Genomic DNA, 1150921 nt, shown 5'->3' with positions numbered 1-1150921 from the left:
AAGGAAGTTTCTGAGAATGCTTCTCTCTAGTTTTCTTGGGAAGATATTTCCTTTTCCAGCCCAGGCCTCAAAGCGTTCCAAATATCGACTTGCAGATTCTACAAAAAGAGTGTTTCAGAACTGTTCGCTCATAAGGAAGGATCAACTCTGTGAGTTGAGTGCAGAAAGCACAGGGAAGTCTCTGAGAATGCTTCTGTCTAGGTTCTAAGTGAAGTTATTTCCTTTTCCACGGTCGGACTCAAAGCACTCCAAATCTCCACTTGCAGATTCTACAAAAAGAGGGTTTCAAAACTGTTCTATCAAAAGGAAAGTTCAACTCGGTGAGTTGAATGCGCACATCAGAAAAGGTTTCTGAGAATGCTTCTGTCTAGTTTTTGTGTGAAGATATTCCCTTTTGCAGCATAGGCATCAAAGCGCCCCAGTAATCCCCTTGCAGATTCCACAAAAAGAGTGTTTCAAAACTCTTCTCTCGAAAGGAAGGTTCGACTCTGTGAGTAGAATGCACTCATCGCAAAGAAGTTGCTGAGAAGAGTTCAATCTGGTTTTCATCGTAGTGTATCCTCTTTTCCACTAGATGCCGCAATCGCACCAAATATCCACTTGCAGTTTCCACAAAAAGAGTCTTGCAGAACCGCCCTATGAAAAGGAATGTTCAGCCCCGTGAGTTCAATCCCCACATGACAAAGAAGCTTCTGAGAATGCTTCTGTCTAGTTGGTACGTGAAGATATTTCCTTTTCCAACTCAAGCCTCAACGCGCTCCAAATATCCACTTGCGAATACTACAAAAACAGTGCTTCAAAACTGGTGTATCAAAACGAAGGTTCAACTCTGCGAGGTGAATGCACTCACCACAAAGCAGTTTCTGAGAATGCTTCCATCTAGTTTTTATGCAATGATATTTCCTTTGGCAGCATAGGCTTCGAAGCGCTCCAAATATCCACTTGCAGATTCTACAAAAAGAGTGTTTCCAAAGTGCTCTCTCAAAAGGAAGGTTGAACTCTGTGAGTTGAATGCACAACGTACAGGGAACTTTCTGAGAATGCCTTCGTCTAGTTTCTACGTGAAGATATTTCCTGTCCCAGAACAGGAATCAAAGCAATCCAGTGGTCCACCTGAAGATTCTACTCAAAAAGAGTGTTTCAAAACTTCTCTATCAAAAGAAAGGTTCAACTCCCTGAATTCAATGCACACATGACACAGACGTTTCTGAGAATGCTTCTGTCTAGTTTGTATGTGAAGATATTTCCTTTTCCAGCAGAGGCCTCTAAGCGCTCCAGATGTCCACTTGCAGATTCTGCAAAAAGAGTGTTTCAAAACTGCTCTTTCAAAAGGAAGGTTCAAGTCTGTGAGTTGAATGCACTCATCACAAAAAAGTTTCTGAGAATGCTTCTGTCTAGTTTTTCTATGAAGATATTTCCTTTTCCAACACAGGCCTCAAAGCGCTCCAAATAAACACTTGCAGATTCTACAAAAGGAGTGTTTCAAAACTGTTCTATCAAGAGGAACGTTCAAGTCTGTGAGTTGAATGCACTCATCACAAAGAAGTTTCTGAGAATACTTCTGTCTAGTTTCTATGGGATGATATTTCGTTTTCCAGCATTGGCCTCGAAGCGCTCCAAAGATCCTCATTCAGATGCCACTAAAAGAGTGTTTCAAATCTTCTCTATCAAAAGGAAGGTTCCAGTCTGTGAGTTGAATGCACTCATCACACAGAAGTTTCTGAGAATGCTTCTGTCTAGTTTCTATGTGAAGGTGTTTCCCTTTCCAGCATCGGCCTCAATGCGCTCCAAATACCCACTTGCAGATTTTACAAAAAGGCTGTTTCCAAACGGCCCTATCGAAAGGCAGGTTCAACCCTGTGCGTTGAATGCACACATCGCAAAGAAGTTTCTGAGAATGCTTCTGTCTAGTGTTTATATGAAGATATTCCCTTTTCCAGCATAGGCCTCAAAGCGCTCCAAATATCCACTTGCAGATTCTACAAAAAGTGTGTTTCAAAACTGCTCTATCCAAAGGAAGGTTCAACCCTGTGAGTTGAATGCACACATCGCAAAGAAGTTTCTGAGAATGCTTCTCTCTAGTTTTTAGGTGAAGATATTTCATTTCCCAGGAAAGGCCTCAAAAACGCTCCAAATAGCCACTTGCAGATTCTACAAAAGGAGGGTTTCCAAACTGCTCTTTCAAAAGGAAGGTTCAAGTCTGTGAGTTGAATGCACTCATCACAAAGAAGTTTGTGGGAATGCTTCTGTCTAGTTTGTATGTGAAGATATTTCCTTTTCCACCATGGGCCTCCAAAAGCTCCAAACATCCCCTAGCAAATTCTTTCTGCAAAAAGAGTGTTTCAAAACTGCGCTCTCAAAAGGAAGATTCCTCTCTGTGAGTTGAACGCATAAAGCACAGGGTCGTTTCTGAGAATGCTTCCGTCTAGTTTTTATGTGAAGATATTTCCTTTTCCACTGTTGGCCTCTCAGCACACCAAATATCCCCTTGAAGATTCTACCAAAAGAGGGTTTCAAAACTGCTATAGCAAAAGGAAGCTTCAACTCTGGGAGTTGAATGCGCACATCACAAAGAAGTTTCTGAGAATGCTTCTCTCTAGTTTTCTTGGGAAGATATTTCCTTTTCCAGCCCAGGCCTCAAAGCGTTCCAAATATCGACTTGCAGATTCTACAAAAAGAGAGTTTCAGAACTGTTCGATCATAAGGAAGGATCAACTCTGTGAGTTGAGTGCAGAAAGCACAGGGAAGTCTCTGAGAATGCTTCTGTCTAGGTTCTAAGTGAAGTTATTTCCTTTTCCACGGTCGGACTCAAAGCACTCCAAATCTCCACTTGCAGATTCTACAAAAAGAGGGTTTCAAAACTGTTCTATCAAAAGGAAAGTTCAACTCGGTGAGTTGAATGCGCACATCAGAAAAGGTTTCTGAGAATGCTTCTGTCTAGTTTTTGTGTGAAGATATTCCCTTTTGCAGCATAGGCATCAAAGCGCCCCAGTAATCCCCTTGCAGATTCCACAAAAAGAGTGTTTCAAAACTCTTCTCTCGAAAGGAAGGTTCGACTCTGTGAGTAGAATGCACTCATCGCAAAGAAGTTGCTGAGAAGAGTTCAATCTGGTTTTCATCGTAGTGTATCCTCTTTTCCACTAGATGCCGCAATCGCACCAAATATCCACTTGCAGTTTCCACAAAAAGAGTCTTGCAGAACCGCTCTATGAAAAGGAATGTTTAACCCCGTGAGTTCAATCCCCACATGACAAAGAAGCTTCTCAGAATGCTTCTGTCTAGTTGGTACGTGAAGATATTTCCTTTTCCAACTCAAGCCTCAACGCGCTCCAAATATCCACTTGCGAATACTACAAAAACAGTGCTTCAAAACTGGTGTATCAAAACGAAGGTTCAACTCTGCGAGGTGAATGCACTCACCACAAAGGAGTTTCTGAGAATGCTTCCATCTAGTTTTTATGCAATGATATTTCCTTTGGCAGCATAGGCCTCGAAGCGCTCCAAATATCCACTTGCAGATTCTACAAAAAGAGTGTTTCCAAAGTGCTCTCTCAAAAGGAAGGTTGAACTCTGTGAGTTGAATGCACAACGTACAGGGAACTTTCTGAGAATGCCTTCGTCTAGTTTCTACGTGAAGATATTTCCTGTCCCAGAACAGGAATCAAAGCAATCCAGTGGTCCACCTGAAGATTCTACTCAAAAAGAGTGTTTCAAAACTTCTCTATCAAAAGAAAGGTTCAACTCCCTGAATTCAATGCACACATGACACAGACGTTTCTGAGAATGCTTCTGTCTAGTTTGTATGTGAAGATATTTCCTTTTCCAGCAGAGGCCTCTAAGCGCTCCAGATGTCCACTTGCAGATTCTGCAAAAAGAGTGTTTCAAAACTGCTCTTTCAAAAGGAAGCTTCAAGTCTGTGAGTTGAATGCACTCATCACAAAAAAGTTTCTGAGAATGCTTCTGTCTAGTTTTTCTATGAAGATATTTCCTTTTCCAACACAGGCCTCAAAGCGCTCCAAATAAACACTTGCAGATTCTACAAAAGGAGTGTTTCAAAACTGTTCTATCAAGAGGAACGTTCAAGTCTGTGAGTTGAATGCACTCATCACAAAGAAGTTTCTGAGAATACTTCTGTCTAGTTTCTATGGGATGATATTTCGTTTTCCAGCATTGGCCTCGAAGCGCTCCAAAGATCCTCATTCAGATGCCACTAAAAGAGTGTTTCAAATCTTCTCTATCAAAAGGAAGGTTCCAGTCTGTGAGTTGAATGCACTCATCACACAGAAGTTTCTGAGAATGCTTCTGTCTAGTTTCTATGTGAAGGTGTTTCCCTTTCCAGCATCGGCCTCAATGCGCTCCAAATACCCACTTGCAGATTTTACAAAAAGGCTGTTTCCAAACGGCCCTATCGAAAGGCAGGTTCAACCCTGTGCGTTGAATGCACACATCGCAAAGAAGTTTCTGAGAATGCTTCTGTCTAGTGTTTATATGAAGATATTCCCTTTTCCAGCATAGGCCTCAAAGCGCTCCAAATATCCACTTGCAGATTCTACAAAAAGTGTGTTTCAAAACTGCTCTATCCAAAGGAAGGTTCAACCCTGTGAGTTGAATGCACACATCGCAAAGAAGTTTCTGAGAATGCTTCTCTCTAGTTTTTAGGTGAAGATATTTCATTTCCCAGGAAAGGCCTCAAAAACGCTCCAAATAGCCACTTGCAGATTCTACAAAAGGAGGGTTTCCAAACTGCTCTTTCAAAAGGAAGGTTCAAGTCTGTGAGTTGAATGCACTCATCACAAAGAAGTTTGTGGGAATGCTTCTGTCTAGTTTGTATGTGAAGATATTTCCTTTTCCACCATGGGCCTCCAAAAGCTCCAAACATCCCCTAGCAAATTCTTTCTGCAAAAAGAGTGTTTCAAAACTGCGCTCTCAAAAGGAAGATTCCTCTCTGTGAGTTGAACGCATAAAGCACAGGGTCGTTTCTGAGAATGCTTCCGTCTAGTTTTTATGTGAAGATATTTCCTTTTCCACTGTTGGCCTCTCAGCACACCAAATATCCCCTTGAAGATTCTACCAAAAGAGGGTTTCAAAACTGCTATAGCAAAAGGAAGCTTCAACTCTGGGAGTTGAATGCGCACATCACAAAGAAGTTTCTGAGAATGCTTCTCTCTAGTTTTCTTGGGAAGATATTTCCTTTTCCAGCCCAGGCCTCAAAGCGTTCCAAATATCGACTTGCAGATTCTACAAAAAGAGAGTTTCAGAACTGTTCGATCATAAGGAAGGATCAACTCTGTGAGTTGAGTGCAGAAAGCACAGGGAAGTCTCTGAGAATGCTTCTGTCTAGGTTCTAAGTGAAGTTATTTCCTTTTCCACGGTCGGACTCAAAGCACTCCAAATCTCCACTTGCAGATTCTACAAAAAGAGGGTTTCAAAACTGTTCTATCAAAAGGAAAGTTCAACTCGGTGAGTTGAATGCGCACATCAGAAAAGGTTTCTGAGAATGCTTCTGTCTAGTTTTTGTGTGAAGATATTCCCTTTTGCAGCATAGGCATCAAAGCGCCCCAGTAATCCCCTTGCAGATTCCACAAAAAGAGTGTTTCAAAACTCTTCTCTCGAAAGGAAGGTTCGACTCTGTGAGTAGAATGCACTCATCGCAAAGAAGTTGCTGAGAAGAGTTCAATCTGGTTTTCATCGTACTGTATCCTCTTTTCCACTAGATGCCGCAATCGCACCAAATATCCACTTGCAGTTTCCACAAAAAGAGTCTTGCAGAATCGCTCTATGAAAAGGAATGTTCAACCCCGTGAGTTCAATCCCCACATGTCAAAGAAGCTTCTGAGAATGCTTCTGTCTAGTTGGTACGTGAAGATATTTCCTTTTCCAACTCAAGCCTCAACGCGCTCCAAATATCCACTTGCGAATACTACAAAAACAGTGCTTCAAAACTGGTGTATCAAAACGAAGGTTCAACTCTGCGAGGTGAATGCACTCACCACAAAGGAGTTTCTGAGAATGCTTCCATCTAGTTTTTATGCAATGATATTTCCTTTGGCAGCATAGGCCTCGAAGCGCTCCAAATATCCACTTGCAGATTCTACAAAAAGAGTGTTTCCAAAGTGCTCTATCAAAAGGAAGGATGAACTCTGTGAGTTGAATGCACAAAGTACAGGGAACTTTCTGAGAATGCCTTCGTCTAGTTTCTACGTGAAGATATTTTCTTTCCCAGCACAGGAATCAAAGCAATCCAGACGTCCACCTGAAGATTCTACTCAAAAAGAGTGTTTCAAAACTTCTCTATCAAAAGAAAGGTTGAACTCCCTGAGTTCAATGCACACATGACAAAGACGTTTCTGAGAATGCTTCTGTCTAGTTTGTATGTGAAGATATTTCCTTTTCCAGCAGAGGCCTCTAAGCGCTCCATATGTCCACTTGCAGATTCTGCAAAAAGAGTGTTTCAAAACTGCTCTTTCAAAAGGAAGCTTCAAGTCTGTGAGTTGAATGCACTCATCACAAAAAAGTTTCTGAGAATGCTTCCGTCTAGTTTTTCTGTGAAGATATTTCCTTTTCCAACACAGGCCTCAAAGCGCTCCAAAGAAACACTTGCAGATTCTACAAAAGGAGTGTTTCAAAACTGTTCTATCAAGAGGAACGTTCAAGTCTGTGAGTTGAATGCACTCATCACAAAGAAGTTTCTGAGAATACTTCTGTCTAGTTTCTATGTGATGATATTTCGTTTTCCAGCATTGGCCTCGAAGCGCTCCAAAGATCCTCATTCAGATGCCACCAAAAGAGTGTTTCAAAACTTCTCTATCAAAAGGAAGGTTCAAGTCTGTGAGTTGAATGCACTCATCACACAGAAGTTTCTGAGAATGCTTCTGTCTACTTTCTATGTGAAGGTGTTTCCCTTTCCAGCATAGGCCTCAATGCGCTCCAAATACCCACTTGCAGATTTTACAAAAGGGCTGTTTCCAAACGGCCCTATCGAAAGGCAGGTTCAACCCTGTGCGTTGAATGCACACATCGCAAAGAAGTTTCTGAGAATGCTTCTGTCTAGTGTTTATATGAAGATATTCCCTTTTCCAGCATAGGCCTCAAAGCGCTCCAAATATCCACTTGCAGATTCTACAAAAAGTGTGTTTCAAAACTGCTCTATCCAAAGGAAGGTTCAACCCTGTGAGTTGAATGCACACATCGCAAAGAAGTTTCTGAGAATGCTTCTCTCTAGTTTTTAGGTGAAGATATTTCATTTCCCAGGAAAGGCCTCAAAAACGCTCCAAATAGCCACTTGCAGATTCTACAAAAGGAGGGTTTCCAAACTGCTCTTTCAAAAGGAAGGTTCAAGTCTGTGAGTTGAATGCACTCATCACAAAGAAGTTTGTGGGAATGCTTCTGTCTAGTTTGTATGTGAAGATATTTCCTTTTCCACCATGGGCCTCCAAAAGCTCCAAACATCCCCTAGCAAATTCTTTCTGCAAAAAGAGTGTTTCAAAACTGCGCTCTCAAAAGGAAGATTCCTCTCTGTGAGTTGAACGCATAAAGCACAGGGTCGTTTCTGAGAATGCTTCCGTCTAGTTTTTATGTGAAGATATTTCCTTTTCCACTGTTGGCCTCTCAGCACACCAAATATCCCCTTGAAGATTCTACCAAAAGAGGGTTTCAAAACTGCTATAGCAAAAGGAAGCTTCAACTCTGGGAGTTGAATGCGCACATCACAAGGAAGTTTCTGAGAATGCTTCTCTCTAGTTTTCTTGGGAAGATATTTCCTTTTCCAGCCCAGGCCTCAAAGCGTTCCAAATATCGACTTGCAGATTCTACAAAAAGAGTGTTTCAGAACTGTTCGATCATAAGGAAGGATCAACTCTGTGAGTTGAGTGCGGAAAGCACAGGGAAGTCTCTGAGAATGCTTCTGTCTAGGTTCTAAGTGAAGTTATTTCCTTTTCCACGGTCGGACTCAAAGCACTCCAAATCTCCACTTGCAGATTCTACAGAAAGAGGGTTTCAAAACTGTTCTATCAAAAGGAAAGTTCAACTCGGTGAGTTGAATGCGCACATCAGAAAAGGTTTCTGAGAATGCTTCTGTCTAGTTTTTGTGTGAAGATATTCCCTTTTGCAGCATAGGCATCAAAGCGCCCCAGTAATCCCCTTGCAGATTCCACAAAAAGAGTGTTTCAAAACTCTTCTCTCGAAAGGAAGGTTCGACTCTGTGAGTAGAATGCACTCATCGCAAAGAAGTTGCTGAGAAGAGTTCAATCTGGTTTTCATCGTAGTGTATCCTCTTTTCCACTAGATGCCGCAATCGCACCAAATATCCACTTGCAGTTTCCACAAAAAGAGTCTTGCAGAACCGCTCTATGAAAAGGAATGTTCAACCCCGTGAGTTCAATCCCCACATGACAAAGAAGCTTCTGAGAATGCTTCTGTCTAGTTGGTACGTGAAGATATTTCCTTTTCCAACTCAAGCCTCAACGCGCTCCAAATATCCACTTGCGAATACTACAAAAACAGTGCTTCAAAACTGGTGTATCAAAACGAAGGTTCAACTCTGCGAGGTGAATGCACTCACCACAAAGGAGTTTCTAAGAATGCTTCCATCTAGTTTTTATGCAATGATATTTCCTTTGGCAGCATAGGCGTCGAAGCGCTCCAAATATCCACTTGCAGATTCTACAAAAAGAGTGTTTCCAAAGTGCTCTATCAAAAGGAAGGAGGAACTCTGTGAGTTGAATGCACAAAGTACAGGGAACTTTCTCAGAATGCCTTCGTCTAGTTTCTACGTGAAGATATTTTCTTTCCCAGCACAGGAATCAAAGCAATCCAGACGTCCACCTGAAGATTCTACTCAAAAAGAGTGTTTCAAAACTTCTCTCTCAAAAGAAAGGTTCAACTCCCTGAGTTCAATGCACACATGACAAAGACGTTTCTGAGAATGCTTCTGTCTAGTTTGTATGTGAAGATATTTCCTTTTCCAGCAGAGGCCTCTAAGCGCTCCAGATGTCCACTTGCAGATTCTGCAAAAAGAGTGTTTCAAAACTGCTCTTTCAAAAGGAAGCTTCAAGTCTGTGAGTTGAATGCACTCATCACAAAGAAGTTTCTGAGAATGCTTCTGTCTAGTTTTTCTGTGAAGATATTCCCTTTTCCAACACAGGCCTCAAAGCGCTCCAAAGAAACACTTGCAGATTCTACAAAAGGAGTGTTTCAAAACTGTTCTATCAAGAGGAACGTTCAAGTCTGTGAGTTGAATGCACTCATCACAAAGAAGTTTCTGAGAATACTTCTGTCTAGTTTCTATGTGATGATATTTCGTTTTCCAGCATTGGCCTCGAAGCGCTCCAAAGATCCTCATTCAGATGCCACTAAAAGAGTGTTTCAAAACTTCTCTATCAAAAGGAAGGTTCAAGTCTGTGAGTTGAATGCACTCATCACACAGAAGTTTCTGAGAATGCTTCTGTCTACTTTCTATGTGAAGGTGTTTCCCTTTCCAGCATCGGCCTCAATGCGCTCCAAATACCCACTTGCAGATTTTACAAAAGGGCTGTTTCCAAACGGCCCTATCGAAAGGCAGGTTCAACCCTGTGCGTTGAATGCACACATCGCAAAGAAGTTTCTGAGAATGCTTCTGTCTAGTGTTTATATGAAGATATTCCCTTTTCCAGCATAGGCCTCAAAGCGCTCCAAATATCCACTTGCAGATTCTACAAAAAGTGTGTTTCAAAACTGCTCTATCCAAAGGAAGGTTCAACCCTGTGAGTTGAATGCACACATCGCAAAGAAGTTTCTGAGAATGCTTCTCTCTAGTTTTTAGGTGAAGATATTTCATTTCCCAGGAAAGGCCTCAAAAACGCTCCAAATAGCCACTTGCAGATTCTACAAAAGGAGGGTTTCCAAACTGCTCTTTCAAAAGGAAGGTTCAAGTCTGTGAGTTGAATGCACTCATCACAAAGAAGTTTGTGGGAATGCTTCTGTCTAGTTTGTATGTGAAGATATTTCCTTTTCCACCATGGGCCTCCAAAAGCTCCAAACATCCCCTAGCAAATTCTTTCTGCAAAAAGAGTGTTTCAAAACTGCGCTCTCAAAAGGAAGATTCCTCTCTGTGAGTTGAACGCATAAAGCACAGGGTCGTTTCTGAGAATGCTTCCGTCTAGTTTTTATGTGAAGATATTTCCTTTTCCACTGTTGGCCTCTCAGCACACCAAATATCCCCTTGAAGATTCTACCAAAAGAGGGTTTCAAAACTGCTATAGCAAAAGGAGGCTTCAACTCTGGGAGTTGAATGCGCACATCACAAAGAAGTTTCTGAGAATGCTTCTCTCTAGTTTTCTTGGGAAGATATTTCCTTTTCCAGCCCAGGCCTCAAAGCGTTCCAAATATCGACTTGCAGATTCTACAAAAAGAGTGTTTCAGAACTGTTCGATCATAAGGAAGGATCAACTCTGTGAGTTGAGTGCAGAAAGCACAGGGAAGTCTCTGAGAATGCTTCTGTCTAGGTTCTAAGTGAAGTTATTTCCTTTTCCACGGTCGGACTCAAAGCACTCCAAATCTCCACTTGCAGATTCTACAAAAAGAGGGTTTCAAAACTGTTCTATCAAAAGGAAAGTTCAACTCGGTGAGTTGAATGCGCACATCAGAAAAGGTTTCTGAGAATGCTTCTGTCTAGTTTTTGTGTGAAGATATTCCCTTTTGCAGCATAGGCATCAAAGCGCCCCAGTAATCCCCTTGCAGATTCCACAAAAAGAGTGTTTCAAAACTCTTCTCTCGAAAGGAAGGTTCGACTCTGTGAGTAGAATGCACTCATCGCAAAGAAGTTGCTGAGAAGAGTTCAATCTGGTTTTCATCGTAGTGTATCCTCTTTTCCACTAGATGCCGCAATCGCACCAAATATCCACTTGCAGTTTCCACAAAAAGAGTCTTGCAGAACCGCCCTATGAAAAGGAATGTTCAACCCCGTGAGTTCAATCCCCACATGACAAAGAAGCTTCTGAGAATGCTTCTGTCTAGTTGGTACGTGAAGATATTTCCTTTTCCAACTCAAGCCTCAACGCGCTCCAAATATCCACTTGCGAATACTACAAAAACAGTGCTTCAAAACTGGTGTATCAAAACGAAGGTTCAACTCTGCGAGGTGAATGCACTCACCACAAAGGAGTTTCTGAGAATGCTTCCATCTAGTTTTTATGCAATGATATTTCCTTTGGCAGCATAGGCTTCGAAGCGCTCCAAATATCCACTTGCAGATTCTACAAAAAGAGTGTTTCAAAAGTGCTCTCTCAAAAGGAAGGTTGAACTCTGTGAGTTGAATGCACAAAGTACAGGGAACTTTCTGAGAATGCCTTCGTCTAGTTTCTACGTGAAGATATTTCCTTTCCCAGCACAGGCCTCAAAGCATTCCAGACGTCCACCTGTAGATTCTACTCAAAAAGAGTGTTTCAAAACTACTCTAACAAAAGAAAGGTTCAACGCCGTGAGTTCAATGCACTCATGACAAAGACGTTTCTGAGAATGCTTCTGTCTAGTTTGTATGTGAAGATATTTCCTTTTCCAGCAGAGGCCTCTAAGCGCTCCAGATGTCCACTTGCAGATTCTGCAAAAAGAGTGTTTCAAAACTGCTCTTTCAAAAGGAAGCTTCAAGTCTGTGAGTTGAATGCACTCATCACAAAAAAGTTTCTGAGAATGCTTCTGTCTAGTTTTTCTGTGAAGATATTTCCTTTTCCAACACCGGCCTCAAAGCGCTCCAAATAAACACTTGCAGATTCTACAAAAGGAGTGTTTCAAAACTCTTCTATCAAGAGGAACGTTCAAGTCTGTGAGTTGAATGCACTCATCACAAAGAAGTTTCTGAGAATACTTCTGTCTAGTTTCTATGTGATGATATTTCGTTTTCCAGCATTGGCCTCGAAGCGCTCCAAAGATCCTCATTCAGATGCCACTAAAAGAGTGTTTCAAAACTTCTCTATCAAAAGGAAGGTTCAAGTCTGTGAGTTCAATGCACTCATCACACAGAAGTTTCTGAGAATGCTTCTGTCTAGTTTCTATGTGAAGGTGTTTCCCTTTCCAGCATAGGCCTCAATGCGCTCCAAATACCCACTTGCAGATTTTACAAAAAGGCTGTTTCCAAACGGCCCTATCGAAAGGCAGGTTCAACCCTGTGCGTTGAATGCACACATCGCAAAGAAGTTTCTGAGAATGCTTCTGTCTAGTGTTTATATGAAGATATTCCCTTTTCCAGCATAGGCCTCAAAGCGCTCCAAATATCCACTTGCAGATTCTACAAAAAGTGTGTTTCAAAACTGCTCTATCCAAAGGAAGGTTCAACCCTGTGAGTTGAATGCACACATCGCAAAGAAGTTTCTGAGAATGCTTCTCTCTAGTTTTTAGGTGAAGATATTTCATTTCCCAGGAAAGGCCTCAAAAACGCTCCAAATAGCCACTTGCAGATTCTACAAAAGGAGGGTTTCCAAACTGCTCTTTCAAAAGGAAGGTTCAAGTCTGTGAGTTGAATGCACTCATCACAAAGAAGTTTGTGGGAATGCTTCTGTCTAGTTTGTATGTGAAGATATTTCCTTTTCCACCATGGGCCTCCAAAAGCTCCAAACATCCCCTAGCAAATTCTTTCTGCAAAAAGAGTGTTTCAAAACTGCGCTCTCAAAAGGAAGATTCCTCTCTGTGAGTTGAACGCATAAAGCACAGGGTCGTTTCTGAGAATGCTTCCGTCTAGCTTTTATGTGAAGATATTTCCTTTTCCACTGTTGGCCTCTCAGCACACCAAATATCCCCTTGAAGATTCTACCAAAAGAGGGTTTCAAAACTGCTATAGCAAAAGGAAGCTTCAACTCTGGGAGTTGAATGCGCACATCACAAAGAAGTTTCTGAGAATGCTTCTCTCTAGTTTTCTTGGGAAGATATTTCCTTTTCCAGCCCAGGCCTCAAAGCGTTCCAAATATCGACTTGCAGATTCTACAAAAAGAGTGTTTCAGAACTGTTCGATCATAAGGAAGGATCAACCCTGTGAGTTGAGTGCAGAAAGCACAGGGAAGTCTCTGAGAATGCTTCTGTCTAGGTTCTAAGTGAAGTTATTTCCTTTTCCACGGTCGGACTCAAAGCACTCCAAATCTCCACTTGCAGATTCTACAAAAAGAGGGTTTCAAAACTCTTCTATCAAAAGGAAAGTTCAACTCGGTGAGTTGAATGCGCACATCAGAAAAGGTTTCTGAGAATGCTTCTGTCTAGTTTTTGTGTGAAGATATTCCCTTTTGCAGCATAGGCATCAAAGCGCCCCAGTAATCCCCTTGCAGATTCCACAAAAAGAGTGTTTCAAAACTCTTCTCTCGAAAGGAAGGTTCGACTCTGTGAGTAGAATGCACTCATCGCAAAGAAGTTGCTGAGAAGAGTTCAATCTGGTTTTCATCGTAGTGTATCCTCTTTTCCACTAGATGCCGCAATCGCACCAAATATCCACTTGCAGTTTCCACAAAAAGAGTCTTGCAGAACCGCTCTATGAAAAGGAATGTTCAACCCCGTGAGTTCAATCCCCAGATGACAAAGAAGCTTCTGAGAATGCTTCTGTCTAGTTGGTACGTGAAGATATTTCCTTTTCCAACTCAAGCCTCAACGCGCTCCAAATATCCACTTGCGAATACTACAAAAACAGTGCTTCAAAACTGGTGTATCAAAACGAAGGTTCAACTCTGCGAGGTGAATGCACTCACCACAAAGGAGTTTCTGAGAATGCTTCCATCTAGTTTTTATGCAATGATATTTCCTTTGGCAGCATAGGCCTCGAAGCGCTCCAAATATCCACTTGCAGATTCTACAAAAAGAGTGTTTCAAAAGTGCTCTCTCAAAAGGAAGGTTGAACTCTGTGAGTTGAATGCACAAAGTACAGGGAACTTTCTGAGAATGCCTTCGTCTAGTTTCTACGTGAAGATATTTCCTGTCCCAGAACAGGAATCAAAGCAATCCAGAGGTCCACCTGAAGATTCTACTCAAAAAGAGTGTTTCAAAACTTCTCTATCAAAAGAAAGGTTCAACTCCCTGAGTTCAATGCACACATGACAAAGACGTTTCTGAGAATGCTTCTGTCTAGTTTGTATGTGAAGATATTTCCTTTTCCAGCAGAGGCCTCTAAGCGCTCCAGATGTCCACTTGCAGATTCTGCAAAAAGAGTGTTTCAAAACTGCTCTTTCAAAAGGAAGCTTCAAGTCTGTGAGTTGAATGCACTCATCACAAAAAAGTTTCTGAGAATGCTTCTGTCTAGTTTTTCTATGAAGATATTTCCTTTTCCAACACAGGCCTCAAAGCGCTCCAAATAAACACTTGCAGATTCTACAAAAGGAGTGTTTCAAAACTGTTCTATCAAGAGGAACGTTCAAGTCTGTGAGTTGAATGCACTCATCACAAAGAAGTTTCTGAGAATACTTCTGTCTAGTTTCTATGGGATGATATTTCGTTTTCCAGCATTGGCCTCGAAGCGCTCCAAAGATCCTCATTCAGATGCCACTAAAAGAGTGTTTCAAATCTTCTCTATCAAAAGGAAGGTTCCAGTCTGTGAGTTGAATGCACTCATCACACAGAAGTTTCTGAGAATGCTTCTGTCTAGTTTCTATGTGAAGGTGTTTCCCTTTCCAGCATAGGCCTCAATGCGCTCCAAATACCCACTTGCAGATTTTACAAAAAGGCTGTTTCCAAACGGCCCTATCGAAAGGCAGGTTCAACCCTGTGCGTTGAATGCACACATCGCAAAGAAGTTTCTGAGAATGCTTCTGTCTAGTGTTTATAGGAAGATATTCCCTTTTCCAGCATAGGCCTCAAAGCGCTCCAAATATCCACTTGCAGATTCTACAAAAAGTGTGTTTCAAAACTGCTCTATCCAAAGGAAGGTTCAACCCTGTGAGTTGAATGCACACATCGCAAAGAAGTTTCTGAGAATGCTTCTCTCTAGTTTTTAGGTGAAGATATTTCATTTCCCAGGAAAGGCCTCAAAAACGCTCCAAATAGCCACTTGCAGATTCTACAAAAGGAGGGTTTCCAAACTGCTCTTTCAAAAGGAAGGTTCAAGTCTGTGAGTTGAATGCACTCATCACAAAGAAGTTTGTGGGAATGCTTCTGTCTAGTTTGTATGTGAAGATATTTCCTTTTCCACCATGGGCCTCCAAAAGCTCCAAACATCCCCTAGCAAATTCTTTCTGCAAAAAGAGTGTTTCAAAACTGCGCTCTCAAAAGGAAGATTCCTCTCTGTGAGTTGAACGCATAAAGCACAGGGTCGTTTCTGAGAATGCTTCCGTCTAGTTTTTATGTGAAGATATTTCCTTTTCCACTGTTGGCCTCTCAGCACACCAAATATCCCCTTGAAGATTCTACCAAAAGAGGGTTTCAAAACTGCTATAGCAAAAGGAAGCTTCAACTCTGGGAGTTGAATGCGCACATCACAAAGAAGTTTCTGAGAATACTTCTCTCTAGTTTTCTTGGGAAGATATTTCCTTTTCCAGCCCAGGCCTCAAAGCGTTCCAAATATCGACTTGCAGATTCTACAAAAAGAGTGTTTCAGAACTGTTCGATCATAAGGAAGGATCAACTCTGTGAGTTGAGTGCAGAAAGCACAGGGAAGTCTCTGAGAATGCTTCTGTCTAGGTTCTAAGTGAAGTTATTTCCTTTTCCACGGTCTGACTCAAAGCACTCCAAATCTCCACTTGCAGATTCTACAAAAAGAGGGTTTCAAAACTCTTCTATCAAAAGGAAAGTTCAACTCGGTGAGTTGAATGCGCACATCAGAAAAGGTTTCTGAGAATGCTTCTGTCTAGTTTTTGTGTGAAGATATTCCCTTTTGCAGCATAGGCATCAAAGCGCCCCAGTAATCCCCTTGCAGATTCCACAAAAAGAGTGTTTCAAAACTCTTCTCTCGAAAGGAAGGTTCGACTCTGTGAGTAGAATGCACTCATCGCAAAGAAGTTGCTGAGAAGAGTTCAATCTGGTTTTCATCGTAGTGTATCCTCTTTTCCACTAGATGCCGCAATCGCACCAAATATCCACTTGCAGTTTCCACAAAAAGAGTCTTGCAGAACCGCTCTATGAAAAGGAATGTTCAACCCCGTGAGTTCAATCCCCACATGACAAAGAAGCTTCTGAGAATGCTTCTGTCTAGTTGGTACGTGAAGATATTTCCTTTTCCAACTCAAGCCTCAACGCGCTCCAAATATCCACTTGCGAATACTACAAAAACAGTGCTTCAAAACTGGTGTATCAAAACGAAGGTTCAACTCTGCGAGGTGAATGCACTCACCACAAAGGAGTTTCTGAGAATGCTTCCATCTAGTTTTTATGCAATGATATTTCCTTTGGCAGCATAGGCCTCGAAGCGCTCCAAATATCCACTTGCAGATTCTACAAAAAGAGTGTTTCCAAAGTGCTCTATCAAAAGGAAGGATGAACTCTGTGAGTTGAATGCACAAAGTACAGGGAAATTTCTGAGAATGCCTTCGTCTAGTTTCTACGTGAAGATATTTTCTTTCCCAGCACAGGAATCAAAGCAATCCAGACGTCCACCTGAAGATTCTACTCAAAAAGAGTGTTTCAAAACTTCTCTATCAAAAGAAAGGTTCAACTCCCTGAGTTCAATGCACACATGACAAAGACGTTTCTGAGAATGCTTCTGTCTAGTTTGTATGTGAAGATATTTCCTTTTCCAGCAGAGGCCTCTAAGCGCTCCATATGTCCACTTGCAGATTCTGCAAAAAGAGTGTTTCAAAACTGCTCTTTCAAAAGGAAGCTTCAAGTCTGTGAGTTGAATGCACTCATCACAAAAAAGTTTCTGAGAATGCTTCTGTCTAGTTTTTCTGTGAAGATATTCCCTTTTCCAACACAGGCCTCAAAGCGCTCCAAAGAAACACTTGCAGATTCTACAAAAGGAGTGTTTCAAAACTGTTCTATCAAGAGGAACGTTCAAGTCTGTGAGTTGAATGCACTCATCACAAAGAAGTTTCTGAGAATACTTCTGTCTAGTTTCTATGTGATGATATTTCGTTTTCCAGCATTGGCCTCGAAGCGCTCCAAAGATCCTCATTCAGATGCCACTAAAAGAGTGTTTCAAAACTTCTCTATCAAAAGGAAGGTTCAAGTCTGTGAGTTGAATGCACTCATCACACAGAAGTTTCTGAGAATGCTTCTGTCTACTTTCTATGTGAAGGTGTTTCCCTTTCCAGCATCGGCCTCAATGCGCTCCAAATACCCACTTGCAGATTTTACAAAAGGGCTGTTTCCAAACGGCCCTATCGAAAGGCAGGTTCAAACCTGTGCGTTGAATGCACACATCGCAAAGAAGTTTCTGAGAATGCTTCTGTCTAGTGTTTATATGAAGATATTCCCTTTTCCAGCATAGGCCTCAAAGCGCTCCAAATATCCACTTGCAGATTCTACAAAAAGTGTGTTTCAAAACTGCTCTATCCAAAGGAAGGTTCAACCCTGTGAGTTGAATGCACACATCGCAAAGAAGTTTCTGAGAATGCTTCTCTCTAGTTTTTAGGTGAAGATATTTCATTTCCCAGGAAAGGCCTCAAAAACGCTCCAAATAGCCACTTGCAGATTCTACAAAAGGAGGGTTTCCAAACTGCTCTTTCAAAAGGAAGGTTCAAGTCTGTGAGTTGAATGCACTCATCACAAAGAAGTTTGTGGGAATGCTTCTGTCTAGTTTGTATGTGAAGATATTTCCTTTTCCACCATGGGCCTCCAAAAGCTCCAAACATCCCCTAGCAAATTCTTTCTGCAAAAAGAGTGTTTCAAAACTGCGCTCTCAAAAGGAAGATTCCTCTCTGTGAGTTGAACGCATAAAGCACAGGGTCGTTTCTGAGAATGCTTCCGTCTAGTTTTTATGTGAAGATATTTCCTTTTCCACTGTTGGCCTCTCAGCACACCAAATATCCCCTTGAAGATTCTACCAAAAGAGGGTTTCAAAACTGCTATAGCAAAAGGAAGCTTCAACTCTGCGAGTTGAATGCGCACATCACAAAGAAGTTTCTGAGAATGCTTCTCTCTAGTTTTCTTGGGAAGATATTTCCTTTTCCAGCCCAGGCCTCAAAGCGTTCCAAATATCGACTTGCAGATTCTACAAAAAGAGTGTTTCAGAACTGTTCGATCATAAGGAAGGATCAACTCTGTGAGTTGAGTGCGGAAAGCACAGGGAAGTCTCTGAGAATGCTTCTGTCTAGGTTCTAAGTGAAGTTATTTCCTTTTCCTCGGTCGGACTCAAAGCACTCCAAATCTCCACTTGCAGATTCTACAAAAGAGGGTTTCAAGACTGTTCTATCAAAAGGAAAGTTCAACTCGGTGAGTTGAATGCGCACATCAGAAAAGGTTTCTGAGAATGCTTCTGTCTAGTTTTTGTGTGAAGATATTCCCTTTTGCAGCATAGGCATCAAAGCGCCCCAGTAATCCCCTTGCAGATTCCACAAAAAGAGTGTTTCAAAACTCTTCTCTCGAAAGGAAGGTTCGACTCTGTGAGTAGAATGCACTCATCGCAAAGAAGTTGCTGAGAAGAGTTCAATCTGGTTTTCATCGTAGTGTATCCTCTTTTCCACTAGATGCCGCAATCGCACCAAATATCCACTTGCAGTTTCCACAAAAAGAGTCTTGCAGAACCGCTCTATGAAAAGGAATGTTCAACCCCGTGTGTTCAATCCCCACATGACAAAGAAGCTTCTGAGAATGCTTCTGTCTAGTTGGTACGTGAAGATATTTCCTTTTCCAACTCAAGCCTCAACGTGCTCCAAATATCCACTTGCGAATACTACAAAAACAGTGCTTCATAACTGGTGTATCAAAACGAAGGTTCAACTCTGCGAGGTGAATGCACTCACCACAAAGGAGTTTCTGAGAATGCTTCCATCTAGTTTTTATGCAATGATGTTTCCTTTTGCAGCATAGGCCTTGAAGCGCTCCAAATATCCACTTTCAGATTCTACAAAAAGAGTGTTTCCAAACTGCTCTATCAAAAGGAAGGTTGAACTCTGTGAAGTGAATGCACAAAGTACTGGGAACTTTCTGAGAATGCCTTCGTCTAGTTTCTACGTGAAGATATTTCCTTTCCCAGCACAGGCCTCAAACCATTCCAGACGTCCACCTGAAGATTCTACTCAAAAAGAGTGTTTCAAAACTTCTCTATCAAGAGAAAGGTTGAACTCCCTGAGTTCAATGCACACATGACAAAGACGTTTCTGAGAATGCTTCTGTCTAGTTTGTATGTGAAGATATTTCCTTTTCCAGCAGAGGCCTCTAAGCGCTCCATATGTCCACTTGCAGATTCTGCAAAAAGAGTGTTTCAAAACTGCTCTTTCAAAAGGAAGCTTCAAGTCTGTGAGTTGAATGCACTCATCACAAAAAAGTTTCTGAGAATGCTTCCGTCTAGTTTTTCTGTGAAGATATTTCCTTTTCCAACACAGGCCTCAAAGCGCTCCAAATAAACACTTGCAGATTCTACAAAAGGAGTGTTTCAAAACTGTTCTATCAAGAGGAACGTTCAAGTCTGTGAGTTGAATGCACTCATCACAAAGAAGTTTCTGAGAATACTTCTGTCTAGTTTCTATGTGATGATATTTCGTTTTCCAGCATTGGCCTCGAAGCGCTCCAAAGATCCTCATTCAGATGCCACCAAAAGAGTGTTTCAAAACTTCTCTATCAAAAGGAAGGTTCAAGTCTGTGAGTTGAATGCACTCATCACACAGAAGTTTCTGAGAATGCTTCTGTCTACTTTCTATGTGAAGGTGTTTCCCTTTCCAGCATAGGCCTCAATGCGCTCCAAATACCCACTTGCAGATTTTACAAAAGGGCTGTTTCCAAACGGCCCTATCGAAAGGCAGGTTCAACCCTGTGCGTTGAATGCACACATCGCAAAGAAGTTTCTGAGAATGCTTCTGTCTAGTGTTTATATGAAGATATTCCCTTTTCCAGCATAGGCCTCAAAGCGCTCCAAATATCCACTTGCAGATTCTACAAAAAGTGTGTTTCAAAACTGCTCTATCCAAAGGAAGGTTCAACCCTGTGAGTTGAATGCACACATCGCAAAGAAGTTTCTGAGAATGCTTCTCTCTAGTTTTTAGGTGAAGATATTTCATTTCCCAGGAAAGGCCTCAAAAACGCTCCAAATAGCCACTTGCAGATTCTACAAAAGGAGGGTTTCCAAACTGCTCTTTCAAAAGGAAGGTTCAAGTCTGTGAGTTGAATGCACTCATCACAAAGAAGTTTGTGGGAATGCTTCTGTCTAGTTTGTATGTGAAGATATTTCCTTTTCCACCATGGGCCTCCAAAAGCTCCAAACATCCCCTAGCAAATTCTTTCTGCAAAAAGAGTGTTTCAAAACTGCGCTCTCAAAAGGAAGATTCCTCTCTGTGAGTTGAACGCATAAAGCACAGGGTCGTTTCTGAGAATGCTTCCGTCTAGTTTTTATGTGAAGATATTTCCTTTTCCACTGTTGGCCTCTCAGCACACCAAATATCCCCTTGAAGATTCTACCAAAAGAGGGTTTCAAAACTGCTATAGCAAAAGGAAGCTTCAACTCTGGGAGTTGAATGCGCACATCACAAGGAAGTTTCTGAGAATGCTTCTCTCTAGTTTTCTTGGGAAGATATTTCCTTTTCCAGCCCAGGCCTCAAAGCGTTCCAAATATCGACTTGCAGATTCTACAAAAAGAGTGTTTCAGAACTGTTCGATCATAAGGAAGGATCAACTCTGTGAGTTGAGTGCGGAAAGCACAGGGAAGTCTCTGAGAATGCTTCTGTCTAGGTTCTAAGTGAAGTTATTTCCTTTTCCACGGTCGGACTCAAAGCACTCCAAATCTCCACTTGCAGATTCTACAGAAAGAGGGTTTCAAAACTGTTCTATCAAAAGGAATGTTCAACTCGGTGAGTTGAATGCGCACATCAGAAAAGGTTTCTGAGAATGCTTCTGTCTAGTTTTTGTGTGAAGATATTCCCTTTTGCAGCATAGGCATCAAAGCGCCCCAGTAATCCCCTTGCAGATTCCACAAAAAGAGTGTTTCAAAACTCTTCTCTCGAAAGGAAGGTTCGACTCTGTGAGTAGAATGCACTCATCGCAAAGAAGTTGCTGAGAAGAGTTCAATCTGGTTTTCATCGTAGTGTATCCTCTTTTCCACTAGATGCCGCAATCGCACCAAATATCCACTTGCAGTTTCCACAAAAAGAGTCTTGCAGAACCGCTCTATGAAAAGGAATGTTCAACCCCGTGAGTTCAATCCCCACATGACAAAGAAGCTTCTCAGAATGCTTCTGTCTAGTTGGTACGTGAAGATATTTCCTTTTCCAACTCAAGCCTCAACGCGCTCCAAATATCCACTTGCGAATACTACAAAAACAGTGCTTCAAAACTGGTGTATCAAAACGAAGGTTCAACTCTGCGAGGTGAATGCACTCACCACAAAGGAGTTTCTAAGAATGCTTCCATCTAGTTTTTATGCAATGATATTTCCTTTGGCAGCATAGGCGTCGAAGCGCTCCAAATATCCACTTGCAGATTCTACAAAAAGAGTGTTTCCAAAGTGCTCTATCAAAAGGAAGGAGGAACTCTGTGAGTTGAATGCACAAAGTACAGGGAACTTTCTCAGAATGCCTTCGTCTAGTTTCTACGTGAAGATATTTTCTTTCCCAGCACAGGAATCAAAGCAATCCAGACGTCCACCTGAAGATTCTACTCAAAAAGAGTGTTTCAAAACTTCTCTCTCAAAAGAAAGGTTCAACTCCCTGAGTTCAATGCACACATGACAAAGACGTTTCTGAGAATGCTTCTGTCTAGTTTGTATGTGAAGATATTTCCTTTTCCAGCAGAGGCCTCTAAGCGCTCCATATGTCCACTTGCAGATTCTGCAAAAAGAGTGTTTCAAAACTGCTCTTTCAAAAGGAAGCTTCAAGTCTGTGAGTTGAATGCACTCATCACAAAGAAGTTTCTGAGAATGCTTCTGTCTAGTTTTTCTGTGAAGATATTCCCTTTTCCAACACAGGCCTCAAAGCGCTCCAAAGAAACACTTGCAGATTCTACAAAAGGAGTGTTTCAAAACTGTTCTATCAAGAGGAACGTTCAAGTCTGTGAGTTGAATGCACTCATCACAAAGAAGTTTCTGAGAATACTTCTGTCTAGTTTCTATGTGATGATATTTCGTTTTCCAGCATTGGCCTCGAAGCGCTCCAAAGATCCTCATTCAGATGCCACTAAAAGAGTGTTTCAAAACTTCTCTATCAAAAGGAAGGTTCAAGTCTGTGAGTTGAATGCACTCATCACACAGAAGTTTCTGAGAATGCTTCTGTCTACTTTCTATGTGAAGGTGTTTCCCTTTCCAGCATCGGCCTCAATGCGCTCCAAATACCCACTTGCAGATTTTACAAAAGGGCTGTTTCCAAACGGCCCTATCGAAAGGCAGGTTCAACCCTGTGCGTTGAATGCACACATCGCAAAGAAGTTTCTGAGAATGCTTCTGTCTAGTGTTTATATGAAGATATTCCCTTTTCCAGCATAGGCCTCAAAGCGCTCCAAATATCCACTTGCAGATTCTACAAAAAGTGTGTTTCAAAACTGCTCTATCCAAAGGAAGGTTCAACCCTGTGAGTTGAATGCACACATCGCAAAGAAGTTTCTGAGAATGCTTCTCTCTAGTTTTTAGGTGAAGATATTTCATTTCCCAGGAAAGGCCTCAAAAACGCTCCAAATAGCCACTTGCAGATTCTACAAAAGGAGGGTTTCCAAACTGCTCTTTCAAAAGGAAGGTTCAAGTCTGTGAGTTGAATGCACTCATCACAAAGAAGTTTGTGGGAATGCTTCTGTCTAGTTTGTATGTGAAGATATTTCCTTTTCCACCATGGGCCTCCAAAAGCTCCAAACATCCCCTAGCAAATTCTTTCTGCAAAAAGAGTGTTTCAAAACTGCGCTCTCAAAAGGAAGATTCCTCTCTGTGAGTTGAACGCATAAAGCACAGGGTCGTTTCTGAGAATGCTTCCGTCTAGTTTTTATGTGAAGATATTTCCTTTTCCACTGTTGGCCTCTCAGCACACCAAATATCCCCTTGAAGATTCTACCAAAAGAGGGTTTCAAAACTGCTATAGCAAAAGGAAGCTTCAACTCTGGGAGTTGAATGCGCACATCACAAAGAAGTTTCTGAGAATGCTTCTCTCTAGTTTTCTTGGGAAGATATTTCCTTTTCCAGCCCAGGCCTCAAAGCGTTCCAAATATCGACTTGCAGATTCTACAAAAAGAGTGTTTCAGAACTGTTCGATCATAAGGAAGGATCAACTCTGTGAGTTGAGTGCAGAAAGCACAGGGAAGTCTCTGAGAATGCTTCTGTCTAGGTTCTAAGTGAAGTTATTTCCTTTTCCACGGTCGGACTCAAAGCACTCCAAATCTCCACTTGCAGATTCTACAAAAAGAGGGTTTCAAAACTGTTCTATCAAAAGGAAAGTTCAACTCGGTGAGTTGAATGCGCACATCAGAAAAGGTTTCTGAGAATGCTTCTGTCTAGTTTTTGTGTGAAGATATTCCCTTTTGCAGCATAGGCATCAAAGCGCCCCAGTAATCCCCTTGCAGATTCCACAAAAAGAGTGTTTCAAAACTCTTCTCTCGAAAGGAAGGTTCGACTCTGTGAGTAGAATGCACTCATCGCAAAGAAGTTGCTGAGAAGAGTTCAATCTGGTTTTCATCGTAGTGTATCCTCTTTTCCACTAGATGCCGCAATCGCACCAAATATCCACTTGCAGTTTCCACAAAAAGAGTCTTGCAGAACCGCCCTATGAAAAGGAATGTTCAACCCCGTGAGTTCAATCCCCACATGACAAAGAAGCTTCTGAGAATGCTTCTGTCTAGTTGGTACGTGAAGATATTTCCTTTTCCAACTCAAGCCTCAACGCGCTCCAAATATCCACTTGCGAATACTACAAAAACAGTGCTTCAAAACTGGTGTATCAAAACGAAGGTTCAACTCTGCGAGGTGAATGCACTCACCACAAAGGAGTTTCTGAGAATGCTTCCATCTAGTTTTTATGCAATGATATTTCCTTTGGCAGCATAGGCTTCGAAGCGCTCCAAATATCCACTTGCAGATTCTACAAAAAGAGTGTTTCAAAAGTGCTCTCTCAAAAGGAAGGTTGAACTCTGTGAGTTGAATGCACAAAGTACAGGGAACTTTCTGAGAATGCCTTCGTCTAGTTTCTACGTGAAGATATTTCCTTTCCCAGCACAGGCCTCAAACCATTCCAGACGTCCACCTGTAGATTCTACTCAAAAAGAGTGTTTCAAAACTACTCTAACAAAAGAAAGGTTCAACCCCGTGAGTTCAATGCACACATGACAAAGACGTTTCTGAGAATGCTTCTGTCTAGTTTGTATGTGAAGATATTTCCTTTTCCAGCAGAGGCCTCTAAGCGCTCCAGATGTCCCCTTGCAGATTCTGCAAAAAGAGTGTTTCAAAACTGCTCTTTCAAAAGGAAGCTTCAAGTCTGTGAGTTGAATGCACTCATCACAAAAAAGTTTCTGAGAATGCTTCTGTCTAGTTTTTCTGTGAAGATATTTCCTTTTCCAACACCGGCCTCAAAGCGCTCCAAATAAACACTTGCAGATTCTACAAAAGGAGTGTTTCAAAACTCTTCTATCAAGAGGAACGTTCAAGTCTGTGAGTTGAATGCACTCATCACAAAGAAGTTTCTGAGAATACTTCTGTCTAGTTTCTATGTGATGATATTTCGTTTTCCAGCATTGGCCTCGAAGCGCTCCAAAGATCCTCATTCAGATGCCACTAAAAGAGTGTTTCAAAACTTCTCTATCAAAAGGAAGGTTCAAGTCTGTGAGTTGAATGCACTCATCACACAGAAGTTTCTGAGAATGCTTCTGTCTAGTTTCTATGTGAAGGTGTTTCCCTTTCCAGCATAGGCCTCAATGCGCTCCAAATACCCACTTGCAGATTTTACAAAAAGGCTGTTTCCAAACGGCCCTATCGAAAGGCAGGTTCAACCCTGTGCGTTGAATGCACACATCGCAAAGAAGTTTCTGAGAATGCTTCTGTCTAGTGTTTATATGAAGATATTCCCTTTTCCAGCATAGGCCTCAAAGCGCTCCAAATATCCACTTGCAGATTCTACAAAAAGTGTGTTTCAAAACTGCTCTATCCAAAGGAAGGTTCAACCCTGTGAGTTGAATGCACACATCGCAAAGAAGTTTCTGAGAATGCTTCTCTCTAGTTTTTAGGTGAAGATATTTCATTTCCCAGGAAAGGCCTCAAAAACGCTCCAAATAGCCACTTGCAGATTCTACAAAAGGAGGGTTTCCAAACTGCTCTTTCAAAAGGAAGGTTCAAGTCTGTGAGTTGAATGCACTCATCACAAAGAAGTTTGTGGGAATGCTTCTGTCTAGTTTGTATGTGAAGATATTTCCTTTTCCACCATGGGCCTCCAAAAGCTCCAAACATCCCCTAGCAAATTCTTTCTGCAAAAAGAGTGTTTCAAAACTGCGCTCTCAAAAGGAAGATTCCTCTCTGTGAGTTGAACGCATAAAGCACAGGGTCGTTTCTGAGAATGCTTCCGTCTAGTTTTTATGTGAAGATATTTCCTTTTCCACTGTTGGCCTCTCAGCACACCAAATATCCCCTTGAAGATTCTACCAAAAGAGGGTTTCAAAACTGCTATAGCAAAAGGAAGCTTCAACTCTGGGAGTTGAATGCGCACATCACAAAGAAGTTTCTGAGAATGCTTCTCTCTAGTTTTCTTGGGAAGATATTTCCTTTTCCAGCCCAGGCCTCAAAGCGTTCCAAATATCGACTTGCAGATTCTACAAAAAGAGTGTTTCAGAACTGTTCGATCATAAGGAAGGATCAACTCTGTGAGTTGAGTGCAGAAAGCACAGGGAAGTCTCTGAGAATGCTTCTGTCTAGGTTCTAAGTGAAGTTATTTCCTTTTCCACGGTCGGACTCAAAGCACTCCAAATCTCCACTTGCAGATTCTACAAAAAGAGGGTTTCAAAACTGTTCTATCAAAAGGAAAGTTCAACTCGGTGAGTTGAATGCGCACATCAGAAAAGGTTTCTGAGAATGCTTCTGTCTAGTTTTTGTGTGAAGATATTCCCTTTTGCAGCATAGGCATCAAAGCGCCCCAGTAATCCCCTTGCAGATTCCACAAAAAGAGTGTTTCAAAACTCTTCTCTCGAAAGGAAGGTTCGACTCTGTGAGTAGAATGCACTCATCGCAAAGAAGTTGCTGAGAAGAGTTCAATCTGGTTTTCATCGTAGTGTATCCTCTTTTCCACTAGATGCCGCAATCGCACCAAATATCCACTTGCAGTTTCCACAAAAAGAGTCTTGCAGAACCGCCCTATGAAAAGGAATGTTCAACCCCGTGAGTTCAATCCCCACATGACAAAGAAGCTTCTGAGAATGCTTCTGTCTAGTTGGTACGTGAAGATATTTCCTTTTCCAACTCAAGCCTCAACGCGCTCCAAATATCCACTTGCGAATACTACAAAAACAGTGCTTCAAAACTGGTGTATCAAAACGAAGGTTCAACTCTGCGAGGTGAATGCACTCACCACAAAGGAGTTTCTGAGAATGCTTCCATCTAGTTTTTATGCAATGATATTGCCTTTGGCAGCATAGGCTTCGAAGCGCTCCAAATATCCACTTGCAGATTCTACAAAAAGAGTGTTTCAAAAGTGCTCTCTCAAAAGGAAGGTTGAACTCTGTGAGTTGAATGCACAAAGTACAGGGAACTTTCTGAGAATGCCTTCGTCTAGTTTCTACGTGAAGATATTTCCTTTCCCAGCACAGGCCTCAAACCATTCCAGACGTCCACCTGTAGATTCTACTCAAAAAGAGTGTTTCAAAACTACTCTAACAAAAGAAAGGTTCAACCCCGTGAGTTCAATGCACACATGACAAAGACGTTTCTGAGAATGCTTCTGTCTAGTTTGTATGTGAAGATATTTCCTTTTCCAGCAGAGGCCTCTAAGCGCTCCAGATGTCCCCTTGCAGATTCTGCAAAAAGAGTGTTTCAAAACTGCTCTTTCAAAAGGAAGCTTCAAGTCTGTGAGTTGAATGCACTCATCACAAAAAAGTTTCTGAGAATGCTTCTGTCTAGTTTTTCTGTGAAGATATTTCCTTTTCCAACACCGGCCTCAAAGCGCTCCAAATAAACACTTGCAGATTCTACAAAAGGAGTGTTTCAAAACTCTTCTATCAAGAGGAACGTTCAAGTCTGTGAGTTGAATGCACTCATCACAAAGAAGTTTCTGAGAATACTTCTGTCTAGTTTCTATGTGATGATATTTCGTTTTCCAGCATTGGCCTCGAAGCGCTCCAAAGATCCTCATTCAGATGCCACTAAAAGAGTGTTTCAAAACTTCTCTATCAAAAGGAAGGTTCAAGTCTGTGAGTTGAATGCACTCATCACACAGAAGTTTCTGAGAATGCTTCTGTCTAGTTTCTATGTGAAGGTGTTTCCCTTTCCAGCATAGGCCTCAATGCGCTCCAAATACCCACTTGCAGATTTTACAAAAAGGCTGTTTCCAAACGGCCCTATCGAAAGGCAGGTTCAACCCTGTGCGTTGAATGCACACATCGCAAAGAAGTTTCTGAGAATGCTTCTGTCTAGTGTTTATATGAAGATATTCCCTTTTCCAGCATAGGCCTCAAAGCGCTCCAAATATCCACTTGCAGATTCTACAAAAAGTGTGTCTCAAAACTGCTCTATCCAAAGGAAGGTTCAACCCTGTGAGTTGAATGCACACATCGCAAAGAAGTTTCTGAGAATGCTTCTCTCTAGTTTTTAGGTGAAGATATTTCATTTCCCAGGAAAGGCCTCAAAAACGCTCCAAATAGCCACTTGCAGATTCTACAAAAGGAGGGTTTCCAAACTGCTCTTTCAAAAGGAAGGTTCAAGTCTGTGAGTTGAATGCACTCATCACAAAGAAGTTTGTGGGAATGCTTCTGTCTAGTTTGTATGTGAAGATATTTCCTTTTCCACCATGGGCCTCCAAAAGCTCCAAACATCCCCTAGCAAATTCTTTCTGCAAAAAGAGTGTTTCAAAACTGCGCTCTCAAAAGGAAGATTCCTCTCTGTGAGTTGAACGCATAAAGCACAGGGTCGTTTCTGAGAATGCTTCCGTCTAGTTTTTATGTGAAGATATTTCCTTTTCCACTGTTGGCCTCTCAGCACACCAAATATCCCCTTGAAGATTCTACCAAAAGAGGGTTTCAAAACTGCTATAGCAAAAGGAAGCTTCAACTCTGCTTGTTGAATTCGCACATCACAAAGAACTTTCTAAGAATGCTTCTCTCTAGTTTTCTTGGGAAGATATTTCCTTTTCCAGCCCAGGCCTCAAAGCGTTCCAAATATCGACTTGCAGATTCTACAAAAAGAGTGTTTCAGAACTGTTCGATCATAAGGAAGGATCAACTCTGTGAGTTGAGTGCGGAAAGCACAGGGAAGTCTCTGAGAATGCTTCTGCCTAGGTTCTAAGTGAAGTTATTTCCTTTTCCACGGTCGGACTCAAAGCACTCCAAATCTCCACTTGCAGATTCTACAAAAGAGGGTTTCAAGACTGTTCTATCAAAAGGAAAGTTCAACTCGGTGAGTTGATTGCGCACATCAGAAAAGGTTTCTGAGAATGCTTCTGTCTAGTTTTTGTGTGAAGATATTCCCTTTTGCAGCATAGGCATCAAAGCGCCCCAGTAATCCCCTTGCAGATTCCACAAAAAGAGTGTTTCAAAACTCTTCTCTCGAAAGGAAGGTTCGACTCTGTGAGTAGAATGCACTCATCGCAAAGAAGTTGCTGAGAAGAGTTCAATCTGGTTTTCATCGTAGTGTATCCTCTTTTCCACTAGATGCCGCAATCGCACCCAATATCCACTTGCAGTTTCCACAAAAAGAGTCTTGCAGAACCGCTCTATGAAAAGGAATGTTCAACCCCGTGAGTTCAATCCCCACATGACAAAGAAGCTTCTGAGAATGCTTCTGTCTAGTTGGTACGTGAAGATATTTCCTTTTCCAACTTAAGCCTCAACGTGCTCCAAATATCCACTTGCGAATACTACAAAAACAGTGCTTCAAAACTGGTGTATCAAATCGAAGGTTCAACTCTGCGAGGTGAATGCACTCACCACAAAGGAGTTTCTGAGAATGCTTCCATCTAGTTTTTATGCAATGATGTTTCCTTTTGCAGCATAGGCCTCGAAGCGCTCCAAATATCCACTTTCAGATTCTACAAAAAGAGTGTTTCCAAACTGCTCTATCAAAAGGAAGGTTGAACTCTGTGAGGTGAATGCACAAAGTACTGGGAACTTTCTGAGAATGCCTTCGTCTAGTTTCTACGTGAAGATATTTCCTTTCCCAGCACAGGCCTCAAACCATTCCAGACGTCCACCTGAAGATTCTACTCAAAAAGAGTGTTTCAAAACTTCTCTATCAAGAGAAAGGTTGAACTCCCTGAGTTCAATGCACACATGACAAAGACGTTTCTGAGAATGCTTCTGTCTAGTTTGTATGTGAAGATATTTCCTTTTCCAGCAGAGGCCTCTAAGCGCTCCATATGTCCACTTGCAGATTCTGCAAAAAGAGTGTTTCAAAACTGCTCTTTCTAAAGGAAGCTTCAAGTCTGTGAGTTGAATGCACTCATCACAAAAAAGTTTCTGAGAATGCTTCCGTCTAGTTTTTCTGTGAAGATGTTTCCTTTTCCAACACAGGCCTCAAAGCGCTCCAAAGAAACACTTGCAGATTCTACAAAAGGAGTGTTTCAAAACTGTTCTATCAAGAGGAACGTTCAAGTCTGTGAGTTGAATGCACTCATCACAAAGAAGTTTCTGAGAATACTTCTGTCTAGTTTCTATGTGATGATATTTCGTTTTCCAGCATTGGCCTCGAAGCGCTCCAAAGATCCTCATTCAGATGCCACCAAAAGAGTGTTTCAAAACTTCTCTATCAAAAGGAAGGTTCAAGTCTGTGAGTTGAATGCACTCATCACACAGAAGTTTCTGAGAATGCTTCTGTCTACTTTCTATGTGAAGGTGTTTCCCTTTCCAGCATAGGCCTCAATGCGCTCCAAATACCCACTTGCAGATTTTACAAAAGGGCTGTTTCCAAACGGCCCTATCGAAAGGCAGGTTCAACCCTGTGCGTTGAATGCACACATCGCAAAGAAGTTTCTGAGAATGCTTCTGTCTAGTGTTTATATGAAGATATTCCCTTTTCCAGCATAGGCCTCAAAGCCCTCCAAATATCCACTTGCAGATTCTACAAAAAGTGTGTTTCAAAACTGCTCTATCCAAAGGAAGGTTCAACTCTGTGAGTTGAATGCACACATCGCAAAGAAGTTTCTGAGAATGCTTCTCTCTAGTTTTTAGGTGAAGATATTTCATTTCCCAGGAAAGGCCTCAAAAACGCTCCAAATAGCCACTTGCAGATTCTACAAAAGGAGGGTTTCCAAACTGCTCTTTCAAAAGGAAGGTTCAAGTCTGTGAGTTGAATGCACTCATCACAAAGAAGTTTGTGGGAATGCTTCTGTCTAGTTTGTATGTGAAGATATTTCCTTTTCCACCATGGGCCTCCAAAAGCTCCAAACATCCCCTAGCAAATTCTTTCTGCAAAAAGAGTGTTTCAAAACTGTGCTCTCAAAAGGAAGATTCCTCTCTGTGAGTTGAACGCATAAAGCACAGGGTCGTTTCTGAGAATGCTTCCGTCTAGTTTTTATGTGAAGATATTTCCTTTTCCACTGTTGGCCTCTCAGCACACCAAATATCCCCTTGAAGATTCTACCAAAAGAGGGTTTCAAAACTGCTATAGCAAAAGGAAGCTTCAACTCTGGGAGTTGAATGCGCACATCACAAAGAAGTTTCTGAGAATGCTTCTCTCTAGTTTTCTTGGGAAGATATTTCCTTTTCCAGCCCAGGCCTCAAAGCGTTCCAAATATCGACTTGCAGATTCTACAAAAAGAGTGTTTCAGAACTGTTCGATCATAAGGAAGGATCAACTCTGTGAGTTGAGTGCGGAAAGCACAGGGAAGTCTCTGAGAATGCTTCTGTCTAGGTTCTAAGTGAAGTTATTTCCTTTTCCACGGTCGGACTCAAAGCACTCCAAATCTCCACTTGCAGATTCTACAAAAAGAGGGTTTCAAAACTCTTCTATCAAAAGGAAAGTTCAACTCGGTGAGTTGAATGCGCACATCAGAAAAGGTTTCTGAGAATGCTTCTGTCTAGTTTTTGTGTGAAGATATTCCCTTTTGCAGCATAGGCATCAAAGCGCCCCAGTAATCCCCTTGCAGATTCCACAAAAAGAGTGTTTCAAAACTCTTCTCTCGAAAGGAAGGTTCGACTCTGTGAGTAGAATGCACTCATCGCAAAGAAGTTGCTGAGAAGAGTTCAATCTGGTTTTCATCGTAGTGTATCCTCTTTTCCACTAGATGCCGCAATCGCACCAAATATCCACTTGCAGTTTCCACAAAAAGAGTCTTGCAGAACCGCTCTATGAAAAGGAATGTTCAACCCCGTGAGTTCAATCCCCAGATGACAAAGAAGCTTCTGAGAATGCTTCTGTCTAGTTGGTACGTGAAGATATTTCCTTTTCCAACTCAAGCCTCAACGCGCTCCAAATATCCACTTGCGAATACTACAAAAACAGTGCTTCAAAACTGGTGTATCAAAACGAAGGTTCAACTCTGCGAGGTGAATGCACTCACCACAAAGGAGTTTCTGAGAATGCTTCCATCTAGTTTTTATGCAATGATATTTCCTTTGGCAGCATAGGCGTCGAAGCGCTCCAAATATCCACTTGCAGATTCTACAAAAAGAGTGTTTCCAAAGTGCTCTATCAAAAGGAAGGAGGAACTCTGTGAGTTGAATGCACAAAGTACAGGCAACTTTCTCAGAATGCCTTCGTCTAGTTTCTACGTGAAGATATTTTCTTTCCCAGCACAGGAATCAAAGCAATCCAGACGTCCACCTGAAGATTCTACTCAAAAAGAGTGTTTCAAAACTTCTCTCTAAAAAGAAAGGTTCAACTCCCTGAGTTCAATGCACACATGACAAAGACGTTTCTGAGAATGCTTCTGTCTAGTTTGTATGTGAAGATATTTCCTTTTCCAGCAGAGGCCTCTAAGCGCTCCATATGTCCACTTGCAGATTCTGCAAAAAGAGTGTTTCAAAACTGCTCTTTCAAAAGGAAGCTTCAAGTCTGTGAGTTGAATGCACTCATCACAAAAAAGTTTCTGAGAATGCTTCCGTCTAGTTTTTCTGTGAAGATATTTCCTTTTCCAACACAGGCCTCAAAGCGCTCCAAAGAAACACTTGCAGATTCTACAAAAGGAGTGTTTCAAAACTGTTCTATCAAGAGGAACGTTCAAGTCTGTGAGTTGAATGCACTCATCACAAAGAAGTTTCTGAGAATACTTCTGTCTAGTTTCTATGTGATGATATTTCGTTTTCCAGCATTGGCCTCGAAGCGCTCCAAAGATCCTCATTCAGATGCCACCAAAAGAGTGTTTCAAAACTTCTCTATCAAAAGGAAGGTTCAAGTCTGTGAGTTGAATGCACTCATCACACAGAAGTTTCTGAGAATGCTTCTGTCTACTTTCTATGTGAAGGTGTTTCCCTTTCCAGCATAGGCCTCAATGCGCTCCAAATACCCACTTGCAGATTTTACAAAAGGGCTGTTTCCAAACGGCCCTATCGAAAGGCAGGTTCAATCCTGTGCGTTGAATGCACACATCGCAAAGAAGTTTCTGAGAATGCTTCTGTCTAGTGTTTATATGAAGATATTCCCTTTTCCAGCATAGGCCTCATAGCGCTCCAAATATCCACTTGCAGATTCTACAAAAAGTGTGTTTCAAAACTGCTCTATCCAAAGGAAGGTTCAACCCTGTGAGTTGAATGCACACATCGCAAAGAAGTTTCTGAGAATGCTTCTCTCTAGTTTTTAGGTGAAGATATTTCATTTCCCAGGAAAGGCCTCAAAAACGCTCCAAATAGCCACTTGCAGATTCTACAAAAGGAGGGTTTCCAAACTGCTCTTTCAAAAGGAAGGTTCAAGTCTGTGAGTTGAATGCACTCATCACAAAGAAGTTTGTGGGAATGCTTCTGTCTAGTTTGTATGTGAAGATATTTCCTTTTCCACCATGGGCCTCCAAAAGCTCCAAACATCCCCTAGCAAATTCTTTCTGCAAAAAGAGTGTTTCAAAACTGCGCTCTCAAAAGGAAGATTCCTCTCTGTGAGTTGAACGCATAAAGCACAGGGTCGTTTCTGAGAAAGCTTCCGTCTAGTTTTTATGTGAAGATATTTCCTTTTCCACTGTTGGCCTCTCAGCACACCAAATATCCCCTTGAAGATTCTACCAAAAGAGGGTTTCAAAACTGCTATAGCAAAAGGAAGCTTCAACTCTGGGAGTTGAATGCGCACATCACAAGGAAGTTTCTGAGAATGCTTCTCTCTAGTTTTCTTGGGAAGATATTTCCTTTTCCAGCCCAGGCCTCAAAGCGTTCCAAATATCGACTTGCAGATTCTACAAAAAGAGTGTTTCAGAACTGTTCGATCATAAGGAAGGATCAACTCTGTGAGTTGAGTGCGGAAAGCAAAGGGAAGTCTCTGAGAATGCTTCTGTCTAGGTTCTAAGTGAAGTTATTTCCTTTTCCACGGTCGGACTCAAAGCACTCCAAATCTCCACTTGAAGATTCTACAAAAAGAGGGTTTCAAAACTGGTCTATCAAAAGGAAAGTTCAACTCGGTGAGTTGAATGCGCACATCAGAAAAGGTTTCTGAGAATACTTCTGTCTAGTTTTTGTGTAAAGATATTCCCTTTTGCAGCATAGGCATCAAAGCGCCCCAGTAATCCCCTTGCAGATTCCACAAAAAGAGTGTTTCAAAACTCTTCTCTCGAAAGGAAGGTTCGACTCTGTGAGTAGAATGCACTCATCGCAAAGAAGTTGCTGAGAAGAGTTCAATCTGGTTTTCATCGTAGTGTATCCTCTTTTCCACTAGATGCCGCAATCGCACCAAATATCCACTTGCAGTTTCCACAAAAAGAGTCTTGCAGAACCGCTCTATGAAAAGGAATGTTCAACCCCGTGAGTTCAATCCCCACATGACAAAGAAGCTTCTGAGAATGCTTCTGTCTAGTTGGTACGTGAAGATATTTCCTTTTCCAACTCAAGCCTCCACGCGCTCCAAGTATTCACTTCCGAATACTACAAAAACAGTGCTTCAAAACTGGTGTATCAAAACGAAGGTTCAACTCTGCGAGGTGAATGCACTCACCACAAAGGAGTTTCTGAGAATGCTTCCATCTAGTTTTTATGCAATGATATTTCCTTTGGCAGCATAGGCCTCGAAGCGCTCCAAATATCCACTTGCAGATTCTACAAAAAGAGTGTTTCCAAAGTGCTCTATCAAAAGGAAGGATGAACTCTGTGAGTTGAATGCACAAAGTACAGGGAACTTTCTGAGAATGCCTTCGTCTAGTTTCTATGTGAAGATATTTCCTTTCCCAGCACAGTAATCAAAGCAATCCAGACGTCCACCTGAAGATTCTACTCAAAAAGAGTGTTTCAAAACTTCTCTATCAAGAGAAAGGTTCAACTCCGTGAGTTCAATGCACACATGACAAAGACGTTTCTGAGAATGCTTCTGTCTAGTTTGTATGTGAAGATATTTCCTTTTCCAGCAGAGGCCTCTAAACGCTCCATATGTCCACTTGCAGATTCTGCAAAAAGAGTGTTTCAAAACTGCTCTTTCAAAAGGAAGCTTCAAGTCTGTGAGTTGAATGCACTCATCACAAAAAAGTTTCTGAGAATGCTTCCGTCTGGTTTTTCTGTGAAGATATTTCCTTTTCCAACACAGGCCTCAAAGCGCTCCAAATAAACACTTGCAGATTCTACAAAAGCAGTGTTTCAAAACTGTTCTATCAAGAGGAACGTTCAAGTCTGTGAGTTGAATGCACTCATCACAAAGAAGTTTCTGAGAATACTTCTGTCTAGTTTCTATGTGATGATATTTCGTTTTCCAGCATTGGCCTCGAAGCGCTCCAAAGATCCTCATTCAGATGCCACTAAAAGAGTGTTTCAAAACTTCTCTATCAAAAGGAAGGTTCAAGTCTGTGAGTTGAATGCACTCATCACACAGAAGTTTCTGAGAATGCTTCTGTCTAGTTTCTATGTGAAGGTGTTTCCCTTTCCAGCACAGGCCTCAATGCGCTCCAAATACCCACTTGCAGATTTTACAAAAAGGCTGTTTCCAAACGGCCCTATCGTAAGGCAGGTTCAACCCTGTGGGTTGAATGCACACATCGCAAAGAAGTTTCTGAGAATGCTTCTGTCTCGTGTTTATATGAAGATATTCCCTTTTCCAGCGTAGGCCTCAAAGCGCTCCAAATATCCACTTGCAGATTCTACAAAAAGTGTGTTTCAAAACTTCTCTATCCAAAGGAAGGTTCAACCCTGTGAGTTGAATGCACACATCGCAAAGAAGTTTCTGAGAATGCTTCTCTCTAGTTTTTAGGTGAAGATATTTCATTTCCTAGGAAAGGCCTCAAAAACGCTCCAAATAGCCACTTGCAGATTCTACAAAAGGAGGGTTTCCAAACTGCTCTTTCAAAAGGAAGGTTCAAGTCTGTGAGTTGAATGCACTCATCACAAAGAAGTTTGTGGGAATGCTTCTGTCTAGTTTGTATGTGAAGATATTTCCTTTTCCACCATGGGCCTCCAAGAGCTCCAAACATCCCCTAGCAAATTCTTTCTGCAAAAAGAGTGTTTCAAAACTGCGCTCTCAAAAGGAAGATTCCTCTCCGTGAGTTGAACGCATAAAGCACAGGGTCGTTTCTGAGAATGCTTCCGTCTAGTTTTTATGTGAAGATATTTCCTTTTCCACTGTTGGCCTCTCAGCACACCAAATATCCCCTTGAAGATTCTACCAAAAGAGGGTTTCAAAACTGCTATAGCAAAAGGAAGCTTCAACTCTGGGAGTTGAATGCGCACATCACAAAGAAGTTTCTGAGAATGCTTCTCTCTAGTTTTCTTGGGAAGATATTTCCTTTTCCAGCCCAGGCCTCAAAGCGTTCCAAATATCGACTTGCAGATTCTACAAAAAGAGTGTTTCAGAACTGTTCGATCATAAGGAAGGATCAACTCTGTGAGTTGAGTGCGGAAAGCACAGGGAAGTCTCTGAGAATGCTTCTGTCTAGGTTCTAAGTGAAGTTATTTCCTTTTCCACGGTCGGACTCAAAGCACTCCAAATCTCCACTTGCAGATTCTACAAAAAGAGGGTTTCAAAACTGGTCTATCAAAAGGAAAGTTCAACTCGGTGAGTTGAATGCGCACATCAGAAAAGGTTTCTGAGAATGCTTCTGTCTAGGTTTTGTGTGAAGATATTCCCTTTTGCAGCATAGGCATCAAAGCGCCCCAGTAATCCCCTTGCAGATTCCACAAAAAGAGTGTTTCAAAACTCTTCTCTCGAAAGGAAGGTTCGACTCTGTGAGTAGAATGCACTCATCGCAAAGAAGTTGCTGAGAAGAGTTCAATCTGGTTTTCATCGTAGTGTATCCTCTTTTCCACTAGATGCCGCAATCGCACCAAATATCCACTTGCAGTTTCCACAAAAAGAGTCTTGCAGAACCGCTCTATGAAAAGGAATGTTCAACCCCGTGAGTTCAATCCCCACATGACAAAGAAGCTTCTGAGAATGCTTCTGTCTAGTTGGTACGTGAAGATATTTCCTTTTCCAACTCAAGCCTCAACGCGCTCCAAATATCCACTTGCGAATACTACAAAAACAGTGCTTCAAAACTGGTGTATCAAAACGAAGGTTCAACTCTGCGAGGTGAATGCACTCACCACAAAGGAGTTTCTGAGAATGCTTCCATCTAGTTTTTATGCAATGATATTTCCTTTGGCAGCATAGGCCTCGAAGCGCTCCAAATATCCACTTGCAGATTCTACAAAAAGAGTGTTTCCAAACTGCTCTATCAAAAGGAAGGATGAACTCTGTGAGTTGAATGCACAAAGTACAGGGAACTTTCTGAGAATGCCTTCGTCTAGTTTCTACGTGAAGATATTTTCTTTCCCAGCACAGGAATCAAAGCAATCCAGACGTCCACCTGAAGATTCTACTCAAAAAGAGTGTTTCAAAACTTCTCTATCAAAAGAAAGGTTCAACTCCCTGAGTTCAATGCACACATGACAAAGATGTTTCTGAGAATGCTTCTGTCTAGTTTGTATGTGAAGATATTTCCTTTTCCAGCAGAGGCCTCTAAGCGCTCCATATGTCCACTTGCAGATTCTGCAAAAAGAGTGTTTCAAAACTGCTCTTTCAAAAGGAAGCTTCAAGTCTGTGAGTTGAATGCACTCATCACAAAAAAGTTTCTGAGAATGCTTCTGTCTAGTTTTTCTGTGAAGATATTCCCTTTTCCAACACAGGCCTCAAAGCGCTCCAAAGAAACACTTGCAGATTCTACAAAAGGAGTGTTTCAAAACTGTTCTATCAAGAGGAACGTTCAAGTCTGTGAGTTGAATGCATTCATCACAAAGAAGTTTCTGAGAATACTTCTGTCTAGTTTCTATGTGATGATATTTCGTTTTCCAGCATTGGCCTTGAAGCGCTCCAAAGATCCTCATTCAGATGCCACTAAAAGAGTGTTTCAAAACTTCTCTATCAAAAGGAAGGTTCAAGTCTGTGAGTTGAATGCACTCATCACACAGAAGTTTCTGAGAATGCTTCTGTCTACTTTCTATGTGAAGGTGTTTCCCTTTCCAGCATCGGCCTCAATGCGCTCCAAATACCCACTTGCAGATATTACAAAAGGGCTGTTTCCAAACGGCCCTATCGAAAGGCAGGTTCAACCCTGTGCGTTGAATGCACACATCGCAAAGAAGTTTCTGAGAATGCTTCTGTCTAGTGTTTATATGAAGATATTCCCTTTTCCAGCATAGGCCTCAAAGCGCTCCAAATATCCACTTGCAGATTCTACAAAAAGTGTGTTTCAAAACTGCTCTATCGAAAGGAAGGTTCAACCCTGTGAGTTGAATGCACACATCGCAAAGAAGTTTCTGAGAATGCTTCTCTCTAGTTTTTAGGTGAAGATATTTCATTTCCCAGGAAAGGCCTCAAAAACGCTCCAAATAGCCACTTGCAGATTCTACAAAAGGAGGGTTTCCAAACTGCTCTTTCAAAAGGAAGGTTCAAGTCTGTGACTTGAATGCACTCATCACAAAGAAGTTTGTGGGAATGCTTCTGTCTAGTTTGTATGTGAAGATATTTCCTTTTCCACCATGGGCCTCCAAAAGCTCCAAACATCCCCTAGCAAATTCTTTCTGCAAAAAGAGTGTTTCAAAACTGCGCTCTCAAAAGGAAGATTCCTCTCCGTGAGTTGAACGCATAAAGCACAGGGTCGTTTCTGAGAATGCTTCCGTCTAGTTTTTATGTGAAGATATTTCCTTTTCCACTGTTGGCCTCTCAGCACACCAAATATCCCCTTGAAGATTCTACCAAAAGAGGGTTTCAAAACTGCTATAGCAAAAGGAAGCTTCAACTCTGGGAGTTGAATGCGCACATCACAAAGAAGTTTCTGAGAATGCTTCTCTCTAGTTTTCTTGGGAAGATATTTCCTTTTCCAGCCCAGGCCTCAAAGCGTTCCAAATATCGACTTGCAGATTCTACAAAAAGAGTGTTTCAGAACTGTTCGATCATAAGGAAGGATCAACTCTGTGAGTTGAGTGCGGAAAGCACAGGGAAGTCTCTGAGAATGCTTCTGTCTAGGTTCTAAGTGAAGTTATTTCCTTTTCCACGGTCGGACTCAAAGCACTCCAAATCTCCACTTGCAGATTCTACAAAAAGAGGGTTTCAAAACTGGTCTATCAAAAGGAAAGTTCAACTCGGTGAGTTGAATGCGCACATCAGAAAAGGTTTCTGAGAATGCTTCTGTCTAGGTTTTGTGTGAAGATATTCCCTTTTGCAGCATAGGCATCAAAGCGCCCCAGTAATCCCCTTGCAGATTCCACAAAAAGAGTGTTTCAAAACTCTTCTCTCGAAAGGAAGGTTCGACTCTGTGAGTAGAATGCACTCATCGCAAAGAAGTTGCTGAGAAGAGTTCAATCTGGTTTTCATCGTAGTGTATCCTCTTTTCCACTAGATGCCGCAATCGCACCAAATATCCACTTGCAGTTTCCACAAAAAGAGTCTTGCAGAACCGCTCTATGAAAAGGAATGTTCAACCCCGTGAGTTCAATCCCCACATGACAAAGAAGCTTCTGAGAATGCTTCTGTCTAGTTGGTACGTGAAGATATTTCCTTTTCCAACTCAAGCCTCAACGCGCTCCAAATATCCACTTGCGAATACTACAAAAACAGTGCTTCAAAACTGGTGTATCAAAACGAAGGTTCAACTCTGCGAGGTGAATGCACTCACCACAAAGGAGTTTCTGAGAATGCTTCCATCTAGTTTTTATGCAATGATATTTCCTTTGGCAGCATAGGCCTCGAAGCGCTCCAAATATCCACTTGCAGATTCTACAAAAAGAGTGTTTCCAAACTGCTCTATCAAAAGGAAGGATGAACTCTGTGAGTTGAATGCACAAAGTACAGGGAACTTTCTGAGAATGCCTTCGTCTAGTTTCTACGTGAAGATATTTTCTTTCCCAGCACAGGAATCAAAGCAATCCAGACGTCCACCTGAAGATTCTACTCAAAAAGAGTGTTTCAAAACTTCTCTATCAAAAGAAAGGTTCAACTCCCTGAGTTCAATGCACACATGACAAAGATGTTTCTGAGAATGCTTCTGTCTAGTTTGTATGTGAAGATATTTCCTTTTCCAGCAGAGGCCTCTAAGCGCTCCATATGTCCACTTGCAGATTCTGCAAAAAGAGTGTTTCAAAACTGCTCTTTCAAAAGGAAGCTTCAAGTCTGTGAGTTGAATGCACTCATCACAAAAAAGTTTCTGAGAATGCTTCTGTCTAGTTTTTCTGTGAAGATATTCCCTTTTCCAACACAGGCCTCAAAGCGCTCCAAAGAAACACTTGCAGATTCTACAAAAGGAGTGTTTCAAAACTGTTCTATCAAGAGGAACGTTCAACTCTGTGAGTTGAATGCATTCATCACAAAGAAGTTTCTGAGAATACTTCTGTCTAGTTTCTATGTGATGATATTTCGTTTTCCAGCATTGGCCTTGAAGCGCTCCAAAGATCCTCATTCAGATGCCACTAAAAGAGTGTTTCAAAACTTCTCTATCAAAAGGAAGGTTCAAGTCTGTGAGTTGAATGCACTCATCACACAGAAGTTTCTGAGAATGCTTCTGTCTACTTTCTATGTGAAGGTGTTTCCCTTTCCAGCATCGGCCTCAATGCGCTCCAAATACCCACTTGCAGATTTTACAAAAGGGCTGTTTCCAAACGGCCCTATCGAAAGGCAGGTTCAACCCTGTGCGTTGAATGCACACATCGCAAAGAAGTTTCTGAGAATGCTTCTGTCTAGTGTTTATATGAAGATATTCCCTTTTCCAGCATAGGCCTCAAAGCGCTCCAAATATCCACTTGCAGATTCTACAAAAAGTGTGTTTCAAAACTGCTCTATCCAAAGGAAGGTTCAACCCTGTGAGTTGAATGCACACATCGCAAAGAAGTTTCTGAGAATGCTTCTCTCTAGTTTTTAGGTGAAGATATTTCATTTCCCAGGAAAGGCCTCAAAAACGCTCCAAATAGCCACTTGCAGATTCTACAAAAGGAGGGTTTCCAAACTGCTCTTTCAAAAGGAAGGTTCAAGTCTGTGACTTGAATGCACTCATCACAAAGAAGTTTGTGGGAATGCTTCTGTCTAGTTTGTATGTGAAGATATTTCCTTTTCCACCATGGGCCTCCAAAAGCTCCAAACATCCCCTAGCAAATTCTTTCTGCAAAAAGAGTGTTTCAAAACTGCGCTCTCAAAAGGAAGATTCCTCTCTGTGAGTTGAACGCATAAAGCACAGGGTCGTTTCTGAGAATGCTTCCGTCTAGTTTTTATGTGAAGATATTTCCTTTTCCACTGTTGGCCTCTCAGCACACCAAATATCCCCTTGAAGATTCTACCAAAAGAGGGTTTCAAAACTGCTATAGCAAAAGGAGGCTTCAACTCTGGGAGTTGAATGCGCACATCACAAAGAAGTTTCTGAGAATGCTTCTCTCTAGTTTTCTTGGGAAGATATTTCCTTTTCCAGCCCAGGCCTCAAAGCGTTCCAAATATCGACTTGCAGATTCTACAAAAAGAGTGTTTCAGAACTGTTCGATCATAAGGAAGGATCAACTCTGTGAGTTGAGTGCAGAAAGCACAGGGAAGTCTCTGAGAATGCTTCTGTCTAGGTTCTAAGTGAAGTTATTTCCTTTTCCACGGTCGGACTGAAAGCACTCCAAATCTCCACTTGCAGATTCTACAAAAAGAGGGTTTCAAAACTGTTCTATCAAAAGGAAAGTTCAACTCGGTGAGTTGAATGCGCACATCAGAAAAGGTTTCTGAGAATGCTTCTGTCTAGTTTTTGTGTGAAGATATTCCCTTTTGCAGCATAGGCATCAAAGCGCCCCAGTAATCCCCTTGCAGATTCCACAAAAAGAGTGTTTCAAAACTCTTCTCTCGAAAGGAAGGTTCGACTCTGTGAGTAGAATGCACTCATCGCAAAGAAGTTGCTGAGAAGAGTTCAATCTGGTTTTCATCGTAGTGTATCCTCTTTTCCACTAGATGCCGCAATCGCACCAAATATCCACTTGCAGTTTCCACAAAAAGAGTCTTGCAGAACCGCCCTATGAAAAGGAATGTTCAACCCCGTGAGTTAAATCCCCACATGACAAAGAAGCTTCTGAGAATGCTTCTGTCTAGTTGGTACGTGAAGATATTTCCTTTTCCAACTCAAGCCTCAACGCGCTCCAAATATCCACTTGCGAATACTACAAAAACAGTGCTTCAAAACTGGTGTATCAAAACGAAGGTTCAACTCTGCGAGGTGAATGCACTCACCACAAAGGAGTTTCTGAGAATGCTTCCATCTAGTTTTTATGCAATGATATTGCCTTTGGCAGCATAGGCTTCGAAGCGCTCCAAATATCCACTTGCAGATTCTACAAAAAGAGTGTTTCAAAAGTGCTCTCTCAAAAGGAAGGTTGAACTCTGTGAGTTGAATGCACAAAGTACAGGGAACTTTCTGAGAATGCCTTCGTCTAGTTTCTACGTGAAGATATTTCCTTTCCCAGCACAGGCCTCAAACCATTCCAGACGTCCACCTGTAGATTCTACTCAAAAAGAGTGTTTCAAAACTACTCTAACAAAAGAAAGGTTCAACCCCGTGAGTTCAATGCACACATGACAAAGACGTTTCTGAGAATGCTTCTGTCTAGTTTGTATGTGAAGATATTTCCTTTTCCAGCAGAGGCCTCTAAGCGCTCCAGATGTCCCCTTGCAGATTCTGCAAAAAGAGTGTTTCAAAACTGCTCTTTCAAAAGGAAGCTTCAAGTCTGTGAGTTGAATGCACTCATCACAAAAAAGTTTCTGAGAATGCTTCTGTCTAGTTTTTCTGTGAAGATATTTCCTTTTCCAACACCGGCCTCAAAGCGCTCCAAATAAACACTTGCAGATTCTACAAAAGGAGTGTTTCAAAACTCTTCTAACAAGAGGAACGTTCAAGTCTGTGAGTTGAATGCACTCATCACAAAGAAGTTTCTGAGAATACTTCTGTCTAGTTTCTATGGGATGATATTTCGTTTTCCAGCATTGGCCTCGAAGCGCTCCAAAGATCCTCATTCAGATGCCACTAAAAGAGTGTTTCAAAACTTCTCTATCAAAAGGAAGGTTCAAGTCTGTGAGTTGAATGCACTCATCACACAGAAGTTTCTGAGAATGCTTCTGTCTAGTTTCTATGTGAAGGTGTTTCCCTTTCCAGCATAGGCCTCAATGCGCTCCAAATACCCACTTGCAGATTTTACAAAAAGGCTGTTTCCAAACGGCCCTATCGAAAGGCAGGTTCAACCCTGTGCGTTGAATGCACACATCGCAAAGAAGTTTCTGAGAATGCTTCTGTCTAGTGTTTATATGAAGATATTCCCTTTTCCAGCATAGGCCTCAAAGCGCTCCAAATATCCACTTGCAGATTCTACAAAAAGTGTGTTTCAAAACTGCTCTATCCAAAGGAAGGTTCAACCCTGTGAGTTGAATGCACACATCGCAAAGAAGTTTCTGAGAATGCTTCTCTCTAGTTTTTAGGTGAAGATATTTCATTTCCCAGGAAAGGCCTCAAAAACGCTCCAAATAGCCACTTGCAGATTCTACAAAAGGAGGGTTTCCAAACTGCTCTTTCAAAAGGAAGGTTCAAGTCTGTGAGTTGAATGCACTCATCACAAAGAAGTTTGTGGGAATGCTTCTGTCTAGTTTGTATGTGAAGATATTTCCTTTTCCACCATGGGCCTCCAAAAGCTCCAAACATCCCCTAGCAAATTCTTTCTGCAAAAAGAGTGTTTCAAAACTGCGCTCTCAAAAGGAAGATTCCTCTCTGTGAGTTGAACGCATAAAGCACAGGGTCGTTTCTGAGAATGCTTCCGTCTAGTTTTTATGTGAAGATATTTCCTTTTCCACTGTTGGCCTCTCAGCACACCAAATATCCCCTTGAAGATTCTACCAAAAGAGGGTTTCAAAACTGCTATAGCAAAAGGAAGCTTCAACTCTGGGAGTTGAATGCGCACATCACAAAGAAGTTTCTGAGAATGCTTCTCTCTAGTTTTCTTGGGAAGATATTTCCTTTTCCAGCCCAGGCCTCAAAGCGTTCCAAATATCGACTTGCAGATTCTACAAAAAGAGTGTTTCAGAACTGTTCGATCATAAGGAAGGATCAACTCTGTGAGTTGAGTGCGGAAAGCACAGGGAAGTCTCTGAGAATGCTTCTGTCTAGGTTCTAAGTGAAGTTATTTCCTTTTCCTCGGTCGGACTCAAAGCACTCCAAATCTCCACTTGCAGATTCTACAAAAGAGGGTTTCAAGACTGTTCTATCAAAAGGAAAGTTCAACTCGGTGAGTTGAATGCGCACATCAGAAAAGGTTTCTGAGAATGCTTCTGTCTAGTTTTTGTGTGAAGATATTCCCTTTTGCAGCATAGGCATCAAAGCGCCCCAGTAATCCCCTTGCAGATTCCACAAAAAGAGTGTTTCAAAACTCTTCTCTCGAAAGGAAGGTTCGACTCTGTGAGTAGAATGCACTCATCGCAAAGAAGTTGCTGAGAAGAGTTCAATCTGGTTTTCATCGTAGTGTATCCTCTTTTCCACTAGATGCCGCAATCGCACCAAATATCCACTTGCAGTTTCCACAAAAAGAGTCTTGCAGAACCGCTCTATGAAAAGGAATGTTCAACCCCGTGAGTTCAATCCCCACATGACAAAGAAGCTTCTGAGAATGCTTCTGTCTAGTTGGTACGTGAAGATATTTCCTTTTCCAACTCAAGCCTCAACGCGCTCCAAATATCCACTTGCGAATACTACAAAAACAGTGCTTCAAAACTGGTGTATCAAAACGAAGGTTCAACTCTGCGAGGTGAATGCACTCACCACAAAGGAGTTTCTGAGAATGCTTCCATCTAGTTTTTATGCAATGATATTTCCTTTGGCAGCATAGGCCTCGAAGCGCTCCAAATATCCACTTGCAGATTCTACAAAAAGAGTGTTTCCAAAGTGCTCTATCAAAAGGAAGGATGAACTCTGTGAGTTGAATGCACAAAGTACAGGGAAATTTCTGAGAATGCCTTCGTCTAGTTTCTACGTGAAGATATTTTCTTTCCCAGCACAGGAATCAAAGCAATCCAGACGTCCACCTGAAGATTCTACTCAAAAAGAGTGTTTCAAAACTTCTCTATCTAAAGAAAGGTTCAACTCCCTGAGTTCAATGCACACATGACAAAGACGTTTCTGAGAATGCTTCTGTCTAGTTTGTATGTGAAGATATTTCCTTTTCCAGCAGAGGCCTCTAAGCGCTCCATATGTCCACTTGCAGATTCTGCAAAAAGAGTGTTTCAAAACTGCTCTTTCAAAAGGAAGCTTCAAGTCTGTGAGTTGAATGCACTCATCACAAAAAAGTTTCTGAGAATGCTTCTGTCTAGTTTTTCTGTGAAGATATTCCCTTTTCCAACACAGGCCTCAAAGCGCTCCAAAGAAACACTTGCAGATTCTACAAAAGGAGTGTTTCAAAACTGTTCTATCAAGAGGAACGTTCAAGTCTGTGAGTTGAATGCACTCATCACAAAGAAGTTTCTGAGAATACTTCTGTCTAGTTTCTATGTGATGATATTTCGTTTTCCAGCATTGGCCTCGAAGCGCTCCAAAGATCCTCATTCAGATGCCACTAAAAGAGTGTTTCAAAACTTCTCTATCAAAAGGAAGGTTCAAGTCTGTGAGTTGAATGCACTCATCACACAGAAGTTTCTGAGAATGCTTCTGTCTACTTTCTATGTGAAGGTGTTTCCCTTTCCAGCATCGGCCTCAATGCGCTCCAAATACCCACTTGCAGATTTTACAAAAGGGCTGTTTCCAAACGGCCCTATCGAAAGGCAGGTTCAACCCTGTGCGTTGAATGCACACATCGCAAAGAAGTTTCTGAGAATGCTTCTGTCTAGTGTTTATAGGAAGATATTCCCTTTTCCAGCATAGGCCTCAAAGCGCTCCAAATATCCACTTGCAGATTCTACAAAAAGTGTGTTTCAAAACTGCTCTATCCAAAGGAAGGTTCAACCCTGTGAGTTGAATGCACACATCGCAAAGAAGTTTCTGAGAATGCTTCTCTCTAGTTTTTAGGTGAAGATATTTCATTTCCCAGGAAAGGCCTCAAAAACGCTCCAAATAGCCACTTGCAGATTCTACAAAAGGAGGGTTTCCAAACTGCTCTTTCAAAAGGAAGGTTCAAGTCTGTGAGTTGAATGCACTCATCACAAAGAAGTTTGTGGGAATGCTTCTGTCTAGTTTGTATGTGAAGATATTTCCTTTTCCACCATGGGCCTCCAAAAGCTCCAAACATCCCCTAGCAAATTCTTTCTGCAAAAAGAGTGTTTCAAAACTGCGCTCTCAAAAGGAAGATTCCTCTCTGTGAGTTGAACGCATAAAGCACAGGGTCGTTTCTGAGAATGCTTCCGTCTAGTTTTTATGTGAAGATATTTCCTTTTCCACTGTTGGCCTCTCAGCACACCAAATATCCCCTTGAAGATTCTACCAAAAGAGGGTTTCAAAACTGCTATAGCAAAAGGAAGCTTCAACTCTGGGAGTTGAATGCGCACATCACAAAGAAGTTTCTGAGAATGCTTCTCTCTAGTTTTCTGGGGAAGATATTTCCTTTTCCAGCCCAGGCCTCTAAGCGTTCCAAATATCGACTTGCAGATTCTACAAAAAGAGTGTTTCAGAACTGTTCGATCATAAGGAAGGATCAACTCTGTGAGTTGAGTGCGGAAAGCACAGGGAAGTCTCTGAGAATGCTTCTGTCTAGGTTCTAAGTGAAGTTATTTCCTTTTCCACGGTCGGACTCAAAGCACTCCAAATCTCCACTTGCAGATTCTACAAAAAGAGGGTTTCAAAACTGTTCTATCAAAAGGAAAGTTCAACTCGGTGAGTTGAATGCGCACATCAGAAAAGGTTTCTGAGAATGCTTCTGTCTAGTTTTTGTGTGAAGATATTCCCTTTTGCAGCATAGGCATCAAAGCGCCCCAGTAATCCCCTTGCAGATTCCACAAAAAGAGTGTTTCAAAACTCTTCTCTCGAAAGGAAGGTTCGACTCTGTGAGTAGAATGCACTCATCGCAAAGAAGTTGCTGAGAAGAGTTCAATCTGGTTTTCATCGTAGTGTATCCTCTTTTCCACTAGATGCCGCAATCGCACCAAATATCCACTTGCAGTTTCCACAAAAAGAGTCTTGCAGAACCGCCCTATGAAAAGGAATGTTCAGCCCCGTGAGTTCAATCCCCACATGACAAAGAAGCTTCTGAGAATGCTTCTGTCTAGTTGGTACGTGAAGATATTTCCTTTTCCAACTCAAGCCTCAACGCGCTCCAAATATCCACTTGCGAATACTACAAAAACAGTGCTTCAAAACTGGTGTATCAAAACGAAGGTTCAACTCTGCGAGGTGAATGCACTCACCACAAAGCAGTTTCTGAGAATGCTTCCATCTAGTTTTTATGCAATGATATTTCCTTTGGCAGCATAGGCTTCGAAGCGCTCCAAATATCCACTTGCAGATTCTACAAAAAGAGTGTTTCAAAAGTGCTCTCTCAAAAGGAAGGTTGAACTCTGTGAGTTGAATGCACAAAGTACAGGGAACTTTCTGAGAATGCCTTCGTCTAGTTTCTACGTGAAGATATTTCCTTTCCCAGCACAGGCCTCAAAGCATTCCAGACGTCCACCTGTAGATTCTACTCAAAAAGAGTGTTTCAAAACTACTCTAACAAAAGAAAGGTTCAACCCCGTGAGTTCAATGCACACATGACAAAGACGTTTCTGAGAATGCTTCTGTCTAGTTTGTATGTGAAGATATTTCCTTTTCCAGCAGAGGCCTCTAAGCGCTCCAGATGTCCACTTGCAGATTCTGCAAAAAGAGTGTTTCAAAACTGCTCTTTCAAAAGGAAGCTTCAAGTCTGTGAGTTGAATGCACTCATCACAAAAAAGTTTCTGAGAATGCTTCTGTCTAGTTTTTCTGTGAAGATATTTCCTTTTCCAACACCGGCCTCAAAGCGCTCCAAATAAACACTTGCAGATTCTACAAAAGGAGTGTTTCAAAACTCTTCTATCAAGAGGAACGTTCAAGTCTGTGAGTTGAATGCACTCATCACAAAGAAGTTTCTGAGAATACTTCTGTCTAGTTTCTATGTGATGATATTTCGTTTTCCAGCATTGGCCTCGAAGCGCTCCAAAGATCCTCATTCAGATGCCACTAAAAGAGTGTTTCAAAACTTCTCTATCAAAAGGAAGGTTCAAGTCTGTGAGTTGAATGCACTCATCACACAGAAGTTTCTGAGAATGCTTCTGTCTAGTTTCTATGTGAAGGTGTTTCCCTTTCCAGCATAGGCCTCAATGCGCTCCAAATACCCACTTGCAGATTTTACAAAAAGGCTGTTTCCAAACGGCCCTATCGAAAGGCAGGTTCAACCCTGTGCGTTGAATGCACACATCGCAAAGAAGTTTCTGAGAATGCTTCTGTCTAGTGTTTATATGAAGATATTCCCTTTTCCAGCATAGGCCTCAAAGCGCTCCAAATATCCACTTGCAGATTCTACAAAAAGTGTGTTTCAAAACTGCTCTATCCAAAGGAAGGTTCAACCCTGTGAGTTGAATGCACACATCGCAAAGAAGTTTCTGAGAATGCTTCTCTCTAGTTTTTAGGTGAAGATATTTCATTTCCCAGGAAAGGCCTCAAAAACGCTCCAAATAGCCACTTGCAGATTCTACAAAAGGAGGGTTTCCAAACTGCTCTTTCAAAAGGAAGGTTCAAGTCTGTGAGTTGAATGCACTCATCACAAAGAAGTTTGTGGGAATGCTTCTGTCTAGTTTGTATGTGAAGATATTTCCTTTTCCACCATGGGCCTCCAAAAGCTCCAAACATCCCCTAGCAAATTCTTTCTGCAAAAAGAGTGTTTCAAAACTGCGCTCTCAAAAGGAAGATTCCTCTCTGTGAGTTGAACGCATAAAGCACAGGGTCGTTTCTGAGAATGCTTCCGTCTAGCTTTTATGTGAAGATATTTCCTTTTCCACTGTTGGCCTCTCAGCACACCAAATATCCCCTTGAAGATTCTACCAAAAGAGGGTTTCAAAACTGCTATAGCAAAAGGAAGCTTCAACTCTGGGAGTTGAATGCGCACATCACAAAGAAGTTTCTGAGAATGCTTCTCTCTAGTTTTCTTGGGAAGATATTTCCTTTTCCAGCCCAGGCCTCAAAGCGTTCCAAATATCGACTTGCAGATTCTACAAAAAGAGTGTTTCAGAACTGTTCGATCATAAGGAAGGATCAACTCTGTGAGTTGAGTGCAGAAAGCACAGGGAAGTCTCTGAGAATGCTTCTGTCTAGGTTCTAAGTGAAGTTATTTCCTTTTCCACGGTCGGACTCAAAGCACTCCAAATCTCCACTTGCAGATTCTACAAAAAGAGGGTTTCAAAACTGTTCTATCAAAAGGAAAGTTCAACTCGGTGAGTTGAATGCGCACATCAGAAAAGGTTTCTGAGAATGCTTCTGTCTAGTTTTTGTGTGAAGATATTCCCTTTTGCAGCATAGGCATCAAAGCGCCCCAGTAATCCCCTTGCAGATTCCACAAAAAGAGTGTTTCAAAACTCTTCTCTCGAAAGGAAGGTTCGACTCTGTGAGTAGAATGCACTCATCGCAAAGAAGTTGCTGAGAAGAGTTCAATCTGGTTTTCATCGTAGTGTATCCTCTTTTCCACTAGATGCCGCAATCGCACCAAATATCCACTTGCAGTTTCCACAAAAAGAGTCTTGCAGAACCGCTCTATGAAAAGGAATGTTCAACCCCGTGAGTTCAATCCCCACATGACAAAGAAGCTTCTGAGAATGCTTCTGTCTAGTTGGTACGTGAAGATATTTCCTTTTCCAACTCAAGCCTCAACGCGCTCCAAATATCCACTTGCGAATACTACAAAAACAGTGCTTCAAAACTGGTGTATCAAAACGAAGGTTCAACTCTGCGAGGTGAATGCACTCACCACAAAGGAGTTTCTGAGAATGCTTCCATCTAGTTTTTATGCAATGATATTTCCTTTGGCAGCATAGGCCTCGAAGCGCTCCAAATATCCACTTGCAGATTCTACAAAAAGAGTGTTTCCAAAGTGCTCTCTCAAAAGGAAGGTTGAACTCTGTGAGTTGAATGCACAACGTACAGGGAACTTTCTGAGAATGCCTTCGTCTAGTTTCTACGTGAAGATATTTCCTGTCCCAGAACAGGAATCAAAGCAATCCAGTGGTCCACCTGAAGATTCTACTCAAAAAGAGTGTTTCAAAACTTCTCTATCAAAAGAAAGGTTCAACTCCGTGAGTTCAATGCACACATGACACAGACGTTTCTGAGAATGCTTCTGTCTAGTTTGTATGTGAAGATATTTCCTTTTCCAGCAGAGGCCTCTAAGCGCTCCAGATGTCCACTTGCAGATTCTGCAAAAAGAGTGTTTCAAAACTGCTCTTTCAAAAGGAAGGTTCAAGTCTGTGAGTTGAATGCACTCATCACAAAAAAGTTTCTGAGAATGCTTCTGTCTAGTTTTTCTATGAAGATATTTCCTTTTCCAACACAGGCCTCAAAGCGCTCCAAATAAACACTTGCAGATTCTACAAAAGGAGTGTTTCAAAACTCTTCTATCAAGAGGAACGTTCAAGTCTGTGAGTTGAATGCACTCATCACAAAGAAGTTTCTGAGAATACTTCTGTCTAGTTTCTATGGGATGATATTTCGTTTTCCAGCATTGGCCTCGAAGCGCTCCAAAGATCCTCATTCAGATGCCACTAAAAGAGTGTTTCAAATCTTCTCTATCAAAAGGAAGGTTCCAGTCTGTGAGTTGAATGCACTCATCACACAGAAGTTTCTGAGAATGCTTCTGTCTAGTTTCTATGTGAAGGTGTTTCCCTTTCCAGCATCGGCCTCAATGCGCTCCAAATACCCACTTGCAGATTTTACAAAAAGGCTGTTTCCAAACGGCCCTATCGAAAGGCAGGTTCAACCCTGTGCGTTGAATGCACACATCGCAAAGAAGTTTCTGAGAATGCTTCTGTCTAGTGTTTATATGAAGATATTCCCTTTTCCAGCATAGGCCTCAAAGCGCTCCAAATATCCACTTGCAGATTCTACAAAAAGTGTGTTTCAAAACTGCTCTATCCAAAGGAAGGTTCAACCCTGTGAGTTGAATGCACACATCGCAAAGAAGTTTCTGAGAATGCTTCTCTCTAGTTTTTAGGTGAAGATATTTCATTTCCCAGGAAAGGCCTCAAAAACGCTCCAAATAGCCACTTGCAGATTCTACAAAAGGAGGGTTTCCAAACTGCTCTTTCAAAAGGAAGGTTCAAGTCTGTGAGTTGAATGCACTCATCACAAAGAAGTTTGTGGGAATGCTTCTGTCTAGTTTGTATGTGAAGATATTTCCTTTTCCACCATGGGCCTCCAAAAGCTCCAAACATCCCCTAGCAAATTCTTTCTGCAAAAAGAGTGTTTCAAAACTGCGCTCTCAAAAGGAAGATTCCTCTCTGTGAGTTGAACGCATAAAGCACAGGGTCGTTTCTGAGAATGCTTCCGTCTAGTTTTTATGTGAAGATATTTCCTTTTCCACTGTTGGCCTCTCAGCACACCAAATATCCCCTTGAAGATTCTACCAAAAGAGGGTTTCAAAACTGCTATAGCAAAAGGAAGCTTCAACTCTGGGAGTTGAATGCGCACATCACAAAGAAGTTTCTGAGAATGCTTCTCTCTAGTTTTCTTGGGAAGATATTTCCTTTTCCAGCCCAGGCCTCAAAGCGTTCCAAATATCGACTTGCAGATTCTACAAAAAGAGTGTTTCAGAACTGTTCGATCATAAGGAAGGATCAACTCTGTGAGTTGAGTGCAGAAAGCACAGGGAAGTCTCTGAGAATGCTTCTGTCTAGGTTCTAAGTGAAGTTATTTCCTTTTCCACGGTCGGACTCAAAGCACTCCAAATCTCCACTTGCAGATTCTACAAAAAGAGGGTTTCAAAACTGTTCTATCAAAAGGAAAGTTCAACTCGGTGAGTTGAATGCGCACATCAGAAAAGGTTTCTGAGAATGCTTCTGTCTAGTTTTTGTGTGAAGATATTCCCTTTTGCAGCATAGGCATCAAAGCGCCCCAGTAATCCCCTTGCAGATTCCACAAAAAGAGTGTTTCAAAACTCTTCTCTCGAAAGGAAGGTTCGACTCTGTGAGTAGAATGCACTCATCGCAAAGAAGTTGCTGAGAAGAGTTCAATCTGGTTTTCATCGTAGTGTATCCTCTTTTCCACTAGATGCCGCAATCGCACCAAATATCCACTTGCAGTTTCCACAAAAAGAGTCTTGCAGAATCGCTCTATGAAAAGGAATGTTCAACCCCGTGAGTTCAATCCCCACATGTCAAAGAAGCTTCTGAGAATGCTTCTGTCTAGTTGGTACGTGAAGATATTTCCTTTTCCAACTCAAGCCTCAACGCGCTCCAAATATCCACTTGCGAATACTACAAAAACAGTGCTTCAAAACTGGTGTATCAAAACGAAGGTTCAACTCTGCGAGGTGAATGCACTCACCACAAAGGAGTTTCTGAGAATGCTTCCATCTAGTTTTTATGCAATGATATTTCCTTTGGCAGCATAGGCCTCGAAGCGCTCCAAATATCCACTTGCAGATTCTACAAAAAGAGTGTTTCCAAAGTGCTCTATCAAAAGGAAGGATGAACTCTGTGAGTTGAATGCACAAAGTACAGGGAACTTTCTGAGAATGCCTTCGTCTAGTTTCTACGTGAAGATATTTTCTTTCCCAGCACAGGAATCAAAGCAATCCAGACGTCCACCTGAAGATTCTACTCAAAAAGAGTGTTTCAAAACTTCTCTATCAAAAGAAAGGTTGAACTCCCTGAGTTCAATGCACACATGACAAAGACGTTTCTGAGAATGCTTCTGTCTAGTTTGTATGTGAAGATATTTCCTTTTCCAGCAGAGGCCTCTAAGCGCTCCATATGTCCACTTGCAGATTCTGCAAAAAGAGTGTTTCAAAACTGCTCTTTTAAAAGGAAGCTTCAAGTCTGTGAGTTGAATGCACTCATCACAAAAAAGTTTCTGAGAATGCTTCCGTCTAGTTTTTCTGTGAAGATATTTCCTTTTCCAACACAGGCCTCAAAGCGCTCCAAAGAAACACTTGCAGATTCTACAAAAGGAGTGTTTCAAAACTGTTCTATCAAGAGGAACGTTCAAGTCTGTGAGTTGAATGCACTCATCACAAAGAAGTTTCTGAGAATACTTCTGTCTAGTTTCTATGTGATGATATTTCGTTTTCCAGCATTGGCCTCGAAGCGCTCCAAAGATCCTCATTCAGATGCCACTAAAAGAGTGTTTCAAAACTTCTCTATCAAAAGGAAGGTTCAAGTCTGTGAGTTGAATGCACTCATCACACAGAAGTTTCTGAGAATGCTTCTGTCTACTTTCTATGTGAAGGTGTTTCCCTTTCCAGCATCGGCCTCAATGCGCTCCAAATACCCACTTGCAGATTTTACAAAAGGGCTGTTTCCAAACGGCCCTATCGAAAGGCAGGTTCAACCCTGTGCGTTGAATGCACACATCGCAAAGAAGTTTCTGAGAATGCTTCTGTCTAGTGTTTATATGAAGATATTCCCTTTTCCAGCATAGGCCTCAAAGCGCTCCAAATATCCACTTGCAGATTCTACAAAAAGTGTGTTTCAAAACTGCTCTATCCAAAGGAAGGTTCAACCCTGTGAGTTGAATGCACACATCGCAAAGAAGTTTCTGAGAATGCTTCTCTCTAGTTTTTAGGTGAAGATATTTCATTTCCCAGGAAAGGCCTCAAAAACGCTCCAAATAGCCACTTGCAGATTCTACAAAAGGAGGGTTTCCAAACTGCTCTTTCAAAAGGAAGGTTCAAGTCTGTGAGTTGAATGCACTCATCACAAAGAAGTTTGTGGGAATGCTTCTGTCTAGTTTGTATGTGAAGATATTTCCTTTTCCACCATGGGCCTCCAAAAGCTCCAAACATCCCCTAGCAAATTCTTTCTGCAAAAAGAGTGTTTCAAAACTGCGCTCTCAAAAGGAAGATTCCTCTCTGTGAGTTGAACGCATAAAGCACAGGGTCGTTTCTGAGAATGCTTCCGTCTAGTTTTTATGTGAAGATATTTCCTTTTCCACTGTTGGCCTCTCAGCACACCAAATATCCCCTTGAAGATTCTACCAAAAGAGGGTTTCAAAACTGCTATAGCAAAAGGAAGCTTCAACTCTGGGAGTTGAATGCGCACATCACAAAGAAGTTTCTGAGAATGCTTCTCTCTAGTTTTCTTGGGAAGATATTTCCTTTTCCAGCCCAGGCCTCAAAGCGTTCCAAATATCGACTTGCAGATTCTACAAAAAGAGTGTTTCAGAACTGTTCGATCATAAGGAAGGATCAACTCTGTGAGTTGAGTGCGGAAAGCACAGGGAAGTCTCTGAGAATGCTTCTGTCTAGGTTCTAAGTGAAGTTATTTCCTTTTCCACGGTCGGACTCAAAGCACTCCAAATCTCCACTTGCAGATTCTACAAAAAGAGGGTTTCAAAACTCTTCTATCAAAAGGAAAGTTCAACTCGGTGAGTTGAATGCGCACATCAGAAAAGGTTTCTGAGAATGCTTCTGTCTAGTTTTTGTGTGAAGATATTCCCTTTTGCAGCATAGGCATCAAAGCGCCCCAGTAATCCCCTTGCAGATTCCACAAAAAGAGTGTTTCAAAACTCTTCTCTCGAAAGGAAGGTTCGACTCTGTGAGTAGAATGCACTCATCGCAAAGAAGTTGCTGAGAAGAGTTCAATCTGGTTTTCATCGTAGTGTATCCTCTTTTCCACTAGATGCCGCAATCGCACCAAATATCCACTTGCAGTTTCCACAAAAAGAGTCTTGCAGAACCGCTCTATGAAAAGGAATGTTCAACCCCGTGAGTTCAATCCCCACATGACAAAGAAGCTTCTGAGAATGCTTCTGTCTAGTTGGTACGTGAAGATATTTCCTTTTCCAACTCAAGCCTCAACGTGCTCCAAATATCCACTTGCGAATACTACAAAAACAGTGCTTCAAAACTGGTGTATCAAAACGAAGGTTCAACTCTGCGAGGTGAATGCACTCACCACAAAGGAGTTTCTGAGAATGCTTACATCTAGTTTTTATGCAATGATGTTTCCTTTTGCAGCATAGGCCTCGAAGCGCTCCAAATATCCACTTTCAGATTCTACAAAAAGAGTGTTTCCAAACTGCTCTATCAAAAGGAAGGTTGAACTCTGTGAGGTGAATGCACAAAGTACTGGGAACTTTCTGAGAATGCCTTCGTCTAGTTTCTACGTGAAGATATTTCCTTTCCCAGCACAGGCCTCAAACCATTCCAGACGTCCACCTGAAGATTCTACTCAAAAAGAGTGTTTCAAAACTTCTCTATCAAGAGAAAGGTTGAACTCCCTGAGTTCAATGCACACATGACAAAGACGTTTCTGAGAATGCTTCTGTCTAGTTTGTATGTGAAGATATTTCCTTTTCCAGCAGAGGCCTCTAAGCGCTCCATATGTCCACTTGCAGATTCTGCAAAAAGAGTGTTTCAAAACTGCTCTTTCAAAAGGAAGCTTCAAGTCTGTGAGTTGAATGCACTCATCACAAAAAAGTTTCTGAGAATGCTTCCGTCTAGTTTTTCTGTGAAGATATTTCCTTTTCCAACACAGGCCTCAAAGCGCTCCAAGGAAACACTTGCAGATTCTACAAAAGGAGTGTTTCAAAACTGTTCTATCAAGAGGAACGTTCAAGTCTGTGAGTTGAATGCACTCATCACAAAGAAGTTTCTGAGAATACTTCTGTCTAGTTTCTATGTGATGATATTTCGTTTTCCAGCATTGGCCTCGAAGCGCTCCAAAGATCCTCATTCAGATGCCACCAAAAGAGTGTTTCAAAACTTCTCTATCAAAAGGAAGTTCAAGTCTGTGAGTTGAATGCACTCATCACACAGAAGTTTCTGAGAATGCTTCTGTCTACTTTCTATGTGAAGGTGTTTCCCTTTCCAGCATAGGCCTCAATGCGCTCCAAATACCCACTTGCAGATTTTACAAAAGGGCTGTTTCCAAACGGCCCTATCGAAAGGCAGGTTCAACCCTGTGCGTTGAATGCACACATCGCAAAGAAGTTTCTGAGAATGCTTCTGTCTAGTGTTTATATGAAGATATTCCCTTTTCCAGCATAGGCCTCAAAGCGCTCCAAATATCCACTTGCAGATTCTACAAAAAGTGTGTTTCAAAACTGCTCTATCCAAAGGAAGGTTCAACCCTGTGAGTTGAATGCACACATCGCAAAGAAGTTTCTGAGAATGCTTCTCTCTAGTTTTTAGGTGAAGATATTTCATTTCCCAGGAAAGGCCTCAAAAACGCTCCAAATAGCCACTTGCAGATTCTACAAAAGGAGGGTTTCCAAACTGCTCTTTCAAAAGGAAGGTTCAAGTCTGTGAGTTGAATGCACTCATCACAAAGAAGTTTGTGGGAATGCTTCTGTCTAGTTTGTATGTGAAGATATTTCCTTTTCCACCATGGGCCTCCAAAAGCTCCAAACATCCCCTAGCAAATTCTTTCTGCAAAAAGAGTGTTTCAAAACTGCGCTCTCAAAAGGAAGATTCCTCTCTGTGAGTTGAACGCATAAAGCACAGGGTCGTTTCTGAGAATGCTTCCGTCTAGTTTTTATGTGAAGATATTTCCTTTTCCACTGTTGGCCTCTCAGCACACCAAATATCCCCTTGAAGATTCTACCAAAAGAGGGTTTCAAAACTGCTATAGCAAAAGGAAGCTTCAACTCTGGGAGTTGAATGCGCACATCACAAAGAAGTTTCTGAGAATGCTTCTCTCTAGTTTTCTGGGGAAGATATTTCCTTTTCCAGCCCAGGCCTCTAAGCGTTCCAAATATCGACTTGCAGATTCTACAAAAAGAGTGTTTCAGAACTGTTCGATCATAAGGAAGGATCAACTCTGTGAGTTGAGTGCGGAAAGCACAGGGAAGTCTCTGAGAATGCTTCTGTCTAGGTTCTAAGTGAAGTTATTTCCTTTTCCACGGTCGGACTCAAAGCACTCCAAATCTCCACTTGCAGATTCTACAAAAAGAGGGTTTCAAAACTGTTCTATCAAAAGGAAAGTTCAACTCGGTGAGTTGAATGCGCACATCAGAAAAGGTTTCTGAGAATGCTTCTGTCTAGTTTTTGTGTGAAGATATTCCCTTTTGCAGCATAGGCATCAAAGCGCCCCAGTAATCCCCTTGCAGATTCCACAAAAAGAGTGTTTCAAAACTCTTCTCTCGAAAGGAAGGTTCGACTCTGTGAGTAGAATGCACTCATCGCAAAGAAGTTGCTGAGAAGAGTTCAATCTGGTTTTCATCGTAGTGTATCCTCTTTTCCACTAGATGCCGCAATCGCACCAAATATCCACTTGCAGTTTCCACAAAAAGAGTCTTGCAGAACCGCTCTATGAAAAGGAATGTTCAACCCCGTGAGTTCAATCCCCACATGTCAAAGAAGCTTCTGAGAATGCTTCTGTCTAGTTGGTACGTGAAGATATTTCCTTTTCCAACTCAAGCCTCAACGCGCTCCAAATATCCACTTGCGAATACTACAAAAACAGTGCTTCAAAACTGGTGTATCAAAACGAAGGTTCAACTCTGCGAGGTGAATGCACTCACCACAAAGGAGTTTCTGAGAATGCTTCCATCTAGTTTTTATGCAATGATATTTCCTTTGGCAGCATAGGCCTCGAAGCGCTCCAAATATCCACTTGCAGATTCTACAAAAAGAGTGTTTCCAAAGTGCTCTATCAAAAGGAAGGATGAACTCTGTGAGTTGAATGCACAAAGTACAGGGAACTTTCTGAGAATGCCTTCGTCTAGTTTCTACGTGAAGATATTTTCTTTCCCAGCACAGGAATCAAAGCAATCCAGACGTCCACCTGAAGATTCTACTCAAAAAGAGTGTTTCAAAACTTCTCTCTCAAAAGAAAGGTTCAACTCCCTGAGTTCAATGCACACATGACAAAGACGTTTCTGAGAATGCTTCTGTCTAGTTTGTATGTGAAGATATTTCCTTTTCCAGCAGAGGCCTCTAAGCGCTCCATATGTCCACTTGCAGATTCTGCAAAAAGAGTGTTTCAAAACTGCTCTTTCAAAAGGAAGCTTCAAGTCTGTGAGTTGAATGCACTCATCACAAAAAAGTTTCTGAGAATGCTTCTGTCTAGTTTTTCTATGAAGATATTTCCTTTTCCAACACAGGCCTCAAAGCGCTCCAAATAAACACTTGCAGATTCTACAAAAGGAGTGTTTCAAAACTGTTCTATCAAGAGGAACGTTCAAGTCTGTGAGTTGAATGCACTCATCACAAAGAAGTTTCTGAGAATACTTCTGTCTAGTTTCTATGGGATGATATTTCGTTTTCCAGCATTGGCCTCGAAGCGCTCCAAAGATCCTCATTCAGATGCCACTAAAAGAGTGTTTCAAATCTTCTCTATCAAAAGGAAGGTTCCAGTCTGTGAGTTGAATGCACTCATCACACAGAAGTTTCTGAGAATGCTTCTGTCTAGTTTCTATGTGAAGGTGTTTCCCTTTCCAGCATAGGCCTCAATGCGCTCCAAATACCCACTTGCAGATTTTACAAAAAGGCTGTTTCCAAACGGCCCTATCGAAAGGCAGGTTCAACCCTGTGCGTTGAATGCACACATTGCAAAGAAGTTTCTGAGAATGCTTCTGTCTAGTGTTTATAGGAAGATATTCCCTTTTCCAGCATAGGCCTCAAAGCGCTCCAAATATCCACTTGCAGATTCTACAAAAAGTATGTTTCAAAACTGCTCTATCCAAAGGAAGGTTCAACCCTGTGAGTTGAATGCACACATCGCAAAGAAGTTTCTGAGAATGCTTCTCTCTAGTTTTTAGGTGAAGATATTTCATTTCCCAGGAAAGGCCTCAAAAACGCTCCAAATAGCCACTTGCAGATTCTACAAAAGGAGGGTTTCCAAACTGCTCTTTCAAAAGGAAGGTTCAAGTCTGTGAGTTGAATGCACTCATCACAAAGAAGTTTGTGGGAATGCTTCTGTCTAGTTTGTATGTGAAGATATTTCCTTTTCCACCATGGGCCTCCAAAAGCTCCAAACATCCCCTAGCAAATTCTTTCTGCAAAAAGAGTGTTTCAAAACTGCGCTCTCAAAAGGAAGATTCCTCTCTGTGAGTTGAACGCATAAAGCACAGGGTCGTTTCTGAGAATGCTTCCGTCTAGTTTTTATGTGAAGATATTTCCTTTTCCACTGTTGGCCTCTCAGCACACCAAATATCCCCTTGAAGATTCTACCAAAAGAGGGTTTCAAAACTGCTATAGCAAAAGGAAGCTTCAACTCTGGGAGTTGAATGCGCACATCACAAAGAAGTTTCTGAGAATGCTTCTCTCTAGTTTTCTTGGGAAGATATTTCCTTTTCCAGCCCAGGCCTCAAAGCGTTCCAAATATCGACTTGCAGATTCTACAAAAAGAGTGTTTCAGAACTGTTCGATCATAAGGAAGGATCAACTCTGTGAGTTGAGTGCAGAAAGCACAGGGAAGTCTCTGAGAATGCTTCTGTCTAGGTTCTAAGTGAAGTTATTTCCTTTTCCACGGTCGGACTCAAAGCACTCCAAATCTCCACTTGCAGATTCTACAAAAAGAGGGTTTCAAAACTGTTCTATCAAAAGGAAAGTTCAACTCGGTGAGTTGAATGCGCACATCAGAAAAGGTTTCTGAGAATGCTTCTGTCTAGTTTTTGTGTGAAGATATTCCCTTTTGCAGCATAGGCATCAAAGCGCCCCAGTAATCCCCTTGCAGATTCCACAAAAAGAGTGTTTCAAAACTCTTCTCTCGAAAGGAAGGTTCGACTCTGTGAGTAGAATGCACTCATCGCAAAGAAGTTGCTGAGAAGAGTTCAATCTGGTTTTCATCGTAGTGTATCCTCTTTTCCACTAGATGCCGCAATCGCACCAAATATCCACTTGCAGTTTCCACAAAAAGAGTCTTGCAGAACCGCCCTATGAAAAGGAATGTTCAACCCCGTGAGTTCAATCCCCACATGACAAAGAAGCTTCTGAGAATGCTTCTGTCTAGTTGGTACGTGAAGATATTTCCTTTTCCAACTCAAGCCTCAACGCGCTCCAAATATCCACTTGCGAATACTACAAAAACAGTGCTTCAAAACTGGTGTATCAAAACGAAGGTTCAACTCTGCGAGGTGAATGCACTCACCACAAAGCAGTTTCTGAGAATGCTTCCATCTAGTTTTTATGCAATGATATTTCCTTTGGCAGCATAGGCTTCGAAGCGCTCCAAATATCCACTTGCAGATTCTACAAAAAGAGTGTTTCAAAATTGCTCTCTCAAAAGGAAGGTTGAACTCTGTGAGTTGAATGCACAAAATACAGGGAACTTTCTGAGAATGCCTTCGTCTAGTTTCTACGTGAAGATATTTCCTTTCCCAGCACAGGCCTCAAAGCATTCCAGACGTCCACCTGTAGATTCTACTCAAAAAGAGTGTTTCAAAACTACTCTAACAAAAGAAAGGTTCAACCCCGTGAGTTCAATGCACACATGACAAAGACGTTTCTGAGAATGCTTCTGTCTAGTTTGTATGTGAAGATATTTCCTTTTCCAGCAGAGGCCTCTAAGCGCTCCAGATGTCCACTTGCAGATTCTGCAAAAAGAGTGTTTCAAAACTGCTCTTTCAAAAGGAAGCTTCAAGTCTGTGAGTTGAATGCACTCATCACAAAAAAGTTTCTGAGAATGCTTCTGTCTAGTTTTTCTGTGAAGATATTTCCTTTTCCAACACCGGCCTCAAAGCGCTCCAAATAAACACTTGCAGATTCTACAAAAGGAGTGTTTCAAAACTCTTCTATCAAGAGGAACGTTCAAGTCTGTGAGTTGAATGCACTCATCACAAAGAAGTTTCTGAGAATACTTCTGTCTAGTTTCTATGTGATGATATTTCGTTTTCCAGCATTGGCCTCGAAGCGCTCCAAAGATCCTCATTCAGATGCCACTAAAAGAGTGTTTCAAAACTTCTCTATCAAAAGGAAGGTTCAAGTCTGTGAGTTGAATGCACTCATCACACAGAAGTTTCTGAGAATGCTTCTGTCTAGTTTCTATGTGAAGGTGTTTCCCTTTCCAGCATAGGCCTCAATGCGCTCCAAATACCCACTTGCAGATTTTACAAAAAGGCTGTTTCCAAACGGCCCTATCGAAAGGCAGGTTCAACCCTGTGCGTTGAATGCACACATCGCAAAGAAGTTTCTGAGAATGCTTCTGTCTAGTGTTTATATGAAGATATTCCCTTTTCCAGCATAGGCCTCAAAGCGCTCCAAATATCCACTTGCAGATTCTACAAAAAGTGTGTTTCAAAACTGCTCTATCCAAAGGAAGGTTCAACCCTGTGAGTTGAATGCACACATCGCAAAGAAGTTTCTGAGAATGCTTCTCTCTAGTTTTTAGGTGAAGATATTTCATTTCCCAGGAAAGGCCTCAAAAACGCTCCAAATAGCCACTTGCAGATTCTACAAAAGGAGGGTTTCCAAACTGCTCTTTCAAAAGGAAGGTTCAAGTCTGTGAGTTGAATGCACTCATCACAAAGAAGTTTGTGGGAATGCTTCTGTCTAGTTTGTATGTGAAGATATTTCCTTTTCCACCATGGGCCTCCAAAAGCTCCAAACATCCCCTAGCAAATTCTTTCTGCAAAAAGAGTGTTTCAAAACTGCGCTCTCAAAAGGAAGATTCCTCTCTGTGAGTTGAACGCATAAAGCACAGGGTCGTTTCTGAGAATGCTTCCGTCTAGCTTTTATGTGAAGATATTTCCTTTTCCACTGTTGGCCTCTCAGCACACCAAATATCCCCTTGAAGATTCTACCAAAAGAGGGTTTCAAAACTGCTATAGCAAAAGGAAGCTTCAACTCTGGGAGTTGAATGCGCACATCACAAAGAAGTTTCTGAGAATGCTTCTCTCTAGTTTTCTTGGGAAGATATTTCCTTTTCCAGCCCAGGCCTCAAAGCGTTCCAAATATCGACTTGCAGATTCTACAAAAAGAGTGTTTCAGAACTGTTCGATCATAAGGAAGGATCAACTCTGTGAGTTGAGTGCAGAAAGCACAGGGAAGTCTCTGAGAATGCTTCTGTCTAGGTTCTAAGTGAAGTTATTTCCTTTTCCACGGTCGGACTCAAAGCACTCCAAATCTCCACTTGCAGATTCTACAAAAAGAGGGTTTCAAAACTGTTCTATCAAAAGGAAAGTTCAACTCGGTGAGTTGAATGCGCACATCAGAAAAGGTTTCTGAGAATGCTTCTGTCTAGTTTTTGTGTGAAGATATTCCCTTTTGCAGCATAGGCATCAAAGCGCCCCAGTAATCCCCTTGCAGATTCCACAAAAAGAGTGTTTCAAAACTCTTCTCTCGAAAGGAAGGTTCGACTCTGTGAGTAGAATGCACTCATCGCAAAGAAGTTGCTGAGAAGAGTTCAATCTGGTTTTCATCGTAGTGTATCCTCTTTTCCACTAGATGCCGCAATCGCACCAAATATCCACTTGCAGTTTCCACAAAAAGAGTCTTGCAGAACCGCTCTATGAAAAGGAATGTTCAACCCCGTGAGTTCAATCCCCACATGACAAAGAAGCTTCTGAGAATGCTTCTGTCTAGTTGGTACGTGAAGATATTTCCTTTTCCAACTCAAGCCTCAACGCGCTCCAAATATCCACTTGCGAATACTACAAAAACAGTGCTTCAAAACTGGTGTATCAAAACGAAGGTTCAACTCTGCGAGGTGAATGCACTCACCACAAAGGAGTTTCTGAGAATGCTTCCATCTAGTTTTTATGCAATGATATTTCCTTTGGCAGCATAGGCCTCGAAGCGCTCCAAATATCCACTTGCAGATTCTACAAAAAGAGTGTTTCCAAAGTGCTCTCTCAAAAGGATGGTTGAACTCTGTGAGTTGAATGCACAAAGTACAGGGAACTTTCTGAGAATGCCTTCGTCTAGTTTCTACGTGAAGATATTTCCTGTCCCAGAACAGGAATCAAAGCAATCCAGTGGTCCACCTGAAGATTCTACTCAAAAAGAGTGTTTCAAAACTTCTCTATCAAAAGAAAGGTTCAACTCCGTGAGTTCAATGCACACATGACACAGACGTTTCTGAGAATGCTTCTGTCTAGTTTGTATGTGAAGATATTTCCTTTTCCAGCAGAGGCCTCTAAGCGCTCCAGATGTCCACTTGCAGATTCTGCAAAAAGAGTGTTTCAAAACTGCTCTTTCAAAAGGAAGCTTCAAGTCTGTGAGTTGAATGCACTCATCACAAAAAAGTTTCTGAGAATGCTTCTGTCTAGTTTTTCTATGAAGATATTTCCTTTTCCAACACAGGCCTCAAAGCGCTCCAAATAAACACTTGCAGATTCTACAAAAGGAGTGTTTCAAAACTGTTCTATCAAGAGGAACGTTCAAGTCTGTGAGTTGAATGCACTCATCACAAAGAAGTTTCTGAGAATACTTCTGTCTAGTTTCTATGGGATGATATTTCGTTTTCCAGCATTGGCCTCGAAGCGCTCCAAAGATCCTCATTCAGATGCCACTAAAAGAGTGTTTCAAATCTTCTCTATCAAAAGGAAGGTTCCAGTCTGTGAGTTGAATGCACTCATCACACAGAAGTTTCTGAGAATGCTTCTGTCTAGTTTCTATGTGAAGGTGTTTCCCTTTCCAGCATCGGCCTCAATGCGCTCCAAATACCCACTTGCAGATTTTACAAAAAGGCTGTTTCCAAACGGCCCTATCGAAAGGCAGGTTCAACCCTGTGCGTTGAATGCACACATCGCAAAGAAGTTTCTGAGAATGCTTCTGTCTAGTGTTTATATGAAGATATTCCCTTTTCCAGCATAGGCCTCAAAGCGCTCCAAATATCCACTTGCAGATTCTACAAAAAGTGTGTTTCAAAACTGCTCTATCCAAAGGAAGGTTCAACCCTGTGAGTTGAATGCACACATCGCAAAGAAGTTTCTGAGAATGCTTCTCTCTAGTTTTTAGGTGAAGATATTTCATTTCCCAGGAAAGGCCTCAAAAACGCTCCAAATAGCCACTTGCAGATTCTACAAAAGGAGGGTTTCCAAACTGCTCTTTCAAAAGGAAGGTTCAAGTCTGTGAGTTGAATGCACTCATCACAAAGAAGTTTGTGGGAATGCTTCTGTCTAGTTTGTATGTGAAGATATTTCCTTTTCCACCATGGGCCTCCAAAAGCTCCAAACATCCCCTAGCAAATTCTTTCTGCAAAAAGAGTGTTTCAAAACTGCGCTCTCAAAAGGAAGATTCCTCTCTGTGAGTTGAACGCATAAAGCACAGGGTCGTTTCTGAGAATGCTTCCGTCTAGTTTTTATGTGAAGATATTTCCTTTTCCACTGTTGGCCTCTCAGCACACCAAATATCCCCTTGAAGATTCTACCAAAAGAGGGTTTCAAAACTGCTATAGCAAAAGGAAGCTTCAACTCTGGGAGTTGAATGCGCACATCACAAAGAAGTTTCTGAGAATGCTTCTCTCTAGTTTTCTTGGGAAGATATTTCCTTTTCCAGCCCAGGCCTCAAAGCGTTCCAAATATCGACTTGCAGATTCTACAAAAAGAGTGTTTCAGAACTGTTCGATCATAAGGAAGGATCAACTCTGTGAGTTGAGTGCAGAAAGCACAGGGAAGTCTCTGAGAATGCTTCTGTCTAGGTTCTAAGTGAAGTTATTTCCTTTTCCACGGTCGGACTCAAAGCACTCCAAATCTCCACTTGCAGATTCTACAAAAAGAGGGTTTCAAAACTCTTCTATCAAAAGGAAAGTTCAACTCGGTGAGTTGAATGCGCACATCAGAAAAGGTTTCTGAGAATGCTTCTGTCTAGTTTTTGTGTGAAGATATTCCCTTTTGCAGCATAGGCATCAAAGCGCCCCAGTAATCCCCTTGCAGATTCCACAAAAAGAGTGTTTCAAAACTCTTCTCTCGAAAGGAAGGTTCGACTCTGTGAGTAGAATGCACTCATCGCAAAGAAGTTGCTGAGAAGAGTTCAATCTGGTTTTCATCGTAGTGTATCCTCTTTTCCACTAGATGCCGCAATCGCACCAAATATCCACTTGCAGTTTCCACAAAAAGAGTCTTGCAGAACCGCTCTATGAAAAGGAATGTTCAACCCCGTGAGTTCAATCCCCACATGTCAAAGAAGCTTCTGAGAATGCTTCTGTCTAGTTGGTACGTGAAGATATTTCCTTTTCCAACTCAAGCCTCAACGCGCTCCAAATATCCACTTGCGAATACTACAAAAACAGTGCTTCAAAACTGGTGTATCAAAACGAAGGTTCAACTCTGCGAGGTGAATGCACTCACCACAAAGGAGTTTCTGAGAATGCTTCCATCTAGTTTTTATGCAATGATATTTCCTTTGGCAGCATAGGCCTCGAAGCGCTCCAAATATCCACTTGCAGATTCTACAAAAAGAGTGTTTCCAAACTGCTCTATCAAAAGGAAGGATGAACTCTGTGAGTTGAATGCACAAAGTACAGGGAACTTTCTGAGAATGCCTTCGTCTAGTTTCTACGTGAAGATATTTTCTTTCCCAGCACAGGAATCAAAGCAATCCAGACGTCCACCTGAAGATTCTACTCAAAAAGAGTGTTTCAAAACTTCTCTATCAAAAGAAAGGTTGAACTCCCTGAGTTCAATGCACACATGACAAAGACGTTTCTGAGAATGCTTCTGTCTAGTTTGTATGTGAAGATATTTCCTTTTCCAGCAGAGGCCTCTAAGCGCTCCATATGTCCACTTGCAGATTCTGCAAAAAGAGTGTTTCAAAACTGCTCTTTCAAAAGGAAGCTTCAAGTCTGTGAGTTGAATGCACTCATCACAAAAAAGTTTCTGAGAATGCTTCCGTCTAGTTTTTCTGTGAAGATATTTCCTTTTCCAACACAGGCCTCAAAGCGCTCCAAAGAAACACTTGCAGATTCTACAAAAGGAGTGTTTCAAAACTGTTCTATCAAGAGGAACGTTCAAGTCTGTGAGTTGAATGCACTCATCACAAAGAAGTTTCTGAGAATACTTCTGTCTAGTTTCTATGTGATGATATTTCGTTTTCCAGCATTGGCCTCGAAGCGCTCCAAAGATCCTCATTCAGATGCCACCAAAAGAGTGTTTCAAAACTTCTCTATCAAAAGGAAGGTTCAAGTCTGTGAGTTGAATGCACTCATCACACAGAAGTTTCTGAGAATGCTTCTGTCTACTTTCTATGTGAAGGTGTTTCCCTTTCCAGCATAGGCCTCAATGCGCTCCAAATACCCACTTGCAGATTTTACAAAAGGGCTGTTTCCAAACGGCCCTATCGAAAGGCAGGTTCAACCCTGTGCGTTGAATGCACACATCGCAAAGAAGTTTCTGAGAATGCTTCTGTCTAGTGTTTATATGAAGATATTCCCTTTTCCAGCATAGGCCTCAAAGCGCTCCAAATATCCACTTGCAGATTCTACAAAAAGTGTGTTTCAAAACTGCTCTATCCAAAGGAAGGTTCAACCCTGTGAGTTGAATGCACACATCGCAAAGAAGTTTCTGAGAATGCTTCTCTCTAGTTTTTAGGTGAAGATATTTCATTTCCCAGGAAAGGCCTCAAAAACGCTCCAAATAGCCACTTGCAGATTCTACAAAAGGAGGGTTTCCAAACTGCTCTTTCAAAGGAAGGTTCAAGTCTGTGAGTTGAATGCACTCATCACAAAGAAGTTTGTGGGAATGCTTCTGTCTAGTTTGTATGTGAAGATATTTCCTTTTCCACCATGGGCCTCCAAAAGCTCCAAACATCCCCTAGCAAATTCTTTCTGCAAAAAGAGTGTTTCAAAACTGCGCTCTCAAAAGGAAGATTCCTCTCTGTGAGTTGAACGCATAAAGCACAGGGTCGTTTCTGAGAATGCTTCCGTCTAGTTTTTATGTGAAGATATTTCCTTTTCCACTGTTGGCCTCTCAGCACACCAAATATCCCCTTGAAGATTCTACCAAAAGAGGGTTTCAAAACTGCTATAGCAAAAGGAAGCTTCAACTCTGGGAGTTGAATGCGCACATCACAAAGAAGTTTCTGAGAATGCTTCTCTCTAGTTTTCTTGGGAAGATATTTCCTTTTCCAGCCCAGGCCTCAAAGCGTTCCAAATATCGACTTGCAGATTCTACAAAAAGAGTGTTTCAGAACTGTTCGATCATAAGGAAGGATCAACTCTGTGAGTTGAGTGCGGAAAGCACAGGGAAGTCTCTGAGAATGCTTCTGTCTAGGTTCTAAGTGAAGTTATTTCCTTTTCCACGGTCGGACTCAAAGCACTCCAAATCTCCACTTGCAGATTCTACAAAAAGAGGGTTTCAAAACTCTTCTATCAAAAGGAAAGTTCAACTCGGTGAGTTGAATGCGCACATCAGAAAAGGTTTCTGAGAATGCTTCTGTCTAGTTTTTGTGTGAAGATATTCCCTTTTGCAGCATAGGCATCAAAGCGCCCCAGTAATCCCCTTGCAGATTCCACAAAAAGAGTGTTTCAAAACTCTTCTCTCGAAAGGAAGGTTCGACTCTGTGAGTAGAATGCACTCATCGCAAAGAAGTTGCTGAGAAGAGTTCAATCTGGTTTTCATCGTAGTGTATCCTCTTTTCCACTAGATGCCGCAATCGCACCAAATATCCACTTGCAGTTTCCACAAAAAGAGTCTTGCAGAACCGCTCTATGAAAAGGAATGTTCAACCCCGTGAGTTCAATCCCCACATGTCAAAGAAGCTTCTGAGAATGCTTCTGTCTAGTTGGTACGTGAAGATATTTCCTTTTCCAACTCAAGCCTCAACGCGCTCCAAATATCCACTTGCGAATACTACAAAAACAGTGCTTCAAAACTGGTGTATCAAAAAGAAGGTTCAACTCTGCGAGGTGAATGCACTCACCACAAAGGAGTTTCTGAGAATGCTTCCATCTAGTTTTTATGCAATGATATTTCCTTTGGCAGCATAGGCCTCGAAGCGCTCCAAATATCCACTTGCAGATTCTACAAAAAGAGTGTTTCCAAACTGCTCTATCAAAAGGAAGGATGAACTCTGTGAGTTGAATGCACAAAGTACAGGGAACTTTCTGAGAATGCCTTCGTCTAGTTTCTACGTGAAGATATTTTCTTTCCCAGCACAGGAATCAAAGCAATCCAGACGTCCACCTGAAGATTCTACTCAAAAAGAGTGTTTCAAAACTTCTCTATCAAAAGAAAGGTTGAACTCCCTGAGTTCAATGCACACATGACAAAGACGTTTCTGAGAATGCTTCTGTCTAGTTTGTATGTGAAGATATTTCCTTTTCCAGCAGAGGCCTCTAAGCGCTCCATATGTCCACTTGCAGATTCTGCAAAAAGAGTGTTTCAAAACTGCTCTTTCAAAAGGAAGCTTCAAGTCTGTGAGTTGAATGCACTCATCACAAAAAAGTTTCTGAGAATGCTTCCGTCTAGTTTTTCTGTGAAGATATTTCCTTTTCCAACACAGGCCTCAAAGCGCTCCAAAGAAACACTTGCAGATTCTACAAAAGGAGTGTTTCAAAACTGTTCTATCAAGAGGAACGTTCAAGTCTGTGAGTTGAATGCACTCATCACAAAGAAGTTTCTGAGAATACTTCTGTCTAGTTTCTATGTGATGATATTTCGTTTTCCAGCATTGGCCTCGAAGCGCTCCAAAGATCCTCATTCAGATGCCACCAAAAGAGTGTTTCAAAACTTCTCTATCAAAAGGAAGGTTCAAGTCTGTGAGTTGAATGCACTCATCACACAGAAGTTTCTGAGAATGCTTCTGTCTACTTTCTATGTGAAGGTGTTTCCCTTTCCAGCATAGGCCTCAATGCGCTCCAAATACCCACTTGCAGATTTTACAAAAGGGCTGTTTCCAAACGGCCCTATCGAAAGGCAGGTTCAACCCTGTGCGTTGAATGCACACATCGCAAAGAAGTTTCTGAGAATGCTTCTGTCTAGTGTTTATATGAAGATATTCCCTTTTCCAGCATAGGCCTCAAAGCGCTCCAAATATCCACTTGCAGATTCTACAAAAAGTGTGTTTCAAAACTGCTCTATCCAAAGGAAGGTTCAACCCTGTGAGTTGAATGCACACATCGCAAAGAAGTTTCTGAGAATGCTTCTCTCTAGTTTTTAGGTGAAGATATTTCATTTCCCAGGAAAGGCCTCAAAAACGCTCCAAATAGCCACTTGCAGATTCTACAAAAGGAGGGTTTCCAAACTGCTCTTTCAAAAGGAAGGTTCAAGTCTGTGAGTTGAATGCACTCATCACAAAGAAGTTTGTGGGAATGCTTCTGTCTAGTTTGTATGTGAAGATATTTCCTTTTCCACCATGGGCCTCCAAAAGCTCCAAACATCCCCTAGCAAATTCTTTCTGCAAAAAGAGTGTTTCAAAACTGCGCTCTCAAAAGGAAGATTCCTCTCTGTGAGTTGAACGCATAAAGCACAGGGTCGTTTCTGAGAGTGCTTCCGTCTAGTTTTTATGTGAAGATATTTCCTTTTCCACTGTTGGCCTCTCAGCACACCAAATATCCCCTTGAAGATTCTACCAAAAGAGGGTTTCAAAACTGCTATAGCAAAAGGAAGCTTCAACTCTGGGAGTTGAATGCGCACATCACAAAGAAGTTTCTGAGAATGCTTCTCTCTAGTTTTCTTGGGAAGATATTTCCTTTTCCAGCCCAGGCCTCAAAGCGTTCCAAATATCGACTTGCAGATTCTACAAAAAGAGTGTTTCAGAACTGTTCGATCATAAGGAAGGATCAACTCTGTGAGTTGAGTGCGGAAAGCACAGGGAAGTCTCTGAGAATGCTTCTGTCTAGGTTCTAAGTGAAGTTATTTCCTTTTCCACGGTCGGACTCAAAGCACTCCAAATCTCCACTTGCAGATTCTACAAAAAGAGGGTTTCAAAACTCTTCTATCAAAAGGAAAGTTCAACTCGGTGAGTTGAATGCGCACATCAGAAAAGGTTTCTGAGAATGCTTCTGTCTAGTTTTTGTGTGAAGATATTCCCTTTTGCAGCATAGGCATCAAAGCGCCCCAGTAATCCCCTTGCAGATTCCACAAAAAGAGTGTTTCAAAACTCTTCTCTCGAAAGGAAGGTTCGACTCTGTGAGTAGAATGCACTCATCGCAAAGAAGTTGCTGAGAAGAGTTCAATCTGGTTTTCATCGTAGTGTATCCTCTTTTCCACTAGATGCCGCAATCGCACCAAATATCCACTTGCAGTTTCCACAAAAAGAGTCTTGCAGAACCGCTCTATGAAAAGGAATGTTCAACCCCGTGAGTTCAATCCCCACATGTCAAAGAAGCTTCTGAGAATGCTTCTGTCTAGTTGGTACGTGAAGATATTTCCTTTTCCAACTCAAGCCTCAACGCGCTCCAAATATCCACTTGCGAATACTACAAAAACAGTGCTTCAAAACTGGTGTATCAAAACGAAGGTTCAACTCTGCGAGGTGAATGCACTCACCACAAAGGAGTTTCTGAGAATGCTTCCATCTAGTTTTTATGCAATGATATTTCCTTTGGCAGCATAGGCCTCGAAGCGCTCCAAATATCCACTTGCAGATTCTACAAAAAGAGTGTTTCCAAAGTGCTCTATCAAAAGGAAGGATGAACTCTGTGAGTTGAATGCACAAAGTACAGGGAACTTTCTGAGAATGCCTTCGTCTAGTTTCTACGTGAAGATATTTTCTTTCCCAGCACAGGAATCAAAGCAATCCAGACGTCCACCTGAAGATTCTACTCAAAAAGAGTGTTTCAAAACTTCTCTATCAAAAGAAAGGTTGAACTCCCTGAGTTCAATGCACACATGACAAAGACGTTTCTGAGAATGCTTCTGTCTAGTTTGTATGTGAAGATATTTCCTTTTCCAGCAGAGGCCTCTAAGCGCTCCATATGTCCACTTGCAGATTCTGCAAAAAGAGTGTTTCAAAACTGCTCTTTCAAAAGGAAGCTTCAAGTCTGTGAGTTGAATGCACTCATCACAAAAAAGTTTCTGAGAATGCTTCCGTCTAGTTTTTCTGTGAAGATATTTCCTTTTCCAACACAGGCCTCAAAGCGCTCCAAAGAAACACTTGCAGATTCTACAAAAGGAGTGTTTCAAAACTGTTCTATCAAGAGGAACGTTCAAGTCTGTGAGTTGAATGCACTCATCACAAAGAAGTTTCTGAGAATACTTCTGTCTAGTTTCTATGTGATGATATTTCGTTTTCCAGCATTGGCCTCGAAGCGCTCCAAAGATCCTCATTCAGATGCCACCAAAAGAGTGTTTCAAAACTTCTCTATCAAAAGGAAGGTTCAAGTCTGTGAGTTGAATGCACTCATCACACAGAAGTTTCTGAGAATGCTTCTGTCTACTTTCTATGTGAAGGTGTTTCCCTTTCCAGCATAGGCCTCAATGCGCTCCAAATACCCACTTGCAGATTTTACAAAAGGGCTGTTTCCAAACGGCCCTATCGAAAGGCAGGTTCAACCCTGTGCGTTGAATGCACACATCGCAAAGAAGTTTCTGAGAATGCTTCTGTCTAGTGTTTATATGAAGATATTCCCTTTTCCAGCATAGGCCTCAAAGCGCTCCAAATATCCACTTGCAGATTCTACAAAAAGTGTGTTTCAAAACTGCTCTATCCAAAGGAAGGTTCAACCCTGTGAGTTGAATGCACACATCGCAAAGAAGTTTCTGAGAATGCTTCTCTCTAGTTTTTAGGTGAAGATATTTCATTTCCCAGGAAAGGCCTCAAAAACGCTCCAAATAGCCACTTGCAGATTCTACAAAAGGAGGGTTTCCAAACTGCTCTTTCAAAAGGAAGGTTCAAGTCTGTGAGTTGAATGCACTCATCACAAAGAAGTTTGTGGGAATGCTTCTGTCTAGTTTGTATGTGAAGATATTTCCTTTTCCACCATGGGCCTCCAAAAGCTCCAAACATCCCCTAGCAAATTCTTTCTGCAAAAAGAGTGTTTCAAAACTGCGCTCTCAAAAGGAAGATTCCTCTCTGTGAGTTGAACGCATAAAGCACAGGGTCGTTTCTGAGAATGCTTCCGTCTAGTTTTTATGTGAAGATATTTCCTTTTCCACTGTTGGCCTCTCAGCACACCAAATATCCCCTTGAAGATTCTACCAAAAGAGGGTTTCAAAACTGCTATAGCAAAAGGAAGCTTCAACTCTGGGAGTTGAATGCGCACATCACAAAGAAGTTTCTGAGAATGCTTCTCTCTAGTTTTCTTGGGAAGATATTTCCTTTTCCAGCCCAGGCCTCAAAGCGTTCCAAATATCGACTTGCAGATTCTACAAAAAGAGTGTTTCAGAACTGTTCGATCATAAGGAAGGATCAACTCTGTGAGTTGAGTGCGGAAAGCACAGGGAAGTCTCTGAGAATGCTTCTGTCTAGGTTCTAAGTGAAGTTATTTCCTTTTCCACGGTCGGACTCAAAGCACTCCAAATCTCCACTTGCAGATTCTACAAAAAGAGGGTTTCAAAACTCTTCTATCAAAAGGAAAGTTCAACTCGGTGAGTTGAATGCGCACATCAGAAAAGGTTTCTGAGAATGCTTCTGTCTAGTTTTTGTGTGAAGATATTCCCTTTTGCAGCATAGGCATCAAAGCGCCCCAGTAATCCCCTTGCAGATTCCACAAAAAGAGTGTTTCAAAACTCTTCTCTCGAAAGGAAGGTTCGACTCTGTGAGTAGAATGCACTCATCGCAAAGAAGTTGCTGAGAAGAGTTCAATCTGGTTTTCATCGTAGTGTATCCTCTTTTCCACTAGATGCCGCAATCGCACCAAATATCCACTTGCAGTTTCCACAAAAAGAGTCTTGCAGAACCGCTCTATGAAAAGGAATGTTCAACCCCGTGAGTTCAATCCCCACATGACAAAGAAGCTTCTGAGAATGCTTCTGTCTAGTTGGTACGTGAAGATATTTCCTTTTCCAACTCAAGCCTCAACGCGCTCCAAATATCCACTTGCGAATACTACAAAAACAGTGCTTCAAAACTGGTGTATCAAAACGAAGGTTCAACTCTGCGAGGTGAATGCACTCACCACAAAGGAGTTTCTGAGAATGCTTCCATCTAGTTTTTATGCAATGATATTTCCTTTGGCAGCATAGGCGTCGAAGCGCTCCAAATATCCACTTGCAGATTCTACAAAAAGAGTGTTTCCAAAGTGCTCTATCAAAAGGAAGGAGGAACTCTGTGAGTTGAATGCACAAAGAACAGGGAACTTTCTGAGAATGCCTTCGTCTAGTTTCTACGTGAAGATATTTTCTTTCCCAGCACAGGAATCAAAGCAATCCAGACGTCCACCTGAAGATTCTACTCAAAAAGAGTGTTTCAAAACTTCTCTCTCAAAAGAAAGGTTCAACTCCCTGAGTTCAATGCACACATGACAAAGACGTTTCTGAGAATGCTTCTGTCTAGTTTGTATGTGAAGATATTTCCTTTTCCAGCAGAGGCCTCTAAGCGCTCCATATGTCCACTTGCAGATTCTGCAAAAAGAGTGTTTCAAAACTGCTCTTTCAAAAGGAAGCTTCAAGTCTGTGAGTTGAATGCACTCATCACAAAGAAGTTTCTGAGAATGCTTCTGTCTAGTTTTTCTGTGAAGATATTCCCTTTTCCAACACAGGCCTCAAAGCGCTCCAAAGAAACACTTGCAGATTCTACAAAAGGAGTGTTTCAAAACTGTTCTATCAAGAGGAACGTTCAAGTCTGTGAGTTGAATGCACTCATCACAAAGAGGTTTCTGAGAATACTTCTGTCTAGTTTCTATGTGATGATATTTCGTTTTCCAGCATTGGCCTCGAAGCGCTCCAAAGATCCTCATTCAGATGCCACTAAAAGAGTGTTTCAAAACTTCTCTATCAAAAGGAAGGTTCAAGTCTGTGAGTTGAATGCACTCATCACACAGAAGTTTCTGAGAATGCTTCTGTCTACTTTCTATGTGAAGGTGTTTCCCTTTCCAGCATCGGCCTCAATGCGCTCCAAATACCCACTTGCAGATTTTACAAAAGGGCTGTTTCCAAACGGCCCTATCGAAAGGCAGGTTCAACCCTGTGCGTTGAATGCACACATCGCAAAGAAGTTTCTGAGAATGCTTCTGTCTAGTGTTTATATGAAGATATTCCCTTTTCCAGCATAGGCCTCAAAGCGCTCCAAATATCCACTTGCAGATTCTACAAAAAGTGTGTTTCAAAACTGCTCTATCCAAAGGAAGGTTCAACCCTGTGAGTTGAATGCACACATCGCAAAGAAGTTTCTGAGAATGCTTCTCTCTAGTTTTTAGGTGAAGATATTTCATTTCCCAGGAAAGGCCTCAAAAACGCTCCAAATAGCCACTTGCAGATTCTACAAAAGGAGGGTTTCCAAACTGCTCTTTCAAAAGGAAGGTTCAAGTCTGTGAGTTGAATGCACTCATCACAAAGAAGTTTGTGGGAATGCTTCTGTCTAGTTTGTATGTGAAGATATTTCCTTTTCCACCATGGGCCTCCAAAAGCTCCAAACATCCCCTAGCAAATTCTTTCTGCAAAAAGAGTGTTTCAAAACTGTGCTCTCAAAAGGAAGATTCCTCTCTGTGAGTTGAACGCATAAAGCACAGGGTCGTTTCTGAGAATGCTTCCGTCTAGTTTTTATGTGAAGATATTTCCTTTTCCACTGTTGGCCTCTCAGCACACCAAATATCCCCTTGAAGATTCTACCAAAAGAGGGTTTCAAAACTGCTATAGCAAAAGGAAGCTTCAACTCTGCTTGTTGAATTCGCACATCACAAAGAAGTTTCTAAGAATGCTTCTCTCTAGTTTTCTTGGGAAGATATTTCCTTTTCCAGCCCAGGCCTCAAAGCGTTCCAAATATCGACTTGCAGATTCTACAAAAAGAGTGTTTCAGAACTGTTCGATCATAAGGAAGGATCAACTCTGTGAGTTGAGTGCGGAAAGCACAGGGAAGTCTCTGAGAATGCTTCTGTCTAGGTTCTAAGTGAAGTTATTTCCTTTTCCACGGTCGGACTCAAAGCACTCCAAATCTCCACTTGCAGATTCTACAAAAAGAGGGTTTCAAGACTGTTCTATCAAAAGGAAAGTTCAACTCGGTGAGTTGATTGCGCACATCAGAAAAGGTTTCTGAGAATGCTTCTGTCTAGTTTTTGTGTGAAGATATTCCCTTTTGCAGCATAGGCATCAAAGCGCCCCAGTAATCCCCTTGCAGATTCCACAAAAAGAGTGTTTCAAAACTCTTCTCTCGAAAGGAAGGTTCGACTCTGTGAGTAGAATGCACTCATCGCAAAGAAGTTGCTGAGAAGAGTTCAATCTGGTTTTCATCGTAGTGTATCCTCTTTTCCACTAGATGCCGCAATCGCACCAAATATCCACTTGCAGTTTCCACAAAAAGAGTCTTGCAGAACCGCTCTATGAAAAGGAATGTTCAACCCCGTGAGTTCAATCCCCACATGACAAAGAAGCTTCTGAGAATGCTTCTGTCTAGTTGGTACGTGAAGATATTTCCTTTTCCAACTCAAGCCTCAACGTGCTCCAAATATCCACTTGCGAATACTACAAAAACAGTGCTTCAAAACTGGTGTATCAAAACGAAGGTTCAACTCTGCGAGGTGAATGCACTCACCACAAAGGAGTTTCTGAGAATGCTTCCATCTAGTTTTTATGCAATGATGTTTCCTTTTGCAGCATAGGCCTCGAAGCGCTCCAAATATCCACTTTCAGATTCTACAAAAAGAGTGTTTCCAAACTGCTCTATCAAAAGGAAGGTTGAACTCTGTGAGGTGAATGCACAAAGTACTGGGAACTTTCTGAGAATGCCTTCGTCTAGTTTCTACGTGAAGATATTTCCTTTCCCAGCACAGGCCTCAAAGCATTCCAGACGTCCACCTGAAGATTCTACTCAAAAAGAGTGTTTCAAAACTTCTCTATCAAGAGAAAGGTTGAACTCCCTGAGTTCAATGCACACATGACAAAGACGTTTCTGAGAATGCTTCTGTCTAGTTTGTATGTGAAGATATTTCCTTTTCCAGCAGAGGCCTCTAAGCGCTCCATATGTCCACTTGCAGATTCTGCAAAAAGAGTGTTTCAAAACTGCTCTTTCAAAAGGAAGCTTCAAGTCTGTGAGTTGAATGCACTCATCACAAAAAAGTTTCTGAGAATGCTTCCGTCTAGTTTTTCTGTGAAGATATTTCCTTTTCCAACACAGGCCTCAAAGCGCTCCAAAGAAACACTTGCAGATTCTACAAAAGGAGTGTTTCAAAACTGTTCTATCAAGAGGAACGTTCAAGTCTGTGAGTTGAATGCACTCATCACAAAGAAGTTTCTGAGAATACTTCTGTCTAGTTTCTATGTGATGATATTTCGTTTTCCAGCATTGGCCTCGAAGCGCTCCAAAGATCCTCATTCAGATGCCACCAAAAGAGTGTTTCAAAACTTCTCTATCAAAAGGAAGGTTCAAGTCTGTGAGTTGAATGCACTCATCACACAGAAGTTTCTGAGAATGCTTCTGTCTACTTTCTATGTGAAGGTGTTTCCCTTTCCAGCATAGGCCTCAATGCGCTCCAAATACCCACTTGCAGATTTTACAAAAGGGCTGTTTCCAAACGGCCCTATCGAAAGGCAGGTTCAACCCTGTGCGTTGAATGCACACATCGCAAAGAAGTTTCTGAGAATGCTTCTGTCTAGTGTTTATATGAAGATATTCCCTTTTCCAGCATAGGCCTCATAGCGCTCCAAATATCCACTTGCAGATTCTACAAAAAGTGTGTTTCAAAACTGCTCTATCCAAAGGAAGGTTCAACCCTGTGAGTTGAATGCACACATCGCAAAGAAGTTTCTGAGAATGCTTCTCTCTAGTTTTTAGGTGAAGATATTTCATTTCCCAGGAAAGGCCTCAAAAACGCTCCAAATAGCCACTTGCAGATTCTACAAAAGGAGGGTTTCCAAACTGCTCTTTCAAAAGGAAGGTTCAAGTCTGTGAGTTGAATGCACTCATCACAAAGAAGTTTGTGGGAATGCTTCTGTCTAGTTTGTATGTGAAGATATTTCCTTTTCCACCATGGGCCTCCAAAAGCTCCAAACATCCCCTAGCAAATTCTTTCTGCAAAAAGAGTGTTTCAAAACTGCGCTCTCAAAAGGAAGATTCCTCTCTGTGAGTTGAACGCATAAAGCACAGGGTCGTTTCTGAGAATGCTTCCGTCTAGTTTTTATGTGAAGATATTTCCTTTTCCACTGTTGGCCTCTCAGCACACCAAATATCCCCTTGAAGATTCTACCAAAAGAGGGTTTCAAAACTGCTATAGCAAAAGGAAGCTTCAACTCTGGGAGTTGAATGCGCACATCACAAAGAAGTTTCTGAGAATGCTTCTCTCTAGTTTTCTGGGGAAGATATTTCCTTTTCCAGCCCAGGCCTCTAAGCGTTCCAAATATCGACTTGCAGATTCTACAAAAAGAGTGTTTCAGAACTGTTCGATCATAAGGAAGGATCAACTCTGTGAGTTGAGTGCGGAAAGCACAGGGAAGTCTCTGAGAATGCTTCTGTCTAGGTTCTAAGTGAAGTTATTTCCTTTTCCACGGTCGGACTCAAAGCACTCCAAATCTCCACTTGCAGATTCTACAAAAAGAGGGTTTCAAAACTCTTCTATCAAAAGGAAAGTTCAACTCGGTGAGTTGAATGCGCACATCAGAAAAGGTTTCTGAGAATGCTTCTGTCTAGTTTTTGTGTGAAGATATTCCCTTTTGCAGCATAGGCATCAAAGCGCCCCAGTAATCCCCTTGCAGATTCCACAAAAAGAGTGTTTCAAAACTCTTCTCTCGAAAGGAAGGTTCGACTCTGTGAGTAGAATGCACTCATCGCAAAGAAGTTGCTGAGAAGAGTTCAATCTGGTTTTCATCGTAGTGTATCCTCTTTTCCACTAGATGCCGCAATCGCACCAAATATCCACTTGCAGTTTCCACAAAAAGAGTCTTGCAGAACCGCTCTATGAAAAGGAATGTTCAACCCCGTGAGTTCAATCCCCACATGTCAAAGAAGCTTCTGAGAATGCTTCTGTCTAGTTGGTACGTGAAGATATTTCCTTTTCCAACTCAAGCCTCAACGCGCTCCAAATATCCACTTGCGAATACTACAAAAACAGTGCTTCAAAACTGGTGTATCAAAACGAAGGTTCAACTCTGCGAGGTGAATGCACTCACCACAAAGGAGTTTCTGAGAATGCTTCCATCTAGTTTTTATGCAATGATATTTCCTTTGGCAGCATAGGCCTCGAAGCGCTCCAAATATCCACTTTCAGATTCTACAAAAAGAGTGTTTCCAAACTGCTCTATCAAAAGGAAGGTTGAACTCTGTGAGGTGAATGCACAAAGTACTGGGAACTTTCTGAGAATGCCTTCGTCTAGTTTCTACGTGAAGATATTTCCTTTCCCAGCACAGGCCTCAAACCATTCCAGACGTCCACCTGAATATTCTACTCAAAAAGAGTGTTTCAAAACTTCTCTATCAAGAGAAAGGTTGTACTCCCTGAGTTCAATGCACACATGACAAAGACGTTTCTGAGAATGCTTCTGTCTAGTTTGTATGTGAAGATATTTCCTTTTCCAGCAGAGGCCTCTAAGCGCTCCATATGTCCACTTGCAGATTCTGCAAAAAGAGTGTTTCAAAACTGCTCTTTCAAAAGGAAGCTTCAAGTCTGTGAGTTGAATGCACTCATCACAAAAAAGTTTCTGAGAATGCTTCCGTCTAGTTTTTCTGTGAAGATATTTCCTTTTCCAACACAGGCCTCAAAGCGCTCCAAAGAAACACTTGCAGATTCTACAAAAGGAGTGTTTCAAAACTGTTCTATCAAGAGGAACGTTCAAGTCTGTGAGTTGAATGCACTCATCACAAAGAAGTTTCTGAGAATACTTCTGTCTAGTTTCTATGTGATGATATTTCGTTTTCCAGCATTGGCCTCGAAGCGCTCCAAAGATCCTCATTCAGATGCCACCAAAAGAGTGTTTCAAAACTTCTCTATCAAAAGGAAGGTTCAAGTCTGTGAGTTGAATGCACTCATCACACAGAAGTTTCTGAGAATGCTTCTGTCTACTTTCTATGTGAAGGTGTTTCCCTTTCCAGCATAGGCCTCAATGCGCTCAAAATACCCACTTGCAGATTTTACAAAAAGGCTGTTTCCAAACGGCCCTATCGAAAGGCAGGTTCAACCCTGTGCGTTGAATGCACACATCGCAAAGAAGTTTCTGAGAATGCTTCTGTCTAGTGTTTATATGAAGATATTCCCTTTTCCAGCATAGGCCTCAAAGCGCTCCAAATATCCACTTGCAGATTCTACAAAAAGTGTGTTTCAAAACTGCTCTATCCAAAGGAAGGTTCAACCCTGTGAGTTGAATGCACACATCGCAAAGAAGTTTCTGAGAATGCTTCTCTCTAGTTTTTAGGTGAAGATATTTCATTTCCCAGGAAAGGCCTCAAAAACGCTCCAAATAGCCACTTGCAGATTCTACAAAAGGAGGGTTTCCAAACTGCTCTTTCAAAAGGAAGGTTCAAGTCTGTGAGTTGAATGCACTCATCACAAAGAAGTTTGTGGGAATGCTTCTGTCTAGTTTGTATGTGAAGATATTTCCTTTTCCACCATGGGCCTCCAAAAGCTCCAAACATCCCCTAGCAAATTCTTTCTGCAAAAAGAGTGTTTCAAAACTGCGCTCTCAAAAGGAAGATTCCTCTCTGTGAGTTGAACGCATAAAGCACAGGGTCGTTTCTGAGAATGCTTCCGTCTAGCTTTTATGTGAAGATATTTCCTTTTCCACTGTTGGCCTCTCAGCACACCAAATATCCCCTTGAAGATTCTACCAAAAGAGGGTTTCAAAACTGCTATAGCAAAAGGAAGCTTCAACTCTGGGAGTTGAATGCGCACATCACAAAGAAGTTTCTGAGAATGCTTCTCTCTAGTTTTCTTGGGAAGATATTTCCTTTTCCAGCCCAGGCCTCAAAGCGTTCCAAATATCGACTTGCAGATTCTACAAAAAGAGTGTTTCAGAACTGTTCGATCATAAGGAAGGATCAACTCTGTGAGTTGAGTGCAGAAAGCACAGGGAAGTCTCTGAGAATGCTTCTGTCTAGGTTCTAAGTGAAGTTATTTCCTTTTCCACGGTCGGACTCAAAGCACTCCAAATCTCCACTTGCAGATTCTACAAAAAGAGGGTTTCAAAACTCTTCTATCAAAAGGAAAGTTCAACTCGGTGAGTTGAATGCGCACATCAGAAAAGGTTTCTGAGAATGCTTCTGTCTAGTTTTTGTGTGAAGATATTCCCTTTTGCAGCATAGGCATCAAAGCGCCCCAGTAATCCCCTTGCAGATTCCACAAAAAGAGTGTTTCAAAACTCTTCTCTCGAAAGGAAGGTTCGACTCTGTGAGTAGAATGCACTCATCGCAAAGAAGTTGCTGAGAAGAGTTCAATCTGGTTTTCATCGTAGTGTATCCTCTTTTCCACTAGATGCCGCAATCGCACCAAATATCCACTTGCAGTTTCCACAAAAAGAGTCTTGCAGAACCGCTCTATGAAAAGGAATGTTCAACCCCGTGAGTTCAATCCCCACATGACAAAGAAGCTTCTGAGAATGCTTCTGTCTAGTTGGTACGTGAAGATATTTCCTTTTCCAACTCAAGCCTCAACGCGCTCCAAATATCCACTTGCGAATACTACAAAAACAGTGCTTCAAAACTGGTGTATCAAAACGAAGGTTCAACTCTGCGAGGTGAATGCACTCACCACAAAGGAGTTTCTGAGAATGCTTCCATCTAGTTTTTATGCAATGATATTTCCTTTGGCAGCATAGGCCTCGAAGCGCTCCAAATATCCACTTGCAGATTCTACAAAAAGAGTGTTTCCAAAGTGCTCTCTCAAAAGGAAGGTTGAACTCTGTGAGTTGAATGCACAACGTACAGGGAACTTTCTGAGAATGCCTTCGTCTAGTTTCTACGTGAAGATATTTCCTGTCCCAGAACAGGAATCAAAGCAATCCAGTGGTCCACCTGAAGATTCTACTCAAAAAGAGTGTTTCAAAACTTCTCTATCAAAAGAAAGGTTCAACTCCGTGAGTTCAATGCACACATGACACAGACGTTTCTGAGAATGCTTCTGTCTAGTTTGTATGTGAAGATATTTCCTTTTCCAGCAGAGGCCTCTAAGCGCTCCAGATGTCCACTTGCAGATTCTGCAAAAAGAGTGTTTCAAAACTGCTCTTTCAAAAGGAAGCTTCAAGTCTGTGAGTTGAATGCACTCATCACAAAAAAGTTTCTGAGAATGCTTCTGTCTAGTTTTTCTATGAAGATATTTCCTTTTCCAACACAGGCCTCAAAGCGCTCCAAAGAAACACTTGCAGATTCTACAAAAGGAGTGTTTCAAAACTGTTCTATCAAGAGGAACGTTCAAGTCTGTGAGTTGAATGCACTCATCACAAAGAAGTTTCTGAGAATACTTCTGTCTAGTTTCTATGTGATGATATTTCGTTTTCCAGCATTGGCCTCGAAGCGCTCCAAAGATCCTCATTCAGATGCCACTAAAAGAGTGTTTCAAATCTTCTCTATCAAAAGGAAGGTTCCAGTCTGTGAGTTGAATGCACTCATCACACAGAAGTTTCTGAGAATGCTTCTGTCTAGTTTCTATGTGAAGGTGTTTCCCTTTCCAGCATCGGCCTCAATGCGCTCCAAATACCCACTTGCAGATTTTACAAAAAGGCTGTTTCCAAACGGCCCTATCGAAAGGCAGGTTCAACCCTGTGCGTTGAATGCACACATCGCAAAGAAGTTTCTGAGAATGCTTCTGTCTAGTGTTTATATGAAGATATTCCCTTTTCCAGCATAGGCCTCAAAGCGCTCCAAATATCCACTTGCAGATTCTACAAAAAGTGTGTTTCAAAACTGCTCTATCCAAAGGAAGGTTCAACCCTGTGAGTTGAATGCACACATCGCAAAGAAGTTTCTGAGAATGCTTCTCTCTAGTTTTTAGGTGAAGATATTTCATTTCCCAGGAAAGGCCTCAAAAACGCTCCAAATAGCCACTTGCAGATTCTACAAAAGGAGGGTTTCCAAACTGCTCTTTCAAAAGGAAGGTTCAAGTCTGTGAGTTGAATGCACTCATCACAAAGAAGTTTGTGGGAATGCTTCTGTCTAGTTTGTATGTGAAGATATTTCCTTTTCCACCATGGGCCTCCAAAAGCTCCAAACATCCCCTAGCAAATTCTTTCTGCAAAAAGAGTGTTTCAAAATTGCGCTCTCAGAAGGAAGATTCCTCTCTGTGAGTTGAACGCATAAAGCACAGGGTCGTTTCTGAGAATGCTTCCGTCTAGTTTTTATGTGAAGATATTTCCTTTTCCACTGTTGGCCTCTCAGCACACCAAATATCCCCTTGAAGATTCTACCAAAAGAGGGTTTCAAAACTGCTATAGCAAAAGGAAGCTTCAACTCTGGGAGTTGAATGCGCACATCACAAAGAAGTTTCTGAGAATGCTTCTCTCTAGTTTTCTTGGGAAGATATTTCCTTTTCCAGCCCAGGCCTCAAAGCGTTCCAAATATCGACTTGCAGATTCTACAAAAAGAGTGTTTCAGAACTGTTCGATCATAAGGAAGGATCAACTCTGTGAGTTGAGTGCAGAAAGCACAGGGAAGTCTCTGAGAATGCTTCTGTCTAGGTTCTAAGTGAAGTTATTTCCTTTTCCACGGTCGGACTCAAAGCACTCCAAATCTCCACTTGCAGATTCTACAAAAAGAGGGTTTCAAAACTCTTCTATCAAAAGGAAAGTTCAACTCGGTGAGTTGAATGCGCACATCAGAAAAGGTTTCTGAGAATGCTTCTGTCTAGTTTTTGTGTGAAGATATTCCCTTTTGCAGCATAGGCATCAAAGCGCCCCAGTAATCCCCTTGCAGATTCCACAAAAAGAGTGTTTCAAAACTCTTCTCTCGAAAGGAAGGTTCGACTCTGTGAGTAGAATGCACTCATCGCAAAGAAGTTGCTGAGAAGAGTTCAATCTGGTTTTCATCGTAGTGTATCCTCTTTTCCACTAGATGCCGCAATCGCACCAAATATCCACTTGCAGTTTCCACAAAAAGAGTCTTGCAGAACCGCTCTATGAAAAGGAATGTTCAACCCCGTGAGTTCAATCCCCACATGTCAAAGAAGCTTCTGAGAATGCTTCTGTCTAGTTGGTACGTGAAGATATTTCCTTTTCCAACTCAAGCCTCAACGCGCTCCAAATATCCACTTGCGAATACTACAAAAACAGTGCTTCAAAACTGGTGTATCAAAACGAAGGTTCAACTCTGCGAGGTGAATGCACTCACCACAAAGGAGTTTCTGAGAATGCTTCCATCTAGTTTTTATGCAATGATATTTCCTTTGGCAGCATAGGCCTCGAAGCGCTCCAAATATCCACTTGCAGATTCTACAAAAAGAGTGTTTCCAAAGTGCTCTATCAAAAGGAAGGATGAACTCTGTGAGTTGAATGCACAAAGTACAGGGAACTTTCTGAGAATGCCTTCGTCTAGTTTCTACGTGAAGATATTTTCTTTCCCAGCACAGGAATCAAAGCAATCCAGACGTCCACCTGAAGATTCTACTCAAAAAGAGTGTTTCAAAACTTCTCTCTCAAAAGAAAGGTTCAACTCCCTGAGTTCAATGCACACATGACAAAGACGTTTCTGAGAATGCTTCTGTCTAGTTTGTATGTGAAGATATTTCCTTTTCCAGCAGAGGCCTCTAAGCGCTCCATATGTCCACTTGCAGATTCTGCAAAAAGAGTGTTTCAAAACTGCTCTTTCAAAAGGAAGCTTCAAGTCTGTGAGTTGAATGCACTCATCACAAAGAAGTTTCTGAGAATGCTTCTGTCTAGTTTTTCTGTGAAGATATTCCCTTTTCCAACACAGGCCTCAAAGCGCTCCAAAGAAACACTTGCAGATTCTACAAAAGGAGTGTTTCAAAACTGTTCTATCAAGAGGAACGTTCAAGTCTGTGAGTTGAATGCACTCATCACAAAGAGGTTTCTGAGAATACTTCTGTCTAGTTTCTATGGGATGATATTTCGTTTTCCAGCATTGGCCTCGAAGCGCTCCAAAGATCCTCATTCAGATGCCACTAAAAGAGTGTTTCAAAACTTCTCTATCAAAAGGAAGGTTCAAGTCTGTGAGTTGAATGCACTCATCACACAGAAGTTTCTGAGAATGCTTCTGTCTACTTTCTATGTGAAGGTGTTTCCCTTTCCAGCATCGGCCTCAATGCGCTCCAAATACCCACTTGCAGATTTTACAAAAGGGCTGTTTCCAAACGGCCCTATCGAAAGGCAGGTTCAACCCTGTGCGTTGAATGCACACATCGCAAAGAAGTTTCTGAGAATGCTTCTGTCTAGTGTTTATATGAAGATATTCCCTTTTCCAGCATAGGCCTCAAAGCGCTCCAAATATCCACTTGCAGATTCTACAAAAAGTGTGTTTCAAAACTGCTCTATCCAAAGGAAGGTTCAACCCTGTGAGTTGAATGCACACATCGCAAAGAAGTTTCTGAGAATGCTTCTCTCTAGTTTTTAGGTGAAGATATTTCATTTCCCAGGAAAGGCCTCAAAAACGCTCCAAATAGCCACTTGCAGATTCTACAAAAGGAGGGTTTCCAAACTGCTCTTTCAAAAGGAAGGTTCAAGTCTGTGAGTTGAATGCACTCATCACAAAGAAGTTTGTGGGAATGCTTCTGTCTAGTTTGTATGTGAAGATATTTCCTTTTCCACCATGGGCCTCCAAAAGCTCCAAACATCCCCTAGCAAATTCTTTCTGCAAAAAGAGTGTTTCAAAACTGCGCTCTCAAAAGGAAGATTCCTCTCTGTGAGTTGAACGCATAAAGCACAGGGTCGTTTCTGAGAATGCTTCCGTCTAGTTTTTATGTGAAGATATTTCCTTTTCCACTGTTGGCCTCTCAGCACACCAAATATCCCCTTGAAGATTCTACCAAAAGAGGGTTTCAAAACTGCTATAGCAAAAGGAAGCTTCAACCCTGCTTGTTGAATTCGCACATCACAAAGAAGTTTCTAAGAATGCTTCTCTCTAGTTTTCTTGGGAAGATATTTCCTTTTCCAGCCCAGGCCTCAAAGCGTTCCAAATATCGACTTGCAGATTCTACAAAAAGAGTGTTTCAGAACTGTTCGATCATAAGGAAGGATCAACTCTGTGAGTTGAGTGCGGAAAGCACAGGGAAGTCTCTGAGAATGCTTCTGTCTAGGTTCTAAGTGAAGTTATTTCCTTTTCCACGGTCGGACTCAAAGCACTCCAAATCTCCACTTGCAGATTCTACAAAAAGAGGGTTTCAAGACTGTTCTATCAAAAGGAAAGTTCAACTCGGTGAGTTGATTGCGCACATCAGAAAAGGTTTCTGAGAATGCTTCTGTCTAGTTTTTGTGTGAAGATATTCCCTTTTGCAGCATAGGCATCAAAGCGCCCCAGTAATCCCCTTGCAGATTCCACAAAAAGAGTGTTTCAAAACTCTTCTCTCGAAAGGAAGGTTCGACTCTGTGAGTAGAATGCACTCATCGCAAAGAAGTTGCTGAGAAGAGTTCAATCTGGTTTTCATCGTAGTGTATCCTCTTTTCCACTAGATGCCGCAATCGCACCAAATATCCACTTGCAGTTTCCACAAAAAGAGTCTTGCAGAACCGCTCTATGAAAAGGAATGTTCAACCCCGTGAGTTCAATCCCCACATGACAAAGAAGCTTCTGAGAATGCTTCTGTCTAGTTGGTACGTGAAGATATTTCCTTTTCCAACTCAAGCCTCAACGTGCTCCAAATATCCACTTGCGAATACTACAAAAACAGTGCTTCAAAACTGGTGTATCAAAACGAAGGTTCAACTCTGCGAGGTGAATGCACTCACCACAAAGGAGTTTCTGAGAATGCTTCCATCTAGTTTTTATGCAATGATGTTTCCTTTTGCAGCATAGGCCTCGAAGCGCTCCAAATATCCACTTTCAGATTCTACAAAAAGAGTGTTTCCAAACTGCTCTATCAAAAGGAAGGTTGAACTCTGTGAGGTGAATGCACAAAGTACTGGGAACTTTCTGAGAATGCCTTCGTCTAGTTTCTACGTGAAGATATTTCCTTTCCCAGCACAGGCCTCAAAGCATTCCAGACGTCCACCTGAAGATTCTACTCAAAAAGAGTGTTTCAAAACTTCTCTATCAAGAGAAAGGTTGAACTCCCTGAGTTCAATGCACACATGACAAAGACGTTTCTGAGAATGCTTCTGTCTAGTTTGTATGTGAAGATATTTCCTTTTCCAGCAGAGGCCTCTAAGCGCTCCATATGTCCACTTGCAGATTCTGCAAAAAGAGTGTTTCAAAACTGCTCTTTCAAAAGGAAGCTTCAAGTCTGTGAGTTGAATGCACTCATCACAAAAAAGTTTCTGAGAATGCTTCCGTCTAGTTTTTCTGTGAAGATATTTCCTTTTCCAACACAGGCCTCAAAGCGCTCCAAAGAAACACTTGCAGATTCTACAAAAGGAGTGTTTCAAAACTGTTCTATCAAGAGGAACGTTCAAGTCTGTGAGTTGAATGCACTCATCACAAAGAAGTTTCTGAGAATACTTCTGTCTAGTTTCTATGTGATGATATTTCGTTTTCCAGCATTGGCCTCGAAGCGCTCCAAAGATCCTCATTCAGATGCCACCAAAAGAGTGTTTCAAAACTTCTCTATCAAAAGGAAGGTTCAAGTCTGTGAGTTGAATGCACTCATCACACAGAAGTTTCTGAGAATGCTTCTGTCTACTTTCTATGTGAAGGTGTTTCCCTTTCCAGCATAGGCCTCAATGCGCTCCAAATACCCACTTGCAGATTTTACAAAAGGGCTGTTTCCAAACGGCCCTATCGAAAGGCAGGTTCAACCCTGTGCGTTGAATGCACACATCGCAAAGAAGTTTCTGAGAATGCTTCTGTCTAGTGTTTATATGAAGATATTCCCTTTTCCAGCATAGGCCTCATAGCGCTCCAAATATCCACTTGCAGATTCTACAAAAAGTGTGTTTCAAAACTGCTCTATCCAAAGGAAGGTTCAACCCTGTGAGTTGAATGCACACATCGCAAAGAAGTTTCTGAGAATGCTTCTCTCTAGTTTTTAGGTGAAGATATTTCATTTCCCAGGAAAGGCCTCAAAAACGCTCCAAATAGCCACTTGCAGATTCTACAAAAGGAGGGTTTCCAAACTGCTCTTTCAAAAGGAAGGTTCAAGTCTGTGAGTTGAATGCACTCATCACAAAGAAGTTTGTGGGAATGCTTCTGTCTAGTTTGTATGTGAAGATATTTCCTTTTCCACCATGGGCCTCCAAAAGCTCCAAACATCCCCTAGCCAATTCTTTCTGCAAAAAGAGTGTTTCAAAACTGCGCTCTCAAAAGGAAGATTCCTCTCTGTGAGTTGAACGCATAAAGCACAGGGTCGTTTCTGAGAATGCTTCCGTCTAGTTTTTATGTGAAGATATTTCCTTTTCCACTGTTGGCCTCTCAGCACACCAAATATCCCCTTGAAGATTCTACCAAAAGAGGGTTTCAAAACTGCTATAGCAAAAGGAAGCTTCAACTCTGCTTGTTGAATTCGCACATCACAAAGAAGTTTCTAAGAATGCTTCTCTCTAGTTTTCTTGGGAAGATATTTCCTTTTCCAGCCCAGGCCTCAAAGCGTTCCAAATATCGACTTGCAGATTCTACAAAAAGAGTGTTTCAGAACTGTTCGATCATAAGGAAGGATCAACTCTGTGAGTTGAGTGCGGAAAGCACAGGGAAGTCTCTGAGAATGCTTCTGTCTAGGTTCTAAGTGAAGTTATTTCCTTTTCCACGGTCGGACTCAAAGCACTCCAAATCTCCACTTGCAGATTCTACAAAAGAGGGTTTCAAGACTGTTCTATCAAAAGGAAAGTTCAACTCGGTGAGTTGATTGCGCACATCAGAAAAGGTTTCTGAGAATGCTTCTGTCTAGTTTTTGTGTGAAGATATTCCCTTTTGCAGCATAGGCATCAAAGCGCCCCAGTAATCCCCTTGCAGATTCCACAAAAAGAGTGTTTCAAAACTCTTCTCTCGAAAGGAAGGTTCGACTCTGTGAGTAGAATGCACTCATCGCAAAGAAGTTGCTGAGAAGAGTTCAATCTGGTTTTCATCGTAGTGTATCCTCTTTTCCACTAGATGCCGCAATCGCACCAAATATCCACTTGCAGTTTCCACAAAAAGAGTCTTGCAGAACCGCTCTATGAAAAGGAATGTTCAACCCCGTGAGTTCAATCCCCACATGACAAAGAAGCTTCTGAGAATGCTTCTGTCTAGTTGGTACGTGAAGATATTTCCTTTTCCAACTCAAGCCTCAACGTGCTCCAAATATCCACTTGCGAATACTACAAAAACAGTGCTTCAAAACTGGTGTATCAAAACGAAGGTTCAACTCTGCGAGGTGAATGCACTCACCACAAAGGAGTTTCTGAGAATGCTTCCATCTAGTTTTTATGCAATGATGTTTCCTTTTGCAGCATAGGCCTCGAAGCGCTCCAAATATCCACTTTCAGATTCTACAAAAAGAGTGTTTCCAAACTGCTCTATCAAAAGGAAGGTTGAACTCTGTGAGGTGAATGCACAAAGTACTGGGAACTTTCTGAGAATGCCTTCGTCTAGTTTCTACGTGAAGATATTTCCTTTCCCAGCACAGGCCTCAAAGCATTCCAGACGTCCACCTGAAGATTCTACTCAAAAAGAGTGTTTCAAAACTTCTCTATCAAGAGAAAGGTTGAACTCCCTGAGTTCAATGCACACATGACAAAGACGTTTCTGAGAATGCTTCTGTCTAGTTTGTATGTGAAGATATTTCCTTTTCCAGCAGAGGCCTCTAAGCGCTCCATATGTCCACTTGCAGATTCTGCAAAAAGAGTGTTTCAAAACTGCTCTTTCAAGAGGAAGCTTCAAGTCTGTGAGTTGAATGCACTCATCACAAAAAAGTTTCTGAGAATGCTTCCGTCTAGTTTTTCTGTGAAGATATTTCCTTTTCCAACACAGGCCTCAAAGCGCTCCAAAGAAACACTTGCAGATTCTACAAAAGGAGTGTTTCAAAACTGTTCTATCAAGAGGAACGTTCAAGTCTGTGAGTTGAATGCACTCATCACAAAGAAGTTTCTGAGAATACTTCTGTCTAGTTTCTATGTGATGATATTTCGTTTTCCAGCATTGGCCTCGAAGCGCTCCAAAGATCCTCATTCAGATGCCACCAAAAGAGTGTTTCAAAACTTCTCTATCAAAAGGAAGGTTCAAGTCTGTGAGTTGAATGCACTCATCACACAGAAGTTTCTGAGAATGCTTCTGTCTAGTTTCTATGTGAAGGTGTTTCCCTTTCCAGCATAGGCCTCAATGCGCTCCAAATACCCACTTGCAGATTTTACAAAAGGGCTGTTTCCAAACGGCCCTATCGAAAGGCAGGTTCAACCCTGTGCGTTGAATGCACACATCGCAAAGAAGTTTCTGAGAATGCTTCTGTCTAGTGTTTATATGAAGATATTCCCTTTTCCAGCATAGGCCTCATAGCGCTCCAAATATCCACTTGCAGATTCTACAAAAAGTGTGTTTCAAAACTGCTCTATCCAAAGGAAGGTTCAACCCTGTGAGTTGAATGCACACATCGCAAAGAAGTTTCTGAGAATGCTTCTCTCTAGTTTTTAGGTGAAGATATTTCATTTCCCAGGAAAGGCCTCAAAAACGCTCCAAATAGCCACTTGCAGATTCTACAAAAGGAGGGTTTCCAAACTGCTCTTTCAAAAGGAAGGTTCAAGTCTGTGAGTTGAATGCACTCATCACAAAGAAGTTTGTGGGAATGCTTCTGTCTAGTTTGTATGTGAAGATATTTCCTTTTCCACCATGGGCCTCCAAAAGCTCCAAACATCCCCTAGCCAATTCTTTCTGCAAAAAGAGTGTTTCAAAACTGCGCTCTCAAAAGGAAGATTCCTCTCTGTGAGTTGAACGCATAAAGCACAGGGTCGTTTCTGAGAATGCTTCCGTCTAGTTTTTATGTGAAGATATTTCCTTTTCCACTGTTGGCCTCTCAGCACACCAAATATCCCCTTGAAGATTCTACCAAAAGAGGGTTTCAAAACTGCTATAGCAAAAGGAAGCTTCAACTCTGGGAGTTGAATGCGCACATCACAAAGAAGTTTCTGAGAATGCTTCTCTCTAGTTTTCTTGGGAAGATATTTCCTTTTCCAGCCCAGGCCTCAAAGCGTTCCAAATATCGACTTGCAGATTCTACAAAAAGAGTGTTTCAGAACTGTTCGATCATAAGGAAGGATCAACTCTGTGAGTTGAGTGCGGAAAGCACAGGGAAGTCTCTGAGAATGCTTCTGTCTGGGTTCTAAGTGAAGTTATTTCCTTTTCCACGGTCGGACTCAAAGCACTCCAAATCTCCACTTGCAGATTCTACAAAAAGAGGGTTTCAAAACTCTTCTATCAAAAGGAAAGTTCAACTCGGTGAGTTGAATGCGCACATCAGAAAAGGTTTCTGAGAATGCTTCTGTCTAGTTTTTGTGTGAAGATATTCCCTTTTGCAGCATAGGCATCAAAGCGCCCCAGTAATCCCCTTGCAGATTCCACAAAAAGAGTGTTTCAAAACTCTTCTCTCGAAAGGAAGGTTCGACTCTGTGAGTAGAATGCACTCATCGCAAAGAAGTTGCTGAGAAGAGTTCAATCTGGTTTTCATCGTAGTGTATCCTCTTTTCCACTAGATGCCGCAATCGCACCAAATATCCACTTGCAGTTTCCACAAAAAGAGTCTTGCAGAACCGCTCTATGAAAAGGAATGTTCAACCCCGTGAGTTCAATCCCCACATGACAAAGAAGCTTCTGAGAATGCTTCTGTCTAGTTGGTACGTGAAGATATTTCCTTTTCCAACTCAAGCCTCAACGTGCTCCAAATATCCACTTGCGAATACTACAAAAACAGTGCTTCAAAACTGGTGTATCAAAACGAAGGTTCAACTCTGCGAGGTGAATGCACTCACCACAAAGGAGTTTCTGAGAATGCTTCCATCTAGTTTTTATGCAATGATGTTTCCTTTTGCAGCATAGGCCTCGAAGCGCTCCAAATATCCACTTTCAGATTCTACAAAAAGAGTGTTTCCAAACTGCTCTATCAAAAGGAAGGTTGAACTCTGTGAGGTGAATGCACAAAGTACTGGGAACTTTCTGAGAATGCCTTCGTCTAGTTTCTACGTGAAGATATTTCCTTTCCCAGCACAGGCCTCAAAGCATTCCAGACGTCCACCTGAAGATTCTACTCAAAAAGAGTGTTTCAAAACTTCTCTATCAAGAGAAAGGTTGAACTCCCTGAGTTCAATGCACACATGACAAAGACGTTTCTGAGAATGCTTCTGTCTAGTTTGTATGTGAAGATATTTCCTTTTCCAGCAGAGGCCTCTAAGCGCTCCATATGTCCACTTGCAGATTCTGCAAAAAGAGTGTTTCAAAACTGCTCTTTCAAAAGGAAGCTTCAAGTCTGTGAGTTGAATGCACTCATCACAAAAAAGTTTCTGAGAATGCTTCCGTCTAGTTTTTCTGTGAAGATATTTCCTTTTCCAACACAGGCCTCAAAGCGCTCCAAAGAAACACTTGCAGATTCTACAAAAGGAGTGTTTCAAAACTGTTCTATCAAGAGGAACGTTCAAGTCTGTGAGTTGAATGCACTCATCACAAAGAAGTTTGTGGGAATGCTTCTGTCTAGTTTGTATGTGAAGATATTTCCTTTTCCACCATGGGCCTCCAAAAGCTCCAAACATCCCCTAGCAAATTCTTTCTGCAAAAAGAGTGTTTCAAAACTGCGCTCTCAAAAGGAAGATTCCTCTCTGTGAGTTGAACGCATAAAGCACAGGGTCGTTTCTGAGAATGCTTCCGTCTAGTTTTTATGTGAAGATATTTCCTTTTCCACTGTTGGCCTCTCAGCACACCAAATATCCCCTTGAAGATTCTACCAAAAGAGGGTTTCAAAACTGCTATAGCAAAAGGAAGCTTCAACTCTGCTTGTTGAATTCGCACATCACAAAGAAGTTTCTAAGAATGCTTCTCTCTAGTTTTCTTGGGAAGATATTTCCTTTTCCAGCCCAGGCCTCAAAGCGTTCCAAATATCGACTTGCAGATTCTACAAAAAGAGTGTTTCAGAACTGTTCGATCATAAGGAAGGATCAACTCTGTGAGTTGAGTGCGGAAAGCACAGGGAAGTCTCTGAGAATGCTTCTGTCTAGGTTCTAAGTGAAGTTATTTCCTTTTCCACGGTCGGACTCAAAGCACTCCAAATCTCCACTTGCAGATTCTACAAAAGAGGGTTTCAAGACTGTTCTATCAAAAGGAAAGTTCAACTCGGTGAGTTGATTGCGCACATCAGAAAAGGTTTCTGAGAATGCTTCTGTCTAGTTTTTGTGTGAAGATATTCCCTTTTGCAGCATAGGCATCAAAGCGCCCCAGTAATCCCCTTGCAGATTCCACAAAAAGAGTGTTTCAAAACTCTTCTCTCGAAAGGAAGGTTCGACTCTGTGAGTAGAATGCACTCATCGCAAAGAAGTTGCTGAGAAGAGTTCAATCTGGTTTTCATCGTAGTGTATCCTCTTTTCCACTAGATGCCGCAATCGCACCAAATATCCACTTGCAGTTTCCACAAAAAGAGTCTTGCAGAACCGCTCTATGAAAAGGAATGTTCAACCCCGTGAGTTCAATCCCCACATGACAAAGAAGCTTCTGAGAATGCTTCTGTCTAGTTGGTACGTGAAGATATTTCCTTTTCCAACTCAAGCCTCAACGTGCTCCAAATATCCACTTGCGAATACTACAAAAACAGTGCTTCAAAACTGGTGTATCAAAACGAAGGTTCAACTCTGCGAGGTGAATGCACTCACCACAAAGGAGTTTCTGAGAATGCTTCCATCTAGTTTTTATGCAATGATGTTTCCTTTTGCAGCATAGGCCTCGAAGCGCTCCAAATATCCACTTTCAGATTCTACAAAAAGAGTGTTTCCAAACTGCTCTATCAAAAGGAAGGTTGAACTCTGTGAGGTGAATGCACAAAGTACTGGGAACTTTCTGAGAATGCCTTCGTCTAGTTTCTACGTGAAGATATTTCCTTTCCCAGCACAGGCCTCAAAGCATTCCAGACGTCCACCTGAAGATTCTACTCAAAAAGAGTGTTTCAAAACTTCTCTATCAAGAGAAAGGTTGAACTCCCTGAGTTCAATGCACACATGACAAAGACGTTTCTGAGAATGCTTCTGTCTAGTTTGTATGTGAAGATATTTCCTTTTCCAGCAGAGGCCTCTAAGCGCTCCATATGTCCACTTGCAGATTCTGCAAAAAGAGTGTTTCAAAACTGCTCTTTCAAGAGGAAGCTTCAAGTCTGTGAGTTGAATGCACTCATCACAAAAAAGTTTCTGAGAATGCTTCCGTCTAGTTTTTCTGTGAAGATATTTCCTTTTCCAACACAGGCCTCAAAGCGCTCCAAAGAAACACTTGCAGATTCTACAAAAGGAGTGTTTCAAAACTGTTCTATCAAGAGGAACGTTCAAGTCTGTGAGTTGAATGCACTCATCACAAAGAAGTTTCTGAGAATACTTCTGTCTAGTTTCTATGTGATGATATTTCGTTTTCCAGCATTGGCCTCGAAGCGCTCCAAAGATCCTCATTCAGATGCCACCAAAAGAGTGTTTCAAAACTTCTCTATCAAAAGGAAGGTTCAAGTCTGTGAGTTGAATGCACTCATCACACAGAAGTTTCTGAGAATGCTTCTGTCTAGTTTCTATGTGAAGGTGTTTCCCTTTCCAGCATAGGCCTCAATGCGCTCCAAATACCCACTTGCAGATTTTACAAAAGGGCTGTTTCCAAACGGCCCTATCGAAAGGCAGGTTCAACCCTGTGCGTTGAATGCACACATCGCAAAGAAGTTTCTGAGAATGCTTCTGTCTAGTGTTTATATGAAGATATTCCCTTTTCCAGCATAGGCCTCATAGCGCTCCAAATATCCACTTGCAGATTCTACAAAAAGTGTGTTTCAAAACTGCTCTATCCAAAGGAAGGTTCAACCCTGTGAGTTGAATGCACACATCGCAAAGAAGTTTCTGAGAATGCTTCTCTCTAGTTTTTAGGTGAAGATATTTCATTTCCCAGGAAAGGCCTCAAAAACGCTCCAAATAGCCACTTGCAGATTCTACAAAAGGAGGGTTTCCAAACTGCTCTTTCAAAAGGAAGGTTCAAGTCTGTGAGTTGAATGCACTCATCACAAAGAAGTTTGTGGGAATGCTTCTGTCTAGTTTGTATGTGAAGATATTTCCTTTTCCACCATGGGCCTCCAAAAGCTCCAAACATCCCCTAGCCAATTCTTTCTGCAAAAAGAGTGTTTCAAAACTGCGCTCTCAAAAGGAAGATTCCTCTCTGTGAGTTGAACGCATAAAGCACAGGGTCGTTTCTGAGAATGCTTCCGTCTAGTTTTTATGTGAAGATATTTCCTTTTCCACTGTTGGCCTCTCAGCACACCAAATATCCCCTTGAAGATTCTACCAAAAGAGGGTTTCAAAACTGCTATAGCAAAAGGAAGCTTCAACTCTGGGAGTTGAATGCGCACATCACAAAGAAGTTTCTGAGAATGCTTCTCTCTAGTTTTCTTGGGAAGATATTTCCTTTTCCAGCCCAGGCCTCAAAGCGTTCCAAATATCGACTTGCAGATTCTACAAAAAGAGTGTTTCAGAACTGTTCGATCATAAGGAAGGATCAACTCTGTGAGTTGAGTGCGGAAAGCACAGGGAAGTCTCTGAGAATGCTTCTGTCTGGGTTCTAAGTGAAGTTATTTCCTTTTCCACGGTCGGACTCAAAGCACTCCAAATCTCCACTTGCAGATTCTACAAAAAGAGGGTTTCAAAACTCTTCTATCAAAAGGAAAGTTCAACTCGGTGAGTTGAATGCGCACATCAGAAAAGGTTTCTGAGAATGCTTCTGTCTAGTTTTTGTGTGAAGATATTCCCTTTTGCAGCATAGGCATCAAAGCGCCCCAGTAATCCCCTTGCAGATTCCACAAAAAGAGTGTTTCAAAACTCTTCTCTCGAAAGGAAGGTTCGACTCTGTGAGTAGAATGCACTCATCGCAAAGAAGTTGCTGAGAAGAGTTCAATCTGGTTTTCATCGTAGTGTATCCTCTTTTCCACTAGATGCCGCAATCGCACCAAATATCCACTTGCAGTTTCCACAAAAAGAGTCTTGCAGAACCGCTCTATGAAAAGGAATGTTCAACCCCGTGAGTTCAATCCCCACATGACAAAGAAGCTTCTGAGAATGCTTCTGTCTAGTTGGTACGTGAAGATATTTCCTTTTCCAACTCAAGCCTCAACGTGCTCCAAATATCCACTTGCGAATACTACAAAAACAGTGCTTCAAAACTGGTGTATCAAAACGAAGGTTCAACTCTGCGAGGTGAATGCACTCACCACAAAGGAGTTTCTGAGAATGCTTCCATCTAGTTTTTATGCAATGATGTTTCCTTTTGCAGCATAGGCCTCGAAGCGCTCCAAATATCCACTTTCAGATTCTACAAAAAGAGTGTTTCCAAACTGCTCTATCAAAAGGAAGGTTGAACTCTGTGAGGTGAATGCACAAAGTACTGGGAACTTTCTGAGAATGCCTTCGTCTAGTTTCTACGTGAAGATATTTCCTTTCCCAGCACAGGCCTCAAAGCATTCCAGACGTCCACCTGAAGATTCTACTCAAAAAGAGTGTTTCAAAACTTCTCTATCAAGAGAAAGGTTGAACTCCCTGAGTTCAATGCACACATGACAAAGACGTTTCTGAGAATGCTTCTGTCTAGTTTGTATGTGAAGATATTTCCTTTTCCAGCAGAGGCCTCTAAGCGCTCCATATGTCCACTTGCAGATTCTGCAAAAAGAGTGTTTCAAAACTGCTCTTTCAAAAGGAAGCTTCAAGTCTGTGAGTTGAATGCACTCATCACAAAAAAGTTTCTGAGAATGCTTCCGTCTAGTTTTTCTGTGAAGATATTTCCTTTTCCAACACAGGCCTCAAAGCGCTCCAAAGAAACACTTGCAGATTCTACAAAAGGAGTGTTTCAAAACTGTTCTATCAAGAGGAACGTTCAAGTCTGTGAGTTGAATGCACTCATCACAAAGAAGTTTGTGGGAATGCTTCTGTCTAGTTTGTATGTGAAGATATTTCCTTTTCCACCATGGGCCTCCAAAAGCTCCAAACATCCCCTAGCAAATTCTTTCTGCAAAAAGAGTGTTTCAAAACTGCGCTCTCAAAAGGAAGATTCCTCTCTGTGAGTTGAACGCATAAAGCACAGGGTCGTTTCTGAGAATGCTTCCGTCTAGTTTTTATGTGAAGATATTTCCTTTTCCACTGTTGGCCTCTCAGCACACCAAATATCCCCTTGAAGATTCTACCAAAAGAGGGTTTCAAAACTGCTATAGCAAAAGGAAGCTTCAACTCTGCTTGTTGAATTCGCACATCACAAAGAAGTTTCTAAGAATGCTTCTCTCTAGTTTTCTTGGGAAGATATTTCCTTTTCCAGCCCAGGCCTCAAAGCGTTCCAAATATCGACTTGCAGATTCTACAAAAAGAGTGTTTCAGAACTGTTCGATCATAAGGAAGGATCAACTCTGTGAGTTGAGTGCGGAAAGCACAGGGAAGTCTCTGAGAATGCTTCTGTCTAGGTTCTAAGTGAAGTTATTTCCTTTTCCACGGTCGGACTCAAAGCACTCCAAATCTCCACTTGCAGATTCTACAAAAGAGGGTTTCAAGACTGTTCTATCAAAAGGAAAGTTCAACTCGGTGAGTTGATTGCGCACATCAGAAAAGGTTTCTGAGAATGCTTCTGTCTAGTTTTTGTGTGAAGATATTCCCTTTTGCAGCATAGGCATCAAAGCTCCCCAGTAATCCCCTTGCAGATTCCACAAAAAGAGTGTTTCAAAACTCTTCTCTCGAAAGGAAGGTTCGACTCTGTGAGTAGAATGCACTCATCGCAAAGAAGTTGCTGAGAAGAGTTCAATCTGGTTTTCATCGTAGTGTATCCTCTTTTCCACTAGATGCCGCAATCGCACCAAATATCCACTTGCAGTTTCCACAAAAAGAGTCTTGCAGAACCGCTCTATGAAAAGGAATGTTCAACCCCGTGAGTTCAATCCCCACATGACAAAGAAGCTTCTGAGAATGCTTCTGTCTAGTTGGTACGTGAAGATATTTCCTTTTCCAACTCAAGCCTCAACGTGCTCCAAATATCCACTTGCGAATACTACAAAAACAGTGCTTCAAAACTGGTGTATCAAAACGAAGGTTCAACTCTGCGAGGTGAATGCACTCACCACAAAGGAGTTTCTGAGAATGCTTCCATCTAGTTTTTATGCAATGATGTTTCCTTTTGCAGCATAGGCCTCGAAGCGCTCCAAATATCCACTTTCAGATTCTACAAAAAGAGTGTTTCCAAACTGCTCTATCAAAAGGAAGGTTGAACTCTGTGAGGTGAATGCACAAAGTACTGGGAACTTTCTGAGAATGCCTTCGTCTAGTTTCTACGTGAAGATATTTCCTTTCCCAGCACAGGCCTCAAAGCATTCCAGACGTCCACCTGAAGATTCTACTCAAAAAGAGTGTTTCAAAACTTCTCTATCAAGAGAAAGGTTGAACTCCCTGAGTTCAATGCACACATGACAAAGACGTTTCTGAGAATGCTTCTGTCTAGTTTGTATGTGAAGATATTTCCTTTTCCAGCAGAGGCCTCTAAGCGCTCCATATGTCCACTTGCAGATTCTGCAAAAAGAGTGTTTCAAAACTGCTCTTTCAAGAGGAAGCTTCAAGTCTGTGAGTTGAATGCACTCATCACAAAAAAGTTTCTGAGAATGCTTCCGTCTAGTTTTTCTGTGAAGATATTTCCTTTTCCAACACAGGCCTCAAAGCGCTCCAAAGAAACACTTGCAGATTCTACAAAAGGAGTGTTTCAAAACTGTTCTATCAAGAGGAACGTTCAAGTCTGTGAGTTGAATGCACTCATCACAAAGAAGTTTCTGAGAATACTTCTGTCTAGTTTCTATGTGATGATATTTCGTTTTCCAGCATTGGCCTCGAAGCGCTCCAAAGATCCTCATTCAGATGCCACCAAAAGAGTGTTTCAAAACTTCTCTATCAAAAGGAAGGTTCAAGTCTGTGAGTTGAATGCACTCATCACACAGAAGTTTCTGAGAATGCTTCTGTCTAGTTTCTATGTGAAGGTGTTTCCCTTTCCAGCATAGGCCTCAATGCGCTCCAAATACCCACTTGCAGATTTTACAAAAGGGCTGTTTCCAAACGGCCCTATCGAAAGGCAGGTTCAACCCTGTGCGTTGAATGCACACATCGCAAAGAAGTTTCTGAGAATGCTTCTGTCTAGTGTTTATATGAAGATATTCCCTTTTCCAGCATAGGCCTCATAGCGCTCCAAATATCCACTTGCAGATTCTACAAAAAGTGTGTTTCAAAACTGCTCTATCCAAAGGAAGGTTCAACCCTGTGAGTTGAATGCACACATCGCAAAGAAGTTTCTGAGAATGCTTCTCTCTAGTTTTTAGGTGAAGATATTTCATTTCCCAGGAAAGGCCTCAAAAACGCTCCAAATAGCCACTTGCAGATTCTACAAAAGGAGGGTTTCCAAACTGCTCTTTCAAAAGGAAGGTTCAAGTCTGTGAGTTGAATGCACTCATCACAAAGAAGTTTGTGGGAATGCTTCTGTCTAGTTTGTATGTGAAGATATTTCCTTTTCCACCATGGGCCTCCAAAAGCTCCAAACATCCCCTAGCCAATTCTTTCTGCAAAAAGAGTGTTTCAAAACTGCGCTCTCAAAAGGAAGATTCCTCTCTGTGAGTTGAACGCATAAAGCACAGGGTCGTTTCTGAGAATGCTTCCGTCTAGTTTTTATGTGAAGATATTTCCTTTTCCACTGTTGGCCTCTCAGCACACCAAATATCCCCTTGAAGATTCTACCAAAAGAGGGTTTCAAAACTGCTATAGCAAAAGGAAGCTTCAACTCTGGGAGTTGAATGCGCACATCACAAAGAAGTTTCTGAGAATGCTTCTCTCTAGTTTTCTTGGGAAGATATTTCCTTTTCCAGCCCAGGCCTCAAAGCGTTCCAAATATCGACTTGCAGATTCTACAAAAAGAGTGTTTCAGAACTGTTCGATCATAAGGAAGGATCAACTCTGTGAGTTGAGTGCGGAAAGCACAGGGAAGTCTCTGAGAATGCTTCTGTCTGGGTTCTAAGTGAAGTTATTTCCTTTTCCACGGTCGGACTCAAAGCACTCCAAATCTCCACTTGCAGATTCTACAAAAAGAGGGTTTCAAAACTCTTCTATCAAAAGGAAAGTTCAACTCGGTGAGTTGAATGCGCACATCAGAAAAGGTTTCTGAGAATGCTTCTGTCTAGTTTTTGTGTGAAGATATTCCCTTTTGCAGCATAGGCATCAAAGCGCCCCAGTAATCCCCTTGCAGATTCCACAAAAAGAGTGTTTCAAAACTCTTCTCTCGAAAGGAAGGTTCGACTCTGTGAGTAGAATGCACTCATCGCAAAGAAGTTGCTGAGAAGAGTTCAATCTGGTTTTCATCGTAGTGTATCCTCTTTTCCACTAGATGCCGCAATCGCACCAAATATCCACTTGCAGTTTCCACAAAAAGAGTCTTGCAGAACCGCTCTATGAAAAGGAATGTTCAACCCCGTGAGTTCAATCCCCACATGACAAAGAAGCTTCTGAGAATGCTTCTGTCTAGTTGGTACGTGAAGATATTTCCTTTTCCAACTCAAGCCTCAACGTGCTCCAAATATCCACTTGCGAATACTACAAAAACAGTGCTTCAAAACTGGTGTATCAAAACGAAGGTTCAACTCTGCGAGGTGAATGCACTCACCACAAAGGAGTTTCTGAGAATGCTTCCATCTAGTTTTTATGCAATGATGTTTCCTTTTGCAGCATAGGCCTCGAAGCGCTCCAAATATCCACTTTCAGATTCTACAAAAAGAGTGTTTCCAAACTGCTCTATCAAAAGGAAGGTTGAACTCTGTGAGGTGAATGCACAAAGTACTGGGAACTTTCTGAGAATGCCTTCGTCTAGTTTCTACGTGAAGATATTTCCTTTCCCAGCACAGGCCTCAAAGCATTCCAGACGTCCACCTGAAGATTCTACTCAAAAAGAGTGTTTCAAAACTTCTCTATCAAGAGAAAGGTTGAACTCCCTGAGTTCAATGCACACATGACAAAGACGTTTCTGAGAATGCTTCTGTCTAGTTTGTATGTGAAGATATTTCCTTTTCCAGCAGAGGCCTCTAAGCGCTCCATATGTCCACTTGCAGATTCTGCAAAAAGAGTGTTTCAAAACTGCTCTTTCAAAAGGAAGCTTCAAGTCTGTGAGTTGAATGCACTCATCACAAAAAAGTTTCTGAGAATGCTTCCGTCTAGTTTTTCTGTGAAGATATTTCCTTTTCCAACACAGGCCTCAAAGCGCTCCAAAGAAACACTTGCAGATTCTACAAAAGGAGTGTTTCAAAACTGTTCTATCAAGAGGAACGTTCAAGTCTGTGAGTTGAATGCACTCATCACAAAGAAGTTTGTGGGAATGCTTCTGTCTAGTTTGTATGTGAAGATATTTCCTTTTCCACCATGGGCCTCCAAAAGCTCCAAACATCCCCTAGCAAATTCTTTCTGCAAAAAGAGTGTTTCAAAACTGCGCTCTCAAAAGGAAGATTCCTCTCTGTGAGTTGAACGCATAAAGCACAGGGTCGTTTCTGAGAATGCTTCCGTCTAGTTTTTATGTGAAGATATTTCCTTTTCCACTGTTGGCCTCTCAGCACACCAAATATCCCCTTGAAGATTCTACCAAAAGAGGGTTTCAAAACTGCTATAGCAAAAGGAAGCTTCAACTCTGCTTGTTGAATTCGCACATCACAAAGAAGTTTCTAAGAATGCTTCTCTCTAGTTTTCTTGGGAAGATATTTCCTTTTCCAGCCCAGGCCTCAAAGCGTTCCAAATATCGACTTGCAGATTCTACAAAAAGAGTGTTTCAGAACTGTTCGATCATAAGGAAGGATCAACTCTGTGAGTTGAGTGCGGAAAGCACAGGGAAGTCTCTGAGAATGCTTCTGTCTAGGTTCTAAGTGAAGTTATTTCCTTTTCCACGGTCGGACTCAAAGCACTCCAAATCTCCACTTGCAGATTCTACAAAAGAGGGTTTCAAGACTGTTCTATCAAAAGGAAAGTTCAACTCGGTGAGTTGATTGCGCACATCAGAAAAGGTTTCTGAGAATGCTTCTGTCTAGTTTTTGTGTGAAGATATTCCCTTTTGCAGCATAGGCATCAAAGCGCCCCAGTAATCCCCTTGCAGATTCCACAAAAAGAGTGTTTCAAAACTCTTCTCTCGAAAGGAAGGTTCGACTCTGTGAGTAGAATGCACTCATCGCAAAGAAGTTGCTGAGAAGAGTTCAATCTGGTTTTCATCGTAGTGTATCCTCTTTTCCACTAGATGCCGCAATCGCACCAAATATCCACTTGCAGTTTCCACAAAAAGAGTCTTGCAGAACCGCTCTATGAAAAGGAATGTTCAACCCCGTGAGTTCAATCCCCACATGACAAAGAAGCTTCTGAGAATGCTTCTGTCTAGTTGGTACGTGAAGATATTTCCTTTTCCAACTCAAGCCTCAACGTGCTCCAAATATCCACTTGCGAATACTACAAAAACAGTGCTTCAAAACTGGTGTATCAAAACGAAGGTTCAACTCTGCGAGGTGAATGCACTCACCACAAAGGAGTTTCTGAGAATGCTTCCATCTAGTTTTTATGCAATGATGTTTCCTTTTGCAGCATAGGCCTCGAAGCGCTCCAAATATCCACTTTCAGATTCTACAAAAAGAGTGTTTCCAAACTGCTCTATCAAAAGGAAGGTTGAACTCTGTGAGGTGAATGCACAAAGTACTGGGAACTTTCTGAGAATGCCTTCGTCTAGTTTCTACGTGAAGATATTTCCTTTCCCAGCACAGGCCTCAAAGCATTCCAGACGTCCACCTGAAGATTCTACTCAAAAAGAGTGTTTCAAAACTTCTCTATCAAGAGAAAGGTTGAACTCCCTGAGTTCAATGCACACATGACAAAGACGTTTCTGAGAATGCTTCTGTCTAGTTTGTATGTGAAGATATTTCCTTTTCCAGCAGAGGCCTCTAAGCGCTCCATATGTCCACTTGCAGATTCTGCAAAAAGAGTGTTTCAAAACTGCTCTTTCAAGAGGAAGCTTCAAGTCTGTGAGTTGAATGCACTCATCACAAAAAAGTTTCTGAGAATGCTTCCGTCTAGTTTTTCTGTGAAGATATTTCCTTTTCCAACACAGGCCTCAAAGCGCTCCAAAGAAACACTTGCAGATTCTACAAAAGGAGTGTTTCAAAACTGTTCTATCAAGAGGAACGTTCAAGTCTGTGAGTTGAATGCACTCATCACAAAGAAGTTTCTGAGAATACTTCTGTCTAGTTTCTATGTGATGATATTTCGTTTTCCAGCATTGGCCTCGAAGCGCTCCAAAGATCCTCATTCAGATGCCACCAAAAGAGTGTTTCAAAACTTCTCTATCAAAAGGAAGGTTCAAGTCTGTGAGTTGAATGCACTCATCACACAGAAGTTTCTGAGAATGCTTCTGTCTAGTTTCTATGTGAAGGTGTTTCCCTTTCCAGCATAGGCCTCAATGCGCTCCAAATACCCACTTGCAGATTTTACAAAAGGGCTGTTTCCAAACGGCCCTATCGAAAGGCAGGTTCAACCCTGTGCGTTGAATGCACACATCGCAAAGAAGTTTCTGAGAATGCTTCTGTCTAGTGTTTATATGAAGATATTCCCTTTTCCAGCATAGGCCTCATAGCGCTCCAAATATCCACTTGCAGATTCTACAAAAAGTGTGTTTCAAAACTGCTCTATCCAAAGGAAGGTTCAACCCTGTGAGTTGAATGCACACATCGCAAAGAAGTTTCTGAGAATGCTTCTCTCTAGTTTTTAGGTGAAGATATTTCATTTCCCAGGAAAGGCCTCAAAAACGCTCCAAATAGCCACTTGCAGATTCTACAAAAGGAGGGTTTCCAAACTGCTCTTTCAAAAGGAAGGTTCAAGTCTGTGAGTTGAATGCACTCATCACAAAGAAGTTTGTGGGAATGCTTCTGTCTAGTTTGTATGTGAAGATATTTCCTTTTCCACCATGGGCCTCCAAAAGCTCCAAACATCCCCTAGCCAATTCTTTCTGCAAAAAGAGTGTTTCAAAACTGCGCTCTCAAAAGGAAGATTCCTCTCTGTGAGTTGAACGCATAAAGCACAGGGTCGTTTCTGAGAATGCTTCCGTCTAGTTTTTATGTGAAGATATTTCCTTTTCCACTGTTGGCCTCTCAGCACACCAAATATCCCCTTGAAGATTCTACCAAAAGAGGGTTTCAAAACTGCTATAGCAAAAGGAAGCTTCAACTCTGGGAGTTGAATGCGCACATCACAAAGAAGTTTCTGAGAATGCTTCTCTCTAGTTTTCTTGGGAAGATATTTCCTTTTCCAGCCCAGGCCTCAAAGCGTTCCAAATATCGACTTGCAGATTCTACAAAAAGAGTGTTTCAGAACTGTTCGATCATAAGGAAGGATCAACTCTGTGAGTTGAGTGCGGAAAGCACAGGGAAGTCTCTGAGAATGCTTCTGTCTGGGTTCTAAGTGAAGTTATTTCCTTTTCCACGGTCGGACTCAAAGCACTCCAAATCTCCACTTGCAGATTCTACAAAAAGAGGGTTTCAAAACTCTTCTATCAAAAGGAAAGTTCAACTCGGTGAGTTGAATGCGCACATCAGAAAAGGTTTCTGAGAATGCTTCTGTCTAGTTTTTGTGTGAAGATATTCCCTTTTGCAGCATAGGCATCAAAGCGCCCCAGTAATCCCCTTGCAGATTCCACAAAAAGAGTGTTTCAAAACTCTTCTCTCGAAAGGAAGGTTCGACTCTGTGAGTAGAATGCACTCATCGCAAAGAAGTTGCTGAGAAGAGTTCAATCTGGTTTTCATCGTAGTGTATCCTCTTTTCCACTAGATGCCGCAATCGCACCAAATATCCACTTGCAGTTTCCACAAAAAGAGTCTTGCAGAACCGCTCTATGAAAAGGAATGTTCAACCCCGTGAGTTCAATCCCCACATGACAAAGAAGCTTCTGAGAATGCTTCTGTCTAGTTGGTACGTGAAGATATTTCCTTTTCCAACTCAAGCCTCAACGTGCTCCAAATATCCACTTGCGAATACTACAAAAACAGTGCTTCAAAACTGGTGTATCAAAACGAAGGTTCAACTCTGCGAGGTGAATGCACTCACCACAAAGGAGTTTCTGAGAATGCTTCCATCTAGTTTTTATGCAATGATGTTTCCTTTTGCAGCATAGGCCTCGAAGCGCTCCAAATATCCACTTTCAGATTCTACAAAAAGAGTGTTTCCAAACTGCTCTATCAAAAGGAAGGTTGAACTCTGTGAGGTGAATGCACAAAGTACTGGGAACTTTCTGAGAATGCCTTCGTCTAGTTTCTACGTGAAGATATTTCCTTTCCCAGCACAGGCCTCAAAGCATTCCAGACGTCCACCTGAAGATTCTACTCAAAAAGAGTGTTTCAAAACTTCTCTATCAAGAGAAAGGTTGAACTCCCTGAGTTCAATGCACACATGACAAAGACGTTTCTGAGAATGCTTCTGTCTAGTTTGTATGTGAAGATATTTCCTTTTCCAGCAGAGGCCTCTAAGCGCTCCATATGTCCACTTGCAGATTCTGCAAAAAGAGTGTTTCAAAACTGCTCTTTCAAAAGGAAGCTTCAAGTCTGTGAGTTGAATGCACTCATCACAAAAAAGTTTCTGAGAATGCTTCCGTCTAGTTTTTCTGTGAAGATATTTCCTTTTCCAACACAGGCCTCAAAGCGCTCCAAAGAAACACTTGCAGATTCTACAAAAGGAGTGTTTCAAAACTGTTCTATCAAGAGGAACGTTCAAGTCTGTGAGTTGAATGCACTCATCACAAAGAAGTTTGTGGGAATGCTTCTGTCTAGTTTGTATGTGAAGATATTTCCTTTTCCACCATGGGCCTCCAAAAGCTCCAAACATCCCCTAGCAAATTCTTTCTGCAAAAAGAGTGTTTCAAAACTGCGCTCTCAAAAGGAAGATTCCTCTCTGTGAGTTGAACGCATAAAGCACAGGGTCGTTTCTGAGAATGCTTCCGTCTAGTTTTTATGTGAAGATATTTCCTTTTCCACTGTTGGCCTCTCAGCACACCAAATATCCCCTTGAAGATTCTACCAAAAGAGGGTTTCAAAACTGCTATAGCAAAAGGAAGCTTCAACTCTGCTTGTTGAATTCGCACATCACAAAGAAGTTTCTAAGAATGCTTCTCTCTAGTTTTCTTGGGAAGATATTTCCTTTTCCAGCCCAGGCCTCAAAGCGTTCCAAATATCGACTTGCAGATTCTACAAAAAGAGTGTTTCATAACTGTTCGATCATAAGGAAGGATCAACTCTGTGAGTTGAGTGCGGAAAGCACAGGGAAGTCTCTGAGAATGCTTCTGTCTAGGTTCTAAGTGAAGTTATTTCCTTTTCCACGGTCGGACTCAAAGCACTCCAAATCTCCACTTGCAGATTCTACAAAAGAGGGTTTCAAGACTGTTCTATCAAAAGGAAAGTTCAACTCGGTGAGTTGATTGCGCACATCAGAAAAGGTTTCTGAGAATGCTTCTGTCTAGTTTTTGTGTGAAGATATTCCCTTTTGCAGCATAGGCATCAAAGCGCCCCAGTAATCCCCTTGCAGATTCCACAAAAAGAGTGTTTCAAAACTCTTCTCTCGAAAGGAAGGTTCGACTCTGTGAGTAGAATGCACTCATCGCAAAGAAGTTGCTGAGAAGAGTTCAATCTGGTTTTCATCGTAGTGTATCCTCTTTTCCACTAGATGCCGCAATCGCACCAAATATCCACTTGCAGTTTCCACAAAAAGAGTCTTGCAGAACCGCTCTATGAAAAGGAATGTTCAACCCCGTGAGTTCAATCCCCACATGACAAAGAAGCTTCTGAGAATGCTTCTGTCTAGTTGGTACGTGAAGATATTTCCTTTTCCAACTCAAGCCTCAACGTGCTCCAAATATCCACTTGCGAATACTACAAAAACAGTGCTTCAAAACTGGTGTATCAAAACGAAGGTTCAACTCTGCGAGGTGAATGCACTCACCACAAAGGAGTTTCTGAGAATGCTTCCATCTAGTTTTTATGCAATGATGTTTCCTTTTGCAGCATAGGCCTCGAAGCGCTCCAAATATCCACTTTCAGATTCTACAAAAAGAGTGTTTCCAAACTGCTCTATCAAAAGGAAGGTTGAACTCTGTGAGGTGAATGCACAAAGTACTGGGAACTTTCTGAGAATGCCTTCGTCTAGTTTCTACGTGAAGATATTTCCTTTCCCAGCACAGGCCTCAAAGCATTCCAGACGTCCACCTGAAGATTCTACTCAAAAAGAGTGTTTCAAAACTTCTCTATCAAGAGAAAGGTTGAACTCCCTGAGTTCAATGCACACATGACAAAGACGTTTCTGAGAATGCTTCTGTCTAGTTTGTATGTGAAGATATTTCCTTTTCCAGCAGAGGCCTCTAAGCGCTCCATATGTCCACTTGCAGATTCTGCAAAAAGAGTGTTTCAAAACTGCTCTTTCAAAAGGAAGCTTCAAGTCTGTGAGTTGAATGCACTCATCACAAAAAAGTTTCTGAGAATGCTTCCGTCTAGTTTTTCTGTGAAGATATTTCCTTTTCCAACACAGGCCTCAAAGCGCTCCAAAGAAACACTTGCAGATTCTACAAAAGGAGTGTTTCAAAACTGTTCTATCAAGAGGAACGTTCAAGTCTGTGAGTTGAATGCACTCATCACAAAGAAGTTTCTGAGAATACTTCTGTCTAGTTTCTATGTGATGATATTTCGTTTTCCAGCATTGGCCTCGAAGCGCTCCAAAGATCCTCATTCAGATGCCACCAAAAGAGTGTTTCAAAACTTCTCTATCAAAAGGAAGGTTCAAGTCTGTGAGTTGAATGCACTCATCACACAGAAGTTTCTGAGAATGCTTCTGTCTACTTTCTATGTGAAGGTGTTTCCCTTTCCAGCATAGGCCTCAATGCGCTCCAAATACCCACTTGCAGATTTTACAAAAGGGCTGTTTCCAAACGGCCCTATCGAAAGGCAGGTTCAACCCTGTGCGTTGAATGCACACATCGCAAAGAAGTTTCTGAGAATGCTTCTGTCTAGTGTTTATATGAAGATATTCCCTTTTCCAGCATAGGCCTCATAGCGCTCCAAATATCCACTTGCAGATTCTACAAAAAGTGTGTTTCAAAACTGCTCTATCCAAAGGAAGGTTCAACCCTGTGAGTTGAATGCACACATCGCAAAGAAGTTTCTGAGAATGCTTCTCTCTAGTTTTTAGGTGAAGATATTTCATTTCCCAGGAAAGGCCTCAAAAACGCTCCAAATAGCCACTTGCAGATTCTACAAAAGGAGGGTTTCCAAACTGCTCTTTCAAAAGGAAGGTTCAAGTCTGTGAGTTGAATGCACTCATCACAAAGAAGTTTGTGGGAATGCTTCTGTCTAGTTTGTATGTGAAGATATTTCCTTTTCCACCATGGGCCTCCAAAAGCTCCAAACATCCCCTAGCCAATTCTTTCTGCAAAAAGAGTGTTTCAAAACTGCGCTCTCAAAAGGAAGATTCCTCTCTGTGAGTTGAACGCATAAAGCACAGGGTCGTTTCTGAGAATGCTTCCGTCTAGTTTTTATGTGAAGATATTTCCTTTTCCACTGTTGGCCTCTCAGCACACCAAATATCCCCTTGAAGATTCTACCAAAAGAGGGTTTCAAAACTGCTATAGCAAAAGGAAGCTTCAACTCTGGGAGTTGAATGCGCACATCACAAAGAAGTTTCTGAGAATGCTTCTCTCTAGTTTTCTTGGGAAGATATTTCCTTTTCCAGCCCAGGCCTCAAAGCGTTCCAAATATCGACTTGCAGATTCTACAAAAAGAGTGTTTCAGAACTGTTCGATCATAAGGAAGGATCAACTCTGTGAGTTGAGTGCGGAAAGCACAGGGAAGTCTCTGAGAATGCTTCTGTCTAGGTTCTAAGTGAAGTTATTTCCTTTTCCACGGTCGGACTCAAAGCACTCCAAATCTCCACTTGCAGATTCTACAAAAAGAGGGTTTCAAAACTCTTCTATCAAAAGGAAAGTTCAACTCGGTGAGTTGAATGCGCACATCAGAAAAGGTTTCTGAGAATGCTTCTGTCTAGTTTTTGTGTGAAGATATTCCCTTTTGCAGCATAGGCATCAAAGCGCCCCAGTAATCCCCTTGCAGATTCCACAAAAAGAGTGTTTCAAAACTCTTCTCTCGAAAGGAAGGTTCGACTCTGTGAGTAGAATGCACTCATCGCAAAGAAGTTGCTGAGAAGAGTTCAATCTGGTTTTCATCGTAGTGTATCCTCTTTTCCACTAGATGCCGCAATCGCACCAAATATCCACTTGCAGTTTCCACAAAAAGAGTCTTGCAGAACCGCTCTATGAAAAGGAATGTTCAACCCCGTGAGTTCAATCCCCACATGACAAAGAAGCTTCTGAGAATGCTTCTGTCTAGTTGGTACGTGAAGATATTTCCTTTTCCAACTCAAGCCTCAACGTGCTCCAAATATCCACTTGCGAATACTACAAAAACAGTGCTTCAAAACTGGTGTATCAAAACGAAGGTTCAACTCTGCGAGGTGAATGCACTCACCACAAAGGAGTTTCTGAGAATGCTTCCATCTAGTTTTTATGCAATGATGTTTCCTTTTGCAGCATAGGCCTCGAAGCGCTCCAAATATCCACTTTCAGATTCTACAAAAAGAGTGTTTCCAAACTGCTCTATCAAAAGGAAGGTTGAACTCTGTGAGGTGAATGCACAAAGTACTGGGAACTTTCTGAGAATGCCTTCGTCTAGTTTCTACGTGAAGATATTTCCTTTCCCAGCACAGGCCTCAAACCATTCCAGACGTCCACCTGAAGATTCTACTCAAAAAGAGTGTTTCAAAACTTCTCTATCAAGAGAAAGGTTGAACTCCCTGAGTTCAATGCACACATGACAAAGACGTTTCTGAGAATGCTTCTGTCTAGTTTGTATGTGAAGATATTTCCTTTTCCAGCAGAGGCCTCTAAGCGCTCCATATGTCCACTTGCAGATTCTGCAAAAAGAGTGTTTCAAAACTGCTCTTTCAAAAGGAAGCTTCAAGTCTGTGAGTTGAATGCACTCATCACAAAAAAGTTTCTGAGAATGCTTCCGTCTAGTTTTTCTGTGAAGATATTTCCTTTTCCAACACAGGCCTCAAAGCGCTCCAAAGAAACACTTGCAGATTCTACAAAAGGAGTGTTTCAAAACTGTTCTATCAAGAGGAACGTTCAAGTCTGTGAGTTGAATGCACTCATCACAAAGAAGTTTGTGGGAATGCTTCTGTCTAGTTTGTATGTGAAGATATTTCCTTTTCCACCATGGGCCTCCAAAAGCTCCAAACATCCCCTAGCAAATTCTTTCTGCAAAAAGAGTGTTTCAAAACTGCGCTCTCAAAAGGAAGATTCCTCTCTGTGAGTTGAACGCATAAAGCACAGGGTCGTTTCTGAGAATGCTTCCGTCTAGTTTTTATGTGAAGATATTTCCTTTTCCACTGTTGGCCTCTCAGCACACCAAATATCCCCTTGAAGATTCTACCAAAAGAGGGTTTCAAAACTGCTATAGCAAAAGGAAGCTTCAACTCTGCTTGTTGAATTCGCACATCACAAAGAAGTTTCTAAGAATGCTTCTCTCTAGTTTTCTTGGGAAGATATTTCCTTTTCCAGCCCAGGCCTCAAAGCGTTCCAAATATCGACTTGCAGATTCTACAAAAAGAGTGTTTCAGAACTGTTCGATCATAAGGAAGGATCAACTCTGTGAGTTGAGTGCGGAAAGCACAGGGAAGTCTCTGAGAATGCTTCTGTCTAGGTTCTAAGTGAAGTTATTTCCTTTTCCACGGTCGGACTCAAAGCACTCCAAATCTCCACTTGCAGATTCTACAAAAGAGGGTTTCAAGACTGTTCTATCAAAAGGAAAGTTCAACTCGGTGAGTTGATTGCGCACATCAGAAAAGGTTTCTGAGAATGCTTCTGTCTAGTTTTTGTGTGAAGATATTCCCTTTTGCAGCATAGGCATCAAAGCGCCCCAGTAATCCCCTTGCAGATTCCACAAAAAGAGTGTTTCAAAACTCTTCTCTCGAAAGGAAGGTTCGACTCTGTGAGTAGAATGCACTCATCGCAAAGAAGTTGCTGAGAAGAGTTCAATCTGGTTTTCATCGTAGTGTATCCTCTTTTCCACTAGATGCCGCAATCGCACCAAATATCCACTTGCAGTTTCCACAAAAAGAGTCTTGCAGAACCGCTCTATGAAAAGGAATGTTCAACCCCGTGAGTTCAATCCCCACATGACAAAGAAGCTTCTGAGAATGCTTCTGTCTAGTTGGTACGTGAAGATATTTCCTTTTCCAACTCAAGCCTCAACGTGCTCCAAATATCCACTTGCGAATACTACAAAAACAGTGCTTCAAAACTGGTGTATCAAAACGAAGGTTCAACTCTGCGAGGTGAATGCACTCACCACAAAGGAGTTTCTGAGAATGCTTCCATCTAGTTTTTATGCAATGATGTTTCCTTTTGCAGCATAGGCCTCGAAGCGCTCCAAATATCCACTTTCAGATTCTACAAAAAGAGTGTTTCCAAACTGCTCTATCAAAAGGAAGGTTGAACTCTGTGAGGTGAATGCACAAAGTACTGGGAACTTTCTGAGAATGCCTTCGTCTAGTTTCTACGTGAAGATATTTCCTTTCCCAGCACAGGCCTCAAAGCATTCCAGACGTCCACCTGAAGATTCTACTCAAAAAGAGTGTTTCAAAACTTCTCTATCAAGAGAAAGGTTGAACTCCCTGAGTTCAATGCACACATGACAAAGACGTTTCTGAGAATGCTTCTGTCTAGTTTGTATGTGAAGATATTTCCTTTTCCAGCAGAGGCCTCTAAGCGCTCCATATGTCCACTTGCAGATTCTGCAAAAAGAGTGTTTCAAAACTGCTCTTTCAAAAGGAAGCTTCAAGTCTGTGAGTTGAATGCACTCATCACAAAAAAGTTTCTGAGAATGCTTCCGTCTAGTTTTTCTGTGAAGATATTTCCTTTTCCAACACAGGCCTCAAAGCGCTCCAAAGAAACACTTGCAGATTCTACAAAAGGAGTGTTTCAAAACTGTTCTATCAAGAGGAACGTTCAAGTCTGTGAGTTGAATGCACTCATCACAAAGAAGTTTCTGAGAATACTTCTGTCTAGTTTCTATGTGATGATATTTCGTTTTCCAGCATTGGCCTCGAAGCGCTCCAAAGATCCTCATTCAGATGCCACCAAAAGAGTGTTTCAAAACTTCTCTATCAAAAGGAAGGTTCAAGTCTGTGAGTTGAATGCACTCATCACACAGAAGTTTCTGAGAATGCTTCTGTCTAGTTTGTATGTGAAGATATTTCCTTTTCCACCATGGGCCTCCAAAAGCTCCAAACATCCCCTAGCAAATTCTTTCTGCAAAAAGAGTGTTTCAAAACTGCGCTCTCAAAAGGAAGATTCCTCTCTGTGAGTTGAACGCATAAAGCACAGGGTCGTTTCTGAGAATGCTTCCGTCTAGTTTTTATGTGAAGATATTTCCTTTTCCACTGTTGGCCTCTCAGCACACCAAATATCCCCTTGAAGATTCTACCAAAAGAGGGTTTCAAAACTGCTATAGCAAAAGGAAGCTTCAACTCTGCTTGTTGAATTCGCACATCACAAAGAAGTTTCTAAGAATGCTTCTCTCTAGTTTTCTTGGGAAGATATTTCCTTTTCCAGCCCAGGCCTCAAAGCGTTCCAAATATCGACTTGCAGATTCTACAAAAAGAGTGTTTCAGAACTGTTCGATCATAAGGAAGGATCAACTCTGTGAGTTGAGTGCGGAAAGCACAGGGAAGTCTCTGAGAATGCTTCTGTCTAGGTTCTAAGTGAAGTTATTTCCTTTTCCACGGTCGGACTCAAAGCACTCCAAATCTCCACTTGCAGATTCTACAAAAGAGGGTTTCAAGACTGTTCTATCAAAAGGAAAGTTCAACTCGGTGAGTTGATTGCGCACATCAGAAAAGGTTTCTGAGAATGCTTCTGTCTAGTTTTTGTGTGAAGATATTCCCTTTTGCAGCATAGGCATCAAAGCGCCCCAGTAATCCCCTTGCAGATTCCACAAAAAGAGTGTTTCAAAACTCTTCTCTCGAAAGGAAGGTTCGACTCTGTGAGTAGAATGCACTCATCGCAAAGAAGTTGCTGAGAAGAGTTCAATCTGGTTTTCATCGTAGTGTATCCTCTTTTCCACTAGATGCCGCAATCGCACCAAATATCCACTTGCAGTTTCCACAAAAAGAGTCTTGCAGAACCGCTCTATGAAAAGGAATGTTCAACCCCGTGAGTTCAATCCCCACATGACAAAGAAGCTTCTGAGAATGCTTCTGTCTAGTTGGTACGTGAAGATATTTCCTTTTCCAACTCAAGCCTCAACGTGCTCCAAATATCCACTTGCGAATACTACAAAAACAGTGCTTCAAAACTGGTGTATCAAAACGAAGGTTCAACTCTGCGAGGTGAATGCACTCACCACAAAGGAGTTTCTGAGAATGCTTCCATCTAGTTTTTATGCAATGATGTTTCCTTTTGCAGCATAGGCCTCGAAGCGCTCCAAATATCCACTTTCAGATTCTACAAAAAGAGTGTTTCCAAACTGCTCTATCAAAAGGAAGGTTGAACTCTGTGAGGTGAATGCACAAAGTACTGGGAACTTTCTGAGAATGCCTTCGTCTAGTTTCTACGTGAAGATATTTCCTTTCCCAGCACAGGCCTCAAAGCATTCCAGACGTCCACCTGAAGATTCTACTCAAAAAGAGTGTTTCAAAACTTCTCTATCAAGAGAAAGGTTGAACTCCCTGAGTTCAATGCACACATGACAAAGACGTTTCTGAGAATGCTTCTGTCTAGTTTGTATGTGAAGATATTTCCTTTTCCAGCAGAGGCCTCTAAGCGCTCCATATGTCCACTTGCAGATTCTGCAAAAAGAGTGTTTCAAAACTGCTCTTTCAAAAGGAAGCTTCAAGTCTGTGAGTTGAATGCACTCATCACAAAAAAGTTTCTGAGAATGCTTCCGTCTAGTTTTTCTGTGAAGATATTTCCTTTTCCAACACAGGCCTCAAAGCGCTCCAAAGAAACACTTGCAGATTCTACAAAAGGAGTGTTTCAAAACTGTTCTATCAAGAGGAACGTTCAAGTCTGTGAGTTGAATGCACTCATCACAAAGAAGTTTCTGAGAATACTTCTGTCTAGTTTCTATGTGATGATATTTCGTTTTCCAGCATTGGCCTCGAAGCGCTCCAAAGATCCTCATTCAGATGCCACCAAAAGAGTGTTTCAAAACTTCTCTATCAAAAGGAAGGTTCAAGTCTGTGAGTTGAATGCACTCATCACACAGAAGTTTCTGAGAATGCTTCTGTCTACTTTCTATGTGAAGGTGTTTCCCTTTCCAGCATAGGCCTCAATGCGCTCCAAATACCCACTTGCAGATTTTACAAAAGGGCTGTTTCCAAACGGCCCTATCGAAAGGCAGGTTCAACCCTGTGCGTTGAATGCACACATCGCAAAGAAGTTTCTGAGAATGCTTCTGTCTAGTGTTTATATGAAGATATTCCCTTTTCCAGCATAGGCCTCATAGCGCTCCAAATATCCACTTGCAGATTCTACAAAAAGTGTGTTTCAAAACTGCTCTATCCAAAGGAAGGTTCAACCCTGTGAGTTGAATGCACACATCGCAAAGAAGTTTCTGAGAATGCTTCTCTCTAGTTTTTAGGTGAAGATATTTCATTTCCCAGGAAAGGCCTCAAAAACGCTCCAAATAGCCACTTGCAGATTCTACAAAAGGAGGGTTTCCAAACTGCTCTTTCAAAAGGAAGGTTCAAGTCTGTGAGTTGAATGCACTCATCACAAAGAAGTTTGTGGGAATGCTTCTGTCTAGTTTGTATGTGAAGATATTTCCTTTTCCACCATGGGCCTCCAAAAGCTCCAAACATCCCCTAGCCAATTCTTTCTGCAAAAAGAGTGTTTCAAAACTGCGCTCTCAAAAGGAAGATTCCTCTCTGTGAGTTGAACGCATAAAGCACAGGGTCGTTTCTGAGAATGCTTCCGTCTAGTTTTTATGTGAAGATATTTCCTTTTCCACTGTTGGCCTCTCAGCACACCAAATATCCCCTTGAAGATTCTACCAAAAGAGGGTTTCAAAACTGCTATAGCAAAAGGAAGCTTCAACTCTGGGAGTTGAATGCGCACATCACAAAGAAGTTTCTGAGAATGCTTCTCTCTAGTTTTCTTGGGAAGATATTTCCTTTTCCAGCCCAGGCCTCAAAGCGTTCCAAATATCGACTTGCAGATTCTACAAAAAGAGTGTTTCAGAACTGTTCGATCATAAGGAAGGATCAACTCTGTGAGTTGAGTGCGGAAAGCACAGGGAAGTCTCTGAGAATGCTTCTGTCTAGGTTCTAATTGAAGTTATTTCCTTTTCCACGGTCGGACTCAAAGCACTCCAAATCTCCACTTGCAGATTCTACAAAAAGAGGGTTTCAAAACTCTTCTATCAAAAGGAAAGTTCAACTCGGTGAGTTGAATGCGCACATCAGAAAAGGTTTCTGAGAATGCTTCTGTCTAGTTTTTGTGTGAAGATATTCCCTTTTGCAGCATAGGCATCAAAGCGCCCCAGTAATCCCCTTGCAGATTCCACAAAAAGAGTGTTTCAAAACTCTTCTCTCGAAAGGAAGGTTCGACTCTGTGAGTAGAATGCACTCATCGCAAAGAAGTTGCTGAGAAGAGTTCAATCTGGTTTTCATCGTAGTGTATCCTCTTTTCCACTAGATGCCGCAATCGCACCAAATATCCACTTGCAGTTTCCACAAAAAGAGTCTTGCAGAACCGCTCTATGAAAAGGAATGTTCAACCCCGTGAGTTCAATCCCCACATGACAAAGAAGCTTCTGAGAATGCTTCTGTCTAGTTGGTACGTGAAGATATTTCCTTTTCCAACTCAAGCCTCAACGTGCTCCAAATATCCACTTGCGAATACTACAAAAACAGTGCTTCAAAACTGGTGTATCAAAACGAAGGTTCAACTCTGCGAGGTGAATGCACTCACCACAAAGGAGTTTCTGAGAATGCTTCCATCTAGTTTTTATGCAATGATGTTTCCTTTTGCAGCATAGGCCTCGAAGCGCTCCAAATATCCACTTTCAGATTCTACAAAAAGAGTGTTTCCAAACTGCTCTATCAAAAGGAAGGTTGAACTCTGTGAGGTGAATGCACAAAGTACTGGGAACTTTCTGAGAATGCCTTCGTCTAGTTTCTACGTGAAGATATTTCCTTTCCCAGCACAGGCCTCAAAGCATTCCAGACGTCCACCTGAAGATTCTACTCAAAAAGAGTGTTTCAAAACTTCTCTATCAAGAGAAAGGTTGAACTCCCTGAGTTCAATGCACACATGACAAAGACGTTTCTGAGAATGCTTCTGTCTAGTTTGTATGTGAAGATATTTCCTTTTCCAGCAGAGGCCTCTAAGCGCTCCATATGTCCACTTGCAGATTCTGCAAAAAGAGTGTTTCAAAACTGCTCTTTCAAAAGGAAGCTTCAAGTCTGTGAGTTGAATGCACTCATCACAAAAAAGTTTCTGAGAATGCTTCCGTCTAGTTTTTCTGTGAAGATATTTCCTTTTCCAACACAGGCCTCAAAGCGCTCCAAAGAAACACTTGCAGATTCTACAAAAGGAGTGTTTCAAAACTGTTCTATCAAGAGGAACGTTCAAGTCTGTGAGTTGAATGCACTCATCACAAAGAAGTTTGTGGGAATGCTTCTGTCTAGTTTGTATGTGAAGATATTTCCTTTTCCACCATGGGCCTCCAAAAGCTCCAAACATCCCCTAGCAAATTCTTTCTGCAAAAAGAGTGTTTCAAAACTGCGCTCTCAAAAGGAAGATTCGTCTCTGTGAGTTGAACGCATAAAGCACAGGGTCGTTTCTGAGAATGCTTCCGTCTAGTTTTTATGTGAAGATATTTCCTTTTCCACTGTTGGCCTCTCAGCACACCAAATATCCCCTTGAAGATTCTACCAAAAGAGGGTTTCAAAACTGCTATAGCAAAAGGAAGCTTCAACTCTGCTTGTTGAATTCGCACATCACAAAGAAGTTTCTAAGAATGCTTCTCTCTAGTTTTCTTGGGAAGATATTTCCTTTTCCAGCCCAGGCCTCAAAGCGTTCCAAATATCGACTTGCAGATTCTACAAAAAGAGTGTTTCAGAACTGTTCGATCATAAGGAAGGATCAACTCTGTGAGTTGAGTGCGGAAAGCACAGGGAAGTCTCTGAGAATGCTTCTGTCTAGGTTCTAAGTGAAGTTATTTCCTTTTCCACGGTCGGACTCAAAGCACTCCAAATCTCCACTTGCAGATTCTACAAAAGAGGGTTTCAAGACTGTTCTATCAAAAGGAAAGTTCAACTCGGTGAGTTGATTGCGCACATCAGAAAAGGTTTCTGAGAATGCTTCTGTCTAGTTTTTGTGTGAAGATATTCCCTTTTGCAGCATAGGCATCAAAGCGCCCCAGTAATCCCCTTGCAGATTCCACAAAAAGAGTGTTTCAAAACTCTTCTCTCGAAAGGAAGGTTCGACTCTGTGAGTAGAATGCACTCATCGCAAAGAAGTTGCTGAGAAGAGTTCAATCTGGTTTTCATCGTAGTGTATCCTCTTTTCCACTAGATGCCGCAATCGCACCAAATATCCACTTGCAGTTTCCACAAAAAGAGTCTTGCAGAACCGCTCTATGAAAAGGAATGTTCAACCCCGTGAGTTCAATCCCCACATGACAAAGAAGCTTCTGAGAATGCTTCTGTATAGTTGGTACGTGAAGATATTTCCTTTTCCAACTCAAGCCTCAACGTGCTCCAAATATCCACTTGCGAATACTACAAAAACAGTGCTTCAAAACTGGTGTATCAAAACGAAGGTTCAACTCTGCGAGGTGAATGCACTCACCACAAAGGAGTTTCTGAGAATGCTTCCATCTAGTTTTTATGCAATGATGTTTCCTTTTGCAGCATAGGCCTCGAAGCGCTCCAAATATCCACTTTCAGATTCTACAAAAAGAGTGTTTCCAAACTGCTCTATCAAAAGGAAGGTTGAACTCTGTGAGGTGAATGCACAAAGTACTGGGAACTTTCTGAGAATGCCTTCGTCTAGTTTCTACGTGAAGATATTTCCTTTCCCAGCACAGGCCTCAAAGCATTCCAGACGTCCACCTGAAGATTCTACTCAAAAAGAGTGTTTCAAAACTTCTCTATCAAGAGAAAGGTTGAACTCCCTGAGTTCAATGCACACATGACAAAGACGTTTCTGAGAATGCTTCTGTCTAGTTTGTATGTGAAGATATTTCCTTTTCCAGCAGAGGCCTCTAAGCGCTCCATATGTCCACTTGCAGATTCTGCAAAAAGAGTGTTTCAAAACTGCTCTTTCAAAAGGAAGCTTCAAGTCTGTGAGTTGAATGCACTCATCACAAAAAAGTTTCTGAGAATGCTTCCGTCTAGTTTTTCTGTGAAGATATTTCCTTTTCCAACACAGGCCTCAAAGCGCTCCAAAGAAACACTTGCAGATTCTACAAAAGGAGTGTTTCAAAACTGTTCTATCAAGAGGAACGTTCAAGTCTGTGAGTTGAATGCACTCATCACAAAGAAGTTTCTGAGAATACTTCTGTCTAGTTTCTATGTGATGATATTTCGTTTTCCAGCATTGGCCTCGAAGCGCTCCAAAGATCCTCATTCAGATGCCACCAAAAGAGTGTTTCAAAACTTCTCTATCAAAAGGAAGGTTCAAGTCTGTGAGTTGAATGCACTCATCACACAGAAGTTTCTGAGAATGCTTCTGTCTACTTTCTATGTGAAGGTGTTTCCCTTTCCAGCATAGGCCTCAATGCGCTCCAAATACCCACTTGCAGATTTTACAAAAGGGCTGTTTCCAAACGGCCCTATCGAAAGGCAGGTTCAACCCTGTGCGTTGAATGCACACATCGCAAAGAAGTTTCTGAGAATGCTTCTGTCTAGTGTTTATATGAAGATATTCCCTTTTCCAGCATAGGCCTCATAGCGCTCCAAATATCCACTTGCAGATTCTACAAAAAGTGTGTTTCAAAACTGCTCTATCCAAAGGAAGGTTCAACCCTGTGAGTTGAATGCACACATCGCAAAGAAGTTTCTGAGAATGCTTCTCTCTAGTTTTTAGGTGAAGATATTTCATTTCCCAGGAAAGGCCTCAAAAACGCTCCAAATAGCCACTTGCAGATTCTACAAAAGGAGGGTTTCCAAACTGCTCTTTCAAAAGGAAGGTTCAAGTCTGTGAGTTGAATGCACTCATCACAAAGAAGTTTGTGGGAATGCTTCTGTCTAGTTTGTATGTGAAGATATTTCCTTTTCCACCATGGGCCTCCAAAAGCTCCAAACATCCCCTAGCCAATTCTTTCTGCAAAAAGAGTGTTTCAAAACTGCGCTCTCAAAAGGAAGATTCCTCTCTGTGAGTTGAACGCATAAAGCACAGGGTCGTTTCTGAGAATGCTTCCGTCTAGTTTTTATGTGAAGATATTTCCTTTTCCACTGTTGGCCTCTCAGCACACCAAATATCCCCTTGAAGATTCTACCAAAAGAGGGTTTCAAAACTGCTATAGCAAAAGGAAGCTTCAACTCTGGGAGTTGAATGCGCACATCACAAAGAAGTTTCTGAGAATGCTTCTCTCTAGTTTTCTTGGGAAGATATTTCCTTTTCCAGCCCAGGCCTCAAAGCGTTCCAAATATCGACTTGCAGATTCTACAAAAAGAGTGTTTCAGAACTGTTCGATCATAAGGAAGGATCAACTCTGTGAGTTGAGTGCGGAAAGCACAGGGAAGTCTCTGAGAATGCTTCTGTCTAGGTTCTAAGTGAAGTTATTTCCTTTTCCACGGTCGGACTCAAAGCACTCCAAATCTCCACTTGCAGATTCTACAAAAAGAGGGTTTCAAAACTCTTCTATCAAAAGGAAAGTTCAACTCGGTGAGTTGAATGCGCACATCAGAAAAGGTTTCTGAGAATGCTTCTGTCTAGTTTTTGTGTGAAGATATTCCCTTTTGCAGCATAGGCATCAAAGCGCCCCAGTAATCCCCTTGCAGATTCCACAAAAAGAGTGTTTCAAAACTCTTCTCTCGAAAGGAAGGTTCGACTCTGTGAGTAGAATGCACTCATCGCAAAGAAGTTGCTGAGAAGAGTTCAATCTGGTTTTCATCGTAGTGTATCCTCTTTTCCACTAGATGCCGCAATCGCACCAAATATCCACTTGCAGTTTCCACAAAAAGAGTCTTGCAGAACCGCTCTATGAAAAGGAATGTTCAACCCCGTGAGTTCAATCCCCACATGACAAAGAAGCTTCTGAGAATGCTTCTGTCTAGTTGGTACGTGAAGATATTTCCTTTTCCAACTCAAGCCTCAACGTGCTCCAAATATCCACTTGCGAATACTACAAAAACAGTGCTTCAAAACTGGTGTATCAAAACGAAGGTTCAACTCTGCGAGGTGAATGCACTCACCACAAAGGAGTTGCTGAGAATGCTTCCATCTAGTTTTTATGCAATGATGTTTCCTTTTGCAGCATAGGCCTCGAAGCGCTCCAAATATCCACTTTCAGATTCTACAAAAAGAGTGTTTCCAAACTGCTCTATCAAAAGGAAGGTTGAACTCTGTGAGGTGAATGCACAAAGTACTGGGAACTTTCTGAGAATGCCTTCGTCTAGTTTCTACGTGAAGATATTTCCTTTCCCAGCACAGGCCTCAAACCATTCCAGACGTCCACCTGAAGATTCTACTCAAAAAGAGTGTTTCAAAACTTCTCTATCAAGAGAAAGGTTGAACTCCCTGAGTTCAATGCACACATGACAAAGACGTTTCTGAGAATGCTTCTGTCTAGTTTGTATGTGAAGATATTTCCTTTTCCAGCAGAGGCCTCTAAGCGCTCCATATGTCCACTTGCAGATTCTGCAAAAAGAGTGTTTCAAAACTGCTCTTTCAAAAGGAAGCTTCAAGTCTGTGAGTTGAATGCACTCATCACAAAAAAGTTTCTGAGAATGCTTCCGTCTAGTTTTTCTGTGAAGATATTTCCTTTTCCAACACAGGCCTCAAAGCGCTCCAAAGAAACACTTGCAGATTCTACAAAAGGAGTGTTTCAAAACTGTTCTATCAAGAGGAACGTTCAAGTCTGTGAGTTGAATGCACTCATCACAAAGAAGTTTCTGAGAATACTTCTGTCTAGTTTCTATGTGATGATATTTCGTTTTCCAGCATTGGCCTCGAAGCGCTCCAAAGATCCTCATTCAGATGCCACCAAAAGAGTGTTTCAAAACTTCTCTATCAAAAGGAAGGTTCAAGTCTGTGAGTTGAATGCACTCATCACACAGAAGTTTCTGAGAATGCTTCTGTCTACTTTCTATGTGAAGGTGTTTCCCTTTCCAGCATAGGCCTCAATGCGCTCCAAATACCCACTTGCAGATTTTACAAAAGGGCTGTTTCCAAACGGCCCTATCGAAAGGCAGGTTCAACCCTGTGCGTTGAATGCACACATCGCAAAGAAGTTTCTGAGAATGCTTCTGTCTAGTGTTTATATGAAGATATTCCCTTTTCCAGCATAGGCCTCATAGCGCTCCAAATATCCACTTGCAGATTCTACAAAAAGTGTGTTTCAAAACTGCTCTATCCAAAGGAAGGTTCAACCCTGTGAGTTGAATGCACACATCGCAAAGAAGTTTCTGAGAATGCTTCTCTCTAGTTTTTAGGTGAAGATATTTCATTTCCCAGGAAAGGCCTCAAAAACGCTCCAAATAGCCACTTGCAGATTCTACAAAAGGAGGGTTTCCAAACTGCTCTTTCAAAAGGAAGGTTCAAGTCTGTGAGTTGAATGCACTCATCACAAAGAAGTTTGTGGGAATGCTTCTGTCTAGTTTGTATGTGAAGATATTTCCTTTTCCACCATGGGCCTCCAAAAGCTCCAAACATCCCCTAGCAAATTCTTTCTGCAAAAAGAGTATTTCAAAACTGCGCTCTCAAAAGGAAGATTCCTCTCTGTGAGTTGAACGCATAAAGCACAGGGTCGTTTCTGAGAATGCTTCCGTCTAGTTTTTATGTGAAGATATTTCCTTTTCCACTGTTGGCCTCTCAGCACACCAAATATCCCCTTGAAGATTCTACAAAAAGAGGGTTTCAAAACTGCTATAGCAAAAGGAAGCTTCAACTCTGGGAGTTGAATGCGCACATCACAAAGAAGTTTCTGAGAATGCTTCTGTCTAGTTTTTAGGTGAAGATATTTCATTTCCCAGCATAGGCCTCACAGCGCTCCAAATATACACTAGCGGATTCTACAAAAAGAGTGTTCCAAAACTGCTCTTTCAAAAGAAAGCTTCAAGTCTGTGTGTTGAATGCACTCGCCACAAACAAGTTTCTGAGAATGCTTCTGTCTAGTTTCTATGTGAGGATGTTTCCTTTTCCAGCGTTGGCCTCAAACAGCTCCAAATTTGCACTTGCAGATTCTACAAAAAGAGAGGTTGAAAACTCTTCTATCAAAAAGAAGGTTCAGCTCTGTGAGTAGAATGCAATCATCACAAAGAAGTTTCTGAGAATGCTTCTGTCTAGTTTTTAGGTGAAGATATTTCCTTTTCCAGCATAGGACCCAAAGCCCTCCAAATAAACACTTGCAGATTTTACAAAAGGACTGTATCCAAACTGCTCTATCAACAGGAAGGTTCAAGTCTGTGAGTTGAATGCACTCGTCACAAAGAAGTTTCTGTGAATGCTTCTGTGTAGTTGTTATTTGAAGACATTTCCTTTTCCAGCATTGGCCTCTAAGCGCTCGAAATAAACACTTGCAGATTCTACAAAAGGAGTGTTTCAAAACTGTTCTATCAAAAGGAACGTTGAAGTCTGTGAGTTGAATGCACTCATCACACAGAAGTTTCTGAGAATGCTTCTGTCTAGTTTTTAGGTGCAGATATTTCATTTCCCAGCCTAGGCCCAAAAGCGCTCCAAATATCCACTTCCAGATTCTACAAAAAGAGTGTTTCAAAACTACTCTTTCAAAAGGAAGGTTCAAGTCTGTGAGTTCAATACACTCATCTCAAACAAGGTTCTGAGAATGCTTCTGTGTAGTTGTTATTTGAAGACATTTCCTTTTCCAGCATAGGCCTCAAAGCGCTCGAAATAAACACTTGCAGATTCTATAAAAGGAGTGTTTCAAAACTGTTCTATCAAAAGGAACGTTCAATTCTGTGAGTTGAATGCACTCATCACACAGAAGTTTCTGAGAATGCTTCTGTCTAGTTTTTAGGTGAAGATATTTAGTTTCCCAGCATAGGCCTCACAGCGCTCCAAATATACACTAGCAGATTCTACAAAAAGAGTGTTCCAAAACTGCTCTTTCAAAAGAAAGGTTCAAGTCTGTGCGTTGAATGCACTCGTCACAAACAAGTTTCTGAGAATGCTTCTGTGTAGTTTCTATGTGAGGATGTTTCCTTTTCCAGCGTTGGCCTCAAGCAGTTCAAAATATGTACTTGCAGATTCTACAAAAAGAGTGTTTGAAAACTCTTCTATCAAAAAGAAGGTTCAAATCTGTGAGTAGAATGCACTCATCGCAAAGAAGTTTCTGAGAATGCTTCTGTCTAGTTTTTATGTGAAGATATTTCCTTTTCCAGCACAGGCCCCAAAGCGCTCCAAATAAACACTTGCAGAGTTTACAAAGGGAGTGTTTCCAAACTGCTCTATCAAAAGGAATGTTCAAGTCTGTGAGTTGAATGCACTCATCGCACAGAAGTCTCTGAGAATGCTTCTGTCTAGTTTCTATGTGAGCATGTTTCCTTTTCCAGCGTTGGCCTCAAACAGCTCCAAATATGCACTTGCAGATTCTACAAAAAGAGAGGTTGAAAACTCTTCTATCAAAAAGAAGGTTCAACTCTGTGAGTACAATGCAGTCATCACAAAGAAGTTTCTGAGAATGCTTCTGTCTAGTTTTTATGTGAAGATATTTCCTTTTCCAGCATAGGCCTCAAAGCGCTCCAAATAAACACTTGCAGATTTTACAAAAGGAGTGTTTCCAAACTGCTCTGTCAAAAGGAACGTTGAAGTCTGTGAGTTGAATGCACTCATCACACAGAAGTTTCTGAGAATGCTTCTGCCTAGTTTTTAGGTGCAGATATTTCATTTCCCAGCATAGGCCCCAAAGCGCTCCAAATATTCACTTGCAGATTCTACAAAAAGAGTGTTTCAAAACTGCTCTTTCAAAAGGAAGGTTCAAGTCTGTGAGTTGAATGCACTCATCACAAAGAAGGTTCTGAGAATGCTTCTGTGTAGTTCTTATTTGAAGACATATCTTTTTTAAAGCATTCGCCTCAAAGCGCTCGAAATAAACACTTGAAGATTCTATAAAAGGAGTGTTTCAAAACTGTTCTATCAAAAGGAACGTTCAAGTCTGTGAGTTGAATGCACTCATCACACAGAAGTTTCTGAGAATGCTTCTGTCTAGTTTTTAGGTGAAGATATTTCATTTCCTAGCTTAGGCCTCACAGCGCTCAAAATATACACTAGCAGATTCTGCAAAAAGAGTGTTCCAAAACTGCTCTTTCAAAAGAAAGGTTCAAGTCTGTGAGTTGAATGCACTCGTCACAAAGAAGTTTCTGAGAATGCTTCTGTGTAGTTGTTATTTGAAGACATTTCCTTTTCCAGCATTGGCCTCTAAGCGCTCGATATAAACACTTGCAGATTCTACAAAAGGAGTGTTTCAAAACTATTCTATCAAAAGGAACGTTCAAGTCTGTGAGTTGAATGCACTCATCACACAGAAGTTTCTGAGAATGCTTCTGTCTAGTTTTTAGGTGAAGATATTTCATTTCCCAGCATAGGCCTCACAGCGCTCCAAATATACACTACCAGATTCTACAAAAAGAGTGTTCCAAAACTGCTCTTTCAAAAGAAAAGTTCAAGTCTGAGTGTTGAATGCACTTGTCACAAACAAGTTTCTGAGAATGCTTCTGTCTAGTTTCTATGTGAGGATGTCTCCTTTTCCAGCGTTGGCCTCAAACAGCTCCATATGTGCACTTGCAGTTTCTACAAAAAGAGAGGTTGAAAACTCTTCTATCAAAAAGAAGGTTCAACTCTGTGAGTAGAATGCAGTCATCCAAAGAAGTTTCTGAGAATGCTTCTGTCTAGTTTTTATGTGAAGATATTTCCTTTTCCAGCATAGGCCTCAAAGCGCTCCAAATAAACACTTGCAGATTTTACAAAAGTAGTCTTTCCAAACTGCTCTATCAAAAGGAATGTTCAAGTCTGTGAGTTGAATGCACTCATCACAAAGAAGTTTCTGAGAATGCTTCTGCCTAGTTTTTAGGTGCAGATATTTCATTTCCCAGCATAGGCCCCAAAGCACTCCAAATATCCACTTGCAGATTCTACAAAAAGAGTGTTTCAAAACTGCTCTTTCAAAAGGAAGGTTCAAGTCTGTGAGTTGAATGCACTCATCACAAAGAAGTTTCTGAGAATGCTTCTGTGTAGTTCTTATTTGAAGACATATCTTTTTTAAAGCATTCGCCTCAAAGCGCTCGAAATAAACACATGAAGATTCTATAAAAGGAGTGTTTCAAAACTGTTCTATCAAAACGAACGTTCAAGTCTGTGAGTTGAATGCACTCATCACACAGAAGTCTCTGAGAATGCTTCTGTCTAGTTTTTAGGTGAAGATATATCATTTCCCAGCATAGGCCTCACAGCGCTCCAAAGATACACTAGCAGATTCTACAAAAAGAGTGTTCCAAAACTGCTCTTTCAAAAGAAAGGTTCAAGTCTGTGAGTTGAATGCACTCGTCACAAACAAGTTTCTGAGAATGCTTCTGTCTAGTTTCTATGTGAGGATGTTTCCTTTTCCAGCGTTGGCCTCAAGCCGCTCCAAATATGCACTTGCAGATTCTACACAAAGAGTGTTTGAAAACTCTTCTATCAAAAAGAAGGTTCAAGTCTGTGAGTAGAATGCACTCATCACAAAGAAGTTTCTGAGAATGCTTCTGTCTAGTTTTTATGTGAAGATATTTCCTTTTCCTGAACAGGCCCCAAAGCGCTCCAAGTAAACGCTTGCACATTTTACAAAGGGAGTGTTTCCAAACTGCTCTATCAAAAAGAATGTTGAAGTCTGTGAGTTGAATGCACTCATCACACAGGAGTTTCTGAGAATGCTTCAGTCTAGTTTTTAGGTGAAGATGTTTCATTTCCCAGCATAGGCCCCAAAACGCTCCAAATATCCACTTGCAGATTCTACAAAAAGAGTGTTTCAAAACTGCTTTTTCAAAAGGAAGGTTCAATTCTGTGAGTTGAATGCACTCATCACAAAGAAGGTTCTGAGAATGCTTCTGTGTAGTTGTTGTTTGAAGACATTTCCTTTTCCAGCATAGGCCTCAAAGCTCTCCAAATAAACACTTGCAGATTCTATAAAAGGAGGGTTTCAAAACTGTTCTATCAAAAGGAACGTTCAAGTCTGTGAGTTGAATGCACTCATCACACAGAAGTGTCTGAGAATGCTTCTGTCTAGTTTTTCGGTGAAGATATTTCATTTCCCACCATAGGCCTCACAGCGCTCCAAATATACACTAGCAGATTCTACAAAAAGACTGTTCCAAAACTGCTCTTTCAAAAGAAAAGTTCAAGTCTGTGAGTTGAATGCACTCGTCACAAAAAGTTTCTGAGAATGCTTCTGTCTAGTTTCTATGTGAGGATGTTTCCTTTTCCCAGCGTTGGCCTCAAGCAGCTCCAAATATGCACTTGCAGATTCTACAAAAAGAGTGTTTGAAAACTCTTCTATCAAAAAGAAGGTTCAATTCTGTGAGTAGAATGCACTCATCACAAAGAAGTTTCTGAGAATGCTTCTGTCTAGTTTTTATGTGAAGATATTTCCTTTTCCAGCACAGGCTCCAAAGCGCTCCAAATAAACACTTGCAGATTTTACAAAGGGAGTGTTTCCAAACTGCTCTATCAAAAGGAATGCTCAAGTCTGTGAGTTGAATGCACTCATCACACAGAAGTTTCTGAGAATGCTTCTGTCTAGTTTTTAGGTGCAGATATTTCATTTCCCAGCATAGGCCCCAAAGCGCTCCAAATATCCACTTGCAGATTCTACAAAAAGAGTCTTTCAAAACTGCTTTTCCAAAAGGAAGGTTCAAGTCTGTGAGTTGAATGCACTCATCACAAAGAAGGTTCTGAGAATGCTTCTGTGTAGTTGTTATTTGAAGACATTTCCTTTTCCAGCATAGGCCTCAAAGCGCTCGAAATAAACACTTGCAGATTCTACAAAAGGAGTGTTTCGAAACTGTTCTATCAAAAGGAAAGTTCAAGTCTGTGAGTTGAATGCACTCATCACACAGAAGTTTCTGAGAATGCTTCTGTCTAGTTTTTAGGTGAAGATATTTCATTTCCCAGCATAGGCCTCACAGCGCTCCAAATATACACTAGCAGATTCTACAAAAAGAGTGTTCCAAAACTGCTCTTTCAAAAGAAAGGTTCAAGTCTGTGAGTTGAATGCACTCGTCACAGACAAGTTTCTGAGAATGCTTCTGTCTAGTTTCTATGTGAGTATGTTTCCTTTTCCAGCGTTGGCCTCAAGCAGCTCCAAGTATGCACTTGCAGATTCCACAAAAAGAGTGTTTGAAAACTCTTCTATCAAAAAGAAGGTTCAAGTCTGTGAGTAGAATGCACTCATCACAAAGAAGTTTCTGAGAATGCTTCTGTCTAGTTTTTATGTGAAGATATTTCCTTTTCCTGAACAGGCCCCAAAGCGCTCCAAGTAATCACTTGCAGATTTTACAAAGGGAGTGTTTCCAAACTGCTCTATCAAAAAGAATGTTCAAGTCTGTGAGTTGAATGCACTCATCTCACAGAAGTTTCTGAGAATGCTTCTGTCTAGTTTTTAGGTGAAGATATTCCATTTCCCAGCCTAGGCCCCAAAGCGCTCCAAATATCCACTTCCAGTTTCTACAAAAAGAGTGTTTCAAAACTGCTCTTTCAAAAGGAAGATTCAAGTCTGTGGGGTGAATGTACTCATCACAAAGAAGGTTCTGAGAATTCTTCTGTGTAGTTGTTATTTGAAGACATTTCCTTTTCCAGCTTACGCCTCAAAGCCCTCGAAATAAACACTTGCAGATTCTACAAAAGGAGTGTTTCAAAACTGTTCTATCAAAAGGAACGTTCAAGTCTGTGAGTTGAATGCACTCATCACACAGAAGTCTCTGAGAATGCTTCTGTCTAGTTTTTAGGTGAAGATATTTCATTTCCCAGCATAGGCCTCAGAGCGCTCCAAATATACACTAGCAGACTCTACAAAAAGAGTGTTCCAAAACTGCTCTTTCAAAAGAAAGGTTCAAGTCTGTCAGATGAATGCACTCGTCACAAACAAGTTTCTGAGAATGCTTCTTTCTAGTTTCTATGTGAGGATGTCTCCTTTTCCAGAGTTGGCCTCAAACAGCCCCAAATATGCACTTGCAGATTCTACAAAAAGAGAGGTTGAAAACTCTTCTATCAAAAAGAAGGTTCAACTCTGTGAGTAGAATGCAGTCATCACAAACAAGGTTCTGAGAATGCTTCTGTGTAGTTGTTATTTAAAGACATTTCCTTTTCCAGCATAGGCCTCAAAGCGCTCGAAATAAACACTTGCAGATTCTACAAAAGGAGTGTTTCAAAACTGTTCTATCAAAAGGAACGTTCAAGTCTGTGAGTTGAATGCACTCATCACACAGAAGTTTCTGAGAATGCTTCTGTCTAGTTTTTAGGTGAAGATATTTCATTTCCTAGCATAGGCCTCACAGCGCTCAAAATATACACTAGCAGATTCTGCAAAAAGAGTGTTCCAAAACTGCTCTTTCAAAAGAAAGTTTCAAGTCTGTGAGTTGAATGCACTCGTCACAAAGAAGTTTCTGAGAATGCTTCTGTGTAGTTGTTATTTGAAGACATTTCCTTTTCCAGCATTGGCCTCTAAGCGCTCGATATAAACACTTGCAGATTCTACAAAAGGAGTGTTTCAAAACTATTCTATCAAAAGGAACGTTCAAGTCTGTGAGTTGAATGCACTCATCACACAGAAGTTTCTGAGAATGCTTCTGTCTAGTTTTTAGGTGAAGATATTTCATTTCCCAGCATAGGCCTCACAGCGCTCCAAAAATACACTACCAGATTCTACAAAAAGAGTGTTCCAAAACTGCTCTTTCAAAAGAAAAGTTCAAGTCTGAGTGTTGAATGCACTTGTCACAAACAAGTTTCTGAGAATGCTTCTGTCTAGTTTCTATGTGAGGATGTCTCCTTTTCCAGCGTTGGCGTCAAACAGCTCCATATGTGCACTTGCAGTTTCTACAAAAAGAGAGGTTGAAAACTCTTCTATCAAAAAGAAGGTTCAACTCTGTGAGTAGAATGCAGTCATCCAAAGAAGTTTCTGAGAATGTTTCTGTCTAGTTTTTATGTGAAGATATTTCCTTTTCCAGCATAGGCCTCAAAGCGCTCCAAATAAACACTTGCAGATTTTACAAAAGTAGTCTTTCCAAACTGCTCTATCAAAAGGAATGTTCAAGTCTGTGAGTTGAATGCACTCATCACAAAGAAGTTTCTGAGAATGCTTCTGCCTAGTTTTTAGGTGCAGATATTTCATTTCCCAGCATAGGCCCCAAAGCACTCCAAATATCCACTTGCAGATTCTACAAAAAGAGTGTTTCAAAACTGCTCTTTCAAAAGGAAGGTTCAAGTCTGTGAGTTGAATGCACTCATCACAAAGAAGTTTCTGAGAATGCTTCTGTGTAGTTCTTATTTGAAGACATATCTTTTTTAAAGCATTCGCCTCAAAGCGCTCGAAATAAACACATGAAGATTCTATAAAAGGAGTGTTTCAAAACTGTTCTATCAAAAGGAACGTTCAAGTCTGTGAGTTGAATGCACCCATCACACAGAAGTCTCTGAGAATGCTTCTGTCTAGTTTTTAGGTGAAGATATATCATTTCCCAGCATAGGCCTCACAGCGCTCCAAAGATACACTAGCAGATTCTACAAAAAGAGTGTTCCAAAACTGCTCTTTCAAAAGAAAGGTTCAAGTCTGTGAGTTGAATGCACTCGTCACAAACAAGTTTCTGAGAATGCTTCTGTCTAGTTTCTATGTGAGGATGTTTCCTTTTCCAGCGTTGGCCTCAAGCCGCTCCAAATATGCACTTGCAGATTCTACACAAAGAGTGTTTGAAAACTCTTCTATCAAAAAGAAGGTTCAAGTCTGTGAGTAGAATGCACTCATCACAAAGAAGTTTCTGAGAATGCTTCTGTCTAGTTTTTATGTGAAGATATTTCCTTTTCCTGAACAGGCCCCAAAGCGCTCCAAGTAAACGGTTGCACATTTTACAAAGGGAGTGTTTCCAAACTGCTCTATCAAAAAGAATGTTGAAGTCTGTGAGTTGAATGCACTCATCACACAGGAGTTTCTGAGAATGCTTCAGTCTAGTTTTTAGGTGAAGATGTTTCATTTCCCAGCATAGGCCCCAAAACGCTCCAAATATCCACTTGCAGATTCTACAAAAAGAGTGTTTCAAAACTGCTTTTTCAAAAGGAAGGTTCAATTCTGTGAGTTGAATGCACTCATCACAAAGAAGGTTCTGAGAATGCTTCTGTGTAGTTGTTGTTTGAAGACATTTCCTTTTCCAGCATAGGCCTCAAAGCTCTCCAAATAAACACTTGCAGATTCTATAAAAGGAGGGTTTCAAAACTGTTCTATCAAAAGGAACGTTCAAGTCTGTGAGTTGAATGCACTCATCACACAGAAGTGTCTGAGAATGCTTCTGTCTAGTTTTTCGGTGAAGATATTTCATTTCCCACCATAGGCCTCACAGCGCTCCAAATATACACTAGCAGATTCTACAAAAAGACTGTTCCAAAACTGCTCTTTCAAAAGAAAAGTTCAAGTCTGTGAGTTGAATGCACTCGTCACAAAAAGTTTCTGAGAATGCTTCTGTCTAGTTTCTATGTGAGGATGTTTCCTTTTCCCAGCGTTGGCCTCAAGCAGCTCCAAATATGCACTTGCAGATTCTACAAAAAGAGTGTTTGAAAACTCTTCTATCAAAAAGAAGGTTCAATTCTGTGAGTAGAATGCACTCATCACAAAGAAGTTTCTGAGAATGCTTCTGTCTAGTTTTTATGTGAAGATATTTCCTTTTCCAGCACAGGCTCCAAAGCGCTCCAAATAAACACTTGCAGATTTTACAAAGGGAGTGTTTCCAAACTGCTCTATCAAAAGGAATGCTCAAGTCTGTGAGTTGAATGCACTCATCACACAGAAGTTTCTGAGAATGCTTCTGTCTAGTTTTTAGGTGCAGATATTTCATTTCCCAGCATAGGCCCCAAAGCGCTCCAAATATCCACTTGCAGATTCTACAAAAAGAGTCTTTCAAAACTGCTTTTCCAAAAGGAAGGTTCAAGTCTGTGAGTTGAATGCACTCATCACAAAGAAGGTTCTGAGAATGCTTCTGTGTAGTTGTTATTTGAAGACATTTCCTTTTCCAGCATAGGCCTCAAAGCGCTCGAAATAAACACTTGCAGATTCTACAAAAGGAGTGTTTCGAAACTGTTCTATCAAAAGGAAAGTTCAAGTCTGTGAGTTGAATGCACTCATCACACAGAAGTTTCTGAGAATGCTTCTGTCTAGTTTTTAGGTGAAGATATTTCATTTCCCAGCATAGGCCTCACAGCGCTCCAAATATACACTAGCAGATTCTACAAAAAGAGTGTTCCAAAACTGCTCTTTCAAAAGAAAGGTTCAAGTCTGTGAGTTGAATGCACTCGTCACAGACAAGTTTCTGAGAATGCTTCTGTCTAGTTTCTATGTGAGTATGTTTCCTTTTCCAGCGTTGGCCTCAAGCAGCTCCAAGTATGCACTTGCAGATTCCACAAAAAGAGTGTTTGAAAACTCTTCTATCAAAAAGAAGGTTCAAGTCTGTGAGTAGAATGCACTCATCACAAAGAAGTTTCTGAGAATGCTTCTGTCTAGTTTTTATGTGAAGATATTTCCTTTTCCTGAACAGGCCCCAAAGCGCTCCAAGTAATCACTTGCAGATTTTACAAAGGGAGTGTTTCCAAACTGCTCTATCAAAAAGAATGTTCAAGTCTGTGAGTTGAATGCACTCATCTCACAGAAGTTTCTGAGAATGCTTCTGTCTAGTTTTTAGGTGAAGATATTCCATTTCCCAGCCTAGGCCCCAAAGCGCTCCAAATATCCACTTCCAGTTTCTACAAAAAGAGTGTTTCAAAACTGCTCTTTCAAAAGGAAGATTCAAGTCTGTGGGGTGAATGTACTCATCACAAAGAAGGTTCTGAGAATTCTTCTGTGTAGTTGTTATTTGAAGACATTTCCTTTTCCAGCTTACGCCTCAAAGCCCTCGAAATAAACACTTGCAGATTCTACAAAAGGAGTGTTTCAAAACTGTTCTATCAAAAGGAACGTTCAAGTCTGTGAGTTGAATGCACTCATCACACAGAAGTCTCTGAGAATGCTTCTGTCTAGTTTTTAGGTGAAGATATTTCATTTCCCAGCATAGGCCTCAGAGCGCTCCAAATATACACTAGCAGACTCTACAAAAAGAGTGTTCCAAAACTGCTCTTTCAAAAGAAAGGTTCAAGTCTGTCAGATGAATGCACTCGTCACAAACAAGTTTCTGAGAATGCTTCTTTCTAGTTTCTATGTGAGGATGTCTCCTTTTCCAGAGTTGGCCTCAAACAGCCCCAAATATGCACTTGCAGATTCTACAAAAAGAGAGGTTGAAAACTCTTCTATCAAAAAGAAGGTTCAACTCTGTGAGTAGAATGCAGTCATCACAAACAAGGTTCTGAGAATGCTTCTGTGTAGTTGTTATTTAAAGACATTTCCTTTTCCAGCATAGGCCTCAAAGCGCTCGAAATAAACACTTGCAGATTCTACAAAAGGAGTGTTTCAAAACTGTTCTATCAAAAGGAACTTTCAAGTCTGTGAGTTGAATGCACTCATCACAGAGAAGTTTCTGAGTATGCTCCTGTCTAGTTTTTAGGTGAAGATATTTCATTTCCCAGCATAGGCCTCACAGCGCTCCAAATATACACTAGCAGATTCTACGAAAAGAGTGTTCCAAAACTGTTCTTTCAAAAGAAAGGTTCAGGTCTGTGAGTTGAATGCACTCGTCACAAACAAGTTTCTGAGAATGCTTCTGTCTAGTTTCTATGTGAGGATGTTTCCTTTTCCAGCGTTGTCCTCAAACAGCTCCAAATATGCACTTGCAGATTCTACAAAAAGAGACGTTGGAAACTCTTCTATCAAAAAGAAGGTTCAACTCTGTGAGTACAATGCAGTCATCACAAAGAAGTTTCTGAGAATGCCTCTGTCTAGTTTTTATGTGAAGATATTTCCTTTTCCAGCATAGGCCTCAAAGCGCTCCAAATAAACACTTGCAGATTTTAAAAAAGGAGTGTTTCCAAACTGCTCTGTCAAAAGGAGTGTTCAAGTCTGTGAGTTGAATGCACTCATCACACAGAAGTTTCTGAGAATACTTCTGTATAGTTTTTCGGTGAAGATATTTCATTTCCCAGCATAGGCCCCAAATCGCTCCAAATATCCACTTGCAAATTCTACAAAAAGAGTGTTTCAAAACTGCTCTTTCAAAAGGAAGGTTCAAGTCTGTGAGTTGAATGCACTCATCACAAAGAAGGTTCTGAGAATGCTTCTGTGTAGTTGTTATTTGAAGACATTCCCTTTTCCAGCATAGGCCTCAAAGCGCTCGAAATAAACACTTGCAGATTCTACAAAAGGAGTGTTTCAAAACTATTCTATCAAAAGGAACGTTCAAGTCTGTGAGTTGAATGCACTCATCGCACAGAAGTTTCTGAGAATGCTTCTGTCTAGTTTTTAGGTGAAGATATTTCATTTCCCAGCATAGGCCTCCCAGCGCTCCAAATGTACACTAGCAGATTCTTCAAAAAGAGTGTTCCAAAACTGTTCTTTCAAAAGAAAGGTTCAAGTCTGTGAGTTGAATGCACTCGTCACAAACAAGTTTCTGAGAATGCTTCTGTCTAGTTTCTATGTGAGCATGTTTCCTTTTCCAGCGTTGGCCTCAAACAGCTCCAAATATGCACTTGCAGATTCTACAAAAAGAGAGGTTGAAAACTCTTCTATCAAAAAGAAGGTTCAACTCTGTGAGTACAATGCAGTCATCACAAAGAAGTTTCTGAGAATGCTTCTGTCTAGTTTTTATGTGAAGATATTTCCTTTTCCAGCATAGGCCTCAAAGCGCTCCAAATAAACACTTGCAGATTTTACAAAAGGAGTGTTTCCAAACTGCTCTGTCAAAAGGAACTTTGAAGTCTGTGAGTTGAATGCACTCATCACACAGAAGTTTCTGAGAATGCTTCTGCCTAGTTTTTAGGTGCAGATATTTCATTTCCCAGCATAGGCCCCAAAGCGCTCCAAATATTCACTTGCAGATTCTACAAAAAGAGTGTTTCAAAACTGCTCTTTCAAAAGAAAGGTTCAAGTCTGTGAGTTGAATGCACTCGTCACAAAGAAGTTTCTGAGAATGCTTCTGTGTAGTTGTTATTTGAAGACATTTCCTTTTTCAGCATTGGCCTCTAAGCGCTCGATATAAACACTTGCAGATTCTACAAAAGGAGTGTTTCAAAACTATTCTATCAAAAGGAACGTTCAAGTCTGTGAGTTGAATGCACTCATCACACAGAAGTTTCTGAGAATGCTTCTGTCTAGTTTTTAGGTGAAGATATTTCATTTCCCAGCATAGGCCTCACAGCGCTCCAAATATACACTACCAGATTCTACAAAAAGAGTGTTCCAAAACTGCTCTTTCAAAAGAAAAGTTCAAGTCTGAGTGTTGAATGCACTTGTCACAAACAAGTTTCTGAGAATGCTTCTGTCTAGTTTCTATGTGAGGATGTCTCCTTTTCCAGCGTTGGCCTCAAACAGCTCCATATGTGCACTTGCAGATTCTACAAAAAGAGAGGTTGAAAACTCTTCTATCAAAAAGAAGGTTCAACTCTGTGAGTAGAATGCAGTCATCCAAAGAAGTTTCTGAGAATGCTTCTGTCTAGTTTTTATGTGAAGATATTTCCTTTTCCAGCATAGGCCTCAAAGCGCTCCAAATAAACACTTGCAGATTTTACAAAAGTAGTCTTTCCAAACTGCTCTATGAAAAGGAATGTTCAAGTCCGTGAGTTGAATGCACTCATCACAAAGAAGTTTCTGAGAATGCTTCTGCCTAGTTTTTAGGTGCAGATATTTCATTTCCCAGCATAGGCCCCAAAGCACTCCAAATATCCACTTGCAGATTCTACAAAAAGAGTGTTTCAAAACTGCTCTTTCAAAAGGAAGGTTCAAGTCTGTGAGTTGAATGCACTCATCACAAAGAAGTTTCTGAGAATGCTTCTGTGTAGTTCTTATTTGAAGACATATCTTTTTTAAAGCATTCGCCTCAAAGCGCTCGAAATAAACACATGAAGATTCTATAAAAGGAGTGTTTCAAAACTGTTCTATCAAAAGGAACGTTCAAGTCTGTGAGTTGAATGCACTCATCACACAGAAGTCTCTGAGAATGCTTCTGTCTAGTTTTTAGGTGAAGATATATCATTTCCCAGCATAGGCCTCACAGCGCTCCAAAGATACACTAGCAGATTCTACAAAAAGAGTGTTCCAAAACTGCTCTTTCAAAAGAAAGGTTCAAGTCTGTGAGTTGAATGCACTCGTCACAAACAAGTTTCTGAGAATGCTTCTGTCTAGTTTCTATGTGAGGATGTTTCCTTTTCCAGCGTTGGCCTCAAGCCGCTCCAAATATGCACTTGCAGATTCTACACAAAGAGTGTTTGAAAACTCTTCTATCAAAAAGAAGGTTCAAGTCTGTGAGTAGAATGCACTCATCACAAAGAAGTTTCTGAGAATGCTTCTGTCTAGTTTTTATGTGAAGATATTTCCTTTTCCTGAACAGGCCCCAAAGCGCTCCAAGTAAACGCTTGCACATTTTACAAAGGGAGTGTTTCCAAACTGCTCTATCAAAAAGAATGTTGAAGTCTGTGAGTTGAATGCACTCATCACACAGGAGTTTCTGAGAATGCTTCAGTCTAGTTTTTAGGTGAAGATGTTTCATTTCCCAGCATAGGCCCCAAAACGCTCCAAATATCCACTTGTAGATTCTACAAAAAGAGTGTTTCAAAACTGCTTTTTCAAAAGGAAGGTTCAATTCTGTGAGTTGAATGCACTCATCACAAAGAAGGTTCTGAGAATGCTTCTGTGTAGTTGTTGTTTGAAGACATTTCCTTTTCCAGCATAGGCCTCAAAGCTCTCCAAATAAACACTTGCAGATTCTATAAAAGGAGGGTTTCAAAACTGTTCTATCAAAAGGAACGTTCAAGTCTGTGAGTTGAATGCACTCATCACACAGAAGTGTCTGAGAATGCTTCTGTCTAGTTTTTCGGTGAAGATATTTCATTTCCCACCATAGGCCTCACAGCGCTCCAAATATACACTAGCAGATTCTACAAAAAGACTGTTCCAAAACTGCTCTTTCAAAAGAAAAGTTCAAGTCTGTGAGTTGAATGCACTCGTCACAAAAAGTTTCTGAGAATGCTTCTGTCTAGTTTCTATGTGAGGATGTTTCCTTTTCCCAGCGTTGGCCTCAAGCAGCTCCAAATATGCACTTGCAGATTCTACAAAAAGAGTGTTTGAAAACTCGTCTATCAAAAAGAAGGTTCAATTCTGTGAGTAGAATGCACTCATCACAAAGAAGTTTCTGAGAATGCTTCTGTCTAGTTTTTATGTGAAGATATTTCCTTTTCCAGCACAGGCTCCAAAGCGCTCCAAATAAACACTTGCAGATTTTACAAAGGGAGTGTTTCCAAACTGCTCTATCAAAAGGAATGCTCAAGTCTGTGAGTTGAATGCACTCATCACACAGAAGTTTCTGAGAATGCTTCTGTCTAGTTTTTAGGTGCAGATATTTCATTTCCCAGCATAGGCCCCAAAGCGCTCCAAATATCCACTTGCAGATTCTACAAAAAGAGTCTTTCAAAACTGCTTTTCCAAAAGGAAGGTTCAAGTCTGTGAGTTGAATGCACTCATCACAAAGAAGGTTCTGAGAATGCTTCTGTGTAGTTGTTATTTGAAGACATTTCCTTTTCCAGCATAGGCCTCAAAGCGCTCGAAATAAACACTTGCAGATTCTACAAAAGGAGTGTTTCGAAACTGTTCTATCAAAAGGAAAGTTCAAGTCTGTGAGTTGAATGCACTCATCACACAGAAGTTTCTGAGAATGCTTCTGTCTAGTTTTTAGGTGAAGATATTTCATTTCCCAGCATAGGCCTCACAGCGCTCCAAATATACACTAGCAGATTCTACAAAAAGAGTGTTCCAAAACTGCTCTTTCAAAAGAAAGGTTCAAGTCTGTGAGTTGAATGCACTCGTCACAGACAAGTTTCTGAGAATGCTTCTGTCTAGTTTCTATGTGAGTATGTTTCCTTTTCCAGCGTTGGCCTCAAGCAGCTCCAAGTATGCACTTGCAGATTCCACAAAAAGAGTGTTTGAAAACTCTTCTATCAAAAAGAAGGTTCAAGTCTGTGAGTAGAATGCACTCATCACAAAGAAGTTTCTGAGAATGCTTCTGTCTAGTTTTTATGTGAAGATATTTCCTTTTCCTGAACAGGCCCCAAAGCGCTCCAAGTAATCACTTGCAGATTTTACAAAGGGAGTGTTTCCAAACTGCTCTATCAAAAAGAATGTTCAAGTCTGTGAGTTGAATGCACTCATCTCACAGAAGTTTCTGAGAATGCTTCTGTCTAGTTTTTAGGTGAAGATATTCCATTTCCCAGCCTAGGCCCCAAAGCGCTCCAAATATCCACTTCCAGTTTCTACAAAAAGAGTGTTTCAAAACTGCTCTTTCAAAAGGAAGATTCAAGTCTGTGGGTTGAATGTACTCATCACAAAGAAGGTTCTGAGAATTCTTCTGTGTAGTTGTTATTTGAAGACATTTCCTTTTCCAGCTTACGCCTCAAAGCCCTCGAAATAAACACTTGCAGATTCTACAAAAGGAGTGTTTCAAAACTGTTCTATCAAAAGGAACGTTCAAGTCTGTGAGTTGAATGCACTCATCACACAGAAGTCTCTGAGAATGCTTCTGTCTAGTTTTTAGGTGAAGATATTTCATTTCCCAGCATAGGCCTCAGAGCGCTCCAAATATACACTAGCAGACTCTACAAAAAGAGTGTTCCAAAACTGCTCTTTCAAAAGAAAGGTTCAAGTCTGTCAGATGAATGCACTCGTCACAAACAAGTTTCTGAGAATGCTTCTTTCTAGTTTCTATGTGAGGATGTCTCCTTTTCCAGAGTTGGCCTCAAACAGCCCCAAATATGCACTTGCAGATTCTACAAAAAGAGAGGTTGAAAACTCTTCTATCAAAAAGAAGGTTCAACTCTGTGAGTAGAATGCAGTCATCACAAACAAGGTTCTGAGAATGCTTCTGTGTAGTTGTTATTTAAAGACATTTCCTTTTCCAGCATAGGCCTCAAAGCGCTCGAAATAAACACTTGCAGATTCTACAAAAGGAGTGTTTCAAAACTGTTCTATCAAAAGGAACTTTCAAGTCTGTGAGTTGAATGCACTCATCACAGAGAAGTTTCTGAGTATGCTCCTGTCTAGTTTTTAGGTGAAGATATTTCATTTCCCAGCATAGGCCTCACAGCGCTCCAAATATACACTAGCAGATTCTACGAAAAGAGTGTTCCAAAACTGTTCTTTCAAAAGAAAGGTTCAGGTCTGTGAGTTGAATGCACTCGTCACAAACAAGTTTCTGAGAATGCTTCTGTCTAGTTTCTATGTGAGGATGTTTCCTTTTCCAGCGTTGTCCTCAAACAGCTCCAAATATGCACTTGCAGATTCTACAAAAAGAGACGTTGGAAACTCTTCTATCAAAAAGAAGGTTCAACTCTGTGAGTACAATGCAGTCATCACAAAGAAGTTTCTGAGAATGCCTCTGTCTAGTTTTTATGTGAAGATATTTCCTTTTCCAGCATAGGCCTCAAAGAGCTCCAAATAAACACTTGCAGATTTTAAAAAAGGAGTGTTTCCAAACTGCTCTGTCAAAAGGAGTGTTCAAGTCTGTGAGTTGAATGCACTCATCACACAGAAGTTTCTGAGAATACTTCTGTATAGTTTTTCGGTGAAGATATTTCATTTCCCAGCATAGGCCCCAAATCGCTCCAAATATCCACTTGCAAATTCTACAAAAAGAGTGTTTCAAAACTGCTCTTTCAAAAGGAAGGTTCAAGTCTGTGAGTTGAATGCACTCATCACAAAGAAGGTTCTGAGAATGCTTCTGTGTAGTTGTTATTTGAAGACATTCCCTTTTCCAGCATAGGCCTCAAAGCGCTCGAAATAAACACTTGCAGATTCTACAAAAGGAGTGTTTCAAAACTATTCTATCAAAAGGAACGTTCAAGTCTGTGAGTTGAATGCACTCATCGCACAGAAGTTTCTGAGAATGCTTCTGTCTAGTTTTTAGGTGAAGATATTTCATTTCCCAGCATAGGCCTCCCAGCGCTCCAAATGTACACTAGCAGATTCTTCAAAAAGAGTGTTCCAAAACTGTTCTTTCAAAAGAAAGGTTCAAGTCTGTGAGTTGAATGCACTCGTCACAAACAAGTTTCTGAGAATGCTTCTGTCTAGTTTCTATGTGAGCATGTTTCCTTTTCCAGCGTTGGCCTCAAACAGCACCAAATATGCACTTGCAGATTCTACAAAAAGAGAGGTTGAAAACTCTTCTATCAAAAAGAAGGTTCAACTCTGTGAGTACAATGCAGTCATCACAAAGAAGTTTCTGAGAATGCTTCTGTCTAGTTTTTATGTGAAGATATTTCCTTTTCCAGCATAGGCCTCAAAGCGCTCCAAATAAACACTTGCAGATTTTACAAAAGGAGTGTTTCCAAACTGCTCTGTCAAAAGGAACTTTGAAGTCTGTGAGTTGAATGCACTCATCACACAGAAGTTTCTGAGAATGCTTCTGCCTAGTTTTTAGGTGCAGATATTTCATTTCCCAGCATAGGCCCCAAAGCGCTCCAAATATTCACTTGCAGATTCTACAAAAAGAGTGTTTCAAAACTGCTCTTTCAAAAGGAAGGTTCAAGTCTGTGAGTTGAATGCACTCATCACAAAGAAGGTTCTGAGAATGCTTCTGTGTAGTTCTTATTTGAAGACATATCTTTTTTAAAGCATTCGCCTCAAAGCGCTCGAAATAAACACTTGAAGATTCTATAAAAGGAGTGTTTCAAAACTGTTCTATCAAAAGGAACGTTCAAGTCTGTGAGTTGAATGCACTCATCACACAGAAGTTTCTGAGAATGCTTCTGTCTAGTTTTTAGGTGAAGATATTTCATTTCCTAGCATAGGCCTCACAGCGCTCCAAATATACACTAGCAGATTCTGCAAAAAGAGTGTTCCAAAACTGCTCTTTCAAAAGAAAGGTTCAAGTCTGTGAGTTGAATGCACTCGTCACAAAGAAGTTTCTGAGAATGCTTCTGTGTAGTTGTTATTTGAAGACATTTCCTTTTTCAGCATTGGCCTCTAAGCGCTCGATATAAACACTTGCAGATTCTACAAAAGGAGTGTTTCAAAACTATTCTATCAAAAGGAACGTTCAAGTCTGTGAGTTGAATGCACTCATCACACAGAAGTTTCTGAGAATGCTTCTGTCTAGTTTTTAGGTGAAGATATTTCATTTCCCAGCATAGGCCTCACAGCGCTCCAAATATACACTACCAGATTCTACAAAAAGAGTGTTCCAAAACTGCTCTTTCAAAAGAAAAGTTCAAGTCTGAGTGTTGAATGCACTTGTCACAAACAAGTTTCTGAGAATGCTTCTGTCTAGTTTCTATGTGAGGATGTCTCCTTTTCCAGCGTTGGCCTCAAACAGCTCCATATGTGCACTTGCAGATTCTACAAAAAGAGAGGTTGAAAACTCTTCTATCAAAAAGAAGGTTCAAGTCTGTGAGTAGAATGCACTCATCACAAAGAAGTTTCTGAGAATGCTTCTGTCTAGTTTTTATGTGAAGATATTTCCTTTTCCTGAACAGGCCCCAAAGCGCTCCAAGTAAACGCTTGCACATTTTACAAAGGGAGTGTTTCCAAACTGCTCTATCAAAAAGAATGTTGAAGTCTGTGAGTTGAATGCACTCATCACACAGGAGTTTCTGAGAATGCTTCAGTCTAGTTTTTAGGTGAAGATGTTTCATTTCCCAGCATAGGCCCCAAAACGCTCCAAATATCCACTTGCAGATTCTACAAAAAGAGTGTTTCAAAACTGCTTTTTCAAAAGGAAGGTTCAATTCTGTGAGTTGAATGCACTCATCACAAAGAAGGTTCTGAGAATGCTTCTGTGTAGTTGTTGTTTGAAGACATTTCCTTTTCCAGCATAGGCCTCAAAGCTCTCGAAATAAACACTTGCAGATTCTATAAAAGGAGGGTTTCAAAACTGTTCTATCAAAAGGAACGTTCAAGTCTGTGAGTTGAATGCACTCATCACACAGAAGTGTCTGAGAATGCTTCTGTCTAGTTTTTCGGTGAAGATATTTCATTTCCCACCATAGGCCTCACAGCGCTCCAAATATACACTAGCAGATTCTACAAAAAGACTGTTCCAAAACTGCTCTTTCAAAAGAAAAGTTCAAGTCTGTGAGTTGAATGCACTCGTCACAAAAAGTTTCTGAGAATGCTTCTGTCTAGTTTCTATGTGAGGATGTTTCCTTTTCCCAGCGTTGGCCTCAAGCAGCTCCAAATATGCACTTGCAGATTCTACAAAAAGAGTGTTTGAAAACTCGTCTATCAAAAAGAAGGTTCAATTCTGTGAGTAGAATGCACTCATCACAAAGAAGTTTCTGAGAATGCTTCTGTCTAGTTTTTATGTGAAGATATTTCCTTTTCCAGCACAGGCTCCAAAGCACTCCAAATAAACACTTGCAGATTTTACAAAGGGAGTGTTTCCAAACTGCTCTATCAAAAGGAATGCTCAAGTCTGTGAGTTGAATGCACTCATCACACAGAAGTTTCTGAGAATGCTTCTGTCTAGTTTTTAGGTGCAGATATTTCATTTCCCAGCATAGGCCCCAAAGCGCTCCAAATATCCACTTGCAGATTCTACAAAAAGAGTCTTTCAAAACTGCTTTTCCAAAAGGAAGGTTCAAGTCTGTGAGTTGAATGCACTCATCACAAAGAAGGTTCTGAGAATGCTTCTGTGTAGTTGTTATTTGAAGACATTTCCTTTTCCAGCATAGGCCTCAAAGCGCTCGAAATAAACACTTGCAGATTCTACAAAAGGAGTGTTTCGAAACTGTTCTATCAAAAGGAAAGTTCAAGTCTGTGAGTTGAATGCACTCATCACACAGAAGTTTCTGAGAATGCTTCTGTCTAGTTTTTAGGTGAAGATATTTCATTTCCCAGCCTAGGCCTCACAGCGCTCCAAATATACACTAGCAGATTCTACAAAAAGAGTGTTCCAAAACTGCTCTTTCAAAAGAAAGGTTCAAGTCTGTGAGTTGAATGCACTCGTCACAGACAAGTTTCTGAGAATGCTTCTGTCTAGTTTCTATGTGAGTATGTTTCCTTTTCCAGCGTTGGCCTCAAGCAGCTCCAAGTATGCACTTGCAGATTCCACAAAAAGAGTGTTTGAAAACTCTTCTATCAAAAAGAAGGTTCAAGTCTGTGAGTAGAATGCACTCATCACAAAGAAGTTTCTGAGAATGCTTCTGTCTAGTTTTTATGTGAAGATATTTCCTTTTCCTGAACAGGCCCCAAAGCGCTCCAAGTAATCACTTGCAGATTTTACAAAGGGAGTGTTTCCAAACTGCTCTATCAAAAAGAATGTTCAAGTCTGTGAGTTGAATGCACTCATCTCACAGAAGTTTCTGAGAATGCTTCTGTCTGGTTTTTAGGTGAAGATATTCCATTTCCCAGCCTAGGCCCCAAAGCGCTCCAAATATCCACTTCCAGTTTCTACAAAAAGAGTGTTTCAAAACTGCTCTTTCAAAAGGAAGATTCAAGTCTGTGGGTTGAATGTACTCATCACAAAGAAGGTTCTGAGAATTCTTCTGTGTAGTTGTTATTTGAAGACATTTCCTTTTCCAGCTTACGCCTCAAAGCCCTCGAAATAAACACTTGCAGATTCTACAAAAGGAGTGTTTCAAAACTGTTCTATCAAAAGGAACGTTCAAGTCTGTGAGTTGAATGCACTCATCACACAGAAGTCTCTGAGAATGCTTCTGTCTAGTTTTTAGGTGAAGATATTTCATTTCCCAGCATAGGCCTCAGAGCGCTCCAAATATACACTAGCAGACTCTACAAAAAGAGTGTTCCAAAACTGCTCTTTCAAAAGAAAGGTTCAAGTCTGTCAGATGAATGCACTCGTCACAAACAAGTTTCTGAGAATGCTTCTTTCTAGTTTCTATGTGAGGATGTCTCCTTTTCCAGAGTTGGCCTCAAACAGCCCCAAATATGCACTTGCAGATTCTACAAAAAGAGAGGTTGAAAACTCTTCTATCAAAAAGAAGGTTCAACTCTGTGAGTAGAATGCAGTCATCACAAACAAGGTTCTGAGAATGCTTCTGTGTAGTTGTTATTTAAAGACATTTCCTTTTCCAGCATAGGCCTCAAAGCGCTCGAAATAAACACTTGCAGATTCTACAAAAGGAGTGTTTCAAAACTGTTCTATCAAAAGGAACTTTCAAGTCTGTGAGTTGAATGCACTCATCACAGAGAAGTTTCTGAGTATGCTCCTGTCTAGTTTTTAGGTGAAGATATTTCATTTCCCAGCATAGGCCTCACAGCGCTCCAAATATACACTAGCAGATTCTACGAAAAGAGTGTTCCAAAACTGTTCTTTCAAAAGAAAGGTTCAGGTCTGTGAGTTGAATGCACTCGTCACAAACAAGTTTCTGAGAATGCTTCTGTCTAGTTTCTATGTGAGGATGTTTCCTTTTCCAGCGTTGTCCTCAAACAGCTCCAAATATGCACTTGCAGATTCTACAAAAAGAGACGTTGGAAACTCTTCTATCAAAAAGAAGGTTCAACTCTGTGAGTACAATGCAGTCATCACAAAGAAGTTTCTGAGAATGCCTCTGTCTAGTTTTTATGTGAAGATATTTCCTTTTCCAGCATAGGCCTCAAAGCGCTCCAAATAAACACTTGCAGATTTTAAAAAAGGAGTGTTTCCAAACTGCTCTGTCAAAAGGAGTGTTCAAGTCTGTGAGTTGAATGCACTCATCACACAGAAGTTTCTGAGAATACTTCTGTATAGTTTTTCGGTGAAGATATTTCATTTCCCAGCATAGGCCCCAAATCGCTCCAAATATCCACTTGCAAATTCTACAAAAAGAGTGTTTCAAAACTGCTCTTTCAAAAGGAAGGTTCAAGTCTGTGAGTTGAATGCACTCATCACAAAGAAGGTTCTGAGAATGCTTCTGTGTAGTTGTTATTTGAAGACATTCCCTTTTCCAGCATAGGCCTCAAAGCGCTCGAAATAAACACTTGCAGATTCTACAAAAGGAGTGTTTCAAAACTATTCTATCAAAAGGAACGTTCAAGTCTGTGAGTTGAATGCACTCATCGCACAGAAGTTTCTGAGAATGCTTCTGTCTAGTTTTTAGGTGAAGATATTTCATTTCCCAGCATAGGCCTCCCAGCGCTCCAAATGTACACTAGCAGATTCTTCAAAAAGAGTGTTCCAAAACTGTTCTTTCAAAAGAAAGGTTCAAGTCTGTGAGTTGAATGCACTCGTCACAAACAAGTTTCTGAGAATGCTTCTGTCTAGTTTCTATGTGAGCATGTTTCCTTTTCCAGCGTTGGCCTCAAACAGCTCCAAATATGCACTTGCAGATTCTACAAAAAGAGAGGTTGAAAACTCTTCTATCAAAAAGAAGGTTCAACTCTGTGAGTACAATGCAGTCATCACAAAGAAGTTTCTGAGAATGCTTCTGTCTAGTTTTTATGTGAAGATATTTCCTTTTCCAGCATAGGCCTCAAAGCGCTCCAAATAAACACTTGCAGATTTTACAAAAGGAGTGTTTCCAAACTGCTCTGTCAAAAGGAACTTTGAAGTCTGTGAGTTGAATGCACTCATCACACAGAAGTTTCTGAGAATGCTTCTGCCTAGTTTTTAGGTGCAGATATTTCATTTCCCAGCATAGGCCCCAAAGCGCTCCAAATATTCACTTGCAGATTCTACAAAAAGAGTGTTTCAAAACTGCTCTTTCAAAAGGAAGGTTCAAGTCTGTGAGTTGAATGCACTCATCACAAAGAAGGTTCTGAGAATGCTTCTGTGTAGTTCTTATTTGAAGACATATCTTTTTTAAAGCATTCGCCTCAAAGCGCTCGAAATAAACACTTGAAGATTCTATAAAAGGAGTGTTTCAAAACTGTTCTATCAAAAGGAACGTTCAAGTCTGTGAGTTGAATGCACTCATCACACAGAAGTTTCTGAGAATGCTTCTGTCTAGTTTTTAGGTGAAGATATTTCATTTCCTAGCATAGGCCTCACAGCGCTCCAAATATACACTAGCAGATTCTGCAAAAAGAGTGTTCCAAAACTGCTCTTTCAAAAGAAAGGTTCAAGTCTGTGAGTTGAATGCACTCGTCACAAAGAAGTTTCTGAGAATGCTTCTGTGTAGTTGTTATTTGAAGACATTTCCTTTTCCAGCATTGGCCTCTAAGCGCTCGATATAAACACTTGCAGATTCTACAAAAGGAGTGTTTCAAAACTATTCTATCAAAAGGAACGTTCAAGTCTGTGAGTTGAATGCACTCATCACACAGAAGTTTCTGAGAATGCTTCTGTCTAGTTTTTAGGTGAAGATATTTCATTTCCCAGCATAGGCCTCACAGCGCTCCAAATATACACTACCAGATTCTACAAAAAGAGTGTTCCAAAACTGCTCTTTCAAAAGAAAAGTTCAAGTCTGAGTGTTGAATGCACTTGTCACAAACAAGTTTCTGAGAATGCTTCTGTCTAGTTTCTATGTGAGGATGTCTCCTTTTCCAGCGTTGGCCTCAAACAGCTCCATATGTGCACTTGCAGATTCTACAAAAAGAGAGGTTGAAAACTCTTCTATCAAAAAGAAGGTTCAACTCTGTGAGTAGAATGCAGTCATCCAAAGAAGTTTCTGAGAATGCTTCTGTCTAGTTTTTATGTGAAGATATTTCCTTTTCCAGCATAGGCCTCAAAGCGCTCCAAATAAACACTTGCAGATTTTACAAAAGTAGTCTTTCCAAACTGCTCTATCAAAAGGAATGTTCAAGTCCGTGAGTTGAATGCACTCATCACAAAGAAGTTTCTGAGAATGCTTCTGCCTAGTTTTTAGGTGCAGATATTTCATTTCCCAGCATAGGCCCCAAAGCACTCCAAATATCCACTTGCAGATTCTACAAAAAGAGTGTTTCAAAACTGCTCTTTCAAAAGGAAGGTTCAAGTCTGTGAGTTGAATGCACTCATCACAAAGAAGTTTCTGAGAATGCTTCTGTGTAGTTCTTATTTGAAGACATATCTTTTTTAAAGCATTCGCCTCAAAGCGCTCGAAATAAACACATGAAGATTCTATAAAAGGAGTGTTTCAAAACTGTTCTATCAAAAGGAACGTTCAAGTCTGTGAGTTGAATGCACTCATCACACAGAAGTCTCTGAGAATGCTTCTGTCTAGTTTTTAGGTGAAGATATATCATTTCCCAGCATAGGCCTCACAGCGCTCCAAAGATACACTAGCAGATTCTACAAAAAGAGTGTTCCAAAACTGCTCTTTCAAAAGAAAGGTTCAAGTCTGTGAGTTGAATGCACTCGTCACAAACAAGTTTCTGAGAATGCTTCTGTCTAGTTTCTATGTGAGGATGTTTCCTTTTCCAGCGTTGGCCTCAAGCCGCTCCAAATATGCACTTGCAGATTCTACACAAAGAGTGTTTGAAAACTCTTCTATCAAAAAGAAGGTTCAAGTCTGTGAGTAGAATGCACTCATCACAAAGAAGTTTCTGAGAATGCTTCTGTCTAGTTTTTATGTGAAGATATTTCCTTTTCCTGAACAGGCCCCAAAGCGCTCCAAGTAAACGCTTGCACATTTTACAAAGGGAGTGTTTCCAAACTGCTCTATCAAAAAGAATGTTGAAGTCTGTGAGTTGAATGCACTCATCACACAGGAGTTTCTGAGAATGCTTCAGTCTAGTTTTTAGGTGAAGATGTTTCATTTCCCAGCATAGGCCCCAAAACGCTCCAAATATCCACTTGCAGATTCTACAAAAAGAGTGTTTCAAAACTGCTTTTTCAAAAGGAAGGTTCAATTCTGTGAGTTGAATGCACTCATCACAAAGAAGGTTCTGAGAATGCTTCTGTGTAGTTGTTGTTTGAAGACATTTCCTTTTCCAGCATAGGCCCCAAAGCTCTCCAAATAAACACTTGCAGATTCTATAAAAGGAGGGTTTCAAAACTGTTCTATCAAAAGGAACGTTCAAGTCTGTGAGTTGAATGCACTCATCACACAGAAGTGTCTGAGAATGCTTCTGTCTAGTTTTTCGGTGAAGATATTTCATTTCCCACCATAGGCCTCACAGCGCTCCAAATATACACTAGCAGATTCTACAAAAAGACTGTTCCAAAACTGCTCTTTCAAAAGAAAAGTTCAAGTCTGTGAGTTGAATGCACTCGTCACAAAAAGTTTCTGAGAATGCTTCTGTCTAGTTTCTATGTGAGGATGTTTCCTTTTCCCAGCGTTGGCCTCAAGCAGCTCCAAATATGCACTTGCAGATTCTACAAAAAGAGTGTTTGAAAACTCTTCTATCAAAAAGAAGGTTCAATTCTGTGAGTAGAATGCACTCATCACAAAGAAGTTTCTGAGAATGCTTCTGTCTAGTTTTTATGTGAAGATATTTCCTTTTCCAGCACAGGCTCCAAAGCGCTCCAAATAAACACTTGCAGATTTTACAAAGGGAGTGTTTCCAAACTGCTCTATCAAAAGGAATGCTCAAGTCTGTGAGTTGAATGCACTCATCACACAGAAGTTTCTGAGAATGCTTCTGTCTAGTTTTTAGGTGCAGATATTTCATTTCCCAGCATAGGCCCCAAAGCGCTCCAAATATCCACTTGCAGATTCTACAAAAAGAGTCTTTCAAAACTGCTTTTCCAAAAGGAAGGTTCAAGTCTGTGAGTTGAATGCACTCATCACAAAGAAGGTTCTGAGAATGCTTCTGTGTAGTTGTTATTTGAAGACATTTCCTTTTCCAGCATAGGCCTCAAAGCGCTCGAAATAAACACTTGCAGATTCTACAAAAGGAGTGTTTCGAAACTGTTCTATCAAAAGGAAAGTTCAAGTCTGTGAGTTGAATGCACTCATCACACAGAAGTTTCTGAGAATGCTTCTGTCTAGTTTTTAGGTGAAGATATTTCATTTCCCAGCCTAGGCCTCACAGCGCTCCAAATATACACTAGCAGATTCTACAAAAAGAGTGTTCCAAAACTGCTCTTTCAAAAGAAAGGTTCAAGTCTGTGAGTTGAATGCACTCGTCACAGACAAGTTTCTGAGAATGCTTCTGTCTAGTTTCTATGTGAGTATGTTTCCTTTTCCAGCGTTGGCCTCAAGCAGCTCCAAGTATGCACTTGCAGATTCCACAAAAAGAGTGTTTGAAAACTCTTCTATCAAAAAGAAGGTTCAAGTCTGTGAGTAGAATGCACTCATCACAAAGAAGTTTCTGAGAATGCTTCTGTCTAGTTTTTATGTGAAGATATTTCCTTTTCCTGAACAGGCCCCAAAGCGCTCCAAGTAATCACTTGCAGATTTTACAAAGGGAGTGTTTCCAAACTGCTCTATCAAAAAGAATGTTCAAGTCTGTGAGTTGAATGCACTCATCTCACAGAAGTTTCTGAGAATGCTTCTGTCTGGTTTTTAGGTGAAGATATTCCATTTCCCAGCCTAGGCCCCAAAGCGCTCCAAATATCCACTTCCAGTTTCTACAAAAAGAGTGTTTCAAAACTGCTCTTTCAAAAGGAAGATTCAAGTCTGTGGGTTGAATGTACTCATCACAAAGAAGGTTCTGAGAATTCTTCTGTGTAGTTGTTATTTGAAGACATTTCCTTTTCCAGCTTACGCCTCAAAGCCCTCGAAATAAACACTTGCAGATTCTACAAAAGGAGTGTTTCAAAACTGTTCTATCAAAAGGAACGTTCAAGTCTGTGAGTTGAATGCACTCATCACACAGAAGTCTCTGAGAATGCTTCTGTCTAGTTTTTAGGTGAAGATATTTCATTTCCCAGCATAGGCCTCAGAGCGCTCCAAATATACACTAGCAGACTCTACAAAAAGAGTGTTCCAAAACTGCTCTTTCAAAAGAAAGGTTCAAGTCTGTCAGATGAATGCACTCGTCACAAACAAGTTTCTGAGAATGCTTCTTTCTAGTTTCTATGTGAGGATGTCTCCTTTTCCAGAGTTGGCCTCAAACAGCCCCAAATATGCACTTGCAGATTCTACAAAAAGAGAGGTTGAAAACTCTTCTATCAAAAAGAAGGTTCAACTCTGTGAGTAGAATGCAGTCATCACAAACAAGGTTCTGAGAATGCTTCTGTGTAGTTGTTATTTAAAGACATTTCCTTTTCCAGCATAGGCCTCAAAGCGCTCGAAATAAACACTTGCAGATTCTACAAAAGGAGTGTTTCAAAACTGTTCTATCAAAAGGAACTTTCAAGTCTGTGAGTTGAATGCACTCATCACAGAGAAGTTTCTGAGTATGCTCCTGTCTAGTTTTTAGGTGAAGATATTTCATTTCCCAGCATAGGCCTCACAGCGCTCCAAATATACACTAGCAGATTCTACGAAAAGAGTGTTCCAAAACTGTTCTTTCAAAAGAAAGGTTCAGGTCTGTGAGTTGAATGCACTCGTCACAAACAAGTTTCTGAGAATGCTTCTGTCTAGTTTCTATGTGAGGATGTTTCCTTTTCCAGCGTTGTCCTCAAACAGCTCCAAATATGCACTTGCAGATTCTACAAAAAGAGACGTTGGAAACTCTTCTATCAAAAAGAAGGTTCAACTCTGTGAGTACAATGCAGTCATCACAAAGAAGTTTCTGAGAATGCCTCTGTCTAGTTTTTATGTGAAGATATTTCCTTTTCCAGCATAGGCCTCAAAGCGCTCCAAATAAACACTTGCAGATTTTAAAAAAGGAGTGTTTCCAAACTGCTCTGTCAAAAGGAGTGTTCAAGTCTGTGAGTTGAATGCACTCATCACACAGAAGTTTCTGAGAATACTTCTGTATAGTTTTTCGGTGAAGATATTTCATTTCCCAGCATAGGCCCCAAATCGCTCCAAATATCCACTTGCAAATTCTACAAAAAGAGTGTTTCAAAACTGCTCTTTCAAAAGGAAGGTTCAAGTCTGTGAGTTGAATGCACTCATCACAAAGAAGGTTCTGAGAATGCTTCTGTGTAGTTGTTATTTGAAGACATTCCCTTTTCCAGCATAGGCCTCAAAGCGCTCGAAATAAACACTTGCAGATTCTACAAAAGGAGTGTTTCAAAACTATTCTATCAAAAGGAACGTTCAAGTCTGTGAGTTGAATGCACTCATCGCACAGAAGTTTCTGAGAATGCTTCTGTCTAGTTTTTAGGTGAAGATATTTCATTTCCCAGCATAGGCCTCCCAGCGCTCCAAATGTACACTAGCAGATTCTTCAAAAAGAGTGTTCCAAAACTGTTCTTTCAAAAGAAAGGTTCAAGTCTGTGAGTTGAATGCACTCGTCACAAACAAGTTTCTGAGAATGCTTCTGTCTAGTTTCTATGTGAGCATGTTTCCTTTTCCAGCGTTGGCCTCAAACAGCTCCAAATATGCACTTGCAGATTCTACAAAAAGAGAGGTTGAAAACTCTTCTATCAAAAAGAAGGTTCAACTCTGTGAGTACAATGCAGTCATCACAAAGAAGTTTCTGAGAATGCTTCTGTCTAGTTTTTATGTGAAGATATTTCCTTTTCCAGCATAGGCCTCAAAGCGCTCCAAATAAACACTTGCAGATTTTACAAAAGGAGTGTTTCCAAACTGCTCTGTCAAAAGGAACTTTGAAGTCTGTGAGTTGAATGCACTCATCACACAGAAGTTTCTGAGAATGCTTCTGCCTAGTTTTTAGGTGCAGATATTTCATTTCCCAGCATAGGCCCCAAAGCGCTCCAAATATTCACTTGCAGATTCTACAAAAAGAGTGTTTCAAAACTGCTCTTTCAAAAGGAAGGTTCAAGTCTGTGAGTTGAATGCACTCATCACAAAGAAGGTTCTGAGAATGCTTCTGTGTAGTTCTTATTTGAAGACATATCTTTTTTAAAGCATTCGCCTCAAAGCGCTCGAAATAAACACTTGAAGATTCTATAAAAGGAGTGTTTCAAAACTGTTCTATCAAAAGGAACGTTCAAGTCTGTGAGTTGAATGCACTCATCACACAGAAGTTTCTGAGAATGCTTCTGTCTAGTTTTTAGGTGAAGATATTTCATTTCCTAGCATAGGCCTCACAGCGCTCCAAATATACACTAGCAGATTCTGCAAAAAGAGTGTTCCAAAACTGCTCTTTCAAAAGAAAGGTTCAAGTCTGTGAGTTGAATGCACTCGTCACAAAGAAGTTTCTGAGAATGCTTCTGTGTAGTTGTTATTTGAAGACATTTCCTTTTCCAGCATTGGCCTCTAAGCGCTCGATATAAACACTTGCAGATTCTACAAAAGGAGTGTTTCAAAACTATTCTATCAAAAGGAACGTTCAAGTCTGTGAGTTGAATGCACTCATCACACAGAAGTTTCTGAGAATGCTTCTGTCTAGTTTTTAGGTGAAGATATTTCATTTCCCAGCATAGGCCTCACAGCGCTCCAAATATACACTACCAGATTCTACAAAAAGAGTGTTCCAAAACTGCTCTTTCAAAAGAAAAGTTCAAGTCTGAGTGTTGAATGCACTTGTCACAAACAAGTTTCTGAGAATGCTTCTGTCTAGTTTCTATGTGAGGATGTCTCCTTTTCCAGCGTTGGCCTCAAACAGCTCCATATGTGCACTTGCAGATTCTACAAAAAGAGAGGTTGAAAACTCTTCTATCAAAAAGAAGGTTCAACTCTGTGAGTAGAATGCAGTCATCCAAAGAAATTTCTGAGAATGCTTCTGTCTAGTTTTTATGTGAAGATATTTCCTTTTCCAGCATAGGCCTCAAAGCGCTCCAAATAAACACTTGCAGATTTTACAAAAGTAGTCTTTCCAAACTGCTCTATCAAAAGGAATGTTCAAGTCTGTGAGTTGAATGCACTCATCACAAAGAAGTTTCTGAGAATGCTTCTGCCTAGTTTTTAGGTGCAGATATTTCATTTCCCAGCATAGGCCCCAAAGCACTCCAAATATCCACTTGCAGATTCTACAAAAAGAGTGTTTCAAAACTGCTCTTTCAAAAGGAAGGTTCAAGTCTGTGAGTTGAATGCACTCATCACAAAGAAGTTTCTGAGAATGCTTCTGTGTAGTTCTTATTTGAAGACATATCTTTTTTAAAGCATTCGCCTCAAAGCGCTCGAAATAAACACATGAAGATTCTATAAAAGGAGTGTTTCAAAACTGTTCTATCAAAAGGAACGTTCAAGTCTGTGAGTTGAATGCACTCATCACACAGAAGTCTCTGAGAATGCTTCTGTCTAGTTTTTAGGTGAAGATATATCATTTCCCAGCATAGGCCTCACAGCGCTCCAAAGATACACTAGCAGATTCTACAAAAAGAGTGTTCCAAAACTGCTCTTTCAAAAGAAAGGTTCAAGTCTGTGAGTTGAATGCACTCGTCACAAACAAGTTTCTGAGAATGCTTCTGTCTAGTTTCTATGTGAGGATGTTTCCTTTTCCAGCGTTGGCCTCAAGCCGCTCCAAATATGCACTTGCAGATTCTACACAAAGAGTGTTTGAAAACTCTTCTATCAAAAAGAAGGTTCAAGTCTGTGAGTAGAATGCACTCTTCACAAAGAAGTTTCTGAGAATGCTTCTGTCTAGTTTTTATGTGAAGATATTTCCTTTTCCTGAACAGGCCCCAAAGCGCTCCAAGTAAACGCTTGCACATTTTACAAAGGGAGTGTTTCCAAACTGCTCTATCAAAAAGAATGTTGAAGTCTGTGAGTTGAATGCACTCATCACACAGGAGTTTCTGAGAATGCTTCAGTCTAGTTTTTAGGTGAAGATGTTTCATTTCCCAGCATAGGCCCCAAAACGCTCCAAATATCCACTTGCAGATTCTACAAAAAGAGTGTTTCAAAACTGCTTTTTCAAAAGGAAGGTTCAATTCTGTGAGTTGAATGCACTCATCACAAAGAAGGTTCTGAGAATGCTTCTGTGTAGTTGTTGTTTGAAGACATTTCCTTTTCCAGCATAGGCCTCAAAGCTCTCCAAATAAACACTTGCAGATTCTATAAAAGGAGGGTTTCAAAACTGTTCTATCAAAAGGAACGTTCAAGTCTGTGAGTTGAATGCACTCATCACACAGAAGTGTCTGAGAATGCTTCTGTCTAGTTTTTCGGTGAAGATATTTCATTTCCCACCATAGGCCTCACAGCGCTCCAAATATACACTAGCAGATTCTACAAAAAGACTGTTCCAAAACTGCTCTTTCAAAAGAAAAGTTCAAGTCTGTGAGTTGAATGCACTCGTCACAAAAAGTTTCTGAGAATGCTTCTGTCTAGTTTCTATGTGAGGATGTTTCCTTTTCCCAGCGTTGGCCTCAAGCAGCTCCAAATATGCACTTGCAGATTCTACAAAAAGAGTGTTTGAAAACTCTTCTATCAAAAAGAAGGTTCAATTCTGTGAGTAGAATGCACTCATCACAAAGAAGTTTCTGAGAATGCTTCTGTCTAGTTTTTATGTGAAGATATTTCCTTTTCCAGCACAGGCTCCAAAGCGCTCCAAATAAACACTTGCAGATTTTACAAAGGGAGTGTTTCCAAACTGCTCTATCAAAAGGAATGCTCAAGTCTGTGAGTTGAATGCACTCATCACACAGAAGTTTCTGAGAATGCTTCTGTCTAGTTTTTAGGTGCAGATATTTCATTTCCCAGCATAGGCCCCAAAGCGCTCCAAATATCCACTTGCAGATTCTACAAAAAGAGTCTTTCAAAACTGCTTTTCCAAAAGGAAGGTTCAAGTCTGTGAGTTGAATGCACTCATCACAAAGAAGGTTCTGAGAATGCTTCTGTGTAGTTGTTATTTGAAGACATTTCCTTTTCCAGCATAGGCCTCAAAGCGCTCGAAATAAACACTTGCAGATTCTACAAAAGGAGTGTTTCGAAACTGTTCTATCAAAAGGAAAGTTCAAGTCTGTGAGTTGAATGCACTCATCACACAGAAGTTTCTGAGAATGCTTCTGTCTAGTTTTTAGGTGAAGATATTTCATTTCCCAGCATAGGCCTCACAGCGCTCCAAATATACACTAGCAGATTCTACAAAAAGAGTGTTCCAAAACTGCTCTTTCAAAAGAAAGGTTCAAGTCTGTGAGTTGAATGCACTCGTCACAGACAAGTTTCTGAGAATGCTTCTGTCTAGTTTCTATGTGAGTATGTTTCCTTTTCCAGCGTTGGCCTCAAGCAGCTCCAAGTATGCACTTGCAGATTCCACAAAAAGAGTGTTTGAAAACTCTTCTATCAAAAAGAAGGTTCAAGTCTGTGAGTAGAATGCACTCATCACAGAGAAGTTTCTGAGAATGCTTCTGTCTAGTTTTTATGTGAAGATATTTCCTTTTCCTGAACAGGCCCCAAAGCGCTCCAAGTAATCACTTGCAGATTTTACAAAGGGAGTGTTTCCAAACTGCCCTATCAAAAAGAATGTTCAAGTCTGTGAGTTGAATGCACTCATCTCACAGAAGTTTCTGAGAATGCTTCTGTCTAGTTTTTAGGTGAAGATATTCCATTTCCCAGCCTAGGCCCCAAAGCGCTCCAAATATCCACTTCCAGTTTCTACAAAAAGAGTGTTTCAAAACTGCTCTTTCAAAAGGAAGATTCAAGTCTGTGGGGTGAATGTACTCATCACAAAGAAGGTTCTGAGAATTCTTCTGTGTAGTTGTTATTTGAAGACATTTCCTTTTCCAGCTTACGCCTCAAAGCCCTCGAAATAAACACTTGCAGATTCTACAAAAGGAGTGTTTCAAAACTGTTCTATCAAAAGGAACGTTCAAGTCTGTGAGTTGAATGCACTCATCACACAGAAGTCTCTGAGAATGCTTCTGTCTAGTTTTTAGGTGAAGATATTTCATTTCCCAGCATAGGCCTCAGAGCGCTCCAAATATACACTAGCAGACTCTACAAAAAGAGTGTTCCAAAACTGCTCTTTCAAAAGAAAGGTTCAAGTCTGTCAGATGAATGCACTCGTCACAAACAAGTTTCTGAGAATGCTTCTTTCTAGTTTCTATGTGAGGATGTCTCCTTTTCCAGAGTTGGCCACAAACAGCCCCAAATATGCACTTGCAGATTCTACAAAAAGAGAGGTTGAAAACTCTTCTATCAAAAAGAAGGTTCAACTCTGTGAGTAGAATGCAGTCATCACAAACAAGGTTCTGAGAATGCTTCTGTGTAGTTGTTATTTAAAGACATTTCCTTTTCCAGCATAGGCCTCAAAGCGCTCGAAATAAACACTTGCAGATTCTACAAAAGGAGTGTTTCAAAACTGTTCTATCAAAAGGAACTTTCAAGTCTGTGAGTTGAATGCACTCATCACAGAGAAGTTTCTGAGTATGCTCCTGTCTAGTTTTTAGGTGAAGATATTTCATTTCCCAGCATAGGCCTCACAGCGCTCCAAATATACACTAGCAGATTCTACGAAAAGAGTGTTCCAAAACTGTTCTTTCAAAAGAAAGGTTCAGGTCTGTGAGTTGAATGCACTCGTCACAAACAAGTTTCTGAGAATGCTTCTGTCTAGTTTCTATGTGAGGATGTTTCCTTTTCCAGCGTTGTCCTCAAACAGCTCCAAATATGCACTTGCAGATTCTACAAAAAGAGACGTTGGAAACTCTTCTATCAAAAAGAAGGTTCAACTCTGTGAGTACAATGCAGTCATCACAAAGAAGTTTCTGAGAATGCCTCTGTCTAGTTTTTATGTGAAGATATTTCCTTTTCCAGCATAGGCCTCAAAGCGCTCCAAATAAACACTTGCAGATTTTAAAAAAGGAGTGTTTCCAAACTGCTCTGTCAAAAGGAGTGTTCAAGTCTGTGAGTTGAATGCACTCATCACACAGAAGTTTCTGAGAATACTTCTGTATAGTTTTTCGGTGAAGATATTTCATTTCCCAGCATAGGCCCCAAATCGCTCCAAATATCCACTTGCAAATTCTACAAAAAGAGTGTTTCAAAACTGCTCTTTCAAAAGGAAGGTTCAAGTCTGTGAGTTGAATGCACTCATCACAAAGAAGGTTCTGAGAATGCTTCTGTGTAGTTGTTATTTGAAGACATTCCCTTTTCCAGCATAGGCCTCAAAGCGCTCGAAATAAACACTTGCAGATTCTACAAAAGGAGTGTTTCAAAACTATTCTATCAAAAGGAACGTTCAAGTCTGTGAGTTGAATGCACTCATCGCACAGAAGTTTCTGAGAATGCTTCTGTCTAGTTTTTAGGTGAAGATATTTCATTTCCCAGCATAGGCCTCCCAGCGCTCCAAATGTACACTAGCAGATTCTTCAAAAAGAGTGTTCCAAAACTGTTCTTTCAAAAGAAAGGTTCAAGTCTGTGAGTTGAATGCACTCGTCACAAACAAGTTTCTGAGAATGCTTCTGTCTAGTTTCTATGTGAGCATGTTTCCTTTTCCAGCGTTGGCCTCAAACAGCTCCAAATATGCACTTGCAGATTCTACAAAAAGAGAGGTTGAAAACTCTTCTATCAAAAAGAAGGTTCAACTCTGTGAGTACAATGCAGTCATCACAAAGAAGTTTCTGAGAATGCTTCTGTCTAGTTTTTATGTGAAGATATTTCCTTTTCCAGCATAGGCCTCAAAGCGCTCCAAATAAACACTTGCAGATTTTACAAAAGGAGTGTTTCCAAACTGCTCTGTCAAAAGGAACTTTGAAGTCTGTGAGTTGAATGCACTCATCACACAGAAGTTTCTGAGAATGCTTCTGCCTAGTTTTTAGGTGCAGATATTTCATTTCCCAGCATAGGCCCCAAAGCGCTCCAAATATTCACTTGCAGATTCTACAAAAAGAGTGTTTCAAAACTGCTCTTTCAAAAGGAAGGTTCAAGTCTGTGAGTTGAATGCACTCATCACAAAGAAGGTTCTGAGAATGCTTCTGTGTAGTTCTTATTTGAAGACATATCTTTTTTAAAGCATTCGCCTCAAAGCGCTCGAAATAAACACTTGAAGATTCTATAAAAGGAGTGTTTCAAAACTGTTCTATCAAAAGGAACGTTCAAGTCTGTGAGTTGAATGCACTCATCACACAGAAGTTTCTGAGAATGCTTCTGTCTAGTTTTTAGGTGAAGATATTTCATTTCCTAGCATAGGCCTCACAGCGCTCCAAATATACACTAGCAGATTCTGCAAAAAGAGTGTTCCAAAACTGCTCTTTCAAAAGAAAGGTTCAAGTCTGTGAGTTGAATGCACTCGTCACAAAGAAGTTTCTGAGAATGCTTCTGTGTAGTTGTTATTTGAAGACATTTCCTTTTCCAGCATTGGCCTCTAAGCGCTCGATATAAACACTTGCAGATTCTACAAAAGGAGTGTTTCAAAACTATTCTATCAAAAGGAACGTTCAAGTCTGTGAGTTGAATGCACTCATCACACAGAAGTTTCTGAGAATGCTTCTGTCTAGTTTTTAGGTGAAGATATTTCATTTCCCAGCATAGGCCTCACAGCGCTCCAAATATACACTACCAGATTCTACAAAAAGAGTGTTCCAAAACTGCTCTTTCAAAAGAAAAGTTCAAGTCTGAGTGTTGAATGCACTTGTCACAAACAAGTTTCTGAGAATGCTTCTGTCTAGTTTCTATGTGAGGATGTCTCCTTTTCCAGCGTTGGCCTCAAACAGCTCCATATGTGCACTTGCAGATTCTACAAAAAGAGAGGTTGAAAACTCTTCTATCAAAAAGAAGGTTCAACTCTGTGAGTAGAATGCAGTCATCCAAAGAAGTTTCTGACAATGCTTCTGTCTAGTTTTTATGTGAAGATATTTCCTTTTCCAGCATAGGCCTCAAAGCGCTCCAAATAAACACTTGCAGATTTTACAAAAGTAGTCTTTCCAAACTGCTCTATCAAAAGGAATGTTCAAGTCCGTGAGTTGAATGCACTCATCACAAAGAAGCTTCTGAGAATGCTTCTGCCTAGTTTTTAGGTGCAGATATTTCATTTCCCAGCATAGGCCCCAAAGCACTCCAAATATCCACTTGCAGATTCTACAAAAAGAGTGTTTCAAAACTGCTCTTTCAAAAGGAAGGTTCAAGTCTGTGAGTTGAATGCACTCATCACAAAGAAGTTTCTGAGAATGCTTCTGTGTAGTTCTTATTTGAAGACATATCTTTTTTAAAGCATTCGCCTCAAAGCGCTCGAAATAAACACATGAAGATTCTATAAAAGGAGTGTTTCAAAACTGTTCTATCAAAAGGAACGTTCAAGTCTGTGAGTTGAATGCACTCATCACACAGAAGTCTCTGAGAATGCTTCTGTCTAGTTTTTAGGTGAAGATATATCATTTCCCAGCATAGGCCTCACAGCGCTCCAAAGATACACTAGCAGATTCTACAAAAAGAGTGTTCCAAAACTGCTCTTTCAAAAGAAAGGTTCAAGTCTGTGAGTTGAATGCACTCGTCACAAACAAGTTTCTGAGAATGCTTCTGTCTAGTTTCTATGTGAGGATGTTTCCTTTTCCAGCGTTGGCCTCAAGCCGCTCCAAATATGCACTTGCAGATTCTACACAAAGAGTGTTTGAAAACTCTTCTATCAAAAAGAAGGTTCAAGTCTGTGAGTAGAATGCACTCATCACAAAGAAGTTTCTGAGAATGCTTCTGTCTAGTTTTTATGTGAAGATATTTCCTTTTCCTGAACAGGCCCCAAAGCGCTCCAAGTAAACGCTTGCACATTTTACAAAGGGTGTGTTTCCAAACTGCTCTATCAAAAAGAATGTTGAAGTCTGTGAGTTGAATGCACTCATCACACAGGAGTTTCTGAGAATGCTTCAGTCTAGTTTTTAGGTGAAGATGTTTCATTTCCCAGCATAGGCCCCAAAACGCTCCAAATATCCACTTGCAGATTCTACAAAAAGAGTGTTTCAAAACTGCTTTTTCAAAAGGAAGGTTCAATTCTGTGAGTTGAATGCACTCATCACAAAGAAGGTTCTGAGAATGCTTCTGTGTAGTTGTTGTTTGAAGACATTTCCTTTTCCAGCATAGGCCCCAAAGCTCTCCAAATAAACACTTGCAGATTCTATAAAAGGAGGGTTTCAAAACTGTTCTATCAAAAGGAACGTTCAAGTCTGTGAGTTGAATGCACTCATCACACAGAAGTGTCTGAGAATGCTTCTGTCTAGTTTTTCGGTGAAGATATTTCATTTCCCACCATAGGCCTCACAGCGCTCCAAATATACACTAGCAGATTCTACAAAAAGACTGTTCCAAAACTGCTCTTTCAAAAGAAAAGTTCAAGTCTGTGAGTTGAATGCACTCGTCACAAAAAGTTTCTGAGAATGCTTCTGTCTAGTTTCTATGTGAGGATGTTTCCTTTTCCCAGCGTTGGCCTCAAGCAGCTCCAAATATGCACTTGCAGATTCTACAAAAAGAGTGTTTGAAAACTCTTCTATCAAAAAGAAGGTTCAATTCTGTGAGTAGAATGCACTCATCACAAAGAAGTTTCTGAGAATGCTTCTGTCTAGTTTTTATGTGAAGATATTTCCTTTTCCAGCACAGGCTCCAAAGCGCTCCAAATAAACACTTGCAGATTTTACAAAGGGAGTGTTTCCAAACTGCTCTATCAAAAGGAATGCTCAAGTCTGTGAGTTGAATGCACTCATCACACAGAAGTTTCTGAGAATGCTTCTGTCTAGTTTTTAGGTGCAGATATTTCATTTCCCAGCATAGGCCCCAAAGCGCTCCAAATATCCACTTGCAGATTCTACAAAAAGAGTCTTTCAAAACTGCTTTTCCAAAAGGAAGGTTCAAGTCTGTGAGTTGAATGCACTCATCACAAAGAAGGTTCTGAGAATGCTTCTGTGTAGTTGTTATTTGAAGACATTTCCTTTTCCAGCATAGGCCTCAAAGCGCTCGAAATAAACACTTGCAGATTCTACAAAAGGAGTGTTTCGAAACTGTTCTATCAAAAGGAAAGTTCAAGTCTGTGAGTTGAATGCACTCATCACACAGAAGTTTCTGAGAATGCTTCTGTCTAGTTTTTAGGTGAAGATATTTCATTTCCCAGCCTAGGCCTCACAGCGCTCCAAATATACACTAGCAGATTCTACAAAAAGAGTGTTCCAAAACTGCTCTTTCAAAAGAAAGGTTCAAGTCTGTGAGTTGAATGCACTCGTCACAGACAAGTTTCTGAGAATGCTTCTGTCTAGTTTCTATGTGAGTATGTTTCCTTTTCCAGCGTTGGCCTCAAGCAGCTCCAAGTATGCACTTGCAGATTCCACAAAAAGAGTGTTTGAAAACTCTTCTATCAAAAAGAAGGTTCAAGTCTGTGAGTAGAATGCACTCATCACAAAGAAGTTTCTGAGAATGCTTCTGTCTAGTTTTTATGTGAAGATATTTCCTTTTCCTGAACAGGCCCCAAAGCGCTCCAAGTAATCACTTGCAGATTTTACAAAGGGAGTGTTTCCAAACTGCTCTATCAAAAAGAATGTTCAAGTCTGTGAGTTGAATGCACTCATCTCACAGAAGTTTCTGAGAATGCTTCTGTCTAGTTTTTAGGTGAAGATATTCCATTTCCCAGCCTAGGCCCCAAAGCGCTCCAAATATCCACTTCCAGTTTCTACAAAAAGAGTGTTTCAAAACTGCTCTTTCAAAAGGAAGATTCAAGTCTGTGGGTTGAATGTACTCATCACAAAGAAGGTTCTGAGAATTCTTCTGTGTAGTTGTTATTTGAAGACATTTCCTTTTCCAGCTTACGCCTCAAAGCCCTCGAAATAAACACTTGCAGATTCTACAAAAGGAGTGTTTCAAAACTGTTCTATCAAAAGGAACGTTCAAGTCTGTGAGTTGAATGCACTCATCACACAGAAGTCTCTGAGAATGCTTCTGTCTAGTTTTTAGGTGAAGATATTTCATTTCCCAGCATAGGCCTCAGAGCGCTCCAAATATACACTAGCAGACTCTACAAAAAGAGTGTTCCAAAACTGCTCTTTCAAAAGAAAGGTTCAAGTCTGTCAGATGAATGCACTCGTCACAAACAAGTTTCTGAGAATGCTTCTTTCTAGTTTCTATGTGAGGATGTCTCCTTTTCCAGAGTTGGCCTCAAACAGCCCCAAATATGCACTTGCAGATTCTACAAAAAGAGAGGTTGAAAACTCTTCTATCAAAAAGAAGGTTCAACTCTGTGAGTAGAATGCAGTCATCACAAACAAGGTTCTGAGAATGCTTCTGTGTAGTTGTTATTTAAAGACATTTCCTTTTCCAGCATAGGCCTCAAAGCGCTCGAAATAAACACTTGCAGATTCTACAAAAGGAGTGTTTCAAAACTGTTCTATCAAAAGGAACTTTCAAGTCTGTGAGTTGAATGCACTCATCACAGAGAAGTTTCTGAGTATGCTCCTGTCTAGTTTTTAGGTGAAGATATTTCATTTCCCAGCATAGGCCTCACAGCGCTCCAAATATACACTAGCAGATTCTACGAAAAGAGTGTTCCAAAACTGTTCTTTCAAAAGAAAGGTTCAGGTCTGTGAGTTGAATGCACTCGTCACAAACAAGTTTCTGAGAATGCTTCTGTCTAGTTTCTATGTGAGGATGTTTCCTTTTCCAGCGTTGTCCTCAAACAGCTCCAAATATGCACTTGCAGATTCTACAAAAAGAGACGTTGGAAACTCTTCTATCAAAAAGAAGGTTCAACTCTGTGAGTACAATGCAGTCATCACAAAGAAGTTTCTGAGAATGCCTCTGTCTAGTTTTTATGTGAAGATATTTCCTTTTCCAGCATAGGCCTCAAAGCGCTCCAAATAAACACTTGCAGATTTTAAAAAAGGAGTGTTTCCAAACTGCTCTGTCAAAAGGAGTGTTCAAGTCTGTGAGTTGAATGCACTCATCACACAGAAGTTTCTGAGAATACTTCTGTATAGTTTTTCGGTGAAGATATTTCATTTCCCAGCATAGGCCCCAAATCGCTCCAAATATCCACTTGCAAATTCTACAAAAAGAGTGTTTCAAAACTGCTCTTTCAAAAGGAAGGTTCAAGTCTGTGAGTTGAATGCACTCATCACAAAGAAGGTTCTGAGAATGCTTCTGTGTAGTTGTTATTTGAAGACATTCCCTTTTCCAGCATAGGCCTCAAAGCGCTCGAAATAAACACTTGCAGATTCTACAAAAGGAGTGTTTCAAAACTATTCTATCAAAAGGAACGTTCAAGTCTGTGAGTTGAATGCACTCATCGCACAGAAGTTTCTGAGAATGCTTCTGTCTAGTTTTTAGGTGAAGATATTTCATTTCCCAGCATAGGCCTCCCAGCGCTCCAAATGTACACTAGCAGATTCTTCAAAAAGAGTGTTCCAAAACTGTTCTTTCAAAAGAAAGGTTCAAGTCTGTGAGTTGAATGCACTCGTCACAAACAAGTTTCTGAGAATGCTTCTGTCTAGTTTCTATGTGAGCATGTTTCCTTTTCCAGCGTTGGCCTCAAACAGCTCCAAATATGCACTTGCAGATTCTACAAAAAGAGAGGTTGAAAACTCTTCTATCAAAAAGAAGGTTCAACTCTGTGAGTACAATGCAGTCATCACAAAGAAGTTTCTGAGAATGCTTCTGTCTAGTTTTTATGTGAAGATATTTCCTTTTCCAGCATAGGCCTCAAAGCGCTCCAAATAAACACTTGCAGATTTTACAAAAGGAGTGTTTCCAAACTGCTCTGTCAAAAGGAACTTTGAAGTCTGTGAGTTGAATGCACTCATCACACAGAAGTTTCTGAGAATGCTTCTGCCTAGTTTTTAGGTGCAGATATTTCATTTCCCAGCATAGGCCCCAAAGCGCTCCAAATATTCACTTGCAGATTCTACAAAAAGAGTGTTTCAAAACTGCTCTTTCAAAAGAAAGGTTCAAGTCTGTGAGTTGAATGCACTCGTCACAAAGAAGTTTCTGAGAATGCTTCTGTGTAGTTGTTATTTGAAGACATTTCCTTTTTCAGCATTGGCCTCTAAGCGCTCGATATAAACACTTGCAGATTCTACAAAAGGAGTGTTTCAAAACTATTCTATCAAAAGGAACGTTCAAGTCTGTGAGTTGAATGCACTCATCACACAGAAGTTTCTGAGAATGCTTCTGTCTAGTTTTTAGGTGAAGATATTTCATTTCCCAGCATAGGCCTCACAGCGCTCCAAATATACACTACCAGATTCTACAAAAAGAGTGTTCCAAAACTGCTCTTTCAAAAGAAAAGTTCAAGTCTGAGTGTTGAATGCACTTGTCACAAACAAGTTTCTGAGAATGCTTCTGTCTAGTTTCTATGTGAGGATGTCTCCTTTTCCAGCGTTGGCCTCAAACAGCTCCATATGTGCACTTGCAGATTCTACAAAAAGAGAGGTTGAAAACTCTTCTATCAAAAAGAAGGTTCAACTCTGTGAGTAGAATGCAGTCATCCAAAGAAGTTTCTGAGAATGCTTCTGTCTAGTTTTTATGTGAAGATATTTCCTTTTCCAGCATAGGCCTCAAAGCGCTCCAAATAAACACTTGCAGATTTTACAAAAGTAGTCTTTCCAAACTGCTCTATGAAAAGGAATGTTCAAGTCCGTGAGTTGAATGCACTCATCACAAAGAAGTTTCTGAGAATGCTTCTGCCTAGTTTTTAGGTGCAGATATTTCATTTCCCAGCATAGGCCCCAAAGCACTCCAAATATCCACTTGCAGATTCTACAAAAAGAGTGTTTCAAAACTGCTCTTTCAAAAGGAAGGTTCAAGTCTGTGAGTTGAATGCACTCATCACAAAGAAGTTTCTGAGAATGCTTCTGTGTAGTTCTTATTTGAAGACATATCTTTTTTAAAGCATTCGCCTCAAAGCGCTCGAAATAAACACATGAAGATTCTATAAAAGGAGTGTTTCAAAACTGTTCTATCAAAAGGAACGTTCAAGTCTGTGAGTTGAATGCACTCATCACACAGAAGTCTCTGAGAATGCTTCTGTCTAGTTTTTAGGTGAAGATATATCATTTCCCAGCATAGGCCTCACAGCGCTCCAAAGATACACTAGCAGATTCTACAAAAAGAGTGTTCCAAAACTGCTCTTTCAAAAGAAAGGTTCAAGTCTGTGAGTTGAATGCACTCGTCACAAACAAGTTTCTGAGAATGCTTCTGTCTAGTTTCTATGTGAGGATGTTTCCTTTTCCAGCGTTGGCCTCAAGCCGCTCCAAATATGCACTTGCAGATTCTACACAAAGAGTGTTTGAAAACTCTTCTATCAAAAAGAAGGTTCAAGTCTGTGAGTAGAATGCACTCATCACAAAGAAGTTTCTGAGAATGCTTCTGTCTAGTTTTTATGTGAAGATATTTCCTTTTCCTGAACAGGCCCCAAAGCGCTCCAAGTAAACGCTTGCACATTTTACAAAGGGAGTGTTTCCAAACTGCTCTATCAAAAAGAATGTTGAAGTCTGTGAGTTGAATGCACTCATCACACAGGAGTTTCTGAGAATGCTTCAGTCTAGTTTTTAGGTGAAGATGTTTCATTTCCCAGCATAGGCCCCAAAACGCTCCAAATATCCACTTGTAGATTCTACAAAAAGAGTGTTTCAAAACTGCTTTTTCAAAAGGAAGGTTCAATTCTGTGAGTTGAATGCACTCATCACAAAGAAGGTTCTGAGAATGCTTCTGTGTAGTTGTTGTTTGAAGACATTTCCTTTTCCAGCATAGGCCTCAAAGCTCTCGAAATAAACACTTGCAGATTCTATAAAAGGAGGGTTTCAAAACTGTTCTATCAAAAGGAACGTTCAAGTCTGTGAGTTGAATGCACTCATCACACAGAAGTGTCTGAGAATGCTTCTGTCTAGTTTTTCGGTGAAGATATTTCATTTCCCACCATAGGCCTCACAGCGCTCCAAATATACACTAGCAGATTCTACAAAAAGACTGTTCCAAAACTGCTCTTTCAAAAGAAAAGTTCAAGTCTGTGAGTTGAATGCACTCGTCACAAAAAGTTTCTGAGAATGCTTCTGTCTAGTTTCTATGTGAGGATGTTTCCTTTTCCCAGCGTTGGCCTCAAGCAGCTCCAAATATGCACTTGCAGATTCTACAAAAAGAGTGTTTGAAAACTCGTCTATCAAAAAGAAGGTTCAATTCTGTGAGTAGAATGCACTCATCACAAAGAAGTTTCTGAGAATGCTTCTGTCTAGTTTTTATGTGAAGATATTTCCTTTTCCAGCACAGGCTCCAAAGCACTCCAAATAAACACTTGCAGATTTTACAAAGGGAGTGTTTCCAAACTGCTCTATCAAAAGGAATGCTCAAGTCTGTGAGTTGAATGCACTCATCACACAGAAGTTTCTGAGAATGCTTCTGTCTAGTTTTTAGGTGCAGATATTTCATTTCCCAGCATAGGCCCCAAAGCGCTCCAAATATCCACTTGCAGATTCTACAAAAAGAGTCTTTCAAAACTGCTTTTCCAAAAGGAAGGTTCAAGTCTGTGAGTTGAATGCACTCATCACAAAGAAGGTTCTGAGAATGCTTCTGTGTAGTTGTTATTTGAAGACATTTCCTTTTCCAGCATAGGCCTCAAAGCGCTCGAAATAAACACTTGCAGATTCTACAAAAGGAGTGTTTCGAAACTGTTCTATCAAAAGGAAAGTTCAAGTCTGTGAGTTGAATGCACTCATCACACAGAAGTTTCTGAGAATGCTTCTGTCTAGTTTTTAGGTGAAGATATTTCATTTCCCAGCATAGGCCTCACAGCGCTCCAAATATACACTAGCAGATTCTACAAAAAGAGTGTTCCAAAACTGCTCTTTCAAAAGAAAGGTTCAAGTCTGTGAGTTGAATGCACTCGTCACAGACAAGTTTCTGAGAATGCTTCTGTCTAGTTTCTATGTGAGTATGTTTCCTTTTCCAGCGTTGGCCTCAAGCAGCTCCAAGTATGCACTTGCAGATTCCACAAAAAGAGTGTTTGAAAACTCTTCTATCAAAAAGAAGGTTCAAGTCTGTGAGTAGAATGCACTCATCACAAAGAAGTTTCTGAGAATGCTTCTGTCTAGTTTTTATGTGAAGATATTTCCTTTTCCTGAACAGGCCCCAAAGCGCTCCAAGTAATCACTTGCAGATTTTACAAAGGGAGTGTTTCCAAACTGCTCTATCAAAAAGAATGTTCAAGTCTGTGAGTTGAATGCACTCATCTCACAGAAGTTTCTGAGAATGCTTCTGTCTAGTTTTTAGGTGAAGATATTCCATTTCCCAGCCTAGGCCCCAAAGCGCTCCAAATATCCACTTCCAGTTTCTACAAAAAGAGTGTTTCAAAACTGCTCTTTCAAAAGGAAGATTCAAGTCTGTGGGTTGAATGTACTCATCACAAAGAAGGTTCTGAGAATTCTTCTGTGTAGTTGTTATTTGAAGACATTTCCTTTTCCAGCTTACGCCTCAAAGCCCTCGAAATAAACACTTGCAGATTCTACAAAAGGAGTGTTTCAAAACTGTTCTATCAAAAGGAACGTTCAAGTCTGTGAGTTGAATGCACTCATCACACAGAAGTCTCTGAGAATGCTTCTGTCTAGTTTTTAGGTGAAGATATTTCATTTCCCAGCATAGGCCTCAGAGCGCTCCAAATATACACTAGCAGACTCTACAAAAAGAGTGTTCCAAAACTGCTCTTTCAAAAGAAAGGTTCAAGTCTGTCAGATGAATGCACTCGTCACAAACAAGTTTCTGAGAATGCTTCTTTCTAGTTTCTATGTGAGGATGTCTCCTTTTCCAGAGTTGGCCTCAAACAGCCCCAAATATGCACTTGCAGATTCTACAAAAAGAGAGGTTGAAAACTCTTCTATCAAAAAGAAGGTTCAACTCTGTGAGTAGAATGCAGTCATCACAAACAAGGTTCTGAGAATGCTTCTGTGTAGTTGTTATTTAAAGACATTTCCTTTTCCAGCATAGGCCTCAAAGCGCTCGAAATAAACACTTGCAGATTCTACAAAAGGAGTGTTTCAAAACTGTTCTATCAAAAGGAACTTTCAAGTCTGTGAGTTGAATGCACTCATCACAGAGAAGTTTCTGAGTATGCTCCTGTCTAGTTTTTAGGTGAAGATATTTCATTTCCCAGCATAGGCCTCACAGCGCTCCAAATATACACTAGCAGATTCTACGAAAAGAGTGTTCCAAAACTGTTCTTTCAAAAGAAAGGTTCAGGTCTCTGAGTTGAATGCACTCGTCACAAACAAGTTTCTGAGAATGCTTCTGTCTAGTTTCTATGTGAGGATGTTTCCTTTTCCAGCGTTGTCCTCAAACAGCTCCAAATATGCACTTGCAGATTCTACAAAAAGAGACGTTGGAAACTCTTCTATCAAAAAGAAGGTTCAACTCTGTGAGTACAATGCAGTCATCACAAAGAAGTTTCTGAGAATGCCTCTGTCTAGTTTTTATGTGAAGATATTTCCTTTTCCAGCATAGGCCTCAAAGAGCTCCAAATAAACACTTGCAGATTTTAAAAAAGGAGTGTTTCCAAACTGCTCTGTCAAAAGGAGTGTTCAAGTCTGTGAGTTGAATGCACTCATCACACAGAAGTTTCTGAGAATACTTCTGTATAGTTTTTCGGTGAAGATATTTCATTTCCCAGCATAGGCCCCAAATCGCTCCAAATATCCACTTGCAAATTCTACAAAAAGAGTGTTTCAAAACTGCTCTTTCAAAAGGAAGGTTCAAGTCTGTGAGTTGAATGCACTCATCACAAAGAAGGTTCTGAGAATGCTTCTGTGTAGTTGTTATTTGAAGACATTCCCTTTTCCAGCATAGGCCTCAAAGCGCTCGAAATAAACACTTGCAGATTCTACAAAAGGAGTGTTTCAAAACTATTCTATCAAAAGGAACGTTCAAGTCTGTGAGTTGAATGCACTCATCGCACAGAAGTTTCTGAGAATGCTTCTGTCTAGTTTTTAGGTGAAGATATTTCATTTCCCAGCATAGGCCTCCCAGCGCTCCAAATGTACACTAGCAGATTCTTCAAAAAGAGTGTTCCAAAACTGTTCTTTCAAAAGAAAGGTTCAAGTCTGTGAGTTGAATGCACTCGTCACAAACAAGTTTCTGAGAATGCTTCTGTCTAGTTTCTATGTGAGCATGTTTCCTTTTCCAGCGTTGGCCTCAAACAGCACCAAATATGCACTTGCAGATTCTACAAAAAGAGAGGTTGAAAACTCTTCTATCAAAAAGAAGGTTCAACTCTGTGAGTACAATGCAGTCATCACAAAGAAGTTTCTGAGAATGCTTCTGTCTAGTTTTTATGTGAAGATATTTCCTTTTCCAGCATAGGCCTCAAAGCGCTCCAAATAAACACTTGCAGATTTTACAAAAGGAGTGTTTCCAAACTGCTCTGTCAAAAGGAACTTTGAACTCTGTGAGTTGAATGCACTCATCACACAGAAGTTTCTGAGAATGCTTCTGCCTAGTTTTTAGGTGCAGATATTTCATTTCCCAGCATAGGCCCCAAAGCGCTCCAAATATTCACTTGCAGATTCTACAAAAAGAGTGTTTCAAAACTGCTCTTTCAAAAGGAAGGTTCAAGTCTGTGAGTTGAATGCACTCATCACAAAGAAGGTTCTGAGAATGCTTCTGTGTAGTTCTTATTTGAAGACATATCTTTTTTAAAGCATTCGCCTCAAAGCGCTCGAAATAAACACTTGAAGATTCTATAAAAGGAGTGTTTCAAAACTGTTCTATCAAAAGGAACGTTCAAGTCTGTGAGTTGAATGCACTCATCACACAGAAGTTTCTGAGAATGCTTCTGTCTAGTTTTTAGGTGAAGATATTTCATTTCCTAGCATAGGCCTCACAGCGCTCCAAATATACACTAGCAGATTCTGCAAAAAGAGTGTTCCAAAACTGCTCTTTCAAAAGAAAGGTTCAAGTCTGTGAGTTGAATGCACTCGTCACAAAGAAGTTTCTGAGAATGCTTCTGTGTAGTTGTTATTTGAAGACATTTCCTTTTTCAGCATTGGCCTCTAAGCGCTCGATATAAACACTTGCAGATTCTACAAAAGGAGTGTTTCAAAACTATTCTATCAAAAGGAACGTTCAAGTCTGTGAGTTGAATGCACTCATCACACAGAAGTTTCTGAGAATGCTTCTGTCTAGTTTTTAGGTGAAGATATTTCATTTCCCAGCATAGGCCTCACAGCGCTCCAAATATACACTACCAGATTCTACAAAAAGAGTGTTCCAAAACTGCTCTTTCAAAAGAAAAGTTCAAGTCTGAGTGTTGAATGCACTTGTCACAAACAAGTTTCTGAGAATGCTTCTGTCTAGTTTCTATGTGAGGATGTCTCCTTTTCCAGCGTTGGCCTCAAACAGCTCCATATGTGCACTTGCAGATTCTACAAAAAGAGAGGTTGAAAACTCTTCTATCAAAAAGAAGGTTCAAGTCTGTGAGTAGAATGCACTCATCACAAAGAAGTTTCTGAGAATGCTTCTGTCTAGTTTTTATGTGAAGATATTTCCTTTTCCTGAACAGGCCCCAAAGCGCTCCAAGTAAACGCTTGCACATTTTACAAAGGGAGTGTTTCCAAACTGCTCTATCAAAAAGAATGTTGAAGTCTGTGAGTTGAATGCACTCATCACACAGGAGTTTCTGAGAATGCTTCAGTCTAGTTTTTAGGTGAAGATGTTTCATTTCCCAGCATAGGCCCCAAAACGCTCCAAATATCCACTTGCAGATTCTACAAAAAGAGTGTTTCAAAACTGCTTTTTCAAAAGGAAGGTTCAATTCTGTGAGTTGAATGCACTCATCACAAAGAAGGTTCTGAGAATGCTTCTGTGTAGTTGTTGTTTGAAGACATTTCCTTTTCCAGCATAGGCCTCAAAGCTCTCGAAATAAACACTTGCAGATTCTATAAAAGGAGGGTTTCAAAACTGTTCTATCAAAAGGAACGTTCAAGTCTGTGAGTTGAATGCACTCATCACACAGAAGTGTCTGAGAATGCTTCTGTCTAGTTTTTCGGTGAAGATATTTCATTTCCCACCATAGGCCTCACAGCGCTCCAAATATACACTAGCAGATTCTACAAAAAGACTGTTCCAAAACTGCTCTTTCAAAAGAAAAGTTCAAGTCTGTGAGTTGAATGCACTCGTCACAAAAAGTTTCTGAGAATGCTTCTGTCTAGTTTCTATGTGAGGATGTTTCCTTTTCCCAGCGTTGGCCTCAAGCAGCTCCAAATATGCACTTGCAGATTCTACAAAAAGAGTGTTTGAAAACTCGTCTATCAAAAAGAAGGTTCAATTCTGTGAGTAGAATGCACTCATCACAAAGAAGTTTCTGAGAATGCTTCTGTCTAGTTTTTATGTGAAGATATTTCCTTTTCCAGCACAGGCTCCAAAGCACTCCAAATAAACACTTGCAGATTTTACAAAGGGAGTGTTTCCAAACTGCTCTATCAAAAGGAATGCTCAAGTCTGTGAGTTGAATGCACTCATCACACAGAAGTTTCTGAGAATGCTTCTGTCTAGTTTTTAGGTGCAGATATTTCATTTCCCAGCATAGGCCCCAAAGCGCTCCAAATATCCACTTGCAGATTCTACAAAAAGAGTCTTTCAAAACTGCTTTTCCAAAAGGAAGGTTCAAGTCTGTGAGTTGAATGCACTCATCACAAAGAAGGTTCTGAGAATGCTTCTGTGTAGTTGTTATTTGAAGACATTTCCTTTTCCAGCATAGGCCTCAAAGCGCTCGAAATAAACACTTGCAGATTCTACAAAAGGAGTGTTTCGAAACTGTTCTATCAAAAGGAAAGTTCAAGTCTGTGAGTTGAATGCACTCATCACACAGAAGTTTCTGAGAATGCTTCTGTCTAGTTTTTAGGTGAAGATATTTCATTTCCCAGCATAGGCCTCACAGCGCTCCAAATATACACTAGCAGATTCTACAAAAAGAGTGTTCCAAAACTGCTCTTTCAAAAGAAAGGTTCAAGTCTGTGAGTTGAATGCACTCGTCACAGACAAGTTTCTGAGAATGCTTCTGTCTAGTTTCTATGTGAGTATGTTTCCTTTTCCAGCGTTGGCCTCAAGCAGCTCCAAGTATGCACTTGCAGATTCCACAAAAAGAGTGTTTGAAAACTCTTCTATCAAAAAGAAGGTTCAAGTCTGTGAGTAGAATGCACTCATCACAAAGAAGTTTCTGAGAATGCTTCTGTCTAGTTTTTATGTGAAGATATTTCCTTTTCCTGAACAGGCCCCAAAGCGCTCCAAGTAATCACTTGCAGATTTTACAAAGGGAGTGTTTCCAAACTGCTCTATCAAAAAGAATGTTCAAGTCTGTGAGTTGAATGCACTCATCTCACAGAAGTTTCTGAGAATGCTTCTGTCTGGTTTTTAGGTGAAGATATTCCATTTCCCAGCCTAGGCCCCAAAGCGCTCCAAATATCCACTTCCAGTTTCTACAAAAAGAGTGTTTCAAAACTGCTCTTTCAAAAGGAAGATTCAAGTCTGTGGGTTGAATGTACTCATCACAAAGAAGGTTCTGAGAATTCTTCTGTGTAGTTGTTATTTGAAGACATTTCCTTTTCCAGCTTACGCCTCAAAGCCCTCGAAATAAACACTTGCAGATTCTACAAAAGGAGTGTTTCAAAACTGTTCTATCAAAAGGAACGTTCAAGTCTGTGAGTTGAATGCACTCATCACACAGAAGTCTCTGAGAATGCTTCTGTCTAGTTTTTAGGTGAAGATATTTCATTTCCCAGCATAGGCCTCAGAGCGCTCCAAATATACACTAGCAGACTCTACAAAAAGAGTGTTCCAAAACTGCTCTTTCAAAAGAAAGGTTCAAGTCTGTCAGATGAATGCACTCGTCACAAACAAGTTTCTGAGAATGCTTCTTTCTAGTTTCTATGTGAGGATGTCTCCTTTTCCAGAGTTGGCCTCAAACAGCCCCAAATATGCACTTGCAGATTCTACAAAAAGAGAGGTTGAAAACTCTTCTATCAAAAAGAAGGTTCAACTCTGTGAGTAGAATGCAGTCATCACAAACAAGGTTCTGAGAATGCTTCTGTGTAGTTGTTATTTAAAGACATTTCCTTTTCCAGCATAGGCCTCAAAGCGCTCGAAATAAACACTTGCAGATTCTACAAAAGGAGTGTTTCAAAACTGTTCTATCAAAAGGAACTTTCAAGTCTGTGAGTTGAATGCACTCATCACAGAGAAGTTTCTGAGTATGCTCCTGTCTAGTTTTTAGGTGAAGATATTTCATTTCCCAGCATAGGCCTCACAGCGCTCCAAATATACACTAGCAGATTCTACGAAAAGAGTGTTCCAAAACTGTTCTTTCAAAAGAAAGGTTCAGATCTGTGAGTTGAATGCACTCGTCACAAACAAGTTTCTGAGAATGCTTCTGTCTAGTTTCTATGTGAGGATGTTTCCTTTTCCAGCGTTGTCCTCAAACAGCTCCAAATATGCACTTGCAGATTCTACAAAAAGAGACGTTGGAAACTCTTCTATCAAAAAGAAGGTTCAACTCTGTGAGTACAATGCAGTCATCACAAAGAAGTTTCTGAGAATGCCTCTGTCTAGTTTTTATGTGAAGATATTTCCTTTTCCAGCATAGGCCTCAAAGAGCTCCAAATAAACACTTGCAGATTTTAAAAAAGGAGTGTTTCCAAACTGCTCTGTCAAAAGGAGTGTTCAAGTCTGTGAGTTGAATGCACTCATCACACAGAAGTTTCTGAGAATACTTCTGTATAGTTTTTCGGTGAAGATATTTCATTTCCCAGCATAGGCCCCAAATCGCTCCAAATATCCACTTGCAAATTCTACAAAAAGAGTGTTTCAAAACTGCTCTTTCAAAAGGAAGGTTCAAGTCTGTGAGTTGAATGCACTCATCACAAAGAAGGTTCTGAGAATGCTTCTGTGTAGTTGTTATTTGAAGACATTCCCTTTTCCAGCATAGGCCTCAAAGCGCTCGAAATAAACACTTGCAGATTCTACAAAAGGAGTGTTTCAAAACTATTCTATCAAAAGGAACGTTCAAGTCTGTGAGTTGAATGCACTCATCGCACAGAAGTTTCTGAGAATGCTTCTGTCTAGTTTTTAGGTGAAGATATTTCATTTCCCAGCATAGGCCTCCCAGCGCTCCAAATGTACACTAGCAGATTCTTCAAAAAGAGTGTTCCAAAACTGTTCTTTCAAAAGAAAGGTTCAAGTCTGTGAGTTGAATGCACTCGTCACAAACAAGTTTCTGAGAATGCTTCTGTCTAGTTTCTATGTGAGCATGTTTCCTTTTCCAGCGTTGGCCTCAAACAGCACCAAATATGCACTTGCAGATTCTACAAAAAGAGAGGTTGAAAACTCTTCTATCAAAAAGAAGGTTCAACTCTGTGAGTACAATGCAGTCATCACAAAGAAGTTTCTGAGAATGCTTCTGTCTAGTTTTTATGTGAAGATATTTCCTTTTCCAGCATAGGCCTCAAAGCGCTCCAAATAAACACTTGCAGATTTTACAAAAGGAGTGTTTCCAAACTGCTCTGTCAAAAGGAACTTTGAAGTCTGTGAGTTGAATGCACTCATCACACAGAAGTTTCTGAGAATGCTTCTGCCTAGTTTTTAGGTGCAGATATTTCATTTCCCAGCATAGGCCCCAAAGCGCTCCAAATATTCACTTGCAGATTCTACAAAAAGAGTGTTTCAAAACTGCTCTTTCAAAAGGAAGGTTCAAGTCTGTGAGTTGAATGCACTCATCACAAAGAAGGTTCTGAGAATGCTTCTGTGTAGTTCTTATTTGAAGACATATCTTTTTTAAAGCATTCGCCTCAAAGCGCTCGAAATAAACACTTGAAGATTCTATAAAAGGAGTGTTTCAAAACTGTTCTATCAAAAGGAACGTTCAAGTCTGTGAGTTGAATGCACTCATCACACAGAAGTTTCTGAGAATGCTTCTGTCTAGTTTTTAGGTGAAGATATTTCATTTCCCAGCATAGGCCTCACAGCGCTCCAAATATACACTACCAGATTCTACAAAAAGAGTGTTCCAAAACTGCTCTTTCAAAAGAAAAGTTCAAGTCTGAGTGTTGAATGCACTTGTCACAAACAAGTTTCTGAGAATGCTTCTGTCTAGTTTCTATGTGAGGATGTCTCCTTTTCCAGCGTTGGCCTCAAACAGCTCCATATGTGCACTTGCAGATTCTACAAAAAGAGAGGTTGAAAACTCTTCTATCAAAAAGAAGGTTCAACTCTGTGAGTAGAATGCAGTCATCCAAAGAAGTTTCTGAGAATGCTTCTGTCTAGTTTTTATGTGAAGATATTTCCTTTTCCAGCATAGGCCTCAAAGCGCTCCAAATAAACACTTGCAGATTTTACAAAAGTAGTCTTTCCAAACTGCTCTATCAAAAGGAATGTTCAAGTCTGTGAGTTGAATGCACTCATCACAAAGAAGTTTCTGAGAATGCTTCTGCCTAGTTTTTAGGTGCAGATATTTCATTTCCCAGCATAGGCCCCAAAGCACTCCAAATATCCACTTGCAGATTCTACAAAAAGAGTGTTTCAAAACTGCTCTTTCAAAAGGAAGGTTCAAGTCTGTGAGTTGAATGCACTCATCACAAAGAAGTTTCTGAGAATGCTTCTGTGTAGTTCTTATTTGAAGACATATCTTTTTTAAAGCATTCGCCTCAAAGCGCTCGAAATAAACACATGAAGATTCTATAAAAGGAGTGTTTCAAAACTGTTCTATCAAAAGGAACGTTCAAGTCTGTGAGTTGAATGCACTCATCACACAGAAGTCTCTGAGAATGCTTCTGTCTAGTTTTTAGGTGAAGATATATCATTTCCCAGCATAGGCCTCACAGCGCTCCAAAGATACACTAGCAGATTCTACAAAAAGAGTGTTCCAAAACTGCTCTTTCAAAAGAAAGGTTCAAGTCTGTGAGTTGAATGCACTCGTCACAAACAAGTTTCTGAGAATGCTTCTGTCTAGTTTCTATGTGAGTATGTTTCCTTTTCCAGCGTTGGCCTCGAGCCGCTCCAAATATGCACTTGCAGATTCTACACAAGGAGTGTTTGAAAACTCTTCTATCAAAAAGAAGGTTCAAGTCTGTGAGTAGAATGCACTCATCACAAAGAAGTTTCTGAGAATGCTTCTGTCTAGTTTTTATGTGAAGATATTTCCTTTTCCTGAACAGGCCCCAAAGCGCTCCAAGTAAACGCTTGCACATTTTACAAAGGGAATGTTTCCAAACTGCTCTATCAAAAAGAATGTTGAAGTCTGTGAGTTGAATGCACTCATCACACAGGAGTTTCTGAGAATGCTTCAGTCTAGTTTTTAGGTGAAGATGTTTCATTTCCCAGCATAGGCCCCAAAACGCTCCAAATATCCACTTGCAGATTCTACAAAAAGAGTGTTTCAAAACTGCTTTTTCAAAAGGAAGGTTCAATTCTGTGAGTTGAATGCACTCATCACAAAGAAGGTTCTGAGAATGCTTCTGTGTAGTTGTTGTTTGAAGACATTTCCTTTTCCAGCATAGGCCTCAAAGCTCTCGAAATAAACACTTGCAGATTCTATAAAAGGAGGGTTTCGAAACTGTTCTATCAAAAGGAACGTTGAAGTCTGTGAGTTGAATGCACTCATCACACAGAAGTGTCTGAGAATGCTTCTGTCTAGTTTTTCGGTGAAGATATTTCATTTCCCACCATAGGCCTCACAGCGCTCCAAATATACACTAGCAGATTCTACAAAAAGACTGTTCCAAAACTGCTCTTTCAAAAGAAAAGTTCAAGTCTGTGAGTTGAATGCACTCGTCACAAAAAGTTTCTGAGAATGCTTCTGTCTAGTTTCTATGTGAGGATGTTTCCTTTTCCCAGCGTTGGCCTCAAGCAGCTCCAAATATGCACTTGCAGATTCTACAAAAAGAGTGTTTGAAAACTCTTCTATCAAAAAGAAGGTTCAATTCTGTGAGTAGAATGCACTCATCACAAAGAAGTTTCTGAGAATGCTTCTGTCTAGTTTTTATGTGAAGATATTTCCTTTTCCAGCACAGGCTCCAAAGCGCTCCAAATAAACACTTGCAGATTTTACAAAGGGAGTGTTTCCAAACTGCTCTATCAAAAGGAATGCTCAAGTCTGTGAGTTGAATGCACTCATCACACAGAAGTTTCTGAGAATGCTTCTGTCTAGTTTTTAGGTGCAGATATTTCATTTCCCAGCATAGGCCCCAAAGCGCTCCAAATATCCACTTGCAGATTCTACAAAAAGAGTCTTTCAAAACTGCTTTTCCAAAAGGAAGGTTCAAGTCTGTGAGTTGAATGCACTCATCACAAAGAAGGTTCTGAGAATGCTTCTGTGTAGTTGTTATTTGAAGACATTTCCTTTTCCAGCATAGGCCTCAAAGCGCTCGAAATAAACACTTGCAGATTCTACAAAAGGAGTGTTTCGAAACTGTTCTATCAAAAGGAAAGTTCAAGTCTGTGAGTTGAATGCACTCATCACACAGAAGTTTCTGAGAATGCTTCTGTCTAGTTTTTAGGTGAAGATATTTCATTTCCCAGCATAGGCCTCACAGCGCTCCAAATATACACTAGCAGATTCTACAAAAAGAGTGTTCCAAAACTGCTCTTTCAAAAGAAAGGTTCAAGTCTGTGAGTTGAATGCACTCGTCACAGACAAGTTTCTGAGAATGCTTCTGTCTAGTTTCTATGTGAGTATGTTTCCTTTTCCAGCGTTGGCCTGAAGCAGCTCCAAGTATGCACTTGCAGATTCCACAAAAAGAGTGTTTGAAAACTCTTCTATCAAAAAGAAGGTTCAAGTCTGTGAGTAGAATGCACTCATCACAAAGAAGTTTCTGAGAATGCTTCTGTCTAGTTTTTATGTGAAGATATTTCCTTTTCCTGAACAGGCCCCAAAGCGCTCCAAGTAATCACTTGCAGATTTTACAAAGGGAGTGTTTCCAAACTGCTCTATCAAAAAGAATGTTCAAGTCTGTGAGTTGAATGCACTCATCTCACAGAAGTTTCTGAGAATGCTTCTGTCTAGTTTTTAGGTGAAGATATTCCATTTCCCAGCCTAGGCCCCAAAGCGCTCCAAATATCCACTTCCAGTTTCTACAAAAAGAGTGTTTCAAAACTGCTCTTTCAAAAGGAAGATTCAAGTCTGTGGGTTAAATGTACTCATCACAAAGAAGGTTCTGAGAATTCTTCTGTGTAGTTGTTATTTGAAGACATTTCCTTTTCCAGCTTACGCCTCAAAGCCCTCGAAATAAACACTTGCAGATTCTACAAAAGGAGTGTTTCAAAACTGTTCTATCAAAAGGAACGTTCAAGTCTGTGAGTTGAATGCACTCATCACACAGAAGTCTCTGAGAATGCTTCTGTCTAGTTTTTAGGTGAAGATATTTCATTTCCCAGCATAGGCCTCAGAGCGCTCCAAATATACACTAGCAGATTCTACAAAAAGAGTGTTCCAAAACTGCTCTTTCAAAAGAAAGGTTCAAGTCTGTCAGATGAATGCACTCGTCACAAACAAGTTTCTGAGAATGCTTCTTTCTAGTTTCTATGTGAGGATGTCTCCTTTTCCAGAGTTGGCCTCAAACAGCCCCAAATATGCACTTGCAGATTCTACAAAAAGAGAGGTTGAAAACTCTTCTATCAAAAAGAAGGTTCAACTCTGTGAGTAGAATGCAGTCATCACAAACAAGGTTCTGAGAATGCTTCTGTGTAGTTGTTATTTAAAGACATTTCCTTTTCCAGCATAGGCCTCAAAGCGCTCGAAATAAACACTTGCAGATTCTACAAAAGGAGTGTTTCAAAACTGTTCTATCAAAAGGAACTTTCAAGTCTGTGAGTTGAATGCACTCATCACAGAGAAGTTTCTGAGTATGCTCCTGTCTAGTTTTTAGGTGAAGATATTTCATTTCCCAGCATAGGCCTCACAGCGCTCCAAATATACACTAGCAGATTCTACGAAAAGAGTGTTCCAAAACTGTTCTTTCAAAAGAAAGGTTCAGGTCTGTGAGTTGAATGCACTCGTCACAAACAAGTTTCTGAGAATGCTTCTGTCTAGTTTCTATGTGAGGATGTTTCCTTTTCCAGCGTTGTCCTCAAACAGCCCCAAATATGCACTTGCAGATTCTACAAAAAGAGAGGTTGAAAACTCTTCTATCAAAAAGAAGGTTCAACTCTGTGAGTACAATGCAGTCATCACAAAGAAGTTTCTGAGAATGCCTCTGTCTAGTTTTTATGTGAAGATATTTCCTTTTCCAGCATAGGCCTCAAAGCGCTCCAAATAAACACTTGCAGATTTTAAAAAAGGAGGGTTTCCAAACTGCTCTGTCAAAAGGAGTGTTCAAGTCTGTGAGTTGAATGCACTCATCACACAGAAGTTTCTGAGAATACTTCTGTATAGTTTTTCGGTGAAGATATTTCATTTCCCAGCATAGGCCCCAAATCGCTCCAAATATCCACTTGCAAATTCTACAAAAAGAGTGTTTCAAAACTGCTCTTTCAAAAGGAAGGTTCAAGTCTGTGAGTTGAATGCACTCATCACAAAGAAGGTTCTGAGAATGCTTCTGTGTAGTTGTTATTTGAAGACATTCCCTTTTCCAGCATAGGCCTCAAAGCGCTCGAAATAAACACTTGCAGATTCTACAAAAGGAGTGTTTCAAAACTATTCTATCAAAAGGAACGTTCAAGTCTGTGAGTTGAATGCACTCATCGCACAGAAGTTTCTGAGAATGCTTCTGTCTAGTTTTTAGGTGAAGATATTTCATTTCCCAGCATAGGCCTCCCAGCGCTCCAAATGTACACTAGCAGATTCTTCAAAAAGAGTGTTCCAAAACTGTTCTTTCAAAAGAAAGGTTCAAGTCTGTGAGTTGAATGCACTCGTCACAAACAAGTTTCTGAGAATGCTTCTGTCTAGTTTCTATGTGAGCATGTTTCCTTTTCCAGCGTTGGCCTCAAACAGCTCCAAATATGCACTTGCAGATTCTACAAAAAGAGAGGTTGAAAACTCTTCTATCAAAAAGAAGGTTCAACTCTGTGAGTACAATGCAGTCATCACAAAGAAGTTTCTGAGAATGCTTCTGTCTAGTTTTTATGTGAAGATATTTCCTTTTCCAGCATAGGCCTCAAAGCGCTCCAAATAAACACTTGCAGATTTTACAAAAGGAGTGTTTCCAAACTGCTCTGTCAAAAGGAACTTTGAAGTCTGTGAGTTGAATGCACTCATCACACAGAAGTTTCTGAGAATGCTTCTGCCTAGTTTTTAGGTGCAGATATTTCATTTCCCAGCATAGGCCCCAAAGCGCTCCAAATATGCACTTGCAGATTCTACAAAAAGAGTGTTTCAAAACTGCTCTTTCAAAAGGAAGGTTCAAGTCTGTGAGTTGAATGCACTCATCACAAAGAAGGTTCTGAGAATGCTTCTGTGTAGTTCTTATTTGAAGACATATCTTTTTTAAAGCATTCGCCTCAAAGCGCTCGAAATAAACACTTGAAGATTCTATAAAAGGAGTGTTTCAAAACTGTTCTATCAAAAGGAACGTTCAAGTCTGTGAGTTGAATGCACTCATCACACAGAAGTTTCTGAGAATGCTTCTGTCTAGTTTTTAGGTGAAGATATTTCATTTCCTAGCATAGGCCTCACAGCGCTCCAAATATATACTAGCAGATTCTGCAAAAAGAGTGTTCCAAAACTGCTCTTTCAAAAGAAAGGTTCAAGTCTGTGAGTTGAATGCACTCGTCACAAAGAAGTTTCTGAGAATGCTTCTGTGTAGTTGTTATTTGAAGACATTTCCTTTTCCAGCATTGGCCTCTAAGCGCTCGATATAAACACTTGCAGATTCTACAAAAGGAGTGTTTCAAAACTATTCTATCAAAAGGAACGTTCAAGTCTGTGAGTTGAATGCACTCATCACACAGAAGTTTCTGAGAATGCTTCTGTCTAGTTTTTAGGTGAAGATATTTCATTTCCCAGCATAGGCCTCACAGCGCTCCAAATATACACTACCAGATTCTACAAAAAGAGTGTTCCAAAACTGCTCTTTCAAAAGAAAAGTTCAAGTCTGAGTGTTGAATGCACTTGTCACAAACAAGTTTCTGAGAATGCTTCTGTCTAGTTTCTATGTGAGGATGTCTCCTTTTCCAGCGTTGGCCTCAAACAGCTCCATATGTGCACTTGCAGATTCTACAAAAAGAGAGGTTGAAAACTCTTCTATCAAAAAGAAGGTTCAACTCTGTGAGTAGAATGCAGTCATCCAAAGAAGTTTCTGAGAATGCTTCTGTCTAGTTTTTATGTGAAGATATTTCCTTTTCCAGCATAGGCCTCAAAGAGCTCCAAATAAACACTTGCAGATTTTACAAAAGTAGTCTTTCCAAACTGCTCTATCAAAAGGAATGTTCAAGTCTGTGAGTTGAATGCACTCATCACAAAGAAGTTTCTGAGAATGCTTCTGCCTAGTTTTTAGGTGCAGATATTTCATTTCCCAGCATAGGCCCCAAAGCACTCCAAATATCCACTTGCAGATTCTACAAAAAGAGTGTTTCAAAACTGCTCTTTCAAAAGGAAGGTTCATGTCTGTGAGTTGAATGCACTCATCACAAAGAAGTTTCTGAGAATGCTTCTGTGTAGTTCTTATTTGAAGACATATCTTTTTTAAAGCATTCGCCTCAAAGCGCTCGAAATAAACACATGAAGATTCTATAAAAGGAGTGTTTCAAAACTGTTCTATCAAAAGGAACGTTCAAGTCTGTGAGTTGAATGCACTCATCACACAGAAGTCTCTGAGAATGCTTCTGTCTAGTTTTTAGGTGAAGATATATCATTTCCCAGCATAGGCCTCACAGCGCTCCAAAGATACACTAGCAGATTCTACAAAAAGAGTGTTCCAAAACTGCTCTTTCAAAAGAAAGGTTCAAGTCTGTGAGTTGAATGCACTCGTCACAAACAAGTTTCTGAGAATGCTTCTGTCTAGTTTCTATGTGAGGATGTTTCCTTTTCCAGCGTTGGCCTCAAGCCGCTCCAAATATGCACTTGCAGATTCTACACAAAGAGTGTTTGAAAACTCTTCTATCAAAAAGAAAGTTCAAGTCTGTGAGTAGAATGCACTCTTCACAAAGAAGTTTCTGAGAATGCTTCTGTCTAGTTTTTATGTGAAGATATTTCCTTTTCCTGAACAGGCCCCAAAGCGCTCCAAGTAAACGCTTGCACATTTTACAAAGGGAGTGTTTCCAAACTGCTCTATCAAAAAGAATGTTGAAGTCTGTGAGTTGAATGCACTCATCACACAGGAGTTTCTGAGAATGCTTCAGTCTAGTTTTTAGGTGAAGATGTTTCATTTCCCAGCATAGGCCCCAAAACGCTCCAAATATCCACTTGCAGATTCTACAAAAAGAGTGTTTCAAAACTGCTTTTTCAAAAGGAAGGTTCAATTCTGTGAGTTGAATGCACTCATCACAAAGAAGGTTCTGAGAATGCTTCTGTGTAGTTGTTGTTTGAAGACATTTCCTTTTCCAGCATAGGCCTCAAAGCTCTCGAAATAAACACTTGCAGATTCTATAAAAGGAGGGTTTCAAAACTGTTCTATCAAAAGGAACGTTCAAGTCTGTGAGTTGAATGCACTCATCACACAGAAGTGTCTGAGAATGCTTCTGTCTAGTTTTTCGGTGAAGATATTTCATTTCCCACCATAGGCCTCACAGCGCTCCAAATATACACTAGCAGATTCTACAAAAAGACTGTTCCAAAACTGCTCTTTCAAAAGAAAGGTTCAAGTCTGTGAGTTGAATGCACTCGTCACAGACAAGTTTCTGAGAATGCTTCTGTCTAGTTTCTATGTGAGTATGTTTCCTTTTCCAGCGTTGGCCTCAAGCAGCTCCAAGTATGCACTTGCAGATTCCACAAAAAGAGTGTTTGAAAACTCTTCTATCAAAAAGAAGGTTCAAGTCTGTGAGTAGAATGCACTCATCACAAAGAAGTTTCTGAGAATGCTTCTGTCTAGTTTTTATGTGAAGATATTTCCTTTTCCTGAACAGGCCCCAAAGCGCTCCAAGTAATCACTTGCAGATTTTACAAAGGGAGTGTTTCCAAACTGCTCTATCAAAAAGAATGTTCAAGTCTGTGAGTTGAATGCACTCATCTCACAGAAGTTTCTGAGAATGCTTCTGTCTAGTTTTTAGGTGAAGATATTCCATTTCCCAGCCTAGGCCCCAAAGCGCTCCAAATATCCACTTCCAGTTTCTACAAAAAGAGTGTTTCAAAACTGCTCTTTCAAAAGGAAGATTCAAGCCTGTGGGTTAAATGTACTCATCACAAAGAAGGTTCTGAGAATTCTTCTGTGTAGTTGTTATTTGAAGACATTTCCTTTTCCAGCTTACGCCTCAAAGCCCTCGAAATAAACACTTGCAGATTCTACAAAAGGAGTGTTTCAAAACTGTTCTATCAAAAGGAACGTTCAAGTCTGTGAGTTGAATGCACTCATCACACAGAAGTCTCTGAGAATGCTTCTGTCTAGTTTTTAGGTGAAGATATTTCATTTCCCAGCATAGGCCTCAGAGCGCTCCAAATATACACTAGCAGACTCTACAAAAAGAGTGTTCCAAAACTGCTCTTTCAAAAGAAAGGTTCAAGTCTGTCAGATGAATGCACTCGTCACAAACAAGTTTCTGAGAATGCTTCTTTCTAGTTTCTATGTGAGGATGTCTCCTTTTCCAGAGTTGGCCTCAAACAGCCCCAAATATGCACTTGCAGATTCTACAAAAAGAGAGGTTGAAAACTCTTCTATCAAAAAGAAGGTTCAACTCTGTGAGTAGAATGCAGTCATCACAAACAAGGTTCTGAGAATGCTTCTGTGTAGTTGTTATTTAAAGACATTTCCTTTTCCAGCATAGGCCTCAAAGCGCTCGAAATAAACACTTGCAGATTCTACAAAAGGAGTGTTTCAAAACTGTTCTATCAAAAGGAACGTTCAAGTCTGTGAGTTGAATGCACTCATCACAGAGAAGTTTCTGAGTATGCTCCTGTCTAGTTTTTAGGTGAAGATATTTCATTTCCCAGCATAGGCCTCACAGCGCTCCAAATATACACTAGCAGATTCTACGAAAAGAGTGTTCCAAAACTGTTCTTTCAAAAGAAAGGTTCAGGTCTGTGAGTTGAATGCACTCGTCACAAACAAGTTTCTGAGAATGCTTCTGTCTAGTTTCTATGTGAGGATGTTTCCTTTTCCAGCGTTGTCCTCAAACAGCTCCAAATATGCACTTGCAGATTCTACAAAAAGAGACGTTGGAAACTCTTCTATCAAAAAGAAGGTTCAACTCTGTGAGTACAATGCAGTCATCACAAAGAAGTTTCTGAGAATGCCTCTGTCTAGTTTTTATGTGAAGATATTTCCTTTTCCAGCATAGGCCTCAAAGCGCTCCAAATAAACACTTGCAGATTTTAAAAAAGGAGTGTTTCCAAACTGCTCTGTCAAAAGGAGTGTTCAAGTCTGTGAGTTGAACGCACTCATCACACAGAAGTTTCTGAGAATACTTCTGTATAGCTTTTCGGTGAAGATATTTCATTTCCCAGCATAGGCCCCAAATCGCTCCAAATATCCACTTGCAAATTCTACAAAAAGAGTGTTTCAAAACTGCTCTTTCAAAAGGAAGGTTCAAGTCTGTGAGTTGAATGCACTCATCACAAAGAAGGTTCTGAGAATGCTTCTGTGTAGTTGTTATTTGAAGACATTCCCTTTTCCAGCATAGGCCTCAAAGCGCTCGAAATAAACACTTGCAGATTCTACAAAAGGAGTGTTTCAAAACTATTCTATCAAAAGGAACGTTCAAGTCTGTGAGTTGAATGCACTCATCGCACAGAAGTTTCTGAGAATGCTTCTGTCTAGTTTTTAGGTGAAGATATTTCATTTCCCAGCATAGGCCTCCCAGCGCTCCAAATGTACACTAGCAGATTCTTCAAAAAGAGTGTTCCAAAACTGTTCTTTCAAAAGAAAGGTTCAAGTCTGTGAGTTGAATGCACTCGTCACAAACAAGTTTCTGAGAATGCTTCTGTCTAGTTTCTATGTGAGCATGTTTCCTTTTCCAGCGTTGGCCTCAAACAGCTCCAAATATGCACTTGCAGATTCTACAAAAAGAGAGGTTGAAAACTCTTCTATCAAAAAGAAGGTTCAACTCTGTGAGTACAATGCAGTCATCACAAAGAAGTTTCTGAGAATGCTTCTGTCTAGTTTTTATGTGAAGATATTTCCTTTTCCAGCATAGGTCTCAAAGCGCTCCAAATAAACACTTGCAGATTTTACAAAAGGAGTGTTTCCAAACTGCTCTGTCAAAAGGAACTTTGAAGTCTGTGAGTTGAATGCACTCATCACACAGAAGTTTCTGAGAATGCTTCTGCCTAGTTTTTAGGTGCAGATATTTCATTTCCCAGCATAGGCCCCAAAGCGCTCCAAATATTCACTTGCAGATTCTACAAAAAGAGTGTTTCAAAACTGCTCTTTCAAAAGGAAGGTTCAAGTCTGTGAGTTGAATGCACTCATCACAAAGAAGGTTCTGAGAATGCTTCTGTGTAGTTCTTATTTGAAGACATATCTTTTTTAAAGCATTCGCCTCAAAGCGCTCGAAATAAACACTTGAAGATTCTATAAAAGGAGTGTTTCAAAACTGTTCTATCAAAAGGAACGTTCAAGTCTGTGAGTTGAATGCACTCATCACACAGAAGTTTCTGAGAATGCTTCTGTCTAGTTTTTAGGTGAAGATATTTCATTTCCTAGCATAGGCCTCACAGCGCTCCAAATATACACTAGCAGATTCTGCAAAAAGAGTGTTCCAAAACTGCTCTTTCAAAAGAAAGGTTCAAGTCTGTGAGTTGAATGCACTCGTCACAAAGAAGTTTCTGAGAATGCTTCTGTGTAGTTGTTATTTGAAGACATTTCCTTTTCCAGCATTGGCCTCTAAGCGCTCGATATAAACACTTGCAGATTCTACAAAAGGAGTGTTTCAAAACTATTCTATCAAAAGGAACGTTCAAGTCTGTGAGTTGAATGCACTCATCACACAGAAGTTTCTGAGAATGCTTCTGTCTAGTTTTTAGGTGAAGATATTTCATTTCCCAGCATAGGCCTCACAGCGCTCCAAATATACACTACCAGATTCTACAAAAAGAGTGTTCCAAAACTGCTCTTTCAAAAGAAAAGTTCAAGTCTGAGTGTTGAATGCACTTGTCACAAACAAGTTTCTGAGAATGCTTCTGTCTAGTTTCTATGTGAGGATGTCTCCTTTTCCAGCGTTGGCCTCAAACAGCTCCATATGTGCACTTGCAGATTCTACAAAAAGAGAGGTTGAAAACTCTTCTATCAAAAAGAAGGTTCAACTCTGTGAGTAGAATGCAGTCATCCAAAGAAGTTTCTGAGAATGCTTCTGTCTAGTTTTTATGTGAAGATATTTCCTTTTCCAGCATAGGCCTCAAAGCGCTCCAAATAAACACTTGCAGATTTTACAGAAGTAGTCTTTCCAAACTGCTCTATCAAAAGGAATGTTCAAGTCTGTGAGTTGAATGCACTCATCACAAAGAAGTTTCTGAGAATGCTTCTGCCTAGTTTTTAGGTGCAGATATTTCATTTCCCAGCATAGGCCCCAAAGCACTCCAAATATCCACTTGCAGATTCTGCAAAAAGAGTGTTTCAAAACTGCTCTTTCAAAAGGAAGGTTCATGTCTGTGAGTTGAATGCACTCATCACAAAGAAGTTTCTGAGAATGCTTCTGTGTAGTTCTTATTTGAAGACATATCTTTTTTAAAGCATTCGCCTCAAAGCGCTCGAAATAAACACATGAAGATTCTATAAAAGGAGTGTTTCAAAACTGTTCTATCAAAAGGAACGTTCAAGTCTGTGAGTTGAATGCACTCATCACACAGAAGTCTCTGAGAATGCTTCTGTCTAGTTTTTAGGTGAAGATATATCATTTCCCAGCATAGGCCTCACAGCGCTCCAAAGATACACTAGCAGATTCTACAAAAAGAGTGTTCCAAAACTGCTCTTTCAAAAGAAAGGTTCAAGTCTGTGAGTTGAATGCACTCGTCACAAACAAGTTTCTGAGAATGCTTCTGTCTAGTTTCTATGTGAGGATGTTTCCTTTTCCAGCGTTGGCCTCAAGCCGCTCCAAATATGCACTTGCAGATTCTACACAAAGAGTGTTTGAAAACTCTTCTATCAAAAAGAAAGTTCAAGTCTGTGAGTAGAATGCACTCTTCACAAAGAAGTTTCTGAGAATGCTTCTGTCTAGTTTTTATGTGAAGATATTTCCTTTTCCTGAACAGGCCCCAAAGCGCTCCAAGTAAACGCTTGCACATTTTACAAAGGGAGTGTTTCCAAACTGCTCTATCAAAAAGAATGTTGAAGTCTGTGAGTTGAATGCACTCATCACACAGGAGTTTCTGAGAATGCTTCAGTCTAGTTTTTAGGTGAAGATGTTTCATTTCCCAGCATAGGCCCCAAAACGCTCCAAATATCCACTTGCAGATTCTACAAAAAGAGTGTTTCAAAACTGCTTTTTCAAAAGGAAGGTTCAATTCTGTGAGTTGAATGCACTCATCACAAAGAAGGTTCTGAGAATGCTTCTGTGTAGTTGTTGTTTGAAGACATTTCCTTTTCCAGCATAGGCCTCAAAGCTCTCGAAATAAACACTTGCAGATTCTATAAAAGGAGGGTTTCAAAACTGTTCTATCAAAAGGAACGTTCAAGTCTGTGAGTTGAATGCACTCATCACACAGAAGTGTCTGAGAATGCTTCTGTCTAGTTTTTCGGTGAAGATATTTCATTTCCCATCATAGGCCTCACAGCGCTCCAAATATACACTAGCAGATTCTACAAAAAGACTGTTCCAAAACTGCTCTTTCAAAAGAAAAGTTCAAGTCTGTGAGTTGAATGCACTCGTCACAGACAAGTTTCTGAGAATGCTTCTGTCTAGTTTCTATGTGAGTATGTTTCCTTTTCCAGCGTTGGCCTCAAGCAGCTCCAAGTATGCACTTGCAGATTCCACAAAAAGAGTGTTTGAAAACTCTTCTATCAAAAAGAAGGTTCAAGTCTGTGAGTAGAATGCACTCATCACAAAGAAGTTTCTGAGAATGCTTCTGTCTAGTTTTTATGTGAAGATATTTCCTTTTCCTGAACAGGCCCCAAAGCGCTCCAAGTAATCACTTGCAGATTTTACAAAGGGAGTGTTTCCAAACTGCTCTATCAAAAAGAATGTTCAAGTCTGTGAGTTGAATGCACTCATCTCACAGAAGTTTCTGAGAATGCTTCTGTCTAGTTTTTAGGTGAAGATATTCCATTTCCCAGCCTAGGCCCCAAAGCGCTCCAAATATCCACTTCCAGTTTCTACAAAAAGAGTGTTTCAAAACTGCTCTTTCAAAAGGAAGATTCAAGTCTGTGGGTTGAATGTACTCATCACAAAGAAGGTTCTGAGAATTCTTCTGTGTAGTTGTTATTTGAAGACATTTCCTTTTCCAGCTTACGCCTCAAAGCCCTCGAAATAAACACTTGCAGATTCTACAAAAGGAGTGTTTCAAAACTGTTCTATCAAAAGGAACGTTCAAGTCTGTGAGTTGAATGCACTCATCACACAGAAGTCTCTGAGAATGCTTCTGTCTAGTTTTTAGGTGAAGATATTTCATTTCCCAGCATAGGCCTCAGAGCGCTCCAAATATACACTAGCAGACTCTACAAAAAGAGTGTTCCAAAACTGCTCTTTCAAAAGAAAGGTTCAAGTCTGTCAGATGAATGCACTCGTCACAAACAAGTTTCTGAGAATGCTTCTTTCTAGTTTCTATGTGAGGATGTCTCCTTTTCCAGAGTTGGCCTCAAACAGCCCCAAATATGCACTTGCAGATTCTACAAAAAGAGAGGTTGAAAACTCTTCTATCAAAAAGAAGGTTCAACTCTGTGAGTAGAATGCAGTCATCACAAACAAGGTTCTGAGAATGCTTCTGTGTAGTTGTTATTTAAAGACATTTCCTTTTCCAGCATAGGCCTCAAAGCGCTCGAAATAAACACTTGCAGATTCTACAAAAGGAGTGTTTCAAAACTGTTCTATCAAAAGGAACTTTCAAGTCTGTGAGTTGAATGCACTCATCACAGAGAAGTTTCTGAGTATGCTCCTGTCTAGTTTTTAGGTGAAGATATTTCATTTCCCAGCATAGGCCTCACAGCGCTCCAAATATACACTAGCAGATTCTACGAAAAGAGTGTTCCAAAACTGTTCTTTCAAAAGAAAGGTTCAGGTCTGTGAGTTGAATGCACTCGTCACAAACAAGTTTCTGAGAATGCTTCTGTCTAGTTTCTATGTGAGGATGTTTCCTTTTCCAGCGTTGTCCTCAAACAGCTCCAAATATGCACTTGCAGATTCTACAAAAAGAGACGTTGGAAACTCTTCTATCAAAAAGAAGGTTCAACTCTGTGAGTACAATGCAGTCATCACAAAGAAGTTTCTGAGAATGCCTCTGTCTAGTTTTTATGTGAAGATATTTCCTTTTCCAGCATAGGCCTCAAAGCGCTCCAAATAAACACTTGCAGATTTTAAAAAAGGAGTGTTTCCAAACTGCTCTGTCAAAAGGAGTGTTCAAGTCTGTGAGTTGAACGCACTCATCACACAGAAGTTTCTGAGAATACTTCTGTATAGTTTTTCGGTGAAGATATTTCATTTCCCAGCATAGGCCCCAAATCGCTCCAAATATCCACTTGCAAATTCTACAAAAAGAGTGTTTCAAAACTGCTCTTTCAAAAGGAAGGTTCAAGTCTGTGAGTTGAATGCACTCATCACAAAGAAGGTTCTGAGAATGCTTCTGTGTAGTTGTTATTTGAAGACATTCCCTTTTCCAGCATAGGCCTCAAAGCGCTCGAAATAAACACTTGCAGATTCTACAAAAGGAGTGTTTCAAAACTATTCTATCAAAAGGAACGTTCAAGTCTGTGAGTTGAATGCACTCATCGCACAGAAGTTTCTGAGAATGCTTCTGTCTAGTTTTTAGGTGAAGATATTTCATTTCCCAGCATAGGCCTCCCAGCGCTCCAAATGTACACTAGCAGATTCTTCAAAAAGAGTGTTCCAAAACTGTTCTTTCAAAAGAAAGGTTCAAGTCTGTGAGTTGAATGCACTCGTCACAAACAAGTTTCTGAGAATGCTTCTGTCTAGTTTCTATGTGAGCATGTTTCCTTTTCCAGCGTTGGCCTCAAACAGCTCCAAATATGCACTTGCAGATTCTACAAAAAGAGAGGTTGAAAACTCTTCTATCAAAAAGAAGGTTCAACTCTGTGAGTACAATGCAGTCATCACAAAGAAGTTTCTGAGAATGCTTCTGTCTAGTTTTTATGTGAAGATATTTCCTTTTCCAGCATAGGCCTCAAAGCGCTCCAAATAAACACTTGCAGATTTTACAAAAGGAGTGTTTCCAAACTGCTCTGTCAAAAGGAACTTTGAAGTCTGTGAGTTGAATGCACTCATCACACAGAAGTTTCTGAGAATGCTTCTGCCTAGTTTTTAGGTGCAGATATTTCATTTCCCAGCATAGGCCCCAAAGCGCTCCAAATATTCACTTGCAGATTCTACAAAAAGAGTGTTTCAAAACTGCTCTTTCAAAAGGAAGGTTCAAGTCTGTGAGTTGAATGCACTCATCACAAAGAAGGTTCTGAGAATGCTTCTGTGTAGTTCTTATTTGAAGACATATCTTTTTTAAAGCATTCGCCTCAAAGCGCTCGAAATAAACACTTGAAGATTCTATAAAAGGAGTGTTTCAAAACTGTTCTATCAAAAGGAACGTTCAAGTCTGTGAGTTGAATGCACTCATCACACAGAAGTTTCTGAGAATGCTTCTGTCTAGTTTTTAGGTGAAGATATTTCATTTCCTAGCATAGGCCTCACAGCGCTCCAAATATATACTAGCAGATTCTGCAAAAAGAGTGTTCCAAAACTGCTCTTTCAAAAGAAAGGTTCAAGTCTGTGAGTTGAATGCACTCGTCACAAAGAAGTTTCTGAGAATGCTTCTGTGTAGTTGTTATTTGAAGACATTTCCTTTTCCAGCATTGGCCTCTAAGCGCTCGATATAAACACTTGCAGATTCTACAAAAGGAGTGTTTCAAAACTATTCTATCAAAAGGAACGTTCAAGTCTGTGAGTTGAATGCACTCATCACACAGAAGTTTCTGAGAATGCTTCTGTCTAGTTTTTAGGTGAAGATATTTCATTTCCCAGCATAGGCCTCACAGCGCTCCAAATATACACTACCAGATTCTACAAAAAGAGTGTTCCAAAACTGCTCTTTCAAAAGAAAAGTTCAAGTCTGAGTGTTGAATGCACTTGTCACAAACAAGTTTCTGAGAATGCTTCTGTCTAGTTTCTATGTGAGGATGTCTCCTTTTCCAGCGTTGGCCTCAAACAGCTCCATATGTGCACTTGCAGATTCTACAAAAAGAGAGGTTGAAAACTCTTCTATCAAAAAGAAGGTTCAACTCTGTGAGTAGAATGCAGTCATCCAAAGAAGTTTCTGAGAATGCTTCTGTCTAGTTTTTATGTGAAGATATTTCCTTTTCCAGCATAGGCCTCAAAGCGCTCCAAATAAACACTTGCAGATTTTACAGAAGTAGTCTTTCCAAACTGCTCTATCAAAAGGAATGTTCAAGTCTGTGAGTTGAATGCACTCATCACAAAGAAGTTTCTGAGAATGCTTCTGCCTAGTTTTTAGGTGCAGATATTTCATTTCCCAGCATAGGCCCCAAAGCACTCCAAATATCCACTTGCAGATTCTACAAAAAGAGTGTTTCAAAACTGCTCTTTCAAAAGGAAGGTTCATGTCTGTGAGTTGAATGCACTCATCACAAAGAAGTTTCTGAGAATGCTTCTGTGTAGTTCTTATTTGAAGACATATCTTTTTTAAAGCATTCGCCTCAAAGCGCTCGAAATAAACACATGAAGATTCTATAAAAGGAGTGTTTCAAAACTGTTCTATCAAAAGGAACGTTCAAGTCTGTGAGTTGAATGCACTCATCACACAGAAGTCTCTGAGAATGCTTCTGTCTAGTTTTTAGGTGAAGATATATCATTTCCCAGCATAGGCCTCACAGCGCTCCAAAGATACACTAGCAGATTCTACAAAAAGAGTGTTCCAAAACTGCTCTTTCAAAAGAAAGGTTCAAGTCTGTGAGTTGAATGCACTCGTCACAAACAAGTTTCTGAGAATGCTTCTGTCTAGTTTCTATGTGAGGATGTTTCCTTTTCCAGCGTTGGCCTCAAGCCGCTCCAAATATGCACTTGCAGATTCTACACAAAGAGTGTTTGAAAACTCTTCTATCAAAAAGAAAGTTCAAGTCTGTGAGTAGAATGCACTCTTCACAAAGAAGTTTCTGAGAATGCTTCTGTCTAGTTTTTATGTGAAGATATTTCCTTTTCCTGAACAGGCCCCAAAGCGCTCCAAGTAAACGCTTGCACATTTTACAAAGGGAGTGTTTCCAAACTGCTCTATCAAAAAGAATGTTGAAGTCTGTGAGTTGAATGCACTCATCACACAGGAGTTTCTGAGAATGCTTCAGTCTAGTTTTTAGGTGAAGATGTTTCATTTCCCAGCATAGGCCCCAAAACGCTCCAAATATCCACTTGCAGATTCTACAAAAAGAGTGTTTCAAAACTGCTTTTTCAAAAGGAAGGTTCAATTCTGTGAGTTGAATGCACTCATCACAAAGAAGGTTCTGAGAATGCTTCTGTGTAGTTGTTGTTTGAAGACATTTCCTTTTCCAGCATAGGCCTCAAAGCTCTCGAAATAAACACTTGCAGATTCTATAAAAGGAGGGTTTCAAAACTGTTCTATCAAAAGGAACGTTCAAGTCTGTGAGTTGAATGCACTCATCACACAGAAGTGTCTGAGAATGCTTCTGTCTAGTTTTTCGGTGAAGATATTTCATTTCCCACCATAGGCCTCACAGCGCTCCAAATATACACTAGCAGAGTCTACAAAAAGACTGTTCCAAAACTGCTCTTTCAAAAGAAAGGTTCAAGTCTGTGAGTTGAATGCACTCGTCACAGACAAGTTTCTGAGAATGCTTCTGTCTAGTTTCTATGTGAGTATGTTTCCTTTTCCAGCGTTGGCCTCAAGCAGCTCCAAGTATGCACTTGCAGATTCCACAAAAAGAGTGTTTGAAAACTCTTCTATCAAAAAGAAGGTTCAAGTCTGTGACTAGAATGCACTCATCACAAAGAAGTTTCTGAGAATGCTTCTGTCTAGTTTTTATGTGAAGATATTTCCTTTTCCTGAACAGGCCCCAAAGCGCTCCAAGTAATCACTTGCAGATTTTACAAAGGGAGTGTTTCCAAACTGCTCTATCAAAAAGAATGTTCAAGTCTGTGAGTTGAATGCACTCATCTCACAGAAGTTTCTGAGAATGCTTCTGTCTAGTTTTTAGGTGAAGATATTCCATTTCCCAGCCTAGGCCCCAAAGCGCTCCAAATATCCACTTCCAGTTTCTACAAAAAGAGTGTTTCAAAACTGCTCTTTCAAAAGGAAGATTCAAGTCTGTGGGTTAAATGTACTCATCACAAAGAAGGTTCTGAGAATTCTTCTGTGTAGTTGTTATTTGAAGACATTTCCTTTTCCAGCTTACGCCTCAAAGCCCTCGAAATAAACACTTGCAGATTCTACAAAAGGAGTGTTTCAAAACTGTTCTATCAAAAGGAACGTTCAAGTCTGTGAGTTGAATGCACTCATCACACAGAAGTCTCTGAGAATGCTTCTGTCTAGTTTTTAGGTGAAGATATTTCATTTCCCAGCATAGGCCTCAGAGCGCTCCAAATATACACTAGCAGACTCTACAAAAAGAGTGTTCCAAAACTGCTCTTTCAAAAGAAAGGTTCAAGTCTGTCAGATGAATGCACTCGTCACAAACAAGTTTCTGAGAATGCTTCTTTCTAGTTTCTATGTGAGGATGTCTCCTTTTCCAGAGTTGGCCTCAAACAGCCCCAAATATGCACTTGCAGATTCTACAAAAAGAGAGGTTGAAAACTCTTCTATCAAAAAGAAGGTTCAACTCTGTGAGTAGAATGCAGTCATCACAAACAAGGTTCTGAGAATGCTTCTGTGTAGTTGTTATTTAAAGACATTTCCTTTTCCAGCATAGGCCTCAAAGCGCTCGAAATAAACACTTGCAGATTCTACAAAAGGAGTGTTTCAAAACTGTTCTATCAAAAGGAACGTTCAAGTCTGTGAGTTGAATGCACTCATCACAGAGAAGTTTCTGAGTATGCTCCTGTCTAGTTTTTAGGTGAAGATATTTCATTTCCCAGCATAGGCCTCACAGCGCTCCAAATATACACTAGCAGATTCTACGAAAAGAGTGTTCCAAAACTGTTCTTTCAAAAGAAAGGTTCAGGTCTGTGAGTTGAATGCACTCGTCACAAACAAGTTTCTGAGAATGCTTCTGTCTAGTTTCTATGTGAGGATGTTTCCTTTTCCAGCGTTGTCCTCATACAGCTCCAAATATGCACTTGCAGATTCTACAAAAAGAGACGTTGGAAACTCTTCTATCAAAAAGAAGGTTCAACTCTGTGAGTACAATGCAGTCATCACAAAGAAGTTTCTGAGAATGCCTCTGTCTAGTTTTTATGTGAAGATATTTCCTTTTCCAGCATAGGCCTCAAAGCGCTCCAAATAAACACTTGCAGATTTTAAAAAAGGAGTGTTTCCAAACTGCTCTGTCAAAAGGAGTGTTCAAGTCTGTGAGTTGAACGCACTCATCACACAGAAGTTTCTGAGAATACTTCTGTATAGTTTTTCGGTGAAGATATTTCATTTCCCAGCATAGGCCCCAAATCGCTCCAAATATCCACTTGCAAATTCTACAAAAAGAGTGTTTCAAAACTGCTCTTTCAAAAGGAAGGTTCAAGTCTGTGAGTTGAATGCACTCATCACAAAGAAGGTTCTGAGAATGCTTCTGTGTAGTTGTTATTTGAAGACATTCCCTTTTCCAGCATAGGCCTCAAAGCGCTCGAAATAAACACTTGCAGATTCTACAAAAGGAGTGTTTCAAAACTATTCTATCAAAAGGAACGTTCAAGTCTGTGAGTTGAATGCACTCATCGCACAGAAGTTTCTGAGAATGCTTCTGTCTAGTTTTTAGGTGAAGATATTTCATTTCCCAGCATAGGCCTCCCAGCGCTCCAAATGTACACTAGCAGATTCTTCAAAAAGAGTGTTCCAAAACTGTTCTTTCAAAAGAAAGGTTCAAGTCTGTGAGTTGAATGCACTCGTCACAAACAAGTTTCTGAGAATGCTTCTGTCTAGTTTCTTTGTGAGCATGTTTCCTTTTCCAGCGTTGGCCTCAAACAGCTCCAAATATGCACTTGCAGATTCTACAAAAAGAGAGGTTGAAAACTCTTCTATCAAAAAGAAGGTTCAACTCTGTGAGTACAATGCAGTCATCACAAAGAAGTTTCTGAGAATGCTTCTGTCTAGTTTTTATGTGAAGATATTTCCTTTTCCAGCATAGGCCTCAAAGCGCTCCAAATAAACACTTGCAGATTTTACAAAAGGAGTGTTTCCAAACTGCTCTGTCAAAAGGAACTTTGAAGTCTGTGAGTTGAATGCACTCATCACACAGAAGTTTCTGAGAATGCTTCTGCCTAGTTTTTAGGTGCAGATATTTCATTTCCCAGCATAGGCCCCAAAGCGCTCCAAATATTCACTTGCAGATTCTACAAAAAGAGTGTTTCAAAACTGCTCTTTCAAAAGGAAGGTTCAAGTCTGTGAGTTGAATGCACTCATCACAAAGAAGGTTCTGAGAATGCTTCTGTGTAGTTCTTATTTGAAGACATATCTTTTTTAAAGCATTCGCCTCAAAGCGCTCGAAATAAACACTTGAAGATTCTATAAAAGGAGTGTTTCAAAACTGTTCTATCAAAAGGAACGTTCAAGTCTGTGAGTTGAATGCACTCATCACACAGAAGTTTCTGAGAATGCTTCTGTCTAGTTTTTAGGTGAAGATATTTCATTTCCTAGCATAGGCCTCACAGCGCTCCAAATATACACTAGCAGATTCTGCAAAAAGAGTGTTCCAAAACTGCTCTTTCAAAAGAAAGGTTCAAGTCTGTGAGTTGAATGCACTCGTCACAAAGAAGTTTCTGAGAATGCTTCTGTGTAGTTGTTATTTGAAGACATTTCCTTTTCCAGCATTGGCCTCTAAGCGCTCGATATAAACACTTGCAGATTCTACAAAAGGAGTGTTTCAAAACTATTCTATCAAAAGGAACGTTCAAGTCTGTGAGTTGAATGCACTCATCACACAGAAGTTTCTGAGAATGCTTCTGTCTAGTTTTTAGGTGAAGATATTTCATTTCCCAGCATAGGCCTCACAGCGCTCCAAATATACACTACCAGATTCTACAAAAAGAGTGTTCCAAAACTGCTCTTTCAAAAGAAAAGTTCAAGTCTGAGTGTTGAATGCACTTGTCACAAACAAGTTTCTGAGAATGCTTCTGTCTAGTTTCTATGTGAGGATGTCTCCTTTTCCAGCGTTGGCCTCAAACAGCTCCATATGTGCACTTGCAGATTCTACAAAAAGAGAGGTTGAAAACTCTTCTATCAAAAAGAAGGTTCAACTCTGTGAGTAGAATGCAGTCATCCAAAGAAGTTTCTGAGAATGCTTCTGTCTAGTTTTTATGTGAAGATATTTCCTTTTCCAGCATAGGCCTCAAAGCGCTCCAAATAAACACTTGCAGATTTTACAGAAGTAGTCTTTCCAAACTGCTCTATCAAAAGGAATGTTCAAGTCTGTGAGTTGAATGCACTCATCACAAAGAAGTTTCTGAGAATGCTTCTGCCTAGTTTTTAGGTGCAGATATTTCATTTCCCAGCATAGGCCCCAAAGCACTCCAAATATCCACTTGCAGATTCTACAAAAAGAGTGTTTCAAAACTGCTCTTTCAAAAGGAAGGTTCATGTCTGTGAGTTGAATGCACTCATCACAAAGAAGTTTCTGAGAATGCTTCTGTGTAGTTCTTATTTGAAGACATATCTTTTTTAAAGCATTCGCCTCAAAGCGCTCGAAATAAACACATGAAGATTCTATAAAAGGAGTGTTTCAAAACTGTTCTATCAAAAGGAACGTTCAAGTCTGTGAGTTGAATGCACTCATCACACAGAAGTCTCTGAGAATGCTTCTGTCTAGTTTTTAGGTGAAGATATATCATTTCCCAGCATAGGCCTCACAGCGCTCCAAAGATACACTAGCAGATTCTACAAAAAGAGTGTTCCAAAACTGCTCTTTCAAAAGAAAGGTTCAAGTCTGTGAGTTGAATGCACTCGTCACAAACAAGTTTCTGAGAATGCTTCTGTCTAGTTTCTATGTGAGGATGTTTCCTTTTCCAGCGTTGGCCTCAAGCCGCTCCAAATATGCACTTGCAGATTCTACACAAAGAGTGTTTGAAAACTCTTCTATCAAAAAGAAAGTTCAAGTCTGTGAGTAGAATGCACTCTTCACAAAGAAGTTTCTGAGAATGCTTCTGTCTAGTTTTTATGTGAAGATATTTCCTTTTCCTGAACAGGCCCCAAAGCGCTCCAAGTAAACGCTTGCACATTTTACAAAGGGAGTGTTTCCAAACTGCTCTATCAAAAAGAATGTTGAAGTCTGTGAGTTGAATGCACTCATCACACAGGAGTTTCTGAGAATGCTTCAGTCTAGTTTTTAGGTGAAGATGTTTCATTTCCCAGCATAGGCCCCAAAACGCTCCAAATATCCACTTGCAGATTCTACAAAAAGAGTGTTTCAAAACTGCTTTTTCAAAAGGAAGGTTCAATTCTGTGAGTTGAATGCACTCATCACAAAGAAGGTTCTGAGAATGCTTCTGTGTAGTTGTTGTTTGAAGACATTTCCTTTTCCAGCATAGGCCTCAAAGCTCTCGAAATAAACACTTGCAGATTCTATAAAAGGAGGGTTTCAAAACTGTTCTATCAAAAGGAACGTTCAAGTCTGTGAGTTGAATGCACTCATCACACAGAAGTGTCTGAGAATGCTTCTGTCTAGTTTTTCGGTGAAGATATTTCATTTCCCACCATAGGCCTCACAGCGCTCCAAATATACACTAGCAGATTCTACAAAAAGACTGTTCCAAAACTGCTCTTTCAAAAGAAAAGTTCAAGTCTGTGAGTTGAATGCACTCGTCACAGACAAGTTTCTGAGAATGCTTCTGTCTAGTTTCTATGTGAGTATGTTTCCTTTTCCAGCGTTGGCCTCAAGCAGCTCCAAGTATGCACTTGCAGATTCCACAAAAAGAGTGTTTGAAAACTCTTCTATCAAAAAGAAGGTTCAAGTCTGTGAGTAGAATGCACTCATCACAAAGAAGTTTCTGAGAATGCTTCTGTCTAGTTTTTATGTGAAGATATTTCCTTTTCCTGAACAGGCCCCAAAGCGCTCCAAGTAATCACTTGCAGATTTTACAAAGGGAGTGTTTCCAAACTGCTCTATCAAAAAGAATGTTCAAGTCTGTGAGTTGAATGCACTCATCTCACAGAAGTTTCTGAGAATGCTTCTGTCTAGTTTTTAGGTGAAGATATTCCATTTCCCAGCCTAGGCCCCAAAGCGCTCCAAATATCCACTTCCAGTTTCTACAAAAAGAGTGTTTCAAAACTGCTCTTTCAAAAGGAAGATTCAAGTCTGTGGGTTGAATGTACTCATCACAAAGAAGGTTCTGAGAATTCTTCTGTGTAGTTGTTATTTGAAGACATTTCCTTTTCCAGCTTACGCCTCAAAGCCCTCGAAATAAACACTTGCAGATTCTACAAAAGGAGTGTTTCAAAACTGTTCTATCAAAAGGAACGTTCAAGTCTGTGAGTTGAATGCACTCATCACACAGAAGTCTCTGAGAATGCTTCTGTCTAGTTTTTAGGTGAAGATATTTCATTTCCCAGCATAGGCCTCAGAGCGCTCCAAATATACACTAGCAGACTCTACAAAAAGAGTGTTCCAAAACTGCTCTTTCAAAAGAAAGGTTCAAGTCTGTCAGATGAATGCACTCGTCACAAACAAGTTTCTGAGAATGCTTCTTTCTAGTTTCTATGTGAGGATGTCTCCTTTTCCAGAGTTGGCCTCAAACAGCCCCAAATATGCACTTGCAGATTCTACAAAAAGAGAGGTTGAAAACTCTTCTATCAAAAAGAAGGTTCAACTCTGTGAGTAGAATGCAGTCATCACAAACAAGGTTCTGAGAATGCTTCTGTGTAGTTGTTATTTAAAGACATTTCCTTTTCCAGCATAGGCCTCAAAGCGCTCGAAATAAACACTTGCAGATTCTACAAAAGGAGTGTTTCAAAACTGTTCTATCAAAAGGAACTTTCAAGTCTGTGAGTTGAATGCACTCATCACAGAGAAGTTTCTGAGTATGCTCCTGTCTAGTTTTTAGGTGAAGATATTTCATTTCCCAGCATAGGCCTCACAGCGCTCCAAATATACACTAGCAGATTCTACGAAAAGAGTGTTCCAAAACTGTTCTTTCAAAAGAAAGGTTCAGGTCTGTGAGTTGAATGCACTCGTCACAAACAAGTTTCTGAGAATGCTTCTGTCTAGTTTCTATGTGAGGATGTTTCCTTTTCCAGCGTTGTCCTCAAACAGCTCCAAATATGCACTTGCAGATTCTACAAAAAGAGACGTTGGAAACTCTTCTATCAAAAAGAAGGTTCAACTCTGTGAGTACAATGCAGTCATCACAAAGAAGTTTCTGAGAATGCCTCTGTCTAGTTTTTATGTGAAGATATTTCCTTTTCCAGCATAGGCCTCAAAGCGCTCCAAATAAACACTTGCAGATTTTAAAAAAGGAGTGTTTCCAAACTGCTCTGTCAAAAGGAGTGTTCAAGTCTGTGAGTTGAACGCACTCATCACACAGAAGTTTCTGAGAATACTTCTGTATAGTTTTTCGGTGAAGATATTTCATTTCCCAGCATAGGCCCCAAATCGCTCCAAATATCCACTTGCAAATTCTACAAAAAGAGTGTTTCAAAACTGCTCTTTCAAAAGGAAGGTTCAAGTCTGTGAGTTGAATGCACTCATCACAAAGAAGGTTCTGAGAATGCTTCTGTGTAGTTGTTATTTGAAGACATTCCCTTTTCCAGCATAGGCCTCAAAGCGCTCGAAATAAACACTTGCAGATTCTACAAAAGGAGTGTTTCAAAACTATTCTATCAAAAGGAACGTTCAAGTCTGTGAGTTGAATGCACTCATCGCACAGAAGTTTCTGAGAATGCTTCTGTCTAGTTTTTAGGTGAAGATATTTCATTTCCCAGCATAGGCCTCCCAGCGCTCCAAATGTACACTAGCAGATTCTTCAAAAAGAGTGTTCCAAAACTGTTCTTTCAAAAGAAAGGTTCAAGTCTGTGAGTTGAATGCACTCGTCACAAACAAGTTTCTGAGAATGCTTCTGTCTAGTTTCTTTGTGAGCATGTTTCCTTTTCCAGCGTTGGCCTCAAACAGCTCCAAATATGCACTTGCAGATTCTACAAAAAGAGAGGTTGAAAACTCTTCTATCAAAAAGAAGGTTCAACTCTGTGAGTACAATGCAGTCATCACAAAGAAGTTTCTGAGAATGCTTCTGTCTAGTTTTTATGTGAAGATATTTCCTTTTCCAGCATAGGCCTCAAAGCGCTCCAAATAAACACTTGCAGATTTTACAAAAGGAGTGTTTCCAAACTGCTCTGTCAAAAGGAACTTTGAAGTCTGTGAGTTGAATGCACTCATCACACAGAAGTTTCTGAGAATGCTTCTGCCTAGTTTTTAGGTGCAGATATTTCATTTCCCAGCATAGGCCCCAAAGCGCTCCAAATATTCACTTGCAGATTCTACAAAAAGAGTGTTTCAAAACTGCTCTTTCAAAAGGAAGGTTCAAGTCTGTGAGTTGAATGCACTCATCACAAAGAAGGTTCTGAGAATGCTTCTGTGTAGTTCTTATTTGAAGACATATCTTTTTTAAAGCATTCGCCTCAAAGCGCTCGAAATAAACACTTGAAGATTCTATAAAAGGAGTGTTTCAAAACTGTTCTATCAAAAGGAACGTTCAAGTCTGTGAGTTGAATGCACTCATCACACAGAAGTTTCTGAGAATGCTTCTGTCTAGTTTTTAGGTGAAGATATTTCATTTCCCAGCATAGGCCTCACAGCGCTCCAAATATACACTAGCAGATTCTGCAAAAAGAGTGTTCCAAAACTGCTCTTTCAAAAGAAAGGTTCAAGTCTGTGAGTTGAATGCACTCGTCACAAAGAAGTTTCTGAGAATGCTTCTGTGTAGTTGTTATTTGAAGACATTTCCTTTTCCAGCATTGGCCTCTAAGCGCTCGATATAAACACTTGCAGATTCTACAAAAGGAGTGTTTCAAAACTATTCTATCAAAAGGAACGTTCAAGTCTGTGAGTTGAATGCACTCATCACACAGAAGTCTCTGAGAATGCTTCTGTCTAGTTTTTAGGTGAAGATATTTCATTTCCCAGCATAGGCCTCACAGCGCTCCAAATATACACTACCAGATTCTACAAAAAGAGTGTTCCAAAACTGCTCTTTCAAAAGAAAGGTTCAAGTCTGTGAGTTGAATGCACTCGTCACAAACAAGTTTCTGAGAATGCTTCTGTCTAGTTTCTATGTGAGGATGTTTCCTTTTCCAGCGTTGGCCTCAAGCCGCTCCAAATATGCACTTGCAGATTCTACACAAAGAGTGTTTGAAAACTCTTCTATCAAAAAGAAAGTTCAAGTCTGTGAGTAGAATGCACTCTTCACAAAGAAGTTTCTGAGAATGCTTCTGTCTAGTTTTTATGTGAAGATATTTCCTTTTCCTGAACAGGCCCCAAAGCGCTCCAAGTAAACGCTTGCACATTTTACAAAGGGAGTGTTTCCAAACTGCTCTATCAAAAAGAATGTTGAAGTCTGTGAGTTGAATGCACTCATCACACAGGAGTTTCTGAGAATGCTTCAGTCTAGTTTTTAGGTGAAGATGTTTCATTTCCCAGCATAGGCCCCAAAACGCTCCAAATATCCACTTGCAGATTCTACAAAAAGAGTGTTTCAAAACTGCTTTTTCAAAAGGAAGGTTCAATTCTGTGAGTTGAATGCACTCATCACAAAGAAGGTTCTGAGAATGCTTCTGTGTAGTTGTTGTTTGAAGACATTTCCTTTTCCAGCATAGGCCTCAAAGCTCTCGAAATAAACACTTGCAGATTCTATAAAAGGAGGGTTTCAAAACTGTTCTATCAAAAGGAACGTTCAAGTCTGTGAGTTGAATGCACTCATCACACAGAAGTGTCTGAGAATGCTTCTGTCTAGTTTTTCGGTGAAGATATTTCATTTCCCACCATAGGCCTCACAGCGCTCCAAATATACACTAGCAGATTCTACAAAAAGACTGTTCCAAAACTGCTCTTTCAAAAGAAAGGTTCAAGTCTGTGAGTTGAATGCACTCGTCACAGACAAGTTTCTGAGAATGCTTCTGTCTAGTTTCTATGTGAGTATGTTTCCTTTTCCAGCGTTGGCCTCAAGCAGCTCCAAGTATGCACTTGCAGATTCCACAAAAAGAGTGTTTGAAAACTCTTCTATCAAAAAGAAGGTTCAAGTCTGTGAGTAGAATGCACTCATCACAAAGAAGTTTCTGAGAATGCTTCTGTCTAGTTTTTATGTGAAGATATTTCCTTTTCCTGAACAGGCCCCAAAGCGCTCCAAGTAATCACTTGCAGATTTTACAAAGGGAGTGTTTCCAAACTGCTCTATCAAAAAGAATGTTCAAGTCTGTGAGTTGAATGCACTCATCTCACAGAAGTTTCTGAGAATGCTTCTGTCTAGTTTTTAGGTGAAGATATTCCATTTCCCAGCCTAGGCCCCAAAGCGCTCCAAATATCCACTTCCAGTTTCTACAAAAAGAGTGTTTCAAAACTGCTCTTTCAAAAGGAAGATTCAAGTCTGTGGGTTGAATGTACTCATCACAAAGAAGGTTCTGAGAATTCTTCTGTGTAGTTGTTATTTGAAGACATTTCCTTTTCCAGCTTACGCCTCAAAGCCCTCGAAATAAACACTTGCAGATTCTACAAAAGGAGTGTTTCAAAACTGTTCTATCAAAAGGAACGTTCAAGTCTGTGAGTTGAATGCACTCATCACACAGAAGTCTCTGAGAATGCTTCTGTCTAGTTTTTAGGTGAAGATATTTCATTTCCCAGCATAGGCCTCAGAGCGCTCCAAATATACACTAGCAGACTCTACAAAAAGAGTGTTCCAAAACTGCTCTTTCAAAAGAAAGGTTCAAGTCTGTCAGATGAATGCACTCGTCACAAACAAGTTTCTGAGAATGCTTCTTTCTAGTTTCTATGTGAGGATGTCTCCTTTTCCAGAGTTGGCCTCAAACAGCCCCAAATATGCACTTGCAGATTCTACAAAAAGAGAGGTTGAAAACTCTTCTATCAAAAAGAAGGTTCAACTCTGTGAGTAGAATGCAGTCATCACAAACAAGGTTCTGAGAATGCTTCTGTGTAGTTGTTATTTAAAGACATTTCCTTTTCCAGCATAGGCCTCAAAGCGCTCGAAATAAACACTTGCAGATTCTACAAAAGGAGTGTTTCAAAACTGTTCTATCAAAAGGAACTTTCAAGTCTGTGAGTTGAATGCACTCATCACAGAGAAGTTTCTGAGTATGCTCCTGTCTAGTTTTTAGGTGAAGATATTTCATTTCCCAGCATAGGCCTCACAGCGCTCCAAATATACACTAGCAGATTCTACGAAAAGAGTGTTCCAAAACTGTTCTTTCAAAAGAAAGGTTCAGGTCTGTGAGTTGAATGCACTCGTCACAAACAAGTTTCTGAGAATGCTTCTGTCTAGTTTCTATGTGAGGATGTTTCCTTTTCCAGCGTTGTCCTCAAACAGCTCCAAATATGCACTTGCAGATTCTACAAAAAGAGACGTTGGAAACTCTTCTATCAAAAAGAAGGTTCAACTCTGTGAGTACAATGCAGTCATCACAAAGAAGTTTCTGAGAATGCCTCTGTCTAGTTTTTATGTGAAGATATTTCCTTTTCCAGCATAGGCCTCAAAGCGCTCCAAATAAACACTTGCAGATTTTAAAAAAGGAGTGTTTCCAAACTGCTCTGTCAAAAGGAGTGTTCAAGTCTGTGAGTTGAATGCACTCATCACACAGAAGTTTCTGAGAATACTTCTGTATAGTTTTTCGGTGAAGATATTTCATTTCCCAGCATAGGCCCCAAATCGCTCCAAATATCCACTTGCAAATTCTACAAAAAGAGTGTTTCAAAACTGCTCTTTCAAAAGGAAGGTTCAAGTCTGTGAGTTGAATGCACTCATCACAAAGAAGGTTCTGAGAATGCTTCTGTGTAGTTGTTATTTGAAGACATTCCCTTTTCCAGCATAGGCCTCAAAGCGCTCGAAATAAACACTTGCAGATTCTACAAAAGGAGTGTTTCAAAACTATTCTATCAAAAGGAACGTTCAAGTCTGTGAGTTGAATGCACTCATCGCACAGAAGCTTCTGAGAATGCTTCTGTCTAGTTTTTAGGTGAAGATATTTCATTTCCCAGCATAGGCCTCCCAGCGCTCCAAATGTACACTAGCAGATTCTTCAAAAAGAGTGTTCCAAAACTGTTCTTTCAAAAGAAAGGTTCAAGTCTGTGAGTTGAATGCACTCGTCACAAACAAGTTTCTGAGAATGCTTCTGTCTAGTTTCTATGTGAGCATGTTTCCTTTTCCAGCGTTGGCCTCAAACAGCTCCAAATATGCACTTGCAGATTCTACAAAAAGAGAGGTTGAAAACTCTTCTATCAAAAAGAAGGTTCAACTCTGTGAGTACAATGCAGTCATCACAAAGAAGTTTCTGAGAATGCTTCTGTCTAGTTTTTATGTGAAGATATTTCCTTTTCCAGCATAGGCCTCAAAGCGCTCCAAATAAACACTTGCAGATTTTACAAAAGGAGTGTTTCCAAACTGCTCTGTCAAAAGAAACTTTGAAGTCTGTGAGTTGAATGCACTCATCACACAGAAGTTTCTGAGAATGCTTCTGCCTAGTTTTTAGGTGCAGATATTTCATTTCCCAGCATAGGCCCCAAAGCGCTCCAAATATTCACTTGCAGATTCTACAAAAAGAGTGTTTCAAAACTGCTCTTTCAAAAGGAAGGTTCAAGTCTGTGAGTTGAATGCACTCATCACAAAGAAGGTTCTGAGAATGCTTCTGTGTAGTTCTTATTTGAAGACATATCTTTTTTAAAGCATTCGCCTCAAAGCGCTCGAAATAAACACTTGAAGATTCTATAAAAGGAGTGTTTCAAAACTGTTCTATCAAAAGGAACGTTCAAGTCTGTGAGTTGAATGCACTCATCACACAGAAGTTTCTGAGAATGCTTCTGTCTAGTTTTTAGGTGAAGATATTTCATTTCCTAGCATAGGCCTCACAGCGCTCCAAATATACACTAGCAGATTCTGCAAAAAGAGTGTTCCAAAACTGCTCTTTCAAAAGAAAGGTTCAAGTCTGTGAGTTGAATGCACTCGTCACAAAGAAGTTTCTGAGAATGCTTCTGTGTAGTTGTTATTTGAAGACATTTCCTTTTCCAGCATTGGCCTCTAAGCGCTCGATATAAACACTTGCAGATTCTACAAAAGGAGTGTTTCAAAACTATTCTATCAAAAGGAACGTTCAAGTCTGTGAGTTGAATGCACTCATCACACAGAAGTTTCTGAGAATGCTTCTGTCTAGTTTTTAGGTGAAGATATTTCATTTCCCAGCATAGGCCTCACAGCGCTCCAAATATACACTACCAGATTCTACAAAAAGAGTGTTCCAAAACTGCTCTTTCAAAAGAAAAGTTCAAGTCTGAGTGTTGAATGCACTTGTCACAAACAAGTTTCTGAGAATGCTTCTGTCTAGTTTCTATGTGAGGATGTCTCCTTTTCCAGCGTTGGCCTCAAACAGCTCCATATGTGCACTTGCAGATTCTACAAAAAGAGAGGTTGAAAACTCTTCTATCAAAAAGAAGGTTCAACTCTGTGAGTAGAATGCAGTCATCCAAAGAAGTTTCTGAGAATGCTTCTGTCTAGTTTTTATGTGAAGATATTTCCTTTTCCAGCATAGGCCTCAAAGCGCTCCAAATAAACACTTGCAGATTTTACAGAAGTAGTCTTTCCAAACTGCTCTATCAAAAGGAATGTTCAAGTCTGTGAGTTGAATGCACTCATCACAAAGAAGTTTCTGAGAATGCTTCTGCCTAGTTTTTAGGTGCAGATATTTCATTTCCCAGCATAGGCCCCAAAGCACTCCAAATATCCACTTGCAGATTCTACAAAAAGAGTGTTTCAAAACTGCTCTTTCAAAAGGAAGGTTCATGTCTGTGAGTTGAATGCACTCATCACAAAGAAGTTTCTGAGAATGCTTCTGTGTAGTTCTTATTTGAAGACATATCTTTTTTAAAGCATTCGCCTCAAAGCGCTCGAAATAAACACATGAAGATTCTATAAAAGGAGTGTTTCAAAACTGTTCTATCAAAAGGAACGTTCAAGTCTGTGAGTTGAATGCACTCATCACACAGAAGTCTCTGAGAATGCTTCTGTCTAGTTTTTAGGTGAAGATATATCATTTCCCAGCATAGGCCTCACAGCGCTCCAAAGATACACTAGCAGATTCTACAAAAAGAGTGTTCCAAAACTGCTCTTTCAAAAGAAAGGTTCAAGTCTGTGAGTTGAATGCACTCGTCACAAACAAGTTTCTGAGAATGCTTCTGTCTAGTTTCTATGTGAGGATGTTTCCTTTTCCAGCGTTGGCCTCAAGCCGCTCCAAATATGCACTTGCAGATTCTACACAAAGAGTGTTTGAAAACTCTTCTATCAAAAAGAAAGTTCAAGTCTGTGAGTAGAATGCACTCTTCACAAAGAAGTTTCTGAGAATGCTTCTGTCTAGTTTTTATGTGAAGATATTTCCTTTTCCTGAACAGGCCCCAAAGCGCTCCAAGTAAACGCTTGCACATTTTACAAAGGGAGTGTTTCCAAACTGCTCTATCAAAAAGAATGTTGAAGTCTGTGAGTTGAATGCACTCATCACACAGGAGTTTCTGAGAATGCTTCAGTCTAGTTTTTAGGTGAAGATGTTTCATTTCCCAGCATAGGCCCCAAAACGCTCCAAATATCCACTTGCAGATTCTACAAAAAGAGTGTTTCAAAACTGCTTTTTCAAAAGGAAGGTTCAATTCTGTGAGTTGAATGCACTCATCACAAAGAAGGTTCTGAGAATGCTTCTGTGTAGTTGTTGTTTGAAGACATTTCCTTTTCCAGCATAGGCCTCAAAGCTCTCGAAATAAACACTTGCAGATTCTATAAAAGGAGGGTTTCAAAACTGTTCTATCAAAAGGAACGTTCAAGTCTGTGAGTTGAATGCACTCATCACACAGAAGTGTCTGAGAATGCTTCTGTCTAGTTTTTCGGTGAAGATATTTCATTTCCCACCATAGGCCTCACAGCGCTCCAAATATACACTAGCAGATTCTACAAAAAGACTGTTCCAAAACTGCTCTTTCAAAAGAAAGGTTCAAGTCTGTGAGTTGAATGCACTCGTCACAGACAAGTTTCTGAGAATGCTTCTGTCTAGTTTCTATGTGAGTATGTTTCCTTTTCCAGCGTTGGCCTCAAGCAGCTCCAAGTATGCACTTGCAGATTCCACAAAAAGAGTGTTTGAAAACTCTTCTATCAAAAAGAAGGTTCAAGTCTGTGAGTAGAATGCACTCATCACAAAGAAGTTTCTGAGAATGCTTCTGTCTAGTTTTTATGTGAAGATATTTCCTTTTCCTGAACAGGCCCCAAAGCGCTCCAAGTAATCACTTGCAGATTTTACAAAGGGAGTGTTTCCAAACTGCTCTATCAAAAAGAATGTTCAAGTCTGTGAGTTGAATGCACTCATCTCACAGAAGTTTCTGAGAATGCTTCTGTCTAGTTTTTAGTTGAAGATATTCCATTTCCCAGCCTAGGCCCCAAAGCGCTCCAAATATCCACTTCCAGTTTCTACAAAAAGAGTGTTTCAAAACTGCTCTTTCAAAAGGAAGATTCAAGTCTGTGGGTTGAATGTACTCATCACAAAGAAGGTTCTGAGAATTCTTCTGTGTAGTTGTTATTTGAAGACATTTCCTTTTCCAGCTTACGCCTCAAAGCCCTCGAAATAAACACTTGCAGATTCTACAAAAGGAGTGTTTCAAAACTGTTCTATCAAAAGGAACGTTCAAGTCTGTGAGTTGAATGCACTCATCACACAGAAGTCTCTGAGAATGCTTCTGTCTAGTTTTTAGGTGAAGATATTTCATTTCCCAGCATAGGCCTCAGAGCGCTCCAAATATACACTAGCAGACTCTACAAAAAGAGTGTTCCAAAACTGCTCTTTCAAAAGAAAGGTTCAAGTCTGTCAGATGAATGCACTCGTCACAAACAAGTTTCTGAGAATGCTTCTTTCTAGTTTCTATGTGAGGATGTCTCCTTTTCCAGAGTTGGCCTCAAACAGCCCCAAATATGCACTTGCAGATTCTACAAAAAGAGAGGTTGAAAACTCTTCTATCAAAAAGAAGGTTCAACTCTGTGAGTAGAATGCAGTCATCACAAACAAGGTTCTGAGAATGCTTCTGTGTAGTTGTTATTTAAAGACATTTCCTTTTCCAGCATAGGCCTCAAAGCGCTCGAAATAAACACTTGCAGATTCTACAAAAGGAGTGTTTCAAAACTGTTCTATCAAAAGGAACTTTCAAGTCTGTGAGTTGAATGCACTCATCACAGAGAAGTTTCTGAGTATGCTCCTGTCTAGTTTTTAGGTGAAGATATTTCATTTCCCAGCATAGGCCTCACAGCGCTCCAAATATACACTAGCAGATTCTACGAAAAGAGTGTTCCAAAACTGTTCTTTCAAAAGAAAGGTTCAGGTCTGTGAGTTGAATGCACTCGTCACAAACAAGTTTCTGAGAATGCTTCTGTCTAGTTTCTATGTGAGGATGTTTCCTTTTCCAGCGTTGTCCTCAAACAGCTCCAAATATGCACTTGCAGATTCTACAAAAAGAGACGTTGGAAACTCTTCTATCAAAAAGAAGGTTCAACTCTGTGAGTACAATGCAGTCATCACAAAGAAGTTTCTGAGAATGCCTCTGTCTAGTTTTTATGTGAAGATATTTCCTTTTCCAGCATAGGCCTCAAAGCGCTCCAAATAAACACTTGCAGATTTTAAAAAAGGAGTGTTTCCAAACTGCTCTGTCAAAAGGAGTGTTCAAGTCTGTGAGTTGAATGCACTCATCACACAGAAGTTTCTCAGAATACTTCTGTATAGTTTTTCGGTGAAGATATTTCATTTCCCAGCATAGGCCCCAAATCGCTCCAAATATCCACTTGCAAATTCTACAAAAAGAGTGTTTCAAAACTGCTCTTTCAAAAGGAAGGTTCAAGTCTGTGAGTTGAATGCACTCATCACAAAGAAGGTTCTGAGAATGCTTCTGTGTAGTTGTTATTTGAAGACATTCCCTTTTCCAGCATAGGCCTCAAAGCGCTCGAAATAAACACTTGCAGATTCTACAAAAGGAGTGTTTCAAAACTATTCTATCAAAAGGAACGTTCAAGTCTGTGAGTTGAATGCACTCATCGCACAGAAGTTTCTGAGAATGCTTCTGTCTAGTTTTTAGGTGAAGATATTTCATTTCCCAGCATAGGCCTCCCAGCGCTCCAAATGTACACTAGCAGATTCTTCAAAAAGAGTGTTCCAAAACTGTTCTTTCAAAAGAAAGGTTCAAGTCTGTGAGTTGAATGCACTCGTCACAAACAAGTTTCTGAGAATGCTTCTGTCTAGTTTCTATGTGAGCATGTTTCCTTTTCCAGCGTTGGCCTCAAACAGCTCCAAATATGCACTTGCAGATTCTACAAAAAGAGAGGTTGAAAACTCTTCTATCAAAAAGAAGGTTCAACTCTGTGAGTACAATGCAGTCATCACAAAGAAGTTTCTGAGAATGCTTCTGTCTAGTTTTTATGTGAAGATATTTCCTTTTCCAGCGTAGGCCTCAAAGCGCTCCAAATAAACACTTGCAGATTTTACAAAAGGAGTGTTTCCAAACTGCTCTGTCAAAAGGAACTTTGAAGTCTGTGAGTTGAATGCACTCATCACACAGAAGTTTCTGAGAATGCTTCTGCCTAGTTTTTAGGTGCAGATATTTCATTTCCCAGCATAGGCCCCAAAGCGCTCCAAATATTCACTTGCAGATTCTACAAAAAGAGTGTTTCAAAACTGCTCTTTCAAAAGGAAGGTTCAAGTCTGTGAGTTGAATGCACTCATCACAAAGAAGGTTCTGAGAATGCTTCTGTGTAGTTCTTATTTGAAGACATATCTTTTTTAAAGCATTCGCCTCAAAGCGCTCGAAATAAACACTTGAAGATTCTATAAAAGGAGTGTTTCAAAACTGTTCTATCAAAAGGAACGTTCAAGTCTGTGAGTTGAATGAACTCATCACACAGAAGTTTCTGAGAATGCTTCTGTCTAGTTTTTAGGTGAAGATATTTCATTTCCTAGCATAGGCCTCACAGCGCTCCAAATATACACTAGCAGATTCTGCAAAAAGAGTGTTCCAAAACTGCTCTTTCAAAAGAAAGGTTCAAGTCTGTGAGTTGAATGCACTCGTCACAAAGAAGTTTCTGAGAATGCTTCTGTGTAGTTGTTATTTGAAGACATTTCCTTTTTCAGCATTGGCCTCTAAGCGCTCGATATAAACACTTGCAGATTCTACAAAAGGAGTGTTTCAAAACTATTCTATCAAAAGGAACGTTCAAGTCTGTGAGTTGAATGCACTCATCACACAGAAGTTTCTGAGAATGCTTCTGTCTAGTTTTTAGGTGAAGATATTTCATTTCCCAGCATAGGCCTCACAGCGCTCCAAATATACACTACCAGATTCTACAAAAAGAGTGTTCCAAAACTGCTCTTTCAAAAGAAAAGTTCAAGTCTGAGTGTTGAATGCACTTGTCACAAACAAGTTTCTGAGAATGCTTCTGTCTAGTTTCTATGTGAGGATGTCTCCTTTTCCAGCGTTGGCCTCAAACAGCTCCATATGTGCACTTGCAGATTCTACAAAAAGAGAGGTTGAAAACTCTTCTATCAAAAAGAAGGTTCAACTCTGTGAGTAGAATGCAGTCATCCAAAGAAGTTTCTGAGAATGCTTCTGTCTAGTTTTTATGTGAAGATATTTCCTTTTCCAGCATAGGCCTCAAAGCGCTCCAAATAAACACTTGCAGATTTTACAAAAGTAGTCTTTCCAAACTGCTCTATCAAAAGGAATGTTCAAGTCCGTGAGTTGAATGCACTCATCACAAAGAAGTTTCTGAGAATGCTTCTGCCTAGTTTTTAGGTGCAGATATTTCATTTAACAGCATAGGCCCCAAAGCACTCCAAATATCCACTTGCAGATTCTACAAAAAGAGTGTTTCAAAACTGCTCTTTCAAAAGGAAGGTTCAAGTCTGTGAGTTGAATGCACTCATCACAAAGAAGTTTCTGAGAATGCTTCTGTGTAGTTCTTATTTGAAGACATATCTTTTTTAAAGCATTCGCCTCAAAGCGCTCGAAATAAACACATGAAGATTCTATAAAAGGAGTGTTTCAAAACTGTTCTATCAAAAGGAACGTTCAAGTCTGTGAGTTGAATGCACTCATCACACAGAAGTCTCTGAGAATGCTTCTGTCTAGTTTTTAGGTGAAGATATATCATTTCCCAGCATAGGCCTCACAGCGCTCCAAAGATACACTAGCAGATTCTACAAAAAGAGTGTTCCAAAACTGCTCTTTCAAAAGAAAGGTTCAAGTCTGTGAGTTGAATGCACTCGTCACAAACAAGTTTCTGAGAATGCTTCTGTCTAGTTTCTATGTGAGGATGTTTCCTTTTCCAGCGTTGGCCTCAAGCCGCTCCAAATATGCACTTGCAGATTCTACACAAAGAGTGTTTGAAAACTCTTCTATCAAAAAGAAAGTTCAAGTCTGTGAGTAGAATGCACTCTTCACAAAGAAGTTTCTGAGAATGCTTCTGTCTAGTTTTTATGTGAAGATATTTCCTTTTCCTGAACAGGCCCCAAAGCGCTCCAAGTAAACGCTTGCACATTTTACAAAGGGAGTGTTTCCAAACTGCTCTATCAAAAAGAATGTTGAAGTCTGTGAGTTGAATGCACTCATCACACAGGAGTTTCTGAGAATGCTTCAGTCTAGTTTTTAGGTGAAGATGTTTCATTTCCCAGCATAGGCCCCAAAACGCTCCAAATATCCACTTGCAGATTCTACAAAAAGAGTGTTTCAAAACTGCTTTTTCAAAAGGAAGGTTCAATTCTGTGAGTTGAATGCACTCATCACAAAGAAGGTTCTGAGAATGCTTCTGTGTAGTTGTTGTTTGAAGACATTTCCTTTTCCAGCATAGGCCTCAAAGCTCTCGAAATAAACACTTGCAGATTCTATAAAAGGAGGGTTTCAAAACTGTTCTATCAAAAGGAACGTTCAAGTCTGTGAGTTGAATGCACTCATCACACAGAAGTGTCTGAGAATGCTTCTGTCTAGTTTTTCGGTGAAGATATTTCATTTCCCACCATAGGCCTCACAGCGCTCCAAATATACACTAGCAGATTCTACAAAAAGACTGTTCCAAAACTGCTCTTTCAAAAGAAAAGTTCAAGTCTGTGAGTTGAATGCACTCGTCACAGACAAGTTTCTGAGAATGCTTCTGTCTAGTTTCTATGTGAGTATGTTTCCTTTTCCAGCGTTGGCCTCAAGCAGCTCCAAGTATGCACTTGCAGATTCCACAAAAAGAGTGTTTGAAAACTCTTCTATCAAAAAGAAGGTTCAAGTCTGTGAGTAGAATGCACTCATCACAAAGAAGTTTCTGAGAATGCTTCTGTCTAGTTTTTATGTGAAGATATTTCCTTTTCCTGAACAGGCCCCAAAGCGCTCCAAGTAATCACTTGCAGATTTTACAAAGGGAGTGTTTCCAAACTGCTCTATCAAAAAGAATGTTCAAGTCTGTGAGTTGAATGCACTCATCTCACAGAAGTTTCTGAGAATGCTTCTGTCTAGTTTTTAGGTGAAGATATTCCATTTCCCAGCCTAGGCCCCAAAGCGCTCCAAATATCCACTTCCAGTTTCTACAAAAAGAGTGTTTCAAAACTGCTCTTTCAAAAGGAAGATTCAAGTCTGTGGGTTGAATGTACTCATCACAAAGAAGGTTCTGAGAATTCTTCTGTGTAGTTGTTATTTGAAGACATTTCCTTTTCCAGCTTACGCCTCAAAGCCCTCGAAATAAACACTTGCAGATTCTACAAAAGGAGTGTTTCAAAACTGTTCTATCAAAAGGAACGTTCAAGTCTGTGAGTTGAATGCACTCATCACACAGAAGTCTCTGAGAATGCTTCTGTCTAGTTTTTAGGTGAAGATATTTCATTTCCCAGCATAGGCCTCAGAGCGCTCCAAATATACACTAGCAGACTCTACAAAAAGAGTGTTCCAAAACTGCTCTTTCAAAAGAAAGGTTCAAGTCTGTCAGATGAATGCACTCGTCACAAACAAGTTTCTGAGAATGCTTCTTTCTAGTTTCTATGTGAGGATGTCTCCTTTTCCAGAGTTGGCCTCAAACAGCCCCAAATATGCACTTGCAGATTCTACAAAAAGAGAGGTTGAAAACTCTTCTATCAAAAAGAAGGTTCAACTCTGTGAGTAGAATGCAGTCATCACAAACAAGGTTCTGAGAATGCTTCTGTGTAGTTGTTATTTAAAGACATTTCCTTTTCCAGCATAGGCCTCAAAGCGCTCGAAATAAACACTTGCAGATTCTACAAAAGGAGTGTTTCAAAACTGTTCTATCAAAAGGAACTTTCAAGTCTGTGAGTTGAATGCACTCATCACAGAGAAGTTTCTGAGTATGCTCCTGTCTAGTTTTTAGGTGAAGATATTTCATTTCCCAGCATAGGCCTCACAGCGCTCCAAATATACACTAGCAGATTCTACGAAAAGAGTGTTCCAAAACTGTTCTTTCAAAAGAAAGGTTCAGGTCTGTGAGTTGAATGCACTCGTCACAAACAAGTTTCTGAGAATGCTTCTGTCTAGTTTCTATGTGAGGATGTTTCCTTTTCCAGCGTTGTCCTCAAACAGCTCCAAATATGCACTTGCAGATTCTACAAAAAGAGACGTTGGAAACTCTTCTATCAAAAAGAAGGTTCAACTCTGTGAGTACAATGCAGTCATCACAAAGAAGTTTCTGAGAATGCCTCTGTCTAGTTTTTATGTGAAGATATTTCCTTTTCCAGCATAGGCCTCAAAGCGCTCCAAATAAACACTTGCAGATTTTAAAAAAGGAGTGTTTCCAAACTGCTCTGTCAAAAGGAGTGTTCAAGTCTGTGAGTTGAATGCACTCATCACACAGAAGTTTCTGAGAATACTTCTGTATAGTTTTTCGGTGAAGATATTTCATTTCCCAGCATAGGCCCCAAATCGCTCCAAATATCCACTTGCAAATTCTACAAAAAGAGTGTTTCAAAACTGCTCTTTCAAAAGGAAGGTTCAAGTCTGTGAGTTGAATGCACTCATCACAAAGAAGGTTCTGAGAATGCTTCTGTGTAGTTGTTATTTGAAGACATTCCCTTTTCCAGCATAGGCCTCAAAGCGCTCGAAATAAACACTTGCAGATTCTACAAAAGGAGTGTTTCAAAACTGTTCTATCAAAAGGAACGTTCAAGTCTGTGAGTTGAATGCACTCATCGCACAGAAGCTTCTGAGAATGCTTCTGTCTAGTTTTTAGGTGAAGATATTTCATTTCCCAGCATAGGCCTCCCAGCGCTCCAAATGTACACTAGCAGATTCTTCAAAAAGAGTGTTCCAAAACTGTTCTTTCAAAAGAAAGGTTCAAGTCTGTGAGTTGAATGCACTCGTCACAAACAAGTTTCTGAGAATGCTTCTGTCTAGTTTCTATGTGAGCATGTTTCCTTTTCCAGCGTTGGCCTCAAACAGCTCCAAATATGCACTTGCAGATTCTACAAAAAGAGAGGTTGAAAACTCTTCTATCAAAAAGAAGGTTCAACTCTGTGAGTACAATGCAGTCATCACAAAGAAGTTTCTGAGAATGCTTCTGTCTAGTTTTTATGTGAAGATATTTCCTTTTCCAGCATAGGCCTCAAAGCGCTCCAAATAAACACTTGCAGATTTTACAAAAGGAGTGTTTCCAAACTGCTCTGTCAAAAGGAACTTTGAAGTCTGTGAGTTGAATGCACTCATCACACAGAAGTTTCTGAGAATGCTTCTGCCTAGTTTTTAGGTGCAGATATTTCATTTCCCAGCATAGGCCCCAAAGCGCTCCAAATATTCACTTGCAGATTCTACAAAAAGAGTGTTTCAAAACTGCTCTTTCAAAAGGAAGGTTCAAGTCTGTGAGTTGAATGCACTCATCACAAAGAAGGTTCTGAGAATGCTTCTGTGTAGTTCTTATTTGAAGACATATCTTTTTTAAAGCATTCGCCTCAAAGCGCTCGAAATAAACACTTGAAGATTCTATAAAAGGAGTGTTTCAAAACTGTTCTATCAAAAGGAACGTTCAAGTCTGTGAGTTGAATGCACTCATCACACAGAAGTTTCTGAGAATGCTTCTGTCTAGTTTTTAGGTGAAGATATTTCATTTCCTAGCATAGGCCTCACAGCGCTCCAAATATACACTAGCAGATTCTGCAAAAAGAGTGTTCCAAAACTGCTCTTTCAAAAGAAAGGTTCAAGTCTGTGAGTTGAATGCACTCGTCACAAAGAAGTTTCTGAGAATGCTTCTGTGTAGTTGTTATTTGAAGACATTTCCTTTTCCAGCATTGGCCTCTAAGCGCTCGATATAAACACTTGCAGATTCTACAAAAGGAGTGTTTCAAAACTATTCTATCAAAAGGAACGTTCAAGTCTGTGAGTTGAATGCACTCATCACACAGAAGTTTCTGAGAATGCTTCTGTCTAGTTTTTAGGTGAAGATATTTCATTTCCCAGCATAGGCCTCACAGCGCTCCAAATATACACTACCAGATTCTACAAAAAGAGTGTTCCAAAACTGCTCTTTCAAAAGAAAAGTTCAAGTCTGAGTGTTGAATGCACTTGTCACAAACAAGTTTCTGAGAATGCTTCTGTCTAGTTTCTATGTGAGGATGTCTCCTTTTCCAGCGTTGGCCTCAAACAGCTCCATATGTGCACTTGCAGATTCTACAAAAAGAGAGGTTGAAAACTCTTCTATCAAAAAGAAGGTTCAACTCTGTGAGTAGAATGCAGTCATCCAAAGAAGTTTCTGAGAATGCTTCTGTCTAGTTTTTATGTGAAGATATTTCCTTTTCCAGCATAGGCCTCAAAGCGCTCCAAATAAACACTTGCAGATTTTACAGAAGTAGTCTTTCCAAACTGCTCTATCAAAAGGAATGTTCAAGTCTGTGAGTTGAATGCACTCATCACAAAGAAGTTTCTGAGAATGCTTCTGCCTAGTTTTTAGGTGCAGATATTTCATTTCCCAGCATAGGCCCCAAAGCACTCCAAATATCCACTTGCAGATTCTACAAAAAGAGTGTTTCAAAACTGCTCTTTCAAAAGGAAGGTTCATGTCTGTGAGTTGAATGCACTCATCACAAAGAAGTTTCTGAGAATGCTTCTGTGTAGTTCTTATTTGAAGACATATCTTTTTTAAAGCATTCGCCTCAAAGCGCTCGAAATAAACACATGAAGATTCTATAAAAGGAGTGTTTCAAAACTGTTCTATCAAAAGGAACGTTCAAGTCTGTGAGTTGAATGCACTCATCACACAGAAGTCTCTGAGAATGCTTCTGTCTAGTTTTTAGGTGAAGATATATCATTTCCCAGCATAGGCCTCACAGCGCTCCAAAGATACACTAGCAGATTCTACAAAAAGAGTGTTCCAAAACTGCTCTTTCAAAAGAAAGGTTCAAGTCTGTGAGTTGAATGCACTCGTCACAAACAAGTTTCTGAGAATGCTTCTGTCTAGTTTCTATGTGAGGATGTTTCCTTTTCCAGCGTTGGCCTCAAGCCGCTCCAAATATGCACTTGCAGATTCTACACAAAGAGTGTTTGAAAACTCTTCTATCAAAAAGAAAGTTCAAGTCTGTGAGTAGAATGCACTCTTCACAAAGAAGTTTCTGAGAATGCTTCTGTCTAGTTTTTATGTGAAGATATTTCCTTTTCCTGAACAGGCCCCAAAGCGCTCCAAGTAAACGCTTGCACATTTTACAAAGGGAGTGTTTCCAAACTGCTCTATCAAAAAGAATGTTGAAGTCTGTGAGTTGAATGCACTCATCACACAGGAGTTTCTGAGAATGCTTCAGTCTAGTTTTTAGGTGAAGATGTTTCATTTCCCAGCATAGGCCCCAAAACGCTCCAAATATCCACTTGCAGATTCTACAAAAAGAGTGTTTCAAAACTGCTTTTTCAAAAGGAAGGTTCAATTCTGTGAGTTGAATGCACTCATCACAAAGAAGGTTCTGAGAATGCTTCTGTGTAGTTGTTGTTTGAAGACATTTCCTTTTCCAGCATAGGCCTCAAAGCTCTCGAAATAAACACTTGCAGATTCTATAAAAGGAGGGTTTCAAAACTGTTCTATCAAAAGGAACGTTCAAGTCTGTGAGTTGAATGCACTCATCACACAGAAGTGTCTGAGAATGCTTCTGTCTAGTTTTTCGGTGAAGATATTTCATTTCCCACCATAGGCCTCACAGCGCTCCAAATATACACTAGCAGATTCTACAAAAAGACTGTTCCAAAACTGCTCTTTCAAAAGAAAGGTTCAAGTCTGTGAGTTGAATGCACTCGTCACAGACAAGTTTCTGAGAATGCTTCTGTCTAGTTTCTATGTGAGTATGTTTCCTTTTCCAGCGTTGGCCTCAAGCAGCTCCAAGTATGCACTTGCAGATTCCACAAAAAGAGTGTTTGAAAACTCTTCTATCAAAAAGAAGGTTCAAGTCTGTGAGTAGAATGCACTCATCACAAAGAAGTTTCTGAGAATGCTTCTGTCTAGTTTTTATGTGAAGATATTTCCTTTTCCTGAACAGGCCCCAAAGCGCTCCAAGTAATCACTTGCAGATTTTACAAAGGGAGTGTTTCCAAACTGCTCTATCAAAAAGAATGTTCAAGTCTGTGAGTTGAATGCACTCATCTCACAGAAGTTTCTGAGAATGCTTCTGTCTAGTTTTTAGTTGAAGATATTCCATTTCCCAGCCTAGGCCCCAAAGCGCTCCAAATATCCACTTCCAGTTTCTACAAAAAGAGTGTTTCAAAACTGCTCTTTCAAAAGGAAGATTCAAGTCTGTGGGTTGAATGTACTCATCACAAAGAAGGTTCTGAGAATTCTTCTGTGTAGTTGTTATTTGAAGACATTTCCTTTTCCAGCTTACGCCTCAAAGCCCTCGAAATAAACACTTGCAGATTCTACAAAAGGAGTGTTTCAAAACTGTTCTATCAAAAGGAACGTTCAAGTCTGTGAGTTGAATGCACTCATCACACAGAAGTCTCTGAGAATGCTTCTGTCTAGTTTTTAGGTGAAGATATTTCATTTCCCAGCATAGGCCTCAGAGCGCTCCAAATATACACTAGCAGACTCTACAAAAAGAGTGTTCCAAAACTGCTCTTTCAAAAGAAAGGTTCAAGTCTGTCAGATGAATGCACTCGTCACAAACAAGTTTCTGAGAATGCTTCTTTCTAGTTTCTATGTGAGGATGTCTCCTTTTCCAGAGTTGGCCTCAAACAGCCCCAAATATGCACTTGCAGATTCTACAAAAAGAGAGGTTGAAAACTCTTCTATCAAAAAGAAGGTTCAACTCTGTGAGTAGAATGCAGTCATCACAAACAAGGTTCTGAGAATGCTTCTGTGTAGTTGTTATTTAAAGACATTTCCTTTTCCAGCATAGGCCTCAAAGCGCTCGAAATAAACACTTGCAGATTCTACAAAAGGAGTGTTTCAAAACTGTTCTATCAAAAGGAACTTTCAAGTCTGTGAGTTGAATGCACTCATCACAGAGAAGTTTCTGAGTATGCTCCTGTCTAGTTTTTAGGTGAAGATATTTCATTTCCCAGCATAGGCCTCACAGCGCTCCAAATATACACTAGCAGATTCTACGAAAAGAGTGTTCCAAAACTGTTCTTTCAAAAGAAAGGTTCAGGTCTGTGAGTTGAATGCACTCGTCACAAACAAGTTTCTGAGAATGCTTCTGTCTAGTTTCTATGTGAGGATGTTTCCTTTTCCAGCGTTGTCCTCAAACAGCTCCAAATATGCACTTGCAGATTCTACAAAAAGAGACGTTGGAAACTCTTCTATCAAAAAGAAGGTTCAACTCTGTGAGTACAATGCAGTCATCACAAAGAAGTTTCTGAGAATGCCTCTGTCTAGTTTTTATGTGAAGATATTTCCTTTTCCAGCATAGGCCTCAAAGCGCTCCAAATAAACACTTGCAGATTTTAAAAAAGGAGTGTTTCCAAACTGCTCTGTCAAAAGGAGTGTTCAAGTCTGTGAGTTGAATGCACTCATCACACAGAAGTTTCTGAGAATACTTCTGTATAGTTTTTCGGTGAAGATATTTCATTTCCCAGCATAGGCCCCAAATCGCTCCAAATATCCACTTGCAAATTCTACAAAAAGAGTGTTTCAAAACTGCTCTTTCAAAAGGAAGGTTCAAGTCTGTGAGTTGAATGCACTCATCACAAAGAAGGTTCTGAGAATGCTTCTGTGTAGTTGTTATTTGAAGACATTCCCTTTTCCAGCATAGGCCTCAAAGCGCTCGAAATAAACACTTGCAGATTCTACAAAAGGAGTGTTTCAAAACTATTCTATCAAAAGGAACGTTCAAGTCTGTGAGTTGAATGCACTCATCGCACAGAAGTTTCTGAGAATGCTTCTGTCTAGTTTTTAGGTGAAGATATTTCATTTCCCAGCATAGGCCTCCCAGCGCTCCAAATGTACACTAGCAGATTCTTCAAAAAGAGTGTTCCAAAACTGTTCTTTCAAAAGAAAGGTTCAAGTCTGTGAGTTGAATGCACTCGTCACAAACAAGTTTCTGAGAATGCTTCTGTCTAGTTTCTATGTGAGCATGTTTCCTTTTCCAGCGTTGGCCTCAAACAGCTCCAAATATGCACTTGCAGATTCTACAAAAAGAGAGGTTGAAAACTCTTCTATCAAAAAGAAGGTTCAACTCTGTGAGTACAATGCAGTCATCACAAAGAAGTTTCTGAGAATGCTTCTGTCTAGTTTTTATGTGAAGATATTTCCTTTTCCAGCGTAGGCCTCAAAGCGCTCCAAATAAACACTTGCAGATTTTACAAAAGGAGTGTTTCCAAACTGCTCTGTCAAAAGGAACTTTGAAGTCTGTGAGTTGAATGCACTCATCACACAGAAGTTTCTGAGAATGCTTCTGCCTAGTTTTTAGGTGCAGATATTTCATTTCCCAGCATAGGCCCCAAAGCGCTCCAAATATTCACTTGCAGATTCTACAAAAAGAGTGTTTCAAAACTGCTCTTTCAAAAGGAAGGTTCAAGTCTGTGAGTTGAATGCACTCATCACAAAGAAGGTTCTGAGAATGCTTCTGTGTAGTTCTTATTTGAAGACATATCTTTTTTAAAGCATTCGCCTCAAAGCGCTCGAAATAAACACTTGAAGATTCTATAAAAGGAGTGTTTCAAAACTGTTCTATCAAAAGGAACGTTCAAGTCTGTGAGTTGAATGCACTCATCACACAGAAGTTTCTGAGAATGCTTCTGTCTAGTTTTTAGGTGAAGATATTTCATTTCCTAGCATAGGCCTCACAGCGCTCCAAATATACACTAGCAGATTCTGCAAAAAGAGTGTTCCAAAACTGCTCTTTCAAAAGAAAGGTTCAAGTCTGTGAGTTGAATGCACTCGTCACAAAGAAGTTTCTGAGAATGCTTCTGTGTAGTTGTTATTTGAAGACATTTCCTTTTTCAGCATTGGCCTCTAAGCGCTCGATATAAACACTTGCAGATTCTACAAAAGGAGTGTTTCAAAACTATTCTATCAAAAGGAACGTTCAAGTCTGTGAGTTGAATGCACTCATCACACAGAAGTTTCTGAGAATGCTTCTGTCTAGTTTTTAGGTGAAGATATTTCATTTCCCAGCATAGGCCTCACAGCGCTCCAAATATACACTACCAGATTCTACAAAAAGAGTGTTCCAAAACTGCTCTTTCAAAAGAAAAGTTCAAGTCTGAGTGTTGAATGCACTTGTCACAAACAAGTTTCTGAGAATGCTTCTGTCTAGTTTCTATGTGAGGATGTCTCCTTTTCCAGCGTTGGCCTCAAACAGCTCCATATGTGCACTTGCAGATTCTACAAAAAGAGAGGTTGAAAACTCTTCTATCAAAAAGAAGGTTCAACTCTGTGAGTAGAATGCAGTCATCCAAAGAAGTTTCTGAGAATGCTTCTGTCTAGTTTTTATGTGAAGATATTTCCTTTTCCAGCATAGGCCTCAAAGCGCTCCAAATAAACACTTGCAGATTTTACAAAAGTAGTCTTTCCAAACTGCTCTATCAAAAGGAATGTTCAAGTCCGTGAGTTGAATGCACTCATCACAAAGAAGTTTCTGAGAATGCTTCTGCCTAGTTTTTAGGTGCAGATATTTCATTTAACAGCATAGGCCCCAAAGCACTCCAAATATCCACTTGCAGATTCTACAAAAAGAGTGTTTCAAAACTGCTCTTTCAAAAGGAAGGTTCAAGTCTGTGAGTTGAATGCACTCATCACAAAGAAGTTTCTGAGAATGCTTCTGTGTAGTTCTTATTTGAAGACATATCTTTTTTAAAGCATTCGCCTCAAAGCGCTCGAAATAAACACATGAAGATTCTATAAAAGGAGTGTTTCAAAACTGTTCTATCAAAAGGAACGTTCAAGTCTGTGAGTTGAATGCACTCATCACACAGAAGTCTCTGAGAATGCTTCTGTCTAGTTTTTAGGTGAAGATATATCATTTCCCAGCATAGGCCTCACAGCGCTCCAAAGATACACTAGCAGATTCTACAAAAAGAGTGTTCCAAAACTGCTCTTTCAAAAGAAAGGTTCAAGTCTGTGAGTTGAATGCACTCGTCACAAACAAGTTTCTGAGAATGCTTCTGTCTAGTTTCTATGTGAGGATGTTTCCTTTTCCAGCGTTGGCCTCAAGCCGCTCCAAATATGCACTTGCAGATTCTACACAAAGAGTGTTTGAAAACTCTTCTATCAAAAAGAAGGTTCAAGTCTGTGAGTAGAATGCACTCATCACAAAGAAGTTTCTGAGAATGCTTCTGTCTAGTTTTTATGTGAAGATATTTCCTTTTCCTGAACAGGCCCCAAAGCGCTCCAAGTAAACGCTTGCACATTTTACAAAGGGAGTGTTTCCAAACTGCTCTATCAAAAAGAATGTTGAAGTCTGTGAGTTGAATGCACTCATCACACAGGAGTTTCTGAGAATGCTTCAGTCTAGTTTTTAGGTGAAGATGTTTCATTTCCCAGCATAGGCCCCAAAACGCTCCAAATATCCACTTGCAGATTCTACAAAAAGAGTGTTTCAAAACTGCTTTTTCAAAAGGAAGGTTCAATTCTGTGAGTTGAATGCACTCATCACAAAGAAGGTTCTGAGAATGCTTCTGTGTAGTTGTTGTTTGAAGACATTTCCTTTTCCAGCATAGGCCTCAAAGCTCTCGAAATAAACACTTGCAGATTCTATAAAAGGAGGGTTTCAAAACTGTTCTATCAAAAGGAACGTTCAAGTCTGTGAGTTGAATGCACTCATCACACAGAAGTGTCTGAGAATGCTTCTGTCTAGTTTTTCGGTGAAGATATTTCATTTCCCACCATAGGCCTCACAGCGCTCCAAATATACACTAGCAGATTCTACAAAAAGACTGTTCCAAAACTGCTCTTTCAAAAGAAAAGTTCAAGTCTGTGAGTTGAATGCACTCGTCACAAAAAGTTTCTGAGAATGCTTCTGTCTAGTTTCTATGTGAGGATGTTTCCTTTTCCCAGCGTTGGCCTCAAGCAGCTCCAAATATGCACTTGCAGATTCTACAAAAAGAGTGTTTGAAAACTCGTCTATCAAAAAGAAGGTTCAATTCTGTGAGTAGAATGCACTCATCACAAAGAAGTTTCTGAGAATGCTTCTGTCTAGTTTTTATGTGAAGATATTTCCTTTTCCAGCACAGGCTCCAAAGCGCTCCAAATAAACACTTGCAGATTTTACAAAGGGAGTGTTTCCAAACTGCTCTATCAAAAGGAATGCTCAAGTCTGTGAGTTGAATGCACTCATCACACAGAAGTTTCTGAGAATACTTCTGTCTAGTTTTTAGGTGCAGATATTTCATTTCCCAGCATAGGCCCCAAAGCGCTCCAAATATCCACTTGCAGATTCTACAAAAAGAGTCTTTCAAAACTGCTTTTCCAAAAGGAAGGTTCAAGTCTGTGAGTTGAATGCACTCATCACAAAGAAGGTTCTGAGAATGCTTCTGTGTAGTTGTTATTTGAAGACATTTCCTTTTCCAGCATAGGCCTCAAAGCGCTCGAAATAAACACTTGCAGATTCTACAAAAGGAGTGTTTCGAAACTGTTCTATCAAAAGGAAAGTTCAAGTCTGTGAGTTGAATGCACTCATCACACAGAAGTTTCTGAGAATGCTTCTGTCTAGTTTTTAGGTGAAGATATTTCATTTCCCAGCATAGGCCTCACAGCGCTCCAAATATACACTAGCAGATTCTACAAAAAGAGTGTTCCAAAACTGCTCTTTCAAAAGAAAGGTTCAAGTCTGTGAGTTGAATGCACTCGTCACAGACAAGTTTCTGAGAATGCTTCTGTCTAGTTTCTATGTGAGTATGTTTCCTTTTCCAGCGTTGGCCTCAAGCAGCTCCAAGTATGCACTTGCAGATTCCACAAAAAGAGTGTTTGAAAACTCTTCTATCAAAAAGAAGGTTCAAGTCTGTGACTAGAATGCACTCATCACAAAGAAGTTTCTGAGAATGCTTCTGTCTAGTTTTTATGTGAAGATATTTCCTTTTCCTGAACAGGCCCCAAAGCGCTCCAAGTAATCACTTGCAGATTTTACAAAGGGAGTGTTTCCAAACTGCTCTATCAAAAAGAATGTTCAAGTCTGTGAGTTGAATGCACTCATCTCACAGAAGTTTCTGAGAATGCTTCTGTCTAGTTTTTAGGTGAAGATATTCCATTTCCCAGCCTAGGCCCCAAAGCGCTCCAAATATCCACTTCCAGTTTCTACAAAAAGAGTGTTTCAAAACTGCTCTTTCAAAAGGAAGATTCAAGTCTGTGGGTTGAATGTACTCATCACAAAGAAGGTTCTGAGAATTCTTCTGTGTAGTTGTTATTTGAAGACATTTCCTTTTCCAGCTTACGCCTCAAAGCCCTCGAAATAAACACTTGCAGATTCTACAAAAGGAGTGTTTCAAAACTGTTCTATCAAAAGGAACGTTCAAGTCTGTGAGTTGAATGCACTCATCACACAGAAGTCTCTGAGAATGCTTCTGTCTAGTTTTTAGGTGAAGATATTTCATTTCCCAGCATAGGCCTCAGAGCGCTCCAAATATACACTAGCAGACTCTACAAAAAGAGTGTTCCAAAACTGCTCTTTCAAAAGAAAGGTTCAAGTCTGTCAGATGAATGCACTCGTCACAAACAAGTTTCTGAGAATGCTTCTTTCTAGTTTCTATGTGAGGATGTCTCCTTTTCCAGAGTTGGCCTCAAACAGCCCCAAATATGCACTTGCAGATTCTACAAAAAGAGAGGTTGAAAACTCTTCTATCAAAAAGAAGGTTCAACTCTGTGAGTAGAATGCAGTCATCACAAACAAGGTTCTGAGAATGCTTCTGTGTAGTTGTTATTTAAAGACATTTCCTTTTCCAGCATAGGCCTCAAAGCGCTCGAAATAAACACTTGCAGATTCTACAAAAGGAGTGTTTCAAAACTGTTCTATCAAAAGGAACTTTCAAGTCTGTGAGTTGAATGCACTCATCACAGAGAAGTTTCTGAGTATGCTCCTGTCTAGTTTTTAGGTGAAGATATTTCATTTCCCAGCATAGGCCTCACAGCGCTCCAAATATACACTAGCAGATTCTACGAAAAGAGTGTTCCAAAACTGTTCTTTCAAAAGAAAGGTTCAGGTCTGTGAGTTGAATGCACTCGTCACAAACAAGTTTCTGAGAATGCTTCTGTCTAGTTTCTATGTGAGGATGTTTCCTTTTCCAGCGTTGTCCTCAAACAGCCCCAAATATGCACTTGCAGATTCTACAAAAAGAGAGGTTGAAAACTCTTCTATCAAAAAGAAGGTTCAACTCTGTGAGTACAATGCAGTCATCACAAAGAAGTTTCTGAGAATGCCTCTGTCTAGTTTTTATGTGAAGATATTTCCTTTTCCAGCATAGGCCTCAAAGCGCTCCAAATAAACACTTGCAGATTTTAAAAAAGGAGGGTTTCCAAACTGCTCTGTCAAAAGGAGTGTTCAAGTCTGCGAGTTGAATGCACTCATCACACAGAAGTTTCTGAGAATACTTCTGTATAGTTTTTCGGTGAAGATATTTCATTTCCCAGCATAGGCCCCAAATCGCTCCAAATATCCACTTGCAAATTCTACAAAAAGAGTGTTTCAAAACTGCTCTTTCAAAAGGAAGGTTCAAGTCTGTGAGTTGAATGCACTCATCACAAAGAAGGTTCTGAGAATGCTTCTGTGTAGTTGTTATTTGAAGACATTCCCTTTTCCAGCATAGGCCTCAAAGCGCTCGAAATAAACACTTGCAGATTCTACAAAAGGAGTGTTTCAAATCTATTCTATCAAAAGGAACGTTCAAGTCTGTGAGTTGAATGCACTCATCGCACAGAAGTTTCTGAGAATGCTTCTGTCTAGTTTTTAGGTGAAGATATTTCATTTCCCAGCATAGGCCTCCCAGCGCTCCAAATGTACACTAGCAGATTCTTCAAAAAGAGTGTTCCAAAACTGTTCTTTCAAAAGAAAGGTTCAAGTCTGTGAGTTGAATGCACTCGTCACAAACAAGTTTCTGAGAATGCTTCTGTCTAGTTTCTATGTGAGCATGTTTCCTTTTCCAGCGTTGGCCTCAAACAGCTCCAAATATGCACTTGCAGATTCTACAAAAAGAGAGGTTGAAAACTCTTCTATCAAAAAGAAGGTTCAACTCTGTGAGTACAATGCAGTCATCACAAAGAAGTTTCTGAGAATGCTTCTGTCTAGTTTTTATGTGAAGATATTTCCTTTTCCAGCATAGGCCTCAAAGCGCTCCAAATAAACACTTGCAGATTTTACAAAAGGAGTGTTTCCAAACTGCTCTGTCAAAAGGAACTTTGAAGTCTGTGAGTTGAATGCACTCATCACACAGAAGTTTCTGAGAATGCTTCTGCCTAGTTTTTAGGTGCAGATATTTCATTTCCCAGCATAGGCCCCAAAGCGCTCCAAATATTCACTTGCAGATTCTACAAAAAGAGTGTTTCAAAACTGCTCTTTCAAAAGGAAGGTTCAAGTCTGTGAGTTGAATGCACTCATCACAAAGAAGGTTCTGAGAATGCTTCTGTGTAGTTCTTATTTGAAGACATATCTTTTTTAAAGCATTCGCCTCAAAGCGCTCGAAATAAACACTTGAAGATTCTATAAAAGGAGTGTTTCAAAACTGTTCTATCAAAAGGAACGTTCAAGTCTGTGAGTTGAATGCACTCATCACACAGAAGTTTCTGAGAATGCTTCTGTCTAGTTTTTAGGTGAAGATATTTCATTTCCCAGCATAGGCCTCACAGCGCTCCAAATATACACTACCAGATTCTACAAAAAGAGTGTTCCAAAACTGCTCTTTCAAAAGAAAAGTTCAAGTCTGAGTGTTGAATGCACTTGTCACAAACAAGTTTCTGAGAATGCTTCTGTCTAGTTTCTATGTGAGGATGTCTCCTTTTCCAGCGTTGGCCTCAAACAGCTCCATATGTGCACTTGCAGATTCTACAAAAAGAGAGGTTGAAAACTCTTCTATCAAAAAGAAGGTTCAACTCTGTGAGTAGAATGCAGTCATCCAAAGAAGTTTCTGAGAATGCTTCTGTCTAGTTTTTATGTGAAGATATTTCCTTTTCCAGCATAGGCCTCAAAGCGCTCCAAATAAACACTTGCAGATTTTACAAAAGTAGTCTTTCCAAACTGCTCTATCAAAAGGAATGTTCAAGTCTGTGAGTTGAATGCACTCATCACAAAGAAGTTTCTGAGAATGCTTCTGCCTAGTTTTTAGGTGCAGATATTTCATTTCCCAGCATAGGCCCCAAAGCACTCCAAATATCCACTTGCAGATTCTACAAAAAGAGTGTTTCAAAACTGCTCTTTCAAAAGGAAGGTTCAAGTCTGTGAGTTGAATGCACTCATCACAAAGAAGTTTCTGAGAATGCTTCTGTGTAGTTCTTATTTGAAGACATATCTTTTTTAAAGCATTCGCCTCAAAGCGCTCGAAATAAACACATGAAGATTCTATAAAAGGAGTGTTTCAAAACTGTTCTATCAAAAGGAACGTTCAAGTCTGTGAGTTGAATGCACTCATCACACAGAAGTCTCTGAGAATGCTTCTGTCTAGTTTTTAGGTGAAGATATATCATTTCCCAGCATAGGCCTCACAGCGCTCCAAAGATACACTAGCAGATTCTACAAAAAGAGTGTTCCAAAACTGCTCTTTCAAAAGAAAGGTTCAAGTCTGTGAGTTGAATGCACTCGTCACAAACAAGTTTCTGAGAATGCTTCTGTCTAGTTTCTATGTGAGTATGTTTCCTTTTCCAGCGTTGGCCTCAAGCCGCTCCAAATATGCACTTGCAGATTCTACACAAGGAGTGTTTGAAAACTCTTCTATCAAAAAGAAGGTTCAAGTCTGTGAGTAGAATGCACTCATCACAAAGAAGTTTCTGAGAATGCTTCTGTCTAGTTTTTATGTGAAGATATTTCCTTTTCCTGAACAGGCCCCAAAGCGCTCCAAGTAAACGCTTGCACATTTTACAAAGGGAATGTTTCCAAACTGCTCTATCAAAAAGAATGTTGAAGTCTGTGAGTTGAATGCACTCATCACACAGGAGTTTCTGAGAATGCTTCAGTCTAGTTTTTAGGTGAAGATGTTTCATTTCCCAGCATAGGCCCCAAAACGCTCCAAATATCCACTTGCAGATTCTACAAAAAGAGTGTTTCAAAACTGCTTTTTCAAAAGGAAGGTTCAATTCTGTGAGTTGAATGCACTCATCACAAAGAAGGTTCTGAGAATGCTTCTGTGTAGTTGTTGTTTGAAGACATTTCCTTTTCCAGCATAGGCCTCAAAGCTCTCGAAATAAACACTTGCAGATTCTATAAAAGGAGGGTTTCAAAACTGTTCTATCAAAAGGAACGTTCAAGTCTGTGAGTTGAATGCACTCATCACACAGAAGTGTCTGAGAATGCTTCTGTCTAGTTTTTCGGTGAAGATATTTCATTTCCCACCATAGGCCTCACAGCGCTCCAAATATACACTAGCAGATTCTACAAAAAGACTGTTCCAAAACTGCTCTTTCAAAAGAAAAGTTCAAGTCTGTGAGTTGAATGCACTCGTCACAAAAAGTTTCTGAGAATGCTTCTGTCTAGTTTCTATGTGAGGATGTTTCCTTTTCCCAGCGTTGGCCTCAAGCAGCTCCAAATATGCACTTGCAGATTCTACAAAAAGAGTGTTTGAAAACTCTTCTATCAAAAAGAAGGTTCAATTCTGTGAGTAGAATGCACTCATCACAAAGAAGTTTCTGAGAATGCTTCTGTCTAGTTTTTATGTGAAGATATTTCCTTTTCCAGCACAGGCTCCAAAGCGCTCCAAATAAACACTTGCAGATTTTACAAAGGGAGTGTTTCCAAACTGCTCTATCAAAAGGAATGCTCAAGTCTGTGAGTTGAATGCACTCATCACACAGAAGTTTCTGAGAATGCTTCTGTCTAGTTTTTAGGTGCAGATATTTCATTTCCCAGCATAGGCCCCAAAGCGCTCCAAATATCCACTTGCAGATTCTACAAAAAGAGTCTTTCAAAACTGCTTTTCCAAAAGGAAGGTTCAAGTCTGTGAGTTGAATGCACTCATCACAAAGAAGGTTCTGAGAATGCTTCTGTGTAGTTGTTATTTGAAGACATTTCCTTTTCCAGCATAGGCCTCAAAGCGCTCGAAATAAACACTTGCAGATTCTACAAAAGGAGTGTTTCGAAACTGTTCTATCAAAAGGAAAGTTCAAGTCTGTGAGTTGAATGCACTCATCACACAGAAGTTTCTGAGAATGCTTCTGTCTAGTTTTTAGGTGAAGATATTTCATTTCCCAGCATAGGCCTCACAGCGCTCCAAATATACACTAGCAGATTCTACAAAAAGAGTGTTCCAAAACTGCTCTTTCAAAAGAAAGGTTCAAGTCTGTGAGTTGAATGCACTCGTCACAGACAAGTTTCTGAGAATGCTTCTGTCTAGTTTCTATGTGAGTATGTTTCCTTTTCCAGCGTTGGCCTCAAGCAGCTCCAAGTATGCACTTGCAGATTCCACAAAAAGAGTGTTTGAAAACTCTTCTATCAAAAAGAAGGTTCAAGTCTGTGACTAGAATGCACTCATCACAAAGAAGTTTCTGAGAATGCTTCTGTCTAGTTTTTATGTGAAGATATTTCCTTTTCCTGAACAGGCCCCAAAGCGCTCCAAGTAATCACTTGCAGATTTTACAAAGGGAGTGTTTCCAAACTGCTCTATCAAAAAGAATGTTCAAGTCTGTGAGTTGAATGCACTCATCTCACAGAAGTTTCTGAGAATGCTTCTGTCTAGTTTTTAGGTGAAGATATTCCATTTCCCAGCCTAGGCCCCAAAGCGCTCCAAATATCCACTTCCAGTTTCTACAAAAAGAGTGTTTCAAAACTGCTCTTTCAAAAGGAAGATTCAAGTCTGTGGGTTGAATGTACTCATCACAAAGAAGGTTCTGAGAATTCTTCTGTGTAGTTGTTATTTGAAGACATTTCCTTTTCCAGCTTACGCCTCAAAGCCCTCGAAATAAACACTTGCAGATTCTACAAAAGGAGTGTTTCAAAACTGTTCTATCAAAAGGAACGTTCAAGTCTGTGAGTTGAATGCACTCATCACACAGAAGTCTCTGAGAATGCTTCTGTCTAGTTTTTAGGTGAAGATATTTCATTTCCCAGCATAGGCCTCAGAGCGCTCCAAATATACACTAGCAGACTCTACAAAAAGAGTGTTCCAAAACTGCTCTTTCAAAAGAAAGGTTCAAGTCTGTCAGATGAATGCACTCGTCACAAACAAGTTTCTGAGAATGCTTCTTTCTAGTTTCTATGTGAGGATGTCTCCTTTTCCAGAGTTGGCCTCAAACAGCCCCAAATATGCACTTGCAGATTCTACAAAAAGAGAGGTTGAAAACTCTTCTATCAAAAAGAAGGTTCAACTCTGTGAGTAGAATGCAGTCATCACAAACAAGGTTCTGAGAATGCTTCTGTGTAGTTGTTATTTAAAGACATTTCCTTTTCCAGCATAGGCCTCAAAGCGCTCGAAATAAACACTTGCAGATTCTACAAAAGGAGTGTTTCAAAACTGTTCTATCAAAAGGAACTTTCAAGTCTGTGAGTTGAATGCACTCATCACAGAGAAGTTTCTGAGTATGCTCCTGTCTAGTTTTTAGGTGAAGATATTTCATTTCCCAGCATAGGCCTCACAGCGCTCCAAATATACACTAGCAGATTCTACGAAAAGAGTGTTCCAAAACTGTTCTTTCAAAAGAAAGGTTCAGGTCTGTGAGTTGAATGCACTCGTCACAAACAAGTTTCTGAGAATGCTTCTGTCTAGTTTCTATGTGAGGATGTTTCCTTTTCCAGCGTTGTCCTCAAACAGCCCCAAATATGCACTTGCAGATTCTACAAAAAGAGACGTTGGAAACTCTTCTATCAAAAAGAAGGTTCAACTCTGTGAGTACAATGCAGTCATCACAAAGAAGTTTCTGAGAATGCCTCTGTCTAGTTTTTATGTGAAGATATTTCCTTTTCCAGCATAGGCCTCAAAGAGCTCCAAATAAACACTTGCAGATTTTAAAAAAGGAGTGTTTCCAAACTGCTCTGTCAAAAGGAGTGTTCAAGTCTGCGAGTTGAATGCACTCATCACACAGAAGTTTCTGAGAATACTTCTGTATAGTTTTTCGGTGAAGATATTTCATTTCCCAGCATAGGCCCCAAATCGCTCCAAATATCCACTTGCAAATTCTACAAAAAGAGTGTTTCAAAACTGCTCTTTCAAAAGGAAGGTTCAAGTCTGTGAGTTGAATGCACTCATCACAAAGAAGGTTCTGAGAATGCTTCTGTGTAGTTGTTATTTGAAGACATTCCCTTTTCCAGCATAGGCCTCAAAGCGCTCGAAATAAACACTTGCAGATTCTACAAAAGGAGTGTTTCAAAACTATTCTATCAAAAGGAACGTTCAAGTCTGTGAGTTGAATGCACTCATCGCACAGAAGTTTCTGAGAATGCTTCTGTCTAGTTTTTAGGTGAAGATATTTCATTTCCCAGCATAGGCCTCCCAGCGCTCCAAATGTACACTAGCAGATTCTTCAAAAAGAGTGTTCCAAAACTGTTCTTTCAAAAGAAAGGTTCAAGTCTGTGAGTTGAATGCACTCGTCACAAACAAGTTTCTGAGAATGCTTCTGTCTAGTTTCTATGTGAGCATGTTTCCTTTTCCAGCGTTGGCCTCAAACAGCACCAAATATGCACTTGCAGATTCTACAAAAAGAGAGGTTGAAAACTCTTCTATCAAAAAGAAGGTTCAACTCTGTGAGTACAATGCAGTCATCACAAAGAAGTTTCTGAGAATGCTTCTGTCTAGTTTTTATGTGAAGATATTTCCTTTTCCAGCATAGGCCTCAAAGCGCTCCAAATAAACACTTGCAGATTTTACAAAAGGAGTGTTTCCAAACTGCTCTGTCAAAAGGAACTTTGAAGTCTGTGAGTTGAATGCACTCATCACACAGAAGTTTCTGAGAATGCTTCTGCCTAGTTTTTAGGTGCAGATATTTCATTTCCCAGCATAGGCCCCAAAGCGCTCCAAATATTCACTTGCAGATTCTACAAAAAGAGTGTTTCAAAACTGCTCTTTCAAAAGGAAGGTTCAAGTCTGTGAGTTGAATGCACTCATCACAAAGAAGGTTCTGAGAATGCTTCTGTGTAGTTCTTATTTGAAGACATATCTTTTTTAAAGCATTCGCCTCAAAGCGCTCGAAATAAACACTTGAAGATTCTATAAAAGGAGTGTTTCAAAACTGTTCTATCAAAAGGAACGTTCAAGTCTGTGAGTTGAATGCACTCATCACACAGAAGTTTCTGAGAATGCTTCTGTCTAGTTTTTAGGTGAAGATATTTCATTTCCCAGCATAGGCCTCACAGCGCTCCAAATATACACTACCAGATTCTACAAAAAGAGTGTTCCAAAACTGCTCTTTCAAAAGAAAAGTTCAAGTCTGAGTGTTGAATGCACTTGTCACAAACAAGTTTCTGAGAATGCTTCTGTCTAGTTTCTATGTGAGGATGTCTCCTTTTCCAGCGTTGGCCTCAAACAGCTCCATATGTGCACTTGCAGATTCTACAAAAAGAGAGGTTGAAAACTCTTCTATCAAAAAGAAGGTTCAACTCTGTGAGTAGAATGCAGTCATCCAAAGAAGTTTCTGAGAATGCTTCTGTCTAGTTTTTATGTGAAGATATTTCCTTTTCCAGCATAGGCCTCAAAGCGCTCCAAATAAACACTTGCAGATTTTACAAAAGTAGTCTTTCCAAACTGCTCTATCAAAAGGAATGTTCAAGTCTGTGAGTTGAATGCACTCATCACAAAGAAGTTTCTGAGAATGCTTCTGCCTAGTTTTTAGGTGCAGATATTTCATTTCCCAGCATAGGCCCCAAAGCACTCCAAATATCCACTTGCAGATTCTACAAAAAGAGTGTTTCAAAACTGCTCTTTCAAAAGGAAGGTTCAAGTCTGTGAGTTGAATGCACTCATCACAAAGAAGTTTCTGAGAATGCTTCTGTGTAGTTCTTATTTGAAGACATATCTTTTTTAAAGCAATCGCCTCAAAGCGCTCGAAATAAACAGATGAAGATTCTATAAAAGGAGTGTTTCAAAACTGTTCTATCAAAAGGAACGTTCAAGTCTGTGAGTTGAATGCACTCATCACACAGAAGTCTCTGAGAATGCTTCTGTCTAGTTTTTAGGTGAAGATATATCATTTCCCAGCATAGGCCTCACAGCGCTCCAAAGATACACTAGCAGATTCTACAAAAAGAGTGTTCCAAAACTGCTCTTTCAAAAGAAAGGTTCAAGTCTGTGAGTTGAATGCACTCGTCACAAACAAGTTTCTGAGAATGCTTCTGTCTAGTTTCTATGTGAGTATGTTTCCTTTTCCAGCGTTGGCCTCAAGCCGCTCCAAATATGCACTTGCAGATTCTACACAAGGAGTGTTTGAAAACTCTTCTATCAAAAAGAAGGTTCAAGTCTGTGAGTAGAATGCACTCATCACAAAGAAGTTTCTGAGAATGCTTCTGTCTAGTTTTTATGTGAAGATATTTCCTTTTCCTGAACAGGCCCCAAAGCGCTCCAAGTAAACGCTTGCACATTTTACAAAGGGAATGTTTCCAAACTGCTCTATCAAAAAGAATGTTGAAGTCTGTGAGTTGAATGCACTCATCACACAGGAGTTTCTGAGAATGCTTCAGTCTAGTTTTTAGGTGAAGATGTTTCATTTCCCAGCATAGGCCCCAAAACGCTCCAAATATCCACTTGCAGATTCTACAAAAAGAGTGTTTCAAAACTGCTTTTTCAAAAGGAAGGTTCAATTCTGTGAGTTGAATGCACTCATCACAAAGAAGGTTCTGAGAATGCTTCTGTGTAGTTGTTGTTTGAAGACATTTCCTTTTCCAGCATAGGCCTCAAAGCTCTCGAAATAAACACTTGCAGATTCTATAAAAGGAGGGTTTCAAAACTGTTCTATCAAAAGGAACGTTCAAGTCTGTGAGTTGAATGCACTCATCACACAGAAGTGTCTGAGAATGCTTCTGTCTAGTTTTTCGGTGAAGATATTTCATTTCCCACCATAGGCCTCACAGCGCTCCAAATATACACTAGCAGATTCTACAAAAAGACTGTTCCAAAACTGCTCTTTCAAAAGAAAAGTTCAAGTCTGTGAGTTGAATGCACTCGTCACAAAAAGTTTCTGAGAATGCTTCTGTCTAGTTTCTATGTGAGGATGTTTCCTTTTCCCAGCGTTGGCCTCAAGCAGCTCCAAATATGCACTTGCAGATTCTACAAAAAGAGTGTTTGAAAACTCTTCTATCAAAAAGAAGGTTCAATTCTGTGAGTAGAATGCACTCATCACAAAGAAGTTTCTGAGAATGCTTCTGTCTAGTTTTTATGTGAAGATATTTCCTTTTCCAGCACAGGCTCCAAAGCGCTCCAAATAAACACTTGCAGATTTTACAAAGGGAGTGTTTCCAAACTGCTCTATCAAAAGGAATGCTCAAGTCTGTGAGTTGAATGCACTCATCACACAGAAGTTTCTGAGAATGCTTCTGTCTAGTTTTTAGGTGCAGATATTTCATTTCCCAGCATAGGCCCCAAAGCGCTCCAAATATCCACTTGCAGATTCTACAAAAAGAGTCTTTCAAAACTGCTTTTCCAAAAGGAAGGTTCAAGTCTGTGAGTTGAATGCACTCATCACAAAGAAGGTTCTGAGAATGCTTCTGTGTAGTTGTTATTTGAAGACATTTCCTTTTCCAGCATAGGCCTCAAAGCGCTCGAAATAAACACTTGCAGATTCTACAAAAGGAGTGTTTCGAAACTGTTATACCAAAAGGAAAGTTCAAGTCTGTGAGTTGAATGCACTCATCACACAGAAGTTTCTGAGAATGCTTCTGTCTAGTTTTTAGGTGAAGATATTTCATTTCCCAGCATAGGCCTCACAGCGCTCCAAATATACACTAGCAGATTCTACAAAAAGAGTGTTCCAAAACTGCTCTTTCAAAAGAAAGGTTCAAGTCTGTGAGTTGAATGCACTCGTCACAGACAAGTTTCTGAGAATGCTTCTGTCTAGTTTCTATGTGAGTATGTTTCCTTTTCCAGCGTTGGCCTCAAGCAGCTCCAAGTATGCACTTGCAGATTCCACAAAAAGAGTGTTTGAAAACTCTTCTATCAAAAAGAAGGTTCAAGTCTGTGACTAGAATGCACTCATCACAAAGAAGTTTCTGAGAATGCTTCTGTCTAGTTTTTATGTGAAGATATTTCCTTTTCCTGAACAGGCCCCAAAGCGCTCCAAGTAATCACTTGCAGATTTTACAAAGGGAGTGTTTCCAAACTGCTCTATCAAAAAGAATGTTCAAGTCTGTGAGTTGAATGCACTCATCTCACAGAAGTTTCTGAGAATGCTTCTGTCTAGTTTTTAGGTGAAGATATTCCATTTCCCAGCCTAGGCCCCAAAGCGCTCCAAATATCCACTTCCAGTTTCTACAAAAAGAGTGTTTCAAAACTGCTCTTTCAAAAGGAAGATTCAAGTCTGTGGGTTGAATGTACTCATCACAAAGAAGGTTCTGAGAATTCTTCTGTGTAGTTGTTATTTGAAGACATTTCCTTTTCCAGCTTACGCCTCAAAGCCCTCGAAATAAACACTTGCAGATTCTACAAAAGGAGTGTTTCAAAACTGTTCTATCAAAAGGAACGTTCAAGTCTGTGAGTTGAATGCACTCATCACACAGAAGTCTCTGAGAATGCTTCTGTCTAGTTTTTAGGTGAAGATATTTCATTTCCCAGCATAGGCCTCAGAGCGCTCCAAATATACACTAGCAGACTCTACAAAAAGAGTGTTCCAAAACTGCTCTTTCAAAAGAAAGGTTCAAGTCTGTCAGATGAATGCACTCGTCACAAACAAGTTTCTGAGAATGCTTCTTTCTAGTTTCTATGTGAGGATGTCTCCTTTTCCAGAGTTGGCCTCAAACAGCCCCAAATATGCACTTGCAGATTCTACAAAAAGAGAGGTTGAAAACTCTTCTATCAAAAAGAAGGTTCAACTCTGTGAGTAGAATGCAGTCATCACAAACAAGGTTCTGAGAATGCTTCTGTGTAGTTGTTATTTAAAGACATTTCCTTTTCCAGCATAGGCCTCAAAGCGCTCGAAATAAACACTTGCAGATTCTACAAAAGGAGTGTTTCAAAACTGTTCTATCAAAAGGAACTTTCAAGTCTGTGAGTTGAATGCACTCATCACAGAGAAGTTTCTGAGTATGCTCCTGTCTAGTTTTTAGGTGAAGATATTTCATTTCCCAGCATAGGCCTCACAGCGCTCCAAATATACACTAGCAGATTCTACGAAAAGAGTGTTCCAAAACTGTTCTTTCAAAAGAAAGGTTCAGGTCTGTGAGTTGAATGCACTCGTCACAAACAAGTTTCTGAGAATGCTTCTGTCTAGTTTCTATGTGAGGATGTTTCCTTTTCCAGCGTTGTCCTCAAACAGCCCCAAATATGCACTTGCAGATTCTACAAAAAGAGAGGTTGAAAACTCTTCTATCAAAAAGAAGGTTCAACTCTGTGAGTACAATGCAGTCATCACAAAGAAGTTTCTGAGAATGCCTCTGTCTAGTTTTTATGTGAAGATATTTCCTTTTCCAGCATAGGCCTCAAAGCGCTCCAAATAAACACTTGCAGATTTTAAAAAAGGAGGGTTTCCAAACTGCTCTGTCAAAAGGAGTGTTCAAGTCTGCGAGTTGAATGCACTCATCACACAGAAGTTTCTGAGAATACTTCTGTATAGTTTTTCGGTGAAGATATTTCATTTCCCAGCATAGGCCCCAAATCGCTCCAAATATCCACTTGCAAATTCTACAAAAAGAGTGTTTCAAAACTGCTCTTTCAAAAGGAAGGTTCAAGTCTGTGAGTTGAATGCACTCATCACAAAGAAGGTTCTGAGAATGCTTCTGTGTAGTTGTTATTTGAAGACATTCCCTTTTCCAGCATAGGCCTCAAAGCGCTCGAAATAAACACTTGCAGATTCTACAAAAGGAGTGTTTCAAAACTATTCTATCAAAAGGAACGTTCAAGTCTGTGAGTTGAATGCACTCATCGCACAGAAGTTTCTGAGAATGCTTCTGTCTAGTTTTTAGGTGAAGATATTTCATTTCCCAGCATAGGCCTCCCAGCGCTCCAAATGTACACTAGCAGATTCTTCAAAAAGAGTGTTCCAAAACTGTTCTTTCAAAAGAAAGGTTCAAGTCTGTGAGTTGAATGCACTCGTCACAAACAAGTTTCTGAGAATGCTTCTGTCTAGTTTCTATGTGAGCATGTTTCCTTTTCCAGCGTTGGCCTCAAACAGCTCCAAATATGCACTTGCAGATTCTACAAAAAGAGAGGTTGAAACCTCTTCTATCAAAAAGAAGGTTCAACTCTGTGAGTACAATGCAGTCATCACAAAGAAGTTTCTGAGAATGCTTCTGTCTAGTTTTTATGTGAAGATATTTCCTTTTCCAGCATAGGCCTCAAAGCGCTCCAAATAAACACTTGCAGATTTTACAAAAGGAGTGTTTCCAAACTGCTCTGTCAAAAGGAACTTTGAAGTCTGTGAGTTGAATGCACTCATCACACAGAAGTTTCTGAGAATGCTTCTGCCTAGTTTTTAGGTGCAGATATTTCATTTCCCAGCATAGGCCCCAAAGCGCTCCAAATATTCACTTGCAGATTCTACAAAAAGAGTGTTTCAAAACTGCTCTTTCAAAAGGAAGGTTCAAGTCTGTGAGTTGAATGCACTCATCACAAAGAAGGTTCTGAGAATGCTTCTGTGTAGTTCTTATTTGAAGACATATCTTTTTTAAAGCATTCGCCTCAAAGCGCTCGAAATAAACACTTGAAGATTCTATAAAAGGAGTGTTTCAAAACTGTTCTATCAAAAGGAACGTTCAAGTCTGTGAGTTGAATGCACTCATCACACAGAAGTTTCTGAGAATGCTTCTGTCTAGTTTTTAGGTGAAGATATTTCATTTCCTAGCATAGGCCTCACAGCGCTCCAAATATATACTAGCAGATTCTGCAAAAAGAGTGTTCCAAAACTGCTCTTTCAAAAGAAAGGTTCAAGTCTGTGAGTTGAATGCACTCGTCACAAAGAAGTTTCTGAGAATGCTTCTGTGTAGTTGTTATTTGAAGACATTTCCTTTTCCAGCATTGGCCTCTAAGCGCTCGATATAAACACTTGCAGATTCTACAAAAGGAGTGTTTCAAAACTATTCTATCAAAAGGAACGTTCAAGTCTGTGAGTTGAATGCACTCATCACACAGAAGTTTCTGAGAATGCTTCTGTCTAGTTTTTAGGTGAAGATATTTCATTTCCCAGCATAGGCCTCACAGCGCTCCAAATATACACTACCAGATTCTACAAAAAGAGTGTTCCAAAACTGCTCTTTCAAAAGAAAAGTTCAAGTCTGAGTGTTGAATGCACTTGTCACAAACAAGTTTCTGAGAATGCTTCTGTCTAGTTTCTATGTGAGGATGTCTCCTTTTCCAGCGTTGGCCTCAAACAGCTCCATATGTGCACTTGCAGATTCTACAAAAAGAGAGGTTGAAAACTCTTCTATCAAAAAGAAGGTTCAACTCTGTGAGTAGAATGCAGTCATCCAAAGAAGTTTCTGAGAATGCTTCTGTCTAGTTTTTATGTGAAGATATTTCCTTTTCCAGCATAGGCCTCAAAGCGCTCCAAATAAACACTTGCAGATTTTACAAAAGTAGTCTTTCCAAACTGCTCTATCAAAAGGAATGTTCAAGTCTGTGAGTTGAATGCACTCATCACAAAGAAGTTTCTGAGAATGCTTCTGCCTAGTTTTTAGGTGCAGATATTTCATTTCCCAGCATAGGCCCCAAAGCACTCCAAATATCCACTTGCAGATTCTACAAAAAGAGTGTTTCAAAACTGCTCTTTCAAAAGGAAGGTTCATGTCTGTGAGTTGAATGCACTCATCACAAAGAAGTTTCTGAGAATGCTTCTGTGTAGTTCTTATTTGAAGACATATCTTTTTTAAAGCATTCGCCTCAAAGCGCTCGAAATAAACACATGAAGATTCTATAAAAGGAGTGTTTCAAAACTGTTCTATCAAAAGGAACGTTCAAGTCTGTGAGTTGAATGCACTCATCACACAGAAGTCTCTGAGAATGCTTCTGTCTAGTTTTTAGGTGAAGATATATCATTTCCCAGCATAGGCCTCACAGCGCTCCAAAGATACACTAGCAGATTCTACAAAAAGAGTGTTCCAAAACTGCTCTTTCAAAAGAAAGGTTCAAGTCTGTGAGTTGAATGCACTCGTCACAAACAAGTTTCTGAGAATGCTTCTGTCTAGTTTCTATGTGAGGATGTTTCCTTTTCCAGCGTTGGCCTCAAGCCGCTCCAAATATGCACTTGCAGATTCTACACAAAGAGTGTTTGAAAACTCTTCTATCAAAAAGAAAGTTCAAGTCTGTGAGTAGAATGCACTCTTCACAAAGAAGTTTCTGAGAATGCTTCTGTCTAGTTTTTATGTGAAGATATTTCCTTTTCCTGAACAGGCCCCAAAGCGCTCCAAGTAAACGCTTGCACATTTTACAAAGGGAGTGTTTCCAAACTGCTCTATCAAAAAGAATGTTGAAGTCTGTGAGTTGAATGCACTCATCACACAGGAGTTTCTGAGAATGCTTCAGTCTAGTTTTTAGGTGAAGATGTTTCATTTCCCAGCATAGGCCCCAAAACGCTCCAAATATCCACTTGCAGATTCTACAAAAAGAGTGTTTCAAAACTGCTTTTTCAAAAGGAAGGTTCAATTCTGTGAGTTGAATGCACTCATCACAAAGAAGGTTCTGAGAATGCTTCTGTGTAGTTGTTGTTTGAAGACATTTCCTTTTCCAGCATAGGCCTCAAAGCTCTCGAAATAAACACTTGCAGATTCTATAAAAGGAGGGTTTCAAAACTGTTCTATCAAAAGGAACGTTCAAGTCTGTGAGTTGAATGCACTCATCACACAGAAGTGTCTGAGAATGCTTCTGTCTAGTTTTTCGGTGAAGATATTTCATTTCCCACCATAGGCCTCACAGCGCTCCAAATATACACTAGCAGATTCTACAAAAAGACTGTTCCAAAACTGCTCTTTCAAAAGAAAGGTTCAAGTCTGTGAGTTGAATGCACTCGTCACAGACAAGTTTCTGAGAATGCTTCTGTCTAGTTTCTATGTGAGTATGTTTCCTTTTCCAGCGTTGGCCTCAAGCAGCTCCAAGTATGCACTTGCAGATTCCACAAAAAGAGTGTTTGAAAACTATTTTATCAAAAAGAAGGTTCAAGTCTGTGACTAGAATGCACTCATCACAAAGAAGTTTCTGAGAATGCTTCTGTCTAGTTTTTATGTGAAGATATTTCCTTTTCCTGAACAGGCCCCAAAGCGCTCCAAGTAATCACTTGCAGATTTTACAAAGGGAGTGTTTCCAAACTGCTCTATCAAAAAGAATGTTCAAGTCTGTGAGTTGAATGCACTCATCTCACAGAAGTTTCTGAGAATGCTTCTGTCTAGTTTTTAGGTGAAGATATTCCATTTCCCAGCCTAGGCCCCAAAGCGCTCCAAATATCCACTTCCAGTTTCTACAAAAAGAGTGTTTCAAAACTGCTCTTTCAAAAGGAAGATTCAAGTCTGTGGGTTAAATGTACTCATCACAAAGAAGGTTCTGAGAATTCTTCTGTGTAGTTGTTATTTGAAGACATTTCATTTTCCAGCTTACGCCTCAAAGCCCTCGAAATAAACACTTGCAGATTCTACAAAAGGAGTGTTTCAAAACTGTTCTATCAAAAGGAACGTTCAAGTCTGTGAGTTGAATGCACTCATCACACAGAAGTCTCTGAGAATGCTTCTGTCTAGTTTTTAGGTGAAGATATTTCATTTCCCAGCATAGGCCTCAGAGCGCTCCAAATATACACTAGCAGACTCTACAAAAAGAGTGTTCCAAAACTGCTCTTTCAAAAGAAAGGTTCAAGTCTGTCAGATGAATGCACTCGTCACAAACAAGTTTCTGAGAATGCTTCTTTCTAGTTTCTATGTGAGGATGTCTCCTTTTCCAGAGTTGGCCTCAAACAGCCCCAAATATGCACTTGCAGATTCTACAAAAAGAGAGGTTGAAAACTCTTCTATCAAAAAGAAGGTTCAACTCTGTGAGTAGAATGCAGTCATCACAAACAAGGTTCTGAGAATGCTTCTGTGTAGTTGTTATTTAAAGACATTTCCTTTTCCAGCATAGGCCTCAAAGCGCTCGAAATAAACACTTGCAGATTCTACAAAAGGAGTGTTTCAAAACTGTTCTATCAAAAGGAACTTTCAAGTCTGTGAGTTGAATGCACTCATCACAGAGAAGTTTCTGAGTATGCTCCTGTCTAGTTTTTAGGTGAAGATATTTCATTTCCCAGCATAGGCCTCACAGCGCTCCAAATATACACTAGCAGATTCTACGAAAAGAGTGTTCCAAAACTGTTCTTTCAAAAGAAAGGTTCAGGTCTGTGAGTTGAATGCACTCGTCACAAACAAGTTTCTGAGAATGCTTCTGTCTAGTTTCTATGTGAGGATGTTTCCTTTTCCAGCGTTGTCCTCAAACAGCTCCAAATATGCACTTGCAGATTCTACAAAAAGAGACGTTGGAAACTCTTCTATCAAAAAGAAGGTTCAACTCTGTGAGTACAATGCAGTCATCACAAAGAAGTTTCTGAGAATGCCTCTGTCTAGTTTTTATGTGAAGATATTTCCTTTTCCAGCATAGGCCTCAAAGCGCTCCAAATAAACACTTGCAGATTTTAAAAAAGGAGTGTTTCCAAACTGCTCTGTCAAAAGGAGTGTTCAAGTCTGTGAGTTGAACGCACTCATCACACAGAAGTTTCTGAGAATACTTCTGTATAGTTTTTCGGTGAAGATATTTCATTTCCCAGCATAGGCCCCAAATCGCTCCAAATATCCACTTGCAAATTCTACAAAAAGAGTGTTTCAAAACTGCTCTTTCAAAAGGAAGGTTCAAGTCTGTGAGTTGAATGCACTCATCACAAAGAAGGTTCTGAGAATGCTTCTGTGTAGTTGTTATTTGAAGACATTCCCTTTTCCAGCATAGGCCTCAAAGCGCTCGAAATAAACACTTGCAGATTCTACAAAAGGAGTGTTTCAAAACTATTCTATCAAAAGGAACGTTCAAGTCTGTGAGTTGAATGCACTCATCGCACAGAAGTTTCTGAGAATGCTTCTGTCTAGTTTTTAGGTGAAGATATTTCATTTCCCAGCATAGGCCTCCCAGCGCTCCAAATGTACACTAGCAGATTCTTCAAAAAGAGTGTTCCAAAACTGTTCTTTCAAAAGAAAGGTTCAAGTCTGTGAGTTGAATGCACTCGTCACAAACAAGTTTCTGAGAATGCTTCTGTCTAGTTTCTATGTGAGCATGTTTCCTTTTCCAGCGTTGGCCTCAAACAGCTCCAAATATGCACTTGCAGATTCTACAAAAAGAGAGGTTGAAAACTCTTCTATCAAAAAGAAGGTTCAACTCTGTGAGTACAATGCAGTCATCACAAAGAAGTTTCTGAGAATGCTTCTGTCTAGTTTTTATGTGAAGATATTTCCTTTTCCAGCATAGGCCTCAAAGCGCTCCAAATAAACACTTGCAGATTTTACAAAAGGAGTGTTTCCAAACTGCTCTGTCAAAAGGAACTTTGAAGTCTGTGAGTTGAATGCACTCATCACACAGAAGTTTCTGAGAATGCTTCTGCCTAGTTTTTAGGTGCAGATATTTCATTTCCCAGCATAGGCCCCAAAGCGCTCCAAATATTCACTTGCAGATTCTACAAAAAGAGTGTTTCAAAACTGCTCTTTCAAAAGGAAGGTTCAAGTCTGTGAGTTGAATGCACTCATCACAAAGAAGGTTCTGAGAATGCTTCTGTGTAGTTCTTATTTGAAGACATATCTTTTTTAAAGCATTCGCCTCAAAGCGCTCGAAATAAACACTTGAAGATTCTATAAAAGGAGTGTTTCAAAACTGTTCTATCAAAAGGAACGTTCAAGTCTGTGAGTTGAATGCACTCATCACACAGAAGTTTCTGAGAATGCTTCTGTCTAGTTTTTAGGTGAAGATATTTCATTTCCTAGCATAGGCCTCACAGCGCTCCAAATATACACTAGCAGATTCTGCAAAAAGAGTGTTCCAAAACTGCTCTTTCAAAAGAAAGGTTCAAGTCTGTGAGTTGAATGCACTCGTCACAAAGAAGTTTCTGAGAATGCTTCTGTGTAGTTGTTATTTGAAGACATTTCCTTTTCCAGCATTGGCCTCTAAGCGCTCGATATAAACACTTGCAGATTCTACAAAAGGAGTGTTTCAAAACTATTCTATCAAAAGGAACGTTCAAGTCTGTGAGTTGAATGCACTCATCACACAGAAGTTTCTGAGAATGCTTCTGTCTAGTTTTTAGGTGAAGATATTTCATTTCCCAGCATAGGCCTCACAGCGCTCCAAATATACACTACCAGATTCTACAAAAAGAGTGTTCCAAAACTGCTCTTTCAAAAGAAAAGTTCAAGTGTGTGAGTTGAATGCACTCGTCACAAAAAGTTTCTGAGAATGCTTCTGTCTAGTTTCTATGTGAGGATGTTTCCTTTTCCCAGCGTTGGCCTCAAGCAGCTCCAAATATGCACTTGCAGATTCTACAAAAAGAGTGTTTGAAAACTCTTCTATCAAAAAGAAGCTTCAATTCTGTGAGTAGAATGCACTCATCACAAAGAAGTTTCTGAGAATGCTTCTGTCTAGTTTTTATGTGAAGATATTTCCTTTTCCAGCACAGGCTCCAAAGCGCTCCAAATAAACACTTGCAGATTTTACAAAGGGAGTGTTTCCAAACTGCTCTATCAAAAGGAATGCTCAAGTCTGTGAGTTGAATGCACTCATCACACAGAAGTTTCTGAGAATGCTTCTGTCTAGTTTTTAGGTGCAGATATTTCATTTCCCAGCATAGGCCCCAAAGCGCTCCAAATATCCACTTGCAGATTCTACAAAAAGAGTCTTTCAAAACTGCTTTTCCAAAAGGAAGGTTCAAGTCTGTGAGTTGAATGCACTCATCACAAAGAAGGTTCTGAGAATGCTTCTGTGTAGTTCCTATTTGAAGACATTTCCTTTTCCAGCATAGGCCTCAAAGCGCTCGAAATAAACACTTGCAGATTCTACAAAAGGAGTGTTTCGAAACTGTTCTATCAAAAGGAAAGTTCAAGTCTGTGAGTTGAATGCACTCATCACACAGAAGTTTCTGAGAATGCTTCTGTCTAGTTTTTAGGTGAAGATATTTCATTTCCCAGCATAGGCCTCACAGCGCTCCAAATATACACTAGCAGATTCTACAAAAAGAGTGTTCCAAAACTGCTCTTTCAAAAGAAAGGTTCAAGTCTGTGAGTTGAATGCACTCGTCACAGACAAGTTTCTGAGAATGCTTCTGTCTAGTTTCTATGTGAGTATGTTTCCTTTTCCAGCGTTGGCCTCAAGTAGCTCCAAGTATGCACTTGCAGATTCTACAAAAAGAGTGTTTGAAAACTCTTCTATCAAAAAGAAGGTTCAAGTCTGTGAGTAGAATGCACTCGTCACAAAGAAGTTTCTGAGAATGCTTCTGTCTAGTTTTTATGTGAAGATATTTCCTTTTCCTGAACAGGCCCCAAAGCGCTCCAAGTAATCACTTGCAGATTTTACAAAGGGAGTGTTTCCAAACTGCTCTATCAAAAAGAATGTTCAAGTCTGTGAGTTGAATGCACTCATCTCACAGAAGTTTCTGAGAATGCTTCTGTCTAGTTTTTAGGTGAAGATATTCCATTTCCCAGCCTAGGCCCCAAAGCGCTCCAAATATCACTTCCAGTTTCTACAAAAAGAGTGTTTTAAAACTGCTCTTTCAAAAGGAAGATTCAAGTCTGTGGGTTGAATGTACTCATCACAAAGAAGGTTCTGAGAATTCTTCTGTGTAGTTGTTATTTGAAGACATTTCCTTTTCCAGCTTACGCCTCAAAGCCCTCGAAATAAACACTTGCAGATTCTACAAAAGGAGTGTTTCAAAACTGTTCTATCAAAAGGAACGTTCAAGTCTGTGAGTTGAATGCACTCATCACACAGAAGTCTCTGAGAATGCTTCTGTCTAGTTTTTAACTGAAGATATTTCATATCCCAGCATAGGCCTCAGAGCGCTCCAAATATACACTAGCAGACTCTACAAAAAGAGTGTTCCAAAACTGCTCTTTCAAAAGAAAGGTTCAAGTCTGTCAGATGAATGCACTCGTCACAAACAAGTTTCTGAGAATGCTTCTTTCTAGTTTCTATGTGAGGATGTCTCCTTTTCCAGAGTTGGCCTCAAACAGCCCCAAATATGCACTTGCAGATTCTACAAAAAGAGAGGTTGAAAACTCTTCTATCAAAAAGAAGGTTCAACTCTGTGAGTAGAATGCAGTCATCACAAACAAGGTTCTGAGAATGCTTCTGTGTAGTTGTTATTTAAAGACATTTCCTTTTCCAGCATAGGCCTCAAAGCGCTCGAAATAAACACTTGCAGATTCTACAAAAGGAGTGTTTCAAAACTGTTCTATCAAAAGGAACGTTCAAGTCTGTGAGTTGAATGCACTCATTGCAGAGAAGTTTCTGAGAATGCTTCTGTCTAGTTTTTAGGTGAAGATATTTCATTTCCCAGCATAGGCCCCACAGCGCTCCAAATATACACTAGCAGATTCTACAAAAAGAGTGTTCCAAAACTGCTCTTTCAAAAGAAACGTTCAAGTCTGTGAGTTGAATGCACTCGTCACAAACAAGTTTCTGAGAATGCTTCTGTCTAGTTTCTATGTGAGGATGTCTCCTTTTCCAGCGTTGGCCTCAATCAGTTCCAATTACGCACTTGCAGATTCTACAAAAAGAGTGTTTGAAAACTCTTCTATCAAAAAGAAGGTTCAAGTCTGTGAGTAGAATGCACTCATCACAAAGAAGTTTCTGAGAGTGCTTCTGTCTAGTTTTTATGTGAAGATATATCCTTTTCCAGCATAGGCCTCAAAGCGCTCCAAATAAACACTTGCAGATTTTAAAAAAGGAGTGTTCCGACACTGCTCTATCAAAAGAAATGTTCAAGTCTGTGAGTGGAATGAACTCATCACACAGAAGTTTCTGAGAATGCTTCTGTCTAGTTTTTAGGTGAAGATATTTCATTTCCCAGCATAGGCCACAAAGCGCTCCAAATATCCACTTGCAGACTCTACAAAAGGAGTGTTTCAAAACTGTTCTATGAAAAAGAACGTTCAAGTCTGTGAGTTGAATGCACTCATCACACAGATGTTTCTGAGAATGCTTCTGTCTTGTTTTTAGGTGAAGATATTTCATTTCCCAGCACAGGCCTCCCAGCGCTCCAAATATACACTAGCAGATTCTACAAAAAGAGTGTTCCAAAACTGCTCTTTCAAAAGAAAGGTTGAAGTCTGTGAGTTGAATGCACTCGTCACAAACAAGTTTCTGAGAATGCTTCTGTCTAGTTTCTACGTGAGGATGTTTCCTTTTCCAGCATTGGCCTCAAGCAGCTCTAAATATGCACTTGCAGATTCTACAAAAACAGTGTTTGAAAACTCTTCTATCAAAAAGAAGTTTCAAGTCTGTGAGTAGAATGCACTCATCACAAAGAAGTTTCTGAGAATGCTTCTGTGTAGTTTTTATGTGAAGATATTTCCTTTTCCAGCACAGGCCCCAAAGCCCTCCAAATAAACACTTGCAGATTTTACGAAGGGAGTGTTTCCAAACTGCTCTATCAAAAGGAATGTTCAAGTCTGTGAGTTGAATGCACTCATCACACAGAAGTTTCTGAGAATTCTTCTGTCTAGTTTTTAGGTGAAGATATTTCATTTCCCAGCATAGGCCACAAATCGCTCCAAATATCCACTTGCAGATTCTACAAAAAGTGTGTTTCAAAACTGCTCTTTAAAAAGGAAGGTTCTAGTCTGTGAGTTGAATGCACTCATCACAAAGAAGGTTCTGAGAATGCTTCTGTGTAGTTGTTATCTGAAGACATTTCCTTTTCCAGCATACGCCTCAAAGCCCTCGAAATAAACACTGGCAGATTCTACAAAAGGAGTGTTTCAAAACTGTTCTATCAAAAGGACGTTCAAGTCTGTGAGTTGAATGCACTCATTACACAGAAGTCTCTGAGAATTCTTCCGTCTAGTTTTTAGGTGAGGATATTTCATTTCCCAGCATAGGCCTCACAGCGCTCCAAATATACACTAGCAGATTCTACAAAAAGAGTGTTCGAAAACTGCTCTTTCAAAAGAAAGGTTCAAGTCTGTGAGTTGAATGCACTCGTCACAAACAAGTTTCTGAGAATGCTTCTGTCTAGTTTCTATGTGAGGATGTTTCCTTTTCCAGCGTTGGAATCAAACAGCTCAAAATATGCATTTGCAGATTCTACAAAAAGAGAGTTTGAAAACTCTTCTATCTGAAAGAAAGTTCAAGTCCGTGAGTAGAATGCACTCATCACAAAGAAGTATGTGAGAATGCTTCTGTCTAGTTTTTATGTGAGGATACTTCCTTTTCCAGCATAGGCCTCAAAGCGCTCACAATAAACACTTGCAGATTTTACAAAAGGAGTGTTTCCAAACTGCTCTATCAAAAGGAATGTTCAAGTCTGTGAGTTGAATGCACTCATCACACAGAAGTTTCTGAGAATGCTTCTGTCTAGTTTTTAGGTGAAGATATTTCATTTCCCAGCATAGGCCCCGAAGCGCTCCAAATATCCATTTGCAGATTCTACGAAAATAGTGTTTCAAAACTGCTCTTTCAAAAGGAAGGTTCAAGTCTGTGAGTTGAATGCACTCATCACAAAGAATGTTCTGAGAATGTTTCTGTGTAGTTCTTATTTGAAGACATTTCGTTTTCCAGCGTAGGCCTCAAAGCGCACGAAATAAACACTTGCAGAGTCTACAAAAGGAGAGTTTCAAAACTGTTCTATCAAAAGGAACGTTGAAGTCTGTGAGTTGAGTGCACTCATCACAAAGAAGTTTCTGAGAATGCTTCTGTGTAGTTGTTATTTGAAGACATTTCCTTTTCCAGCATACGCCTCAAAGCGCTCCAAATAAACACTTGCAGATTCTACAAAAGGAGTGTTTCAAAACTGTTCTAGCAAAAGGAACGTTCAAGTCTGTGAGTTGAATGCACTCATCACACAGAAGTTTCTGAGAATGCTTCTGTCTTGTTTTTAGGTGAAGATATTTCATTTCCCAGCATAGGCCTCACAGCGCTCCAAATATACAGTAGCAGATTCTACAAAAAGAGTGTTCCACAACTGCTCTTTCAAAAGAAAGGCTCAAGTCTGTGAGTTGAATGCACTCGTCACAAACAAGTTTCTGAGAATGCTTCTGTCCGGTTTCTATGTGAGGATGATTCCTTTTCCAGCGTTGGCCTCAAACAGCTCCAAATATGCACTTGCAGATTCTACAAAAAGAGAGTTTGAAAACTCTTCTATAAAAAAGAAGGTTCAAATCTGTGAGTAGAATGCACTCATCACAAAGAAGTTTCTAAGAATGCTTCTGTCCAGTTTTTATGTGAAGATATTTCTTTTTCCAGCATAGGCCTCAAAGCGCTCCAAATAAACACTTGCAGATTTTACAAAATTAGTGTTTCCAAACTGCTCTATCAAAAGGAATGTTCAAGTGTGTGAGTTGAATGCACTCATCACACAGAAGTTTCTGAGAATGCTTCTGTCTAGTTTTTAGGTGAAGATATTTCATTTCCCAGCATAGGCCCCAAAGCGCTCCAAATATCCATTTGCAGATTCTACAAAAAGAGTGTTTCAAAACTGCTGTTTCGCAAGGAAGGTTCAAGTCTGTGAGTTGAATGTACTCATCACAAAGAAGGTTCTGAGAATGCTTCTGTGTAGTTGTTATTTGAAGACATTTCCTTTTCCAGCATAGGCCTCAAAGCGCTCGAAATAAACACTTGCAGATTCTACAAAAGGTGAGTTTCAAAACTGTTCTATCAAAAGGAATGTTGAAGTCTGTGAGTTGAATGCACTCATCACACAGAAGTTTCTCAGAATGCTTCTGTCTAGTTTTTAGGTGAAGATATTTCATTTCCCAGCATAGGCCCCAAAGCGCTCCAAATATCCACTTGCAGATTCTACAAAAAGAGTGTTTCAAAACTGCTCTTTCAAAAGGAAGGTTCAAGTCTGTGAGTTGAATGCACTCATCACAAAGAAGTTTCTGAGAATGCTTCTGTGTAGTTGTTATTTGCAGACATTTCCTTTTCCACCATAGGCCTCAAAGCGCTCCAAATAAACCCTTGCAGATTCTACAAAAGGAGTGTTTCAAAACTGTTCTATCAAAAGGAACGTTCAAGTCTGTGAGTTGAATGCACTCATCACACAGAAGTTTCTGAGAATGCTTCTGTCTTGTTTTTAGGTGAAGCTATTTCATTTCCCAGCATAGGCCTCACAGCGCTCCAAATATACACTAGCAGATTCTACAAAAAGAGTGTTCCAAAACTGCTCTTTCAAAAGAAAGGCTCAAGTCTGTGAGTTGAATGCACTCGTCACAAACAAGTTTCTGAGAATTCTTCTGTCTAGTTTCTATGTGAGGATGTTTCCTTTTCCAGCGTTGGCCTCAAACAGCTCCAAATATGAACTTGCAGATTCTACAAAAAGAGAGTTTGAAAACTCTTCTATCAAAAAGAAGGTTCAACTCTGTGAGTAGAATGCACTCATCACAGAGAAGTTTCTGAGAATGCTTCTGTCTAGTTTTAATGTGAAGATATTTCCTTTTCCAGCATAGGCCTCAAAGCGCTCCAAGTAAACACTAGCAGATTTTACAAAATTAGTGTTTCCAAACTGCTCTATCAAAAGGAATGTTCAAGTCTGTGAGTTGAATGCACTCATCACACAGAAGTTTCTGAGAATGCTTCTGTCTAGTTTTTAGATGAAGATATTTCATTTCCCAGCATAGGCCCCAAAGCGCTCCAAATATCCACTTGCAGATTCTACAAAAAGAGTGTTTCAAAACTGGTCTTTCAAAAGGAAGGTTCAAGTCTGTGAGTTGAATGCACTCATCACAAAGAAGGTTCTGAGAATGCTTCTGTGTAGTTGTTATTTGAAGACTTTTCCTTTTCCAGCATACGCCTCAAAGCGCTCCAAATAAACACTTGCAGATTCTACAAAAGGAGAGTTTCAAAACTGTTCTATCAAAAGGAACGTTGAAGTCTGTGAGTTGAATGCACTCATCACACAGAAGTTTCTGAGAATGCTTCTGTCTTGTTTTTAGGTGAAGATATTTCATTTCCCAGCATAGGCCTCACAGCGCTCCAAATATACACTAGCAGATTCTACAAAAAGAGTGTTCCAAAACTGCTCTTTCAAAAGAAAGGCTCAAGTCTGTGAGTTGAATGCACTCGTCACAAACAAGTTTCTGAGAATGCTTCTGTCTAGTTTCTATGTGAGGATGTTTCCTTTCCCAGCGTTGGAATCATACAGCTCCAAATATGCATTTGCAGATTCTACAAAAAGAGAGTTTGAAAACTCTTCTATCAAAAAGAAGGTTCAACTCTGTGAGTAGAATGCACTCATTACAGAGAAGTTTCTGAGAATGCTTCTGTCTAGTTTTTAGGTGAAGATATTTCATTTCGCAGCATAGGTCCCGATGCGCTCCAAATATCCACTTGCAGATTCTACAAAAAGAGTGTTTCAAAACTGCTCTTTCAAAAGGAAGGTTCAAGTCTGTGAGTTGAATGCACTCATCACAAAGAATGTTCTGAGAATGTTTCTGTGTAGTTGTTATTTGAAGACATTTCGTTTTCCAGCGTAGGCCTCAAAGCGCTCGATATAAACACTTGCAGAGTCTACAAAAGGAGAGTTTCAAAACTGTTCTATCAAAAGGAACGTTGAAGTCTGTGAGTTGAATGCACTCATCACACAGAAGTTTCTGAGAATGCTTCTGTCTAGTTTTTAGGTGCAGATATTTCATTTCCCAGCATAGGCCCCAAAGAGCTCCATATATCCACTTGCAGATTCTACCAAAACAGTGTTTCAAAACTGCTCTTTCAAAAGGAAGGTTCAAGTCTGTGAGTTGAATGCACTCATCACAAAGAAGTTTCTGAGAATGCTTCTGTGTAGTCGTTATTTGAAGACATATCCTTTTCCAGCATACGCCTCAAAGCGCACCAAATAAACACTTGCAGATTCTACAAAAGGAGTGTTTCAAAACTGTTCTATCAAAAGGAACGTTCAAGTCTGTGAGTTGAATGCACTCATCACACAGAAGTTTCTGAGAATGCTTCTGTCTTGTTTTTAGGTGAAGATATTTCATTTCCCAGCATAGGCCTCACAGCGCTCCAAATATACACTAGCAGATTCTACAAAAAGAGTGTTCCAAAACTGCTCTTTCAAAAGAAAGGCTCAAGTCTGTGAGTTGAATGCACTCGTCACAAACAAGTTTCTGAGAATGCTTCTGTCTAGTTTCTATGTGAGGATGTTTCCTTTTCCAGCGTTGGCCTCAAACAGCTCCAAATATGCACTTGCAGATTCTACAAAAAGAGTGTTTGAAAACTCTTCTATCAAAAAGAAGGTTCAACTCTGTGAGTAGAATGCACTCATCACAGAGAAGTTTCTGAGAATGCTTCTGTCTAGTTTTTATGTGAAGATATTTCCTTTTCCAGCATAGGCCTCAAAGCGTTCCAAATAAACACTTGCAGGTTTTACAAAATTAGTGTTTCCAAACTGCCCTATCAAAAGGAATGTTCAACTCTGTGAGTTGAATGCACTCATCACACAGAAGTTTCTGAGAATGCTTCTGTCTAGTTTTTAGGTGAAGATATTTCATTTCCCAGCATAGGCCCCGAAGCGCTCCAAATATCCACTTGCAGATTCTACAAAAAGAGTGTTTCAAAACTGGTCTTTCAAAAGGAAGATTCAAGTCTGTGAGTTGAATACACTCATCACAAAGAAGGTTCTGAGAATTCTTCTGTGTAGTTGTTATTTGAAGAAATTTCCTTTTCCAGCATAGGCCTCAAAGCGCTCGAAATAAACACTTGCAGATTCTACAAAAGGTGAGTTTCAAAACTGTTCTATCAAAAGGAACGTTGAAGTCTGTGAGTTGAATGCACTCATCACACAGAAGTTTCTGAGAATGCTTCTGTCTAGTTTTTAGGTGAAGATATTTCATTTCCCAACATAGGCCCCGAAGCGCTCCAAATATCCACTTGCAGATTCTACAAAAAGAGTGTTTCAAAACTGCTCTTTCAAAAGGAAGGTTCAAGTCTGTGAGTTGAATGCACTCATCACAAAGAATGTTCTGAGAATGTTTCTGTGTAGTTGTTATTTGAAGATGTTTCGTTTTCCAGCGTAGGCCTCAAAGCGCTCGAAATAAACACTTGCAGAGTCTACAAAAGGAGAGTTTCAAAACTGTTCTATCAAAAGGAACTTTGAAGTCTGTGAGTTGAATGCAGTCATCACACAGAAGTTCCTGAGAATGCTTCTGTCTAGTTTTTAGGTGCTGATATTTCATTTCCCAGCATAGGCCCCAAAGAGCCCCACATATCCACTTGCAGATTCTACCAAAACAGTGTTTCAAAACTGCTCTTTCAAAAGGAAGGTTCAAGTCTGTGAGTTGAATGCACTCATCACAAAGAAGGTTCTGAGAATGCTTCTGTGTAGTTGTTATTTGAAGACATTTCCTTTTCCAGCATACGCCTCAAAGCGCTCCAAATAAACACTTGCAGATTCTACAAAAGGAGTGTTTCAAAACTGTTCTATCAAAAGGAACGTTCAAGTCTGTGAGTTGAATGCACTCATCACACAGAAGTTTCTGAGAATGCTTCTGTCTTGTTTTTAGGTGAAGATATTTCATTTCCCAGCATAGGCCTCACAGCGCTCCAATTATACACTAGCAGAATCTACAAAAAGGGTGTTCCAAAACTGCTCTTTCAAAAGAAAGGTTCAAGTCTGTGAGTTGAATGCACTCGTCACAAACAAGTTTCTGAGAATGCTTCTGTCTAGTTTCTATGTGAGGATGTTTCCTTTCCCAGCGTTGGAATCATACAGCTCAAAATATGCACTTGCAGATTCTACAAAAAGAGTGTTTGAAAACTCTTCTATCAAAAAGAAGGTTCAACTCTGTGAGTAGAATGCACTCATCACACAGAAGTTTCTGAGAATGCTTCTGTCTAGTTTTTATGTGAAGATATTTCCTTTTCCAGCATAGGCCTCAAAGCGCTCCAAATAAACACTTGCAGATTTTACAAAATTAGTGTTTCCAAACTGCTCTATCAAAAGGAATGTTCAAGTCTGTGAGTTGAATGCACTCATCACACAGAAGTTTCTGAGAATGCTTCTGTCTAGTTTTTAGGTGAAGATATTTCATTTCCCAGCTTAGGCCCCAAAGCGCTCCAAATATCCATTTGTAGATTCTACAAAAAGAGTGTTTCAAAACTGCTGTTTCAAAAGGAAGGTTCAAGTCTGTGAGTTGAATGCACTCATCACAAAGAAGGTTCTGAGAATGCTTCTGTTTAGTTGTTATTTGAAGACATATCTTTTTCCAGCATACGCCTCAAAGCGCTCGAAATAAAACTTTAAAGATTCTATAAAAGGAGTGTTTCAAAACTGTTCTATCAAAAGGAACGTTCAAGTCTGTGAGTTGAATGCACTCATCACACAGAAGTTTCTGAGAATGCCTCTGTCTAGTTTTTAGGTGAAGATATTTCATTTCCCAACATAGGCCTCACAGCGCTCCAATTATACACTAGCAGAATCTACAAAAAGAGTGTTCCAAAACTGCTCTTTCAAAAGAAAGGTTCAAGTCTGTGAGTTGAATGCACTCGTCACAAACAAGTTTCTGAGAATGCTTCTGTCTAGTTTCTATGTGAGGATGTTTCCTTTCCCAGCGTTGGAATCATACAGCTCCAAATATGCATTTGCAGATTCTACAAAAAGAGAGTTTGAAAAGTCTTCTATCAAAAAGAAGGTTCAACTCTGTGAGTAGAATGCACTCATCACAGAGAAGTTTCTGAGAATGCTTCTGTCTAGTTTTTATGTGAAGATATTTCCTTTTCCAGCATAGGCCTCTAAGCGTTTCAAATAAACACTTGCAGATTTTACAAAATTAGTGTTTCCAAACTGCTCTATCAAAAGCAATGTTCAACTCTGTGAGTTGAATGCACTCATCACACAGAAGTTTCTGAGAATGCTTCTGTCTAGTTTTTAGGTGAAGATATTTCATTTCCCAGCATAGGCCCCGAAGCGCTCCAAATATCCACTTGCAGATTCTACAAAAAGAGTGTTTCAAAACTGCTCTTTCAAAAGGAAGGTTCAAGTCTGTGAGTTGAATGCACTCATCACAAAGCAGTTTCTGAGAATGCTTCTGTGTAGTTGTTCTTTGAAGACATTTCCTTTTCCAGCATACGCCTCAAAGCGCTCAAAATAAACACTTGCAGATTCTACAAAAGGGGTGTTTCAAAACTGTTCTATCAAAAGGAACGTTCAAGTCTGTGAGTTGAATATACTCATCACACAGAAGTTTCTGAGAAGGCTTCTGTCTAGTTTTTAGTTGAAGATATTTCATTTCGCAGCACAGGCCTCACAGTGCTCCAAATATACACTAGCAGATTCTACAAAAAGAGTGTTCCAAAACTGCTCTTTCAAAAGAAAGGCTCAAGTCTGTGAGTTGAATGCACTCGTCACAAACAAGTTTCTGAGAATGCTTCTGTCTAGTTTCAATGTGAGGATGTTTCCTTTTTCAGCGTTGGCCTCAAACAGCTCCATATATGCACTTGCAGATTCTACAAAAAGAGAGTTTGAAAACTCTTCTATAAAAAAGAAGGTTCAACTCTGTGAGTAGAATGCACTCATCACAAAGAAGTTTCTGAGAATGCTTCTGTCTAGTTTTTATGTGAAGATATTTCCTTTTCCAGCATAGGCCTCAAAGCGCTCCAAATTAACACTTGCAGATTTTACAAAATTAGTGTTTCCAAACTGCTCTATCAAAAGGAATGTTCAAGTCTGTGAGTTGAATGCACTCATCACACAGAAGTTTCTGAGAATGCTTCTGTCTAGTTTTTAGGTGAAGATATTTCATTTCCCATCATAGGCCCCGAAGCGCTCCAAATATCCACTTGCAGATTCTCCAAAAAGAGTGTTTCAAAACTGCTCTTTCAAAAAGAATGTTCAAGTCTGTGAGCTGAATGCACTCATCACAAAGAAGGTTCTGAGAATGTTTCTGTGTAGTTGTTATTTGAAGACATTTCCTTTTCCAGCATAGGCCTCAAAGGGCTCGAAATAAACACTTACAGAGTGTACAAAAGGAGAGTTTCAAAACTGTTCTATCAAAAGGAACGTTGAAGTCTGTGAGTTGAATGCACTCATCACACAGAAGTTCGTGAGAATGCTTCTGTCTAGTTTTTAGGTGCAGAAATTTCATTTCCCAGCATAGGCCCCAAAGCGCTCCAAATATCCACTTGCAGATACTACCAAAAGAGTGTTTCAAAACTGCTCTTTCAAAAGGAAGGTTCAAGTCTGTGAGTTGAATGCACTTGTCACAAACAAGTTTCTGAGAATGCTTCTGTCTAGTTTCTATGTAAGGATGTTTCCTTTTTCAGCGTTGGCCTCAAACAGCTCCTAATATGCACTTGCAGATTCTACAAAAAGAGAGTTTGAAAACTCTTCTATCAAAAAGAAGGTTCAACTCTGTGAGTAGAATGCACTCATCACAAAGAAGTTTCTGAGAATGCTTCTGTCTAGTTTTTATGTGAAGATATTTCCTATTCCAGCATAGGCCTCAAAGCGCTCCAAATAAACACTTGCAGATTTTACAAAATTAGTGTTTCCAAACTGCTCTATCAAAAGGAACGTTCAAGGCTGTGAGTTGAATGCACTCATCACACAGAAGTTTCTGAGAATGCTTCTGTCTAGTTTTTAGGTGCAGATATTTCATTTCCCAGCATAGGCCCCAAAGCGCTCCAAATATCCATTTGCAGATTCTGCAAAAAGAGTGTTTCAAAACTGCTCTTTCAAAAGCAAGGTTCAAGTCTGTGAGTTGAATGTACTCATCACAAAGAAGGTTCTGAGAATGCTTCTGTGTAGTTGTTATTTGAAGACATTTCCTTTTCCAGCATAGGCCTCAAAGCGCTCGAAATAAGCACTTGCAGATTCTACAAAAGGTGAGTTTCAAAACTGTTCTATCAAAAGGAATGTTGAAGTCTGTGAGTTGAATGCACTCATCACACAGAAGTTTCTGAGAATGCTTCGGTCTAGTTTTTAGGTGAAGATATTTCATTTCCCAGCATAGGCCCCAAAGCGCTCCAAATATCCACTTGCAGATTCTACAAAAAGAGTGTTTCAAAACTGCTCTTTCAAAGGCAAGGTTCAAGTCTGTGAGTTGAATGCACTCATCACAAAGAAGTTTCTGAGAATGCTTCTGTGTAGTTGTTATTTGAAGACATATCTTTTTCCAGCATACGCCTCATATCGCTCGAAATAAACCCTTGAAGTTTCTATAAAAGGAGAGTTTCAAAACTGCTCTTTCAAAAGTAAGGTTCTAGTCTGTGAGTTGAATGCACTCATCACAAAGAAGTTTCTGAGAATGCTTCTGTGTAGTTGTTATTTGAAGACATTTCCTTCTCCAACATACGCCTCAAAGCGCTCCAAATAAACACTTGCAGATTCTACAAAAGGAGTGTTTCAAAACTGTTCTATCAAAAGGAACGTTCAACTCTGTGAGTTGAATGCACTCATCACACAGAAGTTTCTGAGAATGCTTCTGTCTAGTTTTTAGGTGAAGATATTTCATTTCCCAGCAAAGGCCCCGAAGCGCTCCAAATATCCACTTGCAGATTCTCCAAAAAGAGTGTTTCAAAACTGCTCTTTCAAAAGGAAGGGTCAAGACTGTGAGTTGAATGCACTCATCACAAAGAAGGTTCTGAGAATGTTTCTGTGTAGTTGTTATTTGAAGACATTTCCTTTTCCAGCATAGGCCTCAAAGGGCTCGAAATAAACACTTGCAGATTCTACAAAAGGAGAGTTTCAAAACTGTTCTATCAAAAGGAACGTTGAAGTCTCTGAGTTGAATGCACTCATCACACAGAAGTTCGTGAGAATGCTTCTGTCTAGTTTTTAGGTGCAGATATTTCATTTCCCAGCATAGGCCCCAAAGCGCTCCAAATATCGATTTGCAGATTCTACCAAAAGAGTGTTTCAAAACTGCTCTTTCAAAAGGAAGGTTCAAGTCTGTGATTTGAACGTACTCGTCACAAAGAAGGTTCTGAGAATGCTTCTGTGTAGTTGTTATTTGAAGACATTTCCTTTTCCAGCATAGGCCTCAAAGCGCTCGAAATAAACACTTGCAGATTCTACAAAAGGTGAGTTTCAAAACTATTCTATCAAAAGGAACGTTGAAGTCTGTGAGTTAAATGCACTCATCACACAGAAGTTTCTGAGAATGCTTCTGTCTAGTTTTTAGGTGAAGATATTTCATTTCCCAGCATAGGCCCCAAAGCGCTCCAAATATCCACTTGCAGATTCTACAAAAAGAGTGTTTCAAAACTGCTCTTTCAAAGGGAAGGTTCAAGTCTGTGAGTTGAATGCACTCATCACAAAGAAGTTTCTGAGAAAGCTTCTGTGTAGTTGTTATTTGAAGACATATCTTTTTCCAGCATACGCCTCAAAGCGCTCGGAATAAACCCTTGAAGATTCTATAAAAGAGTGTTTCAAAACTGTTCTATCAAAAGGAACGTTCAAGTCTGTGAGTTGAATGAACTCATCACACAGAAGTTTCTGAGAATGCTTCTGTCTAGTTTTTAGGTGAAGATATTTCATTTCCCAACATAGGCCTCACAGCGCTCCAAATGTACACTAGCAGAATCTACAAAAAGAGTGTTCCAAAACTGCTCTTTCAAAAGAATGGTTCAACTCTGTGAGTTGAATGCACTCGTCCAAGCAAGTTTCTGAGAATGCTTCTGTCTAGTTTCTATGTGAGGATGCTTCCTTTTCCAGCGTTGGAATCATACAGCTCCAAATATGCATTTGCAGATGCTACAAAAAGAGAGTTTGAAAACTCTTCTATCAAAAAGAAGGTTCAACTCTGTGAGTAGAATGCACTCATCACAGAGAAGTTTCTGAGAATGCTTCTGTCTAGTTTTTATGTGAAGATATTTCCTTTTCCAGCATAGGCCTCAAAGCGTTCCAAATAAACACTTGCAGATTTTACAAAACTAGTGTTTCCAAACTGCTCTATCAAAAGGAATGTTCAACTCTGTGAGTTGAATGCACTCATCACACAGAAGTTTCTGAGAATGCTTCTGTCTAGTTTTTAGGTGAAGATATTTCATTTCCCAGCATAGGCCCCGAAGCGCTCCAAATATCCATTTGCAGATTCTACGAAAAGAGTGTTTCAAAACTGCTCTTTCAAAAGGAAGGTTCAAGTCTGTGAGTTAAATGCACTCATCACAAAGAATGTTCTGAGAATGTTTCTGTGTAGTTGTTATTTGAAGACATTTCGTTTTCCAGCGTAGGCCACAAAGCGCTCGAAATAAACACTTGCAGAGTCTACAAAAGGAGAGTTTCAAAACTGTTCTATCAAAAGGAACGTTCAAGTCTGTGAGTTGAATGCACTCATCACACAGAAGTTTCTGAGAATGCTTCTGTCTTGTTTTTAGGTGAAGATATTTCATTTCCCAGCATAGGCCTCACAGCGCTCCAAATATACACTAGCAGATTCTACAAAAAGAGTGTTCCACAACTGCTCTTTCAAAAGAAAGGCTCAAGTCTGTGAGTTGAATGCACTCGTCACAAACAAGTTTCTGTGAATGCTTCTGTCCAGTTTCTATGTGAGGATGTTTCCTTTTCCAGCGTTGGCCTCAAACAGCTCCAAATATGCACTCGCAGATTCTACAAAAAGAGAGTTTGAAAACTCTTCTATAAAAAAGAAGGTTCAACTCTGTGAGTAGAATGCACTCATCACAAAGAAGTTTCTAAGAATGCTTCTGTCCAGTTTTTATGTGAAGACATTTCTTTTTCCAGCATAGGCCTCAAAGCGCTCCAAATAAACACTTGCAGATTTTACAAAATTAGTGTTTCCAAACTGCTCTATCAAAAGGAATGTTCAAGTCTGTGAGTTGAATGCACTCATCACACAGAAGTTTCTGAGAATGCTTCTGTCTAGTTTTTAGGTGAAGATATTTCATTTCCCAGCATAGGCCCCAAAGCGCTCCAAATATCCATTTGCAGATTCTACAAAAAGAGTGTTACAAAACTGCTGTTTCACAAGGAAGGTTCAAGTCTGTGAGTTGAATGTACTCATCACAAAGAAGGTTCTGAGAATGCTTCTGTGTAGTTGTTATTTGAAGACATTTCCTTTTCCAGCATAGGCCTCAAAGCGCTCCAAATAAACACTTGCAGATTTTACAAAATTAGTGTTTCCAAACTGCTCTATCAAAAGGAATGTTCAAGTCTGTGAGTTGAATGCACTCATCACACAGAAGTTTCTGAGAATGCTTCTGTCTAGTTTTTAGGTGAAGATATTTCATTTCCCAGATTAGGCCCCAAAGCGCTCCAAATATCCATTTGTAGATTCTACAAAAAGAGTGTTTCAAAACTGCTGTTTCAAAAGGAAGGTTCAAGTCTGTGAGTTGAATGCACTCATCACAAAGAAGGTTCTGAGAATGCTTCTGTGTAGTTGTTATTTGAAGACATTTCCTTTTCCAGCATAGGCCTCAAAGCGCTCGAAATAAACACTTGCAGATTCTACAAAAGGTGAGTTTCAAAACTGTTCTATCAAAAGGAATGTTCAAGGCTGTGAGTTGAATGCACTCATCACACAGAAGTTTCTGAGAATGCTTCTGTCTAGTTTTTAGGTGAAGATATTTCATTTCCCAGCCTAGGCCCCAAAGCCCTCAAAATATCCACTTGCAGATTCTACAAAAAGAGTGTTTCAAAACTGCTCTTTCAAAGGGAAGGTTCAAGTCTGTGAGTTGAATGCACTCATCACAAAGAAGTTTCTGAGAATGCTTCTGTGTAGTTGTTATTTGAAGACATATCTTTTTCCAGCATACGCCTCAAAGCGCTCGAAATAAACCCTTAAAGATTCTATAAAAGGAGTGTTTCAAAACTGTTCTATCAAAAGGTACGTTCAAGTCTGTGAGTTGAATGCACTCATCACACAGAAGTTTCTGAGAATGCTTCTGTCTAGTTTATAGGTGAAGATATTTCCTTTTCCAGCATAGGCCTCAAAGCGTTCCAAATAAACACTTGCAGATTTTACAAAATTGGTGTTTCCAAACTGCTCTATCAAAAGGAATGTTCAACTCTGTGAGTTGAATGCACTCATCACACAGAAGTTTCTGGGAATGCTTCTGTCTAGTTTTTAGGTGAAGATATTTCATTTCCCAGCATAGGCCCCGAAGCGCTCCAAATATCCACTTGCAGATTCTACAAAAAGAGTGTTTCAAAACCGCTCTTTCAAAAGGAAGGTTCACGTCTGTGAGTTGAATGCACTCATCACAAAGAATGTTCTGAGAATGTTTCTGTGTAATTGTTATTTGAAGACATTTCGTTTTCCAGCGTAGGCCTCAAAGCGCTCGAAATAAACACTTGCAGAGTCTACAAAAGAAGAGTTTCAAAACTGTTCTATCAATAGGAACGTTGAAGTCTGTGAGTTGAATGCACTCATCACACAGAAGTTTCTGAGAATGCTTCTGTCTTGTTTTTAGGTGAAGATATTTCATTTCCCAGCATAGGCCTCACAGCGCTCCAAATATACACTAGCAGATTCTACAAAAAGAGTGTTCCAAAACTGCTCTTTCAAAAGAAAGGCTCAAGTCTGTGAGTTGAATGCACTCGTCACAAACAAGATTCTGAGAATGCTTCTGTCTAGTTTCTATGTGAGGATGTTTCCTTTCCCAGCGTTGGAATCATACAGCTCCAAATATGCATTTGCAGATTCTACAAAAAGAGAGTTTGAAAACTCTTCTATCAAAAAGAAGGTTCAACTCTGTGAGTAGAATGCACTCATCACAGAGAAGTTTCTGAGAATGCTTCTGTCTAGTTTTTAGGTGAAGATATTTCATTTCGCAACATAGGCCCCGAAGCGCTCCAAATATCCACTTACAGATTCTACAAAAAGAGTGTTTCAAAACTGCTCTTTCAAAAGGAAGGTTCAAGTCTGTGAGTTGAATGCACTCATCACAAAGAATGTTCTGAGAATGTTTCTGTGTAGTTGTTATTTGAAGACATTTCGTTTTCCAGCGTAGGCCTCAAAGCGCTCGATATAAACACTTGCAGAGTCTACAAAAGGAGAGTTTCAAAACTGTTCTATCAAAAGGAACGTTGAAGTCTGTGAGTTGAATGCACTCATCACACAGAAGTTCCTGAGAATGCTTCTGTCTAGTTTTTAGGTGCAGATATTTCATTTCCCAGCATAGGCCCCAAAGAGCTCCATATATCCACTTGCAGATTCTACCAAAACAGTGTTTCAAAACTGCTCTTTCAAAAGGAAGGTTCAAGTCTGTGAGTTGAATGCACTCATCACAAAGAAGTTTCTGAGAATGCTTCTGTGTAGTTGTTATTTGAAGACATATCCTTTTCCAGCATACGCCTCAAAGCGCTCCAAATAAACACTTGCAGATTCTACAAAAGGAGTGTTTCAAAACTGTTCTATCAAAAGGAACGTTCAAGTCTGTGAGTTGAATGCACTCATCACACAGAAGTTTCTGAGAATGCTTCTGTCTTGTTTTTAGGTGAAGATATTTCATTTCCCAGCATAGGCCTCACAGCGCTCCAAATATACACTAGCAGATTCTACAAAAAGAGTGTTCCAAAACTGCTCTTTCGAAAGAAAGGCTCAAGTCTGTGAGTTGAATGCACTCGTCACAAACAAGTTTCTGAGAATGCTTCTGTCTAGTTTCAATGTGAGGATGTTTCCTTTTTCAGCGTTGGCCTCAAACAGCTCCATATATGCACTTGCAGATTCTACAAAAAGAGAGTTTGAAAACTCTTCTATAAAAAAGAAGGTTCAACTCTGTGAGTAGAATGCACTCATCACAAAGAAGTTTCTGAGAATGCTTCTGTCTAGTTTTTATGTGAAGATATTTCCTTTTCCAGCATAGGCCTCAAAGCGCTCCAAATTAACACTTGCAGATTTTACAAAATTAGTGTTTCCAAACTGCTCTATCAAAAGGAATGTTCAAGTCTGTGAGTTGAATGCACTCATCACACAGAAGTTTCTGAGAATGCTTCTGTCTAGTTTTTAGGTGAAGATATTTCATTTCCCATCATAGGCCCCGAAGCGCTCCAAATATCCACTTGCAGATTCTCCAAAAAGAGTGTTTCAAAACTGCTCTTTCAAAAAGAATGTTCAAGTCTGTGAGCTGAATGCACTCATCACAAAGAAGGTTCTGAGAATGTTTCTGTGTAGTTGTTATTTGAAGACATTTCCTTTTCCAGCATAGGCCTCAAAGGGCTCGAAATAAACACTTACAGAGTGTACAAAAGGAGAGTTTCAAAACTGTTCTATCAAAAGGAACGTTGAAGTCTGTGAGTTGAATGCACTCATCACACAGAAGTTCGTGAGAATGCTTCTGTCTAGTTTTTAGGTGCAGAAATTTCATTTCCCAGCATAGGCCCCAAAGCGCTCCAAATATCCACTTGCAGATACTACCAAAAGAGTGTTTCAAAACTGCTCTTTCAAAAGGAAGGTTCAAGTCTGTGAGTTGAATGCACTTGTCACAAACAAGTTTCTGAGAATGCTTCTGTCTAGTTTCTATGTAAGGATGTTTCCTTTTTCAGCGTTGGCCTCAAACAGCTCCTAATATGCACTTGCAGATTCTACAAAAAGAGAGTTTGAAAACTCTTCTATCAAAAAGAAGGTTCAACTCTGTGAGTAGAATGCACTCATCACAAAGAAGTTTCTGAGAATGCTTCTGTCTAGTTTTTATGTGAAGATATTTCCTATTCCAGCATAGGCCTCAAAGCGCTCCAAATAAACACTTGCAGATTTTACAAAATTAGTGTTTCCAAACTGCTCTATCAAAAGGAACGTTCAAGGCTGTGAGTTGAATGCACTCATCACACAGAAGTTTCTGAGAATGCTTCTGTCTAGTTTTTAGGTGCAGATATTTCATTTCCCAGCATAGGCCCCAAAGCGCTCCAAATATCCATTTGCAGATTCTACAAAAAGAGTGTTTCAAAACTGCTCTTTCAAAAGCAAGGTTCAAGTCTGTGAGTTGAATGTACTCATCACAAAGAAGGTTCTGAGAATGCTTCTGTGTAGTTGTTATTTGAAGACATTTCCTTTTCCAGCATAGGCCTCAAAGCGCTCGAAATAAGCACTTGCAGATTCTACAAAAGGTGAGTTTCAAAACTGTTCTATCAAAAGGAATGTTGAAGTCTGTGAGTTGAATGCACTCATCACACAGAAGTTTCTGAGAATGCTTCGGTCTAGTTTTTAGGTGAAGATATTTCATTTCCCAGCATAGGCCCCAAAGCGCTCCAAATATCCACTTGCAGATTCTACAAAAAGAGTGTTTCAAAACTGCTCTTTCAAAGGCAAGGTTCAAGTCTGTGAGTTGAATGCACTCATCACAAAGAAGTTTCTGAGAATGCTTCTGTGTAGTTGTTATTTGAAGACATATCTTTTTCCAGCATACGCCTCATAGCGCTCGAAATAAACCCTTGAAGTTTCTATAAAAGGAGAGTTTCAAAACTGCTCTTTCAAAAGTAAGGTTCTAGTCTGTGAGTTGAATGCACTCATCACAAAGAAGTTTCTGAGAATGCTTCTGTGTAGTTGTTATTTGAAGACATTTCCTTCTCCAACATACGCCTCAAAGCGCTCCAAATAAACACTTGCAGATTCTACAAAAGGAGTGTTTCAAAACTGTTCTATCAAAAGGAACGTTCAACTCTGTGAGTTGAATGCACTCATCACACAGAAGTTTCTGAGAATGCTTCTGTCTAGTTTTTAGGTGAAGATATTTCATTTCCCAGCAAAGGCCCCGAAGCGCTCCAAATATCCACTTGCAGATTCTCCAAAAAGAGTGTTTCAAAACTGCTCTTTCAAAAGGAAGGGTCAAGACTGTGAGTTGAATGCACTCATCACAAAGAAGGTTCTGAGAATGTTTCTGTGTAGTTGTTATTTGAAGACATTTCCTTTTCCAGCATAGGCCTCAAAGGGCTCGAAATAAACACTTGCAGATTCTACAAAAGGAGAGTTTCAAAACTGTTCTATCAAAAGGAACGTTGAAGTCTCTGAGTTGAATGCACTCATCACACAGAAGTTCGTGAGAATGCTTCTGTCTAGTTTTTAGGTGCAGATATTTCATTTCCCAGCATAGGCCCCAAAGCGCTCCAAATATCGATTTGCAGATTCTACCAAAAGAGTGTTTCAAAACTGCTCTTTCAAAAGGAAGGTTCAAGTCTGTGAGTTGAACGTACTCGTCACAAAGAAGGTTCTGAGAATGCTTCTGTGTAGTTGTTATTTGAAGACATTTCCTTTTCCAGCATAGGCCTCAAAGCGCTCGAAATAAACACTTGCAGATTCTACAAAAGGTGAGTTTCAAAACTATTCTATCAAAAGGAACGTTGAAGTCTGTGAGTTAAATGCACTCATCACACAGAAGTTTCTGAGAATGCTTCTGTCTAGTTTTTAGGTGAAGATATTTCATTTCCCAGCATAGGCCCCAAAGCGCTCCAAATATCCACTTGCAGATTCTACAAAAAGAGTGTTTCAAAACTGCTCTTTCAAAGGGAAGGTTCAAGTCTGTGAGTTGAATGCACTCATCACAAAGAAGTTTCTGAGAAAGCTTCTGTGTAGTTGTTATTTGAAGACATATCTTTTTCCAGCATACGCCTCAAAGCGCTCGGAATAAACCCTTGAAGATTCTATAAAAGAGTGTTTCAAAACTGTTCTATCAAAAGGAACGTTCAAGTCTGTGAGTTGAATGAACTCATCACACAGAAGTTTCTGAGAATGCTTCTGTCTAGTTTTTAGGTGAAGATATTTCATTTCCCAACATAGGCCTCACAGCGCTCCAAATGTACACTAGCAGAATCTACAAAAAGAGTGTTCCAAAACTGCTCTTTCAAAAGAATGGTTCAACTCTGTGAGTTGAATGCACTCGTCCAAGCAAGTTTCTGAGAATGCTTCTGTCTAGTTTCTATGTGAGGATGCTTCCTTTTCCAGCGTTGGAATCATACAGCTCCAAATATGCATTTGCAGATGCTACAAAAAGAGAGTTTGAAAACTCTTCTATCAAAAAGAAGGTTCAACTCTGTGAGTAGAATGCACTCATCACAGAGAAGTTTCTGAGAATGCTTCTGTCCAGTTTTTATGTGAAGATATTTCCTTTTCCAGCATAGGCCTCAAAGCGTTCCAAATAAACACTTGCAGATTTTACAAAACTAGTGTTTCCAAACTGCTCTATCAAAAGGAATGTTCAACTCTGTGAGTTGAATGCACTCATCACACAGAAGTTTCTGAGAATGCTTCTGTCTAGTTTTTAGGTGAAGATATTTCATTTCCCAGCATAGGCCCCGAAGCGCTCCAAATATCCATTTGCAGATTCTACGAAAAGAGTGTTTCAAAACTGCTCTTTCAAAAGGAAGGTTCAAGTCTGTGAGTTAAATGCACTCATCACAAAGAATGTTCTGAGAATGTTTCTGTGTAGTTGTTATTTGAAGACATTTCGTTTTCCAGCGTAGGCCACAAAGCGCTCGAAATAAACACTTGCAGAGTCTACAAAAGGAGAGTTTCAAAACTGTTCTATCAAAAGGAACGTTCAAGTCTGTGAGTTGAATGCACTCATCACACAGAAGTTTCTGAGAATGCTTCTGTCTTGTTTTTAGGTGAAGATATTTCATTTCCCAGCATAGGCCTCACAGCGCTCCAAATATACACTAGCAGATTCTACAAAAAGAGTGTTCCACAACTGCTCTTTCAAAAGAAAGGCTCAAGTCTGTGAGTTGAATGCACTCGTCACAAACAAGTTTCTGTGAATGCTTCTGTCCAGTTTCTATGTGAGGATGTTTCCTTTTCCAGCGTTGGCCTCAAACAGCTCCAAATATGCACTCGCAGATTCTACAAAAAGAGAGTTTGAAAACTCTTCTATAAAAAAGAAGGTTCAACTCTGTGAGTAGAATGCACTCATCACAAAGAAGTTTCTAAGAATGCTTCTGTCCAGTTTTTATGTGAAGACATTTCTTTTTCCAGCATAGGCCTCAAAGCGCTCCAAATAAACACTTGCAGATTTTACAAAATTAGTGTTTCCAAACTGCTCTATCAAAAGGAATGTTCAAGTCTGTGAGTTGAATGCACTCATCACACAGAAGTTTCTGAGAATGCTTCTGTCTAGTTTTTAGGTGAAGATATTTCATTTCCCAGCATAGGCCCCAAAGCGCTCCAAATATCCATTTGCAGATTCTACAAAAAGAGTGTTACAAAACTGCTGTTTCACAAGGAAGGTTCAAGTCTGTGAGTTGAATGTACTCATCACAAAGAAGGTTCTGAGAATGCTTCTGTGTAGTTGTTATTTGAAGACATTTCCTTTTCCAGCATAGGCCTCAAAGCGCTCCAAATAAACACTTGCAGATTTTACAAAATTAGTGTTTCCAAACTGCTCTATCAAAAGGAATGTTCAAGTCTGTGAGTTGAATGCACTCATCACACAGAAGTTTCTGAGAATGCTTCTGTCTAGTTTTTAGGTGAAGATATTTCATTTCCCAGATTAGGCCCCAAAGCGCTCCAAATATCCATTTGTAGATTCTACAAAAAGAGTGTTTCAAAACTGCTGTTTCAAAAGGAAGGTTCAAGTCTGTGAGTTGAATGCACTCATCACAAAGAAGGTTCTGAGAATGCTTCTGTGTAGTTGTTATTTGAAGACATTTCCTTTTCCAGCATAGGCCTCAAAGCGCTCGAAATAAACACTTGCAGATTCTACAAAAGGTGAGTTTCAAAACTGTTCTATCAAAAGGAATGTTCAAGGCTGTGAGTTGAATGCACTCATCACACAGAAGTTTCTGAGAATGCTTCTGTCTAGTTTTTAGGTGAAGATATTTCATTTCCCAGCCTAGGCCCCAAAGCCCTCAAAATATCCACTTGCAGATTCTACAAAAAGAGTGTTTCAAAACTGCTCTTTCAAAGGGAAGGTTCAAGTCTGTGAGTTGAATGCACTCATCACAAAGAAGTTTCTGAGAATGCTTCTGTGTAGTTGTTATTTGAAGACATATCTTTTTCCAGCATACGCCTCAAAGCGCTCGAAATAAACCCTTAAAGATTCTATAAAAGGAGTGTTTCAAAACTGTTCTATCAAAAGGTACGTTCAAGTCTGTGAGTTGAATGCACTCATCACACAGAAGTTTCTGAGAATGCTTCTGTCTAGTTTATAGGTGAAGATATTTCCTTTTCCAGCATAGGCCTCAAAGCGTTCCAAATAAACACTTGCAGATTTTACAAAATTGGTGTTTCCAAACTGCTCTATCAAAAGGAATGTTCAACTCTGTGAGTTGAATGCACTCATCACACAGAAGTTTCTGGGAATGCTTCTGTCTAGTTTTTAGGTGAAGATATTTCATTTCCCAGCATAGGCCCCGAAGCGCTCCAAATATCCACTTGCAGATTCTACAAAAAGAGTGTTTCAAAACCGCTCTTTCAAAAGGAAGGTTCACGTCTGTGAGTTGAATGCACTCATCACAAAGAATGTTCTGAGAATGTTTCTGTGTAATTGTTATTTGAAGACATTTCGTTTTCCAGCGTAGGCCTCAAAGCGCTCGAAATAAACACTTGCAGAGTCTACAAAAGAAGAGTTTCAAAACTGTTCTATCAATAGGAACGTTGAAGTCTGTGAGTTGAATGCACTCATCACACAGAAGTTTCTGAGAATGCTTCTGTCTTGTTTTTAGGTGAAGATATTTCATTTCCCAGCATAGGCCTCACAGCGCTCCAAATATACACTAGCAGATTCTACAAAAAGAGTGTTCCAAAACTGCTCTTTCAAAAGAAAGGCTCAAGTCTGTGAGTTGAATGCACTCGTCACAAACAAGATTCTGAGAATGCTTCTGTCTAGTTTCTATGTGAGGATGTTTCCTTTCCCAGCGTTGGAATCATACAGCTCCAAATATGCATTTGCAGATTCTACAAAAAGAGAGTTTGAAAACTCTTCTATCAAAAAGAAGGTTCAACTCTGTGAGTAGAATGCACTCATCACAGAGAAGTTTCTGAGAATGCTTCTGTCTAGTTTTTAGGTGAAGATATTTCATTTCGCAGCATAGGCCCCGAAGCGCTCCAAATATCCACTTACAGATTCTACAAAAAGAGTGTTTCAAAACTGCTCTTTCAAAAGGAAGGTTCAAGTCTGTGAGTTGAATGCACTCATCACAAAGAATGTTCTGAGAATGTTTCTGTGTAGTTGTTATTTGAAGACATTTCGTTTTCCAGCGTAGGCCTCAAAGCGCTCGATATAAACACTTGCAGAGTCTACAAAAGGAGAGTTTCAAAACTGTTCTATCAAAAGGAACGTTGAAGTCTGTGAGTTGAATGCACTCATCACACAGAAGTTCCTGAGAATGCTTCTGTCTAGTTTTTAGGTGCAGATATTTCATTTCCCAGCATAGGCCCCAAAGAGCTCCATATATCCACTTGCAGATTCTACCAAAACAGTGTTTCAAAACTGCTCTTTCAAAAGGAAGGTTCAAGTCTGTGAGTTGAATGCACTCATCACAAAGAAGTTTCTGAGAATGCTTCTGTGTAGTTGTTATTTGAAGACATATCCTTTTCCAGCATACGCCTCAAAGCGCTCCAAATAAACACTTGCAGATTCTACAAAAGGAGTGTTTCAAAACTGTTCTATCAAAAGGAACGTTCAAGTCTGTGAGTTGAATGCACTCATCACACAGAAGTTTCTGAGAATGCTTCTGTCTTGTTTTTAGGTGAAGATATTTCATTTCCCAGCATAGGCCTCACAGCGCTCCAAATATACACTAGCAGATTCTACAAAAAGAGTGTTCCAAAACTGCTCTTTCGAAAGAAAGGCTCAAGTCTGTGAGTTGAATGCACTCGTCACAAACAAGTTTCTGAGAATGCTTCTGTCTAGTTTCTATGTGAGGATGTTTCCTTTTCCAGCGTTGGCCTCAAACAGCTCCAAATATGCACTTGCAGATTCTACAAAAAGAGTGTTTGAAAACTCTTCTATCAAAAAGAAGGTTCAACTCTGTGAGTAGAATGCACTCATCACAGAGAAGTTTCTGAGAATGCTTCTGTCTAGTTTTTATGTGAAGATATTTCCTTTTCCAGCCTAGGCCTCAAAGCGTTCCAAATAAACACTTGCAGATTTTACAAAATTAGTGTTTCCAAAGTGCCCTATCAAAAGGAATGTTCAACTCTGTGAGTTGAATGCACTCATCACACAGAAGTTTCTGAGAATGCTTCTGTCTAGTTTTTAGGTGAAGATATTTCATTTCCCAGCATAGGCCCCGAAGCGCTCCAAATATCCACTTGCAGATTCTACAAAAAGAGTGTTTCAAAACTGGTCTTTCAAAAGGAAGGTTCAAGTCTGTGAGTTGAATGCACTCATCACAAAGAATGTTCTGAGAATGTTTCTGTGTAGTTGTTATTTGAAGACATTTCGTTTTCCAGCGTAGGCCTCAAAGCGCTCGAAATAAACACTTGCAGAGTCTACAAAAGGAGAGTTTCAAAACTGTTCTATCAAAAGGAACGTTGAAGTCTGTGAGTTGAATGCACTCATCACACAGAAGTTTCTGATAATGCTTCTGTCTAGTTTTTAGGTGCAGATATTACATTTCCCAGCATAGGCCCCAAAGAGCTCCATATATCCACTTGCAGATTCTACCAAAACAGTGTTTCAAAACTGCTTTTTCAAAGGGAAGGTTCAAGTCTGTGAGTTGAATGCACTCATCACAAAGAAGTTTCTGAGAATGCTTCTGTGTAGTTGTTATTTGAAGACATTTCCTTTTCCAGCATACGCCTCAAAGCGCTCCAAATAAACACTTGCAGATTCTACAAAAGGAGTGTTTCAAAACTGTTCTATCAAAAGGAACGTTCAAGTCTGTGAGTTGAATGCACTCATCACACAGAAGTTTCTGAGAATGCTTCTGTCTTGTTTTTAGGTGAAGATATTTCATTTCACAGCATAGGCCTCACAGCGCTCCAAATATACACTAGCAGATTCTACAAAAAGAGTGTTCCAAAACTGCTCTTTCAAAAGAAAGGCTCAAGTCTGTGAGTTGAATGCACTCGTCACAAACAAGTTTCTGAGAATGCTTCTGTCTAGTTTCTATGTGAGGATGTTTCCTTTTCCAGCGTTGGCCTCAAACAGCTCCAAATATGTACTTGCAGATTCTACAAAAAGAGTGTTTGAAAACTCTTCTATCAAAAAGAAGGTTCAACTCTGTGAGTAGAATGCACTCGTCACAGAGAAGTTTCTGAGAATGCTTCTGTCTAGTTTTTATGTGAAGATATTTCCTTTTCCAGCATAGGCCTCAAAGTGCTCCAAATAAACACTTGCAGATTTTACAAAATTAGTGTTTCCAAACTGCTCTATCAAAAGGAATGTTCAAGTCTGTGAGTTGAATGCACTCATCACACAGAAGTTTCTGAGAATGCTTCTGTCTAGTTTTTAGGTGAAGATATTTCATTTCCCAGCATAGGCCCCAAAGCGCTCCAAATATCCATTTGTAGATTCTACAAAAAGAGTGTTTCAAAACTGCTGTTTCAAAAGGAAGGTTCAAGTCTCTGAGTTGAATGCACTCATCACAAAGAAGGTTCTGAGAATGCTTCTGTGTAGTTGTTATTTGAAGACATTTCCTTTTCCACCATAGGACTCAAAGCGCTCGAAATAAACACTTGCAGATTCTACAAAAGGTGAGTTTCAAAACTGTTCTATCAAAAGGAACGTTGAAGTCTGTGAGTTGAATGCACTCATCACACAGAAGTTTCTGAGAATGCTTCTGTCTTGTTTTTAGGTGAAGATATTTCATTTCCCAGCATAGGCCTCACAGCGCTCCAAATATGCACTAGCAGATTCTACAAAAAGAGTGTTCCAAAACTGCTCTTTCAAAAGAAAGGCTCAAGTCTGTGAGTTGAATGCACTCGTCACAAACAAGTTTCTGAGAATGCTTCTGTCTAGTTTCTATGTGAGGATGTTTCCTTTTCCAGCGTTGGCCTCAAACAGCTCCAAATATGCACTTGCAGATTCTACAAAAAGAGTGTTTGAAAACTCTTCTATCAAAAAGAAGGTTCAACTCTGTGAGTAGAATGCACTCATCCCAGAGAAGTTTCTGAGAATGCTTCTGTCTAGTTTTTAGGTGAAGATATTTCATTTCCCAGCATAGGCCCCGAAGCGCTCCAAATATCCACTTGCAGATTCTACAAAAAGAGTGTTTCAAAACTGCTCTTTCAAAAGGAAGGTTCAAGTCTGTGAGTTGAATGCACTCATCACAAAGAATGTTCTGAGAATGTTTCTGTGTAGTTGTTATTTGAAGACATTTCGTTTTCCAGCGTAGGCCTCAAAGCGCTCGATATAAACACTTGCAGAGTCTACAAAAGGAGAGTTTCAAAACTGATCTATCAAAAGGAACGTTGAAGTCTGTGAGTTGAATGCACTCATCACACAGAAGTTCCTGAGAATGCTTCTGTCTAGTTTTTAGGTGCAGATATTTCATTTCCCAGCATAGGCCCCAAAGAGCTCCATATATCCACTTGCAGATTCTACCAAAACAGTGTTTCAAAACTGCTCTTTCAAAAGGAAGGTTCAAGTCTGTGAGTTGAATGCACTCATCACAAAGAAGTTTCTGAGAATGCTTCTGTGTAGTTGTTATTTGAAGACATATCCTTTTCCAGCATACGCCTCAAAGCGCTCCAAATAAACACTTGCAGATTCTACAAAAGGAGTGTTTCAAAACTGTTCTATCAAAAGGAACGTTCAAGTCTGTGAGTTGAATGCACTCATCACACAGAAGTTTCTGAGAATGCTTCTGTCTTGTTTTTAGGTGAAGATATTTCATTTCCCAGCATAGGCCTCACAGCGCTCCAAATATACACTAGCAGATTCTACAAAAAGAGTGTTCCAAAACTGCTCTTTCAAAAGAAAGGCTCAAGTCTGTGAGTTGAATGCACTCGTCACAAACAAGTTTCTGAGAATGCTTCTGTCTAGTTTCTATGTGAGGATGTTTCCTTTTCCAGCGTTGGCCTCAAACAGCTCCAAATATGCACTTGCAGATTCTACAAAAAGAGTGTTTGAAAACTCTTCTATCAAAAAGAAGGTTCAAGTCTGTGAGTAGAATGCACTCATCACACAGAAGTTTCTGAGAATGCTTCTGTCTAGTTTTTATGTGAAGATATTTCCTTTTCCAGCATAGGCCTCAAAGTGCTCCTAATAAACACTTGCAGATTTTACAAAATTAGTGTTTCCAAACTGCTCTTTCAAAAGGAAGGTTCAAGTCTGTGAGTTGAATGCACTCATCACAAAGAATGTTCTGAGAATGTTTCTGTGTAGTTGTTATTTGAAGACATTTCGTTTTCCAGCGTAGGCCTCAAAGCGCTCGAAATAAACACTTGCAGAGTCTACAAAAGGAGAGTTTCAAAACTGTTCTATCAAAAGGAACGTTGAAGTCTGTGAGTTGAATGCACTCATCACACAGAAGTTTCTGAGAATGCTTCTGTCTAGTTTTTAGTTGAAGATATTTCATTTCCCAACATAGGCCTCACAGCGCTCCAAATATACACTAGCAGAATCTACAAAAAGAGTGTTCCAAAACTGCTCTTTCAAAAGAAAGGTTCAAGTCTGTGAGTTGAATGCACTCGTCACAAACAAGTTTCTGAGAATGCTTCTGTCTAGTTTCTATGTGAGGATGTTTCCTTTCCCAGCGTTGGAATCATACAGCTCCAAATATGCATTTGCAGATTCTACAAAAAGAGAGTTTGAAAACTCTTCTATCAAAAAGAAGGTTCAACTCTGTGAGTAGAATGCACTCATCACAGAGAAGTTTCTGAGAATGCTTCTGTCTAGTTTTTAGGTGAAGATATTTCATTTCCCAGCATAGGCCCTGAAGCGCTCCAAATATCCACTTGCAGATTCTACAAAAAGAGTGTTTCAAAACTGCTCTTTCAAAAGGAAGGTTCAAGTCTGTGAGTTGAATGCACTCATCACAAAGAATGTTCTGAGAATGTTTCTGTGTAGTTGTTATTTGAAGACATTTCGTTTTCCAGCGTAGGCCTCAAAGCGCTCGATATAAACACTTGCAGAGTCTACAAAAGGAGAGTTTCAAAACTGTTCTATCAAAAGGAAAGTTGAAGTCTGTGAGTTGAATGCACTCATCACACAGAAGTTCCTGAGAATGCTTCTGTCTAGTTTTTAGGTGCAGATATTTCATTTCCCAGCATAGGCCCCAAAGAGCTCCATATATCCACTTGCAGATTCTACCAAAACAGTGTTTCAAAACTGCTCTTTCAAAAGGAAGGTTCAAGTCTGTGAGTTGAATGCACTCATCACAAAGAAGTTTCTGAGAATGCTTCTGTGTAGTTGTTATTTGAAGACATATCCTTTTCCAGCATACGCCTCAAAGCGCTCCAAATAAACACTTGCAGATTCTACAAAAGGAGTGTTTCAAAACTGTTCTATCAAAAGGAACGTTCAAGTCTGTGAGTTGAATGCACTCATCACAAAGAAGGTTCTGAGAATGCTTCTGTCTTGTTTTTAGGTGAAGATATTTCATTTCCCAGCATAGGCCTCACAGCGCTCCAAATATACACTAGCAGATCCTACAAAAAGAGTGTTCCAAAACTGCTCCTTCAAAAGAAAGGCTCAAGTCTGTGAGTTGAATGCACTCGTCACAAACAAGTTTCTGAGAATGTTTCTGTCTAGTTTCTATGTGAGGATGTTTCCTTTTCCAGCGTTGGCCTCAAACAGCTCCAAATATGCACTTCCAGATTCTACAAAAAGAGAGTTTGAAAACTCTTCTATCAAAAAGAAGGTTCAACTCTGTGAGTAGAATGCACTCATCACAGAGAAGTTTCTGAGAATGCTTCTGTCTAGTTTTTATGTGAAGATATTTCCTTTTCCAGCATAGGCCTCAAAGCGTTCCAAATAAACACTTGCAGATTTTACAAAATTAGTGTTTCCAAACTGCTCTATCAAAAGGAATGTTAAACTCTGTGAGTTGAATGCACTCATCACACAGAAGTTTCTGAGAATGCTTCTGTCTAGTTTTTAGGTGAAGATATTTCATTTCCCAACATAGGCCCCGAAGCGCTCCAAATATCCACTTGCAGATTCTACAAAAAGAGTGTTTCAAAACTGCTCTTTCAAAAGGAAGGTTCAAGTCTGTGAGTTGAATGCACTCATCACAAAGAATGTTCTGAGAATGTTTCTGTGTAGTTGTTATTTGAAGACATTTCGTTTTCCAGCGTAGGCCTCAAAGCGCTCGAAATAAACACTTGCAGATTCTACAAAAGGTGAGTTTCAAAACTGTTCTATCAAAAGGAACGTTGAAGTCTGTGAGTTGAATGCACTCATCACACAGAAGTTTCTGAGAATGCTTCTGTCTAGTTTTTAGGTGAAGATATTTCATTTCCCAGCCTAGGCCCCAAAGCGCTCCAAATATCCACTTGCAGATTCTACAAAAAGAGTGTTTCAAAACTGCTCTTTCAAAGGGAAGGTTCAAGTCTGTGAGTTGAATGCACTCATCACAAAGAAGTTTCTGAGAATGCTTCTGTGTAGTTGTTATTTGAAGACATATCTTTTTCCAGCATACGCCTCAAAGCGCTCGAAATAAACCCTTAAAGATTCTATAAAAGGAGTGTTTCAAAACTGTTCTATCAAAAGAAAGGTTCAAGTCTGTGAGTTGAATGCACTCGTCACAAACAAGTTTCTGAGAATGCTTCTGTCTAGTTTCTATGTGAGGATGTTTCCTTTCCCAGCGTTGGAATCATACAGCTCCAAATATGCATTTGCAGATTCTACAAAAAGAGAGTTTGAAAACTCTTCTATCAAAAAGAAGGTTCAACTCTGTGAGTAGAATGCACTCATCACAGAGAAGTTTCTGAGAATGCTTCTGTCTAGTTTTTAGGTGAAGATATTTCATTTCCCAGCATAGGCCCCGAAGCGCTCCAAATATCCACTTGCAGATTCTACAAAAAGAGTGTTTCGAAACTGCTCTTTCAAAAGGAAGGTTCAAGTCTGTGAGTTGAATGCACTCATCACAAAGAATGTTCTGAGAATGTTTCTGTGTAGTTGTTATTTGAAGACATTTCGTTTTCCAGCGTAGGCCTCAAAGCGCTCGATATAAACACTTGCAGAGTCTACAAAAGGAGAGTTTCAAAACTGTACTCTCAAAAGGAACGTTGAAGTCTGTGAGTTGAATGCACTCATCACACAGAAGTTCCTGAGAATGCTTCTGTCTAGTTTTTAGGTGCAGATATTTCATTTCCCAGCATAGGCCCCAAAGAGCTCCATATATCCACTTGCAGATTCTACCAAAACAGTGTTTCAAAACTGCTCTTTCAAAAGGAAGGTTCAAGTCTGTGAGTTGAATGCACTCCTCACAAAGAAGTTTCTGAGAATGCTTCTGTGTAGTTGTTATTTGAAGACATATCCTTTTCCAGCATACGCCTCAAAGCGCTCCAAATAAACACTTGCAGATTCTACAAAAGGAGTGTTTCAAAACTGTTCTATCAAAAGGAACGTTCAAGTCTGTGAGTTGAATGCACTCATCACACAGAAGTTTCTGAGAATGCTTCTGTCTTGTTTTTAGGTGAAGATATTTCATTTCCCAGCATAGGCCTCACAGCGATCCAAATATACACTAGCAGATTCTACAAAAAGAGTGTTCCAAAACTGCTCTTTCAAAAGAAAGGCTCAAGTCTGTGAGTTGAATGCACTCGTCACAAACAAGTTTCTGAGAATGCTTCTGTCTAGTTTCTATGTGAGGATGTTTCCTTTTCCAGCGTTGGCCTCAAACAGCTCCAAATATGCACTTGCAGATTCTACAAAAAGAGTGTTTGAAAACTCTTCTATCAAAAAGAAGGTTCAACTATGTGAGTAGAATGCACTCATTACAGAGAAGTTTCTGAGAATGCTTCCGTCTAGTTTTTATGTGAAGGTATTTCCTTTTCCAGCGTAGGCCTCAAAGGGTTCCAAATAAACACTTGCAGATTTTACAAAATTAGTGTTTCCAAACTGCTCTATCAAAAGGAATGTTCAAGCCTGTGAGATAAATGCACTCATCACACAGAAGTTTCTGAGAATGCTTCTGTCTAGTTTTTAGGTGAAGATATTTCATTTCCCAGCATAGGCCCCAAAGCGCTCCAAATATCCACTTGCAGATTCTACAAAAAGAGTGTTTCAAAACTGCTCTTTCAAAGGGAAGGTTCAAGTCTGTGAGTTGAATGCACTCATCACAAAGAAGTTTCTGAGAATGCTTCTGTGTAGTTGTTATTTGAAGACATATCTTTTTCCAGCATACGCCTCAAAGCGCTCGAAATAAACCCTTAAAGATTCTATAAAAGGAGTGTTTCAAAACTGTTCTATCAAAAGGAACGTTCAAGTCTGTGAGTTGAATGCACTCATCACACAGAAGTTTCTGAGAATGCTTCTGTCTAGTTTTAGGTGAAGATATTTCATTTCCCAACATAGGCCTCACAGCGCTCCAAATATACACTAGCAGAATCTACAAAAAGAGTGTTCCAAAACTGCTCTTTCAAAAGAAAGGTTCAAGTCTGTGAGTTGAATGCACTCGTCACAAACAAGTTTCTGAGAATGCTTCTGTCTAGTTTCTATGTGAGGATGTTTCCTTTCCCAGCGTTGGAATCATACAGCTCCAAATATGCATTTGCAGATTCTACAAAAAGAGAGTTTGAAAACTCTTCTATCAAAAAGAAGGTTCAACTCTGTGAGTAGAATGCACTCATCACAGAGAAGTTTCTGAGAATGCTTCTGTCTAGTTTTTATGTGAAGATATTTCCTTTTCCAGCATAGGCCTCAAAGCGTTCCAAATAAACACTTGCAGATTTTACAAAATTAGTGTTTCCAAACTGCTCTATCAAAAGGAATGTTCAACTCTGTGAGTTGAATGCACTCATCACACAGAAGTTTCTGAGAATGCTTCTGTCTAGTTTTTAGGTGAAGATAATTCATTTCCCAGCATAGGCCCCGAAGCGCTCCAAATATCCACTTGCAGATTCTACAAAAAGAGTGTTTCAAAACTGCTCTTTCAAAAGGAAGGTTCAAGTCTGTGAGTTGAATGCACTCATCACAAAGAATGTTCTGAGAATGTTTCTGTGTAGTTGTTATTTGAAGACATTTCGTTTTCCAGCGTAGGCCTCAAAGCGCTCGAAATAAACACTTGCAGAGTCTACAAAAGGAGAGTTTCAAAACTGTTCTATCAAAAGGAACGTTGAAGTCTGTGAGTTGAATGCACTCATCACACAAAAGTTCCTGAGAATGCTTCTGTCTAGTTTTTAGGTGAAGATATTTCATTTCCCAGCAAAGGCCCCAAAGCGCTCCAAATATCCATTTGTAGATTCTACAAAAAGAGTGTTTCAAAACTGCTGTTTCAAAAGGAAGGTTCAAGTCTGTGAGTTGAATGCACTCATCACAAAGAAGGTTCTGAGAATGCTTCTGTGTAGTTGTTATTTGAAGACATTTCCTTTTCCAGCATAGGCCTCAAAGCGCTCGAAATAAACACTTGCAGATTCTACAAAAGGTGAGTTTCAAAACTGTTCTATCAAAAGGAATGTTCAAGGCTGTGAGTTGAATGCACTCATCACACAGAAGTTTCTGAGAATGCTTCTGTCTAGTTTTTAGGTGAAGATATTTCATTTCCCAGCCTAGGCCCCAAAGCCCTCAAAATATCCACTTGCAGATTCTACAAAAAGAGTGTTTCAAAACTGCTCTTTCAAAGGGAAGGTTCAAGTCTGTGAGTTGAATGCACTCATCACAAAGAAGTTTCTGAGAATGCTTCTGTGTAGTTGTTAGTTGAAGACATATCTTTTTCCAGCATACGCCTCAAAGCGCTCGAAAGAAACCCTTAAAGATTCTATAAAAGGAGTGTTTCAAAACTGTTCTATCAAAAGGAACGTTCAAGTCTGTGAGTTGAATGCACTCATCACACAGAAGTTTCTGAGAATGCTTCTGTCTAGTTTTTAGGTGAAGATATTTCCTTTTCCAGCATAGGCCTCAAAGCGTTCCAAATAAACACTTGCAGATTTTACAAAATTGGTGTTTCCAAACTGCTCTATCAAAAGGAATGTTCAACTCTGTGAGTTGAATGCACTCATCACACAGAAGTTTCTGGGAATGCTTCTGTCTAGTTTTTAGGTGAAGATATTTCATTTCCCAGCATAGGCCCCGAAGCCCTCCAAATATCCACTTGCAGATTCTACAAAAAGAGTGTTTCAAAACCGCTCTTTCAAAAGGAAGGTTCACGTCTGTGAGTTGAATGCACTCATCACAAAGAATGTTCTGAGAATGTTTCTGTGTAGTTGTTATTTGAAGACATTTCGTTTTCCAGCGTAGGCCTCAAAGCGCTCGAAATAAACACTTGCAGAGTCTACAAAAGGAGAGTTTCAAAACTGTTCTATCAATAGGAACGTTGAAGTCTGTGAGTTGAATGCACTCATCACACAGAAGTTTCTGAGAATGCTTCTGTCTTGTTTTTAGGTGAAGATATTTCATTTCCCAGCATAGGCTTCACAGCGCTCCAAATATACACTAGCAGATTCTACAAAAAGAGTGTTCCAAAACTGCTCTTTCAAAAGAAAGGCTCAAGTCTGTGAGTTGAATGCACTCGTCACAAACAAGTTTCTGAGAATGCTTCTGTCTAGTTTCTATGTGAGGATGTTTCCTTTTCCAGCGTTGGCCTCAAACAGCTCCAATTATGCACTTGCAGATTCTACAAAAAGAGTGTTTGAAATCTCTTGTATCAAAAAGAAGGTTCAACTCTGTGAGTAGAATGCACTCATCACAGAGAAGTTTCTGAGAATGCTTCTGTCTAGTTTTTATGTGAAGATATTTCCTTTTCCAGCATAGGCCTCAAAGCGCTCCAAATAAACACTTGCAGATTTTACAAAATTAGTGTTTTCAAACTGCTCTATCAAAAGGAATGTTCAAGTCTGTGAGTTGAATGTACTCATCACACAGAAGTTTCTGAGAATGCTTCTGTCTAGTTTTTAGGTGAAGATATTTCATTTCCCAGCATAGGCCCCAAAGCGCTCCAAATATCCATTTGTAGATGCCACAAAAAGAGTGTTTCAAAACTGCTGTTTCAAAAGGAAGGTTCAAGTCTGTGAGTTGAATGCACTCATCACAAAGAAGGTTCTGAGAATGCTTCTGTGTAGTTGTTATTTGAAGACATTTCCTTTTCCAGCATAGGCCTCAAAGCTCTCGAAATAAACACTTGCAGATTCTACAAAAGGTGAGTTTCAAAACTGTTCTATCAAAAGGAAAGTTGAAGTCTGTGAGTTGAATGCACTCATCACACAGAAGTTTCTGAGAATGCTTCTGTCTAGTTTTTAGGTGAAGATATTTCATTTCCCAGCCTAGGCCCCAAAGCGCTCCAAATATCCACTTGCAGATTCTACAAAAAGAGTGTTTCAAAACTGCTCTTTCAAAGGGAAGGTTCAAGTCTGTGAGTTGAATGCACTCATCACAAAGAAGTTTCTGAGAATGCTTCTGTGTAGTTGTTATTTGAAGACATATCTTTTTCCAGCATACGCCTCAAAGCGCTCGAAATAAACCCTTAAAGATTCTATAAAAGGAGTGTTTCAAAACTGTTCTATCAAAAGAAACGTTCAAGTCTGTGAGTTGAATGCACTCATCACACAGAAGTTTCTGAGAATGCTTCTGTCTAGTTTTTAGGTGAAGATATTTCATTTCCCAACATAGGCCTCACAGCGCTCCAAATATACACTAGCAGAATCTACAAAAAGAGTGTTCCAAAACTGCTCTTTCAAAAGAAAGGTTCAACTCTGTGAGTAGAATGCACTCATCACAGAGAAGTTTCTGAGAATGCTTCTGTCTAGTTTTTAGGTGAAGATATTTCATTTCCCAGCATAGGCCCCGAAGCGCTCCAAATATCCACTTGCAGATTCTACAAAAAGAGTGTTTCGAAACTGCTCTTTCAAAAGGAAGGTTCAAGTCTGTGAGTTGAATGCACTCATCACAAAGAATGTTCTGAGAATGTTTCTGTGTAGTTGTTATTTGAAGACATTTCGTTTTCCAGCGTAGGCCTCAAAGCGCTCGATATAAACACTTGCAGAGTCTACAAAAGGAGAGTTTCAAAACTGTTCTATCAAAAGGAACGTTGAAGTCTGTGAGTTGAATGCACTCATCACACAGAAGTTCCTGAGAATGCTTCTGTCTAGTTTTTAGGTGCAGATATTTCATTTCCCAGCATAGGCCCCAAAGAGCTCCATATATCCACTTGCAGATTCTACCAAAACAGTGTTTCAAAACTGCTCTTTCAAAAGGAAGGTTCAAGTCTGTGAGTTGAATGCACTCATCACAAAGAAGTTTCTGAGAATGCTTCTGTGTAGTTGTTATTTGAAGACATATCCTTTTCCAGCATACGCCTCAAAGCGCTCCAAGTAAACACTTGCAGATTCTACAAAAGGAGTGTTTCAAAACTGTTCTATCAAAAGGAACGTTCAAGTCTGTGAGTTGAATGCACTCATCACACAGAAGTTTCTGAGAATGCTTCTGTCTTGTTTTTAGGTGAAGATATTTCATTTCCCAGCATAGGCCTCACAGCGCTCCAAATATACACTAGCAGATTCTACAAAAAGAGTGTTCCAAAACTGCTCTTTCAAAAGAAAGGCTCAAGTCTGTGAGTTGAATGCACTCGTCACAAACAAGTTTCTGAGAATGCTTCTGTCTAGTTTCTATGTGAGGATGTTTCCTTTTCCAGCGTTGGCCTCAAACAGCTCCAAATATGCACTTGCAGATTCTACAAAAAGAGTGTTTGAAAACTCTTCTATCAAAAAGAAGGTTCAACTCTGTGAGTAGAATGCACTCGTCACAGAGAAGTTTCTGAGAATGCTTCTGTCTAGTTTTTATGTGAAGATATTTCCTTTTCCAGCATAGGCCTCACAGTGCTCCAAATAAACACTTGCAGATTTTACAAAATTAGTGTTTCCAAACTGCTCTATCAAAAGGAATGTTCAAGTCTGTGAGTTGAATGCACTCATCACACAGAAGTTTCTGAGAATGCTTCTGTCTAGTTTTTAGGTGAAGATATTTCATTTCCTAGCATAGGCCCCAAAGCGCTCCAAATATCCATTTGTAGATTCTACAAAAAGAGTGTTTCAAAACTGGTGTTTCAAAAGGAAGGTTCAAGTCTCTGAGTTGAATGCACTCATCACAAAGAAGGTTCTGAGAATGCTTCTGTGTAGTTGTTATTTGAAGACATTTCCTTTTCCAGCATAGGACTCAAAGCGCTCGAAATAAACACTTGCAGATTCTACAAAAGGTGAGTTTCAAAACTGTTCTATCAAAAGGAACGTTGAAGTCTGTGAGTTGAATGCACTCATCACACAGAAGTTTCTGAGAATGCTTCTGTCTTGTTTTTAGGTGAAGATATTTCATTTCCCAGCATAGGCCTCACAGCGCTCCAAATATGCACTAGCAGATTCTACAAAAAGAGTGTTCCAAAACTGCTCTTTCAAAAGAAAGGCTCAAGTCTGTGAGTTGAATGCACTCGTCACAAACAAGTTTCTGAGAATGCTTCTGTCTAGTTTCTATGTGAGGATGTTTCCTTTTCCAGCGTTGGCCTCAAACAGCTCCAAGTATCCACTTGCAGATTCTACAAAAAGAGTGTTTGAAAACTCTCCTATCAAAAAGAAGGTTCAACTCTGTGAGTAGAATGCACTCATCACAGAGAAGTTTCTGAGAATGCTTCTGTCTAGTTTTTATGTGAAGATATTTCCTTTTCCAGCATAGGCCTCAAAGTGCTCCTAATAAACACTTGCAGATTTTACAAAATTAGTGTTTCCAAACTGCTCTTTCAAAAGGAAGGTTCAAGTCTGTGAGTTGAATGCACTCATCACAAAGAATGTTCTGAGAATGTTTCTGTGTAGTTGTTATTTGAAGACATTTCGTTTTCCAGCGTAGGCCTCAAAGCGCTCGAAATAAACACTTGCAGAGTCTACAAAAGGAGAGTTTCAAAACTGTTCTATCAAAAGGAACGTTGAAGTCTGTGAGTTGAATGCACTCATCACACAGAAGTTTCTGAGAATGCTTCTGTCTAGTTTTTAGTTGAAGATATTTCATTTCCCAACATAGGCCTCACAGCGCTCCAAATATACACTAGCAGAATCTACAAAAAGAGTGTTCCAAAACTGCTCTTTCAATAGAAAGGTTCAAGTCTGTGAGTTGAATGCACTCGTCACAAACAAGTTTCTGAGAATGCTTCTGTCTAGTTTCTATGTGAGGATGTTTCCTTTCCCAGCGTTGGAATCATACAGCTCCAAATATGCATTTGCAGATTCTACAAAAAGAGAGTTTGAAAACTCTTCTATCAAAAAGAAGGTTCAACTCTGTGAGTAGAATGCACTCATCACAGAGAAGTTTCTGAGAATGCTTCTGTCTAGTTTTTAGGTGAAGATATTTCATTTCCCAGCATAGGCCCTGAAGCGCTCCAAATATCCACTTGCAGATTCTACAAAAAGAGTGTTTCAAAACTGCTCTTTCAAAAGGAAGGTTCAAGTCTGTGAGTTGAATGCACTCATCACAAAGAATGTTCTGAGAATGTTTCTGTGTAGTTGTTATTTGAAGACATTTCGTTTTCCAGCGTAGGCCTCAAAGCGCTCGATATAAACACTTGCAGAGTCTACAAAAGGAGAGTTTCAAAACTGTTCTATCAAAAGGAAAGTTGAAGTCTGTGAGTTGAATGCACTCATCACACAGAAGTTCCTGAGAATGCTTCTGTCTAGTTTTTAGGTGCAGATATTTCATTTCCCAGCATAGGCCCCAAAGAGCTCCATATATCCACTTGCAGATTCTACCAAAACAGTGTTTCAAAACTGCTCTTTCAAAAGGAAGGTTCAAGTCTGTGAGTTGAATGCACTCATCACAAAGAAGTTTCTGAGAATGCTTCTGTGTAGTTGTTATTTGAAGACATATCCTTTTCCAGCATACGCCTCAAAGCGCTCCAAATAAACACTTGCAGATTCTACAAAAGGAGTGTTTCAAAACTGTTCTATCAAAAGGAACGTTCAAGTCTGTGAGTTGAATGCACTCATCACAAAGAAGGTTCTGAGAATGCTTCTGTCTTGTTTTTAGGTGAAGATATTTCATTTCCCAGCATAGGCCTCACAGCGCTCCAAATATACACTAGCAGATCCTACAAAAAGAGTGTTCCAAAACTGCTCTTTCAAAAGAAAGGCTCAAGTCTGTGAGTTGAATGCACTCGTCACAAACAAGTTTCTGAGAATGTTTCTGTCTAGTTTCTATGTGAGGATGTTTCCTTTTCCAGCGTTGGCCTCAAACAGCTCCAAATATGCACTTCCAGATTCTACAAAAAGAGAGTTTGAAAACTCTTCTATCAAAAAGAAGGTTCAACTCTGTGAGTAGAATGCACTCATCACAGAGAAGTTTCTGAGAATGCTTCTGTCTAGTTTTTATGTGAAGATATTTCCTTTTCCAGCGTAGGCCTCAAAGCGTTCCAAATAAACACTTGCAGATTTTACAAAATTAGTGTTTCCAAACTGCTCTATCAAAAGGAATGTTCAACTCTGTGAGTTGAATGCACTCATCACACAGAAGTTTCTGAGAATGCTTCTGTCTAGTTTTTAGGTGAAGATATTTCATTTCCCAGCATAGGCCCCGAAGCGCTCCAAATATCCACTTGCAGATTCTACAAAAAGAGTGTTTCAAAACTGCTCTTTCAAAAGGAAGGTTCAAGTCTGTGAGTTGAATGCACTCATCACAAAGAATGTTCTGAGAATGTTTCTGTGTAGTTGTTATTTGAAGACATTTCGTTTTCCAGCATAGGCCTCAAAGCGCTCGAAATAAACACTTGCAGATTGTACAAAAGGTGAGTTTCAAAACTGTTCTATCAAAAGGAACGTTGAAGTCTGTGAGTTGAATGCACTCATCACACAGAAGTTTCTGAGAATGCTTCTGTCTAGTTTTTAGGTGAAGATATTTCCTTTCCCAGCCTAGGCCCCAAAGCGCTCCAAATATCCACTTGCAGATTCTACAAAAAGAGTGTTTCAAAACTGCTCTTTCAAAGGGAAGGTTCAAGTCTGTGAGTTCAATGCACTCATCACAAAGAAGTTTCTGAGAATGCTTCTGTGTAGTTGTTATTTGAAGACATATCTTTTTCCAGCATACGCCTCAAAGCGCTCGAAATAAACCCTTAAAGATTCTATAAAAGAAGTGTTTCAAAACTGTTCTATCAAAAGAAAGGTTCAAGTCTGTGAGTTGAATGCACTCGTCACAAACAAGTTTCTGAGAATGCTTCTGTCTAGTTTCTATGTGAGGATGTTTCCTTTCCCAGCGTTGGAATCATACAGCTGCAAATATGCATTTGCAGATTCTACAAAAAGAGAGTTTGAAAACTCTTCTATCAAAAAGAAGGTTCAACTCTGTGAGTAGAATGCACTCATCACAGAGAAGTTTCTGAGAATGCTTCTGTCTAGTTTTTAGGTGAAGATATTTCATTTCCCAGCATAGGCCCCGAAGCGCTCCAAATATCCACTTGCAGATTCTACAAAAAGAGTGTTTCGAAACTGCTCTTTCAAAAGGAAGGTTCAAGTCTGTGAGTTGAATGCACTCATCACAAAGAATGTTCTGAGAATGTTTCTGTGTAGTTGTTATTTGAAGACATTTCGTTTTCCAGCGTAGGCCTCAAAGCGCTCGATATAAACACTTGCAGAGTCTACAAAAGGAGAGTTTCAAAACTGTACTCTCAAAAGGAACGTTGAAGTCTCTGAGTTGAATGCACTCATCACACAGAAGTTCCTGAGAATGCTTCTGTCTAGTTTTTAGGTGCAGATATTTCATTTCCCAGCATAGGCCCCAAAGAGCTCCATATATCCACTTGCAGATTCTACCAAAACAGTGTTTCAAAACTGCTCTTTCAAAAGGAAGGTTCAAGTCTGTGAGTTGAATGCACTCATCACAAAGAAGTTTCTGAGAATGCTTCTGTGTAGTTGTTATTTGAAGACATATCCTTTTCCAGCATATGCCTCAAAGCGCTCCAAATAAACACTTGCAGATTCTACAAAAGGAGTGTTTCAAAACTCTTCTATCAAAAGGAACGTTCAAGTCTGTGAGTTGAATGCACTCATCACACAGAAGTTTCTGAGAATGCTTCTGTCTTGTTTTTAGGTGAAGATATTTCATTTCCCAGCATAGGCCTCACAGCGCTCCAAATATACACTAGCAGATTCTACAAAAAGAGTGTTCCAAAACTGCTCTTTCAAAAGAAAGGCTCAAGTCTGTGAGTTGAATGCACTCGTCACAAACAAGTTTCTGAGAATGCTTCTGTCTAGTTTCTATGTGAGGGTGTTTCCTTTTCCAGCGTTGGCCTCAAACAGCTCCAAATATGCACTTGCAGATTCTACAAAAAGAGTGTTTGAAAACTCTTCTATCAAAAAGAAGGTTCAACTCTGTGAGTAGAATGCACTCATCACAGAGAAGTTTCTGAGAATGCTTCTGTCTAGTTTTTATGTGAAGATATTTCCTTTTCCAGCATAGGCCTCAAAGCGTTCCAAATAAACACTTGCAGATTTTACAAAATTAGTGTTTCCAAACTGCCCTATCAAAAGGAATGTTCAACTCTGTGAGTTGAATGCACTCATCACACAGAAGTTTCTGAGAATGCTTCTGTCTAGTTTTTAGGTGAAGATATTTCATTTCCCAGCATAGGCCCCGAAGCGCTCCAAATATCCACTTGCAGATTCTACAAAAAGAGTGTTTCAAAACTGCTCTTTCAAAAGGAAGGTTCAAGTCTGTGAGTTGAATGCACTCATCACAAAGAAGGTTCTCAGAATGCTTCTGTGTAGTTGTTATTTGAAGACATTTCCTTTTCCAGCATAGGCCTCAAAGCGCTCGAAATAAACACTTGCAGATTCTACAAAAGGTGAGTTTCAAAACTGTTCTATCAAAAGGAACGTTGAAGTCTGTGAGTTGAATGCACTCATCACACAGAAGTTTCTGAGAATGCTTCTTTCTAGTTTTTAGGTGAAGATATTTCATTTCCCAACATAGGCCCCGAAGCGCTCCAAATATCCACTTGCAGATTCTACAAAAAGAGTGTTTCAAAACTGCTCTTTCAAAAGGAAGGTTCAAGTCTGTGAGTTGAATGCACTCATCACAAAGAATGTTCTGAGAATGTTTCTGTGTAGTTGTTATTTGAAGATGTTTCGTTTTCAAGCGTAGGCCTCAAAGCGCTCGAAATAAACACTTGCAGAGACTACAAAAGGAGAGTTTCAAAACTGTTCTATCAAAAGGAACGTTGAAGTCTGTGAGTTGAATGCAGTCATCACACAGAAGTTCCTGAGAATGCTTCTGTCTAGTTTTTAGGTGCTGATATTTCATTTCCCAGCATAGGCCCCAAAGAGCCCCACATATCCACTTGCAGATTCTACCAAAACAGTGTTTCAAAACTGCTCTTTCAAAAGGAAGGTTCAAGTCTGTGAGTTGAATGCACTCATCACAAAGAAGTTTCTGAGAATGCTTCTGTGTAGTTGTTATTTGAAGACATTTCCTTTTCCAGCATACGCCTCAAAGCGCTCCAAATAAACACTTGCAGATTCTACAAAAGGAGTGTTTCAAAACTGTTCTATCAAAAGGAACGTTGAAGTCTGTGAGTTGAATGCACTCATCACACAGAAGTTTCTGAGAATGCTTCTGTCTAGTTTTTAGGTGAAGATATTTCATTTCCCAGCCTAGGCCCCAAAGCGCTCCAAATATCCACTTGCAGATTCTACAAAAAGAGTGTTTCAAAACTGCTCTTTCAAAGGGAAGGTTCAAGTCTGTGAGTTGAATGCACTCATCACAAAGAAGTTTCTGAGAATGCTTCTGTGTAGTTGTTATTTGAAGACATATCTTTTTCCAGCATACGCCTCAAAGCGCTCGAAATAAACCCTTAAAGATTCTATAAAAGGAGTGTTTCAAAACTGTTCTATCAAAAGGAACGTTCAAGTCTGTGAGTTGAATGCACCCATCACACAGAAGTTTATGAGAATGCTTCTGTCTAGTTTTTAGTTGAAGATATTTCATTTCCCAACATAGGCCTCACAGCGCTCCAAATATACACTAGCAGAATCTACAAAAAGAGTGTTCCAAAACTGCTCTTTCAAAAGAAAGGTTCAAGTCTGTGAGGTGAATGCACTCGTCACAAACAAGTTTCTGAGAATGCTTCTGTCTAGTTTCTATGTGAGGATGTTTCCTTTCCCAGCGTTGGAATCATACAGCTCCAAATATGCATTTGCAGATTCTACAAAAAGAGAGTTTGAAAACTCTTCTATCAAAAAGAAGGTTCAACTCTGTGAGTAGAATGCACTCATCACAGAGAAGTTTCTGAGAATGCTTCTGTCTAGTTTTTAGGTGAAGATATTTCATTTCCCAGCATAGGCCCTGAAGCGCTCCAAATATCCACTTGCAGATTCTACAAAAAGAGTGTTTCAAAACTGCTCTTTCAAAAGGAAGGTTCAAGTCTGTGAGTTGAATGCACTCATCACAAAGAATGTTCTGAGAATGTTTCTGTGTAGTTGTTATTTGAAGACATTTCGTTTTCCAGCGTAGGCCTCAAAGCGCTCGATATAAACACTTGCAGAGTCTACAAAAGGAGAGTTTCAAAACTGTTCTATCAAAAGGAAAGTTGAAGTCTGTGAGTTGAATGCACTCATCACACAGAAGTTCCTGAGAATGCTTCTGTCTAGTTTTTAGGTGCAGATATTTCATTTCCCAGCATAGGCCCCAAAGAGCTCCATATATCCACTTGCAGATTCTACCAAAACAGTGTTTCAAAACTGCTCTTTCAAAAGGAAGGTTCAAGTCTGTGAGTTGAATGCACTCATCACAAAGAAGTTTCTGAGAATGCTTCTGTGTAGTTGTTATTTGAAGACATATCCTTTTCCAGCATACGCCTCAAAGCGCTCCAAATAAACACTTGCAGATTCTACAAAAGGAGTGTTTCAAAACTGTTCTATCAAAAGGAACGTTCAAGTCTGTGAGTTGAATGCACTCATCACAAAGAAGGTTCTGAGAATGCTTCTGTCTTGTTTTTAGGTGAAGATATTTCATTTCCCAGCATAGGCCTCACAGCGCTCCAAATATACACTAGCAGATCCTACAAAAAGAGTGTTCCAAAACTGCTCTTTCAAAAGAAAGGCTCAAGTCTGTGAGTTGAATGCACTCGTCACAAACAAGTTTCTGAGAATGTTTCTGTCTAGTTTCTATGTGAGGATGTTTCCTTTTCCAGCGTTGGCCTCAAACAGCTCCAAATATGCACTTCCAGATTCTACAAAAAGAGAGTTTGAAAACTCTTCTATCAAAAAGAAGGTTCAACTCTGTGAGTAGAATGCACTCATCACAGAGAAGTTTCTGAGAATGCTTCTGTCTAGTTTTTATGTGAAGATATTTCCTTTTCCAGCATAGGCCTCAAAGCGTTCCAAATAAACACTTGCAGATTTTACAAAATTAGTGTTTCCAAACTGCTCTATCAAAAGGAATGTTAAACTCTGTGAGTTGAATGCACTCATCACACAGAAGTTTCTGAGAATGCTTCTGTCTAGTTTTTAGGTGAAGATATTTCATTTCCCAGCATAGGCCCCGAAGCGCTCCAAATATCCACTTGCAGATTCTACAAAAAGAGTGTTTCAAAACTGCTCTTTCAAAAGGAAGGTTCAAGTCTGTGAGTTGAATGCACTCATCACAAAGAATGTTCTGAGAATATTTCTGTGTAGTTGTTATTTGAAGACATTTCGTTTTCCAGCATAGGCCTCAAAGCGCTCGAAATAAACACTTGCAGAGTCTACAAAAGGTGAGTTTCAAAACTGTTCTATCAAAAGGAACGTTGAAGTCTGTGAGTTGAATGCACTCATCACACAGAAGTTTCTGAGAATGCTTCTGTCTAGTTTTTAGGTGAAGATATTTCATTTCCCAGCCTAGGCCCCAAAGCGCTCCAAATATCCACTTGCAGATTCTACAAAAAGAGTGTTTCAAAACTGCTCTTTCAAAGGGAAGGTTCAAGTCTGTGAGTTGAATGCACTCATCACAAAGAAGTTTCTGAGAATGCTTCTGTGTAGTTGTTATTTGAAGACATATCTTTTTCCAGCATACGCCTCAAAGCGCTCGAAATAAACCCTTAAAGATTCTATAAAAGGAGTGTTTCAAAACTGTTCTATCAAAAGAAAGGTTCAAGTCTGTGAGTTGAATGCACTCGTCACAAACAAGTTTCTGAGAATGCTTCTGTCTAGTTTCTATGTGAGGATGTTTCCTTTCCCAGCGTTGGAATCATACAGCTCCAAATATGCACTTCCAGATTCTACAAAAAGAGAGTTTGAAAACTCTTCTATCAAAAAGAAGGTTCAACTCTGTGAGTAGAATGCACTCATCACAGAGAAGTTTCTGAGAATGCTTCTGTCTAGTTTTTATGTGAAGATATTTCCTTTTCCAGCATAGGCCTCAAAGCGTTCCAAATAAACACTTGCAGATTTTACAAAATTAGTGTTTCCAAACTGCCCTATCAAAAGGAATGTTCAACTCTGTGAGTTGAATGCACTCATCACACAGAAGTTTCTGAGAATGCTTCTGTCTAGTTTTTAGGTGAAGATATTTCATTTCCCAGCATAGGCCCCGAAGCGCTCCAAATATCCACTTGCAGATTCTACAAAAAGAGTGTTTCAAAACTGGTCTTTCAAAAGGAAGGTTCAAGTCTGTGAGTTGAATGCACTCATCACAAAGAAGGTTCTCAGAATGCTTCTGTGTAGTTGTTATTTGAAGACATTTCCTTTTCCAGCATAGGCCTCAAAGCGCTCGAAATAAACACTTGCAGATTCTACAAAAGGTGAGTTTCAAAACTGTTCTATGAAAAGGAACGTTGAAGTCTGTGAGTTGAATGCACTCATCACACAGAAGTTTCTGAGAATGCTTCTTTCTAGTTTTTAGGTGAAGATATTTCATTTCCCAACATAGGCCCCGAAGCGCTCCAAATATCCACTTGCAGATTCTACAAAAAGAGTGTTTCAAAACTGCTCTTTCAAAAGGAAGGTTCAAGTCTGTGAGTTGAATGCACTCATCACAAAGAATGTTCTGAGAATGTTTCTGTGTAGTTGTTATTTGAAGATGTTTCGTTTTCAAGCGTAGGCCTCAAAGCGCTCGAAATAAACACTTGCAGAGTCTACAAAAGGAGAGTTTCAAAACTGTTCTATCAAAAGGAACGTTGAAGTCTGTGAGTTGAATGCAGTCATCACACAGAAGTTCCTGAGAATGCTTCTGTCTAGTTTTTAGGTGCTGATATTTCATTTCCCAGCATAGGCCCCAAAGAGCCCCACATATCCACTTGCAGATTCTACCAAAACAGTGTTTCAAAACTGCTCTTTCAAAAGGAAGGTTCAAGTCTGTGAGTTGAATGCACTCATCACAAAGAAGGTTCTGAGAATGCTTCTGTGTAGTTGTTATTTGAAGACATTTCCTTTTCCAGCATACGCCTCAAAGCGCTCCAAATAAACACTTGCAGATTCTACAAAAGGAGTGTTTCAAAACTGTTCTATCAAAAGGAACGTTGAAGTCTGTGAGTTGAATGCACTCATCACACAGAAGTTTCTGAGAATGCTTCTGTCTAGTTTTTAGGTGAAGATATTTCATTTCCCAGCCTAGGCCCCAAAGCGCTCCAAATATCCACTTGCAGATTCTACAAAAAGAGTGTTTCAAAACTGCTCTTTCAAAGGGAAGGTTCAAGTCTGTGAGTTGAATGCACTCATCACAAAGAAGTTTCTGAGAATGCTTCTGTGTAGTTGTTATTTGAAGACATATCTTTTTCCAGCATACGCCTCAAAGCGCTCGAAATAAACCCTTAAAGATTCTATAAAAGGAGTGTTTCAAAACTGTTCTATCAAAAGGAACGTTCAAGTCTGTGAGTTGAATGCACTCATCACACAGAAGTTTCTGAGAATGCTTCTGTCTAGTTTTTAGTTGAAGATATTTCATTTCCCAACATAGGCCTCACAGCGCTCCAAATATACACTAGCAGAATCTACAAAAAGAGTGTTCCAAAACTGCTCTTTCAAAAGAAAGGTTCAAGTCTGTGAGGTGAATGCACTCGTCACAAACAAGTTTCTGAGAATGCTTCTGTCTAGTTTCTATGTGAGGATGTTTCCTTTCCCAGCGTTGGAATCATACAGCTCCAAATATGCATTTGCAGATTCTACAAAAAGAGAGTTTGAAAACTCTTCTATCAAAAAGAAGGTTCAACTCTGTGAGTAGAATGCACTCATCACAGAGAAGTTTCTGAGAATGCTTCTGTCTAGTTTTTAGGTGAAGATATTTCATTTCCCAGCATAGGCCCTGAAGCGCTCCAAATATCCACTTGCAGATTCTACAAAAAGAGTGTTTCAAAACTGCTCTTTCAAAAGGAAGGTTCAAGTCTGTGAGTTGAATGCACTCATCACAAAGAATGTTCTGAGAATGTTTCTGTGTAGTTTTTATTTGAAGACATTTCGTTTTCCAGCGTAGGCCTCAAAGCGCTCGATATAAACACTTGCAGAGTCTACAAAAGGAGAGTTTCAAAACTGTTCTATCAAAAGGAAAGTTGAAGTCTGTGAGTTGAATGCACTCATCACACAGAAGTTCCTGAGAATGCTTCTGTCTAGTTTTTAGGTGCAGATATTTCATTTCCCAGCATAGGCCCCAAAGAGCTCCATATATCCACTTGCAGATTCTACCAAAACAGTGTTTCAAAACTGCTCTTTCAAAAGGAAGGTTCAAGTCTGTGAGTTGAATGCACTCATCACAAAGAAGTTTCTGAGAATGCTTCTGTGTAGTTGTTATTTGAAGACATATCCTTTTCCAGCATACGCCTCAAAGCGCTCCAAATAAACACTTGCAGATTCTACAAAAGGAGTGTTTCAAAACTGTTCTATCAAAAGGAACGTTCAAGTCTGTGAGTTGAATGCACTCATCACAAAGAAGGTTCTGAGAATGCTTCTGTCTTGTTTTTAGGTGAAGATATTTCATTTCCCAGCATAGGCCTCACAGCGCTCCAAATATACACTAGCAGATCCTACAAAAAGAGTGTTCCAAAACTGCTCTTTCAAAAGAAAGGCTCAAGTCTGTGAGTTGAATGCACTCGTCACAAACAAGTTTCTGAGAATGTTTCTGTCTAGTTTCTATGTGAGGATGTTTCCTTTTCCAGCGTTGGCCTCAAACAGCTCCAAATATGCACTTCCAGATTCTACAAAAAGAGAGTTTGAAAACTCTTCTATCAAAAAGAAGGTTCAACTCTGTGAGTAGAATGCACTCATCACAGAGAAGTTTCTGAGAATGCTTCTGTCTAGTTTTTATGTGAAGATATTTCCTTTTCCAGCATAGGCCTCAAAGCGTTCCAAATAAACACTTGCAGATTTTACAAAATTAGTGTTTCCAAACTGCTCTATCAAAAGGAATGTTAAACTCTGTGAGTTGAATGCACTCATCACACAGAAGTTTCTGAGAATGCTTCTGTCTAGTTTTTAGGTGAAGATATTTCATTTCCCAGCATAGGCCCCGAAGCGCTCCAAATATCCACTTGCAGATTCTACAAAAAGAGTGTTTCAAAACTGCTCTTTCAAAAGGAATGTTCAACTCTGTGAGTTGAATGCACTCATCACAAAGAATGTTCTGAGAATGTTTCTGTGTAGTTGTTATTTGAAGACATTTCGTTTTCCAGCATAGGCCTCAAAGCGCTCGAAATAAACACTTGCAGATTCTACAAAAGGTGAGTTTCAAAACTGTTCTATCAAAAGGAACGTTGAAGTCTGTGAGTTGAATGCACTCATCACACAGAAGTTTCTGAGAATGCTTCTGTCTAGTTTTTAGGTGAAGATATTTCATTTCCCAGCCTAGGCCCCAAAGCGCTCCAAATATCCACTTGCAGATTCTACAAAAAGAGTGTTTCAAAACTGCTCTTTCAAAGGGAAGGTTCAAGTCTGTGAGTTGAATGCACTCATCACAAAGAAGTTTCTGAGAATGCTTCTGTGTAGTTGTTATTTGAAGACATATCTTTTTCCAGCATACGCCTCAAAGCGCTCGAAATAAACCCTTAAAGATTCTATAAAAGGAGTGTTTCAAAACTGTTCTATCAAAAGAAAGGTTCAAGTCTGTGAGTTGAATGCACTCGTCACAAACAAGTTTCTGAGAATGCTTCTGTCTAGTTTCTATGTGAGGATGTTTCCTTTCCCAGCGTTGGAATCATACAGCTGCAAATATGCATTTGCAGATTCTACAAAAAGAGAGTTTGAAAACTCTTCTATCAAAAAGAAGGTTCAACTCTGTGAGTAGAATGCACTCATCACAGAGAAGTTTCTGAGAATGCTTCTGTCTAGTTTTTAGGTGAAGATATTTCATTTCCCAGCATAGGCCCCGAAGCGCTCCAAATATCCACTTGCAGATTCTACAAAAAGAGTGTTTCGAAACTGCTCTTTCAAAAGGAAGGTTCAAGTCTGTGAGTTGAATGCACTCATCACAAAGAATGTTCTGAGAATGTTTCTGTGTAGTTGTTATTTGAAGACATTTCGTTTTCCAGCGTAGGCCTCAAAGCGCTCGATATAAACACTTGCAGAGTCTACAAAAGGAGAGTTTCAAAACTGTACTCTCAAAAGGAACGTTGAAGTCAGTGAGTTGAATGCACTCATCACACAGAAGTTCCTGAGAATGCTTCTGTCTAGTTTTTAGGTGCAGATATTTCATTTCCCAGCATAGGCCCCAAAGAGCTCCATATATCCACTTGCAGATTCTACCAAAACAGTGTTTCAAAACTGCTCTTTCAAAAGGAAGGTTCAAGTCTGTGAGTTGAATGCACTCATCACAAAGAAGTTTCTCAGAATGCTTCTGTGTAGTTGTTATTTGAAGACATATCCTTTTCCAGCATATGCCTCAAAGCGCTCCAAATAAACACTTGCAGATTCTACAAAAGGAGTGTTTCAAAACTCTTCTATCAAAAGGAACGTTCAAGTCTGTGAGTTGAATGCACTCATCACACAGAAGTTTCTGAGAATGCTTCTGTCTTGTTTTTAGGTGAAGATATTTCATTTCCCAGCATAGGCCTCACAGCGCTCCAAATATACACTAGCAGATTCTACAAAAAGAGTGTTCCAAAACTGCTCTTTCAAAAGAAAGGCTCAAGTCTGTGAGTTGAATGCACTCGTCACAAACAAGTTTCTGAGAATGCTTCTGTCTAGTTTCTATGTGAGGGTGTTTCCTTTTCCAGCGTTGGCCTCAAACAGCTCCAAATATGCACTTGCAGATTCTACAAAAAGAGTGTTTGAAAACTCTTCTATCAAAAAGAAGGTTCAACTCTGTGAGTAGAATGCACTCATCACAGAGAAGTTTCTGAGAATGCTTCTGTCTAGTTTTTATGTGAAGATATTTCCTTTTCCAGCATAGGCCTCAAAGCGTTCCAAATAAACACTTGCAGATTTTACAAAATTAGTGTTTCCAAACTGCCCTATCAAAAGGAATGTTCAACTCTGTGAGTTGAATGCACTCATCACACAGAAGTTTCTGAGAATGCTTCTGTCTAGTTTTTAGGTGAAGATATTTCATTTCCCAGCATAGGCCCCGAAGCGCTCCAAATATCCACTTGCAGATTCTACAAAAAGAGTGTTTCAAAACTGGTCTTTCAAAAGGAAAGTTCAAGTCTGTGAGTTGAATGCACTCATCACAAAGAAGGTTCTCAGAATGCTTCTGTGTAGTTGTTATTTGAAGACATTTCCTTTTCCAGCATAGGCCTCAAAGCGCTCGAAATAAACACTTGCAGATTCTACAAAAGGTGAGTTTCAAAACTGTTCTATCAAAAGGAACGTTGAAGTCTGTGAGTTGAATGCACTCATCACACAGAAGTTTCTGAGAATGCTTCTTTCTAGTTTTTAGGTGAAGATATTTCATTTCCCAACATAGGCCCCGAAGCGCTCCAAATATCCACTTGCAGATTCTACAAAAAGAGTGTTTCAAAACTGCTCTTTCAAAAGGAAGGTTCAAGTCTGTGAGTTGAATGCACTCATCACAAAGAATGTTCTGAGAATGTTTCTGTGTAGTTGTTATTTGAAGATGTTTCGTTTTCAAGCGTAGGCCTCAAAGCGCTCGAAATAAACACTTGCAGAGTCTACAAAAGGAGAGTTTCAAAACTGTTCTATCAAAAGGAACGTTGAAGTCTGTGAGTTGAATGCAGTCATCACACAGAAGTTCCTGAGAATGCTTCTGTCTAGTTTTTAGGTGCTGATATTTCATTTCCCAGCATAGGCCCCAAAGAGCCCCACATATCCACTTGCAGATTCTACCAAAACAGTGTTTCAAAACTGCTCTTTCAAAAGGAAGGTTCAAGTCTGTGAGTTGAATGCACTCATCACAAAGAAGGTTCTGAGAATGCTTCTGTGTAGTTGTTATTTGAAGACATTTCCTTTTCCAGCATACGCCTCAAAGCGCTCCAAATAAACACTTGCAGATTCTACAAAAGGAGTGTTTCAAAACTGTTCTATCAAAAGGAACGTTCAAGTCTGTGAGTTGAATGCACTCATCACACAGAAGTTTCTGAGAATGCTTCTGTCTTGTTTTTAGGTGAAGATATTTCATTTCCCAGCATAGGCCTCACAGCGCTCCAAATATACACTAGCAGATTCTACAAAAAGAGTGTTCCAAAACTGCTCTTTCAAAAGAAAGGCTCAAGTCTGTGAGTTGAATGCACTCGTCACAAACAAGTTTCTGAGAATGCTTCTGTCTAGTTTCTATGTGAGGATGTTTCCTTTTCCAGCGTTGGCCTCAAACAGCTCCAAATATGCACTTGCAGATTCTACAAAAAGAGTGTTTGAAATCTCTTGTATCAAAAAGAAGGTTCAACTCTGTGAGTAGAATTCACTCATCACAGAGAAGTTTCTGAGAATGCTTCTGTCTAGTTTTTATGTGAAGATATTTCCTTTTCCAGCATAGGCCTCAAAGCGCTCCAAATAAACACTTGCAGATTTTACACAATTAGTGTTTCCAAACTGCTCTATCAAAAGGAATGTTCAAGTCTGTGAGTTGAATGCACTCATCACACAGAAGTTTCTGAGAATGCTTCTGTCTAGTTTTTAGGTGAAGATATTTCATTTCCCAGCATAGGCCCCAAAGCGCTCCAAATATCCATTTGTAGATTCTACAAAAAGAGTGTTTCAAAACTGCTGTTTCAAAAGGAAGGTTCAAGTCTGTGAGTTGAATGCACTCATCACAAAGAAGGTTCTGAGAATGCTTCTGTGTAGTTGTTATTTGAAGACATTTCGTTTTCCAGCATAGGCCTCAAAGCGCTCGAAATAAACACTTGCAGATTCTACAAAAGGTGAGTTTCAAAACTGTTCTATCAAAAGGAACGTTGAAGTCTGTGAGTTGAATGCACTCATCACACAGAAGTTTCTGAGAATGCTTCTGTCTAGTTTTTAGGTGAAGATATTTCATTTCCCAGCCTAGGCCCCAAAGCGCTCCAAATATCCACTTGCAGATTCTACAAAAAGAGTGTTTCAAAACTGCTCTTTCAAAGGGAAGGTTCAAGTCTGTGAGTTGAATGCACTCATCACAAAGAAGTTTCTGAGAATGCTTCTGTGTAGTTGTTATTTGAAGACATATCTTTTTCCAGCATACGCCTCAAAGCGCTCGAAATAAACCCTTAAAGATTCTATAAAAGGAGTGTTTCAAAACTGTTCTATCAAAAGGAACGTTCAAGTCTGTGAGTTGAATGCACTCATCACACAGAAGTTTCTGAGAATGCTTCTGTCTAGTTTTTAGTTGAAGATATTTCATTTCCCAACATAGGCCTCACAGCGCTCCAAATATACACTAGCAGAATCTACAAAAAGAGTGTTCCAAAACTGCTCTTTCAAAAGAAAGGTTCAAGTCTGTGAGTTGAATGCACTCGTCACAAACAAGTTTCTGAGAATGCTTCTGTCTAGTTTCTATGTGAGGATGTTTCCTTTCCCAGCGTTGGAATCATACAGCTCCAAATATGCATTTGCAGATTCTACAAAAAGAGAGTTTGAAAACTCTTCTATCAAAAAGAAGGTTCAACTCTGTGAGTAGAATGCACTCATCACAGAGAAGTTTCTGAGAATGCTTCTGTCTAGTTTTTAGGTGAAGATATTTCATTTCCCAGCATAGGCCCTGAAGCGCTCCAAATATCCACTTGCAGATTCTACAAAAAGAGTGTTTCGAAACTGCTCTTTCAAAAGGAAGGTTCAAGTCTGTGAGTTGAATGCACTCATCACAAAGAATGTTCTGAGAATGTTTCTGTGTAGTTGTTATTTGAAGACATTTCGTTTTCCAGCGTAGGCCTCAAAGCGCTCGATATAAACACTTGCAGAGTCTACAAAAGGAGAGTTTCAAAACTGTACTCTCAAAAGGAACGTTGAAGTCTCTGAGTTGAATGCACTCATCACACAGAAGTTCCTGAGAATGCTTCTGTCTAGTTTTTAGGTGCAGATATTTCATTTCCCAGCATAGGCCCCAAAGAGCTCCATATATCCACTTGCAGATTCTACCAAAACAGTGTTTCAAAACTGCTCTTTCAAAAGGAAGGTTCAAGTCTGTGAGTTGAATGCACTCATCACAAAGAAGTTTCTCAGAATGCTTCTGTGTAGTTGTTATTTGAAGACATATCCTTTTCCAGCATATGCCTCAAAGCGCTCCAAATAAACACTTGCAGATTCTACAAAAGGAGTGTTTCAAAACTCTTCTATCAAAAGGAACGTTCAAGTCTGTGAGTTGAATGCACTCATCACACAGAAGTTTCTGAGAATGCTTCTGTCTTGTTTTTAGGTGAAGATATTTCATTTCCCAGCATAGGCCTCACAGCGCTCCAAATATACACTAGCAGATTCTACAAAAAGAGTGTTCCAAAACTGCTCTTTCAAAAGAAAGGCTCAAGTCTGTGAGTTGAATGCACTCGTCACAAACAAGTTTCTGAGAATGCTTCTGTCTAGTTTCTATGTGAGGGTGTTTCCTTTTCCAGCGTTGGCCTCAAACAGCTCCAAATATGCACTTGCAGATTCTACAAAAAGAGTGTTTGAAAACTCTTCTATCAAAAAGAAGGTTCAACTCTGTGAGTAGAATGCACTCATCACAGAGAAGTTTCTGAGAATGCTTCTGTCTAGTTTTTATGTGAAGATATTTCCTTTTCCAGCATAGGCCTCAAAGCGTTCCAAATAAACACTTGCAGATTTTACAAAATTAGTGTTTCCAAACTGCCCTATCAAAAGGAATGTTCAACTCTGTGAGTTGAATGCACTCATCACACAGAAGTTTCTGAGAATGCTTCTGTCTAGTTTTTAGGTGAAGATATTTCATTTCCCAGCATAGGCCCCGAAGCGCTCCAAATATCCACTTGCAGATTCTACAAAAAGAGTGTTTCAAAACTGGTCTTTCAAAAGGAAGGTTCAAGTCTGTGAGTTGAATGCACTCATCACAAAGAAGGTTCTCAGAATGCTTCTGTGTAGTTGTTATTTGAAGACATTTCCTTTTCCAGCATAGGCCTCAAAGCGCTCGAAATAAACACTTGCAGATTCTACAAAAGGTGAGTTTCAAAACTGTTCTATGAAAAGGAACGTTGAAGTCTGTGAGTTGAATGCACTCATCACACAGAAGTTTCTGAGAATGCTTCTTTCTAGTTTTTAGGTGAAGATATTTCATTTCCCAACATAGGCCCCGAAGCGCTCCAAATATCCACTTGCAGATTCTTCAAAAAGAGTGTTTCAAAACTGCTCTTTCAAAAGGAAGGTTCAAGTCTGTGAGTTGAATGCACTCATCACAAAGAATGTTCTGAGAATGTTTCTGTGTAGTTGTTATTTGAAGATGTTTCGTTTTCAAGCGTAGGCCTCAAAGCGCTCGAAATAAACACTTGCAGAGTCTACAAAAGGAGAGTTTCAAAACTGTTCTATCAAAAGGAACGTTGAAGTCTGTGAGTTGAATGCAGTCATCACACAGAAGTTCCTGAGAATGCTTCTGTCTAGTTTTTAGGTGCTGATATTTCATTTCCCAGCATAGGCCCCAAAGAGCCCCACATATCCACTTGCAGATTCTACCAAAACAGTGTTTCAAAACTGCTCTTTCAAAAGGAAGGTTCAAGTCTGTGAGTTGAATGCACTCATCACAAAGAAGGTTCTGAGAATGCTTCTGTGTAGTTGTTATTTGAAGACATTTCCTTTTCCAGCATACGCCTCAAAGCGCTCCAAATAAACACTTGCAGATTCTACAAAAGGAGTGTTTCAAAACTGTTCTATCAAAAGGAACGTTCAAGTCTGTGAGTTGAATGCACTCATCACACAGAAGTTTCTGAGAATGCTTCTGTCTTGTTTTTAGGTGAAGATATTTCATTTCCCAGCATAGGCCTCACAGCGCTCCAAATATACACTAGCAGATTCTACAAAAAGAGTGTTCCAAAACTGCTCTTTCAAAAGAAAGGCTCAAGTCTGTGAGTTGAATGCACTCGTCACAAACAAGTTTCTGAGAATGCTTCTGTCTAGTTTCTATGTGAGGATGTTTCCTTTTCCAGCGTTGGCCTCAAACAGCTCCAAATATGCACTTGCAGATTCTACAAAAAGAGTGTTTGAAATCTCTTGTATCAAAAAGAAGGTTCAACTCTGTGAGTAGAATGCACTCATCACAGAGAAGTTTCTGAGAATGCTTCTGTCTAGTTTTTATGTGAAGATATTTCCTTTTCCAGCATAGGCCTCAAAGCGCTCCAAATAAACACTTGCAGATTTTACACAATTAGTGTTTCCAAACTGCTCTATCAAAAGGAATGTTCAAGTCTGTGAGTTGAATGCACTCATCACACAGAAGTTTCTGAGAATGCTTCTGTCTAGTTTTTAGGTGAAGATATTTCATTTCCCAGCATAGGCCCCAAAGCGCTCCAAATATCCATTTGTAGATTCTACAAAAAGAGTGTTTCAAAACTGCTGTTTCAAAAGGAAGGTTCAAGTCTGTGAGTTGAATGCACTCATCACAAAGAAGGTTCTGAGAATGCTTCTGTGTAGTTGTTATTTGAAGACATTTCGTTTTCCAGCATAGGCCTCAAAGCGCTCGAAATAAACACTTGCAGATTCTACAAAAGGTGAGTTTCAAAACTGTTCTATCAAAAGGAACGTTGAAGTCTGTGAGTTGAATGCACTCATCACACAGAAGTTTCTGAGAATGCTTCTGTCTAGTTTTTAGGTGAAGATATTTCATTTCCCAGCCTAGGCCCCAAAGCGCTCCAAATATCCACTTGCAGATTCTACAAAAAGAGTGTTTCAAAACTGCTCTTTCAAAGGGAAGGTTCAAGTCTGTGAGTTGAATGCACTCATCACAAAGAAGTTTCTGAGAATGCTTCTGTGTAGTTGTTATTTGAAGACATATCTTTTTCCAGCATACGCCTCAAAGCGCTCGAAATAAACCCTTAAAGATTCTATAAAAGGAGTGTTTCAAAACTGTTCTATCAAAAGGAACGTTCAAGTCTGTGAGTTGAATGCACTCATCACACAGAAGTTTCTGAGAATGCTTCTGTCTAGTTTTTAGTTGAAGATATTTCATTTCCCAACATAGGCCTCACAGCGCTCCAAATATACACTAGCAGAATCTACAAAAAGAGTGTTCCAAAACTGCTCTTTCAAAAGAAAGGTTCAAGTCTGTGAGTTGAATGCACTCGTCACAAACAAGTTTCTGAGAATGCTTCTGTCTAGTTTCTATGTGAGGATGTTTCCTTTCCCAGCGTTGGAATCATACAGCTCCAAATATGCATTTGCAGATTCTACAAAAAGAGAGTTTGAAAACTCTTCTATCAAAAAGAAGGTTCAACTCTGTGAGTAGAATGCACTCATCACAGAGAAGTTTCTGAGAATGCTTCTGTCTAGTTTTTAGGTGAAGATATTTCATTTCCCAGCATAGGCCCTGAAGCGCTCCAAATATCCACTTGCAGATTCTACAAAAAGAGTGTTTCGAAACTGCTCTTTCAAAAGGAAGGTTCAAGTCTGTGAGTTGAATGCACTCATCACAAAGAATGTTCTGAGAATGTTTCTGTGTAGTTGTTATTTGAAGACATTTCGTTTTCCAGCGTAGGCCTCAAAGCGCTCGATATAAACACTTGCAGAGTCTACAAAAGGAGAGTTTCAAAACTGTACTCTCAAAAGGAACGTTGAAGTCTCTGAGTTGAATGCACTCATCACACAGAAGTTCCTGAGAATGCTTCTGTCTAGTTTTTAGGTGCAGATATTTCATTTCCCAGCATAGGCCCCAAAGAGCTCCATATATCCACTTGCAGATTCTACCAAAACAGTGTTTCAAAACTGCTCTTTCAAAAGGAAGGTTCAAGTCTGTGAGTTGAATGCACTCATCACAAAGAAGTTTCTCAGAATGCTTCTGTGTAGTTGTTATTTGAAGACATATCCTTTTCCAGCATATGCCTCAAAGCGCTCCAAATAAACACTTGCAGATTCTACAAAAGGAGTGTTTCAAAACTCTTCTATCAAAAGGAACGTTCAAGTCTGTGAGTTGAATGCACTCATCACACAGAAGTTTCTGAGAATGCTTCTGTCTTGTTTTTAGGTGAAGATATTTCATTTCCCAGCATAGGCCTCACAGCGCTCCAAATATACACTAGCAGATTCTACAAAAAGAGTGTTCCAAAACTGCTCTTTCAAAAGAAAGGCTCAAGTCTGTGAGTTGAATGCACTCGTCACAAACAAGTTTCTGAGAATGCTTCTGTCTAGTTTCTATGTGAGGGTGTTTCCTTTTCCAGCGTTGGCCTCAAACAGCTCCAAATATGCACTTGCAGATTCTACAAAAAGAGTGTTTGAAAACTCTTCTATCAAAAAGAAGGTTCAACTCTGTGAGTAGAATGCACTCATCACAGAGAAGTTTCTGAGAATGCTTCTGTCTAGTTTTTATGTGAAGATATTTCCTTTTCCAGCATAGGCCTCAAAGCGTTCCAAATAAACACTTGCAGATTTTACAAAATTAGTGTTTCCAAACTGCCCTATCAAAAGGAATGTTCAACTCTGTGAGTTGAATGCACTCATCACACAGAAGTTTCTGAGAATGCTTCTGTCTAGTTTTTAGGTGAAGATATTTCATTTCCCAGCATAGGCCCCGAAGCGCTCCAAATATCCACTTGCAGATTCTACAAAAAGAGTGTTTCAAAACTGGTCTTTCAAAAGGAAGGTTCAAGTCTGTGAGTTGAATGCACTCATCACAAAGAAGGTTCTCAGAATGCTTCTGTGTAGTTGTTATTTGAAGACATTTCCTTTTCCAGCATAGGCCTCAAAGCGCTCGAAATAAACACTTGCAGATTCTACAAAAGGTGAGTTTCAAAACTGTTCTATCAAAAGGAACGTTGAAGTCTGTGAGTTGAATGCACTCATCACACAGAAGTTTCTGAGAATGCTTCTTTCTAGTTTTTAGGTGAAGATATTTCATTTCCCAACATAGGCCCCGAAGCGCTCCAAATATCCACTTGCAGATTCTACAAAAAGAGTGTTTCAAAACTGCTCTTTCAAAAGGAAGGTTCAAGTCTGTGAGTTGAATGCACTCATCACAAAGAATGTTCTGAGAATGTTTCTGTGTAGTTGTTATTTGAAGATGTTTCGTTTTCAAGCGTAGGCCTCAAAGCGCTCGAAATAAACACTTGCAGAGTCTACAAAAGGAGAGTTTCAAAACTGTTCTATCAAAAGGAACGTTGAAGTCTGTGAGTTGAATGCAGTCATCACACAGAAGTTCCTGAGAATGCTTCTGTCTAGTTTTTAGGTGCTGATATTTCATTTCCCAGCATAGGCCCCAAAGAGCCCCACATATCCACTTGCAGATTCTACCAAAACAGTGTTTCAAAACTGCTCTTTCAAAAGGAAGGTTCAAGTCTGTGAGTTGAATGCACTCATCACAAAGAAGGTTCTGAGAATGCTTCTGTGTAGTTGTTATTTGAAGACATTTCCTTTTCCAGCATACGCCTCAAAGCGCTCCAAATAAACACTTGCAGATTCTACAAAAGGAGTGTTTCAAAACTGTTCTATCAAAAGGAACGTTGAAGTCTGTGAGTTGAATGCACTCATCACACAGAAGTTTCTGAGAATGCTTCTGTCTAGTTTTTAGGTGAAGATATTTCATTTCCCAGCCTAGGCCCCAAAGCGCTCCAAATATCCACTTGCAGATTCTACAAAAAGAGTGTTTCAAAACTGCTCTTTCAAAGGGAAGGTTCAAGTCTGTGAGTTGAATGCACTCATCACAAAGAAGTTTCTGAGAATGCTTCTGTGTAGTTGTTATTTGAAGACATATCTTTTTCCAGCATACGCCTCAAAGCGCTCGAAATAAACCCTTAAAGATTCTATAAAAGGAGTGTTTCAAAACTGTTCTATCAAAAGGAACGTTCAAGTCTGTGAGTTGAATGCACTCATCACACAGAAGTTTCTGAGAATGCTTCTGTCTAGTTTTTAGTTGAAGATATTTCATTTCCCAACATAGGCCTCACAGCGCTCCAAATATACACTAGCAGAATCTACAAAAAGAGTGTTCCAAAACTGCTCTTTCAAAAGAAAGGTTCAAGTCTGTGAGGTGAATGCACTCGTCACAAACAAGTTTCTGAGAATGCTTCTGTCTAGTTTCTATGTGAGGATGTTTCCTTTCCCAGCGTTGGAATCATACAGCTCCAAATATGCATTTGCAGATTCTACAAAAAGAGAGTTTGAAAACTCTTCTATCAAAAAGAAGGTTCAACTCTGTGAGTAGAATGCACTCATCACAGAGAAGTTTCTGAGAATGCTTCTGTCTAGTTTTTAGGTGAAGATATTTCATTTCCCAGCATAGGCCCTGAAGCGCTCCAAATATCCACTTGCAGATTCTACAAAAAGAGTGTTTCAAAACTGCTCTTTCAAAAGGAAGGTTCAAGTCTGTGAGTTGAATGCACTCATCACAAAGAATGTTCTGAGAATGTTTCTGTGTAGTTGTTATTTGAAGACATTTCGTTTTCCAGCGTAGGCCTCAAAGCGCTCGATATAAACACTTGCAGAGTCTACAAAAGGAGAGTTTCAAAACTGTTCTATCAAAAGGAAAGTTGAAGTCTGTGAGTTGAATGCACTCATCACACAGAAGTTCCTGAGAATGCTTCTGTCTAGTTTTTAGGTGCAGATATTTCATTTCCCAGCATAGGCCCCAAAGAGCTCCATATATCCACTTGCAGATTCTACCAAAACAGTGTTTCAAAACTGCTCTTTCAAAAGGAAGGTTCAAGTCTGTGAGTTGAATGCACTCATCACAAAGAAGTTTCTGAGAATGCTTCTGTGTAGTTGTTATTTGAAGACATATCCTTTTCCAGCATACGCCTCAAAGCGCTCCAAATAAACACTTGCAGATTCTACAAAAGGAGTGTTTCAAAACTGTTCTATCAAAAGGAACGTTCAAGTCTGTGAGTTGAATGCACTCATCACAAAGAAGGTTCTGAGAATGCTTCTGTCTTGTTTTTAGGTGAAGATATTTCATTTCCCAGCATAGGCCTCACAGCGCTCCAAATATACACTAGCAGATCCTACAAAAAGAGTGTTCCAAAACTGCTCTTTCAAAAGAAAGGCTCAAGTCTGTGAGTTGAATGCACTCGTCACAAACAAGTTTCTGAGAATGTTTCTGTCTAGTTTCTATGTGAGGATGTTTCCTTTTCCAGCGTTGGCCTCAAACAGCTCCAAATATGCACTTCCAGATTCTACAAAAAGAGAGTTTGAAAACTCTTCTATCAAAAAGAAGGTTCAACTCTGTGAGTAGAATGCACTCATCACAGAGAAGTTTCTGAGAATGCTTCTGTCTAGTTTTTATGTGAAGATATTTCCTTTTCCAGCATAGGCCTCAAAGCGTTCCAAATAAACACTTGCAGATTTTACAAAATTAGTGTTTCCAAACTGCTCTATCAAAAGGAATGTTAAACTCTGTGAGTTGAATGCACTCATCACACAGAAGTTTCTGAGAATTCTTCTGTCTAGTTTTTAGGTGAAGATATTTCATTTCCCAGCATAGGCCCCGAAGCGCTCCAAATATCCACTTGCAGATTCTACAAAAAGAGTGTTTCAAAACTGCTCTTTCAAAAGGAATGTTCAACTCTGTGAGTTGAATGCACTCATCACAAAGAATGTTCTGAGAATGTTTCTGTGTAGTTGTTATTTGAAGACATTTCGTTTTCCAGCATAGGCCTCAAAGCGCTCGAAATAAACACTTGCAGATTCTACAAAAGGTGAGTTTCAAAACTGTTCTATCAAAAGGAACGTTGAAGTCTGTGAGTTGAATGCACTCATCACACAGAAGTTTCTGAGAATGCTTCTGTCTAGTTTTTAGGTGAAGATATTTCATTTCCCAGCCTAGGCCCCAAAGCGCTCCAAATATCCACTTGCAGATTCTACAAAAAGAGTGTTTCAAAACTGCTCTTTCAAAGGGAAGGTTCAAGTCTGTGAGTTGAATGCACTCATCACAAAGAAGTTTCTGAGAATGCTTCTGTGTAGTTGTTATTTGAAGACATATCTTTTTCCAGCATACGCCTCAAAGCGCTCGAAATAAACCCTTAAAGATTCTATAAAAGGAGTGTTTCAAAACTGTTCTATCAAAAGAAAGGTTCAAGTCTGTGAGTTGAATGCACTCGTCACAAACAAGTTTCTGAGAATGCTTCTGTCTAGTTTCTATGTGAGGATGTTTCCTTTCCCAGCGTTGGAATCATACAGCTGCAAATATGCATTTGCAGATTCTACAAAAAGAGAGTTTGAAAACTCTTCTATCAAAAAGAAGGTTCAACTCTGTGAGTAGAATGCACTCATCACAGAGAAGTTTCTGAGAATGCTTCTGTCTAGTTTTTAGGTGAAGATATTTCATTTCCCAGCATAGGCCCCGAAGCGCTCCAAATATCCACTTGCAGATTCTACAAAAAGAGTGTTTCGAAACTGCTCTTTCAAAAGGAAGGTTCAAGTCTGTGAGTTGAATGCACTCATCACAAAGAATGTTCTGAGAATGTTTCTGTGTAGTTGTTATTTGAAGACATTTCGTTTTCCAGCGTAGGCCTCAAAGCGCTCGATATAAACACTTGCAGAGTCTACAAAAGGAGAGTTTCAAAACTGTACTCTCAAAAGGAACGTTGAAGTCAGTGAGTTGAATGCACTCATCACACAGAAGTTCCTGAGAATGCTTCTGTCTAGTTTTTAGGTGCAGATATTTCATTTCCCAGCATAGGCCCCAAAGAGCTCCATATATCCACTTGCAGATTCTACCAAAACAGTGTTTCAAAACTGCTCTTTCAAAAGGAAGGTTCAAGTCTGTGAGTTGAATGCACTCATCACAAAGAAGTTTCTCAGAATGCTTCTGTGTAGTTGTTATTTGAAGACATATCCTTTTCCAGCATATGCCTCAAAGCGCTCCAAATAAACACTTGCAGATTCTACAAAAGGAGTGTTTCAAAACTCTTCTATCAAAAGGAACGTTCAAGTCTGTGAGTTGAATGCACTCATCACACAGAAGTTTCTGAGAATGCTTCTGTCTTGTTTTTAGGTGAAGATATTTCATTTCCCAGCATAGGCCTCACAGCGCTCCAAATATACACTAGCAGATTCTACAAAAAGAGTGTTCCAAAACTGCTCTTTCAAAAGAAAGGCTCAAGTCTGTGAGTTGAATGCACTCGTCACAAACAAGTTTCTGAGAATGCTTCTGTCTAGTTTCTATGTGAGGGTGTTTCCTTTTCCAGCGTTGGCCTCAAACAGCTCCAAATATGCACTTGCAGATTCTACAAAAAGAGTGTTTGAAAACTCTTCTATCAAAAAGAAGGTTCAACTCTGTGAGTAGAATGCACTCATCACAGAGAAGTTTCTGAGAATGCTTCTGTCTAGTTTTTATGTGAAGATATTTCCTTTTCCAGCATAGGCCTCAAAGCGTTCCAAATAAACACTTGCAGATTTTACAAAATTAGTGTTTCCAAACTGCCCTATCAAAAGGAATGTTCAACTCTGTGAGTTGAATGCACTCATCACACAGAAGTTTCTGAGAATGCTTCTGTCTAGTTTTTAGGTGAAGATATTTCATTTCCCAGCATAGGCCCCGAAGCGCTCCAAATATCCACTTGCAGATTCTACAAAAAGAGTGTTTCAAAACTGGTCTTTCAAAAGGAAGGTTCAAGTCTGTGAGTTGAATGCACTCATCACAAAGAAGGTTCTCAGAATGCTTCTGTGTAGTTGTTATTTGAAGACATTTCCTTTTCCAGCATAGGCCTCAAAGCGCTCGAAATAAACACTTGCAGATTCTACAAAAGGTGAGTTTCAAAACTGTTCTATCAAAAGGAACGTTGAAGTCTGTGAGTTGAATGCACTCATCACACAGAAGTTTCTGAGAATGCTTCTTTCTAGTTTTTAGGTGAAGATATTTCATTTCCCAACATAGGCCCCGAAGCGCTCCAAATATCCACTTGCAGATTCTACAAAAAGAGTGTTTCAAAACTGCTCTTTCAAAAGGAAGGTTCAAGTCTGTGAGTTGAATGCACTCATCACAAAGAATGTTCTGAGAATGTTTCTGTGTAGTTGTTATTTGAAGATGTTTCGTTTTCAAGCGTAGGCCTCAAAGCGCTCGAAATAAACACTTGCAGAGTCTACAAAAGGAGAGTTTCAAAACTGTTCTATCAAAAGGAACGTTGAAGTCTGTGAGTTGAATGCAGTCATCACACAGAAGTTCCTGAGAATGCTTCTGTCTAGTTTTTAGGTGCTGATATTTCATTTCCCAGCATAGGCCCCAAAGAGCCCCACATATCCACTTGCAGATTCTACCAAAACAGTGTTTCAAAACTGCTCTTTCAAAAGGAAGGTTCAAGTCTGTGAGTTGAATGCACTCATCACAAAGAAGGTTCTGAGAATGCTTCTGTGTAGTTGTTATTTGAAGACATTTCCTTTTCCAGCATACGCCTCAAAGCGCTCCAAATAAACACTTGCAGATTCTACAAAAGGAGTGTTTCAAAACTGTTCTATCAAAAGGAACGTTCAAGTCTGTGAGTTGAATGCACTCATCACACAGAAGTTTCTGAGAATGCTTCTGTCTTGTTTTTAGGTGAAGATATTTCATTTCCCAGCATAGGCCTCACAGCGCTCCAAATATACACTAGCAGATTCTACAAAAAGAGTGTTCCAAAACTGCTCTTTCAAAAGAAAGGCTCAAGTCTGTGAGTTGAATGCACTCGTCACAAACAAGTTTCTGAGAATGCTTCTGTCTAGTTTCTATGTGAGGATGTTTCCTTTTCCAGCGTTGGCCTCAAACAGCTCCAAATATGCACTTGCAGATTCTACAAAAAGAGTGTTTGAAATCTCTTGTATCAAAAAGAAGGTTCAACTCTGTGAGTAGAATGCACTCATCACAGAGAAGTTTCTGAGAATGCTTCTGTCTAGTTTTTATGTGAAGATATTTCCTTTTCCAGCATAGGCCTCAAAGCGCTCCAAATAAACACTTGCAGATTTTACACAATTAGTGTTTCCAAACTGCTCTATCAAAAGGAATGTTCAAGTCTGTGAGTTGAATGCACTCATCACACAGAAGTTTCTGAGAATGCTTCTGTCTAGTTTTTAGGTGAAGATATTTCATTTCCCAGCATAGGCCCCAAAGCGCTCCAAATATCCATTTGTAGATTCTACAAAAAGAGTGTTTCAAAACTGCTGTTTCAAAAGGAAGGTTCAAGTCTGTGAGTTGAATGCACTCATCACAAAGAAGGTTCTGAGAATGCTTCTGTGTAGTTGTTATTTGAAGACATTTCCTTTTCCAGCATAGGCCTCAAAGCGCTCGAAATAAACACTTGCAGATTCTACAAAAGGTGAGTTTCAAAACTGTTCTATCAAAAGGAACGTTGAAGTCTGTGAGTTGAATGCACTCATCACACAGAAGTTTCTGAGAATGCTTCTGTCTAGTTTTCAGGTGAAGATATTTCATTTCCCAGCCTAGGCCCCAAAGCGCTCCAAATATCCACTTGCAGATTCTACAAAAAGAGTCTTTCAAAACTGCTCTTTCAAAGGGAAGGTTCAAGTCTGTGAGTTGAATGCACTCATCACAAAGAAGTTTCTGAGAATGCTTCTGTGTAGTTGTTATTTGAAGACATATCTTTTTCCAGCATACGCCTCAAAGCGCTCGAAATAAACCCTTAAAGATCCTATAAAAGGAGTGTTTCAAAACTGTTCTATCAAAAGGAACGTTCAAGTCTGTGAGTTGAATGCACTCATCACACAGAAGTTTCTGAGAATGCTTCTGTCTAGTTTTAGGTGAAGATATTTCATTTCCCAACATAGGCCTCACAGCGCTCCAAATATACACTAGCAGAATCTACAAAAAGAGTGTTCCAAAACTGCTCTTTCAAAAGAAAGGTTCAAGTCTGTGAGTTGAATGCACTCGTCACAAACAAGTTTCTGAGAATGCTTCTGTCTAGTTTCTATGTGAGGATGTTTCCTTTCCCAGCGTTGGAATCATACAGCTCCAAATATGCATTTGCAGATTCTACAAAAAGAGAGTTTGAAAACTCTTCTATCAAAAAGAAGGTTCAACTCTGTGAGTAGAATGCACTCATCACAGAGAAGTTTCTGAGAATGCTTCTGTCTAGTTTTTATGTGAAGATATTTCCTTTTCCAGCATAGGCCTCAAAGCGTTCCAAATAAACACTTGCAGATTTTACAAAATTAGTGTTTCCAAACTGCTCTATCAAAAGGAATGTTCAACTCTGTGAGTTGAATGCACTCATCACACAGAAGTTTCTGAGAATGCTTCTGTCTAGTTTTTAGGTGAAGATATTTCATTTCCCAGCATAGGCCCCGAAGCGCTCCAAATATCCACTTGCAGATTCTACAAAAAGAGTGTTTCAAAACTGCTCTTTCAAAAGGAAGGTTCAAGTCTGTGAGTTGAATGCACTCATCACAAAGAATGTTCTGAGAATGTTTCTGTGTAGTTGTTATTTGAAGACATTTCGTTTTCCAGCGTAGGCCTCAAAGCGCTCGAAATAAACACTTGCAGAGTCTACAAAAGGAGAGTTTCAAAACTGTTCTATCAAAAGGAACGTTGAAGTCTGTGAGTTGAATGCACTCATCACACAAAAGTTCCTGAGAATGCTTCTGTCTAGTTTTTAGGTGAAGATATTTCATTTCCCAGCATAGGCCCCAAAGCGCTCCAAATATCCATTTGTAGATTCTACAAAAAGAGTGTTTCAAAACTGCTGTTTCAAAAGGAAGGTTCAAGTCTGTGAGTTGAATGCACTCATCACAAAGAAGGTTCTGAGAATGCTTCTGTGTAGTTGTTATTTGAAGACATTTCCTTTTCCAGCATAGGCCTCAAAGCGCTCGAAATAAACACTTGCAGATTCTACAAAAGGTGAGTTTCAAAACTGTTCTATCAAAAGGAATGTTCAAGGCTGTGAGTTGAATGCACTCATCACACAGAAGTTTCTGAGAATGCTTCTGTCTAGTTTTTAGGTGAAGATATTTCATTTCCCAGCCTAGGCCCCAAAGCCCTCAAAATATCCACTTGCAGATTCTACAAAAAGAGTGTTTCAAAACTGCTCTTTCAAAGGGAAGGTTCAAGTCTGTGAGTTGAATGCACTCATCACAAAGAAGTTTCTGAGAATGCTTCTGTGTAGTTGTTATTTGAAGACATATCTTTTTCCAGCATACGCCTCCAAGCGCTCGAAAGAAACCCTTAAAGATTCTATAAAAGGAGTGTTTCAAAACTGTTCTATCAAAAGGAACGTTCAAGTCTGTGAGTTGAATGCACTCATCACACACAAGTTTCTGAGAATGCTTCTGTCTTGTTTTTAGGTGAAGATATTTCATTTCCCAGCATAGGCCTCACAGCGCTCCAAATATACACTAGCAGATTCTACAAAAAGAGTGTTCCAAAACTGCTCTTTCAAAAGAAAGGCTCAAGTCTGTGAGTTGAATGCACTCGTCACAAACAAGTTTCTGAGAATGCTTCTGTCTAGTTTCTATTTGAGGATGTTTCCTTTTCCAGCGTTGGCCTCAAACAGCTCCAAATATGCACTTGCAGATTCTACAAAAAGAGTGTTTGAAAACTCTTCTATCAAAAAGAAGGTTCAACTCTGTGAGTAGAATGCACTCATCACAGAGAAGTTTCTGAGAATGCTTCTGTCTAGTTTTTATGTGAAGATATTTCCTTTTCCAGCATAGGCCTCAAAGCGTTCCAAATAAACACTTGCAGATTTTACAAAATTAGTGTTTCCAAACTGCCCTATCAAAAGGAATGTTCAACTCTGTGAGTTGAATGCACTCATCACACAGAAGTTTCTGAGAATGCTTCTGTCTAGTTTTTAGGTGAAGATATTTCATTTCCCAGCATAGGCCCCGAAGCGCTCCAAATATCCACTTGCAGATTCTACAAAAAGAGTGTTTCAAAACTGGTCTTTCAAAAGGAAGGTTCAAGTCTGTGAGTTGAATGCACTCATCACAAAGAATGTTCTGAGAATGTTTCTGTGTAGTTGTTATTTGAAGACATTTCGTTTTCCAGCGTAGGCCTCAAAGCGCTCGAAATAAACACTTGCAGAGTCTACAAAAGGAGAGTTTCAAAACTGTTCTATCAAAAGGAACGTTGAAGTCTGTGAGTTGAATGCACTCATCACACAGAAGTTTCTGATAATGCTTCTGTCTAGTTTTTAGGTGCAGATATTACATTTCCCAGCATAGGCCCCAAAGAGCTCCATATATCCACTTGCAGATTCTACCAAAACAGTGTTTCAAAACTGCTTTTTCAAAGGGAAGGTTCAAGTCTGTGAGTTGAATGCACTCATCACAAAGAAGTTTCTGAGAATGCTTCTGTCTTGTTTTTAGGTGAAGATATTTCATTTCCCAGCATAGGCCTCACAGCGCTCCAAATATACACTAGCAGATTCTACAAAAAGAGTGTTCCAAAACTGCTCTTTCAAAAGAAAGGCTCAAGTCTGTGAGTTGAATGCACTCGTCACAAACAAGTTTCTGAGAATGCTTCTGTCTAGTTTCTATGTGAGGATGTTTCCTTTTCCAGCGTTGGCCTCAAACAGCTCCAAATATGCACTTGCAGATTCTACAAAAAGAGTGTTTGAAAACTCTTCTATCAAAAAGAAGGTTCAACTCTGTGAGTAGAATGCACTCGTCACAGAGAAGTTTCTGAGAATGCTTCTGTCTAGTTTTTATGTGAAGATATTTCCTTTTCCAGCATAGGCCTCAAAGTGCTCCAAATAAACACTTGCAGATTTTACAAAATTAGTGTTTCCAAACTGCTCTATCAAAAGGAATGTTCAAGTCTGTGAGTTGAATGCACTCATCACACAGAAGTTTCTGAGAATGCTTCTGTCTAGTTTTTAGGTGAAGATATTTCATTTCCCAGCATAGGCCCCAAAGCGCTCCAAATATCCATTTGTAGATTCTACAAAAAGAGTGTTTCAAAACTGCTGTTTCAAAAGGAAGGTTCAAGTCTCTGAGTTGAATGCACTCATCACAAAGAAGGTTCTGAGAATGCTTCTGTGTAGTTGTTATTTGAAGACATTTCCTTTTCCACCATAGGACTCAAAGCGCTCGAAATAAACACTTGCAGATTCTACAAAAGGTGAGTTTCAAAACTGTTCTATCAAAAGGAACGTTGAAGTCTGTGAGTTGAATGCACTCATCACACAGAAGTTTCTGAGAATGCTTCTGTCTTGTTTTTAGGTGAAGATATTTCATTTCCCAGCATAGGCCTCACAGCGCTCCAAATATGCACTAGCAGATTCTACAAAAAGAGTGTTCCAAAACTGCTCTTTCAAAAGAAAGGCTCAAGTCTGTGAGTTGAATGCACTCGTCACAAACAAGTTTCTGAGAATGCTTCTGTCTAGTTTCTATGTGAGGATGTTTCCTTTTCCAGCGTTGGCCTCAAACAGCTCCAAGTATCCACTTGCAGATTCTACAAAAAGAGTGTTTGAAAACTCTCCTATCAAAAAGAAGGTTCAACTCTGTGAGTAGAATGCACTCATCACAGAGAAGTTTCTGAGAATGCTTCTGTCTAGTTTTTATGTGAAGATATTTCCTTTTCCAGCATAGGCCTCAAAGCGCTCCAAATAAACACTTGCAGATTTTACAAAATTAGTGTTTCCAAACTGCTCTATCAAAAGGAATGTTCAAGTCTGTGAGTTGAATGCACTCATCACACAGAAGTTTCTGAGAATGCTTCTGTCTAGTTTTTAGGTGAAGATATTTCATTTCCCAGCATAGGACCCAAAGCGCTCCAAATATCCATTTGTAGATGCTACAAAAAGAGTGTTTCAAAGCTGCTGTTTCAAAAGGAAGGTTCAAGTCTGTGAGTTGAATGCACTCATCACAAAGAAGGTTCTGAGAATGCTTCTGTGTAGTTGTTATTTGAAGACATTTCCTTTTCCAGCATAGGCCTCAAAGCGCTCGAAATAAACACTTGCAGATTCTACAAAAGGTGAGTTTCAAAACTGTTCTATCAAAAGGAATGTTCAAGGCTGTGAGTTGAATGCACTCATCACACAGAAGTTTCTGAGAATGCTTCTGTCTAGTTTTTAGGTGAAGATATTTCATTTCCCAGCCTAGGCCCCAAAACGCTCAAAATATCCACTTGCAGATTCTACAAAAAGAGTGTTTCAAAACTGCTCTTTCAAAGGGAAGGTTCAAGTCTGTGAGTTGAATGCACTCATCACAAAGAAGTTTCTGAGAATGCTTCTGTGTAGTTGTTATTTGAAGACATATCTTTTTCCAGCATACGCCTCAAAGCGCTCGAAATAAACCCTTAAAGATTCTATAAAAGGAGTGTTTCAAAACTGTTCTATCAAAAAGAACGTTCAAGTCTGTGAGTTGAATGCACTCATCACACAGAAATTTCTGAGAATGCTTCTGTCTAGTTTTTAGGTGAAGATATTTCCTTTTCCAGCATAGGCCTCAAAGCGTTCCAAATAAACACTTGCAGAGTTTACAAAATTAGTGTTTCCAAACTGCTCTATCAAAAGGAATGTTCAACTCTGTGAGTTGAATGCACTCATCACACAGAAGTTTCTGAGAATGCTTCTGTCAAGTTTTTAGGTGAAGATATTTCATTTCCCAGCATAGGTCCCGAAGCGCTCTAAATATCCACTTGCAGATTCTACAAAAAGAGTGTTTCAAAACCGCTCTTTCAAAAGGAAGGTTCAAGTCTGTGAGTTGAATGCACTCATCACAAAGAATGTTCTGAGAATGATTCTGTGTAGTTGTTATTTGAAGACATTTCGTTTTCCAGCGTAGGCCTCAAAGCGCTCGAAATAAACACTTGCAGAGTCTACAAAAGGAGAGTTTCAAAACTGTTCTATCAATAGGAACGTTGAAGTCTGTGAGTTGAATGCACTCATCACACAGAAGTTTCTGAGAATGCTTCTGTCTTGTTTTTAGGTGAAGATATTTCATTTCCCAGCATAGGCCTCACAGCGCTCCAAATATACACTAGCAGATTCTACAAAAAGAGTGTTCCAAAACTGCTCTTTCAAAAGAAAGGCTCAAGTCTGTGAGTTGAATGCACTCGTCACAAACAAGTTTCTGAGAATGCTTCTGTCTAGTTTCTATGTGAGGATGTTTCCTTTTCCAGCGTTGGCCTCAAACAGCTCCAAATATGCACTTGCAGATTCTACAAAAAGAGTGTTTGAAAACTCTTCTATCAAAAAGAAGGTTCAACTCTGTGAGTAGAATGCACTCATCCCAGAGAAGTTTCTGAGAATGCTTCTGTCTAGTTTTTAGGTGAAGATATTTCATTTCCCAGCATAGGCCCCGAAGCGCTCCAAATATCCACTTGCAGATTCTACAAAAAGAGTGTTTCAAAACTGCTCTTTCAAAAGGAAGGTTCAAGTCTGTGAGTTGAATGCACTCATCACAAAGAATGTTCTGAGAATGTTTCTGTGTAGTTGTTATTTGAAGACATTTCGTTTTCCAGCGTAGGCCTCAAAGCGCTCGATATAAACACTTGCAGAGTCTACAAAAGGAGAGTTTCAAAACTGATCTATCAAAAGGAACGTTGAAGTCTGTGAGTTGAATGCACTCATCACACAGAAGTTCCTGAGAATGCTTCTGTCTAGTTTTTAGGTGCAGATATTTCATTTCCCAGCATAGGCCCCAAAGAGCTCCATATATCCACTTGCAGATTCTACCAAAACAGTGTTTCAAAACTGCTCTTTCAAAAGGAAGGTTCAAGTCTGTGAGTTGAATGCACTCATCACAAAGAAGTTTCTGAGAATGCTTCTGTGTAGTTGTTATTTGAAGACATATCCTTTTCCAGCATACGCCTCAAAGCGCTCCAAATAAACACTTGCAGATTCTACAAAAGGAGTGTTTCAAAACTGTTCTATCAAAAGGAACTTTCAAGTCTGTGAGTTGAATGCACTCATCACACAGAAGTTTCTGAGAATGCTTCTGTCTTGTTTTTAGGTGAAGATATTTCATTTCCCAGCATAGGCCTCACAGCGCTCCAAATATGCACTAGCAGATTCTACAAAAAGAGTGTTCCAAAACTGCTCTTTCAAAAGAAAGGCTCAAGTCTGTGAGTTGAATGCACTCGTCACAAACAAGTTTCTGAGAATGCTTCTGTCTAGTTTCTATGTGAGGATGTTTCCTTTTCCAGCGTTGGCCTCATACAGCTCCAAATATGCACTTGCAGATTCTACAAAAAGAGTGTTTGAAAACTCTTCTATCAAAAAGAAGGTTCAAGTCTGTGAGTAGAATGCACTCATCACAGAGAAGTTTCTGAGAATGCTTCTGTCTAGTTTTTATGTGAAGATATTTCCTTTTCCAGCATAGGCCTCAAAGTGCTCCTAATAAACACTTGCAGATTTTACAAAATTAGTGTTTCCAAACTGCTCTTTCAAAAGGAAGGTTCAAGTCTGTGAGTTGAATGCACTCATCACAAAGAATGTTCTGAGAATGTTTCTGTGTAGTTGTTATTTGAAGACATTTCGTTTTCCAGCGTAGGCCTCAAAGCGCTCGAAATAAACACTTGCAGAGTCTACAAAAGGAGAGTTTCAAAACTGTTCTATCAAAAGGAACGTTGAAGTCTGTGAGTTGAATGCACTCATCACACAGAAGTTTCTGAGAATGCTTCTGTCTAGTTTTTAGTTGAAGATATTTCATTTCCCAACATAGGCCTCACAGCGCTCCAAATATACACTAGCAGAATCTACAAAAAGAGTGTTCCAAAACTGCTCTTTCAAAAGAAAGGTTCAAGTCTGTGAGTTGAATGCACTCGTCACAAACAAGTTTCTGAGAATGCTTCTGTCTAGTTTCTATGTGAGGATGTTTCCTTTCCCAGCGTTGGAATCATACAGCTCCAAATATGCATTTGCAGATTCTACAAAAAGAGAGTTTGAAAACCCTTCTATCAAAAAGAAGGTTCAACTCTGTGAGTAGAATGCACTCATCACAGAGAAGTTTCTGAGAATGCTTCTGTCTAGTTTTTAGGTGAAGATATTTCATTTCCTAGCATAGGCCCTGAAGCGCTCCAAATATCCACTTGCAGATTCTACAAAAAGAGTGTTTCAAAACTGCTCTTTCAAAAGGAAGGTTCAAGTCTGTGAGTTGAATGCACTCATCACAAAGAATGTTCTGAGAATGTTTCTGTGTAGTTGTTATTTGAAGACATTTCGTTTTCCAACGTAGGCCTCAAAGCGCTCGATATAAACACTTGCAGAGTCTACAAAAGGAGAGTTTCAAAACTGTTCTATCAAAAGGAAAGTTGAAATCTGTGAGTTGAATGCACTCATCACACAGAAGTTCCTGAGAATGCTTCTGTCTAGTTTTTAGGTGCAGATATTTCATTTCCCAGCATAGGCCCCAAAGAGCTCCATATATCCACTTGCAGATTCTACCAAAACAGTGTTTCAAAACTGCTCTTTCAAAAGGAAGGTTCAAGTCTGTGAGTTGAATGCACTCATCACAAAGAAGTTTCTGAGAATGCTTCTGTGTAGTTGTTATTTGAAGACATATCCTTTTCCAGCATACGCCTCAAAGCGCTCCAAATAAACACTTGCAGATTCTACAAAAGGAGTGTTTCAAAACTGTTCTATCAAAAGGAACGTTCAAGTCTGTGAGTTGAATGCACTCATCACAAAGAAGGTTCTGAGAATGCTTCTGTCTTGTTTTTAGGTGAAGATATTTCATTTCCCAGCATAGGCCTCACAGCGCTCCAAATATACACTAGCAGATCCTACAAAAAGAGTGTTCCAAAACTGCTCTTTCAAAAGAAAGGCTCAAGTCTGTGAGTTGAATGCACTCGTCACAAACAAGTTTCTGAGAATGTTTCTGTCTAGTTTCTATGTGAGGATGTTTCCTTTTCCAGCGTTGGCCTCAAACAGCTCCAAATATGCACTTCCAGATTCTACAAAAAGAGAGTTTGAAAACTCTTCTAACAAAAAGAAGGTTCAACTCTGTGAGTAGAATGCACTCATCACAGAGAAGTTTCTGAGAATGCTTCTGTCTAGTTTTTATGTGAAGATATTTCCTTTTCCAGCATAGGCCTCAAAGCGTTCCAAATAAACACTTGCAGATTTTACAAAATTAGTGTTTCCAAACTGCTCTATCAAAAGGAATGTTCAACTCTGTGAGTTGAATGCACTCATCACACAGAAGTTTCTGAGAATGCTTCTGTCTAGTTTTTAGGTGAAGATATTTCATTTCCCAGCATAGGCCCCGAAGCGCTCCAAATATCCACTTGCAGATTCTACAAAAAGAGTGTTTCAAAACTGCTCTTTCAAAAGGAAGGTTCAAGTCTGTGAGTTGAATGCACTCATCACAAAGAATGTTCTGAGAATGTTTCTGTGTAGTTGTTATTTGAAGACATTTCGTTTTCCAGCGTAGGCCTCAAAGCGCTCGAAATAAACACTTGCAGATTCTACAAAAGGTGAGTTTCAAAACTGTTCTATCAAAAGGAACGTTGAAGTCTGTGAGTTGAATGCACTCATCACACAGAAGTTTCTGAGAATGCTTCTGTCTAGTTTTTAGGTGAAGATATTTCATTTCCCAGCCTAGGCCCCAAAGCGCTCCAAATATCCACTTGCAGATTCTACAAAAAGAGTGTTTCAAAACTGCTCTTTCAAAGGGAAGGTTCAAGTCTGTGAGTTGAATGCACTCATCACAAAGAAGTTTCTGAGAATGCTTCTGTGTAGTTGTTATTTGAAGACATATCTTTTTCCAGCATACGCCTCAAAGCGCTCGAAATAAACCCTTAAAGATTCTATAAAAGGAGTGTTTCAAAACTGTTCTATCAAAAGAAAGGTTCAAGTCTGTGAGTTGAATGCACTCGTCACAAACAAGTTTCTGAGAATGCTTCTGTCTAGTTTCCATGTGAGGATGTTTCCTTTCCCAGCGTTGGAATCATACAGCTCCAAATATGCATTTGCAGATTCTACAAAAAGAGAGTTTGAAAACTCTTCTATCAAAAAGAAGGTTCAACTCTGTGAGTAGAATGCACTCATCACAGAGAAGTTTCTGAGAATGCTTCTGTCTAGTTTTTAGGTGAAGATATTTCATTTCCCAGCATAGGCCCCGAAGCGCTCCAAATATCCACTTGCAGATTCTACAAAAAGAGTGTTTCGAAACTGCTCTTTCAAAAGGAAGGTTCAAGTCTGTGAGTTGAATGCACTCATCACAAAGAATGTTCTGAGAATGTTTCTGTGTAGTTGTTATTTGAAGACATTTCGTTTTCCAGCGTAGGCCTCAAAGCGCTCGATATAAACACTTGCAGAGTCTACAAAAGGAGAGTTTCAAAACTGTACTCTCAAAAGGAACGTTGAAGTCTGTGAGTTGAATGCACTCATCACACAGAAGTTCCTGAGAATGCTTCTGTCTAGTTTTTAGGTGCAGATATTTCATTTCCCAGCATAGGCCCCAAAGAGCTCCATATATCCACTTGCAGATTCTACCAAAACAGTGTTTCAAAACTGCTCTTTCAAAAGGAAGGTTCAAGTCTGTGAGTTGAATGCACTCATCACAAAGAAGTTTCTGAGAATGCTTCTGTGTAGTTGTTATTTGAAGACATATCCTTTTCCAGCATACGCCTCAAAGCGCTCCAAATAAACACTTGCAGATTCTACAAAAGGAGTGTTTCAAAACTGTTCTATCAAAAGGAACGTTCAAGTCTGTGAGTTGAATGCACTCATCACACAGAAGTTTCTGAGAATGCTTCTGTCTTGTTTTTAGGTGAAGATATTTCATTTCCCAGCATAGGCCTCACAGCGATCCAAATATACACTAGCAGATTCTACAAAAAGAGTGTTCCAAAACTGCTCTTTCAAAAGAAAGGCTCAAGTCTGTGAGTTGAATGCACTCGTCACAAACAAGTTTCTGAGAATGCTTCTGTCTAGTTTCTATGTGAGGATGTTTCCTTTTCCAGCGTTGGCCTCAAACAGCTCCAATTATGCACTTGCAGATTCTACAAAAAGAGTGTTTGAAATCTCTTGTATCAAAAAGAAGGTTCAACTCTGTGAGTAGAATGCACTCATCACAGAGAAGTTTCTGAGAATGCTTCTGTCTAGTTTTTATGTGAAGATATTTCCTTTTCCAGCATAGGCCTCAAAGCGCTCCAAATAAACACTTGCAGATTTTACAAAATTAGTGTTTCCAAACTGCTCTATCAAAAGGAATGTTCAAGTCTGTGAGTTGAATGCACTCATCACACAGAAGTTTCTGAGAATGCTTCTGTCTAGTTTTTAGGTGAAGATATTTCATTTCCCAGCATAGGCCCCAAAGCGCTCCAAATATCCATTTGTAGATTCTACAAAAAGAGTGTTTCAAAACTGCTGTTTCAAAAGGAAGGTTCAAGTCTGTGAGTTGAATGCACTCATCACAAAGAAGGTTCTGAGAATGCTTCTGTGTAGTTGTTATTTGAAGACATTTCCTTTTCCAGCATAGGCCTCAAAGCGCTCGAAATAAACACTTGCAGATTCTACAAAAGGTGAGTTTCAAAACTGTTCTATCAAAAGGAACGTTGAAGTCTGTGAGTTGAATGCACTCATCACACAGAAGTTTCTGAGAATGCTTCTGTCTAGTTTTTAGGTGAAGATATTTCATTTCCCAGCCTAGGCCCCAAAGCGCTCCAAATATCCACTTGCAGATTCTACAAAAAGAGTGTTTCAAAACTGCTCTTTCAAAGGGAAGGTTCAAGTCTGTGAGTTGAATGCACTCATCACAAAGAAGTTTCTGAGAATGCTTCTGTGTAGTTGTTATTTGAAGACATATCTTTTTCCAGCATACGCCTCAAAGCGCTCGAAATAAACCCTTAAAGATTCTATAAAAGGAGTGTTTCAAAACTGTTCTATCAAAAGGAACGTTCAAGTCTGTGAGTTGAATGCACTCATCACACAGAAGTTTCTGAGAATGCTTCTGTCTAGTTTTTAGGTGAAGATATTTCATTTCCCAACATAGGCCTCACAGCGCTCCAAATATACACTAGCAGAATCTACAAAAAGAGTGTTCCAAAACTGCTCTTTCAAAAGAAAGGTTCAACTCTGTGAGTAGAATGCACTCATCACAGAGAATTTTCTGAGAATGCTTCTGTCTAGTTTTTAGGTGAAGATATTTCATTTCCCAGCATAGGCCCCGAAGCGCTCCAAATATCCACTTGCAGATTCTACAAAAAGAGTGTTTCGAAACTGCTCTTTCAAAAGGAAGGTTCAAGTCTGTGAGTTGAATGCACTCATCACAAAGAATGTTCTGAGAATGTTTCTGTGTAGTTGTTATTTGAAGACATTTCGTTTTCCAGCGTAGGCCTCAAAGCGCTCGATATAAACACTTGCAGAGTCTACAAAAGGAGAGTTTCAAAACTGTTCTATGAAAAGGAACGTTGAAGTCTGTGAGTTGAATGCACTCATCACACAGAAGTTCCTGAGAATGCTTCTGTCTAGTTTTTAGGTGCAGATATTTCATTTCCCAGCATAGGCCCCAAAGAGCTCCATATATCCACTTGCAGATTCTACCAAAACAGTGTTTCAAAACTGCTCTTTCAAAAGGAAGGTTCAAGTCTGTGAGTTGAATGCACTCATCACAAAGAAGTTTCTGAGAATGCTTCTGTGTAGTTGTTATTTGAAGACATATCCTTTTCCAGCATACGCCTCAAAGCGCTCCAAGTAAACACTTGCAGATTCTACAAAAGGAGTGTTTCAAAACTGTTCTATCAAAAGGAACGTTCAAGTCTGTGAGTTGAATGCACTCATCACACAGAAGTTTCTGAGAATGCTTCTGTCTTGTTTTTAGGTTAAAATATTTCATTTCCCCGCATAGGCCTCACAGCGCTCCAAATATACACTAGCAGATTCTACAAAAAGAGTGTTCCAAAACTGCTCTTTCAAAAGAAAGGCTCAAGTCTGTGAGTTGAATGCACTCGTCACAAACAAGTTTCTGAGAATGCTTCTGTCTAGTTTCTATGTGAGGATGTTTCCTTTTCCAGCGTTGGCCTCAAACAGCTCCAAATATGCACTTGCAGATTCTACAAAAAGAGTGTTTGAAAACTCTTCTATCAAAAAGAAGGTTCAACTCTGTGAGTAGAATGCACTCATCACAGAGAAGTTTCTGAGAATGCTTCTGTCTAGTTTTTATGTGAAGATATTTCCTTTTCCAGCATAGGCCTCAAAGCGTTCCAAATAAACACTTGCAGATTTTACAAAATTAGTGTTTCCAAACTGCCCTATCAAAAGGAATGTTCAACTCTGTGAGTTGAATGCACTCATCACACAGAAGTTTCTGAGAATGCTTCTGTCTAGTTTTTAGGTGAAGATATTTCATTTCCCAGCATAGGCCCCGAAGCGCTCCAAATATCCACTTGCAGATTCTACAAAAAGAGTGTTTCAAAACTGGTCTTACAAAAGGAAGGTTCAAGTCTGTGAGTTGAATGCACTCATCACAAAGAATGTTCTGAGAATGTTTCTGTGTAGTTGTTATTTGAAGACATTTCGTTTTCCAGCGTAGGCCTCAAAGCGCTCGAAATAAACACTTGCAGAGTCTACAAAAGGAGAGTTTCAAAACTGTTCTATCAAAAGGAACGTTGAAGTCTGTGAGTTGAATGCACTCATCACACAGAAGTTTCTGATAATGCTTCTGTCTAGTTTTTAGGTGCAGATATTACATTTCCCAGCATAGGCCCCAAAGAGCTCCATATATCCACTTGCAGATTCTACCAAAACAGTGTTTCAAAACTGCTTTTTCAAAGGGAAGGTTCAAGTCTGTGAGTTGAATGCACTCATCACAAAGAAGTTTCTGAGAATGCTTCTGTGTAGTTGTTATTTGAAGACATTTCCTTTTCCAGCATACGCCTCAAAGCGCTCCAAATAAACACTTGCAGATTCTACAAAAGGAGTGTTTCAAAACTGTTCTATCAAAAGGAACGTTCAAGTCTGTGAGTTGAATGCACTCATCACACAGAAGTTTCTGAGAATGCTTCTGTCTTGTTTTTAGGTGAAGATATTTCATTTCCCAGCATAGGCCTCACAGCGCTCCAAATATACACTAGCAGATTCTACAAAAAGAGTGTTCCAAAACTGCTCTTTCAAAAGAAAGGCTCAAGTCTGTGAGTTGAATGCACTCGTCACAAACAAGTTTCTGAGAATGCTTCTGACTAGTTTCTATGTGAGGATGTTTCCTTTTCCAGCGTTGGCCTCAAACAGCTCCAAATATGCACTTTAAGATTCTACAAAAAGAGTGTTTGAAAACTCTTCTATCAAAAAGAAGGTTCAACTCTGTGAGTAGAATGCACTCGTCACAGAGAAGTTTCTGAGAATGCTTCTGTCTAGTTTTTATGTGAAGATATTTCCTTTTCCAGCATAGGCCTCAAAGTGCTCCAAATAAACACTTGCAGATTTTACAAAATTAGTGTTTCCAAACTGCTCTATCAAAAGGAATGTTCAAGTCTGTGAGTTGAATGCACTCATCACACAGAAGTTTCTGAGAATGCTTCTGTCTAGTTTTTAGGTGAAGATATTTCATTTCCCAGCATAGGCCCCAAAGCGCTCCAAATATCCATTTGTAGATTCTACAAAAAGAGTGTTTCAAAACTGCTGTTTCAAAAGGAAGGTTCAAGTCTCTGAGTTGAATGCACTCATCACAAAGAAGGTTCTGAGAATGCTTCTGTGTAGTTGTTATTTGAAGACATTTCCTTTTCCAGCTTAGGACTCAAAGCGCTCGAAATAAACACTTGCAGATTCTACAAAAGGTGAGTTTCAAAACTGTTCTATCAAAAGGAACGTTGAAGTCTGTGAGTTGAATGCACTCATCACACAGAAGTTTCTGAGAATGCTTCTGTCTTGTTTTTAGGTGAAGATATTTCATTTCCCAGCATAGGCCTCACAGCGCTCCAAATATGCACTAGCAGATTCTACAAAAAGAGTGTTCCAAAACTGCTCTTTCAAAAGAAAGGCTCAAGTCTGTGAGTTGAATGCACTCGTCACAAACAAGTTTCTGAGAATGCTTCTGTCTAGTTTCTATGTGAGGATGTTTCCTTTTCCAGCGTTGGCCTCAAACAGCTCCAAGTATCCACTTGCAGATTCTACAAAAAGAGTGTTTGAAAACTCTCCTATCAAAAAGAAGGTTCAACTCTGTGAGTAGAATGCACTCATCACAGAGAAGTTTCTGAGAATGCTTCTGTCTAGTTTTTATGTGAAGATATTTCCTTTTCCAGCATAGGCCTCAAAGCGCTCCAAATAAACACTTGCAGATTTTACAAAATTAGTGTTTCCAAACTGCTCTATCAAAAGGAATGTTCAAGTCTGTGAGTTGAATGCACTCATCACACAGAAGTTTCTGAGAATGCTTCTGTCTAGTTTTTAGGTGAAGATATTTCATTTCCCAGCATAGGCCCCAAAGCGCTCCAAATATCCATTTGTAGATGCTACAAAAAGAGTGTTTCAAAACTGCTGTTTCAAAAGGAAGGTTCAAGTCTGTGAGTTGAATGCACTCATCACAAAGAAGGTTCTGAGAATGCTTCTGTGTAGTTGTTATTTGAAGACATTTCCTTTTCCAGCATAGGCCTCAAAGCGCTCGAAATAAACACTTGCAGATTCTACAAAAGGTGAGTTTCAAAACTGTTCTATCAAAAGGAATGTTCAAGGCTGTGAGTTGAATGCACTCATCACACAGAAGTTTCTGAGAATGCTTCTGTCTAGTTTTTAGGTGAAGATATTTCATTTCCCAGCCTAGGCCCCAAAACGCTCAAAATATCCACTTGCAGATTCTACAAAAAGAGTGTTTCAAAACTGCTCTTTCAAAGGGAAGGTTCAAGTCTGTGAGTTGAATGCACTCATCACAAAGAAGTTTCTGAGAATGCTTCTGTGTAGTTGTTATTTGAAGACATATCTTTTTCCAGCATACGCCTCAAAGCGCTCGAAATAAACCCTTAAAGATTCTATAAAAGGAGTGTTTCAAAACTGTTCTATCAAAAAGAACGTTCAAGTCTGTGAGTTGAATGCACTCATCACACAGAAATTTCTGAGAATGCTTCTGTCTAGTTTTTAGGTGAAGATATTTCCTTTTCCAGCATAGGCCTCAAAGCGTTCCAAATAAACACTTGCAGATTTTACAAAATTAGTGTTTCCAAACTGCTCTATCAAAAGGAATGTTCAACTCTGTGAGTTGAATGCACTCATCACACAGAAGTTTCTGAGAATGCTTCTGTCAAGTTTTTAGGTGAAGATATTTCATTTCCCAGCATAGGTCCCGAAGCGCTCTAAATATCCACTTGCAGATTCTACAAAAAGAGTGTTTCAAAACCGCTCTTTCAAAAGGAAGGTTCAAGTCTGTGAGTTGAATGCACTCATCACAAAGAATGTTGTGAGAATGATTCTGTGTAGTTGTTATTTGAAGACATTTCGTTTTCCAGCGTAGGCCTCAAAGCGCTCGAAATAAACACTTGCAGAGTCTACAAAAGGAGAGTTTCAAAACTGTTCTATCAATAGGAACGTTGAAGTCTGTGAGTTGAATGCACTCATCACACAGAAGTTTCTGAGAATGCTTCTGTCTTGTTTTTAGGTGAAGATATTTCATTTCCCAGCATAGGCCTCACAGCGCTCCAAATATACTCTAGCAGATTCTACAAAAAGAGTGTTCCAAAACTGCTCTTTCAAAAGAAAGGCTCAAGTCTGTGAGTTGAATGCACTCGTCACAAACAAGTTTCTGAGAATGCTTCTGTCTAGTTTCTATGTGAGGATGTTTCCTTTTCCAGCGTTGGCCTCAAACAGCTCCAAATATGCACTTGCAGATTCTACAAAAAGAGTGTTTGAAAACTCTTCTATCAAAAAGAAGGTTCAACTCTGTGAGTAGAATGCACTCATCCCAGAGAAGTTTCTGAGAATGCTTCTGTCTAGTTTTTAGGTGAAGATATTTCATTTCCCAGCATAGGCCCCGAAGCGCTCCAAATATCCACTTGCAGATTCTACAAAAAGAGTGTTTCAAAACTGCTCTTTCAAAAGGAAGGTTCAAGTCTGTGAGTTGAATGCACTCATCACAAAGAATGTTCTGAGAATGTTTCTGTGTAGTTGTTATTTGAAGACATTTCGTTTTCCAGCGTAGGCCTCAAAGCGCTCGATATAAACATTTGCAGAGTCTACAAAAGGAGAGTTTCAAAACTGATCTATCAAAAGGAACGTTGAAGTCTGTGAGTTGAATGCACTCATCACACAGAAGTTCCTGAGAATGCTTCTGTCTAGTTTTTAGGTGCAGATATTTCATTTCCCAGCATAGGCCCCAAAGAGCTCCATATATCCACTTGCAGATTCTACCAAAACAGTGTTTCAAAACTGCTCTTTCAAAAGGAAGGTTCAAGTCTGTGAGTTGAATGCACTCATCACAAAGAAGTTTCTGAGAATGCTTCTGTGTAGTTGTTATTTGAAGACATATCCTTTTCCAGCATACGCCTCAAAGCGCTCCAAATAAACACTTGCAGATTCTACAAAAGGAGTGTTTCAAAACTGTTCTATCAAAAGGAACGTTCAAGTCTGTGAGTTGAATGCACTCATCACACAGAAGTTTCCGAGAATGCTTCTGTCTTGTTTTTAGGTGAAGATATTTCATTTCCCAGCATAGGCCTCACAGCGCTCCAAATATACACTAGCAGATTCTACAAAAAGAGTGTTCCAAAACTGCTCTTTCAAAAGAAAGGCTCAAGTCTGTGAGTTGAATGCACTCGTCACAAACAAGTTTCTGAGAATGCTTCTGTCTAGTTTCTATGTGAGGATGTTTCCTTTTCCAGCGTTGGCCTCAAACAGCTCCAAATATGCACTTGCAGATTCTACAAAAAGAGTGTTTGAAAACTCTTCTATCAAAAAGAAGGTTCAAGTCTGTGAGTAGAATGCACTCATCACAGAGAAGTTTCTGAGAATGCTTCTGTCTAGTTTTTATGTGAAGATATTTCCTTTTCCAGCATAGGCCTCAAAGTGCTCCTAATAAACACTTGCAGATTTTACAAAATTAGTGTTTCCAAACTGCTCTTTCAAAAGGAAGGTTCAAGTCTGTGAGTTGAATGCACTCATCACAAAGAATGTTCTGAGAATGTTTCTGTGTAGTTGTTATTTGAAGACATTTCGTTTTCCAGCGTAGGCCTCAAAGCGCTCGAAATAAACACTTGCAGAGTCTACAAAAGGAGAGTTTCAAAACTGTTCTATCAAAAGGAACGTTGAAGTCTGTGAGTTGAATGCACTCATCACACAGAAGTTTCTGAGAATGCTTCTGTCTAGTTTTTAGTTGAAGATATTTCATTTCCCAACATAGGCCTCACAGCGCTCCAAATATACACTAGCAGAATCTACAAAAAGAGTGTTCCAAAACTGCTCTTTCAAAAGAAAGGTTCAAGTCTGTGAGTTGAATGCACTCGTCACAAACAAGTTTCTGAGAATGCTTCTGTCTAGTTTCTATGTGAGGATGTTTCCTTTCCCAGCGTTGGAATCATACAGCTCCAAATATGCATTTGCAGATTCTACAAAAAGAGAGTTTGAAAACTCTTCTATCAAAAAGAAGGTTCAACTCTGTGAGTAGAATGCACTCATCACAGAGAAGTTTCTGAGAATGCTTCTGTCTAGTTTTTAGGTGAAGATATTTCATTTCCCAGCATAGGCCCTGAAGCGCTCCAAATATCCACTTGCAGATTCTACAAAAAGAGTGTTTCAAAACTGCTCTTTCAAAAGGAAGGTTCAAGTCTGTGAGTTGAATGCACTCATCACAAAGAATGTTCTGAGAATGTTTCTGTGTAGTTGTTATTTGAAGACATTTCGTTTTCCAGCGTAGGCCTCAAAGCGCTCGATATAAACACTTGCAGAGTCTACAAAAGGAGAGTTTCAAAACTGTTCTATCAAAAGGAAAGTTGAAGTCTGTGAGTTGAATGCACTCATCACACAGAAGTTCCTGAGAATGCTTCTGTCTAGTTTTTAGGTGCAGATATTTCATTTCCCAGCATAGGCCCCAAAGAGCTCCATATATCCACTTGCAGATTCTACCAAAACAGTGTTTCAAAACTGCTCTTTCAAAAGGAAGGTTCAAGTCTGTGAGTTGAATGCACTCATCACAAAGAAGTTTCTGAGAATGCTTCTGTGTAGTTGTTATTTGAAGACATATCCTTTTCCAGCATACGCCTCAAAGCGCTCCAAATAAACACTTGCAGATTCTACAAAAGGAGTGTTTCAAAACTGTTCTATCAAAAGGAACGTTCAAGTCTGTGAGTTGAATGCACTCATCACAAAGAAGGTTCTGAGAATGCTTCTGTCTTGTTTTTAGGTGAAGATATTTCATTTCCCAGCATAGGCCTCACAGCGCTCCAAATATACACTAGCAGATCCTACAAAAAGAGTGTTCCAAAACTGCTCTTTCAAAAGAAAGGCTCAAGTCTGTGAGTTGAATGCACTCGTCACAAACAAGTTTCTGAGAATGTTTCTGTCTAGTTTCTATGTGAGGATGTTTCCTTTTCCAGCGTTGGCCTCAAACAGCTCCAAATATGCACTTCCAGATTCTACAAAAAGAGAGTTTGAAAACTCTTCTATCAAAAAGAAGGTTCAACTCTGTGAGTAGAATGCACTCATCACAGAGAAGTTTCTGAGAATGCTTCTGTCTAGTTTTTATGTGAAGATATTTGCTTTTCCAGCATAGGCCTCAAAGCGTTCCAAATAAACACTTGCAGATTTTACAAAATTAGTGTTACCAAACTGCTCTATCAAAAGGAATGTTAAACTCTGTGAGTTGAATGCACTCATCACACAGAAGTTTCTGAGAATGCTTCTGTCTAGTTTTTAGGTGAAGATATTTCATTTCCCAGCATAGGCGCCGAAGCGCTCCAAATATCCACTTGCAGATTCTACAAAAAGAGTGTTTCAAAACTGCTCTTTCAAAAGGAAGGTTCAAGTCTGTGAGTTGAATGCACTCATCACAAAGAATGTTCTGAGAATGTTTCTGTGTAGTTGTTATTTGAAGACATTTCGTTTTCCAGCGTAGGCCTCAAAGCGCTCGAAATAAACACTTGCAGATTCTACAAAAGGTGAGTTTCAAAACTGTTCTATCAAAAGGAACGTTGAAGTCTGTGAGTTGAATGCACTCATCACACAGAAGTTTCTGAGAATGCTTCTGTCTAGTTTTTAGGTGAAGATATTTCATTTCCCAGCCTAGGCCCCAAAGCGCTCCAAATATCCACTTGCAGATTCTACAAAAAGAGTGTTTCAAAACTGCTCTTTCAAAGGGAAGGTTCAAGTCTGTGAGTTGAATGCACTCATCACAAAGAAGTTTCTGAGAATGCTTCTGTGTAGTTGTTATTTGAAGACATATCTTTTTCCAGCATACGCCTCAAAGCGCTCGAAATAAACCCTTAAAGATTCTATAAAAGGAGTGTTTCAAAACTGTTCTATCAAAAGAAAGGTTCAAGTCTGTGAGTTGAATGCACTCGTCACAAACAAGTTTCTGAGAATGCTTCTGTCTAGTTTCTATGTGAGGATGTTTCCTTTCCCAGCGTTGGAATCATACAGCTCCAAATATGCATTTGCAGATTCTACAAAAAGAGAGTTTGAAAACTCTTCTATCAAAAAGAAGGTTCAACTCTGTGAGTAGAATGCACTCATCACAGAGAAGTTTCTGAGAATGCTTCTGTCTAGTTTTTAGGTGAAGATATTTCATTTCCCAGCATAGGCCCCGAAGCGCTCCAAATATCCACTTGCAGATTCTACAAAAAGAGTGTTTCGAAACTGCTCTTTCAAAAGGAAGGTTCAAGTCTGTGAGTTGAATGCACTCATCACAAAGAATGTTCTGAGAATGTTTCTGTGTAGTTGTTATTTGAAGACATTTCGTTTTCCAGCGTAGGCCTCAAAGCGCTCGATATAAACACTTGCAGAGTCTACAAAAGGAGAGTTTCAAAACTGTACTCTCAAAAGGAACGTTGAAGTCTGTGAGTTGAATGCACTCATCACACAGAAGTTCCTGAGAATGCTTCTGTCTAGTTTTTAGGTGCAGATATTTCATTTCCCAGCATAGGCCCCAAAGAGCTCCATATATCCACTTGCAGATTCTACCAAAACAGTGTTTCAAAACTGCTCTTTCAAAAGGAAGGTTCAAGTCTGTGAGTTGAATGCACTCATCACAAAGAAGTTTCTGAGAATGCTTCTGTGTAGTTGTTATTTGAAGACATATCCTTTTCCAGCATACGCCTCAAAGCGCTCCAAATAAACACTTGCAGATTCTACAAAAGGAGTGTTTCAAAACTGTTCTATCAAAAGGAACGTTCAAGTCTGTGAGTTGAATGCACTCATCACACAGAAGTTTCTGAGAATGCTTCTGTCTTGTTTTTAGGTGAAGATATTTCATTTCCCAGCATAGGCCTCACAGCGATCCAAATATACACTAGCAGATTCTACAAAAAGAGTGTTCCAAAACTGCTCTTTCAAAAGAAAGGCTCAAGTCTGTGAGTTGAATGCACTCGTCACAAACAAGTTTCTGAGAATGCTTCTGTCTAGTTTCTATGTGAGGATGTTTCCTTTTCCAGCGTTGGCCTCAAACAGCTCCAAATATGCACTTGCAGATTCTACAAAAAGAGTGTTTGAAAACTCTTCTATCAAAAAGAAGGTTCAACTATGTGAGTAGAATGCACTCATCACAGAGAAGTTTCTGAGAATGCTTCTGTCTAGTTTTTATGTGAAGGTATTTCCTTTTCCAGCGTAGGCCTCAAAGGGTTCCAAATAAACACTTGCAGATTTTACAAAATTAGTGTTTCCAAACTGCTCTATCAAAAGGAATGTTCAAGCCTGTGAGATAAATGCACTCATCACACAGAAGTTTCTGAGAATGCTTCTGTCTAGTTTTTAGGTGAAGATATTTCATTTCCCAGCATAGGCCCCAAAGCGCTCCAAATATCCACTTGCAGATTCTACAAAAAGAGTGTTTCAAAACTGCTCTTTCAAAGGGAAGGTTCAAGTCTGTGAGTTGAATGCACTCATCACAAAGAAGTTTCTGAGAATGCTTCTGTGTAGTTGTTATTTGAAGACATATCTTTTTCCAGCATACGCCTCAAAGCGCTCGAAATAAACCCTTAAAGATTCTATAAAAGGAGTGTTTCAAAACTGTTCTATCAAAAGGAACGTTCAAGTCTGTGAGTTGAATGCACTCATCACACAGAAGTTTCTGAGAATGCTTCTGTCTAGTTTTAGGTGAAGATATTTCATTTCCCAACATAGGCCTCACAGCGCTCCAAATATACACTAGCAGAATCTACAAAAAGAGTGTTCCAAAACTGCTCTTTCAAAAGAAAGGTTCAAGTCTGTGAGTTGAATGCACTCGTCACAAACAAGTTTCTGAGAATGCTTCTGTCTAGTTTCTATGTGAGGATGTTTCCTTTCCCAGCGTTGGAATCATACAGCTCCAAATATGCATTTGCAGATTCTACAAAAAGAGAGTTTGAAAACTCTTCTATCAAAAAGAAGGTTCAACTCTGTGAGTAGAATGCACTCATCACAGAGAAGTTTCTGAGAATGCTTCTGTCTAGTTTTTATGTGAAGATATTTCCTTTTCCAGCATAGGCCTCAAAGCGTTCCAAATAAACACTTGCAGATTTTACAAAATTAGTGTTTCCAAACTGCTCTATCAAAAGGAATGTTCAACTCTGTGAGTTGAATGCACTCATCACACAGAAGTTTCTGAGAATGCTTCTGTCTAGTTTTTAGGTGAAGATATTTCATTTCCCAGCATAGGCCCCGAAGCGCTCCAAATATCCACTTGCAGATTCTACAAAAAGAGTGTTTCAAAACTGCTCTTTCAAAAGGAAGGTTCAAGTCTGTGAGTTGAATGCACTCATCACAAAGAATGTTCTGAGAATGTTTCTGTGTAGTTGTTATTTGAAGACATTTCGTTTTCCAGCGTAGGCCTCAAAGCGCTCGAAATAAACACTTGCAGAGTCTACAAAAGGAGAGTTTCAAAACTGTTCTATCAAAAGGAACGTTGAAGTCTGTGAGTTGAATGCACTCATCACACAAAAGTTTCTGAGAATGCTTCTGTCTAGTTTTTAGGTGAAGATATTTCATTTCCCAGCATAGGCCCCAAAGCGCTCCAAATATCCATTTGTAGATTCTACAAAAAGAGTGTTTCAAAACTGCTGTTTCAAAAGGAAGGTTCAAGTCTCTGAGTTGAATGCACTCATCACAAAGAAGGTTCTGAGAATGCTTCTGTGTAGTTGTTATTTGAAGACATTTCCTTTTCCACCATAGGACTCAAAGCGCTCGAAATAAACACTTGCAGATTCTACAAAAGGTGAGTTTCAAAACTGTTCTATCAAAAGGAACGTTCAAGTCTGTGAGTTGAATGCACTCATCACACAGAAGTTTCTGAGAATGCTTCTGTCTTGTTTTTAGGTGACGATATTTCATTTCCCAGCATAGGCCTCACAGCGCTCCAAATATGCACTAGCAGATTCTACAAAAAGAGTGTTCCAAAACTGCTCTTTCAAAAGAAAGGCTCAAGTCTGTGAGTTGAATGCACTCGTCACAAACAAGTTTCTGAGAATGCTTCTGTCTAGTTTCTATGTGAGGATGTTTCCTTTTCCAGCGTTGGCCTCAAACAGCTCCAAATATGCACTTGCAGATTCTACAAAAAGAGTGTTTGAAAACTCTTCTATCAAAAAGAAGGTTCAACTCTGTGAGTAGAATGCACTCATCCCAGAGAAGTTTCTGAGAATGCTTCTGTCTAGTTTTTAGGTGAAGATATTTCATTTCCCAGCATAGGCCCCGAAGCGCTCCAAATATCCACTTGCAGATTCTACAAAAAGAGTGTTTCAAAACTGCTCTTTCAAAAGGAAGGTTCAAGTCTGTGAGTTGAATGCACTCATCACAAAGAATGTTCTGAGAATGTTTCTGTGTAGTTGTTATTTGAAGACATTTCGTTTTCCAGCGTAGGCCTCAAAGCGCTCGATATAAACACTTGCAGAGTCTACAAAAGGAGAGTTTCAAAACTGATCTATCAAAAGGAACGTTGAAGTCTGTGAGTTGAATGCACTCATCACACAGAAGTTCCTGAGAATGCTTCTGTCTAGTTTTTAGGTGCAGATATTTCATTTCCCAGCATAGGCCCCAAAGAGCTCCATATATCCACTTGCAGATTCTACCAAAACAGTGTTTCAAAACTGCTCTTTCAAAAGGAAGGTTCAAGTCTGTGAGTTGAATGCACTCATCACAAAGAAGTTTCTGAGAATGCTTCTGTGTAGTTGTTATTTGAAGACATATCCTTTTCCAGCATACGCCTCAAAGCGCTCCAAATAAACACTTGCAGATTCTACAAAAGGAGTGTTTCAAAACTGTTCTATCAAAAGGAACGTTCAAGTCTGTGAGTTGAATGCACTCATCACACAGAAGTTTCTGAGAATGCTTCTGTCTTGTTTTTAGGTGAAGATATTTCATTTCCCAGCATAGGCCTCACAGCGCTCCAAATATACACTAGCAGATTCTACAAAAAGAGTGTTCCAAAACTGCTCTTTCAAAAGAAAGGCTCAAGTCTGTGAGTTGAATGCACTCGTCACAAACAAGTTTCTGAGAATGCTTCTGTCTAGTTTCTATGTGAGAATGTTTCCTTTTCCAGCGTTGGCCTCAAACAGCTCCAAATATGCACTTGCAGATTCTACAAAAAGAGTGTTTGAAAACTCTTCTATCAAAAAGAAGGTTCAAGTCTGTGAGTAGAATGCACTCATCACAGAGAAGTTTCTGAGAATGCTTCTGTCTAGTTTTTATGTGAAGATATTTCCTTTTCCAGCATAGGCCTCAAAGTGCTCCTAATAAACACTTGCAGATTTTACAAAATTAGTGTTTCCAAACTGCTCTTTCAAAAGGAAGGTTCAAGTCTGTGAGTTGAATGCACTCATCACAAAGAATGTTCTGAGAATGTTTCTGTGTAGTTGTTATTTGAAGACATTTCGTTTTCCAGCGTAGGCCTCAAAGCGCTCGAAATAAACACTTGCAGAGTCTACAAAAGGAGAGTTTCAAAACTGTTCTATCAAAAGGAACGTTGAAGTCTGTGAGTTGAATGCACTCATCACACAGAAGTTTCTGAGAATGCTTCTGTCTAGTTTTTAGTTGAAGATATTTCATTTCCCAACATAGGCCTCACAGCGCTCCAAATATACACTAGCAGAATCTACAAAAAGAGTGTTCCAAAACTGCTCTTTCAAAAGAAAGGTTCAAGTCTGTGAGTTGAATGCACTCGTCACAAACAAGTTTCTGAGAATGCTTCTGTCTAGTTTCTATGTGAGGATGTTTCCTTTCCCAGCGTTGGAATCATACAGCTCCAAATATGCATTTGCAGATTCTACCAAAAGAGAGTTTGAAAACTCTTCTATCAAAAAGAAGGTTCAACTCTGTGAGTAGAATGCACTCATCACAGAGAAGTTTCTGAGAATGCTTCTGTCTAGTTTTTAGGTGAAGATATTTCATTTCCCAGCATAGGCCCTGAAGCGCTCCAAATATCCACTTGCAGATTCTACAAAAAGAGTGTTTCAAAACTGCTCTTTCAAAAGGAAGGTTCAAGTCTGTGAGTTGAATGCACTCATCACAAAGAATGTTCTGAGAATGTTTCTGTGTAGTTGTTATTTGAAGACATTTCGTTTTCCAGCGTAGGCCTCAAAGCGCTCGATATAAACACTTGCAGAGTCTACAAAAGGAGAGTTTCAAAACTGTTCTATCAAAAGGAAAGTTGAAGTCTGTGAGTTGAATGCACTCATCACACAGAAGTTCCTGAGAATGCTTCTGTCTAGTTTTTAGGTGCAGATATTTCATTTCCCAGCATAGGCCCCAAAGAGCTCCATATATCCACTTGCAGATTCTACCAAAACAGTGTTTCAAAACTGCTCTTTCAAAAGGAAGGTTCAAGTCTGTGAGTTGAATGCACTCATCACAAAGAAGTTTCTGAGAATGCTTCTGTGTAGTTGTTATTTGAAGACATATCCTTTTCCAGCATACGCCTCAAAGCGCTCCAAATAAACACTTGCAGATTCTACAAAAGGAGTGTTTCAAAACTGTTCTATCAAAAGGAACGTTCAAGTCTGTGAGTTGAATGCACTCATCACAAAGAAGGTTCTGAGAATGCTTCTGTCTTGTTTTTAGGTGAAGATATTTCATTTCCCAGCATAGGCCTCACAGCGCTCCAAATATACACTAGCAGATCCTACAAAAAGAGTGTTCCAAAACTGCTCTTTCAAAAGAAAGGCTCAAGTCTGTGAGTTGAATGCACTCGTCACAAACAAGTTTCTGAGAATGTTTCTGTCTAGTTTCTATGTGAGGATGTTTCCTTTTCCAGCGTTGGCCTCAAACAGCTCCAAATATGCACTTCCAGATTCTACAAAAAGAGAGTTTGAAAACTCTTCTATCAAAAAGAAGGTTCAACTCTGTGAGTAGAATGCACTCATCACAGAGAAGTTTCTGAGAATGCTTCTGTCTAGTTTTTATGTGAAGATATTTCCTTTTCCAGCATAGGCCTCAAAGCGTTCCAAATAAACACTTGCAGATTTTACAAAATTAGTGTTACCAAACTGCTCTATCAAAAGGAATGTTAAACTCTGTGAGTTGAATGCACTCATCACACAGAAGTTTCTGAGAATGCTTCTGTCTAGTTTTTAGGTGAAGATATTTCATTTCCCAGCATAGGCCCCGAAGCGCTCCAAATATCCACTTGCAGATTCTACAAAAAGAGTGTTTCAAAACTGCTCTTTCAAAAGGAAGGTTCAAGTCTGTGAGTTGAATGCACTCATCACAAAGAATGTTCTGAGAATGTTTCTGTGTAGTTGTTATTTGAAGACATTTCGTTTTCCAGCGTAGGCCTCAAAGCGCTCGAAATAAACACTTGCAGATTCTACAAAAGGTGAGTTTCAAAACTGTTCTATCAAAAGGAACGTTGAAGTTTGTGAGTTGAATGCACTCATCACACAGAAGTTTCTGAGAATGCTTCTGTCTAGTTTTTAGGTGAAGATATTTCATTTCCCAGCCTAGGCCCCAAAGCGCTCCAAATATCCACTTGCAGATTCTACAAAAAGAGTGTTTCAAAACTGCTCTTTCAAAGGGAAGGTTCAAGTCTGTGAGTTGAATGCACTCATCACAAAGAAGTTTCTGAGAATGCTTCTGTGTAGTTGTTATTTGAAGACATATCTTTTTCCAGCATACGCCTCAAAGCGCTCGAAATAAACCCTTAAAGATTCTATAAAAGGAGTGTTTCAAAACTGTTCTATCAAAAGAAAGGTTCAAGTCTGTGAGTTGAATGCACTCGTCACAAACAAGTTTCTGAGAATGCTTCTGTCTAGTTTCTATGTGAGGATGTTTCCTTTCCCAGCGTTGGAATCATACAGCTCCAAATATGCATTTGCAGATTCTACAAAAAGAGAGTTTGAAAACTCTTCTATCAAAAAGAAGGTTCAACTCTGTGAGTAGAATGCACTCATCACAGAGAAGTTTCTGAGAATGCTTCTGTCTAGCTTTTAGGTGAAGATATTTCATTTCCCAGCATAGGCCCCGAAGCGCTCCAAATATCCACTTGCAGATTCTACAAAAAGAGTGTTTCCAAACTGCTCTTTCAAAAGGAAGGTTCAAGTCTGTGAGTTGAATGCACTCATCACAAAGAATGTTCTGAGAATGTTTCTGTGTAGTTGTTATTTGAAGACATTTCGTTTTCCAGCGTAGGCCTCAAAGCGCTCGATATAAACACTTGCAGAGTCTACAAAAGGAGAGTTTCAAAACTGTACTCTCAAAAGGAACGTTGAAGTCTGTGAGTTGAATGCACTCATCACACAGAAGTTCCTGAGAATGCTTCTGTCTAGTTTTTAGGTGCAGATATTTCATTTCCCAGCATAGGCCCCAAAGAGCTCCATATATCCACTTGCAGATTCTACCAAAACAGTGTTTCAAAACTGCTCTTTCAAAAGGAAGGTTCAAGTCTGTGAGTTGAATGCACTCATCACAAAGAAGTTTCTGAGAATGCTTCTGTGTAGTTGTTATTTGAAGACATATCCTTTTCCAGCATACGCTTCAAAGCGCTCCAAATAAACACTTGCAGATTCTACAAAAGGAGTGTTTCAAAACTGTTCTATCAAAAGGAACGTTCAAGTCTGTGAGTTGAATGCACTCATCACACAGAAGTTTCTGAGAATGCTTCTGTCTTGTTTTTAGGTGAAGATATTTCATTTCCCAGCATAGGCCTCACAGCGATCCAAATATACACTAGCAGATTCTACAAAAAGAGTGTTCCAAAACTGCTCTTTCAAAAGAAAGGCTCAAGTCTGTGAGTTGAATGCACTCGTCACAAACAAGTTTCTGAGAATGCTTCTGTCTAGTTTCTATGTGAGGATGTTTCCTTTTCCAGCGTTGGCCTCAAACAGCTCCAAATATGCACTTGCAGATTCTACAAAAAGAGTGTTTGAAAACTCTTCTATCAAAAAGAAGGTTCAACTATGTGAGTAGAATGCACTCATCACAGAGAAGTTTCTGAGAATGCTTCTGTCTAGTTTTTATGTGAAGGTATTTCCTTTTCCAGCGTAGGCCTCAAAGGGTTCCAAATAAACACTTGCAGATTTTACAAAATTAGTGTTTCCAAACTGCTCTATCAAAAGGAATGTTCAAGCCTGTGAGATAAATGCACTCATCACACAGAAGTTTCTGAGAATGCTTCTGTCTAGTTTTTAGGTGAAGATATTTCATTTCCCAGCATAGGCCCCAAAGCGCTCCAAATATCCACTTGCAGATTCTACAAAAAGAGTGTTTCAAAACTGCTCTTTCAAAGGGAAGGTTCAAGTCTGTGAGTTGAATGCACTCATCACAAAGAAGTTTCTGAGAATGCTTCTGTGTAGTTGTTATTTGAAGACATATCTTTTTCCAGCATACGCCTCAAAGCGCTCGAAATAAACCCTTAAAGATTCTATAAAAGGAGTGTTTCAAAACTGTTCTATCAAAAGGAACGTTCAAGTCTGTGAGTTGAATGCACTCATCACACAGAAGTTTCTGAGAATGCTTCTGTCTAGTTTTAGGTGAAGATATTTCATTTCCCAACATAGGCCTCACAGCGCTCCAAATATACACTAGCAGAATCTACAAAAAGAGTGTTCCAAAACTGCTCTTTCAAAAGAAAGGTTCAAGTCTGTGAGTTGAATGCACTCGTCACAAACAAGTTTCTGAGAATGCTTCTGTCTAGTTTCTATGTGAGGATGTTTCCTTTCCCAGCGTTGGAATCATACAGCTCCAAATATGCATTTGCAGATTCTACAAAAAGAGAGTTTGAAAACTCTTCTATCAAAAAGAAGGTTCAACTCTGTGAGTAGAATGCACTCATCACAGAGAAGTTTCTGAGAATGCTTCTGTCTAGTTTTTATGTGAAGATATTTCCTTTTCCAGCATAGGCCTCAAAGCGTTCCAAATAAACACTTGCAGATTTTACAAAATTAGTGTTTCCAAACTGCTCTATCAAAAGGAATGTTCAACTCTGTGAGTTGAATGCACTCATCACACAGAAGTTTCTGAGAATGCTTCTGTCTAGTTTTTAGGTGAAGATATTTCATTTCCCAGCATAGGCCCCGAAGCGCTCCAAATATCCACTTGCAGATTCTACAAAAAGAGTGTTTCAAAACTGCTCTTTCAAAAGGAAGGTTCAAGTCTGTGAGTTGAATGCACTCATCACAAAGAATGTTCTGAGAATGTTTCTGTGTAGTTGTTATTTGAAGACATTTCGTTTTCCAGCGTAGGCCTCAAAGCGCTCGAAATAAACACTTGCAGAGTCTACAAAAGGAGAGTTTCAAAACTGTTCTATCAAAAGGAACGTTGAAGTCTGTGAGTTGAATGCACTCATCACACAAAAGTTCCTGAGAATGCTTCTGTCTAGTTTTTAGGTGAAGATATTTCATTTCCCAGCATAGGCCCCAAAGCGCTCCAAATATCCATTTGTAGATTCTACAAAAAGAGTGTTTCAAAACTGCTGTTTCAAAAGGAAGGTTCAAGTCTGTGAGTTGAATGCACTCATCACAAAGAAGGTTCTGAGAATGCTTCTGTGTAGTTGTTATTTGAAGACATTTCCTTTTCCAGCATAGGCCTCAAAGCGCTCGAAATAAACACTTGCAGATTCTACAAAAGGTGAGTTTCAAAACTGTTCTATCAAAAGGAATGTTCAAGGCTGTGAGTTGAATGCACTCATCACACAGAAGTTTCTGAGAATGCTTCTGTCTAGTTTTTAGGTGAAGATATTTCATTTCCCAGCCTAGGCCCCAAAGCCCTCAAAATATCCACTTGCAGATTCTACAAAAAGAGTGTTTCAAAACTGCTCTTTCAAAGGGAAGGTTCAAGTCTGTGAGTTGAATGCACTCATCACAAAGAAGTTTCTGAGAATGCTTCTGTGTAGTTGTTATTTGAAGACATATCTTTTTCCAGCATACGCCTCAAAGCGCTCGAAAGAAACCCTTAAAGATTCTATAAAAGGAGTGTTTCAAAACTGTTCTATCAAAAGGAACGTTCAAGTCTGTGAGTTGAATGCACTCATCACAAAGAAGGTTCTGAGAATGCTTCTGTCTTGTTTTTAGGTGAAGATATTTCATTTCCCAGCATAGGCCTCACAGCGCTCCAAATATACACTAGCAGATCCTACAAAAAGAGTGTTCCAAAACTGCTCTTTCAAAAGAAAGGCTCAAGTCTGTGAGTTGAATGCACTCGTCACAAACAAGTTTCTGAGAATGTTTCTGTCTAGTTTCTATGTGAGGATGTTTCCTTTTCCAGCGTTGGCCTCAAACAGCTCCAAATATGCACTTCCAGATTCTACAAAAAGAGAGTTTGAAAACTCTTCTATCAAAAAGAAGGTTCAACTCTGTGAGTAGAATGCACTCATCACAGAGAAGTTTCTGAGAATGCTTCTGTCTAGTTTTTATGTGAAGATATTTCCTTTTCCAGCATAGGCCTCAAAGCGTTCCAAATAAACACTTGCAGATTTTACAAAATTAGTGTTTCCAAACTGCTCTATCAAAAGGAATGTTAAACTCTGTGAGTTGAATGCACTCATCACACAGAAGTTTCTGAGAATGCTTCTGTCTAGTTTTTAGGTGAAGATATTTCATTTCCCAGCATAGGCCCCGAAGCGCTCCAAATATCCACTTGCAGATTCTACAAAAAGAGTGTTTCAAAACTGCTCTTTCAAAAGGAAGGTTCAAGTCGGTGAGTTGAATGCACTCATCACAAAGAATGTTCTGAGAATGTTTCTGTGTAGTTGTTATTTGAAGACATTTCGTTTTCCAGCGTAGGCCTCAAAGCGCTCGAAATAAACACTTGCAGATTCTACAAAAGGTGAGTTTCAAAACTGTTCTATCAAAAGGAACGTTGAAGTCTGTGAGTTGAATGCACTCATCACACAGAAGTTTCTGAGAATGCTTCTGTCTAGTTTTTAGGTGAAGATATTTCATTTCCCAGCCTAGGCCCCAAAGCGCTCCAAATATCCACTTGCAGATTCTACAAAAAGAGTGTTTCAAAACTGCTCTTTCAAAGGGAAGGTTCAAGTCTGTGAGTTGAATGCACTCATCACAAAGAAGTTTCTGAGAATGCTTCTGTGTAGTTGTTATTTGAAGACATATCTTTTTCCAGCATACGCCTCAAAGCGCTCGAAATAAACCCTTAAAGATTCTATAAGAGGAGTGTTTCAAAACTGTTCTATCAAAAGAAAGGTTCAAGTCTGTGAGTTGAATGCACTCGTCACAAACAAGTTTCTGAGAATGCTTCTGTCTAGTTTCTATGTGAGGATGTTTCCTTTCCCAGCGTTGGAATCATACAGCTCCAAATATGCATTTGCAGATTCTACAAAAAGAGAGTTTGAAAACTCTTCTATCAAAAAGAAGGTTCAACTCTGTGAGTAGAATGCACTCATCACAGAGAAGTTTCTGAGAATGCTTCTGTCTAGTTTTTAGGTGAAGATATTTCATTTCCCAGCATAGGCCCCGAAGCGCTCCAAATATCCACTTGCAGATTCTACAAAAAGAGTGTTTCCAAACTGCTCTTTCAAAAGGAAGGTTCAAGTCTGTGAGTTGAATGCACTCATCACAAAGAATGTTCTGAGAATGTTTCTGTGTAGTTGTTATTTGAAGACATTTCGTTTTCCAGCGTAGGCCTCAAAGCGCTCGATATAAACACTTGCAGAGTCTACAAAAGGAGAGTTTCAAAACTGTACTCTCAAAAGGAACGTTGAAGTCTGTGAGTTGAATGCACTCATCACACAGAAGTTCCTGAGAATGCTTCTGTCTAGTTTTTAGGTGCAGATATTTCATTTCCCAGCATAGGCCCCAAAGAGCTCCATATATCCACTTGCAGATTCTACCAAAACAGTGTTTCAAAACTGCTCTTTCAAAAGGAAGGTTCAAGTCTGTGAGTTGAATGCACTCATCACAAAGAAGTTTCTGAGAATGCTTCTGTGTAGTTGTTATTTGAAGACATATCCTTTTCCAGCATACGCCTCAAAGCGCTCCAAATAAACACTTGCAGATTCTACAAAAGGAGTGTTTCAAAACTGTTCTATCAAAAGGAACGTTCAAGTCTGTGAGTTGAATGCACTCATCACACAGAAGTTTCTGAGAATGCTTCTGTCTTGTTTTTAGGTGAAGATATTTCATTTCCCAGCATAGGCCTCACAGCGATCCAAATATACACTAGCAGATTCTACAAAAAGAGTGTTCCAAAACTGCTCTTTCAAAAGAAAGGCTCAAGTCTGTGAGTTGAATGCACTCGTCACAAACAAGTTTCTGAGAATGCTTCTGTCTAGTTTCTATGTGAGGATGTTTCCTTTTCCAGCGTTGGCCTCAAACAGCTCCAAATATGCACTTGCAGATTCTACAAAAAGAGTGTTTGAAAACTCTTCTATCAAAAAGAAGGTTCAACTATGTGAGTAGAATGCACTCATCACAGAGAAGTTTCTGAGAATGCTTCTGTCTAGTTTTTATGTGAAGGTATTTCCTTTTCCAGCGTAGGCCTCAAAGGGTTCCAAATAAACACTTGCAGATTTTACAAAATTAGTGTTTCCAAACTGCTCTATCAAAAGGAATGTTCAAGCCTGTGAGATAAATGCACTCATCACACAGAAGTTTCTGAGAATGCTTCTGTCTAGTTTTTAGGTGAAGATATTTCATTTCCGAGCATAGGCCCCAAAGCGCTCCAAATATCCACTTGCAGATTCTACAAAAAGAGTGTTTCAAAACTGCTCTTTCAAAGGGAAGGTTCAAGTCTGTGAGTTGAATGCACTCATCACAAAGAAGTTTCTGAGAATGCTTCTGTGTAGTTGTTATTTGAAGACATATCTTTTTCCAGCATACGCCTCAAAGCGCTCGAAATAAACCCTTAAAGATTCTATAAAAGGAGTGTTTCAAAACTGTTCTATCAAAAGGAACGTTCAAGTCTGTGAGTTGAATGCACTCATCACACAGAAGTTTCTGAGAATGCTTCTGTCTAGTTTTAGGTGAAGATATTTCATTTCCCAACATAGGCCTCACAGCGCTCCAAATATACACTAGCAGAATCTACAAAAAGAGTGTTCCAAAACTGCTCTTTCAAAAGAAAGGTTCAAGTCTGTGAGTTGAATGCACTCGTCACAAACAAGTTTCTGAGAATGCTTCTGTCTAGTTTCTATGTGAGGATGTTTCCTTTCCCAGCGTTGGAATCATACAGCTCCAAATATGCATTTGCAGATTCTACAAAAAGAGAGTTTGAAAACTCTTCTATCAAAAAGAAGGTTCAACTCTGTGAGTAGAATGCACTCATCACAGAGAAGTTTCTGAGAATGCTTCTGTCTAGTTTTTATGTGAAGATATTTCCTTTTCCAGCATAGGCCTCAAAGCGTTCCAAATAAACACTTGCAGATTTTACAAAATTAGTGTTTCCAAACTGCTCTATCAAAAGGAATGTTCAACTCTGTGAGTTGAATGCACTCATCACACAGAAGTTTCTGAGAATGCTTCTGTCTAGTTTTTAGGTGAAGATATTTCATTTCCCAGCATAGGCCCCGAAGCGCTCCAAATATCCACTTGCAGATTCTACAAAAAGAGTGTTTCAAAACTGCTCTTTCAAAAGGAAGGTTCAAGTCTGTGAGTTGAATGCACTCATCACAAAGAATGTTCTGAGAATGTTTCTGTGTAGTTGTTATTTGAAGACATTTCGTTTTCCAGCGTAGGCCTCAAAGCGCTCGAAATAAACACTTGCAGAGTCTACAAAAGGAGAGTTTCAAAACTGTTCTATCAAAAGGAACGTTGAAGTCTGTGAGTTGAATGCACTCATCACACAAAAGTTCCTGAGAATGCTTCTGTCTAGTTTTTAGGTGAAGATATTTCATTTCCCAGCATAGGCCCCAAAGCGCTCCAAATATCCATTTGTAGATTCTACAAAAAGAGTGTTTCAAAACTGCTGTTTCAAAAGGAAGGTTCAAGTCTGTGAGTTGAATGCACTCATCACAAAGAAGGTTCTGAGAATGCTTCTGTGTAGTTGTTATTTGAAGACATTTCCTTTTCCAGCATAGCCCTCACAGCGCTCCAAATATACACTAGCAGATTCTACAAAAAGAGTGTTCCAAAACTGCTCTTTCAAAAGAAAGGCTCAAGTCTGTGAGTTGAATGCACTCGTCACAAACAAGTTTCTGAGAATGCTTCTGTCTAGTTTCTATGTGAGGATGTTTCCTTTTCCAGCGTTGGCCTCAAACAGCTCCAAATATGCACTTGCAGATTCTACAAAAAGAGTGTTTGAAAACTCTTCTATCAAAAAGAAGGTTCAACTCTGTGAGTAGAATGCACTCATCACAGAGAAGTTTCTGAGAATGCTTCTGTCTAGTTTTTATGTGAAGATATTTCCTTTTCCAGCATAGGCCTCAAAGCGTTCCAAATAAACACTTGCAGATTTTACAAAATTAGTGTTTCCAAACTGCCCTATCAAAAGGAATGTTCAACTCTGTGAGTTGAATGCACTCATCACACAGAAGTTTCTGAGAATGCTTCTGTCTAGTTTTTAGGTGAAGATATTTCATTTCCCAGCATAGGCCCCGAAGCGCTCCAAATATCCACTTGCAGATTCTACAAAAAGAGTGTTTCAAAACTGGTCTTTCAAAAGGAAGGTTCAAGTCTGTGAGTTGAATGCACTCATCACAAAGAATGTTCTGAGAATGTTTCTGTGTAGTTGTTATTTGAAGACATTTCGTTTTCCAGCGTAGGCCTCAAAGCGCTCGATATAAACACTTGCAGAGTCTACAAAAGGAGAGTTTCAAAACTGTACTCTCAAAAGGAACGTTGAAGTCTGTGAGTTGAATGCACTCATCACACAGAAGTTCCTGAGAATGCTTCTGTCTAGTTTTTAGGTGCAGATATTTCATTTCCCAGCATAGGCCCCAAAGAGCTCCATATATCCACTTGCAGATTCTACCAAAACAGTGTTTCAAAACTGCTCTTTCAAAAGGAAGGTTCAAGTCTGTGAGTTGAATGCACTCATCACAAAGAAGTTTCTGAGAATGCTTCTGTGTAGTTGTTATTTGAAGACATATCCTTTTCCAGCATACGCCTCAAAGCGCTCCAAATAAACACTTGCAGATTCTACAAAAGGAGTGTTTCAAAACTGTTCTATCAAAAGGAACGTTCAAGTCTGTGAGTTGAATGCACTCATCACACAGAAGTTTCTGAGAATGCTTCTGTCTTGTTTTTAGGTGAAGATATTTCATTTCCCAGCATAGGCCTCACAGCGATCCAAATATACACTAGCAGATTCTACAAAAAGAGTGTTCCAAAACTGCTCTTTCAAAAGAAAGGCTCAAGTCTGTGAGTTGAATGCACTCGTCACAAACAAGTTTCTGAGAATGCTTCTGTCTAGTTTCTATGTGAGGATGTTTCCTTTTCCAGTGTTGGCCTCAAACAGCTCCAAATATGCACTTGCAGATTCTACAAAAAGAGTGTTTGAAAACTCTTCTATCAAAAAGAAGGTTCAACTATGTGAGTAGAATGCACTCATCACAGAGAAGTTTCTGAGAATGCTTCTGTCTAGTTTTTATGTGAAGGTATTTCCTTTTCCAGCGTAGGCCTCAAAGGGTTCCAAATAAACACTTGCAGATTTTACAAAATTAGTGTTTCCAAACTGCTCTATCAAAAGGAATGTTCAAGCCTGTGAGATAAATGCACTCATCACACAGAAGTTTCTGAGAATGCTTCTGTCTAGTTTTTAGGTGAAGATATTTCATTTCCCAGCATAGGCCCCAAAGCGCTCCAAATATCCACTTGCAGATTCTACAAAAAGAGTGTTTCAAAACTGCTCTTTCAAAGGGAAGGTTCAAGTCTGTGAGTTGAATGCACTCATCACAAAGAAGTTTCTGAGAATGCTTCTGTGTAGTTGTTATTTGAAGACATATCTTTTTCCAGCATACGCCTCAAAGCGCTCGAAATAAACCCTTAAAGATTCTATAAAAGGAGTGTTTCAAAACTGTTCTATCAAAAGGAACGTTCAAGTCTGTGAGTTGAATGCACTCATCACACAGAAGTTTCTGAGAATGCTTCTGTCTAGTTTTAGGTGAAGATATTTCATTTCCCAACATAGGCCTCACAGCGCTCCAAATATACACTAGCAGAATCTACAAAAAGAGTGTTCCAAAACTGCTCTTTCAAAAGAAAGGTTCAAGTCTGTGAGTTGAATGCACTCGTCACAAACAAGTTTCTGAGAATGCTTCTGTCTAGTTTCTATGTGAGGATGTTTCCTTTCCCAGCGTTGGAATCATACAGCTCCAAATATGCATTTGCAGATTCTACAAAAAGAGAGTTTGAAAACTCTTCTATCAAAATGAAGGTTCAACTCTGTGAGTAGAATGCACTCATCACAGAGAAGTTTCTGAGAATGCTTCTGTCTAGTTTTTATGTGAAGATATTTCCTTTTCCAGCATAGGCCTCAAAGCGTTCCAAATAAACACTTGCAGATTTTACAAAATTAGTGTTTCCAAACTGCTCTATCAAAAGGAATGTTCAACTCTGTGAGTTGAATGCACTCATCACACAGAAGTTTCTGAGAATGCTTCTGTCTAGTTTTTAGGTGAAGATATTTCATTTCCCAGCATAGGCCCCGAAGCGCTCCAAATATCCACTTGCAGATTCTACAAAAAGAGTGTTTCCAAACTGCTCTTTCAAAAGGAAGGTTCAAGTCTGTGAGTTGAATGCACTCATCACAAAGAATGTTCTGAGAATGTTTCTGTGTAGTTGTTATTTGAAGACATTTCGTTTTCCAGCGTAGGCCTCAAAGCGCTCGATATAAACACTTGCAGAGTCTACAAAAGGAGAGTTTCAAAACTGTACTCTCAAAAGGAACGTTGAAGTCTGTGAGTTGAATGCACTCATCACACAGAAGTTCCTGAGAATGCTTCTGTCTAGTTTTTAGGTGCAGATATTTCATTTCCCAGCATAGGCCCCAAAGAGCTCCATATATCCACTTGCAGATTCTACCAAAACAGTGTTTCAAAACTGCTCTTTCAAAAGGAAGGTTCAAGTCTGTGAGTTGAATGCACTCATCACAAAGAAGTTTCTGAGAATGCTTCTGTGTAGTTGTTATTTGAAGACATATCCTTTTCCAGCATACGCCTCAAAGCGCTCCAAATAAACACTTGCAGATTCTACAAAAGGAGTGTTTCAAAACTGTTCTATCAAAAGGAACGTTCAAGTCTGTGAGTTGAATGCACTCATCACACAGAAGTTTCTGAGAATGCTTCTGTCTTGTTTTTAGGTGAAGATATTTCATTTCCCAGCATAGGCCTCACAGCGATCCAAATATACACTAGCAGATTCTACAAAAAGAGTGTTCCAAAACTGCTCTTTCAAAAGAAAGGCTCAAGTCTGTGAGTTGAATGCACTCGTCACAAACAAGTTTCTGAGAATGCTTCTGTCTAGTTTCTATGTGAGGATGTTTCCTTTTCCAGCGTTGGCCTCAAACAGCTCCAAATATGCACTTGCAGATTCTACAAAAAGAGTGTTTGAAAACTCTTCTATCAAAAAGAAGGTTCAACTATGTGAGTAGAATGCACTCATCACAGAGAAGTTTCTGAGAATGCTTCTGTCTAGTTTTTATGTGAAGGTATTTCCTTTTCCAGCGTAGGCCTCAAAGGGTTCCAAATAAACACTTGCAGATTTTACAAAATTAGTGTTTCCAAACTGCTCTATCAAAAGGAATGTTCAAGCCTGTGAGATAAATGCACTCATCACACAGAAGTTTCTGAGAATGCTTCTGTCTAGTTTTTAGGTGAAGATATTTCATTTCCCAGCATAGGCCCCAAAGCGCTCCAAATATCCACTTGCAGATTCTACAAAAAGAGTGTTTCAAAACTGCTCTTTCAAAGGGAAGGTTCAAGTCTGTGAGTTGAATGCACTCATCACAAAGAAGTTTCTGAGAATGCTTCTGTGTAGTTGTTATTTGAAGACATATCTTTTTCCAGCATACGCCTCAAAGCGCTCGAAATAAACCCTTAAAGATTCTATAAAAGGAGTGTTTCAAAACTGTTCTATCAAAAGGAACGTTCAAGTCTGTGAGTTGAATGCACTCATCACACAGAAGTTTCTGAGAATGCTTCTGTCTAGTTTTAGGTGAAGATATTTCATTTCCCAACATAGGCCTCACAGCGCTCCAAATATACACTAGCAGAATCTACAAAAAGAGTGTTCCAAAACTGCTCTTTCAAAAGAAAGGTTCAAGTCTGTGAGTTGAATGCACTCGTCACAAACAAGTTTCTGAGAATGCTTCTGTCTAGTTTCTATGTGAGGATGTTTCCTTTCCCAGCGTTGGAATCATACAGCTCCAAATATGCATTTGCAGATTCTACAAAAAGAGAGTTTGAAAACTCTTCTATCAAAAAGAAGGTTCAACTCTGTGAGTAGAATGCACTCATCACAGAGAAGTTTCTGAGAATGCTTCTGTCTAGTTTTTATGTGAAGATATTTCCTTTTCCAGCATAGGCCTCAAAGCGTTCCAAATAAACACTTGCAGATTTTACAAAATTAGTGTTTCCAAACTGCTCTATCAAAAGGAATGTTCAACTCTGTGAGTTGAATGCACTCATCACACAGAAGTTTCTGAGAATGCTTCTGTCTAGTTTTTAGGTGAAGATATTTCATTTCCCAGCATAGGCCCCGAAGCGCTCCAAATATCCACTTGCAGATTCTACAAAAAGAGTGTTTCAAAACTGCTCTTTCAAAAGGAAGGTTCAAGTCTGTGAGTTGAATGCACTCATCACAAAGAATGTTCTGAGAATGTTTCTGTGTAGTTGTTATTTGAAGACATTTCGTTTTCCAGCGTAGGCCTCAAAGCGCTCGAAATAAACACTTGCAGAGTCTACAAAAGGAGAGTTTCAAAACTGTTCTATCAAAAGGAACGTTGAAGTCTGTGAGTTGAATGCACTCATCACACAAAAGTTCCTGAGAATGCTTCTGTCTAGTTTTTAGGTGAAGATATTTCATTTCCCAGCATAGGCCCCAAAGCGCTCCAAATATCCATTTGTAGATTCTACAAAAAGAGTGTTTCAAAACTGCTGTTTCAAAAGGAAGGTTCAAGTCTGTGAGTTGAATGCACTCATCACAAAGAAGGTTCTGAGAATGCTTCTGTGTAGTTGTTATTTGAAGACATTTCCTTTTCCAGCATAGCCCTCACAGCGCTCCAAATATACACTAGCAGATTCTACAAAAAGAGTGTTCCAAAACTGCTCTTTCAAAAGAAAGGCTCAAGTCTGTGAGTTGAATGCACTCGTCACAAACAAGTTTCTGAGAATGCTTCTGTCTAGTTTCTATGTGAGGATGTTTCCTTTTCCAGCGTTGGCCTCAAACAGCTCCAAATATGCACTTGCAGATTCTACAAAAAGAGTGTTTGAAAACTCTTCTATCAAAAAGAAGGTTCAACTCTGTGAGTAGAATGCACTCATCACAGAGAAGTTTCTGAGAATGCTTCTGTCTAGTTTTTATGTGAAGATATTTCCTTTTCCAGCATAGGCCTCAAAGCGTTCCAAATAAACACTTGCAGATTTTACAAAATTAGTGTTTCCAAACTGCCCTATCAAAAGGAATGTTCAACTCTGTGAGTTGAATGCACTCATCACACAGAAGTTTCTGAGAATGCTTCTGTCTAGTTTTTAGGTGAAGATATTTCATTTCCCAGCATAGGCCCCGAAGCGCTCCAAATATCCACTTGCAGATTCTACAAAAAGAGTGTTTCAAAACTGGTCTTTCAAAAGGAAGGTTCAAGTCTGTGAGTTGAATGCACTCATCACAAAGAATGTTCTGAGAATGTTTCTGTGTAGTTGTTATTTGAAGACATTTCGTTTTCCAGCGTAGGCCTCAAAGCGCTCGATATAAACACTTGCAGAGTCTACAAAAGGAGAGTTTCAAAACTGTACTCTCAAAAGGAACGTTGAAGTCTGTGAGTTGAATGCACTCATCACACAGAAGTTCCTGAGAATGCTTCTGTCTAGTTTTTAGGTGCAGATATTTCATTTCCCAGCATAGGCCCCAAAGAGCTCCATATATCCACTTGCAGATTCTACCAAAACAGTGTTTCAAAACTGCTCTTTCAAAAGGAAGGTTCAAGTCTGTGAGTTGAATGCACTCATCACAAAGAAGTTTCTGAGAATGCTTCTGTGTAGTTGTTATTTGAAGACATATCCTTTTCCAGCATACGCCTCAAAGCGCTCCAAATAAACACTTGCAGATTCTACAAAAGGAGTGTTTCAAAACTGTTCTATCAAAAGGAACGTTCAAGTCTGTGAGTTGAATGCACTCATCACACAGAAGTTTCTGAGAATGCTTCTGTCTTGTTTTTAGGTGAAGATATTTCATTTCCCAGCATAGGCCTCACAGCGATCCAAATATACACTAGCAGATTCTACAAAAAGAGTGTTCCAAAACTGCTCTTTCAAAAGAAAGGCTCAAGTCTGTGAGTTGAATGCACTCGTCACAAACAAGTTTCTGAGAATGCTTCTGTCTAGTTTCTATGTGAGGATGTTTCCTTTTCCAGCGTTGGCCTCAAACAGCTCCAAATATGCACTTGCAGATTCTACAAAAAGAGTGTTTGAAAACTCTTCTATCAAAAAGAAGGTTCAACTATGTGAGTAGAATGCACTCATCACAGAGAAGTTTCTGAGAATGCTTCTGTCTAGTTTTTATGTGAAGGTATTTCCTTTTCCAGCGTAGGCCTCAAAGGGTTCCAAATAAACACTTGCAGATTTTACAAAATTAGTGTTTCCAAACTGCTCTATCAAAAGGAATGTTCAAGCCTGTGAGATAAATGCACTCATCACACAGAAGTTTCTGAGAATGCTTCTGTCTAGTTTTTAGGTGAAGATATTTCATTTCCCAGCATAGGCCCCAAAGCGCTCCAAATATCCACTTGCAGATTCTACAAAAAGAGTGTTTCAAAACTGCTCTTTCAAAGGGAAGGTTCAAGTCTGTGAGTTGAATGCACTCATCACAAAGAAGTTTCTGAGAATGCTTCTGTGTAGTTGTTATTTGAAGACATATCTTTTTCCAGCATACGCCTCAAAGCGCTCGAAATAAACCCTTAAAGATTCTATAAAAGGAGTGTTTCAAAACTGTTCTATCAAAAGGAACGTTCAAGTCTGTGAGTTGAATGCACTCATCACACAGAAGTTTCTGAGAATGCTTCTGTCTAGTTTTAGGTGAAGATATTTCATTTCCCAACATAGGCCTCACAGCGCTCCAAATATACACTAGCAGAATCTACAAAAAGAGTGTTCCAAAACTGCTCTTTCAAAAGAAAGGTTCAAGTCTGTGAGTTGAATGCACTCGTCACAAACAAGTTTCTGAGAATGCTTCTGTCTAGTTTCTATGTGAGGATGTTTCCTTTCCCAGCGTTGGAATCATACAGCTCCAAATATGCATTTGCAGATTCTACAAAAAGAGAGTTTGAAAACTCTTCTATCAAAATGAAGGTTCAACTCTGTGAGTAGAATGCACTCATCACAGAGAAGTTTCTGAGAATGCTTCTGTCTAGTTTTTATGTGAAGATATTTCCTTTTCCAGCATAGGCCTCAAAGCGTTCCAAATAAACACTTGCAGATTTTACAAAATTAGTGTTTCCAAACTGCTCTATCAAAAGGAATGTTCAACTCTGTGAGTTGAATGCACTCATCACACAGAAGTTTCTGAGAATGCTTCTGTCTAGTTTTTAGGTGAAGATATTTCATTTCCCAGCATAGGCCCCGAAGCGCTCCAAATATCCACTTGCAGATTCTACAAAAAGAGTGTTTCAAAACTGCTCTTTCAAAAGGAAGGTTCAAGTCTGTGAGTTGAATGCACTCATCACAAAGAATGTTCTGAGAATGTTTCTGTGTAGTTGTTATTTGAAGACATTTCGTTTTCCAGCGTAGGCCTCAAAGCGCTCGAAATAAACACTTGCAGAGTCTACAAAAGGAGAGTTTCAAAACTGTTCTATCAAAAGGAACGTTGAAGTCTGTGAGTTGAATGCACTCATCACACAAAAGTTCCTGAGAATGCTTCTGTCTAGTTTTTAGGTGAAGATATTTCATTTCCCAGCATAGGCCCCAAAGCGCTCCAAATATCCATTTGTAGATTCTACAAAAAGAGTGTTTCAAAACTGCTGTTTCAAAAGGAAGGTTCAAGTCTGTGAGTTGAATGCACTCATCACAAAGAAGGTTCTGAGAATGCTTCTGTGTAGTTGTTATTTGAAGACATTTCCTTTTCCAGCATAGCCCTCACAGCGCTCCAAATATACACTAGCAGATTCTACAAAAAGAGTGTTCCAAAACTGCTCTTTCAAAAGAAAGGCTCAAGTCTGTGAGTTGAATGCACTCGTCACAAACAAGTTTCTGAGAATGCTTCTGTCTAGTTTCTATGTGAGGATGTTTCCTTTTCCAGCGTTGGCCTCAAACAGCTCCAAATATGCACTTGCAGATTCTACAAAAAGAGTGTTTGAAAACTCTTCTATCAAAAAGAAGGTTCAACTCTGTGAGTAGAATGCACTCATCACAGAGAAGTTTCTGAGAATGCTTCTGTCTAGTTTTTATGTGAAGATATTTCCTTTTCCAGCATAGGCCTCAAAGCGTTCCAAATAAACACTTGCAGATTTTACAAAATTAGTGTTTCCAAACTGCCCTATCAAAAGGAATGTTCAACTCTGTGAGTTGAATGCACTCATCACACAGAAGTTTCTGAGAATGCTTCTGTCTAGTTTTTAGGTGAAGATATTTCATTTCCCAGCATAGGCCCCGAAGCGCTCCAAATATCCACTTGCAGATTCTACAAAAAGAGTGTTTCAAAACTGGTCTTTCAAAAGGAAGGTTCAAGTCTGTGAGTTGAATGCACTCATCACAAAGAATGTTCTGAGAATGTTTCTGTGTAGTTGTTATTTGAAGACATTTCGTTTTCCAGCGTAGGCCTCAAAGCGCTCGATATAAACACTTGCAGAGTCTACAAAAGGAGAGTTTCAAAACTGTACTCTCAAAAGGAACGTTGAAGTCTGTGAGTTGAATGCACTCATCACACAGAAGTTCCTGAGAATGCTTCTGTCTAGTTTTTAGGTGCAGATATTTCATTTCCCAGCATAGGCCCCAAAGAGCTCCATATATCCACTTGCAGATTCTACCAAAACAGTGTTTCAAAACTGCTCTTTCAAAAGGAAGGTTCAAGTCTGTGAGTTGAATGCACTCATCACAAAGAAGTTTCTGAGAATGCTTCTGTGTAGTTGTTATTTGAAGACATATCCTTTTCCAGCATACGCCTCAAAGCGCTCCAAATAAACACTTGCAGATTCTACAAAAGGAGTGTTTCAAAACTGTTCTATCAAAAGGAACGTTCAAGTCTGTGAGTTGAATGCACTCATCACACAGAAGTTTCTGAGAATGCTTCTGTCTTGTTTTTAGGTGAAGATATTTCATTTCCCAGCATAGGCCTCACAGCGATCCAAATATACACTAGCAGATTCTACAAAAAGAGTGTTCCAAAACTGCTCTTTCAAAAGAAAGGCTCAAGTCTGTGAGTTGAATGCACTCGTCACAAACAAGTTTCTGAGAATGCTTCTGTCTAGTTTCTATGTGAGGATGTTTCCTTTTCCAGCGTTGGCCTCAAACAGCTCCAAATATGCACTTGCAGATTCTACAAAAAGAGTGTTTGAAAACTCTTCTATCAAAAAGAAGGTTCAACTATGTGAGTAGAATGCACTCATCACAGAGAAGTTTCTGAGAATGCTTCTGTCTAGTTTTTATGTGAAGGTATTTCCTTTTCCAGCGTAGGCCTCAAAGGGTTCCAAATAAACACTTGCAGATTTTACAAAATTAGTGTTTCCAAACTGCTCTATCAAAAGGAATGTTCAAGCCTGTGAGATAAATGCACTCATCACACAGAAGTTTCTGAGAATGCTTCTGTCTAGTTTTTAGGTGAAGATATTTCATTTCCCAGCATAGGCCCCAAAGCGCTCCAAATATCCACTTCTAGATTCTACAAAAAGAGTGTTTCAAAACTGCTCTTTCAAAGGGAAGGTTCAAGTCTGTGAGTTGAATGCACTCATCACAAAGAAGTTTCTGAGAATGCTTCTGTGTAGTTGTTATTTGAAGACATATCTTTTTCCAGCATACGCCTCAAAGCGCTCGAAATAAACCCTTAAAGATTCTATAAAAGGAGTGTTTCAAAACTGTTCTATCAAAAGGAACGTTCAAGTCTGTGAGTTGAATGCACTCATCACACAGAAGTTTCTGAGAATGCTTCTGTCTAGTTTTAGGTGAAGATATTTCATTTCCCAACATAGGCCTCACAGCGCTCCAAATATACACTAGCAGAATCTACAAAAAGAGTGTTCCAAAACTGCTCTTTCAAAAGAAAGGTTCAAGTCTGTGAGTTGAATGCACTCGTCACAAACAAGTTTCTGAGAATGCTTCTGTCTAGTTTCTATGTGAGGATGTTTCCTTTCCCAGCGTTGGAATCATACAGCTCCAAATATGCATTTGCAGATTCTACAAAAAGAGAGTTTGAAAACTCTTCTATCAAAATGAAGGTTCAACTCTGTGAGTAGAATGCACTCATCACAGAGAAGTTTCTGAGAATGCTTCTGTCTAGTTTTTATGTGAAGATATTTCCTTTTCCAGCATAGGCCTCAAAGCGTTCCAAATAAACACTTGCAGATTTTACAAAATTAGTGTTTCCAAACTGCTCTATCAAAAGGAATGTTCAACTCTGTGAGTTGAATGCACTCATCACACAGAAGTTTCTGAGAATGCTTCTGTCTAGTTTTTAGGTGAAGATATTTCATTTCCCAGCATAGGCCCCGAAGCGCTCCAAATATCCACTTGCAGATTCTACAAAAAGAGTGTTTCAAAACTGCTCTTTCAAAAGGAAGGTTCAAGTCTGTGAGTTGAATGCACTCATCACAAAGAATGTTCTGAGAATGTTTCTGTGTAGTTGTTATTTGAAGACATTTCGTTTTCCAGCGTAGGCCTCAAAGCGCTCGAAATAAACACTTGCAGAGTCTACAAAAGGAGAGTTTCAAAACTGTTCTATCAAAAGGAACGTTGAAGTCTGTGAGTTGAATGCACTCATCACACAAAAGTTCCTGAGAATGCTTCTGTCTAGTTTTTAGGTGAAGATATTTCATTTCCCAGCATAGGCCCCAAAGCGCTCCAAATATCCATTTGTAGATTCTACAAAAAGAGTGTTTCAAAACTGCTGTTTCAAAAGGAAGGTTCAAGTCTGTGAGTTGAATGCACTCATCACAAAGAAGGTTCTGAGAATGCTTCTGTGTAGTTGTTATTTGAAGACATTTCCTTTTCCAGCATAGCCCTCACAGCGCTCCAAATATACACTAGCAGATTCTACAAAAAGAGTGTTCCAAAACTGCTCTTTCAAAAGAAAGGCTCAAGTCTGTGAGTTGAATGCACTCGTCACAAACAAGTTTCTGAGAATGCTTCTGTCTAGTTTCTATGTGAGGATGTTTCCTTTTCCAGCGTTGGCCTCAAACAGCTCCAAATATGCACTTGCAGATTCTACAAAAAGAGTGTTTGAAAACTCTTCTATCAAAAAGAAGGTTCAACTCTGTGAGTAGAATGCACTCATCACAGAGAAGTTTCTGAGAATGCTTCTGTCTAGTTTTTATGTGAAGATATTTCCTTTTCCAGCATAGGCCTCAAAGCGTTCCAAATAAACACTTGCAGATTTTACAAAATTAGTGTTTCCAAACTGCCCTATCAAAAGGAATGTTCAACTCTGTGAGTTGAATGCACTCATCACACAGAAGTTTCTGAGAATGCTTCTGTCTAGTTTTTAGGTGAAGATATTTCATTTCCCAGCATAGGCCCCGAAGCGCTCCAAATATCCACTTGCAGATTCTACAAAAAGAGTGTTTCAAAACTGGTCTTTCAAAAGGAAGGTTCAAGTCTGTGAGTTGAATGCACTCATCACAAAGAATGTTCTGAGAATGTTTCTGTGTAGTTGTTATTTGAAGACATTTCGTTTTCCAGCGTAGGCCTCAAAGCGCTCGAAATAAACACTTGCAGAGTCTACAAAAGGAGAGTTTCAAAACTGTTCTATCAAAAGGAACGTTGAAGTCTGTGAGTTGAATGCACTCATCACACAGAAGTTTCTGATAATGCTTCTGTCTAGTTTTTAGGTGCAGATATTACATTTCCCAGCATAGGCCCCAAAGAGCTCCATATATCCACTTGCAGATTCTACCAAAACAGTGTTTCAAAACTGCTCTTTCAAAGGGAAGGTTCAAGTCTGTGAGTTGAATGCACTCATCACAAAGAAGTTTCTGAGAATGCTTCTGTGTAGTTGTTATTTGAAGACATTTCCTTTTCCAGCATACGCCTCAAAGCGCTCCAAATAAACACTTGCAGATTCTACAAAAGGAGTGTTTCAAAACTGTTCTATCAAAAGGAACGTTCAAGTCTGTGAGTTGAATGCACTCATCACACAGAAGTTTCTGAGAATGCTTCTGCCTTGTTTTTAGGTGAAGATATTTCATTTCCCAGCATAGGCCTCACAGCGCTCCAAATATACACTAGCAGATTCTACAAAAAGAGTGTTCCAAAACTGCTCTTTCAAAAGAAAGGCTCAAGTCTGTGAGTTGAATGCACTCGTCACAAACAAGTTTCTGAGAATGCTTCTGTCTAGTTTCTATGTGAGGATGTTTCCTTTTCCAGCGTTGGCCTCAAACAGCTCCAAATATGCACTTGCAGATTCTACAAAAAGAGTGTTTGAAAACTCTTCTATCAAAAAGAAGGTTCAACTCTGTGAGTAGAATGCACTCGTCACAGAGAAGTTTCTGAGAATGCTTCTGTCTAGTTTTTATGTGAAGATATTTCCTTTTCCAGCATAGGCCTCAAAGTGCTCCAAATAAACACTTGCAGATTTTACAAAATTAGTGTTTCCAAACTGCTCTATCAAAAGGAATGTTCAAGTCTGTGAGTTGAATGCACTCATCACACAGAAGTTTCTGAGAATGCTTCTGTCTAGTTTTTAGGTGAAGATATTTCATTTCCCAGCATAGGCCCCAAAGCGCTCCAAATATCCATTTGTAGATTCTACAAAAAGAGTGTTTCAAAACTGCTGTTTCAAAAGGAAGGTTCAAGTCTCTGAGTTGAATGCACTCATCACAAAGAAGGTTCTGAGAATGCTTCTGTGTAGTTGTTATTTGAAGACATTTCCTTTTCCACCATAGGACTCAAAGCACTCGAAATAAACACTTGCAGATTCTACAAAAGGTGAGTTTCAAAACTGTTCTATCAAAAGGAACGTAGAAGTCTGTGAGTTGAATGCACTCATCACACAGAAGTTTCTGAGAATGCTTCTGTCTTGTTTTTAGGTGAAGATATTTCATTTCCCAGCATAGGCCTCACAGCGCTCCAAATATGCACTAGCAGATTCTACAAAAAGAGTGTTCCAAAACTGCTCTTTCAAAAGAAAGGCTCAAGTCTGTGAGTTGAATGCACTCGTCACAAACAAGTTTCTGAGAATGCTTCTGTCTAGTTTCTATGTGAGGATGTTTCCTTTTCCAGCGTTGGCCTCAAACAGCTCCAAATATGCACTTGCAGATTCTACAAAAAGAGTGTGTGAAAACTCTTCTATCAAAAAGAAGGTTCAACTCTGTGAGTAGAATGCACTCATCCCAGAGAAGTTTCTGAGAATGCTTCTGTCTAGTTTTTAGGTGAAGATATTTCATTTCCCAGCATAGGCCCCGAAGCGCTCCAAATATCCACTTGCAGATTCTACAAAAAGAGTGTTTCAAAACTGCTCTTTCAAAAGGAAGGTTCAAGTCTGTGAGTTGAATGCACTCATCACAAAGAATGTTCTGAGAATGTTTCTGTGTAGTTGTTATTTGAAGACATTTCGTTTTCCAGCGTAGGCCTCAAAGCGCTCGATATAAACACTTGCAGAGTCTACAAAAGGAGAGTTTCAAAACTGATCTATCAAAAGGAACGTTGAAGTCTGTGAGTTGAATGCACTCATCACACAGAAGTTCCTGAGAATGCTTCTGTCTAGTTTTTAGGTGCAGATATTTCATTTCCCAGCAAAGGCCCCAAAGAGCTCCATATATCCACTTGCAGATTCTACCAAAACAGTGTTTCAAAACTGCTCTTTCAAAAGGAAGGTTCAAGTCTGTGAGTTGAATGCACTCATCACAAAGAAGTTTCTGAGAATGCTTCTGTGTAGTTGTTATTTGAAGACATATCCTTTTCCAGCATACGCCTCAAAGCGCTCCAAATAAACACTTGCAGATTCTACAAAAGGAGTGTTTCAAAACTGTTCTATCAAAAGGAACGTTCAAGTCTGTGAGTTGAATGCACTCATCACACAGAAGTTTCTGAGAATGCTTCTGTCTTGTTTTTAGGTGAAGATATTTCATTTCCCAGCATAGGCCTCACAGCGCTCCAAATATACACTAGCAGATTCTACAAAAAGAGTGTTCCAAAACTGCTCTTTCAAAAGAAAGGCTCAAGTCTGTGAGTTGAATGCACTCGTCACAAACAAGTTTCTGAGAATGCTTCTGTCTAGTTTCTATGTGAGGATGTTTCCTTTTCCAGCGTTGGCTTCAAAGAGCTCCAAATATGCACTTGCAGATTCTACAAAAAGAGTGTTTGAAAACTCTTCTATCAAAAAGAAGGTTCAAGTCTGTGAGTAGAATGCACTCATCACAGAGAAGTTTCTGAGAATGCTTCTGTCTAGTTTTTATGTGAAGATATTTCCTTTTCCAGCATAGGCCTCAAAGTGCTCCTAATAAACACTTGCAGATTTTACAAAATTAGTGTTTCCAAACTGCTCTTTCAAAAGGAAGGTTCAAGTCTGTGAGTTGAATGCACTCATCACAAAGAATGTTCTGAGAATGTTTCTGTGTAGTTGTTATTTGAAGACATTTCGTTTTCCAGCGTAGGCCTCAAAGCGCTCGAAATAAACACTTGCAGAGTCTACAAAAGGAGAGTTTCAAAACTGTTCTATCAAAAGGAACGTTGAAGTCTGTGAGTTGAATGCACTCATCACACAGAAGTTTCTGAGAATGCTTCTGTCTAGTTTTTAGTTGAAGATATTTCATTTCCCAACATAGGCCTCACAGCGCTCCAAATATACACTAGCAGAATCTACAAAAAGAGTGTTCCAAAACTGCTCTTTCAAAAGAAAGGTTCAAGTCTGTGAGTTGAATGCACTTGTCACAAACAAGTTTCTGAGAATGCTTCTGTCTAGTTTCTATGTGAGGATGTTTCCTTTCCCAGCGTTGGAATCATACAGCTCCAAATATGCATTTGCAGATTCTACAAAAAGAGAGTTTGAAAACTCTTCTATCAAAAAGAAGGTTCAACTCTGTGAGTAGAATGCACTCATCACAGAGAAGTTTCTGAGAATGCTTCTGTCTAGTTTTTAGGTGAAGATATTTCATTTCCCAGCATAGGCCCTGAAGCGCTCCAAATATCCACTTGCAGATTCTACAAAAAGAGTGTTTCAAAACTGCTCTTTCAAAAGGAAGGTTCAAGTCTGTGAGTTGAATGCACTCATCACAAAGAATGTTCTGAGAATGTTTCTGTGTAGTTGTTATTTGAAGACATTTCGTTTTCCAGCGTAGGCCTCAAAGCGCTCGATATAAACACTTGCAGAGTCTACAAAAGGAGAGTTTCAAAACTGTTCTATCAAAAGGAAAGTTGAAGTCTGTGAGTTGAATGCACTCATCACACAGAAGTTCCTGAGAATGCTTCTGTCTAGTTTTTAGGTGCAGATATTTCATTTCCCAGCATAGGCCCCAAAGAGCTCCATATATCCACTTGCAGATTCTACCAAAACAGTGTTTCAAAACTGCTCTTTCAAAAGGAAGGTTCAAGTCTGTGAGTTGAATGCACTCATCACAAAGAAGTTTCTGAGAATGCTTCTGTGTAGTTGTTATTTGAAGACATATCCTTTTCCAGCATACGCCTCAAAGCGCTCCAAATAAACACTTGCAGATTCTACAAAAGGAGTGTTTCAAAACTGTTCTATCAAAAGGAACGTTCAAGTCTGTGAGTTGAATGCACTCATCACAAGGAAGTTTCTGAGAATGCTTCTGTCTTGTTTTTAGGTGAAGATATTTCATTTCCCAGCATAGGCCTCACAGCGCTCCAAATATACACTAGCAGATCCTACAAAAAGAGTGTTCCAAAACTGCTCTTTCAAAAGAAAGGCTCAAGTCTGTGAGTTGAATGCACTCGTCACAAACAAGTTTCTGAGAATGTTTCTGTCTAGTTTCTATGTGAGGATGTTTCCTTTTCCAGCGTTGGCCTCAAACAGCTCCAAATATGCACTTCCAGATTCTACAAAAAGAGAGTTTGAAAACTCTTCTATCAAAAAGAAGGTTCAACTCTGTGAGTAGAATGCACTCATCACAGAGAAGTTTCTGAGAATGCTTCTGTCTAGTTTTTATGTGAAGATATTTCCTTTTCCAGCATAGGCCTCAAAGCGTTCCAAATAAACACTTGCAGATTTTACAAAATTAGTGTTTCCAAACTGCTCTATCAAAAGGAATGTTCAACTCTGTGAGTTGAATGCACTCATCACACAGAAGTTTCTGTGAATGCTTCTGTCTAGTTTTTAGGTGAAGATATTTCATTTCCCAGCATAGGCCCCGAAGCGCTCCAAATATCCACTTGCAGATTCTACAAAAAGAGTGTTTCAAAACTGCTCTTTCAAAAGGAAGGTTCAAGTCTGTGAGTTGAATGCACTCATCACAAAGAATGTTCTGAGAATGTTTCTGTGTAGTTGTTATTTGAAGACATTTCGTTTTCCAGCGTAGGCCTCAAAGCGCTCGAAATAAACACTTGCAGATTCTACAAAAGGTGAGTTTCAAAACTGTTCTATCAAAAGGAACGTTGAAGTCTGTGAGTTGAATGCACTCATCACACAGAAGTTTCTGAGAATGCTTCTGTCTAGTTTTTAGGTGAAGATATTTCATTTCCCAGCCTAGGCCCCAAAGCGCTCCAAATATCCACTTGCAGATTCTACAAAAAGAGTGTTTCAAAACTGCTCTTTCAAAGGGAAGGTTCCAGTCTGTGAGTTGAATGCACTCATCACAAAGAAGTTTCTGAGAATGCTTCTGTGTAGTTGTTATTTGAAGACATATCTTTTTCCAGCATACGCCTCAAAGCGCTCGAAATAAACCCTTAAAGATTCTATAAAAGGAGTGTTTCAAAACTGTTCTATCAAAAGAAAGGTTCAAGTCTGTGAGTTGAATGCACTCGTCACAAACAAGTTTCTGAGAATGCTTCTGTCTAGTTTCTATGTGAGGATGTTTCCTTTTCCAGCGTTGGCCTCAAACAGCTCCAAATATGCACTTGCAGATTCTACAAAAAGAGTGTTTGAAAACTCTTCTATCAAAAAGAAGGTTCAACTATGTGAGTAGAATGCACTCATCACAGAGAAGTTTCTGAGAATGCTTCTGTCTAGTTTTTATGTGAAGGTATTTCCTTTTCCAGCGTAGGCCTCAAAGGGTTCCAAATAAACACTTGCAGATTTTACAAAATTAGTGTTTCCAAACTGCTCTATCAAAAGAAATGTTCAAGCCTGTGAGATAAATGCACTCATCACACAGAAGTTTCTGAGAATGCTTCTGTCTAGTTTTTAGGTGAAGATATTTCATTTCCCAGCATAGGCCCCAAAGCGCTCCAAATATCCACTTGCAGATTCTACAAAAAGAGTGTTTCGAAACTGCTCTTTCAAAAGGAAGGTTCAAGTCTGTGAGTTGAATGCACTCATCACAAAGAATGTTCTGAGAATGTTTCTGTGTAGTTGTTATTTGAAGACATTTCGTTTTCCAGCGTAGGCCTCAAAGCGCTCGATATAAACACTTGCAGAGTCTACAAAAGGAGAGTTTCAAAACTGTACTCTCAAAAGGAACGTTGAAGTCTGTGAGTTGAATGCACTCATCACACAGAAGTTCCTGAGAATGCTTCTGTCTAGTTTTTAGGTGCAGATATTTCATTTCCCAGCATAGGCCCCATAGAGCTCCATATATCCACTTGCAGATTCTACCAAAACAGTGTTTCAAAACTGCTCTTTCAAAGGGAAGGTTCAAGTCTGTGAGTTGAATGCACTCATCACAAAGAAGTTTCTGAGAATGCTTCTGTGTAGTTGTTATTTGAAGACATATCTTTTTCCAGCATACGCCTCAAAGCGCTCGAAATAAACCCTTAAAGATTCTATAAAAGGAGTGTTTCAAAACTGTTCTATCAAAAGGAACGTTCAAGTCTGTGAGTTGAATGCACTCATCACACAGAAGTTTCTGAGAATGCTTTTGTCTAGTTTTAGGTGAAGATATTTCATTTCCCAACATAGGCCTCACAGCGCTCCAAATATACACTAGCAGAATCTACAAAAAGAGTGTTCCAAAACTGCTCTTTCAAAAGAAAGGTTCAAGTCTGTGAGTTGAATGCACTCGTCACAAACAAGTTTCTGAGAATGCTTCTGTCTAGTTTCTATGTGAGGATGTTTCCTTTCCCAGCGTTGGAATCATACAGCTCCAAATATGCATTTGCAGATTCTACAAAAAGAGAGTTTGAAAACTCTTCTATCAAAAAGAAGGTTCAACTCTGTGAGTAGAATGCACTCATCACAGAGAAGTTTCTGAGAATGCTTCTGTCTAGTTTTTATGTGAAGATATTTCCTTTTCCAGCATAGGCCTCAAAGCGTTCCAAATAAACACTTGCAGATTTTACAAAATTAGTGTTTCCAAACTGCTCTATCAAAAGGAATGTTCAACTCTGTGAGTTGAATGCACTCATCACACAGAAGTTTCTGAGAATGCTTCTGTCTAGTTTTTAGGTGAAGATATTTCATTTCCCAGCATAGGCCCCGAAGCGCTCCAAATATCCACTTGCAGATTCTACAAAAAGAGTGTTTCAAAACTGCTCTTTCAAAAGGAAGGTTCAAGTCTGTGAGTTGAATGCACTCATCACAAAGAATGTTCTGAGAATGTTTCTGTGTAGTTGTTATTTGAAGACATTTCGTTTTCCAGCGTAGGCCTCAAAGCGCTCGAAATAAACACTTGCAGAGTCTACAAAAGGAGAGTTTCAAAACTGTTCTATCAAAAGGAACGTTGAAGTCTGTGAGTTGAATGCACTCATCACACAAAAGTTCCTGAGAATGCTTCTGTCTAGTTTTTAGGTGAAGATATTTCATTTCCCAGCATAGGCCCCAAAGCGCTCCAAATATCCATTTGTAGATGCTACAAAAAGAGTGTTTCAAAACTGCTGTTTCAAAAGGAAGGTTCAAGTCTGTGAGTTGAATGCACTCATCACAAAGAAGGTTCTGAGAATGCTTCTGTGTAGTTGTTATTTGAAGACATTTCCTTTTCCAGCATAGGCCTCAAAGCGCTCGAAATAAACACTTGCAGATTCTACAAAAGGTGAGTTTCAAAACTGTTCTATCAAAAGGAATGTTCAAGGCTGTGAGTTGAATGCACTCATCACACAGAAGTTTCTGAGAATGCTTCTGTCTAGTTTTTAGGTGAAGATATTTCATTTCCCAGCCTAGGCCCCAAAGCCCTCAAAATATCCACTTGCAGATTCTACAAAAAGAGTGTTTCAAAACTGCTCTTTCAAAGGGAAGGTTCAAGTCTGTGAGTTGAATGCACTCATCACAAAGAAGTTTCTGAGAATGCTTCTGTGTAGTTGTTATTTGAAGACATATCTTTTTCCAGCATACGCCTCAAAGCGCTCGAAAGAAACCCTTAAAGATTCTATAAAAGGAGTGTTTCAAAACTGTTCTATCAAAAGGAACGTTCAAGTCTGTGAGTTGAATGCACTCATCACACAGAAGTTTCTGAGAATGCTTCTGTCTAGTTTTTAGGTGAAGATATTTCCTTTTCCAGCATAGGCCTCAAAGCGTTCCAAATAAACACTTGCAGATTTTACAAAATTGGTGTTTCCAAACTGCTCTATCAAAAGGAATGTTCAACTCTGTGAGTTGAATGCACTCATCACACAGAAGTTTCTGGGAATGCTTCTGTCTAGTTTTTAGGTGAAGATATTTCATTTCCCAGCATAGGCCCCGAAGCCCTCCAAATATCCACTTGCAGATTCTACAAAAAGAGTGTTTCAAAACCGCTCTTTCAAAAGGAAGGTTCACGTCTGTGAGTTGAATGCACTCATCACAAAGAATGTTCTGAGAATGTTTCTGTGTAGTTGTTATTTGAAGACATTTCGCTTTCCAGCGTAGGCCTCAAAGCGCTCGAAATAAACACTTGCAGAGTCTACAAAAGGAGAGTTTCAAAACTGTTCTATCAATAGGAACGTTGAAGTCTGTGAGTTGAATGCACTCATCACACAGAAGTTTCTGAGAATGCTTCTGTCTTGTTTTTAGGTGAAGATATTTCATTTCCCAGCATAGGCCTCACAGCGCTCCAAATATACACTAGCAGATTCTACAAAAAGAGTGTTCCAAAACTGCTCTTTCAAAAGAAAGGCTCAAGTCTGTGAGTTGAATGCACTCGTCACAAACAAGTTTCTGAGAATGCTTCTGTCTAGTTTCTATGTGAGGATGTTTCCTTTTCCAGCGTTGGCCTCAAACAGCTCCAATTATGCACTTGCAGATTCTACAAAAAGAGTGTTTGAAATCTCTTGTATCAAAAAGAAGGTTCAACTCTGTGAGTAGAATGCACTCATCACAGAGAAGTTTCTGAGAATGCTTCTGTCTAGTTTTTAGGTGAAGATATTTCATTTCCCAGCATAGGCCCCGAAGCGCTCCAAATATCCACTTGCAGATTCTACAAAAAGAGTGTTTCGAAACTGCTCTTTCAAAAGGAAGGTTCAAGTCTGTGAGTTGAATGCACTCATCACAAAGAATGTTCTGAGAATGTTTCTGTGTAGTTGTTATTTGAAGACATTTCGTTTTCCAGCGTAGGCCTCAAAGCGCTCGATATAAACACTTGCAGAGTCTACAAAAGGAGAGTTTCAAAACTGTTCTATCAAAAGGAACGTTGAAGTCTGTGAGTTGAATGCACTCATCACACAGAAGTTCCTGAGAATGCTTCTGTCTAGTTTTTAGGTGCAGATATTTCATTTCCCAGCATAGGCCCCAAAGAGCTCCATATATCCACTTGCAGATTCTACCAAAACAGTGTTTCAAAACTGCTCTTTCAAAAGGAAGGTTCAAGTCTGTGAGTTGAATGCACTCATCACAAAGAAGTTTCTGAGAATGCTTCTGTGTAGTTGTTATTTGAAGACATATCCTTTTCCAGCATACGCCTCAAAGCGCTCCAAGTAAACACTTGCAGATTCTACAAAAGGAGTGTTTCAAAACTGTTCTATCAAAAGGAACGTTCAAGTCTGTGAGTTGAATGCACTCATCACACAGAAGTTTCTGAGAATGCTTCTGTCTTGTTTTTAGGTGAAGATATTTCATTTCCCAGCATAGGCCTCACAGCGCTCCAAATATACACTAGCAGATTCTACAAAAAGAGTGTTCCAAAACTGCTCTTTCAAAAGAAAGGCTCAAGTCTGTGAGTTGAATGCACTCGTCACAAACAAGTTTCTGAGAATGCTTCTGTCTAGTTTCTATGTGAGGATGTTTCCTTTTCCAGCATTGGCCTCAAACAGCTCCAAATATGCACTTGCAGATTCTACAAACAGAGTGTTTGAAAACTCTTCTATCAAAAAGAAGGTTCAACTCTGTGAGTAGAATGCACTCATCACAGAGAAGTTTCTGAGAATGCTTCTGTCTAGTTTTTATGTGAAGATATTTCCTTTTCCAGCATAGGCCTCAAAGCGTTCCAAATAAACACTTGCAGATTTTACAAAATTAGTGTTTCCAAACTGCCCTATCAAAAGGAATGTTCAACTCTGTGAGTTGAATGCACTCATCACACAGAAGTTTCTGAGAATGCTTCTGTCTAGTTTTTAGGTGAAGATATTTCATTTCCCAGCATAGGCCCCGAAGTGCTCCAAATATCCACTTGCAGATTCTACAAAAAGAGTGTTTCAAAACTGGTCTTACAAAAGGAAGGTTCAAGTCTGTGAGTTGAATGCACTCATCACAAAGAATGTTCTGAGAATGTTTCTGTGTAGTTGTTATTTGAAGACATTTCGTTTTCCAGCGTAGGCCTCAAAGCGCTCGAAATAAACACTTGCAGAGTCTACAAAAGGAGAGTTTCAAAACTGTTCTATCAAAAGGAACGTTGAAGTCTGTGAGTTGAATGCACTCATCACACAGAAGTTTCTGATAATGCTTCTGTCTAGTTTTTAGGTGCAGATATTACATTTCCCAGCATAGGCCCCAAAGAGCTCCATATATCCCCTTGCAGATTCTACCAAAACAGTGTTTCAAAACTGCTTTTTCAAAGGGAAGGTTCAAGTGTGTGAGTTGAATGCACTCATCACAAAGAAGTTTCTGAGAATGCTTCTGTGTAGTTGTTATTTGAAGACATTTCCTTTTCCAGCATACGACTCAAAGCGCTCCAAATAAACACTTGCAGATTCTACAAAAGGAGTGTTTCAAAACTGTTCTATCAAAAGGAACGTTCAAGTCTGTGAGTTGAATGCACTCATCACACAGAAGTTTCTGAGAATGCTTCTGTCTTGTTTTTAGGTGAAGATATTTCATTTCCCAGCATAGGCCTCACAGCGCTCCAAATATACACTAGCAGATTCTACAAAAAGAGTGTTCCAAAACTGCTCTTTCAAAAGAAAGGCTCAAGTCTGTGAGCTGAATGCACTCGTCACAAACAAGTTTCTGAGAATGCTTCTGTCTAGTTTCTATGTGAGGATGTTTCCTTTTCCAGCGTTGGCCTCAAACAGCTCCAAATATGCACTTGCAGATTCTACAAAAAGAGTGTTTGAAAACTCTTCTATCAAAAAGAAGGTTCAACTCTGTGAGTAGAATGCACTCGTCACAGAGAAGTTTCTGAGAATGCTTCTGTCTAGTTTTTATGTGAAGATATTTCCTTTTCCAGCATAGGCCTCACAGTGCTCCAAATAAACACTTGCAGATTTTACAAAATTAGTGTTTCCAAACTGCTCTATCAAAAGGAATGTTCAAGTCTGTGAGTTGAATGCACTCATCACACAGAAGTTTCTGAGAATGCTTCTGTCTAGTTTTTAGGTGAAGATATTTCATTTCCCAGCATAGGCCCCAAAGCGCTCCAAATATCAATTTGTAGATTCTACAAAAAGAGTGTTTCAAAACTGGTGTTTCAAAAGGAAGGTTCAAGTCTCTGAGTTGAATGCACTCATCACAAAGAAGGTTCTGAGAATGCTTCTGTGTAGTTGTTATTTGAAGACATTTCCTTTTCCAGCATAGGACTCAAAGCGCTCGAAATAAACACTTGCAGATTCTACAAAAGGTGAGTTTCAAAACTGTTCTATCAAAAGGAACGTTGAAGTCTGTGAGTTGAATGCACTCATCACACAGAAGTTTCTGAGAATGCTTCTGTCTTGTTTTTAGGTGAAGTTATTTCATTTCCCAGCATAGGCCTCACAGCGCTCCAAATATGCACTAGCAGATTCTACAAAAAGAGTGTTCCAAAACTGCTCTTTCAAAAGAAAGGCTCAAGTCTGTGAGTTGAATGCACTCGTCACAAACAAGTTTCTGAGAATGCTTCTGTCTAGTTTCTATGTGAGGATGTTTCCTTTTCCAGCGTTGGCCTCAAACAGCTCCAAGTATCCACTTGCAGATTCTACAAAAAGAGTGTTTGAAAACTCTCCTATCAAAAAGAAGGTTCAACTCTGTGAGTAGAATGCACTCATCACAGAGAAGTTTCTGAGAATGCTTCTGTCTAGTTTTTATGTGAAGATATTTCCTTTTCCAGCATAGGCCTCAAAGTGCTCCTAATAAACACTTGCAGATTTTACAAAATTAGTGTTTCCAAACTGCTCTTTCAAAAGGAAGGTTCAAGTCTGTGAGTTGAATGCACTCATCACAAAGAATGTTCTGAGAATGTTTCTGTGTAGTTGTTATTTGAAGACATTTCGTTTTCCAGCGTAGGCCTCAAAGCGCTCGAAATAAACACTTGCAGAGTCTACAAAAGGAGAGTTTCAAAACTGTTCTATCAAAAGGAACGTTGAAGTCAGTGAGTTGAATGCACTCATCACACAGAAGTTTCTGAGAATGCTTCTGTCTAGTTTTTAGTTGAAGATATTTCATTTCCCAACATAGGCCTCACAGCGCTCCAAATATACACTAGCAGAATCTACAAAAAGAGTGTTCCAAAACTGCTCTTTCAAAAGAAAGGTTCAAGTCTGTGAGTTGAATGCACTCGTCACAAACAAGTTTCTGAGAATGCTTCTGTCTAGTTTCTATGTGAGGATGTTTCCTTTCCCAGCGTTGGAATCATACAGCTCCAAATATGCATTTGCAGATTCTACAAAAAGAGAGTTTGAAAACTCTTCTATCAAAAAGAATGTTCAACTCTGTGAGTAGAATGCACTCATCACAGAGAAGTTTCTGAGAATGCTTCTGTCTAGTTTTTAGGTGAAGATATTTCATTTCCCAGCATAGGCCCTGAAGCGCTCCAAATATCCACTTGCAGATTCTACAAAAAGAGTGTTTCAAAACTGCTCTTTCAAAAGGAAGGTTCAAGTCTGTGAGTTGAATGCACTCATCACAAAGAATGTTCTGAGAATGTTTCTGTGTAGTTGTTATTTGAAGACATTTCGTTTTCCAGCGTAGGCCTCAAAGCGCTCGATATAAACACTTGCAGAGTCTACAAAAGGAGAGTTTCAAAACTGTTCTATCAAAAGGAAAGTTGAAGTCTGTGAGTTGAATGCACTCATCACACGGAAGTTCCTGAGAATGCTTCTGTCTAGTTTTTAGGTGCAGATATTTCATTTCCCAGCATAGGCCCCAAAGAGCTCCATATATCCACTTGCAGATTCTACCAAAACAGTGTTTCAAAACTGCTCTTTCAAAAGGAAGGTTCAAGTCTGTGAGTTGAATGCACTCATCACAAAGAAGTTTCTGAGAATGCTTCTGTGTAGTTGTTATTTGAAGACATATCCTTTTCCAGCATACGCCTCAAAGCGCTCCAAATAAACACTTGCAGATTCTACAAAAGGAGTGTTTCAAAACTGTTCTATCAAAAGGAACGTTCAAGTCTGTGAGTTGAATGTACTCATCACAAAGAAGGTTCTGAGAATGCTTCTGTCTTGTTTTTAGGTGAAGATATTTCATTTCCCAGCATAGGCCTCACAGCGCTCCAAATATACACTAGCAGATCCTACAAAAAGAGTGTTCCAAAACTGCTCTTTCAAAAGAAAGGCTCAAGTCTGTGAGTTGAATGCACTCGTCACAAACAAGTTTCTGAGAATGTTTCTGTCTAGTTTCTATGTGAGGATGTTTCCTTTTCCAGCGTTGGCCTCAAACAGCTCCAAATATGCACTTCCAGATTCTACAAAAAGAGAGTTTGAAAACTCTTCTATCAAAAAGAAGGTTCAACTCTGTGAGTAGAATGCACTCATCACAGAGAAGTTTCTGAGAATGCTTCTGTCTAGTTTTTATGTGAAGATATTTCCTTTTCCAGCATAGGCCTCAAAGCGTTCCAAATAAACACTTGCAGATTTTACAAAATTAGTGTTTCCAAACTGCTCTATCAAAAGGAATGTTAAACTCTGTGAGTTGAATGCACTCATCACACAGAAGTTTCTGAGAATGCTTCTGTCTAGTTTTTAGGTGAAGATATTTCATTTCCCAGCATAGGCCCCGAAGCGCTCCAAATATCCACTTGCAGATTCTACAAAAAGAGTGTTTCAAAACTGCTCTTTCAAAAGGAAGGTTCAAGTCTGTGAGTTGAATGCACTCATCACAAAGAATGTTCTGAGAATGTTTCTGTGTAGTTGTTATTTGAAGACATTTCGTTTTCCAGCATAGGCCTCAAAGCGCTCGAAATAAACACTTGCAGATTCTACAAAAGGTGAGTTTCAAAACTGTTCTATCAAAAGGAACGTTGAAGTCTGTGAGTTGAATGCACTCATCACACAGAAGTTTCTGAGAATGCTTCTGTCTAGTTTTTAGGTGAAGATATTTCATTTCCCAGCCTAGGCCCCAAAGCGCTCCAAATATCCACTTGCAGATTCTACAAAAAGAGTGTTTCAAAACTGCTCTTTCAAAGGGAAGGTTCAAGTCTGTGAGTTGAATGCACTCATCACAAAGTAGTTTCTGAGAATGCTTCTGTGTAGTTGTTATTTGAAGACATATCTTTTTCCAGCATACGCCTCAAAGCGCTCGAAATAAACCCTTAAAGATTCTATAAAAGGAGTGTTTCAAAACTGTTCTATCAAAAGAAAGGTTCAAGTCTGTGAGTTGAATGCACTCGTCACAAACAAGTTTCTGAGAATGCTTCTGTCTAGTTTCTATGTGAGGATGTTTCCTTTCCCAGCGTTGGAATCATACAGCTCCAAATATGCATTTGCAGATTCTACAAAAAGAGAGTTTGAAAACTCTTCTATCAAAAAGAAGGTTCAACTCTGTGAATAGAATGCACTCATCACAGAGAAGTTTCTGAGAATGCTTCTGTCTAGTTTTTAGGTGAAGATATTTCATTTCCCAGCATAGGCCCCGAAGCGCTCCAAATATCCACTTGCAGATTCTACAAAAAGAGTGTTTCGAAACTGCTCTTTCAAAAGGAAGGTTCAAGTCTGTGAGTTGAATGCACTCATCACAAAGAATGTTCTGAGAATGTTTCTGTGTAGTTGTTATTTGAAGACATTTCGTTTTCCAGCGTAGGCCTCAAAGCGCTCGATATAAACACTTGCAGAGTCTACAAAAGGAGAGTTTCAAAACTGTACTCTCAAAAGGAACGTTGAAGTCTCTGAGTTGAATGCACTCATCACACAGAAGTTCCTGAGAATGCTTCTGTCTAGTTTTTAGGTGCTGATATTTCATTTCCCAGCATAGGCCCCAAAGAGCTCCATATATCCACTTGCAGATTCTACCAAAACAGTGTTTCAAAACTGCTCTTTCAAAAGGAAGGTTCAAGTCTGTGAGTTGAATGCACTCATCACAAAGAAGTTTCTGAGAATGCTTCTGTGTAGTTGTTATTTGAAGACATATCCTTTTCCAGCATATGCCTCAAAGCGCTCCAAATAAACACTTGCAGATTCTACAAAAGGAGTGTTTCAAAACTCTTCTATCAAAAGGAACGTTCAAGTCTGTGAGTTGAATGCACTCATCACACAGAAGTTTCTGAGAATGCTTCTGTCTTGTTTTTAGGTGAAGATATTTCATTTCCCAGCATAGGCCTCACAGCGCTCCAAATATACACTAGCAGATTCTACAAAAAGAGTGTTCCAAAACTGCTCTTTCAAAAGAAAGGCTCAAGTCTGTGAGTTGAATGCACTCGTCACAAACAAGTTTCTGAGAATGCTTCTGTCTAGTTTCTATGTGAGGATGTTTCCTTTTCCAGCGTTGGCCTCAAACAGCTCCAAATATGCACTTGCAGATTCTACAAAAAGAGTGTTTGAAAACTCTTCTATCAAAAAGAAGGTTCAACTCTGTGAGTAGAATGCACTCATCACAGAGAAGTTTCTGAGAATGCTTCTGTCTAGTTTTTATGTGAAGATATTTCCTTTTCCAGCATAGGCCTCAAAGCGTTCCAAATAAACACTTGCAGATTTTACAAAATTAGTGTTTCCAAACTGCCCTATCAAAAGGAATGTTCAACTCTGTGAGTTGAATGCACTCATCACACAGAAGTTTCTGAGAATGCTTCTGTCTAGTTTTTAGGTGAAGATATTTCATTTCCCAGCATAGGCCCCGAAGCGCTCCAAATATCCACTTGCAGATTCTACAAAAAGAGTGTTTCAAAACTGGTCTTTCAAAAGGAAGGTTCAAGTCTGTGAGTTGAATGCACTCATCAAAAAGAAGGTTCTGAGAATGCTTCTGTGTAGTTGTTATTTGAAGACGTTTCCTTTTCCAGCATAGGCCTCAAAGCGCTCGAAATAAACACTTGCAGATTCTACAAAAGGTGAGTTTCAAAACTGTTCTATCAAAAGGAACGTTGAAGTCTGTGAGTTGAATGCACTCATCACACAGAAGTTTCTGAGAATGCTTCTTTCTAGTTTTTAGGTGAAGATATTTCATTTCCCAACATAGGCCCCGAAGCGCTCCAAATATCCACTTGCAGATTCTACAAAAAGAGTGTTTCAAAACTGCTCTTTCAAAAGGAAGGTTCAAGTCTGTGAGTTGAATGCACTCATCACAAAGAATGTTCTGAGAATGTTTCTGTGTAGTTGTTATTTGAAGATGTTTCGTTTTCAAGCGTAGGCCTCAAAGCGCTCGAAATAAACACTTGCAGAGTCTGCAAAAGGAGAGTTTCAAAACTGTTCTATCAAAAGGAACGTTGAAGTCTGTGAGTTGAATGCAGTCATCACACAGAAGTTCCTGAGAATGCTTCTGTCTAGTTTTTAGGTGCTGATATTTCATTTCCCAGCATAGGCCCCAAAGAGCACCACATATCCACTTGCAGATTCTACCAAAACAGTGTTTCAGAACTGCTCTTTCAAAAGGAAGGTTCAAGTCTGTGAGTTGAATGCACTCATCACAAAGAAGGTTCTGAGAATGCTTCTGTGTAGTTGTTATTTGAAGACATTTCCTTTTCCAGCATACGCCTCAAAGCGCTCCAAATAAACACTTGCAGATTCTACAAAAGGAGTGTTTCAAAACTGTTCTATCAAAAGGAACGTTCAAGTCTGTGAGTTGAATGCACTCATCACACAGAAGTTTCTGAGAATGCTTCTGTCTTGTTTTTAGGTGAAGATATTTCATTTCCCAGCATAGGCCTCACAGCGCTCCAAATATACACTAGCAGATTCTACAAAAAGAGTGTTCCAAAACTGCTCTTTCAAAAGAAAGGCTCAAGTCTGTGAGTTGAATGCACTCGTCACAAACAAGTTTCTGAGAATGCTTCTGTCTAGTTTCTATGTGAGGATGTTTCCTTTTCCAGCGTTGGCCTCAAACAGCTCCAAATATGCACTTGCAGATTCTACAAAAAGAGTGTTTGAAATCTCTTGTATCAAAAAGAAGGTTCAACTCTGTGAGTAGAATGCACTCATCACAGAGAAGTTTCTGAGAATGCTTCTGTCTAGTTTTTATGTGAAGATATTTCCTTTTCCAGCATAGGCCTCAAAGCGCTCCAAATAAACACTTGCAGATTTTACACAATTAGTGTTTCCAAACTGCTCTATCAAAAGGAATGTTCAAGTCTGTGAGTTGAATGCACTCATCACACAGAAGTTTCTGAGAATGCTTCTGTCTAGTTTTTAGGTGAAGATATTTCATTTCCCAGCATAGGCCCCAAAGCGCTCCAAATATCCATTTGTAGATTCTACAAAAAGAGTGTTTCAAAACTGCTGTTTCAAAAGGAAGGTTCAAGTCTGTGAGTTGAATGCACTCATCACAAAGAAGGTTCTGAGAATGCTTCTGTGTAGTTGTTATTTGAAGACATTTCCTTTTCCAGCATAGGCCTCAAAGCGCTCGAAATAAACACTTGCAGATTCTACAAAAGGTGAGTTTCAAAACTGTTCTATCAAAAGGAACGTTGAAGTCTGTGAGTTGAATGCACTCATCACACAGAAGTTTCTGAGAATGCTTCTGTCTAGTTTTTAGGTGAAGATATTTCATTTCCCAGCCTAGGCCCCAAAGCGCTCCAAATATCCACTTGCAGATTCTACAAAAAGAGTGTTTCAAAACTGCTCTTTCAAAGGGAAGGTTCAAGTCTGTGAGTTGAATGCACTCATCACAAAGAAGTTTCTGAGAATGCTTCTGTGTAGTTGTTATTTGAAGACATATCTTTTTCCAGCATACGCCTCAAAGCGCTCGAAATAAACCCTTAAAGATTCTATAAAAGGAGTGTTTCAAAACTGTTCTATCAAAAGGAACGTTCAAGTCTGTGAGTTGAATGCACTCATCACACAGAAGTTTCTGAGAATGCTTCTGTCTAGTTTTTAGTTGAAGATATTTCATTTCCCAACATAGGCCTCACAGCGCTCCAAATATACACTAGCAGAATCTACAAAAAGAGTGTTCCAAAACTGCTCTTTCAAAAGAAAGGTTCAAGTCTGTGAGGTGAATGCACTCGTCACAAACAAGTTTCTGAGAATGCTTCTGTCTAGTTTCTATGTGAGGATGTTTCCTTTCCCAGCGTTGGAATCATACAGCTCCAAATATGCATTTGCAGATTCTACAAAAAGAGAGTTTGAAAACTCTTCTATCAAAAAGAAGGTTCAACTCTGTGAGTAGAATGCACTCATCACAGAGAAGTTTCTGAGAATGCTTCTGTCTAGTTTTTAGGTGAAGATATTTCATTTCCCAGCATAGGCCCTGAAGCGCTCCAAATATCCACTTGCAGATTCTACAAAAAGAGTGTTTCAAAACTGCTCTTTCAAAAGGAAGGTTCAAGTCTGTGAGTTGAATGCACTCATCACAAAGAATGTTCTGAGAATGTTTCTGTGTAGTTGTTATTTGAAGACATTTCGTTTTCCAGCGTAGGCCTCAAAGCGCTCGATATAAACACTTGCAGAGTCTACAAAAGGAGAGTTTCAAAACTGTTCTATCAAAAGGAAAGTTGAAGTCTGTGAGTTGAATGCACTCATCACACAGAAGTTCCTGAGAATGCTTCTGTCTAGTTTTTAGGTGCAGATATTTCATTTCCCAGCATAGGCCCCAAAGAGCTCCATATATCCACTTGCAGATTCTACCAAAACAGTGTTTCAAAACTGCTCTTTCAAAAGGAAGGTTCAAGTCTGTGAGTTGAATGCACTCATCACAAAGAAGTTTCTGAGAATGCTTCTGTGTAGTTGTTATTTGAAGACATATCCTTTTCCAGCATACGCCTCAAAGCGCTCCAAATAAACACTTGCAGATTCTACAAAAGGAGTGTTTCAAAACTGTTCTATCAAAAGGAACGTTCAAGTCTGTGAGTTGAATGCACTCATCACAAAGAAGGTTCTGAGAATGCTTCTGTCTTGTTTTTAGGTGAAGATATTTCATTTCCCAGCATAGGCCTCACAGCGCTCCAAATATACACTAGCAGATCCTACAAAAAGAGTGTTCCAAAACTGCTCTTTCAAAAGAAAGGCTCAAGTCTGTGAGTTGAATGCACTCGTCACAAACAAGTTTCTGAGAATGTTTCTGTCTAGTTTCTATGTGAGGATGTTTCATTTTCCAGCGTTGGCCTCAAACAGCTCCAAATATGCACTTCCAGATTCTACAAAAAGAGAGTTTGAAAACTCTTCTATCAAAAAGAAGGTTCAACTCTGTGAGTAGAATGCACTCATCACAGAGAAGTTTCTGAGAATGCTTCTGTCTAGTTTTTATGTGAAGATATTTCCTTTTCCAGCATAGGCCTCAAAGCGTTCCAAATAAACACTTGCAGATTTTACAAAATTAGTGTTTCCAAACTGCTCTATCAAAAGGAATGTTAAACTCTGTGAGTTGAATGCACTCATCACACAGAAGTTTCTGAGAATGCTTCTGTCTAGTTTTTAGGTGAAGATATTTCATTTCCCAGCATAGGCCCCGAAGCGCTCCAAATATCCACTTGCAGATTCTACAAAAAGAGTGTTTCAAAACTGCTCTTTCAAAAGGAAGGTTCAAGTCTGTGAGTTGAATGCACTCATCACAAAGAATGTTCTGAGAATGTTTCTGTGTAGTTGTTATTTGAAGACATTTCGTTTTCCAGCATAGGCCTCAAAGCGCTCGAAATAAACACTTGCAGATTCTACAAAAGGTGAGTTTCAAAACTGTTCTATCAAAAGGAACGTTGAAGTCTGTGAGTTGAATGCACTCATCACACAGAAGTTTCTGAGAATGCTTCTGTCTAGTTTTTAGGTGAAGATATTTCATTTCCCAGCCTAGGCCCCAAAGCGCTCCAAATATCCACTTGCAGATTCTACAAAAAGAGTGTTTCAAAACTGCTCTTTCAAAGGGAAGGTTCAAGTCTGTGAGTTGAATGCACTCATCACAAAGAAGTTTCTGAGAATGCTTCTGTGTAGTTGTTATTTGAAGACATATCTTTTTCCAGCATACGCCTCAAAGCGCTCGAAATAAACCCTTAAAGATTCTATAAAAGGAGTGTTTCAAAACTGTTCTATCAAAAGAAAGGTTCAAGTCTGTGAGTTGAATGCACTCGTCACAAACAAGTTTCTGAGAATGCTTCTGTCTAGTTTCTATGTGAGGATGTTTCCTTTCCCAGCGTTGGAATCATACAGCTGCAAATATGCATTTGCAGATTCTACAAAAAGAGAGTTTGAAAACTCTTCTATCAAAAAGAAGGTTCAACTCTGTGAGTAGAATGCACTCATCACAGAGAAGTTTCTGAGAATGCTTCTGTCTAGTTTTTAGGTGAAGATATTTCATTTCCCAGCATAGGCCCCGAAGCGCTCCAAATATCCACTTGCAGATTCTACAAAAAGAGTGTTTCGAAACTGCTCTTTCAAAAGGAAGGTTCAAGTCTGTGAGTTGAATGCACTCATCACAAAGAATGTTCTGAGAATGTTTCTGTGTAGTTGTTATTTGAAGACATTTCGTTTTCCAGCGTAGGCCTCAAAGCGCTCGATATAAACACTTGCAGAGTCTACAAAAGGAGAGTTTCAAAACTGTACTCTCAAAAGGAACGTTGAAGTCTCTGAGTTGAATGCACTCATCACACAGAAGTTCCTGAGAATGCTTCTGTCTAGTTTTTAGGTGCAGATATTTCATTTCCCAGCATAGGCCCCAAAGAGCTCCATATATCCACTTGCAGATTCTACCAAAACAGTGTTTCAAAACTGCTCTTTCAAAAGGAAGGTTCAAGTCTGTGAGTTGAATGCACTCATCACAAAGAAGTTTCTGAGAATGCTTCTGTGTAGTTGTTATTTGAAGACATATCCTTTTCCAGCATATGCCTCAAAGCGCTCCAAATAAACACTTGCAGATTCTACAAAAGGAGTGTTTCAAAACTCTTCTATCAAAAGGAACGTTCAAGTCTGTGAGTTGAATGCACTCATCACACAGAAGTTTCTGAGAATGCTTCTGTCTTGTTTTTAGGTGAAGATATTTCATTTCCCAGCATAGGCCTCACAGCGCTCCAAATATACACTAGCAGATTCTACAAAAAGAGTGTTCCAAAACTGCTCTTTCAAAAGAAAGGCTCAAGTCTGTGAGTTGAATGCACTCGTCACAAACAAGTTTCTGAGAATGCTTCTGTCTAGTTTCTATGTGAGGGTGTTTCCTTTTCCAGCGTTGGCCTCAAACAGCTCCAAATATGCACTTGCAGATTCTACAAAAAGAGTGTTTGAAAACTCTTCTATCAAAAAGAAGGTTCAACTCTGTGAGTAGAATGCACTCATCACAGAGAAGTTTCTGAGAATGCTTCTGTCTAGTTTTTATGTGAAGATATTTCCTTTTCCAGCATAGGCCTCAAAGCGTTCCAAATAAACACTTGCAGATTTTACAAAATTAGTGTTTCCAAACTGCCCTATCAAAAGGAATGTTAAACTCTGTGAGTTGAATGCACTCATCACACAGAAGTTTCTGAGAATGCTTCTGTCTAGTTTTTAGGTGAAGATATTTCATTTCCCAGCATAGGCCCCGAAGCGCTCCAAATATCCACTTGCAGATTCTACAAAAAGAGTGTTTCAAAACTGGTCTTTCAAAAGGAAGGTTCAAGTCTGTGAGTTGAATGCACTCATCACAAAGAAGGTTCTGAGAATGCTTCTGTGTAGTTGTTATTTGAAGACATTTCCTTTTCCAGCATAGGCCTCAAAGCGCTCGAAATAAACACTTGCAGATTCTACAAAAGGTGAGTTTCAAAACTGTTCTATCAAAAGGAACGTTGAAGTCTGTGAGTTGAATGCACTCATCACACAGAAGTTTCTGAGAATGCTTCTTTCTAGTTTTTAGGTGAAGATATTTCATTTCCCAACATAGGCCCCGAAGCGCTCCAAATATCCACTTGCAGATTCTACAAAAAGAGTGTTTCAAAACTGCTCTTTCAAAAGGAAGGTTCAAGTCTGTGAGTTGAATGCACTCATCACAAAGAATGTTCTGAGAATGTTTCTGTGTAGTTGTTATTTGAAGATGTTTCGTTTTCAAGCGTAGGCCTCAAAGCGCTCGAAATAAACACTTGCAGAGTCTACAAAAGGAGAGTTTCAAAACTGTTCTATCAAAAGGAACGTTGAAGTCTGTGAGTTGAATGCAGTCATCACACAGAAGTTCCTGAGAATGCTTCTGTCTAGTTTTTAGGTGCTGATATTTCATTTCCCAGCAAAGGCCCCAAAGAGCCCCACATATCCACTTGCAGATTCTACCAAAACAGTGTTTCAAAACTGCTCTTTCAAAAGGAAGGTTCAAGTCTGTGAGTTGAATGCACTCATCACAAAGAAGGTTCTGAGAATGCTTCTGTGTAGTTGTTATTTGAAGACATTTCCTTTTCCAGCATACGCCTCAAAGCGCTCCAAATAAACACTTGCAGATTCTACAAAAGGAGTGTTTCAAAACTGTTCTATCAAAAGGAACGTTCAAGTCTGTGAGTTGAATGCACTCATCACACAGAAGTTTCTGAGAATGCTTCTGTCTTGTTTTTAGGTGAAGATATTTCATTTCCCAGCATAGGCCTCACAGCGCTCCAAATATACACTAGCAGATTCTACAAAAAGAGTGTTCCAAAACTGCTCTTTCAAAAGAAAGGCTCAAGTCTGTGAGTTGAATGCACTCGTCACAAACAAGTTTCTGAGAATGCTTCTGTCTAGTTTCTATGTGAGGATGTTTCCTTTTCCAGCGTTGGCCTCAAACAGCTCCAAATATGCACTTGCAGATTCTACAAAAAGAGTGTTTGAAATCTCTTGTATCAAAAAGAAGGTTCAACTCTGTGAGTAGAATGCACTCATCACAGAGAAGTTTCTGAGAATGCTTCTGTCTAGTTTTTATGTGAAGATATTTCCTTTTCCAGCATAGGCCTCAAAGCGCTCCAAATAAACACTTGCAGATTTTACACAATTAGTGTTTCCAAACTGCTCTATCAAAAGGAATGTTCAAGTCTGTGAGTTGAATGCACTCATCACACAGAAGTTTCTGAGAATGCTTCTGTCTAGTTTTTAGGTGAAGATATTTCATTTCCCAGCATAGGCCCCAAAGCGCTCCAAATATCCATTTGTAGATTCTACAAAAAGAGTGTTTCAAAACTGCTGTTTCAAAAGGAAGGTTCAAGTCTGTGAGTTGAATGCACTCATCACAAAGAAGGTTCTGAGAATGCTTCTGTGTAGTTGTTATTTGAAGACATTTCCTTTTCCAGCATAGGCCTCAAAGCGCTCGAAATAAACACTTGCAGATTCTACAAAAGGTGAGTTTCAAAACTGTTCTATCAAAAGGAACGTTGAAGTCTGTGAGTTGAATGCACTCATCACACAGAAGTTTCTGAGAATGCTTCTGTCTAGTTTTTAGGTGAAGATATTTCATTTCCCAGCCTAGGCCCCAAAGCGCTCCAAATATCCACTTGCAGATTCTACAAAAAGAGTGTTTCAAAACTGCTCTTTCAAAGGGAAGGTTCAAGTCTGTGAGTTGAATGCACTCATCACAAAGAAGTTTCTGAGAATGCTTCTGTGTAGTTGTTATTTGAAGACATATCTTTTTCCAGCATACGCCTCAAAGCGCTCGAAATAAACCCTTAAAGATTCTATAAAAGGAGTGTTTCAAAACTGTTCTATCAAAAGGAACGTTCAAGTCTGTGAGTTGAATGCACTCATCACACAGAAGTTTCTGAGAATGCTTCTGTCTAGTTTTTAGGTGAAGATATTTCATTTCCCAACATAGGCCTCACAGCGCTCCAAATATACACTAGCAGAATCTACAAAAAGAGTGTTCCAAAACTGCTCTTTCAAAAGAAAGGTTCAAGTCTGTGAGTTGAATGCACTCGTCACAAACAAGTTTCTGAGAATGCTTCTGTCTAGTTTCTATGTGAGGATGTTTCCTTTCCCAGCGTTGGAATCATACAGCTCCAAATATGCATTTGCAGATTCTACAAAAAGAGAGTTTGAAAACTCTTCTATCAAAAAGAAGGTTCAACTCTGTGAGTAGAATGCACTCATCACAGAGAAGTTTCTGAGAATGCTTCTGTCTAGTTTTTAGGTGAAGATATTTCATTTCCCAGCATAGGCCCTGAAGCGCTCCAAATATCCACTTGCAGATTCTACAAAAAGAGTGTTTCGAAACTGCTCTTTCAAAAGGAAGGTTCAAGTCTGTGAGTTGAATGCACTCATCACAAAGAATGTTCTGAGAATGTTTCTGTGTAGTTGTTATTTGAAGACATTTCGTTTTCCAGCGTAGGCCTCAAAGCGCTCGATATAAACACTTGCAGAGTCTACAAAAGGAGAGTTTCAAAACTGTACTCTCAAAAGGAACGTTGAAGTCTGTGAGTTGAATGCACTCATCACACAGAAGTTCCTGAGAATGCTTCTGTCTAGTTTTTAGGTGCAGATATTTCATTTCCCAGCATAGGCCCCAAAGAGCTCCATATATCCACTTGCAGATTCTACCAAAACAGTGTTTCAAAACTGCTCTTTCAAAAGGAAGGTTCAAGTCTGTGAGTTGAATGCACTCATCACAAAGAAGTTTCTGAGAATGCTTCTGTGTAGTTGTTATTTGAAGACATATCCTTTTCCAGCATACGCCTCAAAGCGCTCCAAATAAACACTTGCAGATTCTACAAAAGGAGTGTTTCAAAACTGTTCTATCAAAAGGAACGTTCAAGTCTGTGAGTTGAATGCACTCATCACACAGAAGTTTCTGAGAATGCTTCTGTCTTGTTTTTAGGTGAAGATATTTCATTTCCCAGCATAGGCCTCACAGCGATCCAAATATACACTAGCAGATTCTACAAAAAGAGTGTTCCAAAACTGCTCTTTCAAAAGAAAGGCTCAAGTCTGTGAGTTGAATGCACTCGTCACAAACAAGTTTCTGAGAATGCTTCTGTCTAGTTTCTATGTGAGGATGTTTCCTATTCCAGCGTTGGCCTCAAACAGCTCCAAATATGCACTTGCAGATTCTACAAAAAGAGTGTTTGAAAACTCTTCTATCAAAAAGAAGGTTCAACTATGTGAGTAGAATGCACTCATCACAGAGAAGTTTCTGAGAATGCTTCTGTCTAGTTTTTATGTGAAGGTATTTCCTTTTCCAGCGTAGGCCTCAAAGGGTTCCAAATAAACACTTGCAGATTTTACAAAATTAGTGTTTCCAAACTGCTCTATCAAAAGGAATGTTCAAGCCTGTGAGATAAATGCACTCATCACACAGAAGTTTCTGAGAATGCTTCTGTCTAGTTTTTAGGTGAAGATATTTCATTTCCCAGCATAGGCCCCAAAGCGCTCCAAATATCCACTTGCAGATTCTACAAAAAGAGTGTTTCAAAACTGCTCTTTCAAAGGGAAGGTTCAAGTCTGTGAGTTGAATGCACTCATCACAAAGAAGTTTCTGAGAATGCTTCTGTGTAGTTGTTATTTGAAGACATATCTTTTTCCAGCATACGCCTCAAAGCGCTCGAAATAAACCCTTAAAGATTCTATAAAAGGAGTGTTTCAAAACTGTTCTATCAAAAGGAACGTTCAAGTCTGTGAGTTGAATGCACTCATCACACAGAAGTTTCTGAGAATGCTTCTGTCTAGTTTTAGGTGAAGATATTTCATTTCCCAACATAGGCCTCACAGCGCTCCAAATATACACTAGCAGAATCTACAAAAAGAGTGTTCCAAAACTGCTCTTTCAAAAGAAAGGTTCAAGTCTGTGAGTTGAATGCACTCGTCACAAACAAGTTTCTGAGAATGCTTCTGTCTAGTTTCTATGTGAGGATGTTTCCTTTCCCAGCGTTGGAATCATACAGCTCCAAATATGCATTTGCAGATTCTACAAAAAGAGAGTTTGAAAACTCTTCTATCAAAAAGAAGGTTCAACTCTGTGAGTAGAATGCACTCATCACAGAGAAGTTTCTGAGAATGCTTCTGTCTAGTTTTTATGTGAAGATATTTCCTTTTCCAGCATAGGCCTCAAAGCGTTCCAAATAAACACTTGCAGATTTTACAAAATTAGTGTTTCCAAACTGCTCTATCAAAAGGAATGTTCAACTCTGTGAGTTGAATGCACTCATCACACAGAAGTTTCTGAGAATGCTTCTGTCTAGTTTTTAGGTGAAGATATTTCATTTCCCAGCATAGGCCCCGAAGCGCTCCAAATATCCACTTGCAGATTCTACAAAAAGAGTGTTTCAAAACTGCTCTTTCAAAAGGAAGGTTCAAGTCTGTGAGTTGAATGCACTCATCACAAAGAATGTTCTGAGAATGTTTCTGTGTAGTTGTTATTTGAAGACATTTCGTTTTCCAGCGTAGGCCTCAAAGCGCTCGAAATAAACACTTGCAGAGTCTACAAAAGGAGAGTTTCAAAACTGTTCTATCAAAAGGAACGTTGAAGTCTGTGAGTTGAATGCACTCATCACACAAAAGTTCCTGAGAATGCTTCTGTCTAGTTTTTAGGTGAAGATATTTCATTTCCCAGCATAGGCCCCAAAGCGCTCCAAATATCCATTTGTAGATTCTACAAAAAGAGTGTTTCAAAACTGCTGTTTCAAAAGGAAGGTTCAAGTCTGTGAGTTGAATGCACTCATCACAAAGAAGGTTCTGAGAATGCTTCTGTGTAGTTGTTATTTGAAGACATTTCCTTTTCCAGCATAGGCCTCAAAGCGCTCGAAATAAACACTTGCAGATTCTACAAAAGGTGAGTTTCAAAACTGTTCTATCAAAAGGAATGTTCAAGGCTGTGAGTTGAATGCACTCATCACACAGAAGTTTCTGAGAATGCTTCTGTCTAGTTTTTAGGTGAAGATATTTCATTTCCCAGCCTAGGCCCCAAAGCCCTCAAAATATCCACTTGCAGATTCTACAAAAAGAGTGTTTCAAAACTGCTCTTTCAAAGGGAAGGTTCAAGTCTGTGAGTTGAATGCACTCCTCACAAAGAAGTTTCTGAGAATGCTTCTGTGTAGTTGTTATTTGAAGACATATCTTTTTCCAGCATACGCCTCCAAGCGCTCGAAAGAAACCCTTAAAGATTCTATAAAAGGAGTGTTTCAAAACTGTTCTATCAAAAGGAACGTTCAAGTCTGTGAGTTGAATGCACTCATCACACACAAGTTTCTGAGAATGCTTCTGTCTTGTTTTTAGGTGAAGATATTTCATTTCCCAGCATAGGTCTCACAGCGCTCCAAATATACACTAGCAGATTCTACAAAAAGAGTGTTCCAAAACTGCTCTTTCAAAAGAAAGGCTCAAGTCTGTGAGTTGAATGCACTCGTCACAAACAAGTTTCTGAGAATGCTTCTGTCTAGTTTCTATGTGAGGATGTTTCCTTTTCCAGCGTTGGCCTCAAACAGCTCCAAATATGCACTTGCAGATTCTACAAAAAGAGTGTTTGAAAACTCTTCTATCAAAAAGAAGGTTCAACTATGTGAGTAGAATGCACTCATCACAGAGAAGTTTCTGAGAATGCTTCTGTCTAGTTTTTATGTGAAGATATTTCCTTTTCCAGCATAGGCCTCAAAGGGTTCCAAATAAACACTTGCAGATTTTACAAAATTAGTGTTTCCAAACTGCCCTATCAAAAGGAATGTTCAACTCTGTGAGTTGAATGCACTCATCACACAGAAGTTTCTGAGAATGCTTCTGTCTAGTTTTTAGGTGAAGATATTTCATTTCCCAGCATAGGCCCCGAAGCGCTCCAAATATCCACTTGCAGATTCTACAAAAAGAGTGTTTCAAAACTGGTCTTTCAAAAGGAAGGTTCAAGTCTGTGAGTTGAATGCACTCATCACAAAGAATGTTCTGAGAATGTTTCTGTGTAGTTGTTATTTGAAGACATTTCGTTTTCCAGCGTAGGCCTCAAAGCGCTCGAAATAAACACTTGCAGAGTCTACAAAAGGAGAGTTTCAAAACTGTTCTATCAAAAGGAACGTTGAAGTCTGTGAGTTGAATGCACTCATCACACAGAAGTTTCTGATAATGCTTCTGTCTAGTTTTTAGGTGCAGATATTACATTTCCCAGCATAGGCCCCAAAGAGCTCCATATATCCACTTGCAGATTCTACCAAAACAGTGTTTCAAAACTGCTCTTTCAAAGGGAAGGTTCAAGTCTGTGAGTTGAATGCACTCATCACAAAGAAGTTTCTGAGAATGCTTCTGTGTAGTTGTTATTTGAAGACATTTCCTTTTCCAGCATACGCCTCAAAGCGCTCCAAATAAACACTTGCAGATTCTACAAAAGGAGTGTTTCAAAACTGTTCTATCAAAAGGAACGTTCAAGTCTGTGAGTTGAATGCACTCATCACACAGAAGTTTCTGAGAATGCTTCTGCCTTGTTTTTAGGTGAAGATATTTCATTTCCCAGCATAGGCCTCACAGCGCTCCAAATATACACTAGCAGATTCTACAAAAAGAGTGTTCCAAAACTGCTCTTTCAAAAGAAAGGCTCAAGTCTGTGAGTTGAATGCACTCGTCACAAACAAGTTTCTGAGAATGCTTCTGTCTAGTTTCTATGTGAGGATGTTTCCTTTTCCAGCGTTGGCCTCAAACAGCTCCAAATATGCACTTGCAGATTCTACAAAAAGAGTGTTTGAAAACTCTTCTATCAAAAAGAAGGTTCAACTCTGTGAGTAGAATGCACTCGTCACAGAGAAGTTTCTGAGAATGCTTCTGTCTAGTTTTTATGTGAAGATATTTCCTTTTCCAGCATAGGCCTCAAAGTGCTCCAAATAAACACTTGCAGATTTTACAAAATTAGTGTTTCCAAACTGCTCTATCAAAAGGAATGTTCAAGTCTGTGAGTTGAATGCACTCATCACACAGAAGTTTCTGAGAATGCTTCTGTCTAGTTTTTAGGTGAAGATATTTCATTTCCCAGCATAGGCCCCAAAGCGCTCCAAATATCCATTTGTAGATTCTACAAAAAGAGTGTTTCAAAACTGCTGTTTCAAAAGGAAGGTTCAAGTCTCTGAGTTGAATGCACTCATCACAAAGAAGGTTCTGAGAATGCTTCTGTGTAGTTGTTATTTGAAGACATTTCCTTTTCCACCATAGGACTCAAAGCACTCGAAATAAACACTTGCAGATTCTACAAAAGGTGAGTTTCAAAACTGTTCTATCAAAAGGAACGTAGAAGTCTGTGAGTTGAATGCACTCATCACACAGAAGTTTCTGAGAATGCTTCTGTCTTGTTTTTAGGTGAAGATATTTCATTTCCCAGCATAGGCCTCACAGCGCTCCAAATATGCACTAGCAGATTCTACAAAAAGAGTGTTCCAAAACTGCTCTTTCAAAAGAAAGGCTCAAGTCTGTGAGTTGAATGCACTCGTCACAAACAAGTTTCTGAGAATGCTTCTGTCTAGTTTCTATGTGAGGATGTTTCCTTTTCCAGCGTTGGCCTCAAACAGCTCCAAATATGCACTTGCAGATTCTACAAAAAGAGTGTGTGAAAACTCTTCTATCAAAAAGAAGGTTCAACTCTGTGAGTAGAATGCACTCATCCCAGAGAAGTTTCTGAGAATGCTTCTGTCTAGTTTTTAGGTGAAGATATTTCATTTCCCAGCATAGGCCCCGAAGCGCTCCAAATATCCACTTGCAGATTCTACAAAAAGAGTGTTTCAAAACTGCTCTTTCAAAAGGAAGGTTCAAGTCTGTGAGTTGAATGCACTCATCACAAAGAATGTTCTGAGAATGTTTCTGTGTAGTTGTTATTTGAAGACATTTCGTTTTCCAGCGTAGGCCTCAAAGCGCTCGATATAAACACTTGCAGAGTCTACAAAAGGAGAGTTTCAAAACTGATCTATCAAAAGGAACGTTGAAGTCTGTGAGTTGAATGCACTCATCACACAGAAGTTCCTGAGAATGCTTCTGTCTAGTTTTTAGGTGCAGATATTTCATTTCCCAGCATAGGCCCCAAAGAGCTCCATATATCCACTTGCAGATTCTACCAAAACAGTGTTTCAAAACTGCTCTTTCAAAAGGAAGGTTCAAGTCTGTGAGTTGAATGCACTCATCACAAAGAAGTTTCTGAGAATGCTTCTGTGTAGTTGTTCTTTGAAGACATATCCTTTTCCAGCATACGCCTCAAAGCGCTCCAAATAAACACTTGCAGATTCTACAAAAGGAGTGTTTCAAAACTGTTCTATCAAAAGGAACGTTCAAGTCTGTGAGTTGAATGCACTCATCACACAGAAGTTTCTGAGAATGCTTCTGTCTTGTTTTTAGGTGAAGATATTTCATTTCCCAGCATAGGCCTCACAGCGCTCCAAATATACACTAGCAGATTCTACAAAAAGAGTGTTCCAAAACTGCTCTTTCAAAAGAAAGGCTCAAGTCTGTGAGTTGAATGCACTCGTCACAAACAAGTTTCTGAGAATGCTTCTGTCTAGTTTCTATGTGAGGATGTTTCCTTTTCCAGCGTTGGCTTCAAAGAGCTCCAAATATGCACTTGCAGATTCTACAAAAAGAGTGTTTGAAAACTCTTCTATCAAAAAGAAGGTTCAAGTCTGTGAGTAGAATGCACTCATCACAGAGAAGTTTCTGAGAATGCTTCTGTCTAGTTTTTATGTGAAGATATTTCCTTTTCCAGCATAGGCCTCAAAGTGCTCCTAATAAACACTTGCAGATTTTACAAAATTAGTGTTTCCAAACTGCTCTTTCAAAAGGAAGGTTCAAGTCTGTGAGTTGAATGCACTCATCACAAAGAATGTTCTGAGAATGTTTCTGTGTAGTTGTTATTTGAAGACATTTCGTTTTCCAGCGTAGGCCTCAAAGCGCTCGAAATCAACACTTGCAGAGTCTACAAAAGGAGAGTTTCAAAACTGTTCTATCAAAAGGAACGTTGAAGTCTGTGAGTTGAATGCACTCATCACACAGAAGTTTCTGAGAATGCTTCTGTCTAGTTTTTAGTTGAAGATATTTCATTTCCCAAAATAGGCCTCACAGCGCTCCAAATATACACTAGCAGAATCTACAAAAAGAGTGTTCCAAAACTGCTCTTTCAAAAGAAAGGTTCAAGTCTGTGAGTTGAATGCACTTGTCACAAACAAGTTTCTGAGAATGCTTCTGTCTAGTTTCTATGTGAGGATGTTTCCTTTCCCAGCGTTGGAATCATACAGCTCCAAATATGCATTTGCAGATTCTACAAAAAGAGAGTTTGAAAACTCTTCTATCAAAAAGAAGGTTCAACTCTGTGAGTAGAATGCACTCATCACAGAGAAGTTTCTGAGAATGCTTCTGTCTAGTTTTTAGGTGAAGATATTTCATTTCCCAGCATAGGCCCTGAAGCGCTCCAAATATCCACTTGCAGATTCTACAAAAAGAGTGTTTCAAAACTGCTCTTTCAAAAGGAAGGTTCAAGTCTGTGAGTTGAATGCACTCATCACAAAGAATGTTCTGAGAATGTTTCTGTGTAGTTGTTATTTGAAGACATTTCGTTTTCCAGCGTAGGCCTCAAAGCGCTCGATATAAACACTTGCAGAGTCTACAAAAGGAGAGTTTCAAAACTGTTCTATCAAAAGGAAAGTTGAAGTCTGTGAGTTGAATGCACTCATCACACAGAAGTTCCTGAGAATGCTTCTGTCTAGTTTTTAGGTGCAGATATTTCATTTCCCAGCATAGGCCCCAAAGAGCTCCATATATCCACTTGCAGATTCTACCAAAACAGTGTTTCAAAACTGCTCTTTCAAAAGGAAGGTTCAAGTCTGTGAGTTGAATGCACTCATCACAAAGAAGTTTCTGAGAATGCTTCTGTGTAGTTGTTATTTGAAGACATATCCTTTTCCAGCATACGCCTCAAAGCGCTCCAAATAAACACTTGCAGATTCTACAAAAGGAGTGTTTCAAAACTGTTCTATCAAAAGGAACGTTCAAGTCTGTGAGTTGAATGCACTCATCACAAGGAAGTTTCTGAGAATGCTTCTGTCTTGTTTTTAGGTGAAGATATTTCATTTCCCAGCATAGGCCTCACAGCGCTCCAAATATACACTAGCAGATCCTACAAAAAGAGTGTTCCAAAACTGCTCTTTCAAAAGAAAGGCTCAAGTCTGTGAGTTGAATGCACTCGTCACAAACAAGTTTCTGAGAATGTTTCTGTCTAGTTTCTATGTGAGGATGTTTCCTTTTCCAGCGTTGGCCTCAAACAGCTCCAAATATGCACTTCCAGATTCTACAAAAAGAGAGTTTGAAAACTCTTCTATCAAAAAGAAGGTTCAACTCTGTGAGTAGAATGCACTCATCACAGAGAAGTTTCTGAGAATGCTTCTGTCTAGTTTTTATGTGAAGATATTTCCTTTTCCAGCATAGGCCTCAAAGCGTTCCAAATAAACACTTGCAGATTTTACAAAATTAGTGTTTCCAAACTGCTCTATCAAAAGGAATGTTCAACTCTGTGAGTTGAATGCACTCATCACACAGAAGTTTCTGTGAATGCTTCTGTCTAGTTTTTAGGTGAAGATATTTCATTTCCCAGCATAGGCCCCGAAGCGCTCCAAATATCCACTTGCAGATTCTACAAAAAGAGTGTTTCAAAACTGCTCTTTCAAAAGGAAGGTTCAAGTCTGTGAGTTGAATGCACTCATCACAAAGAATGTTCTGAGAATGTTTCTGTGTAGTTGTTATTTGAAGACATTTCGTTTTCCAGCGTAGGCCTCAAAGCGCTCGAAATAAACACTTGCAGATTCTACAAAAGGTGAGTTTCAAAACTGTTCTATCAAAAGGAACGTTGAAGTCTGTGAGTTGAATGCACTCATCACACAGAAGTTTCTGAGAATGCTTCTGTCTAGTTTTTAGGTGAAGATATTTCATTTCCCAGCCTAGGCCCCAAAGCGCTCCAAATATCCACTTGCAGATTCTACAAAAAGAGTGTTTCAAAACTGCTCTTTCAAAGGGAAGGTTCCAGTCTGTGAGTTGAATGCACTCATCACAAAGAAGTTTCTGAGAATGCTTCTGTGTAGTTGTTATTTGAAGACATATCTTTTTCCAGCATACGCCTCAAAGCGCTCGAAATAAACCCTTAAAGATTCTATAAAAGGAGTGTTTCAAAACTGTTCTATCAAAAGAAAGGTTCAAGTCTGTGAGTTGAATGCACTCGTCACAAACAAGTTTCTGAGAATGCTTCTGTCTAGTTTCTATGTGAGGATGTTTCCTTTTCCAGCGTTGGCCTCAAACAGCTCCAAATATGCACTTGCAGATTCTACAAAAAGAGTGTTTGAAAACTCTTCTATCAAAAAGAAGGTTCAACTATGTGAGTAGAATGCACTCATCACAGAGAAGTTTCTGAGAATGCTTCTGTCTAGTTTTTATGTGAAGGTATTTCCTTTTCCAGCGTAGGCCTCAAAGGGTTCCAAATAAACACTTGCAGATTTTACAAAATTAGTGTTTCCAAACTGCTCTATCAAAAGAAATGTTCAAGCCTGTGAGATAAATGCACTCATCACACAGAAGTTTCTGAGAATGCTTCTGTCTAGTTTTTAGGTGAAGATATTTCATTTCCCAGCATAGGCCCCAAAGCGCTCCAAATATCCACTTGCAGATTCTACAAAAAGAGTGTTTCGAAACTGCTCTTTCAAAAGGAAGGTTCAAGTCTGTGAGTTGAATGCACTCATCACAAAGAATGTTCTGAGAATGTTTCTGTGTAGTTGTTATTTGAAGACATTTCGTTTTCCAGCGTAGGCCTCAAAGCGCTCGATATAAACACTTGCAGAGTCTACAAAAGGAGAGTTTCAAAACTGTACTCTCAAAAGGAACGTTGAAGTCTGTGAGTTGAATGCACTCATCACACAGAAGTTCCTGAGAATGCTTCTGTCTAGTTTTTAGGTGCAGATATTTCATTTCCCAGCATAGGCCCCATAGAGCTCCATATATCCACTTGCAGATTCTACCAAAACAGTGTTTCAAAACTGCTCTTTCAAAGGGAAGGTTCAAGTCTGTGAGTTGAATGCACTCATCACAAAGAAGTTTCTGAGAATGCTTCTGTGTAGTTGTTATTTGAAGACATATCTTTTTCCAGCATACGCCTCAAAGCGCTCGAAATAAACCCTTAAAGATTCTATAAAAGGAGTGTTTCAAAACTGTTCTATCAAAAGGAACGTTCAAGTCTGTGAGTTGAATGCACTCATCACACAGAAGTTTCTGAGAATGCTTTTGTCTAGTTTTAGGTGAAGATATTTCATTTCCCAACATAGGCCTCACAGCGCTCCAAATATACACTAGCAGAATCTACAAAAAGAGTGTTCCAAAACTGCTCTTTCAAAAGAAAGGTTCAAGTCTGTGAGTTGAATGCACTCGTCACAAACAAGTTTCTGAGAATGCTTCTGTCTAGTTTCTATGTGAGGATGTTTCCTTTCCCAGCGTTGGAATCATACAGCTCCAAATATGCATTTGCAGATTCTACAAAAAGAGAGTTTGAAAACTCTTCTATCAAAAAGAAGGTTCAACTCTGTGAGTAGAATGCACTCATCACAGAGAAGTTTCTGAGAATGCTTCTGTCTAGTTTTTATGTGAAGATATTTCCTTTTCCAGCATAGGCCTCAAAGCGTTCCAAATAAACACTTGCAGATTTTACAAAATTAGTGTTTCCAAACTGCTCTATCAAAAGGAATGTTCAACTCTGTGAGTTGAATGCACTCATCACACAGAAGTTTCTGAGAATGCTTCTGTCTAGTTTTTAGGTGAAGATATTTCATTTCCCAGCATAGGCCCCGAAGCGCTCCAAATATCCACTTGCAGATTCTACAAAAAGAGTGTTTCAAAACTGCTCTTTCAAAAGGAAGGTTCAAGTCTGTGAGTTGAATGCACTCATCACAAAGAATGTTCTGAGAATGTTTCTGTGTAGTTGTTATTTGAAGACATTTCGTTTTCCAGCGTAGGCCTCAAAGCGCTCGAAATAAACACTTGCAGAGTCTACAAAAGGAGAGTTTCAAAACTGTTCTATCAAAAGGAACGTTGAAGTCTGTGAGTTGAATGCACTCATCACACAAAAGTTCCTGAGAATGCTTCTGTCTAGTTTTTAGGTGAAGATATTTCATTTCCCAGCATAGGCCCCAAAGCGCTCCAAATATCCATTTGTAGATGCTACAAAAAGAGTGTTTCAAAACTGCTGTTTCAAAAGGAAGGTTCAAGTCTGTGAGTTGAATGCACTCATCACAAAGAAGGTTCTGAGAATGCTTCTGTGTAGTTGTTATTTGAAGACATTTCCTTTTCCAGCATAGGCCTCAAAGCGCTCGAAATAAACACTTGCAGATTCTACAAAAGGTGAGTTTCAAAACTGTTCTATCAAAAGGAATGTTCAAGGCTGTGAGTTGAATGCACTCATCACACAGAAGTTTCTGAGAATGCTTCTGTCTAGTTTTTAGGTGAAGATATTTCATTTCCCAGCCTAGGCCCCAAAGCCCTCAAAATATCCACTTGCAGATTCTACAAAAAGAGTGTTTCAAAACTGCTCTTTCAAAGGGAAGGTTCAAGTCTGTGAGTTGAATGCACTCATCACAAAGAAGTTTCTGAGAATGCTTCTGTGTAGTTGTTATTTGAAGACATATCTTTTTCCAGCATACGCCTCAAAGCGCTCGAAAGAAACCCTTAAAGATTCTATAAAAGGAGTGTTTCAAAACTGTTCTATCAAAAGGAACGTTCAAGTCTGTGAGTTGAATGCACTCATCACACAGAAGTTTCTGAGAATGCTTCTGTCTAGTTTTTAGGTGAAGATATTTCCTTTTCCAGCATAGGCCTCAAAGCGTTCCAAATAAACACTTGCAGATTTTACAAAATTGGTGTTTCCAAACTGCTCTATCAAAAGGAATGTTCAACTCTGTGAGTTGAATGCACTCATCACACAGAAGTTTCTGGGAATGCTTCTGTCTAGTTTTTAGGTGAAGATATTTCATTTCCCAGCATAGGCCCCGAAGCCCTCCAAATATCCACTTGCAGATTCTACAAAAAGAGTGTTTCAAAACCGCTCTTTCAAAAGGAAGGTTCACGTCTGTGAGTTGAATGCACTCATCACAAAGAATGTTCTGAGAATGTTTCTGTGTAGTTGTTATTTGAAGACATTTCGCTTTCCAGCGTAGGCCTCAAAGCGCTCGAAATAAACACTTGCAGAGTCTACAAAAGGAGAGTTTCAAAACTGTTCTATCAATAGGAACGTTGAAGTCTGTGAGTTGAATGCACTCATCACACAGAAGTTTCTGAGAATGCTTCTGTCTTGTTTTTAGGTGAAGATATTTCATTTCCCAGCATAGGCCTCACAGCGCTCCAAATATACACTAGCAGATTCTACAAAAAGAGTGTTCCAAAACTGCTCTTTCAAAAGAAAGGCTCAAGTCTGTGAGTTGAATGCACTCGTCACAAACAAGTTTCTGAGAATGCTTCTGTCTAGTTTCTATGTGAGGATGTTTCCTTTTCCAGCGTTGGCCTCAAACAGCTCCAATTATGCACTTGCAGATTCTACAAAAAGAGTGTTTGAAATCTCTTGTATCAAAAAGAAGGTTCAACTCTGTGAGTAGAATGCACTCATCACAGAGAAGTTTCTGAGAATGCTTCTGTCTAGTTTTTATGTGAAGATATTTCCTTTTCCAGCATAGGCCTCAAAGCGCTCCAAATAAACACTTGCAGATTTTACAAAATTAGTGTTTCCAAACTGCTCTATCAAAAGGAATGTTCAAGTCTGTGAGTTGAATGCACTCATCACACAGAAGTTTCTGAGAATGCTTCTGTCTAGTTTTTAGGTGAAGATATTTCATTTCCCAGCATAGGCCCCAAAGCGCTCCAAATATCCATTTGTAGATGCTACAAAAAGAGTGTTTCAAAACTGCTGTTTCAAAAGGAAGGTTCAAGTCTGTGAGTTGAATGCACTCATCACAAAGAAGGTTCTGAGAATGCTTCTGTGTAGTTGTTATTTGAAGACATTTCCTTTTCCAGCATAGGCCTCAAAGCGCTCGAAATAAACACTTGCAGATTCTACAAAAGGTGAGTTTCAAAACTGTTCTATCAAAAGGAACGTTGAAGTCTGTGAGTTGAATGCACTCATCACACAGAAGTTTCTGAGAATGCTTCTGTCTAGTTTTTAGGTGAAGATATTTCATTTCCCAGCATAGGCCCCAAAGCGCTCCAAATATCCACTTGCAGATTCTACAAAAAGAGTGTTTCAAAACTGCTCTTTCAAAGGGAAGGTTCAAGTCTGTGAGTTGAATGCACTCATCACAAAGAAGTTTCTGAGAATGCTTCTGTGTAGTTGTTATTTGAAGACATATCTTTTTCCAGCATACGCCTCAAAGCGCTCGAAATAAACCCTTAAAGATTCTATAAAAGGAGTGTTTCAAAACTGTTCTATCAAAAGGAACGTTCAAGTCTGTGAGTTGAATGCACTCATCACACAGAAGTTTCTGAGAATGCTTCTGTCTAGTTTTTAGGTGAAGATATTTCATTTCCCAACATAGGCCTCACAGCGCTCCAAATATACACTAGCAGAATCTACAAAAAGAGTGTTCCAAAACTGCTCTTTCAAAAGAAAGGTTCAACTCTGTGAGTAGAATGCACTCATCACAGAGAAGTTTCTGAGAATGCTTCTGTCTAGTTTTTAGGTGAAGATATTTCATTTCCCAGCATAGGCCCCGAAGCGCTCCAAATATCCACTTGCAGATTCTACAAAAAGAGTGTTTCGAAACTGCTCTTTCAAAAGGAAGGTTCAAGTCTGTGAGTTGAATGCACTCATCACAAAGAATGTTCTGAGAATGTTTCTGTGTAGTTGTTATTTGAAGACATTTCGTTTTCCAGCGTAGGCCTCAAAGCGCTCGATATAAACACTTGCAGAGTCTACAAAAGGAGAGTTTCAAAACTGTTCTATCAAAAGGAACGTTGAAGTCTGTGAGTTGAATGCACTCATCACACAGAAGTTCCTGAGAATGCTTCTGTCTAGTTTTTAGGTGCAGATATTTCATTTCCCAGCATAGGCCCCAAAGAGCTCCATATATCCACTTGCAGATTCTACCAAAACAGTGTTTCAAAACTGCTCTTTCAAAAGGAAGGTTCAAGTCTGTGAGTTGAATGCACTCATCACAAAGAAGTTTCTGAGAATGCTTCTGTGTAGTTGTTATTTGAAGACATATCCTTTTCCAGCATACGCCTCAAAGCGCTCCAAGTAAACACTTGCAGATTCTACAAAAGGAGTGTTTCAAAACTGTTCTATCAAAAGGAACGTTCAAGTCTGTGAGTTGAATGCACTCATCACACAGAAGTTTCTGAGAATGCTTCTGTCTTGTTTTTAGGTGAAGATATTTCATTTCCCAGCATAGGCCTCACAGCGCTCCAAATATACACTAGCAGATTCTACAAAAAGAGTGTTCCAAAACTGCTCTTTCAAAAGAAAGGCTCAAGTCTGTGAGTTGAATGCACTCGTCACAAACAAGTTTCTGAGAATGCTTCTGTCTAGTTTCTATGTGAGGATGTTTCCTTTTCCAGCATTGGCCTCAAACAGCTCCAAATATGCACTTGCAGATTCTACAAAAAGAGTGTTTGAAAACTCTTCTATCAAAAAGAAGGTTCAACTCTGTGAGTAGAATGCACTCATCACAGAGAAGTTTCTGAGAATGCTTCTGTCTAGTTTTTATGTGAAGATATTTCCTTTTCCAGCATAGGCCTCAAAGCGTTCCAAATAAACACTTGCAGATTTTACAAAATTAGTGTTTCCAAACTGCCCTATCAAAAGGAATGTTCAACTCTGTGAGTTGAATGCACTCATCACACAGAAGTTTCTGAGAATGCTTCTGTCTAGTTTTTAGGTGAAGATATTTCATTTCCCAGCATAGGCCCCGAAGTGCTCCAAATATCCACTTGCAGATTCTACAAAAAGAGTGTTTCAAAACTGGTCTTACAAAAGGAAGGTTCAAGTCTGTGAGTTGAATGCACTCATCACAAAGAATGTTCTGAGAATGTTTCTGTGTAGTTGTTATTTGAAGACATTTCGTTTTCCAGCGTAGGCCTCAAAGCGCTCGAAATAAACACTTGCAGAGTCTACAAAAGGAGAGTTTCAAAACTGTTCTATCAAAAGGAACGTTGAAGTCTGTGAGTTGAATGCACTCATCACACAGAAGTTTCTGATAATGCTTCTGTCTAGTTTTTAGGTGCAGATATTACATTTCCCAGCATAGGCCCCAAAGAGCTCCATATATCCCCTTGCAGATTCTACCAAAACAGTGTTTCAAAACTGCTTTTTCAAAGGGAAGGTTCAAGTGTGTGAGTTGAATGCACTCATCACAAAGAAGTTTCTGAGAATGCTTCTGTGTAGTTGTTATTTGAAGACATTTCCTTTTCCAGCATACGACTCAAAGCGCTCCAAATAAACACTTGCAGATTCTACAAAAGGAGTGTTTCAAAACTGTTCTATCAAAAGGAACGTTCAAGTCTGTGAGTTGAATGCACTCATCACACAGAAGTTTCTGAGAATGCTTCTGTCTTGTTTTTAGGTGAAGATATTTCATTTCCCAGCATAGGCCTCACAGCGCTCCAAATATACACTAGCAGATTCTACAAAAAGAGTGTTCCAAAACTGCTCTTTCAAAAGAAAGGCTCAAGTCTGTGAGCTGAATGCACTCGTCACAAACAAGTTTCTGAGAATGCTTCTGTCTAGTTTCTATGTGAGGATGTTTCCTTTTCCAGCGTTGGCCTCAAACAGCTCCAAATATGCACTTGCAGATTCTACAAAAAGAGTGTTTGAAAACTCTTCTATCAAAAAGAAGGTTCAACTCTGTGAGTAGAATGCACTCGTCACAGAGAAGTTTCTGAGAATGCTTCTGTCTAGTTTTTATGTGAAGATATTTCCTTTTCCAGCATAGGCCTCACAGTGCTCCAAATAAACACTTGCAGATTTTACAAAATTAGTGTTTCCAAACTGCTCTATCAAAAGGAATGTTCAAGTCTGTGAGTTGAATGCACTCATCACACAGAAGTTTCTGAGAATGCTTCTGTCTAGTTTTTAGGTGAAGATATTTCATTTCCCAGCATAGGCCCCAAAGCGCTCCAAATATCCATTTGTAGATTCTACAAAAAGAGTGTTTCAAAACTGGTGTTTCAAAAGGAAGGTTCAAGTCTCTGAGTTGAATGCACTCATCACAAAGAAGGTTCTGAGAATGCTTCTGTGTAGTTGTTATTTGAAGACATTTCCTTTTCCAGCATAGGACTCAAAGCGCTCGAAATAAACACTTGCAGATTCTACAAAAGGTGAGTTTCAAAACTGTTCTATCAAAAGGAACGTTGAAGTCTGTGAGTTGAATGCACTCATCACACAGAAGTTTCTGAGAATGCTTCTGTCTTGTTTTTAGGTGAAGTTATTTCATTTCCCAGCATAGGCCTCACAGCGCTCCAAATATGCACTAGCAGATTCTACAAAAAGAGTGTTCCAAAACTGCTCTTTCAAAAGAAAGGCTCAAGTCTGTGAGTTGAATGCACTCGTCACAAACAAGTTTCTGAGAATGCTTCTGTCTAGTTTCTATGTGAGGATGTTTCCTTTTCCAGCGTTGGCCTCAAACAGCTCCAAGTATCCACTTGCAGATTCTACAAAAAGAGTGTTTGAAAACTCTCCTATCAAAAAGAAGGTTCAACTCTGTGAGTAGAATGCACTCATCACAGAGAAGTTTCTGAGAATGCTTCTGTCTAGTTTTTATGTGAAGATATTTCCTTTTCCAGCATAGGCCTCAAAGTGCTCCTAATAAACACTTGCAGATTTTACAAAATTAGTGTTTCCAAACTGCTCTTTCAAAAGGAAGGTTCAAGTCTGTGAGTTGAATGCACTCATCACAAAGAATGTTCTGAGAATGTTTCTGTGTAGTTGTTATTTGAAGACATTTCGTTTTCCAGCGTAGGCCTCAAAGCGCTCGAAATAAACACTTGCAGAGTCTACAAAAGGAGAGTTTCAAAACTGTTCTATCAAAAGGAACGTTGAAGTCAGTGAGTTGAATGCACTCATCACACAGAAGTTTCTGAGAATGCTTCTGTCTAGTTTTTAGTTGAAGATATTTCATTTCCCAACATAGGCCTCACAGCGCTCCAAATATACACTAGCAGAATCTACAAAAAGAGTGTTCCAAAACTGCTCTTTCAAAAGAAAGGTTCAAGTCTGTGAGTTGAATGCACTCGTCACAAACAAGTTTCTGAGAATGCTTCTGTCTAGTTTCTATGTGAGGATGTTTCCTTTCCCAGCGTTGGAATCATACAGCTCCAAATATGCATTTGCAGATTCTACAAAAAGAGAGTTTGAAAACTCTTCTATCAAAAAGAATGTTCAACTCTGTGAGTAGAATGCACTCATCACAGAGAAGTTTCTGAGAATGCTTCTGTCTAGTTTTTAGGTGAAGATATTTCATTTCCCAGCATAGGCCCTGAAGCGCTCCAAATATCCACTTGCAGATTCTACAAAAAGAGTGTTTCAAAACTGCTCTTTCAAAAGGAAGGTTCAAGTCTGTGAGTTGAATGCACTCATCACAAAGAATGTTCTGAGAATGTTTCTGTGTAGTTGTTATTTGAAGACATTTCGTTTTCCAGCGTAGGCCTCAAAGCGCTCGATATAAACACTTGCAGAGTCTACAAAAGGAGAGTTTCAAAACTGTTCTATCAAAAGGAAAGTTGAAGTCTGTGAGTTGAATGCACTCATCACACGGAAGTTCCTGAGAATGCTTCTGTCTAGTTTTTAGGTGCAGATATTTCATTTCCCAGCATAGGCCCCAAAGAGCTCCATATATCCACTTGCAGATTCTACCAAAACAGTGTTTCAAAACTGCTCTTTCAAAAGGAAGGTTCAAGTCTGTGAGTTGAATGCACTCATCACAAAGAAGTTTCTGAGAATGCTTCTGTGTAGTTGTTATTTGAAGACATATCCTTTTCCAGCATACGCCTCAAAGCGCTCCAAATAAACACTTGCAGATTCTACAAAAGGAGTGTTTCAAAACTGTTCTATCAAAAGGAACGTTCAAGTCTGTGAGTTGAATGTACTCATCACAAAGAAGGTTCTGAGAATGCTTCTGTCTTGTTTTTAGGTGAAGATATTTCATTTCCCAGCATAGGCCTCACAGCGCTCCAAATATACACTAGCAGATCCTACAAAAAGAGTGTTCCAAAACTGCTCTTTCAAAAGAAAGGCTCAAGTCTGTGAGTTGAATGCACTCGTCACAAACAAGTTTCTGAGAATGTTTCTGTCTAGTTTCTATGTGAGGATGTTTCCTTTTCCAGCGTTGGCCTCAAACAGCTCCAAATATGCACTTCCAGATTCTACAAAAAGAGAGTTTGAAAACTCTTCTATCAAAAAGAAGGTTCAACTCTGTGAGTAGAATGCACTCATCACAGAGAAGTTTCTGAGAATGCTTCTGTCTAGTTTTTATGTGAAGATATTTCCTTTTCCAGCATAGGCCTCAAAGCGTTCCAAATAAACACTTGCAGATTTTACAAAATTAGTGTTTCCAAACTGCTCTATCAAAAGGAATGTTAAACTCTGTGAGTTGAATGCACTCATCACACAGAAGTTTCTGAGAATGCTTCTGTCTAGTTTTTAGGTGAAGATATTTCATTTCCCAGCATAGGCCCCGAAGCGCTCCAAATATCCACTTGCAGATTCTACAAAAAGAGTGTTTCAAAACTGCTCTTTCAAAAGGAAGGTTCAAGTCTGTGAGTTGAATGCACTCATCACAAAGAATGTTCTGAGAATGTTTCTGTGTAGTTGTTATTTGAAGACATTTCGTTTTCCAGCATAGGCCTCAAAGCGCTCGAAATAAACACTTGCAGATTCTACAAAAGGTGAGTTTCAAAACTGTTCTATCAAAAGGAACGTTGAAGTCTGTGAGTTGAATGCACTCATCACACAGAAGTTTCTGAGAATGCTTCTGTCTAGTTTTTAGGTGAAGATATTTCATTTCCCAGCCTAGGCCCCAAAGCGCTCCAAATATCCACTTGCAGATTCTACAAAAAGAGTGTTTCAAAACTGCTCTTTCAAAGGGAAGGTTCAAGTCTGTGAGTTGAATGCACTCATCACAAAGTAGTTTCTGAGAATGCTTCTGTGTAGTTGTTATTTGAAGACATATCTTTTTCCAGCATACGCCTCAAAGCGCTCGAAATAAACCCTTAAAGATTCTATAAAAGGAGTGTTTCAAAACTGTTCTATCAAAAGAAAGGTTCAAGTCTGTGAGTTGAATGCACTCGTCACAAACAAGTTTCTGAGAATGCTTCTGTCTAGTTTCTATGTGAGGATGTTTCCTTTCCCAGCGTTGGAATCATACAGCTCCAAATATGCATTTGCAGATTCTACAAAAAGAGAGTTTGAAAACTCTTCTATCAAAAAGAAGGTTCAACTCTGTGAATAGAATGCACTCATCACAGAGAAGTTTCTGAGAATGCTTCTGTCTAGTTTTTAGGTGAAGATATTTCATTTCCCAGCATAGGCCCCGAAGCGCTCCAAATATCCACTTGCAGATTCTACAAAAAGAGTGTTTCGAAACTGCTCTTTCAAAAGGAAGGTTCAAGTCTGTGAGTTGAATGCACTCATCACAAAGAATGTTCTGAGAATGTTTCTGTGTAGTTGTTATTTGAAGACATTTCGTTTTCCAGCGTAGGCCTCAAAGCGCTCGATATAAACACTTGCAGAGTCTACAAAAGGAGAGTTTCAAAACTGTACTCTCAAAAGGAACGTTGAAGTCTCTGAGTTGAATGCACTCATCACACAGAAGTTCCTGAGAATGCTTCTGTCTAGTTTTTAGGTGCTGATATTTCATTTCCCAGCATAGGCCCCAAAGAGCTCCATATATCCACTTGCAGATTCTACCAAAACAGTGTTTCAAAACTGCTCTTTCAAAAGGAAGGTTCAAGTCTGTGAGTTGAATGCACTCATCACAAAGAAGTTTCTGAGAATGCTTCTGTGTAGTTGTTATTTGAAGACATATCCTTTTCCAGCATATGCCTCAAAGCGCTCCAAATAAACACTTGCAGATTCTACAAAAGGAGTGTTTCAAAACTCTTCTATCAAAAGGAACGTTCAAGTCTGTGAGTTGAATGCACTCATCACACAGAAGTTTCTGAGAATGCTTCTGTCTTGTTTTTAGGTGAAGATATTTCATTTCCCAGCATAGGCCTCACAGCGCTCCAAATATACACTAGCAGATTCTACAAAAAGAGTGTTCCAAAACTGCTCTTTCAAAAGAAAGGCTCAAGTCTGTGAGTTGAATGCACTCGTCACAAACAAGTTTCTGAGAATGCTTCTGTCTAGTTTCTATGTGAGGATGTTTCCTTTTCCAGCGTTGGCCTCAAACAGCTCCAAATATGCACTTGCAGATTCTACAAAAAGAGTGTTTGAAAACTCTTCTATCAAAAAGAAGGTTCAACTCTGTGAGTAGAATGCACTCATCACAGAGAAGTTTCTGAGAATGCTTCTGTCTAGTTTTTATGTGAAGATATTTCCTTTTCCAGCATAGGCCTCAAAGCGTTCCAAATAAACACTTGCAGATTTTACAAAATTAGTGTTTCCAAACTGCCCTATCAAAAGGAATGTTCAACTCTGTGAGTTGAATGCACTCATCACACAGAAGTTTCTGAGAATGCTTCTGTCTAGTTTTTAGGTGAAGATATTTCATTTCCCAGCATAGGCCCCGAAGCGCTCCAAATATCCACTTGCAGATTCTACAAAAAGAGTGTTTCAAAACTGGTCTTTCAAAAGGAAGGTTCAAGTCTGTGAGTTGAATGCACTCATCACAAAGAAGGTTCTGAGAATGCTTCTGTGTAGTTGTTATTTGAAGACGTTTCCTTTTCCAGCATAGGCCTCAAAGCGCTCGAAATAAACACTTGCAGATTCTACAAAAGGTGAGTTTCAAAACTGTTCTATCAAAAGGAACGTTGAAGTCTGTGAGTTGAATGCACTCATCACACAGAAGTTTCTGAGAATGCTTCTTTCTAGTTTTTAGGTGAAGATATTTCATTTCCCAACATAGGCCCCGAAGCGCTCCAAATATCCACTTGCAGATTCTACAAAAAGAGTGTTTCAAAACTGCTCTTTCAAAAGGAAGGTTCAAGTCTGTGAGTTGAATGCACTCATCACAAAGAATGTTCTGAGAATGTTTCTGTGTAGTTGTTATTTGAAGATGTTTCGTTTTCAAGCGTAGGCCTCAAAGCGCTCGAAATAAACACTTGCAGAGTCTGCAAAAGGAGAGTTTCAAAACTGTTCTATCAAAAGGAACGTTGAAGTCTGTGAGTTGAATGCAGTCATCACACAGAAGTTCCTGAGAATGCTTCTGTCTAGTTTTTAGGTGCTGATATTTCATTTCCCAGCATAGGCCCCAAAGAGCACCACATATCCACTTGCAGATTCTACCAAAACAGTGTTTCAGAACTGCTCTTTCAAAAGGAAGGTTCAAGTCTGTGAGTTGAATGCACTCATCACAAAGAAGGTTCTGAGAATGCTTCTGTGTAGTTGTTATTTGAAGACATTTCCTTTTCCAGCATACGCCTCAAAGCGCTCCAAATAAACACTTGCAGATTCTACAAAAGGAGTGTTTCAAAACTGTTCTATCAAAAGGAACGTTCAAGTCTGTGAGTTGAATGCACTCATCACACAGAAGTTTCTGAGAATGCTTCTGTCTTGTTTTTAGGTGAAGATATTTCATTTCCCAGCATAGGCCTCACAGCGCTCCAAATATACACTAGCAGATTCTACAAAAAGAGTGTTCCAAAACTGCTCTTTCAAAAGAAAGGCTCAAGTCTGTGAGTTGAATGCACTCGTCACAAACAAGTTTCTGAGAATGCTTCTGTCTAGTTTCTATGTGAGGATGTTTCCTTTTCCAGCGTTGGCCTCAAACAGCTCCAAATATGCACTTGCAGATTCTACAAAAAGAGTGTTTGAAATCTCTTGTATCAAAAAGAAGGTTCAACTCTGTGAGTAGAATGCACTCATCACAGAGAAGTTTCTGAGAATGCTTCTGTCTAGTTTTTATGTGAAGATATTTCCTTTTCCAGCATAGGCCTCAAAGCGCTCCAAATAAACACTTGCAGATTTTACACAATTAGTGTTTCCAAACTGCTCTATCAAAAGGAATGTTCAAGTCTGTGAGTTGAATGCACTCATCACACAGAAGTTTCTGAGAATGCTTCTGTCTAGTTTTTAGGTGAAGATATTTCATTTCCCAGCATAGGCCCCAAAGCGCTCCAAATATCCATTTGTAGATTCTACAAAAAGAGTGTTTCAAAACTGCTGTTTCAAAAGGAAGGTTCAAGTCTGTGAGTTGAATGCACTCATCACAAAGAAGGTTCTGAGAATGCTTCTGTGTAGTTGTTATTTGAAGACATTTCCTTTTCCAGCATAGGCCTCAAAGCGCTCGAAATAAACACTTGCAGATTCTACAAAAGGTGAGTTTCAAAACTGTTCTATCAAAAGGAACGTTGAAGTCTGTGAGTTGAATGCACTCATCACACAGAAGTTTCTGAGAATGCTTCTGTCTAGTTTTTAGGTGAAGATATTTCATTTCCCAGCCTAGGCCCCAAAGCGCTCCAAATATCCACTTGCAGATTCTACAAAAAGAGTGTTTCAAAACTGCTCTTTCAAAGGGAAGGTTCAAGTCTGTGAGTTGAATGCACTCATCACAAAGAAGTTTCTGAGAATGCTTCTGTGTAGTTGTTATTTGAAGACATATCTTTTTCCAGCATACGCCTCAAAGCGCTCGAAATAAACCCTTAAAGATTCTATAAAAGGAGTGTTTCAAAACTGTTCTATCAAAAGGAACGTTCAAGTCTGTGAGTTGAATGCACTCATCACACAGAAGTTTCTGAGAATGCTTCTGTCTAGTTTTTAGGTGAAGATATTTCATTTCCCAACATAGGCCTCACAGCGCTCCAAATATACACTAGCAGAATCTACAAAAAGAGTGTTCCAAAACTGCTCTTTCAAAAGAAAGGTTCAAGTCTGTGAGTTGAATGCACTCGTCACAAACAAGTTTCTGAGAATGCTTCTGTCTAGTTTCTATGTGAGGATGTTTCCTTTCCCAGCGTTGGAATCATACAGCTCCAAATATGCATTTGCAGATTCTACAAAAAGAGAGTTTGAAAACTCTTCTATCAAAAAGAAGGTTCAACTCTGTGAGTAGAATGCACTCATCACAGAGAAGTTTCTGAGAATGCTTCTGTCTAGTTTTTAGGTGAAGATATTTCATTTCCCAGCATAGGCCCTGAAGCGCTCCAAATATCCACTTGCAGATTCTACAAAAAGAGTGTTTCGAAACTGCTCTTTCAAAAGGAAGGTTCAAGTCTGTGAGTTGAATGCACTCATCACAAAGAATGTTCTGAGAATGTTTCTGTGTAGTTGTTATTTGAAGACATTTCGTTTTCCAGCGTAGGCCTCAAAGCGCTCGATATAAACACTTGCAGAGTCTACAAAAGGAGAGTTTCAAAACTGTACTCTCAAAAGGAACGTTGAAGTCTGTGAGTTGAATGCACTCATCACACAGAAGTTCCTGAGAATGCTTCTGTCTAGTTTTTAGGTGCAGATATTTCATTTCCCAGCATAGGCCCCAAAGAGCTCCATATATCCACTTGCAGATTCTACCAAAACAGTGTTTCAAAACTGCTCTTTCAAAAGGAAGGTTCAAGTCTGTGAGTTGAATGCACTCATCACAAAGAAGTTTCTGAGAATGCTTCTGTGTAGTTGTTATTTGAAGACATATCCTTTTCCAGCATACGCCTCAAAGCGCTCCAAATAAACACTTGCAGATTCTACAAAAGGAGTGTTTCAAAACTGTTCTATCAAAAGGAACGTTCAAGTCTGTGAGTTGAATGCACTCATCACACAGAAGTTTCTGAGAATGCTTCTGTCTTGTTTTTAGGTGAAGATATTTCATTTCCCAGCATAGGCCTCACAGCGATCCAAATATACACTAGCAGATTCTACAAAAAGAGTGTTCCAAAACTGCTCTTTCAAAAGAAAGGCTCAAGTCTGTGAGTTGAATGCACTCGTCACAAACAAGTTTCTGAGAATGCTTCTGTCTAGTTTCTATGTGAGGATGTTTCCTATTCCAGCGTTGGCCTCAAACAGCTCCAAATATGCACTTGCAGATTCTACAAAAAGAGTGTTTGAAAACTCTTCTATCAAAAAGAAGGTTCAACTATGTGAGTAGAATGCACTCATCACAGAGAAGTTTCTGAGAATGCTTCTGTCTAGTTTTTATGTGAAGGTATTTCCTTTTCCAGCGTAGGCCTCAAAGGGTTCCAAATAAACACTTGCAGATTTTACAAAATTAGTGTTTCCAAACTGCTCTATCAAAAGGAATGTTCAAGCCTGTGAGATAAATGCACTCATCACACAGAAGTTTCTGAGAATGCTTCTGTCTAGTTTTTAGGTGAAGATATTTCATTTCCCAGCATAGGCCCCAAAGCGCTCCAAATATCCACTTGCAGATTCTACAAAAAGAGTGTTTCAAAACTGCTCTTTCAAAGGGAAGGTTCAAGTCTGTGAGTTGAATGCACTCATCACAAAGAAGTTTCTGAGAATGCTTCTGTGTAGTTGTTATTTGAAGACATATCTTTTTCCAGCATACGCCTCAAAGCGCTCGAAATAAACCCTTAAAGATTCTATAAAAGGAGTGTTTCAAAACTGTTCTATCAAAAGGAACGTTCAAGTCTGTGAGTTGAATGCACTCATGACACAGAAGTTTCTGAGAATGCTTCTGTCTAGTTTTAGGTGAAGATATTTCATTTCCCAACATAGGCCTCACAGCGCTCCAAATATACACTAGCAGAATCTACAAAAAGAGTGTTCCAAAACTGCTCTTTCAAAAGAAAGGTTCAAGTCTGTGAGTTGAATGCACTCGTCACAAACAAGTTTCTGAGAATGCTTCTGTCTAGTTTCTATGTGAGGATGTTTCCTTTCCCAGCGTTGGAATCATACAGCTCCAAATATGCATTTGCAGATTCTACAAAAAGAGAGTTTGAAAACTCTTCTATCAAAAAGAAGGTTCAACTCTGTGAGTAGAATGCACTCATCACAGAGAAGTTTCTGAGAATGCTTCTGTCTAGTTTTTATGTGAAGATATTTCCTTTTCCAGCATAGGCCTCAAAGCGTTCCAAATAAACACTTGCAGATTTTACAAAATTAGTGTTTCCAAACTGCTCTATCAAAAGGAATGTTCAACTCTGTGAGTTGAATGCACTCATCACACAGAAGTTTCTGAGAATGCTTCTGTCTAGTTTTTAGGTGAAGATATTTCATTTCCCAGCATAGGCCCCGAAGCGCTCCAAATATCCACTTGCAGATTCTACAAAAAGAGTGTTTCAAAACTGCTCTTTCAAAAGGAAGGTTCAAGTCGGTGAGTTGAATGCACTCATCACAAAGAAGGTTCTGAGAATGCTTCTGTGTAGTTGTTATTTGAAGACATTTCCTTTTCCAGCATAGGCCTCAAAGCGCTCGAAATAAACACTTGCAGATTCTACAAAAGGTGAGTTTCAAAACTGTTCTATCAAAAGGAATGTTCAAGGCTGTGAGTTGAATGCACTCATCACACAGAAGTTTCTGAGAATGCTTCTGTCTAGTTTTTAGGTGAAGATATTTCATTTCCCAGCCTAGGCCCCAAAGCCCTCAAAATATCCACTTGCAGATTCTACAAAAAGAGTGTTTCAAAACTGCTCTTTCAAAGGGAAGGTTCAAGTCTGTGAGTTGAATGCACTCCTCACAAAGAAGTTTCTGAGAATGCTTCTGTGTAGTTGTTATTTGAAGACATATCTTTTTCCAGCATACGCCTCCAAGCGCTCGAAAGAAACCCTTAAAGATTCTATAAAAGGAGTGTTTCAAAACTGTTCTATCAAAAGGAACGTTCAAGTCTGTGAGTTGAATGCACTCATCACACACAAGTTTCTGAGAATGCTTCTGTCTTGTTTTTAGGTGAAGATATTTCATTTCCCAGCATAGGTCTCACAGCGCTCCAAATATACACTAGCAGATTCTACAAAAAGAGTGTTCCAAAACTGCTCTTTCAAAAGAAAGGCTCAAGTCTGTGAGTTGAATGCACTCGTCACAAACAAGTTTCTGAGAATGCTTCTGTCTAGTTTCTATGTGAGGATGTTTCCTTTTCCAGCGTTGGCCTCAAACAGCTCCAAATATGCACTTGCAGATTCTACAAAAAGAGTGTTTGAAAACTCTTCTATCAAAAAGAAGGTTCAACTCTGTGAGTAGAATGCACTCATCACAGAGAAGTTTCTGAGAATGCTTCTGTGTAGTTTTTATGTGAAGATATTTCCTTTTCCAGCATAGGCCTCAAAGCGTTCCAAATAAACACTTGCAGATTTTACAAAATTAGTGTTTCCAAACTGCCCTATCAAAAGGAATGTTCAACTCTGTGAGTTGAATGCACTCATCACACAGAAGTTTCTGAGAATGCTTCTGTCTAGTTTTTAGGTGAAGATATTTCATTTCCCAGCATAGACCCCGAAGCGCTCCAAATATCCACTTGCAGATTCTACAAAAAGAGTGTTTCAAAACTGGTCTTTCAAAAGGAAGGTTCAAGTCTGTGAGTTGAATGCACTCATCACAAAGAATGTTCTGAGAATGTTTCTGTGTAGTTGTTATTTGAAGACATTTCGTTTTCCAGCGTAGGCCTCAAAGCGCTCGAAATAAACACTTGCAGAGTCTACAAAAGGAGAGTTTCAAAACTGTTCTATCAAAAGGAACGTTGAAGTCTGTGAGTTGAATGCACTCATCACACAGAAGTTTCTGATAATGCTTCTGTCTAGTTTTTAGGTGCAGATATTACATTTCCCAGCATAGGCCCCAAAGAGCTCCATATATCCACTTGCAGATTCTACCAAAACAGTGTTTCAAAACTGCTTTTTCAAAGGGAAGGTTCAAGTCTGTGAGTTGAATGCACTCATCACAAAGAAGTTTCTGAGAATGCTTCTGTGTAGTTGTTATTTGAAGACATTTCCTTTTCCAGCATACGCCTCAAAGCGCTCCAAATAAACACTTGCAGATTCTACAAAAGGAGTGTTTCAAAACTGTTCTATCAAAAGGAACGTTCAAGTCTGTGAGTTGAATGCACTCATCACACAGAAGTTTCTGAGAATGCTTCTGTCTTGTTTTTAGGTGAAGATATTTCATTTCCCAGCATAGGCCTCACAGCGCTCCAAATATACACTAGCAGATTCTACAAAAAGAGTGTTCCAAAACTGCTCTTTCAAAAGAAAGGCTCAAGTCTGTGAGTTGAATGCACTCGTCACAAACAAGTTTCTGAGAATGCTTCTGTGTAGTTTCTATGTGAGGATGTTTCCTTTTCCAGCGTTGGCCTAAAACAGCTCCAAATATGCACTTGCAGATTCTACAAAAAGAGTGTTTGAAAACTCTTCTATCAAAAAGAAGGTTCAACTCTGTGAGTAGAATGCACTCGTCACAGAGAAGTTTCTGAGAATGCTTCTGTCTAGTTTTTATGTGAAGATATTTCCTTTTCCAGCATAGGCCTCAAAGTGCTCCAAATAAACACTTGCAGATTTTACAAAATTAGTGTTTCCAAACTGCTCTATCAAAAGGAATGTTCAAGTCTGTGAGTTGAATGCACTCATCACACAGAAGTTTCTGAGAATGCTTCTGTCTTGTTTTTAGGTGAAGATATTTCATTTCCCAGCATAGGCCCCAAAGCGCTCCAAATATCCATTTGTAGATTCTACAAAAAGAGTGTTTCAAAACTGCTGTTTCAAAAGGAAGGTTCAAGTCTCTGAGTTGAATGCACTCATCACAAAGAAGGTTCTGAGAATGCTTCTGTGTAGTTGTTATTTGAAGACATTTCCTTTTCCACCATAGGACTCAAAGCGCTCGAAATAAACACTTGCAGATTCTACAAAAGGTGAGTTTCAAAACTGTTCTATCAAAAGGAACGTTGAAGTCTGTGAGTTGAATGCACCCATCACACAGAAGTTTCTGAGAATGCTTCTGTCTTGTTTTTAGGTGAAGATATTTCATTTCCCAGCATAGGCCTCACAGCGCTCCAAATATGCACTAGCAGATTCTACAAAAAGAGTGTTCCAAAACTGCTCTTTCAAAAGAAAGGCTCAAGTCTGTGAGTTGAATGCACTCGTCACAAACAAGTTTCTGAGAATGCTTCTGTCTAGTTTCTATGTGAGGATGTTTCCTTTTCCAGCGTTGGCCTCAAACAGCTCCAAGTATCCACTTGCAGATTCTACAAAAAGAGTGTTTGAAAACTCTCCTATCAAAAAGAAGGTTCAACTCTGTGAGTAGAATGCACTCGTCACAGAGAAGTTTCTGAGAATGCTTCTGTCTAGTTTTTATGTGAAGATATTTCCTTTTCCAGCATAGGCCTCAAAGCGCTCCAAATAAACACTTGCAGATTTTACAAAATTAGTGTTTCCAAACTGCTCTATCAAAAGGAATGTTCAAGTCTGTGAGTTGAATGCACTCATCACACAGAAGTTCCTGAGAATGCTTCTGTCTAGTTTTTAGGTGCAGATATTTCATTTCCCAGCATAGGCCCCAAAGAGCTCCATATATCCACTTGCAGATTCTACCAAAACAGTGTTTCAAAACTGCTCTTTCAAAAGGAAGGTTCAAGTCTGTGAGTTGAATGCACTCATCACAAAGAAGTTTCTGAGAATGCTTCTGTGTAGTTGTTATTTGAAGACATATCCTTTTCCAACATACGCCTCAAAGCGCTCCAAATAAACACTTGCAGATTCTACAAAAGGAGTGTTTCAAAACTGTTCTATCAAAAGGAACGTTCAAGTCTGTGAGTTGAATGCACTCATCACACAGAAGTTTCTGAGAATGCTTCTGTCTAGTTTTTAGGTGAAGATATTTCATTTCCCAGCCTAGGCCCCAAAGCGCTCCAAATATCCACTTGCAGATTCTACAAAAAGAGTGTTTCAAAACTGCTCTTTCAAAGGGAAGGTTCAAGTCTGTGAGTTGAATGCACTCATCACAAAGAAGTTTCTGAGAATGCTTCTGTGTAGTTGTTATTTGAAGACCTATCTTTTTCCAGCATACGCCTCAAAGCGCTCGAAATAAACCCTTAAAGATTCTATAAAAGGAGTGTTTCAAAACTGTTCTATCAAAAGAAAGGTTCAAGTCTGTGAGTTGAATGCACTCGTCACAAACAAGTTTCTGAGAATGCTTCTGTCTAGTTTCTATGTGAGGATGTTTCCTTTCCCAGCGTTGGAATCATACAGCTCCAAATATGCATTTGCAGATTCTACAAAAAGAGAGTTTGAAAACTCTTCTATCAAAAAGAGGGTTCAACTCTGTGAGTAGAATGCACTCATCACAGAGAAGTTTCTGAGAATGCTTCTGTCTAGTTTTTAGGTGAAGATATTTCATTTCCCAGCATAGGCCCCGAAGCGCTCCAAATATCCACTTGCAGATTCTACAAAAAGAGTGTTTCGAAACTGCTCTTTCAAAAGGAAGGTTCAAGTCTGTGAGTTGAATGCACTCATCACAAAGAATGTTCTGAGAATGTTTCTGTGTAGTTGTTATTTGAAGACATTTCGTTTTCCAGCGTAGGCCTCAAAGCGCTCGATATAAACACTTGCAGAGTCTACAAAAGGAGAGTTTCAAAACTGTACTCTCAAAAGGAACGTTGAAGTCTGTGAGTTGAATGCACTCATCACACAGAAGTTCCTGAGAATGCTTCTGTCTAGTTTTTAGGTGCAGATATTTCATTTCCCAGCATAGGCCCCAAAGAGCTCCATATATCCACTTGCAGATTCTACCAAAACAGTGTTTCAAAACTGCTCTTTCAAAAGGAAGGTTCAAGTCTGTGAGTTGAATGCACTCATCACAAAGAAGTTTCTGAGAATGCTTCTGTGTAGTTGTTATTTGAAGACATATCCTTTTCCAGCTTACGCCTCAAAGCGCTCCAAATAAACACTTGCAGATTCTACAAAAGGAGTGTTTCAAAACTGTTCTATCAAAAGGAACGTTCAAGTCTGTGAGTTGAATGCACTCATCACACAGAAGTTTCTGAGAATGCTTCTGTCTTGTTTTTAGGTGAAGATATTTCATTTCCCAGCATAGGCCTCACAGCGATCCAAATATACACTAGCAGATTCTACAAAAAGAGTGTTCCAAAACTGCTCTTTCAAAAGAAAGGCTCAAGTCTGTGAGTTGAATGCACTCGTCACAAACAAGTTTCTGAGAATGCTTCTGTCTAGTTTCTATGTGAGGATGTTTCCTTTTCCAGCGTTGGCCTCAAACAGCTCCAAATATGCACTTGCAGATTCTACAAAAAGAGTGTTTGAAAACTCTTCTATCAAAAAGAAGGTTCAACTATGTGAGTAGAATGCACTCATCACAGAGAAGTTTCTGAGAATGCTTCTGTCTAGTTTTTATGTGAAGGTATTTCCTTTTCCAGCGTAGGCCTCAAAGGGTTCCAAATAAACACTTGCAGATTTTACAAAATTAGTGTTTCCAAACTGCTCTATCAAAAGGAATGTTCAAGCCTGTGAGATAAATGCACTCATCACACAGAAGTTTCTGAGAATGCTTCTGTCTAGTTTTTAGGTGAAGATATTTCATTTCCCAGCATAGGCCCCAAAGCGCTCCAAATATCCACTTGCAGATTCTACAAAAAGAGTGTTTCAAAACTGCTCTTTCAAAGGGAAGGTTCAAGTCTGTGAGTTGAATGCACTCATCACAAAGAAGTTTCTGAGAATGCTTCTGTGTAGTTGTTATTTGAAGACATATCTTTTTCCAGCATACGCCTCAAAGCGCTCGAAATAAACCCTTAAAGATTCTATAAAAGGAGTGTTTCAAAACTGTTCTATCAAAAGGAACGTTCAAGTCTGTGAGTTGAATGCACTCATCACACAGAAGTTTCTGAGAATGCTTCTGTCTAGTTTTAGGTGAAGATATTTCATTTCCCAACATAGGCCTCACAGCGCTCCAAATATACACTAGCAGAATCTACAAAAAGAGTGTTCCAAAACTGCTCTTTCAAAAGAAAGGCTCAAGTCTGTGAGTTGAATGCACTCGTCACAAACAAGTTTCTGAGAATGCTTCTGTCTAGTTTCTATGTGAGGATGTTTCCTTTCCCAGCGTTGGAATCATACAGCTCCAAATATGCATTTGCAGATTCTACAAAAAGAGAGTTTGAAAACTCTTCTATCAAAAAGAAGGTTCAACTCTGTGAGTAGAATGCACTCATCACAGAGAAGTTTCTGAGAATGCTTCTGTCTAGTTTTTATGTGAAGATATTTCCTTTTCCAGCCTAGGCCTCAAAGCGTTCCAAATAAACACTTGCAGATTTTACAAAATTAGTGTTTCCAAACTGCTCTATCAAAAGGAATGTTCAACTCTGTGAGTTGAATGCACTCATCACACAGAAGTTTCTGAGAATGCTTCTGTCTTGTTTTTAGGTGAAGATATTTCATTTCCCAGCATAGGCCCCGAAGCGCTCCAAATATCCACTTGCAGATTCTACAAAAAGAGTGTTTCAAAACTGCTCTTTCAAAAGGAAGGTTCAAGTCTGTGAGTTGAATGCACTCATCACAAAGAATGTTCTGAGAATGTTTCTGTGTAGTTGTTATTTGAAGACATTTCGTTTTCCAGCGTAGGCCTCAAAGCGCTCGAAATAAACACTTGCAGAGTCTACAAAAGGAGAGTTTCAAAACTGTTCTATCAAAAGGAACGTTGAAGTCTGTGAGTTGAATGCACTCATCACACAAAAGTTCCTGAGAATGCTTCTGTCTAGTTTTTAGGTGAAGATATTTCATTTCCCAGCATAGGCCCCAAATCGCTCCAAATATCCATTTGTAGATTCTACAAAAAGAGTGTTTCAAAACTGCTGTTTCAAAAGGAAGGTTCAAGTCTGTGAGTTGAATGCACTCATCACAAAGAAGGTTCTGAGAATGCTTCTGTGTAGTTGTTATTTGAAGACATTTCCTTTTCCAGCATAGGCCTCAAAGCGCTCGAAATAAACACTTGCAGATTCTACAAAAGGTGAGTTTCAAAACTGTTCTATCAAAAGGAATGTTCAAGGCTGTGAGTTGAATGCACTCATCACACAGAAGTTTCTGAGAATGCTTCTGTCTAGTTTTTAGGTGAAGATATTTCATTTCCCAGCATAGGCCCCAAAGCGCTCCAAATATCCACTTGCAGATTCTACAAAAAGAGTGTTTCAAAACTGCTCTTTCAAAGGGAAGGTTCAAGTCTGTGAGTTGAATGCACTCATCACAAAGAAGTTTCTGAGAATGCTTCTGTGTAGTTGTTATTTGAAGACATATCTTTTTCCAGCATACGCCTCAAAGCGCTCGAAATAAACCCTTAAAGATTCTATAAAAGGAGTGTTTCAAAACTGTTCTATCAAAAGGAACGTTCAAGTCTGTGAGTTGAATGCACTCATCACACAGAAATTTCTGAGAATGCTTCTGTCTAGTTTTAGGTGAAGATATTTCATTTCCCAACATAGGCCTCACAGCGCTCCAAATATACACTAGCAGAATCTACAAAAAGAGTGTTCCAAAACTGCTCTTTCAAAAGAAAGGTTCAAGTCTGTGAGTTGAATGCACTCGTCACAAACAAGTTTCTGAGAATGCTTCTGTCTAGTTTCTATGTGAGGATGTTTCCTTTCCCAGCGTTGGAATCATACAGCTCCAAATATGCATTTGCAGATTCTACAAAAAGAGAGTTTGAAAACTCTTCTATCAAAAAGAAGGTTCAACTCTGTGAGTAGAATGCACTCATCACAGAGAAGTTTCTGAGAATGCTTCTGTCTAGTTTTTATGTGAAGATATTTCCTTTTCCAGCATAGGCCTCAAAGCGTTCCAAATAAACACTTGCAGATTTTACAAAATTAGTGTTTCCAAACTGCTCTATCAAAAGGAATGTTCAACTCTGTGAGTTGAATGCACTCATCACACAGAAGTTTCTGAGAATGCTTCTGTCTAGTTTTTAGGTGAAGATATTTCATTTCCCAGCATAGGCCCCGAAGCGCTCCAAATATCCATTTGCAGATTCTACAAAAAGAGTGTTTCAAAACTGCTCTTTCAAAAGGAAGGTTCAAGTCTGTGAGTTGAATGCACTCATCACAAAGAATGTTCTGAGAATGTTTCTGTGTAGTTGTTATTTGAAGACATTTCGTTTTCCAGCGTAGGCCTCAAAGCGCTCGAAATAAACACTTGCAGAGTCTACAAAAGGAGAGTTTCAAAACTGTTCTATCAAAAGGAACGTTGAAGTCTGTGAGTTGAATGCACTCATCACACAAAAGTTCCTGAGAATGCTTCTGTCTAGTTTTTAGGTGAAGATATTTCATTTCCCAGCATAGGCCCCAAAGCGCTCCAAATATCCATTTGTAGATTCTACAAAAAGAGTGTTTCAAAACTGCTGTTTCAAAAGGAAGGTTCAAGTCTGTGAGTTGAATGCACTCATCACAAAGAAGGTTCTGAGAATGCTTCTGTGTAGTTGTTATTTGAAGACATTTCCTTTTCCAGCATAGGCCTCAAAGCGCTCGAAATAAACACTTGCAGATTCTACAAAAGGTGAGTTTCAAAACTGTTCTATCAAAAGGAATGTTCAAGGCTGTGAGTTGAATGCACTCATCACACAGAAGTTTCTGAGAATGCTTCTGTCTAGTTTTTAGGTGAAGATATTTCATTTCCCAGCCTAGGCCCCAAAGCCCTCAAAATATCCACTTGCAGATTCTACAAAAAGAGTGTTTCAAAACTGCTCTTTCAAAGGGAAGGTTCAAGTCTGTGAGTTGAATGCACTCATCACAAAGAAGTTTCTGAGAATGCTTCTGTGTAGTTGTTATTTGAAGACATATCTTTTTCCAGCATACGCCTCAAAGCGCTCGAAAGAAACCCTTAAAGATTCTATAAAAGGAGTGTTTCAAAACTGTTCTATCAAAAGGAACGTTCAACTCTGTGAGTTGAATGCACTCATCACACAGAAGTTTCTGAGAATGCTTCTGTCTAGTTTTTAGGTGAAGATATTTCCTTTTCCAGCATAGGCCTCAAAGCGTTCCAAATAAACACTTGCAGATTTTACAAAATTGGTGTTTCCAAACTGCTCTATCAAAAGGAATGTTCAACTCTGTGAGTTGAATGCACTCATCACACAGAAGTTTCTGGGAATGCTTCTGTCTAGTTTTTAGTTGAAGATATTACATTTCCCAGCATAGGCCCCGAAGCCCTCCAAATATCCACTTGCAGATTCTACAAAAAGAGTGTTTCAAAACCGCTCTTTCAAAAGGAAGGTTCACGTCTGTGAGTTGAATGCACTCATCACAAAGAATGTTCTGAGAATGTTTCTGTGTAGTTGTTATTTGAAGACATTTCGTTTTCCAGCGTAGGCCTCAAAGCGCTCCAAATAAACACTTGCAGAGTCTACAAAAGGAGAGTTTCAAAACTGTTCTATCAATAGGAACGTTGAAGTCTGTGAGTTGAATGCACTCATCACACAGAAGTTTCTGAGAATGCTTCTGTCTTGTTTTTAGGTGAAGATATTTCATTTCCCAGCATAGGCCTCACAGCGCTCCAAATATACACTAGCAGATTCTACAAAAAGAGTGTTCCAAAACTGCTCTTTCAAAAGAAAGGCTCAAGTCTGTGAGTTGAATGCACTCGTCACAAACAAGTTTCTGAGAATGCTTCTGTCTAGTTTCTATGTGAGGATGTTTCCTTTTCCAGCGTTGGCCTCAAACAGCTCCAATTATGCACTTGCAGATTCTACAAAAAGAGTGTTTGAAATCTCTTGTATCAAAAAGAAGGTTCAACTCTGTGAGTAGAATGCACTCATCACAGAGAAGTTTCTGAGAATGCTTCTGTCTAGTTTTTATGTGAAGATATTTCCTTTTCCAGCATAGGCCTCAAAGCGCTCCAAATAAACACTTGCAGATTTTACAAAATTAGTGTTTCCAAACTGCTCTATCAAAAGGAATGTTCAAGTCTGTGAGTTGAATGCACTCATCACACAGAAGTTTCTGAGAATGCTTCTGTCTAGTTTTTAGGTGAAGATATTTCATTTCCCAGCATGGGCCCCAAAGCGCTCCAAATATCCATTTGTAGATTCTACAAAAAGAGTGTTTCAAAACTGCTGTTTCAAAAGGAAGGTTCAAGTCTGTGAGTTGAATGCACTCATCACAAAGAAGGTTCTGAGAATGCTTCTGTGTAGTTGTTATTTGAAGACATTTCGTTTTCCAGCGTAGGCCTCAAAGCGCTCGATATAAACACTTGCAGAGTCTACAAAAGGAGAGTTTCAAAACTGTACTCTCAAGAGGAACGTTGAAGTCTGTGAGTTGAATGCACTCATCACACAGAAGTTCCTGAGAATGCTTCTGTCTAGTTTTTAGGTGCAGATATTTCATTTCCCAGCATAGGCCCCAAAGAGCTCCATATATCCACTTGCAGATTCTACCAAAACAGTGTTTCAAAACTGCTCTTTCAAAAGGAAGGTTCAAGTCTGTGAGTTGAATGCACTCATCACAAAGAAGTTTCTGAGAATGCTTCTGTGTAGTTGTTATTTGAAGACATATCCTTTTCCAGCATACGCCTCAAAGCGCTCCAAATAAACACTTGCAGATTCTACAAAAGGAGTGTTTCAAAACTGTTCTATCAAAAGGAACGTTCAAGTCTGTGAGTTGAATGCACTCATCACACAGAAGTTTCTGAGAATGCTTCTGTCTTGTTTTTAGGTGAAGATATTTCATTTCCCAGCATAGGCCTCACAGCGATCCAAATATACACTAGCAGATTCTACAAAAAGAGTGTTCCAAAACTGCTCTTTCAAAAGAAAGGCTCAAGTCTGTGAGTTGAATGCACTCGTCACAAACAAGTTTCTGAGAATGCTTCTGTCTAGTTTCTATGTGAGGATGTTTCCTTTTCCAGCGTTGGCCTCAAACAGCTCCAAATATGCACTTGCAGATTCTACAAAAAGAGTGTTTGAAAACTCTTCTATCAAAAAGAAGGTTCAACTCTGTGAGTAGAATGCACTCATCACAGAGAAGTTTCTGAGAATGCTTCTGTCTAGTTTTTATGTGAAGATATTTCCTTTTCCAGCATAGGCCTCAAAGCGTTCCAAATAAACACTTGCAGATTTTACAAAATTAGTGTTTCCAAACTGCTCTATCAAAAGGAATGTTCAACTCTGTGAGTTGAATGCACTCATCACACAGAAGTTTCTGAGAATGCTTCTGTCTAGTTTTTAGGTGAAGATATTTCATTTCCCAGCATAGGCCCCGAAGCGCTCCAAATATCCACTTGCAGATTCTACAAAAAGAGTGTTTCAAAACTGCTCTTTCAAAAGGAAGGTTCAAGTCTGTGAGTTGAATGCACTCATCACAAAGAATGTTCTGAGAATGTTTCTGTGTAGTTGTTATTTGAAGACATTTCGTTTTCCAGCGTAGGCCTCAAAGCGCTCGAAATAAACACTTGCAGAGTCTACAAAAGGAGAGTTTCAAAACTGTTCTATCAAAAGGAACGTTGAAGTCTGTGAGTTGAATGCACTCATCACACAAAAGTTCCTGAGAATGCTTCTGTCTAGTTTTTAGGTGAAGATATTTCATTTCCCAGCATAGGCCCCAAAGCGCTCCAAATATCCATTTGTAGATTCTACAAAAAGAGTGTTTCAAAACTGCTGTTTCAAAAGGAAGGTTCAAGTCTGTGAGTTGAATGCACTCATCACAAAGAAGGTTCTGAGAATGCTTCTGTGTAGTTGTTATTTGAAGACATTTCCTTTTCCAGCATAGGCCTCAAAGCGCTCGAAATAAACACTTGCAGATTCTACAAAAGGTGAGTTTCAAAACTGTTCTATCAAAAGGAATGTTCAAGGCTGTGAGTTGAATGCACTCATCACACAGAAGTTTCTGAGAATGCTTCTGTCTAGTTTTTAGGTGAAGATATTTCATTTCCCAGCCTAGGCCCCAAAGCCCTCAAAATATCCACTTGCAGATTCTACAAAAAGAGTGTTTCAAAACTGCTCTTTCAAAGGGAAGGTTCAAGTCTGTGAGTTGAATGCACTCATCACAAAGAAGTTTCTGAGAATGCTTCTGTGTAGTTGTTATTTGAAGACATATCTTTTTCCAGCATACACCTCAAAGCGCTCGAAAGAAACCCTTAAAGATTCTATAAAAGGAGTGTTTCAAAACTGTTCTATCAAAAGGAACGTTCAAGTCTGTGAGTTGAATGCACTCATCACACAGAAGTTTCTGAGAATGCTTCTGTCTTGTTTTTAGGTGAAGATATTTCATTTCCCAGCATAGGCCTCACAGCGCTCCAAATATACACTAGCAGATTCTACAAAAAGAGTGTTCCAAAACTGCTCTTTCAAAAGAAAGGCTCAAGTCTGTGAGTTGAATGCACTCGTCACAAACAAGTTTCTGAGAATGCTTCTGTCTAGTTTCTATGTGAGGATGTTTCCTTTTCCAGCGTTGGCCTCAAACAGCTCCAATTATGCACTTGCAGATTCTACAAAAAGAGTGTTTGAAATCTCTTGTATCAAAAAGAAGGTTCAACTCTGTGAGTAGAATGCACTCATCACAGAGAAGTTTCTGAGAATGCTTCTGTCTAGTTTTTATGTGAAGATATTTCCTTTTCCAGCATAGGCCTCAAAGCGCTCCAAATAAACACTTGCAGATTTTACAAAATTAGTGTTTCCAAACTGCTCTATCAAAAGGAATGTTCAAGTCTGTGAGTTGAATGCACTCATCACACAGAAGTTTCTGAGAATGGTTCTGTCTAGTTTTTAGGTGAAGATATTTCATTTCCCAGCATAGGCCCCAAAGCGCTCCAAATATCCATTTGTAGATTCTACAAAAAGAGTGTTTCAAAACTGCTGTTTCAAAAGGAAGGTTCAAGTCTGTGAGTTGAATGCACTCATCACAAAGAAGGTTCTGAGAATGCTTCTGTGTAGTTGTTATTTGAAGACATTTCCTTTTCCAGCATAGGCCTCAAAGCGCTCGAAATAAACACTTGCAGATTCTACAAAAGGTGAGTTTCAAAACTGTTCTATCAAAAGGAACGTTGAAGTCTGTGAGTTGAATGCACTCATCACACAGAAGTTTCTGAGAATGCTTCTGTCTAGTTTTTAGGTGAAGATATTTCATTTCCCAGCATAGGCCCCAAAGCGCTCCAAATATCCACTTGCAGATTCTACAAAAAGAGTGTTTCAAAACTGCTCTTTCAAAGGGAAGGTTCAAGTCTGTGAGTTGAATGCACTCATCACAAAGAAGTTTCTGAGAATGCTTCTGTGTAGTTGTTATTTGAAGACATATCTTTTTCCAGCATACGCCTCAAAGCGCTCGAAATAAACCCTTAAAGATTCTATAAAAGGAGTGTTTCAAAACTGTTCTATCAAAAGAAACGTTCAAGTCTGTGAGTTGAATGCACTCATCACACAGAAGTTTCTGAGAATGCTTCTGTCTAGTTTTTAGGTGAAGATATTTCATTTCCCAACATAGGCCTCACAGCGCTCCAAATATACACTAGCAGAATCTACAAAAAGAGTGTTCCAAAACTGCTCTTTCAAAAGAAAGGTTCAACTCTGTGAGTAGAATGCACTCATCACAGAGAAGTTTCTGAGAATGCTTCTGTCTAGTTTTTAGGTGAAGATATTTCATTTCCCAGCATAGGCCCCGAAGCGCTCCAAATATCCACTTGCAGATTCTACAAAAAGAGTGTTTCGAAACTGCTCTTTCAAAAGAAAGGTTCAAGTCTGTGAGTTGAATGCACTCATCACAGAGAATGTTCTGAGAATGTTTCTGTGTAGTTGTTATTTGAAGACATTTCGTTTTCCAGCGTAGGCCTCAAAGCGCTCGATATAAACACTTGCAGAGTCTACAAAAGGAGAGTTTCAAAACTGTTCTATCAAAAGGAACGTTGAAGTCTGTGAGTTGAATGCACTCATCACACAGAAGTTCCTGAGAATGCTTCTGTCTAGTTTTTAGGTGCAGATATTTCATTTCCCAGCATAGGCCCCAAAGAGCTCCATATATCCACTTGCAGATTCTACCAAAACAGTGTTTCAAAACTGCTCTTTCAAAAGGAAGGTTCAAGTCTGTGAGTTGAATGCACTCATCACAAAGAAGTTTCTGAGAATGCTTCTGTGTAGTTGTTATTTGAAGACATATCCTTTTCCAGCATACGCCTCAAAGCGCTCCAAGTAAACACTTGCAGATTCTACAAAAGGAGTGTTTCAAAACTGTTCTATCAAAAGGAACGTTCAAGTCTGTGAGTTGAATGCACTCATCACACAGAAGTTTCTGAGAATGCTTCTGTCTTGTTTTTAGGTGAAGATATTTCATTTCCCCGCATAGGCCTCACAGCGCTCCAAATATACACTAGCAGATTCTACAAAAAGAGTGTTCCAAAACTGCTCTTTCAAAAGAAAGGCTCAAGTCTGTGAGTTGAATGCACTCGTCACAAACAAGTTTCTGAGAATGCTTCTGTCTAGTTTCTATGTGAGGATGTTTCCTTTTCCAGCGTTGGCCTCAAACAGCTCCAAATATGCACTTGCAGATTCTACAAAAAGAGTGTTTGAAAACTCTTCTATCAAAAAGAAGGTTCAACTCTGTGAGTAGAATGCACTCATCACAGAGAAGTTTCTGAGAATGCTTCTGTCTAGTTTTTATGTGAAGATATTTCCTTTTCCAGCATAGGCCTCAAAGCGTTCCAAATAAACACTTGCAGATTTTACAAAATTAGTGTTTCCAAAGTGCCCTATCAAAAGGAATGTTCAACTCTGTGAGTTGAATGCACTCATCACACAGAAGTTTCTGAGAATGCTTCTGTCTAGTTTTTAGGTGAAGATATTTCATTTCCCAGCATAGGCCCCGAAGCGCTCCAAATATCCACTTGCAGATTCTACAAAAAGAGTGTTTCAAAACTGGTCTTACAAAAGGAAGGTTCAAGTCTGTGAGTTGAATGCACTCATCACAAAGAATGTTCTGAGAATGTTTCTGTGTAGTTGTTATTGGAAGACATTTCGTTTTCCAGCGTAGGCCTCAAAGCGCTCGAAATAAACACTTGCAGAGTCTACAAAAGGAGAGTTTCAAAACTGTTCTATCAAAAGGAACGTTGAAGTCTGTGAGTTGAATGCACTCATCACACAGAAGTTTCTGATAATGCTTCTGTCTAGTTTTTAGGTGCAGATATTACATTTCCCAGCATAGGCCCCAAAGAGCTCCATATATCCACTTGCAGATTCTACCAAAACAGTGTTTCAAAACTGCTTTTTCAAAGGGAAGGTTCAAGTCTGTGAGTTGAATGCACTCATCACAAAGAAGTTTCTGAGAATGCTTCTGTGTAGTTGTTATTTGAAGACATTTCCTTTTCCAGCATACGCCTCAAAGCGCTCCAAATAAACACTTGCAGATTCTACAAAAGGAGTGTTTCAAAACTGTTCTATCAAAAGGAACGTTCAACTCTGTGAGTTGAATGCACTCATCACACAGAAGTTTCTGAGAATGCTTCTGTCTAGTTTTTAGGTGAAGATATTTCCTTTTCCAGCATAGGCCTCAAAGCGTTCCAAATAAACACTTGCAGATTTTACAAAATTGGTGTTTCCAAACTGCTCTATCAAAAGGAATGTTCAACTCTGTGAGTTGAATGCACTCATCACACAGAAGTTTCTGGGAATGCTTCTGTCTAGTTTTTAGTTGAAGATATTTCATTTCCCAGCATAGGCCCCGAAGCCCTCCAAATATCCACTTGCAGATTCTACAAAAAGAGTGTTTCAAAACCGCTCTTTCAAAAGGAAGGTTCACGTCTGTGAGTTGAATGCACTCATCACAAAGAATGTTCTGAGAATGTTTCTGTGTAGTTGTTATTTGAAGACATTTCGTTTTCCAGCGTAGGCCTCAAAGCGCTCGAAATAAACACTTGCAGAGTCTACAAAAGGAGAGTTTCAAAACTGTTCTATCAATAGGAACGTTGAAGTCTGTGAGTTGAATGCACTCATCACACAGAAGTTTCTGAGAATGCTTCTGTCTTGTTTTTAGGTGAAGATATTTCATTTCCCAGCATAGGCCTCACAGCGCTCCAAATATACACTAGCAGATTCTACAAAAAGAGTGTTCCAAAACTGCTCTTTCAAAAGAAAGGCTCAAGTCTGTGAGTTGAATGCACTCGTCACAAACAAGTTTCTGAGAATGCTTCTGTCTAGTTTCTATGTGAGGATGTTTCCTTTTCCAGCGTTGGCCTCAAACAGCTCCAATTATGCACTTGCAGATTCTACAAAAAGAGTGTTTGAAATCTCTTGTATCAAAAAGAAGGTTCAACTCTGTGAGTAGAATGCACTCATCACAGAGAAGTTTCTGAGAATGCTTCTGTCTAGTTTTTATGTGAAGATATTTCCTTTTCCAGCATAGGCCTCAAAGCGCTCCAAATAAACACTTGCAGATTTTACAAAATTAGTGTTTCCAAACTGCTCTATCAAAAGGAATGTTCAAGTCTGTGAGTTGAATGCACTCATCACACAGAAGTTTCTGAGAATGCTTCTGTCTAGTTTTTAGGTGAAGATATTTCATTTCCCAGCATAGGCCCCAAAGCGCTCCAAATATCCATTTGTAGATTCTACAAAAAGAGTGTTTCAAAACTGCTGTTTCAAAAGGAAGGTTCAAGTCTGTGAGTTGAATGCACTCATCACAAAGAAGGTTCTGAGAATGCTTCTGTGTAGTTGTTATTTGAAGACATTTCGTTTTCCAGCGTAGGCCTCAAAGCGCTCGATATAAACACTTGCAGAGTCTACAAAAGGAGAGTTTCAAAACTGTACTCTCAAAAGGAACGTTGAAGTCTGTGAGTTGAATGCACTCATCACACAGAAGTTCCTGAGAATGCTTCTGTCTAGTTTTTAGGTGCAGATATTTCATTTCCCAGCATAGGCCCCAAAGAGCTCCATATATCCACTTGCAGATTCTACCAAAACAGTGTTTCAAAACTGCTCTTTCAAAAGGAAGGTTCAAGTCTGTGAGTTGAATGCACTCATCACAAAGAAGTTTCTGAGAATGCTTCTGTGTAGTTGTTATTTGAAGACATATCCTTTTCCAGCATACGCCTCAAAGCGCTCCAAATAAACACTTGCAGATTCTACAAAAGGAGTGTTTCAAAACTGTTCTATCAAAAGGAACGTTCAAGTCTGTGAGTTGAATGCACTCATCACACAGAAGTTTCTGAGAATGCTTCTGTCTTGTTTTTAGGTGAAGATATTTCATTTCCCAGCATAGGCCTCACAGCGATCCAAATATACACTAGCAGATTCTACAAAAAGAGTGTTCCAAAACTGCTCTTTCAAAAGAAAGGCTCAAGTCTGTGAGTTGAATGCACTCGTCACAAACAAGTTTCTGAGAATGCTTCTGTCTAGTTTCTATGTGAGGATGTTTCCTTTTCCAGCGTTGGCCTCAAACAGCTCCAAATATGCACTTGCAGATTCTACAAAAAGAGTGTTTGAAAACTCTTCTATCAAAAAGAAGGTTCAACTCTGTGAGTAGAATGCACTCATCACAGAGAAGTTTCTGAGAATGCTTCTGTCTAGTTTTTATGTGAAGATATTTCCTTTTCCAGCATAGGCCTCAAAGCGTTCCAAATAAACACTTGCAGATTTTACAAAATTAGTGTTTCCAAACTGCTCTATCAAAAGGAATGTTCAACTCTGTGAGTTGAATGCACTCATCACACAGAAGTTTCTGAGAATGCTTCTGTCTAGTTTTTAGGTGAAGATATTTCATTTCCCAGCATAGGCCCCGAAGCGCTCCAAATATCCACTTGCAGATTCTACAAAAAGAGTGTTTCAAAACTGCTCTTTCAAAAGGAAGGTTCAAGTCTGTGAGTTGAATGCACTCATCACAAAGAATGTTCTGAGAATGTTTCTGTGTAGTTGTTATTTGAAGACATTTCGTTTTCCAGCGTAGGCCTCAAAGCGCTCGAAATAAACACTTGCAGAGTCTACAAAAGGAGAGTTTCAAAACTGTTCTATCAAAAGGAACGTTGAAGTCTGTGAGTTGAATGCACTCATCACACAAAAGTTCCTGAGAATGCTTCTGTCTAGTTTTTAGGTGAAGATATTTCATTTCCCAGCATAGGCCCCAAAGCGCTCCAAATATCCATTTGTAGATTCTACAAAAAGAGTGTTTCAAAACTGCTGTTTCAAAAGGAAGGTTCAAGTCTGTGAGTTGAATGCACTCATCACAAAGAAGGTTCTGAGAATGCTTCTGTGTAGTTGTTATTTGAAGACATTTCCTTTTCCAGCATAGGCCTCAAAGCGCTCGAAATAAACACTTGCAGATTCTACAAAAGGTGAGTTTCAAAACTGTTCTATCAAAAGGAATGTTCAAGGCTGTGAGTTGAATGCACTCATCACACAGAAGTTTCTGAGAATGCTTCTGTCTAGTTTTTAGGTGAAGATATTTCATTTCCCAGCCTAGGCCCCAAAGCCCTCAAAATATCCACTTGCAGATTCTACAAAAAGAGTGTTTCAAAACTGCTCTTTCAAAGGGAAGGTTCAAGTCTGTGAGTTGAATGCACTCATCACAAAGAAGTTTCTGAGAATGCTTCTGTGTAGTTGTTATTTGAAGACATACCTTTTTCCAGCATACACCTCAAAGCGCTCGAAAGAAACCCTTAAAGATTCTATAAAAGGAGTGTTTCAAAACTGTTCTATCAAAAGGAACGTTCAAGTCTGTGAGTTGAATGCACTCATCACACAGAAGTTTCTGAGAATGCTTCTGTCTTGTTTTTAGGTGAAGATATTTCATTTCCCAGCATAGGCCTCACAGCGCTCCAAATATACACTAGCAGATTCTACAAAAAGAGTGTTCCAAAACTGCTCTTTCAAAAGAAAGGCTCAAGTCTGTGAGTTGAATGCACTCGTCACAAACAAGTTTCTGAGAATGCTTCTGTCTAGTTTCTATGTGAGGATGTTTCCTTTCCCAGCGTTGGAATCATACAGCTCCAAATATGCATTTGCAGATTCTACAAAAAGAGAGTTTGAAAACTCTTCTATCAAAAAGAAGGTTCAACTCTGTGAGTAGAATGCACTCATCACAGAGAAGTTTCTGAGAATGCTTCTGTCTAGTTTTTATGTGAAGATATTTCCTTTTCCAGCATAGGCCTCAAAGCGTTCCAAATAAACACTTGCAGATTTTACAAAATTAGTGTTTCCAAACTGCTCTATCAAAAGGAATGTTCAACTCTGTGAGTTGAATGCACTCATCACACAGAAGTTTCTGAGAATGCTTCTGTCTAGTTTTTAGGTGAAGATATTTCATTTCCCAGCATAGGCCCCGAAGCGCTCCAAATATCCACTTGCAGATTCTACAAAAAGAGTGTTTCAAAACTGCTCTTTCAAAAGGAAGGTTCAAGTCTGTGAGTTGAATGCACTCATCACAAAGAATGTTCTGAGAATGTTTCTGTGTAGTTGTTATTTGAAGACATTTCGTTTTCCAGCGTAGGCCTCAAAGCGCTCGAAATAAACACTTGCAGAGTCTACAAAAGGAGAGTTTCAAAACTGTTCTATCAAAAGGAACGTTGAAGTCTGTGAGTTGAATGCACTCATCACACAGAAGTTCCTGAGAATGCTTCTGTCTAGTTTTTAGGTGCAGATATTTCATTTCCCAGCATAGGCCCCAAAGAGCTCCATATATCCACTTGCAGATTCTACCAAAACAGTGTTTCAAAACTGCTCTTTCAAAAGGAAGGTTCAAGTCTGTGAGTTGAATGCACTCATCACAAAGAAGTTTCTGAGAATGCTTCTGTGTAGTTGTTATTTGAAGACATTTCCTTTTCCAGCATACGCCTCAAAGCGCTCCAAATAAACACTTGCAGATTCTACAAAAGGAGTGTTTCAAAACTGTTCTATCAAAAGGAACGTTCAAGTCTGTGAGTTGAATGCACTCATCACACAGAAGTTTCTGAGAATGCTTCTGTCTTGTTTTTAGGTGAAGATATTTCATTTCCCAGCATAGGCCTCACAGCGCTCCAAATATACACTAGCAGATTCTACAAAAAGAGTGTTCCAAAACTGCTCTTTCAAAAGAAAGGCTCAAGTCTGTGAGTTGAATGCACTCGTCACAAACAAGTTTCTGAGAATGCTTCTGTCTAGTTTCTATGTGAGGATGTTTCCTTTTCCAGCGTTGGCCTCAAACAGCTCCAAATATGCACTTGCAGATTCTACAAAAAGAGTGTTTGAAAACTCTTGTATCAAAAAGAAGGTTCAACTCCGTGAGTAGAATGCACTCATCACCGAGAAGTTTCTGAGAATGCTTCTGTCTAGTTTTTATGTGAAGATATTTCCTTTTCCAGCATAGGCCTCAAAGCGCTCCAAATAAACACTTGCAGATTTTACAAAATTAGTGTTTCCAAACTGCTCTATCAAAAGGAATGTTCAAGTCTGTGAGTTGAATGCACTCATCACACAGAAGTTTCTGAGAATGCTTCTGTCTAGTTTTTAGGTGAAGATATTTCATTTCCCAGCATAGGCCCCAAAGCGCTCCAAGTATCCATTTGTAGATTCTACAAAAAGAGTGTTTCAAAACTGCTGTTTCAAAAGGAAGGTTCAAGTCTGTGAGTTGAATGCACTCATCACAAAGAAGGTTCTGAGAATGCTTCTGTGTAGTTGTTATTTGAAGACATTTCCTTTTCCAGCATACGCCTCAAAGCGCTCGAAATAAACACTTGCAGATTCTACAAAAGGTGAGTTTCAAAACTGTTCTATCAAAAGGAACGTTGAAGTCTGTGAGTTGAATGCGCTCATCACACAGAAGTTTCTGAGAATGCTTCTGTCTAGTTTTTAGGTGAAGATATTTCATTTCCCAGCCTAGGCCCCAAAGCGCTCCAAATATCCACTTGCAGATTCTACAAAAAGAGTGTTTCAAAACTGCTCTTTCAAAGGGAAGGTTCAAGTCTGTGAGTTGAATGCACTCATCACAAAGAAGTTTCTGAGAATGCTTCTGTGTAGTTGTTATTTGAAGACATATCTTTTTCCAGCATACGCCTCAAAGCGCTCGAAATAAACCCTTAAAGATTCTATAAAAGGAGTGTTTCAAAACTGTTCTATCAAAAGGAACGTTCAAGTCTGTGAGTTGAATGCACTCATCACACAGAAGTTTCTGAGAATGCTTCTGTCTAGTTTTTAGGTGAAGATATTTCATTTCCCCACATAGGCCTCACAGCGCTCCAAATATACACTAGCAGAATCTACAAAAAGAGTGTTCCGAAACTGCTCTTTCAAAAGAAAGGTTCAAGTCTGTGAGTTGAATGCACTCGTCACAAACAAGTTTCTGAGAATGCTTCTGTCTAGTTTCTATGTGAGGGTGTTTCCTTTCCCAGCGTTGGAATCATACAGCTCCAAATATGCATTTGCAGATTCTACAAAAAGAGTGTTTGAAAACTCTTGTATCAAAAAGAAGGTTCAACTCTGTGAGTAGAATGCACTCATCACAGAGAAGTTTCTGAGAATGCTTCTGTCTAGTTTTTATGTGAAGATATTTCCTTTTCCAGCATAGGCCTCAAAGCGTTCCAAATAAACACTTGCAGATTTTACAAAATTAGTGTTTCCAAACTGCTCTATCAAAAGGAATGTTCAACTCTGTGAGTTGAATGCACTCATCACAGAGAAGTTTCTGAGAATGCTTCTGTCTAGTTTTTAGGTGAAGATATTTCATTTCCCAGCATAGGCCCCGAATCGCTCCAAATATCCACTTGCAGATTCTACAAAAAGAGTGTTTCAAAACTGCTCTTTCAAAAGGAAGGTTCAAGTCTGTGAGTTGAATGCACTCATCACAAAGAAGGTTCTGAGAATGCTTCTGTGTAGTTGTTATTTGAAGACATTTCCTTTTCCAGCATAGGCCTCAAAGCGCTCGAAATAAACACTTGCAGATTCTACAAAAGGTGAGTTTCAAAACTGTTCTATCAAAAGGAATGTTCAAGGCTGTGAGTTGAATGCACTCATCACACAGAAGTTTCTGAGAATGCTTCTGTCTAGTTTTTAGGTGAAGATATTTCATTTCCCAGCCTAGGCCCCAAAGCGCTCCAAATATCCACTTGCAGATTCTACAAAAAGAGTGTTTCAAAACTGCTCTTTCAAAGGGAAGGTTCAAGTCTGTGAGTTGAATGCACTCATCACAAAGAAGTTTCTGAGAATGCTTCTGTGTAGTTGTTATTTGAAGACATATCTTTTTCCAGCATACGCCTCAAAGCGCTCGAAATAAACCCTTAAAGATTCTATAAAAGGAGTGTTTCAAAACTGTTCTATCAGAAAGAACGTTAAAGTCTGTGAGTTGAATGCACTCATCACACAGAAGTTTCTGAGAATGCTTCTGTCTAGTTTTTAGGTGAAGATATTTCCTTTTCCAGCATAGGCCTCAAAGCGTTCCAAATAAACACTTGCAGATTTTACAAAATTAGTGTTTCCAAACTGCTCTATCAAAAGGAATGTTCACCTCTGTGAGTTGAATGCACTCATCACACAGAAGTTTCTGAGAATGCTTCTGTCAAGTTTTTAGGTGAAGATATTTCATTTCCCAGCATAGGCCCCGAAGCGCTCTAAATATCCACTTGCAGATTCTACAAAAAGAGTGTTTCAAAACCGCTCTTACAAAAGGAAGGTTCAAGTCTGTGAGTTGAATGCACTCATCACAAAGAATGTTCTGAGAATGATTCTGTGTAGTTGTTATTTGAAGACATTTCGTTTTCCAGCGTAGGCCTCAAAGCGCTCGAAATAAACACTTGCAGAGTCTACAAAAGGAGAGTTTCAAAACTGTTCTATCAATAGGAACGTTCAAGTCTGTGAGTTGAATGCACTCATCACACAGAAGTTTCTGAGAATGCTTCTGTCTTGTTTTTAGGTGAAGATATTTCATTTCCCAGCATAGGCCTCACAGCGCTCCAAATATACACTAGCAGATTCTACAAAAAGAGTGTTCCAAAACTGCTCTTTCAAAAGAAAGGCTCAAGTCTGTGAGTTGAATGCACTCGTCACAAACAAGTTTCTGAGAATGCTTCTGTCTAGTTTCTATGTGAGGATGTTTCCTTTTCCAGCGTTGGCCTCAAACAGCTCCAAATATGCACTTGCAGATTCTACAAAAAGAGTGTTTGAAAACTCTTGTATCAAAAAGAAGGTTCAACTCTGTGAGTAGAATGCACTCATCACAGAGAAGTTTCTGAGAATGCTTCTGTCTACTTTTTATGTGAAGATATTTCCATTTCCAGCATAGGCCTCAAAGCGCTCCAAATAAACACTTGCAGATTTTACAAAATTAGTGTTTCCAAACTGCTCTATCAAAAGGAATGTTCAAGTCTGTGAGTTGATTGCACTCATCACACAGAAGTTTCTGAGAATGCTTCTGTCTAGTTTTTAGGTGAAGATATTTCATTTCCCAGCATAGGCCCCAAAGCGCTCCAAATATCCATTTGTAGATTCTACAAAAAGAGTGTTTCAAAACTGCTGTTTCAAAAGGAAGGTTCAAGTCTGTGAGTTGAATGCACTCATCCAAAGAAGGTTCTGAGAATGCTTCTGTGTAGTTGTTATTTGAAGACATTTCCTTTTCCAGCATAGGCCTCAAAGCGCTCGAAATAAACACTTGCAGATTCTACAAAAGGTGAGTTTCAAAACTGTTCTATCAAAAGGAACGTTGAAGTCTGTGAGTTGAATGCACTCATCACACAGAAGTTTCTGAGAATGCTTCTGTCTAGTTTTTAGGTGAAGATATTTCATTTCCCAGCCTAGGCCCCAAAGCGCTCCAAATATCCACTTGCAGATTCTACAAAAAGAGTGTTTCAAAACTGCTCTTTCAAAGGGAAGGTTCAAGTCTGTGAGTTGAATGCACTCGTCACAAACAAGTTTCTGAGAATGCTTCTGTCTAGTTTCTATGTGAGGATGTTTCCTTTCCCAGCGTTGGAATCATACAGCTCCAAATATGCATTTGCAGATTCTACAAAAAGAGAGTTTGAAAACTCTTCTATCAAAAAGAAGGTTCAACTCTGTGAGTAGAATGCACTCATCCCAGAGAAGTTTCTGAGAATGCTTCTGTATAGTTTTTAGGTGAAGATATTTCATTTCCCAGCATAGGACCCGAAGCGCTCCAAATATCCACTTGCAGATTCTACAAAAAGAGTGTTTCAAAACTGCTCTTTCAAAAGGAAGGTTCAAGTCTGTGAGTTGAATGCACTCATCACAAAGAATGTTCTGAGAATGTTTCTGTGTAGTTGTTATTTGAAGACATTTCGTTTTCCAGCGTAGGCCTCAAAGCGCTCCTAATAAACACTTGCAGATTTTACAAAATTAGTGTTTCCAAACTGCTCTTTCAAAAGGAAGGTTCAAGTCTGTGCGTTGAATGCACTCATCACAAAGAATGTTCTGAGAATGCTTCTGTGTAGTTGTTATTTGAAGACATTTCCTTTTCCAGCATACGCCTCAAAGCGCTCGAAATAAACACTTGCAGAGTCTACAAAAGGAGAGTTTCAAAACTGTTCTATCAAAAGGAACGTTGAAGTCTGTGAGTTGAATGCACTCATCACACAGAAGTTCCTGAGAATGCTTCTGTCTAGTTTTTAGGTGCAGATATTTCATTTCCCAGCATAGCCCCAAAGAGCCCCATATTTCCACTTGCAGATTCTACCAAAACAGTGTTTCAAAACTGCTCTTTCAAAAGGAAGGTTCAAGTCTGTGAGTTGAATGCACTCATCACAAAGAAGTTTCTGAGAATGCTTCTGTGTAGTTGTTATTTGAAGACATTTCCTTTTCCAGCATACGCCTCAAAGCGCTCCAAATAAACACTTGCAGATTCTACAAAAGGAGTGTTTCAAAACTGTTCTATCAAAAGGAACGTTCAAGTCTGTGAGTTGAATGCACTCATCACACAGAAGTTTCTGAGAATGCTTCTGTCTTGTTTTTAGGTGAAGATATTTCATTTCCCAGCATAGGCCTCTCAGCGCTCCAAATATACACTAGCAGATTCTACAAAAAGAGTGTTCCAAAACTGCTCTTTCAAAAGAAAGGCTCAAGTCTGTGAGTTGAATGCACTCGTCACAAACAAGTTTCTGAGAATGCTTCTGTCTAGTTTCTATGTGAGGATGTTTCCTTTTCCAGCGTTGGCCTCAAACAGCTCCAAATATGCACTTGCAGATTCTACAAAAAGAGTGTTTGAAAACTCTTCTATCAAAAAGAAGGTTCAACTATGTGAGTAGAATGCACTCATCACAGAGAAGTTTCTGAGAATGCTTCTGTCTAGTTTTTATGTGAAGGTATTTCCTTTTCCAGCGTAGGCCTCAAAGCGTTCCAAATAAACACTTGCAGATTTTACAAAATTAGTGTTTCCAAACTGCTCTATCAAAAGGAATGTTCAAGTCTGTGAGATAAATGCACTCATCACACAGAAGTTTCTGAGAATGCTTCTGTCTAGTTTTTAGGTGAAGATATTTCATTTCCCAGCATAGGCCCCAAAGCGCTCCAAATATCCACTTGCAGATTCTACAAAAAGAGTGTTTCAAAACTGCTCTTTCAAAGGGAAGGTTCAAGTCTGTGAGTTGAATGCACTCATCACAAAGAAGTTTCTGAGAATGCTTCTGTGTAGTTGTTATTTGAAGACATATCTTTTTCCAGCATACGCCTCAAAGTGCTCGAAATAAACCCTTAAAGATTCTATAAAAGGAGTGTTTCAAAACTGTTCTATCAAAAGGAACGTTCAAGTCTGTGAGTTGAATGCACTCATCACACAGAAGTTTCTGAGAATGCTTCTGTCTAGTTTTTAGGTGAAGATATTTCATTTCCCAACATAGTCCTCACAGCGCTCCAAATATACACTAGCAGAATCTACAAAAAGAGTTTTCCAAAACTGCTCTTTCAAAAGAAAGGTTCAAGTCTGTGAGTTGAATGCACTCGTCACAAACAAGTTTCTGAGAATGCTTCTGTCTAGTTTCTATGTGAGGATGTTTCCTTTCCCAGCGTTGGAATCATACAGCTCCAAATATGCATTTGCAGATTCTACAAAAAGAGAGTTAGAAAACTCTTCTATCAAAAAGAAGGTTCAACTCTGTGAGTAGAATGCACTCATCACAGAGAAGTTTCTGAGAATGCTTCTGTCTAGTTTTTATGTGAAGATATTTCCTTTTCCAGCCTAGGCCTCAAAGCGTTCCAAATAAACACTTGCAGATTTTACAAAATTAGTGTTTCCAAACTGCTCTATCAAAAGGAATGTTCAACTCTGTGAGTTGAATGCACTCATCACACAGAAGTTTCTGAGAATGCTTCTGTCTAGTTTTTAGGTGAAGATATTTCATTTCCCAGCATAGGCCCCGAAGCGCTCCAAATATCCACTTGCAGATTCTACAAAAAGAGTGTTTCAAAACTGCTCTTTCAAAAGGAAGGTTCAAGTCTGTGAGTTGAATGCACTCATCACAAAGAAGTTTCTGAGAATGCTTCTGTGTAGTTGTTATTTGAAGACATATCCTTTTCCAGCATACGCCTCAAAGCGCTCCAAATAAACACTTGCAGATTCTACAAAAGGAGTGTTTCAAAACTGTTCTATCAAAAGGAACGTTCAAGTCTGTGAGTTGAATGCACTCATCACACAGAAGTTTCTGAGAATGCTTCTGTCTTGTTTTTAGGTGAAGATATTTCATTTCCCAGCATAGGCCTCACAGCGCTCCAAATATACACTAGCAGATTCTACAAAAAGAGTGTTCCAAAACTGCTCTTTCAAAAGAAAGGCTCAAGTCTGTGAGTTGAATGCCCTCGTCACAGACAAGTTTCTGAGAATGCTTCTGTCTAGTTTCTACGTGAGGATGTTTCCTTTTCCAGCGTTGGCCTCAAACAGCTCCAAATATGCACTTGCAGATTCTACAAAAAGAGTGTTTGAAAACTCTTCTATCAAAAAGAAGGTTCAAGTCTGTGAGTAGAATGCACTCATCACAGAGAAGTTTCTGAGAATGCTTCTGTCTAGTTTTTATGTGAAGATATTTCCTTTTCCAGCATAGGCCTCAAAGTGCTCCTAATAAACACTTGCAGATTTTACAAAATTAGTGTTTCAAAACTGCTCTTTCAAAAGGAAGGTTCAAGTCTGTGAGTTGAATGCACTCATCACAAAGAATGTTCTGAGAATGTTTCTGTGTAGTTGTTATTTGAAGACATTTCGTTTTCCAGCGTAGGCCTCAAAGCGCTCGAAATAAACACTTGCAGAGTCTACAAAAGGAGAGTTTCAAAACTGTTCTATCAAAAGGAACGTTGAAGTCTGTGAGTTGAATGCACTCATCACACAGAAGTTCCTGAGAATGCTTCTGTCTAGTTTTTAGGTGCAGATATTTCATTTCCCAGCATAGCCCCAAAGAGTCCCATATATCCACTTGCAGATTCTACCAAAACAGTGTTTCAAAACTGCTCTTTCAAAAGGAAGGTTCAAGTCTGTGAGTTGAATGCACTCATCACAAAGAAGTTTCTGAGAATGCTTCTGTGTAGTTGTTATTTGAAGACATTTCCTTTTCCAGCATACGCCTCAAAGCGCTCCAAATAAACACTTGCAGATTCTACAAAAGGAGTGTTTCAAAACTGTTCTATCAAAAGGAACGTTCAAGTCTGTGAGTTGAATGCACTCATCACACAGAAGTTTCTGAGAATGCTTCTGTCTTGTTTTTAGGTGAAGATATTTCATTTCCCAGCATGGGCCTCACAGCGCTCCAAATATACACTAGCAGATTCTACAAAAAGAGTGTTCCAAAACTGCTCTTTCAAAAGAAAGGCTCAAGTCTGTGAGTTGAATGCACTCGTCACAAACAAGTTTCTGAGAATGCTTCTGTCTAGTTTCTATGTGAGGATGTTTCCTTTTCCAGCGTTGGCCTCAAACAGCTCCAAATATGCACTTGCAGATTCTACAAAAAGAGTGTTTGAAAACTCTTCTATCAAAAAGAAGGTTCAAGTCTGTGAGTAGAATGCACTCATCACAGAGAAGTTTCTGAGAATGCTTCTGTCTAGTTTTTATGTGAAGGTATTTCCTTTTCCAGCGTAGGCCTCAAAGCGTTCCAAATAAACACTTGCAGATTTTACAAAATTAGTGTTTCCAAACTGCTCTATCAAAAGGAATTTTCAAGCCTGTGAGATAAATGCACTCATCACACAGAAGTTTCTGAGAATGCTTCTGTCTAGTTTTTAGGTGAAGATATTTCATTTCCGAGCATAGGCCCCAAAGCGCTCCAAATATCCACTTGCAGATTCTACAAAAAGAGTGTTTCAAAACTGCTCTTTCAAAGGGAAGGTTCAAGTCTGTGAGTTCAATGCACTCATCACAAAGAAGTTTCTGAGAATGCTTCTGTGTAGTTGTTATTTGAAGACATATCTTTTTCCAGCACACGCCTCAAAGTGCTCGAAATAAACCCTTAAAGATTCTATAAAAGGAGTGTTTCAAAACTGTTCTATCAAAAGGAACGTTCAAGTCTGTGAGTTGAATGCACTCATCACACAGAAGTTTCTGAGAATGCTTCTGTCTAGTTTTTAGGTGAAGATATTTCATTTCCCAACATAGGCCTCACAGCGCTCCAAATATACACTAGCAGAATCTACAAAAAGAGTGTTCCAAAACTGCTCTTTCAAAAGAAAGGTTCAAGTCTGTGAGTTGAATGCACTCATCACAAAGAAGGTTCTGAGAATGCTTCTGTGTAGTTGTTATTTGAAGACATTTCCTTTTCCAGCATAGGCCTCAAAGCGCTCGAAATAAACACTTGCAGATTCTACAAAAGGTGAGTTTCAAAACTGTTCTATCAAAAGGAACGTTGAAGTCTGTGAGTTGAATGCACTCATCACACAGAAGTTTCTGAGAATGCTTCTGTCTAGTTTTTAGGTGAAGATATTTCATTTCCCAGCATAGGCCCCAAAGCGCTCCAAATATCCACTTGCAGATTCTACAAAAAGAGTGTTTCAAAACTGCTCTTTCAAAGGGAAGGTTCAAGTCTGTGAGTTGAATGCACTCATCACAAAGAAGTTTCTGAGAATGCTTCTGTGTAGTTGTTATTTGAAGACATATCTTTTTCCAGCATACGCCTCAAAGTGCTCGAAATAAACCCTTAAAGATTCTATAAAAGGAGTGTTTCAAAACTGTTCTATCAAAAGGAACGTTCAAGTCTGTGAGTTGAATGCACTCATCACACAGAAGTTTCTGAGAATGCTTCTGTCTAGTTTTTAGGTGAAGATATTTCATTTCCCAACATAGGCCTCACAGCGCTCCAAATATACACTAGCAGAATCTACAAAAAGAGTGTTCCAAAACTGCTCTTTCAAAGGAAAGGTTCAAGTCTGTGAGTTGAATGCACTCGTCACAAAGAAGTTTCTGAGAATGCTTCTGTCTAGTTTCTATGTGAGGATGTTTCCTTTCCCAGCGTTGGAATCATACAGCTCCAAATATGCATTTGCAGATTCTACAAAAAGAGAGTTTGAAAACTCTTCTATCAAAAAGAAGGTTCAACTCTGTGAGTAGAATGCACTCATCACAGAGAAGTTTCTGAGAATGCTTCTGTCTAGTTTTTATGTGAAGATATTTCCTTTTCCAGCATAGGCCTCAAAGCGTTCCAAATAAACACTTGCAGATTTTACAAAATTAGTGTTTCCAAACTGCTCTATCAAAAGGAATGTTCAACTCTGTGAGTTGAATGCACTCATCACACAGAAGTTTCTGAGAATGCTTCTGTCTAGTTTTTAGGTGAAGATATTTCATTTCCCAGCATAGGCCCCGAAGCGCTCCAAATATCCACTTGCAGATTCTACAAAAAGAGTGTTTCAAAACTGCTCTTTCAAAAGGAAGGTTCAAGTCTGTGAGTTGAATGCACTCATCACAAAGAATGTTCTGAGAATGTTTCTGTGTAGTTGTTATTTGAAGACATTTCGTTTTCCAGCGTAGGCCTCAAAGCGCTCGAAATAAACACTTGCAGAGTCTACAAAAGGAGAGTTTCAAAACTGTTCTATCAAAAGGAACGTTGAAGTCTGTGAGTTGAATGCACTCATCACACAGAAGTTCCTGAGAATGCTTCTGTCTAGTTTTTAGGTGCAGATATTTCATTTCCCAGCATAGGCCCCAAAGAGCTCCATATATCCACTTGCAGATTCTACCAAAACAGTGTTTCAAAACTGCTCTTTCAAAAGGAAGGTTCAAGTCTGTGAGTTGAATGCACTCATCACAAAGAAGTTTCTGAGAATGCTTCTGTGTAGTTGTTATTTGAAGACATTTCCTTTTCCAGCATACGCCTCAAAGCGCTCCAAATAAACACTTGCAGATTCTACAAAAGGAGTGTTTCAAAACTGTTCTATCAAAAGGAACGTTCAAGTCTGTGAGTTGAATGCACTCATCACACAGAAGTTTCTGAGAATGCTTCTGTCTTGTTTTTAGGTGAAGATATTTCATTTCCCAGCATAGGCCTCACAGCGCTCCAAATATACACTAGCAGATTCTACAAAAAGAGTGTTCCAAAACTGCTCTTTCAAAAGAAAGGCTCAAGTCTGTGAGTTGAATGCACTCGTCACAAACAAGTTTCTGAGAATGCTTCTGTCTAGTTTCTATGTGAGGATGTTTCCTTTTCCAGCGTTGGCCTCAAACAGCTCCAAATATGCACTTGCAGATTCTACAAAAAGAGTGTTTGAAAACTCTTGTATCAAAAAGAAGGTTCAACTCCGTGAGTAGAATGCACTCATCACCGAGAAGTTTCTGAGAATGCTTCTGTCTAGTTTTTATGTGAAGATATTTCCTTTTCCAGCATAGGCCTCAAAGCGCTCCAAATAAACACTTGCAGATTTTACAAAATTAGTGTTTCCAAACTGCTCTATCAAAAGGAATGTTCAAGTCTGTGAGTTGAATGCACTCATCACACAGAAGTTTCTGAGAATGCTTCTGTCTAGTTTTTAGGTGAAGATATTTCATTTCCCAGCATAGGCCCCAAAGCGCTCCAAATATCCACTTGCAGATTCTACAAAAAGAGTGTTTCAAAACTGCTGTTTCAAAAGGAAGGTTCAAGTCTGTGAGTTGAATGCACTCATCACAAAGAAGGTTCTGAGAATGCTTCTGTGTAGTTGTTATTTGAAGACATTTCCTTTTCCAGCATAGGCCTCAAAGCGCTCGAAATAAACACTTGCAGATTCTACAAAAGGTGAGTTTCAAAACTGTTCTATCAAAAGGAATGTTCAAGGCTGTGAGTTGAATGCACTCATCACACAGAAGTTTCTGAGAATGCTTCTGTCTAGTTTTTAGGTGAAGATATTTCATTTCCCAGCCTAGGCCCCAAAGCGCTCCAAATATCCACTTGCAGATTCTACAAAAAGAGTGTTTCAAAACTGCTCTTTCAAAGGGAAGGTTCAAGTCTGTGAGTTGAATGCACTCATCACAAAGAAGTTTCTGAGAATGCTTCTGTGTAGTTGTTATTTGAAGACATATCTTTTTCCAGCATACGCCTCAAAGCGCTCGAAATAAACCCTTAAAGATTCTATAAAAGGAGTGTTTCAAAACTGTTCTATCAGAAAGAACGTTAAAGTCTGTGAGTTGAATGCACTCATCACACAGAAGTTTCTGAGAATGCTTCTGTCTAGTTTTTAGGTGAAGATATTTCCTTTTCCAGCATAGGCCTCAAAGCGTTCCAAATAAACACTTGCAGATTTTACAAAATTAGTGTTTCCAAACTGCTCTATCAAAAGGAATGTTCACCTCTGTGAGTTGAATGCACTCATCACACAGAAGTTTCTGAGAATGCTTCTGTCAAGTTTTTAGGTGAAGATATTTCATTTCCCAGCATAGGCCCCGAAGCGCTCTAAATATCCACTTGCAGATTCTACAAAAAGAGTGTTTCAAAACCGCTCTTACAAAAGGAAGGTTCAAGTCTGTGAGTTGAATGCACTCATCACAAAGAATGTTCTGAGAATGATTCTGTGTAGTTGTTATTTGAAGACATTTCGTTTTCCAGCGTAGGCCTCAAAGCGCTCGAAATAAACACTTGCAGAGTCTACAAAAGGAGAGTTTCAAAACTGTTCTATCAATAGGAACGTTCAAGTCTGTGAGTTGAATGCACTCATCACACAGAAGTTTCTGAGAATGCTTCTGTCTTGTTTTTAGGTGAAGATATTTCATTTCCCAGCATAGGCCTCACAGCGCTCCAAATATACACTAGCAGATTCTACAAAAAGAGTGTTCCAAAACTGCTCTTTCAAAAGAAAGGCTCAAGTCTGTGAGTTGAATGCACTCGTCACAAACAAGTTTCTGAGAATGCTTCTGTCTAGTTTCTATGTGAGGATGTTTCCTTTTCCAGCGTTGGCCTCAAACAGCTCCAAATATGCACTTGCAGATTCTACAAAAAGAGTGTTTGAAAACTCTTGTATCAAAAAGAAGGTTCAACTCTGTGAGTAGAATGCACTCATCACAGAGAAGTTTCTGAGAATGCTTCTGTCTACTTTTTATGTGAAGATATTTCCATTTCCAGCATAGGCCTCAAAGCGCTCCAAATAAACACTTGCAGATTTTACAAAATTAGTGTTTCCAAACTGCTCTATCAAAAGGAATGTTCAAGTCTGTGAGTTGATTGCACTCATCACACAGAAGTTTCTGAGAATGCTTCTGTCTAGTTTTTAGGTGAAGATATTTCATTTCCCAGCATAGGCCCCAAAGCGCTCCAAATATCCATTTGTAGATTCTACAAAAAGAGTGTTTCAAAACTGCTGTATCAAAAGGAAGGTTCAAGTCTGTGAGTTGAATGCACTCATCCAAAGAAGGTTCTGAGAATGCTTCTGTGTAGTTGTTATTTGAAGACATTTCCTTTTCCAGCATAGGCCTCAAAGCGCTCGAAATAAACACTTGCAGATTCTACAAAAGGTGAGTTTCAAAACTGTTCTATCAAAAGGAACGTTGAAGTCTGTGAGTTGAATGCACTCATCACACAGAAGTTTCTGAGAATGCTTCTGTCTAGTTTTTAGGTGAAGATATTTCATTTCCCAGCCTAGGCCCCAAAGCGCTCCAAATATCCACTTGCAGATTCTACAAAAAGAGTGTTTCAAAACTGCTCTTTCAAAGGGAAGGTTCAAGTCTGTGAGTTGAATGCACTCGTCACAAACAAGTTTCTGAGAATGCTTCTGTCTAGTTTCTATGTGAGGATGTTTCCTTTCCCAGCGTTGGAATCATACAGCTCCAAATATGCATTTGCAGATTCTACAAAAAGAGAGTTTGAAAACTCTTCTATCAAAAAGAAGGTTCAACTCTGTGAGTAGAATGCACTCATCCCAGAGAAGTTTCTGAGAATGCTTCTGTATAGTTTTTAGGTGAAGATATTTCATTTCCCAGCATAGGACCCGAAGCGCTCCAAATATCCACTTGCAGATTCTACAAAAAGAGTGTTTCAAAACTGCTCTTTCAAAAGGAAGGTTCAAGTCTGTGAGTTGAATGCACTCATCACAAAGAATGTTCTGAGAATGTTTCTGTGTAGTTGTTATTTGAAGACATTTCGTTTTCCAGCGTAGGCCTCAAAGCGCTCCTAATAAACACTTGCAGATTTTACAAAATTAGTGTTTCCAAACTGCTCTTTCAAAAGGAAGGTTCAAGTCTGTGCGTTGAATGCACTCATCACAAAGAATGTTCTGAGAATGTTTCTGTGTAGTTGTTATTTGAAGACATTTCGTTTTCCAGCGTAGGCCTCAAAGCGCTCGAAATAAACACTTGCAGAGTCTACAAAAGGAGAGTTTCAAAACTGTTCTATCAAAAGGAACGTTGAAGTCTGTGAGTTGAATGCACTCATCACACAGAAGTTCCTGAGAATGCTTCTGTCTAGTTTTTAGGTGCAGATATTTCATTTCCCAGCATAGCCCCAAAGAGCCCCATATTTCCACTTGCAGATTCTACCAAAACAGTGTTTCAAAACTGCTCTTTCAAAAGGAAGGTTCAAGTCTGTGAGTTGAATGCACTCATCACAAAGAAGTTTCTGAGAATGCTTCTGTGTAGTTGTTATTTGAAGACATTTCCTTTTCCAGCATACGCCTCAAAGCGCTCCAAATAAACACTTGCAGATTCTACAAAAGGAGTGTTTCAAAACTGTTCTATCAAAAGGAACGTTCAAGTCTGTGAGTTGAATGCACTCATCACACAGAAGTTTCTGAGAATGCTTCTGTCTTGTTTTTAGGTGAAGATATTTCATTTCCCAGCATAGGCCTCTCAGCGCTCCAAATATACACTAGCAGATTCTACAAAAAGAGTGTTCCAAAACTGCTCTTTCAAAAGAAAGGCTCAAGTCTGTGAGTTGAATGCACTCGTCACAAACAAGTTTCTGAGAATGCTTCTGTCTAGTTTCTATGTGAGGATGTTTCCTTTTCCAGCGTTGGCCTCAAACAGCTCCAAATATGCACTTGCAGATTCTACAAAAAGAGTGTTTGAAAACTCTTCTATCAAAAAGAAGGTTCAAGTCTGTGAGTAGAATGCACTCATCACAGAGAAGTTTCTGAGAATGCTTCTGTCTAGTTTTTATGTGAAGGTATTTCCTTTTCCAGCGTAGGCCTCAAAGCGTTCCAAATAAACACTTGCAGATTTTACAAAATTAGTGTTTCCAAACTGCTCTATCAAAAGGAATGTTCAAGTCTGTGAGATAAATGCACTCATCACACAGAAGTTTCTGAGAATGCTTCTGTCTAGTTTTTAGGTGAAGATATTTCATTTCCCAGCATAGGCCCCAAAGCGCTCCAAATATCCACTTGCAGATTCTACAAAAAGAGTGTTTCAAAACTGCTCTTTCAAAGGGAAGGTTCAAGTCTGTGAGTTGAATGCACTCATCACAAAGAAGTTTCTGAGAATGCTTCTGTGTAGTTGTTATTTGAAGACATATCTTTTTCCAGCATACGCCTCAAAGTGCTCGAAATAAACCCTTAAAGATTCTATAAAAGGAGTGTTTCAAAACTGTTCTATCAAAAGGAACGTTCAAGTCTGTGAGTTGAATGCACTCATCACACAGAAGTTTCTGAGAATGCTTCTGTCTAGTTTTTAGGTGAAGATATTTCATTTCCCAACATAGTCCTCACAGCGCTCCAAATATACACTAGCAGAATCTACAAAAAGAGTTTTCCAAAACTGCTCTTTCAAAAGAAAGGTTCAAGTCTGTGAGTTGAATGCACTCGTCACAAACAAGTTTCTGAGAATGCTTCTGTCTAGTTTCTATGTGAGGATGTTTCCTTTCCCAGCGTTGGAATCATACAGCTCCAAATATGCATTTGCAGATTCTACAAAAAGAGAGTTAGAAAACTCTTCTATCAAAAAGAAGGTTCAACTCTGTGAGTAGAATGCACTCACCACAGAGAAGTTTCTGAGAATGCTTCTGTCTAGTTTTTATGTGAAGATATTTCCTTTTCCAGCCTAGGCCTCAAAGCGTTCCAAATAAACACTTGCAGATTTTACAAAATTAGTGTTTCCAAACTGCTCTATCAAAAGGAATGTTCAACTCTGTGAGTTGAATGCACTCATCACACAGAAGTTTCTGAGAATGCTTCTGTCTAGTTTTTAGGTGAAGATATTTCCTTTTCCAGCATAGGCCTCAAAGTGCTCCTAATAAACACTTGCAGATTTTACAAAATTAGTGTTTCAAAACTGCTCTTTCAAAAGGAAGGTTCAAGTCTGTGAGTTGAATGCACTCATCACAAAGAATGTTCTGAGAATGTTTCTGTGTAGTTGTTATTTGAAGACATTTCGTTTTCCAGCGTAGGCCTCAAAGCGCTCGAAATAAACACTTGCAGAGTCTACAAAAGGAGAGTTTCAAAACTGTTCTATCAAAAGGAACGTTGAAGTCTGTGAGTTGAATGCACTCATCACACAGAAGTTCCTGAGAATGCTTCTGTCTAGTTTTTAGGTGCAGATATTTCATTTCCCAGCATAGCCCCAAAGAGTCCCATATATCCACTTGCAGATTCTACCAAAACAGTGTTTCAAAACTGCTCTTTCAAAAGGAAGGTTCAAGTCTGTGAGTTGAATGCACTCATCACAAAGAAGTTTCTGAGAATGCTTCTGTGTAGTTGTTATTTGAAGACATTTCCTTTTCCAGCATACGCCTCAAAGCGCTCCAAATAAACACTTGCAGATTCTACAAAAGGAGTGTTTCAAAACTGTTCTATCAAAAGGAACGTTCAAGTCTGTGAGTTGAATGCACTCATCACACAGAAGTTTCTGAGAATGCTTCTGTCTTGTTTTTAGGTGAAGATATTTCATTTCCCAGCATGGGCCTCACAGCGCTCCAAATATACACTAGCAGATTCTACAAAAAGAGTGTTCCAAAACTGCTCTTTCAAAAGAAAGGCTCAAGTCTGTGAGTTGAATGCACTCGTCACAAACAAGTTTCTGAGAATGCTTCTGTCTAGTTTCTATGTGAGGATGTTTCCTTTTCCAGCGTTGGCCTCAAACAGCTCCAAATATGCACTTGCAGATTCTACAAAAAGAGTGTTTGAAAACTCTTCTATCAAAAAGAAGGTTCAAGTCTGTGAGTAGAATGCACTCATCACAGAGAAGTTTCTGAGAATGCTTCTGTCTAGTTTTTATGTGAAGGTATTTCCTTTTCCAGCGTAGGCCTCAAAGCGTTCCAAATAAACACTTGCAGATTTTACAAAATTAGTGTTTCCAAACTGCTCTATCAAAAGGAATTTTCAAGCCTGTGAGATAAATGCACTCATCACACAGAAGTTTCTGAGAATGCTTCTGTCTAGTTTTTAGGTGAAGATATTTCATTTCCGAGCATAGGCCCCAAAGCGCTCCAAATATCCACTTGCAGATTCTACAAAAAGAGTGTTTCAAAACTGCTCTTTCAAAGGGAAATTTCAAGTCTGTGAGTTCAATGCACTCATCACAAAGAAGTTTCTGAGAATGCTTCTGTGTAGTTGTTATTTGAAGACATATCTTTTTCCAGCACACGCCTCAAAGTGCTCGAAATAAACCCTTAAAGATTCTATAAAAGGAGTGTTTCAAAACTGTTCTATCAAAAGGAACGTTCAAGTCTGTGAGTTGAATGCACTCATCACACAGAAGTTTCTGAGAATGCTTCTGTCTAGTTTTTAGGTGAAGATATTTCATTTCCCAACATAGGCCTCACAGCGCTCCAAATATACACTAGCAGAATCTACAAAAAGAGTGTTCCAAAACTGCTCTTTCAAAAGAAAGGTTCAAGTCTGTGAGTTGAATGCACTCATCACAAAGAAGGTTCTGAGAATGCTTCTGTGTAGTTGTTATTTGAAGACATTTCCTTTTCCAGCATAGGCCTCAAAGCGCTCGAAATAAACACTTGCAGATTCTACAAAAGGTGAGTTTCAAAACTGTTCTATCAAAAGGAACGTTGAAGTCTGTGAGTTGAATGCACTCATCACACAGAAGTTTCTGAGAATGCTTCTGTCTAGTTTTTAGGTGAAGATATTTCATTTCCCAGCATAGGCCCCAAAGCGCTCCAAGTATCCACTTGCAGATTCTACAAAAAGAGTGTTTCAAAACTGCTCTTTCAAAGGGAAGGTTCAAGTCTGTGAGTTGAATGCACTCATCACAAAGAAGTTTCTGAGAATGCTTCTGTGTAGTTGTTATTTGAAGACATATCTTTTTCCAGCATACGCCTCAAAGTGCTCGAAATAAACCCTTAAAGATTCTATAAAAGGAGTGTTTCAAAACTGTTCTATCAAAAGGAACGTTCAAGTCTGTGAGTTGAATGCACTCATCACACAGAAGTTTCTGAGAATGCTTCTGTCTAGTTTTTAGGTGAAGATATTCCATTTCCCAACATAGGCCTCACAGCGCTCCAAATATACACTAGCAGAATCTACAAAAAGAGTGTTCCAAAACTGCTCTTTCAAAGGAAAGGTTCAAGTCTGTGAGTTGAATGCACTCGTCACAAAGAAGTTTCTGAGAATGCTTCTGTCTAGTTTCTATGTGAGGATGTTTCCTTTCCCAGCGTTGGAATCATACAGCTCCAAATATGCATTTGCAGATTCTACAAAAAGAGAGTTTGAAAACTCTTCTATCAAAAAGAAGGTTCAACTCTGTGAGTAGAATGCACTCATCACAGAGAAGTTTCTGAGAATGCTTCTGTCTAGTTTTTATGTGAAGATATTTCCTTTTCCAGCATAGGCCTCAAAGCGTTCCAAATAAACACTTGCAGATTTTACAAAATTAGTGTTTCCAAACTGCTCTATCAAAAGGAATGTTCAACTCTGTGAGTTGAATGCACTCATCACACAGAAGTTTCTGAGAATGCTTCTGTCTAGTTTTTAGGTGAAGATATTTCATTTCCCAGCATAGGCCCCGAAGCGCTCCAAATATCCACTTGCAGATTCTACAAAAAGAGTGTTTCAAAACTGCTCTTTCAAAAGGAAGGTTCAAGTCTGTGAGTTGAATGCACTCATCACAAAGAATGTTCTGAGAATGTTTCTGTGTAGTTGTTATTTGAAGACATTTCGTTTTCCAGCGTAGGCCTCAAAGCGCTCGAAATAAACACTTGCAGAGTCTACAAAAGGAGAGTTTCAAAACTGTTCTATCAAAAGGAACGTTGAAGTCTGTGAGTTGAATGCACTCATCACACAGAAGTTCCTGAGAATGCTTCTGTCCAGTTTTTAGGTGCAGATATTTCATTTCCCAGCATAGCCCCAAAGAGCCCCATATATCCACTTGCAGATTCTACCAAAACAGTGTTTCAAAACTGCTCTTTCAAAAGGAAGGTTCAAGTCTGTGAGTTGAATGCACTCATCACAAAGAAGTTTCTGAGAATGCTTCTGTGTAGTTGTTATTTGAAGACATTTCCTTTTCCAGCATACGCCTCAAAGCGCTCCAAATAAACACTTGCAGATTCTACAAAAGGTGAGTTTCAAAACTGTTCTATCAAAAGGAACGTTGAAGTCTGTGAGTTGAATGCACTCATCACAAAGAAGTTTCTGAGAATGCTTTTGTCTAGTTTTTAGGTGAAGATATTTCATTTCCCAGCCTAGGCCCCAAAGCGCTCCAAATATCCACTTGTAGATCCTACAAAAAGAGTGTTTCAAAACTGCTCTTTCAAAGGGAAGGTTCAAGTCTGTGAGTTGAATGCACTCATGACAAAGAAGTTTCTTAGAATGCTTCTGTGTAGTTGTTATTTGAAGACATATCTTTTTCCAGCATAAGCCTCAAAGCGCTCCAAATAAACACTTGCAGATTCTACAAAAGGAGTGTTTCAAAACTGTTCTATCAAAGGGAACGTTCAAGTCTGTGAGTTGAATGCACTCATCACACAGAAGTTTCTGAGAATGCTTCTGTCTTGTTTTTAGGTGAAGATATTTCATTTCCCAGCATAGGCCTCACAGCGCTCCAAATATACACTAGCAGATCTTACAAAAAGAGTGTTCCAAAACTGCTCTTTCAAAAGAAAGGCTCAAGTCTGTGAGTTGAATGCACTCGTCACAAACAAGTTTCTGAGAATGCTTCTGTCTAGTTTCTATGTGAGGATGTTTCCTTTTCCAGCGTTGGCCTCAAACAGCTCCAAATATGCACTTGCAGATTCTACAAAAAGAGTGTTTGAAAACTCTTCTATCAAAAAGAAGGTTCAAGTCTGTGAGTAGAATGCACTCATCACAGAGAAGTTTCTGAGAATGCTTCTGTCTAGTTTTTATGTGAAGATATTTCCTTTTCCAGCATAGGCCTCAAAGTGCTCCTAATAAACACTTGCAGATTTTACAAAATTAGTGTTTCAAAACTGCTCTTTCAAAAGGAAGGTTCAAGTCTGTGAGTTGAATGCACTCATCACAAAGAATGTTCTGAGAATGTTTCTGTGTAGTTGTTATTTGAAGACATTTCGTTTTCCAGCGTAGGCCTCAAAGCGCTCGAAATAAACACTTGCAGAGTCTACAAAAGGAGAGTTTCAAAACTGTTCTATCAAAAGGAACGTTGAAGTCTGTGAGTTGAATGCACTCATCACACAGAAGTTCCTGAGAATGCTTCTGTCTAGTTTTTAGGTGCAGATATTTCATTTCCCAGCATAGCCCCAAAGAGCCCCATATATCCACTTGCAGATTCTACCAAAACAGTGTTTCAAAACTGCTCTTTCAAAAGGAAGGTTCAAGTCTGTGAGTTGAATGCACTCATCACAAAGAAGTTTCTGAGAATGCTTCTGTGTAGTTGTTATTTGAAGACATTTCCTTTTCCAGCATACGCCTCAAAGCGCTCCAAATAAACACTTGCAGATTCTACAAAAGGAGTGTTTCAAAACTGTTGTATCAAAAGGAACGTTCAAGTCTGTGAGTTGAATGCACTCATCACACAGAAGTTTCTGAGAATGCTTCTGTCTTGTTTTTAGGTGAAGATATTTCATTTCCCAGCATGGGCCTCACAGCGCTCCAAATATACACTAGCAGATTCTACAAAAAGAGTGTTCCAAAACTGCTCTTTCAAAAGAAAGGCTCAAGTCTGTGAGTTGAATGCACTCGTCACAAACAAGTTTCTGAGAATGCTTCTGTCTAGTTTCTATGTGAGGATGTTTCCTTTTCCAGCGTTGGCCTCAAACAGCTCCAAATATGCACTTGCAGATTCTACAAAAAGAGTGTTTGAAAACTCTTCTATCAAAAAGAAGGTTCAACTATGTGAGTAGAATGCACTCATCACAGAGAAGTTTCTGATAATGCTTCTGTCTAGTTTTTATGTGAAGGTATTTCCTTTTCCAGCGTAGGCCTCAAAGCGTTCCAAATAAACACTTGCAGATTTTACAAAATTAGTGTTTCCAAACTGCTCTATCAAAAGGAATTTTCAAGCCTGTGAGATAAATGCACTCATCACACAGAAGTTTCTGAGAATGCTTCTGTCTAGTTTTTAGGTGAAGATATTTCATTTCCGAGCATAGGCCCCAAAGCGCTCCAAATATCCACTTGCAGATTCTACAAAAAGAGTGTTTCAAAACTGCTCTTTCAAAGGGAAGGTTCAAGTCTGTGAGTTCAATGCACTCATCACAAAGAAGTTTCTGAGAATGCTTCTGTGTAGTTGTTATTTGAAGACATAACTTTTTCCACCACACGCCTCAAAGTGCTCGAAATAAACCCTTAAAGATTCTATAAAAGGAGTGTTTCAAAACTGTTCTATCAAAAGGAACGTTAAAGTCTGTGAGTTGAATGCACTCATCACACAGAAGTTTCTGAGAATGCTTCTGTCTAGTTTTTAGGTGAAGATATTTCATTTCCCAGCATAGGCCCCGAAGCGCTCCAAATATCCACTTGCAGATTCTACAAAAAGAGTGTTTCAAAACTGCTCTTTCAAAAGGAAGGTTCAAGTCTGTGAGTTGAATGCACTCATCACAAAGAATGTTCTGAGAATGTTTCTGTGTAGTTGTTATTTGAAGACATTTCGTTTTCCAGCGTAGGCCTCAAAGTGCTCGAAATAAACACTTGCAGATTCTACAAAAGGTGAGTTTCAAAACTGTTCTATCAAAAGGAACGTTGAAGTCTGTGAGTTGAATGCACTCATCACACAGAAGTTTCTGAGAATGCTTCTGTCTAGTTTTTAGGTGAAGATATTTCATTTCCCAGCCTAGGCCCCAAAGCGCTCCAAATATCCACTTGCAGATTCTACAAAAAGAGTGTTTCAAAACTGCTCTTTCAAAGGGAAGGTTCAAGTCTGTGAGTTGAATGCACTCATCACAAAGAAGTTTCTGAGAATGCTTCTGTGTAGTTGTTATTTGAAGACATATCTTTTTCCAGCATACGCCTCAAAGCGCTCGAAATAAACCCTTAAAGATTCTATAAAAGGAGTGCTTCAAAACTGTTCTATCAAAAGAAAGGTTCAAGTCTGTGAGTTGAATGCACTCGTCACAAACAAGTTTCTGAGAATGCTTCTGTCTAGTTTCTATGTGAGGATGTTTCCTTTCCCAGCGTTGGAATCATACAGCTCCAAATATGCATTTGCAGATTCTACAAAAAGAGAGTTTGAAAACTCTTCTATCAAAAAGAAGGTTCAACTCTGTGAGTAGAATGCACTCATCACAGAGAAGTTTCTGAGAATGCTTCTGTCTAGTTTTTAGGTGAAGATATTTCATTTCCCAGCATAGGCCCCGAAGCGCTCCAAATATCCACTTGCAGATTCTACAGAAAGAGTGTTTCCAAACTGCTCTTTCAAAAGGAAGGTTCAAGTCTGTGAGTTGAATGCACTCATCACAAAGAATGTTCTGAGAATGTTTCTGTGTAGTTGTTATTTGAAGACATTTCGTTTTCCAGCGTAGGCCTCAAAGCGCTCGATATAAACACTTGCAGAGTCTACAAAAGGAGAGTTTCAAAACTGTACTCTCAAAAGGAACGTTGAAGTCTGTGAGTTGAATGCACTCATCACACAGAAGTTGCTGAGAATGCTTCTGTCTAGTTTTTAGGTGCAGATATTTCATTTCCCAGCATAGGCCCCAAAGAGCTCCATATATCCACTTGCAGATTCTACCAAAACAGTGTTTCAAAACTGCTCTTTCAAAAGGAAGGTTCAAGTCTGTGAGTTGAATGCACTCATCACAAAGAAGTTTCTGAGAATGCTTCTGTGTAGTTGTTATTTGAAGACATATCCTTTTCCAGCATACGCCTCAAAGCGCTCCAAATAAACACTTGCAGATTCTACAAAAGGAGTGTTTCAAAACTGTTCTATCAAAAGGAACGTTCAAGTCTGTGAGTTGAATGCACTCATCACACAGAAGTTTCTGAGAATGCTTCTGTCTTGTTTTTAGGTGAAGATATTTCATTTCCCAGCATAGGCCTCACAGCGATCCAAATATACACTAGCAGATTCTACAAAAAGAGTGTTCCAAAACTGCTCTTTCAAAAGAAAGGCTCAAGTCTGTGAGTTGAATGCACTCGTCACAAACAAGTTTCTGAGAATGCTTCTGTCTAGTTTCTATGTGAGGATGTTTCCTTTTCCAGCGTTGGCCTCAAACAGCTCCAAATATGCACTTGCAGATTCTACAAAAAGAGTGTTTGAAAACTCTTCTATCAAAAAGAAGGTTCAACTATGTGAGTAGAATGCACTCATCACAGAGAAGTTTCTGAGAATGCTTCTGTCTAGTTTTTATGTGAAGGTATTTCCTTTTCCAGCGTAGGCCTCAAAGGGTTCCAAATAAACACTTGCAGATTTTACAAAATTAGTGTTTCCAAACTGCTCTATCAAAAGGAATGTTCAAGCCTGTGAGATAAATGCACTCATCACACAGAAGTTTCTGAGAATGCTTCTGTCTAGTTTTTAGGTGAAGATATTTCATTTCCCAGCATAGGCCCCAAAGCGCTCCAAATATCCACTTGCAGATTCTACAAAAAGAGTGTTTCAAAACTGCTCTTTCAAAGGGAAGGTTCAAGTCTGTGAGTTGAATGCACTCATCACAAAGAAGTTTCTGAGAATGCTTCTGTGTAGTTGTTATTTGAAGACATATCTTTTTCCAGCATACGCCTCAAAGCGCTCGAAATAAACCCTTAAAGATTCTATAAAAGGAGTGTTTCAAAACTGTTCTATCAAAAGGAACGTTCAAGTCTGTGAGTTGAATGCACTCATCACAGAGAAGTTTCTGAGAATGCTTCTGTCTAGTTTTAGGTGAAGATATTTCATTTCCCAACATAGGCCTCACAGCGCTCCAAATATACACTAGCAGAATCTACAAAAAGAGTGTTCCAAAACTGCTCTTTCAAAAGAAAGGTTCAAGTCTGTGAGTTGAATGCACTCGTCACAAACAAGTTTCTGAGAATGCTTCTGTCTAGTTTCTATGTGAGGATGTTTCCTTTCCCAGCGTTGGAATCATACAGCTCCAAATATGCATTTGCAGATTCTACAAAAAGAGAGTTTGAAAACTCTTCTATCAAAAAGAAGGTTCAACTCTGTGAGTAGAATGCACTCATCACAGAGAAGTTTCTGAGAATGCTTCTGTCTAGTTTTTATGTGAAGATATTTCCTTTTCCAGCATAGGCCTCAAAGCGTTCCAAATAAACACTTGCAGATTTTACAAAATTAGTGTTTCCAAACTGCTCTATCAAAAGGAATGTTCAACTCTGTGAGTTGAATGCACTCATCACACAGAAGTTTCTGAGAATGCTTCTGTCTAGTTTTTAGGTGAAGATATTTCATTTCCCAGCATAGGCCCCGAAGCGCTCCAAATATCCACTTGCAGATTCTACAAAAAGAGTGTTTCAAAACTGCTCTTTCAAAAGGAAGGTTCAAGTCTGTGAGTTGAATGCACTCATCACAAAGAATGTTCTGAGAATGTTTCTGTGTAGTTGTTATTTGAAGACATTTCGTTTTCCAGCGTAGGCCTCAAAGCGCTCGAAATAAACACTTGCAGAGTCTACAAAAGGAGAGTTTCAAAACTGTTCTATCAAAAGGAACGTTGAAGTCTGTGTGTTGAATGCACTCATCACACAAAAGTTCCTGAGAATGCTTCTGTCTAGTTTTTAGGTGAAGATATTTCATTTCCCAGCATAGGCCCCAAAGCGCTCCAAATATCCATTTGTAGATTCTACAAAAAGAGTGTTTCAAAACTGCTGTTTCAAAAGGAAGGTTCAAGTCTGTGAGTTGAATGCACTCATCACAAAGAAGGTTCTGAGAATGCTTCTGTGTAGTTGTTATTTGAAGACATTTCCTTTTCCAGCATAGGCCTCAAAGCGCTCGAAATAAACACTTGCAGATTCTACAAAAGGTGAGTTTCAAAACTGTTCTATCAAAAGGAATGTTCAAGGCTGTGAGTTGAATGCACTCATCACACAGAAGTTTCTGAGAATGCTTCTGTCTAGTTTTTAGGTGAAGATATTTCATTTCCCAGCCTAGGCCCCAAAGCCCTCAAAATATCCACTTGCAGATTCTACAAAAAGAGTGTTTCAAAACTGCTCTTTCAAAGGGAAGGTTCAAGTCTGTGAGTTGAATGCACTCATCACAAAGAAGTTTCTGAGAATGCTTCTGTGTAGTTGTTATTTGAAGACATATCTTTTTCCAGCATACGCCTCAAAGCGCTCGAAAGAAACCCTTAAAGATTCTATAAAAGGAGTGTTTCAAAACTGTTCTATCAAAAGGAACGTTCAAGTCTGTGAGTTGAATGCACTCATCACACAGAAGTTTCTGAGAATGCTTCTGTCTAGTTTTTAGGTGAAGATATTTCCTTTTCCAGCATAGGCCTCAAAGCGTTCCAAATAAACACTTGCAGATTTTACAAAATTGGTGTTTCCAAACTGCTCTATCAAAAGGAATGTTCAACTCTGTGAGTTGAATGCACTCATCACACAGAAGTTTCTGGGAATGCTTCTGTCTAGTTTTTAGGTGAAGATATTTCATTTCCCAGCATAGGCCCCGAAGCCCTCCAAATATCCACTTGCAGATTCTACAAAAAGAGTGTTTCAAAACCGCTCTTTCAAAAGGAAGGTTCACGTCTGTGAGTTGAATGCACTCATCACAAAGAATGTTCTGAGAATGTTTCTGTGTAGTTGTTATTTGAAGACATTTCGTTTTCCAGCGTAGGCCTCAAAGCGCTCGAAATAAACACTTGCAGAGTCTACAAAAGGAGAGTTTCAAAACTGTTCTATCAATAGGAACGTTGAAGTCTGTGAGTTGAATGCACTCATCACACAGAAGTTTCTGAGAATGCTTCTGTCTTGTTTTTAGGTGAAGATATTTCATTTCCCAGCATAGGCCTCACAGCGCTCCAAATATACACTAGCAGATTCTACAAAAAGAGTGTTCCAAAACTGCTCTTTCAAAAGAAAGGCTCAAGTCTGTGAGTTGAATGCACTCGTCACAAACAAGTTTCTGAGAATGCTTCTGTCTAGTTTCTATGTGAGGATGTTTCCTTTTCCAGCGTTGGCCTCAAACAGCTCCAATTATGCACTTGCAGATTCTACAAAAAGAGTGTTTGAAATCTCTTGTATCAAAAAGAAGGTTCAACTCTGTGAGTAGAATGCACTCATCACAGAGAAGTTTCTGAGAATGCTTCTGTCTAGTTTTTATGTGAAGATATTTCCTTTTCCAGCATAGGCCTCAAAGCGCTCCAAATAAACACTTGCAGATTTTACAAAATTAGTGTTTCCAAACTGCTCTATCAAAAGGAATGTTCAAGTCTGTGAGTTGAATGCACTCATCACACAGAAGTTTCTGAGAATGCTTCTGTCTAGTTTTTAGGTGAAGATATTTCATTTCCCAGCATAGGCCCCAAAGCGCTCCAAATATCCATTTGTAGATGCTACAAAAAGAGTGTTTCCAAACTGCTGTTTCAAAAGGAAGGTTCAAGTCTGTGAGTTGAATGCACTCATCACAAAGAAGGTTCTGAGAATGCTTCTGTGTAGTTGTTATTTGAAGACATATCTTTTTCCAGCATACGCCTCAAAGCGCTCGAAATAAACCCTTAAAGATTCTATAAAAGGAGTGTTTCAAAACTGTTCTATCAAAAGAAACGTTCAAGTCTGTGAGTTGAATGCACTCATCACACAGAAGTTTCTGAGAATGCTTCTGTCTAGTTTTTAGGTGAAGATATTTCATTTCCCAACATAGGCCTCACAGCGCTCCAAATATACACTAGCAGAATCTACAAAAAGAGTGTTCCAAAACTGCTCTTTCAAAAGAAAGGTTCAACTCTGTGAGTAGAATGCACTCATCACAGAGAAGTTTCTGAGAATGCTTCTGTCTAGTTTTTAGGTGAAGATATTTCATTTCCCAGCATAGGCCCCGAAGCGCTCCAAATATCCACTTGCAGATTCTACAAAAAGAGTGTTTCGAAACTGCTCTTTCAAAAGGAAGGTTCAAGTCTGTGAGTTGAATGCACTCATCACAAAGAATGTTCTGAGAATGTTTCTGTGTAGTTGTTATTTGAAGACATTTCGTTTTCCAGCGTAGGCCACAAAGCGCTCGATATAAACACTTGCAGAGTCTACAAAAGGAGAGTTTCAAAACTGTTCTATCAAAAGGAACGTTGAAGTCTGTGAGTTGAATGCACTCATCACACAGAAGTTCCTGAGAATGCTTCTGTCTAGTTTTTAGGTGCAGATATTTCATTTCCCAGCATAGGCCCCAAAGAGCTCCATATATCCACTTGCAGATTCTACCAAAACAGTGTTTCAAAACTGCTCTTTCAAAAGGAAGGTTCAAGTCTGTGAGTTGAATGCACTCATCACAAAGAAGTTTCTGAGAATGCTTCTGTGTAGTTGTTATTTGAAGACATTTCCTTTTCCAGCATACGCCTCAAAGCGCTCCAAGTAAACACTTGCAGATTCTACAAAAGGAGTGTTTCAAAACTGTTCTATCAAAAGGAACGTTCAAGTCTGTGAGTTGAATGCACTCATCACACAGAAGTTTCTGAGAATGCTTCTGTCTTGTTTTTAGGTGAAGATATTTCATTTCCCAGCATAGGCCTCACAGCGCTCAAAATATACACTAGCAGATTCTACAAAAAGAGTGTTCCAAAACTGCTCTTTCAAAAGAAAGGCTCAAGTCTGTGAGTTGAATGCACTCGTCACAAACAAGTTTCTGAGAATGCTTCTGTCTAGTTTCTATGTGAGGATGTTTCCTTTTCCAGCGTTGGCCTCAAACAGCTCCAAATATGCACTTGCAGATTCTACAAAAAGAGTGTTTGAAAACTCTTCTATCAAAAAGAAGGTTCAACTCTGTGAGTAGAATGCACTCATCACAGAGAAGTTTCTGAGAATGCTTCTGTCTAGTTTTTATGTGAAGATATTTCCTTTTCCAGCATAGGCCTCAAAGCGTTCCAAATAAACACTTGCAGATTTTACAAAATTAGTGTTTCCAAACTGCCCTATCAAAAGGAATGTTCAACTCTGTGAGTTGAATGCACTCATCACACAGAAGTTTCTGAGAATGCTTCTGTCTAGTTTTTAGGTGAAGATATTTCATTTCCCAGCATAGGCCCCGAAGCGCTCCAAATATCCACTTGCAGATTCTACAAAAAGAGTGTTTCAAAACTGGTCTTACAAAAGGAAGGTTCAAGTCTGTGAGGTGAATGCACTCATCACAAAGAATGTTCTGAGAATGTTTCTGTGTAGTTGTTATTTGAAGACATTTCGTTTTCCAGCGTAGGCCTCAAAGCGCTCGAAATAAACACTTGCAGAGTCTACAAAAGGAGAGTTTCAAAACTGTTCTATCAAAAGGAACGTTGAAGTCTGTGAGTTGAATGCACTCATCACACAGAAGTTTCTGATAATGCTTCTGTCTAGTTTTTAGGTGCAGATATTACATTTCCCAGCATAGGCCCCAAAGAGCTCCATATATCCACTTGCAGATTCTACCAAAACAGTGTTTCAAAACTGCTTTTTCAAAGGGAAGGTTCAAGTCTGTGAGTTGAATGCACTCATCACAAAGAAGTTTCTGAGAATGCTTCTGTGTAGTTGTTATTTGAAGACATTTCCTTTTCCAGCATACGCCTCAAAGCGCTCCAAATAAACACTTGCAGATTCTACAAAAGGAGTGTTTCAAAACTGTTCTATCAAAAGGAACGTTCAAGTCTGTGAGTTGAATGCACTCATCACACAGAAGTTTCTGAGAATGCTTCTGTCTTGTTTTTAGGTGAAGATATTTCATTTCCCAGCATAGGCCTCACAGCGCTCCAAATATACACTAGCAGATTCTACAAAAAGAGTGTTCCAAAACTGCTCTTTCAAAAGAAAGGCTCAAGTCTGTGAGTTGAATGCACTCGTCACAAACAAGTTTCTGAGAATGCTTCTGTCTAGTTTCTATGTGAGGATGTTTCCTTTTCCAGCGTTGGCCTCAAACAGCTCCAAATATGCACTTGCAGATTCTACAAAAAGAGTGTTTGAAAACTCTTCTATCAAAAAGAAGGTTCAACTCTGTGAGTAGAATGCACTCGTCACAGAGAAGTTTCTGAGAATGCTTCTGTCTAGTTTTTATGTGAAGATATTTCCTTTTCCAGCATAGGCCTCACAGTGCTCCAAATAAACACTTGCAGATTTTACAAAATTAGTGTTTCCAAACTGCTCTATCAAAAGGAATGTTCAAGTCTGTGAGTTGAATGCACTCATCACACAGAAGTTTCTGAGAATGCTTCTGTCTAGTTTTTAGATGAAGATATTTCATTTCCCAGCATAGGCCCCAAAGCGCTCCAAATATCCATTTGTAGATTCTACAAAAAGAGTGTTTCAAAACTGCTGTTTCAAAAGGAAGGTTCAAGTCTCTGAGTTGAATGCACTCATCACAAAGAAGGTTCTGAGAATGCTTCTGTGTAGTTGTTATTTGAAGACATTTCCTTTTCCAGCATAGGCCTCAAAGCGCTCGAAATAAACACTTGCAGATTCTACAAAAGGTGAGTTTCAAAACTGTTCTATCAAAAGGAACGTTGAAGTCTGTGAGTTGAATGCACTCATCACACAGAAGTTTCTGAGAATGCTTCTGTCTTGTTTTTAGGTGAAGATATTTCATTTCCCAGCATAGGCCTCACAGCGCTCCAAATATGCACTAGCAGATTCTACAAAAAGAGTGTTCCAAAACTGCTCTTTCAAAAGAAAAGCTCAAGTCTGTGAGTTGAATGCACTCGTCACAAACAAGTTTCTGAGAATGCTTCTGTCTAGTTTCTATGTGAGGATGTTTCCTTTTCCAGCGTTGGCCTCAAACAGCTCCAAGTATCCACTTGCAGATTCTACAAAAAGAGTGTTTGAAAACTCTCCTATCAAAAAGAAGGTTCAACTCTGTGAGTAGAATGCACTCATCACAGAGAAGTTTCTGAGAATGCTTCTGTCTAGTTTTTATGTGAAGATATTTCCTTTTCCAGCATAGGCCTCAAAGCGCTCCAAATAAACACTTGCAGATTTTACAAAATTAGTGTTTCCAAACTGCTCTATCAAAAGGAATGTTCAAGTCTGTGAGTTGAATGCACTCATCACACAGAAGTTTCTGAGAATGCTTCTGTCTAGTTTTTAGGTGAAGATATTTCATTTCCCAGCATAGGCCCCAAAGCGCTCCAAATATCCATTTGTAGATGCTACAAAAAGAGTGTTTCAAAACTGCTGTTTCAAAAGGAAGGTTCAAGTCTCTGAGTTGAATGCACTCATCACAAAGAAGGTTCTGAGAATGCTTCTGTGTAGTTGTTATTTGAAGACATTTCCTTTTCCAGCATAGGCCTCAAAGCGCTCGAAATAAACACTTGCAGATTCTACAAAAGGTGAGTTTCAAAACTGTTCTATCAAAAGGAATGTTCAAGGCTGTGAGTTGAATGCACTCATCACACAGAAGTTTCTGAGAATGCTTCTGTCTAGTTTTTAGGTGAAGATATTTCATTTCCCAGCCTAGGCCCCAAAAGGCTCAAAATATCCACTTGCAGATTCTACAAAAAGAGTGTTTCAAAACTGCTCTTTCAAAGGGAAGGTTCAAGTCTGTGAGTTGAATGCACTCATCACAAAGAAGTTTCTGAGAATGCTTCTGTGTAGTTGTTATTTGAAGACATATCTTTTTCCAGCATACGCCTCAAAGCGCTCGAAATAAACCCTTAAAGATTCTATAAAAGGAGTGTTTCAAAACTGTTCTATCAAAAAGAACGTTCAAGTCTGTGAGTTGAATGCACTCATCACACAGAAATTTCTGAGAATGCTTCTGTCTAGTTTTTAGGTGAAGATATTTCCTTTTCCAGCATAGGCCTCAAAGCGTTCCAAATAAACACTTGCAGATTTTACAAAATTAGTGTTTCCAAACTGCTCTATCAAAAGGAATGTTCAACTCTGTGAGTTGAATGCACTCATCACACAGAAGTTTCTGAGAATGCTTCTGTCAAGTTTTTAGGTGAAGATATTTCATTTCCCAGCATAGGTCCCGAAGCGCTCTAAATATCCACTTGCAGATTCTACAAAAAGAGTGTTTCAAAACCGCTCTTTCAAAAGGAAGGTTCAAGTCTGTGAGTTGAATGCACTCATCACAAAGAATGTTCTGAGAATGATTCTGTGTAGTTGTTATTTGAAGACATTTCGTTTTCCAGCGTAGGCCTCAAAGCGCTCGAAATAAACACTTGCAGAGTCTACAAAAGGAGAGTTTCAAAACTGTTCTATCAATAGGAACGTTGAAGTCTGTGAGTTGAATGCACTCATCACACAGAAGTTTCTGAGAATGCTTCTGTCTTGTTTTTAGGTGAAGATATTTCATTTCCCAGCATAGGCCTCACAGCGCTCCAAATATACACTAGCAGATTCTTCAAAAAGAGTGTTCCAAAACTGCTCTTTCAAAAGAAAGGCTCAAGTCTGTGAGTTGAATGCACTCGTCACAAACAAGTTTCTGAGAATGCTTCTGTCTAGTTTCTATGTGAGGATGTTTCCTTTTCCAGCGTTGGCCTCAAACAGCTCCAAATATGCACTTGCAGATTCTACAAAAAGAGTGTTTGAAAACTCTTCTATCAAAAAGAAGGTTCAACTCTGTGAGTAGAATGCACTCATCCCAGAGAAGTTTCTGAGAATGCTTCTGTCTAGTTTTTAGGTGAAGATATTTCATTTCCCAGCATAGGCCCCGAAGCGCTCCAAATATCCACTTGCAGATTCTACAAAAAGAGTGTTTCAAAACTGCTCTTTCAAAAGGAAGGTTCAAGTCTGTGAGTTGAATGCACTCATCACAAAGAATGTTCTGAGAATGTTTCTGTGTAGTTGTTATTTGAAGACATTTCGTTTTCCAGCGTAGGCCTCAAAGCGCTCGATATAAACACTTGCAGAGTCTACAAAAGGAGAGTTTCAAAACTGATCTATCAAAAGGAACGTTGAAGTCTGTGAGTTGAATGCACTCATCACACAGAAGTTCCTGAGAATGCTTCTGTCTAGTTTTTAGGTGCAGATATTTCATTTCCCAGCATAGGCCCCAAGGAGCTCCATATATCAACTTGCAGATTCTACCAAAACAGTGTTTCAAAACTGCTCTTTCAAAAGGAAGGTTCAAGTCTGTGAGTTGAATGCACTCATCACAAAGAAGTTTCTGAGAATGCTTCTGTGTAGTTGTTATTTGAAGACATATCCTTTTCCAGCATACGCCTCAAAGCGCTCCAAATAAACACTTGCAGATTCTACAAAAGGAGTGTTTCAAAACTGTTCTATCAAAAGGAACGTTCAAGTCTGTGAGTTGAATGCACTCATCACACAGAAGTTTCTGAGAATGCTTCTGTCTTGTTTTTAGGTGAAGATATTTCATTTCCCAGCATAGGCCTCACAGCGCTCCAAATATACACTAGCAGATTCTACAAAAAGAGTGTTCCAAAACTGCTCTTTCAAAAGAAAGGCTCAAGTCTGTGAGTTGAATGCACTCGTCACAAACAAGTTTCTGAGAATGCTTCTGTCTAGTTTCTATGTGAGGATGTTTCCTTTTCCAGCGTTGGCCTCAAACAGCTCCAAATATGCACTTGCAGATTCTACAAAAAGAGTGTTTGAAAACTCTTCTATCAAAAAGAAGGTTCAAGTCTGTGAGTAGAATGCACTCATCACAGAGAAGTTTCTGAGAATGCTTCTGTCTAGTTTTTATGTGAAGATATTTCCTTTTCCAGCATAGGCCTCAAAGTGCTCCTAATAAACACTTGCAGATTTTACAAAATTAGTGTTTCAAAACTGCTCTTTCAAAAGGAAGGTTCAAGTCTTTGAGTTGAATGCACTCATCACAAAGAATGTTCTGAGAATGTTTCTGTGTAGTTGTTATTTGAAGACATTTCGTTTTCCAGCGTAGGCCTCAAAGCGCTCGAAATAAACACTTGCAGAGTCTACAAAAGGAGAGTTTCAAAACTGTTCTATCAAAAGGAACGTTGAAGTCTGTGAGTTGAATGCACTCATCACACAGAAGTTCCTGAGAATGCTTCTGTCTAGTTTTTAGGTGCAGATATTTCATTTCCCAGCATAGCCCCAAAGAGCCCCATATATCCACTTGCAGATTCTACCAAAACAGTGTTTCAAAACTGCTCTTTCAAAAGGAAGGTTCAAGTCTGTGAGTTGAATGCACTCATCACAAAGAAGTTTCTGAGAATGCTTCTGTGTAGTTGTTATTTGAAGACATTTCCTTTTCCAGCATACGCCTCAAAGCGCTCCAAATAAACACTTGCAGATTCTACAAAAGGAGTGTTTCAAAACTGTTCTATCAAAAGGAACGTTCAAGTCTGTGAGTTGAATGCACTCATCACACAGAAGTTTCTGAGAATGCTTCTGTCTTGTTTTTAGGTGAAGATATTTCATTTCCCAGCATGGGCCTCACAGCGCTCCAAATATACACTAGCAGATTCTACAAAAAGAGTGTTCCAAAACTGCTCTTTCAAAAGAAAGGCTCAAGTCTGTGAGTTGAATGCACTCGTCACAAACAAGTTTCTGAGAATGCTTCTGTCTAGTTTCTATGTGAGGATGTTTCCTTTTCCAGCGTTGGCCTCAAACAGCTCCAAATATGCACTTGCAGATTCTACAAAAAGAGTGTTTGAAAACTCTTCTATCAAAAAGAAGGTTCAAGTCTGTGAGTAGAATGCACTCATCACAGAGAAGTTTCTGAGAATGCTTCTGTCTAGTTTTTATGTGAAGGTATTTCCTTTTCCAGCGTAGGCCTCAAAGCGTTCCAAATAAACACTTGCAGATTTTACAAAATTAGTGTTTCCAAGCTGCTCTATCAAAAGGAATTTTCAAGCCTGTGAGATAAATGCACTCATCACACAGAAGTTTCTGAGAATGCTTCTGTCTAGTTTTTAGGTGAAGATATTTCATTTCCGAGCATAGGCCCCAAAGCGCTCCAAATATCCACTTGCAGATTCTACAAAAAGAGTGTTTCAAAACTGCTCTTTCAAAGGGAAGGTTCAAGTCTGTGAGTTCAATGCACTCATCACAAAGAAGTTTCTGAGAATGCTTCTGTGTAGTTGTTATTTGAAGACATATCTTTTTCCAGCACACGCCTCAAAGTGCTCGAAATAAACCCTTAAAGATTCTATAAAAGGAGTGTTTCAAAACTGTTCTATCAAAAGGAACGTTCAAGTCTGTGAGTTGAATGCACTCATCACACAGAAGTTTCTGAGAATGCTTCTGTCTAGTTTTTAGGTGAAGATATTTCATTTCCCAACATAGGCCTCACAGCGCTCCAAATATACACTAGCAGAATCTACAAAAAGAGTGTTCCAAAACTGCTCTTTCAAAAGAAAGGTTCAAGTCTGTGAGTTGAATGCACTCATCACAAAGAAGGTTCTGAGAATGCTTCTGTGTAGTTGTTATTTGAAGACATTTCCTTTTCCAGCATAGGCCTCAAAGCGCTCGAAATAAACACTTGCAGATTCTACAAAAGGTGAGTTTCAAAACTGTTCTATCAAAAGGAACGTTGAAGTCTGTGAGTTGAATGCACTCATCACAGAGAAGTTTCTGAGAATGCTTCTGTCTAGTTTTTAGGTGAAGATATTTCATTTCCCAGCATAGGCCCCAAAGCGCTCCAAATATCCACTTGCAGATTCTACAAAAAGAGTGTTTCAAAACTGCTCTTTCAAAGGGAAGGTTCAAGTCTGTGAGTTGAATGCACTCATCACAAAGAAGTTTCTGAGAATGCTTCTGTGTAGTTGTTATTTGAAGACATAACTTTTTCCAGCATACGCCTCAAAGTGCTCGAAATAAACCCTTAAAGATTCTATAAAAGGAGTGTTTCAAAACTGTTCTATCAAAAGGAACGTTCAAGTCTGTGAGTTGAATGCACTCATCACACAGAAGTTTCTGAGAATGCTTCTGTCTAGTTTTTAGGTGAAGATATTTCATTTCCCAACATAGGCCTCACAGCGCTCCAAATATACACTAGCAGAATCTACAAAAAGAGTGTTCCAAAACTGCTCTTTCAAAGGAAAGGTTCAAGTCTGTGAGTTGAATGCACTCGTCACAAAGAAGTTTCTGAGAATGCTTCTGTCTAGTTTCTATGTGAGGATGTTTCCTTTCCCAGCGTTGGAATCATACAGCTCCAAATATGCATTTGCAGATTCTACAAAAAGAGAGTTTGAAAACTCTTCTATCAAAAAGAAGGTTCAACTCTGTGAGTAGAATGCACTCATCACAGAGAAGTTTCTGAGAATGCTTCTGTCTAGTTTTTATGTGAAGATATTTCCTTTTCCAGCATAGGCCTCAAAGCGTTCCAAATAAACACTTGCAGATTTTACAAAATTAGTGTTTCCAAACTGCTCTATCAAAAGGAATGTTCAACTCTGTGAGTTGAATGCACTCATCACACAGAAGTTTCTGAGAATGCTTCTGTCTAGTTTTTAGGTGAAGATATTTCATTTCCCAGCATAGGCCCCGAAGCGCTCCAAATATCCACTTGCAGATTCTACAAAAAGAGTGTTTCAAAACTGCTCTTTCAAAAGGAAGGTTCAAGTCTGTGAGTTGAATGCACTCATCACAAAGAATGTTCTGAGAATGTTTCTGTGTAGTTGTTATTTGAAGACATTTCGTTTTCCAGCGTAGGCCTCAAAGCGCTCGAAATAAACACTTGCAGAGTCTACAAAAGGAGAGTTTCAAAACTGTTCTATCAAAAGGAACGTTGAAGTCTGTGAGTTGAATGCACTCATCACACAGAAGTTCCTGAGAATGCTTCTGTCTAGTTTTTAGGTGCAGATATTTCATTTCCCAGCATAGGCCCCAAAGAGCTCCATATATCCACTTGCAGATTCTACCAAAACAGTGTTTCAAAACTGCTCTTTCAAAAGGAAGGTTCAAGTCTGTGAGTTGAATGCACTCATCACAAAGAAGTTTCTGAGAATGCTTCTGTGTAGTTGTTATTTGAAGACATTTCCTTTTCCAGCATACGCCTCAAAGCGCTCCAAATAAACACTTGCAGATTCTACAAAAGGAGTGTTTCAAAACTGTTCTATCAAAAGGAACGTTCAAGTCTGTGAGTTGAATGCACTCATCACACAGAAGTTTCTGAGAATGCTTCTGTCTTGTTTTTAGGTGAAGATATTTCATTTCCCAGCATAGGCCTCACAGCGCTCCAAATATACACTAGCAGATTCTACAAAAAGAGTGTTCCAAAACTGCTCTTTCAAAAGAAAGGCTCAAGTCTGTGAGTTGAATGCACTCGTCACAAACAAGTTTCTGAGAATGCTTCTGTCTAGTTTCTATGTGAGGATGTTTCCTTTTCCAGCGTTGGCCTCAAACAGCTCCAAATATGCACTTGCAGATTCTACAAAAAGAGTGTTTGAAAACTCTTGTATCAAAAAGAAGGTTCAACTCCGTGAGTAGAATGCACTCATCACCGAGAAGTTTCTGAGAATGCTTCTGTCTAGTTTTTATGTGAAGATATTTCCTTTTCCAGCATAGGCCTCAAAGCGCTCCAAATAAACACTTGCAGATTTTACAAAATTAGTGTTTCCAAACTGCTCTATCAAAAGGAATGTTCAAGTCTGTGAGTTGAATGCACTCATCACACAGAAGTTTCTGAGAATGCTTCTGTCTAGTTTTTAGGTGAAGATATTTCATTTCCCAGCATAGGCCCCAAAGCGCTCCAAGTATCCATTTGTAGATTCTACAAAAAGAGTGTTTCAAAACTGCTGTTTCAAAAGGAAGGTTCAAGTCTGTGAGTTGAATGCACTCATCACAAAGAAGGTTCTGAGAATGCTTCTGTGTAGTTGTTATTTGAAGACATTTCCTTTTCCAGCATACGCCTCAAAGCGCTCGAAATAAACACTTGCAGATTCTACAAAAGGTGAGTTTCAAAACTGTTCTATCAAAAGGAACGTTGAAGTCTGTGAGTTGAATGCGCTCATCACACAGAAGTTTCTGAGAATGCTTCTGTCTAGTTTTTAGGTGAAGATATTTCATTTCCCAGCCTAGGCCCCAAAGCGCTCCAAATATCCACTTGCAGATTCTACAAAAAGAGTGTTTCAAAACTGCTCTTTCAAAGGGAAGGTTCAAGTCTGTGAGTTGAATGCACTCATCACAAAGAAGTTTCTGAGAATGCTTCTGTGTAGTTGTTATTTGAAGACATATCTTTTTCCAGCATACGCCTCAAAGCGCTCGAAATAAACCCTTAAAGATTCTATAAAAGGAGTGTTTCAAAACTGTTCTATCAAAAGGAACGTTCAAGTCTGTGAGTTGAATGCACTCATCACACAGAAGTTTCTGAGAATGCTTCTGTCTAGTTTTTAGGTGAAGATATTTCATTTCCCAACATAGGCCTCACAGCGCTCCAAATATACACTAGCAGAATCTACAAAAAGAGTGTTCCGAAACTGCTCTTTCAAAAGAAAGGTTCAAGTCTGTGAGTTGAATGCACTCGTCACAAACAAGTTTCTGAGAATGCTTCTGTCTAGTTTCTATGTGAGGGTGTTTCCTTTCCCAGCGTTGGAATCATACAGCTCCAAATATGCATTTGCAGATTCTACAAAAAGAGTGTTTGAAAACTCTTGTATCAAAAAGAAGGTTCAACTCTGTGAGTAGAATGCACTCATCACAGAGAAGTTTCTGAGAATGCTTCTGTCTAGTTTTTATGTGAAGATATTTCCTTTTCCAGCATAGGCCTCAAAGCGTTCCAAATAAACACTTGCAGATTTTACAAAATTAGTGTTTCCAAACTGCTCTATCAAAAGGAATGTTCAACTCTGTGAGTTGAATGCACTCATCACAGAGAAGTTTCTGAGAATGCTTCTGTCTAGTTTTTAGGTGAAGATATTTCATTTCCCAGCATAGGCCCCGAAGCGCTCCAAATATCCACTTGCAGATTCTACAAAAAGAGTGTTTCAAAACTGCTCTTTCAAAAGGAAGGTTCAAGTCTGTGAGTTGAATGCACTCATCACAAAGAAGGTTCTGAGAATGCTTCTGTGTAGTTGTTATTTGAAGACATTTCCTTTTCCAGCATAGGCCTCAAAGCGCTCGAAATAAACACTTGCAGATTCTACAAAAGGTGAGTTTCAAAACTGTTCTATCAAAAGGAATGTTCAAGGCTGTGAGTTGAATGCACTCATCACACAGAAGTTTCTGAGAATGCTTCTGTCTAGTTTTTAGGTGAAGATATTTCATTTCCCAGCCTAGGCCCCAAAGCGCTCAAAATATCCACTTGCAGATTCTACAAAAAGAGTGTTTCAAAACTGCTCTTTCAAAGGGAAGGTTCAAGTCTGTGAGTTGAATGCACTCATCACAAAGAAGTTTCTGAGAATGCTTCTGTGTAGTTGTTATTTGAAGACATATCTTTTTCCAGCATACGCCTCAAAGCGCTCGAAATAAACCCTTAAAGATTCTATAAAAGGAGTGTTTCAAAACTGTTCTATCAGAAAGAACGTTAAAGTCTGTGAGTTGAATGCACTCATCACACAGAAGTTTCTGAGAATGCTTCTGTCTAGTTTTTAGGTGAAGATATTTCCTTTTCCAGCATAGGCCTCAAAGCGTTCCAAATAAACACTTGCAGATTTTACAAAATTAGTGTTTCCAAACTGCTCTATCAAAAGGAATGTTCACCTCTGTGAGTTGAATGCACTCATCACACAGAAGTTTCTGAGAATGCTTCTGTCAAGTTTTTAGGTGAAGATATTTCATTTCCCAGCATAGGCCCCGAAGCGCTCTAAATATCCACTTGCAGATTCTACAAAAAGAGTGTTTCAAAACCGCTCTTACAAAAGGAAGGTTCAAGTCTGTGAGTTGAATGCACTCATCACAAAGAATGTTCTGAGAATGATTCTGTGTAGTTGTTATTTGAAGACATTTCGTTTTCCAGCGTAGGCCTCAAAGCGCTCGAAATAAACACTTGCAGAGTCTACAAAAGGAGAGTTTCAAAACTGTTCTATCAATAGGAACGTTCAAGTCTGTGAGTTGAATGCACTCATCACACAGAAGTTTCTGAGAATGCTTCTGTCTTGTTTTTAGGTGAAGATATTTCATTTCCCAGCATAGGCCTCACAGCGCTCCAAATATACACTAGCAGATTCTGCAAAAAGAGTGTTCCAAAACTGCTCTTTCAAAAGAAAGGCTCAAGTCTGTGAGTTGAATGCACTCGTCACAAACAAGTTTCTGAGAATGCTTCTGTCTAGTTTCTATGTGAGGATGTTTCCTTTTCCAGCGTTGGCCTCAAACAGCTCCAAATATGCACTTGCAGATTCTACAAAAAGAGTGTTTGAAAACTCTTGTATCAAAAAGAAGGTTCAACTCTGTGAGTAGAATGCACTCATCACAGAGAAGTTTCTGAGAATGCTTCTGTCTACTTTTTATGTGAAGATATTTCCATTTCCAGCATAGGCCTCAAAGCGCTCCAAATAAACACTTGCAGATTTTACAAAATTAGTGTTTCCAAACTGCTCTATCAAAAGGAATGTTCAAGTCTGTGAGTTGATTGCACTCATCACACAGAAGTTTCTGAGAATGCTTCTGTCTAGTTTTTAGGTGAAGATATTTCATTTCCCAGCATAGGCCCCAAAGCGCTCCCAATATCCATTTGTAGATTCTACAAAAAGAGTGTTTCAAAACTGCTGTTTCAAAAGGAAGGTTCAAGTCTGTGAGTTGAATGCACTCATCCAAAGAAGGTTCTGAGAATGCTTCTGTGTAGTTGTTATTTGAAGACATTTCCTTTTCCAGCATAGGCCTCAAAGCGCTCGAAATAAACACTTGCAGATTCTACAAAAGGTGAGTTTCAAAACTGTTCTATCAAAAGGAACGTTGAAGTCTGTGAGTTGAATGCACTCATCACACAGAAGTTTCTGAGAATGCTTCTGTCTAGTTTTTAGGTGAAGATATTTCATTTCCCAGCCTAGGCCCCAAAGCGCTCCAAATATCCACTTGCAGATTCTACAAAAAGAGTGTTTCAAAACTGCTCTTTCAAAGGGAAGGTTCAAGTCTGTGAGTTGAATGCACTCGTCACAAACAAGTTTCTGAGAATGCTTCTGTCTAGTTTCTATGTGAGGATGTTTCCTTTCCCAGCGTTGGAATCATACAGCTCCAAATATGCATTTGCAGATTCTACAAAAAGAGAGTTTGAAAACTCTTCTATCAAAAAGAAGGTTCAACTCTGTGAGTAGAATGCACTCATCCCAGAGAAGTTTCTGAGAATGCTTCTGTATAGTTTTTAGGTGAAGATATTTCATTTCCCAGCATAGGACCCGAAGCGCTCCAAATATCCACTTGCAGATTCTACAAAAAGAGTGTTTCAAAACTGCTCTTTCAAAAGGAAGGTTCAAGTCTGTGAGTTGAATGCACTCATCACAAAGAATGTTCTGAGAATGTTTCTGTGTAGTTGTTATTTGAAGACATTTCGTTTTCCAGCGTAGGCCTCAAAGCGCTCCTAATAAACACTTGCAGATTTTACAAAATTAGTGTTTCCAAACTGCTCTTTCAAAAGGAAGGTTCAAGTCTGTGAGTTGAATGCACTCATCACAAAGAATGTTCTGAGAATGTTTCTGTGTAGTTGTTATTTGAAGACATTTCGTTTTCCAGCGTAGGCCTCAAAGCGCTCGAAATAAACACTTGCAGAGTCTACAAAAGGAGAGTTTCAAAACTGTTCTATCAAAAGGAACGTTGAAGTCTGTGAGTTGAATGCACTCATCACACAGAAGTTCCTGAGAATGCTTCTGTCTAGTTTTTAGGTGCAGATATTTCATTTCCCAGCATAGCCCCAAAGAGCCCCATATTTCCACTTGCAGATTCTACCAAAACAGTGTTTCAAAACTGCTCTTTCAAAAGGAAGGTTCAAGTCTGTGAGTTGAATGCACTCATCACAAAGAAGTTTCTGAGAATGCTTCTGTGTAGTTGTTATTTGAAGACATTTCCTTTTCCAGCATACGCCTCAAAGCGCTCCAAATAAACACTTGCAGATTCTACAAAAGGAGTGTTTCAAAACTGTTCTATCAAAAGGAACGTTCAAGTCTGTGAGTTGAATGCACTCATCACACAGAAGTTTCTGAGAATGCTTCTGTCTTGTTTTTAGGTGAAGATATTTCATTTCCCAGCATAGGCCTCTCAGCGCTCCAAATATACACTAGCAGATTCTACAAAAAGAGTGTTCCAAAACTGCTCTTTCAAAAGAAAGGCTCAAGTCTGTGAGTTGAATGCACTCGTCACAAACAAGTTTCTGAGAATGCTTCTGTCTAGTTTCTATGTGAGGATGTTTCCTTTTCCAGCGTTGGCCTCAAACAGCTCCAAATATGCACTTGCAGATTCTACAAAAAGAGTGTTTGAAAACTCTTCTATCAAAAAGAAGGTTCAACTATGTGAGTAGAATGCACTCATCACAGAGAAGTTTCTGAGAATGCTTCTGTCTAGTTTTTATGTGAAGGTATTTCCTTTTCCAGCGTAGGCCTCAAAGCGTTCCAAATAAACACTTGCAGATTTTACAAAATTAGTGTTTCCAAACTGCTCTATCAAAAGGAATGTTCAAGCCTGTGAGATAAATGCACTCATCACACAGAAGTTTCTGAGAATGCTTCTGTCTAGTTTTTAGGTGAAGATATTTCATTTCCCAGCATAGGCCCCAAAGCGCTCCAAATATCCACTTGCAGATTCTACAAAAAGAGTGTTTCAAAACTGCTCTTTCAAAGGGAAGGTTCAAGTCTGTGAGTTGAATGCACTCATCACAAAGAAGTTTCTGAGAATGCTTCTGTGTAGTTGTTATTTGAAGACATATCTTTTTCCAGCATACGCCTCAAAGTGCTCGAAATAAACCCTTAAAGATTCTATAAAAGGAGTGTTTCAAAACTGTTCTATCAAAAGGAACGTTCAAGTCTGTGAGTTGAATGCACTCATCACACAGAAGTTTCTGAGAATGCTTCTGTCTAGTTTTTAGGTGAAGATATTTCATTTCCCAACATAGTCCTCACAGCGCTCCAAATATACACTAGCAGAATCTACAAAAAGAGTGTTCCAAAACTGCTCTTTCAAAAGAAAGGTTCAAGTCTGTGAGTTGAATGCACTCGTCACAAACAAGTTTCTGAGAATGCTTCTGTCTAGTTTCTATGTGAGGATGTTTCCTTTCCCAGCGTTGGAATCATACAGCTCCAAATATGCATTTGCAGATTCTACAAAAAGAGAGTTAGAAAACTCTTCTATCAAAAAGAAGGTTCAACTCTGTGAGTAGAATGCACTCATCACAGAGAAGTTTCTGAGAATGCTTCTGTCTAGTTTTTATGTGAAGATATTTCCTTTTCCAGCCTAGGCCTCAAAGCGTTCCAAATAAACACTTGCAGATTTTACAAAATTAGTGTTTCCAAACTGCTCTATCAAAAGGAATGTTCAACTCTGTGAGTTGAATGCACTCATCACACAGAAGTTTCTGAGAATGCTTCTGTCTAGTTTTTAGGTGAAGATATTTCATTTCCCAGCATAGGCCCCGAAGCGCTCCAAATATCCACTTGCAGATTCTACAAAAAGAGTGTTTCAAAACTGCTCTTTCAAAAGGAAGGTTCAAGTCTGTGAGTTGAATGCACTCATCACAAAGAAGTTTCTGAGAATGCTTCTGTGTAGTTGTTATTTGAAGACATATCCTTTTCCAGCATACGCCTCAAAGCGCTCCAAATAAACACTTGCAGATTCTACAAAAGGAGTGTTTCAAAACTGTTCTATCAAAAGGAACGTTCAAGTCTGTGAGTTGAATGCACTCATCACACAGAAGTTTCTGAGAATGCTTCTGTCTTGTTTTTAGGTGAAGATATTTCATTTCCCAGCATAGGCCTCACAGCGCTCCAAATATACACTAGCAGATTCTACAAAAAGAGTGTTCCAAAACTGCTCTTTCAAAAGAAAGGCTCAAGTCTGTGAGTTGAATGCACTCGTCACAGACAAGTTTCTGAGAATGCTTCTGTCTAGTTTCTACGTGAGGATGTTTCCTTTTCCAGCGTTGGCCTCAAACAGCTCCAAATATGCACTTGCAGATTCTACAAAAAGAGTGTTTGAAAACTCTTCTATCAAAAAGAAGGTTCAAGTCTGTGAGTAGAATGCACTCATCACAGAGAAGTTTCTGAGAATGCTTCTGTCTAGTTTTTATGTGAAGATATTTCCTTTTCCAGCATAGGCCTCAAAGTGCTCCTAATAAACACTTGCAGATTTTACAAAATTAGTGTTTCAAAACTGCTCTTTCAAAAGGAAGGTTCAAGTCTGTGAGTTGAATGCACTCATCACAAAGAATGTTCTGAGAATGTTTCTGTGTAGTTGTTATTTGAAGACATTTCGTTTTCCAGCGTAGGCCTCAAAGCGCTCGAAATAAACACTTGCAGAGTCTACAAAAGGAGAGTTTCAAAACTGTTCTATCAAAAGGAACGTTGAAGTCTGTGAGTTGAATGCACTCATCACACAGAAGTTCCTGAGAATGCTTCTGTCTAGTTTTTAGGTGCAGATATTTCATTTCCCAGCATAGCCCCAAAGAGTCCCATATATCCACTTGCAGATTCTACCAAAACAGTGTTTCAAAACTGCTCTTTCAAAAGGAAGGTTCAAGTCTGTGAGTTGAATGCACTCATCACAAAGAAGTTTCTGAGAATGCTTCTGTGTAGTTGTTATTTGAAGACATTTCCTTTTCCAGCATACGCCTCAAAGCGCTCCAAATAAACACTTGCAGATTCTACAAAAGGAGTGTTTCAAAACTGTTCTATCAAAAGGAACGTTCAAGTCTGTGAGTTGAATGCACTCATCACACAGAAGTTTCTGAGAATGCTTCTGTCTTGTTTTTAGGTGAAGATATTTCATTTCCCAGCATGGGCCTCACAGCGCTCCAAATATACACTAGCAGATTCTACAAAAAGAGTGTTCCAAAACTGCTCTTTCAAAAGAAAGGCTCAAGTCTGTGAGTTGAATGCACTCGTCACAAACAAGTTTCTGAGAATGCTTCTGTCTAGTTTCTATGTGAGGATGTTTCCTTTTCCAGCGTTGGCCTCAAACAGCTCCAAATATGCACTTGCAGATTCTACAAAAAGAGTGTTTGAAAACTCTTCTATCAAAAAGAAGGTTCAAGTCTGTGAGTAGAATGCACTCATCACAGAGAAGTTTCTGAGAATGCTTCTGTCTAGTTTTTATGTGAAGGTATTTCCTTTTCCAGCGTAGGCCTCAAAGCGTTCCAAATAAACACTTGCAGATTTTACAAAATTAGTGTTTCCAAACTGCTCTATCAAAAGGAATTTTCAAGCCTGTGAGATAAATGCACTCATCACACAGAAGTTTCTGAGAATGCTTCTGTCTAGTTTTTAGGTGAAGATATTTCATTTCCGAGCATAGGCCCCAAAGCGCTCCAAATATCCACTTGCAGATTCTACAAAAAGAGTGTTTCAAAACTGCTCTTTCAAAGGGAAGGTTCAAGTCTGTGAGTTCAATGCACTCATCACAAAGAAGTTTCTGAGAATGCTTCTGTGTAGTTGTTATTTGAAGACATATCTTTTTCCAGCACACGCCTCAAAGTGCTCGAAATAAACCCTTAAAGATTCTATAAAAGGAGTGTTTCAAAACTGTTCTATCAAAAGGAACGTTCAAGTCTGTGAGTTGAATGCACTCATCACACAGAAGTTTCTGAGAATGCTTCTGTCTAGTTTTTAGGTGAAGATATTTCATTTCCCAACATAGGCCTCACAGCGCTCCAAATATACACTAGCAGAATCTACAAAAAGAGTGTTCCAAAACTGCTCTTTCAAAAGAAAGGTTCAAGTCTGTGAGTTGAATGCACTCATCACAAAGAAGGTTCTGAGAATGCTTCTGTGTAGTTGTTATTTGAAGACATTTCCTTTTCCAGCATAGGCCTCAAAGCGCTCGAAATAAACACTTGCAGATTCTACAAAAGGTGAGTTTAAAAACTGTTCTATCAAAAGGAACGTTGAAGTCTGTGAGTTGAATGCACTCATCACACAGAAGTTTCTGAGAATGCTTCTGTCTAGTTTTTAGGTGAAGATATTTCATTTCCCAGCATAGGCCCCAAAGCGCTCCAAATATCCACTTGCAGATTCTACAAAAAGAGTGTTTCAAAACTGCTCTTTCAAAGGGAAGGTTCAAGTCTGTGAGTTGAATGCACTCATCACAAAGAAGTTTCTGAGAATGCTTCTGTGTAGTTGTTATTTGAAGACATAACTTTTTCCAGCATACGCCTCAAAGTGCTCGAAATAAACCCTTAAAGATTCTATAAAAGGAGTGTTTCAAAACTGTTCTATCAAAAGGAACGTTCAAGTCTGTGAGTTGAATGCACTCATCACACAGAAGTTTCTGAGAATGCTTCTGTCTAGTTTTTAGGTGAAGATATTTCATTTCCCAACATAGGCCTCACAGCGCTCCAAATACACACTAGCAGAATCTACAAAAAGAGTGTTCCAAAACTGCTCTTTCAAAGGAAAGGTTCAAGTCTGTGAGTTGAATGCACTCGTCACAAAGAAGTTTCTGAGAATGCTTCTGTCTAGTTTCTATGTGAGGATGTTTCCTTTCCCAGCGTTGGAATCATACAGCTCCAAATATGCATTTGCAGATTCTACAAAAAGAGAGTTTGAAAACTCTTCTATCAAAAAGAAGGTTCAACTCTGTGAGTAGAATGCACTCATCACAGAGAAGTTTCTGAGAATGCTTCTGTCTAGTTTTTATGTGAAGATATTTCCTTTTCCAGCATAGGCCTCAAAGCGTTCCAAATAAACACTTGCAGATTTTACAAAATTAGTGTTTCCAAACTGCTCTATCAAAAGGAATGTTCAACTCTGTGAGTTGAATGCACTCATCACACAGAAGTTTCTGAGAATGCTTCTGTCTAGTTTTTAGGTGAAGATATTTCATTTCCCAGCATAGGCCCCGAAGCGCTCCAAATATCCACTTGCAGATTCTACAAAAAGAGTGTTTCAAAACTGCTCTTTCAAAAGGAAGGTTCAAGTCTGTGAGTTGAATGCACTCATCACAAAGAATGTTCTGAGAATGTTTCTGTGTAGTTGTTATTTGAAGACATTTCGTTTTCCAGCGTAGGCCTCAAAGCGCTCGAAATAAACACTTGCAGAGTCTACAAAAGGAGAGTTTCAAAACTGTTCTATCAAAAGGAACGTTGAAGTCTGTGAGTTGAATGCACTCATCACACAGAAGTTCCTGAGAATGCTTCTGTCTAGTTTTTAGGTGCAGATATTTCATTTCCCAGCATAGGCCCCAAAGAGCTCCATATATCCACTTGCAGATTCTACCAAAACAGTGTTTCAAAACTGCTCTTTCAAAAGGAAGGTTCAAGTCTGTGAGTTGAATGCACTCATCACAAAGAAGTTTCTGAGAATGCTTCTGTGTAGTTGTTATTTGAAGACATTTCCTTTTCCAGCATACGCCTCAAAGCGCTCCAAATAAACACTTGCAGATTCTACAAAAGGAGTGTTTCAAAACTGTTCTATCAAAAGGAACGTTCAAGTCTGTGAGTTGAATGCACTCATCACACAGAAGTTTCTGAGAATGCTTCTGTCTAGTTTTTAGGTGAAGATATTTCATTTCCCAGCCTAGGCCCCAAAGCGCTCAAAATATCCACTTGCAGATTCTACAAAAAGAGTGTTTCAAAACTGCTCTTTCAAAGGGAAGGTTCAAGTCTGTGAGTTGAATGCACTCATCACAAAGAAGTTTCTGAGAATGCTTCTGTGTAGTTGTTATTTGAAGACATATCTTTTTCCAGCATACGCCTCAAAGCGCTCTAAATAAACCCTTAAAGATTCTATAAAAGGAGTGTTTCAAAACTGTTCTATCAGAAAGAACGTTAAAGTCTGTGAGTTGAATGCACTCATCACACAGAAGTTTCTGAGAATGCTTCTGTCTAGTTTTTAGGTGAAGATATTTCCTTTTCCAGCATAGGCCTCAAAGCGTTCCAAATAAACACTTGCAGATTTTACAAAATTAGTGTTTCCAAACTGCTCTATCAAAAGGAATGTTCACCTCTGTGAGTTGAATGCACTCATCACACAGAAGTTTCTGAGAATGCTTCTGTCAAGTTTTTAGGTGAAGATATTTCATTTCCCAGCATAGGCCCCGAAGCGCTCTAAATATCCACTTGCAGATTCTACAAAAAGAGTGTTTCAAAACCGCTCTTACAAAAGGAAGGTTCAAGTCTGTGAGTTGAATGCACTCATCACAAAGAATGTTCTGAGAATGATTCTGTGTAGTTGTTATTTGAAGACATTTCGTTTTCCAGCGTAGGCCTCAAAGCGCTCGAAATAAACACTTGCAGAGTCTACAAAAGGAGAGTTTCAAAACTGTTCTATCAATAGGAACGTTCAAGTCTGTGAGTTGAATGCACTCATCACACAGAAGTTTCTGAGAATGCTTCTGTCTTGTTTTTAGGTGAAGATATTTCATTTCCCAGCATAGGCCTCACAGCGCTCCAAATATACACTAGCAGATTCTGCAAAAAGAGTGTTCCAAAACTGCTCTTTCAAAAGAAAGGCTCAAGTCTGTGAGTTGAATGCACTCGTCACAAACAAGTTTCTGAGAATGCTTCTGTCTAGTTTCTATGTGAGGATGTTTCCTTTTCCAGCGTTGGCCTCAAACAGCTCCAAATATGCACTTGCAGATTCTACAAAAAGAGTGTTTGAAAACTCTTGTATCAAAAAGAAGGTTCAACTCTGTGAGTAGAATGCACTCATCACAGAGAAGTTTCTGAGAATGCTTCTGTCTACTTTTTATGTGAAGATATTTCCATTTCCAGCATAGGCCTCAAAGCGCTCCAAATAAACACTTGCAGATTTTACAAAATTAGTGTTTCCAAACTGCTCTATCAAAAGGAATGTTCAAGTCTGTGAGTTGATTGCACTCATCACACAGAAGTTTCTGAGAATGCTTCTGTCTAGTTTTTAGGTGAAGATATTTCATTTCCCAGCATAGGCCCCAAAGCGCTCCCAATATCCATTTGTAGATTCTACAAAAAGAGTGTTTCAAAACTGCTGTTTCAAAAGGAAGGTTCAAGTCTGTGAGTTGAATGCACTCATCCAAAGAAGGTTCTGAGAATGCTTCTGTGTAGTTGTTATTTGAAGACATTTCCTTTTCCAGCATAGGCCTCAAAGCGCTCGAAATAAACACTTGCAGATTCTACAAAAGGTGAGTTTCAAAACTGTTCTATCAAAAGGAACGTTGAAGTCTGTGAGTTGAATGCACTCATCACACAGAAGTTTCTGAGAATGCTTCTGTCTAGTTTTTAGGTGAAGATATTTCATTTCCCAGCCTAGGCCCCAAAGCGCTCCAAATATCCACTTGCAGATTCTACAAAAAGAGTGTTTCAAAACTGCTCTTTCAAAGGGAAGGTTCAAGTCTGTGAGTTGAATGCACTCGTCACAAACAAGTTTCTGAGAATGCTTCTGTCTAGTTTCTATGTGAGGATGTTTCCTTTCCCAGCGTTGGAATCATACAGCTCCAAATATGCATTTGCAGATTCTACAAAAAGAGAGTTTGAAAACTCTTCTATCAAAAAGAAGGTTCAACTCTGTGAGTAGAATGCACTCATCCCAGAGAAGTTTCTGAGAATGCTTCTGTATAGTTTTTAGGTGAAGATATTTCATTTCCCAGCATAGGACCCGAAGCGCTCCAAATATCCACTTGCAGATTCTACAAAAAGAGTGTTTCAAAACTGCTCTTTCAAAAGGAAGGTTCAAGTCTGTGAGTTGAATGCACTCATCACAAAGAATGTTCTGAGAATGTTTCTGTGTAGTTGTTATTTGAAGACATTTCGTTTTCCAGCGTAGGCCTCAAAGCGCTCCTAATAAACACTTGCAGATTTTACAAAATTAGTGTTTCCAAACTGCTCTTTCAAAAGGAAGGTTCAAGTCTGTGAGTTGAATGCACTCATCACAAAGAATGTTCTGAGAATGTTTCTGTGTAGTTGTTATTTGAAGACATTTCGTTTTCCAGCGTAGGCCTCAAAGCGCTCGAAATAAACACTTGCAGAGTCTACAAAAGGAGAGTTTCAAAACTGTTCTATCAAAAGGAACGTTGAAGTCTGTGAGTTGAATGCACTCATCACACAGAAGTTCCTGAGAATGCTTCTGTCTAGTTTTTAGGTGCAGATATTTCATTTCCCAGCATAGCCCCAAAGAGCCCCATATTTCCACTTGCAGATTCTACCAAAACAGTGTTTCAAAACTGCTCTTTCAAAAGGAAGGTTCAAGTCTGTGAGTTGAATGCACTCATCACAAAGAAGTTTCTGAGAATGCTTCTGTGTAGTTGTTATTTGAAGACATTTCCTTTTCCAGCATACGCCTCAAAGCGCTCCAAATAAACACTTGCAGATTCTACAAAAGGAGTGTTTCAAAACTGTTCTATCAAAAGGAACGTTCAAGTCTGTGAGTTGAATGCACTCATCACACAGAAGTTTCTGAGAATGCTTCTGTCTTGTTTTTAGGTGAAGATATTTCATTTCCCAGCATAGGCCTCTCAGCGCTCCAAATATACACTAGCAGATTCTACAAAAAGAGTGTTCCAAAACTGCTCTTTCAAAAGAAAGGCTCAAGTCTGTGAGTTGAATGCACTCGTCACAAACAAGTTTCTGAGAATGCTTCTGTCTAGTTTCTATGTGAGGATGTTTCCTTTTCCAGCGTTGGCCTCAAACAGCTCCAAATATGCACTTGCAGATTCTACAAAAAGAGTGTTTGAAAACTCTTCTATCAAAAAGAAGGTTCAACTATGTGAGTAGAATGCACTCATCACAGAGAAGTTTCTGAGAATGCTTCTGTCTAGTTTTTATGTGAAGGTATTTCCTTTTCCAGCGTAGGCCTCAAAGCGTTCCAAATAAACACTTGCAGATTTTACAAAATTAGTGTTTCCAAACTGCTCTATCAAAAGGAATGTTCAAGCCTGTGAGATAAATGCACTCATCACACAGAAGTTTCTGAGAATGCTTCTGTCTAGTTTTTAGGTGAAGATATTTCATTTCCCAGCATAGGCCCCAAAGCGCTCCAAATATCCACTTGCAGATTCTACAAAAAGAGTGTTTCAAAACTGCTCTTTCAAAGGGAAGGTTCAAGTCTGTGAGTTGAATGCACTCATCACAAAGAAGTTTCTGAGAATGCTTCTGTGTAGTTGTTATTTGAAGACATATCTTTTTCCAGCATACGCCTCAAAGTGCTCGAAATAAACCCTTAAAGATTCTATAAAAGGAGTGTTTCAAAACTGTTCTATCAAAAGGAACGTTCAAGTCTGTGAGTTGAATGCACTCATCACACAGAAGTTTCTGAGAATGCTTCTGTCTAGTTTTTAGGTGAAGATATTTCATTTCCCAACATAGTCCTCACAGCGCTCCAAATATACACTAGCAGAATCTACAAAAAGAGTGTTCCAAAACTGCTCTTTCAAAAGAAAGGTTCAAGTCTGTGAGTTGAATGCACTCGTCACAAACAAGTTTCTGAGAATGCTTCTGTCTAGTTTCTATGTGAGGATGTTTCCTTTCCCAGCGTTGGAATCATACAGCTCCAAATATGCATTTGCAGATTCTACAAAAAGAGAGTTAGAAAACTCTTCTATCAAAAAGAAGGTTCAACTCTGTGAGTAGAATGCACTCATCACAGAGAAGTTTCTGAGAATGCTTCTGTCTAGTTTTTATGTGAAGATATTTCCTTTTCCAGCCTAGGCCTCAAAGCGTTCCAAATAAACACTTGCAGATTTTACAAAATTAGTGTTTCCAAACTGCTCTATCAAAAGGAATGTTCAACTCTGTGAGTTGAATGCACTCATCACACAGAAGTTTCTGAGAATGCTTCTGTCTAGTTTTTAGGTGAAGATATTTCATTTCCCAGCATAGGCCCCGAAGCGCTCCAAATATCCACTTGCAGATTCTACAAAAAGAGTGTTTCAAAACTGCTCTTTCAAAAGGAAGGTTCAAGTCTGTGAGTTGAATGCACTCATCACAAAGAAGTTTCTGAGAATGCTTCTGTGTAGTTGTTATTTGAAGACATATCCTTTTCCAGCATACGCCTCAAAGCGCTCCAAATAAACACTTGCAGATTCTACAAAAGGAGTGTTTCAAAACTGTTCTATCAAAAGGAACGTTCAAGTCTGTGAGTTGAATGCACTCATCACACAGAAGTTTCTGAGAATGCTTCTGTCTTGTTTTTAGGTGAAGATATTTCATTTCCCAGCATAGGCCTCACAGCGCTCCAAATATACACTAGCAGATTCTACAAAAAGAGTGTTCCAAAACTGCTCTTTCAAAAGAAAGGCTCAAGTCTGTGAGTTGAATGCACTCGTCACAGACAAGTTTCTGAGAATGCTTCTGTCTAGTTTCTACGTGAGGATGTTTCCTTTTCCAGCGTTGGCCTCAAACAGCTCCAAATATGCACTTGCAGATTCTACAAAAAGAGTGTTTGAAAACTCTTCTATCAAAAAGAAGGTTCAAGTCTGTGAGTAGAATGCACTCATCACAGAGAAGTTTCTGAGAATGCTTCTGTCTAGTTTTTATGTGAAGATATTTCCTTTTCCAGCATAGGCCTCAAAGTGCTCCTAATAAACACTTGCAGATTTTACAAAATTAGTGTTTCAAAACTGCTCTTTCAAAAGGAAGGTTCAAGTCTGTGAGTTGAATGCACTCATCACAAAGAATGTTCTGAGAATGTTTCTGTGTAGTTGTTATTTGAAGACATTTCGTTTTCCAGCGTAGGCCTCAAAGCGCTCGAAATAAACACTTGCAGAGTCTACAAAAGGAGAGTTTCAAAACTGTTCTATCAAAAGGAACGTTGAAGTCTGTGAGTTGAATGCACTCATCACACAGAAGTTCCTGAGAATGCTTCTGTCTAGTTTTTAGGTGCAGATATTTCATTTCCCAGCATAGCCCCAAAGAGTCCCATATATCCACTTGCAGATTCTACCAAAACAGTGTTTCAAAACTGCTCTTTCAAAAGGAAGGTTCAAGTCTGTGAGTTGAATGCACTCATCACAAAGAAGTTTCTGAGAATGCTTCTGTGTAGTTGTTATTTGAAGACATTTCCTTTTCCAGCATACGCCTCAAAGCGCTCCAAATAAACACTTGCAGATTCTACAAAAGGAGTGTTTCAAAACTGTTCTATCAAAAGGAACGTTCAAGTCTGTGAGTTGAATGCACTCATCACACAGAAGTTTCTGAGAATGCTTCTGTCTTGTTTTTAGGTGAAGATATTTCATTTCCCAGCATGGGCCTCACAGCGCTCCAAATATACACTAGCAGATTCTACAAAAAGAGTGTTCCAAAACTGCTCTTTCAAAAGAAAGGCTCAAGTCTGTGAGTTGAATGCACTCGTCACAAACAAGTTTCTGAGAATGCTTCTGTCTAGTTTCTATGTGAGGATGTTTCCTTTTCCAGCGTTGGCCTCAAACAGCTCCAAATATGCACTTGCAGATTCTACAAAAAGAGTGTTTGAAAACTCTTCTATCAAAAAGAAGGTTCAAGTCTGTGAGTAGAATGCACTCATCACAGAGAAGTTTCTGAGAATGCTTCTGTCTAGTTTTTATGTGAAGGTATTTCCTTTTCCAGCGTAGGCCTCAAAGCGTTCCAAATAAACACTTGCAGATTTTACAAAATTAGTGTTTCCAAACTGCTCTATCAAAAGGAATTTTCAAGCCTGTGAGATAAATGCACTCATCACACAGAAGTTTCTGAGAATGCTTCTGTCTAGTTTTTAGGTGAAGATATTTCATTTCCGAGCATAGGCCCCAAAGCGCTCCAAATATCCACTTGCAGATTCTACAAAAAGAGTGTTTCAAAACTGCTCTTTCAAAGGGAAGGTTCAAGTCTGTGAGTTCAATGCACTCATCACAAAGAAGTTTCTGAGAATGCTTCTGTGTAGTTGTTATTTGAAGACATATCTTTTTCCAGCACACGCCTCAAAGTGCTCGAAATAAACCCTTAAAGATTCTATAAAAGGAGTGTTTCAAAACTGTTCTATCAAAAGGAACGTTCAAGTCTGTGAGTTGAATGCACTCATCACACAGAAGTTTCTGAGAATGCTTCTGTCTAGTTTTTAGGTGAAGATATTTCATTTCCCAACATAGGCCTCACAGCGCTCCAAATATACACTAGCAGAATCTACAAAAAGAGTGTTCCAAAACTGCTCTTTCAAAAGAAAGGTTCAAGTCTGTGAGTTGAATGCACTCATCACAAAGAAGGTTCTGAGAATGCTTCTGTGTAGTTGTTATTTGAAGACATTTCCTTTTCCAGCATAGGCCTCAAAGCGCTCGAAATAAACACTTGCAGATTCTACAAAAGGTGAGTTTCAAAACTGTTCTATCAAAAGGAACGTTGAAGTCTGTGAGTTGAATGCACTCATCACACAGAAGTTTCTGAGAATGCTTCTGTCTAGTTTTTAGGTGAAGATATTTCATTTCCCAGCATAGGCCCCAAAGCGCTCCAAATATCCACTTGCAGATTCTACAAAAAGAGTGTTTCAAAACTGCTCTTTCAAAGGGAAGGTTCAAGTCTGTGAGTTGAATGCACTCATCACAAAGAAGTTTCTGAGAATGCTTCTGTGTAGTTGTTATTTGAAGACATATCTTTTTCCAGCATACGCCTCAAAGTGCTCGAAATAAACCCTTAAAGATTCTATAAAAGGAGTGTTTCAAAACTGTTCTATCAAAAGGAACGTTCAAGTCTGTGAGTTGAATGCACTCATCACACAGAAGTTTCTGAGAATGCTTCTGTCTAGTTTTTAGGTGAAGATATTTCATTTCCCAACATGGGCCTCACAGCGCTCCAAATATACACTAGCAGAATCTACAAAAAGAGTGTTCCAAAACTGCTCTTTCAAAGGAAAGGTTCAAGTCTGTGAGTTGAATGCACTCGTCACAAAGAAGTTTCTGAGAATGCTTCTGTCTAGTTTCTATGTGAGGATGTTTCCTTTCCCAGCGTTGGAATCATACAGCTCCAAATATGCATTTGCAGATTCTACAAAAAGAGAGTTTGAAAACTCTTCTATCAAAAAGAAGGTTCAACTCTGTGAGTAGAATGCACTCATCACAGAGAAGTTTCTGAGAATGCTTCTGTCTAGTTTTTATGTGAAGATATTTCCTTTTCCAGCATAGGCCTCAAAGCGTTCCAAATAAACACTTGCAGATTTTACAAAATTAGTGTTTCCAAACTGCTCTATCAAAAGGAATGTTCAACTCTGTGAGTTGAATGCACTCATCACACAGAAGTTTCTGAGAATGCTTCTGTCTAGTTTTTAGGTGAAGATATTTCATTTCCCAGCATAGGCCCCGAAGCGCTCCAAATATCCACTTGCAGATTCTACAAAAAGAGTGTTTCAAAACTGCTCTTTCAAAAGGAAGGTTCAAGTCTGTGAGTTGAATGCACTCATCACAAAGAATGTTCTGAGAATGTTTCTGTGTAGTTTTTATTTGAAGACATTTCGTTTTCCAGCGTAGGCCTCAAAGCGCTCGAAATAAACACTTGCAGAGTCTACAAAAGGAGAGTTTCAAAACTGTTCTATCAAAAGGAACGTTGAAGTCTGTGAGTTGAATGCACTCATCACACAGAAGTTCCTGAGAATGCTTCTGTCCAGTTTTTAGGTGCAGATATTTCATTTCCCAGCATAGCCCCAAAGAGCCCCATATATCCACTTGCAGATTCTACCAAAACAGTGTTTCAAAACTGCTCTTTCAAAAGGAAGGTTCAAGTCTGTGAGTTGAATGCACTCATCACAAAGAAGTTTCTGAGAATGCTTCTGTGTAGTTGTTATTTGAAGACATTTCCTTTTCCAGCATACGCCTCAAAGCGCTCCAAATAAACACTTGCAGATTCTACAAAAGGTGAGTTTCAAAACTGTTCTATCAAAAGGAACGTTGAAGTCTGTGAGTTGAATGCACTCATCACACAGAAGTTTCTGAGAATGCTTCTGTCTAGTTTTTAGGTGAAGATATTTCATTTCCCAGCCTAGGCCCCAAAGCGCTCCAAATATCCACTTGTAGATCCTACAAAAAGAGTGTTTCAAAACTGCTCTTTCAAAGGGAAGGTTCAAGTCTGTGAGTTGAATGCACTCATGACAAAGAAGTTTCTTAGAATGCTTCTGTGTAGTTGTTATTTGAAGACATATCTTTTTCCAGCATAAGCCTCAAAGCGCTCCAAATAAACACTTGCAGATTCTACAAAAGGAGTGTTTCAAAACTGTTCTATCAAAGGGAACGTTCAAGTCTGTGAGTTGAATGCACTCATCACACAGAAGTTTCTGAGAATGCTTCTGTCTTGTTTTTAGGTGAAGATATTTCATTTCCCAGCATAGGCCTCACAGCGCTCCAAATATACACTAGCAGATCTTACAAAAAGAGTGTTCCAAAACTGCTCTTTCAAAAGAAAGGCTCAAGTCTGTGAGTTGAATGCACTCGTCACAAACAAGTTTCTGAGAATGCTTCTGTCTAGTTTCTATGTGAGGATGTTTCCTTTTCCAGCGTTGGCCTCAAACAGCTCCAAATATGCACTTGCAGATTCTACAAAAAGAGTGTTTGAAAACTCTTCTATCAAAAAGAAGGTTCAAGTCTGTGAGTAGAATGCACTCATCACAGAGAAGTTTCTGAGAATGCTTCTGTCTAGTTTTTATGTGAAGATATTTCCTTTTCCAGCATAGGCCTCAAAGTGCTCCTAATAAACACTTGCAGATTTTACAAAATTAGTGTTTCAAAACTGCTCTTTCAAAAGGAAGGTTCAAGTCTGTGAGTTGAATGCACTCATCACAAAGAATGTTCTGAGAATGTTTCTGTGTAGTTGTTATTTGAAGACATTTCGTTTTCCAGCGTAGGCCTCAAAGCGCTCGAAATAAACACTTGCAGAGTCTACAAAAGGAGAGTTTCAAAACTGTTCTATCAAAAGGAACGTTGAAGTCTGTGAGTTGAATGCACTCATCACACAGAAGTTCCTGAGAATGCTTCTGTCTAGTTTTTAGGTGCAGATATTTCATTTCCCAGCATAGCCCCACAGAGCCCCATATATCCACTTGCAGATTCTACCAAAACAGTGTTTCAAAACTGCTCTTTCAAAAGGAAGGTTCAAGTCTGTGAGTTGAATGCACTCATCACAAAGAAGTTTCTGAGAATGCTTCTGTGTAGTTGTTATTTGAAGACATTTCCTTTTCCAGCATACGCCTCAAAGCGCTCCAAATAAACACTTGCAGATTCTACAAAAGGAGTGTTTCAAAACTGTTCTATCAAAAGGAACGTTCAAGTCTGTGAGTTGAATGCACTCATCACACAGAAGTTTCTGAGAATGCTTCTGTCTTGTTTTTAGGTGAAGATATTTCATTTCCCAGCATGGGCCTCACAGCGCTCCAAATATACACTAGCAGATTCTACAAAAAGAGTGTTCCAAAACTGCTCTTTCAAAAGAAAGGCTCAAGTCTGTGAGTTGAATGCACTCGTCACAAACAAGTTTCTGAGAATGCTTCTGTCTAGTTTCTATGTGAGGATGTTTCCTTTTCCAGCGTTGGCCTCAAACAGCTCCAAATATGCACTTGCAGATTCTACAAAAAGAGTGTTTGAAAACTCTTCTATCAAAAAGAAGGTTCAAGTCTGTGAGTAGAATGCACTCATCACAGAGAAGTTTCTGAGAATGCTTCTGTCTAGTTTTTATGTGAAGGTATTTCCTTTTCCAGCGTAGGCCTCAAAGCGTTCCAAATAAACACTTGCAGATTTTACAAAATTAGTGTTTCCAAACTGCTCTATCAAAAGGAATTTTCAAGCCTGTGAGATAAATGCACTCATCACACAGAAGTTTCTGAGAATGCTTCTGTCTAGTTTTTAGGTGAAGATATTTCATTTCCGAGCATAGGCCCCAAAGCGCTCCAAATATCCACTTGCAGATTCTACAAAAAGAGTGTTTCAAAACTGCTCTTTCAAAGGGAAGGTTCAAGTCTGTGAGTTCAATGCACTCATCACAAAGAAGTTTCTGAGAATGCTTCTGTGTAGTTGTTATTTGAAGACATATCTTTTTCCAGCACACGCCTCAAAGTGCTCGAAATAAACCCTTAAAGATTCTATAAAAGGAGTGTTTCAAAACTGTTCTATCAAAAGGAACGTTCAAGTCTGTGAGTTGAATGCACTCATCACACAGAAGTTTCTGAGAATGCTTCTGTCTAGTTTTTAGGTGAAGATATTTCATTTCCCAACATAGGCCTCACAGCGCTCCAAATATACACTAGCAGAATCTACAAAAAGAGTGTTCCAAAACTGCTCTTTCAAAAGAAAGGTTCAAGTCTGTGAGTTGAATGCACTCATCACAAAGAAGGTTCTGAGAATGCTTCTGTGTAGTTGTTATTTGAAGACATTTCCTTTTCCAGCATAGGCCTCAAAGCGCTCGAAATAAACACTTGCAGATTCTACAAAAGGTGAGTTTCAAAACTGTTCTATCAAAAGGAACGTTGAAGTCTGTGAGTTGAATGCACTCATCACACAGAAGTTTCTGAGAATGCTTCTGTCTAGTTTTTAGGTGAAGATATTTCATTTCCCAGCATAGGCCCCAAAGCGCTCCAAATATCCACTTGCAGATTCTACAAAAAGAGTGTTTCAAAACTGCTCTTTCAAAGGGAAGGTTCAAGTCTGTGAGTTGAATGCACTCATCACAAAGAAGTTTCTGAGAATGCTTCTGTGTAGTTGTTATTTGAAGACATATCTTTTTCCAGCATACGCCTCAAAGTGCTCGAAATAAACCCTTAAAGATTCTATAAAAGGAGTGTTTCAAAACTGTTCTATCAAAAGGAACGTTCAAGTCTGTGAGTTGAATGCACTCATCACACAGAAGTTTCTGAGAATGCTTCTGTCTAGTTTTTAGGTGAAGATATTTCATTTCCCAACATGGGCCTCACAGCGCTCCAAATATACACTAGCAGAATCTACAAAAAGAGTGTTCCAAAACTGCTCTTTCAAAGGAAAGGTTCAAGTCTGTGAGTTGAATGCACTCGTCACAAAGAAGTTTCTGAGAATGCTTCTGTCTAGTTTCTATGTGAGGATGTTTCCTTTCCCAGCGTTGGAATCATACAGCTCCAAATATGCATTTGCAGATTCTACAAAAAGAGAGTTTGAAAACTCTTCTATCAAAAAGAAGGTTCAACTCTGTGAGTAGAATGCACTCATCACAGAGAAGTTTCTGAGAATGCTTCTGTCTAGTTTTTATGTGAAGATATTTCCTTTTCCAGCATAGGCCTCAAAGCGTTCCAAATAAACACTTGCAGATTTTACAAAATTAGTGTTTCCAAACTGCTCTATCAAAAGGAATGTTCAACTCTGTGAGTTGAATGCACTCATCACACAGAAGTTTCTGAGAATGCTTCTGTCTAGTTTTTAGGTGAAGATATTTCATTTCCCAGCATAGGCCCCGAAGCGCTCCAAATATCCACTTGCAGATTCTACAAAAAGAGTGTTTCAAAACTGCTCTTTCAAAAGGAAGGTTCAAGTCTGTGAGTTGAATGCACTCATCACAAAGAATGTTCTGAGAATGTTTCTGTGTAGTTTTTATTTGAAGACATTTCGTTTTCCAGCGTAGGCCTCAAAGCGCTCGAAATAAACACTTGCAGAGTCTACAAAAGGAGAGTTTCAAAACTGTTCTATCAAAAGGAACGTTGAAGTCTGTGAGTTGAATGCACTCATCACACAGAAGTTCCTGAGAATGCTTCTGTCCAGTTTTTAGGTGCAGATATTTCATTTCCCAGCATAGCCCCAAAGAGCCCCATATATCCACTTGCAGATTCTACCAAAACAGTGTTTCAAAACTGCTCTTTCAAAAGGAAGGTTCAAGTCTGTGAGTTGAATGCACTCATCACAAAGAAGTTTCTGAGAATGCTTCTGTGTAGTTGTTATTTGAAGACATTTCCTTTTCCAGCATACGCCTCAAAGCGCTCCAAATAAACACTTGCAGATTCTACAAAAGGTGAGTTTCAAAACTGTTCTATCAAAAGGAACGTTGAAGTCTGTGAGTTGAATGCACTCATCACACAGAAGTTTCTGAGAATGCTTCTGTCTAGTTTTTAGGTGAAGATATTTCATTTCCCAGCCTAGGCCCCAAAGCGCTCCAAATATCCACTTGTAGATCCTACAAAAAGAGTGTTTCAAAACTGCTCTTTCAAAGGGAAGGTTCAAGTCTGTGAGTTGAATGCACTCATGACAAAGAAGTTTCTTAGAATGCTTCTGTGTAGTTGTTATTTGAAGACATATCTTTTTCCAGCATAAGCCTCAAAGCGCTCCAAATAAACACTTGCAGATTCTACAAAAGGAGTGTTTCAAAACTGTTCTATCAAAGGGAACGTTCAAGTCTGTGAGTTGAATGCACTCATCACACAGAAGTTTCTGAGAATGCTTCTGTCTTGTTTTTAGGTGAAGATATTTCATTTCCCAGCATAGGCCTCACAGCGCTCCAAATATACACTAGCAGATCTTACAAAAAGAGTGTTCCAAAACTGCTCTTTCAAAAGAAAGGCTCAAGTCTGTGAGTTGAATGCACTCGTCACAAACAAGTTTCTGAGAATGCTTCTGTCTAGTTTCTATGTGAGGATGTTTCCTTTTCCAGCGTTGGCCTCAAACAGCTCCAAATATGCACTTGCAGATTCTACAAAAAGAGTGTTTGAAAACTCTTCTATCAAAAAGAAGGTTCAAGTCTGTGAGTAGAATGCACTCATCACAGAGAAGTTTCTGAGAATGCTTCTGTCTAGTTTTTATGTGAAGATATTTCCTTTTCCAGCATAGGCCTCAAAGTGCTCCTAATAAACACTTGCAGATTTTACAAAATTAGTGTTTCAAAACTGCTCTTTCAAAAGGAAGGTTCAAGTCTGTGAGTTGAATGCACTCATCACAAAGAATGTTCTGAGAATGTTTCTGTGTAGTTGTTATTTGAAGACATTTCGTTTTCCAGCGTAGGCCTCAAAGCGCTCGAAATAAACACTTGCAGAGTCTACAAAAGGAGAGTTTCAAAACTGTTCTATCAAAAGGAACGTTGAAGTCTGTGAGTTGAATGCACTCATCACACAGAAGTTCCTGAGAATGCTTCTGTCTAGTTTTTAGGTGCAGATATTTCATTTCCCAGCATAGCCCCACAGAGCCCCATATATCCACTTGCAGATTCTACCAAAACAGTGTTTCAAAACTGCTCTTTCAAAAGGAAGGTTCAAGTCTGTGAGTTGAATGCACTCATCACAAAGAAGTTTCTGAGAATGCTTCTGTGTAGTTGTTATTTGAAGACATTTCCTTTTCCAGCATACGCCTCAAAGCGCTCCAAATAAACACTTGCAGATTCTACAAAAGGAGTGTTTCAAAACTGTTCTATCAAAAGGAACGTTCAAGTCTGTGAGTTGAATGCACTCATCACACAGAAGTTTCTGAGAATGCTTCTGTCTTGTTTTTAGGTGAAGATATTTCATTTCCCAGCATGGGCCTCACAGCGCTCCAAATATACACTAGCAGATTCTACAAAAAGAGTGTTCCAAAACTGCTCTTTCAAAAGAAAGGCTCAAGTCTGTGAGTTGAATGCACTCGTCACAAACAAGTTTCTGAGAATGCTTCTGTCTAGTTTCTATGTGAGGATGTTTCCTTTTCCAGCGTTGGCCTCAAACAGCTCCAAATATGCACTTGCAGATTCTACAAAAAGAGTGTTTGAAAACTCTTCTATCAAAAAGAAGGTTCAACTATGTGAGTAGAATGCACTCATCACAGAGAAGTTTCTGATAATGCTTCTGTCTAGTTTTTATGTGAAGGTATTTCCTTTTCCAGCGTAGGCCTCAAAGCGTTCCAAATAAACACTTGCAGATTTTACAAAATTAGTGTTTCCAAACTGCTCTATCAAAAGGAATTTTCAAGCCTGTGAGATAAATGCACTCATCACACAGAAGTTTCTGAGAATGCTTCTGTCTAGTTTTTAGGTGAAGATATTTCATTTCCGAGCATAGGCCCCAAAGCGCTCCAAATATCCACTTGCAGATTCTACAAAAAGAGTGTTTCAAAACTGCTCTTTCAAAGGGAAGATTCAAGTCTGTGAGTTCAATGCACTCATCACAAAGAAGTTTCTGAGAATGCTTCTGTGTAGTTGTTATTTGAAGACATATCTTTTTCCAGCACACGCCTCAAAGTGCTCGAAATAAACCCTTAAAGATTCTATAAAAGGAGTGTTTCAAAACTGTTCTATCAAAAGGAACGTTAAAGTCTGTGAGTTGAATGCACTCATCACACAGAAGTTTCTGAGAATGCTTCTGTCTAGTTTTTAGGTGAAGATATTTCATTTCCCAGCATAGGCCCCGAAGCGCTCCAAATATCCACTTGCAGATTCTACAAAAAGAGTGTTTCAAAACTGCTCTTTCAAAAGGAAGGTTCAAGTCTGTGAGTTGAATGCACTCATCACAAAGAATGTTCTGAGAATGTTTCTGTGTAGTTGTTATTTGAAGACATTACGTTTTCCAGCGTAGGCCTCAAAGCGCTCGAAATAAACACTTGCAGATTCTACAAAAGGTGAGTTTCAAAACTGTTCTATCAAAAGGAACGTTGAAGTCTGTGAGTTGAATGCACTCATCACACAGAAGTTTCTGAGAATGCTTCTGTCTAGTTTTTAGGTGAAGATATTTCATTTCCCAGCCTAGGCCCCAAAGCGCTCCAAATATCCACTTGCAGATTCTACAAAAAGAGTGTTTCAAAACTGCTCTTTCAAAGGGAAGGTTCAAGTCTGTGAGTTGAATGCACTCATCACAAAGAAGTTTCTGAGAATGCTTCTGTGTAGTTGTTATTTGAAGACATATCTTTTTCCAGCATACGCCTCAAAGCGCTCGAAATAAACCCTTAAAGATTCTATAAAAGAGTGTTTCAAAACTGTTCTATCAAAAGAAAGGTTCAAGTCTGTGAGTTGAATGCACTCGTCACAAACAAGTTTCTGAGAATGCTTCTGTCTAGTTTCTATGTGAGGATGTTTCCTTTCCCAGCGTTGGAATCATACAGCTCCAAATATGCATTTGCAGATTCTACAAAAAGAGAGTTTGAAAACTCTTCTATCAAAAAGAAGGTTCAACTCTGTGAGTAGAATGCACTCATCACAGAGAAGTTTCTGAGAATGCTTCTGTCTAGTTTTTAGGTGAAGATATTTCATTTCCCAGCATAGGCCCCGAAGCGCTCCAAATATCCACTTGCAGATTCTACAGAAAGAGTGTTTCCAAACTGCTCTTTAAAAGGAAGGTTCAAGTCTGTGAGTTGAATGCACTCATCACAAAGAATGTTCTGAGAATGTTTCTGTGTAGTTGTTATTTGAAGACATTTCGTTTTCCAGCGTAGGCCTCAAAGCGCTCGATATAAACACTTGCAGAGTCTACAAAAGGAGAGTTTCAAAACTGTTCTATCAAAAGGAACGTTGAAGTCTGTGAGTTGAATGCACTCATCACACAGAAGTTCCTGAGAATGCTTCTGTCTAGTTTTTAGGTGCAGATATTTCATTTCCCAGCATAGGCCCCAAAGAGCTCCATATATCCACTTGCAGATTCTACCAAAACAGTGTTTCAAAACTGCTCTTTCAAAAGGAAGGTTCAAGTCTGTGAGTTGAATGCACTCATCACAAAGAAGTTTCTGAGAATGCTTCTGTGTAGTTGTTATTTGAAGACATATCCTTTTCCAGCATACGCCTCAAAGCGCTCCAAATAAACACTTGCAGATTCTACAAAAGGAGTGTTTCAAAACTGTTCTATCAAAAGGAACGTTCAAGTCTGTGAGTTGAATGCACTCATCACACAGAAGTTTCTGAGAATGCTTCTGTCTTGTTTTTAGGTGAAGATATTTCATTTCCCAGCATAGGCCTCACAGCGATCCAAATATACACTAGCAGATTCTACAAAAAGAGTGTTCCAAAACTGCTCTTTCAAAAGAAAGGCTCAAGTCTGTGAGTTGAATGCACTCGTCACAAACAAGTTTCTGAGAATGCTTCTGTCTAGTTTCTATGTGAGGATGTTTCCTTTTCCAGCGTTGGCCTCAAACAGCTCCAAATATGCACTTGCAGATTCTACAAAAAGAGTGTTTGAAAACTCTTCTATCAAAAAGAAGGTTCAACTATGTGAGTAGAATGCACTCATCACAGAGAAGTTTCTGAGAATGCTTCTGTCTAGTTTTTATGTGAAGGTATTTCCTTTTCCAGCGTAGGCCTCAAAGGGTTCCAAATAAACACTTGCAGATTTTACAAAATTAGTGTTTCCAAACTGCTCTATCAAAAGGAATGTTCAAGCCTGTGAGATAAATGCACTCATCACACAGAAGTTTCTGAGAATGCTTCTGTCTAGTTTTTAGGTGAAGATATTTCATTTCCCAGCATAGGCCCCAAAGCGCTCCAAATATCCACTTGCAGATTCTACAAAAAGAGTGTTTCAAAACTGCTCTTTCAAAGGGAAGGTTCAAGTCTGTGAGTTGAATGCACTCATCACAAAGAAGTTTCTGAGAATGCTTCTGTGTAGTTGTTATTTGAAGACATATCTTTTTCCAGCATACGCCTCAAAGCGCTCGAAATAAACCCTTAAAGATTCTATAAAAGGAGTGTTTCAAAACTGTTCTATCAAAAGGAACGTTCAAGTCTGTGAGTTGAATGCACTCATCACAGAGAAGTTTCTGAGAATGCTTCTGTCTAGTTTTAGGTGAAGATATTTCATTTCCCAACATAGGCCTCACAGCGCTCCAAATATACACTAGCAGAATCTACAAAAAGAGTGTTCCAAAACTGCTCTTTCAAAAGAAAGGTTCAAGTCTGTGAGTTGAATGCACTCGTCACAAACAAGTTTCTGAGAATGCTTCTGTCTAGTTTCTATGTGAGGATGTTTCCTTTCCCAGCGTTGGAATCATACAGCTCCAAATATGCATTTGCAGATTCTACAAAAAGAGAGTTTGAAAACTCTTCTATCAAAAAGAAGGTTCAACTCTGTGAGTAGAATGCACTCATCACAGAGAAGTTTCTGAGAATGCTTCTGTCTAGTTTTTATGTGAAGATATTTCCTTTTCCAGCATAGGCCTCAAAGCGTTCCAAATAAACACTTGCAGATTTTACAAAATTAGTGTTTCCAAACTGCTCTATCAAAAGGAATGTTCAACTCTGTGAGTTGAATGCACTCATCACACAGAAGTTTCTGAGAATGCTTCTGTCTAGTTTTTAGGTGAAGATATTTCATTTCCCAGCATAGGCCCCGAAGCGCTCCAAATATCCACTTGCAGATTCTACAAAAAGAGTGTTTCAAAACTGCTCTTTCAAAAGGAAGGTTCAAGTCTGTGAGTTGAATGCACTCATCACAAAGAATGTTCTGAGAATGTTTCTGTGTAGTTGTTATTTGAAGACATTTCGTTTTCCAGCGTAGGCCTCAAAGCGCTCGAAATAAACACTTGCAGAGTCTACAAAAGGAGAGTTTCAAAACTGTTCTATCAAAAGGAACGTTGAAGTCTGTGAGTTGAATGCACTCATCACACAAAAGTTCCTGAGAATGCTTCTGTCTAGTTTTTAGGTGAAGATATTTCATTTCCCAGCATAGGCCCCAAAGCGCTCCAAATATCCAATTGTAGATTCTACAAAAAGAGTGTTTCAAAACTGCTGTTTCAATAGGAAGGTTCAAGTCTGTGAGTTGAATGCACTCATCACAAAGAAGGTTCTGAGAATGCTTCTGTGTAGTTGTTATTTGAAGACATTTCCTTTTCCAGCATAGGCCTCAAAGCGCTCGAAATAAACACTTGCAGATTCTACAAAAGGTGAGTTTCAAAACTGTTCTATCAAAAGGAATGTTCAAGGCTGTGAGTTGAATGCACTCATCACACAGAAGTTTCTGAGAATGCTTCTGTCTAGTTTTTAGGTGAACATATTTCATTTCCCAGCCTAGGCCCCAAAGCCCTCAAAATATCCACTTGCAGATTCTACAAAAAGAGTGTTTCAAAACTGCTCTTTCAAAGGGAAGGTTCAAGTCTGTGAGTTGAATGCACTCATCACAAAGAAGTTTCTGAGAATGCTTCTGTGTAGTTGTTATTTGAAGACATATCTTTTTCCAGCATACGCCTCAAAGCGCTCGAAAGAAACCCTTAAAGATTCTATAAAAGGAGTGTTTCAAAACTGTTCTATCAAAAGGAACGTTCAAGTCTGTGAGTTGAATGCACTCATCACACAGAAGTTTCTGAGAATGCTTCTGTCTAGTTTTTAGGTGAAGATATTTCCTTTTCCAGCATAGGCCTCAAAGCGTTCCAAATAAACACTTGCAGATTTTACAAAATTGGTGTTTCCAAACTGCTCTATCAAAAGGAATGTTCAACTCTGTGAGTTGAATGCACTCATCACACAGAAGTTTCTGGGAATGCTTCTGTCTAGTTTTTAGGTGAAGATATTTCATTTCCCAGCATAGGCCCCGAAGCCCTCCAAATATCCACTTGCAGATTCTACAAAAAGAGTGTTTCAAAACCGCTCTTTCAAAAGGAAGGTTCACGTCTGTGAGTTGAATGCACTCATCACAAAGAATGTTCTGAGAATGTTTCTGTGTAGTTGTTATTTGAAGACATTTCGTTTTCCAGCGTAGGCCTCAAAGCGCTCGAAATAAACACTTGCAGAGTCTACAAAAGGAGAGCTTCAAAACTGTTCTATCAATAGGAACGTTGAAGTCTGTGAGTTGAATGCACTCATCACACAGAAGTTTCTGAGAATGCTTCTGTCTTGTTTTTAGGTGAAGATATTTCATTTCCCAGCATAGGCCTCACAGCGCTCCAAATATACACTAGCAGATTCTACAAAAAGAGTGTTCCAAAACTGCTCTTTCAAAAGAAAGGCTCAAGTCTGTGAGTTGAATGCACTCGTCACAAACAAGTTTCTGAGAATGCTTCTGTCTAGTTTCTATGTGAGGATGTTTCCTTTTCCAGCGTTGGCCTCAAACAGCTCCAATTATGCACTTGCAGATTCTACAAAAAGAGTGTTTGAAATCTCTTGTATCAAAAAGAAGGTTCAACTCTGTGAGTAGAATGCACTCATCACAGAGAAGTTTCTGAGAATGCTTCTGTCTAGTTTTTATGTGAAGATATTTCCTTTTCCAGCATAGGCCTCAAAGCGCTCCAAATAAACACTTGCAGATTTTACAAAATTAGTGTTTCCAAACTGCTCTATCAAAAGGAATGTTCAAGTCTGTGAGTTGAATGCACTCATCACACAGAAGTTTCTGAGAATGCTTCTGTCTAGTTTTTAGGTGAAGATATTTCATTTCCCAGCATAGGCCCCAAAGCGCTCCAAATATCCATTTGTAGATGCTACAAAAAGAGTGTTTCCAAACTGCTGTTTCAAAAGGAAGGTTCAAGTCTGTGAGTTGAATGCACTCATCACAAAGAAGGTTCTGAGAATGCTTCTGTGTAGTTGTTATTTGAAGACATATCTTTTTCCAGCATACGCCTCAAAGCGCTCGAAATAAACCCTTAAAGATTCTATAAAAGGAGTGTTTCAAAACTGTTCTATCAAAAGAAACGTTCAAGTCTGTGAGTTGAATGCACTCATCACACAGAAGTTTCTGAGAATGCTTCTGTCTAGTTTTTAGGTGAAGATATTTCATTTCCCAACATAGGCCTCACAGCGCTCCAAATATACACTAGCAGAATCTACAAAAAGAGTGTTCCAAAACTGCTCTTTCAAAAGAAAGGTTCAACTCTGTGAGTAGAATGCACTCATCACAGAGAAGTTTCTGAGAATGCTTCTGTCTAGTTTTTAGGTGAAGATATTTCATTTCCCAGCATAGGCCCCGAAGCGCTCCAAATATCCACTTGCAGATTCTACAAAAAGAGTGTTTCGAAACTGCTCTTTCAAAAGGAAGGTTCAAGTCTGTGAGTTGAATGCACTCATCACAAAGAATGTTCTGAGAATGTTTCTGTGTAGTTGTTATTTGAAGACATTTCGTTTTCCAGCGTAGGCCACAAAGCGCTCGATATAAACACTTGCAGAGTCTACAAAAGGAGAGTTTCAAAACTGTTCTATCAAAAGGAACGTTGAAGTCTGTGAGTTGAATGCACTCATCACACAGAAGTTCCTGAGAATGCTTCTGTCTAGTTTTTAGGTGCAGATATTTCATTTCCCAGCATAGGCCCCAAAGAGCTCCATATATCCACTTGCAGATTCTACCAAAACAGTGTTTCAAAACTGCTCTTTCAAAAGGAAGGTTCAAGTCTGTGAGTTGAATGCACTCATCACAAAGAAGTTTCTGAGAATGCTTCTGTGTAGTTGTTATTTGAAGACATTTCCTTTTCCAGCATACGCCTCAAAGCGCTCCAAGTAAACACTTGCAGATTCTACAAAAGGAGTGTTTCAAAACTGTTCTATCAAAAGGAACGTTCAAGTCTGTGAGTTGAATGCACTCATCACACAGAAGTTTCTGAGAATGCTTCTGTCTTGTTTTTAGGTGAAGATATTTCATTTCCCAGCATAGGCCTCACAGCGCTCCAAATATACACTAGCAGATTCTACAAAAAGAGTGTTCCAAAACTGCTCTTTCAAAAGAAAGGCTCAAGTCTGTGAGTTGAATGCACTCGTCACAAACAAGTTTCTGAGAATGCTTCTGTCTAGTTTCTATGTGAGGATGTTTCCTTTTCCAGCGTTGGCCTCAAACAGCTCCAAATATGCACTTGCAGATTCTACAAAAAGAGTGTTTGAAAACTCTTCTATCAAAAAGAAGGTTCAACTCTGTGAGTAGAATGCACTCATCACAGAGAAGTTTCTGAGAATGCTTCTGTCTAGTTTTTATGTGAAGATATTTCCTTTTCCAGCATAGGCCTCAAAGCGTTCCAAATAAACACTTGCAGATTTTACAAAATTAGTGTTTCCAAACTGCCCTATCAAAAGGAATGTTCAACTCTGTGAGTTGAATGCACTCATCACACAGAAGTTTCTGAGAATGCTTCTGTCTAGTTTTTAGGTGAAGATATTTCATTTCCCAGCATAGGCCCCGAAGCGCTCCAAATATCCACTTGCAGATTCTACAAAAAGAGTGTTTCAAAACTGGTCTTACAAAAGGAAGGTTCAAGTCTGTGAGGTGAATGCACTCATCACAAAGAATGTTCTGAGAATGTTTCTGTGTAGTTGTTATTTGAAGACATTTCGTTTTCCAGCGTAGGCCTCAAAGCGCTCGAAATAAACACTTGCAGAGTCTACAAAAGGAGAGTTTCAAAACTGTTCTATCAAAAGGAACGTTGAAGTCTGTGAGTTGAATGCACTCATCACACAGAAGTTTCTGATAATGCTTCTGTCTAGTTTTTAGGTGCAGATATTACATTTCCCAGCATAGGCCCCAAAGAGCTCCATATATCCACTTGCAGATTCTACCAAAACAGTGTTTCAAAACTGCTTTTTCAAAGGGAAGGTTCAAGTCTGTGAGTTGAATGCACTCATCACAAAGAAGTTTCTGAGAATGCTTCTGTGTAGTTGTTATTTGAAGACATTTCCTTTTCCAGCATACGCCTCAAAGCGCTCCAAATAAACACTTGCAGATTCTACAAAAGGAGTGTTTCAAAACTGTTCTATCAAAAGGAACGTTCAAGTCTGTGAGTTGAATGCACTCATCACACAGAAGTTTCTGAGAATGCTTCTGTCTTGTTTTTAGGTGAAGATATTTCATTTCCCAGCATAGGCCTCACAGCGCTCCAAATATACACTAGCAGATTCTACAAAAAGAGTGTTCCAAAACTGCTCTTTCAAAAGAAAGGCTCAAGTCTGTGAGTTGAATGCACTCGGCACAAACAAGTTTCTGAGAATGCTTCTGTCTAGTTTCTATGTGAGGATGTTTCCTTTTCCAGCGTTGGCCTCAAACAGCTCCAAATATGCACTTGCAGATTCTACAAAAAGAGTGTTTGAAAACTCTTCTATCAAAAAGAAGGTTCAACTCTGTGAGTAGAATGCACTCGTCACAGAGAAGTTTCTGAGAATGCTTCTGTCTAGTTTTTATGTGAAGATATTTCCTTTTCCAGCATAGGCCTCACAGTGCTCCAAATAAACACTTGCAGATTTTACAAAATTAGTGTTTCCAAACTGCTCTATCAAAAGGAATGTTCAAGTCTGTGAGTTGAATGCACTCATCACACAGAAGTTTCTGAGAATGCTTCTGTCTAGTTTTTAGATGAAGATATTTCATTTCCCAGCATAGGCCCCAAAGCGCTCCAAATATCCATTTGTAGATTCTACAAAAAGAGTGTTTCAAAACTGCTGTTTCAAAAGGAAGGTTCAAGTCTCTGAGTTGAATGCACTCATCACAAAGAAGGTTCTGAGAATGCTTCTGTGTAGTTGTTATTTGAAGACATTTCCTTTTCCAGCATAGGCCTCAAAGCGCTCGAAATAAACACTTGCAGATTCTACAAAAGGTGAGTTTCAAAACTGTTCTATCAAAAGGAACGTTGAAGTCTGTGAGTTGAATGCACTCATCACACAGAAGTTTCTGAGAATGCTTCTGTCTTGTTTTTAGGTGAAGATATTTCATTTCCCAGCATAGGCCTCACAGCGCTCCAAATATGCACTAGCAGATTCTACAAAAAGAGTGTTCCAAAACTGCTCTTTCAAAAGAAAAGCTCAAGTCTGTGAGTTGAATGCACTCGTCACAAACAAGTTTCTGAGAATGCTTCTGTCTAGTTTCTATGTGAGGATGTTTCCTTTTCCAGCGTTGGCCTCAAACAGCTCCAAGTATCCACTTGCAGATTCTACAAAAAGAGTGTTTGAAAACTCTCCTATCAAAAAGAAGGTTCAACTCTGTGAGTAGAATGCACTCATCACAGAGAAGTTTCTGAGAATGCTTCTGTCTAGTTTTTATGTGAAGATATTTCCTTTTCCAGCATAGGCCTCAAAGCGCTCCAAATAAACACTTGCAGATTTTACAAAATTAGTGTTTCCAAACTGCTCTATCAAAAGGAATGTTCAAGTCTGTGAGTTGAATGCACTCATCACACAGAAGTTTCTGAGAATGCTTCTGTCTAGTTTTTAGGTGAAGATATTTCATTTCCCAGCATAGGCCCCAAAGCGCTCCAAATATCCATTTGTAGATGCTACAAAAAGAGTGTTTCAAAACTGCTGTTTCAAAAGGAAGGTTCAAGTCTGTGAGTTGAATGCACTCATCACAAAGAAGGTTCTGAGAATGCTTCTGTGTAGTTGTTATTTGAAGACATTTCCTTTTCCAGCATAGGCCTCAAAGCGCTCGAAATAAACACTTGCAGATTCTACAAAAGGTGAGTTTCAAAACTGTTCTATCAAAAGGAATGTTCAAGGCTGTGAGTTGAATGCACTCATCACACAGAAGTTTCTGAGAATGCTTCTGTCTAGTTTTTAGGTGAAGATATTTCATTTCCCAGCCTAGGCCCCAAAAGGCTCAAAATATCCACTTGCAGATTCTACAAAAAGAGTGTTTCAAAACTGCTCTTTCAAAGGGAAGGTTCAAGTCTGTGAGTTGAATGCACTCATCACAAAGAAGTTTCTGAGAATGCTTCTGTGTAGTTGTTATTTGAAGACATATCTTTTTCCAGCATACGCCTCAAAGCGCTCGAAATAAACCCTTAAAGATTCTATAAAAGGAGTGTTTCAAAACTGTTCTATCAAAAAGAACGTTCAAGTCTGTGAGTTGAATGCACTCATCACACAGAAATTTCTGAGAATGCTTCTGTCTAGTTTTTAGGTGAAGATATTTCCTTTTCCAGCATAGGCCTCAAAGCGTTCCAAATAAACACTTGCAGATTTTACAAAATTAGTGTTTCCAAACTGCTCTATCAAAAGGAATGTTCAACTCTGTGAGTTGAATGCACTCATCACACAGAAGTTTCTGAGAATGCTTCTGTCAAGTTTTTAGGTGAAGATATTTCATTTCCCAGCATAGGTCCCGAAGCGCTCTAAATATCCACTTGCAGATTCTACAAAAAGAGTGTTTCAAAACCGCTCTTTCAAAAGGAAGGTTCAAGTCTGTGAGTTGAATGCACTCATCACAAAGAATGTTCTGAGAATGATTCTGTGTAGTTGTTATTTGAAGACATTTCGTTTTCCAGCGTAGGCCTCAAAGCGCTCGAAATAAACACTTGCAGAGTCTACAAAAGGAGAGTTTCAAAACTGTTCTATCAATAGGAACGTTGAAGTCTGTGAGTTGAATGCACTCATCACACAGAAGTTTCTGAGAATGCTTCTGTCTTGTTTTTAGGTGAAGATATTTCATTTCCCAGCATAGGCCTCACAGCGCTCCAAATATACACTAGCAGATTCTACAAAAAGAGTGTTCCAAAACTGCTCTTTCAAAAGAAAGGCTCAAGTCTGTGAGTTGAATGCACTCGTCACAAACAAGTTTCTGAGAATGCTTCTGTCTAGTTTCTATGTGAGGATGTTTCCTTTTCTAGCGTTGGCCTCAAACAGCTCCAAATATGCACTTGCAGATTCTACAAAAAGAGTGTTTGAAAACTCTTCTATCAAAAAGAAGGTTCAACTCTGTGAGTAGAATGCACTCATCCCAGAGAAGTTTCTGAGAATGCTTCTGTCTAGTTTTTAGGTGAAGATATTTCATTTCCCAGCATAGGCCCCGAAGCGCTCCAAATATCCACTTGCAGATTCTACAAAAAGAGTGTTTCAAAACTGCTCTTTCAAAAGGAAGGTTCAAGTCTGTGAGTTGAATGCACTCATCACAAAGAATGTTCTGAGAATGTTTCTGTGTAGTTGTTATTTGAAGACATTTCGTTTTCCAGCGTAGGCCTCAAAGCGCTCGATATAAACACTTGCAGAGTCTACAAAAGGAGAGTTTCAAAACTGATCTATCAAAAGGAACGTTGAAGTCTGTGAGTTGAATGCACTCATCACACAGAAGTTCCTGAGAATGCTTCTGTCTAGTTTTTAGGTGCAGATATTTCATTTCCCAGCATAGGCCCCAAAGAGCTCCATATATCAACTTGCAGATTCTACCAAAACAGTGTTTCAAAACTGCTCTTTCAAAAGGAAGGTTCAAGTCTGTGAGTTGAATGCACTCATCACAAAGAAGTTTCTGAGAATGCTTCTGTGTAGTTGTTATTTGAAGACATATCCTTTTCCAGCATACGCCTCAAAGCGCTCCAAATAAACACTTGCAGATTCTACAAAAGGAGTGTTTCAAAACTGTTCTATCAAAAGGAACGTTCAAGTCTGTGAGTTGAATGCACTCATCACACAGAAGTTTCTGAGAATGCTTCTGTCTTGTTTTTAGGTGAAGATATTTCATTTCCCAGCATAGGCCTCACAGCGCTCCAAATATACACTAGCAGATTCTACAAAAAGAGTGTTCCAAAACTGCTCTTTCAAAAGAAAGGCTCAAGTCTGTGAGTTGAATGCACTCGTCACAAACAAGTTTCTGAGAATGCTTCTGTCTAGTTTCTATGTGAGGATGTTTCCTTTTCCAGCGTTGGCCTCAAACAGCTCCAAATATGCACTTGCAGATTCTACAAAAAGAGTGTTTGAAAACTCTTCTATCAAAAAGAAGGTTCAAGTCTGTGAGTAGAATGCACTCATCACAGAGAAGTTTCTGAGAATGCTTCTGTCTAGTTTTTATGTGAAGATATTTCCTTTTCCAGCATAGGCCTCAAAGTGCTCCTAATAAACACTTGCAGATTTTACAAAATTAGTGTTTCAAAACTGCTCTTTCAAAAGGAAGGTTCAAGTCTGTGAGTTGAATGCACTCATCACAAAGAATGTTCTGAGAATGTTTCTGTGTAGTTGTTATTTGAAGACATTTCGTTTTCCAGCGTAGGCCTCAAAGCGCTCGAAATAAACACTTGCAGAGTCTACAAAAGGAGAGTTTCAAAACTGTTCTATCAAAAGGAACGTTGAAGTCTGTGAGTTGAATGCACTCATCACACAGAAGTTCCTGAGAATGCTTCTGTCTAGTTTTTAGGTGCAGATATTTCATTTCCCAGCATAGCCCCAAAGAGTCCCATATATCCACTTGCAGATTCTACCAAAACAGTGTTTCAAAACTGCTCTTTCAAAAGGAAGGTTCAAGTCTGTGAGTTGAATGCACTCATCACAAAGAAGTTTCTGAGAATGCTTCTGTGTAGTTGTTATTTGAAGACATTTCCTTTTCCAGCATACGCCTCAAAGCGCTCCAAATAAACACTTGCAGATTCTACAAAAGGAGTGTTTCAAAACTGTTCTATCAAAAGGAACGTTCAAGTCTGTGAGTTGAATGCACTCATCACACAGAAGTTTCTGAGAATGCTTCTGTCTTGTTTTTAGGTGAAGATATTTCATTTCCCAGCATGGGCCTCACAGCGCTCCAAATATACACTAGCAGATTCTACAAAAAGAGTGTTCCAAAACTGCTCTTTCAAAAGAAAGGCTCAAGTCTGTGAGTTGAATGCACTCGTCACAAACAAGTTTCTGAGAATGCTTCTGTCTAGTTTCTATGTGAGGATGTTTCCTTTTCCAGCGTTGGCCTCAAACAGCTCCAAATATGCACTTGCAGATTCTACAAAAAGAGTGTTTGAAAACTCTTCTATCAAAAAGAAGGTTCAAGTCTGTGAGTAGAATGCACTCATCACAGAGAAGTTTCTGAGAATGCTTCTGTCTAGTTTTTATGTGAAGGTATTTCCTTTTCCAGCGTAGGCCTCAAAGCGTTCCAAATAAACACTTGCAGATTTTACAAAATTAGTGTTTCCAAACTGCTCTATCAAAAGGAATTTTCAAGCCTGTGAGATAAATGCACTCATCACACAGAAGTTTCTGAGAATGCTTCTGTCTAGTTTTTAGGTGAAGATATTTCATTTCCGAGCATAGGCCCCAAAGCGCTCCAAATATCCACTTGCAGATTCTACAAAAAGAGTGTTTCAAAACTGCTCTTTCAAAGGGAAGGTTCAAGTCTGTGAGTTCAATGCACTCATCACAAAGAAGTTTCTGAGAATGCTTCTGTGTAGTTGTTATTTGAAGACATATCTTTTTCCAGCACACGCCTCAAAGTGCTCGAAATAAACCCTTAAAGATTCTATAAAAGGAGTGTTTCAAAACTGTTCTATCAAAAGGAACGTTCAAGTCTGTGAGTTGAATGCACTCATCACACAGAAGTTTCTGAGAATGCTTCTGTCTAGTTTTTAGGTGAAGATATTTCATTTCCCAACATAGGCCTCACAGCGCTCCAAATATACACTAGCAGAATCTACAAAAAGAGTGTTCCAAAACTGCTCTTTCAAAAGAAAGGTTCAAGTCTGTGAGTTGAATGCACTCATCACAAAGAAGGTTCTGAGAATGCTTCTGTGTAGTTGTTATTTGAAGGCATTTCCTTTTCCAGCATAGGCCTCAAAGCGCTCGAAATAAACACTTGCAGATTCTACAAAAGGTGAGTTTCAAAACTGTTCTATCAAAAGGAACGTTGAAGTCTGTGAGTTGAATGCACTCATCACACAGAAGTTTCTGAGAATGCTTCTGTCTAGTTTTTAGGTGAAGATATTTCATTTCCCAGCATAGGCCCCAAAGCGCTCCAAATATCCACTTGCAGATTCTACAAAAAGAGTGTTTCAAAACTGCTCTTTCAAAGGGAAGGTTCAAGTCTGTGAGTTGAATGCACTCATCACAAAGAAGTTTCTGAGAATGCTTCTGTGTAGTTGTTATTTGAAGACATATCTTTTTCCAGCATACGCCTCAAAGTGCTCGAAATAAACCCTTAAAGATTCTATAAAAGGAGTGTTTCAAAACTGTTCTATCAAAAGGAACGTTCAAGTCTGTGAGTTGAATGCACTCATCACACAGAAGTTTCTGAGAATGCTTCTGTCTAGTTTTTAGGTGAAGATATTTCATTTCCCAACATAGGCCTCACAGCGCTCCAAATATACACTAGCAGAATCTACAAAAAGAGTGTTCCAAAACTGCTCTTTCAAAGGAAAGGTTCAAGTCTGTGAGTTGAATGCACTCGTCACAAAGAAGTTTCTGAGAATGCTTCTGTCTAGTTTCTATGTGAGGATGTTTCCTTTCCCAGCGTTGGAATCATACAGCTCCAAATATGCATTTGCAGATTCTACAAAAAGAGAGTTTGAAAACTCTTCTATCAAAAAGAAGGTTCAACTCTGTGAGTAGAATGCACTCATCACAGAGAAGTTTCTGAGAATGCTTCTGTCTAGTTTTTATGTGAAGATATTTCCTTTTCCAGCATAGGCCTCAAAGCGTTCCAAATAAACACTTGCAGATTTTACAAAATTAGTGTTTCCAAACTGCTCTATCAAAAGGAATGTTCAACTCTGTGAGTTGAATGCACTCATCACACAGAAGTTTCTGAGAATGCTTCTGTCTAGTTTTTAGGTGAAGATATTTCATTTCCCAGCATAGGCCCCGAAGCGCTCCAAATATCCACTTGCAGATTCTACAAAAAGAGTGTTTCAAAACTGCTCTTTCAAAAGGAAGGTTCAAGTCTGTGAGTTGAATGCACTCATCACAAAGAATGTTCTGAGAATGTTTCTGTGTAGTTGTTATTTGAAGACATTTCGTTTTCCAGCGTAGGCCTCAAAGCGCTCGAAATAAACACTTGCAGAGTCTACAAAAGGAGAGTTTCAAAACTGTTCTATCAAAAGGAACGTTGAAGTCTGTGAGTTGAATGCACTCATCACACAGAAGTTCCTGAGAATGCTTCTGTCTAGTTTTTAGGTGCAGATATTTCATTTCCCAGCATAGGCCCCAAAGAGCTCCATATATCCACTTGCAGATTCTACCAAAACAGTGTTTCAAAACTGCTCTTTCAAAAGGAAGGTTCAAGTCTGTGAGTTGAATGCACTCATCACAAAGAAGTTTCTGAGAATGCTTCTGTGTAGTTGTTATTTGAAGACATTTCCTTTTCCAGCATACGCCTCAAAGCGCTCCAAATAAACACTTGCAGATTCTACAAAAGGAGTGTTTCAAAACTGTTCTATCAAAAGGAACGTTCAAGTCTGTGAGTTGAATGCACTCATCACACAGAAGTTTCTGAGAATGCTTCTGTCTTGTTTTTAGGTGAAGATATTTCATTTCCCAGCATAGGCCTCACAGCGCTCCAAATATACACTAGCAGATTCTACAAAAAGAGTGTTCCAAAACTGCTCTTTCAAAAGAAAGGCTCAAGTCTGTGAGTTGAATGCACTCGTCACAAACAAGTTTCTGAGAATGCTTCTGTCTAGTTTCTATGTGAGGATGTTTCCTTTTCCAGCGTTGGCCTCAAACAGCTCCAAATATGCACTTGCAGATTCTACAAAAAGAGTGTTTGAAAACTCTTGTATCAAAAAGAAGGTTCAACTCCGTGAGTAGAATGCACTCATCACCGAGAAGTTTCTGAGAATGCTTCTGTCTAGTTTTTATGTGAAGATATTTCCTTTTCCAGCATAGGCCTCAAAGCGCTCCAAATAAACACTTGCAGATTTTACAAAATTAGTGTTTCCAAACTGCTCTATCAAAAGGAATGTTCAAGTCTGTGAGTTGAATGCACTCATCACACAGAAGTTTCTGAGAATGCTTCTGTCTAGTTTTTAGGTGAAGATATTTCATTTCCCAGCATAGGCCCCAAAGCGCTCCAAGTATCCATTTGTAGATTCTACAAAAAGAGTGTTTCAAAACTGCTGTTTCAAAAGGAAGGTTCAAGTCTGTGAGTTGAATGCACTCATCACAAAGAAGGTTCTGAGAATGCTTCTGTGTAGTTGTTATTTGAAGACATTTCCTTTTCCAGCATACGCCTCAAAGCGCTCGAAATAAACACTTGCAGATTCTACAAAAGGTGAGTTTCAAAACTGTTCTATCAAAAGGAACGTTGAAGTCTGTGAGTTGAATGCGCTCATCACACAGAAGTTTCTGAGAATGCTTCTGTCTAGTTTTTAGGTGAAGATATTTCATTTCCCAGCCTAGGCCCCAAAGCGCTCCAAATATCCACTTGCAGATTCTACAAAAAGAGTGTTTCAAAACTGCTCTTTCAAAGGGAAGGTTCAAGTCTGTGAGTTGAATGCACTCATCACAAAGAAGTTTCTGAGAATGCTTTTGTGTAGTTGTTATTTGAAGACATATCTTTTTCCAGCATACGCCTCAAAGCGCTCGAAATAAACCCTTAAAGATTCTATAAAAGGAGTGTTTCAAAACTGTTCTATCAAAAGGAACGTTCAAGTCTGTGAGTTGAATGCACTCATCACACAGAAGTTTCTGAGAATGCTTCTGTCTAGTTTTTAGGTGAAGATATTTCATTTCCCAACATAGGCCTCACAGCGCTCCAAATATACACTAGCAGAATCTACAAAAAGAGTGTTCCGAAACTGCTCTTTCAAAAGAAAGGTTCAAGTCTGTGAGTTGAATGCACTCGTCACAAACAAGTTTCTGAGAATGCTTCTGTCTAGTTTCTATGTGAGGGTGTTTCCTTTCCCAGCGTTGGAATCATACAGCTCCAAATATGCATTTGCAGATTCTACAAAAAGAGTGTTTGAAAACTCTTGTATCAAAAAGAAGGTTCAACTCTGTGAGTAGAATGCACTCATCACAGAGAAGTTTCTGAGAATGCTTCTGTCTAGTTTTTATGTGAAGATATTTCCTTTTCCAGCATAGGCCTCAAAGCGTTCCAAATAAACACTTGCAGATTTTACAAAATTAGTGTTTCCAAACTGCTCTATCAAAAGGAATGTTCAACTCTGTGAGTTGAATGCACTCATCACAGAGAAGTTTCTGAGAATGCTTCTGTCTAGTTTTTAGGTGAAGATATTTCATTTCCCAGCATAGGCCCCGAATCGCTCCAAATATCCACTTGCAGATTCTACAAAAAGAGTGTTTCAAAACTGCTCTTTCAAAAGGAAGGTTCAAGTCTGTGAGTTGAATGCACTCATCACAAAGAAGGTTCTGAGAATGCTTCTGTGTAGTTGTTATTTGAAGACATTTCCTTTTCCAGCATAGGCCTCAAAGCGCTCGAAATAAACACTTGCAGATTCTACAAAAGGTGAGTTTCAAAACTGTTCTATCAAAAGGAATGTTCAAGGCTGTGAGTTGAATGCACTCATCACACAGAAGTTTCTGAGAATGCTTCTGTCTAGTTTTTAGGTGAAGATATTTCATTTCCCAGCCTAGGCCCCAAAGCGCTCAAAATATCCACTTGCAGATTCTACAAAAAGAGTGTTTCAAAACTGCTCTTTCAAAGGGAAGGTTCAAGTCTGTGAGTTGAATGCACTCATCACAAAGAAGTTTCTGAGAATGCTTCTGTGTAGTTGTTATTTGAAGACATATCTTTTTCCAGCATACGCCTCAAAGCGCTCGAAATAAACCCTTAAAGATTCTATAAAAGGAGTGTTTCAAAACTGTTCTATCAGAAAGAACGTTAAAGTCTGTGAGTTGAATGCACTCATCACACAGAAGTTTCTGAGAATGCTTCTGTCTAGTTTTTAGGTGAAGATATTTCCTTTTCCAGCATAGGCCTCAAAGCGTTCCAAATAAACACTTGCAGATTTTACAAAATTAGTGTTTCCAAACTGCTCTATCAAAAGGAATGTTCACCTCTGTGAGTTGAATGCACTCATCACACAGAAGTTTCTGAGAATGCTTCTGTCAAGTTTTTAGGTGAAGATATTTCATTTCCCAGCATAGGCCCCGAAGCGCTCTAAATATCCACTTGCAGATTCTACAAAAAGAGTGTTTCAAAACCGCTCTTACAAAAGGAAGGTTCAAGTCTGTGAGTTGAATGCACTCATCACAAAGAATGTTCTGAGAATGATTCTGTGTAGTTGTTATTTGAAGACATTTCGTTTTCCAGCGTAGGCCTCAAAGCGCTCGAAATAAACACTTGCAGAGTCTACAAAAGGAGAGTTTCAAAACTGTTCTATCAATAGGAACGTTCAAGTCTGTGAGTTGAATGCACTCATCACACAGAAGTTTCTGAGAATGCTTCTGTCTTGTTTTTAGGTGAAGATATTTCATTTCCCAGCATAGGCCTCACAGCGCTCCAAATATACACTAGCAGATTCTACAAAAAGAGTGTTCCAAAACTGCTCTTTCAAAAGAAAGGCTCAAGTCTGTGAGTTGAATGCACTCGTCACAAACAAGTTTCTGAGAATGCTTCTGTCTAGTTTCTATGTGAGGATGTTTCCTTTTCCAGCGTTGGCCTCAAACAGCTCCAAATATGCACTTGCAGATTCTACAAAAAGAGTGTTTGAAAACTCTTGTATCAAAAAGAAGGTTCAACTCTGTGAGTAGAATGCACTCATCACAGAGAAGTTTCTGAGAATGCTTCTGTCTACTTTTTATGTGAAGATATTTCCATTTCCAGCATAGGCCTCAAAGCGCTCCAAATAAACACTTGCAGATTTTACAAAATTAGTGTTTCCAAACTGCTCTATCAAAAGGAATGTTCAAGTCTGTGAGTTGATTGCACTCATCACACAGAAGTTTCTGAGAATGCTTCTGTCTAGTTTTTAGGTGAAGATATTTCATTTCCCAGCATAGGCCCCAAAGCGCTCCAAATATCCATTTGTAGATTCTACAAAAAGAGTGTATCAAAACTGCTGTTTCAAAAGGAAGGTTCAAGTCTGTGAGTTGAATGCACTCATCCAAAGAAGGTTCTGAGAATGCTTCTGTGTAGTTGTTATTTGAAGACATTTCCTTTTCCAGCATAGGCCTCAAAGCGCTCGAAATAAACACTTGCAGATTCTACAAAAGGTGAGTTTCAAAACTGTTCTATCAAAAGGAACGTTGAAGTCTGTGAGTTGAATGCACTCATCACACAGAAGTTTCTGAGAATGCTTCTGTCTAGTTTTTAGGTGAAGATATTTCATTTCCCAGCCTAGGCCCCAAAGCGCTCCAAATATCCACTTGCAGATTCTACAAAAAGAGTGTTTCAAAACTGCTCTTTCAAAGGGAAGGTTCAAGTCTGTGAGTTGAATGCACTCGTCAGAAACAAGTTTCTGAGAATGCTTCTGTCTAGTTTCTATGTGAGGATGTTTCCTTTCCCAGCGTTGGAATCATACAGCTCCAAATATGCATTTGCAGATTCTACAAAAAGAGAGTTTGAAAACTCTTCTATCAAAAAGAAGGTTCAACTCTGTGAGTAGAATGCACTCATCCCAGAGAAGTTTCTGAGAATGCTTCTGTATAGTTTTTAGGTGAAGATATTTCATTTCCCAGCATAGGACCCGAAGCGCTCCAAATATCCACTTGCAGATTCTACAAAAAGAGTGTTTCAAAACTGCTCTTTCAAAAGGAAGGTTCAAGTCTGTGAGTTGAATGCACTCATCACAAAGAATGTTCTGAGAATGTTTCTGTGTAGTTGTTATTTGAAGACATTTCGTTTTCCAGCGTAGGCCTCAAAGCGCTCCTAATAAACACTTGCAGATTTTACAAAATTAGTGTTTCCAAACTGCTCTTTCAAAAGGAAGGTTCAAGTCTGTGAGTTGAATGCACTCATCACAAAGAATGTTCTGAGAATGTTTCTGTGTAGTTGTTATTTGAAGACATTTCGTTTTCCAGCGTAGGCCTCAAAGCGCTCGAAATAAACACTTGCAGAGTCTACAAAAGGAGAGTTTCAAAACTGTTCTATCAAAAGGAACGTTGAAGTCTGTGAGTTGAATGCACTCATCACACAGAAGTTCCTGAGAATGCTTCTGTCTAGTTTTTAGGTGCAGATATTTCATTTCCCAGCATAGCCCCAAAGAGCCCCATATTTCCACTTGCAGATTCTACCAAAACAGTGTTTCAAAACTGCTCTTTCAAAAGGAAGGTTCAAGTCTGTGAGTTGAATGCACTCATCACAAAGAAGTTTCTGAGAATGCTTCTGTGTAGTTGTTATTTGAAGACATTTCCTTTTCCAGCATACGCCTCAAAGCGCTCCAAATAAACACTTGCAGATTCTACAAAAGGAGTGTTTCAAAACTGTTCTATCAAAAGGAACGTTCAAGTCTGTGAGTTGAATGCACTCATCACACAGAAGTTTCTGAGAATGCTTCTGTCTTGTTTTTAGGTGAAGATATTTCATTTCCCAGCATAGGCCTCTCAGCGCTCCAAATATACACTAGCAGATTCTACAAAAAGAGTGTTCCAAAACTGCTCTTTCAAAAGAAAGGCTCAAGTCTGTGAGTTGAATGCACTCGTCACAAACAAGTTTCTGAGAATGCTTCTGTCTAGTTTCTATGTGAGGATGTTTCCTTTTCCAGCGTTGGCCTCAAACAGCTCCAAATATGCACTTGCAGATTCTACAAAAAGAGTGTTTGAAAACTCTTCTATCAAAAAGAAGGTTCAACTATGTGAGTAGAATGCACTCATCACAGAGAAGTTTCTGAGAATGCTTCTGTCTTGTTTTTATGTGAAGGTATTTCCTTTTCCAGCGTAGGCCTCAAAGCGTTCCAAATAAACACTTGCAGATTTTACAAAATTAGTGTTTCCAAACTGCTCTATCAAAAGGAATGTTCAAGCCTGTGAGATAAATGCACTCATCACACAGAAGTTTCTGAGAATGCTTCTGTCTAGTTTTTAGGTGAAGATATTTCATTTCCCAGCATAGGCCCCAAAGCGCTCCAAATATCCACTTGCAGATTCTACAAAAAGAGTGTTTCAAAACTGCTCTTTCAAAGGGAAGGTTCAAGTCTGTGAGTTGAATGCACTCATCACAAAGAAGTTTCTGAGAATGCTTCTGTGTAGTTGTTATTTGAAGACATATCTTTTTCCAGCATACGCCTCAAAGTGCTCGAAATAAACCCTTAAAGATTCTATAAAAGGAGTGTTTCAAAACTGTTCTATCAAAAGGAACGTTCAAGTCTGTGAGTTGAATGCACTCATCACACAGAAGTTTCTGAGAATGCTTCTGTCTAGTTTTTAGGTGAAGATATTTCATTTCCCAACATAGTCCTCACAGCGCTCCAAATATACACTAGCAGAATCTACAAAAAGAGTGTTCCAAAACTGCTCTTTCAAAAGAAAGGTTCAAGTCTGTGAGTTGAATGCACTCGTCACAAACAAGTTTCTGAGAATGCTTCTGTCTAGTTTCTATGTGAGGATGTTTCCTTTCCCAGCGTTGGAATCATACAGCTCCAAATATGCATTTGCAGATTCTACAAAAAGAGAGTTAGAAAACTCTTCTATCAAAAAGAAGGTTCAACTCTGTGAGTAGAATGCACTCATCACAGAGAAGTTTCTGAGAATGCTTCTGTCTAGTTTTTATGTGAAGATATTTCCTTTTCCAGCCTAGGCCTCAAAGCGTTCCAAATAAACACTTGCAGATTTTACAAAATTAGTGTTTCCAAACTGCTCTATCAAAAGGAATGTTCAACTCTGTGAGTTGAATGCACTCATCACACAGAAGTTTCTGAGAATGCTTCTGTCTAGTTTTTAGGTGAAGATATTTCATTTCCCAGCATAGGCCCCGAAGCGCTCCAAATATCCACTTGCAGATTCTACAAAAAGAGTGTTTCAAAACTGCTCTTTCAAAAGGAAGGTTCAAGTCTGTGAGTTGAATGCACTCATCACAAAGAAGTTTCTGAGAATGCTTCTGTGTAGTTGTTATTTGAAGACATATCCTTTTCCAGCATACGCCTCAAAGCGCTCCAAATAAACACTTGCAGATTCTACAAAAGGAGTGTTTCAAAACTGTTCTATCAAAAGGAACGTTCAAGTCTGTGAGTTGAATGCACTCATCACACAGAAGTTTCTGAGAATGCTTCTGTCTTGTTTTTAGGTGAAGATATTTCATTTCCCAGCATAGGCCTCACAGCGCTCCAAATATACACTAGCAGATTCTACAAAAAGAGTGTTCCAAAACTGCTCTTTCAAAAGAAAGGCTCAAGTCTGTGAGTTGAATGCACTCGTCACAGACAAGTTTCTGAGAATGCTTCTGTCTAGTTTCTACGTGAGGATGTTTCCTTTTCCAGCGTTGGCCTCAAACAGCTCCAAATATGCACTTGCAGATTCTACAAAAAGAGTGTTTGAAAACTCTTCTATCAAAAAGAAGGTTCAAGTCTGTGAGTAGAATGCACTCATCACAGAGAAGTTTCTGAGAATGCTTCTGTCTAGTTTTTATGTGAAGATATTTCCTTTTCCAGCATAGGCCTCAAAGTGCTCCTAATAAACACTTGCAGATTTTACAAAATTAGTGTTTCAAAACTGCTCTTTCAAAAGGAAGGTTCAAGTCTGTGAGTTGAATGCACTCATCACAAAGAATGTTCTGAGAATGTTTCTGTGTAGTTGTTATTTGAAGACATTTCGTTTTCCAGCGTAGGCCTCAAAGCGCTCGAAATAAACACTTGCAGAGTCTACAAAAGGAGAGTTTCAAAACTGTTCTATCAAAAGGAACGTTGAAGTCTGTGAGTTGAATGCACTCATCACACAGAAGTTCCTGAGAATGCTTCTGTCTAGTTTTTAGGTGCAGATATTTCATTTCCCAGCATAGCCCCAAAGAGTCCCATATATCCACTTGCAGATTCTACCAAAACAGTGTTTCAAAACTGCTCTTTCAAAAGGAAGGTTCAAGTCTGTGAGTTGAATGCACTCATCACAAAGAAGTTTCTGAGAATGCTTCTGTGTAGTTGTTATTTGAAGACATTTCCTTTTCCAGCATACGCCTCAAAGCGCTCCAAATAAACACTTGCAGATTCTACAAAAGGAGTGTTTCAAAACTGTTCTATCAAAAGGAACGTTCAAGTCTGTGAGTTGAATGCACTCATCACCCAGAAGTTTCTGAGAATGCTTCTGTCTTGTTTTTAGGTGAAGATATTTCATTTCCCAGCATGGGCCTCACAGCGCTCCAAATATACACTAGCAGATTCTACAAAAAGAGTGTTCCAAAACTGCTCTTTCAAAAGAAAGGCTCAAGTCTGTGAGTTGAATGCACTCGTCACAAACAAGTTTCTGAGAATGCTTCTGTCTAGTTTCTATGTGAGGATGTTTCCTTTTCCAGCGTTGGCCTCAAACAGCTCCAAATATGCACTTGCAGATTCTACAAAAAGAGTGTTTGAAAACTCTTCTATCAAAAAGAAGGTTCAAGTCTGTGAGTAGAATGCACTCATCACAGAGAAGTTTCTGAGAATGCTTCTGTCTAGTTTTTATGTGAAGGTATTTCCTTTTCCAGCGTAGGCCTCAAAGCGTTCCAAATAAACACTTGCAGATTTTACAAAATTAGTGTTTCCAAACTGCTCTATCAAAAGGAATTTTCAAGCCTGTGAGATAAATGCACTCATCACACAGAAGTTTCTGAGAATGCTTCTGTCTAGTTTTTAGGTGAAGATATTTCATTTCCGAGCATAGGCCCCAAAGCGCTCCAAATATCCACTTGCAGATTCTACAAAAAGAGTGTTTCAAAACTGCTCTTTCAAAGGGAAGGTTCAAGTCTGTGAGTTCAATGCACTCATCACAAAGAAGTTTCTGAGAATGCTTCTGTGTAGTTGTTATTTGAAGACATATCTTTTTCCAGCACACGCCTCAAAGTGCTCGAAATAAACCCTTAAAGATTCTATAAAAGGAGTGTTTCAAAACTGTTCTATCAAAAGGAACGTTCAAGTCTGTGAGTTGAATGCACTCATCACACAGAAGTTTCTGAGAATGCTTCTGTCTAGTTTTTAGGTGAAGATATTTCATTTCCCAACATAGGCCTCACAGCGCTCCAAATATACACTAGCAGAATCTACAAAAAGAGTGTTCCAAAACTGCTCTTTCAAAAGAAAGGTTCAAGTCTGTGAGTTGAATGCACTCATCACAAAGAAGGTTCTGAGAATGCTTCTGTGTAGTTGTTATTTGAAGACATTTCCTTTTCCAGCATAGGCCTCAAAGCGCTCGAAATAAACACTTGCAGATTCTACAAAAGGTGAGTTTCAAAACTGTTCTATCAAAAGGAACGTTGAAGTCTGTGAGTTGAATGCACTCATCACACAGAAGTTTCTGAGAATGCTTCTGTCTAGTTTTTAGGTGAAGATATTTCATTTCCCAGCATAGGCCCCAAAGCGCTCCAAATATCCACTTGCAGATTCTACAAAAAGAGTGTTTCAAAACTGCTCTTTCAAAGGGAAGGTTCAAGACTGTGAGTTGAATGCACTCATCACAAAGAAGTTTCTGAGAATGCTTCTGTGTAGTTGTTATTTGAAGACATATCTTTTTCCAGCATACGCCTCAAAGTGCTCGAAATAAACCCTTAAAGATTCTATAAAAGGAGTGTTTCAAAACTGTTCTATCAAAAGGAACGTTCAAGTCTGTGAGTTGAATGCACTCATCACACAGAAGTTTCTGAGAATGCTTCTGTCTAGTTTTTAGGTGAAGATATTTCATTTCCCAACATAGGCCTCACAGCGCTCCAAATATACACTAGCAGAATCTACAAAAAGAGTGTTCCAAAACTGCTCTTTCAAAGGAAAGGTTCAAGTCTGTGAGTTGAATGCACTCGTCACAAAGAAGTTTCTGAGAATGCTTCTGTCTAGTTTCTATGTGAGGATGTTTCCTTTCCCAGCGTTGGAATCATACAGCTCCAAATATGCATTTGCAGATTCTACAAAAAGAGAGTTTGAAAACTCTTCTATCAAAAAGAAGGTTCAACTCTGTGAGTAGAATGCACTCATCACAGAGAAGTTTCTGAGAATGCTTCTGTCTAGTTTTTATGTGAAGATATTTCCTTTTCCAGCATAGGCCTCAAAGCGTTCCAAATAAACACTTGCAGATTTTACAAAATTAGTGTTTCCAAACTGCTCTATCAAAAGTAATGTTCAACTCTGTGAGTTGAATGCACTCATCACACAGAAGTTTCTGAGAATGCTTCTGTCTAGTTTTTAGGTGAAGATATTTCATTTCCCAGCATAGGCCCCGAAGCGCTCCAAATATCCACTTGCAGATTCTACAAAAAGAGTGTTTCAAAACTGCTCTTTCAAAAGGAAGGTTCAAGTCTGTGAGTTGAATGCACTCATCACAAAGAATGTTCTGAGAATGTTTCTGTGTAGTTGTTATTTGAAGACATTTCGTTTTCCAGCGTAGGCCTCAAAGCGCTCGAAATAAACACTTGCAGAGTCTACAAAAGGAGAGTTTCAAAACTGTTCTATCAAAAGGAACGTTGAAGTCTGTGAGTTGAATGCACTCATCACACAGAAGTTCCTGAGAATGCTTCTGTCTAGTTTTTAGGTGCAGATATTTCATTTCCCAGCATAGGCCCCAAAGAGCTCCATATATCCACTTGCAGATTCTACCAAAACAGTGTTTCAAAACTGCTCTTTCAAAAGGAAGGTTCAAGTCTGTGAGTTGAATGCACTCATCACAAAGAAGTTTCTGAGAATGCTTCTGTGTAGTTGTTATTTGAAGACATTTCCTTTTCCAGCATACGCCTCAAAGCGCTCCAAATAAACACTTGCAGATTCTACAAAAGGAGTGTTTCAAAACTGTTCTATCAAAAGGAACGTTCAAGTCTGTGAGTTGAATGCACTCATCACACAGAAGTTTCTGAGAATGCTTCTGTCTTGTTTTTAGGTGAAGATATTTCATTTCCCAGCATAGGCCTCACAGCGCTCCAAATATACACTAGCAGATTCTACAAAAAGAGTGTTCCAAAACTGCTCTTTCAAAAGAAAGGCTCAAGTCTGTGAGTTGAATGCACTCGTCACAAACAAGTTTCTGAGAATGCTTCTGTCTAGTTTCTATGTGAGGATGTTTCCTTTTCCAGCGTTGGCCTCAAACAGCTCCAAATATGCACTTGCAGATTCTACAAAAAGAGTGTTTGAAAACTCTTGTATCAAAAAGAAGGTTCAACTCCGTGAGTAGAATGCACTCATCACCGAGAAGTTTCTGAGAATGCTTCTGTCTAGTTTTTATGTGAAGATATTTCCTTTTCCAGCATAGGCCTCAAAGCGCTCCAAATAAACACTTGCAGATTTTACAAAATTAGTGTTTCCAAACTGCTCTATCAAAAGGAATGTTCAAGTCTGTGAGTTGAATGCACTCATCACACAGAAGTTTCTGAGAATGCTTCTGTCTAGTTTTTAGGTGAAGATATTTCATTTCCCAGCACAGGCCCCAAAGCGCTCCAAGTATCCATTTGTAGATTCTACAAAAAGAGTGTTTCAAAACTGCTGTTTCAAAAGGAAGGTTCAAGTCTGTGAGTTGAATGCACTCATCACAAAGAAGGTTCTGAGAATGCTTCTGTGTAGTTGTTATTTGAAGACATTTCCTTTTCCAGCATACGCCTCAAAGCGCTCGAAATAAACACTTGCAGATTCTACAAAAGGTGAGTTTCAAAACTGTTCTATCAAAAGGAACGTTGAAGTCTGTGAGTTGAATGCGCTCATCACACAGAAGTTTCTGAGAATGCTTCTGTCTAGTTTTTAGGTGAAGATATTTCATTTCCCAGCCTAGGCCCCAAAGCGCTCCAAATATCCACTTGCAGATTCTACAAAAAGAGTGTTTCAAAACTGCTCTTTCAAAGGGAAGGTTCAAGTCTGTGAGTTGAATGCACTCATCACAAAGAAGTTTCTGAGAATGCTTCTGTGTAGTTGTTATTTGAAGACATATCTTTTTCCAGCATACGCCTCAAAGCGCTCGAAATAAACCCTTAAAGATTCTATAAAAGGAGTGTTTCAAAACTGTTCTATCAAAAGGAACGTTCAAGTCTGTGAGTTGAATGCACTCATCACACAGAAGTTTCTGAGAATGCTTCTGTCTAGTTTTTAGGTGAAGATATTTCATTTCCCAACATAGGCCTCACAGCGCTCCAAATATACACTAGCAGAATCTACAAAAAGAGTGTTCCGAAACTGCTCTTTCAAAAGAAAGGTTCAAGTCTGTGAGTTGAATGCACTCGTCACAAACAAGTTTCTGAGAATGCTTCTGTCTAGTTTCTATGTGAGGGTGTTTCCTTTCCCAGCGTTGGAATCATACAGCTCCAAATATGCATTTGCAGATTCTACAAAAAGAGTGTTTGAAAACTCTTGTATCAAAAAGAAGGTTCAACTCTGTGAGTAGAATGCACTCATCACAGAGAAGTTTCTGAGAATGCTTCTGTCTAGTTTTTATGTGAAGATATTTCCTTTTCCAGCATAGGCCTCAAAGCGTTCCAAATAAACACTTGCAGATTTTACAAAATTAGTGTTTCCAAACTGCTCTATCAAAAGGAATGTTCAACTCTGTGAGTTGAATGCACTCATCACAGAGAAGTTTCTGAGAATGCTTCTGTCTAGTTTTTAGGTGAAGATATTTCATTTCCCAGCATAGGCCCCGAATCGCTCCAAATATCCACTTGCAGATTCTACAAAAAGAGTGTTTCAAAACTGCTCTTTCAAAAGGAAGGTTCAAGTCTGTGAGTTGAATGCACTCATCACAAAGAAGGTTCTGAGAATGCTTCTGTGTAGTTGTTATTTGAAGACATTTCCTTTTCCAGCATAGGCCTCAAAGCGCTCGAAATAAACACTTGCAGATTCTACAAAAGGTGAGTTTCAAAACTGTTCTATCAAAAGGAATGTTCAAGGCTGTGAGTTGAATGCACTCATCACACAGAAGTTTCTGAGAATGCTTCTGTCTAGTTTTTAGGTGAAGATATTTCATTTCCCAGCCTAGGCCCCAAAGCGCTCAAAATATCCACTTGCAGATTCTACAAAAAGAGTGTTTCAAAACTGCTCTTTCAAAGGGAAGGTTCAAGTCTGTGAGTTGAATGCACTCATCACAAAGAAGTTTCTGAGAATGCTTCTGTGTAGTTGTTATTTGAAGACATACCTTTTTCCAGCATACGCCTCAAAGCGCTCGAAATAAACCCTTAAAGATTCTATAAAAGGAGTGTTTCAAAACTGTTCTATCAGAAAGAACGTTAAAGTCTGTGAGTTGAATGCACTCATCACACAGAAGTTTCTGAGAATGCTTCTGTCTAGTTTTTAGGTGAAGATATTTCCTTTTCCAGCATAGGCCTCAAAGCGTTCCAAATAAACACTTGCAGATTTTACAAAATTAGTGTTTCCAAACTGCTCTATCAAAAGGAATGTTCACCTCTGTGAGTTGAATGCACTCATCACACAGAAGTTTCTGAGAATGCTTCTGTCAAGTTTTTAGGTGAAGATATTTCATTTCCCAGCATAGGCCCCGAAGCGCTCTAAATATCCACTTGCAGATTCTACAAAAAGAGTGTTTCAAAACCGCTCTTACAAAAGGAAGGTTCAAGTCTGTGAGTTGAATGCACTCATCACAAAGAATGTTCTGAGAATGATTCTGTGTAGTTGTTATTTGAAGACATTTCGTTTTCCAGCGTAGGCCTCAAAGCGCTCGAAATAAACACTTGCAGAGTCTACAAAAGGAGAGTTTCAAAACTGTTCTATCAATAGGAACGTTGAAGTCTGTGAGTTGAATGCACTCATCACACAGAAGTTTCTGAGAATGCTTCTGTCTTGTTTTTAGGTGCAGATATTTCATTTCCCAGCATAGGCCTCACAGCGCTCCAAATATACACTAGCAGATTCTACAAAAAGAGTGTTCCAAAACTGCTCTTTCAAAAGAAAGGCTCAAGTCTGTGAGTTGAATGCACTCGTCACAAACAAGTTTCTGAGAATGCTTCTGTCTAGTTTCTATGTGAGGATGTTTCCTTTTCCAGCGTTGGCCTCAAACAGCTCCAAATATGCACTTGCAGATTCTACAAAAAGAGTGTTTGAAAACTCTTGTATCAAAAAGAAGGTTCAACTCTGTGAGTAGAATGCACTCATCACAGAGAAGTTTCTGAGAATGCTTCTGTCTACTTTTTATGTGAAGATATTTCCATTTCCAGCATAGGCCTCAAAGCGCTCCAAATAAACACTTGCAGATTTTACAAAATTAGTGTTTCCAAACTGCTCTATCAAAAGGAATGTTCAAGTCTGTGAGTTGATTGCACTAATCACACAGAAGTTTCTGAGAATGCTTCTGTCTAGTTTTTAGGTGAAGATATTTCATTTCCCAGCATAGGCCCCAAAGCGCTCCAAATATCCATTTGTAGATTCTACAAAAAGTGTGTTTCAAAACTGCTGTTTCAAAAGGAAGGTTCAAGTCTGTGAGTTGAATGCACTCATCCAAAGAAGGTTCTGAGAATGCTTCTGTGTAGTTGTTATTTGAAGACATTTCCTTTTCCAGCATAGGCCTCAAAGCGCTCGAAATAAACACTTGCAGATTGTACAAAAGGTGAGTTTCAAAACTGTTCTATCAAAAGGAACGTTGAAGTCTGTGAGTTGAATGCACTCATCACACAGAAGTTTCTGAGAATGCTTCCGTCTAGTTTTTAGGTGAAGATATTTCATTTCCCAGCCTAGGCCCCAAAGCGCTCCAAATATCCACTTGCAGATTCTACAAAAAGAGTGTTTCAAAACTGCTCTTTCAAAGGGAAGGTTCAAGTCTGTGAGTTGAATGCACTCGTCACAAACAAGTTTCTGAGAATGCTTCTGTCTAGTTTCTATGTGAGGATGTTTCCTTTCCCAGCGTTGGAATCATACAGCTCCAAATATGCATTTGCAGATTCTACAAAAAGAGAGTTTGAAAACTCTTCTATCAAAAAGAAGGTTGAACTCTGTGAGTAGAATGCACTCATCCCAGAGAAGTTTCTGAGAATGCTTCTGTCTAGTTTTTAGGTGAAGATATTTCATTTCCCAGCATAGGACCCGAAGCGCTCCAAATATCCACTTGCAGATTCTACAAAAAGAGTGTTTCAAAACTGCTCTTTCAAAAGGAAGGTTCAAGTCTGTGAGTTGAATGCACTCATCACAAAGGATGTTCTGAGAATGTTTCTGTGTAGTTGTTATTTGAAGACATTTCGTTTTCCAGCGTAGGCCTCAAAGCGCTCGAAATAAACACTTGCAGAGTCTACAAAAGGAGAGTTTCAAAACTGTTCTATCAAAAGGAACGTTGAAGTCTGTGAGTTGAATGCAATCATCACACAGAAGTTCCTGAGAATGCTTCTGTCTAGTTTTTAGGTGCAGATATTTCATTTCCCAGCATAGCCCCAAAGAGCCCCATATATCCACTTGCAGATTCTACCAAAACAGTGTTTCAAAACTGTTCTATCAAAAGGAACGTTCAAGTCTGTGAGTTGAATGCACTCATCACAAAGAAGTTTCTGAGAATGCTTCTGTGTAGTTGTTATTTGAAGACATTTCCTTTTCCAGCATACGCCTCAAAGCGCTCCAAATAAACACTTGCAGATTCTACAAAAGGAGTGTTTCAAAACTGTTCTATCAAAAGGAACGTTCAAGTCTGTGAGTTGAATGCACTCATCACACAGAAGTTTCTGAGAATGCTTCTGTCTTGTTTTTAGGTGAAGATATTTCATTTCCCAGCATAGGCCTCACAGCGCTCCAAATATACACTAGCAGATTCTACAAAAAGAGTGTTCCAAAACTGCTCTTTCAAAAGAAAGGCTCAAGTCTGTGAGTTGAATGCACTCGTCACAAACAAGTTTCTGAGAATGCTTCTGTCTAGTTTCTATGTGAGGATGTTTCCTTTTCCAGCGTTGGCCTCAAACAGCTCCAAATATGCACTTGCAGATTCTACAAAAAGAGTGTTTGAAAACTCTTCTATCAAAAAGAAGGTTCAACTATGTGAGTAGAATGCACTCATCACAGAGAAGTTTCTGAGAATGCTTCTGTCTAGTTTTTATGTGAAGGTATTTCCTTTTCCAGCGTAGGCCTCAAAGCGTTCCAAATAAACTCTTGCAGATTTTACAAAATTAGTGTTTCCAAACTGCTCTATCAAAAGGAATGTTCAAGCCTGTGAGATAAATGCACTCATCACACAGAAGTTTCTGAGAATGCGTCTGTCTAGTTTTTAGGTGAAGATATTTCATTTCCCAGCATAGGCCCCAAAGCGCTCCAAATATCCAGTTGCAGATTCTACAAAAAGAGTGTTTCAAAACTGCTCTTTCAAAGGGAAGGTTCAAGTCTGTGAGTTGAATGCACTCATCACAAAGAAGTTTCTGAGAATGCTTCTGTGTAGTTGTTATTTGAAGACATATCTTTTTCCAGCATACGCCTCAAAGTGCTCGAAATAAACCCTTAAAGATTCTATAAAAGAAGTGTTTCAAAACTGTTCTATCAAAAGGAACGTTCAAGTCTGTGAGTTGAATGCACTCATCACACAGAAGTTTCTGAGAATGCTTCTGTCTAGTTTTTAGGTGAAGATATTTCGTTTCCCAACATAGGCCTCACAGCGCTCCAAATATACACTAGCAGAATCTACAAAAAGAGTGTTCCAAAACTGCTCTTTCAAAAGAAAGGTTCAAGTCTGTGAGTTGAATGCACTCGTCACAAACAAGTTTCTGAGAATGCTTCTGTCTAGTTTCTATGTGAGGATGTTTCCTTTCCCAGCGTTGGAATCATACAGCTCCAAATATGCATTTGCAGATTCTACAAAAAGAGAGTTTGAAAACTCTTCTATCAAAAAGAAGGTTCAACTCTGTGAGTAGAATGCACTCATCACAGAGAAGTTTCTGAGAATGCTTCTGTCTAGTTTTTATGTGAAGATATTTCCTTTTCCAGCATAGGCCTCAAAGCGTTCCAAATAAACACTTGCAGATTTTACAAAATTAGTGTTTCCAAACTGCTCTATCAAAAGGAATGTTCAACTCTGTGAGTTGAATGCACTCATCACACAGAAGTTTCTGAGAATGCTTCTGTCTAGTTTTTAGGTGAAGATATTTCATTTCCCAGCATAGGCCCCGAAGCGCTCCAAATATCCACTTGCAGATTCTACAAAAAGAGTGTTTCAAAACTGCTCTTTCAAAAGGAAGGTTCAAGTCTGTGAGTTGAATGCACTCTTCACAAAGGATGTTCTGAGAATGTTTCTGTGTAGTTGTTATTTGAAGACATTTCGTTTTCCAGCGTAGGCCTCAAAGCGCTCGAAATAAACACTTGCAGAGTCTACAAAAGGAGAGTTTCAAAACTGTTCTATCAAAAGGAACGTTGAAGTCTGTGAGTTGAATGCACTCATCACACAGAAGTTCCTGAGAATGCTTCTGTCTAGTTTTTAGGTGCAGATATTTCATTTCCCAGCATAGCCCCAAAGAGCCCCATATATCCACTTGCAGATTCTACCAAAACAGTGTTTCAAAACTGTTCTATCAAAAGGAACGTTCAAGTCTGTGAGTTGAATGCACTCATCACAAAGAAGTTTCTGAGAATTCTTCTGTGTAGTTGTTATTTGAAGACATTTCCTTTTCCAGCATACGCCTCAAAGCGCTCCAAATAAACACTTGCAGATTCTACAAAAGGAGTGTTTCAAAACTGTTCTATCAAAAGGAACGTTCAAGTCTGTGAGTTGAATGCACTCATCACACAGAAGTTTCTGAGAATGCTTCTGTCTTGTTTTTAGGTGAAGATATTTCATTTCCCAGCATAGGCCTCTCAGCGCTCCAAATATACACTAGCAGATTCTACAAAAAGAGTGTTCCAAAACTGCTCTTTCAAAAGAAAGGCTCAAGTCTGTGAGTTGAATGCACTCGTCACAAACAAGTTTCTGAGAATGCTTCTGTCTAGTTTCTATGTGAGGATGTTTCCTTTTCCAGCGTTGGCCTCAAACAGCTCCAAATATGCACTTGCAGATTCTACAAAAAGAGTGTTTGAAAACTCTTCTATCAAAAAGAAGGTTCAACTATGTGAGTAGAATGCACTCATCACAGAGAAGTTTCTGAGAATGCTTCTGTCTAGTTTTTATGTGAAGGTATTTCCTTTTCCAGCGTAGGCCTCAAAGCGCTCCAAATAAACTCTTGCAGATTTTACAAAATTAGTGTTTCCAAACTGCTCTATCAAAAGGAATGTTCAAGCCTGTGAGATAAATGCACTCATCACACAGAAGTTTCTGAGAATGCGTCTGTCTAGTTTTTAGGTGAAGATATTTCATTTCCCAGCATAGGCCCCAAAGCGCTCCAAATATCCACTTGCAGATTCTACAAAAAGAGTGTTTCAAAACTGCTCTTTCAAAGGGAAGGTTCAAGTCTGTGAGTTGAATGCACTCATCACAAAGAAGTTTCTGAGAATGCTTCTGTGTAGTTGTTATTTGAAGACATATCTTTTTCCAGCATACGCCTCAAAGTGCTCGAAATAAACCCTTAAAGATTCTATAAAAGAAGTGTTTCAAAACTGTTCTATCAAAAGGAACGTTCAAGTCTGTGAGTTGAATGCACTCATCACACAGAAGTTTCTGAGAATGCTTCTGTCTAGTTTTTAGGTGAAGATATTTCGTTTCCCAACATAGGCCTCACAGCGCTCCAAATATACACTAGCAGAATCTACAAAAAGAGTGTTCCAAAACTGCTCTTTCAAAAGAAAGGTTCAAGTCTGTGAGTTGAATGCACTCGTCACAAACAAGTTTCTGAGAATGCTTCTGTCTAGTTTCTATGTGAGGATGTTTCCTTTCCCAGCGTTGGAATCATACAGCTCCAAATATGCATTTGCAGATTCTACAAAAAGAGAGTTTGAAAACTCTTCTATCAAAAAGAAGGTTCAACTCTGTGAGTAGAATGCACTCATCACAGAGAAGTTTCTGAGAATGCTTCTGTCTAGTTTTTATGTGAAGATATTTCCTTTTCCAGCATAGGCCTCAAAGCGTTCCAAATAAACACTTGCAGATTTTACAAAATTAGTGTTTCCAAACTGCTCTATCAAAAGGAATGTTCAACTCTGTGAGTTGAATGCACTCATCACAAAGAAGGTTCTGAGAATGCTTCTGTGTAGTTGTTATTTGAAGACATTTCCTTTTCCAGCATAGGCCTCAAAGCGCTCGAAATAAACACTTGCAGATTCTACAAAAGGTGAGTTTCAAAACTGTTCTATCAAAAGGAACGTTGAAGTCTGTGAGTTGAATGCACTCATCACACAGAAGTTTCTGAGAATGCTTCTGTCTAGTTTTTAGGTGAAGATATTTCATTTCCCAGCCTAGGCCCCAAAGCGCTCCAAATATCCACTTGCAGATTCTACAAAAAGAGTGTTTCAAAACTGCTCTTTCAAAGGGAAGGTTCAAGTCTGTGAGTTGAATGCACTCATCACAAAGAAGTTTCTGAGAATGCTTCTGTGTAGTTGTTATTTGAAGACATATCTTTTTCCAGCATACGCCACAAAGCGCTCGAAATAAACCCTTAAAGATTCTATAAAAGGAGTGTTTCAAAACTGTTCTATCAAAAGGAACGTTCAAGTCTGTGAGTTGAATACACTCATCACACAGAAGTTTCTGAGAATGCTTCTGTGTAGTTTTTAGGTGAAGATATTTCATTTCCCAACATAGGCCTCACAGCCCTCCAAATATACACTAGCAGAATCTACAAAAAGAGTGTTCCAAAACTGCTCTTTCAAAAGAAAGGTTCAAGTCTGTGAGTTGAATGCACTCGTCACAAACAAGTTTCTGAGAATGCTTCTGTCTAGTTTCTATGTGAGGATGTTTCCTTTCCCAGCGTTGGAATCATACAGCTCCAAATATGCATTTGCAGATTCTACAAAAAGAGAGTTTGAAAACTCTTCTATCAAAAAGAAGGTTCAACTCTGTGAGTAGAATGCACTCATCACAGAGAAGTTTCTGAGAATGCTTCTGTCTAGTTTTTATGTGAAGATATTTCCTTTTCCAGCATAGGCCTCAAAGCGTTCCAAATAAACACTTGCAGATTTTACAAAATTAGTGTTTCCAAACTGCTCTATCAAAAGGAATGTTCAACTCTGTGAGTTGAATGCACTCATCACACAGAAGTTTCTGAGAATGCTTCTGTCTAGTTTTTAGGTGAAGATATTTCATTTCCCAGCATAGGCCCCGAAGCGCTCCAAATATCCACTTGCAGATTCTACAAAAAGAGTGTTTCAAAACTGCTCTTTCAAAAGGAAGGTTCAAGTCTGTGAGTTGAATGCACTCATCACAAAGAATGTTCTGAGAATGTTTCTGTGTAGTTGTTATTTGAAGACATTTCGTTTTCCAGCGTAGGCCTCAAAGCGCTCGAAATAAACACTTGCAGAGTCTACAAAAGGAGAGTTTCAAAACTGTTCTATCAAAAGGAACGTTGAAGTCTGTGAGTTGAATGCACTCATCACACAGAAGTTCCTGAGAATGCTTCTGTCTAGTTTTTAGGTGCAGATATTTCATTTCCCAGCATAGGCCCCAAAGAGCTCCATATATCCACTTGCAGATTCTACCAAAACAGTGTTTCAAAACTGCTCTTTCAAAAGGAAGGTTCAAGTCTGTGAGTTGAATGCACTCATCACAAAGAAGTTTCTGAGAATGCTTCTGTGTAGTTGTTATTTGAAGACATTTCCTTTTCCAGCATACGCCTCAAAGCGCTCCAAATAAACACTTGCAGATTCTACAAAAGGAGTGTTTCAAAACTGTTCTATCAAAAGGAACGTTCAAGTCTGTGAGTTGAATGCACTCATCACACAGAAGTTTCTGAGAATGCTTCTGTCTTGTTTTTAGGTGAAGATATTTCATTTCCCAGCATAGGCCTCACAGCGCTCCAAATATACACTAGCAGATCCTACAAAAAGAGTGTTCCAAAACTGCTCTTTCAAAAGAAAGGCTCAAGTCTGTGAGTTGAATGCACTCGTCACAAACAAGTTTCTGAGAATGCTTCTGTCTAGTTTCTATGTGAGGATGTTTCCTTTTCCAGCGTTGGAATCAAACAGCTCCAAATATGCACTTGCAGATTCTACAAAAAGAGTGTTTGAAAACTCTTGTATCAAAAAGAAGGTTCAACTCTGTGAGTAGAATGCACTCATCACAGAGAAGTTTCTGAGAATGCTTCTGTCTAGTTTTTATGTGAAGATATTTCCTTTTCCAGCATAGGCCTCAAAGCGCTCCAAATAAACACTTGCAGATTTTACAAAATTAGTGTTTCCAAACTGCTCTATCAAAAGGAATGTTCAAGTCTGTGAGTTGAATGCACTCATCACACAGAAGTTTCTGAGAATGCTTCTGTCTAGTTTTTAGGTGAGGATATTTCATTTCCCAGCATAGGCCCCAAAGCGCTCCAAATATCCATTTGTAGATGCTACAAAAAGAGTGTTTCAAAACTGCTGTTTCAAAAGGAAGGTTCAAGTCTGTGAGTTGAATGCACTCATCACAAAGAAGGTTCTGAGAATGCTTCTGTGTAGTTGTTATTTGAAGACATTTCCTTTTCCAGCATAGGCCTCAAAGCGCTCGAAATAAACACTTGCAGATTCTACAAAAGGTGAGTTTCAAAACTGTTCTATCAAAAGGAACGTTGAAGTCTGTGAGTTGAATGCACTCATCACACAGAAGTTTCTGAGAATGCTTCTGTCTAGTTTTTAGGTGAAGATATTTCATTTCCCAGCCTAGGCCCCAAAGCGCTCCAAATATCCACTTGCAGATTCTACAAAAAGAGTGTTTCAAAACTGCTCTTTCAAAGGGAAGGTTCAAGTCTGTGAGTTGAATGCACTCATCACAAAGAAGTTTCTGAGAATGCTTCTGTGTAGTTGTTATTTGAAGACATATCTTTTTCCAGCATACGCCTCAAAGCGCTCGAAATAAACCCTTAAAGATTCTATAAAAGGAGTGTTTCAAAACTGTTCTATCAAAAGGAACGTTCAAGTCTGTGAGTTGAATGCACTCATCACACAGAAGTTTCTGAGAATGCTTCTGTCTAGTTTTTAGGTGAACATATTTCATTTCCCAACATAGGCCTCACAGCGCTCCAAATATACACTAGCAGAATCTACAAAAAGAGTGTTCCAAAACTGCTCTTTCAAAAGAAAGGTTCAAGTCTGTGAGTTGAATGCACTCGTCACAAACAAGTTTCTGAGAATGCTTCTGTCTAGTTTCTATGTGAGGATGTTTCCTTTCCCAGCGTTGGAATCATACAGCTCCAAATATGCATTTGCAGATTCTACAAAAAGAGAGTTTGAAAACTCTTCTATCAAAAAGAAGGTTCAACTCTGTGAGTAGAATGCACTCATCACAGAGAAGTTTCTGAGAATGCTTCTGTCTAGTTTTTATGTGAAGATATTTCCTTTTCCAGCATAGGCCTCAAAGCGTTCCAAATAAACACTTGCAGATTTTACAAAATTAGTGTTTCCAAACTGCTCTATCAAAAGGAATGTTCAAGTCTGTGAGTTGAATGCACTCATCACACAGAAGTTTCTGAGAATGCTTCTGTCTAGTTTTTAGGTGAAGATATTTCATTTCCCAGCATAGGCCCCAAAGCGCTCCAAATATCCATTTGTAGATGCTACAAAAAGAGTGTTTCAAAACTGCTGTTTCAAAAGGAAGGTTCAAGTCTGTGAGTTGAATGCACTCATCACAAAGAAGGTTCTGAGAATGCGTCTGTGTAGTTGTTATTTTAAGACATTTCCTTTTCCAGCATAGGCCTCAAAGCGCTCGAAATAAACACTTGCAGATTCTACAAAAGGTGAGTTTCAAAACTGTTCTATCAAAAGGAACGTTGAAGTCTGTGAGTTGAATGCACTCATCACACAGAAGTTTCTGAGAATGCCTCTGTCTAGTTTTTAGGTGAAGATATTTCATTTCCCAGCCTAGGCCCCAAAGCGCTCCAAATATCCACTTGCAGATTCTACAAAAAGAGTGTTTCAAAACTGCTCTTTCAAAGGGAAGGTTCAAGTCTGTGAGTTGAATGCACTCATCACAAAGAAGTTTCTGAGAATGCTTCTGTGTAGTTGTTATTTGAAGACATATCTTTTTCCAGCATACGCCTCAAAGCGCTCGAAATAAACCCTTAAAGATTCTATAAAAGGAGTGTTTCAAAACTGTTCTATCAAAAGGAACGTTCAAGTCTGTGAGTTGAATGCACTCATCACACAGAAGTTTCTGAGAATGCTTCTGTCTAGTTTTTAGGTGAAGATATTTCATTTCCCAACATAGGCCTCACAGCGCTCCAAATATACACTAGCAGAATCTACAAAAAGAGTGTTCCAAAACTGCTCTTTCAAAAGAAAGGTTCAAGTCTGTGAGTTGAATGCACTCGTCACAAACAAGTTTCTGAGAATGCTTCTGTCTAGTTTCTATGTGAGGATGTTTCCTTTCCCAGCGTTGGAATCATACAGCTCCAAATATGCATTTGCAGATTCTACAAAAAGAGAGTTTGAAAACTCTTCTATCAAAAAGAAGGTTCAACTCTGTGAGTAGAATGCACTCATCACAGAGAAGTTTCTGAGAATGCTTCTGTCTAGTTTTTATGTGAAGATATTTCCTTTTCCAGCATAGGCCTCAAAGCGTTCCAAATAAACACTTGCAGATTTTACAAAATTAGTGTTTCCAAACTGCTCTATCAAAAGGAATGTTCAACTCTGTGAGTTGAATGCACTCATCACACAGAAGTTTCTGAGAATGCTTCTGTCTAGTTTTTAGGTGAAGATATTTCATTTCCCAGCATAGGCCCCGAAGCGCTCCAAATATCCACTTGCAGATTCTACAAAAAGAGTGTTTCAAAACTGCTCTTTCAAAAGGAAGGTTCAAGTCTGTGAGTTGAATGCACTCATCACAAAGAATGTTCTGAGAATGTTTCTGTGTAGTTGTTATTTGAAGACATTTCGTTTTCCAGCGTAGGCCTCAAAGCGCTCGAAATAAACACTTGCAGAGTCTACAAAAGGAGAGTTTCAAAACTGTTCTATCAAAAGGAACGTTGAAGTCTGTGAGTTGAATGCACTCATCACACAGAAGTTCCTGAGAATGCTTCTGTCTAGTTTTTAGGTGCAGATATTTCATTTCCCAGCATAGGCCCCAAAGAGCTCCATATATCCACTTGCAGATTCTACCAAAACAGTGTTTCAAAACTGCTCTTTCAAAAGGAAGGTTCAAGTCTGTGAGTTGAATGCACTCATCACAAAGAAGTTTCTGAGAATGCTTCTGTGTAGTTGTTATTTGAAGACATTTCCTTTTCCAGCATACGCCTCAAAGCGCTCCAAATAAACACTTGCAGATTCTACAAAAGGAGTGTTTCAAAACTGTTCTATCAAAAGGAACGTTGAAGTCTGTGAGTTGAATGCACTCATCACACAGAAGTTTCTGAGAATGCTTCTGTCTTGTTTTTAGGTGAAGATATTTCATTTCCCAGCATAGGCCTCACAGCGCTCCAAATATACACTAGCAGATTCTACAAAAAGAGTGTTCCAAAACTGCTCTTTCAAAAGAAAGGCTCAAGTCTGTGAGTTGAATGCACTCGTCACAAACAAGTTTCTGAGAATGCTTCTGTCTAGTTTCTATGTGAGGATGTTTCCTTTTCCAGCGTTGGCCTCAAACAGCTCCAAATATGCACTTGCAGATTCTACAAAAAGAGTGTTTGAAAACTCTTGTATCAAAAAGAAGGTTCAACTCTGTGAGTAGAATGCACTCATGACAGAGAAGTTTCTGAGAATGCTTCTGTCTAGTTTTTATGTGAAGATATTTCCTTTTCCAGCATAGGACTCAAAGCGCTCCAAATAAACACTTGCAGATTTTACAAAATTAGTGTTTCCAAACTCCTCTATCAAAAGGAATGTTCAAGTCTGTGAGTTGAATGCACTCATCACACAGAAGTTTCTGAGAATGCTTCTGTCTAGTTTTTAGGTGAAGATATTTCATTTCCCAGCATAGGCCCCAAAGCGCTCCAAATATCCATTTGTAGATGCTACAAAAAGAGTGTTTCAAAACTGCTGTTTCAAAAGGAAGGTTCAAGTCTGTGAGTTGAATGCACTCATCACAAAGAAGGTTCTGAGAATGCTTCTGTGTAGTTGTTATTTGAAGACATTGCCTTTTCCAGCATAGGCCTCAAAGCGCTCGAAGTAAACACTTGCAGATTCTACAAAAGGTGAGTTTCAAAACTGTTCTATCAAAAGGAACGTTGAAGTCTGTGAGTTGAATGCACTCATCACACAGAAGTTTCTGAGAATGCTTCTGTCTAGTTTTTAGGTGAAGATATTTCATTTCCCAGCCTAGGCCCCAAAGCGCTCCAAATATCCACTTGCAGATTCTACAAAAAGAGTGTTTCAAAACTGCTCTTTCAAAGGGAAGGTTGAAGTCTGTGAGTTGAATGCACTCATCACAAAGAAGTTTCTGAGAATGCTTCTGTGTAGTTGTTATTTGAAGACATATCTTTTTCCAGCATACGCCTCAAAGCGCTCGAAATAAACCCTTAAAGATTCTATAAAAGGAGTGTTTCAAAACTGTTCTATCAAAAGGAACGTTCAAGTCTGTGAGTTGAATGCACTCATCACACAGAAGTTTCTGAGAATGCTTCTGTCTAGTTTTTAGGTGAAGATATTTCATTTCCCAACATAGGCCTCACAGCGCTCCAAATATACACTAGCAGAATCTACAAAAAGAGTGTTCCAAAACTGCTCTTTCAAAAGAAAGGTTCAAGTCTGTGAGTTGAATGCACTCGTCACAAACAAGTTTCTGAGAATGCTTCTGTCTAGTTTCTATGTGAGGATGTTTCCTTTCCCAGCGTTGGAATCATACAGCTCCAAATATGCATTTGCAGATTCTACAAAAAGAGAGTTTGAAAACTCTTCTATCAAAAAGAAGGTTCAACTCTGTGAGTAGAATGCACTCATCACAGAGAAGTTTCTGAGAATGCTTCTGTCTAGTTTTTATGTGAAGATATTTCCTTTTCCAGCATAGGCCTCAAAGCGTTCCAAATAAACACTTGCAGATTTTCCAAATTAGTGTTTCCAAACTGCTCTATCAAAAGGAATGTTCAAGTCTGTGAGTTGAATGCACTCATCACACAGAAGTTTCTGAGAATGCTTCTGTCTAGTTTTTAGGTGAAGATATTTCATTTCCCAGCATAGGCCCCAAAGCGCTCCAAATATCCATTTGTAGATTCTACAAAAAGAGTGTTTCAAAACTGCTGTTTCAAAAGGAAGGTTCAAGTCTGTGAGTTGAATGCACTCATCACAAAGAAGGTTCTGAGAATGCTTCTGTGTAGTTGTTATTTGAAGACATTTCCTTTTCCAGCATAGGCCTCAAAGCGCTCGAAATAAACACTTGCAGATTCTACAAAAGGTGAGTTTCAAAACTGTTCTATCAAAAGGAACGTTGAAGTCTGTGAGTTGAATGCACTCATCACACAGAAGTTTCTGAGAACCCTTCTGTCTAGTTTTTAGGTGAAGATATTTCATTTCCCAGCCTAGGCCCCAAAGCGCTCCAAATATCCACTTGCAGATTCTACAAAAAGAGTGTTTCAAAACTGCTCTTTCAAAGGGAAGGTTCAAGTCTGTGAGTTGAATGCACTCATCACAAAGAAGTTTCTGAGAATGCTTCTGTGTAGTTGTTATTTGAAGACATATCTTTTTCCAGCATACGCCTCAAAGCGCTCGAAATAAACCCTTAAAGATTCTACAAAAGGAGTGTTTCAAATCTGTTCTATCAAAAGGAACGTTCAAGTCTGTGAGTTGAATGCACTCATCACACAGAAGTTTCTGAGAATGCTTCTGTCTAGTTTTTAGGTGAAGATATTTCATTTCCCAACATAGGCCTCACAGCGCTCCAAATATACACTAGCAGAATCTACAAAAAGAGCGTTCCAAAACTGCTCTTTCAAAAGAAAGGTTCAAGTCTGTGAGTTGAATGCACTCATCACAAAGAAGTTTCTGAGAATGCTTCTGTGTAGTTGTTATTTGAAGACATTTCCTTTTCCAGCATACGCCTCAAAGCGCTCCAAATAAACACTTGCAGATTCTACAAAAGGAGTGTTTCAAAACTGTTCTATCAAAAGGAACGTTCAAGTCTGTGAGTTGAATGCACTCGTCACACAGAAGTTTCTGAGAATGCTTCTGTCTTGTTTTTAGGTGAAGATATTTCATTTCCCAGCATAGGCCTCACAGCGCTCCAAATATACACTAGCAGATTCTACAAAAAGAGTGTTCCAAAACTGCTCTTTCAAAAGAAAGGCTCAAGTCTGTGAGTTGAATGCACTCGTCACAAACAAGTTTCTGAGAATGCTTCTGTCTAGTTTCTATGTGAGGATGTTTCCTTTTCCAGCGTTGGCCTCAAACAGCTCCAAATATGCACTTGCAGATTCTACAAAAAGAGTGTTTGAAAACTCTTGTATCAAAAAGAAGGTTCAACTCTGTGAGTAGAATGCACTCATCACAGAGAAGTTTCTGAGAATGCTTCTGTCTAGTTTTTATGTGAAGATATTTCCTTTTCCAGCATAGGCCTCAAAGCGCTCGAAATAAACACTTGCAGATTCTACAAAAGGTGAGTTTCAAAACTGTTCTATCAAAAGGAACGTTGAAGTCTGTGAGTTGAATGCACTCATCACACAGAAGTTTCTGAGAATGCTTCTGTCTAGTTTTTAGGTGAAGATATTTCATTTCCCAGCCTAGGCCCCAAAGCGCTCCAAATATCCACTTGCAGATTCTACAAAAAGAGTGTTTCAAAACTGCTCTTTCAAAGGGAAGGTTCAAGTCTGTGAGTTGAATGCACTCATCACAAAGAAGTTTCTGAGAATGCTTCTGTGTAGTTGTTATTTGAAGACATATCTTTTTCCAGCATACGCCTCAAAGCGCTCGAAATAAACCCTTAAAGATTCTATAAAAGGAGTGTTTCAATACTGTTCTATCAAAAGGAACGTTCAAGTCTGTGAGTTGAATGCACTCATCACACAGAAGTTTCTGAGAATGCTTCTGTCTAGTTTTTAGGTGAAGATATTTCATTTCCCAACATAGGCCTCACAGCGCTCCAAATATACACTAGCAGAATCTACAAAATGAGTGTTCCAAAACTGCTCTTTCAAAAGAAAGGTTCAAGTCTGTGAGTTGAATGCACTCGTCACAAACAAGTTTCTGAGAATGCTTCTGTCTAGTTTCTATGTGAGGATGTTTCCTTTCCCAGCGTTGGAATCATACAGCTCCAAATATGCATTTGCAGATTCTACAAAAAGAGAGTTTGAAAACTCTTCTATCAAAAAGAAGGTTCAACTCTGTGAGTAGAATGCACTCATCACAGAGAAGTTTCTGAGAATGCTTCTGTCTAGTTTTTATGTGAAGATATTTCCTTTTCCAGCATAGGCCTCAAAGCGTTCCAAATAAACACTTGCAGATTTTACAAAATTAGTGTTTCCAAACTGCTCTATCAAAAGGAATGTTCAACTCTGTGAGTTGAATGCACTCATCACACAGAAGTTTCTGAGAATGCTTCTGTCTAGTTTTTAGGTGAAGATATTTCATTTCCCAGCATAGGCCCCGAAGCGCTCCAAATATCCACTTGCAGATTCTACAAAAAGAGTGTTTCAAAACTGCTCTTTCAAAAGGAAGGTTCAAGTCTGTGAGTTGAATGCACTCATCACAAAGAATGTTCTGAGAATGTTTCTGTGTAGTTGTTATTTGAAGACATTTCGTTTTCCAGCGTAGGCCTCAAAGCGCTCGAAATAAACACTTGCAGAGTCTACAAAAGGAGAGTTTCAAAACTGTTCTATCAAAAGGAACGTTGAAGTCTGTGAGTTGAATGCACTCATCACACAGAAGTTCCTGAGAATGCTTCTGTCTAGTTTTTAGGTGCAGATATTTCATTTCCCAGCATAGGCCCCAAAGAGCTCCATATATCCACTTGCAGATTCTACCAAAACAGTGTTTCAAAACTGCTCTTTCAAAAGGAAGGTTCAAGTCTGTGAGTTGAATGCACTCATCACAAAGAAGTTTCTGAGAATGCTTCTGTGTAGTTGTTATTTGAAGACATTTCCTTTTCCAGCATACGCCTCAAAGCGCTCCAAATAAACACTTGCAGATTCTACAAAAGGAGTGTTTCAAAACTGTTCTATCAAAAGGAACGTTGAAGTCTGTGAGTTGAATGCACTCATCACACAGAAGTTTCTGAGAATGCTTCTGTCTTGTTTTTAGGTGAAGATATTTCATTTCCCAGCATAGGCCTCACAGCGCTCCAAATATACACTAGCAGATTCTACAAAAAGAGTGTTCCAAAACTGCTCTTTCAAAAGAAAGGCTCAAGTCTGTGAGTTGAATGCACTCGTCACAAACAAGTTTCTGAGAATGCTTCTGTCTAGTTTCTATGTGAGGATGTTTCTTTTTCCAGCGTTGGCCTCAAACAGCTCCAAATATGCACTTGCAGATTCTACAAAAAGAGTGTTTGAAAACTCTTGTATCAAAAAGAAGGTTCAACTCTGTGAGTAGAATGCACTCATCACAGAGAAGTTTCTGAGAATGCTTCTGTCTAGTTTTTATGTGAAGATATTTCCTTTTCCAGCCTAGGCCTCAAAGCGCTCCAAATAAACACTTGCAGATTTTACAAAATTAGTGTTTCCAAACTGCTCTATCAAAAGGAATGTTCAAGTCTGTGAGTTGAATGCACTCATCACACAGAAGTTTCTGAGAATGCTTCTGTCTAGTTTTTAGGTGAAGATATTTCATTTCCCAGCATAGGCCCCAAAGAGCTCCAAATATCCATTTGTAGATGCTACAAAAAGAGTGTTTCGAAACTGCTGTTTCAAAAGGAAGGTTCAAGTCTGTGAGTTGAATGCACTCATCACAAAGAAGGTTCTGAGAATGCTTCTGTGTAGTTGTTATTTGAAGACATTTCCTTTTCCAGCATAGGCCTCAAAGCGCTCGAAATAAACACTTGCAGATTCTACAAAAGGTGAGTTTCAAAACTGTTCTATCAAAAGGAACGTTGAAGCCTGTGAGTTGAATGCACTCATCACACAGAAGTTTCTGAGAATGCTTCTGTCTAGTTTTTAGGTGAAGATATTTCATTTCCCAGCCTAGGCCCCAAAGCGCTCCAAATATCCACTTGCAGATTCTACAAAAAGAGTGTTTCAAAACTGCTCTTTCAAAGGGAAGGTTCAAGTCTGTGAGTTGAATGCACTCATCACAAAGAAGTTTCTGAGAATGCTTCTGTGTAGTTGTTCTTTGAAGACATATCTTTTTCCAGCATACGCCTCAAAGCGCTCGAAATAAACCCTTAAAGATTCTATAAAAGGAGTGTTTCAAAACTGTTCTATCAAAAGGAACGTTCAAGTCTGTGAGTTGAATGCACTCATCACACAGAAGTTTCTGAGAATGCTTCTGTCTAGTTTTTAGGTGAAGATATTTCATTTCCCAACATAGGCCTCACAGCGCTCCAAATATACACTAGCAGAATCTACAAAAAGAGTGTTCCAAAACTGCTCTTTCAAAAGAAAGGTTCAAGTCTGTGAGTTGAATGCACTCGTCACAAACAAGTTTCTGAGAATGCTTCTGTCTAGTTTCTATGTGAGGATGTTTCCTTTCCCAGCGTTGGCCTCAAACAGCTCCAAATATGCACTTGCAGATTCTACAAAAAGAGTGTTTGAAAACTCTTGTATCAAAAAGAAGGTTCAACTCTGTGAGTAGAATGCACTCATCACAGAGAAGTTTCTGAGAATGCTTCTGTCTAGTTTTTATGTGAAGATATTTCCTTTTCCAGCATAGGCCTCAAAGCGCTCGAAATAAACACTTGCAGATTCTACAAAAGGTGAGTTTCAAAACTGTTCTATCAAAAGGAACGTTGAAGTCTGTGAGTTGAATGCACTCATCACACAGAAGTTTCTGAGAATGCTTCTGTCTAGTTTTTAGGTGAAGATATTTCATTTCCCAGCCTAGGCCCCAAAGCGCTCCAAATATCCACTTGCAGATTCTACAAAAAGAGTGTTTCAAAACTGCTCTTTCAAAGGGAAGGTTCAAGTCTGTGAGTTGAATGCACTCATCACAAAGAAGTTTCTGAGAATGCTTCTGTGTAGTTGTTATTTGAAGACATATCTTTTTCCAGCATACGCCTCAAAGCGCTCGAAATGAACCCTTAAAGATTCTATAAAAGGAGTGTTTCAAAACTGTTCTATCAAAAGGAACGTTCAAGTCTGTGAGTTGAATGCACTCATCACACAGAAGTTTCTGAGAATGCTTCTGTCTAGTTTTTAGGTGAAGATATTTCATTTCCCAACATAGGCCTCACAGCGCTCCAAATATACACTAGCAGAATCTACAAAAAGAGTGTTCCAAAACTGCTCTTTCAAAAGAAAGGTTCAAGTCTGTGAGTTGAATGCACTCGTCACAAACAAGTTTCTGAGAATGCTTCTGTCTAGTTTCTATGTGAGGATGTTTCCTTTCCCAGCGTTGGAATCATACAGCTCCAAATATGCAATTGCAGATTCTACAAAAAGAGAGTTTGAAAACTCTTCTATCAAAAAGAAGGTTCAACTCTGTGAGTAGAATGCACTCATCACAGAGAAGTTTCTGAGAATGCTTCTTTCTAGTTTTTATGTGAAGATATTTCCTTTTCCAGCATAGGCCTCAAAGCGTTCCAAATAAACACTTGCAGATTTTACAAAATTAGTGTTTCCAAACTGCTCTATCAAAAGTAATGTTCAAGTCTGTGAGTTGAATGCACTCATCACACAGAAGTTTCTGAGAATGCTTCTGTCTAGTTTTTAGGTGAAGATATTTCATTTCCCAGCATAGGCCCCGAAGCGCTCCAAATATCCACTTGCAGATTCTACAAAAAGAGTGTTTCAAAACTGCTCTTTCAAAAGGAAGGTTCAAGTCTGTGAGTTGAATGCACTCATCACAAAGAATGTTCTGAGAATGTTTCTGTGTAGTTGTTATTTGAAGACATTTCGTTTTCCAGCGTAGGCCTCAAAGCGCTCGAAATAAACACTTGCAGAGTCTACAAAAGGAGAGTTTCAAAACTGTTCTATCAAAAGGAACGTTGAAGTCTGTGAGTTGAATGCACTCATCACACAGAAGTTCCTGAGAATGCTTCTGTCTAGTTTTTAGGTGCAGATATTTCATTTCCCAGCATAGGCCCCAAAGAGCCCCATATATCCACTGGCAGATTCTACCAAAACAGTGTTTCAAAACTGCTCTTTCAAAAGGAAGGTTCAAGTCTGTGAGTTGAATGCACTCATCACAAAGAAGTTTCTGAGAATGCTTCTGTGTAGTTGTTATTTGAAGACAGTTCCTTTTCCAGCATACGCCTCAAAGCGCTCCAAATAAACACTTGCAGATTCTACAAAAGGAGTGTTTCAAAACTGTTCTATCAAAAGGAACGTTCAAGTCTGTGAGCTGAATGCACTCATCACACAGAAGTTTCTGAGAATGCTTCTGTCTTGTTTTTAGGTGAAGATATTTCATTTCCCAGCATAGGCCTCACAGCGCTCCAAATATACACTAGCAGATTCTACAAAAAGAGTGTTCCAAAACTGCTCTTTCAAAAGAAAGGCTCAAGTCTGTGAGTTGAATGCACTCGTCACAAACAAGTTTCTGAGAATGCTTCTGTCTAGTTTCTATGTGAGGATGTTTCCTTTTCCAGCGTTGGCCTCAAACAGCTCCAAATATGCACTTGCAGATTCTTCAAAAAGAGTGTTTGAAAACTCTTGTATCAAAAAGAAGGTTCAACTCTGTGAGTAGAATGCACTCATGACAGAGAAGTTTCTGAGAATGCTTCTGTCTAGTTTTTATGTGAAGATATTTCCTTTTCCAGCATAGGCCTCAAAGCGCTCCAAATAAACACTTGCAGATTTTACAAAATTAGTGTTTCCAAACTGCTCTATCAAAAGGAATGTTCAAGTCTGTGAGTTGAATGCACTCATCACACAGAAGTTTCTGAGAATGCTTCTGTCTAGTTTTTAGGTGAAGATATTTCATTTCCCAGCATAGGCCCCGAAGCGCTCCAAATATCCACTTGCAGATTCTACAAAAAGAGTGTTTCAAAACTGCTCTTTCAAAAGGAAGGTTCAAGTCTGTGAGTTGAATGCACTCATCACAAAGAAGGTTCTGAGAATGCTTCTGTGTAGTTGTTATTTGAAGACATTTCCTTTTCCAGCATAGGCCTCAAAGCGCTCGAAATAAACACTTGCAGATTCTACAAAAGGTGAGTTTCAAAACTGTTCTATCAAAAGGAACGTTGAAGTCTGTGAGTTGAATGCACTCATCACACAGAAGTTTCTGAGAATGCTTCTGTGTAGTTTTTAGGTGAAGATATTTCATTTCCCAGCCTAGGCCCCAAAGCGCTCCAAATATCCACTTGCAGATTCTACAAAAAGAGTGTTTCAAAACTGCTCTTTCAAAGGGAAGGTTCAAGTCTGTGAGTTGAATGCACTCATCACAAAGAAGTTTCTGAGAATGCTTCTGTGTAGTTGTTATTTGAAGACATATCTTTTTCCAGCATACGCCTCAAAGCGCTCGAAATAAACCCTTAAAGATTCTATAAAAGGAGTGTTTCAAAACTGTTCTATCAAAAGGAACGTTCAAGTCTGTGAGTTGAATGCACTCATCACACAGAAGTTTCTGAGAATGCTTCTGTCTAGTTTTTAGGTGAAGATATTTCATTTCCCAACATAGGCCTCACAGCGCTCCAAATATACACTAGCAGAATCTACAAAAAGAGTGTTCCAAAACTGCTCTTTCAAAAGAAAGGTTCAAGTCTGTGAGTTGAATGCACTCGTCACAAACAAGTTTCTGAGAATGCTTCTGTCTAGTTTCTATGTGAGGATGTTTCCTTTCCCAGCGTTGGAATCATACAGCTCCAAATATGCATTTGCAGATTCTACAAAAAGAGAGTTTGAAAACTCTTCTATCAAAAAGAAGGTTCAACTCTGTGAGTAGAATGCACTCATCACAGAGAAGTTTCTGAGAATGCTTCTGTCTAGTTTTTATGTGAAGATATTTCCTTTTCCAGCATAGGCCTCAAAGCGTTCCAAATAAACACTTGCAGATTTTACAAAATTAGTGTTTCCAAACTGCTCTATCAAAAGGAATGTTCAAGTCTGTGAGTTGAATGCACTCATCACACAGAAGTTTCTGAGAATGCTTCTGTCTAGTTTTTAGGTGAAGATATTTCATTTCCCAGCATAGGCCCCAAAGCGCTCCAAATATCCATTTGTAGATGCTACAAAAAGAGTGTTTCAAAACTGCTGTTTCAAAGGGAAGGTTCAAGTCTGTGAGTTGAATGCACTCATCACAAAGAAGTTTCTGAGAATGCTTCTGTGTAGTTGTTATTTGAAGACATATCTTTTTCCAGCATACGCCTCAAAGCGCTCGAAATAAACCCTTAAAGATTCTATAAAAGGAGTGTTTCAAAACTGTTCTATCAAAAGGAACGTTCAAGTCTGTGAGTTGAATACACTCATCACACAGAAGTTTCTGAGAATGCTTCTGTGTAGTTTTTAGGTGAAGATATTTCATTTCCCAACATAGGCCTCACAGCCCTCCAAATATACACTAGCAGAATCTACAAAAAGAGTGTTCCAAAACTGCTCTTTCAAAAGAAAGGTTCAAGTCTGTGAGTTGAATGCACTCGTCACAAACAAGTTTCTGAGAATGCTTTTGTCTAGTTTCTATGTGAGGATGTTTCCTTTCCCAGCGTTGGAATCATACAGCTCCAAATATGCATTTGCAGATTCTACAAAAAGAGAGTTTGAAAACTCTTCTATCAAAAAGAAGGTTCAACTCTGTGAGTAGAATGCACTCATCACAGAGAAGTTTCTGAGAATGCTTCTGTCTAGTTTTTATGTGAAGATATTTCCTTTTCCAGCATAGGCCTCAAAGCGTTCCAAATAAACACTTGCAGATTTTACAAAATTAGTGTTTCCAAACTGCTCTATCAAAAGGAATGTTCAACTCTGTGAGTTGAATGCACTCATCACACAGAAGTTTCTGAGAATGCTTCTGTCTAGTTTTTAGGTGAAGATATTTCATTTCCCAGCATAGGCCCCGAAGCGCTCCAAATATCCACTTGCAGATTCTACAAAAAGAGTGTTTCAAAACTGCTCTTTCAAAAGGAAGGTTCAAGTCTGTGAGTTGAATGCACTCATCACAAAGAATGTTCTGAGAATGTTTCTGTGTAGTTGTTATTTGAAGACATTTCGTTTTCCAGCGTAGGCCTCAAAGCGCTCGAAATAAACACTTGCAGAGTCTACAAAAGGAGAGTTTCAAAACTGTTCTATCAAAAGGAACGTTGAAGTCTGTGAGTTGAATGCACTCATCACACAGAAGTTCCTGAGAATGCTTCTGTCTAGTTTTTAGGTGCAGATATTTCATTTCCCAGCATAGGCCCCAAAGAGCTCCATATATCCACTTGCAGATTCTACCAAAACAGTGTTTCAAAACTGCTCTTTCAAAAGGAAGGTTCAAGTCTGTGAGTTGAATGCACTCATCACAAAGAAGTTTCTGAGAATGCTTCTGTGTAGTTGTTATTTGAAGACATTTCCTTTTCCAGCATACGCCTCAAAGCGCTCCAAATAAACACTTGCAGATTCTACAAAAGGAGTGTTTCAAAACTGTTCTATCAAAAGGAACGTTCAAGTCTGTGAGTTGAATGCACTCATCACACAGAAGTTTCTGAGAATGCTTCTGTCTTGTTTTTAGGTGAAGATATTTCATTTCCCAGCATAGGCCTCACAGCGCTCCAAATATACACTAGCAGATCCTACAAAAAGAGTGTTCCAAAACTGCTCTTTCAAAAGAAAGGCTCAAGTCTGTGAGTTGAATGCACTCGTCACAAACAAGTTTCTGAGAATGCTTCTGTCTAGTTTCTATGTGAGGATGTTTCCTTTTCCAGCGTTGGAATCAAACAGCTCCAAATATGCACTTGCAGATTCTACAAAAAGAGTGTTTGAAAACTCTTGTATCAAAAAGAAGGTTCAACTCTGTGAGTAGAATGCACTCATCACAGAGAAGTTTCTGAGAATGCTTCTGTCTAGTTTTTATGTGAAGATATTTCCTTTTCCAGCATAGGCCTCAAAGCGCTCCAAATAAACACTTGCAGATTTTACAAAATTAGTGTTTCCAAACTGCTCTATCAAAAGGAATGTTCAAGTCTGTGAGTTGAATGCACTCATCACACAGAAGTTTCTGAGAATGCTTCTGTCTAGTTTTTAGGTGAGGATATTTCATTTCCCAGCATAGGCCCCAAAGCGCTCCAAATATCCATTTGTAGATGCTACAAAAAGAGTGTTTCAAAACTGCTGTTTCAAAAGGAAGGTTCAAGTCTGTGAGTTGAATGCACTCATCACAAAGAAGGTTCTGAGAATGCTTCTGTGTAGTTGTTATTTGAAGACATTTCCTTTTCCAGCATAGGCCTCAAAGCGCTCGAAATAAACACTTGCAGATTCTACAAAAGGTGAGTTTCAAAACTGTTCTATCAAAAGGAACGTTGAAGTCTGTGAGTTGAATGCACTCATCACACAGAAGTTTCTGAGAATGCTTCTGTCTAGTTTTTAGGTGAAGATATTTCATTTCCCAGCCTAGGCCCCAAAGCGCTCCAAATATCCACTTGCAGATTCTACAAAAAGAGTGTTTCAAAACTGCTCTTTCAAAGGGAAGGTTCAAGTCTGTGAGTTGAATGCACTCATCACAAAGAAGTTTCTGAGAATGCTTCTGTGTAGTTGTTATTTGAAGACATATCTTTTTCCAGCATACGCCTCAAAGCGCTCGAAATAAACCCTTAAAGATTCTATAAAAGGAGTGTTTCAAAACTGTTCTATCAAAAGGAACGTTCAAGTCTGTGAGTTGAATGCACTCATCACACAGAAGTTTCTGAGAATGCTTCTGTCTAGTTTTTAGGTGAAGATATTTCATTTCCCAACATAGGCCTCACAGCGCTCCAAATATACACTAGCAGAATCTACAAAAAGAGTGTTCCAAAACTGCTCTTTCAAAAGAAAGGTTCAAGTCTGTGAGTTGAATGCACTCGTCACAAACAAGTTTCTGAGAATGCTTCTGTCTAGTTTCTATGTGAGGATGTTTCCTTTCCCAGCGTTGGAATCATACAGCTCCAAATATGCATTTGCAGATTCTACAAAAAGAGAGTTTGAAAACTCTTCTATCAAAAAGAAGGTTCAACTCTGTGAGTAGAATGCACTCATCACAGAGAAGTTTCTGAGAATGCTTCTGTCTAGTTTTTATGTGAAGATATTTCCTTTTCCAGCATAGGCCTCAAAGCGTTCCAAATAAACACTTGCAGATTTTACAAAATTAGTGTTTCCAAACTGCTCTATCAAAAGGAATGTTCAAGTCTGTGAGTTGAATGCACTCATCACACAGAAGTTTCTGAGAATGCTTCTGTCTAGTTTTTAGGTGAAGATATTTCATTTCCCAGCATAGGCCCCAAAGCGCTCCAAATATCCATTTGTAGATGCTACAAAAAGAGTGTTTCAAAACTGCTGTTTCAAAAGGAAGGTTCAAGTCTGTGAGTTGAATGCACTCATCACAAAGAAGGTTCTGAGAATGCTTCTGTGTAGTTGTTATTTTAAGACATTTCCTTTTCCAGCATAGGCCTCAAAGCGCTCGAAATAAACACTTGCAGATTCTACAAAAGGTGAGTTTCAAAACTGTTCTATCAAAAGGAACGTTGAAGTCTGTGAGTTGAATGCACTCATCACACAGAAGTTTCTGAGAATGCTTCTGTCTAGTTTTTAGGTGAAGATATTTCATTTCCCAGCCTAGGCCCCAAAGCGCTCCAAATATCCACTTGCAGATTCTACAAAAAGAGTGTTTCAAAACTGCTCTTTCAAAGGGAAGGTTCAAGTCTGTGAGTTGAATGCACTCATCACAAAGAAGTTTCTGAGAATGCTTCTGTGTAGTTGTTATTTGAAGACATATCTTTTTCCAGCATACGCCTCAAAGCGCTCGAAATAAACCCTTAAAGATTCTATAAAAGGAGTGTTTCAAAACTGTTCTATCAAAAGGAACGTTCAAGTCTGTGAGTTGAATGCACTCATCACACAGAAGTTTCTGAGAATGCTTCTGTCTAGTTTTTAGGTGAAGATATTTCATTTCCCAACATAGGCCTCACAGCGCTCCAAATATACACTAGCAGAATCTACAAAAAGAGTGTTCCAAAACTGCTCTTTCAAAAGAAAGGTTCAAGTCTGTGAGTTGAATGCACTCGTCACAAACAAGTTTCTGAGAATGCTTCTGTCTAGTTTCTATGTGAGGATGTTTCCTTTCCCAGCGTTGGAATCATACAGCTCCAAATATGCATTTGCAGATTCTACAAAAAGAGAGTTTGAAAACTCTTCTATCAAAAAGAAGGTTCAACTCTGTGAGTAGAATGCACTCATCACAGAGAAGTTTCTGAGAATGCTTCTGTCTAGTTTTTATGTGAAGATATTTCCTTTTCCAGCATAGGCCTCAAAGCGTTCCAAATAAACACTTGCAGATTTTACAAAATTAGTGTTTCCAAACTGCTCTATCAAAAGGAATGTTCAACTCTGTGAGTTGAATGCACTCATCACACAGAAGTTTCTGAGAATGCTTCTGTCTAGTTTTTAGGTGAAGATATTTCATTTCCCAGCATAGGCCCCGAAGCGCTCCAAATATCCACTTGCAGATTCTACAAAAAGAGTGTTTCAAAACTGCTCTTTCAAAAGGAAGGTTCAAGTCTGTGAGTTGAATGCACTCATCACAAAGAATGTTCTGAGAATGTTTCTGTGTAGTTGTTATTTGAAGACATTTCGTTTTCCAGCGTAGGCCTCAAAGCGCTCGAAATAAACACTTGCAGAGTCTACAAAAGGAGAGTTTCAAAACTGTTCTATCAAAAGGAACGTTGAAGTCTGTGAGTTGAATGCACTCATCACACAGAAGTTCCTGAGAATGCTTCTGTCTAGTTTTTAGGTGCAGATATTTCATTTCCCAGCATAGGCCCCAAAGAGCTCCATATATCCACTTGCAGATTCTACCAAAACAGTGTTTCAAAACTGCTCTTTCAAAAGGAAGGTTCAAGTCTGTGAGTTGAATGCACTCATCACAAAGAAGTTTCTGAGAATGCTTCTGTGTAGTTGTTATTTGAAGACATTTCCTTTTCCAGCATACGCCTCAAAGCGCTCCAAATAAACACTTGCAGATTCTACAAAAGGAGTGTTTCAAAACTGTTCTATCAAAAGGAACGTTGAAGTCTGTGAGTTGAATGCACTCATCACACAGAAGTTTCTGAGAATGCTTCTGTCTTGTTTTTAGGTGAAGATATTTCATTTCCCAGCATAGGCCTCACAGCGCTCCAAATATACACTAGCAGATTCTACAAAAAGAGTGTTCCAAAACTGCTCTTTCAAAAGAAAGGCTCAAGTCTGTGAGTTGAATGCACTCGTCACAAACAAGTTTCTGAGAATGCTTCTGTCTAGTTTCTATGTGAGGATGTTTCCTTTTCCAGCGTTGGCCTCAAACAGCTCCAAATATGCACTTGCAGATTCTACAAAAAGAGTGTTTGAAAACTCTTGTATCAAAAAGAAGGTTCAACTCTGTGAGTAGAATGCACTCATGACAGAGAAGTTTCTGAGAATGCTTCTGTCTAGTTTTTATGTGAAGATATTTCCTTTTCCAGCATAGGACTCAAAGCGCTCCAAATAAACACTTGCAGATTTTACAAAATTAGTGTTTCCAAACTCCTCTATCAAAAGGAATGTTCAAGTCTGTGAGTTGAATGCACTCATCACACAGAAGTTTCTGAGAATGCTTCTGTCTAGTTTTTAGGTGAAGATATTTCATTTCCCAGCATAGGCCCCAAAGCGCTCCAAATATCCATTTGTAGATGCTACAAAAAGAGTGTTTCAAAACTGCTGTTTCAAAAGGAAGGTTCAAGTCTGTGAGTTGAATGCACTCATCACAAAGAAGGTTCTGAGAATGCTTCTGTGTAGTTGTTATTTGAAGACATTGCCTTTTCCAGCATAGGCCTCAAAGCGCTCGAAGTAAACACTTGCAGATTCTACAAAAGGTGAGTTTCAAAACTGTTCTATCAAAAGGAACGTTGAAGTCTGTGAGTTGAATGCACTCATCACACAGAAGTTTCTGAGAATGCTTCTGTCTAGTTTTTAGGTGAAGATATTTCATTTCCCAGCCTAGGCCCCAAAGCGCTCCAAATATCCACTTGCAGATTCTACAAAAAGAGTGTTTCAAAACTGCTCTTTCAAAGGGAAGGTTGAAGTCTGTGAGTTGAATGCACTCATCACAAAGAAGTTTCTGAGAATGCTTCTGTGTAGTTGTTATTTGAAGACATATCTTTTTCCAGCATACGCCTCAAAGCGCTCGAAATAAACCCTTAAAGATTCTATAAAAGGAGTGTTTCAAAACTGTTCTATCAAAAGGAACGTTCAAGTCTGTGAGTTGAATGCACTCATCACACAGAAGTTTCTGAGAATGCTTCTGTCTAGTTTTTAGGTGAAGATATTTCATTTCCCAACATAGGCCTCACAGCGCTCCAAATATACACTAGCAGAATCTACAAAAAGAGTGTTCCAAAACTGCTCTTTCAAAAGAAAGGTTCAAGTCTGTGAGTTGAATGCACTCGTCACAAACAAGTTTCTGAGAATGCTTCTGTCTAGTTTCTATGTGAGGATGTTTCCTTTCCCAGCGTTGGAATCATACAGCTCCAAATATGCATTTGCAGATTCTACAAAAAGAGAGTTTGAAAACTCTTCTATCAAAAAGAAGGTTCAACTCTGTGAGTAGAATGCACTCATCACAGAGAAGTTTCTGAGAATGCTTCTGTCTAGTTTTTATGTGAAGATATTTCCTTTTCCAGCATAGGCCTCAAAGCGTTCCAAATAAACACTTGCAGATTTTCCAAATTAGTGTTTCCAAACTGCTCTATCAAAAGGAATGTTCAAGTCTGTGAGTTGAATGCACTCATCACACAGAAGTTTCTGAGAATGCTTCTGTCTAGTTTTTAGGTGAAGATATTTCATTTCCCAGCATAGGCCCCAAAGCGCTCCAAATATCCATTTGTAGATTCTACAAAAAGAGTGTTTCAAAACTGCTGTTTCAAAAGGAAGGTTCAAGTCTGTGAGTTGAATGCACTCATCACAAAGAAGGTTCTGAGAATGCTTCTGTGTAGTTGTTATTTGAAGACATTTCCTTTTCCAGCATAGGCCTCAAAGCGCTCGAAATAAACACTTGCAGATTCTACAAAAGGTGAGTTTCAAAACTGTTCTATCAAAAGGAACGTTGAAGTCTGTGAGTTGAATGCACTCATCACACAGAAGTTTCTGAGAACCCTTCTGTCTAGTTTTTAGGTGAAGATATTTCATTTCCCAGCCTAGGCCCCAAAGCGCTCCAAATATCCACTTGCAGATTCTACAAAAAGAGTGTTTCAAAACTGCTCTTTCAAAGGGAAGGTTCAAGTCTGTGAGTTGAATGCACTCATCACAAAGAAGTTTCTGAGAATGCTTCTGTGTAGTTGTTATTTGAAGACATATCTTTTTCCAGCATACGCCTCAAAGCGCTCGAAATAAACCCTTAAAGATTCTACAAAAGGAGTGTTTCAAATCTGTTCTATCAAAAGGAACGTTCAAGTCTGTGAGTTGAATGCACTCATCACACAGAAGTTTCTGAGAATGCTTCTGTCTAGTTTTTAGGTGAAGATATTTCATTTCCCAACATAGGCCTCACAGCGCTCCAAATATACACTAGCAGAATCTACAAAAAGAGCGTTCCAAAACTGCTCTTTCAAAAGAAAGGTTCAAGTCTGTGAGTTGAATGCACTCATCACAAAGAAGTTTCTGAGAATGCTTCTGTCTAGTTTCTATGTGAGGATGTTTCCTTTTCCAGCGTTGGCCTCAAACAGCTCCAAATATGCACTTGCAGATTCTACAAAAAGAGTGTTTGAAAACTCTTGTATCAAAAAGAAGGTTCAACTCTGTGAGTAGAATGCACTCATCACAGAGAAGTTTCTGAGAATGCTTCTGTCTAGTTTTTATGTGAAGATATTTCCTTTTCCAGCATAGGCCTCAAAGCGCTCGAAATAAACACTTGCAGATTCTACAAAAGGTGAGTTTCAAAACTGTTCTATCAAAAGGAACGTTGAAGTCTGTGAGTTGAATGCACTCATCACACAGAAGTTTCTGAGAATGCTTCTGTCTAGTTTTTAGGTGAAGATATTTCATTTCCCAGCCTAGGCCCCAAAGCGCTCCAAATATCCACTTGCAGATTCTACAAAAAGAGTGTTTCAAAACTGCTCTTTCAAAGGGAAGGTTCAAGTCTGTGAGTTGAATGCACTCATCACAAAGAAGTTTCTGAGAATGCTTCTGTGTAGTTGTTATTTGAAGACAGTTCCTTTTCCAGCATACGCCTCAAAGCGCTCCAAATAAACACTTGCTGATTCTACAAAAGGAGTGTTTCAAAACTGTTCTATCAAAAGGAACGTTCAAGTCTGTGAGCTGAATGCACTCATCACACAGAAGTTTCTGAGAATGCTTCTGTCTTGTTTTTAGGTGAAGATATTTCATTTCCCAGCATAGGCCTCACAGCGCTCCAAATATACACTAGCAGATTCTACAAAAAGGGTGTTCCAAAACTGCTCTTTCAAAAGAAAGGCTCAAGTCTGTGAGTTGAATGCACTCGTCACAAACAAGTTTCTGAGAATGCTTCTGTCTAGTTTCTATGTGAGGATGTTTCCTTTTCCAGCGTTGGCCTCAAACAGCTCCAAATATGCACTTGCAGATTCTTCAAAAAGAGTGTTTGAAAACTCTTGTATCAAAAAGAAGGTTCAACTCTGTGAGTAGAATGCACTCATGACAGAGAAGTTTCTGAGAATGCTTCTGTCTAGTTTTTATGTGAAGATATTTCCTTTTCCAGCATAGGCCTCAAAGCGCTCCAAATAAACACTTGCAGATTTTACAAAATTAGTGTTTCCAAACTGCTCTATCAAAAGGAATGTTCAAGTCTGTGAGTTGAATGCACTCATCACACAGAAGTTTCTGAGAATGCTTCTGTCTAGTTTTTAGGTGAAGATATTTCATTTCCCAGCATAGGCCCCGAAGCGCTCCAAATATCCACTTGCAGATTCTACAAAAAGAGTGTTTCAAAACTGCTCTTTCAAAAGGAAGGTTCAAGTCTGTGAGTTGAATGCACTCATCACAAAGAAGGTTCTGAGAATGCTTCTGTGTAGTTGTTATTTGAAGACATTTCCTTTTCCAGCATAGGCCTCAAAGCGCTCGAAATAAACACTTGCAGATTCTACAAAAGGTGAGTTTCAAAACTGTTCTATCAAAAGGAACGTTGAAGTCTGTGAGTTGAATGCACTCATCACACAGAAGTTTCTGAGAATGCTTCTGTCTAGTTTTTAGGTGAAGATATTTCATTTCCCAGCCTAGGCCCCAAAGCGCTCCAAATATCCACTTGCAGATTCTACAAAAAGAGTGTTTCAAAACTGCTCTTTCAAAGGGAAGGTTCAAGTCTGTGAGTTGAATGCACTCATCACAAAGAAGTTTCTGAGAATGCTTCTGTGTAGTTGTTATTTGAAGACATATCTTTTTCCAGCATACGCCTCAAAGCGCTCGAAATAAACCCTTAAAGATTCTATAAAAGGAGTGTTTCAAAACTGTTCTATCAAAAGGAACGTTCAAGTCTGTGAGTTGAATGCACTCATCACACAGAAGTTTCTGAGAATGCTTCTGTCTAGTTTTTAGGTGAAGATATTTCATTTCCCAACATAGGCCTCACAGCGCTCCAAATATACACTAGCAGAATCTACAAAAAGAGTGTTCCAAAACTGCTCTTTCAAAAGAAAGGTTCAAGTCTGTGAGTTGAATGCACTCGTCACAAACAAGTTTCTGAGAATGCTTCTGTCTAGTTTCTATGTGAGGATGTTTCCTTTCCCAGCGTTGGAATCATACAGCTCCAAATATGCATTTGCAGATTCTACAAAAAGAGAGTTTGAAAACTCTTCTATCAAAAAGAAGGTTCAACTCTGTGAGTAGAATGCACTCATCACAGAGAAGTTTCTGAGAATGCTTCTGTCTAGTTTTTATGTGAAGATATTTCCTTTTCCAGCATAGGCCTCAAAGCGTTCCAAATAAACACTTGCAGATTTTCCAAATTAGTGTTTCCAAACTGCTCTATCAAAAGGAATGTTCAAGTCTGTGAGTTGAATGCACTCATCACACAGAAGTTTCTGAGAATGCTTCTGTCTTGTTTTTAGGTGAAGATATTTCATTTCCCAACATAGGCCTCACAGCGCTCCAAATATACACTAGCAGAATCTACAAAAAGAGCGTTCCAAAACTGCTCTTTCAAAAGAAAGGTTCAAGTCTGTGAGTTGAATGCACTCATCACAAAGAAGTTTCTGAGAATGCTTCTGTGTAGTTGTTATTTGAAGACATTTCCTTTTCCAGCATACGCCTCAAAGCGCTCCAAATAAACACTTGCAGATTCTACAAAAGGAGTGTTTCAAAACTGTTCTATCAAAAGGAACGTTCAAGTCTGTGAGTTGAATGCACTCATCACACAGAAGTTTCTGAGAATGCTTCTGTCTTGTTTTTAGGTGAAGATATTTCATTTCCCAGCATAGGCCTCACAGCGCTCCAAATATACACTAGCAGATTCTACAAAAAGAGTGTTCCAAAACTGCTCTTTCAAAAGAAAGGCTCAAGTCTGTGAGTTGAATGCACTCGTCACAAACAAGTTTCTGAGAATGCTTCTGTCTAGTTTCTATGTGAGGATGTTTCCTTTTCCAGCGTTGGCCTCAAACAGCTCCAAATATGCACTTGCAGATTCTACAAAAAGAGTGTTTGAAAACTCTTGTATCAAAAAGAAGGTTCAACTCTGTGAGTAGAATGCACTCATCACAGAGAAGTTTCTGAGAATGCTTCTGTCTAGTTTTTATGTGAAGATATTTCCTTTTCCAGCATAGGCCTCAAAGCGCTCGAAATAAACACTTGCAGATTCTACAAAAGGTGAGTTTCAAAACTGTTCTATCAAAAGGAACGTTGAAGTCTGTGAGTTGAATGCACTCATCACACAGAAGTTTCTGAGAATGCTTCTGTCTAGTTTTTAGGTGAAGATATTTCATTTCCCAGCCTAGGCCCCAAAGCGCTTCAAATATCCACTTGCAGATTCTACAAAAAGAGTGTTTCAAAACTGCTCTTTCAAAGGGAAGGTTCAAGTCTGTGAGTTGAATGCACTCATCACAAAGAAGTTTCTGAGAATGCTTCTGTGTAGTTGTTATTTGAAGACATATCTTTTTCCAGCATACGCCTCAAAGCGCTCGAAATAAACCCTTAAAGATTCTATAAAAGGAGTGTTTCAATACTGTTCTATCAAAAGGAACGTTCAAGTCTGTGAGTTGAATGCACTCATCACACAGAAGTTTCTGAGAATGCTTCTGTCTAGTTTTTAGGTGAAGATATTTCATTTCCCAACATAGGCCTCACAGCGCTCCAAATATACACTAGCAGAATCTACAAAATGAGTGTTCCAAAACTGCTCTTTCAAAAGAAAGGTTCAAGTCTGTGAGTTGAATGCACTCGTCACAAACAAGTTTCTGAGAATGCTTCTGTCTAGTTTCTATGTGAGGATGTTTCCTTTCCCAGCGTTGGAATCATACAGCTCCAAATATGCATTTGCAGATTCTACAAAAAGAGAGTTTGAAAACTCTTCTATCAAAAAGAAGGTTCAACTCTGTGAGTAGAATGCACTCATCACAGAGAAGTTTCTGAGAATGCTTCTGTCTAGTTTTTATGTGAAGATATTTCCTTTTCCAGCATAGGCCTCAAAGCGTTCCAAATAAACACTTGCAGATTTTACAAAATTAGTGTTTCCAAACTGCTCTATCAAAAGGAATGTTCAACTCTGTGAGTTGAATGCACTCATCACACAGAAGTTTCTGAGAATGCTTCTGTCTAGTTTTTAGGTGAAGATATTTCATTTCCCAGCATAGGCCCCGAAGCGCTCCAAATATCCACTTGCAGATTCTACAAAAAGAGTGTTTCAAAACTGCTCTTTCAAAAGGAAGGTTCAAGTCTGTGAGTTGAATGCACTCATCACAAAGAATGTTCTGAGAATGTTTCTGTGTAGTTGTTATTTGAAGACATTTCGTTTTCCAGCGTAGGCCTCAAAGCGCTCGAAATAAACACTTGCAGAGTCTACAAAAGGAGAGTTTCAAAACTGTTCTATCAAAAGGAACGTTGAAGTCTGTGAGTTGAATGCACTCATCACACAGAAGTTCCTGAGAATGCTTCTGTCTAGTTTTTAGGTGCAGATATTTCATTTCCCAGCATAGGCCCCAAAGAGCTCCATATATCCACTGGCAGATTCTACCAAAACAGTGTTTCAAAACTGCTCTTTCAAAAGGAAGGTTCAAGTCTGTGAGTTGAATGCACTCATCACAAAGAAGTTTCTGAGAATGCTTCTGTGTAGTTGTTATTTGAAGACAGTTCCTTTTCCAGCATACGCCTCAAAGCGCTCCAAATAAACACTTGCAGATTCTACAAAAGGAGTGTTTCAAAACTGTTCTATCAAAAGGAACGTTCAAGTCTGTGAGCTGAATGCACTCATCACACAGAAGTTTCTGAGAATGCTTCTGTCTTGTTTTTAGGTGAAGATATTTCATTTCCCAGCATAGGCCTCACAGCGCTCCAAATATACACTAGCAGATTCTACAAAAAGAGTGTTCCAAAACTGCTCTTTCAAAAGAAAGGCTCAAGTCTGTGAGTTGAATGCACTCGTCACAAACAAGTTTCTGAGAATGCTTCTGTCTAGTTTCTATGTGAGGATGTTTCCTTTTCCAGCGTTGGCCTCAAACAGCTCCAAATATGCACTTGCAGATTCTACAAAAAGAGTGTTTGAAAACTCTTGTATCAAAAAGAAGGTTCAACTCTGTGAGTAGAATGCACTCATGACATAGAAGTTTCTGAGAATGCTTCTGTCTAGTTTTTATGTGAAGATATTTCCTTTTCCAGCATAGGCCTCAAAGCGCTCCAAATAAACACTTGCAGATTTTACAAAATTAGTGTTTCCAAACTGCTCTATCAAAAGGAATGTTCAAGTCTGTGAGTTGAATGCACTCATCACACAGAAGTTTCTGAGAATGCTTCTGTCTAGTTTTTAGGTGAAGATATTTCATTTCCCAGCATAGGCCCCGAAGCGCTCCAAATATCCACTTGCAGATTCTACAAAAAGAGTGTTTCAAAACTGCTCTTTCAAAAGGAAGGTTCAAGTCTGTGAGTTGAATGCACTCATCACAAAGAAGGTTCTGAGAATGCTTCTGTGTAGTTGTTATTTGAAGACATTTCCTTTTCCAGCATAGGCCTCAAAGCGCTCGAAATTAACACTTGCAGATTCTACAAAAGGTGAGTTTCAAAACTGTTCTATCAAAAGGAACGTTGAAGTCTGTGAGTTGAATGCACTCATCACACAGAAGTTTCTGAGAATGCTTCTGTCTAGTTTTTAGGTGAAGATATTTCATTTCCCAGCCTAGGCCCCAAAGCGCTCCAAATATCCACTTGCAGATTCTACAAAAAGAGTGTTTCAAAACTGCTCTTTCAAAGGGAAGGTTCAAGTCTGTGAGTTGAATGCACTCATCACAAAGAAGTTTCTGAGAATGCTTCTGTGTAGTTGTTATTTGAAGACATATCTTTTTCCAGCATACGCCTCAAAGCGCTCGAAATAAACCCTTAAAGATTCTATAAAAGGAGTGTTTCAAAACTGTTCTATCAAAAGGAACGTTCAAGTCTGTGAGTTGAATGCACTCATCACACAGAAGTTTCTGAGAATGCTTCTGTCTAGTTTTTAGGTGAAGATATTTCATTTCCCAACATAGGCCTCACAGCGCTCCAAATATACACTAGCAGAATCTACAAAAAGAGTGTTCCAAAACTGCTCTTTCAAAAGAAAGGTTCAAGTCTGTGAGTTGAATGCACTCCTCACAAACAAGTTTCTGAGAATGCTTCTGTCTAGTTTCTATGTGAGGATGTTTCCTTTCCCAGCGTTGGAATCATACAGCTCCAAATATGCATTTGCAGATTCTACAAAAAGAGAGTTTGAAAACTCTTGTATCAAAAGGAAGGTTCAACTCTGTGAGTAGAATGCACTCATCACAGAGAAGTTTCTGAGAATGCTTCTGTCTAGTTTTTATGTGAAGATATTTCCTTTTCCAGCATAGGCCTCAAAGCGTTCCAAATAAACACTTGCAGATTTTACAAAATTAGTGTTTCCAAACTGCTCTATCAAAAGGAATGTTCAAGTCTGTGAGTTGAATGCACTCATCACACAGAAGTTTCTGAGAATGCTTCTGTCTAGTTTTTAGGTGAAGATATTTCATTTCCCAGCATAGGCCCCAAAGCGCTCCAAATATCCATTTGTAGATTCTACAAAAAGAGTGTTTCAAAACTGCTGTTTCAAAAGGAAGGTTCAAGTCTGTGAGTTGAATGCACTCATCACAAAGAAGGTTCTGAGAATGCTTCTGTGTAGTTGTTATTTGAAGACATTTCCTTTTCCAGCATAGGCCTCAAAGCGCTCGAAATAAACACTTGCAGATTCTACAAAAGGTGAGTTTCAAAACTGTTCTATCAAAAGGAACGTTGAAGTCTGTGAGTTGAATGCACTCATCACACAGAAGTTTCTGAGAATGCATCTGTCTAGTTTTTAGGTGAAGATATTTCATTTCCCAGCCTAGGCCCCAAAGCGCTCCAAATATCCACTTGCAGATTCTACAAAAAGAGTGTTTCAAAACTGCTCTTTCAAAGGGAAGGTTCAAGTCTGTGAGTTGAATGCACTCATCACAAAGAAGTTTCTGAGAATGCTTCTGTGTAGTTGTTATTTGAAGACATATCTTTTTCCAGCATACGCCTCAAAGCGCTCGAAATAAACCCTTAAAGATTCTACAAAAGGAGTGTTTCAAAACTGTTCTATCAAAAGGAACGTTCAAGTCTGTGAGTTGAATGCACTCATCACACAGAAGTTTCTGAGAATGCTTCTGTCTAGTTTTTAGGTGAAGATATTTCATTTCCCAACATAGGCCTCACAGCGCTCCAAATATACACTAGCAGAATCTACAAAAAGAGCGTTCCAAAACTGCTCTTTCAAAAGAAAGGTTCAAGTCTGTGAGTTGAATGCACTCATCACAAAGAAGTTTCTGAGAATGCTTCTGTGTAGTTGTTATTTGAAGACACTTCCTTTTCCAGCATACGCCTCAAAGCGCTCCAAATAAACACTTGCAGATTCTACAAAAGGAGTGTTTCAAAACTGTTCTATCAAAAGGAACGTTCAAGTCTGTGAGTTGAATGCACTCATCACACAGAAGTTTCTGAGAATGCTTCTGTCTTGTTTTTAGGTGAAGATATTTCATTTCCCAGCATAGGCCTCACAGCGCTCCAAATATACACTAGCAGATTCTACAAAAAGAGTGTTCCAAAACTGCTCTTTCAAAAGAAAGGCTCAAGTCTGTGAGTTGAATGCACTCGTCACAAACAAGTTTCTGAGAATGCTTCTGTCTAGTTTCTATGTGAGGATGTTTCCTTTTCCAGCGTTGGCCTCAAACAGCTCCAAATATGCACTTGCAGATTCTACAAAAAGAGTGTTTGAAAACTCTTGTATCAAAAAGAAGGTTCAACTCTGTGAGTAGAATGCACTCATCACAGAGAAGTTTCTGAGAATGCTTCTGTCTAGTTTTTATGTGAAGATATTTCCTTTTCCAGCATAGGCCTCAAAGCGCTCCAAATAAACACTTGCAGATTTTACAAAATTAGTGTTTCCAAACTGCTCTATCAAAAGGAATGTTCAAGTCTGTGAGTTGAATGCACTCATCACACAGAAGTTTCTGAGAATGCTTCTGTTTAGTTTTTAGGTGAAGATATTTCATTTCCCAGCATAGGCCCCAAAGCGCTCCAAATATCCATTTGTAGATGCTACAAAAAGAGTGTTTCAAAACTGCTGTTTCAAAAGGAAGGTTCAAGTCTGTGAGTTGAATGCACTCATCACAAAGAAGGTTCTGAGAATGCTTCTGTGTAGTTGTTATTTGAAGACATTTCCTTTTCCAGCATAGGCCTCAAAGCGCTCGAAATAAACACTTGCAGATTCTACAAAAGGTGAGTTTCAAAACTGTTCTATCAAAAGGAACGTTGAAGTCTGTGAGTTGAATGCACTCATCACACAGAAGTTTCTGAGAATGCTTCTGTCTAGTTTTTAGGTGAAGATATTTCATTTCCCAGCCTAGGCCCCAAAGCGCTCCAAATATCCACTTGCAGATTCTACAAAAAGAGTGTTTCAAAACTGCTCTTTCAAAGGGAAGGTTCAAGTCTGTGAGTTGAATGCACTCATCACAAAGAAGTTTCTGAGAATGCTTCTGTGTAGTTGTTATTTGAAGACATATCTTTTTCCAGCATACGCCTCAAAGCGCTCGAAATAAACCCTTAAAGATTCTATAAAAGGAGTGTTTCAAAACTGTTCTATCAAAAGGAACGTTCAAGTCTGTGAGTTGAATGCACTCATCACACAGAAGTTTCTGAGAATGTTTCTGTCTAGTTTTTAGGTGAAGATATTTCATTTCCCAACATAGGCCTCACAGCGCTCCAAATATACACTAGCAGAATCTACAAAAAGAGTGTTCCAAAACTGCTCTTTCAAAAGAAAGGTTCAAGTCTGTGAGTTGAATGCACTCGTCACAAACAAGTTTCTGAGAATGCTTCTGTCTAGTTTCTATGTGAGGATGTTTCCTTTCCCAGCGTTGGAATCATACAGCTCCAAATATGCATTTGCAGATTCTACAAAAAGAGAGTTTGAAAACTCTTCTATCAAAAAGAAGGTTCAACTCTGTGAGTAGAATGCACTCATCACAGAGAAGTTTCTGAGAATGCTTCTGTCTAGTTTTTATGTGAAGATATTTCCTTTTCCAGCATAGGCCTCAAAGCGTTCCAAATAAACACTTGCAGATTTTACAAAATTAGTGTTTCCAAACTGCTCTATCAAAAGGAATGTTCAACTCTGTGAGTTGAATGCACTCATCACACAGAAGTTTCTGAGAATGCTTCTGTCTAGTTTTTAGGTGAAGATATTTCATTTCCCAGCATAGGCCCCGAAGCCCTCCAAATATCCACTTGCAGATACTACAAAAAGAGTGTTTCAAAACTGCTCTTTCAAAAGGAAGGTTCAAGTCTGTGAGTTGAATGCACTCATCACAAAGAATGTTTTGAGAATGTTTCTGTGTAGTTGTTATTTGAAGACATTTCGTTTTCCAGCATAGGCCTCAAAGCGCTCGAAATAAACACTTGCAGAGTCTACAAAAGGAGAGTTTCAAAACTGTTCTATCAAAAGGAACGTTGAAGTCTGTGAGTTGAATGCACTCATCACACAGAAGTTCCTGAGAATGCTTCTGTCTAGTTTTTAGGTGCAGATATTTCATTTCCCAGCATAGGCCCCAAAGAGCTCCATATATCCACTTGCAGATTCTACCAAAACAGTGTTTCAAAACTGCTCTTTCAAAAGGAAGGTTCAAGTCTGTGAGTTGAATGCACTCATCACAAGGAAGTTTCTGAGAATGCTTCTGTGTAGTTGTTATTTGAAGACATTTCCTTTTCCAGCATACGCCTCAAAGCGCTCCAAATAAACACTTGCAGATTCTACAAAAGGAGTGTTTCAAAACTGTTCTATCAAAAGGAACGTTCAAGTCTGTGAGTTGAATGCACTCATCACACAGAAGTTTCTGAGAATGCTTCTGTCTTGTTTTTAGGTGAAGATATTTCATTTCCCAGCATAGGCCTCACAGCGCTCCAAATATACACTAGCAGATTCTACAAAAAGAGTGTTCCAAAACTGCTCTTTCAAAAGAAAGGCTCAAGTCTGTGAGTTGAATGCACTCGTCACAAACAAGTTTCTGAGAATGCTTCTGTCTAGTTTCTATGTGAGGATGTTTCCTTTTCCAGCGTTGGCATCAAACAGCTCCAAATATGCACTTGCAGATTCTACAAAAAGAGTGTTTGAAAACTCTTGTATCAAAAAGAAGGTTCAACTCTGTGAGTAGAATGCACTCATGACAGAGAAGTTTCTGAGAATGCTTCTGTCTAGTTTTTATGTGAAGATATTTCCTTTTCCAGCATAGGACTCAAAGCGCTCCAAATAAACACTTGCATATTTTACAAAATTAGTGTTTCCAAACTCCTCTATCACAAGGAATGTTCAAGTCTGTGAGTTGAATGCACTCATCACACAGAAGTTTCTGAGAATGCTTCTGTCTAGTTTTTAGGTGAAGATATTTCATTTCCCAGCATAGGCCCCAAAGCGCTCCAAATATCCATTTGTAGATGCTACAAAAAGAGTGTTTCAAAACTGCTGTTTCAAAAGGAAGGTTCAAGTCTGTGAGTTGAATGCACTCATCACAAAGAAGGTTCTGAGAATGCTTCTGTGTAGTTGTTATTTTAAGACATTTCCTTTTCCAGCATAGGCCTCAAAGCGCTCGAAGTAAACACTTGCAGATTCTACAAAAGGTGAGTTTCAAAACTGTTCTATCAAAAGGAACGTTGAAGTCTGTGAGTTGAATGCACTCATCACACAGAAGTTTCTGAGAATGCTTCTGTCTAGTTTTTAGGTGAAGATATTTCATTTCCCAGCCTAGGCCCCAAAGCGCTCCAAATATCCACTTGCAGATTCTACAAAAAGAGTGTTTCAAAACTGCTCTTTCAAAGGGAAGGTTCAAGTCTGTGAGTTGAATGCACTCATCACAAAGAAGTTTCTGAGAATGCTTCTGTGTAGTTGTTATTTGAAGACATATCTTTTTCCAGCATACGCCTCAAAGCGCTCGAAATAAACCCTTAAAGATTCTATAAAAGGAGTGTTTCAAAACTGTTCTATCAAAAGGAACGTTCAAGTCTGTGAGTTGAATGCACTCATCACACAGAAGTTTCTGAGAATGCTTCTGTCTAGTTTTTAGGTGAAGATATTTCATTTCCCAACATAGGCCTCACAGCGCTCCAAATATACACTAGCAGAATCTACAAAAAGAGTGTTCCAAAACTGCTCTTTCAAAAGAAAGGTTCAAGTCTGTGAGTTGAATGCACTCGTCACAAACAAGTTTCTGAGAATGCTTCTGTCTAGTTTCTATGTGAGGATGTTTCCTTTCCCAGCGTTGGAATCATACAGCTCCAAATATGCATTTGCAGATTCTACAAAAAGAGAGTTTGAAAACTCTTCTATCAAAAAGAAGGTTCAACTCTGTGAGTAGAATGCACTCATCACAGAGAAGTTTCTGAGAATGCTTCTGTCTAGTTTTTATGTGAAGATATTTCCTTTTCCAGCATAGGCCTCAAAGCGTTCCAAATAAACACTTGCAGATTTTCCAAATTAGTGTTTCCAAACTGCTCTATCAAAAGGAATGTTCAAGTCTGTGAGTTGAATGCACTCATCACACAGAAGTTTCTGAGAATGCTTCTGTCTAGTTTTTAGGTGAAGATATTTCATTTCCCAGCATAGGCCCCAAAGCGCTCCAAATATCCATTTGTAGATTCTACAAAAAGAGTGTTTCAAAACTGCTGTTTCTAAAGGAAGGTTCAAGTCTGTGAGTTGAATGCACTCATCACAAAGAAGGTTCTGAGAATGCTTCTGTGTAGTTGTTATTTGAAGACATTTCCTTTTCCAGCATAGGCCTCAAAGCGCTCGAAATAAACACTTGCAGATTCTACAAAAGGTGAGTTTCAAAACTGTTCTATCAAAAGGAACGTTGAAGTCTGTGAGTTGAATGCACTCATCACACAGAAGTTTCTGAGAACGCTTCTGTCTAGTTTTTAGGTGAAGATATTTCATTTCCCAGCCTAGGCCCCAAAGCGCTCCAAATATCCACTTGCAGATTCTACAAAAAGAGTGTTTCAAAACTGCTCTTTCAAAGGGAAGGTTCAAGTCTGTGAGTTGAATGCACTCATCACAAAGAAGTTTCTGAGAATGCTTCTGTGTAGTTGTTATTTGAAGACATATCTTTTTCCAGCATACGCCTCAAAGCGCTCGAAATAAACCCTTAAAGATTCTACAAAAGGAGTGTTTCAAAACTGTTCTATCAAAAGGAACGTTCAAGTCTGTGGGTTGAATGCACTCATCACACAGAAGTTTCTGAGAATGCTTCTGTCTAGTTTTTAGGTGAAGATATTTCATTTCCCAACATAGGCCTCACAGCGCTCCAAATATACACTAGCAGAATCTACAAAAAGAGCGTTCCAAAACTGCTCTTTCAAAAGAAAGGTTCAAGTCTGTGAGTTGAATGCACTCATCACAAAGAAGTTTCTGAGAATGCTTCTGTGTAGTTGTTATTTGAAGACATTTCCTTTTCCAGCATACGCCTCAAAGCGCTCCAAATAAACACTTGCAGATTCTACAAAAGGAGTGTTTCAAAACTGTTCTATCAAAAGGAACGTTCAAGTCTGTGAGTTGAATGCACTCATCACACAGAAGTTTCTGAGAATGCTTCTGTCTTGTTTTTAGGTGAAGATATTTCATTTCCCAGCATAGGCCTCACAGCGCTCCAAATATACACTAGCAGATTCTACAAAAAGAGTGTTCCAAAACTGCTCTTTCAAAAGAAAGGCTCAAGTCTGTGAGTTGAATGCACTCGTCACAAACAAGTTTCTGAGAATGCTTCTGTCTAGTTTCTATGTGAGGATGTTTCCTTTTCCAGCGTTGGCCACAAACAGCTCCAAATATGCACTTGCAGATTCTACAAAAAGAGTGTTTGAAAACTCTTGTATCAAAAAGAAGGTTCAACTCTGTGAGTAGAATGCACTCATGACAGAGAAGTTTCTGAGAATGCTTCTGTCTAGTTTTTATGTGAAGATATTTCCTTTTCCAGCATAGGACTCAAAGCGCTCCAAATAAACACTTGCAGATTTTACAAAATTAGTGTTTCCAAACTGCTCTATCAAAAGGAATGTTCAAGTCTGTGAGTTGAATGCACTCATCACACAGAAGTTTCTGAGAATGCTTCTGTCTAGTTTTTAGGTGAAGATATTTCATTTCCCAGCATAGGCCCCAAAGCGCTCCAAATATCCATTTGTAGATGCTACAAAAAGAGTGTTTCAAAACTGCTGTTTCAAAGGGAAGTTTCAAGTCTGTGAGTTGAATGCACTCATCACAAAGAAGTTTCTGAGAATGCTTCTGTGTAGCTGTTATTTGAAGACATATCTTTTTCCAGCATACGCCTCAAAGCGCTCGAAATAAACCCTTAAAGATTCTATAAAAGGAGTGTTTCAAAACTGTTCTATCAAAAGGAACGTTCAAGTCTGTGAGTTGAATGCACTCATCACACAGAAGTTTCTGAGAATGCTTCTGTCTAGTTTTTAGGTGAAGATATTTCATTTCCCAACATAGGCCTCACAGCGCTCCAAATATACACTAGCAGAATCTACAAAAAGAGTGTTCCAAAACTGCTCTTTCAAAAGAAAGGTTCAAGTCTGTGAGTTGAATGCACTCGTCACAAACAAGTTTCTGAGAATGCTTCTGTCTAGTTTCTATGTGAGGATGTTTCCTTTCCCAGCGTTGGAATCATACAGCTCCAAATATGCATTTGCAGATTCTACAAAAAGAGAGTTTGAAAACTCTTCTATCAAAAAGAAGGTTCAACTCTGTGAGTAGAATGCACTCATCACAGAGAAGTTTCTGAGAATGCTTCTGTCTAGTTTTTATGTGAAGATATTTCCTTTTCCAGCATAGGCCTCAAAGCATTCCAAATAAACACTTGCATATTTTCCAAATTAGTGTTTCCAAACTGCTCTATCAAAAGGAATGTTCAAGTCTGTGAGTTGAATGCACTCATCACACAGAAGTTTCTGAGAATGCTTCTGTCTAGTTTTTAGGTGAAGATATTTCATTTCCCAGCATAGGCCCCAAAGCGCTCCAAATATCCATTTGTAGATTCTACAAAAAGAGTGTTTCAAAACTGCTGTTTCAAAAGGAAGGTTCAAGTCTGTGAGTTGAATGCACTCATCACAAAGAAGTTTCTGAGAATGCTTCTGTGTAGCTGTTATTTGAAGACATATCTTTTTCCAGCATACGCCTCAAAGCGCTCGAAATAAACCCTTAAAGATTCTACAAAAGGAGTGTTTCAAAACTGTTCTATCAAAAGGAACGTTCAAGTCTGTGAGTTGAATGCACTCATCACACAGAAGTTTCTGAGAATGCTTCTGTCTAGTTTTTAGGTGAAGATATTTCATTTCCCAACATAGGCCTCACAGCGCTCCAAATATACACTAGCAGAATCTACAAAAAGAGCGTTCCAAAACTGCTCTTTCAAAAGAAAGGTTCAAGTCTGTGAGTTGAATGCACTCATCACAAAGAAGTTTCTGAGAATGCTTCTGTGTAGTTGTTATTTGAAGACATTTCCTTTTCCAGCATACGCCTCAAAGCGCTCCAAATAAACACTTGCAGATTCTACAAAAGGAGTGTTTCAAAACTGTTCTATCAAAAGGAACGTTCAAGTCTGTGAGTTGAATGCACTCATCACACAGAAGTTTCTGAGAATGCTTCTGTCTTGTTTTTAGGTGAAGATATTTCATTTCCCAGCATAGGCCTCACAGCGCTCCAAATATACACTAGCAGATTCTACAAAAAGAGTGTTCCAAAACTGCTCTTTCAAAAGAAAGGCTCAAGTCTGTGAGTTGAATGCACTCGTCACAAACAAGTTTCTGAGAATGCTTCTGTCTAGTTTCTATGTGAGGATGTTTCCTTTTCCAGCGTTGGCCTCAAACAGCTCCAAATATGCACTTGCAGATTCTACAAAAAGAGTGTTTGAAAACTCTTGTATCAAAAAGAAGGTTCAACTCTGTGAGTAGAATGCACTCATCACAGAGAAGTTTCTGAGAATGCTTCTGTCTAGTTTTTATGTGAAGATATTTCCTTTTCCAGCATAGGCCTCAAAGCGCTCCAAATAAACACTTGCAGATTTTACAAAATTAGTGTTTCCAAACTGCTCTATCAAAAGGAATGTTCAAGTCTGTGAGTTGAATGCACTCATCACACAGAAGTTTCTGAGAATGCTTCTGTCTAGTTTTTAGGTGAAGATATTTCATTTCCCAGCATAGGCCCCAAAGCGCTCCAAATATCCATTTGTAGATGCTACAAAAAGAGTGTTTCAAAACTGCTCTTTCAAAAGGAAGGTTCAAGTCTGTGAGTTGAATGCACTCATCACAAAGAAGGTTCTGAGAATGCTTCTGTGTAGTTGTTATTTGAAGACATTTCCTTTTCCAGCATAGGCCTCAAAGCGCTCGAAATAAACACTTGCAGATTCTACAAAAGGTGAGTTTCAAAACTGTTCTATCAAAAGGAACGTTGAAGTCTGTGAGTTGAATGCACTCATCACACAGAAGTTTCTGAGAATGCTTCTGTCTAGTTTTTAGGTGAAGATATTTCATTTCCCAGCCTAGGCCCCAAAGCGCTCCAAATATCCACTTGCAGATTCTACAAAAAGAGTGTTTCAAAACTGCTCTTTCAAAGGGAAGGTTCAAGTCTGTGAGTTGAATGCACTCATCACAAAGAAGTTTCTGAGAATGCTTCTGTGTAGTTGTTATTTGAAGACATATCTTTTTCCAGCATACGCCTCAAAGCGCTCGAAATAAACCCTTAAAGATTCTATAAAAGGAGTGTTTCAAAACTGTTCTATCAAAAGGAACGTTCAAGTCTGTGAGTTGAATGCACTCATCACACAGAAGTTTCTGAGAATGCTTCTGTCTAGTTTTTAGGTGAAGATATTTCATTTCCCAACATAGGCCTCACAGCGCTCCAAATATACACTAGCAGAATCTACAAAAAGAGTGTTCCAAAACTGCTCTTTCAAAAGAAAGGTTCAAGTCTGTGAGTTGAATGCACTCGTCACAAACAAGTTTCTGAGAATGCTTCTGTCTAGTTTCTATGTGAGGATGTTTCCTTTCCCAGCGTTGGAATCATACAGCTCCAAATATGCATTTGCAGATTCTACAAAAAGAGAGTTTGAAAACTCTTCTATCAAAAAGAAGGTTCAACTCTGTGAGTAGAATGCACTCATCACAGAGAAGTTTCTGAGAATGCTTCTGTCTAGTTTTTATGTGAAGATATTTCCTTTTCCAGCATAGGCCTCAAAGCGTTCCAAATAAACACTTGCAGATTTTACAAAATTAGTGTTTCCAAACTGCTCTATCAAAAGGAATGTTCAACTCTGTGAGTTGAATGCACTCATCACACAGAAGTTTCTGAGAATGCTTCTGTCTAGTTTTTAGGTGAAGATATTTCATTTCCCAGCATAGGCCCCGAAGCGCTCCAAATATCCACTTGCAGATTCTACAAAAAGAGTGTTTCAAAACTGCTCTTTCAAAAGGAAGGTTCAAGTCTGTGAGTTGAATGCACTCATCACAAAGAATGTTCTGAGAATGTTTCTGTGTAGTTGTTATTTGAAGACATTTCGTTTTCCAGTGTAGGCCTCAAAGCGCTCGAAATAAACACTTGCAGAGTCTACAAAAGGAGAGTTTCAAAACTGTTCTATCAAAAGGAACGTTGAAGTCTGTGAGTTGAATGCACTCATCACACAGAAGTTCCTGAGAATGCTTCTGTCTAGTTTTTAGGTGCAGATATTTCATTTCCCAGCATAGGCCCCAAAGAGCTCCATATATCCACTTGCAGATTCTACCAAAACAGTGTTTCAAAACTGCTCTTTCAAAAGGAAGGTTCAAGTCTGTGAGTTGAATGCACTCATCACAAAGAAGTTTCTGAGAATGCTTCTGTGTAGTTGTTATTTGAAGACATTTCCTTTTCCAGCATACGCCTCAAAGCGCTCCAAATAAACACTTGCAGATTCTACAAAAGGAGTGTTTCAAAACTGTTCTATCAAAAGGAACGTTCAAGTCTGTGAGTTGAATGCACTCATCACACAGAAGTTTCTGAGAATGCTTCTGTCTTGTTTTTAGGTGAAGATATTTCATTTCCCAGCATAGGCCTCACAGCGCTCCAAATATACACTAGCAGATTCTACAAAAAGAGTGTTCCAAAACTGCTCTTTCAAAAGAAAGGCTCAAGTCTGTGAGTTGAATGCACCCGTCACAAACAAGTTTCTGAGAATGCTTCTGTCTAGTTTCTATGTGAGGATGTTTCCTTTTCCAGCGTTGGCCTCAAACAGCTCCAAATATGCACTTGCAGATTCTACAAAAAGAGTGTTTGAAAACTCTTCTATCAAAAAGAAGGTTCAACTCTGTGAGTAGAATGCACTCATCACAGAGAAGTTTCTGAGAATGCTTCTGTCTAGTTTTTATGTGAAGATATTTCCTTTTCCAGCATAGGCCTCAAAGCGCTCCAAATAAACACTTGCAGATTTTACAAAATTAGTGTTTCCAAACTGCTCTATCAAAAGGAATGTTCAAGTCTGTGAGTTGAATGCACTCATCACACAGAAGTTTCTGAGAATGCTTCTGTCTAGTTTTTAGGTGAAGATATTTCATTTCCCAGCATAGGCCCCAAAGCGCTCCAAATATCCATTTGTAGATGCTACAAAAAGAGTGTTTCAAAACTGCTGTTTCAAAAGGAAGGTTCAAGTCTGTGAGTTGAATGCACTCATCACAAAGAAGGTTCTGAGAATGCTTCTGTGTAGTTGTTATTTGAAGACATTTCCTTTTCCAGCATAGGCCTCAAAGCGCTCGAAATAAACACTTGCAGATTCTACAAAAGGTGAGTTTCAAAACTGTTCTATCAAAAGGAACGTTGAAGTCTGTGAGTTGAATGCACTCATCACACAGAAGTTTCTGAGAATGCTTCTGTCTAGTTTTTAGGTGAAGATATTTCATTTCCCAGCCTAGGCCCCAAAGCGCTCCAAATATCCACTTGCAGATTCTACAAAAAGAGTGTTTCAAAACTGCTCTTTCAAAGGGAAGGTTCAAGTCTGTGAGTTGAATGCACTCATCACAAAGAAGTTTCTGAGAATGCTTCTGTGTAGTTGTTATTTGAAGACATATCTTTTTCCAGCATACGCCTCAAAGCGCTCGAAATGAACCCTTAAAGATTCTATAAAAGGAGTGTTTCAAAACTGTTCTATCAAAAGGAACGTTCAAGTCTGTGAGTTGAATGCACTCATCACACAGAAGTTTCTGAGAATGCTTCTGTCTAGTTTTTAGGTGAAGATATTTCATTTCCCAACATAGGCCTCACAGCGCTCCAAATATACACTAGCAGAATCTACAAAAAGAGTGTTCCAAAACTGCTCTTTCAAAAGAAAGGTTCAAGTCTGTGAGTTGAATGCACTCGTCACAAACAAGTTTCTGAGAATGCTTCTGTCTAGTTTCTATGTGAGGATCTTTCCTTTCCCAGCGTTGGAATCATACAGCTCCAAATATGCATTTGCAGATTCTACAAAAAGAGAGTTTGAAAACTCTTCTATCAAAAAGAAGGTTCAACTCTGTGAGTAGAATGCACTCATCACAGAGAAGTTTCTGAGAATGCTTCTGTCTAGTTTTTATGTGAAGATATTTCCTTTTCCAGCATAGGCCTCAAAGCGTTCCAAATAAACACTTGCAGATTTTACAAAATTAGTGTTTCCAAACTGCTCTATCAAAAGGAATGTTCAAGTCTGTGAGTTGAATGCACTCATCACACAGAAGTTTCTGAGAATGCTTCTGTCTAGTTTTTAGGTGAAGATATTTCATTTCCCAGCATAGGCCCCGAAGCGCTCCAAATATCCACTTGCAGATTCTACAAAAAGAGTGTTTCAAAACTGCTCTTTCAAAAGGAAGGTTCAAGTCTGTGAGTTGAATGCACTCATCACAAAGAATGTTCTGAGAATGTTTCTGTGTAGTTGTTATTTGAAGACATTTCGTTTTCCAGCGTAGGCCTCAAAGCGCTCGAAATAAACACTTGCAGAGTCTACAAAAGGAGAGTTTCAAAACTGTTCTATCAAAAGGAACGTTGAAGTCTGTGAGTTGAATGCACTCATCACACAGAAGTTCCTGAGAATGCTTCTGTCTAGTTTTTAGGTGCAGATATTTCATTTCCCAGCATAGGCCCCAAAGAGCCCCATATATCCACTGGCAGATTCTACCAAAACAGTGTTTCAAAACTGCTCTTTCAAAAGGAAGGTTCAAGTCTGTGAGTTGAATGCACTCATCACAAAGAAGTTTCTGAGAATGCTTCTGTGTAGTTGTTATTTGAAGACAGTTCCTTTTCCAGCATACGCCTCAAAGCGCTCCAAATAAACACTTGCAGATTCTACAAAAGGAGTGTTTCAAAACTGTTCTATCAAAAGGAACGTTCAAGTCTGTGAGCTGAATGCACTCATCACACAGAAGTTTCTGAGAATGCTTCTGTCTTGTTTTTAGGTGAAGATATTTCATTTCCCAGCATAGGCCTCACAGCGCTCCAAATATACACTAGCAGATTCTACAAAAAGAGTGTTCCAAAACTGCTCTTTCAAAAGAAAGGCTCAAGTCTGTGAGTTGAATGCACTCGTCACAAACAAGTTTCTGAGAATGCTTCTGTCTAGTTTCTATGTGAGGATGTTTAATTTTCCAGCGTTGGCCTCAAACAGCTCCAAATATGCACTTGCAGATTCTACAAAAAGAGTGTTTGAAAACTCTTGTATCAAAAAGAAGGTTCAACTCTGTGAGTAGAATGCACTCATGACAGAGAAGTTTCTGAGAATGCTTCTGTCTAGTTTTTATGTGAAGATATTTCCTTTTCCAGCATAGGCCTCAAAGCGCTCCAAATAAACACTTGCAGATTTTACAAAATTAGTGTTTCCAAACTGCTCTATCAAAAGGAATGTTCAAGTCTGTGAGTTGAATGCACTCATCACACAGAAGTTTCTGAGAATGCTTCTGTCTAGTTTTTAGGTGAAGATATTTCATTTCCCAGCATAGGCCCCGAAGCGCTCCAAATATCCACTTGCAGATTCTACAAAAAGAGTGTTTCAAAACTGCTCTTTCAAAAGGAAGGTTCAAGTCTGTGAGTTGAATGCACTCATCACAAAGAAGGTTCTGAGAATGCTTCTGTGTAGTTGTTATTTGAAGACATTTCCTTTTCCAGCATAGGCCTCAAAGCGCTCGAAATAAACACTTGCAGATTCTACAAAAGGTGAGTTTCAAAACTGTTCTATCAAAAGGAACGTTGAAGTCTGTGAGTTGAATGCACTCATCACACAGAAGTTTCTGAGAATGCTTCTGTCTAGTTTTTAGGTGAAGATATTTCATTTCCCAGCCTAGGCCCCAAAGCGCTCCAAATATCCACTTGCAGATTCTACAAAAAGAGTGTTTCAAAACTGCTCTTTCAAAGGGAAGGTTCAAGTCTGTGAGTTGAATGGACTCATCACAAAGAAGTTTCTGAGAATGCTTCTGTGTAGTTGTTATTTGAAGACATATCTTTTTCCAGCATACGCCTCAAAGCGCTCGAAATAAACCCTTAAAGATTCTATAAAAGGAGTGTTTCAAAACTGTTCTATCAAAAGGAACGTTCAAGTCTGTGAGTTGAATGCACTCATCACACAGAAGTTTCTGAGAATGCTTCTGTCTAGTTTTTAGGTGAAGATATTTCATTTCCCAACATAGGCCTCACAGCGCTCCAAATATACACTAGCAGAATCTACAAAAAGAGTGTTCCAAAACTGCTCTTTCAAAAGAAAGGTTCAAGTCTGTGAGTTGAATGCACTCGTCACAAACAAGTTTCTGAGAATGCTTCTGTCTAGTTTCTATGTGAGGATGTTTCCTTTCCCAGCGTTGGAATCATACAGCTCCAAATATGCATTTGCAGATTCTACAAAAAGAGAGTTTGAAAACTCTTCTATCAAAAAGAAGGTTCAACTCTGTGAGTAGAATGCACTCATCACAGAGAAGTTTCTGAGAATGCTTCTGTCTAGTTTTTATGTGAAGATATTTCCTTTTCCAGCATAGGCCTCAAAGCGTTCCAAATAAACACTTGCAGATTTTACAAAATTAGTGTTTCCAAACTGCTCTATCAAAAGGAATGTTCAAGTCTGTGAGTTGAATGCACTCATCACACAGAAGTTTCTGAGAATGCTTCTGTCTAGTTTTTAGGTGAAGATATTTCATTTCCCAGCATAGGCCCCAAAGCACTCCAAATATCCATTTGTAGATTCTACAAAAAGAGTGTTTCAAAACTGCTGTTTCAAAAGGAAGGTTCAAGTCTGTGAGTTGAATGCACTCATCACAAAGAAGGTTCTGAGAATGCTTCTGTGTAGTTGTTATTTGAAGACATTTCCTTTTCCAGCATAGGCCTCAAAGCGCTCGAAATAAACACTTGCAGATTCTACAAAAGGTGAGTTTCAAAACTGTTCTATCAAAAGGAACGTTGAAGTCTGTGAGTTGAATGCACTCATCACACAGAAGTTTCTGAGAATGCTTCTGTCTAGTTTTTAGGTGAAGACATTTCATTTCCCAGCCTAGGCCCCAAAGCGCTCCAAATATCCACTTGCAGATTCTACAAAAAGAGTGTTTCAAAACTGCTCTTTCAAAGGGAAGGTTCAAGTCTGTGAGTTGAATGCACTCATCACAAAGAAGTTTCTGAGAATGCTTCTGTGTAGTTGTTATTTGAAGACATATCTTTTTCCAGCATACGCCTCAAAGCGCTCGAAATAAACCCTTAAAGATTCTACAAAAGGAGTGTTTCAAAACTGTTCTATCAAAAGGAACGTTCAAGTCTGTGAGTTGAATGCACTCATCACACAGAAGTTTCTGAGAATGCTTCTGTCTAGTTTTTAGGTGAAGATATTTCATTTCCCAACATAGGCCTCACAGCGCTCCAAATATACACTAGCAGAATCTACAAAAAGAGCGTTCCAAAACTGCTCTTTCAAAAGAAAGGTTCAAGTCTGTGAGTTGAATGCACTCATCACAAAGAAGTTTCTGAGAATGCTTCTGTGTAGTTGTTATTTGAAGACATTTCCTTTTCCAGCATACGCCTCAAAGCGCTCCAAATAAACACTTGCAGATTCTACAAAAGGAGTGTTTCAAAACTCTTCTATCAAAAGGAACGTTCAAGTCTGTGAGTTGAATGCACTCATCACACAGAAGTTTCTGAGAATGCTTCTGTCTTGTTTTTAGGTGAAGATATTTCATTTCCCAGCATAGGCCTCACAGCGCTCCAAATATACACTAGCAGATTCTACAAAAAGAGTGTTCCAAAACTGCTCTTTCAAAAGAAAGGCTCAAGTCTGTGAGTTGAATGCACTCGTCACAAACAAGTTTCTGAGAATGCTTCTGTCTAGTTTCTATGTGAGGATGTTTCCTTTTCCAGCGTTGGCCTCAAACAGCTCCAAATATGCACTTGCAGATTCTACAAAAAGAATGTTTGAAAACTCTTGTATCAAAAAGAAGGTTCAACTCTGTGAGTAGAATGCACTCATCACAGAGAAGTTTCTGAGAATGCTTCTGTCTAGTTTTTATGTGAAGATATTTCCTTTTCCAGCATAGGCCTCAAAGCGCTCCAAATAAACACTTGCAGATTTTACAAAATTAGTGTTTCCAAACTGCTCTATCAAAAGGAATGTTCAAGTCTGTGAGTTGAATGCACTCATCACACAGAAGTTTCTGAGAATGCTTCTGTCTAGTTTTTAGGTGAAGATATTTCATTTCCCAGCATAGGCCCCAAAGCGCTCCAAATATCCATTTGTAGATGCTACAAAAAGAGTGTTTCAAAACTGCTGTTTCAAAAGGAAGGTTCAAGTCTGTGAGTTGAATGCACTCATCACAAAGAAGGTTCTGAGAATGCTTCTGTGTAGTTGTTATTTGAAGACATTTCCTTTTCCAGCATAGGCCTCAAAGCGCTCGAAATAAACACTTGCAGATTCTACAAAAGGTGAGTTTCAAAACTGTTCTATCAAAAGGAACGTTGAAGTCTGTGAGTTGAATGCACTCATCACACAGAAGTTTCTGAGAATGCTTCTGTCTAGTTTTTAGGTGAAGATATTTCATTTCCCAGCCTAGGCCCCAAAGCGCTCCAAATATCCACTTGCAGATTCTACAAAAAGAGTGTTTCAAAACTGCTCTTTCAAAGGGAAGGTTCAAGTCTGTGAGTTGAATGCACTCATCACAAAGAAGTTTCTGAGAATGCTTCTGTGTAGTTGTTATTTGAAGACATATCTTTTTCCAGCATACGCCTCAAAGCGCTCGAAATAAACCCTTAAAGATTCTATAAAAGGAGTGTTTCAAAACTGTTCTATCAAAAGGAACGTTCAAGTCTGTGAGTTGAATGCACTCATCACACAGAAGTTTCTGAGAATGCTTCTGTCTAGTTTTTAGGTGAAGATATTTCATTTCCCAACATAGGCCTCACAGCGCTCCAAATATACACTAGCAGAATCTACAAAAAGAGTGTTCCAAAACTGCTCTTTCAAAAGAAAGGTTCAAGTCTGTGAGTTGAATGCACTCGTCACAAACAAGTTTCTGAGAATGCTTCTGTCTAGTTTCTATGTGAGGATGTTTCCTTTCCCAGCGTTGGAATCATACAGCTCCAAATATGCATTTGCAGATTCTACAAAAAGAGAGTTTGAAAACTCTTCTATCAAAAAGAAGGTTCAACTCTGTGAGTAGAATGCACTCATCACAGAGAAGTTTCTGAGAATGCTTCTGTCTAGTTTTTATGTGAAGATATTTCCTTTTCCAGCATAGGCCTCAAAGCGTTCCAAATAAACACTTGCAGATTTTACAAAATTAGTGTTTCCAAACTGCTCTATCAAAAGGAATGTTCAAGTCTGTGAGTTGAATGCACTCATCACACAGAAGTTTCTGAGAATGCTTCTGTCTAGTTTTTAGGTGAAGATATTTCATTTCCCAGCATAGGCCCCAAAGCACTCCAAATATCCATTTGTAGATTCTACAAAAAGAGTGTTTCAAAACTGCTGTTTCAAAAGGAAGGTTCAAGTCTGTGAGTTGAATGCACTCATCACAAAGAAGGTTCTGAGAATGCTTCTGTGTAGTTGTTATTTGAAGACATTTCCTTTTCCAGCATAGGCCTCAAAGCGCTCGAAATAAACACTTGCAGATTCTACAAAAGGTGAGTTTCAAAACTGTTCTATCAAAAGGAACGTTGAAGTCTGTGAGTTGAATGCACTCATCACACAGAAGTTTCTGAGAATGCTTCTGTCTAGTTTTTAGGTGAAGATATTTCATTTCCCAGCCTAGGCCCCAAAGCGCTCCAAATATCCACTTGCAGATTCTACAAAAAGAGTGTTTCAAAACTGCTCTTTCAAAGGGAAGGTTCAAGTCTGTGAGTTGAATGCACTCATCACAAAGAAGTTTCTGAGAATGCTTCTGTGTAGTTGTTATTTGAAGACATATCTTTTTCCAGCATACGCCTCAAAGCGCTCGAAATAAACCCTTAAAGATTCTACAAAAGGAGTGTTTCAAAACTGTTCTATCAAAAGGAACGTTCAAGTCTGTGAGTTGAATGCACTCATCACACAGAAGTTTCTGAGAATGCTTCTGTCTAGTTTTTAGGTGAAGATATTTCATTTCCCAACATAGGCCTCACAGCGCTCCAAATATACACTAGCAGAATCTACAAAAAGAGCGTTCCAAAACTGCTCTTTCAAAAGAAAGGTTCAAGTCTGTGAGTTGAATGCACTCATCACAAAGAAGTTTCTGAGAATGCTTCTGTGTAGTTGTTATTTGAAGACATTTCCTTTTCCAGCATACGCCTCAAAGCGCTCCAAATAAACACTTGCAGATTCTACAAAAGGAGTGTTTCAAAACTGTTCTATCAAAAGGAACGTTCAAGTCTGTGAGTTGAATGCACTCATCACACAGAAGTTTCTGAGAATGCTTCTGTCTTGTTTTTAGGTGAAGATATTTCATTTCCCAGCATAGGCCTCACAGCGCTCCAAATATACACTAGCAGATTCTACAAAAAGAGTGTTCCAAAACTGCTCTTTCAAAAGAAAGGCTCAAGTCTGTGAGTTGAATGCACTCGTCACAAACAAGTTTCTGAGAATGCTTCTGTCTAGTTTCTATGTGAGGATGTTTCCTTTTCCAGCGTTGGCCTCAAACAGCTCCAAATATGCACTTGCAGATTCTACAAAAAGAATGTTTGAAAACTCTTGTATCAAAAAGAAGGTTCAACTCTGTGAGTAGAATGCACTCATCACAGAGAAGTTTCTGAGAATGCTTCTGTCTAGTTTTTATGTGAAGATATTTCCTTTTCCAGCATAGGCCTCAAAGCGCTCCAAATAAACACTTGCAGATTTTACAAAATTAGTGTTTCCAAACTGCTCTATCAAAAGGAATGTTCAAGTCTGTGAGTTGAATGCACTCATCACACAGAAGTTTCTGAGAATGCTTCTGTCTAGTTTTTAGGTGAAGATATTTCATTTCCCAGCATAGGCCCCAAAGCGCTCCAAATATCCATTTGTAGATGCTACAAAAAGAGTGTTTCAAAACTGCTGTTTCAAAAGGAAGGTTCAAGTCTGTGAGTTGAATGCACTCATCACAAAGAAGGTTCTGAGAATGCTTCTGTGTAGTTGTTATTTGAAGACATTTCCTTTTCCAGCATAGGCCTCAAAGCGCTCGAAATAAACACTTGCAGATTCTACAAAAGGTGAGTTTCAAAACTGTTCTATCAAAAGGAACGTTGAAGTCTGTGAGTTGAATGCACTCATCACACAGAAGTTTCTGAGAATGCTTCTGTCTAGTTTTTAGGTGAAGATATTTCATTTCCCAGCCTAGGCCCCAAAGCGCTCCAAATATCCACTTGCAGATTCTACAAAAAGAGTGTTTCAAAACTGCTCTTTCAAAGGGAAGGTTCAAGTCTGTGAGTTGAATGCACTCATCACAAAGAAGTTTCTGAGAATGCTTCTGTGTAGTTGTTATTTGAAGACATATCTTTTTCCAGCATACGCCTCAAAGCGCTCGAAATAAACCCTTAAAGATTCTATAAAAGGAGTGTTTCAAAACTGTTCTATCAAAAGGAACGTTCAAGTCTGTGAGTTGAATGCACTCATCACACAGAAGTTTCTGAGAATGCTTCTGTCTAGTTTTTAGGTGAAGATATTTCATTTCCCAACATAGGCCTCACAGCGCTCCAAATATACACTAGCAGAATCTACAAAAAGAGTGTTCCAAAACTGCTCTTTCAAAAGAAAGGTTCAAGTCTGTGAGTTGAATGCACTCGTCACAAACAAGTTTCTGAGAATGCTTCTGTCTAGTTTCTATGTGAGGATGTTTCCTTTCCCAGCGTTGGAATCATACAGCTCCAAATATGCATTTGCAGATTCTACAAAAAGAGAGTTTGAAAACTCTTCTATCAAAAAGAAGGTTCAACTCTGTGAGTAGAATGCACTCATCACAGAGAAGTTTCTGAGAATGCTTCTGTCTAGTTTTTATGTGAAGATATTTCCTTTTCCAGCATAGGCCTCAAAGCGTTCCAAATAAACACTTGCAGATTTTACAAAATTAGTGTTTCCAAACTGCTCTATCAAAAGGAATGTTCAACTCTGTGAGTTGAATGCACTCATCACACAGAAGTTTCTGAGAATGCTTCTGTCTAGTTTTTAGGTGAAGATATTTCATTTCCCAGCATAGGCCCCGAAGCGCTCCAAATATCCACTTGCAGATTCTACAAAAAGAGTGTTTCAAAACTGCTCTTTCAAAAGGAAGGTTCAAGTCTGTGAGTTGAATGCACTCATCACAAAGAATGTTCTGAGAATGTTTCTGTGTAGTTGTTATTTGAAGACATTTCGTTTTCCAGCGTAGGCCTCAAAGCGCTCGAAATAAACACTTGCAGAGTCTACAAAAGGAGAGTTTCAAAACTGTTCTATCAAAAGGAACGTTGAAGTCTGTGAGTTGAATGCACTCATCACACAGAAGTTCCTGAGAATGCTTCTGTCTAGTTTTTAGGTGCAGATATTTCATTTCCCAGCATAGGCCCCAAAGAGCTCCATATATCCACTTGCAGATTCTACCAAAACAGTGTTTCAAAACTGCTCTTTCAAAAGGAAGGTTCAAGTCTGTGAGTTGAATGCACTCATCACAAGGAAGTTTCTGAGAATGCTTCTGTGTAGTTGTTATTTGAAGACATTTCCTTTTCCAGCATACGCCTCAAAGCGCTCCAAATAAACACTTGCAGATTCTACAAAAGGAGTGTTTCAAAACTGTTCTATCAAAAGGAACGTTCAAGTCTGTGAGTTGAATGCACTCATCACACAGAAGTTTCTGAGAATGCTTCTGTCTTGTTTTTAGGTGAAGATATTTCATTTCCCAGCATAGGCCTCACAGCGCTCCAAATATACACTAGCAGATTCTACAAAAAGAGTGTTCCAAAACTGCTCTTTCAAAAGAAAGGCTCAAGTCTGTGAGTTGAATGCACTCGTCACAAACAAGTTTCTGAGAATGCTTCTGTCTAGTTTCTATGTGAGGATGTTTCCTTTTCCAGCGATGGCCTCAAACAGCTCCAAATATGCACTTGCAGATTCTACAAAAAGAGTGTTTGAAAACTCTTGTATCAAAAAGAAGGTTCAACTCTGTGAGTAGAATGCACTCATGACAGAGAAGTTTCTGAGAATGCTTCTGTCTAGTTTTTATGTGAAGATATTTCCTTTTCCAGCATAGGACTCAAAGCGCTCCAAATAAACACTTGCAGATTTTACAAAATTAGTGTTTCCAAACTCCTCTATCACAAGGAATGTTCAAGTCTGTGAGTTGAATGCACTCATCACACAGAAGTTTCTGAGAATGCTTCTGTCTAGTTTTTAGGTGAAGATATTTCATTTCCCAGCATAGGCCCCAAAGCGCTCCAAATATCCATTTGTAGATGCTACAAAAAGAGTGTTTCAAAACTGCTGTTTCAAAAGGAAGGTTCAAGTCTGTGAGTTGAATGCACTCATCACAAAGAAGGTTCTGAGAATGCTTCTGTGTAGTTGTTATTTGAAGACATTTCCTTTTCCAGCATAGGCCTCAAAGCGCTCGAAGTAAACCCTTGCAGATTCTACAAAAGGTGAGTTTCAAAACTGTTCTATCAAAAGGAACGTTGAAGTCTGTGAGTTGAATGCACTCATCACACAGAAGTTTCTGAGAATGCTTCTGTCTAGTTTTTAGGTGAAGATATTTCATTTCCCAGCCTAGGCCCCAAAGCGCTCCAAATATCCACTTGCAGATTCTACAAAAAGAGTGTTTCAAAACTGCTCTTTCAAAGGGAAGGTTCAAGTCTGTGAGTTGAATGCACTCATCACAAAGAAGTTTCTGAGAATGCTTCTGTGTAGTTGTTATTTGAAGACATATCTTTTTCCAGCATACGCCTCAAAGCGCTCGAAATAAACCCTTAAAGATTCTATAAAAGGAGTGTTTCAAAACTGTTCTATCAAAAGGAACGTTCAAGTCTGTGAGTTGAATGCACTCATCACACAGAAGTTTCTGAGAATGCTTCTGTCTAGTTTTTAGGTGAAGATATTTCATTTCCCAACATAGGCCTCACAGCGCTCCAAATATACACTAGCAGAATCTACAAAAAGAGTGTTCCAAAACTGCTCTTTCAAAAGAAAGGTTCAAGTCTGTGAGTTGAATGCACTCGTCACAAACAAGTTTCTGAGAATGCTTCTGTCTAGTTTCTATGTGAGGATGTTTCCTTTCCCAGCGTTGGAATCATACAGCTCCAAATATGCATTTGCAGATTCTACAAAAAGAGAGTTTGAAAACTCTTCTATCAAAAAGAAGGTTCAACTCTGTGAGTAGAATGCACTCATCACAGAGAAGTTTCTGAGAATGCTTCTGTCTAGTTTTTATGTGAAGATATTTCCTTTTCCAGCATAGGCCTCAAAGCGTTCCAAATAAACACTTGCAGATTTTCCAAATTAGTGTTTCCAAACTGCTCTATCAAAAGGAATGTTCAAGTCTGTGAGTTGAATGCACTCATCACACAGAAGTTTCTGAGAATGCTTCTGTCTAGTTTTTAGGTGAAGATATTTCATTTCCCAGCATAGGCCCCAAAGCGCTCCAAATATCCTTTTGTAGATTCTACAAAAAGAGTGTTTCAAAACTGCTGTTTCAAAAGGAAGGTTCAAGTCTGTGAGTTGAATGCACTCATCACAAAGAAGGTTCTGAGAATGCTTCTGTGTAGTTGTTATTTGAAGACATTTCCTTTTCCAGCATAGGCCTCAAAGCGCTCGAAATAAACACTTGCAGATTCTACAAAAGGTGAGTTTCAAAACTGTTCTATCAAAAGGAACGTTGAAGTCTGTGAGTTGAATGCACTCATCACACAGAAGTTTCTGAGAACGCTTCTGTCTAGTTTTTAGGTGAAGATATTTCATTTCCCAGCCTAGGCCCCAAAGCGCTCCAAATATCCACTTGCAGATTCTACAAAAAGAGTGTTTCAAAACTGCTCTTTCAAAGGGAAGGTTCAAGTCTGTGAGTTGAATGCACTCATCACAAAGAAGTTTCTGAGAATGCTTCTGTGTAGTTTTTATTTGAAGACATATCTTTTTCCAGCATACGCCTCAAAGCGCTCGAAATAAACCCTTAAAGATTCTATAAAAGGAGTGTTTCAAAACTGTTCTATCAAAAGGAACGTTCAAGTCTGTGAGTTGAATGCACTCATCACACAGAAGTTTCTGAGAATGCTTCTGTCTAGTTTTTAGGTGAAGATATTTCATTTCCCAACATAGGCCTCACAGCGCTCCAAATATACACTAGCAGAATCTACAAAAAGAGTGTTCCAAAACTGCTCTTTCAAAAGAAAGGTTCAAGTCTGTGAGTTGAATGCACTCGTCACAAACAAGTTTCTGAGAATGCTTCTGTCTAGTTTCTATGTGAGGATGTTTCCTTTCCCAGCGTTGGAATCATACAGCTCCAAATATGCATTTGCAGATTCTACAAAAAGAGAGTTTGAAAACTCTTCTATCAAAAAGAAGGTTCAACTCTGTGAGTAGAATGCACTCATCACAGAGAAGTTTCTGAGAATGCTTCTGTCTAGTTTTTATGTGAAGATATTTCCTTTTCCAGCATAGGCCTCAAAGCGTTCCAAATAAACACTTGCAGATTTTCCAAATTAGTGTTTCCAAACTGCTCTATCAAAAGGAATGTTCAAGTCTGTGAGTTGAATGCACTCATCACACAGAAGTTTCTGAGAATGCTTCTGTCTAGTTTTTAGGTGAAGATATTTCATTTCCCAGCATAGGCCCCAAAGCGCTCCAAATATCCTTTTGTAGATTCTACAAAAAGAGTGTTTCAAAACTGCTGTTTCAAAAGGAAGGTTCAAGTCTGTGAGTTGAATGCACTCATCACAAAGAAGGTTCTGAGAATGCTTCTGTGTAGTTGTTATTTGAAGACATTTCCTTTTCCAGCATAGGCCTCAAAGCGCTCGAAATAAACACTTGCAGATTCTACAAAAGGTGAGTTTCAAAACTGTTCTATCAAAAGGAACGTTGAAGTCTGTGAGTTGAATGCACTCATCACACAGAAGTTTCTGAGAACGCTTCTGTCTAGTTTTTAGGTGAAGATATTTCATTTCCCAGCCTAGGCCCCAAAGCGCTCCAAATATCCACTTGCAGATTCTACAAAAAGAGTGTTTCAAAACTGCTCTTTCAAAGGGAAGGTTCAAGTCTGTGAGTTGAATGCACTCATCACAAAGAAGTTTCTGAGAATGCTTCTGTGTAGTTGTTATTTGAAGACATATCTTTTTCCAGCATACGCCTCAAAGCGCTCGAAATAAACCCTTAAAGATTCTACAAAAGGAGTGTTTCAAAACTGTTCTATCAAAAGGAACGTTCAAGTCTGTGAGTTGAATGCACTCATCACACAGAAGTTTCTGAGAATGCTTCTGTCTAGTTTTTAGGTGAAGATATTTCATTTCCCAACATAGGCCTCACAGCGCTCCAAATATACACTAGCAGAATCTACAAAAAGAGCGTTCCAAAACTGCTCTTTCAAAAGAAAGGTTCAAGTCTGTGAGTTGAATGCACTCATCACAAAGAAGTTTCTGAGAATGCTTCTGTGTAGTTGTTATTTGAAGACATTTCCTTTTCCAGCATACGCCTCAAAGCGCTCCAAATAAACACTTGCAGATTCTACAAAAGGAGTGTTTCAAAACTCTTCTATCAAAAGGAACGTTCAAGTCTGTGAGTTGAATGCACTCATCACACAGAAGTTTCTGAGAATGCTTCTGTCTTGTTTTTAGGTGAAGATATTTCATTTCCCAGCATAGGCCTCACAGCGCTCCAAATATACACTAGCAGATTCTACAAAAAGAGTGTTCCAAAACTGCTCTTTCAAAAGAAAGGCTCAAGTCTGTGAGTTGAATGCACTCGTCACAAACAAGTTTCTGAGAATGCTTCTGTCTAGTTTCTATGTGAGGATGTTTCCTTTTCCAGCGTTGGCCTCAAACAGCTCCAAATATGCACTTGCAGATTCTACAAAAAGAGTGTTTGAAAACTCTTGTATCAAAAAGAAGGTTCAACTCTGTGAGTAGAATGCACTCATCACAGAGAAGTTTCTGAGAATGCTTCTGTCTAGTTTTTATGTGAAGATATTTCCTTTTCCAGCATAGGCCTCAAAGCGTTCCAAATAAACACTTGCAGATTTTACAAAATTAGTGTTTCCAAACTGCTCTATCAAAAGGAATGTTCAACTCCGTGAGTTGAATGCACTCATCACACAGAAGTTTCTGAGAATGCTTCTGTCTAGTTTTTAGGTGAAGATATTTCATTTCCCAGCATAGGCCCCGAAGCGCTCCAAATATCCACTTGCAGATTCTACAAAAAGAGTGTTTCAAAACTGCTCTTTCAAAAGGAAGGTTCAAGTCTGTGAGTTGAATGCACTCATCACAAAGAATGTTCTGAGAATGTTTCTGTGTAGTTGTTATTTGAAGACATTTCGTTTTCCAGCGTAGGCCTCAAAGCGCTCGAAATAAACACTTGCAGAGTCTACAAAAGGAGAGTTTCAAAACTGTTCTATCAAAAGGAACGTTGAAGTCTCTGAGTTGAATGCACTCATCACACAGAAGTTCCTGAGAATGCTTCTGTCTAGTTTTTAGGTGCAGATATTTCATTTCCCAGCATAGGCCCCAAAGAGCTCCATATATCCACTTGCAGATTCTACCAAAACAGTGTTTCAAAACTGCTCTTTCAAAAGGAAGGTTCAAGTCTGTGAGTTGAATGCACTCATCACAAAGAAGTTTCTGAGAATGCTTCTGTGTAGTTGTTATTTGAAGACATTTCCTTTTCCAGCATACGCCTCAAAGCGCTCCAAATAAACACTTGCAGATTCTACAAAAGGAGTGTTTCAAAACTGTTCTATCAAAAGGAACGTTCAAGTCTGTGAGTTGAATGCACTCATCACACAGAAGTTTCTGAGAATGCTTCTGTCTTGTTTTTAGGTGAAGATATTTCATTTCCCAGCATAGGCCTCACAGCGCTCCAAATATACACTAGCAGATTCTACAAAAAGAGTGTTCCAAAACTGCTCTTTCAAAAGAAAGGCTCAAGTCTGTGAGTTGAATGCACTCGTCACAAACAAGTTTCTGAGAATGCTTCTGTCTAGTTTCTATGTGAGGATGTTTCCTTTTCCAGCGTTGGCCTCAAACAGCTCCAAATATGCACTTGCAGATTCTACAAAAAGAGTGTTTGAAAACTCTTGTATCAAAAAGAAGGTTCAACTCTGTGAGTAGAATGCACTCATGACAGAGAAGTTTCTGAGAATGCTTCTGTCTAGTTTTTATGTGAAGATATTTCCTTTTCCAGCATAGGACTCAAAGCGCTCCAAATAAACACTTGCAGATTTTACAAAATTAGTGTTTCCAAACTCCTCTATCAAAAGGAATGTTCAAGTCTGTGAGTTGAATGCACTCATCACACAGAAGTTTCTGAGAATGCTTCTGTCTAGTTTTTAGGTGAAGATATTTCATTTCCCAGCATAGGCCCCAAAGCGCTCCAAATATCCATTTGTAGATGCTACAAAAAGAGTGTTTCAAAACTGCTGTTTCAAAGGGAAGGTTCAAGTCTGTGAGTTGAATGCACTCATCACAAAGAAGTTTCTGAGAATGCTTCTGTGTAGTTGTTATTTGAAGACATATCTTTTTCCAGCATACGCCTCAAAGCGCTCGAAATAAACCCTTAAAGATTCTATAAAAGGAGTGTTTCAAAACTGTTCTATCAAAAGGAACGTTCAAGTCTGTGAGTTGAATGCACTCATCACACAGAAGTTTCTGAGAATGCTTCTGTCTAGTTTTTAGGTGAAGATATTTCATTTCCCAACATAGGCCTCACAGCGCTCCAAATATACACTAGCAGAATCTACAAAAAGAGTGTTCCAAAACTGCTCTTTCAAAAGAAAGGTTCAAGTCTGTGAGTTGAATGCACTCGTCACAAACAAGTTTCTGAGAATGCTTCTGTCTAGTTTCTATGTGAGGATGTTTCCTTTCCCAGCGTTGGAATCATACAGCTCCAAATATGCATTTGCAGATTCTACAAAAAGAGAGTTTGAAAACTCTTCTATCAAAAAGAAGGTTCAACTCTGTGAGTAGAATGCACTCATCACAGAGAAGTTTCTGAGAATGCTTCTGTCTAGTTTTTATGTGAAGATATTTCCTTTTCCAGCATAGGCCTCAAAGCATTCCAAATAAACACTTGCATATTTTCCAAATTAGTGTTTCCAAACTGCTCTATCAAAAGGAATGTTCAAGTCTGTGAGTTGAATGCACTCATCACACAGAAGTTTCTGAGAATGCTTCTGTCTAGTTTTTAGGTGAAGATATTTCATTTCCCAGCATAGGCCCCAAAGCGCTCCAAATATCCATTTGTAGATTCTACAAAAAGAGTGTTTCAAAACTGCTGTTTCAAAAGGAAGGTTCAAGTCTGTGAGTTGAATGCACTCATCACAAAGAAGTTTCTGAGAATGCTTCTGTGTAGTTGTTATTTGAAGACATATCTTTTTCCATCATACGCCTCAAAGCGCTCGAAATAAACCCTTAAAGATTCTACAAAAGGAGTGTTTCAAAACTGTTCTATCAAAAGGAACGTTCAAGTCTGTGAGTTGAATGCACTCATCACACAGAAGTTTCTGAGAATGCTTCTGTCTAGTTTTTAGGTGAAGATATTTCATTTCCCAACATAGGCCTCACAGCGCTCCAAATATACACTAGCAGAATCTACAAAAAGAGCGTTCCAAAACTGCTCTTTCAAAAGAAAGGTTCAAGTCTGTGAGTTGAATGCACTCATCACAAAGAAGTTTCTGAGAATGCTTCTGTGTAGTTGTTATTTGAAGACATTTCCTTTTCCAGCATACGCCTCAAAGCGCTCCAAATAAACACTTGCAGATTCTACAAAAGCAGTGTTTCAAAACTGTTCTATCAAAAGGAACGTTCAAGTCTGTGAGTTGAATGCACTCATCACACAGAAGTTTCTGAGAATGCTTCTGTCTTGTTTTTAGGTGAAGATATTTCATTTCCCAGCATAGGCCTCACAGCGCTCCAAATATACACTAGCAGATTCTACAAAAAGAGTGTTCCAAAACTGCTCTTTCAAAAGAAAGGCTCAAGTCTGTGAGTTGAATGCACTCGTCACAAACAAGTTTCTGAGAATGCTTCTGTCTAGTTTCTATGTGAGGATGTTTCCTTTTCCAGCGTTGGCCTCAAACAGCTCCAAATATGCACTTGCAGATTCTACAAAAAGAGTGTTTGAAAACTCTTCTATCAAAAAGAAGGTTCAACTCTGTGAGTAGAATGCACTCATCACAGAGAAGTTTCTGAGAATGCTTCTGTCTAGTTTTTATGTGAAGATATTTCCTTTTCCAGCATAGGCCTCAAAGCGCTCCAAATAAACACTTGCAGATTTTACAAAATTAGTGTTTCCAAACTGCTCTATCAAAAGGAATGTTCAAGTCTGTGAGTTGAATGCACTCATCACACAGAAGTTTCTGAGAATGCTTCTGTCTAGTTTTTAGGTGAAGATATTTCATTTCCCAGCATAGGCCCCAAAGCGCTCCAAATATCCATTTGTAGATGCTACAAAAAGAGTGTTTCAAAACTGCTGTTTCAAAAGGAAGGTTCAAGTCTGTGAGTTGAATGCACTCATCACAAAGAAGGTTCTGAGAATGCTTCTGTGTAGTTGTTATTTGAAGACATTTCCTTTTCCAGCATAGGCCTCAAAGCGCTCGAAATAAACACTTGCAGATTCTACAAAAGGTGAGTTTCAAAACTGTTCTATCAAAAGGAACGTTGAAGTCTGTGAGTTGAATGCATTCATCACACAGAAGTTTCTGAGAATGCTTCTGTCTAGTTTTTAGGTGAAGATATTTCATTTCCCAGCCTAGGCCCCAAAGCGCTCCAAATATCCACTTGCAGATTCTACAAAAAGAGTGTTTCAAAACTGCTCTTTCAAAGGGAAGGTTCAAGTCTGTGAGTTGAATGCACCCATCACAAAGAAGTTTCTGAGAATGCTTCTGTGTAGTTGTTATTTGAAGACATATCTTTTTCCAGCATACGCCTCAAAGCGCTCGAAATAAACCCTTAAAGATTCTATAAAAGGAGTGTTTCAAAACTGTTCTATCAAAAGGAACGTTCAAGTCTGTGAGTTGAATGCACTCATCACACAGAAGTTTCTGAGAATGCTTCTGTCTAGTTTTTAGGTGAAGATATTTCATTTCCCAACATAGGCCTCACAGCGCTCCAAATATACACTAGCAGAATCTACAAAAAGAGTGTTCCAAAACTGCTCTTTCAAAAGAAAGGTTCAAGTCTGTGAGTTGAATGCACTCGTCACAAACAAGTTTCTGAGAATGCTTCTGTCTAGTTTCTATGTGAGGATGTTTCCTTTCCCAGCGTTGGAATCATACAGCTCCAAATATGCATTTGCAGATTCTACAAAAAGAGAGTTTGAAAACTCTTCTATCAAAAAGAAGGTTCAACTCTGTGAGTAGAATGCACTCATCACAGAGAAGTTTCTGAGAATGCTTCTGTCTAGTTTTTATGTGAAGATATTTCCTTTTCCAGCATAGGCCTCAAAGCGTTCCAAATAAACACTTGCAGATTTTACAAAATTAGTGTTTCCAAACTGCTCTATCAAAAGGAATGTTCAACTCTGTGAGTTGAATGCACTCATCACACAGAAGTTTCTGAGAATGCTTCTGTCTAGTTTTTAGGTGAAGATATTTCATTTCCCAGCATAGGCCCCGAAGCGCTCCAAATATCCACTTGCAGATTCTACAAAAAGAGTGTTTCAAAACTGCTCTTTCAAAAGGAAGGTTCAAGTCTGTGAGTTGAATGCACTCATCACAAAGAATGTTCTGAGAATGTTTCTGTGTAGTTGTTATTTGAAGACATTTCGTTTTCCAGCGTAGGCCTCAAAGCGCTCGAAATAAACACTTGCAGAGTCTACAAAAGGAGAGTTTCAAAACTGTTCTATCAAAAGGAACGTTGAAGTCTCTGAGTTGAATGCACTCATCACACAGAAGTTCCTGAGAATGCTTCTGTCTAGTTTTTAGGTGCAGATATTTCATTTCCCAGCATAGGCCCCAAAGAGCTCCATATATCCACTTGCAGATTCTACCAAAACAGTGTTTCAAAACTGCTCTTTCAAAAGGAAGGTTCAAGTCTGTGAGTTGAATGCACTCATCACAAAGAAGTTTCTGAGAATGCTTCTGTGTAGTTGTTATTTGAAGACATATCCTTTTCCAGCATACGCCACAAAGCGCTCCAAATAAACACTTGCAGATTCTACAAAAGGAGTGTTTCAAAACTGTTCTATCAAAAGGAACGTTCAAGTCTGTGAGTTGAATGCACTCATCACACAGAAGTTTCTGAGAATGCTTCTGTCTTGTTTTTAGGTGAAGATATTTCATTTCCCAGCATAGGCCTCACAGCGCTCCAAATATACACTAGCAGATTCTACAAAAAGAGTGTTCCAAAACTGCTCTTTCAAAAGAAAGGCTCAAGTCTGTGAGTTGAATGCACTCGTCACAAACAAGTTTCTGAGAATGCTTCTGTCTAGTTTCTATGTGAGGATGTTTCCTTTTCCAGCGTTGGCCTCAAACAGCTCCAAATATGCACTTGCAGATTCTACAAAAAGAGTGTTTGAAAACTCTTGTATCAAAAAGAAGGTTCAACTCTGTGAGTAGAATGCACTCATGACAGAGAAGTTTCTGAGAATGCTTCTGTCTAGTTTTTATGTGAAGATATTTCCTTTTCCAGCATAGGACTCAAAGCGCTCCAAATAAACACTTGCAGATTTTACAAAATTAGTGTTTCCAAACTCCTCTATCAAAAGGAATGTTCAAGTCTGTGAGTTGAATGCACTCATCACACAGAAGTTTCTGAGAATGCTTCTGTCTAGTTTTTAGGTGAAGATATTTCATTTCCCAGCATAGGCCCCAAAGCGCTCCAAATATCCATTTGTAGATGCTACAAAAAGAGTGTTTCAAAACTGCTGTTTCAAAAGGAAGGTTCAAGTCTGTGAGTTGAATGCACTCATCACAAAGAAGGTTCTGAGAATGCTTCTGTGTAGTTGTTATTTGAAGACATTTCCTTTTCCAGCATAGGCCTCAAAGCGCTCGAAATAAACACTTGCAGATTCTACAAAAGGTGAGTTTCAAAACTGTTCTATCAAAAGGAACGTTGAAGTCTGTGAGTTGAATGCACTCATCACACAGAAGTTTCTGAGAATGCTTCTGTCTAGTTTTTAGGTGAAGATATTTCATTTCCCAGCCTAGGCCCCAAAGCGCTCCAAATATCCACTTGCAGATTCTACAAAAAGAGTGTTTCAAAACTGCTCTTTCAAAGGGAAGTTTCAAGTCTGTGAGTTGAATGCACTCATCACAAAGAAGTTTCTGAGAATGCTTCTGTGAAGTTGTTATTTGAAGACATATCTTTTTCCAGCATACGCCTCAAAGCGCTCGAAATAAACCCTTAAAGATTCTATAAAAGGAGTGTTTCAAAACTGTTCTATCAAAAGGAACGTTCAAGTCTGTGAGTTGAATGCACTCATCACACAGAAGTTTCTGAGAATGCTTCTGTCTAGTTTTTAGGTGAAGATATTTCATTTCCCAACATAGGCCTCACAGCGCTCCAAATATACACTAGCAGAATCTACAAAAAGAGTGTTCCAAAACTGCTCTTTCAAAAGAAAGGTTCAAGTCTGTGAGTTGAATGCACTCGTCACAAACAAGTTTCTGAGAATGCTTCTGTCTAGTTTCTATGTGAGGATGTTTCCTTTCCCAGCGTTGGAATCATACAGCTCCAAATATGCATTTGCAGATTCTACAAAAAGAGAGTTTGAAAACTCTTCTATCAAAAAGAAGGTTCAACTCTGTGAGTAGAATGCACTCATCACAGAGAAGTTTCTGAGAATGCTTCTGTCTAGTTTTTATGTGAAGATATTTCCTTTTCCAGCATAGGCCTCAAAGCATTCCAAAAAAAAACTTGCGGATTTTCCAAATTAGTGTTTCCAAACTGCTCTATCAAAAGGAATGTTCAAGTCTGTGAGTTGAATGCACTCATCACACAGAAGTTTCTGAGAATGCTTCTGTCTAGTTTTTAGGTGAAGATATTTCATTTCCCAGCATAGGCCCCAAAGCGCTCCAAATATCCATTTGTAGATTCTACAAAAAGAGTGTTTCAAAACTGCTGTTTCAAAAGGAAGGTTCAAGTCTGTGAGTTGAATGCACTCATCACAAAGAAGTTTCTGAGAATGCTTCTGTGTAGTTGTTATTTGAAGACATTTCCTTTTCCAGCATACGCCTCAAAGCGCTCCAAATAAACACTTGCAGATTCTACAAAAGGAGTGTTTCAAAACTGTTCTATCAAAAGGAACGTTCAAGTCTGTGAGTTGAATGCACTCATCACACAGAAGTTTCTGAGAATGCTTCTGTCTTGTTTTTAGGTGAAGATATTTCATTTCCCAGCATAGGCCTCACAGCGCTCCAAATATACACTAGCAGATTCTACAAAAAGAGTGTTCCAAAACTGCTCTTTCAAAAGAAAGGCTCAAGTCTGTGAGTTGAATGCACTCGTCACAAACAAGTTTCTGAGAATGCTTTTGTCTAGTTTCTATGTGAGGATGTTTCCTTTTCCAGCGTCGGCCTCAAACAGCTCCAAATATGCACTTGCAGATTCTACAAAAAGAGTGTTTGAAAACTCTTGTATCAAAAAGAAGGTTGAACTCTGTGAGTAGAATGCACTCATGACAGAGAAGTTTCTGAGAATGCTTCTGTCTAGTTTTTATGTGAAGATATTTCCTTTTCCAGCATAGGACTCAAAGCGCTCCAAATAAACACTTGCAGATTTTACAAAATTAGTGTTTCCAAACTCCTCTATCAAAAGGAATGTTCAAGTCTGTGAGTTGAATGCACTCATCACACAGAAGTTTCTGAGAATGCTTCTGTCTAGTTTTTAGGTGAAGATATTTCATTTCCCAGCATAGGCCCCAAAGCGCTCCAAATATCCATTTGTAGATGCTACAAAAAGAGTGTTTCAAAACTGCTGTTTCAAAGGGAAGTTTCAAGTCTGTGAGTTGAATGCACTCATCACAAAGAAGTTTCTGAGAATGCTTCTGTGTAGTTGTTATTTGAAGACATATCTTTTTCCAGCATACGCCTCAAAGCGCTCGAAATAAACCCTTAAAGATTCTATAAAAGGAGTGTTTCAAAACTGTTCTATCAAAAGGAACGTTCAAGTCTGTGAGTTGAATGCACTCATCACACAGAAGTTTCTGAGAATGCTTCTGTCTAGTTTTTAGGTGAAGATATTTCATTTCCCAACATAGGCCTCACAGCGCTCCAAATATACACTAGCAGAATCTACAAAAAGAGTGTTCCAAAACTGCTCTTTCAAAAGAAAGGTTCAAGTCTGTGAGTTGAATGCACTCGTCACAAACAAGTTTCTGAGAATGCTTCTAACTAGTTTCTATGTGAGGATGTTTCCTTTCCCAGCGTTGGAATCATACAGCTCCAAATATGCATTTGCAGATTCTACAAAAAGAGAGTTTGAAAACTCTTCTATCAAAAAGAAGGTTCAACTCTGTGAGTAGAATGCACTCATCACAGAGAAGTTTCTGAGAATGCTTCTGTCTAGTTTTTATGTGAAGATATTTCCTTTTCCAGCATAGGCCTCAAAGCATTCCAAATAAACACTTGCAGATTTTCCAAATTAGTGTTTCCAAACTGCTCTATCAAAAGGAATGTTCAAGTCTGTGAGTTGAATGCACTCATCACACAGAAGTTTCTGAGAATGCTTCTGTCTAGTTTTTAGGTGAAGATATTTCATTTCCCAGCATAGGCCCCAAAGCGCTCCAAATATCCATTTGTAGATTCTACAAAAAGAGTGTTTCAAAACTGCTGTTTCAAAAGGAAGGTTCAAGTCTGTGAGTTGAATGCACTCATCACAAAGAAGTTTCTGAGAATGCTTCTGTGTAGTTGTTATTTGAAGACATATCTTTTTCCAGCATACGCCTCAAAGCGCTCGAAATAAACCCTTAAAGATTCTACAAAAGGAGTGTTTCAAAACTGTTCTATCAAAAGGAACGTTCAAGTCTGTGAGTTGAATGCACTCATCACACAGAAGTTTCTGAGAATGCTTCTGTCTAGTTTTTAGGTGAAGATATTTCATTTCCCAACATAGGCCTCACAGCGCTCCAAATATACACTAGCAGAATCTACAAAAAGAGCGTTCCAAAACTGCTCTTTCAAAAGAAAGGTTCAAGTCTGTGAGTTGAATGCACTCATCACAAAGAAGTTTCTGAGAATGCTTCTGTGTAGTTGTTATTTGAAGACATTTCCTTTTCCAGCATACGCCTCAAAGCGCTCCAAATAAACACTTGCAGATTCTACAAAAGGAGTGTTTCAAAACTGTTCTATCAAAAGGAACGTTCAAGTCTGTGAGTTGAATGCACTCATCACACAGAAGTTTCTGAGAATGCTTCTGTCTTGTTTTTAGGTGAAGATATTTCATTTCCCAGCATAGGCCTCACAGCGCTCCAAATATACACTAGCAGATTCTACAAAAAGAGTGTTCCAAAACTGCTCTTTCAAAAGAAAGGCTCAAGTCTGTGAGTTGAATGCACTCGTCACAAACAAGTTTCTGAGAATGCTTCTGTCTAGTTTCTATGTGAGGATGTTTAATTTTCCAGCGTTGGCCTCAAACAGCTCCAAATATGCACTTGCAGATTCTACAAAAAGAGTGTTTGAAAACTCTTGTATCAAAAAGAAGGTTCAACTCTGTGAGTAGAATGCACTCATCACAGAGAAGTTTCTGAGAATGCTTCTGTCTAGTTTTTATGTGAAGATATTTCCTTTTCCAGCATAGGCCTCAAAGCGCTCCAAATAAACACTTGCAGATTTTACAAAATTAGTGTTTCCAAACTGCTCTATCAAAAGGAATGTTCAAGTCTGTGAGTTGAATGCACTCATCACACAGAAGTTTCTGAGAATGCTTCTGTCTAGTTTTTAGGTGAAGATATTTCATTTCCCAGCATAGGCCCCAAAGCGCTCCAAATATCCATTTGTAGATGCTACAAAAAGAGTGTTTCAAAACTGCTGTTTCAAAAGGAAGGTTCAAGTCTGTGAGTTGAATGCACTCATCACAAAGAAGGTTCTGAGAATGCTTCTGTGTAGTTGTTATTTGAAGACATTTCCTTTTCCAGCATAGGCCTCAAAGCGCTCGAAATAAACACTTGCAGATTCTACAAAAGGTGAGTTTCAAAACTGTTCTATCAAAAGGAACGTTGAAGTCTGTGAGTTGAATGCACTCATCACACAGAAGTTTCTGAGAATGCTTCTGTCTAGTTTTTAGGTGAAGATATTTCATTTCCCAGCCTAGGCCCCAAAGCGCTCCAAATATCCACTTGCAGATTCTACAAAAAGAGTGTTTCAAAACTGCTCTTTCAAAGGGAAGGTTCAAGTCTGTGAGTTGAATGCACTCATCACAAAGAAGTTTCTGAGAATGCTTCTGTGTAGTTGTTATTTGAAGACATATCTTTTTCCAGCATACGCCTCAAAGCGCTCGAAATAAACCCTTAAAGATTCTATAAAAGGAGTGTTTCAAAACTGTTCTATCAAAAGGAACGTTCAAGTCTGTGAGTTGAATGCACTCATCACACAGAAGTTTCTGAGAATGCTTCTGTCTAGTTTTTAGGTGAAGATATTTCATTTCCCAACATAGGCCTCACAGCGCTCCAAATATACACTAGCAGAATCTACAAAAAGAGTGTTCCAAAACTGCTCTTTCAAAAGAAAGGTTCAAGTCTGTGAGTTGAATGCACTCGTCACAAACAAGTTTCTGAGAATGCTTCTGTCTAGTTTCTATGTGAGGATGTTTCCTTTCCCAGCGTTGGAATCATACAGCTCCAAATATGCATTTGCAGATTCTACAAAAAGAGAGTTTGAAAACTCTTCTATCAAAAAGAAGGTTCAACTCTGTGAGTAGAATGCACTCATCACAGAGAAGTTTCTGAGAATGCTTCTGTCTAGTTTTTATGTGAAGATATTTCCTTTTCCAGCATAGGCCTCAAAGCGTTCCAAATAAACACTTGCAGATTTTACAAAATTAGTGTTTCCAAACTGCTCTATCAAAAGGAATGTTCAACTCTGTGAGTTGAATGCACTCATCACACAGAAGTTTCTGAGAATGCTTCTGTCTAGTTTTTAGGTGAAGATATTTCATTTCCCAGCATAGGCCCCGAAGCGCTCCAAATATCCACTTGCAGATTCTACAAAAAGAGTGTTTCAAAACTGCTCTTTCAAAAGGAAGGTTCAAGTCTGTGAGTTGAATGCACTCATCACAAAGAATGTTCTGAGAATGTTTCTGTGTAGTTGTTATTTGAAGACATTTCGTTTTCCAGCGTAGGCCTCAAAGCGCTCGAAATAAACACTTGCAGAGTCTACAAAAGGAGAGTTTCAAAACTGTTCTATCAAAAGGAACGTTGAAGTCTCTGAGTTGAATGCACTCATGACACAGAAGTTCCTGAGAATGCTTCTGTCTAGTTTTTAGGTGCAGATATTTCATTTCCCAGCATAGGCCCCAAAGAGCTGCATATATCCACTTGCAGATTCTACCAAAACAGTGTTTCAAAACTGCTCTTTCAAAAGGAAGGTTCAAGTCTGTGAGTTGAATGCACTCATCACAAAGAAGTTTCTGAGAATGCTTCTGTGTAGTTGTTATTTGAAGACATATCCTTTTCCAGCATACGCCTCAAAGCGCTCCAAATAAACACTTGCAGATTCTACAAAAGGAGTGTTTCAAAACTGTTCTATCAAAAGGAACGTTCAAGTCTGTGAGTTGAATGCACTCATCACACAGAAGTTTCTGAGAATGCTTCTGTCTTGTTTTTAGGTGAAGATATTTCATTTCCCAGCATAGGCCTCACAGCGCTCTAAATATACACTAGCAGATTCTACAAAAAGAGTGTTCCAAAACTGCTCTTTCAAAAGAAAGGCTCAAGTCTGTGAGTTGAATGCACTCGTCACAAACAAGTTTCTGAGAATGCTTCTGTCTAGTTTCTATGTGAGGATGTTTCCTTTTCCAGCGTTGGCCTCAAACAGCTCCAAATATGCACTTGCAGATTCTACAAAAAGAGTGTTTGAAAACTCTTGTATCAAAAAGAAGGTTCAACTCTGTGAGTAGAATGCACTCATGACAGAGAAGTTTCTGAGAATGCTTCTGTCTAGTTTTTATGTGAAGATATTTCCTTTTCCAGCATAGGACTCAAAGCGCTCCAAATAAACACTTGCAGATTTTACAAAATTAGTGTTTCCAAACTCCTCTATCAAAAGGAATGTTCAAGTCTGTGAGTTGAATGCACTCATTACACAGAAGTTTCTGAGAATGCTTCTGTCTAGTTTTTAGGTGAAGATATTTCATTTCCCAGCATAGGCCCCAAAGCGCTCCAAATATCCATTTGTAGATGCTACAAAAAGAGTGTTTCAAAACTGCTGTTTCAAAAGGAAGGTTCAAGTCTGTGAGTTGAATGCACTCATCACAAAGAAGGTTCTGAGAATGCTTCTGTGTAGTTGTTATTTGAAGACATTTCCTTTTCCAGCATTGGCCTCAAAGCGCTCGAAATAAACACTTGCAGATTCTACAAAAGGTGAGTTTCAAAACTGTTCTATCAAAAGGAACGTTGAAGCCTGTGAGTTGAATGCACTCATCACACAGAAGTTTCTGAGAATGCTTCTGTCTAGTTTTTAGGTGAAGATATTTCATTTCCCAGCCTAGGCCCCAAAGCGCTCCAAATATCCACTTGCAGATTCTACAAAAAGAGTGTTTCAAAACTGCTCTTTCAAAGGGAATTTTCAAGTCTGTGAGTTGAATGCACTCATCACAAAGAAGTTTCTGAGAATGCTTCTGTGTAGTTGTTATTTGAAGACATATCTTTTTCCAGCATACGCCTCAAAGCGCTCGAAATAAACCCTTAAAGATTCTATAAAAGGAGTGTTTCAAAACTGTTCTATCAAAAGGAACGTTCAAGTCTGTGAGTTGAATGCACTCATCACACAGAAGTTTCTGAGAATGCTTCTGTCTAGTTTTTAGGTGAAGATATTTCATTTCCCAACATAGGCCTCACAGCGCTCCAAATATACACTAGCAGAATCTACAAAAAGAGTGTTCCAAAACTGCTCTTTCAAAAGAAAGGTTCAAGTCTGTGAGTTGAATGCACTCGTCACAAACAAGTTTCTGAGAATGCTTCTGTCTAGTTTCTATGTGAGGATGTTTCCTTTCCCAGCGTTGGAATCATACAGCTCCAAATATGCATTTGCAGATTCTACAAAAAGAGAGTTTGAAAACTCTTCTATCAAAAAGAAGGTTCAACTCTGTGAGTAGAATGCACTCATCACAGAGAAGTTTCTGAGAATGCTTCTGTCTAGTTTTTATGTGAAGATATTTCCTTTTCCAGCATAGGCCTCAAAGCGTTCCAAATAAACACTTGCAGATTTTCCAAATTAGTGTTTCCAAACTGCTCTATCAAAAGGAATGTTCAAGTCTGTGAGTTGAATGCACTCATCACACAGAAGTTTCTGAGAATGCTTCTGTCTAGTTTTTAGGTGAAGATATTTCATTTCCCAGCATAGGCCCAAAAGCGCTCCAAATATCCATTTGTAGATTCTACAAAAAGAGTGTTTCAAAACTGCTGTTTCAAAAGGAAGGTTCAAGTCTGTGAGTTGAATGCACTCATCACAAAGAAGGTTCTGAGAATGCTTCTGTGTAGTTGTTATTTGAAGACATTTCCTTTTCCAGCATAGGCCTCAAAGCGCTCGAAATAAACACTTGCAGATTCTACAAAAGGTGAGTTTCAAAACTGTTCTATCAAAAGGAACGTTGAAGTCTGTGAGTTGAATGCACTCATCACACAGAAGTTTCTGAGAACGCTTCTGTCTAGTTTTTAGGTGAAGATATTTCATTTCCCAGCCTAGGCCCCAAAGCGCTCCAAATATCCACTTGCAGATTCTACAAAAAGAGTGTTTCAAAACTGCTCTTTCAAAGGGAAGTTTCAAGTCTGTGAGTTGAATGCACTCATCACAAAGAAGTTTCTGAGAATGCTTCTGTGTAGTTGTTATTTGAAGACATATCTTTTTCCAGCATACGCCTCAAAGCGCTCGAAATAAACCCTTAAAGATTCTATAAAAGGAGTGTTTCAAAACTGTTCTATCAAAAGGAACGTTCAAGTCTGTGAGTTGAATGCACTCATCACACAGAAGTTTCTGAGAATGCTTCTGTCTAGTTTTTAGGTGAAGATATTTCATTTCCCAACATAGGCCTCACAGCGCTCCAAATATACACTAGCAGAATCTACAAAAAGAGTGTTCCAAAACTGCTCTTTCAAAAGAAAGGTTCAAGTCTGTGAGTTGAATGCACTCGTCACAAACAAGTTTCTGCGAATGCTTCTGTCTAGTTTCTATGTGAGGATGTTTCCTTTCCCAGCGTTGGAATCATACAGCTCCAAATATGCATTTGCAGATTCTACAAAAAGAGAGTTTGAAAACTCTTCTATCAAAAAGAAGGTTCAACTCTGTGAGTAGAATGCACTCATCACAGAGAAGTTTCTGAGAATGCTTCTGTCTAGTTTTTATGTGAAGATATTTCCTTTTCCAGCATAGGCCTCAAAGCGTTCCAAATAAACACTTGCAGATTTTCCAAATTAGTGTTTCCAAACTGCTCTATCAAAAGGAATGTTCAAGTCTGTGAGTTGAATGCACTCATCACACAGAAGTTTCTGAGAATGCTTCTGTCTAGTTTTTAGGTGAAGATATTTCATTTCCCAGCATAGGCCCCAAAGCGCTCCAAATATCCATTTGTAGATTCTACAAAAAGAGTGTTTCAAAACTGCTGTTTCAAAAGGAAGGTTCAAGTCTGTGAGTTGAATGCACTCATCACAAAGAAGGTTCTGAGAATGCTTCTGTGTAGTTGTTATTTGAAGACATTTCCTTTTCCAGCATAGGCCTCAAAGCGCTCGAAATAAACACTTGCAGATTCTACAAAAGGTGAGTTTCAAAACTGTTCTATCAAAAGGAACGTTGAAGTCTGTGAGTTGAATGCACTCATCACACAGAAGTTTCTGAGAACGCTTCTGTCTAGTTTTTAGGTGAAGATATTTCATTTCCCAGCCTAGGCCCCAAAGCGCTCCAAATATATACTTGCAGATTCTATAAAAAGAGTGTTTCAAAACTGCTCTTTCAAAGGGAAGGTTCAAGTCTGTGAGTTGAATGCACTCATCACAAAGAAGTTTCTGAGAATGCTTCTGTGTAGTTGTTATTTGAAGACATATCTTTTTCCAGCATACGCCTCAAAGCGCTCGAAATAAACCCTTAAAGATTCTACAAAAGGAGTGTTTCAAAACTGTTCTATCAAAAGGAACGTTCAAGTCTGTGAGTTGAATGCACTCATCACACAGAAGTTTCTGAGAATGCTTCTGTCTAGTTTTTAGGTGAAGATATTTCATTTCCCAGCATAGGCCCCAAAGCGCTCCAAATATCCATTTGTAGATTCTACAAAAAGAGTGTTTCAAAACTGCTGTTTCAAAAGGAAGGTTCAAGTCTGTGAGTTGAATGCACTCATCACAAAGAAGGTTCTGAGAATGCTTCTGTGTAGTTGTTATTTGAAGACATTTCCTTTTCCAGCATAGGCCTCAAAGCGCTCGAAATAAACACTTGCAGATTCTACAAAAGGTGAGTTTCAAAACTGTTCTATCAAAAGGAACGTTGAAGTCTGTGAGTTGAATGCACTCATCACACAGAAGTTTCTGAGAACGCTTCTGTCTAGTTTTTAGGTGAAGATATTTCATTTCCCAGCCTAGGCCCCAAAGCGCTCCAAATATCCACTTGCAGATTCTACAAAAAGAGTGTTTCAAAACTGCTCTTTCAAAGGGAAGTTTCAAGTCTGTGAGTTGAATGCACTCATCACAAAGAAGTTTCTGAGAATGCTTCTGTGTAGTTGTTATTTGAAGACATATCTTTTTCCAGCATACGCCTCAAAGCGCTCGAAATAAACCCTTAAAGATTCTATAAAAGGAGTGTTTCAAAACTGTTCTATCAAAAGGAACGTTCAAGTCTGTGAGTTGAATGCACTCATCACACAGAAGTTTCTGAGAATGCTTCTGTCTAGTTTTTAGGTGAAGATATTTCATTTCCCAACATAGGCCTCACAGCGCTCCAAATATACACTAGCAGAATCTACAAAAAGAGTGTTCCAAAACTGCTCTTTCAAAAGAAAGGTTCAAGTCTGTGAGTTGAATGCACTCGTCACAAACAAGTTTCTGCGAATGCTTCTGTCTAGTTTCTATGTGAGGATGTTTCCTTTCCCAGCGTTGGAATCATACAGCTCCAAATATGCATTTGCAGATTCTACAAAAAGAGAGTTTGAAAACTCTTCTATCAAAAAGAAGGTTCAACTCTGTGAGTAGAATGCACTCATCACAGAGAAGTTTCTGAGAATGCTTCTGTCTAGTTTTTATGTGAAGATATTTCCTTTTCCAGCATAGGCCTCAAAGCGTTCCAAATAAACACTTGCAGATTTTCCAAATTAGTGTTTCCAAACTGCTCTATCAAAAGGAATGTTCAAGTCTGTGAGTTGAATGCACTCATCACACAGAAGTTTCTGAGAATGCTTCTGTCTAGTTTTTAGGTGAAGATATTTCATTTCCCAGCATAGGCCCCAAAGCGCTCCAAATATCCATTTGTAGATTCTACAAAAAGAGTGTTTCAAAACTGCTGTTTCAAAAGGAAGGTTCAAGTCTGTGAGTTGAATGCACTCATCACAAAGAAGGTTCTGAGAATGCTTCTGTGTAGTTGTTATTTGAAGACATTTCCTTTTCCAGCATAGGCCTCAAAGCGCTCGAAATAAACACTTGCAGATTCTACAAAAGGTGAGTTTCAAAACTGTTCTATCAAAAGGAACGTTGAAGTCTGTGAGTTGAATGCACTCATCACACAGAAGTTTCTGAGAACGCTTCTGTCTAGTTTTTAGGTGAAGATATTTCATTTCCCAGCCTAGGCCCCAAAGCGCTCCAAATATCCACTTGCAGATTCTACAAAAAGAGTGTTTCAAAACTGCTCTTTCAAAGGGAAGGTTCAAGTCTGTGAGTTGAATGCACTCATCACAAAGAAGTTTCTGAGAATGCTTCTGTGTAGTTGTTATTTGAAGACATATCTTTTTCCAGCATACGCCTCAAAGCGCTCGAAATAAACCCTTAAAGATTCTACAAAAGGAGTGTTTCAAAACTGTTCTATCAAAAGGAACGTTCAAGTCTGTGAGTTGAATGCACTCATCACACAGAAGTTTCTGAGAATGCTTCTGTCTAGTTTTTAGGTGAAGATATTTCATTTCCCAACATAGGCCTCACAGCGCTCCAAATATACACTAGCAGAATCTACAAAAAGAGCGTTCCAAAACTGCTCTTTCAAAAGAAAGGTTCAAGTCTGTGAGTTGAATGCACTCATCACAAAGAAGTTTCTGAGAATGCTTCTGTGTAGTTGTTATTTGAAGACATTTCCTTTTCCAGCATACGCCTCAAAGCGCTCCAAATAAACACTTGCAGATTCTACAAAAGGAGTGTTTCAAAGCTGTTCTATCAAAAGGAACGTTCAAGTCTGTGAGTTGAATGCACTCATCACACAGAAGTTTCTGAGAATGCTTCTGTCTTGTTTTTAGGTGAAGATATTTCATTTCCCAGCATAGGCCTCACAGCGCTCCAAATATACACTAGCAGATTCTACAAAAAGAGTGTTCCAAAACTGCTCTTTCAAAAGAAAGGCTCAAGTCTGTGAGTTGAATGCACTCGTCACAAACAAGTTTCTGAGAATGCTTCTGTCTAGTTTCTATGTGAGGATGTTTCCTTTTCCAGCGTTGGCCTCAAACAGCTCCAAATATGCACTTGCGGATTCTACAAAAAGAGTGTTTGAAAACTCTTGTATCAAAAAGAAGGTTCAACTCTGTGAGTAGAATGCACTCATCACAGAGAAGTTTCTGAGAATGCTTCTGTCTAGTTTTTATGTGAAGATATTTCCTTTTCCAGCATAGGCCTCAAAGCGCTCCAAATAAACACTTGCAGATTTTACAAAATTAGTGTTTCCAAACTGCTCTATCAAAAGGAATGTTCAAGTCTGTGAGTTGAATGCACTCATCACACAGAAGTTTCTGAGAATGCTTCTGTCTAGTTTTTAGGTGAAGATATTTCATTTCCCAGCATAGGCCCCAAAGCGCTCCAAATATCCATTTGTAGATGCTACAAAAAGAGTGTTTCAAAACTGCTGTTTCAAAAGGAAGGTTCAAGTCTGTGAGTTGAATGCACTCATCACAAAGAAGGTTCTGAGAATGCTTCTGTGTAGTTGTTATTTGAAGACATTTCCTTTTCCAGCATAGGCCTCAAAGCGCTCGAAATAAACACTTGCAGATTCTACAAAAGGTGAGTTTCAAAACTGTTCTATCAAAAGGAACGTTGAAGTCTGTGAGTTGAATGCACTCATCACACAGAAGTTTCTGAGAATGCTTCTGTCTAGTTTTTAGGTGAAGATATTTCATTTCCCAGCCTAGGCCCCAAAGCGCTCCAAATATCCACTTGCAGATTCTACAAAAAGAGTGTTTCAAAACTGCTCTTTCAAAGGGAAGGTTCAAGTCTGTGAGTTGAATGCACTCATCACAAAGAAGTTTCTGAGAATGCTTCTGTGTAGTTGTTATTTGAAGACATATCTTTTTCCAGCATACGCCTCAAAGCGCTCGAAATAAACCCTTAAAGATTCTATAAAAGGAGTGTTTCAAAACTGTTCTATCAAAAGGAACGTTCAAGTCTGTGAGTTGAATGCACTCATCACACAGAAGTTTCTGAGAATGCTTCTGTCTAGTTTTTAGGTGAAGATATTTCATTTCCCAACATAGGCCTCACAGCGCTCCAAATATACACTAGCAGAATCTACAAAAAGAGTGTTCCAAAACTGCTCTTTCAAAAGAAAGGTTCAAGTCTGTGAGTTGAATGCACTCGTCACAAACAAGTTTCTGAGAATGCTTCTGTCTAGTTTCTATGTGAGGATGTTTCCTTTCCCAGCGTTGGAATCATACAGCTCCAAATATGCATTTGCAGATTCTACAAAAAGAGAGTTTGAAAACTCTTCTATCAAAAAGAAGGTTCAACTCTGTGAGTAGAATGCACTCATCACAGAGAAGTTTCTGAGAATGCTTCTGTCTAGTTTTTATGTGAAGATATTTCCTTTTCCAGCATAGGCCTCAAAGCATTCCAAATAAACACTTGCAGATTTTCCAAATTAGTGTTTCCAAACTGCTCTATCAAAAGGAATGTTCAAGTCTGTGAGTTGAATGCAGTCATCACACAGAAGTTTCTGAGAATGCTTCTGTCTAGTTTTTAGGTGAAGATATTTCATTTCCCAGCATAGGCCCCAAAGCGCTCCAAATATCCATTTGTAGATTCTACAAAAAGAGTGTTTCAAAACTGCTGTTTCAAAAGGAAGGTTCAAGTCTGTGAGTTGAATGCACTCATCACAAAGAAGGTTCTGAGAATGCTTCTGTGTAGTTGTTATTTGAAGACATTTCCTTTTCCAGCATAGGCCTCAAAGCGCTCGAAATAAACACTTGCAGATTCTACAAAAGGAGAGTTTCAAAACTGTTCTATCAAAAGGAACGTTGAAGTCTGTGAGTTGAATGCACTCATCACACAGAAGTTCCTGAGAATGCTTCTGTCTAGTTTTTAGGTGCAGATATTTCATTTCCCAGCATAGGCCCCAAAGAGCTCCATATATCCACTTGCAGATTCTACCAAAACAGTGTTTCAAAACTGCTCTTTCAAAAGGAAGGTTCAAGTCTGTGAGTTGAATGCACTCATCACAAAGAAGTTTCTGAGAATGCTTCTGTGTAGTTGTTATTTGAAGACATTTCCTTTTCCAGCATACGCCTCAAAGCGCTCCAAATAAACACTTGCAGATTCTACAAAAGGAGTGTTTCAAAACTGTTCTATCAAAAGGAACGTTCAAGTCTGTGAGTTGAATGCACTCATCACACAGAAGTTTCTGAGAATGCTTCTGTCTTGTTTTTAGGTGAAGATATTTCATTTCCCAGCATAGGCCTCACAGCGCTCCAAATATACACTAGCAGATTCTACAAAAAGAGTGTTCCAAAACTGCTCTTTCAAAAGAAAGGCTCAAGTCTGTGAGTTGAATGCACTCGTCACAAACAAGTTTCTGAGAATGCTTCTGTCTAGTTTCTATGTGAGGATGTTTCTTTTTCCAGCGTTGGCCTCAAACAGCTCCAAATATGCATTTGCAGATTCTACAAAAAGAGTGTTTGAAAGCTCTTGTATCAAAAAGAAGGTTCAACTCTGTGAGTAGAATGCACTCATCACAGAGAAGTTTCTGAGAATGCTTCTGTCTAGTTTTTATGTGAAGATATTTCCTTTTCCAGCATAGGCCTCAAAGCGCTCCAAATAAACACTTGCAGATTTTACAAAATTAGTGTTTCCAAACTGCTCTATCAAAAGGAATGTTCAAGTCTGTGAGTTGAATGCACTCATCACACAGAAGTTTCTGAGAATGCTTCTGTCTAGTTTTTAGGTGAAGATATTTCATTTCCCAGCATAGGCCCCAAAGCGCTCCAAATATCCATTTGTACATGCTACAAAAAGAGTGTTTCAAAACTGCTGTTTCAAAAGGAAGGTTCAAGTCTGTGAGTTGAATGCACTCATCACAAAGAAGGTTCTGAGAATGCTTCTGTGTAGTTGTTATTTGAAGACCTTTCCTTTTCCAGCATAGGCCTCAAAGCGCTCGAAATAAACACTTGCAGATTCTACAAAAGGTGAGTTTCAAAACTGTTCTATCAAAAGGAACGTTGAAGTCTGTGAGTTGAATGCACTCATCACACAGAAGTTTCTGAGAATGCTTCTGTCTAGTTTTTAGGTGAAGATATTTCATTTCCCAGCCTAGGCCCCAAAGCGCTCCAAATATCCACTTGCAGATTCTACAAAAAGAGTGTTTCAAAACTGCTCTTTCAAAGGGAAGGTTCAAGTCTGTGAGTTGAATGCACTCATCACAAAGAAGTTTCTGAGAATGCTTCTGTGTAGTTGTTATTTGAAGACATATCTTTTACCAGCATACGCCTCAAAGCGCTCGAAATAAACCCTTAAAGATTCTACAAAAGGAGTGTTTCAAAACTGTTCTATCAAAAGGAACGTTCAAGTCTGTGAGTTGAATGCACTCATCACACAGAAGTTTCTGAGAATGCTTCTGTCTAGTTTTTAGGTGAAGATATTTCATTTCCCAACATAGGCCTCACAGCGCTCCAAATATACACTAGCAGAATCTACAAAAAGAGTGTTCCAAAACTGCTCTTTCAAAAGAAAGGTTCAAGTCTGTGAGTTGAATGCACTCGTCACAAACAAGTTTCTGAGAATGCTTCTAACTAGTTTCTATGTGAGGATGTTTCCTTTCCCAGCGTTGGAATCATACAGCTCCAAATATGCATTTGCAGATTCTACAAAAAGAGAGTTTGAAAACTCTTCTATCAAAAAGAAGGTTCAACTCTGTGAGTAGAATGCACTCATCACAGAGAAGTTTCTGAGAATGCTTCTGTCTAGTTTTTATGTGAAGATATTTCCTTTTCCAGCATAGGCCTCAAAGCATTCCAAATAAACACTTGCAGATTTTCCAAATTAGTGTTTCCAAACTGCTCTATCAAAAGGAATGTTCAAGTCTGTGAGTTGAATGCACTCATCACACAGAAGTTTCTGAGAATGCTTCTGTCTAGTTTTTAGGTGAAGATATTTCATTTCCCAGCATAGGCCCCAAAGCGCTCCAAATATCCATTTGTAGATTCTACAAAAAGAGTGTTTCAAAACTGCTGTTTCAAAAGGAAGGTTCAAGTCTGTGAGTTGAATGCACTCATCACAAAGAAGTTTCTGAGAATGCTTCTGTGTAGTTGTTATTTGAAGACATATCTTTTTCCAGCATACGCCTCAAAGCGCTCGAAATAAACCCTTAAAGATTCTACAAAAGGAGTGTTTCAAAACTGTTCTATCAAAAGGAACGTTCAAGTCTGTGAGTTGAATGCACTCATCACACAGAAGTTTCTGAGAATGCTTCTGTCTAGTTTTTAGGTGAAGATATTTCATTTCCCAACATAGGCCTCACAGCGCTCCAAATATACACTAGCAGAATCTACAAAAAGAGCGTTCCAAAACTGCTCTTTCAAAAGAAAGGTTCAAGTCTGTGAGTTGAATGCACTCATCACAAAGAAGTTTCTGAGAATGCTTCTGTGTAGTTGTTATTTGAAGACATTTCCTTTTCCAGCATACGCCTCAAAGCGCTCCAAATAAACACTTGCAGATTCTACAAAAGGAGTGTTTCAAAACTGTTCTATCAAAAGGAACGTTCAAGTCTGTGAGTTGAATGCACTCATCACACAGAAGTTTCTGAGAATGCTTCTGTCTTGTTTTTAGGTGAAGATATTTCATTTCCCAGCATTGGCCTCACAGCGCTCCAAATATACACTAGCAGATTCTACAAAAAGAGTGTTCCAAAACTGCTCTTTCAAAAGAAAGGCTCAAGTCTGTGAGTTGAATGCACTCGTCACAAACAAGTTTCTGAGAATGCTTCTGTCTAGTTTCTATGTGAGGATGTTTCCTTTTCCAGCGTTGGCCTCAAACAGCTCCAAATATGCACTTGCAGATTCTACAAAAAGAGTGTTTGAAAACTCTTGTATCAAAAAGAAGGTTCAACTCTGTGAGTAGAATGCACTCATCACAGAGAAGTTTCTGAGAATGCTTCTGTCTAGTTTTTATGTGAAGATATTTCCTTTTCCAGCATAGGCCTCAAAGCGCTCCAAATAAACACTTGCAGATTTTACAAAATTAGTGTTTCCAAACTGCTCTATCAAAAGGAATGTTCAAGTCTGTGAGTTGAATGCACTCATCACACAGAAGTTTCTGAGAATGCTTCTGTCTAGTTTTTAGGTGAAGATATTTCATTTCCCAGCATAGGCCCCAAAGCGCTCCAAATATCCATTTGTAGATGCTACAAAAAGAGTGTTTCAAAACTGCTGTTTCAAAAGGAAGGTTCAAGTCTGTGAGTTGAATGCACTCATCACAAAGAAGGTTCTGAGAATGCTTCTGTGTAGTTGTTATTTGAAGACATTTCCTTTTCCAGCATAGGCCTCAAAGCGCTCGAAATAAACACTTGCAGATTCTACAAAAGGTGAGTTTCAAAACTGTTCTATCAAAAGGAACGTTGAAGTCTGTGAGTTGAATCCACTCATCACACAGAAGTTTCTGAGAATGCTTCTGTCTAGTTTTTAGGTGAAGATATTTCATTTCCCAGCCTAGGCCCCAAAGCGCTCCAAATATCCACTTGCAGATTCTACAAAAAGAGTGTTTCAAAACTGCTCTTTCAAAGGGAAGGTTCAAGTCTGTGAGTTGAATGCACTCATCACAAAGAAGTTTCTGAGAATGCTTCTGTGTAGTTGTTATTTGAAGACATATCTTTTTCCAGCATACGCCTCAAAGCGCTCGAAATAAACCCTTAAAGATTCTATAAAAGGAGTGTTTCAAAACTGTTCTATCAAAAGGAACGTTCAAGTCTGTGAGTTGAATGCACTCATCACACAGAAGTTTCTGAGAATGCTTCTGTCTAGTTTTTAGGTGAAGATATTTCATTTCCCAACATAGGCCTCACAGCGCTCCAAATATACACTAGCAGAATCTACAAAAAGAGTGTTCCAAAACTGCTCTTTCAAAAGAAAGGTTCAAGTCTGTGAGTTGAATGCACTCGTCACAAACAAGTTTCTGAGAATGCTTCTGTCTAGTTTCTATGTGAGGATGTTTCCTTTCCCAGCGTTGGAATCATACAGCTCCAAATATGCATTTGCAGATTCTACAAAAAGAGAGTTTGAAAACTCTTCTATCAAAAAGAAGGTTCAACTCTGTGAGTAGAATGCACTCATCACAGAGAAGTTTCTGAGAATGCTTCTGTCTAGTTTTTATGTGAAGATATTTCCTTTTCCAGCATAGGCCTCAAAGCGTTCCAAATAAACACTTGCAGATTTTACAAAATTAGTGTTTCCAAACTGCTCTATCAAAAGGAATGTTCAACTCTGTGAGTTGAATGCACTCATCACACAGAAGTTTCTGAGAATGCTTCTGTCTAGTTTTTAGGTGAAGATATTTCATTTCCCAGCATAGGCCCCGAAGCGCTCCAAATATCCACTTGCAGATTCTACAAAAAGAGTGTTTCAAAACTGCTCTTTCAAAAGGAAGGTTCAAGTCTGTGAGTTGAATGCACTCATCACAAAGAATGTTCTGAGAATGTTTCTGTGTAGTTGTTATTTGAAGACATTTCGTTTTCCAGCGTAGGCCTCAAAGCGCTCGAAATAAACACTTGCAGAGTCTACAAAAGGAGAGTTTCAAAACTGTTCTATCAAAAGGAACGTTGAAGTCTCTGAGTTGAATGCACTCATCACACAGAAGTTCCTGAGAATGCTTCTGTCTAGTTTTTAGGTGCAGATATTTCATTTCCCAGCATAGGCCCCAAAGAGCTGCATATATCCACTTGCAGATTCTACCAAAACAGTGTTTCAAAACTGCTCTTTCAAAAGGAAGGTTCAAGTCTGTGAGTTGAATGCACTCATCACAAAGAAGTTTCTGAGAATGCTTCTGTGTAGTTGTTATTTGAAGACATATCCTTTTCCAGCATACGCCTCAAAGCGCTCCAAATAAACACTTGCAGATTCTACAAAAGGAGTGTTTCAAAACTGTTCTATCAAAAGGAACGTTCAAGTCTGTGAGTTGAATGCACTCATCACACAGAAGTTTCTGAGAATGCTTCTGTCTTGTTTTTAGGTGAAGATATTTCATTTCCCAGCATAGGCCTCACAGCGCTCCAAATATACACTAGCAGATTCTACAAAAAGAGTGTTCCAAAACTGCTCTTTCAAAAGAAAGGCTCAAGTCTGTGAGTTGAATGCACTCGTCACAAACAAGTTTCTGAGAATGCTTCTGTCTAGTTTCTATGTGAGGATGTTTCCTTTTCCAGCGTTGGCCTCAAACAGCTCCAAATATGCACTTGCAGATTCTACAAAAAGAGTGTTTGAAAACTCTTGTATCAAAAAGAAGGTTCAACTCTGTGAGTAGAATGCACTCATGACAGAGAAGTTTCTGAGAATGCTTCCGTCTAGTTTTTATGTGAAGATATTTCCTTTTCCAGCATAGGACTCAAAGCGCTCCAAATAAACACTTGCAGATTTTACAAAATTAGTGTTTCCAAACTCCTCTATCAAAAGGAATGTTCAAGTCTGTGAGTTGAATGCACTCATTACACAGAAGTTTCTGAGAATGCTTCTGTCTAGTTTTTAGGTGAAGATATTTCATTTCCCAGCATAGGCCCCAAAGCGCTCCAAATATCCATTTGTAGATGCTACAAAAAGAGTGTTTCAAAACTGCTGTTTCAAAAGGAAAGTTCAAGTCTGTGAGTTGAATGCACTCATCACAAAGAAGGTTCTGAGAATGCTTCTGTGTAGTTGTTATTTGAAGACATTTCCTTTTCCAGCATTGGCCTCAAAGCGCTCGAAATAAACACTTGCAGATTCTACAAAAGGTGAGTTTCAAAACTGTTCTATCAAAAGGAACGTTGAAGTCTGTGAGTTGAATGCACTCATCACACAGAAGTTTCTGAGAATGCTTCTGTCTAGTTTTTAGGTGAAGATATTTCATTTCCCAGCCTAGGCCCCAAAGCGCTCCAAATATCCACTTGCAGATTCTACAAAAAGAGTGTTTCAAAACTGCTCTTTCAAAGGGAAGTTTCAAGTCTGTGAGTTGAATGCACTCATCACAAAGAAGTTTCTGAGAATGCTTCTGTGTAGTTGTTATTTGAAGACATATCTTTTTCCAGCATACGCCTCAAAGCGCTCGAAATAAACCCTTAAAGATTCTATAAAAGGAGTGTTTCAAAACTGTTCTATCAAAAGGAACGTTCAAGTCTGTGAGTTGAATGCACTCATCACACAGAAGTTTCTGAGAATGCTTCTGTCTAGTTTTTAGGTGAAGATATTTCATTTCCCAACATAGGCCTCACAGCGCTCCAAATATACACTAGCAGAATCTACAAAAAGAGTGTTCCAAAACTGCTCTTTCAAAAGAAAGGTTCAAGTCTGTGAGTTGAATGCACTCGTCACAAACAAGTTTCTGAGAATGCTTCTGTCTAGTTTCTATGTGAGGATGTTTCCTTTCCCAGCGTTGGAATCATACAGCTCCAAATATGCATTTGCAGATTCTACAAAAAGAGAGTTTGAAAACTCTTCTATCAAAAAGAAGGTTCAACTCTGTGAGTAGAATGCACTCATCACAGAGAAGTTTCTGAGAATGCTTCTGTCTAGTTTTTATGTGAAGATATTTCCTTTTCCAGCATAGGCCTCAAAGCGTTCCAAATAAACACTTGCAGATTTTCCAAATTAGTGTTTCCAAACTGCTCTATCAAAAGGAATGTTCAAGTCTGTGAGTTGAATGCACTCATCACACAGAAGTTTCTGAGAATGCTTCTGTCTAGTTTTTAGGTGAAGATATTTCATTTCCCAGCATAGGCCCCAAAGCGCTCCAAATATCCATTTGTAGATTCTACAAAAAGAGTGTTTCAAAACTGCTGTTTCAAAAGGAAGGTTCAAGTCTGTGAGTTGAATGCACTCATCACAAAGAAGGTTCTGAGAATGCTTCTGTGTAGTTGTTATTTGAAGACATTTCCTTTTCCAGCATAGGCCTCAAAGCGCTCGAAATAAACACTTGCAGATTCTACAAAAGGTGAGTTTCAAAACTGTTCTATCAAAAGGAACGTTGAAGTCTGTGAGTTGAATGCACTCATCACACAGAAGTTTCTGAGAACGCTTCTGTCTAGTTTTTAGGTGAAGATATTTCATTTCCCAGCCTAGGCCCCAAAGCGCTCCAAATATCCACTTGCAGATTCTACAAAAAGAGTGTTTCAAAACTGCTCTTTCAAAGGGAAGTTTCAAGTCTGTGAGTTGAATGCACTCATCACAAAGAAGTTTCTGAGAATGCTTCTGTGTAGTTGTTATTTGAAGACATATCTTTTTCCAGCATACGCCTCAAAGCGCTCGAAATAAACCCTTAAAGATTCTATAAAAGGAGTGTTTCAAAACTGTTCTATCAAAAGGAACGTTCAAGTCTGTGAGTTGAATGCACTCATCACACAGAAGTTTCTGAGAATGCTTCTGTCTAGTTTTTAGGTGAAGATATTTCATTTCCCAACATAGGCCTCACAGCGCTCCAAATATACACTAGCAGAATCTACAAAAAGAGTGTTCCAAAACTGCTCTTTCAAAAGAAAGGTTCAAGTCTGTGAGTTGAATGCACTCGTCACAAACAAGTTTCTGCGAATGCTTCTGTCTAGTTTCTATGTGAGGATGTTTCCTTTCCCAGCGTTGGAATCATACAGCTCCAAATATGCATTTGCAGATTCTACAAAAAGAGAGTTTGAAAACTCTTCTATCAAAAAGAAGGTTCAACTCTGTGAGTAGAATGCACTCATCACAGAGAAGTTTCTGAGAATGCTTCTGTCTAGTTTTTATGTGAAGATATTTCCTTTTCCAGCATAGGCCTCAAAGCGTTCCAAATAAACACTTGCAGATTTTCCAAATTAGTGTTTCCAAACTGCTCTATCAAAAGGAATGTTCAAGTCTGTGAGTTGAATGCACTCATCACACAGAAGTTTCTGAGAATGCTTCTGTCTAGTTTTTAGGTGAAGATATTTCATTTCCCAGCATAGGCCCCAAAGCGCTCCAAATATCCATTTGTAGATTCTACAAAAAGAGTGTTTCAAAACTGCTGTTTCAAAAGGAAGGTTCAAGTCTGTGAGTTGAATGCACTCATCACAAAGAAGGTTCTGAGAATGCTTCTGTGTAGTTGTTATTTGAAGACATTTCCTTTTCCAGCATAGGCCTCAAAGCGCTCGAAATAAACACTTGCAGATTCTACAAAAGGTGAGTTTCAAAACTGTTCTATCAAAAGGAACGTTGAAGTCTGTGAGTTGAATGCACTCATCACACAGAAGTTTCTGAGAACGCTTCTGTCTAGTTTTTAGGTGAAGATATTTCATTTCCCAGCCTAGGCCCCAAAGCGCTCCAAATATCCACTTGCAGATTCTACAAAAAGAGTGTTTCAAAACTGCTCTTTCAAAGGGAAGGTTCAAGTCTGTGAGTTGAATGCACTCATCACAAAGAAGTTTCTGAGAATGCTTCTGTGTAGTTGTTATTTGAAGACATATCTTTTTCCAGCATACGCCTCAAAGCGCTCGAAATAAACCCTTAAAGATTCTACAAAAGGAGTGTTTCAAAACTGTTCTATCAAAAGGAACGTTCAAGTCTGTGAGTTGAATGCACTCATCACACAGAAGTTTCTGAGAATGCTTCTGTCTAGTTTTTAGGTGAAGATATTTCATTTCCCAGCATAGGCCCCAAAGCGCTCCAAATATCCATTTGTAGATTCTACAAAAAGAGTGTTTCAAAACTGCTGTTTCAAAAGGAAGGTTCAAGTCTGTGAGTTGAATGCACTCATCACAAAGAAGGTTCTGAGAATGCTTCTGTGTAGTTGTTATTTGAAGACATTTCCTTTTCCAGCATAGGCCTCAAAGCGCTCGAAATAAACACTTGCAGATTCTACAAAAGGTGAGTTTCAAAACTGTTCTATCAAAAGGAACGTTGAAGTCTGTGAGTTGAATGCACTCATCACACAGAAGTTTCTGAGAACGCTTCTGTCTAGTTTTTAGGTGAAGATATTTCATTTCCCAGCCTAGGCCCCAAAGCGCTCCAAATATCCACTTGCAGATTCTACAAAAAGAGTGTTTCAAAACTGCTCTTTCAAAGGGAAGTTTCAAGTCTGTGAGTTGAATGCACTCATCACAAAGAAGTTTCTGAGAATGCTTCTGTGTAGTTGTTATTTGAAGACATATCTTTTTCCAGCATACGCCTCAAAGCGCTCGAAATAAACCCTTAAAGATTCTATAAAAGGAGTGTTTCAAAACTGTTCTATCAAAAGGAACGTTCAAGTCTGTGAGTTGAATGCACTCATCACACAGAAGTTTCTGAGAATGCTTCTGTCTAGTTTTTAGGTGAAGATATTTCATTTCCCAACATAGGCCTCACAGCGCTCCAAATATACACTAGCAGAATCTACAAAAAGAGTGTTCCAAAACTGCTCTTTCAAAAGAAAGGTTCAAGTCTGTGAGTTGAATGCACTCGTCACAAACAAGTTTCTGCGAATGCTTCTGTCTAGTTTCTATGTGAGGATGTTTCCTTTCCCAGCGTTGGAATCATACAGCTCCAAATATGCATTTGCAGATTCTACAAAAAGAGAGTTTGAAAACTCTTCTATCAAAAAGAAGGTTCAACTCTGTGAGTAGAATGCACTCATCACAGAGAAGTTTCTGAGAATGCTTCTGTCTAGTTTTTATGTGAAGATATTTCCTTTTCCAGCATAGGCCTCAAAGCGTTCCAAATAAACACTTGCAGATTTTCCAAATTAGTGTTTCCAAACTGCTCTATCAAAAGGAATGTTCAAGTCTGTGAGTTGAATGCACTCATCACACAGAAGTTTCTGAGAATGCTTCTGTCTAGTTTTTAGGTGAAGATATTTCATTTCCCAGCATAGGCCCCAAAGCGCTCCAAATATCCATTTGTAGATTCTACAAAAAGAGTGTTTCAAAACTGCTGTTTCAAAAGGAAGGTTCAAGTCTGTGAGTTGAATGCACTCATCACAAAGAAGGTTCTGAGAATGCTTCTGTGTAGTTGTTATTTGAAGACATTTCCTTTTCCAGCATAGGCCTCAAAGCGCTCGAAATAAACACTTGCAGATTCTACAAAAGGTGAGTTTCAAAACTGTTCTATCAAAAGGAACGTTGAAGTCTGTGAGTTGAATGCACTCATCACACAGAAGTTTCTGAGAACGCTTCTGTCTAGTTTTTAGGTGAAGATATTTCATTTCCCAGCCTAGGCCCCAAAGCGCTCCAAATATCCACTTGCAGATTCTACAAAAAGAGTGTTTCAAAACTGCTCTTTCAAAGGGAAGGTTCAAGTCTGTGAGTTGAATGCACTCATCACAAAGAAGTTTCTGAGAATGCTTCTGTGTAGTTGTTATTTGAAGACATATCTTTTTCCAGCATACGCCTCAAAGCGCTCGAAATAAACCCTTAAAGATTCTACAAAAGGAGTGTTTCAAAACTGTTCTATCAAAAGGAACGTTCAAGTCTGTGAGTTGAATGCACTCATCACACAGAAGTTTCTGAGAATGCTTCTGTCTAGTTTTTAGGTGAAGATATTTCATTTCCCAACATAGGCCTCACAGCGCTCCAAATATACACTAGCAGAATCTACAAAAAGAGCGTTCCAAAACTGCTCTTTCAAAAGAAAGGTTCAAGTCTGTTAGTTGAATGCACTCATCACAAAGAAGTTTCTGAGAATGCTTCTGTGTAGTTGTTATTTGGAGACATTTCCTTTTCCAGCATACGCCTCAAAGCGCTCCAAATAAACACTTGCAGATTCTACAAAAGGAGTGTTTCAAAGCTGTTCTATCAAAAGGAACGTTCAAGTCTGTGAGTTGAATGCACTCATCACACAGAAGTTTCTGAGAATGCTTCTGTCTTGTTTTTAGGTGAAGATATTTCATTTCCCAGCATAGGCCTCACAGCGCTCCAAATATACACTAGCAGATTCTACAAAAAGAGTGTTCCAAAACTGCTCTTTCAAAAGAAAGGCTCAAGTCTGTGAGTTGAATGCACTCGTCACAAACAAGTTTCTGAGAATGCTTCTGTCTAGTTTCTATGTGAGGATGTTTCCTTTTCCAGCGTTGGCCTCAAACAGCTCCAAATATGCACTTGCAGATTCTACAAAAAGAGTGTTTGAAAACTCTTGTATCAAAAAGAAGGTTCAACTCTGTGAGTAGAATGCACTCATCACAGAGAAGTTTCTGAGAATGCTTCTGTCTAGTTTTTATGTGAAGATATTTCCTTTTCCAGCATAGGCCTCAAAGCGCTCCAAATAAACACTTGCAGATTTTACAAAATTAGTGTTTCCAAACTGCTCTATCGAAAGGAATGTTCAAGTCTGTGAGTTGAATGCACTCATCACACAGAAGTTTCTGAGAATGCTTCTGTCTAGTTTTTAGGTGAAGATATTTCATTTCCCAGCATAGGCCCCAAAGCGCTCCAAATATCCATTTGTAGATGCTACAAAAAGAGTGTTTCAAAACTGCTGTTTCAAAAGGAAGGTTCAAGTCTGTGAGTTGAATGCACTCATCACAAAGAAGGTTCTGAGAATGCTTCTGTGTAGTTGTTATTTGAAGACATTTCCTTTTCCAGCATAGGCCTCAAAGCGCTCGAAATAAACACTTGCAGATTCTACAAAAGGTGAGTTTCAAAACTGTTCTATCAAAAGGAACGTTGAAGTCTGTGAGTTGAATGCACTCATCACACAGAAGTTTCTGAGAATGCTTCTGTCTAGTTTTTAGGTGAAGATATTTCATTTCCCAGCCTAGGCCCCAAAGCGCTCCAAATATCCACTTGCAGATTCTACAAAAAGAGTGTTTCAAAACTGCTCTTTCAAAGGGAAGGTTCAAGTCTGTGAGTTGAATGCACTCATCACAAAGAAGTTTCTGAGAATGCTTCTGTGTAGTTGTTATTTGAAGACATATCTTTTTCCAGCATACGCCTCAAAGCGCTCGAAATAAACCCTTAAAGATTCTATAAAAGGAGTGTTTCAAAACTGTTCTATCAAAAGGAACGTTCAAGTCTGTGAGTTGAATGCACTCATCACACAGAAGTTTCTGAGAATGCTTCTGTCTAGTTTTTAGGTGAAGATATTTCATTTCCCAACATAGGCCTCACAGCGCTCCAAATATACACTAGCAGAATCTACAAAAAGAGTGTTCCAAAACTGCTCTTTCAAAAGAAAGGTTCAAGTCTGTGAGTTGAATGCACTCGTCACAAACAAGTTTCTGCGAATGCTTCTGTCTAGTTTCTATGTGAGGATGTTTCCTTTCCCAGCGTTGGAATCATACAGCTCCAAATATGCATTTGCAGATTCTACAAAAAGAGAGTTTGAAAACTCTTCTATCAAAAAGAAGGTTCAACTCTGTGAGTAGAATGCACTCATCACAGAGAAGTTTCTGAGAATGCTTCTGTCTAGTTTTTATGTGAAGATATTTCCTTTTCCAGCATAGGCCTCAAAGCATTCCAAATAAACACTTGCAGATTTTCCAAATTAGTGTTTCCAAACTGCTCTATCAAAAGGAATGTTCAAGTCTGTGAGTTGAATGCAGTCATCACACAGAAGTTTCCGAGAATGCTTCTGTCTAGTTTTTAGGTGAAGATATTTCATTTCCCAGCATAGGCCCCAAAGCGCTCCAAATATCCATTTGTAGATTCTACAAAAAGAGTGTTTCAAAACTGCTGTTTCAAAAGGAAGGTTCAAGTCTGTGAGTTGAATGCACTCATCACAAAGAAGGTTCTGAGAATGCTTCTGTGTAGTTGTTATTTGAAGACATTTCCTTTTCCAGCATAGGCCTCAAAGCGCTCGAAATAAACACTTGCAGATTCTACAAAAGGTGAGTTTCAAAACTGTTCTATCAAAAGGAACGTTGAAGTCTGTGAGTTGAATGCACTCATCACACAGAAGTTTCTGAGAACGCTTCTGTCTAGTTTTTAGGTGAAGATATTTCATTTCCCAGCCTAGGCCCCAAAGCGCTCCAAATATCCACTTGCAGATTCTACAAAAAGAGTGTTTCAAAACTGCTCTTTCAAAGGGAAGTTTCAAGTCTGTGAGTTGAATGCACTCATCACAAAGAAGTTTCTGAGAATGCTTCTGTGTAGTTGTTATTTGAAGACATATCTTTTTCCAGCATACGCCTCAAAGCGCTCGAAATAAACCCTTAAAGATTCTACAAAAGGAGTGTTTCAAAACTGTTCTATCAAAAGGAACGTTCAAGTCTGTGAGTTGAATGCACTCATCACACAGAAGTTTCTGAGAATGCTTCTGTCTTGTTTTTAGGTGAAGATATTTCATTTCCCAGCATAGGCCTCACAGCGCTCCAAATATACACTAGCAGATTCTACAAAAAGAGTGTTCCAAAACTGCTCTTTCTAAAGAAAGGCTCAAGTCTGTGAGTTGAATGCACTCGTCACAAACAAGTTTCTGAGAATTCTTCTGTCTAGTTTCTATGTGAGGATGTTTCCTTTTCCAGCGTTGGCCTCAAACAGCTCCAAATATGCACTTGCAGATTCTACAAAAAGAGTGTTTGAAAACTCTTGTATCAAAAAGAAGGTTCAACTCTGTGAGTAGAATGCACTCATCACAGAGAAGTTTCTGAGAATGCTTCTGTCTAGTTTTTATGTGAAGATATTTCCTTTTCCAGCATAGGCCTCAAAGCGCTCCAAATAAACACTTGCAGATTTTACAAAATTAGTGTTTCCAAACTGCTCTATCAAAAGGAATGTTCAAGTCTGTGAGTTGAATGCACTCATCACACAGAAGTTTCTGAGAATGCTTCTGTCTAGTTTTTAGGTGAAGATATTTCATTTCCCAGCATAGGCCCCAAAGCGCTCCAAATATCCATTTGTAGATGCTACAAAAAGAGTGTTTCAAAACTGCTGTTTCAAAAGGAAGGTTCAAGTCTGTGAGTTGAATGCACTCATCACAAAGAAGGTTCTGAGAATGCTTCTGTGTAGTTGTTATTTGAAGACATTTCCTTTTCCAGCATAGGCCTCAAAGCGCTCGAAATAAACACTTGCAGATTCTACAAAAGGTGAGTTTCAAAACTGTTCTATCAAAAGGAACGTTGAAGTCTGTGAGTTGAATGCACTCATCACACAGAAGTTTCTGAGAATGCTTCTGTCTAGTTTTTAGGTGAAGATATTTCATTTCCCAGCCTAGGCCCCAAAGCGCTCCAAATATCCACTTGCAGATTCTACAAAAAGAGTGTTTCAAAACTGCTCTTTCAAAGGGAAGGTTCAAGTCTGTGAGTTGAATGCACTCATCACAAAGAAGTTTCTGAGAATGCTTCTGTGTAGTTGTTATTTGAAGACATATCTTTTTCCAGCATACGCCTCAAAGCGCTCGAAATAAACCCTTAAAGATTCTATAAAAGGAGTGTTTCAAAACTGTTCTATCAAAAGGAACGTTCAAGTCTGTGAGTTGAATGCACTCATCACACAGAAGTTTCTGAGAATGCTTCTGTCTAGTTTTTAGGTGAAGATATTTCATTTCCCAACATAGGCCTCACAGCGCTCCAAATATACACTAGCAGAATCTACAAAAAGAGTGTTCCAAAACTGCTCTTTCAAAAGAAAGGTTCAAGTCTGTGAGTTGAATGCACTCGTCACAAACAAGTTTCTGAGAATGCTTCTGTCTAGTTTCTATGTGAGGATGTTTCCTTTCCCAGCGTTGGAATCATACAGCTCCAAATATGCATTTGCAGATTCTACAAAAAGAGAGTTTGAAAACTCTTGTATCAAAAAGAACGTTCAACTCTGTGAGTAGAATGCACTCATGACAGAGAAGTTTCTGAGAATGCTTCTGTCTAGTTTTTATGTGAAGATATTTCCTTTTCCAGCATAGGCCTCAAAGCGCTCCAAATAAACACTTGCAGATTTTACAAAATTAGTGTTTCCAAACTGCTCTATCAAAAGGAATGTTCAAGTCTGTGAGTTGAATGCACTCATCACACAAAAGTTTCTGAGAATGCTTCTGTCTGGTTTTTAGGTGAAGATATTTCATTTCCCAGCATAGGCCCCAAAGCGCTCCAAATATCCATTTGTAGATGCTACAAAAAGAGTGTTTCAAAACTGCTGTTTCAAAAGGAAGGTTCAAGTCTGTGAATTGAATGCACTCATCACAAAGAAGGTTCTGAGAATGCTTCTGTGTAGTTGTTATTTGAAGACATTTCCTTTTCCAGCATAGGCCTCAAAGCGCTCGAAGTAAACACTTGCAGATTCTACAAAAGGTGAGTTTCAAAACTGTTCTATCAAAAGGAACGTTGAAGTCTGTGAGTTGAATGCACTCATCACACAGAAGTTTCTGAGAATGCTTCTGTCTAGTTTTTAGGTGAAGATATTTCATTTCCCAGCCTAGGCCCCATAGCGCTCCAAATATCCACTTGCAGATTCTACAAAAAGAGTGTTTCAAAACTGCTCTTTCAAAGGGAAGGTTCAAGTCTGTGAGTTGAATGCACTCATCACAAAGAAGTTTCTGAGAATGCTTCTGTGTAGTTGTTATTTGAAGACATATCTTTTTCCAGCATACGCCTCAAAGCGCTCGAAATAAACCCTTAAAGATTCTATAAAAGGAGTGTTTCAAAACTGTTCTATCAAAAGGAACGTTGAAGTCTGTGAGTTGAATGCACTCATCACACAGAAGTTTCTGAGAATGCTTCTGTCTAGTTTTTAGTTGAAGATATTTCATTTCCCAACATAGGCCTCACAGCGCTCCAATTATACACTAGCAGAATCTACAAAAAGAGTGTTCCAAAACTGCTCTTTCAAAAGAAAGGTTCAAGTCTGTGAGTTGAATGCACTCGTCACAAACAAGTTTCTGAGAATGCTTCTGTCTAGTTTCTATGTGAGGATATTTCCTTTCCCAGCGTTGGAATCATACAGCTCCAAATATGCATTTGCAGATTCTACAAAAAGAGAGTTTGAAAACTCTTCTATCAAAAAGAAGGTTCAACTCTGTGAGTAGAATGCACTCATCACAGAGAAGTTTCTGAGAATGCTTCTGTCTAGTTTATATGTGAAGATATTTCCTTTTCCAGCATAGGCCTCAAAGCGTTCCAAATAAACACTTGCAGATTTTACAAAATTAGTGTTTCCAAACTGCTCTATCAAAAGGAATGTTCAACTCTGTGAGTTGAATGCACTCATCACACAGAAGTTTCTGAGAATGCTTCTGTCTAGTTTTTAGGTGAAGATATTTCATTTCCCAGCATAGGCCCCGAAGCGCTCCAAATATCCACTTGCAGATTCTACAAAAAGAGTGTTTCAAAACTGCTCTTTCAAAAGGAAGGTTCAAGTCTGTGAGTTGAATGCACTCATCACAAAGAATGTTCTGAGAATGTTTCTGTGTAGTTGTTATTTGAAGACATTTCGTTTTCCAGCGTAGGCCTCAAAGCGCTCGAAATAAACACTTGCAGATTCTACAAAAGGAGAGTTTCAAAACTGTTCTATCAAAAGGAACGTTGAAGTCTGTGAGTTCAATGCACTCATCACACAGAAGTTTCTGAGAATGCTTCTGTCTAGTTTTTAGGTGAAGATATTTCATTTCCCAACATAGGCCTCACAGCGCTCCAAATATACACTAGCAGAATCTACAAAATGAGTGTTCCAAAACTGCTCTTTCAAAAGAAAGTTTCAAGTCTGTGAGTTGAATGCACTCGTCACAAACAAGTTTCTGAGAATGCTTCTGTCTAGTTTCTATGTGAGGATGTTTCCTTTCCCAGCGTTGGAATCATACAGCTCCAAATATGCATTTGCAGATTCTACAAAAAGAGAGTTTGAAAACTCTTCTATCAAAAAGAAGGTTCAACTCTGTGAGTAGAATGCACTCATCACAGAGCAGTTTCTGAGAATGCTTCTGTCTAGTTTTTATGTGAAGATATTTCCTTTTCCAGCATAGGCCTCAAAGCGTTCCAAATAAACACTTGCAGATTTTACAAAATTAGTGTTTCCAAACTGCTCTATCAAAAGGAATGTTCAACTCTGTGAGTTGAATGCACTCATCACACAGAAGTTTCTGAGAATGCTTCTGTCTAGTTTTTAGGTGAAGATATTTCATTTCCCAGCATAGGCCCCGAAGCGCTCCAAATATCCACTTGCAGATTCTACAAAAAGAGTGTTTCAAAACTGCTCTTTCAAAAGGAAGGTTCAAGTCTGTGAGTTGAATGCACTCATCACAAAGAATGTTCTGAGAATGTTTCTGTGTAGTTGTTATTTGAAGACATTTCGTTTTCCAGCGTAGGCCTCAAAGCGCTCGAAATAAACACTTGCAGAGTCTACAAAAGGAGAGTTTCAAAACTGTTCTATCAAAAGGAACGTTGAAGTCTGTGAGTTGAATGCACTCATCACACAGAAGTTCCTGAGAATGCTTCTGTCTAGTTTTTAGGTGCAGATATTTCATTTCCCAGCATAGGCCCCAAAGAGCTCCATATATCCACTTGCAGATTCTACCAAAACAGTGTTTCAAAACTGCTCTTTCAAAAGGAAGGTTCAAGTCTGTGAGTTGAATGCACTCATCACAAAGAAGTTTCTGAGAATGCTTCTGTGTAGTTGTTATTTGAAGACATTTCCTTTTCCAGCATACGCCTCAAAGCGCTCCAAATAAACACTTGCAGATTCTACAAAAGGAGTGTTTCAAAACTGTTCTATCAAAAGGAACGTTCAAGTCTGTGAGTTGAATGCACTCATCACACAGAAGTTTCTGAGAATGCTTCTGTCTTGTTTTTAGGTGAAGATATTTCATTTCCCAGCATAGGCCTCACAGCGCTCCAAATATACACTAGCAGATTCTACAAAAAGAGTGTTCCAAAACTGCTCTTTCAAAAGAAAGGCTCAAGTCTGTGAGTTGAATGCACTCGTCACAAACAAGTTTCTGAGAATGCTTCTGTCTAGTTTCTATGTGAGGATGTTTCTTTTTCCAGCGTTGGCCTCAAACAGCTCCAAATATGCATTTGCAGATTCTACAAAAAGAGTGTTTGAAAGCTCTTGTATCAAAAAGAAGGTTCAACTCTGTGAGTAGAATGCACTCATCACAGAGAAGTTTCTGAGAATGCTTCTGTCTAGTTTTTATGTGAAGATATTTCCTTTTCCAGCATAGGCCTCAAAGCGCTCCAAATAAACACTTGCAGATTTTACAAAATTAGTGTTTCCAAACTGCTCTATCAAAAGGAATGTTCAAGTCTGTGAGTTGAATGCACTCATCACACAGAAGTTTCTGAGAATGCTTCTGTCTAGTTTTTAGGTGAAGATATTTCATTTCCCAGCATAGGCCCCAAAGCGCTCCAAATATCCATTTGTAGATGCTACAAAAAGAGTGTTTCAAAACTGCTGTTTCAAAAGGAAGGTTCAAGTCTGTGAGTTGAATGCACTCATCACAAAGAAGGTTCTGAGAATGCTTCTGTGTAGTTGTTATTTGAAGACATTTCCTTTTCCAGCATAGGCCTCAAAGCGCTCGAAATAAACACTTGCAGATTCTACAAAAGGTGAGTTTCAAAACTGTTCTATCAAAAGGAACGTTGAAGTCTGTGAGTTGAATGCACTCATCACACAGAAGTTTCTGAGAATGCTTCTGTCTAGTTTTTAGGTGAAGATATTTCATTTCCCAGCCTAGGCCCCAAAGCGCTCCAAATATCCACTTGCAGATTCTACAAAAAGAGTGTTTCAAAACTGCTCTTTCAAAGGGAAGGTTCAAGTCTGTGAGTTGAATGCACTCATCACAAAGAAGTTTCTGAGAATGCTTCTGTGTAGTTGTTATTTGAAGACATATCTTTTACCAGCATACGCCTCAAAGCGCTCGAAATAAACCCTTAAAGATTCTACAAAAGGAGTGTTTCAAAACTGTTCTATCAAAAGGAACGTTCAAGTCTGTGAGTTGAATGCACTCATCACACAGAAGTTTATGAGAATGCTTCTGTCTAGTTTTTAGGTGAAGATATTTCATTTCCCAACATAGGACTCACAGCGCTCCAAATATACACTAGCAGAATCTACAAAAAGAGTGTTCCAAAACTGCTCTTTCAAAAGAAAGGTTCAAGTCTGTGAGTTGAATGCACTCGTCACAAACAAGTTTCTGAGAATGCTTCTGTCTAGTTTCTATGTGAGGATGTTTCCTTTCCCAGCGTTGGAATCATACAGCTCCAAATATGCATTTGCAGATTCTACAAAAAGAGAGTTTGAAAACTCTTCTATCAAAAAGAAGGTTCAACTCTGTGAGTAGAATGCACTCATCACAGAGCAGTTTCTGAGAATGCTTCTGTCTAGTTTTTATGTGAAGATATTTCCTTTTCCAGCATAGGCCTCAAAGCGTTCCAAATAAACACTTGCAGATTTTACAAAATTAGTGTTTCCAAACTGCTCTATCAAAAGGAATGTTCAACTCTGTGAGTTGAATGCACTCATCACACAGAAGTTTCTGAGAATGCTTCTGTCTAGTTTTTAGGTGAAGATATTTCATTTCCCAGCATAGGCCCCGAAGCGCTCCAAATATCCACTTGCAGATTCTACAAAAAGAGTGTTTCAAAACTGCTCTTTCAAAAGGAAGGTTCAAGTCTGTGAGTTGAATGCACTCATCACAAAGAATGTTCTGAGAATGTTTCTGTGTAGTTGTTATTTGAAGACATTTCGTTTTCCAGCGTAGGCCTCAAAGCGCTCGAAATAAACACTTGCAGAGTCTACAAAAGGAGAGTTTCAAAACTGTTCTATCAAAAGGAACGTTGAAGTCTGTGAGTTGAATGCACTCATCACACAGAAGTTCCTGAGAATGCTTCTGTCTAGTTTTTAGGTGCAGATATTTCATTTCCCAGCATAGGCCCCAAAGAGCTCCATATATCCACTTGCAGATTCTACCAAAACAGTGTTTCAAAACTGCTCTTTCAAAAGGAAGGTTCAAGTCTGTGAGTTGAATGCACTCATCACAAAGAAGTTTCTGAGAATGCTTCTGTGTAGTTGTTATTTGAAGACATTTCCTTTTCCAGCATACGCCTCAAAGCGCTCCAAATAAACACTTGCAGATTCTACAAAAGGAGTGTTTCAAAACTGTTCTATCAAAAGGAACGTTCAAGTCTGTGAGTTGAATGCACTCATCACACAGAAGTTTCTGAGAATGCTTCTGTCTTGTTTTTAGGTGAAGATATTTCATTTCCCAGCATAGGCCTCACAGCGCTCCAAATATACACTAGCAGATTCTACAAAAAGAGTGTTCCAAAACTGCTCTTTCAAAAGAAAGGCTCAAGTCTGTGAGTTGAATGCACTCGTCACAAACAAGTTTCTGAGAATGCTTCTGTCTAGTTTCTATGTGAGGATGTTTCTTTTTCCAGCGTTGGCCTCAAACAGCTCCAAATATGCACTTGCAGATTCTACAAAAAGAGTGTTTGAAAACTCTTGTATCAAAAAGAAGGTTCAACTCTGTGAGTAGAATGCACTCATGACAGAGAAGTTTCTGAGAATGCTTCTGTCTAGTTTTTATGTGAAGATATTTCCTTTTCCAGCATAGGCCTCAAAGCGCTCCAAATAAACACTTGCAGATTTTACAAAATTAGTGTTTCCAAACTGCTCTATCAAAAGGAATGTTCAAGTCTGTGAGTTGAATGCACTCATCACACAGAAGTTTCTGAGAATGCTTCTGTCTAGTTTTTAGGTGAAGATATTTCATTTCCCAGCATAGGCCCCAAAGCGCTCCAAATATCCATTTGTAGATGCTACAAAAAGAGTGTTTCAAAACTGCTGTTTCAAAAGGAAGGTTCAAGTCTGTGAGTTGAATGCACTCATCACAAAGAAGGTTCTGAGAATGCTTCTGTGTAGTTGTTATTTGAAGACATTTCCTTTTCCAGCATAGGCCTCAAAGCGCTCCAAGTAAACACTTGCAGATTCTACAAAAGGTGAGTTTCAAAACTGTTCTATCAAAAGGAACGTTGAAGTCTGTGAGGTGAATGCACTCATCACACAGAAGTTTCTGAGAATGCTTCTGTCTAGTTTTTAGGTGAAGATATTTCATTTCCCAGCCTAGGCCCCAAAGCGCTCCAAATATCCACTTGCAGATTCTACAAAAAGAGTGTTTCAAAACTGCTCTTTCAAAGGGAAGGTTCAAGTCTGTGAGTTGAATGCACTCATCACAAAGAAGTTTCTGAGAATGCTTCTGTGTAGTTATTATTTGAAGACATATCTTTTTCCAGCATACGCCTCAAAGCGCTCGAAATAAACCCTTAAAGATTCTATAAAAGGAGTGTTTCAAAACTGTTCTATCAAAAGGAACGTTCAAGTCTGTGAGTTGAATGCACTCATCACACAGAAGTTTCTGAGAATGCTTCTGTCTAGTTTTTAGGTGAAGATATTTCATTTCCCAACATAGGCCTCACAGCGCTCCAAATATACACTAGCAGAATCTACAAAAAGAGTGTTCCAAAACTGCTCTTTCAAAAGAAAGGTTCAAGTCTGTGAGTTGAATGCACTCGTCACAAACAAGTTTCTGAGAATGCTTCTGTCTAGTTTCTATGTGAGGATGTTTCCTTTCCCAGCGTTGGAATCATACAGCTCCAAATATGCATTTGCAGATTCTACAAAAAGAGAGTTTGAAAACTCTTCTATCAAAAAGAAGGTTCAACTCTGTGAGTAGAATGCACTCATCACAGAGAAGTTTCTGAGAATGCTTCTGTCTAGTTTTTATGTGAAGATATTTCCTTTTCCAGCATAGGCCTCAAAGCGTTCCAAATAAACACTTGCAGATTTTACAAAATTAGTGTTTCCAAACTGCTCTATCAAAAGGAATGTTCAAGTCTGTGAGTTGAATGCACTCATCACACAGAAGTTTCTGAGAATGCTTCTGTCTAGTTTTTAGGTGAAGATATTTCATTTCCCAGCATAGGCCCCAAAGCGCTCCAAATATCCATTTGTAGATGCTACAAAAAGAGTGTTTCAAAACTGCTGTTTCAAAAGGAAGGTTCAAGTCTGTGAGTTGAATGCACTCATCACAAAGAAGGTTCTGAGAATGCTTCTGTGTAGTTGTTATTTGAAGACATTTCCTTTTCCAGCATAGGCCTCAAAGCGCTGGAAATAAACACTTGCAGATTCTACAAAAGGTGAGTTTCAAAACTGTTCTATCAAAAGGAACGTTGAAGTCTGTGAGTTGAATGCACTCATCACACAGAAGTTTCTGAGAATGCTTCTGTCTAGTTTTTAGGTGAAGATATTTCATTTCCCAGCCTAGGCCCCAAAGCGCTCCAAATATCCACTTGCAGATTCTACAAAAAGAGTGTTTCAAAACTGCTCTTTCAAAGGGAAGGTTCAAGTCTGTGAGTTGAATGCACTCATCACAAAGAAGTTTCTGAGAATGCTTCTGTGTAGTTGTTATTTGAAGACATATCTTTTTCCAGCATACGCCTCAAAGCGCTCGAAATAAACCCTTAAAGATTCTATAAAAGGAGTGTTTCAAAACTGTTCTATCAAAAGGAACGTTCAAGTCTGTGAGTTGAATGCACTCATCACACAGAAGTTTCTGAGAATGCTTCTGTCTAGTTTTTAGGTGAAGATATTTCATTTCCCAACATAGGCCTCACAGCGCTCCAAATATACACTAGCAGAATCTACAAAAAGAGTGTTCCAAAACTGCTCTTTCAAAAGAAAGGTTCAAGTCTGTGAGTTGAATGCACTCGTCACAAACAAGTTTCTGAGAATGCTTCTGTCTAGTTTCTATGTGAGGATGTTTCCTTTCCCAGCGTTGGAATCATACAGCTCCAAATATGCATTTGCAGATTCTACAAAAAGAGAGTTTGAAAACTCTTCTATCAAAAAGAAGGTTCAACTCTGTGAGTAGAATGCACTCATCACAGAGAAGTTTCTGAGAATGCTTCTGTCTAGTTTTTATGTGAAGACATTTCCTTTTCCAGCATAGGCCTCAAAGCGTTCCAAATAAACACTTGCAGATTTTACAAAATTAGTGTTTCCAAACTGCTCTATCAAAAGGAATGTTCAACTCTGTGAGTTGAATGCACTCATCACACAGAAGTTTCTGAGAATGCTTCTGTCTAGTTTTTAGGTGAAGATATTTCATTTCCCAGCATAGGCCCCAAAGCGCTCCAAATATCCATTTGTAGATTCTACAAGAAGAGTGTTTCAAAACTGCTGTTTCAAAAGGAAGGTTCAAGTCTGTGAGTTGAATGCACTCATCACAAAGAAGGTTCTGAGAATGCTTCTGTGTAGTTGTTATTTGAAGACATTTCCTTTTCCAGCATAGGCCTCAAAGCGCTCGAAATAAACACTTGCAGATTCTACAAAAGGTGAGTTTCAAAACTGTTCTATCAAAAGGAACGTTGAAGTCTGTGAGTTGAATGCACTCATCACACAGAAGTTTCTGAGAATGCTTCTGTCTAGTTTTTAGGTGAAGATATTTCATTTCCCAGCCTAGGCCCCAAAGCGCTCCAAATATCCACTTGCAGATTCTACAAAAAGAGTGTTTCAAAACTGCTCTTTCAAAGGGAAGGTTCAAGTCTGTGAGTTGAATGCACTCATCACAAAGAAGTTTCTGAGAATGCTTCTGTGTAGTTGTTATTTGAAGACATATCTTTTTCCAGCATACGCCTCAAAGCGCTCGAAATAAACCCTTAAAGATTCGACAAAAGGAGTGTTTCAAAACTGTTCTATCAAAAGGAACGTTCAAGTCTGTGAGTTGAATGCACTCATCACACAGAAGTTTCTGAGAATGCTTCTGTCGTTTTTAGGTGAAGATATTTCATTTCCCAACATAGGCCTCACAGCGCTCCAAATATACACTAGCAGAATCTACAAAAAGAGTGTTCCAAAACTGCTCTTTCAAAAGAAAGGTTCAAGTCTGTGAGTTGAATGCACTCGTCACAAACAAGTTTCTGAGAATGCTTCTGTCTAGTTTCTATGTGAGGATGTTTCCTTTCCCAGCGTTGGAATCATACAGCTCCAAATATGCATTTGCAGATTCTACAAAAAGAGAGTTTGAAAACTCTTCTATCAAAAAGAAGGTTCAACTCTGTGAGTAGAATGCACTCATCACAGAGAAGTTTCTGAGAATGCTTCTGTCTAGTTTTTATGTGAAGATATTTCCTTTTCCAGCATAGGCCTCAAAGCGTTCCAAATAAACACTTGCAGATTTTACAAAATTAGTGTTTCCAAACTGCTCTATCAAAAAGAATGTTCAAGTCTGTGAGTTGAATGCACTCATCACACAGAAGTTTCTGAGAATGCTTCTGTCTAGTTTTTAGGTGAAGATATTTCATTTCCCAGCATAGGCCCCGAAGCGCTCCAAATATCCACTTGCAGATTCTACAAAAAGAGTGTTTCAAAACTGCTCTTTCAAAAGGAAGGTTCAAGTCTGTGAGTTGAATGCACTCATCACAAAGAATGTTCTGAGAATGTTTCTGTGTAGTTGTTATTTGAAGACATTTCGTTTTCCAGCGTAGGCCTCAAAGCGCTCGAAATAAACACTTGCAGAGTCTACAAAAGGAGAGTTTCAAAACTGTTCTATCAAAAGGAACGTTGAAGTCTGTGAGTTGAATGCACTCATCACACAGAAGTTCCTGAGAATGCTTCTGTCTAGTTTTTAGGTGCAGATATTTCATTTCCCAGCATAGGCCCCAAAGAGCTCCATATATCCACTTGCAGATTCTACCAAAACAGTGTTTCAAAACTGCTCTTTCAAAAGGAAGGTTCAAATCTGTGAGTTGAATGCACTCATCACAAAGAAGTTTCTGAGAATGCTTCTGTGTAGTTGTTATTTGAAGACATTTCCTTTTCCAGCATACGCCTCAAAGCGCTCCAAATAAACACTTGCAGATTCTACAAAAGGAGTGTTTCAAAACTGTTCTATCAAAAGGAACGTTCAAGTCTGTGAGTTGAATGCACTCATCACACAGAAGTTTCTGAGAATGCTTCTGTCTTGTTTTTAGGTGAAGATATTTCATTTCCCAGCATAGGCCTCACAGCGCTCCAAATATACACTAGCAGATTCTACAAAAAGAGTGTTCCAAAACTGCTCTTTCAAAAGAAAGGCTCAAGTCTGTGAGTTGAATGCACTCGTCACAAACAAGTTTCTGAGAATGCTTCTGTCTAGTTTCTATGTGAGGATGTTTCTTTTTCCAGCGTTGGCCTCAAACAGCTCCAAATATGCACTTGCAGATTCTACAAAAAGAGTGTTTGAAAACTCTTGTATCAAAAAGAAGGTTCAACTCTGTGAGTAGAATGCACTCATCACAGAGAAGTTTCTGAGAATGCTTCTGTCTAGTTTTTATGTGAAGATATTTCCTTTTCCAGCATAGGCCTCAAAGCGCTCCAAATAAACACTTGCAGATTTTACAAAATTAGTGTTTCCAAACTGCTCTATCAAAAGGAATGTTCAACTCTGTGAGTTGAATGCACTCATCACACAGAAGTTTCTGAGAATGCTTCTGTCTAGTTTTTAGGTGAAGATATTTCATTTCCCAGCATAGGCCCCAAAGCGCTCCAAATATCCATTTGTAGATGCTACAAAAAGAGTGTTTCAAAACTGCTGTTTCAAAAGGAAGGTTCAAGTCTGTGAGTTGAATGCACTCATCACAAAGAAGGTTCTGAGAATGCTTCTGTGTAGTTGTTATTTGAAGACATTTCCTTTTCCAGCATAGGCCTCAAAGCGCTCGAAGTAAACACTTGCAGATTCTACAAAAGGTGAGTTTCAAAACTGTTCTATCAAAAGGAACGTTGAAGTCTGTGAGTTGAATGCACTCATCACACAGAAGTTTCTGAGAATGCTTCTGTCTAGTTTTTAGGTGAAGATATTTCATTTCCCAGCCTAGGCCCCAAAGCGCTCCAAATATCCACTTGCAGATTCTACAAAAAGAGTGTTTCAAAACTGCTCTTTCAAAGGGAAGGTTCAAGTCTGTGAGTTGAATGCACTCATCACAAAGAAGTTTCTGAGAATGCTTCTGTGTAGTTGTTATTTGAAGACATATCTTTTTCCAGCATACGCCTCAAAGCGCTCGAAATAAACCCTTAAAGATTCTATAAAAGGAGTGTTTCAAAACTGTTCTATCAAAAGGAACGTTCAAGTCTGTGAGTTGAATGCACTCATCACACAGAAGTTTCTGAGAATGCTTCTGTCTAGTTTTTAGGTGAAGATATTTCATTTCCCAACATAGGCCTCACAGCGCTCCAAATATACACTAGCAGAATCTACAAAAAGAGTGTTCCAAAACTGCTCTTTCAAAAGAAAGGTTCAAGTCTGTGAGTTGAATGCACTCGTCACAAACAAGTTTCTGAGAATGCTTCTGTCTAGTTTCTATGTGAGGATGTTTCCTTTCCCAGCGTTGGAATCATACAGCTCCAAATATGCATTTGCAGATTCTACAAAAAGAGAGTTTGAAAACTCTTCTATCAAAAAGAAGGTTCAACTCTGTGAGTAGAATGCACTCATCACAGAGAAGTTTCTGAGAATGCTTCTGTCTAGTTTTTATGTGAAGACATTTCCTTTTCCAGCATAGGCCTCAAAGCGTTCCAAATAAACACTTGCAGATTTTACAAAATTAGTGTTTCCAAACTGCTCTATCAAAAGGAATGTTCAACTCTGTGAGTTGAATGCACTCATCACACAGAAGTTTCTGAGAATGCTTCTGTCTAGTTTTTAGGTGAAGATATTTCATTTCCCAGCATAGGCCCCAAAGCGCTCCAAATATCCATTTGTAGATTCTACAAGAAGAGTGTTTCAAAACTGCTGTTTCAAAAGGAAGGTTCAAGTCTGTGAGTTGAATGCACTCATCACAAAGAAGGTTCTGAGAATGCTTCTGTGTAGTTGTTATTTGAAGACATTTCCTTTTCCAGCATAGGCCTCAAAGCGCTCGAAATAAACACTTGCAGATTCTACAAAAGGTGAGTTTCAAAACTGTTCTATCAAAAGGAACGTTGAAGTCTGTGAGTTGAATGCACTCATCACACAGAAGTTTCTGAGAATGCTTCTGTCTAGTTTTTAGGTGAAGATATTTCATTTCCCAGCCTAGGCCCCAAAGCGCTCCAAATATCCACTTGCAGATTCTACAAAAAGAGTGTTTCAAAACTGCTCTTTCAAAGGGAAGGTTCAAGTCTGTGAGTTGAATGCACTCATCACAAAGAAGTTTCTGAGAATGCTTCTGTGTAGTTGTTATTTGAAGACATATCTTTTTCCAGCATACGCCTCAAAGCGCTCGAAATAAACCCTTAAAGATTCGACAAAAGGAGTGTTTCAAAACTGTTCTATCAAAAGGAACGTTCAAGTCTGTGAGTTGAATGCACTCATCACACAGAAGTTTCTGAGAATGCTTCTGTCGTTTTTAGGTGAAGATATTTCATTTCCCAACATAGGCCTCACAGCGCTCCAAATATACACTAGCAGAATCTACAAAAAGAGTGTTCCAAAACTGCTCTTTCAAAAGAAAGGTTCAAGTCTGTGAGTTGAATGCACTCGTCACAAACAAGTTTCTGAGAATGCTTCTGTCTAGTTTCTATGTGAGGATGTTTCCTTTCCCAGCGTTGGAATCATACAGCTCCAAATATGCATTTGCAGATTCTACAAAAAGAGAGTTTGAAAACTCTTCTATCAAAAAGAAGGTTCAACTCTGTGAGTAGAATGCACTCATCACAGAGAAGTTTCTGAGAATGCTTCTGTCTAGTTTTTATGTGAAGATATTTCCTTTTCCAGCATAGGCCTCAAAGCGTTCCAAATAAACACTTGCAGATTTTACAAAATTAGTGTTTCCAAACTGCTCTATCAAAAAGAATGTTCAAGTCTGTGAGTTGAATGCACTCATCACACAGAAGTTTCTGAGAATGCTTCTGTCTAGTTTTTAGGTGAAGATATTTCATTTCCCAGCATAGGCCCCGAAGCGCTCCAAATATCCACTTGCAGATTCTACAAAAAGAGTGTTTCAAAACTGCTCTTTCAAAAGGAAGGTTCAAGTCTGTGAGTTGAATGCACTCATCACAAAGAATGTTCTGAGAATGTTTCTGTGTAGTTGTTATTTGAAGACATTTCGTTTTCCAGCGTAGGCCTCAAAGCGCTCGAAATAAACACTTGCAGAGTCTACAAAAGGAGAGTTTCAAAACTGTTCTATCAAAAGGAACGTTGAAGTCTGTGAGTTGAATGCACTCATGACACAGAAGTTCCTGAGAATGCTTCTGTCTAGTTTTTAGGTGCAGATATTTCATTTCCCAGCATAGGCCCCAAAGAGCTCCATATATCCACTTGCAGATTCTACCAAAACAGTGTTTCAAAACTGCTCTTTCAAAAGGAAGGTTCAAATCTGTGAGTTGAATGCACTCATCACAAAGAAGTTTCTGAGAATGCTTCTGTGTAGTTGTTATTTGAAGACATTTCCTTTTCCAGCATACGCCTCAAAGCGCTCCAAATAAACACTTGCAGATTCTACAAAAGGAGTGTTTCAAAACTGTTCTATCAAAAGGAACGTTCAAGTCTGTGAGTTGAATGCACTCATCACACAGAAGTTTCTGAGAATGCTTCTGTCTTGTTTTTAGGTGAAGATATTTCATTTCCCAGCATAGGCCTCACAGCGCTCCAAATATACACTAGCAGATTCTACAAAAAGAGTGTTCCAAAACTGCTCTTTCAAAAGAAAGGCTCAAGTCTGTGAGTTGAATGCACTCGTCACAAACAAGTTTCTGAGAATGCTTCTGTCTAGTTTCTATGTGAGGATGTTTCTTTTTCCAGCGTTGGCCTCAAACAGCTCCAAATATGCACTTGCAGATTCTACAAAAAGAGTGTTTGAAAACTCTTGTATCAAAAAGAAGGTTCAACTCTGTGAGTAGAATGCACTCATCACAGAGAAGTTTCTGAGAATGCTTCTGTCTAGTTTTTATGTGAAGATATTTCCTTTTCCAGCATAGGCCTCAAAGCGCTCCAAATAAACACTTGCAGATTTTACAAAATTAGTGTTTCCAAACTGCTCTATCAAAAGGAATGTTCAACTCTGTGAGTTGAATGCACTCATCACACAGAAGTTTCTGAGAATGCTTCTGTCTAGTTTTTAGGTGAAGATATTTCATTTCCCAGCATAGGCCCCAAAGCGCTCCAAATATCCATTTGTAGATGCTACAAAAAGAGTGTTTCAAAACTGCTCTTTCAAAGGGAAGGTTCAAGTCTGTGAGTTGAATGCACTCATCACAAAGAAGTTTCTGAGAATGCTTCTGTGTAGTTATTATTTGAAGACATATCTTTTTCCAGCATACGCCTCAAAGCGCTCGAAATAAACCCTTAAAGATTCTATAAAAGGAGTGTTTCAAAACTGTTCTATCAAAAGGAACGTTCAAGTCTGTGAGTTGAATGCACTCATCACACAGAAGTTTCTGAGAATGCTTCTGTCTAGTTTTTAGGTGAAGATATTTCATTTCCCAACATAGGCCTCACAGCGCTCCAAATATACACTAGCAGAATCTACAAAAAGAGTGTTCCAAAACTGCTCTTTCAAAAGAAAGGTTCAAGTCTGTGAGTTGAATGCACTCGTCACAAACAAGTTTCTGAGAATGCTTCTGTCTAGTTTCTATGTGAGGATGTTTCCTTTCCCAGCGTTGGAATCATACAGCTCCAAATATGCATTTGCAGATTCTACAAAAAGAGAGTTTGAAAACTCTTCTATCAAAAAGAAGGTTCAACTCTGTGAGTAGAATGCACTCATCACAGAGAAGTTTCTGAGAATGCTTCTGTCTAGTTTTTATGTGAAGATATTTCCTTTTCCAGCATAGGCCTCAAAGCGTTCCAAATAAACACTTGCAGATTTTACAAAATTAGTGTTTCCAAACTGCTCTATCAAAAGGAATGTTCAAGTCTGTGAGTTGAATGCACTCATCACACAGAAGTTTCTGAGAATGCTTCTGTCTAGTTTTTAGGTGAAGATATTTCATTTCCCAGCATAGGCCCCAAAGCGCTCCAAATATCCATTTGTAGATGCTACAAAAAGAGTGTTTCAAAACTGCTGTTTCAAAAGGAAGGTTCAAGTCTGTGAGTTGAATGCACTCATCACAAAGAAGGTTCTGAGAATGCTTCTGTGTAGTTGTTATTTGAAGACATTTCCTTTTCCAGCATAGGCCTCAAAGCGCTGGAAATAAACACTTGCAGATTCTACAAAAGGTGAGTTTCAAAACTGTTCTATCAAAAGGAACGTTGAAGTCTGTGAGTTGAATGCACTCATCACACAGAAGTTTCTGAGAATGCTTCTGTCTAGTTTTTAGGTGAAGATATTTCATTTCCCAGCCTAGGCCCCAAAGCGCTCCAAATATCCACTTGCAGATTCTACAAAAAGAGTGTTTCAAAACTGCTCTTTCAAAGGGAAGGTTCAAGTCTGTGAGTTGAATGCACTCATCACAAAGAAGTTTCTGAGAATGCTTCTGTGTAGTTGTTATTTGAAGACATATCTTTTTCCAGCATACGCCTCAAAGCGCTCGAAATAAACCCTTAAAGATTCTATAAAAGGAGTGTTTCAAAACTGTTCTATCAAAAGGAACGTTCAAGTCTGTGAGTTGAATGCACTCATCACACAGAAGTTTCTGAGAATGCTTCTGTCTAGTTTTTAGGTGAAGATATTTCATTTCCCAACATAGGCCTCACAGCGCTCCAAATATACACTAGCAGAATCTACAAAAAGAGTGTTCCAAAACTGCTCTTTCAAAAGAAAGGTTCAAGTCTGTGAGTTGAATGCACTCGTCACAAACAAGTTTCTGAGAATGCTTCTGTCTAGTTTCTATGTGAGGATGTTTCCTTTCCCAGCGTTGGAATCATACAGCTCCAAATATGCATTTGCAGATTCTACAAAAAGAGAGTTTGAAAACTCTTCTATCAAAAAGAAGGTTCAACTCTGTGAGTAGAATGCACTCATCACAGAGAAGTTTCTGAGAATGCTTCTGTCTAGTTTTTATGTGAAGACATTTCCTTTTCCAGCATAGGCCTCAAAGCGTTCCAAATAAACACTTGCAGATTTTACAAAATTAGTGTTTCCAAACTGCTCTATCAAAAGGAATGTTCAACTCTGTGAGTTGAATGCACTCATCACACAGAAGTTTCTGAGAATGCTTCTGTCTAGTTTTTAGGTGAAGATATTTCATTTCCCAGCATAGGCCCCAAAGCGCTCCAAATATCCATTTGTAGATTCTACAAGAAGAGTGTTTCAAAACTGCTGTTTCAAAAGGAAGGTTCAAGTCTGTGAGTTGAATGCACTCATCACAAAGAAGGTTCTGAGAATGCTTCTGTGTAGTTGTTATTTGAAGACATTTCCTTTTCCAGCATAGGCCTCAAAGCGCTCGAAATAAACACTTGCAGATTCTACAAAAGGTGAGTTTCAAAACTGTTCTATCAAAAGGAACGTTGAAGTCTGTGAGTTGAATGCACTCATCACACAGAAGTTTCTGAGAATGCTTCTGTCTAGTTTTTAGGTGAAGATATTTCATTTCCCAGCCTAGGCCCCAAAGCGCTCCAAATATCCACTTGCAGATTCTACAAAAAGAGTGTTTCAAAACTGCTCTTTCAAAGGGAAGGTTCAAGTCTGTGAGTTGAATGCACTCATCACAAAGAAGTTTCTGAGAATGCTTCTGTGTAGTTGTTATTTGAAGACATATCTTTTTCCAGCATACGCCTCAAAGCGCTCGAAATAAACCCTTAAAGATTCGACAAAAGGAGTGTTTCAAAACTGTTCTATCAAAAGGAACGTTCAAGTCTGTGAGTTGAATGCACTCATCACACAGAAGTTTCTGAGAATGCTTCTGTCGTTTTTAGGTGAAGATATTTCATTTCCCAACATAGGCCTCACAGCGCTCCAAATATACACTAGCAGAATCTACAAAAAGAGTGTTCCAAAACTGCTCTTTCAAAAGAAAGGTTCAAGTCTGTGAGTTGAATGCACTCGTCACAAACAAGTTTCTGAGAATGCTTCTGTCTAGTTTCTATGTGAGGATGTTTCCTTTCCCAGCGTTGGAATCATACAGCTCCAAATATGCATTTGCAGATTCTACAAAAAGAGAGTTTGAAAACTCTTCTATCAAAAAGAAGGTTCAACTCTGTGAGTAGAATGCACTCATCACAGAGAAGTTTCTGAGAATGCTTCTGTCTAGTTTTTATGTGAAGATATTTCCTTTTCCAGCATAGGCCTCAAAGCGTTCCAAATAAACACTTGCAGATTTTACAAAATTAGTGTTTCCAAACTGCTCTATCAAAAAGAATGTTCAAGTCTGTGAGTTGAATGCACTCATCACACAGAAGTTTCTGAGAATGCTTCTGTCTAGTTTTTAGGTGAAGATATTTCATTTCCCAGCATAGGCCCCGAAGCGCTCCAAATATCCACTTGCAGATTCTACAAAAAGAGTGTTTCAAAACTGCTCTTTCAAAAGGAAGGTTCAAGTCTGTGAGTTGAATGCACTCATCACAAAGAATGTTCTGAGAATGTTTCTGTGTAGTTGTTATTTGAAGACATTTCGTTTTCCAGCGTAGGCCTCAAAGCGCTCGAAATAAACACTTGCAGAGTCTACAAAAGGAGAGTTTCAAAACTGTTCTATCAAAAGGAACGTTGAAGTCTGTGAGTTGAATGCACTCATCACACAGAAGTTCCTGAGAATGCTTCTGTCTAGTTTTTAGGTGCAGATATTTCATTTCCCAGCATAGGCCCCAAAGAGCTCCATATATCCACTTGCAGATTCTACCAAAACAGTGTTTCAAAACTGCTCTTTCAAAAGGAAGGTTCAAATCTGTGAGTTGAATGCACTCATCACAAAGAAGTTTCTGAGAATGCTTCTGTGTAGTTGTTATTTGAAGACATTTCCTTTTCCAGCATACGCCTCAAAGCGCTCCAAATAAACACTTGCAGATTCTACAAAAGGAGTGTTTCAAAACTGTTCTATCAAAAGGAACGTTCAAGTCTGTGAGTTGAATGCACTCATCACACAGAAGTTTCTGAGAATGCTTCTGTCTTGTTTTTAGGTGAAGATATTTCATTTCCCAGCATAGGCCTCACAGCGCTCCAAATATACACTAGCAGATTCTACAAAAAGAGTGTTCCAAAACTGCTCTTTCAAAAGAAAGGCTCAAGTCTGTGAGTTGAATGCACTCGTCACAAACAAGTTTCTGAGAATGCTTCTGTCTAGTTTCTATGTGAGGATGTTTCTTTTTCCAGCGTTGGCCTCAAACAGCTCCAAATATGCACTTGCAGATTCTACAAAAAGAGTGTTTGAAAACTCTTGTATCAAAAAGAAGGTTCAACTCTGTGAGTAGAATGCACTCATCACAGAGAAGTTTCTGAGAATGCTTCTGTCTAGTTTTTATGTGAAGATATTTCCTTTTCCAGCATAGGCCTCAAAGCGCTCCAAATAAACACTTGCAGATTTTACAAAATTAGTGTTTCCAAACTGCTCTATCAAAAGGAATGTTCAACTCTGTGAGTTGAATGCACTCATCACACAGAAGTTTCTGAGAATGCTTCTGTCTAGTTTTTAGGTGAAGATATTTCATTTCCCAGCATAGGCCCCAAAGCGCTCCAAATATCCATTTGTAGATGCTACAAAAAGAGTGTTTCAAAACTGCTGTTTCAAAAGGAAGGTTCAAGTCTGTGAGTTGAATGCACTCATCACAAAGAAGGTTCTGAGAATGCTTCTGTGTAGTTGTTATTTGAAGACATTTCCTTTTCCAGCATAGGCCTCAAAGCGCTCGAAGTAAACACTTGCAGATTCTACAAAAGGTGAGTTTCAAAACTGTTCTATCAAAAGGAACGTTGAAGTCTGTGAGTTGAATGCACTCATCACACAGAAGTTTCTGAGAATGCTTCTGTCTAGTTTTTAGGTGAAGATATTTCATTTCCCAGCCTAGGCCCCAAAGCGCTCCAAATATCCACTTGCAGATTCTACAAAAAGAGTGTTTCAAAACTGCTCTTTCAAAGGGAAGGTTCAAGTCTGTGAGTTGAATGCACTCATCACAAAGAAGTTTCTGAGAATGCTTCTGTGTAGTTGTTATTTGAAGACATATCTTTTTCCAGCATACGCCTCAAAGCGCTCGAAATAAACCCTTAAAGATTCTATAAAAGGAGTGTTTCAAAACTGTTCTATCAAAAGGAACGTTCAAGTCTGTGAGTTGAATGCACTCATCACACAGAAGTTTCTGAGAATGCTTCTGTCTAGTTTTTAGGTGAAGATATTTCATTTCCCAACATAGGCCTCACAGCGCTCCAAATATACACTAGCAGAATCTACAAAAAGAGTGTTCCAAAACTGCTCTTTCAAAAGAAAGGTTCAAGTCTGTGAGTTGAATGCACTCGTCACAAACAAGTTTCTGAGAATGCTTCTGTCTAGTTTCTATGTGAGGATGTTTCCTTTCCCAGCGTTGGAATCATACAGCTCCAAATATGCATTTGCAGATTCTACAAAAAGAGAGTTTGAAAACTCTTCTATCAAAAAGAAGGTTCAACTCTGTGAGTAGAATGCACTCATCACAGAGAAGTTTCTGAGAATGCTTCTGTCTAGTTTTTATGTGAAGACATTTCCTTTTCCAGCATAGGCCTCAAAGCGTTCCAAATAAACACTTGCAGATTTTACAAAATTAGTGTTTCCAAACTGCTCTATCAAAAGGAATGTTCAACTCTGTGAGTTGAATGCACTCATCACACAGAAGTTTCTGAGAATGCTTCTGTCTAGTTTTTAGGTGAAGATATTTCATTTCCCAGCATAGGCCCCAAAGCGCTCCAAATATCCATTTGTAGATTCTACAAGAAGAGTGTTTCAAAACTGCTGTTTCAAAAGGAAGGTTCAAGTCTGTGAGTTGAATGCACTCATCACAAAGAAGGTTCTGAGAATGCTTCTGTGTAGTTGTTATTTGAAGACATTTCCTTTTCCAGCATAGGCCTCAAAGCGCTCGAAATAAACACTTGCAGATTCTACAAAAGGTGAGTTTCAAAACTGTTCTATCAAAAGGAACGTTGAAGTCTGTGAGTTGAATGCACTCATCACACAGAAGTTTCTGAGAATGCTTCTGTCTAGTTTTTAGGTGAAGATATTTCATTTCCCAGCCTAGGCCCCAAAGCGCTCCAAATATCCACTTGCAGATTCTACAAAAAGAGTGTTTCAAAACTGCTCTTTCAAAGGGAAGGTTCAAGTCTGTGAGTTGAATGCACTCATCACAAAGAAGTTTCTGAGAATGCTTCTGTGTAGTTGTTATTTGAAGACATATCTTTTTCCAGCATACGCCTCAAAGCGCTCGAAATAAACCCTTAAAGATTCGACAAAAGGAGTGTTTCAAAACTGTTCTATCAAAAGGAACGTTCAAGTCTGTGAGTTGAATGCACTCATCACACAGAAGTTTCTGAGAATGCTTCTGTCGTTTTTAGGTGAAGATATTTCATTTCCCAACATAGGCCTCACAGCGCTCCAAATATACACTAGCAGAATCTACAAAAAGAGTGTTCCAAAACTGCTCTTTCAAAAGAAAGGTTCAAGTCTGTGAGTTGAATGCACTCGTCACAAACAAGTTTCTGAGAATGCTTCTGTCTAGTTTCTATGTGAGGATGTTTCCTTTCCCAGCGTTGGAATCATACAGCTCCAAATATGCATTTGCAGATTCTACAAAAAGAGAGTTTGAAAACTCTTCTATCAAAAAGAAGGTTCAACTCTGTGAGTAGAATGCACTCATCACAGAGAAGTTTCTGAGAATGCTTCTGTCTAGTTTTTATGTGAAGATATTTCCTTTTCCAGCATAGGCCTCAAAGCGTTCCAAATAAACACTTGCAGATTTTACAAAATTAGTGTTTCCAAACTGCTCTATCAAAAAGAATGTTCAAGTCTGTGAGTTGAATGCACTCATCACACAGAAGTTTCTGAGAATGCTTCTGTCTAGTTTTTAGGTGAAGATATTTCATTTCCCAGCATAGGCCCCGAAGCGCTCCAAATATCCACTTGCAGATTCTACAAAAAGAGTGTTTCAAAACTGCTCTTTCAAAAGGAAGGTTCAAGTCTGTGAGTTGAATGCACTCATCACAAAGAATGTTCTGAGAATGTTTCTGTGTAGTTGTTATTTGAAGACATTTCGTTTTCCAGCGTAGGCCTCAAAGCGCTCGAAATAAACACTTGCAGAGTCTACAAAAGGAGAGTTTCAAAACTGTTCTATCAAAAGGAACGTTGAAGTCTGTGAGTTGAATGCACTCATCACACAGAAGTTCCTGAGAATGCTTCTGTCTAGTTTTTAGGTGCAGATATTTCATTTCCCAGCATAGGCCCCAAAGAGCTCCATATATCCACTTGCAGATTCTACCAAAACAGTGTTTCAAAACTGCTCTTTCAAAAGGAAGGTTCAAATCTGTGAGTTGAATGCACTCATCACAAAGAAGTTTCTGAGAATGCTTCTGTGTAGTTGTTATTTGAAGACATTTCCTTTTCCAGCATACGCCTCAAAGCGCTCCAAATAAACACTTGCAGATTCTACAAAAGGAGTGTTTCAAAACTGTTCTATCAAAAGGAACGTTCAAGTCTGTGAGTTGAATGCACTCATCACACAGAAGTTTCTGAGAATGCTTCTGTCTTGTTTTTAGGTGAAGATATTTCATTTCCCAGCATAGGCCTCACAGCGCTCCAAATATACACTAGCAGATTCTACAAAAAGAGTGTTCCAAAACTGCTCTTTCAAAAGAAAGGCTCAAGTCTGTGAGTTGAATGCACTCGTCACAAACAAGTTTCTGAGAATGCTTCTGTCTAGTTTCTATGTGAGGATGTTTCTTTTTCCAGCGTTGGCCTCAAACAGCTCCAAATATGCACTTGCAGATTCTACAAAAAGAGTGTTTGAAAACTCTTGTATCAAAAAGAAGGTTCAACTCTGTGAGTAGAATGCACTCATCACAGAGAAGTTTCTGAGAATGCTTCTGTCTAGTTTTTATGTGAAGATATTTCCTTTTCCAGCATAGGCCTCAAAGCGCTCCAAATAAACACTTGCAGATTTTACAAAATTAGTGTTTCCAAACTGCTCTATCAAAAGGAATGTTCAACTCTGTGAGTTGAATGCACTCATCACACAGAAGTTTCTGAGAATGCTTCTGTCTAGTTTTTAGGTGAAGATATTTCATTTCCCAGCATAGGCCCCAAAGCGCTCCAAATATCCATTTGTAGATGCTACAAAAAGAGTGTTTCAAAACTGCTGTTTCAAAAGGAAGGTTCAAGTCTGTGAGTTGAATGCACTCATCACAAAGAAGGTTCTGAGAATGCTTCTGTGTAGTTGTTATTTGAAGACATTTCCTTTTCCAGCATAGGCCTCAAAGCGCTCGAAGTAAACACTTGCAGATTCTACAAAAGGTGAGTTTCAAAACTGTTCTATCAAAAGGAACGTTGAAGTCTGTGAGTTGAATGCACTCATCACACAGAAGTTTCTGAGAATGCTTCTGTCTAGTTTTTAGGTGAAGATATTTCATTTCCCAGCCTAGGCCCCAAAGCGCTCCAAATATCCACTTGCAGATTCTACAAAAAGAGTGTTTCAAAACTGCTCTTTCAAAGGGAAGGTTCAAGTCTGTGAGTTGAATGCACTCATCACAAAGAAGTTTCTGAGAATGCTTCTGTGTAGTTGTTATTTGAAGACATATCTTTTTCCAGCATACGCCTCAAAGCGCTCGAAATAAACCCTTAAAGATTCTATAAAAGGAGTGTTTCAAAACTGTTCTATCAAAAGGAACGTTCAAGTCTGTGAGTTGAATGCACTCATCACACAGAAGTTTCTGAGAATGCTTCTGTCTAGTTTTTAGGTGAAGATATTTCATTTCCCAACATAGGCCTCACAGCGCTCCAAATATACACTAGCAGAATCTACAAAAAGAGTGTTCCAAAACTGCTCTTTCAAAAGAAAGGTTCAAGTCTGTGAGTTGAATGCACTCGTCACAAACAAGTTTCTGAGAATGCTTCTGTCTAGTTTCTATGTGAGGATGTTTCCTTTCCCAGCGTTGGAATCATACAGCTCCAAATATGCATTTGCAGATTCTACAAAAAGAGAGTTTGAAAACTCTTCTATCAAAAAGAAGGTTCAACTCTGTGAGTAGAATGCACTCATCACAGAGAAGTTTCTGAGAATGCTTCTGTCTAGTTTTTATGTGAAGATATTTCCTTTTCCAGCATAGGCCTCAAAGCGTTCCAAATAAACACTTGCAGATTTTACAAAATTAGTGTTTCCAAACTGCTCTATCAAAAGGAATGTTCAAGTCTGTGAGTTGAATGCACTCATCACACAGAAGTTTCTGAGAATGCTTCTGTCTAGTTTTTAGGTGAAGATATTTCATTTCCCAGCATAGGCCCCAAAGCGCTCCAAATATCCATTTGTAGATGCTACAAAAAGAGTGTTTCAAAACTGCTGTTTCAAAAGGAAGGTTCAAGTCTGTGAGTTGAATGCACTCATCACAAAGAAGGTTCTGAGAATGCTTCTGTGTAGTTGTTATTTGAAGACATTTCCTTTTCCAGCATAGGCCTCAAAGCGCTCGAAATAAACACTTGCAGATTCTACAAAAGGTGAGTTTCAAAACTGTTCTATCAAAAGGAACGTTGAAGTCTGTGAGTTGAATGCACTCATCACACAGAAGTTTCTGAGAATGCTTCTGTCTAGTTTTTAGGTGAAGATATTTCATTTCCCAGCCTAGGCCCCAAAGCGCTCCAAATATCCACTTGCAGATTCTACAAAAAGAGTGTTTCAAAACTGCTCTTTCAAAGGGAAGGTTCAAGTCTGTGAGTTGAATGCACTCATCACAAAGAAGTTTCTGAGAATGCTTCTGTGTAGTTGTTATTTGAAGACATATCTTTTTCCAGCATACGCCTCAAAGCGCTCGAAATAAACCCTTAAAGATTCTATAAAAGGAGTGTTTCAAAACTGTTCTATCAAAAGGAACGTTCAAGTCTGTGAGTTGAATGCACTCATCACACAGAAGTTTCTGAGAATGCTTCTGTCTAGTTTTTAGGTGAAGATATTTCATTTCCCAACATAGGCCTCACAGCGCTCCAAATATACACTAGCAGAATCTACAAAAAGAGTGTTCCAAAACTGCTCTTTCAAAAGAAAGGTTCAAGTCTGTGAGTTGAATGCACTCGTCACAAACAAGTTTCTGAGAATGCTTCTGTCTAGTTTCTATGTGAGGATGTTTCCTTTCCCAGCGTTGGAATCATACAGCTCCAAATATGCATTTGCAGATTCTACAAAAAGAGAGTTTGAAAACTCTTCTATCAAAAAGAAGGTTCAACTCTGTGAGTAGAATGCACTCATCACAGAGAAGTTTCTGAGAATGCTTCTGTCTAGTTTTTATGTGAAGATATTTCCTTTTCCAGCATAGGCCTCAAAGCGTTCCAAATAAACACTTGCAGATTTTACAAAATTAGTGTTTCCAAACTGCTCTATCAAAAGGAATGTTCAAGTCTGTGAGTTGAATGCACTCATCACACAGAAGTTTCTGAGAATGCTTCTGTCTAGTTTTTAGGTGAAGATATTTCATTTCCCAGCATAGGCCACAAAGCGCTCCAAATATCCATTTGTAGATTCTACAAAAAGAGTGTTTCAAAACTGCTGTTTCAAAAGGAAGGTTCAAGTCTGTGAGTTGAATGCACTCATCACAAAGAAGGTTCTGAGAATGCTTCTGTGTAGTTGTTATTTGAAGACATTTCCTTTTCCAGCATAGGCCTCAAAGCGCTCGAAATAAACACTTGCAGATTCTACAAAAGGTGAGTTTCAAAACTGTTCTATCAAAAGGAACGTTGAAGTCTGTGAGTTGAATGCACTCATCACACAGAAGTTTCTGAGAATGCTTCTGTCTAGTTTTTAGGTGAAGATATTTCATTTCCCAGCCTAGGCCCCAAAGCGCTCCAAATATCCACTTGCAGATTCTACAAAAAGAGTGTTTCAAAACTGCTCTTTCAAAGGGAAGGTTCAAGTCTGTGAGTTGAATGCACTCATCAGAAAGAAGTTTCTGAGAATGCTTCTGTGTAGTTGTTATTTGAAGACATATCTTTTTCCAGCATACGCCTCAAAGCGCTCGAAATAAACCCTTAAAGATTCTACAAAAGGAGTGTTTCAAAACTGTTCTATCAAAAGGAACGTTCAAGTCTGTGAGTTGAATGCACTCATCACACAGAAGTTTCTGAGAATGCTTCTGTCGTTTTTAGGTGAAGATATTTCATTTCCCAACATAGGCCTCACAGCGCTCCAAATATACACTAGCAGAATCTACAAAAAGAGTGTTCCAAAACTGCTCTTTCAAAAGAAAGGTTCAAGTCTGTGAGTTGAATGCACTCGTCACAAACAAGTTTCTGAGAATGCTTCTGTCTAGTTTCTATGTGAGGATGTTTCCTTTCCCAGCGTTGGAATCATACAGCTCCAAATATGCATTTGCAGATTCTACAAAAAGAGAGTTTGAAAACTCTTCTATCAAAAAGAAGGTTCAACTCTGTGAGTAGAATGCACTCATGACAGAGAAGTTTCTGAGAATGCTTCTGTCTAGTTTTTATGTGAAGATATTTCCTTTTCCAGCATAGGCCTCAAAGCGCTCCAAATAAACACTTGCAGATTTTACAAAATTAGTGTTTCCAAACTGCTCTATCAAAAGGAATGTTCAAGTCTGTGAGTTGAATGCACTCATCACACAGAAGTTTCTGAGAATGCTTCTGTCTAGTTTTTAGGTGAAGATATTTCATTTCCCAGCATAGGCCCCAAAGCGCTCCAAATATCCATTTGTAGATGCTACAAAAAGAGTGTTTCAAAACTGCTGTTTCAAAAGGAAGGTTCAAGTCTGTGAGTTGAATGCACTCATCACAAAGAAGGTTCTGAGAATGCTTCTGTGTAGTTGTTATTTGAAGACATTTCCTTTTCCAGCGTAGGCCTCAAAGCGCTCGAAGTAAACACTTGCAGATTCTACAAAAGGTGAGTTTCAAAACTGTTCTATCAAAAGGAACGTTGAAGTCTGTGAGTTGAATGCACTCATCACACAGAAGTTTCTGAGAATGCTTCTGTCTAGTTTTTAGGTGAAGATATTTCATTTCTCAGCCTAGGCCCCATAGCGCTCCAAATATCCACTTGCAGATTCTACAAAAAGAGTGTTTCAAAACTGCTCTTTCAAAGGGAAGGTTCAAGTCTGTGAGTTGAATGCACTCATCACAAAGAAGTTTCTTAGAATGCTTCTGTGTAGTTGTTATTTGAAGACATATCTTTTTCCAGCATACGCCACAAAGCGCTCGAAATAAACCCTTAAAGATTCTATAAAAGGAGTGTTTCAAAACTGTTCTATCAAAAGGAACGTTCAAGTCTGTGAGTTGAATGCACTCATCACACAGAAGTTTCTGAGAATGCTTCTGTCTAGTTTTTAGGTGAAGATATTTCATTTCCCAACATAGGCCTCACAGCGCTCCAAATATACACTAGCAGAATCTACAAAAAGAGTGTTCCAAAACTGCTCTTTCAAAAGAAAGGTTCAAGTCTGTGAGTTGAATGCACTCGTCACAAACAAGTTTCTGTGAATGCTTCTGTCTAGTTTCTATGTGAGGATATTTCCTTTCCCAGCGTTGGAATCATACAGCTCCAAATATGCATTTGCAGATTCTACAAAAAGAGAGTTTGAAAACTCTTCTATCAAAAAGAAGGTTCAACTCTGTGAGTAGAATGCACTCATCACAGAGAAGTTTCTGAGAATGCTTCTGTCTAGTTTTTATGTGAAGATATTTCCTTTTCCAGCATAGGCCTCAAAGCGTTCCAAATAAACACTTGCAGATTTTACAAAATTAGTGTTTCCAAACTGCTCTATCAAAAGGAATGTTCAAGTCTTTGAGTTGAATGCACTCATCACACAGAAGTTTCTGAGAATGCTTCTGTCTAGTTTTTAGGTGAAGATATTTCATTTCCCAGCATAGGCCCCAAAGCGCTCCAAATATCCATTTGTAGATTCTACAAAAAGAGTGTTTCAAAACTGCTGTTTCAAAAGGAAGGTTCAAGTCTGTGAGTTGAATGCACTCATCACAAAGAAGGTTCTGAGAATGCTTCTGTGTAGTTGTTATTTGAAGACATTTCCTTTTCCAGCATAGGCCTCAAAGCGCTCGAAATAAACACTTGCAGATTCTACAAAAGGTGAGTTTCAAAACTGTTCTATCAAAAGGAACGTTGAAGTCTGTGAGTTGAATGCACACATCACACAGAAGTTTCTGAGAATGCTTCTGTCTAGTTTTTAGGTGAAGATATTTCATTTCCCAGCCTAGGCCCCAAAGCGCTCCAAATATCCACTTGCAGATTCTACAAAAAGAGTGTTTCAAAACTGCTCTTTCAAAGGGAAGGTTCAAGTCTGTGAGTTGAATGCACTCATCACAAAGAAGTTTCTGAGAATGCTTCTGTGTAGTTGTTATTTGAAGACATATCTTTTTCCAGCATACGCCTCAAAGCGCTCGAAATAAACCCTTAAAGATTCTACAAAAGGAGTGTTTCAAAACTGTTCTATCAAAAGGAACGTTCAAGTCTGTGAGTTGAATGCACTCATCACACAGAAGTTTCTGAGAATGCTTCTGTCGTTTTTAGGTGAAGATATTTCATTTCCCAACATAGGCCTCACAGCGCTCCAAATATACACTAGCAGAATCTACAAAAAGAGTGTTCCAAAACTGCTCTTTCAAAAGAAAGGTTCAAGTCTGTGAGTTGAATGCACTCGTCACAAACAAGTTTCTGAGAATGCTTCTGTCTAGTTTCTATGTGAGGATGTTTCCTTTCCCAGCGTTGGAATCATACAGCTCCAAATATGCATTTGCAGATTCTACAAAAAGAGAGTTTGAAAACTCTTCTATCAAAAAGAAGGTTCAACTCTGTGAGTAGAATGCACTCATGACAGAGAAGTTTCTGAGAATGCTTCTGTCTAGTTTTTATGTGAAGATATTTCCTTTTCCAGCATAGGCCTCAAAGCGCTCCAAATAAACACTTGCAGATTTTACAAAATTAGTGTTTCCAAACTGCTCTATCAAAAGGAATGTTCAAGTCTGTGAGTTGAATGCACTCATCACACAGAAGTTTCTGAGAATGCTTCTGTCTAGTTTTTAGGTGAAGATATTTCATTTCCCAGCATAGGCCCCAAAGCGCTCCAAATATCCATTTGTAGATGCTACAAAAAGAGTGTTTCAAAACTGCTGTTTCAAAAGGAAGGTTCAAGTCTGTGAGTTGAATGCACTCATCACAAAGAAGGTTCTGAGAATGCTTCTGTGTAGTTGTTATTTGAAGACATTTCCTTTTCCAGCGTAGGCCTCAAAGCGCTCGAAGTAAACACTTGCAGATTCTACAAAAGGTGAGTTTCAAAACTGTTCTATCAAAAGGAACGTTGAAGTCTGTGAGTTGAATGCACTCATCACACAGAAGTTTCTGAGAATGCTTCTGTCTAGTTTTTAGGTGAAGATATTTCATTTCTCAGCCTAGGCCCCATAGCGCTCCAAATATCCACTTGCAGATTCTACAAAAAGAGTGTTTCAAAACTGCTCTTTCAAAGGGAAGTTTCAAGTCTGTGAGTTGAATGCACTCATCACAAAGAAGTTTCTTAGAATGCTTCTGTGTAGTTGTTATTTGAAGACATATCTTTTTCCAGCATACGCCTCAAAGCGCTCGAAATAAACCCTTAAAGATTCTATAAAAGGAGTGTTTCAAAACTGTTCTATCAAAAGGAACGTTCAAGTCTGTGAGTTGAATGCACTCATCACACAGAAGTTTCTGAGAATGCTTCTGTCTAGTTTTTAGGTGAAGATATTTCATTTCCCAACATAGGCCTCACAGCGCTCCAAATATACACTAGCAGAATCTACAAAAAGAGTGTTCCAAAACTGCTCTTTCAAAAGAAAGGTTCAAGTCTGTGAGTTGAATGCACTCGTCACAAACAAGTTTCTGAGAATGCTTCTGTCTAGTTTCTATGTGAGGATATTTCCTTTCCCAGCGTTGGAATCATACAGCTCCAAATATGCATTTGCAGATTCTACAAAAAGAGAGTTTGAAAACTCTTCTATCAAAAAGAAGGTTCAACTCTGTGAGTAGAATGCACTCATCACAGAGAAGTTTCTGAGAATGCTTCTGTCTAGTTTTTATGTGAAGATATTTCCTTTTCCAGCATAGGCCTCAAAGCGTTCCAAATAAACACTTGCAGATTTTACAAAATTAGTGTTTCCAAACTGCTCTATCAAAAGGAATGTTCAAGTCTTTGAGTTGAATGCACTCATCACACAGAAGTTTCTGAGAATGCTTCTGTCTAGTTTTTAGGTGAAGATATTTCATTTCCCAGCATAGGCCCCAAAGCGCTCCAAATATCCATTTGTAGATTCTACAAAAAGAGTGTTTCAAAACTGCTGTTTCAAAAGGAAGGTTCAAGTCTGTGAGTTGAATGCACTCATCACAAAGAAGGTTCTGAGAATGCTTCTGTGTAGTTGTTATTTGAAGACATTTCCTTTTCCAGCATAGGCCTCAAAGCGCTCGAAATAAACACTTGCAGATTCTACAAAAGGTGAGTTTCAAAACTGTTCTATCAAAAGGAACGTTGAAGTCTGTGAGTTGAATGCACACATCACACAGAAGTTTCTGAGAATGCTTCTGTCTAGTTTTTAGGTGAAGATATTTCATTTCCCAGCCTAGGCCCCAAAGCGCTCCAAATATCCACTTGCAGATTCTACAAAAAGAGTGTTTCAAAACTGCTCTTTCAAAGGGAAGGTTCAAGTCTGTGAGTTGAATGCACTCATCACAAAGAAGTTTCTGAGAATGCTTCTGTGTAGTTGTTATTTGAAGACATATCTTTTTCCAGCATACGCCTCAAAGCGCTCGAAATAAACCCTTAAAGATTCTACAAAAGGAGTGTTTCAAAACTGTTCTATCAAAAGGAACGTTCAAGTCTGTGAGTTGAATGCACTCATCACACAGAAGTTTCTGAGAATGCTTCTGTCTAGTTTTTAGGTGAAGATATTTCATTTCCCAACATAGGCCTCACAGCGCTCCAAATATACACTAGCAGAATCTACAAAAAGAGTGTTCCAAAACTGCTCTTTCAAAAGAAAGGTTCAAGTCTGTGAGTTGAATGCACTCGTCACAAACAAGTTTCTGAGAATGCTTCTGTCTAGTTTCTATGTGAGGATGTTTCCTTTCCCAGCGTTGTAATCATACAGCTCCAAATATGCATTTGCAGATTCTACAAAAAGAGAGTTTGAAAACTCTTCTATCAAAAAGAAGGTTCAACTCTGTGAGTAGAATGCACTCATCACAGAGAAGTTTCTGAGAATGCTTCTGTCTAGTTTTTATGTGAAGATATTTCCTTTTCCAGCATAGGCCTCAAAGCGTTCCAAATAAACACTTGCAGATTTTACAAAATTAGTGTTTCTAAACTGCTCTATAAAAAGGAATGTTCAACTCTGTGAGTTGAATGCACTCATCACACAGAAGTTTCTGAGAATGCTTCTGTCTAGTTTTTAGGTGAAGATATTTCATTTCCCAGCATAGGCCCCGAAGCGCTCCAAATATCCACTTGCAGATTCTACAAAAAGAGTGTTTCAAAACTGCTCTTTCAAAAGGAAGGTTCAAGTCTGTGAGTTGAATGCACTCATCACAAAGAATGTTCTGAGAATGTTTCTGTGTAGTTGTTATTTGAAGAAATTTCGTTTTCCAGCGTAGGCCTCAAAGCGCTCGAAATAAACACTTGCAGATTCTACAAAAGGAGTGTTTCAAAACTGTTCTATCAAAAGGAACGTTGAAGTCTGTGAGTTGAATGCACTCATCACACAGAAGTTTCTGAGAATGCTTCTGTCTAGTTTTTAGGTGAAGATATTTCATTTCCCAACATATGCCTCACAGCGCTCCAAATATACACTAGCAGAATCTACAAAAAGAGTGTTCCAAAACTGCTCTTTCGAAAGAAAGGTTCAAGTCTGTGAGTTGAATGCACTCGTCACAAACAAGTTTCTGAGAATGCTTCTGTCTAGTTTCCATGTGAGGATGTTTCCTTTCCCAGCGTTGGAATCATACAGCTCCAAATATGCATTTGCAGATCCTACAAAAAGAGTGTTTCAAAACTGCTCTTTCAAAAGGAAGGTTCAAGTCTGTGAGTTGAATGCACTCATCACAAAGAATGTTCTGAGAATGTTTCTGTGTAGTTGTTATTTGAAGGCATTTCGTTTTCCAGCGTAGGCCTCAAAGCGCTCGAAATAAACACTTGCAGAGTCTACAAAAGGAGAGTTTCAAAACTGTTCTATCAAAAGGAACGTTGAAGTCTGTGAGTTGAATGCACTCATCACACAGAAGTTCCTGAGAATGCTTCTGTCTAGTTTTTAGGTGAAGATATTTCATTTCCCAGCATAGGCCCCGAAGCGCTCCAAATATCCACTTGCAGATTCTACAAAAAGAGTGTTTCAAAACTGCTCTTTCAAAAGGAAGGTTCAAGTCTGTGAGTTGAATGCACTCATCACAAAGAAGTTTCTGAGAATGCTTCTGTGTAGTTGTTATTTGAAGACATTTCCTTTTCCAGCATACGCCTCAAAGCGCTCCAAATAAACACTTGCAGATTCTACAAAAGGAGTGTTTCAAAACTGTTCTATCAAAAGGAACGTTGAAGTCTGTGAGTTGAATGCACTCATCACACAGAAGTTTCTGAGAATGCTTCTGTCTTGTTTTTAGGTGAAGATATTTCATTTCCCAGCATAGGCCTCACAGCGCTCCAAATATACACTAGCAGATTCTACAAAAAGAGAGTTCCAAAACTGCTCTTTCAAAAGAAAGGCTCAAGTCTGTGAGTTGAATGCACTCGTCACAAACAAGTTTCTGAGAATGCTTCTGTCTAGTTTCTATGTGAGGATGTTTCTTTTTCCAGCGTTGGCCTCAAACAGCTCCAAATATGCACTTGCAGATTCTACAAAAAGAGTGTTTGAAAACTCTTGTATCAAAAAGAAGGTTCAACTCTGTGAGTAGAATGCACTCATGACAGAGAAGTTTCTGAGAATGCTTCTGTCTAGTTTTTATGTGAAGATATTTCCTTTTCCAGCATAGGCCTCAAAGCGCTCCAAATAAACACTTGCAGATTTTACAAAATTAGTGTTTCCAAACTGCTCTATCAAAAGGAATGTTCAAGTCTGTGAGTTGAATGCACTCATCACACAGAAGTTTCTGAGAATGCTTCTGTCTAGTTTTTAGGTGAAGATATTTCATTTCCCAGCATAGGCCCCGAAGCGCTCCAAATATCCACTTGCAGATTCTACAAAAAGAGTGTTTCAAAACTGCTCTTTCAAAAGGAAGGTTCAAGTCTGTGAGTTGAATGCACTCATCACAAAGAATGTTCTGAGAATGTTTCTGTGTAGTTGTTATTTGAAGACATTTCGTTTTCCAGCGTAGGCCTCAAAGCGCTCGAAATAAACACTTGCAGAGTCTACAAAAGGAGAGTTTCAAAACTGTTCTATCAAAAGGAACGTTGAAGTCTCTGAGTTGAATGCACTCATCACACAGAAGTTCCTGAGAATGCTTCTGTCTAGTTTTTAGGTGCAGATATTTCATTTCCCAGCATAGGCCCCAAAGAGCTCCATATATCCACTTGCAGATTCTACCAAAACAGTGTTTCAAAACTGCTCTTTCAAAAGGAAGGTTCAAGTCTGTGAGTTGAATGCACTCATCACAAAGAAGTTTCTGAGAATGCTTCTGTGTAGTTGTTATTTGAAGACATTTCCTTTTCCAGCATACGCCTCAAAGCGCTCCAAATAAACACTTGCAGATTCTACAAAAGGAGTGTTTCAAAACTGTTCTATCAAAAGGAACGTTCAAGTCTGTGAGTTGAATGCACTCATCACACAGAAGTTTCTGAGAATGCTTCTGTCTTGTTTTTAGGTGAAGAGATTTCATTTCCCAGCATAGGCCTCACAGCGCTCCAAATATACACTAGCAGATTCTACAAAAAGAGTGTTCCAAAACTGCTCTTTCAAAAGAAAGGCTCAAGTCTGTGAGTTGAATGCACTCGTCACAAACAAGTTTCTGAGAATGCTTCTGTCTAGTTTCTATGTGAGGATGTTTCCTTTTCCAGCGTTGGCCTCAAACAGCTCCAAATATGCACTTGCAGATTCTACAAAAAGAGTGTTTGAAAACTCTTGTATCAAAAAGAAGGTTCAACTCTGTGAGTAGAATGCACTCATGACAGAGAAGTTTCTGAGAATGCTTCTGTCTAGTTTTTATGTGAAGATATTTCCTTTTCCAGCATAGGACTCAAAGCGCTCCAAATAAACACTTGCAGATTTTACAAAATTAGTGTTTCCAAACTCCTCTATCAAAAGGAATGTTCAAGTCTGTGAGTTGAATGCACTCATCACACAGAAGTTTCTGAGAATGCTTCTGTCTAGTTTTTAGGTGAAGATATTTCATTTCCCAGCATAGGCCCCAAAGCGCTCCAAATATCCACTTGTAGATGCTACAAAAAGAGTGTTTCAAAACTGCTGTTTCAAAAGGAAGGTTCAAGTCTGTGAGTTGAATGCACTCATCACAAAGAAGGTTCTGAGAATGCTTCTGTGTAGTTGTTATTTGAAGACATTTCCTTTTCCAGCATAGGCCTCAAAGCGCTCGAAATAAACACTTGCAGATTCTACAAAAGGTGAGTTTCAAAACTGTTCTATCAAAAGGAACGTTGAAGTCTGTGAGTTGAATGCACTCATCACACAGAAGTTTCTGAGAATGCTTCTGTCTAGTTTTTAGGTGAAGATATTTCATTTCCCAGCCTAGGCCCCAAAGCGCTCCAAATATCCACTTGCAGATTCTACAAAAAGAGTGTTTCAAAACTGCTCTTTCAAATGGAAGGTTCAAGTCTGTGAGTTGAATGCACTCATCACAAAGAAGTTTCTGAGAATGCTTCTGTGTAGTTGTTATTTGAAGACATATCTTTTTCCAGCATACGCCTCAAAGCGCTCCAAATAAACCCTTAAAGATTCTATAAAAGGAGTGTTTCAAAACTGTTCTATCAAAAGGAACGTTCAAGTCTGTGAGTTGAATGCACTCATCACACAGAAGTTTCTGAGAATGCTTCTGTCTAGTTTTTAGGTGAAGATATTTCATTTCCCAACATAGGCCTCACAGCGCTCCAAATATACACTAGCAGAATCTACAAAAAGAGTGTTCCAAAACTGCTCTTTCAAAAGAAAGGTTCAAGTCTGTGAGTTGAATGCACTCGTCACAAACAAGTTTCTGAGAATGCTTCTGTCTAGTTTCTATGTGAGGATGTTTCCTTTCCCAGCGTTGGAATCATACAGCTCCAAATATGCATTTGCAGATTCTACAAAAAGAGAGTTTGAAAACTCTTCTATCAAAAAGAAGGTTCAACTCTGTGAGTAGAATGCACTCATCACAGAGAAGTTTCTGAGAATGCTTCTGTCTAGTTTTTATGTGAAGATATTTCCTTTTCCAGCATAGGCCTCAAAGCGCTCCAAATAAACACTTGCAGATTTTACAAAATTAGTGTTTCCAAACTGCTCTATCAAAAGGAATGCTCAAGTCTGTGAGTTGAATGCACTCATCACACAGAAGTTTCTGAGAATGCTTCTGTCTAGTTTTTAGGTGAAGATATTTCATTTCCCAGCATAGGCCCCAAAGCGCTCCAAATATCCATTTGTAGATGCTACAAAAAGAGTGTTTCAAAACTGCTGTTTCAAAAGGAAGGTTCAAGTCTGTGAGTTGAATGCACTCATCACAAAGAAGGTTCTGAGAATGCTTCTGTGTAGTTGTTATTTGAAGACATTTCCTTTTCCAGCATAGGCCTCAAAGCGCTCGAAATAAACACTTGCAGATTCTACAAAAGGTGAGTTTCAAAACTGTTCTATCAAAAGGAACGTTGAAGTCTGTGAGTTGAATGCACTCATCACACAGAAGTTTCTGAGAATGCTTCTGTCTAGTTTTTAGGTGAAGATATTTCATTTCCCAGCCTAGGCCCCAAAGCGCTCCAAATATCCACTTGCAGATTCTACAAAAAGAGTGTTTCAAAACTGCTCTTTCAAAGGGAAGGTTCAAGTCTGTGAGTTGAATGCACTCATCACAAAGAAGTTTCTGAGAATGCTTCTGTGTAGTTGTTATTTGAAGACATATCTTTTTCCAGCATACGCCTCAAAGCGCTCGAAATAAACCCTTAAAGATTCTATAAAAGGAGTGTTTCAAAACTGTTCTATCAAAAGGAACGTTCAAGTCTGTGAGTTGAATGCACTCATCACACAGAAGTTTCTGAGAATGCTTCTGTCTAGTTTTTAGGTGAAGATATTTCATTTCCCAACATAGGCCTCACAGCGCTCCAAATATACACTAGCAGAATCTACAAAAAGAGTGTTCCAAAACTGCTCTTTCAAAAGAAAGGTTCAAGTCTGTGAGTTGAATGCACTCGTCACAAACAAGTTTCTGAGAATGCTTCTGTCTAGTTTCTATGTGAGGATGTTTCCTTTCCCAGCGTTGGAATCATACAGCTCCAAATATGCATTTGCAGATTCTACAAAAAGAGAGTTTGAAAACTCTTGTATCAAAAAGAAGGTTCAACTCTGTGAGTAGAATGCACTCATGACAGAGAAGTTTCTGAGAATGCTTCTGTCTAGTTTTTATGTGAAGATATTTCCTTTTCCAGCATAGGCCTCAAAGCGCTCCAAATAAACACTTGCAGATTTTACAAAATTAGTGTTTCCAAACTGCTCTATCAAAAGGAATGTTCAAGTCTGTGAGTTGAATGCACTCATCACACAGAAGTTTCTGAGAATGCTTCTGTCTAGTTTTTAGGTGAAGATATTTCATTTCCCAGCATAGGCCCCAAAGCGCTCCAAATATCCATTTGTAGATGCTACAAAAAGAGTGTTTCAAAACTGCTGTTTCAAAAGGAAGGTTCAAGTCTGTGAGTTGAATGCACTCATCACAAAGAAGGTTCTGAGAATGCTTCTGTGTAGTTGTTATTTGAAGACATTTCCTTTTCCAGCATAGGCCTCAAAGCGCTCGAAGTAAACACTTGCAGATTCTACAAAAGGTGAGTTTCAAAACTGTTCTATCAAAAGGAACGTTGAAGTCTGTGAGTTGAATGCACTCATCACACAGAAGTTTCTGAGAATGCTTCTGTCTAGTTTTTAGGTGAAGATATTTCATTTCCCAGCCTAGGCCCCATAGCGCTCCAAATATCCACTTGCAGATTCTACAAAAAGAGTGTTTCAAAACTGCTCTTTCAAAGGGAAGGTTGAAGTCTGTGAGTTGAATGCACTCATCACAAAGAAGTTTCTGAGAATGCTTCTGTGTAGTTGTTATTTGAAGACATATCTTTTTCCAGCATACGCCTCAAAGCGCTCGAAATAAACCCTTAAAGATTCTATAAAAGAAGTGTTTCAAAACTGTTCTATCAAAAGGAACGTTGAAGTCTGTGAGTTGAATGCACTCATCACACAGAAGTTTCTGAGAATGCTTCTGTCTAGTTTTTAGTTGAAGATATTTCATTTCCCAACATAGGCCTCACAGCGCTCCAATTATACACTAGCAGAATCTACAAAAAGAGTGTTCCAAAACTGCTCTTTCAAAAGAAAGGTTCAAGTCTGTGAGTTGAATGCACTCGTCACAAACAAGTTTCTGAGAATGCTTCTGTCTAGTTTCTATGTGAGGATATTTCCTTTCCCAGCGTTGGAATCATACAGCTCCAAATATGCATTTGCAGATTCTACAAAAAGAGAGTTTGAAAACTCTTCTATCAAAAAGAAGGTTCAACTCTGTGAGTAGAATGCACTCATCACAGAGAAGTTTCTGAGAATGCTTCTGTCTAGTTTATATGTGAAGATATTTCCTTTTCCAGCATAGGCCTCAAAGCGTTCCAAATAAACACTTGCAGATTTTACAAAATTAGTGTTTCCAAACTGCTCTATCAAAAGGAATGTTCAACTCTGTGAGTTGAATGCACTCATCACACAGAAGTTTCTGAGAATGCTTCTGTCTAGTTTTTAGGTGAAGATATTTCATTTCCCAGCATAGGCCCCGAAGCGCTCCAAATATCCACTTGCAGATTCTACAAAAAGAGTGTTTCAAAACTGCTCTTTCAAAAGGAAGGTTCAAGTCTGTGAGTTGAATGCACTCATCACAAAGAATGTTCTGAGAATGTTTCTGTGTAGTTGTTATTTGAAGACATTTCGTTTTCCAGCGTAGGCCTCAAAGCGCTCGAAATAAACACTTGCAGATTCTACAAAAGGAGAGTTTCAAAACTGTTCTATCAAAAGGAACGTTGAAGTCTGTGAGTTGAATGCACTCATCACACAGAAGTTTCTGAGAATGCTTCTGTCTAGTTTTTAGGTGAAGATATTTCATTTCCCAACAAAGGCCTCACAGCGCTCCAAATATACACTAGCAGAATCTACAAAATGAGTGTTCCAAAACTGCTCTTTCAAAAGAAAGGTTCAAGTCTGTGAGTTGAATGCACTCGTCACAAACAAGTTTCTGAGAATGCTTCTGTCTAGTTTCTATGTGAGGATGTTTCCTTTCCCAGCGTTGGAATCATACAGCTCCAAATATGCATTTGCAGATTCTACAAAAAGAGAGTTTGAAAACTCTTCTATCAAAAAGAAGGTTCAACTCTGTGAGTAGAATGCACTCATCACAGAGCAGTTTCTGAGAATGCTTCTGTCTAGTTTTTATGTGAAGATATTTCCTTTTCCAGCATAGGCCTCAAAGCGTTCCAAATAAACACTTGCAGATTTTACAAAATTAGTGTTTCCAAACTGCTCTATCAAAAGGAATGTTCAACTCTGTGAGTTGAATGCACTCATCACACAGAAGTTTCTGAGAATGCTTCTGTCTAGTTTTTAGGTGAAGATATTTCATTTCCCAGCATAGGCCCCGAAGCGCTCCAAATATCCACTTGCAGATTCTACAAAAAGAGTGTTTCAAAACTGCTCTTTCAAAAGGAAAGTTCAAGTCTGTGAGTTGAATGCACTCATCACAAAGAATGTTCTGAGAATGTTTCTGTGTAGTTGTTATTTGAAGACATTTCGTTTTCCAGCGTAGGCCTCAAAGCGCTCGAAATAAACACTTGCAGAGTCTACAAAAGGAGAGTTTCAAAACTGTTCTATCAAAAGGAACGTTGAAGTCTGTGAGTTGAATGCACTCATCACACAGAAGTTCCTGAGAATGCTTCTGTCTAGTTTTTAGGTGCAGATATTTCATTTCCCAGCATAAGCCCCAAAGAGCTCCATATATCCACTTGCAGATTCTACCAAAACAGTGTTTCAAAACTGCTCTTTCAAAAGGAAGGTTCAAATCTGTGAGTTGAATGCACTCATCACAAAGAAGTTTCTGAGAATGCTTCTGTGTAGTTGTTATTTGAAGACATTTCCTTTTCCAGCATACGCCTCAAAGCGCTCCAAATAAACACTTGCAGATTCTACAAAAGGAGTGTTTCAAAACTGTTCTATCAAAAGGAACGTTCAAGTCTGTGAGTTGAATGCACTCATCACACAGAAGTTTCTGAGAATGCTTCTGTCTTGTTTTTAGGTGAAGATATTTCATTTCCCAGCATAGGCCTCACAGCGCTCCAAATATACACTAGCAGATTCTACAAAAAGAGTGTTCCAAAACTGCTCTTTCAAAAGAAAGGCTCAAGTCTGTGAGTTGAATGCACTCGTCACAAACAAGTTTCTGAGAATGCTTCTGTCTAGTTTCTATGTGAGGATGTTTCTTTTTCCAGCGTTGGCCTCAAACAGCTCCAAATATGCATTTGCAGATTCTACAAAAAGAGTGTTTGAAAGCTCTTGTATCAAAAAGAAGGTTCAACTCTGTGAGTAGAATGCACTCATCACAGAGAAGTTTCTGAGAATGCTTCTGTCTAGTTTTTATGTGAAGATATTTCCTTTTCCAGCATAGGCCTCAAAGCGCTCCAAATAAACACTTGCAGATTTTACAAAATTAGTGTTTCCAAACTGCTCTATCAAAAGGAATGTTCAAGTCTGTGAGTTGAATGCACTCATCACACAGAAGTTTCTGAGAATGCTTCTGTCTAGTTTTTAGGTGAAGATATTTCATTTCCCAGCATAGGCCCCAAAGCGCTCCAAATATCCATTTGTAGATGCTACAAAAAGAGTGTTTCAAAACTGCTGTTTCAAAAGGAAGGTTCAAGTCTGTGAGTTGAATGCACTCATCACAAAGAAGGTTCTGAGAATGCTTCTGTGTAGTTGTTATTTGAAGACATTTCCTTTTCCAGCATAGGCCTCAAAGCGCTCGAAATAAACACTTGCAGATTCTACAAAAGGAGTGTTTCAAAACTGTTCTATCAAAAGGAACGTTCAAGTCTGTGAGTTGAATGCACTCATCACACAGAAGTTTCTGAGAATGCTTCTGTCTAGTTTTTAGGTGAAGATATTTCATTTCCCAACATAGGCCTCACAGCGCTCCAAATATACACTAGCAGAATCTACAAAAAGAGTGTTCCAAAACTGCTCTTTCAAAAGAAAGGTTCAAGTCTGTGAGTTGAATGCACTCGTCACAAACAAGTTTCTGAGAATGCTTCTGTCTAGTTTCTATGTGAGGATGTTTCCTTTCCCAGCGTTGGAATCCTACAGCTCCAAATATGCATTTGCAGATTCTACAAAAAGAGAGTTTGAAAACTCTTCTATCAAAAAGAAGGTTCAACTCTGTGAGTAGAATGCACTCATCACAGAGAAGTTTCTGAGAATGCTTCTGTCTAGTTTTTATGTGAAGATATTTCCTTTTCCAGCATAGGCCTCAAAGCGTTCCAAATAAACACTTGCAGATTTTACAAAATTAGTGTTTCCAAACTGCTCTATCAAAAGGAATGTTCAACTCTGTGAGTTGAATGCACTCATCACACAGAAGTTTCTGAGAATGCTTCTGTCTAGTTTTTAGGTGAAGATATTTCATTTCCCAGCATAGGCCCCGAAGCGCTCCAAATATCCACTTGCAGATTCTACAAAAAGAGTGTTTCAAAACTGCTCTTTCAAAAGGAAGGTTCAAGTCTGTGAGTTGAATGCACTCATCACAAAGAATGTTCTGAGAATGTTTCTGTGTAGTTGTTATTTGAAGACATTTCGTTTTCCAGCGTAGGCCTCAAAGCGCTCGAAATAAACACTTGCAGAGTCTACAAAAGGAGAGTTTCAAAACTGTTCTATCAAAAGGAACGTTGAAGTCTGTGAGTTGAATGCACTCATCACACAGAAGTTCCTGAGAATGCTTCTGTCTAGTTTTTAGGTGCAGATATTTCATTTCCCAGCATAGGCCCCAAAGAGCTCCATATATCCACTTGCAGATTCTACCAAAACAGTGTTTCAAAACTGCTCTTTCAAAAGGAAGGTTCAAGTCTGTGAGTTGAATGCACTCATCACAAAGAAGTTTCTGAGAATGCTTCTGTGTAGTTGTTATTTGAAGACATATCTTTTTCCAGCATACGCCTCAAAGCGCTCGAAATAAACCCTTAAAGATTCTATAAAAGGAGTGTTTCAAAACTGTTCTATCAAAAGGAACGTTCAAGTCTGTGAGTTGAATGCACTCATCACACAGAAGTTTCTGAGAATGCTTCTGTCTAGTTTTTAGGTGAAGATATTTCATTTCCCAACATAGGCCTCACAGCGCTCCAAATATACACTAGCAGAATCTACAAAAAGAGTGTTCCAAAACTGCTCTTTCAAAAGAAAGGTTCAAGTCTGTGAGTTGAATGCACTCGTCACAAACAAGTTTCTGAGAATGCTTCTGTCTAGTTTCTATGTGAGGATGTTTCCTTTCCCAGCGTTGGAATCATACAGCTCCAAATATGCATTTGCAGATTCTACAAAAAGAGAGTTTGAAAACTCTTGTATCAAAAAGAAGGTTCAACTCTGTGAGTAGAATGCACTCATGACAGAGAAGTTTCTGAGAATGCTTCTGTCTAGTTTTTATGTGAAGATATTTCCTTTTCCAGCATAGGCCTCAAAGCGCTCCAAATAAACACTTGCAGATTTTACAAAATTAGTGTTTCCAAACTGCTCTATCAAAAGGAATGTTCAAGTCTGTGAGTTGAATGCACTCATCACACAGAAGTTTCTGAGAATGCTTCTGTCTAGTTTTTAGGTGAAGATATTTCATTTCCCAGCATAGGCCCCAAAGCGCTCCAAATATCCATTTGTAGATGCTACAAAAAGAGTGTTTCAAAACTGCTGTTTCAAAAGGAAGGTTCAAGTCTGTGAGTTGAATGCACTCATCACAAAGAAGGTTCTGAGAATGCTTCTGTGTAGTTGTTATTTGAAGACATTTCCTTTTCCAGCATAGGCCTCAAAGCGCTCGAAGTAAACACTTGCAGATTCTACAAAAGGTGAGTTTCAAAACTGTTCTATCAAAAGGAACGTTGAAGTCTGTGAGTTGAATGCACTCATCACACAGAAGTTTCTGAGAATGCTTCTGTCTAGTTTTTAGGTGAAGATATTTCATTTCCCAGCCTAGGCCCCATAGCGCTCCAAATATCCACTTGCAGATTCTACAAAAAGAGTGTTTCAAAACTGCTCTTTCAAAGGGAAGGTTCAAGTCTGTGAGTTGAATGCACTCATCACAAAGAAGTTTCTGAGAATGCTTCTGTGTAGTTGTTATTTGAAGACATATCTTTTTCCAGCATACGCCTCAAAGCGCTCGAAATAAACCCTTAAAGATTCTATAAAAGGAGTGTTTCAAAACTGTTCTATCAAAAGGAACGTTGAAGTCTGTGAGTTGAATGCACTCATCACACAGAAGTTTCTGAGAATGCTTCTGTCTAGTTTTTAGTTGAAGATATTTCATTTCCCAACATAGGCCTCACAGCGCTCCAATTATACACTAGCAGAATCTACAAAAAGAGTGTTCCAAAACTGCTCTTTCAAAAGAAAGGTTCAAGTCTGTGAGTTGAATGCACTCGTCACAAACAAGTTTCTGAGAATGCTTCTGTCTAGTTTCTATGTGAGGATATTTCCTTTCCCAGCGTTGGAATCATACAGCTCCAAATATGCATTTGCAGATTCTACAAAAAGAGAGTTTGAAAACTCTTCTATCAAAAAGAAGGTTCAACTCTGTGAGTAGAATGCACTCATCACAGAGAAGTTTCTGAGAATGCTTCTGTCTAGTTTATATGTGAAGATATTTCCTTTTCCAGCATAGGCCTCAAAGCGTTCCAAATAAACACTTGCAGATTTTACAAAATTAGTGTTTCCAAACTGCTCTATCAAAAGGAATGTTCAACTCTGTGAGTTGAATGCACTCATCACACAGAAGTTTCTGAGAATGCTTCTGTCTAGTTTTTAGGTGAAGATATTTCATTTCCCAGCATAGGCCCCGAAGCGCTCCAAATATCCACTTGCAGATTCTACAAAAAGAGTGTTTCAAAACTGCTCTTTCAAAAGGAAGGTTCAAGTCTGTGAGTTGAATGCACTCATCACAAAGAATGTTCTGAGAATGTTTCTGTGTAGTTGTTATTTGAAGACATTTCGTTTTCCAGCGTAGGCCTCAAAGCGCTCGAAATAAACACTTGCAGATTCTACAAAAGGAGAGTTTCAAAACTGTTCTATCAAAAGGAACGTTGAAGTCTGTGAGTTGAATGCACTCATCACACAGAAGTTTCTGAGAATGCTTCTGTCTAGTTTTTAGGTGAAGATATTTCATTTCCCAACATAGGCCTCACAGCGCTCCAAATATACACTAGCAGAATCTACAAAATGAGTGTTCCAAAACTGCTCTTTCAAAAGAAAGTTTCAAGTCTGTGAGTTGAATGCACTCGTCACAAACAAGTTTCTGAGAATGCTTCTGTCTAGTTTCTATGTGAGGATGTTTCCTTTCCCAGCGTTGGAATCATACAGCTCCAAATATGCATTTGCAGATTCTACAAAAAGAGAGTTTGAAAACTCTTCTATCAAAAAGAAGGTTCAACTCTGTGAGTAGAATGCACTCATCACAGAGCAGTTTCTGAGAATGCTTCTGTCTAGTTTTTATGTGAAGATATTTCCTTTTCCAGCATAGGCCTCAAAGCGTTCCAAATAAACACTTGCAGATTTTACAAAATTAGTGTTTCCAAACTGCTCTATCAAAAGGAATGTTCAACTCTGTGAGTTGAATGCACTCATCACACAGAAGTTTCTGAGAATGCTTCTGTCTAGTTTTTAGGTGAAGATATTTCATTTCCCAGCATAGGCCCCGAAGCGCTCCAAATATCCACTTGCAGATTCTACAAAAAGAGTGTTTCAAAACTGCTCTTTCAAAAGGAAGGTTCAAGTCTGTGAGTTGAATGCACTCATCACAAAGAATGTTCTGAGAATGTTTCTGTGTAGTTGTTATTTGAAGACATTTCGTTTTCCAGCGTAGGCCTCAAAGCGCTCGAAATAAACACTTGCAGAGTCTACAAAAGGAGAGTTTCAAAACTGTTCTATCAAAAGGAACGTTGAAGTCTGTGAGTTGAATGCACTCATCACACAGAAGTTCCTGAGAATGCTTCTGTCTAGTTTTTAGGTGCAGATATTTCATTTCCCAGCATAGGCCCCAAAGAGCTCCATATATCCACTTGCAGATTCTACCAAAACAGTGTTTCAAAACTGCTCTTTCAAAAGGAAGGTTCAAGTCTGTGAGTTGAATGCACTCATCACAAAGAAGTTTCTGAGAATGCTACTGTGTAGTTGTTATTTGAAGACATTTCCTTTTCCAGCATACGCCTCAAAGCGCTCCAAATAAACACTTGCAGATTCTACAAAAGGAGTGTTTCAAAACTGTTCTATCAAAAGGAACGTTCAAGTCTGTGAGTTGAATGCACTCATCACACAGAAGTTTCTGAGAATGCTTCTGTCTTGTTTTTAGGTGAAGATATTTCATTTCCCAGCATAGGCCTCACAGCGCTCCAAATATACACTAGCAGATTCTACAAAAAGAGTGTTCCAAAACTGCTCTTTCAAAAGAAAGGCTCAAGTCTGTGAGTTGAATGCACTCGTCACAAACAAGTTTCTGAGAATGCTTCTGTCTAGTTTCTATGTGAGGATGTTTCTTTTTCCAGCGTTGGCCTCAAACAGCTCCAAATATGCATTTGCAGATTCTACAAAAAGAGTGTTTGAAAGCTCTTGTATCAAAAAGAAGGTTCAACTCTGTGAGTAGAATGCACTCATCACAGAGAAGTTTCTGAGAATGCTTCTGTCTAGTTTTTATGTGAAGATATTTCCTTTTCCAGCATAGGCCTCAAAGCGCTCCAAATAAACACTTGCAGATTTTACAAAATTAGTGTTTCCAAACTGCTCTATCAAAAGGAATGTTCAAGTCTGTGAGTTGAATGCACTCATCACACAGAAGTTTCTGAGAATGCTTCTGTCTAGTTTTTAGGTGAAGATATTTCATTTAGCAGCATAGGCCCCAAAGCGCTCCAAATATCCATTTGTAGATGCTACAAAAAGAGTGTTTCAAAACTGCTGTTTCAAAAGGAAGGTTCAAGTCTGTGAGTTGAATGCACTCATCACAAAGAAGGTTCTGAGAATGCTTCTGTGTAGTTGTTATTTGAAGACATTTCCTTTTCCAGCATAGGCCTCAAAGCGCTCGAAATAAACACTTGCAGATTCTACAAAAGGTGAGTTTCAAAACTGTTCTATCAAAAGGAACGTTGACGTCTGTGAGTTGAATGCACTCATCACACAGAAGTTTCTGAGAATGCTTCTGTCTAGTTTTTAGGTGAAGATATTTCATTTCCCAGCCTAGGCCCCAAAGCGCTCCAAATATCCACTTGCAGATTCTACAAAAAGAGTGTTTCAAAACTGCTCTTTCAAAGGGAAGGTTCAAGTCTGTGAGTTGAATGCACTCATCACAAAGAAGTTTCTGAGAATGCTTCTGTGTAGTTGTTATTTGAAGACATATCTTTTTCCAGCATACGCCTCAAAGCGCTCGAAATAAACCCTTAAAGATTCTATAAAAGGAGTGTTTCAAAACTGTTCTATCAAAAGGAACGTTCAAGTCTGTGAGTTGAATGCACTCATCACACAGAAGTTTCTGAGAATGCTTCTGTCTAGTTTTTAGGTGAAGATATTTCATTTCCCAACATAGGCCTCACAGCGCTCCAAATATACACTAGCAGAATCTACAAAAAGAGTGTTCCAAAACTGCTCTTTCAAAAGAAAGGTTCAAGTCTGTGAGTTGAATGCACTCGTCACAAACAAGTTTCTGAGAATGCTTCTGTCTAGTTTCTATGTGAGGATGTTTCCTTTCCCAGCGTTGGAATCATACAGCTCCAAATATGCATTTGCAGATTCTACAAAAAGAGAGTTTGAAAACTCTTCTATCAAAAAGAAGGTTCAACTCTGTGAGTAGAATGCACTCATCACAGAGAAGTTTCTGAGAATGCTTCTGTCTAGTTTTTATGTGAAGATATTTCCTTTTCCAGCATAGGCCTCAAAGCGTTCCAAATAAACACTTGCAGATTTTACAAAATTAGTGTTTCCAAACTGCTCTATCAAAAGGAATGTTCAAGTCTGTGAGTTGAATGCACTCATCACACAGAAGTTTCTGAGAATGCTTCTGTCTAGTTTTTAGGTGAAGATATTTCATTTCCCAGCATAGGCCCCAAAGCGCTCCAAATATCCATTTGTAGATGCTACAAAAAGAGTGTTTCAAAACTGCTGTTTCAAAAGGAAGGTTCAAGTCTGTGAGTTGAATGCACTCATCACAAAGAAGGTTCTGAGAATGCTTCTGTGTAGTTGTTATTTGAAGACATTTCCTTTTCCAGCATAGGCCTCAAAGCGCTCGAAATAAACACTTGCAGATTCTACAAAAGGTGAGTTTCAAAACTGTTCTATCAAAAGGAACGTTGAAGTCTGTGAGTTGAATGCACTCATCACACAGAAGTTTCTGAGAATGCTTCTGTCTAGTTTTTAGGTGAAGATATTTCATTTCCCAGCCTAGGCCCCAAAGCGCTCCAAATATCCACTTGCAGATTCTACAAAAAGAGTGTTTCAAAACTGCTCTTTCAAAGGGAAGGTTCAAGTCTGTGAGTTGAATGCACTCATCACAAAGAAGTTTCTGAGAATGCTTCTGTGTAGTTGTTATTTGAAGACATATCTTTTTCCAGCATACGCCTCAAAGCGCTCGAAATAAACCCTTAAAGATTCTACAAAAGGAGTGTTTCAAAACTGTTCTATCAAAAGGAACGTTCAAGTCTGTGAGTTGAATGCACTCATCACACAGAAGTTTCTGAGAATGCTTCTGTCGTTTTTAGGTGAAGATATTTCATTTCCCAACATAGGCCTCACAGCGCTCCAAATATACACTAGCAGAATCTACAAAAAGAGTGTTCCAAAACTGCTCTTTCAAAAGAAAGGTTCAAGTCTGTGAGTTGAATGCACTCGTCACAAACAAGTTTCTGAGAATGCTTCTGTCTAGTTTCTATGTGAGGATGTTTCCTTTCCCAGCGTTGGAATCATACAGCTCCAAATATGCATTTGCAGATTCTACAAAAAGAGAGTTTGAAAACTCTTGTATCAAAAAGAAGGTTCAACTCTGTGAGTAGAATGCACTCATGACAGAGAAGTTTCTGAGAATGCTTCTGTCTAGTTTTTATGTGAAGATATTTCCTTTTCCAGCATAGGCCTCAAAGCGCTCCAAATAAACACTTGCAGATTTTACAAAATTAGTGTTTCCAAACTGCTCTATCAAAAGGAATGTTCAAGTCTGTGAGTTGAATGCACTCATCACACAGAAGTTTCTGAGAATGCTTCTGTCTAGTTTTTAGGTGAAGATATTTCATTTCCCAGCATAGGCCCCAAAGCGCTCCAAATATCCATTTGTAGATGCTACAAAAAGAGTGTTTCAAAACTGCTGTTTCAAAAGGAAGGTTCAAGTCTGTGAGTTGAATGCACTCATCACAAAGAAGGTTCTGAGAATGCTTCTGTGTAGTTGTTATTTGAAGACATTTCCTTTTCCAGCATAGGCCTCAAAGCGCTCGAAGTAAACACTTGCAGATTCTACAAAAGGTGAGTTTCAAAACTGTTCTATCAAAAGGAACGTTGAAGTCTGTGAGTTGAATGCACTCATCACACAGAAGTTTCTGAGAATGCTTCTGTCTAGTTTTTAGGTGAAGATATTTCATTTCCCAGCCTAGGCCCCATAGCGCTCCAAATATCCACTTGCAGATTCTACAAAAAGAGTGTTTCAAAACTGCTCTTTCAAAGGGAAGGTTCAAGTCTGTGAGTTGAATGCACTCATCACAAAGAAGTTTCTGAGAATGCTTCTGTGTAGTTGTTATTTGAAGACATATCTTTTTCCAGCATACGCCTCAAAGCGCTCGAAATAAACCCTTAAAGATTCTATAAAAGGAGTGTTTCAAAACTGTTCTATCAAAAGGAACGTTGAAGTCTGTGAGTTGAATGCACTCATCACACAGAAGTTTCTGAGAATGCTTCTGTCTAGTTTTTAGTTGAAGATATTTCATTTCCCAACATAGGCCTCACAGCGCTCCAATTATACACTAGCAGAATCTACAAAAAGAGTGTTCCAAAACTGCTCTTTCAAAAGAAAGGTTCAAGTCTGTGAGTTGAATGCACTCGTCACAAACAAGTTTCTGAGAATGCTTCTGTCTAGTTTCTATGTGAGGATATTTCCTTTCCCAGCGTTGGAATCATACAGCTCCAAATATGCATTTGCAGATTCTACAAAAAGAGAGTTTGAAAACTCTTCTATCAAAAAGAAGGTTCAACTCTGTGAGTAGAATGCACTCATCACAGAGAAGTTTCTGAGAATGCTTCTGTCTAGTTTATATGTGAAGATATTTCCTTTTCCAGCATAGGCCTCAAAGCGTTCCAAATAAACACTTGCAGATTTTACAAAATTAGTGTTTCCAAACTGCTCTATCAAAAGGAATGTTCAACTCTGTGAGTTGAATGCACTCATCACACAGAAGTTTCTGAGAATGCTTCTGTCTAGTTTTTAGGTGAAGATATTTCATTTCCCAGCATAGGCCCCGAAGCGCTCCAAATATCCACTTGCAGATTCTACAAAAAGAGTGTTTCAAAACTGCTCTTTCAAAAGGAAGGTTCAAGTCTGTGAGTTGAATGCACTCATCACAAAGAATGTTCTGAGAATGTTTCTGTGTAGTTGTTATTTGAAGACATTTCGTTTTCCAGCGTAGGCCTCAAAGCGCTCGAAATAAACACTTGCAGATTCTACAAAAGGAGAGTTTCAAAACTGTTCTATCAAAAGGAACGTTGAAGTCTGTGAGTTGAATGCACTCATCACACAGAAGTTTCTGAGAATGCTTCTGTCTAGTTTTTAGGTGAAGATATTTCATTTCCCAACATAGGCCTCACAGCGCTCCAAATATACACTAGCAGAATCTACAAAATGAGTGTTCCAAAACTGCTCTTTCAAAAGAAAGTTTCAAGTCTGTGAGTTGAATGCACTCGTCACAAACAAGTTTCTGAGAATGCTTCTGTCTAGTTTCTATGTGAGGATGTTTCCTTTCCCAGCGTTGGAATCATACAGCTCCAAATATGCATTTGCAGATTCTACAAAAAGAGAGTTTGAAAACTCTTCTATCAAAAAGAAGGTTCAACTCTGTGAGTAGAATGCACTCATCACAGAGCAGTTTCTGAGAATGCTTCTGTCTAGTTTTTATGTGAAGATATTTCCTTTTCCAGCATAGGCCTCAAAGCGTTCCAAATAAACACTTGCAGATTTTACAAAATTAGTGTTTCCAAACTGCTCTATCAAAAGGAATGTTCAACTCTGTGAGTTGAATGCACTCATCACACAGAAGTTTCTGAGAATGCTTCTGTCTAGTTTTTAGGTGAAGATATTTCATTTCCCAGCATAGGCCCCGAAGCGCTCCAAATATCCACTTGCAGATTCTACAAAAAGAGTGTTTCAAAACTGCTCTTTCAAAAGGAAGGTTCAAGTCTGTGAGTTGAATGCACTCATCACAAAGAATGTTCTGAGAATGTTTCTGTGTAGTTGTTATTTGAAGACATTTCGTTTTCCAGCGTAGGCCTCAAAGCGCTCGAAATAAACACTTGCAGAGTCTACAAAAGGAGAGTTTCAAAACTGTTCTATCAAAAGGAACGTTGAAGTCTGTGAGTTGAATGCACTCATCACACAGAAGTTCCTGAGAATGCTTCTGTCTAGTTTTTAGGTGCAGATATTTCATTTCCCAGCATAGGCCCCAAAGAGCTCCATATATCCACTTGCAGATTCTACCAAAACAGTGTTTCAAAACTGCTCTTTCAAAAGGAAGGTTCAAGTCTGTGAGTTGAATGCACTCATCACAAAGAAGTTTCTGAGAATGCTACTGTGTAGTTGTTATTTGAAGACATTTCCTTTTCCAGCATACGCCTCAAAGCGCTCCAAATAAACACTTGCAGATTCTACAAAAGGAGTGTTTCAAAACTGTTCTATCAAAAGGAACGTTCAAGTCTGTGAGTTGAATGCACTCATCACACAGAAGTTTCTGAGAATGCTTCTGTCTTGTTTTTAGGTGAAGATATTTCATTTCCCAGCATAGGCCTCACAGCGCTCCAAATATACACTAGCAGATTCTACAAAAAGAGTGTTCCAAAACTGCTCTTTCAAAAGAAAGGCTCAAGTCTGTGAGTTGAATGCACTCGTCACAAACAAGTTTCTGAGAATGCTTCTGTCTAGTTTCTATGTGAGGATGTTTCTTTTTCCAGCGTTGGCCTCAAACAGCTCCAAATATGCATTTGCAGATTCTACAAAAAGAGTGTTTGAAAGCTCTTGTATCAAAAAGAAGGTTCAACTCTGTGAGTAGAATGCACTCATCACAGAGAAGTTTCTGAGAATGCTTCTGTCTAGTTTTTATGTGAAGATATTTCCTTTTCCAGCATAGGCCTCAAAGCGCTCCAAATAAACACTTGCAGATTTTACAAAATTAGTGTTTCCAAACTGCTCTATCAAAAGGAATGTTCAAGTCTGTGAGTTGAATGCACTCATCACACAGAAGTTTCTGAGAATGCTTCTGTCTAGTTTTTAGGTGAAGATATTTCATTTAGCAGCATAGGCCCCAAAGCGCTCCAAATATCCATTTGTAGATGCTACAAAAAGAGTGTTTCAAAACTGCTGTTTCAAAAGGAAGGTTCAAGTCTGTGAGTTGAATGCACTCATCACAAAGAAGGTTCTGAGAATGCTTCTGTGTAGTTGTTATTTGAAGACATTTCCTTTTCCAGCATAGGCCTCAAAGCGCTCGAAATAAACACTTGCAGATTCTACAAAAGGTGAGTTTCAAAACTGTTCTATCAAAAGGAACGTTGAAGTCTGTGAGTTGAATGCACTCATCACACAGAAGTTTCTGAGAATGCTTCTGTCTAGTTTTTAGGTGAAGATATTTCATTTCCCAGCCTAGGCCCCAAAGCGCTCCAAATATCCACTTGCAGATTCTACAAAAAGAGTGTTTCAAAACTGCTCTTTCAAAGGGAAGGTTCAAGTCTGTGAGTTGAATGCACTCATCACAAAGAAGTTTCTGAGAATGCTTCTGTGTAGTTGTTATTTGAAGACATATCTTTTTCCAGCATACGCCTCAAAGCGCTCGAAATAAACCCTTAAAGATTCTATAAAAGGAGTGTTTCAAAACTGTTCTATCAAAAGGAACGTTCAAGTCTGTGAGTTGAATGCACTCATCACACAGAAGTTTCTGAGAATGCTTCTGTCTAGTTTTTAGGTGAAGATATTTCATTTCCCAACATAGGCCTCACAGCGCTCCAAATATACACTAGCAGAATCTACAAAAAGAGTGTTCCAAAACTGCTCTTTCAAAAGAAAGGTTCAAGTCTGTGAGTTGAATGCACTCGTCACAAACAAGTTTCTGAGAATGCTTCTGTCTAGTTTCTATGTGAGGATGTTTCCTTTCCCAGCGTTGGAATCATACAGCTCCAAATATGCATTTGCAGATTCTACAAAAAGAGAGTTTGAAAACTCTTCTATCAAAAAGAAGGTTCAACTCTGTGAGTAGAATGCACTCATCACAGAGAAGTTTCTGAGAATGCTTCTGTCTAGTTTTTATGTGAAGATATTTCCTTTTCCAGCATAGGCCTCAAAGCGTTCCAAATAAACACTTGCAGATTTTACAAAATTAGTGTTTCCAAACTGCTCTATCAAAAGGAATGTTCAAGTCTGTGAGTTGAATGCACTCATCACACAGAAGTTTCTGAGAATGCTTCTGTCTAGTTTTTAGGTGAAGATATTTCATTTCCCAGCATAGGCCCCAAAGCGCTCCAAATATCCATTTGTAGATGCTACAAAAAGAGTGTTTCAAAACTGCTGTTTCAAAAGGAAGGTTCAAGTCTGTGAGTTGAATGCACTCATCACAAAGAAGGTTCTGAGAATGCTTCTGTGTAGTTGTTATTTGAAGACATTTCCTTTTCCAGCATAGGCCTCAAAGCGCTCGAAATAAACACTTGCAGATTCTACAAAAGGTGAGTTTCAAAACTGTTCTATCAAAAGGAACGTTGAAGTCTGTGAGTTGAATGCACTCATCACACAGAAGTTTCTGAGAATGCTTCTGTCTAGTTTTTAGGTGAAGATATTTCATTTCCCAGCCTAGGCCCCAAAGCGCTCCAAATATCCACTTGCAGATTCTACAAAAAGAGTGTTTCAAAACTGCTCTTTCAAAGGGAAGGTTCAAGTCTGTGAGTTGAATGCACTCATCACAAAGAAGTTTCTGAGAATGCTTCTGTGTAGTTGTTATTTGAAGACATATCTTTTTCCAGCATACGCCTCAAAGCGCTCGAAATAAACCCTTAAAGATTCTACAAAAGGAGTGTTTCAAAACTGTTCTATCAAAAGGAACGTTCAAGTCTGTGAGTTGAATGCACTCATCACACAGAAGTTTCTGAGAATGCTTCTGTCGTTTTTAGGTGAAGATATTTCATTTCCCAACATAGGCCTCACAGCGCTCCAAATATACACTAGCAGAATCTACAAAAAGTGTGTTCCAAAACTGCTCTTTCAAAAGAAAGGTTCAAGTCTGTGAGTTGAATGCACTCGTCACAAACAAGTTTCTGAGAATGCTTCTGTCTAGTTTCTATGTGAGGATGTTTCTTTTTCCAGCGTGGGAATCATACAGCTCCAAATATGCATTTGCAGATTCTACAAAAAGAGAGTTTGAAAACTCTTCTATCAAAAAGAAGGTTCAACTCTGTGAGTAGAATGCACTCATCACAGAGAAGTTTCTGAGAATGCTTCTGTCTAGTTTTTATGTGAAGATATTTCCTTTTCCAGCATAGGCCTCAAAGCGTTCCAAATAAACACTTGCAGATTTTACAAAATTAGTGTTTCCAAACTGCTCTATCAAAAGGAATGTTCAACTCTGTGAGTTGAATGCACTCATCACACAGAAGTTTCTGAGAATGCTTCTGTCTAGTTTTTACGTGAAGATATTTCATTTCCCAGCATAGGCCCCGAAGCGCTCCAAATATCCACTTGCAGATTCTACAAAAAGAGTGTTTCAAAACTGCTCTTTCAAAAGGAAGGTTCAAGTCTGTGAGTTGAATGCACTCATCACAAAGAATGTTCTGAGAATGTTTCTGTGTAGTTGTTATTTGAAGACATTTCGTTTTCCAGCGTAGGCCTCAAAGCGCTCGAAATAAACACTTGCAGAGTCTACAAAAGGAGAGTTTCAAAACTGTTCTATCAAAAGGAACGTTGAAGTCTGTGATTTGAGTGCACTCATCACACAGAAGTTCCTGAGAATGCTTCTGTCTAGTTTTTAGGTGCAGATATTTCATTTCCCAGCATAGGCCCCAAAGAGCTCCATATATCCACTTGCAGATTCTACCAAAACAGTGTTTCAAAACTGCTCTTTCAAAAGGAAGGTTCAAATCTGTGAGTTGAATGCACTCATCACAAAGAAGTTTCTGAGAATGCTTCTGTGTAGTTGTTATTTGAAGACATTTCCTTTTCCAGCATACGCCTCAAAGCGCTCCAAATAAACACTTGCAGATTCTACAAAAGGAGTGTTTCAAAACTGTTCTATCAAAAGGAACGTTCAAGTCTGTGAGTTGAATGCACTCATCACACAGAAGTTTCTGAGAATGCTTCTGTCTTGTTTTTAGGTGAAGAGATTTCATTTCCCAGCATAGGCCTCACAGCGCTCCAAATATACACTAGCAGATTCTACAAAAAGAGTGTTCCAAAACTGCTCTTTCAAAAGAAAGGCTCAAGTCTGTGAGTTGAATGCACTCGTCACAAACAAGTTTCTGAGAATGCTTCTGTCTAGTTTCTATGTGAGGATGTTTCTTTTTCCAGCGTTGGCCTCAAACAGCTCCAAATATGCACTTGCAGATTCTACAAAAAGAGTGTTTGAAAACTCTTGTATCAAAAAGAAGGTTCAACTCTGTGAGTAGAATGCACTCATCACAGAGAAGTTTCTGAGAATGCTTCTGTCTAGTTTTTATGTGAAGATATTTCCTTTTCCAGCATAGGCCTCAAAGCGCTCCAAATAAACACTTGCAGATTTTACAAAATTAGTGTTTCCAAACTGCTCTATCAAAAGGAATGTTCAAGTCTGTGAGTTGAATGCACTCATCACACAGAAGTTTCTGAGAATGCTTCTGTCTAGTTTTTAGGTGAAGATATTTCATTTCCCAGCATAGGCCCCAAAGCGCTCCAAATATCCATTTGTAGATGCTACAAAAAGAGTGTTTCAAAACTGCTGTTTCAAAAGGAAGGTTCAAGTCTGTGAGTTGAATGCACTCATCACAAAGAAGGTTCTGAGAATGCTTCTGTGTAGTTGTTATTTGAAGACATTTCCTTTTCCAGCATAGGCCTCAAAGCGCTCGAAGTAAACACTTGCAGATTCTACAAAAGGTGAGTTTCAAAACTGTTCTATCAAAAGGAACGTTGAAGTCTGTGAGTTGAATGCACTCATCACACAGAAGTTTCTGAGAATGCTTCTGTCTAGTTTTTAGGTGAAGATATTTCATTTCCCAGCCTAGGCCCCAAAGCGCTCCAAATATCCACTTGCAGATTCTACAAAAAGAGTGTTTCAAAACTGCTCTTTCAAAGGGAAGGTTCAAGTCTGTGAGTTGAATGCACTCATCACAAAGAAGTTTCTGAGAATGCTTCTGTGTAGTTGTTATTTGAAGACATATCTTTTTCCAGCATACGCCTCAAAGCGCTCGAAATAAACCCTTAAAGATTCTATAAAAGGAGTGTTTCAAAACTGTTCTATCAAAAGGAACGTTCAAGTCTGTGAGTTGAATGCACTCATCACACAGAAGTTTCTGAGAATGCTTCTGTCTAGTTTTTAGGTGAAGATATTTCATTTCCCAACATAGGCCTCACAGCGCTCCAAATATACACTAGCAGAATCTACAAAAAGAGTGTTCCAAAACTGCTCTTTCAAAAGAAAGGTTCAAGTCTGTGAGTTGAATGCACTCGTCACAAACAAGTTTCTGAGAATGCTTCTGTCTAGTTTCTATGTGAGGATGTTTCCTTTCCCAGCGTTGGAATCATACAGCTCCAAATATGCATTTGCAGATTCTACAAAAAGAGAGTTTGAAAACTCTTCTATCAAAAAGAAGGTTCAACTCTGTGAGTAGAATGCACTCATCACAGAGAAGTTTCTGAGAATGCTTCTGTCTAGTTTTTATGTGAAGATATTTCCTTTTCCAGCATAGGCCTCAAAGCGTTCCAAATAAACACTTGCAGATTTTACAAAATTAGTGTTTCCAAACTGCTCTATCAAAAGGAATGTTCAAGTCTGTGAGTTGAATGCACTCATCACACAGAAGTTTCTGAGAATGCTTCTGTCTAGTTTTTAGGTGAAGATATTTCATTTCCCAGCATAGGCCCCAAAGCGCTCCAAATATCCATTTGTAGATGCTACAAAAAGAGTGTTTCAAAACTGCTGTTTCAAAAGGAAGGTTCAAGTCTGTGAGTTGAATGCACTCATCACAAAGAAGGTTCTGAGAATGCTTCTGTGTAGTTGTTATTTGAAGACATTTCCTTTTCCAGCATAGGCCTCAAAGCGCTCGAAATAAACACTTGCAGATTCTACAAAAGGTGAGTTTCAAAACTGTTCTATCAAAAGGAACGTTGAAGTCTGTGAGTTGAATGCACTCATCACACAGAAGTTTCTGAGAATGCTTCTGTCTAGTTTTTAGGTGAAGATATTTCATTTCCCAGCCTAGGCCCCAAAGCGCTCCAAATATCCACTTGCAGATTCTACAAAAAGAGTGTTTCAAAACTGCTCTTTCAAAGGGAAGGTTCAAGTCTGTGAGTTGAATGCACTCATCACAAAGAAGTTTCTGAGAATGCTTCTGTGTAGTTGTTATTTGAAGACATATCTTTTTCCAGCATACGCCTCAAAGCGCTCGAAATAAACCCTTAAAGATTCTATAAAAGGAGTGTTTCAAAACTGTTCTATCAAAAGGAACGTTCAAGTCTGTGAGTTGAATGCACTCATCACACAGAAGTTTCTGAGAATGCTTCTGTCTAGTTTTTAGGTGAAGATATTTCATTTCCCAACATAGGCCTCACAGCGCTCCAAATATACACTAGCAGAATCTACAAAAAGAGTGTTCCAAAACTGCTCTTTCAAAAGAAAGGTTCAAGTCTGTGAGTTGAATGCACTCGTCACAAACAAGTTTCTGAGAATGCTTCTGTCTAGTTTCTATGTGAGGATGTTTCCTTTCCCAGCGTTGGAATCATACAGCTCCAAATATGCATTTGCAGATTCTACAAAAAGAGAGTTTGAAAACTCTTCTATCAAAAAGAAGGTTCAACTCTGTGAGTAGAATGCACTCATCACAGAGAAGTTTCTGAGAATGCTTCTGTCTAGTTTTTATGTGAAGATATTTCCTTTTCCAGCATAGGCCTCAAAGCGTTCCAAATAAACACTTGCAGATTTTACAAAATTAGTGTTTCCAAACTGCTCTATCAAAAGGAATGTTCAAGTCTGTGAGTTGAATGCACTCATCACACAGAAGTTTCTGAGAATGCTTCTGTCTAGTTTTTAGGTGAAGATATTTCATTTCCCAGCATAGGCCCCAAAGCGCTCCAAATATCCATTTGTAGATTCTACAAAAAGAGTGTTTCAAAACTGCTGTTTCAAAAGGAAGGTTCAAGTCTGTGAGTTGAATGCACTCATCACAAAGAAGGTTCTGAGAATGCTTCTGTGTAGTTGTTATTTGAAGACATTTCCTTTTCCAGCATAGGCCTCAAAGAGCTCGAAATAAACACTTGCAGATTCTACAAAAGGTGAGTTTCAAAACTGTTCTATCAAAAGGAACGTTGAAGTCTGTGAGTTGAATGCACTCATCACACAGAAGTTTCTGAGAATGCTTCTGTCTAGTTTTTAGGTGAAGATATTTCATTTCCCAGCCTAGGCCCCAAAGCGCTCCAAATATCCACTTGCAGATTCTACAAAAAGAGTGTTTCAAAACTGCTCTTTCAAAGGGAAGGTTCAAGTCTGTGAGTTGAATGCACTCATCACAAAGAAGTTTCTGAGAATGCTTCTGTGTAGTTGTTATTTGAAGACATATCTTTTTCCAGCATACGCCTCAAAGCGCTCGAAATAAACCCTTAAAGATTCTACAAAAGGAGTGTTTCAAAACTGTTCTATCAAAAGGAACGTTCAAGTCTGTGAGTTGAATGCACTCATCACACAGAAGTTTCTGAGAATGCTTCTGTCGTTTTTAGGTGAAGATATTTCATTTCCCAACATAGGCCTCACAGCGCTCCAAATATACACTAGCAGAATCTACAAAAAGAGTGTTCCAAAACTGCTCTTTCAAAAGAAAGGTTCAAGTCTGTGAGTTGAATGCACTCGTCACAAACAAGTTTCTGAGAATGCTTCTGTCTAGTTTCTATGTGAGGATGTTTCCTTTCCCAGCGTTGGAATCATACAGCTCCAAATATGCATTTGCAGATTCTACAAAAAGAGAGTTTGAAAACTCTTCTATCAAAAAGAAGGTTCAACTCTGTGAGTAGAATGCACTCATGACAGAGAAGTTTCTGAGAATGCTTCTGTCTAGTTTTTATGTGAAGATATTTCCTTTTCCAGCATAGGCCTCAAAGCGCTCCAAATAAACACTTGCAGATTTTACAAAATTAGTGTTTCCAAACTGCTCTATCAAAAGGAATGTTCAAGTCTGTGAGTTGAATGCACTCATCACACAGAAGTTTCTGAGAATGCTTCTGTCTAGTTTTTAGGTGAAGATATTTCATTTCCCAGCATAGGCCCCAAAGCGCTCCAAATATCCATTTGTAGATGCTACAAAAAGAGTGTTTCAAAACTGCTGTTTCAAAAGGAAGGTTCAAGTCTGTGAGTTGAATGCACTCATCACAAAGAAGGTTCTGAGAATGCTTCTGTGTAGTTGTTATTTGAAGACATTTCCTTTTCCAGCGTAGGCCTCAAAGCGCTCGAAGTAAACACTTGCAGATTCTACAAAAGGTGAGTTTCAAAACTGTTCTATCAAAAGGAACGTTGAAGTCTGTGAGTTGAATGCACTCATCACACAGAAGTTTCTGAGAATGCTTCTGTCTAGTTTTTAGGTGAAGATATTTCATTTCTCAGCCTAGGCCCCATAGCGCTCCAAATATCCACTTGCAGATTCTACAAAAAGAGTGTTTCAAAACTGCTCTTTCAAAGGGAAGGTTCAAGTCTGTGAGTTGAATGCACTCATCCCAAAGAAGTTTCTGAGAATGCTTCTGTGTAGTTGTTATTTGAAGACATATCTTTTTCCAGCATACGCCTCAAAGCGCTCGAAATAAACCCTTAAAGATTCTATAAAAGGAGTGTTTCAAAACTGTTCTATCAAAAGGAACGTTCAAGTCTGTGAGTTGAATGCACTCATCACACAGAAGTTTCTGAGAATGCTTCTGTCTAGTTTTTAGGTGAAGATATTTCATTTCCCAACATAGGCCTCACAGCGCTCCAAATATACACTAGCAGAATCTACAAAAAGAGTGTTCCAAAACTGCTCTTTCAAAAGAAAGGTTCAAGTCTGTGAGTTGAATGCACTCGTCACAAACAAGTTTCTGAGAATGCTTCTGTCTAGTTTCTATGTGAGGATATTTCCTTTCCCAGCGTTGGAATCATACAGCTCCAAATATGCATTTGCAGATTCTACAAAAAGAGAGTTTGAAAACTCTTCTATCAAAAAGAAGGTTCAACTCTGTGAGTAGAATGCACTCATCACAGAGAAGTTTCTGACAATGCTTCTGTCTAGTTTTTATGTGAAGATATTTCCTTTTCCAGCATAGGCCTCAAAGCGTTCCAAATAAACACTTGCAGATTTTACAAAATTAGTGTTTCCAAACTGCTCTATCAAAAGGAATGTTCAAGTCTTTGAGTTGAATGCACTCATCACACAGAAGTTTCTGAGAATGCTTCTGTCTAGTTTTTAGGTGAAGATATTTCATTTCCCAGCATAGGCCCCAAAGCGCTCCAAATATCCATTTGTAGATTCTACAAAAAGAGTGTTTCAAAACTGCTGTTTCAAAAGGAAGGTTCAAGTCTGTGAGTTGAATGCACTCATCACAAAGAAGGTTCTGAGAATGCTTCTGTGTAGTTGTTATTTGAAGACATTTCCTTTTCCAGCATAGGCCTCAAAGCGCTCGAAGTAAACACTTGCAGATTCTACAAAAGGTGAGTTTCAAAACTGTTCTATCAAAAGGAACGTTGAAGTCTGTGAGTTGAATGCACTCATCACACAGAAGTTTCTGAGAATGCTTCTGTCTAGTTTTTAGGTGAAGATATTTCATTTCCCAGCCTAGGCCCCAAAGCGCTCCAAATATCCACTTGCAGATTCTACAAAAAGAGTGTTTCAAAACTGCTCTTTCAAAGGGAAGGTTCAAGTCTGTGAGTTGAATGCACTCATCACAAAGAAGTTTCTGAGAATGCTTCTGTGTAGTTGTTATTTGAAGACATATCTTTTTCCAGCATACGCCTCAAAGCGCTCGAAATAAACCCTTAAAGATTCTATAAAAGGAGTGTTTCAAAACTGTTCTATCAAAAGGAACGTTCAAGTCTGTGAGTTGAATGCACTCATCACACAGAAGTTTCTGAGAATGCTTCTGTCTAGTTTTTAGGTGAAGATATTTCATTTCCCAACATAGGCCTCACAGCGCTCCAAATATACACTAGCAGAATCTACAAAAAGAGTGTTCCAAAACTGCTCTTTCAAAAGAAAGGTTCAAGTCTGTGAGTTGAATGCACTCGTCACAAACAAGTTTCTGAGAATGCTTCTGTCTAGTTTCTATGTGAGGATGTTTCCTTTCCCAGCGTTGGAATCATACAGCTCCAAATATGCATTTGCAGATTCTACAAAAAGAGAGTTTGAAAACTCTTCTATCAAAAAGAAGGTTCAACTCTGTGAGTAGAATGCACTCATCACAGAGAAGTTTCTGAGAATGCTTCTGTCTAGTTTTTATGTGAAGATATTTCCTTTTCCAGCATAGGCCTCAAAGCGTTCCAAATAAACACTTGCAGATTTTACAAAATTAGTGTTTCCAAACTGCTCTATCAAAAGGAATGTTCAAGTCTGTGAGTTGAATGCACTCATCACACAGAAGTTTCTGAGAATGCTTCTGTCTAGTTTTTAGGTGAAGATATTTCATTTCCCAGCATAGGCCCCAAAGCGCTCCAAATATCCATTTGTAGATGCTACAAAAAGAGTGTTTCAAAACTGCTGTTTCAAAAGGAAGGTTCAAGTCTGTGAGTTGAATGCACTCATCACAAAGAAGGTTCTGAGAATGCTTCTGTGTAGTTGTTATTTGAAGACATTTCCTTTTCCAGCATAGGCCTCAAAGCGCTCGAAATAAACACTTGCAGATTCTACAAAAGGTGAGTTTCAAAACTGTTCTATCAAAAGGAACGTTGAAGTCTGTGAGTTGAATGCACTCATCACACAGAAGTTTCTGAGAATGCTTCTGTCTAGTTTTTAGGTGAAGATATTTCATTTCCCAGCCTAGGCCCCAAAGCGCTCCAAATATCCACTTGCAGATTCTACAAAAAGAGTGTTTCAAAACTGCTCTTTCAAAGGGAAGGTTCAAGTCTGTGAGTTGAATGCACTCATCACAAAGAAGTTTCTGAGAATGCTTCTGTGTAGTTGTTATTTGAAGACATATCTTTTTCCAGCATACGCCTCAAAGCGCTCGAAATAAACCCTTAAAGATTCTATAAAAGGAGTGTTTCAAAACTGTTCTATCAAAAGGAACGTTCAAGTCTGTGAGTTGAATGCACTCATCACACAGAAGTTTCTGAGAATGCTTCTGTCTAGTTTTTAGGTGAAGATATTTCATTTCCCAACATAGGCCTCACAGCGCTCCAAATATACACTAGCAGAATCTACAAAAAGAGTGTTCCAAAACTGCTCTTTCAAAAGAAAGGTTCAAGTCTGTGAGTTGAATGCACTCGTCACAAACAAGTTTCTGAGAATGCTTCTGTCTAGTTTCTATGTGAGGATGTTTCCTTTCCCAGCGTTGGAATCATACAGCTCCAAATATGCATTTGCAGATTCTACAAAAAGAGAGTTTGAAAACTCTTCTATCAAAAAGAAGGTTCAACTCTGTGAGTAGAATGCACTCATCACAGAGAAGTTTCTGAGAATGCTTCTGTCTAGTTTTTATGTGAAGATATTTCCTTTTCCAGCATAGGCCTCAAAGCGTTCCAAATAAACACTTGCAGATTTTACAAAATTAGTGTTTCCAAACTGCTCTATCAAAAGGAATGTTCAAGTCTGTGAGTTGAATGCACTCATCACACAGAAGTTTCTGAGAATGCTTCTGTCTAGTTTTTAGGTGAAGATATTTCATTTCCCAGCATAGGCCCCAAAGCGCTCCAAATATCCATTTGTAGATTCTACAAAAAGAGTGTTTCAAAACTGCTGTTTCAAAAGGAAGGTTCAAGTCTGTGAGTTGAATGCACTCATCACAAAGAAGGTTCTGAGAATGCTTCTGTGTAGTTGTTATTTGAAGACATTTCCTTTTCCAGCATAGGCCTCAAAGCGCTCGAAATAAACACTTGCAGATTCTACAAAAGGTGAGTTTCAAAACTGTTCTATCAAAAGGAACGTTGAAGTCTGTGAGTTGAATGCACTCATCACACAGAAGTTTCTGAGAATGCTTCTGTCTAGTTTTTAGGTGAAGATATTTCATTTCCCAGCCTAGGCCCCAAAGCGCTCCAAATATCCACTTGCAGATTCTACAAAAAGAGTGTTTCAAAACTGCTCTTTCAAAGGGAAGGTTCAAGTCTGTGAGTTGAATGCACTCATCACAAAGAAGTTTCTGAGAATGCTTCTGTGTAGTTGTTATTTGAAGACATATCTTTTTCCAGCATACGCCTCAAAGCGCTCGAAATAAACCCTTAAAGATTCTACAAAAGGAGTGTTTCAAAACTGTTCTATCAAAAGGAACGTTCAAGTCTGTGAGTTGAATGCACTCATCACACAGAAGTTTCTGAGAATGCTTCTGTCGTTTTTAGGTGAAGATATTTCATTTCCCAACATAGGCCTCACAGCGCTCCAAATATACACTAGCAGAATCTACAAAAAGAGTGTTCCAAAACTGCTCTTTCAAAAGAAAGGTTCAAGTCTGTGAGTTGAATGCACTCGTCACAAACAAGTTTCTGAGAATGCTTCTGTCTAGTTTCTATGTGAGGATGTTTCCTTTCCCAGCGTTGGAATCATACAGCTCCAAATATGCATTTGCAGATTCTACAAAAAGAGAGTTTGAAAACTCTTCTATCAAAAAGAAGGTTCAACTCTGTGAGTAGAATGCACTCATGACAGAGAAGTTTCTGAGAATGCTTCTGTCTAGTTTTTATGTGAAGATATTTCCTTTTCCAGCATAGGCCTCAAAGCGCTCCAAATAAACACTTGCAGATTTTACAAAATTAGTGTTTCCAAACTGCTCTATCAAAAGGAATGTTCAAGTCTGTGAGTTGAATGCACTCATCACACAGAAGTTTCTGAGAATGCTTCTGTCTAGTTTTTAGGTGAAGATATTTCATTTCCCAGCATAGGCCCCAAAGCGCTCCAAATATCCATTTGTAGATGCTACAAAAAGAGTGTTTCAAAACTGCTGTTTCAAAAGGAAGGTTCAAGTCTGTGAGTTGAATGCACTCATCACAAAGAAGGTTCTGAGAATGCTTCTGTGTAGTTGTTATTTGAAGACATTTCCTTTTCCAGCGTAGGCCTCAAAGCGCTCGAAGTAAACACTTGCAGATTCTACAAAAGGTGAGTTTCAAAACTGTTCTATCAAAAGGAACGTTGAAGTCTGTGAGTTGAATGCACTCATCACACAGAAGTTTCTGAGAATGCTTCTGTCTAGTTTTTAGGTGAAGATATTTCATTTCTCAGCCTAGGCCCCATAGCGCTCCAAATATCCACTTGCAGATTCTACAAAAAGAGTGTTTCAAAACTGCTCTTTCAAAGGGAAGGTTCAAGTCTGTGAGTTGAATGCACTCATCACAAAGAAGTTTCTGAGAATGCTTCTGTGTAGTTGTTATTTGAAGACATATCTTTTTCCAGCATACGCCTCAAAGCGCTCGAAATAAACCCTTAAAAATTCTATAAAAGGAGTGTTTCAAAACTGTTCTATCAAAAGGAACGTTCAAGTCTGTGAGTTGAATGCACTCATCACACAGAAGTTTCTGAGAATGCTTCTGTCTAGTTTTTAGGTGAAGATATTTCATTTCCCAACATAGGCCTCACAGCGCTCCAAATATACACTAGCAGAATCTACAAAAAGAGTGTTCCAAAACTGCTCTTTCAAAAGAAAGGTTCAAGTCTGTGAGTTGAATGCACTCGTCACAAACAAGTTTCTGAGAATGCTTCTGTCTAGTTTCTATGTGAGGATATTTCCTTTCCCAGCGTTGGAATCATACAGCTCCAAATATGCATTTGCAGATTCTACAAAAAGAGAGTTTGAAAACTCTTCTATCAAAAAGAAGGTTCAACTCTGTGAGTAGAATGCACTCATCACAGAGAAGTTTCTGAGAATGCTTCTGTATAGTTTTTATGTGAAGATATTTCCTTTTCCAGCATAGGCCTCAAAGCGTTCCAAATAAACACTTGCAGATTTTACAAAATTAGTGTTTCCAAACTGCTCTATCAAAAGGAATGTTCAAGTCTTTGAGTTGAATGCACTCATCACACAGAAGTTTCTGAGAATGCTTCTGTCTAGTTTTTAGGTGAAGATATTTCATTTCCCAGCATAGGCCCCAAAGCGCTCCAAATATCCATTTGTAGATTCTACAAAAAGAGTGTTTCAAAACTGCTGTTTCAAAAGGAAGGTTCAAGTCTGTGAGTTGAATGCACTCATCACAAAGAAGGTTCTGAGAATGCTTCTGTGTAGTTGTTATTTGAAGACATTTCCTTTTCCAGCATAGGCCTCAAAGCGCTCGAAATAAACACTTGCAGATTCTACAAAAGGTGAGTTTCAAAACTGTTCTATCAAAAGGAACGTTGAAGTCTGTGAGTTGAATGCACACATCACACAGAAGTTTCTGAGAATGCTTCTGTCTAGTTTTTAGGTGAAGATATTTCATTTCCCAGCCTAGGCCCCAAAGCGCTCCAAATATCCACTTGCAGATTCTACAAAAAGAGTGTTTCAAAACTGCTCTTTCAAAGGGAAGGTTCAAGTCTGTGAGTTGAATGCACTCATCACAAAGAAGTTTCTGAGAATGCTTCTGTGTAGTTGTTATTTGAAGACATATCTTTTTCCAGCATACGCCTCAAAGCGCTCGAAATAAACCCTTAAAGATTCTACAAAAGGAGTGTTTCAAAACTGTTCTATCAAAAGGAACGTTCAAGTCTGTGAGTTGAATGCACTCATCACACAGAAGTTTCTGAGAATGCTTCTGTCTAGTTTTTAGGTGAAGATATTTCATTTCCCAACATAGGCCTCACAGCGCTCCAAATATACACTAGCAGAATCTACAAAAAGAGTGTTCCAAAACTGCTCTTTCAAAAGAAAGGTTCAAGTCTGTGAGTTGAATGCACTCGTCACAAACAAGTTTCTGAGAATGCTTCTGTCTAGTTTCTATGTGAGGATGTTTCCTTTCCCAGCGTTGGAATCATACAGCTCCAAATATGCATTTGCAGATTCTACAAAAAGAGAGTTTGAAAACTCTTCTATCAAAAAGAAGGTTCAACTCTGTGAGTAGAATGCACTCATCACAGAGAAGTTTCTGAGAATGCTTCTGTCTAGTTTTTATGTGAAGATATTTCCTTTTCCAGCATAGGCCTCAAAGCGTTCCAAATAAACACTTGCAGATTTTACAAAATTAGTGTTTCTAAACTGCTCTATAAAAAGGAATGTTCAACTCTGTGAGTTGAATGCACTCATCACACAGAAGTTTCTGAGAATGCTTCTGTCTAGTTTTTAGGTGAAGATATTTCATTTCCCAGCATAGGCCCCGAAGCGCTCCAAATATCCACTTGCAGATTCTACAAAAAGAGTGTTTCAAAACTGCTCTTTCAAAAGGAAGGTTCAAGTCTGTGAGTTGAATGCACTCATCACAAAGAATGTTCTGAGAATGTTTCTGTGTAGTTGTTATTTGAAGAAATTTCGTTTTCCAGCGTAGGCCTCAAAGCGCTCGAAATAAACACTTGCAGATTCTACAAAAGGAGTGTTTCAAAACTGTTCTATCAAAAGGAACGTTGAAGTCTGTGAGTTGAATGCACTCATCACACAGAAGTTTCTGAGAATGCTTCTGTCTAGTTTTTAGGTGAAGATATTTAATTTCCCAACATATGCCTCACAGCGCTCCAAATATACACTAGCAGAATCTACAAAAAGAGTGTTCCAAAACTGCTCTTTCAAAAGAAAGGTTCAAGTCTGTGAGTTGAATGCACTCGTCACAAACAAGTTTCTGAGAATGCTTCTGTCTAGTTTCCATGTGAGGATGTTTCCTTTCCCAGCGTTGGAATCATACAGCTCCAAATATGCATTTGCAGATCCTACAAAAAGAGTGTTTCAAAACTGCTCTTTCAAAAGGAAGGTTCAAGTCTGTGAGTTGAATGCACTCATCACAAAGAATGTTCTGAGAATGTTTCTGTGTAGTTGTTATTTGAAGACATTTCGTTTTCCAGCGTAGGCCTCAAAGCGCTCGAAATAAACACTTGCAGAGTCTACAAAAGGAGAGTTTCAAAACTGTTCTATCAAAAGGAACGTTGAAGTCTGTGAGTTGAATGCACTCATCACACAGAAGTTCCTGAGAATGCTTCTGTCTAGTTTTTAGGTGAAGATATTTCATTCCCCAGCATAGGCCCCGAAGCGCTCCAAATATCCACTTGCAGATTCTACAAAAAGAGTGTTTCAAAACTGCTCTTTCAAAAGGAAGGTTCAAGTCTGTGAGTTGAATGCACTCATCACAAAGAAGTTTCTGAGAATGCTTCTGTGTAGTTGTTATTTGAAGACATTTCCTTTTCCAGCATACGCCTCAAAGCGCTCCAAATAAACACTTGCAGATTCTACAAAAGGAGTGTTTCAAAACTGTTCTATCAAAAGGAACGTTCAAGTCTGTGAGTCGAATGCACTCATCACACAGAAGTTTCTGAGAATGCTTCTGTCTTGTTTTTAGGTGAAGATATTTCATTTCCCAGCATAGGCCTCACAGCGCTCCAAATATACACTAGCAGATTCTACAAAAAGAGTGTTCCAAAACTGCTCTTTCAAAAGAAAGGCTCAAGTCTGTGAGTTGAATGCACTCGTCACAAACAAGTTTCTGAGAATGCTTCTGTCTAGTTTCTATGTGAGGATGTTTCTTTTTCCAGCGTTGGCCTCAAACAGCTCCAAATATGCACTTGCAGATTCTACAAAAAGAGTGTTTGAAAACTCTTGTATCAAAAAGAAGGTTCAACTCTGTGAGTAGAATGCACTCATGACAGAGAAGTTTCTGAGAATGCTTCTGTCTAGTTTTTATGTGAAGATATTTCCTTTTCCAGCATAGGCCTCAAAGCGCTCCAAATAAACACTTGCAGATTTTACAAAATTAGTGTTTCCAAACTGCTCTATCAAAAGGAATGTTCAAGTCTGTGAGTTGAATGCACTCATCACACAGAAGTTTCTGAGAATGCTTCTGTCTAGTTTTTAGGTGAAGATATTTCATTTCCCAGCATAGGCCCCAAGCGCTCCAAATATCCACTTGCAGATTCTACAAAAAGAGTGTTTCAAAACTGCTCTTTCAAAAGGAAGGTTCAAGTCTGTGAGTTGAATGCACTCATCACAAAGAATGTTCTGAGAATGTTTCTGTGTAGTTGTTATTTGAAGACATTTCGTTTTCCAGCGTAGGCCTCAAAGCGCTCGAAATAAACACTTGCAGAGTCTACAAAAGGAGAGTTTCAAAACTGTTCTATCAAAAGGAACGTTGAAGTCTCTGAGTTGAATGCACTCATCACACAGAAGTTCCTGAGAATGCTTCTGTCTAGTTTTTAGGTGCAGATATTTCATTTCCCAGCATAGGCCCCAAAGAGCTCCATATATCCACTTGCAGATTCTACCAAAACAGTGTTTCAAAACTGCTCTTTCAAAGGGAATTTTCAAGTCTGTGAGTTGAATGCACTCGTCACAAAGAAGTTTCTGAGAATGCTTCTGTGTAGTTGTTATTTGAAGACATTTCCTTTTCCAGCATACGCCTCAAAGCGCTCCAAATAAACACTTGCAGATTCTACAAAAGGAGTGTTTCAAAACTGTTCTATCAAAAGGAACGTTCAAGTCTGTGAGTTGAATGCACTCATCACACAGAAGTTTCTGAGAATGCTTCTGTCTTGTTTTTAGGTGAAGATATTTCATTTCCCAGCATAGGCCTCACAGCGCTCCAAATATACACTAGCAGATTCTACAAAAAGAGTGTTCCAAAACTGCTCTTTCAAAAGAAAGGCTCAAGTCTGTGAGTTGAATGCACTCGTCACAAACAAGTTTCTGAGAATGCTTCTGTCTAGTTTCTATGTGAGGATGTTTCCTTTTCCAGCGTTGGCCTCAAACAGCTCCAAATATGCACTTGCAGATTCTACAAAAAGAGTGTTTGAAAACTCTTGTATCAAAAAGAAGGTTCAACTCTGTGAGTAGAATGCACTCATGACAGAGAAGTTTCTGAGAATGCTTCTGTCTAGTTTTTATGTGAAGATATTTCCTTTTCCAGCATAGGACTCAAAGCGCTCCAAATAAACACTTGCAGATTTTACAAAATTAGTGTTTCCAAACTCCTCTATCAAAAGGAATGTTCAAGTCTGTGAGTTGAATGCACTCATCACACAGAAGTTTCTGAGAATGCTTCTGTCTAGTTTTTAGGTGAAGATATTTCATTTCCCAGCATAGGCCCCAAAGCGCTCCAAATATCCATTTGTAGATGCTACAAAAAGAGTGTTTCAAAACTGCTGTTTCAAAAGGAAGGTTCAAGTCTGTGAGTTGAATGCACTCATCACAAAGAAGGTTCTGAGAATGCTTCTGTGTAGTTGTTATTTGAAGACATTTCCTTTTCCAGCATAGGCCTCAAAGCGCTCGAAATAAACACTTGCAGATTCTACAAAAGGTGAGTTTCAAAACTGTTCTATCAAAAGGAACGTTGAAGTCTGTGAGTTGAATGCACTCATCACACAGAAGTTTCTGAGAATGCTTCTGTCTAGTTTTTAGGTGAAGATATTTCATTTCCCAGCCTAGGCCCCAAAGCGCTCCAAATATCCACTTGCAGATTCTACAAAAAGAGTGTTTCAAAACTGCTCTTTCAAAGGGAAGGTTCAAGTCTGTGAGTTGAATGCACTCATCACAAAGAAGTTTCTGAGAATGCTTCTGTGTAGTTGTTATTTGAAGACATATCTTTTTCCAGCATACGCCTCAAAGCGCTCGAAATAAACCCTTAAAGATTCTATAAAAGGAGTGTTTCAAAACTGTTCTATCAAAAGGAACGTTCAAGTCTGTGAGTTGAATGCACTCATCACACAGAAGTTTCTGAGAATGCTTCTGTCTAGTTTTTAGGTGAAGATATTTCATTTCCCAACATAGGCCTCACAGCGCTCCAAATATACACTAGCAGAATCTACAAAAAGAGTGTTCCAAAACTGCTCTTTCAAAAGAAAGGTTCAAGTCTGTGAGTTGAATGCACTCGTCACAAACAAGTTTCTGAGAATGCTTCTGTCTAGTTTCTATGTGAGGATGTTTCCTTTCCCAGCGTTGGAATCATACAGCTCCAAATATGCATTTGCAGATTCTACAAAAAGAGAGTTTGAAAACTCTTCTATCAAAAAGAAGGTTCAACTCTGTGAGTAGAATGCACTCATCACAGAGAAGTTTCTGAGAATGCTTCTGTCTAGTTTTTATGTGAAGATATTTCCTTTTCCAGCATAGGCCTCAAAGCGTTCCAAATAAACACTTGCAGATTTTCCAAATTAGTGTTTCCAAACTGCTCTATCAAAAGGAATGTTCAAGTCTGTGAGTTGAATGCAGTCATCACACAGAAGTTTCTGAGAATGCTTCTGTCTAGTTTTTAGGTGAAGATATTTCATTTCCCAGCATAGGCCCCAAAGCGCTCCAAATATCCATTTGTAGATTCTACAAAAAGAGTGTTTCAAAACTGCTGTTTCAAAAGGAAGGTTCAAGTCTGTGAGTTGAATGCACTCATCACAAAGAAGGTTCTGAGAATGCTTCTGTGTAGTTGTTATTTGAAGACATTTCCTTTTCCAGCATAGGCCTCAAAGCGCTCGAAATAAACACTTGCAGATTCTACAAAAGGTGAGTTTCAAAACTGTTCTATCAAAAGGAACGTTGAAGTCTGTGAGTTGAATGCACTCATCACACAGAAGTTTCTGAGAACGCTTCTGTCTAGTTTTTAGGTGAAGATATTTCATTTCCCAGCCTAGGCCCCAAAGCGCTCCAAATATCCACTTGCAGATTCTACAAAAAGAGTGTTTCAAAACTGCTCTTTCAAAGGGAAGTTTCAAGTCTGTGAGTTGAATGCACTCATCACAAAGAAGTTTCTGAGAATGCTTCTGTGTAGTTGTTATTTGAAGACATATCTTTTTCCAGCATACGCCTCAAAGCGCTCGAAATAAACCCTTAAAGATTCTACAAAAGGAGTGTTTCAAAACTGTTCTATCAAAAGGAACGTTCAAGTCTGTGAGTTGAATGCACTCATCACACAGAAGTTTCTGAGAATGCTTCTGTCTTGTTTTTAGGTGAAGATATTTCATTTCCCAGCATAGGCCTCACAGCGCTCCAAATATACACTAGCAGATTCTACAAAAAGAGTGTTCCAAAACTGCTCTTTCTAAAGAAAGGCTCAAGTCTGTGAGTTGAATGCACTCGTCACAAACAAGTTTCTGAGAATGCTTCTGTCTAGTTTCTATGTGAGGATGTTTCCTTTTCCAGCGTTGGCCTCAAACAGCTCCAAATATGCACTTGCAGATTCTACAAAAAGAGTGTTTGAAAACTCTTGTATCAAAAAGAAGGTTCAACTCTGTGAGTAGAATGCACTCATCACAGAGAAGTTTCTGAGAATGCTTCTGTCTAGTTTTTATGTGAAGATATTTCCTTTTCCAGCATAGGCCTCAAAGCGCTCCAAATAAACACTTGCAGATTTTACAAAATTAGTGTTTCCAAACTGCTCTATCAAAAGGAATGCTCAAGTCTGTGAGTTGAATGCACTCATCACACAGAAGTTTCTGAGAATGCTTCTGTCTAGTTTTTAGGTGAAGATATTTCATTTCCCAGCATAGGCCCCAAAGCGCTCCAAATATCCATTTGTAGATGCTACAAAAAGAGTGTTTCAAAACTGCTGTTTCAAAAGGAAGGTTCAAGTCTGTCAGTTGAATGCACTCATCACAAAGAAGGTTCTGAGAATGCTTCTGTCTAGTTGTTATTTGAAGACATTTCCTTTTCCAGCATAGGCCTCAAAGCGCTCGAAATAAACACTTGCAGATTCTACAAAAGGTGAGTTTCAAAACTGTTCTATCAAAAGGAACGTTGAAGTCTGTGAGTTGAATGCACTCATCACACAGAAGTTTCTGAGAATGCTTCTGTCTAGTTTTTAGGTGAAGATATTTCATTTCCCAGCCTAGGCCCCAAAGCGCTCCAAATATCCACTTGCAGATTCTACAAAAAGAGTGTTTCAAAACTGCTCTTTCAAAGGGAAGGTTCAAGTCTGTGAGTTGAATGCACTCATCACAAAGAAGTTTCTGAGAATGCTTCTGTGTAGTTGTTATTTGAAGACATATCTTTTTCCAGCATACGCCTCAAAGCGCTCGAAATAAACCCTTAAAGATTCTATAAAAGGAGTGTTTCAAAACTGTTCTATCAAAAGGAACGTTCAAGTCTGTGAGTTGAATGCACTCATCACACAGAAGTTTCTGAGAATGCTTCTGTCTAGTTTTTAGGTGAAGATATTTCATTTCCCAACATAGGCCTCACAGCGCTCCAAATATACACTAGCAGAATCTACAAAAAGAGTGTTCCAAAACTGCTCTTTCAAAAGAAAGGTTCAAGTCTGTGAGTTGAATGCACTCGTCACAAACAAGTTTCTGAGAATGCTTCTGTCTAGTTTCTATGTGAGGATGTTTCCTTTCCCAGCGTTGGAATCATACAGCTCCAAATATGCATTTGCAGATTCTACAAAAAGAGAGTTTGAAAACTCTTGTATCAAAAAGAAGGTTCAACTCTGTGAGTAGAATGCACTCATGACAGAGAAGTTTCTGAGAATGCTTCTGTCTAGTTTTTATGTGAAGATATTTCCTTTTCCAGCATAGGCCTCAAAGCGCTCCAAATAAACACTTGCAGATTTTACAAAATTAGTGTTTCCAAACTGCTCTATCAAAAGGAATGTTCAAGTCTGTGAGTTGAATGCACTCATCACACAGAAGTTTCTGAGAATGCTTCTGTCTAGTTTTTAGGTGAAGATATTTCATTTCCCAGCATAGGCCCCAAAGCGCTCCAAATATCCATTTGTAGATGCTACAAAAAGAGTGTTTCAAAACTGCTGTTTCAAAAGGAAGGTTCAAGTCTGTGAGTTGAATGCACTCATCACAAAGAAGGTTCTGAGAATGCTTCTGTGTAGTTGTTATTTGAAGACATTTCCTTTTCCAGCATAGGCCTCAAAGCGCTCGAAGTAAACACTTGCAGATTCTACAAAAGGTGAGTTTCAAAACTGTTCTATCAAAAGGAACGTTGAAGTCTGTGAGTTGAATGCACTCATCACACAGAAGTTTCTGAGAATGCTTCTGTCTAGTTTTTAGGTGAAGATATTTCATTTCCCAGCCTAGGCCCCATAGCGCTCCAAATATCCACTTGCAGATTCTACAAAAAGAGTGTTTCAAAACTGCTCTTTCAAAGGGAAGGTTCAAGTCTGTGAGTTGAATGCACTCATCACAAAGAAGTTTCTGAGAATGCTTCTGTGTAGTTGTTATTTGAAGACATATCTTTTTCCAGCATACGCCTCAAAGCGCTCGAAATAAACCCTTAAAGATTCTATAAAAGGAGTGTTTCAAAACTGTTCTATCAAAAGGAACGTTGAAGTCTGTGAGTTGAATGCACTCATCACACAGAAGTTTCTGAGAATGCTTCTGTCTAGTTTTTAGTTGAAGATATTTCATTTCCCAACATAGGCCTCACAGCGCTCCAATTATACACTAGCAGAATCTACAAAAAGAGTGTTCCAAAACTGCTCTTTCAAAAGAAAGGTTCAAGTCTGTGAGTTGAATGCACTCGTCACAAACAAGTTTCTGAGAATGCTTCTGTCTAGTTTCTATGTGAGGATATTTCCTTTCCCAGCGTTGGAATCATACAGCTCCAAATATGCATTTGCAGATTCTACAAAAAGAGAGTTTGAAAACTCTTCTATCAAAAAGAAGGTTCAACTCTGTGAGTAGAATGCACTCATCACAGAGAAGTTTCTGAGAATGCTTCTGTCTAGTTTATATGTGAAGATATTTCCTTTTCCAGCATAGGCCTCAAAGCGTTCCAAATAAACACTTGCAGATTTTACAAAATTAGTGTTTCCAAACTGCTCTATCAAAAGGAATGTTCAACTCTGTGAGTTGAATGCACTCATCACACAGAAGTTTCTGAGAATGCTTCTGTCTAGTTTTTAGGTGAAGATATTTCATTTCCCAGCATAGGCCCCAAAGCGCTCCAAATATCCACTTGCAGATTCTACAAAAAGAGTGTTTCAAAACTGCTCTTTCAAAAGGAAGGTTCAAGTCTGTGAGTTGAATGCACTCATCACAAAGAATGTTCTGAGAATGTTTCTGTGTAGTTGTTATTTGAAGACATTTCGTTTTCCAGCGTAGGCCTCAAAGCGCTCGAAATAAACACTTGCAGATTCTACAAAAGGAGAGTTTCAAAACTGTTCTATCAAAAGGAACGTTGAAGTCTGTGAGTTGAATGCACTCATCACACAGAAGTTTCTGAGAATGCTTCTGTCTAGTTTTTAGGTGAAGATATTTCATTTCCCAACATAGGCCTCACAGCGCTCCAAATATACACTAGCAGATTCTACAAAAAGAGTGTTCCAAAACTGCTCTTTCAAAAGAAAGGCTCAAGTCTGTGAGTTGAATGCACTCGTCACAAACAAGTTTCTGAGAATGCTTCTGTCTAGTTTCTATGTGAGGATGTTTCTTTTTCCAGCGTTGGCCTCAAACAGCTCCAAATATGCACTTGCAGATTCTACAAAAAGAGTGTTTGAAAACTCTTGTATCAAAAAGAAGGTTCAACTCTGTGAGTAGAATGCACTCATGACAGAGAAGTTTCTGAGAATGCTTCTGTCTAGTTTTTATGTGAAGATATTTCCTTTTCCAGCATAGGCCTCAAAGCGCTCCAAATAAACACTTGCAGATTTTACAAAATTAGTGTTTCCAAACTGCTCTATCAAAAGGAATGTTCAAGTCTGTGAGTTGAATGCACTCATCACACAGAAGTTTCTGAGAATGCTTCTGTCTAGTTTTTAGGTGAAGATATTTCATTTCCCAGCATAGGCCCCAAAGCGCTCCAAATATCCATTTGTAGATGCTACAAAAAGAGTGTTTCAAAACTGCTGTTTCAAAAGGAAGGTTCAAGTCTGTGAGTTGAATGCACTCATCACAAAGAAGGTTCTGAGAATGCTTCTGTGTAGTTGTTATTTGAAGACATTTCCTTTTCCAGCATAGGCCTCAAAGCGCTCCAAGTAAACACTTGCAGATTCTACAAAAGGTGAGTTTCAAAACTGTTCTATCAAAAGGAACGTTGAAGTCTGTGAGTTGAATGCACTCATCACACAGAAGTTTCTGAGAATGCTTCTGTCTAGTTTTTAGGTGAAGATATTTCATTTCCCAGCCTAGGCCCCAAAGCGCTCCAAATATCCACTTGCAGATTCTACAAAAAGAGTGTTTCAAAACTGCTCTTTCAAAGGGAAGGTTCAAGTCTGTGAGTTGAATGCACTCATCACAAAGAAGTTTCTGAGAATGCTTCTGTGTAGTTGTTATTTGAAGACATATCTTTTTCCAGCATACGCCTCAAAGCGCTCGAAATAAACCCTTAAAGATTCTATAAAAGGAGTGTTTCAAAACTGTTCTATCAAAAGGAACGTTCAAGTCTGTGAGTTGAATGCACTCATCACACAGAAGTTTCTGAGAATGCTTCTGTCTAGTTTTTAGGTGAAGATATTTCATTTCCCAACATAGGCCTCACAGCGCTCCAAATATACACTAGCAGAATCTACAAAAAGAGTGTTCCAAAACTGCTCTTTCAAAAGAAAGGTTCAAGTCTGTGAGTTGAATGCACTCGTCACAAACAAGTTTCTGAGAATGCTTCTGTCTAGTTTCTATGTGAGGATGTTTCCTTTCCCAGCGTTGGAATCATACAGCTCCAAATATGCATTTGCAGATTCTACAAAAAGAGAGTTTGAAAACTCTTCTATCAAAAAGAAGGTTCAACTCTGTGAGTAGAATGCACTCATCACAGAGAAGTTTCTGAGAATGCTTCTGTCTAGTTTTTATGTGAAGATATTTCCTTTTCCAGCATAGGCCTCAAAGCATTCCAAATAAACACTTGCAGATTTTCCAAATTAGTGTTTCCAAACTGCTCTATCAAAAGGAATGTTCAAGTCTGTGAGTTGAATGCAGTCATCACACAGAAGTTTCTGAGAATGCTTCTGTCTAGTTTTTAGGTGAAGATATTTCATTTCCCAGCATAGGCCCCAAAGCGCTCCAAATATCCATTTGTAGATTCTACAAAAAGAGTGTTTCAAAACTGCTGTTTCAAAAGGAAGGTTCAAGTCTGTGAGTTGAATGCACTCATCACAAAGAAGGTTCTGAGAATGCTTCTGTGTAGTTGTTATTTGAAGACATTTCCTTTTCCAGCATAGGCCTCAAAGCGCTGGAAATAAACACTTGCAGATTCTACAAAAGGTGAGTTTCAAAACTGTTCTATCAAAAGGAACGTTGAAGTCTGTGAGTTGAATGCACTCATCACACAGAAGTTTCTGAGAACGCTTCTGTCTAGTTTTTAGGTGAAGATATTTCATTTCCCAGCCTAGGCCCCAAAGCGCTCCAAATATCCACTTGCAGATTCTACAAAAAGAGTGTTTCAAAACTGCTCTTTCAAAGGGAAGGTTCAAGTCTGTGAGTTGAATGCACTCATCACAAAGAAGTTTCTGAGAATGCTTCTGTGTAGTTGTTATTTGAAGACATATCTTTTTCCAGCATACGCCTCAAAGCGCTCGAAATAAACCCTTAAAGATTCTACAAAAGGAGTGTTTCAAAACTGTTCTATCAAAAGGAACGTTCAAGTCTGTGAGTTGAATGCACTCATCACACAGAAGTTTCTGAGAATGCTTCTGTCTTGTTTTTAGGTGAAGATATTTCATTTCCCAGCATAGGCCTCACAGCGCTCCAAATATACACTAGCAGATTCTACAAAAAGAGTGTTCCAAAACTGCTCTTTCTAAAGAAAGGCTCAAGTCTGTGAGTTGAATGCACTCGTCACAAACAAGTTTCTGAGAATGCTTCTGTCTAGTTTCTATGTGAGGATGTTTCCTTTTCCAGCGTTGGCCTCAAACAGCTCCAAATATGCACTTGCAGATTCTACAAAAAGAGTGTTTGAAAACTCTTGTATCAAAAAGAAGGTTCAACTCTGTGAGTAGAATGCACTCATCACAGAGAAGTTTCTGAGAATGCTTCTGTCTAGTTTTTATGTGAAGATATTTCCTTTTCCAGCATAGGCCTCAAAGCGCTCCAAATAAACACTTGCAGATTTTACAAAATTAGTGTTTCCAAACTGCTCTATCAAAAGGAATGCTCAAGTCTGTGAGTTGAATGCACTCATCACACAGAAGTTTCTGAGAATGCTTCTGTCTAGTTTTTAGGTGAAGATATTTCATTTCCCAGCATAGGCCCCAAAGCGCTCCAAATATCCATTTGTAGATGCTACAAAAAGAGTGTTTCAAAACTGCTGTTTCAAAAGGAAGGTTCAAGTCTGTCAGTTGAATGCACTCATCACAAAGAAGGTTCTGAGAATGCTTCTGTGTAGTTGTTATTTGAAGACATTTCCTTTTCCAGCATAGGCCTCAAAGCGCTCGAAATAAACACTTGCAGATTCTACAAAAGGTGAGTTTCAAAACTGTTCTATCAAAAGGAACGTTGAAGTCTGTGAGTTGAATGCACTCATCACACAGAAGTTTCTGAGAATGCTTCTGTCTAGTTTTTAGGTGAAGATATTTCATTTCCCAGCCTAGGCCCCAAAGCGCTCCAAATATCCACTTGCAGATTCTACAAAAAGAGTGTTTCAAAACTGCTCTTTCAAAGGGAAGGTTCAAGTCTGTGAGTTGAATGCACTCATCACAAAGAAGTTTCTGAGAATGCTTCTGTGTAGTTGTTATTTGAAGACATATCTTTTTCCAGCATACGCCTCAAAGCGCTCGAAATAAACCCTTAAAGATTCTATAAAAGGAGTGTTTCAAAACTGTTCTATCAAAAGGAACGTTCAAGTCTGTGAGTTGAATGCACTCATCACACAGAAGTTTCTGAGAATGCTTCTGTCTAGTTTTTAGGTGAAGATATTTCATTTCCCAACATAGGCCTCACAGCGCTCCAAATATACACTAGCAGAATCTACAAAAAGAGTGTTCCAAAACTGCTCTTTCAAAAGAAAGGTTCAAGTCTGTGAGTTGAATGCACTCGTCACAAACAGGTTTCTGAGAATGCTTCTGTCTAGTTTCTATGTGAGGATGTTTCCTTTCCCAGCGTTGGAATCATACAGCTCCAAATATGCATTTGCAGATTCTACAAAAAGAGAGTTTGAAAACTCTTGTATCAAAAAGAAGGTTCAACTCTGTGAGTAGAATGCACTCATCACAGAGAAGTTTCTGAGAATGCTTCTGTCTAGTTTTTATGTGAAGATATTTCCTTTTCCAGCATAGGCCTCAAAGCGCTCCAAATAAACACTTGCAGATTTTACAAAATTAGTGTTTCCAAACTGCTCTATCAAAAGGAATGTTCAAGTCTGTGAGTTGAATGCACTCATCACACAGAAGTTTCTGAGAATGCTTCTGTCTAGTTTTTAGGTGAAGATATTTCATTTCCCAGCATAGGCCCCAAAGCGCTCCAAATATCCATTTGTAGATGCTACAAAAAGAGTGTTTCAAAACTGCTGTTTCAAAAGGAAGGTTCAAGTCTGTGAGTTGAATGCACTCATCACAAAGAAGGTTCTGAGAATGCTTCTGTGTAGTTGTTATTTGAAGACATTTCCTTTTCCAGCATAGGCCTCAAAGCGCTCGAAGTAAACACTTGCAGATTCTACAAAAGGTGAGTTTCAAAACTGTTCTATCAAAAGGAACGTTGAAGTCTGTGAGTTGAATGCACTCATCACACAGAAGTTTCTGAGAATGCTTCTGTCTAGTTTTTAGGTGAAGATATTTCATTTCCCAGCCTAGGCCCCATAGCGCTCCAAATATCCACTTGCAGATTCTACAAAAAGAGTGTTTCAAAACTGCTCTTTCAAAGGGAAGGTTCAAGTCTGTGAGTTGAATGCACTCATCACAAAGAAGTTTCTGAGAATGCTTCTGTGTAGTTGTTATTTGAAGACATATCTTTTTCCAGCATACGCCTCAAAGCGCTCGAAATAAACCCTTAAAGATTCTATAAAAGGAGTGTTTCAAAACTGTTCTATCAAAAGGAACGTTGAAGTCTGTGAGTTGAATGCACTCATCACACAGAAGTTTCTGAGAATGCTTCTGTCTAGTTTTTAGTTGAAGATATTTCATTTCCCAACATAGGCCTCACAGCGCTCCAATTATACACTAGCAGAATCTACAAAAAGAGTGTTCCAAAACTGCTCTTTCAAAAGAAAGGTTCAAGTCTGTGAGTTGAATGCACTCGTCACAAACAAGTTTCTGAGAATGCTTCTGTCTAGTTTCTATGTGAGGATATTTCCTTTCCCAGCGTTGGAATCATACAGCTCCAAATATGCATTTGCAGATTCTACAAAAAGAGAGTTTGAAAACTCTTCTATCAAAAAGAAGGTTCAACTCTGTGAGTAGAATGCACTCATCACAGAGAAGTTTCTGAGAATGCTTCTGTCTAGTTTATATGTGAAGATATTTCCTTTTCCAGCATAGGCCTCAAAGCGTTCCAAATAAACACTTGCAGATTTTAAAAAATTAGTGTTTCCAAACTGCTCTATCAAAAGGAATGTTCAACTCTGTGAGTTGAATGCACTCATCACACAGAAGTTTCTGAGAATGCTTCTGTCTAGTTTTTAGGTGAAGATATTTCATTTCCCAGCATAGGCCCCGAAGCGCTCCAAATATCCACTTGCAGATTCTACCAAAAGAGTGTTTCTAAACTGCTCTTTCAAAAGGAAGGTTCAAGTCTGTGAGTTGAATGCACTCATCACAAAGAATGTTCTGAGAATGTTTCTGTGTAGTTGTTATTTGAAGACATTTCGTTTTCCAGCGTAGGCCTCAAAGCGCTCGAAATAAACACTTGCAGATTCTACAAAAGGAGAGTTTCAAAACTGTTCTATCAAAAGGAACGTTGAAGTCTGTGAGTTGAATGCACTCATCACACAGAAGTTTCTGAGAATGCTTCTGTCTAGTTTTTAGGTGAAGATATTTCATTTCCCAACATAGGCCTCACAGCGCTCCAAATATACACTAGCAGAATCTACAAAATGAGTGTTCCAAAACTGCTCTTTCAAAAGAAAGTTTCAAGTCTGTGAGTTGAATGCACTCGTCACAAACAAGTTTCTGAGAATGCTTCTGTCTAGTTTCTATGTGAGGATGTTTCCTTTCCCAGCGTTGGAATCATACAGCTCCAAATATGCATTTGCAGATTCTACAAAAAGAGAGTTTGAAAACTCTTCTATCAAAAAGAAGGTTCAACTCTGTGAGTAGAATGCACTCATCACAGAGCAGTTTCTGAGAATGCTTCTGTCTAGTTTTTATGTGAAGATATTTCCTTTTCCAGCATAGGCCTCAAAGCGCTCCAAATAAACACTTGCAGATTTTACAAAATTAGTGTTTCCAAACTGCTCTATCAAAAGGAATGTTCAAGTCTGTGAGTTGAATGCACTCATCACACAGAAGTTTCTGAGAATGCTTCTGTCTAGTTTTTAGGTGAAGATATTTCATTTCCCAGCATAGGCCCCAAAGCGCTCCAAATATCCATTTGTAGATGCTACAAAAAGAGTGTTTCAAAACTGCTGTTTCAAAAGGAAGGTTCAAGTCTGTGAGTTGAATGCACTCATCACAAAGAAGGTTCTGAGAATGCTTCTGTGTAGTTGTTATTTGAAGACATTTCCTTTTCCAGCATAGGCCTCAAAGCGCTCGAAATAAACACTTGCAGATTCTACAAAAGGTGAGTTTCAAAACTGTTCTATCAAAAGGAACGTTGAAGTCTGTGAGTTGAATGCACTCATCACACAGAAGTTTCTGAGAATGCTTCTGTCTAGTTTTTAGGTGAAGATATTTCATTTCCCAGCCTAGGCCCCAAAGCGCTCCAAATATCCACTTGCAGATTCTACAAAAAGAGTGTTTCAAAACTGCTCTTTCAAAGGGAAGGTTCAAGTCTGTGAGTTGAATGCACTCATCACAAAGAAGTTTCTGAGAATGCTTCTGTGTAGTTGTTATTTGAAGACATATCTTTTTCCAGCATACGCCTCAAAGCGCTCGAAATAAACCCTTAAAGATTCTACAAAAGGAGTGTTTCAAAACTGTTCTATCAAAAGGAACGTTCAAGTCTGTGAGTTGAATGCACTCATCACACAGAAGTTTCTGAGAATGCTTCTGTCTAGTTTTTAGGTGAAGATATTTCATTTCCCAACATAGGCCTCACAGCGCTCCAAATATACACTAGCAGAATCTACAAAAAGAGTGTTCCAAAACTGCTCTTTCAAAAGAAAGGTTCAAGTCTGTGAGTTGAATGCACTCGTCACAAACAAGTTTCTGAGAATGCTTCTGTCTAGTTTCTATGTGAGGATGTTTCCTTTCCCAGCGTTGGAATCCTACAGCTCCAAATATGCATTTGCAGATTCTACAAAAAGAGAGTTTGAAAACTCTTCTATCAAAAAGAAGGTTCAACTCTGTGAGTAGAATGCACTCATCACAGAGAAGTTTCTGAGAATGCTTCTGTCTAGTTTTTATGTGAAGATATTTCCTTTTCCAGCATAGGCCTCAAAGCGTTCCAAATAAACACTTGCAGATTTTACAAAATTAGTGTTTCCAAACTGCTCTATCAAAAGGAATGTTCAACTCTGTGAGTTGAATGCACTCATCACACAGAAGTTTCTGAGAATGCTTCTGTCTAGTTTTTAGGTGAAGATATTTCATTTCCCAGCATAGGCCCCGAAGCGCTCCAAATATCCACTTGCAGATTCTACAAAAAGAGTGTTTCAAAACTGCTCTTTCAAAAGGAAGGTTCAAGTCTGTGAGTTGAATGCACTCATCACATAGAATGTTCTGAGAATGTTTCTGTGTAGTTGTTATTTGAAGACATTTCGTTTTCCAGCGTAGGCCTCAAAGCGCTCGAAATAAACACTTGCAGAGTCTACAAAAGGAGAGTTTCAAAACTGTTCTATCAAAAGGAACGTTGAAGTCTGTGAGTTGAATGCACTCATCACACAGAAGTTCCTGAGAATGCTTCTGTCTAGTTTTTAGGTGCAGATATTTCATTTCCCAGCATAGGCCCCAAAGAGCTCCATATATCCACTTGCAGATTCTACCAAAACAGTGTTTCAAAACTGCTCTTTCAAAAGGAAGGTTCAAGTCTGTGAGTTGAATGCACTCATCACAAAGAAGTTTCTGAGAATGCTTCTGTGTAGTTGTTATTTGAAGACATTTCCTTTTCCAGCATACGCCTCAAAGCGCTCCAAATAAACACTTGCAGATTCTACAAAAGGAGTGTTTCAAAACTGTTCTATCAAAAGGAACGTTCAAGTCTGTGAGTTGAATGCACTCATCACACAGAAGTTTCTGAGAATGCTTCTGTCTTGTTTTTAGGTGAAGATATTTCATTTCCCAGCATAGGCCTCACAGCGCTCCAAATATACACTAGCAGATTCTACAAAAAGAGTGTTCCAAAACTGCTCTTTCAAAAGAAAGGCTCAAGTCTGTGAGTTGAATGCACTCGTCACAAACAAGTTTCTGAGAATGCTTCTGTCTAGTTTCTATGTGAGGATGTTTCTTTTTCCAGCGTTGGCCTCAAACAGCTCCAAATATGCACTTGCAGATTCTACAAAAAGAGTGTTTGAAAACTCTTGTATCAAAAAGAAGGTTCAACTCTGTGAGTAGAATGCACTCATGACAGAGAAGTTTCTGAGAATGCTTCTGTCTAGTTTTTATGTGAAGATATTTCCTTTTCCAGCATAGGCCTCAAAGCGCTCCAAATAAACACTTGCAGATTTTACAAAATTAGTGTTTCCAAACTGCTCTATCAAAAGGAATGTTCAAGTCTGTGAGTTGAATGCACTCATCACACAGAAGTTTCTGAGAATGCTTCTGTCTAGTTTTTAGGTGAAGATATTTCATTTCCCAGCATAGGCCCCAAAGCGCTCCAAATATCCATTTGTAGATGCTACAAAAAGAGTGTTTCAAAACTGCTGTTTCAAAAGGAAGGTTCAAGTCTGTGAGTTGAATGCACTCATCACAAAGAAGGTTCTGAGAATGCTTCTGTGTAGTTGTTATTTGAAGACATTTCCTTTTCCAGCATAGGCCTCAAAGCGCTCCAAGTAAACACTTGCAGATTCTACAAAAGGTGAGTTTCAAAACTGTTCTATCAAAAGGAACGTTGAAGTCTGTGAGTTGAATGCACTCATCACACAGAAGTTTCTGAGAATGCTTCTGTCTAGTTTTTAGGTGAAGATATTTCATTTCCCAGCCTAGGCCCCAAAGCGCTCCAAATATCCACTTGCAGATTCTACAAAAAGAGTGTTTCAAAACTGCTCTTTCAAAGGGAAGGTTCAAGTCTGTGAGTTGAATGTACTCATCACAAAGAAGTTTCTGAGAATGCTTCTGTGTAGTTGTTATTTGAAGACATATCTTTTTCCAGCATACGCCTCAAAGCGCTCGAAATAAACCCTTAAAGATTCTATAAAAGGAGTGTTTCAAAACTGTTCTATCAAAAGGAACGTTCAAGTCTGTGAGTTGAATGCACTCATCACACAGAAGTTTCTGAGAATGCTTCTGTCTAGTTTTTAGGTGAAGATATTTCATTTCCCAACATAGGCCTCACAGCGCTCCAAATATACACTAGCAGAATCTACAAAAAGAGTGTTCCAAAACTGCTCTTTCAAAAGAAAGGTTCAAGTCTGTGAGTTGAATGCACTCGTCACAAACAAGTTTCTGAGAATGCTTCTGTCTAGTTTCTATGTGAGGATGTTTCCTTTCCCAGCGTTGGAATCATACAGCTCCAAATATGCATTTGCAGATTCTACAAAAAGAGAGTTTGAAAACTCTTCTATCAAAAAGAAGGTTCAACTCTGTGAGTAGAATGCACTCATCACAGAGAAGTTTCTGAGAATGCTTCTGTCTAGTTTTTATGTGAAGATATTTCCTTTTCCAGCATAGGCCTCAAAGCATTCCAAATAAACACTTGCAGATTTTCCAAATTAGTGTTTCCAAACTGCTCTATCAAAAGGAATGTTCAAGTCTGTGAGTTGAATGCAGTCATCACACAGAAGTTTCTGAGAATGCTTCTGTCTAGTTTTTAGGTGAAGATATTTCATTTCCCAGCATAGGCCCCAAAGCGCTCCAAATATCCATTTGTAGATTCTACAAAAAGAGTGTTTCAAAACTGCTGTTTCAAAAGGAAGGTTCAAGTCTGTGAGTTGAATGCACTCATCACAAAGAAGGTTCTGAGAATGCTTCTGTGTAGTTGTTATTTGAAGACATTTCCTTTTCCAGCATAGGCCTCAAAGCGCTCGAAATAAACACTTGCAGATTCTACAAAAGGTGAGTTTCAAAACTGTTCTATCAAAAGGAACGTTGAAGTCTGTGAGTTGAATGCACTCATCACACAGAAGTTTCTGAGAACGCTTCTGTCTAGTTTTTAGGTGAAGATATTTCATTTCCCAGCCTAGGCCCCAAAGCGCTCCAAATATCCACTTGCAGATTCTACAAAAAGAGTGTTTCAAAACTGCTCTTTCAAAGGGAAGGTTCAAGTCTGTGAGTTGAATGCACTCATCACAAAGAAGTTTCTGAGAATGCTTCTGTGTAGTTGTTATTTGAAGACATATCTTTTTCCAGCATACGCCTCAAAGCGCTCGAAATAAACCCTTAAAGATTCTACAAAAGGAGTGTTTCAAAACTGTTCTATCAAAAGGAACGTTCAAGTCTGTGAGTTGAATGCACTCATCACACAGAAGTTTCTGAGAATGCTTCTGTCTTGTTTTTAGGTGAAGATATTTCATTTCCCAGCATAGGCCTCACAGCGCTCCAAATATACACTAGCAGATTCTACAAAAAGAGTGTTCCAAAACTGCTCTTTCTAAAGAAAGGCTCAAGTCTGTGAGTTGAATGCACTCGTCACAAACAAGTTTCTGAGAATGCTTCTGTCTAGTTTCTATGTGAGGATGTTTCCTTTTCCAGCGTTGGCCTCAAACAGCTCCAAATATGCACTTGCAGATTCTACAAAAAGAGTGTTTGAAAACTCTTGTATCAAAAAGAAGGTTCAACTCTGTGAGTAGAATGCACTCATCACAGAGAAGTTTCTGAGAATGCTTCTGTCTAGTTTTTATGTGAAGATATTTCCTTTTCCAGCATAGGTCTCAAAGCGCTCCAAATAAACACTTGCAGATTTTACAAAATTAGTGTTTCCAAACTGCTCTATCAAAAGGAATGCTCAAGTCTGTGAGTTGAATGCACTCATCACACAGAAGTTTCTGAGAATGCTTCTGTCTAGTTTTTAGGTGAAGATATTTCATTTCCCAGCATAGGCCCCAAAGCGCTCCAAATATCCATTTGTAGATGCTACAAAAAGAGTGTTTCAAAACTGCTGTTTCAAAAGGAAGGTTCAAGTCTGTGAGTTGAATGCACTCATCACAAAGAAGGTTCTGAGAATGCTTCTGTGTAGTTGTTATTTGAAGACATTTCCTTTTCCAGCATAGGCCTCAAAGCGCTCGAAATAAACACTTGCAGATTCTACAAAAGGTGAGTTTCAAAACTGTTCTATCAAAAGGAACGTTGAAGTCTGTGAGTTGAATGCACTCATCACACAGAAGTTTCTGAGAATGCTTCTGTCTAGTTTTTAGGTGAAGATATTTCATTTCCCAGCCTAGGCCCCAAAGCGCTCCAAATATCCACTTGCAGATTCTACAAAAAGAGTGTTTCAAAACTGCTCTTTCAAAGGGAAGGTTCAAGTCTGTGAGTTGAATGCACTCATCACAAAGAAGTTTCTGAGAATGCTTCTGTGTAGTTGTTATTTGAAGACATATCTTTTTCCACCATACGCCTCAAAGCGCTCGAAATAAACCCTTAAAGATTCTACAAAAGGAGTGTTTCAAAACTCTTCTATCAAAAGGAACGTTCAAGTCTGTGAGTTGAATGCACTCATCACACAGAAGTTTCTGAGAATGCTTCTGTCTAGTTTTTAGGTGAAGATATTTCATTTCCCAACATAGGCCTCACAGCGCTCCAAATATACACTAGCAGAATCTACAAAAAGAGTGTTCCAAAACTGCTCTTTCAAAAGAAAGGTTCAAGTCTGTGAGTTGAATGCACTCGTCACAAACAAGTTTCTGAGAATGCTTCTGTCTAGTTTCTATGTGAGGATGTTTCCTTTCCCAGCGTTGGAATCATACAGCTCCAAATATGCATTTGCAGATTCTACAAAAAGAGAGTTTGAAAACTCTTGTATCAAAAAGAAGGTTCAACTCTGTGAGTAGAATGCACTCATGACAGAGAAGTTTCTGAGAATGCTTCTGTCTAGTTTTTATGTGAAGATATTTCCTTTTCCAGCATAGGCCTCAAAGCGCTCCAAATAAACACTTGCAGATTTTACAAAATTAGTGTTTCCAAACTGCTCTATCAAAAGGAATGTTCAAGTCTGTGAGTTGAATGCACTCATCACACAGAAGTTTCTGAGAATGCTTCTGTCTAGTTTTTAGGTGAAGATATTTCATTTCCCAGCATAGGCCCCAAAGCGCTCCAAATATCCATTTGTAGATGCTACAAAAAGAGTGTTTCAAAACTGCTGTTTCAAAAGGAAGGTTCAAGTCTGTGAGTTGAATGCACTCATCACAAAGAAGGTTCTGAGAATGCTTCTGTGTAGTTGTTATTTGAAGACATTTCCTTTTCCAGCATAGGCCTCAAAGCGCTCGAAGTAAACACTTGCAGATTCTACAAAAGGTGAGTTTCAAAACTGTTCTATCAAAAGGAACGTTGAAGTCTGTGAGTTGAATGCACTCATCACACAGAAGTTTCTGAGAATGCTTCTGTCTAGTTTTTAGGTGAAGATATTTCATTTCCCAGCCTAGGCCCCATAGCGCTCCAAATATCCACTTGCAGATTCTACAAAAAGAGTGTTTCAAAACTGCTCTTTCAAAGGGAAGGTTCAAGTCTGTGAGTTGAATGCACTCATCACAAAGAAGTTTCTGAGAATGCTTCTGTGTAGTTGTTATTTGAAGACATATCTTTTTCCAGCATACGCCTCAAAGCGCTCGAAATAAACCCTTAAAGATTCTATAAAAGGAGTGTTTCAAAACTGTTCTATCAAAAGGAACGTTGAAGTCTGTGAGTTGAATGCACTCATCACACAGAAGTTTCTGAGAATGCTTCTGTCTAGTTTTTAGTTGAAGATATTTCATTTCCCAACATAGGCCTCACAGCGCTCCAATTATACACTAGCAGAATCTACAAAAAGAGTGTTCCAAAACTGCTCTTTCAAAAGAAAGGTTCAAGTCTGTGAGTTGAATGCACTCGTCACAAACAAGTTTCTGAGAATGCTTCTGTCTAGTTTCTATGTGAGGATATTTCCTTTCCCAGCGTTGGAATCATACAGCTCCAAATATGCATTTGCAGATTCTACAAAAAGAGAGTTTGAAAACTCTTCTATCAAAAAGAAGGTTCAACTCTGTGAGTAGAATGCACTCATCACAGAGAAGTTTCTGAGAATGCTTCTGTCTAGTTTTTATGTGAAGATATTTCCTTTTCCAGCATAGGCCTCAAAGCGTTCCAAATAAACACTTGCAGATTTTCCAAATTAGTGTTTCCAAACTGCTCTATCAAAAGGAATGTTCAAGTCTGTGAGTTGAATGCAGTCATCACACAGAAGTTTCTGAGAATGCTTCTGTCTAGTTTTTAGGTGAAGATATTTCATTTCCCAGCATAGGCCCCAAAGCGCTCCAAATATCCATTTGTAGATTCTACAAAAAGAGTGTTTCAAAACTGCTGTTTCAAAAGGAATGTTCAAGTCTGTGAGTTGAATGCACTCATCACAAAGAAGGTTCTGAGAATGCTTCTGTGTAGTTGTTATTTGAAGACATTTCCTTTTCCAGCATAGGCCTCAAAGCGCTCGAAATAAACACTTGCAGATTCTACAAAAGGTGAGTTTCAAAACTGTTCTATCAAAAGGAACGTTGAAGTCTGTGAGTTGAATGCACTCATCACACAGAAGTTTCTGAGAACGCTTCTGTCTAGTTTTTAGGTGAAGATATTTCATTTCCCAGCCTAGGCCCCAAAGCGCTCCAAATATCCACTTGCAGATTCTACAAAAAGAGTGTTTCAAAACTGCTCTTTCAAAGGGAAGGTTCAAGTCTGTGAGTTGAATGCACTCATCACAAAGAAGTTTCTGAGAATGCTTCTGTGTAGTTGTTATTTGAAGACATATCTTTTTCCACCATACGCCTCAAAGCGCTCGAAATAAACCCTTAAAGATTCTACAAAAGGAGTGTTTCAAAACTCTTCTATCAAAAGGAACGTTCAAGTCTGTGAGTTGAATGCACTCATCACACAGAAGTTTCTGAGAATGCTTCTGTCTAGTTTTTAGGTGAAGATATTTCATTTCCCAACATAGGCCTCACAGCGCTCCAAATATACACTAGCAGAATCTACAAAAAGAGTGTTCCAAAACTGCTCTTTCAAAAGAAAGGTTCAAGTCTGTGAGTTGAATGCACTCGTCACAAACAAGTTTCTGAGAATGCTTCTGTCTAGTTTCTATGTGAGGATGTTTCCTTTCCCAGCGTTGGAATCATACAGCTCCAAATATGCATTTGCAGATTCTACAAAAAGAGAGTTTGAAAACTCTTGTATCAAAAAGAAGGTTCAACTCTGTGAGTAGAATGCACTCATGACAGAGAAGTTTCTGAGAATGCTTCTGTCTAGTTTTTATGTGAAGATATTTCCTTTTCCAGCATAGGCCTCAAAGCGCTCCAAATAAACACTTGCAGATTTTACAAAATTAGTGTTTCCAAACTGCTCTATCAAAAGGAATGTTCAAGTCTGTGAGTTGAATGCACTCATCACACAGAAGTTTCTGAGAATGCTTCTGTCTAGTTTTTAGGTGAAGATATTTCATTTCCCAGCATAGGCCCCAAAGCGCTCCAAATATCCATTTGTAGATGCTACAAAAAGAGTGTTTCAAAACTGCTGTTTCAAAAGGAAGGTTCAAGTCTGTGAGTTGAATGCACTCATCACAAAGAAGGTTCTGAGAATGCTTCTGTGTAGTTGTTATTTGAAGACATTTCCTTTTCCAGCATAGGCCTCAAAGCGCTCGAAGTAAACACTTGCAGATTCTACAAAAGGTGAGTTTCAAAACTGTTCTATCAAAAGGAACGTTGAAGTCTGTGAGTTGAATGCACTCATCACACAGAAGTTTCTGAGAATGCTTCTGTCTAGTTTTTAGGTGAAGATATTTCATTTCCCAGCCTAGGCCCCATAGCGCTCCAAATATCCACTTGCAGATTCTACAAAAAGAGTGTTTCAAAACTGCTCTTTCAAAGGGAAGGTTCAAGTCTGTGAGTTGAATGCACTCATCACAAAGAAGTTTCTGAGAATGCTTCTGTGTAGTTGTTATTTGAAGACATATCTTTTTCCAGCATACGCCTCAAAGCGCTCGAAATAAACCCTTAAAGATTCTATAAAAGGAGTGTTTCAAAACTGTTCTATCAAAAGGAACGTTGAAGTCTGTGAGTTGAATGCACTCATCACACAGAAGTTTCTGAGAATGCTTCTGTCTAGTTTTTAGTTGAAGATATTTCATTTCCCAACATAGGCCTCACAGCGCTCCAATTATACACTAGCAGAATCTACAAAAAGAGTGTTCCAAAACTGCTCTTTCAAAAGAAAGGTTCAAGTCTGTGAGTTGAATGCACTCGTCACAAACAAGTTTCTGAGAATGCTTCTGTCTAGTTTCTATGTGAGGATATTTCCTTTCCCAGCGTTGGAATCATACAGCTCCAAATATGCATTTGCAGATTCTACAAAAAGAGAGTTTGAAAACTCTTCTATCAAAAAGAAGGTTCAACTCTGTGAGTAGAATGCACTCATCACAGAGAAGTTTCTGAGAATGCTTCTGTCTAGTTTTTATGTGAAGATATTTCCTTTTCCAGCATAGGCCTCAAAGCGTTCCAAATAAACACTTGCAGATTTTCCAAATTAGTGTTTCCAAACTGCTCTATCAAAAGGAATGTTCAAGTCTGTGAGTTGAATGCAGTCATCACACAGAAGTTTCTGAGAATGCTTCTGTCTAGTTTTTAGGTGAAGATATTTCATTTCCCAGCATAGGCCCCAAAGCGCTCCAAATATCCATTTGTAGATTCTACAAAAAGAGTGTTTCAAAACTGCTGTTTCAAAAGGAATGTTCAAGTCTGTGAGTTGAATGCACTCATCACAAAGAAGGTTCTGAGAATGCTTCTGTGTAGTTGTTATTTGAAGACATTTCCTTTTCCAGCATAGGCCTCAAAGCGCTCGAAATAAACACTTGCAGATTCTACAAAAGGTGAGTTTCAAAACTGTTCTATCAAAAGGAACGTTGAAGTCTGTGAGTTGAATGCACTCATCACACAGAAGTTTCTGAGAACGCTTCTGTCTAGTTTTTAGGTGAAGATATTTCATTTCCCAGCCTAGGCCCCAAAGCGCTCCAAATATCCACTTGCAGATTCTACAAAAAGAGTGTTTCAAAACTGCTCTTTCAAAGGGAAGGTTCAAGTCTGTGAGTTGAATGCACTCATCACAAAGAAGTTTCTGAGAATGCTTCTGTGTAGTTGTTATTTGAAGACATATCTTTTTCCAGCATACGCCTCAAAGCGCTCGAAATAAACCCTTAAAGATTCTACAAAAGGAGTGTTTCAAAACTGTTCTATCAAAAGGAACGTTCAAGTCTGTGAGTTGAATGCACTCATCACACAGAAGTTTCTGAGAATGCTTCTGTCTTGTTTTTAGGTGAAGATATTTCATTTCCCAGCATAGGCCTCACAGCGCTCCAAATATACACTAGCAGATTCTACAAAAAGAGTGTTCCAAAACTGCTCTTTCTAAAGAAAGGCTCAAGTCTGTGAGTTGAATGCACTCGTCACAAACAAGTTTCTGAGAATGCTTCTGTCTAGTTTCTATGTGAGGATGTTTCCTTTTCCAGCGTTGGCCTCAAACAGCTCCAAATATGCACTTGCAGATTCTACAAAAAGAGTGTTTGAAAACTCTTGTATCAAAAAGAAGGTTCAACTCTGTGAGTAGAATGCACTCATCACAGAGAAGTTTCTGAGAATGCTTCTGTCTAGTTTTTATGTGAAGATATTTCCTTTTCCAGCATAGGCCTCAAAGCGCTCCAAATAAACACTTGCAGATTTTACAAAATTAGTGTTTCCAAACTGCTCTATCAAAAGGAATGCTCAAGTCTGTGAGTTGAATGCACTCATCACACAGAAGTTTCTGAGAATGCTTCTGTCTAGTTTTTAGGTGAAGATATTTCATTTCCCAGCATAGGCCCCAAAGCGCTCCAAATATCCATTTGTAGATGCTACAAAAAGAGTGTTTCAAAACTGCTGTTTCAAAAGGAAGGTTCAAGTCTGTGAGTTGAATGCACTCATCACAAAGAAGGTTCTGAGAATGCTTCTGTGTAGTTGTTATTTGAAGACATTTCCTTTTCCAGCATAGGCCTCAAAGCGCTCGAAATAAACACTTGCAGATTCTACAAAAGGTGAGTTTCAAAACTGTTCTATCAAAAGGAACGTTGAAGTCTGTGAGTTGAATGCACTCATCACACAGAAGTTTCTGAGAATGCTTCTGTCTAGTTTTTAGGTGAAGATATTTCATTTCCCAGCCTAGGCCCCAAAGCGCTCCAAATATCCACTTGCAGATTCTACAAAAAGAGTGTTTCAAAACTGCTCTTTCAAAGGGAAGGTTCAAGTCTGTGAGTTGAATGCACTCATCACAAAGAAGTTTCTGAGAATGCTTCTGTGTAGTTGTTATTTGAAGACATATCTTTTTCCAGGATACGCCTCAAAGCGCTCGAAATAAACCCTTAAAGATTCTATAAAAGGAGTGTTTCAAAACTGTTCTATCAAAAGGAACGTTCAAGTCTGTGAGTTGAATGCACTCATCACACAGAAGTTTCTGAGAATGCTTCTGTCTAGTTTTTAGGTGAAGATATTTCATTTCCCAACATAGGCCTCACAGCGCTCCAAATATACACTAGCAGAATCTACAAAAAGAGTGTTCCAAAACTGCTCTTTCAAAAGAAAGGTTCAAGTCTGTGAGTTGAATGCACTCGTCACAAACAAGTTTCTGAGAATGCTTCTGTCTAGTTTCTATGTGAGGATGTTTCCTTTCCCAGCGTTGGAATCATACAGCTCCAAATATGCATTTGCAGATTCTACAAAAAGAGAGTTTGAAAACTCTTGTATCAAAAAGAAGGTTCAACTCTGTGAGTAGAATGCACTCATGACAGAGAAGTTTCTGAGAATGCTTCTGTCTAGTTTTTATGTGAAGATATTTCCTTTTCCAGCATAGGCCTCAAAGCGCTCCAAATAAACACTTGCAGATTTTACAAAATTAGTGTTTCCAAACTGCTCTATCAAAAGGAATGTTCAAGTCTGTGAGTTGAATGCACTCATCACACAGAAGTTTCTGAGAATGCTTCTGTCTAGTTTTTAGGTGAAGATATTTCATTTCCCAGCATAGGCCCCAAAGCGCTCCAAATATCCATTTGTAGATGCTACAAAAAGAGTGTTTCAAAACTGCTGTTTCAAAAGGAAGGTTCAAGTCTGTGAGTTGAATGCACTCATCACAAAGAAGGTTCTGAGAATGCTTCTGTGTAGTTGTTATTTGAAGACATTTCCTTTTCCAGCATAGGCCTCAAAGCGCTCGAAGTAAACACTTGCAGATTCTACAAAAGGTGAGTTTCAAAACTGTTCTATCAAAAGGAACGTTGAAGTCTGTGAGTTGAATGCACTCATCACACAGAAGTTTCTGAGAATGCTTCTGTCTAGTTTTTAGGTGAAGATATTTCATTTCCCAGCCTAGGCCCCATAGCGCTCCAAATATCCACTTGCAGATTCTACAAAAAGAGTGTTTCAAAACTGCTCTTTCAAAGGGAAGGTTCAAGTCTGTGAGTTGAATGCACTCATCACAAAGAAGTTTCTGAGAATGCTTCTGTGTAGTTGTTATTTGAAGACATATCTTTTTCCAGCATACGCCTCAAAGCGCTCGAAATAAACCCTTAAAGATTCTATAAAAGGAGTGTTTCAAAACTGTTCTATCAAAAGGAACGTTGAAGTCTGTGAGTTGAATGCACTCATCACACAGAAGTTTCTGAGAATGCTTCTGTCTAGTTTTTAGTTGAAGATATTTCATTTCCCAACATAGGCCTCACAGCGCTCCAATTATACACTAGCAGAATCTACAAAAAGAGTGTTCCAAAACTGCTCTTTCAAAAGAAAGGTTCAAGTCTGTGAGTTGAATGCACTCGTCACAAACAAGTTTCTGAGAATGCTTCTGTCTAGTTTCTATGTGAGGATATTTCCTTTCCCAGCGTTGGAATCATACAGCTCCAAATATGCATTTGCAGATTCTACAAAAAGAGAGTTTGAAAACTCTTCTATCAAAAAGAAGGTTCAACTCTGTGAGTAGAATGCACTCATCACAGAGAAGTTTCTGAGAATGCTTCTGTCTAGTTTATATGTGAAGATATTTCCTTTTCCAGCATAGGCCTCAAAGCGTTCCAAATAAACACTTGCAGATTTTACAAAATTAGTGTTTCCAAACTGCTCTATCAAAAGGAATGTTCAACTCTGTGAGTTGAATGCACTCATCACACAGAAGTTTCTGAGAATGCTTCTGTCTAGTTTTTAGGTGAAGATATTTCATTTCCCAGCATAGGCCCCGAAGCGCTCCAAATATCCACTTGCAGATTCTACAAAAAGAGTGTTTCAAAACTGCTGTTTCAAAAGGAAGGTTCAAGTCTGTGAGTTGAATGCACTCATCACAAAGAATGTTCTGAGAATGTTTCTGTGTAGTTGTTATTTGAAGACATTTCGTTTTCCAGCGTAGGCCTCAAAGCGCTCGAAATAAACACTTGCAGATTCTACAAAAGGAGAGTTTCAAAACTGTTCTATCAAAAGGAACGCTGAAGTCTGTGAGTTGAATGCACTCATCACACAGAAGTTCCTGAGAATGCTTCTGTCTATTTTTTAGGTGAAGATATTTCATTTCCCAACATAGGCCTCACAGCGCTCCAAATATACACTAGCAGAATCTACAAAATGAGTGTTCCAAAACTGCTCTTTCAAAAGAAAGTTTCAAGTCTGTGAGTTGAATGCACTCGTCACAAACAAGTTTCTGAGAATGCTTCTGTCTAGTTTCTATGTGAGGATGTTTCCTTTCCCAGCGTTGGAATCATACAGCTCCAAATATGCATTTGCAGATTCTACAAAAAGAGAGTTTGAAAACTCTTCTATCAAAAAGAAGGTTCAACTCTGTGAGTAGAATGCACTCATCACAGAGCAGTTTCTGAGAATGCTTCTGTCTAGTTTTTATGTGAAGATATTTCCTTTTCCAGCATAGGCCTCAAAGCGTTCCAAATAAACACTTGCAGATTTTACAAAATTAGTGTTTCCAAACTGCTCTATCAAAAGGAATGTTCAACTCTGTGAGTTGAATGCACTCATCACACAGAAGTTTCTGAGAATGCTTCTGTCTAGTTTTTAGGTGAAGATATTTCATTTCCCAGCATAGGCCCCGAAGCGCTCCAAATATCCACTTGCAGATTCTACAAAAAGAGTGTTTCAAAACTGCTCTTTCAAAAGGAAGGTTCAAGTCTGTGAGTTGAATGCACTCATCACAAAGAATGTTCTGAGAATGTTTCTGTGTAGTTGTTATTTGAAGACATTTCGTTTTCCAGCGTAGGCCTCAAAGCGCTCGAAATAAACACTTGCAGAGTCTACAAAAGGAGAGTTTCAAAACTGTTCTATCAAAAGGAACGTTGAAGTCTGTGAGTTGAATGCACTCATCACACAGAAGTTCCTGAGAATGCTTCTGTCTAGTTTTTAGGTGCAGATATTTCATTTGCCAGCATAGGCCCCAAAGAGCTCCATATATCCACTTGCAGATTCTACCAAAACAGTGTTTCAAAACTGCTCTTTCAAAAGGAAGGTTCAAGTCTGTGAGTTGAATGCACTCATCACAAAGAAGTTTCTGAGAATGCTTCTGTGTAGTTGTTATTTGAAGACATTTCCTTTTCCAGCATACGCCTCAAAGCGCTCCAAATAAACACTTGCAGATTCTACAAAAGGAGTGTTTCAAAACTGTTCTATCAAAAGGAACGTTCAAGTCTGTGAGTTGAATGCACTCATCACACAGAAGTTTCTGAGAATGCTTCTGTCTTGTTTTTAGGTGAAGATATTTCATTTCCCAGCATAGGCCTCACAGCGCTCCAAATATACACTAGCAGATTCTACAAAAAGAGTGTTCCAAAACTGCTCTTTCAAAAGAAAGGCTCAAGTCTGTGAGTTGAATGCACTCGTCACAAACAAGTTTCTGAGAATGCTTCTGTCTAGTTTCTATGTGAGGATGTTTCTTTTTCCAGCGTTGGCCTCAAACAGCTCCAAATATGCATTTGCAGATTCTACAAAAAGAGTGTTTGAAAGCTCTTGTATCAAAAAGAAGGTTCAACTCTGTGAGTAGAATGCACTCATCACAGAGAAGTTTCTGAGAATGCTTCTGTCTAGTTTTTATGTGAAGATATTTCCTTTTCCAGCATAGGCCTCAAAGCGCTCCAAATAAACACTTGCAGATTTTACAAAATTAGTGTTTCCAAACTGCTCTATCAAAAGGAATGTTCAAGTCTGTGAGTTGAATGCACTCATCACACAGAAGTTTCTGAGAATGCTTCTGTCTAGTTTTTAGGTGAAGATATTTCATTTCCCAGCATAGGCCCCAAAGCGCTCCAAATATCCATTTGTAGATGCTACAAAAAGAGTGTTTCAAAACTGCTGTTTCAAAAGGAAGGTTCAAGTCTGTGAGTTGAATGCACTCATCACAAAGAAGGTTCTGAGAATGCTTCTGTGTAGTTGTTATTTGAAGACATTTCCTTTTCCAGCATAGGCCTCAAAGCGCTCGAAATAAACACTTGCAGATTCTACAAAAGGTGAGTTTCAAAACTGTTCTATCAAAAGGAACGTTGAAGTCTGTGAGTTGAATGCACTCATCACACAGAAGTTTCTGAGAATGCTTCTGTCTAGTTTTTAGGTGAAGATATTTCATTTCCCAGCCTAGGCCCCAAAGCGCTCCAAATATCCACTTGCAGATTCTACAAAAAGAGTGTTTCAAAACTGCTCTTTCAAAGGGAAGGTTCAAGTCTGTGAGTTGAATGCACTCATCACAAAGAAGTTTCTGAGAATGCTTCTGTGTAGTTGTTATTTGAAGACATATCTTTTTCCAGCATACGCCTCAAAGCGCTCGAAATAAACCCTTAAAGATTCTATAAAAGGAGTGTTTCAAAACTGTTCTATCAAAAGGAACGTTCAAGTCTGTGAGTTGAATGCACTCATCACACAGAAGTTTCTGAGAATGCTTCTGTCTAGTTTTTAGGTGAAGATATTTCATTTCCCAACATAGGCCTCACAGCGCTCCAATTATACACTAGCAGAATCTACAAAAAGAGTGTTCCAAAACTGCTCTTTCAAAAGAAAGGTTCAAGTCTGTGAGTTGAATGCACTCGTCACAAACAAGTTTCTGAGAATGCTTCTGTCTAGTTTCTATGTGAGGATATTTCCTTTCCCAGCGTTGGAATCATACAGCTCCAAATATGCATTTGCAGATTCTACAAAAAGAGAGTTTGAAAACTCTTCTATCAAAAAGAAGGTTCAACTCTGTGAGTAGAATGCACTCATCACAGAGAAGTTTCTGAGAATGCTTCTGTCTAGTTTTTATGTGAAGATATTTCCTTTTCCAGCATAGGCCTCAAAGCATTCCAAATAAACACTTGCAGATTTTCCAAATTAGTGTTTCCAAACTGCTCTATCAAAAGGAATGTTCAAGTCTGTGAGTTGAATGCAGTCATCACACAGAAGTTTCTGAGAATGCTTCTGTCTAGTTTTTAGGTGAAGATATTTCATTTCCCAGCATAGGCCCCAAAGCGCTCCAAATATCCATTTGTAGATTCTACAAAAAGAGTGTTTCAAAACTGCTGTTTCAAAAGGAAGGTTCAAGTCTGTGAGTTGAATGCACTCATCACAAAGAAGGTTCTGAGAATGCTTCTGTGTAGTTGTTATTTGAAGACATTTCCTTTTCCAGCATAGGCCTCAAAGCGCTCGAAATAAACACTTGCAGATTCTACAAAAGGTGAGTTTCAAAACTGTTCTATCAAAAGGAACGTTGAAGTCTGTGAGTTGAATGCACTCATCACACAGAAGTTTCTGAGAACGCTTCTGTCTAGTTTTTAGGTGAAGATATTTCATTTCCCAGCCTAGGCCCCAAAGCGCTCCAAATATCCACTTGCAGATTCTACAAAAAGAGTGTTTCAAAACTGCTCTTTCAAAGGGAAGGTTCAAGTCTGTGAGTTGAATGCACTCATCACAAAGAAGTTTCTGAGAATGCTTCTGTGTAGTTGTTATTTGAAGACATATCTTTTTCCAGCATACGCCTCAAAGCGCTCGAAATAAACCCTTAAAGATTCTACAAAAGGAGTGTTTCAAAACTGTTCTATCAAAAGGAACGTTCAAGTCTGTGAGTTGAATGCACTCATCACACAGAAGTTTCTGAGAATGCTTCTGTCTTGTTTTTAGGTGAAGATATTTCATTTCCCAGCATAGGCCTCACAGCGCTCCAAATATACACTAGCAGATTCTACAAAAAGAGTGTTCCAAAACTGCTCTTTCTAAAGAAAGGCTCAAGTCTGTGAGTTGAATGCACTCGTCACAAACAAGTTTCTGAGAATGCTTCTGTCTAGTTTCTATGTGAGGATGTTTCCTTTTCCAGCGTTGGCCTCAAACAGCTCCAAATATGCATTTGCAGATTCTACAAAAAGAGTGTTTGAAAACTCTTGTATCAAAAAGAAGGTTCAACTCTGTGAGTAGAATGCACTCATCACAGAGAAGTTTCTGAGAATGCTTCTGTCTAGTTTTTATGTGAAGATATTTCCTTTTCCAGCATAGGCCTCAAAGCGCTCCAAATAAACACTTGCAGATTTTACAAAATTAGTGTTTCCAAACTGCTCTATCAAAAGGAATGCTCAAGTCTGTGAGTTGAATGCACTCATCACACAGAAGTTTCTGAGAATGCTTCTGTCTAGTTTTTAGGTGAAGATATTTCATTTCCCAGCATAGGCCCCAAAGCGCTCCAAATATCCATTTGTAGATGCTACAAAAAGAGTGTTTCAAAACTGCTGTTTCAAAAGGAAGGTTCAAGTCTGTGAGTTGAATGCACTCATCACAAAGAAGGTTCTGAGAATGCTTCTGTGTAGTTGTTATTTGAAGACATTTCCTTTTCCAGCATAGGCCTCAAAGCGCTCGAAATAAACACTTGCAGATTCTACAAAAGGTGAGTTTCAAAACTGTTCTATCAAAAGGAACGTTGAAGTCTGTGAGTTGAATGCACTCATCACACAGAAGTTTCTGAGAATGCTTCTGTCTAGTTTTTAGGTGAAGATATTTCATTTCCCAGCCTAGGCCCCAAAGCGCTCCAAATATCCACTTGCAGATTCTACAAAAAGAGTGTTTCAAAACTGCTCTTTCAAAGGGAAGGTTCAAGTCTGTGAGTTGAATGCACTCATCACAAAGAAGTTTCTGAGAATGCTTCTGTGTAGTTGTTATTTGAAGACATATCTTTTTCCAGCATACGCCTCAAAGCGCTCGAAATAAACCCTTAAAGATTCTATAAAAGGAGTGTTTCAAAACTGTTCTATCAAAAGGAACGTTCAAGTCTGTGAGTTGAATGCACTCATCACACAGAAGTTTCTGAGAATGCTTCTGTCTAGTTTTTAGGTGAAGATATTTCATTTCCCAACATAGGCCTCACAGCGCTCCAAATATACACTAGCAGAATCTACAAAAAGAGTGTTCCAAAACTGCTCTTTCAAAAGAAAGGTTCAAGTCTGTGAGTTGAATGCACTCGTCACAAACAAGTTTCTGAGAATGCTTCTGTCTAGTTTCTATGTGAGGATGTTTCCTTTCCCAGCGTTGGAATCATACAGCTCCAAATATGCATTTGCAGATTCTACAAAAAGAGAGTTTGAAAACTCTTGTATCAAAAAGAAGGTTCAACTCTGTGAGTAGAATGCACTCATGACAGAGAAGTTTCTGAGAATGCTTCTGTCTAGTTTTTAAGTGAAGATATTTCCTTTTCCAGCATAGGCCTCAAAGCGCTCCAAATAAACACTTGCAGATTTTACAAAATTAGTGTTTCCAAACTGCTCTATCAAAAGGAATGTTCAAGTCTGTGAGTTGAATGCACTCATCACACAGAAGTTTCTGAGAATGCTTCTGTCTAGTTTTTAGGTGAAGATATTTCATTTCCCAGCATAGGCCCCAAAGCGCTCCAAATATCCATTTGTAGATGCTACAAAAAGAGTGTTTCAAAACTGCTGTTTCAAAAGGAAGGTTCAAGTCTGTGAGTTGAATGCACTCATCACAAAGAAGGTTCTGAGAATGCTTCTGTGTAGTTGTTATTTGAAGACATTTCCTTTTCCAGCATAGGCCTCAAAGCGCTCGAAGTAAACACTTGCAGATTCTACAAAAGGTGAGTTTCAAAACTGTTCTATCAAAAGGAACGTTGAAGTCTGTGAGTTGAATGCACTCATCACACAGAAGTTTCTGAGAATGCTTCTGTCTAGTTTTTAGGTGAAGATATTTCATTTCCCAGCCTAGGCCCCATAGCGCTCCAAATATCCACTTGCAGATTCTACAAAAAGAGTGTTTCAAAACTGCTCTTTCAAAGGGAAGGTTCAAGTCTGTGAGTTGAATGCACTCATCACAAAGAAGTTTCTGAGAATGCTTCTGTGTAGTTGTTATTTGAAGACATATCTTTTTCCAGCATACGCCTCAAAGCGCTCGAAATAAACCCTTAAAGATTCTATAAAAGGAGTGTTTCAAAACTGTTCTATCAAAAGGAACGTTGAAGTCTGTGAGTTGAATGCACTCATCACACAGAAGTTTCTGAGAATGCTTCTGTCTAGTTTTTAGTTGAAGATATTTCATTTCCCAACATAGGCCTCACAGCGCTCCAATTATACACTAGCAGAATCTACAAAAAGAGTGTTCCAAAACTGCTCTTTCAAAAGAAAGGTTCAAGTCTGTGAGTTGAATGCACTCGTCACAAACAAGTTTCTGAGAATGCTTCTGTCTAGTTTCTATGTGAGGATATTTCCTTTCCCAGCGTTGGAATCATACAGCTCCAAATATGCATTTGCAGATTCTACAAAAAGAGAGTTTGAAAACTCTTCTATCAAAAAGAAGGTTCAACTCTGTGAGTAGAATGCACTCATCACAGAGAAGTTTCTGAGAATGCTTCTGTCTAGTTTTTATGTGAAGATATTTCCTTTTCCAGCATAGGCCTCAAAGCGCTCCAAATAAACACTTGCAGATTTTACAAAATTAGTGTTTCCAAACTGCTCTATCAAAAGGAATGCTCAAGTCTGTGAGTTGAATGCACTCATCATACAGAAGTTTCTGAGAATGCTTCTGTCTAGTTTTTAGGTGAAGATATTTCATTTCCCAGCATAGGCCCCAAAGCGCTCCAAATATCCATTTGTAGATGCTACAAAAAGAGTGTTTCAAAACTGCTGTTTCAAAAGGAAGGTTCAAGTCTGTGAGTTGAATGCACTCATCACAAAGAAGGTTCTGAGAATGCTTCTGTGTAGTTGTTATTTGAAGACATTTCCTTTTCCAGCATAGGCCTCAAAGCGCTCGAAATAAACACTTGCAGATTCTACAAAAGGTGAGTTGCAATACTGTTCTATCAAAAGGAACGTTGAAGTCTGTGAGTTGAATGCACTCATCACACAGAAGTTTCTGAGAATGCTTCTGTCTAGTTTTTAGGTGAAGATATTTCATTTCCCAGCCTAGGCCCCAAAGCGCTCCAAATATCCACTTGCAGATTCTACAAAAAGAGTGTTTCAAAACTGCTCTTTCAAAGGGAAGGTTCAAGTCTGTGAGTTGAATGCACTCATCACAAAGAAGTTTCTGAGAATGCTTCTGTGTAGTTGTTATTTGAAGACATATCTTTTTCCAGCATACGCCTCAAAGCGCTCGAAATAAACCCTTAAAGATTCTATAAAAGGAGTGTTTCAAAACTGTTCTATCAAAAGGAACGTTCAAGTCTGTGAGTTGAATGCACTCATCACACAGAAGTTTCTGAGAATGCTTCTGTCTAGTTTTTAGGTGAAGATATTTCATTTCCCAACATAGGCCTCACAGCGCTCCAAATATACACTAGCAGAATCTACAAAAAGAGTGTTCCAAAACTGCTCTTTCAAAAGAAAGGTTCAAGTCTGTGAGTTGAATGCACTCGTCACAAACAAGTTTCTGAGAATGCTTCTGTCTAGTTTCTATGTGAGGATGTTTCCTTTCCCAGCGTTGGAATCATACAGCTCCAAATATGCATTTGCAGATTCTACAAAAAGAGAGTTTGAAAACTCTTGTATCAAAAAGAAGGTTCAACTCTGTGAGTAGAATGCACTCATGACAGAGAAGTTTCTGAGAATGCTTCTGTCTAGTTTTTATGTGAAGATATTTCCTTTTCCAGCATAGGCCTCAAAGCGCTCCAAATAAACACTTGCAGATTTTACAAAATTAGTGTTTCCAAACTGCTCTATCAAAAGGAATGTTCAAGTCTGTGAGTTGAATGCACTCATCACACAGAAGTTTCTGAGAATGCTTCTGTCTAGTTTTTAGGTGAAGATATTTCATTTCCCAGCATAGGCCCCAAAGCGCTCCAAATATCCATTTGTAGATGCTACAAAAAGAGTGTTTCAAAACTGCTGTTTCAAAAGGAAGGTTCAAGTCTGTGAGTTGAATGCACTCATCACAAAGAAGGTTCTGAGAATGCTTCTGTGTAGTTGTTATTTGAAGACATTTCCTTTTCCAGCATAGGCCTCAAAGCGCTCGAAGTAAACACTTGCAGATTCTACAAAAGGTGAGTTTCAAAACTGTTCTATCAAAAGGAACGTTGAAGTCTGTGAGTTGAATGCACTCATCACACAGAAGTTTCTGAGAATGCTTCTGTCTAGTTTTTAGGTGAAGATATTTCATTTCCCAGCCTAGGCCCCATAGCGCTCCAAATATCCACTTGCAGATTCTACAAAAAGAGTGTTTCAAAACTGCTCTTTCAAAGGGAAGGTTCAAGTCTGTGAGTTGAATGCACTCATCACAAAGAAGTTTCTGAGAATGCTTCTGTGTAGTTGTTATTTGAAGACATATCTTTTTCCAGCATACGCCTCAAAGCGCTCGAAATAAACCCTTAAAGATTCTATAAAAGGAGTGTTTCAAAACTGTTCTATCAAAAGGAACGTTGAAGTCTGTGAGTTGAATGCACTCATCACACAGAAGTTTCTGAGAATGCTTCTGTCTAGTTTTTAGTTGAAGATATTTCATTTCCCAACATAGGCCTCACAGCGCTCCAATTATACACTAGCAGAATCTACAAAAAGAGTGTTCCAAAACTGCTCTTTCAAAAGAAAGGTTCAAGTCTGTGAGTTGAATGCACTCGTCACAAACAAGTTTCTGAGAATGCTTCTGTCTAGTTTCTATGTGAGGATATTTCCTTTCCCAGCGTTGGAATCATACAGCTCCAAATATGCATTTGCAGATTCTACAAAAAGAGAGTTTGAAAACTCTTCTATCAAAAAGAAGGTTCAACTCTGTGAGTAGAATGCACTCATCACAGAGAAGTTTCTGAGAATGCTTCTGTCTAGTTTATATGTGAAGATATTTCCTTTTCCAGCATAGGCCTCAAAGCGTTCCAAATAAACACTTGCAGATTTTACAAAATTAGTGTTTCCAAACTGCTCTATCAAAAGGAATGTTCAACTCTGTGAGTTGAATGCACTCATCACACAGAAGTTTCTGAGAATGCTTCTGTCTAGTTTTTAGGTGAAGATATTTCATTTCCCAGCATAGGCCCCGAAGCGCTCCAAATATCCACTTGCAGATTCTACAAAAAGAGTGTTTCAAAACTGCTGTTTCAAAAGGAAGGTTCAAGTCTGTGAGTTGAATGCACTCATCACAAAGAATGTTCTGAGAATGTTTCTGTGTAGTTGTTATTTGAAGACATTTCGTTTTCCAGCGTAGGCCTCAAAGCGCTCGAAATAAACACTTGCAGATTCTACAAAAGGAGAGTTTCAAAACTGTTCTATCAAAAGGAACGTTGAAGTCTGTGAGTTGAATGCACTCATCACACAGAAGTTCCTGAGAATGCTTCTGTCTAGTTTTTAGGTGAAGATATTTCATTTCCCAACATAGGCCTCACAGCGCTCCAAATATACACTAGCAGAATCTACAAAATGAGTGTTCCAAAACTGCTCTTTCAAAAGAAAGTTTCAAGTCTGTGAGTTGAATGCACTCGTCACAAACAAGTTTCTGAGAATGCTTCTGTCTAGTTTCTATGTGAGGATGTTTCCTTTCCCAGCGTTGGAATCATACAGCTCCAAATATGCATTTGCAGATTCTACAAAAAGAGAGTTTGAAAACTCTTCTATGAAAAAGAAGGTTCAACTCTGTGAGTAGAATGCACTCATCACAGAGCAGTTTCTGAGAATGCTTCTGTCTAGTTTTTATGTGAAGATATTTCCTTTTCCAGCATAGGCCTCAAAGCGTTCCAAATAAACACTTGCAGATTTTACAAAATTAGTGTTTCCAAACTGCTCTATCAAAAGGAATGTTCAACTCTGTGAGTTGAATGCACTCATCACACAGAAGTTTCTGAGAATGCTTCTGTCTAGTTTTTAGGTGAAGATATTTCATTTCCCAGCATAGGCCCCGAAGCGCTCCAAATATCCACTTGCAGATTCTACAAAAAGAGTGTTTCAAAACTGCTCTTTCAAAAGGAAGGTTCAAGTCTGTGAGTTGAATGCACTCATCACAAAGAATGTTCTGAGAATGTTTCTGTGTAGTTGTTATTTGAAGACATTTCGTTTTCCAGCGTAGGCCTCAAAGCGCTCGAAATAAACACTTGCAGAGTCTACAAAAGGAGAGTTTCAAAACTGTTCTATCAAAAGGAACGTTGAAGTCTGTGAGTTGAATGCACTCATCACACAGAAGTTCCTGAGAATGCTTCTGTCTAGTTTTTAGGTGCAGATATTTCATTTGCCAGCATAGGCCCCAAAGAGCTCCATATATCCACTTGCAGATTCTACCAAAACAGTGTTTCAAAACTGCTCTTTCAAAAGGAAGGTTCAAGTCTGTGAGTTGAATGCACTCATCACAAAGAAGTTTCTGAGAATGCTTCTGTGTAGTTGTTATTTGAAGACATTTCCTTTTCCAGCATACGCCTCAAAGCGCTCCAAATAAACACTTGCAGATTCTACAAAAGGAGTGTTTCAAAACTGTTCTATCAAAAGGAACGTTCAAGTCTGTGAGTTGAATGCACTCATCACACAGAAGTTTCTGAGAATGCTTCTGTCTTGTTTTTAGGTGAAGATATTTCATTTCCCAGCATAGGCCTCACAGCGCTCCAAATATACACTAGCAGATTCTACAAAAAGAGTGTTCCAAAACTGCTCTTTCAAAAGAAAGGCTCAAGTCTGTGAGTTGAATGCACTCGTCACAAACAAGTTTCTGAGAATGCTTCTGTCTAGTTTCTATGTGAGGATGTTTCTTTTTCCAGCGTTGGCCTCAAACAGCTCCAAATATGCATTTGCAGATTCTACAAAAAGAGTGTTTGAAAGCTCTTGTATCAAAAAGAAGGTTCAACTCTGTGAGTAGAATGCACTCATCACAGAGAAGTTTCTGAGAATGCTTCTGTCTAGTTTTTATGTGAAGATATTTCCTTTTCCAGCATAGGCCTCAAAGCGCTCCAAATAAACACTTGCAGATTTTACAAAATTAGTGTTTCCAAACTGCTCTATCAAAAGGAATGTTCAAGTCTGTGAGTTGAATGCACTCATCACACAGAAGTTTCTGAGAATGCTTCTGTCTAGTTTTTAGGTGAAGATATTTCATTTCCCAGCATAGGCCCCAAAGCGCTCCAAATATCCATTTGTAGATGCTACAAAAAGAGTGTTTCAAAACTGCTGTTTCAAAAGGAAGGTTCAAGTCTGTGAGTTGAATGCACTCATCACAAAGAAGGTTCTGAGAATGCTTCTGTGTAGTTGTTATTTGAAGACATTTCCTTTTCCAGCATAGGCCTCAAAGCGCTCGAAATAAACACTTGCAGATTCTACAAAAGGTGAGTTTCAAAACTGTTCTATCAAAAGGAACGTTGAAGTCTGTGAGTTGAATGCACTCATCACACAGAAGTTTCTGAGAATGCTTCTGTCTAGTTTTTAGGTGAAGATATTTCATTTCCCAGCCTAGGCCCCAAAGCGCTCCAAATATCCACTTGCAGATTCTACAAAAAGAGTGTTTCAAAACTGCTCTTTCAAAGGGAAGGTTCAAGTCTGTGAGTTGAATGCACTCATCACAAAGAAGTTTCTGAGAATGCTTCTGTGTAGTTGTTATTTGAAGACATATCTTTTTCCAGCATACGCCTCAAAGCGCTCGAAATAAACCCTTAAAGATTCTATAAAAGGAGTGTTTCAAAACTGTTCTATCAAAAGGAACGTTCAAGTCTGTGAGTTGAATGCACTCATCACACAGAAGTTTCTGAGAATGCTTCTGTCTAGTTTTTAGGTGAAGATATTTCATTTCCCAACATAGGCCTCACAGCGCTCCAAATATACACTAGCAGAATCTACAAAAAGAGTGTTCCAAAACTGCTCTTTCAAAAGAAAGGTTCAAGTCTGTGAGTTGAATGCACTCGTCACAAACAAGTTTCTGAGAATGCTTCTGTCTAGTTTCTATGTGAGGATGTTTCCTTTCCCAGCGTTGGAATCATACAGCTCCAAATATGCATTTGCAGATTCTACAAAAAGAGAGTTTGAAAACTCTTCTATCAAAAAGAAGGTTCAACTCTGTGAGTAGAATGCACTCATCACAGAGAAGTTTCTGAGAATGCTTCTGTCTAGTTTTTATGTGAAGATATTTCCTTTTCCAGCATAGGCCTCAAAGCATTCCAAATAAACACTTGCAGATTTTCCAAATTAGTGTTTCCAAACTGCTCTATCAAAAGGAATGTTCAAGTCTGTGAGTTGAATGCAGTCATCACACAGAAGTTTCTGAGAATGCTTCTGTCTAGTTTTTAGGTGAAGATATTTCATTTCCCAGCATAGGCCCCAAAGCCCTCCAAATATCCATTTGTAGATTCTACAAAAAGAGTGTTTCAAAACTGCTGTTTCAAAAGGAAGGTTCAAGTCTGTGAGTTGAATGCACTCATCACAAAGAAGGTTCTGAGAATGCTTCTGTGTAGTTGTTATTTGAAGACATTTCCTTTTCCAGCATAGGCCTCAAAGCGCTCGAAATAAACACTTGCAGATTCTACAAAAGGTGAGTTTCAAAACTGTTCTATCAAAAGGAACGTTGAAGTCTGTGAGTTGAATGCACTCATCACACAGAAGTTTCTGAGAACGCTTCTGTCTAGTTTTTAGGTGAAGATATTTCATTTCCCAGCCTAGGCCCCAAAGCGCTCCAAATATCCACTTGCAGATTCTACAAAAAGAGTGTTTCAAAACTGCTCTTTCAAAGGGAAGGTTCAAGTCTGTGAGTTGAATGCACTCATCACAAAGAAGTTTCTGAGAATGCTTCTGTGTAGTTGTTATTTGAAGACATATCTTTTTCCAGCATACGCCTCAAAGCGCTCGAAATAAACCCTTAAAGATTCTACAAAAGGAGTGTTTCAAAACTGTTCTATCAAAAGGAACGTTCAAGTCTGTGAGTTGAATGCACTCATCACACAGAAGTTTCTGAGAATGCTTCTGTCTTGTTTTTAGGTGAAGATATTTCATTTCCCAGCATAGGCCTCACAGCGCTCCAAATATACACTAGCAGATTCTACAAAAAGAGTGTTCCAAAACTGCTCTTTCTAAAGAAAGGCTCAAGTCTGTGAGTTGAATGCACTCGTCACAAACAAGTTTCTGAGAATGCTTCTGTCTAGTTTCTATGTGAGGATGTTTCCTTTTCCAGCGTTGGCCTCAAACAGCTCCAAATATGCACTTGCAGATTCTACAAAAAGAGTGTTTGAAAACTCTTGTATCAAAAAGAAGGTTCAACTCTGTGAGTAGAATGCACTCATCACAGAGAAGTTTCTGAGAATGCTTCTGTCTAGTTTTTATGTGAAGATATTTCCTTTTCCAGCATAGGCCTCAAAGCATTCCAAATAAACACTTGCAGATTTTCCAAATTAGTGTTTCCAAACTGCTCTATCAAAAGGAATGTTCAAGTCTGTGAGTTGAATGCAGTCATCACACAGAAGTTTCTGAGAATGCTTCTGTCTAGTTTTTAGGTGAAGATATTTCATTTCCCAGCATAGGCCCCAAAGCGCTCCAAATATCCATTTGTAGATTCTACAAAAAGAGTGTTTCAAAACTGCTGTTTCAAAAGGAAGGTTCAAGTCTGTGAGTTGAATGCACTCATCACAAAGAAGGTTCTGAGAATGCTTCTGTGTAGTTGTTATTTGAAGACATTTCCTTTTCCAGCATAGGCCTCAAAGCGCTCGAAATAAACACTTGCAGATTCTACAAAAGGTGAGTTTCAAAACTGTTCTATCAAAAGGAACGTTGAAGTCTGTGAGTTGAATGCACTCATCACACAGAAGTTTCTGAGAATGCTTCTGTCTAGTTTTTAGGTGAAGATATTTCATTTCCCAGCCTAGGCCCCAAAGCGCTCCAAATATCCACTTGCAGATTCTACAAAAAGAGTGTTTCAAAACTGCTCTTTCAAAGGGAAGGTTCAAGTCTGTGAGTTGAATGCACTCATCACAAAGAAGTTTCTGAGAATGCTTCTGTGTAGTTGTTATTTGAAGACATATCTTTTTCCAGCATACGCCTCAAAGCGCTCGAAATAAACCCTTAAAGATTCTATAAAAGGAGTGTTTCAAAACTGTTCTATCAAAAGGAACGTTCAAGTCTGTGAGTTGAATGCACTCATCACACAGAAGTTTCTGAGAATGCTTCTGTCTAGTTTTTAGGTGAAGATATTTCATTTCCCAACATAGGCCTCACAGCGCTCCAATTATACACTAGCAGAATCTACAAAAAGAGTGTTCCAAAACTGCTCTTTCAAAAGAAAGGTTCAAGTCTGTGAGTTGAATGCACTCGTCACAAACAAGTTTCTGAGAATGCTTCTGTCTAGTTTCTATGTGAGGATATTTCCTTTCCCAGCGTTGGAATCATACAGCTCCAAATATGCATTTGCAGATTCTACAAAAAGAGAGTTTGAAAACTCTTCTATCAAAAAGAAGGTTCAACTCTGTGAGTAGAATGCACTCATCACAGAGAAGTTTCTGAGAATGCTTCTGTCTAGTTTTTATGTGAAGATATTTCCTTTTCCAGCATAGGCCTCAAAGCATTCCAAATAAACACTTGCAGATTTTCCAAATTAGTGTTTCCAAACTGCTCTATCAAAAGGAATGTTCAAGTCTGTGAGTTGAATGCAGTCATCACACAGAAGTTTCTGAGAATGCTTCTGTCTAGTTTTTAGGTGAAGATATTTCATTTCCCAGCATAGGCCCCAAAGCGCTCCAAATATCCATTTGTAGATTCTACAAAAAGAGTGTTTCAAAACTGCTGTTTCAAAAGGAAGGTTCAAGTCTGTGAGTTGAATGCACTCATCACAAAGAAGGTTCTGAGAATGCTTCTGTGTAGTTGTTATTTGAAGACATTTCCTTTTCCAGCATAGGCCTCAAAGCGCTCGAAATAAACACTTGCAGATTCTACAAAAGGTGAGTTTCAAAACTGTTCTATCAAAAGGAACGTTGAAGTCTGTGAGTTGAATGCACTCATCACACAGAAGTTTCTGAGAACGCTTCTGTCTAGTTTTTAGGTGAAGATATTTCATTTCCCAGCCTAGGCCCCAAAGCGCTCCAAATATCCACTTGCAGATTCTACAAAAAGAGTGTTTCAAAACTGCTCTTTCAAAGGGAAGGTTCAAGTCTGTGAGTTGAATGCACTCATCACAAAGAAGTTTCTGAGAATGCTTCTGTGTAGTTGTTATTTGAAGACATATCTTTTTCCAGCATACGCCTCAAAGCGCTCGAAATAAACCCTTAAAGATTCTACAAAAGGAGTGTTTCAAAACTGTTCTATCAAAAGGAACGTTCAAGTCTGTGAGTTGAATGCACTCATCACACAGAAGTTTCTGAGAATGCTTCTGTCTTGTTTTTAGGTGAAGATATTTCATTTCCCAGCATAGGCCTCACAGCGCTCCAAATATACACTAGCAGATTCTACAAAAAGAGTGTTCCAAAACTGCTCTTTCTAAAGAAAGGCTCAAGTCTGTGAGTTGAATGCACTCGTCACAAACAAGTTTCTGAGAATGCTTCTGTCTAGTTTCTATGTGAGGATGTTTCCTTTTCCAGCGTTGGCCTCAAACAGCTCCAAATATGCATTTGCAGATTCTACAAAAAGAGTGTTTGAAAACTCTTGTATCAAAAAGAAGGTTCAACTCTGTGAGTAGAATGCACTCATCACAGAGAAGTTTCTGAGAATGCTTCTGTCTAGTTTTTATGTGAAGATATTTCCTTTTCCAGCATAGGCCTCAAAGCGCTCCAAATAAACACTTGCAGATTTTACAAAATTAGTGTTTCCAAACTGCTCTATCAAAAGGAATGCTCAAGTCTGTGAGTTGAATGCACTCATCACACAGAAGTTTCTGAGAATGCTTCTGTCTAGTTTTTAGGTGAAGATATTTCATTTCCCAGCATAGGCCCCAAAGCGCTCCAAATATCCATTTGTAGATGCTACAAAAAGAGTGTTTCAAAACTGCTGTTTCAAAAGGAAGGTTCAAGTCTGTGAGTTGAATGCACTCATCACAAAGAAGGTTCTGAGAATGCTTCTGTGTAGTTGTTATTTGAAGACATTTCCTTTTCCAGCATAGGCCTCAAAGCGCTCGAAATAAACACTTGCAGATTCTACAAAAGGTGAGTTTCAAAACTGTTCTATCAAAAGGAACGTTGAAGTCTGTGAGTTGAATGCACTCATCACACAGAAGTTTCTGAGAATGCTTCTGTCTAGTTTTTAGGTGAAGATATTTCATTTCCCAGCCTAGGCCCCAAAGCGCTCCAAATATCCACTTGCAGATTCTACAAAAAGAGTGTTTCAAAACTGCTCTTTCAAAGGGAAGGTTCAAGTCTGTGAGTTGAATGCACTCATCACAAAGAAGTTTCTGAGAATGCTTCTGTGTAGTTGTTATTTGAAGACATATCTTTTTCCAGCATACGCCTCAAAGCGCTCGAAATAAACCCTTAAAGATTCTATAAAAGGAGTGTTTCAAAACTGTTCTATCAAAAGGAACGTTCAAGTCTGTGAGTTGAATGCACTCATCACACAGAAGTTTCTGAGAATGCTTCTGTCTAGTTTTTAGGTGAAGATATTTCATTTCCCAACATAGGCCTCACAGCGCTCCAAATATACACTAGCAGAATCTACAAAAAGAGTGTTCCAAAACTGCTCTTTCAAAAGAAAGGTTCAAGTCTGTGAGTTGAATGCACTCGTCACAAACAAGTTTCTGAGAATGCTTCTGTCTAGTTTCTATGTGAGGATGTTTCCTTTCCCAGCGTTGGAATCATACAGCTCCAAATATGCATTTGCAGATTCTACAAAAAGAGAGTTTGAAAACTCTTGTATCAAAAAGAAGGTTCAACTCTGTGAGTAGAATGCACTCATGACAGAGAAGTTTCTGAGAATGCTTCTGTCTAGTTTTTAAGTGAAGATATTTCCTTTTCCAGCATAGGCCTCAAAGCGCTCCAAATAAACACTTGCAGATTTTACAAAATTAGTGTTTCCAAACTGCTCTATCAAAAGGAATGTTCAAGTCTGTGAGTTGAATGCACTCATCACACAGAAGTTTCTGAGAATGCTTCTGTCTAGTTTTTAGGTGAAGATATTTCATTTCCCAGCATAGGCCCCAAAGCGCTCCAAATATCCATTTGTAGATGCTACAAAAAGAGTGTTTCAAAACTGCTGTTTCAAAAGGAAGGTTCAAGTCTGTGAGTTGAATGCACTCATCACAAAGAAGGTTCTGAGAATGCTTCTGTGTAGTTGTTATTTGAAGACATTTCCTTTTCCAGCATAGGCCTCAAAGCGCTCGAAGTAAACACTTGCAGATTCTACAAAAGGTGAGTTTCAAAACTGTTCTATCAAAAGGAACGTTGAAGTCTGTGAGTTGAATGCACTCATCACACAGAAGTTTCTGAGAATGCTTCTGTCTAGTTTTTAGGTGAAGATATTTCATTTCCCAGCCTAGGCCCCATAGCGCTCCAAATATCCACTTGCAGATTCTACAAAAAGAGTGTTTCAAAACTGCTCTTTCAAAGGGAAGGTTCAAGTCTGTGAGTTGAATGCACTCATCACAAAGAAGTTTCTGAGAATGCTTCTGTGTAGTTGTTATTTGAAGACATATCTTTTTCCAGCATACGCCTCAAAGCGCTCGAAATAAACCCTTAAAGATTCTATAAAAGGAGTGTTTCAAAACTGTTCTATCAAAAGGAACGTTGAAGTCTGTGAGTTGAATGCACTCATCACACAGAAGTTTCTGAGAATGCTTCTGTCTAGTTTTTAGTTGAAGATATTTCATTTCCCAACATAGGCCTCACAGCGCTCCAATTATACACTAGCAGAATCTACAAAAAGAGTGTTCCAAAACTGCTCTTTCAAAAGAAAGGTTCAAGTCTGTGAGTTGAATGCACTCGTCACAAACAAGTTTCTGAGAATGCTTCTGTCTAGTTTCTATGTGAGGATATTTCCTTTCCCAGCGTTGGAATCATACAGCTCCAAATATGCATTTGCAGATTCTACAAAAAGAGAGTTTGAAAACTCTTCTATCAAAAAGAAGGTTCAACTCTGTGAGTAGAATGCACTCATCACAGAGAAGTTTCTGAGAATGCTTCTGTCTAGTTTTTATGTGAAGATATTTCCTTTTCCAGCATAGGCCTCAAAGCGCTCCAAATAAACACTTGCAGATTTTACAAAATTAGTGTTTCCAAACTGCTCTATCAAAAGGAATGCTCAAGTCTGTGAGTTGAATGCACTCATCATACAGAAGTTTCTGAGAATGCTTCTGTCTAGTTTTTAGGTGAAGATATTTCATTTCCCAGCATAGGCCCCAAAGCGCTCCAAATATCCATTTGTAGATGCTACAAAAAGAGTGTTTCAAAACTGCTGTTTCAAAAGGAAGGTTCAAGTCTGTGAGTTGAATGCACTCATCACAAAGAAGGTTCTGAGAATGCTTCTGTGTAGTTGTTATTTGAAGACATTTCCTTTTCCAGCATAGGCCTCAAAGCGCTCGAAATAAACACTTGCAGATTCTACAAAAGGTGAGTTGCAATACTGTTCTATCAAAAGGAACGTTGAAGTCTGTGAGTTGAATGCACTCATCACACAGAAGTTTCTGAGAATGCTTCTGTCTAGTTTTTAGGTGAAGATATTTCATTTCCCAGCCTAGGCCCCAAAGCGCTCCAAATATCCACTTGCAGATTCTACAAAAAGAGTGTTTCAAAACTGCTCTTTCAAAGGAAAGGTTCAAGTCTGTGAGTTGAATGCACTCATCACAAAGAAGTTTCTGAGAATGCTTCTGTGTAGTTGTTATTTGAAGACATATCTTTTTCCAGCATACGCCTCAAAGCGCTCGAAATAAACCCTTAAAGATTCTATAAAAGGAGTGTTTCAAAACTGTTCTATCAAAAGGAACGTTCAAGTCTGTGAGTTGAATGCACTCATCACACAGAAGTTTCTGAGAATGCTTCTGTCTAGTTTTTAGGTGAAGATATTTCATTTCCCAACATAGGCCTCACAGCGCTCCAAATATACACTAGCAGAATCTACAAAAAGAGTGTTCCAAAACTGCTCTTTCAAAAGAAAGGTTCAAGTCTGTGAGTTGAATGCACTCGTCACAAACAAGTTTCTGAGAATGCTTCTGTCTAGTTTCTATGTGAGGATGTTTCCTTTCCCAGCGTTGGAATCATACAGCTCCAAATATGCATTTGCAGATTCTACAAAAAGAGAGTTTGAAAACTCTTGTATCAAAAAGAAGGTTCAACTCTGTGAGTAGAATGCACTCATGACAGAGAAGTTTCTGAGAATGCTTCTGTCTAGTTTTTATGTGAAGATATTTCCTTTTCCAGCATAGGCCTCAAAGCGCTCCAAATAAACACTTGCAGATTTTACAAAATTAGTGTTTCCAAACTGCTCTATCAAAAGGAATGTTCAAGTCTGTGAGTTGAATGCACTCATCACACAGAAGTTTCTGAGAATGCTTCTGTCTAGTTTTTAGGTGAAGATATTTCATTTCCCAGCATAGGCCCCAAAGCGCTCCAAATATCCATTTGTAGATGCTACAAAAAGAGTGTTTCAAAACTGCTGTTTCAAAAGGAAGGTTCAAGTCTGTGAGTTGAATGCACTCATCACAAAGAAGGTTCTGAGAATGCTTCTGTGTAGTTGTTATTTGAAGACATTTCCTTTTCCAGCATAGGCCTCAAAGCGCTCGAAGTAAACACTTGCAGATTCTACAAAAGGTGAGTTTCAAAACTGTTCTATCAAAAGGAACGTTGAAGTCTGTGAGTTGAATGCACTCATCACACAGAAGTTTCTGAGAATGCTTCTGTCTAGTTTTTAGGTGAAGATATTTCATTTCCCAGCCTAGGCCCCATAGCGCTCCAAATATCCACTTGCAGATTCTACAAAAAGAGTGTTTCAAAACTGCTCTTTCAAAGGGAAGGTTCAAGTCTGTGAGTTGAATGCACTCATCACAAAGAAGTTTCTGAGAATGCTTCTGTGTAGTTGTTATTTGAAGACATATCTTTTTCCAGCATACGCCTCAAAGCGCTCGAAATAAACCCTTAAAGATTCTATAAAAGGAGTGTTTCAAAACTGTTCTATCAAAAGGAACGTTGAAGTCTGTGAGTTGAATGCACTCATCACACAGAAGTTTCTGAGAATGCTTCTGTCTAGTTTTTAGTTGAAGATATTTCATTTCCCAACATAGGCCTCACAGCGCTCCAATTATACACTAGCAGAATCTACAAAAAGAGTGTTCCAAAACTGCTCTTTCAAAAGAAAGGTTCAAGTCTGTGAGTTGAATGCACTCGTCACAAACAAGTTTCTGAGAATGCTTCTGTCTAGTTTCTATGTGAGGATATTTCCTTTCCCAGCGTTGGAATCATACAGCTCCAAATATGCATTTGCAGATTCTACAAAAAGAGAGTTTGAAAACTCTTCTATCAAAAAGAAGGTTCAACTCTGTGAGTAGAATGCACTCATCACAGAGAAGTTTCTGAGAATGCTTCTGTCTAGTTTATATGTGAAGATATTTCCTTTTCCAGCATAGGCCTCAAAGCGTTCCAAATAAACACTTGCAGATTTTACAAAATTAGTGTTTCCAAACTGCTCTATCAAAAGGAATGTTCAACTCTGTGAGTTGAATGCACTCATCACACAGAAGTTTCTGAGAATGCTTCTGTCTAGTTTTTAGGTGAAGATATTTCATTTCCCAGCATAGGCCCCGAAGCGCTCCAAATATCCACTTGCAGATTCTACAAAAAGAGTGTTTCAAAACTGCTGTTTCAAAAGGAAGGTTCAAGTCTGTGAGTTGAATGCACTCATCACAAAGAATGTTCTGAGAATGTTTCTGTGTAGTTGTTATTTGAAGACATTTCGTTTTCCAGCGTAGGCCTCAAAGCGCTCGAAATAAACACTTGCAGATTCTACAAAAGGAGAGTTTCAAAACTGTTCTATCAAAAGGAACGTTGAAGTCTGTGAGTTGAATGCACTCATCACACAGAAGTTCCTGAGAATGCTTCTGTCTAGTTTTTAGGTGAAGATATTTCATTTCCCAACATAGGCCTCACAGCGCTCCAAATATACACTAGCAGAATCTACAAAATGAGTGTTCCAAAACTGCTCTTTCAAAAGAAAGTTTCAAGTCTGTGAGTTGAATGCACTCGTCACAAACAAGTTTCTGAGAATGCTTCTGTCTAGTTTCTATGTGAGGATGTTTCCTTTCCCAGCGTTGGAATCATACAGCTCCAAATATGCATTTGCAGATTCTACAAAAAGAGAGTTTGAAAACTCTTCTATGAAAAAGAAGGTTCAACTCTGTGAGTAGAATGCACTCATCACAGAGCAGTTTCTGAGAATGCTTCTGTCTAGTTTTTATGTGAAGATATTTCCTTTTCCAGCATAGGCCTCAAAGCGTTCCAAATAAACACTTGCAGATTTTACAAAATTAGTGTTTCCAAACTGCTCTATCAAAAGGAATGTTCAACTCTGTGAGTTGAATGCACTCATCACACAGAAGTTTCTGAGAATGCTTCTGTCTAGTTTTTAGGTGAAGATATTTCATTTCCCAGCATAGGCCCCGAAGCGCTCCAAATATCCACTTGCAGATTCTACAAAAAGAGTGTTTCAAAACTGCTCTTTCAAAAGGAAGGTTCAAGTCTGTGAGTTGAATGCACTCATCACAAAGAATGTTCTGAGAATGTTTCTGTGTAGTTGTTATTTGAAGACATTTCGTTTTCCAGCGTAGGCCTCAAAGCGCTCGAAATAAACACTTGCAGAGTCTACAAAAGGAGAGTTTCAAAACTGTTCTATCAAAAGGAACGTTGAAGTCTGTGAGTTGAATGCACTCATCACACAGAAGTTCCTGAGAATGCTTCTGTCTAGTTTTTAGGTGCAGATATTTCATTTGCCAGCATAGGCCCCAAAGAGCTCCATATATCCACTTGCAGATTCTACCAAAACAGTGTTTCAAAACTGCTCTTTCAAAAGGAAGGTTCAAGTCTGTGAGTTGAATGCACTCATCACAAAGAAGTTTCTGAGAATGCTTCTGTGTAGTTGTTATTTGAAGACATTTCCTTTTCCAGCATACGCCTCAAAGCGCTCCAAATAAACACTTGCAGATTCTACAAAAGGAGTGTTTCAAAACTGTTCTATCAAAAGGAACGTTCAAGTCTGTGAGTTGAATGCACTCATCACACAGAAGTTTCTGAGAATGCTTCTGTCTTGTTTTTAGGTGAAGATATTTCATTTCCCAGCATAGGCCTCACAGCGCTCCAAATATACACTAGCAGATTCTACAAAAAGAGTGTTCCAAAACTGCTCTTTCAAAAGAAAGGCTCAAGTCTGTGAGTTGAATGCACTCGTCACAAACAAGTTTCTGAGAATGCTTCTGTCTAGTTTCTATGTGAGGATGTTTCTTTTTCCAGCGTTGGCCTCAAACAGCTCCAAATATGCATTTGCAGATTCTACAAAAAGAGTGTTTGAAAGCTCTTGTATCAAAAAGAAGGTTCAACTCTGTGAGTAGAATGCACTCATCACAGAGAAGTTTCTGAGAATGCTTCTGTCTAGTTTTTATGTGAAGATATTTCCTTTTCCAGCATAGGCCTCAAAGCGCTCCAAATAAACACTTGCAGATTTTACAAAATTAGTGTTTCCAAACTGCTCTATCAAAAGGAATGTTCAAGTCTGTGAGTTGAATGCACTCATCACACAGAAGTTTCTGAGAATGCTTCTGTCTAGTTTTTAGGTGAAGATATTTCATTTCCCAGCATAGGCCCCAAAGCGCTCCAAATATCCATTTGTAGATGCTACAAAAAGAGTGTTTCAAAACTGCTGTTTCAAAAGGAAGGTTCAAGTCTGTGAGTTGAATGCACTCATCACAAAGAAGGTTCTGAGAATGCTTCTGTGTAGTTGTTATTTGAAGACATTTCCTTTTCCAGCATAGGCCTCAAAGCGCTCGAAATAAACACTTGCAGATTCTACAAAAGGTGAGTTTCAAAACTGTTCTATCAAAAGGAACGTTGAAGTCTGTGAGTTGAATGCACTCATCACACAGAAGTTTCTGAGAATGCTTCTGTCTAGTTTTTAGGTGAAGATATTTCATTTCCCAGCCTAGGCCCCAAAGCGCTCCAAATATCCACTTGCAGATTCTACAAAAAGAGTGTTTCAAAACTGCTCTTTCAAAGGGAAGGTTCAAGTCTGTGAGTTGAATGCACTCATCACAAAGAAGTTTCTGAGAATGCTTCTGTGTAGTTGTTATTTGAAGACATATCTTTTTCCAGCATACGCCTCAAAGCGCTCGAAATAAACCCTTAAAGATTCTATAAAAGGAGTGTTTCAAAACTGTTCTATCAAAAGGAACGTTCAAGTCTGTGAGTTGAATGCACTCATCACACAGAAGTTTCTGAGAATGCTTCTGTCTAGTTTTTAGGTGAAGATATTTCATTTCCCAACATAGGCCTCACAGCGCTCCAAATATACACTAGCAGAATCTACAAAAAGAGTGTTCCAAAACTGCTCTTTCAAAAGAAAGGTTCAAGTCTGTGAGTTGAATGCACTCGTCACAAACAAGTTTCTGAGAATGCTTCTGTCTAGTTTCTATGTGAGGATGTTTCCTTTCCCAGCGTTGGAATCATACAGCTCCAAATATGCATTTGCAGATTCTACAAAAAGAGAGTTTGAAAACTCTTCTATCAAAAAGAAGGTTCAACTCTGTGAGTAGAATGCACTCATCACAGAGAAGTTTCTGAGAATGCTTCTGTCTAGTTTTTATGTGAAGATATTTCCTTTTCCAGCATAGGCCTCAAAGCATTCCAAATAAACACTTGCAGATTTTCCAAATTAGTGTTTCCAAACTGCTCTATCAAAAGGAATGTTCAAGTCTGTGAGTTGAATGCAGTCATCACACAGAAGTTTCTGAGAATGCTTCTGTCTAGTTTTTAGGTGAAGATATTTCATTTCCCAGCATAGGCCCCAAAGCCCTCCAAATATCCATTTGTAGATTCTACAAAAAGAGTGTTTCAAAACTGCTGTTTCAAAAGGAAGGTTCAAGTCTGTGAGTTGAATGCACTCATCACAAAGAAGGTTCTGAGAATGCTTCTGTGTAGTTGTTATTTGAAGACATTTCCTTTTCCAGCATAGGCCTCAAAGCGCTCGAAATAAACACTTGCAGATTCTACAAAAGGTGAGTTTCAAAACTGTTCTATCAAAAGGAACGTTGAAGTCTGTGAGTTGAATGCACTCATCACACAGAAGTTTCTGAGAACGCTTCTGTCTAGTTTTTAGGTGAAGATATTTCATTTCCCAGCCTAGGCCCCAAAGCGCTCCAAATATCCACTTGCAGATTCTACAAAAAGAGTGTTTCAAAACTGCTCTTTCAAAGGGAAGGTTCAAGTCTGTGAGTTGAATGCACTCATCACAAAGAAGTTTCTGAGAATGCTTCTGTGTAGTTGTTATTTGAAGACATATCTTTTTCCAGCATACGCCTCAAAGCGCTCGAAATAAACCCTTAAAGATTCTACAAAAGGAGTGTTTCAAAACTGTTCTATCAAAAGGAACGTTCAAGTCTGTGAGTTGAATGCACTCATCACACAGAAGTTTCTGAGAATGCTTCTGTCTTGTTTTTAGGTGAAGATATTTCATTTCCCAGCATAGGCCTCACAGCGCTCCAAATATACACTAGCAGATTCTACAAAAAGAGTGTTCCAAAACTGCTCTTTCTAAAGAAAGGCTCAAGTCTGTGAGTTGAATGCACTCGTCACAAACAAGTTTCTGAGAATGCTTCTGTCTAGTTTCTATGTGAGGATGTTTCCTTTTCCAGCGTTGGCCTCAAACAGCTCCAAATATGCACTTGCAGATTCTACAAAAAGAGTGTTTGAAAACTCTTGTATCAAAAAGAAGGTTCAACTCTGTGAGTAGAATGCACTCATCACAGAGAAGTTTCTGAGAATGCTTCTGTCTAGTTTTTATGTGAAGATATTTCCTTTTCCAGCATAGGCCTCAAAGCGCTCCAAATAAACACTTGCAGATTTTACAAAATTAGTGTTTCCAAACTGCTCTATCAAAAGGAATGCTCAAGTCTGTGAGTTGAATGCACTCATCACACAGAAGTTTCTGAGAATGCTTCTGTCTAGTTTTTAGGTGAAGATATTTCATTTCCCAGCATAGGCCCCAAAGCGCTCCAAATATCCATTTGTAGATGCTACAAAAAGAGTGTTTCAAAACTGCTGTTTCAAAAGGAAGGTTCAAGTCTGTGAGTTGAATGCACTCATCACAAAGAAGGTTCTGAGAATGCTTCTGTGTAGTTGTTATTTGAAGACATTTCCTTTTCCAGCATAGGCCTCAAAGCGCTCGAAATAAACACTTGCAGATTCTACAAAAGGTGAGTTTCAAAACTGTTCTATCAAAAGGAACGTTGAAGTCTGTGAGTTGAATGCACTCATCACACAGAAGTTTCTGAGAATGCTTCTGTCTAGTTTTTAGGTGAAGATATTTCATTTCCCAGCCTAGGCCCCAAAGCGCTCCAAATATCCACTTGCAGATTCTACAAAAAGAGTGTTTCAAAACTGCTCTTTCAAAGGGAAGGTTCAAGTCTGTGAGTTGAATGCACTCATCACAAAGAAGTTTCTGAGAATGCTTCTGTGTAGTTGTTATTTGAAGACATATCTTTTTCCAGCATACGCCTCAAAGCGCTCGAAATAAACCCTTAAAGATTCTATAAAAGGAGTGTTTCAAAACTGTTCTATCAAAAGGAACGTTCAAGTCTGTGAGTTGAATGCACTCATCACACAGAAGTTTCTGAGAATGCTTCTGTCTAGTTTTTAGGTGAAGATATTTCATTTCCCAACATAGGCCTCACAGCGCTCCAAATATACACTAGCAGAATCTACAAAAAGAGTGTTCCAAAACTGCTCTTTCAAAAGAAAGGTTCAAGTCTGTGAGTTGAATGCACTCGTCACAAACAAGTTTCTGAGAATGCTTCTGTCTAGTTTCTATGTGAGGATGTTTCCTTTCCCAGCGTTGGAATCATACAGCTCCAAATATGCATTTGCAGATTCTACAAAAAGAGAGTTTGAAAACTCTTGTATCAAAAAGAAGGTTCAACTCTGTGAGTAGAATGCACTCATGACAGAGAAGTTTCTGAGAATGCTTCTGTCTAGTTTTTATGTGAAGATATTTCCTTTTCCAGCATAGGCCTCAAAGCGCTCCAAATAAACACTTGCAGATTTTACAAAATTAGTGTTTCCAAACTGCTCTATCAAAAGGAATGTTCAAGTCTGTGAGTTGAATGCACTCATCACACAGAAGTTTCTGAGAATGCTTCTGTCTAGTTTTTAGGTGAAGATATTTCATTTCCCAGCATAGGCCCCAAAGCGCTCCAAATATCCATTTGTAGATGCTACAAAAAGAGTGTTTCGAAACTGCTGTTTCAAAAGGAAGGTTCAAGTCTGTGAGTTGAATGCACTCATCACAAAGAAGGTTCTGAGAATGCTTCTGTGTAGTTGTTATTTGAAGACATTTCCTTTTCCAGCATAGGCCTCAAAGCGCTCGAAGTAAACACTTGCAGATTCTACAAAAGGTGAGTTTCAAAACTGTTCTATCAAAAGGAACGTTGAAGTCTGTGAGTTGAATGCACTCATCACACAGAAGTTTCTGAGAATGCTTCTGTCTAGTTTTTAGGTGAAGATATTTCATTTCCCAGCCTAGGCCCCATAGCGCTCCAAATATCCACTTGCAGATTCTACAAAAAGAGTGTTTCAAAACTGCTCTTTCAAAGGGAAGGTTCAAGTCTGTGAGTTGAATGCACTCATCACAAAGAAGTTTCTGAGAATGCTTCTGTGTAGTTGTTATTTGAAGACATATCTTTTTCCAGCATACGCCTCAAAGCGCTCGAAATAAACCCTTAAAGATTCTATAAAAGGAGTGTTTCAAAACTGTTCTATCAAAAGGAACGTTGAAGTCTGTGAGTTGAATGCACTCATCACACAGAAGTTTCTGAGAATGCTTCTGTCTAGTTTTTAGTTGAAGATATTTCATTTCCCAACATAGGCCTCACAGCGCTCCAATTATACACTAGCAGAATCTACAAAAAGAGTGTTCCAAAACTGCTCTTTCAAAAGAAAGGTTCAAGTCTGTGAGTTGAATGCACTCGTCACAAACAAGTTTCTGAGAATGCTTCTGTCTAGTTTCTATGTGAGGATATTTCCTTTCCCAGCGTTGGAATCATACAGCTCCAAATATGCATTTGCAGATTCTACAAAAAGAGAGTTTGAAAACTCTTCTATCAAAAAGAAGGTTCAACTCTGTGAGTAGAATGCACTCATCACAGAGAAGTTTCTGAGAATGCTTCTGTCTAGTTTATATGTGAAGATATTTCCTTTTCCAGCATAGGCCTCAAAGCGTTCCAAATAAACACTTGCAGATTTTACAAAATTAGTGTTTCCAAACTGCTCTATCAAAAGGAATGTTCAACTCTGTGAGTTGAATGCACTCATCACACAGAAGTTTCTGAGAATGCTTCTGTCTAGTTTTTAGGTGAAGATATTTCATTTCCCAGCATAGGCCCCGAAGCGCTCCAAATATCCACTTGCAGATTCTACAAAAAGAGTGTTTCAAAACTGCTCTTTCAAAAGGAAGGTTCAAGTCTGTGAGTTGAATGCACTCATCACAAAGAATGTTCTGAGAATGTTTCTGTGTAGTTGTTATTTGAAGACATTTCGTTTTCCAGCGTAGGCCTCAAAGCGCTCGAAATAAACACTTGCAGATTCTACAAAAGGAGAGTTTCAAAACTGTTCTATCAAAAGGAACGTTGAAGTCTGTGAGTTGAATGCACTCATCACACAGAAGTTCCTGAGAATGCTTCTGTCTAGTTTTTAGGTGAAGATATTTCATTTCCCAACATAGGCCTCACAGCGCTCCAAATATACACTAGCAGAATCTACAAAATGAGTGTTCCAAAACTGCTCTTTCAAAAGAAAGTTTCAAGTCTGTGAGTTGAATGCACTCGTCACAAACAAGTTTCTGAGAATGCTTCTGTCTAGTTTCTATGTGAGGATGTTTCCTTTCCCAGCGTTGGAATCATACAGCTCCAAATATGCATTTGCAGATTCTACAAAAAGAGAGTTTGAAAACTCTTCTATCAAAAAGAAGGTTCAACTCTGTGAGTAGAATGCACTCATGACAGAGAAGTTTCTGAGAATGCTTCTGTCTAGTTTTTATGTGAAGATATTTCCTTTTCCAGCATAGGCCTCAAAGCATTCCAAATAAACACTTGCAGATTTTACAAAATTAGTGTTTCCAAACTGCTCTATCAAAAGGAATGTTCAACTCTGTGAGTTGAATGCACTCATCACACAGAAGTTTCTGAGAATGCTTCTGTCTAGTTTTTAGGTGAAGATATTTCATTTCCCAGCATAGGCCCCGAAGCGCTCCAAATATCCACTTGCAGATTCTACAAAAAGAGTGTTTCAAAACTGCTCTTTCAAAAGGAAGGTTCAAGTCTGTGAGTTGAATGCACTCATCACAAAGAATGTTCTGAGAATGTTTCTGTGTAGTTGTTATTTGAAGACATTTCGTTTTCCAGCGTAGGCCTCAAAGCGCTCGAAATAAACACTTGCAGAGTCTACAAAAGGAGAGTTTCAAAACTGTTCTATCAAAAGGAACGTTGAAGTCTGTGAGTTGAATGCACTCATCACACAGAAGTTCCTGAGAATGCTTCTGTCTAGTTTTTAGGTGCAGATATTTCATTTGCCAGCATAGGCCCCAAAGAGCTCCATATATCCACTTGCAGATTCTACCAAAACAGTGTTTCAAAACTGCTCTTTCAAAAGGAAGGTTCAAGTCTGTGAGTTGAATGCACTCATCACAAAGAAGTTTCTGAGAATGCTTCTGTGTAGTTGTTATTTGAAGACATTTCCTTTTCCAGCATACGCCTCAAAGCGCTCCAAATAAACACTTGCAGATTCTACAAAAGGAGTGTTTCAAAACTGTTCTATCAAAAGGAACGTTCAAGTCTGTGAGTTGAATGCACTCATCACACAGAAGTTTCTGAGAATGCTTCTGTCTTGTTTTTAGGTGAAGATATTTCATTTCCCAGCATAGGCCTCACAGCGCTCCAAATATACACTAGCAGATTCTACAAAAAGAGTGTTCCAAAACTGCTCTTTCAAAAGAAAGGCTCAAGTCTGTGAGTTGAATGCACTCGTCACAAACAAGTTTCTGAGAATGCTTCTGTCTAGTTTCTATGTGAGGATGTTTCTTTTTCCAGCGTTGGCCTCAAACAGCTCCAAATATGCATTTGCAGATTCTACAAAAAGAGTGTTTGAAAGCTCTTGTATCAAAAAGAAGGTTCAACTCTGTGAGTAGAATGCACTCATCACAGAGAAGTTTCTGAGAATGCTTCTGTCTAGTTTTTATGTGAAGATATTTCCTTTTCCAGCATAGGCCTCAAAGCGCTCCAAATAAACACTTGCAGATTTTACAAAATTAGTGTTTCCAAACTGCTCTATCAAAAGGAATGTTCAAGTCTGTGAGTTGAATGCACTCATCACACAGAAGTTTCTGAGAATGCTTCTGTCTAGTTTTTAGGTGAAGATATTTCATTTCCCAGCATAGGCCCCAAAGCGCTCCAAATATCCATTTGTAGATGCTACAAAAAGAGTGTTTCAAAACTGCTGTTTCAAAAGGAAGGTTCAAGTCTGTGAGTTGAATGCACTCATCACAAAGAAGGTTCTGAGAATGCTTCTGTGTAGTTGTTATTTGAAGACATTTCCTTTTCCAGCATAGGCCTCAAAGCGCTCGAAGTAAACACTTGCAGATTCTACAAAAGGTGAGTTTCAAAACTGTTCTATCAAAAGGAACGTTGAAGTCTGTGAGTTGAATGCACTCATCACACAGAAGTTTCTGAGAATGCTTCTGTCTAGTTTTTAGGTGAAGATATTTCATTTCCCAGCCTAGGCCCCATAGCGCTCCAAATATCCACTTGCAGATTCTACAAAAAGAGTGTTTCAAAACTGCTCTTTCAAAGGGAAGGTTCAAGTCTGTGAGTTGAATGCACTCATCACAAAGAAGTTTCTGAGAATGCTTCTGTGTAGTTGTTATTTGAAGACATATCTTTTTCCAGCATACGCCTCAAAGCGCTCGAAATAAACCCTTAAAGATTCTATAAAAGGAGTGTTTCAAAACTGTTCTATCAAAAGGAACGTTGAAGTCTGTGAGTTGAATGCACTCATCACACAGAAGTTTCTGAGAATGCTTCTGTCTAGTTTTTAGTTGAAGATATTTCATTTCCCAACATAGGCCTCACAGCGCTCCAATTATACACTAGCAGAATCTACAAAAAGAGTGTTCCAAAACTGCTCTTTCAAAAGAAAGGTTCAAGTCTGTGAGTTGAATGCACTCGTCACAAACAAGTTTCTGAGAATGCTTCTGTCTAGTTTCTATGTGAGGATATTTCCTTTCCCAGCGTTGGAATCATACAGCTCCAAATATGCATTTGCAGATTCTACAAAAAGAGAGTTTGAAAACTCTTCTATCAAAAAGAAGGTTCAACTCTGTGAGTAGAATGCACTCATCACAGAGAAGTTTCTGAGAATGCTTCTGTCTAGTTTATATGTGAAGATATTTCCTTTTCCAGCATAGGCCTCAAAGCGTTCCAAATAAACACTTGCAGATTTTACAAAATTAGTGTTTCCAAACTGCTCTATCAAAAGGAATGTTCAACTCTGTGAGTTGAATGCACTCATCACACAGAAGTTTCTGAGAATGCTTCTGTCTAGTTTTTAGGTGAAGATATTTCATTTCCCAGCATAGGCCCCGAAGCGCTCCAAATATCCACTTGCAGATTCTACAAAAAGAGTGTTTCAAAACTGCTCTTTCAAAAGGAAGGTTCAAGTCTGTGAGTTGAATGCACTCATCACAAAGAATGTTCTGAGAATGTTTCTGTGTAGTTGTTATTTGAAGACATTTCGTTTTCCAGCGTAGGCCTCAAAGCGCTCGAAATAAACACTTGCAGATTCTACAAAAGGAGAGTTTCAAAACTGTTCTATCAAAAGGAACGTTGAAGTCTGTGAGTTGAATGCACTCATCACACAGAAGTTCCTGAGAATGCTTCTGTCTAGTTTTTAGGTGAAGATATTTCATTTCCCAACATAGGCCTCACAGCGCTCCAAATATACACTAGCAGAATCTACAAAATGAGTGTTCCAAAACTGCTCTTTCAAAAGAAAGTTTCAAGTCTGTGAGTTGAATGCACTCGTCACAAACAAGTTTCTGAGAATGCTTCTGTCTAGTTTCTATGTGAGGATGTTTCCTTTCCCAGCGTTGGAATCATACAGCTCCAAATATGCATTTGCAGATTCTACAAAAAGAGAGTTTGAAAACTCTTCTATCAAAAAGAAGGTTCAACTCTGTGAGTAGAATGCACTCATGACAGAGAAGTTTCTGAGAATGCTTCTGTCTAGTTTTTATGTGAAGATATTTCCTTTTCCAGCATAGGCCTCAAAGCATTCCAAATAAACACTTGCAGATTTTACAAAATTAGTGTTTCCAAACTGCTCTATCAAAAGGAATGTTCAACTCTGTGAGTTGAATGCACTCATCACACAGAAGTTTCTGAGAATGCTTCTGTCTAGTTTTTAGGTGAAGATATTTCATTTCCCAGCATAGGCCCCGAAGCGCTCCAAATATCCACTTGCAGATTCTACAAAAAGAGTGTTTCAAAACTGCTCTTTCAAAAGGAAGGTTCAAGTCTGTGAGTTGAATGCACTCATCACAAAGAATGTTCTGAGAATGTTTCTGTGTAGTTGTTATTTGAAGACATTTCGTTTTCCAGCGTAGGCCTCAAAGCGCTCGAAATAAACACTTGCAGAGTCTACAAAAGGAGAGTTTCAAAACTGTTCTATCAAAAGGAACGTTGAAGTCTGTGAGTTGAATGCACTCATCACACAGAAGTTCCTGAGAATGCTTCTGTCTAGTTTTTAGGTGCAGATATTTCATTTGCCAGCATAGGCCCCAAAGAGCTCCATATATCCACTTGCAGATTCTACCAAAACAGTGTTTCAAAACTGCTCTTTCAAAAGGAAGGTTCAAGTCTGTGAGTTGAATGCACTCATCACAAAGAAGTTTCTGAGAATGCTTCTGTGTAGTTGTTATTTGAAGACATTTCCTTTTCCAGCATACGCCTCAAAGCGCTCCAAATAAACACTTGCAGATTCTACAAAAGGAGTGTTTCAAAACTGTTCTATCAAAAGGAACGTTCAAGTCTGTGAGTTGAATGCACTCATCACACAGAAGTTTCTGAGAATGCTTCTGTCTTGTTTTTAGGTGAAGATATTTCATTTCCCAGCATAGGCCTCACAGCGCTCCAAATATACACTAGCAGATTCTACAAAAAGAGTGTTCCAAAACTGCTCTTTCAAAAGAAAGGCTCAAGTCTGTGAGTTGAATGCACTCGTCACAAACAAGTTTCTGAGAATGCTTCTGTCTAGTTTCTATGTGAGGATGTTTCTTTTTCCAGCGTTGGCCTCAAACAGCTCCAAATATGCATTTGCAGATTCTACAAAAAGAGTGTTTGAAAGCTCTTGTATCAAAAAGAAGGTTCAACTCTGTGAGTAGAATGCACTCATCACAGAGAAGTTTCTGAGAATGCTTCTGTCTAGTTTTTATGTGAAGATATTTCCTTTTCCAGCATAGGCCTCAAAGCGCTCCAAATAAACACTTGCAGATTTTACAAAATTAGTGTTTCCAAACTGCTCTATCAAAAGGAATGTTCAAGTCTGTGAGTTGAATGCACTCATCACACAGAAGTTTCTGAGAATGCTTCTGTCTAGTTTTTAGGTGAAGATATTTCATTTCCCAGCATAGGCCCCAAAGCGCTCCAAATATCCATTTGTAGATGCTACAAAAAGAGTGTTTCAAAACTGCTGTTTCAAAAGGAAGGTTCAAGTCTGTGAGTTGAATGCACTCATCACAAAGAAGGTTCTGAGAATGCTTCTGTGTAGTTGTTATTTGAAGACATTTCCTTTTCCAGCATAGGCCTCAAAGCGCTCGAAATAAACACTTGCAGATTCTACAAAAGGTGAGTTTCAAAACTGTTCTATCAAAAGGAACGTTGAAGTCTGTGAGTTGAATGCACTCATCACACAGAAGTTTCTGAGAATGCTTCTGTCTAGTTTTTAGGTGAAGATATTTCATTTCCCAGCCTAGGCCCCAAAGCGCTCCAAATATCCACTTGCAGATTCTACAAAAAGAGTGTTTCAAAACTGCTCTTTCAAAGGGAAGGTTCAAGTCTGTGAGTTGAATGCACTCATCACAAAGAAGTTTCTGAGAATGCTTCTGTGTAGTTGTTATTTGAAGACATATCTTTTTCCAGCATACGCCTCAAAGCGCTCGAAATAAACCCTTAAAGATTCTATAAAAGGAGTGTTTCAAAACTGTTCTATCAAAAGGAACGTTGAAGTCTGTGAGTTGAATGCACTCATCACACAGAAGTTTCTGAGAATGCTTCTGTCTAGTTTTTAGGTGAAGATATTTCATTTCCCAACATAGGCCTCACAGCGCTCCAAATATACACTAGCAGAATCTACAAAAAGAGTGTTCCAAAACTGCTCTTTCAAAAGAAAGGTTCAAGTCTGTGAGTTGAATGCACTCGTCACAAACAAGTTTCTGAGAATGCTTCTGTCTAGTTTCTATGTGAGGATGTTTCCTTTCCCAGCGTTGGAATCATACAGCTCCAAATATGCATTTGCAGATTCTACAAAAAGAGAGTTTGAAAACTCTTCTATCAAAAAGAAGGTTCAACTCTGTGAGTAGAATGCACTCATCACAGAGAAGTTTCTGAGAATGCTTCTGTCTAGTTTCTATGTGAAGATATTTCCTTTTCCAGCATAGGCCTCAAAGCGTTCCAAATAAACACTTGCAGATTTTACAAAATTAGTGTTTCCAAACTGCTCTATCAAAAGGAATGTTCAAGTCTGTGAGTTGAATGCACTCATCACACAGAAGTTTCTGAGAATGCTTCTGTCTAGTTTTTAGGTGAAGATATTTCATTTCCCAGCATAGGCCCCAAAGCGCTCCAAATATCCATTTGTAGATGCTACAAAAAGAGTGTTTCAAAACTGCTGTTTCAAAAGGAAGGTTCAAGTCTGTGAGTTGAATGCACTCATCACAAAGAAGGTTCTGAGAATGCTTCTGTGTAGTTGTTATTTGAAGACATTTCCTTTTCCAGCATAGGCCTCAAAGCGCTCGAAATAAACACTTGCAGATTCTACAAAAGGTGAGTTTCAAAACTGTTCTATCAAAAGGAACGTTGAAGTCTGTGAGTTGAATGCACTCATCACACAGAAGTTTCTGAGAATGCTTCTGTCTAGTTTTTAGGTGAAGATATTTCATTTCCCAGCCTAGGCCCCAAAGCGCTCCAAATATCCACTTGCAGATTCTACAAAAAGAGTGTTTCAAAACTGCTCTTTCAAAGGGAAGGTTCAAGTCTGTGAGTTGAATGCACTCATCACAAAGAAGTTTCTGAGAATGCTTCTGTGTAGTTGTTATTTGAAGACATATCTTTTTCCAGCATACGCCTCAAAGCGCTCGAAATAAACCCTTAAAGATTCTATAAAAGGAGTGTTTCAAAACTGTTCTATCAAAAGGAACGTTGAAGTCTGTGAGTTGAATGCACTCATCACACAGAAGTTTCTGAGAATGCTTCTGTCTAGTTTTTAGTTGAAGATATTTCATTTCCCAACATAGGCCTCACAGCGCTCCAATTATACACTAGCAGAATCTACAAAAAGAGTGTTCCAAAACTGCTCTTTCAAAAGAAAGGTTCAAGTCTGTGAGTTGAATGCACTCGTCACAAACAAGTTTCTGAGAATGCTTCTGTCTAGTTTCTATGTGAGGATATTTCCTTTCCCAGCGTTGGAATCATACAGCTCCAAATATGCATTTGCAGATTCTACAAAAAGAGAGTTTGAAAACTCTTCTATCAAAAAGAAGGTTCAACTCTGTGAGTAGAATGCACTCATCACAGAGAAGTTTCTGAGAATGCTTCTGTCTAGTTTTTATGTGAAGATATTTCCTTTTCCAGCATAGGCCTCAAAGCATTCCAAATAAACACTTGCAGATTTTCCAAATTAGTGTTTCCAAACTGCTCTATCAAAAGGAATGTTCAAGTCTGTGAGTTGAATGCAGTCATCACACAGAAGTTTCTGAGAATGCTTCTGTCTAGTTTTTAGGTGAAGATATTTCATTTCCCAGCATAGGCCCCAAAGCGCTCCAAATATCCATTTGTAGATTCTACAAAAAGAGTGTTTCAAAACTGCTGTTTCAAAAGGAAGGTTCAAGTCTGTGAGTTGAATGCACTCATCACAAAGAAGGTTCTGAGAATGCTTCTGTGTAGTTGTTATTTGAAGACATTTCCTTTTCCAGCATAGGCCTCAAAGCGCTCGAAATAAACACTTGCAGATTCTACAAAAGGTGAGTTTCAAAACTGTTCTATCAAAAGGAACGTTGAAGTCTGTGAGTTGAATGCACTCATCACACAGAAGTTTCTGAGAACGCTTCTGTCTAGTTTTTAGGTGAAGATATTTCATTTCCCAGCCTAGGCCCCAAAGCGCTCCAAATATCCACTTGCAGATTCTACAAAAAGAGTGTTTCAAAACTGCTCTTTCAAAGGGAAGGTTCAAGTCTGTGAGTTGAATGCACTCATCACAAAGAAGTTTCTGAGAATGCTTCTGTGTAGTTGTTATTTGAAGACATATCTTTTTCCAGCATACGCCTCAAAGCGCTCGAAATAAACCCTTAAAGATTCTACAAAAGGAGTTTTTCAAAACTGTTCTATCAAAAGGAACGTTCAAGTCTGTGAGTTGAATGCACTCATCACACAGAAGTTTCTGGGAATGCTTCTGTCTTGTTTTTAGGTGAAGATATTTCATTTCCCAGCATAGGCCTCACAGCGCTCCAAATATACACTAGCAGATTCTACAAAAAGAGTGTTCCAAAACTGCTCTTTCTAAAGAAAGGCTCAAGTCTGTGAGTTGAATGCACTCGTCACAAACAAGTTTCTGAGAATGCTTCTGTCTAGTTTCTATGTGAGGATGTTTCCTTTTCCAGCGTTGGCCTCAAACAGCTCCAAATATGCACTTGCAGATTCTACAAAAAGAGTGTTTGAAAACTCTTGTATCAAAAAGAAGGTTCAACTCTGTGAGTAGAATGCACTCATCACAGAGAAGTTTCTGAGAATGCTTCTGTCTAGTTTTTATGTGAAGATATTTCCTTTTCCAGCATAGGCCTCAAAGCGCTCCAAATAAACACTTGCAGATTTTACAAAATTAGTGTTTCCAAACTGCTCTATCAAAAGGAATGCTCAAGTCTGTGAGTTGAATGCACTCATCACACAGAAGTTTCTGAGAATGCTTCTGTCTAGTTTTTAGGTGAAGATATTTCATTTCCCAGCATAGGCCCCAAAGCGCTCCAAATATCCATTTGTAGATGCTACAAAAAGAGTGTTTCAAAACTGCTGTTTCAAAAGGAAGGTTCAAGTCTGTGAGTTGAATGCACTCATCACAAAGAAGGTTCTGAGAATGCTTCTGTGTAGTTGTTATTTGAAGACATTTCCTTTTCCAGCATAGGCCTCAAAGCGCTCGAAATAAACACTTGCAGATTCTACAAAAGGTGAGTTTCAAAACTGTTCTATCAAAAGGAACGTTGAAGTCTGTGAGTTGAATGCACTCATCACACAGAAGTTTCTGAGAATGCTTCTGTCTAGTTTTTAGGTGAAGATATTTCATTTCCCAGCCTAGGCCCCAAAGCGCTCCAAATATCCACTTGCAGATTCTACAAAAAGAGTGTTTCAAAACTGCTCTTTCAAAGGGAAGGTTCAAGTCTGTGAGTTGAATGCACTCATCACAAAGAAGTTTCTGAGAATGCTTCTGTGTAGTTGTTATTTGAAGACATATCTTTTTCCAGCATACGCCTCAAAGCGCTCGAAATAAACCCTTAAAGATTCTATAAAAGGAGTGTTTCAAAACTGTTCTATCAAAAGGAACGTTCAAGTCTGTGAGTTGAATGCACTCATCACACAGAAGTTTCTGAGAATGCTTCTGTCTAGTTTTTAGGTGAAGATATTTCATTTCCCAACATAGGCCTCACAGCGCTCCAAATATACACTAGCAGAATCTACAAAAAGAGTGTTCCAAAACTGCTCTTTCAAAAGAAAGGTTCAAGTCTGTGAGTTGAATGCACTCGTCACAAACAAGTTTCTGAGAATGCTTCTGTCTAGTTTCTATGTGAGGATGTTTCCTTTCCCAGCGTTGGAATCATACAGCTCCAAATATGCATTTGCAGATTCTACAAAAAGAGAGTTTGAAAACTCTTGTATCAAAAAGAAGGTTCAACTCTGTGAGTAGAATGCACTCATGACAGAGAAGTTTCTGAGAATGCTTCTGTCTAGTTTTTATGTGAAGATATTTCCTTTTCCAGCATAGGCCTCAAAGCGCTCCAAATAAACACTTGCAGATTTTACAAAATTAGTGTTTCCAAACTGCTCTATCAAAAGGAATGTTCAAGTCTGTGAGTTGAATGCACTCATCACACAGAAGTTTCTGAGAATGCTTCTGTCTAGTTTTTAGGTGAAGATATTTCATTTCCCAGCATAGGCCCCAAAGCGCTCCAAATATCCATTTGTAGATGCTACAAAAAGAGTGTTTCAAAACTGCTGTTTCAAAAGGAAGGTTCAAGTCTGTGAGTTGAATGCACTCATCACAAAGAAGGTTCTGAGAATGCTTCTGTGTAGTTGTTATTTGAAGACATTTCCTTTTCCAGCATAGGCCTCAAAGCGCTCGAAGTAAACACTTGCAGATTCTACAAAAGGTGAGTTTCAAAACTGTTCTATCAAAAGGAACGTTGAAGTCTGTGAGTTGAATGCACTCATCACACAGAAGTTTCTGAGAATGCTTCTGTCTAGTTTTTAGGTGAAGATATTTCATTTCCCAGCCTAGGCCCCATAGCGCTCCAAATATCCACTTGCAGATTCTACAAAAAGAGTGTTTCAAAACTGCTCTTTCAAAGGGAAGGTTCAAGTCTGTGAGTTGAATGCACTCATCACAAAGAAGTTTCTGAGAATGCTTCTGTGTAGTTGTTATTTGAAGACATATCTTTTTCCAGCATACGCCTCAAAGCGCTCGAAATAAACCCTTAAAGATTCTATAAAAGGAGTGTTTCAAAACTGTTCTATCAAAAGGAACGTTGAAGTCTGTGAGTTGAATGCACTCATCACACAGAAGTTTCTGAGAATGCTTCTGTCTAGTTTTTAGTTGAAGATATTTCATTTCCCAACATAGGCCTCACAGCGCTCCAATTATACACTAGCAGAATCTACAAAAAGAGTGTTCCAAAACTGCTCTTTCAAAAGAAAGGTTCAAGTCTGTGAGTTGAATGCACTCGTCGCAAACAAGTTTCTGAGAATGCTTCTGTCTAGTTTCTATGTGAGGATATTTCCTTTCCCAGCGTTGGAATCATACAGCTCCAAATATGCATTTGCAGATTCTACAAAAAGAGAGTTTGAAAACTCTTCTATCAAAAAGAAGGTTCAACTCTGTGAGTAGAATGCACTCATCACAGAGAAGTTTCTGAGAATGCTTCTGTCTAGTTTATATGTGAAGATATTTCCTTTTCCAGCATAGGCCTCAAAGCGTTCCAAATAAACACTTGCAGATTTTACAAAATTAGTGTTTCCAAACTGCTCTATCAAAAGGAATGTTCAACTCTGTGAGTTGAATGCACTCATCACACAGAAGTTTCTGAGAATGCTTCTGTCTAGTTTTTAGGTGAAGATATTTCATTTCCCAGCATAGGCCCCGAAGCGCTCCAAATATCCACTTGCAGATTCTACAAAAAGAGTGTTTCAAAACTGCTCTTTCAAAAGGAAGGTTCAAGTCTGTGAGTTCAATGCACTCATCACAAAGAATGTTCTGAGAATGTTTCTGTGTAGTTGTTATTTGAAGACATTTCGTTTTCCAGCGTAGGCCTCAAAGCGCTCGAAATAAACACTTGCAGATTCTACAAAAGGAGAGTTTCAAAACTGTTCTATCAAAAGGAACGGTGAAGTCTGTGAGTTGAATGCACTCATCACACAGAAGTTTCTGAGAATGCTTCTGTCTAGTTTTTAGGTGAAGATATTTCATTTCCCAACATAGGCCTCACAGCGCTCCAAATATACACTAGCAGAATCTACAAAATGAGTGTTCCAAAACTGCTCTTTCAAAAGAAAGTATCAAGTCTGTGAGTTGAATGCACTCGTCACAAACAAGTTTCTGAGAATGCTTCTGTCTAGTTTCTATGTGAGGATGTTTCCTTTCCCAGCGTTGGAATCATACAGCTCCAAATATGCATTTGCAGATTCTACAAAAAGAGAGTTTGAAAACTCTTCTATCAAAAAGAAGGTTCAACTCTGTGAGTAGAATGCACTCATCACAGAGCAGTTTCTGAGAATGCTTCTGTCTAGTTTTTATGTGAAGATATTTCCTTTTCCAGCATAGGCCTCAAAGCGTTCCAAATAAACACTTGCAGATTTTACAAAATTAGTGTTTCCAAACTGCTCTATCAAAAGGAATGTTCAACTCTGTGAGTTGAATGCACTCATCACACAGAAGTTTCTGAGAATGCTTCTGTCTAGTTTTTAGGTGAAGATATTTCATTTCCCAGCATAGGCCCCGAAGCGCTCCAAATATCCACTTGCAGATTCTACAAAAAGAGTGTTTCAAAACTGCTCTTTCAAAAGGAAGGTTCAAGTCTGTGAGTTGAATGCACTCATCACAAAGAATGTTCTGAGAATGTTTCTGTGTAGTTGTTATTTGAAGACATTTCGTTTTCCAGCGTAGGCCTCAAAGCGCTCGAAATAAACACTTGCAGAGTCTACAAAAGGAGAGTTTCAAAACTGTTCTATCAAAAGGAACGTTGAAGTCTGTGAGTTGAATGCACTCATCACACAGAAGTTCCTGAGAATGCTTCTGTCTAGTTTTTAGGTGCAGATATTTCATTTGCCAGCATAGGCCCCAAAGAGCTCCATATATCCACTTGCAGATTCTACCAAAACAGTGTTTCAAAACTGCTCTTTCAAAAGGAAGGTTCAAGTCTGTGAGTTGAATGCACTCATCACAAAGAAGTTTCTGAGAATGCTTCTGTGTAGTTGTTATTTGAAGACATTTCCTTTTCCAGCATACGCCTCAAAGCGCTCCAAATAAACACTTGCAGATTCTACAAAAGGAGTGTTTCAAAACTGTTCTATCAAAAGGAACGTTCAAGTCTGTGAGTTGAATGCACTCATCACACAGAAGTTTCTGAGAATGCTTCTGTCTTGTTTTTAGGTGAAGATATTTCATTTCCCAGCATAGGCCTCACAGCGCTCCAAATATACACTAGCAGATTCTACAAAAAGAGTGTTCCAAAACTGCTCTTTCAAAAGAAAGGCTCAAGTCTGTGAGTTGAATGCACTCGTCACAAACAAGTTTCTGAGAATGCTTCTGTCTAGTTTCTATGTGAGGATGTTTCTTTTTCCAGCGTTGGCCTCAAACAGCTCCAAATATGCATTTGCAGATTCTACAAAAAGAGTGTTTGAAAGCTCTTGTATCAAAAAGAAGGTTCAACTCTGTGAGTAGAATGCACTCATCACAGAGAAGTTTCTGAGAATGCTTCTGTCTAGTTTTTATGTGAAGATATTTCCTTTTCCAGCATAGGCCTCAAAGCGCTCCAAATAAACACTTGCAGATTTTACAAAATTAGTGTTTCCAAACTGCTCTATCAAAAGGAATGTTCAAGTCTGTGAGTTGAATGCACTCATCACACAGAAGTTTCTGAGAATGCTTCTGTCTAGTTTTTAGGTGAAGATATTTCATTTCCCAGCATAGGCCCCAAAGCGCTCCAAATATCCATTTGTAGATGCTACAAAAAGAGTGTTTCAAAACTGCTGTTTCAAAAGGAAGGTTCAAGTCTGTGAGTTGAATGCACTCATCACAAAGAAGGTTCTGAGAATGCTTCTGTGTAGTTGTTATTTGAAGACATTTCCTTTTCCAGCATAGGCCTCAAAGCGCTCGAAATAAACACTTGCAGATTCTACAAAAGGTGAGTTTCAAAACTGTTCTATCAAAAGGAACGTTGAAGTCTGTGAGTTGAATGCACTCATCACACAGAAGTTTCTGAGAATGCTTCTGTCTAGTTTTTAGGTGAAGATATTTCATTTCCCAGCCTAGGCCCCAAAGCGCTCCAAATATCCACTTGCAGATTCTACAAAAAGAGTGTTTCAAAACTGCTCTTTCAAAGGGAAGGTTCAAGTCTGTGAGTTGAATGCACTCATCACAAAGAAGTTTCTGAGAATGCTTCTGTGTAGTTGTTATTTGAAGACATATCTTTTTCCAGCATACGCCTCAAAGCGCTCGAAATAAACCCTTAAAGATTCTATAAAAGGAGTGTTTCAAAACTGTTCTATCAAAAGGAACGTTCAAGTCTGTGAGTTGAATGCACTCATCACACAGAAGTTTCTGAGAATGCTTCTGTCTAGTTTTTAGGTGAAGATATTTCATTTCCCAACATAGGCCTCACAGCGCTCCAAATATACACTAGCAGAATCTACAAAAAGAGTGTTCCAAAACTGCTCTTTCAAAAGAAAGGTTCAAGTCTGTGAGTTGAATGCACTCGTCACAAACAAGTTTCTGAGAATGCTTCTGTCTAGTTTCTATGTGAGGATGTTTCCTTTCCCAGCGTTGGAATCATACAGCTCCAAATATGCATTTGCAGATTCTACAAAAAGAGAGTTTGAAAACTCTTCTATCAAAAAGAAGGTTCAACTCTGTGAGTAGAATGCACTCATCACAGAGAAGTTTCTGAGAATGCTTCTGTCTAGTTTTTATGTGAAGATATTTCCTTTTCCAGCATAGGCCTCAAAGCGTTCCAAATAAACACTTGCAGATTTTACAAAATTAGTGTTTCCAAACTGCTCTATCAAAAGGAATGTTCAAGTCTGTGAGTTGAATGCACTCATCACACAGAAGTTTCTGAGAATGCTTCTGTCTAGTTTTTAGGTGAAGATATTTCATTTCCCAGCATAGGCCCCAAAGCGCTCCAAATATCCATTTGTAGATGCTACAAAAAGAGTGTTTCAAAACTGCTGTTTCAAAAGGAAGGTTCAAGTCTGTGAGTTGAATGCACTCATCACAAAGAAGGTTCTGAGAATGCTTCTGTGTAGTTGTTATTTGAAGACATTTCCTTTTCCAGCATAGGCCTCAAAGCGCTCGAAATAAACACTTGCAGATTCTACAAAAGGTGAGTTTCAAAACTGTTCTATCAAAAGGAACGTTGAAGTCTGTGAGTTGAATGCACTCATCACACAGAAGTTTCTGAGAATGCTTCTGTCTAGTTTTTAGGTGAAGATATTTCATTTCCCAGCCTAGGCCCCAAAGCGCTCCAAATATCCACTTGCAGATTCTACAAAAAGAGTGTTTCAAAACTGCTCTTTCAAAGGGAAGGTTCAAGTCTGTGAGTTGAATGCACTCATCACAAAGAAGTTTCTGAGAATGCTTCTGTGTAGTTGTTATTTGAAGACATATCTTTTTCCAGCATACGCCTCAAAGCGCTCGAAATAAACCCTTAAAGATTCTATAAAAGGAGTGTTTCAAAACTGTTCTATCAAAAGGAACGTTCAAGTCTGTGAGTTGAATGCACTCATCACACAGAAGTTTCTGAGAATGCTTCTGTCTAGTTTTTAGGTGAAGATATTTCATTTCCCAACATAGGCCTCACAGCGCTCCAAATATACACTAGCAGAATCTACAAAAAGAGTGTTCCAAAACTGCTCTTTCAAAAGAAAGGTTCAAGTCTGTGAGTTGAATGCACTCGTCACAAACAAGTTTCTGAGAATGCTTCTGTCTAGTTTCTATGTGAGGATGTTTCCTTTCCCAGCGTTGGAATCATACAGCTCCAAATATGCATTTGCAGATTCTACAAAAAGAGAGTTTGAAAACTCTTCTATCAAAAAGAAGGTTCAACTCTGTGAGTAGAATGCACTCATCACAGAGAAGTTTCTGAGAATGCTTCTGTCTAGTTTTTATGTGAAGACATTTCCTTTTCCAGCATAGGCCTCAAAGCGTTCCAAATAAACACTTGCAGATTTTACAAAATTAGTGTTTCCAAACTGCTCTATCAAAAGGAATGTTCAACTCTGTGAGTTGAATGCACTCATCACACAGAAGTTTCTGAGAATGCTTCTGTCTAGTTTTTAGGTGAAGATATTTCATTTCCCAGCATAGGCCCCAAAGCGCTCCAAATATCCATTTGTAGATTCTACAAAAAGAGTGTTTCAAAACTGCTGTTTCAAAAGGAAGGTTCTAGTCTGTGAGTTGAATGCACTCATCACAAAGAAGGTTCTGAGAATGCTTCTGTGTAGTTGTTATTTGAAGACATTTCCTTTTCCAGCATAGGCCTCAAAGCGCTCGAAATAAACAATTGCAGATTCTACAAAAGGTGAGTTTCAAAACTGTTCTATCAAAAGGAATGTTGAAGTCTGTGAGTTGAATGCACTCATCACACAGAAGTTTCTGAGAATGCTTCTGTCTAGTTTTTAGGTGAAGATATTTCATTTCCCAGCCTAGGCCCCAAAGCGCTCCAAATATCCACTTGCAGATTCTACAAAAAGAGTGTTTCAAAACTGCTCTTTCAAAGGGAAGGTTCAAGTCTGTGAGTTGAATGCACTCATCACAAAGAAGTTTCTGAGAATGCTTCTGTGTAGTTGTTATTTGAAGACATATCTTTTTCCAGCATACGCCTCAAAGCGCTCGAAATAAACCCTTAAAGATTCTACAAAAGGAGTGTTTCAAAACTGTTCTATCAAAAGGAACGTTCAAGTCTGTGAGTTGAATGCACTCATCACACAGAAGTTTCTGAGAATGCTTCTGTCGTTTTTAGGTGAAGATATTTCATTTCCCAACATAGGCCTCACAGCGCTCCAAATATACACTAGCAGAATCTACAAAAAGAGTGTTCCAAAACTGCTCTTTCAAAAGAAAGGTTCAAGTCTGTGAGTTGAATGCACTCGTCACAAACAAGTTTCTGAGAATGCTTCTGTCTAGTTTCTATGTGAGGATGTTTCCTTTCCCAGCGTGGGAATCATACAGCTCCAAATATGCATTTGCAGATTCTACAAAAAGAGAGTTTGAAAACTCTTCTATCAAAAAGAAGGTTCAACTCTGTGAGTAGAATGCACTCATCACAGAGAAGTTTCTGAGAATGCTTCTGTCTAGTTTTTATGTGAAGATATTTCCTTTTCCAGCATAGGCCTCAAAGCGTTCCAAATAAACACTTGCAGATTTTACAAAATTAGTGTTTCCAAACTGCTCTATCAAAAGGAATGTTCAACTCTGTGAGTTGAATGCACTCATCACACAGAAGTTTCTGAGAATGCTTCTGTCTAGTTTTTAGGTGAAGATATTTCATTTCCCAGCATAGGCCCCGAAGCGCTCCAAATATCCACTTGCAGATTCTACAAAAAGAGTGTTTCAAAACTGCTCTTTCAAAAGGAAGGTTCAAGTCTGTGAGTTGAATGCACTCATCACAAAGAATGTTCTGAGAATGTTTCTGTGTAGTTGTTATTTGAAGACATTTCGTTTTCCAGCGTAGGCCTCAAAGCGCTCGAAATAAACACTTGCAGAGTCTACAAAAGGAGAGTTTCAAAACTGTTCTATCAAAAGGAACGTTGAAGTCTGTGAGTTGAATGCACTCATCACACAGAAGTTCCTGAGAATGCTTCTGTCTAGTTTTTAGGTGCAGATATTTCATTTCCCAGCATAGGCCCCAAAGAGCTCCATATATCCACTTGCAGATTCTACCAAAACAGTGTTTCAAAACTGCTCTTTCAAAAGGAAGGTTCAAATCTGTGAGTTGAATGCACTCATCACAAAGAAGTTTCTGAGAATGCTTCTGTGTAGTTGTTATTTGAAGACATTTCCTTTTCCAGCATACGCCTCAAAGCGCTCCAAATAAACACTTGCAGATTCTACAAAAGGAGTGTTTCAAAACTGTTCTATCAAAAGGAACGTTCAAGTCTGTGAGTTGAATGCACTCATCACACAGAAGTTTCTGAGAATGCTTCTGTCTTGTTTTTAGGTGAAGATATTTCATTTCCCAGCATAGGCCTCACAGCGCTCCAAATATACACTAGCAGATTCTACAAAAAGAGTGTTCCAAAACTGCTCTTTCAAAAGAAAGGCTCAAGTCTGTGAGTTGAATGCACTCGTCACAAACAAGTTTCTGAGAATGCTTCTGTCTAGTTTCTATGTGAGGATGTTTCTTTTTCCAGCGTTGGCCTCAAACAGCTCCAAATATGCACTTGCAGATTCTACAAAAAGAGTGTTTGAAAACTCTTGTATCAAAAAGAAGGTTCAACTCTGTGAGTAGAATGCACTCATCACAGAGAAGTTTCTGAGAATGCTTCTGTCTAGTTTTTATGTGAAAATATTTCCTTTTCCAGCATAGGCCTCAAAGCGCTCCAAATAAACACTTGCAGATTTTACAAAATTAGTGTTTCCAAACTGCTCTATCAAAAGGAATGTTCAAGTCTGTGAGTTGAATGCACTCATCACACAGAAGTTTCTGAGAATGCTTCTGTCTAGTTTTTAGGTGAAGATATTTCATTTCCCAGCATAGGCCCCAAAGCGCTCCAAATATCCATTTGTAGATGCTACAAAAAGAGTGTTTCAAAACTGCTGTTTCAAAAGGAAGGTTCAAGTCTGTGAGTTGAATGCACTCATCACAAAGAAGGTTCTGAGAATGCTTCTGTGTAGTTGTTATTTGAAGACATTTCCTTTTCCAGCATAGGCCTCAAAGCGCTCGAAGTAAACACTTGCAGATTCTACAAAAGGTGAGTTTCAAAACTGTTCTATCAAAAGGAACGTTGAAGTCTGTGAGTTGAATGCACTCATCACACAGAAGTTTCTGAGAATGCTTCTGTCTAGTTTTTAGGTGAAGATATTTCATTTCCCAGCCTAGGCCCCAAAGCGCTCCAAATATCCACTTGCAGATTCTACAAAAAGAGTGTTTCAAAACTGCTCTTTCAAAGGGAAGGTTCAAGTCTGTGAGTTGAATGCACTCATCACAAAGAAGTTTCTGAGAATGCTTCTGTGTAGTTGTTATTTGAAGACATATCTTTTTCCAGCATACGCCTCAAAGCGCTCGAAATAAACCCTTAAAGATTCTATAAAAGGAGTGTTTCAAAACTGTTCTATCAAAAGGAACGTTCAAGTCTGTGAGTTGAATGCACTCATCACACAGAAGTTTCTGAGAATGCTTCTGTCTAGTTTTTAGGTGAAGATATTTCATTTCCCAACATAGGCCTCACAGCGCTCCAAATATACACTAGCAGAATCTACAAAAAGAGTGTTCCAAAACTGCTCTTTCAAAAGAAAGGTTCAAGTCTGTGAGTTGAATGCACTCGTCACAAACAAGTTTCTGAGAATGCTTCTGTCTAGTTTCTATGTGAGGATGTTTCCTTTCCCAGCGTTGGAATCATACAGCTCCAAATATGCATTTGCAGATTCTACAAAAAGAGAGTTTGAAAACTCTTCTATCAAAAAGAAGGTTCAACTCTGTGAGTAGAATGCACTCATCACAGAGAAGTTTCTGAGAATGCTTCTGTCTAGTTTTTATGTGAAGATATTTCCTTTTCCAGCATAGGCCTCAAAGCGTTCCAAATAAACACTTGCAGATTTTACAAAATTAGTGTTTCCAAACTGCTCTATCAAAAGGAATGTTCAAGTCTGTGAGTTGAATGCACTCATCACACAGAAGTTTCTGAGAATGCTTCTGTCTAGTTTTTAGGTGAAGATATTTCATTTCCCAGCATAGGCCCCAAAGCGCTCCAAATATCCATTTGTAGATGCTACAAAAAGAGTGTTTCAAAACTGCTGTTTCAAAAGGAAGGTTCAAGTCTGTGAGTTGAATGCACTCATCACAAAGAAGGTTCTGAGAATGCTTCTGTGTAGTTGTTATTTGAAGACATTTCCTTTTCCAGCATAGGCCTCAAAGCGCTCGAAATAAACACTTGCAGATTCTACGAAAGGTGAGTTTCAAAACTGTTCTATCAAAAGGAACGTTGAAGTCTGTGAGTTGAATGCACTCATCACACAGAAGTTTCTGAGAATGCTTCTGTCTAGTTTTTAGGTGAAGATATTTCATTTCCCAGCCTAGGCCCCAAAGCGCTCCAAATATCCACTTGCAGATTCTACAAAAAGAGTGTTTCAAAACTGCTCTTTCAAAGGGAAGGTTCAAGTCTGTGAGTTGAATGCACTCATCACAAAGAAGTTTCTGAGAATGCTTCTGTGTAGTTGTTATTTGAAGACATATCTTTTTCCAGCATACGCCTCAAAGCGCTCGAAATAAACCCTTAAAGATTCTATAAAAGGAGTGTTTCAAAACTGTTCTATCAAAAGGAACGTTCAAGTCTGTGAGTTGAATGCACTCATCACACAGAAGTTTCTGAGAATGCTTCTGTCCAGTTTTTAGGTGAAGATATTTCATTTCCCAACATAGGCCTCACAGCGCTCCAAATATACACTAGCAGAATCTACAAAAAGAGTGTTCCAAAACTGCTCTTTCAAAAGAAAGGTTCAAGTCTGTGAGTTGAATGCACTCGTCACAAACAAGTTTCTGAGAATGCTTCTGTCTAGTTTCTATGTGAGGATGTTTCCTTTCCCAGCGTTGGAATCATACAGCTCCAAATATGCATTTGCAGATTCTACAAAAAGAGAGTTTGAAAACTCTTCTATCAAAAAGAAGGTTCAACTCTGTGAGTAGAATGCACTCATCACAGAGAAGTTTCTGAGAATGCTTCTGTCTAGTTTTTATGTGAAGATATTTCCTTTTCCAGCATAGGCCTCAAAGCGTTCCAAATAAACACTTGCAGATTTTACAAAATTAGTGTTTCCAAACTGCTCTATCAAAAGGAATGTTCAACTCTGTGAGTTGAATGCAGTCATCACACAGAAGTTTCTGAGAATGCTTCTGTCTAGTTTTTAGGTGAAGATATTTCATTTCCCAGCATAGGCCCCGAAGCGCTCCAAATATCCACTTGCAGATTCTACAAAAAGAGTGTTTCAAAACTGCTCTTTCAAAGGGAAGGTTCAAGTCTGTGAGTTGAATGCACTCATCACAAAGAAGTTTCTGAGAATGCTTCTGTGTAGTTGTTATTTGAAGACATATCTTTTTCCAGCATACGCCTCAAAGCGCTCGAAATAAACCCTTAAAGATTCTATAAAAGGAGTGTTTCAAAACTGTTCTATCAAAAGGAACGTTCAAGTCTGTGAGTTGAATGCACTCATCACACAGAAGTTCCTGAGAATGCTTCTGTCTAGTGTTTAGGTGCAGATATTTCATTTCCCAGCATAGGCCCCAAAGAGCTCCAAATATCCACTTGCAGATTCTACCAAAACAGTGTTTCAAAACTGCTCTTTCAAAAGGAAGGTTCAAGTCTGTGAGTTGAATGCACTCATCACAAAGAAGTTTCTGAGAATGCTTCTGTGTAGTTGTTATTTGAAGACATTTCCTTTTCCAGCATACGCCTCAAAGCACTCCAAATAAACACTTGCAGATTCTACAAAAGGAGTGTTTCAAAACTGTTCTATCAAAAGGAACGTTCAAGTCTGGGAGTTGAATGCACTCATCACACAGAAGTTTCTGAGAATGCTTCTGTCTTGTTTCTAGGTGAAGAGATTTCATTTCCCAGCATAGGCCTCACAGCGCTCCAAATATACACTAGCAGATTCTACAAAAAGAGTGTTCCAAAACTGCTCTTTCAAAAGAAAGGCTCAAGTCTGTGAGTTGAATGCACTCGTCACAAACAAGTTTCTGAGAATGCTTCTGTCTAGTTTCTATGTGAGGATGTTTCCTTTTCCAGCGTTGGCCTCAAACAGCTCCAAATATGCACTTGCAGATTCTACAAAAAGAGTGTTTGAAAACTCTTGTATCAAAAAGAAGGTTCAACTCTGTGAGTAGAATGCACTCATCACAGAGAAGTTTCTGAGAATGCTTCTGTCTAGTTTTTATGTGAAGATATTTCCTTTTCCAGCATAGGCCTCAAAGCGCTCCAAATAAACACTTGCAGATTTTACAAAATTAGTGTTTCCAAACTGCTCTATCAAAAGGAATGTTCAAGTCTGTGAGTTGAATGCACTCATCACACAGAAGTTTCTGAGAATGCTTCTGTCTAGTTTTTAGGTGAAGATATTTCATTTCCCAGCATAGGCCCCAAAGCGCTCCAAATATCCATTTGTAGATGCTACAAAAAGAGTGTTTCCAAACTGCTGTTTCAAAAGGAAGGTTCAAGTCTGTGAGTTGAATGCACTCATCACAAAGAAGGTTCTGAGAGTGCTTCTGTGTAGTTGTTATTTGAAGACATTTCCTTTTCCAGCATAGGCCTCAAAGCGCTCGAAATAAACACTTGCAGATTCTACAAAAGGTGAGTTTCAAAACTGTTCTATCAAAAGGAACGTTGAAGTCTGTGAGTTGAATGCGCTCATCACACAGAAGTTTCTGAGAATGCTTCTGTCTAGTTTTTAGGTGAAGATATTTCATTTCCCAGCCTTGGCCCCAAAGCGCTCCAAATATCCACTTGCAGATTCTACAAAAAGAGTGTTTCAAAACTGCTCTTTCAAAGGGAAGGTTCAAGTCTGTGAGTTGAATGCACTCATCACAAAGAAGTTTCTGAGAATGCTTCTGTGTAGTTGTTATTTGAAGACATATCTTTTTCCAGCATACGCCTCAAAGCGCTCGAAATAAACCCTTAAAGATTCTATAAAAGGAGTGTTTCAAAACTGTTCTATCAAAAGGAACGTTCAAGTCTGTGAGTTGAATGCACTCATCACACAGAAGTTTCTGAGAATGCTTCTGTCTAGTTTTTAGGTGAAGATATTTCATTTCCCAACATAGGCCTCACAGCGCTCCAAATATACACTAGCAGAATCTACAAAAAGAGTGTTCCAAAACTGCTCTTTCAAAAGAAAGGTTCAAGTCTGTGAGTTGAATGCACTCGTCACAAACAAGTTTCTGAGAATGCTTCTGTCTAGTTTCTATGTGAGGATGTTTCCTTTCCCAGCGTTGGAATCATACAGCTCCAAATATGCATTTGCAGATTCTACAAAAAGAGAGTTTGAAAACTCTTCTATCAAAAAGAAGGTTCAACTCTGTGAGTAGAATGCACTCATCACAGAGAAGTTTCTGAGAATGCTTCTGTCTAGTTTTTATGTGAAGATATTTCCTTTTCCAGCATAGGCCTCAAAGCGTTCCAAATAAACACTTGCAGATTTTACAAAATTAGTGTTTCCAAACTGCTCTATCAAAAGGAATGTTCAACTCTGTGAGTTGAATGCACTCATCACACAGAAGTTTCTGAGAATGCTTCTGTCTAGTTTTTAGGTGAAGATATTTCATTTCCCAGCATAGGCCCCGAAGCGCTCCAAATATCCACTTGCAGATTCTACAAAAAGAGTGTTTCAAAACTGCTCTTTCAAAAGGAAGGTTCAAGTCTGTGAGTTGAATGCACTCATCACAAAGAATGTTCTGAGAATGTTTCTGTGTAGTTGTTATTTGAAGACATTTCGTTTTCCAGCGTAGGCCTCAAAGCGCTCGAAATAAACACTTGCAGATTCTACAAAAGGAGTGTTTCAAAACTGTTCTATCAAAAGGAACGTTCAAGTCTGTGAGTTGAATGCACTCATCACACAGAAGTTTCTGAGAATGCTTCTGTCTTGTTTCTAGGTGAAGAGATTTCATTTCCCAGCATAGGCCTCACAGCGCTCCAAATATACACTAGCAGATTCTACAAAAAGAGTGTTCCAAAACTGCTCTTTCAAAAGAAAGGCTCAAGTCTGTGAGTTGAATGCACTCGTCACAAACAAGTTTCTGAGAATGCTTCTGTCTAGTTTCTATGTGAGGATGTTTCCTTTTCCAGCGTTGGCCTCAAACAGCTCCAAATATGCACTTGCAGATTCTACAAAAAGAGTGTTTGAAAACTCTTGTATCAAAAAGAAGGTTCAACTCCGTGAGTAGAATGCACTCATCACAGAGAAGTTTCTGAGAATGCTTCTGTCTAGTTTTTATGTGAAGATATTTCCTTTTCCAGCATAGGCCTCAAAGCGCTCCAAATAAACACTTGCAGATTTTACAAAATTAGTGTTTCCAAACTGCTCTATCAAAAGGAATGTTCAAGTCTGTGAGTTGAATGCACTCATCACACAGAAGTTTCTGAGAATGCTTCTGTCTAGTTTTTAGGTGAAGATATTTCATTTCCCAGCATAGGCCCCAAAGCGCTCCAAATATCCATTTGTAGATTCTACAAAAAGAGTGTTTCAAAACTGCTGTTTCAAAAGGAAGGTTCAAGTCTGTGAGTTGAATGCACTCATCACAAAGAAGGTTCTGAGAATGCTTCTGTGTAGTTGTTATTTGAAGACATTTCCTTTTCCAGCATAGGCCTCAAAGCGCTCGAAATAAACACTTGCAGATTCTACAAAAGGTGAGTTTCAAAACTGTTCTATCAAAAGGAACGTTGAAGTCTGTGAGTTGAATGCACTCATCACACAGAAGTTTCTGAGAATGCTTCTGTCTAGTTTTTAGGTGAAGATATTTCATTTCCCAGCCTAGGCCCCAAAGCGCTCCAAATATCCACTTGCAGATTCTACAAAAAGAGTGTTTCAAAACTGCTCTTTCAAAGGGAAGGTTCAAGTCTGTGAGTTGAATGCACTCATCACAAAGAAGTTTCTGAGAATGCTTCTGTGTAGTTGTTATTTGAAGACATATCTTTTTCCAGCATACGCCTCAAAGCGCTCGAAATAAACCCTTAAAGATTCTATAAAAGGAGTGTTTCAAAACTGTTCTATCAAAAGGAACGTTCAAGTCTGTGAGTTGAATGCACTCATCACACAGAAGTTTCTGAGAATGCTTCTGTCCAGTTTTTAGGTGAAGATATTTCATTTCCCAACATAGGCCTCACAGCGCTCCAAATATACACTAGCAGAATCTACAAAAAGAGTGTTCCAAAACTGCTCTTTCAAAAGAAAGGTTCAAGTCTGTGAGTTGAATGCACTCGTCACAAACAAGTTTCTGAGAATGCTTCTGTCTAGTTTCTATGTGAGGATGTTTCCTTTCCCAGCGTTGGAATCATACAGCTCCAAATATGCATTTGCAGATTCTACAAAAAGAGAGTTTGAAAACTCTTCTATCAAAAAGAAGGTTCAACTCTGTGAGTAGAATGCACTCATCACAGAGAAGTTTCTGAGAATGCTTCTGTCTAGTTTTTATGTGAAGATATTTCCTTTTCCAGCATAGGCCTCAAAGCGTTCCAAATAAACACTTGCAGATTTTACAAAATTAGTGTTTCCAAACTGCTCTATCAAAAGGAATGTTCAACTCTGTGAGTTGAATGCAGTCATCACACAGAAGTTTCTGAGAATGCTTCTGTCTAGTTTTTAGGTGAAGATATTTCATTTCCCAGCATAGGCCCCGAAGCGCTCCAAATATCCACTTGCAGATTCTACAAAAAGAGTGTTTCAAAACTGCTCTTTCAAAGGGAAGGTTCAAGTCTGTGAGTTGAATGCACTCATCACAAAGAAGTTTCTGAGAATGCTTCTGTGTAGTTGTTATTTGAAGACATATCTTTTTCCAGCATACGCCTCAAAGCGCTCGAAATAAACCCTTAAAGATTCTATAAAAGGAGTGTTTCAAAACTGTTCTATCAAAAGGAACGTTCAAGTCTGTGAGTTGAATGCACTCATCACACAGAAGTTCCTGAGAATGCTTCTGTCTAGTGTTTAGGTGCAGATATTTCATTTCCCAGCATAGGCCCCAAAGAGCTCCAAATATCCACTTGCAGATTCTACCAAAACAGTGTTTCAAAACTGCTCTTTCAAAAGGAAGGTTCAAGTCTGTGAGTTGAATGCACTCATCACAAAGAAGTTTCTGAGAATGCTTCTGTGTAGTTGTTATTTGAAGACATTTCCTTTTCCAGCATACGCCTCAAAGCACTCCAAATAAACACTTGCAGATTCTACAAAAGGAGTGTTTCAAAACTGTTCTATCAAAAGGAACGTTCAAGTCTGGGAGTTGAATGCACTCATCACACAGAAGTTTCTGAGAATGCTTCTGTCTTGTTTCTAGGTGAAGAGATTTCATTTCCCAGCATAGGCCTCACAGCGCTCCAAATATACACTAGCAGATTCTACAAAAAGAGTGTTCCAAAACTGCTCTTTCAAAAGAAAGGCTCAAGTCTGTGAGTTGAATGCACTCGTCACAAACAAGTTTCTGAGAATGCTTCTGTCTAGTTTCTATGTGAGGATGTTTCCTTTTCCAGCGTTGGCCTCAAACAGCTCCAAATATGCACTTGCAGATTCTACAAAAAGAGTGTTTGAAAACTCTTGTATCAAAAAGAAGGTTCAACTCTGTGAGTAGAATGCACTCATCACAGAGAAGTTTCTGAGAATGCTTCTGTCTAGTTTTTATGTGAAGATATTTCCTTTTCCAGCATAGGCCTCAAAGCGCTCCAAATAAACACTTGCAGATTTTACAAAATTAGTGTTTCCAAACTGCTCTATCAAAAGGAATGTTCAAGTCTGTGAGTTGAATGCGCTCATCACACAGAAGTTTCTGAGAATGCTTCTGTCTAGTTTTTAGGTGAAGATATTTCATTTCCCAGCATAGGCCCCAAAGCGCTCCAAATATCCATTTGTAGATGCTACAAAAAGAGTGTTTCCAAACTGCTGTTTCAAAAGGAAGGTTCAAGTCTGTGAGTTGAATGCACTCATCACAAAGAAGGTTCTGAGAGTGCTTCTGTGTAGTTGTTATTTGAAGACATTTCCTTTTCCAGCATAGGCCTCAAAGCGCTCGAAATAAACACTTGCAGATTCTACAAAAGGTGAGTTTCAAAACTGTTCTATCAAAAGGAACGTTGAAGTCTGTGAGTTGAATGCGCTCATCACACAGAAGTTTCTGAGAATGCTTCTGTCTAGTTTTTAGGTGAAGATATTTCATTTCCCAGCCTTGGCCCCAAAGCGCTCCAAATATCCACTTGCAGATTCTACAAAAAGAGTGTTTCAAAACTGCTCTTTCAAAGGGAAGGTTCAAGTCTGTGAGTTGAATGCACTCATCACAAAGAAGTTTCTGAGAATGCTTCTGTGTAGTTGTTATTTGAAGACATATCTTTTTCCAGCATACGCCTCAAAGCGCTCGAAATAAACCCTTAAAGATTCTATAAAAGGAGTGTTTCAAAACTGTTCTATCAAAAGGAACGTTCAAGTCTGTGAGTTGAATGCACTCATCACACAGAAGTTTCTGAGAATGCTTCTGTCTAGTTTTTAGGTGAAGATATTTCATTTCCCAACATAGGCCTCACAGCGCTCCAAATATACACTAGCAGAATCTACAAAAAGAGTGTTCCAAAACTGCTCTTTCAAAAGAAAGGTTCAAGTCTGTGAGTTGAATGCACTCGTCACAAACAAGTTTCTGAGAATGCTTCTGTCTAGTTTCTATGTGAGGATGTTTCCTTTCCCAGCGTTGGAATCATACAGCTCCAAATATGCATTTGCAGATTCTACAAAAAGAGAGTTTGAAAACTCTTCTATCAAAAAGAAGGTTCAACTCTGTGAGTAGAATGCACTCATCACAGAGAAGTTTCTGAGAATGCTTCTGTCTAGTTTTTATGTGAAGATATTTCCTTTTCCAGCATAGGCCTCAAAGCGTTCCAAATAAACACTTGCAGATTTTACAAAATTAGTGTTTCCAAACTGCTCTATCAAAAGGAATGTTCAACTCTGTGAGTTGAATGCACTCATCACACAGAAGTTTCTGAGAATGCTTCTGTCTAGTTTTTAGGTGAAGATATTTCATTTCCCAGCATAGGCCCCGAAGCGCTCCAAATATCCACTTGCAGATTCTACAAAAAGAGTGTTTCAAAACTGCTCTTTCAAAAGGAAGGTTCAAGTCTGTGAGTTGAATGCACTCATCACAAAGAATGTTCTGAGAATGTTTCTGTGTAGTTGTTATTTGAAGACATTTCGTTTTCCAGCGTAGGCCTCAAAGCGCTCGAAATAAACACTTGCAGATTCTACAAAAGGAGTGTTTCAAAACTGTTCTATCAAAAGGAACGTTCAAGTCTGTGAGTTGAATGCACTCATCACACAGAAGTTTCTGAGAATGCTTCTGTCTTGTTTCTAGGTGAAGAGATTTCATTTCCCAGCATAGGCCTCACAGCGCTCCAAATATACACTAGCAGATTCTACAAAAAGAGTGTTCCAAAACTGCTCTTTCAAAAGAAAGGCTCAAGTCTGTGAGTTGAATGCACTCGTCACAAACAAGTTTCTGAGAATGCTTCTGTCTAGTTTCTATGTGAGGATGTTTCCTTTTCCAGCGTTGGCCTCAAACAGCTCCAAATATGCACTTGCAGATTCTACAAAAAGAGTGTTTGAAAACTCTTGTATCAAAAAGAAGGTTCAACTCCGTGAGTAGAATGCACTCATCACAGAGAAGTTTCTGAGAATGCTTCTGTCTAGTTTTTATGTGAAGATATTTCCTTTTCCAGCATAGGCCTCAAAGCGCTCCAAATAAACACTTGCAGATTTTACAAAATTAGTGTTTCCAAACTGCTCTATCAAAAGGAATGTTCAAGTCTGTGAGTTGAAGGCACTCATCACACAGAAGTTTCTGAGAATGCTTCTGTCTAGTTTTTAGGTGAAGATATTTCATTTCCCAGCATAGGCCCCAAAGCGCTCCAAATATCCATTTGTAGATTCTACAAAAAGAGTGTTTCAAAACTGCTGTTTCAAAAGGAAGGTTCAAGTCTGTGAGTTGAATGCACTCATCACAAAGAAGGTTCTGAGAATGCTTCTGTGTAGTTGTTATTTGAAGACATTTCCTTTTCCAGCATAGGCCTCAAAGCGCTCGAAATAAACACTTGCAGATTCTACAAAAGGTGAGTTTCAAAACTGTTCTATCAAAAGGAACGTTGAAGTCTGTGAGTTGAATGCACTCATCACACAGAAGTTTCTGAGAATGCTTCTGTCTAGTTTTTAGGTGAAGATATTTCATTTCCCAGCCTAGGCCCCAAAGCGCTCCAAATATCCACTTGCAGATTCTACAAAAAGAGTGTTTCAAAACTGCTCTTTCAAAGGGAAGGTTCAAGTCTGTGAGTTGAATGCACTCATCACAAAGAAGTTTCTGAGAATGCTTCTGTGTAGTTGTTATTTGAAGACATATCTTTTTCCAGCATACGCCTCAAAGCGCTCGAAATAAACCCTTAAAGATTCTATAAAAGGAGTGTTTCAAAACTGTTCTATCAAAAGGAACGTTCAAGTCTGTGAGTTGAATGCACTCATCACACAGAAGTTTCTGAGAATGCTTCTGTCCAGTTTTTAGGTGAAGATATTTCATTTCCCAACATAGGCCTCACAGCGCTCCAAATATACACTAGCAGAATCTACAAAAAGAGTGTTCCAAAACTGCTCTTTCAAAAGAAAGGTTCAAGTCTGTGAGTTGAATGCACTCGTCACAAACAAGTTTCTGAGAATGCTTCTGTCTAGTTTCTATGTGAGGATGTTTCCTTTCCCAGCGTTGGAATCATACAGCTCCAAATATGCATTTGCAGATTCTACAAAAAGAGAGTTTGAAAACTCTTCTATCAAAAAGAAGGTTCAACTCTGTGAGTAGAATGCACTCATCACAGAGAAGTTTCTGAGAATGCTTCTGTCTAGTTTTTATGTGAAGATATTTCCTTTTCCAGCATAGGCCTCAAAGCGTTCCAAATAAACACTTGCAGATTTTACAAAATTAGTGTTTCCAAACTGCTCTATCAAAAGGAATGTTCAACTCTGTGAGTTGAATGTAGTCATCACACAGAAGTTTCTGAGAATGCTTCTGTCTAGTTTTTAGGTGAAGATATTTCATTTCCCAGCATAGGCCCCGAAGCGCTCCAAATATCCACTTGCAGATTCTACAAAAAGAGTGTTTCAAAACTGCTCTTTCAAAGGGAAGGTTCAAGTCTGTGAGTTGAATGCACTCATCACAAAGAAGTTTCTGAGAATGCTTCTGTGTAGTTGTTATTTGAAGACATATCTTTTTCCAGCATACGCCTCAAAGCGCTCGAAATAAACCCTTAAAGATTCTATAAAAGGAGTGTTTCAAAACTGTTCTATCAAAAGGAACGTTCAAGTCTGTGAGTTGAATGCACTCATCACACAGAAGTTTCTGAGAATGCTTCTGTCCAGTTTTTAGGTGAAGATATTTCATTTCCCAACATAGGCCTCACAGCGCTCCAAATATACACTAGCAGAATCTACAAAAAGAGTGTTCCAAAACTGCTCTTTCAAAAGAAAGGTTCAAGTCTGTGAGTTGAATGCACTCGTCACAAACAAGTTTCTGAGAATGCTTCTGTCTAGTTTCTATGTGAGGATGTTTCCTTTCCCAGCGTTGGAATCATACAGCTCCAAATATGCATTTGCAGATTCTACAAAAAGAGAGTTTGAAAACTCTTCTATCAAAAAGAAGGTTCAACTCTGTGAGTAGAATGCACTCATCACAGAGAAGTTTCTGAGAATGCTTCTGTCTAGTTTTTATGTGAAGATATTTCCTTTTCCAGCATAGGCCTCAAAGCGTTCCAAATAAACACTTGCAGATTTTACAAAATTAGTGTTTCCAAACTGCTCTATCAAAAGGAATGTTCAACTCTGTGAGTTGAATGCAGTCATCACACAGAAGTTTCTGAGAATGCTTCTGTCTAGTTTTTAGGTGAAGATATTTCATTTCCCAGCATAGGCCCCGAAGCGCTCCAAATATCCACTTGCAGATTCTACAAAAAGAGTGTTTCAAAACTGCTCTTTCAAAAGGAAGGTTCAAGTCTGTGAGTTGAATGCACTCATCACAAAGAATGTTCTGAGAATGTTTCTGTGTAGTTGTTATTTGAAGACATTTCGTTTTCCAGCGTAGGCCTCAAAGCGCTCGAAATAAACACTTGCAGAGTCTACAAAAGGAGAGTTTCAAAACTGTTCTATCAAAAGGAACGTTGAAGTCTGTGAGTTGAATGCACTCATCACACAGAAGTTCCTGAGAATGCTTCTGTCTAGTGTTTAGGTGCAGATATTTCATTTCCCAGCATAGGCCCCAAAGAGCTCCAAATATCCACTTGCAGATTCTACCAAAACAGTGTTTCAAAACTGCTCTTTCAAAAGGAAGGTTCAAGTCTGTGAGTTGAATGCACTCATCACAAAGAAGTTTCTGAGAATGCTTCTGTGTAGTTGTTATTTGAAGACATTTCCTTTTCCAGCATACGCCTCAAAGCGCTCCAAATAAACACTTGCAGATTCTACAAAAGGAGTGTTTCAAAACTGTTCTATCAAAAGGAACGTTCAAGTCTGTGAGTTGAATGCACTCATCACACAGAAGTTTCTGAGAATGCTTCTGTCTTGTTTTTAGGTGAAGAGATTTCATTTCCCAACATAGGCCTCACAGCGCTCCAAATATACACTAGCAGAATCTACAAAAAGAGTGTTCCAAAACTGCTCTTTCAAAAGAAAGGTTCAAGTCTGTGAGTTGAATGCACTCGTCACAAACAAGTTTCTGAGAATGCTTCTGTCTAGTTTCTATGTGAGGATGTTTCCTTTCCCAGCGTTGGAATCATACAGCTCCAAATATGCATTTGCAGATTCTACAAAAAGAGAGTTTGAAAACTCTTCTATCAAAAAGAAGGTTCAACTCTGTGAGTAGAATGCACTCATCACAGAGAAGTTTCTGAGAATGCTTCTGTCTAGTTTTTATGTGAAGATATTTCCTTTTCCAGCATAGGCCTCAAAGCGTTCCAAATAAACACTTGCAGATTTTACAAAATTAGTGTTTCCAAACTGCTCTATCAAAAGGAATGTTCAACTCTGTGAGTTGAATGCAGTCATCACACAGAAGTTTCTGAGAATGCTTCTGTCTAGTTTTTAGGTGAAGATATTTCATTTCCCAGCATAGGCCCCGAAGCGCTCCAAATATCCACTTGCAGATTCTACAAAAAGAGTGTTTCAAAACTGCTCTTTCAAAAGGAAGGTTCAAGTCTGTGAGTTGAATGCACTCATCACAAAGAATGTTCTGAGAATGTTTCTGTGTAGTTGTTATTTGAAGACATTTCGTTTTCCAGCGTAGGCCTCAAAGCGCTCGAAATAAACACTTGCAGAGTCTACAAAAGGAGAGTTTCAAAACTGTTCTATCAAAAGGAACGTTGAAGTCTGTGAGTTGAATGCACTCATCACACAGAAGTTCCTGAGAATGCTTCTGTCTAGTGTTTAGGTGCAGATATTTCATTTCCCAGCATAGGCCCCAAAGAGCTCCAAATATCCACTTGCAGATTCTACCAAAACAGTGTTTCAAAACTGCTCTTTCAAAAGGAAGGTTCAAGTCTGTGAGTTGAATGCACTCATCACAAAGAAGTTTCTGAGAATGCTTCTGTGTAGTTGTTATTTGAAGACATTTCCTTTTCCAGCATACGCCTCAAAGCGCTCCAAATAAACACTTGCAGATTCTACAAAAGGAGTGTTTCAAAACTGTTCTATCAAAAGGAACGTTCAAGTCTGTGAGTTGAATGCACTCATCACACAGAAGTTTCTGAGAATGCTTCTGTCTTGTTTTTAGGTGAAGAGATTTCATTTCCCAACATAGGCCTCACAGCGCTCCAAATATACACTAGCAGAATCTACAAAAAGAGTGTTCCAAAACTGCTCTTTCAAAAGAAAGGTTCAAGTCTGTGAGTTGAATGCACTCGTCACAAACAAGTTTCTGAGAATGCTTCTGTCTAGTTTCTATGTGAGGATGTTTCCTTTCCCAGCGTTGGAATCATACAGCTCCAAATATGCATTTGCAGATTCTACAAAAAGAGAGTTTGAAAACTCTTCTATCAAAAAGAAGGTTCAACTCTGTGAGTAGAATGCACTCATCACAGAGAAGTTTCTGAGAATGCTTCTGTCTAGTTTTTATGTGAAGATATTTCCTTTTCCAGCATAGGCCTCAAAGCGTTCCAAATAAACACTTGCAGATTTTACAAAATTAGTGTTTCCAAACTGCTCTATCAAAAGGAATGTTCAACTCTGTGAGTTGAATGCAGTCATCACACAGAAGTTTCTGAGAATGCTTCTGTCTAGTTTTTAGGTGAAGATATTTCATTTCCCAGCATAGGCCCTGAAGCGCTCCAAATATCCACTTGCAGATTCTACAAAAAGAGTGTTTCAAAACTGCTCTTTCAAAAGGAAGGTTCAAGTCTGTGAGTTGAATGCACTCATCACAAAGAATGTTCTGAGAATGTTTCTGTGTAGTTGTTATTTGAAGACATTTCGTTTTCCAGCGTAGGCCTCAAAGCGCTCGAAATAAACACTTGCAGAGTCTACAAAAGGAGAGTTTCAAAACTGTTCTATCAAAAGGAACGTTGAAGTCTGTGAGTTGAATGCACTCATCACACAGAAGTTCCTGAGAATGCTTCTGTCTAGTGTTTAGGTGCAGATATTTCATTTCCCAGCATAGGCCCCAAAGAGCTCCATATATCCACTTGCAGATTCTACCAAAACAGTGTTTCAAAACTGCTCTTTCAAAAGGAAGGTTCAAGTCTGTGGGTTGAATGCACTCATCACAAAGAAGTTTCTGAGAATGCTTCTGTGTAGTTGTTATTTGAAGACATTTCCTTTTCCAGCATATGCCTCAAAGCGCTCCAAATAAACACTTGCAGATTCTACAAAAGGAGTGTTTCAAAACTGTTCTATCAAAAGGAACGTTCAAGTCTGTGAGTTGAATGCACTCATCACACAGAAGTTTCTGAGAATGCTTCTGTCTTGTTTTTAGGTGAAGAGATTTCATTTCCCAGCATAGGCCTCACAGCGCTCCAAATATACACTAGCAGATTCTACAAAAAGAGTGTTCCAAAACTGCTCTTTCAAAAGAAAGGCTCATGTCTGTGAGTTGAATGCACTCGTCACAAACAAGTTTCTGAGAATGCTTCTGTCTAGTTTCTATGTGAGGATGTTTCCTTTTCCAGCGTTGGCCTCAAACAGCTCCAAATATGCACTTGCAGATTCTACAAAAAGAGTGTTTGAAAACTCTTGTATCAAAAAGAAGGTTCAACTCTGTGAGTAGAATGCACTCATCACAGAGAAGTTTCTGAGAATGCTTCTGTCTAGTTTTTATGTGAAGATATTTCCTTTTCCAGCATAGGCCTCAAAGCGCTCCAAATAAACACTTGCAGATTTTACAAAATTAGTGTTTCCAAACTGCTCTATCAAAAGGAATGTTCAAGTCTGTGAGTTGAATGCACTCATCACACAGAAGTTTCTGAGAATGCTTCTGTCTAGTTTTTAGGTGAAGATATTTCATTTCCCAGCATAGGCCCCAAAGCGCTCCAAATATCCATTTGTAGATGCTACAAAAAGAGTGTTTCCAAACTGCTGTTTCAAAAGGAAGGTTCAAGTCTGTGAGTTGAATGCACTCATCACAAAGAAGGTTCTGAGAATGCTTCTATGTAGTTGTTATTTGAAGACATTTCCTTTTCCAGCATAGGCCTCAAAGCGCTCGAAATAAACACTTGCAGATTCTACAAAAGGTGAGTTTCAAAACTGTTCTATCAAAAGGAACGTTGAAGTCTGTGAGTTGAATGCACTCATCAAACAGAAGTTTCTGAGAATGCTTCTGTCTAGTTTTTAGGTGAAGATATTTCATTTCCCAGCCTAGGCCCCAAAGCGCTCCAAATATCCACTTGCAGATTCTACAAAAAGAGTGTTTCAAAACTGCTCTTTCAAAGGGAAGGTTCAAGTCTGTGAGTTGAATGCACTCATCACAAAGAAGTTTCTGAGAATGCTTCTGTGTAGTTGTTATTTGAAGACATATCTTTTTCCAGCATACGCCTCAAAGCGCTCGAAATAAACCCTTAAAGATTCTATAAAAGGAGTGTTTCAAAACTGTTCTATCAAAAGGAACGTTCAAGTCTGTGAGTTGAATGCACTCATCACACAGAAGTTTCTGAGAATGCTTCTGTCTAGTTTTTAGGTGAAGATATTTCATTTCCCAACATAGGCCTCACAGCGCTCCAAATATGCACTAGCAGAATCTACAAAAAGAGTGTTCCAAAACTGCTCTTTCAAAAGAAAGGTTCAAGTCTGTGAGTTGAATGCACTCGTCACAAACAAGTTTCTGAGAATGCTTCTGTCTAGTTTCTATGTGAGGATGTTTCCTTTCCCAGCGTTGGAATCATACAGCTCCAAATATGCATTTGCAGATTCTACAAAAAGAGAGGTTGAAAACTCTTCTATCAAAAAGAAGGTTCAGCTCTGTGAGTAGAATGCACTCATCACAGAGAAGTTTCTGAGAATGCTTCTGTCTAGTTTTTATGTGAAGATATTTCCTTTTCCAGCATAGGCCTCAAAGCGTTCCAAATAAACACTTGCAGATTTTACAAAATTAGTGTTTCCAAACTGCTCTATCAAAAGGAATGTTCAACTCTGTGAGTTGAATGCACTCATCACACAGAAGTTTCTGAGAATGCTTCTGTCTAGTTTTTAGGTGAAGATATTTCATTTCCCAGCATAGGCCCCGAAGCGCTCCAAATATCCACTTGCAGATTCTACAAAAGGAGTGTTTCAAAACTGCTCTTTCAAAAGGAAGGTTCAAGTCTGTGAGTTGAATGCACTCATCACAAAGAATGTTCTGAGAATGTTTCTGTGTAGTTGTTATTTGAAGACATTTCGTTTTCCAGCGTAGGCCTCAAAGCGCTCGAAATAAACACTTGCAGAGTCTACAAAAGGAGAGTTTCAAAACTGTTCTATCAAAAGGAACGTTGAAGTCTGTGAGTTGAATGCACTCATCACACAGAAGTTCCTGAGAATGCTTCTGTCTAGTTTTTAGGTGCAGATATTTCATTTCCCAGCATAGGCCCCAAAGAGCTCCATATATCCACTTGCAGATTCTACCAAAACAGTGTTTCAAAACTGCTCTTTCAAAAGGAAGGTTCAAGTCTGTGAGTTGAATGCACTCATCACAAAGAAGTTTCTGAGAATGCTTCTGTGTAGTTGTTATTTGAAGACATTTCCTTTTCCAGCATACGCCTCAAAGCGCTCCAAATAAACACTTGCAGATTCTACAAAAGGAGTGTTTCAAAACTGTTCTATCAAAAGGAACGTTCAAGTCTGTGAGTTGAATGCACTCATCACACAGAAGTTTCTGAGAATGCTTCTGTCCAGTTTTTAGGTGAAGATATTTCATTTCCCAGCATAGGCCTCACAGCGCTCCACATATACACTAGCAGATTCTACAAAAAGAGTGTTCCAAAACTGCTCTTTTAAAAGAAAGGCTCAAGTCCGTGAGTTGAATGCACTCGTCACAAACAAGTTTCTGAGAATGCTTCTGTCTAGTTTCTATGTGAGGATGTTTCCTTTTCCAGCGTTGGCCTCAAACAGCTCCAAATATGCACTTGCAGATTCTACAAAAAGAGTGTTTGAAAACTCTTGTATCAAAAAGAAGGTTCAACTCTGTGAGTAGAATGCACTCATCACAGAGAAGTTTCTGAGAATGCTTCTGTCTAGTTTTTATGTGAAGATATTTCCTTTTCCAGCATAGGCCTCAAATCGCTCCAAATAAACACTTGCAGATTTTACAAAATTAGTGTTTCCAAACTGCTCTATCAAAAGGAATGTTCAAGTCTGTGAGTTGAATGCACTCATCACACAGAAGTTTCTGAGAATGCTTCTGTCTAGTTTTTAGGTGAAGATATTTCATTTCCCAGCATAGGCCCCAAAGCGCTCCAAATATCCATTTGTAGATGCTACAAAAAGAGTGTTTCAAAACTGCTGTCTCAAAAGGAAGGTTCAAGTCTGTGAGTTGAATGCACTCATCACAAAGAAGGTTCTGAGAATGCTTCTGTGTAGTTGTTATTTGAAGACATTTCCTTTTCCAGCATAGGCCTCAAAGCGCTCGAAATAAACACTTGCAGATTCTACAAAAGGTGAGTTTCAAAACTGTTCTATCAAAAGGAACGTTGAAGTCTGTGAGTTGAATGCACTCATCACACAGAAGTTTCTGAGAATGCTTCTGTCTAGTTTTTAGGTGAAGATATTTCATTTCCCAGCCTAGGCCCCAAAGCGCTCCAAATATCCACTTGCAGATTCTACAAAAAGAGTGTTTCAAAACTGCTCTTTCAAAGGGAAGGTTCAAGTCTGTGAGTTGAATGCACTCATCACAAAGAAGTTTCTGAGAATGCTTCTGTGTAGTTGTTATTTGAAGACATATCTTTTTCCAGCATACGCCTCAAAGCGCTCGAAATAAACCCTTAAAGATTCTATAAAAGGAGTGTTTCAAAACTGTTCTATCAAAAGGAACGTTCAAGTCTGTGAGTTGAATGCACTCATCACACAGAAGTTTCTGAGAATGCTTCTGTCTAGTTTTTAGGTGAAGATATTTCATTTCCCAACATAGGCCTCACAGCGCTCCAAATATACACTAGCAGAATCTACAAAAAGAGTGTTCCAAAACTGCTCTTTCAAAAGAAACGTTCAAGTCTGTGAGTTGAATGCACTCGTCACAAACAAGTTTCTGAGAATGCTTCTGTCTAGTTTCTATGTGAGGATGTTTCCTTTCCCAGCGTTGGAATCATACAGCTCCAAATATGCATTTGCAGATTCTACAAAAAGAGAGTTTGAAAACTCTTCTATCAAAAAGAAGGTTCAACTCTGTGAGTAGAATGCACTCATCACAGAGAAGTTTCTGAGAATGCTTCTGTCTAGTTTTTATGTGAAGATATTTCCTTTTCCAGCGTAGGCCTCAAAGCGTTCCAAATAAACACTTGCAGATTTTACAAAATTAGTGTTTCCAAACTGCTCTATCAAAAGGAATGTTCAACTCTGTGAGTTGAATGCACTCATCACACAGAAGTTTCTGAGAATGCTTCTGTCTAGTTTTTAGGTGAAGATATTTCATTTCCCAGCATAGGCCACGAAGCGCTCCAAATATCCACTTGCAGATTCTACAAAAAGAGTGTTTCAAAACTCCTCTTTCAAAAGGAAGGTTCAAGTCTGTGAGTTGAATGCACTCATCACAAAGAAGTTTCTGAGAGTGCTTCTGTGTAGTTGTTATTTGAAGACATTTCCTTTTCCAGCATACGCCTCAAAGCGCTCCAAATAAACACTTGCAGATTCTACAAAAGGAGTGTTTCAAAACTGTTCTATCAAAAGGAACGTTCAAGTCTGTGAGTTGAATGCACTCATCACACAGAAGTTTCTGAGAATGCTTCTGTCTTGTTTCTAGGTGAAGAGATTTCATTTCCCAGCATAGGCCTCACAGCGCTCCAAATATACACTAGCAGATTCTACGAAAAGAGTGTTCCAAAACTGCTCTTTCAAAAGAAAGGCTCAAGTCTGTGAGTTGAATGCACTCGTCACAAACAAGTTTCTGAGAATGCTTCTGTCTAGTTTCTATGTGAGGATGTTTCCTTTTCCAGCGTTGGCCTCAAACAACTCCAAATATGCACTTGCAGATTCTACAAAAAGAGTGTTTGAAAACTCTTGTATCAAAAAGAAGGTTCAACTCCGTGAGTAGAATGCACTCATCACAGAGAAGTTTCTGAGAATGCTTCTGTCTAGTTTTTATGTGAAGATATTTCCTTTTCCAGCATAGGCCTCAAAGCGCTCCAAATAAACACTTGCAGATTTTACAAAATTAGTGTTTCCAAACTGCTCTATCAAAAGGAATGTTCAAGTCTGTGAGTTGAATGCACTCATCACACAGAAGTTTCTGAGAATGCTTCTGTCTAGTTTTTAGGTGAAGATATTTCATTTCCCAGCATAGGCCCCAAAGCGCTCCAAATATCCATTTGTAGATTCTACAAAAAGAGTGTTTCAAAACTGCTGTTTCAAAAGGAAGGTTCAAGTGTGTGAGTTGAATGCACTCATCACAAAGAAGGTTCTGAGAATGCTTCTGTGTAGTTGTTATTTGAAGACATTTCCTTTTCCAGCATAGGCCTCAAAGCGCTCGAAATAAACACTTGCAGATTCTACAAAAGGTGAGTTTCAAAACTGTTCTATCAAAAGGAACGTTGAAGTCTGTGAGTTGAATGCACTCATCACACAGAAGTTTCTGAGAATGCTTCTGTCTAGTTTTTAGGTGAAGATATTTCATTTCCCAGCCTAGGCCCCAAAGCGCTCCAAATATCCACTTGCAGATTCTACAAAAAGAGTGTTTCAAAACTGCTCTTTCAAAGGGAAGGTTCAAGTCTGTGAGTTGAATGCACTCATCACAAAGAAGTTTCTGAGAATGCTTCTGTGTAGTTGTTATTTGAAGACATTTCCTTTTCCAGCATACGCCTCAAAGCGCTCGAAATAAACCCTTAAAGATTCTATAAAAGGAGTGTTTCAAAACTGTTCTATCAAAAGGAACGTTCAAGTCTGTGAGTTGAATGCACTCATCACACAGAAGTTTCTGAGAATGCTTCTGTCTAGTTTTTAGGTGAAGATATTTCATTTCCCAACATAGGCCTCACAGCGCTCCAAATATACACTAGCAGAATCTACAAAAAGAGTGTTCCAAAACTGCTCTTTCAAAAGAAACGTTCAAGTCTGTGAGTTGAATGCACTCGTCACAAACAAGTTTCTGAGAATGCTTCTGTCTAGTTTCTATGTGAGGATGTTTCCTTTCCCAGCGTTGGAATCATACAGCTCCAAATATGCATTTGCAGATTCTACAAAAAGAGAGTTTGAAAACTCTTGTATCAAAAAGAAGGTTCAACTCTGTGAGTAGAATGCACTCATCACAGAGAAGTTTCTGAGAATGCTTCTGTCTAGTTTTTACGTGAAGATATTTCCTTTTCCAGCATAGGCCTCAAAGCGTTCCAAATAAACACTTGCAGATTTTATAAAATTAGTGTTTCCAAACTGCTCTATCAAAAGGAATGTTCAACTCTGTGAGTTGAATGCACTCATCACACAGAAGTTTCTGAGAATGCTTCTGTCTAGTTTTTAGGTGAAGATATTTCATTTCCCAGCATAGGCCCAAAAGCGCTCCAAATATCCATTTCTAGATTCTACAAAAAGAGTGTTTCAAAACTGCTGTTTCAAAAGGAAGGTTCAAGTCTGTGAGTTGAATGCACTCATCACAAAGAAGGTTCTGAGAATGCTTCTGTGTAGTTGTTATTTGAAGACATTTCGTTTTCCAGCGTAGGCCTCAAAGTGCTCGAAATAAACACTTGCAGATTCTACAAAAGGTGAGTTTCAAAACTGTTCTATCAAAAGGAACGTTGAAGTCTGTGAGTTGAAAGCACTCATCACACAGAAGTTTCTGAGAATGCTTCTGTCTAGTTTTTAGGTGAAGATATTTCATTTCCCAGCCTAGGCCCCAAAGCGCTCCAAATATCCACTTGCAGATTCTACAAAAAGAGTGTTTCAAAACTGCTCTTTCAAAGGGAAGGTTCAAGTCTGTGAGTTGAATGCACTCATCACAAAGAAGTTTCTGAGAATGCTTCTGTGTAGTTGTTATTTGAAGACATATCTTTTTCCAGCATACGCCTCAAAGCGCTCGAAATAAACCCTTAAAGATTCTACAAAAGGAGTGTTTCAAAACTGTTCTATCAAAAGGAACGTTCAAGTCTGTGAGTTGAATGCACTCATCACACAGAAGTTTCTGAGAATGCTTCTGTCTTGTTTCTAGGTGAAGAGATTTCATTTCCCAGCATAGGCCTCACAGCGCTCCAAATATACACTAGCAGATTCTACGAAAAGAGTGTTCCAAAACTGCTCTTTCAAAAGAAAGGCTCAAGTCTGTGAGTTGAATGCACTCGTCACAAACAAGTTTCTGAGAATGCTTCTGTCTAGTTTCTATGTGAGGATGTTTCCTTTTCCAGCGTTGGCCTCAAACAGCTCCAAATATGCACTTGCAGATTCTACAAAAAGAGTGTTTGAAAACTCTTGTATCAAAAAGAAGGTTCAACTCCGTGAGTAGAATGCACTCATCACAGAGAAGTTTCTGAGAATGCTTCTGTCTAGTTTTTATGTGAAGGTATTTCCTTTTCCAGCATAGGCCTCAAAGCGCTCCAAATAAACACTTGCAGATTTTACAAAATTAGTGTTTCCAAACTGCTCTATCAAAAGGAATGTTCAAGTCTGTGAGTTGAATGCACTCATCACACAGAAGTTTCTGAGAATGCTTCTGTCTAGTTTTTAGGTGAAGATATTTCATTTCCCAGCATAGGCCCCAAAGCGCTCCAAATATCCATTTGTAGATTCTACAAAAAGAGTGTTTCAAAACTGCTGTTTCAAAAGGAAGGTTCAAGTGTGTGAGTTGAATGCACTCATCACAAAGAAGGTTCTGAGAATGCTTCTGTGTAGTTGTTATTTGAAGACATTTCCTTTTCCAGCATAGGCCTCAAAGCGCTCAAAATAAACACTTGCAGATTCTACAAAAGGTGAGTTTCAAAACTGTTCTATCAAAAGGAACGTTGAAGTCTGTGAGTTGAATGCACTCATCACATAGAAGTTTCTGAGAATGCTTCTGTCTAGTTTTTATGTGAAGATATTTCATTTCCCAGCCTAGGCCCCAAAGCGCTCCAAATATCCACTTGCAGATTCTACAAAAAGAGTGTTTCAAAACTGCTCTTTCAAAGGGAAGGTTCAAGTCTGTGAGTTGAATGCACTCATCACAAAGAAGTTTCTGAGAATGCTTCTGTGTAGTTGTTATTTGAAGACATACCTTTTTCCAGCATACGCCTCAAAGCGCTCGAAATAAACCCTTAAAGATTCTATAAAAGGAGTGTTTCAAAACTGTTCTATCAAAAGGAACGTTCAAGTCTGTGAGTTGAATGCACTCATCACACAGAAGTTTCTGAGAATGCTTCTGTCTAGTTTTTAGGTGAAGATATTTCATTTCCCAACATAGGCCTCACAGCGCTCCAAATATACACTAGCAGAATCTACAAAAAGAGTGTTCCAAAACTGCTCTTTCAAAAGAAAGGTTCAAGTCTGTGAGTTGAATGCACTCGTCACAAACAAGTTTCTGAGAATGCTTCTGTCTAGTTTCTATGTGAGGATGTTTCCTTTCCCAGCGTTGGAATCATACAGCTCCAAATATGCATTTGCAGATTCTACAAAAAGAGAGTTTGAAAACTCTTCTATCAAAAAGAAGGTTCAACTCTGTGAGTAGAATGCACTCATCACAGAGAAGTTTCTGAGAATGCTTCTGTCTAGTTTTTACGTGAAGATATTTCCTTTTCCAGCATAGGCCTCAAAGCGTTCCAAATAAACACTTGCAGATTTTACAAAATTAGTGTTTCCAAACTGCTCTATCAAAAGGAATGTTCAACTCTGTGAGTTGAATGCACTCATCACACAGAAGTTTCTGAGAATGCTTCTGTCTAGTTTTTAGGTGAAGATATTTCATTTCCCAGCATAGGCCCAAAAGCGCTCCAAATATCCATTTCTAGATTCTACAAAAAGAGTGTTTCAAAACTGCTGTTTCAAAAGGAAGGTTCAAGTCTGTGAGTTGAATGCACTCATCACAAAGAAGGTTCTGAGAATGCTTCTGTGTAGTTGTTATTTGAAGACATTTCGTTTTCCAGCGTAGGCCTCAAAGCGCTCGAAATAAACACTTGCAGATTCTACAAAAGGTGAGTTTCAAAACTGTTCTATCAAAAGGAACGTAGAAGTCTGTGAGTTGAATGCACTCATCACACAGAAGTTTCTGAGAATGCTTCTGTCTAGTTTTTAGGTGAAGATATTTCATTTCCCAGCCTAGGCCCCAAAGCGCTCCAAATATCCACTTGCAGATTCTACAAAAAGAGTGTTTCAAAACTGCTCTTTCAAAGGGAAGGTTCAAGTCTGTGAGTTGAATGCACTCATCACAAAGAAGTTTCTGAGAATGCTTCTGTGTAGTTGTTATTTGAAGACATATCTTTTTCCAGCATACGCCTCAAAGCGCTCGAAATAAACCCTTAAAGATTCTACAAAAGGAGTGTTTCAAAACTGTTCTATCAAAAGGAACGTTCAAGTCTGTGAGTTGAATGCACTCATCACACAGAAGTTTCTGAGAATGCTTCTGTCTTGTTTCTAGGTGAAGAGATTTCATTTCCCAGCATAGGCCTCACAGCGCTCCAAATATACACTAGCAGATTCTACGAAAAGAGTGTTCCAAAACTGCTCTTTCAAAAGAAAGGCTCAAGTCTGTGAGTTGAATGCACTCGTCACAAACAAGTTTCTGAGAATGCTTCTGTCTAGTTTCTATGTGAGGATGTTTCCTTTTCCAGCGTTGGCCTCAAACAACTCCAAATATGCACTTGCAGATTCTACAAAAAGAGTGTTTGAAAACTCTTGTATCAAAAAGAAGGTTCAACTCCGTGAGTAGAATGCACTCATCACAGAGAAGTTTCTGAGAATGCTTCTGTCTAGTTTTTATGTGAAGATATTTCCTTTTCCAGCATAGGCCTCAAAGCGCTCCAAATAAACACTTGCAGATTTTACAAAATTAGTGTTTCCAAACTGCTCTATCAAAAGGAATGTTCAAGTCTGTGAGTTGAATGCACTCATCACACAGAAGTTTCTGAGAATGCTTCTGTCTAGTTTTTAGGTGAAGATATTTCATTTCCCAGCATAGGCTCCAAAGCGCTCCAAATATCCATTTGTAGATTCTACAAAAAGAGTGTTTCAAAACTGCTGTTTCAAAAGGAAGGTTCAAGTGTGTGAGTTGAATGCACTCATCACAAAGAAGGTTCTGAGAATGCTTCTGTGTAGTTGTTATTTGAAGACATTTCCTTTTCCAGCATAGGCCTCAAAGCGCTCGAAATAAACACTTGCAGATTCTACAAAAGGTGAGTTTCAAAACTGTTCTATCAAAAGGAACGTTGAAGTCTGTGAGTTGAATGCACTCATCACACAGAAGTTTCTGAGAATGCTTCTGTCTAGTTTTTATGTGAAGATATTTCATTTCCCAGCCTAGGCCCCAAAGCGCTCCAAATATCCACTTGCAGATTCTACAAAAAGAGTGTTTCAAAACTGCTCTTTCAAAGGGAAGGTTCAAGTCTGTGAGTTGAATGCACTCATCACAAAGAAGTTTCTGAGAATGCTTCTGTGTAGTTGTTATTTGAAGACATATCTTTTTCCAGCATACGCCTCAAAGCGCTCGAAATAAACCCTTAAAGATTCTATAAAAGGAGTGTTTCAAAACTGTTCTATCAAAAGGAACGTTCAAGTCTGTGAGTTGAATGCACTCATCACACAGAAGTTTCTGAGAATGCTTCTGTCTAGTTTTTAGGTGAAGATATTTCATTTCCCAACATAGGCCTCACAGCGCTCCAAATATACACTAGCAGAATCTACAAAAAGAGTGTTCCAAAACTGCTCTTTCAAAAGAAACGTTCAAGTCTGTGAGTTGAATGCACTCGTCACAAACAAGTTTCTGAGAATGCTTCTGTCTAGTTTCTATGTGAGGATGTTTCCTTTCCCAGCGTTGGAATCATACAGCTCCAAATATGCATTTGCAGATTCTACAAAAAGAGAGTTTGAAAACTCTTGTATCAAAAAGAAGGTTCAACTCTGTGAGTAGAATGCACTCATCACAGAGAAGTTTCTGAGAATGCTTCTGTCTAGTTTTTACGTGAAGATATTTCCTTTTCCAGCATAGGCCTCAAAGCGTTCCAAATAAACACTTGCAGATTTTACAAAATTAGTGTTTCCAAACTGCTCTATCAAAAGGAATGTTCAACTCTGTGAGTTGAATGCACTCATCACACAGAAGTTTCTGAGAATGCTTCTGTCTAGTTTTTAGGTGAAGATATTTCATTTCCCAGCATAGGCCCAAAAGCGCTCCAAATATCCATTTCTAGATTCTACAAAAAGAGTGTTTCAAAACTGCTGTTTCAAAAGGAAGGTTCAAGTCTGTGAGTTGAATGCACTCATCACAAAGAAGGTTCTGAGAATGCTTCTGTGTAGTTGTTATTTGAAGACATTTCGTTTTCCAGCGTAGGCCTCAAAGCGCTCGAAATAAACACTTGCAGATTCTACAAAAGGTGAGTTTCAAAACTGTTCTATCAAAAGGAACGTTGAAGTCTGTGAGTTGAATGCACTCATCACACAGAAGTTTCTGAGAATGCTTCTGTCTAGTTTTTAGGTGAAGATATTTCATTTCCCAGCCTAGGCCCCAAAGCGCTCCAAATATCCACTTGCAGATTCTACAAAAAGAGTGTTTCAAAACTGCTCTTTCAAAGGGAAGGTTCAAGTCTGTGAGTTGAATGCACTCATCACAAAGAAGTTTCTGAGAATGCTTCTGTGTAGTTGTTATTTGAAGACATATCTTTTTCCAGCATACGCCTCAAAGCGCTCGAAATAAACCCTTAAAGATTCTACAAAAGGAGTGTTTCAAAACTGTTCTATCAAAAGGAACGTTCAAGTCTGTGAGTTGAATGCACTCATCACACAGAAGTTTCTGAGAATGCTTCTGTCTTGTTTCTAGGTGAAGAGATTTCATTTCCCAGCATAGGCCTCACAGCGCTCCAAATATACACTAGCAGATTCTACGAAAAGAGTGTTCCAAAACTGCTCTTTCAAAAGAAAGGCTCAAGTCTGTGAGTTGAATGCACTCGTCACAAACAAGTTTCTGAGAATGCTTCTGTCTAGTTTCTATGTGAGGATGTTTCCTTTTCCAGCGTTGGCCTCAAACAGCTCCAAATATGCACTTACAGATTCTACAAAAAGAGTGTTTGAAAACTCTTGTATCAAAAAGAAGGTTCAACTCCGTGAGTAGAATGCACTCATCACAGAGAAGTTTCTGAGAATGCTTCTGTCTAGTTTTTATGTGAAGATATTTCCTTTTCCAGCATAGGCCTCAAAGCGCTCCAAATAAACACTTGCAGATTTTACAAAATTAGTGTTTCCAAACTGCTCTATCAAAAGGAATGTTCAAGTCTGTGAGTTGAATGCACTCATCACACAGAAGTTTCTGAGAATGCTTCTGTCTAGTTTTTAGGTGAAGATATTTCATTTCCCAGCATAGGCCCCAAAGCGCTCCAAATATCCATTGGTAGATTCTACAAAAAGAGTGTTTCAAAACTGCTGTTTCAAAAGGAAGGTTCAAGTGTGTGAGTTGAATGCACTCATCACAAAGAAGGTTCTGAGAATGCTTCTGTGTAGTTTTTATTTGAAGACATTTCCTTTTCCAGCATAGGCCTCAAAGCGCTCGAAATAAACACTTGCAGATTCTACAAAAGGTGAGTTTCAAAACTGTTCTATCAAAAGGAACGTTGAAGTCTGTGAGTTGAATGCACTCATCACATAGAAGTTTCTGAGAATGCTTCTGTCTAGTTTTTATGTGAAGATATTTCATTTCCCAGCCTAGGCCCCAAAGCGCTCCAAATATCCACTTGCAGATTCTACAAAAAGAGTGTTTCAAAACTGCTCTTTCAAAGGGAAGGTTCAAGTCTGTGAGTTGAATGCACTCATCACAAAGAAGTTTCTGAGAATGCTTCTGTGTAGTTGTTATTTGAAGACATATCTTTTTCCAGCATACGCCTCAAAGCGCTCGAAATAAACCCTTAAAGATTCTATAAAAGGAGTGTTTCAAAACTGTTCTATCAAAAGGAACGTTCAAGTCTGTGAGTTGAATGCACTCATCACACAGAAGTTTCTGAGAATGCTTCTGTCTAGTTTTTAGGTGAAGATATTTCATTTCCCAACATAGGCCTCACAGCGCTCCAAATATACACTAGCAGAATCTACAAAAAGAGTGTTCCAAAACTGCTCTTTCAAAAGAAAGGTTCAAGTCTGTGAGTTGAATGCACTCGTCACAAACAAGTTTCTGAGAATGCTTCTGTCTAGTTTCTATGTGAGGATGTTTCCTTTCCCAGCGTTGGAATCATACAGCTCCAAATATGCATTTGCAGATTCTACAAAAAGAGAGTTTGAAAACTCTTCTATCAAAAAGAAGGTTCAACTCTGTGAGTAGAATGCACTCATCACAGAGAAGTTTCTGAGAATGCTTCTGTCTAGTTTTTATGTGAAGATATTTCCTTTTCCAGCATAGGCCTCAAAGCGTTCCAAATAAACACTTGCAGATTTTACAAAATTAGTGTTTCCAAACTGCTCTATCAAAAGGAATGTTCAACTCTGTGAGTTGAATGCAGTCATCACACAGAAGTTTCTGAGAATGCTTCTGTCTTGTTTTTAGGTGAAGATATTTCATTTCCCAGCATAGGCCCCGAAGCGCTCCAAATATCCACTTGCAGATTCTACAAAAAGAGTGTTTCAAAACTGCTCTTTCAAAAGGAAGGTTCAAGTCTGTGAGTTGAATGCACTCATCACAAAGAATGTTCTGAGAATGTTTCTGTGTAGTTGTTATTTGAAGACATTTCGTTTTCCAGCGTAGGCCTCAAAGCGCTCGAAATAAACACTTGCAGAGTCTACAAAAGGAGAGTTTCAAAACTGTTCTATCAAAAGGAACGTTGAAGTCTGTGAGTTGAATGCACTCATCACACAGAAGTTCCTGAGAATGCTTCTGTCTAGTTTTTAGGTGCAGAGATTTCATTTCCCAGCATAGGCCCCAAAGAGCTCCATATATCCACTTGCAGATTCTACCAAAACAGTGTTTCAAAACTGCTCTTTCAAAAGGAAGGTTCAAGTCTGTGAGTTGAATGCACTCATCACAAAGAAGTTTCTGAGAATGCTTCTGTGTAGTTGTTATTTGAAGACATTTCCTTTTCCAGCATACGCCTCAAAGCGCTCCAAATAAACACTTGCAGATTCTACAAAAGGAGTGTTTCAAAACTGTTCTATCAAAAGGAACGTTCAAGTCTGTGAGTTGAATGCACTCATCACACAGAAGTTTCTGAGAATGCTTCTGTCTTGTTTTTAGGTGAAGATATTTCATTTCCCAGCATAGGCCTCACAGCGCTCCAAATATACACTAGCAGATTCTACAAAAAGAGTGTTCCAAAACTGCTCTTTCAAAAGAAAGGCTCAATTCTGTGAGTTGAATGCACTCGTCACAAACAAGTTTCTGAGAATGCTTCTGTCTAGTTTCTATGTGAGGATGTTTCCTTTTCCAGCGTTGGCCTCAAACAGCTCCAAATATGCACTTGCAGATTCTACAAAAAGAGTGTTTGAAAACTCTCGTATCAAAAAGAAGGTTCAACTCTGTGAGTAGAATGCACTCATCACAGAGAAGTTTCTGAGAATGCTTCTGTCTAGTTTTTATGTGAAGATATTTCCTTTTCCAGCATAGGCCTCAAAGCGCTCCAAATAAACACTTGCAGATTTTACAAAATTAGTGTTTCCAAACTGCTCTATCAAAAGGAATGTTCAAGTCTGTGAGTTGAATGCACTCATCACACAGAAGTTTCTGAGAATGCTTCTGTCTAGTTTTTAGGTGAAGATATTTCATTTCCCAGCATAGGCCCCGAAGCGCTCCAAATATCCACTTGCAGATTCTACAAAAAGAGTGTTTCAAAACTGCTCTTTCAAAAGGAAGGTTCAAGTCTGTGAGTTGAATGCACTCATCACAAAGAATGTTCTGAGAATGTTTCTGTGTAGTTGTTATTTGAAGACATTTCGTTTTCCAGCGTAGGCCTCAAAGCGCTCGAAATAAACACTTGCAGAGTCTACAAAAGGAGAGTTTCAAAACTGTTCTATCAAAAGGAACGTTGAAGTCTGTGAGTTGAATGCACTCATCACACAGAAGTTCCTGAGAATGCTTCTGTCTAGTTTTTAGGTGCAGATATTTCATTTCCCAGCATAGGCCCCAAAGAGCTCCATATATCCACTTGCAGATTCTACCAAAACAGTGTTTCAAAACTGCTCTTTCAAAAGGAAGGTTCAAGTCTGTGAGTTGAATGCACTCATCACAAAGAAGTTTCTGAGAATGCTTCTGTGTAGTTGTTATTTGAAGACATTTCCTTTTCCAGCATACGCCTCAAAGCGCTCCAAATAAACACTTGCAGATTCTACAAAAGGAGTGTTTCAAAACTGTTCTATCAAAAGGAACGTTCAAGTCTGTGAGTTGAATGCACTCATCACACAGAAGTTTCTGAGAATGCTTCTGTCTTGTTTTTAGGTGAAGAGATTTCATTTCCCAGCATAGGCCTCACAGCGCTCCAAATATACACTAGCAGATTCTACAAAAAGAGTGTTCCAAAACTGCTCTTTCAAAAGAAAGGCTCAAGTCTGTGAGTTGAATGCACTCGTCACAAACAAGTTTCTGAGAATGCTTCTGTCTAGTTTCTATGTGAGGATGTTTCCTTTCCCAGCGTTGGCCTCAAACAGCTCCAAATATGCACTTGCAGATTCTACAAAAAGAGTGTTTGAAAACTCTTGTATCAAAAAGAAGGTTCAACTCTGTGAGTAGAATGCACTCATGACAGAGAAGTTTCTGAGAATGCTTCTGTCTAGTTTTTATGTGAAGATATTTCCTTTTCCAGCATAGGCCTCAAAGCGCTCCAAATAAACACTTGCAGATTTTACAAAATTAGTGTTTGCAAACTGCTCTATCAAAAGGAATGTTCAAGTCTGTGAGTTGAATGCACTCATCACACAGAAGTTTCTGAAAATGCTTCTGTCTAGTTTTTAGGTGAAGATATTTCATTTCCCAGCATAGGCCCCAAAGCGCTCCAAATATCCATTTGTAGATGCTACAAAAAGAGTGTTTCAAAACTGCTGTTTCAAAAGGAAGGTTCAAGTCTGTGAGTTGAATGCACTCATCACAAAGAAGGTTCTGAGAATGCTTCTGTGTAGTTGTTATTTGAAGATATTTCCTTTTCCAGCATAGGCCTCAAAGCGCTCGAAATAAACACTTGCAGATTCTACAAAAGGTGAGTTTCAAAACTGTTCTATCAAAAGGAACGTTGAAGTCTGTGAGTTGAATGCACTCATCACATAGAAGTTTCTGAGAATGCTTCTGTCTAGTTTTTAGTTGAAGATATTTCATTTCCCAACATAGGCCTCACAGCGCTCCAAATATCCACTTGCAGAATCTACAAAAAGAGTGTTCCAAAACTGCTCTTTCAAAAGAAAGGTTCAAGTCTGTGAGTTGAATGCACTCGTCACAAACAAGTTTCTGAGAATGCTTCTGTCTAGTTTCTATGTGAGGATGTTTCCTTTCCCAGCGTTGGAATCATACAGCTCCAAATATGCATTTGCAGATTCTACAAAAAGAGAGTTTGAAAACTCTTCTATCAGAAAGAAGGTTCAACTCTGTGAGTAGAATGCACTCATCACAGAGAAGTTTCTGAGAATGCTTCTGTCTAGTTTTTATGTGAAGATATTTCCTTTTCCAGCATAGGCCTCAAAGCGTTCCAAATAAACACTTGCAGATTTTACAAAATTAGTGTTTCCAAACTGCTCTATCAAAAGGAACGTTGAAGTCTGTGAGTTGAATGCACTCATCACACAGAAGTTTCTGAGAATGCTTCTGTCTAGTTTTTAGGTGCAGATATTTCATTTCCCAGCATAGGCCCCAAAGAGCTCCATATATCCACTTGCAGATTCTACCAAAACAGTGTTTCAAAACTGCTCTTTTAAAAGGAAGGTTCAAGTCTGTGAGTTGAATGCACTCATCACAAAGAAGTTTCTGAGAATGCTTCTGTGTAGTTGTTATTTGAAGACATTTCCTTTTCCAGCATACGCCTCAAAGCGCTCCAAATAAACACTTGCAGATTCTACAAAAGGAGTGTTTCAAAACTGTTCTATCAAAAGGAACGTTCAAGTCTGTGAGTTGAATGCACTCATCACACAGAAGTTTCTGAGAATGCTTCTGTCTTGTTTTTAGGTGAAGAGATTTCATTTCCCAGCATAGGCCTCACAGCGCTCCAAATATACACTAGCAGATTCTACAAAAAGAGTGTTCCAAAACTGCTCTTTCAAAAGAAAGGCTCAAGTCTGTGAGTTGAATGCACTCGTCACAAACAAGTTTCTGAGAATGCTTCTGTCTAGTTTCTATGTGAGGATGTTTCCTTTTCCAGCGTTGGCCTCAAACAGCTCCAAATATGCACTTGCAGATTCTACAAAAAGAGTGTTTGAAAACTCTTGTATCAAAAAGAAGGTTCAACTCTGTGAGTAGAATGCACTCATGACAGAGAAGTTTCTGAGAATGCTTCTGTCTAGTTTTTATGTGAAGATATTTCCTTTTCCAGCATAGGCCTCAAAGCGCTCCAAATAAACACTTGCAGATTTTACAAAATTAGTGTTTCCAAACTGCTCTATCAAAAGGAATGTTCAAGTCTGTGAGTTGAATGCACTCATCACACAGAAGTTTCTGAGAATGCTTCTGTCTAGTTTTTAGGTGAAGATATTTCATTTCCCAGCATAGGCCCCAAAGCGCTCCAAATATCCATTTGTAGATGCTACAAAAAGAGTGTTTCCAAACTGCTGTTTCAAAAGGAAGGTTCAAGTCTGTGAGTTGAATGCACTCATCACAAAGAAGGTTCTGAGAATGCTTCTGTGTAGTTGTTATTTGAAGACATTTCCTTTTCCAGCATAGGCCTCAAAGCGCTCGAAATAAACACTTGCAGATTCTACAAAAGGTGAGTTTCAAAACTGTTCTATCAAAAGGAACGTTGAAGTCTGTGAGTTGAATGCGCTCATCACACAGAAGTTTCTGAGAATGCTTCTGTCTAGTTTTTAGGTGAAGATATTTCATTTCCCAGCCTAGGCCCCAAAGCGCTCCAAATATCCACTTGCAGATTCTACAAAAAGAGTGTTTCAAAACTGCTCTTTCAAAGGGAAGGTTCAAGTCTGTGAGTTGAATGCACTCATCACAAAGAAGTTTCTGAGAATGCTTCTGTGTAGTTGTTATTTGAAGACATATCTTTTTTCAGCATACGCCTCAAAGCGCTCGAAATAAACCCTTAAAGATTCTATAAAAGGAGTGTTTCAAAACTGTTCTATCAAAAGGAACGTTCAAGTCTGTGAGTTGAATGCACTCATCACACAGAAGTTTCTGAGAATGCTTCTGTCTAGTTTTTAGGTGAAGATATTTCATTTCCCAACATAGGCCTCACAGTGCTCCAAATATACACTAGCAGAATCTACAAAAAGAGTGTTCCAAAACTGCTCTTTCAAAAGAAAGGTTCAAGTCTGTGAGTTGAATGCACTCGTCACAAACAAGTTTCTGAGAATGCTTCTGTCTAGTTTCTATGTGAGGATGTTTCCTTTCCCAGCGTTGGAATCATACAGCTCCAAATATGCATTTGCAGATTCTACAAAAAGAGAGTTTGAAAACTCTTCTATCAAAAAGAAGGTTCAACTCTGTGAGTAGAATGCACTCATCACAGAGAAGTTTCTGAGAATGCTTCTGTCTAGTTTTTATGTGAAGATATTTCCTTTTCCAGCATAGGCCTCAAAGCGTTCCAAATAAACACTTGCAGATTTTACAAAATTAGTGTTTCCAAACTGCTCTATCAAAAGGAATGTTCAACTCTGTGAGTTGAATGCACTCATCACACAGAAGTTTCTGAGAATGCTTCTGTCTAGTTTTTAGGTGAAGATATTTCATTTCCCAGCATAGGCCCCGAAGCGCTCCAAATATCCACTTGCAGATTCTACAAAAAGAGTGTTTCAAAACTGCTCTTTCAAAAGGAAGGTTCAAGTCTGTGAGTTGAATGCACTCATCACAAAGAATGTTCTGAGAATGTTTCTGTGTAGTTGTTATTTGAAGACATTTCGTTTTCCAGCGTAGGCCTCAAAGCGCTCGAAATAAACACTTGCAGAGTCTACAAAAGGAGAGTTTCAAAACTGTTCTATCAAAAGGAACGTTGAAGTCTGTGAGTTGAATGCACTCATCACACAGAAGTTCCTGAGAATGCTTCTGTCTAGTTTTTAGGTGCAGATATTTCATTTCCCAGCATAGGCCCCAAAGAGCTCCATATATCCACTTGCAGATTCTACCAAAACAGTGTTTCAAAACTGCTCTTTCAAAAGGAAGGTTCAAGTCTGTGAGTTGAATGCACTCATCACAAAGAAGTTTCTGAGAATGCTTCTGTGTAGTTGTTATTTGAAGACATTTCCTTTTCCAGCATACGCCTCAAAGCGCTCCAAATAAACACTTGCAGATTCTACAAAAGGAGTGTTTCAAAACTGTTCTATCAAAAGGAACGTTCAAGTCTGTGAGTTGAATGCACTCATCACACAGAAGTTTCTGAGAATGCTTCTGTCTTGTTTCTAGGTGAAGAGATTTCATTTCCCAGCATAGGCCTCACAGCGCTCCAAATATACACTAGCAGATTCTACAAAAAGAGTGTTCCAAAACTGCTCTTTCAAAAGAAAGGCTCAAGTCTGTGAGTTGAATGCACTCGTCACAAACAAGTTTCTGAGAATGCTTCTGTCTAGTTTCTATGTGAGGATGTTTCCTTTTCCAGCGTTGGCCTCAAACAGCTCCAAATATGCACTTGCAGATTCTACAAAAAGAGTGTTTGAAAACTCTTGTATCAAAAAGAAGGTTCAACTCCGTGAGTAGAATGCACTCATCACAGAGAAGTTTCTGAGAATGCTTCTGTCTAGTTTTTATGTGAAGATATTTCCTTTTCCAGCATAGGCCTCAAAGCGCTCCAAATAAACACTTGCAGATTTTACAAAATTAGTGTTTCCAAACTGCTCTATCAAAAGGAATGTTCAAGTCTGTGAGTTGAATGCACTCATCACACAGAAGTTTCTGAGAATGCTTCTGTCTAGTTTTTAGGTGAAGATATTTCATTTCCCAGCATAGGCCCCAAAGCGCTCCAAATATCCATTTGTAGATGCTACAAAAAGAGTGTTTCAAAACTGCTGTTTCAAAAGGAAGGTTCAAGTCTGTGAGTTGAATGCACTCATCACAAAGAAGGTTCTGAGAATGCTTCTGTGTAGTTGTTATTTGAAGACATTTCCTTTTCCAGCATAGGCCTCAAAGCGCTCGAAATAAACACTTGCAGATTCTACAAAAGGTGAGTTTCAAAACTGTTCTATCAAAAGGAACGTTGAAGTCTGTGAGTTGAATGCACTCATCACACAGAAGTTTCTGAGAATGCTTCTGTCTAGTTTTTAGGTGAAGATATTTCATTTCCCAGCCTAGGCCCCAAAGCGCTCCAAATATCCACTTGCAGATTCTACAAAAAGAGTGTTTCAAAACTGCTCTTTCAAAGGGAAGGTTCAAGTCTGTGAGTTGAATGCACTCATCACAAAGAAGTTTCTGAGAATGCTTCTGTGTAGTTGTTATTTGAAGACATATCTTTTTCCAGCATACGCCTCAAAGCGCTCGAAATAAACCCTAAAAGATTCTATAAAAGGAGTGTTTCAAAACTGTTCTATCAAAAGGAACGTTCAAGTCTGTGAGTTGAATGCACTCATCACACAGAAGTTTCTGAGAATGCTTCTGTCTAGTTTTTAGGTGAAGATATTTCATTTCCCAACATAGGCCTCACAGCGCTCCAAATATACACTAGCAGAATCTACAAAAAGAGTGTTCCAAAACTGCTCTTTCAAAAGAAAGGTTCAAGTCTGTGAGTTAAATGCACTCGTCACAAACAAGTTTCTGAGAATGCTTCTGTCTAGTTTCTATGTGAGGATGTTTCCTTTCCCAGCGTTGGAATCATACAGCTCCAAATATGCATTTGCAGATTCTACAAAAAGAGAGGTTGAAAACTCTTCTATCAAAAAGAAGGTTCAACTCTGTGAGTAGAATGCACTCATGACAGAGAAGTTTCTGAGAATGCTTCTGTCTAGTTTTTATGTGAAGATATTTCCTTTTCCAGCATAGGCCTCAAAGCGTTCCAAATAAACACTTGCAGATTTTACAAAATTAGTGTTTCCAAACTGCTCTATCAAAAGGAATGTTCAAGTCTGTGAGTTGAATGCACTCATCACACAGAAGTTTCTGAGAATGCTTCTGTCTAGTTTTTAGGTGAAGATATTTCATTTCCCAGCATAGGCCACGAAGCGCTCCAAATATCCACTTGCAGATTCTACAAAAAGAGTGTTTCAAAACTGCTCTTTCAAAAGGAAGGTTCAAGTCTGTGAGTTGAATGCACTCATCACAAAGAATGTTCTGAGAATGTTTCTGTGTAGTTGTTATTTGAAGACATTTCGTTTTCCAGCGTAGGCCTCAAAGCGCTCGAAATAAACACTTGCAGAGTCTACAAAAGGAGAGTTTCAAAACTGTTCTATCAAAAGGAACGTTGAAGTCTGTAAGTTGAATGCACTCATCACACAGAAGTTCCTGAGAATGCTTCTGTCTAGTTTTTAGGTGCAGATATTTCATTTCCCAGCAAAGGCCCCAAAGAGCCCCATATATCCACTTGCAGATTCTACCATAACAGTGTTTCAAAACTGCTCTTTCAAAAGGAAGGTTCAAGTCTGTGAGTTGAATGCACTCATCACAAAGAAGTTTCTGAGAATGCTTCTGTGTAGTTGTTATTTGAAGACATTTCCTTTTCCAGCATACGCCTCAAAGCGCTCCAAATAAACACTTGCAGATTCTACAAAAGGAGTGTTTCAAAACTGTTCTATCAAAAGGAACGTTCAAGTCTGTGAGTTGAATGCACTCATCACACAGAAGTTTCTGAGAATGCTTCTGTCTTGTTTCTAGGTGAAGAGATTTCATTTCCCAGCATAGGCCTCACAGCGCTCCAAATATACACTAGCAGATTCTACAAAAAGAGTGTTCCAAAACTGCTCTTTCAAAAGAAAGGCTCAAGTCTGTGAGTTGAATGCACTCGTCACAAACAAGTTTCTGAGAATGCTTCTGTCTAGTTTCTATGTGAGGATGTTTCCTTTTCCAGCGTTGGCCTCAAACAGCTCCAAATATGCACTTGCAGATTCTACAAAAAGAGTGTTTGAAAACTCTTGTATCAAAAAGAAGGTTCAACTCTGTGAGTAGAATGCACTCATGACAGAGAAGTTTCTGAGAATGCTTCTGTCTAGTTTTTATGTGAAGATATTTCCTTTTCCAGCATAGGCCTCAAAGCGCTCCAAATAAACACTTGCAGATTTTACAAAATTAGTGTTTCCAAACTGCTCTATCAAAAGGAATGTTCAAGTCTGTGAGTTGAATGCACTCATCACACAGAAGTTTCTGAGAATGCTTCTGTCTAGTTTTTAGGTGAAGATATTTCATTTCCCAGCATAGGCCCCAAAGCGCTCCAAATATCCATTTGTAGATGCTACAAAAAGAGTGTTTCCAAACTGCTGTTTCAAAAGGAAGGTTCAAGTCTGTGAGTTGAATGCACTCATCACAAAGAAGGTTCTGAGAATGCTTCTGTGTAGTTGTTATTTGAAGACATTTCCTTTTCCAGCATAGGCCTCAAAGCGCTCGAAATAAACACTTGCAGATTCTACAAAAGGTGAGTTTCAAAACTGTTCTATCAAAAGGAACGTTGAAGTCTGTGAGTTGAATGCACTCATCACACAGAAGTTTCTGAGAATGCTTCTGTCTAGTTTTTAGGTGAAGATATTTCATTTCCCAGCCTAGGCCCCAAAGCGCTCCAAATATCCACTTGCAGATTCTACAAAAAGAGTGTTTCAAAACTGCTCTTTCAAAGGGAAGGTTCAAGTCTGTGAGTTGAATGCACTCATCACAAAGAAGTTTCTGAGAATGCTTCTGTGTAGTTGTTATTTGAAGACATATCTTTTTCCAGCATACGCCTCAAAGCGCTCGAAATAAACCCTAAAAGATTCTATAAAAGGAGTGTTTCAAAACTGTTCTATCAAAAGGAACGTTCAAGTCTGTGAGTTGAATGCACTCATCACACAGAAGTTTCTGAGAATGCTTCTGTCTAGTTTTTAGGTGAAGATATTTCATTTCCCAACATAGGCCTCACAGCGCTCCAAATATACACTAGCAGAATCTACAAAAAGAGTGTTCCAAAACTGCTCTTTCAAAAGAAAGGTTCAAGTCTGTGAGTTGAATGCACTCGTCACAAACAAGTTTCTGAGAATGCTTCTGTCTAGATTCTATGTGAGGATGTTTCCTTTCCCAGCGTTGGAATCATACAGCTCCAAATATGCATTTGCAGATTCTACAAAAAGAGAGGTTGAAAACTCTTCTATCAAAAAGAAGGTTCAACTCTGTGAGTAGAATGCACTCATCACAGAGAAGTTTCTGAGAATGCTTCTGTCTAGTTTTTATGTGAAGATATTTCCTTTTCCAGCATAGGCCTCAAAGCGTTCCAAATAAACACTTGCAGATTTTACAAAATTAGTGTTTCCAAACTGCTCTATCAAAAGGAATGTTCAAGTCTGTGAGTTGAATGCACTCATCACACAGAAGTTTCTGAGAATGCTTCTGTCTAGTTTTTAGGTGAAGATATTTCATTTCCCAGCATAGGCCACGAAGCGCTCCAAATATCCACTTGCAGATTCTACAAAAAGAGTGTTTCAAAACTGCTCTTTCAAAAGGAAGGTTCAAGTCTGTGAGTTGAATGCACTCATCACAAAGAATGTTCTGAGAATGTTTCTGTGTAGTTGTTATTTGAAGACATTTCGTTTTCCAGCGTAGGCCTCAAAGCGCTCGAAATAAACACTTGCAGAGTCTACAAAAGGAGAGTTTCAAAACTGTTCTATCAAAAGGAACGTTGAAGTCTGTGAGTTGAATGCACTCATCACACAGAAGTTCCTGAAAATGCTTCTGTCTAGTTTTTAGGTGCAGATATTTCATTTCCCAGCATAGGCCCCAAAGAGCCCCATATATCCACTTGCAGATTCTACCAAAACAGTGTTTCAAAACTGCTCTTTCAAAAGGAAGGTTCAAGTCTGTGAGTTGAATGCACTCATCACAAAGAAGTTTCTGAGAATGCTTCTGTGTAGTTGTTATTTGAAGACATTTCCTTTTCCAGCATACGCCTCAAAGCGCTCCAAATAAACACTTGCAGATTCTACAAAAGGAGTGTTTCAAAACTGTTCTATCAAAAGGAACGTTCAAGTCTGTGAGTTGAATGCACTCATCACACAGAAGTTTCTGAGAATGCTTCTGTCTTGTTTCTAGGTGAAGAGATTTCATTTCCCAGCATAGGCCTCACAGCGCTCCAAATATACACTAGCAGATTCTACAAAAAGAGTGTTCCAAAACTGCTCTTTCAAAAGAAAGGCTCAAGTCTGTGAGTTGAATGCACTCGTCACAAACAAGTTTCTGAGAATGCTTCTGTCTAGTTTCTATGTGAGGATGTTTCCTTTTCCAGTGTTGGCCTCAAACAGCTCCAAATATGCACTTGCAGATTCTACAAAAAGAGTGTTTGAAAACTCTTGTATCAAAAAGAATTTTCAACTCTGTGAGTAGAATGCACTCATCACAGAGAAGTTTCTGAGAATGCTTCTGTCTAGTTTTTATGTGAAGATATTTCCTTTTCCAGCATAGGCCTCAAAGCGCTCCAAATAAACACTTGCAGATTTTACAAAATTAGTGTTTCCAAACTGCTCTATCAAAAGGAATGTTCAAGTCTGTGAGTTGAATGCACTCATCACACAGAAGTTTCTGAGAATGCTTCTGTCTAGTTTTTAGGTGAAGATATTTCATTTCCCAGCATAGGCCCCAAAGCGCTCCAAATATCCATTTGTAGATGCTACAAAAAGAGTGTTTCAAAACTGCTGTTTCAAAAGGAAGGTTCAAGTCTGTGAGTTGAATGCACTCATCACAAAGAAGTTTCTGAGAATGCTTCTGTGTAGTTGTTATTTGAAGACATTTCCTTTTCCAGCATAGGCCTCAAAGCGCTCGAAATAAACACTTGCAGATTCTACAAAAGGTGAGTTTCAAAACTGTTCTATCAAAAGGAACGTTGAAGTCTGTGAGTTGAATGCACTCATCACACAGAAGTTTCTGAGAATGCTTCTGTCTAGTTTTTAGGTGAAGATATTTCATTTCCCAGCCTAGGTAGGCCCCAAAGCGCTCCAAATATCCACTTGCAGATTCTACAAAAAGAGTGTTTCAAAACTGCTCTTTCAAAGGGAAGGTTCAAGTCTGTGAGTTGAATGCACTCATCACAAAGAAGTTTCTGAGAATGCTTCTGTGTAGTTGTTATTTGAAGACATATCTTTTTCCAGCATACGCCTCAAAGCGCTCGAAATAAACCCTTAAAGATTCTATAAAAGGAGTGTTTCAAAACTGTTCTATCAAAAGGAACGTTCAAGTCTGTGAGTTGAATGCACTCATCACACAGAAGTTTCTGAGAATGCTTCTGTCTAGTTTTTAGGTGAAGATATTTCATTTCCCAACATAGGCCTCACAGCGCTCCAAATATGCACTAGCAGAATCTACAAAAAGAGTGTTCCAAAACTGCTCTTTCAAAAGAAAGGTTCAAGTCTGTGAGTTGAATGCACTCGTCACAAACAAGTTTCTGAGAATGCTTCTGTCTAGTTTCTATGTGAGGATGTTTCCTTTCCCAGCGTTGGAATCATACAGCTCCAAATATGCATTTGCAGATTCTACAAAAAGAGAGGTTGAAAACTCTTCTATCAAAAAGAAGGTTCAACTCTGTGAGTAGAATGCACTCATCACAGAGAAGTTTCTGAGAATGCTTCTGTCTAGTTTTTATGTGAAGATATTTCCTTTTCCAGCATAGGCCTCAAAGCGTTCCAAATAAACACTTGCAGATTTTACAAAATTAGTGTTTCCAAACTGCTCTATCAAAAGGAATGTTCAAGTCTGTGAGTTGAATGCACTCATCACACAGAAGTTTCTGAGAATGCTTCTGTCTAGTTTTTAGGTGAAGATATTTCATTTCCCAGCATAGGCCACGAAGCGCTCCAAATATCCACTTGCAGATTCTACAAAAAGAGTGTTTCAAAACTGCTCTTTCAAAAGGAAGGTTCAAGTCTGTGAGTTGAATGCACTCATCACAAAGAATGTTCTGAGAATGTTTCTGTGTAGTTGTTATTTGAAGACATTTCGTTTTCCAGCGTAGGCCTCAAAGCGCTCGAAATAAACACTTGCAGAGTCTACAAAAGGAGAGTTTCAAAACTGTTCTATCAAAAGGAACGTTGAAGTCGGTGAGTTGAATGCACTCATCACACAGAAGTTCCTGAAAATGCTTCTGTCTAGTTTTTAGGTGCAGATATTACATTTCCCAGCATAGGCCCCAAAGAGCCCCATATATCCACTTGCAGATTCTACCAAAACAGTGTTTCAAAACTGCTCTTTCAAAAGGAAGGTTCAAGTCTGTGAGTTGAATGCACTCATCACAAAGAAGTTTCTGAGAATGCTTCTGTGTAGTTGTTATTTGAAGACATTTCCTTTTCCAGCATACGCCTCAAAGCGCTCCAAATAAACACTTGCAGATTCTACAAAAGGAGTGTTTCAAAACTGTTCTATCAAAAGGAACGTTCAAGTCTGTGAGTTGAATGCACTCATCACACAGAAGTTTCTGAGAATGCTTCTGTCTTGTTTCTAGGTGAAGAGATTTCATTTCCCAGCATAGGCCTCACAGCGCTCCAAATATACACTAGCAGATTCTACAAAAAGAGTGTTCCAAAACTGCTCTTTCAAAAGAAAGGCTCAAGTCTGTGAGTTGAATGCACTCGTCACAAACAAGTTTCTGAGAATGCTTCTGTCTAGTTTCTATGTGAGGATGTTTCCTTTTCCAGCGTTGGCCTCAAACAGCTCCAAATATGCACTTGCAGATTCTACAAAAAGAGTGTTTGAAAACTCTTGTATCAAAAAGAAGGTTCAACTCTGTGAGTAGAATGCACTCATCACAGAGAAGTTTCTGAGAATGCTTCTGTCTAGTTTTTATGTGAAGATATTTCCTTTTCCAGCATAGGCCTCAAAGCGCTCCAAATAAACACTTGCAGATTTTACAAAATTAGTGTTTCCAAACTGCTCTATCAAAAGGAATGTTCAAGTCTGTGAGTTGAATGCGCTCATCACACAGAAGTTTCTGAGAATGCTTCTGTCTAGTTTTTAGGTGAAGATATTTCATTTCCCAGCATAGGCCCCAAAGCGCTCCAAATATCCATTTGTAGATGCTACAAAAAGAGTGTTTCCAAACTGCTGTTTCAAAAGGAAGGTTCAAGTCTGTGAGTTGAATGCACTCATCACAAAGAAGGTTCTGAGAATGCTTCTGTGTAGTTGTTATTTGAAGACATTTCCTTTTCCAGCATAGGCCTCAAAGCGCTCGAAATAAACACTTGCAGATTCTACAAAAGGTGAGTTTCAAAACTGTTCTATCAAAAGGAACGTTGAAGTCTGTGAGTTGAATGCGCTCATCACACAGAAGTTTCTGAGAATGCTTCTGTCTAGTTTTTAGGTGAAGATATTTCATTTCCCAGCCTAGGCCCCAAAGCGCTCCAAATATCCACTTGCAGATTCTACAAAAAGAGTGTTTCAAAACTGCTCTTTCAAAGGGAAGGTTCAAGTCTGTGAGTTGAATGCACTCATCACAAAGAAGTTTCTGAGAATGCTTCTGTGTAGTTGTTATTTGAAGACATATCTTTTTCCAGCATACGCCTCAAAGCGCTCGAAATAAACCCTTAAAGATTCTATAAAAGGAGTGTTTCAAAACTGTTCTATCAAAAGGAACGTTCAAGTCTGTGAGTTGAATGCACTCATCACACAGAAGTTTCTGAGAATGCTTCTGTCTAGTTTTTAGGTGAAGATATTTCATTTCCCAACATAGGCCTCACAGTGCTCCAAATATACACTAGCAGAATCTACAAAAAGAGTGTTCCAAAACTGCTCTTTCAAAAGAAAGGTTCAAGTCTGTGAGTTGAATGCACTCGTCACAAACAAGTTTCTGAGAATGCTTCTGTCTAGTTTCTATGTGAGGATGTTTCCTTTCCCAGCGTTGGAATCATACAGCTCCAAATATGCATTTGCAGATTCTACAAAAAGAGAGTTTGAAAACTCTTCTATCAAAAAGAAGGTTCAACTCTGTGAGTAGAATGCACTCATCACAGAGAAGTTTCTGAGAATGCTTCTGTCTAGTTTTTATGTGAAGATATTTCCTTTTCCAGCATAGGCCTCAAAGCGTTCCAAATAAACACTTGCAGATTTTACAAAATTAGTGTTTCCAAACTGCTCTATCAAAAGGAATGTTCAACTCTGTGAGTTGAATGCACTCATCACACAGAAGTTTCTGAGAATGCTTCTGTCTAGTTTTTAGGTGAAGATATTTCATTTCCCAGCATAGGCCCCGAAGCGCTCCAAATATCCACTTGCAGATTCTACAAAAAGAGTGTTTCAAAACTGCTCTTTCAAAAGGAAGGTTCAAGTCTGTGAGTTGAATGCACTCATCACAAAGAATGTTCTGAGAATGTTTCTGTGTAGTTGTTATTTGAAGACATTTCGTTTTCCAGCGTAGGCCTCAAAGCGCTCGAAATAAACACTTGCAGAGTCTACAAAAGGAGAGTTTCAAAACTGTTCTATCAAAAGGAACGTTGAAGTCTGTGAGTTGAATGCACTCATCACACAGAAGTTCCTGAGAATGCTTCTGTCTAGTTTTTAGGTGCAGATATTTCATTTCCCAGCATAGGCCCCAAAGAGCTCCATATATCCACTTGCAGATTCTACCAAAACAGAGTTTCAAAACTGCTCTTTCAAAAGGAAGGTTCAAGTCTGTGAGTTGAATGCACTCATCACAAAGAAGTTTCTGAGAATGCTTCTGTGTAGTTGTTATTTGAAGACATTTCCTTTTCCAGCATACGCCTCAAAGCGCTCCAAATAAACACTTGCAGATTCTACAAAAGGAGTGTTTCAAAACTGTTCTATCAAAAGGAACGTTCAAGTCTGTGAGTTGAATGCACTCATCACACAGAAGTTTCTGAGAATGCTTCTGTCTTGTTTCTAGGTGAAGAGATTTCATTTCCCAGCATAGGCCTCACAGCGCTCCAAATATACACTAGCAGATTCTACAAAAAGAGTGTTCCAAAACTGCTCTTTCAAAAGAAAGGCTCAAGTCTGTGAGTTGAATGCACTCGTCACAAACAAGTTTCTGAGAATGCTTCTGTCTAGTTTCTATGTGAGGATGTTTCCTTTTCCAGCGTTGGCCTCAAACAGCTCCAAATATGCACTTGCAGATTCTACAAAAAGAGTGTTTGAAAACTCTTGTATCAAAAAGAAGGTTCAACTCCGTGAGTAGAATGCACTCATCACAGAGAAGTTTCTGAGAATGCTTCTGTCTAGTTTTTATGTGAAGATATTTCCTTTTCCAGCATAGGCCTCAAAGCGCACCAAATAAACACTTGCAGATTTTACAAAATTAGTGTTTCCAAACTGCTCTATCAAAAGGAATGTTCAAGTCGGTGAGTTGAATGCACTCATCACACAGAAGTTTCTGAGAATGCTTCTGTCTAGTTTTTAGGTGAAGATATTTCATTTCCCAGCATAGGCCCCAAAGCGCTCCAAATATCCATTTGTAGATGCTACAAAAAGAGTGTTTCCAAACTGCTGTTTCAAAAGGAAGGTTCAAGTCTGTGAGTTGAATGCACTCATCACAAAGAAGGTTCTGAGAATGCTTCTGTGTAGTTGTTATTTGAAGACATTTCCTTTTCCAGCATAGGCCTCAAAGCGCTCGAAATAAACACTTGCAGATTCTACAAAAGGTGAGTTTCAAAACTGTTCTATCAAAAGGAACGTTGAAGTCTGTGAGTTGAATGCACTCATCACACAGAAGTTTCTGAGAATGCTTCTGTCTAGTTTTTAGGTGAAGATATTTCATTTCCCAGCCTAGGCCCCAAAGCGCTCCAAATATCCACTTGCAGATTCTACAAAAAGAGTGTTTCAATACTGCTCTTTCAAAGGGAAGGTTCAAGTCTGTGAGTTGAATGCACTCATCACAAAGAAGTTTCTGAGAATGCTTCTGTGTAGTTGTTATTTGAAGACATATCTTTTTCCAGCATACGCCTCAAAGCGCTCGAAATAAACCCTAAAAGATTCTATAAAAGGAGTGTTTCAAAACTGTTCTATCAAAAGGAACGTTCAAGTCTGTGAGTTGAATGCACTCATCACACAGAAGTTTCTGAGAATGCTTCTGTCTAGTTTTTAGGTGAAGATATTTCATTTCCCAACATAGGCCTCACAGCGCTCCAAATATACACTAGCAGAATCTACAAAAAGAGTGTTCCAAAACTGCTCTTTCAAAAGAAAGGTTCAAGTCTGTGAGTTGAATGCACTCGTCACAAACAAGTTTCTGAGAATGCTTCTGCCTAGTTTCTATGTGAGGATGTTTCCTTTCCCAGCGTCGGAATAATACAGCTCCAAATATGCATTTGCAGATTCTACAAAAAGAGAGGTTGAAAACTCTTCTATCAAAAAGAAGGTTCAACTCTGTGAGTAGAATGCACTCATCACAGAGAAGTTTCTGAGAATGCTTCTGTCTAGTTTTTATGTGAAGATATTTCCTTTTCCAGCATAGGCCTCAAAGCGTTCCAAATAAACACTTGCAGATTTTACAAAATTAGTGTTTCCAAACTGCTCTATCAAAAGGAATGTTCAAGTCTGTGAGTTGAATGCACTCATCACACAGAAGTTTCTGAGAATGCTTCTGTCTAGTTTTTAGGTGAAGATATTTCATTTCCCAGCATAGGCCACGAAGCGCTCCAAATATCCACTTGCAGATTCTACAAAAAGAGTGTTTCAAAACTGCTCTTTCAAAAGGAAGGTTCAAGTCTGTGAGTTGAATGCCCTCATCACAAAGAATGTTCTGAGAATGTTTCTGTGTAGTTGTTATTTGAAGACATTTCGTTTTCCAGCGTAGGCCTCAAAGCGCTCGAAATAAACACTTGCAGAGTCTACAAAAGGAGAGTTTCAAAACTGTTCTATCAAAAGGAACGTTGAAGTCTGTGAGTTGAATGCACTCATCACACAGAAGTTCCTGAAAATGCTTCTGTCTAGTTTTTAGTTGCAGATATTTCATTTCCCAGCATAGGCCCCAAAGAGCCCCATATATCCACTTGCAGATTCTACCAAAACAGTGTTTCAAAACTGCTCTTTCAAAAGGAAGGTTCAAGTCTGTGAGTTGAATGCACTCATCACAAAGAAGTTTCTGAGAATGCTTCTGTGTAGTTGTTATTTGAAGACATTTCCTTTTCCAGCATACGCCTCAAAGCGCTCCAAATAAACACTTGCAGATTCTACAAAAGGAGTGTTTCAAAACTGTTCTATCAAAAGGAACGTTCAAGTCTGTGAGTTGAATGCACTCATCACACAGAAGTTTCTGAGAATGCTTCTGTCTTGTTTCTAGGTGAAGAGATTTCATTTCCCAGCATAGGCCTCACAGCGCTCCAAATATACACTAGCAGATTCTACAAAAAGAGTGTTCCAAAACTGCTCTTTCAAAAGAAAGGCTCAAGTCTGTGAGTTGAATGCACTCGTCACAAACAAGTTTCTGAGAATGCTTCTGTCTAGTTTCTATGTGAGGATGTTTCCTTTTCCAGCGTTGGCCTCAAACAGCTCCAAATATGCACTTGCAGATTCTACAAAAAGAGTGTTTGAAAACTCTTGTATCAAAAAGAAGGTTCAACTCTGTGAGTAGAATGCACTCATGACAGAGAAGTTTCTGAGAATGCTTCTGTCTAGTTTTTATGTGAAGATATTTCCTTTTCCAGCATAGGCCTCAAAGCGCTCCAAATAAACACTTGCAGATTTTACAAAATTAGTGTTTCCAAACTGCTCTATCAAAAGGAATGTTCAAGTCTGTGAGTTGAATGCACTCATCACACAGAAGTTTCTGAGAATGCTTCTGTCTAGTTTTTAGGTGAAGATATTTCATTTCCCAGCATAGGCCCCAAAGCGCTCCAAATATCCATTTGTAGATGCTACAAAAAGAGTGTTTCCAAACTGCTGTTTCAAAAGGAAGGTTCAAGTCTGTGAGTTGAATGCACTCATCACAAAGAAGGTTCTGAGAATGCTTCTGTGTAGTTGTTATTTGAAGACATTTCCTTTTCCAGCATAGGCCTCAAAGCGCTCGAAATAAACACTTGCAGATTCTACAAAAGGTGAGTTTCAAAACTGTTCTATCAAAAGGAACGTTGAAGTCTGTGAGTTGAATGCACTCATCACACAGAAGTTTCTGAGAATGCTTCTGTCTAGTTTTTAGGTGAAGATATTTCATTTCCCAGCCTAGGCCCCAAAGCGCTCCAAATATCCACTTGCAGATTCTACAAAAAGAGTGTTTCAAAACTGCTCTTTCAAAGGGAAGGTTCAAGTCTGTGAGTTGAATGCACTCATCACAAAGAAGTTTCTGAGAATGCTTCTGTGTAGTTGTTATTTGAAGACATATCTTTTTCCAGCATACGCCTCAAAGCGCTCGAAATAAACCCTAAAAGATTCTATAAAAGGAGTGTTTCAAAACTGTTCTATCAAAAGGAACGTTCAAGTCTGTGAGTTGAATGCACTCATCACACAGAAGTTTCTGAGAATGCTTCTGTCTAGTTTTTAGGTGAAGATATTTCATTTCCCAACATAGGCCTCACAGCGCTCCAAATATACACTAGCAGAATCTACAAAAAGAGTGTTCCAAAACTGCTCTTTCAAAAGAAAGGTTCAAGTCTGTGAGTTGAATGCACTCGTCACAAACAAGTTTCTGAGAATGCTTCTGCCTAGTTTCTATGTGAGGATGTTTCCTTTCCCAGCGTTGGAATCATACAGCTCCAAATATGCATTTGCAGATTCTAGAAAAAGAGAGGTTGAAAACTCTTCTATCAAAAAGAAGGTTCAACTCTGTGAGTAGAATGCACTCATCACAGAGAAGTTTCTGAGAATGCTTCTGTCTAGTTTTTATGTGAAGATATTTCCTTTTCCAGCATAGGCCTCAAAGCGTTCCAAATAAACACTTGCAGATTTTACAAAATTAGTGTTTCCAAACTGCTCTATCAAAAGGAATGTTCAAGTCTGTGAGTTGAATGCACTCATCACACAGAAGTTTCTGAGAATGCTTCTGTCTAGTTTTTAGGTGAAGATATTTCATTTCCCAGCATAGGCCACGAAGCGCTCCAAATATCCACTTGCAGATTCTACAAAAAGAGTGTTTCAAAACTGCTCTTTCAAAAGGAAGGTTCAAGTCTGTGAGTTGAATGCACTCATCACAAAGAATGTTCTGAGAATGTTTCTGTGTAGTTGTTATTTGAAGACATTTCGTTTTCCAGCGTAGGCCTCAAAGCGCTCGAAATAAACACTTGCAGAGTCTACAAAAGGAGAGTTTCAAAACTGTTCTATCAAAAGGAACGTTGAAGTCTGTGAGTTGAATGCACTCATCACACAGAAGTTCCTGAAAATGCTTCTGTCTAGTTTTTAGGTGCAGATATTTCATTTCCCAGCATAGGCCCCAAAGAGCCCCATATATCCACTTGCAGATTCTACCAAAACAGTGTTTCAAAACTGCTCTTTCAAAAGGAAGGTTCAAGTCTGTGAGTTGAATGCACTCATCACAAAGAAGTTTCTGAGAATGCTTCTGTGTAGTTGTTATTTGAAGACATTTCCTTTTCCAGCATACGCCTCAAAGCGCTCCAAATAAACACTTGCAGATTCTACAAAAGGAGTGTTTCAAAACTGTTCTATCAAAAGGAACGTTCAAGTCTGTGAGTTGAATGCACTCATCACACAGAAGTTTCTGAGAATGCTTCTGTCTTGTTTCTAGGTGAAGAGATTTCATTTCCCAGCATAGGCCTCACAGCGCTCCAAATATACACTAGCAGATTCTACAAAAAGAGTGTTCCAAAACTGCTCTTTCAAAAGAAAGGCTCAAGTCTGTGAGTTGAATGCACTCGTCACAAACAAGTTTCTGAGAATGCTTCTGTCTAGTTTCTATGTGAGGATGTTTCCTTTTCCAGCGTTGGCCTCAAACAGCTCCAAATATGCACTTGCAGATTCTACAAAAAGAGTGTTTGAAAACTCTTGTATCAAAAAGAAGGTTCAACTCCGTGAGTAGAATGCACTCATCACAGAGAAGTTTCTGAGAATGCTTCTGTCTAGTTTTTATGTGAAGATATTTCCTTTTCCAGCATAGGCCTCAAAGCGCACCAAATAAACACTTGCAGATTTTACAAAATTAGTGTTTCCAAACTGCTCTATCAAAAGGAATGTTCAAGTCGGTGAGTTGAATGCACTCATCACACAGAAGTTTCTGAGAATGCTTCTGTCTAGTTTTTAGGTGAATATATTTCATTTCCCAGCATAGGCCCCAAAGCGCTCCAAATATCCATTTGTAGATGCTACAAAAAGAGTGTTTCCAAACTGCTGTTTCAAAAGGAAGGTTCAAGTCTGTGAGTTGAATGCACTCATCACAAAGAAGGTTCTGAGAATGCTTCTGTGTAGTTGTTATTTGAAGACATTTCCTTTTCCAGCATAGGCCTCAAAGCGCTCGAAATAAACACTTGCAGATTCTACAAAAGGTGAGTTTCAAAACTGTTCTATCAAAAGGAACGTTGAAGTCTGTGAGTTGAATGCACTCATCACACAGAAGTTTCTGAGAATGCTTCTGTCTAGTTTTTAGGTGAAGATATTTCATTTCCCAGCCTAGGCCCCAAAGCGCTCCAAATATCCACTTGCAGATTCTACAAAAAGAGTGTTTCAATACTGCTCTTTCAAAGGGAAGGTTCAAGTCTGTGAGTTGAATGCACTCATCACAAAGAAGTTTCTGAGAATGCTTCTGTGTAGTTGTTATTTGAAGACATATCTTTTTCCAGCATACGCCTCAAAGCGCTCGAAATAAACCCTAAAAGATTCTATAAAAGGAGTGTTTCAAAACTATTCTATCAAAAGGAACGTTCAAGTCTGTGAGTTGAATGCACTCATCACACAGAAGTTTCTGAGAATGCTTCTGTCTAGTTTTTAGGTGAAGATATTTCATTTCCCAACATAGGCCTCACAGCGCTCCAAATATACACTAGCAGAATCTACAAAAAGAGTGTTCCAAAACTGCTCTTTCAAAAGAAAGGTTCAAGTCTGTGAGTTGAATGCACTCGTCACAAACAAGTTTCTGAGAATGCTTCTGCCTAGTTTCTATGTGAGGATGTTTCCTTTCCCAGCGTTGGAATAATACAGCTCCAAATATGCATTTGCAGATTCTACAAAAAGAGAGGTTGAAAACTCTTCTATCAAAAAGAAGGTTCATCTCTGTGAGTAGAATGCACTCATCACAGAGAAGTTTCTGAGAATGCTTCTGTCTAGTTTTTATGTGAAGATATTTCCTTTTCCAGCATAGGCCTCAAAGCGTTCCAAATAAACACTTGCAGATTTTACAAAATTAGTGTTTCCAAACTGCTCTATCAAAAGGAATGTTCAAGTCTGTGAGTTGAATGCACTCATCACACAGAAGTTTCTGAGAATGCTTCTGTCTAGTTTTTAGGTGAAGATATTTCATTTCCCAGCATAGGCCACGAAGCGCTCCAAATATCCACTTGCAGATTCTACAAAAAGAGTGTTTCAAAACTGCTCTTTCAAAAGGAAGGTTCAAGTCTGTGAGTTGAATGCACTCATCACAAAGAATGTTCTGAGAATGTTTCTGTGTAGTTGTTATTTGAAGACATTTCGTTTTCCAGCGTAGGCCTCAAAGCGCTCGAAATAAACACTTACAGAGTCTACAAAAGGAGAGTTTCAAAACTGTTCTATCAAAAGGAACGTTGAAGTCTGTGAGTTGAATGCACTCATCACACAGAAGTTCCTGAAAATGCTTCTGTCTAGTTTTTAGGTGCAGATATTTCATTTCCCAGCATAGGCCCCAAAGAGCCCCATATATCCACTTGCAGATTCTACCAAAACAGTGTTTCAAAACTGCTCTTTCAAAAGGAAGGTTCAAGTCTGTGAGTTGAATGCACTCATCACAAAGAAGTTTCTGAGAATGCTTCTGTGTAGTTGTTATTTGAAGACATTTCCTTTTCCAGCATACGCCTCAAAGCGCTCCAAATAAACACTTGCAGATTCTACAAAAGGAGTGTTTCAAAACTGTTCTATCAAAAGGAACGTTCAAGTCTGTGAGTTGAATGCACTCATCACACAGAAGTTTCTGAGAATGCTTCTGTCTTGTTTCTAGGTGAAGATATTTCATTTCCCAGCATAGGCCTCACAGCGCTCCAAATATACACTAGCAGATTCTACAAAAAGAGTGTTCCAAAACTGCTCTTTCAAAAGAAAGGCTCAAGTCTGTGAGTTGAATGCACTCGTCACAAACAAGTTTCTGAGAATGCTTCTGTCTAGTTTCTATGTGAGGATGTTTCCTTTTCCAGCGTTGGCCTCAAACAGCTCCAAATATGCACTTGCAGATTCTACAAAAAGAGTGTTTGAAAACTCTTGTATCAAAAAGAAGGTTCAACTCTGTGAGTAGAATGCACTCATGACAGAGAAGTTTCTGAGAATGCTTCTGTCTAGTTTTTATGTGAAGATATTTCCTTTTCCAGCATAGGCCTCAAAGCGCTCCAAATAAACACTTGCAGATTTTACAAAATTAGTGTTTCCAAACTGCTCTATCAAAAGGAATGTTCAAGTCTGTGAGTTGAATGCACTCATCACACAGAAGTTTCTGAGAATGCTTCTGTCTAGTTTTTAGGTGAAGATATTTCATTTCCCAGCATAGGCCCCAAAGCGCTCCAAATATCCATTTGTAGATGCTACAAAAAGAGTGTTTCCAAACTGCTGTTTCAAAAGGAAGGTTCAAGTCTGTGAGTTGAATGCACTCATCACAAAGAAGGTTCTGAGAATGCTTCTGTGTAGTTGTTATTTGAAGACATTTCCTTTTCCAGCATAGGCCTCAAAGCGCTCGAAATAAACACTTGCAGATTCTACAAAAGGTGAGTTTCAAAACTGTTCTATCAAAAGGAACGTTGAAGTCTGTGAGTTGAATGCACTCATCACACAGAAGTTTCTGAGAATGCTTCTGTCTAGTTTTTAGGTGAAGATATTTCATTTCCCAGCCTAGGCCCCAAAGCGCTCCAAATATCCACTTGCAGATTCTACAAAAAGAGTGTTTCAAAACTGCTCTTTCAAAGGGAAGGTTCAAGTCTGTGAGTTGAATGCACTCATCACAAAGAAGTTTCTGAGAATGCTTCTGTGTAGTTGTTATTTGAAGACATATCTTTTTCCAGCATACGCCTCAAAGCGCTCGAAATAAACCCTAAAAGATTCTATAAAAGGAGTGTTTCAAAACTGTTCTATCAAAAGGAACGTTCAAGTCTGTGAGTTGAATGCACTCATCACACAGAAGTTTCTGAGAATGCTTCTGTCTAGTTTTTAGGTGAAGATATTTCATTTCCCAACATAGGCCTCACAGCGCTCCAAATATACACTAGCAGAATCTACAAAAAGAGTGTTCCAAAACTGCTCTTTCAAAAGAAAGGTTCAAGTCTGTGAGTTGAATGCACTCGTCACAAACAAGTTTCTGAGAATGCTTCTGCCTAGTTTCTATGTGAGGATGTTTCCTTTCCCAGCGTTGGAATCATACAGCTCCAAATATGCATTTGCAGATTCTACAAAAAGAGAGGTTGAAAACTCTTCTATCAAAAAGAAGGTTCAACTCTGTGAGTAGAATGCACTCATCACAGAGAAGTTTCTGAGAATGCTTCTGTCTAGTTTTTATGTGAAGATATTTCCTTTTCCAGCATAGGCCTCAAAGCGTTCCAAATAAACACTTGCAGATTTTACAAAATTAGTGTTTCCAAACTGCTCTATCAAAAGGAATGTTCAAGTCTGTGAGTTGAATGCACTCATCACACAGAAGTTTCTGAGAATGCTTCTGTCTAGTTTTTAGGTGAAGATATTTCATTTCCCAGCATAGGCCACGAAGCGCTCCAAATATCCACTTGCAGATTCTACAAAAAGAGTGTTTCAAAACTGCTCTTTCAAAAGGAAGGTTCAAGTCTGTCAGTTGAATGCACTCATCACAAAGAATGTTCTGAGAATGTTTCTGTGTAGTTGTTATTTGAAGACATTTCGTTTTCCAGCGTAGGCCTCAAAGCGCTCGAAATAAACACTTGCAGAGTCTACAAAAGGAGAGTTTCAAAACTGTTCTATCAAAAGGAACGTTGAAGTCTGTGAGTTGAATGCACTCATCACACAGAAGTTCCTGAAAATGCTTCTGTCTAGTTTTTAGGTGCAGATATTTCATTTCCCAGCATAGGCCCCAAAGAGCCCCATATATCCACTTGCAGATTCTACCAAAACAGTGTTTCAAAACTGCTCTTTCAAAAGGAAGGTTCAAGTCTGTGAGTTGAATGCACTCATCACAAAGAAGTTTCTGAGAATGCTTCTGTGTAGTTGTTATTTGAAGACATTTCCTTTTCCAGCATACGCCTCAAAGCGCTCCAAATAAACACTTGCAGATTCTACAAAAGGAGTGTTTCAAAACCGTTCTATCAAAAGGAACGTTCAAGTCTGTGAGTTGAATGCACTCATCACACAGAAGTTTCTGAGAATGCTTCTGTCTTGTTTCTAGGTGAAGAGATTTCATTTCCCAGCATAGGCCTCACAGCGCTCCAAATATACACTAGCAGATTCTACAAAAAGAGTGTTCCAAAACTGCTCTTTCAAAAGAAAGGCTCAAGTCTGTGAGTTGAAGGCACTCGTCACAAACAAGTTTCTGAGAATGCTTCTGTCTAGTTTCTATGTGAGGATGTTTCCTTTTCCAGCGTTGGCCTCAAACAGCTCCAAATATGCACTTGCAGATTCTACAAAAAGAGTGTTTGAAAACTCTTGTATCAAAAAGAAGGTTCAACTCTGTGAGTAGAATGCACTCATCACAGAGAAGTTTCTGAGAATGCTTCTGTCTAGTTTTTATGTGAAGATATTTCCTTTTCCAGCATAGGCCTCAAAGCGCTCCAAATAAACACTTGCAGATTTTACAAAATTAGTGTTTCCAAACTGCTCTATCAAAAGGAATGTTCAAGTCTGTGAGTTGAATGCACTCATCACACAGAAGTTTCTGAGAATGCTTCTGTCTAGTTTTTAGGTGAAGATATTTCATTTCCCAGCATAGGCCCCAAAGCGCTCCAAATATCCATTTGTAGATGCTACAAAAAGAGTGTTTCCAAACTGCTGTTTCAAAAGGAAGGTTCAAGTCTGTGAGTTGAATGCACTCATCACAAAGAAGGTTCTGAGAATGCTTCTGTGTAGTTGTTATTTGAAGACATTTCCTTTTCCAGCATAGGCCTCAAAGCGCTCGAAATAAACACTTGCAGATTCTACAAAAGGTGAGTTTCAAAACTGTTCTATCAAAAGGAACGTTGAAGTCTGTGAGTTGAATGCGCTCATCACACAGAAGTTTCTGAGAATGCTTCTGTCTAGTTTTTAGGTGAAGATATTTCATTTCCCAGCCTAGGCCCCAAAGCGCTCCAAATATCCACTTGCAGATTCTACAAAAAGAGTGTTTCAAAACTGCTCTTTCAAAGGGAAGGTTCAAGTCTGTGAGTTGAATGCACTCATCACAAAGAAGTTTCTGAGAATGCTTCTGTGTAGTTGTTATTTGAAGACATATCTTTTTCCAGCATACGCCTCAAAGCGCTCGAAATAAACCCTTAAAGATTCTATAAAAGGAGTGTTTCAAAACTGTTCTATCAAAAGGAACGTTCAAGTCTGTGAGTTGAATGCACTCATCACACAGAAGTTTCTGAGAATGCTTCTGTCTAGTTTTTAGGTGAAGATATTTCATTTCCCAACATAGGCCTCACAGCGCTCCAAATATACACTAGCAGAATCTACAAAAAGAGTGTTCCAAAACTGCTCTTTCAAAAGAAAGGTTCAAGTCTGTGAGTTGAATGCACTCGTCACAAACAAGTTTCTGAGAATGCTTCTGTCTAGTTTCTATGTGAGGATGTTTCCTTTCCCAGCGTTGGAATCATACAGCTCCAAATATGCATTTGCAGATTCTACAAAAAGAGAGTTTGAAAACTCTTCTATCAAAAAGAAGGTTCAACTCTGTGAGTAGAATGCACTCATCACAGAGAAGTTTCTGAGAATGCTTCTGTCTAGTTTTTATGTGAAGATATTTCCTTTTCCAGCATAGGCCTCAAAGCGTTCCAAATAAACACTTGCAGATTTTACAAAATTAGTGTTTCCAAACTGCTCTATCAAAAGGAATGTTCAACTCTGTGAGTTGAATGCACTCATCACACAGAAGTTTCTGAGAATGCTTCTGTCTAGTTTTTAGGTGAAGATATTTCATTTCCCAGCATAGGCCCCGAAGCGCTCCAAATATCCACTTGCAGATTCTACAAAAAGAGTGTTTCAAAACTGCTCTTTCAAAAGGAAGGTTCAAGTCTGTGAGTTGAATGCACTCATCACAAAGAATGTTCTGAGAATGTTTCTGTGTAGTTGTTATTTGAAGACATTTCGTTTTCCAGCGTAGGCCTCAAAGCGCTCGAAATAAACACTTGCAGAGTCTACAAAAGGAGAGTTTCAAAACTGTTCTATCAAAAGGAACGTTGAAGTCTGTGAGTTGAATGCACTCATCACACAGAAGTTCCTGAGAATGCTTCTGTCTAGTTTTTAGGTGCAGATATTTCATTTCCCAGCATAGGCCCCAAAGAGCTCCATATATCCACTTGCAGATTCTACCAAAACAGTGTTTCAAAACTGCTCTTTCAAAAGGAAGGTTCAAGTCTGTGAGTTGAATGCACTCATCACAAAGAAGTTTCTGAGAATGCTTCTGTGTAGTTGTTATTTGAAGACATTTCCTTTTCCAGCATACGCCTCAAAGCGCTCCAAATAAACACTTGCAGATTCTACAAAAGGAGTGTTTCAAAACTGTTCTATCAAAAGGAACGTTCAAGTCTGTGAGTTGAATGCACTCATCACACAGAAGTTTCTGAGAATGCTTCTGTCTTGTTTCTAGGTGAAGAGATTTCATTTCCCAGCATAGGCCTCACAGCGCTCCAAATATACACTAGCAGATTCTACAAAAAGAGTGTTCCAAAACTGCTCTTTCAAAAGAAAGGCTCAAGTCTGTGAGTTGAATGCACTCGTCACAAACAAGTTTCTGAGAATGCTTCTGTCTAGTTTCTATGTGAGGATGTTTCCTTTTCCAGCGTTGGCCTCAAACAGCTCCAAATATGCACTTGCAGATTCTACAAAAAGAGTGTTTGAAAACTCTTGTATCAAAAAGAAGGTTCAACTCTGTGAGTAGAATGCACTCATCACAGAGAAGTTTCTGAGAATGCTTCTGTCTAGTTTTTATGTGAAGATATTTCCTTTTCCAGCATAGGCCTCAAAGCGCTCCAAATAAACACTTGCAGATTTTACAAAATTAGTGTTTCCAAACTGCTCTATCAAAAGGAATGTTCAAGTCTGTGAGTTGAATGCACTCATCACACAGAAGTTTCTGAGAATGCTTCTGTCTAGTTTTTAGGTGAAGATATTTCATTTCCCAGCATAGGCCCCAAAGCGCTCCAAATATCCATTTGTAGATGCTACAAAAAGAGTGTTTCCAAACTGCTGTTTCAAAAGGAAGGTTCAAGTCTGTGAGTTGAATGCACTCATCACAAAGAAGGTTCTGAGAATGCTTCTGTGTAGTTGTTATTTGAAGACATTTCCTTTTCCAGCATAGGCCTCAAAGCGCTCGAAATAAACACTTGCAGATTCTACAAAAGGTGAGTTTCAAAACTGTTCTATCAAAAGGAACGTTGAAGTCTGTGAGTTGAATGCGCTCATCACACAGAAGTTTCTGAGAATGCTTCTGTCTAGTTTTTAGGTGAAGACATTTCATTTCCCAGCCTAGGCCCCAAAGCGCTCCAAATATCCACTTGCAGATTCTACAAAAAGAGTGTTTCAAAACTGCTCTTTCAAAGGGAAGGTTCAAGTCTGTGAGTTGAATGCACTCATCACAAAGAAGTTTCTGAGAATGCTTCTGTGTAGTTGTTATTTGAAGACATATCTTTTTCCAGCATACGCCTCAAAGCGCTCGAAATAAACCCTTAAAGATTCTATAAAAGGAGTGTTTCAAAACTGTTCTATCAAAAGGAACGTTCAAGTCTGTGAGTTGAATGCACTCATCACACAGAAGTTTCTGAGAATGCTTCTGTCTAGTTTTTAGGTGAAGATATTTCATTTCCCAACATAGGCCTCACAGCGCTCCAAATATACACTAGCAGAATCTACAAAAAGAGTGTTCCAAAACTGCTCTTTCAAAAGAAAGGTTCAAGTCTGTGAGTTGAATGCACTCGTCACAAACAAGTTTCTGAGAATGCTTCTGTCTAGTTTCTATGTGAGGATGTTTCCTTTCCCAGCGTTGGAATCATACAGCTCCAAATATGCATTTGCAGATTCTACAAAAAGAGAGTTTGAAAACTCTTCTATCAAAAAGAAGGTTCAACTCTGTGAGTAGAATGCACTCATCACAGAGAAGTTTCTGAGAATGCTTCTGTCTAGTTTTTATGTGAAGATATTTCCTTTTCCAGCATAGGCCTCAAAGCGTTCCAAATAAACACTTGCAGATTTTACAAAATTAGTGTTTCCAAACTGCTCTATCAAAAGGAATGTTCAACTCTGTGAGTTGAATGCACTCATCACACAGAAGTTTCTGAGAATGCTTCTGTCTAGTTTTTAGGTGAAGATATTTCATTTCCCAGCATAGGCCCCGAAGCGCTCCAAATATCCACTTGCAGATTCTACAAAAAGAGTGTTTCAAAACTGCTCTTTCAAAAGGAAGGTTCAAGTCTGTGAGTTGAATGCACTCATCACAAAGAATGTTCTGAGAATGTTTCTGTGTAGTTGTTATTTGAAGACATTTCGTTTTCCAGCGTAGGCCTCAAAGCGCTCGAAATAAACACTTGCAGAGTCTACAAAAGGAGAGTTTCAAAACTGTTCTATCAAAAGGAACGTTGAAGTCTGTGAGTTGAATGCACTCATCACACAGAAGTTCCTGAGAATGCTTCTGTCTAGTTTTTAGGTGCAGATATTTCATTTCCCAGCATAGGCCCCAAAGAGCTCCATATATCCACTTGCAGATTCTACCAAAACAGTGTTTCAAAACTGCTCTTTCAAAAGGAAGGTTCAAGTCTGTGAGTTGAATGCACTCATCACAAAGAAGTTTCTGAGAATGCTTCTGTGTAGTTGTTATTTGAAGACATTTCCTTTTCCAGCATACGCCTCAAAGCGCTCCAAATAAACACTTGCAGATTCTACAAAAGGAGTGTTTCAAAACTGTTCTATCAAAAGGAACGTTCAAGTCTGTGAGTTGAATGCACTCATCACACAGAAGTTTCTGAGAATGCTTCTGTCTTGTTTCTAGGTGAAGAGATTTCATTTCCCAGCATAGGCCTCACAGCGCTCCAAATATACACTAGCAGATTCTACAAAAAGAGTGTTCCAAAACTGCTCTTTCAAAAGAAAGGCTCAAGTCTGTGAGTTGAATGCACTCGTCACAAACAAGTTTCTGAGAATGCTTCTGTCTAGTTTCTATGTGAGGATGTTTCCTTTTCCAGCGTTGGCCTCAAACAGCTCCAAATATGCACTTGCAGATTCTACAAAAAGAGTGTTTGAAAACTCTTGTATCAAAAAGAAGGTTCAACTCCGTGAGTAGAATGCACTCATCACAGAGAAGTTTCTGAGAATGCTTCTGTCTAGTTTTTATGTGAAGATATTTCCTTTTCCAGCATAGGCCTCAAAGCGCTCCAAATAAACACTTGCAGATTTTACAAAATTAGTGTTTCCAAACTGCTCTATCAAAAGGAATGTTCAAGTCTGTGAGTTGAATGCACTCATCACACAGAAGTTTCTGAGAATGCTTCTGTCTAGTTTTTAGGTGAAGATATTTCATTTCCCAGCATAGGCCCCAAAGCGCTCCAAATATCCATTTGTAGATGCTACAAAAAGAGTGTTTCAAAACTGCTGTTTCAAAAGGAAGGTTCAAGTCTGTGAGTTGAATGCACTCATCACAAAGAAGGTTCTGAGAATGCTTCTGTGTAGTTGTTATTTGAAGACATTTCCTTTTCCAGCATAGGCCTCAAAGCGCTCGAAATAAACACTTGCAGATTCTACAAAAGGTGAGTTTCAAAACTGTTCTATCAAAAGGAACGTTGAAGTCTGTGAGTTGAATGCACTCATCACACAGAAGTTTCTGAGAATGCTTCTGTCTAGTTTTTAGGTGAAGATATTTCATTTCCCAGCCTAGGTAGGCCCCAAAGCGCTCCAAATATCCACTTGCAGATTCTACAAAAAGAGTGTTTCAAAACTGCTCTTTCAAAGGGAAGGTTCAAGTCTGTGAGTTGAATGCACTCATCACAAAGAAGTTTCTGAGAATGCTTCTGTGTAGTTGTTATTTGAAGACATATCTTTTTCCAGCATACGCCTCAAAGCGCTCGAAATAAACCCTTAAAGATTCTATAAAAGGAGTGTTTCAAAACTGTTCTATCAAAAGGAACGTTCAAGTCTGTGAGTTGAATGCACTCATCACACAGAAGTTTCTGAGAATGCTTCTGTCTAGTTTTTAGGTGAAGATATTTCATTTCCCAACATAGGCCTCACAGCGCTCCAAATATACACTAGCAGAATCTACAAAAAGAGTGTTCCAAAACTGCTCTTTCAAAAGAAAGGTTCAAGTCTGTGAGTTGAATGCACTCGTCACAAACAAGTTTCTGAGAATGCTTCTGTCTAGTTTCTATGTGAGGATGTTTCCTTTCCCAGCGTTGGAATCATACAGCTCCAAATATGCATTTGCAGATTCTACAAAAAGAGAGTTTGAAAACTCTTCTATCAAAAAGAAGGTTCAACTCTGTGAGTAGAATGCACTCATCACAGAGAAGTTTCTGAGAATGCTTCTGTCTAGTTTTTATGTGAAGATATTTCCTTTTCCAGCATAGGCCTCAAAGCGTTCCAAATAAACACTTGCAGATTTTACAAAATTAGTGTTTCCAAACTGCTCTATCAAAAGGAATGTTCAACTCTGTGAGTTGAATGCACTCATCACACAGAAGTTTCTGAGAATGCTTCTGTCTAGTTTTTAGGTGAAGATATTTCATTTCCCAGCATAGGCCCCGAAGCGCTCCAAATATCCACTTGCAGATTCTACAAAAAGAGTGTTTCAAAACTGCTCTTTCAAAAGGAAGGTTCAAGTCTGTGAGTTGAATGCACTCATCACAAAGAATGTTCTGAGAATGTTTCTGTGTAGTTGTTATTTGAAGACATTTCGTTTTCCAGCGTAGGCCTCAAAGCGCTCGAAATAAACACTTGCAGAGTCTACAAAAGGAGAGTTTCAAAACTGTTCTATCAAAAGGAACGTTGAAGTCTGTGAGTTGAATGCACTCATCACACAGAAGTTCCTGAGAATGCTTCTGTCTAGTTTTTAGGTGCAGATATTTCATTTCCCAGCATAGGCCCCAAAGAGCTCCATATATCCACTTGCAGATTCTACCAAAACAGTGTTTCAAAACTGCTCTTTCAAAAGGAAGGTTCAAGTCTGTGAGTTGAATGCACTCATCACAAAGAAGTTTCTGAGAATGCTTCTGTGTAGTTGTTATTTGAAGACATTTCCTTTTCCAGCATACGCCTCAAAGCGCTCCAAATAAACACTTGCAGATTCTACAAAAGGAGTGTTTCAAAACTGTTCTATCAAAAGGAACGTTCAAGTCTGTGAGTTGAATGCACTCATCACACAGAAGTTTCTGAGAATGCTTCTGTCTTGTTTCTAGGTGAAGAGATTTCATTTCCCAGCATAGGCCTCACAGCGCTCCAAATATACACTAGCAGATTCTACAAAAAGAGTGTTCCAAAACTGCTCTTTCAAAAGAAAGGCTCAAGTCTGTGAGTTGAATGCACTCGTCACAAACAAGTTTCTGAGAATGCTTCTGTCTAGTTTCTATGTGAGGATGTTTCCTTTTCCAGCGTTGGCCTCAAACAGCTCCAAATATGCACTTGCAGATTCTACAAAAAGAGTGTTTGAAAACTCTTGTATCAAAAAGAAGGTTCAACTCCGTGAGTAGAATGCACTCATCACAGAGAAGTTTCTGAGAATGCTTCTGTCTAGTTTTTATGTGAAGATATTTCCTTTTCCAGCATAGGCCTCAAAGCGCTCCAAATAAACACTTGCAGATTTTACAAAATTAGTGTTTCCAAACTGCTCTATCAAAAGGAATGTTCAAGTCTGTGAGTTGAATGCACTCATCACACAGAAGTTTCTGAGAATGCTTCTGTCTAGTTTTTAGGTGAAGATATTTCATTTCCCAGCATAGGCCCCAAAGCGCTCCAAATATCCATTTGTAGATGCTACAAAAAGAGTGTTTCAAAACTGCTGTTTCAAAAGGAAGGTTCAAGTCTGTGAGTTGAATGCACTCATCACAAAGAAGGTTCTGAGAATGCTTCTGTGTAGTTGTTATTTGAAGACATTTCCTTTTCCAGCATAGGCCTCAAAGCGCTCGAAATAAACACTTGCAGATTCTACAAAAGGTGAGTTTCAAAACTGTTCTATCAAAAGGAACGTTGAAGTCTGTGAGTTGAATGCACTCATCACACAGAAGTTTCTGAGAATGCTTCTGTCTAGTTTTTAGGTGAAGATATTTCATTTCCCAGCCTAGGTAGGCCCCAAAGCGCTCCAAATATCCACTTGCAGATTCTACAAAAAGAGTGTTTCAAAACTGCTCTTTCAAAGGGAAGGTTCAAGTCTGTGAGTTGAATGCACTCATCACAAAGAAGTTTCTGAGAATGCTTCTGTGTAGTTGTTATTTGAAGACATATCTTTTTCCAGCATACGCCTCAAAGCGCTCGAAATAAACCCTTAAAGATTCTATAAAAGGAGTGTTTCAAAACTGTTCTATCAAAAGGAACGTTCAAGTCTGTGAGTTGAATGCACTCATCACACAGAAGTTTCTGAGAATGCTTCTGTCTAGTTTTTAGGTGAAGATATTTCATTTCCCAACATAGGCCTCACAGTGCTCCAAATATACACTAGCAGAATCTACAAAAAGAGTGTTCCAAAACTGCTCTTTCAAAAGAAAGGTTCAAGTCTGTGAGTTGAATGCACTCGTCACAAACAAGTTTCTGAGAATGCTTCTGTCTAGTTTCTATGTGAGGATGTTTCCTTTCCCAGCGTTGGAATCATACAGCTCCAAATATGCATTTGCAGATTCTACAAAAAGAGAGTTTGAAAACTCTTCTATCAAAAAGAAGGTTCAACTCTGTGAGTAGAATGCACTCATCACAGAGAAGTTTCTGAGAATGCTTCTGTCTAGTTTTTATGTGAAGATATTTCCTTTTCCAGCATAGGCCTCAAAGCGTTCCAAATAAACACTTGCAGATTTTACAAAATTAGTGTTTCCAAACTGCTCTATCAAAAGGAATGTTCAACTCTGTGAGTTGAATGCACTCATCACACAGAAGTTTCTGAGAATGCTTCTGTCTAGTTTTTAGGTGAAGATATTTCATTTCCCAGCATAGGCCCCGAAGCACTCCAAATATCCACTTGCAGATTCTACAAAAAGAGTGTTTCAAAACTGCTCTTTCAAAAGGAAGGTTCAAGTCTGTGAGTTGAATGCACTCATCACAAAGAATGTTCTGAGAATGTTTCTGTGTAGTTGTTATTTGAAGACATTTCGTTTTCCAGCGTAGGCCTCAAAGCGCTCGAAATAAACACTTGCAGAGTCTACAAAAGGAGAGTTTCAAAACTGTTCTATCAAAAGGAACGTTGAAGTCTGTGAGTTGAATGCACTCATCACACAGAAGTTCCTGAGAATGCTTCTGTCTAGTTTTTAGGTGCAGATATTTCATTTCCCAGCATAGGCCCCAAAGAGCTCCATATATCCACTTGCAGATTCTACCAAAACAGTGTTTCAAAACTGCTCTTTCAAAAGGAAGGTTCAAGTCTGTGAGTTGAATGCACTCATCACAAAGAAGTTTCTGAGAATGCTTCTGTGTAGTTGTTATTTGAAGACATTTCCTTTTCCAGCATACGCCTCAAAGCGCTCCAAATAAACACTTGCAGATTCTACAAAAGGAGTGTTTCAAAACTGTTCTATCAAAAGGAACGTTCAAGTCTGTGAGTTGAATGCACTCATCACACAGAAGTTTCTGAGAATGCTTCTGTCTTGTTTCTAGGTGAAGAGATTTCATTTCCCAGCATAGGCCTCACAGCGCTCCAAATATACACTAGCAGATTCTACAAAAAGAGTGTTCCAAAACTGCTCTTTCAAAAGAAAGGCTCAAGTCTGTGAGTTGAATGCACTCGTCACAAACAAGTTTCTGAGAATGCTTCTGTCTAGTTTCTATGTGAGGATGTTTCCTTTTCCAGCGTTGGCCTCAAACAGCTCCAAATATGCACTTGCAGATTCTACAAAAAGAGTGTTTGAAAACTCTTGTATCAAAAAGAAGGTTCAACTCCGTGAGTAGAATGCACTCATCACAGAGAAGTTTCTGAGAATGCTTCTGTCTAGTTTTTATGTGAAGATATTTCCTTTTCCAGCATAGGCCTCAAAGCGCTCCAAATAAACACTTGCAGATTTTACAAAATTAGTGTTTCCAAACTGCTCTATCAAAAGGAATGTTCAAGTCTGTGAGTTGAATGCACTCATCACACAGAAGTTTCTGAGAATGCTTCTGTCTAGTTTTTAGGTGAAGATATTTCATTTCCCAGCATAGGCCCCAAAGCGCTCCAAATATCCATTTGTAGATGCTACAAAAAGAGTGTTTCAAAACTGCTGTTTCAAAAGGAAGGTTCAAGTCTGTGAGTTGAATGCACTCATCACAAAGAAGGTTCTGAGAATGCTTCTGTGTAGTTGTTATTTGAAGACATTTCCTTTTCCAGCATAGGCCTCAAAGCGCTCGAAATAAACACTTGCAGATTCTACAAAAGGTGAGTTTCAAAACTGTTCTATCAAAAGGAACGTTGAAGTCTGTGAGTTGAATGCACTCATCACACAGAAGTTTCTGAGAATGCTTCTGTCTAGTTTTTAGGTGAAGATATTTCATTTCCCAGCCTAGGCCCCAAAGCGCTCCAAATATCCACTTGCAGATTCTACAAAAAGAGTGTTTCAAAACTGCTCTTTCAAAGGGAAGGTTCAAGTCTGTGAGTTGAATGCACTCATCACAAAGAAGTTTCTGAGAATGCTTCTGTGTAGTTGTTATTTGAAGACATATCTTTTTCCAGCATACGCCTCAAAGCGCTCGAAATAAACCCTAAAAGATTCTATAAAAGGAGTGTTTCAAAACTGTTCTATCAAAAGCAACGTTCAAGTCTGTGAGTTGAATGCACTCATCACACAGAAGTTTCTGAGAATGCTTCTGTCTAGTTTTTAGGTGAAGATATTTCATTTCCCAACATAGGCCTCACAGCGCTCCAAATATACACTAGCAGAATCTACAAAAAGAGTGTTCCAAAACTGCTCTTTCAAAAGAAAGGTTCAAGTCTGTGAGTTGAATGCACTCGTCACAAACAAGTTTCTGAGAATGCTTCTGTCTAGTTTCTATGTGAGGATGTTTCCTTTCCCAGCGTTGGAATCATACAGCTCCAAATATGCATTTGCAGATTCTACAAAAAGAGAGGTTGAAAACTCTTCTATCAAAAAGAAGGTTCAACTCTGTGAGTAGAATGCACTCATCACAGAGAAGTTTCTGAGAATGCTTCTGTCTAGTTTTTATGTGAAGATATTTCCTTTTCCAGCATAGGCCTCAAAGCGTTCCAAATAAACACTTGCAGATTTTACAAAATTAGTGTTTCCAAACTGCTCTATCAAAAGGAATGTTCAAGTCTGTGAGTTGAATGCACGCATCACACAGAAGTTTCTGAGAATGCTTCTGTCTAGTTTTTAGGTGAAGATATTTCATTTCCCAGCATAGGCCACGAAGCGCTCCAAATATCCACTTGCAGATTCTACAAAAAGAGTGTTTCAAAACTGCCCTTTCAAAAGGAAGGTTCAAGTCTGTGAGTTGAATGCACTCATCACAAAGAATGTTCTGAGAATGTTTCTGTGTAGTTGTTATTTGAAGACATTTCGTTTTCCAGCGTAGGCCTCAAAGCGCTCGAAATAAACACTTGCAGAGTCTACAAAAGGAGAGTTTCGAAACTGTTCTATCAAAAGGAACGTTGAAGTCTGTGAGTTGAATGCACTCATCACACAGAAGTTCCTGAAAATGCTTCTGTCTAGTTTTTAGGTGCAGATATTTCATTTCCCAGCATAGGCCCCAAAGAGCCCCATATATCCACTTGCAGATTCTACCAAAACAGTGTTTCAAAACTGCTCTTTCAAAAGGAAGGTTCAAGTCTGTGAGTTGAATGCACTCATCACAAAGAAGTTTCTGAGAATGCTTCTGTGTAGTTGTTATTTGAAGACATTTCCTTTTCCAGCATACGCCTCAAAGCGCTCCAAATAAACACTTGCAGATTCTACAAAAGGAGTGTTTCAAAACTGTTCTATCAAAAGGAACGTTCAAGTCTGTGAGTTGAATGCACTCATCACACAGAAGTTTCTGAGAATGCTTCTGTCTTGTTTCTAGGTGAAGAGATTTCATTTCCCAGCATAGGCCTCACAGCGCTCCAAATATACACTAGCAGATTCTACAAAAAGAGTGTTCCAAAACTGCTCTTTCAAAAGAAAGGCTCAAGTCTGTGAGTTGAATGCACTCGTCACAAACAAGTTTCTGAGAATGCTTCTGTCTAGTTTCTATGTGAGGATGTTTCCTTTTCCAGCGTTGGCCTCAAACAGCTCCAAATATGCACTTGCAGATTCTACAAAAAGAGTGTTTGAAAACTCTTGTATCAAAAAGAAGGTTCAACTCTGTGAGTAGAATGCACTCATCACAGAGAAGTTTCTGAGAATGCTTCTGTCTAGTTTTTATGTGAAGATATTTCCTTTTCCAGCATAGGCCTCAAAGCGCTCCAAATAAACACTTGCAGATTTTACAAAATTAGTGTTTCCAAACTGCTCTATCAAAAGGAATGTTCAAGTCTGTGAGTTGAATGCACTCATCACACAGAAGTTTCTGAGAATGCTTCTGTCTAGTTTTTAGGTGAAGATATTTCATTTCCCAGCATAGGCCCCAAAGCGCTCCAAATATCCATTTGTAGATGCTACAAAAAGAGTGTTTCCAAACTGCTGTTTCAAAAGGAAGTTTCAAGTCTGTGAGTTGAATGCACTCATCACAAAGAAGGTTCTGAGAATGCTTCTGTGTAGTTGTTATTTGAAGACATTTCCTTTTCCAGCATAGGCCTCAAAGCGCTCGAAATAAACACTTGCAGATTCTACAAAAGGTGAGTTTCAAAACTGTTCTATCAAAAGGAACGTTGAAGTCTGTGAGTTGAATGCGCTCATCACACAGAAGTTTCTGAGAATGCTTCTGTCTAGTTTTTAGGTGAAGATATTTCATTTCCCAGCATAGGCCCCGAAGCGCTCCAAATATCCACTTGCAGATTCTACAAAAAGAGTGTTTCAAAACTGCTCTTTCAAAAGGAAGGTTCAAGTCTGTGAGTTGAATGCACTCATCACAAAGAATGTTCTGAGAATGTTTCTGTGTAGTTGTTATTTGAAGACATTTCGTTTTCCAGCGTAGGCCTCAAAGCGCTCGAAATAAACACTTGCAGAGTCTACAAAAGGAGAGTTTCGAAACTGTTCTATCAAAAGGAACGTTGAAGTCTGTGAGTTGAATGCACTCATCACACAGAAGTTCCTGAGAATGCTTCTGTCTAGTTTTTAGGTGCAGATATTTCATTTCCCAGCATAGGCCCCAAAGAGCTCCATATATCCACTTGCAGATTCTACCAAAACAGTGTTTCAAAACTGCTCTTTCAAAAGGAAGGTTCAAGTCTGTGAGTTGAATGCACTCATCACAAAGAAGTTTCTGAGAATGCTTCTGTGTAGTTGTTATTTGAAGACATTTCCTTTTCCAGCATACGCCTCAAAGCGCTCCAAATAAACACTTGCAGATTCTACAAAAGGAGTGTTTCAAAACTGTTCTATCAAAAGGAACGTTCAAGTCTGTGAGTTGAATGCACTCATCACACAGAAGTTTCTGAGAATGCTTCTGTCTTGTTTTTAGGTGAAGATATTTCATTTCCCAGCATAGGCCTCACAGCGCTCCAAATATACACTAGCAGATTCTACAAAAAGAGTGTTTGAAAACTCTTGTATCAAAAAGAAGGTTCAACTCTGTGAGTAGAATGCACTCATCACAGAGAAGTTTCTGAGAATGCTTCTGTCTAGTTTTTATGTGAAGATATTTCCTTTTCCAGCATAGGCCTCAAAGCGCTCCAAATAAACACTTGCAGATTTTACAAAATTAGTGTTTCCAAACTGCTCTATCAAAAGGAATGTTCAAGTCTGTGAGTTGAATGCAGTCATCACACAGAAGTTTCTGAGAATGCTTCTGTCTAGTTTTTAGGTGAAGATATTTCATTTCCCAGCCTAGGCCCCGAAGCGCTCCAAATATCCACTTGCAGATTCTACAAAAAGAGTGTTTCAAAACTGCTCTTTCAAAAGGAAGGTTCAAGTCTGTGAGTTGAATGCACTCATCACAAAGAATGTTCTGAGAATGTTTCTGTGTAGTTGTTATTTGAAGACATTTCGTTTTCCAGCGTAGGCCTCAAAGCGCTCGAAATAAACACTTGCAGAGTCTACAAAAGGAGAGTTTCAAAACTGTTCTATCAAAAGGAACCTTGAAGTCTGTGAGTTGAATGCACTCATCACACAGAAGTTCCTGAGAATGCTTCTGTCTAGTTTTTAGGTGCAGATATTTCATTTCCCAGCATAGGCCCCAAAGAGCTCCATATATCCACTTGCAGATTCTAACAAAACAGTGTTTCAAAACTGCTCTTTCAAAAGGAAGGTTCAAGTCTGTGAGTTGAATGCACTCATCACAAAGAAGTTTCTGAGAATGCTTCTGTGTAGTTGTTATTTGAAGACATTTCCTTTTCCAGCATACGCCTCAAAGCGCTCCAAATAAACACTTGCAGATTCTACAAAAGGAGTGTTTCAAAACTGTTCTATCAAAAGGAACGTTCAAGTCTGTGAGTTGAATGCACTCATCACACAGAAGTTTCTGAGAATGCTTCTGTCTTGTTTTTAGGTGAAGATATTTCATTTCCCAGCATAGGCCTCACAGCGCTCCAAATATACACTAGCAGATTCTACAAAAAGAGTGTTCCAAAACTGCTCTTTCAAAAGAAAGGCTCAAGTCTGTGAGTTGAATGCACTCGTCACAAACAAGTTTCTGAGAATGCTTCTGTCTAGTTTCTATGTGAGGATGTTTCCTTTTCCAGCGTTGGCCTCAAACAGCTCCAAATATGCACTTGCAGATTCTACAAAAAGAGTGTTTGAAAACTCTTGTATCAAAAAGAAGGTTCAACTCTGTGAGTAGAATGCACTCATGACAGAGAAGTTTCTGAGAATGCTTCTGTCTAGTTTTTATGTGAAGATATTTCCTTTTCCAGCATAGGCCTCAAAGCGCTCCAAATAAACAATTGCAGATTTTACAAAATTAGTGTTTCCAAACTGCTCTATCAAAAGGAATGTTCAAGTCTGTGAGTTGAATGCACTCATCACACAGAAGTTTCTGAGAATGCTTCTGTCTAGTTTTTAGGTGAAGATATTTCATTTCCCAGCATAGGCCCCAAAGCGCTCCAAATATCCATTTGTAGATGCTACAAAAAGAGTGTTTCAAAACTGCTCTTTCAAAAGGAAGGTTCAAGTCTGTGAGTTGAATGCACTCATCACAAAGAAGGTTCTGAGAATGCTTCTGTGTAGTTGTTATTTGAAGACATTTCCTTTTCCAGCATAGGCCTCAAAGCGCTCGAAATAAACACTTGCAGATTCTACAAAAGGTGAGTTTCAAAACTGTTCTATCAAAAGGAACGTTGAAGTCTGTGAGTTGAATGCACTCATCACAGAGAAGTTTCTGAGAATGCTTCTGTCTAGTGTTTAGGTGAAGATATTTCATTTCCCAACATAGGCCTCACAGCGCTCCAAATATACACTAGCAGAATCTACAAAAAGAGTGTTCCAAAACTGCTCTTTCAAAAGAAAGGTTCAAGTCTGTGAGTTGAATGCACTCGTCACAAACAAGTTTCTGAGAATGCTTCTGTCTAGTTTCTATGTGAGGATGTTTCTTTTCCCAGCGTTGGAATCATACAGCTCCAAATATGCATTTGCAGATTCTACAAAAAGAGAGTTTGAAAACTCTTCTATCAAAAAGAAGGTTCAACTCTGTGAGTAGAATGCACTCATCACAGAGAAGTTTCTGAGAATGCTTCTGTGTAGTTGTTATTTGAAGACATTTCCTTTTCCAGCATACGCCTCAAAGCGCTCCAAATAAACACTTGCAGATTCTACAAAAGGAGTGTTTCAAAACTGTTCTATCAAAAGGAACGTTCAAGTCTGTGAGTTGAATGCACTCATCACACAGAAGTTTCTGAGAATGCTTCTGTCTTGTTTTTAGGTGAAGATATTTCATTTCCCAGCATAGGCCTCACAGCGCTCCAAATATACACTAGCAGATTCTACAAAAAGAGTGTTCCAAAACTGCTCTTTCAAAAGAAAGGCTCAAGTCTGTGAGTTGAATGCACTCGTCACAAACAAGTTTCTGAGAATGCTTCTGTCTAGTTTCTATGTGAGGATGTTTCCTTTTCCAGCGTTGGCCTCAAACAGCTCCAAATATGCACTTGCAGATTCTACAAAAAGAGTGTTTGAAAACTCTTGTATCAAAAAGAAGGTTCAACTCTGTGAGTAGAATGCACTCATCACAGAGAAGTTTCTGAGAATGCTTCTGTCTAGTTTTTATGTGAAGATATTTCCTTTTCCAGCATAGGCCTCAAAGCGCTCCAAATAAACACTTGCAGATTTTACAAAATTAGTGTTTCCAAACTGCTCTATCAAAAGGAATGTTCAAGTCTGTGAGTTGAATGCAGTCATCACACAGAAGTTTCTGAGAATGCTTCTGTCTAGTTTTTAGGTGAAGATATTTCATTTCCCAGCATAGGCCCCGAAGCGCTCCAAATATCCACTTGCAGATTCTACAAAAAGAGTGTTTCAAAACTGCTCTTTCAAAAGGAAGGTTCAAGTCTGTGAGTTGAATGCACTCATCACAAAGAATGTTCTGAGAATGTTTCTGTGTAGTTGTTATTTGAAGACATTTCGTTTTCCAGCATAGGCCTCAAAGCGCTCGAAATAAACACTTGCAGAGTCTACAAAAGGAGAGTTTCAAAACTGTTCTATCAAAAGGAACGTTGAAGTCTGTGAGTTGAATGCACTCATCACACAGAAGTTCCTGAGAATGCTTCTGTCTAGTTTTTAGGTGCAGATATTTCATTTCCCAGCATAGGCCCCAAAGAGCTCCATATATCCACTTGCAGATTCTACCAAAACAGTGTTTCAAAACTGCTCTTTCAAAAGGAAGGTTCAAGTCTGTGAGTTGAATGCACTCATCACAAAGAAGTTTCTGAGAATGCTTCTGTGTAGTTGTTATTTGAAGACATTTCCTTTTCCAGCATACGCCTCAAAGCGCTCCAAATAAACACTTGCAGATTCTACAAAAGGAGTGTTTCAAAACTGTTCTATCAAAAGGAACGTTCAAGTCTGTGAGTTGAATGCACTCATCACACAGAAGTTTCTGAGAATGCTTCTGTCTTGTTTTTAGGTGAAGATATTTCATTTCCCAGCATAGGCCTCACAGCGCTCCAAATATACACTAGCAGATTCTACAAAAAGAGTGTTCCAAAACTGCTCTTTCAAAAGAAAGGCTCAAGTCTGTGAGTTGAATGCACTCGTCACAAACAAGTTTCTGAGTATGCTTCTGTCTAGTTTCTATGTGAGGATGTTTCCTTTTCCAGCGTTGGCCTCAAACAGCTCCAAATATGCACTTGCAGATTCTACAAAAAGAGTGTTTGAAAACTCTTGTATCAAAAAGAAGGTTCAACTCTGTGAGTAGAATGCACTCATCACAGAGAAGTTTCTGAGAATGCTTCTGTCTAGTTTTTATGTGAAGATATTTCCTTTTCCAGCATAGGCCTCAAAGCGCTCCAAATAAACACTTGCAGATTTTACAAAATTAGTGTTTCCAAACTGCTCTATCAAAAGGAATGTTCAAGTCTGTGAGTTGAATGCACTCATCACACAGAAGTTTCTGAGAATGCTTCTGTCTAGTTTTTAGGTGAAGATATTTCATTTCCCAGCATAGGCCCCAAAGCGCTCCAAATATCCATTTGTAGATGCTACAAAAAGAGTGTTTCAAAACTGCTCTTTCAAAGGGAAGGTTCAAGTCTGTGAGTTGAATGCACTCATCACACAGAAGTTTCTGAGAATGCTTCTGTGTAGTTGTTATTTGAAGACATATCTTTTTCCAGCATACGCCTCAAAGCGCTCGAAATAAACCCTTAAAGATTCTATAAAAGGAGTGTTTCAAAACTGTTCTATCAAAAGGAACGTTCAAGTCTGTGAGTTGAATGCACTCATCACACAGAAGTTTCTGAGAATGCTTCTGTCTAGTTTTTAGGTGAAGATATTTCATTTCCCAACATAGGCCTCACAGCGCTCCAAATATACACTAGCAGAATCTACAAAAAGAGTGTTCCAAAACTGCTCTTTCAAAAGAAACGTTCAAGTCTGTGAGTTGAATGCACTCGTCACAAACAAGTTTCTGAGAATGCTTCTGTCTAGTTTCTATGTGAGGATGTTTCCTTTCCCAGCGTTGGAATCATACAGCTCCAAATATGCATTTGCAGATTCTACAAAAAGAGAGTTTGAAAACTCTTCTATCAAAAAGAAGGTTCAACTCTGTGAGTAGAATGCACTCATCACAGAGAAGTTTCTGAGAATGCTTCTGTCTAGTTTTTATGTGAAGATATTTCCTTTTCCAGCATAGGCCTCAAAGCGTTCCAAATAAACACTTGCAGATTTTACAAAATTAGTGTTTCCAAACTGCTCTATCAAAAGGAATGTTCAAGTCTGTGAGTTGAATGCACTCATCACACAGAAGTTTCTGAGAATGCTTCTGTCTAGTTTTTAGGTGAAGATATTTCATTTCCCAGCATAGGCCCAAAATTGCTCCAAATATCCATTTCTAGATTCTACAAAAAGAGTGTTTCAAAACTGCTGTTTCAAAAGGAAGGTTCAAGTCTGTGAGTTGAATGCACTCATCACAAAGAAGGTTCTGAGAATGCTTCTGTGTAGTTGTTATTTGAAGACATTTCGTTTTCCAGCGTAGGCCTCAAAGCGCTCGAAATAAACACTTGCAGATTCTACAAAAGGTGAGTTTCAAAACTGTTCTATCAAAAGGAACGTTGAAGTCTGTGAGTTGAATGCACTCATCACACAGAAGTTTCTGAGAATGCTTCTGTCTAGTTTTTAGGTGAAGATATTTCATTTCCCAGCCTAGGCCCCAAAGCGCTCCAAATATCCACTTGCAGATTCTACAAAAAGAGTGTTTCAAAACTGCTCTTTCAAAGGGAAGGTTCAAGTCTGTGAGTTGAATGCACTCATCACAAAGAAGTTTCTGAGAATGCTTCTGTGTAGTTGTTATTTGAAGACATATCTTTTTCCAGCTTACGCCTCAAAGTGCTCGAAATAAACCCTTAAAGATTCTACAAAAGGAGTGTTTCAAAACTGTTCTATCAAAAGGAACGTTCAAGTCTGTGAGTTGAATGCACTCATCACACAGAAGTTTCTGAGAATGCTTCTGTCTAGTTTTTAGGTGAAGATATTTCATTTCCCAACATAGGCCTCACAGCGCTCCAAATATACACTAGCAGAATCTACAAAAAGAGTGTTCCAAAACTGCTCTTTCAAAAGAAAGGTTCAAGTCTGTGAGTTGAATGCACTCGTCACAAACAAGTTTCTGAGAATGCTTCTGTCTAGTTTCTATGTGAGGATGTTTCCTTTCCCAGCGTTGGAATCATACAGCTCCAAATATGCATTTGCAGATTCTACAAAAAGAGAGTTTGAAAACTCTTCTATCAAAAAGAAGGTTCAACTCTGTGAGTAGAATGCACTCATCACAGAGAAGTTTCTGAGAATGCTTCTGTCTAGTTTTTATGTGAAGATATTTCCTTTTCCAGCATAGGCCTCAAAGCGTTCCAAATAAACACTTGCAGATTTTACAAAATTAGTGTTTCCAAACTGCTCTATCAAAAGGAATGTTCAACTTCGTGAGTTGAATGCACTCATCACACAGAAGTTTCTGAGAATGCTTCTGTCTAGTTTTTAGGTGAAGATATTTCATTTCCCAACATAGGCCCCGAAGCGCTCAAAATATCCACTTGCAGATTCTACAAAAAGAGTGTTTCAAAACTGCTCTTTCAAAAGGAAGGTTCAAGTCTGTGAGTTGAATGCACTCATCACAAAGAAGTTTCTGAGAATGCTTCTGTGTAGTTGTTATTTGAAGACATTTCCTTTTCCAGCATACGCCTCAAAGCGCTCCAAATAAACACTTGCAGATTCTACAAAAGGAGTGTTTCAAAACTGTTCTATCAAAAGGAACGTTCAAGTCTGTGAGTTGAATGCACTCATCACACAGAAGTTTCTGAGAATGCTTCTGTCTTGTTTCTAGGTGAAGAGATTTCATTTCCCAGCATAGGCCTCACAGCGCTCCAAATATAGACTAGCAGATTCTACAAAAAGAGTGTTCCAAAACTGCTCTTTCAAAAGAAAGGCTCAAGTCTGTGAGTTGAATGCACTCGTCACAAACAAGTTTCTGAGAATGCTTCTGTCTAGTTTCTATGTGAGGATGTTTCCTTTTCCAGCGTTGGCCTCAAACAGCTCCAAATATGCACTTGCAGATTCTACAAAAAGAGTGTTTGAAAACTCTTGTATCAAAAAGAAGGTTCAACTCCGTGAGTAGAATGCACTCATCACAGAGAAGTTTCTGAGAATGTTTCTGTGTAGTTGTTATTTGAAGACATTTCGTTTTCCAGCGTAGGCCTCAAAGCGCTCGAAATAAACACTTGCAGAGTCTACAAAAGGAGAGTTTCAAAACTGTTCTATCAAAAGGAACGTTGAAGTCTGTGAGTTGAATGCACTCATCACACAGAAGTTTCTGAGAATGCTTCTGTCTAGTTTTTAGGTGAAGATATTTCATTTCCCAGCCTAGGCCCCAAAGCGCTCCAAATATCCACTTGCAGATTCTACAAAAAGAGTATTTCAAAACTGCTCTTTCAAAGGGAAGGTTCAAGTCTGTGAGTTGAATGCACTCATCACAAAGAAGTTTCTGAGAATGCTTCTGTGTAGTTGTTATTTGAAGACATATCTTTTTCCAGCATACGCCTCAAAGGGCTCGAAATAAACACTTAAAGATTCTACAAAAGGAGTGTTTCAAAACTGTTCTATCAAAAGGAACGTTCAAGTCTGTGAGTTGAATGCACTCATCACACAGAAGTTTCTGAGAATGCTTCTGTCTAGTTTTTAGGTGAAGATATTTCATTTCCCAACCTAGGCCTCACAGCGCTCCAAATATACACTAGCAGAATCTACAAAAAGAGTGTTCCAAAACTGCTCTTTCAAAAGAAACGTTCAAGTCTGTGAGTTGAATGCACTCGTCACAAACAAGTTTCTGAGAATGCTTCTGTCTAGTTTCTATGTGAGGATGTTTCCTTTCCCAGCGTTGGAATCATACAGCTCCAAATATGCATTTGCAGATTCTACAAAAAGAGAGTTTGAAAACTCTTCTATCAAAAAGAAGGTTCAACTCTGTGAGTAGAATGCACTCATCACAGAGAAGTTTCTGAGAATGCTTCTGTCTAGTTTTTATGTGAAGATATTTCCTTTTCCAGCATAGGCCTCAAAGCGTTCCAAATAAACACTTGCAGATTTTACAAAATTAGTGTTTCCAAACTGCTCTATCAAAAGGAATGTTCAACTCTGTGAGTTGAATGCACTCATCACACAGAAGTTTCTGAGAATGCTTCTGTCTAGTTTTTAGGTGAAGATATTTCATTTCCCAGCATAGGCCCCGAAGCGCTCCAAATATCCACTTGCAGATTCTACAAAAAGAGTGTTTCAAAACTGCTCTTTCAAAAGGAAGGTTCAAGTCTGTGAGTTGAATGCACTCATCACAAAGAATGTTCTGAGAATGTTTCTGTGTAGTTGTTATTTGAAGACATTTCGTTTTCCAGCGTAGGCCTCAAAGCGCTCGAAATAAACACTTGCAGAGTCTACAAAAGGAGAGTTTCAAAACTGTTCTATCAAAAGGAACGTTGAAGTCTGTGAGTTGAATGCACTCATCACACAGAAGTTCCTGAGAATGCTTCTGTCTAGTTTTAGGTGCAGATATTTCATTTCCCAGCATAGGCCCCAAGGAGCTCCATATATCCACTTGCAGATTCTACCAAAACAGTGTTTCAAAACTGCTCTTTCAAAAGGAAGGTTCAAGTCTGTGAGTTGAATGCACTCATCACAAAGAAGTTTCTGAGAATGCTTCTGTGTAGTTGTTATTTGAAGACATTTTCTTTTCCAGCATACGCCTCAAAGCGCTCCAAATAAACACTTGCAGATTCTACAAAAGGAGTGTTTCAAAACTGTTCTATCAAAAGGAACGTTCAAGTCTGTGAGTTGAATGCACTCATCACACAGAAGTTTCTGAGAATGCTTCTGTCTTGTTTTTAGGTGAAGATATTTCATTTCCCAGCATAGGCCTCACAGCGCTCCAAATATACACTAGCAGATTCTACAAAAAGAGTGTTCCAAAACTGCTCTTTCAAAAGAAAGGCTCAAGTCTGTGAGTTGAATGCACTCGTCACAAACAAGTTTCTGAGAATGCTTCTGTCTAGTTTCTATGTGAGGATGTTTCCTTTTCCAGCGTTGGCCTCAAACAGCTCCAAATATGCACTTGCAGATTCTACAAAAAGAGTGTTTGAAAACTCTTGTATCAAAAAGAAGGTTCAACTCTGTGAGTAGAATGCACTCATCACAGAGAAGTTTCTGAGAATGCTTCTGTCTAGTTTTTATGTGAAGATATTTCCTTTTCCAGCATAGGCCTCAAAGCGTTCCAAATAAACACTTGCTGATTTTACAAAATTAGTGTTTCCAAACTGCTCTATCAAAAGGAATGTTCAACTCTGTGAGTTGAATGCACTCATCACACAGAAGTTTCTGAGAATGCTTCTGTCTAGTTTTTAGGTGAAGATATTTCATTTCCCAGCATAGGCCCCGAAGCGCTCCAAATATCCACTTGCAGATTCTACAAAAAGAGTGTTTCAAAACTGCTCTTTCAAAAGGAAGGTTCAAGTCTGTGAGTTGAATGCACTCATCACAAAGAATGTTCTGAGAATGTTTCTGTGTAGTTGTTATTTGAAGACATTTCTTTTTCCAGCGTAAGCCTCAAAGAGCTCGAAATAAACACTTGCAGATTCTACAAAAGGAGTGTTTCAAAACTGTTCTATCAAAAGGAACGTTGAAGTCTGTGAGTTGAATGCACTCATCACACAGAAGTTTCGGAGAATGCTTCTGTCTAGTTTTTAGCTGAAGATATTTCATTTCCCAACATAGGCCTCACAGCGCTCCAAATATACACTAGCAGAATCTACAAAATGAGTGTTCCAAAACTGCTCTTTCAAAAGAAAGGTTCAAGTCTGTGAGTTGAATGCACTCGTCACAAACAAGTTTCTGAGAATGCTTCTGTCTAGTTTCTATGTGAGGATGTTTCCTTTCCCAGCGTTGGAATCATACAGCTCCAAATATGCAATTGCAGATCCTACAAAAAGAGAGTTTGAAAACTCTTCTATCAAAAAGAAGGTTCAACTCTGTGAGTAGAATGCACTCATCACAGAGAAGTTTCTGAGAATGCTTCTGTCTAGTTTTTAGGTGAAGATATTTCATTTCCCAGCATGGGCCCCAAAGCGCTCCAAATATCCATTTGTAGATGCTACAAAAAGAGTGTTTCAAAACTGCTGTTTCAAAAGGAAGGTTCAAGTCTGTGAGTTGAATGCACTCATCACAAAGAAGGTTCTGAGAATGCTTCTGTGTAGTTGTTATTTGAAGACATTTCCTTTTCCAGCATACGCCTCAAAGCGCTCCAAATAAACACTTGCAGATTCTACAAAAGGTGAGTTTCAAAACTGTTCTATCAAAAGGAACGTTCAAGTCTGTGAGTTGAATGCACTCATCACACAGAAGTTTCTGAGAATGCTTCTGTCTAGTTTTTAGGTGAAGATATTTCATTTCCCAACATAGGCCTCACAGCGCTCCCAATATACACTAGCAGAATCTACAAAAAGAGTGTTCCAAAACTGCTCTTTCAAAAGGAATGTTCAAGTCTGTGAGTTGAATGCACTCGTCACAAACAAGTTTCTGAGAATGCTTCTGTCTAGTTTCTATGTGAGGATGTTTCCTTTCCCAGCGTTGGAATCATACAGCTCCAAATATGCATTTGCAGATTCTACAAAAAGAGAGTTTGAAAACTCTTCTATCAAAAAGAAGGTTCAACTCTGTGAGTAGAATGCACTCATCACAGAGAAGTTTCTGAGAATGCTTCTGTCTAGTTTTTATGTGAAGATATTTCCTTTTCCAGCATAGGCCTCAAAGCGTTCCAAATAAACACTTGCAGATTTTACAAAATTAGTGTTTCCAAACTGCTCTATCAAAAGGAATGTTCAACTCTGTGAGTTGAATGCAGTCATCACACAGAAGTTTCTGAGAATGCTTCTGTCTAGTTTTTAGGTGAAGATATTTCATTTCCCAGCATAGGCCCCGAAGCGCTCCAAATATCCACTTGCAGATTCTACAAAAACAGTGTTTCAAAACTGCTCTTTCAAAAGGAAGGTTCAAGTCTGTGAGTTGAATGCACTCATCACAAAGAATGTTCTGAGAATGTTTCTGTGTAGTTGTTATTTGAAGACATTTCGTTTTCCAGCGTAGGCCTCAAAGCGCTCGAAATAAACACTTGCAGAGTCTACAAAAGGAGAGTTTCAAAACTGTTCTATCAAAAGGAACGTTGAAGTCTGTGAGTTGAATGCACTCATCACACAGAAGTTCCTGAGAATGCTTCTGTCTAGTTTTTAGGTGCAGATATTTCATTTCCCAGCATAGGCCCCAAAGAGCTCCATATATCCACTTGCAGATTCTACCAAAACAGTGTTTCAAAACTGCTCTTTCAAAAGGAAGGTTCAAGTCTGTGAGTTGAATGCACTCATCACAAAGAAGTTTCTGAGAATGCTTCTGTGTAGTTGTTATTTGAAGACATTTCCTTTTCCAGCATACGCCTCAAAGCGCTCCAAATAAACACTTGCAGATTCTACAAAAGGAGTGTTTCAAAACTGTTCTATCAAAAGGAACGTTCAAGTCTGTGAGTTGAATGCACTCATCACACAGAAGTTTCTGAGAATGCTTCTGTCTTGTTTTTAGGTGAAGATATTTCATTTCCCAGCATAGGCCTCACAGCGCTCCAAATATACACTAGCAGATTCTACAAAAAGAGTGTTCCAAAACTGCTCTTTCAAAAGAAAGGCTCAAGTCTGTGAGTTGAATGCACTCGTCACAAACAAGTTTCTGAGAATGCTTCTGTCTAGTTTCTATGTGAGGATGTTTCCTTTTCCAGCGTTGGCCTCAAACAGCTCCAAATATGCACTTGCAGATTCTACAAAAAGAATGTTTGAAAACTCTTGTATCAAAAAGAAGGTTCAACTCTTTGAGTAGAATGCACTCATCACAGAGAAGTTTCTGAGAATGCTTCTGTCTAGTTTTTATGTGAAGATATTTCCTTTTCCAGCATAGGCCTCAAAGCGTTCCAAATAAACACTTGCAGATTTTACAAAATTAGTGTTTCCAAACTGCTCTATCAAAAGGAATGTTCAACTCTGTGAGTTGAATGCAGTCATCACACAGAAGTTTCTGAGAATGCTTCTGTCTAGTTTTTAGGTGAAGATATTTCATTTCCCAGCATAGGCCCCAAAGCGCTCCAAATATCCATTTGTAGATGCTACAAAAAGAGTGTTTCAAAACTGCTGTTTCAAAAGGAAGGTTCAAGTCTGTGAGTTGAATGCACTCATCACAAAGAAGGTTCTGAGAATGCTTCTGTGTAGTTGTTATTTGAAGACATTTCCTTTTCCAGCATAGGCCTCAAAGCGCTCGAAATAAACACTTGCAGATTCTACAAAAGGTGAGTTTCAAAACTGTTCTATCAAAAGGAACGTTGAAGTCTGTGAGTTGAATGCACTCATCACACAGAAGTTTCTGAGAATGCTTCTGTCTAGTTTTTAGGTGAAGATATTTCATTTCCCAGCCTAGGCCCCAAAGCGCTCCAAATATCCACTTGCAGATTCTACAAAAAGAGTGTTTCAAAACTGCTCTTTCAAAGGGAAGGTTCAAGTCTGTGAGTTGAATGCACTCATCACACAGAAGTTTCTGAGAATGCTTCTGTGTAGTTGTTATTTGAAGACATATCTTTTTCCAGCATACGCCTCAAAGCGCTCGAAATAAACCCTTAAAGATTCTATAAAAGGAGTGTTTCAAAACTGTTCTATCAAAAGGAACGTTCAAGTCTGTGAGTTGAATGCACTCAACACAGAAGTTTCTGAGAATGCTTCTGTCTAGTTTTTAGGTGAAGATATTTCATTTCCCAACATAGGCCTCACAGCGCTCCAAATATACACTAGCAGAATCTACAAAAAGAGTGTTCCAAAACTGCTCTTTCAAAAGAAACGTTCAAGTCTGTGAGTTGAATGCACTCGTCACAAACAAGTTTCTGAGAATGCTTCTGTCTAGTTTCTATGTGAGGATGTTTCCTTTCCCAGCGTTGGAATCATACAGCTCCAAATATGCATTTGCAGATTCTACAAAAAGAGAGTTTGAAAACTCTTCTATCAAAAAGAAGGTTCAACTCTGTGAGTAGAATGCACTCATCACAGAGAAGTTTCTGAGAATGCTTCTGTCTAGTTTTTATGTGAAGATATTTAGTTTTCCAGCATAGGCCTCAAAGCGTTCCAAATAAACACTTGCAGATTTTACAAAATTAGTGTTTCCAAACTGCTCTATCAAAAGGAATGTTCAAGTCTGTGAGTTGAATGCACTCATCACACAGAAGTTTCTGAGAATGCTTCTGTCTAGTTTTTAGGTGAAGATATTTCATTTCCCAGCATAGGCCCAAAAGCGCTCCAAATATCCATTTGTAGATGCTACAAAAAGAGTGTTTCAAAACTGCTGTTTCAAAAGGAAGGTTCAAGTCTGTGAGTTGAATGCACTCATCACAAAGAAGGTTCTGAGAATGCTTCTGTGTAGTTGTTATTTGAAGACATTTCGTTTTCCAGCGTAGGCCTCAAAGCGCTCGAAATAAACACTTGCAGATTCTACAAAAGGTGAGTTTCAAAACTGTTCTATCAAAAGGAACGTTGAAGTCTGTGAGTTGAATGCACTCATCACACAGAAGTTTCTGAGAATGCTTCTGTCTAGTTTTTAGGTGAAGATATTTCATTTCCCACCCTAGGCCCCAAAGCGCTCCAAATATCCACTTGCAGATTCTACAAAAAGAGTGTTTCAAAACTGCTCTTTCAAAGGGAAGGTTCAAGTCTGTGAGTTGAATGCACTCATCACAAAGAAGTTTCTGAGAATGCTTCTGTGTAGTTGTTATTTGAAGACATATCTTTTTCCAGCATACGCCTCAAAGCGCTCGAAATAAACCCTTAAAGATTCTACAAAAGGAGTGTTTCAAAACTGTTCTATCAAAAGGAACGTTCAAGTCTGTGAGTTGAATGCACTCATCACACAGAAGTTTCTGAGAATGCTTCTGTCTAGTTTTTAGGTGAAGATATTTCATTTCCCAACATAGGCCTCACAGCGCTCCAAATATACACTAGCAGAATCTACAAAAAGAGTGTTCCAAAACTGCTCTTTCAAAAGAAACGTTCAAGTCTGTGAGTTGAATGCACTCGTCACAAACAAGTTTCTGAGAATGCTTCTGTCTAGTTTCTATGTGAGGATGTTTCCTTTCCCAGCGTTGGAATCATACAGCTCCAAATATGCATTTGCAGATTCTACAAAAAGAGAGTTTGAAAACTCTTCTATCAAAAAGAAGGTTCAACTCTGTGAGTAGAATGCACTCATCACAGAGAAGTTTCTGAGAATGCTTCTGTCTAGTTTTTATGTGAAGATATTTCCTTTTCCAGCATAGGCCTCAAAGCGTTCCAAATAAACACTTGCAGATTTTACAAAATTAGTGTTTCCAAACTGCTCTATCAAAAGGAATGTTCAACTCTGTGAGTTGAATGCACTCATCACACAGAAGTTTCTGAGAATGCTTCTGTCTAGTTTTTAGGTGAAGATATTTCATTTCCCAGCATAGGCCCCGAAGCGCTCCAAATATCCACTTGCAGATTCTACAAAAAGAGTGTTTCAAAACTGCTCTTTCAAAAGGAAGGTTCAAGTCTGTGAGTTGAATGCACTCATCACAAAGAATGTTCTGAGAATGTTTCTGTGTAGTTGTTATTTGAAGACATTTCGTTTTCCAGCGTAGGCCTCAAAGCGCTCGAAATAAACACTTGCAGAGTCTACAAAAGGAGAGTTTCAAAACTGTTCTATCAAAAGGAACGTTGAAGTCTGTGAGTTGAATGCACTCATCACACAGAAGTTCCTGAGAATGCTTCTGTCTAGTTTTTAGGTGCAGATATTTCATTTCACAGCATAGGCCCCAAAGAGCTCCATATATCCACTTGCAGATTCTACCAAAACAGTGTTTCAAAACTGCTCTTTCAAAAGGAAGGTTCAAGTCTGTGAGTTGAATGCACTCATCACAAAGAAGTTTCTGAGAATGCTTCTGTGTAGTTGTTATTTGAAGACATATCTTTTTCCAGCATACGCCTCAAAGCGCTCGAAATAAACCCTTAAAGATTCTATAAAAGGAGTGTTTCAAAACTGTTCTATCAAAAGGAACGTTCAAGTCTGTGAGTTGAATGCACTCATCACACAGAAGTTTCTGAGAATGCTTCTGTCTAGTTTTTAGGTGAAGATATTTCATTTCCCAACATAGGCCTCACAGCGCTCCAAATATACACTAGCAGAATCTACAAAAAGAGTGTTCCAAAACTGCTCTTTCAAAAGAAAGGTTCAAGTCTGTGAGTTGAATGCACTCGTCACAAACAAGTTTCTGAGAATGCTTCTGTCTAGTTTCTATGTGAGGATGTTTCCTTTCCCAGCGTTGGAATCATACAGCTCCAAATATGCATTTGCAGATTCTACAAAAAGAGAGTTTGAAAACTCTTCTATCAAAAAGAAGGTTCAACTCTGTGAGTAGAATGCACTCATCACAGAGAAGTTTCTGAGAATGCTTCTGTCTAGTTTTTATGTGAAGATATTTCCTTTTCCAGCATAGGCCTCAAAGCGTTCCAAATAAACACTTGCAGATTTTACAAAATTAGTGTTTCCAAACTGCTCTATCAAAAGGAATGTTCAACTCTGTGAGTTGAATGCACTCATCACACAGAAGTTTCTGAGAATGCTTCTGTCTAGTTTTTAGGTGAAGATATTTCATTTCCCAGCATAGGCCCCGAAGCGCTCCAAATATCCACTTGCAGATTCTACAAAAAGAGTGTTTCAAAACTGCTCTTTCAAAAGGAAGGTTCAAGTCTGTGAGTTGAATGCACTCATCACAAAGAATGTTCTGAGAATGTTTCTGTGTAGTTGTTATTTGAAGACATTTCGTTTTCCAGCGTAGGCCTCAAAGCGCTCGAAATAAACACTTGCAGAGTCTACAAAAGGAGAGTTTCAAAACTGTTCTATCAAAAGGAACGTTGAAGTCTGTGAGTTGAATGCACTCATCACACAGAAGTTCCTGAGAATGCTTCTGTCTAGTTTTTAGGTGCAGATATTTCATTTCACAGCATAGGCCCCAAAGAGCTCCATATATCCACTTGCAGATTCTACCAAAACAGTGTTTCAAAACTGCTCTTTCAAAAGGAAGGTTCAAGTCTGTGAGTTGAATGCACTCATCACAAAGAAGTTTCTGAGAATGCTTCTGTGTAGTTGTTATTTGAAGACATATCTTTTTCCAGCATACGCCTCAAAGCGCTCGAAATAAACCCTTAAAGATTCTATAAAAGGAGTGTTTCAAAACTGTTCTATCAAAAGGAACGTTCAAGTCTGTGAGTTGAATGCACTCATCACACAGAAGTTTCTGAGAATGCTTCTGTCTAGTTTTTAGGTGAAGATATTTCATTTCCCAACATAGGCCTCACAGCGCTCCAAATATACACTAGCAGAATCTACAAAAAGAGTGTTCCAAAACTGCTCTTTCAAAAGAAAGGTTCAAGTCTGTGAGTTGAATGCACTCGTCACAAACAAGTTTCTGAGAATGCTTCTGTCTAGTTTCTATGTGAGGATGTTTCCTTTCCCAGCGTTGGAATCATACAGCTCCAAATATGCATTTGCAGATTCTACAAAAAGAGAGTTTGAAAACTCTTCTATCAAAAAGAAGGTTCAACTCTGTGAGTAGAATGCACTCATCACAGAGAAGTTTCTGAGAATGCTTCTGTCTAGTTTTTATGTGAAGATATTTCCTTTTCCAGCATAGGCCTCAAAGCGTTCCAAATAAACACTTGCAGATTTTACAAAATTAGTGTTTCCAAACTGCTCTATCAAAAGGAATGTTCAACTCTGTGAGTTGAATGCACTCATCACACAGAAGTTTCTGAGAATGCTTCTGTCTAGTTTTTAGGTGAAGATATTTCATTTCCCAGCATAGGCCCCGAAGCGCTCCAAATATCCACTTGCAGATTCTACAAAAAGAGTGTTTCAAAACTGCTCTTTCAAAAGGAAGGTTCAAGTCTGTGAGTTGAATGCACTCATCACAAAGAATGTTCTGAGAATGTTTCTGTGTAGTTGTTATTTGAAGACATTTCGTTTTCCAGCGTAGGCCTGAAAGCGCTCGAAATAAACACTTGCAGAGTCTACAAAAGGAGAGGTTCAAAACTGTTCTATCAAAAGGAACGTTGAAGTCTGTGAGTTGAATGCACTCATCACACAGAAGTTCCTGAGAATGCTTCTGTCTAGTTTTTAGGTGCAGATATTTCATTTCCCAGCATAGGCCCCAAAGAGCTCCATATATCCACTTGCAGATTCTACCAAAACAGTGTTTCAAAACTGCTCTTTCAAAAGGAAGGTTCAAGTCTGTGAGTTGAATGCACTCATCACAAAGAAGTTTCTGAGAATGCTTCTGTGTAGTTGTTATTTGAAGACATTTCCTTTTCCAGCATACGCCTCAAAGCGCTCCAAATAAACACTTGCAGATTCTACAAAAGGAGTGTTTCAAAACTGTTCTATCAAAAGGAACGTTCAAGTCTGTGAGTTGAATGCACTCATCACACAGAAGTTTCTGAGAATGCTTCTGTCTTGTTTTTAGGTGAAGATATTTCATTTCCCAGCATAGGCCTCACAGCGCTCCAAATATACACTAGCAGATTCTACAAAAAGAGTGTTCCAAAACTGCTCTTTCAAAAGAAAGGCTCAAGTCTGTGAGTTGAATGCACTCGTCACAAACAAGTTTCTGAGAATGCTTCTGTCTAGTTTCTATGTGAGGATGTTTAATTTTCCAGCGTTGGCCTCAAACAGCTCCAAATATGCACTTGCAGATTCTACAAAAAGAGTGTTTGAAAACTCTTGTATCAAAAAGAAGGTTCAACTCTGTGAGTAGAATGCACTCATCACAGAGAAGTTTCTGAGAATGCTTCTGTCTAGTTTTTATGTGAAGATATTTCCTTTTCCAGCATAGGCCTCAAAGCGCTCCAAATAAACACTTGCAGATTTTACAAAATTAGTGTTTCCAAACTGCTCTATCAAAAGGAATGTTCAAGTCTGTGAGTTGAATGCACTCATCACACAGAAGTTTCTGAGAATGCTTCTGTCTAGTTTTTAGGTGAAGATATTTCATTTCCCAGCATAGGCCCCAAAGCGCTCCAAATATCCATTTGTAGATGCTACAAAAAGAGTGTTTCAAAACTGCTGTTTCAAAAGGAAGGTTCAAGTCTGTGAGTTGAATGCACTCATCACAAAGAAGGTTCTGAGAATGCTTCTGTGTAGTTGTTATTTGAAGACATTTCCTTTTCCAGCATAGGCCTCAAAGCGCTCGAAATAAACACTTGCAGATTCTACAAAAGGTGAGTTTCAAAACTGTTCTATCAAAAGGAACGTTGAAGTCTGTGAGTTGAATGCACTCATCACACAGAAGTTTCTGAGAATGCTTCTGTCTAGTTTTTAGGTGAAGATGTTTCATTTCCCAGCCTAGGCCCCAAAGCGCTCCAAATATCCACTTGCAGATTCTACAAAAAGAGTGTTTCAAAACTGCTCTTTCAAAGGGAAGGTTCAAGTCTGTGAGTTGAATGCACTCATCACACAGAAGTTTCTGAGAATGCTTCTGTGTAGTTGTTATTTGAAGACATATCTTTTTCCAGCATACGCCTCAAAGCGCTCGAAATAAACCCTTAAAGATTCTATAAAAGGAGTGTTTCAAAACTGTTCTATCAAAAGGAACGTTCAAGTCTGTGAGTTGAATGCACTCATCACACAGAAGTTTCTGAGAATGCTTCTGTCTAGTTTTTAGGTGAAGATATTTCATTTCCCAACATAGGCCTCACAGCGCTCCAAATATACACTAGCAGAATCTACAAAAAGAGTGTTCCAAAACTGCTCTTTCAAAAGAAAGGTTCAAGTCTGTGAGTTGAATGCACTCGTCACAAACAAGTTTCTGAGAATGCTTCTGTCTAGTTTCTATGTGAGGATGTTTCCTTTCCCAGCGTTGGAATCATACAGCTCCAAATATGCATTTGCAGATTCTACAAAAAGAGAGTTTGAAAACTCTTCTATCAAAAAGAAGGTTCAACTCTGTGAGTAGAATGCACTCATCACAGAGAAGTTTCTGAGAATGCTTCTGTCTAGTTTTTATGTGAAGATATTTCCTTTTCCAGCATAGGCCTCAAAGCGTTCCAAATAAACACTTGCAGATTTTACAAAATTAGTGTTTCCAAAATGCTCTATCAAAAGGAATGTTCAAGTCTGTGAGTTGAATGCACTCATCACACAGAAGTTTCTGAGAATGCTTCTGTCTAGTTTTTAGGTGAAGATATTTCATTTCCCAGCATAGGCCCAAAAGCGCTCCAAATATCCATTTCTAGATGCTACAAAAAGAGTGTTTCAAAACTGCTGTTTCAAAAGGAAGGTTCAAGTCTGTGAGTTGAATGCACTCATCACAAAGAATGTTCTGAGAATGCTTCTGTGTAGTTGTTATTTGAAGACATTTCGTTTTCCAGCGTAGGCCTCAAAGCGCTCGAAATAAACACTTGCAGATTCTACAAAAGGTGAGTTTCAAAACTGTTCTATCAAAAGGAACGTTGAAGTCTGTGAGTTGAATGCACTCATCACACAGAAGTTTCTGAGAATGCTTCTGTCTAGTTTTTAGGTGAAGATATTTCATTTCCCAGCCTAGGCCCCAAAGCGCTCCAAATATCCACTTGCAGATTCTACAAAAAGAGTGTTTCAAAACTGCTCTTTCAAAGGGAAGGTTCAAGTCTGTGAGTTGAATGCACTCATCACAAAGAAGTTTCTGAGAATGCTTCTGTGTAGTTGTTATTTGAAGACATATCTTTTTCCAGCATACGCCTCAAAGCGCTCGAAATAAACCCTTAAAGATTCTACAAAAGGAGTGTTTCAAAACTGTTCTATCAAAAGGAACGTTCAAGTCTGTGAGTTGAATGCACTCATCACACAGAAGTTTCTGAGAATGCTTCTGTCTAGTTTTTAGGTGAAGATATTTCATTTCCCAACATAGGCCTCACAGCGCTCCAAATATACACTAGCAGAATCTACAAAAAGAGTGTTCCAAAACTGCTCTTTCAAAAGAAAGGTTCAAGTCTGTGAGTTGAATGCACTCGTCACAAACAAGTTTCTGAGAATGCTTCTGTCTAGTTTCTATGTGAGGATGTTTCCTTTCCCAGCGTTGGAATCATACAGCTCCAAATATGCATTTGCAGATTCTACAAAAAGAGAGTTTGAAAACTCTTCTATCAAAAAGAAGGTTCAACTCTGTGAGTAGAATGCACTCATCACAGAGAAGTTTCTGAGAATGCTTCTGTCTAGTTTTTATGTGAAGATATTTCCTTTTCCAGCATAGGCCTCAAAGCGTTCCAAATAAACACTTGCAGATTTTACAAAATTAGTGTTTCCAAACTGCTCTATCAAAAGGAATGTTCAACTCTGTGAGTTGAATGCAGTCATCCCACAGAAGTTTCTGAGAATGCTTCTGTCTAGTTTTTAGGTGAAGATATTTCATTTCCAAGCATAGGCCCCGAAGCGCTCCAAATATCCACTTGCAGATTCTACAAAAAGAGTGTTTCAAAACTGCTCTTTCAAAAGGAAGGTTCAAGTCTGTGAGTTGAATGCACTCATCACAAAGAATGTTCTGAGAATGTTTCTGTGTAGTTGTTATTTGAAGACATTTCGTTTTCCAGCGTAGGCCTCAAAGCGCTCGAAATAAACACTTGCAGAGTCTACAAAAGGAGAGTTTCAAAACTGTTCTATCAAAAGGAACGTTGAAGTCTGTGAGTTGAATGCACTCATCACACAGAAGTTCCTGAGAATGCTTCTGTCTAGTTTTTAGGTGCAGATATTTCATTTCCCAGCATAGGCCCCAAAGAGCTCCATATATCCACTTGCAGATTCTACCAAAACAGTGTTTCAAAACTGCTCTTTCAAAAGGAAGGTTCAAGTCTGTGAGTTGAATGCACTCATCACAAAGAAGTTTCTGAGAATGCTTCTGTGTAGTTGTTATTTGAAGACATTTCCTTTTCCAGCATACGCCTCAAAGCGCTCCAAATAAACACTTGCAGATTCTACAAAAGGAGTGTTTCAAAACTGTTCTATCAAAAGGAACGTTCAAGTCTGTGAGTTGAATGCACTCATCACACAGAAGTTTCTGAGAATGCTTCTGTCTTGTTTTTAGGTGAAGATATTTCATTTCCCAGCATAGACCTCACAGCGCTCCAAATATACACTAGCAGATTCTACAAAAAGAGTGTTCCAAAACTGCTCTTTCAAAAGAAAGGCTCAAGTCTGTGAGTTGAATGCACTCGTCACAAACAAGTTTCTGAGAATGCTTCTGTCTAGTTTCTATGTGAGGATGTTTCCTTTTCCAGCGTTGGCCTCAAACAGCTCCAAATATGCACTTGCAGATTCTACAAAAAGAGTGTTTGAAAACTCTTGTATCAAAAAGAAGGTTCAACTCTGTGAGTAGAATGCACTCATCACAGAGAAGTTTCTGAGAATGCTTCTGTCTAGTTTTTATGTGAAGATATTTCCTTTTCCAGCATAGGCCTCAAAGCGTTCCAAATAAACACTTGCAGATTTTACAAAATTAGTGTTTCCAAACTGCTCTATCAAAAGGAATGTTCAAGTCTGTGAGTTGAATGCACTCATCACACAGAAGTTTCTGAGAATGCTTCTGTCTAGTTTTTAGGTGAAGATATTTCATTTCCCAGCATAGGCCCCGAAGCGCTCCAAATATCCACTTGCAGATTCTACAAAAAGAGTGTTTCAAAACTGCTCTTTCAAAAGGAAGGTTCAAGTCTGTGAGTTGAATGCACTCATCACAAAGAATGTTCTGAGAATGTTTCTGTGTAGTTGTTATTTGAAGACATTTCTTTTTCCAGCGTAGGCCTCAAAGAGCTCGAAATAAACACTTGCAGATTCTACAAAAGGAGTGTTTCAAAACTGTTCTATCAAAAGGAACGTTGAAGTCTGTGAGTTGAATGCACTCATCACACAGAAGTTTCTGAGAATGCTTCTGTCTAGTTTTTAGGTGAAGATATTTCATTTCCCAACATAGGCCTCACAGCGCTCCAAATATACACTAGCAGAATCTACAAAATGAGTGTTCCAAAACTGCTCTTTCAAAAGAAAGGTTCAAGTCTGTGAGTTGAATGCACTCGTCACAAACAAGTTTCTGAGAATGCTTCTGTCTAGTTTCTATGTGAGGATGTTTCCTTTCCCAGCGTTGGAATCATACAGCTCCAAATATGCATTTGCAGATTCTACAAAAAGAGAGTTTGAAAACTCTTCTATCAAAAAGAAGGTTCAACTCTGTGAGTAGAATGCACTCATCACAGAGAAGTTTCTGAGAATGCTTCTGTCTAGTTTTTAGGTGAAGATATTTCATTTCCCAGCATAGGCCCCAAAGCGCTCCAAATATCCATTTGTAGATGCTACAAAAAGAGTGTTTCAAAACTGCTGTTTCAAAAGGAAGGTTCAAGTCTGTGAGTTGAATGCACTCATCACAAAGAAGGTTCTGAGAATGCTTCTGTGTAGTTGTTATTTGAAGACATTTCCTTTTCCAGCATAGGCCTCAAAGCGCTCGAAATAAACACTTGCAGATTCTACAAAAGGTGAGTTTCAAAACTGTTCTATCAAAAGGAACGTTGAAGTCTGTGAGTTGAATGCACTCATCACACAGAAGTTTCTGAGAATGCTTCTGTCTAGTTTTTAGGTGAAGATATTTCATTTCCCAACATAGGCCTCACAGCGCTCCAAATATACACTAGCAGAATCTACAAAAAGAGTGTTCCAAAACTGCTCTTTCAAAAGAAAGGTTCAAGTCTGTGAGTTGAATGCACTCGTCACAAACAAGTTTCTGAGAATGCTTCTGTCTAGTTTCTATGTGAGGATGTTTCCTTTCCCAGCGTTGGAATCATACAGCTCCAAATATGCATTTGCAGATTCTACAAAAAGAGAGTTTGAAAACTCTTCTATCAAAAAGAAGGTTCAACTCTGTGAGTAGAATGCACTCATCACAGAGAAGTTTCTGAGAATGCTTCTGTCTAGTTTTTATGTGAAGATATTTCCTTTTCCAGCATAGGCCTCAAAGCGTTCCAAATAAACACTTGCAGATTTTACAAAATTAGTGTTTCCAAACTGCTCTATCAAAAGGAATGTTCAACTCTGTGAGTTGAATGCACTCATCACACAGAAGTTTCTGAGAATGCTTCTGTCTAGTTTTTAGGTGAAGATATTTCATTTCCCAGCATAGGCCCCGAAGCGCTCCAAATATCCACTTGCAGATTCTACAAAAAGAGTGTTTCAAAACTGCTCTTTCAAAAGGAAGGTTCAAGTCTGTGAGTTGAATGCACTCATCACAAAGAATGTTCTGAGAATGTTTCTGTGTAGTTGTTATTTGAAGACATTTCGTTTTCCAGCGTAGGCCTGAAAGCGCTCGAAATAAACACTTGCAGAGTCTACAAAAGGAGAGTTTCAAAACTGTTCTATCAAAAGGAACGTTGAAGTCTGTGAGTTGAATGCACTCATCACACAGAAGTTCCTGAGAATGCTTCTGTCTAGTTTTTAGGTGCAGATATTTCATTTCACAGCATAGGCCCCAAAGAGCTCCATATATCCACTTGCAGATTCTACCAAAACAGTGTTTCAAAACTGCTCTTTCAAAAGGAAGGTTCAAGTCTGTGAGTTGAATGCACTCATCACAAAGAAGTTTCTGAGAATGCTTCTGTGTAGTTGTTATTTGAAGACATTTCCTTTTCCAGCATACGCCTCAAAGCGCTCCAAATAAACACTTGCAGATTCTACAAAAGGAGTGTTTCAAAACTGTTCTATCAAAAGGAACGTTCAAGTCTGTGAGTTGAATGCACTCATCACACAGAAGTTTCTGAGAATGCTTCTGTCTTGTTTTTAGGTGAAGATATTTCATTTCCCAGCATAGGCCTCACAGCGCTCCAAATATACACTAGCAGATTCTACAAAAAGAGTGTTCCAAAACTGCTCTTTCAAAAGAAAGGCTCAAGTCTGTGAGTTGAATGCACTCGTCACAAACAAGTTTCTGAGAATGCTTCTGTCTAGTTTCTATGTGAGGATGTTTCCTTTTCCAGCGTTGGCCTCAAACAGCTCCAAATATGCACTTGCAGATTCTACAAAAAGAGTGTTTGAAAACTCTTGTATCAAAAAGAAGGTTCAACTCTTTGAGTAGAATGCACTCATCACAGAGAAGTTTCTGAGAATGCTTCTGTCTAGTTTTTATGTGAAGATATTTCCTTTTCCAGCATAGGCCTCAAAGCGCTCCAAATAAACACTTGCAGATTTTACAAAATTAGTGTTTCCAAACTGCTCTATCAAAAGGAATGTTCAAGTCTGTGAGTTGAATGCACTCATCACACAGAAGTTTCTGAGAATGCTTCTGTCTAGTTTTTAGGTGAAGATATTTCATTTCCCAGCATAGGCCCCAAAGCGCTCCAAATATCCATTTGTAGATGCTACAAAAAGAGTGTTTCAAAACTGCTGTTTCAAAAGGAAGGTTCAAGTCTGTGAGTTGAATGCACTCATCACAAAGAAGGTTCTGAGAATGCTTCTGTGTAGTTGTTATTTGAAGACATTTCCTTTTCCAGCATAGGCCTCAAAGCGCTCGAAATAAACACTTGCAGATTCTACAAAAGGTGAGTTTCAAAACTGTTCTATCAAAAGGAACGTTGAAGTCTGTGAGTTGAATGCACTCATCACACAGAAGTTTCTGAGAATGCTTCTGTCTTGTTTTTAGGTGAAGATATTTCATTTCCCAGCATAGGCCTCACAGCGCTCCAAATATACACTAGCAGATTCTACAAAAAGAGTGTTCCAAAACTGCTCTTTCAAAAGAAAGGCTCAAGTCTGTGAGTTGAATGCACTCGTCACAAACAAGTTTCTGAGAATGCTTCTGTCTAGTTTCTATGTGAGGATGTTTAATTTTCCAGCGTTGGCCTCAAACAGCTCCAAATATGCACTTGCAGATTCTACAAAAAGAGTGTTTGAAAACTCTTGTATCAAAAAGAAGGTTCAACTCTGTGAGTAGAATGCACTCATCACAGAGAAGTTTCTGAGAATGCTTCTGTCTAGTTTTTATGTGAAGATATTTCCTTTTCCAGCATAGGCCTCAAAGCGCTCCAAATAAACACTTGCAGATTTTACAAAATTAGTGTTTCCAAACTGCTCTATCAAAAGGAATGTTCAAGTCTGTGAGTTGAATGCACTCATCACACAGAAGTTTCTGAGAATGCTTCTGTCTAGTTTTTAGGTGAAGATATTTCATTTCCCAGCATAGGCCCCAAAGCGCTCCAAATATCCATTTGTAGATGCTACAAAAAGAGTGTTTCAAAACTGCTGTTTCAAAAGGAAGGTTCAAGTCTGTGAGTTGAATGCACTCATCACAAAGAAGGTTCTGAGAATGCTTCTGTGTAGTTGTTATTTGAAGACATTTCCTTTTCCAGCATAGGCCTCAAAGCGCTCGAAATAAACACTTGCAGATTCTACAAAAGGTGAGTTTCAAAACTGTTCTATCAAAAGGAACGTTGAAGTCTGTGAGTTGAATGCACTCATCACACAGAAGTTTCTGAGAATGCTTCTGTCTAGTTTTTAGGTGAAGATGTTTCATTTCCCAGCCTAGGCCCCAAAGCGCTCCAAATATCCACTTGCAGATTCTACAAAAAGAGTGTTTCAAAACTGCTCTTTCAAAGGGAAGGTTCAAGTCTGTGAGTTGAATGCACTCATCACACAGAAGTTTCTGAGAATGCTTCTGTGTAGTTGTTATTTGAAGACATATCTTTTTCCAGCATACGCCTCAAAGCGCTCGAAATAAACCCTTAAAGATTCTATAAAAGGAGTGTTTCAAAACTGTTCTATCAAAAGGAACGTTCAAGTCTGTGAGTTGAATGCACTCATCACACAGAAGTTTCTGAGAATGCTTCTGTCTAGTTTTTAGGTGAAGATATTTCATTTCCCAACATAGGCCTCACAGCGCTCCAAATATACACTAGCAGAATCTACAAAAAGAGTGTTCCAAAACTGCTCTTTCAAAAGAAAGGTTCAAGTCTGTGAGTTGAATGCACTCGTCACAAACAAGTTTCTGAGAATGCTTCTGTCTAGTTTCTATGTGAGGATGTTTCCTTTCCCAGCGTTGGAATCATACAGCTCCAAATATGCATTTGCAGATTCTACAAAAAGAGAGTTTGAAAACTCTTCTATCAAAAAGAAGGTTCAACTCTGTGAGTAGAATGCACTCATCACAGAGAAGTTTCTGAGAATGCTTCTGTCTAGTTTTTATGTGAAGATATTTCCTTTTCCAGCATAGGCCTCAAAGCGTTCCAAATAAACACTTGCAGATTTTACAAAATTAGTGTTTCCAAACTGCTCTATCAAAAGGAATGTTCAACTCTGTGAGTTGAATGCAGTCATCCCACAGAAGTTTCTGAGAATGCTTCTGTCTAGTTTTTAGGTGAAGATATTTCATTTCCAAGCATAGGCCCCGAAGCGCTCCAAATATCCACTTGCAGATTCTACAAAAAGAGTGTTTCAAAACTGCTCTTTCAAAAGGAAGGTTCAAGTCTGTGAGTTGAATGCACTCATCACAAAGAATGTTCTGAGAATGTTTCTGTGTAGTTGTTATTTGAAGACATTTCGTTTTCCAGCGTAGGCCTCAAAGCGCTCGAAATAAACACTTGCAGAGTCTACAAAAGGAGAGTTTCAAAACTGTTCTATCAAAAGGAACGTTGAAGTCTGTGAGTTGAATGCACTCATCACACAGAAGTTCCTGAGAATGCTTCTGTCTAGTTTTTAGGTGCAGATATTTCATTTCCCAGCATAGGCCCCAAAGAGCTCCATATATCCACTTGCAGATTCTACCAAAACAGTGTTTCAAAACTGCTCTTTCAAAAGGAAGGTTCAAGTCTGTGAGTTGAATGCACTCATCACAAAGAAGTTTCTGAGAATGCTTCTGTGTAGTTGTTATTTGAAGACATTTCCTTTTCCAGCATACGCCTCAAAGCGCTCCAAATAAACACTTGCAGATTCTACAAAAGGAGTGTTTCAAAACTGTTCTATCAAAAGGAACGTTCAAGTCTGTGAGTTGAATGCACTCATCACACAGAAGTTTCTGAGAATGCTTCTGTCTTGTTTTTAGGTGAAGATATTTCATTTCCCAGCATAGACCTCACAGCGCTCCAAATATACACTAGCAGATTCTACAAAAAGAGTGTTCCAAAACTGCTCTTTCAAAAGAAAGGCTCAAGTCTGTGAGTTGAATGCACTCGTCACAAACAAGTTTCTGAGAATGCTTCTGTCTAGTTTCTATGTGAGGATGTTTCCTTTTCCAGCGTTGGCCTCAAACAGCTCCAAATATGCACTTGCAGATTCTACAAAAAGAGTGTTTGAAAACTCTTGTATCAAAAAGAAGGTTCAACTCTGTGAGTAGAATGCACTCATCACAGAGAAGTTTCTGAGAATGCTTCTGTCTAGTTTTTATGTGAAGATATTTCCTTTTCCAGCATAGGCCTCAAAGCGTTCCAAATAAACACTTGCAGATTTTACAAAATTAGTGTTTCCAAACTGCTCTATCAAAAGGAATGTTCAAGTCTGTGAGTTGAATGCACTCATCACACAGAAGTTTCTGAGAATGCTTCTGTCTAGTTTTTAGGTGAAGATATTTCATTTCCCAGCATAGGCCCCGAAGCGCTCCAAATATCCACTTGCAGATTCTACAAAAAGAGTGTTTCAAAACTGCTCTTTCAAAAGGAAGGTTCAAGTCTGTGAGTTGAATGCACTCATCACAAAGAATGTTCTGAGAATGTTTCTGTGTAGTTGTTATTTGAAGACATTTCTTTTTCCAGCGTAGGCCTCAAAGAGCTCGAAATAAACACTTGCAGATTCTACAAAAGGAGTGTTTCAAAACTGTTCTATCAAAAGGAACGTTGAAGTCTGTGAGTTGAATGCACTCATCACACAGAAGTTTCTGAGAATGCTTCTGTCTAGTTTTTAGGTGAAGATATTTCATTTCCCAACATAGGCCTCACAGCGCTCCAAATATACACTAGCAGAATCTACAAAATGAGTGTTCCAAAACTGCTCTTTCAAAAGAAAGGTTCAAGTCTGTGAGTTGAATGCACTCGTCACAAACAAGTTTCTGAGAATGCTTCTGTCTAGTTTCTATGTGAGGATGTTTCCTTTCCCAGCGTTGGAATCATACAGCTCCAAATATGCATTTGCAGATTCTACAAAAAGAGAGTTTGAAAACTCTTCTATCAAAAAGAAGGTTCAACTCTGTGAGTAGAATGCACTCATCACAGAGAAGTTTCTGAGAATGCTTCTGTCTAGTTTTTAGGTGAAGATATTTCATTTCCCAGCATAGGCCCCAAAGCGCTCCAAATATCCATTTGTAGATGCTACAAAAAGAGTGTTTCAAAACTGCTGTTTCAAAAGGAAGGTTCAAGTCTGTGAGTTGAATGCACTCATCACAAAGAAGGTTCTGAGAATGCTTCTGTGTAGTTGTTATTTGAAGACATTTCCTTTTCCAGCATAGGCCTCAAAGCGCTCGAAATAAACACTTGCAGATTCTACAAAAGGTGAGTTTCAAAACTGTTCTATCAAAAGGAACGTTGAAGTCTGTGAGTTGAATGCACTCATCACACAGAAGTTTCTGAGAATGCTTCTGTCTAGTTTTTAGGTGAAGATATTTCATTTCCCAACATAGGCCTCACAGCGCTCCAAATATACACTAGCAGAATCTACAAAAAGAGTGTTCCAAAACTGCTCTTTCAAAAGAAAGGTTCAAGTCTGTGAGTTGAATGCACTCGTCACAAACAAGTTTCTGAGAATGCTTCTGTCTAGTTTCTATGTGAGGATGTTTCCTTTCCCAGCGTTGGAATCATACAGCTCCAAATATGCATTTGCAGATTCTACAAAAAGAGAGTTTGAAAACTCTTCTATCAAAAAGAAGGTTCAACTCTGTGAGTAGAATGCACTCATCACAGAGAAGTTTCTGAGAATGCTTCTGTCTAGTTTTTATGTGAAGATATTTCCTTTTCCAGCATAGGCCTCAAAGCGTTCCAAATAAACACTTGCAGATTTTACAAAATTAGTGTTTCCAAACTGCTCTATCAAAAGGAATGTTCAACTCTGTGAGTTGAATGCACTCATCACACAGAAGTTTCTGAGAATGCTTCTGTCTAGTTTTTAGGTGAAGATATTTCATTTCCCAGCATAGGCCCCGAAGCGCTCCAAATATCCACTTGCAGATTCTACAAAAAGAGTGTTTCAAAACTGCTCTTTCAAAAGGAAGGTTCAAGTCTGTGAGTTGAATGCACTCATCACAAAGAATGTTCTGAGAATGTTTCTGTGTAGTTGTTATTTGAAGACATTTCGTTTTCCAGCGTAGGCCTGAAAGCGCTCGAAATAAACACTTGCAGAGTCTACAAAAGGAGAGTTTCAAAACTGTTCTATCAAAAGGAACGTTGAAGTCTGTGAGTTGAATGCACTCATCACACAGAAGTTCCTGAGAATGCTTCTGTCTAGTTTTTAGGTGCAGATATTTCATTTCCCAGCATAGGCCCCAAAGAGCTCCATATATCCACTTGCAGATTCTACCAAAACAGTGTTTCAAAACTGCTCTTTCAAAAGGAAGGTTCAAGTCTGTGAGTTGAATGCACTCATCACAAAGAAGTTTCTGAGAATGCTTCTGTGTAGTTGTTATTTGAAGACATTTCCTTTTCCAGCATACGCCTCAAAGCGCTCCAAATAAACACTTGCAGATTCTACAAAAGGAGTGTTTCAAAACTGTTCTATCAAAAGGAACGTTCAAGTCTGTGAGTTGAATGCACTCATCACACAGAAGTTTCTGAGAATGCTTCTGTCTTGTTTTTAGGTGAAGATATTTCATTTCCCAGCATAGGCCTCACAGCGCTCCAAATATACACTAGCAGATTCTACAAAAAGAGTGTTCCAAAACTGCTCTTTCAAAAGAAAGGCTCAAGTCTGTGAGTTGAATGCACTCGTCACAAACAAGTTTCTGAGAATGCTTCTGTCTAGTTTCTATGTGAGGATGTTTCCTTTTCCAGCGTTGGCCTCAAACAGCTCCAAATATGCACTTGCAGATTCTACAAAAAGAGTGTTTGAAAACTCTTGTATCAAAAAGAAGGTTCAACTCTTTGAGTAGAATGCACTCATCACAGAGAAGTTTCTGAGAATGCTTCTGTCTAGTTTTTATGTGAAGATATTTCCTTTTCCAGCATAGGCCTCAAAGCGCTCCAAATAAACACTTGCAGATTTTACAAAATTAGTGTTTCCAAACTGCTCTATCAAAAGGAATGTTCAAGTCTGTGAGTTGAATGCACTCATCACACAGAAGTTTCTGAGAATGCTTCTGTCTAGTTTTTAGGTGAAGATATTTCATTTCCCAGCATAGGCCCCAAAGCGCTCCAAATATCCATTTGTAGATGCTACAAAAAGAGTGTTTCAAAACTGCTGTTTCAAAAGGAAGGTTCAAGTCTGTGAGTTGAATGCACTCATCACAAAGAAGGTTCTGAGAATGCTTCTGTGTAGTTGTTATTTGAAGACATTTCCTTTTCCAGCATAGGCCTCAAAGCGCTCGAAATAAACACTTGCAGATTCTACAAAAGGTGAGTTTCAAAACTGTTCTATCAAAAGGAACGTTGAAGTCTGTGAGTTGAATGCACTCATCACACAGAAGTTTCTGAGAATGCTTCTGTCTAGTTTTTAGGTGAAGATATTTCATTTCCCAGCCTAGGCCCCAAAGCGCTCCAAATATCCACTTGCAGATTCTACAAAAAGAGTGTTTCAAAACTGCTCTTTCAAAGGGAAGGTTCAAGTCTGTGAGTTGAATGCACTCATCACACAGAAGTTTCTGAGAATGCTTCTGTGTAGTTGTTATTTGAAGACATATCTTTTTCCAGCATACGCCTCAAAGCGCTCGAAATAAACCCTTAAAGATTCTATAAAAGGAGTGTTTCAAAACTGTTCTATCAAAAGGAACGTTCAAGTCTGTGAGTTGAATGCACTCATCACACAGAAGTTTCTGAGAATGCTTCTGTCTAGTTTTTAGGTGAAGATATTTCATTTCCCAACATAGGCCTCACAGCGCTCCAAATATACACTAGCAGAATCTACAAAAAGAGTGTTCCAAAACTGCTCTTTCAAAAGAAACGTTCAAGTCTGTGAGTTGAATGCACTCGTCACAAACAAGTTTCTGAGAATGCTTCTGTCTAGTTTCTATGTGAGGATGTTTCCTTTCCCAGCGTTGGAATCATACAGCTCCAAATATGCATTTGCAGATTCTACAAAAAGAGAGTTTGAAAACTCTTCTATCAAAAAGAAGGTTCAACTCTGTGAGTAGAATGCACTCATCACAGAGAAGTTTCTGAGAATGCTTCTGTCTAGTTTTTATGTGAAGATATTTCCTTTTCCAGCATAGGCCTCAAAGCGTTCCAAATAAACACTTGCAGATTTTACAAAATTAGAGTTTCCAAACTGCTCTATCAAAAGGAATGTTCAAGTCTGTGAGTTGAATGCACTCATCACACAGAAGTTTCTGAGAATGCTTCTGTCTAGTTTTTAGGTGAAGATATTTCATTTCCCAGCATAGGCCCAAAAGCGCTCCAAATATCCATTTGTAGATGCTACAAAAAGAGTGTTTCAAAACTGCTCTTTCAAAAGGAAGGTTCAAGTCTGTGAGTTGAATGCACTCATCACAAAGAAGGTTCTGAGAATGCTTCTGTGTAGTTGTTATTTGAAGACATTTCGTTTTCCAGCGTAGGCCTCAAAGCGCTCGAAATAAACACTTGCAGATTCTACAAAAGGTGAGTTTCAAAACTGTTCTATCAAAAGGAACGTTGAAGTCTGTGAGTTGAATGCACTCATCACACAGAAGTTTCTGAGAATGCTTCTGTCTAGTTTTTAGGTGAAGATATTTCATTTCCCAGCCTAGGCCCCAAAGCGCTCCAAATATCCACTTGCAGATTCTACAAAAAGAGTGTTTCAAAACTGCTCTTTCAAAGGGAAGGTTCAAGTCTGTGAGTTGAATGCACTCATCACAAAGAAGTTTCTGAGAATTCTTCTGTGTAGTTGTTATTTGAAGACATATCTTTTTCCAGCATACGCCTCAAAGCGCTCGAAATAAACCCTTAAAGATTCTACAAAAGGAGTGTTTCAAAACTGTTCTATCAAAAGGAACGTTGAAGTCTGTGAGTTGAATGCACTCATGACACAGAAGTTTCTGAGAATGCTTCTGTCTAGTTTTTAGGTGAAGATATTTCATTTCCCAACATAGGCCTCACAGCGCTCCAAATATACACTAGCAGAATCTACAAAAAGAGTGTTCCAAAACTGCTCTTTCAAAAGAAAGGTTCAAGTCTGTGAGTTGAATGCACTCGTCACAAACAAGTTTCTGAGAATGCTTCTGTCTAGTTTCTATGTGAGGATGTTTCCTTTCCCAGCGTTGGAATCATACAGCTCCAAATATGCATTTGCAGATTCTACAAAAAGAGAGTTTGAAAACTCTTCTATCAAAAAGAAGGTTCAACTCTGTGAGTAGAATGCACTCATCACAGAGAAGTTTCTGAGAATGCTTCTGTCTAGTTTTTATGTGAAGATATTTCCTTTTCCAGCATAGGCCTCAAAGCGTTCCAAATAAACACTTGCAGATTTTACAAAATTAGTGTTTCCAAACTGCTCTATCAAAAGGAATGTTCAACTCTGTGAGTTGAATGCACTCATCACACAGAAGTTTCTGAGAATGCTTCTGTCTAGTTTTTAGGTGAAGATATTTCATTTCCCAGCATAGGCCCCGAAGCGCTCCAAATATCCACTTGCAGATTCTACAAAAAGAGTATTTCAAAACTGCTCTTTCAAAAGGAAGGTTCAAGTCTGTGAGTTGAATGCACTCATCACAAAGAATGTTCTGAGAATGTTTCTGTGTAGTTGTTATTTGAAGACATTTCGTTTTCCAGCGTAGGCCTCAAAGCGCTCGAAATAAACACTTGCAGAGTCTACAAAAGGAGAGTTTCAAAACTGTTCTATCAAAAGGAACGTTGAAGTCTGTGAGTTGAATGCACTCATCACACAGAAGTTCCTGAGAATGCTTCTGTCTAGTTTTTAGGTGCAGATATTTCATTTCCCAGCATAGGCCCCAAAGAGCTCCATATATCCACTTGCAGATTCTACCAAAACAGTGTTTCAAAACTGCTCTTTCAAAAGGAAGGTTCAAGTCTGTGAGTTGAATGCACTCATCACAAAGAAGTTTCTGAGAATGCTTCTGTGTAGTTGTTATTTGAAGACATTTTCTTTTATAGCATACGCCTCAAAGCGCTCCAAATAAACACTTGCAGATTCTACAAAAGGAGTGTTTCAAAACTGTTCTATCAAAAGGAACGTTCAAGTCTGTGAGTTGAATGCACTCATCACAAAGAAGTTTCTGAGAATGCTTCTGTCTTGTTTTTAGGTGAAGATATTTCATTTCCCAGCATAGGCCTCACAGCGCTCCAAATATACACTAGCAGATTCTACAAAAAGAGTGTTCCAAAACTGCTCTTTCAAAAGAAAGGCTCAAGTCTGTGAGTTGAATGCACTCGTCACAAACAAGTTTCTGAGAATGCTTCTGTCTAGTTTCTATGTGAGGATGTTTCCTTTTCCAGCGTTGGCCTCAAACAGCTCCAAATATGCACTTGCAGATTCTACAAAAAGAGTGTTTGAAAACTCTTGTATCAAAAAGAAGGTTCAACTCTGTGAGTAGAATGCACTCATCACAGAGAAGTTTCTGAGAATGCTTCTGTCTAGTTTTTATGTGAAGATATTTCCTTTTCCAGCATAGGCCTCAAAGCGTTCCAAATAAACACTTGCAGATTTTACAAAATTAGTGTTTCCAAACTGCTCTATCAAAAGGAATGTTCAAGTCTGTGAGTTGAATGCACTCATCACACAGAAGTTTCTGAGAATGCTTCTGTCTAGTTTTTAGGTGAAGATATTTCATTTCCCAGCATAGGCCCCGAAGCGCTCCAAATATCCACTTGCAGATTCTACAAAAAGAGTGTTTCAAAACTGCTCTTTCAAAAGGAAGGTTCAAGTCTGTGAGTTGAATGCACTCATCACAAAGAATGTTCTGAGAATGTTTCTGTGTAGTTGTTATTTGAAGACATTTCTTTTTCCAGCGTAGGCCTCAAAGAGCTCGAAATAAACACTTGCAGATTCTACAAAAGGAGTGTTTCAAAACTGTTCTATCAAAAGGAACGTTGAAGTCTGTGAGTTGAATGCACTCATCACACAGAAGTTTCTGAGAATGCTTCTGTCTAGTTTTTAGGTGAAGATATTTCATTTCCCAACATAGGCCTCACAGCGCTCCAAATATACACTAGCAGAATCTACAAAATGAGTGTTCCAAAACTGCTCTTTCAAAAGAAAGGTTCAAGTCTGTGAGTTGAATGCACTCGTCACAAACAAGTTTCTGAGAATGCTTCTGTCTAGTTTCTATGTGAGGATGTTTCCTTTCCCAGCGTTGGAATCATACAGCTCCAAATATGCATTTGCAGATTCTACAAAAAGAGAGTTTGAAAACTCTTCTATCAAAAAGAAGGTTCAACTCTGTGAGTAGAATGCACTCATCACAGAGAAGTTTCTGAGAATGCTTCTGTCTAGTTTTTATGTGAAGATATTTCCTTTTCCAGCATAGGCCTCAAAGCGTTCCAAATAAACACTTGCAGATTTTACAAAATTAGTGTTTCCAAACTGCTCTATCAAAAGGAATGTTCAAGTCTGTGAGTTGAATGCACTCATCACACAGAAGTTTCTGAGAATGCTTCTGTCTAGTTTTTAGGTGAAGATATTTCATTTCCCAGCATAGGCCCCAAAGCGCTCCAAATATCCATTTGTAGATGCTACAAAAAGAGTGTTTCAAAACTGCTGTTTCAAAAGGAAGGTTCAAGTCTGTGAGTTGAATGCACTCATCACAAAGAAGGTTCTGAGAATGCTTCTGTGTAGTTGTTATTTGAAGACATTTCCTTTTCCAGCATAGGCCTCAAAGCGCTCGAAATAAACACTTGCAGATTCTACAAAAGGTGAGTTTCAAAACTGTTCTATCAAAAGGAACGTTGAAGTCTGTGAGTTGAATGCACTCATCACACAGAAGTTTCTGAGAATGCTTCTGTCTAGTTTTTAGGTGAAGATATTTCATTTCCCAACATAGGCCTCACAGCGCTCCAAATATACACTAGCAGAATCTACAAAAAGAGTGTTCCAAAACTGCTCTTTCAAAAGAAAGTTTCAAGTCTGTGAGTTGAATGCACTCGTCACAAACAAGTTTCTGAGAATGCTTCTGTCTAGTTTCTATGTGAGGATGTTTCCTTTCCCAGCGTTGGAATCATACAGCTCCAAATATGCATTTGCAGATTCTACAAAAAGAGAGTTTGAAAACTCTTCTATCAAAAAGAAGGTTCAACTCTGTGAGTAGAATGCACTCATCACAGAGAAGTTTCTGAGAATGCTTCTGTCTAGTTTTTATGTGAAGATATTTCCTTTTCCAGCATAGGCCTCAAAGCGTTCCAAATAAACACTTGCAGATTTTACAAAATTAGTGTTTCCAAACTGCTCTATCAAAAGGAATGTTCAACTCTGTGAGTTGAATGCACTCATCACACAGAAGTTTCTGAGAATGCTTCTGTCTAGTTTTTAGGTGAAGATATTTCATTTCCCAGCATAGGCCCCGAAGCGCTCCAAATATCCACTTGCAGATTCTACAAAAAGAGTGTTTCAAAACTGCTCTTTCAAAAGGAAGGTTCAAGTCTGTGAGTTGAATGCACTCATCACAAAGAATGTTCTGAGAATGTTTCTGTGTAGTTGTTATTTGAAGACATTTCGTTTTCCAGCGTAGGCCTCAAAGCGCTCGAAATAAACACTTGCAGAGTCTACAAAAGGAGAGTTTCAAAACTGTTCTATCAAAAGGAACGTTGAAGTCTGTGAGTTGAATGCACTCATCACACAGAAGTTCCTGAGAATGCTTCTGTCTAGTTTTTAGGTGCAGATATTTCATTTCCCAGCATAGGCCCCAAAGAGCTCCATATATCCACTTGCAGATTCTACCAAAACAGTGTTTCAAAACTGCTCTTTCAAAAGGAAGGTTCAAGTCTGTGAGTTGAATGCACTCATCACAAAGAAGTTTCTGAGAATGCTTCTGTGTAGTTGTTATTTGAAGACATTTCCTTTTCCAGCATACGCCTCAAAGCGCTCCAAATAAACACTTGCAGATTCTACAAAAGGAGTGTTTCAAAACTGTTCTATCAAAAGGAACGTTCAAGTCTGTGAGTTGAATGCACTCATCACACAGAAGTTTCTGAGAATGCTTCTGTCTTGTTTTTAGGTGAAGATATTTCATTTCCCAGCATAGGCCTCACAGCGCTCCAAATATACACTAGCAGATTCTACAAAAAGAGTGTTCCAAAACTGCTCTTTCAAAAGAAAGGCTCAAGTCTGTGAGTTGAATGCACCCGTCACAAACAAGTTTCTGAGAATGCTTCTGTCTAGTTTCTATGTGAGGATGTTTCCTTTTCCAGCGTTGGCCTCAAACAGCTCCAAATATGCATTTGCAGATTCTACAAAAAGAGTGTTTGAAAACTCTTGTATCAAAAAGAAGGTTCAACTCTGTGAGTAGAATGCACTCATCACAGAGAAGTTTCTGAGAATGCTTCTGTCTAGTTTTTATGTGAAGATATTTCCTTTTCCAGCATAGGCCTCAAAGCGCTCCAAATAAACACTTGCAGATTTTACAAAATTAGTGTTTCCAAACTGCTCTATCAAAAGGAATGTTCAAGTCTGTGAGTTGAATGCACTCATCACACAGAAGTTTCTGAGAATGCTTCTGTCTAGTTTTTAGGTGAAGATATTTCATTTCCCAGCATAGGCCCCAAAGCGCTCCAAATATCCATTTGTAGATGCTACAAAAAGAGTGTTTCAAAACTGCTGTTTCAAAAGGAAGGTTCAAGTCTGTGAGTTGAATGCACTCATCACAAAGAAGGTTCTGAGAATGCTTCTGTGTAGTTGTTATTTGAAGACATTTCCTTTTCCAGCATAGGCCTCAAAGCGCTCGAAATAAACACTTGCAGATTCTACAAAAGGTGAGTTTCAAAACTGTTCTATCAAAAGGAACGTTGAAGTCTGTGAGTTGAATGCACTCATCACACAGAAGTTTCTGAGAATGCTTCTGTCTAGTTTTTAGGTGAAGATATTTCATTTCCCAGCCTAGGCCCCAAAGCGCTCCAAATATCCACTTGCAGATTCTACAAAAAGAGTGTTTCAAAACTGCTCTTTCAAAGGGAAGGTTCAAGTCTGTGAGTTGAATGCACTCATCACAAAGAAGTTTCTGAGAAATCTTCTGTGTAGTTGTTATTTGAAGACATACCTTTTTCCAGCATACGCCTCAAAGCGCTCGAAATAAACCCTTAAAGATTCTATAAAAGGAGTGTTTCAAAACTGTTCTATCAAAAGGAACGTTCAAGTCTGTGAGTTGAATGCACTCATCACACAGAAGTTTCTGAGAATGCTTCTGTCTAGTTTTTAGGTGAAGATATTTCATTTCCCAACATAGGCCTCACAGCGCTCCAAATATACACTAGCAGAATCTACAAAAAGAGTGTTCCAAAACTGCTCTTTCAAAAGAAAGGTTCAAGTCTGTGAGTTGAATGCACTCGTCACAAACAAGTTTCTGAGAATCCTTCTGTCTAGTTTCTATGTGAGGATGTTTCCTTTCCCAGCGTTGGAATCATACAGCTCCAAATATGCATTTGCAGATTCTACAAAAAGAGAGTTTGAAAACTCTTCTATCAAAAAGAAGGTTCAACTCTGTGAGTAGAATGCACTCATCACAGAGAAGTTTCTGAGAATGCTTCTGTCTAGTTTTTATGTGAAGATATTTCCTTTTCCAGCATAGGCCTCAAAGCGTTCCAAATAAACACTTGCAGATTTTACAAAATTAGTGTTTCCAAACTGCTCTATCAAAAGGAATGTTCAACTCTGTGAGTTGAATGCACTCATCACACAGAAGTTTCTGAGAATGCTTCTGTCTCGTTTTTAGGTGAAGATATTTCATTTCCCAGCATAGGCCCCGAAGCGCTCCAAATATCCACTTGCAGATTCTACAAAAAGAGTGTTTCAAAACTGCTCTTTCAAAAGGAAGGTTCAAGTCTGTGAGTTGAATGCACTCATCACAAAGAATGTTCTGAGAATGTTTCTGTGTAGTTGTTATTTGAAGACATTTCGTTTTCCAGCGTAGGCCTCAAAGCGCTCGAAATAAACACTTGCAGAGTCTACAAAAGGAGAGTTTCAAAACTGTTCTATCAAAAGGAACGTTGAAGTCTGTGAGTTGAATGCACTCATCACACAGAAGTTCCTGAGAATGCTTCTGTCTAGTTTTTAGGTGCAGATATTTCATTTCCCAGCATAGGCCCCAAAGAGCTCCATATATCCACTTGCAGATTCTACCAAAACAGTGTTTCAAAACTGCTCTTTCAAAAGGAAGGTTCAAGTCTGTGAGTTGAATGCACTCATCACAAAGAAGTTTCTGAGAATGCTTCTGTGTAGTTGTTATTTGAAGACATTTCCTTTTCCAGCATACGCCTCAAAGCGCTCCAAATAAACACTTGCAGATTCTACAAAAGGAGTGTTTCAAAACTGTTCTATCAAAAGGAACGTTCAAGTCTGTGAGTTGAATGCACTCATCACACAGAAGTTTCTGAGAATGCTTCTGTCTTGTTTTTAGGTGAAGATATTTCATTTCCCAGCATAGGCCTCACAGCGCTCCAAATATACACTAGCAGATTCTACAAAAAGAGTGTTCCAAAACTGCTCTTTCAAAAGAAAGGCTCAAGTCTGTGAGTTGAATGCACCCGTCACAAACAAGTTTCTGAGAATGCTTCTGTCTAGTTTCTATGTGAGGATGTTTCCTTTTCCAGCGTTGGCCTCAAACAGCTCCAAATATGCACTTGCAGATTCTACAAAAAGAGTGTTTGAAAACTCTTGTATCAAAAAGAAGGTTCAACTCTGTGAGTAGAATGCACTCATCACAGAGAAGTTTCTGAGAATGCTTCTGTCTAGTTTTTATGTGAAGATATTTCCTTTTCCAGCATAGGCCTCAAAGCGCTCCAAATAAACACTTGCAGATTTTACAAAATTAGTGTTTCCAAACTGCTCTATCAAAAGGAATGTTCAAGTCTGTGAGTTGAATGCACTCATCACACAGAAGTTTCTGAGAATGCTTCTGTCTAGTTTTTAGGTGAAGATATTTCATTTCCCAGCATAGGCCCCAAAGCGCTCCAAATATCCATTTGTAGATGCTACAAAAAGAGTGTTTCAAAACTGCTGTTTCAAAAGGAAGGTTCAAGTCTGTGAGTTGAATGCACTCATCACAAAGAAGGTTCTGAGAATGCTTCTGTGTAGTTGTTATTTGAAGACATTTCCTTTTCCAGCATAGGCCTCAAAGCGCTCGAAATAAACACTTGCAGATTCTACAAAAGGTGAGTTTCAAAACTGTTCTATCAAAAGGAACATTGAAGTCTGTGAGTTGAATGCACTCATCACACAGAAGTTTCTGAGAATGCTTCTGTCTAGGTTTTAGGTGAAGATATTTCATTTCCCAACATAGGCCTCACAGCGCTCCAAATATACACTAGCAGAATCTACAAAAAGAGTGTTCCAAAACTGCTCTTTCAAAAGAAAGGTTCAAGTCTGTGAGTTGAATGCACTCGTCACAAACAAGTTTCTGAGAATGCTTCTGTCTAGTTTCTATGTGAGGATGTTTCCTTTCCCAGCGTTGGAATCATACAGCTCCAAATATGCATTTGCAGATTCTACAAAAAGAGAGTTTGAAAACTCTTCTATCAAAAAGAAGGTTCAACTCTGTGAGTAGAATGCACTCATCACAGAGAAGTTTCTGAGAATGCTTCTGTCTAGTTTTTATGTGAAGATATTTCCTTTTCCAGCATAGGCCTCAAAGCGTTCCAAATAAACACTTGCAGATTTTACAAAATTAGTGTTTCCAAACTGCTCTATCAAAAGGAATGTTCAACTCTGTGAGTTGAATGCACTCATCACACAGAAGTTTCTGAGAATGCTTCTGTCTAGTTTTTAGGTGAAGATATTTCATTTCCCAGCATAGGCCCCAAAGAGCTCCATATATCCACTTGCAGATTCTACCAAAACAGTGTTTCAAAACTGCTCTTTCAAAAGGAAGGTTCAAGTCTGTGAGTTGAATGCACTCATCACAAAGAAGTTTCTGAGAATGCTTCTGTGTAGTTGTTATTTGAAGACATTTTCTTTTCCAGCATACGCCTCAAAGCGCTCCAAATAAACACTTGCAGATTCTACAAAAGGAGTGTTTCAAAACTGTTCTATCAAAAGGAACGTTCAAGTCTGTGAGTTGAATGCACTCATCACAAAGAAGTTTCTGAGAATGCTTCTGTCTTGTTTTTAGGTGAAGATATTTCATTTCCCAGCATAGGCCTCACAGCGCTCCAAATATACACTAGCAGATTCTACAAAAAGAGTGTTCCAAAACTGCTCTTTCAAAAGAAAGGCTCAAGTCTGTGAGTTGAATGCACTCGTCACAAACAAGTTTCTGAGAATGCTTCTGTCTAGTTTCTATGTGAGGATGTTTCCTTTTCCAGCGTTGGCCTCAAACAGCTCCAAATATGAACTTGCAGATTCTACAAAAAGAGTGTTTGAAAACTCTTGTATCAAAAAGAAGGTTCAACTCTGTGAGTAGAATGCACTCATCACAGAGAAGTTTCTGAGAATGCTTCTGTCTAGTTTTTATGTGAAGATATTTCCTTTTCCAGCATAGGCCTCAAAGCGTTCCAAATAAACACTTGCAGATTTTACAAAATTAGTGTTTCCAAACTGCTCTATCAAAAGGAATGTTCAAGTCTGTGAGTTGAATGCACTCATCACACAGAAGTTTCTGAGAATGCTTCTGTCTAGTTTTTAGGTGAAGATATTTCATTTCCCAGCATAGGCCCCGAAGTGCTCCAAATATCCACTTGCAGATTCTACAAAAAGAGTGTTTCAAAACTGCTCTTTCAAAAGGAAGGTTCAAGTCTGTGAGTTGAATGCACTCATCACAAAGAATGTTCTGAGAATGTTTCTGTGTAGTTGTTATTTGAAGACATTTCTTTTTCCAGCGTAGGCCTCAAAGAGCTCGAAATAAACACTTGCAGATTCTACAAAAGGAGTGTTTCAAAACTGTTCTATCAAAAGGAACGTTGAAGTCTGTGAGTTGAATGCACTCATCACACAGAAGTTTCTGAGAATGCTTCTGTCTAGTTTTTAGGTGAAGATATTTCATTTCCCAACATAGGCCTCACAGCGCTCCAAATATACACTAGCAGAATCTACAAAATGAGTGTTCCAAAACTGCTCTTTCAAAAGAAAGGTTCAAGTCTGTGAGTTGAATGCACTCGTCACAAACAAGTTTCTGAGAATGCTTCTGTCTAGTTTCTATGTGAGGATGTTTCCTTTCCCAGCGTTGGAATCATACAGCTCCAAATATGCATTTGCAGATTCTACAAAAAGAGAGTTTGAAAACTCTTCTATCAAAAAGAAGGTTCAACTCTGTGAGTAGAATGCACTCATCACAGAGAAGTTTCTGAGAATGCTTCTGTCTAGTTTTTATGTGAAGATATTTCCTTTTCCAGCATAGGCCTCAAAGCGTTCCAAATAAACACTTGCAGATTTTACAAAATTAGTGTTTCCAAACTGCTCTATCAAAAGGAATGTTCAAGTCTGTGAGTTGAATGCACTCATCACACAGAAGTTTCTGAGAATGCTTCTGTCTAGTTTTTAGGTGAAGATATTTCATTTCCCAGCATAGGCCCCAAAGCGCTCCAAATATCCATTTGTAGATGCTACAAAAAGAGTGTTTCAAAACTGCTGTTTCAAAAGGAAGGTTCAAGTCTGTGAGTTGAATGCACTCATCACAAAGAAGGTTCTGAGAATGCTTCTGTGTAGTTGTTATTTGAAGACATTTCCTTTTCCAGCATAGGCCTCAAAGCGCTCGAAATAAACACTTGCAGATTCTACAAAAGGTGAGTTTCAAAACTGTTCTATCAAAAGGAACGTTGAAGTCTGTGAGTTGAATGCACTCATCACACAGAAGTTTCTGAGAATGCTTCTGTCTAGTTTTTAGGTGAAGATATTTCATTTCCCAACATAGGCCTCACAGCGCTCCAAATATACACTAGCAGAATCTACAAAAAGAGTGTTCCAAAACTGCTCTTTCAAAAGAAAGGTTCAAGTCTGTGAGTTGAATGCACTCGTCACAAACAAGTTTCTGAGAATGCTTCTGTCTAGTTTCTATGTGAGGATGTTTCCTTTTCCAGCGTTGGCCTCAAACAGCTCCAAATATGAACTTGCAGATTCTACAAAAAGAGTGTTTGAAAACTCTTGTATCAAAAAGAAGGTTCAACTCTGTGAGTAGAATGCACTCATCACAGAGAAGTTTCTGAGAATGCTTCTGTCTAGTTTTTATGTGAAGATATTTCCTTTTCCAGCATAGGCCTCAAAGCGTTCCAAATAAACACTTGCAGATTTTACAAAATTAGTGTTTCCAAACTGCTCTATCAAAAGGAATGTTCAAGTCTGTGAGTTGAATGCACTCATCACACAGAAGTTTCTGAGAATGCTTCTGTCTAGTTTTTAGGTGAAGATATTTCATTTCCCAGCATAGGCCCCGAAGTGCTCCAAATATCCACTTGCAGATTCTACAAAAAGAGTGTTTCAAAACTGCTCTTTCAAAAGGAAGGTTCAAGTCTGTGAGTTGAATGCACTCATCACAAAGAATGTTCTGAGAATGTTTCTGTGTAGTTGTTATTTGAAGACATTTCTTTTTCCAGCGTAGGCCTCAAAGAGCTCGAAATAAACACTTGCAGATTCTACAAAAGGAGTGTTTCAAAACTGTTCTATCAAAAGGAACGTTGAAGTCTGTGAGTTGAATGCACTCATCACACAGAAGTTTCTGAGAATGCTTCTGTCTAGTTTTTAGGTGAAGATATTTCATTTCCCAACATAGGCCTCACAGCGCTCCAAATATACACTAGCAGAATCTACAAAATGAGTGTTCCAAAACTGCTCTTTCAAAAGAAAGGTTCAAGTCTGTGAGTTGAATGCACTCGTCACAAACAAGTTTCTGAGAATGCTTCTGTCTAGTTTCTATGTGAGGATGTTTCCTTTCCCAGCGTTGGAATCATACAGCTCCAAATATGCATTTGCAGATTCTACAAAAAGAGAGTTTGAAAACTCTTCTATCAAAAAGAAGGTTCAACTCTGTGAGTAGAATGCACTCATCACAGAGAAGTTTCTGAGAATGCTTCTGTCTAGTTTTTATGTGAAGATATTTCCTTTTCCAGCATAGGCCTCAAAGCGTTCCAAATAAACACTTGCAGATTTTACAAAATTAGTGTTTCCAAACTGCTCTATCAAAAGGAATGTTCAAGTCTGTGAGTTGAATGCACTCATCACACAGAAGTTTCTGAGAATGCTTCTGTCTAGTTTTTAGGTGAAGATATTTCATTTCCCAGCATAGGCCCCAAAGCGCTCCAAATATCCATTTGTAGATGCTACAAAAAGAGTGTTTCAAAACTGCTGTTTCAAAAGGAAGGTTCAAGTCTGTGAGTTGAATGCACTCATCACAAAGAAGGTTCTGAGAATGCTTCTGTGTAGTTGTTATTTGAAGACATTTCCTTTTCCAGCATAGGCCTCAAAGCGCTCGAAATAAACACTTGCAGATTCTACAAAAGGTGAGTTTCAAAACTGTTCTATCAAAAGGAACGTTGAAGTCTGTGAGTTGAATGCACTCATCACACAGAAGTTTCTGAGAATGCTTCTGTCTAGTTTTTAGGTGAAGATATTTCATTTCCCAACATAGGCCTCACAGCGCTCCAAATATACACTAGCAGAATCTACAAAAAGAGTGTTCCAAAACTGCTCTTTCAAAAGAAAGGTTCAAGTCTGTGAGTTGAATGCACTCGTCACAAACAAGTTTCTGAGAATGCTTCTGTCTAGTTTCTATGTGAGGATGTTTCCTTTCCCAGCGTTGGAATCATACAGCTCCAAATATGCATTTGCAGATTCTACAAAAAGAGAGTTTGAAAACTCTTCTATCAAAAAGAAGGTTCAACTCTGTGAGTAGAATGCACTCATCACAGAGAAGTTTCTGAGAATGCTTCTGTCTAGTTTTTATGTGAAGATATTTCCTTTTCCAGCATAGGCCTCAAAGCGTTCCAAATAAACACTTGCAGATTTTACAAAATTAGTGTTTCCAAACTGCTCTATCAAAAGGAATGTTCAACTCTGTGAGTTGAATGCACTCATCACACAGAAGTTTCTGAGAATGCTTCTGTCTAGTTTTTAGGTGAAGATATTTCATTTCCCAGCATAGGCCCCGAAGCGCTCCAAATATCCACTTGCAGATTCTACAAAAAGAGTGTTTCAAAACTGCTCTTTCAAAAGGAAGGTTCAAGTCTGTGAGTTGAATGCACTCATCACAAAGAATGTTCTGAGAATGTTTCTGTGTAGTTGTTATTTGAAGACATTTCGTTTTCCAGCGTAGGCCTCAAAGCGCTCGAAATAAACACTTGCAGAGTCTACAAAAGGAGAGTTTCAAAACTGTTCTATCAAAAGGAACGTTGAAGTCTGTGAGTTGAATGCACTCATCACACAGAAGTTCCTGAGAATGCTTCTGTCTAGTTTTTAGGTGCAGATATTTCATTTCCCAGCATAGGCCCCAAAGAGCTCCATATATCCACTTGCAGATTCTACCAAAACAGTGTTTCAAAACTGCTCTTTCAAAAGGAAGGTTCAAGTCTGTGAGTTGAATGCACTCATCACAAAGAAGTTTCTGAGAATGCTTCTGTGTAGTTGTTATTTGAAGACATTTCCTTTTCCAGCATACGCCTCAAAGCGCTCCAAATAAACACTTGCAGATTCTACAAAAGGAGTGTTTCAAAACTGTTCTATCAAAAGGAACGTTCAAGTCTGTGAGTTGAATGCACTCATCACACAGAAGTTTCTGAGAATGCTTCTGTCTTGTTTTTAGGTGAAGATATTTCATTTCCCAGCATAGGCCTCACAGCGCTCCAAATATACACTAGCAGATTCTACAAAAAGAGTGTTCCAAAACTGCTCTTTCAAAAGAAAGGCTCAAGTCTGTGAGTTGAATGCACCCGTCACAAACAAGTTTCTGAGAATGCTTCTGTCTAGTTTCTATGTGAGGATGTTTCCTTTTCCAGCGTTGGCCTCAAACAGCTCCAAATATGCATTTGCAGATTCTACAAAAAGAGTGTTTGAAAACTCTTGTATCAAAAAGAAGGTTCAACTCTGTGAGTAGAATGCACTCATCACAGAGAAGTTTCTGAGAATGCTTCTGTCTAGTTTTTATGTGAAGATATTTCCTTTTCCAGCATAGGCCTCAAAGCGCTCCAAATAAACACTTGCAGATTTTACAAAATTAGTGTTTCCAAACTGCTCTATCAAAAGGAATGTTCAAGTCTGTGAGTTGAATGCACTCATCACACAGAAGTTTCTGAGAATGCTTCTGTCTAGTTTTTAGGTGAAGATATTTCATTTCCCAGCATAGGCCCCAAAGCGCTCCAAATATCCATTTGTAGATGCTACAAAAAGAGTGTTTCAAAACTGCTGTTTCAAAAGGAAGGTTCAAGTCTGTGAGTTGAATGCACTCATCACAAAGAAGGTTCTGAGAATGCTTCTGTGTAGTTGTTATTTGAAGACATTTCCTTTTCCAGCATAGGCCTCAAAGCGCTCGAAATAAACACTTGCAGATTCTACAAAAGGTGAGTTTCAAAACTGTTCTATCAAAAGGAACGTTGAAGTCTGTGAGTTGAATGCACTCATCACACAGAAGTTTCTGAGAATGCTTCTGTCTAGTTTTTAGGTGAAGATATTTCATTTCCCAGCCTAGGCCCCAAAGCGCTCCAAATATCCACTTGCAGATTCTACAAAAAGAGTGTTTCAAAACTGCTCTTTCAAAGGGAAGGTTCAAGTCTGTGAGTTGAATGCACTCATCACAAAGAAGTTTCTGAGAAATCTTCTGTGTAGTTGTTATTTGAAGACATACCTTTTTCCAGCATACGCCTCAAAGCGCTCGAAATAAACCCTTAAAGATTCTATAAAAGGAGTGTTTCAAAACTGTTCTATCAAAAGGAACGTTCAAGTCTGTGAGTTGAATGCACTCATCACACAGAAGTTTCTGAGAATGCTTCTGTCTAGTTTTTAGGTGAAGATATTTCATTTCCCAACATAGGCCTCACAGCGCTCCAAATATACACTAGCAGAATCTACAAAAAGAGTGTTCCAAAACTGCTCTTTCAAAAGAAAGGTTCAAGTCTGTGAGTTGAATGCACTCGTCACAAACAAGTTTCTGAGAATGCTTCTGTCTAGTTTCTATGTGAGGATGTTTCCTTTCCCAGCGTTGGAATCATACAGCTCCAAATATGCATTTGCAGATTCTACAAAAAGAGAGTTTGAAAACTCTTCTATCAAAAAGAAGGTTCAACTCTGTGAGTAGAATGCACTCATCACAGAGAAGTTTCTGAGAATGCTTCTGTCTAGTTTTTATGTGAAGATATTTCCTTTTCCAGCATAGGCCTCAAAGCCTTCCAAATAAACACTTGCAGATTTTACAAAATTAGTGTTTCCAAACTGCTCTATCAAAAGGAATGTTCAACTCTGTGAGTTGAATGCACTCATCACACAGAAGTTTCTGAGAATGCTTCTGTCTAGTTTTTAGGTGAAGATATTTCATTTCCCAGCATAGGCCCCGAAGCGCTCCAAATATCCACTTGCAGATTCTACAAAAAGAGTGTTTCAAAACTGCTCTTTCAAAAGGAAGGTTCAAGTCTGTGAGTTGAATGCACTCATCACAAAGAATGTTCTGAGAATGTTTCTGTGTAGTTGTTATTTGAAGACATTTCGTTTTCCAGCGTAGGCCTCAAAGCGCTCGAAATAAACACTTGCAGAGTCTACAAAAGGAGAGTTTCAAAACTGTTCTATCAAAAGGAACGTTGAAGTCTGTGAGTTGAATGCACTCATCACACAGAAGTTCCTGAGAATGCTTCTGTCTAGTTTTTAGGTGCAGATATTTCATTTCCCAGCATAGGCCCCAAAGAGCTCCATATATCCACTTGCAGATTCTACCAAAACAGTGTTTCAAAACTGCTCTTTCAAAAGGAAGGTTCAAGTCTGTGAGTTGAATGCACTCATCACAAAGAAGTTTCTGAGAATGCTTCTGTGTAGTTGTTATTTGAAGACATTTCCTTTTCCAGCATACGCCTCAAAGCGCTCCAAATAAACACTTGCAGATTCTACAAAAGGAGTGTTTCAAAACTGTTCTATCAAAAGGAACGTTCAAGTCTGTGAGTTGAATGCACTCATCACACAGAAGTTTCTGAGAATGCTTCTGTCTTGTTTTTAGGTGAAGATATTTCATTTCCCAGCATAGGCCTCACAGCGCTCCAAATATACACTAGCAGATTCTACAAAAAGAGTGTTCCAAAACTGCTCTTTCAAAAGAAAGGCTCAAGTCTGTGAGTTGAATGCACCCGTCACAAACAAGTTTCTGAGAATGCTTCTGTCTAGTTTCTATGTGAGGATGTTTCCTTTTCCAGCGTTGGCCTCAAACAGCTCCAAATATGCACTTGCAGATTCTACAAAAAGAGTGTTTGAAAACTCTTGTATCAAAAAGAAGGTTCAACTCTGTGAGTAGAATGCACTCATCACAGAGAAGTTTCTGAGAATGCTTCTGTCTAGTTTTTATGTGAAGATATTTCCTTTTCCAGCATAGGCCTCAAAGCGCTCCAAATAAACACTTGCAGATTTTACAAAATTAGTGTTTCCAAACTGCTCTATCAAAAGGAATGTTCAAGTCTGTGAGTTGAATGCACTCATCACACAGAAGTTTCTGAGAATGCTTCTGTCTAGTTTTTAGGTGAAGATATTTCATTTCCCAGCATAGGCCCCAAAGCGCTCCAAATATCCATTTGTAGATGCTACAAAAAGAGTGTTTCAAAACTGCTGTTTCAAAAGGAAGGTTCAAGTCTGTGAGTTGAATGCACTCATCACAAAGAAGGTTCTGAGAATGCTTCTGTGTAGTTGTTATTTGAAGACATTTCCTTTTCCAGCATAGGCCTCAAAGCGCTCGAAATAAACACTTGCAGATTCTACAAAAGGTGAGTTTCAAAACTGTTCTATCAAAAGGAACATTGAAGTCTGTGAGTTGAATGCACTCATCACACAGAAGTTTCTGAGAATGCTTCTGTCTAGTTTTTAGGTGAAGATATTTCATTTCCCAGCCTAGGCCCCAAAGCGCTCCAAATATCCACTTGCAGATTCTACAAAAAGAGTGTTTCAAAACTGCTCTTTCAAAGGGAAGGTTCAAGTCTGTGAGTTGAATGCACTCATCACAAAGAAGTTTCTGAGAAATCTTCTGTGTAGTTGTTATTTGAAGACATACCTTTTTCCAGCATACGCCTCAAAGCGCTCGAAATAAACCCTTAAAGATTCTATAAAAGGAGTGTTTCAAAACTGTTCTATCAAAAGGAACGTTCAAGTCTGTGAGTTGAATGCACTCATCACACAGAAGTTTCTGAGAATGCTTCTGTCTAGGTTTTAGGTGAAGATATTTCATTTCCCAACATAGGCCTCACAGCGCTCCAAATATACACTAGCAGAATCTACAAAAAGAGTGTTCCAAAACTGCTCTTTCAAAAGAAAGGTTCAAGTCTGTGAGTTGAATGCACTCGTCACAAACAAGTTTCTGAGAATGCTTCTGTCTAGTTTCTATGTGAGGATGTTTCCTTTCCCAGCGTTGGAATCATACAGCTCCAAATATGCATTTGCAGATTCTACAAAAAGAGAGTTTGAAAACTCTTCTATCAAAAAGAAGGTTCAACTCTGTGAGTAGAATGCACTCATCACAGAGAAGTTTCTGAGAATGCTTCTGTCTAGTTTTTATGTGAAGATATTTCCTTTTCCAGCATAGGCCTCAAAGCGTTCCAAATAAACACTTGCAGATTTTACAAAATTAGTGTTTCCAAACTGCTCTATCAAAAGGAATGTTCAACTCTGTGAGTTGAATGCACTCATCACACAGAAGTTTCTGAGAATGCTTCTGTCTAGTTTTTAGGTGAAGATATTTCATTTCCCAGCATAGGCCCCAAAGAGCTCCATATATCCACTTGCAGATTCTACCAAAACAGTGTTTCAAAACTGCTCTTTCAAAAGGAAGGTTCAAGTCTGTGAGTTGAATGCACTCATCACAAAGAAGTTTCTGAGAATGCTTCTGTGTAGTTGTTATTTGAAGACATTTTCTTTTCCAGCATACGCCTCAAAGCGCTCCAAATAAACACTTGCAGATTCTACAAAAGGAGTGTTTCAAAACTGTTCTATCAAAAGGAACGTTCAAGTCTGTGAGTTGAATGCACTCATCACAAAGAAGTTTCTGAGAATGCTTCTGTCTTGTTTTTAGGTGAAGATATTTCATTTCCCAGCATAGGCCTCACAGCGCTCCAAATATACACTAGCAGATTCTACAAAAAGAGTGTTCCAAAACTGCTCTTTCAAAAGAAAGGCTCAAGTCTGTGAGTTGAATGCACTCGTCACAAACAAGTTTCTGAGAATGCTTCTGTCTAGTTTCTATGTGAGGATGTTTCCTTTTCCAGCGTTGGCCTCAAACAGCTCCAAATATGCACTTGCAGATTCTACAAAAAGAGTGTTTGAAAACTCTTGTATCAAAAAGAAGGTTCAACTCTGTGAGTAGAATGCACTCATCACAGAGAAGTTTCTGAGAATGCTTCTGTCTAGTTTTTATGTGAAGATATTTCCTTTTCCAGCATAGGCCTCAAAGCGTTCCAAATAAACACTTGCAGATTTTACAAAATTAGTGTTTCCAAACTGCTCTATCAAAAGGAATGTTCAAGTCTGTGAGTTGAATGCACTCATCACACAGAAGTTTCTGAGAATGCTTCTGTCTAGTTTTTAGGTGAAGATATTTCATTTCCCAGCATAGGCCCCGAAGCGCTCCAAATATCCACTTGCAGATTCTACAAAAAGAGTGTTTCAAAACTGCTCTTTCAAAAGGAAGGTTCAAGTCTGTGAGTTGAATGCACTCATCACAAAGAATGTTCTGAGAATGTTTCTGTGTAGTTGTTATTTGAAGACATTTCTTTTTCCAGCGTAGGCCTCAAAGAGCTCGAAATAAACACTTGCAGATTCTACAAAAGGAGTGTTTCAAAACTGTTCTATCAAAAGGAACGTTGAAGTCTGTGAGTTGAATGCACTCATCACACAGAAGTTTCTGAGAATGCTTCTGTCTAGTTTTTAGGTGAAGATATTTCATTTCCCAACATAGGCCTCACAGCGCTCCAAATATACACTAGCAGAATCTACAAAATGAGTGTTCCAAAACTGCTCTTTCAAAAGAAAGGTTCAAGTCTGTGAGTTGAATGCACTCGTCACAAACAAGTTTCTGAGAATGCTTCTGTCTAGTTTCTATGTGAGGATGTTTCCTTTCCCAGCGTTGGAATCATACAGCTCCAAATATGCATTTGCAGATTCTACAAAAAGAGAGTTTGAAAACTCTTCTATCAAAAAGAAGGTTCAACTCTGTGAGTAGAATGCACTCATCACAGAGAAGTTTCTGAGAATGCTTCTGTCTAGTTTTTATGTGAAGATATTTCCTTTTCCAGCATAGGCCTCAAAGCGTTCCAAATAAACACTTGCAGATTTTACAAAATTAGTGTTTCCAAACTGCTCTATCAAAAGGAATGTTCAAGTCTGTGAGTTGAATGCACTCATCACACAGAAGTTTCTGAGAATGCTTCTGTCTAGTTTTTAGGTGAAGATATTTCATTTCCCAGCATAGGCCCCAAAGCGCTCCAAATATCCATTTGTAGATGCTACAAAAAGAGTGTTTCAAAACTGCTGTTTCAAAAGGAAGGTTCAAGTCTGTGAGTTGAATGCACTCATCACAAAGAAGGTTCTGAGAATGCTTCTGTGTAGTTGTTATTTGAAGACATTTCCTTTTCCAGCATAGGCCTCAAAGCGCTCGAAATAAACACTTGCAGATTCTACAAAAGGTGAGTTTCAAAACTGTTCTATCAAAAGGAACGTTGAAGTCTGTGAGTTGAATGCACTCATCACACAGAAGTTTCTGAGAATGCTTCTGTCTAGTTTTTAGGTGAAGATATTTCATTTCCCAACATAGGCCTCACAGCGCTCCAAATATACACTAGCAGAATCTACAAAAAGAGTGTTCCAAAACTGCTCTTTCAAAAGAAAGGTTCAAGTCTGTGAGTTGAATGCACTCGTCACAAACAAGTTTCTGAGAATGCTTCTGTCTAGTTTCTATGTGAGGGTGTTTCCTTTCCCAGCGTTGGAATCATACAGCTCCAAATATGCATTTGCAGATTCTACAAAAAGAGAGTTTGAAAACTCTTCTATCAAAAAGAAGGTTCAACTCTGTGAGTAGAATGCACTCATCACAGAGAAGTTTCTGAGAATGCTTCTGTCTAGTTTTTATGTGAAGATATTTCCTTTTCCAGCATAGGCCTCAAAGCGTTCCAAATAAACACTTGCAGATTTTACAAAATTAGTGTTTCCAAACTGCTCTATCAAAAGGAATGTTCAACTCTGTGAGTTGAATGCACTCATCACACAGAAGTTTCTGAGAATGCTTCTGTCTAGTTTTTAGGTGAAGATATTTCATTTCCCAGCATAGGCCCCGAAGCGCTCCAAATATCCACTTGCAGATTCTACAAAAAGAGTGTTTCAAAACTGCTCTTTCAAAAGGAAGGTTCAAGTCTGTGAGTTGAATGCACTCATCACAAAGAATGTTCTGAGAATGTTTCTGTGTAGTTGTTATTTGAAGACATTTCGTTTTCCAGCGTAGGCCTCAAAGCGCTCGAAATAAACACTTGCAGAGTCTACAAAAGGAGAGTTTCAAAACTGTTCTATCAAAAGGAACGTTGAAGTCTGTGAGTTGAATGCACTCATCACACAGAAGTTCCTGAGAATGCTTCTGTCTAGTTTTTAGGTGCAGATATTTCATTTCCCAGCATAGGCCCCAAAGAGCTCCATATATCCACTTGCAGATTCTACCAAAACAGTGTTTCAAAACTGCTCTTTCAAAAGGAAGGTTCAAGTCTGTGAGTTGAATGCACTCATCACAAAGAAGTTTCTGAGAATGCTTCTGTGTAGTTGTTATTTGAAGACATTTCCTTTTCCAGCATACGCCTCAAAGCGCTCCAAATAAACACTTGCAGATTCTACAAAAGGAGTGTTTCAAAACTGTTCTATCAAAAGGAACGTTCAAGTCTGTGAGTTGAATGCACTCATCACACAGAAGTTTCTGAGAATGCTTCTGTCTTGTTTTTAGGTGAAGATATTTCATTTCCCAGCATAGGCCTCACAGCGCTCCAAATATACACTAGCAGATTCTACAAAAAGAGTGTTCCAAAACTGCTCTTTCAAAAGAAAGGCTCAAGTCTGTGAGTTGAATGCACCCGTCACAAACAAGTTTCTGAGAATGCTTCTGTCTAGTTTCTATGTGAGGATGTTTCCTTTTCCAGCGTTGGCCTCAAACAGCTCCAAATATGCACTTGCAGATTCTACAAAAAGAGTGTTTGAAAACTCTTGTATCACAAAGAAGGTTCAACTCTGTGAGTAGAATGCACTCATCACAGAGAAGTTTCTGAGAATGCTTCTGTCTAGTTTTTATGTGAAGATATTTCCTTTTCCAGCATAGGCCTCAAAGCGCTCCAAATAAACACTTGCAGATTTTACAAAATTAGTGTTTCCAAACTGCTCTATCAAAAGGAATGTTCAGTCTGTGAGTTGAATGCACTCATCACACAGAAGTTTCTGAGAATGCTTCTGTCTAGTTTTTAGGTGAAGATATTTCATTTCCCAGCATAGGCCCCAAAGCGCTCCAAATATCCATTTGTAGATGCTACAAAAAGAGTGTTTCAAAACTGCTGTTTCAAAAGGAAGGTTCAAGTCTGTGAGTTGAATGCACTCATCACAAAGAAGGTTCTGAGAATGCTTCTGTGTAGTTGTTATTTGAAGACATTTCCTTTTCCAGCATAGGCCTCAAAGCGCTCGAAATAAACACTTGCAGATTCTACAAAAGGTGAGTTTCAAAACTGTTCTATCAAAAGGAACGTTGAAGTCTGTGAGTTGAATGCACTCATCACACAGAAGTTTCTGAGAATGCTTCTGTCTAGTTTTTAGGTGAAGATATTTCATTTCCCAACATAGGCCTCACAGCGCTCCAAATATACACTAGCAGAATCTACAAAAAGAGTGTTCCAAAACTGCTCTTTCAAAAGAAAGGTTCAAGTCTGTGAGTTGAATGCACTCGTCACAAACAAGTTTCTGAGAATGCTTCTGTCTAGTTTCTATGTGAGGATGTTTCCTTTCCCAGCGTTGGAATCATACAGCTCCAAATATGCATTTGCAGATTCTACAAAAAGAGAGTTTGAAAACTCTTCTATCAAAAAGAAGGTTCAACTCTGTGAGTAGAATGCACTCATCACAGAGAAGTTTCTGAGAATGCTTCTGTCTAGTTTTTATGTGAAGATATTTCCTTTTCCAGCATAGGCCTCAAAGCGTTCCAAATAAACACTTGCAGATTTTACAAAATTAGTGTTTCCAAACTGCTCTATCAAAAGGAATGTTCAACTCTGTGAGTTGAATGCACTCATCACACAGAAGTTTCTGAGAATGCTTCTGTCTAGTTTTTAGGTGAAGATATTTCATTTCCCAGCATAGGCCCCGAAGCGCTCCAAATATCCACTTGCAGATTCTACAAAAAGAGTGTTTCAAAACTGCTCTTTCAAAAGGAAGGTTCAAGTCTGTGAGTTGAATGCACTCATCACAAAGAATGTTCTGAGAATGTTTCTGTGTAGTTGTTATTTGAAGACATTTCGTTTTCCAGCGTAGGCCTCAAAGCGCTCGAAATAAACACTTGCAGAGTCTACAAAAGGAGAGTTTCAAAACTGTTCTATCAAAAGGAACGTTGAAGTCTGTGAGTTGAATGCACTCATCACACAGAAGTTCCTGAGAATGCTTCTGTCTAGTTTTTAGGTGCAGATATTTCATTTCCCAGCATAGGCCCCAAAGAGCTCCATATATCCACTTGCAGATTCTACCAAAACAGTGTTTCAAAACTGCTCTTTCAAAAGGAAGGTTCAAGTCTGTGAGTTGAATGCACTCATCACAAAGAAGTTTCTGAGAATGCTTCTGTGTAGTTGTTATTTGAAGACATTTCCTTTTCCAGCATACGCCTCAAAGCGCTCCAAATAAACACTTGCAGATTCTTCAAAAGGAGTGTTTCAAAACTGTTCTATCAAAAGGAACGTTCAAGTCTGTGAGTTGAATGCACTCATCACACAGAAGTTTCTGAGAATGCTTCTGTCTTGTTTTTAGGTGAAGATATTTCATTTCCCAGCATAGGCCTCACAGCGCTCCAAATATACACTAGCAGATTCTACAAAAAGAGTGTTCCAAAACTGCTCTTTCAAAAGAAAGGCTCAAGTCTGTGAGTTGAATGCACCCGTCACAAACAAGTTTCTGAGAATGCTTCTGTCTAGTTTCTATGTGAGGATGTTTCCTTTTCCAGCGTTGGCCTCAAACAGCTCCAAATATGCACTTGCAGATTCTACAAAAAGAGTGTTTGAAAACTCTTGTATCAAAAAGAAGGTTCAACTCTGTGAGTAGAATGCACTCATCACAGAGAAGTTTCTGAGAATGCTTCTGTCTAGTTTTTATGTGAAGATATTTCCTTTTCCAGCATAGGCCTCAAAGCGCTCCAAATAAACACTTGCAGATTTTACAAAATTAGTGTTTCCAAACTGCTCTATCAAAAGGAATGTTCAAGTCTGTGAGTTGAATGCACTCATCACACAGAAGTTTCTGAGAATGCTTCTGTCTAGTTTTTAGGTGAAGATATTTCATTTCCCAGCATAGGCCCCAAAGCGCTCCAAATATCCATTTGTAGATGCTACAAAAAGAGTGTTTCAAAACTGCTGTTTCAAAAGGAAGGTTCAAGTCTGTGAGTTGAATGCACTCATCACAAAGAAGGTTCTGAGAATGCTTCTGTGTAGTTGTTATTTGAAGACATTTCCTTTTCCAGCATAGGCCTCAAAGCGCTCGAAATAAACACTTGCAGATTCTACAAAAGGTGAGTTTCAAAACTGTTCTATCAAAAGGAACGTTGAAGTCTGTGAGTTGAATGCACTCATCACACAGAAGTTTCTGAGAATGCTTCTGTCTAGTTTTTAGGTGAAGATATTTCATTTCCCAGCCTAGGCCCCAAAGCGCTCCAAATATCCACTTGCAGATTCTACAAAAAGAGTGTTTCAAAACTGCTCTTTCAAAGGGAAGGTTCAAGTCTGTGAGTTGAATGCACTCATCACAAAGAAGTTTCTGAGAATGCTTCTGTGTAGTTGTTATTTGAAGACATATCTTTTTCCAGCATACGCCTCAAAGCGCTCGAAATAAACCCTTAAAGATTCTATAAAAGGAGTGTTTCAAAACTGTTCTATCAAAAGGAACGTTGAAGTCTGTGAGTTGAATGCACTCATCACACAGAAGTTTCTGAGAATGCTTCTGTCTAGTTTTTAGGTGAAGATATTTCATTTCCCAACATAGGCCTCACAGCGCTCCAAATATACACTAGCAGAATCTACAAAAAGAGTGTTCCAAAACTGCTCTTTCAAAAGAAACGTTCAAGTCTGTGAGTTGAATGCACTCGTCACAAACAAGTTTCTGAGAATGCTTCTGTCTAGTTTCTATGTGAGGATATTTCCTTTCCCAGCGTTGGAATCATACAGCTCCAAATATGCATTTGCAGATTCTACAAAAAGAGAGTTTGAAAACTCTTCTATCAAAAAGAAGGTTCAACTCTGTGAGTAGAATGCACTCATCACAGAGAAGTTTCTGAGAATGCTTCTGTCTAGTTTTTATGTGAAGATATTTCCTTTTCCAGCATAGGCCTCAAAGCGTTCCAAATAAACACTTGCAGATTTTACAAAATTAGTGTTTCCAAACTGCTCTATCAAAAGGAATGTTCAACTCTGTGAGTTGAATGCACTCATCACACAGAAGATTCTGAGAATGCTTCTGTCTAGTTTTTAGGTGAAGATATTTCATTTCCCAGCATAGGCCCCGAAGCGCTCCAAATATCCACTTGCAGATTCTACAAAAAGAGTGTTTCAAAACCGCTCTTTCAAAAGGAAGGTTCAAGTCTGTGAGTTGAATGCACTCATCACAAAGAATGTTCTGAGAATGTTTCTGTGTAGTTGTTATTTGAAGACATTTCGTTTTCCAGCGTAGGCCTCAAAGCGCTCGAAATAAACACTTGCAGAGTCTACAAAAGGAGAGTTTCAAAACTGTTCTATCAAAAGGAACGTTGAAGTCTGTGAGTTGAATGCACTCATCACACAGAAGTTCCTGAGAATGCTTCTGTCTAGTTTTTAGGTGCAGATATTTCATTTCCCAGCATAGGCCCCAAAGAGCTCCATATATCCACTTGCAGATTCTACCAAAACAGTGTTTCAAAACTGCTCTTTCAAAAGGAAGGTTCAAGTCTGTGAGTTGAATGCACTCATCACAAAGAATGTTCTGAGAATGTTTCTGTGTAGTTGTTATTTGAAGACATTTCGTTTTCCAGCGTAGGCCTCAAAGCGCTCGAAATAAACACTTGCAGAGTCTACAAAAGGAGAGTTTCAAAACTGTTCTATCAAAAGGAACGTTGAAGTCTGTGAGTTGAATGCACTCATCACACAGAAGTTCCTGAGAATGCTTCTGTCTAGTTTTTAGGTGCAGATATTTCATTTCCCAGCATAGGCCCCAAAGAGCTCCATATATCCACTTGCAGATTCTACCAAAACAGTGTTTCAAAACTGCTCTTTCAAAAGGAAGGTTCAAGTCTGTGAGTTGAATGCACTCATCACAAAGAAGTTTCTGAGAATGCTTCTGTGTAGTTGTTATTTGAAGACATTTCCTTTTCCAGCATACGCCTCAAAGCGCTCCAAATAAACACTTGCAGATTCTACAAAAGGAGTGTTTCAAAACTGTTCTATCAAAAGGAACGTTCAAGTCTGTGAGTTGAATGCACTCATCACACAGAAGTTTCTGAGAATGCTTCTGTCTTGTTTTTAGGTGAAGATATTTCATTTCCCAGCATAGGCCCCAAAGCGCTCCAAATATCCACTTGCAGATTCTACAAAAAGAGTGTTTCAAAACTGCTCTTTCAAAGAGAAGGTTCAAGTCTGTGAGTTGAATGCACTCATCACAAAGAAGTTTCTGAGAAAGCTTCTGTGTAGTTGTTATTTGAAGACATATCTTTTTCCAGCATACGCCTCAAAGCGCTCGAAATAAACCCTTAAAGATTCTATAAAAGGAGTGTTTCAAAACTGTTCTATCAAAAGGAACGTTCAAGTCTGTGAGTTGAATGCACTCATCACACAGAAGTTTCTGAGAATGCTTCTGTCTAGTTTTTAGGTGAAGATATTTCATTTCCCAACATAGGCCTCACAGCGCTCCAAATATACACTAGCAGAATCTACAAAAAGAGTGTTCCAAAACTGCTCTTTCAAAAGAAACGTTCAAGTCTGTGAGTTGAATGCACTCGTCACAAACAAGTTTCTGAGAATGCTTCTGTCTAGTTTCTATGTGAGGATGTTTCCTTTCCCAGCGTTGGAATCATACAGCTCCAAATATGCATTTGCAGATTCTACAAAAAGAGAGTTTGAAAACTCTTCTATCAAAAAGAAGGTTCAACTCTGTGAGTAGAATGCACTCATCACAGAGAAGTTTCTGAGAATGCTTCTGTCTAGTTTTTATGTGAAGATATTTCCTTTTCCAGCATAGGCCTCAAAGCGTTCCAAATAAACACTTGCAGATTTTACAAAATTAGTGTTTCCAAACTGCTCTATCAAAAGGAATGTTCAACTCTGTGAGTTGAATGCACTCATCACACAGAAGTTTCTGAGAATGCTTCTGTCTAGTTTTTAGGTGAAGATATTTCATTTCCCAGCATAGGCCCCGAAGCGCTCCAAATATCCACTTGCAGATTCTACAAAAAGAGTGTTTCAAAACTGCTCTTTCAAAAGGAAGGTTCAAGTCTGTGAGTTGAATGCACTCATCACAAAGAATGTTCTGAGAATGTTTCTGTGTAGTTGTTATTTGAAGACATTTCGTTTTCCAGCGTAGGCCTCAAAGCGCTCGAAATAAACACTTGCAGAGTCTACAAAAGGAGAGTTTCAAAACTGTTCTATCAAAAGGAACGTTGAAGTCTGTGAGTTGAATGCACTCATCACACAGAAGTTCCTGAGAATGCTTCTGTCTAGTTTTTAGGTGCAGATATTTCATTTCACAGCATAGGCCCCAAAGAGCTCCATATATCCACTTGCAGATTCTACCAAAACAGTGTTTCAAAACTGCTCTTTCAAAAGGAAGGTTCAAGTCTGTGAGTTGAATGCACTCATCACAAAGAAGTTTCTGAGAATGCTTCTGTGTAGTTGTTATTTGAAGACATATCTTTTTCCAGCATACGCCTCAAAGCGCTCGAAATAAACCCTTAAAGATTCTATAAAAGGAGTGTTTCAAAACTGTTCTATCAAAAGGAACGTTCAAGTCTGTGAGTTGAATGCACTCATCACACAGAAGTTTCTGAGAATGCTTCTGTCTAGTTTTTAGGTGAAGATATTTCATTTCCCAACATAGGCCTCACAGCGCTCCAAATATACACTAGCAGAATCTACAAAAAGAGTGTTCCAAAACTGCTCTTTCAAAAGAAAGGTTCAAGTCTGTGAGTTGAATGCACTCGTCACAAACAAGTTTCTGAGAATGCTTCTGTCTAGTTTCTATGTGAGGATGTTTCCTTTCCCAGCGTTGGAATCATACAGCTCCAAATATGCATTTGCAGATTCTACAAAAAGAGAGTTTGAAAACTCTTCTATCAAAAAGAAGGTTCAACTCTGTGAGTAGAATGCACTCATCACAGAGAAGTTTCTGAGAATGCTTCTGTCTAGTTTTTATGTGAAGATATTTCCTTTTCCAGCATAGGCCTCAAAGCGTTCCAAATAAACACTTGCAGATTTTACAAAATTAGTGTTTCCAAACTGCTCTATCAAAAGGAATGTTCAAGTCTGTGAGTTGAATGCACTCATCACACAGAAGTTTCTGAGAATGCTTCTGTCTAGTTTTTAGGTGAAGATATTTCATTTCCCAGCATAGGCCCCGAAGCGCTCCAAATATCCACTTGCAGATTCTACAAAAAGAGTGTTTCAAAACTGCTCTTTCAAAAGGAAGGTTCAAGTCTGTGAGTTGAATGCACTCATCACAAAGAATGTTCTGAGAATGTTTCTGTGTAGTTGTTATTTGAAGACATTTCGTTTTCCAGCGTAGGCCTGAAAGCGCTCGAAATAAACACTTGCAGAGTCTACAAAAGGAGAGTTTCAAAACTGTTCTATCAAAAGGAACGTTGAAGTCTGTGAGTTGAATGCACTCATCACACAGAAGTTCCTGAGAATGCTTCTGTCTAGTTTTTAGGTGCAGATATTTCATTTCCCAGCATAGGCCCCAAAGAGCTCCATATATCCACTTGCAGATTCTACCAAAACAGTGTTTCAAAACTGCTCTTTCAAAAGGAAGGTTCAAGTCTGTGAGTTGAATGCACTCATCACAAAGAAGTTTCTGAGAATGCTTCTGTGTAGTTGTTATTTGAAGACATTTCCTTTTCCAGCATACGCCTCAAAGCGCTCCAAATAAACACTTGCAGATTCTACAAAAGGAGTGTTTCAAAACTGTTCTATCAAAAGGAACGTTCAAGTCTGTGAGTTGAATGCACTCATCACACAGAAGTTTCTGAGAATGCTTCTGTCTTGTTTTTAGGTGAAGATATTTCATTTCCCAGCATAGGCCTCACAGCGCTCCAAATATACACTAGCAGATTCTACAAAAAGAGTGTTCCAAAACTGCTCTTTCAAAAGAAAGGCTCAAGTCTGTGAGTTGAATGCACTCGTCACAAACAAGTTTCTGAGAATGCTTCTGTCTAGTTTCTATGTGAGGATGTTTCCTTTTCCAGCGTTGGCCTCAAACAGCTCCAAATATGCACTTGCAGATTCTACAAAAAGAGTGTTTGAAAACTCTTGTATCAAAAAGAAGGTTCAACTCTTTGAGTAGAATGCACTCATCACAGAGAAGTTTCTGAGAATGCTTCTGTCTAGTTTTTATGTGAAGATATTTCCTTTTCCAGCATAGGCCTCAAAGCGCTCCAAATAAACACTTGCAGATTTTACAAAATTAGTGTTTCCAAACTGCTCTATCAAAAGGAATGTTCAAGTCTGTGAGTTGAATGCACTCATCACACAGAAGTTTCTGAGAATGCTTCTGTCTAGTTTTTAGGTGAAGATATTTCATTTCCCAGCATAGGCCCCAAAGCGCTCCAAATATCCATTTGTAGATGCTACAAAAAGAGTGTTTCAAAACTGCTGTTTCAAAAGGAAGGTTCAAGTCTGTGAGTTGAATGCACTCATCACAAAGAAGGTTCTGAGAATGCTTCTGTGTAGTTGTTATTTGAAGACATTTCCTTTTCCAGCATAGGCCTCAAAGCGCTCGAAATAAACACTTGCAGATTCTACAAAAGGTGAGTTTCAAAACTGTTCTATCAAAAGGAACGTTGAAGTCTGTGAGTTGAATGCACTCATCACACAGAAGTTTCTGAGAATGCTTCTGTCTAGTTTTTAGGTGAAGATATTTCATTTCCCAGCCTAGGCCCCAAAGCGCTCCAAATATCCACTTGCAGATTCTACAAAAAGAGTGTTTCAAAACTGCTCTTTCAAAGGGAAGGTTCAAGTCTGTGAGTTGAATGCACTCATCACACAGAAGTTTCTGAGAATGCTTCTGTGTAGTTGTTATTTGAAGACATATCTTTTTCCAGCATACGCCTCAAAGCGCTCGAAATAAACCCTTAAAGATTCTATAAAAGGAGTGTTTCAAAACTGTTCTATCAAAAGGAACGTTCAAGTCTGTGAGTTGAATGCACTCATCACACAGAAGTTTCTGAGAATGCTTCTGTCTAGTTTTTAGGTGAAGATATTTCATTTCCCAACATAGGCCTCACAGCGCTCCAAATATACACTAGCAGAATCTACAAAAAGAGTGTTCCAAAACTGCTCTTTCAAAAGAAACGTTCAAGTCTGTGAGTTGAATGCACTCGTCACAAACAAGTTTCTGAGAATGCTTCTGTCTAGTTTCTATGTGAGGATGTTTCCTTTCCCAGCGTTGGAATCATACAGCTCCAAATATGCATTTGCAGATTCTACAAAAAGAGAGTTTGAAAACTCTTCTATCAAAAAGAAGGTTCAACTCTGTGAGTAGAATGCACTCATCACAGAGAAGTTTCTGAGAATGCTTCTGTCTAGTTTTTATGTGAAGATATTTCCTTTTCCAGCATAGGCCTCAAAGCGTTCCAAATAAACACTTGCAGATTTTACAAAATTAGAGTTTCCAAACTGCTCTATCAAAAGGAATGTTCAAGTCTGTGAGTTGAATGCACTCATCACACAGAAGTTTCTGAGAATGCTTCTGTCTAGTTTTTAGGTGAAGATATTTCATTTCCCAGCATAGGCCCAAAAGCGCTCCAAATATCCATTTGTAGATGCTACAAAAAGAGTGTTTCAAAACTGCTCTTTCAAAAGGAAGGTTCAAGTCTGTGAGTTGAATGCACTCATCACAAAGAAGGTTCTGAGAATGCTTCTGTGTAGTTGTTATTTGAAGACATTTCGTTTTCCAGCGTAGGCCTCAAAGCGCTCGAAATAAACACTTGCAGATTCTACAAAAGGTGAGTTTCAAAACTGTTCTATCAAAAGGAACGTTGAAGTCTGTGAGTTGAATGCACTCATCACACAGAAGTTTCTGAGAATGCTTCTGTCTAGTTTTTAGGTGAAGATATTTCATTTCCCAGCCTAGGCCCCAAAGCGCTCCAAATATCCACTTGCAGATTCTACAAAAAGAGTGTTTCAAAACTGCTCTTTCAAAGGGAAGGTTCAAGTCTGTGAGTTGAATGCACTCATCACAAAGAAGTTTCTGAGAATTCTTCTGTGTAGTTGTTATTTGAAGACATATCTTTTTCCAGCATACGCCTCAAAGCGCTCGAAATAAACCCTTAAAGATTCTACAAAAGGAGTGTTTCAAAACTGTTCTATCAAAAGGAACGTTGAAGTCTGTGAGTTGAATCCACTCATGACACAGAAGTTTCTGAGAATGCTTCTGTCTAGTTTTTAGGTGAAGATATTTCATTTCCCAACATAGGCCTCACAGCGCTCCAAATATACACTAGCAGAATCTACAAAAAGAGTGTTCCAAAACTGCTCTTTCAAAAGAAAGGTTCAAGTCTGTGAGTTGAATGCACTCGTCACAAACAAGTTTCTGAGAATGCTTCTGTCTAGTTTCTATGTGAGGATGTTTCCTTTCCCAGCGTTGGAATCATACAGCTCCAAATATGCATTTGCAGATTCTACAAAAAGAGAGTTTGAAAACTCTTCTATCAAAAAGAAGGTTCAACTCTGTGAGTAGAATGCACTCATCACAGAGAAGTTTCTGAGAATGCTTCTGTCTAGTTTTTATGTGAAGATATTTCCTTTTCCAGCATAGGCCTCAAAGCGTTCCAAATAAACACTTGCAGATTTTACAAAATTAGTGTTTCCAAACTGCTCTATCAAAAGGAATGTTCAACTCTGTGAGTTGAATGCACTCATCACACAGAAGTTTCTGAGAATGCTTCTGTCTAGTTTTTAGGTGAAGATATTTCATTTCCCAGCATAGGCCCCGAAGCGCTCCAAATATCCACTTGCAGATTCTACAAAAAGAGTATTTCAAAACTGCTCTTTCAAAAGGAAGGTTCAAGTCTGTGAGTTGAATGCACTCATCACAAAGAATGTTCTGAGAATGTTTCTGTGTAGTTGTTATTTGAAGACATTTCGTTTTCCAGCGTAGGCCTCAAAGCGCTCGAAATAAACACTTGCAGAGTCTACAAAAGGAGAGTTTCAAAACTGTTCTATCAAAAGGAACGTTGAAGTCTGTGAGTTGAATGCACTCATCACACAGAAGTTCCTGAGAATGCTTCTGTCTAGTTTTTAGGTGCAGATATTTCATTTCCCAGCATAGGCCCCAAAGAGCTCCATATATCCACTTGCAGATTCTACCAAAACAGTGTTTCAAAACTGCTCTTTCAAAAGGAAGGTTCAAGTCTGTGAGTTGAATGCACTCATCACAAAGAAGTTTCTGAGAATGCTTCTGTGTAGTTGTTATTTGAAGACATTTTCTTTTCCAGCATACGCCTCAAAGCGCTCCAAATAAACACTTGCAGATTCTACAAAAGGAGTGTTTCAAAACTGTTCTATCAAAAGGAACGTTCAAGTCTGTGAGTTGAATGCACTCATCACAAAGAAGTTTCTGAGAATGCTTCTGTCTTGTTTTTAGGTGAAGATATTTCATTTCCCAGCATAGGCCTCACAGCGCTCCAAATATACACTAGCAGATTCTACAAAAAGAGTGTTCCAAAACTGCTCTTTCAAAAGAAAGGCTCAAGTCTGTGAGTTGAATGCACTCGTCACAAACAAGTTTCTGAGAATGCTTCTGTCTAGTTTCTATGTGAGGATGTTTCCTTTTCCAGCGTTGGCCTCAAACAGCTCCAAATATGCACTTGCAGATTCTACAAAAAGAGTGTTTGAAAACTCTTGTATCAAAAAGAAGGTTCAACTCTGTGAGTAGAATGCACTCATCACAGAGAAGTTTCTGAGAATGCTTCTGTCTAGTTTTTATGTGAAGATATTTCCTTTTCCAGCATAGGCCTCAAAGCGTTCCAAATAAACACTTGCAGATTTTACAAAATTAGTGTTTCCAAACTGCTCTATCAAAAGGAATGTTCAAGTCTGTGAGTTGAATGCACTCATCACACAGAAGTTTCTGAGAATGCTTCTGTCTAGTTTTTAGGTGAAGATATTTCATTTCCCAGCATAGGCCCCGAAGCGCTCCAAATATCCACTTGCAGATTCTACAAAAAGAGTGTTTCAAAACTGCTCTTTCAAAAGGAAGGTTCAAGTCTGTGAGTTGAATGCACTCATCACAAAGAATGTTCTGAGAATGTTTCTGTGTAGTTGTTATTTGAAGACATTTCTTTTTCCAGCGTAGGCCTCAAAGAGCTCGAAATAAACACTTGCAGATTCTACAAAAGGAGTGTTTCAAAACTGTTCTATCAAAAGGAACGTTGAAGTCTGTGAGTTGAATGCACTCATCACACAGAAGTTTCTGAGAATGCTTCTGTCTAGTTTTTAGGTGAAGATATTTCATTTCCCAACATAGGCCTCACAGCGCTCCAAATATACACTAGCAGAATCTACAAAATGAGTGTTCCAAAACTGCTCTTTCAAAAGAAAGGTTCAAGTCTGTGAGTTGAATGCACTCGTCACAAACAAGTTTCTGAGAATGCTTCTGTCTAGTTTCTATGTGAGGATGTTTCCTTTCCCAGCGTTGGAATCATACAGCTCCAAATATGCATTTGCAGATTCTACAAAAAGAGAGTTTGAAAACTCTTCTATCAAAAAGAAGGTTCAACTCTGTGAGTAGAATGCACTCATCACAGAGAAGTTTCTGAGAATGCTTCTGTCTAGTTTTTATGTGAAGATATTTCCTTTTCCAGCATAGGCCTCAAAGCGTTCCAAATAAACACTTGCAGATTTTACAAAATTAGTGTTTCCAAACTGCTCTATCAAAAGGAATGTTCAAGTCTGTGAGTTGAATGCACTCATCACACAGAAGTTTCTGAGAATGCTTCTGTCTAGTTTTTAGGTGAAGATATTTCATTTCCCAGCATAGGCCCCAAAGCGCTCCAAATATCCATTTGTAGATGCTACAAAAAGAGTGTTTCAAAACTGCTGTTTCAAAAGGAAGGTTCAAGTCTGTGAGTTGAATGCACTCATCACAAAGAAGGTTCTGAGAATGCTTCTGTGTAGTTGTTATTTGAAGACATTTCCTTTTCCAGCATAGGCCTCAAAGCGCTCGAAATAAACACTTGCAGATTCTACAAAAGGTGAGTTTCAAAACTGTTCTATCAAAAGGAACGTTGAAGTCTGTGAGTTGAATGCACTCATCACACAGAAGTTTCTGAGAATGCTTCTGTCTAGTTTTTAGGTGAAGATATTTCATTTCCCAACATAGGCCTCACAGCGCTCCAAATATACACTAGCAGAATCTACAAAAAGAGTGTTCCAAAACTGCTCTTTCAAAAGAAAGTTTCAAGTCTGTGAGTTGAATGCACTCGTCACAAACAAGTTTCTGAGAATGCTTCTGTCTAGTTTCTATGTGAGGATGTTTCCTTTCCCAGCGTTGGAATCATACAGCTCCAAATATGCATTTGCAGATTCTACAAAAAGAGAGTTTGAAAACTCTTCTATCAAAAAGAAGGTTCAACTCTGTGAGTAGAATGCACTCATCACAGAGAAGTTTCTGAGAATGCTTCTGTCTAGTTTTTATGTGAAGATATTTCCTTTTCCAGCATAGGCCTCAAAGCGTTCCAAATAAACACTTGCAGATTTTACAAAATTAGTGTTTCCAAACTGCTCTATCAAAAGGAATGTTCAACTCTGTGAGTTGAATGCACTCATCACACAGAAGTTTCTGAGAATGCTTCTGTCTAGTTTTTAGGTGAAGATATTTCATTTCCCAGCATAGGCCCCGAAGCGCTCCAAATATCCACTTGCAGATTCTACAAAAAGAGTGTTTCAAAACTGCTCTTTCAAAAGGAAGGTTCAAGTCTGTGAGTTGAATGCACTCATCACAAAGAATGTTCTGAGAATGTTTCTGTGTAGTTGTTATTTGAAGACATTTCGTTTTCCAGCGTAGGCCTCAAAGCGCTCGAAATAAACACTTGCAGAGTCTACAAAAGGAGAGTTTCAAAACTGTTCTATCAAAAGGAACGTTGAAGTCTGTGAGTTGAATGCACTCATCACACAGAAGTTCCTGAGAATGCTTCTGTCTAGTTTTTAGGTGCAGATATTTCATTTCCCAGCATAGGCCCCAAAGAGCTCCATATATCCACTTGCAGATTCTACCAAAACAGTGTTTCAAAACTGCTCTTTCAAAAGGAAGGTTCAAGTCTGTGAGTTGAATGCACTCATCACAAAGAAGTTTCTGAGAATGCTTCTGTGTAGTTGTTATTTGAAGACATTTCCTTTTCCAGCATACGCCTCAAAGCGCTCCAAATAAACACTTGCAGATTCTACAAAAGGAGTGTTTCAAAACTGTTCTATCAAAAGGAACGTTCAAGTCTGTGAGTTGAATGCACTCATCACACAGAAGTTTCTGAGAATGCTTCTGTCTTGTTTTTAGGTGAAGATATTTCATTTCCCAGCATAGGCCTCACAGCGCTCCAAATATACACTAGCAGATTCTACAAAAAGAGTGTTCCAAAACTGCTCTTTCAAAAGAAAGGCTCAAGTCTGTGAGTTGAATGCACCCGTCACAAACAAGTTTCTGAGAATGCTTCTGTCTAGTTTCTATGTGAGGATGTTTCCTTTTCCAGCGTTGGCCTCAAACAGCTCCAAATATGCATTTGCAGATTCTACAAAAAGAGTGTTTGAAAACTCTTGTATCAAAAAGAAGGTTCAACTCTGTGAGTAGAATGCACTCATCACAGAGAAGTTTCTGAGAATGCTTCTGTCTAGTTTTTATGTGAAGATATTTCCTTTTCCAGCATAGGCCTCAAAGCGCTCCAAATAAACACTTGCAGATTTTACAAAATTAGTGTTTCCAAACTGCTCTATCAAAAGGAATGTTCAAGTCTGTGAGTTGAATGCACTCATCACACAGAAGTTTCTGAGAATGCTTCTGTCTAGTTTTTAGGTGAAGATATTTCATTTCCCAGCATAGGCCCCAAAGCGCTCCAAATATCCATTTGTAGATGCTACAAAAAGAGTGTTTCAAAACTGCTGTTTCAAAAGGAAGGTTCAAGTCTGTGAGTTGAATGCACTCATCACAAAGAAGGTTCTGAGAATGCTTCTGTGTAGTTGTTATTTGAAGACATTTCCTTTTCCAGCATAGGCCTCAAAGCGCTCGAAATAAACACTTGCAGATTCTACAAAAGGTGAGTTTCAAAACTGTTCTATCAAAAGGAACGTTGAAGTCTGTGAGTTGAATGCACTCATCACACAGAAGTTTCTGAGAATGCTTCTGTCTAGTTTTTAGGTGAAGATATTTCATTTCCCAGCCTAGGCCCCAAAGCGCTCCAAATATCCACTTGCAGATTCTACAAAAAGAGTGTTTCAAAACTGCTCTTTCAAAGGGAAGGTTCAAGTCTGTGAGTTGAATGCACTCATCACAAAGAAGTTTCTGAGAAATCTTCTGTGTAGTTGTTATTTGAAGACATACCTTTTTCCAGCATACGCCTCAAAGCGCTCGAAATAAACCCTTAAAGATTCTATAAAAGGAGTGTTTCAAAACTGTTCTATCAAAAGGAACGTTCAAGTCTGTGAGTTGAATGCACTCATCACACAGAAGTTTCTGAGAATGCTTCTGTCTAGTTTTTAGGTGAAGATATTTCATTTCCCAACATAGGCCTCACAGCGCTCCAAATATACACTAGCAGAATCTACAAAAAGAGTGTTCCAAAACTGCTCTTTCAAAAGAAAGGTTCAAGTCTGTGAGTTGAATGCACTCGTCACAAACAAGTTTCTGAGAATCCTTCTGTCTAGTTTCTATGTGAGGATGTTTCCTTTCCCAGCGTTGGAATCATACAGCTCCAAATATGCATTTGCAGATTCTACAAAAAGAGAGTTTGAAAACTCTTCTATCAAAAAGAAGGTTCAACTCTGTGAGTAGAATGCACTCATCACAGAGAAGTTTCTGAGAATGCTTCTGTCTAGTTTTTATGTGAAGATATTTCCTTTTCCAGCATAGGCCTCAAAGCCTTCCAAATAAACACTTGCAGATTTTACAAAATTAGTGTTTCCAAACTGCTCTATCAAAAGGAATGTTCAACTCTGTGAGTTGAATGCACTCATCACACAGAAGTTTCTGAGAATGCTTCTGTCTAGTTTTTAGGTGAAGATATTTCATTTCCCAGCATAGGCCCCGAAGCGCTCCAAATATCCACTTGCAGATTCTACAAAAAGAGTGTTTCAAAACTGCTCTTTCAAAAGGAAGGTTCAAGTCTGTGAGTTGAATGCACTCATCACAAAGAATGTTCTGAGAATGTTTCTGTGTAGTTGTTATTTGAAGACATTTCGTTTTCCAGCGTAGGCCTCAAAGCGCTCGAAATAAACACTTGCAGAGTCTACAAAAGGAGAGTTTCAAAACTGTTCTATCAAAAGGAACGTTGAAGTCTGTGAGTTGAATGCACTCATCACACAGAAGTTCCTGAGAATGCTTCTGTCTAGTTTTTAGGTGCAGATATTTCATTTCCCAGCATAGGCCCCAAAGAGCTCCATATATCCACTTGCAGATTCTACCAAAACAGTGTTTCAAAACTGCTCTTTCAAAAGGAAGGTTCAAGTCTGTGAGTTGAATGCACTCATCACAAAGAAGTTTCTGAGAATGCTTCTGTGTAGTTGTTATTTGAAGACATTTCCTTTTCCAGCATACGCCTCAAAGCGCTCCAAATAAACACTTGCAGATTCTACAAAAGGAGTGTTTCAAAACTGTTCTATCAAAAGGAACGTTCAAGTCTGTGAGTTGAATGCACTCATCACACAGAAGTTTCTGAGAATGCTTCTGTCTTGTTTTTAGGTGAAGATATTTCATTTCCCAGCATAGGCCTCACAGCGCTCCAAATATACACTAGCAGATTCTACAAAAAGAGTGTTCCAAAACTGCTCTTTCAAAAGAAAGGCTCAAGTCTGTGAGTTGAATGCACCCGTCACAAACAAGTTTCTGAGAATGCTTCTGTCTAGTTTCTATGTGAGGATGTTTCCTTTTCCAGCGTTGGCCTCAAACAGCTCCAAATATGCACTTGCAGATTCTACAAAAAGAGTGTTTGAAAACTCTTGTATCAAAAAGAAGGTTCAACTCTGTGAGTAGAATGCACTCATCACAGAGAAGTTTCTGAGAATGCTTCTGTCTAGTTTTTATGTGAAGATATTTCCTTTTCCAGCATAGGCCTCAAAGCGCTCCAAATAAACACTTGCAGATTTTACAAAATTAGTGTTTCCAAACTGCTCTATCAAAAGGAATGTTCAAGTCTGTGAGTTGAATGCACTCATCACACAGAAGTTTCTGAGAATGCTTCTGTCTAGTTTTTAGGTGAAGATATTTCATTTCCCAGCATAGGCCCCAAAGCGCTCCAAATATCCATTTGTAGATGCTACAAAAAGAGTGTTTCAAAACTGCTGTTTCAAAAGGAAGGTTCAAGTCTGTGAGTTGAATGCACTCATCACAAAGAAGGTTCTGAGAATGCTTCTGTGTAGTTGTTATTTGAAGACATTTCCTTTTCCAGCATAGGCCTCAAAGCGCTCGAAATAAACACTTGCAGATTCTACAAAAGGTGAGTTTCAAAACTGTTCTATCAAAAGGAACATTGAAGTCTGTGAGTTGAATGCACTCATCACACAGAAGTTTCTGAGAATGCTTCTGTCTAGTTTTTAGGTGAAGATATTTCATTTCCCAGCCTAGGCCCCAAAGCGCTCCAAATATCCACTTGCAGATTCTACAAAAAGAGTGTTTCAAAACTGCTCTTTCAAAGGGAAGGTTCAAGTCTGTGAGTTGAATGCACTCATCACAAAGAAGTTTCTGAGAAATCTTCTGTGTAGTTGTTATTTGAAGACATACCTTTTTCCAGCATACGCCTCAAAGCGCTCGAAATAAACCCTTAAAGATTCTATAAAAGGAGTGTTTCAAAACTGTTCTATCAAAAGGAACGTTCAAGTCTGTGAGTTGAATGCACTCATCACACAGAAGTTTCTGAGAATGCTTCTGTCTAGGTTTTAGGTGAAGATATTTCATTTCCCAACATAGGCCTCACAGCGCTCCAAATATACACTAGCAGAATCTACAAAAAGAGTGTTCCAAAACTGCTCTTTCAAAAGAAAGGTTCAAGTCTGTGAGTTGAATGCACTCGTCACAAACAAGTTTCTGAGAATGCTTCTGTCTAGTTTCTATGTGAGGATGTTTCCTTTCCCAGCGTTGGAATCATACAGCTCCAAATATGCATTTGCAGATTCTACAAAAAGAGAGTTTGAAAACTCTTCTATCAAAAAGAAGGTTCAACTCTGTGAGTAGAATGCACTCATCACAGAGAAGTTTCTGAGAATGCTTCTGTCTAGTTTTTATGTGAAGATATTTCCTTTTCCAGCATAGGCCTCAAAGCGTTCCAAATAAACACTTGCAGATTTTACAAAATTAGTGTTTCCAAACTGCTCTATCAAAAGGAATGTTCAACTCTGTGAGTTGAATGCACTCATCACACAGAAGTTTCTGAGAATGCTTCTGTCTAGTTTTTAGGTGAAGATATTTCATTTCCCAGCATAGGCCCCAAAGAGCTCCATATATCCACTTGCAGATTCTCCCAAAACAGTGTTTCAAAACTGCTCTTTCAAAAGGAAGGTTCAAGTCTGTGAGTTGAATGCACTCATCACAAAGAAGTTTCTGAGAATGCTTCTGTGTAGTTGTTATTTGAAGACATTTTCTTTTCCAGCATACGCCTCAAAGCGCTCCAAATAAACACTTGCAGATTCTACAAAAGGAGTGTTTCAAAACTGTTCTATCAAAAGGAACGTTCAAGTCTGTGAGTTGAATGCACTCATCACAAAGAAGTTTCTGAGAATGCTTCTGTCTTGTTTTTAGGTGAAGATATTTCATTTCCCAGCATAGGCCTCACAGCGCTCCAAATATACACTAGCAGATTCTACAAAAAGAGTGTTCCAAAACTGCTCTTTCAAAAGAAAGGCTCAAGTCTGTGAGTTGAATGCACTCGTCACAAACAAGTTTCTGAGAATGCTTCTGTCTAGTTTCTATGTGAGGATGTTTCCTTTTCCAGCGTTGGCCTCAAACAGCTCCAAATATGCACTTGCAGATTCTACAAAAAGAGTGTTTGAAAACTCTTGTATCAAAAAGAAGGTTCAACTCTGTGAGTAGAATGCACTCATCACAGAGAAGTTTCTGAGAATGCTTCTGTCTAGTTTTTATGTGAAGATATTTCCTTTTCCAGCATAGGCCTCAAAGCGTTCCAAATAAACACTTGCAGATTTTACAAAATTAGTGTTTCCAAACTGCTCTATCAAAAGGAATGTTCAAGTCTGTGAGTTGAATGCACTCATCACACAGAAGTTTCTGAGAATGCTTCTGTCTAGTTTTTAGGTGAAGATATTTCATTTCCCAGCATAGGCCCCGAAGCGCTCCAAATATCCACTTGCAGATTCTACAAAAAGAGTGTTTCAAAACTGCTCTTTCAAAAGGAAGGTTCAAGTCTGTGAGTTGAATGCACTCATCACAAAGAATGTTCTGAGAATGTTTCTGTGTAGTTGTTATTTGAAGACATTTCTTTTTCCAGCGTAGGCCTCAAAGAGCTCGAAATAAACACTTGCAGATTCTACAAAAGGAGTGTTTCAAAACTGTTCTATCAAAAGGAACGTTGAAGTCTGTGAGTTGAATGCACTCATCACACAGAAGTTTCTGAGAATGCTTCTGTCTAGTTTTTAGGTGAAGATATTTCATTTCCCAACATAGGCCTCACAGCGCTCCAAATATACACTAGCAGAATCTACAAAATGAGTGTTCCAAAACTGCTCTTTCAAAAGAAAGGTTCAAGTCTGTGAGTTGAATGCACTCGTCACAAACAAGTTTCTGAGAATGCTTCTGTCTAGTTTCTATGTGAGGATGTTTCCTTTCCCAGCGTTGGAATCATACAGCTCCAAATATGCATTTGCAGATTCTACAAAAAGAGAGTTTGAAAACTCTTCTATCAAAAAGAAGGTTCAACTCTGTGAGTAGAATGCACTCATCACAGAGAAGTTTCTGAGAATGCTTCTGTCTAGTTTTTATGTGAAGATATTTCCTTTTCCAGCATAGGCCTCAAAGCGTTCCAAATAAACACTTGCAGATTTTACAAAATTAGTGTTTCCAAACTGCTCTATCAAAAGGAATGTTCAAGTCTGTGAGTTGAATGCACTCATCACACAGAAGTTTCTGAGAATGCTTCTGTCTAGTTTTTAGGTGAAGATATTTCATTTCCCAGCATAGGCCCCAAAGCGCTCCAAATATCCATTTGTAGATGCTACAAAAAGAGTGTTTCAAAACTGCTGTTTCAAAAGGAAGGTTCAAGTCTGTGAGTTGAATGCACTCATCACAAAGAAGGTTCTGAGAATGCTTCTGTGTAGTTGTTATTTGAAGACATTTCCTTTTCCAGCATAGGCCTCAAAGCGCTCGAAATAAACACTTGCAGATTCTACAAAAGGTGAGTTTCAAAACTGTTCTATCAAAAGGAACGTTGAAGTCTGTGAGTTGAATGCACTCATCACACAGAAGTTTCTGAGAATGCTTCTGTCTAGTTTTTAGGTGAAGATATTTCATTTCCCAACATAGGCCTCACAGCGCTCCAAATATACACTAGCAGAATCTACAAAAAGAGTGTTCCAAAACTGCTCTTTCAAAAGAAAGGTTCAAGTCTGTGAGTTGAATGCACTCGTCACAAACAAGTTTCTGAGAATGCTTCTGTCTAGTTTCTATGTGAGGATGTTTCCTTTCCCAGCGTTGGAATCATACAGCTCCAAATATGCATTTGCAGATTCTACAAAAAGAGAGTTTGAAAACTCTTCTATCAAAAAGAAGGTTCAACTCTGTGAGTAGAATGCACTCATCACAGAGAAGTTTCTGAGAATGCTTCTGTCTAGTTTTTATGTGAAGATATTTCCTTTTCCAGCATAGGCCTCAAAGCGTTCCAAATAAACACTTGCAGATTTTACAAAATTAGTGTTTCCAAACTGCTCTATCAAAAGGAATGTTCAACTCTGTGAGTTGAATGCACTCGTCACACAGAAGTTTCTGAGAATGCTTCTGTCTAGTTTTTAGGTGAAGATATTTCATTTCCCAGCATAGGCCCCGAAGCGCTCCAAATATCCACTTGCAGATTCTACAAAAAGAGTGTTTCAAAACTGCTCTTTCAAAAGGAAGGTTCAAGTCTGTGAGTTGAATGCACTCATCACAAAGAATGTTCTGAGAATGTTTCTGTGTAGTTGTTATTTGAAGACATTTCGTTTTCCAGCGTAGGCCTCAAAGCGCTCGAAATAAACACTTGCAGAGTCTACAAAAGGAGAGTTTCAAAACTGTTCTATCAAAAGGAACGTTGAAGTCTGTGAGTTGAATGCACTCATCACACAGAAGTTCCTGAGAATGCTTCTGTCTAGTTTTTAGGTGCAGATATTTCATTTCCCAGCATAGGCCCCAAAGAGCTCCATATATCCACTTGCAGATTCTACCAAAACAGTGTTTCAAAACTGCTCTTTCAAAAGGAAGGTTCAAGTCTGTGAGTTGAATGCACTCATCACAAAGAAGTTTCTGAGAATGCTTCTGTGTAGTTGTTATTTGAAGACATTTCCTTTTCCAGCATACGCCTCAAAGCGCTCCAAATAAACACTTGCAGATTCTACAAAAGGAGTGTTTCAAAACTGTTCTATCAAAAGGAACGTTCAAGTCTGTGAGTTGAATGCACTCATCACACAGAAGTTTCTGAGAATGCTTCTGTCTTGTTTTTAGGTGAAGATATTTCATTTCCCAGCATAGGCCTCACAGCGCTCCAAATATACACTAGCAGATTCTACAAAAAGAGTGTTCCAAAACTGCTCTTTCAAAAGAAAGGCTCAAGTCTGTGAGTTGAATGCACCCGTCACAAACAAGTTTCTGAGAATGCTTCTGTCTAGTTTCTATGTGAGGATGTTTCCTTTTCCAGCGTTGGCCTCAAACAGCTCCAAATATGCATTTGCAGATTCTACAAAAAGAGTGTTTGAAAACTCTTGTATCAAAAAGAAGGTTCAACTCTGTGAGTAGAATGCACTCATCACAGAGAAGTTTCTGAGAATGCTTCTGTCTAGTTTTTATGTGAAGATATTTCCTTTTCCAGCATAGGCCTCAAAGCGCTCCAAATAAACACTTGCAGATTTTACAAAATTAGTGTTTCCAAACTGCTCTATCAAAAGGAATGTTCAAGTCTGTGAGTTGAATGCACTCATCACACAGAAGTTTCTGAGAATGCTTCTGTCTAGTTTTTAGGTGAAGATATTTCATTTCCCAGCATAGGCCCCAAAGCGCTCCAAATATCCATTTGTAGATGCTACAAAAAGAGTGTTTCAAAACTGCTGTTTCAAAAGGAAGGTTCAAGTCTGTGAGTTGAATGCACTCATCACAAAGAAGGTTCTGAGAATGCTTCTGTGTAGTTGTTATTTGAAGACATTTCCTTTTCCAGCATAGGCCTCAAAGCGCTCGAAATAAACACTTGCAGATTCTACAAAAGGTGAGTTTCAAAACTGTTCTATCAAAAGGAACGTTGAAGTCTGTGAGTTGAATGCACTCATCACACAGAAGTTTCTGAGAATGCTTCTGTCTAGTTTTTAGGTGAAGATATTTCATTTCCCAGCCTAGGCCCCAAAGCGCTCCAAATATCCACTTGCAGATTCTACAAAAAGAGTGTTTCAAAACTGCTCTTTCAAAGGGAAGGTTCAAGTCTGTGAGTTGAATGCACTCATCACAAAGAAGTTTCTGAGAAATCTTCTGTGTAGTTGTTATTTGAAGACATACCTTTTTCCAGCATACGCCTCAAAGCGCTCGAAATAAACCCTTAAAGATTCTATAAAAGGAGTGTTTCAAAACTGTTCTATCAAAAGGAACGTTCAAGTCTGTGAGTTGAATGCACTCATCACACAGAAGTTTCTGAGAATGCTTCTGTCTAGTTTTTAGGTGAAGATATTTCATTTCCCAACATAGGCCTCACAGCGCTCCAAATATACACTAGCAGAATCTACAAAAAGAGTGTTCCAAAACTGCTCTTTCAAAAGAAAGGTTCAAGTCTGTGAGTTGAATGCACTCGTCACAAACAAGTTTCTGAGAATGCTTCTGTCTAGTTTCTATGTGAGGATGTTTCCTTTCCCAGCGTTGGAATCATACAGCTCCAAATATGCATTTGCAGATTCTACAAAAAGAGAGTTTGAAAACTCTTCTATCAAAAAGAAGGTTCAACTCTGTGAGTAGAATGCACTCATCACAGAGAAGTTTCTGAGAATGCTTCTGTCTAGTTTTTATGTGAAGATATTTCCTTTTCCAGCATAGGCCTCAAAGCCTTCCAAATAAACACTTGCAGATTTTACAAAATTAGTGTTTCCAAACTGCTCTATCAAAAGGAATGTTCAACTCTGTGAGTTGAATGCACTCATCACACAGAAGTTTCTGAGAATGCTTCTGTCTAGTTTTTAGGTGAAGATATTTCATTTCCCAGCATAGGCCCCGAAGCGCTCCAAATATCCACTTGCAGATTCTACAAAAAGAGTGTTTCAAAACTGCTCTTTCAAAAGGAAGGTTCAAGTCTGTGAGTTGAATGCACTCATCACAAAGAATGTTCTGAGAATGTTTCTGTGTAGTTGTTATTTGAAGACATTTCGTTTTCCAGCGTAGGCCTCAAAGCGCTCGAAATAAACACTTGCAGAGTCTACAAAAGGAGAGTTTCAAAACTGTTCTATCAAAAGGAACGTTGAAGTCTGTGAGTTGAATGCACTCATCACACAGAAGTTCCTGAGAATGCTTCTGTCTAGTTTTTAGGTGCAGATATTTCATTTCCCAGCATAGGCCCCAAAGAGCTCCATATATCCACTTGCAGATTCTACCAAAACAGTGTTTCAAAACTGCTCTTTCAAAAGGAAGGTTCAAGTCTGTGAGTTGAATGCACTCATCACAAAGAAGTTTCTGAGAATGCTTCTGTGTAGTTGTTATTTGAAGACATTTCCTTTTCCAGCATACGCCTCAAAGCGCTCCAAATAAACACTTGCAGATTCTACAAAAGGAGTGTTTCAAAACTGTTCTATCAAAAGGAACGTTCAAGTCTGTGAGTTGAATGCACTCATCACACAGAAGTTTCTGAGAATGCTTCTGTCTTGTTTTTAGGTGAAGATATTTCATTTCCCAGCATAGGCCTCACAGCGCTCCAAATATACACTAGCAGATTCTACAAAAAGAGTGTTCCAAAACTGCTCTTTCAAAAGAAAGGCTCAAGTCTGTGAGTTGAATGCACCCGTCACAAACAAGTTTCTGAGAATGCTTCTGTCTAGTTTCTATGTGAGGATGTTTCCTTTTCCAGCGTTGGCCTCAAACAGCTCCAAATATGCACTTGCAGATTCTACAAAAAGAGTGTTTGAAAACTCTTGTATCAAAAAGAAGGTTCAACTCTGTGAGTAGAATGCACTCATCACAGAGAAGTTTCTGAGAATGCTTCTGTCTAGTTTTTATGTGAAGATATTTCCTTTTCCAGCATAGGCCTCAAAGCGCTCCAAATAAACACTTGCAGATTTTACAAAATTAGTGTTTCCAAACTGCTCTATCAAAAGGAATGTTCAAGTCTGTGAGTTGAATGCACTCATCACACAGAAGTTTCTGAGAATGCTTCTGTCTAGTTTTTAGGTGAAGATATTTCATTTCCCAGCATAGGCCCCAAAGCGCTCCAAATATCCATTTGTAGATGCTACAAAAAGAGTGTTTCAAAACTGCTGTTTCAAAAGGAAGGTTCAAGTCTGTGAGTTGAATGCACTCATCACAAAGAAGGTTCTGAGAATGCTTCTGTGTAGTTGTTATTTGAAGACATTTCCTTTTCCAGCATAGGCCTCAAAGCGCTCGAAATAAACACTTGCAGATTCTACAAAAGGTGAGTTTCAAAACTGTTCTATCAAAAGGAACATTGAAGTCTGTGAGTTGAATGCACTCATCACACAGAAGTTTCTGAGAATGCTTCTGTCTAGTTTTTAGGTGAAGATATTTCATTTCCCAGCCTAGGCCCCAAAGCGCTCCAAATATCCACTTGCAGATTCTACAAAAAGAGTGTTTCAAAACTGCTCTTTCAAAGGGAAGGTTCAAGTCTGTGAGTTGAATGCACTCATCACAAAGAAGTTTCTGAGAAATCTTCTGTGTAGTTGTTATTTGAAGACATACCTTTTTCCAGCATACGCCTCAAAGCGCTCGAAATAAACCCTTAAAGATTCTATAAAAGGAGTGTTTCAAAACTGTTCTATCAAAAGGAACGTTCAAGTCTGTGAGTTGAATGCACTCATCACACAGAAGTTTCTGAGAATGCTTCTGTCTAGGTTTTAGGTGAAGATATTTCATTTCCCAACATAGGCCTCACAGCGCTCCAAATATACACTAGCAGAATCTACAAAAAGAGTGTTCCAAAACTGCTCTTTCAAAAGAAAGGTTCAAGTCTGTGAGTTGAATGCACTCGTCACAAACAAGTTTCTGAGAATGCTTCTGTCTAGTTTCTATGTGAGGATGTTTCCTTTCCCAGCGTTGGAATCATACAGCTCCAAATATGCATTTGCAGATTCTACAAAAAGAGAGTTTGAAAACTCTTCTATCAAAAAGAAGGTTCAACTCTGTGAGTAGAATGCACTCATCACAGAGAAGTTTCTGAGAATGCTTCTGTCTAGTTTTTATGTGAAGATATTTCCTTTTCCAGCATAGGCCTCAAAGCGTTCCAAATAAACACTTGCAGATTTTACAAAATTAGTGTTTCCAAACTGCTCTATCAAAAGGAATGTTCAACTCTGTGAGTTGAATGCACTCATCACACAGAAGTTTCTGAGAATGCTTCTGTCTAGTTTTTAGGTGAAGATATTTCATTTCCCAGCATAGGCCCCAAAGAGCTCCATATATCCACTTGCAGATTCTACCAAAACAGTGTTTCAAAACTGCTCTTTCAAAAGGAAGGTTCAAGTCTGTGAGTTGAATGCACTCATCACAAAGAAGTTTCTGAGAATGCTTCTGTGTAGTTGTTATTTGAAGACATTTTCTTTTCCAGCATACGCCTCAAAGCGCTCCAAATAAACACTTGCAGATTCTACAAAAGGAGTGTTTCAAAACTGTTCTATCAAAAGGAACGTTCAAGTCTGTGAGTTGAATGCACTCATCACAAAGAAGTTTCTGAGAATGCTTCTGTCTTGTTTTTAGGTGAAGATATTTCATTTCCCAGCATAGGCCTCACAGCGCTCCAAATATACACTAGCAGATTCTACAAAAAGAGTGTTCCAAAACTGCTCTTTCAAAAGAAAGGCTCAAGTCTGTGAGTTGAATGCACTCGTCACAAACAAGTTTCTGAGAATGCTTCTGTCTAGTTTCTATGTGAGGATGTTTCCTTTTCCAGCGTTGGCCTCAAACAGCTCCAAATATGCACTTGCAGATTCTACAAAAAGAGTGTTTGAAAACTCTTGTATCAAAAAGAAGGTTCAACTCTGTGAGTAGAATGCACTCATCACAGAGAAGTTTCTGAGAATGCTTCTGTCTAGTTTTTATGTGAAGATATTTCCTTTTCCAGCATAGGCCTCAAAGCGTTCCAAATAAACACTTGCAGATTTTACAAAATTAGTGTTTCCAAACTGCTCTATCAAAAGGAATGTTCAAGTCTGTGAGTTGAATGCACTCATCACACAGAAGTTTCTGAGAATGCTTCTGTCTAGTTTTTAGGTGAAGATATTTCATTTCCCAGCATAGGCCCCGAAGCGCTCCAAATATCCACTTGCAGATTCTACAAAAAGAGTGTTTCAAAACTGCTCTTTCAAAAGGAAGGTTCAAGTCTGTGAGTTGAATGCACTCATCACAAAGAATGTTCTGAGAATGTTTCTGTGTAGTTGTTATTTGAAGACATTTCTTTTTCCAGCGTAGGCCTCAAAGAGCTCGAAATAAACACTTGCAGATTCTACAAAAGGAGTGTTTCAAAACTGTTCTATCAAAAGGAACGTTGAAGTCTGTGAGTTGAATGCACTCATCACACAGAAGTTTCTGAGAATGCTTCTGTCTAGTTTTTAGGTGAAGATATTTCATTTCCCAACATAGGCCTCACAGCGCTCCAAATATACACTAGCAGAATCTACAAAAAGAGTGTTCCAAAACTGCTCTTTCAAAAGAAAGGTTCAAGTCTGTGAGTTGAATGCACTCGTCACAAACAAGTTTCTGAGAATGCTTCTGTCTAGTTTCTATGTGAGGATGTTTCCTTTCCCAGCGTTGGAATCATACAGCTCCAAATATGCATTTGCAGATTCTACAAAAAGAGAGTTTGAAAACTCTTCTATCAAAAAGAAGGTTCAACTCTGTGAGTAGAATGCACTCATCACAGAGAAGTTTCTGAGAATGCTTCTGTCTAGTTTTTATGTGAAGATATTTCCTTTTCCAGCATAGGCCTCAAAGCGTTCCAAATAAACACTTGCAGATTTTACAAAATTAGTGTTTCCAAACTGCTCTATCAAAAGGAATGTTCAACTCTGTGAGTTGAATGCACTCATCACACAGAAGTTTCTGAGAATGCTTCTGTCTAGTTTTTAGGTGAAGATATTTCATTTCCCAGCATAGGCCCCAAAGAGCTCCATATATCCACTTGCAGATTCTACCAAAACAGTGTTTCAAAACTGCTCTTTCAAAAGGAAGGTTCAAGTCTGTGAGTTGAATGCACTCATCACAAAGAAGTTTCTGAGAATGCTTCTGTGTAGTTGTTATTTGAAGACATTTTCTTTTCCAGCATACGCCTCAAAGCGCTCCAAATAAACACTTGCAGATTCTACAAAAGGAGTGTTTCAAAACTGTTCTATCAAAAGGAACGTTCAAGTCTGTGAGTTGAATGCACTCATCACAAAGAAGTTTCTGAGAATGCTTCTGTCTTGTTTTTAGGTGAAGATATTTCATTTCCCAGCATAGGCCTCACAGCGCTCCAAATATACACTAGCAGATTCTACAAAAAGAGTGTTCCAAAACTGCTCTTTCAAAAGAAAGGCTCAAGTCTGTGAGTTGAATGCACTCGTCACAAACAAGTTTCTGAGAATGCTTCTGTCTAGTTTCTATGTGAGGATGTTTCCTTTTCCAGCGTTGGCCTCAAACAGCTCCAAATATGCACTTGCAGATTCTACAAAAAGAGTGTTTGAAAACTCTTGTATCAAAAAGAAGGTTCAACTCTGTGAGTAGAATGCACTCATCACAGAGAAGTTTCTGAGAATGCTTCTGTCTAGTTTTTATGTGAAGATATTTCCTTTTCCAGCATAGGCCTCAAAGCGTTCCAAATAAACACTTGCAGATTTTACAAAATTAGTGTTTCCAAACTGCTCTATCAAAAGGAATGTTCAAGTCTGTGAGTTGAATGCACTCATCACACAGAAGTTTCTGAGAATGCTTCTGTCTAGTTTTTAGGTGAAGATATTTCATTTCCCAGCATAGGCCCCGAAGCGCTCCAAATATCCACTTGCAGATTCTACAAAAAGAGTGTTTCAAAACTGCTCTTTCAAAAGGAAGGTTCAAGTCTGTGAGTTGAATGCACTCATCACAAAGAATGTTCTGAGAATGTTTCTGTGTAGTTGTTATTTGAAGACATTTCTTTTTCCAGCGTAGGCCTCAAAGAGCTCGAAATAAACACTTGCAGATTCTACAAAAGGAGTGTTTCAAAACTGTTCTATCAAAAGGAACGTTGAAGTCTGTGAGTTGAATGCACTCATCACACAGAAGTTTCTGAGAATGCTTCTGTCTAGTTTTTAGGTGAAGATATTTCATTTCCCAACATAGGCCTCACAGCGCTCCAAATATACACTAGCAGAATCTACAAAATGAGTGTTCCAAAACTGCTCTTTCAAAAGAAAGGTTCAAGTCTGTGAGTTGAATGCACTCGTCACAAACAAGTTTCTGAGAATGCTTCTGTCTAGTTTCTATGTGAGGATGTTTCCTTTCCCAGCGTTGGAATCATACAGCTCCAAATATGCATTTGCAGATTCTACAAAAAGAGAGTTTGAAAACTCTTCTATCAAAAAGAAGGTTCAACTCTGTGAGTAGAATGCACTCATCACAGAGAAGTTTCTGAGAATGCTTCTGTCTAGTTTTTATGTGAAGATATTTCCTTTTCCAGCATAGGCCTCAAAGCGTTCCAAATAAACACTTGCAGATTTTACAAAATTAGTGTTTCCAAACTGCTCTATCAAAAGGAATGTTCAAGTCTGTGAGTTGAATGCACTCATCACACAGAAGTTTCTGAGAATGCTTCTGTCTAGTTTTTAGGTGAAGATATATCATTTCCCAGCATAGGCCCCAAAGCGCTCCAAATATCCATTTGTAGATGCTACAAAAAGAGTGTTTCAAAACTGCTGTTTCAAAAGGAAGGTTCAAGTCTGTGAGTTGAATGCACTCATCACAAAGAAGGTTCTGAGAATGCTTCTGTGTAGTTGTTATTTGAAGACATTTCCTTTTCCAGCATAGGCCTCAAAGCGCTCGAAATAAACACTTGCAGATTCTACAAAAGGTGAGTTTCAAAACTGTTCTATCAAAAGGAACGTTGAAGTCTGTGAGTTGAATGCACTCATCACACAGAAGTTTCTGAGAATGCTTCTGTCTAGTTTTTAGGTGAAGATATTTCATTTCCCAACATAGGCCTCACAGCGCTCCAAATATACACTAGCAGAATCTACAAAAAGAGTGTTCCAAAACTGCTCTTTCAAAAGAAAGGTTCAAGTCTGTGAGTTGAATGCACTCGTCACAAACAAGTTTCTGAGAATGCTTCTGTCTAGTTTCTATGTGAGGATGTTTCCTTTCCCAGCGTTGGAATCATACAGCTCCAAATATGCATTTGCAGATTCTACAAAAAGAGAGTTTGAAAACTCTTCTATCAAAAAGAAGGTTCAACTCTGTGAGTAGAATGCACTCATCACAGAGAAGTTTCTGAGAATGCTTCTGTCTAGTTTTTATGTGAAGATATTTCCTTTTCCAGCATAGGCCTCAAAGCGTTCCAAATAAACACTTGCAGATTTTACAAAATTAGTGTTTCCAAACTGCTCTATCAAAAGGAATGTTCAACTCTGTGAGTTGAATGCACTCATCACACAGAAGTTTCTGAGAATGCTTCTGTCTAGTTTTTAGGTGAAGATATTTCATTTCCCAGCATAGGCCCCGAAGCGCTCCAAATATCCACTTGCAGATTCTACAAAAAGAGTGTTTCAAAACTGCTCTTTCAAAAGGAAGGTTCAAGTCTGTGAGTTGAATGCACTCATCACAAAGAATGTTCTGAGAATGTTTCTGTGTAGTTGTTATTTGAAGACATTTCGTTTTCCAGCGTAGGCCTCAAAGCGCTCGAAATAAACACTTGCAGAGTCTACAAAAGGAGAGTTTCAAAACTGTTCTATCAAAAGGAACGTTGAAGTCTGTGAGTTGAATGCACTCATCACACAGAAGTTCCTGAGAATGCTTCTGTCTAGTTTTTAGGTGCAGATATTTCATTTCCCAGCATAGGCCCCAAAGAGCTCCATATATCCACTTGCAGATTCTACCAAAACAGTGTTTCAAAACTGCTCTTTCAAAAGGAAGGTTCAAGTCTGTGAGTTGAATGCACTCATCACAAAGAAGTTTCTGAGAATGCTTCTGTGTAGTTGTTATTTGAAGACATTTCCTTTTCCAGCATACGCCTCAAAGCGCTCCAAATAAACACTTGCAGATTCTACAAAAGGAGTGTTTCAAAACTGTTCTATCAAAAGGAACGTTCAAGTCTGTGAGTTGAATGCACTCATCACACAGAAGTTTCTGAGAATGCTTCTGTCTTGTTTTTAGGTGAAGATATTTCATTTCCCAGCATAGGCCTCACAGCGCTCCAAATATACACTAGCAGATTCTACAAAAAGAGTGTTCCAAAACTGCTCTTTCAAAAGAAAGGCTCAAGTCTGTGAGTTGAATGCACCCGTCACAAACAAGTTTCTGAGAATGCTTCTGTCTAGTTTCTATGTGAGGATGTTTCCTTTTCCAGCGTTGGCCTCAAACAGCTCCAAATATGCACTTGCAGATTCTACAAAAAGAGTGTTTGAAAACTCTTGTATCACAAAGAAGGTTCAACTCTGTGAGTAGAATGCACTCATCACAGAGAAGTTTCTGAGAATGCTTCTGTCTAGTTTTAATGTGAAGATATTTCCTTTTCCAGCATAGGCCTGAAAGCGCTCCAAATAAACACTTGCAGATTTTACAAAATTAGTGTTTCCAAACTGCTCTATCAAAAGGAATGTTCAGTCTGTGAGTTGAATGCACTCATCACACAGAAGTTTCTGAGAATGCTTCTGTCTAGTTTTTAGGTGAAGATATTTCATTTCCCAGCATAGGCCCCAAAGCGCTCCAAATATCCATTTGTAGATGCTACAAAAAGAGTGTTTCAAAACTGCTGTTTCAAAAGGAAGGTTCAAGTCTGTGAGTTGAATGCACTCATCACAAAGAAGGTTCTGAGAATGCTTCTGTGTAGTTGTTATTTGAAGACATTTCCTTTTCCAGCATAGGCCTCAAAGCGCTCGAAATAAACACTTGCAGATTCTACAAAAGGTGAGTTTCAAAACTGTTCTATCAAAAGGAACGTTGAAGTCTGTGAGTTGAATGCACTCATCACACAGAAGTTTCTGAGAATGCTTCTGTCTAGTTTTTAGGTGAAGATATTTCATTTCCCAACATAGGCCTCACAGCGCTCCAAATATACACTAGCAGAATCTACAAAAAGAGTGTTCCAAAACTGCTCTTTCAAAAGAAAGGTTCAAGTCTGTGAGTTGAATGCACTCGTCACAAACAAGTTTCTGAGAATGCTTCTGTCTAGTTTCTATGTGAGGATGTTTCCTTTCCCAGCGTTGGAATCATACAGCTCCAAATATGCATTTGCAGATTCTACAAAAAGAGAGTTTGAAAACTCTTCTATCAAAAAGAAGGTTCAACTCTGTGAGTAGAATGCACTCATCACAGAGAAGTTTCTGAGAATGCTTCTGTCTAGTTTTTATGTGAAGATATTTCCTTTTCCAGCATAGGCCTCAAAGCGTTCCAAATAAACACTTGCAGATTTTACAAAATTAGTGTTTCCAAACTGCTCTATCAAAAGGAATGTTCAACTCTGTGAGTTGAATGCACTCATCACACAGAAGTTTCTGAGAATGCTTCTGTCTAGTTTTTAGGTGAAGATATTTCATTTCCCAGCATAGGCCCCGAAGCGCTCCAAATATCCACTTGCAGATTCTACAAAAAGAGTGTTTCAAAACTGCTCTTTCAAAAGGAAGGTTCAAGTCTGTGAGTTGAATGCACTCATCACAAAGAATGTTCTGAGAATGTTTCTGTGTAGTTGTTATTTGAAGACATTTCGTTTTCCAGCGTAGGCCTCAAAGCGCTCGAAATAAACACTTGCAGAGTCTACAAAAGGAGAGTTTCAAAACTGTTCTATCAAAAGGAACGTTGAAGTCTGTGAGTTGAATGCACTCATCACACAGAAGTTCCTGAGAATGCTTCTGTCTAGTTTTTAGGTGCAGATATTTCATTTCCCAGCATAGGCCCCAAAGAGCTCCATATATCCACTTGCAGATTCTACCAAAACAGTGTTTCAAAACTGCTCTTTCAAAAGGAAGGTTCAAGTCTGTGAGTTGAATGCACTCATCACAAAGAAGTTTCTGAGAATGCTTCTGTGTAGTTGTTATTTGAAGACATTTCCTTTTCCAGCATACGCCTCAAAGCGCTCCAAATAAACACTTGCAGATTCTTCAAAAGGAGTGTTTCAAAACTGTTCTATCAAAAGGAACGTTCAAGTCTGTGAGTTGAATGCACTCATCACACAGAAGTTTCTGAGAATGCTTCTGTCTTGTTTTTAGGTGAAGATATTTCATTTCCCAGCATAGGCCTCACAGCGCTCCAAATATACACTAGCAGATTCTACAAAAAGAGTGTTCCAAAACTGCTCTTTCAAAAGAAAGGCTCAAGTCTGTGAGTTGAATGCACCCGTCACAAACAAGTTTCTGAGAATGCTTCTGTCTAGTTTCTATGTGAGGATGTTTCCTTTTCCAGCGTTGGCCTCAAACAGCTCCAAATATGCACTTGCAGATTCTACAAAAAGAGTGTTTGAAAACTCTTGTATCAAAAAGAAGGTTCAACTCTGTGAGTAGAATGCACTCATCACAGAGAAGTTTCTGAGAATGCTTCTGTCTAGTTTTTATGTGAAGATATTTCCTTTTCCAGCATAGGCCTCAAAGCGCTCCAAATAAACACTTGCAGATTTTACAAAATTAGTGTTTCCAAACTGCTCTATCAAAAGGAATGTTCAAGTCTGTGAGTTGAATGCACTCATCACACAGAAGTTTCTGAGAATGCTTCTGTCTAGTTTTTAGGTGAAGATATTTCATTTCCCAACATAGGCCTCACAGCGCTCCAAATATACACTAGCAGAATCTACAAAAAGAGTGTTCCAAAACTGCTCTTTCAAAAGAAACGTTCAAGTCTGTGAGTTGAATGCACTCGTCACAAACAAGTTTCTGAGAATGCTTCTGTCTAGTTTCTATGTGAGGATATTTCCTTTCCCAGCGTTGGAATCATACAGCTCCAAATATGCATTTGCAGATTCTACAAAAAGAGAGTTTGAAAACTCTTCTATCAAAAAGAAGGTTCAACTCTGTGAGTAGAATGCACTCATCACAGAGAAGTTTCTGAGAATGCTTCTGTCTAGTTTTTATGTGAAGATATTTCCTTTTCCAGCATAGGCCTCAAAGCGTTCCAAATAAACACTTGCAGATTTTACAAAATTAGTGTTTCCAAACTGCTCTATCAAAAGGAATGTTCAACTCTGTGAGTTGAATGCACTCATCACACAGAAGTTTCTGAGAATGCTTCTGTCTAGTTTTTAGGTGAAGATATTTCATTTCCCAGCATAGGCCCCGAAGCGCTCCAAATATCCACTTGCAGATTCTACAAAAAGAGTGTTTCAAAACCGCTCTTTCAAAAGGAAGGTTCAAGTCTGTGAGTTGAATGCACTCATCACAAAGAATGTTCTGAGAATGTTTCTGTGTAGTTGTTATTTGAAGACATTTCGTTTTCCAGCGTAGGCCTCAAAGCGCTCGAAATAAACACTTGCAGAGTCTACAAAAGGAGAGTTTCAAAACTGTTCTATCAAAAGGAACGTTGAAGTCTGTGAGTTGAATGCACTCATCACACAGAAGTTCCTGAGAATGCTTCTGTCTAGTTTTTAGGTGCAGATATTTCATTTCCCAGCATAGGCCCCAAAGAGCTCCATATATCCACTTGCAGATTCTACCAAAACAGTGTTTCAAAACTGCTCTTTCAAAAGGAAGGTTCAAGTCTGTGAGTTGAATGCACTCATCACAAAGAATGTTCTGAGAATGTTTCTGTGTAGTTGTTATTTGAAGACATTTCGTTTTCCAGCGTAGGCCTCAAAGCGCTCGAAATAAACACTTGCAGAGTCTACAAAAGGAGAGTTTCAAAACTGTTCTATCAAAAGGAACGTTGAAGTCTGTGAGTTGAATGCACTCATCACACAGAAGTTCCTGAGAATGCTTCTGTCTAGTTTTTAGGTGCAGATATTTCATTTCCCAGCATAGGCCCCAAAGAGCTCCATATATCCACTTGCAGATTCTACCAAAACAGTGTTTCAAAACTGCTCTTTCAAAAGGAAGGTTCAAGTCTGTGAGTTGAATGCACTCATCACAAAGAAGTTTCTGAGAATGCTTCTGTGTAGTTGTTATTTGAAGACATTTCCTTTTCCAGCATACGCCTCAAAGCGCTCCAAATAAACACTTGCAGATTCTACAAAAGGAGTGTTTCAAAACTGTTCTATCAAAAGGAACGTTCAAGTCTGTGAGTTGAATGCACTCATCACACAGAAGTTTCTGAGAATGCTTCTGTCTTGTTTTTAGGTGAAGATATTTCATTTCCCAGCATAGGCCCCAAAGCGCTCCAAATATCCACTTGCAGATTCTACAAAAAGAGTGTTTCAAAACTGCTCTTTCAAAGAGAAGGTTCAAGTCTGTGAGTTGAATGCACTCATCACAAAGAAGTTTCTGAGAAAGCTTCTGTGTAGTTGTTATTTGAAGACATATCTTTTTCCAGCATACGCCTCAAAGCGCTCGAAATAAACCCTTAAAGATTCTATAAAAGGAGTGTTTCAAAACTGTTCTATCAAAAGGAACGTTCAAGTCTGTGAGTTGAATGCACTCATCACACAGAAGTTTCTGAGAATGCTTCTGTCCAGTTTTTAGGTGAAGATATTTCATTCCCCAACATAGGCCTCACAGCGCTCCAAATATACACTAGCAGAATCTACAAAAAGAGTGTTCCAAAACTGCTCTTTCGAAAGAAAGGTTCAAGTCTGTGAGTTGAATGCACTCGTCACAAACAAGTTTCTGAGAATGCTTCTGTCTAGTTTCTATGTGAGGATGTTTCCTTTCCCAGCGTTGGAATCATACAGCTCCAAATATGCATTTGCAGATTCTACAAAAAGAGAGTTTGAAAACTCTTCTATCAAAAAGAAGGTTCAACTCTGTGAGTAGAATGCACTCATCACAGAGAAGTTTCTGAGAATGCTTCTGTCTAGTTTTTATGTGAAGATATTTCCTTTTCCAGCATAGGCCTCAAAGCGTTCCAAATAAACACTTGCAGATTTTACAAAATTAGTGTTTCCAAACTGCTCTATCAAAAGGAATGTTCAACTCTGTGAGTTGAATGCACTCATCACACAGAAGTTTCTGAGAATGCTTCTGTCTAGTTTTTAGGTGAAGATATTTCATTTCCCAGCATAGGCCCCGAAGCGCTCCAAATATCCACTTGCAGATTCTACAAAAAGAGTGTTTCAAAACTGCTCTTTCAAAAGGAAGGTTCAAGTCTGTGAGTTGAATGCACTCATCACAAAGAATGTTCTGAGAATGTTTCTGTGTAGTTGTTATTTGAAGACATTTCGTTTTCCAGCGTAGGCCTCAAAGCGCTCGAAATAAACACTTGCAGAGTCTACAAAAGGAGAGTTTCAAAACTGTTCTATCAAAAGGAACGTTGAAGTCTGTGAGTTGAATGCACTCATCACACAGAAGTTCCTGAGAATGCTTCTGTCTAGTTTTTAGGTGCAGATATTTCATTTCCCAGCATAGGCCCCAAAGAGCTCCATATATCCACTTGCAGATTCTACCAAAACAGTGTTTCAAAACTGCTCTTTCAAAAGGAAGGTTCAAGTCTGTGAGTTGAATGCACTCATCACAAAGAAGTTTCTGAGAATGCTTCTGTGTAGTTGTTATTTGAAGACATTTCCTTTTCCAGCATACGCCTCAAAGCGCTCCAAATAAACACTTGCAGATTCTACAAAAGGAGTGTTTCAAAACTGTTCTATCAAAAGGAACGTTCAAGTCTGTGAGTTGAATGCACTCATCACACAGAAGTTTCTGAGAATGCTTCTGTCTTGTTTTTAGGTGAAGATATTTCATTTCCCAGCATAGGCCTCACAGCGCTCCAAATATACACTAGCAGATTCTACAAAAAGAGTGTTCCAAAACTGCTCTTTCAAAAGAAAGGCTCAAGTCTGTGAGTTGAATGCACCCGTCACAAACAAGTTTCTGAGAATGCTTCTGTCTAGTTTCTATGTGAGGATGTTTCCTTTTCCAGCGTTGGCCTCAAACAGCTCCAAATATGCACTTGCAGATTCTACAAAAAGAGTGTTTGAAAACTCTTGTATCAAAAAGAAGGTTCAACTCTGTGAGTAGAATGCACTCATCACAGAGAAGTTTCTGAGAATGCTTCTGTCTAGTTTTTATGTGAAGATATTTCCTTTTCCAGCATAGGCCTCAAAGCGCTCCAAATAAACACTTGCAGATTTTACAAAATTAGTGTTTCCAAACTGCTCTATCAAAAGGAATGTTCAAGTCTGTGAGTTGAATGCACTCATCACACAGAAGTTTCTGAGAATGCTTCTGTCTAGTTTTTAGGTGAAGATATTTCATTTCCCAGCATAGGCCCCAAAGCGCTCCAAATATCCATTTGTAGATGCTACAAAAAGAGTGTTTCAAAACTGCTGTTTCAAAAGGAAGGTTCAAGTCTGTGAGTTGAATGCACTCATCACAAAGAAGGTTCTGAGAATGCTTCTGTGTAGTTGTTATTTGAAGACATTTCCTTTTCCAGCATAGGCCTCAAAGCGCTCGAAATAAACACTTGCAGATTCTACAAAAGGTGAGTTTCAAAACTGTTCTATCAAAAGGAACGTTGAAGTCCGTGAGTTGAATGCACTCATCACACAGAAGTTTCTGAGAATGCTTCTGTCTAGTTTTTAGGTGAAGATATTTCATTTCCCAGCCTAGGCCCCAAAGCGCTCCAAATATCCACTTGCAGATTCTACAAAAAGAGTGTTTCAAAACTGCTCTTTCAAAGGGAAGGTTCAAGTCTGTGAGTTGAATGCACTCATCACAAAGAAGTTTCTGAGAATGCTTCTGTGTAGTTGTTATTTGAAGACATATCTTTTTCCAGCATACGCCTCAAAGCGCTCGAAATAAACCCTTAAAGATTCTATAAAAGGAGTGTTTCAAAACTGTTCTATCAAAAGGAACGTTCAAGTCTGTGAGTTGAATGCACTCATCACACAGAAGTTTCTGAGAATGCTTCTGTCTAGTTTTTAGGTGAAGATATTTCATTTCCCAACATAGGCCTCACAGCGCTCCAAGTATACACTAGCAGAATCTACAAAAAGAGTGTTCCAAAACTGCTCTTTCAAAAGAAAGGTTCAAGTCTGTGAGTTGAATGCACTCGTCACAAACAAGTTTCTGAGAATGCTTCTGTCTAGTTTCTATGTGAGGATGTTTCCTTTCCCAGCGTTGGAATCATACAGCTCCAAATATGCATTTGCAGATTCTACAAAAAGAGAGTTTGAAAACTCTTCTATCAAAAAGAAGGTTCAACTCTGTGAGTAGAATGCACTCATCACAGAGAAGTTTCTGAGAATGCTTCTGTCTAGTTTTTATGTGAAGATATTTCCTTTTCCAGCATAGGCCTCAAAGCGTTCCAAATAAACACTTGCAGATTTTACAAAATTAGTGTTTCCAAACTGCTCTATCAAAAGGAATGTTCAACTCTGTGAGTTGAATGCACTCATCACACAGAAGTTTCTGAGAATGCTTCTGTCTAGTTTTTAGGTGAAGATATTTCATTTCCCAGCATAGGCCCCGAAGCGCTCCAAATATCCACTTGCAGATTCTACAAAAAGAGTGTTTCAAAACTGCTCTTTCAAAAGGAAGGTTCAAGTCTGTGAGTTGAATGCACTCATCACAAAGAATGTTCTGAGAATGTTTCTGTGTAGTTGTTATTTGAAGACATTTCGTTTTCCAGCGTAGGCCTCAAAGCGCTCGAAATAAACACTTGCAGAGTCTACAAAAGGAGAGTTTCAAAACTGTTCTATCAAAAGGAACGTTGAAGTCTGTGAGTTGAATGCACTCATCACACAGAAGTTCCTGAGAATGCTTCTGTCTAGTTTTTAGGTGCAGATATTTCATTTCCCAGCATAGGCCCCAAAGAGCTCCATATATCCACTTGCAGATTCTACCAAAACAGTGTTTCAAAACTGCTCTTTCAAAAGGAAGGTTCAAGTCTGTGAGTTGAATGCACTCATCACAAAGAAGTTTCTGAGAATGCTTCTGTGTAGTTGTTATTTGAAGACATTTCCTTTTCCAGCATACGCCTCAAAGCGCTCCAAATAAACACTTGCAGATTCTACAAAAGGAGTGTTTCAAAACTGTTCTATCAAAAGGAACGTTCAAGTCTGTGAGTTGAATGCACTCATCACACAGAAGTTTCTGAGAATGCTTCTGTCTTGTTTTTAGGTGAAGATATTTCATTTCCCAGCATAGGCCTCACAGCGCTCCAAATATACACTAGCAGATTCTACAAAAAGAGTGTTCCAAAACTGCTCTTTCAAAAGAAAGGCTCAAGTCTGTGAGTTGAATGCACCCGTCACAAACAAGTTTCTGAGAATGCTTCTGTCTAGTTTCTATGTGAGGATGTTTCCTTTTCCAGCGTTGGCCTCAAACAGCTCCAAATATGCACTTGCAGATTCTACAAAAAGAGTGTTTGAAAACTCTTGTATCAAAAAGAAGGTTCAACTCTGTGAGTAGAATGCACTCATCACAGAGAAGTTTCTGAGAATGCTTCTGTCTAGTTTTTATGTGAAGATATTTCCTTTTCCAGCATAGGCCTCAAAGCGCTCCAAATAAACACTTGCAGATTTTACAAAATTAGTGTTTCCAAACTGCTCTATCAAAAGGAATGTTCAAGTCTGTGAGTTGAATGCACTCATCACACAGAAGTTTCTGAGAATGCTTCTGTCTAGTTTTTAGGTGAAGATATTTCATTTCCCAGCATAGGCCCCAAAGCGCTCCAAATATCCATTTGTAGATGCTACAAAAAGAGTGTTTCAAAACTGCTGTTTCAAAAGGAAGGTTCAAGTCTGTGAGTTGAATGCACTCATCACAAAGAAGGTTCTGAGAATGCTTCTGTGTAGTTGTTATTTGAAGACATTTCCTTTTCCAGCATAGGCCTCAAAGCGCTCGAAATAAACACTTGCAGATTCTACAAAAGGTGAGTTTCAAAACTGTTCTATCAAAAGGAACGTTGAAGTCTGTGAGTTGAATGCACTCATCACACAGAAGTTTCTGAGAATGCTTCTGTCTAGTTTTTAGGTGAAGATATTTCATTTCCCAGCCTAGGCCCCAAAGCGCTCCAAATATCCACTTGCAGATTCTACAAAAAGAGTGTTTCAAAACTGCTCTTTCAAAGGGAAGGTTCAAGTCTGTGAGTTGAATGCACTCATCACAAAGAAGTTTCTGAGAAAGCTTCTGTGTAGTTGTTATTTGAAGACATACCTTTTTCCAGCATACGCCTCAAAGCGCTCGAAATAAACCCTTAAAGATTCTATAAAAGGAGTGTTTCAAAACTGTTCTATCAAAAGGAACGTTGAAGTCTGTGAGTTGAATGCACTCATCACACAGAAGTTTCTGAGAATGCTTCTGTCTAGTTTTTAGGTGAAGATATTTCATTTCCCAACATAGGCCTCACAGCGCTCCAAATATACACTAGCAGAATCTACAAAAAGAGTGTTCCAAAACTGCTCTTTCAAAAGAAAGGTTCAAGTCTGTGAGTTGAATGCACTCGTCACAAACAAGTTTCTGAGAATGCTTCTGTCTAGTTTCTATGTGAGGATGTTTCCTTTCCCAGCGTTGGAATCATACAGCTCCAAATATGCATTTGCAGATTCTACAAAAAGAGAGTTTGAAAACTCTTCTATCAAAAAGAAGGTTCAACTCTGTGAGTAGAATGCACTCATCACAGAGAAGTTTCTGAGAATGCTTCTGTCTAGTTTTTATGTGAAGATATTTCCTTTTCCAGCATAGGCCTCAAAGCCTTCCAAATAAACACTTGCAGATTTTACAAAATTAGTGTTTCCAAACTGCTCTATCAAAAGGAATGTTCAACTCTGTGAGTTGAATGCACTCATCACACAGAAGTTTCTGAGAATGCTTCTGTCTAGTTTTTAGGTGAAGATATTTCATTTCCCAGCATAGGCCCCGAAGCGCTCCAAATATCCACTTGCAGATTCTACAAAAAGAGTGTTTCAAAACTGCTCTTTCAAAAGGAAGGTTCAAGTCTGTGAGTTGAATGCACTCATCACAAAGAATGTTCTGAGAATGTTTCTGTGTAGTTGTTATTTGAAGACATTTCGTTTTCCAGCGTAGGCCTCAAAGCGCTCGAAATAAACACTTGCAGAGTCTACAAAAGGAGAGTTTCAAAACTGTTCTATCAAAAGGAACGTTGAAGTCTGTGAGTTGAATGCACTCATCACACAGAAGTTCCTGAGAATGCTTCTGTCTAGTTTTTAGGTGCAGATATTTCATTTCCCAGCATAGGCCCCAAAGAGCTCCATATATCCACTTGCAGATTCTACCAAAACAGTGTTTCAAAACTGCTCTTTCAAAAGGAAGGTTCAAGTCTGTGAGTTGAATGCACTCATCACAAAGAAGTTTCTGAGAATGCTTCTGTGTAGTTGTTATTTGAAGACATTTCCTTTTCCAGCATACGCCTCAAAGCGCTCCAAATAAACACTTGCAGATTCTACAAAAGGAGTGTTTCAAAACTGTTCTATCAAAAGGAACGTTCAAGTCTGTGAGTTGAATGCACTCATCACACAGAAGTTTCTGAGAATGCTTCTGTCTTGTTTTTAGGTGAAGATATTTCATTTCCCAGCATAGGCCTCACAGCGCTCCAAATATACACTAGCAGATTCTACAAAAAGAGTGTTCCAAAACTGCTCTTTCAAAAGAAAGGTTCAAGTCTGTGAGTTGAATGCACTCGTCACAAACAAGTTTCTGAGAATGCTTCTGTCTAGTTTCTATGTGAGGATGTTTCCTTTTCCAGCGTTGGCCTCAAACAGCTCCAAATATGCACTTGCAGATTCTACAAAAAGAGTGTTTGAAAACTCTTGTATCAAAAAGAAGGTTCAACTCTGTGAGTAGAATGCACTCATCACAGAGAAGTTTCTGAGAATGCTTCTGTCTAGTTTTTATGTGAAGATATTTCCTTTTCCAGCATAGGCCTCAAAGCGCTCCAAATAAACACTTGCAGATTTTACAAAATTAGTGTTTCCAAACTGCTCTATCAAAAGGAATGTTCAGGTCTGTGAGTTGAATGCACTCATCACACAGAAGTTTCTGAGAATGCTTCTGTCTAGTTTTTAGGTGAAGATATTTCATTTCCCAGCATAGGCCCCAAAGCGCTCCAAATATCCATTTGTAGATGCTACAAAAAGAGTGTTTCAAAACTGCTGTTTCAAAAGGAAGGTTCAAGTCTGTGAGTTGAATGCACTCATCACAAAGAAGGTTCTGAGAATGCTTCTGTGTAGTTGTTATTTGAAGACATTTCCTTTTCCAGCATAGGCCTCAAAGCGCTCGAAATAAACACTTGCAGATTCTACAAAAGGTGAGTTTCAAAACTGTTCTATCAAAAGGAACGTTGAAGTCTGTGAGTTGAATGCACTCATCACACAGAAGTTTCTGAGAATGCTTCTGTCTAGTTTTTAGGTGAAGATATTTCATTTCCCAGCCTAGGCCCCAAAGCGCTCCAAATATCCACTTGCAGATTCTACAAAAAGAGTGTTTCAAAACTGCTCTTTCAAAGGGAAGGTTCAAGTCTGTGAGTTGAATGCACTCATCACAAAGAAGTTTCTGAGAATGCTTCTGTGTAGTTGTTATTTGAAGACATATCTTTTTCCAGCATACGCCTCAAAGCGCTCGAAATAAACCCTTAAAGATTCTATAAAAGGAGTGTTTCAAAACTGTTCTATCAAAAGGAACGTTCAAGTCTGTGAGTTGAATGCACTCATCACACAGAAGTTTCTGAGAATGCTTCTGTCTAGTTTTTAGGTGAAGATATTTCATTTCCCAACATAGGCCTCACAGCGCTCCAAGTATACACTAGCAGAATCTACAAAAAGAGTGTTCCAAAACTGCTCTTTCAAAAGAAAGGTTCAAGTCTGTGAGTTGAATGCACTCGTCACAAACAAGTTTCTGAGAATGCTTCTGTCTAGTTTCTATGTGAGGATGTTTCCTTTCCCAGCGTTGGAATCATACAGCTCCAAATATGCATTTGCAGATTCTACAAAAAGAGAGTTTGAAAACTCTTCTATCAAAAAGAAGGTTCAACCCTGTGAGTAGAATGCACTCATCACAGAGAAGTTTCTGAGAATGCTTCTGTCTAGTTTTTATGTGAAGATATTTCCTTTTCCAGCATAGGCCTCAAAGCGTTCCAAATAAACACTTGCAGATTTTACAAAATTAGTGTTTCCAAACTGCTCTATCAAAAGGAATGTTCAACTCTGTGAGTTGAATGCACTCATCACACAGAAGTTTCTGAGAATGCTTCTGTCTAGTTTTTAGGTGAAGATATTTCATTTCCCAGCATAGGCCCCGAAGCGCTCCAAATATCCACTTGCAGATTCTACAAAAAGAGTGTTTCAAAACTGCTCTTTCAAAAGGAAGGTTCAAGTCTGTGAGTTGAATGCACTCATCACAAAGAATGTTCTGAGAATGTTTCTGTGTAGTTGTTATTTGAAGACATTTCGTTTTCCAGCGTAGGCCTCAAAGCGCTCGAAATAAACACTTGCAGAGTCTACAAAAGGAGAGTTTCAAAACTGTTCTATCAAAAGGAACGTTGAAGTCTGTGAGTTGAATGCACTCATCACACAGAAGTTCCTGAGAATGCTTCTGTCTAGTTTTTAGGTGCAGATATTTCATTTCCCAGCATAGGCCCCAAAGAGCTCCATATATCCACTTGCAGATTCTACCAAAACAGTGTTTCAAAACTGCTCTTTGAAAAGGAAGGTCCAAGTCTGTGAGTTGAATGCACTCATCACAAAGAAGTTTCTGAGAATGCTTCTGTGTAGTTGTTATTTGAAGACATTTCCTTTTCCAGCATACGCCTCAAAGCGCTCCAAATAAACACTTGCAGATTCTACAAAAGGAGTGTTTCAAAACTGTTCTATCAAAAGGAACGTTCAAGTCTGTGAGTTGAATGCACTCATCACACAGAAGTTTCTGAGAATGCTTCTGTCTTGTTTTTAGGTGAAGATATTTCATTTCCCAGCATAGGCCTCACAGCGCTCCAAATATACACTAGCAGATTCTACAAAAAGAGTGTTCCAAAACTGCTCTTTCAAAAGAAAGGCTCAAGTCTGTGAGTTGAATGCACCCGTCACAAACAAGTTTCTGAGAATGCTTCTGTCTAGTTTCTATGTGAGGATGTTTCCTTTTCCAGCGTTGGCCTCAAACAGCTCCAAATATGCACTTGCAGATTCTACAAAAAGAGTGTTTGAAAACTCTTGTATCAAAAAGAAGGTTCAACTCTGTGAGTAGAATGCACTCATCACAGAGAAGTTTCTGAGAATGCTTCTGTCTAGTTTTTATGTGAAGATATTTCCTTTTCCAGCATAGGCCTCAAAGCGCTCCAAATAAACACTTGCAGATTTTACAAAATTAGTGTTTCCAAACTGCTCTATCAAAAGGAATGTTCAAGTCTGTGAGTTGAATGCACTCATCACACAGAAGTTTCTGAGAATGCTTCTGTCTAGTTTTTAGGTGAAGATATTTCATTTCCCAGCATAGGCCCCAAAGCGCTCCAAATATCCATTTGTAGATGCTACAAAAAGAGTGTTTCAAAACTGCTGTTTCAAAAGGAAGGTTCAAGTCTGTGAGTTGAATGCACTCATCACAAAGAAGGTTCTGAGAATGCTTCTGTGTAGTTGTTATTTGAAGACATTTCCTTTTCCAGCATAGGCCTCAAAGCGCTCGAAATAAACACTTGCAGATTCTACAAAAGGTGAGTTTCAAAACTGTTCTATCAAAAGGAACGTTGAAGTCTGTGAGTTGAATGCACTCATCACACAGAAGTTTCTGAGAATGCTTCTGTCTAGTTTTTAGGTGAAGATATTTCATTTCCCAGCCTAGGCCCCAAAGCGCTCCAAATATCCACTTGCAGATTCTACAAAAAGAGTGTTTCAAAACTGCTCTTTCAAAGGGAAGGTTCAAGTCTGTGAGTTGAATTCACTCATCACAAAGAAGTTTCTGAGAAAGCTTCTGTGTAGTTGTTATTTGAAGACATACCTTTTTCCAGCATACGCCTCAAAGCGCTCGAAATAAACCCTTAAAGATTCTATAAAAGGAGTGTTTCAAAACTGTTCTATCAAAAGGAACGTTCAAGTCTGTGAGTTGAATGCACTCATCACACAGAAGTTTCTGAGAATGCTTCTGTCTAGTTTTTAGGTGAAGATATTTCATTTCCCAACATAGGCCTCACAGCGCTCCAAATATACACTAGCAGAATCTACAAAAAGAGTGTTCCAAAACTGCTCTTTCAAAAGAAAGGTTCAAGTCTGTGAGTTGAATGCACTCGTCACAAACAAGTTTCTGAGAATGCTTCTGTCTAGTTTCTATGTGAGGATGTTTCCTTTCCCAGCGTTGGAATCATACAGCTCCAAATATGCATTTGCAGATTCTACAAAAAGAGAGTTTGAAAACTCTTCTATCAAAAAGAAGGTTCAACTCTGTGAGTAGAATGCACTCATCACAGAGAAGTTTCTGAGAATGCTTCTGTCTAGTTTTTATGTGAAGATATTTCCTTTTCCAGCATAGGCCTCAAAGCCTTCCAAATAAACACTTGCAGATTTTACAAAATTAGTGTTTCCAAACTGCTCTATCAAAAGGAATGTTCAACTCTGTGAGTTGAATGCACTCATCACACAGAAGTTTCTGAGAATGCTTCTGTCTAGTTTTTAGGTGAAGATATTTCATTTCCCAGCATAGGCCCCGAAGCGCTCCAAATATCCACTTGCAGATTCTACAAAAAGAGTGTTTCAAAACTGCTCTTTCAAAAGGAAGGTTCAAGTCTGTGAGTTGAATGCACTCATCACAAAGAATGTTCTGAGAATGTTTCTGTGTAGTTGTTATTTGAAGACATTTCGTTTTCCAGCGTAGGCCTCAAAGCGCTCGAAATAAACACTTGCAGAGTCTACAAAAGGAGAGTTTCAAAACTGTTCTATCAAAAGGAACGTTGAAGTCTGTGAGTTGAATGCACTCATCACACAGAAGTTCCTGAGAATGCTTCTGTCTAGTTTTTAGGTGCAGATATTTCATTTCCCAGCATAGGCCCCAAAGAGCTCCATATATCCACTTGCAGATTCTACCAAAACAGTGTTTCAAAACTGCTCTTTCAAAAGGAAGGTTCAAGTCTGTGAGTTGAATGCACTCATCACAAAGAAGTTTCTGAGAATGCTTCTGTGTAGTTGTTATTTGAAGACATTTCCTTTTCCAGCATACGCCTCAAAGCGCTCCAAATAAACACTTGCAGATTCTACAAAAGGAGTGTTTCAAAACTGTTCTATCAAAAGGAACGTTCAAGTCTGTGAGTTGAATGCACTCATCACACAGAAGTTTCTGAGAATGCTTCTGTCTTGTTTTTAGGTGAAGATATTTCATTTCCCAGCATAGGCCTCACAGCGCTCCAAATATACACTAGCAGATTCTACAAAAAGAGTGTTCCAAAACTGCTCTTTCAAAAGAAAGGTTCAAGTCTGTGAGTTGAATGCACTCGTCACAAACAAGTTTCTGAGAATGCTTCTGTCTAGTTTCTATGTGAGGATGTTTCCTTTTCCAGCGTTGGCCTCAAACAGCTCCAAATATGCACTTGCAGATTCTACAAAAAGAGTGTTTGAAAACTCTTGTATCAAAAAGAAGGTTCAACTCTGTGAGTAGAATGCACTCATCACAGAGAAGTTTCTGAGAATGCTTCTGTCTAGTTTTTATGTGAAGATATTTCCTTTTCCAGCATAGGCCTCAAAGCGCTCCAAATAAACACTTGCAGATTTTACAAAATTAGTGTTTCCAAACTGCTCTATCAAAAGGAATGTTCAGGTCTGTGAGTTGAATGCACTCATCACACAGAAGTTTCTGAGAATGCTTCTGTCTAGTTTTTAGGTGAAGATATTTCATTTCCCAGCATAGGCCCCAAAGCGCTCCAAATATCCATTTGTAGATGCTACAAAAAGAGTGTTTCAAAACTGCTGTTTCAAAAGGAAGGTTCAAGTCTGTGAGTTGAATGCACTCATCACAAAGAAGGTTCTGAGAATGCTTCTGTGTAGTTGTTATTTGAAGACATTTCCTTTTCCAGCATAGGCCTCAAAGCGCTCGAAATAAACACTTGCAGATTCTACAAAAGGTGAGTTTCAAAACTGTTCTATCAAAAGGAACGTTGAAGTCTGTGAGTTGAATGCACTCATCACACAGAAGTTTCTGAGAATGCTTCTGTCTAGTTTTTAGGTGAAGATATTTCATTTCCCAGCCTAGGCCCCAAAGCGCTCCAAATATCCACTTGCAGATTCTACAAAAAGTGTTTCAAAACTGCTCTTTCAAAGGGAAGGTTCAAGTCTGTGAGTTGAATGCACTCATCACAAAGAAGTTTCTGAGAATGCTTCTGTGTAGTTGTTATTTGAAGACATATCTTTTTCCAGCATACGCCTCAAAGCGCTCGAAATGAACCCTTAAAGATTCTATAAAAGGAGTGTTTCAAAACTGTTCTATCAAAAGGAACGTTCAAGTCTGTGAGTTGAATGCACTCATCACACAGAAGTTTCTGAGAATGCTTCTGTCTAGTTTTTAGGTGAAGATATTTCATTTCCCACATAGGCCTCACAGCGCTCCAAATATACACTAGCAGAATCTACAAAAAGAGTGTTCCAAAACTGCTCTTTCAAAAGAAAGGTTCAAGTCTGTGAGTTGAATGCACTCGTCACAAACAAGTTTCTGAGAATGCTTCTGTCTAGTTTCTATGTGAGGATGTTTCCTTTCCCAGCGTTGGAATCATACAGCTCCAAATATGCATTTGCAGATTCTACAAAAAGAGAGTTTGAAAACTCTTCTATCAAAAAGAAGGTTCAACTCTGTGAGTAGAATGCACTCATCACAGAGAAGTTTCTGAGAATGCTTCTGTCTAGTTTTTATGTGAAGATATTTCCTTTTCCAGCATAGGCCTCAAAGCGTTCCAAATAAACACTTGCAGATTTTACAAAATTAGTGTTTCCAAACTGCTCTATCAAAAGGAATGTTCAACTCTGTGAGTTGAATGCACTCATCACACAGAAGTTTCTGAGAATGCTTCTGTCTAGTTTTTAGGTGAAGATATTTCATTTCCCAGCATAGGCCCCGAAGCGCTCCAAATATCCACTTGCAGATTCTACAAAAAGAGTGTTTCAAAACTGCTCTTTCAAAAGGAAGGTTCAAGTCTGTGAGTTGAATGCACTCATCACAAAGAATGTTCTGAGAATGTTTCTGTGTAGTTGTTATTTGAAGACATTTCGTTTTCCAGCGTAGGCCTCAAAGCGCTCGAAATAAACACTTGCAGAGTCTACAAAAGGAGAGTTTCAAAACTGTTCTATCAAAAGGAACGTTGAAGTCTGTGAGTTGAATGCACTCATCACACAGAAGTTCCTGAGAATGCTTCTGTCTAGTTTTTAGCTGCAGATATTTCATTTCCCAGCATAGGCCCCAAAGAGCTCCATATATCCACTTGCAGATTCTACCAAAACAGTGTTTCAAAACTGCTCTTTCAAAAGGAAGGTTCAAGTCTGTGAGTTGAATGCACTCATCACAAAGAAGTTTCTGAGAATGCTTCTGTGTAGTTGTTATTTGAAGACATTTCCTTTTCCAGCATACGCCTCAAAGCGCTCCAAATAAACACTTGCAGATTCTACAAAAGGAGTGTTTCAAAACTGTTCTATCAAAAGGAACGTTCAAGTCTGTGAGTTGAATGCACTCATCACACAGAAGTTTCTGAGAATGCTTCTGTCTTGTTTTTAGGTGAAGATATTTCATTTCCCAGCATAGGCCTCACAGCGCTCCAAATATACACTAGCAGATTCTACAAAAAGAGTGTTCCAAAACTGCTCTTTCAAAAGAAAGGCTCAAGTCTGTGAGTTGAATGCACCCGTCACAAACAAGTTTCTGAGAATGCTTCTGTCTAGTTTCTATGTGAGGATGTTTCCTTTTCCAGCGTTGGCCTCAAACAGCTCCAAATATGCACTTGCAGATTCTACAAAAAGAGTGTTTGAAAACTCTTGTATCAAAAAGAAGGTTCAACTCTGTGAGTAGAATGCACTCATCACAGAGAAGTTTCTGAGAATGCTTCTGTCTAGTTTTTATGTGAAGATATTTCCTTTTCCAGCATAGGCCCCAAAGCGCTCCAAATAAACACTTGCAGATTTTACAAAATTAGTGTTTCCAAACTGCTCTATCAAAAGGAATGTTCAAGTCTGTGAGTTGAATGCACTCATCACACAGAAGTTTCTGAGAATGCTTCTGTCTAGTTTTTAGGTGAAGATATTTCATTTCCCAGCATAGGCCCCAAAGCGCTCCAAATATCCATTTGTAGATGCTACAAAAAGAGTGTTTCAAAACTGCTGTTTCAAAAGGAAGGTTCAAGTCTGTGAGTTGAATGCACTCATCACAAAGAAGGTTCTGAGAATGCTTCTGTGTAGTTGTTATTTGAAGACATTTCCTTTTCCAGCATAGGCCTCAAAGCGCTCGAAATAAACACTTGCAGATTCTACAAAAGGTGAGTTTCAAAACTGTTCTATCAAAAGGAACGTTGAAGTCTGTGAGTTGAATGCACTCATCACACAGAAGTTTCTGAGAATGCTTCTGTCTAGTTTTTAGGTGAAGATATTTCATTTCCCAGCCTAGGCCCCAAAGCGCTCCAAATATCCACTTGCAGATTCTACAAAAAGAGTGTTTCAAAACTGCTCTTTCAAAGGGAAGGTTCAAGTCTGTGAGTTGAATGCACTCATCACAAAGAAGTTTCTGAGAATGCTTCTGTGTAGTTGTTATTTGAAGACATATCTTTTTCCAGCATACGCCTCAAAGCGCTCGAAATAAACCCTTAAAGATTCTATAAAAGGAGTGTTTCAAAACTGTTCTATCAAAAGGAACGTTCAAGTCTGTGAGTTGAATGCACTCATCACACAGAAGTTTCTGAGAATGCTTCTGTCTAGTTTTTAGGTGAAGATATTTCATTTCCCAACATAGGCCTCACAGCGCTCCAAGTATACACTAGCAGAATCTACAAAAAGAGTGTTCCAAAACTGCTCTTTCAAAAGAATGGTTCAAGTCTGTGAGTTGAATGCACTCGTCACAAACAAGTTTCTGAGAATGCTTCTGTCTAGTTTCTATGTGAGGATGTTTCCTTTCCCAGCGTTGGAATCATACAGCTCCAAATATGCATTTGCAGATTCTACAAAAAGAGAGTTTGAAAACTCTTCTATCAAAAAGAAGGTTCAACTCTGTGAGTAGAATGCACTCATCACAGAGAAGTTTCTGAGAATGCTTCTGTCTAGTTTTTATGTGAAGATATTTCCTTTTCCAGCATAGGCCTCAAAGCGTTCCAAATAAACACTTGCAGATTTTACAAAATTAGTGTTTCCAAACTGCTCTATCAAAAGGAATGTTCAACTCTGTGAGTTGAATGCACTCATCACACAGAAGTTTCTGAGAATGCTTCTGTCTAGTTTTTAGGTGAAGATATTTCATTTCCCAGCATAGGCCCCGAAGCGCTCCAAATATCCACTTGCAGATTCTACAAAAAGAGTGTTTCAAAACTGCTCTTTCAAAAGGAAGGTTCAAGTCTGTGAGTTGAATGCACTCATCACAAAGAATGTTCTGAGAATGTTTCTGTGTAGTTGTTATTTGAAGACATTTCGTTTTCCAGCGTAGGCCTCAAAGCGCTCGAAATAAACACTTGCAGAGTCTACAAAAGGAGAGTTTCAAAACTGTTCTATCAAAAGGAACGTTGAAGTCTGTGAGTTGAATGCACTCATCACACAGAAGTTCCTGAGAATGCTTCTGTCTAGTTTTTAGGTGCAGATATTTCATTTCCCAGCATAGGCCCCAAAGAGCTCCATATATCCACTTGCAGATTCTACCAAAACAGTGTTTCAAAACTGCTCTTTGAAAAGGAAGGTCCAAGTCTGTGAGTTGAATGCACTCATCACAAAGAAGTTTCTGAGAATGCTTCTGTGTAGTTGTTATTTGAAGACATTTCCTTTTCCAGCATACGCCTCAAAGCGCTCCAAATAAACACTTGCAGATTCTACAAAAGGAGTGTTTCAAAACTGTTCTATCAAAAGGAACGTTCAAGTCTGTGAGTTGAATGCACTCATCACACAGAAGTTTCTGAGAATGCTTCTGTCTTGTTTTTAGGTGAAGATATTTCATTTCCCAGCATAGGCCCCAAAGCGCTCCAAATATCCACTTGCAGATTCTACAAAAAGAGTGTTTCAAAACTGCTCTTTCAAAGGGAAGGTTCAAGTCTGTGAGTTGAATGCACTCATCACAAAGAAGTTTCTGAGAAAGCTTCTGTGTAGTTGTTATTTGAAGACATATCTTTTTCCAGCATACGCCTCAAAGCGCTCGAAATAAACCCTTAAAGATTCTATAAAAGGAGTGTTTCAAAACTGTTCTATCAAAAGGAACGTTCAAGTCTGTGAGTTGAATGCACTCATCACACAGAAGTTTCTGAGAATGCTTCTGTCCAGTTTTTAGGTGAAGATATTTCATTTCCCAACATAGGCCTCACAGCGCTCCAAATATACACTAGCAGAATCTACAAAAAGAGTGTTCCAAAACTGCTCTTTCAAAAGAAAGGTTCAAGTCTGTGAGTTGAATGCACTCGTCACAAACAATTTTCTGAGAATGCTTCTGTCTAGTTTCTATGTGAGGATGTTTCCTTTCCCAGCGTTGGAATCATACAGCTCCAAATATGCATTTGCAGATTCTACAAAAAGAGAGTTTGAAAACTCTTCTATCAAAAAGAAGGTTCAACTCTGTGAGTAGAATGCACTCATCACAGAGAAGTTTCTGAGAATGCTTCTGTCTAGTTTTTATGTGAAGATATTTCCTTTTCCAGCATAGGCCTCAAAGCGTTCCAAATAAACACTTGCAGATTTTACAAAATTAGTGTTTCCAAACTGCTCTATCAAAAGGAATGTTCAACTCTGTGAGTTGAATGCACTCATCACACAGAAGTTTCTGAGAATGCTTCTGTCTAGTTTTTAGGTGAAGATATTTCATTTCCCAGCATAGGCCCCGAAGCGCTCCAAATATCCACTTGCAGATTCTACAAAAAGAGTGTTTCAAAACTGCTCTTTCAAAAGGAAGGTTCAAGTCTGTGAGTTGAATGCACTCATCACAAAGAATGTTCTGAGAATGTTTCTGTGTAGTTGTTATTTGAAGACATTTCGTTTTCCAGCGTAGGCCTCAAAGCGCTCGAAATAAACACTTGCAGAGTCTACAAAAGGAGAGTTTCAAAACTGTTCTATCAAAAGGAACGTTGAAGTCTGTGAGTTGAATGCACTCATCACACAGAAGTTCCTGAGAATGCTTCTGTCTAGTTTTTAGGTGCAGATATTTCATTTCCCAGCATAGGCCCCAAAGAGCTCCATATATCCACTTGCAGATTCTACCAAAACAGTGTTTCAAAACTGCTCTTTCAAAAGGAAGGTTCAAGTCTGTGAGTTGAATGCACTCATCACAAAGAAGTTTCTGAGAATGCTTCTGTGTAGTTGTTATTTGAAGACATTTTCTTTTCCAGCATACGCCTCAAAGCGCTCCAAATAAACACTTGCAGATTCTACAAAAGGAGTGTTTCAAAACTGTTCTATCAAAAGGAACGTTCAAGTCTGTGAGTTGAATGCACTCATCACAAAGAAGTTTCTGAGAATGCTTCTGTCTTGTTTTTAGGTGAAGATATTTCATTTCCCAGCATAGGCCTCACAGCGCTCCAAATATACACTAGCAGATTCTACAAAAAGAGTGTTCCAATACTGCTCTTTCAAAAGAAAGGCTCAAGTCTGTGAGTTGAATGCACTCGTCACAAACAAGTTTCTGAGAATGCTTCTGTCTAGTTTCTATGTGAGGATGTTTCCTTTTCCAGCGTTGGCCTCAAACAGCTCCAAATATGCACTTGCAGATTCTACAAAAAGAGTGTTTGAAAACACTTGTATCAAAAAGAAGGTTCAACTCTGTGAGTAGAATGCACTCATCACAGAGAAGTTTCTGAGAATGCTTCTGTCTAGTTTTTATGTGAAGATATTTCCTTTTCCAGCATAGGCCTCAAAGCGTTCCAAATAAACACTTGCAGATTTTACAAAATTAGTGTTTCCAAACTGCTCTATCAAAAGGAATGTTCAACTCTGTGAGTTGAATGCACTCATCACACAGAAGTTTCTGAGAATGCTTCTGTCTAGTTTTTAGGTGAAGATATTTCATTTCCCAGCATAGGCCTCGAAGCGCTCCAAATATCCACTTGCAGATTCTACAAAAAGAGTGTTTCAAAACTGCTCTTTCAAAAGGAAGGTTCAAGTCTGTGAGTTGAATGCACTCATCACAAAGAATGTTCTGAGAATGTTTCTGTGTAGTTGTTATTTGAAGACATTTCTTTTTCCAGCCTAGGCCTCAAAGAGCTCGAAATAAACACTTGCAGATTGTACAAAAGGAGTGTTTCAAAACTGTTCTATCAAAAGGAACGTTGAAGTCTGTGAGTTGAATGCACTCATCACACAGAAGTTTCTGAGAATGCTTCTGTCTAGTTTTTAGGTGAAGATATTTCATTTCCCAACATAGGCCTCACAGCGCTCCAAATATACACTAGCAGTATCTACAAAATGAGTGTTCCAAAACTGCTCTTTCAAAAGAAAGGTTCAAGTCTGTGAGTTGAATGCACTCGTCACAAACAAGTTTCTGAGAATGCTTCTGTCTAGTTTCTATGTGAGGATGTTTCCTTTCCCAGCGTTGGAATCATACAGCTCCAAATATGCATTTGCAGATTCTACAAAAAGAGAGTTTGAAAACTCTTCTATCAAAAAGAATGTTCAACCCTGTGAGTAGAATGCACTCATCACAGAGAAGTTTCTGAGAATGCTTCTGTCTAGTTTTTATGTGAAGATATTTCCTTTTCCAGCATAGGCCTCAAAGCGCTCCAAATAAACACTTGCAGATTTTACAAAATTAGTGTTTCCAAACTGCTCTATCAAAAGGAATGTTCAAGTCTGTGAGTTGAATGCACTCATCACACAGAAGTTTCTGAGAATGCTTCTGTCTAGTTTTTAGGTGAAGATATTTCATTTCCCAGCATAGGCCCCAAAGCGCTCCAAATATCCATTTGTAGATGCTACAAAAAGAGTGTTTCAAAACTGCTGTTTCAAAAGGAAGGTTCAAGTCTGTGAGTTGAATGCACTCATCACAAAGAAGGTTCTGAGAATGCTTCTGTGTAGTTGTTATTTGAAGACATTTCCTTTTCCAGCATAGGCCTCAAAGCGCTCGAAATAAACACTTGCAGATTCTACAAAAGGTGAGTTTCAAAACTGTTCTATCAAAAGGAACGTTGAAGTCTGTGAGTTGAATGCACTCATCACACAGAAGTTTCTGAGAATGCTTCTGTCTAGTTTTTAGGTGAAGATATTTCATTTCCCAACATAGGCCTCACAGCGCTCCAAATATACACTAGCAGAATCTACAAAATGAGTGTTCCAAAACTGCTCTTTCAAAAGAAAGGTTCAAGTCTGTGAGTTGAATGCACTCGTCACAAACAAGTTTCTGAGAATGCTTCTGTCTAGTTTCTATGTGAGGATGTTTCCTTTCCCAGCGTTGGAATCATACAGCTCCAAATATGCATTTGCAGATTCTACAAAAAGAGAGTTTGAAAACTCTTCTATCAAAAAGAAGGTTCAACTCTGTGAGTAGAATGCACTCATCACAGAGAAGTTTCTGAGAATGCTTCTGTCTAGTTTTTATGTGAAGATATTTCCTTTTCCAGCATAGGCCTCAAAGCGCTCCAAATAAACACTTGCAGATTTTACAAAATTAGTGTTTCCAAACTGCTCTATCAAAAGGAATGTTCAAGTCTGTGAGTTGAATGCACTCATCACACAGAAGTTTCTGAGAATGCTTCTGTCTAGTTTTTAGGTGAAGATATTTCATTTCCCAGCATACGCCCCAAAGCGCTCCAAATATCCATTTGTAGATGCTACAAAAAGAGTGTTTCAAAACTGCTGTTTCAAAAGGAAGGTTCAAGTCTGTGAGTTGAATGCACTCATCACAAAGAAGGTTCTGAGAATGCTTCTGTGTAGTTGTTATTTGAAGACATTTCCTTTTCCAGCATAGGCCTCAAAGCGCTCGAAATAAACACTTGCAGATTCTACAAAAGGTGAGTTTCAAAACTGTTCTATCAAAAGGAACGTTGAAGTCTGTGAGTTGAATGCACTCATCACACAGAAGTTTCTGAGAATGCTTCTGTCTAGTTTTTAGGTGAAGATATTTCATTTCCCAACATAGGCCTCACAGCGCTCCAAATATACACTAGCAGAATCTACAAAAAGAGTGTTCCAAAACTGCTCTTTCAAAAGAAAGGTTCAAGTCTGTGAGTTGAATGCACTCGTCACAAACAAGTTTCTGAGAATGCTTCTGTCTAGTTTCTATGTGAGGATGTTTCCTTTCCCAGCGTTGGAATCATACAGCTCCAAATATGCATTTGCAGATTCTACAAAAAGAGAGTTTGAAAACTCTTCTATCAAAAAGAAGGTTCAACTCTGTGAGTAGAATGCACTCATCACAGAGAAGTTTCTGAGAATGCTTCTGTCTAGTTTTTATGTGAAGATATTTCCTTTTCCAGCATAGGCCTCAAAGCGTTCCAAATAAACACTTGCAGATTTTACAAAATTAGTGTTTCCAAACTGCTCTATCAAAAGGAATGTTCAACTCTGTGAGTTGAATGCACTCATCACACAGAAGTTTCTGAGAATGCTTCTGTCTAGTTTTTAGGTGAAGATATTTCATTTCCCAGCATAGGCCCCGAAGCGCTCCAAATATCCACTTGCAGATTCTACAAAAAGAGTGTTTCAAAACTGCTCTTTCAAAAGGAAGGTTCAAGTCTGTGAGTTGAATGCACTCATCACAAAGAATGTTCTGAGAATGTTTCTGTGTAGTTGTTATTTGAAGACATTTCGTTTTCCAGCGTAGGCCTCAAAGCGCTCGAAATAAACACTTGCAGAGTCTACAAAAGGAGAGTTTCAAAACTGTTCTATCAAAAGGAACGTTGAAGTCTGTGAGTTGAATGCACTCATCACACAGAAGTTCCTGAGAATGCTTCTGTCTAGTTTTTAGGTGCAGATATTTCATTTCCCAGCATAGGCCCCAAAGAGCTCCATATATCCACTTGCAGATTCTACCAAAACAGTGTTTCAAAACTGCTCTTTGAAAAGGAAGGTCCAAGTCTGTGAGTTGAATGCACTCATCACAAAGAAGTTTCTGAGAATGCTTCTGTGTAGTTGTTATTTGAAGACATTTCCTTTTCCAGCATACGCCTCAAAGCGCTCCAAATAAACACTTGCAGATTCTACAAAAGGAGTGTTTCAAAACTGTTCTATCAAAAGGAACGTTCAAGTCTGTGAGTTGAATGCACTCATCACACAGAAGTTTCTGAGAATGCTTCTGTCTTGTTTTTAGGTGAAGATATTTCATTTCCCAGCATAGGCCTCACAGCGCTCCAAATATACACTAGCAGATTCTACAAAAAGAGTGTTCCAAAACTGCTCTTTCAAAAGAAAGGCTCAAGTCTGTGAGTTGAATGCACCCGTCACAAACAAGTTTCTGAGAATGCTTCTGTCTAGTTTCTATGTGAGGATGTTTCCTTTTCCAGCGTTGGCCTCAAACAGCTCCAAATATGCACTTGCAGATTCTACAAAAAGAGTGTTTGAAAACTCTTGTATCAAAAAGAAGGTTCAACTCTGTGAGTAGAATGCACTCATCACAGAGAAGTTTCTGAGAATGCTTCTGTCTAGTTTTTATGTGAAGATATTTCCTTTTCCAGCATAGGCCTCAAAGCGCTCCAAATAAACACTTGCAGATTTTACAAAATTAGTGTTTCCAAACTGCTCTATCAAAAGGAATGTTCAAGTCTGTGAGTTGAATGCACTCATCACACAGAAGTTTCTGAGAATGCTTCTGTCTAGTTTTTAGGTGAAGATATTTCATTTCCCAGCATAGGCCCCAAAGCGCTCCAAATATCCATTTGTAGATGCTACAAAAAGAGTGTTTCAAAACTGCTGTTTCAAAAGGAAGGTTCAAGTCTGTGAGTTGAATGCACTCATCACAAAGAAGGTTCTGAGAATGCTTCTGTGTAGTTGTTATTTGAAGACATTTCCTTTTCCAGCATAGGCCTCAAAGCGCTCGAAATAAACACTTGCAGATTCTACAAAAGGTGAGTTTCAAAACTGTTCTATCAAAAGGAACGTTGAAGTCTGTGAGTTGAATGCACTCATCACACAGAAGTTTCTGAGAATGCTTCTGTCTAGTTTTTAGGTGAAGATATTTCATTTCCCAGCCTAGGCCCCAAAGCGCTCCAAATATCCACTTGCAGATTCTACAAAAAGAGTGTTTCAAAACTGCTCTTTCAAAGGGAAGGTTCAAGTCTGTGAGTTGAATGCACTCATCACAAAGAAGTTTCTGAGAAAGCTTCTGTGTAGTTGTTATTTGAAGACATACCTTTTTCCAGCATACGCCTCAAAGCGCTCGAAATAAACCCTTAAAGATTCTATAAAAGGAGTGTTTCAAAACTGTTCTATCAAAAGGAACGTTCAAGTCTGTGAGTTGAATGCACTCATCACACAGAAGTTTCTGAGAATGCTTCTGTCTAGTTTTTAGGTGAAGATATTTCATTTCCCAACATAGGCCTCACAGCGCTCCAAATATACACTAGCAGAATCTACAAAAAGAGTGTTCCAAAACTGCTCTTTCAAAAGAAAGGTTCAAGTCTGTGAGTTGAATGCACTCGTCACAAACAAGTTTCTGAGAATGCTTCTGTCTAGTTTCTATGTGAGGATGTTTCCTTTCCCAGCGTTGGAATCATACAGCTCCAAATATGCATTTGCAGATTCTACAAAAAGAGAGTTTGAAAACTCTTCTCTCAAAAAGAAGGTTCAACTCTGTGAGTAGAATGCACTCATCACAGAGAAGTTTCTGAGAATGCTTCTGTCTAGTTTTTATGTGAAGATATTTCATTTTCCAGCATAGGCCTCAAAGCCTTCCAAATAAACACTTGCAGATTTTACAAAATTAGTGTTTCCAAACTGCTCTATCAAAAGGAATGTTCAACTCTGTGAGTTGAATGCACTCATCACACAGAAGTTTCTGAGAATGCTTCTGTCTAGTTTTTAGGTGAAGATATTTCATTTCCCAGCATAGGCCCCGAAGCGCTCCAAATATCCACTTGCAGATTCTACAAAAAGAGTGTTTCAAAACTGCTCTTTCAAAAGGAAGGTTCAAGTCTGTGAGTTGAATGCACTCATCACAAAGAATGTTCTGAGAATGTTTCTGTGTAGTTGTTATTTGAAGACATTTCGTTTTCCAGCGTAGGCCTCAAAGCGCTCGAAATAAACACTTGCAGAGTCTACAAAAGGAGAGTTTCAAAACTGTTCTATCAAAAGGAACGTTGAAGTCTGTGAGTTGAATGCACTCATCACACAGAAGTTCCTGAGAATGCTTCTGTCTAGTTTTTAGGTGCAGATATTTCATTTCCCAGCATAGGCCCCAAAGAGCTCCATATATCCACTTGCAGATTCTACCAAAACAGTGTTTCAAAACTGCTCTTTCAAAAGGAAGGTTCAAGTCTGTGAGTTGAATGCACTCATCACAAAGAAGTTTCTGAGAATGCTTCTGTGTAGTTGTTATTTGAAGACATTTCCTTTTCCAGCATACGCCTCAAAGCGCTCCAAATAAACACTTGCAGATTCTACAAAAGGAGTGTTTCAAAACTGTTCTATCAAAAGGAACGTTCAAGTCTGTGAGTTGAATGCACTCATCACACAGAAGTTTCTGAGAATGCTTCTGTCTTGTTTTTAGGTGAAGATATTTCATTTCCCAGCATAGGCCTCACAGCGCTCCAAATATACACTAGCAGATTCTACAAAAAGAGTGTTCCAAAACTGCTCTTTCAAAAGAAAGGTTCAAGTCTGTGAGTTGAATGCACTCGTCACAAACAAGTTTCTGAGAATGCTTCTGTCTAGTTTCTATGTGAGGATGTTTCCTTTTCCAGCGTTGGCCTCAAACAGCTCCAAATATGCACTTGCAGATTCTACAAAAAGAGTGTTTGAAAACTCTTGTATCAAAAAGAAGGTTCAACTCTGTGAGTAGAATGCACTCATCACAGAGAAGTTTCTGAGAATGCTTCTGTCTAGTTTTTATGTGAAGATATTTCCTTTTCCAGCATAGGCCTCAAAGCGCTCCAAATAAACACTTGCAGATTTTACAAAATTAGTGTTTCCAAACTGCTCTATCAAAAGGAATGTTCAGGTCTGTGAGTTGAATGCACTCATCACACAGAAGTTTCTGAGAATGCTTCTGTCTAGTTTTTAGGTGAAGATATTTCATTTCCCAGCATAGGCCCCAAAGCGCTCCAAATATCCATTTGTAGATGCTACAAAAAGAGTGTTTCAAAACTGCTGTTTCAAAAGGAAGGTTCAAGTCTGTGAGTTGAATGCACTCATCACAAAGAAGGTTCTGAGAATGCTTCTGTGTAGTTGTTATTTGAAGACATTTCCTTTTCCAGCATAGGCCTCAAAGCGCTCGAAATAAACACTTGCAGATTCTACAAAAGGTGAGTTTCAAAACTGTTCTATCAAAAGGAACGTTGAAGTCTGTGAGTTGAATGCACTCATCACACAGAAGTTTCTGAGAATGCTTCTGTCTAGTTTTTAGGTGAAGATATTTCATTTCCCAGCCTAGGCCCCAAAGCGCTCCAAATATCCACTTGCAGATTCTACAAAAAGTGTTTCAAAACTGCTCTTTCAAAGGGAAGGTTCAAGTCTGTGAGTTGAATGCACTCATCACAAAGAAGTTTCTGAGAATGCTTCTGTGTAGTTGTTATTTGAAGACATATCTTTTTCCAGCATACGCCTCAAAGCGCTCGAAATGAACCCTTAAAGATTCTATAAAAGGAGTGTTTCAAAACTGTTCTATCAAAAGGAACGTTCAAGTCTGTGAGTTGAATGCACTCATCACACAGAAGTTTCTGAGAATGCTTCTGTCTAGTTTTTAGGTGAAGATATTTCATTTCCCACATAGGCCTCACAGCGCTCCAAATATACACTAGCAGAATCTACAAAAAGAGTGTTCCAAAACTGCTCTTTCAAAAGAAAGGTTCAAGTCTGTGAGTTGAATGCACTCGTCACAAACAAGTTTCTGAGAATGCTTCTGTCTAGTTTCTATGTGAGGATGTTTCCTTTCCCAGCGTTGGAATCATACAGCTCCAAATATGCATTTGCAGATTCTACAAAAAGAGAGTTTGAAAACTCTTCTATCACAAAGAAGGTTCAACTCTGTGAGTAGAATGCACTCATCACAGAGAAGTTTCTGAGAATGCTTCTGTCTAGTTTTTATGTGAAGATATTTCCTTTTCCAGCATAGGCCTCAAAGCGTTCCAAATAAACACTTGCAGATTTTACAAAATTAGTGTTTCCAAACTGCTCTATCAAAAGGAATGTTCAACTCTGTGAGTTGAATGCACTCATCACACAGAAGTTTCTGAGAATGCTTCTGTCTAGTTTTTAGGTGAAGATATTTCATTTCCCAGCATAGGCCCCGAAGCGCTCCAAATATCCACTTGCAGATTCTACAAAAAGAGTGTTTCAAAACTGCTCTTTCAAAAGGAAGGTTCAAGTCTGTGAGTTGAATGCACTCATCACAAAGAATGTTCTGAGAATGTTTCTGTGTAGTTGTTATTTGAAGACATTTCGTTTTCCAGCGTAGGCCTCAAAGCGCTCGAAATAAACACTTGCAGAGTCTACAAAAGGAGAGTTTCAAAACTGTTCTATCAAAAGGAACGTTGAAGTCTGTGAGTTGAATGCACTCATCACACAGAAGTTCCTGAGAATGCTTCTGTCTAGTTTTTAGCTGCAGATATTTCATTTCCCAGCATAGGCCCCAAAGAGCTCCATATATCCACTTGCAGATTCTACCAAAACAGTGTTTCAAAACTGCTCTTTCAAAAGGAAGGTTCAAGTCTGTGAGTTGAATGCACTCATCACAAAGAAGTTTCTGAGAATGCTTCTGTGTAGTTGTTATTTGAAGACATTTCCTTTTCCAGCATACGCCTCAAAGCGCTCCAAATAAACACTTGCAGATTCTACAAAAGGAGTGTTTCAAAACTGTTCTATCAAAAGGAACGTTCAAGTCTGTGAGTTGAATGCACTCATCACACAGAAGTTTCTGAGAATGCTTCTGTCTTGTTTTTAGGTGAAGATATTTCATTTCCCAGCATAGGCCTCACAGCGCTCCAAATATACACTAGCAGATTCTACAAAAAGAGTGTTCCAAAACTGCTCTTTCAAAAGAAAGGCTCAAGTCTGTGAGTTGAATGCACCCGTCACAAACAAGTTTCTGAGAATGCTTCTGTCTAGTTTCTATGTGAGGATGTTTCCTTTTCCAGCGTTGGCCTCAAACAGCTCCAAATATGCACTTGCAGATTCTACAAAAAGAGTGTTTGAAAACTCTTGTATCAAAAAGAAGGTTCAACTCTGTGAGTAGAATGCACTCATCACAGAGAAGTTTCTGAGAATGCTTCTGTCTAGTTTTTATGTGAAGATATTTCCTTTTCCAACATAGGCCTCAAAGCGTTCCAAATAAACACTTGCAGATTTTACAAAATTAGTGTTTCCAAACTGCTCTATCAAAAGGAATGTTCAACTCTGTGAGTTGAATGCACTCATCACACAGAAGTTTCTGAGAATGCTTCTGTCTAGTTTTTAGGTGAAGATATTTCATTTCCCAGCATAGGCCCCGAAGCGCTCCAAATATCCACTTGCAGATTCTACAAAAAGAGTGTTTCAAAACTGCTCTTTCAAAAGGAAGGTTCAAGTCTGTGAGTTGAATGCACTCATCACAAAGAATGTTCTGAGAATGTTTCTGTGTAGTTGTTATTTGAAGACATTTCTTTTTCCAGCGTAGGCCTCAAAGAGCTCGAAATAAACACTTGCAGATTCTACAAAAGGAGTGTTTCAAAACTGTTCTATCAAAAGGAACGTTGAAGTCTGTGAGTTGAATGCACTCATCACACAGAAGTTTCTGAGAATGCTTCTGTCTAGTTTTTAGGTGAAGATATTTCATTTCCCAACATAGGCCTCACAGCGCTCCAAATATACACTAGCAGAATCTACAAAATGAGTGTTCCAAAACTGCTCTTTCAAAAGAAAGGTTCAAGTCTGTGAGTTGAATGCACTCGTCACAAACAAGTTTCTGAGAATGCTTCTGTCTAGTTTCTATGTGAGGATGTTTCCTTTCCCAGCGTTGGAATCATACAGCTCCAAATATGCATTTGCAGATTCTACAAAAAGAGAGTTCGAAAACTCTTCTATCAAAAAGAAGGTTCAACTCTGTGAGTAGAATGCACTCATCACAGAGAAGTTTCTGAGAATGCTTCTGTCTAGTTTTTATGTGAAGATATTTCCTTTTCCAGCATAGGCCTCAAAGCGCTCCAAATAAACACTTGCAGATTTTACAAAATTAGTGTTTCCAAACTGCTCTATCAAAAGGAATGTTCAAGTCTGTGAGTTGAATGCACTCATCACACAGAAGTTTCTGAGAATGCTTCTGTCTAGTTTTTAGGTGAAGATATTTCATTTCCCAGCATAGGCCCCAAAGCGCTCCAAATATCCATTTGTAGATGCTACAAAAAGAGTGTTTCAAAACTGCTGTTTCAAAAGGAAGGTTCAAGTCTGTGAGTTGAATGCACTCATCACAAAGAAGGTTCTGAGAATGCTTCTGTGTAGTTGTTATTTGAAGACATTTCCTTTTCCAGCATAGGCCTCAAAGCGCTCGAAATAAACACTTGCAGATTCTACAAAAGGTGAGTTTCAAAACTGTTCTATCAAAAGGAACGTTGAAGTCTGTGAGTTGAATGCACTCATCACACAGAAGTTTCTGAGAATGCTTCTGTCTAGTTTTTAGGTGAAGATATTTCGTTTCCCAACATAGGCCTCACAGCGCTCCAAATATACACTAGCAGAATCTACAAAATGAGTGTTCCAAAACTGCTCTTTCAAAAGAAAGGTTCAAGTCTGTGAGTTGAATGCACTCGTCACAAACAAGTTTCTGAGAATGCTTCTGTCTAGTTTCTATGTGAGGATGTTTCCTTTCCCAGCGTTGGAATCATACAGCTCCAAATATGCATTTGCAGATTCTACAAAAAGAGAGTTTGAAAACTCTTCTATCAAAAAGAAGGTTCAACTCTGTGAGTAGAATGCACTCATCACAGAGAAGTTTCTGAGAATGCTTCTGTCTAGTTTTTATGTGAAGATATTTCCTTTTCCAGCATAGGCCTCAAAGCGCTCCAAATAAACACTTGCAGATTTTACAAAATTAGTGTTTCCAAACTGCTCTATCAAAAGGAATGTTCAAGTCTGTGAGTTGAATGCACTCATCACACAGAAGTTTCTGAGAATGCTTCTGTCTAGTTTTTAGGTGAAGATATTTCATTTCCCAGCATAGGCCCCAAAGCGCTCCAAATATCCATTTGTAGATGCTACAAAAAGAGTGTTTCAAAACTGCTGTTTCAAAAGGAAGGTTCAAGTCTGTGAGTTGAATGCACTCATCACAAAGAAGGTTCTGAGAATGCTTCTGTGTAGTTGTTATTTGAAGACATTTCCTTTTCCAGCATAGGCCTCAAAGCGCTCGAAATAAACACTTGCAGATTCTACAAAAGGTGAGTTTCAAAACTGTTCTATCAAAAGGAACGTTGAAGTCTGTGAGTTGAATGCACTCATCACACAGAAGTTTCTGAGAATGCTTCTGTCTAGTTTTTAGGTGAAGATATTTCATTTCCCAACATAGGCCTCACAGCGCTCCAAATATACACTAGCAGAATCTACAAAAAGAGTGTTCCAAAACTGCTCTTTCAAAAGAAAGGTTCAAGTCTGTGAGTTGAATGCACTCGTCACAAACAAGTTTCTGAGAATGCTTCTGTCTAGTTTCTATGTGAGGATGTTTCCTTTCCCAGCGTTGGAATCATACAGCTCCAAATATGCATTTGCAGATTCTACAAAAAGAGAGTTTGAAAACTCTTCTATCAAAAAGAAGGTTCAACTCTGTGAGTAGAATGCACTCATCACAGAGAAGTTTCTGAGAATGCTTCTGTCTAGTTTTTATGTGAAGATATTTCCTTTTCCAGCATAGGCCTCAAAGCGTTCCAAATAAACACTTGCAGATTTTACAAAATTAGTGTTTCCAAACTGCTCTATCAAAAGGAATGTTCAACTCTGTGAGTTGAATGCACTCATCACACAGAAGTTTCTGAGAATGCTTCTGTCTAGTTTTTAGGTGAAGATATTTCATTTCCCAGCATAGGCCCCGAAGCGCTCCAAATATCCACTTGCAGATTCTACAAAAAGAGTGTTTCAAAACTGCTCTTTCAAAAGGAAGGTTCAAGTCTGTGAGTTGAATGCACTCATCACAAAGAATGTTCTGAGAATGTTTCTGTGTAGTTGTTATTTGAAGACATTTCGTTTTCCAGCGTAGGCCTCAAAGCGCTCGAAATAAACACTTGCAGAGTCTACAAAAGGAGAGTTTCAAAACTGTTCTATCAAAAGGAACGTTGAAGTCTGTGAGTTGAATGCACTCATCACACAGAAGTTCCTGAGAATGCTTCTGTCTAGTTTTTAGGTGCAGATATTTCATTTCCCAGCATAGGCCCCAAAGAGCTCCATATATCCACTTGCAGATTCTACCAAAACAGTGTTTCAAAACTGCTCTTTCAAAAGGAAGGTTCAAGTCTGTGAGTTGAATGCACTCATCACAAAGAAGTTTCTGAGAATGCTTCTGTGTAGTTGTTATTTGAAGACATTTTCTTTTCCAGCATACGCCTCAAAGCGCTCCAAATAAACACTTGCAGATTCTACAAAAGGAGTGTTTCAAAACTGTTCTATCAAAAGGAACGTTCAAGTCTGTGAGTTGAATGCACTCATCACACAGAAGTTTCTGAGAATGCTTCTGTCTTGTTTTTAGGTGAAGATATTTCATTTCCCAGCATAGGCCTCACAGCGCTCCAAATATACACTAGCAGATTCTACAAAAAGAGTGTTCCAAAACTGCTCTTTCAAAAGAAAGGCTCAAGTCTGTGAGTTGAATGCACCCGTCACAAACAAGTTTCTGAGAATGCTTCTGTCTAGTTTCTATGTGAGGATGTTTCCTTTTCCAGCGTTGGCCTCAAACAGCTCCAAATATGCACTTGCAGATTCTACAAAAAGAGTGTTTGAAAACTCTTGTATCAAAAAGAAGGTTCAACTCTGTGAGTAGAATGCACTCATCACAGAGAAGTTTCTGAGAATGCTTCTGTCTAGTTTTTATGTGAAGATATTTCCTTTTCCAGCATAGGCCTCAAAGCGTTCCAAATAAACACTTGCAGATTTTACAAAATTAGTGTTTCCAAACTGCTCTATCAAAAGGAATGTTCAACTCTGTGAGTTGAATGCACTCATCACACAGAAGTTTCTGAGAATGCTTCTGTCTAGTTTTTAGGTGAAGATATTTCATTTCCCAGCATAGGCCCCGAAGCGCTCCAAATATCCACTTGCAGATTCTACAAAAAGAGTGTTTCAAAACTGCTCTTTCAAAAGGAAGGTTCAAGTCTGTGAGTTGAATGCACTCATCACAAAGAATGTTCTGAGAATGTTTCTGTGTAGTTGTTATTTGAAGACATTTCTTTTTCCAGCGTAGGCCTCAAAGAGCTCGAAATAAACACTTGCAGATTCTACAAAAGGAGTGTTTCAAAACTGTTCTATCAAAAGGAACGTTGAAGTCTGTGAGTTGAATGCACTCATCACACAGAAGTTTCTGAGAATGCTTCTGTCTAGTTTTTAGGTGAAGATATTTCATTTCCCAACATAGGCCTCACAGCGCTCCAAATATACACTAGCAGAATCTACAAAATGAGTGTTCCAAAACTGCTCTTTCAAAAGAAAGGTTCAAGTCTGTGAGTTGAATGCACTCGTCACAAACAAGTTTCTGAGAATGCTTCTGTCTAGTTTCTATGTGAGGATGTTTCCTTTCCCAGCGTTGGAATCATACAGCTCCAAATATGCATTTGCAGATTCTACAAAAAGAGAGTTCGAAAACTCTTCTATCAAAAAGAAGGTTCAACTCTGTGAGTAGAATGCACTCATCACAGAGAAGTTTCTGAGAATGCTTCTGTCTAGTTTTTATGTGAAGATATTTCCTTTTCCAGCATAGGCCTCAAAGCGCTCCAAATAAACACTTGCAGATTTTACAAAATTAGTGTTTCCAAACTGCTCTATCAAAAGGAATGTTCAAGTCTGTGAGTTGAATGCACTCATCACACAGAAGTTTCTGAGAATGCTTCTGTCTAGTTTTTAGGTGAAGATATTTCATTTCCCAGCATAGGCCCCAAAGCGCTCCAAATATCCATTTGTAGATGCTACAAAAAGAGTGTTTCAAAACTGCTGTTTCAAAAGGAAGGTTCAAGTCTGTGAGTTGAATGCACTCATCACAAAGAAGGTTCTGAGAATGCTTCTGTGTAGTTGTTATTTGAAGACATTTCCTTTTCCAGCATAGGCCTCAAAGCGCTCGAAATAAACACTTGCAGATTCTACAAAAGGTGAGTTTCAAAACTGTTCTATCAAAAGGAACGTTGAAGTCTGTGAGTTGAATGCACTCATCACACAGAAGTTTCTGAGAATGCTTCTGTCTAGTTTTTAGGTGAAGATATTTCATTTCCCAACATAGGCCTCACAGCGCTCCAAATATACACTAGCAGAATCTACAAAATGAGTGTTCCAAAACTGCTCTTTCAAAAGAAAGGTTCAAGTCTGTGAGTTGAATGCACTCGTCACAAACAAGTTTCTGAGAATGCTTCTGTCTAGTTTCTATGTGAGGATGTTTCCTTTCCCAGCGTTGGAATCATACAGCTCCAAATATGCATTTGCAGATTCTACAAAAAGAGAGTTTGAAAACTCTTCTATCAAAAAGAAGGTTCAACTCTGTGAGTAGAATGCACTCATCACAGAGAAGTTTCTGAGAATGCTTCTGTCTAGTTTTTATGTGAAGATATTTCCTTTTCCAGCATAGGCCTCAAAGCGCTCCAAATAAACACTTGCAGATTTTACAAAATTAGTGTTTCCAAACTGCTCTATCAAAAGGAATGTTCAAGTCTGTGAGTTGAATGCACTCATCACACAGAAGTTTCTGAGAATGCTTCTGTCTAGTTTTTAGGTGAAGATATTTCATTTCCCAGCATAGGCCCCAAAGCGCTCCAAATATCCATTTGTAGATGCTACAAAAAGAGTGTTTCAAAACTGCTGTTTCAAAAGGAAGGTTCAAGTCTGTGAGTTGAATGCACTCATCACAAAGAAGGTTCTGAGAATGCTTCTGTGTAGTTGTTATTTGAAGACATTTCCTTTTCCAGCATAGGCCTCAAAGCGCTCGAAATAAACACTTGCAGATTCTACAAAAGGTGAGTTTCAAAACTGTTCTATCAAAAGGAACGTTGAAGTCTGTGAGTTGAATGCACTCATCACACAGAAGTTTCTGAGAATGCTTCTGTCTAGTTTTTAGGTGAAGATATTTCATTTCCCAACATAGGCCTCACAGCGCTCCAAATATACACTAGCAGAATCTACAAAAAGAGTGTTCCAAAACTGCTCTTTCAAAAGAAAGGTTCAAGTCTGTGAGTTGAATGCACTCGTCACAAACAAGTTTCTGAGAATGCTTCTGTCTAGTTTCTATGTGAGGATGTTTCCTTTCCCAGCGTTGGAATCATACAGCTCCAAATATGCATTTGCAGATTCTACAAAAAGAGAGTTTGAAAACTCTTCTATCAAAAAGAAGGTTCAACTCTGTGAGTAGAATGCACTCATCACAGAGAAGTTTCTGAGAATGCTTCTGTCTAGTTTTTATGTGAAGATATTTCCTTTTCCAGCATAGGCCTCAAAGCGTTCCAAATAAACACTTGCAGATTTTACAAAATTAGTGTTTCCAAACTGCTCTATCAAAAGGAATGTTCAACTCTGTGAGTTGAATGCACTCATCACACAGAAGTTTCTGAGAATGCTTCTGTCTAGTTTTTAGGTGAAGATATTTCATTTCCCAGCATAGGCCCCGAAGCGCTCCAAATATCCACTTGCAGATTCTACAAAAAGAGTGTTTCAAAACTGCTCTTTCAAAAGGAAGGTTCAAGTCTGTGAGTTGAATGCACTCATCACAAAGAATGTTCTGAGAATGTTTCTGTGTAGTTGTTATTTGAAGACATTTCGTTTTCCAGCGTAGGCCTCAAAGCGCTCGAAATAAACACTTGCAGAGTCTACAAAAGGAGAGTTTCAAAACTGTTCTATCAAAAGGAACGTTGAAGTCTGTGAGTTGAATGCACTCATCACACAGAAGTTCCTGAGAATGCTTCTGTCTAGTTTTTAGGTGCAGATATTTCATTTCCCAGCATAGGCCCCAAAGAGCTCCATATATCCACTTGCAGATTCTACCAAAACAGTGTTTCAAAACTGCTCTTTCAAAAGGAAGGTTCAAGTCTGTGAGTTGAATGCACTCATCACAAAGAAGTTTCTGAGAATGCTTCTGTGTAGTTGTTATTTGAAGACATTTCCTTTTCCAGCATACGCCTCAAAGCGCTCCAAATAAACACTTGCAGATTCTACAAAAGGAGTGTTTCAAAACTGTTCTATCAAAAGGAACGTTCAAGTCTGTGAGTTGAATGCACTCATCACACAGAAGTTTCTGAGAATGCTTCTGTCTTGTTTTTAGGTGAAGATATTTCATTTCCCAGCATAGGCCTCACAGCGCTCCAAATATACACTAGCAGATTCTACAAAAAGAGTGTTCCAAAACTGCTCTTTCAAAAGAAAGGCTCAAGTCTGTGAGTTGAATGCACCCGTCACAAACAAGTTTCTGAGAATGCTTCTGTCTAGTTTCTATGTGAGGATGTTTCCTTTTCCAGCGTTGGCCTCAAACAGCTCCAAATATGCACTTGCAGATTCTAGAAAAAGAGTGTTTGAAAACTCTTGTATCAAAAAGAAGGTTCAACTCTGTGAGTAGAATGCACTCATCACAGAGAAGTTTCTGAGAATGCTTCTGTCTAGTTTTTATGTGAAGATATTTCCTTTTCCAGCATAGGCCTCAAAGCGCTCCAAATAAACACTTGCAGATTTTACAAAATTAGTGTTTCCAAACTGCTCTATCAAAAGGAATGTTCAAGTCTGTGAGTTGAATGCACTCATCACACAGAAGTTTCTGAGAATGCTTCTGTCTAGTTTTTAGGTGAAGATATTTCATTTCCCAGCATAGGCCCCAAAGCGCTCCAAATATCCATTTGTAGATGCTACAAAAAGAGTGTTTCAAAACTGCTGTTTCAAAAGGAAGGTTCAAGTCTGTGAGTTGAATGCACTCATCACAAAGAAGGTTCTGAGAATGCTTCTGTGTAGTTGTTATTTGAAGACATTTCCTTTTCCAGCATAGGCCTCAAAGCGCTCGAAATAAACACTTGCAGATTCTACAAAAGGTGAGTTTCAAAACTGTTCTATCAAAAGGAACGTTGAAGTCTGTGAGTTGAATGCACTCATCACACAGAAGTTTCTGAGAATGCTTCTGTCTAGTTTTTAGGTGAAGATATTTCATTTCCCAGCCTAGGCCCCAAATCGCTCCAAATATCCACTTGCAGATTCTACAAAAAGAGTGTTTCAAAACTGCTCTTTCAAAGGGAAGGTTCAAGTCTGTGAGTTGAATGCACTCATCACAAAGAAGTTTCTGAGAATGCTTCTGTGTAGTTGTTATTTGAAGACATATCTTTTTCCAGCATACGCCTCAAAGCGCTCGAAATAAACCCTTAAAGATTCTATAAAAGGAGTGTTTCAAAACTGTTCTATCAAAAGGAACGTTCAAGTCTGTGAGTTGAATGCACTCATCACACAGAAGTTTCTGAGAATGCTTCTGTCTAGTTTTTAGGTGAAGATATTTCATTTCCCAACATAGGCCTCACAGCGCTCCAAGTATACACTAGCAGAATCTACAAAAAGAGTGTTCCAAAACTGCTCTTTCAAAAGAAAGGTTCAAGTCTGTGAGTTGAATGCACTCGTCACAAACAAGTTTCTGAGAATGCTTCTGTCTAGTTTCTATGTGAGGATGTTTCCTTTCCCAGCGTTGGAATCATACAGCTCCAAATATGCATTTGCAGATTCTACAAAAAGAGAGTTTGAAAACTCTTCTATCAAAAAGAAGGTTCAACTCTGTGAGTAGAATGCACTCATCACAGAGAAGTTTCTGAGAATGCTTCTGTCTAGTTTTTATGTGAAGATATTTCCTTTTCCAGCATAGGCCTCAAAGCGTTCCAAATAAACACTTGCAGATTTTACAAAATTAGTGTTTCCAAACTGCTCTATCAAAAGGAATGTTCAACTCTGTGAGTTGAATGCACTCATCACACAGCAGTTTCTGAGAATGCTTCTGTCTAGTTTTTAGGTGAAGATATTTCATTTCCCAGCATAGGCCCCGAAGCGCTCCAAATATCCACTTGCAGATTCTACAAAAAGAGTGTTTCAAAACTGCTCTTTCAAAAGGAAGGTTCAAGTCTGTGAGTTGAATGCACTCATCACAAAGAATGTTCTGAGAATGTTTCTGTGTAGTTGTTATTTGAAGACATTTCGTTTTCCAGCGTAGGCCTCAAAGCGCTCGAAATAAACACTTGCAGAGTCTACAAAAGGAGAGTTTCAAAACTGTTCTATCAAAAGGAACGTTGAAGTCTGTGAGTTGAATGCACTCATCACACAGAAGTTCCTGAGAATGCTTCTGTCTAGTTTTTAGGTGCAGATATTTCATTTCCCAGCATAGGCCCCAAAGAGCTCCATATATCCACTTGCAGATTCTACCAAAACAGTGCTTCAAAACTGCTCTTTCAAAAGGAAGGTTCAAGTCTGTGAGTTGAATGCACTCATCACAAAGAAGTTTCTGAGAATGCTTCTGTGTAGTTGTTATTTGAAGACATTTCCTTTTCCAGCATACGCCTCAAAGCGCTCCAAATAAACACTTGCAGATTCTACAAAAGGAGTGTTTCAAAACTGTTCTATCAAAAGGAACGTTCAAGTCTGTGAGTTGAATGCACTCATCACACAGAAGTTTCTGAGAATGCTTCTGTCTTGTTTTTAGGTGAAGATATTTCATTTCCCAGCCTAGGCCCCAAAGCGCTCCAAATATCCACTTGCAGATTCTACAAAAAGAGTGTTTCAAAACTGCTCTTTCAAAGGGAAGGTTCAAGTCTGTGAGTTGAATGCACTCATCACAAAGAAGTTTCTGAGAAAGCTTCTGTGTAGTTGTTATTTGAAGACATATCTTTTTCCAGCATACGCCTCAAAGCGCTCGAAATAAACCCTTAAAGATTCTATAAAAGGAGTGTTTCAAAACTGTTCTATCAAAAGGAACGTTCAAGTCTGTGAGTTGAATGCACTCATCACACAGAAGTTTCTGAGAATGCTTCTGTCCAGTTTTTAGGTGAAGATATTTCATTTCCCAACATAGGCCTCACAGCGCTCCAAATATACACTAGCAGAATCTACAAAAAGAGTGTTCCAAAACTGCTCTTTCAAAAGAAAGGTTCAAGTCTGTGAGTTGAATGCACTCGTCACAAACAAGTTTCTGAGAATGCTTCTGTCTAGTTTCTATGTGAGGATGTTTCCTTTCCCAGCGTTGGAATCATACAGCTCCAAATATGCATTTGCAGATTCTACAAAAAGAGAGTTTGAAAACTCTTCTATCAAAAAGAAGGTTCAACTCTGTGAGTAGAATGCACTCATCACAGAGAAGTTTCTGAGAATGCTTCTGTCTAGTTTTTATGTGAAGATATTTCCTTTTCCAGCATAGGCCTCAAAGCGTTCCAAATAAACACTTGCAGATTTTACAAAATTAGTGTTTCCAAACTGCTCTATCAAAAGGAATGTTCAACTCTGTGAGTTGAATGCACTCATCACACAGAAGTTTCTGAGAATGCTTCTGTCTAGTTTTTAGGTGAAGATATTTCATTTCCCAGCATAGGCCCCGAAGCGCTCCAAATATCCACTTGCAGATTCTACAAAAAGAGTGTTTCAAAACTGCTCTTTCAAAAGGAAGGTTCAAGTCTGTGAGTTGAATGCACTCATCACAAAGAATGTTCTGAGAATGTTTCTGTGTAGTTGTTATTTGAAGACATTTCGTTTTCCAGCGTAGGCCTCAAAGCGCTCGAAATAAACACTTGCAGAGTCTACAAAAGGAGAGTTTCAAAACTGTTCTATCAAAAGGAACGTTGAAGTCTGTGAGTTGAATGCACTCATCACACAGAAGTTCCTGAGAATGCTTCTGTCTAGTTTTTAGGTGCAGATATTTCATTTCCCAGCATAGGCCCCAAAGAGCTCCATATATCCACTTGCAGATTCTACCAAAACAGTGTTTCAAAACTGCTCTTTCAAAAGGAAGGTTCAAGTCTGTGAGTTGAATGCACTCATCACAAAGAAGTTTCTGAGAATGCTTCTGTGTAGTTGTTATTTGAAGACATTTCCTTTTCCAGCATACGCCTCAAAGCGCTCCAAATAAACACTTGCAGATTCTACAAAAGGAGTGTTTCAAAACTGTTCTATCAAAAGGAACGTTCAAGTCTGTGAGTTGAATGCACTCATCACACAGAAGTTTCTGAGAATGCTTCTGTCTTGTTTTTAGGTGAAGATATTTCATTTCCCAGCATAGGCCTCACAGCGCTCCAAATATACACTAGCAGATTCTACAAAAAGAGTGTTCCAAAACTGCTCTTTCAAAAGAAAGGCTCAAGTCTGTGAGTTGAATGCACCCGTCACAAACAAGTTTCTGAGAATGCTTCTGTCTAGTTTCTATGTGAGGATGTTTCCTTTTCCAGCGTTGGCCTCAAACAGCTCCAAATATGCACTTGCAGATTCTACAAAAAGAGTGTTTGAAAACTCTTGTATCAAAAAGAAGGTTCAACTCTGTGAGTAGAATGCACTCATCACAGAGAAGTTTCTGAGAATGCTTCTGTCTAGTTTTTATGTGAAGATATTTCCTTTTCCAGCATAGGCCTCAAAGCGCTCCAAATAAACACTTGCAGATTTTACAAAATTAGTGTTTCCAAACTGCTCTATCAAAAGGAATGTTCAAGTCTGTGAGTTGAATGCACTCATCACACAGAAGTTTCTGAGAATGCTTCTGTCTAGTTTTTAGGTGAAGATATTTCATTTCCCAGCATAGGCCCCAAAGCGCTCCAAATATCCATTTGTAGATGCTACAAAAAGAGTGTTTCAAAACTGCTGTTTCAAAAGGAAGGTTCAAGTCTGTGAGTTGAATGCACTCATCACAAAGAAGATTCTGAGAATGCTTCTGTGTAGTTGTTATTTGAAGACATTTCCTTTTCCAGCATAGGCCTCAAAGCGCTCGAAATAAACACTTGCAGATTCTACAAAAGGTGAGTTTCAAAACTGTTCTATCAAAAGGAACGTTGAAGTCTGTGAGTTGAATGCACTCATCACACAGAAGTTTCTGAGAATGCTTCTGTCTAGTTTTTAGGTGAAGATATTTCATTTCCCAGCCTAGGCCCCAAAGCGCTCCAAATATCCACTTGCAGATTCTACAAAAAGAGTGTTTCAAAACTGCTCTTTCAAAGGGAAGGTTCAAGTCTGTGAGTTGAATGCACTCATCACAAAGAAGTTTCTGAGAAAGCTTCTGTGTAGTTGTTATTTGAAGACATACCTTTTTCCAGCATACGCCTCAAAGCGCTCGAAATAAACCCTTAAAGATTCTATAAAAGGAGTGTTTCAAAACTGTTCTATCAAAAGGAACGTTCAAGTCTGTGAGTTGAATGCACTCATCACACAGAAGTTTCTGAGAATGCTTCTGTCTAGTTTTTAGGTGAAGATATTTCATTTCCCAACATAGGCCTCACAGCGCTCCAAATATACACTAGCAGAATCTACAAAAAGAGTGTTCCAAAACTGCTCTTTCAAAAGAAAGGTTCAAGTCTGTGAGTTGAATGCACTCGTCACAAACAAGTTTCTGAGAATGCTTCTGTCTAGTTTCTATGTGAGGATGTTTCCTTTCCCAGCGTTGGAATCATACAGCTCCAAATATGCATTTGCAGATTCTACAAAAAGAGAGTTTGAAAACTCTTCTATCAAAAAGAAGGTTCAACTCTGTGAGTAGAATGCACTCATCACAGAGAAGTTTCTGAGAATGCTTCTGTCTAGTTTTTATGTGAAGATATTTCCTTTTCCAGCATAGGCCTCAAAGCGTTCCAAATAAACACTTGCAGATTTTACAAAATTAGTGTTTCCAAACTGCTCTATCAAAAGGAATGTTCAACTCTGTGAGTTGAATGCACTCATCACACAGAAGTTTCTGAGAATGCTTCTGTCTAGTTTTTAGGTGAAGATATTTCATTTCCCAGCATAGGCCCCGAAGCGCTCCAAATATCCACTTGCAGATTCTACAAAAAGAGTGTTTCAAAACTGCTCTTTCAAAAGGAAGGTTCAAGTCTGTGAGTTGAATGCACTCATCACAAAGAATGTTCTGAGAATGTTTCTGTGTAGTTGTTATTTGAAGACATTTCGTTTTCCAGCGTAGGCCTCAAAGCGCTCGAAATAAACACTTGCAGAGTCTACAAAAGGAGAGTTTCAAAACTGTTCTATCAAAAGGAACGTTGAAGTCTGTGAGTTGAATGCACTCATCACACAGAAGTTCCTGAGAATGCTTCTGTCTAGTTTTTAGGTGCAGATATTTCATTTCCCAGCATAGGCCCCAAAGAGCTCCATATATCCACTTGCAGATTCTACCAAAACAGTGTTTCAAAACTGCTCTTTGAAAAGGAAGGTTCAAGTCTGTGAGTTGAATGCACTCATCACAAAGAAGTTTCTGAGAATGCTTCTGTGTAGTTGTTATTTGAAGACATTTCCTTTTCCAGCATACGCCTCAAAGCGCTCCAAATAAACACTTGCAGATTCTACAAAAGGAGTGTTTCAAAACTGTTCTATCAAAAGGAACGTTCAAGTCTGTGAGTTGAATGCACTCATCACACAGAAGTTTCTGAGAATGCTTCTGTCTTGTTTTTAGGTGAAGATATTTCATTTCCCAGCATAGGCCTCACAGCGCTCCAAATATACACTAGCAGATTCTACAAAAAGAGTGTTCCAAAACTGCTCTTTCAAAAGAAAGGTTCAAGTCTGTGAGTTGAATGCACTCGTCACAAACAAGTTTCTGAGAATGCTTCTGTCTAGTTTCTATGTGAGGATGTTTCCTTTTCCAGCGTTGGCCTCAAACAGCTCCAAATATGCACTTGCAGATTCTACAAAAAGAGTGTTTGAAAACTCTTGTATCAAAAAGAAGGTTCAACTCTGTGAGTAGAATGCACTCATCACAGAGAAGTTTCTGAGAATGCTTCTGTCTAGTTTTTATGTGAAGATATTTCCTTTTCCAGCATAGGCCTCAAAGCGCTCCAAATAAACACTTGCAGATTTTACAAAATTAGTGTTTCCAAACTGCTCTATCAAAAGGAATGTTCAGGTCTGTGAGTTGAATGCACTCATCACACAGAAGTTTCTGAGAATGCTTCTGTCTAGTTTTTAGGTGAAGATATTTCATTTCCCAGCATAGGCCCCAAAGCGCTCCAAATATCCATTTGTAGATGCTACAAAAAGAGTGTTTCAAAACTGCTGTTTCAAAAGGAAGGTTCAAGTCTGTGAGTTGAATGCACTCATCACAAAGAAGGTTCTGAGAATGCTTCTGTGTAGTTGTTATTTGAAGACATTTCCTTTTCCAGCATAGGCCTCAAAGCGCTCGAAATAAACACTTGCAGATTCTACAAAAGGTGAGTTTCAAAACTGTTCTATCAAAAGGAACGTTGAAGTCTGTGAGTTGAATGCACTCATCACACAGAAGTTTCTGAGAATGCTTCTGTCTAGTTTTTAGGTGAAGATATTTCATTTCCCAGCCTAGGCCCCAAAGCGCTCCAAATATCCACTTGAAGATTCTACAAAAAGTGTTTCAAAACTGCTCTTTCAAAGGGAAGGTTCAAGTCTGTGAGTTGAATGCACTCATCACAAAGAAGTTTCTGAGAATGCTTCTGTGTAGTTGTTATTTGAAGACATATCTTTTTCCAGCATACGCCTCAAAGCGCTCGAAATGAACCCTTAAAGATTCTATAAAAGGAGTGTTTCAAAACTGTTCTATCAAAAGGAACGTTCAAGTCTGTGAGTTGAATGCACTCATCACACAGAAGTTTCTGAGAATGCTTCTGTCTAGTTTTTAGGTGAAGATATTTCATTTCCCACATAGGCCTCACAGCGCTCCAAATATACACTAGCAGAATCTACAAAAAGAGTGTTCCAAAACTGCTCTTTCAAAAGAAAGGTTCAAGTCTGTGAGTTGAATGCACTCGTCACAAACAAGTTTCTGAGCATGCTTCTGTCTAGTTTCTATGTGAGGATGTTTCCTTTCCCAGCGTTGGAATCATACAGCTCCAAATATGCATTTGCAGATTCTACAAAAAGAGAGTTTGAAAACTCTTCTATCAAAAAGAAGGTTCAACTCTGTGAGTAGAATGCACTCATCACAGAGAAGTTTCTGAGAATGCTTCTGTCTAGTTTTTATGTGAAGATATTTCCTTTTCCAGCATAGGCCTCAAAGCGTTCCAAATAAACACTTGCAGATTTTACAAAATTAGTGTTTCCAAACTGCTCTATCAAAAGGAATGTTCAACTCTGTGAGTTGAATGCACTCATCACACAGAAGTTTCTGAGAATGCTTCTGTCTAGTTTTTAGGTGAAGATATTTCATTTCCCAGCATAGGCCCCGAAGCGCTCCAAATATCCACTTGCAGATTCTACAAAAAGAGTGTTTCAAAACTGCTCTTTCAAAAGGAAGGTTCAAGTCTGTGAGTTGAATGCACTCATCACAAAGAATGTTCTGAGAATGTTTCTGTGTAGTTGTTATTTGAAGACATTTCGTTTTCCAGCGTAGGCCTCAAAGCGCTCGAAATAAACACTTGCAGAGTCTACAAAAGGAGAGTTTCAAAACTGTTCTATCAAAAGGAACGTTGAAGTCTGTGAGTTGAATGCACTCATCACACAGAAGTTCCTGAGAATGCTTCTGTCTAGTTTTTAGGTGCAGATATTTCATTTCCCAGCATAGGCCCCAAAGAGCTCCATATATCCACTTGCAGATTCTACCAAAACAGTGTTTCAAAACTGCTCTTTGAAAAGGAAGGTTCAAGTCTGTGAGTTGAATGCACTCATCACAAAGAAGTTTCTGAGAATGCTTCTGTGTAGTTGTTATTTGAAGACATTTCCTTTTCCAGCATACGCCTCAAAGCGCTCCAAATAAACACTTGCAGATTCTACAAAAGGAGTGTTTCAAAACTGTTCTATCAAAAGGAACGTTCAAGTCTGTGAGTTGAATGCACTCATCACACAGAAGTTTCTGAGAATGCTTCTGTCTTGTTTTTAGGTGAAGATATTTCATTTCCCAGCATAGGCCTCACAGCGCTCCAAATATACACTAGCAGATTCTACAAAAAGAGTGTTCCAAAACTGCTCTTTCAAAAGAAAGGCTCAAGTCTGTGAGTTGAATGCACCCGTCACAAACAAGTTTCTGAGAATGCTTCTGTCTAGTTTCTATGTGAGGATGTTTCCTTTTCCAGCGTTGGCCTCAAACAGCTCCAAATATGCACTTGCAGATTCTACAAAAAGAGTGTTTGAAAACTCTTGTATCAAAAAGAAGGTTCAACTCTGTGAGTAGAATGCACTCATCACAGAGAAGTTTCTGAGAATGCTTCTGTCTAGTTTTTATGTGAAGATATTTCCTTTTCCAGCATAGGCCCCAAAGCGCTCCAAATAAACACTTGCAGATTTTACAAAATTAGTGTTTCCAAACTGCTCTATCAAAAGGAATGTTCAAGTCTGTGAGTTGAATGCACTCATCACACAGAAGTTTCTGAGAATGCTTCTGTCTAGTTTTTAGGTGAAGATATTTCATTTCCCAGCATAGGCCCCAAAGCGCTCCAAATATCCATTTGTAGATGCTACAAAAAGAGTGTTTCAAAACTGCTGTTTCAAAAGGAAGGTTCAAGTCTGTGAGTTGAATGCACTCATCACAAAGAAGGTTCTGAGAATGCTTCTGTGTAGTTGTTATTTGAAGACATTTCCTTTTCCAGCATAGGCCTCAAAGCGCTCGAAATAAACACTTGCAGATTCTACAAAAGGTGAGTTTCAAAACTGTTCTATCAAAAGGAACGTTGAAGTCTGTGAGTTGAATGCACTCATCACACAGAAGTTTCTGAGAATGCTTCTGTCTAGTTTTTAGGTGAAGATATTTCATTTCCCAGCCTAGGCCCCAAAGCGCTCCAAATATCCACTTGCAGATTCTACAAAAAGAGTGTTTCAAAACTGCTCTTTCAAAGGGAAGGTTCAAGTCTGTGAGTTGAATGCACTCATCACAAAGAAGTTTCTGAGAATGCTTCTGTGTAGTTGTTATTTGAAGACATATCTTTTTCCAGCATACGCCTCAAAGCGCTCGAAATAAACCCTTAAAGATTCTATAAAAGGAGTGTTTCAAAACTGTTCTATCAAAAGGAACGTTCAAGTCTGTGAGTTGAATGCACTCATCACACAGAAGTTTCTGAGAATGCTTCTGTCTAGTTTTTAGGTGAAGATATTTCATTTCCCAACATAGGCCTCACAGCGCTCCAAGTATACACTAGCAGAATCTACAAAAAGAGTGTTCCAAAACTGCTCTTTCAAAAGAAAGGTTCAAGTCTGTGAGTTGAATGCACTCGTCACAAACAAGTTTCTGAGAATGCTTCTGTCTAGTTTCTATGTGAGGATGTTTCCTTTCCCAGCGTTGGAATCATACAGCTCCAAATATGCATTTGCAGATTCTACAAAAAGAGAGTTTGAAAACTCTTCTATCAAAAAGAAGGTTCAACTCTGTGAGTAGAATGCACTCATCACAGAGAAGTTTCTGAGAATGCTTCTGTCTAGTTTTTATGTGAAGATATTTCCTTTTCCAGCATAGGCCTCAAAGCGTTCCAAATAAACACTTGCAGATTTTACAAAATTAGTGTTTCCAAACTGCTCTATCAAAAGGAATGTTCAACTCTGTGAGTTGAATGCACTCATCACACAGAAGTTTCTGAGAATGCTTCTGTCTAGTTTTTAGGTGAAGATATTTCATTTCCCAGCATAGGCCCCGAAGCGCTCCAAATATCCACTTGCAGATTCTACAAAAAGAGTGTTTCAAAACTGCTCTTTCAAAAGGAAGGTTCAAGTCTGTGAGTTGAATGCACTCATCACAAAGAATGTTCTGAGAATGTTTCTGTGTAGTTGTTATTTGAAGACATTTCGTTTTCCAGCGTAGGCCTCAAAGCGCTCGAAATAAACACTTGCAGAGTCTACAAAAGGAGAGTTTCAAAACTGTTCTATCAAAAGGAACGTTGAAGTCTGTGAGTTGAATGCACTCATCACACAGAAGTTCCTGAGAATGCTTCTGTCTAGTTTTTAGGTGCAGATATTTCATTTCCCAGCATAGGCCCCAAAGAGCTCCATATATCCACTTGCAGATTCTACCAAAACAGTGTTTCAAAACTGCTCTTTGAAAAGGAAGGTTCAAGTCTGTGAGTTGAATGCACTCATCACAAAGAAGTTTCTGAGAATGCTTCTGTGTAGTTGTTATTTGAAGACATTTCCTTTTCCAGCATACGCCTCAAAGCGCTCCAAATAAACACTTGCAGATTCTACAAAAGGAGTGTTTCAAAACTGTTCTATCAAAAGGAACGTTCAAGTCTGTGAGTTGAATGCACTCATCACACAGAAGTTTCTGAGAATGCTTCTGTCTTGTTTTTAGGTGAAGATATTTCATTTCCCAGCATAGGCCTCACAGCGCTCCAAATATACACTAGCAGATTCTACAAAAAGAGTGTTCCAAAACTGCTCTTTCAAAAGAAAGGTTCAAGTCTGTGAGTTGAATGCAGTCGTCACAAACAAGTTTCTGAGAATGCTTCTGTCTAGTTTCTATGTGAGGATGTTTCCTTTTCCAGCGTGGGCCTCAAACAGCTCCAAATATGCACTTGCAGATTCTACAAAAAGAGTGTTTGAAAACTCTTGTATCAAAAAGAAGGTTCAACTCTGTGAGTAGAATGCACTCATCACAGAGAAGTTTCTGAGAATGCTTCTGTCTAGTTTTTATGTGAAGATATTTCCTTTTCCAGCATAGGCCTCAAAGCGCTCCAAATAAACACTTGCAGATTTTACAAAATTAGTGTTTCCAAACTGCTCTATCAAAAGGAATGTTCAGGTCTGTGAGTTGAATGCACTCATCACACAGAAGTTTCTGAGAATGCTTCTGTCTAGTTTTTAGGTGAAGATATTTCATTTCCCAGCATAGGCCCCAAAGCGCTCCAAATATCCATTTGTAGATGCTACAAAAAGAGTGTTTCAAAACTGCTGTTTCAAAAGGAAGGTTCAAGTCTGTGAGTTGAATGCACTCATCACAAAGAAGGTTCTGAGAATGCTTCTGTGTAGTTGTTATTTGAAGACATTTCCTTTTCCAGCATAGGCCTCAAAGCGCTCGAAATAAACACTTGCAGATTCTACAAAAGGTGAGTTTCAAAACTGTTCTATCAAAAGGAACGTTGAAGTCTGTGAGTTGAATGCACTCATCACACAGAAGTTTCTGAGAATGCTTCTGTCTAGTTTTTAGGTGAAGATATTTCATTTCCCAGCCTAGGCCCCAAAGCGCTCCAAATATCCACTTGAAGATTCTACAAAAAGTGTTTCAAAACTGCTCTTTCAAAGGGAAGGTTCAAGTCTGTGAGTTGAATGCACTCATCACAAAGAAGTTTCTGAGAATGCTTCTGTGTAGTTGTTATTTGAAGACATATCTTTTTCCAGCATACGCCTCAAAGCGCTCGAAATGAACCCTTAAAGATTCTATAAAAGGAGTGTTTCAAAACTGTTCTATCAAAAGGAACGTTCAAGTCTGTGAGTTGAATGCACTCATCACACAGAAGTTTCTGAGAATGCTTCTGTCTAGTTTTTAGGTGAAGATATTTCATTTCCCACATAGGCCTCACAGCGCTCCAAATATACACTAGCAGAATCTACAAAAAGAGTGTTCCAAAACTGCTCTTTCAAAAGAAAGGTTCAAGTCTGTGAGTTGAATGCACTCGTCACAAACAAGTTTCTGAGCATGCTTCTGTCTAGTTTCTATGTGAGGATGTTTCCTTTCCCAGCGTTGGAATCATACAGCTCCAAATATGCATTTGCAGATTCTACAAAAAGAGAGTTTGAAAACTCTTCTATCAAAAAGAAGGTTCAACTCTGTGAGTAGAATGCACTCATCACAGAGAAGTTTCTGAGAATGCTTCTGTCTAGTTTTTATGTGAAGATATTTCCTTTTCCAGCATAGGCCTCAAAGCGTTCCAAATAAACACTTGCAGATTTTACAAAATTAGTGTTTCCAAACTGCTCTATCAAAAGGAATGTTCAACTCTGTGAGTTGAATGCACTCATCACACAGAAGTTTCTGAGAATGCTTCTGTCTAGTTTTTAGGTGAAGATATTTCATTTCCCAGCATAGGCCCCGAAGCGCTCCAAATATCCACTTGCAGATTCTACAAAAAGAGTGTTTCAAAACTGCTCTTTCAAAAGGAAGGTTCAAGTCTGTGAGTTGAATGCACTCATCACAAAGAATGTTCTGAGAATGTTTCTGTGTAGTTGTTATTTGAAGACATTTCGTTTTCCAGCGTAGGCCTCAAAGCGCTCGAAATAAACACTTGCAGAGTCTACAAAAGGAGAGTTTCAAAACTGTTCTATCAAAAGGAACGTTGAAGTCTGTGAGTTGAATGCACTCATCACACAGAAGTTCCTGAGAATGCTTCTGTCTAGTTTTTAGGTGCAGATATTTCATTTCCCAGCATAGGCCCCAAAGAGCTCCATATATCCACTTGCAGATTCTACCAAAACAGTGTTTCAAAACTGCTCTTTGAAAAGGAAGGTTCAAGTCTGTGAGTTGAATGCACTCATCACAAAGAAGTTTCTGAGAATGCTTCTGTGTAGTTGTTATTTGAAGACATTTCCTTTTCCAGCATACGCCTCAAAGCGCTCCAAATAAACACTTGCAGATTCTACAAAAGGAGTGTTTCAAAACTGTTCTATCAAAAGGAACGTTCAAGTCTGTGAGTTGAATGCACTCATCACACAGAAGTTTCTGAGAATGCTTCTGTCTTGTTTTTAGGTGAAGATATTTCATTTCCCAGCATAGGCCCCAAAGCGCTCCAAATATCCACTTGCAGATTCTACAAAAAGAGTGTTTCAAAACTGCTCTTTCAAAGGGAAGGTTCAAGTCTGTGAGTTGAATGCACTCATCACAAAGAAGTTTCTGAGAAAGCTTCTGTGTAGTTGTTATTTGAAGACATATCTTTTTCCAGCATACGCCTCAAAGCGCTCGAAATAAACCCTTAAAGATTCTATAAAAGGAGTGTTTCAAAACTGTTCTATCAAAAGGAACGTTCAAGTCTGTGAGTTGAATGCACTCATAACACAGAAGTTTCTGAGAATGCTTCTGTCCAGTTTTCAGGTGAAGATATTTCATTTCCCAACATAGGCCTCACAGCGCTCCAAATATACACTAGCAGAATCTACAAAAAGAGTGTTCCAAAACTGCTCTTTCAAAAGAAAGGTTCAAGTCTGTGAGTTGAATGCACTCGTCACAAACAAGTTTCTGAGAATGCTTCTGTCTAGTTTCTATGTGAGGATGTTTCCTTTCCCAGCGTTGGAATCATACAGCTCCAAATATGCATTTGCAGATTCTACAAAAAGAGAGTTTGAAAACTCTTCTATCAAAAAGAAGGTTCAACTCTGTGAGTAGAATGCACTCATCACAGAGAAGTTTCTGAGAATGCTTCTGTCTAGTTTTTATGTGAAGATATTTCCTTTTCCAGCATAGGCCTCAAAGCGTTCCAAATAAACACTTGCAGATTTTACAAAATTAGTGTTTCCAAACTGCTCTATCAAAAGGAATGTTCAACTCTGTGAGTTGAATGCACTCATCACACAGAAGTTTCTGAGAATGCTTCTGTCTAGTTTTTAGGTGAAGATATTTCATTTCCCAGCATAGGCCCTGAAGCGCTCCAAATATCCACTTGCAGATTCTACAAAAAGAGTGTTTCAAAACTGCTCTTTCAAAAGGAAGGTTCAAGTCTGTGAGTTGAATGCACTCATCACAAAGAATGTTCTGAGAATGTTTCTGTGTAGTTGTTATTTGAAGACATTTCGTTTTCCAGCGTAGGCCTCAAAGCGCTCGAAATAAACACTTGCAGAGTCTACAAAAGGAGAGTTTCAAAACTGTTCTATCAAAAGGAACGTTGAAGTCTGTGAGTTGAATGCACTCATCACACAGAAGTTCCTGAGAATGCTTCTGTCTAGTTTTTAGGTGCAGATATTTCATTTCCCAGCATAGGCCCCAAAGAGCTCCATATATCCACTTGCAGATTCTACCAAAACAGTGTTTCAAAACTGCTCTTTCAAAAGGAAGGTTCAAGTCTGTGAGTTGAATGCACTCATCACAAAGAAGTTTCTGAGAATGCTTCTCTGTAGTTGTTATTTGAAGACATTTTCTTTTCCAGCATACGCCTCAAAGCGCTCCAAATAAACACTTGCAGATTCTACAAAAGGAGTGTTTCAAAACTGTTCTATCAAAAGGAACGTTCAAGTCTGTGAGTTGAATGCACTCATCACAAAGAAGTTTCTGAGAATGCTTCTGTCTTGTTTTTAGGTGAAGATATTTCATTTCCCAGCATAGGCCTCACAGCGCTCCAAATATACACTAGCAGATTCTACAAAAAGAGTGTTCCAAAACTGCTCTTTCAAAAGAAAGGCTCAAGTCTGTGAGTTGAATGCACTCGTCACAAACAAGTTTCTGAGAATGCTTCTGTCTAGTTTCTATGTGAGGATGTTTCCTTTTCCAGCGTTGGCCTCAAACAGCTCCAAATATGCACTTGCAGATTCTACAAAAAGAGTGTTTGAAAACTCTTGTATCAAAAAGAAGGTTCAACTCTGTGAGTAGAATGCACTCATCACAGAGAAGTTTCTGAGAATGCTTCTGTCTAGTTTTTATGTGAAGATATTTCCTTTTCCAGCATAGGCCTCAAAGCGTTCCAAATAAACACTTGCAGATTTTACAAAATTAGTGTTTCCAAACTGCTCTATCAAAAGGAATGTTCAACTCTGTGAGTTGAATGCACTCATCACACAGAAGTTTCTGAGAATGCTTCTGTCTAGTTTTTAGGTGAAGATATTTCATTTCCCAGCATAGGCCCCGAAGCGCTCCAAATATCCACTTGCAGATTCTACAAAAAGAGTGTTTCAAAACTGCTCTTTCAAAAGGAAGGTTCAAGTCTGTGAGTTGAATGCACTCATCACAAAGAATGTTCTGAGAATGTTTCTGTGTAGTTGTTATTTGAAGACATTTCTTTTTCCAGCGTAGGCCTCAAAGAGCTCGAAATAAACACTTGCAGATTGTACAAAAGGAGTGTTTCAAAACTGTTCTATCAAAAGGAATGTTCAAGTCTGTGAGTTGAATGCACTCATCACACAGAAGTTTCTGAGAATGCTTCTGTCTAGTTTTTAGGTGAAGATATTTCATTTCCCAGCATAGGCCCCAAAGCGCTCCAAATATCCATTTGTAGATGCTACAAAAAGAGTGTTTCAAAACTGCTGTTTCAAAAGGAAGGTTCAAGTCTGTGAGTTGAATGCACTCATCACAAAGAAGGTTCTGAGAATGCTTCTGTGTAGTTGTTATTTGAAGACATTTCCTTTTCCAGCATAGGCCTCAAAGCGCTCGAAATAAACACTTGCAGATTCTACAAAAGGTGAGTTTCAAAACTGTTCTATCAAAAGGAACGTTGAAGTCTGTGAGTTGAATGCACTCATCACACAGAAGTTTCTGAGAATGCTTCTGTCTAGTTTTTAGGTGAAGATATTTCATTTCCCAGCCTAGGCCCCAAAGCGCTCCAAATATCCACTTGCAGATTCTACAAAAAGAGTGTTTCAAAACTGCTCTTTCAAAGGGAAGGTTCAAGTCTGTGAGTTGAATGCACTCATCACAAAGAAGTTTCTGAGAATGCTTCTGTGTAGTTGTTATTTGAAGACATATCTTTTTCCAGCATACGCCTCAAAGCGCTTGAAATAAACCCTTAAAGATTCTATAAAAGGAGTGTTTCAAAACTGTTCTATCAAAAGGAACGTTCAAGTCTGTGAGTTGAATGCACTCATCACACAGAAGTTTCTGAGAATGCTTCTGTCTAGTTTTTAGGTGAAGATATTTCATTTCCCAACATAGGCCTCACAGCGCTCCAAGTATACACTAGCAGAATCTACAAAAAGAGTGTTCCAAAACTGCTCTTTCAAAAGAAAGGTTCAAGTCTGTGAGTTGAATGCACTCGTCACAAACAAGTTTCTGAGAATGCTTCTGTCTAGTTTCTATGTGAGGATGTTTCCTTTCCCAGCGTTGGAATCATACAGCTCCAAATATGCATTTGCAGATTCTACAAAAAGAGAGTTTGAAAACTCTTCTATCAAAAAGAAGGTTCAACTCTGTGAGTAGAATGCACTCATCACAGAGAAGTTTCTGAGAATGCTTCTGTCTAGTTTTTATGTGAAGATATTTCCTTTTCCAGCATAGGCCTCAAAGCGTTCCAAATAAACACTTGCAGATTTTACAAAATTAGTGTTTCCAAACTGCTCTATCAAAAGGAATGTTCAACTCTGTGAGTTGAATGCACTCATCACACAGAAGTTTCTGAGAATGCTTCTGTCTAGTTTTTAGGTGAAGATATTTCATTTCCCAGCATAGGCCCCGAAGCGCTCCAAATATCCACTTGCAGATTCTACAAAAAGAGTGTTTCAAAACTGCTCTTTCAAAAGGAAGGTTCAAGTCTGTGAGTTGAATGCACTCATCACAAAGAATGTTCTGAGAATGTTTCTGTGTAGTTGTTATTTGAAGACATTTCGTTTTCCAGCGTAGGCCTCAAAGCGCTCGAAATAAACACTTGCAGAGTCTACAAAAGGAGAGTTTCAAAACTGTTCTATCAAAAGGAACGTTGAAGTCTGTGAGTTGAATGCACTCATCACACAGAAGTTCCTGAGAATGCTTCTGTCTAGTTTTTAGGTGCAGATATTTCATTTCCCAGCATAGGCCCCAAAGAGCTCCATATATCCACTTGCAGATTCTACCAAAACAGTGTTTCAAAACTGCTCTTTGAAAAGGAAGGTTCAAGTCTGTGAGTTGAATGCACTCATCACAAAGAAGTTTCTGAGAATGCTTCTGTGTAGTTGTTATTTGAAGACATTTCCTTTTCCAGCATACGCCTCAAAGCGCTCCAAATAAACACTTGCAGATTCTACAAAAGGAGTGTTTCAAAACTGTTCTATCAAAAGGAACGTTCAAGTCTGTGAGTTGAATGCACTCATCACACAGAAGTTTCTGAGAATGCTTCTGTCTTGTTTTTAGGTGAAGATATTTCATTTCCCAGCATAGGCCCCAAAGCGCTCCAAATATCCACTTGCAGATTCTACAAAAAGAGTGTTTCAAAACTGCTCTTTCAAAGGGAAGGTTCAAGTCTGTGAGTTGAATGCACTCATCACAAAGAAGTTTCTGAGAAAGCTTCTGTGTAGTTGTTATTTGAAGACATATCTTTTTCCAGCATACGCCTCAAAGCGCTCGAAATAAACCCTTAAAGATTCTATAAAAGGAGTGTCTCAAAACTGTTCTATCAAAAGGAACGTTGAAGTCTGTGAGTTGAATGCACTCATCACACAGAAGTTTCTGAGAATGCTTCTGTCCAGTTTTTAGGTGAAGATATTTCATTTCCCAACATAGGCCTCACAGCGCTCCAAATATACACTAGCAGAATCTACAAAAAGAGTGTTCCAAAACTGCTCTTTCAAAAGAAAGGTTCAAGTCTGTGAGTTGAATGCACTCGTCACAAACAAGTTTCTGAGAATGCTTCTGTCTAGTTTCTATGTGAGGATGTTTCCTTTCCCAGCGTTGGAATCATACAGCTCCAAATATGCATTTGCAGATTCTACAAAAAGAGAGTTTGAAAACTCTTCTATCAAAAAGAAGGTTCAACTCTGTGAGTAGAATGCACTCATCACAGAGAAGTTTCTGAGAATGTTTCTGTCTAGTTTTTATGTGAAGATATTTCCTTTTCCAGCATAGGCCTCAAAGCGTTCCAAATAAACACTTGCAGATTTTACAAAATTAGTGTTTCCAAACTGCTCTATCAAAAGGAACGTTGAAGTCTGTGAGTTGAATGCACTCATCACACAGAAGTTCCTGAGAATGCTTCTGTCTAGTTTTTAGGTGCAGATATTTCATTTCCCAGCATAGGCCCCAAAGAGCTCCATATATCCACTTGCAGATTCTACCAAAACAGTGTTTCAAAACTGCTCTTTCAAAAGGAAGGTTCAAGTCTGTGAATTGAATGCACTCATCACAAAGAAGTTTCTGAGAATGCTTCTCTGTAGTTGTTATTTGAAGACATTTTCTTTTCCAGCATACGCCTCAAAGCGCTCCAAATAAACACTTGCAGATTCTACAAAAGGAGTGTTTCAAAACTGTTCTATCAAAAGGAACGTTCAAGTCTGTGAGTTGAATGCACTCATCACAAAGAAGTTTCTGAGAATGCTTCTGTCTTGTTTTTAGGTGAAGATATTTCATTTCCCAGCATAGGCCTCACAGCGCTCCAAATATACACTAGCAGATTCTACAAAAAGAGTGTTCCAAAACTGCTCTTTCAAAAGAAAGGCTCAAGTCTGTGAGTTGAATGCACTCGTCACAAACAAGTTTCTGAGAATGCTTCTGTCTAGTTTCTATGTGAGGATGTTTCCTTTTCCAGCGTTGGCCTCAAACAGCTCCAAATATGCACTTGCAGATTCTACAAAAAGAGTGTTTGAAAACTCTTGTATCAAAAAGAAGGTTCAACTCTGTGAGTAGAATGCACTCATCACAGAGAAGTTTCTGAGAATGCTTCTGTCTAGTTTTTATGTGAAGATATTTCCTTTTCCAGCATAGGCCTCAAAGCGTTCCAAATAAACACTTGCAGATTTTACAAAATTAGTGTTTCCAAACTGCTCTATCAAAAGGAATGTTCAACTCTGTGAGTTGAATGCACTCATCACACAGAAGTTACTGAGAATGCTTCTGTCTAGTTTTTAGGTGAAGATATTTCATTTCCCAGCATAGGCCCCGAAGCGCTCCAAATATCCACTTGCAGATTCTACAAAAAGAGTGTTTCAAAACTGCTCTTTCAAAAGGAAGGTTCAAGTCTGTGTGTTGAATGCACTCATCACAAAGAATGTTCTGAGAATGTTTCTGTGTAGTTGTTATTTGAAGACATTTCTTTTTCCAGCGTAGGCCTCAAAGAGCTCGAAATAAACACTTGCAGATTGTACAAAAGGAGTGTTTCAAAACTGTTCTATCAAAAGGAACGTTGAAGTCTGTGAGTTGAATGCACTCATCACACAGAAGTTTCTGAGAATGCTTCTGTCTAGTTTTTAGGTGAAGATATTTCATTTCCCAACATAGGCCTCACAGCGCTCCAAATATACACTAGCAGTATCTACAAAATGAGTGTTCCAAAACTGCTCTTTCAAAAGAAAGGTTCAAGTCTGTGAGTTGAATGCACTCGTCACAAACAAGTTTCTGAGAATGCTTCTGTCTATTTTCTATGTGAGGATGTTTCCTTTCCCAGCGTTGGAATCATACAGCTCCAAATATGCATTTGCAGATTCTACAAAAAGAGAGTTTGAAAACTCTTCTATCAAAAAGAAGGTTCAACTCTGTGAGTAGAATGCACTCATCACAGAGAAGTTTCTGAGAATGCTTCTGTCTAGTTTTTATGTGAAGATATTTCCTTTTCCAGCATAGGCCTCAAAGCGCTCCAAATAAACACTTGCAGATTTTACAAAATTAGTGTTTCCAAACTGCTCTATCAAAAGGAATGTTCAAGTCTGTGAGTTGAATGCACTCATCACACAGAAGTTTCTGAGAATGCTTCTGTCTAGTTTTTAGGTGAAGATATTTCATTTCCCAGCATAGGCCCCAAAGCGCTCCAAATATCCATTTGTAGATGCTACAAAAAGAGTGTTTCAAAACTGCTGTTTCAAAAGGAAGGTTCAAGTCTGTGAGTTGAATGCACTCATCACAAAGAAGGTTCTGAGAATGCTTCTGTGTAGTTGTTATTTGAAGACATTTCCTTTTCCAGCATAGGCCTCAAAGCGCTCGAAATAAACACTTGCAGATTCTACAAAAGGTGAGTTTCAAAACTGTTCTATCAAAAGGAACGTTGAAGTCTGTGAGTTGAATGCACTCATCACACAGAAGTTTCTGAGAATGCTTCTGTCTAGTTTTTAGGTGAAGATATTTCATTTCCCAACATAGGCCTCACAGCGCTCCAAATATACACTAGCAGAATCTACAAAAAGAGTGTTCCAAAACTGCTCTTTCAAAAGAAAGGTTCAAGTCTGTGAGTTGAATGCACTCGTCACAAACAAGTTTCTGAGAATGCTTCTGTCTAGTTTCTATGTGAGGATGTTTCCTTTCCCAGCGTTGGAATCATACAGCTCCAAATATGCATTTGCAGATTCTACAAAAAGAGAGTTTGAAAACTCTTCTATCAAAAAGAAGGTTCAACTCTGTGAGTAGAATGCACTCATCACAGAGAAGTTTCTGAGAATGCTTCTGTCTAGTTTTTATGTGAAGATATTTCCTTTTCCAGCATAGGCCTCAAAGCGTTCCAAATAAACACTTGCAGATTTTACAAAATTAGTGTTTCCAAACTGCTCTATCAAAAGGAATGTTCAACTCTGTGAGTTGAATGCACTCATCACACAGAAGTTTCTGAGAATGCTTCTGTCTAGTTTTTAGGTGAAGATATTTCATTTCCCAGCATAGGCCCCGAAGCGCTCCAAATATCCACTTGCAGATTCTACAAAAAGAGTGTTTCAAAACTGCTCTTTCAAAAGGAAGGTTCAAGTCTGTGAGTTGAATGCACTCATCACAAAGAATGTTCTGAGAATGTTTCTGTGTAGTTGTTATTTGAAGACATTTCGTTTTCCAGCGTAGGCCTCAAAGCGCTCGAAATAAACACTTGCAGAGTCTACAAAAGGAGAGTTTCAAAACTGTTCTATCAAAAGGAACGTTGAAGTCTGTGAGTTGAATGCACTCATCACACAGAAGTTCCTGAGAATGCTTCTGTCTAGTTTTTAGGTGCAGATATTTCATTTCCCAGCATAGGCCCCAAAGAGCTCCATATATCCACTTGCAGATTCTACCAAAACAGTGTTTCAAAACTGCTCTTTCAAAAGGAAGGTTCAAGTCTGTGAGTTGAATGCACTCATCACAAAGAAGTTTCTGAGAATGCTTCTGTGTAGTTGTTATTTGAAGACATTTTCTTTTCCAGCATACGCCTCAAAGCGCTCCAAATAAACACTTGCAGATTCTACAAAAGGAGTGTTTCAAAACTGTTCTATCAAAAGGAACGTTCAAGTCTGTGAGTTGAATGCACTCATCACACAGAAGTTTCTGAGAATGCTTCTGTCTTGTTTTTAGGTGAAGATATTTCATTTCCCAGCATAGGCCTCACAGCGCTCCAAATATACACTAGCAGATTCTACAAAAAGAGTGTTCCAAAACTGCTCTTTCAAAAGAAAGGCTCAAGTCTGTGAGTTGAATGCACTCGTCACAAACAAGTTTCTGAGAATGCTTCTGTCTAGTTTCTATGTGAGGATGTTTCCTTTTCCAGCGTTGGCCTCAAACAGCTCCAAATATGCACTTGCAGATTCTACAAAAAGAGTGTTTGAAAACTCTTGTATCAAAAAGAAGGTTCAACTCTGTGAGTAGAATGCACTCATCACAGAGAAGTTTCTGAGAATGCTTCTGTCTAGTTTTTATGTGAAGATATTTCCTTTTCCAGCATAGGCCTCAAAGCGTTCCAAATAAACACTTGCAGATTTTACAAAATTAGTGTTTCCAAACTGCTCTATCAAAAGGAATGTTCAACTCTGTGAGTTGAATGCACTCATCACACAGAAGTTTCTGAGAATGCTTCTGTCTAGTTTTTAGGTGAAGATATTTCATTTCCCAGCATAGTCCCCGAAGCGCTCCAAATATCCACTTGCAGATTCTACAAAAAGAGTGTTTCAAAACTGCTGTTTCAAAAGGAAGGTTCAAGTCTGTGAGTTGAATGCACTCATCACAAAGAATGTTCTGAGAATGTTTCTGTGTAGTTGTTATTTGAAGACATTTCTTTTTCCAGCGTAGGCCTCAAAGAGCTCGAAATAAACACTTGCAGATTCTACAAAAGGAGTGTTTCAAAACTGTTCTATCAAAAGGAACGTTGAAGTCTGTGAGTTGAATGCACTCATCACACAGAAGTTTCTGAGAATGCTTCTGTCTAGTTTTTAGGTGAAGATATTTCATTTCCCAACATAGGCCTCACAGCGCTCCAAATATACACTAGCAGAATCTACAAAATGAGTGTTCCAAAACTGCTCTTTCAAAAGAAAGGTTCAAGTCTGTGAGTTGAATGCACTCGTCACAAACAAGTTTCTGAGAATGCTTCTGTCTAGTTTCTATGTGAGGATGTTTCCTTTCCCAGCGTTGGAATCATACAGCTCCAAATATGCATTTGCAGATTCTACAAAAAGAGAGTTTGAAAACTCTTCTATCAAAAAGAAGGTTCAACTCTGGGAGTAGAATGCACTCATCACAGAGAAGTTTCTGAGAATGCTTCTGTCTAGTTTTTATGTGAAGATATTTCCTTTTCCAGCATAGGCCTCAAAGCGCTCCAAATAAACACTTGCAGATTTTACAAAATTAGTGTTTCCAAACTGCTCTATCAAAAGGAATGTTCAGGTCTGTGAGTTGAATGCACTCATCACACAGAAGTTTCTGAGAATGCTTCTGTCTAGTTTTTAGGTGAAGATATTTCATTTCCCAGCATAGGCCCCAAAGCGCTCCAAATATCCATTTGTAGATGCTACAAAAAGAGTGTTTCAAAACTGCTGTTTCAAAAGGAAGGTTCAAGTCTGTGAGTCGAATGCACTCATCACAAAGAAGGTTCTGAGAATGCTTCTGTGTAGTTGTTATTTGAAGACATTTCCTTTTCCAGCATAGGCCTCAAAGCGCTCGAAATAAACACTTGCAGATTCTACAAAAGGTGAGTTTCAAAACTGTTCTATCAAAAGGAACGTTGAAGTCTGTGAGTTGAATGCACTCATCACACAGAAGTTTCTGAGAATGCTTCTGTCTAGTTTTTAGGGGAAGATATTTCATTTCCCAACATAGGCCTCACAGCGCTCCAAATATACACTAGCAGAATCTACAAAAAGAGTGTTCCAAAACTGCTCTTTCAAAAGAAAGGTTCAAGTCTGTGAGTTGAATGCACTCGTCACAAACAAGTTTCTGAGAATGCTTCTGTCTAGTTTCTATGTGAGGATGTTTCCTTTCCCAGCGTTGGAATCATACAGCTCCAAATATGCATTTGCAGATTCTACAAAAAGAGAGTTTGAAAACTCTTCTATCAAAAAGAAGGTTCAACTCTGTGAGTAGAATGCACTCATCACAGAGAAGTTTCTGAGAATGCTTCTGTCTAGTTTTTATGTGAAGATATTTCCTTTTCCAGCATAGGCCTCAAAGCGTTCCAAATAAACACTTGCAGATTTTACAAAATTAGTGTTTCCAAACTGCTCTATCAAAAGGAATGTTCAACTCTGTGAGTTGAATGCACTCATCACACAGAAGTTTCTGAGAATGCTTCTGTCTAGTTTTTAGGTGAAGATATTTCATTTCCCAGCATAGGCCCCGAAGCGCTCCAAATATCCACTTGCAGATTCTACAAAAAGAGTGTTTCAAAACTGCTCTTTCAAAAGGAAGGTTCAAGTCTGTGAGTTGAATGCACTCATCACAAAGAATGTTCTGAGAATGTTTCTGTGTAGTTGTTATTTGAAGACATTTCGTTTTCCAGCGTAGGCCTCAAAGCGCTCGAAATAAACACTTGCAGAGTCTACAAAAGGAGAGTTTCAAAACTGTTCTATCAAAAGGAACGTTGAAGTCTGTGAGTTGAATGCACTCATCACACAGAAGTTCCTGAGAATGCTTCTGTCTAGTTTTTAGGTGCAGATATTTCATTTCCCAGCATAGGCCCCAAAGAGCTCCATATATCCACTTGCAGATTCTACCAAAACAGTGTTTCAAAACTGCTCTTTCAAAAGGAAGGTTCAAGTCTGTGAGTTGAATGCACTCATCACAAAGAAGTTTCTGAGAATGCTTCTGTGTAGTTGTTATTTGAAGACATTTCCTTTTCCAGCATACGCCTCAAAGCGCTCCAAATAAACACTTGCAGATTCTACAAAAGGAGTGTTTCAAAACTGTTCTATCAAAAGGAACGTTCAAGTCTGTGAGTTGAATGCACTCATCACACAGAAGTTTCTGAGAATGCTTCTGTCTTGTTTTTAGGTGAAGATATTTCATTTCCCAGCATAGGCCTCACAGCGCTCCAAATATACACTAGCAGATTCTACAAAAAGAGTGTTCCAAAACTGCTCTTTCAAAAGAAAGGCTCAAGTCTGTGAGTTGAATGCACCCGTCACAAACAAGTTTCTGAGAATGCTTCTGTCTAGTTTCTATGTGAGGATGTTTCCTTTTCCAGCGTTGGCCTCAAACAGCTCCAAATATGCACTTGCAGATTCTACAAAAAGAGTGTTTGAAAACTCTTGTATCAAAAAGAAGGTTCAACTCTGTGAGTAGAATGCACTCATCACAGAGAAGTTTCTGAGAATGCTTCTGTCTAGTTTTTATGTGAAGATATTTCCTTTTCCAGCATAGGCCTCAAAGCGCTCCAAATAAACACTTGCAGATTTTACAAAATTAGTGTTTCCAAACTGCTCTATCAAAAGGAATGTTCAAGTCTGTGAGTTGAATGCACTCATCACACAGAAGTTTCTGAGAATGCTTCTGTCTAGTTTTTAGGTGAAGATATTTCATTTCCCAGCATAGGCCCCAAAGCGCTCCAAATATCCATTTGTAGATGCTACAAAAAGAGTGTTTCAAAACTGCTGTTTCAAAAGGAAGGTTCAAGTCTGTGAGTTGAATGCACTCATCACAAAGAAGGTTCTGAGAATGCTTCTGTGTAGTTGTTATTTGAAGACATTTCCTTTTCCAGCATAGGCCTCAAAGCGCTCGAAATAAACACTTGCAGATTCTACAAAAGGTGAGTTTCAAAACTGTTCTATCAAAAGGAACGTTGAAGTCTGTGAGTTGAATGCACTCATCACACAGAAGTTTCTGAGAATGCTTCTGTCTAGTTTTTAGGTGAAGATATTTCATTTCCCAGCCTAGGCCCCAAATCGCTCCAAATATCCACTTGCAGATTCTACAAAAAGAGTGTTTCAAAACTGCTCTTTCAAAGGGAAGGTTCAAGTCTGTGAGTTGAATGCACTCATCACAAAGAAGTTTCTGAGAAAGCTTCTGTGTAGTTGTTATTTGAAGACATACCTTTTTCCAGCATACGCCTCAAAGCGCTCGAAATAAACCCTTAAAGATTCTATAAAAGGAGTGTTTCAAAACTGTTCTATCAAAAGGAACGTTCAAGTCTGTGAGTTGAATGCACTCATCACACAGAAGTTTCTGAGAATGCTTCTGTCTAGTTTTTAGGTGAAGATATTTCATTTCCCAACATAGGCCTCACAGCGCTCCAAATATACACTAGCAGAATCTACAAAAAGAGTGTTCCAAAACTGCTCTTTCAAAAGAAAGGTTCAAGTCTGTGAGTTGAATGCACTCGTCACAAACAAGTTTCTGAGAATGCTTCTGTCTAGTTTCTATGTGAGGATGTTTCCTTTCCCAGCGTTGGAATCATACAGCTCCAAATATGCATTTGCAGATTCTACAAAAAGAGAGTTTGAAAACTCTTCTATCAAAAAGAAGGTTCAACTCTGTGAGTAGAATGCACTCATCACAGAGAAGTTTCTGAGAATGCTTCTGTCTAGTTTTTATGTGAAGATATTTCCTTTTCCAGCATAGGCCTCAAAGCGTTCCAAATAAACACTTGCAGATTTTACAAAATTAGTGTTTCCAAACTGCTCTATCAAAAGGAATGTTCAACTCTGTGAGTTGAATGCACTCATCACACAGAAGTTTCTGAGAATGCTTCTGTCTAGTTTTTAGGTGAAGATATTTCATTTCCCAGCATAGGCCCCGAAGCGCTCCAAATATCCACTTGCAGATTCTACAAAAAGAGTGTTTCAAAACTGCTCTTTCAAAAGGAAGGTTCAAGTCTGTGAGTTGAATGCACTCATCACAAAGAATGTTCTGAGAATGTTTCTGTGTAGTTGTTATTTGAAGACATTTCGTTTTCCAGCGTAGGCCTCAAAGCGCTCGAAATAAACACTTGCAGAGTCTACAAAAGGAGAGTTTCAAAACTGTTCTATCAAAAGGAACGTTGAAGTCTGTGAGTTGAATGCACTCATCACACAGAAGTTCCTGAGAATGCTTCTGTCTAGTTTTTAGGTGCAGATATTTCATTTCCCAGCATAGGCCCCAAAGAGCTCCATATATCCACTTGCAGATTCTACCAAAACAGTGTTTCAAAACTGCTCTTTCAAAAGGAAGGTTCAAGTCTGTGAGTTGAATGCACTCATCACAAAGAAGTTTCTGAGAATGCTTCTGTGTAGTTGTTATTTGAAGACATTTCCTTTTCCAGCATACGCCTCAAAGCGCTCCAAATAAACACTTGCAGATTCTACAAAAGGAGTGTTTCAAAACTGTTCTATCAAAAGGAACGTTCAAGTCTGTGAGTTGAATGCACTCATCACACAGAAGTTTCTGAGAATGCTTCTGTCTTGTTTTTAGGTGAAGATATTTCATTTCCCAGCATAGGCCTCACAGCGCTCCAAATATACACTAGCAGATTCTACAAAAAGAGTGTTCCAAAACTGCTCTTTCAAAAGAAAGGCTCAAGTCTGTGAGTTGAATGCACCCGTCACAAACAAGTTTCTGAGAATGCTTCTGTCTAGTTTCTATGTGAGGATGTTTCCTTTTCCAGCGTTGGCCTCAAACAGCTCCAAATATGCACTTGCAGATTCTACAAAAAGAGTGTTTGAAAACTCTTGTATCAAAAAGAAGGTTCAACTCTGTGAGTAGAATGCACTCATCGCAGAGAAGTTTCTGAGAATGCTTCTGTCTAGTTTTTATGTGAAGATATTTCCTTTTCCAGCATAGGCCTCAAAGCGCTCCAAATAAACACTTGCAGATTTTACAAAATTAGTGTTTCCAAACTGCTCTATCAAAAGGAATGTTCAAGTCTGTGAGTTGAATGCACTCATCACACAGAAGTTTCTGAGAATGCTTCTGTCTAGTTTTTAGGTGAAGATATTTCATTTCCCAGCATAGGCCCCAAAGCGCTCCAAATATCCATTTGTAGATGCTACAAAAAGAGTGTTTCAAAACTGCTGTTTCAAAAGGAAGGTTCAAGTCTGTGAGTTGAATGCACTCATCACAAAGAAGGTTCTGAGAATGCTTCTGTGTAGTTGTTATTTGAAGACATTTCCTTTTCCAGCATAGGCCTCAAAGCGCTCGAAATAAACACTTGCAGATTCTACAAAAGGTGAGTTTCAAAACTGTTCTATCAAAAGGAACGTTGAAGTCTGTGAGTTGAATGCACTCATCACACAGAAGTTTCTGAGAATGCTTCTGTCTAGTTTTTAGGTGAAGATATTTCATTTCCCAGCCTAGGCCCCAAAGCGCTCCAAATATCCACTTGCAGATTCTACAAAAAGAGTGTTTCAAAACTGCTCTTTCAAAGGGAAGGTTCAAGTCTGTGAGTTGAATGCACTCATCACAAAGAAGTTTCTGAGAATGCTTCTGTGTAGTTGTTATTTGAAGACATATCTTTTTCCAGCATACGCCTCAAAGCGCTCGAAATAAACCCTTAAAGATTCTATAAAAGGAGTGTTTCAAAACTGTTCTATCAAAAGGAACGTTCAAGTCTGTGAGTTGAATGCACTCATCACACAGAAGTTTCTGAGAATGCTTCTGTCTAGTTTTTAGGTGAAGATATTTCATTTCCCAACATAGGCCTCACAGCGCTCCAAGTATACACTAGCAGAATCTACAAAAAGAGTGTTCCAAAACTGCTCTTTCAAAAGAAAGGTTCAAGTCTGTGAGTTGAATGCACTCGTCACAAACAAGTTTCTGAGAATGCTTCTGTCTAGTTTCTATGTGAGGATGTTTCCTTTCCCAGCGTTGGAATCATACAGCTCCAAATATGCATTTGCAGATTCTACAAAAAGAGAGTTTGAAAACTCTTCTATCAAAAAGAAGGTTCAACTCTGTGAGTAGAATGCACTCATCACAGAGAAGTTTCTGAGAATGCTTCTGTCTAGTTTTTATGTGAAGATATTTCCTTTTCCAGCATAGGCCTCAAAGCGTTCCAAATAAACACTTGCAGATTTTACAAAATTAGTGTTTCCAAACTGCTCTATCAAAAGGAATGTTCAACTCTGTGAGTTGAATGCACTCATCACACAGAAGTTTCTGAGAATGCTTCTGTCTAGTTTTTAGGTGAAGATATTTCATTTCCCAGCATAGGCCCCGAAGCGCTCCAAATATCCACTTGCAGATTCTACAAAAAGAGTGTTTCAAAACTGCTCTTTCAAAAGGAAGGTTCAAGTCTGTGAGTTGAATGCACTCATCACAAAGAATGTTCTGAGAATGTTTCTGTGTAGTTGTTATTTGAAGACATTTCGTTTTCCAGCGTAGGCCTCAAAGCGCTCGAAATAAACACTTGCAGAGTCTACAAAAGGAGAGTTTCAAAACTGTTCTATCAAAAGGAACGTTGAAGTCTGTGAGTTGAATGCACTCATCACACAGAAGTTCCTGAGAATGCTTCTGTCTAGTTTTTAGGTGCAGATATTTCATTTCCCAGCATAGGCCCCAAAGAGCTGCATATATCCACTTGCAGATTCTACCAAAACAGTGTTTCAAAACTGCTCTTTCAAAAGGAAGGTTCAAGTCTGTGAGTTGAATGCACTCATCACAAAGAAGTTTCTGAGAATGCTTCTGTGTAGTTGTTATTTGAAGACATTTCCTTTTCCAGCATACGCCTCAAAGCGCTCCAAATAAACACTTGCAGATTCTACAAAAGGAGTGTTTCAAAACTGTTCTATCAAAAGGAACGTTCAAGTCTGTGAGTTGAATGCACTCATCACACAGAAGTTTCTGAGAATGCTTCTGTCTTGTTTTTAGGTGAAGATATTTCATTTCCCAGCATAGGCCTCACAGCGCTCCAAATATACACTAGCAGATTCTACAAAAAGAGTGTTCCAAAACTGCTCTTTCAAAAGAAAGGCTCAAGTCTGTGAGTTGAATGCACCCGTCACAAACAAGTTTCTGAGAATGCTTCTGTCTAGTTTCTATGTGAGGATGTTTCCTTTTCCAGCGTTGGCCTCAAACAGCTCCAAATATGCACTTGCAGATTCTACAAAAAGAGTGTTTGAAAACTCTTGTATCAAAAAGAAGGTTCAACTCTGTGAGTAGAATGCACTCATCACAGAGAAGTTTCTGAGAATGCTTCTGTCTAGTTTTTATGTGAAGATATTTCCTTTTCCAGCATAGGCCTCAAAGCGCTCCAAATAAACACTTGCAGATTTTACAAAATTAGTGTTTCCAAACTGCTCTATCAAAAGGAATGTTCAAGTCTGTGAGTTGAATGCACTCATCACACAGAAGTTTCTGAGAATGCTTCTGTCTAGTTTTTAGGTGAAGATATTTCATTTCCCAGCATAGGCCCCAAAGCGCTCCAAATATCCATTTGTAGATGCTACAAAAAGAGTGTTTCAAAACTGCTGTTTCAAAAGGAAGGTTCAAGTCTGTGAGTTGAATGCACTCATCACAAAGAAGGTTCTGAGAATGCTTCTGTGTAGTTGTTATTTGAAGACATTTCCTTTTCCAGCATAGGCCTCAAAGCGCTCGAAATAAACACTTGCAGATTCTACAAAAGGTGAGTTTCAAAACTGTTCTATCAAAAGGAACGTTGAAGTCTGTGAGTTGAATGCACTCATCACACAGAAGTTTCTGAGAATGCTTCTGTCTAGTTTTTAGGTGAAGATATTTCATTTCCCAGCCTAGGCCCCAAAGCGCTCCAAATATCCACTTGCAGATTCTACAAAAAGAGTGTTTCAAAACTGCTCTTTCAAAGGGAAGGTTCAAGTCTGTGAGTTGAATGCACTCATCACAAAGAAGTTTCTGAGAAAGCTTCTGTGTAGTTGTTATTTGAAGACATACCTTTTTCCAGCATAGGCCTCAAAGCGCTCGAAATAAACCCTTAAAGATTCTATAAAAGGAGTGTTTCAAAACTGTTCTATCAAAAGGAACGTTCAAGTCTGTGAGTTGAATGCACTCATCACACAGAAGTTTCTGAGAATGCTTCTGTCTAGTTTTTAGGTGAAGATATTTCATTTCCCAACATAGGCCTCACAGCGCTCCAAATATACACTAGCAGAATCTACAAAAAGAGTGTTCCAAAACTGCTCTTTCAAAAGAAAGGTTCAAGTCTGTGAGTTGAATGCACTCGTCACAAACAAGTTTCTGAGAATGCTTCTGTCTAGTTTCTATGTGAGGATGTTTCCTTTTCCAGCGTTGGCCTCAAACAGCTCCAAATATGCACTTGCAGATTCTACAAAAAGAGTGTTTGAAAACTCTTGTATCAAAAAGAAGGTTCAACTCTGTGAGTAGAATGCACTCATCACAGAGAAGTTTCTGAGAATGCTTCTGTCTAGTTTTTATGTGAAGATATTTCCTTTTCCAGCATAGGCCTCAAAGCGCTCCAAATAAACACTTGCAGATTTTACAAAATTAGTGTTTCCAAACTGCTCTATCAAAAGGAATGTTCAGGTCTGTGAGTTGAATGCACTCATCACACAGAAGTTTCTGAGAATGCTTCTGTCTAGTTTTTAGGTGAAGATATTTCATTTCCCAGCATAGGCCCCAAAGCGCTCCAAATATCCATTTGTAGATGCTACAAAAAGAGTGTTTCAAAACTGCTGTTTCAAAAGGAAGGTTCAAGTCTGTGAGTTGAATGCACTCATCACAAAGAAGGTTCTGAGAATGCTTCTGTGTAGTTGTTATTTGAAGACATTTCCTTTTCCAGCATAGGCCTCAAAGCGCTCGAAATAAACACTTGCAGATTCTACAAAAGGTGAGTTCCAAAACTGTTCTATCAAAAGGAACGTTGAAGTCTGTGAGTTGAATGCACTCATCACACAGAAGTTTCTGAGAATGCTTCTGTCTAGTTTTTAGGTGAAGATATTTCATTTCCCAGCCTAGGCCCCAAAGCGCTCCAAATATCCACTTGCAGATTCTACAAAAAGTGTTTCAAAACTGCTCTTTCAAAGGGAAGGTTCAAGTCTGTGAGTTGAATGCACTCATCACAAAGAAGTTTCTGAGAATGCTTCTGTGTAGTTGTTATTTGAAGACATAACTTTTTCCAGCATACGCCTCAAAGCGCTCGAAATGAACCCTTAAAGATTCTATAAAAGGAGTGTTTCAAAACTGTTCTATCAAAAGGAACGTTCAAGTCTGTGAGTTGAATGCACTCATCACACAGAAGTTTCTGAGAATGCTTCTGTCTAGTTTTTAGGTGAAGATATTTCATTTCCCACATAGGCCTCACAGCGCTCCAAATATACACTAGCAGAATCTACAAAAAGAGTGTTCCAAAACTGCTCTTTCAAAAGAAAGGTTCAAGTCTGTGAGTTGAATGCACTCGTCACAAACAAGTTTCTGAGAATGCTTCTGTCTAGTTTCTATGTGAGGATGTTTCCTTTCCCAGCGTTGGAATCATACAGCTCCAAATATGCATTTGCAGATTCTACAAAAAGAGAGTTTGAAAACTCTTCTATCAAAAAGAAGGTTCAACTCTGTGAGTAGAATGCACTCATCACAGAGAAGTTTCTGAGAATGCTTCTGTCTAGTTTTTATGTGAAGATATTTCCTTTTCCAGCATAGGCCTCAAAGCGTTCCAAATAAACACTTGCAGATTTTACAAAATTAGTGTTTCCAAACTGCTCTATCAAAAGGAATGTTCAACTCTGTGAGTTGAATGCACTCATCACACAGAAGTTTCTGAGAATGCTTCTGTCTAGTTTTTAGGTGAAGATATTTCATTTCCCAGCATAGGCCCCGAAGCGCTCCAAATATCCACTTGCAGATTCTACAAAAAGAGTGTTTCAAAACTGCTCTTTCAAAAGGAAGGTTCAAGTCTGTGAGTTGAATGCACTCATCACAAAGAATGTTCTGAGAATGTTTCTGTGTAGTTGTTATTTGAAGACATTTCGTTTTCCAGCGTAGGCCTCAAAGCGCTCGAAATAAACACTTGCAGAGTCTACAAAAGGAGAGTTTCAAAACTGTTCTATCAAAAGGAACGTTGAAGTCTGCTAGTTGAATGCACTCATCACACAGAAGTTCCTGAGAATGCTTCTGTCTAGTTTTTAGGTGCAGATATTTCATTTCCCAGCATAGGCCCCAAAGAGCTCCATATATCCACTTGCAGATTCTACCAAAACAGTGTTTCAAAACTGCTCTTTCAAAAGGAAGGTTCAAGTCTGTGAGTTGAATGCACTCATCACAAAGAAGTTTCTGAGAATGCTTCTGTGTAGTTGTTATTTGAAGACATTTCCTTTTCCAGCATACGCCTCAAAGCGCTCCAAATAAACACTTGCAGATTCTACAAAAGGAGTGTTTCAAAACTGTTCTATCAAAAGGAACGTTCAAGTCTGTGAGTTGAATGCACTCATCACACAGAAGTTTCTGAGAATGCTTCTGTCTTGTTTTTAGGTGAAGATATTTCATTTCCCAGCATAGGCCTCACAGCGCTCCAAATATACACTAGCAGATTCTACAAAAAGAGTGTTCCAAAACTGCTCTTTCAAAAGAAAGGCTCAAGTCTGTGAGTTGAATGCACCCGTCACAAACAAGTTTCTGAGAATGCTTCTGTCTAGTTTCTATGTGAGGATGTTTCCTTTTCCAGCGTTGGCCTCAAACAGCTCCAAATATGCACTTGCAGATTCTACAAAAAGAGTGTTTGAAAACTCTTGTATCAAAAAGAAGGTTCAACTCTGTGAGTAGAATGCACTCATCACAGAGAAGTTTCTGAGAATGCTTCTGTCTAGTTTTTATGTGAAGATATTTCCTTTTCCAGCATAGGCCTCAAAGCGCTCCAAATAAACACTTGCAGATTTTACAAAATTAGTGTTTCCAAACTGCTCTATCAAAAGGAATGTTCAAGTCTGTGAGTTGAATGCACTCATCACACAGAAGTTTCTGAGAATGCTTCTGTCTAGTTTTTAGGTGAAGATATTTCATTTCCCAGCATAGGCCCCAAAGCGCTCCAAATATCCATTTGTAGATGCTACAAAAAGAGTGTTTCAAAACTGCTGTTTCAAAAGGAAGGTTCAAGTCTGTGAGTTGAATGCACTCATCACAAAGAAGGTTCTGAGAATGCTTCTGTGTAGTTGTTATTTGAAGACATTTCCTTTTCCAGCATAGGCCTCAAAGCGCTCGAAATAAACACTTGCAGATTCTACAAAAGGTGAGTTTCAAAACTGTTCTATCAAAAGGAACGTTGAAGTCTGTGAGTTGAATGCACTCATCACACAGAAGTTTCTGAGAATGCTTCTGTCTAGTTTTTAGGTGAAGATATTTCATTTCCCAGCCTAGGCCCCAAAGCGCTCCAAATATCCACTTGCAGATTCTACAAAAAGAGTGTTTCAAAACTGCTCTTTCAAAGGGAAGGTTCAAGTCTGTGAGTTGAATGCACTCATCACAAAGAAGTTTCTGAGAATGCTTCTGTGTAGTTGTTATTTGAAGACATATCTTTTTCCAGCATACGCCTCAAAGCGCTCGAAATAAACCCTTAAAGATTCTATAAAAGGAGTGTTTCAAAACTGTTCTATCAAAAGGAACGTTCAAGTCTGTGAGTTGAATGCACTCATCACACAGAAGTTTCTGAGAATGCTTCTGTCTAGTTTTTAGGTGAAGATATTTCATTTCCCAACATAGGCCTCACAGCGCTCCAAGTATACACTAGCAGAATCTACAAAAAGAGTGTTCCAAAACTGCTCTTTCAAAAGAAAGGTTCAAGTCTGTGAGTTGAATGCACTCGTCACAAACAAGTTTCTGAGAATGCTTCTGTCTAGTTTCTATGTGAGGATGTTTCCTTTCCCAGCGTTGGAATCATACAGCTCCAAATATGCATTTGCAGATTCTACAAAAAGAGAGTTTGAAAACTCTTCTATCAAAAAGAAGGTTCAACTCTGTGAGTAGAATGCACTCATCACAGAGAAGTTTCTGAGAATGCTTCTGTCTAGTTTTTATGTGAAGATATTTCCTTTTCCAGCATAGGCCTCAAAGCGTTCCAAATAAACACTTGCAGATTTTACAAAATTAGTGTTTCCAAACTGCTCTATCAAAAGGAATGTTCAACTCTGTGAGTTGAATGCACTCATCACACAGAAGTTTCTGAGAATGCTTCTGTCTAGTTTTTAGGTGAAGATATTTCATTTCCCAGCATAGGCCCCGAAGCGCTCCAAATATCCACTTGCAGATTCTACAAAAAGAGTGTTTCAAAACTGCTCTTTCAAAAGGAAGGTTCAAGTCTGTGAGTTGAATGCACTCATCACAAAGAATGTTCTGAGAATGTTTCTGTGTAGTTGTTATTTGAAGACATTTCGTTTTCCAGCGTAGGCCTCAAAGCGCTCGAAATAAACACTTGCAGAGTCTACAAAAGGAGAGTTTCAAAACTGTTCTATCAAAAGGAACGTTGAAGTCTGTGAGTTGAATGCACTCATCACACAGAAGTTCCTGAGAATGCTTCTGTCTAGTTTTTAGGTGCAGATATTTCATTTCCCAGCATAGGCCCCAAAGAGCTCCATATATCCACTTGCAGATTCTACCAAAACAGTGTTTCAAAACTGCTCTTTCAAAAGGAAGGTTCAAGTCTGTGAGTTGAATGCACTCATCACAAAGAAGTTTCTGAGAATGCTTCTGTGTAGTTGTTATTTGAAGACATTTCCTTTTCCAGCATACGCCTCAAAGCGCTCCAAATAAACACTTGCAGATTCTACAAAAGGAGTGTTTCAAAACTGTTCTATCAAAAGGAACGTTCAAGTCTGTGAGTTGAATGCACTCATCACACAGAAGTTTCTGAGAATGCTTCTGTCTTGTTTTTAGGTGAAGATATTTCATTTCCCAGCATAGGCCCCAAAGCGCTCCAAATATCCACTTGCAGATTCTACAAAAAGAGTGTTTCAAAACTGCTCTTTCAAAGGGAAGGTTCAAGTCTGTGAGTTGAATGCACTCATCACAAAGAAGTTTCTGAGAAAGCTTCTGTGTAGTTGTTATTTGAAGACATATCTTTTTCCAGCATACGCCTCAAAGCGCTCGAAATAAACCCTTAAAGATTCTATAAAAGGAGTGTTTCAAAACTGTTCTATCAAAAGGAACGTTCAAGTCTGTGAGTTGAATGCACTCATCACACAGAAGTTTCTGAGAATGCTTCTGTCCAGTTTTTAGGTGAAGATATTTCATTTCCCACATAGGCCTCACAGCGCTCCAAATATACACTAGCAGAATCTACAAAAAGAGTGTTCCAAAACTGCTCTTTCAAAAGAAAGGTTCAAGTCTGTGAGTTGAATGCACTCGTCACAAACAAGTTTCTGAGAATGCTTCTGTCTAGTTTCTATGTGAGGATGTTTCCTTTCCCAGCGTTGGAATCATACAGCTCCAAATATGCATTTGCAGATTCTACAAAAAGAGAGTTTGAAAACTCTTCTATCAAAAAGAAGGTTCAACTCTGTGAGTAGAATGCACTCATCACAGAGAAGTTTCTGAGAATGCTTCTGTCTAGTTTTTATGTGAAGATATTTCCTTTTCCAGCATAGGCCTCAAAGCGTTCCAAATAAACACTTGCAGATTTTACAAAATTAGTGTTTCCAAACTGCTCTATCAAAAGGAATGTTCAACTCTGTGAGTTGAATGCACTCATCACACAGAAGTTTCTGAGAATGCTTCTGTCTAGTTTTTAGGTGAAGATATTTCATTTCCCAGCATAGGCCCCGAAGCGCTCCAAATATCCACTTGCAGATTCTACAAAAAGAGTGTTTCAAAACTGCTCTTTCAAAAGGAAGGTTCAAGTCTGTGAGTTGAATGCACTCATCACAAAGAATGTTCTGAGAATGTTTCTGTGTAGTTGTTATTTGAAGACATTTCGTTTTCCAGCGTAGGCCTCAAAGCGCTCGAAATAAACACTTGCAGAGTCTACAAAAGGAGAGTTTCAAAACTGTTCTATCAAAAGGAACGTTGAAGTCTGCTAGTTGAATGCACTCATCACACAGAAGTTCCTGAGAATGCTTCTGTCTAGTTTTTAGGTGCAGATATTTCATTTCCCAGCATAGGCCCCAAAGAGCTCCATATATCCACTTGCAGATTCTACCAAAACAGTGTTTCAAAACTGCTCTTTCAAAAGGAAGGTTCAAGTCTGTGAGTTGAATGCACTCATCACAAAGAAGTTTCTGAGAATGCTTCTGTGTAGTTGTTATTTGAAGACATTTCCTTTTCCAGCATACGCCTCAAAGCGCTCCAAATAAACACTTGCAGATTCTACAAAAGGAGTGTTTCAAAACTGTTCTATCAAAAGGAACGTTCAAGTCTGTGAGTTGAATGCACTCATCACACAGAAGTTTCTGAGAATGCTTCTGTCTTGTTTTTAGGTGAAGATATTTCATTTCCCAGCATAGGCCTCACAGCGCTCCAAATATACACTAGCAGATTCTACAAAAAGAGTGTTCCAAAACTGCTCTTTCAAAAGAAAGGCTCAAGTCTGTGAGTTGAATGCACCCGTCACAAACAAGTTTCTGAGAATGCTTCTGTCTAGTTTCTATGTGAGGATGTTTCCTTTTCCAGCGTTGGCCTCAAACAGCTCCAAATATGCACTTGCAGATTCTACAAAAAGAGTGTTTGAAAACTCTTGTATCAAAAAGAAGGTTCAACTCTGTGAGTAGAATGCACTCATCACAGAGAAGTTTCTGAGAATGCTTCTGTCTAGTTTTTATGTGAAGATATTTCCTTTTCCAGCATAGGCCTCAAAGCGCTCCAAATAAACACTTGCAGATTTTACAAAATTAGTGTTTCCAAACTGCTCTATCAAAAGGAATGTTCAAGTCTGTGAGTTGAATGCACTCATCACACAGAAGTTTCTGAGAATGCTTCTGTCTAGTTTTTAGGTGAAGATATTTCATTTCCCAGCATAGGCCCCAAAGCGCTCCAAATATCCATTTGTAGATGCTACAAAAAGAGTGTTTCAAAACTGCTGTTTCAAAAGGAAGGTTCAAGTCTGTGAGTTGAATGCACTCATCACAAAGAAGGTTCTGAGAATGCTTCTGTGTAGTTGTTATTTGAAGACATTTCCTTTTCCAGCATAGGCCTCAAAGCGCTCGAAATAAACACTTGCAGATTCTACAAAAGGTGAGTTTCAAAACTGTTCTATCAAAAGGAACGTTGAAGTCTGTGAGTTGAATGCACTCATCACACAGAAGTTTCTGAGAATGCTTCTGTCTAGTTTTTAGGTGAAGATATTTCATTTCCCAGCCTAGGCCCCAAAGCGCTCCAAATATCCACTTGCAGATTCTACAAAAAGAGTGTTTCAAAACTGCTCTTTCAAAGGGAAGGTTCAAGTCTGTGAGTTGAATGCACTCATCACAAAGAAGTTTCTGAGAATGCTTCTGTGTAGTTGTTATTTGAAGACATATCTTTTTCCAGCATACGCCTCAAAGCGCTCGAAATAAACCCTTAAAGATTCTATAAAAGGAGTGTTTCAAAACTGTTCTATCAAAAGGAACGTTCAAGTCTGTGAGTTGAATGCACTCATCACACAGAAGTTTCTGAGAATGCTTCTGTCTAGTTTTTAGGTGAAGATATTTCATTTCCCAACATAGGCCTCACAGCGCTCCAAGTATACACTAGCAGAATCTACAAAAAGAGTGTTCCAAAACTGCTCTTTCAAAAGAAAGGTTCAAGTCTGTGAGTTGAATGCACTCGTCACAAACAAGTTTCTGAGAATGCTTCTGTCTAGTTTCTATGTGAGGATGTTTCCTTTCCCAGCGTTGGAATCATACAGCTCCAAATATGCATTTGCAGATTCTACAAAAAGAGAGTTTGAAAACTCTTCTATCAAAAAGAAGGTTCAACTCTGTGAGTAGAATGCACTCATCACAGAGAAGTTTCTGAGAATGCTTCTGTCTAGTTTTTATGTGAAGATATTTCCTTTTCCAGCATAGGCCTCAAAGCGTTCCAAATAAACACTTGCAGATTTTACAAAATTAGTGTTTCCAAACTGCTCTATCAAAAGGAATGTTCAACTCTGTGAGTTGAATGCACTCATCACACAGAAGTTTCTGAGAATGCTTCTGTCTAGTTTTTAGGTGAAGATATTTCATTTCCCAGCATAGGCCCCGAAGCGCTCCAAATATCCACTTGCAGATTCTACAAAAAGAGTGTTTCAAAACTGCTCTTTCAAAAGGAAGGTTCAAGTCTGTGAGTTGAATGCACTCATCACAAAGAATGTTCTGAGAATGTTTCTGTGTAGTTGTTATTTGAAGACATTTCGTTTTCCAGCGTAGGCCTCAAAGCGCTCGAAATAAACACTTGCAGAGTCTACAAAAGGAGAGTTTCAAAACTGTTCTATCAAAAGGAACGTTGAAGTCTGTGAGTTGAATGCACTCATCACACAGAAGTTCCTGAGAATGCTTCTGTCTAGTTTTTAGGTGCAGATATTTCATTTCCCAGCATAGGCCCCAAAGAGCTCCATATATCCACTTGCAGATTCTACCAAAACAGTGTTTCAAAACTGCTCTTTCAAAAGGAAGGTTCAAGTCTGTGAGTTGAATGCACTCATCACAAAGAAGTTTCTGAGAATGCTTCTGTGTAGTTGTTATTTGAAGACATTTCCTTTTCCAGCATACGCCTCAAAGCGCTCCAAATAAACACTTGCAGATTCTACAAAAGGAGTGTTTCAAAACTGTTCTATCAAAAGGAACGTTCAAGTCTGTGAGTTGAATGCACTCATCACACAGAAGTTTCTGAGAATGCTTCTGTCTTGTTTTTAGGTGAAGATATTTCATTTCCCAGCATAGGCCCCAAAGCGCTCCAAATATCCACTTGCAGATTCTACAAAAAGAGTGTTTCAAAACTGCTCTTTCAAAGGGAAGGTTCAAGTCTGTGAGTTGAATGCACTCATCACAAAGAAGTTTCTGAGAAAGCTTCTGTGTAGTTGTTATTTGAAGACATATCTTTTTCCAGCATACGCCTCAAAGCGCTCGAAATAAACCCTTAAAGATTCTATAAAAGGAGTGTTTCAAAACTGTTCTATCAAAAGGAACGTTCAAGTCTGTGAGTTGAATGCACTCATCACACAGAAGTTTCTGAGAATGCTTCTGTCCAGTTTTTAGGTGAAGATATTTCATTTCCCACATAGGCCTCACAGCGCTCCAAATATACACTAGCAGAATCTACAAAAAGAGTGTTCCAAAACTGCTCTTTCAAAAGAAAGGTTCAAGTCTGTGAGTTGAATGCACTCGTCACAAACAAGTTTCTGAGAATGCTTCTGTCTAGTTTCTATGTGAGGATGTTTCCTTTCCCAGCGTTGGAATCATACAGCTCCAAATATGCATTTGCAGATTCTACAAAAAGAGAGTTTGAAAACTCTTCTATCAAAAAGAAGGTTCAACTCTGTGAGTAGAATGCACTCATCACAGAGAAGTTTCTGAGAATGCTTCTGTCTAGTTTTTATGTGAAGATATTTCCTTTTCCAGCATAGGCCTCAAAGCGTTCCAAATAAACACTTGCAGATTTTACAAAATTAGTGTTTCCAAACTGCTCTATCAAAAGGAATGTTCAACTCTGTGAGTTGAATGCACTCATCACACAGAAGTTTCTGAGAATGCTTCTGTCTAGTTTTTAGGTGAAGATATTTCATTTCCCAGCATAGGCCCCGAAGCGCTCCAAATATCCACTTGCAGATTCTACAAAAAGAGTGTTTCAAAACTGCTCTTTCAAAAGGAAGGTTCAAGTCTGTGAGTTGAATGCACTCATCACAAAGAATGTTCTGAGAATGTTTCTGTGTAGTTGTTATTTGAAGACATTTCGTTTTCCAGCGTAGGCCTCAAAGCGCTCGAAATAAACACTTGCAGAGTCTACAAAAGGAGAGTTTCAAAACTGTTCTATCAAAAGGAACGTTGAAGTCTGTGAGTTGAATGCACTCATCACACAGAAGTTCCTGAGAATGCTTCTGTCTAGTTTTTAGGTGCAGATATTTCATTTCCCAGCATAGGCCCCAAAGAGCTCCATATATCCACTTGCAGATTCTACCAAAACAGTGTTTCAAAACTGCTCTTTCAAAAGGAAGGTTCAAGTCTGTGAGTTGAATGCACTCATCACAAAGAAGTTTCTGAGAATGCTTCTGTGTAGTTGTTATTTGAAGACATTTCCTTTTCCAGCATACGCCTCAAAGCGCTCCAAATAAACACTTGCAGATTCTACAAAAGGAGTGTTTCAAAACTGTTCTATCAAAAGGAACGTTCAAGTCTGTGAGTTGAATGCACTCATCACATAGAAGTTTCTGAGAATGCTTCTGTCTTGTTTTTAGGTGAAGATATTTCATTTCCCAGCATAGGCCTCACAGCGCTCCAAATATACACTAGCAGATTCTACAAAAAGAGTGTTCCAAAACTGCTCTTTCAAAAGAAAGGCTCAAGTCTGTGAGTTGAATGCACCCGTCACAAACAAGTTTCTGAGAATGCTTCTGTCTAGTTTCTATGTGAGGATGTTTCCTTTTCCAGCGTTGGCCTCAAACAGCTCCAAATATGCACTTGCAGATTCTACAAAAAGAGTGTTTGAAAACTCTTGTATCAAAAAGAAGGTTCAACTCTGTGAGTAGAATGCACTCATCACAGAGAAGTTTCTGAGAATGCTTCTGTCTAGTTTTTATGTGAAGATATTTCCTTTTCCAGCATAGGCCTCAAAGCGCTCCAAATAAAAACTTGCAGATTTTACAAAATTAGTGTTTCCAAACTGCTCTATCAAAAGGAATGTTCAAGTCTGTGAGTTGAATGCACTCATCACACAGAAGTTTCTGAGAATGCTTCTGTCTAGTTTTTAGGTGAAGATATTTCATTTCCCAGCATAGGCCCCAAAGCGCTCCAAATATCCATTTGTAGATGCTACAAAAAGAGTGTTTCAAAACTGCTGTTTCAAAAGGAAGGTTCAAGTCTGTGAGTTGAATGCACTCATCACAAAGAAGGTTCTGAGAATGCTTCTGTGTAGTTGTTATTTGAAGAGATTTCCTTTTCCAGCATAGGCCTCAAAGCGCTCGAAATAAACACTTGCAGATTCTACAAAAGGTGAGTTTCAAAACTGTTCTATCAAAAGGAACGTTGAAGTCTGTGAGTTGAATGCACTCATCACACAGAAGTTTCTGAGAATGCTTCTGTCTAGTTTTTAGGTGAAGATATTTCATTTCCCAGCCTAGGCCCCAAAGCGCTCCAAATATCCACTTGCAGATTCTACAAAAAGAGTGTTTCAAAACTGCTCTTTCAAAGGGAAGGTTCAAGTCTGTGAGTTGAATGCACTCATCACAAAGAAGTTTCTGAGAAAGCTTCTGTGTAGTTGTTATTTGAAGACATACCTTTTTCCAGCATACGCCTCAAAGCGCTCGAAATAAACCCTTAAAGATTCTATAAAAGGAGTGTTTCAAAACTGTTCTATCAAAAGGAACGTTCAAGTCTGTGAGTTGAATGCACTCATCACACAGAAGTTTCTGAGAATGCTTCTGTCTAGTTTTTAGGTGAAGATATTTCATTTCCCAACATAGGCCTCACAGCGCTCCAAATATACACTAGCAGAATCTACAAAAAGAGTGTTCCAAAACTGCTCTTTCAAAAGAAAGGTTCAAGTCTGTGAGTTGAATGCACTCGTCACAAACAAGTTTCTGAGAATGCTTCTGTCTAGTTTCTATGTGAGGATGTTTCCTTTCCCAGCGTTGGAATCATACAGCTCCAAATATGCATTTGCAGATTCTACAAAAAGAGAGTTTGAAAACTCTTCTATCAAAAAGAAGGTTCAACTCTGTGAGTAGAATGCACTCATCACAGAGAAGTTTCTGAGAATGCTTCTGTCTAGTTTTTATGTGAAGATATTTCCTTTTCCAACATAGGCCTCAAAGCGTTCCAAATAAACACTTGCAGATTTTACAAAATTAGTGTTTCCAAACTGCTCTATCAAAGGAATGTTCAACTCTGTGAGTTGAATGCACTCATCACACAGAAGTTTCTGAGAATGCTTCTGTCTAGTTTTTAGGTGAAGATATTTCATTTCCCAGCATAGGCCCCGAAGCGCTCCAAATATCCACTTGCAGATTCTACAAAAAGAGTGTTTCAAAACTGCTCTTTCAAAAGGAAGGTTCAAGTCTGTGAGTTGAATGCACTCATCACAAAGAATGTTCTGAGAATGTTTCTGTGTAGTTGTTATTTGAAGACATTTCGTTTTCCAGCGTAGGCCTCAAAGCGCTCGAAATAAACACTTGCAGAGTCTACAAAAGGAGAGTTTCAAAACTGTTCTATCAAAAGGAACGTTGAAGTCTGTGAGTTGAATGCACTCATCACACAGAAGTTCCTGAGAATGCTTCTGTCTAGTTTTTAGGTGCAGATATTTCATTTCCCAGCATAGGCCCCAAAGAGCTCCATATATCCACTTGCAGATTCTACCAAAACAGTGTTTCAAAACTGCTCTTTCAAAAGGAAGGTTCAAGTCTGTGAGTTGAATGCACTCATCACAAAGAAGTTTCTGAGAATGCTTCTGTGTAGTTGTTATTTGAAGACATTTCCTTTTCCAGCATACGCCTCAAAGCGCTCCAAATAAACACTTGCAGATTCTACAAAAGGAGTGTTTCAAAACTGTTCTATCAAAAGGAACGTTCAAGTCTGTGAGTTGAATGCACTCATCACACAGAAGTTTCTGAGAATGCTTCTGTCTTGTTTTTAGGTGAAGATATTTCATTTCCCAGCATAGGCCTCACAGCGCTCCAAATATACACTAGCAGATTCTACAAAAAGAGTGTTCCAAAACTGCTCTTTCAAAAGAAAGGCTCAAGTCTGTGAGTTGAATGCACCCGTCACAAACAAGTTTCTGAGAATGCTTCTGTCTAGTTTCTATGTGAGGATGTTTCCTTTTCCAGCGTTGGCCTCAAACAGCTCCAAATATGCACTTGCAGATTCTACAAAAAGAGTGTTTGAAAACTCTTGTATCAAAAAGAAGGTTCAACTCTGTGAGTAGAATGCACTCATCACAGAGAAGTTTCTGAGAATGCTTCTGTCTAGTTTTTATGTGAAGATATTTCCTTTTCCAGCATAGGCCTCAAAGCGCTCCAAATAAACACTTGCAGATTTTACAAAATTAGTGTTTCCAAACTGCTCTATCAAAAGGAATGTTCAAGTCTGTGAGTTGAATGCACTCATCACACAGAAGTTTCTGAGAATGCTTCTGTCTAGTTTTTAGGTGAAGATATTTCATTTCCCAGCATAGGCCCCAAAGCGCTCCAAATATCCATTTGTAGATGCTACAAAAAGAGTGTTTCAAAACTGCTGTTTCAAAAGGAAGGTTCAAGTCTGTGAGTTGAATGCACTCATCACAAAGAAGGTTCTGAGAATGCTTCTGTGTAGTTGTTATTTGAAGACATTTCCTTTTCCAGCATAGGCCTCAAAGCGCTCGAAATAAACACTTGCAGATTCTACAAAAGGTGAGTTTCAAAACTGTTCTATCAAAAGGAACGTTGAAGTCTGTGAGTTGAAAGCACTCATCACACAGAAGTTTCTGAGAATGCTTCTGTCTAGTTTTTAGGTGAAGATATTTCATTTCCCAGCCTAGGCCCCAAAGCGCTCCAAATATCCACTTGCAGATTCTACAAAAAGAGTGTTTCAAAACTGCTCTTTCAAAGGGAAGGTTCAAGTCTGTGAGTTGAATGCACTCATCACAAAGAAGTTTCTGAGAATGCTTCTGTGTAGTTGTTATTTGAAGACATATCTTTTTCCAGCATACGCCTCAAAGCGCTCGAAATAAACCCTTAAAGATTCTATAAAAGGAGTGTTTCAAAACTGTTCTATCAAAAGGAACGTTCAAGTCTGTGAGTTGAATGCACTCATCACACAGAAGTTTCTGAGAATGCTTCTGTCTAGTTTTTAGGTGAAGATATTTCATTTCCCAGCATAGGCCCCGAAGCGCTCCAAATATCCACTTGCAGATTCTACAAAAAGAGTGTTTCAAAACTGCTCTTTCAAAAGGAAGGTTCAAGTCTGTGAGTTGAATGCATTCATCACAAAGAATGTTCTGAGAATGTTTCTGTGTAGTTGTTATTTGAAGACATTTCGTTTTCCAGCGTAGGCCTCAAAGCGCTCGAAATAAACACTTGCAGAGTCTACAAAAGGAGAGTTTCAAAACTGTTCTATCAAAAGGAACGTTGAAGTCTGTGAGTTGAATGCACTCATCACACAGAAGTTCCTGAGAATGCTTCTGTCTAGTTTTTAGGTGCAGATATTTCATTTCCCAGCATAGGCCCCAAAGAGCTCCATATATCCACTTGCAGATTCTACCAAAACAGTGTTTCAAAACTGCTCTTTCAAAAGGAAGGTTCAAGTCTGTGAGTTGAATGCACTCATCACAAAGAAGTTTCTGAGAATGCTTCTGTGTAGTTGTTATTTGAAGACATTTCCTTTTCCAGCATACGCCTCAAAGCGCTCCAAATAAACACTTGCAGATTCTACAAAAGGAGTGTTTCAAAACTGTTCTATCAAAAGGAACGTTCAAGTCTGTGAGTTGAATGCACTCATCACACAGAAGTTTCTGAGAATGCTTCTGTCTTGTTTTTAGGTGAAGATATTTCATTTCCCAGCATAGGCCCCGAAGCGCTCCAAATATCCACTTGCAGATTCTACAAAAAGAGTGTTTCAAAACTGCTCTTTCAAAGGGAAGGTTCAAGTCTGTGAGTTGAATGCACTCATCACAAAGAAGTTTCTGAGAAAGCTTCTGTGTAGTTGTTATTTGAAGACATATCTTTTTCCAGCATACGCCTCAAAGCGCTCGAAATAAACCCTTAAAGATTCTATAAAAGGAGTGTTTCAAAACTGTTCTATCAAAAGGAACGTTCAAGTCTGTGAGTTGAATGCACTCATCACACAGAAGTTTCTGAGAATGCTTCTGTCCAGTTTTTAGGTGAAGATATTTCATTTCCCAACATAGGCCTCACAGCGCTCCAAATATACACTAGCAGAATCTACAAAAAGAGTGTTCCAAAACTGCTCTTTCAAAAGAAAGGTTCAAGTCTGTGAGTTGAATGCACTCGTCACAAACAAGTTTCTGAGAATGCTTCTGTCTAGTTTCTATGTGAGGATGTTTCCTTTCCCAGCGTTGGAATCATACAGCTCCAAATATGCATTTGCAGATTCTACAAAAAGAGAGTTTGAAAACTCTTCTATCAAAAAGAAGGTTCAACTCTGTGAGTAGAATGCACTCATCACAGAGAAGTTTCTGAGAATGCTTCTGTCTAGTTTTTATGTGAAGATATTTCCTTTTCCAGCATAGGCCTCAAAGCGTTCCAAATAAACACTTGCAGATTTTACAAAATTAGTGTTTCCAAACTGCTCTATCAAAAGGAATGTTCAAGTCTGTGAGTTGAATGCACTCATCACACAGAAGTTTCTGAGAATGCTTCTGTCTAGTTTTTAGGTGAAGATATTTCATTTCCCAGCATAGGCCCCGAAGCGCTCCAAATATCCACTTGCAGATTCTACAAAAAGAGTGTTTCAAAACTGCTCTTTCAAAAGGAAGGTTCAAGTCTGTGAGTTGAATGCACTCATCACAAAGAATGTTCTGAGAATGTTTCTGTGTAGTTGTTATTTGAAGACATTTCGTTTTCCAGCGTAGGCCTCAAAGCGCTCGAAATAAACACTTGCAGAGTCTACAAAAGGAGAGTTTCAAAACTGTTCTATCAAAAGGAACGTTGAAGTCTGTGAGTTGAATGCACTCATCACACAGAAGTTCCTGAGAATGCTTCTGTCTACTTTTTAGGTGCAGATATTTCATTTCCCAGCATAGGCCCCAAAGAGCTCCATATATCCACTTGCAGATTCTACCAAAACAGTGTTTCAAAACTGCTCTTTCAAAAGGAAGGTTCAAGTCTGTGAGTTGAATGCACTCATCACAAAGAAGTTTCTGAGAATGCTTCTGTGTAGTTGTTATTTGAAGACATTTCCTTTTCCAGCATACGCCTCAAAGCGCTCCAAATAAACACTTGCAGATTCTACAAAAGGAGTGTTTCAAAACTGTTCTATCAAAAGGAACGTTCAAGTCTGTGAGTTGAATGCACTCATCACACAGAAGTTTCTGAGAATGCTTCTGTCTTGTTTTTAGGTGAAGATATTTCATTTCCCAGCATAGGCCTCACAGCGCTCCAAATATACACTAGCAGATTCTACAAAAAGAGTGTTCCAAAACTGCTCTTTCAAAAGAAAGGCTCAAGTCTGTGAGTTGAATGCACCCGTCACAAACAAGTTTCTGAGAATGCTTCTGTCTAGTTTCTATGTGAGGATGTTTCCTTTTCCAGCGTTGGCCTCAAACAGCTCCAAATATGCACTTGCAGATTCTACAAAAAGAGTGTTTGAAAACTCTTGTATCAAAAAGAAGGTTCAACTCTGTGAGTAGAATGCACTCATCACAGAGAAGTTTCTGAGAATGCTTCTGTCTAGTTTTTATGTGAAGATATTTCCTTTTCCAGCATAGGCCTCAAAGCGCTCCAAATAAACACTTGCAGATTTTACAAAATTAGTGTTTCCAAACTGCTCTATCAAAAGGAATGTTCAAGTCTGTGAGTTGAATGCACTCATCACACAGAAGTTTCTGAGAATGCTTCTGTCTAGTTTTTAGGTGAAGATATTTCATTTCCCAGCATAGGCCCCAAAGCGCTCCAAATATCCATTTGTAGATGCTACAAAAAGAGTGTTTCAAAACTGCTGTTTCAAAAGGAAGGTTCAAGTCTGTGAGTTGAATGCACTCATCACAAAGAAGGTTCTGAGAATGCTTCTGTGTAGTTGTTATTTGAAGACATTTCCTTTTCCAGCATAGGCCTCAAAGCGCTCGAAATAAACACTTGCAGATTCTACAAAAGGTGAGTTTCAAAACTGTTCTATCAAAAGGAACGTTGAAGTCTGTGAGTTGAATGCACTCATCACACAGAAGTTTCTGAGAATGCTTCTGTCTAGTTTTTAGGTGAAGATATTTCATTTCCCAGCCTAGGCCCCAAAGCGCTCCAAATATCCACTTGCAGATTCTACAAAAAGAGTGTTTCAAAACTGCTCTTTCAAAGGGAAGGTTCAAGTCTGTGAGTTGAATGCACTCATCACAAAGAAGTTTCTGAGAAAGCTTCTGTGTAGTTGTTATTTGAAGACATACCTTTTTCCAGCATACGCCTCAAAGCGCTCGAAATAAACCCTTAAAGATTCTATAAAAGGAGTGTTTCAAAACTGTTCTATCAAAAGGAACGTTCAAGTCTGTGAGTTGAATGCACTCATCACACAGAAGTTTCTGAGAATGCTTCTGTCTAGTTTTTAGGTGAAGATATTTCATTTCCCAACATAGGCCTCACAGCGCTCCAAATATACACTAGCAGAATCTACAAAAAGAGTGTTCCAAAACTGCTCTTTCAAAAGAAAGGTTCAAGTCTGTGAGTTGAATGCACTCGTCACAAACAAGTTTCTGAGAATGCTTCTGTCTAGTTTCTATGTGAGGATGTTTCCTTTCCCAGCGTTGGAATCATACAGCTCCAAATATGCATTTGCAGATTCTACAAAAAGAGAGTTTGAAAACTCTTCTATCAAAAAGAAGGTTCAACTCTGTGAGTAGAATGCACTCATCACAGAGAAGTTTCTGAGAATGCTTCTGTCTAGTTTTTATGTGAAGATATTTCCTTTTCCAGCATAGGCCTCAAAGCCTTCCAAATAAACACTTGCAGATTTTACAAAATTAGTGTTTCCAAACTGCTCTATCAAAAGGAATGTTCAACTCTGTGAGTTGAATGCACTCATCACACAGAAGTTTCTGAGAATGCTTCTGTCTAGTTTTTAGGTGAAGATATTTCATTTCCCAGCATAGGCCCCGAAGCGCTCCAAATATCCACTTGCAGATTCTACAAAAAGAGTGTTTCAAAACTGCTCTTTCAAAAGGAAGGTTCAAGTCTGTGAGTTGAATGCACTCATCACAAAGAATGTTCTGAGAATGTTTCTGTGTAGTTGTTATTTGAAGACATTTCGTTTTCCAGCGTAGGCCTCAAAGCGCTCGAAATAAACACTTGCAGAGTCTACAAAAGGAGAGTTTCAAAACTGTTCTATCAAAAGGAACGTTGAAGTCTGTGAGTTGAATGCACTCATCACACAGAAGTTCCTGAGAATGCTTCTGTCTACTTTTTAGGTGCAGATATTTCATTTCCCAGCATAGGCCCCAAAGAGCTCCATATATCCACTTGCAGATTCTACCAAAACAGTGTTTCAAAACTGCTCTTTCAAAAGGAAGGTTCAAGTCTGTGAGTTGAATGCACTCATCACAAAGAAGTTTCTGAGAATGCTTCTGTGTAGTTGTTATTTGAAGACATTTCCTTTTCCAGCATACGCCTCAAAGCGCTCCAAATAAACACTTGCAGATTCTACAAAAGGAGTGTTTCAAAACTGTTCTATCAAAAGGAACGTTCAAGTCTGTGAGTTGAATGCACTCATCACACAGAAGTTTCTGAGAATGCTTCTGTCTTGTTTTTAGGTGAAGATATTTCATTTCCCAGCATAGGCCTCACAGCGCTCCAAATATACACTAGCAGATTCTACAAAAAGAGTGTTCCAAAACTGCTCTTTCAAAAGAAAGGTTCAAGTCTGTGAGTTGAATGCACTCGTCACAAACAAGTTTCTGAGAATGCTTCTGTCTAGTTTCTATGTGAGGATGTTTCCTTTTCCAGCGTTGGCCTCAAACAGCTCCAAATATGCACTTGCAGATTCTACAAAAAGAGTGTTTGAAAACTCTTGTATCAAAAAGAAGGTTCAACTCTGTGAGTAGAATGCACTCATCACAGAGAAGTTTCCGAGAATGCTTCTGTCTAGTTTTTATGTGAAGATATTTCCTTTTCCAGCATAGGCCTCAAAGCGCTCCAAATAAACACTTGCAGATTTTACAAAATTAGTGTTTCCAAACTGCTCTATCAAAAGGAATGTTCAGGTCTGTGAGTTGAATGCACTCATCACACAGAAGTTTCTGAGAATGCTTCTGTCTAGTTTTTAGGTGAAGATATTTCATTTCCCAGCATAGGCCCCAAAGCGCTCCAAATATCCATTTGTAGATGCTACAAAAAGAGTGTTTCAAAACTGCTGTTTCAAAAGGAAGGTTCAAGTCTGTGAGTTGAATGCACTCATCACAAAGAAGGTTCTGAGAAAGCTTCTGTGTAGTTGTTATTTGAAGACATTTCCTTTTCCAGCATAGGCCTCAAAGCGCTCGAAATAAACACTTGCAGATTCTACAAAAGGTGAGTTTCAAAACTGTTCTATCAAAAGGAACGTTGAAGTCTGTGAGTTGAATGCACTCATCACACAGAAGTTTCTGAGAATGCTTCTGTCTAGTTTTTAGGTGAAGATATTTCATTTCCCAGCCTAGGCCCCAAAGCGCTCCAAATATCCACTTGCAGATTCTACAAAAAGTGTTTCAAAACTGCTCTTTCAAAGGGAAGGTTCAAGTCTGTGAGTTGAATGCACTCATCACAAAGAAGTTTCTGAGAATGCTTCTGTGTAGTTGTTATTTGAAGACATATCTTTTTCCAGCATACGCCTCAAAGCGCTCGAAATGAACCCTTAAAGATTCTATAAAAGGAGTGTTTCAAAACTGTTCTATCAAAAGGAACGTTCAAGTCTGTGAGTTGAATGCACTCATCACACAGAAGTTTCTGAGAATGCTTCTGTCTAGTTTTTAGGTGAAGATATTTCATGTCCCACATAGGCCTCACAGCGCTCCAAATATACACTAGCAGAATCTACAAAAAGAGTGTTCCAAAACTGCTCTTTCAAAAGAAAGGTTCAAGTCTGTGAGTTGAATGCACTCGTCACAAACAAGTTTCTGAGAATGCTTCTGTCTAGTTTCTATGTGAGGATGTTTCCTTTCCCAGCGTTGGAATCATACAGCTCCAAATATGCATTTGCAGATTCTACAAAAAGAGAGTTTGAAAACTCTTCTATCAAAAAGAAGGTTCAACTCTGTGAGTAGAATGCACTCATCACAGAGAAGTTTCTGAGAATGCTTCTGTCTAGTTTTTATGTGAAGATATTTCCTTTTCCAGCATAGGCCTCAAAGCGTTCCAAATAAACACTTGCAGATTTTACAAAATTAGTGTTTCCAAACTGCTCTATCAAAAGGAATGTTCAACTCTGTGAGTTGAATGCAGTCATCACACAGAAGTTTCTGAGAATGCTTCTGTCTAGTTTTTAGGTGAAGATATTTCATTTCCCAGCATAGGCCCCGAAGCGCTCCAAATATCCACTTGCAGATTCTACAAAAAGAGTGTTTCAAAACTGCTCTTTCAAAAGGAAGGTTCAAGTCTGTGAGTTGAATGCACTCATCACAAAGAATGTTCTGAGAATGTTTCTGTGTAGTTGTTATTTGAAGACATTTCGTTTTCCAGCGTAGGCCTCAAAGCGCTCGAAATAAACACTTGCAGAGTCTACAAAAGGAGAGTTTCAAAACTGTTCTATCAAAAGGAACGTTGAAGTCTGTGAGTTGAATGCACTCATCACACAGAAGTTCCTGAGAATGCTTCTGTCTAGTTTTTAGGTGCAGATATTTCATTTCCCAGCATAGGCCCCAAAGAGCTCCATATATCCACTTGCAGATTCTACCAAAACAGTGTTTCAAAACTGCTCTTTCAAAAGGAAGGTTCAAGTCTGTGAGTTGAATGCACTCATCACAAAGAAGTTTCTGAGAATGCTTCTGTGTAGTTGTTATTTGAAGACATTTCCTTTTCCAGCATACGCCTCAAAGCGCTCCAAATAAACACTTGCAGATTCTACAAAAGGAGTGTTTCAAAACTGTTCTATCAAAAGGAACGTTCAAGTCTGTGAGTTGAATGCACTCATCACACAGAAGTTTCTGAGAATGCTTCTGTCTTGTTTTTAGGTGAAGATATTTCATTTCCCAGCATAGGCCTCACAGCGCTCCAAATATACACTAGCAGATTCTACAAAAAGAGTGTTCCAAAACTGCTCTTTCAAAAGAAAGGCTCAAGTCTGTGAGTTGAATGCACCCGTCACAAACAAGTTTCTGAGAATGCTTCTGTCTAGTTTCTATGTGAGGATGTTTCCTTTTCCAGCGTTGGCCTCAAACAGCTCCAAATATGCACTTGCAGATTCTACAAAAAGAGTGTTTGAAAACTCTTGTATCAAAAAGAAGGTTCAACTCTGTGAGTAGAATGCACTCATCACAGAGAAGTTTCTGAGAATGCTTCTGTCTAGTTTTTATGTGAAGATATTTCCTTTTCCAGCATAGGCCTCAAAGCGCTCCAAATAAACACTTGCAGATTTTACAAAATTAGTGTTTCCAAACTGCTCTATCAAAAGGAATGTTCAAGTCTGTGAGTTGAATGCACTCATCACACAGAAGTTTCTGAGAATGCTTCTGTCTAGTTTTTAGGTGAAGATATTTCATTTCCCAGCATAGGCCCCAAAGCGCTCCAAATATCCATTTGTAGATGCTACAAAAAGAGTGTTTCAAAACTGCTGTTTCAAAAGGAAGGTTCAAGTCTGTGAGTTGAATGCACTCATCACAAAGAAGGTTCTGAGAATGCTTCTGTGTAGTTGTTATTTGAAGACATTTCCTTTTCCAGCATAGGCCTCAAAGCGCTCGAAATAAACACTTGCAGATTCTACAAAAGGTGAGTTTCAAAACTGTTCTATCAAAAGGAACGTTGAAGTCTGTGAGTTGAATGCACTCATCACACAGAAGTTTCTGAGAATGCTTCTGTCTAGTTTTTAGGTGAAGATATTTCATTTCCCAGCCTAGGCCCCAAAGCGCTCCAAATATCCACTTGCAGATTCTACAAAAAGAGTGTTTCAAAACTGCTCTTTCAAAGGGAAGGTTCAAGTCTGTGAGTTGAATGCACTCATCACAAAGAAGTTTCTGAGAATGCTTCTGTGTAGTTGTTATTTGAAGACATATCTTTTTCCAGCATACGCCTCAAAGCGCTCGAAATAAACCCTTAAAGATTCTATAAAAGGAGTGTTTCAAAACTGTTCTATCAAAAGGAACGTTCAAGTCTGTGAGTTGAATGCACTCATCACACAGAAGTTTCTGAGAATGCTTCTGTCTAGTTTTTAGGTGAAGATATTTCATTTCCCAACATAGGCCTCACAGCGCTCCAAGTATACACTAGCAGAATCTACAAAAAGAGTGTTCCAAAACTGCTCTTTCAAAAGAAAGGTTCAAGTCTGTGAGTTGAATGCACTCGTCACAAACAAGTTTCTGAGAATGCTTCTGTCTAGTTTCTATGTGAGGATGTTTCCTTTCCCAGCGTTGGAATCATACAGCTCCAAATATGCATTTGCAGATTCTACAAAAAGAGAGTTTGAAAACTCTTCTATCAAAAAGAAGGTTCAACTCTGTGAGTAGAATGCACTCATCACAGAGAAGTTTCTGAGAATGCTTCTGTCTAGTTTTTATGTGAAGATATTTCCTTTTCCAGCATAGGCCTCAAAGCGTTCCAAATAAACACTTGCAGATTTTACAAAATTAGTGTTTCCAAACTGCTCTATCAAAAGGAATGTTCAACTCTGTGAGTTGAATGCACTCATCACACAGAAGTTTCTGAGAATGCTTCTGTCTAGTTTTTAGGTGAAGATATTTCATTTCCCAGCATAGGCCCCGAAGCGCTCCAAATATCCACTTGCAGATTCTACAAAAAGAGTGTTTCAAAACTGCTCTTTCAAAAGGAAGGTTCAAGTCTGTGAGTTGAATGCACTCATCACAAAGAATGTTCTGAGAATGTTTCTGTGTAGTTGTTATTTGAAGACATTTCGTTTTCCAGCGAAGGCCTCAAAGCGCTCGAAATAAACACTTGCAGAGTCTACAAAAGGAGAGTTTCAAAACTGTTCTATCAAAAGGAACGTTGAAGTCTGTGAGTTGAATGCACTCATCACACAGAAGTTCCTGAGAATGCTTCTGTCTAGTTTTTAGGTGCAGATATTTCATTTCCCAGCATAGGCCCCAAAGAGCTCCATATATCCACTTGCAGATTCTACCAAAACAGTGTTTCAAAACTGCTCTTTCAAAAGGAAGGTTCAAGTCTGTGAGTTGAATGCACTCATCACAAAGAAGTTTCTGAGAATGCTTCTGTGTAGTTGTTATTTGAAGACATTTCCTTTTCCAGCATACGCCTCAAAGCGCTCCAAATAAACACTTGCAGATTCTACAAAAGGAGTGTTTCAAAACTGTTCTATCAAAAGGAACGTTCAAGTCTGTGAGTTGAATGCACTCATCACACAGAAGTTTCTGAGAATGTTTCTGTCTTGTTTTTAGGTGAAGATATTTCATTTCCCAGCATAGGCCCCAAAGCGCTCCAAATATCCACTTGCAGATTCTACAAAAAGAGTGTTTCAAAACTGCTCTTTCAAAGGGAAGGTTCAAGTCTGTGAGTTGAATGCACTCATCACAAAGAAGTTTCTGAGAAAGCTTCTGTGTAGTTGTTATTTGAAGACATATCTTTTTCCAGCATACGCCTCAAAGCGCTCGAAATAAACCCTTAAAGATTCTGTAAAAGGAGTGTTTCAAAACTGTTCTATCAAAAGGAACGTTCAAGTCTGTGAGTTGAATGCACTCATCACACAGAAGTTTCTGAGAATGCTTCTGTCCAGTTTTTAGGTGAAGATATTTCATTTCTCAACATAGGCCTCACAGCGCTCCAAATATACACTAGCAGAATCTACAAAAAGAGTGTTCCAAAACTGCTCTTTCAAAAGAAAGGTTCAAGTCTGTGAGTTGAATGCACTCGTCACAAACAAGTTTCTGAGAATGCTTCTGTCTAGTTTCTATGTGAGGATGTTTCCTTTCCCAGCGTTGGAATCATACAGCTCCAAATATGCATTTGCAGATTCTACAAAAAGAGAGTTTGAAAACTCTTCTATCAAAAAGAAGGTTCAACTCTGTGAGTAGAATGCACTCATCACAGAGAAGTTTCTGAGAATGCTTCTGTCTAGTTTTTATGTGAAGATATTTCCTTTTCCAGCATAGGCCTCAAAGCGTTCCAAATAAACACTTGCAGATTTTACAAAATTAGTGTTTCCAAACTGCTCTATCAAAAGGAATGTTCAACTCTGTGAGTTGAATGCACTCATCACACAGAAGTTTCTGAGAATGCTTCTGTCTAGTTTTTAGGTGAAGATATTTCATTTCCCAGCATAGGCCCCGAAGCGCTCCAAATATCCACTTGCAGATTCTACAAAAAGAGTGTTTCAAAACTGCTCTTTCAAAAGGAAGGTTCAAGTCTGTGAGTTGAATGCACTCATCACAAAGAATGTTCTGAGAATGTTTCTGTGTAGTTGTTATTTGAAGACATTTCGTTTTCCAGCGTAGGCCTCAAAGCGCTCGAAATAAACACTTGCAGAGTCTACAAAAGGAGAGTTTCAAAACTGTTCTATCAAAAGGAACGTTGAAGTCTGTGAGTTGAATGCACTCATCACACAGAAGTTCCTGAGAATGCTTCTGTCTAGTTTTTAGGTGCAGATATTTCATTTCCCAGCATAGGCCCCAAAGAGCTCCATATATCCACTTGCAGATTCTACCAAAACAGTGTTTCAAAACTGCTCTTTCAAAAGGAAGGTTCAAGTCTGTGAGTTGAATGCACTCATCACAAAGAAGTTTCTGAGAATGCTTCTGTGTAGTTGTTATTTGAAGACATTTCCTTTTCCAGCATACGCCTCAAAGCGCTCCAAATAAACACTTGCAGATTCTACAAAAGGAGTGTTTCAAAACTGTTCTATCAAAAGGAACGTTCAAGTCTGTGAGTTGAATGCACTCATCACACAGAAGTTTCTGAGAATGCTTCTGTCTTGTTTTTAGGTGAAGATATTTCATTTCCCAGCATAGGCCTCACAGCGCTCCAAATATACACTAGCAGATTCTACAAAAAGAGTGTTCCAAAACTGCTCTTTCAAAAGAAAGGCTCAAGTCTGTGAGTTGAATGCACCCGTCACAAACAAGTTTCTGAGAATGCTTCTGTCTAGTTTCTATGTGAGGATGTTTCCTTTTACAGCGTTGGCCTCAAACAGCTCCAAATATGCACTTGCAGATTCTACAAAAAGAGTGTTTGAAAACTCTTGTATCAAAAAGAAGGTTCAACTCTGTGAGTAGAATGCACTCATCACAGAGAAGTTTCTGAGAATGCTTCTGTCTAGTTTTTATGTGAAGATATTTCCTTTTCCAGCATAGGCCTCAAAGCGCTCCAAATAAACACTTGCAGATTTTACAAAATTAGTGTTTCCAAACTGCTCTATCAAAAGGAATGTTCAAGTCTGTGAGTTGAATGCACTCATCACACAGAAGTTTCTGAGAATGCTTCTGTCTAGTTTTTAGGTGAAGATATTTCATTTCCCAGCATAGGCCCCAAAGCGCTCCAAATATCCATTTGTAGATGCTACAAAAAGAGTGTTTCAAAACTGCTGTTTCAAAAGGAAGGTTCAAGTCTGTGAGTTGAATGCACTCATCACAAAGAAGGTTCTGAGAATGCTTCTGTGTAGTTGTTATTTGAAGACATTTCCTTTTCCAGCATAGGCCTCAAAGCGCTCGAAATAAACACTTGCAGATTCTACAAAAGGTGAGTTTCAAAACTGTTCTATCAAAAGGAACGTTGAAGTCTGTGAGTTGAATGCACTCATCACACAGAAGTTTCTGAGAATGCTTCTGTCTAGTTTTTAGGTGAAGATATTTCATTTCCCAGCCTAGGCCCCAAAGCGCTCCAAATATCCACTTGCAGATTCTACAAAAAGAGTGTTTCAAAACTGCTCTTTCAAAGGGAAGGTTCAAGTCTGTGAGTTGAATGCACTCATCACAAAGAAGTTTCTGAGAAAGCTTCTGTGTAGTTGTTATTTGAAGACATATCTTTTTCCAGCATACGCCTCAAAGCGCTCGAAATAAACCCTTAAAGATTCTATAAAAGGAGTGTTTCAAAACTGTTCTATCAAAAGGAACGTTCAAGTCTGTGAGTTGAATGCACTCATCACACAGAAGTTTCTGAGAATGCTTCTGTCTAGTTTTTAGGTGAAGATATTTCATTTCCCAACATAGGCCTCACAGCGCTCCAAATATACACTAGCAGAATCTACAAAAAGAGTGTTCCAAAACTGCTCTTTCAAAAGAAAGGTTCAAGTCTGTGAGTTGAATGCACTCGTCACAAACAAGTTTCTGAGAATGCTTCTGTCTAGTTTCTATGTGAGGATGTTTCCTTTCCCAGCGTTGGAATCATACAGCTCCAAATATGCATTTGCAGATTCTACAAAAAGAGAGTTTGAAAACTCTTCTATCAAAAAGAAGGTTCAACTCTGTGAGTAGAATGCACTCATCACAGAGAAGTTTCTGAGAATGCTTCTGTCTAGTTTTTATGTGAAGATATTTCCTTTTCCAGCATAGGCCTCAAAGCGTTCCAAATAAACACTTGCAGATTTTACAAAATTAGTGTTTCCAAACTGCTCTATCAAAAGGAATGTTCAACTCTGTGAGTTGAATGCACTCATCACACAGAAGTTTCTGAGAATGCTTCTGTCTAGTTTTTAGGTGAAGATATTTCATTTCCCAGCATAGGCCCCGAAGCGCTCCAAATATCCACTTGCAGATTCTACAAAAAGAGTGTTTCAAAACTGCTCTTTCAAAAGGAAGGTTCAAGTCTGTGAGTTGAATGCACTCATCACAAAGAATGTTCTGAGAATGTTTCTGTGTAGTTGTTATTTGAAGACATTTCGTTTTCCAGCGTAGGCCTCAAAGCGCTCGAAATAAACACTTGCAGAGTCTACAAAAGGAGAGTTTCAAAACTGTTCTATCAAAAGGAACGTTGAAGTCTGTGAGTTGAATGCACTCATCACACAGAAGTTCCTGAGAATGCTTCTGTCTAGTTTTTATGTGCAGATATTTCATTTCCCAGCATAGGCCCCAAAGAGCTCCATATATCCACTTGCAGATTCTACCAAAACAGTGTTTCAAAACTGCTCTTTCAAAAGGAAGGTTCAAGTCTGTGAGTTGAATGCACTCATCACAAAGAAGTTTCTGAGAATGCTTCTGTGTAGTTGTTATTTGAAGACATTTCCTTTTCCAGCATACGCCTCAAAGCGCTCCAAATAAACACTTGCAGATTCTACAAAAGGAGTGTTTCAAAACTGTTCTATCAAAAGAAACGTTCAAGTCTGTGAGTTGAATGCACTCATCACACAGAAGTTTCTGAGAATGCTTCTGTCTTGTTTTTAGGTGAAGATATTTCATTTCCCAGCATAGGCCTCACAGCGCTCCAAATATACACTAGCAGATTCTACAAAAAGAGTGTTCCAAAACTGCTCTTTCAAAAGAAAGGTTCAAGTCTGTGAGTTGAATGCACTCGTCACAAACAAGTTTCTGAGAATGCTTCTGTCTAGTTTCTATGTGAGGATGTTTCCTTTTCCAGCGTTGGCCTCAAACAGCTCCAAATATGCACTTGCAGATTCTACAAAAAGAGTGTTTGAAAACTCTTGTATCAAAAAGAAGGTTCAACTCTGTGAGTAGAATGCACTCATCACAGAGAAGTTTCTGAGAATGCTTCTGTCTAGTTTTTATGTGAAGATATTTCCTTTTCCAGCATAGGCCTCAAAGCGCTCCAAATAAACACTTGCAGATTTTACAAAATTAGTGTTTCCAAACTGCTCTATCAAAAGGAATGTTCAAGTCTGTGAGTTGAATGCACTCATCACACAGAAGTTTCTGAGAATGCTTCTGTCTAGTTTTTAGGTGAAGATATTTCATTTCCCAGCATAGGCCCCAAAGCGCTCCAAATATCCATTTGTAGATGCTACAAAAAGAGTGTTTCAAAACTGCTGTTTCAAAAGGAAGGTTCAAGTCTGTGAGTTGAATGCACTCATCACAAAGAAGTTTCTGAGAATGCTTCTGTGTAGTTGTTATTTGAAGACATTTCCTTTTCCAGCATACGCCTCAAAGCGCTCCAAATAAACACTTGCAGATTCTACAAAAGGAGTGTTTCAAAACTGTTCTATCAAAAGGAACGTTCAAGTCTGTGAGTTGAATGCACTCATCACACAGAAGTTTCTGAGAATGCTTCTGTCTTGTTTTTAGGTGAAGATATTTCATTTCCCAGCATAGGCCTCACAGCGCTCCAAATATACACTAGCAGATTCTACAAAAAGAGTGTTCCAAAACTGCTCTTTCAAAAGAAAGGTTCAAGTCTGTGAGTTGAATGCACTCGTCACAAACAAGTTTCTGAGAATGCTTCTGTCTAGTTTCTATGTGAGGATGTTTCCTTTTCCAGCGTTGGCCTCAAACAGCTCCAAATATGCACTTGCAGATTCTACAAAAAGAGTGTTTGAAAACTCTTGTATCAAAAAGAAGGTTCAACTCTGTGAGTAGAATGCACTCATCACAGAGAAGTTTCCGAGAATGCTTCTGTCTAGTTTTTATGTGAAGATATTTCCTTTTCCAGCATAGGCCTCAAAGCGCTCCAAATAAACACTTGCAGATTTTACAAAATTAGTGTTTCCAAACTGCTCTATCAAAAGGAATGTTCAGGTCTGTGAGTTGAATGCACTCATCACACAGAAGTTTCTGAGAATGCTTCTGTCTAGTTTTTAGGTGAAGATATTTCATTTCCCAGCATAGGCCCCAAAGCGCTCCAAATATCCATTTGTAGATGCTACAAAAAGAGTGTTTCAAAACTGCTGTTTCAAAAGGAAGGTTCAAGTCTGTGAGTTGAATGCACTCATCACAAAGAAGGTTCTGAGAATGCTTCTGTGTAGTTGTTATTTGAAGACATTTCCTTTTCCAGCATAGGCCTCAAAGCGCTCGAAATAAACACTTGCAGATTCTACAAAAGGTGAGTTTCAAAACTGTTCTATCAAAAGGAACGTTGAAGTCTGTGAGTTGAATGCACTCATCACACAGAAGTTTCTGAGAATGCTTCTGTCTAGTTTTTAGGTGAAGATATTTCATTTCCCAGCCTAGGCCCCAAAGCGCTCCAAATATCCACTTGCAGATTCTACAAAAAGAGTGTTTCAAAACTGCTCTTTCAAAGGGAAGGTTCAAGTCTGTGAGTTGAATGCACTCATCACAAAGAAGTTTCTGAGAATGCTTCTGTGTAGTTGTTATTTGAAGACATATCTTTTTCCAGCATACGCCTCAAAGCGCTCGAAATAAACCCTTAAAGATTCTATAAAAGGAGTGTTTCAAAACTGTTCTATCAAAAGGAACGTTCAAGTCTGTGAGTTGAATGCACTCATCACACAGAAGTTTCTGAGAATGCTTCTGTCTAGTTTTTAGGTGAAGATATTTCATTTCCCAACATAGGCCTCACAGCGCTCCAAGTATACACTAGCAGAATCTACAAAAAGAGTGTTCCAAAACTGCTCTTTCAAAAGAAAGGTTCAAGTCTGTGAGTTGAATGCACTCGTCACAAACAAGTTTCTGAGAATGCTTCTGTCTAGTTTCTATGTGAGGATGTTTCCTTTCCCAGCGTTGGAATCATACAGCTCCAAATATGCATTTGCAGATTCTACAAAAAGAGAGTTTGAAAACTCTTGTATCAAAAAGAAGGTTCAACTCTGTGAGTAGAATGCACTCATCACAGAGAAGTTTCTGAGAATGCTTCTGTCTAGTTTTTATGTGAAGATATTTCCTTTTCCAGCATAGGCCTCAAAGCGTTCCAAATAAACACTTGCAGATTTTACAAAATTAGTGTTTCCAAACTGCCCTATCAAAAGGAATGTTCAACTCTGTGAGTTGAATGCACTCATCACACAGAAGTTTCTGAGAATGCTTCTGTCTAGTTTTTAGGTGAAGATATTTCATTTCCCAGCATAGGCCCCGAAGCGCTCCAAATATCCACTTGCAGATTCTACAAAAAGAGTGTTTCAAAACTGCTCTTTCAAAAGGAAGGTTCAAGTCTGTGAGTTGAATGCACTCATCACAAAGAATGTTCTGAGAATGTTTCTGTGTAGTTGTTATTTGAAGACATTTCGTTTTCCAGCATAGGCCTCAAAGCGCTCGAAATAAACACTTGCAGAGTCTACAAAAGGAGAGTTTCAAAACTGTTCTATCAAAAGGAACGTTGAAGTCTGTGAGTTGAATGCACTCATCACACAGAAGTTCCTGAGAATGCTTCTGTCTAGTTTTTAGGTGCAGATATTTCATTTCCCAGCATAGGCCCCAAAGAGCTCCATATATCCACTTGCAGATTCTACCAAAACAGTGTTTCAAAACTGCTCTTTCAAAAGGAAGGTTCAAGTCTGTGAGTTGAATACACTCATCACAAAGAAGTTTCTGAGAATGCTTCTGTGTAGTTGTTATTTGAAGACATTTCCTTTTCCAGCATACGCCTCAAAGCGCTCCAAATAAACACTTGCAGATTCTACAAAAGGAGTGTTTCAAAACTGTTCTATCAAAAGGAACGTTCAAGTCTGTGAGTTGAATGCACTCATCACACAGAAGTTTCTGAGAATGCTTCTGTCTTGTTTTTAGGTGAAGATATTTCATTTCCCAGCATAGGCCTCACAGCGCTCCAAATATACACTAGCAGATTCTACAAAAAGAGTGTTCCAAAACTGCTCTTTCAAAAGAAAGGTTCAAGTCTGTGAGTTGAATGCACTCGTCACAAACAAGTTTCTGAGAATGCTTCTGTCTAGTTTCTATGTGAGGATGTTTCCTTTTCCAGCGTTGGCCTCAAACAGCTCCAAATATGCACTTGCAGATTCTACAAAAAGAGTGTTTGAAAACTCTTGTATCAAAAAGAAGGTTCAACTCTGTGAGTAGAATGCACTCATCACAGAGAAGTTTCTGAGAATGCTTCTGTCTAGTTTTTATGTGAAGATATTTCCTTTTCCAGCATAGGCCTCAAAGCGCTCCAAATAAACACTTGCAGATTTTACAAAATTAGTGTTTCCAAACTGCTCTATCAAAAGGAATGTTCAGGTCTGTGAGTTGAATGCACTCATCACACAGAAGTTTCTGAGAATGCTTCTGTCTAGTTTTTAGGTGAAGATATTTCATTTCCCAGCATAGGCCCCAAAGCGCTCCAAATATCCATTTGTAGATGCTACAAAAAGAGTGTTTCAAAACTGCTGTTTCAAAAGGAAGGTTCAAGTCTGTGAGTTGAATGCACTCATCACAAAGAAGGTTCTGAGAATGCTTCTGTGTAGTTGTTATTTGAAGACATTTCCTTTTCCAGCATAGGCCTCAAAGCGCTCGAAATAAACACTTGCAGATTCTACAAAAGGTGAGTTTCAAAACTGTTCTATCAAAAGGAACGTTGAAGTCTGTGAGTTGAATGCACTCATCACACAGAAGTTTCTGAGAATGCTTCTGTCTAGTTTTTAGGTGAAGATATTTCATTTCCCAGCCTAGGCCCCAAAGCGCTCCAAATATCCACTTGCAGATTCTACAAAAAGTGTTTCAAAACTGCTCTTTCAAAGGGAAGGTTCAAGTCTGTGAGTTGAATGCACTCATCACAAAGAAGTTTCTGAGAATGCTTCTGTGTAGTTGTTATTTGAAGACATATCTTTTTCCAGCATACGCCTCAAAGCGCTCGAAATGAACCCTTAAAGATTCTATAAAAGGAGTGTTTCAAAACTGTTCTATCAAAAGGAACGTTCAAGTCTGTGAGTTGAATGCACTCATCACACAGAAGTTTCTGAGAATGCTTCTGTCTAGTTTTTAGGTGAAGATATTTCATTTCCCACATAGGCCTCACAGCGCTCCAAATATACACTAGCAGAATCTACAAAAAGAGTGTTCCAAAACTGCTCTTTCAAAAGAAAGGTTCAAGTCTGTGAGTTGAATGCACTCGTCACAAACAAGTTTCTGAGAATGCTTCTGTCTAGTTTCTATGTGAGGATGTTTCCTTTCCCAGCGTTGGAATCATACAGCTCCAAATATGCATTTGCAGATTCTACAAAAAGAGAGTTTGAAAACTCTTCTATCAAAAAGAAGGTTCAACTCTGTGAGTAGAATGCACTCATCACAGAGAAGTTTCTGAGAATGCTTCTGTCTAGTTTTTATGTGAAGATATTTCCTTTTCCAGCATAGGCCTCAAAGCGTTCCAAATAAACACTTGCAGATTTTACAAAATTAGTGTTTCCAAACTGCTCTATCAAAAGGAATGTTCAACTCTGTGAGTTGAATGCACTCATCACACAGAAGTTTCTGAGAATGCTTCTGTCTAGTTTTTAGGTGAAGATATTTCATTTCCCAGCATAGGCCCCGAAGCGCTCCAAATATCCACTTGCAGATTCTACAAAAAGAGTGTTTCAAAACTGCTCTTTCAAAAGGAAGGTTCAAGTCTGTGAGTTGAATGCACTCATCACAAAGAATGTTCTGAGAATGTTTCTGTGTAGTTGTTATTTGAAGACATTTCGTTTTCCAGCGTAGGCCTCAAAGCGCTCGAAATAAACACTTGCAGAGTCTACAAAAGGAGAGTTTCAAAACTGTTCTATCAAAAGGAACGTTGAAGTCTGTGAGTTGAATGCACTCATCACACAGAAGTTCCTGAGAATGCTTCTGTCTAGTTTTTAGGTGCAGATATTTCATTTCCCAGCATAGGCCCCAAAGAGCTCCATATATCCACTTGCAGATTCTACCAAAACAGTGTTTCAAAACTGCTCTTTCAAAAGGAAGGTTCAAGTCTGTGAGTTGAATGCACTCATCACAAAGAAGTTTCTGAGAATGCTTCTGTGTAGTTGTTATTTGAAGACATTTCCTTTTCCAGCATACGCCTCAAAGCGCTCCAAATAAACACTTGCAGATTCTACAAAAGGAGTGTTTCAAAACTGTTCTATCAAAAGGAACGTTCAAGTCTGTGAGTTGAATGCACTCATCACACAGAAGTTTCTGAGAATGCTTCTGTCTTGTTTTTAGGTGAAGATATTTCATTTCCCAGCATAGGCCTCACAGCGCTCCAAATATACACTAGCAGATTCTACAAAAAGAGTGTTCCAAAACTGCTCTTTCAAAAGAAAGGCTCAAGTCTGTGAGTTGAATGCACCCGTCACAAACAAGTTTCTGAGAATGCTTCTGTCTAGTTTCTATGTGAGGATGTTTCCTTTTCCAGCGTTGGCCTCAAACAGCTCCAAATATGCACTTGCAGATTCTACAAAAAGAGTGTTTGAAAACTCTTGTATCAAAAAGAAGGTTCAACTCTGTGAGTAGAATGCACTCATCACAGAGAAGTTTCTGAGAATGCTTCTGTCTAGTTTTTATGTGAAGATATTTCCTTTTCCAGCATAGGCCTCAAAGCGCTCCAAATAAACACTTGCAGATTTTACAAAATTAGTGTTTCCAAACTGCTCTATCAAAAGGAATGTTCAAGTCTGTGAGTTGAATGCACTCATCACACAGAAGTTTCTGAGAATGCTTCTGTCTAGTTTTTAGGTGAAGATATTTCATTTCCCAGCATAGGCCCCAAAGCGCTCCAAATATCCATTTGTAGATGCTACAAAAAGAGTGTTTCAAAACTGCTGTTTCAAAAGGAAGGTTCAAGTCTGTGAGTTGAATGCACTCATCACAAAGAAGGTTCTGAGAATGCTTCTGTGTAGTTGTTATTTGAAGACATTTCCTTTTCCAGCATAGGCCTCAAAGCGCTCGAAATAAACACTTGCAGATTCTACAAAAGGTGAGTTTCAAAACTGTTCTATCAAAAGGAACGTTGAAGTCTGTGAGTTGAATGCACTCATCACACAGAAGTTTCTGAGAATGCTTCTGTCTAGTTTTTAGGTGAAGATATTTCATTTCCCAGCCTAGGCCCCAAAGCGCTCCAAATATCCACTTGCAGATTCTACAAAAAGAGTGTTTCAAAACTGCTCTTTCAAAGGGAAGGTTCAAGTCTGTGAGTTGAATGCACTCATCACAAAGAAGTTTCTGAGAAAGCTTCTGTGTAGTTGTTATTTGAAGACATACCTTTTTCCAGCATACGCCTCAAAGCGCTCGAAATAAACCCTTAAAGATTCTATAAAAGGAGTGTTTCAAAACTGTTCTATCAAAAGGAACGTTCAAGTCTGTGAGTTGAATACACTCATCACACAGAAGTTTCTGAGAATGCTTCTGTCTAGTTTTTAGGTGAAGATATTTCATTTCCCAACATAGGCCTCACAGCGCTCCAAATATACACTAGCAGAATCTACAAAAAGAGTGTTCCAAAACTGCTCTTTCAAAAGAAAGGTTCAAGTCTGTGAGTTGAATGCACTCGTCACAAACAAGTTTCTGAGAATGCTTCTGTCTAGTTTCTATGTGAGGATGTTTCCTTTCCCAGCGTTGGAATCATACAGCTCCAAATATGCATTTGCAGATTCTACAAAAAGAGAGTTTGAAAACTCTTCTATCAAAAAGAAGGTTCAACTCTGTGAGTAGAATGCACTCATCACAGAGAAGTTTCTGAGAATGCTTCTGTCTAGTTTTTATGTGAAGATATTTCCTTTTCCAGCATAGGCCTCAAAGCGTTCCAAATAAACACTTGCAGATTTTACAAAATTAGTGTTTCCAAACTGCCCTATCAAAAGGAATGTTCAACTCTGTGAGTTGAATGCACTCATCACACAGAAGTTTCTGAGAATGCTTCTGTCTAGTTTTTAGGTGAAGATATTTCATTTCCCAGCATAGGCCCCGAAGCGCTCCAAATATCCACTTGCAGATTCTACAAAAAGAGTGTTTCAAAACTGCTCTTTCAAAAGGAAGGTTCAAGTCTGTGAGTTGAATGCACTCATCACAAAGAATGTTCTGAGAATGTTTCTGTGTAGTTGTTATTTGAAGACATTTCGTTTTCCAGCGTAGGCCTCAAAGCGCTCGAAATAAACACTTGCAGAGTCTACAAAAGGAGAGTTTCAAAACTGTTCTATCAAAAGGAACGTTGAAGTCTGTGAGTTGAATGCACTCATCACACAGAAGTTCCTGAGAATGCTTCTGTCTAGTTTTTAGGTGCAGATATTTCATTTCCCAGCATAGGCCCCAAAGAGCTCCATATATCCACTTGCAGATTCTACCAAAACAGTGTTTCAAAACTGCTCTTTCAAAAGGAAGGTTCAAGTCTGTGAGTTGAATACACTCATCACAAAGAAGTTTCTGAGAATGCTTCTGTGTAGTTGTTATTTGAAGACATTTCCTTTTCCAGCATACGCCTCAAAGCGCTCCAAATAAACACTTGCAGATTCTACAAAAGGAGTGTTTCAAAACTGTTCTATCAAAAGGAACGTTCAAGTCTGTGAGTTGAATGCACTCATCACACAGAAGTTTCTGAGAATGCTTCTGTCTTGTTTTTAGGTGAAGATATTTCATTTCCCAGCATAGGCCTCACAGCGCTCCAAATATACACTAGCAGATTCTACAAAAAGAGTGTTCCAAAACTGCTCTTTCAAAAGAAAGGTTCAAGTCTGTGAGTTGAATGCACTCGTCACAAACAAGTTTCTGAGAATGCTTCTGTCTAGTTTCTATGTGAGGATGTTTCCTTTTCCAGCGTTGGCCTCAAACAGCTCCAAATATGCACTTGCAGATTCTACAAAAAGAGTGTTTGAAAACTCTTGTATCAAAAAGAAGGTTCAACTCTGTGAGTAGAATGCACTCATCACAGAGAAGTTTCTGAGAATGCTTCTGTCTAGTTTTTATGTGAAGATATTTCCTTTTCCAGCATAGGCCTCAAAGCGCTCCAAATAAACACTTGCAGATTTTACAAAATTAGTGTTTCCAAACTGCTCTATCAAAAGGAATGTTCAGGTCTGTGAGTTGAATGCACTCATCACACAGAAGTTTCTGAGAATGCTTCTGTCTAGTTTTTAGGTGAAGATATTTCATTTCCCAGCATAGGCCCCAAAGCGCTCCAAATATCCATTTGTAGATGCTACAAAAAGAGTGTTTCAAAACTGCTGTTTCAAAAGGAAGGTTCAAGTCTGTGAGTTGAATGCACTCATCACAAAGAAGGTTCTGAGAATGCTTCTGTGTAGTTGTTATTTGAAGACATTTCCTTTTCCAGCATAGGCCTCAAAGCGCTCGAAATAAACACTTGCAGATTCTACAAAAGGTGAGTTTCAAAACTGTTCTATCAAAAGGAACGTTGAAGTCTGTGAGTTGAATGCACTCATCACACAGAAGTTTCTGAGAATGCTTCTGTCTAGTTTTTAGGTGAAGATATTTCATTTCCCAGCCTAGGCCCCAAAGCGCTCCAAATATCCACTTGCAGATTCTACAAAAAGTGTTTCAAAACTGCTCTTTCAAAGGGAAGGTTCAAGTCTGTGAGTTGAATGCACTCATCACAAAGAAGTTTCTGAGAATGCTTCTGTGTAGTTGTTATTTGAAGACATATCTTTTTCCAGCATACGCCTCAAAGCGCTCGAAATGAACCCTTAAAGATTCTATAAAAGGAGTGTTTCAAAACTGTTCTATCAAAAGGAACGTTCAAGTCTGTGAGTTGAATGCACTCATCACACAGAAGTTTCTGAGAATGCTTCTGTCTAGTTTTTAGGTGAAGATATTTCATTTCCCACATAGGCCTCACAGCGCTCCAAATATACACTAGCAGAATCTACAAAAAGAGTGTTCCAAAACTGCTCTTTCAAAAGAAAGGTTCAAGTCTGTGAGTTGAATGCACTCGTCACAAACAAGTTTCTGAGAATGCTTCTGTCTAGTTTCTATGTGAGGATGTTTCCTTTCCCAGCGTTGGAATCATACAGCTCCAAATATGCATTTGCAGATTCTACAAAAAGAGAGTTTGAAAACTCTTCTATCAAAAAGAAGGTTCAACTCTGTGAGTAGAATGCACTCATCACAGAGAAGTTTCTGAGAATGCTTCTGTCTAGTTTTTATGTGAAGATATTTCCTTTTCCAGCATAGGCCTCAAAGCGTTCCAAATAAACACTTGCAGATTTTACAAAATTAGTGTTTCCAAACTGCTCTATCAAAAGGAATGTTCAACTCTGTGAGTTGAATGCACTCATCACACAGAAGTTTCTGAGAATGCTTCTGTCTAGTTTTTAGGTGAAGATATTTCATTTCCCAGCATAGGCCCCGAAGCGCTCCAAATATCCACTTGCAGATTCTACAAAAAGAGTGTTTCAAAACTGCTCTTTCAAAAGGAAGGTTCAAGTCTGTGAGTTGAATGCACTCATCACAAAGAATGTTCTGAGAATGTTTCTGTGTAGTTGTTATTTGAAGACATTTCGTTTTCCAGCGTAGGCCTCAAAGCGCTCGAAATAAACACTTGCAGAGTCTACAAAAGGAGAGTTTCAAAACTGTTCTATCAAAAGGAACGTTGAAGTCTGTGAGTTGAATGCACTCATCACACAGAAGTTCCTGAGAATGCTTCTGTCTAGTTTTTAGGTGCAGATATTTCATTTCCCAGCATAGGCCCCAAAGAGCTCCATATATCCACTTGCAGATTCTACCAAAACAGTGTTTCAAAACTGCTCTTTCAAAAGGAAGGTTCAAGTCTGTGAGTTGAATGCACTCATCACAAAGAAGTTTCTGAGAATGCTTCTGTGTAGCTGTTATTTGAAGACATTTCCTTTTCCAGCATACGCCTCAAAGCGCTCCAAATAAACACTTGCAGATTCTACAAAAGGAGTGTTTCAAAACTGTTCTATCAAAAGGAACGTTCAAGTCTGTGAGTTGAATGCACTCATCACACAGAAGTTTCTGAGAATGCTTCTGTCTTGTTTTTAGGTGAAGATATTTCATTTCCCAGCATAGGCCTCACAGCGCTCCAAATATACACTAGCAGATTCTACAAAAAGAGTGTTCCAAAACTGCTCTTTCAAAAGAAAGGCTCAAGTCTGTGAGTTGAATGCACCCGTCACAAACAAGTTTCTGAGAATGCTTCTGTCTAGTTTCTATGTGAGGATGTTTCCTTTTCCAGCGTTGGCCTCAAACAGCTCCAAATATGCACTTGCAGATTCTACAAAAAGAGTGTTTGAAAACTCTTGTATCAAAAAGAAGGTTCAACTCTGTGAGTAGAATGCACTCATCACAGAGAAGTTTCTGAGAATGCTTCTGTCTAGTTTTTATGTGAAGATATTTCCTTTTCCAGCATAGGCCTCAAAGCGCTCCAAATAAACACTTGCAGATTTTACAAAATTAGTGTTTCCAAACTGCTCTATCAAAAGGAATGTTCAAGTCTGTGAGTTGAATGCACTCATCACACAGAAGTTTCTGAGAATGCTTCTGTCTAGTTTTTAGGTGAAGATATTTCATTTCCCAGCATAGGCCCCAAAGCGCTCCAAATATCCATTTGTAGATGCTACAAAAAGAGTGTTTCAAAACTGCTGTTTCAAAAGGAAGGTTCAAGTCTGTGAGTTGAATGCACTCATCACAAAGAAGGTTCTGAGAATGCTTCTGTGTAGTTGTTATTTGAAGACATTTCCTTTTCCAGCATAGGCCTCAAAGCGCTCGAAATAAACACTTGCAGATTCTACAAAAGGTGAGTTTCAAAACTGTTCTATCAAAAGGAACGTTGAAGTCTGTGAGTTGAATGCACTCATCACACAGAAGTTTCTGAGAATGCTTCTGTCTAGTTTTTAGGTGAAGATATTTCATTTCCCAGCCTAGGCCCCAAAGCGCTCCAAATATCCACTTGCAGATTCTACAAAAAGAGTGTTTCAAAACTGCTCTTTCAAAGGGAAGGTTCAAGTCTGTGAGTTGAATGCACTCATCACAAAGAAGTTTCTGAGAATGCTTCTGTGTAGTTGTTATTTGAAGACATATCTTTTTCCAGCATACGCCTCAAAGCGCTCGAAATAAACCCTTAAAGATTCTATAAAAGGAGTGTTTCAAAACTGTTCTATCAAAAGGAACGTTCAAGTCTGTGAGTTGAATGCACTCATCACACAGAAGTTTCTGAGAATGCTTCTGTCTAGTTTTTAGGTGAAGATATTTCATTTCCCAACATAGGCCTCACAGCGCTCCAAGTATACACTAGCAGAATCTACAAAAAGAGTGTTCCAAAACTGCTCTTTCAAAAGAAAGGTTCAAGTCTGTGAGTTGAATGCACTCGTCACAAACAAGTTTCTGAGAATGCTTCTGTCTAGTTTCTATGTGAGGATGTTTCCTTTCCCAGCGTTGGAATCATACAGCTCCAAATATGCATTTGCAGATTCTACAAAAAGAGAGTTTGAAAACTCTTCTATCAAAAAGAAGGTTCAACTCTGTGAGTAGAATGCACTCATCACAGAGAAGTTTCTGAGAATGCTTCTGTCTAGTTTTTATGTGAAGATATTTCCTTTTCCAGCATAGGCCTCAAAGCGTTCCAAATAAACACTTGCAGATTTTACAAAATTAGTGTTTCCAAACTGCTCTATCAAAAGGAATGTTCAACTCTGTGAGTTGAATGCACTCATCACACAGAAGTTTCTGAGAATGCTTCTGTCTAGTTTTTAGGTGAAGATATTTCATTTCCCAGCATAGGCCCCGAAGCGCTCCAAATATCCACTTGCAGATTCTACAAAAAGAGTGTTTCAAAACTGCTCTTTCAAAAGGAAGGTTCAAGTCTGTGAGTTGAATGCACTCATCACAAAGAATGTTCTGAGAATGTTTCTGTGTAGTTGTTATTTGAAGACATTTCGTTTTCCAGCGAAGGCCTCAAAGCGCTCGAAATAAACACTTGCAGAGTCTACAAAAGGAGAGTTTCAAAACTGTTCTATCAAAAGGAACGTTGAAGTCTGTGAGTTGAATGCACTCATCACACAGAAGTTCCTGAGAATGCTTCTGTCTAGTTTTTAGGTGCAGATATTTCATTTCCCAGCATAGGCCCCAAAGAGCTCCATATATCCACTTGCAGATTCTACCAAAACAGTGTTTCAAAACTGCTCTTTCAAAAGGAAGGTTCAAGTCTGTGAGTTGAATGCACTCATCACAAAGAAGTTTCTGAGAATGCTTCTGTGTAGTTGTTATTTGAAGACATTTCCTTTTCCAGCATACGCCTCAAAGCGCTCCAAATAAACACTTGCAGATTCTACAAAAGGAGTGTTTCAAAACTGTTCTATCAAAAGGAACGTTCAAGTCTGTGAGTTGAATGCACTCATCACACAGAAATTTCTGAGAATGTTTCTGTCTTGTTTTTAGGTGAAGATATTTCATTTCCCAGCATAGGCCCCAAAGCGCTCCAAATATCCACTTGCAGATTCTACAAAAAGAGTGTTTCAAAACTGCTCTTTCAAAGGGAAGGTTCAAGTCTGTGAGTTGAATGCACTCATCACAAAGAAGTTTCTGAGAAAGCTTCTGTGTAGTTGTTATTTGAAGACATATCTTTTTCCAGCATACGCCTCAAAGCGCTCGAAATAAACCCTTAAAGATTCTATAAAAGGAGTGTTTCAAAACTGTTCTATCAAAAGGAACGTTCAAGTCTGTGAGTTGAATGCACTCATCACACAGAAGTTTCTGAGAATGCTTCTGTCCAGTTTTTAGGTGAAGATATTTCATTTCCCAACATAGGCCTCACAGCGCTCCAAATATACACTAGCAGAATCTACAAAAAGAGTGTTCCAAAACTGCTCTTTCAAAAGAAAGGTTCAAGTCTGTGAGTTGAATGCACTCGTCACAAACAAGTTTCTGAGAATGCTTCTGTCTAGTTTCTATGTGAGGATGTTTCCTTTCCCAGCGTTGGAATCATACAGCTCCAAATATGCATTTGCAGATTCTACAAAAAGAGAGTTTGAAAACTCTTCTATCAAAAAGAAGGTTCAACTCTGTGAGTAGAATGCACTCATCACAGAGAAGTTTCTGAGAATGCTTCTGTCTAGTTTTTATGTGAAGATATTTCCTTTTCCAGCATAGGCCTCAAAGCGTTCCAAATAAACACTTGCAGATTTTACAAAATTAGTGTTTCCAAACTGCTCTATCAAAAGGAATGTTCAACTCTGTGAGTTGAATGCACTCATCACACAGAAGTTTCTAAGAATGCTTCTGTCTAGTTTTTAGGTGAAGATATTTCATTTCCCAGCATAGGCCCCGAAGCGCTCCAAATATCCACTTGCAGATTCTACAAAAAGAGTGTTTCAATACTGCTCTTTCAAAAGGAAGGTTCAAGTCTGTGAGTTGAATGCACTCATCACAAAGAATGTTCTGAGAATGTTTCTGTGTAGTTGTTATTTGAAGACATTTCGTTTTCCAGCGTAGGCCTCAAAGCGCTCGAAATAAACACTTGCAGAGTCTACAAAAGGAGAGTTTCAAAACTGTTCTATCAAAAGGAACGTTGAAGTCTGTGAGTTGAATGCACTCATCACACAGAAGTTCCTGAGAATGCTTCTGTCTAGTTTTTAGGTGCAGATATTTCATTTCCCAGCATAGGCCCCAAAGAGCTCCATATATCCACTTGCAGATTCTACCAAAACAGTGTTTCAAAACTGCTCTTTCAAAAGGAAGGTTCAAGTCTGTGAGTTGAATGCACTCATCACAAAGAAGTTTCTGAGAATGCTTCTGTGTAGTTGTTATTTGAAGACATTTCCTTTTCCAGCATACGCCTCAAAGCGCTCCAAATAAACACTTGCAGATTCTACAAAAGGAGTGTTTCAAAACTGTTCTATCAAAAGGAAAGTTCAAGTCTGTGAGTTGAATGCACTCATCACACAGAAGTTTCTGAGAATGCTTCTGTCTTGTTTTTAGGTGAAGATATTTCATTTCCCAGCATAGGCCTCACAGCGCTCCAAATATACACTAGCAGATTCTACAAAAAGAGTGTTCCAAAACTGCTCTTTCAAAAGAAAGGCTCAAGTCTGTGAGTTGAATGCACCCGTCACAAACAAGTTTCTGAGAATGCTTCTGTCTAGTTTCTATGTGAGGATGTTTCCTTTTCCAGCGTTGGCCTCAAACAGCTCCAAATATGCACTTGCAGATTCTACAAAAAGAGTGTTTGAAAACTCTTGTATCAAAAAGAAGGTTCAACTCTGTGAGTAGAATGCACTCATCACAGAGAAGTTTCTGAGAATGCTTCTGTCTAGTTTTTATGTGAAGATATTTCCTTTTCCAGCATAGGCCTCAAAGCGCTCCAAATAAACACTTGCAGATTTTACAAAATTAGTGTTTCCAAACTGCTCTATCAAAAGGAATGTTCAAGTCTGTGAGTTGAATGCGCTCATCACACAGAAGTTTCTGAGAATGCTTCTGTCTAGTTTTTAGGTGAAGATATTTCATTTCCCAGCATAGGCCCCAAAGCGCTCCAAATATCCATTTGTAGATGCTACAAAAAGAGTGTTTCAAAACTGCTGTTTCAAAAGGAAGGTTCAAATCTGTGAGTTGAATGCACTCATCACAAAGAAGGTTCTGAGAATGCTTCTGTGTAGTTGTTATTTGAAGACATTTCCTTTTCCAGCATAGGCCTCAAAGCGCTCGAAATAAACACTTGCAGATTCTACAAAAGGTGAGTTTCAAAACTGTTCTATCAAAAGGAACGTTGAAGTCTGTGAGTTGAATGCACTCATCACACAGAAGTTTCTGAGAATGCTTCTGTCTAGTTTTTAGGTGAAGATATTTCATTTCCCAACATAGGCCTCACAGCGCTCCAAATATACACTAGCAGAATCTACAAAAAGAGTGTTCCAAAACTGCTCTTTCAAAAGAAAGGTTCAAGTCTGTGAGTTGAATGCACTCGTCACAAACAAGTTTCTGAGAATGCTTCTGTCTAGTTTCTATGTGAGGATGTTTCCTTTCCCAGCATTGGAATCATACAGCTCCAAATATGCATTTGCAGATTCTACAAAAAGAGAGTTTGAAAACTCTTGTATCAAAAAGAAGGTTCAACTCTGTGAGTAGAATGCACTCATCACAGAGAAGTTTCTGAGAATGCTTCTGTCTAGTTTTTATGTGAAGATATTTCCTTTTCCAGCATAGGCCTCAAAGCGTTCCAAATAAACACTTGCAGATTTTACAAAATTAGTGTTTCCAAACTGCTCTATCAAAAGGAATGTTCAACTCTGTGAGTTGAATGCACTCATCACACAGAAGTTTCTGAGAATGCTTCTGTCTAGTTTTTAGGTGAAGATATTTCATTTCCCAGCATAGGCCCCGAAGCGCTCCAAATATCCACTTGCAGATTCTACAAAAAGAGTGTTTCAAAACTGCTCTTTCAAAAGGAAGGTTCAAGTCTGTGAGTTGAATGCACTCATCACAAAGAATGTTCTGAGAATGTTTCTGTGTAGTTGTTATTTGAAGACATTTCGTTTTCCAGCGTAGGCCTCAAAGCGCTCGAAATAAACACTTGCAGAGTCTACAAAAGGAGAGTTTCAAAACTGTTCTATCAAAAGGAACGTTGAAGTCTGTGAGTTGAATGCACTCATCACACAGAAGTTCCTGAGAATGCTTCTGTCTAGTTTTTAGGTGCAGATATTTCATTTCCCAGCATAGGCCCCAAAGAGCTCCATATATCCACTTGCAGATTCTACCAAAACAGTGTTTCAAAACTGCTCTTTCAAAAGGAAGGTTCAAGTCTGTGAGTTGAATGCACTCATCACAAAGAAGTTTCTGAGAATGCTTCTGTGTAGTTGTTATTTGAAGACATTTCCTTTTCCAGCATACGCCTCAAAGCGCTCCAAATAAACACTTGCAGATTCTACAAAAGGAGTGTTTCAAAACTGTTCTATCAAAAGGAACGTTCAAGTCTGTGAGTTGAATGCACTCATCACACAGAAGTTTCTGAGAATGCTTCTGTCTTGTTTTTAGGTGAAGATATTTCATTTCCCAGCATAGGCCTCACAGCGCTCCAAATATACACTAGCAGATTCTACAAAAAGAGTGTTCCAAAACTGCTCTTTCAAAAGAAAGGTTCAAGTCTGTGAGTTGAATGCACTCGTCACAAACAAGTTTCTGAGAATGCTTCTGTCTAGTTTCTATGTGAGGATGTTTCCTTTCCCAGCGTTGGAATCATACAGCTCCAAATATGCATTTGCAGATTCTACAAAAAGAGAGTTTGAAAACTCTTCTATCAAAAAGAAGGTTCAACTCTGTGAGTAGAATGCACTCATCACAGAGAAGTTTCTGAGAATGCTTCTGTCTAGTTTTTATGTGAAGATATTTCCTTTTCCAGCATAGGCCTCAAAGCGTTCCAAATAAACACTTGCAGATTTTACAAAATTAGTGTTTCCAAACTGCCCTATCAAAAGGAATGTTCAACTCTGTGAGTTGAATGCACTCATCACACAGAAGTTTCTGAGAATGCTTCTGTCTAGTTTTTAGGTGAAGATATTTCATTTCCCAGCATAGGCCCCGAAGCGCTCCAAATATCCACTTGCAGATTCTACAAAAAGAGTGTTTCAAAACTGCTCTTTCAAAAGGAAGGTTCAAGTCTGTGAGTTGAATGCACTCATCACAAAGAATGTTCTGAGAATGTTTCTGTGTAGTTGTTATTTGAAGACATTTCGTTTTCCAGCGTAGGCCTCAAAGCGCTCGAAATAAACACTTGCAGAGTCTACAAAAGGAGAGTTTCAAAACTGTTCTATCAAAAGGAACGTTGAAGTCTGTGAGTTGAATGCACTCATCACACAGAAGTTCCTGAGAATGCTTCTGTCTAGTTTTTAGGTGCAGATATTTCATTTCCCAGCATAGGCCCCAAAGAGCTCCATATATCCACTTGCAGATTCTACCAAAACAGTGTTTCAAAACTGCTCTTTCAAAAGGAAGGTTCAAGTCTGTGAGTTGAATACACTCATCACAAAGAAGTTTCTGAGAATGCTTCTGTGTAGTTGTTATTTGAAGACATTTCCTTTTCCAGCATACGCCTCAAAGCGCTCCAAATAAACACTTGCAGATTCTACAAAAGGAGTGTTTCAAAACTGTTCTATCAAAAGGAACGTTCAAGTCTGTGAGTTGAATGCACTCATCACACAGAAGTTTCTGAGAATGCTTCTGTCTTGTTTTTAGGTGAAGATATTTCATTTCCCAGCATAGGCCTCACAGCGCTCCAAATATACACTAGCAGATTCTACAAAAAGAGTGTTCCAAAACTGCTCTTTCAAAAGAAAGGTTCAAGTCTGTGAGTTGAATGCACTCGTCACAAACAAGTTTCTGAGAATGCTTCTGTCTAGTTTCTATGTGAGGATGTTTCCTTTTCCAGCGTTGGCCTCAAACAGCTCCAAATATGCACTTGCAGATTCTACAAAAAGAGTGTTTGAAAACTCTTGTATCAAAAAGAAGGTTCAACTCTGTGAGTAGAATGCACTCATCACAGAGAAGTTTCTGAGAATGCTTCTGTCTAGTTTTTATGTGAAGATATTTCCTTTTCCAGCATAGGCCTCAAAGCGCTCCAAATAAACACTTGCAGATTTTACAAAATTAGTGTTTCCAAACTGCTCTATCAAAAGGAATGTTCAGGTCTGTGAGTTGAATGCACTCATCACACAGAAGTTTCTGAGAATGCTTCTGTCTAGTTTTTAGGTGAAGATATTTCATTTCCCAGCATAGGCCCCAAAGCGCTCCAAATATCCATTTGTAGATGCTACAAAAAGAGTGTTTCAAAACTGCTGTTTCAAAAGGAAGGTTCAAGTCTGTGAGTTGAATGCACTCATCACAAAGAAGGTTCTGAGAATGCTTCTGTGTAGTTGTTATTTGAAGACATTTCCTTTTCCAGCATAGGCCTCAAAGCGCTCGAAATAAACACTTGCAGATTCTACAAAAGGTGAGTTTCAAAACTGTTCTATCAAAAGGAACGTTGAAGTCTGTGAGTTGAATGCACTCATCACACAGAAGTTTCTGAGAATGCTTCTGTCTAGTTTTTAGGTGAAGATATTTCATTTCCCAGCCTAGGCCCCAAAGCGCTCCAAATATCCACTTGCAGATTCTACAAAAAGTGTTTCAAAACTGCTCTTTCAAAGGGAAGGTTCAAGTCTGTGAGTTGAATGCACTCATCACAAAGAAGTTTCTGAGAATGCTTCTGTGTAGTTGTTATTTGAAGACATATCTTTTTCCAGCATACGCCTCAAAGCGCTCGAAATGAACCCTTAAAGATTCTATAAAAGGAGTGTTTCAAAACTGTTCTATCAAAAGGAACGTTCAAGTCTGTGAGTTGAATGCACTCATCACACAGAAGTTTCTGAGAATGCTTCTGTCTAGTTTTTAGGTGAAGATATTTCATTTCCCACATAGGCCTCACAGCGCTCCAAATATACACTAGCAGAATCTACAAAAAGAGTGTTCCAAAACTGCTCTTTCAAAAGAAAGGTTCAAGTCTGTGAGTTGAATGCACTCGTCACAAACAAGTTTCTGAGAATGCTTCTGTCTAGTTTCTATGTGAGGATGTTTCCTTTCCCAGCGTTGGAATCATACAGCTCCAAATATGCATTTGCAGATTCTACAAAAAGAGAGTTTGAAAACTCTTCTATCAAAAAGAAGGTTCAACTCTGTGAGTAGAATGCACTCATCACAGAGAAGTTTCTGAGAATGCTTCTGTCTAGTTTTTATGTGAAGATATTTCCTTTTCCAGCATAGGCCTCAAAGCGTTCCAAATAAACACTTGCAGATTTTACAAAATTAGTGTTTCCAAACTGCTCTATCAAAAGGAATGTTCAACTCTGTGAGTTGAATGCACTCATCACACAGAAGTTTCTGAGAATGCTTCTGTCTAGTTTTTAGGTGAAGATATTTCATTTCCCAGCATAGGCCCCGAAGCGCTCCAAATATCCACTTGCAGATTCTACAAAAAGAGTGTTTCAAAACTGCTCTTTCAAAAGGAAGGTTCAAGTCTGTGAGTTGAATGCACTCATCACAAAGAATGTTCTGAGAATGTTTCTGTGTAGTTGTTATTTGAAGACATTTCGTTTTCCAGCGTAGGCCTCAAAGCGCTCGAAATAAACACTTGCAGAGTCTACAAAAGGAGAGTTTCAAAACTGTTCTATCAAAAGGAACGTTGAAGTCTGTGAGTTGAATGCACTCATCACACAGAAGTTCCTGAGAATGCTTCTGTCTAGTTTTTAGGTGCAGATATTTCATTTCCCAGCATAGGCCCCAAAGAGCTCCATATATCCACTTGCAGATTCTACCAAAACAGTGTTTCAAAACTGCTCTTTCAAAAGGAAGGTTCAAGTCTGTGAGTTGAATGCACTCATCACAAAGAAGTTTCTGAGAATGCTTCTGTGTAGCTGTTATTTGAAGACATTTCCTTTTCCAGCATACGCCTCAAAGCGCTCCAAATAAACACTTGCAGATTCTACAAAAGGAGTGTTTCAAAACTGTTCTATCAAAAGGAACGTTCAAGTCTGTGAGTTGAATGCACTCATCACACAGAAGTTTCTGAGAATGCTTCTGTCTTGTTTTTAGGTGAAGATATTTCATTTCCCAGCATAGGCCTCACAGCGCTCCAAATATACACTAGCAGATTCTACAAAAAGAGTGTTCCAAAACTGCTCTTTCAAAAGAAAGGCTCAAGTCTGTGAGTTGAATGCACTCGTCACAAACAAGTTTCTGAGAATGCTTCTGTCTAGTTTCTATGTGAGGATGTTTCCTTTTCCAGCGTTGGCCTCAAACAGCTCCAAATATGCACTTGCAGATTCTACAAAAAGAGTGTTTGAAAACTCTTGTATCAAAAAGAAGGTTCAACTCTGTGAGTAGAATGCACTCATCACAGAGAAGTTTCTGAGAATGCTTCTGTCTAGTTTTTATGTGAAGATATTTCCTTTTCCAGCATAGGCCTCAAAGCGCTCCAAATAAACACTTGCAGATTTTACAAAATTAGTGTTTCCAAACTGCTCTATCAAAAGGAATGTTCAAGTCTGTGAGTTGAATGCACTCATCACACAGAAGTTTCTGAGAATGCTTCTGTCTAGTTTTTAGGTGAAGATATTTCATTTCCCAGCATAGGCCCCAAAGCGCTCCAAATATCCATTTGTAGATGCTACAAAAAGAGTGTTTCAAAACTGCTGTTTCAAAAGGAAGGTTCAAGTCTGTGAGTTGAATGCACTCATCACAAAGAAGGTTCTGAGAATGCTTCTGTGTAGTTGTTATTTGAAGACATTTCCTTTTCCAGCATAGGCCTCAAAGCGCTCGAAATAAACACTTGCAGATTCTACAAAAGGTGAGTTTCAAAACTGTTCTATCAAAAGGAACGTTGAAGTCTGTGAGTTGAATGCACTCATCACACAGAAGTTTCTGAGAATGCTTCTGTCTAGTTTTTAGGTGAAGATATTTCATTTCCCAGCCTAGGCCCCAAAGCGCTCCAAATATCCACTTGCAGATTCTACAAAAAGAGTGTTTCAAAACTGCTCTTTCAAAGGGAAGGTTCAAGTCTGTGAGTTGAATGCACTCATCACAAAGAAGTTTCTGAGAATGCTTCTGTGTAGTTGTTATTTGAAGACATATCTTTTTCCAGCATACGCCTCAAAGCGCTCGAAATAAACCCTTAAAGATTCTATAAAAGGAGTGTTTCAAAACTGTTCTATCAAAAGGAACGTTCAAGTCTGTGAGTTGAATGCACTCATCACACAGAAGTTTCTGAGAATGCTTCTGTCTAGTTTTTAGGTGAAGATATTTCATTTCCCAACATAGGCCTCACAGCGCTCCAAGTATACACTAGCAGAATCTACAAAAAGAGTGTTCCAAAACTGCTCTTTCAAAAGAAAGGTTCAAGTCTGTGAGTTGAATGCACTCGTCACAAACAAGTTTCTGAGAATGCTTCTGTCTAGTTTCTATGTGAGGATGTTTCCTTTCCCAGCGTTGGAATCATACAGCTCCAAATATGCATTTGCAGATTCTACAAAAAGAGAGTTTGAAAACTCTTCTATCAAAAAGAAGGTTCAACTCTGTGAGTAGAATGCACTCATCACAGAGAAGTTTCTGAGAATGCTTCTGTCTAGTTTTTATGTGAAGATATTTCCTTTTCCAGCATAGGCCTCAAAGCGTTCCAAATAAACACTTGCAGATTTTACAAAATTAGTGTTTCCAAACTGCTCTATCAAAAGGAATGTTCAACTCTGTGAGTTGAATGCACTCATCACACAGAAGTTTCTGAGAATGCTTCTGTCTAGTTTTTAGGTGAAGATATTTCATTTCCCAGCATAGGCCCCGAAGCGCTCCAAATATCCACTTGCAGATTCTACAAAAAGAGTGTTTCAAAACTGCTCTTTCAAAAGGAAGGTTCAAGTCTGTGAGTTGAATGCACTCATCACAAAGAATGTTCTGAGAATGTTTCTGTGTAGTTGTTATTTGAAGACATTTCGTTTTCCAGCGAAGGCCTCAAAGCGCTCGAAATAAACACTTGCAGAGTCTACAAAAGGAGAGTTTCAAAACTGTTCTATCAAAAGGAACGTTGAAGTCTGTGAGTTGAATGCACTCATCACACAGAAGTTCCTGAGAATGCTTCTGTCTAGTTTTTAGGTGCAGATATTTCATTTCCCAGCATAGGCCCCAAAGAGCTCCATATATCCACTTGCAGATTCTACCAAAACAGTGTTTCAAAACTGCTCTTTCAAAAGGAAGGTTCAAGTCTGTGAGTTGAATGCACTCATCACAAAGAAGTTTCTGAGAATGCTTCTGTGTAGTTGTTATTTGAAGACATTTCCTTTTCCAGCATACGCCTCAAAGCGCTCCAAATAAACACTTGCAGATTCTACAAAAGGAGTGTTTCAAAACTGTTCTATCAAAAGGAACGTTCAAGTCTGTGAGTTGAATGCACTCATCACACAGAAATTTCTGAGAATGTTTCTGTCTTGTTTTTAGGTGAAGATATTTCATTTCCCAGCATAGGCCCCAAAGCGCTCCAAATATCCACTTGCAGATTCTACAAAAAGAGTGTTTCAAAACTGCTCTTTCAAAGGGAAGGTTCAAGTCTGTGAGTTGAATGCACTCATCACAAAGAAGTTTCTGAGAAAGCTTCTGTGTAGTTGTTATTTGAAGACATATCTTTTTCCAGCATACGCCTCAAAGCGCTCGAAATAAACCCTTAAAGATTCTATAAAAGGAGTGTTTCAAAACTGTTCTATCAAAAGGAACGTTCAAGTCTGTGAGTTGAATGCACTCATCACACAGAAGTTTCTGAGAATGCTTCTGTCCAGTTTTTAGGTGAAGATATTTCATTTCCCAACATAGGCCTCACAGCGCTCCAAATATACACTAGCAGAATCTACAAAAAGAGTGTTCCAAAACTGCTCTTTCAAAAGAAAGGTTCAAGTCTGTGAGTTGAATGCACTCGTCACAAACAAGTTTCTGAGAATGCTTCTGTCTAGTTTCTATGTGAGGATGTTTCCTTTCCCAGCGTTGGAATCATACAGCTCCAAATATGCATTTGCAGATTCTACAAAAAGAGAGTTTGAAAACTCTTCTATCAAAAAGAAGGTTCAACTCTGTGAGTAGAATGCACTCATCACAGAGAAGTTTCTGAGAATGCTTCTGTCTAGTTTTTATGTGAAGATATTTCCTTTTCCAGCATAGGCCTCAAAGCGTTCCAAATAAACACTTGCAGATTTTACAAAATTAGTGTTTCCAAACTGCTCTATCAAAAGGAATGTTCAACTCTGTGAGTTGAATGCACTCATCACACAGAAGTTTCTAAGAATGCTTCTGTCTAGTTTTTAGGTGAAGATATTTCATTTCCCAGCATAGGCCCCGAAGCGCTCCAAATATCCACTTGCAGATTCTACAAAAAGAGTGTTTCAATACTGCTCTTTCAAAAGGAAGGTTCAAGTCTGTGAGTTGAATGCACTCATCACAAAGAATGTTCTGAGAATGTTTCTGTGTAGTTGTTATTTGAAGACATTTCGTTTTCCAGCGTAGGCCTCAAAGCGCTCGAAATAAACACTTGCAGAGTCTACAAAAGGAGAGTTTCAAAACTGTTCTATCAAAAGGAACGTTGAAGTCTGTGAGTTGAATGCACTCATCACACAGAAGTTCCTGAGAATGCTTCTGTCTAGTTTTTAGGTGCAGATATTTCATTTCCCAGCATAGGCCCCAAAGAGCTCCATATATCCACTTGCAGATTCTACCAAAACAGTGTTTCAAAACTGCTCTTTCAAAAGGAAGGTTCAAGTCTGTGAGTTGAATGCACTCATCACAAAGAAGTTTCTGAGAATGCTTCTGTGTAGTTGTTATTTGAAGACATTTCCTTTTCCAGCATACGCCTCAAAGCGCTCCAAATAAACACTTGCAGATTCTACAAAAGGAGTGTTTCAAAACTGTTCTATCAAAAGGAACGTTCAAGTCTGTGAGTTGAATGCACTCATTACACAGAAGTTTCTGAGAATGCTTCTGTCTTGTTTTTAGGTGAAGATATTTCATTTCCCAGCATAGGCCTCACAGCGCTCCAAATATACACTAGCAGATTCTACAAAAAGAGTGTTCCAAAACTGCTCTTTCAAAAGAAAGGCTCAAGTCTGTGAGTTGAATGCACCCGTCACAAACAAGTTTCTGAGAATGCTTCTGTCTAGTTTCTATGTGAGGATGTTTCCTTTTCCAGCGTTGGCCTCAAACAGCTCCAAATATGCACTTGCAGATTCTACAAAAAGAGTGTTTGAAAACTCTTGTATCAAAAAGAAGGTTCAACTCTGTGAGTAGAATGCACTCATCACAGAGAAGTTTCTGAGAATGCTTCTGTCTAGTTTTTATGTGAAGATATTTCCTTTTCCAGCATAGGCCTCAAAGCGCTCCAAATAAACACTTGCAGATTTTACAAAATTAGTGTTTCCAAACTGCTCTATCAAAAGGAATGTTCAAGTCTGTGAGTTGAATGCGCTCATCACACAGAAGTTTCTGAGAATGCTTCTGTCTAGTTTTTAGGTGAAGATATTTCATTTCCCAGCATAGGCCCCAAAGCGCTCCAAATATCCATTTGTAGATGCTACAAAAAGAGTGTTTCAAAACTGCTGTTTCAAAAGGAAGGTTCAAATCTGTGAGTTGAATGCACTCATCACAAAGAAGGTTCTGAGAATGCTTCTGTGTAGTTGTTATTTGAAGACATTTCCTTTTCCAGCATAGGCCTCAAAGCGCTCGAAATAAACACTTGCAGATTCTACAAAAGGTGAGTTTCAAAACTGTTCTATCAAAAGGAACGTTGAAGTCTGTGAGTTGAATGCACTCATCACACAGAAGTTTCTGAGAATGCTTCTGTCTAGTTTTTAGGTGAAGATATTTCATTTCCCAACATAGGCCTCACAGCGCTCCAAATATACACTAGCAGAATCTACAAAAAGAGTGTTCCAAAACTGCTCTTTCAAAAGAAAGGTTCAAGTCTGTGAGTTGAATGCACTCGTCACAAACAAGTTTCTGAGAATGCTTCTGTCTAGTTTCTATGTGAGGATGTTTCCTTTCCCAGCATTGGAATCATACAGCTCCAAATATGCATTTGCAGATTCTACAAAAAGAGAGTTTGAAAACTCTTGTATCAAAAAGAAGGTTCAACTCTGTGAGTAGAATGCACTCATCACAGAGAAGTTTCTGAGAATGCTTCTGTCTAGTTTTTATGTGAAGATATTTCCTTTTCCAGCATAGGCCTCAAAGCGTTCCAAATAAACACTTGCAGATTTTACAAAATTAGTGTTTCCAAACTGCTCTATCAAAAGGAATGTTCAACTCTGTGAGTTGAATGCACTCATCACACAGAAGTTTCTGAGAATGCTTCTGTCTAGTTTTTAGGTGAAGATATTTCATTTCCCAGCATAGGCCCCGAAGCGCTCCAAATATCCACTTGCAGATTCTACAAAAAGAGTGTTTCAAAACTGCTCTTTCAAAAGGAAGGTTCAAGTCTGTGAGTTGAATGCACTCATCACAAAGAATGTTCTGAGAATGTTTCTGTGTAGTTGTTATTTGAAGACATTTCGTTTTCCAGCGTAGGCCTCAAAGCGCTCGAAATAAACACTTGCAGAGTCTACAAAAGGAGAGTTTCAAAACTGTTCTATCAAAAGGAACGTTGAAGTCTGTGAGTTGAATGCACTCATCACACAGAAGTTCCTGAGAATGCTTCTGTCTAGTTTTTAGGTGCAGATATTTCATTTCCCAGCATAGGCCCCAAAGAGCTCCATATATCCACTTGCAGATTCTACCAAAACAGTGTTTCAAAACTGCTCTTTCAAAAGGAAGGTTCAAGTCTGTGAGTTGAATGCACTCATCACAAAGAAGTTTCTGAGAATGCTTCTGTGTAGTTGTTATTTGAAGACATTTCCTTTTCCAGCATACGCCTCAAAGCGCTCCAAATAAACACTTGCAGATTCTACAAAAGGAGTGTTTCAAAACTGTTCTATCAAAAGGAACGTTCAAGTCTGTGAGTTGAATGCACTCATCACACAGAAGTTTCTGAGAATGCTTCTGTCTTGTTTTTAGGTGAAGATATTTCATTTCCCAGCATAGGCCTCACAGCGCTCCAAATATACACTAGCAGATTCTACAAAAAGAGTGTTCCAAAACTGCTCTTTCAAAAGAAAGGTTCAAGTCTGTGAGTTGAATGCACTCGTCACAAACAAGTTTCTGAGAATGCTTCTGTCTAGTTTCTATGTGAGGATGTTTCCTTTTCCAGCGTTGGCCTCAAACAGCTCCAAATATGCACTTGCAGATTCTACAAAAAGAGTGTTTGAAAACTCTTGTATCAAAAAGAAGGTTCAACTCTGTGAGTAGAATGCACTCATCACAGAGAAGTTTCTGAGAATGCTTCTGTCTAGTTTTTATGTGAAGATATTTCCTTTTCCAGCATAGGCCTCAAAGCGCTCCAAATAAACACTTGCAGATTTTACAAAATTAGTGTTTCCAAACTGCTCTATCAAAAGGAATGTTCAGGTCTGTGAGTTGAATGCACTCATCACACAGAAGTTTCTGAGAATGCTTCTGTCTAGTTTTTAGGTGAAGATATTTCATTTCCCAGCATAGGCCCCAAAGCGCTCCAAATATCCATTTGTAGATGCTACAAAAAGAGTGTTTCAAAACTGCTGTTTCAAAAGGAAGGTTCAAGTCTGTGAGTTGAATGCACTCATCACAAAGAAGGTTCTGAGAATGCTTCTGTGTAGTTGTTATTTGAAGACATTTCCTTTTCCAGCATAGGCCTCAAAGCGCTCGAAATAAACACTTGCAGATTCTACAAAAGGTGAGTTTCAAAACTGTTCTATCAAAAGGAACGTTGAAGTCTGTGAGTTGAATGCACTCATCACACAGAAGTTTCTGAGAATGCTTCTGTCTAGTTTTTAGGTGAAGATATTTCATTTCCCAGCCTAGGCCCCAAAGCGCTCCAAATATCCACTTGCAGATTCTACAAAAAGTGTTTCAAAACTGCTCTTTCAAAGGGAAGGTTCAAGTCTGTGAGTTGAATGCACTCATCACAAAGAAGTTTCTGAGAATGCTTCTGTGTAGTTGTTATTTGAAGACATATCTTTTTCCAGCATACGCCTCAAAGCGCTCGAAATGAACCCTTAAAGATTCTATAAAAGGAGCGTTTCAAAACTGTTCTATCAAAAGGAACGTTCAAGTCTGTGAGTTGAATGCACTCATCACACAGAAGTTTCTGAGAATGCTTCTGTCTAGTTTTTAGGTGAAGATATTTCATTTCCCACATAGGCCTCACAGCGCTCCAAATATACACTAGCAGAATCCTCAAAAAGAGTGTTCCAAAACTGCTCTTTCAAAAGAAAGGTTCAAGTCTGTGAGTTGAATGCACTCGTCACAAACAAGTTTCTGAGAATGCTTCTGTCTAGTTTCTATGTGAGGATGTTTCCTTTCCCAGCGTTGGAATCATACAGCTCCAAATATGCATTTGCAGATTCTACAAAAAGAGAGTTTGAAAACTCTTCTATCAAAAAGAAGGTTCAACTCTGTGAGTAGAATGCACTCATCACAGAGAAGTTTCTGAGAATGCTTCTGTCTAGTTTTTATGTGAAGATATTTCCTTTTCCAGCATAGGCCTCAAAGCGTTCCAAATAAACACTTGCAGATTTTACAAAATTAGTGTTTCCAAACTGCTCTATCAAAAGGAATGTTCAACTCTGTGAGTTGAATGCACTCATCACACAGAAGTTTCTGAGAATGCTTCTGTCTAGTTTTTAGGTGAAGATATTTCATTTCCCAGCATAGGCCCCGAAGCGCTCCAAATATCCACTTGCAGATTCTACAAAAAGAGTGTTTCAAAACTGCTCTTTCAAAAGGAAGGTTCAAGTCTGTGAGTTGAATGCACTCATCACAAAGAATGTTCTGAGAATGTTTCTGTGTAGTTGTTATTTGAAGACATTTCGTTTTCCAGCGTAGGCCTCAAAGCGCTCGAAATAAACACTTGCAGAGTCTACAAAAGGAGAGTTTCAAAACTGTTCTATCAAAAGGAACGTTGAAGTCTGTGAGTTGAATGCACTCATCACACAGAAGTTCCTGAGAATGCTTCTGTCTAGTTTTTAGGTGCAGATATTTCATTTCCCAGCATAGGCCCCAAAGAGCTCCATATATCCACTTGCAGATTCTACCAAAACAGTGTTTCAAAACTGCTCTTTCAAAAGGAAGGTTCAAGTCTGTGAGTTGAATGCACTCATCACAAAGAAGTTTCTGAGAATGCTTCTGTGTAGCTGTTATTTGAAGACATTTCCTTTTCCAGCATACGCCTCAAAGCGCTCCAAATAAACACTTGCAGATTCTACAAAAGGAGTGTTTCAAAACTGTTCTATCAAAAGGAACGTTCAAGTCTGTGAGTTGAATGCACTCATCACACAGAAGTTTCTGAGAATGCTTCTGTCTTGTTTTTAGGTGAAGATATTTCATTTCCCAGCATAGGCCTCACAGCGCTCCAAATATACACTAGCAGATTCTACAAAAAGAGTGTTCCAAAACTGCTCTTTCAAAAGAAAGGCTCAAGTCTGTGAGTTGAATGCACTCGTCACAAACAAGTTTCTGAGAATGCTTCTGTCTAGTTTCTATGTGAGGATGTTTCCTTTTCCAGCGTTGGCCTCAAACAGCTCCAAATATGCACTTGCAGATTCTACAAAAAGAGTGTTTGAAAACTCTTGTATCAAAAAGAAGGTTCAACTCTGTGAGTAGAATGCACTCATCACAGAGAAGTTTCTGAGAATGCTTCTGTCTAGTTTTTATGTGAAGATATTTCCTTTTCCAGCATAGGCCTCAAAGCGCTCCAAATAAACACTTGCAGATTTTACAAAATTAGTGTTTCCAAACTGCTCTATCAAAAGGAATGTTCAAGTCTGTGAGTTGAATGCACTCATCACACAGAAGTTTCTGAGAATGCTTCTGTCTAGTTTTTAGGTGAAGATATTTCATTTCCCAGCATAGGCCCCAAAGCGCTCCAAATATCCATTTGTAGATGCTACAAAAAGAGTGTTTCAAAACTGCTGTTTCAAAAGGAAGGTTCAAGTCTGTGAGTTGAATGCACTCATCACAAAGAAGGTTCTGAGAATGCTTCTGTGTAGTTGTTATTTGAAGACATTTCCTTTTCCAGCATAGGCCTCAAAGCGCTCGAAATAAACACTTGCAGATTCTACAAAAGGTGAGTTTCAAAACTGTTCTATCAAAAGGAACGTTGAAGTCTGTGAGTTGAATGCACTCATCACACAGAAGTTTCTGAGAATGCTTCTGTCTAGTTTTTAGGTGAAGATATTTCATTTCCCAGCCTAGGCCCCAAAGCGCTCCAAATATCCACTTGCAGATTCTACAAAAAGAGTGTTTCAAAACTGCTCTTTCAAAGGGAAGGTTCAAGTCTGTGAGTTGAATGCACTCATCACAAAGAAGTTTCTGAGAATGCTTCTGTGTAGTTGTTATTTGAAGACATATCTTTTTCCAGCATACGCCTCAAAGCGCTCGAAATAAACCCTTAAAGATTCTATAAAAGGAGTGTTTCAAAACTGTTCTATCAAAAGGAACGTTCAAGTCTGTGAGTTGAATGCACTCATCACACAGAAGTTTCTGAGAATGCTTCTGTCTAGTTTTTAGGTGAAGATATTTCATTTCCCAACATAGGCCTCACAGCGCTCCAAGTATACACTAGCAGAATCTACAAAAAGAGTGTTCCAAAACTGCTCTTTCAAAAGAAAGGTTCAAGTCTGTGAGTTGAATGCACTCGTCACAAACAAGTTTCTGAGAATGCTTCTGTCTAGTTTCTATGTGAGGATGTTTCCTTTCCCAGCGTTGGAATCATACAGCTCCAAATATGCATTTGCAGATTCTACAAAAAGAGAGTTTGAAAACTCTTCTATCAAAAAGAAGGTTCAACTCTGTGAGTAGAATGCACTCATCACAGAGAAGTTTCTGAGAATGCTTCTGTCTAGTTTTTATGTGAAGATATTTCCTTTTCCAGCATAGGCCTCAAAGCGTTCCAAATAAACACTTGCAGATTTTACAAAATTAGTGTTTCCAAACTGCTCTATCAAAAGGAATGTTCAACTCTGTGAGTTGAATGCACTCATCACACAGAAGTTTCTGAGAATGCTTCTGTCTAGTTTTTAGGTGAAGATATTTCATTTCCCAGCATAGGCCCCGAAGCGCTCCAAATATCCACTTGCAGATTCTACAAAAAGAGTGTTTCAAAACTGCTCTTTCAAAAGGAAGGTTCAAGTCTGTGAGTTGAATGCACTCATCACAAAGAATGTTCTGAGAATGTTTCTGTGTAGTTGTTATTTGAAGACATTTTGTTTTCCAGCGTAGGCCTCAAAGCGCTCGAAATAAACACTTGCAGAGTCTACAAAAGGAGAGTTTCAAAACTGTTCTATCAAAAGGAACGTTGAAGTCTGTGAGTTGAATGCACTCATCACACAGAAGTTCCTGAGAATGCTTCTGTCTAGTTTTTAGGTGCAGATATTTCATTTCCCAGCATAGGCCCCAAAGAGCTCCATATATCCACTTGCAGATTCTACCAAAACAGTGTTTCAAAACTGCTCTTTCAAAAGGAAGGTTCAACTCTGTGAGTTGAATGCACTCATCACAAAGAAGTTTCTGAGAATGCTTCTGTGTAGTTGTTATTTGAAGACATTTCCTTTTCCAGCATACGCCTCAAAGCGCTCCAAATAAACACTTGCAGATTCTACAAAAGGAGTGTTTCAAAACTGTTCTATCAAAAGGAACGTTCAAGTCTGTGAGTTGAATGCACTCATCACACAGAAGTTTCTGAGAATGCTTCTGTCTTGTTTTTAGGTGAAGATATTTCATTTCCCAGCATAGGCCTCACAGCGCTCCAAATATACACTAGCAGATTCTACAAAAAGAGTGTTCCAAAACTGCTCTTTCCAAAGAAAGGCTCAAGTCTGTGAGTTGAATGCACCCGTCACAAACAAGTTTCTGAGAATGCTTCTGTCTAGTTTCTATGTGAGGATGTTTCCTTTTCCATCGTTGGCCTCAAACAGCTCCAAATATGCACTTGCAGATTCTACAAAAAGAGTGTTTGAAAACTCTTGTATCAAAAAGAAGGTTCAACTCTGTGAGTAGAATGCACTCATCACAGAGAAGTTTCTGAGAATGCTTCTGTCTAGTTTTTATGTGAAGATATTTCCTTTTCCAGCATAGGCCTCAAAGCGCTCCAAATAAACACTTGCAGATTTTACAAAATTAGTGTTTCCAAACTGCTCTATCAAAAGGAATGTTCAAGTCTGTGAGTTGAATGCACTCATCACACAGAAGTTTCTGAGAATGCTTCTGTCTAGTTTTTAGGTGAAGACATTTCATTTCCCAGCATAGGCCCCAAAGCGCTCCAAATATCCATTTGTAGATGCTACAAAAAGAGTGTTTCAAAACTGCTGTTTCAAAAGGAAGGTTCAAGTCTGTGAGTTGAATACACTCATCACAAAGAAGTTTCTGAGAATCCTTCTGTGTAGTTGTTATTTGAAGACATTTCCTTTTCCAGCATACGCCTCAAAGCGCTCCAAATAAACACTTGCAGATTCTACAAAAGGAGTGTTTCAAAACTGTTCTATCAAAAGGAACGTTCAAGTCTGTGAGTTGAATGCACTCATCACACAGAAGTTTCTGAGAATGCTTCTGTCTTGTTTTTAGGTGAAGATATTTCATTTCCCAGCATAGGCCTCACAGCGCTCCAAATATACACTAGCAGATTCTACAAAAAGAGTGTTCCAAAACTGCTCTTTCAAAAGAAAGGTTCAAGTCTGTGAGTTGAATGCACTCGTCACAAACAAGTTTCTGAGAATGCTTCTGTCTAGTTTCTATGTGAGGATGTTTCCTTTTCCAGCGTTGGCCTCAAACAGCTCCAAATATGCACTTGCAGATTCTACAAAAAGAGTGTTTGAAAACTCTTGTATCAAAAAGAAGGTTCAACTCTGTGAGTAGAATGCACTCATCACAGAGAAGTTTCCGAGAATGCTTCTGTCTAGTTTTTATGTGAAGATATTTCCTTTTCCAGCATAGGCCTCAAAGCGCTCCAAATAAACACTTGCAGATTTTACAAAATTAGTGTTTCCAAACTGCTCTATCAAAAGGAATGTTCAGGTCTGTGAGGTGAATGCACTCATCACACAGAAGTTTCTGAGAATGCTTCTGTCTAGTTTTTAGGTGAAGATATTTCATTTCCCAGCATAGGCCCCAAAGCGCTCCAAATATCCATTTGTAGATGCTACAAAAAGAGTGTTTCAAAACTGCTGTTTCAAAAGGAAGGTTCAAGTCTGTGAGTTGAATGCACTCATCACAAAGAAGGTTCTGAGAAAGCTTCTGTGTAGTTGTTATTTGAAGACATTTCCTTTTCCAGCATAGGCCTCAAAGCGCTCGAAATAAACACTTGCAGATTCTACAAAAGGTGAGTTTCAAAACTGTTCTATCAAAAGGAACGTTGAAGTCTGTGAGTTGAATGCACTCATCACACAGAAGTTTCTGAGAATGCTTCTGTCTAGTTTTTAGGTGAAGATATTTCATTTCCCAGCCTAGGCCCCAAATCGCTCCAAATATCCACTTGCAGATTCTACAAAAAGTGTTTCAAAACTGCTCTTTCAAAGGGAAGGTTCAAGTCTGTGAGTTGAATGCACTCATCACAAAGAAGTTTCTGAGAATGCTTCTGTGTAGTTGTTATTTGAAGACATATCTTTTTCCAGCATACGCCTCAAAGCGCTCGAAATGAACCCTTAAAGATTCTATAAAAGGAGTGTTTCAAAACTGTTCTATCAAAAGGAACGTTCAAGTCTGTGAGTTGAATGCACTCATCACACAGAAGTTTCTGAGAATGCTTCTGTCTAGTTTTTAGGTGAAGATATTTCATTTCCCACATAGGCCTCACAGCGCTCCAAATATACACTAGCAGAATCTACAAAAAGAGTGTTCCAAAACTGCTCTTTCAAAAGAAAGGTTCAAGTCTGTGAGTTGAATGCACTCGTCACAAACAAGTTTCTGAGAATGCTTCTGTCTAGTTTCTATGTGAGGATGTTTCCTTTCCCAGCGTTGGAATCATACAGCTCCAAATATGCATTTGCAGATTCTACAAAAAGAGAGTTTGAAAACTCTTCTATCAAAAAGAAGGTTCAACTCTGTGAGTAGAATGCACTCATCACAGAGAAGTTTCTGAGAATGCTTCTGTCTAGTTTTTATGTGAAGATATTTCCTTTTCCAGCATAGGCCTCAAAGCGTTCCAAATAAACACTTGCAGATTTTACAAAATTAGTGTTTCCAAACTGCTCTATCAAAAGGAATGTTCAACTCTGTGAGTTGAATGCATTCATCACACAGAAGTTTCTGAGAATGCTTCTGTCTAGTTTTTAGGTGAAGATATTTCATTTCCCAGCATAGGCCCCGAAGCGCTCCAAATATCCACTTGCAGATTCTACAAAAAGAGTGTTTCAAAACTGCTCTTTCAAAAGGAAGGTTCAAGTCTGTGAGTTGAATGCACTCATCACAAAGAATGTTCTGAGAATGTTTCTGTGTAGTTGTTATTTGAAGACATTTCGTTTTCCAGCGTAGGCCTCAAAGCGCTCGAAATAAACACTTGCAGAGTCTACAAAAGGAGAGTTTCAAAACTGTTCTATCAAAAGGAACGTTGAAGTCTGTGAGTTGAATGCACTCATCACACAGAAGTTCCTGAGAATGCTTCTGTCTAGTTTTTAGGTGCAGATATTTCATTTCCCAGCATAGGCCCCAAAGAGCTCCATATATCCACTTGCAGATTCTACCAAAACAGTGTTTCAAAACTGCTCTTTCAAAAGGAAGGTTCAAGTCTGTGAGTTGAATGCACTCATCACAAAGAAGTTTCTGAGAATGCTTCTGTGTAGTTGTTATTTGAAGACATTTCCTTTTCCAGCATACGCCTCAAAGCGCTCCAAATAAACACTTGCAGATTCTACAAAAGGAGTGTTTCAAAACTGTTCTATCAAAAGGAACGTTCAAGTCTGTGAGTTGAATGCACTCATCACACAGAAGTTTCTGAGAATGCTTCTGTCTTGTTTTTAGGTGAAGATATTTCATTTCCCAGCATAGGCCTCACAGCGCTCCAAATATACACTAGCAGATTCTACAAAAAGAGTGTTCCAAAACTGCTCTTTCAAAAGAAAGGCTCAAGTCTGTGAGTTGAATGCACCCGTCACAAACAAGTTTCTGAGAATGCTTCTGTCTAGTTTCTATGTGAGGATGTTTCCTTTTCCAGCGTTGGCCTCAAACAGCTCCAAATATGCACTTGCAGATTCTACAAAAAGAGTGTTTGAAAACTCTTGTATCAAAAAGAAGGTTCAACTCTGTGAGTAGAATGCACTCATCACAGAGAAGTTTCTGAGAATGCTTCTGTCTAGTTTTTATGTGAAGATATTTCCTTTTCCAGCATAGGCCTCAAAGCGCTCCAAATAAACACTTGCAGATTTTACAAAATTAGTGTTTCCAAACTGCTCTATCAAAAGGAATGTTCAAGTCTGTGAGTTGAATGCGCTCATCACACAGAAGTTTCTGAGAATGCTTCTGTCTAGTTTTTAGGTGAAGATATTTCATTTCCCAGCATAGGCCCCAAAGCGCTCCAAATATCCATTTGTAGATGCTACAAAAAGAGTGTTTCAAAACTGCTGTTTCAAAAGGAAGGTTCAAATCTGTGAGTTGAATGCACTCATCACAAAGAAGGTTCTGAGAATGCTTCTGTGTAGTTGTTATTTGAAGACATTTCCTTTTCCAGCATAGGCCTCAAAGCGCTCGAAATAAACACTTGCAGATTCTACAAAAGGTGAGTTTCAAAACTGTTCTATCAAAAGGAACGTTGAAGTCTGTGAGTTGAATGCACTCATCACACAGAAGTTTCTGAGAATGCTTCTGTCTAGTTTTTAGGTGAAGATATTTCATTTCCCAACATAGGCCTCACAGCGCTCCAAATATACACTAGCAGAATCTACAAAAAGAGTGTTCCAAAACTGCTCTTTCAAAAGAAAGGTTCAAGTCTGTGAGTTGAATGCACTCGTCACAAACAAGTTTCTGAGAATGCTTCTGTCTAGTTTCTATGTGAGGATGTTTCCTTTCCCAGCATTGGAATCATACAGCTCCAAATATGCATTTGCAGATTCTACAAAAAGAGAGTTTGAAAACTCTTGTATCAAAAAGAAGGTTCAACTCTGTGAGTAGAATGCACTCATCACAGAGAAGTTTCTGAGAATGCTTCTGTCTAGTTTTTATGTGAAGATATTTCCTTTTCCAGCATAGGCCTCAAAGCGTTCCAAATAAACACTTGCAGATTTTACAAAATTAGTGTTTCCAAACTGCTCTATCAAAAGGAATGTTCAACTCTGTGAGTTGAATGCACTCATCACACAGAAGTTTCTGAGAATGCTTCTGTCTAGTTTTTAGGTGAAGATATTTCATTTCCCAGCATAGGCCCCGAAGCGCTCCAAATATCCACTTGCAGATTCTACAAAAAGAGTGTTTCAAAACTGCTCTTTCAAAAGGAAGGTTCAAGTCTGTGAGTTGAATGCACTCATCACAAAGAATGTTCTGAGAATGTTTCTGTGTAGTTGTTATTTGAAGACATTTCGTTTTCCAGCGTAGGCCTCAAAGCGCTCGAAATAAACACTTGCAGAGTCTACAAAAGGAGAGTTTCAAAACTGTTCTATCAAAAGGAACGTTGAAGTCTGTGAGTTGAATGCACTCATCACACAGAAGTTCCTGAGAATGCTTCTGTCTAGTTTTTAGGTGCAGATATTTCATTTCCCAGCATAGGCCCCAAAGAGCTCCATATATCCACTTGCAGATTCTACCAAAACAGTGTTTCAAAACTGCTCTTTCAAAAGGAAGGTTCAAGTCTGTGAGTTGAATGCACTCATCACAAAGAAGTTTCTGAGAATGCTTCTGTGTAGTTGTTATTTGAAGACATTTCCTTTTCCAGCATACGCCTCAAAGCGCTCCAAATAAACACTTGCAGATTCTACAAAAGGATTGTTTCAAAACTGTTCTATCAAAAGGAACGTTCAAGTCTGTGAGTTGAATGCACTCATCACACAGAAGTTTCTGAGAATGCTTCTGTCTTGTTTTTAGGTGAAGATATTTCATTTCCCAGCATAGGCCTCACAGCGCTCCAAATATACACTAGCAGATTCTACAAAAAGAGTGTTCCAAAACTGCTCTTTCAAAAGAAAGGTTCAAGTCTGTGAGTTGAATGCACTCGTCACAAACAAGTTTCTGAGAATGCTTCTGTCTAGTTTCTATGTGAGGATGTTTCCTTTCCCAGCGTTGGAATCATACAGCTCCAAATATGCATTTGCAGATTCTACAAAAAGAGAGTTTGAAAACTCTTCTATCAAAAAGAAGGTTCAACTCTGTGAGTAGAATGCACTCATCACAGAGAAGTTTCTGAGAATGCTTCTGTCTAGTTTTTATGTGAAGATATTTCCTTTTCCAGCATAGGCCTCAAAGCGTTCCAAATAAACACTTGCAGATTTTACAAAATTAGTGTTTCCAAACTGCCCTATCAAAAGGAATGTTCAACTCTGTGAGTTGAATGCACTCATCACACAGAAGTTTCTGAGAATGCTTCTGTCTAGTTTTTAGGTGAAGATATTTCATTTCCCAGCATAGGCCCCGAAGCGCTCCAAATATCCACTTGCAGATTCTACAAAAAGAGTGTTTCAAAACTGCTCTTTCAAAAGGAAGGTTCAAGTCTGTGAGTTGAATGCACTCATCACAAAGAATGTTCTGAGAATGTTTCTGTGTAGTTGTTATTTGAAGACATTTCGTTTTCCAGCGTAGGCCTCAAAGCGCTCGAAATAAACACTTGCAGAGTCTACAAAAGGAGAGTTTCAAAACTGTTCTATCAAAAGGAACGTTGAAGTCTGTGAGTTGAATGCACTCATCACACAGAAGTTCCTGAGAATGCTTCTGTCTAGTTTTTAGGTGCAGATATTTCATTTCCCAGCATAGGCCCCAAAGAGCTCCATATATCCACTTGCAGATTCTACCAAAACAGTGTTTCAAAACTGCTCTTTCAAAAGGAAGGTTCAAGTCTGTGAGTTGAATACACTCATCACAAAGAAGTTTCTGAGAATGCTTCTGTGTAGTTGTTATTTGAAGACATTTCCTTTTCCAGCATACGCCTCAAAGCGCTCCAAATAAACACTTGCAGATTCTACAAAAGGAGTGTTTCAAAACTGTTCTATCAAAAGGAACGTTCAAGTCTGTGAGTTGAATGCACTCATCACACAGAAGTTTCTGAGAATGCTTCTGTCTTGTTTTTAGGTGAAGATATTTCATTTCCCAGCATAGGCCTCACAGCGCTCCAAATATACACTAGCAGATTCTACAAAAAGAGTGTTCCAAAACTGCTCTTTCAAAAGAAAGGTTCAAGTCTGTGAGTTGAATGCACTCGTCACAAACAAGTTTCTGAGAATGCTTCTGTCTAGTTTCTATGTGAGGATGTTTCCTTTTCCAGCGTTGGCCTCAAACAGCTCCAAATATGCACTTGCAGATTCTACAAAAAGAGTGTTTGAAAACTCTTGTATCAAAAAGAAGGTTCAACTCTGTGAGTAGAATGCACTCATCACAGAGAAGTTTCTGAGAATGCTTCTGTCTAGTTTTTATGTGAAGATATTTCCTTTTCCAGCATAGGCCTCAAAGCGCTCCAAATAAACACTTGCAGATTTTACAAAATTAGTGTTTCCAAACTGCTCTATCAAAAGGAATGTTCAGGTCTGTGAGTTGAATGCACTCATCACACAGAAGTTTCTGAGAATGCTTCTGTCTAGTTTTTAGGTGAAGATATTTCATTTCCCAGCATAGGCCCCAAAGCGCTCCAAATATCCATTTGTAGATGCTACAAAAAGAGTGTTTCAAAACTGCTGTTTCAAAAGGAAGGTTCAAGTCTGTGAGTTGAATGCACTCATCACAAAGAAGGTTCTGAGAATGCTTCTGTGTAGTTGTTATTTGAAGACATTTCCTTTTCCAGCATAGGCCTCAAAGCGCTCGAAATAAACACTTGCAGATTCTACAAAAGGTGAGTTTCAAAACTGTTCTATCAAAAGGAACGTTGAAGTCTGTGAGTTGAATGCACTCATCACACAGAAGTTTCTGAGAATGCTTCTGTCTAGTTTTTAGGTGAAGATATTTCATTTCCCAGCCTAGGCCCCAAAGCGCTCCAAATATCCACTTGCAGATTCTACAAAAAGTGTTTCAAAACTGCTCTTTCAAAGGGAAGGTTCAAGTCTGTGAGTTGAATGCACTCATCACAAAGAAGTTTCTGAGAATGCTTCTGTGTAGTTGTTATTTGAAGACATATCTTTTTCCAGCATACGCCTCAAAGCGCTCGAAATGAACCCTTAAAGATTCTATAAAAGGAGTGTTTCAAAACTGTTCTATCAAAAGGAACGTTCAAGTCTGTGAGTTGAATGCACTCATCACACAGAAGTTTCTGAGAATGCTTCTGTCTAGTTTTTAGGTGAAGATATTTCATTTCCCACATAGGCCTCACAGCGCTCCAAATATACACTAGCAGAATCTACAAAAAGAGTGTTCCAAAACTGCTCTTTCAAAAGAAAGGTTCAAGTCTGTGAGTTGAATGCACTCGTCACAAACAAGTTTCTGAGAATGCTTCTGTCTAGTTTCTATGTGAGGATGTTTCCTTTCCCAGCGTTGGAATCATACAGCTCCAAATATGCATTTGCAGATTCTACAAAAAGAGAGTTTGAAAACTCTTCTATCAAAAAGAAGGTTCAACTCTGTGAGTAGAATGCACTCATCACAGAGAAGTTTCTGAGAATGCTTCTGTCTAGTTTTTATGTGAAGATATTTCCTTTTCCAGCATAGGCCTCAAAGCGTTCCAAATAAACACTTGCAGATTTTACAAAATTAGTGTTTCCAAACTGCTCTATCAAAAGGAATGTTCAACTCTGTGAGTTGAATGCACTCATCACACAGAAGTTTCTGAGAATGCTTCTGTCTAGTTTTTAGGTGAAGATATTTCATTTCCCAGCATAGGCCCCGAAGCGCTCCAAATATCCACTTGCAGATTCTACAAAAAGAGTGTTTCAAAACTGCTCTTTCAAAAGGAAGGTTCAAGTCTGTGAGTTGAATGCACTCATCACAAAGAATGTTCTGAGAATGTTTCTGTGTAGTTGTTATTTGAAGACATTTCGTTTTCCAGCGTAGGCCTCAAAGCGCTCGAAATAAACACTTGCAGAGTCTACAAAAGGAGAGTTTCAAAACTGTTCTATCAAAAGGAACGTTGAAGTCTGTGAGTTGAATGCACTCATCACACAGAAGTTCCTGAGAATGCTTCTGTCTAGTTTTTAGGTGCAGATATTTCATTTCCCAGCATAGGCCCCAAAGAGCTCCATATATCCACTTGCAGATTCTACCAAAACAGTGTTTCAAAACTGCTCTTTCAAAAGGAAGGTTCAAGTCTGTGAGTTGAATGCACTCATCACAAAGAAGTTTCTGAGAATGCTTCTGTGTAGCTGTTATTTGAAGACATTTCCTTTTCCAGCATACGCCTCAAAGCGCTCCAAATAAACACTTGCAGATTCTACAAAAGGAGTGTTTCAAAACTGTTCTATCAAAAGGAACGTTCAAGTCTGTGAGTTGAATGCACTCATCACACAGAAGTTTCTGAGAATGCTTCTGTCTTGTTTTTAGGTGAAGATATTTCATTTCCCAGCATAGGCCTCACAGCGCTCCAAATATACACTAGCAGATTCTACAAAAAGAGTGTTCCAAAACTGCTCTTTCAAAAGAAAGGCTCAAGTCTGTGAGTTGAATGCACTCGTCACAAACAAGTTTCTGAGAATGCTTCTGTCTAGTTTCTATGTGAGGATGTTTCCTTTTCCAGCGTTGGCCTCAAACAGCTCCAAATATGCACTTGCAGATTCTACAAAAAGAGTGTTTGAAAACTCTTGTATCAAAAAGAAGGTTCAACTCTGTGAGTAGAATGCACTCATCACAGAGAAGTTTCTGAGAATGCTTCTGTCTAGTTTTTATGTGAAGATATTTCCTTTTCCAGCATAGGCCTCAAAGCGCTCCAAATAAACACTTGCAGATTTTACAAAATTAGTGTTTCCAAACTGCTCTATCAAAAGGAATGTTCAAGTCTGTGAGTTGAATGCACTCATCACACAGAAGTTTCTGAGAATGCTTCTGTCTAGTTTTTAGGTGAAGATATTTCATTTCCCAGCATAGGCCCCAAAGCGCTCCAAATATCCATTTGTAGATGCTACAAAAAGAGTGTTTCAAAACTGCTGTTTCAAAAGGAAGGTTCAAGTCTGTGAGTTGAATGCACTCATCACAAAGAAGGTTCTGAGAATGCTTCTGTGTAGTTGTTATTTGAAGACATTTCCTTTTCCAGCATAGGCCTCAAAGCGCTCGAAATAAACACTTGCAGATTCTACAAAAGGTGAGTTTCAAAACTGTTCTATCAAAAGGAACGTTGAAGTCTGTGAGTTGAATGCACTCATCACACAGAAGTTTCTGAGAATGCTTCTGTCTAGTTTTTAGGTGAAGATATTTCATTTCCCAGCCTAGGCCCCAAAGCGCTCCAAATATCCACTTGCAGATTCTACAAAAAGAGTGTTTCAAAACTGCTCTTTCAAAGGGAAGGTTCAAGTCTGTGAGTTGAATGCACTCATCACAAAGAAGTTTCTGAGAATGCTTCTGTGTAGTTGTTATTTGAAGACATATCTTTTTCCAGCATACGCCTCAAAGCGCTCGAAATAAACCCTTAAAGATTCTATAAAAGGAGTGTTTCAAAACTGTTCTATCAAAAGGAACGTTCAAGTCTGTGAGTTGAATGCACTCATCACACAGAAGTTTCTGAGAATGCTTCTGTCTAGTTTTTAGGTGAAGATATTTCATTTCCCAACATAGGCCTCACAGCGCTCCAAGTATACACTAGCAGAATCTACAAAAAGAGTGTTCCAAAACTGCTCTTTCAAAAGAAAGGTTCAAGTCTGTGAGTTGAATGCACTCGTCACAAACAAGTTTCTGAGAATGCTTCTGTCTAGTTTCTATGTGAGGATGTTTCCTTTCCCAGCGTTGGAATCATACAGCTCCAAATATGCATTTGCAGATTCTACAAAAAGAGAGTTTGAAAACTCTTCTATCAAAAAGAAGGTTCAACTCTGTGAGTAGAATGCACTCATCACAGAGAAGTTTCTGAGAATGCTTCTGTCTAGTTTTTATGTGAAGATATTTCCTTTTCCAGCATAGGCCTCAAAGCGTTCCAAATAAACACTTGCAGATTTTACAAAATTAGTGTTTCCAAACTGCTCTATCAAAAGGAATGTTCAACTCTGTGAGTTGAATGCACTCATCACACAGAAGTTTCTGAGAATGCTTCTGTCTAGTTTTTAGGTGAAGATATTTCATTTCCCAGCATAGGCCCCGAAGCGCTCCAAATATCCACTTGCAGATTCTACAAAAAGAGTGTTTCAAAACTGCTCTTTCAAAAGGAAGGTTCAAGTCTGTGAGTTGAATGCACTCATCACAAAGAATGTTCTGAGAATGTTTCTGTGTAGTTGTTATTTGAAGACATTTCGTTTTCCAGCGAAGGCCTCAAAGCGCTCGAAATAAACACTTGCAGAGTCTACAAAAGGAGAGTTTCAAAACTGTTCTATCAAAAGGAACGTTGAAGTCTGTGAGTTGAATGCACTCATCACACAGAAGTTCCTGAGAATGCTTCTGTCTAGTTTTTAGGTGCAGATATTTCATTTCCCAGCATAGGCCCCAAAGAGCTCCATATATCCACTTGCAGATTCTACCAAAACAGTGTTTCAAAACTGCTCTTTCAAAAGGAAGGTTCAAGTCTGTGAGTTGAATGCACTCATCACAAAGAAGTTTCTGAGAATGCTTCTGTGTAGTTGTTATTTGAAGACATTTCCTTTTCCAGCATACGCCTCAAAGCGCTCCAAATAAACACTTGCAGATTCTACAAAAGGAGTGTTTCAAAACTGTTCTATCAAAAGGAACGTTCAAGTCTGTGAGTTGAATGCACTCATCACACAGAAATTTCTGAGAATGTTTCTGTCTTGTTTTTAGGTGAAGATATTTCATTTCCCAGCATAGGCCCCAAAGCGCTCCAAATATCCACTTGCAGATTCTACAAAAAGAGTGTTTCAAAACTGCTCTTTCAAAGGGAAGGTTCAAGTCTGTGAGTTGAATGCACTCATCACAAAGAAGTTTCTGAGAAAGCTTCTGTGTAGTTGTTATTTGAAGACATATCTTTTTCCAGCATACGCCTCAAAGCGCTCGAAATAAACCCTTAAAGATTCTATAAAAGGAGTGTTTCAAAACTGTTCTATCAAAAGGAACGTTCAAGTCTGTGAGTTGAATGCACTCATCACACAGAAGTTTCTGAGAATGCTTCTGTCCAGTTTTTAGGTGAAGATATTTCATTTCCCAACATAGGCCTCACAGCGCTCCAAATATACACTAGCAGAATCTACAAAAAGAGTGTTCCAAAACTGCTCTTTCAAAAGAAAGGTTCAAGTCTGTGAGTTGAATGCACTCGTCACAAACAAGTTTCTGAGAATGCTTCTGTCTAGTTTCTATGTGAGGATGTTTCCTTTCCCAGCGTTGGAATCATACAGCTCCAAATATGCATTTGCAGATTCTACAAAAAGAGAGTTTGAAAACTCTTCTATCAAAAAGAAGGTTCAACTCTGTGAGTAGAATGCACTCATCACAGAGAAGTTTCTGAGAATGCTTCTGTCTAGTTTTTATGTGAAGATATTTCCTTTTCCAGCATAGGCCTCAAAGCGTTCCAAATAAACACTTGCAGATTTTACAAAATTAGTGTTTCCAAACTGCTCTATCAAAAGGAATGTTCAACTCTGTGAGTTGAATGCACTCATCACACAGAAGTTTCTGAGAATGCTTCTGTCTAGTTTTTAGGTGAAGATATTTCATTTCCCAGCATAGGCCCCGAAGCGCTCCAAATATCCACTTGCAGATTCTACAAAAAGAGTGTTTCAAAACTGCTCTTTCAAAAGGAAGGTTCAAGTCTGTGAGTTGAATGCACTCATCACAAAGAATGTTCTGAGAATGTTTCTGTGTAGTTGTTATTTGAAGACATTTCGTTTTCCAGCGTAGGCCTCAAAGCGCTCGAAATAAACACTTGCAGAGTCTACAAAAGGAGAGTTTCAAAACTGTTCTATCAAAAGGAACGTTGAAGTCTGTGAGTTGAATGCACTCATCACACAGAAGTTCCTGAGAATGCTTCTGTCTAGTTTTTAGGTGCAGATATTTCATTTCCCAGCATAGGCCCCAAAGAGCTCCATATATCCACTTGCAGATTCTACCAAAACAGTGTTTCAAAACTGCTCTTTGAAAAGGAAGGTTCAAGTCTGTGAGTTGAATGCACTCATCACAAAGAAGTTTCTGAGAATGCTTCTGTGTAGTTGTTATTTGAAGACATTTCATTTTCCAGCATACGCCTCAAAGCGCTCCAAATAAACACTTGCAGATTCTACAAAAGGAGTGTTTCAAAACTGTTCTATCAAAAGGAACGTTCAAGTCTGTGAGTTGAATGCACTCATCACACAGAAGTTTCTGAGAATGCTTCTGTCTTGTTTTTAGGTGAAGATATTTCATTTCCCAGCATAGGCCTCACAGCGCTCCAAATATACACTAGCAGATTCTACAAAAAGAGTGTTCCAAAACTGCTCTTTCAAAAGAAAGGCTCAAGTCTGTGAGTTGAATGCACCCGTCACAAACAAGTTTCTGAGAATGCTTCTGTCTAGTTTCTATGTGAGGATGTTTCCTTTTCCAGCGTTGGCCTCAAACAGCTCCAAATATGCACTTGCAGATTCTACAAAAAGAGTGTTTGAAAACTCTTGTATCAAAAAGAAGGTTCAACTCTGTGAGTAGAATGCACTCATCACAGAGAAGTTTCTGAGAATGCTTCTGTCTAGTTTTTATGTGAAGATATTTCCTTTTCCAGCATAGGCCTCAAAGCGCTCCAAATAAACACTTGCAGATTTTACAAAATTAGTGTTTCCAAACTGCTCTATCAAAAGGAATGTTCAAGTCTGTGAGTTGAATGCGCTCATCACACAGAAGTTTCTGAGAATGCTTCTGTCTAGTTTTTAGGTGAAGATATTTCATTTCCCAGCATAGGCCCCAAAGCGCTCCAAATATCCATTTGTAGATGCTACAAAAAGAGTGTTTCAAAACTGCTGTTTCAAAAGGAAGGTTCAAATCTGTGAGTTGAATGCACTCATCACAAAGAAGGTTCTGAGAATGCTTCTGTGTAGTTGTTATTTGAAGACATTTCCTTTTCCAGCATAGGCCTCAAAGCGCTCGAAATAAACACTTGCAGATTCTACAAAAGGTGAGTTTCAAAACTGTTCTATCAAAAGGAACGTTGAAGTCTGTGAGTTGAATGCACTCATCACACAGAAGTTTCTGAGAATGCTTCTGTCTAGTTTTTAGGTGAAGATATTTCATTTCCCAACATAGGCCTCACAGCGCTCCAAATATACACTAGCAGAATCTACAAAAAGAGTGTTCCAAAACTGCTCTTTCAAAAGAAAGGTTCAAGTCTGTGAGTTGAATGCACTCGTCACAAACAAGTTTCTGAGAATGCTTCTGTCTAGTTTCTATGTGAGGATGTTTCCTTTCCCAGCATTGGAATCATACAGCTCCAAATATGCATTTGCAGATTCTACAAAAAGAGAGTTTGAAAACTCTTGTATCAAAAAGAAGGTTCAACTCTGTGAGTAGAATGCACTCATCACAGAGAAGTTTCTGAGAATGCTTCTGTCTAGTTTTTATGTGAAGATATTTCCTTTTCCAGCATAGGCCTCAAAGCGTTCCAAATAAACACTTGCAGATTTTACAAAATTAGTGTTTCCAAACTGCTCTATCAAAAGGAATGTTCAACTCTGTGAGTTGAATGCACTCATCACACAGAAGTTTCTGAGAATGCTTCTGTCTAGTTTTTAGGTGAAGATATTTCATTTCCCAGCATAGGCCCCGAAGCGCTCCAAATATCCACTTGCAGATTCTACAAAAAGAGTGTTTCAAAACTGCTCTTTCAAAAGGAAGGTTCAAGTCTGTGAGTTGAATGCACTCATCACAAAGAATGTTCTGAGAATGTTTCTGTGTAGTTGTTATTTGAAGACATTTCGTTTTCCAGCGTAGGCCTCAAAGCGCTCGAAATAAACACTTGCAGAGTCTACAAAAGGAGAGTTTCAAAACTGTTCTATCAAAAGGAACGTTGAAGTCTGTGAGTTGAATGCACTCATCACACAGAAGTTCCTGAGAATGCTTCTGTCTAGTTTTTAGGTGCAGATATTTCATTTCCCAGCATAGGCCCCAAAGAGCTCCATATATCCACTTGCAGATTCTACCAAAACAGTGTTTCAAAACTGCTCTTTCAAAAGGAAGTTTCAAGTCTGTGAGTTGAATGCACTCATCACAAAGAAGTTTCTGAGAATGCTTCTGTGTAGTTGTTATTTGAAGACATTTCCTTTTCCAGCATACGCCTCAAAGCGCTCCAAATAAACACTTGCAGATTCTACAAAAGGAGTGTTTCAAAACTGTTCTATCAAAAGGAACGTTCAAGTCTGTGAGTTGAATGCACTCATCACACAGAAGTTTCTGAGAATGCTTCTGTCTTGTTTTTAGGTGAAGATATTTCATTTCCCAGCATAGGCCTCACAGCGCTCCAAATATACACTAGCAGATTCTACAAAAAGAGTGTTCCAAAACTGCTCTTTCAAAAGAAAGGTTCAAGTCTGTGAGTTGAATGCACTCGTCACAAACAAGTTTCTGAGAATGCTTCTGTCTAGTTTCTATGTGAGGATGTTTCCTTTTCCAGCGTTGGCCTCAAACAGCTCCAAATATGCACTTGCAGATTCTACAAAAAGAGTGTTTGAAAACTCTTGTATCAAAAAGAAGGTTCAACTCTGTGAGTAGAATGCACTCATCACAGAGAAGTTTCTGAGAATGCTTCTGTCTAGTTTTTATGTGAAGATATTTCCTTTTCCAGCGTAGGCCTCAAAGCGCTCCAAATAAACACTTGCAGATTTTACAAAATTAGTGTTTCCAAACTGCTCTATCAAAAGGAATGTTCAGGTCTGTGAGTTGAATGCACTCATCACACAGAAGTTTCTGAGAATGCTTCTGTCTAGTTTTTAGGTGAAGATATTTCATTTCCCAGCATAGGCCCCAAAGCGCTCCAAATATCCATTTGTAGATGCTACAAAAAGAGTGTTTCAAAACTGCTGTTTCAAAAGGAAGGTTCAAGTCTGTGAGTTGAATGCACTCATCACAAAGAAGGTTCTGAGAATGCTTCTGTGTAGTTGTTATTTGAAGACATTTCCTTTTCCAGCATAGGCCTCAAAGCGCTCGAAATAAACACTTGCAGATTCTACAAAAGGTGAGTTTCAAAACTGTTCTATCAAAAGGAACGTTGAAGTCTGTGAGTTGAATGCACTCATCACACAGAAGTTTCTGAGAATGCTTCTGTCTAGTTTTTAGGTGAAGATATTTCATTTCCCAGCCTAGGCCCCAAAGCGCTCCAAATATCCACTTGCAGATTCTACAAAAAGTGTTTCAAAACTGCTCTTTCAAAGGGAAGGTTCAAGTCTGTGAGTTGAATGCACTCATCACAAAGAAGTTTCTGAGAATGCTTCTGTGTAGTTGTTATTTGAAGACATATCTTTTTCCAGCATACGCCTCAAAGCGCTCGAAATGAACCCTTAAAGATTCTATAAAAGGAGCGTTTCAAAACTGTTCTATCAAAAGGAACGTTCAAGTCTGTGAGTTGAATGCACTCATCACACAGAAGTTTCTGAGAATGCTTCTGTCTAGTTTTTAGGTGAAGATATTTCATTTCCCACATAGGCCTCACAGCGCTCCAAATATACACTAGCAGAATCCTCAAAAAGAGTGTTCCAAAACTGCTCTTTCAAAAGAAAGGTTCAAGTCTGTGAGTTGAATGCACTCGTCACAAACAAGTTTCTGAGAATGCTTCTGTCTAGTTTCTATGTGAGGATGTTTCCTTTCCCAGCGTTGGAATCATACAGCTCCAAATATGCATTTGCAGATTCTACAAAAAGAGAGTTTGAAAACTCTTCTATCAAAAAGAAGGTTCAACTCTGTGAGTAGAATGCACTCATCACAGAGAAGTTTCTGAGAATGCTTCTGTCTAGTTTTTATGTGAAGATATTTCCTTTTCCAGCATAGGCCTCAAAGCGTTCCAAATAAACACTTGCAGATTTTACAAAATTAGTGTTTCCAAACTGCTCTATCAAAAGGAATGTTCAACTCTGTGAGTTGAATGCACTCATCACACAGAAGTTTCTGAGAATGCTTCTGTCTAGTTTTTAGGTGAAGATATTTCATTTCCCAGCATAGGCCCCGAAGCGCTCCAAATATCCACTTGCAGATTCTACAAAAAGAGTGTTTCAAAACTGCTCTTTCAAAAGGAAGGTTCAAGTCTGTGAGTTGAATGCACTCATCACAAAGAATGTTCTGAGAATGTTTCTGTGTAGTTGTTATTTGAAGACATTTCGTTTTCCAGCGTAGGCCTCAAAGCGCTCGAAATAAACACTTGCAGAGTCTACAAAAGGAGAGTTTCAAAACTGTTCTATCAAAAGGAACGTTGAAGTCTGTGAGTTGAATGCACTCATCACACAGAAGTTCCTGAGAATGCTTCTGTCTAGTTTTTAGGTGCAGATATTTCATTTCCCAGCATAGGCCCCAAAGAGCTCCATATATCCACTTGCAGATTCTACCAAAACAGTGTTTCAAAACTGCTCTTTCAAAAGGAAGGTTCAAGTCTGTGAGTTGAATGCACTCATCACAAAGAAGTTTCTGAGAATGCTTCTGTGTAGTTGTTATTTGAAGACATTTCCTTTTCCAGCATACGCCTCAAAGCGCTCCAAATAAACACTTGCAGATTCTACAAAAGGAGTGTTTCAAAACTGTTCTATCAAAAGGAACGTTCAAGTCTGTGAGTTGAATGCACTCATCACACAGAAGTTTCTGAGAATGCTTCTGTCTTGTTTTTAGGTGAAGATATTTCATTTCCCAGCATAGGCCTCACAGCGCTCCAAATATACACTAGCAGATTCTACAAAAAGAGTGTTCCAAAACTGCTCTTTCAAAAGAAAGGCTCAAGTCTGTGAGTTGAATGCACCCGTCACAAACAAGTTTCTGAGAATGCTTCTGTCTAGTTTCTATGTGAGGATGTTTCCTTTTCCAGCGTTGGCCTCAAACAGCTCCAAATATGCACTTGCAGATTCTACAAAAAGAGTGTTTGAAAACTCTTGTATCAAAAAGAAGGTTCAACTCTGTGAGTAGAATGCACTCATCACAGAGAAGTTTCTGAGAATGCTTCTGTCTAGTTTTTATGTGAAGATATTTCCTTTTCCAGCATAGGCCTCAAAGCGCTCCAAATAAACACTTGCAGATTTTACAAAATTAGTGTTTCCAAACTGCTCTATCAAAAGGAATGTTCAAGTCTGTGAGTTGAATGCACTCATCACACAGAAGTTTCTGAGAATGCTTCTGTCTAGTTTTTAGGTGAAGATATTTCATTTCCCAGCATAGGCCCCAAAGCGCTCCAAATATCCATTTGTAGATGCTACAAAAAGAGTGTTTCAAAACTGCTGTTTCAAAAGGAAGGTTCAAGTCTGTGAGTTGAATGCACTCATCACAAAGAAGGTTCTGAGAATGCTTCTGTGTAGTTGTTATTTGAAGACATTTCCTTTTCCAGCATAGGCCTCAAAGCGCTCGAAATAAACACTTGCAGATTCTACAAAAGGTGAGTTTCAAAACTGTTCTATCAAAAGGAACGTTGAAGTCTGTGAGTTGAATGCACTCATCACACAGAAGTTTCTGAGAATGCTTCTGTCTAGTTTTTAGGTGAAGATATTTCATTTCCCAGCCTAGGCCCCAAAGCGCTCCAAATATCCACTTGCAGATTCTACAAAAAGAGTGTTTCAAAACTGCTCTTTCAAAGGGAAGGTTCAAGTCTGTGAGTTGAATGCACTCATCACAAAGAAGTTTCTGAGAATGCTTCTGTGTAGTTGTTATTTGAAGACATATCTTTTTCCAGCATACGCCTCAAAGCGCTCGAAATAAACCCTTAAAGATTCTATAAAAGGAGTGTTTCAAAACTGTTCTATCAAAAGGAACGTTCAAGTCTGTGAGTTGAATGCACTCATCACACAGAAGTTTCTGAGAATGCTTCTGTCTAGTTTTTAGGTGAAGATATTTCATTTCCCAACATAGGCCTCACAGCGCTCCAAGTATACACTAGCAGAATCTACAAAAAGAGTGTTCCAAAACTGCTCTTTCAAAAGAAAGGTTCAAGTCTGTGAGTTGAATGCACTCGTCACAAACAAGTTTCTGAGAATGCTTCTGTCTAGTTTCTATGTGAGGATGTTTCCTTTCCCAGCGTTGGAATCATACAGCTCCAAATATGCATTTGCAGATTCTACAAAAAGAGAGTTTGAAAACTCTTCTATCAAAAAGAAGGTTCAACTCTGTGAGTAGAATGCACTCATCACAGAGAAGTTTCTGAGAATGCTTCTGTCTAGTTTTTATGTGAAGATATTTCCTTTTCCAGCATAGGCCTCAAAGCGTTCCAAATAAACACTTGCAGATTTTACAAAATTAGTGTTTCCAAACTGCTCTATCAAAAGGAATGTTCAACTCTGTGAGTTGAATGCACTCATCACACAGAAGTTTCTGAGAATGCTTCTGTCTAGTTTTTAGGTGAAGATATTTCATTTCCCAGCATAGGCCCCGAAGCGCTCCAAATATCCACTTGCAGATTCTACAAAAAGAGTGTTTCAAAACTGCTCTTTCAAAAGGAAGGTTCAAGTCTGTGAGTTGAATGCACTCATCACAAAGAATGTTCTGAGAATGTTTCTGTGTAGTTGTTATTTGAAGACATTTTGTTTTCCAGCGTAGGCCTCAAAGCGCTCGAAATAAACACTTGCAGAGTCTACAAAAGGAGAGTTTCAAAACTGTTCTATCAAAAGGAACGTTGAAGTCTGTGAGTTGAATGCACTCATCACACAGAAGTTCCTGAGAATGCTTCTGTCTAGTTTTTAGGTGCAGATATTTCATTTCCCAGCATAGGCCCCAAAGAGCTCCATATATCCACTTGCAGATTCTACCAAAACAGTGTTTCAAAACTGCTCTTTCAAAAGGAAGGTTCAAGTCTGTGAGTTGAATGCACTCATCACAAAGAAGTTTCTGAGAATGCTTCTGTGTAGTTGTTATTTGAAGACATTTCCTTTTCCAGCATACGCCTCAAAGCGCTCCAAATAAACACTTGCAGATTCTACAAAAGGAGTGTTTCAAAACTGTTCTATCAAAAGGAACGTTCAAGTCTGTGAGTTGAATGCACTCATCACACAGAAGTTTCTGAGAATGCTTCTGTCTTGTTTTTAGGTGAAGATATTTCATTTCCCAGCATAGGCCTCACAGCGCTCCAAATATACACTAGCAGATTCTACAAAAAGAGTGTTCCAAAACTGCTCTTTCCAAAGAAAGGCTCAAGTCTGTGAGTTGAATGCACCCGTCACAAACAAGTTTCTGAGAATGCTTCTGTCTAGTTTCTATGTGAGGATGTTTCCTTTTCCATCGTTGGCCTCAAACAGCTCCAAATATGCACTTGCAGATTCTACAAAAAGAGTGTTTGAAAACTCTTGTATCAAAAAGAAGGTTCAACTCTGTGAGTAGAATGCACTCATCACAGAGAAGTTTCTGAGAATGCTTCTGTCTAGTTTTTATGTGAAGATATTTCCTTTTCCAGCATAGGCCTCAAAGCGCTCCAAATAAACACTTGCAGATTTTACAAAATTAGTGTTTCCAAACTGCTCTATCAAAAGGAATGTTCAAGTCTGTGAGTTGAATGCACTCATCACACAGAAGTTTCTGAGAATGCTTCTGTCTAGTTTTTAGGTGAAGACATTTCATTTCCCAGCATAGGCCCCAAAGCGCTCCAAATATCCATTTGTAGATGCTACAAAAAGAGTGTTTCAAAACTGCTGTTTCAAAAGGAAGGTTCAAGTCTGTGAGTTGAATACACTCATCACAAAGAAGTTTCTGAGAATCCTTCTGTGTAGTTGTTATTTGAAGACATTTCCTTTTCCAGCATACGCCTCAAAGCGCTCCAAATAAACACTTGCAGATTCTACAAAAGGAGTGTTTCAAAACTGTTCTATCAAAAGGAACGTTCAAGTCTGTGAGTTGAATGCACTCATCACACAGAAGTTTCTGAGAATGCTTCTGTCTTGTTTTTAGGTGAAGATATTTCATTTCCCAGCATAGGCCTCACAGCGCTCCAAATATACACTAGCAGATTCTACAAAAAGAGTGTTCCAAAACTGCTCTTTCAAAAGAAAGGTTCAAGTCTGTGAGTTGAATGCACTCGTCACAAACAAGTTTCTGAGAATGCTTCTGTCTAGTTTCTATGTGAGGATGTTTCCTTTTCCAGCGTTGGCCTCAAACAGCTCCAAATATGCACTTGCAGATTCTACAAAAAGAGTGTTTGAAAACTCTTGTATCAAAAAGAAGGTTCAACTCTGTGAGTAGAATGCACTCATCACAGAGAAGTTTCCGAGAATGCTTCTGTCTAGTTTTTATGTGAAGATATTTCCTTTTCCAGCATAGGCCTCAAAGCGCTCCAAATAAACACTTGCAGATTTTACAAAATTAGTGTTTCCAAACTGCTCTATCAAAAGGAATGTTCAGGTCTGTGAGGTGAATGCACTCATCACACAGAAGTTTCTGAGAATGCTTCTGTCTAGTTTTTAGGTGAAGATATTTCATTTCCCAGCATAGGCCCCAAAGCGCTCCAAATATCCATTTGTAGATGCTACAAAAAGAGTGTTTCAAAACTGCTGTTTCAAAAGGAAGGTTCAAGTCTGTGAGTTGAATGCACTCATCACAAAGAAGGTTCTGAGAAAGCTTCTGTGTAGTTGTTATTTGAAGACATTTCCTTTTCCAGCATAGGCCTCAAAGCGCTCGAAATAAACACTTGCAGATTCTACAAAAGGTGAGTTTCAAAACTGTTCTATCAAAAGGAACGTTGAAGTCTGTGAGTTGAATGCACTCATCACACAGAAGTTTCTGAGAATGCTTCTGTCTAGTTTTTAGGTGAAGATATTTCATTTCCCAGCCTAGGCCCCAAATCGCTCCAAATATCCACTTGCAGATTCTACAAAAAGTGTTTCAAAACTGCTCTTTCAAAGGGAAGGTTCAAGTCTGTGAGTTGAATGCACTCATCACAAAGAAGTTTCTGAGAATGCTTCTGTGTAGTTGTTATTTGAAGACATATCTTTTTCCAGCATACGCCTCAAAGCGCTCGAAATGAACCCTTAAAGATTCTATAAAAGGAGTGTTTCAAAACTGTTCTATCAAAAGGAACGTTCAAGTCTGTGAGTTGAATGCACTCATCACACAGAAGTTTCTGAGAATGCTTCTGTCTAGTTTTTAGGTGAAGATATTTCATTTCCCACATAGGCCTCACAGCGCTCCAAATATACACTAGCAGAATCTACAAAAAGAGTGTTCCAAAACTGCTCTTTCAAAAGAAAGGTTCAAGTCTGTGAGTTGAATGCACTCGTCACAAACAAGTTTCTGAGAATGCTTCTGTCTAGTTTCTATGTGAGGATGTTTCCTTTCCCAGCGTTGGAATCATACAGCTCCAAATATGCATTTGCAGATTCTACAAAAAGAGAGTTTGAAAACTCTTCTATCAAAAAGAAGGTTCAACTCTGTGAGTAGAATGCACTCATCACAGAGAAGTTTCTGAGAATGCTTCTGTCTAGTTTTTATGTGAAGATATTTCCTTTTCCAGCATAGGCCTCAAAGCGTTCCAAATAAACACTTGCAGATTTTACAAAATTAGTGTTTCCAAACTGCTCTATCAAAAGGAATGTTCAACTCTGTGAGTTGAATGCACTCATCACACAGAAGTTTCTGAGAATGCTTCTGTCTAGTTTTTAGGTGAAGATATTTCATTTCCCAGCATAGGCCCCGAAGCGCTCCAAATATCCACTTGCAGATTCTACAAAAAGAGTGTTTCAAAACTGCTCTTTCAAAAGGAAGGTTCAAGTCTGTGAGTTGAATGCACTCATCACAAAGAATGTTCTGAGAATGTTTCTGTGTAGTTGTTATTTGAAGACATTTCGTTTTCCAGCGTAGGCCTCAAAGCGCTCGAAATAAACACTTGCAGAGTCTACAAAAGGAGAGTTTCAAAACTGTTCTATCAAAAGGAACGTTGAAGTCTGTGAGTTGAATGCACTCATCACACAGAAGTTCCTGAGAATGCTTCTGTCTAGTTTTTAGGTGCAGATATTTCATTTCCCAGCATAGGCCCCAAAGAGCTCCATATATCCACTTGCAGATTCTACCAAAACAGTGTTTCAAAACTGCTCTTTCAAAAGGAAGGTTCAAGTCTGTGAGTTGAATGCACTCATCACAAAGAAGTTTCTGAGAATGCTTCTGTGTAGTTGTTATTTGAAGACATTTCCTTTTCCAGCATACGCCTCAAAGCGCTCCAAATAAACACTTGCAGATTCTACAAAAGGAGTGTTTCAAAACTGTTCTATCAAAAGGAACGTTCAAGTCTGTGAGTTGAATGCACTCATCACACAGAAGTTTCTGAGAATGCTTCTGTCTTGTTTTTAGGTGAAGATATTTCATTTCCCAGCATAGGCCTCACAGCGCTCCAAATATACACTAGCAGATTCTACAAAAAGAGTGTTCCAAAACTGCTCTTTCAAAAGAAAGGCTCAAGTCTGTGAGTTGAATGCACCCGTCACAAACAAGTTTCTGAGAATGCTTCTGTCTAGTTTCTATGTGAGGATGTTTCCTTTTCCAGCGTTGGCCTCAAACAGCTCCAAATATGCACTTGCAGATTCTACAAAAAGAGTGTTTGAAAACTCTTGTATCAAAAAGAAGGTTCAACTCTGTGAGTAGAATGCACTCATCACAGAGAAGTTTCTGAGAATGCTTCTGTCTAGTTTTTATGTGAAGATATTTCCTTTTCCAGCATAGGCCTCAAAGCGCTCCAAATAAACACTTGCAGATTTTACAAAATTAGTGTTTCCAAACTGCTCTATCAAAAGGAATGTTCAAGTCTGTGAGTTGAATGCACTCATCACACAGAAGTTTCTGAGAATGCTTCTGTCTAGTTTTTAGGTGAAGATATTTCATTTCCCAGCATAGGCCCCAAAGCGCTCCAAATATCCATTTGTAGATGCTACAAAAAGAGTGTTTCAAAACTGCTGTTTCAAAAGGAAGGTTCAAGTCTGTGAGTTGAATGCACTCATCACAAAGAAGGTTCTGAGAATGCTTCTGTGTAGTTGTTATTTGAAGACATTTCCTTTTCCAGCATAGGCCTCAAAGCGCTCGAAATAAACACTTGCAGATTCTACAAAAGGTGAGTTTCAAAACTGTTCTATCAAAAGGAACGTTGAAGTCTGTGAGTTGAATGCACTCATCACACAGAAGTTTCTGAGAATGCTTCTGTCTAGTTTTTAGGTGAAGATATTTCATTTCCCAGCCTAGGCCCCAAAGCGCTCCAAATATCCACTTGCAGATTCTACAAAAAGAGTGTTTCAAAACTGCTCTTTCAAAGGGAAGGTTCAAGTCTGTGAGTTGAATGCACTCATCACAAAGAAGTTTCTGAGAATGCTTCTGTGTAGTTGTTATTTGAAGACATATCTTTTTCCAGCATACGCCTCAAAGCGCTCGAAATAAACCCTTAAAGATTCTATAAAAGGAGTGTTTCAAAACTGTTCTATCAAAAGGAACGTTCAAGTCTGTGAGTTGAATGCACTCATCACACAGAAGTTTCTGAGAATGCTTCTGTCTAGTTTTTAGGTGAAGATATTTCATTTCCCAACATAGGCCTCACAGCGCTCCAAGTATACACTAGCAGAATCTACAAAAAGAGTGTTCCAAAACTGCTCTTTCAAAAGAAAGGTTCAAGTCTGTGAGTTGAATGCACTCGTCACAAACAAGTTTCTGAGAATGCTTCTGTCTAGTTTCTATGTGAGGATGTTTCCTTTCCCAGCGTTGGAATCATACAGCTCCAAATATGCATTTGCAGATTCTACAAAAAGAGAGTTTGAAAACTCTTCTATCAAAAAGAAGGTTCAACTCTGTGAGTAGAATGCACTCATCACAGAGAAGTTTCTGAGAATGCTTCTGTCTAGTTTTTATGTGAAGATATTTCCTTTTCCAGCATAGGCCTCAAAGCGTTCCAAATAAACACTTGCAGATTTTACAAAATTAGTGTTTCCAAACTGCTCTATCAAAAGGAATGTTCAACTCTGTGAGTTGAATGCACTCATCACACAGAAGTTTCTGAGAATGCTTCTGTCTAGTTTTTAGGTGAAGATATTTCATTTCCCAGCATAGGCCCCGAAGCGCTCCAAATATCCACTTGCAGATTCTACAAAAAGAGTGTTTCAAAACTGCTCTTTCAAAAGGAAGGTTCAAGTCTGTGAGTTGAATGCACTCATCACAAAGAATGTTCTGAGAATGTTTCTGTGTAGTTGTTATTTGAAGACATTTCGTTTTCCAGCGTAGGCCTCAAAGCGCTCGAAATAAACACTTGCAGAGTCTACAAAAGGAGAGTTTCAAAACTGTTCTATCAAAAGGAACGTTGAAGTCTGTGAGTTGAATGCACTCATCACACAGAAGTTCCTGAGAATGCTTCTGTCTAGTTTTTAGGTGCAGATATTTCATTTCCCAGCATAGGCCCCAAAGAGCTCCATATATCCACTTGCAGATTCTACCAAAACAGTGTTTCAAAACTGCTCTTTCAAAAGGAAGGTTCAAGTCTGTGAGTTGAATGCACTCATCACAAAGAAGTTTCTGAGAATGCTTCTGTGTAGTTGTTATTTGAAGACATTTCCTTTTCCAGCATACGCCTCAAAGCGCTCCAAATAAACACTTGCAGATTCTACAAAAGGAGTGTTTCAAAACTGTTCTATCAAAAGGAACGTTCAAGTCTGTGAGTTGAATGCACTCATCACACAGAAGTTTCTGAGAATGCTTCTGTCTTGTTTTTAGGTGAAGATATTTCATTTCCCAGCATAGGCCTCACAGCGCTCCAAATATACACTAGCAGATTCTACAAAAAGAGTGTTCCAAAACTGCTCTTTCAAAAGAAAGGCTCAAGTCTGTGAGTTGAATGCACCCGTCACAAACAAGTTTCTGAGAATGCTTCTGTCTAGTTTCTATGTGAGGATGTTTCCTTTTCCAGCGTTGGCCTCAAACAGCTCCAAATATGCACTTGCAGATTCTACAAAAAGAGTGTTTGAAAACTCTTGTATCAAAAAGAAGGTTCAACTCTGTGAGTAGAATGCACTCATCACAGAGAAGTTTCTGAGAATGCTTCTGTCTAGTTTTTATGTGAAGATATTTCCTTTTCCAGCATAGGCCTCAAAGCGCTCCAAATAAACACTTGCAGATTTTACAAAATTAGTGTTTCCAAACTGCTCTATCAAAAGGAATGTTCAAGTCTGTGAGTTGAATGCACTCATCACACAGAAGTTTCTGAGAATGCTTCTGTCTAGTTTTTAGGTGAAGATATTTCATTTCCCAGCATAGGCCCCAAAGCGCTCCAAATATCCATTTGTAGATGCTACAAAAAGAGTGTTTCAAAACTGCTGTTTCAAAAGGAAGGTTCAAGTCTGTGAGTTGAATGCACTCATCACAAAGAAGGTTCTGAGAATGCTTCTGTGTAGTTGTTATTTGAAGACATTTCCTTTTCCAGCATAGGCCTCAAAGCGCTCGAAATAAACACTTGCAGATTCTACAAAAGGTGAGTTTCAAAACTGTTCTATCAAAAGGAACGTTGAAGTCTGTGAGTTGAATGCACTCATCACACAGAAGTTTCTGAGAATGCTTCTGTCTAGTTTTTAGGTGAAGATATTTCATTTCCCAGCCTAGGCCCCAAAGCGCTCCAAATATCCACTTGCAGATTCTACAAAAAGAGTGTTTCAAAACTGCTCTTTCAAAGGGAAGGTTCAAGTCTGTGAGTTGAATGCACTCATCACAAAGAAGTTTCTGAGAATGCTTCTGTGTAGTTGTTATTTGAAGACATATCTTTTTCCAGCATACGCCTCAAAGCGCTCGAAATAAACCCTTAAAGATTCTATAAAAGGAGTGTTTCAAAACTGTTCTATCAAAAGGAACGTTCAAGTCTGTGAGTTGAATGCACTCATCACACAGAAGTTTCTGAGAATGCTTCTGTCTAGTTTTTAGGTGAAGATATTTCATTTCCCAACATAGGCCTCACAGCGCTCCAAGTATACACTAGCAGAATCTACAAAAAGAGTGTTTCAAAACTGCTCTTTCAAAAGAAAGGTTCAAGTCTGTGAGTTGAATGCACTCGTCACAAACAAGTTTCTGAGAATGCTTCTGTCTAGTTTCTATGTGAGGATGTTTCCTTTCCCAGCGTTGGAATCATACAGCTCCAAATATGCATTTGCAGATTCTACAAAAAGAGAGTTTGAAAACTCTTCTATCAAAAAGTAGGTTCAACTCTGTGAGTAGAATGCACTCATCACAGAGAAGTTTCTGAGAATGCTTCTGTCTAGTTTTTATGTGAAGATATTTCCTTTTCCAGCATAGGCCTCAAAGCGTTCCAAATAAACACTTGCAGATTTTACAAAATTAGTGTTTCCAAACTGCTCTATCAAAAGGAATGTTCAACTCTGTGAGTTGAATGCACTCATCACACAGAAGTTTCTGAGAATGCTTCTGTCTAGTTTTTAGGTGAAGATATTTCATTTCCCAGCATAGGCCCCGAAGCGCTCCAAATATCCACTTGCAGATTCTACAAAAAGAGTGTTTCAAAACTGCTCTTTCAAAAGGAAGGTTCAAGTCTGTGAGTTGAATGCACTCATCACAAAGAATGTTCTGAGAATGTTTCTGTGTAGTTGTTATTTGAAGACATTTCGTTTTCCAGCGTAGGCCTCAAAGCGCTCGAAATAAACACTTGCAGAGTCTACAAAAGGAGAGTTTCAAAACTGTTCTATCAAAAGGAACGTTGAAGTCTGTGAGTTGAATGCACTCATCACACAGAAGTTCCTGAGAATGCTTCTGTCTAGTTTTTAGGTGCAGATATTTCATTTCCCAGCATAGGCCCCAAAGAGCTCCATATATCCACTTGCAGATTCTACCAAAACAGTGTTTCAAAACTGCTCTTTCAAAAGGAAGGTTCAAGTCTGTGAGTTGAATGCACTCATCACAAAGAAGTTTCTGAGAATGCTTCTGTGTAGCTGTTATTTGAAGACATTTCCTTTTCCAGCATACGCCTCAAAGCGCTCCAAATAAACACTTGCAGATTCTACAAAAGGAGTGTTTCAAAACTGTTCTATCAAAAGGAACGTTCAAGTCTGTGAGTTGAATGCACTCATCACACAGAAGTTTCTGAGAATGCTTCTGTCTTGTTTTTAGGTGAAGATATTTCATTTCCCAGCATAGGCCTCACAGCGCTCCAAATATACACTAGCAGATTCTACAAAAAGAGTGTTCCAAAACTGCTCTTTCAAAAGAAAGGCTCAAGTCTGTGAGTTGAATGCACCCGTCACAAACAAGTTTCTGAGAATGCTTCTGTCTAGTTTCTATGTGAGGATGTTTCCTTTTCCAGCGTTGGCCTCAAACAGCTCCAAATATGCACTTGCAGATTCTACAAAAAGAGTGTTTGAAAACTCTTGTATCAAAAAGAAGGTTCAACTCTGTGAGTAGAATGCACTCATCACAGAGAAGTTTCTGAGAATGCTTCTGTCTAGTTTTTATGTGAAGATATTTCCTTTTCCAGCATAGGCCTCAAAGCGCTCCAAATAAACACTTGCAGATTTTACAAAATTAGTGTTTCCAAACTGCTCTATCAAAAGGAATGTTCAAGTCTGTGAGTTGAATGCACTCATCACACAGAAGTTTCTGAGAATGCTTCTGTCTAGTTTTTAGGTGAAGATATTTCATTTCCCAGCATAGGCCCCAAAGCGCTCCAAATATCCATTTGTAGATGCTACAAAAAGAGTGTTTCAAAACTGCTGTTTCAAAAGGAAGGTTCAAGTCTGTGAGTTGAATGCACTCATCACAAAGAAGGTTCTGAGAATGCTTCTGTGTAGTTGTTATTTGAAGACATTTCCTTTTCCAGCATAGGCCTCAAAGCGCTCGAAATAAACACTTGCAGATTCTACAAAAGGTGAGTTTCAAAACTGTTCTATCAAAAGGAACGTTGAAGTCTGTGAGTTGAATGCACTCATCACACAGAAGTTTCTGAGAATGCTTCTGTCTAGTTTTTAGGTGAAGATATTTCATTTCCCAGCCTAGGCCCCAAAGCGCTCCAAATATCCACTTGCAGATTCTACAAAAAGAGTGTTTCAAAACTGCTCTTTCAAAGGGAAGGTTCAAGTCTGTGAGTTGAATGCACTCATCACAAAGAAGTTTCTGAGAATGCTTCTGTGTAGTTGTTATTTGAAGACATATCTTTTTCCAGCATACGCCTCAAAGCGCTCGAAATAAACCCTTAAAGATTCTATAAAAGGAGTGTTTCAAAACTGTTCTATCAAAAGGAACGTTCAAGTCTGTGAGTTGAATGCACTCATCACACAGAAGTTTCTGAGAATGCTTCTGTCTAGTTTTTAGGTGAAGATATTTCATTTCCCAACATAGGCCTCACAGCGCTCCAAGTATACACTAGCAGAATCTACAAAAAGAGTGTTCCAAAACTGCTCTTTCAAAAGAAAGGTTCAAGTCTGTGAGTTGAATGCACTCGTCACAAACAAGTTTCTGAGAATGCTTCTGTCTAGTTTCTATGTGAGGATGTTTCCTTTCCCAGCGTTGGAATCATACAGCTCCAAATATGCATTTGCAGATTCTACAAAAAGAGAGTTTGAAAACTCTTCTATCAAAAAGTAGGTTCAACTCTGTGAGTAGAATGCACTCATCACAGAGAAGTTTCTGAGAATGCTTCTGTCTAGTTTTTATGTGAAGATATTTCCTTTTCCAGCATAGGCCTCAAAGCGTTCCAAATAAACACTTGCAGATTTTACAAAATTAGTGTTTCCAAACTGCTCTATCAAAAGGAATGTTCAACTCTGTGAGTTGAATGCACTCATCACACAGAAGTTTCTGAGAATGCTTCTGTCTAGTTTTTAGGTGAAGATATTTCATTTCCCAGCATAGGCCCCGAAGCGCTCCAAATATCCACTTGCAGATTCTACAAAAAGAGTGTTTCAAAACTGCTCTTTCAAAAGGAAGGTTCAAGTCTGTGAGTTGAATGCACTCATCACAAAGAATGTTCTGAGAATGTTTCTGTGTAGTTGTTATTTGAAGACATTTCGTTTTCCAGCGTAGGCCTCAAAGCGCTCGAAATAAACACTTGCAGAGTCTACAAAAGGAGAGTTTCAAAACTGTTCTATCAAAAGGAACGTTGAAGTCTGTGAGTTGAATGCACTCATCACACAGAAGTTCCTGAGAATGCTTCTGTCTAGTTTTTAGGTGCAGATATTTCATTTCCCAGCATAGGCCCCAAAGAGCTCCATATATCCACTTGCAGATTCTACCAAAACAGTGTTTCAAAACTGCTCTTTCAAAAGGAAGGTTCAAGTCTGTGAGTTGAATGCACTCATCACAAAGAAGTTTCTGAGAATGCTTCTGTGTAGTTGTTATTTGAAGACATTTCCTTTTCCAGCATACGCCTCAAAGCGCTCCAAATAAACACTTGCAGATTCTACAAAAGGAGTGTTTCAAAACTGTTCTATCAAAAGGAACGTTCAAGTCTGTGAGTTGAATGCACTCATCACACAGAAGTTTCTGAGAATGCTTCTGTCTTGTTTTTAGGTGAAGATATTTCATTTCCCAGCATAGGCCTCACAGCGCTCCAAATATACACTAGCAGATTCTACAAAAAGAGTGTTCCAAAACTGCTCTTTCAAAAGAAAGGCTCAAGTCTGTGAGTTGAATGCACCCGTCACAAACAAGTTTCTGAGAATGCTTCTGTCTAGTTTCTATGTGAGGATGTTTCCTTTTCCAGCGTTGGCCTCAAACAGCTCCAAATATGCACTTGCAGATTCTACAAAAAGAGTGTTTGAAAACTCTTGTATCAAAAAGAAGGTTCAACTCTGTGAGTAGAATGCACTCATCACAGAGAAGTTTCTGAGAATGCTTCTGTCTAGTTTTTATGTGAAGATATTTCCTTTTCCAGCATAGGCCTCAAAGCGCTCCAAATAAACACTTGCAGATTTTACAAAATTAGTGTTTCCAAACTGCTCTATCAAAAGGAATGTTCAAGTCTGTGAGTTGAATGCACTCATCACACAGAAGTTTCTGAGAATGCTTCTGTCTAGTTTTTAGGTGAAGATATTTCATTTCCCAGCATAGGCCCCAAAGCGCTCCAAATATCCATTTGTAGATGCTACAAAAAGAGTGTTTCAAAACTGCTGTTTCAAAAGGAAGGTTCAAGTCTGTGAGTTGAATGCACTCATCACAAAGAAGGTTCTGAGAATGCTTCTGTGTAGTTGTTATTTGAAGACATTTCCTTTTCCAGCATAGGCCTCAAAGCGCTCGAAATAAACACTTGCAGATTCTACAAAAGGTGAGTTTCAAAACTGTTCTATCAAAAGGAACGTTGAAGTCTGTGAGTTGAATGCACTCATCACACAGAAGTTTCTGAGAATGCTTCTGTCTAGTTTTTAGGTGAAGATATTTCATTTCCCAGCCTAGGCCCCAAAGCGCTCCAAATATCCACTTGCAGATTCTACAAAAAGAGTGTTTCAAAACTGCTCTTTCAAAGGGAAGGTTCAAGTCTGTGAGTTGAATGCACTCATCACAAAGAAGTTTCTGAGAAAGCTTCTGTGTAGTTGTTATTTGAAGACATATCTTTTTCCAGCATACGCCTCAAAGCGCTCGAAATAAACCCTTAAAGATTCTATAAAAGGAGTGTTTCAAAACTGTTCTATCAAAAGGAACGTTCAAGTCTGTGAGTTGAATGCACTCATCACACAGAAGTTTCTGAGAATGCTTCTGTCCAGTTTTTAGGTGAAGATATTTCATTTCCCAACATAGGCCTCACAGCGCTCCAAATATACACTAGCAGAATCTACAAAAAGAGTGTTCCAAAACTGCTCTTTCAAAAGAAAGGTTCAAGTCTGTGAGTTGAATGCACTCGTCACAAACAAGTTTCTGAGAATGCTTCTGTCTAGTTTCTATGTGAGGATGTTTCCTTTCCCAGCGTTGGAATCATACAGCTCCAAATATGCATTTGCAGATTCTACAAAAAGAGAGTTTGAAAACTCTTCTATCAAAAAGAAGGTTCAACTCTGTGAGTAGAATGCACTCATCACAGAGAAGTTTCTGAGAATGCTTCTGTCTAGTTTTTATGTGAAGATATTTCCTTTTCCAGCATAGGCCTCAAAGCGTTCCAAATAAACACTTGCAGATTTTACAAAATTAGTGTTTCCAAACTGCTCTATCAAAAGGAATGTTCAACTCTGTGAGTTGAATGCACTCATCACACAGAAGTTTCTGAGAATGCTTCTGTCTAGTTTTTAGGTGAAGATATTTCATTTCCCAGCATAGGCCCCGAAGCGCTCCAAATATCCACTTGCAGATTCTACAAAAAGAGTGTTTCAAAACTGCTCTTTCAAAAGGAAGGTTCAAGTCTGTGAGTTGAATGCACTCATCACAAAGAATGTTCTGAGAAAGTTTCTGTGTAGTTGTTATTTGAAGACATTTCGTTTTCCAGCGTAGGCCTCAAAGCGCTCGAAATAAACACTTGCAGAGTGTACAAAAGGAGAGTTTCAAAACTGTTCTATCAAAAGGAACGTTGAAGTCTGTGAGTTGAATGCGCTCATCACACAGAAGTTCCTGAGAATGCTTCTGTCTAGTTTTTAGGTGCAGATATTTCATTTCCCAGCATAGGCCCCAAAGAGCTCCATATATCCACTTGCAGATTCTACCAAAACAGTGTTTCAAAACTGCTCTTTCAAAAGGAAGGTTCAAGTCTGTGAGTTGAATGCACTCATCACAAAGAAGTTTCTGAGAATGCTTCTGTGTAGTTGTTATTTGAAGACATTTCCTTTTCCAGCATACGCCTCAAAGCGCTCCAAATAAACACTTGCAGATTCTACAAAAGGAGTGTTTCAAAACTGTTCTATCAAAAGGAACGTTCAAGTCTGTGAGTTGAATGCACTCATCACACAGAAGTTTCTGAGAATGCTTCTGTCTTGTTTTTAGGTGAAGATATTTCATTTCCCAGCATAGGCCTCACAGCGCTCCAAATATACACTAGCAGATTCTACAAAAAGAGTGTTCCAAAACTGCTCTTTCAAAAGAAAGGCTCAAGTCTGTGAGTTGAATGCACCCGTCACAAACAAGTTTCTGAGAATGCTTCTGTCTAGTTTCTATGTGAGGATGTTTCCTTTTCCAGCGTTGGCCTCAAACAGCTCCAAATATGCACTTGCAGATTCAACAAAAAGAGTGTTTGAAAACTCTTGTATCAAAAAGAAGGTTCAACTCTGTGAGTAGAATGCACTCATCACAGAGAAGTTTCTGAGAATGCTTCTGTCTAGTTTTTATGTGAAGATATTTCCTTTTCCAGCATAGGCCTCAAAACGCTCCAAATAAACACTTGCAGATTTTACAAAATTAGTGTTTCCAAACTGCTCTATCAAAAGGAATGTTCAAGTCTGTGAGTTGAATGCACTCATCACACAGAAGGTTCTGAGAATGCTTCTGTGTAGTTGTTATTTGAAGACATTTCCTTTTCCAGCATAGGCCTCAAAGCGCTCGAAATAAACACTTGCAGTTTCTACAAAAGGTGAGTTTCAAAACTGTTCTATCAAAAGGAACGTTGAAGTCTGTGAGTTGAATGCACTCATCACACAGAAGTTTCTGAGAATGCTTCTGTCTAGTTTTTAGGTGAAGATATTTCATTTCCCAGCCTAGGCCCCAAAGCGCTCCAAATATCCACTTGCAGATACTACAAAAAGAGTGTTTAAAAACTGCTCTTTCAAAGGGAAGGTTCAAGTCTGTGAGTTGAATGCACTCATCACAAAGAAGTTTCTGAGAAAGCTTCTGTGTAGTTGTTATTTGAAGACATATCTTTTTCCAGCATACGCCTCAAAGCGCTCGAAATAAACCCTTAAAGATTCTATAAAAGGAGTGTTTCAAAACTGTTCTATCAAAAGGAACGTTCAAGTCTGTGAGTTGAATGCACTCATCACACAGAAGTTTCTGAGAATGCTTCTGTCTAGTTTTTAGGTGAAGATATTTCATTTCCCAACATAGGCCTCACAGCGCTCCAAATATACACTAGCAGAATCTACAAAAAGAGTGTTCCAAAACTGCTCTTTCCAAAGAAAGGTTCAAGTCTGTGAGTTGAATGCACTCGTCACAAACAAGTTTCTGAGAATGCTTCTGTCTAGTTTCTATGTGAGGATGTTTCCTTTCCCAGCGTTGGAATCATACAGCTCCAAATATGCATTTGCAGATTCTACAAAAAGAGAGTTTGAAAACTCTTCTATCAAAAAGAAGGTTCAACTCTGTGAGTAGAATGCACTCATCACAGAGAAGTTTCTGAGAATGCTTCTGTCTAGTTTTTATGTGAAGATATTTCCTTTTCCAGCATAGGCCTCAAAGCGTTCCAAATAAACACTTGCAGATTTTACAAAATTAGTGTTTCCAAACTGCTCTATCAAAAGGAATGTTCAACTCTGTGAGTTGAATGCACTCATCACACAGAAGTTTCTGAGAATGCTTCTGTCTAGTTTTTAGGTGAAGATATTTCATTTCCCAGCATAGGCCCCGAAGCGCTCCAAATATCCACTTGCAGATTCTACAAAAAGAGTGTTTCAAAACTGCTCTTTCAAAAGGAAGGTTCAAGTCTGTGAGTTGAATGCACTCATCACAAAGAATGTTCTGAGAATGTTTCTGTGTAGTTGTTATTTGAAGACATTTCGTTTTCCAGCGTAGGCCTCAAAGCGCTCGAAATAAACACTTGCAGAGTCTACAAAAGGAGAGTTTCAAAACTGTTCTATCAAAAGGAACGTTGAAGTCTGTGAGTTGAATGCGCTCATCACACAGAAGTTCCTGAGAATGCTTCTGTCTAGTTTTTAGGTGCAGATATTTCATTTCCCAGCATAGGCCCCAAAGAGCTCCATATATCCACTTGCAGATTCTACCAAAACAGTGTTTCAAAACTGCTCTTTCAAAAGGAAGGTTCAAGTCTGTGAGTTGAATGCACTCATCACAAAGAAGTTTCTGAGAATGCTTCTGTGTAGTTGTTATTTGAAGACATTTCCTTTTCCAGCATACGCCTCAAAGCGCTCCAAATAAACACTTGCAGATTCTACAAAAGGAGTGTTTCAAAACTGTTCTATCAAAAGGAACGTTCAAGTCTGTGAGTTGAATGCACTCATCACACAGAAGTTTCTGAGAATGCTTCTGTCTTGTTTTTAGGTGAAGATATTTCATTTCCCAGCATAGGCCTCACAGCGCTCCAAATATACACTAGCAGATTCTACAAAAAGAGTGTTCCAAAACTGCTCTTTCAAAAGAAAGGCTCAAGTCTGTGAGTTGAATGCACCCGTCACAAACAAGTTTCTGAGAATGCTTCTGTCTAGTTTCTATGTGAGGATGTTTCCTTTTCCAGCGTTGGCATCAAACAGCTCCAAATATGCACTTGCAGATTCTACAAAAAGAGTGTTTGAAAACTCTTGTATCAAAAAGAAGGTTCAACTCTGTGAGTAGAATGCACTCATCACAGAGAAGTTTCTGAGAATGCTTCTGTCTAGTTTTTATGTGAAGATATTTCCTTTTCCAGCATAGGCCTCAAAGCGCTCCAAATAAACACTTGCAGATTTTACAAAATTAGTGTTTCCAAACTGCTCTATCAAAAGGAATGTTCAAGTCTGTGAGTTGAATGCACTCATCACACAGAAGTTTCTGAGAATGCTTCTGTCTAGTTTTTAGGTGAAGATATTTCATTTCCCAGCATAGGCCCCAAAGCGCTCCAAATATCCATTTGTAGATGCTACAAAAAGAGTGTTTCAAAACTGCTGTTTCAAAAGGAAGGTTCAAGTCTGTGAGTTCAATGCACTCATCACAAAGAAGGTTCTGAGAATGCTTCTGTGTAGTTGTTATTTGAAGACATTTCCTTTTCCAGCATAGGCCTCAAAGCGCTCGAAATAAACACTTGCAGATTCTACAAAAGGTGAGTTTCAAAACTGTTCTATCAAAAGGAACGTTGAAGTCTGTGAGTTGAATGCACTCATCACACAGAAGTTTCTGAGAATGCTTCTGTCTAGTTTTTAGGTGAAGATATTTCATTTCCCAGCCTAGGCCCCAAAGCGCTCCAAATATCCACTTGCAGATTCTACAAAAAGAGTGTTTCAAAACTGCTCTTTCAAAGGGAAGGTTCAAGTCTGTGAGTTGAATGCACTCATCACAAAGAAGTTTCTGAGAAAGCTTCTGTGTAGTTGTTATTTGAAGACATATCTTTTTCCAGCATACGCCTCAAAGCGCTCGAAATAAACCCTTAAAGATTCTATAAAAGGAGTGTTTCAAAACTGTTCTATCAAAAGGAACGTTCAAGTCTGTGAGTTGAATGCACTCATCACACAGAAGTTTCTGAGAATGCTTCTGTCTAGTTTTTAGGTGAAGATATTTCATTTCCCAACATAGGCCTCACAGCGCTCCAAATATACACTAGCAGAATCTACAAAAAGAGTGTTCCAAAACTGCTCTTTCAAAAGAAAGGTTCAAGTCTGTGAGTTGGATGCACTCGTCACAAACAAGTTTCTGAGAATGCTTCTGTCTAGTTTCTATGTGAGGATGTTTCCTTTCCCAGCGTTGGAATCATACAGCTCCAAATATGCATTTGCAGATTCTACAAAAAGAGAGTTTGAAAACTCTTCTATCAAAAAGAAGGTTCAACTCTGTGAGTAGAATGCACTCATCACAGAGAAGTTTCTGAGAATGCTTCTGTCTAGTTTTTATGTGAAGATATTTCCTTTTCCAGCATAGGCCTCAAAGCGTTCCAAATAAACACTTGCAGATTTTACAAAATTAGTGTTTCCAAACTGCTCTATCAAAAGGAATGTTCAACTCTGTGAGTTGAATGCACTCATCACACAGAAGTTTCTGAGAATGCTTCTGTCTAGTTTTTAGGTGAAGATATTTCATTTCCCAGCATAGGCCCCGAAGCGCTCCAAATATCCACTTGCAGATTCTACAAAAAGAGTGTTTCAAAACTGCTCTTTCAAAAGGAAGGTTCAAGTCTGTGAGTTGAATGCACTCATCACAAAGAATGTTCTGAGAATGTTTCTGTGTAGTTGTTATTTGAAGACATTTCGTTTTCCAGCGTAGGCCTCAAAGCGCTCGAAATAAACACTTGCAGAGTCTACAAAAGGAGAGTTTCAAAACTGTTCTATCAAAAGGAACGTTGAAGTCTGTGAGTTGAATGCACTCATCACACAGAAGTTCCTGAGAATGCTTCTGTCTAGTTTTTAGGTGCAGATATTTCATTTCCCAGCATAGGCCCCAAAGAGCTCCATATATCCACTTGCAGATTCTACCAAAACAGTGTTTCAAAACTGCTCTTTCAAAAGGAAGGTTCAAGTCTGTGAGTTGAATGCACTCATCACAAAGAAGTTTCTGAGAATGCTTCTGTGTAGTTGTTATTTGAAGACATTTCCTTTTCCAGCATACGCCTCAAAGCGCTCCAAATAAACACTTGCAGATTCTACAAAAGGAGTGTTTCAAAACTGTTCTATCAAAAGGAACGTTCAAGTCTGTGAGTTGAATGCACTCATCACACAGAAGTTTCTGAGAATGCTTCTGTCTTGTTTTTAGGTGAAGATATTTCATTTCCCAGCATAGGCCTCACAGCGCTCCAAATATACACTAGCAGATTCTACAAAAAGAGTGTTCCAAAACTGCTCTTTCAAAAGAAAGGCTCAAGTCTGTGAGTTGAATGCACCCGTCACAAACAAGTTTCTGAGAATGCTTCTGTCTAGTTTCTATGTGAGGATGTTTCCTTTTCCAGCGTTGGCCTCAAACAGCTCCAAATATGCACTTGCAGATTCTACAAAAAGAGTGTTTGAAAACTCTTGTATCAAAAAGAAGGTTCAACTCTGTGAGTAGAATGCACTCATCACAGAGAAGTTTCTGAGAATGCTTCTGTCTAGTTTTTATGTGAAGATATTTCCTTTTCCAGCATAGGCCTCAAAGCGCTCCAAATAAACACTTGCAGATTTTACAAAATTAGTGTTTCCAAACTGCTCTATCAAAAGGAATGTTCAAGTCTGTGAGTTGAATGCACTCATCACACAGAAGTTTCTGAGAATGCTTCTGTCTAGTTTTTAGGTGAAGATATTTCATTTCCCAGCCTAGGCCCCAAAGCGCTCCAAATATCCATTTGTAGATGCTACAAAAAGAGTGTTTCAAAACTGCTGTTTCAAAAGGAAGGTTCAAGTCTGTGAGTTCAATGCACTCATCACAAAGAAGGTTCTGAGAATGCTTCTGTGTAGTTGTTATTTGAAGACATTTCCTTTTCCAGCATAGGCCTCAAAGCGCTCGAAATAAACACTTGCAGATTCTACAAAAGGTGAGTTTCAAAACTGTTCTATCAAAAGGAACGTTGAAGTCTGTGAGTTGAATGCACTCATCACACAGCAGTTTCTGAGAATGCTTCTGTCTAGTTTTTAGGTGAAGATATTTCATTTCCCAGCCTAGGCCCCAAAGCGCTCCAAATATCCACTTGCAGATTCTACAAAAAGAGTGTTTCAAAACTGCTCTTTCAAAGGGAAGGTTCAAGTCTGTGAGTTGAATGCACTCATCACAAAGAAGTTTCTGAGAAAGCTTCTGTGTAGTTGTTATTTGAAGACATATCTTTTTCCAGCATACGCCTCAAAGCGCTCGAAATAAACCCTTAAAGATTCTATAAAAGGAGTGTTTCAAAACTGTTCTATCAAAAGGAACGTTCAAGTCTGTGAGTTGAATGCACTCATCACACAGAAGTTTCTGAGAATGCTTCTGTCTAGTTTTTAGGTGAAGATATTTCATTTCCCAACATAGGCCTCACAGCGCTCCAAATATACACTAGCAGAATCTACAAAAAGAGTGTTCCAAAACTGCTCTTTCAAAAGAAAGGTTCAAGTCTGTGAGTTGGATGCACTCGTCACAAACAAGTTTCTGAGAATGCTTCTGTCTAGTTTCTATGTGAGGATGTTTCCTTTCCCAGCGTTGGAATCATACAGCTCCAAATATGCATTTGCAGATTCTACAAAAAGAGAGTTTGAAAACTCTTCTATCAAAAAGAAGGTTCAACTCTGTGAGTAGAATGCACTCATCACAGAGAAGTTTCTGAGAATGCTTCTGTCTAGTTTTTATGTGAAGATATTTCCTTTTCCAGCATAGGCCTCAAAGCGTTCCAAATAAACACTTGCAGATTTTACAAAATTAGTGTTTCCAAACTGCTCTATCAAAAGGAATGTTCAACTCTGTGAGTTGAATGCACTCATCACACAGAAGTTTCTGAGAATGCTTCTGTCTAGTTTTTAGGTGAAGATATTTCATTTCCCAGCATAGGCCCCGAAGCGCTCCAAATATCCACTTGCAGATTCTACAAAAAGAGTGTTTCAAAACTGCTCTTTCAAAAGGAAGGTTCAAGTCTGTGAGTTGAATGCACTCATCACAAAGAATGTTCTGAGAATGTTTCTGTGTAGTTGTTATTTGAAGACATTTCGTTTTCCAGCGTAGGCCTCAAAGCGCTCGAAATAAACACTTGCAGAGTCTACAAAAGGAGAGTTTCAAAACTGTTCTATCAAAAGGAACGTTGAAGTCTGTGAGTTGAATGCACTCATCACACAGAAGTTCCTGAGAATGCTTCTGTCTAGTTTTTAGGTGCAGATATTTCATTTCCCAGCATAGGCCCCAAAGAGCTCCATATATCCACTTGCAGATTCTACCAAAACAGTGTTTCAAAACTGCTCTTTCAAAAGGAAGGTTCAAGTCTGTGAGTTGAATGCACTCATCACAAAGAAGTTTCTGAGAATGCTTCTGTGTAGTTGTTATTTGAAGACATTTCCTTTTCCAGCATACGCCTCAAAGCGCTCCAAATAAACACTTGCAGATTCTACAAAAGGAGTGTTTCAAAACTGTTCTATCAAAAGGAACGTTCAAGTCTGTGAGTTGAATGCACTCATCACACAGAAGTTTCTGAGAATGCTTCTGTCTTGTTTTTAGGTGAAGATATTTCATTTCCCAGCATAGGCCTCACAGCGCTCCAAATATACACTAGCAGATTCTACAAAAAGAGTGTTCCAAAACTGCTCTTTCAAAAGAAAGGCTCAAGTCTGTGAGTTGAATGCACCCGTCACAAACAAGTTTCTGAGAATGCTTCTGTCTAGTTTCTATGTGAGGATGTTTCCTTTTCCAGCGTTGGCCTCAAACAGCTCCAAATATGCACTTGCAGATTCTACAAAAAGAGTGTTTGAAAACTCTTGTATCAAAAAGAAGGTTCAACTCTGTGAGTAGAATGCACTCATCACAGAGAAGTTTCTGAGAATGCTTCTGTCTAGTTTTTATGTGAAGATATTTCCTTTTCCAGCATAGGCCTCAAAGCGCTCCAAATAAACACTTGCAGATTTTACAAAATTAGTGTTTCCAAACTGCTCTATCAAAAGGAATGTTCAAGTCTGTGAGTTGAATGCACTCATCACACAGAAGTTTCTGAGAATGCTTCTGTCTAGTTTTTAGGTGAAGATATTTCATTTCCCAGCATAGGCCCCAAAGCGCTCCAAATATCCATTTGTAGATGCTACAAAAAGAGTGTTTCAAAACTGCTGTTTCAAAAGGAAGGTTCAAGTCTGTGAGTTGAATGCACTCATCACAAAGAAGGTTCTGAGAATGCTTCTGTGTAGTTGTTATTTGAAGACATTTCCTTTTCCAGCGTAGGCCTCAAAGCGCTCGAAATAAACACTTGCAGATTCTACAAAAGGTGAGTTTCAAAACTGTTCTATCAAAAGGAACGTTGAAGTCTGTGAGTTGAATGCACTCATCACACAGAAGTTTCTGAGAATGCTTCTGTCTAGTTTTTAGGTGAAGATATTTCATTTCCCAGCCTAGGCCCCAAAGCGCTCCAAATATCCACTTGCAGATTCTACAAAAAGAGTGTTTCAAAACTGCTCTTTCAAAGGGAAGGTTCAAGTCTGTGAGTTGAATGCACTCATCACAAAGAAGTTTCTGAGAAAGCTTCTGTGTAGTTGTTATTTGAAGACATATCTTTTTCCAGCATACGCCTCAAAGCGCTCGAAATAAACCCTTAAAGATTCTATAAAAGGAGTGTTTCAAAACTGTTCTATCAAAAGGAACGTTCAAGTCTGTGAGTTGAATGCACTCATCACACAGAAGTTTCTGAGAATGCTTCTGTCCAGTTTTTAGGTGAAGATATTTCATTTCCCAACATAGGCCTCACAGCGCTCCAAATATACACTAGCAGAATCTACAAAAAGAGTGTTCCAAAACTGCTCTTTCAAAAGAAAGGTTCAAGTCTGTGAGTTGAATGCACTCGTCACAAACAAGTTTCTGAGAATGCTTCTGTCTAGTTTCTATGTGAGGATGTTTCCTTTCCCAGCGTTGGAATCATACAGCTCCAAATATGCATTTGCAGATTCTACAAAAAGAGAGTTTGAAAACTCTTCTATCAAAAAGAAGGTTCAACTCTGTGAGTAGAATGCACTCATCACAGAGAAGTTTCTGAGAATGCTTCTGTCTAGTTTTTATGTGAAGATATTTCCTTTTCCAGCATAGGCCTCAAAGCGTTCCAAATAAACACTTGCAGATTTTACAAAATTAGTGTTTCCAAACTGCTCTATCAAAAGGAATGTTCAACTCTGTGAGTTGAATGCACTCATCACACAGAAGTTTCTGAGAATGCTTCTGTCTAGTTTTTAGGTGAAGATATTTCATTTCCCAGCATAGGCCCCGAAGCGCTCCAAATATCCACTTGCAGATTCTACAAAAAGAGTGTTTCAAAACTGCTCTTTCAAAAGGAAGGTTCAAGTCTGTGAGTTGAATGCACTCATCACAAAGAATGTTCTGAGAAAGTTTCTGTGTAGTTGTTATTTGAAGACATTTCGTTTTCCAGCGTAGGCCTCAAAGCGCTCGAAATAAACACTTGCAGAGTCTACAAAAGGAGAGTTTCAAAACTGTTCTATCAAAAGGAACGTTGAAGTCTGTGAGTTGAATGCGCTCATCACACAGAAGTTCCTGAGAATGCTTCTGTCTAGTTTTTAGGTGCAGATATTTCATTTCCCAGCATAGGCCCCAAAGAGCTCCATATATCCACTTGCAGATTCTACCAAAACAGTGTTTCAAAACTGCTCTTTCAAAAGGAAGGTTCAAGTCTGTGAGTTGAATGCACTCATCACAAAGAAGTTTCTGAGAATGCTTCTGTGTAGTTGTTATTTGAAGACATTTCCTTTTCCAGCATACGCCTCAAAGCGCTCCAAATAAACACTTGCAGATTCTACAAAAGGAGTGTTTCAAAACTGTTCTATCAAAAGGAACGTTCAAGTCTGTGAGTTGAATGCACTCATCACACAGAAGTTTCTGAGAATGCTTCTGTCTTGTTTTTAGGTGAAGATATTTCATTTCCCAGCATAGGCCTCACAGCGCTCCAAATATACACTAGCAGATTCTACAAAAAGAGTGTTCCAAAACTGCTCTTTCAAAAGAAAGGCTCAAGTCTGTGAGTTGAATGCACCCGTCACAAACAAGTTTCTGAGAATGCTTCTGTCTAGTTTCTATGTGAGGATGTTTCCTTTTCCAGCGTTGGCCTCAAACAGCTCCAAATATGCACTTGCAGATTCAACAAAAAGAGTGTTTGAAAACTCTTGTATCAAAAAGAAGGTTCAACTCTGTGAGTAGAATGCACTCATCACAGAGAAGTTTCTGAGAATGCTTCTGTCTAGTTTTTATGTGAAGATATTTCCTTTTCCAGCATAGGCCTCAAAGCGCTCCAAATAAACACTTGCAGATTTTACAAAATTAGTGTTTCCAAACTGCTCTATCAAAAGGAATGTTCAAGTCTGTGAGTTGAATGCACTCATCACACAGAAGGTTCTGAGAATGCTTCTGTGTAGTTGTTATTTGAAGACATTTCCTTTTCCAGCATAGGCCTCAAAGCGCTCGAAATAAACACTTGCAGTTTCTACAAAAGGTGAGTTTCAAAACTGTTCTATCAAAAGGAACGTTGAAGTCTGTGAGTTGAATGCACTCATCACACAGAAGTTTCTGAGAATGCTTCTGTCTAGTTTTTAGGTGAAGATATTTCATTTCCCAGCCTAGGCCCCAAAGCGCTCCAAATATCCACTTGCAGATTCTACAAAAAGAGTGTTTCAAAACTGCTCTTTCAAAGGGAAGGTTCAAGTCTGTGAGTTGAATGCACTCATCACAAAGAAGTTTCTGAGAAAGCTTCTGTGTAGTTGTTATTTGAAGACATATCTTTTTCCAGCATACGCCTCAAAGCGCTCGAAATAAACCCTTAAAGATTCTATAAAAGGAGTGTTTCAAAACTGTTCTATCAAAAGGAACGTTCAAGTCTGTGAGTTGAATGCACTCATCACACAGAAGTTTCTGAGAATGCTTCTGTCTAGTTTTTAGGTGAAGATATTTCATTTCCCAACATAGGCCTCACAGCGCTCCAAATATACACTAGCAGAATCTACAAAAAGAGTGTTCCAAAACTGCTCTTTCAAAAAAAAGGTTCAAGTCTGTGAGTTGAATGCACTCGTCACAAACAAGTTTCTGAGAATGCTTCTGTCTAGTTTCTATGTGAGGATGTTTCCTTTCCCAGCGTTGGAATCATACAGCTCCAAATATGCATTTGCAGATTCTACAAAAAGAGAGTTTGAAAACTCTTCTATCAAAAAGAAGGTTCAACTCTGTGAGTAGAATGCACTCATCACAGAGAAGTTTCTGAGAATGCTTCTGTCTAGTTTTTATGTGAAGATATTTCCTTTTCCAGCATAGGCCTCAAAGCGTTCCAAATAAACACTTGCAGATTTTACAAAATTAGTGTTTCCAAACTGCTCTATCAAAAGGAATGTTCAACTCTGTGAGTTGAATGCACTCATCACACAGAAGTTTCTGAGAATGCTTCTGTCTAGTTTTTAGGTGAAGATATTTCATTTCCCAGCATAGGCCCCGAAGCGCTCCAAATATCCACTTGCAGATTCTACAAAAAGAGTGTTTCAAAACTGCTCTTTCAAAAGGAAGGTTCAAGTCTGTGAGTTGAATGCACTCATCACAAAGAATGTTCTGAGAATGTTTCTGTGTAGTTGTTATTTGAAGACATTTCGTTTTCCAGCGTAGGCCTCAAAGCGCTCGAAATAAACACTTGCAGAGTCTACAAAAGGAGAGTTTCAAAACTGTTCTATCAAAAGGAACGTTGAAGTCTGTGAGTTGAATGCACTCATCACACAGAAGTTCCTGAGAATGCTTCTGTCTAGTTTTTAGGTGCAGATATTTCATTTCCCAGCATAGGCCCCAAAGAGCTCCATATATCCACTTGCAGATTCTACCAAAACAGTGTTTCAAAACTGCTCTTTCAAAGGGAAGGTTCAAGTCTGTGAGTTGAATGCACTCATCACACAGAAGTTTCTGAGAATGCTTCTGTCTTGTTTTTAGTTGAAGATATTTCATTTCCCAGCATAGGCCTCACAGCGCTCCAAATATACACTAGCAGATTCTACAAAAAGAGTGTTCCAAATCTGCTCTTTCTAAAGAAAGGCTCAAGTCTGTGAGTTGAATGCACTCGTCACAAACAAGTTTCTGAGAATGCTTCTGTCTAGTTTCTATGTGAGGATGTTTCCTTTTCCAGCGTTGGCCTCAAACAGCTCCAAATATGCACTTGCAGATTCTACAAAAAGAGTGTTTGAAGACTCTTCTATCAAAAAGAAGGTTCAACTCTGTGAGTAGAATGCACTCATCACAGAGAAGTTTCTGAGAAGCTTCTGTCTAGTTTTTATGTGAAGATGTTTCCTTTTCCAGCATAGGCCTCAAAGCGCTCCAAATAAACACTTGCAGATTTTACAAAATTAGTGTTTCCAAACTGCTCTATGAAAAGGAATGTTCAAGTCTGTGAGTTGAATGCACTCATCACACAGAAGTTTCTGAGAATGCTTCTGTCTAGTTTTTAGGTGAAGATATTTCATTTCCCAGCATAGGCCCCAAAGCGCTCCAAATATCCATTTGTAGATTCTACAAAAAGAGTGTTTCAAAACTGCTGTTTCAAAAGGAAGGTTCAAGTCTGTGAGTTGAATGCACTCATCACAAAGAAGGTTCTGAGAATGCTTCTGTGTAGTTGTTATTTGAAGACATTTCCTTTTCCAGCATAGGCCTCAAAGCGCTCGAAATAAACACTTGCAGATTCTACAAAAGGTGAGTTTCAAAACTGTTCTATGAAAAGGAACGTTGAAGTCTGTGAGTTGAATGCACTCATCACACAGAAGTTTCTGAGAATGCTTCTGTCTAGTGTTTAGGTGAAGATATTTCATTTCCCAGCATAGGCCCCAAAGCGCTCCAAATATCCACTTGCAGATTCTACAAAAAGAGTGTTTCAAAACTGCTCTTTCAAAGGGAAGGTTCAAGTCTGTGAGTTGAATGCACTCATCACAAAGAAGTTTCTGAGAATGCTTCTGTGTAGTTGTTATTTGAAGACATATCTTTTTCCAGCATACGCCTCAAAGCGCTCGAAATAAACCCTTAAAGATTCTATAAAAGGAATGTTTCAAAACTGTTCTATCAAAAGGAACGTTCAAGTCTGTGAGTTGAATGCACTCATCACACAGAAGTTTCTGAGAATGCTTCTGTCTAGTTTTTAGGTGAAGATATTTCATTTCCCAACATAGGCCTCACAGCGCTCCAAATATACACTAGCAGAATCTACAAAAAGAGTGTTCCAAAACTGCTCTTTCAAAAGAAAGGTTCAAGTCTGTGAGTTGAATGCACTCGTCACAAACAAGTTTCTGAGAATGCTTCTGTCTAGTTTCTATGTGAGGATGTTTCCTTTCCCAGCGTTGGAATCATACAGCTCCAAATATGCATTTGCAGATTCTACAAAAAGAGAGTTTGAAAACTCTTCTATCAAAAAGAAGGTTCAACTCTGTGAGTAGAATGCACTCATCACAGAGAAGTTTCTGAGAATGCTTCTGTCTAGTTTTTATGTGAAGATATTTCCTTTTCCAGCATAGGCCTCAAAGCGTTCCAAATAAACACTTGCAGATTTTACAAAATTAGTGTTTCCAAACTGCTCTATCAAAAGGAATGTTCAACTCTGTGAGTTGAATGCACTCATCACACAGAAGTTTCTGAGAATGCTTCTGTCTAGTTTTTAGGTGAAGATATTTCATTTCCCAGCATAGGCCCCGAAGCGCTCCAAATATCCACTTGCAGATTCTACAAAAAGAGTGTTTCAAAACTGCTCTTTCAAAAGGAAGGTTCAAGTCTGTGAGTTGAATGCACTCATCACAAAGAATGTTCTGAGAATGTTTCTGTGTAGTTGTTATTTGAAGACATTTCGTTTTCCAGCGTAGGCCTCAAAGCGCTCGAAATAAACACTTGCAGAGTCTACAAAAGGAGAGTTTCAAAACTGTTCTATCAAAAGGAACGTTGAAGTCTGTGAGTTGAATGCACTCATCACACAGAAGTTCCTGAGAATGCTTCTGTCTAGTTTTTAGGTGCAGATATTTCATTTCCCAGCATAGGCCCCAAAGAGCTCCATATATCCACTTGCAGATTCTACCAAAACAGTGTTTCAAAACTGCTCTTTCAAAGGGAAGGTTCAAGTCTGTGAGTTGAATGCACTCATCACACAGAAGTTTCTGAGAATGCTTCTGTCTTGTTTTTAGTTGAAGATATTTCATTTCCCAGCATAGGCCTCACAGCGCTCCAAATATACACTAGCAGATTCTACAAAAAGAGTGTTCCAAATCTGCTCTTTCTAAAGAAAGGCTCAAGTCTGTGAGTTGAATGCACTCGTCACAAACAAGTTTCTGAGAATGCTTCTGTCTAGTTTCTATGTGAGGATGTTTCCTTTTCCAGCGTTGGCCTCAAACAGCTCCAAATATGCACTTGCAGATTCTACAAAAAGAGTGTTTGAAGACTCTTCTATCAAAAAGAAGGTTCAACTCTGTGAGTAGAATGCACTCATCACAGAGAAGTTTCTGAGAAGCTTCTGTCTAGTTTTTATGTGAAGATGATTCCTTTTCCAGCATAGGCCTCAAAGCGCTCCAAATAAACACTTGCAGATTTTACAAAATTAGTGTTTCCAAACTGCTCTATGAAAAGGAATGTTCAAGTCTGTGAGTTGAATGCACTCATCACACAGAAGTTTCTGAGAATGCTTCTGTCTAGTTTTTAGGTGAAGATATTTCATTTCCCAGCATAGGCCCCAAAGCGCTCCAAATATCCATTTGTAGATGCTACAAAAAGAGTGTTTCAAAACTGCTGTTTCAAAAGGAAGGTTCAAGTCTGTGAGTTGAATGCACTCATCACAAAGAAGGTTCTGAGAATGCTTCTGTGTAGTTGTTATTTGAAGACATTTCCTTTTCCAGCATAGGCCTCAAAGCGCTCGAAATAAACACTTGCAGATTCTACAAAAGGTGAGTTTCAAAACTGTTCTATGAAAAGGAACGTTGAAGTCTGTGAGTTGAATGCACTCATCACACAGAAGTTTCTGAGAATGCTTCTGTCTAGTGTTTAGGTGAAGATATTTCATTTCCCAGCATAGGCCCCAAAGCGCTCCAAATATCCACTTGCAGATTCTACAAAAAGAGTGTTTCAAAACTGCTCTTTCAAAGGGAAGGTTCAAGTCTGTGAGTTGAATGCACTCATCACAAAGAAGTTTCTGAGAATGCTTCTGTGTAGTTGTTATTTGAAGACATATCTTTTTCCAGCATACGCCTCAAAGCGCTCGAAATAAACCCTTAAAGATTCTATAAAAGGAATGTTTCAAAACTGTTCTATCAAAAGGAACGTTCAAGTCTGTGAGTTGAATGCACTCATCACACAGAAGTTTCTGAGAATGCTTCTGTCTAGTTTTTAGGTGAAGATATTTCATTTCCCAACATAGGCCTCACAGCGCTCCAAATATACACTAGCAGAATCTACAAAAAGAGTGTTCCAAAACTGCTCTTTCAAAAGAAAGGTTCAAGTCTGTGAGTTGAATGCACTCGTCACAAACAAGTTTCTGAGAATGCTTCTGTCTAGTTTCTATGTGAGGATGTTTCCTTTCCCAGCGTTGGAATCATACAGCTCCAAATATGCATTTGCAGATTCTACAAAAAGAGAGTTTGAAAACTCTTCTATCAAAAAGAAGGTTCAACTCTGTGAGTAGAATGCACTCATCACAGAGAAGTTTCTGAGAATGCTTCTGTCTAGTTTTTATGTGAAGATATTTCCTTTTCCAGCATAGGCCTCAAAGCGTTCCAAATAAACACTTGCAGATTTTACAAAATTAGTGTTTCCAAACTGCTCTATCAAAAGGAATGTTCAACTCTGTGAGTTGAATGCACTCATCACACAGAAGTTTCTGAGAATGCTTCTGTCTAGTTTTTAGGTGAAGATATTTCATTTCCCAGCATAGGCCCCGAAGCGCTCCAAATATCCACTTGCAGATTCTACAAAAAGAGTGTTTCAAAACTGCTCTTTCAAAAGGAAGGTTCAAGTCTGTGAGTTGAATGCACTCATCACAAAGAATGTTCTGAGAATGTTTCTGTGTAGTTGTTATTTGAAGACATTTCGTTTTCCAGCGTAGGCCTCAAAGCGCTCGAAATAAACACTTGCAGAGTCTACAAAAGGAGAGTTTCAAAACTGTTCTATCAAAAGGAACGTTGAAGTCTGTGAGTTGAATGCACTCATCACACAGAAGTTCCTGAGAATGCTTCTGTCTAATTTTTAGCTGCAGATATTTCATTTCCCAGCATAGGCCACAAAGAGCTCCATATATCCACTTGCAGATTCTACCAAAACAGTGTTTCAAAACTGCTCTTTCAAAAGGAAGGTTCAAGTCTGTGAGTTGAATGCACTCATCACAAAGAAGTTTCTGAGAATGCTTCTGTGTAGTTGTTATTTGAAGACATTTCCTTTTCCAGCATACGCCTCAAAGCGCTCCAAATAAACACTTGCAGATTCTACAAAAGGAGTGTTTCAAAACTGTTCTATCAAAAGGAACGTTCAAGTCTGTGAGTTGAATGCACTCATCACACAGAAGTTTCTGAGAATGCTTCTGTCTTGTTTTTAGGTGAAGATATTTCATTTCCGAGCATAGGCCTCACAGCGCTCCAAATATACACTAGCAGATTCTACAAAAAGAGTGTTCCAAAACTGCTCCTTCAAAAGAAAGGCTCAAGTCTGTGAGTTGAATGCACTCGTCACAAACAAGTTTCTGAGAATGCTTCTGTCTAGTTTCTATGTGAGGATGTTTCCTTTTCCAGCGTTGGCCTCAAACAGCTCCAAATATGCACTTGCAGATTCTACAAAAAGAGTGTTTGAAGACTCTTCTATCAAAAAGAAGGTTCAACTCTGTGAGTAGAATGCACTCATCACAGAGAAGTTTCTGAGAATGCTTCTGTCTAGTTTTTATGTGAAGATATTTCCTTTTCCAGCATAGGCCTCAAAGCGCTCCAAATAAACACTTGCAGATTTTACAAAATTAGTGTTTCCAAACTGCTCTATCAAAAGGAATGTTCAAGTCGGTGAGTTGAATGCACTCATCACACAGAAGTTTCTGAGAATGCTTCTGTCTAGTTTTTAGGTGAAGATATTTCATTTCCCAGCATAGGCCCCAAAGCGCTCCAAATATCCATTTGTAGATTCTACAAAAAGAGTGTTTCAAAACTGCTGTTTCAAAAGGAAGGTTCAAGTCTGTGAGTTGAATGCACTCATCACAAAGAAGGTTCTGAGAATGCTTCTGTGTAGTTGTTATTTGAAGACATATCTTTTTCCAGCATACGCCTCAAAGCGCTCGAAATAAACCCTTAAAGATTCTATAAAAGGAATGTTTCAAAACTGTTCTATCAAAAGGAACGTTCAAGTCTGTGAGCTGAATGCACTCATCACACAGAAGTTTCTGAGAATGCTTCTGTCTAGTTTTTAGGTGAAGATATTTCATTTCCCAACATAGGCCTCACAGCGCTCCAAATATACACTAGCAGAATCTACAAAAAGAGTGTTCCAAAACTGCTCTTTCAAAAGAAAGGTTCAAGTCTGTGAGTTGAATGCACTCGTCGCAAACAAGTTTCTGAGAATGCTTCTGTCTAGTTTCTATGTGAGGATGTTTCCTTTCCCAGCGTTGGAATCATACAGCTCCAAATATGCATTTGCAGATTCTACAAAAAGAGAGTTTGAAAACTCTTCTATCAAAAAGAAGGTTCAACTCTGTGAGTAGAATGCACTCATCACAGAGAAGTTTCTGAGAATGCTTCTGTCTAGTTTTTATGTGAAGATATTTCCTTTTCCAGCATAGGCCTCAAAGCGTTCCAAATAAACACTTGCAGATTTTACAAAATTAGTGTTTCCAAACTGCTCTATCAAAAGGAATGTTCAACTCTGTGAGTTGAATGCACTCATCACACAGAAGTTTCTGAGAATGCTTCTGTCTAGTTTTTAGGTGAAGATATTTCATTTCCCAGCATAGGCCCCGAAGCGCTCCAAATATCCACTTGCAGATTCTACAAAAAGAGTGTTTCAAAACTGCTCTTTCAAAAGGAAGGTTCAAGTCTGTGAGTTGAATGCACTCATCACAAAGAATGTTCTGAGAATGTTTCTGTGTAGTTGTTATTTGAAGACATTTCGTTTTCCAGCGTAGGCCTCAAAGCGCTCGAAATAAACACTTGCAGAGTCTACAAAAGGAGAGTTTCAAAACTGTTCTATCAAAAGGAACGTTGAAGTCTGTGAGTTGAATGCACTCATCACACAGAAGTTCCTGAGAATGCTTCTGTCTAGTTTTTAGGTGCAGATATTTCATTTCCCAGCATAGGCCCCAAAGAGCTCCATATATCCACTTGCAGATTCTACCAAAACAGTGTTTCAAAACTGCTCTTTCAAAAGGAAGGTTCAAGTCTGTGAGTTGAATGCACTCGTCACAAAGAAGCTTCTGAGAATGCTTCTGTGTAGTTGTTATTTGAAGACATATCCTTTTCCAGCATACGCCTCAAAGCGCTCCAAATAAACACTTGCAGATTCTACAAAAGGAGTGTTTCAAAACTGTTCTATCAAAAGGAACGTTCAAGTCTGTGAGTTGAATGCACTCATCACACAGAAGTTTCTGAGAATGCTTCTGTCTTGTTTTTAGGTGAAGATATTTCATTTCCCAGCATAGGCCTCACAGCGCTCCAAATATACACTAGCAGATTCTACAAAAAGAGTGTTCCAAAACTGCTCTTTCAAAAGAAAGGCTCAAGTCTGTGAGTTGAATGCACTCGTCACAAACAAGTTTCTGAGAATGCTTCTGTCTAGTTTCTATGTGAGGATGTTTCCTTTTCCAGCGTTGGCCTCAAACAGCTCCAAATATGCACTTGCAGATTCTACAAAAAGAGTGTTTGAAAACTCTTGTATCAAAAAGAAGGTTCAACTCTGTGAGTAGAATGCACTCATGACAGAGAAGTTTCTGAGAATGCTTCTGTCTAGTTTTTATGTGAAGATATTTCCTTTACCAGCATAGGCCTCAAAGCGCTCCAAATAAACACTTGCAGATTTTACAAAATTAGTGTTTCCAAACTGCTCTATCAAAAGGAATGTTCAAGTCTGTGAGTTGAATGCACTCATCACACAGAAGTTTCTGAGAATGCTTCTGTCTAGTTTTTAGGTGAAGATATTTCATTTCCCAGCATAGGCCCCAAAGCGCTCCAAATATCCATTTGTAGATGCTACAAAAAGAGTGTTTCAAAACTGCTGTTTCAAAAGGAAGGTTCAAGTCTGTGAGTTGAATGCACTCATCACAAAGAAGGTTCTGAGAATGCTTCTGTGTAGTTGTTATTTGAAGACATTTCCTTTTCCAGCATAGGCCTCATAGCGCTCGAAATAAACACTTGCAGATTCTACGAAAGGTGAGTTTCAAAACTGTTCTATCAAAAGGAACGTTGAAGTCTGTGAGTTGAATGCACTCATCACACAGAAGTTTCTGAGAATGCTTCTGTCTAGTTTTTAGGTGAAGATATTTCATTTCCCAACATAGGCCTCACAGCGCTCCAAATATACACTAGCAGAATCTTCAAAAAGAGTGTTCCAAAACTGCTCTTTCAAAAGAAAGGTTCAAGTCTGTGAGTTGAATGCACTCGTCACAAACAAGTTTCTGAGAATGCTTCTGTCTAGTTTCTATGTGAGGATGTTTCCTTTCCCAGCGTTGGAATCATACAGCTCCAAATATGCATTTGCAGATTCTACAAAAAGAGAGTTTGAAAACTCTTCTATCAAAAAGAAGGTTCAACTCTGTGAGTAGAATGCACTCATCACAGAGAAGTTTCTGAGAATGCTTCTGTCTAGTTTTTATGTGAAGATATTTCCTTTTCCAGCATAGGCCTCAAAGCGTTCCAAATAAACACTTGCAGATTTTACAAAATTAGTGTTTCCAAACTGCTCTATGAAAAGGAATGTTCAAGTCTGTGAGTTGAATGCACTCATCACACAGAAGTTTCTGAGAATGCTTCTGTCTAGTTTTTAGGTGAAGATATTTCATTTCCCAGCATAGGCCCCGAAGCGCTCCAAATATCCACTTGCAGATTCTACAAAATGAGTGTTTCAAAACTGCTCTTTCAAAAGGAAGGTTCAAGTCTGTGAGTTGAATGCACTCATCACAAAGAATGTTCTGAGAATGTTTCTGTGTAGTTGTTATTTGAAGACATTTCGTTTTCCAGCGTAGGCCTCAAAAAGCTCGATATAAACACTTGCAGAGTCTACAAAAGGAGAGTTTCAAAACTGATCTATCAAAAGGAACGTTGAAGTCTGTGAGTTGAATGCACTCATCACACAGAAGTTCCTGAGAATGCTTCTGTCTAGTTTTTAGGTGCAGATATTTCATTTCCCAGCATAGGCCCCAAAGAGCTCCATATATCCACTTGCAGATTCTACCAAAACAGTGTTTCAAAACTGCTCTTTCAAAAGGAAGGTTCAAGTCTGTGAGTTGAATGCACTCATCACAAAGAAGTTTCTGAGAATGCTTCTGTGTAGTTGTTATTTGAAGACATATCCTTTTCCAGCATACGCCTCAAAGCGCTCCAAATAAACACTTGCAGATTCTACAAAAGGAGTGTTTCAAAACTGTTCTATCAAAAGGAACGTTCAAGTCTGTGAGTTGAATGCACTCATCACACAGAAGTTTCTGAGAATGCTTCTGTCTTGTTTTTAGGTGAAGATATTTCATTTCCCAGCATAGGCCTCACAGCGCTCCAAATATACACTAGCAGATTCTACAAAAAGAGTGTTCCAAAACTGCTCTTTCAAAAGAAAGGCTCAAGTCTGTGAGTTGAATGCACTCGTCACAAACAAGTTTCTGAGAATGCTTCTGTCTAGTTTCTATGTGAGGATGTTTCCTTTTCCAGCGTTGGCCTCAAACAGCTCCAAATATGCACTTGCAGATTCTACAAAAAGAGTGTTTGAAAACTCTTCTATCAAAAAGAAGGTTCAACTCTGTGAGTAGAATGCACTCATCACAGAGAAGCTTCTGAGAATGCTTCTGTCTAGTTTTTATGTGAAGATATTTCCTTTTCCAGCATAGGCCTCAAAGCGCTCCAAATAAACACTTGCAGATTTTACAAAATTAGTGTTTCCAAACTGCTCTATCAAAAGGAATGTTCAAGTCTGTGAGTTGAATGCACTCATCACACAGAAGTTTCTGAGAATGCTTCTGTCTAGTTTTTAGGTGAAGATATTTCATTTCCCAGCATAGGCCCCAATGCGCTCCAAATATCCATTTGTAGATGCTACAAAAAGAGTGTTTCAAAACTGCTGTTTCAAAAGGAAGGTTCAAGTCTGTGAGTTGAATGCACTCATCACAAAGAAGGTTCTGAGAATGCTTCTGTGTAGTTGTTATTTGAAGACATTTCCTTTTCCAGCATAGGCCTCAAAGCGCTCGAAATAAACACTTGCAGATTCTACAAAAGGTGAGTTTCAAAACTGTTCTATCAAAAGGAACGTTGAAGTCTGTGAGTTGAATGCACTCATCACACAGAAGTTTCTGAGAATGCTTCTGTCTAGTTTTTAGGTGAAGATATTTCATTTCCCAGCCTAGGCCCCAAAGCGCTCCAAATATCCACTTGCAGATTCTACAAAAAGAGTGTTTCAAAACTGCTCTTTCAAAGAGAAGGTTCAAGTCTGTGAGTTGAATGCACTCATCACAAAGAAGTTTCTGAGAATGCTTCTGTGTAGTTGTTATTTGAAGACATATCTTTTTCCAGCATACGCCTCAAAGCGCTCGAAATAAACCCTTAAAGATTCTATAAAAGGAGTGTTTCAAAACTGTTCTATCAAAAGGAACGTTGAAGTCTGTGAGTTGAATGCACTCATCACACAGAAGTTTCTGAGAATGCTTCTGTCTAGTTTTTAGGTGAAGATATTTCATTTCCCAACATAGGCCTCACAGCGCTCCAAATATACACTAGCAGAATCTACAAAAAGAGTGTTCCAAAACTGCTCTTTCAAAAGAAAGGTTCAAGTCTGTGAGTTGAATGCACTCGTCACAAACAAGTTTCTGAGAATGCTTCTGTCTAGTTTCTATGTGAGGATGTTTCCTTTCCCAGCGTTGGAATCATACAGCTCCAAATATGCATTTGCAGATTCTTCAAAAAGAGAGTTTGAAAACTCTTGTATCAAAAAGAAGGTTCAACTCTGTGAGTAGAATGCACTCATCACAGAGAAGTTTCTGAGAATGCTTCTGTCTAGTTTTTATGTGAAGATATTTCCTTTTCCAGCATAGGCCTCAAAGCGTTCCAAATAAACACTTGCAGATTTTACAAAATTAGTGTTTCCAAACTGCTCTATCAAAAGGAATGTTCAAGTCTGTGAGTTGAATGCACTCATCACACAGAAGTTTCTGGGAATGCTGCTGTCTAGTTTTTAGGTGAAGATATTTCATTTCCCAGCATAGGCCCCAAAGCGCTCCAAATATCCATTTGTAGATTCTACAAAAAGAGTGTTTCAAAACTGCTGTTTCAAAAGGAAGGTTCAAGTCTGTGAGTTGAATGCACTCATCACAAAGAAGGTTCTGAGAATGCTTCTGTGTAGTTGTTATTTGAAGACATTTCCTTTTCCAGCATAGGCCTCAAAGCGCTCGAAATAAACACTTGCAGATTCTACAAAAGGTGAGTTTCAAAACTGTTCTATCAAAAGGAACGTTGAAGTCTGTGAGTTGAATGCACTCATCACACAGAAGTTTCTGAGAATGCTTCTGTCTAGTTTTTAGGTGAAGATATTTCATTTCCCAGCATAGGCCCCGAAGCGCTCCAAATATCCACTTGCAGATTCTACAAAAAGAGTGTTTCAAAACTGCTCTTTCAAAAGGAAGGTTCAAGTCTGTGAGTTGAATGCACTCATCACAAAGAATGTTCTGAGAATGTTTCTGTGTAGTTCTTATTTGAAGACATTTCGTTTTCCAGCGTAGGCCTCAAAGCGCTCGAAATAAACACTTGCAGAGTCTACAAAAGGAGAGTTTCAAAACTGTTCTATCAAAAGGAACGTTGAAGTCCGTGAGTTGAATGCACTCATCACACAGAAGTTCCTGAGAATGCTTCTGTCTAGTTTTTAGGTGCAGATATTTCATTTCCCAGCATAGGCCCCAAAGAGCTCCATATATCCACTTGCAGATTCTACCAAAACAGTGTTTCAAAACTGCTCTTTCAAAAGGAAGGTTCAAGTCTGTGAGTTGAATGCACTCATCACAAAGAAGTTTCTGAGAATGCTTCTGTGTAGTTGTTATTTGAAGACATTTCCTTTTCCAGCATACGCCTCAAAGCGCTCCAAATAAACACTTGCAGATTCTACAAAAGGAGTGTTTCAAAACTGTTCTATCAAAAGGAACGTTCAAGTCTGTGAGTTGAATGCACTCATCACACAGAAGTTTCTGAGAATGCTTCTGTCTTGTTTTTAGGTGAAGATATTTCATTTCCCAGCATAGGCCTCACAGCGCTCAAAATATACACTAGCAGATTCTACAAAAAGAGTGTTTCAAAACTGCTCTTTCAAAAGGAAGGTTCAAGTCTGTGAGTTGAATGCACTCATCACAAAGAATGTTCTGAGAATGTTTCTGTGTAGTTGTTATTTGAAGACATTTCGTTTTCCAGCGTAGGCCTCAAAGCGCTCGAAATAAACACTTGCAGAGTCTACAAAAGGAGAGTTTCAAAACTGTTCTATCAAAAGGAACGTTGAAGTCTGTGAGTTGAATGCACTCATCACACAGAAGTTCCTGAGAATGCTTCTGTCTAGTTTTTAGGTGCAGATATTTCATTTCCCAGCATAGGCCCCAAAGAGCTCCATATATCCACTTGCAGATTCTACCAAAACAGTGTTTCAAAACTGCTCTTTCAAAAGGAAGGTTCAAGTCTGTGAGTTGAATGCACTCATCACAAAGAAGTTTCTGAGAATGCTTCTGTGTAGTTGTTATTTGAAGACATTTCCTTTTCCAGCATACGCCTCAAAGCGCTCCAAATAAACACTTGCAGATTCTACAAAAGGAGTGTTTCAAAACTGTTCTATCAAAAGGAACGTTCAAGTCTGTGAGTTGAATGCACTCATCACACAGAAGTTTCTGAGAATGCTTCTGTCTTGTTTTTAGGTGAAGATATTTCATTTCCCAGCATAGGCCTCACAGCGCTCCAAATATACACTAGCAGATTCTACAAAAAGAGTGTTCCAAAACTGCTCTTTCAAAAGAAAGGCTCAAGTCTGTGAGTTGAATGCACTCGTCACAAACAAGTTTCTGAGAATGCTTCTGTCTAGTTTCTATGTGAGGATGTTTCCTTTTCCAGCGTTGGCCTCAAACAGCGCCAAATATGCACTTGCAGATTCTACAAAAAGAGTGTTTGAAAACTCTTGTATCAAAAAGAAGGTTCAACTCTGTGAGTAGAATGCACTCATCACAGAGAAGTTTCTGAGAATGCTTCTGTCTAGTTTTTATGTGAAGATATTTCCTTTTCCAGCATAGGCCTCAAAGCGCTCCAAATAAACACTTGCAGATTTTACAAAATTAGTGTTTCCAAACTGCTCTATCAAAAGGAATGTTCAAGTCTGTGAGTTGAATGCACTCATCACACAGAAGTTTCTGAGAATGCTTCTGTCTAGTTTTTAGGTGAAGATATTTCATTTCCCAGCATAGGCCCCAAAGCGCTCCAAATATCCATTTGTAGATGCTACAAAAAGAGTGTTTCAAAACGGCTGTTTCAAAAGGAAGGTTCAAGTCTGTGAGTTGAATGCACTCATCACAAAGAAGGTTCTGAGAATGCTTCTGTGTAGTTGTTATTTGAAGACATTTCCTTTTCCAGCATAGGCCTCAAAGCGCTCGAAATAAACACTTGCAGATTCTACAAAAGGTGAGTTTCAAAACTGTTCTATCAAAAGGAACGTTGAAGTCTGTGAGTTGAATGCACTCATCACACAGAAGTTTCTGAGAATGCTTCTGTCTAGTTTTTAGGTGAAGATATTTCATTTCCCAGCCTAGGCCCCAAAGCGCTCCAAATATCCACTTGCAGATTCTACAAAAAGAGTGTTTCAAAACTGCTCTTTCAAAGGGAAGGTTCAAGTCTGTGAGTTGAATGCACTCATCACAAAGAAGTTTCTGAGAATGCTTCTGTGTAGTTGTTATTTGAAGACATATCTTTTTCCAGCATACGCCTCAAAGCGCTCGAAATAAACCCTTAAAGATTCTATAAAAGGAGTGTTTCAAAACTGTTCTATCAAAAGGAACGTTCAAGTCTGTGAGTTGAATGCACTCATCACACAGAAGTTTCTGAGAATGCTTCTGTCTAGTTTTTAGGTGAAGATATTTCATTTCCCAACATAGGCCTCACAGCGCTCCAAATATACACTAGCAGAATCTACAAAAAGAGTGTTCCAAAACTGCTCTTTCAAAAGAAAGGTTCAAGTCTGTGAGTTGAATGCACTCGTCACAAACAAGTTTCTGAGAATGCTTCTGTCTAGTTTCTATGTGAGGATGTTTCCTTTCCCAGCGTTGGAATCATACAGCTCCAAATATGCATTTGCAGATTCTACAAAAAGAGAGTTTGAAAACTCTTCTATCAAAAAGAAGGTTCAACTCTGTGAGTAGAATGCACTCATCACAGAGAAGTTTCTGAGAATGCTTCTGTCTAGTTTTTATGTGAAGATATTTCCTTTTCCAGCATAGGCCTCAAAGCGTTCCAAATAAACACTTGCAGATTTTACAAAATTAGTGTTTCCAAACTGCTCTATCAAAAGGAATGTTCAACTCTGTGAGTTGAATGCACTCATCACACAGAAGTTTCTGAGAATGCTTCTGTCTAGTTTTTAGGTGAAGATATTTCATTTCCCAGCATAGGCCCCGAAGCGCTCCAAATATCCACTTGCAGATTCTACAAAAAGAGTGTTTCAAAACTGCTCTTTCAAAAGGAAGGTTCAAGTCTGTGAGTTGAATGCACTCATCACAAAGAATGTTCTGAGAATGTTTCTGTGTAGTTCTTATTTGAAGACATTTCGTTTTCCAGCGTAGGCCTCAAAGCGCTCGAAATAAACACTTGCAGAGTCTACAAAAGGAGAGTTTCAAAACTGTTCTATCAAAAGGAACGTTGAAGTCCGTGAGTTGAATGCACTCATCACACAGAAGTTCCTGAGAATGCTTCTGTCTAGTTTTTAGGTGCAGATATTTCATTTCCCAGCATAGGCCCCAAAGAGCTCCATATATCCACTTGCAGATTCTACCAAAACAGTGTTTCAAAACTGCTCTTTCAAAAGGAAGGTTCAAGTCTGTGAGTTGAATGCACTCATCACAAAGAAGTTTCTGAGAATGCTTCTGTGTAGTTGTTATTTGAAGACATTTCCTTTTCCAGCATACGCCTCAAAGCGCTCCAAATAAACACTTGCAGATTCTACAAAAGGAGTGTTTCAAAACTGTTCTATCAAAAGGAACGTTCAAGTCTGTGAGTTGAATGCACTCATCACACAGAAGTTTCTGAGAATGTTTCTGTCTTGTTTTTAGGTGAAGATATTTCATTTCCCAGCATAGGCCTCACAGCGCTCCAAATATACACTAGCAGATTCTACAAAAAGAGTGTTTCAAAACTGCTCTTTCAAAAGGAAGGTTCAAGTCTGTGAGTTGAATGCACTCATCACAAAGAATGTTCTGAGAATGTTTCTGTGTAGTTGTTATTTGAAGACATTTCGTTTTCCAGCGTAGGCCTCAAAGCGCTCGAAATAAACACTTGCAGAGTCTACAAAAGGAGAGTTTCAAAACTGTTCTATCAAAAGGAACGTTGAAGTCTGTGAGTTGAATGCACTCATCACGCAGAAGTTCCTGAGAATGCTTCTGTCTAGTTTTTAGGTGCAGATATTTCATTTCCCAGCATAGGCCCCAAAGAGCTCCATATATCCACTTGCAGATTCTACCAAAACAGTGTTTCAAAACTGCTCTTTCAAAAGGAAGGTTCAAGTCTGTGAGTTGAATGCACTCATCACAAAGAAGTTTCTGAGAATGCTTCTGTGTAGTTGTTATTTGAAGACATTTCCTTTTCCAGCATACGCCTCAAAGCGCTCCAAATAAACACTTGCAGATTCTACAAAAGGAGTGTTTCAAAACTGTTCTATCAAAAGGAACGTTCAAGTCTGTGAGTTGAATGCACTCATCACACAGAAGTTTCTGAGAATGCTTCTGTCTTGTTTTTAGGTGAAGATATTTCATTTCCCAGCATAGGCCTCACAGCGCTCCAAATATACACTAGCAGATTCTACAAAAAGAGTGTTCCAAAACTGCTCTTTCAAAAGAAAGGCTCAAGTCTGTGAGTTGAATGCACTCGTCACAAACAAGTTTCTGAGAATGCTTCTGTCTAGTTTCTATGTGAGGATGTTTCCTTTTCCAGCGTTGGCCTCAAACAGCGCCAAATATGCACTTGCAGATTCTACAAAAAGAGTGTTTGAAAACTCTTGTATCAAAAAGAAGGTTCAACTCTGTGAGTAGAATGCACTCATCACAGAGAAGTTTCTGAGAATGCTTCTGTCTAGTTTTTATGTGAAGATATTTCCTTTTCCAGCATAGGCCTCAAAGCGCTCCAAATAAACACTTGCAGATTTTACAAAATTAGTGTTTCCAAACTGCTCTATCAAAAGGAATGTTCAAGTCTGTGAGTTGAATGCACTCATCACACAGAAGTTTCTGAGAATGCTTCTGTCTAGTTTTTAGGTGAAGATATTTCATTTCCCAGCATAGGCCCCAAAGCGCTCCAAATATCCATTTGTAGATGCTACAAAAAGAGTGTTTCAAAACTGCTGTTTCAAAAGGAAGGTTCAAGTCTGTGAGTTGAATGCACTCATCACAAAGAAGGTTCTGAGAATGCTTCTGTGTAGTTGTTATTTGAAGACATTTCCTTTTCCAGCATAGGCCTCAAAGCGCTCGAAATAAACACTTGCAGATTCTACAAAAGGTGAGTTTCAAAACTGTTCTATCAAAAGGAACGTTGAAGTCTGTGAGTTGAATGCACTCATCACACAGAAGTTTCTGAGAATGCTTCTGTCTAGTTTTTAGGTGAAGATATTTCATTTCCCAGCCTAGGCCCCAAAGCGCTCCAAATATCCACTTGCAGATTCTACAAAAAGAGTGTTTCAAAACTGCTCTTTCAAAGGGAAGGTTCAAGTCTGTGAGTTGAATGCACTCATCACAAAGAAGTTTCTGAGAATGCTTCTGTGTAGTTGTTATTTGAAGACATATCTTTTTCCAGCATACGCCTCAAAGCGCTCGAAATAAACCCTTAAAGATTCTATAAAAGGAGTGTTTCAAAACTGTTCTATCAAAAGGAACGTTGAAGTCTGTGAGTTGAATGCACTCATCACACAGAAGTTTCTGAGAATGCTTCTGTCTAGTTTTTAGGTGAAGATATTTCATTTCCCAACATAGGCCTCACAGCGCTCCAAATATACACTAGCAGAATCTACAAAAAGAGTGTTCCAAAACTGCTCTTTCAAAAGAAAGGTTCAAGTCTGTGAGTTGAATGCACTCGTCACAAACAAGTTTCTGAGAATGCTTCTGTCTAGTTTCTATGTGAGGATGTTTCCTTTCCCAGCGTTGGAATCATACAGCTCCAAATATGCATTTGCAGATTCTACAAAAAGAGAGTTTGAAAACTCTTCTATCAAAAAGAAGGTTCAACTCTGTGAGTAGAATGCACTCATCACAGAGAAGTTTCTGAGAATGCTTCTGTCTAGTTTTTATGTGAAGATATTTCCTTTTCCAGCATAGGCCTCAAAGCGTTCCAAATAAACACTTGCAGATTTTACAAAATTAGTGTTTCCAAACTGCTCTATCAAAAGGAATGTTCAACTCTGTGAGTTGAATGCACTCATCACACAGAAGTTTCTGAGAATGCTTCTGTCTAGTTTTTAGGTGAAGATATTTCATTTCCCAGCATAGGCCCCGAAGCGCTCCAAATATCCACTTGCAGATTCTACAAAAAGAGTGTTTCAAAACTGCTCTTTCAAAAGGAAGGTTCAAGTCTGTGAGTTGAATGCACTCATCACAAAGAATGTTCTGAGAATGTTTCTGTGTAGTTGTTATTTGAAGACATTTCGTTTTCCAGCGTAGGCCTCAAAGCGCTCGAAATAAACACTTGCAGAGTCTACAAAAGGAGAGTTTCAAAACTGTTCTATCAAAAGGAACGTTGAAGTCTGTGAGTTGAATGCACTCATCACACAGAAGTTCCTGAGAATGCTTCTGTCTAGTTTTTAGGTGCAGATATTTCATTTCCCAGCATAGGCCCCAAAGAGCCCCATATATCCACTTGCAGATTCTACCAAAACAGTGTTTCAAAACTGCTCTTTCAAAAGGAAGGTTCAAGTCTGTGAGTTGAATGCACTCATCACAAAGAAGTTTCTGAGAATGCTTCTGTGTAGTTGTTATTTGAAGACATTTCCTTTTCCAGCATACGCCTCAAAGCGCTCCAAATAAACACTTGCAGATTCTACAAAAGGAGTGTTTCAAAACTGTTCTATCAAAAGGAACGTTCAAGTCTGTGAGTTGAATGCACTCATCACACAGAAGTTTCTGAGAATGCTTCTGTCTTGTTTTTAGGTGAAGATATTTCATTTCCCAGCATAGGCCTCACAGCGCTCCAAATATACACTAGCAGATTCTACAAAAAGAGTGTTCCAAAACTGCTCTTTCAAAAGAAAGGCTCAAGTCTGTGAGTTGAATGCACTCGTCACAAACAAGTTTCTGAGAATGCTTCTGTCTAGTTTCTATGTGAGGATGTTTCCTTTTCCGGCGTTGGCCTCAAACAGCTCCAAATATGCACTTGCAGATTCTACAAAAAGAGTGTTTGAAAACTCTTGTATCAAAAAGAAGGTTCAACTCTGTGAGTAGAATGCACTCATGACAGAGAAGTTTCTGAGAATGCTTCTGTCTAGTTTTTATGTGAAGATATTTCCTTTTCCAGCATAGGCCTCAAAGCGCTCCAAATAAACACTTGCAGATTTTACAAAATTAGTGTTTCCAAACTGCTCTATCAAAAGGAATGTTCAAGTCTGTGAGTTGAATGCACTCATCACACAGAAGTTTCTGAGAATGCTTCTGTCTAGTTTTTAGGTGAAGATATTTCATTTCCCAGCATAGGCCCCAAAGCGCTCCAAATATCCATTTGTAGATGCTACAAAAAGAGTGTTTCAAAACTGCTGTTTCAAAAGGAAGGTTCAAGTCTGTGAGTTGAATGCACTCATCACAAAGAAAGTTCTGAGAATGCTTCTGTGTAGTTGTTATTTGAAGACATTTCCTTTTCCAGCATAGGCCTCAAAGCGCTCGAAATAAACACTTGCAGATTCTACAAAAGGTGAGTTTCAAAACTGTTCTATCAAAAGGAACGTTGAAGTCTGTGAGTTGAATGCACTCATCACACAGAAGTTTCTGAGAATGCTTCTGTCTAGTTTTTAGGTGAAGATATTTCATTTCCCAGCCTAGGCCCCAAAGCGCTCCAAATATCCACTTGCAGATTCTACAAAAAGAGTGTTTCAAAACTGCTCTTTCAAAGGGAAGGTTCAAGTCTGTGAGTTGAATGCACTCATCACAAAGAAGTTTCTGAGAATGCTTCTGTGTAGTTGTTATTTGAAGACATATCTTTTTCCAGCATACGCCTCAAAGCGCTCGAAATAAACCCTTAAAGATTCTATAAAAGGAGTGTTTCAAAACTGTTCTATCAAAAGGAACGTTCAAGTCTGTGAGTTGAATGCACTCATCACACAGAAGTTTCTGAGAATGCTTCTGTCTAGTTTTTAGGTGAAGATATTTCATTTCCCAACATAGGCCTCACAGCGCTCCAAATATACACTAGCAGAATCTACAAAAAGAGTGTTCCAAAACTGCTCTTTCAAAAGAAAGGTTCAAGTCTGTGAGTTGAATGCACTCGTCACAAACAAGTTTCTGAGAATGCTTCTGTCTAGTTTCTATGTGAGGATGTTTCCTTTCCCAGCGTTGGAATCATACAGCTCCAAATATGCATTTGCAGATTCTACAAAAAGAGAGTTTGAAAACTCTTCTATCAAAAAGAAGGTTCAACTCTGTGAGTAGAATGCACTCATCACAGAGAAGTTTCTGAGAATGCTTCTGTCTAGTTTTTATGTGAAGATATTTCCTTTTCCAGCATAGGCCTCAAAGCGTTCCAAATAAACACTTGCAGATTTTACAAAATTAGTGTTTCCAAACTGCTCTATCAAAAGGAATGTTCAAGTCTGTGAGTTGAATGCACTCATCACACAGAAGTTTCTGAGAATGCTTCTGTCTAGTTTTTAGGTGAAGATATTTCATTTCCCAGCATAGGCCCCGAAGCGCTCCAAATATCCACTTGCAGATTCTACAAAAAGGGTGTTTCAAAACTGCTCTTTCAAAAGGAAGGTTCAAGTCTGTGAGTTGAATGCACTCATCACAAAGAATGTTCTGAGAATGTTTCTGTGTAGTTGTTATTTGAAGACATTTCGTTTTCCAGCGTAGGCCTCAAAGCGCTCGAAATAAACACTTGCAGAGTCTACAAAAGGAGAGTTTCAAAACTGTTCTATCAAAAGGAACGTTGAAGTCTGTGAGTTGAATGCACTCATCACACAGAAGTTCCTGAGAATGCTTCTGTCTAGTTTTTAGGTGCAGATATTTCATTTCCCAGCATAGGCCCCAAAGAGCTCCATATATCCACTTGCAGATTCTACCAAAACAGTGTTTCAAAACTGCTCTTTCAAAAGGAAGGTTCAAGTCTGTGAGTTGAATGCACTCATCACAAAGAAGTTTCTGAGAATGCTTCTGTGTAGTTGTTATTTGAAGACATTTCCTTTTCCAGCATACGCCTCAAAGCGCTCCAAATAAACACTTGCAGATTCTACAAAAGGAGTGTTTCAAAACTGTTCTATCAAAAGGAACGTTCAAGTCTGTGAGTTGAATGCACTCATCACACAGAAGTTTCTGAGAATGCTTCTGTCTTGTTTTTAGGTGAAGATATTTCATTTCCCAGCATAGGCCTCACAGCGCTCCAAATATACACTAGCAGATTCTACAAAAAGAGTGTTTCAAAACTGCTCTTTCAAAAGGAAGGTTCAAGTCTGTGAGTTGAATGCACTCATCACAAAGAATGTTCTGAGAATGTTTCTGTGTAGTTGTTATTTGAAGACATTTCGTTTTCCAGCGTAGGCCTCAAAGCGCTCGAAATAAACACTTGCAGAGTCTACAAAAGGAGAGTTTCAAAACTGTTCTATCAAAAGGAACGTTGAAGTCTGTGAGTTGAATGCACTCATCACACAGAAGTTCCTGAGAATGCTTCTGTCTAGTTTTTAGGTGCAGATATTTCATTTCCCAGCATAGGCCCCAAAGAGCTCCATATATCCACTTGCAGATTCTACCAAAACAGTGTTTCAAAACTGCTCTTTCAAAAGGAAGGTTCAAGTCTGTGAGTTGAATGCACTCATCACAAAGAAGTTTCTGAGAATGCTTCTGTGTAGTTGTTATTTGAAGACATTTCCTTTTCCAGCATACGCCTCAAAGCGCTCCAAATAAACACTTGCAGATTCTACAAAAGGAGTGTTTCAAAACTGTTCTATCAAAAGGAACGTTCAAGTCTGTGAGTTGAATGCACTCATCACACAGAAGTTTCTGAGAATGCTTCTGTCTTGTTTTTAGGTGAAGATATTTCATTTCCCAGCATAGGCCTCACAGCGCTCCAAATATACACTAGCAGATTCTACAAAAAGAGTGTTCCAAAACTGCTCTTTCAAAAGAAAGGCTCAAGTCTGTGAGTTGAATGCACTCGTCACAAACAAGTTTCTGAGAATGCTTCTGTCTAGTTTCTATGTGAGGATGTTTCCTTTTCCAGCGTTGGCCTCAAACAGCTCCAAATATGCACTTGCAGATTCTACAAAAAGAGTGTTTGAAAACTCTTGTATCAAAAAGAAGGTTCAACTCTGTGAGTAGAATGCACTCATCACAGAGAAGTTTCTGAGAATGCTTCTGTCTAGTTTTTATGTGAAGATATTTCCTTTTCCAGCATAGGCCTCAAAGCGCTCCAAATAAACACTTGCAGATTTTACAAAATTAGTGTTTCCAAACTGCTCTATCAAAAGGAATGTTCAAGTCTGTGAGTTGAATGCACTCATCACACAGAAGTTTCTGAGAATGCTTCTGTCTAGTTTTTAGGTGAAGATATTTCATTTCCCAGCATAGGCCCCAAAGCGCTCCAAATATCCATTTGTAGATGCTACAAAAAGAGTGTTTCAAAACTGCTGTTTCAAAAGGAAGGTTCAAGTCTGTGAGTTGAATGCACTCATCACAAAGAAGGTTCTGAGAATGCTTCTGTGTAGTTGTTATTTGAAGACATTTCCTTTTCCAGCATAGGCCTCAAAGCGCTCGAAATAAACACTTGCAGATTCTACAAAAGGTGAGTTTCAAAACTGTTCTATCAAAAGGAACGTTGAAGTCTGTGAGTTGAATGCACTCATCACACAGAAGTTTCTGAGAATGCTTCTGTCTAGTTTTTAGGTGAAGATATTTCATTTCCCAACATAGGCCTCACAGCGCTCCAAATATACACTAGCAGAATCTACAAAAAGAGTGTTCCAAAACTGCTCTTTCAAAAGAAAGGTTCAAGTCTGTGAGTTGAATGCACTCGTCACAAACAAGTTTCTGAGAATGCTTCTGTCTAGTTTCTATGTGAGGATGTTTCCTTTCCCAGCGTTGGAATCATACAGCTCCAAATATGCATTTGCAGATTCTACAAAAAGAGAGTTTGAAAACTCTTCTATCAAAAAGAAGGTTCAACTCTGTGAGTAGAATGCACTCATCACAGAGAAGTTTCTGAGAATGCTTCTGTCTAGTTTTTATGTGAAGATATTTCCTTTTCCAGCATAGGCCTCAAAGCGTTCCAAATAAACACTTGCAGATTTTACAAAATTAGTGTTTCCAAACTGCTCTATCAAAAGGAATGTTCAACTCTGTGAGTTGAATGCACTCATCACACAGAAGTTTCTGAGAATGCTTCTGTCTAGTTTTTAGGTGAAGATATTTCATTTCCCAGCATAGGCCCCGAAGCGCTCCAAATATCCACTTGCAGATTCTACAAAAAGAGTGTTTCAAAACTGCTCTTTCAAAAGGAAGGTTCAAGTCTGTGAGTTGAATGCACTCATCACAAAGAATGTTCTGAGAATGTTTCTGTGTAGTTGTTATTTGAAGACATTTCGTTTTCCAGCGTAGGCCTCAAAGCGCTCGAAATAAACACTTGCAGAGTCTACAAAAGGAGAGTTTCAAAACTGTTCTATCAAAAGGAACGTTGAAGTCTGTGAGTTGAATGCACTCATCACACAGAAGTTCCTGAGAATGCTTCTGTCTAGTTTTTAGGTGCAGATATTTCATTTCCCAGCATAGGCACCAAAGAGCCCCATATATCCACTTGCAGATTCTACCAAAACAGTGTTTCAAAACTGCTCTTTCAAAAGGAAGGTTCAAGTCTGTGAGTTGAATGCACTCATCACAAAGAAGTTTCTGAGAATGCTTCTGTGTAGTTGTTATTTGAAGACATTTCCTTTTCCAGCATACGCCTCAAAGCGCTCCAAATAAACACTTGCAGATTCTACAAAAGGAGTGTTTCAAAACTGTTCTATCAAAAGGAACGTTCAAGTCTGTGAGTTGAATGCACTCATCACACAGAAGTTTCTGAGAATGCTTCTGTCTTGTTTTTAGGTGAAGATATTTCATTTCCCAGCATAGGCCTCACAGCGCTCCAAATATACACTAGCAGATTCTACAAAAAGAGTGTTCCAAAACTGCTCTTTCAAAAGAAAGGCTCAAGTCTGTGAGTTGAATGCACTCGTCACAAACAAGTTTCTGAGAATGCTTCTGTCTAGTTTCTATGTGAGGATGTTTCCTTTTCCGGCGTTGGCCTCAAACAGCTCCAAATATGCACTTGCAGATTCTACAAAAAGAGTGTTTGAAAACTCTTGTATCAAAAAGAAGGTTCAACTCTGTGAGTAGAATGCACTCATGACAGAGAAGTTTCTGAGAATGCTTCTGTCTAGTTTTTATGTGAAGATATTTCCTTTTCCAGCATAGGCCTCAAAGCGCTCCAAATAAACACTTGCAGATTTTACAAAATTAGTGTTTCCAAACTGCTCTATCAAAAGGAATGTTCAAGTCTGTGAGTTGAATGCACTCATCACACAGAAGTTTCTGAGAATGCTTCTGTCTAGTTTTTAGGTGAAGATATTTCATTTCCCAGCATAGGCCCCAAAGCGCTCCAAATATCCATTTGTAGATGCTACAAAAAGAGTGTTTCAAAACTGCTGTTTCAAAAGGAAGGTTCAAGTCTGTGAGTTGAATGCACTCATCACAAAGAAAGTTCTGAGAATGCTTCTGTGTAGTTGTTATTTGAAGACATTTCCTTTTCCAGCATAGGCCTCAAAGCGCTCGAAATAAACACTTGCAGATTCTACAAAAGGTGAGTTTCAAAACTGTTCTATCAAAAGGAACGTTGAAGTCTGTGAGTTGAATGCACTCATCACACAGAAGTTTCTGAGAATGCTTCTGTCTAGTTTTTAGGTGAAGATATTTCATTTCCCAGCCTAGGCCCCAAAGCGCTCCAAATATCCACTTGCAGATTCTACAAAAAGAGTGTTTCAAAACTGCTCTTTCAAAGGGAAGGTTCAAGTCTGTGAGTTGAATGCACTCATCACAAAGAAGTTTCTGAGAATGCTTCTGTGTAGTTGTTATTTGAAGACATATCTTTTTCCAGCATACGCCTCAAAGCGCTCGAAATAAACCCTTAAAGATTCTATAAAAGGAGTGTTTCAAAACTGTTCTATCAAAAGGAACGTTCAAGTCTGTGAGTTGAATGCACTCATCACACAGAAGTTTCTGAGAATGCTTCTGTCTAGTTTTTAGGTGAAGATATTTCATTTCCCAACATAGGCCTCACAGCGCTCCAAATATACACTAGCAGAATCTACAAAAAGAGTGTTCCAAAACTGCTCTTTCAAAAGAAAGGTTCAAGTCTGTGAGTTGAATGCACTCGTCACAAACAAGTTTCTGAGAATGCTTCTGTCTAGTTTCTATGTGAGGATGTTTCCTTTCCCAGCGTTGGAATCATACAGCTCCAAATATGCATTTGCAGATTCTACAAAAAGAGAGTTTGAAAACTCTTCTATCAAAAAGAAGGTTCAACTCTGTGAGTAGAATGCACTCATCACAGAGAAGTTTCTGAGAATGCTTCTGTCTAGTTTTTATGTGAAGATATTTCCTTTTCCAGCATAGGCCTCAAAGCGTTCCAAATAAACACTTGCAGATTTTACAAAATTAGTGTTTCCAAACTGCTCTATCAAAAGGAATGTTCAAGTCTGTGAGTTGAATGCACTCATCACACAGAAGTTTCTGAGAATGCTTCTGTCTAGTTTTTAGGTGAAGATATTTCATTTCCCAGCATAGGCCCCGAAGCGCTCCAAATATCCACTTGCAGATTCTACAAAAAGAGTGTTTCAAAACTGCTCTTTCAAAAGGAAGGTTCAAGTCTGTGAGTTGAATGCACTCATCACAAAGAATGTTCTGAGAATGTTTCTGTGTAGTTGTTATTTGAAGACATTTCGTTTTCCAGCGTAGGCCTCAAAGCGCTCGAAATAAACACTTGCAGAGTCTACAAAAGGAGAGTTTCAAAACTGTTCTGTCAAAAGGAACGTTGAAGTCTGTGAGTTGAATGCACTCATCACACAGAAGTTCCTGAGAATGCTTCTGTCTAGTTTTTAGGTGCAGATATTTCATTTCCCAGCATAGGCCCCAAAGAGCTCCATATATCCACTTGCAGATTCTACCAAAACAGTGTTTCAAAACTGCTCTTTCAAAAGGAAGGTTCAAGTCTGTGAGTTGAATGCACTCATCACAAAGAAGTTTCTGAGAATGCTTCTGTGTAGTTGTTATTTGAAGACATTTCCTTTTCCAGCATACGCCTCAAAGCGCTCCAAATAAACACTTGCAGATTCTACAAAAGGAGTGTTTCAAAACTGTTCTATCAAAAGGAACGTTCAAGTCTGTGAGTTGAATGCACTCATCACACAGAAGTTTCTGAGAATGCTTCTGTCTTGTTTTTAGGTGAAGATATTTCATTTCCCAGCATAGGCCTCACAGCGCTCCAAATATACACTAGCAGATTCTACAAAAAGAGTGTTCCAAAACTGCTCTTTCAAAAGAAAGGCTCAAGTCTGTGAGTTGAATGCACTCGTCACAAACAAGTTTCTGAGAATGCTTCTGTCTAGTTTCTATGTGAGGATGTTTCCTTTTCCAGCGTTGGCCTCAAACAGCTCCAAATATGCACTTGCAGATTCTACAAAAAGAGTGTTTGAAAACTCTTGTATCAAAAAGAAGGTTCAACTCCGTGAGTAGAATGCACTCATCACAGAGAAGTTTCTGAGAATGCTTCTGTCTAGTTTTTATGTGAAGATATTTCCTTTTCCAGCATAGGCCTCAAAGCGCTCCAAGTAAACACTTGCAGATTTTACAAAATTAGTGTTTCCAAACTGCTCTATCAAAAGGAATGTTCAAGTCTGTGAGTTGAATGCACTCATCACACAGAAGTTTCTGAGAATGCTTCTGTCTAGTTTTTAGGTGAAGATATTTCATTTCCCAGCATAGGCCCCAAAGCGCTCCAAATATCCATTTGTAGATTCTACAAAAAGAGTGTTTCAAAACTGCTGTTTCAAAAGGAAGGTTCAAGTCTGTGAGTTGAATGCACTCATCACAAAGAAGGTTCTGAGAATGCTTCTGTGTAGTTGTTATTTGAAGACATTTCCTTTTCCAGCATAGGCCTCAAAGCGCTCGAAATAAACACTTGCAGATTCTACAAAAGGTGAGTTTCAAAACTGTTCTATCAAAAGGAACGTTGAAGTCTGTGAGTCGAATGCGCTCATCACACAGAAGTTTCTGAGAATGCTTCTGTCTAGTTTTTAAGTGAAGATATTTCATTTCCCAGCCTAGGCCCCAAAGCGCTCCAAATATCCACTTGCAGATTCTACAAAAAGAGTGTTTCAAAACTGCTCTTTCAAAGGGAAGGTTCAAGTCTGTGAGTTGAATGCACTCATCACAAAGAAGTTTCTGAGAATGCTTCTGTGTAGTTGTTATTTGAAGACATATCTTTTTCCAGCATACGCCTCAAAGCGCTCGAAATAAACCCTTAAAGATTCTATAAAAGGAGTGTTTCAAAACTGTTCTATCAAAAGGAACGTTCAAGTCTGTGAGTTGAATGCACTCATCACACAGAAGTTTCTGAGAATGCTTCTGTCTAGTTTTTAGGTGAAGATATTTCATTTCCCAACATAGGCCTCACAGCGCTCCAAATATACACTAGCAGAATCTACAAAAAGAGTGTTCCAAAACTGCTCTTTCAAAAGAAAGGTTCAAGTCTGTGAGTTGAATGCACTCGTCACAAACAAGTTTCTGAGAATGCTTCTGTCTAGTTTCTATGTGAGGATGTTTCCTTTCCCAGCGTTGGAATCATACAGCTCCAAATATGCATTTGCAGATTCTACAAAAAGAGAGTTTGAAAACTCTTCTATCAAAAAGAAGGTTCAACTCTGTGAGTAGAATGCACTCATCACAGAGAAGTTTCTGAGAATGCTTCTGTCTAGTTTTTATGTGAAGATATTTCCTTTTCCAGCATAGGCCTCAAAGCGTTCCAAATAAACACTTGCAGATTTTACAAAATTAGTGTTTCCAAACTGCTCTATCAAAAGGAATGTTCAACTCTGTGAGTTGAATGCACTCATCACACAGAAGTTTCTGGGAATGCTTCTGTCTAGTTTTTAGGTGAAGATATTTCATTTCCCAGCATAGGCCCCGAAGCGCTCCAAATATCCACTTGCAGATTCTACAAAAAGAGTGTTTCAAAACTGCTCTTTCAAAAGGAAGGTTCAAGTCTGTGAGTTGAATGCACTCATCACAAAGAATGTTCTGAGAATGTTTCTGTGTAGTTGTTATTTGAAGACATTTCGTTTTCCAGCGTAGGCCTCAAAGCGCTCGAAATAAACACTTGCAGAGTCTACAAAAGGAGAGTTTCAAAACTGTTCTATCAAAAGGAACGTTGAAGTCTGTGAGTTGAATGCACTCATCACACAGAAGTTCCTGAGAATGCTTCTGTCTAGTTTTTAGGTGCAGATATTTCATTTCCCAGCATAGGCCCCAAAGAGCTCCATATATCCACTTGCAGATTCTATCAAAACAGTGTTTCAAAACTGCTCTTTCAAAAGGAAGGTTCAAGTCTGTGAGTTGAATGCACTCATCACAAAGAAGTTTCTGAGAATGCTTCTGTGTAGTTGTTATTTGAAGACATTTCCTTTTCCAGCATACGCCTCAAAGCGCTCCAAATAAACACTTGCAGATTCTACAAAAGGAGTGTTTCAAAACTGTTCTATCAAAAGGAACGTTCAAGTCTGTGAGTTGAATGCACTCATCACACAGAAGTTTCTGAGAATGCTTCTGTCTTGTTTTTAGGTGAAGATATTTCATTTCCCAGCATAGGCCTCACAGCGCTCCAAATATACACTAGCAGATTCTACAAAAAGAGTGTTCCAAAACTGCTCTTTCAAAAGAAAGGCTCAAGTCTGTGAGTTGAATGCACTCGTCACAAACAAGTTTCTGAGAATGCTTCTGTCTAGTTTCTATGTGAGGATGTTTCCTTTTCCAGCGTTGGCCTCAAACAGCTCCAAATATGCACTTGCAGATTCTACAAAAAGAGTGTTTGAAAACTCTTGTATCAAAAAGAAGGTTCAACTCCGTGAGTAGAATGCACTCATCACAGAGAAGTTTCTGAGAATGCTTCTGTCTAGTTTTTATGTGAAGATATTTCCTTTTCCAGCATAGGCCTCAAAGCGCTCCAAGTAAACACTTGCAGATTTTACAAAATTAGTGTTTCCAAACTGCTCTATCAAAAGGAATGTTCAAGTCTGTGAGTTGAATGCACTCATCACACAGAAGTTTCTGAGAATGCTTCTGTCTAGTTTTTAGGTGAAGATATTTCATTTCCCAGCATAGGCCCCAAAGCGCTCCAAATATCCTTTTGTAGATTCTACAAAAAGAGTGTTTCAAAACTGCTGTTTCAAAAGGAAGGTTCAAGTCTGTGAGTTGAATGCACTCATCACAAAGAAGGTTCTGAGAATGCTTCTGTGTAGTTGTTATTTGAAGACATTTCCTTTTCCAGCATAGGCCTCAAAGCGCTCGAAATAAACACTTGCAGATTCTACAAAAGGTGAGTTTCAAAACTGTTCTATCAAAAGGAACGTTGAAGTCTGTGAGTTGAATGCGCTCATCACACAGAAGTTTCTGAGAATGCTTCTGTCTAGTTTTTAGGTGAAGATATTTCATTTCCCAGCCTAGGCCCCAAAGCGCTCCAAATATCCACTTGCAGATTCTACAAAAAGAGTGTTTCAAAACTGCTCTTTCAAAGGGAAGGTTCAAGTCTGTGAGTTGAATGCACTCATCACAAAGAAGTTTCTGAGAATGCTTCTGTGTAGTTGTTATTTGAAGACATATCTTTTTCCAGCATACGCCTCAAAGCGCTCGAAATAAACCCTTAAAGATTCTATAAAAGGAGTGTTTCAAAACTGTTCTATCAAAAGGAACGTTCAATTCTGTGAGTTGAATGCACTCATCACACAGAAGTTTCTGAGAATGCTTCTGTCTAGTTTTTAGGTGAAGATATTTCATTTCCCAACATAGGCCTCACAGCGCTCCAAATATACACTAGCAGAATCTACAAAAAGAGTGTTCCAAAACTGCTCTTTCAAAAGAAAGGTTCAAGTCTGTGAGTTGAATGCACTCGTCACTAACAAGTTTCTGAGAATGCTTCTGTCTAGTTTCTATGTGAGGATGTTTCCTTTCCCAGCGTTGGAATCATACAGCTCCAAATATGCATTTGCAGATTCTACAAAAAGAGAGTTTGAAAACTCTTCTATCAAAAAGAAGGTTCAACTCTGTGAGTAGAATGCACTCATCACAGAGAAGTTTCTGAGAATGCTTCTGTCTAGTTTTTATGTGAAGATATTTCCTTTTCCAGCATAGGCCTCAAAGCGTTCCAAATAAACACTTGCAGATTTTACAAAATTAGTGTTTCCAAACTGCTCTATCAAAAGGAATGTTCAACTCTGTGAGTTGAATGCACTCATCACACAGAAGTTTCTGAGAATGCTTCTGTCTAGTTTTTAGGTGAAGATATTTCATTTCCCAGCATAGGCCCCGAAGCGCTCCAAATATCCACTTGCAGATTCTACAAAAAGAGTGTTTCAAAACTGCTCTTTCAAAAGGAAGGTTCAAGTCTGTGAGTTGAATGCACTCATCACAAAGAATGTTCTGAGAATGTTTCTGTGTAGTTGTTATTTGAAGACATTTCGTTTTCCAGCGTAGGCCTCAAAGCGCTCGAAATAAACACTTGCAGAGTCTACAAAAGGAGAGTTTCAAAACTGTTCTGTCAAAAGGAACGTTGAAGTCTGTGAGTTGAATGCACTCATCACACAGAAGTTCCTGAGAATGCTTCTGTCTAGTTTTTAGGTGCAGATATTTCATTTCCCAGCATAGGCCCCAAAGAGCTCCATATATCCACTTGCAGATTCTACCAAAACAGTGTTTCAAAACTGCTCTTTCAAAAGGAAGGTTCAAGTCTGTGAGTTGAATGCACTCATCACAAAGAAGTTTCTGAGAATGCTTCTGTGTAGTTGTTATTTGAAGACATTTCCTTTTCCAGCATACGCCTCAAAGCGCTCCAAATAAACACTTGCAGATTCTACAAAAGGAGTGTTTCAAAACTGTTCTATCAAAAGGAACGTTCAAGTCTGTGAGTTGAATGCACTCATCACACAGAAGTTTCTGAGAATGCTTCTGTCTTGTTTTTAGGTGAAGATATTTCATTTCCCAGCATAGGCCTCACAGCGCTCCAAATATACACTAGCAGATTCTACAAAAAGAGTGTTCCAAAACTGCTCTTTCAAAAGAAAGGCTCAAGTCTGTGAGTTGAATGCACTCGTCACAAACAAGTTTCTGAGAATGCTTCTGTCTAGTTTCTATGTGAGGATGTTTCCTTTTCCAGCGTTGGCCTCAAACAGCTCCAAATATGCACTTGCAGATTCTACAAAAAGAGTGTTTGAAAACTCTTGTATCAAAAAGAAGGTTCAACTCTGTGAGTAGAATGCACTCATGACAGAGAAGTTTCTGAGAATGCTTCTGTCTAGTTTTTATGTGAAGATATTTCCTTTTCCAGCATAGGCCTCAAAGCGCTCCAAATAAACACTTGCAGATTTTACAAAATTAGTGTTTCCAAACTGCTCTATCAAAAGGAATGTTCAAGTCTGTGAGTTGAATGCACTCATCACACAGAAGTTTCTGAGAATGCTTCTGTCTAGTTTTTAGGTGAAGATATTTCATTTCCCAGCATAGGCCCCAAAGCGCTCCAAATATCCATTTGTAGATGCTACAAAAAGAGTGTTTCAAAACTGCTGTTTCAAAAGGAAGGTTCAAGTCTGTGAGTTGAATGCACTCATCACAAAGAAGGTTCTGAGAATGCTTCTGTGTAGTTGTTATTTGAAGACATTTCCTTTTCCAGCATAGGCCTCAAAGCGCTCGAAATAAACACTTGCAGATTCTACAAAAGGTGAGTTTCAAAACTGTTCTATCAAAAGGAACGTTGAAGTCTGAGAGTTGAATGCACTCATCACACAGAAGTTTCTGAGAATGCTTCTGTCTAGTTTTTAGGTGAAGATATTTCATTTCCCAGCCTAGGCCCCAAAGCGCTCCAAATATCCACTTGCAGATTCTACAAAAAGAGTGTTTCAAAACTGCTCTTTCAAAGGGAAGGTTCAAGTCTGTGAGTTGAATGCACTCATCACAAAGAAGTTTCTGAGAATGCTTCTGTGTAGTTGTTATTTGAAGACATATCTTTTTCCAGCATACGCCTCAAAGCGCTCGAAATGAACCCTTAAAGATTCTATAAAAGGAGTGTTTCAAAACTGTTCTATCAAAAGGAACGTTCAAGTCTGTGAGTTGAATGCACTCATCACACAGAAGTTTCTGAGAATGCTTCTGTCTAGTTTTTAGGTGAAGATATTTCATTTCCCAACATAGGCCTCACAGCGCTCCAAATATACACTAGCAGAATCTACAAAAAGAGTGTTCCAAAACTGCTCTTTCAAAAGAAAGGTTCAAGTCTGTGAGTTGAATGCACTCGTCACAAACAAGTTTCTGAGAATGCTTCTGTCTAGTTTCTATGTGAGGATGTTTCCTTTCCCAGCGTTGGAATCATACAGCTCCAAATATGCATTTGCAGATTCTACAAAAAGAGAGTTTGAAAACTCTTCTATCAAAAAGAAGGTTCAACTCTGTGAGTAGAATGCACTCATCACAGAGAAGTTTCTGAGAATGCTTCTGTCTAGTTTTTATGTGAAGATATTTCCTTTTCCAGCATAGGCCTCAAAGCGTTCCAAATAAACACTTGCAGATTTTACAAAATTAGTGTTTCCAAACTGCTCTATCAAAAGGAATGTTCAACTCTGTGAGTTGAATGCACTCATCACACAGAAGTTTCTGAGAATGCTTCTGTCTAGTTTTTAGGTGAAGATATTTCATTTCCCAGCATAGGCCCCGAAGCGCTCCAAATATCCACTTGCAGATTCTACAAAAAGAGTGTTTCAAAACTGCTCTTTCAAAAGGAAGGTTCAAGTCTGTGAGTTGAATGCACTCATCACAAAGAATGTTCTGAGAATGTTTCTGTGTAGTTGTTATTTGAAGACATTTCGTTTTCCAGCGTAGGCCTCAAAGCGCTCGAAATAAACACTTGCAGAGTCTACAAAAGGAGAGTTTCAAAACTGTTCTGTCAAAAGGAACGTTGAAGTCTGTGAGTTGAATGCACTCATCACACAGAAGTTCCTGAGAATGCTTCTGTCTAGTTTTTAGGTGCAGATATTTCATTTCCCAGCATAGGCCCCAAAGAGCTCCATATATCCACTTGCAGATTCTACCAAAACAGTGTTTCAAAACTGCTCTTTCAAAAGGAAGGTTCAAGTCTGTGAGTTGAATGCACTCATCACACAGAAGTTTCTGAGAATGCTTCTGTCTTGTTTTTAGTTGAAGATATTTCATTTCCCAGCATAGGCCTCACAGCGCTCCAAATATACACTAGCAGATTCTACAAAAAGAGTGTTCCAAATCTGCTCTTTCTAAAGAAAGGCTCAAGTCTGTGAGTTGAATGCACTCGTCACAAACAAGTTTCTGAGAATGCTTCTGTCTAGTTTCTATGTGAGGATGTTTCCTTTTCCAGCGTTGGCCTCAAACAGCTCCAAATATGCACTTGCAGATTCTACAAAAAGAGTGTTTGAAGACTCTTCTATCAAAAAGAAGGTTCAACTCTGTGAGTAGAAGGCACTCATCACAGAGAAGTTTCTGAGAAGCTTCTGTCTAGTTTTTATGTGAAGATGTTTCCTTTTCCAGCATAGGCCTCAAAGCGCTCCAAATAAACACTTGCAGATTTTACAAAATTAGTGTTTCCAAACTGCTCTATGAAAAGGAATGTTCAAGTCTGTGAGTTGAATGCACTCATCACACAGAAGTTTCTGAGAATGCTTCTGTCTAGTTTTTAGGTGAAGATATTTCATTTCCCAGCATAGGCCCCAAAGCGCTCCAAGTATCCATTTGTAGATTCTACAAAAAGAGTGTTTCAAAACTGCTGTTTCAAAAGGAAGGTTCAAGTCTGTGAGTTGAATTCACTCATCACAAAGAAGGTTCTGAGAATGCTTCTGTGTAGTTGTTATTTGAAGACATTTCCTTTTCCAGCATAGGCCTCAAAGCGCTCGAAATAAACACTTGCAGATTCTACAAAAGGTGAGTTTCAAAACTGTTCTATGAAAAGGAACGTTGAAGTCTGTGAGTTGAATGCACTCATCACACAGAAGTTTCTGAGAATGCTTCTGTCTAGTGTTTAGGTGAAGATATTTCATTTCCCAGCATAGGCCCCAAAGCGCTCCAAATATCCACTTGCAGATTCTACAAAAAGAGTGTTTCAAAACTACTCTTTCAAAGGGAAGGTTCAAGTCTGTGAGTTGAATGCACTCATCACAAAGAAGTTTCTGAGAAAGCTTCTGTGTAGTTGTTATTTGAAGACATATCTTTTTCCAGCATACGCCTCAAAGCGCTCGAAATAAACCCTTAAAGATTCTATAAAAGGAGTGTTTCAAAACTGTTCTATCAAAAGGAACGTTCAAGTCTGTGAGTTGAATGCACTCATCACACAGAAGTTTCTGAGAATGCTTCTGTCTAGTTTTTAGGTGAAGATATTTCATTTCCCAACATAGGCCTCACAGCGCTCCAAATATACACTAGCAGAATCTACAAAAAGAGTGTTCCAAAACTGCTCTTTCAAAAGAAAGGTTCAAGTCTGTGAGTTGAATGCACTCGTCACAAACAAGTTTCTGAGAATGCTTCTGTCTAGTTTCTATGTGAGGATGTTTCCTTTCCCAGCGTTGGAATCATACAGCTCCAAATATGCATTTGCAGATTCTACAAAAAGAGAGTTTGAAAACTCTTCTATCAAAAAGAAGGTTCAACTCTGTGAGTAGAATGCACTCATCACAGAGAAGTTTCTGAGAATGCTTCTGTCTAGTTTTTATGTGAAGATATTTCCTTTTCCAGCATAGGCCTCAAAGCGTTCCAAATAAACACTTGCAGATTTTACAAAATTAGTGTTTCCAAACTGCTCTATCAAAAGGAATGTTCAACTCTGTGAGTTGAATGCACTCATCACACAGAAGTTTCTGAGAATGCTTCTGTCTAGTTTTTAGGTGAAGATATTTCATTTCCCAGCATAGGCCCCGAAGCGCTCCAAATATCCACTTGCAGATTCTACAAAAAGAGTGTTTCAAAACTGCTCTTTCAAAAGGAAGGTTCAAGTCTGTGAGTTGAATGCACTCATCACAAAGAATGTTCTGAGAATGTTTCTGTGTAGTTGTTATTTGAAGACATTTCGTTTTCCAGCGTAGGCCTCAAAGCGCTCGAAATAAACACTTGCAGAGTCTACAAAAGGAGAGTTTCAAAACTGTTCTATCAAAAGGAACGTTGAAGTCTGTGAGTTGAATGCACTCATCACACAGAAGTTCCTGAGAATGCTTCTGTCTAGTTTTTAGGTGCAGATATTTCATTTCCCAGCATAGGCCCCAAAGAGCTCCATATATCCACTTGCAGATTCTACCAAAACAGTGTTTCAAAACTGCTCTTTCAAAGGGAAGGTTCAAGTCTGTGAGTTGAATGCACTCATCACACAGAAGTTTCTGAGAATGCTTCTGTCTTGTTTTTAGTTGAAGATATTTCATTTCCCAGCATAGGCCTCACAGCGCTCCAAATATACACTAGCAGATTCTACAAAAAGAGTGTTCCAAATCTGCTCTTTCTAAAGAAAGGCTCAAGTCTGTGAGTTGAATGCACTCGTCACAAGCAAGTTTCTGAGAATGCTTCTGTCTAGTTTCTATGTGAGGATGTTTCCTTTTCCAGCGTTGGCCTCAAACAGCTCCAAATATGCACTTGCAGATTCTACAAAAAGAGTGTTTGAAGACTCTTCTATCAAAAAGAAGGTTCAACTCTGTGAGTAGAATGCACTCATCACAGAGAAGTTTCTGAGAAGCTTCTGTCTAGTTTTTATGTGAAGATGTTTCCTTTTCCAGCATAGGCCTCAAAGCGCTCCAAATAAACACTTGCAGATTTTACAAAATTAGTGTTTCCAAACTGCTCTATGAAAAGGAATGTTCAAGTCTGTGAGTTGAATGCACTCATCACACAGAAGTTTCTGAGAATGCTTCTGTCTAGTTTTTAGGTGAAGATATTTCATTTCCCAGCATAGGCCCCAAAGCGCTCCAAGTATCCATTTGTAGATTCTACAAAAAGAGTGTTTCAAAACTGCTGTTTCAAAAGGAAGGTTCAAGTCTGTGAGTTGAATGCACTCATCACAAAGAAGGTTCTGAGAATGCTTCTGTGTAGTTGTTATTTGAAGACATTTCCTTTTCCAGCCTAGGCCTCAAAGCGCTCGAAATAAACACTTGCAGATTCTACAAAAGGTGAGTTTCAAAACTGTTCTATGAAAAGGAACGTTGAAGTCTGTGAGTTGAATGCACTCATCACACAGAAGTTTCTGAGAATGCTTCTGTCTAGTGTTTAGGTGAAGATATTTCATTTAACAGCATAGGCCCCAAAGCGCTCCAAATATCCACTTGCAGATTCTACAAAAAGAGTGTTTCAAAACTGCTCTTTCAAAGGGAAGGTTCAAGTCTGTGATTTGAATGCACTCATCACAAAGAAGTTTCTGAGAATGCTTCTGTGTAGTTGTTATTTGAAGACATATCTTTTTCCAGCATACGCCTCAAAGCGCTCGAAATAAACCCTTAAAGATTCTATAAAAGGAGTGTTTCAAAACTGTTCTATCAAAAGGAACGTTCAAGTATGTGAGTTGAATGCACTCATCACACAGAAGTTTCTGAGAATGCTTCTGTCTAGTTTTTAGTTGAAGATATTTCATTTCCCAACATAGGCCTCACAGCGCTCCAAATATACACTAGCAGAATCTACAAAAAGAGTGTTCCAAAACTGCTCTTTCAAAAGAAAGGTTCAAGTCTGTGAGTTGAATGCACTCGTCACAAACAAGTTTCTGAGAATGCTTCTGTCTAGTTTCTATGTGAGGATGTTTCCTTTCCCAGCGTTGGAATCATACAGCTCCAAATATGCATTTGCAGATTCTACAAAAAGAGAGTTTGAAAACTCTTCTATCAAAAAGAAGGTTCAACTCTGTGAGTAGAATGCACTCATCACAGAGAAGTTTCTGAGAATGCTTCTGTCTAGTTTTTATGTGAAGATATTTCCTTTTCCAGCATAGGCCTCAAAGCGTTCCAAATAAACACTTGCAGATTTTACAAAATTAGTGTTTCCAAACTGCTCTATCAAAAGGAATGTTCAACTCTGTGAGTTGAATGCACTCATCACACAGAAGTTTCTGAGAATGCTTCTGTCTAGTTTTTAGGTGAAGATATTTCATTTCCCAGCATAGGCCCCGAAGCGCTCCAAATATCCACTTGCAGATTCTACAAAAAGAGTGTTTCAAAACTGCTCTTTCAAAAGGAAGGTTCAAGTCTGTGAGTTGAATGCACTCATCACAAAGAATGTTCTGAGAATGTTTCTGTGTAGTTGTTATTTGAAGACATTTCGTTTTCCAGCGTAGGCCTCAAAGCGCTCGAAATAAACACTTGCAGAGTCTACAAAAGGAGAGTTTCAAAACTGTTCTATCAAAAGGAACGTTGAAGTCTGTGAGTTGAATGCACTCATCACACAGAAGTTCCTGAGAATGCTTCTGTCTAGTTTTTAGGTGCAGATATTTCATTTCCCAGCATAGGCCCCAAAGAGCCCCATATATCCACTTGCAGATTCTACCAAAACAGTGTTTCAAAACTGCTCTTTCAAAAGGAAGGTTCAAGTCTGTGAGTTGAATGCACTCATCACAAAGAAGTTTCTGAGAATGCTTCTGTGTAGTTGTTATTTGAAGACATTTCCTTTTCCAGCATACGCCTCAAAGCGCTCCAAATAAACACTTGCAGATTCTACAAAAGGAGTGTTTCAAAACTGTTCTATCAAAAGGAACGTTCAAGTCTGTGAGTTGAATGCACTCATCACACAGAAGTTTCTGAGAATGCTTCTGTCTTGTTTTTAGGTGAAGATATTTCATTTCCCAGCATAGGCCTCACAGCGCTCCAAATATACACTAGCAGATTCTACAAAAAGAGTGTTCCAAAACTGCTGTTTCAAAAGAAAGGCTCAAGTCTGTGAGTTGAATGCACTCGTCACAAACAAGTTTCTGAGAATGCTTCTGTCTAGTTTCTATGTGAGGATGTTTCCTTTTCCAGCGTTGGCCTCAAACAGCTCCAAATATGCACTTGCAGATTCTACAAAAAGAGTGTTTGAAAACTCTTGTATCAAAAAGAAGGTTCAACTCTGTGAGTAGAATGCACTCATCACAGAGAAGTTTCTGAGAATGCTTCTGTCTAGTTTTTATGTGAAGATATTTCCTTTTCCAGCATAGGCCTCAAAGCGCTCCAAATAAACACTTGCAGATTTTACAAAATTAGTGTTTCCAAACTGCTCTATCAAAAGGAATGTTCAAGTCTGTGAGTTGAATGCACTCATCACACAGAAGTTTCTGAGAATGCTTCTGTCTAGTTTTTAGGTGAAGATATTTCATTTCCCAGCATAGGCCCCAAAGCGCTCCAAATATCCATTTGTAGATGCTACAAAAAGAGTGTTTCAAAACTGCTGTTTCAAAAGGAAGGTTCAAGTCCGTGAGTTGAATGCACTCATCACAAAGAAAGTTCTGAGAATGCTTCTGTGTAGTTGTTATTTAAAGACATTTCCTTTTCCAGCATAGGCCTCAAAGCGCTCGAAATAAACACTTGCAGATTCTACAAAAGGTGAGTTTCAAAACTGTTCTATCAAAAGGAACGTTGAAGTCTGTGAGTTGAATGCACTCATCACACAGAAGTTTCTGAGAATGCTTCTGTCTAGTTTTTAGGTGAAGATATTTCATTTCCCAGCCTAGGCCCCAAAGCGCTCCAAATATCCACTTGCAGATTCTACAAAAAGAGTGTTTCAAAACTGCTCTTTCAAAGGGAAGGTTCAAGTCTGTGAGTTGAATGCACTCATCACAAAGAAGTTTCTGAGAATGCTTCTGTGTAGTTGTTATTTGAAGACATATCTTTTTCCAGCATACGCCTCAAAGCGCTCGAAATAAACCCTTAAAGATTCTATAAAAGGAGTGTTTCAAAACTGTTCTATCAAAAGGAACGTTCAAGTCTCTGAGTTGAATGCACTCATCACACAGAAGTTTCTGAGAATGCTTCTGTCTAGTTTTTAGGTGAAGATATTTCATTTCCCAACATAGGCCTCACAGCGCTCCAAATATACACTAGCAGAATCTACAAAAAGAGTGTTCCAAAACTGCTCTTTCAAAAGAAAGGTTCAAGTCTGTGAGTTGAATGCACTCGTCACAAACAAGTTTCTGAGAATGCTTCTGTCTAGTTTCTATGTGAGGATGTTTCCTTTCCCAGCGTTGGAATCATACAGCTCCAAATATGCATTTGCAGATTCTACAAAAAGAGAGTTTGAAAACTCTTCTATCAAAAAGAAGGTTCAACTCTGTGAGTAGAATGCACTCATCACAGAGAAGTTTCTGAGAATGCTTCTGTCTAGTTTTTATGTGAAGATATTTCCTTTTCCAGCATAGGCCTCAAAGCGTTCCAAATAAACACTTGCAGATTTTACAAAATTAGTGTTTCCAAACTGCTCTATCAAAAGGAATGTTCAACTCTGTGAGTTGAATGCACTCATCACACAGAAGTTTCTGAGAATGCTTCTGTCTAGTTTTTAGGTGAAGATATTTCATTTCCCAGCATAGGCCCCGAAGCGCTCCAAATATCCACTTGCAGATTCTACAAAAAGAGTGTTTCAAAACTGCTCTTTCAAAAGGAAGGTTCAAGTCTGTGAGTTGAATGCACTCATCACAAAGAATGTTCTGAGAATGTTTCTGTGTAGTTGTTATTTGAAGACATTTCGTTTTCCAGCGTAGGCCTCAAAGCGCTCGAAATAAACACTTGCAGAGTCTACAAAAGGAGAGTTTCAAAACTGTTCTATCAAAAGGAACGTTGAAGTCTGTGAGTTGAATGCACTCATCACACAGAAGTTCCTGAGAATGCTTCTGTCTAGTTTTTAGGTGCAGATATTTCATTTCCCAGCATAGGCCCCAAAGAGCTCCATATATCCACTTGCAGATTCTACCAAAACAGTGTTTCAAAACTGCTCTTTCAAAGGGAAGGTTCAAGTCTGTGAGTTGAAGGCACTCATCAAACAGAAGTTTCTGAGAATGCTTCTGTCTTGTTTTTAGTTGAAGATATTTCATTTCCCAGCATAGGCCTCACAGCGCTCCAAATATACACTAGCAGATTCTACAAAAAGAGTGTTCCAAATCTGCTCTTTCTAAAGAAAGGCTCAAGTCTGTGAGTTGAATGCACTCGTCACAAACAAGTTTCTGAGAATGCTTCTGTCTAGTTTCTATGTGAGGATGTTTCCTTTTCCAGCGTTGGCCTCAAACAGCTCCAAATATGCACTTGCAGATTCTACAAAAAGAGTGTTTGAAGACTCTTCTATCAAAAAGAAGGTTCAACTCTGTGAGTAGAATGCACTCATCACAGAGAAGTTTCTGAGAAGCTTCTGTCTAGTTTTTATGTGAAGATGTTTCCTTTTCCAGCATAGGCCTCAAAGCGCTCCAAATAAACACTTGCAGATTTTACAAAATTAGTGTTTCCAAACTGCTCTATGAAAAGGAATGTTCAAGTCTGTGAGTTGAATGCACTCATCACACAGAAGTTTCTGAGAATGCTTCTGTCTAGTTTTTAGGTGAAGATATTTCATTTCCCAGCATAGGCCCCAAAGCGCTCCAAGTATCCATTTGTAGATGCTACAAAAAGAGTGTTTCAAAACTGCTGTTTCAAAAGGAAGGTTCAAGTCTGTGAGTTGAATGCACTCATCACAAAGAAGGTTCTGAGAATGCTTCTGTGTAGTTGTTATTTGAAGACATTTCCTTTTCCAGCCTAGGCCTCAAAGCGCTCGAAATAAACACTTGCAGATTCTACAAAAGGTGAGTTTCAAAACTGTTCTATGAAAAGGAACGTTGAAGTCTGTGAGTTGAATGCACTCATCACACAGAAGTTTCTGAGAATGCTTCTGTCTAGTGTTTAGGTGAAGATATTTCATTTCCCAGCATAGGCCCCAAAGCGCTCCAAATATCCACTTGCAGATTCTACAAAAAGAGTGTTTCAAAACTGCTCTTTCAAAGGGAAGGTTCAAGTCTGTGAGTTGAATGCACTCATCACAAAGAAGTTTCTGAGAAAGCTTCTGTGTAGTTGTTATTTGAAGACATATCTTTTTCCAGCATACGCCTCAAAGCGCTCGAAATAAACCCTTAAAGATTCTATAAAAGGAGTGTTTCAAAACTGTTCTATCAAAAGGAACGTTCAAGTCTGTGAGTTGAATGCACTCATCACACAGAAGTTTCTGAGAATGCTTCTGTCTAGTTTTTAGGTGAAGATATTTCATTTCCCAACATAGGCCTCACAGCGCTCCAAATATACACTAGCAGAATCTACAAAAAGAGTGTTCCAAAACTGCTCTTTCAAAAGAAAGGTTCAAGTCTGTGAGTTGAATGCACTCGTCACAAACAAGTTTCTGAGAATGCTTCTGTCTAGTTTCTATGTGAGGATGTTTCCTTTCCCAGCGTTGGAATCATACAGCTCCAAATATGCATTTGCAGATTCTACAAAAAGAGAGTTTGAAAACTCTTCTATCAAAAAGAAGGTTCAACTCTGTGAGTAGAATGCACTCATCACAGAGAAGTTTCTGAGAATGCTTCTGTCTAGTTTTTATGTGAAGATATTTCCTTTTCCAGCATAGGCCTCAAAGCGTTCCAAATAAACACTTGCAGATTTTACAAAATTAGTGTTTCCAAACTGCTCTATCAAAAGGAATGTTCAACTCTGTGAGTTGAATGCACTCATCACACAGAAGTTTCTGAGAATGCTTCTGTCTAGTTTTTAGGTGAAGATATTTCATTTCCCAGCATAGGCCCCGAAGCGCTCCAAATATCCACTTGCAGATTCTACAAAAAGAGTGTTTCAAAACTGCTCTTTCAAAAGGAAGGTTCAAGTCTGTGAGTTGAATGCACTCATCACAAAGAATGTTCTGAGAATGTTTCTGTGTAGTTGTTATTTGAAGACATTTCGTTTTCCAGCGTAGGCCTCAAAGCGCTCGAAATAAACACTTGCAGAGTCTACAAAAGGAGAGTTTCAAAACTGTTCTATCAAAAGGAACGTTGAAGTCTGTGAGTTGAATGCACTCATCACACAGAAGTTCCTGAGAATGCTTCTGTCTAGTTTTTAGGTGCAGATATTTCATTTCCCAGCATAGGCCCCAAAGAGCTCCATATATCCACTTGCAGATTCTACCAAAACAGTGTTTCAAAACTGCTCTTTCAAAAGGAAGTTTCAAGTCTGTGAGTTGAATGCACTCATCACACAGAAGTTTCTGAGAATGCTTCTGTCTTGTTTTTAGTTGAAGATATTTCATTTCCCAGCATAGGCCTCACAGCGCTCCAAATATACACTAGCAGATTTTACAAAAAGAGTGTTCCAAATCTGCTCTTTCTAAAGAAAGGCTCAAGTCTGTGAGTTGAATGCACTCGTCACAAACAAGTTTCTGAGAATGCTTCTGTCTAGTTTCTATGTGAGGATGTTTCCTTTTCCAGCGTTGGCCTCAAACAGCTCCAAATATGCACTTGCAGATTCTACAAAAAGAGTGTTTGAAGACTCTTCTATCAAAAAGAAGGTTCAACTCTGTGAGTAGAATGCACTCATCACAGAGAAGTTTCTGAGAAGCTTCTGTCTAGTTTTTATGTGAAGATGTTTCCTTTTCCAGCATAGGCCTCAAAGCGCTCCAAATAAACACTTGCAGATTTTACAAAATTAGTGTTTCCAAACTGCTCTATGAAAAGGAATGTTCAAGTCTGTGAGTTGAATGCACTCATCACACAGAAGTTTCTGAGAATGCTTCTGTCTAGTTTTTAGGTGAAGATATTTCATTTCCCAGCATAGGCCCCAAAGCGCTCCAAATATCCATTTGTAGATGCTACAAAAAGAGTGTTTCAAAACTGCTGTTTCAAAAGGAAGGTTCAAGTCTGTGAGTTGAATGCACTCATCACAAAGAAGGTTCTGAGAATGCTTCTGTGTAGTTGTTATTTGAAGACATTTCCTTTTCCAGCATAGGCCTCAAAGCGCTCGAAATAAACACTTGCAGATTCTACAAAAGGTGAGTTTCAAAACTGTTCTATGAAAAGGAACGTTGAAGTCTGTGAGTTGAATGCACTCATCACACAGAAGTTTCTGAGAATGCTTCTGTCTAGTGTTTAGGTGAAGATATTTCATTTCCCAGCATAGGCCCCAAAGCGCTCCAAATATCCACTTGCAGATTCTACAAAAAGAGTGTTTCAAAACTGCTCTTTCAAAGGGAAGGTTCAAGTCTGTGAGTTGAATGCACTCATCACAAAGAAGTTTCTGAGAATGCTTCTGTGTAGTTGTTATTTGAAGACATATCTTTTTCCAGCATACGCCTCAAAGCGCTCGAAATAAACCCTTAAAGATTCTATAAAAGGAGTGTTTCAAAACTGTTCTATCAAAAGGAACGTTCAAGTCTGTGAGTTGAATGCACTCATCACACAGAAGTTTCTGAGAATGCTTCTGTCTAGTTTTTAGGTGAAGATATTTCATTTCCCAACATAGGCCTCACAGCGCTCCAAATATACACTAGCAGAATCTACAAAAAGAGTGTTCCAAAACTGCTCTTTCAAAAGAAAGGTTCAAGTCTGTGAGTTGAATGCACTCGTCACAAACAAGTTTCTGAGAATGCTTCTGTCTAGTTTCTATGTGAGGATGTTTCCTTTCCCAGCGTTGGAATCATACAGCTCCAAATATGCATTTGCAGATTCTACAAAAAGAGAGTTTGAAAACTCTTCTATCAAAAAGAAGGTTCAACTCTGTGAGTAGAATGCACTCATCACAGAGAAGTTTCTGAGAATGCTTCTGTCTAGTTTTTATGTGAAGATATTTCCTTTTCCAGCATAGGCCTCAAAGCGTTCCAAATAAACACTTGCAGATTTTACAAAATTAGTGTTTCCAAACTGCTCTATCAAAAGGAATGTTCAAGTCTGTGAGTTGAATGCACTCATCACACAGAAGTTTCTGAGAATGCTTCTGTCTAGTTTTTAGGTGAAGATATTTCATTTCCCAGCATAGGCCCCGAAGCGCTCCAAATATCCACTTGCAGATTCTACAAAAAGAGTGTTTCAAAACTGCTCTTTCAAAAGGAAGGTTCAAGTCTGTGAGTTGAATGCACTCATCACAAAGAATGTTCTGAGAATGTTTCTGTGTAGTTGTTATTTGAAGACATTTCGTTTTCCAGCGTAGGCCTCAAAGCGCTCGAAATAAACACTTGCAGAGTCTACAAAAGGAGAGTTTCAAAACTGTTCTATCAAAAGGAACGTTGAAGTCTGTGAGTTGAATGCACTCATCACACAGAAGTTCCTGAGAATGCTTCTGTCTAGTTTTTAGGTGCAGATATTTCATTTCCCAGCATAGGCCCCAAAGAGCTCCATATATCCACTTGCAGATTCTACCAAAACAGTGTTTCAAAACTGCTCTTTCAAAGGGAAGGTTCAAGTCTGTGAGTTGAATGCACTCATCACACAGAAGTTTCTGAGAATGCTTCTGTCTTGTTTTTAGTTGAAGATATTTCATTTCCCAGCATAGGCCTCACAGCGCTCCAAATATACACTAGCAGATTCTACAAAAAGAGTGTTCCAAAACTGCTCTTTCTAAAGAAAGGCTCAAGTCTGTGAGTTGAATGCACTCGTCACAAACAAGTTTCTGAGAATGCTTCTGTCTAGTTTCTATGTGAGGATGTTTCCTTTTCCAGCGTTGGCCTCAAACAGCTCCAAATATGCACTTGCAGATTCTACAAAAAGAGTGTTTGAAGACTCTTCTATCAAAAAGAAGGTTCAACTCTGTGAGTAGAATGCACTCATCACAGAGAAGTTTCTGAGAAGCTTCTGTCTAGTTTTTATGTGAAGATGTTTCCTTTTCCAGCATAGGCCTCAAAGCGCTCCAAATAAACACTTGCAGATTTTACAAAATTAGTGTTTCCAAACTGCTCTATGAAAAGGAATGTTCAAGTCTGTGAGTTGAATGCACTCATCACACAGAAGTTTCTGAGAATGCTTCTGTCTAGTTTTTAGGTGAAGATATTTCATTTCCCAGCATAGGCCCCAAAGCGCTCCAAGTATCCATTTGTAGATGCTACAAAAAGAGTGTTTCAAAACTGCTGTTTCAAAAGGAAGGTTCAAGTCTGTGAGTTGAATGCACTCATCACAAAGAAGGTTCTGAGAATGCTTCTGTGTAGTTGTTATTTGAAGACATTTCCTTTTCCAGCATAGGCCTCAAAGCACTCGAAATAAACACTTGCAGATTCTACAAAAGGTGAGTTTCAAAACTGTTCTATGAAAAGGAACGTTGAAGTCTGTGAGTTGAATGCACTCATCACACAGAAGTTTCTGAGAATGCTTCTGTCTAGTGTTTAGGTGAAGATATTTCATTTCCCAGCATAGGCCCCAAAGCGCTCCAAATATCCACTTGCAGATTCTACAAAAAGAGTGTTTCAAAACTGCTCTTTCAAAGGGAAGGTTCAAGTCTGTGAGTTGAATGCACTCATCACAAAGAAGTTTCTGAGAAAGCTTCTGTGTAGTTGTTATTTGAAGACATATCTTTTTCCAGCATACGCCTCAAAGCGCTCGAAATAAACCCTTAAAGATTCTATAAAAGGAGTGTTTCAAAACTGTTCTATCAAAAGGAACGTTCAAGTCTGTGAGTTGAATGCACTCATCACACAGAAGTTTCTGAGAATGCTTCTGTCTAGTTTTTAGGTGAAGATATTTCATTTCCCAACATAGGCCTCACAGCGCTCCAAATATACACTAGCAGAATCTACAAAAAGAGTGTTCCAAAACTGCTCTTTCAAAAGAAAGGTTCAAGTCTGTGAGTTGAATGCACTCGTCACAAACAAGTTTCTGAGAATGCTTCTGTCTAGTTTCTATGTGAGGGTGTTTCCTTTCCCAGCGTTGGAATCATACAGCTCCAAATATGCATTTGCAGATTCTACAAAAAGAGAGTTTGAAAACTCTTCTATCAAAAAGAAGGTTCAACTCTGTGAGTAGAATGCACTCATCACAGAGAAGTTTCTGAGAATGCTTCTGTCTAGTTTTTATGTGAAGATATTTCCTTTTCCAGCATAGGCCTCAAAGCGTTCCAAATAAACACTTGCAGATTTTACAAAATTAGTGTTTCCAAACTGCTCTATCAAAAGGAATGTTCAAGTCTGTGAGTTGAATGCACTCATCACACAGAAGTTTCTGAGAATGCTTCTGTCTAGTTTTTAGGTGAAGATATTTCATTTCCCAGCATAGGCCCCGAAGCGCTCCAAATATCCACTTGCAGATTCTACAAAAAGAGTGTTCCAAAACTGCTCTTTCAAAAGGAAGGTTCAAGTCTGTGAGTTGAATGCACTCATCACAAAGAATGTTCTGAGAATGTTTCTGTGTAGTTGTTATTTGAAGACATTTCGTTTTCCAGCGTAGGCCTCAAAGCGCTCGAAATAAACACTTGCAGAGTCTACAAAAGGAGAGTTTCAAAACTGTTCTATCAAAAGGAACGTTGAAGTCTGTGAATTGAATGCACTCATCACACAGAAGTTCCTGAGAATGCTTCTGTCTAGTTTTTAGGTGCAGATATTTCATTTCCCAGCATAGGCCCCAAAGAGCTCCATATATCCACTTGCAGATTCTACCAAAACAGTGTTTCAAAACTGCTCTTTCAAAGGGAAGGTTCAAGTCTGTGAGTTGAATGCACTCATCACACAGAAGTTTCTGAGAATGCTTCTGTCTTGTTTTTAGTTGAAGATATTTCATTTCCCAGCATAGGCCTCACAGCGCTCCAAATATACACTAGCAGATTCTACAAAAAGAGTGTTCCAAATCTGCTCTTTCTAAAGAAAGGCTCAAGTCTGTGAGTTGAATGCACTCGTCACAAACAAGTTTCTGAGAATGCTTCTGTCTAGTTTCTATGTGAGGATGTTTCCTTTTCCAGCGTTGGCCTCAAACAGCTCCAAATATGCACTTGCAGATTCTACAAAAAGAGTGTTTGAAGACTCTTCTATCAAAAAGAAGGTTCAACTCTGTGAGTAGAATGCACTCATCACAGAGAAGTTTCTGAGAAGCTTCTGTCTAGTTTTTATGTGAAGATGTTTCCTTTTCCAGCATAGGCCTCAAAGCGCTCCAAATAAACACTTGCAGATTTTACAAAATTAGTGTTTCCAAACTGCTCTATGAAAAGGAATGTTCAAGTCTGTGAGTTGAATGCACTCATCACACAGAAGTTTCTGAGAATGCTTCTGTCTAGTTTTTAGGTGAAGATATTTCATTTCCCAGCATAGGCCCCAAAGCGCTCCAAGTATCCATTTGTAGATTCTACAAAAAGAGTGTTTCAAAACTGCTGTTTCAAAAGGAAGGTTCAAGTCTGTGAGTTGAATGCACTCATCACAAAGAAGGTTCTGAGAATGCTTCTGTGTAGTTGTTATTTGAAGACATTTCCTTTTCCAGCCTAGGCCTCAAAGCGCTCGAAATAAACACTTGCAGATTCTACAAAAGGTGAGTTTCAAAACTGTTCTATGAAAAGGAACGTTGAAGTCTGTGAGTTGAATGCACTCATCACACAGAAGTTTCTGAGAATGCTTCTGTCTAGTGTTTAGGTGAAGATATTTCATTTCCCAGCATAGGCCCCAAAGCGCTCCAAATATCCACTTGCAGATTCTACAAAAAGAGTGTTTCAAAACTGCTCTTTCAAAGGGAAGGTTCAAGTCTGTGAGTTGAATGCACTCATCACAAAGAAGTTTCTGAGAATGCTTCTGTGTAGTTGTTATTTGAAGACATATCTTTTTCCAGCATACGCCTCAAAGCGCTCGAAATAAACCCTTAAAGATTCTATAAAAGGAGTGTTTCAAAACTGTTCTATCAAAAGGAACGTTCAAGTCTGTGAGTTGAATGCACTCATCACACAGAAGTTTCTGAGAATGCTTCTGTCTAGTTTTTAGGTGAAGATATTTCATTTCCCAACATAGGCCTCACAGCGCTCCAAATATACACTAGCAGAATCTACAAAAAGAGTGTTCCAAAACTGCTCTTTCAAAAGAAAGGTTCAAGTCTGTGAGTTGAATGCACTCGTCACAAACAAGTTTCTGAGAATGCTTCTGTCTAGTTTCTATGTGAGGATGTTTCCTTTCCCAGCGTTGGAATCATACAGCTCCAAATATGCATTTGCAGATTCTACAAAAAGAGAGTTTGAAAACTCTTCTATCAAAAAGAAGGTTCAACTCTGTGAGTAGAATGCACTCATCACAGAGAAGTTTCTGAGAATGCTTCTGTCTAGTTTTTATGTGAAGATATTTCCTTTTCCAGCATAGGCCTCAAAGCGTTCCAAATAAACACTTGCAGATTTTACAAAATTAGTGTTTCCAAACTGCTCTATCAAAAGGAATGTTCAACTCTGTGAGTTGAATGCACTCATCACACAGAAGTTTCTGAGAATGCTTCTGTCTAGTTTTTAGGTGAAGATATTTCATTTCCCAGCATAGGCCCCGAAGCGCTCCAAATATCCACTTGCAGATTCTACAAAAAGAGTGTTTCAAAACTGCTCTTTCAAAAGGAAGGTTCAAGTCTGTGAGTTGAATGCACTCATCACAAAGAATGTTCTGAGAATGTTTCTGTGTAGTTGTTATTTGAAGACATTTCGTTTTCCAGCGTAGGCCTCAAAGCGCTCGAAATAAACACTTGCAGAGTCTACAAAAGGAGAGTTTCAAAACTGTTCTATCAAAAGGAACGTTGAAGTCTGTGAGTTGAATGCACTCATCACACAGAAGTTCCTGAGAATGCTTCTGTCTAGTTTTTAGGTGCAGATATTTCATTTCCCAGCATAGGCCCCAAAGAGCTCCATATATCCACTTGCAGATTCTACCAAAACAGTGTTTCAAAACTGCTCTTTCAAAGGGAAGGTTCAAGTCTGTGAGTTGAATGCACTCATCACACAGAAGTTTCTGAGAATGCTTCTGTCTTGTTTTTAGTTGAAGATATTTCATTTCCCAGCATAGGCCTCACAGCGCTCCAAATATACACTAGCATATTCTACAAAAAGAGTGTTCCAAATCTGCTCTTTCTAAAGAAAGGCTCAAGTCTGTGAGTTGAATGCACTCGTCACAAACAAGTTTCTGAGAATGCTTCTGTCTAGTTTCTATGTGAGGATGTTTCCTTTTCCAGCGTTGGCCTCAAACAGCTCCAAATATGCACTTGCAGATTCTACAAAAAGAGTGTTTGAAGACTCTTCTATCAAAAAGAAGGTTCAACTCTGTGAGTAGAATGCACTCATCACAGAGAAGTTTCTGAGAAGCTTCTGTCTAGTTTTTATGTGAAGATGTTTCCTTTTCCAGCATAGGCCTCAAAGCGCTCCAAATAAACACTTGCAGATTTTACAAAATTAGTGTTTCCAAACTGCTCTATGAAAAGGAATGTTCAAGTCTGTGAGTTGAATGCACTCATCACACAGAAGTTTCTGAGAATGCTTCTGTCTAGTTTTTAGGTGAAGATATTTCATTTCCCAGCATAGGCCCCAAAGCGCTCCAAGTATCCATTTGTAGATTCTACAAAAAGAGTGTTTCAAAACTGCTGTTTCAAAAGGAAGGTTCAAGTCTGTGAGTTGAATGCACTCATCACAAAGAAGGTTCTGAGAATGCTTCTGTGTAGTTGTTATTTGAAGACATTTCCTTTTCCAGCCTAGGCCTCAAAGCGCTCGAAATAAACACTTGCAGATTCTACAAAAGGTGAGTTTCAAAACTGTTCTATGAAAAGGAACGTTGAAGTCTGTGAGTTGAATGCACTCATCACACAGAAGTTTCTGAGAATGCTTCTGTCTAGTGTTTAGGTGAAGATATTTCATTTCCCAGCATAGGCCCCAAAGCGCTCCAAATATCCACTTGCAGATTCTACAAAAAGAGTGTTTCAAAACTGCTCTTTCAAAGGGAAGGTTCAAGTCTGTGAGTTGAATGCACTCATCACAAAGAAGTTTCTGAGAATGCTTCTGTGTAGTTGTTATTTGAAGACATATCTTTTTCCAGCATACGCCTCAAAGCGCTCGAAATAAACCCTTAAAGATTCTATAAAAGGAGTGTTTCAAAACTGTTCTATCAAAAGGAACGTTCAAGTCTGTGAGTTGAATGCACTCATCACACAGAAGTTTCTGAGAATGCTTCTGTCTAGTTTTTAGGTGAAGATATTTCATTTCCCAACATAGGCCTCACAGCGCTCCAAATATACACTAGCAGAATCTACAAAAAGAGTGTTCCAAAACTGCTCTTTCAAAAGAAAGGTTCAAGTCTGTGAGTTGAATGCACTCGTCACAAACAAGTTTCTGAGAATGCTTCTGTCTAGTTTCTATGTGAGGATGTTTCCTTTCCCAGCGTTGGAATCATACAGCTCCAAATATGCATTTGCAGATTCTACAAAAAGAGAGTTTGAAAACTCTTCTATCAAAAAGAAGGTTCAACTCTGTGAGTAGAATGCACTCATCACAGAGAAGTTTCTGAGAATGCTTCTGTCTAGTTTTTATGTGAAGATATTTCCTTTTCCAGCATAGGCCTCAAAGCGTTCCAAATAAACACTTGCAGATTTTACAAAATTAGTGTTTCCAAACTGCTCTATCAAAAGGAATGTTCAACTCTGTGAGTTGAATGCACTCATCACACAGAAGTTTCTGAGAATGCTTCTGTCTAGTTTTTAGGTGAAGATATTTCATTTCCCAGCATAGGCCCCGAAGCGCTCCAAATATCCACTTGCAGATTCTACAAAAAGAGTGTTTCAAAACTGCTCTTTCAAAAGGAAGGTTCAAGTCTGTGAGTTGAATGCACTCATCACAAAGAATGTTCTGAGAATGTTTCTGTGTAGTTGTTATTTGAAGACATTTCGTTTTCCAGCGTAGGCCTCAAAGCGCTCGAAATAAACACTTGCAGAGTCTACAAAAGGAGAGTTTCAAAACTGTTCTATCAAAAGGAACGTTGAAGTCTGTGAGTTGAATGCACTCATCACACAGAAGTTCCTGAGAATGCTTCTGTCTAGTTTTTAGGTGCAGATATTTCATTTCCCAGCATAGGCCCCAAAGAGCTCCATATATCCACTTGCAGATTCTACCAAAACAGTGTTTCAAAACTGCTCTTTCAAAGGGAAGGTTCAAGTCTGTGAGTTGAATGCACTCATCACACAGAAGTTTCTGAGAATGCTTCTGTCTTGTTTTTAGTTGAAGATATTTCATTTCCCAGCATAGGCCTCACAGCGCTCCAAATATACACTAGCAGATTCTACAAAAAGAGTGTTCCAAATCTGCTCTTTCTAAAGAAAGGCTCAAGTCTGTGAGTTGAATGCACTCGTCACAAACAAGTTTCTGAGAATGCTTCTGTCTAGTTTCTATGTGAGGATGTTTCCTTTTCCAGCGTTGGCCTCAAACAGCTCCAAATATGCACTTGCAGATTCTACAAAAAGAGTGTTTGAAGACTCTTCTATCAAAAAGAAGGTTCAACTCTGTGAGTAGAATGCACTCATCACAGAGAAGTTTCTGTGAAGCTTCTGTCTAGTTTTTATGTGAAGATGTTTCCTTTTCCAGCATAGGCCTCAAAGCGCTCCAAATAAACACTTGCAGATTTTACAAAATTAGTGTTTCCAAACTGCTCTATCAAAAGGAATGTTCAAGTCTGTGAGTTGAATGCACTCATCACACAGAAGTTTCTGAGAATGCTTCTGTCTAGTTTTTAGGTGAAGATATTTCATTTCCCAGCATAGGCCCCAAAGCGCTCCAAATATCCATTTGTAGATTCTACAAAAAGAGTGTTTCAAAACTGCTGTTTCAAAAGGAAGGTTCAAGTCTGTGAGTTGAATGCACTCATCACAAAGAAGGTTCTGAGAATGCTTCTGTGTAGTTGTTATTTGAAGACATTTCCTTTTCCAGCATAGGCCTCAAAGCGCTCGAAATAAACACTTGCAGATTCTACAAAAGGTGAGTTTCAAAACTGTTCTATGAAAAGGAACGTTGAAGTCTGTGAGTTGAATGCACTCATCACACAGAAGTTTCTGAGAATGCTTCTGTCTAGTGTTTAGGTGAAGATATTTCATTTCCCAGCATAGGCCCCAAAGCGCTCCAAATATCCACTTGCAGATTCTACAAAAAGAGTGTTTCAAAACTGCTCTTTCAAAGGGAAGGTTCAAGTCTGTGAGTTGAATGCACTCATCACAAAGAAGTTTCTGAGAATGCTTCTGTGTAGTTGTTATTTGAAGACATATCTTTTTCCAGCATACGCCTCAAAGCGCTCGAAATAAACCCTTAAAGATTCTATAAAAGGAATGTTTCAAAACTGTTCTATCAAAAGGAACGTTCAAGTCTGTGAGTTGAATGCACTCATCACACAGAAGTTTCTGAGAATGCTTCTGTCTAGTTTTTAGGTGAAGATATTTCATTTCCCAACATAGGCCTCACAGCGCTCCAAATATACACTAGCAGAATCTACAAAAAGAGTGTTCCAAAACTGCTCTTTCAAAAGAAAGGTTCAAGTCTGTGAGTTGAATGCACTCGTCACAAACAAGTTTCTGAGAATGCTTCTGTCTAGTTTCTATGTGAGGATGTTTCCTTTCCCAGCGTTGGAATCATACAGCTCCAAATATGCATTTGCAGATTCTACAAAAAGAGAGTTTGAAAACTCTTCTATCAAAAAGAAGGTTCAACTCTGTGAGTAGAATGCACTCATCACAGAGAAGTTTCTGAGAATGCTTCTGTCTAGTTTTTATGTGAAGATATTTCCTTTACCAGCATAGGCCTCAAAGCGCTCCAAATAAACACTTGCAGATTTTACAAAATTAGTGTTTCCAAACTGCTCTATCAAAAGGAATGTTCAAGTCTGTGAGTTGAATGCACTCCTCACACAGAAGTTTCTGAGAATGCTTCTGTCTAGTTTTTAGGTGAAGATATTTCATTTCCCAGCATAGGCCCCAAAGCGCTCCAAATATCCATTTGTAGATGCTACAAAAAGAGTGTTTCAAAACTGCTGTTTCAAAAGGAAGGTTCAAGTCTGTGAGTTGAATGCACTCATCACAAAGAAGGTTCTGAGAATGCTTCTGTGTAGTTGTTATTTGAAGACATTTCCTTTTCCAGCATAGGCCTCAAAGCGCTCGAAATAAACACTTGCAGATTCTACGAAAGGTGAGTTTCAAAACTGTTCTATCAAAAGGAACGTTGAAGTCTGTGAGTTGAATGCACTCATCACACAGAAGTTTCTGAGAATGCTTCTGTCTAGTTTTTAGGTGAAGATATTTCATTTCCCAACATAGGCCTCACAGCGCTCCAAATATACACTAGCAGAATCTTCAAAAAGAGTGTTCCAAAACTGCTCTTTCAAAAGAAAGGTTCAAGTCTGTGAGTTGAATGCACTCGTCACAAACAAGTTTCTGAGAATGCTTCTGTCTAGTTTCTATGTGAGGATGTTTCCTTTCCCAGCGTTGGAATCATACAGCTCCAAATATGCATTTGCAGATTCTACAAAAAGAGAGTTTGAAAACTCTTCTATCAAAAAGAAGGTTCAACTCTGTGAGTAGAATGCACTCATCACAGAGAAGTTTCTGAGAATGCTTCTGTCTAGTTTTTATGTGAAGATATTTCCTTTTCCAGCATAGGCCTCAAAGCGTTCCAAATAAACACTTGCAGATTTTACAAAATTAGTGTTTCCAAACTGCTCTATCAAAAGGAATGTTCAAGTCTGTGAGTTGAATGCACTCATCACACAGAAGTTTCTGAGAATGCTTCTGTCTAGTTTTTAGGTGAAGATATTTCATTTCCCAGCATAGGCCCCGAAGCGCTCCAAATATCCACTTGCAGATTCTACAAAATGAGTGTTTCAAAACTGCTCTTTCAAAAGGAAGGTTCAAGTCTGTGAGTTGAATGCACTCATCACAAAGAATGTTCTGAGAATGTTTCTGTGTAGTTGTTATTTGAAGACATTTCGTTTTCCAGCGTAGGCCTCAAAGCGCTCGAAATAAACACTTGCAGAGTCTACAAAAGGAGAGTTTCAAAACTGTTCTATCAAAAGGAACGTTGAAGTCTGTGAGTTGAATGCACTCATCACACAGAAGTTCCTGAGAATGCTTCTGTCTAGTTTTTAGGTGCAGATATTTCATTTCCCAGCATAGGCCCCAAAGAGCTCCATATATCCACTTGCAGATTCTACGAAAACAGTGTTTCAAAACTGCTCTTTCAAAAGGAAGGTTCAAGTCTGTGAGTTGAATGCACTCATCACAAAGAAGTTTCTGAGAATGCTTCTGTGTAGTTGTTATTTGAAGACAGTTCCTTTTCCAGCATACGCCTCAAAGCGCTCCAAATAAACACTTGCAGATTCTACAAAAAGAGTGTTTGAAAACTCTTGTATCAAAAAGAAGGTTCAAGTCTGTGAGTTGAATGCACTCATCACACAGAAGTTTCTGAGAATGCTTCTGTCTTGTTTTTATGTGAAGATATTTCCTTTTCCAGCATAGGCCTCAAAGGGCTCCAAATAAACACTTGCAGATTTTACAAAATTAGTGTTTCCAAACTGCTCTATCAAAAGGAATGTTCAAGTCTGTGAGTTGAATGCACTCATCACACAGAAGTTTCTGAGAATGCTTCTGTCTAGTTTTTAGGTGAAGATATTTCATTTCCCCGCATAGGCCCCAAAGCGCTCCAAATATCCATTTGTAGATTCTACAAAAAGAGTGTTTCAAAACTGCTGTTTCAAAAGGAAGGTTCAAGTCTGTGAGTTGAATGCACTCATCACAAAGAAGGTTCTGAGAATGCTTCTGTGTAGTTGTTATTTGAAGACATTTCCTTTTCCAGCATAGGCCTCAAAGCGCTCGAAATAAACACTTGCAGATTCTACAAAAGGTGAGTTTCAAAACTGTTCTATCAAAAGGAACGTTGAAGTCTGTGAGTTGAATGCACTCATCACAAAGAATGTTCTGAGAATGTTTCTGTGTAGTTGTTATTTGAAGACATTTCGTTTTCCAGCGTAGGCCTCAAAAAGCTCGATATAAACACTTGCAGAGTCTACAAAAGGAGAGTTTCAAAACTGATCTATAAAAAGGAACGTTGAAGTCTGTGAGTTGAATGCACTCATCACACAGAAGTTCCTGAGAATGCTTCTGTCTAGTTTTTAGGTGCAGATATTTCATTTCCCAGCATAGGCCCCAAAGAGCTCCATATATCCACTTGCAGATTCTACCAAAACAGTGTTTCAAAACTGCTCTTTCAAAAGGAAGGTTCAAGTCTGTGAGTTGAATGCACTCATCACAAAGAAGTTTCTGAGAATGCTTCTGTGTAGTTGTTATTTGAAGACATATCCTTTTCCAGCATACGCCTCAAAGCGCTCCAAATAAACACTTGCAGATTCTACAAAAGGAGTGTTTCAAAACTGTTCTATCAAAAGGAACGTTCAAGTCTGTGAGTTGAATGCACTCATCACACAGAAGTTTCTGAGAATGCTTCTGTCTTGTTTTTAGGTGAAGATATTTCATTTCCCAGCATAGGCCTCACAGCGCTCCAAATATACACTAGCAGATTCTACAAAAAGAGTGTTCCAAAACTGCTCTTTCAAAAGAAAGGCTCAAGTCTGTGAGTTGAATGCACTCGTCACAAACAAGTTTCTGAGAATGCTTCTGTCTAGTTTCTATGTGAGGATGTTTCCTTTTCCAGCGTTGGCCTCAAACAGCTCCAAATATGCACTTGCAGATTCTACAAAAAGAGTGTTTGAAAACTCTTCTATCAAAAAGAAGGTTCAACTCTGTGAGTAGAATGCACTCATCACAGAGAAGTTTCTGAGAATGCTTCTGTCTAGTTTTTATGTGAAGATATTTCCTTTTCCAGCATAGGCCTCAAAGCGCTCCAAATAAACACTTGCAGATTTTACAAAATTAGTGTTTCCAAACTGCTCTATCAAAAGGAATGTTCAAGTCTGTGAGTTGAATGCACTCATCACACAGAAGTTTCTGAGAATGCTTCTGTCTAGTTTTTAGGTGAAGATATTTCATTTCCCAGCATAGGCCCCAAAGCGCTCCAAATATCCATTTGTAGATGCTACAAAAAGAGTGTTTCAAAACTGCTGTTTCAAAAGGAAGGTTCAAGTCTGTGAGTTGAATGCACTCATCACAAAGAAGGTTCTGAGAATGCTTCTGTGTAGTTGTTATTTGAAGACATTTCCTTTTCCAGCATAGGCCTCAAAGCGCTCGAAATAAACACTTGCAGATTCTACAAAAGGTGAGTTTCAAAACTGTTCTATCAAAAGGAACGTTGAAGTCTGTGAGTTGAATGCACTCATCACACAGAAGTTTCTGAGAATGCTTCTGTCTAGTTTTTAGGTGAAGATATTTCATTTCCCAGCCTAGGCCCCAAAGCGCTCCAAATATCCACTTGCAGATTCTACAAAAAGAGTGTTTCAAAACTGCTCTTTCAAAGAGAAGGTTCAAGTCTGTGAGTTGAATGCACTCATCACAAAGAAGTTTCTGAGAATGCTTCTGTGTAGTTGTTATTTGAAGACATATCTTTTTCCAGCATACGCCTCAAAGCGCTCGAAATAAACCCTTAAAGATTCTATAAAAGGAGTGTTTCAAAACTGTTCTATCAAAAGGAACGTTGAAGTCTGTGAGTTGAATGCACTCATCACACAGAAGTTTCTGAGAATGCTTCTGTCTAGTTTTTAGGTGAAGATATTTCATTTCCCAACATAGGCCTCACAGCGCTCCAAATATACACTAGCAGAATCTACAAAAAGAGTGTTCCAAAACTGCTCTTTCAAAAGAAAGGTTCAAGTCTGTGAGTTGAATGCACTCGTCACAAACAAGTTTCTGAGAATGCTTCTGTCTACTTTCTATGTGAGGATGTTTCCTTTCCCAGCGTTGGAATCATACAGCTCCAAATATGCATTTGCAGATTCTACAAAAAGAGAGTTTGAAAACTCTTGTATCAAAAAGAAGGTTCAACTCTGTGAGTAGAATGCACTCATCACAGAGAAGTTTCTGAGAATGCTTCTGTCTAGTTTTTATGTGAAGATATTTCCTTTTCCAGCATAGGCCTCAAAGCGTTCCAAATAAACACTTGCAGATTTTACAAAATTAGTGTTTCCAAACTGCTCTATCAAAAGGAATGTTCAAGTCTGTGAGTTGAATGCACTCATCACACAGAAGTTTCTGGGAATGCTTCTGTCTAGTTTTTAGGTGAAGATATTTCATTTCCCAGCATAGGCCCCAAAGCGCTCCAAATATCCATTTGTAGATTCTACAAAAAGAGTGTTTCAAAACTGCTGTTTCAAAAGGAAGGTTCAAGTCTGTGAGTTGAATGCACTCATCACAAAGAAGGTTCTGAGAATGCTTCTGTGTAGTTGTTATTTGAAGACATTTCCTTTTCCAGCATAGGCCTCAAAGCGCTCGAAATAAACACTTGCAGATTCTACAAAAGGTGAGTTTCAAAACTGTTCTATCAAAAGGAACGTTGAAGTCTGTGAGTTGAATGCACTCATCACACAGAAGTTTCTGAGAATGCTTCTGTCTAGTTTTTAGGTGAAGATATTTCATTTCCCAGCCTAGGCCCCAAAGCGCTCCAAATATCCACTTGCAGATTCTACAAAAAGAGTGTTTCAAAACTGCTCTTTCAAAGGGAAGGTTCAAGTCTGTGAGTTGAATGCACTCATCACAAAGAAGTTTCTGAGAATGCTTCTGTGTAGTTGTTATTTGAAGACATATCTTTTTCCAGCATACGCCTCAAAGCGCTCGAAATAAACCCTTAAAGATTCTATAAAAGGAGTGTTTCAAAACTGTTCTATCAAAAGGAACGTTCAAGTCTGTGAGTTGAATGCACTCATCACACAGAAGTTTCTGAGAATGCTTCTGTCTAGTTTTTAGGTGAAGATATTTCATTTCCCAACATAGGCCTCACAGCGCTCCAAATATACACTAGCAGAATCTACAAAAAGAGTGTTCCAAAACTGCTCCTTCAAAAGAAAGGTTCAAGTCTGTGAGTTGAATGCACTCGTCACAAACAAGTTTCTGAGAATGCTTCTGTCTAGTTTCTATGTGAGGATGTTTCCTTTCCCAGCGTTGGAATCATACAGCTCCAAATATGCATTTGCAGATTCTACAAAAAGAGAGTTTGAAAACTCTTCTATCAAAAAGAAGGTTCAACTCTGTGAGTAGAATGCACTCATCACAGAGAAGTTTCTGAGAATGCTTCTGTCTAGTTTTTATGTGAAGATATTTCCTTTTCCAGCATAGGCCTCAAAGCGTTCCAAATAAACACTTGCAGATTTTACAAAATTAGTGTTTCCAAACTGCTCTATCAAAAGGAATGTTCAACTCTGTGAGTTGAATGCACTCATCACACAGAAGTTTCTGAGAATGCTTCTGTCTAGTTTTTAGGTGAAGATATTTCATTTCCCAGCATAGGCCCCGAAGCGCTCCAAATATCCACTTGCAGATTCTACAAAAAGAGTGTTTCAAAACTGCTCTTTCAAAAGGAAGGTTCAAGTCTGTGAGTTGAATGCACTCATCACAAAGAATGTTCTGAGAATGTTTCTGTGTAGTTGTTATTTGAAGACATTTCGTTTTCCAGCGTAGGCCTCAAAGCGCTCGAAATAAACACTTGCAGAGTCTACAAAAGGAGAGTTTCAAAACTGTTCTATCAAAAGGAACGTTGAAGTCTGTGAGTTGAATGCACTCATCACACAGAAGTTCCTGAGAATGCTTCTGTCTAGTTTTTAGGTGCAGATATTTCATTTCCCAGCATAGGCCCCAAAGAGCCCCATATATCCACTTGCAGATTCTACCAAAACAGTGTTTCAAAACTGCTCTTTCAAAAGGAAGGTTCAAGTCTGTGAGTTGAATGCACTCATCACAAAGAAGTTTCTGAGAATGCTTCTGTGTAGTTGTTATTTGAAGACATTTCCTTTTCCAGCATACGCCTCAAAGCGCTCCAAATAAACACTTGCAGATTCTACAAAAGGAGTGTTTCAAAACTGTTCTATCAAAAGGAACGTTCAAGTCTGTGAGTTGAATGCACTCATCACACAGAAGTTTCTGAGAATGCTTCTGTCTTGTTTTTAGGTGAAGATATTTCATTTCCCAGCCTAGGCCCCAAAGCGCTCCAAATATCCACTTGCAGATTCTACAAAAAGAGTGTTTCAAAACTGCTCTTTCAAAGGGAAGGTTCAAGTCTGTGAGTTGAATGCACTCATCACAAAGAAGTTTCTGAGAATGCTTCTGTGTAGTTGTTATTTGAAGACATATCTTTTTCCAGCATACGCCTCAAAGCGCTCGAAATAAACCCTTAAAGATTCTACAAAAGGAGTGTTTCAAAACTGTTCTATCAAAAGGAACGTTCAAGTCTGTGAGTTGAATGCACTCATCACACAGAAGTTTCTGAGAATGCTTCTGTCTAGTTTTTAGGTGAAGATATTTCATTTCCCAACATAGGCCTCACAGCGCTCCAAATATACACTAGCAGAATCTACAAAAAGAGTGTTCCAAAACTGCTCTTTCAAAAGAAAGGTTCAAGTCTGTGAGTTGAATGCACTCGTCACAAACAAGTTTCTGAGAATGCTTCTGTCTAGTTTCTATGTGAGGATGTTTCCTTTCCCAGCGTTGGAATCATACAGCTCCAAATATGCATTTGCAGATTCTACAAAAAGAGAGTTTGAAAACTCTTGTATCAAAAAGAAGGTTCAACTCTGTGAGTAGAATGCACTCATCACAGAGAAGTTTCTGAGAATGCTTCTGTCTAGTTTTTATGTGAAGATATTTCCTTTTCCAGCATAGGCCTCAAAGCGTTCCAAATAAACACTTGCAGATTTTACAAAATTAGTGTTTCCAAACTGCTCTATCAAAAGGAATGTTCAACTCTGTGAGTTGAATGCACTCATCACACAGAAGTTTCTGAGAATGCTTCTGTCTAGTTTTTAGGTGAAGATATTTCATTTCCCAGCATAGGCCCCGAAGCGCTCCAAATATCCACTTGCAGATTCTACAAAAAGAGTGTTTCAAAACTGCTCTTTCAAAAGGAAGGTTCAAGTCTGTGAGTTGAATGCACTCATCACAAAGAATGTTCTGAGAATGTTTCTGTGTAGTTGTTATTTGAAGACATTTCGTTTTCCAGCGTAGGCCTCAAAGCGCTCGAAATAAACACTTGCAGAGTCTACAAAAGGAGAGTTTCAAAACTGTTCTATCAAAAGGAACGTTGAAGTCTGTGAGTTGAATGCACTCATCACACAGAAGTTCCTGAGAATGCTTCTGTCTAGTTTTTAGGTGCAGATATTTCATTTCCCAGCATAGGCCCCAAAGAGCTCCATATATCCACTTGCAGATTCTACCAAAACAGTGTTTCAAAACTGCTCTTTCAAAGGGAAGGTTCAAGTCTGTGAGTTGAATGCACTCATCACACAGAAGTTTCTGAGAATGCTTCTGTCTTGTTTTTAGTTGAAGATATTTCATTTCCCAGCATAGGCCTCACAGCGCTCCAAATATACACTAGCAGATTCTACAAAAAGAGTGTTCCAAATCTGCTCTTTCTAAAGAAAGGCTCAAGTCTGTGAGTTGAATGCACTCGTCACAAACAAGTTTCTGAGAATGCTTCTGTCTAGTTTCTATGTGAGGATGTTTCCTTTTCCAGCGTTGGCCTCAAACAGCTCCAAATATGCACTTGCAGATTCTACAAAAAGAGTGTTTGAAGACTCTTCTATCAAAAAGAAGGTTCAACTCTGTGAGTAGAATGCACTCATCACAGAGAAGTTTCTGAGAAGCTTCTGTCTAGTTTTTATGTGAAGATGTTTCCTTTTCCAGCATAGGCCTCAAAGCGCTCCAAATAAACACTTGCAGATTTTACAAAATTAGTGTTTCCAAACTGCTCTATGAAAAGGAATGTTCAAGTCTGTGAGTTGAATGCACTCATCACACAGAAGTTTCTGAGAATGCTTCTGTCTAGTTTTTAGGTGAAGATATTTCATTTCCCAGCATAGGCCCCAAAGCGCTCCAAGTATCCATTTGTAGATTCTACAAAAAGAGTGTTTCAAAACTGCTGTTTCAAAAGGAAGGTTCAAGTCTGTGAGTTGAATGCACTCATCACAAAGAAGGTTCTGAGAATGCTTCTGTGTAGTTGTTATTTGAAGACATTTCCTTTTCCAGCCTAGGCCTCAAAGCGCTCGAAATAAACACTTGCAGATTCTACAAAAGGTGAGTTTCAAAACTGTTCTATGAAAAGGAACGTTGAAGTCTGTGAGTTGAATGCACTCATCACACAGAAGTTTCTGAGAATGCTTCTGTCTAGTGTTTAGGTGAAGATATTTCATTTCTCAGCATAGGCCCCAAAGCGCTCCAAATATCCACTTGCAGATTCTACAAAAAGAGTGTTTCAAAACTGCTCTTTCAAAGGGAAGGTTCAAGTCTGTGAGTTGAATGCACTCATCACAAAGAAGTTTCTGAGAATGCTTCTGTGTAGTTGTTATTTGAAGACATATCTTTTTCCAGCATACGCCTCAAAGCGCTCGAAATAAACCCTTAAAGATTCTATAAAAGGAGTGTTTCAAAACTGTTCTATCAAAAGGAACGTTCAAGTCTGTGAGTTGAATGCACTCATCACACAGAAGTTTCTGAGAATGCTTCTGTCTAGTTTTTAGGTGAAGATATTTCATTTCCCAACATAGGCCTCACAGCGCTCCAAATATACACTAGCAGAATCTACAAAAAGAGTGTTCCAAAACTGCTCTTTCAAAAGAAAGGTTCAAGTCTGTGAGTTGAATGCACTCGTCACAAACAAGTTTCTGAGAATGCTTCTGTCTAGTTTCTATGTGAGGATGTTTCCTTTCCCAGCGTTGGAATCATACAGCTCCAAATATGCATTTGCAGATTCTACAAAAAGAGAGTTTGAAAACTCTTCTATCAAAAAGAAGGTTCAACTCTGTGAGTAGAATGCACTCATCACAGAGAAGTTTCTGAGAATGCTTCTGTCTAGTTTTTATGTGAAGATATTTCCTTTTCCAGCATAGGCCTCAAAGCGTTCCAAATAAACACTTGCAGATTTTACAAAATTAGTGTTTCCAAACTGCTCTATCAAAAGGAATGTTCAACTCTGTGAGTTGAATGCACTCATCACACAGAAGTTTCTGAGAATGCTTCTGTCTAGTTTTTAGGTGAAGATATTTCATTTCCCAGCATAGGCCCCGAAGCGCTCCAAATATCCACTTGCAGATTCTACAAAAAGAGTGTTTCAAAACTGCTCTTTCAAAAGGAAGGTTCAAGTCTGTGAGTTGAATGCACTCATCACAAAGAATGTTCTGAGAATGTTTCTGTGTAGTTGTTATTTGAAGACATTTCGTTTTCCAGCGTAGGCCTCAAAGCGCTCGAAATAAACACTTGCACAGTCTACAAAAGGAGAGTTTCAAAACTGTTCTATCAAAAGGAACGTTGAAGTCTGTGAGTTGAATGCACTCATCACACAGAAGTTCCTGAGAATGCTTCTGTCTAGTTTTTAGCTGCAGATATTTCATTTCCCAGCATAGGCCCCAAAGAGCTCCATATATCCACTTGCAGATTCTACCAAAACAGTGTTTCAAAACTGCTCTTTCAAAAGGAAGGTTCAAGTCTGTGAGTTGAATGCACTCATCACAAAGAAGTTTCTGAGAATGCTTCTGTGTAGTTGTTATTTGAAGACATTTCCTTTTCCAGCATACGCCTCAAAGCGCTCCAAATAAACACTTGCAGATTCTACAAAAGGAGTGTTTCAAAACTGTTCTATCAAAAGGAACGTTCAAGTCTGTGAGTTGAATGCACTCATCACACAGAAGTTTCTGAGAATGCTTCTGTCTTGTTTTTAGGTGAAGATATTTCATTTCCCAGCATAGGCCTCACAGCGCTCCAAATATACACTAGCAGATTCTACAAAAAGAGTGTTCCAAAACTGCTCTTTCAAAAGAAAGGCTCAAGTCTGTGAGTTGAATGCACTCGTCACAAACAAGTTTCTGAGAATGCTTCTGTCTAGTTTCTATGTGAGGATGTTTCCTTTTCCAGCGTTGGCCTCAAACAGCTCCAAATATGCACTTGCAGATTCTACAAAAAGAGTGTTTGAAAACTCTTCTATCAAAAAGAAGGTTCAACTCTGTGAGTAGAATGCACTCATCACAGAGAAGTTTCTGAGAATGCTTCTGTCTAGTTTTTATGTGAAGATATTTCCTTTTCCAGCATAGGCCTCAAAGCGCTCCAAATAAACACTTGCAGATTTTACAAAATTAGTGTTTCCAAACTGCTCTATCAAAAGGAATGTTCAAGTCTGTGAGTTGAATGCACTCATCACACAGAAGTTTCTGAGAATGCTTCTGTCTAGTTTTTAGGTGAAGATATTTCATTTCCCAGCATAGGCCCCAAAGCGCTCCAAATATCCATTTGTAGATGCTACAAAAAGAGTGTTTCAAAACTGCTGTTTCAAAAGGAAGGTTCAAGTCTGTGAGTTGAATGCACTCATCACAAAGAAGGTTCTGAGAATGCTTCTGTGTAGTTGTTATTTGAAGACATTTCCTTTTCCAGCATAGGCCTCAAAGCGCTCGAAATAAACACTTGCAGATTCTACAAAAGGTGAGTTTCAAAACTGTTCTATCAAAAGGAACGTTGAAGTCTGTGAGTTGAATGCACTCATCACACAGAAGTTTCTGAGAATGCTTCTGTCTAGTTTTTAGGTGAAGATATTTCATTTCCCAGCCTAGGCCCCAAATCGCTCCAAATATCCACTTGCAGATTCTACAAAAAGAGTGTTTCAAAACTGCTCTTTCAAAGGGAAGGTTCAAGTCTGTGAGTTGAATGCACTCATCACAAAGAAGTTTCTGAGAATGCTTCTGTGTAGTTGTTATTTGAAGACATATCTTTTTCCAGCATACGCCTCAAAGCGCTCGAAATAAACCCTTAAAGATTCTATAAAAGGAGTGTTTCAAAACTGTTCTATCAAAAGGAACGTTCAAGTCTGTGAGTTGAATGCACTCATCACACAGAAGTTTCTGAGAATGCTTCTGTCTAGTTTTTAGGTGAAGATATTTCATTTCCCAACATAGGCCTCACAGCGCTCCAAATATACACTAGCAGAATCTACAAAAAGAGTGTTCCAAAACTGCTCTTTCAAAAGAAAGGTTCAAGTCTGTGAGTTGAATGCACTCGTCACAAACAAGTTTCTGAGAATGCTTCTGTCTAGTTTCTATGTGAGGATGTTTCCTTTCCCAGCGTTGGAATCATACAGCTCCAAATATGCATTTGCAGATTCTACAAAAAGAGAGTTTGAAAACTCTTCTATCAAAAAGAAGGTTCAACTCTGTGAGTAGAATGCACTCATCACAGAGAAGTTTCTGAGAATGCTTCTGTCTAGTTTTTATGTGAAGATATTTCCTTTTCCAGCATAGGCCTCAAAGCGTTCCAAATAAACACTTGCAGATTTTACAAAATTAGTGTTTCCAAACTGCTCTATCAAAAGGAATGTTCAACTCTGTGAGTTGAATGCACTCATCACACAGAAGTTTCTGAGAATGCTTCTGTCTAGTTTTTAGGTGAAGATATTTCATTTCCCAGCATAGGCCCCGAAGCGCTCCAAATATCCACTTGCAGATTCTACAAAAAGAGTGTTTCAAAACTGCTCTTTCAAAAGGAAGGTTCAAGTCTGTGAGTTGAATGCACTCATCACAAAGAATGTTCTGAGAATGTTTCTGTGTAGTTGTTATTTGAAGACATTTCGTTTTCCAGCGTAGGCCTCAAAGCGCTCGAAATAAACACTTGCAGAGTCTACAAAAGGAGAGTTTCAAAACTGTTCTATCAAAAGGAACGTTGAAGTCTGTGAGTTGAATGCACTCATCACACAGAAGTTCCTGAGAATGCTTCTGTCTAGTTTTTAGGTGCAGATATTTCATTTCCCAGCATAGGCCCCAAAGAGCCCCATATATCCACTTGCAGATTCTACCAAAACAGTGTTTCAAAACTGCTCTTTCAAAAGGAAGGTTCAAGTCTGTGAGTTGAATGCACTCATCACAAAGAAGTTTCTGAGAATGCTTCTGTGTAGTTGTTATTTGAAGACATTTCCTTTTCCAGCATACGCCTCAAAGCGCTCCAAATAAACACTTGCAGATTCTACAAAAGGAGTGTTTCAAAACTGTTCTATCAAAAGGAACGTTCAAGTCTGTGAGTTGAATGCACTCATCACACAGAAGTTTCTGAGAATGCTTCTGTCTTGTTTTTAGGTGAAGATATTTCATTTCCCAGCATAGGCCTCACAGCGCTCCAAATATACACTAGCAGATTCTACAAAAAGAGTGTTCCAAAACTGCTCTTTCAAAAGAAAGGCTCAAGTCTGTGAGTTGAATGCACTCGTCACAAACAAGTTTCTGAGAATGCTTCTGTCTAGTTTCTATGTGAGGATGTTTCCTTTTCCAGCGTTGGCCTCAAACAGCTCCAAATATGCACTTGCAGATTCTACAAAAAGAGTGTTTGAAAACTCTTGTATCAAAAAGAAGGTTCAACTCTGTGAGTAGAATGCACTCATCACAGAGAAGTTTCTGAGAATGCTTCTGTCTAGTTTTTATGTGAAGATATTTCCTTTTCCAGCATAGGCCTCAAAGCGCTCCAAATAAACACTTGCAGATTTTACAAAATTAGTGTTTCCAAACTGCTCTATCAAAAGGAATGTTCAAGTCTGTGAGTTGAATGCACTCATCACACAGAAGTTTCTGAGAATGCTTCTGTCTAGTTTTTAGGTGAAGATATTTCATTTCCCAGCATAGGCCCCAAAGCGCTCTAAATATCCATTTGTAGATGCTACAAAAAGAGTGTTTCAAAACTGCTGTTTCAAAAGGAAGGTTCAAGTCCGTGAGTTGAATGCACTCATCACAAAGAAAGTTCTGAGAATGCTTCTGTGTAGTTGTTATTTGAAGACATTTCCTTTTCCAGCATAGGCCTCAAAGCGCTCGAAATAAACACTTGCAGATTCTACAAAAGGTGAGTTTCAAAACTGTTCTATCAAAAGGAACGTTGAAGTCTGTGAGTTGAATGCACTCATCACACAGAAGTTTCTGAGAATGCTTCTGTCTAGTTTTTAGGTGAAGATATGTCATTTCCCAGCCTAGGCCCCAAAGCGCTCCAAATATCCACTTGCAGATTCTACAAAAAGAGTGTTTCAAAACTGCTCTTTCAAAGGGAAGGTTCAAGTCTGTGAGTTGAATGCACTCATCACAAAGAAGTTTCTGAGAATGCTTCTGTGTAGTTGTTATTTGAAGACATATCTTTTTCCAGCATACGCCTCAAAGCGCTCGAAATAAACCCTTAAAGATTCTATAAAAGGAGTGTTTCAAAACTGTTCTATCAAAAGGAACGTTCAAGTCTCTGAGTTGAATGCACTCATCACAAAGAAGTTTCTGAGAATGCTTCTGTCTAGTTTTTAGGTGAAGATATTTCATTTCCCAACATAGGCCTCACAGCGCTCCAAATATACACTAGCAGAATCTACAAAAAGAGTGTTCCAAAACTGCTCTTTCAAAAGAAAGGTTCAAGTCTGTGAGTTGAATGCACTCGTCACAAACAAGTTTCTGAGAATGCTTCTGTCTAGTTTCTATGTGAGGATGTTTCCTTTCCCAGCGTTGGAATCATACAGCTCCAAATATGCATTTGCAGATTCTACAAAAAGAGAGTTTGAAAACTCTTCTATCAAAAAGAAGGTTCAACTCTGTGAGTAGAATGCACTCATCACAGAGAAGTTTCTGAGAATGCTTCTGTCTAGTTTTTATGTGAAGATATTTCCTTTTCCAGCATAGGCCTCAAAGCGTTCCAAATAAACACTTGCAGATTTTACAAAATTAGTGTTTCCAAACTGCTCTATCAAAAGGAATGTTCAACTCTGTGAGTTGAATGCACTCATCACACAGAAGTTTCTGAGAATGCTTCTGTCTAGTTTTTAGGTGAAGATATTTCATTTCCCAGCATAGGCCCCGAAGCGCTCCAAATATCCACTTGCAGATTCTACAAAAAGAGTGTTTCAAAACTGCTCTTTCAAAAGGAAGGTTCAAGTCTGTGAGTTGAATGCACTCATCACAAAGAATGTTCTGAGAATGTTTCTGTGTAGTTGTTATTTGAAGACATTTCGTTTTCCAGCGTAGGCCTCAAAGCGCTCGAAATAAACACTTGCAGAGTCTACAAAAGGAGAGTTTCAAAACTGTTCTATCAAAAGGAACGTTGAAGTCTGTGAGTTGAATGCACTCATCACACAGAAGTTCCTGAGAATGCTTCTGTCTAGTTTTTAGGTGCAGATATTTCATTTCCCAGCATAGGCCCCAAAGAGCTCCATATATCCACTTGCAGATTCTACCAAAACAGTGTTTCAAAACTGCTCTTTCAAAAGGAAGGTTCAAGTCTGTGAGTTGAATGCACTCATCACACAGAAGTTTCTGAGAATGCTTCTGTCTTGTTTTTAGTTGAAGATATTTCATTTCCCAGCATAGGCCTCACAGCGCTCCAAATATACACTAGCAGATTCTACAAAAAGAGTGTTCCAAATCTGCTCTTTCTAAAGAAAGGCTCAAGTCTGTGAGTTGAATGCACTCGTCACAAACAAGTTTCTGAGAATGCTTCTGTCTAGTTTCTATGTGAGGATGTTTCCTTTTCCAGCGTTGGCCTCAAACAGCTCCAAATATGCACTTGCAGATTCTACAAAAAGAGTGTTTGAAGACTCTTCTATCAAAAAGAAGGTTCAACTCTGTGAGTAGAATGCACTCATCACAGAGAAGTTTCTGAGAAGCTTCTGTCTAGTTTTTATGTGAAGATGTTTCCTTTTCCAGCATAGGCCTCAAAGCGCTCCAAATAAACACTTGCAGATATTACAAAATTAGTGTTTCCAAACTGCTCTATGAAAAGGAATGTTCAAGTCTGTGAGTTGAATGCACTCATCACACAGAAGTTTCTGAGAATGCTTCTGTCTAGTTTTTAGGTGAAGATATTTCATTTCCCAGCATAGGCCCCAAAGCGCTCCAAGTATCCATTTGTAGATGCTACAAAAAGAGTGTTTCAAAACTGCTGTTTCAAAAGGAAGGTTCAAGTCTGTGAGTTGAATGCACTCATCACAAAGAAGGTTCTGAGAATGCTTCTGTGTAGTTGTTATTTGAAGACATTTCCTTTTCCAGCATAGGCCTCAAAGCGCTCGAAATAAACACTTGCAGATTCTACAAAAGGTGAGTTTCAAAACTGTTCTATGAAAAGGAACGTTGAAGTCTGTGAGTTGAATGCACTCATCACACAGAAGTTTCTGAGAATGCTTCTGTCTAGTGTTTAGGTGAAGATATTTCATTTCCCAGCATAGGCCCCAAAGCGCTCCAAATATCCACTTGCAGATTCTACAAAAAGAGTGTTTCAAAACTGCTCTTTCAAAGGGAAGGTTCAAGTCTGTGAGTTGAATGCACTCATCACAAAGAAGTTTCTGAGAAAGCTTCTGTGTAGTTGGTATTTGAAGACATATCTTTTTCCAGCATACGCCTCAAAGCGCTCGAAATAAACCCTTAAAGATTCTATAAAAGGAGTGTTTCAAAACTGTTCTATCAAAAGGAACGTTCAAGTCTGTGAGTTGAATGCACTCATCACACAGAAGTTTCTGAGAATGCTTCTGTCTAGTTTTTAGGTGAAGATATTTCATTTCCCAACATAGGCCTCACAGCGCTCCAAATATACACTAGCAGAATCTACAAAAAGAGTGTTCCAAAACTGCTCTTTCAAAAGAAAGGTTCAAGTCTGTGAGTTGAATGCACTCGTCACAAACAAGTTTCTGAGAATGCTTCTGTCTAGTTTCTATGTGAGGATGTTTCCTTTCCCAGCGTTGGAATCATACAGCTCCAAATATGCATTTGCAGATTCTACAAAAAGAGAGTTTGAAAACTCTTCTATCAAAAAGAAGGTTCAACTCTGTGAGTAGAATGCACTCATCACAGAGAAGTTTCTGAGAATGCTTCTGTCTAGTTTTTATGTGAAGATATTTCCTTTTCCAGCATAGGCCTCAAAGCGTTCCAAATAAACACTTGCAGATTTTACAAAATTAGTGTTTCCAAACTGCTCTATCAAAAGGAATGTTCAACTCTGTGAGTTGAATGCACTCATCACACAGAAGTTTCTGAGAATGCTTCTGTCTAGTTTTTAGGTGAAGATATTTCATTTCCCAGCATAGGCCCCGAAGCGCTCCAAATATCCACTTGCAGATTCTACAAAAAGAGTGTTTCAAAACTGCTCTTTCAAAAGGAAGGTTCAAGTCTGTGAGTTGAATGCACTCATCACAAAGAATGTTCTGAGAATGTTTCTGTGTAGTTGTTATTTGAAGACACTTCGTTTTCCAGCGTAGGCCTCAGAGCGCTCGAAATAAACACTTGCAGAGTCTACAAAAGGAGAGTTTCAAAACTGTTCTATCAAAAGGAACGTTGAAGTCTGTGAGTTGAATGCACTCATCACACAGAAGTTCCTGAGAATGCTTCTGTCTAGTTTTTAGGTGCAGATATTTCATTTCCCATCATAGGCCCCAAAGAGCTCCATATATCCACTTGCAGATTCTACCAAAACAGTGTTTCAAAACTGCTCTTTCAAAGGGAAGGTTCAAGTCTGTGAGTTGAATGCACTCATCACACAGAAGTTTCTGAGAATGCTTCTGTCTTGTTTTTAGTTGAAGATATTTCATTTCCCAGCATAGGCCTCACAGCGCTCCAAATATACACTAGCAGATTCTACAAAAAGAGTGTTCCAAATCTGCTCTTTCTAAAGAAAGGCTCAAGTCTGTGAGTTGAATGCACTCGTCACAAACAAGTTTCTGAGAATGCTTCTGTCTAGTTTCTATGTGAGGATGTTTCCTTTTCCAGCGTTGGCCTCAAACAGCTCCAAATATGCACTTGCAGATTCTACAAAAAGAGTGTTTGAAGACTCTTCTATCAAAAAGAAGGTTCAACTCTGTGAGTAGAATGCACTCATCACAGAGAAGTTTCTGAGAAGCTTCTGTCTAGTTTTTATGTGAAGATGATTCCTTTTCCAGCATAGGCCTCAAAGCGCTCCAAATAAACACTTGCAGATTTTACAAAATTAGTGTTTCCAAACTGCTCTATGAAAAGGAATGTTCAAGTCTGTGAGTTGAATGCACTCATCACACAGAAGTTTCTGAGAATGCTTCTGTCTAGTTTTTAGGTGAAGATATTTCATTTCCCAGCATAGGCCCCAAAGCGCTCCAAGTATCCATTTGTAGATTCTACAAAAAGAGTGTTTCAAAACTGCTGTTTCAAAAGGAAGGTTCAAGTCTGTGAGTTGAATGCACTCATCACAAAGAAGGTTCTGAGAATGCTTCTGTGTAGTTGTTATTTGAAGACATTTCCTTTTCCAGCCTAGGCCTCAAAGCGCTCGAAATAAACACTTGCAGATTCTACAAAAGGTGAGTTTCAAAACTGTTCTATGAAAAGGAACGTTGAAGTCTGTGAGTTGAATGCACTCATCACACAGAAGTTTCTGAGAATGCTTCTGTCTAGTGTTTAGGTGAAGATATTTCATTTCCCAGCATAGGCCCCAAAGCGCTCCAAATATCCACTTGCAGATTCTACAAAAAGAGTGTTTCAAAACTGCTCTTTCAAAGGGAAGGTTCAAGTCTGTGAGTTGAATGCACTCATCACAAAGAAGTTTCTGAGAATGCTTCTGTGTAGTTGTTATTTGAAGACATATCTTTTTCCAGCATACGCCTCAAAGCGCTCGAAATAAACCCTTAAAGATTCTATAAAAGGAGTGTTTCAAAACTGTTCTATCAAAAGGAACGTTCAAGTCTGTGAGTTGAATGCACTCATCACACAGAAGTTTCTGAGAATGCTTCTGTCTAGTTTTTAGGTGAAGATATTTCATTTCCCAACATAGGCCTCACAGCGCTCCAAATATACACTAGCAGAATCTACAAAAAGAGTGTTCCAAAACTGCTCTTTCAAAAGAAAGGTTCAAGTCTGTGAGTTGAATGCACTCGTCACAAACAAGTTTCTGAGAATGCTTCTGTCTAGTTTCTATGTGAGGATGTTTCCTTTCCCAGCGTTGGAATCATACAGCTCCAAATATGCATTTGCAGATTCTACAAAAAGAGAGTTTGAAAACTCTTCTATCAAAAAGAAGGTTCAACTCTGTGAGTAGAATGCACTCATCACAGAGAAGTTTCTGAGAATGCTTCTGTCTAGTTTTTATGTGAAGATATTTCCTTTTCCAGCATAAGCCTCAAAGCGTTCCAAATAAACACTTGCAGATTTTACAAAATTAGTGTTTCCAAACTGCTCTATCAAAAGGAATGTTCAACTCTGTTAGTTGAATGCACTCATCACACAGAAGTTTCTGAGAATGCTTCTGTCTAGTTTTTAGGTGAAGATATTTCATTTCCCAGCATAGGCCCCGAAGCGCTCCAAATATCCACTTGCAGATTCTACAAAAAGAGTGTTTCAAAACTGCTCTTTCAAAAGGAAGGTTCAAGTCTGTGAGTTGAATGCACTCATCACAAAGAATGTTCTGAGAATGTTTCTGTGTAGTTGTTATTTGAAGACATTTCGTTTTCCAGCGTAGGCCTCAAAGCGCTCGAAATAAACACTTGCAGAGTCTACAAAAGGAGAGTTTCAAAACTGTTCTATCAAAAGGAACGTTGAAGTCTGTGAGTTGAATGCACTCATCACACAGAAGTTCCTGAGAATGCTTCTGTCTAGTTTTTAGGTGCAGATATTTCATTTCCCAGCATAGGCCCCAAAGAGCTCCATATATCCACTTGCAGATTCTACCAAAACAGTGTTTCAAAACTGCTCTTTCAAAGGGAAGGTTCAAGTCTGTGAGTTGAATGCACTCATCACACAGAAGTTTCTGAGAATGCTTCTGTCTTGTTTTTAGTTGAAGATATTTCATTTCCCAGCATAGGCCTCACAGCGCTCCAAATATACACTAGCAGATTCTACAAAAAGAGTGTTCCAAATCTGCTCTTTCTAAAGAAAGGCTCAAGTCTGTGAGTTGAATGCACTCGTCACAAACAAGTTTCTGAGAATGCTTCTGTCTAGTTTCTATGTGAGGATGTTTCCTTTTCCAGCGTTGGCCTCAAACAGCTCCAAATATGCACTTGCAGATTCTACAAAAAGAGTGTTTGAAGACTCTTCTATCAAAAAGAAGGTTCAACTCTGTGAGTAGAATGCACTCATCACAGAGAAGTTTCTGAGAAGCTTCTGTCTAGTTTTTATGTGAAGATGTTTCCTTTTCCAGCATAGGCCTCAAAGCGCTCCAAATAAACACTTGCAGATATTACAAAATTAGTGTTTCCAAACTGCTCTATGAAAAGGAATGTTCAAGTCTGTGAGTTGAATGCACTCATCACACAGAAGTTTCTGAGAATGCTTCTGTCTAGTTTTTAGGTGAAGATATTTCATTTCCCAGCATAGGCCCCAAAGCGCTCCAAGTATCCATTTGTAGATGCTACAAAAAGAGTGTTTCAAAACTGCTGTTTCAAAAGGAAGGTTCAAGTCTGTGAGTTGAATGCACTCATCACAAAGAAGGTTCTGAGAATGCTTCTGTGTAGTTGTTATTTGAAGACATTTCCTTTTCCAGCATAGGCCTCAAAGCGCTCGAAATAAACACTTGCAGATTCTACAAAAGGTGAGTTTCAAAACTGTTCTATCAAAAGGAACGTTGAAGTCTGTGAGTTGAATGCACTCATCACACAGAAGTTTCTGAGAATGCTTCTGTCTAGTGTTTAGGTGAAGATATTTCATTTCCCAGCATAGGCCCCAAAGCGCTCCAAATATCCACTTGCAGATTCTACAAAAAGAGTGTTTCAAAACTGCTCTTTCAAAGGGAAGGTTCAAGTCTGTGAGTTGAATGCACTCATCACAAAGAAGTTTCTGAGAAAGCTTCTGTGTAGTTGGTATTTGAAGACATATCTTTTTCCAGCATACGCCTCAAAGCGCTCTAAATAAACCCTTAAAGATTCTATAAAAGGAGTGTTTCAAAACTGTTCTATCAAAAGGAACGTTCAAGTCTGTGAGTTGAATGCACTCATCACACAGAAGTTTCTGAGAATGCTTCTGTCTAGTTTTTAGGTGAAGATATTTCATTTCCCAACATAGGCCTCACAGCGCTCCAAATATACACTAACAGAATCTACAAAAAGAGTGTTCCAAAACTGCTCTTTCAAAAGAAAGGTTCAAGTCTGTGAGTTGAATGCACTCGTCACAAACAAGTTTCTGAGAATGCTTCTGTCTAGTTTCTATGTGAGGATGTTTCCTTTCCCAGCGTTGGAATCATACAGCTCCAAATATGCATTTGCAGATTCTACAAAAAGAGAGTTTGAAAACTCTTCTATCAAAAAGAAGGTTCAACTCTGTGAGTAGAATGCACTCATCACAGAGAAGTTTCTGAGAATGCTTCTGTCTAGTTTTTATGTGAAGATATTTCCTTTTCCAGCATAGGCCTCAAAGCGTTCCAAATAAACACTTGCAGATTTTACAAAATTAGTGTTTCCAAACTGCTCTATCAAAAGGAATGTTCAACTCTGTGAGTTGAATGCACTCATCACACAGAAGTTTCTGAGAATGCTTCTGTCTAGTTTTTAGGTGAAGATATTTCATTTCCCAGCATAGGCCCCGAAGCGCTCCAAATATCCACTTGCAGATTCTACAAAAAGAGTGTTTCAAAACTGCTCTTTCAAAAGGAAGGTTCAAGTCTGTGAGTTGAATGCACTCATCACAAAGAATGTTCTGAGAATGTTTCTGTGTAGTTGTTATTTGAAGACACTTCGTTTTCCAGCGTAGGCCTCAGAGCGCTCGAAATAAACACTTGCAGAGTCTACAAAAGGAGAGTTTCAAAACTGTTCTATCAAAAGGAACGTTGAAGTCTGTGAGTTGAATGCACTCATCACACAGAAGTTCCTGAGAATGCTTCTGTCTAGTTTTTAGGTGCAGATATTTCATTTCCCATCATAGGCCCCAAAGAGCTCCATATATCCACTTGCAGATTCTACCAAAACAGTGTTTCAAAACTGCTCTTTCAAAGGGAAGGTTCAAGTCTGTGAGTTGAATGCACTCATCACACAGAAGTTTCTGAGAATGCTTCTGTCTTGTTTTTAGTTGAAGATATTTCATTTCCCAGCATAGGCCTCACAGCGCTCCAAATATACACTAGCAGATTCTACAAAAAGAGTGTTCCAAATCTGCTCTTTCTAAAGAAAGGCTCAAGTCTGTGAGTTGAATGCACTCGTCACAAACAAGTTTCTGAGAATGCTTCTGTCTAGTTTCTATGTGAGGATGTTTCCTTTTCCAGCGTTGGCCTCAAACAGCTCCAAATATGCACTTGCAGATTCTACAAAAAGAGTGTTTGAAGACTCTTCTATCAAAAAGAAGGTTCAACTCTGTGAGTAGAATGCACTCATCACAGAGAAGTTTCTGAGAAGCTTCTGTCTAGTTTTTATGTGAAGATGATTCCTTTTCCAGCATAGGCCTCAAAGCGCTCCAAATAAACACTTGCAGATTTTACAAAATTAGTGTTTCCAAACTGCTCTATGAAAAGGAATGTTCAAGTCTGTGAGTTGAATGCACTCATCACACAGAAGTTTCTGAGAATGCTTCTGTCTAGTTTTTAGGTGAAGATATTTCATTTCCCAGCATAGGCCCCAAAGCGCTCCAAGTATCCATTTGTAGATTCTACAAAAAGAGTGTTTCAAAACTGCTGTTTCAAAAGGAAGGTTCAAGTCTGTGAGTTGAATGCACTCATCACAAAGAAGGTTCTGAGAATGCTTCTGTGTAGTTGTTATTTGAAGACATTTCCTTTTCCAGCCTAGGCCTCAAAGCGCTCGAAATAAACACTTGCAGATTCTACAAAAGGTGAGTTTCAAAACTGTTCTATGAAAAGGAACGTTGAAGTCTGTGAGTTGAATGCACTCATCACACAGAAGTTTCTGAGAATGCTTCTGTCTAGTGTTTAGGTGAAGATATTTCATTTCCCAGCATAGGCCCCAAAGCGCTCCAAATATCCACTTGCAGATTCTACAAAAAGAGTGTTTCAAAACTGCTCTTTCAAAGGGAAGGTTCAAGTCTGTGAGTTGAATGCACTCATCACAAAGAAGTTTCTGAGAATGCTTCTGTGTAGTTGTTATTTGAAGACATATCTTTTTCCAGCATACGCCTCAAAGCGCTCGAAATAAACCCTTAAAGATTCTATAAAAGGAGTGTTTCAAAACTGTTCTATCAAAAGGAACGTTCAAGTCTGTGCGTTGAATGCACTCATCACACAGAAGTTTCTGAGAATGCTTCTGTCTAGTTTTTAGGTGAAGATATTTCATTTCCCAACATAGGCCTCACAGCGCTCCAAATATACACTAGCAGAATCTACAAAAAGAGTGTTCCAAAACTGCTCTTTCAAAAGAAAGGTTCAAGTCTGTGAGTTGAATGCACTCGTCACAAACAAGTTTCTGAGAATGCTTCTGTCTAGTTTCTATGTGAGGATGTTTCCTTTCCCAGCGTTGGAATCATACAGCTCCAAATATGCATTTGCAGATTCTACAAAAAGAGAGTTTGAAAACTCTTCTATCAAAAAGAAGGTTCAACTCTGTGAGTAGAATGCACTCATCACAGAGAAGTTTCTGAGAATGCTTCTGTCTAGTTTTTATGTGAAGATATTTCCTTTTCCAGCATAGGCCTCAAAGCGTTCCAAATAAACACTTGCAGATTTTACAAAATTAGTGTTTCCAAACTGCTCTATCAAAAGGAATGTTCAACTCTGTGAGTTGAATGCACTCATCACACAGAAGTTTCTGAGAATGCTTCTGTCTAGTTTTTAGGTGAAGATATTTCATTTCCCAGCATAGGCCCCGAAGCGCTCCAAATATCCACTTGCAGATTCTACAAAAAGAGTGTTTCAAAACTGCTCTTTCAAAAGGAAGGTTCAAGTCTGTGAGTTGAATGCACTCATCACAAAGAATGTTCTGAGAATGTTTCTGTGTAGTTGTTATTTGAAGACATTTCGTTTTCCAGCGTAGGCCTCAAAGCGCTCGAAATAAACACTTGCAGAGTCTACAAAAGGAGAGTTTCAAAACTGTTCTATCAAAAGGAACGTTGAAGTCTGTGAGTTGAATGCACTCATCACACAGAAGTTCCTGAGAATGCTTCTGTCTAGTTTTTAGGTGCAGATATTTCATTTCCCAGCATAGGCCCCAAAGAGCTCCATATATCCACTTGCAGATTCTACCAAAACAGTGTTTCAAAACTGCTCTTTCAAAGGGAAGGTTCAAGTCTGTGAGTTGAATGCACTCATCACACAGAAGTTTCTGAGAATGCTTCTGTCTTGTTTTTAGTTGAAGATATTTCATTTCCCAGCATAGGCCTCACAGCGCTCCAAATATACACTAGCAGATTCTACAAAAAGAGTGTTCCAAATCTGCTCTTTCTAAAGAAAGGCTCAAGTCTGTGAGTTGAATGCACTCGTCACAAACAAGTTTCTGAGAATGCTTCTGTCTAGTTTCTATGTGAGGATGTTTCCTTTTCCAGCGTTGGCCTCAAACAGCTCCAAATATGCACTTGCAGATTCTACAAAAAGAGTGTTTGAAGACTCTTCTATCAAAAAGAAGGTTCAACTCTGTGAGTAGAATGCACTCATCACAGAGAAGTTTCTGAGAAGCTTCTGTCTAGTTTTTATGTGAAGATGTTTCCTTTTCCAGCATAGGCCTCAAAGCGCTCCAAATAAACACTTGCAGATTTTACAAAATTAGTGTTTCCAAACTGCTCTATGAAAAGGAATGTTCAAGTCTGTGAGTTGAATGCACTCATCACACAGAAGTTTCTGAGAATGCTTCTGTCTAGTTTTTAGGTGAAGATATTTCATTTCCCAGCATAGGCCCCAAAGCGCTCCAAATATCCATTTGTAGATTCTACAAAAAGAGTGTTTCAAAACTGCTGTTTCAAAAGGAAGGTTCAAGTCTGTGAGTTGAATGCACTCATCACAAAGAAGGTTCTGAGAATGCTTCTGTGTAGTTGTTATTTGAAGACATTTCGTTTTCCAGCGTAGGCCTCAAAGCGCTCGAAATAAACACTTGCAGAGTCTACAAAAGGTGAGTTTCAAAACTGTTCTATGAAAAGGAACGTTGAAGTCTGTGAGTTGAATGCACTCATCACACAGAAGTTTCTGAGAATGCTTCTGTCTAGTGTTTAGGTGAAGATATTTCATTTCCCAGCATAGGCCCCAAAGCGCTCCAAATATCCACTTGCAGATTCTACAAAAAGAGTGTTTCAAAACTGCTCTTTCAAAGGGAAGGTTCAAGTCTGTGAGTTGAATGCACTCATCACAAAGAAGTTTCTGAGAATGCTTCTGTGTAGTTGTTATTTGAAGACATATCTTTTTCCAGCATACGCCTCAAAGCGCTCGAAATAAACCCTTAAAGATTCTATAAAAGGAATGTTTCAAAACTGTTCTATCAAAAGGAACGTTCAAGTCTGTGAGTTGAATGCACTCATCACACAGAAGTTTCTGAGAATGCTTCTGTCTAGTTTTTAGGTGAAGATATTTCATTTCCCAACATAGGCCTCACAGCGCTCCAAATATACACTAGCAGAATCTACAAAAAGAGTGTTCCAAAACTGCTCTTTCAAAAGAAAGGTTCAAGTCTGTGAGTTGAATGCACTCGTCACAAACAAGTTTCTGAGAATGCTTCTGTCTAGTTTCTATGTGAGGATGTTTCCTTTCCCAGCGTTGGAATCATACAGCTCCAAATATGCATTTGCAGATTCTACAAAAAGAGAGTTTGAAAACTCTTCTATCAAAAAGAAGGTTCAACTCTGTGAGTAGAATGCACTCATCACAGAGAAGTTTCTGAGAATGCTTCTGTCTAGTTTTTATGTGAAGATATTTCCTTTTCCAGCATAGGCCTCAAAGCGTTCCAAATAAACACTTGCAGATTTTACAAAATTAGTGTTTCCAAACTGCTCTATCAAAAGGAATGTTCAACTCTGTGAGTTGAATGCACTCATCACACAGAAGTTTCTGAGAATGCTTCTGTCTAGTTTTTAGGTGAAGATATTTCATTTCCCAGCATAGGCCCCGAAGCGCTCCAAATATCCACTTGCAGATTCTACAAAAAGAGTGTTTCAAAACTGCTCTTTCAAAAGGAAGGTTCAAGTCTGTGAGTTGAATGCACTCATCACAAAGAATGTTCTGAGAATGTTTCTGTGTAGTTGTTATTTGAAGACATTTCGTTTTCCAGCGTAGGCCTCAAAGCGCTCGAAATAAACACTTGCAGAGTCTACAAAAGGAGAGTTTCAAAACTGTTCTATCAAAAGGAACGTTGAAGTCTGTGAGTTGAATGCACTCATCACACAGAAGTTCCTGAGAATGCTTCTGTCTAGTTTTTAGGTGCAGATATTTCATTTCCCAGCATAGGCCCCAAAGAGCTCCATATATCCACTTGCAGATTCTACCAAAACAGTGTTTCAAAACTGCTCTTTCAAAGGGAAGGTTCAAGTCTGTGAGTTGAATGCACTCATCACACAGAAGTTTCTGAGAATGCTTCTGTCTTGTTTTTAGTTGAAGATATTTCATTTCCCAGCATAGGCCTCACAGCGCTCCAAATATACACTAGCAGATTCTACAAAAAGAGTGTTCCAAATCTGCTCTTTCTAAAGAAAGGCTCAAGTCTGTGAGTTGAATGCACTCGTCACAAACAAGTTTCTGAGAATGCTTCTGTCTAGTTTCTATGTGAGGATGTTTCCTTTTCCAGCGTTGGCCTCAAACAGCTCCAAATATGCACTTGCAGATTCTACAAAAAGAGTGTTTGAAGACTCTTCTATCAAAAAGAAGGTTCAACTCTGTGAGTAGAATGCACTCATCACAGAGAAGTTTCTGAGAAGCTTCTGTCTAGTTTTTATGTGAAGATGATTCCTTTTCCAGCATAGGCCTCAAAGCGCTCCAAATAAACACTTGCAGATTTTACAAAATTAGTGTTTCCAAACTGCTCTATGAAAAGGAATGTTCAAGTCTGTGAGTTGAATGCACTCATCACACAGAAGTTTCTGAGAATGCTTCTGTCTAGTGTTTAGGTGAAGATATTTCATTTCCCAGCATAGGCCCCAAAGCGCTCCAAATATCCACTTGCAGATTCTACAAAAAGAGTGTTTCAAAACTGCTCTTTCAAAGGGAAGGTTCAAGTCTGTGAGTTGAATGCACTCATCACAAAGAAGTTTCTGAGAATGCTTCTGTGTAGTTGTTATTTGAAGACATATCTTTTTCCAGCATACGCCTCAAAGCGCTCGAAATAAACCCTTAAAGATTCTATAAAAGGAGTGTTTCAAAACTGTTCTATCAAAAGGAACGTTCAAGTCTGTGCGTTGAATGCACTCATCACACAGAAGTTTCTGAGAATGCTTCTGTCTAGTTTTTAGGTGAAGATATTTCATTTCCCAACATAGGCCTCACAGCGCTCCAAATATACACTAGCAGAATCTACAAAAAGAGTGTTCCAAAACTGCTCTTTCAAAAGAAAGGTTCAAGTCTGTGAGTTGAATGCACTCGTCACAAACAAGTTTCTGAGAATGCTTCTGTCTAGTTTCTATGTGAGGATGTTTCCTTTCCCAGCGTTGGAATCATACAGCTCCAAATATGCATTTGCAGATTCTACAAAAAGAGAGTTTGAAAACTCTTCTATCAAAAAGAAGGTTCAACTCTGTGAGTAGAATGCACTCATCACAGAGAAGTTTCTGAGAATGCTTCTGTCTAGTTTTTATGTGAAGATATTTCCTTTTCCAGCATAGGCCTCAAAGCGTTCCAAATAAACACTTGCAGATTTTACAAAATTAGTGTTTCCAAACTGCTCTATCAAAAGGAATGTTCAACTCTGTGAGTTGAATGCACTCATCACACAGAAGTTTCTGAGAATGCTTCTGTCTAGTTTTTAGGTGAAGATATTTCATTTCCCAGCATAGGCCCCGAAGCGCTCCAAATATCCACTTGCAGATTCTACAAAAAGAGTGTTTCAAAACTGCTCTTTCAAAAGGAAGGTTCAAGTCTGTGAGTTGAATGCACTCATCACAAAGAATGTTCTGAGAATGTTTCTGTGTAGTTGTTATTTGAAGACATTTCGTTTTCCAGCGTAGGCCTCAAAGCGCTCGAAATAAACACTTGCAGAGTCTACAAAAGGAGAGTTTCAAAACTGTTCTATCAAAAGGAACGTTGAAGTCTGTGAGTTGAATGCACTCATCACACAGAAGTTCCTGAGAATGCTTCTGTCTAGTTTTTAGGTGCAGATATTTCATTTCCCAGCATAGGCCCCAAAGAGCTCCATATATCCACTTGCAGATTCTACCAAAACAGTGTTTCAAAACTGCTCTTTCAAAGGGAAGGTTCAAGTCTGTGAGTTGAATGCACTCATCACACAGAAGTTTCTGAGAATGCTTCTGTCTTGTTTTTAGTTGAAGATATTTCATTTCCCAGCATAGGCCTCACAGCGCTCCAAATATACACTAGCAGATTCTACAAAAAGAGTGTTCCAAATCTGCTCTTTCTAAAGAAAGGCTCAAGTCTGTGAGTTGAATGCACTCGTCACAAACAAGTTTCTGAGAATGCTTCTGTCTAGTTTCTATGTGAGGATGTTTCCTTTTCCAGCGTTGGCCTCAAACAGCTCCAAATATGCACTTGCAGATTCTACAAAAAGAGTGTTTGAAGACTCTTCTATCAAAAAGAAGGTTCAACTCTGTGAGTAGAATGCACTCATCACAGAGAAGTTTCTGAGAAGCTTCTGTCTAGTTTTTATGTGAAGATGTTTCCTTTTCCAGCATAGGCCTCAAAGCGCTCCAAATAAACACTTGCAGATTTTACAAAATTAGTGTTTCCAAACTGCTCTATGAAAAGGAATGTTCAAGTCTGTGAGTTGAATGCACTCATCACACAGAAGTTTCTGAGAATGCTTCTGTCTAGTTTTTAGGTGAAGATATTTCATTTCCCAGCATAGGCCCCAAAGCGCTCCAAATATCCATTTGTAGATTCTACAAAAAGAGTGTTTCAAAACTGCTGTTTCAAAAGGAAGGTTCAAGTCTGTGAGTTGAATGCACTCATCACAAAGAAGGTTCTGAGAATGCTTCTGTGTAGTTGTTATTTGAAGACATTTCGTTTTCCAGCGTAGGCCTCAAAGCGCTCGAAATAAACACTTGCAGAGTCTACAAAAGGTGAGTTTCAAAACTGTTCTATGAAAAGGAACGTTGAAGTCTGTGAGTTGAATGCACTCATCACACAGAAGTTTCTGAGAATGCTTCTGTCTAGTGTTTAGGTGAAGATATTTCATTTCCCAGCATAGGCCCCAAAGCGCTCCAAATATCCACTTGCAGATTCTACAAAAAGAGTGTTTCAAAACTGCTCTTTCAAAGGGAAGGTTCAAGTCTGTGAGTTGAATGCACTCATCACAAAGAAGTTTCTGAGAATGCTTCTGTGTAGTTGTTATTTGAAGACATATCTTTTTCCAGCATACGCCTCAAAGCGCTCGAAATAAACCCTTAAAGATTCTATAAAAGGAATGTTTCAAAACTGTTCTATCAAAAGGAACGTTCAAGTCTGTGAGTTGAATGCACTCATCACACAGAAGTTTCTGAGAATGCTTCTGTCTAGTTTTTAGGTGAAGATATTTCATTTCCCAACATAGGCCTCACAGCGCTCCAAATATACACTAGCAGAATCTACAAAAAGAGTGTTCCAAAACTGCTCTTTCAAAAGAAAGGTTCAAGTCTGTGAGTTGAATGCACTCGTCACAAACAAGTTTCTGAGAATGCTTCTGTCTAGTTTCTATGTGAGGATGTTTCCTTTCCCAGCGTTGGAATCATACAGCTCCAAATATGCATTTGCAGATTCTACAAAAAGAGAGTTTGAAAACTCTTCTATCAAAAAGAAGGTTCAACTCTGTGAGTAGAATGCACTCATCACAGAGAAGTTTCTGAGAATGCTTCTGTCTAGTTTTTATGTGAAGATATTTCCTTTTCCAGCATAGGCCTCAAAGCGTTCCAAATAAACACTTGCAGATTTTACAAAATTAGTGTTTCCAAACTGCTCTATCAAAAGGAATGTTCAACTCTGTGAGTTGAATGCACTCATCACACAGAAGTTTCTGAGAATGCTTCTGTCTAGTTTTTAGGTGAAGATATTTCATTTCCCAGCATAGGCCCCGAAGCGCTCCAAATATCCACTTGCAGATTCTACAAAAAGAGTGTTTCAAAACTGCTCTTTCAAAAGGAAGGTTCAAGTCTGTGAGTTGAATGCACTCATCACAAAGAATGTTCTGAGAATGTTTCTGTGTAGTTGTTATTTGAAGACATTTCGTTTTCCAGCGTAGGCCTCAAAGCGCTCGAAATAAACACTTGCAGAGTCTACAAAAGGAGAGTTTCAAAACTGTTCTATCAAAAGGAACGTTGAAGTCTGTGAGTTGAATGCACTCATCACACAGAAGTTCCTGAGAATGCTTCTGTCTAGTTTTTAGGTGCAGATATTTCATTTCCCAGCATAGGCCCCAAAGAGCTCCATATATCCACTTGCAGATTCTACCAAAACAGTGTTTCAAAACTGCTCTTTCAAAGGGAAGGTTCAAGTCTGTGAGTTGAATGCACTCATCACACAGAAGTTTCTGAGAATGCTTCTGTCTTGTTTTTAGTTGAAGATATTTCATTTCCCAGCATAGGCCTCACAGCGCTCCAAATATACACTAGCAGATTCTACAAAAAGAGTGTTCCAAATCTGCTCTTTCTAAAGAAAGGCTCAAGTCTGTGAGTTGAATGCACTCGTCACAAACAAGTTTCTGAGAATGCTTCTGTCTAGTTTCTATGTGAGGATGTTTCCTTTTCCAGCGTTGGCCTCAAACAGCTCCAAATATGCACTTGCAGATTCTACAAAAAGAGTGTTTGAAGACTCTTCTATCAAAAAGAAGGTTCAACTCTGTGAGTAGAATGCACTCATCACAGAGAAGTTTCTGAGAAGCTTCTGTCTAGTTTTTATGTGAAGATGATTCCTTTTCCAGCATAGGCCTCAAAGCGCTCCAAATAAACACTTGCAGATTTTACAAAATTAGTGTTTCCAAACTGCTCTATGAAAAGGAATGTTCAAGTCTGTGAGTTGAATGCACTCATCACACAGAAGTTTCTGAGAATGCTTCTGTCTAGTTTTTAGGTGAAGATATTTCATTTCCCAGCATAGGCCCCAAAGCGCTCCAAGTATCCATTTGTAGATTCTACAAAAAGAGTGTTTCAAAACTGCTGTTTCAAAAGGAAGGTTCAAGTCTGTGAGTTGAATGCACTCATCACAAAGAAGGTTCTGAGAATGCTTCTGTGTAGTTGTTATTTGAAGACATTTCCTTTTCCAGCCTAGGCCTCAAAGCGCTCGAAATAAACACTTGCAGATTCTACAAAAGGTGAGTTTCAAAACTGTTCTATGAAAAGGAACGTTGAAGTCTGTGAGTTGAATGCACTCATCACACAGAAGTTTCTGAGAATGCTTCTGTCTAGTGTTTAGGTGAAGATATTTCATTTCCCAGCATAGGCCCCAAAGCGCTCCAAATATCCACTTGCAGATTCTACAAAAAGAGTGTTTCAAAACTGCTCTTTCAAAGGGAAGGTTCAAGTCTGTGAGTTGAATGCACTCATCACAAAGAAGTTTCTGAGAATGCTTCTGTGTAGTTGTTATTTGAAGACATATCTTTTTCCAGCATACGCCTCAAAGCGCTCGAAATAAACCCTTAAAGATTCTATAAAAGGAGTGTTTCAAAACTGTTCTATCAAAAGGAACGTTCAAGTCTGTGAGTTGAATGCACTCATCACACAGAAGTTTCTGAGAATGCTTCTGTCTAGTTTTTAGGTGAAGATATTTCATTTCCCAACATAGGCCTCACAGCGCTCCAAATATACACTAGCAGAATCTACAAAAAGAGTGTTCCAAAACTGCTCTTTCAAAAGAAAGGTTCAAGTCTGTGAGTTGAATGCACTCGTCACAAACAAGTTTCTGAGAATGCTTCTGTCTAGTTTCTATGTGAGGATGTTTCCTTTCCCAGCGTTGGAATCATACAGCTCCAAATATGCATTTGCAGATTCTACAAAAAGAGAGTTTGAAAACTCTTCTATCAAAAAGAAGGTTCAACTCTGTGAGTAGAATGCACTCATCACAGAGAAGTTTCTGAGAATGCTTCTGTCTAGTTTTTATGTGAAGATATTTCCTTTTCCAGCATAGGCCTCAAAGCGTTCCAAATAAACACTTGCAGATTTTACAAAATTAGTGTTTCCAAACTGCTCTATCAAAAGGAATGTTCAACTCTGTGAGTTGAATGCACTCATCACACAGAAGTTTCTGAGAATGCTTCTGTCTAGTTTTTAGGTGAAGATATTTCATTTCCCAGCATAGGCCCCGAAGCGCTCCAAATATCCACTTGCAGATTCTACAAAAAGAGTGTTTCAAAACTGCTCTTTCAAAAGGAAGGTTCAAGTCTGTGAGTTGAATGCACTCATCACAAAGAATGTTCTGAGAATGTTTCTGTGTAGTTGTTATTTGAAGACATTTCGTTTTCCAGCGTAGGCCTCAAAGCGCTCGAAATAAACACTTGCAGAGTCTACAAAAGGAGAGTTTCAAAACTGTTCTATCAAAAGGAACGTTGAAGTCTGTGAGTTGAATGCACTCATCACACAGAAGTTCCTGAGAATGCTTCTGTCTAGTTTTTAGGTGCAGATATTTCATTTCCCAGCATAGGCCCCAAAGAGCTCCATATATCCACTTGCAGATTCTACCAAAACAGTGTTTCAAAACTGCTCTTTCAAAGGGAAGGTTCAAGTCTGTGAGTTGAATGCACTCATCACACAGAAGTTTCTGAGAATGCTTCTGTCTTGTTTTTAGTTGAAGATATTTCATTTCCCAGCATAGGCCTCACAGCGCTCCAAATATACACTAGCAGATTCTACAAAAAGAGTGTTCCAAATCTGCTCTTTCTAAAGAAAGGCTCAAGTCTGTGAGTTGAATGCACTCGTCACAAACAAGTTTCTGAGAATGCTTCTGTCTAGTTTCTATGTGAGGATGTTTCCTTTTCCAGCGTTGGCCTCAAACAGCTCCAAATATGCACTTGCAGATTCTACAAAAAGAGTGTTTGAAGACTCTTCTATCAAAAAGAAGGTTCAACTCTGTGAGTAGAATGCACTCATCACAGAGAAGTTTCTGAGAAGCTTCTGTCTAGTTTTTATGTGAAGATGTTTCCTTTTCCAGCATAGGCCTCAAAGCGCTCCAAATAAACACTTGCAGATTTTACAAAATTAGTGTTTCCAAACTGCTCTATGAAAAGGAATGTTCAAGTCTGTGAGTTGAATGCACTCATCACACAGAAGTTTCTGAGAATGCTTCTGTCTAGTTTTTAGGTGAAGATATTTCATTTCCCAGCATAGGCCCCAAAGCGCTCCAAATATCCATTTGTAGATTCTACAAAAAGAGTGTTTCAAAACTGCTGTTTCAAAAGGAAGGTTCAAGTCTGTGAGTTGAATGCACTCATCACAAAGAAGGTTCTGAGAATGCTTCTGTGTAGTTGTTATTTGAAGACATTTCCTTTTCCAGCATAGGCCTCAAAGCGCTCGAAATAAACACTTGCAGATTCTACAAAAGGTGAGTTTCAAAACTGTTCTATGAAAAGGAACGTTGAAGTCTGTGAGTTGAATGCACTCATCACACAGAAGTTTCTGAGAATGCTTCTGTCTAGTGTTTAGGTGAAGATATTTCATTTCCCAGCATAGGCCCCAAAGCGCTCCAAATATCCACTTGCAGATTCTACAAAAAGAGTGTTTCAAAACTGCTCTTTCAAAGGGAAGGTTCAAGTCTGTGAGTTGAATGCACTCATCACAAAGAAGTTTCTGAGAATGCTTCTGTGTAGTTGTTATTTGAAGACATATCTTTTTCCAGCATACGCCTCAAAGCGCTCGAAATAAACCCTTAAAGATTCTATAAAAGGAATGTTTCAAAACTGTTCTATCAAAAGGAACGTTCAAGTCTGTGAGTTGAATGCACTCATCACACAGAAGTTTCTGAGAATGCTTCTGTCTAGTTTTTAGGTGAAGATATTTCATTTCCCAACATAGGCCTCACAGCGCTCCAAATATACACTAGCAGAATCTACAAAAAGAGTGTTCCAAAACTGCTCTTTCAAAAGAAAGGTTCAAGTCTGTGAGTTGAATGCACTCGTCACAAACAAGTTTCTGAGAATGCTTCTGTCTAGTTTCTATGTGAGGATGTTTCCTTTCCCAGCGTTGGAATCATACAGCTCCAAATATGCATTTGCAGATTCTACAAAAAGAGAGTTTGAAAACTCTTCTATCAAAAAGAAGGTTCAACTCTGTGAGTAGAATGCACTCATCACAGAGAAGTTTCTGAGAATGCTTCTGTCTAGTTTTTATGTGAAGATATTTCCTTTTCCAGCATAGGCCTCAAAGCGTTCCAAATAAACACTTGCAGATTTTACAAAATTAGTGTTTCCAAACTGCTCTATCAAAAGGAATGTTCAACTCTGTGAGTTGAATGCACTCATCACACAGAAGTTTCTGAGAATGCTTCTGTCTAGTTTTTAGGTGAAGATATTTCATTTCCCAGCATAGGCCCCGAAGCGCTCCAAATATCCACTTGCAGATTCTACAAAAAGAGTGTTTCAAAACTGCTCTTTCAAAAGGAAGGTTCAAGTCTGTGAGTTGAATGCACTCATCACAAAGAATGTTCTGAGAATGTTTCTGTGTAGTTGTTATTTGAAGACATTTCGTTTTCCAGCGTAGGCCTCAAAGCGCTCGAAATAAACACTTGCAGAGTCTACAAAAGGAGAGTTTCAAAACTGTTCTATCAAAAGGAACGTTGAAGTCTGTGAGTTGAATGCACTCATCACACAGAAGTTCCTGAGAATGCTTCTGTCTAATTTTTAGCTGCAGATATTTCATTTCCCAGCATAGGCCACAAAGAGCTCCATATATCCACTTGCAGATTCTACCAAAACAGTGTTTCAAAACTGCTCTTTCAAAAGGAAGGTTCAAGTCTGTGAGTTGAATGCACTCATCACAAAGAAGTTTCTGAGAATGCTTCTGTGTAGTTGTTATTTGAAGACATTTCCTTTTCCAGCATACGCCTCAAAGCGCTCCAAATAAACACTTGCAGATTCTACAAAAGGAGTGTTTCAAAACTGTTCTATCAAAAGGAACGTTCAAGTCTGTGAGTTGAATGCACTCATCACACAGAAGTTTCTGAGAATGCTTCTGTCTTGTTTTTAGGTGAAGATATTTCATTTCCGAGCATAGGCCTCACAGCGCTCCAAATATACACTAGCAGATTCTACAAAAAGAGTGTTCCAAAACTGCTCCTTCAAAAGAAAGGCTCAAGTCTGTGAGTTGAATGCACTCGTCACAAACAAGTTTCTGAGAATGCTTCTGTCTAGTTTCTATGTGAGGATGTTTCCTTTTCCAGCGTTGGCCTCAAACAGCTCCAAATATGCACTTGCAGATTCTACAAAAAGAGTGTTTGAAGACTCTTCTATCAAAAAGAAGGTTCAACTCTGTGAGTAGAATGCACTCATCACAGAGAAGTTTCTGAGAATGCTTCTGTCTAGTTTTTATGTGAAGATATTTCCTTTTCCAGCATAGGCCTCAAAGCGCTCCAAATAAACACTTGCAGATTTTACAAAATTAGTGTTTCCAAACTGCTCTATCAAAAGGAATGTTCAAGTCTGTGAGTTGAATGCACTCATCACACAGAAGTTTCTGAGAATGCTTCTGTCTAGTTTTTAGGTGAAGATATTTCATTTCCCAGCATAGGCCCCAAAGCGCTCCAAATATCCATTTGTAGATTCTACAAAAAGAGTGTTTCAAAACTGCTGTTTCAAAAGGAAGGTTCAAGTCTGTGAGTTGAATGCACTCATCACAAAGAAGGTTCTGAGAATGCTTCTGTGTAGTTGTTATTTGAAGACATATCTTTTTCCAGCATACGCCTCAAAGCGCTCGAAATAAACCCTTAAAGATTCTATAAAAGGAATGTTTCAAAACTGTTCTATCAAAAGGAACGTTCAAGTCTGTGAGCTGAATGCACTCATCACACAGAAGTTTCTGAGAATGCTTCTGTCTAGTTTTTAGGTGAAGATATTTCATTTCCCAACATAGGCCTCACAGCGCTCCAAATATACACTAGCAGAATCTACAAAAAGAGTGTTCCAAAACTGCTCTTTCAAAAGAAAGGTTCAAGTCTGTGAGTTGAATGCACTCGTCGCAAACAAGTTTCTGAGAATGCTTCTGTCTAGTTTCTATGTGAGGATGTTTCCTTTCCCAGCGTTGGAATCATACAGCTCCAAATATGCATTTGCAGATTCTACAAAAAGATAGTTTGAAAACTCTTCTATCAAAAAGAAGGTTCAACTCTGTGAGTAGAATGCACTCATCACAGAGAAGTTTCTGAGAATGCTTCTGTCTAGTTTTTATGTGAAGATATTTCCTTTTCCAGCATAGGCCTCAAAGCGTTCCAAATAAACACTTGCAGATTTTACAAAATTAGTGTTTCCAAACTGCTCTATCAAAAGGAATGTTCAACTCTGTGAGTTGAATGCACTCATCACACAGAAGT

Source organism: Pongo abelii, chromosome 7 (assembly GCF_028885655.2).
Source record: "Pongo abelii isolate AG06213 chromosome 7, NHGRI_mPonAbe1-v2.0_pri, whole genome shotgun sequence".
Taxonomy (NCBI): Eukaryota; Metazoa; Chordata; class Mammalia; order Primates; family Hominidae; genus Pongo; species Pongo abelii.
This window is presented reverse-complemented; position numbering follows the sequence as displayed.